Raw genomic sequence first — 1,153,433 nt, 5'->3', positions numbered from 1 at the left:
AACCTGGTTCTTTCACCCAAAAATTCTCCCACAACAGTGGTTCAACAGGTAGAGCAGGAAATAAATAAAATATAGAATAGAGAGTGAAAATAGACACTGGATACCTAATCATGCTATTCCTTTCACTTCCCTTTTCCTCAAGTTCTCAGAAAGTGAAAGGAAAAATCTGTGACATTTGAATACATTGAATAGTAAAATCTCTAAAAATCTAATCTACAGAGTGATAAAGGCACACCAATTTTGATGATGACTATTGTTGATTGTTGTAGGATTTTTAATAATCAAAAAGACAGGGGAAAGAAAAAAGGTCCTTTCAGTTGTTAAGATTAAAATTTAGAGAAACTGAGGCAGGTAGAAATTAGTTTCTCTCTGCAAGGAGTATGATATTTTTAGAGGTTTATTAAAGGTCAAGGGTTAAAGAAAATACAAGAAAGAGAAGCACATGCTAGGTGGTCCATGAGGCCCACCCAAATTTCACTTACATAATGAAATGTGTCTGTTTGCCAGTGGAGACAAGAAGAGAAGACCCTGCTGTGGGGGGAGATCCTTTAAATAATGATTTGCTCTCGGCCCAGGTGATAATTCAGTGAGATTACAGAGCATTTTGGGGAAGTGGAGCAAGGACTTCTGGGGATTGAAGTCCTGGATTCAAGTCCATTTTTATATACCCTCGTTTGATCGTTATTGGGGAAAGAAGTTTCCCCAAAAAGGATCATGAAAACATAATCAACTTAAACATTACAACAATTTGAGGATGAGAGAAAAAAAAAAGAACAAAACTAATAATTGCTGGAAGTATTAACAAAAAGCCAGTTAGGGGGAAGTCCCCTTTGGCATGAAAGTATACATAAAAATAAATATTCAATCAACCACACCCAAAGTTCATTCTTGTGCAGCTTGTGGTCTGGAGGCTTCTTCATGGTGTCTTCTCCAACAGTTCAGTTTCTGGATTCAGAGAGGTATCATCTTTCTTTACCTAAAATTCTTCTCAAAAGGAATTTAAACTTTGCAATTTAAATAATGCTATTTTTTATATTCCCCCGTTAAGAGGGTGATTGAAAAATACAGGATCACTTAGGGATGCATGGCTGAGGTATGAGGTATATTAATCAATTGGTAAGAGAAATTAAAAAGATATCAGAAAAATCCAAAGAAAAAAGAAAAAACCTCTGGATGAAAATATAGACTATCAAAGTCTTATGTGTAAAAATTCTAAGTAAAAAGAAAAATAAATCTATAACAGGTCCTTGAATCAGGGCCCAATCAAAATGATCTAAGCAATGATGCATTTACCCAGTCAGTAGCCAGGACTACCAAAAGTTACCACACTATGAAAGGCAGAAAAGGGGACCAGATTATAGGAGCCAAGGTTTGGGGATACTCGTCTGTGAGTATTTTCAGAGTGAGTGTGGACACAAGGAAAGCCTATGTCTAACAATGTTAAACACAGTAACCTCGAGTCTTCACACTAGGTTCAAAATCTTTGCATTGGCCTAGAAGTGCATTAATCCATCCTGGATCAGGTTTTCTTTAGCTCTGTGCAATGGCTCTTGTGTGTGTATCTTGTCCTGGGAATCAGACAAAATCATTAAGCAAAGTCCCATATTTTTTTTAAATAATTAGTGGCATCATTTTTATAGTCTCTAGCTTTTGGGGTATGCATTAGCAAATGTATTTTAAACTTATAGTACTGAAAAATCAAAAAGTTAAAGAAAATAGTAATGCTGGTGACATATGCTTCAAATATAAAAAGAGAGGGGAAAAAAACAAATAGTATATTGCACATGCAAGAAAATATAATAATAAAAGTCTTTAAAAATTCAAAAATATAGCTTATAATCATTGACACTCTGTGTCAGCTAAGAAAAAATAGAATGCAAGGCTTTCTCACCAAAAATGAGATCCATTTCCTCTTCATGTCTGGCCATGATCCACTGTATGAGCAAATGAATGTTACAAGGTTTTCTTTTCATTGTTAAAGAACAGTAGTACAAATATGTAGTTATCATTATCCCCAAAATTTTCAATAGCCCAATTAATTACAATAGTAAAAAACACACTTTCATATTTCACATAAGTTGCTATATGACATTTTTTTAAAACCTATGAATTGATAGATATTTGTCACAATTTTTACAAACATAGCAAATCTTTCAACCTTGGTGAATAAACATATTTTTAAACAAAGGAAAACTCATTTGGGGTTTAGAACATCATGAAGAAATATCATTTTGGTGGAAGTAAAGTAATGAGCTGAAGAGTATAAATGAGAGGTGCTCATTTTTGGAGGCTTTTTAGGGGTACAAATGCCCTGAGATTAACTGCCCCAACTTCCATTGACATATTTAGAAATGCGGGAAGGTTGGGGGTTATAATTGTATTTCACTTCAGCTATGGGTCTTACCTTGTGGTAGGGGCAGGCAAAAATGACCAGAGATTGTTAAAAAAATTCCAAAAATCATATTTAAAAAACCCTTAAAATCAGTTGGGATATTTAACACATTAAATTTTCCAAAGGTTGTTATAGCAATTATAACCAGTTCTGATGAAGTCCATCTATCCTCTATGTGACAATTTACAAAGTCAAAATAGAAAGGCTGTTTTTTTTTTTTTTCATATATGGGCTTAATTACAATGATCTCAATATGGTTATAGGGGAAAGCAACAAAATTTTAAAACTCAGTACATTAAATGAACAGTATAACAGAATAATATTGAATCCAGTAATATATGAATTTAAAATCACAAAGTTAAACCTTAAACAAAGCAAACAATAAAATGCAAAAGAATACAGAGATTTGTATAAACCATTGGAGGCTGAAATGCCTTAAAATTATAACCTCTAGTCTCTTTGAAGTTCCTTGGGGTTTTTATCCATTTAAATGTCTATTGTTGGAAGGCAGAAAATTGGTAAGGGCTAAGCAATGGGGGTTAAGGGATTCATCCAGGGCCCCACAGCTGGGAAGTATCTGAGGCCAGATTTTAACCCAGGACCACATGTCTTTAGGCCTGGTTCTCAGTTTGCTGAGCCACCCAGTTGCCCCTTCAAATTTAAAGTTGAATCTTTGAGCTGAATCTTTCTACTGTCACACAGATGAAATCAATGAAATTACCAGAACAGTCAAAAGGTATCCTTTTAAGTAGCCCATTGCTTTTAAGTTCCTGTTTGGAAAAGTCTGTTTCTTCTTTTCTCCCTTTTCTCTCTCCCCTCCTACCATCCGCCCAGGTGGTGGTCAATACCCCCGTTTGTTACCAGCTAGTAGAAATGAGTTCTGAGAGATCTGCTCCAAGGATCTGGGTTGAACAGGAACTAGGTGAGCTAGAGAGAGCACCGGGGTAAGCCAGGAATGACAGGAACGCAGGCAAGCAGGGCTGGGAGCCAGAGCGGGCAGCCAGGGTGGGCAGGTGAGCTGCAATCTTAAAACAGGTATGGAGCAGGGGCTGCAGACAAGGATGCATGCAGACAGGAAGAAGAGGATGTCCAAAGAGGATGGCGGTGGCAGGCAGGCAGGCAGGCAGGCAAGCAAGCAAGCAAGCAAGCAGGTAGGCAGGCAGGCAGGGCTGGGAGTGAGCTATCTAATGGCTGGAACAAGCAGCAACTTTGCAAGAATAAAAAAACCTCAACCAGAGAAATGTGCTTAAAAAAAATTCTAGGCAGTAGCTGTGAAAAGCTGAACTAAAGATCAGTAAAGAAAAGAATCAGAAGATTGAGAGTATTTCATTTTCCTGAAGTGATCTCCAAACTGTAAAGATTAAAATTAGGGGAAACTGAGGTAGGTAGAAATTAGTTTCTCTCTGCAAGGAGTATGATATTTTAAGAGGTTTATTAAAGGTCAACGGTTAAAGAAAATACAAGCAAGAGAAGCACATGCTAGGTGGCCCATGAGGCCCACCCAAATTTCACTTACATCATGAAATGCGTCTGTTTGCCAGTGGAGACAAGAAGAGAAGACCCTGCTGTGGGGGGAGATCCTTTAAATAGTGATTTGCTCTCGGCCCAGGTGATAATTCAGTGAGATTACAGAGCATTTTGGGGAAGTGGAGCAAGGACTTCAGGGGATTGAAGTCCTGGATTCAAGTCCATGTTTACACAATCAAGTGAGCATAACAAAGAGAGAGAGACACGTATAGCACTCACACCTATAGCACTTTACCAAAAGCACAAGCTCTGAAAAAAGAGCCCCACAGCTTGAGTCTCAGCCAAATTTATCTCCCAAGTATCCTTACAACGTAACTTAAAAGGATGTGGGGTATATAGCTCAGGTGTGGCAAATTTTCCACCTGCACATTTACCCTGTGATCCTTTGGGAGACTAGTCTCCCTAATAGATCATTTTAAACATAATTAGCTAAAGTATATACAATTTTACACAGGGAAAATACAACTTAGGGATAAGGAAACAAAAGAGAATCAAGAACAAAACCAATTAGGGGGCAGTCCCCTTTGGTACAACAAAGTACATATAAACAAATGTATTCAATCCCCCAAAGTTCAGTTCTGCACATTCAGTTTTGCTCAGAAACTCCTGGAGGGCTGGGTGGTCTTCACAGGCTTCTCCATGGCATCTTCCACAAGGAAATCAGCCTCTGAATTCTGGGAGTTAACAGATTTCTTATCCTTAAAATTTTTTTCCTCAAAAGGAATTTAAAACTTTTTATTACAAAATAAAAACACGTTCTTCCCTGAGAATGTGAAAAAGGGAATGGCCAAAAGCAAAGAAAATCTGAAATTTGAAGAAGATGCTTCAGGAGGGGCAAATGAAACATTCAGAGGACCTGTCGGGGATGGGAGAGTTCCAAGTTCAAAACAGTTGGAGCCAGAGAGAAATTTCTGTTCTTCTTTTCTAGGACTCTGAGGTAGCTGGATGGGAAAAATACTTATCTCAAAACCCTTTGCCTGAACTGAACTGAATGAAATTCTTCATACCCAACTGAAGACATCCTTTAGAATAGAGACTATATTTTTTTCCTTAGGAGAAAATTCAGCCATATTCCTTGGAGAGAGTTTTGGTCAAGTCCTCAAAAGTCGCCAAAAGAAAGAGATAGTAGGGACTTTCCTCTTTTTCTTCTGCCCTTTCCCTTCCTTTCAAAATAAATTAGATACTTTGAGTTATAACAAAATTGATTAAGAGTCTATGTAATAGGAGGGGAATTCCAATTCATCAATAGAAGAAAGCTGTGGGGAGTATAATTACCCTCTAGTCTGAACTGCTTGACTCCATTGATAGCAGCTTAACTCAGGAAGAAAGAGGAAGTGCCACACAGAACTCAGTCCCTGAACAGCTGCTCTCTGATTCCTTCTCCTTTTAAGTTCCCCTTGCTATTACAAGGAGGATATCAACACATTCTCCCACCCCCACCCCTGAGGAGGATAAAGGGATATACATAGGAATCACAGAGGGATATATAGTCAAGTCATAAGGCATATAAATCAATTATCAAAACATCAAAAATCCAAAGAAATTAAAAAATAACCTCTGAGTGAAATATAGAATATTAAAAACCTGCAAAATTATAGGAAGAAGGAAAAAAAATTCACAAATTACAACAGGTTCTTGTAGCAATCTATGTCCCATAAGCCTGAAATGACAATTATTCAATAACCCAATTTAGCAGTCTGGATTACAATAAGTTGTCAAATCATGAAAAAAAAATCTAGGTTTTGAAACAAATGGGAAATAGAAATCCCTGGTTTGACCATTTTTTTCTGCTTTCAAAGATAATGGAGCTGGAGCCAGAACAATCAATGCTATATACTTGATAAAGACTGTAGTACAAGGAAATCCTGCATTTAACACATGTTAAATAGCCGCAACCTCAAGTCTCACACATGATCAAGTCCTTGAGCTCTTTGCACAGAATGTCATCAATCTCCATAGGACTGGTTTGGTTTTTTACTTTTTGTGCTTCTGTGGCACTTTTCAGGTCAACTTCTATGCTCCTTAGTGTTCCATTTTTTTCCTATGTTGTCTTTTTTTTAAATTCTTTCTTTCCATCTTAGAATCAATACTGAGTATTAGTTCTAAGGCAGAAGAATGGTAAGGGCTAGATGATGGGGGTTACGTGACTTGCCCAGGGTCACACAGCTGAGAAGTGTCTGAGACCAGATTTGAACCCAGGACCTCCCGTCTCTGGTCCTGGTTCTCAATTCACTGAGCCACCTAGCTTCCCCCTATATTGTCTTAATATTAAGACATCCCCATTTGGTGCTAATGTGGGCACTTCCTTTAAGGGGAAAAGAGATTCATAGGAATCTGTCAGTGCTTGTGGGTTTCTAGATGTTGTCTGTGTGTATACTGAGGTAGTACAAGTAGGAACCTGTATGGCACAGGAATGAGAGTTTTTTGGGACTGGGATTGGTAGTGGAGTGGGAGAAGGGACAGGGCAGGAAGGGGCATCAGGAGAAGGAGCAAGAGAGGGAGTTTTAGCCAGGAATTGCTCAAAACCAGAGAGGATATTTTCCATCTGAGATATATAAGAAGAGTACATCTATTTTAGGAGAAATAGGATCCTCATTTTTTACTGAATCATGTGAAGAGTGTTTAAAATTTTCCAATTAAATTTCTTCTGCTTGTATTTTTGCTTGCAATTTCTAATTTTCAGCCTTTTGCATCTTATTAATAAGTAGGAAAAGAAGAATGCTTATCAGCATTAGGGAAAGGAGTCTTTTGGGAACGTTAATGGTTTCCAATTTGGCAAAACCCAAAAGGCTTTCTTGTAGAGAAGGGATCATGTTGTTCTATTTTATTCTCTACAATGCTATAGTGTGGCTGCATTGGATGTTTTGGGTTTTTTTTTAGTTGATATGTATATACATATACATATACATATATATATATATTTATATATATATATATATATTAATTGGTTCTGCCTTTATGGTGCAGGTCAGCAGAAAAGGGGGAAAAAACAAAACCAAACAAAAACATAGTGCTCAATATTAATGTCTAGTGGCAGGGGTGAGGAGGTTTAGATCAAGGATTATGGGCTAGTTTTAAGGGTGAGGACTCCTCTTACCTGGAGTGGGAAGAATTTTGTTTTTTTTTTTAAGAGGGAGTATAGGAAGCTGGGTGGGGTGTTTTTTGGAACAGGATTTAGTTAGGAGAGGTCTAGCATACTCTTGAAAAGGAAAAATGAATCTACCTCCACTGGACTGGGGTTTGAAGAGCAGGGAATTCAAAGCTTACCAGTATCAAGAGCAGCAAGGAGCAGTGACAGCAGAAGGAGTTAACAGGAACAGTGTCTGTGAGGGAGAGTCCCAGCTACCCAGCTCTCCTGGTGGACAGGTGTAGGTAATGAGCCTGGGAAGGCATTGAAGGGTTTTCAGGAAGGAGAAGAGAGAAAGAAAAGGGAAGAAGGGAGAGGGAAAACCACAGTAGAAGAAGAAATATAGTTCCTCTTGTTCTTAGTCCTTTTATGGTCAGCCAAAAATTTGTAGAATTTTTGATAATAATCAAAAAGAGAGGGGAATGAAAAAAATGTTCTTTAAGTCAAGTGAGCACAGCAAAGAGTCAGAGACTCACACCTGCAGCACTTTACTAAAAGCACAAGCTCCAAAAAAAGAGCCCGGCAGCTGGGTCTCAGCCAAATTTATCTCCCAAGTATCCCTACATAAAATGAGGATATAAATTAAAGGATGCTGGGAATGTAGCTCAGGTGTGGCAAATTTTCCACCTTCACACTGTACAACCTAAATCCCAGTCTAGGACTCCTGCTATCATATCCCGTTGTCTTATCCCTCAGGAAAGAATAATGCAGTGGGGGAATGTTTTCTAAAATGTTGTGTTTTTGTTAAAGGAAAAACCATTGAAGAAAATTCTTGGGTACATTTCACCACAAAATCAGTGATATCAAGACAAATGGCACAGTCCAGATCACAGTCATCTCTGTGCCCTCCTCCTCCTCCACTAAGAAATCTCAGTCATAGAATTTGAATGGAACTAGAGCCTATTAGAGCAATAATCATTATCATCAAAATAGTGTGCCATTATTATTCTAGAGACCCAGTTTCTAGATAGTTTGGCTTAGAATTGAACAGAGAAGATTTCTGAAGGTTTTAAAGCTTTTGCTTTTTTTCAGATTGAGAGGCAGCATTGTCAATCATTTCAAATGTCAGGCTTCGAGGTCAAAGAGGTGGGCAAGAGGGGAATGCAAATCTCTCTACCCTTCCCAGAAAGGTGGCCTTTTGCCAATTGGTGACATAAGTGAAAAACAACAAGCAATAAGATGAATAACAAACATTACAAATAACTTCCTATAAAAACATAACAAAGAGGATGAAAAGAGGCAAAGAAATTTATCCAAAGAAGCAAACTGATGCTTTTGTGATGTGTTTTCTGATGTTTTGTGATGATTTTGTCACCAGTATGAAAAAAAATCATAAAATAGGGAACATATCATAGGAAACAATTAGGTTCTTCTTAAAATTCTTTGGAATGAATATCCTGGTTTTTCATTTTCTATTTCTTTGTGAGGAGTTAGACTATAGAAGTTATGTCTATTCCACTGCTACCATGTTGGCTAAGTTGACTAATTCAACAAAATGTTTGATATGTCTGTGAGAAATAGACCTGCCCAGTTAGCCATGGGTGTGAAGGCTATTCTATTGCAGCAAATGAAGTGGAGAGTGGTCTGATTCCCTACGAATTACAAAACACTGTTGTGCAATGCTTTGGCTTGAATTATCCAGGTAATTGTGCAGTACTCCTTTCCATTTTGGCTATGTAAGCCAGACATTAGCTGGCTAATTAAATAAGGTCCCTGTAAGAGAGAAAGACAAGCAGAAACACTTTTCATTAGAATGCCCCAAAGGCAGAAAATAAAGAGGCCACCAATGAGTCTTTTAAGTCATTATCTCAGGACTCTGGAGCCAAAGCCTTCCTCCTGCAATTTATTTACTTCAGCAGAATGACTGGAGAGCTAATTAACTTACGTTTGTCAAGTACTTAGATCTTGGGATGACAATTATAATGTGAGAGCAAGGGATGGCTTCCATAGAAAGCACTGAAGATGGATGTGAGCAGAGGGCAATCAGTGTTGTCCAGTGATCTCTCAGAGAGGATTTTACTAGTTGGTCTGTGTATGTATTCTGATGACTGAATAAGAACTTCTCAGAACCAATTATCCATGACCAATGTGTGTCATTTGTGTGCTGTTTGATCTCTCCATCGGAACACCCTATCAAAGACATAGCAGACTATAAAGCAGAATAGGAGATAGACTGATGGATTAAGTCAGGAAGACATGGATTCAACTCTGATTTCTATTGGCCAAATAGACATGGACAAGTAATAATACCTGATTGTTCTTTAATGTGCAAATCTATAAAATGGGGTAAAGCTCTAGATTTGGAGTTACAAATGCTTTGGCTCAAATCCTGTCTGTCATTTAACAACTGGACCTCGGTTTCCTCAACTATAAAATGAGGAAGCTATTACAGATGATCTCTAAGATTTCATTGAGCTCTAATGATCCTATGAGCCTTGCATGAGAAATGTAATGTGCAGTACTGCTAGGAGGCTTAGATGAGGAAATATGTATAAGGGGATTTGCAAACTTTAAAGTACAACATAAATGTCAATGATTATTATGAACTCTGTCCTTTAGTGGAAAGTTGAAGGCTAGAGTACATCCCTGGAAGAGACTCAAGTCACTTATTTTGTCAGGGTATTACTGATTTACTGATGAAAGGTATCAAGTAGCTTTGTTATAAATACAGTAAACTGAAACTGACTAAGCATTCTTGAACATGGCAGGTATCAGAAGTCTTAAGTAGGCTGAGCTGTTTTCCCCATCCTACAATGCACCTGCTGCTAAATTAAAAAAGATACTATATAATATTGAACCTGACAGGACAGAGACACTGTTGTCCCAGAAGCTACTTAGAAGTGAAAGGAAGGTTTAACTCTGAACCCCAAGTTCAGACTGATGAGAATGGTATAGAGAAAACTTGCATCCTTAAAAGGAGGGAAGAAACAGTCAGAATTTCATCAACCAAGTATAAGATGAACTCAGAAAACTTATTAGATTGGCAATGACAGACTGTAGGATAAACTGCATGACAGGAAAAGCTCTTTGTTGAAAAAGGAGTCTGAACAACTTTAAATGCCCCACCAAGCTGACATGATAGCTACCTTCAAAATATTTGAAGGGCTGTCCTGTAGAAAGGGGAATCATCTTGTTCTACCCATAGGGCACAAATAGGATGAATGGGGGGGAGGGAAGTTGCAGTGAAGCAAATTTAGGCATGAGAAAGGGAAATTTTTCTAAAAATGACAGGCAGCAAGGACATAGTAGAAAGAGCAATGGATTTTAAGTCAGGGGACTTGCTCTCAAATCCCATCTCTGTCACTTAACTACCTGTGTGACCTTGGGCAAATCACTTAGATTCTCTAGATCCCAATTTCCATATGTGTAAAATGAGGGGGTGGATAAGATGGTTTCCAAGGTTCCTTCTGCCTTTAAATCTTAGATTTTAGAGTGATCTGAGGGGGTAATGATCACAGGATACTAAATTTAGTCAGAAGGGAAATCTAGTCCAACTCTCTTACTTTTCAGTTGAAACTGAGACCCAGAAATACTAAGTGACTCACTTAACCATACACAAGTAGGAAGTATCAGAGGTGTGATAGTGGTTTCCCCTTCACTTCAAGTCCTCACAAAAATGGATGGCAACTCCACTGGCATATGTAGAGGTAATTCTTGCTTACTCATACATTTGCTATTTGGGTTTGAGTAGGACTAGATGGGAAGATTGAGATTTCTTTTCACTGGTCTTGCAAGATTCTCTAACACCCTTTTCAATGAAGGGAGAACAAAAACAACAGAAGTAGTCAGAGCAGGCTAATTTCCAGCTTTGAGAATAAATCCTGATAGGAAAAAGGTGACTTAAATATAAACACTAGCCTCCAAACACGCTGCCTTTTAGCCAGCCCTCTCTCACCAAACACACTAGCACACTCAGCCACACCTTTCACCAAAGTCATTACCATCCCTGCTAGAAGCACTCTCTTAGCACATGTTCAATATTGGGACAAAATGTAGCACTCACAAGGATTGAACATTTAACACAAGAAAATTTGTTTTGTTCTAACAGAACAGGGACATGCAACAAATTCATGGTGTAACTTAGCTTTTCTGTATACAACTCCCCTCTGCCCATCATGGAAATGAATATAGTCAGCAGGTCAAGATGAGGTGACTCTTCTGGAGTTTCAGAATCCACCAAGTCTAAGGGCTCTGGGATTATGCCCTTTGATGACCAAGAAGTTGCCTCAGGGAAGTCTGAATCAATCAGGTCCCAAGGGTGACTTTGTCAAGTGGAGCAAGGAAAAGGAAGTTTATTAAGGAAAAGTGGGGCAAAGAACACAACCAATCAGTTCCCAGTCTCAGACTAGTCTTTTAGATTTAACAAGGATTACTATGGCCTCCAGTGTCTTTAAGGGCATATCTGGTATATTTCACTCCCTCACCCTAGGTTTGCCAGTAACTTTAAGGAAAGTGGAGTATCTCTCTCATCTCTGTTATTGACGCAAACTCCCACCAATTTTGTTCCCCAGTTTAAGAAGTCTGCTATATCCTAGTCCCATTTAGCTATCCTGTGGTTAGTAACAAGAATACAACCCTTCTCAATATCTATGGGAAGGGCTCAGTCACTCCTACATCCCCCACCCCCAGTATCTGGGGAGGATAATGAATTAGGTTCACAGCTTTCCTTAGTTCTTATATAGCATATTTCCATCAAATTCTAGATGCAAAATCCTTCCTAGCCTTGCATTCTGGCACCCTAGACTTTCAGGGTTTCCTTGATAGGTTGACAGCAATATCTAGTCTAGGATCTTTGCTCCAAGATCTCTATGGCTCAAAATCCCATAAGCCTTTGACAAGAACTGAAAAGCATGAATGAAACAAACAAAAACCTTTAGCTTGATTCTCAAGGCCTAAAAGGAGTGTAGACTTTCTTCAACACCAGCTTAGTACATGATGCCTATATTTTGAGTAAATCGACTTTTACCCCTAGATCAAGTGTCCCCAAACTTTTTATACAGGGGGCCAGTTCACTGTCCCTCAGACTGCTGGAGGGCTGGACTATAAAAAAACTATGAACAAATCCCTATGCACACTGCACATATCTTATTTTAAAGTAAAAAAAAAAAACAAAATGGGAACAAATACAATATTTAAAATAAAGAACAAGTAAATTTAAATCAACAAACTCACCAGTATTTCAATGGGAACTATGGGCCTGCTTTGGGCTAATGAAATGGTCAATGTTTGGTTCCATATTTGTCACTCACTGCTAGCTGTAACGAGAAAAGCAAGTGTGTATCAGTTAGTCTAGATCTGGTTGGAGATTTCAGATGTTTCATTCTGGAAAAAATCTGTTCACAGACATAAGTGCTGACAAAGATGGTTACCATTTTGAGTGCATGGTTCTTGAGATTAGGATATGTCTCAGAGAGGAGAGATTCAGAAAAACAAGACAAGCTGCTTGACTTGTATGTGTCTTTCAGAGTCACAATTCTATAGTTAGCCAGTTCCATTTGGTAAATTATATTCACATTTTCAATGCCAATAGAAAATAGGTTACGGAAAAGCTGTATGTCCTGTTCATGGAGATGAAGCTATTTAAATCTAAATTGGAACTCCTTTTGCAACTTTTCCAGTGAATCTACACATGTTTCTTTTGGGAATGCAATCAAGGGTTTTTCTGCTAACAGATTTTGAATTAAGGGGAGATGGCAGAAATTTTCCTCCTTCACTTCACTAATTTTACTTCAAATGCTTTCACATGCATATCACAGATAACCTTCCATTTTTCTTGAAGTTGCACATTGAAACTGTTGAGTAGCTTTGTTACATCTGTCAGAAAGGTGAGGTACCATTTCCATTCTGCATCATTGAGCTCTGGTACTTCTTTGTTTTTTGAAAGCATAAAAGCTATAATCTGTGGAAGTAAGTCATAAAAATGTCTCAAAACTCTCCCTCGACTCAGCCAATGGACTTCTATGTGGTACAGAACATCTTCATAGGCAACATTTAGCTCAGACAGAAATTCCTGAAATTGTCTGTGGTTTAGTGCATTAGCTCTAAGGAAGTTAACACAAGATACCACAATTTTCATGACCGAGTCTCACTTCAGTGATTTACTACATAGGAGCACATATTTACTACATAGGATGAGGCAGTGTATGGCTATTGGATGAGAATGGCTATGTTTGTCTATCTCTTGGTTATTGTGAGCAATTATTCCTTTCTTACACCCCATCATGCTAGGAACACTATCAGTTGTCACACTGGCTAGTTTAACCCAGTCCAGCTCCAAATCCTTCACAGTTTGGGAAACCTTTTCATATATATCCTCTCCTGTAGTTGTTCCTTTGATGCTTTGCAGTGCAGCAAGCTCTTCTGTGACTTAAAAATTATCATTTGTCCCACAAATAAAAATTAGAAGTTATGCAGAATCACGAACATCATTGCTCTCATCGAGTGACAAGGAAAAATAGAAAAGTTTTCTTGCAGAGTTTTGCAAATGCTGATGCAAATTGTCTCTCATTTCTTCAATCCTTCATGTAATTGTAGATCCTGAAAGACTAACTGTACTAAATAAATCTGCCTTTTCTGGACACATCTCTTTGGCAACAGAAAGAAGGCACTCTTTAACAAATTCTCCCTCCACAAATGGTCAGCCAGTGCATGCTATTAGCTTGACAACTTGAAATCTTTCTCACAGTGATGAAATATTTAGCTGCTTCTGCTTCACAAAAGTATTTTGCTGAATTGTCAATGTATTTTTCAGTTTTAATATTTTATCTTTTCTCACATCTCTGACCAAACAATCATATTTATCTTTATGTTGAGTTTGATAGTGTTGACAAAAATTGTATTCTTTGAACACAGACACTATATTATGGCATATCAAACACACAGCTATTTCCTTGTATTGCATGAAAAAGTAATCATAAGTCCACTGTTCTTTGAGTATCCTACACTCTGAGACATTTTTTCTCTTTCTTGATGTCATTGTTTCCTAGAGATTCTGTTGTTATTAGTAAAATACATACATACATATATATATATATATATATATATTTACAGCCCTACAAAAACAATATACCAACAATAATTTTGCCCATACAGAGGCATACAGACTACACTGCCCATCAATACAGTCTGATCTGTGTCCATTAATGCAACCTTCCCAGTCCACATCATTTCAGCCTCACCATTGGCCATATTGATAGAAATCCACTTTTACCTCAGGCTCACACTGATGTGGTACAGGAACCAGCACAATTACAGAGCCTGTTCCTCCACCACCTTCCAGTTCATACTCCCCTGTGAGAACCATACTGCAATCTGTGAACTCACACATGGGTAATACCCATGTGATCAGATTCCACAGCAGGACAAAAGAAGGCACAACACTAGTGTGCATCCTCTTGTGGTCCATATTTATGAATCTGTAATTATAGACCGTAATATGAAAAACACATGCCTCACTTCCCCACATAGTAAAATGGCAACCATATTCCCCCAGATGCACAACATAATGGCCCCCTATAACAGGCCAGATCAGCACTATCTGATGCCTGTATACAGTACTGGAAGCATTGCCAGGCCCATGACACTGTATACCACTGTCTGGGATAGTGGAGGCTACAGCACTGGTTGTAATGAGCCTGTCACACCTTGCACAGGCCCATCACTGCCACCACTATACCAGACAGCAGTATACACAGTGCAAAATCCCCTCCCCCAGATCGCCGCTCACCATGCTGACATCTTCCATTGTGCAGCCACATAATCCTTTGCATGGAGCCTCATTCTCATTCAGTTACTCTCAGAACAAAGCACCACGCAAAGGATTACATCACCAGAAGTAGTGTACATGAGCACCGCCATGCTTTGCAGTGCCGCCACATACAATTCTCCTCTCACTGACCACCAATGAAAGAGGTGCCCCTTCAGGAAGTGCAGTAGGGGTCAGATAAATGGCCTCAGGGGGCTGCATGTAGGCTGAGGGCCGTAGTTTAGGGCCTTACCCTAGATGATACTGAAAATAGAGGGAATAAGACTGCCCCCATCTGGTAGCTTTAAAGATGTATCCAGTTCTAGCTGCAAATCATAGGAAAGAGGTTGCTCCCTCTGCGTAGGAGAATACAAAATGTCTTATGCTAGAAGCAGAAACCAGCTGTCTTCAACATAGGTGCTCCTATCTTAGAAGATCTAAGCATGAACAGAACCCAATTACATAAATAAAGTCTCCTCAATTACAGGGCAGGGGGGAGAAGCTGCATCAGAGAAAAACTGGTCCCCCACTATTACAATTTTATTATTTATTTCTCCCTGATACTCACTTAACTTTTCCTTTAAGTATTTAAATGCTATGTCATTTGAGGTATATATGTGTCGTATTGATATTAATTCATTATCTCTGAAACCTTTCACCAAATATGATTTTCCTATTGCTCTTAATGGGGTCTTTTTTTTTTAACTGCTGTGGAGACATAATAGATTCTGTTCCATCCTCTTATTTTGACTGTGTGTATCTGATTCAAGTCTGTTTGTTGTATGCAAAATATTTTTGAATTCTGATCTCCAATCCACTCTCCTATCATCTATTTTTTAAATGAGTTCATCCCAATCATATTCAGAGTGATATTTACTAATTGGGTGTTTCTCTCTGGTCCAATCTTCTGTCCTTTTCCTTTTCATTGTTTACCTAAAATAGTAAGAAACCATTTTGCTTCTGAGTAACCTCTCCCTTCTTCTACTCTTCCTTCTATTCCTCCCCTTTTCTTTAATTAATTTTCTTCCTGTTTCCCTTTTCAGTGAAATATTTTGGAGTTTTTTTGGGGTGGGGGGAGGGTAGAAGAGGAGACTAATGGGAGGTTTTGTTTTTCTTGACTATACATGTTTGTGACAGGGATTTTGTTTTTCTTGCTTTCTCAATGTGAGGGAAGGAGGTAGAGGGACATAAGGATAGATTCAATAGCTGAAAATTTAAATAAAGTTCAATATTAAAAATTAGAAAAACTGAAGAAGGAGATGTAGAGGCAGAGTCAAGATGGCCACATAGAAGAAGCAGAAATTCAGACCTCTGAAAACCCTTCCTTACTGATCACAAACTGAATGCTCCTAGGGGACATATAATCAAACCCAACAACAAGACAGAGCCAAGGAACCCTCCTGCTGGACTCAATTCAAAAGGTACATTCCCCCCAAAAAAAAACTGGAATCCAGGACCCATTCCCCCCATCACTTAGAGCGCAGGGCCTCCAGCGGCAGCAGGAAACTCTGGGCAGGCAAAGGCAATGGTCTGGAGGGTGTATGTTGTGGGCAGGGCAGTGCCAAGCTCAGAGCATCGAACACAGATGGCGGGTAAGGAGCTGGAGAGGGAGCTGGCAGCCTGGTCAGAGCTGTGGAGATCTTCCATACTGCTCCAGTCTTCCAGGAGATTTTTGGTTTCAGAGCACACCTAACCCAACCCAGCTGAATGTAATCCCATCAAAAGTCTTCAGAACTCAGGGAAGCCTAGGCTACAACACTGATTGCTGCACTTTAATCCAATCAAAAGCCTTCAGAGTACAGGGAAGGGCAAACTCCAACACTCCTCTCAGAGAGACTGCACTGAGAGATGTGACAAAGCCCCAAGAGTGGCGAGTGACAGAAAGCCCCAAAACCAAAAAAGTGAGAGGAGCAAGAGCACAGACAAATAAGGGGAGCAAAAATGGGGTAAATATGAGCAAACAACAGAAAAAGAAGAAAGAAATAACAATTGACAGCTTCTGCACAGGCAGGAGACCAAGCTATCACCCTTTGCAGATGACATGATAGTCTATTTAAAGAATCCTAGAGAATCAACCAAAAAGCTTAAAGAAACAATCAACAAATTTAGCAAAGTTGCAGTATACAAAATAAACCCACATAAGTCATCAACATTTCTACATATCTCCAACACATATCAGCAGCAAGAATTAGAGTAATTCCATTTAAAATCACCCTAGACAATATAAAATACTTAGAAATCTATCTGTCAAGACAAACACAGGAACTATATGAACACAACTACAAAACACTCTCCACACAATTAAAACGAGATCTAAACAATTGGAAAAACATTGATTGCTCATGGGTAGGATGAGCTAACATAATGAAAATGAACATCCTGCCCAAATTAATTGACTTATTAGTGCCATACCCATTGAACTACAAAAAAACTTTTTAACTGAATTAGAAAAAAAACATAACAAAATTCATTTGGAAGAACAAAAGATCAAGGATATCAAGGGATATCATGAAAAAAAATGTGAAGGAAGGAGACCTTGTTGTCCCACATCTCAAACTATACTATGAAGCAGTGGTCATCAAAATAATTTGGTACTGGCTAAGAGACAGAAAATAGGATCAGTGGAATAGATTTGGGGTAAGTGACCTCACCAAAACAGTCTGTGATAAGCCCAAATATTCCAGCTTTTGGGACCAAAATCCACTATTTGATAAAAAACTGCTGGGAAAATTGGAAGAAAGTATGGGAGAGATTAGGTTTGGATTAACATCTTACATCCTACACCAAGATAAACTCAGAATGCGCGAATGACTTGAATATAAAGAAGGAAACTATAAGCAAATTAGGTGAACACCGAATAGTATACTTGTCAGATCTTTGGGAAAGGAAAGCCTTTAAAACTAAGCAAGAGCCAGAAAGAAATCACAAAATGTAAAATTAATAATTTTGATTACATCAAATTAAAAAGGTTTTGCACAAACAAAACCAATGCAACTAAAATTAGAAGTGAACCAAGAAATTGGAAAATAATATTCATAACAAAAACCTCTGACAAAGGCCTACTTCCTCAAATTTATAAAAGCTAAACCAATTATACACAAAATCAAACCATTCTCCAACTGAAAAATGGGCAAGGACATGAATAGGCAATTATCAGTTAAAGAAATCAATACTATTAATAAGCATATGAAAAAGTGTTCTAAATCTCTTATAATCAGAGAGATGCAAATCAAATCAACTCTGAGGTATCACCTCACACCTAGAAAATTGCCTAACATGACAGCAAAGGAAAGTAATGAATGCTGGAGGGGGATGTGGCAAAGTTAGGACATTAATGCATTACTGGTGGAGTTGTGAATTGATCCAACCATTTTGAAGGGCAATTTGGAACTATGGCCAAAGGGCACTAAAAAACTGTCTGCCCTTTGATCCAGCAATAGTACTGCTTGGTTTGTACCCCAAAGAGATAATAAGGAAAAAGACTTGTATAAGAATATTCATAGCTGCACTCTTTGTGGTGGCAAAAAAAAATTGGAAAATTAGGGGATGCCTTTCAATTGGGGAATGGTTGAACAAATTGTGGTATATGTTGGTGATGAAATACTATTGTGCTCAAAGGAATAATGAACTGGAGTATTCCATGTGTATTAGAAACAGATACTGGTGTGTCAATTGTAATAAATAGAAACTGAGGAGATATTCTAGTTGCAATAAATTAGATATTCTGATTTGAATAGAAAGATACTAGGGAAAACCTGAAGGCACCTAGTTATAATGGAGATAGAGATACTTCTGAGAGATAGAGAGATACTTCTAGAGGGGATACTCTGGGATTGCCTATTCATCACTACTGATGGCTAATAGATCAAATATTTCCTACCCTCCACTCTTCATCTCCCAGTTTTCCACCCACACCCTCCTGCCTCCCTTCCCCTCCCCCCTGTTAGTCAGCCACCCTTCTAAGTAGTTCAAAGGTGAAATGTGAGGTTTAGAAAAGAAAAACAGGTCAGAGATGGAAATTGAGGTGAAAGGGATGAGGTTTTCCCTCATCTATAATGAAGGTTATGTAAACCTCAAAATTTCTTAGACTTATAAATGTTGGAAATTTCACCATTGGGAAATTTCATACTTGAAAAATTTCCTATTGATAGTGGGTCTTGACTATTGGAATGTGAATCCCATTGGCATGGGAGGTTCCTTCTACTTCCCTTCTTAAGATTACTTTAGGACAGAAACCCTTTGCTGAACAATGGAAAGGACTTTGACCTATGCTTAAGCATAGAACAGGAATTTCTTTGAGTCATGATTGATTTTAGAATTGATACAATGGAGATACTTGGAATCAATCTCCACCCTATTCAGTCCTAACAGGATTGAGTAAGGGCTGCAGCCTAGATCAAAATTTAATTATTCCAATCTCTACCCTACTCAGGTTAACTGGATTTAGAAAGGGCTGTAGCAAAGGAGCAAAGATTTAATCATTTGAAAATATGACCTTCAACAGACATGTGCAAAGCCTCTGGGCGGTCCTGGGTTAAGCTAGAGCCTCCATTGGCACAGGGAAATTGATGGACAGTGATTGGTAGATGTGAGAACTGAGGGGAGGCAACTTGGATGGTTTCCTTAAAGATCAGGGGGGTCTGAAGACTAGGGGGTGGTTGAGGAGTTGGCCGGAGTGGTTGCAGTGTACTCTGAGAAGCTTGCTCTGAAGGAAGCTGAAGGTGGGGGCCTCTGAGACTGTTTCTCCATTTTGGTCACATGAGTAATAGGGACTGATCTCCTTTCTTTGCCCCAGCTATCTAAGGGCTTGGGCCTTTTGGCCCAGCCTAAACAGAAGGGGTATTTAAGCCCTATTCCTTTCTCTCCCTTTTTCTCTCTCTCTATCTCTAATTCCTTTCTTCCTCCTATTGTAATTAAACTCCATAAAAGATTGACTGCAAACTTGAGTTTTCATTTAGGAATTACATAACTGAATTCCTTGGCGACCTTAAATTAATATATATCAGTCTTTTAAAGTGATTTCCTTGTAACAGTTAGGAGGATTTAGGAAATGTCAGTCCTGCCACAGTTGTGACACAAGTCTGTCAAGGAGATGGGAGGATAATTGTTTAATCTAGGATGGATCTACAAGAAAAAACAGTATCCACATTCAGAGGAAAAACGGTAGGAGTAGAAACAAAGAAGAAAAACAACTGCTTGAATACATGGGTTGAGGGGATATGGCTGGGGATGTAGACTAAATGAACATACTAATGCAAATACCAACAACATGGAAATAGGTTCTAATCAAGGAGAAATGTAATACCCCAGTGAAATTGAGGGTAGGCTATGGGAAAGGTGGGGGGAGGGGAAAGAGGGAAATAATATGATTCTTGAAACCAAGGAATAATGTTCTAAATTGAGTAAATGAATTAACTTAAATTTTAAAAAATAGTTGGCTATGGAATAAAAAAAAATTATAGGAGTATGGACCACATTACTTGGATACCCCAATCCAACAATCATTTATTTTTTATAATTTATTTTTAGAATATTTTTCCATGGTTATATGATTCATGATTCCCCTGCACACACTCTTCCCTCTCCCCCACTGGAACTGAATAGCATACAGTGCACATGTGAAACAGATCTATCACTATGTATGTTTAGTAGGACTGTCAATACACAAATAAGACTTCTACTCATCATTGCATTCAACCTTTATTGAGTATTCAATAATGCAAACATAAAACTTCTTGGAATAAACCACTGGTTTGAGTTCCAAAAAGAAGAAGAAGAAGAAGAAGACAAAGCTTACTAGCTATGTGACACTGGCCAAATCATTTAACTTTGTTTGCCTTGGTTTCCTCATAGGTCAGATGAGCTAAAGAAGGAAATGGCAAACTACTCCAGTATCTTTGCCAAGAAAATCCCAAATGGGGTCTAGAAGAGTCAGACGCAACTGAAAATGACTGAACAACAAAAATGGCAGTAGATAAAGAAACAAGTAAAGTGAGAAATAAAAATAATCATGGGACAAAGAATTATATACATGAAATTTTCCATTAATATCTCCTATAAATATGACCTTGCTGTCCTTTATAGCTTTAGTAGAGATAGTAGAGAAGTAGGAAGGGCTTTTCTCCCAGGGGACTGGTATTTAAGGAACAGGACAGAGACATTACTACACCTTGACTCATAGTCCTGCAGTGGAAAGTGACCCTAATCCACCATCTCCAAGGTTTTGATATTGTGGCACCCAGCTCACCCAGGGCCCAATTTGTCTTCTTTTCCTCACTTTTCCCCCTATGTGGACTAGGTCGTCACCTGGCCCAACTACACATTCAGATACCGACTATCCTTTATGCTCTAGTCACTGTGTTATCCATTCCTTTAACTAATTTTTACCCCAGGTACAGTGACCACTAATAATAGTTCTGACACTGCTACCAAGTCACAGAACAGCTTAGTAAAAGGGACATTGTCTAATTAGATTCATTTGCAAAAGAATTAATATAACAGCAAATATCCTGTCAACAGGGTCCATTGGGAACAATTTCTAGCACAAAAAAGAAGGTAATTAGCTAAGATGCATATACTTATTAATTCATTATTTGGAAAGACATAAAAGTCAGTTTAGGACCTAAAGGAAGGTTTTTAGACCATCACTACTGTGAAAGATATGAAAAGTCAACCAATCTAGCCTTCACACTTTACAGGTAAGAAACCTAAGCCATGAGATGTTTGAATTGCTAAAGAAATCTTAGATTCGTAAACAGCAGAGCTATTGTTTGAAATTGTGTCTTTAGTTGCCAAGGCCAGAGTTCTTTCTGTACTATCACACTGACACCTTAGGGAAAGCAATGATAAACCAACAGTTCTGGATACAAGGGAAATTAAGAAACTCAGTTTCAGGCAAAATAATCCCAGTAGGTTCAGAGAAATAACTACCAAATTTCCAGAAGAATTTGAAAATAAGATTTGGGACAAACTTTAAGGAAACAATTTATTCAGTATTCCCTTTTTCCTTGCATCGTGGCACAATTTATCAACCAAAGTCATGAAGGAAAGGAAATTCTCTTAAGAGGAGATGAGCATTGCTGAGAATTTCCCCAATCTTGTTGGTATTCAGATATAAGAAAAGGCTACTCCAATCTCCTTATCCCATAAAAGACACACATGCATGTACACACTTACAGACACACATACATGCATAAATAGAATAAAGAGAAAAACAAGAGAAAAGCTAATTACTTTATATTGGACCTATACAAGGGCCTATTTTGAATTTTTCTTATGTTTTTGATTATTTTTCTCTTCTTTTGACAATTGACTCATACACCCCCATAACTCAACATTGCACTCTGAGTTGAACTGAATGTTTTTTAATACTTACTTCAGGGAGGATTATATTTTAATTTAAAATCTAAGAATTTTTGAATTTTGAATTTTTTGTTTGAGATTGTATTTTTATAAAAATCCAAGAATTTTTGATTTTTTGTTTAAGATTGTACTTTTATAAAAATTCAAGATTTTGATTTTGTTCGAGAAAAGATCTTCAAGAAAGAAACTTGAAACTTTTATATCCAGAGAATGAACTGTTGCAGAAAGATGCCGAAAACTTACACTTCATCAAGAAGATCAAGAATGAACTTTGTATATGATTGATTGAACTGAACTTTGATTGAACATTTATTGTAAATGTACACATTCATGCCAAAAGGGACTGCCCCTAATTTGGCTTTCTGTCAATGCGCCTAGCAAAACATTGGTTTGGCTTTCTTTTCTTTTCTTTTCTTTTCTTTTCTTTTCTTTTCTTTTCTTTTCTTTTCTTTTCTTTTCTTTTCTTTTCTTTTCTTTTCTTTTCTTTTCTTTTCTTTTCTTTTCTTTTCTTTTCTTTTCTTTTCTTTTCTTTTTTTTTTACTTTTCTTTTCTTTCCTTTTCTTTTCTTTTCTATTTCCTCTCTCACTATTCTAATTTCTCTTAGAAAATTGAATATCGTGTATATCTATAGTTAGAAGTGCATTTTGAATTACAAAATTGATTATGTTAATTGATCAATGGGGAGACTAGTCTCCCATGACCATCAGGGGGGATTATAAACCTCAAAATTTCTCAGACTTATGAATGTTAGGGGTTTCCCCCATTGGGGAATCTTCTACTTAAAAAATTCCCTAGCAGATAGTGAGAATTCTACTTGAATGTGAGGGCTCCTTGCCTTGGGAATATCCCTACTCCACCCTACTTAGGACTGCTTTAGGACAGAGAGCTCCTTGAGAACAATGAAAGTGCTTTGACCCATGCTTATGGAAAGGACAGGAAGTTCTTTGAGTCATGACTATTTTAGAATTGATACAATGGGATACTAAGTACCTATAAAGGTGGGGCAACTTGTAAACTACTTAAACCTAAAAGGGTGATAACTTATTCAGAGGTTTTTTCTTAACGAAATTTGTTGACACAGCAGCATTTTTTTCTGACTTACTAAAGAGATTAAAACTACTCAGCTGTGAATTCAAAATGGGTGGTCCTTTAGAAACATCTACAGTGATTGGTAGATGTAAGGACTTAGGGGAGGTGACAGAGGAGATTTTACCCTTAAGAATAAGAGCTCAGAGAAGAGCAAGGAAGGAGGATCTTGATTTCTGACTCTCATTCTGAAGGAGAGTTCCTTGAGGAGCTCCTCTGAGGGACTCTGTCCCTCTGGCATAGGAGCTCTGGAGGCTCTTGAGAGAGGCCCTTTGAAACAATCTCTGGCTGGAAGACTCTTTGAGGAAGGACTCTGGCCTGGTGTCACTAGTATCCTTGTTTAGTCAGACCTTGTGGTGAGTGTTAAAAAACTTACTGATTTCTCTTTTAAGAGTCAGGTCTAGACCATATTGGCTTGAGGCCCTTCATACTTATTCCTTTCTTACTCTCTCTCTCTTTCTTTGATTACTCATTGTATTGTTAATTAAAATCTCTATAACACCCAATTGACTTGGGTATTTGAATAATTGGGAATATTTCCCTGGCGACCACCTTATATTTGATTTTAAAACCCAAGACACTGTAGTGAAACATATTTCTGCAGTCAAATTTACTCACCCTCTCTTATATCTATCACAATTTATATCTTCCACTATTTTAATCACTACAGTTTAAGACCTCAACCATTTTAAATCTCACACAGGATAGCACAAGGTTTAGCAAATTCTATATTATAAGATCAGAGTATTCCAGATATCATATTCTGGAGGGCCAAGGAGCTAGAATTACTACCAAGAATCATCTACCCTTCAAAATTAAGTATGCTACTTTGCGGGGGGGGGGGGGGGGGCGGGGAATTGATAATTAATGAAATTGAGGAATTTCAACCATTCCTTATGAAAATCCTAGAGATTAATAGAAAGTTTGACTTTCAAATATGAGTCAAGAGAAGAATAAAAAAGTAAACAGGAAAGAAAGGAATTCAATAAGGTTAAACTGGTTACATTCCTACATGGTGAGATAATATATAAAACTTCTAAGCAATTTATCATTGACAAGGTAAATAGGAGTATACATAGACAAAGGAGATGGATGGGAGTTGACTATTGTGAAGATTAAATTGTAATGCCCTGTCTATTTTTAGATTTTAATCCCCAAAGTGTAAAATACAGTACTTAAAGTTGAGTATGGAGATCTACTCATTTTGGATTTTAACCACAAAAAGGTGTGAACACCCATTTCATTCATTGAGTGGGAAGTCTGTGACCCACATGTGGAAGAGTGGGCAGTCCTGGAGTGGAACATTGGTTGTGATTGGTAGAAGTAAAAATTTAGGGGAAGTGACACAAGAGAAAAGGGTATTTAAAAGTGGAGTCAGAGACACACACATAGGGACTTGGAGTGAAGGGTCACTATTCCCTTTCTGGAGGCATGAGCCTCTGGGAAAGGCCCATCCTCTTGAGACTCCTTTCCCCTGCCTGGGGCCTTAGAATTTCTACCTGGCTCAGAGGAAGCTTTAATGCCCTGTCTATTTTTAGATTTTAATCCCCAAAGTGTAAAATACAGTACTTAAAGTTGAGTATGGAGATCTACTCATTTTGGATTTTAACCACAAAAAGGTGTGAACACCCATTTCATTCATTGAGTGGGAAGTCTGTGACCCACATGTGGAAGAGTGGGCAGTCCTGGAGTGGAACATTGGTTGTGATTGGTAGAAGTAAAAATTTAGGGGAAGTGACACAAGAGAAAAGGGTATTTAAAAGTGGAGTCAGAGACACACACATAGGGACTTGGAGTGAAGGGTCACTATTCCCTTTCTGGAGGCATGAGCCTCTGGGAAAGGCCCATCCTCTTGAGACTCCTTTCCCCTGCCTGGGGCCTTAGAATTTCTACCTGGCTCAGAGGAAGCCGGAGCTTGCTCTCTCTCTCTCTCTCTCTGTCTCTCTCTCTCTCTCTCTCTCTCTCTCTCTCTGTCTCTCTCTCTCTCTCTCTCTCTCTCTCTCTCTCTCTCTTTCTTCCTCCCCTTTTCTTTCTTCCTTAATATCTTCCCACTATTGTAAAAATAAACTACCATAAATTCCATTTTACTTTAGTAAAACTAAAGAATTACTTTAGTAATTCATTTTGGGATTTAGAAATTAAATCACTGGTGACCAATTAAATATTCAGTCTAATCATAAATTTAACAATATGATGGCATGATAACCAAAAAAGAAAAAAAAATGAAGATGTGAAAAAGAGGGATGCACTGGGAGAAATGAGAATGGAGAGAGAACAGGCTAAATTATTTCATATAACATAGACATTAAAGAGCTTTTACAATGGAGGGAAAAATGGAGAAAGCAACATTTGAATTTTTCTTTCCTCAGAATTCGCTCAAAGAGAGAGTTATATATACACAGTCAGTTGGGTATAGAAATCTATTTTACTCTACAGGGAAGTGGGAGGGGAGGGAGGAAGAGAGAAAGTGAAGACAGACAAAAGATAAGTCAGATTGGGAGAAGTGGTGGTCAGAAGAAAAATGCTTATGAGGAAGTACAGGGTAAAAGAAGAGAGAGAAGGATAAATGAATGAGATGAAGGGAAATACACATTTAATAAACATAACTGTGAATGTGATTGCAATAAATATACCCATAAAACAGAAGAAGATAGCAGAATAGATTACATGATTTAGACATAAGGGGTGATACCATAAGTAAGTTAGGGGACCAAGGAATTGTTTACCTATCAGATTTATGAATAATGGAAGAATTTATGTTCAAACTAGAGATAGAGAACATGATAAGATATAAAATAAATAGTTTTATGGCATTAAATTTAAAGATTTTATACAAACACAAATAATAGAGCTAAGATTAGAAGGAAAGCAGAAAATTGGGAGTGGGATGGATTTTATATCAGGTTTCTCTGACAAAGGTATAATTTTTCAAATATATAGAGTATTGAGTCAAATTTATAAGAATATTAGTCATTCCCCAATTGATAAATTGTCAAAGGATGTAACAGCCAGTTTTTAGAAGAAAAAAATCAAATCTATTCATAGTCATATGAAAAATACTCTAGATTACTATTGATTAGAAAAATATGAATTAAAACATCTCTGAGGTATCACCTTACACCTATCAGATTAGCTAAAATGATAAAAAAAAAGATGACCAAAACAAGGGTGACAAATGGTGGAGGAATTATGGGAAAATTGGGACACTAATGCACTGTGAATGTCTTTGTGAACTGATCCAAACTACAGAATAATTTGGAAATGTGCCAAAATATTATAAAACTGTGCATAACCTTTCATTTGACCCAGTGATATCATTACTAGGTCTATATCCCAAAGACATTTTCTTAAAAGGGAAAAGGACCAATATATACACAAAAACATTTATGGCAACTCTTTTTGTGGCTGCAAAGAACAAGGAATTGAGGGGATGCTTATCAATTTGGCTGAACAAATTGTGATATATGATTGTGTGTTGTGCTATAAGAAATGACAAGCAGAAGGCTTTCAGAAAAACTTGGAAAGACTTACAGGAACTGACACAGTGACACTAGTAGAACCAGGAAAATATTGTACATAGTAACAGCAATATGGTATGGTGATCAACTTGAATGACAGCTATTCTCAGCAATATAATGGTCTAAGACAATTCCAAAGGACTCATGATGGAAAATGCTCTCCCCCTCCAGAGAGAGAATTAATGGGGTTTGAATGCAGACAAAGGAGTAATTTTTTGTTTTTCTTTTCTTTTCTTTTCTTTCACCTGTGTTTTCTTTCACAATAAGACTAATACAGAAATATGTTTTGCATAACTGCACATGTATAATCTATATCAAATTGCTTGCCTTCTCAAATAGGGATAAAGGAAAGAAATTGAGAGAATTTGAAATTCAAATTTTTAAAAAGCAAATATAAACATTGTTTTTACCTGGAATTAGAAAAAATAAAATATAAGAATGTAATTGGGAAATATTTAAGAAAATAAACAAAATATAACAAAGCATAGGTAAAAAAATAAGTAGCAAAAGTATTTTAGGAGAAAAGTCAGAAAAGGTTAAGTCACATACTATTCAAGGGGACAATTTCACAATGAACTGGGATTACAGAATTCTAGAGCTACACAGTACTTCAAAAATCACTTAATCTAATTCCCTCATTTTTATTTTTTATAGGTAAAGGTTAAGTGACTTGCCTAAGACCACAAGTGATAAAGTTATAGACCTTAGTATTTAAATGCATATATTTAAGTTCAAATTCCATCACTTTTCCACTATCCTATAGTACAATGATCTTTAGGTTCACTTCTAAATTGGATACTAAGAATATTCTCCTATTTATAGGAACAATTCAGTGACTTTCAATTTGATATGATGATGGGACATATGATATAATATGACATGGTGTGATATGATATGATACAATAAAACACAAAGCATTGATTAAGTGTCTACTATGTACCAGACAAAATATTAAGATCTGGACATAGTAAACATAAGTATCTGCATGTAATGAGCACTTAATACATTTGTATTATATTTAACTGAGTTAGACTGGATTAAGGATCCAGAATTATTATTTTAAGTGCTCAGATCTTCCAATAAACAGATACTATAGTACAAAAAAATATAATTCTTAGTGATGCATTTTCCTTTTGCTATTCCTTGGTATCTCTCCCCATTCAGCTCAGTCAGGTCTGTCCTCACATTTTATCTTCCTATGGTTTCCTAGCCCATTGTGTTACATAGAATACTCACTCTAAATTAACAAATTCCCTTTTATCCTATATGTCTTCTCCATATTTGCTTTTTATCTTCTTCAGGGAAATTTTGGCTCCCACTGGATGATACTACATCCTTGGCCATACTCTCTGAGAAGAGATATCACTTACTTATGAATCCTTATAACCTTGGACTATAAATGAGGCTCTCCTAGAACTTGAAATATATTGTGAAGTAACAATCATCAAAACTCTTTGGTAAGGGTTTAAAAAGTGGAAATGGAAAAAAATGAATCAACTGAAAGAACCAGAAACCTTCAAAATCATAAGTAGTGCTCAATAAATCTAAAAATGCAAAATACATAGGGCAAATTTTTCTTATTTGACAAAAACTTCTGGGAAAAATGAAAAGCAATTTTACAGAAATTAAAATCAGGATAATTTCTTATCCCATAATGAGCCCTAAATGTATATTTGATCCAAATATTAAAGTCCAACCAAATACTTAAAATACTCATACTAATCTGTTAGCATTAAAATTTTAAGGAGTCTTTCTTTCCAGAATAATCTGGAGGTCATATAAGATGCTTTGGCATTTCCTGAAGGCAATTCATCTGAATATAGCAATAATAGCTAATATTTTATAGTACTTTAAGGTACTTTACACATATGATCTTATTTGATCCTTCCAACAAATCTTTCAGATAGATACTATTTTATCCCCATTTTATAGATAGGAAAACTGATGCTAAGAAAGGTTATGTGACTTCTCTAACTAGTCAGTGTCAGAGAGAGGATTCAAACTCAGGTCTTACTAACTCCAAGTTCAACATTCTACCTACTGTCCCACCTTATTGAACTTTCCTCCTTTTCAGCTTTGGACCCAACTCATATTCAATTTGCATTCTCTATCCCAGGCATAAACACTAATGAACCCACTCTATAGTGATTATATTTTAACATATGTTTGTATATTTATATGCATATATTATTCATTTATTTTTAAGGACTATAGCTATCCTTTATGTAGAAGCAATATATTGCCACTGTTTGGCTTTCTTATTTTTAAAATGTGTCTTTTCATATGAAACTTGCTCAGTGAGACGTGTCTAGTTTTTATTTTATTCAGTCTTTCTGTTTTCACTTTCAGCTACAACTTATTAAAGCAATTTCATAAAAAGGTCAAAATTAAAAGCCAGTTGTAAAAAAGATTGTCCACTAAAGTCCTACATGACTGAAGTCTCAGAGTGGTCAGGAGCGGGCCTTGGAGTCTCCAAGACTATGCTATCCGAATATAGAAGCTAAATACAGTAGCTAAAAAGACTTCAAGATGGAAGTATCTGTGGGTAACAGGGGAAAAATAGAAAAGAATGACTAGAGCCACCCAACATAAGGAGGGCTAAGCTCAAAATATGATGAAGTTAAAGAAGGAAGTATAGTAATGGCCAAAGTGACTTTTTAAGAGGAAGCTCAAAGAAGAACCAGAGTGGATGGGATGAGGACAATGTAAAACTGAAGCTACAAATTAGGCTTGAAAAGAGAAGGAAAAGCTTCTTAACAATCATTATTTAGATAGCATGTAGGTTTAGTTATTAGTTGTGTTTGACACTTTATGACCTTATTTGGGGTTTTCTTGGTAAAGATACTGGCACAGTTTGCCATTTTCTTCTCCAGTTCATTTTACATATAAGAGAAGTAAGGCAAATTAGATTGTGACTTGACCAAAGTAACAAAAAATAAAAAAATGTTTGAGACCAGATTTGAACTTAGGAAGTATAACTAGTCCTGGGTCTGGGAATCAGGAAGAGGAGTCTTCTTCTTCTAGACTAGTTATACTAAACCATCCAGCTGTAGTTGGAGTAGCAGTAGCAGCAGCAGCAGTAGTAATAATAGTAGTGTCTTTTTTTAAAAGTATAGGGCCTTCCCTCATGACACATCTTCTTGCTAAGACTGGGTAGATTTTCAAAGGAATTTTTCAGCTCCCTTTTCCCTCATAACAATTTTCTTTAGCCTACTTTGCAGCACACTTTTCACATTTTCCCATTAGTTTTATGGCATTTTTTCCCCCACAAGGTTGCTTGACATCCATGACAGGGTTGGTGGATATTTCTCCCAGTTCTAATTTATTATTTTAGCCATCTCTCCACAGAAAAGGCTAGGATTCTCTCTTTTAATTTTTGGACAATACTCAGAATAGACTAAGAAAAAAAGCCAAAAGAAACTTCTTTGGGGACACCAAGTTCCTTGAACTTTTTTTTTCATTTTCCTTTAGATAATATATAGGTTTAGTCTCCAAGGTCCCTTCTAATGATGAGATTCTGTACTTCTGTGAAGTGTGTGCCTGAGATAGACTGTCTGCCTGTAGTCTGAAGGGCATCCTATATCACTGATCAACCACTTCTGATTTTTGCTTATGTAATCTAATCCACTGATCAATTTTTCTTAACCTCATCCAAATAATTTTGGGGATTACCAATCAATAAGCATTTATTAATCACTTACTATGTGCTAGCTACAATACTAGAGGCTGGTAACAAAATCATGAAGAAACATTTCCTAATCAAAAAGATCTTCTATTCTAATAAGATAAGGACATATATAAATATAAAGTGAATACATATATGTATATACAAAGTAGTTAAAAAGAAGAGTTTAAAATGGAGTACACTAGAATTTGGGATGGGAGGAGATAAAGAATCAGGAAAGATTTCATTCATAATATGGGGCTTAAAGGAAGTGAGGAACTCTGGGGCTGAGTTAAAGAGCAAGGACATTCCACATATGGAAGAGGGTCAGTTCAAGAGCATTGGGATGGAAGATGGAGTACTATATGTGAGGAACAGAATGAAGGCCAATTTGACTGAATTAAAGAGAATCAGAGTGGGAGTAATATCCAAGAAGGATGGAAAAATAGGCTTAAAAACTAAATAGAAAACTGTATATCTATTTCAGAGGCAATAGGAAACCATTGGAGCAGGTTGAATAGGAAAACCACATGGTCAGATCTGTTCTTGAGAAAAATACTTGGATCACCTTGTGTGGAATAGATTGCAGAAGTGAAAGACTTAAGGCAGGGAGACAAAATAGAAGTCTATTAAAAATTTCTGAACAAGAAATGATGACAGTCAGCATTAAGATGATGGCTGTATGAATAGAAAGAAGGCTTTAGATACAAAAAAGATACTACAGAGAAAGAAACAACAAAGTTTGGCAACTGTTTTTATATATGGGGTGAGGGAAGTAAAGAGTCATGGATAATAGTAATACCAAGAGTTTGAACATGTAAGAATAGAGAGACTGCCTTTGACAGAAATAGGAAAGTTTAGAAGAAGATATTAGTGATGAAAAAAATGAGTTCAAGTTGAGTTTATGATGTTTCCAGAATATCTATCTTGGTACTTCCATTGCCCAATGGAAAGAACACTGAAGCTATAGTTCAATTTTGGCCTTAGAAAGCTTACCTGCTGTGAAATCCTGGATAAGTCACTTCAATAACTTTTGTCTATATTTTCTAATCTGTAAAATGGGGATAATAATAACACCTATTTCAAAGATTTCTTATAAGTAAAAAATAATATTCATAAATATTTTCTAACTTGGAAGCACTATATCAATTTTGGATATAATTATCTAGTTTGAAGTGTCCTTTAGATCAGTGATGGGCAACCTTTTGAACTTGGTGTGTCAAAATTCACCAAAAAAACAAGCATAACTTGGGTGGTGTGTCTCTTTGAGAAAAAAAGTCCTTCTTGGAATGTGGCCCCATACTTCTCTGTATGTGGCTACATTGGCCACATGTCATCAAAAATGGCTATGTGTGTCAGTGCTGACATGTTTGTCACAGGTTCACCATCATGGCTTTAAATGTTTTGTGGTGAGTGACTGAATTTGAGAGGAGAAATCAGGACTTTATAATATAATTTGAGGTTTGAACTATCCTCCTCCTCTTCCTTGACTAACTAGAGGACAGAATTAGATAGATCAGACCCTGAATGACTATGGGAAATAAATAATTTTTCTTTTGGTGAACTTTCTCCATCATAGGTTGAAAAATGGAATGTCTCTGTTCATCTTGCTTTAACAGTATCCTATTATGTTACATTGTCTGCCCAAAACTGAATTTCCATGCCCCATTGGCTAAAATCTAAATTACCCTCATTTGCCTTTTTTGTTTTCCAAATTCTGGGTAAAAGACTAGAAGAGATCTACTTGTGAAGTGCTAGGAAAATAACTTCTCTACATCACAGAGACCCTGTTCTTGTGGATGTTTCTTTCCCAATTTGCCTGTAAGAAAATCAGACCTTAACTAAACCCAAATCCCTAAAGACTTAAATGTATTTCCTTCGGTCATTGTCAACCATTTAGTCAACAAGCATTTAAGGGTCAACTACGTACCACATACTATGCTACTCACAGAGTATGCAAAAAAAAAGGAGGGAAAAAACCATTAACTTCAAGGTGCGAAAAGGAATTTTTAACTTCCTTTGTTTATTTTAACTTAATCAAGAACTTGGAGTGACCCTCCTTTTGGTCGGACACTTGAAGATTGTTTTACTAGAAAAGGAAGTTCACACCCTCAAAGACCAGAAGTGGATCCCACAAGCACTGCCCCCTCCCAAGTGCTAGACAAATTAAAGAACTATGATTGGTTCCTAAGAGGTGATGTGGGAGAACTGTTGGGTGGAGAGAAGTGCTTATAAAGTGAGATTCTACAGGAAGTAAGGCATTCCCATTTTGGATTCCTATTTTGGATTCTCATTTCATATTTGGCTTCTTATTTCAGCTTTCTGATTTGGACTATGGATTCTGGTGGACATTTGGATTCAGATTCCTGTTTTGGTGACTCAGGGTGAAGAAGGATGCTTACACTCATGAGACTCTTGCGTCCTTGCCATTAGAGACGGACCTTTGCAAAGCAGCCTCTTTGGCATCAGTCTTTTGGTTGGTGAAATATTTGGCTAGAGGCACTCTTGTGGTCTGGTGAGATTCACGTTTGAATTCACACTCTTAGTCTGGAGGCACTTAGATCTGGACTTATGGTATTTAGCTAGGCAATATTTTCTACCTCCTTCCTCCATTGCCCCCTTTACTACCTATACTTTGCTGTAATAAAGTTACTGAAGCTACTAACAGCCTCGTGACTTGAGTTAATTTTTATAAACGGCAACCACAACAAGCTTTTTAACTCTTACAGTTTGGACAAACCCATTTTAATTCTTACAAAGGAATGTACATAGTAATGGAGAATATAACTTACAAACAATTAGGTGTGCACAAGGATATATACAAGATGAAATCTTCGCATAGATTTATACCACAGAGTGAATTCATAGCAACTGTGAACTTAAAAGTATAATTATAAGATAGCTTTGGTTAATGCCTCAAATTTGAGAGCAAAACTCTAAAATGGGTTATGAGTAGAACTTCCAGCCCTTTCATAGGGATAGACCATCCCTCTCTCCTATATGGCTCCCATTAGAAGGAAATAAGTATTTACTAAGTCCATATTATGTGCTAGGTAAGTGCTAAATGCTTCCATTGTACCCTCTAGTTACAAAAGGACACCCATCATTATAAAGGACAAGGTTGACCACAGATATTTATGAGAAATAATTTGTAAAATCCATCAAATATAATAGAGTTGGGAGTCAGATTTTGGCAGCAGTTAGGGTTCATCCCTTCTTGCTTATTTCTCTTCAGACTCCTTCTCTTGAGTAAGCTATAAAACTCAGAATCAAAATGAACCTCCTATCTCATCCATCCAGATGGAGGTCATTTCTCTTGGTCTTACAGAGAGAAACTATTGAAATGGTCAAACCAGGTGCTGTTCCTGCCTCTTGTCACTTGTTGTTCAGGGACAATAGCTGCCTCTTCTTACCTGCCAATTCTCCTTGAGAATCTCCCAAATTCCTGCCATTGCCACATGGGTGTGATAAAAATATTTCCATCACAACCCTATTTATCTGAGGACTGGTATTGCATTACTTTCTGCTCTTCCCAAAATGGGAAGAACTATAAATCTTGGGAAATTTTATGGTCACCCAGTCACTTCCCAGGATTATAACATACAGGGAAAGTGGAATGGAAGTTAATCTTAGAAGGGAAAGTATTAGTACCTAAGGAGTCAAAAAAGGCCTCCTATAGAAGGTGATCATTGAACTGCCTTGGAGGAATCCAGAGAAATCAAAAGGAAATGAAGGGAGAAGAGCATTACAATACCAGTTTGGTGGGAAATAGGTAGAAAGGCACGAATACAAGAATTGGAATTTCATCTTCAAGGAACTGGAATTAGGCTAGTAAAGTCAGATTCTAGAATACATGAGTTGGAGTAATGTATAATAAAGCTGGAAAGTTAGGAAATGAAGAATTCTAAATGTCAAGCAGAAGACTATATGTGGATATAATAGGAAAATAATACAATTTTATTCAGTGAAGGTAGGTGGGATTATGGTGGTGGAGAAGATTTGACATGGACAGATATATACTGTAGAAAAGTCTTCTTGATAGCTAAAAGAAAATGAATTAAAATAGGGAAGAACTTGAGACAGAGAAAAACCAAGTAGAAGGCTACTATAGTAGTCCATGTGAGAAGTGATGAAGGGACAAATGAGAGAAACTGAAGGACTGAAAAGAGTAGCCAAAATACAGGGTCTTCTAAAGAGAATCAGCTTGATTCAGCTGGAAGCTCCTGAAAAGAATATAAGGGAAAGAATTATAGAAGGGGATAAAGAGCATGCTAGGAGAGAACATTATGAAACAGGAGGCTATAGGAATTGAGGAGGATATAGCTGAGCTGAAAAATGACTATGTTCTCTTTGGACCCAGATGTCAGACTTAGAGCAATGGGTAGAATTTGAAGAGTGGTAGATTTCGGCTTCAGATAATGGAAAAAATCTCTTAAAGTCAAGAGATATCAAAAAGATAAATTAGTTGCATGAGTTGACAGTGAATTTAATGTGATTAGAAATCTTCAAGTATGGCTAATAACTTTTTTGGAATGCTGTAGAGTGGAAAAATTATTATTTACCTATGGGTTCAAGCAGATGATCTCCTAGGTCTTTTCTGAATCTGAGATTTTGTAATTCAGAAGGCAGTAAATTTCTGTCTCAATTTGAGGATAATCTCCCTGAAAATTAGTTTCCAAAAACTACAATAATTATCTCTGAAGATACTATATTCCTCATCTACAGATTTCACTTCTTTGAGACACTGTGGATGGAATTCCTTTTGAGGGAAAGATTAGACAAGATGATAGATCCTTCAGTTCTATGATTACATTTTTGTGCATGTGTGTATTTGTTGAGAGAGAGAGAGAGAGATAAATGCATAATATTTCTATTCATATCTCTGGGTTTTTAAATCACTTCCATTTTTTAAACCTTTACCTTCCATCTTAGGATCAATACTGTGCATTAGTTCCAAGGCAGAAGAGTGTTAAGGACTAGGCTATAGGGATCAAGTGACTCGTTCAGGATAACACAGATAGGGAGTGTAGGAGGTCAGATTTGAACCCAGTAATTCCTATATCTGGCTCTCAATTCACTGAGCCACCTAGCTGCCCCCAATCACTTTCATTTCTAACTGTTTCTATGCCTTTCCTACCCAGGAAGACATCTCTTTTAACAGTTAAGTAAAACCAAACCAACTGTTTGATTTTGCATGCACTATTACCCCTATAATCCTCTGCTCCTGCATAGAAGAGCGAAAAGATACATTAAAAAATTATTCCCTGGAATAAATCTTATTTATTATGATTTTGTACTTTTAATTAAATTTGGAATCTATACTTATGATATTCTAACATGGGTGAAGATAGATATTCAGGGAGTAATTTTCTTCATCTATCTTATGGTATGGCAAGAATCTTTTCTTATATCTAGGAGATCTCTTTCAAGGAGAGTCCAAATCTTTGACTCTCTTAATGCATTCTCACAACTTTGAAATTATTTCCTTTGTACCTTTGCTTCTTGGAATCTAGTCCCTCAAAGTGAGGTAAAGAAGTCTTCTGGGCAAAATGTGGCTGGATAGAATGAACTCCTTGAATCTTAGAAAAAGAATAATCAGAGCATTTATATTGTATTTTAAGGTTTGCAAATGGTTTTATAATAGCTTAAATCTGCCATAAGATTTTTGAGACACCCTGAATACATTTTCTTATTTCTTCTTTACATTAACCTAGTTGAGATTATTATCCTCATGTCGATGAGGAAAATGAGGTTGAAAGTAGTTAAATGGCCTGGTCAGGACCACACAACAAAAATGTCTGAGGGAAAAAAAGCACTATTGCTTCTTGATCCTTTCTTCTGTTTCCTTTCCAATGTCATTCATTGAGACTGAAAAAGTCTCCAGTAAGACACTAGGTCTTTTCTTTTGGTTTTGTGTATGCCAAGGATATCACCATAACCATGTGAGTATTCTAAAAATATAATTGGTGGATGCTGTAAAATTTTTCTTCCTTCAAAAATTGAGAGCCATAAAAATACCTCCTTCTAAAAAAAGTCAATCTGACCACAGGCTTTCTCTTGACTACCCTAAGGACCTCCAAATTTAGTGTCTCCATATTAGATATCTTGAGAAGATTAAGGCTACAGTGTAAAAGCATTTCTCTAAATGAAAGTTTTCTCGCTTATATTAGGTTGAGACAGATATGCTGAGAACAGTAGAGAAGAAATATATTTTCCTAGTGGTAATTTCAAGCATCACTTGACTAAGCATGTTCTCTTTCTGCAGCTATGGTCCACTAATGCCGACAGGCTTAGTATGCTCTTGCTGCCAGTCTCCTTTAGATCAATTGGTCCGTTTATGGTTTTTATTGTTTTCACTGCCCTTTAAATTCCCTATCAATGTTCTTTTGTAAGAGCATCTTTCTAAGCTTAGACAGGTAGGATACATCTAGGTCTAAGGAAAATAGCTGTTCTTCCTGGCTAAAGGCCAGACCACAGAAGGGAAGTGGTACAGGACAGGGGACTTCTCTCCTTCCTTGACAATGTCAGTAGTGGAAAGGAGGAGATCCTATCTTTTGTCTTCTTTTTGGCAGAAAATCTATTTCCCATCTCCCAGTTGTTAGTTTTAATAGGATGGCACTAAAAAAATATCATTTGCCAAGAGGATATTTCTTGACCCTCTCTTCCTTGTGCTTGCACATACAAAAAATTCCACAAAAAGATACTTTTTCCTCTACTGTCAGTCTTCAGAATTTAACTTGTTGGTGTTCTTCTGATGCCTAAATATTTCTATTTTCTTTTCAAAGCTTCCTAGATTTTAGGATAGTCTCTAACCAATGTGATACTCCAGTGAAGAGCCAGACTAAATTCCTGGGACCTTTAGATGTGGTCTCATGTGCTTGGGGGTACTAAAGCACAATGTCATTGCTTTGTCACTTTTGAGTTCTTTTAGCCATTTTGATCCAGTGATATAAGGGAGGTATTTTTCTAGAGAAGGATTTGCAGCCAGGACTCACAGGTATCATGTTGAGGGACCATGTGCTTTGCTTGGCTGCAGCAAAATTTTATTGATTCCTGACATGAAATGTTTTCTGTCAATAAGGGGGAGGGCTGATCCTGCTAAAGACTGACAACTGCAGGGATTACTATGCCTTTCTCTACTGAAATCAATTGATACTTATTTATTGGGAGCCTACTATGTGCCAGGCATCATGCTGGATATGGAATATGACCTCTTTCTTGTATCTTGGGGAGACAGACTTTGAACATAAAGTGGCTGGTTTTAGGCAAAAATATTAAAGAATCTGAGATCAGACAGTGTGTTGCTGTGATTCATATTCTGAAAGACTGTCCTTCTGCCCTGAAACAAACAAAATTGAGGGACCTCAACATAAAAGTATGCTACTTACAGTCTGTGAAATTCAAGTATATGCCATTATCTGACTATTCATAATGCATTCATGGGATTTTGGGAAGTTCATATCTCTCCAGCACCAAAGGACATTGTTCAAAAATTCAAATGTAAAAACATAAAAAAAACCCAAACACAAGTACTTTGCTTATATTGAGTTTTAGTTTATGAAATTTATGAAATCTTATCATAATTATTATTTTGCCTCATTACCTTCAAGTAAATGGGCTGAAAAGATGGCTCACGTAGAGATTGCTAAGGAGATGTTTAGAGGAGATAGCACAGCAAGAAATGCTGTTTTTTATATCTTTCAATAATAGGAGTCATTCCAGCTGAGTTGCTAATGGGGACATAGCTTAGAACTTGTTTTGACTTTCTATATCTGGATATAGTAAAGACTTAGAAGACAAACAAAAATATATGATAGGTGCTACTTTGTAATTACTTGTCGGGTTCTAGGTCCTTTGCATCTCACTGGAAATACCTTTGGAGATGGTATCAGATAATGAAGGAAACAGAAAAGGTACCTCCACAGAGACTCTGAGAATCCTGAATCAGTCCTGAATCCAGATCTATATATAGTCTCTATCTTCACCCCAGGGACGATTCCAGTTCTCCTGAGATAAATATTTATCAGACCAGATCCACCTCAAATGGCTACTTTCTACCACCCACCCAGATTCCCCAAAGCTGCACCTTCACCTGATCCTGCCTACTGGAAACTCAGCTTCCTTAGCCTCACATAACTGAACATCATCACATGCTACTAGGCTGGATCTCAAAGAGTACCTTGAACAATAAAATCATCTCTCTAGCAATTGTTACTTTGCCTAAACTACTCAATGGTTAGGAAACTCCCACTCTCTCATACTCTCTGGATCCCAATGATTCTGAACCTTACCCCACCTCCTGTCATTTTATAGACCTCATTTCTGATTCCAAAATATACAGTCCTTTACTCCCATCACCTGCAAACTTATACCCAATGTCCCAGTCTATATCTATCCTCCCTTTTCACTGTGCTCTCTTGAGTGTTTGTTCCATTTACATACTTGCTTTCATCTTAGACTTTTTATTTTTTCATTCTCTTCCTATGCTTGCAGTCACTGAGACTTAGATCTTTTCTGATAACACTGTATCTCTGGCTACCCATTCCAGTACTGGTTGCATTTTCACTTATACCCCCATCTCAGAGGTCATGATGGGAGTCAAAATATTCTTTAATCCCCAATACTACTTCCAGAATCTCCCTCTACCACCACTCAGTGACCATTTATCCTTTAAGGATGTAAAGTAAATAATTTTGATAACATTAAATTAAAAAGTTTTTGTATAAACAAAAGCAATGCAACCGAAATTAGAAGGGTAGCAACAAATTGGGAAAAAAATCTTCATAACAAAAACCTCTTACAAAGTTCAATTACTAAAATTTATAAAAAGCTAAATCAATTATACAAAAAAATCAAGCCATTGTCCAATTGATAAATAGGCAATTTTCAGATAAAGAAACCAAAACTATTAATAAGCACATGAAAAAGTGTTCTAAATCTCTTATAATCAGAGAGATGCAAATCAAAACAACTCTGAGGTATCACCTCTCACCTAGCAGATTGACTAACACGACAGCAAAGGGAAGTAATGAATGCTGGAAGGATATGGCAAAGTTGGAATATTAATACATTGCTGGTGGAGTTGTGAATTGATCCAACCATTCTGGAGGGCAATTTGGAACTATGCCCAAAGGGCACTAAAAGACTGCCTGTCCTTTGATGGAGCCATAGCACTGCTGGGTTTATACCCCAAAGAGATCAACTGTGAAAGACTCTCTATAATACAATGACCCAGGACAATTCTGAAGGACTCATGACAAAGAATACTATCCATCTCCAGAGAAAGAATTGTTGGAGTCATAATGCAAATCAAAGCATATTGTTTTTCACATTAGATTTTTTATGCTTTTATTTTGGGATTTTGTTTTTATATGCGTATTCTCTTGTAGCAATGACATATATATATATAAAAGTAAGATTTTCATGTATTACATGTATAACCCCCGCTTACCATCTCTGAGAGGGGGGAGAGAAGTAAGGGAGACAATGTGGAACATATAATTTCAGAAAAAGTGTTGAAAATTATTGTTACATTAATAGGGAAAATAATGTATCTTTGAATAAAAAAATTAGTTGAAGCCCTATCCTAGCACAATCCCTTAATTTACTGATTAACTAATGACTACACCCCCTACACACACACATATATATACATATACATGCATACATACATAATTCTGCATCACAAATCAATGTCTCTCTCATGAGTAGCACATTTCATCATCAGTCCTCTGACAAATCAATGGTCATTTTATCAACCATATTTCTTACATTTTTGAAAATTATCTGTTTTACAGTGTTATTTTTGTTATCCAAAACTTTCTCCTAATTTAGCTCATTTCATTCTTCAATGGTTTATAAAACTCCTCAAAATTGCTAATTTTATAATTTTTATCTTATAGTATAAATCCATTGCCTAGTTCTACTTACAATGGTACTCCATCACATTCATATAACATGTTTTATTTAGACATTTCTCAATTGTTGAACATTCTCTAAATTTCCAACTATTTTCCATCACAAAAAAGACCTTCTATAAATATTTTTGTACATGAAGAAGCTTTTCTTCTTTCTTTGATTTCTTTTGGATATAGTCCTAGAATGGGTAAAACCATTATACACAAAAAGTTACTAAATAGTGCATCCCCTTTGACAAAGTTTTGTTTATTCTGCATTCACAGCTCTCAAATCTTTCTCTCCCAAGAAGTCACAATCTTACTTTAAATCCTTATCACTTCTAGCCTTGACCTTTGTAATGCACTTTTTAAAAAATTATCTTCTTCTTCAATATAACTCCAAGAACAAATCTGGCCATGAAAGCAAACTCCTTTTTTTGGAATTCTTTCATTCATTATACTTGTATTGTTAGTGCCCATTTAACAAATACTTATTGGTTAATTGATTAGTATCATTCACATGCTGAGTAAGTTCCAGTAATTATATATTACCTAAAAATGTAAATAAAATTTCTATTTTGGCATTTAAAGAAAACTTTTTACAATGTGGCTTCAATTTATGTTTCCAATTATATCAGCTATTGTTCCCTTTCACCTAATCTCAGGATTAACCTAACTTGCCACTTTGCTTTTTGTCACATGTGACATTCTTCTGTCTTCATGCCTTTGCATAGGTTGTCCTACATACCTGAAATGAATTATTTCATCACTTTCATCTCACAATCTTTGGTGTCTTTAGAGAAATATTTTATTATATTGTTTGGAAAAAATGTATTAATATTATTTGAACCTAGCTTTAAAAGTGGCTAAAATTGTGTAACCCCCAAACTTTAGAAGTCAGACTGACCTCACAAATACTTCCATGGAAGCTGGATAGCTGCAGGGAATGCTGGGATCCTGGTCTTGGGTCCCCAGTGCTTATATTTTGGTTTGCCTTAATTTGAATGTTTATGCTTACTGATATAAATTTCAATGGACTTTGCTAGGACCTAGCCTCTCCACTAAATAGCTTATCTACTGTGACTCTTCTCTGAATTCATATATAATGTAAACCTGGTGGAGACTGATAAGGGAGTTTTCCTCTGCCAAAGCTTCACTGGGGTTTATGTAACATGAAGCATATATGAATTATTAAGGTTTGTATAATACACAGTGAGGAGTTAAATAAATGAATTAAAATGTTTGGTGGGAAGAAAATCTTTCATTTAAATGATTAATCATGGTTAGTTTCTATCACTGTCTTATAGTTATTTGTGTACAAGTCTTGAAGAGTGTAAGCCTCTTGAAGGTAAAGAGCTTTTTTTTTGTTCCAATGTCTCTTTTTATTTTTTAATAGAATTTTTCCCCAGATAGTTCTTCTCTTCTTTCTAATTCCCCACTCTACAAATGGCATCACCCAACAAAAAAAAGTATATCTAATTATGTTTTTCATATTTATATTTATCAATTCTTTTTCTGGAAGTGGACATTGACAAGTCATTCTTCAAATATTAATTCTGTAGCTGTACATATTGCTCTCTTGGTTGTACTTTTCATTATTTTGTGGTGAAATTTTATTAGTAGACACCAAAAAGTAAAACAAAGTCTCCAAGCCAAAAGGAAATAGGTTTATTGAGAGGGCCGGTCTCACAATAAAGCCGGACTCTGGTTGGCAACCGAAGACTCCGAGCCTTGTGAGTGGCTTCCTTATATACCCCCAAACTTATACTAAAGCTACTATAACTTTTATTAGAATATGATTACAGTTTCCCAAGGATGTGCTACAGAATTCCCCAAAGGGTCAGATATCTCTACTGCTTCTCAGGCATTAAGTGAAATCAGATGACATGGGTGTGCTTGAACCACAACTTTACAAAAAAGAGGCAAGAGAGAAGTGAAAGAAAAATCTATATCTGCTGTGCGATATTAGAAATAGATTCTTTCAGAACTATGCTTATGCAAAATGCTTACATGATTACAGATAGAATTATATCTTAATTATTTTTAGAAAAGTTTAAGATCTATGATCACAAAATAACTGAACTAGGAAAAACTGCTGATCTAATATAACAAAATAACTGAATTTTTGAAAACTTTTTGAAAATTTCTTCCAAAAACTATCTGCTCATATCTTTTGACTTTTGACTTCATCATTTGGGGTATAGCTCTAATTCTTATATGTTTGAAAAAGTTCCCTGTGTGAGACCTCTATACTGAGAAACTTTCTGTAATTTTCCCCCAATTTTCAATTTTCCTTCTAATCTTGGCTACAGTAGTTTTATTTGTACAGATAAATTCAATGTGATAAAAATTATCCATTTTACATCTCACAATGCTCTCTATCTCTTGTTTATTCATAAATTCTCCTATCCACAGATCTGATCAGTAATATGCTCCCTATTCTTTAAGTTTGCTTGATAGCTCCTTTTATGTCTACATCATGGATCCTTTTTCATCTTATCTTAGTGAATGGTGTATGATTTTGGCCAATATCTAGATTCTGCCAAAGTATTTCCCAATTGTCTTAGCAATAATTAGTGAGTCCTTATCCCCAAAACTTGGATCTATACTTTTCTCAATTACAAGATTACTATAATTCTTTACTACTGTTCCTTGTATATCTTTTCTGCTGCATTGATCTACCTTTCTATTTCTTAGCCAGTACTGGATGATTTTCATAATTACTGTTTTATAGTACAGTTTAAAATCCAGTACTGTTAGACCTCCCTCCTTGACATTATTTTTCATTAATTCATTTTATATTCTTGATCTTTTGATCTTCCAAATGAATTTTGTTATTATTTTTTCTGGCTCAACAAAATAACTTTTTAATCATGTATTTGGGGTGACATGGAATAAATAGATTGGGTATTATTGTCATTTTAATTATACTGACTCTTTCTACCCATGAACAATTAATATTTCTCTAATGATTTAATTTGAGCTTTTTTGGGTAAAACATTTTTCTAATTATGTTTGTGTAGTTCCTGATTTTGTTTTTGCAGCCATATTCCCAGATATGTCATCCTGTCTTTGATTATTTTAAATAGGGTATCTATCTCTTCTTGTGGGATTTTGTTAGTGACATAAAAATGCTGATGATTTATGTGGGTTTTATTTTATATCCTGCTGCTTTGTAATTATTGATAGTTTCAACTAACTTTTTAGTGGAATCTCTAGGATTTTCCACACATATCATCATTTCATCTACCCATTCTGATTCCTTCAACTTCTTTTTCTTCTCTTATTGCTATTGCTAGCATTTTTAATACCATATTAAAAATATTGGTGATAATGGACATATTTGTTTCACTTCTGATCTTATTGGAAAGACTTCAGACTTGATCATGGTTTTAGTTAGATGTTTGATATCATTATTTTAAAAATCCTTTTATACCTATGCTTTGAAGTGTTTTTAATAGGAATAAGTTTTGTATTTTATCAGACTTTTTCTGTATCTATTGATTTAAATGTAAGGTTTTTGTTCACTTGTTATTAATATAATTAATTATGTTGATAATTTTCCTCATATTAAACCATCCCTACATTCCTGCTATAAATCCTATTTTCTCATAATATATAATCTTTGTGATATAGTCTTCCAGCTAGTATTTTGTTTAGGATTTTTGTATCCATATTCATTAGTGAAATAGGTCTATAATTTCCTTCTCTGTTTTTACTCTACTTGGTTTAGGTATCAGAACCATATTTGTTTCACAAAAGGAGTTGGATAAGATTCCTTCTTTACCTATTATTTCAAATAATTTATCTAATATTGGAATTAGCTGAACTGGCAAGGGCTAATCTTTAATTTTTTGTGTCTCATCACCTAGTACACTCTTTTACCCCTAGTAAGTTTGTTGAATGAGTGAGATTGCAAGAACACTTAAACAAAGGAAGAGAGGAAGATTGCAGAGAATTGTGAGGAGAGGAAGGTTACTTAGCATAGCATCAGAAAATGTGTGGAGATGGAAAACTAGGAAAAGGCACAGTGAATGATGCCTGCTTAGTTTGCTACTTTGTGATAACTAAGTGCTTTGCACAGATTTAACTATCTTTTGCTTCTATCCTCTCGCTAATTGAGGTACTATCACAGCAGGTTCTCCTGCCCAGATGGAATCCTAGAAGCTCAGAATTTGGTAAGACTTCACAGGCCTTGTGTATGTGAACAATAATCCTTTCAGGAGCATTGAAGTAGCCATAGAGACTCTGTTCAAGGTTCGCCAATGAAACAGAAGGACCCTATCACCCATTAAAGCAGTCTATCTTACTCTGAAGCAGGTCTAATTATGAAAAGTTTTCCTTACACTAATTCTAACTTTGCCTCTTTGCAACTTTCAGCAGTTCTACCCTTTAAATACAAACAGAAAACCTTTCATTTCTTTTCTCTGTAACACTCTAACACTCAAAAATGTCTGTCATACCCCTCCAATTTTCTTTCTCTTCTTTGCCACATCTTCCCTTGACTACCTAACAACCCATCCCTCAATTCTCCCACAACCCCCTTCACTTTCCTCTTGTCTCCTCTTTATTTCTATTGCATCTTGTGGTGATAACTTCTGTAATAGTCTCTCTTCCCTGTCAAAAGATCAAATTCCTCCCCCCCCCCAATACAACTCCCTGACCTATCTAATAACATTACAACTTTTGCTGTGGAAAGTATCCAATTGGATCATAGCTTTACCTTCACCTTCAGAGACACTCCATCTTACTGGGAAGTCAGGGAAGAGAAGAAAAGGGAAAAATATTTATATAACGTCCCCAATATGCCAGGCAGTGTGCTGTGTTTTTACAAATATTACCTCATTTGATGGCCTCAACAACCTTGTGAGGTAGATGCTATTATTGCCTTCATTTTACAGTTGAGAAAAATGAAGCAAACAGCGGTAAGATGACAACCCAGGATCCTACACAAAGTATATGAGTCCATATTTGAATTTAGGTCTTCCTGACTCCAGGTCCACTGCCCCAGACTTTAGTCAGTGCTATTATAGCACAACTCACTCCAATAAATGTCACTGATAGCAAAAGATTAATTGAAATGTTGATTTGTTTTTATATAGCAAACATTTCCAGATAACTCCTTCTCTAAGAGCTCTCTTTTCACAAAGTAAAACAGTTAAGCAAAATTAAAAATACAATTAACTTATCATTTTTGTTCATTTTATTTATGTTTTCCTTCAATTTTTTCAATTCCTTCAATTCCTTCAATTCAAAAAGTCTATACCTAGTTTCGGCCAAACTGCTTTCCAGTTGTCTCAACAATTTTTTACCTAATAGTGTTTTAGGTGGTTTCTTCCTTGGGGCTTTTATGGTAATTGGAGGTACTGGGCAAACACACTGAGAAATAAGGTAATGGGAAAACACAATTCTTTCACTCCACCCCCCCCTCCAACTTCTGCTGTCTTTTTTAGTTGGACTCAAGCTGGGATTCAGAATGGTTAAGTTGACTAAAATTTTACCAGGTAATTCACTCTCTAAAATACTAGAAACAGGGATTTATTTTAAGGAAGGAGGGGTAAAAGGAATTTGGATAGGAGAGAGGGAGTTCAAGATTTCCCTAATCTATTATAAACTTTAAGATAAATAAGAAAAGTTGTATAGTCTTTAAGAGGGATATTATTAACAGCTTTCAAAGGTCTTCTGAGCCAAGCTCCAAGTCTATCAGAGAGAAACCAAATAACCAGTAAGGCAGAAAAAAATCTTCTTTAGCTCTTTCTCCTAAAGTCCCAGCAAAAAGAGTTAGTAAGAAGCAATTTGTGTCTCCTTGTTCAACTGTCTTCTCTAGGTCACATTCTTCTCTGGAATTTCCTTGATGGACAGGTCTTCAAGCTTCCATTCATTGCATCTGCTTTTCCAGGTTTTCTGTAGCATTAATCTCATACAAATCCCCCTTTTTGCTTTTTGCACAGAATGCACCCAGCATTCTGTATTTAACAGTACTTACCTCTTAAGTGTATCTTGAAGAATTCCTAACTGTCTAAGCTTTAACCCATACTATGTTAAACTATTCCACTATACCCCAAAATAAAAAATCCTACTCTGTTTTAAGTATGCTGACTAAATATTCCTATCCTAAGTTTGGGTGTAGGAAAGTGGTTTAGGTCATAGAGATTCAGTACATAAACATGGTTTTTGAACATAATAGCAAATAATGCAATAATTTAAAACCATTTTTGACAATGTAACAGTCTTTTATCCTAATGTCTATAATTTGTTTTAAGTAAAAGTTTCTATGAATAACAATTGTTACTAAGGTTATTATGTAAATTAACTTATATAAATAATGCTATACATCTGTCCCTATATCATCTAGGATTTTGAACAAATTTTCTAAGCTTTCCCTATTTTTGTTAGTAATTAGAATATTAATAAATTACCTTAATCTCATTAGTCTATTAGTCCATTAGTATTTACAAATATACATAGTTTTTATCTATACAGATTTTACATATGTACAGTTATAATACAATATTGTATGTAATTTCATGCAAAGTCATGCAGATAAGAAAATTCTCTTTGTCTGTTTGAATTTTCCACAGAAATTTATAAGTATATCAGTATGAATTTTGTATATGTGTAACTATGCAATGTGTTGTATACTTACCCAGTCCATGAGATTCTTTTCCATGTTGTGCTCATGTGTAATTGTATATGTGTGTATGTACCTATATGTGATGTTAACATGTATGTCACATTCTTATATGACCTCATAACCATAAGTTCAAAATTCCAAAGTCTTTCCGTGTCTTTGGTGTTGATTGTAGAAACATGTGTGTCTTGGGTTTTTCATCTGTGCTGTATACATGTGTTGTCTATCTTCTCACCTTGACTGAAGTCCTGTGCTCTTTAACATACAGGAACATACAGGAACATGCATGCATGTAACCTTTTCATATGTGTGTATGTGAAATTTATTTCTGTTTCCTTGTGTATGGAAGTAAGTTTGAGTTCATGCATGCTTGTCAGTGTTTTGAGTTAATTCTTCATGCAAGGAAGTATGCTTTTACATATGATAATCTTCATATGTGGGTGTATGTAATATGTTGTACTGTATAAAATTTTCAGGATGTATTTATGATTTTGAAATATATTATCTTATATCATTTGATGTTTGATTTCATAAGGGGGTTTCCCTTGTATAGATTGTTTCTCTAAGATGTTTATGTTAAGAGATTCTCTTGACTTTTGAAATTTTCTTGAAGATGGAATTTTGCTTTTAGCTTGTGGGTTTCTGTGTTCTTGTTAGTTTAGATAGAATGATACATGATATAGTGTATTTTATAGAGTTACGTCTTCTTAGTCAAGTGACTTTGTTTCATTTCCATTGTTGCAAGCAGAGATTATTTTTCACTGGAGCTATGTATGTCTGGAGTTATTTCATCTTTGCTTTTGCAGTGCTTGTTTCTGTTGTAACTTGTACTCTCGTTTGTTTCCTTTCTATTATTATATGCAATGCTTTCATGTGTGTTCTCTTTGTTTTCTCATTCATAGTTTTCCATGCATAGAGACTGTTGTTAAATATTGTTAGGGCCATTGTTGTAGATGTTATTTTATTCATCTTCATTGCTGGTAATGTTAAGGGTATAATGGAGTTTTACACGTGAAGCATGAAACCATGGTTCTTTGTCTTCAACCTTTACAGATGTAGGAGTTACCATGATGACAGTCAAAGGACCTATCCATCTTGGTTCTGTAGGAGATTCTCTATTAAAATTCTTGACATATACTTTGTCTCCTGGTTTTATCTTATTTAATGAAAAATCCAAAGGTATTCTATGTAATAGTAATCCTAACTTTCTTAATTTTTCCAGCCTGTTTTGTATTTCCCTTAAATATTCATGAAGTACACATTCCCCTTTTAACATGGACAAATATGGTGGTTTTGCTGTCCTACCATGCCAAAGTGGTTGACCATATAACATTTCAAATGGTGATACATGCTCTTGTTCTTATTTGAAACAAAGCAAAAGGCATAACATCTGTCCATTTCAAGTGTATTTCTGAACAGAGTTTTCCTATTTCTGTTTTTAATTCTTTGTTCATTCTTTCTACTTGGCCTGAACTTTGAGGTCTCTAAATATCGTGATTGCTGCATTTGATACCCAGGCTTTTGTATATTTCTTGCAGAATCTGGGAAGTGAAATGCGGCCCTCTATCCAAGTCTCTGGTAACAGGAATGTCATGCCTAGGGATAATTTCTTTCAGTGGAGATCTCACTACTGTGGCTGTATCATTTTTCTTGGATGGATATGCTTCAACCCATCTCGTCAGTGTATCCACAATAACCAACGCATACTTGTATCCATTGTCTTTGGGTATGTTAATATAGTCTATCTGAATACATTGGAAAGGCATATAGCTTAGAGGTCTGCCTCCTAATGCTATGTTCTTAAAATGTCCTTGATGTATTTTCTACATATTTCACATGCCTGACAAGTTCTAATAGCATTTGTTGTTATTCCAGGTGCCATCCAAAAATGCTTTACTGTATCCAAAATACCCTCCACCACATAATGTCCTTTTGCATGGATCACAGTGCATAGATGTTGACATAATTTTGTAGGGAGAATCAGTTTACCCCCTTGAGCAACCCAGACACCTTTGATTAATTTAGCACCAAGTTGCTCTTTCCATGACTGAACTTCAACTCCACAGTAAGCTTCAGTAAGATTATGCTTTTCCACCAGAGGGAAATTCAGCACATGGTAGGGACCAAATCTCACAATGTATTTTGCTTTAATGTCTGCTCTTTCATTCCCCAGGGATATTCTGTCTTTTCCATGAATATGTGCCTTGCATTGGATTATGGCCAAATCTTTTGGAAATTCTACAGCTTTTATAAGATGATCTATTAATTTGCCATATGCAATTGGTTTCCAGCTGATGTTCTGTACCCTCTGTTCTTCCAAATAACTCCAGATGAGTGAATAGTTGTAAAAAGATAAGAGGAATCTACATATATGTTCACTCTTTTGCCTTTTGACAACTCTAGGGCATTAAGCAGAGCTTTTAACTCAGCATCCTGGGCATTAACATAACTTGGTAATGATGCATGCCAAAGCATTTTATCATTGCTAACTATAGCAGCCCCTGTGACCCTATGTCTCCATGAATGTATGAGGAACCATCCATGTATAATTCCATATCTAGATCACTAAGAGGTGTGTCTTTAAGATCATTTTTAGGTTTATACATCATTTGATTTCTTATACCAAAAACCTCTATATATGTGTTTGTCAAATACAAATTTACTATAATCTTTTACTACTGTTTGTTGTATGTCTCTCCTTTCCCACCAATCTACCTTTCTATTTTACCTCAGACACACTTAAAGATGATCATATCCTTGATTTTGCCATCACTCGCAAATGGACCACCTCCACAAGAATTCTGAAACTCCTTTAACCAACTATAATCTATTAACTTCTTATTTTTCCCTTAGCCTTCTCATGCACTTCATCAACATAGTGATCTCAAATTCTTTAACCCCTTAATTCTCTCCCAGACCATCTGTCTTGTACTATTCATCTACTCTCTCCACTTTTCTTCACCTTGACTCCCTGGTGTCCATCCAACTCTATAATGTCCTTCTTTCTTGAATCCCGATCCCCCTTCTCATATTATTGATTATGCCCAGCCAGGGCATAATTTTTGGTCACTTTGAATCACTCCCATAATTTGTCATGTTCACTCCTACTCATGTACTGTTGAACAAAGGTGGAGAAAATCACTACAAATTTGTTATATAACGTCAACTAGACCCTCAGCGCAGGCAGGAACTCCTACTATACCTCCCTTACTAACCCACTATCCCACACTCACTAACCAAAACAGAACTCATTATTTTCCTCCCTAACCATACCCCCTCACCTCTGCTGTTTAATGTGAAGGGAAACACTATCCTCCCATTTCTCAGTCTCACAACCAAGGAGTCATCCTGGATTCCTCACTTTCCCTCATTTCCTATATGAAGGGCAGATGATTTTACCTTGGCAACATTTCTTGAATATTTCCCTTCTCTCCTCTGACATGGGCACCCTTCTAATGCAGACCTTCTATCACCTCAGGCCTAGAATATTTCAATAGACTTTTGGTGGTTCTGCCTTCCTCAGGTTTTGCCTTAATCTAAACTCTTCTCCATTCAGCCACCAAAGTGATTTTCCTAAAACATATAGGTCCAATTATGTCATCCTCCTACTCAAAAAATTCCAGGGGCTTCCTATTGCCTCCAGGAATTAATATGAAATATTCTGTTTGACATTCAACATACTTCATAGCTTACTTCCATCCAACCTCTCTGAGCTTCTTACACTTTATTCTGCAATCTGCATTCTTGACCTCTTTGCTGAACAAGATACTCCATCTCTCAGCTCCACTCATTCTCGCAGGCTGTTTCTGTGCCTGGAATTCTCTCTCTCCTCTGCTCCAACTATGGACTTCCCTGGCTTCCTTAAAGTCCCAACTAAAATCCCACCTTATACACAAAGCCTACTTCAGTCCCTCATTTATCCAATATGGAGTTCCTTTGCATATATTTGCATGTTTTCTCATGTTTTAGATAGCAAGCTTCTTGAGGGGAGGAATTGTCTTTTGCCTCTTTTTGTATCTTCAGTAGTTAGCACAGCACCTTGTACACAGTAGGCACTTATTAAATATTTTTTGATTGATAGCATTGAGTGAGTTGCTTTTTTCAATAAATCAGTGTCTTCTGTTCTTCTGATCTCTCAACCATGATTTGCCATGATGTTTTCTGCCACATGCTTTTACTGCTATTCTTAGCTGCCATCTGCTAATGTTCGTCTGTTATGCATCACCCTTCCCCTCTTTGCAGGAAAAGGGTTCAGATCTTTTAGTCATCAAATTTCTTTTAGGCTGTCAACCTAAGGCTAGCAGAAGTCCTGCGCCTTAGATTAAATATATTTATTTTGGCTCCTCTTTTGCCTGCTGCCTCTAAGAAACTCTGCTTAGAAACTTTTATCTTAATTAAAATGATATCAATTCTTTATCTTATTTCCATTCCCCAGTTACTAGCCTGGCTACTCTTAGTATTCCCCTAGTGATATAATAATAATAATAATAGCTATAAGAAAAACTGAGCACTACAGAATTGGTACTTTTGAATTATTAGAGTGTTGGAGAAGACTTTGAATGGCCAGAAGATCAAATCAACCAATACTTTAAAAAATAAATTCAGGCTTTTCTTTGGAAGGACAAATAGTGTCACTGAAGTTTAAATGCTTTGTCAATATAATGAGAAGACAAGATTAATTGAAAAGGACCCTGATATTGGGAAAGATTTGATTTTGGCAAAGGGAGAAGGGTACAATTGAGGATGAGATGGATAGAGTCATGGAAGCAATTAATATGATGTTGGACAGACTTTGGGAGATAGCAAAGAAAAGAAGGACCTAGAGTGCTATGGTCCATGAGATCACAAAGAAATGGACACAACTGAACAAATGAACAATGACAATTACTATGTGCCAGGAAAAAATGCACAAAAGCTATAGGGCTATAATGAGAGTATTCCTTCTAATCCAAATATGTTCAGTCTTGTCATACAAATCAACTTGAGAGCAAGTCTGAAGAAAGCCAGATGGTCTTGGTGGAATTAGGTATTTTCCAACAGCAACTAAAATCTCTATAATACTTATACTCTCCTTCAAATAAAGAATTTACAGTACAAGTAAATTACTCCTAGTGAAAAAGTAAAGTTCATAGATGTGTAATAAATAATCATTAATCAACATGTATTTCAAATGTAGACCCTCATCCTTTGGGATATATAGGATAGAAAATAAATGATTTCTTTTAAAAACAGACATAGGGGACTTCCGGTCAAGATGGTGGCTTAGAGAAAGCTAAAGTTCAGATCTCCGGAAACCCTTCCCTACCGAACTCAAACTATATGCTCCTAAGGCACTGAAATTCAAAACAAACAACAGCATAGACCCCGGGAATCCTCCTCCTGGACCTGGACCTGGATCAAAAGGTACGGCTCCCCCAAAAGCCAGAACCCGAGATCACTTGGACCTAAGGGGTAGGCAGAAGGAAGGTCTCAGGACCCATCCCCCCAACCCAGAGTGCTGAGTCCAAGGCAGCAGAGGGAACCTATGAGCCTCAGGGCTGGCTATCTTGAAGGCCTCTTCCTGAAAACAACCTGACCCAGTCGAGGGGGCACCCAGACAGCAGGGAAAAAGAGAGAGACAGGAGGAGCCTGTAACCCCCTGACCAGATCATTCAATCTGAGTCTCACTGAAGGTCCATGCCTCAGGGCATACTCAGTCCGAGGTTAATCCTATCAGGAGCCCTCAGTGCTCCAGGATGCCACCACCCCCCTCAGAGAGCAGGGTCCTCTGAAACAACAGAAAAAAATCAGGGCTGGCAAAAGGGCCTAGGGAGCTGGCTTTTCTGAAGGCCACATCCTGAAAACAACCTGACCCAGTCGCGAGGGCACCCAGAGAGCAGGGAAACAGAAAAAGACGGGGGGAGCCTGCAGCTCCCTGGCTGGATCCTTCCATCTGAGTCTCAAGGTCCCTGCCTCAAAGCATACTCAGTTCAACCCAGAGAAATTTAATCTTATCAGGAGCCCTCAGAGCTCCAGGAAGCCAAGGTCCCTCCCCCATCAGAGTGCTGGCTCTCCTGGCCAGCTAAGGCACAGAAACAAACACCCCATGGAAAGGGCCGAGCCAGGCTCAGAGCTTGGAAGTAAGGCAACAGAGAAGCATCGGGAGGGAACTGAGGAGGGCAGTAACACGGAAACACCAACAATTCCTGGCTTCCCCGGGAAGACAGAACAACAACTGCATAGAACGGACAATCTGCCTAGGGTAAAACCTCTGAACACCAGACAGAGATAAGAAAAGCTAGTCCTCCCCACTGAGATAGAGATGGCAAACTCCACAGAAGCACAAAAGCCCCAAAATTCCAAGAAAAACAAGAAGAAGGGGGCGACTTTGGACACATTCTATGGAGCAAAAATACAAAATACAGAGGAGATAAAAGAGGAAACACAAGCAAATGCTCCGAAACCTTCCAAAGGAAATGGAAACTCTCCACAAACCCATGAAGAATTTGAATAGGAAAAGATAAAAAAGATGGAAGCCTTCTGGGAGGAAAAGTGCAAAATAATGCAAAAGAAATTCACACATCTACAAAACCAGTTTGACCAAACTGAAATGGAAAACCAGGCTTTAAAGGTCAGAATTAGGCAACTTGAAGACAATGAGCAGGTAAAAGAGCAAGAATCAATAAAGCAAAGCCAAAAGATCAAGACATTAGAAGAGAACATAAAATATCTCACTTACAAGGTGACAGACTTGGAAAATAGAGGAAGAAGAGATAATTTGAGAATAATTGGACTTCCAGAAAAGCCAGAAATAAACAGCAAACTCGACATTGTAATACAAGATATAATCAAAGAAAATTGCCCAGAGATTCTAGAACAAGGGGGCAATAGAGCCACTGACAGAGCTCACAGAACACCCTCTACACTAAATCCCCAAAAGACAACTCCCAGGAATGTAATTGCCAAATTCCAAAGCTTTCAAACAAAAGAAAAAATCCTACAAGAAGCCAGAAAAAGACTATTTAGATATAAAGGAATGCCAATCAGGGTCACACAAGACCTTGCAAGTTCCACTCTGAATGATCGTAAGGCATGGAACATGATTTTCAGAAAGGCAAGAGAGCTGGGTCTTCAACCAAGAATCAGCTATCCAGCAAAACTGACTATATACTTCCAAGGGAAAGTATGGGCATTCAACAAAATAGAAGATTTCCAAGTTTTTGCAAAGAAAAGACCAGAGCTCTGTGGAAAGTTCAATATCAAAAAACAAAGAGCAAGGAGTACCTGAAAAGGTAAATATGAAGGAAAGTGAAAAGGAGAAAAATGTTATCTTTTTTTTTTCTTTTACCCAAACTCTCTTCTATAAGGACTACATTTATATCAATCTATGTATACTAACATGTGGGGAAAATGTAATGTGTAAATAGGGGGAAAAGAAAGAACAAATAGAATAATCTTTCTCACACAAAGATTCACATGGGAAGGGGAGGGGAAGAAAACTCCTATAAGAAGGAGAGGAAGAGAGTTTTCACTTAAACCTTACTCTCAGGGAAATCAACTCTGAGAGGTAAGAACATCCATATCCATTGGGATCGTGAATTCTATCTTACCAAACAAGGGAAGGGAGAAGGGAAAACCAAGTGGGGAGGGTGGAGGGAACACAAAAATGGGAGGGAAGAAGAGGGGGCAGGGGGAGGGAACAAAAAGGGAAGGTCTAGAAAGGGAAACATATCAAGGGAGTGGACAAGGGGGACTGAGTTAAAGTAAATCACTGGACTAAAAGGTAGAGCTGAAGAAGAAAGGTTAGAATTAGGGAAGGATATCAAAATGCCAGGGAGTCCACCAGTGATAGTTATAACTTTGAACGTGAATGGGATGAACTCACCCATAAAACGTAGACGAATAGCAGAATGGATTAGAATCCAAAACCCTACCATATGTTGTCTTCAAGAAACACACATGAGGCAGGTAGACACCCACAAGGTCAGAATTAAAGAATGGAGTAAGACCTTCTGGGCCTCAACTGACAGAAAGAAGGCAGGAGTTGCAATCATGATATCTGATAAAGCCAAAGCAAAAATAGACCTGATCAAAAGGGATAGGGAAGGTAATTATATTTTGTTAAAAGGGACTTTAGATAATGAGGAAATATCACTAATCAACTTGAAGGAAGAAATAGGCAGTAAAACCATATTAGTGGGAGACTTAAACCAACCATTATCAAATTTAGATAAATCAAATCAAAAAATAAATAAGAAAGAGGTAAAAGAAGTGAATGAAATCTTAGAAAAATTAGAATTAATAGACATATGGAGAAAAATAAATAGGATAAAAAGGAATGCACCTTCTTCTCAGCACCACATGGCACATTCACAAAGATTAACCATACATTAGGTCACAGAAACATGGCACACAAATGCAGAAAAGCAGAAAAAATAAATGCAGCCTTTTCAGATCACAAGGCAATAAAAATAATGATCAGTAATGGTACATGGAAAACCAAATCAAAAACTAATTGGAAATTAAACAATATGATACTCCAAAATCGTTTAGTTAGAGAAGAAATCCTAGCAACAATTAATAATTTCATTGAGGAAAATGACAATGGCGAGACATTCTTTCAAACCTTTTGGGATGCAGCAAAAGCTGTAATCAGAGGTCATATACCTGAGTACATATATTAACAAACTAGGGAGAGCAGAAATCAATCAATTGGAAATGCAAATAAAAAAACTCGAAAGTGATCAAATTAAAACCCCCCAGCAGAAAACCAAACTAGAAATCCTAAAAATTAAGGGAGAAATTAATAAAATAGAAAGTGATAGAACTATTGATTTAATAAATAAGACTAGAACTGGTACTTTGAAAAAACAAACAAAATAGACAAAGTACTGGTCAATCTAATTTAAAAAAGAAAAGAAGAAAAGCAAATTAACAACATCAAAGATGAAAAGGGGGACAATCACCTCCAATAAAGAGGAAATTAAGGCAATCATTAAAAATTACTTTGCTCAATTATATGGCAATAAATACACCAATTTAGGTGATATGGATGAATATCTACAAAAATACAAACTGCCTAGACTAACAGAAGAAGAAATAGAATTCTTAAATAATCCCATATCAGAAAATGAAATCCAACAAGCCATCAAAGAACTTCCTAAGAAAAAATCCCCAGGGCCTAATGGATTCACCAGTGAATTCTATCAAACATTCAAAGAAAAACTAACCCCAATACTATACAAACTATTTGACATAATAAGCAAAGAGGGAGTTCTAACAAACTCCTTTTATGACACAAACATGGTACTGATTCCAAAACCAGGCAGGTCAAAAAAAGAGAAAGAAAACTATAGACCAACCTCCCTAATGAATATAGATGCAAAAATCTTAAATAGGATACTAGCAAAAAGACTCCAGCAAGTGATCAGAAGGGTCATCCACCATGATCAAGTAGGATTTATACCAGGGATCCAGGGATGGTTCAATATTAGGAAAACCATTCACATAATTGACCACATCAACAAGCAAACCAACAAGAACCACATGATTATCTCAATAGACGCAGAAAAAGCCTTTGATAAAATACAATACCCATTCCTATTAAAAACACTAGAAAGCATAGGAATAGAAGGGACGATCCTAAAAAATAATAAACAGTATATATCTAAAACCATCAGCTAATAACATCTGCAATGGGGATAAACTAGATGCATTCCCAATAAGATCTGGAGTGAAACAAGGATGCCCATTATCACCTCTACTATTTGACATAGTACTAGAAACACTAACAGTAGCAATTAGAGAAGAAAAAGAAATTGAAGGCATCAAAATAGGCAAGGAGGAGGCCAAGTTATCACTCTTTGCAGATGACATGATGGTCTACTTAAAGAATCCTAGAGATTCAACCAAAAAGCTAATTGAAATAATCAACAACTTTTGCAAAGTTGCAGGATACAAAATAAACCCACATAAATCATCAGCTTTTCTATATATCTCCAACACAGCTCAGCAGCAAAAACTAGAATGAGCAATCCCATTCAAAATAACCTTAGACAAAATAAAATACCTAGGAATCTACCTCCTGAGACAAACACACTATATGAACACAACTACAAAACACTCTCCACACAACTAAAACTAGACTTGAACAATTGGAAAAACATTAACTACTCATGGATAGGACGAGCCAATATAATAAAAATGACCATCCTACCCAAACTTATTTATCTATTTAGTGCCATACTCATTGAACTCCCAAAATATTTCTTTACTGATTTAGAAAAAAACCATAACAAAGTTCATTTGGAATAACAAAAGATCAAGGATATCCAGGGAAATAATGAAAAAAAAAACACAAATGATGGGGGCCTTGCAGTCCCAGACCTTAAACTATATTACAAAGCAACAGTCATCAAAACAATTTGGTACTGGCTAAGAGACAGAAAGGAGGATCAGTGGAATAGACTGGGGGCAAGAGATATCAGCAAGACAGTATACGATAAACCCAAAGATCCCAGCTCTTGGGACAAAAATCCACTATTCATTAAAAACTGCTGGGAAAATTGGAAGACAGTGTGGGAGAGATTAGGAATTGATCAACACCTCACACCCTACACCAAGATAAATTCAAAATGGGTGAATGACTTAAATATAAAGAAGGAAACCATAAGTAAATTGGGTAAACACAGAATAGTATACATGTCAGACCTTTGGGAGGGGAAAGACTTTAAAACCAAGCAAGACATAGAAAGAGTCACAAAATGTAAAATAAATAATTTTGACTACATCAAATTAAAAAGCTTTTGTACAAACAAAACCAATGTAACTAAAATCAGAAGGGAAACAACAAATTGGGAAAAAATCTTCATAAAAACCTCTGACAAAGGTTTAATTACTCATATTTATAAAGAGCTAAATCTATTGTACAAAAATCCAAGCCATTCTCCAATTGATAAATGGGCAAGGGTCATGGATAGGCAGTTTTCAGATAAAGAAATCAAAACTATTAATAAGCACATGAAGAAGTGTTCTAAATCTCTTATAATCAGAGAGATGCAAATCAAAACAACTCTGAGGTATTACCTCACACCTAGCAGATTGGCTAACATTAGGAAAGTAATGAATGCTGGAGGGGATGTGGCAAAGTAGGGACATTAATTCATTGCTGGTGGAGTTGTGAACTGATCCAACCATTCTGGAGGGCAATTTGGAACTATGCCCAAAGGACAATAAAAGAATGTCTACCCTTTGATCCAGCCATAGCACTGCTGGGTTTGTACCCCAAAGAGATAAAAGACATGTACAAAAATATTCATAGCTGCACTCTTTGTGGTGGCCAAAAATTGGAAAACGAGGGGATGCCCATCAATTGGGGAATGGCTGAACAAATTGTGGTATATGTTGGGGATGGAATATTATTGTGCAAAAAGGAATAATAAATTGGAGGAATTCCATGGAGACTGGAACGACCTCCAGGAAGTGATGCAGAGCGAGAGGAGCAGAACCAGGAGAACATTGTACACAGAGACTAATACACTGTGGTATAATCGAACGTAATGGACTTCTCCATTAGTAGCGGTGTAAGGTCCCTGAACAATCTGCAGGGATCTATGAGAAAAAGCACTATTCATAAGCAGAGGACAAACTGTGGGAGTAGAAACACCACGGAAAAGCAACTGCCAGACTACAGTTGTTGAGGGGACATGACAGAGGAGAGACTCTAAAGAACACTCTAATGCAAATACTAACAACATGACAATGGGTTCAAATCAAGAACACATGTGATACCCAGTGGAATCACGCGTCAGCTATGGGGGTTAGGGGGGAGGAAAAGAAAATGATCTTTGTCTTTAATGAATAATGCTTAGAAATGATCAAATAAAATATTATTTTAAAAAACAGACATAGGGGTATAAGGAAATACAAAAGCAGAATACTTAGCACACATAGCAATGGGACATATATTTCACATTGTAGATAAAAAAAAGGGGGCGCATAGACCTTGTACTTAAAGTGACTGTGTTTCAGGCATAAATATCACAGAATTTACATAAAATATGATATACCACTTCTGAATTGCATATAGTATCCAAAAACAGAAGTCATAGGCAATGCATAATATGCAGCAGAATATATGAAAATAATGTAAGATTTCCTCTAAGAAATCATGTAGCCCTTTTATAATTCTCAGTAATGACCCTTAAGAAACTCTTGAATATAAATCATTTTTATAGAAAAACCCAGTTTCTTTCAGATGCGTACTCATAGACATGGCTGATCAATGACTGGGATTTCTTGGGCATTATGAGCAGGAGTCCTTGGATTTTGAAACTATGGACCCCTTAAAATATTTTCTGGTGAGACTCTTTAACATACAGTTGTACTACTGGAAGATCAACAGGAGATAAGAAATATATTTTCAAGCTAAGTTACATATGAACATCTCTACCTAACCAATTAAGCAAATCCTCATTGTCTCTAACTTAACTCTGTAGTTTCATTTCACACCATCTTCCCTCATATTATAATCTATAGTCCAACTATAGAGCCATTCATCCCATGCATCTTCATTTCTGTGCCTTGGATCACCTGTACCTTCTTCCTGGAATGGAATTTTTCCTTCTGCCCTTTCTCACTTTTTAAAATTTCTTTTGAAATTTCTCATTTCCCTCTGGGCCTTAATCAGCAGCCACCTTACCACATGAAGACTTCTTCAGTTTCCTTCCATCTCATTCCCCAAAAGAATGTGATTTCTTCCTCTTTTTTGTACTCACAGCTGCTTTGAGATATAGTTTCCTGGAATTGTTCTTTGCATTAAAAAGTACTATGTAGGTGGCAGCTAGGTGGCTCAGTGGGTCGAGAGCCATGCCTAGAGATAGGAGATCCTGTGCTCAAATGTGACCTGAAATACTCCCTACTACCTATCCCTTACTACTCTACTACTTTGGAACCAACACACAATATTTACTCTAAGATGGAAAGTAAGGGTTGGGGTTTTTTTGTTTTTTTTTTTTTAAAGACTCTCTAGTGGACAAGTCACTTAACTGCAATACCTTCATTTTCTGTCAACTTCTAACCCATCCTTGGCCTGTTTCAGAATCCATCCAGATCTTCTTGGTAGAAGTAAAACTAGAAACCACTGGTGGGTTCAAGACTTGAATGAGATGGGGATCATTCCATTCTTTCTGAGGAGATGGGGTTAGAGGGAAGGGAGGAAAACTCAAAACCTAACCATCTGCCTCACTCTCTAATGGCTTTCATTCCTTAGCACTGTCATTTGATCTTCATATGTAATCCAAGACCTTTGGACTTTGTTCTCTGCTCCTGACTCTCCAACTTCTTCTACCTTTAGACCAATAGTTTTACACCTTTAAGATGTCTCCACCCATATGGTCCCTTTTATGATTGATGAGTTCCTACTTCAGACCACTTTCAAGTAAAGAATTCCTTCATATCAAGTTGAGTCAAATAAACTAACATTTCTTAAGTAACTACTATATGTCAGACACTGTGTTAAATGCTAGGGGGTACAAAGAAAGGAATAAAAATGTTCCTGCTCACAAGGAACTCACAGTCTAACAGGAAAGAAAATGTACAGAAAATTATGTACAAATAAGATACAAGTACACATTCACATATCTGTGTGTGTGTGTGTGTGTGTGTGTGTGTGTGTGTGTGTGTGTGTATAATGGGAGGATAGACCCAGAGGAAAGGCACTAAGATTTAGGAGGACTAGAGAAAGCTTCTTATGCTACACTTGATTTTAACCAAAAGGCCAAGAACCATGTAGAGAAAGCTTCTTGAAGAAGGTAAGACTTCAGCTTAGACTTGAAGGAAGTCAGGAAAGCTAAGGGGAAGAGATAAGAAAGAGTTCCAGATATGGATGAAATATAACTAGAATCAGAACAGGGAGTATTATGTATGTATGTGAAGAATGCAAGAAGGTTGGTGTCAATTGATCACAAAGTGCATGGAGAGGAGTAAGGTATGATACTAGAAATGGTTGGAAAAGTCCAAGTTATGAAGGACTTTAAAATTAAAATGGAGAAGTTCATATTTGATACTGGAGATAATAAGGAACCACTGGAGTTTCCTGAACAGCAGTGTGACATGGTCAGACTTGCACTTAGGAAGATCAATTTAACAGGTAAGTGGAGGATGGATTAGACTGGAGTGGGAAGAGACTAAAGTCAAGGAAAACAATTAGCAATCTATCACAATAGTCCAGGACTAAAGTGATGAGGGCCTGTACCAGTGTGGTGGCAGTATCAGAAGAAGAAAAATATAAAGGTAGAAATGAGGCCTTGGCAATGTATTGAATTCTGGGAGTAAGCAAGTATGGGGACTTAATAAATTGAAGATGACCCCTGTTTTGCAAGCCTCTTTGATTGGGAGGATGATGTCACCCTGAACAGTAATGAGGAAGTTAGGAAGGAGGGAGGCCTTGGAAGTAAAGATAATGAGTTGACTTCTGAACATGTTAAGTTTAAGATTTCTGTGGGACATCCAGTCTTAAATGCCTAATGGATTACTGAAGATGTAAGACTGCAGTTCAGGAGCGCTTAGGGATGGACAAGTAGATCTGAAAGTCAATTGCAGAGAAGTCAAATAGGAAGGTGTTGAGAAAAGACAATTAGATTTGGTAATTAAGAGATCATCAATAATTTTGGAAAGAGTACTTTCAGTCGAATGTTGAAGTCAAGAAGCAAAACCAGGGAAAGTTAGGAAGAGAGTAAGAGGAAGTGGAGTTATCTGCCATAGACAATCTTCTCGAAGATTAGGAGGGAGGGAGGAGAGACATAGGCTGGTAATAGGCATCACTGGGTGAAATGAGAGTTTTTTGAGGTTGAAGAAGACATGTACACAGAAAATTTAAATATTTGTGAGAGAAAAGGCATTATAGAAGGGAAAATCTCTTGGAGAAGGTGAGATGGAATGGATTCACTTTTGCATGTAGAGGGATTTGTCGTGGCAAGGAGGATGACCACCTTTTTGTGTGAAATATGGGTGAAGAAAATAGAAGCAGATGGTATTGAAATAATGAGAGATGAGGCACAGGGGGAAAGAGAGAATGCTCTTCAAATATACTCAATTTTGTCAGTAACATATGAGGCAAGGTTCTTAGCTCTGAGGATGGGAGAAATGGGAGTTTTAAGGAGAGATGAAACAATTTTGAAATACTGCCAGAGTGAATGAGATAGAGAATTGACTTGGAGTGCGTAAAAGGATTGCTTTGCCAAAGTTAGGTCCCAATTCAGATTTGAAACTAATTTGTCGTCAGTAGAGTTTCATGGTTTTTCCTAGCTTCACTGAGTAGTGCCTGAACAGTAGAGAAGGTAGCACATGGTAGAAGCAATACATTGCTAAGGTTGTCATGGAAAGATCTTTTATGGGATAAATGTACAAGAGGCTCAAGAAAGAAAAAGATATTGTGGAGTAGAATCGGTTCACCAACAGGTCAAGGTAAGAAGGTGGGAAATATGTAGCTAGTGTAGGGATGATGAATTGAGAAAGTAAAGAGATTGAAAGTTGTGCTGAAAATGAACAAGGATTGGAATTGAAAGACAGAGAGGTGGATGACATTTTGATCAAAGAGAGAAATTTCAGAGACTATATAACATTGACATGGATTACTTGTGAGTGAGGGCAAAATTAAGGGTATCTATAAGGGCAAGAATTGGGGAGGGGGAAAAGACTGTGAAGTAGTAACCAAATTCCTTGAAGAAATGAGTGTTCTAGAAGTCAATGAACAGCTACTGAGGTGATAACTATAGATTGAATGAAGCTAGTTTGTTACCTATCTGGCAGGCAGATCTAAGAGCACAATAGAAGTGTTGGGTAGCTTTAGACTGGCAAGTTGAAGAGGAAGGATTTGTGCTGAAAGGAGTTAAAATAAGGGTATGGTCAATGAGAGAATGGGGGTTGAACAATGGCAACTTGGGGTTCAGAATCAATGAGATGAGGTGGATGTGATAGGGTGGAAACATTAATTATTGAGGAATGAGTTCAAAAGGTTGTCATTATCCACAAGACTTTTGCCTTTGGAGGAATTGGTCCAGGACCAGGAAGCTGAGACTGGCTATAAAGGGATTGGGGTTTGCATAGAAGGAGCTGGAAGTAAGCCTTGTGGAGCTCTAAGTAACTAGAGGAGGTTATGTGGACAAAAACAAAATAGTTTAATCAAGGCAAATCCTGAGGAACTATAAGTGAAAAGGGGGGGTACATAATAAATCTGGCACTGATATAAAGCATTGCATGAATTATGAACACCCAACTATCTCCTGTATGAAAAGTGTGCCTTGTCTTATCCTAGCCTCAAGACCACTCTGCCATCTTGACCTCCTTTCTCCCCCTCTAGGGAGTCATACAAATGCTGTGCTATTTTCCTTCTGTCTTTCACAGAAAGAGTTCAGTCAATTCTACTTCAGGCAGTCTCTCATCCATAAACACAGATCTTATTTAACCCAGTTCCTTTGTCTTCCATTTTCTCAACTTTTCCAGTCAGCTCAGACCATTCTTTTCCCTAGTTTTCTTTCCTCTAACCCATTTGAGTTTGAAATGCTTCTCTTCTACCCTCACTACCACTGTGACCCAATACTGACTGTGAATGAGAAATGCCAGGGGAACACCTTTTGTAGAACAGCCAAGGCTTCTGTTACAAATTGAATCAAAAGAATCCTGGTATATAATACAGTCCACTGAACCTGGAGTCACAGACCTCAGGTCAAACCTCAGTTCTGTCAGTTTCTACTTGTGTGACTTTTTTTTTTAAACCCTTACCTTCCGTCTTGGAGTCAATACTGTGTATTGGTTCCAAGGCAGACGAGTGGTAAGGGCTAGGCAATGGGGGTCAAGTGACTTGCCCAGGGTCACACAGCTGGGAAGTGTCTGAGGTCAGATTTGAGCCTAGGACCTCCCGTCTCTAGGCCTGGTTCTCAATCCACTGAGCTACCCAGCTGCCCCCTACTTGTGTGACTTTTAAGAAGTCACTGAACCCCTCTGTGTCTCAGTTACCCCATCTTTAAAATGAAGTGTTAGACTAGATGATCAATAAAATTCTCCCCAGCCCTGGATTTATAGCCTTTGGATTAAGATATAAGAATTAAGAACTGTCAGTCTCTAAAGACAAAAAATGCCTAGAAATTTCTTATGAGTCTTTGCCAATCATTATCTACCTCTTCCACATCAGCATTTAAAATAAAGAAAAACTGGTTTCTTTTTCATTTTTATTCTTTTTTGTCTATTTACTAGTCTAGAAATGGACTTTAGTGTAACTTTTCATCAAAAACTTCAACTACATTATGTTTTCCATAGAGTTTTGTGGATTGCTTTAAAAATCTGTCACAGTGTATCACCATGTTCTTCTGAAAAAATTCATTCCAAATGCTGAAGAATTGCCTTGCAAGTATTCTATGGAACACAATTCACTTGAAAATTGAGAACTACCAATATTATTAAGTGTTGGTGCAAAATGAAGCTGTATATCATTAAAATAAGATATTTATATAACATTTTCATGTTTGAATTTTCATATAGTGACACTAGAGCCATCCACTTTATCATTTTGTTTTTAAACAAATTGGCTTCATATCAAATCATTTTTAGAGTGAAATTTTGAACTTGGGTGATTTCTTTTAAAGAAAGATCTCTCTCTCTCTCTCTCCCTTTCTCTCTCTCTCTCTCTCTCTCTCTCTCTCTCTCTCTCTCTCTCTCTCTCTGACTTTGTCTGTCCTTCTGTCTCTGTCTGTCTGTCTTTCCATCTTTGCTGCAGTAGTTTAGTGTGTCTATGGTTGTACATCCTCAGAATCCTAGCATGGCTTCAAAATCAATGGAAGTGGGTAAATCTCTCTACAGAGGCAACAGCATTGGTTTACTATACCATAAATGCTTATCATTGCCACTAGAACATTTTATGTTCTCTTTGCATTCTGATAAGGTATAATTTTGCTTAACTACATCTATTGATTTTGGAATACCAGTCATAGCATTTTCGGATTAGAAAAGACTTTGATAAGTCATCAGTTCCACCCCCCTATCTTCAAGTGGGAACATGCTTTAACTCATGCTGGACAGCATTCATCAAGTTTATTTTTAAAGACTGCTCAAAAGATGGGCAATCCTATGACTTTTTAAGGAAAGATATTTCCTTTTTAAGCCACTCCTACTCTTAGAAATTCTTCCTTACATCTAATCTAAATTACCAAGGGTACATGGATTTAGAGCTTCAGTCCTAAGTAAGTAGTTTAAACTTCTTTCCTATTGAAAAAGATTTCCACATTGAATCTGAAAAAATGTGGTATGTATAAAGAGAAAATATCACCTCTCAGTTCTTGACTTAACGATTTTCCATCAATTATACCCAACTACCTAAGCTACATTTATTCTGCATCAAGCTTGAATATCTACATTAAAATCCTGAGTTTTAAAGACAATAGCAGAGAAGTAAAAACTTGAACCAATCTGCCCTATTGATGATACACTTGTACATTGGAGGGGATCATTGCTGAAGGTTTGATACAGTTGCCAATGCTTTAGGCTGATGAAACCAATCAATACAATAATTATATACATTAATTAAATATCTACTATATACTACTATACTCAGGAGATAGTGAAAAAGGGGGATATTCCTGCATTCAGAAGGCTTAGATTCTGTTGGAGGGAAGAGCCTAAATCAAAGAAAGATTGTGATCTACACTGGTGGCTACAATCATGGCAACATGGAGTAATTAATGGAAAGTATACTGTTGGTAGAGTTAGAGGACTTGGGTTTATATCTTCCCTCTGCTACTTTACTAAATTTGTGTATTTGATTTCTCTTGGCCTTGGTCTTTCCATCAATAGATTGAGCATTAAACAAAGATGGTATCTGACTTCATTACCCAATCTAAATCTATGATCCTATGAAATTTGAAATAAGATAAAATGATTGCCATTGACCAAATCTCTGCTTATTTTATTTCTCAATGAATAGCCTGAGATAGTATTAGTGTGAAGACTTAAATGGCAGAAAAATGGAACAAGAATTGAATATATCAGTGACTACTGTGGCCTCCAGTGGTTGAAGACTGACCAGGTATTTTATATTTCACTCCTCTTCCAGAGCTCACTAGTACCCTTACAGGGTTTTGGAGTATCTAGGCTTTGCCAATGGCTCTAGACCCCCCACTGATGGTGCTCTGCCAATGTAAGGGGAGGGGGATTCCATTTAGCGATTCCATTCAGCCACAAACAATCAATTTTTTAGGATGGACTATTTATTTCAAAATATTTATTTTGAAACCATAAAGGGCAAATACACACATTTAATCCCTCATCACATGTGACATAAGTTTCCAACCCCATACCACCTCAATCTCTGGAGAAAGGAAGGGTATAAGCTTCATAGCTTAGCTCAATTCCTAAATAACATAGTCCAAGTTGCAAGTCCAAAACTCATCTTGGGCTTGTGGATTTGTGTCATCCAAACATGAAGATATCCTCCCCAGAAACATAGTAATGATGTTTCTAGTAGTGTTATTCTAATAGAGATGACCCAGCTAAGATATTTGAGGGACTAATTTTTCCTTGCTTGCGCAGATTCCCCTGGTGCTAACTGATCTGGTGATTCAACCCTAGAGAACTAAGATTCCAGATTATGGACATCCAAGTATTTTTATTCATATAACAAGGGAGAGTATGCATGGAGATGACCTAGTTAATGAATATGTACAGAAAATAAAACAAAAGGAAATTTGGAGTTTTAGACAGTTTCTCTTCTTCATAACATCCTTTCGCTGATTTATTTTTTTTAAGTTCTAATAAGTAGCAAGTCTTATCATATTCCTAGGACCCACTTGAGTGACCTCTTCTGGTTAGTCTACTTTCCTGTTTAATAGGAGGATGACATTGTGTCTTTCTTGATTTTACTATCTCCACAAAAGAGCAGTTGAATAAATTTTCAGGTGGTGCAACCAGAAAAGAAAATGCAATTGAAAAAAAAAATGTGTGATGAGATTTCCTTTGGAATAAAAGGCTGGTTTTAGTCTTTCTGAAAAGAAAATAAATAAGTGCAATTGATTGTGTTGTTTTCTTATAAAACTTAAGTTGTTTAGATGAAATATGGTCCCTACTACAATGTTAGTTTAATATATAGCCTATATGTTAAAACATGAGCAACACAGTGGCAAACAATTCTAATTATGTAGTCTTACCAACAACACAAAACAGTCCATTTTGTTATACAGTAATTAGTTCATAAGCCCTGCACATTCATTTAAAATACCTTTTAAAAATTAAGCTTTAAAATATTAAGACAGAAGGTGAGGGAACTGCAAAGCTTAGGTCAATCATCTAACATCTGACTTTAGGGTGTCCATAGCAATTTGAGTTTGGAAACGTATGGACATACATCTTTATGTCTTTCCAGGAATTCATGCTCATTCTCTTACAGGATATGCTGAAATGAGATTTTAACCTACTACTTTACTTTCTCATTCTGAAGATTTTTGAAAGGAAAGCCATTGGGCATTTGTTTTGTACAAGGCCAGATTGTGCTTTTGAAAAGTCTGCTAGAAATTAGGAGATTTTCTGATAAAGTAAACTGGGAATGAATCTGGACATATTATTGAAATGATAAAATATAGCTGTAATATTGAACAGCTGGCATTCTAGTGGAAACATAAAATACAACATTTTCTTTTTTTTAATTCCTTTTATTTCATTAAATATTTTCAAATTATGTATAAAATGTTACAACAATTTTTTTTAATTTTGAGTTATAAACTCTTTCTTTCTCTCCTGCCTAACTCCTGTCCTTGAGAAAGCAAGCACTTTGATTTTACTATACATAAGAGGTCATGTCATATATATTTCTATATTAGCCATGTTGCAAAAGAAAATAAAAAGGAAATAAAAGGATAAAAATGAAGAAAAAATTTAAAAATGTAAGCTTCTATCTTCATTCAGAAGTTATCATTTTATTGGTTTTCTCTCTGGAGGAGCACTGCATTCTCTTGGATCATCTTGATGAGCAGCTAAGTCTTTCACAGTTGATCATCCTTCGGATATTTCTGTTACTGTGTTCCCAGTTTTCCAGGTTCTGCTCTCTTCACTTTGCATGAACTCATATAAGTCTTTCCAGGTTTTCTGAAGCCATCTGGATCATGATTTCTTATTGCATGATACTATTCCATCAAAATCATATTCTCTATATCTAATCATTTATCCATTTTGACCTTATCCCAGTATGCAATGTGAGATATTGATCTATTCCTAGTTATTCCCAAAATGGTTTCCAGCTTTCCCAGCAGTATTTGTCAAATATTGAGTTCTTACTCCCAGATCTTGGATCTTTGAGTTTATAAAACAATAGATTACTTTACTATTGTGTATTCTGTTTCTTTTCTATTGCACTTATCTGCCACTTTATTTCTTGGTCAGTACCAGATGGTTTGATTATTACTGCTTTGAACTATAATCTGAAATTTGGAACTGCAAATCTGCCTTCATTTACATTTTTTCCCATTGATCCATTTCATATTCTTGACCTTTTGTTCTTTCAGATGAATTTACTATTTTTTCTGGTTTTTGTAAAGGAATTACTTGTTAGTTTGTGTAGCAGTCCACCCCTAGCTATGGGCAAGGGGAACAGTTGGTATGAACAGATTGCCTTAGAAGAGAGCATGCTCAGTCTTGAGCATGCTCAGTATTACACGTGGCTGGGGAAGCCTCTGACCCTTGACCCCAGCTTCCCCCAAGTTAGGCGGGAACACAGGTTTCTTTGTGCTCACCTGGTTAAGAGAAACCATACCTATACCTTGTCATTAACCAATGAGAATCATCCCTATGTACTGTGTATATTTGCATATCAACGATTATATTTAGCCCAGCAAGCTCCACCTCTCTCTCTCTCTCTTTCAGGCTAGCTGATGGCTGTCCTGGCAGGAGCTTGGCCTCTGGCCAATCTCCATCTTTAAATCTTCTCTATCTCTCTTTCATCTCTCCGACCTGTGTGGTATTAAATGTGGATCTCTGGACTGGTAAAAGCCTTTGGAAGGGTCCTTTGATCAAAGCTTGGCTGTGGCTTATGGAAAATTAATAAAGACTCATTCCTGCCACCTCATATCTCTAATTTGACTCCATCATCCCCCTCGTGTTATCTAAAACTTCTATCCTGTCTCTATCTTCCTACCTTAAAGCTTCTCTCCCCTCTGAGGAAACTTTAGTTTGGATAGTATGGTACTGAATAACTTGGGTAGAATTGGAATTTTTATTCTATTCGCTTATTCTACCCATGAGCAATTAATATTACTCCAGTTGATTAGATTTGTCTTTATTTGTGTTATTGGGTTCATATAATCCCTTTATTTGTCTTGACTGGTAGACTCTCAAGTATTTTATGTTGTCTGCAATTATTACAAATGGAATTTCTTTTTCTACCTCTTTCTGCTGGGTGTTATTGGTAGTATATCAAAATACTAATGATTTGTATGCATATATTTTATATCCTGGAAATTTGCTAAAATTTTTCATTGTTTCAGCTACATTTTAATTGATTCTCTGAAGTCCTCTAAGTATACCATCATATCTTCTGCAAAGAGTGATAGTTTTGTTTCCTTGTCATCAATTTTTATTCTTTCAGTTTCTTTTTCTTTTCTTATTTCTATAGCTAACATTTCTGGTACAAGGTTGAATAAAATGATGATAATGGAAATTTTTGCTTCACTACTGATAATCATATTATTTTGTTGTTTTTATTGTTGATGTGGTTAATTATGCTGATGTCTTTCCTGACACTAAACCAGCTATGCATTCCTGGTATAAATTCCCCCTGGTTATAGTGTATGATATTTGTAATATAATGCTGTAATCACCTTGCTTGTATTTTAATTAATTTTTTTGCATCAATATGCATTAAGTTAGCCTATATTTCTTTCTCTAGATTTTCCTTCTTTAGGTATCAAAAATATATTTGTGTCATAAAAGAATTTGGTAGAATTCCTTCTTTACCAAGTTTTCACAAATAGAATATCCTATATTTCCTTTATCCCTTCCATTTCTATTTCCCTACTGTGCAGGATAGATTTCTGTTACCAAATATATATATATATATACATATGTGTGTGTGTGTGTGTGTGTGTGTGTGTGTATGCATTGTAATATAATGGGGAAAGGGGAGACTGGAAATGAACCCTCTTCCTTTTAAAGCAGGGACAGAGTGAGAGGAGGTGTTGTTTAGCCAGAAGAGAGAAAGAGGATGGATTTTGTCTTTTCCCCCTCAGCCCTCTCTGACTAGACCCCCTCACTATGGCTTTCTTCAATTCCTACTGGCAGGCTCTCTGGGATCTTTGTTGGAAGAGGCTTCAGGTGGTAAGCCTCTTTCTTCTGGGGAGAAAGGATCCCCTTCTCTCCCCCCCCCTCAATTCAGGCTGTTTTTTAATAAAGCTGGAGTCAGTTCTGGGTCCTAATGACTGAGTTTATTCAAGGGAAGTCAGAAAAGGACAGGGATGATGAATGGTAAGGATTGAGATTCAGGAGGGAAAGAGGGAGAGGGGGGTCCCTATCTAATTAACACCCTTCCCCCAAATGTTAGGAAGTTCAGGTCTGATAACTTGAACCCCTGAGGAGTTCAGAGTAGAGAAACCCTGGTTTCTTGGCTGGCATAGCATGTGTCCCCAAGTTCAAGGTTCAAAAGGAGTTGTAGAGATATTCTTTGTGGACTGCTTGTCTCTGGGGTTTGGGAAGATCTGGGATCAGAAATTCAGGGAAAGAAAGATCACTGATTTTGAGACGCAGTCAGAGTCCAAAAAAACTCCTCTGCCCAGGTACTCTCTGCCAGGAGTCCATTTCAACTGCCTGGATCAGCATTTTTTTCTCCCTCTAAGGATCCAAGTTCCTTTTTGCCCATCTCCCCTTCACTGATTGCAGGATTCTTGAAGCTCGTCCAGGCTTATTCCCAAAGTTTCCAGATTTCTCTCTCTTACAGTATGCATATTTACAAACAAAATACCCTTTCTTAACCAATTTAAATGTGAGGATTGTATTGACCCTCTATTTTCCCCACTATTATAATAGTTCTTCCTTGCATTCTTCTTTTGATATAATTTCTCCCATGTATCCTTTCCCTTCTCCCTTTTCCCAATACATTCCTCTTTCTCATCTATCCATCTTTTTTTCTCATCACAACATAATTAACTCACACACATTCCCTTTGTATAAGTGGAAACTTTCTAACTATCTTAATAATGATCATGTTCTTAGGAGTTACATGTATCATATTCCCATAAAGGAATGTTTAGAGTTTAATCTTGAGTCCTTTCTCACTTCTCTTTCATGTTTACCTTTTTATGCTTTTCTTGAGTCACATTTGAATTTCAAATTTTATATGCAGCTTTAGCATTTTCATAAGGAATGTCTAAAAATCCTCTATTTTATTAAATATCTATTTTTACCTTGAAGGATTATACTCAGTTTTGCTAGGTAGAATATTCTTGGTCGTAATCCCAGCTCTTTTGCCTTTTGGAATATCATATTCCAACCCCTCCATTCCTCTAATGTGGTAGTTAATAAATCTTGTGTTATCTTAAGTATGGCTCCACAGAACTTGAATGGTTTCTTTTGTACTATATGAAATATTTTCTCTTTGATATGGGAGCTCTGGAATTTGACTATAATATTTCTTGTAGTTTTCATTTTGGGGACTGTTTCAGATCATGATTGATGGATTCTTTTGACTTCTCTTTTTTCATTTGACAATATTTCAAAATACATCAAGGTTTTTTTCTTTGATCATGCCTTTCAGATAATTAATCTGTTTTACAGATCAGTTGTTTTTCCAATGAAATACTTCACATTTTCTTGTATATTTCTCACTTTTTTTGGACTTTAAAAATCATTTCTTGATGTCTAATGGATTCTTTAGTTTCCACTTGTTCAATTCTAATTTGAAGAAACTATTTTCTTCAGTGATCTTTTGTACTTCTTTTTCTACTTGGCTAGTTCTGCTTTTTATGGAATTATTTTAATCAGTGAATTTTGTACTTCTTTTTCCATTTCCCCATTTCTGTTTCAAAACATTATTTTCTCCAGGTTTTTCTGTGCCTCTTTTACCAAACTATTAATTGTCTTTTCATAATTGTCTACCTTTGATCTTATTCCTTTATCTACTCCTCCCACCCATATCACTTTTATTTTATTTTGAAAATAGTTGGGTTTTTTTTTTAACTCTTCCAGGAATTCTTGTTGGACTGGCATCCAATTTGTATTTTTCTTTGGGGCTTTCTTTTGTAACATTTTATAGGGGAAATGAGTGGATATGAAGAACAAGGGATACAGAAGGTTTGTAGCAGGGAATGGAGGAACTAAAGGGAGAGAGCGAATATGGCTGTTGGTGAGGCAAAAGGAGAGAAATGACCCCTGCTGAGAGGCTACTTTTGATCAAAATGGGGTGTCCAAGAAATGGGCCACTTATGATAGCCTGCAGGGAAATCTTCTCAATGGATTGATGCCGAAGATAACCCCAGAGCAGGTAAACATGGACCCTCCTGAGGGATAAGCATTTCCCCAGACTGTGGTCACCCAGCAGGGGTCCAATAAGGACCATTTGTAGTTGAATGACTGTCCTGAGGATCAGCTCCCTCTATTCTCCCTGAAAAGATAGACCTCTTATCTGACTGTGATATTCAAATAAGATAATTTTTAATAACCAGTTCAGATTGGAGAGGTATTAGGGAAGAGGGAAGAGGGATTTCTCTAGATTTGATTTTTGTTGGCTCTTCTACTCCAGAATATGATTTGAGGTGTGTTTTTAAAAATTTTGTTTATATTGGAATATTGGGAGAGCTCAGGTGAGTGCTTCTGTGTTCTGTCATCTTGCCTCTATCCCAGGAAGTCCAACGCATCATTTTTAAACAAGTTATTGAATTAACCATTTGCCTATGTACTAGTGGAGAATCCAGAACCAAAGCTTAAAAGATCTAAGAGAGAGGGGACAGATTTAAAAAAAAAACACTACTTCCTCTCTTGGGTAGAGTTACACAAGGGAAGGTGAGATTTGATAAAGGTCCAGACCTGAAAGATAAAGATGAAATCCCCTTCAGTCTCTGGTTTCTGTTTTCTTCCCTTGATAGATATTATCCTGATCCTCTTAGTACATTAGAAGAATAAGATGTTCAGTTTCTTCTGGATTAATAAGATCTATTTATTCTTTGGGGTATTTAGGAATGGTTGGTTAAGGGAAGAGGTAAAATTAGGAAATTCCTAATTTCTCTAACCTAAATTCCCCTCAGAAGTTGAGGGATCTGGTCTGGGGACTTGGGTCACTGAGGAGATTGTGGAGTCAGGCTGTTGTATTTTATTCATATAAAGAGATATATAGTTATTGAAGAGATCAAATGAAAAATCTTCTTGAGTGGATAGTCTCTTATCTTCCCCAAAGGGAAAAATTCTCTATCCACGACTGAGGAAGGATGACTAATATGATTTCTTCAGATAGATGAGAGATCACAAGAGGTTGAGCTCAGCAAGATGCTCCTCTCCCTTCAAGTTCAAAATAGAGAAGAACCCCCTCTCCAACTGTACATCTGCTTTTCTTGGCTAGAGGTTCTAGCCCCATACCCCATTGCCAGCAGAATTCCATTTTCATCCTGCATGAGGTTTTCCTTGCAAACCAAGTTCTTGCAATGCAGTCTGTAACTCTCTCATCCACAACTATTACTGTGGTGAAATTTGGAGAATTGATAATAGTCTGCCATAGAATCTCTCTAAAGTCACTGACTTTGCTTATAATATATTTTCATTAATCTTATTGGATTGGGAGTTAAGTGAGGCTAAAATACAGACAAGTCTTATTTTAAATCTTTCGGTTTCCCCAGTGACTAACACAGAGCTCTACAATCAATCCACATGCATTTATTTAGTGTTTACTATATATATTCTAGGCACTGCAGTGGGTACTAGAAATATAAAGACAATATTTAAATAATCCTTTCCTTCAAGAAGTTTATTTTCTCAAAGTGAATATGTGTGTGTAGGGGTATGTTCAAAATAATTACAAGAGCACTAGTAACTGAAAGGATAAAGAAAGACTTCTTTTATAAGGTGGTACTTGAGAGGAACTTTGAAGGAAACTGAGATGAGAATAAACACATTCCAAGCATACGGGGAAATCTGTGCAGATGCACGGAAATGGGGAATGTGATGCTCTTCATGATGAACAGCTTCTTTGGCTAAATTGCATCGTGTTTTGTGTAGATAGACATAAAAGAGCCAGAACAAAATGGGGTTTAAATGCCAAACAGAAGAGTATATGATAGTTCTTATAGGTATTAAAAACACAATGACATTTACTAATTAGGGAAGTGACATGATCAGACCTGTGCTTTATCAGTATTGATTTGGTGGCTCCATCAATGATGAATTGGAGAGAGAGGAAGCTTGGGGCAAGGAGAACACTGAAGATGCTGTTTCAATAGCCCAGATGAAGGACAATGAGGGAGATAAGATGGTGACCATATTAAAGCAGAAAGAAGGCTGATGTGAAGGATGATGCAGGTAGAACTGACAAGATGTAAGTATTGATTAGCTCTGCAGAATTAGGGAAAGTGAGGAGCTGAGGATGAGATTATAAACCTGGGTAAATACACATAATCAATATTCAATAAGGTAAATATTAACAAACATTTAACAATAGCAACTTTCTTGATATGAAGTAGCCTACTTTAAGAATCAAAGAATTGAACTTCCGGGTAAACATGGTTGCAATCTAGATGCGACTCACTTCCCCTCCCTGGCACCGAATGAAATAGACTACCTCAAAAGAGCATAAAAATCACCTTTGGAAGAATGGAGGGACTCTCCAGTACCCCACAGAAACAAAGGTACTTGGGGTTTGAACATTTCCACACTATCAGGAGGAGGAAAAGCTCGCACAAAAACATGAACTGAGCTGCCTCTCCCCCGCCCCCCCCCCCACCAAACCAGAGTAAGCTATCAGAGCACTCACTGGGACAGCAAGTGAGTGAGGAGCATCTCTGTCTGGGGTGGGCACACCAGGGTCCTTGGAATCTAAAGACTGCAAGGAAACAAACTCTCAGGGAGGCTTCATGGGAGAATCCTGCCCTGAGCACAGGGGGCTGCGGAACTGAACTCCAGGGAGGTTGTGCTGAGCATCTGGGTGGAGCTGAGCACCTGGGTGGGCTGGGCTGATCACCTGGGCTGGCTGCGCTGATCACCTGGGCGGTGGGGCTGAACACAAGGGCACACGCCCTAAGAAACCTCAGACGCTGGGAAGAACTAGTCTGAGGCAACCTAAATTCACAGAAAACTTGCCCATATCACCCAGACCCCAGCCCAAAAACTAAAGTGGAATAAAACCACCAAAGGGATGGCTCACATGTCCCAAAATCAAGCCTCCAAGAAAAAAGGGGGGGAGGAAAGTGACTATTGAGAACTTTTATGGAGGGAGTACCCAAGGAAAAGAAGAGAATGACGATGAAATCCAAACAAAATCAGAACATGCCTCCCAAAATGGAAACTATCCACAAGCTCTGGAAGATCTCAAACTGGAGTTTACCCAAAAGATGGAAACCTTTTGGGAAAAAAATGGGAGAAAGAGATCAGCAGTCTGATAGACAAGATTTCACAATTGGAGAAAGAGCTAGAAGCATCTAATAGAAGGGCAGACAAAGCTGAAAAGCAAAACCAGTCCCTAACGACCAGAATTAAGCAACTCGAAGAAAGTGAGATTATAAAACAGCAAGAATCAATAAAGCAAAGCCAAAAACTTAATGAATTAGAAGAAAGCATGAAATATCTCACTGAAAAGGTCACAGACGTAGAAAACAGAGGAAGAAGAGACAACCTCCAAATTATCGGTCTCCCCAAAAAAACAGAGATAAACAAAAACTTCGATGCTATTCTACAGGAGATTATAGAAGAAAATTGCCCACATGTTGTGGAGCAAGGGGGCAAAATAGAAATAGAAAGGGTTCATAGAACACCCTCTATACTAAATCCCCAAAAGACAACCCCCAGGAATGTAATCGCCAAATTCAAGAGCTTCCAAGAAAAGGAGAAAATCCTACAAGAAGCCAAGAAGAGGAGCTGTAGATATATGGGGCTCCCATAAGAATCACACAGGACTTAGTGGCTAACACACTAAGAGACCACAAAGCATGGAACACAATATTTAGAAAGGCAAGAGAGCTGGGTCTCCAACCAAGAATCAAATACCCAGCAAAACTGATTATATACTTCCAGGGAAAAGTATGGGCATTCAACAAAATAGAAGATTTCCAAGAATTTGCTAAGAAAACACCAGAACTTAGTGGAAAATTTGACATCCAATCACAGAAAACAAGAGAAACATGAAAAGGTAAATATGAAAGAAAGGGAAAAGGAGATAAAACTTATCTTTTTTTTTAAGTCAAACTCTCTTCTATAAGGACTACATTTATATCAAATTATATATATTAATATGTGTGGAAAATGTATTGTGTAACTCTCAAAAATTGTATGCATCATGAGAGTAGTTAGAAGAATTATGCATAGGGAAAGATTGGGGCATCAAGAAGATTTGGTGAAAGGGGGGGCAAAGAAAGAAAAAGGGAGGGAGGGAATCATCGATAATACTAACATTTACTTCAAGAAGTGGGGGGGGGGACTAAATAGAATAATCTTTCCCATACAAAGATACACATGGGAGGGGGAGGGGAAGAACTCTCATATGAGAAGGAGAGGAAGAGAGCGGGAAGTAGAATTACTTAAATCTTACTCTCAGTGAAATCAAATCTGAGAGGGAAGAACATCTAGATCCAGTGGGATCCTGAATTCTATCTTATCCAACAGGGTAAGAAAGAAAGGAAAATCAAGGAGGGGGAGGGGTGAGGGAGTACAAAAGGGAGGGAAGGAGAGGGGGGAGGGGAAGGGAGCATAAAAAGGGAGGGGATAGAAAGGGAAGCATCTCAAGGGAGGGGACTAGGGGGATGGACCTAAAGTAAATCACTGGTTCAAAAGGATATAGCTAAAGAAGAAAGGTCAGAACTAGGCGAAGATATCAAAATGCCAGGGAATCCACAAGTGACAATCATAACTTTGAACGTGAATGGGATGAACTCACCCATAAAACGTAGACAAATAGCAGATTGGATTAGAACCCAAAACCCTACCATTTGTTGTCTTCAAGAAACACATATGAGGTGGGTTGATACTCACAAGGTTAGAATAAAAGGATGGAGTAAGACCTTTTGGGCCTCAACTGATAGAAAGAAGGCAGGAGTTGCAATCATGATATCTGACAAAGACAAAGCAAAAATAGACCTGATCAAAAGGGATAGGGAAGGCAAATATATTCTGTTAAAAGGGAGTATAGACAATTAGGAAATATCACTAATCAACATGTATTCACCAAATGGTATAGCATCCAAATTTTTAATGAAGAAACTAGGAGAACTGAAGGAGGAAATAGACAGTAAAACCATATTAGTGGGAGACTTGAAGCAACCACTATCAAATTTAGATAAATCAAACCAAAAAATAAATAAGAAAGAGGTAAAAGAGGTGAATGAAATCTTAGAAAAATTAGAGTTAATAGATACATGGAGAAAAATAAATAGGGACAAAAAGAATACACCTTCTTCTCAGCACCACATGGCACATTCATAAAAATAGATCATACACTAGGTCACAGAAATATGGCACTCAAATGCAAAAAAGCAGAAATAATAAATGCAGCGTTTTCACATCATAAAGCAATAAAAATATTGATCAGAAAGGGTACATGGAGAGCCAAATCAAAAATTAATTGGAAATTAAATAATATAATACTCCAAAATCATTTAGTTAGAAAAGAAATCATAGAAACAATTAATAATTTCATTGAGGAAAATGACAACGGTGAAACATCCTTTCAAACCTTATGAGTTGCAGCCAAGGCAGTACTTAGAGGAAAACTCATATCTCTGACTGCACATATTAACAAATTAGGGAGGGAAGAGATCAATGAATTGGAAATGCAAATCAAAAAACTTGAAGACGAACAAATTAAAAAACCCCAGAAGAAAACCAAACTGGAGATCCTAAAAATTAAGGGAGAAATTAATAAAATCGAAAGTGATAGAACTATTGAGCTAATAAACAAGACTAGAAGCTGGTACTTTGAAAAAAACAGATAAAATAGACAAAGTACTGGTCAATCTAATTTTAAAAAGGAAAGAAGAAAGGCAAATTAACAGCATCAAGGATGAAAAGGGGGACCTCACCTCCAACGAAGAGGAAATTAAGGCAATCATTAAAAACTACTTTCCCCAACTATATGGCAATAAATATACCAACCTAGGTGATATGGATGAATATCTACAAAAATATAAATTGCCTAGACTAACAGAAGAAGAAATAGATTTCTTAAATAATCCCATATCAGAAACAGAAATCCAACAGGCCATCAAAGAACTTCCTAAGAAAAAATCCCCAGGGCCTGATGTATTCACCAGTGAATTCTATCAAACATTCAAAGAACAACTAACCCCAATACTATGTAAACTATTTGACATAATGAACAAAGAGGGAGTTCTACCGAATTTCTTTTATGACACAAACATGGTACTAATGCCAAAACCAGGCAGGACAAAAACAGAGAAAGAAAGAAAATTGTAGACCAAACTCCCTAATGAATATAGATGCAAAAATCTTAAATAGGATACTAGCAAAAAGACTCCAGCAAGTGATCAGAAGGGTCATTCACCATGATCAAGTAGGATTTATACCAGGGATGCAGGGCTGGTTCAATATTAGGAAAACCATTCACATAATTGACCACATCAACAAGCAAACCAACAAGAACCACATGATTATCTCAATAGATGCAGAAAAAGCCTTTGATAAAATACAACACCCATTCCTATTAAAAACACTAGAAAGCATAGGAATAGAAGGGTCATTCCTAAAAATAATAAACAGTATATATCTAAAACCATCAGCTAATAGCATCTGCAATGGGGATAAACTAGATGCATTCCCAATAAGATCAGGAGTGAAACAAGGATGCCCATTATCACCTCTACTATTTGACATAGTACTAGAAACACTAACAGTAGCAATTAGAGAAGATAAAGGAATTGAAGGCATCATAATAGGCAAGGAGGAGACCAAGTTATCACTCTTTGCGGATGACATGATGGTCTACTTAAAGAATCCTAGAGATTCAACCAAAAAGCTAATGGAAATAATCAACAACTTAGCAAAGTTGCAGGATACAAAATAAACCCACATAAATCATCAGCTTTTCTATATATCTCCAACACAGCTCAGCAGCAAGAACTAGAAAGAGAAATGCCATTCAAAATCACCTTAGACAAAATAAAATACCTAGGAATCTACCTCCCAAGACAAAAACAGGAACTATATGAACACAACACTCGCCACACAACTTTAACTAGACTTGAGCAAATGGAAAAACATTAACTGCTCATGGATAGGACGAGCCAATATAATAAAAATGACCATCCTACCCAAACTTATTTATCTATTTAGTGCCATACCCATTGAACTACCAAAATACTTCTCACTGATTTAGAAAAAACCATAACAAATTTCATTTGGAAGAACAAAAGATCAAGGATATCCAGGGAAATAATGAAAAAAAAAACCACATATGATGGGGGCCTTGCAGTCCCTGACCTTAAACTATATTACAAAGCAGCAGTCATCAAAACAATTTGGTACTGGCTAAGAAACAGAAAGGAAGATCAGTGGAATAGACTGGGGGAAAGTGACCTCAGCAAGACAGTATACGATAAACCCAAAGATCCCAGCTTTTGGGACAAAAATCCACTATTCGATAAAAACTGCTGGGAAAATTGGAAGACAGTGTGGGAGAGACTAGGAATAGATCAACACCTCACACCCTACACCAAGATAAATTCAAAATGGGTGAGTGACTTAAACATAAAGAAGGAAACCATAAGTAAATTGGGTAAACACAGAATAGTATACATGGCAGACCTTTGGGAGGGGAAAGGCTTTAAAACCAAGCAAGACATAGAGAGAATCACAAAATGTAAAATAAATAATTTTGACTACATCAAACTAAAAAGCTTTTGTACAAACAAAACCAATGTAACTAAAATCAGAAGGGAAACAACAAATTGGGAAAAAATCTTCATAGAAACCTCTGACAAAGGTTTAATTACTCATATTTATAAAGAGCTAAATCAATTGTACAAAAAATCAAGCCATTCTCCAATTGATAAATGGGCAAGGGACATGGATAGGCAGTTCTCAGATAAAGAAATCAAAACTATTAATAAGCACATGAAGAAGTGTTCTAAATCTCTTATAATCAGAGAGATGCAAATCAAAACAACTCTGAGGTATCACCTCACACCTAGCAGATTGGCTAACATAACAGCAAAGGAAAGTAATGAATGCTGGAGGGGATGTGGCAAAGTAGGGACATTAATTCATTGCTGGTGGAGTTGTGAACTGATCCAACCATTCTGGAGGACAATTTGGAACTATGCCCAAAGGGCGACAAAAGAATATCTACCCTTTAATCCAGCCATAGCACTGCTGGGTCTGTACCCCAAAGAGATAATGGACAAAAAGACTTGTACAAAAATATTCATAGCTGCTCTCTTTGTGGTGGCCAAAAACTGGAAAACGAGGGAATGCCCATCAATTGGGGAATGGCTGAGCAAATTGTGGTATATGTTGGTGATGGAATACTATTGTGCTAAAAGGAATAATAAAGTGGAGGAGTTCCATGGAGACTGGAACAACCTCCAGGAAGTGATGCAGAGCGAGAGGAGCAGAACCAGGAGAACATTGTACACAGAGACTAATACACTGTGGTATAATCGAACTTAATGGACGTCTCCATTAATGGTGGTGTAATGTCCCTGAACAATTTGCAGGGATCCAGGAGAAAAAAACACTATTCATAAGCAAAGGATAAACTATGGGAGTGGAAACACCAAGGAAAAGCAACTGCCTGAATACAGCGGTTGAGGGGACATGACAGAGGAGAGACTCTAAATGAACACTCTAATGCAAATATTATCAACAAAGCAATGGGTTCAAATCAAGAAAACATCTAATGCCCAGTGGATTTACGCGTCGGCTATGGGGGGTGGGGGGGAGGAAAAGAAAATGATCTATGTCTTTAACGAATAATGCTTGGAAATGATCAAATAAAATATATTAAAAAAATACAGCACCCATTCCTATTAAAAACACTAGAAAGCATAGGAATAGAAGGGTCGTTCCTAAAAATAATAAACAGTATATATCTAAAACCATCAACTAATATCATCTGCAATGATGATAAACTAGAGGCATTCCCATTAAGATCAGGAGTGAAACAAGGATGCCCATTATCACCTCTATTATTTGACATTGTACTAGAAACTCTAGCCGTAGCAATTAGAGAAGAAAAAGAAATTGAAGGCATTAAAATTGGCAATGAGGAGACCAAGTTATCACTCTTTGCGGATGACATGATGGTCTACTTAAAGAATCCTAGAGATTCAACCAAAAAGCTAATCGAAATAATCAACAACTTTAGCAAAGTTGCAGGATACAAAATAAACCCACATAAGTCATCAGCATTTCTATATAATTCCAACACAGCTCAGCAGCAAGAACTAGAAAGAGAAATTCCATTAAAAATTACCTTAGACAAAATAAAATACTTAGGAAACTATCTCCTGAGACAAACACAGGAACTTTATGAACACAACTACAAAATACTCTCCACACAACTAAAATTAGACTTGAACAATTGGAAGAACATTAACTGCTCATGGGTAGGATGAGCCAATATAATAAAAATGACCATCCTACCCAAACTCATCTATCTATTTAGTGCCATACCCATGGAACTTCCAAAAAAATTTTTTTACTGATCTAGAAAAAAACCATAACAAAATTCATATAGAAGAACAAAGGATCAAGGATATCCAGGGAAATAATGAAAAAAAAAATACAAAGGATGGGGGCCTTGCAGTCCCAGACCTTAAACTATATTACAAAGCAGCAGTCATCAAAATAATTTGGTACTGCATAAGAGACAGAAAGGAGGATTAGTGGAATAGATTCTGGGTAAGTGACCTCAGCAAGACAGTATATGACAAACCCAAAGATCTCAGCTTTTGGGACAAAAATCCATTATTTCATAAAAACTGCTGGGAAAATTGGAGCACAGTGTGGGAAAGATTAGGTTTAGATCAACACCTCACACCCTACACCAAGATAAATTCAAAATGTGTGAATGACTTGAACATAAAGAAGGAAACTATAAGAAAATTAGGCAAACACAGAATAGTATACATGTCAGACCTTTGGGAAGGGAGAGGTTGTAAAACCAAGCAAGACTTAGAAAGAGTCACAAAATGCAAAATAAATAATCTGGAATACATCAAATTAAAAAGTTTTCATACAAACAAAACCAATGTAACTAAAATCAGAAGGGAAGCAACAAATTGGGAAACAACCTTCATAAAAACCTCTGACAAAGGTTTAATTACTCAAATTTACAAAGAGCTACAACAATTGTACAAAAAATCAAGCCATTCTCCAATTGATAAATGGGCAAGGGACATGAACAGGCAGTTCTCAACCAAAGAAATCAAAACTATTAATAAGCACATGAAAAAGTGCTCTACATCTCTTATAATCAGAGAGATGCAAATCAAAACAACCCTGAGGTATCACCTCACACCTAGCAGATTGGCTAACATAACAGCAAAGGAAAGTAATGAATGCTGGAGGGGATGTGGCAAAGTTGGGACATTAATGCATTGCTGGTGGAGTTGTGAATTGATCCAACCATTCTGGAGGGCAATTTGAAACTATGCTCAAAGGGTGATAAAAGACTCTGCCCTTTGATCCAGCTATAGCACTGCTGGGTTTATACCCCAAAGAGACAATAAGTAAAAAGACTTGTACAAGAGTATTCATAGCTGTGCTCTTTGTGGTGGCCAAAAATTGGAAAACGAGGGGATGCCCTTCAATTGGGGAATGGCTGAACAAATTGTGGTATATGTTGGTGATGGAATACTATTGTGCTAAAAGGAATAACAAACTGGAGGAATTCCATGGAGACTGGAACAACCTCCAAGAAGTGATGCAGAGCGAAAGGAGCAGAACAAGGAAAACATTGTACACGGAAACTGATACACTGTGGTACAATCGAAGGTAATGGACTTCTCCATTAGTGTCAATGCAATGTCCCTGAACAATCTGCGGGGATCTAAAAAATACTATCCACAAGCAGAGGATAAACTGTGAGAGTAAAAGCACCGATGAAAAGCAACTGCTTGACTACAGGGTTGGAGGGGATATGACTGAGGAGAGACTCTAAATGAATACTCTAATGCAAATACCAAGAACATGGAAATGGGTTTGAACCAAGAACATATGTGATACCCAGTGGAATTATGCGTCGGCTATGGGAGAGGTGGTGGGAAGCGGGGGGGGGGGGGGGGGGGGGGGAGGGGAAGGAAAAGAAAATGATCTTTGTTTCCAATGAATAATGTTTGGAAATGGCCAAATAAAATAATGTTTAAAGTGAAAAAAAAAGAATCACAGAATCTCTGAGTTAGAAGAGTCCAAAAAATTATCTGAATGAATATGAAGCCTTTCTACATAAAGAGACATGATGTCTTGTATGAAAAACAACAACTGTGTGGCTGAATCACTTGTAGTGTTCCAGGAGAGTTTGTATAATCACCTTGGAAAGACAGGCTTCAGTCAAACTATAAAGGGCTTTAAATGCTCATCTAAGGAGTCTGAAGATTCTGGGAGTGGGGAGGTGAAATAATTAGATCTACACTTAAGGATTACTATTTTTTCTATCCCTTTCAGTGTCCTGCAATTATAATTCTTCAGATTGACTCAGATTTATGATCTACAGCTCCATGGCTTCATTTGGGGTGGATAGACTAGAGATGGGGAGGAATGTTAAGTGTATACAATGAGGCTGATGATTATTCACAAATTTTCAAATGAGAATTCTTTTTTTAACAGACCCCTCTCCAAAGCTAGAAATTATTCAAATTGTTGAAATCATATGCACTAAATAGAATACTATTAAGACAGAAAGAGGCATCTATGAGCGCTCTATGCAGGCTTTAAATCTAATTTTACCATTAATGTTTTGGTAAGAAAATAATTGGTCCACCTAGCAAATTTATTTGAGCACATCCATGAAGGCACTCAATCAATTTCAGTTTTAATCTCGGTTGTGACAAAAACTGGATAACAAAGCTTTGAAAATTGCATTGAGGCCTGTAAAAAAATACTATTTGACATGCAAAGTTTGCACTGGCCATTCACTCATGCATGTATCCTTGAACTTCATTCTGCTCTTTTCATCCAGATCTCTTTCCATCCTCCTCAGATCTCTAGCCTAAGAGAATATAATCATCTTCTTAGATGTTAAAAATCAAAATTTCTTTTTTTTTCTTTTTTTTTAAATATATTTTATTTGATCATTTCCAAGCATTATTCGTTAAAGACATAGATCATTTTCTTTTCCTCCCCCCCACCCCCCATAGCCGACGCGTAAGTCCACTGGGCATTAGATGTTTTCTTGATTTGAACCCATTGCTTTGTTGATAGTATTTGCATTAGAGTGTTCATTTAGAGTCTATCCTCTGTCATGTCCCCTCAACCTCTGTATTCAGGCAGTTGCTTTTTCTCGGTGTTTCCACTCCCATAGTTTATCCTTTGCTTATGAATGGTGTTTTTTTCTCCTGGATCCCTGCAAGTTGTTCAGGGACATTACACCGCCACTAATGGAGAAGTCCATTACGTTCGATTATACCACAGTGTATTAGTCTCTGTGTACAATGTTCTCCTGGTTCTGCTCCTCTCGCTCTGCATCACTTCCTGGAGGTTGTTCCAGTCTCCATGGAACTTCTCCACTTTATTATTCCTTTTAGCACAATAGTATTCCATCACCAACATATACCACAGTTTGTTCAGCCAGTCCTCAATTGATGGGCATCCCCTCGTTTTCCAATTTTTGGCCACCACAAAGAGCGCAGCTATGAATATTTTTGTACAAGTCTTTGTGTCCATTATCTCTTTGGGGTACAGACCCAGCAGTGCTATGGCTGGGTCAAAGAAAAATCAAAATTTCTTAGACTTTCATAAAAACAAAAAAATAATAAAAAGGAGAATCAGGGAATGTTGTGTTTCCTATTCACATTTCCCTTCTGCAATCTCATTGAAGTTAAGTTGATGTTTTGAAGGTGTTGATATGGTGAGTAGAGTCCTATATTTGGAGTTCAGAAAGATCATGTTTCAGATATTGCCCATAGCATTTACTAGCTATGTGATCATAGATAAGTCACAAGTTTTTAGTGCTTTAGGCATACTCTCTAGGATTTATATACTAAGTTTTAGTTGCTTTGCAGTCTTGAGTTTTGATATTCCTGATATAAGCCTAGAGTTGTTTTTCCAGGAAAAGAAATCTAGATAAAGGGACAAAGGTTAAGACTTGGAGTCCATAGAAACCCTATAAGGCCTATGTGTAGATTTCAGAAGAGTCCATGAGGATGAGAAAAAATTGATTTTGACTTTCACTAATATTTGTTGTCCTTTATGATCCTATTGGTTTTATTTTTTCTTTTAAAAATCATTATTCAAAGATAAGTCCCTTAAACTTCAGCAGATGGCCAAAGAGGTCCACCAAATACATACACAAAGGTTAAGAACCCTTGACCTTGATCCTTCATTTTCTTAGCTGGCAGAACAATCTTTTTCATTTAATCCCTTACCCCTCCCAACACAGACCTTCTGCTCTAATGCAAATCAGTGGGTAGTATCCTCATGTGGCAAAGCTTAGGCTTAGATTTGTGAATCCTGCATGAGGAACCAGAGACATATAGCGGTCCTTGCACAATTGTCATAATCTTGTGTGTTTTATTCTTGCTGTTCTGCCAAGTTTATGATTTGGAGTAAAAGAAAAATGTATAGACCTGCCCTTTATGGGGTCTGCACCATATATATGATATTTCTTTTTTTAAACTAAGCATCATTTTTCTTTATGACAAGTTTAGGGTGTTATAGAATTTATACACTAAAAAAACTAGTCTCCAATAATAGGAAACCCCTTTGTGCACATTTTTAGACAAATAAAATCTTTCCCAGACTCTGCCTATAGTAGGGCTTATGCATTAATGGAATCAAATAGAGTGAAGTAATGGACTTCCAAAGAGATTGATACACATAAAACAAAGTGATTCAGCTTTAGGAAGTCTGGGAAGGTCCTTCCCTGTCAAGATATTATTCTCCCCCAGAAGCCTGAAGGAAAGAGCTCAACCCAACACATATCAGCAAGAAATCCTTAAATAACCACCTACACTGCCTTGAAAATGAAGCACCTCGTTAGTGAAATTCTCCTAGCACCTTTATTTGAAATATCTCATTAAGCTTTTTTCAACTTCACCATTTTACTTCCTGTCAAGGCTTGGTGGATACAGTCTTTATTTTTAAAATAATAACATTTATGAAGGCATTTAAGGTTGTGACCCAGTAACTGTTGGACTAAAAGGAATTTTTTGCTTTTTTTCAGTAATTTTCAGTCTGACTAACTCTTCAGGATGCTTTTTGGGGTTTTCTTAGCAGAGGTACAGGAATGGTTTTTCACTTTCTTCTCCAGGTCATTTTATAGATGAGGAAACTGAGACAAACAGAGTTAAGTAATTGGTATAGGATTACACAGGCTATTAAATGTCTGCAGTCAGATCTGAACTCAGGAAGATGCCTTCCTGACTGCAGATCCAGTGCTCTACCCACTGAACTACCTTAGAGAACATCCAGTCCTTATATCATAAATAAGGAAAGTAGTAGTAGAGCTAGGATTCCAACTCAGGTCTGTTGCTTCCTGGTTCAGTGCTATTTTACCCTTACAAAGCACTTTCCTCCCCACAAACCAATCAGAAAGGATAAGGTCTTTGCTCATAGGCATGTGGGCACATAACTGGTAAGGATCCAAGAAGAATCTGAAAGATATTTTCCTGCCTCGTGGTCCATTTTTGGTGCTTCTTTGGTTCAGTCACTTGTTATATCTGATTCTTTGTGATTCCATTCACGGCTTTCTTGGCAAAGATACTGGAGTGATTTGTCCTTTCCTTCTCCAGCTCATTTTACAGAAGAGAAAACCGAGGCAAACAGGATTAAATAACTTGTCACATAGCTAGCTAGTGTCTAAGGCAATATTGTTGTTTTATGTTCAATAATGTGTTTCTCTTCTAAGTTTGTCAGTTTCTAATATTTATACTTTCTTTAATAAATGATCAATATATCTATTCTTGTAAATAATCTTTTGAATAAAGCTAATGTTTCTTGGTGAATATTGGCAAACTCCAATGGTCTTTTTTAAGGTTTCAGCTCAATCCATTTGAATCATTTGACATTGTTAATCACACTCTCCTACTGAATGCTCATTCCCTTTGGGATTCTCATGATATTGCCATCTATTGGTTCTCTTCCTACATACATAAGCACTCCTAAAGCTCCTTTGTTGGCTCACCCATTTCCTCTAATTGTGAGAATTCTCCAAAGTTCTGACCTGGCCTCTCTTCTCTGTGTTTTCTGTTCGCGTCTCTATGCAAAAGACTCACAGATTTATATACCCAGCTCTAGTCTCTAACCTCAGTTGCCTATTTGACAATTTGAACTAGATGTTCCAAAGACATATCAAATACAACACATATAAAATACATATAATTATATTTTGCCCAAAATCTATCTTTCTGCCAAATTTCACTGGTTCTATTGAAGGCACAATCATTTTTCCATTATCCCAGGTTGCATATGTTATCAGCATTATCCTTGACTCCTCATTCTCTCTCATTCTATATATCCAATTAGTTGCTAACTTTTGCTATTTCTACCTCTACAACATCTTTCTCATTCAACTCTTTCTAGTCACTTAACTGCTGTCTTCATTCAGGTTCTCATCACCTCTCACAAAAGTCTCCAGCTTCCAGTTTCATCCCACTCAAGTCTATCTCACACACAACTACCAAAGTATTTTTTTTCTCAAATAAATTTCTGACCATGCCGCTTTTCTACTTCATAAACTACAGGGGTTCTTCATTGTCTCTATGATAAAATATTAGCCATCATAACCTGGTATCCAACCTATATTTTCTACTTCCTAAACTCTGAAATCCAAATGTCTGTTTTACTTACATGACACACTGTCTGCTCTCTCTTTGCCTTTTTACTGGCCATTATCCATGCCTGGAATGTACATCCTCTACTAATAGAATCCTTCTCTTCCTTTGAGGTGCCACTTTTTACATGAAGGCTTTCCTGATCTCCCCTCCCCCCAGTGACTACTACCTTTTACCCAAAATTACCTCATATTTAACTACTTTTTATTTATTTGCAATTGTTCTCTTTATATTTATTCTGCATATGCTTATATCTGTACTTGTTGAATCCCTGGTTGGAATGTAGGCTACCTGAAAGGAGAGATTATTTAATGTATCCAATTTTAAGGACTTGCCTTAAATCAGTAAATCAAATAAAATAGAGGTAGTGTCTCTGTGGCCTCCAGAATCAAATACAAAATCCTCTGGTTGAGATTCAAAACCCTTTATAACTTAGCCCCATCCCACCTTTCTAGACTTCTTATGCCTTACTCCTCACCTCACATTCAGTGATCCCATAATTTTGACCACCTTGCTGTTTCATGAACAAGGCACTCAATCATTTGACTCTGGGAATTTTCTCTGGCTATTCCAAAAGTCTGGAATGCACTCCCTCCTCATTTCCATCTACTGATTTTCCTGGCTTCCTATTTTCTTCAGAAATCCTTTCCCAAACCCTCTTAATTCTAATATCTGCCTTCTAACTTATTTCCTATTTATCCTGTAAATAGTTTGTTTCTTTATATATGTTTTACTTTTATTATTTGTCCCCATTAAACTGTGAACCCCTTGAGGACAAGGACTATCTTTTGCTCGTGTTGTATTTCCAATACTTAGCATAGTGTAGCTGCCTAATAAATGTTTATTGATTAATTGAATGTTATTAAATCCCTATTCCTAAGTATCAATGTGCTGGCATAGAAAAAGGAATCACAGTATAGTAAAAGAACCTTGAACTTATAAGAATGGAAACTGCCATTCTTACAAACTTTAAGTAAAAAGATTATCACCTGTGAGGATGGAAATGACAGAGAGAGGCTGGGTTTGCAGAGGTTGATCTGGCCTCATGCTAGGAACCTGGTGACTGGAGATTGTAGAGTCCAGAGAGAGGATTTGAAGAGGCACAGACCAACTGAAGTGGCTTTGCTTCCTGGTTCTTGGAGCTGAGAGGAGAGGAGGTAGCCACGCTCTGCTGATCCTAGTGATATCAGATCTAGTAGTGAGGTTGAAGGGAATCCTTTGGACTTTCTGGGGAGTACCTTTCCTCACTAGAAGAGAGACACTGAAGAAGATATTTTATAATGTCAAACCTGATCTAATCAAGAGTCAGCCTGGCCCAGTTGGGTTGAACTCTGTCATCAAGAGTTCATTCCTTGGTCATCTTAAAGAACTATTACATCTTGTGAAACCAACAAGGAGGATCACCTAGAGTCAGCTAGAGACAGAGAGGGCTTGGGGAATTAGCCAGAGACAGGGAAGGGCGTAGGGAGTGGCAAGAAAAGCTAAGGCTTTCCCATGGGGGAAACAGAGGCAGAGAGAAGTGAGAATTCAAAGTGTTAGGGAAACCTTGTTCCTTAATCCTCCCTTCCTAATCCTTTCGTTTTATTATTAATAAATCTGTTACCTTTATACCAACACTGCTTGGAGGCCTGGTTGCACTCTGGTCCCAGTAGGTAAGGCCATTGGTTTTACTTCACTGAGGGACAGCGAGGGTTCCTGTCCACCTCAGTGAATCCTATTATTTCACACCAGAGACTATCACAGATGAAGACTTTTTATTTTTCAAATAAGTATACTGATTTCCCCAAGGCCAGTGTTGGTAGAGATTAATAGAACTAGGAAGGTCTTTTGACTCCAAATATGGAGCTCTCCCTACTATCCCGCGAGGACTCTGGGTTTAAGTCTAATTATTATTGGATGTGACCTTGAGCAAGTCACTTAACCTCAGTAGGCTTCTGTTTCCTTATCTGTATAATTCTAACAAAAATATTTGCTGAATATAAGCCCAGTCTCTTCATCATTTAAGAGCATCTAAATTCAGAAGGCACATCACTATAATATTGGCTACCATTATATACATTTTTTTCAGCCACAGGAATTCATGAAATACAGTAAATCTACTAAGGCATGGAGGAATTTTAACTTACAGCAGTAGAAGGTTGTTACCTAGGAAATCATAAATCATGGAAGGACCTTGTGCAATTTATCTCACAGGATTGTTGTAAGGGTTCATTAAGATGTATATGCAAGACTGCTTTGTAACCACTAAATTTTATGTGAGGTAACCTATTATGATTTGGTAGCATACAGAGTTAAATGGACAATCTTTGCTCTAAAAGAGCTTATCATTAAAGAGACAGCATCAACAAATATAAACATGTGGCCTAATAGTTGCAAACATTTGAATAGTGCTTTAAAGTTTGCAAACTACTTTGTACCTATGATCTTATTTGTATTATGTATGTATTATCATGTAATAATACTGATAATAAGGCAGGTTTTAAACCAATATCAAAGTAGAATGTAAAGCTTATATAAAACATAGTAGTAAGTTTATCTTATAGAAAGATAAGTGCATCAGTGATCATATAAAAAATGTTCTAAATCACTCTTGATTAGAGAAATGCAAATTAAAACAATACTAAGGTACCACCTCATATCTATCATATTGGTCACTACGGCAGTAAAGGAAAGTGGTAAATGTTGGAAGGGAAATGACAAAATTGAGACACTAATGCACTGTTGGTGGAGTTGTGAAACCCATCCAGCCATTCTTGGGGGCAATTTGGAACTATACCTAAAGGCCTATAAAACTATGCATGCCCTTTGATCTGGTAATACTGCTACTGGGTCTGTATCCCAAAGAGATAAAGAAAAGGGGAAAGGTCCTACCTGTACAAAAATATGTATAGCAGTTCTTTTTGTGGTGGCAAAGAACTGGAAATTGGGGGATATCCATCAATTGGGAAATGGTTGAACAAATTGTGGGACATGTTGGTGATGGAATACTATTGTGCTAAAAGAAATGATAAGCAAGATGATTTCTGAAAAAGCTGGAATGGTCTACAGGAACTGATGCAGAGAAAAATAAGCATAACTGGGAGAATATTGTATACATTAACAGCAATGCTGAACAATAATTATTTGTGAAAACTTGGCTGCTCTCAGCAATGCAATGAATGAATGCTGAAAGACTTGTGACTGGGAATGCTATCCACGTCCAGAGAAAGAACTATTGGAGTCATCTTTCACATCAGCGTAGTTATGGTTTTATTTTGGAGTTTTGGTTATGTATGACTGTCTTCTTACAACAATGACCAATATGGAAGTGTTTTATGTAATAACAAAAGTAATTTAAAAAAAAAAGACAAGAGGAGGAAGCCTAAGTTATGTGATTTGGGGCAAAGCATTTAAACTTTGTAAACTTCAATGTCCACATTTGTAAAACAGTAGAATCAAATTAAATTATCTAAGTTCACTTCAGGTTCAAAACCCCAAGAATGGGATTTCAAGTTATGGAAAATATATTTTTATTCAGCAAGGGTTGTTTTATTTTATGTTTTTCCAGATTATAGATCAACATAATTTTTAGTAATCACTTTCTGACATTTTGCAATCCATGTTCTCTCTCTCCTTCTCCTCCCTCTCTACTTCCCCAAGATGGCAGATAATATGATATAGGTTATACACGTGCTATCTTATATTACATAGTTCCATGTTCAACATCTTATGAAAGAAGATACATATTTCTTACATTCAAGAAAAAAAATTCATGCAGGATATAAAGTGAAGTGATAGCTTCAATCTGCATTCAGACTCCCTAAGTTCTTTCTTTGGAGATAGATAACCTATTTCCTCTTGAGTTCCTTGGAGTTGTCCTGGATCCTTGCATTACTGACAATAATTGTCATTCACAGTTGATCATTGTACTTTATTGCTGTTACTGTGTCTAACATTCTCCTGGTTCTGATTCTGCATACTTCATTTTGCATTACTCCATATGTCTTTCCATATGTGTGTGTATGTGTGTAATTATCTTCATCATCATTTCTTATGACATAATAATATTCCATTACAAGCATATATCATGACTTGTTCATCCTTTCCCTAACTGAGGTACTTTCAAGTTCTTTGCCTTCTATAGAGCTTCTATATAAAGACCTTCTATAATTTTTTACAAGCAGATCCTTTCCCCAGTCTCCATTTATACCATCCAGACCTAATAATGTATACCCTTTACTTTTGAGAACCAAACATTGGAGGAGATGTTCCCCTACCATTATTATCATTTGGTATTTCTGGGTCACAGTTTCATGGCCCTTTGGGAATGATTCCAAATAATTTTCCAGAATGATATTACTCCATTGATTCATCAATTGTATATTAGTACCCTTAGAGAGGGTTTGAGATGAATTTCCTTCACTTTTATTTATTAGTGAAAACTTCATAAAGAAAGACTTGAGGGGCTACTTTTTAATTAATCCATAATATCAGGTGGAGGGAAGGGAGGGAAAGAACATGAATCTTGTAACTATGAAAAAATATTCTAAATTAATTAATTAAATAAAATTTTCCAAATTAAAATAATCCAAAATTTTAAAAAATCCAAATTTTAAAAATCCAAAAATAATATCATCTTCCTTTCAAAAAATAAACTTTAAATTAGAGAAGACATGGATCTATGATCTCATCAATATGTACACTCCCTTCAATAATGCAGGTCAAAGCTCATACATGCCTCTCCTTCCTATGAAATTTTTGTCCATGACTTACCACAAGTTCACTGTAGGGAATTCAGTATGCTATAGTCCTTTCTTGTGTTCCCTTGACATTAGGCAGATATCAGTGAAACATATAAGCTGTCCTCTGGTTATTTCTCATTCTTGGCATGTGATAAGGACATCATTTTTTATTAACATATCATAATTACTTGTGTTTACAGCCTGTTCACCTCTACCATAGACCTTTCTGTTGCCCTTTGGTGGTACATTAGAGATGAATATTTAATGACTCATAGCTATTCAAAAAAAGTAGAATATTGGCATTTCAAAATGACTATTTTATAAAAAGAAATGTAGGAGTGATTGAAGGAATTCTGCAGTTTCTTGAAGGCAATCTAACCTGTGTCCTTCCTCCTGTCCTGTTTAATTATTAACCTGATTTATTCATTTTTATTCTTTTTATAAGATATGTATACATATACATATACATCAGTTTGTATTGATGGATGAGCTCTATAGGTTGTTTTACAGAATATAATCTTGGCAATAGTTATTCTATTTAACTTTCCTTTGGGAATGACAAATACGAATTCTTTTTATCTCTCTGAGGAAGTTTAGAAGAGTTCAAGGGCTTGAAGCAACCAGTATCTCTTTATTTGCAAACAGAACATCTAGGAGGTTTTGCCATATATAAGAAAGCCCTTCTCCACTAGATTCTGAATTGTATCCCTTCCATGACACTGACAAATATCTTTGTTGAGTATAAATCTCTGTTTTATGATATGCCTGTTATTAATCAGAGTTATAAAATAAGATTATCTCTGTTGTTATAACTTTCAAGGAATTTTAAATAATTTTTACAGATGAATGGAAGGCAGTTTATTAGAAGAGAACCATTAAATGGCAATATTCTAATCAATAAATAATTTCCATAATTATATACTATTTTGTACACATTTCTCATTCATGTAAGAGAAAAGATGTGATCTACTATGGAATATCATTTGTTAGACCTTGTTTATATCCTATTAAAATCACTTTTGAGGATGCTCAATGCAATTTTAGGTTTTTATCATAAAATTTTCTATAAATAGGAAGGTTGGCATATATTTCAGCAGTTGTTGAGGCCTCTAAGTTCATAGTTTCCTTGTGTGTTTTTTTTTAATATTAGAAAGATTAAAAAATTTTCAAGTCTTTAGTATCATTGCATCCTTCAAATTTCTGTGAACTGATCCCATAATGTTCTATCAATTGTGTCCCTCCCAAATTGGATCTCTTCTATGTATTCTTGATTTAATCCAGCTATTTTTTCATTTGTACTTTTTTTGTCTCCCTAATGCTATTTCTTCTATAAGAACAACTGGGAATGTAATAAAAGATAAGTGTGGTGACTTTACCATCCTTAGGATAAATAAGTTTATCATTAAACATCTCTACAAATCTTTTCTGCTTTTCTTTTTGTTCATTGGCCTTCCTTTTTTATCTCTAAATGACTTCAAAGGAGAATTCATCTGTAGGAACTCTTTGAAATTATTGTACTCTATGTCTTTCTTTCCATTACTCTAACCTTCCTTTCATATCTCCCTGATTACTCTCATCCCATCCCATTCCCATGTGGAAGGTGGATGAGAAGAACTGCCAGTAGTTTTTTTTTCCTGCCTTCCCTTTGCCTCTACCACACCTTCAACTTGGAACCTTCCAGATGTTTAAGGTAAGTCATGTTATAAGGTACAAATGGCTCTTTATTTCACTTAGATAATATGTCGAGAAACAAAACTATGAACTTTACAGTGAAATAGGCCACTTCACCTTGCCACTGTATCCTAATCTTCCAGGCTTTATCACCTTCTCTACCCTTGTTTCCTCTTGATCTTGGGCACAATTATCTGATGTGCTAATGTGTCTTAAGGATTCCAGTAGCTGTCTTTCCTGCTTCTGTTCCAGACCTTTCCATTTGTTCTATAACTGAACTGTTTATATATGTTGTGTTCCACAATTAGAGTGTGAGCTTCTTGACAGCAAGACTACACTATTTTTCTCTTTGAATACTGATTATTTAGAATAATGTTTGACACATACTAAGTGCTTAGTAATTTTTATTTATACATTCATTTATTTAATAACATGTAAATAGTTCAAAAAAGAGTTGATTAATTGCATGCCATATTTTTTCTCCTTTTTTTCCTTTTATCTTCATACCAATTTTGATCTTTGTTCCAACAAATTGGTGGTTTGACTCTACAAAGACAAATAATTCAGGAGCAAATCCCAATATCAACAAAAGTATATGGAAAGGAAAAAATCTTCCAGTGGTAGATGTAAAATAAGGGGAACCATTCAGGAATAATTATTATCTTTTGTAGTGGACTCTTTCTGCCATGAATACAGAGTATACAGAGTGTTCTTTTCTAGAGGAAAAGAAAAATTAAACAAAACACTTTCAAAAAATTGCTCCATGATCTCAACTACAAACTCAAATAGGGAAAAGAGAAAGATGATAGTGTTCAGATAAGTGAACTATATATTTTAAAAGTTTGTAAATATAATGCCAACAAATTACTATTTGTGTAACATTTTGAAGTTTGCAAAGTAAACAGAACTACAAAGGGGGTAATTATAGCTATAAAGTTCCCATTTTACAGATGAGAAAAGTAGAACTGAGGCTTAAAAATTTTTAAAGTCCAGGGATACTGAAGGAGCAAGCATCAGAGGTAAGAATTAAATCTATTCTATACTTTATTCTTTCTATGATACCAAAGATTAAAGCTACTCAACTTGGTATAGTAGAAAGAGCATTGGATTTGAAATCAGAAAACCTGAGTACAAATATTAGCTTTGTCCCTCACTATTTATGTAATATTGGTTAAGTCACTTCCCATCTCTCAGACTGAATTTCCACATCTATAAAATGAGAAGACTGGTCTAGATTATTTCTATGGTTCCCTCATGGGCAAAAAAATCTTAAATTTTACCCATAAAACAATAAGATACATCTTTAATTAGAACCATGAAATTAGCTCTAATTTGCATAAGGTACTTATATGCTTAAGAGAAATGTCATTGTCATCAGAAAAAAATATGATTAAATGATTAACTTGTTCACCTTCCAATGAACCCTAACAACTCACAGAAGATGCTATCTCAACCATTTAGTATATTATAGTTACACCATAAGCGTTCTCTTCTTCTTTCTCATTCTATATGTCCTGGTCTTGATACATTTTTTCAGGGTGTTTCCCATGCCTGGAATAATAATTATTTTCTTCTTTCTTACTCATCTTTACCTTTTGAAATCCTACATTTGCGTAAAAGCCCTATTCAGATATTTCCCCTTCCATATAGCATTTCTTGATTCTTCTGGGGAAGAGAGGCAGATGCATTTTCTCCCTTTTATATTTCTGAGAACATATCTGTACTTCTCCTTTGAATTTAGAATGTTATAATTTGATTTTTTGGTTGTTTGCATCCATATCTTATTCTCCACTATTAAGCTAACAAGTTTTTTGAGGGACAGAGCAGGATGCCCGTATCTTAAAGTTCATATTCTCCATTTTATTTTTTGGTCCAATCTAGTGATTTCATCAGTATAAGGAACTCCAAGGGAGGAAGTTCCCATTATTCATGCAGATTATAATCTCAGAATGTCTTTGCCCTGGATGTTGCCTATGCCTGGAATGAACTCATTCCTTTCTTTCGCTTATTGGAATCCTTAGCTTTCTTTAAAATTCAGTTCAAGCACCACTTTCTACATAAAGCCTGTCTTAATTCCCCCAATTGCCATTATCTCTTCTTGACATTCTTCATCCAAATTGCCTTGCATTAATCCTGTAAATATACATAGACATTCTTATTGTCTTTCCTGATGAAATCTTTGCTACTTAAAGGTAAATACGATTTTATTTTTGTCTCAGTGTCTCCAGTGCCTGGCACATAGCTGGTGCTGAGTAAGTGCAGATTGTTTGATGAGTTAATTGGGGCAGTGGTTAAGTAATTTATCCCAGGTCACATAGCCAACTATGTTTCAGAGATAGTACCCATATCTTTTTGACACCAAGACCAGTCCTCTATCCATTACCTCTCTCCATCTACACTCTATTTGATTTTAAGTCAGGGAACTCTCCCATCTGTTTAGACTTCTCTGTTATGGTTTCCTTCAACCATAATAATCTCTTTTACTGTGGGAATTGCTTTGAAAGTCACAGTACTTCTGTAATAATTCCATAACAGTTTCAATCTCTGTTTCCTTTTCTCCTCTGTCACTGCTTACTGAGCCATGCAAATTCCCATGTCATGACTTCAGTCACTCTTGTTCAGAGAGACACTCGATTTTCACCCTTGAAGCCTTAGGGTTTCCACTTCATGCTGTCTGAAGTGTGGAAGATTTTCCATCTCTTTAGCTGCGCTATAGAGCTTAGCATTATGAAGTTGTACTGATTTTTTTCAATCAACAATATTTAGCTGAGGAGCCAGGACTCTTTTTGACCTGGAGTGGAATTCACTTCCAATGAACGGCTACTTAATGTGCATCTACTACATACTAGGATGTATAAATAAAGTTCAGTAAGGGACACAAAAAGAGGGGTTTTTGCCCTTTTCCCAATTTTGTTATGAGGCAAAGTAAACTAAACACAAGGTATGATGGGGTAAGACTTGGAATGAGAGGTCTAAACAGCCGAAGAGGGCTGCCCAAAGGGTAGTGTGGACTAATGGAAAGAGTGTGAGAGTTGGAGTCAGGAGAGAACCAGAACTCTGACATTTTCATTTCTCTGTACCAGTTTCCTTACTCTCCAAAGGGCTGCTGTTCTTTGTAAAGTGATAATAGGTATGTGGGTTATCATTCAATGGAACAAGAGAAGGGAGAGATCACAGTGGGCCGGTGTGGTTAGGAACTACTTTTTTGAATAAAACGTTTATTTTTTTCTCCCTTGTTAGAGCCTCATCCTTTTACTTAAATGCCAATACTCCTGAATTTCTGTCTCCTGGACATAGCTTCAATATCCTGCCATCACCTACTATTCAACATATGCAAACTGAAACTCATAACCTTTTTTTCTTCTATCATCCTTCAATCCCTATCTCTCTTTTCCTTTCAACAGCATCACTATAGTCTTGGTTTTGTTGTTGTTATTGGGTCATTTTAGTTATGTCTGACTCTTTTAATTCTATTCCAGCTCATTTTACAGATGAGGCAAATGGGGTTTAAATTACTTACCCAGAGTCATACAATAAGCATCTTAGGCCAGATTTGAACTCAGGAAGATGAGTCTTCCTGACTACAGACCCAGCATTTTATCTACCACACCACTTACCCACTCCAAATTCCTGGTTACACTAGCTCAAAGAATGTTAGCAGTGAATAGGGGCATAAAAAGCTTACATTCTCTCCCAATTTATTTATAAGTGAGGAACCTGGGGCCCAAAATAAAAAGGTGATGATAAGATTACAAAATGACTGAGCTGGAAAGGGTCAGAGTTCAGCAAGCTCAACCAAGAATTGAATAAGAATGTCCTCTAAAGCAGCCCCAACAAAATGTAATTCAGCCTTTTCTCATAAGTATCCAGTCAGAAGAACTGAGAGAGAATTCACTACTTCCCTAGACATTCCTTCCCACTTCAGAACAGTTCTAATGGGTGGGAGTTTTGTTGTTTCTTTTTTGCTTAATCTAAGGAGTAAACCTGCTTCTCTGCAACTTGGGAATTTTTCTGGCATATTATAGATAAACACTCCAAGAAGACAATAAACTTCTCTCTTAGGGGGAAGCTGGGTGACTCGGTGTATTGAGAACTCAGCCTGCATGTGGGATGTCCTGGTTTCAAATGTGACCTCGGACACTTCCTAGCTGCATGACCCTGGGCAAGTCACTTAATCTCTATTGCATAGCCCTCACTGCTCTTCTGCCTTAGAACCAACACACAGTATTGGTTTTAAGACAGGAGGTAAGGGTTTAAAAAAAAAAGAGGTTTGAAAAACATTGCACCTTACTATTACTCTGCAGGGAGTCATGAGCAACTACTCATCTCTTCTTCATCTGACCATTATTGGATAATCTGTCACCTGACAGAATCTGCGGCTCCATAATTCCTTGGAGAAGCAGTAGTTATTTCTTCCTCAGAGAGTCAGCCTCCTTCCTCCTCAGAAAGAGCCTTTTTTTCTCTCACTTAGCCACAAGACTTCAGTGATCCATCTTCTTCCACCCTTCCTCCTTCTGACATGATCAGTATTCCCTTCTGCCTCTTCATATTCTTTCACATTGAAAACTTTCTTCCATTTTCCAAACTACAGTGTCCAAGTGTAGGATTGGGACTGATTTGCACAATGAGCAGATAAGTCCATTGACAATGAGGGAAATAAAACTACCATATGAAGGTGATTACAAAATTCAACCCCTCTCCAAACTTATAGGGAGTGAAATCTCCAGAAATGTGTCATTCTTGCTTGTAGCTAAAGTGGCAAATGTAGGTTTGGTGTAAGAAAAAAGCTAACAACTTGTCTGACCCCAAGTGGAATGCAAAGCTTTGGGAGGAAGTGAATTCCCCCTCAAAGGAAATCTTCAGATAAAAGCTGGATAATTACATGTTTAATATACTGTACAAAAATTCTTATTCAGGATCAAGTGGATTATATGGCTTCTGTGAACCTTTCAGACAGATAGTGAGATTATGTGATTGTGCGGATATGCCTTCTTAGATAGGTACCCAAGAATCTATGAATAAATTACACATCACTTCAGCAAACTTCAGTGACTATTTTAACACTAGGATCAAATACTTATTCCTTTGGTATTTAAAACTCTTCACAACCTGACCTCATCATAGAGAATGTAATGGCTGGTGCATATCATCTTCACTTCTGATCCTCCTCTGTTTCTTTGTACCAGACATTGCCGAGGAATATGGACCAGACAATGAAATGAGCAAATGTATTGAGAAAAAGAAGACTTACAACAACAGTAAAAAGGATTTGCTTAGTCACACAATGAATCAGATATAAAGATAGGATTCAAATCCATACCTTTTGACTCCAAAACCAGTTATCAAATTTGGGCATACTGGAACTTTGGTCTGTGCAAGGAGTAATCTTAGTCAATTCTGATTATTGATAGCATTGAAAAAAGTATTATAGATCAGGAGTTATAAGTCTGGATTTCATGAAGTTACTTAAAGCACCCCAGTTAACTCACTTGAATTGGAATGTGACTCATGATTGTTATTCTTCCAGCCTCAACAGGATTTCCTCTCCTCCACCAATCAAAATCTCATTCTTCAAGCTTTTGACAAGTATTGATCTAACTACAAAGTATTTTTAGCATGGCACAAAGTATAAGAAATGATCCTGCCCTTAAAAAACTTATAATTTAGTTGGGAAGACAAGACACCTGAAACACTACTGAGAATTCTCTGACAAGATATGTGTTAAATTGGGTAGTGTGGGTACTCTAAGCACTCTTCAAATTGAGAAATGACAAAAAAGCAAGAGAGGAAGGTGAAGTAAATAGTCCAAGGTAGGTGGTAAGAACAACACTGAAAGAGAGCTAGGGATGGATGTAGAAGAGCTCATCAAGTCTTTTGCTTTCATTTTCTCTGCCATCGACAATGATCTTTAAGCTGCAAAAGACTGAAAAAAAGATGGCTAATATGGAATTAATACACAAGATAAAAAGCAGAGCTGGAACTAATATGGGGCATTGGGTATTTTGCTCCAGGTACTGACAACCTCCCTGGAAGAATTCAGTCTATCCAATGCTTTTCCAAGAGAAACAAATTCCCACATCAGGTATGTTTAAAACTCTATGTCTCATTCTTTTTTTTCCTCCCTCTCATCCTTTCCTGTCCCCAAGAAGGCAACTAATATTATGTAGGTTGTATATATATATATATATATATATATATATATATATATATATATATATATATATATATTATATATGTATGTATGTATGTATATATATATTTATATTTTTATATTTATATATATAATCATATAAGCTCCCTGCACAAAGAAATTATTATGATAACTATTAAAAATCTTCTCTGGAAGTAAATAATCCCACTTGTCTCAAGGCAACCCACCTATTTTGGATAGTTCAAATGATTAAGCATTTATTCCTTACAACAAGCCTAAATTTTTTTTCTTTGTATCTTTCTTTCATTGCTCCCATTCTTTTCCTTTATGGTTAAGCTGAACAAGTCTCATCTTCCTCCTTATGGCAGCTTATCAAATATTCAAAGATAATGAGCATGTACCCACCTCCCACCACGGCTCCTTCTCCCCCCAACCCCCAACTTACTTTGACCAATAATCTTCATGTGACATAATGCCCTTGACTATTCTGGCTGTCCAACTCTGAACATTTTCCAGATTTTTGTTGCAATTCCTTAAATGTGTCATTCAGACTTGAATCCAAATACTATATATGTCTGATGTGGTGAAATAGGGAGAGTAACACTTCCTTAATGCCAGATACAATGTTTGTCTTAATGAAGTTTAAAAGATGCACTCATTTTCTGGAATACCATATCACATTGTATGTTCATATTGAGCTTGTATTTCACTGTAAACTCCAAATATTATCATATTAAACTGCTGTTCATCTATATGCTCTGTCTCCATCTTGTATTTTGAAGTTATTTTTTTGGAACTCAAACTTAAGTTTTTATATCTATCTCTTCTGGATTTATCATATTAGATTAAAACCAAAGTTCCAGTCTAACAAAATCTTTCTTGCTTCTGAATCCTTGATTCTGAATCAGTATCCCTCCCAGTTTTTTCCCCACTAGAAAATTGAATAAAAATACCATAAATGTCTTTATCTCAAATCCCCAATAAAAATATTAAATAGCATAAGATCAACCAGAGACCCCAGGTGTGCTCCATTAATACCTCTTGTCCAAGTTGGCATGCAATTATTAAAGAATATTCTTTGTTCAACAATTCAACTAATTCTAATCTCTAAGTGTATTATTGTCTAACCCATAGGTATCGATCTTTTCCATAATCATAGAACAGGGATTCCCTGTCATGTTATTTATTAACAATCTACATAAGTTTGATCTATAGTTTTCTATAAAGTACTAATCAAGAAACCATGTGAATAAAGGAAATAAGGTTGTTCTAGCATGATTATTTTTTCTTTATTATTTATTTACTTTTAATATTTTTAAATTTTAAGTTCTAAATTATCTACTTTCCCACCCATTGAGAAATCAAGCAACATATCAATTATACATGTGAAATCATGCAAAACATATTTCCATATTAACCATATTGCAAAAAGAAGGAGCAAGTATAGAAAGTTAAAAAAACTATGCTTCAATTTGTGGTCAAAGTTCTACAGTTTTACCTCTGGGGGTGGATAGCATTTTTCAATAAAATATTGGCCCTTTGTGATCATCACATCCTTCTAGAAGTGTTTAACATAAAATCTCTTTCATAATATATTCTAGAATTTTCTCAGGACTTAAAGGGAAATTTCCATGGCCTAGAATTTTCTTACTCTACTTTCTTGTTTTCGAAATTCAGGACAATGTCTGTCTTTTTCCAAACCTACATTTTGGAGCTTCTCCTACCCCAGGATCTTTCAAAGATTACTGGCAATAGAACAGTGATCATATCTGCCATGTCCTTCAGTATTATCAGTTGTAGTTTATCTGGTCCAAGTGACCTGAACTCATCAGACATCTAAGTTCTCTCCTACCATCTCTCTACTTACCTTGTGTGTTCAGATCCACTAACATTTTTTTGTCTTACACTTTCCTGGCACATACTCTGCTCCTTGGCAGTTCACACAAGCAAAATAGGAACAGAACAGTTCTTTTCTCTGTTATCTGTTACCATTGTCCTGTGCAACCTGAATAGGGCCCTATCTTTTCTTTGATTCTCCTCTTTTCTATAATATACTTGGATATACAAGATGCTGTAGACGAATACCTGATGGGTAGGTTGAAGTCTTGCAGAATTCCCCTTCCTCATTCTCTCAGGTAGCTTTACTCTCACCCAGCGACCCTAGAGCAAAGGTTTTAATTGACAAGTTAGTCTCACCCACTTTAAGGTGTTCTGTGGAGAGGAAGAAGAGCTGTCAAAAATCCTCTTTGGGCTACAGACAAGGCCTGGTGATTTTAATTTATTTTTTCTTAGACTTCAAGGAGGCAAATCCATGCCTTTGAGCCTGATGCCTTCTCTCCAGCCTCACACCCTACAACCATTAGAAAGCTTACATTGCTTTTTTAAAGTTTGTTTATCTTTCTGTGTTTAAATATCCCTGTAATTTCTCAAACTAGAATTCAGTATAAATGTTGTTGACTATTGGCATTGTTTATCTGAGGTAATTGGGAGAAAACTTCCAAGAAAAGGAGAAAGAGAAATTTAAAACTGATATTTTTGCCAAAACTTAATCTCTATCTTGGAACTCAGAGAGAATTTTGTGATTACATTTTGCAACTTCTTAAGATAGAAAGAATACTTATACTGGTCCCCCAGGCATAGAGTCAGCAGTAGTGGTATCGCCAAGTAGCTGGGTTGATGATACTGAGGTAGAGCCTCCACCATTTCTTTTCCCTTTCTTTCCTTAGTTTGAAAGGAGAAACACTCCTCCAAAGAGAAAGACTCTAAAGGAGTGACTGGAGGAAGTCATACCCAAGGGGAGGAGTAACTTAACCTACAAAAGTGTGACAACAAGTGAGGCATCCCTGATTTCTCCAATTTAGCAAAGCACCACAGAAGAGCTACTTGGTTTAAAATAAACAAACAAACAAACAAACAACCTCTTCTAATCTTATTCTCAGTTTTCCTCATCCTTAATTCTATCTTCTGTATACTTCTCTTTAAAATTCAAGTTGACTGATACATTGTGATGAATTTATCCCTTCCTTAGCAGTTGTATAGTATTTTATAGTGTTGTGTTATGCTTCCTTTTCCTGATAACCCCTTAAAATTGACCATTATTCATTTCAATAGGAGGGCCAAGAGATTCTCTATAGTTACCATTTTCATATTAACAAATAATATGTGCGTTCCTTTTTTTTTGGCAATGTCGGTCTATTCACTTACATCTTATTCTCTCTTTTCTTCTTTTCTTCTTAGCACTAAGAGATAAGGATAAAGAAATATATTCTACCATTCAGTAAATACGGACCATTCTGTTTCATATTATCACTTTAGCCTTCCAAGTGCAAGTCAAAGTTTCTCTTATTCCCATGAGCATGAAGACCGAGTCTCACATATAAAGAACTCATTAGTTTTATTTGCTACTAGTACACAGCAAGGAGCAGAGAACAGAAAAAAATAATAAAACTCTTACTTTCCTGTATCAACTCAGTTTGGACCGTACAAGTCTAAGAAAGAGCCAAAAAAGATGTAATTGAACTTAAGATTTCTGTGGTTCTAATTCTGGCTTTTGTCTACAATATTTTTAAACAAGTCACTTTAGCTCTCTTTCTCTACCACAAAAAAATGAGGGCAATGCCATACGTTTCCCAAGATTACCTGTGGAATATAAGTAATGTTGGTAAAGAATATGACGATAGAAAGTGCTAAGCACGAAGTGTTATTTTCAATGCTGCACCTCAGAGACCATCAATCAGCCGTTCCCTTGGCTGGATTTGGGATTTGGAAGCCCTGTGAAGGCCAACTATCACATTTAGTTTCTTCACAACTCATTGATCTAAGGAGCTTTTAGGCACCGCTTAGAAATATTCAATCTTCCTTCTTCTTGGACGGAGGCTCCAGTGCTTATAACAGACCACTCACCAGGGACAATTTGAAATTCTCCAAAGCAGCGTTAATAATAATTTGAAATAGGGATGTAGGGGATTCTGAGAAGTAAAAATCATAGTCCAGAAAAGCACTTCACCCCTTCCAATTTTTCTTTGCAGTAGGTTTTCTCTAAAAATATATTTTCAGAATTGCTGGTTTAAAAAAAAATCCAGTAGTAATTACAGTTGCCTGGAGCTATGGATATTCATCACTGCCTCTCAGTTTTACTCCAAGTATCCTGCAAAGCAGTGGGAGTGAGTGTTCTTAACACTGGAATATCTAGAACAAAAAATAACTGCCTGCATAATCACTGGATTTTTGGCAAGCATGAAACCCCTTGCTCCATAGATGAGGGCAATATCAGTTGTCCTAAAGCCTCAGAAGAAGGCTCTTCAAGTCTTTCTATAACATGGCAGAGGGGGAGCTTCCTCTTGGTCTCCCATGTTCAACACAAACTTCCTAGCAGCCCTCTCTACAAACGTTATCCCAGCATTGTGATTAGAGTAAGGAGAGTCCCTGATTCACATCCAGCCTCTCATTACTCTGTAACCATGCATAAGTCATCTAAATTGTTTGATCCTCCCAGAGGTCCTCACCTATAAAATGGGGACAACAGTACCTGAATCTGCCTCGTAAAGCCATAAAGCCATAAAAATGGGGCTCAAATGAGATAATTTAGGGAAAGAGATTTATGTTATTGAACTTTATTGTGCTGTATAAATTCAAGCAATTATTATCATTTCTTGGTGTTGCAAAGAAATATTCCAAAAGAAGGACCAAAGGACATTTTTTCATGGTTTTTTTTCTCTTACACCTCCCAATCCACCCCCAGGAACCACTGTAGAAACCTCAGAAAATGCTTTATGAAGTCATTTTTTTCACCTAAAATAGTCAAGGCTTCATGGGCATGGTGGGAGCTGACCAATTGTCTACTATCTAAGAGCTCATGTTTCTATAGGGTTATACAGTATACAAAGGACTTTCCTCATAACAGCCTTGTGAGGTAGGAAAGACAAATATTATTTTTCCCATTTTAAAAATGAGGAAACTGAGGCCCAGGTAAATCATATGACTTACTTGAGGTCATTTAGCTAGAAAGTAACAGAACTGAGACTTGAATCCAAGCCTTCCAAAATGTGAGGGTAGAGTTCTTTCCATTACATCTGCTGCTTTTAAAACTATATGGAAATTTATTATACCCTAAGTTTGAACAATAGGAGAACTTCAACAGTCTGCTCTCCTGGCAATTGGAACAAACATTAATAATAATAAACATTTATATAACATTCCCTGTGTGCCAGTTACTGTGCTCAGTGTCTTACAATTATTATATCATTTCACAACAACCCTGGGAGGTAGGTGCTGATGTTATCCCCATTTTATAGATGAAGAAACTGAGGCAAGCAGAGGTTAATTTGTCCAAGGTTATACAAGTAGTATCTGAGACTGGATTTGAATTCAGATATTCCTAACAGAAGGCCCAGCACTCTATCTACTGCAAGACAAAAATGTCTCTATTCTTGGGCATAAAGGTGAGAAACAAGGACAAAATTAGATGAATCCAAAGCCATAGAAGAAAAACATTCATTAAACGTATGCCAGGGCAAATACTTAGAGATATTATCTGAATGATGAATAAACAAATAAGTAAACAACTTTTTTCATTCTTTAATAGAACTTTTTGACTAAGAAAATTCTGCCCTGTGTTTCATGTCAGCTCTCTGCCACAGCAAAAGCAAGACTAACATATTTCTGACTGCAGCATCACAGGATGAAGAGAAGGGTTAGCCACTAAATATCTATAGCTTGCCTTTCTGCAACCTAAAAACAAAACAAAACAACACAAAAAAAAATGAGCCGATACTTACAGAGAGCCTTTAGGCTCACAAAAAGAATCTTGCCCACATTGATTCATTTAATCCTCAAAACAACCTGATGAAGTGGGGATGGTAGATGTTATCCTTATTTTACAGATGAGGAAATTGAGTCTAAGATAAACTAACAGTCTGGTCTATAGTCACACATTGGACTTTTAATTATTATTTATTTTCTAAGTTTTGAATTCCAAATTCTCGTTCTCTTTCCAGACCCTTCCCATCTACTGAGAAGACAAGCAATAGGATATCAGTTTTACGTGTGGAATTATGCAAAACATGTTTCCACATTTTCCATTTATGAAGAAAGAAATAAAAATAATAAAATCATACTTCAATTTGCACTCAGAGCTCATCAGTTCTTCCTCTCTGGAGGCAGAGAGTATTTTTTCATCACGAATCTTTCAGAATTGTCTTGAATCTATATGCTGATCAGAGAACCTAAGTCTTTCACAATTGGTAACAATTACAATATTGCTGTTATTATGTACAGTGATTTCCTGGTTCTCCTTATTTCACACTTCATAATTTCTTACAGGTCTTCCCAGATTTTTTCTGAAATCATTCCCTTTGTCACTTCTTATAGTACATTTCTTATACTAGACAAAATATTAACCATACATCATAACTTCTTTAGACATTGCCCAATTGATGGGCATCCCCTCACTTGCCAATATTTGTCCCGCTAAAAAGAGGTGCTATAAATATTTTTGTACAAATTGATCTTTTTTCATTTTCCTTCAATGTCTTTGAGATACAAAACTAGTTTTGGTATTGCCAAGTCAAAGGGTATGGACAATTTCATAGTCCTTTGGGCATTGATCCAAATTGTTCTCCAAAATGATTGGAGCAGTTCAGAACTCCACCAGTAACCCATCTGTCTTAAGTGTCAGAAATCTAATCAGAAATGACACGTGTAAAAATCCAATAGAATTGCATGTCAGCTACAGGAGGAGGGTAGGGAGGAAGGGAGGGAAAGAACATGAATCTTGTAACCATGGAAAAATATTCTAAATTATTTAATTAAATAAAATTTTCCAAAAATAAAAAAATAAGAATAAATCTGATCATAAATTAAGAATCTCTTTATCCCACGTCCACTGTTTTATCCATTATAAAACATTGGCCCACTAAGGAAAGTCATATTTCTACACAACCAAGGAAGGAAATTTTTTTTTGGCAATTCAGCATCTTACAAGTCTGTCTTCAGGCTTTTACATGAGAACTTAAAGTTTAAACATCTTTTTGTTTCCTTCTGCATATTTCTGGATTTACTTAGGAAGGATAACAAGTAGAAGATGGAGATTTAACAGGCCAAACTTACAAGGTAGATATTAAATTATTAATAAATCCCATAACATGTGAGCCACAAAACTATTCCAAAGTAAAACCAGCTTTATTCAATACCACCTAAATACTGAATTTTATTAACATGTGATTTCAATTTAATTTTACCTTAAAGCAGCTATTTGCTTATTTTCCAATCACAATGACTATCTCATGACTAAAGTTAATTTAATTTTCTAGTTTTTCCCATGTTTACATGATTCTTGTCTTCTTCTCCTCCCCCTCCCAGAGCTAACAAGCAATTCCTCTGTGTTATACATGTATTATCACTCAAAACCTATTTCCATATTATTCATTTTTGTAATAAAGTAATCTTTTAAAAACCAAAACCCCAAATCATGGGCCCATAAAACAATTGACAAATTCATATTTTTCTGGATTTCTACTTGCACAATTCTTTCTAATGATGTGGATAGCATTCTTTCTCATAAGTCTCTCAGAATAGTTTTGGATCATTGCATTGCTAATTGTAGCTAAGTCAGTTATCTTTGATTGTCCAACAATATTTCACTTACTGTACACAATGTTCTCCTGGTTCTGCTTCTTTCATTCTGCATCAGTTCATGGAGGTCTTTCCAGTTCTTATAGAAATCAATCTATTCCTCATTCTTTTCAACACAATAGTAGTCCATCACCATCATAGACCACAATTCTTCAGCTATTCTCCAATCGAGGGACACCCCTCCCATTTTCTAGATTTTTGCCATCTCAAAAAGCACTTTAGCTATATTTTTAATGATGAATTATATTTTTAAAAATCTTTGGAATGTCAGCTGTGGCACAGTGGAGAGATTGCTGTAGTTGGCATCAAAAAGACCTGAGTTCACAGCTTCAGATATTTTGTGACCAGGGTTAACCTCTCTCAGCATCAGTTTTCCCATCTGTAGAATGAGGATTATAATAATACCATCTACCTCACAATGTTATTATGAGGATCAAACAAAGATAATATATTGGAAGCACATCATAAACTTTAAAATGCTATAGAAATGTTAGCAATTGTTGCTTTATTAAAGTGTGCTCAAGTGCCTTAAGGAAACTGCAAACTTTTTTTTTAACAAGGAAACACTTTTAAAAAACCTTTACATTCCATTTCAGAATCAATACTGTGTATTTGTTCCAAGGCAGAAGAGAGGAAAGGGCTAGGCAATGGAGATTAAGTGATTTGCCCAGGGTCACACAGCTGGGAAGTTTCTGAGGCCAAATTTGAACCCAGTAATTCCCATCTCCAGGTCTGGCTCTCTATCAACTAAGCCACCCAGCTGCTCCCCTGTAAAGTACTTTTATTGGGCTCAGACTTCCCCTTGAAATAAAGGTCAATTACTTTAATACCATCATATAAGTCTGGGTATTTTGAATATATGATTAGTCTTGTATATTCATATATACATTGGGAGCTTATGGTGGCATGTGATCTAATAAACTGTTCCAATTCTAATTTCTGCCAATTTATTTTTCCCAAGTGTTCTTGTCAAATAAGAAATTATTCCCAAGTAGCTTAAACATTTAAGTTTATGAAATATTGGACTATTGAACCTAATTTTTATGATTCTTTCCTATTAAATTTGTTCCACTGATGACACTTTTTCATTTCTTTTTAAACTGTAACAGAGTTTGGAACATTAAAGCTTTATAATGTAGTTTCAATTCTGAGACTCCGTCACTTAGTTCATTGTACTAAGTGCTCATAAGAGAAGGGTTATCAATTGCCAGAGACTATGGCCAACAATGCAATCTTGGCCAAGGGGAGACAGATTTTTGTGAAGAAGATAGAAATAATATATGAGGAAAACATATATGATAAAAGGGTGTTTCTAAAGTTACAGTAGCCATTCTAGAAAGCACAAAGAATAGGAAACCATAGAAAGAGAGGAGGGTCTCTGGAGTTAATTGAGTAGGGAATGACAAAGTTAGATCCATGCTTTATTGGAATCACTTTTAAATCACTTTTAAAAAAAAAAAGAAATCATTTCTTTAGAAACAATCTTAGGAAGATTACTTTCTTAGATCAGTGGAAGGCAGGTTGGAGGGAAGATCAATCAGCAGCCTATTACAAGAATCTAGGAATGAGGCAATAAGGTCCTATAACAGGGAGGTGGGAGTGTGAGAGGAGAGAAAGCAGATAAAAGAAACATTACAAAGGTAAAAATCTGGCAGGCTTTGGCAATAAATTGAGTATGAGGATTGAGAGAAAGTGAAGAAGTTAGGAAGAAAGGAGGATTGGTGGATGGAGAAGAAGAATAAGTTCAATTCTGCATATGCTGAGTTTGATATAGAGTTCAAAATATCCAACAGGCAATTGGAAATTTGAGACTAGAGTTCAGCAGAAAAAAATCAGTGCTGGATGCATAGATCTGATAATCATCAACATAGAGATGATCACTGAATCCATAGGAACTATTGAGATCACCAAGTGAAACAGAATGGATGGAGGAAAGAAAGTGGCCAAGAACAGAGAGCCCTAACACAGATGGTTAACAACTATGACCTGGATACAGAAAAAGACTAAGAAGAAACAACAATCAGATAGAGAGGAAGAGAATCAGGAAAGAAGTGTCACAAAACCCTAGAGAGAAGAGCACCTCCAGGAGCAGAGGGTGGTCAACAGTGTCAAAGACACTGAGAGGTCATGAAAGATAAGAACTGAGAGAAGTCCATTAGATTTTCCAATAAGAAAAAAACATTAGTAATTTGGTAGAGAGTAGTTTTGTTTGGATTAAGATTATAGAGTTAAGAAGAGAGCAAGAAGAAAGGAAGTGGAGGCACTGATTGTGGTATAAATGTGCTGTATAAAAAATAAAAAATTTACTAAGTCACCTTCCAGCTCTAGAATTCTGTGATTCCCAGCTCACTGTGCAATTGTCCCCCAGAATAGTATAACTAAGCTTAAGGTTTTCTGACTTTTCTACAAATTTTTGCTATTAATCATCCTTCCTTGCTTCCAGTTTGAGTAGCACACGTGTTTGTATTTTAGTCACCTAAGCTTCCTTACTATCTTTCCTATGTATTGAGGGGGTGTTTTGGGGAGAAGGGGACAGTAAAGAAACTGGAGTAGCCTTTTCTTATACTTGGAATACTGCCATAGTTGAGAGACCTTGTAGCCATGCCCACCTCCCCATGAGAGGTCTTCCTTTCCTTCAGGGCTTTGGTTGGTATGTTGTGCCACAACACAGGGGGAAAAAAAGAAAACTAGATATGTTTTCTTGAAGTGTATTACTATACTTCTTTGATTCTTATATACCTCTGGAACCTTGGTAGTTATTTCCCTGAACCTAGTGGAATCCATCCGCTTGAAATTTGGATCCAGAACTGTTGGTTTGTCATTGTTTTTCCTAAGGTGGTCAGTGTGAGAGTCTCTACAGAGCCTCTGACCTTGGCAACTGAAGACCTGAATTTAAATTTCAGCTCTACATCTTATTTTTAGTCTATGGTTTCTTAAGTAAATCAAACATCTCAGACCTCAATTTTCTCATTCATTAGAAAAACAGACTAGATTGGTGGATTTTTAAGGTCCCGCCTAGTTGTGAATGTCATAAAAAATACTCTTTGGATTTTAAACTAACTCTTATTTCTTTTCAAATATTAAATTACTGGCTATTTTCCTTAGCTAATTACTTTCATTTTTAACTAGAAATTATTCCCAATAGACCCTGTTGACAGGACACTCACTGCTATAGTTTCTTGCAGATGCCTAAGAAGCTAATGTTCCTTTCACTGAGCTGATGGTTGACGTGGTAGCACTGGTAGAGCTATTACCAATGGTCACTGTGTCTGGAGCAAAAATCATTTAAAGGGATAGAGGGACATAGATTATGTTATAAAGGATAGTCTGACGCAGGATTCATTCATTCCAGGAGAGGATATGGCCCAACTGGGGGAAGAGAGGAAGAATAGAAGATTAAATGGGCCCTCAGAGAACTGGGTACCATAGCACCAAAACCTTGGAAATGGCATCTCAGGGTCAATTGTGTCACTTACCACTGTGGGACTGCAAAGCAAGGTACAGAGATGGCAATGTCATGCCCTGGACATCAGTACCCTGGAGAAAAACCCTAAATTTAAGGCCAGTTCCCCTATTCTTATGAGCACTGATTAGGTACACCCAAGAAGGCCATGTTTAAAGGTGTTACAACTGGAGAATTCCACTTGCTTAATTATGTCTTTCTTCTTTTTATCTTTGTTTCCTTCTCCATCTACTGCCATTAAATTTTACATATAGGAATTCCTTTAAACAGAAGATAAATGAACAGATTTGTCTTTTGAGGAAATTCTTCAAAGAAATCTAAGGAGAACAATTGATGGAGATACATGTTTTGAGAACTTAAAAGTTTTGGAGTGTTTATGGGATCTGTTTGGATCAAAGGAAAGAGAAATTAGTGTAAAGTAGATACTTCATTAGCAAGACTTTTGGATCTCAATAATCACCTAGGAGGATAGATTATTTTTAACTATAGTCTGAAAATGACATTTGCAGCTAGAAAAGTTCACTAGGTTCAACATCTGATCTACTTATTATTAGACATGCCCTTAGCTTCTCCTCTTTCTTCAGGTTTTGAGGGTATTTAGAGAGCTCATATTAGGGATTAGATTAAGAAATGGAAAGACGAGGAAATGGAAAGAAATCATTTGGTGATATTCTTACTTTTGTCAAGTGTTTTTGGAGCAAAGGGATTGGGATTGAACAAAAATGCCGATGAGGGAAAGAGACTATATAAGCAAGAATCATAAACAATTGACTGGAAGGGATACTCCTCAGACTACAGGCAGACAATTTATGTCAGGCCCGTACTTCACAGAAGCATAGAATCTCACCATTGGAAGGGACCTCAAAGGTTAACCCTAAATACCTTCTAAAGGAGAAATGAAAAAGAAGTTCAAGGATATCAGTTTCCCCAAAGAGGTTTCGTTTGGCTTTTTTCTGAGTCTATTCCAAATATTATACAAAAATCAAAAGGAGAATCCTGACCTTTCTTGTGGAGATGTCACCAAAAAAAGGAGGGGGAGGAGAGAAATGTCTAGTAACTGCTACAGATGACAAGCAGTCTTGTGAAAAGAAAGCCATAAAGCTGAAGGGCAAATATGAAAAGGAGATTGCCTGCCAGCAGTCTAAAATCTATGAAAAGGGAGTTGTCAGGGAGGAGAATTCCCTTCACGACCTACCCAACGGATCTTCAAATAGTCTTTGCATGAGGGCATGCCATGAAGGTGAGCTAAGTACCTTCCCAAGCAGCCTGTTTCATTTTGGAACAGCATTAATTGTTCAGAAGCTTTCTTTCTCATGTCCTAATGTTTCACTTTACAACTTTCAACTTTGCATTATTACCATTATCCTTGCCTTCCTGAACATCAGTTATTAATTTGATTCCTCTCCATAACTAATTGGGTCAGTGGATAAAGTACAGTGGCTCAAATCAGGAAGACTTGTATTCAAATCCAGCCCCAGACAGTCATTTGGTGGATGCCCTTGAGCAAATCACTTAATCTCTATTCACCTCAGTTTCCTCATCTATAAAATTGTTCACCTACCTCAGAGTTGTAGTGAAGATCAAATGAGAACATATTTTTAAATGCTTAGCATAGTACCTGGCATGTAGTAAGTGCCATATAAATATTAGTTATTATTATTTCTTCTCAGCATTTTTTGAGCTTACCATTCCTGACCACAAGAAGCCTCATCCACACTTTCCTGTTTTTTTTCTTTCTTAACTACACATACTTCCAACTGCAGAGACTTGAAATCTTTCCAGTTGACAGTCTGTACTCTGTTGATAGGTATATCCTTGGAGACTCCAAATGCTTGCTCCTGACTTCTGTGTGATGTCAAATAGTGTAGACATTAGTGAAGAAACTATTTCACCGCTACCATTTAATTCTGACCTTTGAGCAAAATTTCTTATTCAATTACAATTGAAAAACATAAACTTGGGAATACTGAATAAGTAAAAACTAGGCAAATCTCTTTGAACTTGTTTATTATGAAAGGACACTTTTAAAAAATAATACTATATAGAAAAGTAACCTAAATGTAGGTATACATACACATGTCGCCATATATACACATATATGCACATGTATATACATATAGATGTTTATTATTTTATAACTGGTTAGCAGCCATATGTGAATATATATACATAGGTGTGTTTGTAGGTATATTCACATGTAGTCACTGCCCATTTATAACATAATATATAAGTATTTGTATGTATGGCTATATGTGTGTGTATATATATATATATTCTTACTTCTTGGGCAAGTGTTTTTTGAGATGGGGGTTGAACAAAATAGTTGATGAGGAGAGCAGACTATATAAGGAAGAATGAGAAATATATACACATATATTACCACTGTCTGATTATAAAATTTTATATATAAAGGGCATGGTTATTCCTTAAAATTTATGAAGCATGTATATCTGTATGTTTGTGTAAGCTCTGGAATAAAAGATTTTTCTTAGTGTGAAACCTAGTATGGGGAAGAAATATTTTTAAAAGACTCTGAAATTTTTAAAGAAAAAAACAATTAGATTATTAATTTTATGGTCTAGATAATATAAGAGAGAATTGTGTTTTAACAAGATAAATCATCCCAATTAATTGTTGTGTTTATCATAGAACTATTGGAGCTAGACATATTTTAGCTTAACATTATTTTGTTTGCAGAAACACTCAGGATTAAAGTGTTGAAGCGATTTGCCCATACAAATTTGCCCATACAAAGCCAGTGGCAAAACTGGTATTAGAAGCTCATTCTCCCAATCCCCGTGTCAGCACTCTTCTTTTTCAATACCTAAATTTGTATTTAATTAAAAGCATTCCAATTGTCAACAGTAAAGCTACAGCATCTTAGAAGAGACAGGAGTAGTAATTTCAGATTGGTTTAAAAGGACAATAGTTATTTTGTATGCTTTATCAAACAACTGAAGGTAAAATGAACAACATGAATGAAGTCTTTATGAAGCATTTACTAGGTACAAAGCACAATACTAAGGACTGGGAATAAAAATAGAAAAGAAAAACAATCTGTTCTCAGGGAGCTGCTATTCTAATGAAGGAAACCATACATATGGAAGGCTTCAGATGGAATGAATCTATGGTCCTCATCACCCAAGCAAATAATTGCACCACATCTCTAATGTTATTTTCACTGATAAAATAGCAGTTTCTGATGGGAACCATTTGACTATGCGAAGGATCTTTCATATAAAAACAAATTGGTATCCAGAATGTTTGGAACAATTCACAGAAACACCAAAATATAATATTAATGCACATCTCTTCCATTGGCTCTCCAGCAGTGACAATTCCTGTTTTGGTCATCTTTTCAAAATATGAGCAAAAAGAGTTGTTTTTACTGACGTTTTTCCTCCACATTTTAATTTGGCCCATGTTTTAAAGAGGCTATTTGTAGTTTACAATTCTTCTTTTGAAAACTATTTGTTAATATGCTCTGACCATTCAACTATTAGGGAATGGCTCTACTACTATATCCATGTCAGTTACCTATAGATCTGGAATATCAGGTTTTATACATATTTGATAAAATATTTTCCTACTTAACAGAACCTCATCTTATTTTACTTTCATTAGTTTTACTTATGGAAAAGATTCATAATTTTAGATATTCAAAATTCCCTAACTTATTTTTATGATATTCCTTGTTTCATTCAAAATTATCTTCATTGGAATTATGCCCAAAGTGCTTTAAAAGAATTCATATCCTTTGATCCAGCAATATCACTACTAGGTTTGTATCCCAAAGAGAATTTTTAAAATGGGAAAGATTCTGTTTGTACAAAACTATTTATAACTGTGCTTTTTGTGTTGATAAAAATGGAAAATGAGGGGGTGTCCCTTAATTAGGGAATGACTGAACAAACTGTGGTATATGATGGTGATGGAATACTATTGTGCTGAAAGGAATGATGGATATATTGATTTCTATAAAAACTAGAAAGACTTCCATGAACTGAAGCAGTGTGAAATAAGTAGAACCAGGAGAACATTATACATAGTAACTGAAACATTGTGGGATGATCATGTGATTGACTTGCTACTAGTAGCAATGTAATGATCAAATGTACTTCATAATCTGAACTATAGACCTATTAAGTGGGTCCATTAGTATTAATACCTACAATAAACAAAGAAAATGGAATATGAGTTGGGTTCAGAGTTGAAATGAACAAAAAATATAGCTAGGGCTATGCTGTAGATGAAATATTGAAATTGGCATTAGAAAGACCCATGTTTCAATCCTGTCTCATATGTTTACTAGTTTTGTGACCTGGGCATATCATTTAACCACCATGACCTCCAGTTTTACTCCCTATGCAAGAAATTTGTTCAATTTGCAAAGCAAACAAACAAAAAACAATAAGTCAGAGATCCATGCCACAAACTCTTTATCAAAGGGACCTGGTCCCCTTTAAAGAATAGAACCTCAAGTCTTTGTCATGATCTGAGATCCCCCTGTTTCAAAGGCACAGGTTTTATATTGCTTTATACTTAGATGATACAGATGAGACAAAGTAAAACACAAGATCTCATTGGTTGGTAAACCTATACCCTGACCATCCAGAAGAGTCTACCAGAAAGGCTTAGAGTTGATGGCAACATGGGTAATCACAGGATGGGCAAGGAAAGGATCATCTCCACTGATAAAGTGGTCATAGGAAGGACAACAGGACAGAACAGTCACCTCCCCAAGTTGGGCACTGGAGGTAAATAACATAGGTACATAGGCACCTACAAATGAATCCTTTCTCACAACTCATCTGTGAAATGTAATAACAGAATCCATCTCCTAGGTTTGTTGTGAAGATCAAATTAAATATACTATGCACAGTACTTTGAAAATCTTATAGTGGTCCCCTGTTTCTTGCTAGCAGTCAGATAAAATAGATGCCATAAGTCATCTATATGCAAAATTAAAGGGCAATTAAGTGGTGCAGTGGATAGGGTGCCTAGCCTGGATTCAGGAAGACCCATCTTCCTTGAGTTCAAATCTGACTGCTGGTACTTAATAGCTCTCTGACCCTGGGCAAGTCACTTTGCGCTGTTTGCCTCAGTTTACTCATCTCTAAAATGAGCTGGAAAAGGAAATGCCAAACCCCTCCAGTATCTTTGTCAAGAAAACTCTTAACAGGGTCAAGGAGTCAGACATTACTAAAAACATCTCAACAACAAAGAGCAGCAATAAAAACAAAGCTCTTTGAAGTTTACCAAATACTGTCCATACAGTAAGCCTATGAGAGCATACCAGCATCATTATCCACATTGTAAAGACAGTGACCCTCAGGGAAGCTAAATAAATTGGCCATGGTCACCTAGCAAAAATAGCTGGTAGTGGAACTGAGCCTCAGTTCTTCTGATTACAAATCCAAAGCCCTTCTCACTTAATGGGATTGCCTCTCCTACAACTTATCCATTATTTAGGAGAATGGTCAAAATGTCTTCTCCTTTCCTATGGCTCATCTTTTCAGAATTGTTATTGTAGTCATATACTTTGCCTCAAGAGATCCTTCTCCATTTTTTTTTCCGGTTATAGTTGTGATTTTCTCTCACATACTTGGGATTTAGGGGATCTCATCTACTTGTTTACTTTCTTTAATACTTTTATTTTATTTTCATTCCAAAGACATAAAGAATGAAGGGAGTAGGTCTCTAATGGGACCTGCCAGTGAAATCAAGTTAAGTAAATAAAAGAGTAGAGGACAAAAACAAAGCAGAAGATTTTCATAATATTTTTATAGGAAAGAGAATACATCTCAGGATTTCAAATCCCAATGAAATATTGTGTTTTTTTTTTAAGCTGAAGCTACCCAGACAACAAATCATCATCGTCAAGGCTCCCAGATATTTGTAAAATGAGAAGGCTTTTAAGGAAGAAATGTGTTTTATTTGGACAAGCTTTGTCTTCTAAAAAGAATTCAGTTCTTTTCTAGATCTTTTGGGAGAAAATAATAAAACATCAACATGATTATTGTTTTCATTATTTGTTTTCCATAAGGGAGCTCCTAAAATTGTAAAATTCTATTCCCTTGTATTATCCTTATCATTATTATTAGCAGTAGTATAAAAATACTTAGCATTTATGTAGTACTTTAAGGTCTGCAAAGTACTTAAAATACATATTCTCACAAAATCCTGTTCATTTTGTACTATAATTATCTCCATTTTGCAGAGAGGGTGAACAAACGTTTGCTATGTAAACAAAGTCACATAGCTAGGAAGTGTCTGAAACAGGTTTCAAACTCAGTTCTTCTTGACACCCAGGTTCAACACTCTATCTGCTTTGCTATTTGATGGCCTATGTGTATGAGAAAATGTACGTCAAATATTTGCAAAGCTTAAAGTACTACATAAATTCTCTTCCCCTTTCACTAAAAATTAACAAATATGCATAGGTAAGCAAAATTAATTCCCATATTGGCCATGTCTGAAAACATGCTTTATTGTGCATATTTAATCTGACGAATAGTAGGTAATATTATTCATCCATGGTTATCTATAATCATATTTGATCACTGCACTGATCAGAGTTCTTAAGTCTTTCAAAATTGGATCAAGAAAGGCAAAAGTCAGAAGAAAAATAGACTTTTGAGGAAAGAGAGGATAAAAAAGAATGAAGGATAAATAGTAGAAAAAAGGATGGAGGGAAACACACAGTAATGATAACTATAAATGCTAATGGGATGAATTCATCCACAAAACAGGAGGATCTAGCAGAATAGGTTAGAAACTAGAATTCAACAATATGTTGTTTACAAGAAATGCACTTGAATCAGAAAGCAAAATCAATTATGTTTCAACTTAAGGAAAAAGGCAAGGTAGTAATCATAATTTCAGATAAAATAAAAATAAAATAGCCCCAAATATCAGAGATAATAAAATTTATATTTTGCTAAAAGATACCATAGACAATATGAGTAATATCAATATTAACCCTCTCTACACCAAATGGCAGAGCATTCATATTCTTAAATGGAAAGTTAAATGAGTTACAGGAGAAAATAGAAATAAAACTAAATTAATGGAGTACCTCAATTTTCACCTTTCAGAATTAGATAAATCTAACCATAAAATAAGAAAAGTTAAAAATAGTAAAAGAATACTGGACAATTTACAAGTAATAGGCCTGTGGAGAAAACTGAATGGGAAGGGAAAATAACATATTTTTCCTCAGGTTCTTGGTACCTACACACACACACACACACACACACACACACACACACACACACACACACACACAAAAGAAACAATAGAAAAAAGAACAAATTTAAATGCTCAATTAAATACCAAAATAGAAATCCTGAAAATCAAAGGAGAGATTAACACAATTTAAAGAAAAAATTTGAACTAAAAACAAATACAAGAGCTGGTATTTTGAAAAAAAATCAATAGAAAAAGCACTTACTAATTTAATTTTTTGTGAAATAAGAAAACCAAACTAGCAGCATCAAAAATAAAAAGGGTATAGGGCAGCTGAGTGGCTAAGTAGATTGGGAACCAGGCCTAGAGACAGGAGGTCCTAGGTTTAAATCTGGTCTCAGACCTTTCCCAGTTGTGTGACCCTGGGCAAGTTCACTTAACCCTCATTGCCTCCCCCTTACCACTCTTCTGTCTTAGAACCAATAGCAGTTTTGATTCTAAAACAGAAGGTAAGAGTTTTAAAAAAATAAAATAAAAAGGGTAAACAAATAGCCAATTAAGATTAAATTAAAGCTTTTGTTAAGTATTATTTTGCCCAATTATGTGCCTATAAAACACAATCTAAGTGACACTGATAAATATTTACAAAAATATCAATTATCCAGATTAATAGAAAAGGAAATAAAATACTTTAATAACTCAGTAAAAAGGAATTAAATAAGTCATAAATAACAATACTATGTAAACCCATTTGAAAAATATATAAATAAGAGTCTTATCTAGTTTCTTCTATGACACACATGTTGTTTTGACACCTAACATACTAGGTCAATGGTCAAAACAAAGAAAGAAAATTATAAGTCAATTTCCCTAATAAATATTGATATAAAATTTTTAAGTAAAATACTAGCAAGATGATTACAGCAATATATCACAAATATCATACACTATAACTAATTGGGATTTATGTCAGAAAAGCAGGTCTGCTACAATATCAATAAAACTATTACCATAATTGGCCATATCAATAATAAAAACAACAAAAATCACATAATTATATCACTACATAGAGAAAAACTTTTGACAAAAATAAAATACTTATTCCTATTGAAAAACAACAGAAAGCATAGGAATCAATTGAGCTTTGAAAAAAATTATTAGTGCTATATATCTAATGTGAAGAACAAGCATAACTTGTAATAGTGATAACTAAAAGCTGTCCAATAAGATCAAAGGTGAAACAAAGAGGTCCAATATTATTCAATAGCCAGAAATGCTAACTATAATGGTAAGGGAAAAAATTAAGGAACAAAAATAGGCAATGAGGAAGCAAAATCATTATTCTTTGCAGTGAGAACCCTAGAGTAGCAACTAAAAATTATTGAAAATTAACAATTTCAGCAAAGTTGTAGGATATAAAATAAACCCATGTAAATCATTAGCATTTCTATATACCATCAAAAATGCAGGAAGAGATTGAAAGAGAAATTCAATTTAAAATAACTTCAGATTTCATGAAAGATTTGTAAAATCTGTCTGTCTGTCAAGGCACTCCCAGGGACTGTATGAATATAATTATGAAATACTTCTCACACAAATAAAGGCATATCTAAGTAATTGGAGAAAATATCAAATGTGAACATAATAAAAATGACAATTCTACCTAAATCCATTTACTTATTCAGTGTCATGCTAATAAAACCATCAAATAATTATTTTTTAAAGTTAGAAAAAAGAATAACAAAATTCATCTGGAAGAACAAAAAGTAAATTATATCAATGGAATTAATGAAAAAAATAAAGAAAGGTAGGCTGGCAATATCAGATTTCAAACTATATTATGAAGTAGTAATCGAAAAAACAAAAGTAAATGATCATTGAAATCTAGTGATTGATAAACCCAAACATCTAAACCTTGGGGCAAGAATTCACTATTCATCAAAAACTTCTGGGAAACTGGGGAAAAAATCTGGTAGAAATTAGGCTTAGGGGGGTAGCTGGGTAACTCAGTGGATTGAGAGCCAGGCCTAGAGACAGGAGGTCCTAGGTTCAAATCTTGCCTCAGACACTTCCCAGCTGTGTGACCCTGGGCAAGTCACTTGACCCCCATTGCCTAGCCCTTACCACTATTCTGCCTTAGAGCGTAGTATTGACTTCAAGACAGAAGGTAAGGGTTTAAAAAAAAGGGTTAAAAAAAAAGAAATTAGGCTTAGACCAACATCTCACATTATATACCATGCTAAAGCAAATGATAGAGTGGGGAGTGGGGAGAAGAGGAAAAATTTGCCTGTCAAATCTATGGTTAAGGGAATAACTTGTAACCAAATGAGAAATAGGAAAAAGGATCCCAGGAGGTAAAATGGATAATTTTGATTACTTGAAATTTAAAAGTTTTAACACAAACAAAATCAATGAAGCCAAAATTAGAAGAAAAGCAAGATAAATGGGAAGTCCTAGGTTAAAATGTGGCCTGAAACACTCTCCACCTGTATGACCCTAGCCAAGTTACTTAATCACCACCACCTAGCCCTTGCCACTCTTTTGCCTAGGAAACAAAACACAATATTGATTTTAAGATGAAATGCAAGAATAAAAAAAAAATAAAAGAAGAAAAGCAGAAAATTGGAGGGAAAATTTTAAAGTAAGTTTCTCTGATATAGGCCTTATTTCTCAGATGTGTAGGGAACTGAAATAGATTTGTAATAATAAGGGTTATTTCTCAAATGATAAATGGTGTAATAGACACTCCCTTTAAGATATTTATGGTCGTAAAAATGAGTTGGAGCAATAGCACCAGAAAAAAAGATAGAGGAAAGGCCAGGATCTGCACTTCTTCCCTCCTACCTCACTTCCTGTTCCTCTCACAGTTGATCCTAACAGCTCTCCTCAGATGGTAAGTTATTATCAGTTTCAAAAGACTAATCTCACACTCTTTTCTGAAAAGGGGTTTATTCTTGAATAAGGTAAATTAGGGAGGTGGAAGAAGGAAAGCGGTAATATCAGGCCTTCCTAACCTCCTGTGACATTCAATACAGGGGAAATGAAATTCATTGTCTAAGAGGGTATATCATTGATGAACTGAAGAGGCTCTTCAGAGCTAAGCTGTTCTTCAGAGCTAAGCTCCACTCTTTTCAATATTGAGTCAATGAATAGTCAGGAATCCAGAGCAAGCCTGTCTATTAGCCTTCTTCCCCAATCTCCCAGGGCAGAAGTGATTTTCTTCAGCTGCTGTTTTTCCAACTGCCTTCTCCTCCTCAGATTGTTTTTGGAATTTTCCTTCTCTCTCGTTGATGACTGTTCATTCAATATTCCATTTCTTTGAATTTGTTTGCCAATCTCACTGGTGTTCTAATCTCTTCCTCACAATGGTCAAAGAATATAAACAGTTTTCAGAAGAAATAAAAGCTATCAATAATCATATGAAAATGCTCTAAATCATTACTGATTAGAAAAAAAATGAAAACAACTTCTGAGGTAACACCTTACACATATCAGTTTGATGAGCATGGTACAAAAGTAAAATGAAAAATTACCAGAAATATGGAGTAATAGGTACACTAACACCATGTTGGTGAAGTTATGAACTTTCCAACCATTATGAACAATTAAGAACTATATCCAAGGAGTTATAAAATTGTGCATACCCTTTAATCTAATAATACCACTACTATGTCTATGTCCTAAAGAGAATTTTTAAAAAGAAAAAGAACCTATATCTATAAAAATACTTAAAGCAGCTCTTTTTGTGGTGTCAAAGAATTGGAAATTGAGGAGATGCCTATTAATTGATGAATAGTTGATCAAGTTCTGGCATATGATTGTGATGGAATACTATTTTTCTCTAAGAAATAACAAGGGTGACAGTTTCAGAAAAACTTGGGAAGATTGACATGATGTGATACAAAGTAAAAAGAGCAGATTTAGGAGATCATTGTACACAGTATCAGCAATATTATAATGATGATCAACTGCAAAAGACTTAGTGGCTCTGATTAATAGATTTAGTGAAACAATGGACCATGGAAATCATCCTGTTTGACTTTCTCATTTATAAAATGAAGAAATTGAGGCTCAGAGAAATGAAATGCCTTGCACTTGAACTTGAACTGCAGATGGACAATGAGTTACAGACCCATAATTGAATAATAGGATAGTGGGCTGAATGACATTTGGAAAAGCATAGTATACTTTCAATGATCTCAGCTGATCCCTGGCATGAAAGCCCATCATTTTAAAGGTGAAACTTTCTTTAAAAATGCATGACGGAACATTAATAGGCAGTAACATATTTTCACACATGATCTATGAACTAGCTACCACTTAAAGAATATCATTCAAGAAATTTATGACATTAAAAGGGGTGTCTCATCATGTTGTAAGAGAGTTTGATAACAGCATCACCAGTTATCCTGACTTTTGCCATATCATTAGGCTTAGATGACTGGAAGATAGAGTAAGGTTGATGACGTGTACAAGTCCATCTCAAACTTAAATCTGATTCACATACAAACTAAGGCATAATCCTGTGGTGTCACTGATCCTACTCGATAAAGGAAGGACATACAACAACAACAACAACAATAGCATGAGTGCTACTTTAGTGGTCACAATATTTTAAAAGACCTAGATGAAGAACTACAACACCTTAGCAAGATTCTATGCTAAAGCTCTGTAGTAGACCATACAAAGTAGAACATCACTTATGGCCAGTAGAGATATAAACCTATAGAAGGAATCCCCATATCAATCACCACATCACAGATGTGATGAGATAATGAAGTATTATCCTGTTCCTGTTTAAAGGCAAAACTACTGTTACATTATGATTTCAGAGGACTCAAAATCATAAGTGATCCCAAAAGCAATGAAGAGAAGCATGGTACATGCAAGCAGACTGGAACTATTCCCAAGGATTAATGGCATTAAAGATAGCATTAAGTATAGAGGTAGAGAGAGAAATAGAGAGATAGATAGATACCTAGATAGATAGATAGATACATAGATAGATAGATACATACATACATACATACATACATACATAGAAAGATAGAAAGATGATAGATAAGAATAGCTATAGCTACATATATATGTATATATATATATATATATATACATATATATGTATTGCTGGTAAAAGACATGAGCCAGTAATGTAGTACGAATTAAGAAAAACATATGGAAAATATGAAATTCACATTTTTTGTGTTCCTGCTGTTATTATTTTGTCCATACCATTTATTTCATCAGTGTCGGAAATTCCCTAGACAGAAATTCTCTCTATGAAGCAGGCTGGCAACTTATCTATAATGTATGGTCTTGGAAAAGCAATGGTGTAGTGACTCATGTATGATTACCCAGCCAGTATGTGTCAGAGGCAGGGCTTGAACCATATGCTTGCCAACTTTGAAATTGACTCTCTCTCCACTACAACATATGGTGTGGCCTTATTACACTATTGTCCAGAGTTTATTAACAGACTTAAAAGAAGTCTTCAAGTATATTGTATAGATCTAATAGAACAAAATCAAAAGGCTAAAAAAAATAAGAAAATCTAACTTTAGCACTCTACCTATTTTCTGCTTCTCCAATTTTCCCCTTTGATATTCAGGGGGAAAAACTGTTTCTTTCCTTTTCATTCATTTTCCTTATTTTACAGATGAACTAAACACAATAAAATCCTCACCCTAAATGTGTTTGTGGCTGATCTATTTCAAAAAAAGGAAATAATGGAATTAAAAGTACAATTAAAAAACCCTTTTTTTAGCCCTTGAGGTTGCTTAGATGCTCTGGGTTACCTCCACCAATAGCATCGTTTAATATTTTTTAAACCTTCTCTAGTTAAACCTTCTTTTTTTAAGAACTCATTCAAAAAATTTTTAATTTCTGCAATGTTATTGTTTTTCAATATTGTTTAACTGCTAAAATCACAGGGTCGTGCAATGGAAAAGTATCTGAAAAGCTATCCAGTCCACTATATATCTGAATACTCCCTTATCTTAAAGCATTCCTAACAAATTGTCATAGTTCCATTTCTTGATTCTTTCCAATAAGATCGGAACCATTATTTCCTAAAGCCATTTTGGGTAACTCTAACCATAAGTAAGGAGCTGGGTTTTTTCCCTTTCCCTTGATTTGAAGTATCAAAATTTTGATTTTTTTTTCTATTCAGTTTCTACCTTCTACCCTTCGTTATGTATTTTGGGGTCAAACTAAACAAATCTAATGCCTTTTCTTTCTGACAACTCTTCACATACTTGAAGATAGTTATATCTTCCTCAAACTTTATTTTGTCCATTCTAAGCATTGAAAGTTCCTTTTATTTGTTTTCTGATATAGTCTCTTGCCATCTTGGTTTCTCCCTTGACACTTTTCAGTTTGCTAAAAATCCTTCCTAAGATGTAATTCAGATTCAATATTATTATTTTCTTCAATTTTGCTGCAAATATGAAGCATTTCTATTATTTTTAAGATAGCCATTATTAGATTGTGTTATGGCTATTCAAAACATCATTTCTTTGGGAAAATACAGTCTAAATTACAAATAGCTGATTTACAAATGGGTCTTTTGAGCACAAGCCAATCAAAAATAGGTTCTCTACATATTTTATTTTATTTTTATATTTATCTTTATTTTTATTTTAATAACAAATTTCCACAAAAGTTTTCCAAAGATATATGATTCATGCTGTCTCCCTCCTTTTTCCCTCCCCACTCCTAGAGTTGCCAAGCAATTCAATCTGGATTATACATATTTTCTACCTATTTTTAAATGAGACCTCTATTCAAGAAACTATGTATTAAAATTTTTTCCCAAATTATTGCTTTCCTTCTCATCTTGGCTACATGCATTTTATTTGTGCAGAAACTTTTTAATTTATTATATTCAGTTATCCATTTGTATTTCCCAATGCCTCTTTTTTTAATTCATAAAATCTCCTATCCATGAATGTGATAGGTAATATATTCCCAGTTCTTCTAATTTATTTATATTATCTCCCTTTAAATCTAGGTCATGTATACATTTTGATCTTATCTTGATAAATGGTGTTAAGATATTGGCCTATATGTAGTTTCCACCAAATTGCTTTCAAGTTTTCCCAACAATTTTTACTAAATGGTTGCACTTATATGCTTCCTATTTCATACATTTAGATATCTTATGTATTAGATATTCATACATTTAATTTACATTTTCATCTTTATTAACTCTGTGTAGTAGAAAGTGTTTCTCTGTGCGTAGTGGTCTCTCAACTTCATATTCATAATTTTAATAATATTCTTGTGTTCTCTCTGCTTTTAAAAATAATTCATTACCACACTTTAGCCCTTTCTTTTTTAAACAACTATTTAACTCATATTTAGAAAATGTGAATAGTGGGTTTTTGCTAGATAGTAGCCAAATGCTCCAATTGATTGGAGATCCAAACTTAAGAGTAAAAGAATCTCTTCTCTCAAGAACCTTACCATCTCTTGAGAGAGAAAAATATGTGTGTACACACACACACACACACACACACACACACACATAGACATATATATATACATATATATATATATATACCTATTTGGTATATATATGTGGGTGTGCACATGTATTATGTGTATACAAATTCATACATATAGGGATATGTAACCACTTACATTAGATGTACAGAATAATTAAGAAGTAGAACTAGAAACTGGAGGGCTTAGCACAGGCTTTATGTAGCACTTTAAAGAAAACTGGATTCTAAAAGGCAGAATTGAGAAGAGAGTGTAGCTTAGTCATGAAGAGTCCTCGTTCTGATGTTGTTATGCATTAAGGTAACAGTTTAAGAAGAGGGGGAAAAATGATTTACCAGTATACCCCTGCCTGCATCTTTTTAAAAGGCTATTCACAAATACTTCGAATCTATTCTATATGGAAGAGTGAGATTCATTTAATAGCAAATTTTAGTAAGTCCATCAGTCAGTACAGATGCAGTCTTTCTACTCAGAATATTTGTAAACATATGCTGGAACTGGTCCCAGAATTGAATAGACTACAGAGAGCAAATGAATTGCATTTAAGAAATTACTTGGTGCTATCTTTTTAATAGTAATATTCTGATTATGCTGTATGATTGCGACTCATGAAAACCAGTTTCTCAAAAATTAATGTTGAAGGTCACCCAAAGGGTGATGTGAGGCATATGGTGAGCTTAAGTAGGCTATCTCACATTACCAATGAATAATTCTAGAAAAGACCCTATATAAAGAATGCTCTAAGAGAATGGACAACCAAAGAAGATTTCATGTAGCACAAGGAAAGAATTACTAATTGATGGGCAATTGACAAACTTTGTAAATATCCACTCAATGCCAAAAGATCTGAAGAAAGACGCCTTCAAACTCTGGATGGATTATGTGAAGAATATGTAGTGGAGTGAGGATAATAGTTATTTAGAATGAGAATACAGGCAGCTCAAAATGTACATCAGTAGAGGAAATATGCATGTTTGTGAGATCATAGATCCACTGAAGTATGAATAAAAAAGCATTTATTCATGTAACAATATTCCATTTTTCAAATCTATTATTTATTTCCATTAAGCTACTTTTTATTCTAAATTAAAATTCTTCCTTTTTTCAGTAAGTACACATAGAGGACCATTGTGACATAGGTGAATAGCCCTAGAACTGGAAGGAATCTTAGAGGTTAATGAGTACAAATCTATCATTTTATAGATAAGGAAATTGAGACAGAGAGTTTGTGATTTTTTCCGAAGACCACACAACTAGTGTCTGAAGTAGAATTTAACCTAGATCTTCCAGATCTAGCACTCTACTTATTCTATCACAATGAATGCCTCTTGACATGGTACCTATCACTTAACCATCTAGAACTTCTTTCTCAACTACATTTAAGCATCTTTACATCCAAATCTAATGAGGAATTAGAGTTGTTGATGTCTTTATTCTTAGAAGTAGTAAACACTCTTGTGTTCTACTGAATTGCCACACTCTTTACTCTTCCTACCAACTTTACTGTCGTATACTTTTATTTTCTTGATTTTAAGGATCCATGATTTCATTCTTGTGAATAACCACTCCATTGATGCAAATAGTAACTGCTCTACACTTCAGGAGATGTTTTAATGGGTTGTTGTAGGGAAAAAAACTAAGAAGGTTATTACCTGGGATTAGACACCCCTCCAAATTCATCTAGACTAGCTTTCAGGTAACAGACATGGAAACCTTTTCAGATGGATAGGACCTGTCAGAGCTTGGGTTTTTCTGGTGCAACCTTCAAGACCCCAGGTCATTCTAGAAGAGAATACACTAGCAGTTGGGGGTCTTGGAACTACAGAGTACAGAAGGGAGTATTTGAGTTGGACCTTCAAGGGAAGTCAAGGATGCCAGTAGGTAAAAGTGAGAAGGAAGAACCTTGGAGCCATGGGATATACCAGCTGGTTTAAAGGCATGGAAATTATAGATGGAATGTCAGATGCTATAAATTGCAAATAGGCCACTTGTTAAGTCCTTGATTGAGGAATGAAGTATACAAAGACTATAAAAGGAGGAAGAAGCTAGGGTTAAAAGGTTTAAATTTTAAACAAATTAATTTATATTTGATTTTGGAAGTAATAAGGAGTCTCTGTTGGTCGCTGAACAGGAAAGGTACCTGATCTATGATATATAAAAATCACCTGGTAAACTAAGTGGAAGATGTATTGAAGTGGGAAGAGTAGGACTCTATTTGGAAGGAGGAAGTTAGGGAGAAGAATCATACATGCATGCAAAATGGATACAGGAATCATGAGGAAAAGACTCTAACTCAGTCAGCAGTTCAGTGGATAGAGCACTGGTCCTAGAATCAGGAAGCCCAGAGTTCAAATATGGCAACTATGAGAGAGAAAGAAAGAAAGGCTTTGCAAAACAGACTAAAGGCAAGAGTTTGCAAAGAGGGTCTTGCTGCATGCACAGAACTTTATAGTCTATTCTAGAGCCTGGGGAAGAGATAAAACTGGACACAGCGAGACCATTGGGGCTGTGGGTTCCTGTCCCTGAAGGATGGAGAGGTTACTTCCTATGGCTTGGTTTGTCTGAGCCTAGTGGCCTACCTGTTCCCTGGGGAACCGAAGGTGCCTGCTTTCCTGCTATCCTGAGATCCTAGTGAGAGATGCTGTCAATCCTGTCTCCACAATTTCACCTACCTTTGTTCCTGTGAGATCCTGTGTCCTGAGTGTTTCCTGACTGCTGAAAGAGAACTGCCAGTACTGTTATGGTGGGATTGTTAAGGGGAAATAGCAAAATGGAAAGCATCTAAATATTTTAAGTTTATTGATGGGAAGGTGGAGAGGAAGGAGGGTAAAAGGATAAGGGAAGGTTCTTGATCTTAACCCCAAAACTAATTCCCTTAAAACTATCTTAATGGCTAACTTATCTATGCTAAATAAATTAAGTTTCCCCCAACACAAGCTCACAAAATAGAGTCCAGTATATGAGCCAGGATCCCAGAAGAAATGTCCAAAGTAGGTCCAGCAGAGAAGTGATTCTTCTTTGGTCTTCTGTCTAGCTGCCAGCAGCCAGACCTAGCAGGTTTTTCTCCATTCAAGCTGGTACCTTCCAAAGGGCCAGAAACCTTGTAGGAAGATGGACAATCTCCACTCTCCTCCAAAAACTTCCTCCAGGAGACTTTTACACTTGGAACCTTAGAATCTTGACTCAGGCTCTCATGTGACCTTCCATCACATGTCCCTGTCAATCCAATGAAGTTCACATTGCAAAATCCTTTTGCAATCTTCCTTTGCTTATTACATTACTCAGTAAACCTGTCTGTGGGAAAGGCCTGGAGCCATCTTGGCTTAGGCCTAGGAGGGTGAACTCACCAAGAGTTCAGAGCTATCATATTTTGATGAACTACAAACTTGTTTACCATTAATATCTTGTTCCTCCCTTTCTCTTTTATGTGAATATTAATAAAACACAACTTTAACATTTTTAACCTGTTTGTCAACTAGTCTGATTGTGTTTTGGCCTACAAGCTGCCTCTTGGGCCTACCCTCTGAGTGGAGTACCCAAACTTGATACAGCACTTATATAAATATTACCATATATTTTACCCACCTATTTCACCTCAGATACTAGCTGGTCAAACTTGGGCAAAGTACTTAAACTCCTCTATCCAGCTCAGTTTCCCATCGGTAAAATGGGGATAAGAATAGTGCCTACCCCCTCACAGTTCTTGTGATGATCAAGTGAAATACCTGTAAAGTGTTTGGCACAGTATCTGGCACATAAAAGGTACAATATAAATGTTAGCTATTATTATAATTAGTCATTCAGTAAATATTTCTTAAATGCTTACTATTTGTCAATTGCTATGCTAAGGTGGGGGATACAAAGAAAAGCAAAACATATCTACCCTCAAATAGCTCACAATACAAATAAAAGGGAATTAAAGAGGTGATGATGGATGTAATTATTATTCTATTCAAAAGATGACTGCAGATATAGCTATAGACAAGGAAAATATGGGTCATCATTAAAAAGCAGTCCATTTCTTAGTTACCTCAAGTCACTTAACATTTTTGTTACAAAGAAACTTTTGCAATGTCAACTCTCTCCACATGAAAAATTTTGAGGAGAAATTAATTTTCCAAAATTACTAGAGACCCATGTTATCAATAATATATTTGCTTACTGCTGGTAACACATTTGATGTTCACTGTGTGGATAGCATGGAATTTACCTGCTCTGTAATTACAATAGAGATAGATTTATTCTATCACCTCATTGAGTAATCAGTCAGCTGTTGCCTTCTTGCATTTGAACAAATTTTATTGCTAGTAATGAAATCATGAAGCAGAAGATGAAGTCTGTAGAAGAGCTTGGCATGTGTTTCATCTGCAGCATTGTTGGGGAGGTGATGAAAGGGAAATTGTTTTCAGACTTTGCACTTTTTGAGGCAGGATTGCCTGTACACTAGACATAATTTGGATTAGTTTGGACTTAAAACTTAATAAAAATCTTTGCTTACTTGGAAATTTCAAGATCAATTATCTTGGAAAAGACAGTGTAAGAAAAGCAAATTTAAAAAATATTTACCTTTGCTTTATATAAGAGCTTCTAATTTCAGACAGATAATTGAAAGGGTCATAAATGTAAAGTTAAGGGTCATTTCCTTCAATTTTGATAAAAAAAGAAAACGATTTCCTAAGTCTCTCTGGTTCAAGTCTTTCCCCACTCCAGTACATCTTTCACTTAATTGCCCATGTGATTTTTCTAAATCAAAGGTCACCCTTCCTGTGTATTGATCTCCAGTGGCTCCCTATTACCTCTAAGATCAAATATAAACTTGCCTGGAATTTAAACTCCTTAACAACCTGATCCCTTCCTAGGTTTATAGTCTTTTTATACTTTATTCCCCATTCAAGCATTTAACAATCTAGCTATACTGGTCTACTTACAGTTAGTCACACATTATATTCCATCTCTCATTTCTCTGCCTTTGCACCAGCTGGTGTCCCCCTTTCCTGCAGTGTTCTTCTTTCTCACTCTCATCTACTGACATCCCTGACTTCCCTGAAGGCCCAATTCAAATACTCCCTTCTATATTATGTAATTCTCAGTCTCCACAACTACCAGTGTATTCCTCTCTAGAATGACCTCCCAAATATGCTGTATATATATATATATATATATATATTGTATTTACCTAATTGCTGTATATTATCTCATTATATAGTATATATATATATATATATATATATATCTTGAAGTTAGTTAGAGATCATTTTTTAATTTTCATTTTATCCCCACAGCTGCCTGGAACATTTTAAGTGACTCATAAAAAGCTTTTTGAGAAAAGACTCAAGATTATGGAATGAGGAAAGACAATATTCCTGCCTTCTCATAACTTTTCTAGCAAGGAAAAATCCTTGAGAGGCATAGGACTGAATAAATAATTAATAAATCCAAGGAAATTTTATTTTAAATGCATTTATTAGCCCATATCCACTAAAAAAAAGAGAGTGAGAGAAGCCAGAAACTTGCAGGAAATAGGTAGAATTCAAAACAAGCAGGGAAGTCAGGAGGGGTACAAGCTGAAATATTGGACTAGCTGCAGAAACCCAGCCAAATTCTCCTAGTATTACCCTCAAAAAAAAACTTAAAAATACCTCCTCTCTCTGGAGAAGCACAGCCAACAAAATATCAGAGTGAAACGTTTTTCCTGGCCAAGATACATTAGGAAGTTAGCAAGAGACATCTGTGACACTGGGATGAGAACACACAGTAGCAACAACTGTGGTGAGTATTGGAGGTGGCTGTGAAAGCAGCAGCAGCTTCTGGAATTCTTAGTTTAGAGATAGTACGGGGATTAGACATATCAACAAAAGAGGTTACAAAGTACCAAAAACTGACACTGGATACTGGACAAGATGTTGGTAACACCATTGACCTTGTATATTTCTGGGTCATAGTTCTAGGGCACAGAGGAGGGCTTGTGATCAGTCACTAGTCATAAGGTTTGAGTTCATCCTAGTTTGAGTTCAAGGGTAGATAGAAGTAATAATACTTGTGTCTACAGGGGAGCAAGGGCCCTTCATGGATAAAGACCAGGACACAGATCAGGAGAGCAGTGATCATATCTCTCCCAAGACAACACCACCTTGGAAGCACCAGAAACTTGCAGATTCCCAGAATTGGCTCTGAAATCAGTAGCACGAAAAAAACTAAAGCTTGAGACAATGGCTCCCCACTCTCAGGTAAGCAGAACCCAACTTTAATATAAAGTTCAAAGTCAAGAAATAGAGTGCAGGAGGGAGGAAAAGAAGCTTGTCATAAAAGCTTACTATGGAAACGCAAAACATGAACTCAGAAGAACACTTCAACCATGTGAAAACAGGTCCAAGTAAAGTTTAAAAGTTAAAAAGAAGAAGAAATGAAATATAATAATAATAATAATAAATAAAATATAATAAAAGGAAAAGAAAGGAAGAAAAAAGAAAAAGAAAGAAAGGAAGGAAGGAAGGAAGGAAGGAAGCAAGGAAGGAAGGAAGGAAGCAAGGAAGGAAGGAAGCAAGGAAGCAAGGAAGGAAGGAAGCAAGGAAGGAAGGAAGGAAGGAAGGAAGGAAGGAAGGAAGGAAGGAAGGAAGGAAAAAAATTGAAAAAAAATCTCTAACAAGAATTCCTAGAATAGTTAAAGAGATGAGAGGTAGAAAAAATTGAGAAGAGAAATGAGAATGATATAAGAAAATTTTGAAAAGAAAATTAGCATCATGGATAAAAGAGGCACAAAGAATGATAAATAAAATAATAGTTTTAAAAATTGAACTGACAAAATAATAAAAAAAAAATTTAAATCACTGAAGAAAAATAATTACTTAAAAAGAACTCCATGAGAGATCAAGAAACAATAAAATAAAGTGTTTTGAATGAAAAAAAGTGTAATGTGAAATAGCTCACATAAAAAACAATTGGCATAGAAATTGAAGGATAGAGAATTTTTTAATTATCAGACTACCAGAAAGTTGTGATTTTTTTTAAAAAAGGCTAAATGTCATATTACCAGAAATTACAGAGGAAAACTGCTAAGATATCTTAGAAACAGAGAACAAACAGAAATGGAAAAAATTCACCAATCATCTTACAAAAGAGATCTCAAAATGAATACTCTCAGGAACAGTATAGTCAAATCCTGAGCTGCCATATTGAGAAGAAAATATTGCAAGTGGCCAAAAAGAAACTATTTAAATATTGTGGAGTTAGGATCACATAAGATTTACTAGTTTTCATGTTACTATTTAGGAAGAACCACTAGGACACTAATGAGAAGTCCACATTTTCCACTCTTAAATTTCAAAAGGTTTTTTTTTTCCCTGTCAAAGGAAGTAGGGGAGTAGGCTAAAGCTCCTCTCCTAATCATCAAGTAATTCCTCTCAGGATCCTCACTGGAACTTATAACTCCTGGCTCACTAATGAATGTTCTGAGAGTGAACTACCTTGCTATTTTATCTAAAGCCTTTTAAATTGGAGTCTTTTCACCCAATCCCAATATATTTAATTTAATTTTATCCAATGGTTTGAAGTTCTTTAATTTTTCCCAACTTGATTAAGGAGGTTGCTCAAACTTAGGTTACCTCCTTTGATTGATAGACTGGTTGATTGCTTGGTTGATTGAAGTGAAAGGGGGGTCTTCACACCTTGTTCCCACCTCTAATTGTTTGAATCATCAAGAATTCTGAGTGTAATGCAATTATTGGATTAAGAGTATGTAGTTGTCTGCAGTATTCAACCTATGTAAACTGTTTCCTTTCAAAAACAACCACCATAGTAAAAACAATAGAGGAAAAATAACATAAGAATCATCAGACTACCTGAAATCCATGACCAAAAAAAAGACCTAGACATCATATTTCAAGAAATAAAAACTTCTCAGATCTCTTATAACCAGAGGTCAAGGTAAAAAAAGAAAAAATTCCACTTGTCACTTCTTAAAATGTCAAAATCCCTTAAACACTCAAGAAATCTTATAGGTCAAATGAAAAATTAGTGCAGAACAAGATATACAGTTGTTTTTATCATGTCTAACTCTTCTTGACCCCATCTAGGATTTTCTTGGCAACAATACTGGAGGGGTTTTCCATTTGCTTCTCTAGCTCATTTTACAGATTCAGAAACTAAAACTTATAGGACTAGGTGACGTGCCCAGGGTCACACATCAAGTAAGTGTTTGAGGCCAGATTTTAATTCAGGAAGATGAATTCCTGACTCCAGGCCTGGCACTCTATGTATTGTGCCACATAATTTTATACATAAAAAGTAAATGTATTTGTTTTGCATGACATGCTTATTTGTTATAAGGATTGTTTTGTTGTTACTATATTTAATTTGGGAAGAAAAGATCATTTCACTTTAATGTTGAAAAAAAGTAAAGATTATTGAAGCATTTTGTTGTTGTTATTCACTTCACTTAAGCGGAAACAAACTGAATTTATTTTTTTTTTACATTTTCTAATAAGTTCATTTTATCTTCTTTTATTTTCTTTATTTTGTGGTGACAAATTTACACAAGTTTTCCAAGATTACATGATTCATGTTGTCTCCCACCACTGTCGTATACATGTATTATCATTATTGAAGCATCTTTAAAAACACCCAAAAGAGAAAAGATGTTCAGCAGGAAACACTAACAAACAGGATATCATTGAAAGTGGCATGTTGAATTCTTACACATTTTATAACAAGCAAGTTGTATATAGTAGAGATTTAGAATTCCACAAATCCCCTTTTTCTATTTTGTTTTGTACATGAACATGTTCTTTTTCTGATGTTCATTAAATTCAGAAATTTAAAATGAAGTTTTAAAATATAAATGCATTTTGATTGATAAAATATGGTTTGGACTTTTTATTCCTTTTGTTTTAATAAAAAATTCATTCCCATAATGAATGCTAGAGGGGATGTGGCAAAGTAGGGACATTAATTCATTGCTGGTGGAGTTGTGAATTGATCCAACCATTCTGGAGGGCAATTTGGAACTATGGCCAAAGGGCACTAAAAAACTGTCTGCCCTTTGATCCAGCCATAGCACTGCTGGGTTTGTACCCCAAAGAGACAATAAGTAAAAAGACTTGTACAAGAATATTCATAGCTGCACTCTTTGTGGTGGCCAAAAATTGGAAAATGAGGGGATGCCCTTCAATTGGGGAACGGCTGAACAAATTGTGGTATATGTTGGTGATGGAATACTATTGTGCTCAAAGGAATAATAAACTGGAGGAATTCCATGTGAACTGGAACAACCTCCAGGAATTGATGCAGAGTGAGAGGAGCAGAACCAGGAGAATAATGTACACAGACACTGATACACTGTGGTACAATCGAATGTGATGGACTTCTCCATTAGGGGCAATGCAGTGATTCTGAACAACTGGGAAGGATCTATGAGAAAAAACACTATCCACATTCAGAGGAAACACTGTGGGAGTAGAAACAAAGAAGAAAAACAACTGCTTGAATACATGGTTGAGGGGATATGGTTGGGGATATAAACTCTAAATGAACATCCTAGTGCAAACAACAACATGGAAATAGGTTCTGATCAAGGACACATGTAATACCCAGTGAAATTGTGTGTGGGCTAGAGGAAGGGAGGGGTGAGGGGAGGGCTAGAATACAATTCTTGTAACTAAGGAATAATGTTCTAAATTGACTAAGTAAAATTTAAAAAATAAAATAAAATAAAATGAATGAACATGTAAAAACAATTCATTCCCTGAATGAAAGTTTCACAACCATTGAACTTTGCCAAAATAGAAAGTGACTTTCCAGATACATCAAACTGAAAGAAAAAAGGAAACCTGTTTAAAATGTACTTTAGAAAGCAGTATGATTTGTGACCGTGGTCAGTTTTATGATGTTCTAATCATCACACACCAAAACTTGGCAAGTGAGGAACAATAAAGAGTAAGATGAGGAGTGAGGGAAGATAGTGAGCAAATTCTTTATGTACTTTGAGCTGTGACCAGGACAGCAGCTTTACTCATCTTTGATGAGGTAAGTTGTTTCTGTCCATTTCTTCATATTTCTGATATTCATATTCACTGCTTATAAAACCCAAACCACTATTCTTACTATTGAGGAAGAAAGAAACTTCTATAAGTATATGCAATGTGTAGATCAGATTAAATTATAAATGCTGCTTTTTGAAATGTCTCATTAGATCTACACTGGCTTAGATCAACTGGATAACTTACTCAGATGCTTATATGGATTTGTCATCACATTTTTCTAGAACTCTCAGCCTGCATCATTTTTGTCCATACCTTTCCACAAGTTCTTCATATTCCCTTGAGGTTTATTCCCTGCTTTTATTTATATTTTTAGAATCAATATAATACCTGGGCTATTCATATTTTTCATTCTTGCTTCCTAAATGACCTTGCTTCTCTTCAAACCACACAAAGATTGAAAGTTTTGGTAGGATGAAGAGAATATGCTCAAACCCTTCATTATTAAGGAAATAAGGATAAGGAAATGTCGTTTCCCTCATGATACTCTAATTATGCATAAAGCAATGTTTATCATACAAACACCAATGTATTCTTCCTAACACTGTTATAATGGAAAAAGCTCAGAAGTCAAAGGAGCTGGGTTTGAATCCTAGATTTGATACTCAATCTGTCACCTTGGGCAAATCACTTAAACTCCCTGGACCTAAGTTTTCTCATCTGTCAAATGAAAGGGTTGAATAAGATGCCTTCTGAAGCTTCTTCCAGCTATCATTCCTATGATTCTGTGCCTTTTCCCTATGTCTAATTTCAGCATTTCCATTAAGTATACCACCATCCAACCAGTTACTCAGGTTCACAATCTTAGTCATTCTCCTCAATCCCTCCCTTCCCTTTTTCTCACATCCCACATCCAATCAGTCATTGGGCCTTAACCATTCTATACCCCATTCCCCAAACATCTATCCAATCTATCCTCTTTTCACCATTCACATCTGTGAATTAACTATCCTCTTTGCCTAGATTATTATGATATCCTCCATTTTGGTCTCCCTCCTCATATGTTTCCCCTTTAATTCATCCTATCAAAAATTATCTTCTTAAAGCAATTGTTTAACCACTTCACATTCCCTGCTCAAAAATCTTCAGTGACTTCTTGTTAGATTTAAAATGGTTGAACTTATTATCTCTCAGTTAAAATAAAGTTCTTTAACCTGGTATTTAAGGCTTTCCACATTCTGGTTCCCAACTTCCTTTCAATGATTATTTTTCATGGCTCTTTCCAGTGCAGCTGAAATGAAAACCATTCCTCAAACTTTAGATTCTTCCTTTACATACTTGCACAATGCTTTCCTCACATTTGTAATAAACTCTCTCATCAATATCACCATTCAGAAGTCTTGTCTTCCATCAAAGCCCATCTCAGATATCATCTTCTTCATGAAATTTTCCCAGATCTCTCCCTCTTCTTTCCCCAACCATTGTTGTTATTGCTCTTCTGCCTCCATTTTCCTGATATATATTTCTATAAGTTGGATCTCCTTGATAGAATATTGATTCCTTAAGGCAAGAACTTTTTTGTTTTGCCTTTACAGTGCCTTGCACATAATAGGTACTTAATAAATGTTTGTTCAAATTACACGGAATTTATTTGAATTCCATTGCCTTTTCTGTGGCTTTTCAGTTCTTCCAAGTTTGTGATAATTCCTGATTCCTAATATTCATTAGGAATATGTTTTAATATTTCCTTCTAAATTAATACAAATGTACAATCTCCCATTAATTTTTGGTTCCCCATCCCAGTTTATAAATGGGCCAGATAAATGCCTTTTAAATATAAACTTTTACTCACATAACTCAGTATCAAAGGTTAGTCTCATAGGTTTAGCCGAACATCACTGTTTCTGGCTATTCAATTTACTGAGATAGTAAAACAATAGAAAAAATATTTAAATATCTCATCAAGATATTAACTCTGAGAATATCATATCCAAATTCACTATTATCAAGTGTAGCACCTGACTTTTCTACAGATATTGGAAATATAATCTACCATTCAGATCTCTCAGGATGGCAGTCCCCTTCTCTCAGGAATTCTCTGCTGAATATCTTCTCCACAGCACACTTTTTCTATCAGATAAAATTTAAAATCAATTCTTTCAAAATGCCTCTTTATTCTCTCTCAAAGGTGAAAGATAACAGTTTACTCAGTCTCTCAGGAAAATTCTCTTAAACCTTTCTGTGCCTTACGTAGTCTTTCATTGCCATTGACAGTTGACTTGCTCCAAACAACAGTTAAATTATCTTTTCCCAAGATTGTATTCTTTCTTAAAAACATGGTAACAGACTCCATAGAGTGTGTTGGAGGGACTGTTGAAGCTGAGACTATATTTTATCTACCTATCATAAATGACTGAAATCTGGTTTTATTGCCATGCTGAGAAATCTAGTCTCAGAGTTAGGCAAATTTCTAAGATCCCTAGAAGAATGCTTTGCATATGCCAATTTTTTAACATATATTACTTGTCCTTCTCCCATTCTTTATTTTCTAGGTAGGGCACTCAGTGAACCTGAGGAAGAAGAAATCTAGGAGAAGCTTTCTGGATGAGAAAGAACTATAAGTAGAGAAAGTAAATCCTTAGTGGCTCATCATGAACCTAGACCTTTGTTTCTGCTAGTGCCTATTAGAACAAAAATGATTGCTCATAGAAGAAGAAAAAGGAAATTGATATTCTTTATCAGTTGATTTAAGCTAATGGTGCAAAGCAATCATTAATATGACTAATGGTAATGGCCCTTTTTGATTAATTATTTGGTGAAAGAATTCCAGATGCTTCTATTCTGCATAAGACTTAGCAGACATGTGAAAGGTATTTTTTTGAACACTTAAATTTCATCTTGAAAGCATCATAGAAAAATGAATTAATACTGTTCTAGCAATAACAATCATAAAACATAAATCATTCTAAAAGTTCTAGGCATTTTTGTTTTTCTATTTTAATAAGGAAAGAAAAAAGAAAAAATGCCTAAGAGAGTATCTCTCAATAAGATTACTGAGAAATACCATGAAGCAAGTCCCAGTTGTATTCTCTATTCCAATCTAGCAGGCAAGCCAGCCATTTGCTTTGGGTGCCAGAAACTGACTTCTTTTTTCACAGGGTTTTTTCCAAGCAGCTTATTCTGATCTGATTATAGCTTTTCAGTGGCAGAGTAATTAACTTCAAAGTGGAAAAAGCCAGTTAATCAACCAGTTGTTCTGCTTTCACAATGCCAGAGATCCAGTTTGGTTCATTTCTTCACTGAATTGTTGCTTAGGTGTTGACTGACTGCTAAGGCCCAACAACAGGTAGCATAAATTCAAACCCTTCATTGTATATATGATCCTCCCTTTAGCGTTGTCCTGCATTTCTAACAAAGGCAGGTAAAAGACATGACAGTAGACTTATTTTACTTAGGACATCCTATTATAGTAAGTAGAAAGTCCCTGCTTTGAAATGAGAACAAATGACAAGGTCCAGAGTAGTAATAATAGCTGACATTTTGCTATCTCTGGACAAATATAGAGGACAAGATAGAATGTATCTTTCTCTTTCTATCTCAATATTCTTGTAGAAAATCCTAGTTCACTTTCTAGCACAATTGAGATAATGCCTCTCTGAACTTGGATGTTTTCCAAAAACACTATAACTATTTTTTTAATTCACTGAAGAGTATGAAGAGAGAAGTTTTCTTTGTGTGATTGTCTTACTAAAAAGGAAATCAGCAACTCTACTGTGAACCTAAATGGAATTTTGGGCTTCCTTCCAAATACTGTATGTTCCATATTGTATAATATATATCACATATAGGGACATATAATACATATAAATATGTAAATCTCTGTTGTATGTGTAATAAAGGCTACCCTCCCCCATATGAGAACATGGGAGTATTTTGTTTGGCTTAAAGAAAAGTGGAATAGAAATTTCTAGACTCTTCTCCAACCCTTCTCCAAGGGTGACTTTAATTTATGCCAGGAGAGGAAGCACCCACTTTATCATTAAGCTCTCTTTATTTTTTTTTAAAACCCTTACCTTCCATCTTGGAGTCAATACTGTGTATTGGCTCCAAGGCAGAAGAGTGGTAAGGGCTAGGCAATGGGGGTCAAGTGACTTGCCCAGGGTCACACAGCTGGGAAGTGGCTGAGGCCAGATTTGAACCCAGGACCTCCTGTCTCTAGGCCTGGCTCTCAATCCACTGAGCTACCCAGCTGCCCCCGATTAAGCTCTCTTTAAAGAGAGGTGGTACTATGTTAGAATTATATCTATTTGCTGCCTTAAATATTGTTAGTCTAGGACAATGTTGGTGAACCTTTTAGAGATCTCATGCCCAAATTGCACTTTCAAGCTACCTGTGAGACCCCTGCATTACCCCAGACAGCAGAGGGATGAAGTACTTGCATTGGGCTGTTGCATGGAGGGTGGGGGCATGTGAAAATTGTCCTCAGGCACAGTGGAGACGGGGAATGGAGCAGTGTCCTCCAGCACACCAGGGCATGTGTGCCATGCCTTCACCAACACCAGTCTAGGAGATAGAACTTTCAGAAAAAGGAGTTCCCCGAGCTTTATATCCAAGGTTTGACTCCCTATGAGCTGCTGTTTCAACAATGAACACACATAGTAGGCAGCATAGAAACACATTTATCTTAGACAAATATCAAAAAATAGAAGTCAGAAAAAGTATAGCTATGTAAATATATACCAGACAATACAAAGTGAAGATGCTCTTCCATTGGAAGCAAAGTCAACTTTGCCAAGAGAGTCCTAGACCTTAACCAAGGTGAAGTTCCCCAAAGTGTCTACTGTAGTAAGTTGGTGATAGGAAAATAATGGAGACCACCAGCTCCTCTCATGTAAGCTTTACAGAGTCTTTTCATTCAGCAACCTGAAATGGAATTGACATCATGCATCCAGGAATCAGAAATAACCCATATTCAAAGAGACTTGAGATCTAAGGAGAATGAACAACTTTAAGAAAAATGAAACTCTACTTTCTTCCACTCTCACCAACTCTGCCCCACCCTTCATGCTAATGCAAAATGTTCTCTACCAATAAGTAGAGAATCCCATCGGCCCTAAAGACACATGTTTGTATATTTACATATACACGTATATATATAAACTATTCTAATGCTATATAAAACTGGCTATGTATGCCTATAGATAAATATACATGTATTTGTCTATATAAATAAATATATAGCTATATGAATATATCTTTGAATATATCTATATATCTTATATACTCATTTAAATTGAATTCCAAGAATTCAATAATAAAGCTCAAGGGTGTTATTTGAATTTGTAATATAACCAATGCCTTTCCTCAAAGTCAGAAAAGATATCAAGAGTCTACCAGATCGCTTCTTAATGTGCCTTCTAGTGGATAGCATTCACTTGGCAAAACAGAGAATAAGGCTATATAGTATACTTTACATAAGACACATGCAGAGAGAAGAATGTGCATTCATATCTATAGTGAAATAAAGGTAAAATTAGATTTAACAGGATCAGCATGACAGGAGATTACTGGTAGAGTATCTCCAAGATCCCAAGATATATCTTTAACAATTACTTGGATAAAGGCATAGCTGGCATGTTCATCAGTTTTTCTAATGACATAATTGGAGCAGAAGGGGGGTGAGAGATAGCTAATACACGGGTTGACACCATCATAATCCAAAAAGATCTTGACAAGCTTGAGCATAGGACTGAATCTAATAAGATGAGGTTCATTAGAGATATATGTAAAGTCTTACACTTAAGATGACACCAACTCTCTCAATACTTTGAATAAGATCTTGATGTGTATGAGAACTTCAGGCTCAATGTGAGTCAATAGCTTGATGTGGCAGCCAAAAAAACCTAATAATTGCTTGGGATACTTTAAAAGTCAAAACTTCATTATGCCCAAAGGGCTTTAAAAGAATGCCTATCCTTTGATCCAGTCATACCACTGCTAGGTTCATACCCCAAAGAGGTAATAGGGGAAAATATGTGTACAAAAGTATTTGTAGCTGCACTCTTTGTGGTGGCAAAAAAAAAAACTGGAAAATTAGGGGCGTCCATCAATTGGGGAATGGCTGAACAAATTGTGGTATCTGTCGGCGATGGAATACTATTGTGCTCAAAGGAATAATGAACTGGAACAAATCCATGTGAACTGGAATGACCTCCAGGAATTGATGCAGAGTGAAAGGAGCAGAACCAAGAGAATATTGTACACAGACACTGACACACTGTGGCATAATTGAACTTGGTAGGCTTCTATAATAGATAATATTGGAGGGGTATATTTGAGGGGTACTTGATAAGAAATCAGGTAGTTATCTTCTTTTGCCTGCCTTCCTCCCTCTATCCCTCCCTTCCTCCCTCTTCCAGATTTTTCTTCAGTCTCCCTCTTCGTTCTCTCCCCACTTCTTCAGCCTCCTTCTAAGTCACTCAGGGTGAGCTATGATGTTTTCAGAGGAAATACTCTTTTCTCTTTTTTATCTCAAGTAGGGGTTTAATGGGGAAAACAAGAAAATATGGAGGATGGAGATAAGAGGGTTGGAGGCTTCCCTATTATCTACAGTGAGCCTCAGTTTGGAGGATATTGAGAGAAATGGCAATTCAGTCACCACCAGGAAACAGAGCAAGTCAGAGAGAGAGATGTGGACTATTGTTCTTCTTCTTCTGTCTTCAAATCAGCCAGGCCACCTCCAGCTTGATTATCCCAAGTCTCAGAGATAAACCCAGATTCTTCCTTCAAAGTCACCAACATCAGCTAAAAAGCCCAGAAATCAGTCAACAGTTGGCTCTTGTCTTCAACTGTTTCCCAGTAATATTCCAAATGGAATCTTCCTTTGATTGACAGCTGATCAAACTCCAGCTTCTGTCCTTCTGCATGCCTTATAATTTCTCTCTTCCACAAATCCTACCTTTTCGTCTTAAAAATTGCAACCTGCATTTTTTAATGATCCTTACCTTTTGGATATATTTTGTTATATTTCTAACTATCTAATTCTTAACCCTGTACTATATTAAATATTCCTTTACCCTCCCAAAATAACAAATCCTAAACTTATCTTAGCTATTCTGTCTATCTAGTTCTATGCTAAGTTTGGGTATAGGAAAAATGGTTTAGGTAATAGGAATTTTGCATGAAATATGGTTTTGACGTATTAACTCATGTAACAATTTTTAAACAATTCCAACAATTTCAACAGAATTTTGAATATTTAACTGTCTTATCTCCTAATGTCTATAATTTACCTAAGTAAAATTTTCTATTACTAACAATTGCTAACCTGTAATTATAATGTAATCTAACTTCTATAATTAAGTAGTTTTTTGTCTGTCCCTACTTCCCTAAGACTTTGAACAAATTTTCTAAACTGTCCCTATTGTTTAGTGTATGATGTATGGGGTGTTCAGGGAGGGGTAAGTATCTCTGGTATGGAGGGCTTGTCGTGCCCTCCTAGGGCATCTCTCCAGCCTCTGACCCCCACCTGACACCCAGCTCTCACTTGTGGCTCCCAGTAGCTGCTAGCATGTGACAGCGGCCACACCCCAGGCAACGGCTTTGACAGGCCAGCTAAACCTTGTGAGGATAGCCATCGGGTCATTGACCCCTGGTGAACCAGGGCTTTGCTCACCCAGCATGTGAAGACTGCTTCAGCGGAACAGGTGGAAGAAACCAATAAGAAGGTTCAACGGCTGAGATGGCGATGCAGCAAGGCACTGTGGAGTGCTTAGGACGTGTTGGAGCACAAAAGACAACATGGCCATCCAATGCAGCGGAGGAAGTCTCCAGGTGTAAAGACTTTTCGTACCAATGGACTCAGGCTTCCAACGCCGAGAGAGTGGGACTGTCTCTGTGCATCGACTCTTCCACTTAAATCTCCTTCATGCACAAGTATCTTTGTGCACACTCATCTACATCACAGATGAAAGCGCACAAAGACAATCGTCATCCTCAGTTACCGAGAGACAACTACTACTATAGAACATTAATAAATTATTCTAATATAGTTAGTTTGTTAGTACATTAGTACTTACATGTGTACATAGGTTGTACCTATACAGATTTACATATGTATATCCATAATACATTGTTCTAGATTTATGTGCAAACTCATGCAGATAGGAAATATCTTTGTCTGAATTTTCCACAGAAATTTATATATCAGTGTGACTTTTGTGTTTTGCAACTATGCATATGTTGTATACTTACTCATTCCATGAGATATCTTCCTACATTATATTTTAGTGTAGCATGTGTATGCATATATGTGATGTTAACATGTATGTCACATTCTTACATAACCTCATGATTACAAGTCCAAACTTTCAAAGTCCTTCCATGTCCTTACATGTTGATGGTAGAAACTCTGTGAATCTTTTGTCATCTGATCAGCATGCCACTCTTGTCTGCTGTCACTCTTGATTGTAGTCCTGTGTTCTTCAATTCAGGAACAAACTGGAACAATCAGGAACATATTAGAACAATCAGGAACATGCATGCATGTAAGGTTTTTACATGTGTGTGTATGTAAGATTGAAATTTTCATTGCGCATGGAAGTAAGCTATGAGTTCTTCATGAATGCTTGTCAGAATTCATCAGTTATTCATCATGTGTGGAAGCAAGCATTACATGTGTTTGTCTTCATGAGTGGAAGTAAGCTTTATATATTTACATCTTCATGGGTAGGTGTAAGCAGTATATAGTGCATAAGTACTTAGAATTCTGTTAAGAATATGAATTTTTAAGTTCTCTTATCTTTTTGATGTTTGAATTTTTCACAAGGAGATTTATTGTATGTTGTCATTAGTTATGTCTTGGAGACAGAATTTGGATTTAATATCATTCATTTGGTTTGGAGTTATGTATACATTTGAAATAATCTTGTTACTTTCTTTGCTGCTACGATTGTAGGCAGAGAGTTTGTATAGAACATGTAGAGGCTTTTCTTTGGAGTTAAATTTAAATGCATATTTTCCTTTTGTCTGTGTAACTAGCTGTATTTATTTTCATAGTTTCTATTCATAGGCTATCATTTTAACATGTACAATGCTCTTTTGTATGTACTATCTGTTGATACATACTCTCATATGTGCTTTCCTTTGTTTTCCATAGGGACTGTTACTGATTTTTTTCTAGGGCTAGTCAACTTTATGGGTGACATGAAATTTTACATGTGAAGCATGGAACCATGGATCTCTTTGATCAACCTTTATAGATGTTGGAGTTGTCATTATGACCAATGATGGTCCAAGCCATCTTGGTTCTATAGAAGATTCTCTATTAAAGTTCTTGACATATACCTTATCTTCTGGTTTTATCTTATGCAATGAAAAATCTAGTGGTATTCTTTGCACAAGCAAGCCCAGTTTCCTTAGTTCATCTAGTTTACATTGTAACTGTTTTAAATATTCATGAAGTACACATTCCCCTTTTAACATGGACAAGTATGGTGGCTTTACCATACTTTTAGCATGGCTAAAGTGGCTGACCATATAGCATTTCAAATGGTGATATATGCAAGTCAGTCCTAGGTCTAATTCTTATGTTGAACAAAGCAAGAGACATAACATCTGTCCATTTTGAGTGTGCTTCTGAACAGAGTTTACCTATATGTATCTTCAATTCTATGTTCATATGCTTGACCTGACCGGAACTTTGGGGCCAATAAAATGAATGATAGTTGCATTTAATCCCCAAGTTCTTGTAGATTTCTTGTGGAATTTGGGAAGTGAAATGGGACCCCTTGTCCGAATCTATGGTATTGGGAATGCCATTTCTAGGTATTCTCTCTTTAAATATAAATCTCACTACTGTTGCTGTAACATTTTTCTTGGACATGCTTCAACCCATCTAGTCAATCTATCCACACTTCTCTACTAGCAGCAATGCAATGATCCAGGACAATTCTGAGGGACTTATGAGAAAGAACACTATTCACATCCAGAGAAAGAACTGTGGGAGTAAAAAAACAGAAGAAAAAACAACTGCTTGATCACATGGGTCGATGGGGATATGATTGGGGATGCTGATTTTAAATGATCACTCTATTGCAAATGTTAATAATATGGAAATAGGTTCTGAACAATAATACATGTAAAAACCAATAGAATTACTCATCAGTTCGGGGGGGGGGGAGGAAAAGAACATAAATCATGTAACCATAGGAAAATATTTTAATTAATTATTTATTTAGGTTTTTAAAATAAAATAAAATAATCTAAAAATTCAAAGGTTCTAGGAAAGAGGAAGTGATAATCCCCCTATACTAACCCTTTGTTTAAATATATCTGGAATAATTTATTCAATTCTGGATGTTATAGTTTGTGAAAGACATTGATACTTGCAAGAAAAAGATTAGAGAGGACTCTTTGGTGGTTCTGAACATAAAACCTAGTGCTATTTGGCAATTTCATTGCCTATACATAGTTCTGGGTCTCAGTTCCAAGGCAGAAAGGAGTACTTATGATTTATCACAAGGGAATAAGAGTCTTGAAAGCAGTTCCAGGGCATGAAGAAGCATTAGTGTTTGTAGCTGCATTGGAACAAGGTCCTGGTCACATTTCCAAGGCAGATAAGGAGTGCTAGCATTGGGACTGAAAGGAAGCAGAGACTCATCATGGGTAAAGACTAGATCATCAACAAAAAAATCAGTAACCATACCTCTCACAAAATCTAGATCACCCCAGAAGAAGCTCTGAAAATAACAACATTAAAAACCCTAAGCATAGGACAATGACTCCCCACTCCTACATTAGCAGAACCAAACTTTAATATGAAGTTAAAACAATGGAAAAGATTGGAAATAAGAAAAAAAGAACCCAAATACAAAGAGTTGCTACGGTGATGGGGAAGATCAAGACATAAGTTCAGTAGAAAGAGAAACTTCATTTAAAATCACTCTAGACAATATAAAATATTTAGGAATCTATCTTCCAAGACAAACACAAGAATTATATGAACACAACTACAAAACACTTTTCACACAATTAAAACTGAATCTAAATAATTGAAAAACATTAATTGTTCATGGATAGGATGAGCAAATATAATAAAAATGATAATCCTACCCAAATCAATCTATTTATTCAGTGCCATATCTATCAAACTACCAAAAATATTTTTCATAGAATTAGAAAAAATTGTAACAAAGTTCATCTGGAAGAACAAAAGATCAAGAATATCAAGGTAAATAATGAAAAAAATGTGAAGGAGATGGGCCTAGCAGTGCCAGATCTTAAATTGTACTATATAGTAGTGGTCATCAAAACATAAACTCAGAAAAAGATAACAGTGTCAAAATGGCTACATGCAAAGCCTCAAAGAAAAATCTAAAATGAAATGCAATACAAAAAAATCCCTGAGGAGTTCATAAAGGGTTTCTAAAATCAAATAAAAGAAATAGTAGAAAAACTGGGAAAAGAAATGAGAGTGATATAAAAGAATCAAGGAAAATGGGTCAACACTCAGTAAGTCCCCAAAAAGGAAAAAGGTGTACAAAGAAGAAAACAATTCCTTAAAAAATAGAATTGGACAAATGCAAAAGGAGACACAAAAATTCACTGAAGAAAGTAATTTTTTTAAAAAGTAAAATTTATCAAATGGAAAAGAAGGTATAAAAGATCAACCAAGAAAATAAATACTTAAAAATTAGAATTGGGCAAGTGGAAGCTAATGATTCTGTGAGACACTAAGAAATGAAATTAAATCAAAAGAACAGTGTCTCTCCTTCTCATATTCCAGATCTGTTAACAAATGCAGTGCAAACTGAAGAGAGGGGCTACATCTAATTGTGGGAGAACAGGGCAAGGAAAAGTCATAGACTTGATGTGTACTAAGCAAGAGCAAGAAGAGAAGTGAGCAGCCACTCTAAGAGTCTGATCCAAGAGTAGGGCCTCATATCCCCACCTTCTCAGCCCATTCATAAGACTGAAGAGGAATAACTGAGAGGAAGCCTATAATTCTATCAGTCTGAACTTATAGACCCATTCAGCTACCTGATGATTATCAAGACCAAAAATAATCGACTAGAGCTCCAGCAAAAGGAAAGTCCAGAGCCCAGACAAAAACCTGGGTCAGGAGCTTGCCAGATTAATACCAAGAATACTACAAATTGACTTTGCCCAGTTTAGGCCCACAGAAAGCTTTCTTTGAAAATTAAAATGGACAAAATAGAAATTATCTCATAGAACTCTGTGAGACAAGAAACAAAATTAAAAATAATCACAGGAATTAAAAATAGAATAAAACATAAGGCATCTCCCATTTATAAAAATTGCTCTTGAAAAACAAATTCAATAGAGTTAATCTAAAAATCATTAGGCTGTCTATAATCCATAACAACTGAAATAAAGAAGAAGCCAGACATCATATTTCAAGAAATCATTTTAGAAAATCACCCAGATCTCTTAGAACTAAAGGGAAAAGTGGAAACAGAAAGAATTCATTACTACCTCTAGAAATCCTGAAGTCAAAACTTGCTAAAACATCAAAGGCAAAATACAGAACTTCCCAGGAAAATAAAAGATGCTTCCAGCAATTAGAATTTTAAAATTTGAGTTTCAAATATTTGAATATTCAGGATCAAACAATATTTAGCAGATACCTCCAAAAAGAAGAAGAGAGCTTAGTGATATTGTAAAAGGCAAAATATATGTTTGCAATCAACATTAACTTACCCAGAAATTCAAAATAATAAAGGTTATAATAAAATATTATTATTATAAAAATAAAATAAAATAGAGGATTTCCAAGCATTCCTGGTGAAAATAGCAGTCTTGAGTAGAAACCTACAGTAGAAAATACAAATACAGAAGTTAAGATGGTTAAGATGATAAGTTAAATGGTTGATTTGAGTGAACAATAGGAATCAACTAAGCAAATATGAAATGTTTATATTTTAATAGAAGAAGATGATACAAGTGTCCTCTCAGGTCTTAATATCATCAAAGGTCATAGAAGGATTAAAAAAGACATGGACCTGCACATGGTTTAGTTATATTTTGATGATCTTCAAAGAATAAAGTGAGGAAAGAGAAAGAATACAGTAGAGAGTAAGGGAACCAAAAGAGGAAGGGCCATGGAAATTATATCACATAATTAACATGTATAAAAAGAAGACTATACAAACAAGGAAGAAGGGATGGGCGAAAGTACATGTGAAATTCATATGAAGTAATCAAAGGAGAGAAGAATATACACATGCATATATACATTGTTGGGTATATAAAGAAATACATTTCACTCAACAGGAAAACAGGAAGGAAAAAGGAGGAGAAAAAAAATAGTTTAGATGACAGACTTATTGAGGAATTACTATAAGGAAAATAAATTCTGACCATGGAGGACAGATTACAAAGAGGGATTAAAGAGGAAATAAAAGATAAGAACTTGCTATTGGGCTCTGCATGAAGGACAGAGAAAAGAGGTAGAGGAACAGAAGCAGATTGCATCAAACATAATCCACTTGTGCTAAACACAATTCTCAATAAACAAACTTTTGACACAATACAGTACCTAATTTCTTTTTTTTAAATATGAGTAAAAAAGAAATAATTCCTTACTATCTATCTAAAAACAAAATCCAATTTTATTTATTAAGAGAGATAAACTGGAGGCCTTTTCAGTAAGATGAAGGGTAAAGCAACAGTGTTTGTTATCACCACTACTATTCAGTATAGTGCTCTCACAACAAAACAAGACAATAAAACTGAGGGAATAAGCATAAACAAAGAGGAAATAAAATCCTTGCTTTTTGTAGATAAAATGAAAGTTTATTTAAAGAATTCTAGATGAACTAAAATTAATTGAAACCATTAATAATTGAAGCAAAACTTTAAGATACCAAATAGATCCATATAAGTCATCAGTGTTCTATATATTTCCAACAAAATAAAGCATTAAAAGATAGAAGGAAAATTCTTTTTAAACAACTACAAAGAGCATCTAAAACATATGGCAGATAGAAGGAAATGATGGAGTCTGAGTGCAGATCAAAGCGTACCATTTTCTATTTTATTTCCTTCATGAATTGTTCCTTGAAGGTACAATATGGACCTTCTTTCACAACAGGAGGAATATGGAAATATGTATTGCATCGTAGCACATGCATAGCATATCATATTACTTCTTGCTTCAGGGAGAGGGGAAAGGATGGAAGGAGAGTATTTGGATCACAAAATATCAGAAATTAAATGTAAAAAAAAACCTGCAGAAAACTGCAAGAAAAAAACATAAGGCAGAAGTCTAACTGCCAAAACACACATAGAAATGATATAAATATAACTACAAAACACTTTTGATATAATAAGGTCTGAATAATTGGAGAAATAGGAATTGTTTGAGTATTGATCCATAGAATGAAAATAACAATGCTACCTACATTTATTGACATTCATTTACATATAAAACTATCTACAGATTACTTTGTGGAGCTGTTGGAAAAAAATAATAATGAAATTCAATAAAAGGAACAAGAGTCAAGAATCTCAAGAAAAATAATGTAAAAATTTGAGGAGGGAAGGTGCCTAGAAATACCAGACCTCATAAATATAGTATAATATGTAGTAACAAAGGAATAATTATCAAAATAATTCAGTATTGGTTAAGAAAAAGCAAGGTCAATCTGTGGAATAGATTAGGTTCATAACATAAAGAAGAAATCAAACACAGTAACCTTCTGTTTGATAAACACAGCCCCAAATTACTACTCACTAATCAACATAAATCCAGGAAAACTAGAAAGTAGTCTAGCAGAACTTAAATTTAGGAAACAACAACAAATACTAAAATAATCTCCAAATGTTTGCATGACATAAAGGGTGACATAAACAAATTAGATGACCAAGTGAAAACTCCCTTTCAGATCTCTGGATGCAAGAAGAGTTCACTGCCAAACAATGGACAGAAATTATCATAGAAAATAAAATGGTTCATTTTGACTACATAAAATTAAAAAGGTTTTATATAAATAAAAACAATGCAGCAAAGAGAATGAAAACAGTTGAGGGAAAAAATAATCTTTGCAACAAATTTCTCTGATAAGAATATCATTTCCAAGATACATAAGTGACTGATGTACATTTTTAAGAATAAAATCCATTCCCTAATTGGTACACAAAGGATATGAACAGCTATTTTTCAAAGGAAGATTCAAACTAACAATAGATATATTAAAAACCCTCCTGATTAGTAATAGAGAAATGCAAATTAAAACAACTCTGAAGTTTCACTTCATACCCATCAAATTGACAAAAGTGACAAAAAAAGAAAATGAGAAATGTTGAAGAGATTATGGGAAAACAGGTATATTAATGTCCCCTTGATGGAGATATGAATTTGTCTGGCCATTCAAAAAAGTAATTTTAAACTATGCCCAAAACATTACTAAAATGTTTATAGTCCTTTATCTAGCAAAATCACTACTAAGTCTAAAACCCCTTAAAGATTAAAGAAAAGTATAAGTCTGAGAGGGGGCAGTACAGACAGAGAAGAGAATGTGGGTGACAAAATGTCAGAAAATGACTATTTAAATTGTATCCGCATATAATATGGAAAAAAATATAAATTTTTAAAAGATGAAAAAGGTGAAAAAGGACTTCTATGTAGAGAAATACTTATAGCAGGTGGTAACAAAAGCTAAAAAGTAAAGGAATGTCTATCAATTGGGGAATAATTGAACAAATTATGATATATGAGTAGAATGAAATGGTTTTTCACTTTACAAATGAAGAAAGGGGCAGTTTCAAGGAAAGATGAAAAGATTTGAATGAACTGATAGAAAAGGAAGTGAACAGAAGTAGGAAAACAATTCATAAAATAAAAAACAATATTGCAAAGACAAACAACTTTGTCAGTTAGAATTCTGATCGACTACAACCAGAATTCCAGGTCCCATGATGAAATGAACTACCCACCTCAAAAGAAAGGTGATAAGCCCAGGGTGCTTCAAGAAAGGCATGGATTTTTTGGATATGGCCGATGAAGGAATTAATTTTACTTGACTAATATTAATATTTGTTACAGAGTTTAGATTTTTTGTCCTTTTCTCTAATAAGAGGTGGGAGGAAGAAGGTGAAGAAAATATATTTTTGTTAATTGAAAAATACATTAAAATTAAAAATTAGAGCTTTATAAAAACTGTTGTGCACAGCCTTGAGAGCTCTTTAAGCAGAAGCTAGATGACAATTTGTCAGAGATATTATGGTATTCTTTTGAGTATGGGTTGGACTAAATGGCTGCTGAGAAGTGTTCAAACTCTGAAATTGTGATCTTTGACACTGGAAATGGATTATTTATCAAAAAGAATAGATGTCACTGAAACATATATTTCTTTCACTTCCCAAAGCATCAACAACATTGTAGCAGAGTCTACTGCCAAATTCCATACTTTATCTTCCCACGCAAGTTACTGTTGTTTGGATCATAGCAGAAAAGAGGGTGGAGAAAAGAGGGTGCAGGATTCAAAACATTTGTGCCTGAGGGCATGACAAGTGTAGATGACAAGAGAATCAGATGAGTGTTCAAAGCAAGGGAAGCTTTTATTTCTGGTACATCATACAGGTGACAGGTCCTTCCCCATCATCTTTATCCTGCTGTGACAATTGTCAAGTCCCATTTAATCAGCCTGGTTTCTCAGAACTGACCAGGGAATCATTTTTTTCCTACATGTCACACTACACTATCTCCAGAAAACAAGGATGCTAAAAAAGATGAAAACTTATGGGGGAAATTTGCTTTGAAATGTCAGAAGAGTTTGAGATGTCAGAAACACAAAAGTATATCTTAGCTTAGGTGAATCCTAGTGAAAAATATAGAAAGGTTTGTTTTTCACCTATTCTTTGCATAAAGTCTAAAAATGGCCTGAAATTCCTCAAAGAAGAAGCAAGGATATTTTTTCCTTTACAAATTCCTCCAGAACAAGGTTTGTTTCATTATTGTCTTTGTATCCCCAAAGCTAGACACTGAATAAGTAGTTTTTTAATTTGATTCCTTTTTAATCATCATATTAATTCACATACTCTCATTATTTTCACCTTTTATAAGACATGGAGAAAAGGGAAAAAATCTTCTGTCCAGCCATGCCATACATATCTTATATTTGTGCCATTCACTTCTTTAAACCCAAGTCCAAACTACATTTTTCTCTATTAAGTTTCATCTCATTTGATTTGGTGAAATGTTCTAGTCTGTCACAATCATTTCAGATATTGTAATCCAAGTTATTATATATCCTTCTCACTTTGTGTCATCAGCAATTTAAATAAGCATGCCATCTCTGCCCTGTCACTGATAAGAATGCTAAACATCCCAGGGCCAAGCACCTATTCCTGGGACATTCTTCTATTTCCACATTAGCATGGAATGCTTTTTAATTAGACCATATAAAGACAAAAACAAAACAGTTGTTTCCCTCAACAAGCTTGCATGTTACTGGGAAACATCTCATCCTGTTGCTTACCAGCTAGGTGACTTGTACAACTCACTTTACTTTTTCTGGGTCTCAGATTTCTCAAATGTATAAAGGGGTTGGATACAATGCCCTCTGGGGACTCTTCCACCTCAAATACTGTAATCCCTTATACTCAGAGAAGTTAATACAGCATATATACAAAGTAATTTTATACATATAGAGTGGTGTTGTCTACCAACAGGGATATCTAGCAAAGTGTCATGTTGAAATCTTCAACCCTTTGAACTTGACTTTAAAGAAGTCAACTGACTTCCCTATCTTCCTCCAAATCCCAAATAAAATCCCTTCTTTTTACAGGAAGCCTTTCCTAAACCCTCATAATTCCAATGCTTTCCCTCCGATAATTATTTTCTAGTTATCCTGTACATAGCTTGCTTTGTAAATATATATTCTTTAAAACTCTCTTCTGTTTTGGAATAGATACTAAATATTGTATCCAAAGCAGAAGGGTGGTAAAGGTTAAGCAACTGGGGTTAAATGACTTATTAAGGATCACAAACCTAAGAAATATCTGGGATCAAATTTGAACCCATGACTTCCTATCTCCAAACATGGCATTCTATCCACCGAGTCACCTAGCTGCCCCTATATTTGTTTATATGTGTTCTACCGCATTATGTCATAAATTTCTTAAGAACAGAGACTCTTACACAAACTTAGCATAGTATCCAGCCCATAGTAAGCACTTACCAAAAGTTTACTGATGATTGAAGATGGAGGTGAACAAGACGTGCATTTTAGATATTTAGAAGATTTCAGGCAAAGACATGGACATTAGAGATGGAATAACTTATATGGAGAATTTGGCAGGAAGTCTGAATGAAGGAGGGAGAGTAATGGGAAATCATTGGGCAGAAATAAACAGAAGTCAGATTATAAAGATGTTCTCTAGGTCCAACTTTACATTCTAGAGTGGAGTAGAGTAGTCTTGCTTGCAGAAGTCACTTTTCTGGAGTTATTTGATAACAAAATAGAAAAACATGTGTATGCAATGGTTTAGGTACTGATTCCTTATCTTATGAATGATTACCTAGACACCTGGATAGTCTTCCATTAAAAAAAAAATGTCTATGGTTCTCTCTCTGGCAAAATTATTGGTCTTGGTCTGACTGACTTAAAACATCACTTTTTTGATGTAATACAGATGAGACGAAGAGTTCCCTCTGCCCTCTCTCCATTTTATATGTATGAATTGGATTCTTCAGAACAGGTCAAACACATGTCCTTACAAGAGAAAAATCAGGATCCATATAATAGTGATTTCCATTTGATAAGCTCAATTTGACAGAACTACAGGTTTTTTTAAATATGCTTCTCACTAGCTTTTAAAAATAAAATTATAAAGTCTTAGTTTTGTTATGGTTTCCCTTCTTATTAAGGCAGGGTTATAAATGCCAAGGAATACCCTATTGTGCCTACTGGACATAGTATATTAGGTTTCAAAGTAGCTAATAACAGAGCCATGAGGGATGGAAAATATAACACATATATTGATTATTCTGACCTCATTTTAGCATAAGTGACTCTATTTCTTTATCTGTTTCAATATTCCCAGAGAAATATGTTTTTGATGCTTGTTCTAATTATCATTCCTCCAAAAATTTTTGAGTCAGCTCTGATAAGTTATTCCTAGAAACTTAAACATGAAATGAAATATGATTATAATAAACTTATAATTAATTCCCTAAAAACAATAAGCAAAAGTATAAAATGGAGAATTACCAAAAAATTAAAAATACAAAAGAAAGGGGAAAAGCTAAATAACATCCTTAGCATTTATCAAGAAATAATCAACTGAAGTAACAAGCAATGCAAAGAAAAATGCTGCCCCTTCAGGTCTGTCTAAAGTTTTGCTGTCTCTGACTTTGTTTCAGTCCTTTGCTTATCCATTTACCTGCTATGATTATAGATTAGAGATGAAAAAGACCATAGGAATAATTTCACCCTGTCAGAATCTCAGTTATTAAGAAAACCAAATTCTCACTAGCTTTTAAAAATAAAATTATAAAGATGAAAAGGGAGACCGCAGCTCTAATGAAGAGGAAACTAAGGCAATCATTAAAAACTATTTCTCCCAATTATATGGCAATCTAGGTGATATGGATTAATATTTACAAAAATATAAATTGCCTAGATTAACAGAAGAAGAAATAGATGACTTAAATAATCCCATATCAGAAAAAGAAATTGAACAAGCCCTCAAGTGGCAAAAAGTGGATTGAGATCCAGGCCTAGAGACAGAAGGTCCTAGGTTCAAATCTGGCCTCAGACACTTCCCAGCTGTGTGACCCTGGACAAGTCACTTGACCTCCATTGCCTAGACCTTACCACTCTTCTGCCTTGGAGCCAATACACAGTATTGACTCCAAGACAAAAGGTAAGGGTTTAAAAAAAATGAGCTGATCTACCCTCCCCCACCCCACCTAGGGAGCCACAGTTCAAGCCAGTGTGTGCTAGAATCAGTGAGTGAGCGAGGGGCACCTCTGGAGTGAGTGAAGGGCATCTTTGGGTCCTTGGCAGCTGACTGAGACCACCAAGGATCTACCTGCTGAGAGCATCTAGACCTGAGGCCCCAGCAGGCTGAGGAGCACAGACGATGGGCACCCATGTGGGGAGATAGCACAGAGAAGGACAGCAAACAGTGGAGCTTGCAGAGATTTGAGAGCTGGCCTCAACCAAAATCCTTGCTCTTTAGCTCCATGCACAGAGAGCCTGACCATCTCACTCAGATTTCTAATTGGAAAGAGAAGGAAAAACCACCACAGTAATGGCAAAAAGTGCCCAGGAACAACAACTTCCTAACACCAAAAAAAAAAAGAAGAAGAAGGGATTGACCCTGAATAATTTTTATGGAGGAAAAACCCAGGCTACAGAGGAAATAGAAGAGGAAATACAAATAAATGCACCAAATTTTCCCAAAAAATGGAAATTGCCCACAAGCTCTTGAAGAATTTAATTGGAGCTCATCAAAAAGATGGAAGTCTTCTGGCAAGAAAAGTGGGAAATAGTTCAAAAAGAAAATAAGTTTAAAGGACAAGAATTCCCAATTGGAGAAACAGCTGGAAGCCACAAAAAGCAGGATAAACCAAACCAAAAAGGAAAACCAGTCCTTAAAGACCAGAATTAGGCAATTGGAAGCCAATGATCTTATAAAACAGCAAGAATTAATAAAACAAAGTCAAAAGCCTGACAAAATAAAAGAAAACATAAAATATCTCACTGAAAAGATGATGGATAAGGAAAACAGGGAAAGTAAGAAGGGAAAATTAATGAGGGGTAGGGGACAGGGAGTACAAAAAGGGAGGGAATGAGAGAGGACCCTGAACAGACCCTGAAAAAATAAGAAGGGAACAAAAAGGGAGAGGGCAGAAAGGGAAGCATATTAAAGGCCGGGAATAGGGGGACTAATCAAAAGCAAACTACTGGTTTAAAAGGATATAGCAAAAGAAGAAAGGACAGAAATAGAAGAGGATATCAAAATGCTGGGGAATACACAAGTGGCAATCATAACTTTGAACATGAATGGTATGAATTCACCCATAAAACAAAAACAAATAGGAGAGTGGATTAGAAATCAAAATCCTACCATATGTTGTCTGCAAGATACACACTTGAGGCGGGTAGACACTCACAAGGTTAGAATTAAAGGTTGGAGTAAAACCTATTGGGCCTAAACTGATAGAAAAAAGGCAGGAGTTGCAATCATGATAACTGACAAAGTCAAAGTAAAAATAGATATGATTAAAATGGATAGGGAAGGTAACTACATCCTGATAAAAGGCAGTATAAACAATGAGGAAATATCAGTAATCAACATGTATGCACCAAATAGTAAAGCATCCAAATTTCTAAAGGAGAAACTAGTGGAGTTGAAGGAGGAAATAGATAGCAAAACTATACTAGTGGGAGACCTGAACTTGCCACTACCAAATTTAGAAAAATCAAATAAAAAAATAAGTAAGAAAGAGGTAAGAGATGTGAATGAAATCTTGGAAAAATTAGAGTTAATAGATATATGGAGAAAAATAAATAGGGACAAAAAGGAATATACCTTCTTTTCAGCAGCACATGGTACATTCAGAAAGATTGACCATACACTAGACCATAAAAACATCGCATACAAATGCAGAAAAGCAGAAATAATAAATGAAACCTTCTCAGATCATAATGCATTAAAATAATAATCAGTAAGGGTACGAGGAGAAGAAAATCAAAAATTAATTGGAAATTAAAAAATAGGATTCTCCAAAATTGGTTAGAGAACAAATCATAGAAACAATTAGTAATTTCATTGAAGAAAATGACAATGATGAGATGTCATTTCAAAATCTATGGAATGCAGCAAAAGCAGTCCTCAGGGAGAAATTTATATCCTTGAGTTCAAATACTAACAAATTAGGGAGGGCAGAGGTCAATGAATTGGACATGAAAAAGTCAAGTCAAAAAACTTGAAAGTGAACAAATCATAAATCCCCAGATGAAAACTTAGAGATCCTAAAAATTAAGGGAGAAATTAATAAAAATGAAAGTGAAAGAAATATTAAACTAATAAACAAGACTAGAAGCTGGTATTCTGAAAAAAACAAACAAAATAGACAAAGTACTGGTTAATCTAATAAAAAAATGAAAGAAGAAAACCAAATTAAAAGTATCATAGATGAAAAGGGAGACCTCACCTCCAATGAAGTGGAAATTAAGGCAATCATTAAAAACTATTTCTCCCAATTATATGGCAACAAATATGGCAATCTAGGTGATATAGATGAATATTTACAAAAATATAACTTGCCTAGATTAAAAAGAGAAGAAATAGAATTCTTAAATAATCCCATATCAGAAAAAGAAATTGAAAAAGCCCTCAAAGAACTCCCTAAGAAAAAATCACCAGGGCCTGATGGATTCACAAGTGAATTCTATCAAACATTCAAAGAACAGCTAACTCTAATACTATACAAACTATTTGACATAATAAGCAAAGAGGGATATCTACCAAATTCCTTTTATGACACAAATATGGTACTGATTCCAAAGCCAGGCAGGTCAAAAACAGAGAATGAAAACTATAGGCCAATCTCCTTAATGAACATAGATGCAAAAATCTTTAAAAAAATACTAGCAAAAAGACTCCAACAAGTCATCACAAGGGTTGTTCATTATGATCAGGTAGGATTTATACCAGGAATGCAAGGATGGTTCAATATTAGGAAAACCATTCACATAATTGACCATATCAACAAGCAAGCCAACAAAAATCACATGATTATCTCAATTGATGCAGAAAAAGCTTTTGATAAAATACAACACTCATTCCTATTGAAAGCATTAGAAAGTATAGAAATAGAAGGTCCTTTCCTAAAAATAATAAACAGCATATATCTAAAGCCATCAGCCAACATCATCTGCAATGGGAATAAACTAGATGCATTCCCAATAAGATCAGGAGTAAAACAAGGATGCCCATTATCGCCTCTATTATTTAACATTGTACTAGAAATGCTAGCAGTAGCAATTAGAGAAGAAAAAGAAATTGAAGGTATTAAAATTGGCAATGAGGAGACCAAGCTATCTCTCTTTGAAGATGATATGATGGTCTACTTAAAGAATCCTAGAGAATCAACTAAAAAGCTAGTGGAAATAATCAACAACTTTAGCAAAGTTGCAGGATACAAAATAAACCCACATAACTCATCAGCATTTCTATATATCTCCAACACATCTCAGCAGCAAGAATTAGAAAGAGAAATTCCATTTAAAATCACCCTAGACAATATAAAACACTTGGGAATCTATCTGCCGAGACAAACACAGGAACTATATGAACACAACTACAAAACACTTTCCACACAATTAAAACTAGATCTAAACAATTGGAAAAACATTAACTGCTCATGGGTAGGACAAGCTAACCTAATAAAAATGGCCATCCTACCCAAACTTATTTACTTATTTAGTGCCATACCCATTGAACTACCAAAAAACTTTTTTACTGAATTAGGAAAAAAAAACATAACAAAGTTCATTTGGAAGAACAAAAGATCAAGGATATCCAGGGAAATAATGAAGAAAAAAATGTAAAGGAAGGTGGCCTAGCAGTACCAGATCTTAAACTATACTATAAAGCAGTGGTGATCAAAACAATATGGTACTGGCTAAGAGACAGAAAGGAGGATCAGTGGAATAGACTGGGGGTAAATGACCTCAGCAAGTCAGTCTATGATGAGCCCAAAGATCCCAGCTTTTGGGACATAAATCCACTATTTGATAAAAACTTCTGGGAAAATTGGAACACAACATGGGAGAGATTAGGTTTGGATCAGCATCTCACACCCTACACCAAGATGAACTCAGAATGGATGAATGACTTGAATATAAAGAAGGAAACTATAAGCAAATTAGGTGAACACAGAATAGTATACATGTCAGATCTTTGGAAAAGGAAAGATTTTAAAACCAAGAGTTAGAAAAAAAAATCACAAAATGTAAAATCAATCATTTTGATTGTATCAAATTAAAAAGATTTTGTACAAACAAAACCAATGCAACCAAATTAGAAGAGAAATACCAAATTGGGAAACAATCTTCATAACAAAAACCTCTGACAAAGGTCTAATTACTCAAATTTATAAAGAGCTAAATCAATTGTACAAAAAAATCAAGCCATTCTCCAATTAAGGTACATGAATAGGCAATTTTCACTTAAAGAAATCAAAACTGTTAATAAGCACATGAAAAAGTGTTCTAAATCTCTTATAATCAGAGAGATGCAAATCAAAACAACTCTAAGGTACCACCTCACACCAAGCAGATTGGCTAATATGACAGCAAGGTAAAGTAATGAATGCTGGAGAGGATGTGGCAAAGTTGGGACATTAATGCATTGCTGTTGGAGTTGTGAATTGATCCAACCACTCTGGAAGGCAATTTGGAACTATACCCAAAGGGAACTAAAAGACTGTCTGCCCTTTGACCCAGGCATAGCACTGCTGGGTTTGTACCCCAAAGAGATAATGAGGAAAAATACATGAACAAGAATATTCATGACTGCACTCTTTGTGGTGGCAGAAAATTGGAAAACAAGGGGATGCCCTTCAATTGGGGAATGTCTGAACAAATTGTTGTATTTGTTGATGATGGAATACTATTGTGCACAAAGAAATAATAAACTGGAGTAATTCCATGTGAACTGGGATGACCTCCAGGAATTGATGCAGTGAAAGGAGCAGAACCAGGAGAACATTGTACACAGAGACTGATACACTGTGGTACAATCTAATGTAATGGACTTCTCCATTATTGGCAATGCAGTGATCCTGAACAACCTGGAAGAATCTACAAGAAAGAACTCTATCCACATTAAGAGGAAAAACCGTGGGAGTAGAAACATGAAAGGAAAACAACTGCTTGACTACGGGGATCGAGGGGGATATGATTGGGGATATAGACTCTAAATGAACATCCTAGTGCAAACATCAACAACATGGAAATAGGTTCTGACCAAGAACATACATGTAATACCCAGTGGAATTCCGCGTGGGCTACGGGAAGGGTGGGGATAGGGGAAGAAGTGATAGAATACGATTCTTGTAACCAAGGAATAATGTTCTAAATTGACTAAATAAATTTAAAAAAAAACCCTTACCTTCCATCTTGGAATCAATACTGTATATTGGCTCCAAGGCAGAAGAGTGGTAAGGGCTAGGCAATGGGGGTCAAGTGACTTGCCTGGGGTCACACAGCTGGGAAGTGTCTGAGGCCAGATTTGAACCCAGGACCTCCCGTCTCTAGGCATGACTCTCAATGCACTGAGCCACCCAGCTACCCCCCTAAGTAAAATTTTTTTAAAAAGACTCCAGCAAGTGATCATGAGGGTTATTCGTTATGATCAGATGGGATTTATACCAGGAATGCAAGGATGGTTCAATATTAGGAAAATCATCCACATAATTGATCATATTACCGACCAAATTAACAAAAATCATATGATTATCTCAAAAGATGCAGAAAAAGACTTTGACAAAATACAACACTCATACCTATTGATAACACTAGAAAGTATAGGAATAGAAGGGTCATTCCTAAAAATAATAAACAGTATATATCTAAAACCATCTGCAAACATCATCTGCAATGTGGACAAACTAGAAGCCTTTCCAATAAGATCAGGAGTGAAACAAGGATGCCCATTATCACAATTATTTAACCTTGTACTAGAAATACTAGCTGTAGCAGTTAGAGAAGAAAAAGAAAATGAAGGCATCAAAATAGGCAAGGAGGAGACCAAGCTATCACTCTTTGTAGATGATATGACTCTAAATGATAGGTCTTGATAAATGACACATTTTGTAAAACCCAGTGGAATTGTGTGTTAGCTATGGGAGGGGGTGGGAGGAGGGGAGGGAAAGAACAAATCATGTAACCATGGAAAAATTCTCTTAATCAATTAACTAAAATATTTTTAAAAAGAAAAAAAAGGAATCTCAGTCATTAGACTTGCAATCAAGTTCTCTTTTCTTTAAAGTTCTAACTGTGCTGCTGACTCTATTGTGTCCTTTCTAGTTCCACAGAAAAGAGGATGAATAATCCTTCCCCTCTTGTTCTGAGGTGAGTGACCTCAGAACAAAATATTTCATAACTTGACAGAAGAGGTTTATTTCATTGGCTGACTTCGCTTATATCTGTGCAAGGTTGGGGGGGGGGGCAAGGGAGGATTAAAATGGAGGGGGAAACATAGGTAAATAAGCCTACTATAAAAAGGCAAAAAATATTAACCTTAAAAAATTCTTTTAGGGGGCAGCTGGGTAGCTCAGTGAATTGAGAGCCATGCCTAGAGACAGGAGGTCCTAGGTTCAAATCTGGCCTCAGACACTTCCCAGCTATGTGACCCTGGGCAAGTCACTTGACCCCCATTGACTAGCCCTTACCACTCTTCTGCCTTGGAGCCAATACACAGTATTGACTCCAAGACGGAAGGTAAGGGTTTTTAAAAAAAAAAATTCTTTTTAAAAGGAAAACAAGAAAACATTAAGAGAGCTACATCAGTTCCCATCTCTAAAGGGAGAAAGTGGTGCCCCCCAAAAAACCTTGATTTGGAAGTAAGAAGATCTCGGTTCTAGTTCTGACTGGAATTTATTACACATTCTCTTATTCAATTTAACCCCTTTCAGACTCAGTTTCCTCATCTATAAAACTGAAATATTTTTACTGTATTACTTACCTCTTGGTATTGTTTTGAGGAAAGTGTTTGCTTTATAAACCTTAAAGACATAAAAGTGATTTATTATCTTTTATTATAGAAGTATCCACAATAGACTGTGATATATACAGAATATTGAAAGAATATCTTTTTCTTCTTAAAAGTTTATGCCTTATAAGCCTGAAGAGTCATTCCTAGGGCTAGTTACCAATTTTCAATGTGACATCCCAGAGGCACAATTGATTTGGATTGCAAAAGAAATGGCGTAAAGAGAAGTTTGTTTGGAAAATGATTGTCCCTTACTTGCTCTGAGTTTTTTCCCTCACAGGGTCACTCACTATTCAATTCATATTCCCACCAAAGTATAATTAAATTTTAAAACATAATTAAAATTTATAATAACAAGGATGAATGCTTCAGGTATGGAAATTGTGTCCTTGAGGGAGGAAAATCCACTAAAATAGTTTTGTTTATATTTAAAGGAAAACCATTTTAAAGGTATTCAAATGATACTACCCATAGGAACACTAACCCCATCGATATGTAGAATACTAATGAGAAAACCCAGATCTGGGTGCTTTTCAAATGGCTGCACTAAGGTACCCAACAAAATTACCCTCAACTCAAATAGAGCTCTAAAGTCAGTAAAAGTCCAACTGGATAACAGAGAATAGCTTCTGGACTACTGAGATGTTGTTGAAGTCTTTGTGGTCAAATCTGAGGAGCTGAATCACTTAGATCACTACCAGCAAGTGACCAAATACTTCAAATCACATGAATTCTATATTGATTAGGCTAAGGTACTTTCCTCCAGTCGGTTAGCTATGGTAAGTTTGGTCAGTGCAACAGGCTTCCCCAGATCTGGATTGATTCCTAAAGAAAATGGATCTGATGCAATCTGTGTTTGATATAGATATATTTGGGCATAGATGATTTGGATGATACCATCTTAGACAAGCTTTGCAAACATGTTACCTCTTTTAATCCCTAGACCTATCATCCACCAATAAAAATCTACCTTTCTTAATCTGAATGTCATCTCCATTAATCTCCATTTAAAAGCAATCAAATGAGATTATATATGTATATATAATCCTTTGCAAATTTTAAAGTGCAAAAGATACACTATCATCATCATCATCACCACCACCAGGGAGCCATATTTCCCTTTCTTTACACTTTTCTCTCCTCTCATGTCTTCTCCAGAAGCTCAGTCTTCTACTCAATGTCATTTTCTTATTTTTGAAGTAGCCAAAAGAGTGAATATATTGAAAGAAGACAGTTCTAACATGGAGAGCATAGCTCAAAAGAGAGGAAAGCCCATCCAATGGTGACTATATAGAATGAGTCCCGAAGCCTACATGAGTTTCCACCCTCCCAGTATATCCCTTCCATTTGCATGAGGCCCCCAAGTGTAAGCCAGATATCCACAGATCCTCTTTTCTTTCTGCCAAAGCCAAACTTCATGATCATCTTGCTGAGAATAGGGTGGCAGTAACTGCCAGGAAAGGAATGGGTAGATAAGAGAGTAAAGAAAAGAGTAAAGAAAGCAGAACAACAGTGAGAGGACAGAGTAAGAGGCTCTATGCAGGATATACCAAGATCTAGGGGAAAAAAAAATGAAGCTTTGAAAGGAAAGACAGAGTCCCTGAGCAAAGAGATACAGTGTTTGAAAGTCTTAATAGAAGAGATCTAGAAAGAAAAAGAAGAGTCTATAGAAAGTTATATAGTTAAATTAGATATGTGTGTGTTGTACTTTAAGCTATTCATTGACCAACAAATTATACTGTATATAAGAAGTAATGAAGGGACAGTGATGGGAGGTCCTGGGTTCAAATCTTACTTCTGATACTTCCTAACTATATGGCACAACCCCCATTGCCTAGCCCTTACTGCTCTTCTGCCTTGGAACCAACACACAGTATTGATTTCAAGATGGAACTTAAGGATTATTTTTTAAAAAACCCTTTTAAAAAGCAATGACTAGAAGAAGCCATTGTTGCCCTCTTTTCAGGCAGTGGTACAGGAATATGAATGGATCAACCAACAAGGACTTACTACAGTCCTACTATGTGTCAGACACTATAATATATATATATATATATATTATATGTTGGGACTGAAGAAACCTGTAATTTTTTTAAAAGTAGATGTTTGGTTAAATCCATTTTCTACTTAATACACTCCAGTGGATACCTATCGCCACTAGGACTGAATATGAAATCCTTTAGAGGGTGTTTTAAGACCTTCAGAATATAGATTCAGCCTATCTTTCTGATCTTTTTCTATACATTAGGCCCTTTCATTGATTCCACAAATCATTCTAATTGTCCTTTCCTCTGATCCTCACCCGTTGGTTTGCCAAATCCTATCTCTGTATCTTTGTATTGGTGATTCCCTGATTCTTAGAAAGTGTTCTCTCTTCACCTCTGTCTCTTAGAATCACTTGTTTCCTTGTGTTTTGGTAGAAATTAAGGTGTACTGAGAGACAAAGTTACAAGCATGATCTATTTATTAGAAAGGCTAGTAATGACAAATAAATGGGGTCAATGGCTTCTCTCAATGATCAAAGGTCTTGTGTGAAGGCTAACAATTGGAAAGATGATATAGCAAAATCTCCAATGATATGTGTATCTTCACATAGTCTGAATAGATATTACATCCTTCAGACATTTCCCCATTTAAAACCCCCTTAACCTTTGCCAAGACATGTGATTCAAGAAACAAGTCAAAAGTGCTCAGGCATGGGATTCTCTGCAGGCAAAAGGATTTGTCTGCAGGTGATAGCAATTGCAACAATAGTTTAAATTGATAAGAATTGACCTTTTAGGTGAATCAAGTTTCCTTGGAAAGTGAGTGATGGGGAGAGGGATTACAAAAATGGTGGTAATTACAAGACAAAGCTTGACCTGTAGGCATGTTTCTATGGGTTGTGAATGGTTGGTGAAGTTTGTGATGGAAAATAACTGGAAAAAGGAATACTATTTACCTTGAGTAAGTCTTGGTAAAATAGAATTAAAATCAATTTTCAATTTTATACTTCAGAATTCATCTCAGGCACCACCTTTAAATATAACCTGGTTATTTTAAATGCTCTCCCCAGCTCCTAGTTTCCTTCCCCCAAAACCTACCTTACAACCATTTGGGTCTATTTATATACTCACACACACATAGAGAGGTTCTAGTGTATAGTGGTAGTCTCTCGGTGACCGAGAATGACTATTGTCTTTGTGCATTATCATCTATTGATGTACCCTCATGTGGCTTTGGAGTCCAAAGGCTGAGGCGCACAGTCTGTGGCACACGGGGCATGGAACACCAGTTGTCACGGGAGGTGCGGCTGTGGCCTGGTGTCAGCATTCACGCGCAGCGGCAAGACGTCGACGTCGCTCATCCTCAAAGGTGGTGGCGGCATGGTTAATGTGGGTTCGCCAGCTGCTTCTGACAGAGGCAGCAAGTTCTAGTTGCTTTGGTGTCATGCCAGCCCACTTCAAGTTGGACTTTAGCTGATCCTTGAATCTTCTCTTTGGTCGGCCTTGTTTCCTGAGTCCAGCTGACAGTTCACCATAGAATACCTGTCTTGGGATTCGCTGTGGGTCCATGCGGATGACGTGTCCAGACCATCGTAGCTGGGTTTCGATGCTGGTGGAGTTGGCTCTGTCGAGGACTTCCTGGTTGGTGATTCGGTCCTGCCATCGGATCCTCATGATTGACCGGAGGGAGCGTTGGTGGAATTGCTCCAGCTGTTTCATGTGCTTCCGGTACAGTGTCCATGTCTCACAACCGTACAGGAGCGAGCTGAGGACCACTGTGTTGTACACTTTGAGCTTCATCGCAGTGCTTACACCACTGTGTTGGAGGACTTTGCAGCGCAGCCGCCCGAGTGCCTGGCTGGCCTTTTGGATCCTGGCATTAATCTCGTGGTCTAGAGACCCGTCGTTGGCGATGGTGCTGCCCAGGTACTTGAAAGTGTTGACATTAGAAAGCTGCGTGCTGTCTACTGTAATGCACGGCTGGTTCGTTGGCCTCCCTGTTGCAGGTTGGAACAGCACCTCTGTTTTGCTGAGGCTGATAGTCAGGCCAAACAGTTTTGTTGCGGTGGAGAACCTGTCCACAATGATTTGGAGATGATCTTCTTGGTGGGCCATGAGAGCACAGTCATCTATCTGCAAAGACAGCTTCCAGGATGAGTCTCTCTGTTGTCTTTGTTTTTGCAGTCAGGCGGCGAAGGTCGAATAGTGAGCCATCCAGTCGGTATTTGATGCAGACGCCCAGGTCTAGATCCATCACAGCATGTCGTAATACTTGGGTGAAGTATAGGTTGAATAGTACTGGAGCGAGGACACAGCCTTGTTTCACGCCATTGGAGATGTTGAAGCAATCGGAAGTCTCTCCACTAGATAGGACTTCCCCTGTCATGTCGACATGAAAGAGCTGGATCAGTTTGACGAATTTTGCTGGGCAACTGAGCTTGCTGAGGATCACCCACAATGCATCCCTGTTCACTGTGTCGAACGCCTTTGTCAGGTCTATGAAGACAATGTAGACACTCAGGTTCTGCTCAAGGCATTTTTCCTGTATTTGCCTCACCGTGAAGACCATGTCGATGGTGCTGCGATCTGGTCGGAAGCCACATTGTGATTCAGGCAGGTTCTGCTCTGAAACAGATGACAGGAGTCTGTTGAGTATAACACGGGCGAGGATCTTTCCAGCAGTGGAGAGTAGTGAGATGCCTCTGTAGTTGTCACAGGCTGCTCATGCATCTAGTGTATATATATATATATGTATGTATGTATGTATATACACATATATGTGTGTGTATTCTATCTTCCCTAATAAACTATGAGCTCTTTGATGGCAGACTTTCATTTTTGTCTTTGTATTCCCAGCCTCTAGCAAAATAGACATCAAATACACACACACACACACACACACACACACACACACACACACACACACACCTTAGAATGAGTTCACTCTATACCAAAGGCCAATTGGTACCCTTCCTTTGAAACTTTGAATATGGCAGAAAGGTCAGAAAAATGAACCACAATGACTTCCATGGAATGTGAGTGGTATTTTTCAGGTGTTGATATTTAAAGACCAGTTTACCTACATCGTTCTGTGTTGTCCAGGGAGCCCTAAGGCAAAAAAAAGAAGGGGAAATAGCCAAATTCTGAGGTAATATGGTCTCGTGTAGGACCACCCATACCCCAAAATTCTTGAGGCTGTGTGGGACACTGTGTGAGCGCACTGACTCAAAATGGAAAAAAAAAAAGACCTTGAGGTCACAAAGCAACAAGCCAATTTATTATTCTGACTGGAAGAGGGTATCTGCCACAGAGATGTAACTCTGTCAGGAGACATCTGCTGAGCTTAAGGCAGGTGTTTAAGTATAGTGGGGGGGGGGGGTCTTCCTGCACTGGAGGGACTCACAATCTAACAACCAATCAACCAATCCTCCTCCTCCTCCATGCTCATGATCACTTCCCTAAATCCAATCCTGACCCTCTTCCATACTCATGAACACCCCTCAAAATCCAATCAGCCTTACATACACCTCCAATCCCTTTGCAGGGTAGATCTGGCAAGGGGGGGGGGGGTTCATAGATTACCTGATATATACACAAAGAGTTTCCATAGGTCACATGATACATACACAATCAGGGGTTTATATGGGTTTCAAACACACACATGACCTAAAAGAAGAAAGGAGAGAATGAAGGGGGAGCATGGTTGGGGACTTTCTGCCTATTCTAGCTGGCAGACCCAGCATGAGTCCCCTTCAAGGCTAAACCTCAGAGCTATATTTGCCCCTAGTTCTGGATCTATCCAGCATGCTCCAGCTTCATGCTTTAGGAAACTCTACATCCTCCAGTAACTTTAGAGATCACAACTTGGCCCAGATGACTGGACGTGGCTCTCTTGATTAGTCTAATGTTTGATGGACATGCCCTTGCTGGAAGTCAATCATATATAGGGCCTGATACCAGCAGGTCCACACCGGAACTCACAAAACTATAATATCTGATAGTTCTCAGGAATTAGCAGTCTGACCTTGAATGCTCACTAAATCTGGAAATGAAAGCAGTATTCATTATGTTCCATTCATTATCTTTGGCTGTCATAGATTAACGTTGCTACCATGGCTAACATTGTGTGTGTATTGAGAGATGGTTGGAGGGAACCAGAGTAGAAAGTGGGTCTCTAGTTCGAGGCACAGCTTCCCTATATGTTTCCATAATGAGAAAGTTGGCAGGGCTAGTCCAGGCTCTTCTTGCCCTGTAGTAGTTCTGAACTATGCGTTTCATTATTCCTTGACACTGTTGCCTAACCAATACATTCCGTTAATAGGATCTCTGATTTCATTAGTGCGTGAGCTCTTTCCACCAATAGTGATCATAGCCCTCTCTCTTTCTCTCTTTCTCTCTCTCTCTCTCTCTCTCTCTCTCTCTCTCTCTCTCTCTGTCTCTGTCTCTGTCTCTCTGTCTCTGTCTCTGTCTCTGTCTCTGTCTCTGTCTCTCTCTCTCTCTCTCTCTCTGTCTCTGTCTGTCTGCCTGTCTCTCTCTCTCTCTCTCTCTCTCTCTCTCTCTCTCTCTCTGTCTCTCTGTCTCTCTGTCTCTCTGTCTCTTTCTCACTCTCTCTTTCTCTCTTTCTCTCCCCTATATATCTATATCTATCTATCTATATCTATACATGTGTGTATATATATATATATATATATATATATATATATATATATCTTTATCAGTTAATGTGACCAAACTTGTAAACATAAGGCTCTCAGTCACTATCTGGTATCTGGCCCATACTCAACCTTTACATTTTGGCCCAAGTTTTGTTCTTTGTCAGCAGAATTTGGACAAGCTAGGTTCACCTACATGCCAGGATGAAGCATCAGAACAATATTTTTGAGGAGGACAGGGGCTGATGTCCTCAAATATAAATCATTTTCTCCTCCATGTCAGACTTTGTACTTCTGCTAAAGTAGCTCGATTACTTCTGCAAAGAGTCCTTCAACAAAACAGACTTTCCTCCTAGCTCATATTAAACTAAAAGTTTATCTGGTATTTCTGAACCATTCTATTCATTGCACTTCAAATCAAAGGGTAATTGGCCTTTCAACCTCAATCCTACAGACTAATTGAGCATACCAATCACAGTCTAGAACAGTGCCTCCCCTAATTCATGTCATATCACCAGGATGACAGAATTGCACTACTCTTCACTATAAGATTTTTCTTTAAACCATGCATATCTTCACCAAGAACTCCTTCTTTATAAACTCTATATCCCATTTCCTCTCATCTAGAGCATGGTCCTAAATAATGATTATTTAAAATAGGGATCTGTGAAAATAATACACTGATGTATTTATCTCAATATAATTTGTTTCTGGGGTAGCTGGGTGGCTCAGTGGAGTGAGAACCAGGCCTAGAGACAGGAAGTCCTAGGTTCAAATCTGACCTCAGATACTTCCTAGCTATGAGACCCTGGGCAAGTCACTTGAACCCCATTGCCTAGCCCTTACCACTCTTCTTCTTTGGAACCAATACATAATATTGATTCCAAGATGGAAGGGAAGGGTTTAAAAAATTATATATGTGTATATATACATATATATAATTTGTTTCCTTTGTATTCTATGTATTTTGTTTTATGCATTTAAGAACACCATTCTGGGAAAGAATCTATTGGAGAATATTCTGAAAATAGGCTTCACTACCCTGCCAAAGGGATGAACAACACAAAGAAGTTAAGAAGATCTACTTTAGAGAAACAAGAGATCTTCTAGGCCAACTTGAAGATAACCTTCTATATTGCCAAGATGGATTATAAGCTGGCCTCTAACTGCTGTCAGACTCTTCAGGAACTCATTTTGCAGGAGGTGATCCAAATCTGGCTGTCTACCATGAACTCTGTCTCTGCCCAGCCCTCTGATAAATTAGCATACAAAATCACTATTTTTTTTTCAATTAAAAGAGTAATCAGTCCAGTCGTATTTTGAATTCAACTCTCCACTTCTAAAAATCAATCACATTTTCTTTTCTGTTGTCCTTTATTCACTATTAAATCAATCACATTTTCATCAATCAAAGGCAGGTTCCTAATTCAGTTCCTAATCACAAGTGCCTTGGGAAGGTGAACAAAAGTGCATGGCATGAGAATCAGGATTGCAGAGTAGCAGGAAGCAGTACAATGAGTTTTTCTCCCATCTCCACCAAAACTCCTCCAGATGGATCCAAAAAATGTACCAGATTGAAATCTGATGGAGAAATTCATTTTAAGAGAGTTTGAAAGTGAAACATTGTAGAACTATCCAATGTAATATACTTTACTACCAGAAGCAATACAAAAATCCAGGACATTCCTGAAGGACTTATGAGAAAGAATGCTATCCACACTGAGAGAAAGGACTGTGGGAGTAGAAACACAAAAGAAAGAGTTATGGCTTATAGCTTATCACTTGTTTATATGGATATATGATTTGGGGTTTGGGCTTTATAGTAAAAATGAATAATGTGGAAATAGTATTAAATGATAACATGTATACAACCCATTGGACTTGCTTGTCGGCTCTGGGAAGGGGGAGGGAAGGGGGAGGGAAAGAAAATGAATCATGTAAACATGGAAAAATATTTTTTAAATAAAATATTTTTTTAAAAAGGCAGTTTGTCATTTATCAAGCCCTGGTCAGCATCCAAAGACAGACAGAGGCATCTGTGGACACTGGGGTCAGAGTCTGGCTAGGAGTATACCACACAGGAAGCAAGAGATAGGCTTTGTACCAGTGCAGATGGAAAAGGTGGCTTCTGCCTAGAGGAAGGCATTCTTGAGGAGAGAAGCCCTGGGCAGTATACCAAGAAAGGAGCACATTCAGAAGCTCAAAACCTAGTAACAGAGAAGGATCCCAATTCCAGTATCTAGCCCAATCCAAAAGGTAGGATATGAATAACTAGGGCAGGAATCCTAGACCAGAAGGCTCCTATAATTCTGTCACTCTGAACCAGCAAAGCTTCCTAGATGGCTAATGAGGGCTATATTTAGCAATCTTCCACTGTTGCTCAGGCCTCTCCATTGAGGAACTTTCAGACCTTAGGTCAGGGGTTCAGCAAACAGGGCTTTGGACTGGATCAAAACACTTTGGGATCACTAAAACCTCACAGGTCCCCAGGCTGTCCCCAGGATACTGAAAAACAAATACTTAATGCCCCAAGAAAGCAACAACAGGACCAACCAAGACCTTCCCCAACCAAAAAAAAAAAAAGTGCAGTCCTAACTAGAAGGCCACAATCAGGAAGTAGGCTGGAAAAATGATTAAACCAACAAACAAAAAAGAACCCCACAATAAAGAGTTTTTATGGTGGCGATGATGCTCAAGGCACAAATGCAGAAGAAGAAAATGACTCCAATATATCAATAAGCAAAACTTTAGAGAAAAAATACAACTTGGGCACAGATTCAACTAGATTTCCCAGAAGAAATGAAGCAAGTGTTTAAAATGTTTCATTTTGTTTTGTTTTGTTCATAAAAGAAATGAAAGCACTTGAAGGAAAAATTGAAAAAGAAATGAGTGCTGTGGAAGAACAAAAGGAAAGGGGGACAAAATCTTGCCCAAACAATAAAAATGCATGACAAATGAAATTCTAGACTTCTACTGAAATGCCACTAATATCTAGTTGTTTGGAAAAGCTGTCCAAAAGTCAAGAAAGAGAACCTGGGAACTGGTTTACAATATTCATTATGCCAGCACTGGTGGTAAGGACTTGCTACCAATAGCAGATCCATAAGTTCTCAGACCTGTGGTCCAGGCAGGATATCTAGAAGCAAGGATAGTGTAGCATCTGCACAACAGCAAAAGTACTCCTGTACAAATGAAGGAAGAAAGGACCTGCCCATAAAAAATAAATGCATTTCCTACCCATTTCCTACCCAAAAGATCAAGACATCTGTCTCTGATGCTCCACTGAGACAATGGTCTGATCTTGCATTTGAAAATTCCTCTACCCATTCTCTATCTATTCCCTCTCTAGTAGCTCAGGCTTCCTGGTATCTAGAAGACCCAATAACCTCATTTCCTTTTCATTCATATTACGATATTTTATCCCAAGATCCATATCATTTATGAGTGTATGTAAAATTTATAGTAAATTTTAAAGTTCTACATAATGTCAGAAATTGAGAGGGATAGTGCCAAGATGGCAGCACAAAAATCAACATTTTTGCTGAACTCTCCTATCGTTTTCCTCTTTGTCAACAACAGTCAAATTGAATTCTGAATGGGAAAACCAACAAAAAATCACAACAAATCATTTTTCCAATTCAGGGAAACTTTGGATAGGAAAAAAAATAAAAAGGTCTGTGGGGCACTGATCTGGAGGCAAATAGAAATATGCTGTGACTTAATGAAAACCTTCCCCTTTGCTGACTGTGTGATGGAAGCAGGCAGAGCAGCCAAATGTCTGAAGACAGTAAGAAGACTGAATGCTTGGTCAACAAGAGAGCCCAAGTTCTGTATGAGCACTAGGTGCAAAGTTGGGTGCCATTTGGCAGCTTTCTCATCTGTTACCCAGTTACAAGACAGAAAGGACTAGTCACAGTGAGGAGGAATAGGAGCCCTATCTGTATAAGAGCCAGAGCACAAACCAGAGGGGCAGTGAGGAGACTTCTCCTCAGATCACACCACTTTGGAAGCATCGGAAATGTGCAACACCTTTTGCTCATCATTTTTCAGTCATATTCTACTCTTCATGACCCAATTTGGGTTTGTCTGGTTTTTCCATTGTTGTTTTTGCAAAGATACTAGAATCTCTTACCATTTCCTTTTCCAGCTCATTTTACAGATGAAGAAACTGTGACAAATGATTTTAAGTAGTAATGGGGACTATATTTAGTAACTTTTATCTGGTAAGTGTTTGAGGCCAGATTTGGCCTCAGGTCTTCTTGATTCCAGGGCCAGCACTCTAGCCTTCTTGAGCTGCCTTCACTACCATTGAGTAAAGGGATCTACTGAGCTACAAAAAACAGACATTCAGGCCAGACATCCCACCTCTTTTACCCCCAGAAGTAAGCAGAGACCACCAGCTCTAACATAATGTAGAAAATCATGACATTGGCTGGAAAAATGAGCAAATAACAAAAACAACAACAACAAAATAACCTGACCATAAAAAAAAAAAATCTACTATGGTGACAGGGAAGCCCAAGACAGAAACTCAGAAGGAAATAATTATTTGAAAACATCTACAAGTAAACAAAGAAAATATCAGATATTGTTGTTGTTATTGTTAAAATCCTTGCTTTCCAGGTCTCAAAATATTTTCAGCACTTTCCTAGATAACTCCCTAGAGAAGGACTTCTCCCAACATCTTTCTACAGAAAATCTTCTACTAGGATGCTATCTTGACTCTTCTCCATTCCAAAGATTTCTTCCACATCCACACAAATACACAAAAGCAACTTACTATCTGTTACTCTTTTGCTGCTTATGATCTCTACACCTACCCCCAAAGAGACTATAAGCTAATAAGGGAGCTAAAACAAGAATATAAATAACAATCTAAACATAATTAATTTTTAAAAGCATTTATTAAATGCTTAGTTTGAATTGGCACTGTTCTAATACAAAGGAACTCCTGATACAAATATAAAAGCAGGACAGTTCCTGACCACAGGGACTTTACATTTTAATAAGGGAAGACAGAACATATAATGGGTGTGTAGGCCTGAGAAGAGTGCCTTGTTTGATCATGTGAGTCACTGGGATAAGCAGAACCTTAGGGCAATTATCCTAGTGATGCCAGATAAGTACAGTGAATGGATTCCTAAACCTATGGTCAGAAAGAACTGGGTTTAAATTGTCTTACTGAAACATCTTTCATTTATACTTTACATTTTTATTCTGTCTTTTAGATTCTCAAAGCTCAAGGCAATTGTACTTGGGAGGAAGCAGCATGGAGAACGCTGATATTTAAAATATTTATATTTTTTTATTTACTAAATGGTGGGTTAACTTGATCTTCTGAGAACTGTCACAGGTTCCCTTACTTTTGCTGAGAGGCGTCAAGCCCAAAATTCGGCCAGTGTTTCCTGGACCTTTTTTATTATAGAAAAAATAAACCGTTAAAAAATTCAGAGGTGATAAATGAAAATCACATAAATTACTGTCATGTCCCTCACAATCTTTACATCCTTTTCTAAGCCATGCATCTATCCTTTGGTTTAGTTTCTCCATATTTCTGTTACTCCAAGGGCAGTGTAATCAAGAGGTGTCAACTGACATAAGATGTGTTATTATGAGCAATATATTCTGGAAAGGAAAAGGAATTGAATCTCTGTGCCTCAAAAACTGCAATAAACAGTAAGCTTTCTCAATTTAACAATTCTGAGGCCTCAGGTCTTTAATGTCACAGTAGTTAGGGAATATCTGTGTGGACTGCCTAGTTATATGATGAATGTCTTGTATCATTCAGGAAAATGTCCTGAATAAAGGACTCAAAAATACTCACTGAAGAGACACAATCCTAGAAATAAATTTATGTTGAATGTCTAATGCAAGGTATACCTCCAGGGATATTTGATGCAGAAGATTTATTTCAACTTCTGAAAGTCAGAATTGGGTATTTCTTTTTAAATACTGTTCCCATGGAAACTCCAACTTCAACTTCTACAATTAGTGTTTGTGCCCTGGGAGAGCATCATCCAGTATCCTCATGAAAACATCATTTGTGGACCCATCTTAATATGGTAGTGAAGAAAGAGCACGATAGCTGGAGATGAGAAGCCTTAACTGGGTTTAAGGTCCAGGTCACAGCCCTGTGACCATGAGCACATTACTTAATTACTAAGTAAGTTTTCTCAAAAAAAAGGAGCATTTTAAAATTTAAAGAATATATCTTTTATTAAGAGTCCTTATAACCCCCTTTTGGGGTTGTTCATGGCATATTATAGAGCTAAAAAAGCAGGGTCCAGGAGGAAGAATTTTTTTTGCCATTCTATATTTTAGGAAAAGAAGTATTCAACTGAAAGAAACTCTTCACAAAGCCCAAAGCTTGGAATTATCAAGGAAAGATGAATTTTTTATCTAAAAACCTTTTAGCAGATTGGCTAACATGACAGCAAAGGAAAGTAATGAATGCTGGAGGGGATGTGGCAAAGTTGGGACATTAATGCATTGCTGGTGGAGTTGTGAACTGATCCAGCCATTCTGGAGGGCAATTTGGAATATGCCCAAAGGGTGCTAAAAGACTGCCTGCCCTTCAATCCAGTCATAGCAATGCTGGGTTTGTATCCCAAAGAGATAATAAGGAAAAAGGCTTGTACAAGAATGTTCATGCGCTTTGTGGTGGCAAAAAAAATTAGAAAATGAGGGGATGCCCTTCAATTGGAGAAAGGCTTAACAAAATGTGGTATATGTTGGTGATGGAATACTATTGTGCTCAAAGGAATAATAAAGTGAAGGAATTCCATGGAGACTGGAACAACCTCCAGGAAGTGATGCAGAGCGAAAAGAGCAGAACCAGGAGAACATTGTACACAGAGACTGATACACTGTGGTACAATCGAACATAATGGACTTCTCCATTAGTGGCAATGCAGTGATCCTGAACAACCTGGAGGGATCGATGAGAAAGAAAACTATCCAAATCCAGAGGAAAAACTGTGGGAGTAGAAACACTGAAGAAAAACAACTGCTTGAATACATGGGTTGAGGGGATATGGCTGGGAATGTAGACCCTAAATGAACATCATAGTGCAAACACCAACAACATGGAAATAGGTTCTGAGCAAGGACACATGTAATACCCAATGGAATTGTGTGTCAGCTATGGGAAATGTAGGTGGAGGGGAGGGAGGGAAAGAATATGATTCTTGTAACCAAAGAATAATGTTCTAAATTGACTAAATAAATTAATTCAAATTTAAAAACAAATAAATAAATAAATATTTTTAAAAAATAAAAACCTTTTAGTTTTTATAAGTTTGATGAATTATTGAATGTTCTTTAGGATTGAGTACTCAAGATTGTTCATCTTTTAAAAAACATAAAATGGCTTGGATACTCAACTTTATACAATGTATTCTGCACACCTATGAGTATTATAGAGAAATGTGAGTTATTTTATGATCAGAGTGAATAAATGCATCATCTCTGTCAACATTAAAAAATAAATTCTATCTGCTTTATCAGAAAAAAGAGTTTCGGTTTGAATAATGGAATTTTTGTAAAATTTTTAAAAGTACTTAGATCCTTAACAGCTAGCAACAATCTTGGCACTTCAATCAATTGAAGGGAACTGACTTTGATATAGGATCTGCAGAGGCCTGCCTCAATCACCTCAAGACCCTCCTCACCACCATCACCTTTTCCCCATCTGCTGCAATCATGGAAAGGGTCAGCATTTTCTTTAATATTTGGGACCATAGCCTCTCCATCACTGAAATTCTCCCCATCCTATGGCTAGGAAATTTCTGTTACTCTGATCCTTATAACTATTATCTACCTAAGCAAAAATGGTTTCTTTCCTTCATCTCACTAATCTATCAATCAATCAAAAAGCATTTATTGAAAGTCTACTATATGCTATGCAAAGTCCCAGGGATACAAGTACAAAAAACAAAGCAATCTCTACTCACAAGGAGCTTGCATACTACTATCAGACACACCCCATGCCTCCCAGTGATCTCTTCCACACAAAAAAAAAAGAATAAAAAAGAAGAGAAGAGAAGAGAAGAGAAGAGAAGAGAAGAGAAGAGAAGAGAAGAGAAGAGAAGAGAAGAGAAGAGAAGAGAAGAGAAGAGAAGAGAAGAGAAGAGAAAAGAAAAGAAAAGAAAAGAAAAGAAAAGAAAAGAAAAGAAAAGAAAAGAAAAGAAAAGAAAAGAAAAGAAAAGAAAAGAAAAGAGTTCAGAAGCACTTAATTCAGATATAATTGTAGCATACTCACACTCGTAGCCAACTTGGTAGGCAAGCCAGAATCAGGAAGACCTAAATTCAAATCTGACCTCAGACACGTATTAGCTATATGATCTCAGGAATGAAAGCCAATGAGTTTATTGCACTCAATCTTGATAATAAGTCTGTGAAGTGTTGCAGGTATAATTAATCCTATTTGCCTCAGTTTTCTCATCTATAAAATAAGCTGGAGAAGGAAATAGCAAACCCCTCCAAGGTCTTTGCAACAAAACTCCAAATCGGTCATGAAGGGTCAGACACCATTGAAAAACAACTCAGCAACTCCCTCCCACCTTCCTTCCCTTTCTTTGAGGATAAAACTAGATGAAATTCCAGAGCTAAATGCCCTGGAGAAAAGGAGTGAAAAAGTGAGTATGCAAAGCCTAAGTGATGAGTTATGATGAGGGAAGACATTCTAAAGTGTAAAAGGAGTTTAGAGGATATTAGGACTCTGGGAAGAATGAGAGTTCAAAGTCAAGGAGAAATGAATGCCATTGAGTTATATACTCGATACTTATAACAATCCTGTGAGGTATTACAGGTATTATAACTAATCTTATTTTATTGATGAGTTAGGCAGCTAAGTCCACCATAAGGTGGATAGAGTGCAGAATTTGGAATCAGGAAGATATGAATTTAAATCCTGCTTCACATATTCCCATGTTGGATGACTCTGGCCAAGTTATTTAATCCCTGGGTCTCGATTTCTCAATCTATAAAGTCAGAGTTTTAGCACCTACTTCACTAAATTATGTAAGGATCAATTGAGGTAATAGTTGCAAAGTGATTTGAAAATCTTAAAGCTCTATATGTGTGTATATGTATATATTTTATATAAATATAAATATTTATATAAAATATATATACTTACTAGTTATTATGAGGAGGATGAAACCACTTCTGAAAGAGGTTAAATGGATGGTTTGAAATTACTTTTCAAAAAAAAAACTTCATGGTAGTGACTTAGTTGTTATTTTCTAGTTTGTCTTAATTTTATTAGGACCTAATTTTATTAAGATTGAACACAAATCATTGTCAAAATGCAGAGAGTTGATTTATTAAAGGAAAAGAATATTATGTGCTAATTACAGGCTTAAAGTTAAATTATGTCTTGTTTTTATGCAGCAGCAATGTAATCAGAAGATGATCACATGCCTACATTAAACATTTACATTAGAAGTACATAATTACATGAGGATTTGTTTCGGTAGCATTGGCAGATGTTCTAAAGAGCCCTGGAAAATGGCATTTGCTATTTCATAGGAGTCAGGGCAGATGAATATTATTAGTCTGTCATTAATTCAGGACAGATGTAGGTAGAGATAAGACAGGAGATTTATTTTGTATTTCATTGATTCTTCAATATAATTAATCATCTGTGCTTCTGGTCAGGACAGTACTTCCTGTCTTTCTCCCCATAATAGTTCAAGACAAATCCAGGAGATGATCTTCTCAGAATTACATGTTACAGAAACAGGGATTATTTAATTTGTAGTTTGGAGTGTCAGTGTTTAAAAAGAAGAGGAGAGTTCAAGATATTCCAGTTGAGAACTCATTTCCCAGGACCTTTTGCTCACCATGAAAAGCTATCAGATCAGACACTCTATAAGATCTTGTCCCTTTGCCCCCTTTATGCCCTGTAAAGTGATTATTAGCTAGTAGAGGTAGAGAGAACTGCACCCTGTCAATTATTTCCCCTCATTAAAAGGACTTTCCATTCTTCAAACAGATCTATGATCATAAGAATGTGGAAATTCCTTCCACTTATGTAAATTACAACCTATCTTGATTGTCCATTCTGTACAAATTTTATCCAAGTCCTCAGCAAATCTACCACAGGGGATCCACCAAAGCCTAAGGGTTTCCTTCATGTTCTCTTGACATTGTGTATTTAAAAGTGTAGTATATAGTTGGGGTATCTCTTGGTTATCCAGATTATCTATCAGTCATTTCATAACTGTAAAGGGAAGGAGAGAAGGGATTATATATATTTTATGACTTCACTTTTGCCATTTTTCTTATAGTCTTGTGTATAGTGTGTGGACACTTGTGGATATGTGTCATGATTTCTCCAATGCCTTAAATTAAGTGACTTACCCAGGGTCATAGAACTAGTAAGGGTCTGAAGCAAGATTTAAACTCAGGTCATCCTGACTCCAGCCCCAGACAATTGGATTTTTTCGCATACTTTTTTCCCCAACCAACCACTTTGTAAATTCAATGATTCTTTCCTTCCTTGTACTATTTTCACCATAACAGGGTAAACAATTATGGAAGTATTTGAGTCACAGTTTTTTTACCAGCTTTTTGGGATAACCATCATCAATCACTGAAGTGTTCACCCTAATTTTGTAGAAAACAGAAACTTAATATTATTGTGAGGAAACTCAGAAAATGTTCCTTTACTAATAACCTGGCCCAAAACTAAAAGGATATTTTGGACAGAAATCACCAAGGGACACGGGGAAAGCCATGTCTGTCAACAATCTAATGGAGCCATTTCATTAACCTTTAAAACTTAGTTTTACTTCCCAAGACAAATTTAGAGAAATCATGATCTGAAGAAGACAAAACTACTTTACCAGTGAGACTAGTGCTCCTTGGTGAGTCTGCTCTTTATAAAATTCCAGAAACCTAGAACTGAATGGGACCTGCTAGGAAGGATCTCTAGTCCATCCATACCTGAATAAAAGTCTGTCAACAATAAGGGGTCCTCTAGTCTTGGCCTAAGTGAGGAGCAACCAACTACCTCCCAAATATGTTCCTCTTTTGGATTTTTTTCAAGTTTTCAAGCTGAAACCTACCTTAGCAGGCTTAAAACTAAGTCAGATTGGGCAGCCAAGTAGCACAATGGATAGAGTGCCAGGCCTGGAGTTGAGAGTACCTGGCTTCAAATCTGACCTCAGATACCCCCAGCTGTGTGACCCTGGGCAAGTCACTTAACCCTAATTGCCTAGCCCTTGCCACTTTTTTGTCCTAGAATTAGTACTAAGATAGAAAGTAAGGGCTTAAAAAAAACAAAGTCTGACACTGTGCCATGCTGCCTTGAAAAATGCAAGCTTCATTGTTTGAGGGGGAAAAAAGGCTTGAATCAAGCTCTTTCCCCTATTGCTATTGTCTAGTTGTGTAACTCCATAGGACCCCATTTGGGGTTTTCTTGGCAAGGATACTAGAGTGGTTTGCTGAGAGTATCTAAGTCCATCACAGACCATCATTCCACAATATTGCAGTTATCATGTACAATGCTCTCCTGGTTCTGCTTATTTCACCCTGCATCAGTTCTCATAGGTCTTTCCAGTTCTCTCTGAAAGCATCCTATTCATCACTCCTTACCACACAATAGTATTCTATCACTCCAGGATCGTTGCCAACAAAACCCCAAATGGTGTCAAGAAGAGTGGGACAAGACTGAAACAACTAAACAACTTCTGACTCCAGTCCCAGAGCTCTCTATCTTGGCTGACAGTACATCTCACTCTTCTAGAAGCAATCCCAGCTACAGTCCTTGTCCTCAGCACAACTACACCACCTTACACCTGGCAAAAGAGCCTTCTAATTATGTTAGAGAAGGTGGCTGAGACTACAGAGAAGCCACACAATGTGTTTCAGTAGCGTGTAGAATGGTGGAAGGCCATAATTATGGGTACCTTTTACACAAGTCATTTATCTGGGCATAGATACCTCCTTTTCCTTAGGCATAAAATGAAATATATATATATATATATATATGTATATATATATATATATATACACAAGAGGGAAAGGAAGGGGTAAAGATGCTATTCCTTCACTATAAAATATCTCTACAATGGATAGGTTTTTTGTTTTCTGATATTTGGGGGAAACCAAAAAAATTTTTTTTGGAGGAGACATAACTAAAAGCCTCTTGGAACTAAAAAAAAGTGGGGAGCAACTAGCTGACTCAGTGGATAGAGAGCCAAACCTGTAGATGGGAGGTCCTGAGTTTAAAATTGGCCTCAGACACTCCCTAATGGGGTGACCCTGGGTATTCATTCTCAGATAAAAAGTAAGGGTTTTGTTTCTGTTTTTGTTTTTGTTTTTAAAAGCACCAACCATCGCTGAATAGCCATATGTATTTGTCTTTTCCACTATTGACTCCATCATCATTTTGACTCATGACTTTCCCATCTGGCCTGCCTGCCTTGAAAAAAAAAAAGTGTCTGATAAGGTTCTTTATTGTATGCCCTCCTTGAAATCCACCTGATCTTCATTCATCAAGTGCTTAAGTTGGATTTTTTAGGTTCCAGCCTAGGGACCACTAATGGAGGTTTTACCCAGCCTTTTATTCTAACAAATGAGTCTTATGTCCTACCCAAACCTCAAGCTTTAATTCTGAATATTCATTTGTAAAACTTGCTTGTCTGCTTCTCTCTAGTATTTAGAAAAGTATATCTTAGCCATTTCTTTTCTTTCTTTCTTTCTTTCTTTTTTTAAAATTTAATTTTAAGAAAAATTTTCCATGGTTACACGATTTATGTTCTTTCCCTCCCCTCTTCCAATCCCCCTCCCATAATCAATACACAATTTTACTGGGTTTTACATGTGTCACTGATCAAGACCTATTTCCATATTATTAATATTTGCATTACGGTGATAGCTTAGAGTCAACATCCCCAAACATATGCCTAATTGACCCATGTGATCAAGCAGTTATTTTTCTTCTGTGTTTCTGCTCCCACAGATTTTCCTCTAAATGTGGATGATATTCTTTCTCATAAGTCCCTCAGAATTGTCCTGGGTCATTGCATTGCTGCTAGTAGAGAAGTACATTCGATTGTACCACAGTATATCAGTCTCTGTGTACAGTGTTTTCCTGGTTCTGCTCCTTTCATTCTGCATCAATTCCTAGAGATCTTTCCAGTTCACATGGAATTCCTCCAGCTCATTATTCCTTTTAGCTCAATAGTATTCCATCACCAACATAAACCATAATTTGTTCAGCCATTCCCCAATTGAAGGTCATCCCCTCATCTTCCAATTTTTGCCACCACAAAGAGTACAGCTATAAATATTTTTGTACAGGTCTTTTTTTCTTATTATTTCTTTGGGGGACAAACCCAGTGGTGCTATGGCTAGATCAAAGGGCAGGCAGTCTTTTAGCGCCCTTTGGGCATAGTTCCAAATTGCCATCCAGAATGGTTGGACCAATTCACAACTCCAACAGCAATGCAATAATGTCCCTGTTTTGCCACATCCCCTCCAATATTTATTACTTTCCTTTGCTGTCATGTTAGCCAAACTGCTAGGAATGAGGTGGTACCTCATAGTTGTTTTGATTTGCATTTCTCCAATTATGAGAGATTTAGAGCACTTTTTCATGTGCTTATTAATAGTTTTGATTTCTTTATCTGAAAATTGCCTATTCATGTTCCTTGCCCATTTATCAATTGGGGAATGGCTTGATTTTTTTGTACAATTGATTTAGCTCCTTATGTATTTGAGTAATTAGACCTTTATCAGAGGTTTTTATTATAAATATTTTTCTCAATTTGTTGCTCCCCTTCAAATTTTGGTTGCATTGGTTTTGCTTGTACAAAACCTTTTTAATTTAATGTAATCAAAATTATTTATTTTACATTTTGTAATTTTTTCTAAATTGAAATCTTTCCTTTCCCAAAGATCTGACAGGTATACTATTCTGTGTTCATCTAATTTACTTATAATTTCCTTCTTTATATTCAAGTTATTCACCCATTCTAGGTTTATCTTGACTTTTTTTTTTTTTAATTAAAAAAACCTTTACTTTCCATCTTAGTATCAATATTAAGTAAGTATTGTTTCTAAACAGAAGAGCATTAAGGGCTAGGTAATGGAGGTTAAGTGACTTGCCCAGAGCCACACAAGTAGGAAGTTTCTGGGGCCAGATTTAAACCCAGAATCTCTCAATTCTAGGTCTGGCTCTCTTCTACAGAGCCGCCCAACTGCCCCTTAGCCCTTTCTCAGAACACGATTCTGAGCTAACTATGGTCAATGGTGGTACATCCTCTATACTGGTATATCCTGTAATTCTGGGATATAACTTTGTACTTTGATTTCTAATTAACCACCAGGAGGTTCTGCTACCTGGCTCCTCTCTGAGAAGGAGAGCATTCCAAAAGTAAGCCATCACCAGAGAAAATGTCCAGAGAAGAAGATATATTGATGAGAGATGGAGAGTCTTATCTAAAGAGCAGAAAAGATGGCAATGCCACTGGATCTAAAAGTAGATGGCAAGTAGTGATGGTAAAAAATAATAACAATAATGATGATGATGATGATAGCCAGCATTTATATATTCTTACTAGGTAGGTACCAGGCACTGTGCTAAAAACTTTAAAATTATTATCTCATTTGATTCTCACAATAACCCTGCACAGCAGGTGCTATTATCACTCCCATTTTACACATGAGGAAACTGAGGCAAGCAACGGTGAAGTGATTTGCTCAAGGTTACACAGGTAGCAAGTATCTGAGGCCAAGTTTAAACTCATTCCTTCCATATTCCAAGCCTGGGCTCGGGGATAAGCCTACTGGGAAGATATGAGAAGGGAATATTATGAAGGCTTTGAGAATCACACAGAAGTTTTGTATTTGATTCTGGGCTTGACAGGGAACCACTGGAGTTTATTGAATATGAGGGGTGACATGATCAGACCTATCTACAATTATAAATGAAATGCCTGTTGCTTATTATTCCCTGGCCCTACTAAGAGAGACTGGACCCTTTCCCAGGATGTAAATATCCCTGGATTAATCTTGGCTGCACGAGTCTGCCGAGGTGGTGCATAGACCAATTGGAGTATAGATTTCCTAATGCCTTACTTTTGCTTTGCTCCAGGAAAATCTTACCTATGGTGAAAACAAGATTTATCAGGAATTACCTAGAAAATTACCCTGTCAAGGGGTCAGTTTTCTCTTTATGAGAGATAGAGACAAAAAAAATTGGAAGAAAGGGGGAAAGCAGGCAGTTGTTCCTATTATTCCTACTATTCTTATACTTGCATCACCTTCATCAACAAGAAGCATTTATTAAGCTCCTGCTAAGTGTCAGGTACCATGCTAGGTGGTAAGGATTCAAAGAAAGGCAAAAACACCTTCTCGGTCCTCAAGGAGCTCCCATTCTAATGGAGAAGAAAACATGCAAACAGCCATATACTTAGTAGACATAGACAATGTGAATGAGGAAAGTCAATTCTTAGCATTCATCAGTAGATGTAGAGAGAACTACACCTTGTCAACCTCTTGCCCTCACCAAAGGAACTTTCCATTATTCCAATAAATCTATGATCTTGCAGATGGGAGGATTCTCTCCATTGATGTAATTATAGCCTCTTTTTGCCTCCCATGATTTTATTAGTAACCTCATTGAGTTAAAGTCATCAAACCCACAGACATGAGTTCTAGCCCTGCCTCTGCCACTAATCTTCAAGAACATCAGCTAGTTTCCACATGTTTTTTGCACCTAAGATGTCCTTCCCTTTTCCATTTGCTTTGGACCTAAATTTAACCTCCCCCCCCCCAAAGACACTAGGCAGCTCATTCCAGCTGAGCTTTCCAGTGGTCCTGGCTGGATCCACACCATTGCCCTGAGGAAAAGTTAGTTAATAATAATAGTTGGTGTTTATCTCACCCTTTAACATTTGCAGTAAATGACCCTAGGACTGACTGGGACCAGTTAGTCTATGGGGATGTGCATGGAATTGAGAAAATGTGCCTGTGCTCACTTAGATTAGTGTCCCCAAGGGGTTTTACCACAACTCTCCAACCCCTAGTCCTGAGGGTCAGTCTAACTTTGTTCACATCCCCCAAATCATTGCTTCCTTGATTGTTATGCTCTGGAAAAGTCTTTCCAGCCAGAACAGAAACTTTCCTCCCTTCCAGGATAAGGATATCAAGATCATAAATAATGTCTTCTTTAGTGTGGGGAGGGGAGGAAGGGAACAAATTACCTGGGAATTTTAATATAATAAATAAATTTCAAATAAAAAATAGATCATAGAAATATGGTCCTAGCACTGGAAATTACCTCAGAGACCACACTAATTCCTTTATTTTACAGATGAGAGGGGGCTCAAGAAGGTTAAGTGAGTTTCCCAGAGAAGACATAGTAGAGGCAGAATTTGTACCTATGTCCTCTGACTATGTAAAGTTAATGGGGTTTTTTCACTGTATCATATAGCTTTCTGTGTAAGATAATAAGGATAACTGACCTTTATATAAGTACCTTTTTTAAAGCCTTAATTTCTATTTTAGAATCAATGACCATGTTGCCTCTTATACTCAATAAACTCCAGTGGTTCCCTGTCAAGCCCAGGATCAAATACAAAATCCTCTGTGCTGGGTTCAAAATCTTCAGCACAAGGCTTGGAATCTTGGGATCAATTTAGAACTGTGTATTGATTCCAAGGGAGAAGAGCCATAAGGACTTGTCAGTGGAGGTTAAGTGACTTGCCCAGAGTCACATAGACTAGGAGGAAGTATCTGAAGCCAGATTTAAACCAGGATTTCCCATCTCTAGGCCTGGCTGTTTGAGTCTCACAACAATTCTCTTGAGGTAAGTAATACTTATTTGTATTCAGATTTCATAGATAGGAAAAGCAAGGCCAGTGAGGTTAAGTGGCTTGCCCAGCTAGTGTTGAGGAAGAATCAGAGCCCAGATCCAGCCTGATTTAAAAAAAAAAAAAAAAATATATATATATATATATATATATATATATATATATATATATATATATATATATATATATATATATATATATATATATATACTGTGCTGCTTCTGCGTTCAGACTTTGTCAAAGGAATTAGCTGCCGCGCACTCCTGCCTGGCTTGGTTCCCTGTATTCCTACAGCCATGCCAGCTTATTCTGGCCCCTGCTTTGGCCACTGCCCTTGGGTCTTCACTGGTAGTATTTATTCCTGGGTCTTATTTCAGCTATTTTGAAATGTTGAAACATGAGTGTTTCCCAAGGCTAGCTAGCTACCCTATTTCTGTTTCTCCAAATGAATTAAAGAATAAAAAAAAGAGGCATTTATCAAGAAACTATCCAATGCCAGACATTATGCTAGAAGCTTGGGAAACAAATACAAAAGAGAGACTTTATCCTCTTCTCTTTTGGGCTATAACCTGTGGCTTCTGGGAATTAGAGATGGACCTTGCCACTTCCCCTGACCCTTTCTCTTCCCAGAAACCTTCCATCCCCACAGAGTTCTCTAAACTTCTCTAAAACACTTATCCACCTGTTCTTGGCACACAGCTGCTGCCCAGTGGCAGTTTGTAGTATTACACCACCTGAATGGCAGCCTGGGTCTTTGTGTCCTGGAAACAGCTGAAGGGGTGGAGGGTAATATTCTCACTACAGAACTGGAGGCACTTTGGAACTTCAGGCCTGCTCACTGACAGTTATTTCAGTTCCCTGCCAGAGAGACTTGGCACAAGCCATCATACAGCACAGATGGGTTGTGGGAGAGAAACAGGGGGGAAAAGGTGGGAGGGACAGGGAAGGGTTAGGATTCCAACTCTGCCACTTAATAGACATAAAACAAATCAATTCCTGTTTCTGAGACTCGGTTTCTTCATCTGTCAAGTGAAGGAGTTGGAGAGGCTAATCTGTAGGGTCCTTTCCAGCTCAAAATTCCATGACCCTAAATGGATAGAGTCATTGAGAATTAACTCATTCCCCTGTCCCTTAATCCCAGTGAATGGCACCTAGCCAGATACTCCTCTAATTTGCCCTTTTGTCTACCCTGGCACAGACTGGCACTTTCTCTGGCACTTTCCACTGATTGATGTTCTTAAAGTCCCCAAGGAGTCGCCGCTGGCAACTCTGGTTGCTTTTTCAAAGCACACACACACAAAGAAGTGGGCAGAAGAGGGGTAGCAATTATGTGGGGATATTTTCCTTTATTTTCTTCTCTAAATAGGAGGAAAGAAATATGTGAGAGAACGGGAAGCAGCAATTGAATCAGTTTATATGGTTCTTAAGGAAGAATGCAATCCCTCCTTGCAGGCATTTGTGTTTTGTTAGCACTTCAAATAATAGAGCTGGGAGTCTGAGAAACAGGGACAGAACACTCTTCTTAGAGTCTCTTATCATGAGTCCTTGAGACAGTTTTCTAGAACTACTTCACTGAGTTCCCAGAATACTCTGTGTACTCTGAAAGTCTACACACTGAAGTGGACTCGAAAAGTGTACCTGAAAGTAAGCCTATAACACACAAGTTTACAAGGAAGGGGTTGGGGGGAGGCAAGAAGAAATGTGAAGTTTTGGTACCATCAATTCTAGTGTGGTAATTAGTATAAATAAAGGCTAAACAGGAGTGTTAAAGAATATAAGCTAGTTGGCACTAGACTGGACCTTAAAGATATATGATCCAACCCAATTAACAGATGAGGAAACTGTAGACTTGAGAAGTTCAGCAACTTAGCTAAGGTTGCACAGCTGGTTCAGTCTCAGATCCATTGGACTCAGGGCTTCTGATTATTAAATTCAGTGTTTTTCCGATTAAACTTCACTTTGAAACAATCATTATTACAATCTCAGAGGGCTCTGCTGAATCCCAGAGAAGTCATGACACACAAATGTGCACACACATTTTCACACATACACAAATACACATGTGAATACTTCTTTTCTTAAGTAGTTTCAGACCAGAGCAGATCTTGAAGACTTGTCTTGGTCCAGATTAGGGAGAAGACACCCACTCAGAGGGTGGGAAAGCCCTGGGTAATGTCCAAACAGCTTAGGTTAATTCTGGAACTTTGGGAGGAATTCTGGTTCTTTGGGAAATATATAAGAGAATCAATCCCTTGCTAGAACTAGAGATTCCTAGTACTATTTTATCTTTTCTTGGAAGTCAGTTTTCTGGGAAATTTTTTTAAATGTGGTGGTATATAAGGGTGACTACAACTTTTCCTTAAAGGTGTTTTATGCTTTAATACTTAAAACAATAAAAGGATGGTATTCTGAGTCTAACCAGAGAGTCAGGCATTCCCTGCAAATGTTCTGGGAAATAGCAGCAGGGACTTCTGGGAATCATAGTTCTGATGGGCAGTGTGAGTTCCCCCTAAATGGAAACTCACACAGTCTGTTGGAGCTATGATTCCCCATGGTCCAACTATGAGTAAGAAAAATCTGAATGTGGAGTTGCATAAGGAAAGTATTATTCTCCATTCCTTCTGATCAGCATTATGACTGCTTTGCCCATTTTCTCTTGTTGTTTCTTCCAGCCTCTTCCCTGTCTTTCTTCTCTCCTGTCCTCCTAACCAATTCCTCATGTGCCAGATTTTTTCTCAGGGAGCTAGGAAACGATTGATCCAAGTAGAAATGTGCTGATTAATGTTCAATAGCCACCTCTCTCTGGGGGAAAAAATGCACATTTAAGTTTATTCTACATTACTAGCATTTTCCCATAATTTTTAAGTCTAGAAATCAACAAAACAATAAAGTAAGCCCAATTTGGAGCACCAAGTAAATGTTCACAATGAAAATTTAACAATTGGCTTTCAGGAATTTGTTTTGACTAGTTCCACCATGTGCCTGGCTTCAAAGGTAAAAAAGAATCCAGAAAGAAATAGAGGTAGCTAGGTCTTCTACATGATAATCAACCGTGATGGTACAATTCAGAAGGAGATAATGACTAGCTCATAGTCTGTGACCACTGGTTTTCCATATTTTAGAGGCAACATAGTAAGCCTTTCTATGTAAGCTCCCTGCATAGAAAAGTAAAATTTAGAGAAGATAACTGTCCTCATGGAGTCTATATACTAATTCATTAAAAATTCACTGTCTAGTGTAAACCTTAAAATTTCCCAGACCCTACTTTATAAGATTGGATTAAGACCATTCCCCATTTGGGCAGTGAACTCTACTTAAAGCAGGAATGTGAGAATTCTACTTTACCTACTTGGGTCTGCCCTAGGGGAAAATAAAGTTGTAAACTCTTTTCTGAACAATGAAAAGTACTTAAACCCATACTTTTCTTAAGCTAAGTACCTATAAAGGTCAAGCAACTTGTGAATTTACAAGGAACAAAGAACTGGAAAACTTACTCAGAGCTTTCCTGGTGTGAATTACTCAAAAATCCACACCTTCTTAGGTGTGGACTAAGAATGGGCGGTCCTTTAGAAACATCTACAGTGATTGGTAGATGTAAGGACTTGGGGGGGGGGTGACAGAGGAAATTTTGCCCTTAAAAATAAGAGCTCAGAGAAGAGCAAAAGGATCTCGATTTCTGATTCTCATTCTGGAGGATCTCATTCTGAAGGAGAGCTCCTTGAGGAGCTCCTCTGAGGGGCTCTGTCCCTCTGGGGTAGGAGCTCTGGAGGCTTTTGAGAGAGGCCCTTTGAAACAATCTCTGGCTGGAAGACTCTTTGAGGAAGGAAGCTGGCCTGGTGTTACTAGAATCCTTGTTTAGTCAGACCTTGTGGTGAGTGTTAAAAAACTGACTGATTTCTCTCTTAAGACTCAAGTCTAGGCCATATTGGCTTGAGGCCCTTCATACTTATTCCTTTCTTACTCTCTCTCTCTCTCTTTCTTTGATTACTCATTGTATTGTTAATTAAAATCTCTATAAAACCCAATTGGCTTGGGTATTTGAATAATTGGGAATATTTCCCTGGCGACCACCTTATATTTGATTTTAAAACCCAAGACACTGTAGTGAAACATATTTCTGCAGTCAAATTTACTCACCCTCTCTTATATCTATCACAATTTATATCTTCCACTATTTTAATCACTACAGTTTAAGACCTCAACCATTTTAAATCTCACACTAGGCTAAATTCGAGTTTGATTACTTTAGAGTCCAGTGATAGTTAAAAATTCTTTGATTTTAGAAAACATGTAATGCCCAGTGGATTTACGCGTCAGCTATGGGGGGTGGGGGGGGGAGGAAAAGAAAATGATCTATGTCTTTAATGAATAATGCTTGGAAATGATCAAATAAAATATATTTTTAAAAATAAATTAAAAAAAAAGAACTCAGAAGAAAAAAAATTTAAAAAAATCAAATTCTTACTAAAAAAAAATTCTTTAATTTTTCAGCCCCTTATAACTACTGAAGCCCATTTGTTATTCAATAACATTTTCACTAGGCTGTTTGGTATCTCCTAAGTACTCTGTGAAGCAGTCCAACCCCATAGGATTTATATAGGGTTGTAATATTACAGATTTAGAGCTGGAAGAGAACTTTAAGCCCTTCCAGTTCAATTTCCCTTTTCTTACAGCTGAGGAAGTAAGAAACAAGCAGAACAAAGATTTGAACTTAAAATCTAGTAGAATTTCTGCTACTCTGAACTATATATTATTTTAAGGTTTTTAAAGGACTTTCTTCACACTAAATTCATGAGATGTGGAATGCAAACATTATTTTCCCCCACTTTAAAGATGAGTAAACTGAGGCATAATGAAATTAAAGTGACTTACTAAAGTAGTATTAAGAATTGAACCCAAGTCATTTGACTCCAAAGTCAGTTTTCTTTCACCCTCAGCAACAATACCAAAAATTCCTGCTAGATTTTAAAGTTGAATATGATTTCTCTGAAAAATGATGAAAGATAAATATGTGGCCTAGAAAAAACTGAGTCACTAAGTGAGTGACCTATCTATTGAAACATCTCATATCTGTGTCAAATTCAAAGAAAATACTCAGAATACACTAGTATATGATTCACATTTCACTAAATCCAAGAGCATTAAATGGAATTTTATTCCTTTTTAAATTTAATTTTAACATATTAGTAATTATGGTCAACAGGAATGCAAACAGTCTTGGAGAGAAATGACTCATTCCCTAACTCCTCTCTCCTAACTATCAAAAAAATACCACAAGAATTAATGTGTAAATCCAAGTAAAACCAAATTCAAAGGGAACTCTATAGCAGAAGATTATATTAGCATATCTGTACAATTTACATATTTTAAACAAATTGTAAACAATGTGGAATTGGTGGTTTTCACATTTTTTAATGCATTTGTTTAGTTAAATGTTTTTGGTGGTGGTGGTGGTTACTAAGTATATAATAAAAATTTAAATAAGAATTAGTGTGCAGACAGGAAAGATGTACATAAATGTTTTAAAATGGAAGATCCTTGTATAATAAAGTGATTATATTTCTGACCAACTAGTATATGGGAGCTATTACTAGAATTCAGCATCAAGGGAAAAGTACAGGGACAAGAAGAAAAGATGTTCCTCTCCCCTTCTTCAAAGACACAGGGTGAATTAGTGAGGAAATCACTTTGTAGCCAGAACTTCTGCTTCTCTCTTCTTATCATTAATGCCCCTAGATTCTAGTTCCAGAATGGTAATAAATACAGTCAGGTAAAGTAGTGGATAGACTGCTGAACCTAAAGTTGGAAAGTCCTGAATTTAATTTTGACCTTAGACACCAGCTCTGTGACTGTGGACAAGTCATTTATTATCTCTCTGCCTCTGTTTCCTCATCTGTAAAAGAGAGATGATAAAAATAGCATCTACTTCCCAGGGTTGTCATGAGGATAAAATGGAATAATACTTATGAAGAACTCTACAAACCTTCAAGTGCTATATAAAAATTTGTGGTTCTTCAGTCATGTCCTACTCTTTTTGATTCTGTGGGTCATAATGTCTATATGGTTTTCTTGGCAAAATTACTAGAGTGGTTTGCCATTTCCTTCTCTAGTGGATTGAGATAAACAGAGATTCAGTGACTTGCCCAGAGTCACACAGTTAGTTAGCATCTGAGCTCAGATCTGAACTCAGATTTCCTGACTCCAGACTCAGGGCTCTATCCACTGAGGTACCTAACCATTTTATATAAAGTCTAACTATTAGCTATTATCAAGGAATGATATACAGGATAACTTTTGTCAGTGCCATAGCTCCTTGGGCTCTAAAACCATTAAGTAATATGGTTTGGGGAGGAGGGGAAAGCATCTAAGCATCTACTATGTGCTAGGCATTTTGTTAAATGCTTTATAAATATTATCTCTCTTACTTTATGTTGTAAATTAGCCAGTTTATTTTAGCACTTAAACATAGTTACTTATGAAGACATCTTTTCTTCTACAATAAACTTAAAGGCTTTGCAAGAAAAGAATTCTGTCTCTCTTCTTTGTATTCTCCATCGCACCTTTTAGATGCTCAAGAGCTATTTCAACAGTGGATGAGAGGACAGATGGAGGAAGATGATAATTCATGAATTGCCTCAGTTAACAATGTGTCTGATTTACATGGAAGGTTTTCTCGTCCCCAGAGCACACCCTATCTGGGATTTTGACTAGAACAAATGCCTAAAAGATCAGGGCAATCATATATTCAGTATTCATTAAACACCTCATATGTGCATAGTACCTTGGAGAAATCAAATTTTAGAGAACATATCTGCCCTCATGGAGCTTATATTCTAAATAATTACAAATTTCCTGTCTAGGACACACTGAAATTGATTATTTGAGTCGACTGACAGTAAAAGCTTCTAGACCCCTTCAACTACTGCCGTCCAGTTGCTACTTGATAACTATTTTGCCTGTCATGCTAGATACTGAAAGTGATCCGTTAACAACATCCTATAATGGGATTTGGTATGATTCCAAGTGATACATATTAGATTACAGATAGTCTAGGAGTTTTACCTGTGTTTAAGATAAAACCAAAGCCCTCAGCAACCCTAAGAGGTTAAGGAAAGCTCCAGATCCTCCCTAACTTTCAAATTCATTTCTGGTAGCAGTAATTCCAGAACCAAAATGTACATGAAACCATGTTGAAAAGCTTAAAAGGCTTTATAAAGATATTATTAGTAATAGCATGATCCCAGCATTTCAGAGGTGGATGGTATCTCAGAAGTCCTCTGGTCTAAACCATACCTGAATAAGAACTCCCCTCTCTAAAACATCCTGACTCAGTGGTTGAAAACCTCCAGAGTTGCAGAAACTCACCAAAAGAACCTCACAACCTCTTGGGGTAGACCATTTTACTCATAGCTTGAATTATTTGGGAATTTCTCTTTAAATCAAAAAGTAATTATTGTTAGACTGACTCAGGGGGTCGACTACTTGAGGTCTGAGTGAGTAGTCTTAGGTAAGAGCTCTCTGAAGTCCCAGAAGGCAGCCTTAGAAAATTATGAGTAAACAACAATCGTGAGATTCCTATAACTTTGGAGGTGAGGGGCTGGGAAGGTGGAGTTGACTGAAGAAAAGATGGTACATTAGGATATTTCCTGGGACCTTTTCCCCAAGGGCAGAATATACAACAGAGCCCTTGACATCTCACAGAACATCTCTTACTACATTATCCTCATTCAGACTATTACCTCTACTCCCTCCCCATTGGAAAAAAAAAAATTAGACTCAGTCCCTGGAATCTCTTGGTTTTTAATAGACCAGTTGTAGCTGTGTTTTGTTGGCCAACACAGAATACTTCCCAGACATCTCCAGTTATTCCACTACAATGTGCCCTGTCTGAATCCCCTTTATGTGCTCTCTTCCTCAGTTAGATTGTAAGCTCATAGAAGGCAAGAACTGATAACATCCTGTTATTTGTATATGTGACATTCAACACCATACCTGCTACTTAGTGTGTACTAAGCTTTATTTCTCTATGTCGAGTGACCTGTGCTGATGCACCCTCTAGAGGTAACTTTTTTTTTTTAATCCTTACCTTCTGTCTTGGAACCAATAGTGGTTCTAAGGCAAAAGGGTGGTAAGGGCTAGGCAACAAGACTTCAGGGACTTTCCCATGCTCACATAGCTAGAAAGTGTCTGAGGCCATATTTGAACTCAGGCTCTCCAATCCCCAGGCAAGGTGCTCTATCCACTGAGTCACCTAGAGAAAAGTCACCTAGAGAAAGTCACCTCTAGAGGTAATTTTCAATAAGAAACTCCCCTTTTTTTCATTAGGGTCTCATGACCTAAGACCAAGAATAAGGACAGAAGTTACTGGCAAAGATGCACACTACTACTACTCTTACAACACAAAGTTTTCATTGTTTAGTCCCTGTTGCGATCAATGAACAAGATCTCAAGCAGGTTGTGGGACAAACCAATAGTTATATCAGGGACATATACAATATAGGAAAGAATAAGCTCAGATATATGGTGGGAAATGCCCAGGTAATCAGACTCCCAAGAATCACACTTCTCTACCACAAAGAGATCACTCCCACCTAGCAGTATGCTGGTAAATATTTAATAAAAAGATCTCCTGGAGAAAAAAAAAATGTATTTAGGACATATTTTAGGTTCAGTCTTCATTAATATTTTCTTCATCACTTTCTTAAGTCTGCACAATCAACAAAACAACAAAGCAAACCCTGAATTGTAGTTTAAATGCTCACCCTGAAACTTAATAATCAGCTTCCAAGACCTAGTTTAAGCTAGCTCCAGAGACTCCCCCTTCTGGCTTTCTTAATTTCTTTCCTAGCAACATATTCAAGTCCAAAGCCATTGGACCAGTGCCCACTTATGAAACAGCATCCCAGAGCTCTGGGCTATTTCTTCTTTCATAAACCAGCTACAGGTGGACTCAGAGCAGTCCAGAGGTTGCCTTATTCTGGCTAACAGATTGACAACAGTTGATGCCTTCCTGATCTTGTGACTCCACATAGATCCCTGATCTGTAATGACACTCTCTCCTTATTTTTACATGACTTTTTGCTCACTTCCATTTCCCTAGCTCTTTATTTGAAGTGTTGCTTTCCTTTTCAATCCTTTTTCCTTTTCAGTTTTGGTCCTTAGAAGTCTGACTTAGGAAAATGACTATCTTCTTTGTAGTTCAATTGTACCATGTCTGCCCTTTGAGAACTGGCAGTTTACTAAAAGCAGTTGTGCCCAGGGCATTGAAGTCCTCCACTTCTCCTAGCAGGCCAAGTGAATTAGTATCCCTTCTTTGATGAAGGAATAAAGGGGTCTTTCTTTACCTTCTGTTGATTAGACTCTTTCAGTGGTTACTTTCCAAAGCTGTTGTGTTGACCCTTATAATTCTCTGAACTGTAAAGCTGCTTATTACTCCCTCCTAGTGCCCCTGAATGACGATGCCAGATGAACTGAAGCAAGTTTTAATGGTTCTTGTGCATATTCAGCTTCTTTAATGTGTGAAATTTCTCCTTTTTAATCCTGCTAATGAAGGTAGCCCAAATTATTCAGAACTAGAAGATGTACAGCATAGCTGGGAGAGAAATTAAGGAACAGATTCACAATTACTACCCACAGGAGAAATGCATGACATCTATCCATCTGGTTTATATTGCTCAGACACTGAGGATGCTGGTGACAGTGAAAGGGAGCAGGAGCACCTACTGTATTTGGGATTGATGAGACCGGAAAGAAGTCTCAAAAGGATGTGTACATCCATAGTAGGTTATGAAATAACCACTACTGTTAAAAATCAAATTCATACGTTTCTCATTTAGACCATGCCACTAAAACATTACAGGATTTTTTTTTCTTTTTTAACCCTTACCTTTTGTCTTAAAATCAATACTATGTATGGAAGGCAGGATAATGGTAAGGGCTAGCCAATGGGCATTAAGTGACTTGCCCAGAATCACAGAGCCTAGGAAGTGTCTTATGTCAGATTGGAGCCCAGGACCTCCCTTCTCTAGACCTGGCTTTCTATCCACTGAACAACCTAGCTGGCCCCTACAGGATGAATTTTAAACTTTTGAGTAATACTTCTTGGGAAATGTCAGCGGTACCTGCAAAATCATTCCCATGGACCTCAACTAGGATCAATTCCAAAATAATATTCTTTTGATTTTCTATAAACTAATCAGGATCTATAAGCCACCATATTTGACAAGCTATTGAAGTCAAACTGCAACCCCTGGACCTATGACTAACTTGCATATTGATTTTCTAAAAGCATGTATATCTTTAATATATATACATATAAATAATATAATACATATGATTTGTTATAAATGTGTAATAAATTATAATATCCAAGAGAAACAAATTGTCACATTAGCTATATCCAAAAATCTATGTCTCATGCTTTTTTCCCCTCCTTATCCTTCTCCTTTCCCCAAGAAGGGCAAGTAATGTGATATAGGTTGTACCTATATGTCATTTAATAAATATTTCCATGTTCATCATATTATAAAACCAAATACATATAGCTTACACTAGAGAAAAATTCATGAATGAAATATAATGAAGAATGATATGTCTCAATCTGCATTTGGACTCTTGTCTCTTTCTTCTATGGCAATAGGTAGCCTTTTTTGTCATGAGTCCCTTAGAAGTGTCCTAGATCCTTGCCTTGTTGATAATAATTAGGTCATCCACAATTGATCATCATATTATTGTTGTTACTATGTACAATATTCCCCTGGTTCTGCTCACTTCATTTTGCAGCACTTCCTATAAGTCTTTTTAGAGTTGTGTTTTTTTTTCAATCACCTTTTTCATCATTTTTTCTGGCACAACAGTATTCCATTACAATCATGTACCACAATGTGTTCAACCATTCCCAAATTACTGGACATCCCTTCAGTTCTAGTTCTTTGCCACCACAAAAAAAAGAGTTGTTATATATAGTTTAACATATAATTTTTTTTCCTTTTCCCTTGATAACATTAAGAAATAAACATAGTAGTGGTATTATTGAGTCTAAAGGTATACACAGGTGTTTTTTTTTTTTTAACTCTTTGGGTATAATTCCACATTGCTCTACAAAACAGTTGGATCAATTCACAGTTCCACCAACATGAATTGGTGTCCCTATTTTACACATTCCCTCCCACAATCCAGAGGAACTTATGAGAAAGAACACTATCTACACCCAGAGAAAGAACTGTGGGAGTAGAACTGCAGAAAAAAAAACATATGATCAAGTAGTGCGATAGGGATGTGATTAGGGTTTTGATGTTAAAGGATCACTCTACTGCAAATATGAATAACATAGAAATATGTTTTGAACAATGACACATGTTGGCTTTGGGAAGAGGAAGGAGAGAGCAGGGCAGGGATCATGAATCATATAACCATGGAAAAATATCCCAAGAAAAAATTAAAATATATATTTGTATATACACATACACATACATATATAGGAAGGAACCTTGGAATTGGAATCAGTGGATCTAGGCTCAAATCCCAGCTCTGTCACGTAAAATCTATATGAATTTGAGCAAGTTTTTTTACTTCCTTGGGTCCTAATTTCCTCAATTGTAAAATAGTTTGGACTAGATGACCTTGAATGTCCCTTAGATATAAATCTAAGAGTTAATTTTATAAAAGTCAAATGGATATGAAAATTTTCAAAAATTTATTTTTGTGATACTGATTATTATCACCTAAGTGACACAGTGGATAGAATACCAGGCCTGGAGTCAGGAGGACCCAAGTTTACTCTGGCCTAAGACACTAGTTTTGTGACTGGGGTCAAGTCATTTAACTATGGTTACCTCAGTTTCCTCATCTGTAAAATGAGCTGGAGAAGGAAATGGCAAACCATGTGAGTATCTTTGCCAAGAAAACTCTAATTGGACTAACAAAGGAAGGATTGAACAATAACATACTGTATAAAACAAGTTTATGTAAAATATAAAACTTTTCTTTTTTTCCATAAGATATACCTATTTCTTAATTTCACCAACATGAATAAAACTGAGAAGACCTGTATGAATTAATGCAGAATGAAGTGAGTAGACACTGGAGAATAATTTGTAAAATAACATCATAAAGATGAGCAACTTTGAAAGACATAAGAACTCTGATCAATGCAAGGATCACTCCTGAATCCAAAGGTCTGAAAATGATGCATCTAACCAATCTCTTGACACAAATTTGATGATTTCAAGATGCAGGAGACATGCATTTGTGGACTGTGCCAAGGTGAGAATTGGTTTTGCTTGGCTATGCATATTTATTACAAAGATTGTTTTCCCCTTTTTTTGGTGGGAAAGGAGATGGTACTAAAGGCAGAGAAAATAAATGCTTGTTAATTGACAAAATATAATTAAAAAGAGAAAAAGACAATGTATTATTAAAGTTGTAAATTATTTTGTTTAAATTGTTGAACCAGAATAGCCTGGGGTTAATTTTTATGCTTCCATCTCTTTTTCTCTGTCATGTTTCACGACTGACCTCTACTGAGCATTAAGTAGATTGAAAACAAAAACACTTTTTAGTTCTTAAGTTAATTCTGTCTTTTGTACTAGCATTATGGCTTTTCAAATACATACATACTGATTAAAAGCTATTGTGAGTTAAAGGAACAAACCTTCATTATTAGACTGGATGACAGGCTGCCAAGAATGATTAGGAAGCCTGTGGTGTCAGGATAACCAAATTCTAAATTTAGGTCTTGTGTGATGCTTGCAAATGAGTAAATTATGTTAATATATGCAGAAGCCAGCCCATTTATCTAGATAGGGTCTGCTTAAGCTTCAGGGCTTAAAAAACAATTAAGTTTTATTTGTAAAAGCACATTGCATATTATTAAAAAACAGAGTTCTAAAGCAATTGAGTTAATAAAAGAGTCTCAAGTTAATAAAATACTCAAAACAAGTGTTTTTAATTTAACACCACTAGAAATACAAAATTTTTTAGTATTCATGAAAGTAATAGCAAAAATAAAAAACAACATGTTTTAATACTGAATCAAGCTTTGTATTTGACTAGGAGAGTTAAGTAATGTGCATATGAATGGACTTTTTTTTTTTCATTTAGATTGGCTTCTTTACACCAGCCTTCTTATACATAGTAGTTGTATAAATTTTATGGTGTATCAGGTTATCTCTTATATAAGGCATCCTAAAAATCCTAGTTCAATGTTAAGTTTTAATAACTCAAAGCTACACTGAGACTTTTGGAATGTCTCACATACACCCTCATATAGACATAGTAACAGAATCACTTCTAATTTTTGAAATCTGGATTGAAAGATAATTTTCCCAAAAACTGGCTAAGAGGTGTGACTTTTAAAAAGTGTTCTTTTTCCATAGATATGGCATTGAAATATTATATTTGTAAAGTATTGATCACAACACCTGGCACAAAGTAGTCATTTCATAAATGTTTATTCCCTTCTTCCTCTTCCCCTAGTCATCGTGACAATAGCAAGTCAGTTAGTCACACATGTAAATTTTGTTTCCTTGTTCCTTTCAAGGTCCCAGGAAATGAGGACCTGTGAAAATTCAGCACTTTATCAGAAAACCAAAGTTTTAGTTGCGTTCAATGAGAGCTTAAACTTGAATAGAAACAAATACATGGTTTGGCAAGAGGGAAAATTAACTTTGAATAGTTCTTCACTGGCATCTAGTCTCTTCAAGGGAACAGTAGCTTTCTGGGAGAATAATCTGATCTCTCTTTGAATTCCAGAAGAGGAAGAGAGGTGTAGAAAAAAAATGGCAAGCAAACAATGTCCTGGTTTCTGTTAGTTCCCAAGCCTCCTAGGGAGATAATGTGTCTTTAGTACTATAAGGTAATGTATACCTTAGTACTTATTTTCCCCACTACTAATATCCTAAAGGTAACCAGATGGCAAGTCACAACCCCATTTGCCTCAGTTTCTTTATCTGTAAAATGAGCTAGAGAAGAAAATGGCAAACTATTCCACGATCTTGGAAAAGAACCCCAAATGGGGTCACAGAGAGTCAGACACAACTGAGAAACTACTGAACAACAAAAACAACAATGTCCTGTATTCATATAGCCATTTGATCTTAATGACAATTCTATGACAGATACCATCAGTTTTATAGATGAAGACAATGAAGCTATAAGCAGAAAAGTCACAGCTGGTATTTAAGTCTTCTAACTCAGAGTCCAGTGATCCTTCCAGTGTACTTTGTTGCTTCTCTATCCTTCAGAATTTGTCCATGAGGAGGCAGCACCTTCCAGGCTATGGAGCAGAGGAAATTATTTCATGTACTCTCCTAAATGATGTGCTCTCCTACAGATAAGGATGATTTTCAACAAATGGATTGGATAAACATTCATTCTATTCTAAGAGTTCTATGGCTCTCGTTAAGTTCTACCACTAATTAGTTAGGTAATAGATAGATAGATAGATAGATAGATAGATAGATAGATAGATAGATAGATAGATAGATAGATAGATAGATAGACAGATGGAGACCGACAGATACATAGGCAGGCAGGCAGATAGATAGATAAAGAAAAGTGCCCATAAAAAACAAGATGCATTGTAAATATTTATCCTTCACAAGAACCTGCCAAGAAATAGAATGAAGTCAGCATTAAAAAAAAAAAAACTAGCAGAAACTTCAGGCTTATAAGTATGCTCATGAAACAGAAAGTTTCTGTGGTTGGCAGTTCTCCAGAAAGGTAATTAGGGTAGAAATTAAGGGTGTTGGGGCAGGGGTTCAGGTGTCTGGGAATAGGAGTTTGGGGTAGAGGTGGTAGCAGACATTGGGAATGAGAGGGGTTTATTGGGAAGCATGAGGGCATTGAAACTCACAGTTCGATATAATAGTATGAGGCTTGATTCTATTCTTATTCCCCTCTGTTACTTCCTCTGTCCTACAAGTTATAACCAGTCTAATTGCAATCTGACTAATGGTAAATTCAAAACCCTTACTTTTGTAGTAATGGAAAGAGGGATAAACTTTGGGAATCTGGATCCTAATTCAATTTCTGCCACTTACCACTTTTGGAACCTTGGGCAAGTCATTTAACCTCTGAACCTTAGTGTCCTTATCTTTAAAATTGGGGGGTTGAATTTAAGACCAAACAAGAGATAGAGCATATTACAAGATAGAAAATAAATAATTTTGATTATATTAAATTTAAAAGTTTGTATACAAATAAAATCAACGCAACCAAGATTAAAAGGGAAACAACAAACTGGGAGGAATTTTTTAATAACAAAATCCTCTTACAAAAGTCTAATTTCTCAAATATATAAAGAACTAAGTCAAATTTATAAGAAACCAAGTCATCCCCAATTGATAAATGGTCAAAGGATATGAATAGGCAGTTTTGAAGAAATCAAAACTATCAATAATCATATAAAATGTGCTAAATCTCTCTTGTTTAGAGAAATGCAAATTAAAACAACTCTGAGGTATCACCTTACACAGAGCAGATTGTCCAATATGACAGTAAAGGAAAATAATAAAGGTTGGAGAAGATGTGGCAAAATTGGGACACTAATGCATGGAGTTGTGAATTGATCCAACCATTCTGGAAGGCAATTCGGAATTATGCACAAAGAGCTTTAAAAGAATGTATACCTTTTGATCCAGCAATACCACTACTAAGTCTGTATCCCAAAAAGATTTTTTAAAATGGGAAAAACCTGTTTGTACAGAAATATTTATAGGTGAGCTTTTTGTGGTGGCAAAGAACTGGAAACCACAAATTATGGTATATGATGGTGTTGAAATATGATTGTGCTATAAGGAATGATAAATAGCATGATTTCAGAAAGAACCGGAAAGACCTACATGAAGTGGTGTAGAGTGAAATAAGTAGAACCAGGAGAACATTATACACGTAACTGAAATATCATGGGACGATCAGAAGTAATAAACTTTGCAACTAACAGCAATGCAATGATCTAGGACAATTCCGAGGGACTTATAAAAAAGAATGCTCTCTACTTCTAGAGAAGGAAGTGTTGGAATAGAAATGCAGATGAAAACATATGATTTATTACTTGTTTATTTGGGCGTATGATTTGGGGTTTTGATTTTATAAGATTATTCTCTTACAAAAATGAATAATACGGAAATATGTTCACTCAAAACATATTTCTATATTATTCACATAACCCAGTGGAATTGGTGTGAACTCCAGGAAGGGGGAGGGAAGAGAGGAGGGAGACAAAATGAATCATGTAACTTTGAGGAAAAAAATTAAATTACAAATAACAAAAATCCACTACTCACTATTTTAATTTTTATAAAATTAGGGAGTTGAACTAAAATGACCTCTAAAGTCCCATCTCAGACTAGAGCTAAAAGCCCATGACCCCCAAAAAAATGTGTAACCTGAGGGACTTTTATTATATTGGATGACAATAGGTAGGAATATGATTCATAAAAGAACTGGAATAGTCCTGAGCTATTATGCTTCCAAAAGTTTTCTGTCTTATAAAAGAACTCCCCTCTGAGGAGAGGCTACGTGGCAAATGCAGGTAAATGGAAAAAACATCAGGAAAAAGGGGGAAGCTGGGCAATGAAAAGCACAGTGAAGAAGGCAGCCAAACAGATGTCCAAAGGAGATCATCAAATGACATAAGTATCTCTATAGGGAAGGAGAAGTTAGCAACTTCAGAAGCAGAGAGCCATTCCATCTGGAATGAATTCTGGGAATATGAAATGTCCATGCTACTCATTTTACTTTCCCACCAAGGAAAGTACTATAAATTGCTATTTGTGTGATGGTGCTTTCCCCCCTTTTTATTTACCTAACTATTCTGTTTAAGAGTCTTTGATAGGAGCTAATCCAACCACTGGTCTGCTTTTATGAAAGGAAAACATGGGTGAGGTCTCCTAAGGTGTGCTTTAAATGTTTTTCATACTTTGTTTTCAAAAGGACTGATGACATCATGGGATGATATCTTTCCAGGTGCATGAATTGTATTTAAATGAGGACTGGATTAAAAATTTGAATTTCAGTGAGTGAACTAGAACTGCACAAAGTTGTCAGTCTCACTCTCTCTTCCACAATCATCAAAGACAAAAGTCAGGATCACTAGCAATGAATTTGTTCAGTATGAAATGGATGACTTTGGCATCTTTGATATTTGACCAATCTCTAAATGCTCCATAGAACCTGCCTCAGCCATCTGATGACCATATTGTTCTCATCTGCCCAATGCAAGGCACACTTAGAAACAAGATTATGTTTTCAAGGATCCACATTTGAGGAAGACCTAGGTTGCATGTGGCAGTTGAGTATTTTAAGCAAATGCAAAATATGTTCATATCTTCTAGTGCTCTCAAGAGTATACATATAAGTCAGTTGGGAACAGTGAGATAAGTAGCCACATGTAAAAAACTTCAGAGAAAAATGGGAATTGGTCTAAGGTGCTAGAAGAGCTCAAAAAGGAATTCAAAAATCAAATAAGAGATAGAGACTATTTTAAGATCTAAAATGAATAATTTAACTATATTAAATTTTAAAGTTTTTGTACAAACAAAATCAATGCCTCCATGATTAGAAGGGAAACAACAAACTGGGAGAGATTTTTTAATAACAAATTTTCTCTGATAAAGGTCTCATTTCTCAAATATATAAAGAACTAAGTCAAATTTATAAGACTACAAGCCACTCCCCAATTGACAAATAGTCAAAGGATATGAATAAGCAGTTTTCAGAGGAAGAAATCAAAGTTATCAATAATCATATGAAAAGAGTCTCTCTTGATTAGAAAAGTTCAAGAGATCTAAATCTCTCTTGATTAGAAAAGTTCAAATTAGATGTTACCACCTCACATTTATCAGATTGACCAATATGACAGTAAGTAATAAATGTTGAAGGGAATGTGACAAAATTGGGATGCTAATGCATTGCTGGTGGAGTTGTGAATTGATCAAACCATTCTGGAGGACAATCTGGAATTATGCTAAAAAAAAAATGAATACCCTTTGATCCGGTAACACCACTATTAGTCTATACCCCAAAGAGATTTTTTAAAATGTGGGGAAGGACCTCAGTGTACAAAAATATTTATAGCTGCTCTTTTTGTGGTAGCAAAGAACTGGAAATTGAGATATCCATTAACTGGGGAAAGGCTAAACAAATTGTAATATATGGTGTTGATGGAATGCTATGGTACCATAAGAAAAGATGAACAGGATGATTTCAGAAAGAACTGGAAAGACCTACATGAACTGATAGAGAGAGAAATTAGTAGAACCAGGGGAACATTTTACAAAGAAACAGCAATACTGTGAAATTATCAACTATGACAGACTCAATGATAACAATGATCCAGGACAACTCTGAGGGACTTATGACAAAGAATGCCCATCCCCCTCCAGAGAAAGAACTGTTGAAGTCAGAATGCATATGAAAGCATATGATTTTTCACTTGTTTATTTGGATATTTGTTTTGGAGTTTTGACTTTATATAATTGTTCAAAAAAATAAACAATATTGAAATATATTTTGCATGATAATATATGTATAACCCAGATGAAATTGTTTGCCAACTCCAGGCAGGGTAAAGGAATGGAGGGAGGGAGACAAGGTCGATTATATACCAGGAAACTCATGTGGAAATTTGTTAACACATGTAATTGGCAAAAGATTTTTTTTTCATTTAAAAACAGTATACATATGCTAAATATGTCCTTGTGGTAAAGATATTTTAAATACTGGAAATTAACTGGTGATTTATTAAAAATTCAATTAGCCCTGTGCAAAACTATCCTCAAAACAACCACAACAACAAAAAATCAGGGCATGTATACATAAAGCATGCTCACTATTTATAACAAATTTAAATTCTTAAACAGGCATAAAAGAAACCCCAAACTATCTAATATGCGGATGATATTAGAAATTGGGTCTTGTTATATTAGTTTAGAGATAAGAATTAAAGAAACTGGCTTGAGAAAGAATTGGAATTTGAAGTAGATCTAAGACAGTGTCAGTTTCAAATGTTGACAGTTTAATGGTTTTTCTGTGACAATTACACACTCTGGGTTTACTCTGTGGAGGCAAAGTTAAGAATTATAAGGATAACAGTGTTAGTTTGTTGTAAAATTGGGAAAAGTTGGGTTAGTCAGATTAGGAAGGATTTGTGCAGTCTATGAATACAGGAGAAGTGGTTCCTTGTGGAACCAGGGAGATTTATTTGGGTGGAGTTAGAATCTCTTAGAGTTAGAAATCCTTTTTTTATCTTCATATTTTCAAGAAGTAGTTTATTTTTTTATAACCAGAGTCTCTTTAACATCCTTGTGCCTGGCCCCAAAGAGAAGTTCATTTATGAGCTTCACTTCACTGATATAAACTGAAGATATTTTGTTAGCACAGAAAGCAGAGTATCAAAATCAGTTTATAATCAATAATCAAATCCATTGGCTATATCAGTTTTTGTAGACTCACCTTTCATTTTTACACTAATTAAGGAAGATAAGAAGAATGGTTTCAAGATAATTCAATATGTAGATTTTCAAAAATTCACTTTATGGCAATTAACCTATAACAAATCCACATGCCTAAGAATCTACATCTATTTTTAATTTTAACAAAGAATCAAAGAAATAAACCTATGATCTCATCAGGGTGAATATTCTCCTCACTGGTTTAGATAGTGGCCTATCTTGAGCAGTTTTTGTCTATGTTCTCCCATGAATTTATCCCATAAAAGGCATCTGTTTTAATTCCTTATCTAAAGTGAAAGCCCTATTCTAATGTCTCTGTATAATAGGGAGGTGATCCTGTGTCCTTGAAGATAATATCAGTGGAACAACAGTTATGGTAGATCCTAAAAAAATGCAAAGATTTTTACTATGAGGCCAGGAAAAGGCTATGTGTCTGTTGTGAATTTTAAAACTATTCCATCCTAATCAGACCACACTTTAGAAGATCTGATTTAGCTATTTCCTAATCAATAACAATAAAGATACTTGAACTAACAGAATCAGGTCTTGGGAACCCTGCATTTCTCCACCCTCCTTAGTTTAACAAGATTAGGAAGGTTTGCACAAAACTCAAGATTTAATTATCTGAGAGAATGGCCTTCAATAGACATGTGCAGAAAAAGTGGACAGACCCCTGGGCTATCCTAAGTCAAGCTAAGCTATCATTGGTACAGATAAGATGCAGGAAAGTGGAGTAAAACTGTCTATATAAGTAAGGCATGTCACTTCCTCTCTCTTCCTCTTTCCTTGGAGAGGCAACTCTGGCTGTCAGCATGCTAGGCATTCCAACAATCTTGGAGTGGTGGCAGTTATTTTGTCTGTTTTTTTCTGGTGAGTTTGCCCTGGAGCTGATTTCAGCTTCAGGCATTTTGGCTTAGCCCTTTCCTTTTTGGAGTTCAAGATGACCCCTTCCTCCTTCATACTCCAAAACCTTATCTCCTAATCTCCCTGCTCGATACTAGCCAGGCAGGGAGGAAAAAAAACCTACTCCTTTCCTTCTTCCTTCTGCTTAATCTCCTCCACTATCAATTAAATCACCATAAAATTTCCAGCTGACTTGGGTGTTTCATTAGGATTTTATAAGTAAAATCCTTGGAAACCAAAATAATTATTACATTCAGTCTCAACCATAATTTTAACCTTTACACTGTCAGCTAAAGATAAGCCCAGCTAAATCTGGAGAATCTCATCACTAAAAATATGACTACCAAGTGATGGTTTGAGGGAATGATTTCATCACTTCTAACCTCACCACCATGTTGTTTACTCATCTTGATTGATTTCACCTTCCTCAGTCTCCTTTTCTTTCTGTTTGGAAGACTGGAGGGCAGAAAATTGTCCCTCAAATCACTCCATTTTGTTTCTACTACCCCTCCTGGTTTCAGTTCTAAAGAACAAGAAGCCACTATGCTGAGTACTCCTTGATGTCCTGTTCCTCCCACCCCATTTCTTCCCTTTACTCCCTCTTTAGATTGTAATCTCATTGAGGACAAGAATTGTTTCTTATTTTTAATTGAATCCTTAGAATTTAGCTGCGTGCCTGACATATCATAGGCACAAGATAAAGGTTTTTTGGATTGGGTTGAGCTAAGGGATGCAGGACATCCATAGCAACCCATTAGTCTATCTATTGGGGCACAAAGGACTTGCAATCTGCATCTGCAGAGGGGATACTGACAGTGATAAATATCAAAATATTTTTAAGTATTGAAATATCTAAATGAAAATAAAATTGAAAAGAAACACACTATAGAAATATCGAATCTCAGATTTAAAAGGGAACTCAGAGATGAACTACAGCCCATATCTGAATATAAATCTTCCTATAGAATAGTCATCAAGTGGTATCCAACCTTTGCATGATAACTTTCAGAGAAGTAAATCTTGTCTTTTCCTGAAGCAATAAATTCTACTTTTGGATAGATCTAAAAATTGTTGTTATTTGATGTTGCTGTTCGTTCATATCCAACATTCTGTGACCCCATTTGGGGTTTTCTTGGCAAAGATACTGGAGTAGTTTGCCATTTCTTTCTCCAGGTCATTTTACAAATGAGGAAATCGAGGTAAACAGGGTTAAGCAACTTGCCCAGAGTCACCCAGCTAGGATGAGTCTGAGACTGGATTTGAATGCAGGTCTTTCTGACTCCAGGCCTGATATTCTTTATCCACTGCACTACCTAGCTTCCCAGATCTAAATATTGGCAAGCTTTTTTTTTTCCTTTTCTCAAGCCTAAATTTTCTTCTTTGAAATTTTCACACATTGTTCTTAGTTCTCCCCTTTGAGACCAAAAAGAACAAGGCTACCATGCCCCTCCTACATCTTCTCCAACATAAATAATTCCTTTCAATTAATCTTCTTGCCCTCCTCTGAATCTCCTCCAGTTTATCCTAATTCTGGCACCCAGAACTGAACATATCCAGCCTTCACTTGAAAAACTCAAGTGCAAGAGAAGCAACCACTGCCAGAGGCAACTCACTCAATTATTTTCAGGATGACACTGCCTTAGGATGAGAAGGGAATCACTGTAAGAAGCCTTGTTTACCTCCTTTTTCAACGCTCCTTTGGCTGGATGGCTATGTAAGAATCTCATAATCTTAATTCTATTAATGTTATAAATGGTCTCAGAAATTAAATGTTATGCAATGAAAAAAAGAATTTTGTCTTTTATGAACAATTTTATTCAATAAAAGCTAAAACTTAGATTTAGTAGCCACATAAAAATTTCGTCACGTAATTATACTGCCTCTTCTGCAACCACTTTCCCAATCTGGATTACACTTATAGATTAGGTCCCCAAAGAAGTAACTGTTACCTACAAAGCTCCAGATGTTACTCTAAGAAGCTCAGTTTCGAGTAGTTTCAATTACTAACCCTCACCTTTGCTCTTCCATTAACTATTAGCCATTAGAAAATTAGCTCTCAGCAAAGACATTTATCAAGGTAGTATAGTAAGAATAGTTAGTAAAAACATTTCTCCCCTTATCCCCCCCAAAAAAGTCTAGGAAATTCTCTAATACAAATACACACAGGTCAAGGGGAAGAATAGAGGCTCAAACTTAAGAGTATGATGGAAGTGAAATATACTGTAGAATACACCGGTGGCAAAGGAATAACTGTCTTTCCTGAAGTCCACAGCAGGCATTCTTTTTTTAGTATAAGAGGTAATGTCCTGTGTGTGACTGCATCTGCATCTATTTTTTTAAATGTGTTGTCTTCTACTGGCCCAGTCTTCTGATACCAGCGGGGTACATTGCCTCCTACTGTAATATTCTATACATGGCCAATTAACAGAAGGGAGAGAAAGGGAGTTCAGTTATCATAATCTTATCCAACTCTTTGTGATACTTTTTAGGGTTTTTTGGCAAAGATACTGTAGTGGTTTGCCATTTCTTCCTCTAACTAATTTTATAGATGAGATGAAGAAGACAAACAGGGTTAGGAGACTTGATCAGTGTCACATAGTTAGTAACTGTCTGAGGCCAGATTTGAACTTAGGAAGATGAGTCTTCTAGACTCTAGGGGTGGGCACTCTCTACACTGTGCCTCCTAGCTGCCCATGAAGACAAACTACTTAACCCTGTTTGACTCACTTTTCTCATATGTAAAAAAGTTAGAGGAGGAAATGACAAACCATTCCAGTAGCTTTGCCAAGAAAATCCTAAATGGGATCACAAAGAATGGGACACAACTGAAAACAACTGAACAACAAAAGAGAAAAGGAGTGACAGAGGAAAAGTGGGGGATGGAACAGAGAAAAATAAGTAGAAAGGGAGAGAAGAGAAAGAGAGAGAAAGAAGGGATGGGGAGGAACAAATAAAATCAGACTTGGAGACAGAAACAGACAGAGAAACAGACATAGATGAGGAGAGACAGAGAGAGAGAGAGAGAGAGAGAGAGAGAGAGAGAGAGAGAGAGAGAGGGACAGAGACAGAGAGAGAGAGACAGAGAGAGACAGAGAGAGAGAGAGACTCCTCTCTCCAAGAGTGATTCCCTCTCAGGCTTTTGCTGCAACTCTGTAACTAGAATTTCAACCAACTAAATTGGAAGTCATTCACACTTCACCCCTTGACAAGCTCAACAATAGACTGAGATTGTATCTGATTCTTCAAACAAATCACAAGATTGTTTTCCTGTATAGTGTCATCTTCCTTCATAATCCTGGCAAACTAGATAAGGCTTTGTTCACACATTTTGCCAGGGTTGATTGTAGAAAAAAAATTCTTACTACCTAGTTTACCCTGTTGATTTAAGTCTGGACCTTCTGTTACCACATTAATTGAAGTGTAAGTAAAGCCCTGCCTCCTACATAAAGACATTATGAGCTAAATAAGTTGCTTTTACTTTAGCAGTACTGCCTGAAGAAAAAAAACTAAAACTCACTATCTCAAATTTTTATCTGAATATAATGTGCCAAATATTGGCAGTATCTATTGATAAAATGAATATAAATTTAAATAAATGTAGGTAAGTCTCAATTTCTCCCATCATAGGTACATAAATAAACCCACTACCCTTTTGTCTGTCCAATACTCTAGTCTATGTGATGTGTAGGTACGTATCTTAGCTAAGGTAGAATAATTACTTCAGCTTTGCTTGGTTGTCTATTTTTCAGCCTGAGATGTGAGGCCAAATGGACTATATTCCTACAGAATTGTGGATCTAACAAGAGGAGTGGTCCTGGACAAGATAGAGAGAATGGTAAAGAAGAGTTAAATACTATTCATTTAGGACAGTTCTCTAATTTCCCTGAAACTAGGATTCTGATTTCCCTGGACCTATGCAGTGCTCTCTGGGTACATACATGTAAAGTATCACTCTGCTCTCTCCGATAGAACTTAGTTCATTCTCCAACTCATGTAAGACCTATTAAAATGGAAAACTGAGAAGGTAATGGAATAGGTGTTCATGCCCAGGCAGGTATGTTGCTGGTGCCTGCTGGGATATAAAGAAGAAGAAAAAAAAGGTGTGTGTGGGGGGGAAATCCTAGAGCACTAGCATCACCTTTAAGATTGCTATGTATTTATAACCTCTTAAAAAGCACAAGGAACCTGTCAAAAGAACTTTTTATCATAAACTTTCATTATTTTTGTAGTACATATTTCTTCTTAAAAGAAGAGAGGCAGCTTGCATGTTATTAAAGGAAAATTTATAATTTCCAAAGGAATATTTAAGTGAAAAATATTTATAACTGCAGGGTGAGAAAGACTTTTATGAAATATTTCTTCCCTAAAGAGCCATCTTCCAAAAGCACTAAAAATAAACCAAAAAAAAAATGCTATTATTCTCCCACATAAAGTTTTGGCCCCTCCTTCTTATTCTGTATTGTAAATGAATTTTTTTATGTTTCCTGATTTCAGTCTTATGATCTACTTCTCCTGTCCTTCAGGGAAGAAATGATCAAAGGAGAGCTCTTAGTAAAGTTTTGAATTTATTTTGATTCATTTTGTAATGAAAATTATCCTTGATTCTATTAATTAGTAATAATGAAGATGAGATGGCTGGGGCTGCAGTATAGATTGATAGCACTTGTTACATTTGGAATGAGTAAAAATGTGATGGTTTTGTAGATAAAAGGAGAACTGGGACTTCCAAAATATGGTGGCTAGGGCACACACATGTACATACATGTGCATATATACCTATACGTAAGCAGGCACATATACAGAGAAAAATTCACTGCCATTTACTCCTTACAAGAAATAAGGATTATCACTTAGAATCAGAAAGTATTTCATTTCAAAAGCTTTTTATACTTCACTAAATGGTTATTTCCAAGTAGAAGAAATCATGAAGCCGACCATCTGTTGGCAAAATGTATGAATTAGTAGAATGCAAATAAGTATCTTTCTAAGGAAACTGAAATGATTTATTTAAACTTAAATAAATCTTCATAATATGCCCTACTCCAAAAGCAAATGTGAGTGCAAATGAGAAGCATAACTTTTAGGAAAAAACCTCATTTCTTATTATAATGAATGCAAATTAATCTTACTCATCCCATGATTGTTCTTTATGCAAATTTTAAAGAAAACTTTACCCACAATTCTGTTAACAAACACAAAAATCTCCCCCCAAAATGAAAAAAGAAACTATTTGCTGATTTTCCTTGAGATAGAGGTTTCATCCAAAAGTCCACAAATTCACTATAATCTTATATTAGTGGGGAAAAAAGGAATCCCCAAATTCAGTCATATAATCATGGAGACCTGGAGGGGATCCTAATCTGTTACCTTGAATTCTGCAGAAGGCACAAAACATACAAGACTAAAGTGACTTTTAATGTTTGCCCTTTTGCTTTTAAAATTCACATAATTCACTCAATTTCTTTTTCTTGACTGATTCCTATATAATGAAACAAGAAATAGAGATCACAAGAGATAAAATAGACAATTTGATTATGTAAAATTAAAAAGTTACTGATAAAGGAATCTAATTAAGCTAAAATTAAAAGAAAAACAATTACTGGGAAAAATCTTTAGAGCAAGTGTATCTGATAAAGGTCTCATTTGCAAGATATATAAGTAACTAATTCAAATTTATAAGAAAAAGAGCCATTTCACAACTGATAAATGGTCTAAAGATATGTACAGTACTCAAGGGAAGAAATCTTACCCCACTATAAGAAAAAAAATGCTCTAAACCAGTCCTAATTAGAGATATAAAATTAAAGCAATTCAGAAATTCTATTTCATATCCTTTATAGTGGCAAAAAAACCCATCAACAACAAAAAAAGGGGGGGAAGGAAGAGGAAATGATAAATGTTAAAGGGGCTATGGGAAAATAGTCACATTGATATAATTTTAGAGGACCTGTACACAACCATTCTGGAAAGCAATTTGGAATTATACACAAAAAGTTACCAAAACATACACCTCTTTGACCCTACTCTGCCACTGCTAGACCTATACCCAAAAGAGATCAAAGAAAAAGGAAAAGATCCTTTATATATATATATATATATATATATATATATATATATATATATATATATCAGTTCTTCTTGGGATAGTGAAATTATTGGAAACTAAAGTAATACCCATCAATTCAGGAATGGCCAAATAAATTATGGTATATGGATTTGATGGAAAACTATTGGGTCAGGAGAAGTGAGGAAGCAGATGATTCCAAATTATATGAACTGAAGCGGAGCAAAGTAAGCAGAACAATTAATGCTACAACATCCAATATTGTGAAAATGACCAATTTTAAAATGATGGAAAACTAGGAGAAAACAATTTATAACACTACAAAAATCAACAACTTTGAAGGTTTTAAAAACTATGATCAATATAATGATCCTTCATAATTCCAGAGGACTGATGATGAAACTTACTATTACACAGAAGGGATGGACTTAGGGTGCAGAATAAGACATGTTTTTGTATATAGCCATTAAGGAATTTGTTCCCCTTAACTATGCATGTTTGTTACACTCAATTGACTTTTTCTTATCTCTTTTTTAAAACTGGGCTGGAGATGGAAGGGTGAAAAATAGATGATTACTGAGTCAGGCAGAGAGAAACAGAGAGGGGTGGAGTGCTACAATTGGGAAATGTTGGTTCATTTTCAGATGAGATCACTATTATTATTTTACTATGTTTTACTTTGTTATTAAAGACTTCACAAAATGAGAGGGATCTGTAAATTGCAAATATTTGTAATGTGAAAACAAAACACATGGATACATTTTTTTAAATCAATACAATTCTCTGCAACTGCCCAGTTGAGGTTAATCCTTTCAAAGCTATCAATCATCATTATACTTTGGATTACATATGGATCTAGAAAAAGATAACCTTTTGCATTACAGAATGTTCAATTTTTTACGTGTCTCATTAATTATATTTGTTTTTTACTTGTTCTATATGTACATCCCCCTTGCTAATAATACCTCTGGGTAACCTTAAAAAATGACCTTCTCGAAGATTGAGGACTTCCGGGTAAACATGGCTGCAATCTAGACGCAACACGCTTCCTCTCCCCAGCACCGAACGAAATAGACTACATCAAAGGAGCATAAAAATCACCTTTGGAGAAACAGAAGGACTCCCCAGTACCCCACAGAGGCGAAGGTACAGGGGGTTTGAACATTTCCACCCTATAATAAGAAGGAGGAAAATCTTGCACAGAAACGTGAACTGAGCCGCCCTTGTCCCTCCCACCTCCCCCACCAAACCAGAGTGAGCTACTGGAGAGCTCACTGGGACAGCGAGTGAGTGGGGAATGTCTCTGTCTGGGGGGGCACTCCAGGGTCCTTGGGATCTGGGGACTGCCAGGAAACAACATCTCAGGACGATTTCACGGGAGAACCCAGCTCTGAGCACAGGGGGCCAACGGAGCTGTACTCGGGGCTGTTGCGCAGAGCATCGGGTCAGTGCTAAACACCAGGGGCAGACCACACGCTGATTAATTGGGCAGAGCTGAACACTTGGGCAGTTTGGCTGTGATCAGGGGCCCCTCGCTCTAAGAAACCTCGGAGGCAGGGAAGAACTAGTCTGAGGTAACCTAAATTCACAGAAAACCCGCCCATATCACCCAGACACCAGACCAAAAAGGAAAGGGGAATAAAACCACCAAAGGGATGGCTCACATGGCCCAAAATCAAGCCTCCAGGAAGAAAGGGAAAAATGTGACTATTGAAAACTTTTATGGTGGGAGTACCCAAGGAAAAGAAGAGAATGAGGAGGAAATCCAAAAAAATCAGAACATGCCTCCCAAAATGGAAACTATCAACAAGCTCTGGAAGATCTCAAACTGGAGTTTACCCAAAAGATGGAAACCTTTTGGGGAAAAAATGGGAGAAAGAGATCAGCAGTCTGATAGATAAGACTGCACAATTGGAGAAAGAGCTGGAAGCACCCAATACAAGGGCAGACAAAACTGAAAAGCAAAACCAGTCCCTAACGACCAGAATTAAGCAACTCAAAGAAAGCTAGATCATAAAAGAGCAAGAATCAATAAAGCAAAGCCAAAAAATTAATGAATTAGAAGAAAACATGAAATAACTCACTGAAAAGGTCACAGACTTGGAAAACAGAGGAAGAAGAGACAACCTCCGAATTATCGGTCTCCCTGAAAAATCAGAGATAAACAATAACCTTCATGTTATTCTACAGAAGATTATAGAAGAAAATTGCCCACATGTTCTGGAGCAAGGGGACAAAATAGAAATAGAAAGGGTTCATAGAACACCCTCTATACTAAATCCCCAAAAGACAACCCCCAGGAATGTAATCGTCAAATTCAAGAGCTTCCAAGAAAAGGAGAAAATCCTACAAGAAGCCAAGAAGAGGAGCTTCAGACATACGGGGGCTCCCCTAAGGATCACACATGACTTAGCGGCTAACACACTAAGAGACCGCAAAGCATGGAACATGATATTTAGAAAGGCAAGAGAGCTGGGTCTCCAACCAAGAATCAACTACCCAGCAAAACTGACTATATACTTCCAGGGGAAAGTATGGGCATTCAACAAAATAGAAGATTTCCAAGCATTTGCTAAGAAAAGACCAGAATTTAGTGGAAATTTTGATATCCAAGCACAGAAAGCAAGAGAAACATGAAAAGGTAAATATGAAAGAAAGGGAAAAGGAGATAAATCTTATCTTTTTCTTTAAGTCAAACTCTCTTCTATAAGGACTACATTTATATCAAATTATATATATTAATATGTGGGGAAAATGTTTTGTGTAACTCTCAAAAATTGTATGCATCATAAGAGTAGTTAGAAGAAACATGCATAGGGAAAGATTGGGGCATTAAGAAGATTTGGGGAAAGTGGGGGCAAAGAAAGGGAAAGGGAGGGAGGGAACCATCGATAATACTAAGATTTACTTCAAGAAACAGGGTGGGGACTTAATAGAATAATCTTTCCCATATAAAGATACACATGGGAAGGGGAGGGGAAGAACTCTCATATGAGAAGGAGAGGAAGAGAGCGTGAAGTGGAATTACTTAAATCTTACTCTCAGTGAAATCAAATCTGAGAGGGAAGAACATCTAGATCCAGTGGGAACCTGAATTCTATCTTATCCAACAGGGCAAGAAAGAAAGGAAAATTAAGGAGGGGGAAGGGAGAGGGAGTATAAAAAGGGAGGGAAGGAGAGGGAGGAGGGGAAGGGAGCATAAAAAGGGAGGGGCTAGAAATGGAAGCATATCAAGGGAGGGGACTAGGGGGACTGACTTAAAGTAAATCACTGTTTCAAAAGGATATAGCTAAAGAAGAAAGGTCAGAACTAGGGGAAGATATCAAAATGCCAGGGAATCCACAAGGGACAATCATAACTTTGAACGTGAATGGGATGAACTCACCCATAAAACGTAGACAAATAGCAGATTGGATTAGAACCCAAAACCCTACCATTTGTTGTCTTCAAGAAACACATATGAGGTGGGTTGATACTCACAAGGTTAGAATTAAAGGTTGGAGTAAGACCTTTGGGCCTCAACTGATAGAAAGAAGGCAGGAGTTGCAATCATGATATCTGACAAAGACAAAGCAAAAATAGGACTGATCAAAAGGGATAGGGAAGGTAAATATATTCTGTTAAAAGGGAGTAGAGACAATGAGGAAATATCACTAATCAATATGTATTCACCAAATGGTATAGCATCCAAATTTTTAATGGAGAAACTAGGAGAATTGAAGGAAGAAATAGACAGTAAAATCATATTAGTGGGAGACTTGAATCAACCACTATCAAATTTAGATAAATCAAACCAAAAAATAAACAAGAAAGAGGTAAAAGAGGTGAATGAAATCTTAGAAAAATTAGAGTTAATAGACATATGGAGAAAAATAAATAGGAACAAAAAGGAATACACCTTCTTTTCAGCACCACATGGCACATTCACAAAAATAGATCATGCACTAGGTCACAGAAACATGGCACTCAAATGCAGAAAAGCAAAAATAATAAATGCAGCCTTTTCAGATCACAAGGCAATTAAAATATTGATCGGTAAGGGTACATGGAGAGTCAAATCAAAAATTAATTGGAAATTAAATAATATGATACTCCAAAATCAGTTAGTTAGAGAAGAAATCATAGAAACAATTAATAATTTTGTTGAGGAAAATGACAATGGTGAGACATCCTTTCAAACCTTATGGGATGCAGCCAAGGTAGTACCTAGAGGAAAATTCATATCCCTGAGTGCATATATTAACAAATTAGGGAGGACAGATATCAAGGAATTGGAAATGCAAATCAAAAAACTTGAAAATGAACAAATTAAAAACCCCCAGAAGAAAACCAAACTAGAGATCCTAAAAATTAAGGGAGAAATTAATAAAATCGAAAGTGATAGAAGTATTGAGCTAATAAACAAGACTAGAAGCTGGTACTTTGAAAAAACAGACAAAATACACAAAGTACTGGTCAATCTAATTAAAAAAAGAAAAGAAGAAAGGCAAATTAACAGCATCAAGGATGAAAAGCAGGATTTCACCTCCAAAGAAGAGGAAATTAAGGCAATCATTAAAAACTACTTTGCCCAACTTTATGACAATAAATATACCAACCTAGGTGATATGGATGAATATTTACAAAAATATAAATTGCCTAGACTAACAGAAGAAGAAATAGATTTCTTAATAATCCCATATCAGAAAAAGAAATCCAACAGGCCATCAAAGAACTTCCTAAGAAAAAATCCCCAGGGCCTGATGGATTCACCAGTGAATTCTATCAAACATTCAAAGAACAGCTAACTCTAATACTATACAAACTATTTGACATAATAAGCAAAGAGGGAGTTCTACCAAATTCCTTTTATTACACAAATATGGTACTAATTCCAAAGCCAGGCAGGCCAAAAACAGAGAAAGAAAATTATAGACCAATCTCCCTAATGAATATAGATGCAAAAATCTTAAATAGGATACTAGCAAAAAGACTCCAGGAAGTGATCAGAAGAATCATTCACCATGATCAAGTAGGATTCATACCAGGGATGCAGGGCTGGTTCAATATTAGGAAAACCATCCACATAATTGACCACATCAACAAGCAAACCAACAAAAATCACATGATTATTTCAATAGATGCAGAAAAAGCCTTTGATAAAATACAACACCCATTCCTATTAAAAACACTGGAAACCATAGGAATAGCAGGGTCATTCCTAAAAATAATAAACAGTATATATCTAAAACCATCAACTAATATCATCTGCAATGGGGATAAACTAGATCCATTCCCATTCAGATCAGGAGTGAAACAAGGATGCCCATTATCACCTCTATTATTTGACATTGTATTAGAAACACTAGCAGTAGCAATTAGAGAAGAAAAAGAAATTGAAGGCATTAAAACAGGCAAGGAGGAGACCAAATTATCGCACTTTGCAGATGACATGATGGTCTACTTAAAGAATCCTAGAGATTCAACCAAAAAGCTAATCGAAATAATCAACAACTTTAGCAAAGTTGCAGGATACAAAATAAACCCACATAAGTCATCAGCATTTCTATATAATTCCAACACAGTTCAGCAGCAAGAACTAGAACGAGAAATCCCATTCAAAATTACCTTAGACAAAATAAAATACTTAGGAATCTAGCTCCCAAGACAAACACAGGAACTATATGAACACAACTACAAAACACTCTCCACACAACTAAAACTAGACTTGGACAATTGGAAAAATATTAACTGCTCATAGGTAGGAAGAGCCAATATAATAAAAATTACCATCCTACCCAAACTCATCTATCTATTTAGTGCCATAACCATGGAACTTCCCAAAAAATTTTTTACTGATTTAGAAAAAAACATAAAGTTCATTTGGAAAAACAAAGGATCAAGGGTATCCAGGGAAATAGTGGGGGAAAAAAATACAAAGGAAGGGGGCCTTGCAGTCCCAGATCTCAGACTATATTATAAAGCAGCAGTCATGAAAACAATCTGGTACTGGCTAAGAGACAGAAAGGAGGATCAGTGGAATAGACTTGGGGTAAGTGACCTCAGCAAGACAGTATATGACAAACCCAAAGATCCTAGCTTTTGGGACAAAAATCCACTATTTCATAAAAACTGCTAGGAAAATTGGAGGACAGTGTAGGAAAGATTAGGTTTAGATCAACACCTCACACCCTACACCAAGATAAATTCAAAATGGGTGAGTGACTTGAACATAAAGAAGGAAACTATAAGAAAATTAGGCGAACACAGAATAGTATACATGTCAGACCTTTGGGAAGGGAAAGACTTTAAAACCAAGCAAGACTTAGAAAGAGTTACAAAATGCAAAATAAATAATCTGGAATACATCGAATTAAAAAGGTTTTGTACAAACAAAACCAATGTAACTAAAATCAGAAGGGAAGCAACAAATTGGGAAACAATCGTCATAAAAACCTCTGACAAAGGTTTAATTACTCAAATTTACAAAGAGCTAAATCAATTGTACAAAAAATCAAGCCATTCTCCAATTGACAAATGGGCAAGGGACATGAACAGGCAGTTCTCAGCCAAAGAAATCAAAACTATTAATAAGCACATGAAAAAGTGCTCTACATCTCTTATAATCAGAGAGATGCAAATCAAAACAACTCTGAGGTATCACCTCAAACCTAGCAGATTGGCTAACATGACAGCTATGGAAAGTAATGAATGCTGGAAGCGATGTGGCAAAGTGGGGACACTAATTCATTGCTGGTGGAGTTGTGAATTGATCCAACCATTCTGGAGGGCAATTTGGAACTATGCCCAAAGGGTGATAAAAGACTGTCTGCCCTTTGATCCAGCTATAGCACTGCTGGGTTTGTACCCCAAAGAGATAATAAGGAAAAAGACTTGTACAAGAATATTCATAGCTGCACTCTTTGTGGTGGCCAAAAATTGGAAAATGAGGGGATAACCATCAATTGGGGAATGGCTGAACAAATTGTGGTATATGTTGGTGATGGGATACTATTGTGCTAAAAGGAATAACAAAGTAGAGGAACTCCATGGAGACTGGAACAACCTCCAAGAAGTGATGCAGAGCCAAAGGAGCAGAACCAGGAAATCATTATACACAGAGACTGATACACTGTGGTACAATCGAAGGTAATGGACTTCTCCATTAGTGTCAATGCAATGTCCCTGAACAATCTGCAGGGATTTAAAAAATACTATCCACAAGCAGAGGATAAACTGAGGGAGTAAAAACAACGAGGAAAAGCAACTGCCTGACTACAGGGGTGGAGATGATAGGACTGAGGAGAGACTCTAAATGAACACTCTACTGCAAATACCAACAACATGGAAATGGGTTAGAAACAGGAACACATGTGATAACCAGTGGAATCGTGGGTCGGCTATGGGGAAGGAAAGGTGGTGGGGGGAGAGGGGGGAGGAGGAAAAGAAAATGATCTTTGTTTCCAGTGAATAATGTTTGGAAATGACCAAATAAAATAATGTTTTAAAAAATGACCTTCTCTTTAAAGAACCAGAAAAACCTGCCTCCTAACTGTATTAATCTGCAATCATAGAACAATTTGGAATCTCTACCCAATATTCAATCCAGAACAGTCTTTATTTAGCAAGCTCTTCTCTGATTGCAAACGCCTGAAGAGGTCTCTTGGGCTTATATTAATGGTCAGGGTAATTCTAAGCCTTTGGCATCAACAGATAAATTGAGTTTCAGAGTTGCAAATGTTCATTGCTCCCCTGCCTTTTCTCAGATCTCTGAAGTCAGATAGTACAATAATGTCATAAGAAATTCCTCGCTTCACCTTAATATTCAAGTTCTATTCAGAGAAAGAAATAGTCTCTTGAGTAGAGGACCCTAACCTACAAGACATTTGGTACAGAATGACCCATTTACAGGACAACCCAGTTTTCAAATGTTGCCATGTTGCATTTCTCAGGGGCTGATTTAATTGGGTTATCTTGTAGATTAAACTAGTCTCTTGAATTGCATCTGGAAACAAATGCAAGTAAAAGTCATTGAAGTGTCCTAAGCAAAAAATTCCATGTTTCTAGCAGTTTACTTTACATGAGACAGTCTTTCCTCCACCATGTGACCTTTGTACAGTTGCAGAAACTTTCAGGATTTTGATTTCATCAATTACAAAGTGAAAAAGTCAGACTAGTATAATCCTTTCTGGCCTCAACTTTCTTCCCTATCATTTTTCCTTGGGTAATCATTTATCTTTCTGAGGTTAAGTTTAACTGTAAATTGCAAAAAATAATGCTTTTACTACTTCACAGAATTTTTATAATTAAAGTATTTATAAAATGTAAAATACTCTATGGCTGGAGTAAATTATTGTTTTTATCATTACAATGTCTATTATAACACAGGTGTGTCATTGCATAAAATAGCTCCATTGGGAAAGTAAAATTGAGAAATTAAAGCCTAACCCATGTCATGTAGAAGAAAGCAGGTTTTTTTTTTAACTTAGATTAACTAAATAATCATCTTGAAGTTCTGCTTTGCCTTTTTTGGTCTCACTTTATTTTTCAAAAACAAAGAAACAAGCCTAATTAGAAAAAAAAGTATTTAGTTAGCTTTATTATATATTATAAATATCTTTAAAAGTTGTTTATTATTCAGTTGTTACTTTGCTATTATTATTCCAGTATTCACAGTTCCCAATAGCAATTATATTTAAGGTCACCTAGGAAAAAGAAACCTAATTAGACAATGTTTGAGTGCTTTCCAAATTGATCATATACTGTATGGTAAACGGCCCAATTTGAAAGCCTATTGCTACTCAGAGGGTTTCTTTAAATAGTTTACCATAACTTTTGAGATTCCTTTCAGGTCTAAAATGCTGTGCACTTTGGTTACAAAAGATTAGTAAAAAATCTTTCCCTTTCTACATCTATTTGAAGTGACACTTTCTTATGAATCATTCTACTTTGCAGAGCAAGAGAGAGACAGAGAGAGAGATGGAGAAGGAAAGAGAGAGAGTGAATAAGAGAAATAGTAAGATGGTGAGAAAAAAGACAGAGACATTCACATAAAGTACCAATCAGGGCTTAATCAAATGAAACATTACAAACAAGACTCATCCAATATCCAGAATTGTAGGATCATGGATTTAGATTTGAAAGAGACCATGGAACATGAAAATATGTATTATGTGATAATATATGTATAACCCATATAATATTGTTGAGAGGGAAATCCATGTCGAGAACATGGATTGTAAAATATTAGAAAATGAATATTAATCAATTATATTGACATGTAATCTGGAAAAAATAAAATGTATTTTTATTTGCTAATTGATTAAGGGTTGACTTATTTGTTCTCATTGTTGTCCAAGGGACTTTCAAAAGTTTTCTCCAGAACCAAAATTTGAAAGTGTTGATCCTGCCTTGCTGGACTTTCTTCAGTTCTTACAACTAGACATTGCTACTCGAAAAACCATAGCTTTGACCATATGGACAATTGTTGGCAAGATGAAATCTCTGCTTTTTTGGTATGCTATCCAGAACTGGAATAGATAGATGCCCTTAAAGGACATCAGATATTATCATCTTTTAAAAATGAATCTTATCTGGGCACCTAACTTTCTGAACAAAATGTTTCTATTTTCAGTTAACAGCTGCCAAAAATTTTTTGAATTTTTAAAATTTCTTTTAAAAAGTATCAGATTAGAGAAAAATGACATGTCATTCAGGAAGAGAAAATTTCTGATGAAACTAGGCCATACTAAAATGAAATGTTGAATAAATAGCAAAGTGCTAGAAGTAAATAACTTAGGAGGTAGTGTAAAAGCCAACTGCAAAGGGAAAAGGACCTGTTTGTACCAAAAAATATATATTTATAGTATGTCTTTTTGTGGTAGCAAAGAATTGGAAATTGAAAGGATATCCATCAATTCGGTAATGGCTGAATAAATTGTGGTATATCATTGTAATGGAATACTATTATGTTATAAGAAATAAGCAGGATGATTTCAGAAAAACCTGGAAAGAGTTACATGAATTGATACAAAGTAAACTGTTCAAATCCACTAGAATATCGTACATAGTTACAGCAATAATGTTTGAGGAACAAGTGTGAATGACCTAGATATTGTCAACTAAATAGTGATCCATGATAATCCCAAAAACTCATGATGAAAAATGCTATCTTCCTCCAGAGAAAGAACTAACAGAGCCTTAATTCAAACCAAAACATACTATATTTCATTTTCTTTCTTTATTTTTATTAATTTGAGATCTTTTCCACAAAATGACTAATAGAAAAAATGTTTACATGATGGCACTGTAAACTCCAATTGGATTGCTTGCCATCTAAGGGATGGGGAGGGAAGAGATGATGGGAGGAAAGGAGAAGATTTGGAACTCAAAATTATTTTTAAAGAATGTTAAAAATTGTTTTTACATGTAACTGAGGAAAAATATAAAACATGATTTTTTTTAAAAAGCAAACTACAGTTCAAGGCATATAAATCATGGATTTTAAAAAAGGCAGGCAGGCCTCTGAGACTTAGGAAACTGTGTTTTAGGATACTCTACCTGGATAACTACCAGGATACTCAGAAATCTTTCTCTGCAGTCTCCAGGGAGAGATGAAGACCCTTTCCTCTGTTTGGACAAGAATGAAATGCTTTTACTTGTACAAGAATATTCATAGCTGCACTCTTTGTGGTGGCAAAAAACTGGAAAATGAGGGGATGTCCTTCAATTGGAGAATGGCTGAACAAATTGTGGTATATGTTGGTGATGGAATACTATTGTGCTCAAAGGAATAATAAAGTGGAGGAATTCTATGGAGACTGGAACAACCTCCAGGAAGTGATGCAGAGCGAGAGGAGCAGAACCAGGAAAACATTGTACACAGAGACTGAAACACTGTGGTACAATCAAAAGTAATGGACTTCTCCATTAGTGTCAATGTAATGTCCCTGAACAACCTGCAGGGATCAAGGAGAAAAAAAAACACTACCCACAAGCAGAGGACAAATGGCGGGAGTAAAAATACGGAGGAAGGACAACAGCTTGACTACAGGGATGGAGGGGATATGATCTAGGAGAGACTCTGAATACCCTACTATGGAAACCAATAGTATGGAAATGGGCTCAGGTTGAGGACACATGTGATACCCAGAGGAATCAATCACGCTTCACCAATGGGAGGGGTGGGGGGAAAGGTGATCTTTGTTCCTAATGAATAACGTTTGAAAATGACCAAATAAAATAATGTTTTAAAAAAAAGAATGAAATGCTTTTTATGTTAATTTGACAATTTTACTTTTAAAATGGGGATTACAAAGTACTTTTCAACTCTTTTGCTCTTGCTACTTTCTGGATTCTAAAATTTTGGTTTTAAAATTGTGAGCTCCTACATTGGCTCCCTCATCTTCCATTCTCCCTTCCTTACAACCCATTTATGTACTAGGTGCTATGCTCATTACTGGAAGTGATGATAAGAAAGGGTCTTTGCCTTCATGGTGCTTACAAGTCTAATTGACATAATTATAATATACAATATTATATGACATACATATGACATATAATACAATATTATATGACAGGAACATCATGGAGGTAAAAAACAAAAAAACTATGTGATGTCCATAGGAAAAGTGCATCACTGACAAGGGAGTCAAGAAGGCTTCCTGAAAGAGGTGGCATCTGAATTAGGCTTTATAAAATTCACATGGAAAGTTGGATGAGGTAAACAAAAATATGAAGGACAATATGAACAAAAGCATGGAAGAGCATGGTGACATGGTGTGTCAAAGATAAAAGACCATTTGGCTGGAGCATAGGATGCCAAAAAGGGAGTAATATCAGGAAAAAATTGTGGGATCAGATAATAGATGGTTTCAAATATCAACCCAATCCAATCTAATCAGCATCTATTAAGGGTCTACTATGAGCTGGGTACTATGGTAAGCCCTGGGGATACAATTAATAAAAAGAAAGACACTAATTGCCCTCAAGGAGCTTGTAGTCTAAAGACAGGCAAGAAACTGAGATGGGGGAGGAAATGTGGAGGTAGAGGGAGAGAGAACAGTAGGGATAACAGGCACGGGGTTATCAGTTGACACAAAAAGTAGTGAGATGGGAGTCCAGTTCCCACCCTCTATAAAGAAAATCAATGTGAATCATCTGGTACTCTGCCCTCCGAATCTTAAATAAGTATTTAAATAACATGCTTTTTTAAGGACTCAATCAAAAGTGACTTGCAGAATAATACATGATTAACTTTATTAATTACTAATTGCCAGTTGACAAACCAGGGACCCTTGGGATCCAGTACAATTACAGATTTGTCTTCTTTTTCTGAATGGTCTACACAACTGGGGATGAGAGCTTTGAATAAGCATATGGTTTCAGAGATCATCTATAGCAACTCCTGGTCTTGAATAAGCTTTATAAGTAGAGTATGAAAAAATTCTATCATTTTGTAAAAATGGAGCCAATGCCTTTTTCCCTGAAGAAGGTCAGTTCAAGTAAAGTCAACAAAGCAAAAAGTAAACAAAAGAGTTTCAAACTAACACAGTTCTGAATCAAGTCAATAAGCATTGATTAAATACTTACTAAGTTCCAGGTATTGTCCTAAGAGTTGGGTTTACAAAGAAAGGCAAATATAGTCCTTGGCCTCAGGGAGCTCACAGTCTAAAGAAGAAAGCAAAAAGCAAATGGCTGCTTGCAATATAGAGAAGACACTGTAAAGGTTTTCTTTTTTTCAGAAGGTGGGACTACAGCTGAGATTTGAAGGAAGCCAGATGGAAAAGAGACTAGGAAGAGAATTCCACTCATAGGAGACTGCCAATGAAAATGCCCAGAGTATTCAGCAGATGGAACATTTTAAGTGAGGAAAAGCAAGAAGGCCAATCTCACTAGAATCTCAGAGTATGTAGAAAGGAACACCATGTCCTAGATGATTCAGCAGCAACAATTTCTGTGCATGTATGGTGGCATAATAAATCTATCAGGCAATTGACAGTTTACTTATCACTATCATGTACCATGCACTGTGCTAGGTACTGGGATACAAAAACAAAAGAAAGTCCTTGACCTCAAGAAAATTACATTCTATAAGCAGGACAATAGGTACATAACATTGTGAAGATTGGATTTGGCTTTCTCCTGGATGTAACAATGAAGGTACTTAGCTCTTCCTTGATAGTGAAGATAAAACTGTAATCCCCAGTCTATTTTTAGATTTTAATCCCCAAAGTGTTAACTCAGTATTTAAAATAGATCTACCCATTTTAACTACAAAAAGGTGTTAACTAACTACAAAAAGGTGTAGACTAACTACAAAAGGTGTGACACCCATTTCATACAGTGAGTGGGCAGTCCTGAAGAGGAGTGTCTGCTGTGATTGGTAGATGTAAAAATTTAGGGGAGGTGACACAAGAGAAAAAGGTCTTTAAATAGAGGAAACAGTGGCACACAGGGTCAATCAAGAATGAAGAGTCACTTGGAGGAGAGACTGGAAGACAGATACTTGAGGAGAGACTAGAATACAGACACTCAGACTTGGAGTGAAGACACTTGGCTGTGGAACTGGACCCCTGGAGGAGCTCGTGCAGGAGACCTCAGAACGCTTTCCTTTTAGAAGGTCACCATTGTGAGTGTAAAGGATGACTTAGTTTCCTTGCCCTTTCTGAAGGTTTGAACCTCCGAGAAAGGCCCATTGTCTTGAGACTCATTTTCCCTGGCTGGGGCTTAGAATTTCTACTTGGCTCAGAGGAAGCCAGAGCTCTGCCTCTCTCTCTCTCCCCTTTTCGCTCTTCCTTAATATCTTCCTTCTATTGTAAAAATAACCTACCATAAATTCCATTTTACTTTAGTAATTCATTGTGGGATTTAAAAATTAAATCCCTGTCAACCACAAATTAAATTATTAAGTCCAACCAGAAATAAATTTAACAATATAAATATGCCAAATTACATATTTGGCATATACATAAATATGCCAAAATATAAGGATAGAGATTAAACCTGTGATTTCACTGCTTTAGGGAACACCTATCATGCAGGCTTGCACTTTCTCTGCAATTTATAGCCTTAGAGTCAATAATCAGTATGTGTCAAAGGGACCTAAAATCAGATTTTCTTGGATCCAAGGCTGGCTCTCTATACACTCTGCCTCATATATCAAAATGTATATATAAATACAAAAAAAAAAGTGTGTCTGTGGATACATAGACTCTCCAGGTTTAGGTTTACTTAACTGTACAATGAATATAATAAAAAGTATAAATATAATAAAATAACATAATGTTATTTTATATTATGTAATAATAAAATAAAACTATAAAATGTTCCTTCCATCTATGAATAAATGTATCTTGAGTAGTTAATCTAGATGAAAGATTTTTATAAATTAAATTATTCTTATAATCCTATAATCTAAAAATCAAATTTTACTTTATATGAACCTATGATGATTTATTTGTACTGGTAGTCTGAAATACTTCAGGATTATTAGCTTAATATGGTCATTGCTTTATCCTTTACAAATTAAATATTTAGGGGACCCCGTCCCAACCCAATCCTGGAAAACTCACCTAATGGGGCATCACAAAGTCATGTGGCTTAATTTGCCAGTGTGGCAGCTAAGACTCCTTACTGGTGGTATTGAAGGGATGTGATTGTAGAGACTGAAGTAAAACTCAGGTAAATTAGAAAATCTCTTAGGGGAAGGGCTTAGATTGAGCTTAAAAAGCTAGCAGGTGAAGCTGACTTGCTATGTGCCATTTTTTGGCTTGTGAAGAAGCTCTTATGGTGATGAGTTGTCCCAGTGTTTATCTATGTAAGGAATCTTTAGGTAGCATAAGGCCAGTGGGGACCATGCTGGGCTGGGAATCTAGGAACTTAGGCTCTTTGTCTTCAATCCCTTCCTGAACTCAAGCCCACTCCTTAACGGGCCTTAATTAGTCTAGCCAGACCGTGTGGTTAGCTGTACCCAGTGCTGCCACTTGTGAAATGGGCCAGGCCCATTGGGAATCTAGAACCTAATGAAGCAGAAGTAACATTAGGGAGACTTTAGGTAGTTAAACTGATATTATTTTCTTTCCCTATTTTTCTCTTTACTAATAAATGCTTATAAATTTATTATAAAGTCTCCAAGATTAATTTTTACTTATTCTAACTCTTAGGAAAATATTAAGTAATAGAACAAGGAGTGCCCAATATTTTTATTATTTAGTATAATTGTTATGAATTTAGCATTTCTTAATAGGCAACTTTAATATGATATGTAAAAAGGAATTCTCTATTTCTTTTTAATTTAACAGAGACCTGGAAGTCTTCTTACCATAGATATGTGTAGGTATTAACCAGCCCACAGTGACAGGAAGTAGAAACCATAGAGACAGAAAGGAGAAACCATAGAGACAGGAAGTGAGGTAGGAAAAGGTGATAAAAGGGGTCAGTTGCTGACAATTGGTCTGTCAATTGCTGACAATTAGTCTGTCAGTTGCTGACAGTGTTGGCAGTTGCAAGAAAGTTGGTTTCTGGGTGTAATTTGGTCATTGGGGGTTGGTTGCTGGTGGTATGGGTTGATGATTAGTTGGTGGTTGATATATATATATATATATATATATATATATATATATATATATATATTCTGCCTGGTGAACTGAGCTGAAAGGTAATCTGGTAGTTATACGTAGACATGGGCAGTTTTAGGTAATAATTATAGGTAGTTATCGGTTAACTAGTATAGACATTAGGAAATTTTCTTTACCTTTTTCCTATATTTCTCTCCTTTACTATATTCATTTACTATATTCTCTTACTATCTATGTTTTAGTTAAACTAAATTATTAATTGGGTTTGTTTTTTTTTAACCCTTACCTTCTGTCTTGGAATCAATATTGTGTACTCTTTCCAAGGCAGAAGAGTGGTAAGGGCTAGGCAATGGGGGTTAAGTGACTTGCCTAGGGTCACACAGCTAGGAAGTGTCTGAGGCCAGATTAGAACAGAGGACCTCCCATCTCTGGGCCTCACTCTCAAACTACTGAGCTGCCCCCAAAAATGTTAATTGTTAAAATCTGCTAGAAGTTTTCTTTTCTCTGGCTTAAAGGGATAACAACTCTACTAAAACTTAAATTATTAAAAGCTACTCTCTTATTTTGTCAAAACTCCTAATTTAATCCTTACATTTAATTGGCCAGCCAGCTAGGAGGACTTGAACCCTCAATCTTCTCATCATTGTCCTTAATTTTTATTGAAACTATCCCCAAGTCAAGTTCCTAGCAGTTAATTCTGTTATAGCTGTTGATCCTTTTAAAATTTATTTATTTAATTAATTTAAGATATTTTTCCATGGTCATATGATTCATCTTCTTTCCTTTCCTTCCTCCTCCCCCATTCCCAGAGCTGATGAGAAATTCTACTGGGTTTTACATATATCATTGTATAACTAATCGTTTTATAGTGGATAAGTGACTTACCTAGGTTCACATAAATGTGTCTTGGCAGGATTTAGAGCAAGTCTTCCCATCTTAGAAGCCATCCAATACTCCAATACTGATTCTTAATGGCAGGTTATAGAAGATCAAGTCAAAAGAGTGACACAATCCTATAAGAACAGTTACAGAGACTCAGAATGAGTCTGGCTATCAATAAACAATAAGATAAATAAAAGTTGGTTTTTTTTTTTTCTAAGCTATGTTGTGGGTAAGAAAAGAATTAAAAACGGGTGGAACTACTATTTGAGGCAGACAGGCTAATGATGGTGAATGGATGATGATGAGATGACAGAGTAGTTCAAGATATCTCTGTTTCTGGTTTTGTGTTGAGGACAATGATCTTTAGTTTTAGATCTTTGTGAAGTCTACAAAAAAAAAAATTGAAGAGGTTGTAATTTTAGATTTACTCCAGCCTGCTTAGTCTTTACAATTTTAGCAACCAGGAATGTATACACTCCCCACTTAAAGATTAAGTGTAAGGGAGGAAGGTCTATGACCCGCATGTGCTAGCAAGTGACAAATCAGAAACAACTGGCTGACCCCCTGGGCTGTCCAAAGCCAAGTTTAAGCCACCATTGGTACATGTAAAACACAAGAAATGATGCAAAGAACTGCCTTTATATTTTGCATCTCTTCCTGTGAGAGGAACTGGATGGTGGAATTTGATTGTGGAGGAGCTTGAGTGTAAGACCTCAGATTGCTTCTCTTAGACAATCACGTGGTGAGTGATAAGGCTCTCCCCATTTCTTGGCTTTTCTGGAGCGTCTGGAAAGGCCCATCTCTTGGAACGCCCTTTCCTTGGCTTTTTCTGGAGGCAATAGCCTCTGGAAAGGCCCCTTGGCTGAGACCTCTGAACTCCTGCTAGGTTCAGACCAGGCCGGGGCAACTATCCTTCCCTTTTCCCCTCTCTCTCATTCTTAATTTCTTCCTTCTATTGTAAATAAACCACCATAAAATTCTATTCTGCCTTGAGTATTTCATACCAGAATAATGCAATTTAAAAATCTATTCAACTTATAATAATATTTAAGCAACTATCTTTAATTTAATTTCCAAACTCCATAGAAAGTACTATATGACCACTTATAAACATTCAAGAGAGCCAATTAAATGTTAAATATTTAAGCTTTCACATCAAAATCAAATAAATCACCACATCAGTCCTGTATTAGACTTTCCTGAGCAAATAAAGATTTTTGTATGTATCCTAGGTTTATTAAAACCTTGGTATTATTAAATACCTAAATATTATAAGGGAAATCACAAAAACTTCAATTCATTAATATATTTCTCCTCAACACATATTATAAGAAATACTTGTGTCTATCCAAATGTGTTGCGAGGCCTCCCTAATTTGATTGATGCTTCGCACCTAGTGAGTTGGCGTGTCCCTGAAGTGAATCAATGGTCCTCAGACCTATTGTCTTGCCTGATTATGAAGGGATCAAAACAACTTTTTTTTCCCTTTCTGAAGTGTAATAAAATCTGACACGGCATGCTCTAGTTAGCAAATTGGGAATTTTTACATCTTGTGTGAGGTCCAAGAACTTTCTTGTCTTTCTATGCCATCACCTGACCTTTTGTTCTTATAGTCACACCTCAATTTCAAAAACTACATTAACAAAGTATTTCTTCATTATCCAAGACCCATCAAGTAATAATGCCTAAATCCCCACCTGTGAAGCATTACTTAATGAATATTTGGTCTAGTCAGAACACTGTATTGGTGTAATAAAAGATGCGAGTGATATGGACACATGGTCTCTGACCTCAAAGAACTGGAAAGTGGACATGAGCACAATGAGGCTAACTAAACAGAGTACAGTTGCAGTAGGAATTGAAGGGACAGAAGGGATGATTCAACTACAGTTATTGCACCCATCTAGTTAGAGTACTAGTTTGTACAACACTATTCAAGGAGATAGGAAATGTGGCATATTTTCCTAGTTTGATGTTTAATTATTTCTACACTTTTTCCCAAATCACTGAACTCTGGAGTCTTAAGTTTTTATGTATTTCCTGAGAAATCTCTACTGCCTGGGGTTTTAAAAAAAAAAGAGGGGTAATATAAGACAAAGTTTCAGGTAGCTGCCACAATCAATTAATCAACATGTTTATTAGTGTATTCTTTATGCCTGACATCATGCTAGATTTTGGAGATACAAAACCCAGGCAGTTCCCCCTTTAAGATGCTTACATTTTATTGAGGAGACACCTCATGGGACCAGTCCTAGAGACTATGAACAATATTTGTCAGACCCTCCAGTCAGACAGGAGAAAGGAAATTTGTATCCAAAGTGATCACAGTATTTTTGCATCCAAGACTCAAACATATCTAGCGGTTGATAGGATAGAATATTGACTGGTATATAGGTAACACAGTAGATAGAGTATAGAGCCTAAAGTCAGGAAAATCAGCAATCAAATCTGGTCTCAGACATTTACTAGCTCTGTGACCCTGGGCAAGACATTGCTGTTTGCCTCAGTTTCTTTATCTGTAAAATGAGATAATAATAGTAACTACCTCCCAGGATTGTAGTGATAATCAAATGAGATAAAGAATGTAAAGAACTTAGCATGGTGCCTAGCACGTAGTTAGCATCATTTGTTAGCTAATATCATTATACTTATTATTGATGGGGTGTATGCGGTGCTCAGGGAGGGTATCACCTTGGTATGGAGGGCTTGTCGTGCCCTCCTAGGGCAGCTCTCCAGCCTCTGACCCCCACCTGACACCCAGCTCTCACTTGTGGCTCCCAGTAGCTGCTAGCATGTGACAGCGGCCACACCCCGGGCAACGGCTTCGACAGGCCGGCTAAACCTTGTGAGGGTAGCCATCGGGTTGTCTTCGACCCCTGGTGAACTAGGGCTTTGCTCACCCAGCATGTGAAGACTGCTTCGGCAGAACAGACGGAAGAAACCACTAAGAAGGTTCAACGCCTGAGAGGGCGACGCAGCAAAGCACTGTGGAGTGTTTAGGGTATGTTGGAGCACAAAGGACAACACAGCCATCCAATGCAGCTGAGGAAGTCTCCAGATGTAATGACTTTTCGTGCCACTGGACCCAGGCTTCCAAAGCCGAGAGAGTGGGACTGTCTCTGTGCACCTACTTTTCCACTTAAATCTCTTTCACGCACAAGTGTCTTTGTGCACACTCATCTACATTACAGATGAAAGCGCACAAAGACAATCGTCATCCTCGGTTACCGAGACTACTACTATTATTGATGCATCAATGATATAGATTAGGGGATCTCAGGAGGGTTTTATCATTATAGACTCATCTATATCAGAAAGCAACCATCTGTAAGGTAACAAAAACAACTCCAGGGCAAAAGATGCAAAAGGGAGAAAAATATAGATATTCCACAAAACTCCTTGGTTGTATTCCCAAGAGTTGGCATATTTGGAGAAATACACAAATAAAAACCCACATCAGAGAAATTTCCCAGGGATTTCAAACCATGTAATCATATACAACATGAACTTAAGAAGCTAGCCTATATCACAGTTTCTCCGGAAAACAATTCACAATACCCAACAATAAGCAAAAGAATAACAATAGTTATGGTGTTTCAAAGTTTGCAAAACATTTTACATAAAGTAACTGATTTTTTCCTCCCAACAACCCTGGAAGGTAGATACTATTTTTCTTCTTTCTTTACAGAGGAGGCAACTGATAAAAGTTAAGTGACTTTCCCAGAGTCACATTGCTAGTATATATCTTAAGATAGGATTTGAACTCAGGTTTTCCTATCTTCAAGGCCTGTGATCTATCCACAATGCCACCTAGTTTACCCTGAGGGAAACAGAGTGGCTGTCCTCCAAGAAGTACTGAAACAAGGGACATTTAAAAATCACCATCTAGAATAGTAAAATCCCATATTAACTCTGCTGAACAACTTCAAACTTCAAACTTCAAACTGCTGGGAGTTTGACCTTCTATCCACTTCTTAGATTCTCACATCAAAAAAAGATCTTATATGGGTTTAATCAGCTAAGCCAGAGAATATCAGCATTGAAGGAAATGCACAGCTGGTTTAAATGCCTATGTGGAGATCTGGAAAATGTTAGAGATATATAGAACATCTGGAATTCAACAAAAACATTTGAAAAATATTTTCATGCTATCCTTGGGGACAAGATAAAAGTGATTAGTTCAGTGCCTCCCAAATTTTGCAAGTATGAGAACCTCTTTTTTACATTTAAAAAATTCCACAGGCCACCCATCTTTCATGGCAGCAAATACAAACTTTGAGAAAATTGAGGAAAATACCTAATAGCAGAACATAGAAGAAAAGATTAAGAAAATACACAATAGCAAAACTAATTATGAATTGAGTAATATGTTTAAATGAATTTGCATTTTATTTATCAAATTGTGTGCAGTCATTTTAAAATGGTAATATATTTAAATGCAAGACATAATTCAGGTTAGAGAAGGTATATTTGCTTATTTAAAAAACTGTCACACTGAATAATTTGATGGATTAAAAAAACATTTTAATGACAATTCTTGGTCTATGTATAAATTCTTAGAACCCTTGCAATAATTCCGCTACCTCTCTACCTAACCATGCATCCCTGGCCACAGTCTGGGAAATTCTAGGATAGATGGCAGCACTATTCAGTGGATTTAGAACTGGCCAAAGCAAAAAATAATCTTTAATGAATTGATATCAGCTTTAAAGGAGGTCTGTAGTGGAATGCCCCAAGAATCGGTTCTGGGAGGCTGTGCTGTTTACTATTTTGATCAATAATCTGGATTAATGGCATGCCTATTAATTGACACAAATTTGCAAGGGATATATAATACACTGGACAACTGTTAAGTTAAAAAAAAAACTCTCAACAGGCTAAAACATGAAACTGAAACTAATCAGATTTTAAGTTCCAAATTAACTTCACGAGAAGCTATCTATGGCTAGGCAATAATTCATATTACAAAACCTGGGAGTTTTAATGAACTGAAAATTGGATCAATATCATAATGTTCCAGTCAAAAGAAGAAATACAATTTTAGGCTTAATTTAAAAAGTTATAGTTTCCAGAAAAAGAAAGGCAATTATCCATCTTCACTGTCTTCCAGTCAGACCACATATATACTCTTGTGTTAAATTTAAAGTATCATATTTTAGGAAAGATATTGAAAAGATGGAGCCCATTCAAAGGAGAGTGCCTAGGATGGTGAGGGAATTAGATATTATGTTATTCCAGGATCTTTTGAAAGAAGAAGGGATATTTAACCTGGAAAAGATCTCAAAGAGGACATGAAAACTGTCTTCAAGTATTTTAAGGGTTTTGTATAAATGGAATTAACTCCCATTGTTTATTTTAACTTAATCAATCAAGAACTTGGAGTGTCCTTACTTTCACAATTAGTTAACCTTTTGCTAGAAAAGGAAGTTCCCACCCTCAAAGACCAGAAGCGGATCTCACAAGCACTGCTCCCCCCTGGTCAGTGCCAGGAAAATTAAGAAACTATGATTGGTTCCTGAGATTTGAGAGACCAGCCCACAGTGAAAGGAATTAGAAACCAGAGAGACAGGAGGTGGTGTGGGAAAAGGATTATAAAAGGCAAGACCAGAGAGTGAGTAAGGTATTTCTGTGTTGGATTTCTTCTGTCTTCTGTATTGGAGGACTTCTTCATGCTACATATGTGTTTCTGTGTAGGATTTGTTCTGGGTTGGAGACTTCTGCATTGGAGAGTGTAAAAATTAAATTATATTTCTACTAATAAAATATCATATTTTTTAGGTTTATTAAGGACTATTAGAAATCAAGGAATAAAGAAAATACACAATAATAACCACGTGCCCATGGCTGATTAGCAAATTCAGAATCCTCATGCTTAGCTTACTTACTACATCATTGGAATGGAAGAGAGAAAGGGAGGCGTTACTGCCAGTTAAATATCAATTGTGATCTCACCCAGATGGAGACTCAGGTGAGATTATAGGGAATTCTGGGAAATATCAAGGACTTCTGGGGATTGAAGGCTAGGGTTCAAAATCTCCATTTTTACAAGGGATTCTTGTCAGTGACTTGCTTGGGTTGAAGAGCCTTTCACAGACTTCCACCTGGAGATTGGAACCTGGAGGCTGAGACTCCCGTTTTCCTGACCTGATTGGAACTTTGTCAGGGAGCAAGATACATTTCTTTTGATCAGCAATTATAGGGTATTAAGGTAGGGTTTTTAGGTAGGCAATATTTTCTACCTCCTTCCTACATTTCCCCCTTTAGTATCTCTACCTTGCTGTAATAAAGTTGCTAAAGCTACTAACAGACTCATGACTTAAGAGTTAATTTTTAGAAATGGCAACCACACCAGCTTCTTTTTAATTCTTATATTTGTCAAACCCATTTTAATTATTACAGTTTTTAATGTGGAAAATAAATGAGATATATTCTTATTGGCCTCAGAGGTCAGAAGTAAGAGAAATTGGTAGATTCTAAGGTGAGGTAGATTTAGTTTGGACAAAGAGGTCTAAAAGTAAAATAGACTCTGGGAAAAAGTAGTTTCCTCTTCAGGTAGCACCTAAATGATACAGATGGGATGCTAGGCCTGGAGTGAGGAAGACTTAGGTCCAAATTCAACATCAGACACTTACTGTGTGATCCTGGGCAAGCCATTTAACCCTATTTTCCTCGTTTTCCTCATATGTGCTATGATCAATAATGATCTTGATCTTGTTTGTCAGTTGCTTGTCAGTTGGTATTAATACTGCCTAAAGGTAACTTTTTCTTATAGATGATGGCTGATAGATTTTGCTGGAGACAGACTATAAAAAACTTGTTTATTTAACTCATTCAAGGAGCAGGGACAGGAAAAGGAAATGTAGTTCAGTAGAATTATACTTACCCTAAATCTAAGATAACCTGGATCCTCCTTTCCCACATGGGAAGTCTTCATGATCACCAAGGGTGATCCTCCTTAAAACTACTCTACAGCTATCTACCTAATCCAAATTTATCCATCTGTCTACCTTATCCTAATACATAAACTTCTTCAAACTGATTTCAAAATAAAACTAGTTTTTCTCCATAAACTGTTTCCTTCTCACATCAGGGGGTCCCCAGCTCTCAACAGAGTTCAGTGAAACTGAGGAATCCTCCTGGCTGAAGAACAAGCGCCCCCTGGTGGCCATTTCTCTCACTACCCAAGAAAAAGCTCTCCTAAACCAAAACTTTCTCCCTATCAAGATGTTAACTTCCAGGGTCAAGTCTATACTATACGTGAATACTTGGGAATTCTATGCTTCGGACCTACTCAAAATTCTACTCCCAAAGAGCTAGAGGATCCCCAGTAAGCTTTGGAACTCTATCTCTAAGCTGGAGACCTTCCTTTTAGAAATCTAGAATGACAAATTATTAGCTAATTAACTAATTAATCTTTGCATATGTAAAATGAGCTAGAGAAGTAAATGGCAATGCATTCTAGTACCTTTACCAAGAAAACCCAATGGGCTCATAAAGAATTGGACATTACTGTAACAATTAAACAGCAGAAGTTTCCTCTGCAACAGAAGTCTTAAAGTTGAAGCTGAAATCCACTTAAAGATATTATAGATATATTCCAGTTGAGATAAAGGTTGAACTTGGTAGTGGCCTTAAGTATCTCTAGATTCCCTAATTTAGTCATAGCCAAGAGCTTAATTCCATTTATTGCTGAACTTCATTCACTTCTTTAGGGATAGAGTGGGAAAATGAAGATGACAAAAGAGGATGAACATGGAAGCCTTGTAGGAAGAAGAGGGTCCACAGTGTGTCTACTTGATCAGTCCCATCTACTGATTCTCAATAACCTCCTTAGACTTGCCTGTTTGGTACTTATGTTGACCTGGTATCAGTTTCAGATACCTCTTATCATCTCCATACCTTCAGCCTCATGACTTTTCTTCCCAGTTCCCCATCTTGGCTTGTTACCATGATGATTCTTCTCCCTCCCCATCCAAAGACTATCTTTATTCTTCCTTCAAGGGCAGGATGTCAATCAGAACCATTTAACCTGCTCAGCTATTGTCCGCGTTGAGTCCTAACTCTAGCCTCACCAGTTCATAGAAGCCAAGTTTTAATACAACTGAGATTGTGCCAAGACTATGACTACCATAGTAGAAGGAAAATCCCGTAGTGATGGACATGTGCCAGAAATGTGCAGTTTTAATCAGCAATGATTAGTGGTAATAAACAGGGCCAAATTAAGAAGAAATAGATTAAAGGAGGAAAGGGTGTGATTAAAACTAAGATCCAAACAGGCTGGAGTATGCCAGTAAGTGCTTAAGAATTAGCTTCCTGGGAGAAAAAATATTCTCATGACACACTTTTAAGTGTAATTAGCATCATTAACAAGCTCTCTGTCACTTTATTAAGACTAAACAATCAATACAACAATAAAATAAGCCCTGCCTTGTAGTATTTGTTGATTTCTGGGGTATAAATGCTTATCCTAGAAATCTTACAATAAACTCTCAGAAGTCAGTGTGAGCTGGCCCCAGCATTCCTCTGAAGTCAGAATTCCCTAGTCAAACAGATAGAGGAAATTATTACACTGGATAATGAGTTGGGATCCCAAAGAGAGCTTGACAACTTTGAACATTGGGCAAACTATCTAATAAAATAGTTCTAATAACATAAAATTTAATGGAAATATATACATATATATAGTTTTGTATCAAAGTTAAAGAAATCATCTGCACAAATAGGAGATTAGAGGTATGGGTAAAGAGGAATTTCTATGAAAAAAATCTGGAGATTTCAACAATTTACAAGCATAGTATGGGATAGGAGTTCAACCTCAAAAACAAAACAAAACAAACTAATGCTGCTCAAGGCTTCATTAGGAGAACTAGAATTGCCAAGATCAGTAAGCCAAAAGTGCTTCTATACTCTGATCTATTCAGAGCCTACCTGTAGTATTGTGTTCACTTCTGGGTGTCACAATTAAGGGAAGATGTTGAAAAACTGGATTCGAAAGAGGCTGACTAGAATATTGAGGGGCCATAAGATCATGCCAAAGAAGGATCATTGAAGCAACTGGAGATGATTAGACTGGAGAAGTCTTAGGGTGACAAGTCTTCAAGTAACCAAAGTGCTGTCATATGGAGAAGATGTTAAAATATTTTAATCCTAAGGAACTGGTCAATCAAAGAACAAAACAGAGAAAGAAAACATAATTTCATTCAAAAAATAACAGTCACTAGACAACATGCTAAAATTTGTGGGATGCAGACAAAGAAGTCCTTAGGGGGAAATTTATCTCTTTCATCAGCAAGCAAGAGTAAGAATGAATCATGATGTGAATTGGGTATGTAACAAAAAACTATAAAACCAACAAATTAAAAAAAAAAAACAACACTAAAAGAGAAATTCTGAAAATCAAAGAAAAGACCAATACAATAGGAAACAATAACAATGAATAAATTCAATTAAAATTTTTTTAAATTAGGTAATTTGATCTTTTTCAAAGAGGAAAACAAAATCACCAGTATAAAAAATGAAAAAAGGAGCATTCAAAAAAAGTGAAGAAAAAAAAATAAAGGAATTTTTAGACATTATTTAGCACAACTAAATGTCAATAATGTCAACAACTTAAATGAAATGGATGAATATTTATAAAAACATAAAATGCCCAGACTAACAGAATAAGAAATAATCTAAAAAACCCGATCTCATGAGAAGAAATTGAACAAGCCATAAATGATTTTTTTTTAAATCATTGATCACCAACGCTTGAGCATCTACTATATACCAGACATTATGCTAAATGCTAGAGATAATAAAAGAAAAGCAAAAGCAATTTCCACTCTAAAGGGACTTAAACTCTAATGGGAAAGAAAAGTTCTATTTATTCCTATGTGTTGTAAAAAAAGGAATCAGATCCAATGGTGCAAGTAGCAGAGAGAGTGAGGGGGGAAGGTGCAAGAAGAGAAAAAACTCAAGATTCCAGTGAGAGAAGAGAAGCTGAGAGGAACTCCAACTACTACTTCACTTCTTCAGCGAGGAGCCTGAGAAGCATACCTCCTAAGCTGGGAGGAAGCTTGGATCTCTCTGGAGATCAACTGCTTCCCTTTGAACCCCTAAATATCTTTCACTCAGTTTAAGATATTGTGGACTGGAACTTTGAAGGAAGCAATCTACAGAGAAATCCTCTCTCCAAAGATTTATTCCCCTTCTCTCTCCCTAACGTGTCCTGGACTCTGTAATACAGGGGTTTTATGTGGGGAGAGAGGAGATGGAGAGAATGGAGTCTTCCCTACCTCAAAGTCAGAACCAAGGGAGGAGTTGATGGTGGTCTTGAACCAAGAGGTAGAAGGAGGGTTTGTCTCTCTCACAACTCCAATACTCAAGCTAGTTAGCTCAGGAGCAGGGACCAAACCAGCAACTGACCGGAAGAGGGGTCAAAGGTGAGAGCCTGAACCCCAAAAGTTTGGGGGGTCAGTCTATCAGTCAATAGGGCTTCCTGTTTACCCACTTTCCTCACCTGACACCCCTACCTCTCCCTTATCCTGTGTGAACCCAATTAAAGTGTCTATTACTTAGAATTTAGTCTGACTAGTTTCTGATACTAGGAAGAGGGGGTGTGAAGATTTGGGGAGAACCATACCTCTCCCCAAAGAGGAGGATTAGCTCAGGATCCTAGAGACCCAAACAACCAGATTCAAGGAGCAACCCTCTCTCCTAGGCTGAGAAGTAACCCCAGGTCTTGGTGGGGAAGTGGCAATTGGTGTACTTGAGGGACCCAGAGGCAGAAGAGTCCATCCTGCCTCTCAACAATAACTGGGACCAAAAGGGAAGGCAGTGTATCATCTTACCAAAGCCTGTCCCTCTAGTTCTTAATCTTCACCTCCCAGAACCATTCTCTGAGGAGACATACTCCATCCCTCAGGGAGACAAAACTGGGTTACTGTCCCCAAAGGGAAAAGAGGGGAAAATCAACCTCTTCCCCCTCTTCATGCTCTCAACTCTCTCTCTCTCTCTCTCTCTCTCTCTCTCTCTCTCTCTCTCTCTCTCTCTCTCTCTCTCTCTCTCTCTCTCTCCATTTCTTGTGTGTGTGTGTTCCCTTCCTGGCCGTACATTTCAGTGTTCTAGTATTTTCTTTTTAAAAAAATAAGTAGGTATTTTATTTTGTCAATAACATTTTTGCATCATGTTTAGTTAATCATGATTTCTGTAGTCATACAGCCCGGAGTCACACAGCTGGGAAGTGTCTGAGGCCATATTCGAACCTAGGACCTCCCCCTCTCTAGGCCTGACTCTCAATACACTGACCCACCCAACTGCCCCCTGCATTGATATTTATTGTTGATAATTAGAAGACAACTAGGTGGTACAGTAGAGTGTCAGGTCTAGAATCAGGAACATCTGAGTTCAAATCAAGCCACAGATAGCTTAATAGCTGTGAGACCCTAGGCAAGTTACTTACCTTCATCAATGGGGTTAATCTTAGCACCTACCTCCCATGATTGTGTGGATCAAATGAGATAATATTTACATTTAGCATAGGGCCTGGAACATAGTAAGTGCTTGCTAAATGTTAGTTGTTATCAGTAATGGTGATAATTAGTAATAGTAATAATAGTAGTAGTAGCACTAGCAATAAAAGCAGTAGTTGTCATAGTAGTAGTAGTAGTAGTTATTCCTTTGTGTTCTAGTATTTTCTTTTTTTAACATTAATAGTAGTAGTATTCTCAGTGGCAAAAAAAAAAACATTATAAATATATATAGATATAGATATCTTCTCCCTTTTAAAGTCAAGAATGGGTCCAATTGCCAATAAACTAATTGCTTCAGTGGGATCAATCAATAAGGAGACTACCCCAAGATGGGTCAATAAACCATCCTTTCTTTTTGGTTGGGAAAAGCAATGATGTAAGCTAAATAAGCTTTAGTACTTATTCAATGATTTGGTTCCTACCTTCAACCCATTCCGGAAAAAAGGCCTTAGACTTTGTTCTACCCTCTTTCCTAAAGGGAAAGTCTGATAAGGTTCTTAGGATACAGTAAATACAATTCCCTAGCATTTCTAGAAAAACTAAAAAGGGGTTTTAAAATATGCTTTCATAACCCTCAACACACTAAGCATAGCAGCCTGGAAGTCTTTAAACATGGGCTTAATAACTATTGCGTGGGGATGTTAAAGACATTCTTGTCCAGGTTTGCCTTAGACTAGATGACTTCTGAGGTCTCTTCCAGTTCTGGGGGCCTGTAATTCTGAAGTCAGGCCAGAGGCCCATATAAGTAACCAGTTCAAAGAGCTAGGCAAGAAATTGTTGTCTGGGTCTAGAGCAAAAGGGGAAAGCTGGGAGGGGAGGGAGCAAGAATGGTGCCATGGGGCAGGACAGGGCAGCTGCTTGAAGCAGAAGTCCTGAAAGCAAAAGTATGGTGCCTTACATAGCTCGTTCATTCTAGGAAAGGTCTGAGGCCGCTTGTTTGCTTTTGTGGTTGTGCAGCTGTAGACCCTGGCCTAAGCAGATGGAATGGTGCAAACTTTGGTCAGAGATAGCTCAGAACTCAGAAAGAAGAAAGGAAAGAGAAACCGGCTCCATCGCCCTATCCCAGCCTCCTCAATTCAAATAACCCAAATTCTAGATCCTCTCTGCTTCTTTCTGACCCTTGAATCAGATTGCCCACTAGAATTAAATTTTCGCTTCCATATTAATTGTTTTTTTTGTTTTGTTTTTTTTTTGTGGATTTGTCAACTTACCGCAATTTGCTTCCTCCAAAGACAGACCACAAAAGGACAGCACTCTGTACTTATCTAAAGCACTGAATTCTGACTTCCTCTTTTCAGGGGTTAAAATAAGTAAATTGTTTCTTTCCCCCTTCCTCCTTTCAGGTAATCTTCCTGCCCTTGAGATGCAGATGCTGGCTTCAAGTTTTGCAGGTCAAGGATTCATAGCTGCTGGCAGCAACTCACTCCCCACACAGCACCCTACTTTGTGACCATCTCCTCTCTCCTCTATCATTGGCAAGGAAAACCAAGGGTGACATAATCACAGAAGTTGTGGCACTTAATGTCAGCTGGGATAGTTGGGGGAGGGAGAGGTAAATTATTGAATTCCTAAGTGTGACATTTTAGGAATCCCATCAATAAACTAGAAAGTTGCTAGAGTTTTCAGAAAAGGGTGAAAGAATTACAGCTCACGTCTGTGGAAGGACTAGGGATGTTTGCCCTAGAGAAAAGAAGATTCAACGTGCAAGGACAGGAGGCTATCATAAGAAAAAGTTTTGTTATGCTTGACCTTAGAGCAAAGAGCTAAAAGAAATGGGTAGAAATTGAAGAGGAAAGTTTAGTTTTCATGAAAATTTAAATAAAAAAAATAGTTACTCAAAAGCAAAATGGACTGCCTCAGAAGGTACTATGACTTTTTATTCCCTAGAGATCTTCAAGTGAAGGCTAGAAGAGTAGTTGTGAGCATGTTTTGGAAAGGGTTCCTATTCAGACACAGATTGGACTAGAGAGGCCTTTCTCACTGTTGAGATCCTGTGATTTTAATTCAGTGTGTCCTTTGGAACTGGATTCCCATTTATCTCAAATGTGCCAATGTTGTGCTACAGTATGCAATAACAGAAGATATTTCTAGATTCCCTGCGCTGTATGAATTTACCCCATTCCCAACCTCCCTGCAGTACTTGGTCTTCAAAGGCAATTCCTATGCCAATAATTCTTCCCAATGTATTTATTTTAGGTAACACTGAAGATGTAGATAGTATATATTTCATGCATAAAAATCTTGCCAAATATTCTTTAATCGAAGGATAGCCTAATATAACAGCATAAGTAGATAGACTGCCCAAAGATAGCAAAGTGTCTAGGGCTCACTGTGATAATAACTGAGAACTGAGAATATTTTTAAGGAAGGAATGGAGGAGGTTTAACAGTAGGTGGTTGGTGTGGTTGGTTCAAGCATCACAAACAATGTGAGAGATGTCAAGTCAGGAGTGGGTGAGCACAAGAAGGAAAAAAAAAAGAAGAAAGCTGGCATGCTCTGAATGTTCAGTAAGAAGAGATTTTATTCATAATAGTACAACATTTACCCTGTTATGTAAAGGGCTTAAGAGAAGGCAGATAAAGGACCAGCACATCTTCATCATCACAGTCCTCTAATGCTACAAAATTATTTGGAGCCAATCTTGTCCCAAAAATCGCAATAGGGAGAGAATGTAGGCATGCCAAAGGAACAAGAATATCCTAGAACTTCTGAATTAAAAGGGATCTTGGTGGTCATATCCAACCTATACATAAGATGAATCTCCTTTCTAACATAAAGGACAAGAGGTCATCCAGCCCCTCTCAGGAATCTGAGCTACTCTTCTGACTCATCCCCAACTGAGAACATAGAAGAAACAGAAAAAGTCATGGCTGAGAGCACACTAAGATGCAAGCCCATGGGTGATGGACAGAAAGACAAGCCTGATGGTGGTCAAGAAGTTTTCAGCAGTAAAGTTTCAGGTTATGAGCAGCAAGAAGTACTTGAGGGTAGGGTAGGAGTACAGAATGGTTGATTTGGAGGTTTGATTCAAAAGATCTAGATTCACATGTTAAGCTCTGATAGGCATTGCCTGTATGATTTTGTTTAAGTCACTTAAACTACCTGGTCCTCAGCTTGCAACATGAAGGAGCTGGATTAGATGATTTCCAAGGTACCTTTTAGTTTTAAATATGATGATCTTTTTGAAGGCCCAGTTTTGTTAGTTAGTCATTTTCAGTCATGTCTTACTCTTTGTAATCCCATTTGGAGCTGTCTTAGCAAAAAAAATACCGAAAGAGTTTGTAATTTCTAGCTTCTCCATTTTACAAATGAGAAAACAGAGGCAAATAGGATTAAGTAATTTGCCCTGAGTCACACAGCTAGTAAGTGTCTGAGGCCAGATTTAAACTCAGAAGAGAAGTCTTTCTGACTCTAGGTCTGGCACTCTCTCCACTGTGTCACCTAGCTTTAAATCTGATGATTCTTTGAAGGCTCAGTTACTAGGTGTTAATATAGTTGGCAGTAGAGTGGGGCCACTGTCATGCTCAACACAGTAAGCATCCCAACATTCTTTTAAAGCTTATCATGTGATTTTAACCCTCTCTCTTTGTTTCTCTGAATGAGTCATGACTAGTGCTTACCATTCGAAGAACAGTTGTGTAGGAACATTTTGTTCCAAGGGGAAATTTCATGATTCAAGTGGCATCATTCAAGATATAGACAAGAATACTGAAAAGGCAACAACCACTAAAGTAGGACAAGCTCTGGAACTGGAGTCAAGGGACCTGGGTTTGAGTCCCTGCTCTGAAACTTATTACTTCTGTGACTTCTAGCAAATCATCCAATCTCTCTAGACCTCAATTTCCTCATTTGTGTAGACTGGGATCACAAAGAGTAGGACAATGACTAAAAATGACTAAGCAACAAAACTGAGCCTTCATAAAAGCAGCAGATAAATAATCAAACAAATAGATAGATAAATAAGTAAATTAATTAATTGATGAATAAACAAATAAATAAATAATAAATAAAAGCATTAGATTTCAATCTAAAGGTTACTTTAGAAATCATCTAGGAAAGATCTGGCATTGACAACTAAGCCCTCTGCCTGAGGATTCCATTGGTATCCTAGGGGACACAGGTTGCTAGGCTCAGCAAACAAGAGGTCACCTTGCTGAATCCACCATTTGCTCTGTTTCTGCCTCTGGGGCCTATTACAATGGGACTGAGTCCTAGGAAGACAGAAACCTTCCTCCCAGTTTTCCCAGGCTGTTCAGCATCACTTTAGACTGCTGTCTGTTCTTATTGCTTTTAGGTTTGATTCTGTGGAGTTGTTTTTGTTTGTTTGTGGAAGGTATAAAGAGGACAAAAAAGCTTCATGTCTTACTCTACCATCTTCCCAATGGTCTGTGTTTTCTTCTGTAATGTGGCTAATAGAGAAATATGCTTTGCATAGTTACAAGGTTAAAGCTATAGCTAATTAGTTGACTTCTCAGGGAAGAAAAAGGGAGAGAAAAATTCTAGAACTCAAATTTTTTTTAAATGAAAGTTAAAATTTTAAAGTTAAAAATTAAAAATAAAAAAGTTAAAAGTTGTTTTACATATAATTTGAAAAAATATAAAAATGCTTTTTTTTCATTCATTCCTTCAAGAATTTGGTAATAAGAAGAAAAAACCCTAGCCATATGTGTGTATCTCTCTCTCTCTCTCTCTCTCTCTCTCTCTCTCAATATATATACATATATATATATATATATATATATATATACACACACACACACAGAGTGATAAAATTAGAAGTATAGGTTCATAATGATAAAATAAAGGAATGTTAGAAATCAGATTTTATCCTTTTCTATGAACATAACATTTATGTTATTTTGTATTTTAACCTTAAGTTTGAAAAAAATTAAAGTGATTTTTAAAGTATATATAAAACTGAATTGTCCTTATTAAACTGTTTTTTCTGAACTAGTTATTTAATAATTTTATGTAATTTCTGCATTATTCTGTTTCATAAATAGCATCGTTGTGACTAGTAAGCAGCTGACACCTTTCTGCCATCTGGTATAGGAGGTCTCTTCTGGCATATAAACTTCAGATCTTTTTAGTATTTTGCTTTATTTCTCTGGAATGTTATTTTAGAGTTGAAATAGTAATTTTAAAGCAAAATAGAATATTTTTTTAGAAAAATGGTTTCTACCCTGCACAAAATACTTTTTTTGTAGTAAAAATCCATCAATCAATAGGCATTTTGTGTGCATGTAAGCTACAGGTATTGGGCACTAGGGATACAAATACAAAAGTGAAACAGAATTTGCCCTCAAAGGGCTTACATTCTGTAATGGGAGACAACATATACATACAAAATAGTGTGAATTTTAGATTTACTCCACCCTGCTTAGTCTTTAGAATTCTAGCAACCAGGAATGTATACACCCCCACTTAAGAATTCAATATAGGGGAGGATGGCCTATGACCAACATGTGCTAGGAAGTGACAAATCAAAAACAAGTGACTAAGTTACTGACCCCCTGGGCTGTCCTAAGCCAAGCTTAAGCTACCATTAGTACATGTAAGACAGAGGAAGTTATGTAAAGAACTGCCTATATAATTCGCATCACTTCCTATGAGCTCTGTCTCAGCGGCATTGGGAGCTCTTGGTGGCATTGGGATCTCTGGGCAGCATTTTGGTGTGCTTGTGGCATTTGGATCTGTAGCGTTGTTTAGGTGAGGCGTCTTCCCTGAGTGACCTTGGTGAGTGATAAGGCAGATTCCTCCTTTCCTTGACCTCCTGAAAAGCGCTATCCTCTCAGGAGGCCCCTCATCTTGGAGGAGGCCTCGTGGCTAGAAGCCAAGCTAGATTTAATCTTCTGGGAAGGCCCCTTGGCTGAGGCCTCTGAACTTCCCTTAGCTTAGGCTAGGTTGAAGAATCTTATACCCTTTCCTCTCTCTCTTCTTCTTAATTTCTTCCTACTATTGTAATTAACCACTATAAAAATCCCAAACTGACCTGAATATTTTATTGGGATTGATTTAAATCCCTAGTGACCACTAATATAATATATTCAGTCAAGAACCCTAATTTTACCCTTAACAATAGATGCAAACTGATTTTGATGAACATTCTAATGAGGGCGGTAGAAGATTGCAGAATTAGGAAAGGCTCATGGAGATGATGCTTGAGCTGATTCTTGATGGAAAAGTAAGCAGCTCAGGATAATGTAACTTTGCTCTCCAGTATAACACATATGCAATTGAATATTGTCTTCAACTAGAGTTGCCAAAAAAGAAGTTTTGTAAAAGGTCATATCATGACACATTGATCAGAACACTTCTAGCTTCTGTGATAAAATATTCCCAAGCTTGTTAATTATTGGCCACATGGCAGCTCTACCTCCATTCAGCAACCTAGACAGAATTTTTTGCTTTATTCATCTGCTTTTGGGTGTGATAAAATTTAAAGTTACAAAATCTAAGAGTTGAAAAGCACCTTAGAAATTATATTTCATTCAACTGATTCCTGAACAAGATCCTTCTCTACAGAAAATTGAGTGGACATGCAGCTTTTGGTTAAAGACTAGAATGAAACTTCTTATCTCCTGAGATATCCCATTCTATTTCTTATTTATTGTTTGTTCATTTCAGTTGCAATCTATTCTATGTGATCTCATTTGAGGTTTTCTTGGATATCTTTGTGTAATGGTTTGCCATTTCCTTCTCCAGCTCAGCTTACAGATGAGGAATTAAGGCAAACAGGGTTAAGTGACTTGCCTAGGGTTACCCAGTTATTATTAAATGTTTGAGGCCAGATTTGAACTCAGGAAGACATCTTCCTGAGTTCAAATCCATTGCTTTATCCACTGTGCCTTCTATTGCCCAGTCAACCTCCCTTTTGTGATTCTGGTAGTAAGATTTGTCCATTTGTTCTGAAATTATCCTTTTGTCCTTTTATTCAGCTCTACAGAATTTATTGGATTGATAACTGGACAAGTCACATGCATACAAAATGGAACTCATACTATCCCTAAGCAAGGGGACTGGGGAGTGGGAGTGGTAGGAGGCAATTATTGGCCTTTCAGGGAGATGAGGAGGTAAGGAAGTAATGAGCTTTGGCAACCTATGCCCCCCAGAGAAGGGCAAAGCCACAGTTAACCTAGAGACCTTGTCCTAGTTCTGGGCCTGAAACTCAAACAGAGCCCAGTGCTGGACAAAATGAGAGTTGAGGGAATTAGGGGGGCCCCAGGAGCCCAAGGGACCATTCTGTTCATCCCTTTCATGGTAGTCAGTCCAGCCCCAGTTTAGGTCTTTGTCCAGGGGGTATGCAAGCAATTCAGGAAAGAGGAGACAGATATCAACAGGGAGGGGTTGGGGTAGACAGCTCAGCCTCACTCCTCTCCATGGGGCTGTGAATTTCAAAACTATTCCATCCTAATCAGACCATTCTTTAGAAGTTCTGATTTAGCTATTCCCTGATCAATAACAATAGAGATACTTGGAATAACAGATTCAGGTCTTGGAAACTACATTTCTCCTCCCTTCTTAGTTTAACAAGATTATGAAGGTCTGCATTAAACTCAAGATTTAATTATCTGAGGAGATGGCCTTCAACAGACATGTGCAAAAAAAGGACAGACCTCTGGACGGTCCTAAGTCAAGCTTGAGCCACCATTGGCACATGTGACATGCAGGAAGTGAGGTATAGAACAGCCTCTGGAGTTCTCATGACTTCCTGTGGAGAGGGCTAGAGTCAGTTCAATCCTGGAGCTTGAACTTGGAGGAGCCCCACAGACAGTTTTCCTTTAGACTGGTCATGTGATAAGGACTGACCCCTTTCTTTGCCTTGGCTTTCCAAGGCCTTAACGCCCGCTTTGGCTCAGCCTGAGCCAGAGTGCTTCTGAGTTAAACTCCTTTCCTTCTTTCCTTCTTTCCTTCTCTCCTTCTTTCCTTCTCTCCCTCTCTCTCTCTCCCTCTAATATTTTTTTCCTCCTGTTGTAATTAAATCACCATAAAAATTTGGCAGCTAACTTGGGTATTTTATTATTTGGGATTTCCCTTGGTGACCATTTAAATTTAGATTTTTTTCAGTCTCAAACATAATATTCACCCTTTACAGGGCACCTATGTATGATTGAAAATCTGTTACCCTAAAAAAGAATTATACATCCCAAGAGCCCACTGACTTCCTGTCATTATGTACTTCCTGTAGATAGAGGATAAAGGGCGTGGGCTTTGGAGGCTCCCTCTTTGATGTAGAATCAGCATTGATGGTGGTGAGTGGGGTTGACTAAAAAATGACTAACCAGCCATGGGCATGTGGTCTTTACTTTGTATCTTCTTTATTCCTTGATTCCTAATGATCATTAATAAATCTCTTAAAATATAATATTATTATTGAGATTTAATTTTAACTTTCACACCCAGGTTGTTGAAGAGGGAGACCATGGCTGGGCAGCTAGCAGCAAGTTTCATAGATGAAAATGTGACCCATGTAGTGTTCCCATTTGATGACCTCATGGTCACTGTAGCTCATTTTGGGTTCAAATACCCTTGAGTATTGCACCTTCAAGCCAGAAGATGCAAAAAAAGTACCTCAAAATTCATGGAGATGGGAGACCAGGTTAATTTCTTCTTGTCGTCAGTCTGTAGCACCTTGATCTTGGCACTAATCTGCGATTCCTTCATTCCTATCATACTAAACAACAAAAAAGAGAATTCTGTTTCTGACAGTTCATGGAGCTCAAAAAAATATATTTCTATTAGTATCATCTCTGCTTTATGACTATTGAAAGTATTTTTCACTCTCACCATTGGTCATTGTTTAGAGTTTTATATTGAATAAATGGAAGAGACATTCTAGTAAGGAAATTGCTATCTATATCACAGAGTTGCATGTTAAACTGAAGCCAGGGCCACACAATTGGTTATACCTGGAACAATGCTGGTATTGATTAATTACATACAGCTACAACTTTGAGAGGACAGTGTCATAATACACCAGCTCAGCTCACCTACAAGAGAGACGGGGTTAAGGAAACATTGTACTACAAGGGAAAACCAGTAATGACTAAGTTCAGGTCACCATTGTTCACATTAAAGGCAAACAGATCAAAAGAAGTACTCAAAGGGACAAATAAAAATACAATTAGAGTGTACTGAAGCAGGGCACACTGGAGCAAACTTGGGATGAAAGAGAAAAAGCTTCGACTGGAAGCCTACGGGTACTGCAGCTACTGCCAATCTCCTGACCTGATGTAAGAGTGTCAGGACAGAGTCTTGTGACCATTACTGCTCCCATGACTTGGGAGAACAGCCTAGACTGATGATTGTAGGCCTAAGAGCTCGAGTTTAGTGCAATTAAGACAGAGACCTAATTTGTGAAGGAATAAGTGCATTCATTGTTTAGAGAATGCATCAGTAGTTCCATTAGGAAGATCAGACTTCAATATGAGAGTGATTTCAATGTTTATATGTGATCAACTAAGAAAATGAGTGGAAGAACCACAACTCTGTGATGAAACTTGATAAGGGAGAGGCAACATGAGGCGGAGAGTGGGGAGCTAATTTCTAGTCCTCTCTCCCCCCAGAGACAGCACAACTTTTACTGAGAAAACTGTGGGGGGGTGGGGGAGGGGAAGCTTGAAGATCAAATCCATTTCAGACAACATAATCCTAATTGTGGGTCCTGAGTTCATTCTGCTTCTATTTGGCGAAGAGACTGCCTGAAGTGTACAAGGTAAACCAAGGTCCGTGTAGATGTATATATAATGAGGCCCTCTCTACGGCAGAGGTAAGAAGATGCTTTTAGTATAGCATGGATTGCATCTGACTCAGACAATAATGGTCCAAAACAAGGTCCTATTAATTGAAACTAGACCACTACATATTATCCAAAATAATGAAGCATTTTTAATATAAATATTGTCCTTGAGAGCTTGGCAGAAGGCTCTTGTCAATGAGGTAGCCCTATGGAGAATGGAATCACTTTCAGATTCTATTACATACAGCTACGACTTTGAGAGGACAGTGTCATAATACACCAGTTCAGCTCACTTATAAGAGAGACTGGGTTAAGGAAACATTGAGGTATAAATCTTGCAAGGCAAGGGTTATTTTGCATGAGTATGTCATTCAAAATTCCTTAGTATGAATTCAAGGAATTTTCATAGCAATAACAGTAGAATGGAAAAGCACACTGGATTTAAAGCCAGAGGACCTGAGTTTTAATTGTAGCAGCAATGACTACTTATTACCAACTTGATCCTGGGCAAGAAAAATTTCCCTATGCCTAAATTTGTTCATTTGCAAAAAAGGAAAGTTTGAACAAATGATCTTCAAGGTTATTTTCAGTTCTGTATAATTGAATCTACATTCCATTCTTTATCTGGAATCAAGTGAGATTGATCATTCATTGAAAGTAAATACCAATTTTACTTACTAAGGCTATCATAAGGCTACTTCTCTACTAGCAGCAATGCAATGATCCAGGACAATTCTGAGGGACTTATGAAAAAGAAAACTATCCACATCCAGAGAAAGAACTGTGAGAGCAAAAATGCAGAAGAAAAACAACTGCTTGATCACATGGGTCAATAGGCATATGTTTGGGGATGTTGACTCTAAATTGATCACCCTAGTGCAATTATCAATAATATGGAAATAGGTCTTGATCAATGACACATGTAAAACCCAGTGGAATTGTGTGTCGGCTATGGGGAGAGGGGGAAGAAAGAACATGAATCATGTAACAATGGGAAAATATTCTAAATTTCTAAATTAAATAAAATTTTTCAATTAAAAAATAAAATTTTAAAATAAATAAATCAAAATAAAGTCCTAGGGCAGTATTAAGTTGTTAAAGCTTAAAACTGACTTTTGGGGACAGTCTGTACTATTGTATTGTTAATTGTTTCTAAGTGAGGTGGATGCTGAGTGTTGTGAGGATTTGTGTCTTGGCCAAGAAGTCAGGTCAGAATGGTGAGGAAGCACTGATAGAATGGATATCCATTGACCCCTTGTACTTTGAAAGTTAACATGGGTAAAAGCTAATTAAACATGGAAAGCAAATGATACATGGGTGGTTCTGCTCAAAGAAGAAAATTGGAAATCATCTGAATCTTCTATTACTTCTCTGAACAGTTGATTTTCTAAACCCATTGCACCTGCATGTGTTGATCTGCCCTTTAGTCTCAGGAGGGTCCTGACCCAGAGGCTTCCTGGGTTCTCAAGGATCAAATCATAATGGGTCCCATTGATGGAAGGCATAAACCAGTTCTGAGGTATCAAAGGTTTTAGTAGGTTTACAAATGTGTTTTAAAGCCTATATCTTTTATATTCTATAAAGTACATGCTGGGGCAGCTAGGAGGCAAAGTGCATAGAACAGTGATGGTGAACTTTTTGGAGACCACATTTCATGTCCCACCCATTCCCTAGACCTTGTGCCATGCTCTAACCCCCAAAACCCTGCCTTAACCCAGACAGGGGAGGAAGTGCTCCTGTTATGTTGCTGGGCAAAGGAATGGATGAAGTAAAAAAAATATCCTCAGTGTAGTGGAGAGGGAGAAGGGAGCAGCTCCCCCAGTCCCTCTGCCTCTCTAATAACAAACTCTGGCAGGCGACAGCTCACATGCCCACAGAGAGTGCCCTCTTTGGCACACGTGGCATAGGTTTGCCATCACAGACACTGAGTATGGGTTTTGAAGTCAAGAAGACTCATCTTTCTAATTTCAAATCTAACCTCATATACTTACTAGCTGTGGGATTCTTGGTAATTCACTTAATCTTGTTTGCCTCAGTCTCCTTCTCTGTAAAATGAACTGGAGAGGGAAATGGCAAGATCTTTGCCAAGAAAACTCCAAATAGATTCATGAAGAGTTAGGCACGATTAAAACGAGTAAACAATAGCAACGACATGGAGGCAGCTAAGGGACTCAGTAGTTAGAGGACTGGGCCTCAAATTAGGAAGAGCTGAGCTCAAATTTGGTCTCAGACACTTACTAGCTAAAAATAAAATTATATGCTATGACTTCTTGTTAGGAATTGATCATCTCTAAAATTAGGAATTCTATCTGTTATTTAGATTGGGAAGAGTAATAGAATGAAAAGATTAAGCTTAGGGTAAATCATTCACAATCTACAATAATTCCCAATGGAACACAATTCACATTTTCACTGAAGTAGGGAATTCTAATTAGGAGGTTATGGAGCTAAAGACTTAGACGATTAAGAAGGACCCTTCTAATTGCTGAAAATGGTGACTGGACTATATTAAATATTGCTACTTCACAGAGATAAATCACATTAGATCTCAGATGTGTCAGAGATTGTCCAATATTTTATAATGATCTCTGATCTACAATTATATGATCTCTTGCTCTTCTAGGTAGCTATTGATTCTGGGTACAATTGTGTGACAAAAGTATTATAGTTGACAGGTTCAACTTGCTTTAGAAGCAGAAAGTCCTGAGTTCAAATCCTGCCTCAGACACTTGCTATCTGTATGACTATATGGGAAAATCTCTTAATTTCTCTCAACCTCAGTTTTCTTCATTTGTAACATAGGAGTAGCAATTATACTTACCTCACAGAGTTTTTTGTAAGAATCAAATGAAAGGGCACAGGGAAAACAGTGCAAATCCTAAAGCATCAAATGAATGCCAACTACTACTCTATTAATTGCAGTAGCAGGAGTGATAGTAGTTTGCACTTATCCTTTATTGTCATTAGCAGCAGTAGCAGCAGAAGTAGTAGTGATAGTGGTGTTATGGTAATGGCATAGTTGTAGTAGTAGTAGTAGCAGCAGTAGTAGTAGTGGTGGTGATAGTAGTAGTAGTAGTAGTAGTAGTAGTAGTAGTAGTAGTAGAAGAAGCAATAGTGGAAGCAGTAGTAGAAGTAGTAGTAGTAGTAGTAGTAGTAGTAGTAGTAGTAGTAGAAGCAATAGTGGAAGCAGTAGTAGAAGTAGTAGTAGTAGTAATAGTAATAGTAGTAGTAGTAGTAGTGGAAGCAGTAGTAGAAGTAGTAGTAGTAGAAGCAATAGTGGAAGCAGTAGTAGTAGTAGTAGTAGTAGTAATAGTAGTAGTAGTAGTAGTAGTAGTAGTAATAGTAGTAGTAATAGTAGTAGTAGTAGTAGTAGTAGTAGTAGTAGTAGTAGTAGTAGTAGTAGAAGCAGTAGTAGAAGTAGTAGTAGTAGTAGTAGTAGTAGTAGTAGTAGTAGTAGTAGTAGTAGTAGTAGTAGTAGTAGTAGAAGCAATAGTGGAAGCAGTAGTAGAAGTAGTAGTAGTAGTAATAGTAGTAGTAGTAGTAGTAGTAGTAGTAGTAGTAGTGGAAGCAGTAGTAGAAGTAGTAGTAGTAGAAGCAATAGTGGAAGCAGTAGTAGTAGTAGTAGTAGTAGTAGTAGAAGCAATAGTGGAAGCAGTAGTAGAAGTAGTAGTAGTAGTAGTAGTAGTAGTAGTAGTAGTAGTAGTAGTAGTAGTAGTAGAAGCAATAGTGGAAGCAATAGTAGAAGTAGTAGTAGTAGTAATAGTAGTAGTAGTAGTAGTAGTAGTAGTAGTAGTAGTAATAGTAGTAGTAGTAGTAGTAGTAGTAGTAGTAGTAGTAGTAGTAGTAGTAGTAGTAGAAGCAATAGTGGAAGCAGTAGTAGAAGTAGTAGTAGTAGTAATAGTAGTAGTAGTAGTAGTAGTAGTAGTAATAGTAGTAGTAGTAGTAGTAGTAGTAGTAGCAGTAGTAGTAATAGTAGTAGTAGTAGTAGTAGTAGTAGTAGTAGTAGTAGTAGTAGTAGTAGTAGAAGCAGTAGTGGAAGCAGTAGTAGTAACAATAGCTTCTGTTACAAAGTGCTAGGCAAAATAGAATGCCAAAAGTAGTCTAGGTTCATCTTTGTTCTTATTGGAGATTAGAGATATTAGAGTGGGCAGGAAAGCTATAAAAGTGTGGGGAAGTGACATATATAAAGAATTTTCCTAATTAGAACTGTGACGAGGGAACAAGTGATTGACTTTCAGTTTACAAGCATCTTAGTTATTAAATAGTAGTTACTAAGTAGTATAAAGTTAGTAAGTAGGATATAGTTAATAAGTTCCTGGTATGTGCCAGAATCTGTGATAAACCCTATGTATACAAAGAAAGGCAAGATAAACCATGCTCTCAAGAAGCTCACAGTATAATGGAAGCTGCTATATAAGGAAGAACCAGAGCTATTACTGACTAAGAAAAGACTGGGTACAGGAGCACAGGAAAATAGTGAATCTCAAATGGTTTATGTAAAAAGTAACTAGAGATTGAATGATGTTTTGATAACTCACAAAGTTTTCAAGATTGCTCTAACTACATTGCATTGGTTCTCTAATGAATTTTAGATGATTGTGGACACTGATATTGAATCACATTCATAAAATCAATGGCCACGGGCTTCACAGTATTTGTAGCATTTCTGATGAATGGCTATCAGTGCAAGGTCCAAGTTGAAACCATCAATCACACTATATCAATACTTGGCAAAGATTCTTTTCCATAATATTTTTGGCCCTTTGTCAAAGTTCTTAAGGCCACTATGCAGTCTTCAAGATTATAGCAATTTTTTTAGATGAACATGCTGGCAGCTATGCTCTCTGTGTGCAGTAGGGTTTCTTGACAGAGGTTTCCTCTCATAACCACAAGGCACAAGTTGAAAGACTTCTTTAAAGGAACTAGTTCCCACAACTAGGAATCAGAAGTATGAAACAAGTGCAATGAATGGAAGTCATTATCTGATTCCCTAGATGGTTCTTCAAAAAACTGGAATATCATTGGATAATTCCACCTGGATCTAACTATTGCACTAATTATCTAATGTGAATCTTAAAACTGCTCAAACTGTACCTTATAAGATTTGGTTAAGCTATTCCCCATTTTCTACAATGGAGGTACTTGATCAGGAATGTATTGAGAACTTTAAAATTACTCCATCCTGCTCAGAAAGTGCCTTAGGGGAAGATAAAGTTGCAAATTCCTGATTGAACAATGAAAAGTCCCCAACTCATACTTATAGTGAAGCTAAAACCCTAAGCTAGATGGTCTGTTTTTAGATCTAATACAAAAGGGTGCTAAGTACCTATAAAGGTTAAATTAATCACTAAAAGGTCAAGCAACTTACAAAAGGCAAGCTTAACAAAAGAGGTGTGAAGTTTTTAGTCTACCCAGAGAAGGTGAGAACTAAAGATTGGTGAGAACTAAGAATAGGCAGTCCTGGGAAAAGGCGTCTACTGTGATTAGTAGATGTGAAAATTTAAGGGAGATGACATAAGAGAAAAATCTCTTTAAAAGGATGCGAAGGAACAAGTTCAGGGCAATTGAATTCAGTTACAATTTGAATTCAGTTTGGTAGCTAATTTCAGTTCGGAGTGAAAGAACTCAGCTTGAGGATGATCTTGTGGTGAGTGATCAAGACTGAATTGCTCACCCTTAAGGCTCAGACCTAGGCCATTTGGCCTAGGCTCTTTCTTCTATTTTTTCTTCTCTCTCTCTCTCTCTCTCTCTCCCCTTAATTCCTTCATTTGTATTCATTAAAATCTCTATAAAACCCAGTTGACTTGGGTATTTTCATATTTGGGAATTTTTCCCATGGCGACCACTTATTTTTTAATATAAATCAAGACACTAAAAATTATCTTTACAGTTTGGCCTAAACCTTTAGAGTTTTGGCAATTCACAGTCTTGGAAACCCACATTTTCAGTTGGAGAACTTTGGCATATACTAAACAAAATGTTTTCTAAACTATTTATATGTATGGAACATGTTTTTACCTAATGTGCTGAAACTGACTAATGCTGAGGTGAAATTTTCTGAAAACTGCAGGTGTACTTTGAACAAGTTATTTAAGCAATTCATTTAAGCATTCAGTATCCTGGGGATTTCTAGGGGAAAAAATGTATAGGACTTACTTAAACATATCAATAGCTCATCATCAGTGATGGTGGCATAAATATTCAAAGACTCATCATGAAGTGAGAATTATTTTGAGCAAACTACTTCATTGAGGAATTTATCTTGCTACAAGAACATTCTAATGCTTCAGAGAAACTATTGTAGGTGTGGTACCTAGAATTGTTGATATTCTGTTCTGGGCATTGAGTGCAATATTCAGGGAAAGACAACAAGAAATCTTTGATTTAATTTGAGAAATATTTATTATGCATCTGTGAATGAAAAATCCCCTACCCCCTTACATGAGGATTAGATTTTCATGTTAGCAGTAGTACTGAGTTAATCATAATTGTCATTTTAAGATAGTTAAATAATATTAGCATAAGTGATGATTTTGGTAATCCTTTTGGGATTATTTTAGAATAAGTATTAAGTATTAAGATTTTGAATTAAGAAAATAACTGCTTTAGCATAGTTAATAATTGTTAGCAAAGGCCTCGTTTTGGGGCCTTAGCCTTCAAAATTTCTATATCATGCACTCTTAGCAAACATGGTCTTGAAGTTGTGACTGGGTCTTCATTAGCATAGAGGCTTTTGTCTCTGTTACAAGCCTGGTGACACCCTTTCACCTTTGTATTCACCTCTTATACATCATCAGGCTTTTCCCCCACTTGGGGGCCTGGCACCTACTCCTTACCCTGGTCATCTCAGTATACATCATCCTTGACATCATCAAGTTTAGAAAGTAGGTTTCAAGCATCCCCATTCCCCCCTAGTCTATTAAGTGACTTCTACCAATGAGAAATATTTCCTCAGTACTTCAACCAATCCCTATCTCTATGTTTATCACTGTGTTGATTTATTTTTAACTTGGTACATAAATTGTGATATTCTTTGGGGTATATAGGAAGGTCTCTCACCATTCTCTGGGTCTTTTGGTCTTGACCGGAAGTCCGGCTTTATTGTTGAGACTGGCTCTCTTACAATAAACCTATTTCTTTATGGCTTGGAGACTTTGATTTATGTCCCTGTGGTTAGAAATCACACAGCACATCTACATGAGTAGGGTACTGCAGTAGACTCTGAAAATACAAAGGTGAAAAATAACAAATAAAAATAACAAAAATTTTGGTCTCAAGAAGCTTTCCATCAATATAACTATACAAACAAAAACATAAACCTGGGCTTTTGACACCCAAACTAGTATTGTTTCCACTATTCCATAATCCATTATGCATAATCTAGTGCCTCAGGAATGATTGCCTATTATATAAGAAAATTGTATTTGACATAGCTCTAGCATCATCTGTAAAAAAAATTACCAGCTTAGATATTAGGATTATTTCAGGCAAAACCAATTTTTTGGCCTTGGCTTCAATTCCATATATTGCAATCTAGTGTAATGCTTCTCTAGGTAGTTCAATTCTGTGATGTACATAGAGTTGGGTCCCTGTATCCCTTAGGGATATATTCCAAGCCCTACTGTGTATAACCAAAACCATAGATGTAAGTTAGCATCTGTTGTTAACCATGTCTAATTGAATCAATAGATTACCCAATTAGTATAGATGGCAAACAACTGCACTACTAGCACCATTATCCTTATGCTTTGGGACCATTATTATCATAAATAAACAAAGACATTGCAAAAACACGATAGTGAATGTGATCAAGAGAGCACTAGAGGTAAACTGGAGGAAAGTTTGGCCTTGAGAGCTTGGGTATGAGGACAAAGGGAGATGAGTCATATACTGGGCTGGCAGACTTCATCATGTTATGGCTGTACTCACTTGGCAGGTGATTTGAAACTTAGGAACCATTTTTTCTGGAATTTTCCAAAATTTCCAATGCTTTAATTTTTTTTCTCATGATTAATGCCCAGGTAACTCAATATGGCAGCGGATATGGCACACAATTGTAGCAATTTTCTCACTTGGTTATTTACTCGACTTATTCAGTATGAACCTCTGAACAGTGACCAATAATGAAAGTAAAAAGTACAATTTCAATAGTCACACAGGTTCATCAAATAGATTAGTTTTACCTGAAACAAGGGAAAAAAATTTGGCAGCCTTTTGAATCCTCAAATTGTCAGAAGCAGAATTCTCTTGTCTGTGGTTCAAGATAAGATGGCAGTCTTTCAACATAAGAATCACCAAACTGACCCCCTAATGATTAGATCTGCCTAGAAGTAGAATGTGTTAAGGTCCGGGATTTCACCCACCACCATGGAAGTCCATGAACAATGCAAACTGGCAGAGAGGAGCCATTTATTGAACTGATACGCGCATCAGTGGGAACCTCTATCCTCAGAGTTCCCAGTTGCTTCTGACAGGCTGGGCTTTTTATACTTTTCTGTAGGCACGGTTTTCTAGTCACCTTATCTATTATATACCATCCTTGGAATTTTGCCTGCATGTATGGCTCTTATCTGCTTCCTACTATTCTTGGAACTTTGACAATTCTATATTATTGGGGTCTTCCTGGCCTGTTGTTTGACATATTTATTGGGGTCCTCCTGGCCTTTATCTGGTACCTACTGCAGCTGGCGGTTTGGCATGGTTCTGACAAGTTTCTCAAGGCTGACCAGCTCATTAGGCCTCCCTGCTAGGATTTGGCATATTTACGGTTCTGACAGGTCAACTTGTTAGGCCTTCCTGTTTTCTCAAGATTGGCCATTTTCTGGCCTCCCTCAAATGCAATGCCTCACAATCTAAGAGATTCCTTGTCACTAGAAGTATTAAAGAAAAACCTGAATGGTTTGTAAAAGAGAATCTTGTTTAAAAATGGATTAGACTTGGTGATTCATAGATAGAGTGCCTAGACTAGAGTCAGGAAAATTCATTTTCATGAGTTCAGATTCAGTATCAGACTATTACTAGTAAGTCATTCAACCCTATTTACCTCAGTTCACTCATCTGTAAAATAAGCTGTAGAAAGAGATGGCAAACTACTCCAGTATCTTTGCCAAGAAAATCCCAAATGAGGTCATAAAGAGTAGTCTATGACAGAGAAACAATCAGACATGGCTAAACAACAACAACAAATGGTTTTTAAGTTGCCCTTCAGCTCTGAAATTCTTTGACCTCAAACTTTATTCTATTTTAAGCAGATATATAAATAAAAAATCTGGTTAGGTTGTAGAAAGAGAGGTTGAGCCCATATTTGACATATTTTCACGTTATTTTATCACAAAAGCTAGAAGCATTCTGATCAATGTGTCATGGTATGATTTTTTAATTGCTTTTTGATAATTCTAAATAAGATGGTGATTCTAAATTCTAAATATACTGGAGAGTTACAGAGTCCAAAGTTGCTCATCCTCAAATTTCTGTTTCTATCAAGACTCAACTCAAATGCAAACTAATCTTGTCACCATTGATAGCCTTCCCCATTAGAATCATCTTGTCTCTATTCTGTATATATGTGTTGTTTCCCCTTGGAGAATATAAGCTCCTTGAGGGCTTATATCCTTAGTTATTAGGAGGGTGTCTGGCATATTAATAAATTCTTTTAAAAAACGTTTTTAAAAGGTGATTTGTGCAAGGTACCTGCCAGCTTTCTGTGAAACTATTCTTTTTTGCTTTCACATTGCTCCTTTCTAACCAAATAGAAATAGGCACTAAAAATATATATATATATATATATTAATAGGAAATCAAAAGGTAAAAACAACTCAATCATTTTACCAGTTTCCCCAGTTACTCTTGAGAGAAATAAACATTCATAATTCCTTATTCTATAAAATAAGGGAGATAAGTTATAGATCAGCAAAACCTAGACTTTTCAAATATGAGGACCTTTTTTCAAGGAAAAACAAATTTTCATGGACTCCAACCATGATTTTTTTCCCCATCTCAACCTGTAGTTTTTATTATAGGAAATTGATGGAAACTTATTCCATCACCCTGATCAACAAATAATCAGCAATTGTAATCTAACAGTAGTTAGTAAGCTAGTAATAGCCTATTATTTTAAAAATTATTTGTATTATAGATGTTGAACTGGAAAAAACACAGAACTACTAAATAGTTAGAAAAACCACATCTTTAATTAAGAAGAGGGATTCAGTGCTTTCCTCAAGACATCCATGCAGAGTTACAAACCCACACAGAGCCTGGAAATTCTGGCTGCTCTGGCCACAGACCCCTGGGAATGCCAAACACACAAGATTGACAGTTCCAAAGAATAAAAGAAATTGCAGGAGTTGGGGGTGGGGGGTGGAAAATAAAGTTGATTGGCTTTTCAATGGCTAGAAGATGAGGAGTCCTAGAAAGGATTATCAGGGAGAGGCTGATGCTTTACAATGGACACAAAAGGGAAAGATCCAGCCAAGGGCTGGGCTAACTTAGTAAATGGGACTTTGACACAAAGGGAGAAACTACAGGGATAAAAAGGATACTTAACACCTAATTGAATTAGCTAGCTCCACCAAAACTACTTCAAAGTCTATGGTTAAACCAAAACTTGTGAAGTTGGCCTTTCCTTCAAGGAGAGACTCTCATGTGACAAGTTCAAGCCTGAGGTCTGAGACCACATGCTGATACAAACTTGGGGTTCTCAAGATCTCAAGATTGGGGTTTCTTGATTCCAAATTGACACAGATTATATTATTATATTGTTATCAAATGATGTTATTAAATCTTTTAATCTATTTATTATTGTTATAATTAAATTACTTTCCTTTGGTCAAATAGCTAGTATCAAGTCAGCCCTCAAACCTTGAACTTCTAGACTAAAAGAGAATTCTCTTTCAACTATACCACAGTATCTCCCTTCATACTATATAGTGACTATTAAGTTTATATATATATATATATATATATATATATACATATATATATATATGGCAAATAGCTACAAAGAATTCAGTAATCCTCTTACATGAAATTTCATTTTATTATTTACAATAGCATCCATATTTCCATTTTTCATATTTTGTTTCTTAAACATAACTATGCCTGGTTATTTACAAGGATTTTAGTACTCATTTTACTAACTTTGTAGTCCATCAGGTACTAGATCCAAAGGTTGGAAACCAGTGACCAGATGATATCTAAGATTTCTTCCAGGTCTAAGTACTGTGTATTTATAGCAAGCAAACTTTATATTTGTTTTGATATTTCTAATTATGATTTCAATGTCCATAAGTGCATATTTCTATATTCAGATGCTTTTAAATTTTATATAGCATGGTAAATTCAATTAATTCAGGGTAAGGGGAATTACAAATTTGAATTGCCAATTTATTATGGAAAAATGGAATTCAAGTTTGGAACAGAAAAATAATTTCTTAGCACAAAATCAATTTACTCTAATGGTTTTTAAAAAAATTATGTAGCCAGAATGTGAATTTTAAAAATATACTTTAATCATTTAAATGATTAATTTATTAAACATATGGCATTGTAGAGCATTTGAGGGGTGGAGTTAAAAAAGTCTGAGAGCTTCATCTGATAAATTGTTCTTTTTTTAATAGATGACTCATTATCTTTTCCATTCCCAAAACATCATTCTATTTTCAACTTTGGTTCTATAGTTCTAAATAAGTAATTTTTCTAATGTGAATACAGAAAGATCTGATCTACAAGGTTTTTTGTTTTTGTTTTTTGCTGTCAGATATACATAATAAAAACAAGACTGTGGTCTGGGAGGTTAGAGTAGAAGTGGAGACCTGTAGACTAGTTTTCTTTATTTACCTTTTATTTACTTTCCTCACTTCCTTCACATGCCCATCAAAAAGGGCTTTAGGAGCAAGACTCACCCTAGGGCTTCAATCTTCAAATTGTTCCTATTTCTATTAGGGGAGGAGAGTTCCCAGAAAAGGATTCTGGAAGCTTGAGCTCATGATCAGAGATGTAATGGAAATCATAAGGAATTTTCTAACATTAGAATCAGCATCAAATATAATTTTTAAAAAAGACAGTCTGAACCTGGTACATATTGAAGGCTTTTGTGCCCTCCCTAGCAAAGTATGAGCAACTTGGCTACCATGAGATCCAACAAGGCACCTAGCAGAGATGAAACAACAGAGAGTGACTATGATAAGCCCAGTAGAGATTGCAAAGAACAGATTGATATTACCAGCTCTGTAGCATTAAAAATTCACGTATGTTTGCTTGCATGTCCTTATATGTACACCCTCTACAATATGCCTTGAACATATGGTTTCTTGATTTATTTTTATATGTCTGGTTCACAGGTCCCTGACATGTGCCTGAACCACATGGGTTCTCCACAAGCATATAGGTCCTTTCTCCATTGGTGGTATGGTAACCCAAAAATGTAGAGATTGCACATTTATGTTTGAGGACTTATTTCTTAATCATTCTATTTGCCATGCTATTCAATTAAATATCTTATTTTGAATTGCTTTGTCCTCTATTTGACTGCCAAAACGTAAATGCATTAGTGGGAGCTTAGCTAAAGAAAGCCTTGAGAATGGTGTGGTTCTCATGTCCTACATTAACATCCTATTATTGGTAACCAGTACTATCACTGTACAGTTTAATGAGTCATCAGTTATATCTTATATCATCAGTATGCATACTCTTTCCATCAATAAAGGTTCACCTACCCATCTTATCCTGTGCAATTTTTGATCATAAACTAGTCCTCCATAGAGAATCTACCCAGGTCAGTTAGTCAATTAAAAATTTTTATTAAATGCTTACAATGTGCTTAAATACTAGGGATAAAAAAATAGACAAGGACTTTTCTCCAATTCTTCAAATATTGGATGAATACTACTAGTACAGTGCTCAAATTATCCATCTATTACCCCTCATTCTCACTTTATGATTTGATGTTGTTATTGTTCAGTCATTCCAGTTGTATCCGACTCTTTGTGACCCCATTTGGGGTTTTCTTGGCAAAGATACTTGATTGTTTTGACATTTTCTTCTTCAGCTCATTTTACAGATGAGGAAACTGAGGCAAACAGGGTTAAGTGACTTGCCCATGGTCACACAGTTAAACCGTGTCTGAGGTCAGATTTGAATTCAGGTCTTCCTGACTCTAGGTCCAGTGCTCTATTCACTAAACCACCTAGCTAGTCCACCTCATTTTTTGCATATATATATATATATGTTTCCATTTTTATATTTTAATTAAACTTGTTTTCAATCTGAAAAAAAAAATATGTTTACTCTCCCTTCCCTTCTCTCCATTAAGAATTCAAGAAAAGCAAAACCTCTGTTACAAAAATGTATAGTCAAGCAAAACAATTTCCACACTGGACAAGTCTAAAAGAAGAGAGTACAGGATAGAAAGCAGCTTCCCAGTTTTAGGGATGGAAGAGATAATGAAGAAATTGCACATAGGACCCGGCTTGTTTCATCAATCAGACTGGGGTTTTCAGTCAAAGTTGCTGTCCAAGACTATCTATTAAGTCCTCAAGATGTGATTGGACACCAATGAAATGTTATTTCCTTGAAGATAAAGCACTGAATTAATTGAAAAATTAGTGGAGTTCTAAGCCTAGGTTGGCTGTCCAGATAATAGCCCACCCTTCATCTGGCTTGAGATAATTAATGTATAGTAGGCATAAGTTATTTTCATGGAAGGAATTTTGGATTCAACATTTAATTACCTATTTTTTAAAAAAGAAAACATCAAATTTGGAGGCAAAAAAAAATAGAAAGAATATCAGAATATTTTTTTCAGTGTCCCAAAGTTTATCAGGAATAAAAACTATTTCATAATGAATGGAGTACAGACGTGATCTAGCAGTTGTTTTTTTTTTCAAATTATCTCTAGTTTCTTTCCTTTTTTTCATGTTATTCCCTCTCAGTTATCCTGTATTCCAACTTGCTGTTGTTTAAAACTAATCTATAATTTTTGACTTTAACCAATTGAAAAACTTAGCTGATTTAAATAATCAAGGAGAAAAAAAAACATTTACAAAAAGAAGTAGAAATCAAATGTTTGAATGGTAAGATGTAGTCCTCATCTCAAACACAAATCTCTCTCCCCTAAAGATATTACCATTAAAACTTGATGGGCCAAAAATGTCTTCTGCTGGGTAGATAGGCATTACCTGAAGGTCCCCAAGTTTTCCTAGTTGAAGGATTCCATGAAGAAGTGGCAACCAAGACGGGCTGATAGCACTAAGTTCAGAATGTTTTCTGGCACTCCATTCTGGATCACCTGAGCATGGAGCAGAGTAGAAAGATGGCCCTTGGCCATTGCAATGTTTACTGGATAGTAATGAGCAGAGAACAGTGGAATTGATCATATCAGGAGGGGAGGGAAAAAGTCCACCACATGCAAGGAAGAGCCAGATAAGCTAGGCCTAGTCAGAAGAATAGAAGGCAGATTAAGTTGAAGTCACTGGCAGTGTGTGCTACTTCCTATGTGCAGTTTTTTACTCTGTCCCTGGAATCCAGGAAGCTGCTTTCCACTACCTACCCATCTCCAACATCTTGTTTCCTCCCCTGATCCAGTGTGGGGGAAGATGGGGAAAGGGTTGGGATAAGCATTTGCCTCCCTGATTAATAGCAAAAACAGTCTTATGTTATTGAAGCTGTTATTTAAAACTACACAGTCATCTACCATGAGTATTGGGGGGGGGGGTCTCACAGGTCTCATCTTAATCAACACTTAAAAGACATTAAGAAAGATAATCATAGCTTTAAGACTGGAAAGGACCTTAGAAATCATCATTTTATAGAAAAGAAACTAAGTGACTTGCCTGAGGTCAAATAGTATGTGCAGATTCAAACCCAGAATCTAGGACCCCAAATGAATCATTCATTCAATAAACATCGTAAAGCATCTATTATACCAGTAACTGTGCAAACAAAATCAAAAGTACACAGCTCTTGCCCTCAAGGATGTCACATTCAAAAATTGGGGGTAGGGGGAGAGGCAAGCAGAACTATATACAAGAGACTATTGGGCAAGAAAGTTTTGGTCCAAAGGGTCAAAGGGATTGTAAATGGAGCCACAGGGCAATATATTATAATTCCCTTTCCAGTAGCAGAGGTAGTCTTGATTTTATTCTATTCCAAGGTCAAAAAGCAAGAGAAGGAAAGTAAGGGGAAAGGGTTGCCAGAGGTGCAGTGTTAGTGAAAAGTTCCCTTTGCAAGTTAGGGTCTGTTGTCCTGGTGAATAGCTGGATGGGATTTAAACCACAGCTTAGGGCCCTCTGGATAAAGAGGGTCAAGATGAGCTTTCACTCAGGTCAACCAAAGACAGAGTGAGTTATCTAGGGAATAGAATGTTTAAAGAATACATGATATTTTATCGGATCAGTGAGTATATATATACCATATGCAAAGTCACTCTTGGCTTGGCTGATCTGACTGGCATAGTTAATTAAATATTTTCCCTCATAAAATCAAAGGAAAAGTAAATTACTGTACAAAGTCCAGATTAAGGAGACAGGATATATTGATGGCAGGGGGTGGGGGGAGGCAGAGAAAAGGAAGGAAGGAAGGAAGGAAGGAAGGAAGGAAGGAAGGAAGGAAGGAAGGAAGGAAGGAAGGAAGGAAGGAAGGAAGGAAGGAAGGAAGGAAGGAAGGAAGGAAGGAAGGAAGGAAGGAAGGAAGGAAGGAAGGAAGGAAGGAAGGAAGGAAGGAAGGAAGGAAGGAAAGAAAAAAGGAAAAAAGGAAGGAAGGAAGGAAAAAAGGAAAAAAGGAAAAGAAGTTTTTAGATGGAGGTGTTGGGAGGATGGAGGTATAGGAGTAAAAATGAATAAATACTCCTAGTATTTAAAAATATATAGGATTTTAATAATAATCAAAGAGAGGGAAAAGGAAAAGGATTCTTTTAGTCAAGTGAGCAGAGCACAGAGAGTCAGAGACTCACACCTGCAACACTTTACCAAAAGCACAAGCTCCCCCAAAAAGAGCCACACAGTATGGTTCTCAGCCAAATTTATCTCCCAAGCCTCCTTATGTAAAATGAGGAGGCAACTTAAAAGGATGCTGGGAATATAGCTCAGGTATAGCAAATTTTCCACCTGCAAATTCCCCTCTGTAATCCTTTAGGAGAACAGTATCCCCAATGGATCATTTTAAACATAATTAACTAAGGTACATACAATTTTACACAGGGAAAATAAAACAACTTGGGGATAAGGAAACAAAAGGGAATTAAGAACAAAACTCATTGGGGCAGTCCCCTTTGGTACAACAAAGTACATATAAACAAATGTATTCAACCCCCCAAAGTTTAATTCCACACATTCAGCTTTGCTCAGGAACTCCTGGAACAGCACGCAGTCTCCATGGACATTTCCGTAGCATTTTCTGCAAGTTCAGTCTCTGAATTCTGGGAGGCAGAAAATTTCTTACCCTTAAATGTTTTTTTTTCCTCAAAAGTAACTTAAATCTTTTCATAACAAAATAAAAACATATTCCCCCCTGTGGAGGATATCATACAGAGATACACATAGGAATCACACAGGGATAAATGGTCAAGTCATAAGACATATGCATCAATTATCAAGAATAATAAAGAATCCAAAGAAATTAAAAAATAACCTATCAGTGAAATATAGAATATCAAAAATGTGAAAAATTATAGGAAAAAGAAAAAAAACTCACAAATCACAACAGGTTCTTGTAGCGATCCATGTCCCACAAGCCTGCAATGACAATAACTCATTAACTAAATTTAGCAGTCTAGATGATAATAAGTTGCCACATCATGACAGAAAATAGCAAAAAAAAAAACACAAAAACTAGGTCTCGAAACAAATGGGAAACAGCATTCCCTGATTTGACCCTTTTGTTCACTTTTAAGGATAATGGAACCAGAATAATCAATATTATTTATTTGTTAAAGAGTGTGGTACAAGGAAGTCCTGCATTTAATATGTGTTAAACAGCCGCAACCTCAAGTCTCACACATGATCAAGTTCTTGAGCACTTTGCACAAAATGTCATCAATCCCCGTAGGATTGGTTTGGTTTTTTACCTTTTGTGCTTGTGTGGCACTTTGTAGGTCAACTTCTGTGCCCCTTTGTGGTCCATTTTTCCTTGATTCAGACATATTCATTGAGCAAAAGTCTCATGATATAAGTCAGTGGCAGTATGCAATTGTCCAAAGTATTTTGGGTATATATCTACATGCTAGACAAATTAGCTTATTCTGTTGCAAAAAGTAAAACAGTTAAAAAAATCTTTTCAATATTGGTGACATGTGCTTTAAATATAAAAAATGAGAGAAAATACTCAAATACTGTATTGCACATGAAGGAAGAAAAAGAATAACAAAAAAATCATAATTGTATATATTTCACAATGACAGAGGTAAAATAAAGAGGCTACTTGCTGAAAAATAAGATTCATTTCCTCTTTAACTTGCCATGATCCACAGTGTGAGTACAAATGAGGTAGATAAAGAAATAGAGGTATAGCAACAATAACACATTCAAGAAAAAAAATTTTTTAAAGGCACATCAGGTCAATATAGGTCACTAATATAGTTGTGGTTGTTTGTTGTTATTTTTTTAGGTAATATATGTGTTTTCCTAAAAAGGCAATTTGTTCAAGTAGAAGGATCAAATACACTGCAACAAAATAATACAGTTACAATAATAGGGAAGTCTTACCACAATCAATAGTCAAATAAAATCAGTACAGGCAATTATTCATTATCAACAGAAAGTATAATCAGTCACATGAGTTGCTGTTTGACAAACACATACTACAAGTTCTTTTACATCTAGCAATTCTTCCAACCTTGGAAGAGATAAGTTTCAACAAATTCCCAAACAGAAAAACTTTGTACTCCTGATAAAAATACTATTTTGGGTCCAAAATGTCATCTAGAAGTCAATAGACTTCATGGGAAATTCTCCCTCTTGGAAGTCATCCAGGGGTACCGTGCCCCCTAGGAATACCTTTGTACCTCTACTGGTATGAGACCAGACACTCTATATGTCTCATCCATTACATTTCTACAATATTGCTCCAGCACTTTACTTCAGTTACCAAATAGACCTTTATATCTTATTACACGTAAATCAAAAGCAAGCAATCAGAGAGAATAGGGCCATGAAAACCCCTTAAAATCAATGTGACACATAGGATGGTACAAATAAAGATAGTAAGAGGGTAGATAGGCACTATATTCAAAACCCATTTCTTCTCTTTGGTACTATTTGAAGGGGAGACAAAACTGAAAAGGTTTAACATCAGCAAAAACAATAGAGTCTAAGGGGCACCACCTTCTACCCCACATGGAGGAGCAGTAGCACCCTGAGTATTTTGTGGATGAGCTCCACTTAGGAGATACTGTTGAGGGGTCATTTGGTTTGGGTTATCAATTATTTGATTTAAATTTCTAGAATTGTTATCAGTTCTAAAATTGTGATTTCTGAAATCATTTTTATAATTATTATATCTATAATTGTTTCTGTAATTATTCCATTGAATATTGTTTCTAATTGCTTGGAAGAAATTTCTATAGTTCATCATTATGTGGTCCTTCTGACATGAGATGCAGGTAAGGGATTGATAATTAGGTTCTTGGAGAGGGGTAAGTGCCATTGGTTGAGTATCATGCCCTTTTTCTTGTTTATCAATTCTTTCAGTTAAAGATTTTAATTCTTTCTGGATCTTTTCCAGTAGGTCATTAGTTTTTTTTAATTGTTTTTCTTTATGGCCTTTAAAGATATAAGCAGCAGTTTGCCTCAACTCATCAATATCATTTCAGGCCACTTTGAGCAATGTGTTTTAAAGTTATCCTGGACTACTCTGGAACAGTTGTTTACAAAATGTTGTTTTATATGTCTAATATCTCTTTCTATAGAAAGGTCAAGGTCTAGGTACCTACCTCCCAGTTTAATAAGCCTATCCATAAATTGGGAGAGTGTCTCATCATCGGATTGTTTAAGGCATTCGTAGGAATCGGTCAGTGGCTGTGGTTTTCTAAGAGGGGTCTGTGTGGATACTGAGGTAGTACAGGTAAGAACCTATATGGTAGGAGGATGAGGGTTTCTTGGGGCTGGAGTTGGTCATGGGGTGGGAGAAGGGACAGGGCAGGGAGGGGCATCCAGAGAAGGAGCAGGAGAAGGAGGTTTAGCCAGGAGTTGCTCAATACTAGAGCAACTCTCTAGGTTTTCTATCTGAGGGGTCTTCTGTGTCTATTTCAGTATCTATTTCTCTTGGTAGTTCAGGAATAGGATTACAAAAATCAGATATATTTTGGATGGGATCGTTTTCTGCTATTGGACCATTTAACGAGTACTTAAAATTGCCCAATTGAATTTGAATGTTGGACTGTATTTTAGCTTGCATTTTCTGCATAATAACCTTTTGTGCCTTAATTTTAAGAATTGATAAAGAAAATTTCCTAACAACATAAGGAGAAGGAGGCATTCTGAAAACTTAAAGGTTTCCAATGAAAAGAAAGACAAAAAGGTTTCTTGTAGAGTAGCATTCATTATTAGCAGTTCAACAAAAAGACAAAACTGAGTGTTCAATTCTAGCCTCTAGTGACAGGGGTAAGGAAGTTTAAGTCAAGGATTATGGGATGGTTTTAAGGTCGAGGACTCCTCTTAGCTGGAGTAGGAAAAGGGTTTTAGCTACGAGGGAGTATAAGAAGCTGGGTGGGGTGTTTTGGAAAAAGGACTTAGGAGAGAGGACCAGTACCCTCTGAAATGGGATCCCCCTCCACTGGGCTGGGGTTGGGGGCAGGGAGTTTAAAGCTTACCAATAGCAGCAACAGCAAGCATCAGTAAGAGCAGAAGGAGTTAGCAGGAACAGCCTCTGTGAGGGAGAGACCCAGCTACCCAGCTCTCCTGGTGGGCAGGTGTAGGCAATGAGCCTAAGAAAGCTTTGAAGGATTTTCCGGAGGGAGAAAGAAGAGGGGAGAGGGGAAAGGGAAAACCATGGCAGAAGAAATCTGGTTCCTCCAGTTCTGAAATTCCTTTGTGGTTGCCAAAAGTTGTAGGAGTAAAAATGAATAAATATTCCTACTTTTTAAAAATATATAGGATTTTAATAATAATCAAAAAGAGAGGGAAAAGAAAAAGGATTCTTTCAGTCAAGTGAGCAGAGCAAAGAGAGACATACTCACACCTGCAGCACTTTTTCAAAAAGCACAAGCTCCCAAAAAAGACCCAGGCAGCATGGGTCTCAGTCAAATTTATCTCCCAAGTCTCCTTATGTAAAATGAGGAGGCAACTTAAAAGGATGCAGGGAATGTAGCTCAGGTGTGGCAAATTTTCCACCTGCACAGAGGGGAGATAAACAAAAAAAATTTTCCCTAAAAAAATTTTTTTTGGTAACCCTGATGATGACATTTGAAGCAAAGAGACATTCCTGGGTTTCATTTTAAGGATATCAAATGGTCAGTATTGAATGACTATCTAGTGTGTACAGGTGACCATCTCAAAGTTTATTTATAACAAAGATTTTCTGTTCTAGTAGTTTAGATATTCAGACTACACAGTAAATATTAATTATCCTTCAACAAAGCTCTACTCTGATGTGTTATCATTGCACAACAGTGAGCCTGTTTTCTTAAGAACTATGTCAGTACAATATATTTTTTCTGAAAGATTCTAACAAACTAGAAATACATCAAATATGTATCCAGTGATAGACTGTTCCTTCTCAAATGCCCTTCCCCCACCAACTTCACCTTTTGTTGCCCTGACTGCCCTTCAAGCCCCATTTCAGGCTTGATCCCCAGGGCTAAAAGATGGTTTTCCCTTCTCTAGTTCCATAGTACATTATTTGGACCGATCTTATAGGATTTATTACATTTTTCATATTCAATATTTGTGTACATGTCTTAGCTTACCTATGTTAAATTTTTTTATGGTTTTGACCTGAATATATTAATTTATGGTCGCCAGGGATTTAATTCCTAAATCCCAAAATGAATTACTAAAGTAAAATGGAGTTTATGGTAGTTTATTTTTATAATAGTGGGAAGATATTAAGGAAGAGAGAAAAGGGGAGAGAGAGAGCTATGACTTCCTCAGAGCCAGGTAGAAATTCTAAGCCCTAGCCAGGGGAAAAGAGTCTAAGATGATGGGCCTTTCTCAGAGGTTCACACTTCCAGAAAAGGCAAGGAACTAAGTCAGTCTTTCATTCACCAAGGTGACTGTCTAAAAGGAAAGCAGTCTGAGGTCTCCTGCATGAGCTCCTCCAGGGGTCCAGTTCTACAGCCAAGTGTCTTCAATCCAAGTCTGAGTATCTGTCTTCCACTCTCTCCTCAAGTGTCTGTCTTCCAGTCAGACTCCATGCAACTGATTCTTCACTCAAAGCTAGAGAGACTGATCCTCCAGTCCAACTCCAAGTCAGAGTTCTTTTTATCTATCTATCTGGCATCTGTTTATTTAACAGAGGTCCTTTATTTAACAGGTCCTTTATTTAAAGATTTTTTTTCTCTTGTTTCACCTTCCCTAAAGTTTATGTCTACCAATCACAGCAGACACTCCTCTCCAGTACTGCCCACTCAATATATGAAATGGGTCTTCACACCTTTTTTGGTTAGATTATACCTTTTTTGGTTAGATCACACCATCTATAGTTAGTTCGCACTTTTAGTAGTTAGTTCCGCACCTTTAGTAGTTCGTTTGCACCTTTTTGTAGTTAAAATAATGCATAGATCTACTTTAAATACTGAGTTAAAATTGGGGGGGATTAAAATCTAAAAATAGAGTGGGGATTACAATTCAATCTTCCCAATAAAGGAAGAGCTAAGTATCTTCACTGTTACAACTAGGGGAGAGCTAAATCAATTCTTCCCACCTATGAGAATAAATTCCTAAAAGTCAGAGACTATATTCATCTTTTTAAACCTCATCATGCTTTGTTTATAGTAAGGGCTAAATAAACTTTTGAAAGAAGAAGAAATGAATGAATGAACAAGGAAATGAAAGAATGTTAATGCTGTTAACAAAGAGGGAAGCCAAGAGCAAAAGCTGATTTGGTGGGGGAAGGATACTAAGTCTGGTCTTACATGTGCTAAATTTGAGGTGATGGAAATAGCTAAGTAGAAATTGAAGGAAATAAATGCTGAGGAATAATTAAATTTAGCACTTTTGATGTCAAACTCTAGGACCTTTTAAGGATGGGACTAAGACATTTTCCTTTGGTTGGATTGCTTTATCTGTCATTGTTGGTGCCTTTCCTCTCCTTCTTTCTTGTTAAGCTAATGTAGAAAACAAATGGAAAATGGCCAGGATATGAATATAAAGATAGAAAGGGAGCTTATTAAACATATGTAGGAATGGTGCTTCAATTTTGATCCCTTGGTCATATGTCTTTTATTTCTTTAAACATGAACCAAGAGAGAGAACAAATGGGGAATGACACCCCACAAGAGAGGTGGCTAAATGTGGCACTAAAGATGATGCTGCCAAAATTAAAAATAAAAAAGTCACTTGATGTGAAATTAGAGCTCCTGTATGATTTCCCTCTTCCACCTGTCCCTGTTTTTTAGACTCATGAAAAAGATCTATGTATAAAATTTCCCCTATACCTTGGAACCATTTTTCAAATCAGCTTTTGATATTTCTGAGATTCTGTGAAGATGAAAATTTAATTAACAAAAAATTGGGAAAATACATATTACATATATAACAGTTCTACTAATAATCAAGATAATATGATTAATATATTTTAAAAAAGAATTATGAGGGGGAGCAGAGCCAAGATAGTGAAGAAGGCAGTCATCTGATTTCTACCAAATTAACCCTCCTAAAAAGTATGATTTTAAACCTTAAAATGTATTCTTGAGCAGCATAATTGACAAAAAGAAAAGGTGAAATAAATTTTTAGCCCAAAGCAATTTAGATGATCAGCATGAGAGACCTAGTGCACCTGGGCAGGTCCTACTGAGGGAATAGGACTTGGGGTCAGCTGAAGCAGCAGCAAAGGCTTCCAGAACTTTCAGCCACAGATGCTAATGTGGGTTGGACCATGACTCAGGTGGAGATTACAGTGGTCCCTTTGCTAACTCTGGGTGCAGAACTCTTGTTGCAATGTCCATATGCAGGGCACAGTCCTGGAGCACAGTTGCAGAGTGAGAAGGAGCATTAGCACTCCACAGAGGAGCAGGGATCCTGGTCACAGTTCCAAGGGGTAAAAGAGTGTTTGGGTTTACTCAGAGATCAGAGCACAGCACGGAGAGTATTACCCATCTCCTTAAGAGCTAAAAACAGATAGATCCCAATGCCAGCTCTCAAGGCAGTTGTACAAAGAACCCACAGTTACAGAGACCAACTTTAATGTTTTTTTTAAATTAAGGAAAAGAAGAAGGCAAGAAAATGAACAAACAACAACAACAGAAAAGAAATTCAACACAGAAAGTTATTTTAGTGATATAGTAGATTCAAACTCAGGGGAGATGACAAAGTCAATACTGCTATATCAAAAACCTCCAAGAAAAATATGAACTGGTCTCATGTCCAAAAAGAATTAATGGAGGATCTAAAAAAGGAATTTAAAAATAAAATAAGAGAGGCAGAAGAAAAATTGGGAAAAGAAATAAGAACAATTCAGGGAAATCATGGGAAAAAAAGAGTCAGCAGCTAGGTAAATGAGTCACAATAAAAACCTGAAGAAATTAATATTCTTAACAACAGAATGAGCCAATTGCCAAAAGAGGCACAAAAATCCAAAGAAAAGAACCTCTTAAAAGCAGAATTGTCCAAATGGAAAAAGATATACAAAAATGCACTGAAGAGAAAAACTTCTTGAAAGACAGAATTGGCCTTTTGGGGAAAGAAGTATAAAAATTCACTGAGGAAAAGAACTATTTATGAAGTAGAATTGATCAAATGGAAAAGGAGGTACAAAAGCTTACTCAAGAAAATCATACTTTTAAAATTAAAATTGGGCAAGTAGAACCTAATGACTCCATGAGACACCAAGGAACAATCAAACAAATTTTTAAAAAAATGAAAACATAGAAGAAAATGTGAAATATCAGTGTGAAATAAATTACTTCCATCCTGTAGCACCCCAGAGGTGAGTGTAACAGAGTAACGTCATATCTAATGGCCTAGTGTCCCCTGGTATCAGCATGTGTAAGCATGCAACATCACCTTGGTAAGAGGAGTTAGTGGGGTTTAAAACACAAGCATGGGAAGGAGAAGGGCTTTTTCACTTCTGCTCTTAAACAGAGTAACTTCTTGGGCTTACTGCTTGGCAATCAGGAGTCATCATGAAGTGGACCACACTGGGCTGAAACCTGGGACCAGATCTTATCTTAAAATAGTAAGACTGAAACTTATCTCTCTTTCTCTCTTATTTTATTAATAAATTCTTATAACTCTGGCCAGACCCCTTTTTATTTGTTACATATCTCATGGGAAAAAAAACTGACATGGGAAATAAGTCTAGGAGAGATAATTTAAGACTTATTGGATTACCTAAAAGTCATGATCAAAAAAAGAATTTAAACATCATCTTTTAAGAAATTATTGAGGAAAGTTGCTCTGATATTCTAGAACCAAAGAATGGAATAGAAATTTAAAGAATCCATCGATCACTTTCTAAAAGAGATCCCAGAAGGATAGCTCCCAGGAACATTATAGCCAAATTTCAAACCTCCCAGTTCAAGGAGAAAATATTTCAAGCAGTCAAAAAGAAATAATTCAAATATCTCAAATATTGTGCAACCACAGTCAGGTTAACACAAGACTTAGCTGCTTCTACCTTAAAGGATCAAAGGACCTGGAATATGATATTCCAGAGGTTAAAGGAGCAAGGACTTCAACCAGAAATCACTTACTCAGAAAAACTAAGCATAATCTTTCAGGACAAAAAAATGGGTATTCAACAAAGTAGAGGACTTTCAAACATGCTTCTTGAAAAGACCAGAGCTGAGTGGTAAATTTGATTCTCAAATACAAGACTCAAGAGAATCATAAAAAGGTAAACAGAAAAGAGAAATCAAAAGACATTCAATAAAGTTAAACTGTATGCTTTAACCCTACATAGTGAGGTGATTTTTGTAACACCAAAGAACTTTGTTATTATCAGGGCAATTAAGACTAAACATAGGCAGAGAGTGAGGGGATCAATTGAATATGAAGGGATGATATAAAAAAATAAGATAAAATTAAGGCATGAGAAAGAAGAATGTATTGTGAATAGGGAGAAGGGAAAAATAAAATGGGGTAAATTATTGCACATAAAAGAGGTATGAAAGAGCATTCATAATAGAGGGGAAGATGGGGGAGTTGGGGAAGAGTGCATGCAAACCTCACTCTCATCAGAATTTAATCAATTGGGTATAGAAAGCTATCTTACCCTACAGGAATATAGGAGGGGAAGAGGATAAGAGGAGGGTGTGGGGATGATACAAAAGAGGGCAAATTGGAGGAAGTAGAGATCAGAACTAAATAGGAATAAATAGGATGGAAAGTAATGCGCAATAATCATAATGGTGCACAAAAATTTTAAAGTCTCTAATAAAGGTCTCATTTCTCAAATACAAAGAGAAATGAGTTGAATACATAAGAATAAAAGTCATTCCACAATTGATAGTCAAAGGACATGAACAAGATGTTCTCAAAGTAATTAAAGCTCTCTATACTCATGCAAAAAATGTTCTAAATCAGTATTATTTAGAGAAATGTAAATTAAAACAACTCTACAGTACTACCCTACACCTACCAGATTGGTTATTATGGTTAAAACAGAAAATGACAGAACTTGGAGAGGATATAGCAAAGCTGGGACATGAATGCTTTGTTGGAAGAGTTGTGAACTGATTCAATCATTCAGAATAACAATTTGGATTTATGCCCCAAGGGCTATAAAACAGTATAGACCCTTTGATGCAGAAATACCATTACTAGGTTTGTATCCCAAAGGGATAAAAAAAAAGGGGCAGGGGGAGAAGGAACTATATATACAAAAACATTTAAAGCAGTTCTTTTTAGGGGGGTGTAATGATTTAGAAAGTGGAAGGATACCCATTAATTGGGGAATAGCTGAGTAAATTATAGTATATGATTGTAATAAAATACTATTGTGCTATAAAAATGACAAGCAGGAGGAGCTCAGAAAAACCTGGAAAAACTTATATGAACCAAAGCAGAGTAAAATAAGCAGAACCAGGAGAACATTGTACAGTTATGGGAATACTTTATATTGAACAACTGTTAATAATTTAGCTATTCTCAGCAATACAATGATCCAAAACTGTCACAAAGAACTCATGATAAAAAATGCGATCTATATTCAGAGGGGAAAAAAAGAACTGAGTCTGAATCCAGACCAACACAAACTTTTTTCATTTTCTTAATTTTTCTTTCTATGTAAGTTTCTAACCACAAAAGGATTAATATGGGAAATGTTTCATATGATTGCACATATAAAATCTAGCTGAGACTGTTTACCATTTCAAGGGTAATGAGGAGTTGGGGAGGTAGGGTGGAGAAGGGAAAGAATTCAAGACTCAATATTCTTTGAAAAATGTTAGAAATTCTTTTTACATGTGATTGGGGAAAAAATAAAACAAAAATCTAATACCAAAAAAAAAGGAAAAAGAATTATAGTTGTCCTTTCTTTTTTATTCTTTATTAGAAGGAATGACCCACTAGATATATACTTGGAAATGAAGAAGATCTAAAAACAAAAGAAATCCATTAAAAAACAACAACAATGCAATGATGGCAGACAATGTCAGGGAGCACAATTCCTAAGCACTAGAAGAGTCCAGTGTCACAAATTGCAACATTCAACCTTCAGAAACCATCATTTACTAGTGATGATAATATGCAGAATGTACACACCCTCCAACATGTCCCAGAGGTCTGAAGCAGTGTCTCAGATCACTTTCACTTTAATTGATATATAGCTTAGGTTAATTCTGAATTCCTGTATCATTACAGACTCATATTTCTGGTAAATTAGTCATCTGCTCTAGATATCAAACAAAGCCAGGATACATGTGATGCCTGTGATAACAAGGGAAAAATGGATGATTCAATTATTACTGGGACAACTGCTTTCCCAGAGTCAATCAGTCAATCAATAAACATTTATTAAGTGACTTCTCTGAGCCAGGCACTGTACTAAACATTGCAGAAACAAAGAAAGGCAAAAATTAGTTTACTTTCAGGGAGCTTCCAGGCTAATAAGAGAGACAACATACAAAGAACTGTGTACAAACAAGCTGTCTACAGGATAAAATGGGGATAATCAGCACCCCCTTAGAGTGCAAAGAATGTCTACATAAGAAAAGGCTCCCTAAATTTCCCACATAGCTGCAACCATATCTTTCCTGGATCCCCAGATCTTACACTGATCATTTCCTCTTTTCACAGTTTAACCAGTTTTGCCTAAAGACATGTAGGTTGCTGCCAGTCTTTAACTTGCCAGCAATACTAACTACTCTCCCTTCTCTGGGAATGCCCCAAGTATTAGAATAAAAGGTTACTTTCTCACAGCACACATCATTTACTCCCCTCCACTGGGTTTCATTGGATTCTCCTAATTGTCCTCTATTTTAAAATTTGGTATGAAAAATCTAAGGCTTCTTTTTTTTTCTCTCATGATCTTCAACATACTAAAAACAACGACTTATGAGACAATGCTTCATGACTTCAAGCACATGATTTCCTCATTTGTCTAGGGGAATAAAGGTGAGCTTGGAACCAAAAGCCTTTCTCGAGCCAGGCCTGGGGTGAGCAGGGACTGAAACCCTGAGAAGCTGTAGGTGAGCTTGGGGGAAAGTGATGCTCACAGAGTCCCTCAGCAGAGCTGGCAGCCCCCTACCTGTAGCTAGCACTAGGGAGCTAATCTGAGGCTAAGGACAAGGCTCTAGAATTTTAAGGGTAGATTAGTAAAATGTATTGGGGGGGGGGGCTGGGAGACAACAATGCAGGTTGCAACTTTTAGTTGATTTGCCATCCCTGGAATATTCCCCTCTCCTCACTCCCCCTCCCTTCCCCCCAGCCTTCAGGAGATGAGCCTCTCTCTAACCCTAGCAAGGCTGGTCCTGAAACAAATATACTGTCCATTATGGGCTCCCGACAAAAATAATTCATAGTAAACCCTGATTAAAAGAAACCTAAATAACTAAGTTCTTCAATCAACCAGGATTTTCTCTGCTTTGAAGCTTTATGAATAAGAAGCAAATAACATGCAAGCTGTTTAAGAACTAGGATTTATCTAAAAACAAAGTATGCTGGAGGCAGAACACATTTGGTCCATATAAAGCCTATCTTTCTGTCCAGTAAACATCTTTTTTAAAAGAGGCTCAATACCTTCAGTTTTCATCTGACCTTCAAATCTCAATTTATCCCTCCCCTACTAAGTGAGCAACTCCTTTGCAACAAAGATGTTTTCAAGAAGATAAAGACAGTCTGACAGTACAGGATTTGTCCCCTGGCCCTGCAAAGAAAGAGGAAAATACATTTTCTCATCTCTGCCCTGAGAACAAACATCATCATTATAATTACATATCTGCACAGACATCATTAGATTAGTGCAATCTTTGGTGGCATTCTTAATGAGGACCCCAAAAGTCTGTTAGTCAGTCAGCAAGCTTTTCATAAAGTTTCATATGTGTAAGTAAGCACAGTGAAAAGCACTGGGGATACAAAGGCTAAAAAAAAAACAATTCTTATTCTTAAAGAGCTCACCTTCTAATCGGGGAGATAATTTGTCATTATTACATACGTTAAAAAGATAGATACATCTGAAGGGGAAACACAAGAAGTTGAGACATCAAAAGGAAATTCACTTATGACCACTTCACTGAACTGTCTAAAAGAGAAAAGTGGCCTAATGCATCCTAAGAAACTCAGAGGCAAAAACAAAAAGGGATTTTCTAGTTAACACTCCAAAAAGATGCTTAATGAGAATGCACAATTTCCTTAGCATTCCAGTTAACCAACGTTATATTGGCCCTCAAAAATAAGGTTTGCTAATGAAGAACATTGCTCTTTCTGGCTACAAAATCATTTCTTAGCATATTAAAGCAATATCCTGAGCAACTGTACATATTATAGTGTGTTGGTTTAGATTAAATATTGCAAACAGTTGTTTAAATGAGTCACTCCCTTTCCTGTTCGTTTTAGATTGCAAGATAGCAATCATGCTTGACGGCCTAGGCTAATAAATATTTACTTTTTAGCCAAGTTCCTTATGTTAATTATTTTGACTTAAATAAACACCTTACCACTGATCTACTGCAAGGACTTCCTTCCCTCTCCAAGACTGGGAAAATTTTTGTGAAAACAGAAAAAAAAATCCCCAAACATTTATGAGCCACTCACAGGATTAGGTCCAGGAAAAAAGCCAAGGATAGAAGCAATTGCTAAAATACATGATGGATTAGGGCGTCAGCTGGACTGAGTGGAAAGAACACTGGCCTCGGAGACAGGAGACCTGAGATTCACTCATATCTCTGCCACTGACTACTTGTGTGAATGTGAGCAAGTTCTTTAACTCTCTGTATCAGTTTCCTCGAACGTAAAAATGAGGGGGTAGGACTCGATGGTCTCCTTGCAGATGGAACAATATATGAACAGAAGACAGAGGAAAACAACATTGCCATGTGAGCACATGACATTGCCATGAATTAAAAGAGGATAATTTAACACAGGAATGAAGTGTTTTTGCTTTTTTTTTTCTTTTGAGGCAGCTAGCTGTCTGCACCTAGGCAAATCACTTAAACTCTATCTGCCTCATTTTCCTTAACTACAAAATTGGAATAAAATAGTACCTACCTTCTAGGGTTCTTGTGAGGATCAAACAAGACTATTTCTAAAGCACACAACACAGCGTCTAGCACAGAGTAGGTACTTAATATATGTTGCTTTCCTTCTTTCCTTCCCTCCTTTCTTTTTTCATTCTTTCTTCCTTTTTCTTTTGTAACAAATTGTCAATCGAGGGTTCTAATTTGATGTAATTTTCTAGAAGTATGTTCGTAAGGGAGCATAGAATACCTGAAATACTTAGATTTTTTCCTTAAGTGGATTACAGTCAGGTTTATAGCTAGAAAATCTTGTTTTAACTAATTTAAAAGTTCAACTATTATTGGTATGGCATTAGTGACATAATAAAGTAAGTAACCGAACCATGAAAGAGTAGAGAATGCTTTTGCCTATATATCACAATTATTTACAAAGAAATGTTCAAGTTGCATCTCAACATCTCAACTAGTTGTTTCTATCCGGGAGCAAATGGAGAGATTAATTTAAGCTACCAAAAAAAAAAAGTGGACATATTCATGTGCTCAAACTAGTTGAATCAATGAGCAGTCAGTAGTCCAATTTCCTTGTCCTTTGAATGTCAACAGTACCATACAGAGCAGATGTTCAATAAACTTTTGATAAAACAACCAGTGAATGAATGCACACAGTCATTTAATTGCTTATATCCTTTTTGGCATTAACATCCAAGCATTCCTGACCAATCAGGCATTTCCAATTTTTGCCAACGAGGTCAGGAGCAGCGTATCCCATGGCCTGAATCTGCTATTGCTGCCCCTCCTTGCATATACATCAGCAGGTTTACAAAAGTAAATCAGTCAATAAAGATGAGATAAGCACTTGCATTGTTTCAAAAATAATTTTAAGGCAGGACCCAATGATCTTCTTTTGGAAAACCTTAAAAGGAAAACATTTTTGAGAGTTCAATTAAGAGCTCTTAAACAGAGAAATGCAATCCCTGAGGCAGCCAATGCAGATGTGGAAAATATTCTCAGGCTTTACTCTGTCGAAGCCAAATCAGCTTCATCTCCCCCTCCAGAGTAGGAAGTGTCTCTACAGTTACTGGTTCAAGTCTTCATTCTGGTGTGTTCCCCATTCCCACTCCGCTTAGTCACTGGCAACTGGTACACTTTTACAATGGAATATTTATTTCTTGGTGGGGTAGTAGATAGAGTGTTGAGCCTAGAGTCAGGAAGACCTGAGTTCAAATCTGGCCTCAGACATTTACTACCCGTGTGACCCTGGGCAAGTCACTTAACCCTCAGTTTTCTCATCTGTAAAATGAGCTGAAGAAGAGAATGGCAAACAACTCCAGAATCTTTGCCAAGAAAACTCCAAATGGGGTCACAAATAGTCCCAAATGACTAAAAGATTGAACAACAACAATATTTATTTTAAAGGTACAGTAAGAACAAGTACAAACATTCCCCAACACCTGGAGGTCATCCTTTATACCACCTTGCTCTCTGGAAAGAATGGGCTTCATGTTAAGTCAGTTTCTCCTAGCACTGGTTCCTCTAAGCTCATATTCAAATACCTCAATGATGCTAAATGAGTTCTTCTCTTAGTTGCTACTGGCCTGAGTGCTGAAGATTGCTCCTTGGTCCTTAGGGTCTTGAAACTAGACTGCAAGGCTGCAAAACACAGCACACACTCTAACCCTAGACCTTCTAGTGGCTTGCTTTCCTAATCTTTCAAAACTCACCAGGTTGTAGCTTCCAATGTCCTTCACCTAAAACAAAACAAAACAAAAAAAACAAACATCAACATTAAGAAGAAAGACCCATGTTCTTTTTTTTACCTTTATTGTATATTTCTTTTTATTATTTGGACATTGATAGCTCTGCAAAATATCTTTCTCCACCCCATTCCGTTCTACAATTCATCCATAAAGAAACAAAATATTTTGTATTCACTTAAATCTAATAAAAAACTTAAAATTCAAAGATGAAATTTTTTTCCAGAACACATTAGTTGTTTTAAACTGCAAAGCAACATATTTAATGGCATTTCTTTTAAAAATTATCTTAGACTCCATTTTATAAGAGGGGGAAATTAAATCAAGGTCTTAAAAAGGAAATTCCCTATTTTCATAAGGAAAGATAACCCTAAGTACCCTTTTGCTACGCAAGACTTTATGATTTTGATAATATAACCAGCATATAGACAACTTAGCTTTAAGCCCTGCTTAATTATTTTGAAGTTTAGCTGAAATGCTATATATTGGTTAAAAGAAAAAGGAATTCTTTCCAAAATATCAATAATATTAGGACCTGATGACCACAAAAGAAAAGTTTTTCTAGGCATTAGGGTACAAATAATGAAATTCCTCAAGGGATCTCTAGCATATCAGGTATGTTTGGCATGAAAGATATGAAAGTAAGTGATGGAAAATTTGAAATCAGCAATATTTCTTAATTATGGGTATGAATGAAAATTAAAAATATTACACACAGTATCAAAGTTATGTAAACTACTGATAGATCAAAAATAAAAATAACTACAAATGGAGATAAGTTTTCCAAAGTTCTTTTAGGGAACACATTGGAAAAGGTAAATTCTTTTGTGTGTGAAAGCCCCATATTCTTAAGCCACAAGTTAGCCTCAGATGGGAAGGGGCCAAAGGCTCTCTTCTTATAGCTTTGTCTCTTAAAGAGCTCAGGAAGAACTTTAATGGCCTTTTAAATGGACCCCAGGTCCAGCTATATAGCCAACTAACGAAGCTCTTATTCACTAACTGATTAGCAAACCAGTTTTCGAATATCCATTTTTATTCTAGGTGTTTCCAAAAGCCAGAATAATTCCTACAAAATGGATCCCCAGCCTCTTCCAAAAGGGAGACCCTATCACCTGAACACAGTGATGACTACTCATTCTCCTCTCATTAAATAAGGAATCTATATAAATCATCTGTGATTCTTATTCTGTCAGTGGAGCACCAGACAGGTAACAGGCATCAGAATAAGGTTGGAATAATTAATTGAATCCAAGCAACAAAGTTCTCCAGTCATCCTTAGCCCCATGGAATCCTACCTATTCTGTTCCACACTGGCACTCTCCAATTTGACCTTCTATCAACTCCAAATGATGACTTTTCTGAAACTGCCCTGTTTCTTGCCTCACATGGACCTCCTCCTTTATGAAAATTTGGTCATCTTCAAAGCCAAAACCACAGAATCTTGAGGGAGAAACTGAGTAGTCTGCCTGATTATGAACACTTATTTCCTATACCCTAAGTTTCCATGGCAACACCTGTTAGCATGGGAGAGACAGGCTACAGAAAAATAAAATTATCAAAAAGATTATTTGGTCAAATAGCACCGTTTTAAGCAGAGGTGGAAATCACAATGTTAAGATAATCTGTGATTAATTGACTTGGCTCTACATATGTACATGTGTATGTGTGTGTTTATGTCCCTGATAATTAGTTTAGTAGCATAGAGATGCAGATAGATAAGATGACTGATTTTTATATTTGAATAAAATAATAAAAACATAAAATAATCTTCTCTAGACCCACTTAAAGAATCCTTGATAAAGTTCCAGTAGCAGAAAAGATGATGAAGATGGTATGTTCCTCACCCTGTTTCCACATGATTTTAATTTCTTCTGCCAAGTCTCTATTTTGAAATCTTTTTTTTTCTGAGAAAAACTATTCAAGTCTCCCATTCCCACTTCTTTTTTAGCCCTCTGTGTGATATTATCCTGAATAATTTTCTAAAAGCAGCCAGGGCCAAAGCTGAATTTTTTTAAAAAGAAGTTTGGAAAGTCTAGTAAATTACTTTTAAGTTATACAAAGTAGGGCATATTCCTTATATTTTTAAAGTTGAATTTTTTCCCCCAGATTATCTGTTGGTATAATTTTTAATAATCATTTTATGATCTATATTCTCTCCCTCCCACCCCTTCCACAATTCCAGGACAACAGACAATATGATAGAAGTTTTACATTATTTATTATTCAATATAGATTTCTATATTCATCATGTTGTGAAAGAAGACATTGCTTACACTAGAGAAAAATTCATGGAGCAAAGAAAGTGAAGCATGCTTCAAATTGCATTCAGACTTTGTCAGTTCTTTATACAGCAGTAGATATTCCTTTTCATTTTAAGTCCCTTGTAGTTATTCTAGATGCAAGTCTATACTCCAACTTGTTCAGTCATTCACCAGATGATGGACATCCCTTCATTTTCCAGTTCTTTGCTACCACAAAAAGAGCTGCTACAAATATTTTGCACAAGTAATATTTCTTATATATTTTGAAGGTTTTAAATTTGATATGGTTGACACTTATTTAGAATGTTGTTCTTAAGGTTTGGTGGGCCACAGTACTTCAAGGTGAAGGTGACAGTTTTATTCATAACTTTAATTCCAGTAGAGTTTATTTATTTATTAAATACTTAGATATTTTTAAAAAACAGCTCAGAAATAAGCATTGGAAAAATACATTAATTAAACAAATTAACAAAAATTCTATTTCAGTTAACAAAAATGTATCAAATGATATCTATTAGAAAAAAAATTTTAAATGATATATTCATTAGGTTGGAGATGAGAAGAATGAAAAGAAAGAAGAAATCTCTTATATTTATATAGGGCTTTCAGATATATAAAGTACTTTGTACTTTCCTCTTTTCTGTTTTGGGGAACCCTCTAAGATCCACAGCAGTCTATTTCTGTTCTTGACCTGCCTAAAACCATAACTCTATTCTTTCTGGAAATTTTCATGTCTCAGTTGAAGCAACTGGGTTCTTGCCAGTCAAAACCTTGAATATCTGTGCCTGTGACATCAGAAATGGGGAACCAAGTACAAACAAACCTTGTCATATTGCACTTCATTTTGTTGAACTCAGATATTGTGCTTTTTACAAACTGAAGGTTTTTGACAACTCTACATTGAATAAGTCTTTTGGCCTAATTTTCCCAATAGCATGTGGTCATATTGTGTCTCTGTGTCACAATTTGGTAATTATTCTAAGATTTCAAACGTTTTCCTTATTATTATATCTGTGTGATCAGTGGTCTTTGGTATTCCTTTGGGGCTCCACCAGTCATGCCCATATAAGACAGTGAACTTAATTTATAAATGTTGTGTGTGCTCTGGCTGCATCCACTGGCTATCTCTGCCTTCCCCTTGGACTTCCCTATTCCATGAGGCACAACAATATTGAAATTGGGCCAATTAATAATCCTATAATGACCTCTAAGTGTTCAAGTAAAAGGAAGAGTTTCACATCTCTCAAAAGTTAGAAATGATTTAGCTTAGTGAAAAAGGTAACTTGGGTTAAAAGATAGGCATCAATGCAAGACCCTCTACCAGCAAAAAGATTAAGATTATGACTCACTAAAGGCTAGCATTTTTTTAGTAATAAATTATTTTTCATTAAGGTATGTACATTTTTTAGACAAAATAGTATTTCACACTAATGTGAAGATTGTATTTGGCTATCTCCTGATTATAACAATGAAGGTACTTAGCTCTTCCTTGGTAGTGAAGATAAAATTGTAATCCCCAGTCTATTTTTAGATTTTAATCGCCAAAGTGTTAACTCAGTATTTTAAGTAGATCTACCCATTTTAACTACAAAAAGGTGTTAACTAACTACAAAAGGTAAACTAACCAAAACAGGTGTTAACTGTGACAAGGAAATCACTTTAAAAGATTGATATATATTAATTTAAGGTCACCAAGGAATTTAGCTATGTAATTCCTTAATGAAAACTCAAGTCAGCAGTCAACCTTTTATGGAGTTTAATTACAAACAGGAGGAAGAAAAGTATTAGAGAGAGAGAGAGAGAAAGGGAGAGAAGGGAATAAGGCTTAAATACCCCCTCTGTTTAGGCTGGGCCAAAAGGCCCAGGCCCTTAGATAGCTGAGGCAAAGAAAAGAGATCAGTCCCTATCACTCACGTGACCAAAATGGAGAAACAGTCTCAGGGGCCTCCACCTCCAGCTTCCTTCAGAGCAAGCTTCTCAGAGCACAACCTCTCAGAGCAAAAACTCTCCAATCACCCCCAGTCCTCAGACCCTGCTATCTTTAAGGAAACCATCCAAGTTCACTCCCCTCAGTTCTCACATCTACCAATCACTGTCGATGTCTCCCCTGTGCCAATGGTGGCTCTAATTTAACCCAGGACCGCCCAGAGGTCTGTGGCTTTGCACATGTCTGTTGAAGGTCATATTCTCAAATAATTAAATCTTGATCCTTTACTACAGCCCTTCCTAAATCCTGTTACCCTGAGTAGGGTGGAGATTGGAATAATTAAATTTTGATCTATGCTGCAGCCCTTTCCATTGTTCAGCAAAAGGTTTCTGTCCTAAAGTAATCTTAAGAAGGGAGGAGGAACCTCCATTGCCAATGGGGTTCACATTCCAATAGAGTTCCCACTATCAGTATGAAATTCCCTACAAGCATGAAACCTTCCAATGGTGAAATTTCCAACATTCACAAGTCTAAGAAATTTTAAGGTTTACATAACTAACCACAAAAGGTATAACTAACTAAAAAATGTGTGAACACCCATTTCATACAGTGAGTAGGCAGTCTTGGAGAGGAGGGTCTGCTGTGATTGGTAGACGTAAAAATTTAGGGGAGGTGACACAAGAAAAAGGTCTTTAAATAGAGGAAACAGAGGATCAACCGGGAGATCAAGATTCAGTCACTTGGAGGAGAGACTGGAAGATTAGTCACTCAGAGTTGGACTGGAAGACAGATACTTGAGGATAGAGTGGAAGACAGACACTCAGACTTGGAGTGAAGACACTTGGTGGTGGAACTGGACCCCTGGAGGAGCTCATGCAGGAGACCTCAGATTGCTTTCCTTTTAGATGGTCACCATGATGAGTGAAAGGCTGACTTAGTTTCCTTTCCTTTCTGGAGGTGTGAACCTCTGAGAAAGGCCCATTGTCTTGAGACTCCTTTCCCCTGGCTGGTATCTGAGAATTTCTACCTGTCCCAAAGCTCTCTCTCTCTCTCTCTCTTTCTCTCTCTCTCTCTCTTTCTCTCTCTCTCTCTTTCTCTCTCTCTCTCTTTCTCTCTCTCTCTCACCTTTTATCTCTTCCTTAATATCTTCCCTCTATTGTAAATAAACTACCATAAATTCCGTTTACTTTAGTAATTCATTTTGGGATTTAGAAATTAAATCCCTGGTGACCACCAATTAAATATTCTGTCCAACCATAATAAATTTAACACTATAATATAGTGTAAACATGGCTTTTACATGTACTAGGAAACAAAACAATTTCTGTTATTCAATTTATTGCAATATTCATTTTATTGCAAAGATAGGCAACTGAACCTATCATATCTCTGAGGTATACCTGTAGATATATACCTGAGCAAGTACCTGGCCCCTTTCTAATAAATCCCTGTATGGTTTGAGTGGACGTGGTGTGATAGATATATCGAATAGGGTCATCTCAAATACTGAGTAGGCGAGAGTCCAAAAACTGGTGAACAATACATGTGCCAAGTCTGAGGGGATCCCCTCCAAAAGACCATCACTGACATCCACTCTGTCCATTTTTCTGCTAGTCTAGAATTCTTCACCTCCTCAGCAACTGAGATACCATTGCTATAGCTTTCTTCCTCTATACCCTCCAAGAGTCAGAAATTCTTCAGTTCTCCAATTGGAGGCTGAGACCTAGAAATATCTTTTGTTCTGTGTAACTTTTTCCTTACCCTTATTTTTCCATGACTCTACTGTGGGATGTATCATTTAAGTTTTTTTTTTTATTATAAAATATTTTGTTTTATCAATTATATCTAAGAACAAATCTTCCCATAAGTTTTCCAAAGTGGTATGATCCAAATTGTCTCCCTCTTTCCCTCCTCTTCTCTCCCCTCTCTCAGAGCTGTCAAGCAATTTGATCTGGTTTGTACATATATTATTATGCAAAACATATCTCTATATGGATCATTTTTGTAATAAAAATAATCATATTAAAACCAAAACCCAAAAACAAAAAGTAAAATAAACTAAAGTGAAAAATCACATGCTCAAGAAAAATAATTTTTATTTAATTTTTTTAAACCCTTACCTATAATTGGCTCCAAGGCAGAAGAGTGGTAAGGACTAAGCAATGGGGGACAAGTGACTTGCCCAGGGTCACACAGTTGGGAAGTGTTTGAGGCCAGATTTGAACCTAGGACCTCCTGTCTCTAGACCTAGCTCTCAATCCACTGAGCTACCCTGCTCCTATTTAATTTTTTTTAATGGCATGCTTTGATCTCCATTAAAACACTAGTGATTCTTTCTCTGGGGGTAAATAGCATTCTTTGTCATAAAGGCTCTTGAAATTTTTCTAGATCATTGTATTGCCAAAAGTAACTAAGTCTATCACAGTTGATCATTCCACATTATTGCTGTTATTGGGTACAGTGTTTGGTTCTGCTTATTTCACTTTGTATCAGTTAACATATGTTTTTCTAGCTCTTTCTAAAATTAGCCTGTTCATCATTTCTTACAGTACAATAGTATTCCATCATTACCATATACCACAATTTGTTCAGCTATTCCCCAATTGATGTTGGAATGTCTCACTTTAAACCTGGGGCCCATCCTTATACAAGTTAAAATGGATCATTATAAATACCTATTGTTTTACATGCAATAGACCTGCTTTTCTCTTTAGGGAAAATTTGCTTCAGATCTCTAAACTCCTCTAGTGAAATGGGACATAAATTATGTCATTTAAGTATTAATGAATTTACTACAATGTACTATTATTCCATTTTACAGAAGAAGAAATTTAGATCAAGAGAGATTAAGTGACAGATTCATTGTCACACAGTTATGAGAAGTTTTAAACTGGATCTTCCCGACTTCATTCAACAAGAGGATAATCAACAAGCATTTATTATTTACAATAATTAAAATAACTTACCTATTCATAGCAATAAAGTAAACCAAGACAATCCTCAAGACTCATGACAAAAAGTCCCATCCATCTCCAGAGAAAGAACTGATGTAGGATTCTGAATGAAGACCAAAACATATTATACTCAGCAACATAATCATAGAAAATTTAATATAAAACAGAGAAAGCAGATAGAGTAATTTCTAGTGGAAAGCCTTTGCAATTAAGTGGATCTGGACAGCCTTCCAGATGTATACTTATATATTACCTGAACTATGCTTAGAAGGAAGGAGATTCTAGGGAATGAAGATGAGGAGGGAGTATGTTCCTGGCGTGTAGTTATACAGCCTCTGTGAAGGCTAGAAATTGAAAGCTGAGTTACAGGTAACAAGAAGTTCCGGTTTGCCTGGAATATAGAGTGCCTGAAATAGACAAGGATGCAATAATATGAAGAGTTTTAAATGCTAAACAAGGATAAATAATTGCTACTTAACACATGAGCATGAGATTGTGTTCAGGCAAATGATTTGTGAAACTCAGTATATAATATAACTGTTCTATATCTCATAATTACTTTTCTGTGTACATGTTAAGAGGGTATCAGTAACACTCTAGCTATCTACCTACTTAGCATCCCTTGCCATATGACTATGAGTTTATTTCTTGATTATTTTTTTTAATTATCATACATTTCCTTGATGGCATCTCTGACTCCTATTCTTTAACAAAGTTTCTAATCAATGTGACGTTGTGCCTTGTTTACACCATGGGCCTTTCCACTACTCTCTTTGCGATGTTCAATTTTAAATCTTCACAGATTCTTATAATGTTTCAAAGACTGTTTGAATGGCTCTGGTGTAAAAGACCCAAAGAGTAGTGTTGTCCAGATAAAGGCTGAGAACTATTGAACACCAAATATGCCAATTCTCAGGGCAGCCTCCCCAAGGAGCCATCACTGACCCTCTCCTTCATCATCTTCTTGCCATAACCTAAAGACTCTCAGCTCTTCTCTGATCTCAGAGAGCTTGCATTGCATTAAAAGAAACAATAGATATGGCAGAAAAATAAACACAAATATTGAAAAGTTAGATACAAAGTAATTTCTAGTGAAGAACACTTAACAACAGAGGAGATCAGGATAAGCTCCTTGTAAGAGGTGAACTTGAGCTATGCTGATATACCTACACCGTGTACTTAAAACGAAGGAGATTCTATGAGGTAAAAGTGAAGAGGAAGAACATTCCAGAATCCACTGCATTTTCAGTGGCTATTCTTAAAATTCTCTCCCTCTTTTTCTCTACTTTGTGATTTCTCTGGCTTCCTTTGATTCTCAGCAATAATGTTTTTTTTTTTAATTTTGAATTATTTGTATTATAATATATTTTGATAGTCTTCACTGAATTCTTTTTTTTATTTTTTTTTCTCTCAGCAATAATGTTATATTCCACATGAAACCTTTCCAGGTCTCCTTAAGGCACTAGGGTCTTCCCTTTGAGTCTATATCCATTTTAACCTCGGTATATCCTGTTTGCATGCTGCCTTCTGCTATCCGATTATAAACTCCTTGAGAGAAGGGGCTGTCTTTTGACTCAATGACATACAGCAATACCAAGTGACATATGGCCCAAGCGAAGCAGGCATGAATGGATTGTTACCTGCATTGCAACTTTGATAAGAGCAGATATTCATCTGAGTACTTCAATATCTAGTGACTCAGCATGATGTGTTTTCTTTTGTGATTGCTTTGAATCTTGGTTTCATTAAGAACTCTCCCACAGCCATTGTTGTGGCAGAATCTTTCATTGATTATGGGTGCCTCATTTTCTTATTTCCAATCTACTGTTTTAGTGACAGTAAAAGAAGTGGACAGCTGGCCCAAAGATAGTGTTGTTTTATAAGTTCTGGGGAATGAAATCTGTGCATTTCTATGTTATATCAAAGCCTGAAGCTTCACCGATGCCACCAAAACTCAGTGAAGTTAAACTTGCCTACTTGAATTAAGGTTTTTAAGTTTGCCTTATTACCTATATACTACAAATTTGTTTTTCATTTGAGGTTCCTTGCTTTAGTCCTGACTTTGTTCTTAGATATTGCTTTCTTTAATTTCCTGACCCTTTCTACATCTCTTTTCTATATCATGCCTATTTTCCTCTGTGTTCTCAGTCTTTTTTTTTTATATTATAATATTTTATTTGATCATTTCCAAGCATTATTCATTAAAGACAAAGATAATTTTCTTTTCCTTCCCCCCCACCCCCATAGCCGACATGTGATTCCAATGGGTATCACATGTGTTCTTGATTTGAACCCATTATCATGTTGTTAGTATTTGCATTAGAGTGTTCGTTTAGAGTCTCTCCTCTGTCATGTCCCCTCAACCGCTATAGTCAGACAGTTGCTTTTCCTCAGTGTTTCTACTCCCACAGTTTGTCCTCTGCTTGTGGATAGTGTTTTTTCTGCTGGATCCCTGCAGATTGTTCAGGGACATTACACCTCCCCTAATGGAGAAGTCCATTATGTTCGATTATACCACAGTGTATTAGTCTCTGTGTACAGTGTTCTCCTGGTTCTGCTCCTCTCGCTCTGCATCACTTCCTGGAGGTCATTCCAGTCTCCATGGAATTCTTCCACTTTATTATTCCTTTTTGCACAATAGTATACCATCACCAACATATACCACAATTTTTTCAGCCATTCCCCAATTGATGGGCATCCCCTCTTTTTCCAATTTTTGGCCACCACAAAGAGCGCAGCTATGAATATTCTTGTACATGTCTTTTTCTCCATTATCTCTTTGAGGTACAGACCCAGCAGTGCTATGGCTGGATCAAAGGGTAGACATTCTTTTATTGCCCTTTGGACATAGTTCCAAATTGCCCTCCAGAATGGTTGGATCAGTTCACAACTCCACCAGCAATGAATTAATGTACCTACTTTGCCACATCCCCTCCAGCATTCATTACTTTCCTTTGCTATCATGTTAGCCAATCTGCTAGGTGTGAGGTGATACCTCAGAGTTGTTTTGATTTGCATCTCTCTGATTATAAGAGATTTAGAACACTTCTTCATGTGCTTATTAATAGTTTTGATTTCTTTATCTGAGAACTGCCTATCCATATCCCTTGCCCATTTATCAATTGGAGAATGGCTTGGATTTTTGTACAATTGATTTAGCTCTTTGTAAATTTGAGTAATTAAACCTTTGTCAGAGGTTTCTATGAAGATTTTTTCCCAATTTGTTGTTTCCCTTCTGATTTTAGTTACATTGGTTTTGTTTGTACAAAAGCTTTTTAATTTGATGTAGTCGAAATTATTTATTTTACATTTTGTGATTCTTTCTATGTCTTGCTTGGTTTTAAAGTCTTTCCCCTCCCAAAGGTCTGACATGTATACTATTCTGTGTTTACCTAATTTACTTATGGTTTCCTTCTTTATGTTTAAGTCGTTCACCCATTTTGAATTTATCTTGGTGTAGGGTGTGAGGTGTTGATCTATTCCTAATCTCTCCCACACTGTTTTCCAATTTTCCCAGCAGTTTTTATGAAATAGTGGATTTTTGCCCCAAAAGCTGGGATCTTTGGGTTTATCGTATACTGTCTTGCTGAGGTTGCTTGCCCCCAGTCTATTCCACTGGTCCTCCTTTCTGTCTCATAGCCAGTAACAAATTGTTTTGATGACTGCTGCTTTGTAATATAGTTTAAGGTCTGGGACTGCAAGGCCCCCATCATTTTTTTTTCATTATTTCCCTGGATATCCTTGATCTTTTGTTATTCCAAATGAACTTTGTTATGGTTTTTTCTAAATCAGTAAAGAAAATTTTTGGGAGTTCAATGGGTATGGCACTAAATAGATAGATGAGTTTGGGTAGAATGGTCATTTTTATTATATTGGCTCATCCTATCCATGAGTAGTTAATGTTTTTCCAATTGCTCAAGTCTAGTTTTAGTTGTGTGGAGAGTGTTTTGTAGTTGTGTTCATATAGTTCCTGTTTTTGTCTCGTGTAGCAGTCCACCCCTAGCTATGGGCAAGGGAAACAGTTGGTATGTACAGATTGCCTAAGAAGAGAGCATGCTCAGGCTTGAGCATGCTCAGTATTGCATGTGGCTGGGAAAGCCTCTGACCCTTGACCCCAGCTTCTCCCAGGTTAGGCTGGAACACAGGTTTCTTTGTGCTCACCTGGTTAAGAGAAACCACACCTATACCTTGTCATTAACCAATGATAGTCATCCCTATGTACTGTGTATATTTGCATATCAAAGAGATTCAATAAGGCCCAGTCAGCTCCGCCTCTCTCTCTTCTGCTCTTCCTCCCTTCCAGCTCGCACTGATGCCTGTCCTTGCTGGAGCCTGGCCTTTGGCCAGGCTCCATCTTTAATCTTTCTCTTTCATCTCTCCGACCTGTGTGGTATTGAATCTAGATCTCTGGACTGGTAAAAGCCTTCAGAAGGGTCCATTGATCAGAGCTTGGCTGTGGCTCATTGACATTTAATAAGACATGCATGTGTGACTCATTCCTGCCACCTCATATCTCTACTTCGACTCTGTCATCCCCCTTATGGTATCTAAAACTTTTATCCTTTCTCTATCTTCCTACCTTAAAGCTTCTCTCTCCCCTCTGAGGAAGCTTTATCTCAGGAGATAGATTCCTAGGTATTTTATTTTGTCTAAGGTGATTTTGAATGGGATTTTTCTTTCTAGTTTTTGCTGCTGAGCTCTGTTGGAGATATATAGAAATGCTGATGACTTATGTGGGTTTATTTTGTATCCTGCAACTTTGCTAAATTTGTTGATTATTTCAATTAGTTTTTGGTTGAATCTCTAGGATTCTTTAAGTAGACCATCATGTCATCTGCAAAGAGTGATAACTTGGTCTCCTCCTTGTCTATTTTGATGCCTTCAATTTCTTTTTCTTCTCTAATTGCTTCTGCTAGTGTTTCTAGTACAATGTCAAATAGTAGAGGTGATAATGGGCATCTTTGTTTCACTCCAGATCATATTCAGAATGCATCTAGTTTATCCCCATTGCAGATGATATTAGCTGATGGTTTTAGATATATAGTGTTTATTATTTTTAGGAATGACCCTTCTATTCCTATGCTTTCTAGTGTTTTTAATAGGAATGGGTGTTGTATTTTATCAAAGGCTTTTTCTGCGTCTATTGAGATAATCATGTGGTTCTTGTTGGTTTGTTTGTTGATGTGGTCAATTATGTGGATGGTTTTCCTAATATTGAGCCAGCCCTGCATCCCTGGTATAAATCTTACTTGATCATGTTTGGATGACCCTTCTGATCACTTGCTGGAGTCTCTTTGCTAGTATCCTATTTAAGATTTTTGCATCTATATTCATTAGGGAGATTGGTCTATAGTTTTCTTTCTCTGTTTTTGACCTGTGTGGCTTTGGAATTAGTACCATGTTAGTGTCATAAAAGGAATTTGGTAGAACTCCCTCTTTGCTTATTATGTCAAATAGTTTGTATAGTATTGGGATTAACTGTTCTCTGAATGTTTGATAGAATTCACTGGTGAATCCATCAGGCCCTGGGGATTTTTTCTTAGGAAGTTCTTTGATGGCTTGTTGGATTTCATTTTCTGATATGCGATTATTTAAGAATTCTATTTCTTCTTCTGTTAGTCTAGGCAGTTTGTATTTTTGTATATATTCATCCATATCACCTAAATTGGTGTATTTATTGCCATATAATTGGGCAAAGTAATTTTTAATGATTGCCTTAATTTCCTCTTCATTGGAGGTGATGTCCCTCTTTTATTCTTTGATGCTGTTAATTTGCTTTTCTTCTTTCCTTTTTTTAATTAGATTGACCATTACTTTGTCTATTTTGTTTGTTTTTTCAAAGTACCAGCTTCTTGTTTTATTTATGAAATCAATAGTTCTATCACTTTCGATTTTATTAATTTCTCCCTTAATTTTTAGGATTTCTAGTTTGGTTTTCTGCTGGGGGGGTTTACTTTGATCTCTTTAGAGTTTTTTATTTGCATTTCCAATTGATTGATCTCTGCTCTCCTTAGTTTGTTAATATATGCACTCAGGAATATGAATTTACCTCTGATTACTGCTTTGGCTGCATCCCAAAAGGTTTGAAAGGATGTGTCACCATTGTCATTTTCCTCGATGAAATTATTAATTGTTTCTATGATTTCCTCTCTAACTAAATGATTTTGGAGTATCATATTGTTTAATTTCTAATTAGTTTTTGATATGGTTTTCCATATACCATTACTGATCATTATTTTTATTGCCTTGTGATCTGAAAAGGCTGCATTTATTATTTTTGCTTTTCTGCATTTGTGTGCCATATTTCTGTGACCTAATGTATGGTCAATCTTTGTGAATGTGTCATGTGGTGCTGAGAAGAAGGTGTATTCCTTTGTATCCCTATTTATTTTTCTCCATATGTCTATTAGTTCTAATTTTTCTAAGATTTCATTCATTTCTTTTACCTCTTTCTTATTTATTTTTTGATTTGATTTATCTAAATTTGATAATGGTTGGTTTAAGTCTCCCACTAATACACTTTTACTGTCTATTTCTTCCTTCAATTCTCCTAGTTTCTCCATTAGAAATTTGGGTGCTATATTATTTGGTGCATACATGTTGATTAGTGATATTTCCTCATTATATAAAGTCCCTTTTAACAAAATATAATTACCTTCCCTATCCCTTTTGATCAGGTCTATTTTTGCTTTGGCTTTATCAGATATCATGATTACCACTCCTGCCTTCTTTCTGTCAGTTGAGGCCCAGAAGGTCTTACTCCATTCTTTAATTCTGACCTTGTGGGTGTCAACCCGCCTCATGTGTGTTTCTTGAAGACAACATATGGTAGGGTTTTGGATTCTAATCCATTCTGCTATTCGTCTATGTTTTATGGGTGAGTTCATCCCATTCATGTTCCAAGTTATGACTGTCACTTGTGGACTCCCTGGCATTTTGATATCTTTCCCTAATTCTAACCTTTCTTCTTCCGCTCTACCTTTTAGTACAGTGATTTACTTTAAATCAGTCCCCATTGTCCCCTCCCTTGATATGTTTCCCTTTCTAGTCCCTCCCTTTTTGTTTCCCCCCCTCTTCTTCCCTCCCTTTTTTGTGTTCCCTCCCCGCTACCCCCCTTGGTTTTCCCTTCTCCCTTCCCTTGTTGGGTAAGATAGAATTCAAGATCCCAATGGATCTGGATGTTCTTCCCTCTCAGAGTTGATTTCCCTGAGAGCCTGAGAGTAAGGTTTAAGTAAAAACTCTCTTCCTCTCCTTCTTATAGGAGTTTTCTTCCCCTCCCCTTCCCATGTGAATCTTTGTGTGAGAAAGATTATTCTATTTGGTCTTTCTTTCCCTCTTATTTACACATTACATTTTCCCCACATGTTAGTATACATAGATTGATATAAATGTAGTCCTTATAGAAGAGAATTTGAGTAAAAGAAAAAGATAACATTTTTCTCCTTTTCCCTTTCCTTCATATTTACCTTTTTCAGGTATTCCATGCTCTTTGTTTTTTGATATCGAACTTTCCACAGAGCTCTGGTCTTTTCTTTGCAAAAACTTGGAAATCTTCTATTTTGTTGAATGCCCATACTTTCCCTTGGAAGTATATAGTCAGTTTTGCTGGATAGCTGATTCTTGGTTGAAGACCCAACTCTCTTGCCTTTCTGAAAATCATGTTCCGTGCCTTACGGTCATTCAGAGTGGAACTTGCAAGGTCTTGTGTGACCATGATTGGCATTCCTTTATATCTAAATTGTCTTTTTCTGGCTTCTTGTAGGATTTTTTCTTTTGTTTGAAAGCTTTGGAATTTGGCAATTACATTCCTGGGAGTTGTCTTTTGGGGATTTAGTGTAGAGGGTGTTCTGTGAGCTCTGTCAGTGTCTGTATTGCCCCCTTGTTCTAGAATCTCTGGGCAATTTTCTTTGATTATATCTTGTATTGTGATGTCGAGTTTGCTGTTTATTTCTGGCTTTTCTGGAAGTCTAATTATTCTTAAATTATCTCTTCTTCCTCTATTTTCCAAGTCTGTCACCTTGTCAGTGAGATATTTTATGTTCTCTTCTAATTTCTTGGTCTTTTGGCTTTGCTTTATTAATTCTTGCTCATTGTCTTCAAGTTGCCTGATTCTGACTTTTAAAGCCTGGTTTTCCTTTTCACTTTGGTCAAACTGGTTTTGTAGATGCGTGAATTTCTTTTGCATTATTTCCCACCTTTCCTCCCAGAGGGCTTCCATCTTTTTGATCCTTTCCTATTCAAATTCTTCATGGGTTTGTGGAGAGTTTCCATTTCCTTTGGAAGGTTTCAAAGCATTTGCTTGTGTTTCCTCTTCTATCTCCTCTGTATTTTGTATTTTTGCTCCATAAAATGTGTCCAAAGTCGCCTCCTTCTTTTTGTTTTTCTTGGAATTTTGGGGCTTTTGTGCTTCTGTGGAGTTTGCCATCTCTATCTCAGTGGGGAGGACTAGCTTTTCTTATCTCTGTCTGGTGTTCAGAGGTTTTAGCCCTAGGCAGATTGTCCATTCTATGCAGTTGTTGTTCTGTCTTCCTGGAGAAGCCAGGATTGCTGGTGTTTCCGTGTTACTGCCCTCCTCAGTTCCCTCCCAATGCTTCTCCATTCCCTTACTTCCACGCTCTGAGCCTGGCTTTGCCCTTTCCACAGGGTGTTTGTTTCTGTGCCTTAGCTGGCCAGGAGAGCCAGCACTCTGAGGGGGGAGGGGCCACGGCTTCCTGGAGCTCTGAGGGCTCCTGATAAGATTAACTTTTCCTGGGTTGAACTGAGTATTCCTTGAGGCAGGGACTTTCTGTGAGACTCAGATGGAAGGCTCCAGCCAGGGGGCTGCAGGCTCCCTCCATCTCTCTCTGTTTCCCTGCTGTCTGGGTGCCCCCGCGACTGAGTCAGGTTGTTTTCAGGAAGTGGCCTTCAGAATAGCCAGCTCCCGAGGCCCTTTTGCCATCCCTGAGGGTTACTGTTGTTTCAGAGGACCCTGCTCTCTGAGGGGGAGGGGCTGTGGCTTCCAGGATCTCTGAGGGCTGGTGATAGGATTAACCTCAGACTGAGTATGCCCTGAGGCAGGGACCTTCGATGAGACTCAGATGGAAGGATCTGGTCAGGGGGCTACAGGCTCCTCCTGTCTCTCTCTGTTTCCCTGCTGTCTGGGTGCCCCCTCGACTGGGTCAGGTTGTTTTCAGGAAGGGGCCTTCAGGATAGCCGGCCCTGAGGCTCTGACGTTCCCTCTGCTGCCTCGGACTCAGCTCTCTGTGTTGGGGGGATGGGCCCTGGGACCTTCCTTCTGCCTACCCCTTAGGTCTGAGTGATCTCGGGTTCTGGCTTTTGGGGAAGGCAGTACCTTTTGATCCAGGTCCAGGTCCAGGAGGAGGATTCCCGGGGTCTATGCTGTTGTGTGTTTTGAATTTTGGTGCCTTAGTAGCATATAGTTTGAGTTCGGTAGGGAAGGGTTTCCGGAGATCTGAACTTTAGCTTTCTCTAAGCCGCCATCTTGACCAGAAGTCTGTGTTCTCAGTCTTGGCAGATAACAGCTAGTATTTTCCTTCCTCTCTCTCCAATTTTATTTGAAAGCTCTCCTAATCAGATTTTCACAACTCCATGCAAATATATTTTTACCAGCCTTTGTTATGCCCATTCCATCCCTGGCCAGGAGCCCATCATTCCTCCATATTAAACCTTAGCCGAGAAATCCAAATCCTATTCTGAGATACCATCTTCTTAACTAGCTAGTCACATCTTGCCCTTCTCTTCCAAAGCCCTTACCATCTGTTGGCATCTGTGAAGTAAACACCACCTGTACTCATAAGTTTTTAGTACTTTTTTTTTTTGCAGTTCTTCCTAATACTTAGCAGTGCTTCCATGATCCTTCTGAGTGTTTAATTTGTTCCCACATGAATCATGAGAATTCTGTATCACCTGTTGGCATTGACGTACCTTGGAAGGTTGATTATCACAGCCCAGAAACAAACCCTAGAAATACAGGAGGTCTTTCTAGTTTCCTATTTCAATCAGGTCAACAAGCAGCCATCTCTGCATCTCCTAACCAACTCACTATGTGCCTCTTCTGACCATTGCTGCTACCTCCTGAGACAGGAGACCCTCTATTTCTATTCTTTCTCTATAGAAACAATTTCATAAAAATCAAGTATTTAATTCTACTACACTAGGGTAGGAAACGCTAAACTTGAAGTTCATTGAAGTAAAGAGTTGGGATTCAGTCTTTGACAGTTATATATGGCCAGCTATTAAAGTATTATTATTTCCTTCATTCTTGGTATAATATTTTGCACACCCTACCCACATTCCCACCCCCATTGCCCAGCATCTGATACTGATTAGCAATTCCTTTTGCCTCTTCATATCCTTTTGTCTCCTTTGTTTCTACTCAGGTTTTTCCATGAACTTCATATAGTGTAGACTAGTCCTCACAGCTAGGTGAACTGATGATGACTGGGAGTGGAAACTGTTACAGTCTAAGGGAGAATATTTGTCCCATTTACCTAGGTCTTGGTTGAGTTGTTCATTATTTTCCAGATATGACCTATCCAAACAGGGAGAAAATTTCAAGGAATATGTACATATGAACTAAGATTTAATTTATTAAAAGTTAGTGACCAAGACGCTTGTAGCTAATATCAATTCAATGGCATTAATAATTAGTTTGGCAAGCTATTCAACAATAAATTTTAGTCATTAATAAATAAAATAGTTATTATGATATTGATATAAAAAACTAAGAATCATACAATTTAAAATATTGTGAGTTTTGAACCAAATGTCTCAACATTTTCTATTTGAAAATTATATTTTTTGTTCTCTTCCTCAAAAAATAAACAAAAAACTCCTGAGTTTCTCTGGGCATGGGCAGTTCCAATATACCATATTATAGAAAGAGCACCTGTATATAGTGGAAGGTACAGATTCTTACCATACTTGTAATGCTATAGTAAAACTAACTGATATTTAAGCACTGTTTTAAAGTAAACAAAGCATTTTACAAACATTATTTCATTTGAGCCTCATATTAGCCCTGTTAGGTAGGAACTGTGGGTATTTTTATTTTTGTTTTAAAGAAGAGGAGATTGAGGCTCAGTCACTTGTACAAGGTTACACAGCTAGTAAGTGTACGTCAGAATTTGAACCCAGGTCTGTCCTAACATCCTATTCAATTAACCAACATTGTAGCTTAAAGGGAAGGATCTATATTATTACTATAGAAACTGATTAGTCTTTTGCTTAAAAAAAATTTTACCACCACTGAAAAGTTTTAAAAGTTAGAATGATTTTCTCATTATTGAAATATATATACACACTACTCCCAAATTCTTAGTGCTTAAAACTGAATTGGAACTGCTGTAAGAACACTCTGATAGTGTGTGCATATATATGTATGTGTGTATAAATAAAACACACATACATAATATAATTTATAAATATGGATATGGATATATGTGTGTGTTGAAAGGAGTTTTGCATATATTTGGCCTAATGATGGCCTTCCTCTAAAGAAAAAATTACATCTAAGTAATATCTATAAATCTATTTTAACTGAAAAAACTAACTATGAAATGCTGTACCAAAAGATTAGAAAAACAGTGTGAATTTGCTATTTAGGTGGGACATTTTTACACATACAATCCCTCCCAAGTTTCTAAGGATAACATAAAATGTAAAAAAAACCCACATAAATGATCTGTCCAGTTCATATAACCCAAAATACCAGATTAGAATGCACAGGACTAAAATCTCTTTTGTCTTATCCTCAATGAAAACTATAAAATATCTGCTTTTCATTGGTTGTTCATTTAGCTCTACAAACATTTACTAAAAGCAATGTTGCAAATGCTAAACAGTCTTTGCCTCCAGGAGTGTACATTGAAGGGTGGGGTGGGGAGGCAGGGAAGTAACTTGTACCCAGACAAGTAAAAATACATTTTTTTTTTAACTGGACAACTGGAGGTGGGGAGGAGTTTGCTAAAAAACCAGGAAAATATTTTGAGATGGCATTTGACTTACACTTTGAAGGTAGGTTCAGTGATTACTCACAGGTCTGATTGTGATCCCATTTGGGGTTTTCTTGGCAGAGTTCCTAGAGTGGGTTGCCATTTCCTTCTCCAGCTCATTTTGTGGATGAGGTAACTGAGGCAAACAAGGTTAAGTGGCTTGCCCAGGGTCACATAATTAGTAAGTGTCTGAGGCTGGATTTGAACTCATTAAGATGAGTTTTTCTGACTTCACCCTGGTACTCTATCCATCTATCTAGATGTTGGCAGATAAGAGTTTTCAAAGGTGATATGGGAAAAAAGTCTTCCAACCTTTAGGGTTAGTTTGCTGGAATATTTTGTACAGACAGTAAATTCTAAGTAGGTCAGTTTGGCTTATAAAATAGAAGAGCTCATTCTAGTGAATAATGTGAAATCAGTCTTAAAAGATAGATTGGGGTTAGATTGTATAGGACTTTAAATGTCATAAGGGGAAATTTTATTTTATCTTAAGAGTAATAGAAAACCAATAAAACTTCTTGAACAGAGAAGTGACAGTGAAACCATGCTTTAGAAATATCAGCTTGATGCAGGGCTGGTTTAATATTAGGAAAACTATAGGCACAATTGACCATATCAATATCCAAACTAGCAGAAATAAAATAATTATCTTAATAGATGCAGAAAAAGCTTTCTACAAAATACAACACCCATTCCTATTAGAAACACTAGAAAGCATAGGAATAAATGGGTCCTTCCTTAACATGATAAGTAAAACCATCAGCAAGTATCATCTGAAATGGGAATAAGTTAAAGATCAGGAGTGAAGCAAGGATGGCCTTTATCACCACAATTATATAATATTGTATTAGAAATGCTAGATTTAGTAAGAAGGAAAGAAAAAGAAATTCAAGGAATTAAAGTAGGTAGTGAGGAAACTAAACTCTCAATCTTCATAAATTATACAAAGGTATTCTTAGAGAATCCTAGAGAATCAACTAAATAACTAGTTGAAATAATTAGTAATTTTAGTAAAACTGCAGGATTCAAAATTAAATCTACATCAATCATCAGCATATTTCTATATATACCCACAAATTTCAGTAGCAAAAGAGAGAAAGAGAAATTTCATTTTTAATAACCCTAGATAATATAAAATACATGGGAATCTATTTGTCAAGACAAATTCAGGAATTATATGAAGACAATTATAAAACACTTTTCACACAAATAAAGTCAGATCTAAACAATTAGAAAAATATTTATTGTTCATGGGTAGGTAGAGCTAATACAATAAAATGATAATTCTTCCGAAATTAATGTACTTATTCAGTGCCAAATCAATCAAACTACCAAATAATTCTTTTATAGCACTAGAAAAAAATAATAACAAAATTTATCTGGAAGCACAAAAAAATTTTAAAAATCAAGGAAACTAATGAAAAAAATTGCGAAGGATGGTGGCCTAGCAGTACTAGATTTCAAACTGTACTATAAAGCAGCAATCATCAAAACAGTCTGGTACTGGCTAAGGAATAGAATGGTGCATTAATGGAATAGATTAGATACAGAATATATAGGGGTAAATGACCTTAGGAACTTTGTATTTGACAAACCCAAAGACCCCAACTTTTTGATTAAGAGTTTGCTATTTAACAAAAAAACTGCTAAGAAAATTGGAAGAAAGTATGGCAAAAACTAGGTATAGATCAATATCTTATACCCTAACAAGACAAGATCAAAATGGACATATGATTTAGATATAAAGAGTGATACCATAACTAACTTAGGGGAACATAGAATAGTTTCCCTGGCAGATCTTTGCAGAAGGGAGGAATTTATGATCAAACAAGAGATAGGGAGATAAGATGTAAAATAAATAATTTTTATTATATTAAATTAAAAATTTCTTGTGCAAACCAAACTAACAAAACCAAGATTAGAAGGGAATCAACAAACTAGGGGAAAAATTTATAGCAAGTTTTTCTGATAAAGGCCTAATTTCTCAAATTTATAGCAAGTGAAATTTATAAGAATACAAGCTTATCCAGTTCACAAATGGTCAAAGGATATGAACAAGCAGTTTTTAGATAAAGAAATCAAAGCCATTAATAATCATAGGAAAAAATGTTCTAAATCACTCTTGGTTAGAAAAATGCATATTAAAACAACTCTGAGGTACCACCTGACATCTATTAGATTGGCCTATATGACAGAAAAGGAAAGAGATAAATGTTGGAGGGGATGTGGCAAAATTGGGACACTAATGCATTGTTTGTGCAGTTGTGAAACAATCTAATCATTCTGGATGGTAATTGAAACTATACCTAAAGGACTATTGAATTGTGCATATCCTTTTATTTTGTACTATCACTGCTGAGTTTGTATCCCAAAGAGATAATAAAAAAGGAGAAAGGATCTACTTGTATAAAAATATTTATAGCAGCTCTTTGTGTGGTGTCAAAGAATTGGAAGTTAAAGGGAGGTCCATTAATTGGGGAATGACTGAACAAATTGTGGTACATGTTGGTGATAGAATATTGTACTATATTGTACTATAGTACTAATATTGTACTATAAGGAATGATATGTAAGATGATTTAAGAAAAAGCTGGAAATATCTGCATGAAATGATGCTGAGCAAAATAAGCAGAACCTGGAGAACATTGTGCATATGAACATCAATATTGTACAATGATCAACTGAAAATTTGGCTACCTTTAGTAATACAATGATCTAGGACAGTGGTGGTGAACCTTTCAGAGACTGAAAGCCCAAACTGCAACCCTGACCCACAGGTGAGCCACCCCCCACCTTAACCTGGACAGGGGAGGGAACAAATGCTCCCATTGGGCTGTTGGGCAGAGGGGTTTGTTTTGTGAGAAATGTTCTCAGGCATGTGTGGAGAAGGGGAGGGGAACAGTCCCCTCTGGAAGGCTTGCCATAGATTTGCCAACATGGATCTTGGGCAATGAAAGACTTATGATGGGAAATGCTATCCACCCACAGAGAAAGAACTGTTGGAGTTGGGTGCGTGTAGATCAAAGCATACTCTCTTTTACATGAGTGTATTTACAGTTTTATTTTGGGGTTTTGTTTTTGTTTAAGTGTGCTCTTACAACATTGACCAATATGGAAGTGTGTTTTGCAAGATAATAAAAAAAAGAAATATTAGTTTGGCTGTTTATTGCACTTTAAGTTCTCCTGCCTATAATCTCCTTTCCCACCTAAAAAAATACTTTTAAATTTATTTTTCAGAACTTTATTTTATTTTTTATTTTTTTCCAATTTTCCTCCAATTATATGTAAAAGTTGTTTTTTTTTTACACATCCATATTACAATTTTATTCAAGACTACAGCAGGATTTTCCATAAGTTTTAGTGGTTTTTGACAGTGCTACTTTTGAACAGAGTAAAGGAACCCACAAAACCAGTAATATATTAAAATAAATGAACACAGGAAGAAATCAGGCATCCAGATGTGTGAGAATCATGCATACAAAAAAGTGGTCTGTGGTTGCTGGGACTGGGGCCTGCTTCAGATCATGTAGTTTTGTTTACCACCTAATACTCTAGAGGTCTTCTACTCATTCTTTCCCACATAATTCACACAAATGTGCAGAGTTTTAAACTTATTAAAATAATGACAATTTATCCTCTTTGAAGCCCACACCAAGAAAAAAATTAAAATTATTTTTTTATTTTATTTTTTAAAAAATATTAGTGAGCCTAAAGTAGGTCATCAACATTAAGTAATTCTCACTCATGGAAAACAGGCAATACCTGGAATCAATGCTGAAGGCAAGAGGTTGTTTCATTATTAAAAATACCAACATGAAATACCAAGTGAAGGAAGCAACAAGAGTATCAATCTTGAGGGCAGCTGAGTAGCTCAGTGGATTGAGAGTCAGGCTTAGAGATGGGAGGCCCTGGGTTCAAAACTGGCCTCAGACACTTCCCAGCTGTGTGACCCTGGGCAAGTCACTTAACCCCCATTGCCTAGCTCTTACCACTCTTCTGCCTTAGAACCAATACACAGTATTGATTCCAAGATGTAAGGTAAGTGTTTAAAAAAAAAAAAGAGTATCAATCTTAATATAAGACATTGATAGGAGATTAAGACAGGATACAATAACATGCTAAACACGCTATCAACATGACATTGACCCAGGAGTGGAAAGATGGGTTCTAGGCTCATGATTTCTAATCCCATAATGTTCAAATACTTTTAATAGGAAAAAAGGGAAAGTGTATTGAAAGACAGGAGTGTGAATGAATTGATGCATCTAATAATACAAAGCAAATTCTCAAATTTCAAATGGGAACAGAGTCAATACTAATAATGCTAAACTACATTGGCTTAGCCAGTGGACACCAATTAGGCAAAAACCAATTTAATTCCATCATAATCTTCAAGGATTTTCAACTGATGGTTAACCCAACCCCATGAATACTGACCTGATATAAAAGTCCCCTATCCATCATCATCATTCAAAGGATCAATCCCTGAAGTAATAATGGTCATAAAGGCAGAGGGAGAATCAAGTCTCCATAAAAGCTAATCAAGTCAAAAGAATTTTTCCAATATTAGGAGGCTACATTAGGTCAAGGGTCTGAAGCAGCATTGAATTAATAGATATAGGTTGGCAGGCAAGTTTTGAATCTGTAGTTTTTAAAAATTGGCAATTATTTGACATGATAAAATTGCTAGAAGAGGTAAAATGTTTATCAGTATGTGGAATGTTGACTGCTGGTTGCAAAGATTTGCAACCCAGATGAATGAATAACTGCATAGATGTCTTATCAATGAAATTCTTTAAAAAATTTACGAAAACCTAAAGTTTTCATTTAAAAATAACCACATTATGCCACAATGAAACATGGCAAAAAAGTAGTCAGAGTTGTATCCATGATTCTTCACAAAGCTAATGGATAAAGTGGTAGAAATCATTTTTTAAAAAGAAAAAAGAATTTTTAAATTGCACTTAAGCACTGACTTACATCTTAATTTAATAATTTAGAAAATCCGTGCAGTAAAATTAATAAGATTAAAATACAAAATTCTCATTTGTAAATATTCATTGGCCATTCTATAGAGTATTTCATGAAGGTGGAATGAAATAGACACTTTATACAGTATCTTTTTTTGCTGAGAGGAGGAACCTGACCAACATAGATCATAATTTCAGTTCACAGTAATTATATTTTTTAAAAAATCTAGCAAAGTCAGTGCAGCTTTTTTTCTTTCTGTGCAGTGGTCTGCTCTCCTCCACTTCCATTCTACAACTGAAGTAATACTCGTTTGGAGACCTAGCACAGGTTTGATCCTAAGTGTCGGATAAAGTCTGTAGGACTTCGGTAAAGGTATTTCCAAAAGGCATAGTAATGTACTACTGCTGCTGTGGCACAAAAAGGTGTCAAATGGCATGGGAGAATGGAATGATGCCATCACTTTTGAAGAACACAACACCTAAGCAATAAATTAAGCCTCCGAAGGCGATTGTAGCCCATCAGTGTTATTCATTGAGGTTACTACCAATGAAGGAGAAAATCCCATTGTTCGATAGAAAAATAGCTCGACCATTTTATACTTTTCATGGTAGAAAAATGCATAAATGGTTCCTCCAGCTGCCCTGAGCCAGTTAAACCAAAGCATATGAAATGCCAGGGGTCTAAGTTCACGGAGATTTAACTATGGCGCATAGGAGGCTGCAATGAAGAAATAGATCACCATTCTAGCGCACATATGAAAACAATGCTCTATTGTCCTTAGGTGACTCTTTTTCCATGAAACAATGTGAGAGAAAGAGATGGGGCCAGAGGGAGGGAGATGGGCCACTGCGGCTGGGGGAGCTGTAAAAGTTTTTAATATTGGTTTTTAAAACCTTGAATTCCAAATTCTTTCCTTCATCCCCACCCCTCACCTCATTGAGAAGGCAAGCAATTTGATGTGGGTTATACATGTGTAGTCATGCATCGCATATTTCCATATTGGTCATGTGAAAAAATGTAGACCAAAAAAAGCCCAAGAAAAATAAAGTATTTTAAAAATAATGCTTTGCTCTTTATTCCACAAATTCTTTCTCCAGAGGTGGATGGCACTTTCGATCATGAGTCCTTCAGAATTGCCTTAGATTGCTGTATTGTTGAAAATAATTAGGCCATTCACAGTTGATTTGGTTACAATATTGTTGTTATTATGTACAATGTTCTCCTGGTTCTGCTCATTTCATTTTGCATCAGATCATATGTCTTTTAGGATTTTTCTGGAAGCAGCCTCCTTGTCATTTCTTATAGCATATTAATATTTCATCGTGATCATATACTACTTTCAGGCATTACCCAATTGAAGGACATCTTCATTTCCAGTTTTGTTTTTTATCATAATTTTGTATAACTAAGTCCTTCCCCCGCTTTTTAAAACTTTTTTGGGATAAAGACCTAGTAGTTGTATTGCTGGATCAAAGAGTATGCACAGTTTTATAGTCTTTAAAGTATCATTCCAAATTGCTCTCCAGAATATTTGGATTGGTTTACAACTCCACCAACAGTGCATTAGTGTCCCAATTTCCCCACATCTCCTGCAACATTTGTCATTTCCTTTTCTGTCATATTAGCCAATCTGACAGGTGTGATATGGTACCTCAGAGTTGTTTAAATCAATAGTGATTTAGAGCAAGTTTTCATATGACTATTGATACCTTTAATGTCTTCCTCTGAAAAAGGCCTGTTCATATCCTTTGACTATTTATCAAAGGGGGAATGACTTATATTCATATAAATTCTTCTCAGTTCTTTATATATTTTTGAAATGAAGCCTTCATCAGAGAAACTTGCGGTAGGATGTTTCCCAGTTTTCTGTTTTCCTTCTCATCATGGCTACATTGGTTTTGTTTGTGCAAACCCTTTTTATTTTAATGTAATTGAAAGTATCCATTTTATATCTTGTAATACTCTTTATCTCTTGTTTGGAACTTTAATCATTTTAATTACACATTTCTGATCCTCTTCACTGACATGACCAGAAAAAGTTGCTACCTTTGCTCTCCTGTTCTGTGAAAATGTTAAATATGTCACCCCAAAGGCATAATCATTTATGCTTCTCTGCACCTTGGAATCTTACAGGAGACAGAAATCTAAGTATAGAGAATCTTTCTGCTGAGGTACAATCTTTCCACAGAGATTGCCAACACTGGGACAATTTCCAGTCAGTCCTGGGGCCAGCCTAGCCAAGACAGATTTGATGATGGATGTGACATGACACAGGTGTGGTATATGGAGCTTGAAGGAGAAAGCAGCAGAGACAAGGTAATAAGAACAAGAAGGAGTTCTAGTTAGGGAGATTTAGTCTTCTATATAATAAGACAGGCTTTGATAATTTATGTAGATATCTGGCTATGTGCTTTCCTGGGGCCAGACTTGACAGTGTCCTTTCTTTTAGTCTATGGCATGTAGGTGGTACAATGGTTGGAGCTCTGGGCATGAAGTCAGGAAGAACTGAGTTCAGATCTAGTTTCAGACATTTACTAGTTTCACGTCCTTCATTAAGTGATTTAACATATTTGTCTCAGTTTCCCCAACTATAAAATGGTGGAAATAATAGCATTTACCTCCCTGGGTTGTTGTGATGATCAAATGAGATAATATTTGGAGGTGCTTATCAGTGGGTCTGGCACATAATAAGTATATAAATGCTATTATTATTATTTTAAATTTCCCTCTCTGGAGAATGACTTCTCTCTGGGGTCACAGCAGCTGATTCCAGATCTTCTAGCATCAGTGTAAACAATAATGACCTCAACAGAGAACACTATCACCTTGCCTAGTACTTAATTCCCCTCCAACATGACTTTGATCACCCCATAAATGTTAGGTCATTCAGATTCAAAGGCTCATAGGAAGGCTACTGAGAAATGGAACAGTGAGTACAATTGTTCCTCTTGGACAGTAAAAAAGAGTGGGGCCACAGGTCAAAACAGCATCCCATACTGTTTTGTACTGAACTTGTACAGAGGAAAGCTTGGGTTCAAATTTCATCTTAAACCTGTGAAGATGGAATCAACTCTTCCCTGCTCATTTTTAGATTTAATCACCAAAAGTGTATATATTCCACTTATCCTTAAGTAAGGGAGGTCTGCGACCCACATGTGCTATATAGTGAGTGATGAATTAGAAACCCACTGACTGCCCCCTGGGCAGTCCTAAGCAAAACTATAGCTACAATTGGTCCATGTAAAGTGGAAGGAAGACATCACAGGAAGTGAATAAAGGAAGGGTCTTTAAAAGTGGCAAGAACTTCCTGTGAGCAGCTCTTTTGCCTTGGAACTTGACCTTGAAGGAACTCTGGCTTGGAACCTCAGACTGCTCTTCGATTTTCCCTTACCACATGGGTAAGTGAAAATAACTGACTCCCTTTCCTGGCTTTTCTGGAGGCATTAGCTTCCAGAGAGGCCCCTTGTCTTGGAGGAAGCCTAGTGGTTAAAACTGTTGTTTCATTTACCTATGGGCCCCCTTTGCTGGGGCCTCTGAAGTCCTGCCTGGTTCTGACTGGGCTGAAGTAAATATCTACTCTCTCTCATTTCCTTATTTTCACTTGTCAACATGGAATCTAGGAATCCCAAACTTGTTACCTAGTGAGATCTGATGAAATCCAATTTTCAGGACTAGCTTGTAGATTAGAGACCTCAAAGCTTGTACTTGTTCCCTGTTCCCATGGGAATCTACCCTGAAGAGAAATGACAATACTGGTTGGGTGAGATAAGCTTATGCTAAGGACCCTCTTTGTTTTAGGTAGCATCCCCTATTGTATTAGAACCTTTCTCAGGAAGATCCACACCTGGGCAGGAACCATCCTTTAGTATCCATTGTAAGCAGCCCCTTCTCTTGCACCCTAGCCTCTAGCTATGATTCTTTTCCCTAGCTTGATTGTATCTTGTCAGCATAGTTGGAACACTCCCATTTTCCTTGTAGCCATAGTAATGTCAATGATCTTTCCCTGCCCCCTGGATTTCCAAAAGGGTATATAGGCTCTCCAAGTTCTTTGCTCCCTGGAGTCCATCCTGAGTTGGTGGCACTCCCAGGGGCTAGTGACCAGGGCGGCTTGACTCTGTGCAGTCATGGGAAGCAGCTCTGTTGTCGTATTAGTAGCACTAACCCCTTTTCCCTTGATTAAAGAGTGATTTTGACTATTGAATAGTTCTATGTTTTTTCTAGTTGACACACTCTTTCCCTCTATTTTGTAAATAAATTGCTATAAAGTTATTCTGACTTGAGTAATACTTTCTGGTGACCCCACTCTCATAAATTTAGCGCAAACCTTAAATTTTAACCCTTTCAGACCTTATGAGTGTGACGATGAGCAAGTAAGTTAGTTTACTTCTCTAGATATGTTTCCAATTATAAAAAACATGAGCAATAACAAAGTGAGAGAGCCATTAGAGCTAACTAGGATAGAGTAACCAAGGTTTTGTACCAGGGTGAGTATTTTCTAGGGACAGAACAAGTAAAGGATCATTAACAGTATTATATTTTTCTAAAGAGGCAGTTTCCTTTGTGCTGACAGTGGTAAACCTTTAGGAATTGCCTTAGATTAGAACATGATTTGTTGCCCATGAGGGGTGGCGTAGCTATTGGACAGTTCAGGAAATTGTGTCAGAGGAGAGGAAGCTCAGCCCATGATCAGCCCATGATCAGTCCATGGTGGGGGTAGTGGTGGTGGTGGGACTGAAATTGTGCAAGGTGGGGGAAGAAAGATAATACTTCAGTCTATAATGGAAAGACGTGCTTTCTTAGATATGTTTCTGTCTCTCTGGTCCTAGATGTTTTCTTTCCCTGGAAGCCTTAACTTCCTCAGCTTTACAGACTTTCCTGGAGTTTATTTGTTTGGAGGAAGATTGATAATACTGAAAGTGTGGTAAACCGTTCTATGTGTTGAGAACAAGACACTTCAGGGCCCCTTGTCCTTTGGAGTCCTTTGGGGGGACTAAGGTTAGAGAGTAGGGAAATGCTTTCCTTGATCTAGGGCTCTCTGCTTGGAGATGCCTCTCAGAACAATGTATCTGGAAGAGGGAAAAGAGCAATATGCACGCTTCAGGTAGAATACGATAGGGGAGGGAGACAGCTTTTACTGGTAGGTCATGCCTTTCTGGAATTATGTCTGTCTCTCTTCTTTCTCTCTCTTTATATTTTTGGAAATTTTATTTATGTAGATTTTTGAGATTTTATTGCAGTGTAGAGCTCAGGACAAGGGGTGAACTTGAACTGTCTGCTTTCTCTCATATGAGACCAGGGGCCACTATTTTGGAAAGGCTCCTGCCTGGAAGATATGCCAAATTTCACTCCATAGCTGAAGTGATGAACTAGGAGTTAGGAATCTTGGGTTTTGGTACAACGTGGGTCTCTGTTCCCTTCTTTCTAAAATGAAATTAGATCAGGTATACTCTAAGATCCCTTCCAGCTCTGACAGTGGGTGTCTCTCAAATTTGGACTCTATCCTACTTCACTTCTGCTTGGCCTCTATTTCAATAATCATTCAATGAACATTCCTTTGTGACTAAGGATAAGTGATGGTTCACTGGGGCCTCAGTGTCCATCTTTGTTAAAATAAAGGATTTAATAAAAGTAGATGATACCCAAACTTCCTTCTGGCTCTAACATGATGCTTTGAGGGCTTTTTATATTTGTTTGGGGTTATTTTTTTTTTTTGAGGTGAGAATACTACATGGTTTCTTTAATGCCCCTATCCAAAAGCTTTCTGGGTAGAGGCAGGGCAGGGAATGGTCTCTCCATAAACCACCTTTTGGTGTTAAATGTTTTGGTATCTGTTTCTCCACAGGGGTCAGTGTCTACTACCCTTTCAATTGAGTATACTTTTTTTGTGCTATTTGCCCCAGGTATTGTTTGTAGGTGCCTGTCTTGGGTACAAAAAAGGTCTAGTTATTATATTTCCTGTAGTGCCCTTTGCATATGGTTGTTATGAAGCTCAAATGGGATATTGTATATAAAATATTTTGTCAACTTTAATGTACTATATAAATAATATGATAAATATAAGTTCTTATCATTGTTTTTTATTGCAGATTAGTATTATCAGAGTTTAGTTTGGAACATAGAACAGATGTGGACTGAGTGGATATGCATATGCTAGATGTCTTCAAAGGCTAGTGGAGACTTGGTTTTAGCATAAACTGATATTCATCTGACAAACATGCAGAAATGGGGATGGGAAAGGGAGCAACCCCAAACCATGAAAAGCCTAAGCCATGAGCCAACACTAATATTTCCTGGATTCTTTCCACCTGGACTCAGGGCATGATAAAGCAATGACCACAAGGGCTGAAAAGACAATGTCTTGCTATGTTAGATGGTATATCCCAAGTGCCATTTGTATTCCATTTATTTCATGAAAGTGCCTTTCAGGCATTGCTCTTTCATATGGAGCAGTTTGTTAATGAGCAATATTTGTACCTGTGCATCTAGACTATTTTGTGAGTCCTCTAATGTCATATGTATGGATGTACATTCCTAAATAGTTAGCCTTAGCCCCTTAACATCATTTGAATGATTTTAGTGCTGTGTTTATTACAGACTAGTACAATTAAAGTCTATAAAAACAAATAAGCTATGAAAAAAAGTTCAAAATCATTGATAATTAGAAAAATACAAATAAATGTGAGCTACTACATTATATCCATCAGATTTACTAAGTTGACAAAAAAGGAAAACAACAAATGTTTAGGGGCTCTGGGAAAACATGTGCTTTAATGATCTGCTGTTATTATTGTGAATTAGTCTAACCATTTTGTAAAGCAATTTGGAACTATGTCCAAAAAGCCATGCCCTTTGACCTAGCCATATCACTACTAGGTCAAAGAGATCTGGTTGACCACTATAACATCAAAGAAAGAGGAAAAGGCTGCATATCTTAAAAATATATATCAACTCATTTTGGGGGGGTATTGGTAAAGAATTGGAAATTGTGAGGATATTCAGCATTTGTGAAATGGCTAAACATTTTATGATACATGAATGCAATGGACTTATATTGTGCTTTAAGGAACTAGGAAGAGGATGGTGTCAGAAAAATCTGGGAAGGCTTGTATGAAGTGATTCAAAGTAAAGTGAGCAGAAGCAAAAATGCAATTTAAACAATTTTTACAATGTTGTAAAGATAATCAACTTACCACATTTAGATAGATAATAACTAACCACATTTCTAAAGGGCTCCCAAAGAAACATGATATTCACCTTCAGATATAGAACTGATGGTCTCAGAGGACAAATGGAAGCATATTTCTGTCTGTTTCTTTTTTTGGAGAGCGCTAATGTAGGAATCTATTTTGTACTATATGTATTTGTAATAGGTTTTGGGTTTTTTTGCCTTCTTAATTAGTAGAAGAGGGGGAAGAATGAGGGAAAGGATTTAGAACTGAAAATAAAATTGAACTTAAAAAATAAATGAGCCATTTTCATCAGGTTAAAATGTTTTATTTAGAATAAAAACAAATGGGATAGACCTGGCAAAGTTAATAAGATTATGAATTGACTCACATAGTAACTTTCCTTTTTGAAGTATTGTTATCTAAAATGAAGAAACTGGGAACAAATCCAGAATTTACTGCTACCTAAATTTTTATGTATGAAAAACATCAATAAAAATGCCAGTAAGATTTTATCATAATCATATAAAATAAAAAGTAAAAAAATCCCTAAAATGCAACAATGAAGAAGAATGACATAGTGAGAGAAATTTTGAGTGTTTAGAGAAATGAATTCTTTGTTGGTTTCTATTTGTGGGAGTTCAATCTTAATTTTCTGAATATTTCTTTAAATCTTATGTTTTTCATTTGTAGCAAACATGGAGCTGTGCCTGAGCAATTTAGTCAAACAATTGGTTGGACTTTTTTCCCCTTAATTGGGTAAGTGCTCAACCAAATTAAATATTAGAGGGTGGGGTCTTGAATAGAATAAGTAAGGGTCATTATGTAGGCATGTCCATATTTGGCAAACAGAAGTTAGGAGTGCTGGAATAGTGCTGATCCTAAGCAAAATTGTTAAGTAATGTTTGGCTTATGTGCCTCTAGGCTACATTTTCTAGCTAATTCTTTCTTTTAATAGTGTTCATTCCTTCTCTATTCAAAGACTCAGTGTTTTACCTCATCTCAAAACTCCTATAAAAGTAACTAATTTATTAACTTTAGGTGCAAATGTCTGATTAGATCTTAAAATGTTACCTTTTCTACAGGGATTTGTATTTTAACCAGACAAGAAGCAGACAGATTAAAGAGAATTCATATACTACTGAGGCATCTGAGACCTCACAGAGAAGATGGGAGGAATTATTTGGGGGTGGGACCCATCTTGTACCCCTTGATATCATATCACCATTCCTATCAGTTGAGGAAATTAATTAAAGAAGTCAGCATAAACAATTTCCTGTTTTTCCAAGCACAGGTTCTTCTCAACATAAACAGAAGTGAAGATAGGCTAGAATTATTGGGACATGGCAGTTAACTAATGCAATCAATGGAGTTAACTCTAGGCAACAGCCTGGGCAAATTGTCATACAGGCTTATTTATAACAATAAAGCAAAGAAGTCTCAGATTCTGAAGTATGGAAGAAAGTGCAAGTTTCTTGAATATTATAACCCTCATAAGGCACATGGAGAGAAAATGAGATGGAATAAAGGGAATATTAACGTTAAAAAAATGAAACAGAAAGAAGGATCCTTAGCATTTTAGTGAGGAGTTATTTTTCCTTTGTTCAAATTGAGATCACTTGAGACAGGATGAGAGAGAAAAGAGGGTGAAGCCAAAGGCTGCTGATAAGTTTGGAAGGTAGGGTATGTGAGGATAGACATAATAACAAACTGTAGTCATTGATGGGTTGATGTCATCTTGGAAATCCATCTCTACTGGAGCACCCCATTTATCTGCCCTGTTTTATTATACATTTTTAAGTTAATTTGGATGGAGGCTTAGGTGGCATGACTATCTGATTTGCAAATGATACAGAGCTGGAAGGGATTGCTAACCCAATAGATGACAGAAGCCAAAACCTTGAGAAGCTATAGTGATGACATTTAATAAGATGAAATTAAGTAGGAATAAACAGAGAGTTCTGTATTTGAGCTTTGTTATGCAATGGCTTGGATGGAAAAAAAATCTTTGGGATTTAGTGGCCTGCCAGTTTATAAGCCATCAGTCACCTCCATTGTTGCCATGTTAGTATTGTGACATATAATCCAGAAAAGTAAATATTGTGTTCAGTTCTTGATGCCACATTTTATGAAGGATATTGTTTTTTCTTTCTTTCTTAATTTTTAAAATTTTTATTGATTAATTTACAATATTTTCCCATGGTTACATGATTCATATCCTTTCCCTCCCCTCCTCTCTCCCACCTCCCGGTGCTGATGAACAATTCCACTGGGTTTTACATGTATCATTGATCAAAACCTATTTCCATATTATTAATATTTGCAATAGTGATCATTTAAAGTCAACATCCCCAATCATATACCCATTGAACCATGTGATCAATCATATGTTTTTCTTCTGCATTTCTACTCCCACAGTTCTTTCTCTGGATGTGGATAGCATTCTTTATGAAGGATACTGTTAAATTAGAGCATATCCAGACAGAAAAGGGCAATCAGGATAAAGAACCTGGATAGGATGCCATGACAAAACATTTCTTCTGGAAAAGAGACAATTTAGGGAGAATATGGTAACTGTTTTTAAGCATTTATTTGCATGAGGGATTAGATTGTTTCTTCTTGGCCTCAGCTGGTAGAATAAAGCATAAAAGGCAGAAACTAGAGAGGCAGATTTCAACTGAGAGAATTGAAGAGATTAGGAGAAAAAGTGGTCAAATGAGGCAACTGAGTGAGCATTGAAACCATCTTGTAATTCAGTTCTGGAGTTAACGCAGTTCCATTTCTATTCAATTAGGGGTCGGTCTACTCCAATTTCTGACTTTTGAGAAAACTATTTAATTGTGGGAATTAGGAGAAAACCATATTGAACTTAGCCCTCTGTGGTTGGGAACCTCAGCTACCTGAATCTGCTGCTTAGAAACTTTAATCAAAGATCTAGATTATTCTGACCAGAAATCCAGTTCTACACAAAGATTGTACAAGGAGTTTTTTCATAATTATATACCTCAAGTAACCTATATGTCTCACCTGAAAACTGGCCCTTTACTGATCAATCAGCTAATGTTTTCATGTTCTTTTGATTGAACAGGGATACTTGCAGGGATGGGAGGAAGGGTGGGAAAGACACCATTTTTTCTGACTTCAGTGAATTACAACTGTTCATTCTCTCCCAACTTGGAAAATCCCTAATCTTTCCTCAATTAGAAATTAGATTTCCTAATGTTGTATTATTTTCTTTTAATTACTTTACCTTATTTGATTAATTATTTTTAATGTATGAAAATCTGTCTCCCATTGTATTTAGGGTTCAGTGCTAGAGCTGAGGAAGGCTCCTGGTCCCAATTTGATGGGCAATTCACGGGTATGAAATGCTCAGGTCAAATCTTGTTTCCTCAGTCATTTTATCTTTCACCTGTCACACAACTAAAGGTAAGGAAAAACTTTGTAACATTAGAGTTGTCTAAAATATAACAGGCCTCTTCTTAAGAGGTCCTAGAGTTTTTCAGACAGACTTTAGAGTTGGATTATATAAAATAATGTAAGAATTGGATTAACCACAGAGTCCCAGTGTGATTAAAAGAAAATAAGGGTCTCTAAGCAGCAGGTAGAGGTGGATGTTTTTGCCTACCACACACTGTTGACACATGGTGGATTGTCAGTCCATTTAATCTCCCAGAACTTTTTAAAATTGTAGTCAAACTACCCCTTCACTAGTCTGTACTTGTGAAGTTGATTTTCTAAACCCAAGGGTAAAATTTCACATATATTGCTATTAGAGTTTGTCTTACTAAATTTAGCTCAATGCTATGACTTGTCAACATTTCTTTGTATTCTGATTCTATAAACAAGCATTCTAATGTTATAAAATTGATGAGAATGGCTTCTATTCCTTTACCTAAATAAATGATAAGACATTAAACAGTACAAGGGCATCTACATATCCTGGGGTAGTTGAGTGGTGCTACTACATTGTCATCTAACCATTACTGACTACACATAATTAAATCCAGCTATTCAATTAGTTTCCAATTCATCTATGTATTATTGACTAGTCTAATTCTTGTCATTGCGCTCCACAAGTTTAATTGATGAGTCTCTCCTATAGCTGACTAATTCATATTGGCTCTACTAAATTCAGTTTTCTCCCCAGCAATCTTCTCTCCAGTTGCTCTGACATACCAGATGTGTTTTCTTCCTCCTCTCCATCACTACTTTCTTATCTGGAATGCAATCAAATCAATATTGCCATTACTATTCAAAAGATTATGTCAATCAACTCCCTTATGGCTCCACTCAACATTCTTGTAACTTTCCAAATGAAATGTTAGCCATCACTATCTTAAATGTGTTGTTCCTTCCTGTAAAAAAATAAGTTCCTATGGCAGTGACTTTTCATTTTTCAATTTGTATTTCCAAAGTATAGTGATTAGCACACAATAAATACTTACTAAATATTTTTCCACATCTATTGTCCAAGAATTATACTTTGAAATATTTTATTACATGCTTTGCTAAAATTTAGGCACATTATATCTATGGTATTTCTATGATCCTTCAGTTTAGAAACATAGTAAAAAAAAGGGGGAAATTTAAGTTGGTTTATTATGATCTGTACTTGAAGTAATGTGGATTTTCTGTAATCACTATTTCCTTTCCTGAATAGATGTTAATCATCTGTTTAATAATGTCTTCGAGGATTTTCTCTAGTACACTGACCTAAGTTTGTAGACTGTTCATTTACTTTTTTTGAAAATTGAAATATTTGCTTTCCCTGCAGTAGTGTTACCTTTCCTGTTTTTCATGACTTGCATTCAGGTATCCCTGAATCCATTTTAACTCTTATGCTTCAAAACAACCTCCTTAAGGTATTTCAAAAGTTGCACACATCCATTATGTGTGCTGCATCTAAATTTAGGTTTACAAATAACTCACTATAACCCATTTTACCTTCTTTTTGCTAAGAGTGCTTATTTCTTGCCAGATTACTGTGCTATGGCGGCAGAGCCATAGGGATCACAGATTTCTAATAATCAGGATTTTTTTTGCTACATTTCTGACTTTTGCATATACCTTTTCATTATAATAAATGTGTGAAACAGTAAGCATGATATAAATACCCTCAAAGTGAAAAATAAAAACAGAATCCTGTGAAATTTTAATGCTGCAATACTTGGGAAAAATTCCTGCTTAGTTTTGTTAGATGAAAATCGTTCCTAGTGTTGGTAGGTTGAAGATTGCTGCAATGAATATCTAAATACAATCCATGGTGTATACCAATAACTGATTATAGCTCAGTATGATCTGCCAGCATATAAATAGGCTGATCTTTTGATGAAGTCAGCACTGCAGGCGGATCCAAGAAGAGTTGTAAAACACTTAGGACTGAACTGCAGAGATGACATCATATATGAATATATGATAGTTTATAGATATTGCCCCCAAATTTATCAAGAACTCTTGCAACAGATAGAATATTGAAAAACTTGCTATATCAAAGACATGATCAGCAACTGTTAGGTCTTAAACCAATAATATTTATTGTAATTATTACTGTCCTTGATTTCTTTGCCAGTAAGGTAGTTAGGAAAAACTATTGGGTTTTCTAAAGCTTGGTTTTACTAATCATATGCCTGCAGAATTTTATTTCAATAGGTTTAGGTAGAAATGATTACAGTATTAAATGGAAAAAAGTCATGGGCAGTGGGAAATGAGTCAAGTAGTATTCATCAACAATTAAGGATAATTAAAACTTTATAAATATTTCAGTGTTGTTAATTTGGTAATTTACCTAGCAGATTTTGGTGGGCAGTAATTCAATAGATTTTTGCATTGCTATACTAGGGAAATTTAGAATAGTCTAGAAACTAGCGTCAAGATACTTTTTTGATGTGTGGAAAAGGACTATGGTAATTGCTTCTACTAAAGATCTGGGAATAATTTTATTAGGGTACAATACACTGAGAGAGAGATTGATGGATTGCTAGACACAGAATTAGGAAGACCAGGCCACAAATCTTACCTCTGGAAGTAGTTATATGACCTGGGACAAGTACTTAACCTCTGTATATTTCATGCAATTCCCTAGGATTCATCTCCTAAATAAGTCATAGATAGTTGTGATCTAGAGATTTACTGTGTCTTTGAAAAATGCAGTATGATTGAAGTCTGTTTTTTCCATTGCCCAAATTAACCTGAAATCTCTCAATATTTTTACTCATTTCCTAATTACTTCTTTTTTAATTATATTGTTATTTAGGTTTAGTATAATTATTTTCACATTCGTTTTTGAATATTCCAACCAACATTTTCTCACTAAGGTAGTGGTAGTCTCTTGGTGACCGAGAATGACTATTATCTTTGTGCATTATCATCAATTGATGTACCCTCATGTGGCTTTGAAGTCCAAAGACTGAGGCGCAGAGTTTGTGGTACATGGGGCATGGGACACCAGTTGTTACGTGTAAATCTTGAAATTTCTCAGACTTGTGAATGTTAAAAATTTCCACATTGAGGAATCCTCCATTAGAACAAATTCCCTACTGAAAACATTGCCCATTTTGATGTGAGAACTCGCCAGGATCAGAAATGGGAGGACCTCTACTCCACCTGTACTTAAGACTGCTTTAGGGGAGAAAACTCCTTGCTAAACAATGAAAGTATTTGGACCCATGCTTATGATGAGGCAGGGAGTTCTTAGAGCCATGCCTGTTTTTAGAATTGATACAATGCGATGCTAGGTACCTAAAAGGGTCGGGCAGGTTTTCTCTTGATGGGATTAGTCGACACAGCAGTGTTTTCTCTGGTTCAGACTTACTGAGGGGATTAGTCGACTTAGCTGGAATTCAGAGGGCTGTCTTTTAGAAAACATCTATGGTGATTGGTAGATGGAAGAACTTAGGGGAGGTGACATAGGAAAAAACCTCCTATATAAGAAAAGGAATCTCTTGAGCAAGAGATCCTTGGATCCTTGGAGGTAGATCCTTGGAGATAGATCCTTTTGGAGGAGGCCCTTTGAAGATCTCTTGAGAAGTCCCTTGGGAGGCTGACTCTGGCTGGAACTCCCTCTGGGGAGACTCTGTTTCCCAGACACCCTTGCTTAAGAAAAATCTTGTGGTGAGTGATAAAAGACTGATTGATTCTCTCTCTCTTAAGATTCAGGTCTAGGCCATGATGCCTTAAGGCCCTTCATACTTATACTTTTCTCTCTCTCTCTCTCTCTCTCTCTCTCTTTCTTTGATTACTCATTGTATTATTAATTAAATTCTCTATAAAACCCAGTTGACTTGGGCATATTCATAATTTGGGAATATATTCCCTGGCGACCATCTTATATTTGATTTAAAAACCAAGACACTGTAGTGAAACATATTTCCTGCGGTCACAATTTACTCACCCTCTCTTATATCTATCACAATTTATATCTTCCACCATTTGAACTCACTACAGTTTACAACATCAACCACTTTAATTATTACAGTTTATGGCTTCAACTCTTTTAAATGCCACAGTTTATGGCAGACAACTATTTTAAATCTTACATATGGGAGGTGTGGTTGTGGCCTTCTGTCGGCGTTCACACGCAGCGGCAAGACGTCGACGTTGTTCATCTTCAAAGGTGGCGGCGGCATGGTTAATGTGGGTTCGCCAGCTGCTTCTGACAGAGGCAGCAAGTTCTAGTTGCTTTGCTGTAATGCCAGCCCACTTCAAGTTGGACTTTAGCTGATCCCTTGTTTCCTGAGTCCAGCTGACAGTTCACAATAGAATACCTGTCTTGGTATTCACTGTGAGTCCATGCGGATGACGTGTCCAGACCATTGTAGCTGGGACCATTACTTCGATGCTGGTGGAGTTGTCTCTGTCGAGGACTTCCTGATTGATGATTTGGTCCTGCCATCGGATCCTCATGATTGACAGGAGGGAGCTTTGGTGGAATTGCTCCAACTGTTTCATGTGCTTCTGGTACAGTGTCCATGTCTCACAACTGTACAGGAGCAAGCTGAGGACCACTGCGTTATATACTTTGAGCTTCATCGCAGTGCTTACACTGCTGTGTTGGAGGACTTTGCAGCGCAGCCGCCCGAGTGCCTGGCTGGCCTTTTGGATCCTGGCATTGATCTCATGGTCTAGGGACTCGTCGTTGGCGATGGTGCTGCCCAGGTACTTGAAAGTATTGACATTAGAAAGCTGCGTACCCTCGATTGTAATGCACGGCTGGTTAGTTGGCCTCCCTGGTGAGGGTTGGAACAGCACCTCTGTTTTGCTGAGGCTGATAGTCAGGTCAAACAGTTTTGTTGCGGTGGAGAACCTGTCCATAGTGGTTTGGAGATGATTTTCTTGGTGGGCCAGGAGAGCACAGTCATCTGCAAAGAGAGCTTCCAGGATGAGTCTCTCTGTTGTCTTTGTTTTTGCAGTCAGGCGGTGAAGGTTGAATAGTGAGCCATCTAGCCGATATTTGATGTAGGCGCCCAGGTCTAGATCCATCACAGCATGTCGTAATACTTAGGTGAAAAATAGGTTGAATAGTACCGGAGTGAGGATACAGCCTTGTTTCACGCCATTGGAGATGTTGAAGTGATCGGAAGTCTCTCCACCAGATAGGACTTCCCCTGTCATGTCGACATGAAAGAGCTGGATCAGTTTGACGAATTTTGCTGGGCAATCGAGCTTGCTGAGGATCACCCACAATGTGTCCCTGTTCACTGTGTCAAACGCCTTTGTCAGGTCTATGAATACAATGTAGAGACTCAGGTTCTGCTCAAGGCATTTTTCCTGCATTTGCCTCGCTGTGAAGACCATGTTAATGGTGCTGCAATCTGGTCAGAAGCCACATTGTGATTCAGGCAGGTTCTGCTCTGAAACAGATGACAGGAGTCTGTTGAATATAACATAGGCGAGGATCTTTCCAGCAGTGGAGAGTAGTGAGATGCCTCTATAGTTGTCACAGGCTGCTTGTGAGCCTTTGTTCTTATATAGGGCTACGATGGAGGCATCTCTGAGTTCTGGGGGCATGTCTTCCTCTTCCCATATGCTGGTCAGCACTATGTGGAATGCCTGGAGCGCCTTTCCATTTAAGGCCTTGTACACCTCGGTTGGGATCCCGTCTTTACCAGGTGCCTTGCCTGCATTCATTTGTTTAATGGCTTTTTGGACTTCCTCTATTGAAGGAGGGACGTCAAGTTGTTCAATGGTGTGGTTTTGGGGGATCTGGTCAAGGGAGCTTTGGTCGACTGAAGAGGGTCAGTTGAGAAGCTGACTGAAGTGTTCTTTCCACCTGTTGCTGATGCCTTTTTTATCTTTTATGAGAGTGTCACCATCAGAGGATAGCAAGGGAGTGGTGGTGGGTTTTAATGGCCCATAGACAATCTTGAGTGCACTGAAAAATTGTTTGTAGTTTTTTGTATCAGCAAAACTCTGGATTTCTTCTGCCTTTTTCCCCCACCATTGGTCTTGCATCTTCCTGATCTCATGCTGTGCCGTGGCTTGGAGAGACTTGAATCTGTCCTTTTTAGGAGCAGAGTTTGGGTTATTTTGCCACTCCATAAAGGCTTTGTTCTTTTTGCTCAATAGGTCTTTTTGTTGAACCAGTCCTGGTGGTTATGCTGTTTTGGGCCTAGGACTGCCTTTGATGTTTCCTTCACTGCGTCTCTGAACTGGTTCCATTTCTCAGTTGAGCTTCCAGTGAGTGGTTCCTTGGCAGACAGCTTGTTGTCCAGGCAGGACTGGAATGTTTGCAAATAAGATGGATCTCTAAGACGACTCACGTTGTAAAATGCGCGAACTGTCTGGGCACGTTTTGGATGGCGAGGTGCAATGCGCATTTGAAGAGTCGCTCTAACCAATCGATGGTCTGTCCAGCATTCAGCTCCTTCATGGCTCTGGTGATCTTTACATCCTGGATGTCTTACCGGCTTACAATGATGTAGTCAATGAGATGCCACTGTTTTGATCGTGGGTGCATCCACGTTGTTTTATATTTGTTCGCCATTCTGAACACAGTGTTTGTGATGGTGAGTTCAAACTCTGAACATTTGCTGAGTAGCAGTAGGCCATTGTTGTTCATTTTGCCCACGCCGTGTTTGCCGAGCACTCCTTTCCATCTTTCATGGTCCTGGCCAACACGGGCGTTGAAGTCTTCCAGTAGTATCAGCTTGTCATTGGTGGGCACTGAGTGCAGGACAGCACTCAGGTCAGAGTAGAACTGCTCGATGGTCTCCTCTGTGCTGGTCAGTGTTGGGGCATATGCGCTGATGATTGTGGCATACCGGTCTTTGCTGAGAGGTAAACGGATCTTCATGAGCCTCTCGCTGATGCCCACAGGCAAGTCTGGCAGCTGTTTGAGCAAACTGGTCTTGATAGCCAGGCCAACACCGTGGATTCTGTCTTTATTTGAGGCTCTACCTTTCCAGAAGAAGGTGTATCCAGTGGTGGGTTCGCTGAGTGATCCCTCTTCTGGTAAGTGTGTTTCGCTTAATGCTGTGATGTCGATGTTATATTGCGCCAGTTCTTTACCGATTAGAGCTGTTCTTCTCTCAGGTCTTGGGGTATTCTCTCTGTCAAATAATGTCCTGATGTTCCATGCTCCTAGTAGGAGTTTCTTTGTATTTTGTTTCTTTTGATTTTGACTGCTTAAAGGGATGACCCGCCAGCCGCGGTGTGCTGACCGGGTGTTTGTTGGGCAGGCAATGTTTGGGACACCTTTTCTCGTCCCCTCCCTTGATTAGGATGAGCAGTGCTGTCCTAGAGAGGGCTGCTCAGTCGCCCAGGATGCTGTCGAACGTCCCTGCTGCCCTACAGAGCCGATTGACCACTGGTCTGTGGGTCGCCTACGTGCAGGATCGTGACTACAACTGCCAGTGGTCACCTCCACCTGTTGCGTCGCCACTCCCCCATCGCCGCAGGTCTTGAAGAGGGTGGGCGGGGTCAGGATAGATGAGTGTGCACAAAGATACGTGTGCGTGAAGGAGATTTAAGTGGAAAAGTCGATGCACAGAGACAGTCCCACTCTCTCGGCGTTGGAAGCCTGGGTCCAGTGGCACGAAAAGTTGTTACACCTGGAGACGTCCTCAGCTGCATTGGATGGCCGTATTATCTTTTGTGCTCCAACATGCCCTAAGCACTCCACTGTGCCTTTCTGCGTCGCCATCTCAGCTGTTGAACCTTATTGTTGGTTTCTTCTGCCTGTTCAGCTGAAACAGTCTTCACATGCTGGGTGAGCAAAGCCCTAGTTCACCAGGGGTCGATGACCCGATGGCTACCCTCACAAGGTTTAGCTGGCCTGTCGCCTGGCGAAGTCGTTGCCCGAGGTGTGGCCGCTGCCACATGCCAGCAGCTACTGGGAGCCACAAGGGAGAGCTGGGTATCAGGTGAGGGTCAGAGGCTGGAGAGCTGCCCTAGGAGGGCACCACAAGCCCTCCATACCAGGGATACTATCCCTCCCTAAGCACCCCATACCCCCCTAAGGTATTTCTTAGTATTAGGTAGACTGTTAAAAGCCACTGTTCGTTATTTTAGTTCACATGGCTAGTGACTGGTAAAGTTCTCAGATTCAGATCTTCTTACTCAAGTCTACTTTCTTTCCTCTATATCAGTATTATTTGTGCTACCTACTTCATATGGTTATGGTGAATAAAACATTTTGAAATAGATACTTGTTATATATGCATATTACTTATCTAGAGGATTAAATGAACTGACATATACAAAACATTTTGTAAACCATAAAGCATTATATAATGTTAGCTTTTATATATATTTCAATATCCTTTATTTACCACAATTCTATAATTAGTAGGTAAAGAAAATGTTATTATGAAAATTATGCATTTGATTTTTCCTCTTGTATTAACCACTGGGAGAGGAAAAATTATAATTTTTCTCAGTCTATTCTCAGATAGTTTTTGTTAATCACATGAACATATTTCTAATTACAGTTTACTCTTATACTATATTTAAAGTTACTGTTCCTCAGCAGTGAAGTTTATTCTCACCTTAATGCCAGAATATAATTTAGTCTTTAAATTAAAAAAAATATAATACAAACCCCCAGACTATTTTAGTAAGAGTGACAGATCATTTGCTTTCTTTGCTATACTTTTTGGGGGTCCTACAGTTTTAATTAAAGGAGAAGGAGAGAGCAGGAGGGGAAAAAGAGAGAGAAGCTGAAGAGCTCTTATATTTAAATGTATAAAATTAGGGAATAGCTTGTTAGACGTAGGAGAAATCTGAGAGCTCATCTAGTTCAAAACTCACCTTTTATAGATCTGGTCCATTATCATAAAATCTATTGTATAATGGAACATGGAATTCTGGATGCAGCTATATTCCATCTTGTACCCACTCTACCACAATTTATCCATGATAAAAGGCTTACTATCTTTTAGTTTTAATGATAGAATTTCATATCATAATTAAATTTACCTTTTTACTATTTTTAAGGAAGATCAAGAGTACAAATGAAAGGTATAATTTTCTTTGGAAGTTAGAGCTCAAATAAAAATATTATCCTTATTTTTTAGTGTGGAAAAAAAGTATTAGAAACTATTTTGGAGGGAATTTGGGGGGCAAGAGGAAATTATTACTGTGACAAATTATGCCTAAGGTACCAAAAAGCACTCATTTGCAAATTTCAATGAAGTGTCAGAGATGAGTGGAAACATCTGAGTGGTACATTTGGCCTATTTAAAAAAAAGTCCAATTATCATGAGTATTATAATGATATGCTCCGGATACTACTTGTTTATATTTCTTTTCAGTAGTGCTTTACCTGTTGTTGAGCTCAAACTTACTCAGGTTTTCTGGTAAAAGAGACCATAGACATAGAAATACAATGGCTTCCTAGACAAATCTAAAGACTGGGAAATGTATCTTTCCCAATTCCCACCCATATCCCCCATGATGAAGTAAGATATGTATTTCACATAAACCAATTTTATATTTAATAGTCAATTATATTTTTTTCTACCTCAACACACCTTTCATATCATACTGAAATCTAATTATCTTAGTCACTGAGTCAAGCTACACTTTGGTCAAAAATCTCCAATGATTCCCTATTGCTTCTGATCTACAGTTCAAACTCCTTTGGAAGGCATTCAAGGCTTTACATTAACTTTTTAGCTTTAGTTTATATTGATATTCTTTATGCATTTTGTGCTATACTCAGACTAATATACTGTGTGTCCATTGAATAAACATTCCTCATATTTGTGTCTGCTTATGCGTATAGTCCAAAATCTGCACAGTAATGTCCTCTTTCCCCTTCTTTGCTTGATGAGTTCCTTTGTGGGTATTCAGTTGTTTTCTTTATGACTCCATTTGGGATTTTCTTGGCAAAGATATTGGAGTGGGTTGCCACTTCCTTCCCTAACTAATTTTACAGATGAGGAAACTGAGGCCAACAGATTTAAGTGACTTGCCCAGGATCTCACAGGTAGTAGGTGCCTGTGGTCAAATTTGAACTCAGGAAGATCAGTCTTTCTGACTCTAGGGTGGGTACTCCATCCATTTTGCCATTTAGCTTCCCCACCTGAATTCCTATTCATATTTTAAAATCCAACTCAAACACCACCAACTCCATGAAGTCTTCCATGGTCACCTGTCTATTTCTCTCACAAGATACTTCATTTTGCAAGTATCTGACTTAGCATGTATTGTGTTTTTATTATCTCTATGCCATGTCATAAAATACTACTAATGTTTTAATGTGGAATTGCCATTGGACCACAAGTTCTAATAGGTCTTAGTAAAAAAGATCAATTTGGAATACAGGTCTGCAGACGGTTGTATGGGTATTGTTCGAGTTCAGTGGACCTGTGTGGAGAGCTTAAGCACAGGGCTAATGGATTTTTCAAAGACCAAAAAGACACAGAGGCCCTGTGATATGCCTTTCCCCAGGAATACTGTTATACAAAATAATCTTTTTTTAAAACTGAATCTTTCCCCCAAAATCCAATCCTCTTTTGATCTCCCTATTTCTATCAATGACACTGTCATTCTTCTAGTCATTCAGGTTTTCAGTCTGAGTTACTTTCTATTAGTTCTGTTTTGGCTGTGTGTATAAGTATATATGTGTATGCTGTTGGCTCTGTCAGAATGTATGTTCCTTGGGGGTGGGGACTGGTTTTCAATTTTATATTTGTATTCTGAGTACCTCCCCAGGCACCTAGCACACAGTTAATAAATGCTTTTAGATGGACATTTAACTCCTTCCTCCATCACTCAGTGTATTAAATTCATTGCCAAACCCTGTCAATTCTACCTCTATAACATTTTTCATCTATTGCATATGGATTCTTCTCTCTACTTAAATCACAACTGTCTTAGTTCAGAACTTTATCTCCTCTCACCTGGACTATTCCAGGGCCTAAAAATAGGCTTTCCTGCCTCAAGTCTGTCCCCTTTCCAATCCATCCTTCACACAGTTGCCGAAGTGATATTCCCAAAGAAGGAATCTGACCATATCACTTTCTTGCTAAATTAACTTCAGTGACATCTGTTACCTCTAGGATCAAGTGCAAACTCTTTTGTTTAGCATTTAATGTGATTTACAATCTGGCTCTAACCTACCTTTCCAGGTTTATACATTAATCTTCTCCTTTTGCTCCCACCTTCCCCTATGTACTTTACAGTTTCAACCAAACTAGCCTTTATGCTGCTCCTCACAAAAGATATTTCAGCTTCATAGTACAGGTAGGGGTCATGTTTGAAATTTATTCACTTCTCACTTTTGCCTTTCACCACTTATTTTTTACCCAGCTCAACCCAAAAGCTATTTCCTTAAAAAGGTTCTCTCCAACCCCAGGGCCAGACTGCTATTGTCTCCCTCCAAAAATTGCCTTGAATTTATTTTGCACATTCTTGGAAATATGTATTCAGTATGTTGTTGCTCCCAATTGATTGCAAAGTTCCTTGAGTTTAGGGATGGTTCCATTTATATCTTTGTATTCCTATTACCTAAGGGCAGTCAGGTGGGGCATCAGATAGAGCATTGGGCCTGGAGTAAGGAAGACTGGAGTTCAAATTCAACCTCAGACACTAGCTGAGGCTAGTGACCCTGGGCTAGTCACTTAACCCTGTTTGCCTCATTCTCTTCATCTGTAAAATGAGCTGAAGAAGGAAATGGTGGACTACTCCAGCATCTTTTACCAAAAAAATCCCAAATAGGTTCACAAAGAGTTGGACTGATTGAAATGATTCAACAACAACCCTATTATCTAGTTCAGTTCCATTCATAGATAAAAAATTTATTAAGCATTTACTATATGCCAGGCATTATGCTAAATGTGGGGATATAATTACAAGTAAGGAATACAGTCCCTGAAGCCAAGGAGTTTACATGTTAATGGAGAAAGACAACCCCTCAATAGAAGTGGTGATATAGGCAGGAAATTCAGTTGAGCAGAGTAGAGATAGGAAGTGTGGTCCTAGTTCTACACAAGATAAGATAAAGGATCATCTATGGGGGAGGGGTAACCAAGAGAGGAGACCAAGATTAGGGGTTGGAGAGATGGTAACTAAAATATATAGTCACTCCCACTGAATTGTAAAAAGCTTCATGAGGATAAGGACTGCCATGAGGCTTTGGACACAGGTGGTGTTTGACAAACTATTGAATGGGTAATTTTGTTTCTGTAAAGGGAGCCATTCAAAACTGTGGTGTTTGGAATGAAAGTATCAAGGGTTGAACGCACATCAGCACCTAACTGTGGTTCTAATAAGAAAAGTAAATCTCAAAACCAGGAAGTGAGGGCAAAGTTTTCTGCAGTTATTTAGAAGTAGGAAAAGAATATTAGAATGTATTTGCATTTAAAAGCTGAGGCCATTTATTTTATTCTTATCGAGCAGGAAAGTTATACACCTAGGAAAGAAAGCTCTTTCGTTCGCTTTAGAAAATCTGGGTAACACAGAACAATTGCCGGCTTCCTTCAGTTCGAGATTCTTAAATTGAACTGATTCCCTCGGGGGGAAGTCACATAACTGGCTTATTTAAACAGTGCAAAGCAGCAGACTGCCTTCTCTCATTACAAATACGAAAGAAAAAAAAGCCAACAATACAGATTCGCCTCCTCCTCCGCCCCAGTACCCCATCATCTCTCCAACCATCCATTCATCCCCGCTGGCAAAAAGGGGAATTACACTTTAAAAAAAAAAATCATATTCTGGAAGAATTCTAAAATCGAGTATCTAGGACCAATTCCAGTTCGGAGCGGACTGAGGCGGCCCTAACAACACCTTTAAGCTGTCAGGCACGTGTCTCCTCCTCCTTCTCCCTCTTTCTTATTCCCTCTTCCAGCCCCAACTAAACGTCCCGCCTCTCCATGGATTTCAACAGACCGGCTCTCCAACGCTCGCGAGAGCCCCATTTGCCACGTTCCAAAGGGCTGGCGAAAAACAGGAGAACCGAACTCGCTCTCAGGCGGTTGCGTGGCAGCTGCACAGCTTGAAGCCGGGAGAGTTGGGGAAGAAAGTCTAAGCCCTTCATGCGAGAACTTCCCGTTTGATTGGTTGGAACGTGCCGTCATTCGCTCCTCCCCCCGTGGTGGGTGGACCTAGGGGCGGGCCCTGTTTGGGGGCGTGGCCTCTGGGTGTCTGCACGCTGCGGCGCGCGCACAGCTCTAGACTGGGCTCGAGTTTCTCCACGCGAGCGGGTGGGCGCGCGCGTATTCAGGACGTGGGGAGGGAAAGAAACCCTGTGGTCCCGGGTGGAGCCAGGTAGCCAAGTAGCAGCTGACGGCGCTATTGCAGCCCCTTCCCACCATTCACAACCTATCCCTTTCACTACCTGGCCCACGCCCGGCAACTCCTATAGCTCTTCTCCCTGCAGCCCCGTGCAGCGCGCGCCATGGCCCAGCGAAAGAACGCGAAGGGCGGTGGTGGCCACAGCAGCAGCAGCCCCGGCAGCAGCAGCAGCAGCGCGGGTGGTAGCAGCAGCAGCAGCAGCCCAGGGTCCCGCCGAGGTCAGTTTGTGCTTCTCCTGGGAGGGGGTGGGGAGAGCTGCGGGAGGTGGCCGGGATGTGGCTGGGATGTGGCTAGTCTCTGGTCCTCCCGGCCCCGCCCCTGTTGGTCCCTGCTGGAGAAGAGTAGAGGGAGGATGCAGCTCCCCCCCCCCCCAAGCCCCTAGATACTGCCTGCGGCCTCTGAAGGCCAAGGACGCCGGAGCACTTTGGTTTTCTCCTCTTCCTCTCGCTTACATCCCCTCCTCCCTGTGGCTACCCTCTCCCCACATTATTCCTGGGTTCTGCTGGGCAGTGAAATTATGGCAAGCGGGAGACCTAGCCCTGATGATTCTGTGAGCTGTGCCCTGGGTGGAGGATAGGGAGGGAAACCTTGAGGATGGAGGGCTACCTACGGGTCCCCCACCTGGGCCCCAAGAGTAGGTGCTGCAGGTATGATGCACTGTGTCCAGAGTTCTAGCTAGGGCTATTGGACTAGTTTGAACATAGTTGTTTGCATATTTTCTCTCCTTCGTCCCCCTCCATTAAATTGTGAGTTTCTTGAGGGCAGAGAGTCCCCCTACCCCCTTCCTTTGTATCCCTGGTGTTATAGTTGGAGTTTAATAAATGCTTGTTGACTGGACTTGGAACTAGAAGGCTTCATTGAGGCCATCTGAACTCCCTCATTTTTTAGATGAGGAACCTAGGTACGGGAGGGGTTGAGTTGCTAACCGACTTTCTGATCCCCAAACACAGGTTTATCCAAAATTGGGCAAAATTTGGGGAGCCAGTTCTCCCTTGCTTCTGGGACTTCCTTGCAGGTGAATGATTGTCCTTTCCCATTTCGCTTCATTTTCAGTAAGATGCTGGGAATTTATGATACATTGAGGAGTGGGGCCCGTGGTTATTGGTTGAATGATGAATTCTGAGCTTTTTTGCTTTTTTGTGTTGAAGGAAAGGTAATGAATTTATCTCTGGTATCACAGTTTTAGTGAATATTTGAAAATGAACTGAAAGCAGGGCAATTTAATACAATTCAATCCCAAGCACCAGTTTTTGACAAAAAGAAATTCTTAGGATAACACAAAAGAGCAACAAAGTTGCTGATGAGTTATACATTTTTACAAACAAAATGTCCTTACTTTAAGTTAGCTTTCCAAAGACGTGTTGTTTTTGTATTTTAAATATTGCTTAGATGTACTTGGCTTCTTTTGCTTGGGATTATGAAATGATCCACTTCTGCCCTCCTTCCTATTCTCTTGCTGGCTTCTTTTCTCTCCTCTCTCCCTGCTCCCCCAACCCCTCCCTTTTCCCACTCTTCCTAGACTCCTTAGTGGAAAGAACAGATGTTTTTAATCTGTTTCTTCTTCTATTTCAGTGGTTCCCAATTTTTTATGCTTCCCTTGAATCACAGGGAGAAAACTGAATGAAAGGAATGACTGAACCAGATGCCTATTGAATGTGTTCCAGAAAATTAAAGCAAATAGTTAACTTTTCTTGACTGATTTTTCTATTTGGTATTCATGGAGTGAAAATGGAACATTCGCTTTTATTGATAAATTTGAATAAATAGGATAAATATGGTGCAAATTAAATCCTTGTAGAATTTTTGAGACTAAGATTTCATATTTATCTTAGTAAATAGACAAGTATTCTTATTGGAATGATAGTTTTAAGTTTGCTATGGATAAAATTTTGGTCTTAAAGCTAGGATTACTTGATCCTGACATTAACTATTTGTGTAACAATGGGCAAGTAAGGCATCTTAATCTTTCCAATTCAGTTTCTTCATTTGTTAAATGTATCTAATATCTATAGTACCCAACAATATTAAGATTCAGATGACAGTTATGTGAAGTGCTTTGAAAACTATATAAATCTTGTCGTACTAGACAAAATATATTTTTTGCCCTTTAAAAGAAGGTCTAAATCATTATCCAGTTTAATTAAGTAACCTATCTTGGGAGATTGGAATCCATTGTTACATTAAACACATTAAACTTTACCTCCTATATCTAGCAACTGCTAGCATTGAACAATATGGATATCCAAGTTAGCAGGAAGCTTCAGTAGTGAAGAAACATTTTCATATGCACTGTTCAGTGTCTTTTGCAAGTATGATGAAGCTAATTTTAGTAGAGCCAACAGGATTTCAAGGGATATTAAAAGCCTTGAGTGTATTCTTTTAAATTTTTCTGATATTTTGGAATGAGTCACTTAGTCTATATTAATATTTGATTACATACATTATTGAAGGCTTTTTAGATACTGAGGAGAGAATTTCATTGTAACAGAACCAGAAACCATTTAGATCTAACTCACTTTACACAGGGTCTCTAACAAAGGTTCTTACATAGGTACTAAGTGTACACTGGGTATTGAGCATTCAACAGTGTTAATGAACTTCAGCACCCCCCACCCCCAAATGCACAGAAACTCATAAATAAAAACAACACATAAGAAAGGACCCATCTGGTCCCTTCAGATGGGAACTGAACTAGGGGCTGCTTTAAGGGCAACCTCATGTATTTCTGGTTAGTCTCTTTCCCACAAGTGTCCTCCTAGACAGTCTTCCCAAGTCTGTTAGTACCTAATGGTTTAGACTTCTAGAGGGTAGCATTATTTTGGTCATTATTGAGTGAACCAATCTTTTCTTATCCCAACTTCCTTGTCAAAATAACTTCAGTTTTTCCTCTGCAAGTAGAATGTTGTGCAGATTCTATAGATTTTATTTTCTCCAAGGTGAGCAATGTATTGTGAAATCCCCAGAAGAGTTAGGGTTAAATAACTTTGACCATGATCTACCTTTTCAGGCTTTGTGCAAGGATATATCTATTATTGACGTGTGTTTTGCTTTGCTTGCTAGAGCTAGCTATACTCCTTTAGGAGTTGCAAGGTGAAAGACAAAAGGGGGTAGTCCTAAGGAATGTGAGTGGAAAAAGCCTGAGCTGGATCTCACTGCATAGGTGGCTGTTTCTTAGCCAATCAGCAGGAAGCAGCCCTAAGCTCTGAAATCCTTTTGAGTGTGCATACTAATTTACCATAAGTGTATTCTCTTCACTTGCTTCTGGTTAAATGTTCTTGCCTAACGTCTTAGCAGTTTGATTGAAGGGACTTTTTTAAAATCCAATTTTATTTTATTTTCAGTCCCAAATTCCCTCCCTTATCCCTTCTTCACCTCCTGAGGCCAGAAAAACCAAGTTGATTACAAATTTGTATAGTCATGCAAAATAAATTTCATTGGGGAAACTTTTTAAAATAATTGGTAACTCCTTTGAGTATTCTTTTTATTTTAGAAGAGACTTGATGGTACATTTGACAATTGAAGATGAACTATGTATTTGATGAATACAAAAGAAACAATGTTATTATTTAAAGTTTTCAATAAACAAGTTTTATTTATTTGCATTTCATATTGATGTTTTCTTTTTTGTACAAAACTTTAATGTAATCAAAATTATTTTACATTTTGTAATTTTTTTCTAACTCTTGCTTGGTCTTGAAATCTTTCCTTTCCCAAAGATCTGACAGGTATACTATTCTGTGTTCACCTAATTTACTTATAATTTCCTTCTTTATATTAAAGTCATTCACCCTTTTTGAATTTGTCTTGGTATAGGTTGTGAGATATTGATCTAAACACTCCCAGCAATTTTTCTTATTTTTTAATCTGGATTGGGGATGATGAAGGGAGATATGCTGGTCTGAAGGTTTCCCACTATTCCTATGAAGTATACTGCAGTGTATCAGGTTGTAAGATGCCTGGTTAGGCTCTGCTTTTCCAGAGGACGGATGGATAGGATGTGAAGATCAAATGATTCAGACTCCTTTACAGTTTTGTGTACCTTATAAAATGTTATTTTCATTATCTGTAGTTTTTAGCTGACATTTGAAAAGTGATGATTGATGATAGATGGGTGTTGTTTAGGACCGTTAAATTTTAAGTTTTCCTGTGTATCATTAACATATGCATATATCTGTATAAATATATTTATGTATAGCATTTACTCAAAAAGTAAAGAAACCTAAACTACTTCCCCTTGTGTCCATGTGGGTCATATCAGTGTTTTTTAGAATTTAAGATAGAGGGGTAATGAATAGTGATTCGTCAAAATTAGGCATGCGATATAATTTCTAGAAAGTGGTTATTTTGAAGGCTAAACCAACAGGTAGTAGAGGCAGTATGGTAAAGTAGAAGCAGTCCTGGATTTCTTATTAGAACACTTGTGTTCAAGTACTAGTTATGTTGTTACCTTATCTTGGGCAAATTTCTTAACCATTTTACATCTCCATTTTGTCATCTGTAAAATGAGGAAATGGAACTTAAAAGTCTATAAAGCTATAAATCAATGATCTGTAATTTAATTAAACAAGAAATGCTATTCATATTGTCTCATCATAATTTCCCACCAGTTTTTTCACTTTAAAAGGCACTTCTCCTTAGGTCTGCCTTCATCTAATTTAACTTTATACTCTTTCTGACTAAGACCTTTTCAAAACTCTTATCTTCAAATGAATGAACAAAGGAACTAATAAATTTTATAGCTGTAAGGAATTGGACTGTCATGTTGCATTTAGCGTAGGAGTGTGAAATAATCTAATTCTAAATGCAAAAACAATAGGATTGCAGATTTAGAGCTGGATGAGAGTTAGAGGCTATTAGATCTTCTTATTTCACAGATGAGGAAACTGAAAGACAGGGATTGTCATTGCCCAGGATCAGCAACTAGCAAGTGTCTGCAGTAGGATTCAAACTCTCATCTTCCTGATGCCAAATCTGGGACTATATCCACTATACCATTGAGCTGCTTAATAGGTAGCAAATAGAGGTATTCTGATACTCATATTATATTTGGTTATATCTTGAAATGACTAAGCATCCTATGTTGGTATGGCGAGGACATATATAAGATCCTGTTCTCCCATCCTTTTTTGTGTAGTTTCAACTTCTTTCTGAAAGACCTGGTTATTAGAAAATAAATTTAATTTTCAAATAAATAATTTAGTTTCTTTTTAAAATTTAGTAACTTAGCAAAGTAATTAAGGTAGTGTAAAAGATGAACTAGCTTTTTTAAAAGTTAATATCAGAGGGTTAGTCTCAACTATTGGTTTTTATATCATAAATGTGTATTTTTATTCCAGTCAATCTAGTTTTATAGGCCTCAGCGTACAATGTTAACTATTGATTTGCACACTAGTTTCTCCGATTTTGGAATGTTTGGTAGTCTTTTGAACATTATATTGTTTTATAGCTGCATACCTTTTCATCTTTTTGGGCTTTTGCAGTATATAGGCTTGGGATGTAGAGGAAGGAGAGGTACCAATGAATGACTATCTGGAAATATACAACAGATAATAACATAATACTTAAATGTAGGCCTTTTTTTTTTTTTTGGAGGGAGTAAGAAAGTATAGAGATGGAATTGTTTAGATAAAAATAGTAAAACTTTAAGTTCCTTAGAGGACAGGGACCATTGTATATAGAAGAGCTATTCTGTATGAATCATCTGTATGAATATGAATCAATAAGGCAGGGCTGTGGAAACATGACCTGATTCCATTGTAATTTGGCTCTCATGGCTGAAGAAGTTTCACTGTTAACCCTGAGGTGAACTAGAGAACCTGAACTTTACTCTTCTACTATGGGTAAGTAGTTCTGAAAGACTTCTTAATAAAGGTCCCTGGATTACTGTGAAAATCCACTTAATGGCTGGAACTCCATGGACAAGGTGATAGGTATTGTAGTTTAAAAAAATTTATTAGATATTTTATTTTCCCAATTACATATTATAATCATTTTCAACATATATTTCTCAAAATTATAAAATCCAAACTGTTTCCTTCCCTTTCCCCTTTCAGAGATGGCAAGGAATTTAATCTGGGCCAAAACATACTTCCATATTGGTCATTGTTGTAAGAGCACACTCATACAAAACCCAAACCTCCAAATAAAACTGTAGACACTGATGTAAAAAGTAGAATGCTGTAGTTCTAATACAAGCATATAATCAAATCTTTGATACTTGTGGAAATGATGATGAAATACTTGAGTGATTTAGTGACTCCTTGAATGATTGGATCTAAATTCGGTTTGGTCTCAACTTGGAGAAAGAGCTCTAAAAGAGGGCCCCAGAAATCTGTACTTTGGCTTTTTGTTTAGCATTTTTATCAGTTGGATATAAATTTAGATTACATACTTTTAAAGTTTTGCAGATGATGCAAAAGTGGGAAACTATCAGCTTATTTTTTACTGTTTACAGCCAAAGTTTTTGGAAAAGTTATTGCCTCAACCACTTAAAAAAAAAAAACTTAAAAAACAAACAAACAAACCATATCTTCTGTCTGAGAATCCATACTAAATATTGAATACAAGTCAGAAGAGCAGTAATGGCTAGGCAATTTGGAATTAAGTAGTCTTGTCCAGGGTCATAAAGCTAGGAAATGTCTTAGGCCAGATTTGAACCTAGGATCTCCTGTTTCCAGGCCTGGCTCTCTATCCACTAAGCCATGTAGCTGCTCCTTCTCCTTTTTAACCCTTTGCATTTTGGTTTTTGACTTACTACCTAATTAAAACTATTCTACCCAAACTTAGGGCAGCTAGATGGTGCAATGGATAAGAGTATCAGGAGGATTTATCTTCCTGAGTTCAAATCTGGCCTTAGAAACCTAAGAGCTGTGTGACCTAGCAAATCTCTTAACCTTATTTGCCTCAGTTTCTTCAGCCATAAAATGAGCTGGAGAAGGAAATGATACCACTTCAGTGTCTGCCCAGAAAACACCAAATTAGGGGTTACATAGTTTTAAGATACAAAAAACCCCAATAACCCAATGCTAACAAATGCATTCTTTTTTTTTTTCAGTTGCTCTCATAATTGTCACATTCAATTCTCATTTTTTATTGACCTTTATCTGCATCATTTCGTTGGATACTGTTAACCATCCCTTCTTCCTGAGTTCTCTTTTGTCTGTCTGGATTCTTATGACACTCTCCTTTCCTGATTCTCTTCCTACCTGTCTGGCTACCCTTCCTTAGTATCCTTTGATAGAAATTCATCCATGTTCCACTCCCTTTTGTGTGCTGTGGCCTCCTCTACTCTCATTAGTTGTTATCCTCTCACTGCAAATGATTCTTAGGTTGATATATCTAGCATTAATCTTAATTTTGGGTTGCATTATGAGGATCATATCTTCAAGGAATAGGAAAGGGGGGATAATCTTATTGTAATCTGCTCTTGTCAGACTTCACCTAGAGGATTTTGTTCTATTCTGGGTAGCATAATTTAAGAACATGGAAAATATCCAGAAGAGGGAATCTAGTGTGATGAAGAGATTTGAATTACTGACATTTGAGAATAGGGTGAAGGAACTAGGTGTGTTTAGCCTGGAGAAAAGATAACTGGTACATGGGGAAGAGAAGTGGAGGTTTTGAAGGGCTGCCAAGTGAAAAGATTAGACTTGTTCTGTTTAGCACCAGAAACTGAAGCAGTAGGTTAGACATTCTAAGAGGCCAATTCGGGGTTGCTGTTAGGAAAAACTTCCCAACAGAGCTGTCCCGAAGTTTAATAAGCTGCCTTCAGAAGTGGTGGATTCCCCTTCCAAGGAAATCTTCAAGTAGAGGCTGTACAACCATGTCTTTCAGTTGTGGGTTGGACTAAATGACTATTAAAGTCTCTTCCCAACCCCAGTGTTCTATATTTCTGTGCCTAGATGAGCAATTTGCAGTTTGTGGGTTTCCCAGAGTTATTTCAAATAAATGTGTCTTTTGTATTTTGTGGTCAGAGACTAGTTAAGAGGGTCCTAAACAACTTTTTCCATCAGACACTATATGAATATAGTAAATACAATAAGTAAATATATATATGAAAGCATCCTGTACAAATTCTTATTGATAAGGATACACAATCCTAAAAGTCAAGATCATTGACCTCAAAGATAAAATCTAAACTTGATCTGGCATTAAAATCCTTTCAAATATACCTTTTCTGCCTTCTTTCACAAACCCTGTATTATGTAAAGTGAACCACTAACAATTCTCTGAAAATTGCTGGAACTTGTTCCTTCTGCATCTCCACATTTCACAATCCTTGTCTGAAGTTAAGGGTTGTCAATTTATTTGCCAGTGAAGCTTTCTCTGCTTCCTTCCTCAATTTTCTTTATATTTGGTACTTTTTATTTTTCCTTGTGAGGCACTGCTTTATTTGCTTCTCTGTATCTCATTGCCTAACACAATGCTTTTTACTTAATGGGCTTACAAAAATAGAGACAATATCAATTTGATTTTCTCTCAGCCCCAGGTTACCAGAGCACTGTGCTAAGGGCCTGAGGTGCTAAGATAACTTGTTTGAGGAACTGCAAGTAGACTAGTGTAGCTATATTATAGATTGGAAGGGAGTAGAGTGTAAGAAAACTGGCAAGTTTGGAAGGAATCATGTTATAAAGAGCTTCAAATGCCAAACAGAAGACTTTGCATTTGAAACTGGAGGTGCTAGGGAATCCATTGAACATGATCAGACTTGAGCTTTAGAAAAAACATCCTGGCATCTGTGTAGAGGATTATGGTGAAGAAAGAAATCCTAATAAGATCAGGAATGCACATTATCACCAGTACTATTACTGTTCAGGATTGTATTAAAAGTGCTAGCTATGGGATTATAAGAGAAGAAGAATTGAAGAAATTAAAATAAGAAATTAAGGACTAAAGGTATCATTCTTTGTAGATGATATGATGGACTTCCTAGGAAAACCTAGAGAATTAATCAAAAGACTAATTGAAACGATAAACAATTTTAGCAAAGTTGTAGAATATAAAATGATTTTGACTACATTAAAGTTAAAAGTTTATTCACAAACTCAACCAAGATTAAAAGAAACAAACTGGGGGAAAATCTTTATAGCAAGTCTGACAAAGATCTCATTTATCAAATACATTGAAAAAGGAATTAAATTTATAAGAATACAAAGCATTTCCCAATTGACAATGGTTAAAAGATATGAACAGGCAGTTCTCAGATTGAGAAATTAAAATTGTCTTTAGTCTTATGAAAGAATGCTTGAAATCACTATTGATTAGAGAAATGCCAATTAAAGCAACCCTGAGGCACCACTTTACATCTATCAGACTGGCTAATGAATCCAAAAAAGGAAAATGACAAATGTTGGAGGGTATGGGAAAAAATAAGGACACCAATACATTTCTGGTGGTACTCTGAACTGATACAACCATTCTGATGAGCAATCTCTCAAAGGGCCATCAAACTGCGCCTACCCTTTGACCCGTTAAACTAGGTCTATATCCCAAAGAGCGGAAAAGAACCAAACTGTACAAAAATATTGCAGTTGTTTTTGTGGTGGCAAAGAAGTGGGAAAGTGAAAGGATGTCCACCATTTGGGGAATGACTGAACGAGTTGTGGTATGTGATTTAAGAAATGATAACAAGATGATCACAAAAAATCCTGGAAAGACTTATTTGAAATGATATAAATTGAAATGAGCAGAAACACAACGGTACACAGTAACAACAATAATGTATGATGATCAACCATGAATGCCTTATTTATTATCAACAGGTTAAGGATCCAGGATAACTCCAAAAAATTCATGACAAAAGAAAGGATACCAGTGCCATAGAAGAAACAGATGGCGTCTGAATACAGATCAAAACATACCATTCTTTACTTTTTTTCTTCCATGAACTTTCCCTAGTATAAGCAGTATGTGTCTTGTTTCACAAAATGATGAACATGGAAATATGAATTATGTGATAATATATATGCAGTTTGACCTCTTGGAAAGAAGAGAGGGATGAAAGGGGGAGAGAGAGAGAGAACATGGATCACAAAATATCAAAATGAATGTTAAAAAATTGTATTGCCATGTAATCTGGAAAATAAAAATTATAATAAAAATCATAATAGGGAAATGGGGAAATTTTGGGGAGAAAGAGAATGAGTTCTGTTTTGTATACATAGATTTGGGAATCATGGGCATAGAGACTATAATAGAACCCACTGGAGCTGATAAGGTTTCCAAGTGAGAGACTGAAGAGTGACTAGAAAAGAAGGCCCAGAATAGAGCTTTGGGGGACATCTATAATTGGAGATAATGACAAAGAATCAGCATTGAGAGTGAGTAGTAGTCTTCACAGATGGTAGCAGAACTAGGAGAGAAATGTCATGAAAACCTAGAGATGATGCAGTATTTAGAAGGAGAAAATTATTGATGGTGTCAGATGCTGCCTAGGATCCAGAAGAAAAGGATTGAAAAAAGCCATATCATTGGTAATTTCGAAGAGAACAGTTTCAGTTGAATGATGTGGTTGGAAGCCAGTGAATGAGAGGAACAGAAGGGGAAGCATTGCTTGTAGGCAACTTTCTCCATGAGTTAGCCACGAAGAAGAGTGGAGTAGTATAAATATATAGGCTGGCAGGTTTTGGAGATGCCTGAATCAAAGAAATTTCTTTTTAAGACCAGGATGAGGAAACATGGGTGTGTTCATTGTGAGCAACACACAGGAAAGCAGCCAGTGATGGGGAGAGATTGAAGATTTAAAAAAAGTGGGGGACAATCATTAGTTCAAGGAAACAAATGGAAGAGTTTGCCATGGTAAGGAAAAAGAAATCCATTTGTCTGAGACCAGAATGTAGGAGAGAGTGGAAGAAGATGTCTGAAGAATAGAGGAAGAGGGGAACTCTCATAGAATATTCTTAATTTGTTCACTGAAGTATAATGTGAGACTCTTGCCTGAAAATGAAAGGAGGGGATTCTAAAAATATTGGAGGAAGTTTGAAACAGCTGCTGTGGAGAGTGGGATAGTGCATTAATTAAGAATAGTGGATTTGGGGGGCAGTTGGGTAGCTCAGTGGATTGAGAGCCAGGCCTAGAGATGGGAGGTCCTAGGTTCAAATTTGACCTCAGACATTTCCCAGCTGTGTGACCCTGGGCAAGTCACTTAATCCCTATTGCCTAGCCCTTACCACTCTTCTGCCTTGGAACCAATACACACTATGGATTCCAAGACAGAAGGTAAGAGTTAAAAAAAAAAGGATAGTGGATTTGCTTACCTGCATTGCGGGCCAATTTGAAATTATAATAAAAATAGAAATTTTTAGTGTCTCCTAGCATTGTTTCATTATATTTATTCAGTAGCATGTGAATAGGAGTTTGGGGCTTGACAAAGTATGATTAGGAATAGAGCAAGTAGTGAATGCTAGCATTCATAGAGATATTTTCAGTGTTTGGGAATTCCCTGTACTGTTGAACTCATAGGTCAGTCTACCCCTTTCTGTTCTTTTCATTCCAGTTATGGTTAGCTTAATTTAATCCATGGCCTGACCCTCTCACATACAGAATGTTGTAAACATTCTAATTGGTTTTTTATAAGCTTATGGTTCTCCCACTTCTAATATTTTCTATACCCTTCTGCTAGACTACTGTTCCAAAATTAGAAGTTTAAATTTTTTTTTTTTAGGATTAAAATCCTAAAGCTCAGAAATTTCCAGATTAATTTTGGCAGGAGTTAGCAGATTACAGTCTAAGAGCCAATCTCACTGCCTAGTTTTTTTTAAAGCCCTGGAAATAAGAATGGTTTTTACATTTTAAAATATGATAAAACTTTAAAAATATCAAAAGCATTCTTCCATGGGAGTGGGGAGGCAGAAGGGAAATTGTACAAAAGCTCTGGCAGGCTTGTCTGCTCAAATTAAAAAGTCACAGGCTCAAAACTTTATATATATATAGAGTCCCCTTTCATTTTACATATTGAAAATTTAGTCTCCTGACTCCTTCATATGAGCCTTTTACACCAATAAAATCAATTGTCTTAATGTTCACAAGAACATGAAACTCACTGCTTCTTATACTCTTTAGCATTTGACATAGTTGACTGCCTTTTGGATACTCTTGGCTTTTTGTGACACTCCTCTCTTTTCATTCTCTTCCTGTCTATTTCTTCTCAATCTCCTTTGTTGGACCATCATACATTTCCAATTCCTTAACTGTAGTCATACCCCAGGACACTCTCTTGGGCCCTTTTCATTCTATGAGGGAGCTCATTTGCTCCTATGAATTCAATTATCATTGCTCTGCAAATGACTTCAGGATCTTTATATCCAGGTTGAATTTCTCTCCTGAAAATTCCATACTAGTTGCCTCTTAGATATTTCAAACTGGTTATTCCATTAGAGTTTCAATCTTAACATATCCAAAAAACTCATTATCTTTATTCCCATGCCCTTTCCTCTTTCTGTTGAGTAGATATGAGATGATAGCTAGTAGGGATGATGATCAAATAAGGGTTTGTTTGTTTTTGGGGGGTTAAGGAAGACTTGGGCATGTTTATAGACAATAGCTAAATAACCAGTAAGCCAAGAGAGGCTAAAGATAAGCAGGAGAGTGGAAATGATAGAGGGTCAATCTGCTGATTAGTATGGGTTGGTATGGGATCACTTGAGGATGAGCAGATTTGCATTTTTGTGATTGAAGGAGAAACAGTGCCAGTGAATGGTTTTCTCCATGAAGGAATGGTTTCTTGGTTTACAGCAGAAGGCCATTGCAGAGATAAAAATGCTTGCAAGTAGCCTGAAAAAGTAGATCATGGACAGAATTCCTGATCTCAACTGCCAGTGATCTTGCAATCTTTTTATTTGGGCAGGTCAAAAAATCCTTGAGTTTTAACAGCTTTGGAATTTGCCTGGTGGATAATCTGACAATTCAGGAGCTCCTAACAGGGAAAGATTGAATGAGAAAGGGATGGAGGGAGAAAGAAATAAGAGGAAGAAAGAGCTGGAAAGGAAAATGAGAGAGAATGAGAATGATTTTTGAGAAAGAGGATCATCAGCATAGCTTTTGAGAAATTCCCTATTCAAAGAATTCCCGTTTTCATGGCCCTAGCACTGTTAAAAGTTCTTTAAGGAAGGGGAACTTCTCATCCCTAAAAGTAGGCGGCTCTGTTTAGAAAGCTCTATTAGGAAGTTTTTATGACATCAAACTTGAATTAGATTTTTGTGTGTGTATGTTAACTTCTGCCTATTGCTCCTAGTTCTGCCTTCTCTGGCTAAATAGAACAAGTCTAATTCCCTTTTCAAGTGGCAGCCCATCAAATCCTTTGAAAAGAGTGATCATGTCCTTTCCATTTCTCTTTCCCTCTTGAATCATTTTTCCTCCAAACACATTTAATTTCTTCACCTGAACTTCATATGCCATGAATTCAAGTATTTTCACTTTCTTAATTCCTTTCTTCTGGATGCTCTGGACTCTTGAGTGCTTCTGCTGCCTACAGCTGAACTTGCCACTCCAAGTAAGATCTGACAAAAGCTATTTACAAATAAGATTATTGCTAGCTGCTTAGGCTTTAGTTGCCACATCACACCACTGACTCATTGAACTTGAAATCCATTAAAATCCTCAGATCCTTTTCAGGTTTCATGTTTACCTTCACCTTATATTTGTGGAGCTGATTTTTTTTTTAATATCTAAGAACATTTATTCCAATTTAATTTCATTCCTCTATTAAATTCAGAACACTGTTTTAGTCTTTCAGGGTATTAATTGTCAAACACTGTTGGCCAACTATCCCAGCTTTGTATCATCAGCATATTTGATGAGCATTCCATCTTGCTTTTATGCAAGTTAGTAATTAACATGCCCCCACACCCAGAATCAAGTACAAATCCATGGAATATTCCCTTGGGGATCTGCCATTTTGACATAATACTTAACAACTACTTTTTTGCTATCCATTTATCTGTGAATCCTTATTGTCTAATGTATATCTCTATCTTTTCCATGAGAATAGAACAAAATGAAATGGAAAAAGAAATGGAGTAAAATTGAAATATTCTTCAAATGATATTTTATCAAGTGGTATAAGAATCCTTTTAGTTAGAGCAGTATGATTTAATGTTTCATTATTTTAAAAAATCTTAGTTTAACATTTGTCATAAGAATTTGAAGATCTAGTTCTGAGTTGAGGTTTAGTTTTTAATTGTTATCATCTCTGAAAAAATGATACATAAATCTGGATGGAAGAAATCTGTTATTTGCTGTACTTAAACTAAGTCATATAATAAGCTTCAGTCCTATTCACTAATTTTATAAAACTTTAATTGAAATTTGGCTTATAAATTTCTCCTCAATGTTAATTGTTTTTGAAAACTAATCAGAATGTGTAACTTTTTAATATTTTTAAAATTTGACTTAAACATCCACTTAAACTCTTCAAAAGATTTTTAGAAAAATCTTAGAAATATCTATTCCTAAACTTGAATGCAGAATTTGAGAGCTTATATAGATAACACAAATCATTGTTTTTAGCAAAAGACAAAGGAGAGAAGTTCCTTAGAGTAGATAGAGTGGTCAGCAGTGTCAGATATTGCAGGAGATCAAGAAGGAAAAGGATTGAAAAAAGGCCAAGGCATATTAAGAGTGTCCCAGGAAAGTATGAAAGCAGGATAATTGGTGGGAAATGAGACTATTAAGACCACTAAGTCCTCTCCTTAAATACAGACCTTGATGCCCAAGACCCTGCCTTCTAGTCATAAAGTCCAAAAAGAGGGGCAAAGGGTACTGATGAGATGTGAGTGCCAGGCAGATTAATATGTAAGTAAGTATGTAACCAGCATCTGGACAACAAACTTTCTTTCTTTCTCTCTTTTTTTTTTTCATTAAACCCTTACCTTCTGTCTTAGAATCAATACTGTGTAGGCAGAAGAGTGATAAGGGCTAGGCAATGGGGGTCAAGTGTCTTGCCCAGGGTCACACAGCTGGGAAGTGTCTGAGGCCAGGTTTGAACCTAGAACCTCCCATCTCTAGGTCTGGCTCTCAATCTACTGAGCCATCTGCCCAGAAGCCCTCTATTTCTGTGGCTGTCAGTATCATAACTCCCTTGAGAATTGTGTTCTTTAACCCCAAACCAAGCCATCAATTCAGCCTACTCACTTGCCCACTGGTTGAAATTCCTTTCCTCATAGAGCAAAGAAGATGCTGGGTATAGGACCTATACTAAGTGACAAGAGATACCAGAAATTTTACTTGGATTGTTTTTGAGCCCAGATTCTTTTGCTATGAAAAACAACTTCACTACTCCAGAGATGTGAAGTGATTCATTAATACATGCAAGATAAAATATTGAATGAAATTTATAATTTTTTAGAATTGAATATTTTAGATAATCCAGTTGGAAATGGTTTTCCCCCCAAACTGAAGAATTTATTGAGAGGATTTTACAAATACGAGGTAAAAAGTTCTTTTTAATGGAAATGCAGCAATCTCCAAAATTTCTGCCTTACTGCATATATTATGAAAACTTTTGAAGAAAAGTAAAGGGAGGCATTTGTTTAAGGCATATGTTTAAGAAATAAGATTCTGTATTAATCCTATTACTGGATTTAGCCATCATCTTCATGAATATGACAACATTTAACCAGAGAAATTAACAGTAAAGATGATGTTGCCATTGTAACTGGAAACACTATCTGTTGGTTGATACTACTGGCAGCTTAAAATGAAGAGGAAGAAAAATTTGGAAATGTGAAGTGGTCTTAGTTATACAGAATGGATGATGATACCTTCGATTAACATTAGACTTTTGATTACTATTTGTGAAAGGAAAAATACATTAATAATGTAAAGTGGTAAAGACAAGCAAGGAGCTTTTCAATTACCCATTGCTTCTGAGTTTGTCTCTTCAACTTGCTGAGTAACATTTGATGATGGACTTCTTAAATAGCACTAATTTTAAAAATACTATAAAAATGTTTTGTTGTAGAACAAGGTTTTTAGACTTGCAAAGAAAAATTCTTGCAATAACATATTTTTTATATTTGAAATTGGTTGCCAAAAGCTGGCATTTTTACCTTCATTCTAAATTATGCCTCTTTCTCTCCTCTGACATTGCCAACTTCCTGGTGAAGACTTTTATCTCCTCACACTCTCACTATTGCAATACTCTGCTCGTAGGTCAGCTTGCCAAAACTCCCTTCTCATCTCATTCCATCCTTCATTCATTCAAGTGCCAAAGTGATTTTACTAACGTAGATGTCTGAACTTGTAACCTCTCCTACTTAATAAACTCCATTGGTTCCCTGTCCTTTGATCAACTTTAAAATCCTTTGGCATTCAAAGCCTTTTCATAAACTTGAGCCATCCATCTTTTTTCTAGTCTTTTTACTCTTCCCCTTTCCCTCATGTACTCTTTAGTTCAGTGACACCAACATTCCTTGCTGTTCCACCAACAAGACACTCCATCTCTAGGCATTTTCACTGATCTGAAGTGATCTTCCTTCTCTCTTTCTCCTGGCTTCCATAGCTTCTTTCAGGTCTTTGCTAAAGTTGCATTTTCTATGAGAAATCTTTCTTGATCTCTAAATTCTAGTGCCTTCCCTCTCTTGATTATTTATGATTTATCCTATGTATGTGTGTGTATATATATATATATAGATATATAGATATATATATAGATAGATAGATAGATAGCTTATTGTACACAACTATTTGCATGCCATTCTACCCTCTCCCATTATAGAGCAAGGATTGTTTTAGAATAAATATATGCGCTCAGAAAATCACAATTAGAGAGTTCATCACTTAGAGGCATGCAAACTTCCAGCTTTCTAGTCTTATAGTCCCATAGCACACAATAGTGCTTCACTTATATAGTGGGTTAAGCACCTAGATCTAGAACCTAGTTCTCTGGGTTTCTGCCTCTGTATCTTAATTGTTGGGTAAATTACCAGGGACTGAATGGGAGAGACACTTTGGGGGCATTTAGCAGATGACACCTCTTATGGACAATAAGGGCCTTATAATTAAGAAAGCGTGCTAATGTTGCATGCGCTGGATTGATTAAATAAAGTTCGCAAAACTTAGAGCTTTTCATTCCTTGAGTAAATGAAGGTACCTAAATCCATATGGAGTGTGTATGAATTCTCTGGTTCACTGGTTAAACATGGAGTTTCTTCTGTCAGCTAGGGTATAACAATAGGCCAGTACCTATATTTCTAAAGAAAATTTTAATGGAAAAAAAAAGGCCATCATATCTGGCAGTTATAAGGTATCATTGATAAATTTTTAAGAGACTTATTTCAGTTGACTGAATAGTCAAGGATAATGAATAATTAGAGAACGTTAGATTTGAAAGATGGCTATGTCCGTAACAGAGATAAGAAAGTTAATGAGATGGATAGATTTGAAGGAAAGATAATGCAGTATGATTTGTGATTCAGATCATGAATTGCCCGTTCCTGCTTATCTTGATGTCATTCTTTCTTGCTGAAAAACAAGAAGGTTGGGGTAGGACTTTTATTCAGAGGCATCTTGAGAGCACAAAGCTGGTCTGTTGAGGGGTTCTATAATCATGAGATGTTTTTTTGGGGTGGGGTTCTATGGAATCCCACCGTCTGTGGAATTTTGCCCCTGCAAGTGTTATGGGTACAGTTGGGTAGTAGTTAGATTATTACATCCCCAAAGGACCAGTGCCAACCTCAGAAAGGGACACATAATTTATTTATTTTAGAAGGGGAAAGTTTAGAAGCTTGTATAGCAAGGAGAGAAAGGGGATTTTGGAATGGAGGAATATGAAGTGAAAGTGAATGAAAGAGATGTTGTTTTTAACTCATTTGTAACACTGTTGAGTGCTGCTTTGGAATGTCTAATTAGTTGGCAAGTATGTGGATCTTGGTGGATAGGGCAGAGTTGAATATTCTTTAATCCAGTCCTATCCATTCCTGGGGGGAATGGTTTGGTAAATGGCTCATAAACATTTTGGTCTCAGGATCTCTTTATATTTTAAAAAAGTTATTTAGCCCCCCCTCCCCCTTTTTGTTTCTATAGGTTTATATGTCCATAGTATTAGACATTTAAACACTGGTATTAATATGAAACAGTTTTGAGCATATGAATCCCCCAAGGCTCAGTATTTCTTAAGGGTCCCAGTATTATACTTTAAGAACCAGTTTCAGTTATGATCTTTTTTTCAACTATTATGGAGTGTTCAGGGAGGACTAGAACATGTGGTGTGAGGATTTACCAAGCCCTTTTCAGGACTTTTTATCTACATTTGGTGTCCCACCTTCACCCAGCTCTCACCTGTGACTCCAAGAAACTATAGTATGTGCATTGACCATACCCTAATTAACTGTCCTCGTAGGCAGGTTAAACTAGGCTGGGGGTAACTGACCGGCCTTACATCAGTCAGTGAGTTAGAGGACTGTCTTCTCCATGCATGTGAAGACTTCCTCTGGCAGAAGGAGCAGATGAGAAAATTTTTTTCTACTGGCAGGTGGAAGGAGGTGCTATGGAGTGTGTAGTTAGACCTCGAGGAAGCCAAGGTCATCTACTTCATTCTTAGCTATTAGGTTTTTGTCTTGACTTTTGTCTTGCACATTTGGGTGACCGGAATAAAGAATGAAACAGGATTTGTGCAACTCTGCCTCACTTAAATACAATTTATGCTGGAGGTAGAAGACATCCACCAGTAATGTAGTTTTAGTTCTCTTCAAACACAAAGGACAACCACCACCTTCTCTCTATTGTTCTTCTCTTTGCACATTTAATTAGTCAAACTCTGTTACAACAATTAGTTCACATTTTAGCTTCAGGTCAATATTATGACTTGTAGGTCTATGTGATCCTCTCTTTTGCATATAACAGTAGTGAAAATTAGAAGTAATCACAATAGTGCAGAGCCTCTAATATTTAGACTTTATTTCCAATTTAAATTTTATATTTATTTCTAGATAACTTCTAGTCTCTTTACTTTTTTTGGGGGGGGGGACAATGAGAATATAGGAACCCTTTAGATAAAAGAAGCAATTGCAGAATATATTGCAGCAGAATGTCTGCTACTTGGCAATTATAGAGAGGAAGGGGAAGAGCAAACCATTTTTTATTACTTCTTTCATGGCCCTTGAAGATTTGTGTATCTTTTGTTCTAAGATGAGTTTTCTCCTCTGAAATACCTGTGAAGGTTCCATGGTCCTCTGGTGATTTTTCTGCTGCAATTCAGCCTTCCTGGCCTGATTAGAGTCAATTATGAGGACAGACAAGGATTGGATTTCAGGGCTTCAGTTAAGGAAGGGGATTAATCTGTAGATGAGGGATCTGCCAGGATTTTTATTACCCAAAGAGATGAGTTTCACTCTGCACAAATTACATATATATATATATATTTCAATTAATTAATTAATTAATTAACTAATTTTTTTACTCTTGGGCCTTATCCTAATTCTTTTGTAAATAGTTGCCAAAGTTGTCTGGAAAGATTTAATGAGATCAACACACATCAAAATTCACTTAAGTTCAGGGGGCAGCTGGGTAGCTCAGTGGATTGAGAGCCAGGCCTAGAGACGGGAGGTCCTAGGTTCAAATCTGGCCTCAGACACTTCCCAGCTGTGTGACCCTGGGCAAGTCACTTGACACCCATTGCCTAGCCCTTACACTCTTCTGCCTTGGAGCCAATAAACAGTATTGACTCCAAGACAGAAGGTAAGGGTTTTATTTTTTTTTAATTCATTTAAGTAGAGCAAATATTTATTAATAGTCTATTGTGTGTTCATAGCATCTTGAATAGAAAGAAAAGTTACTTCCCAGAAAAAAAACAAAACAAAAAAACCTTTACTGCTTCTAGGTGTATTAGAATAACAACAATTCTATCTCACATTTTATTTGGAAAAATAATATAATTATGTCAATAATAATAACATAATAATTTAGAACAGTTAAATAAAGGTGTACTTTGCATTGTTGTGTTCCTGCAGCATTCTAGGTAAATACAATTTTGAGAAATTGAATTATTTTGACCTTTGTTTAAATTTTAATAACTGATTTATACAAGATCACGAGTAGTAAGAATTTGATTTGTACCTAACACCTCTGGGTCCAGAATCAAAATTCTTTTCACTGAACTATGCAACCTCCTACACATGTATTAAAAAAAATGAACTGCACAAGTACAGGATGGGGGAGGAGTGGTTAGATAATACTTGGGGTGAAAAAGACATGAAAGTTTTAGGAAACTGTAAACTTATTCTGAAGAACTTATATAACATGGCAGTTAAATCATTAACATAATCCCTTTTGGGTATGTTGTATTTGAGGTGCCTATAGTATTATTCTTTAGTTTTTCTGTAATGTCTGATGTTAGAGTGGTTGACCTTTTACTTCTCCAGCTCATTTTACAGATGAGGAACTGTGGCAAATAGCATTAAGTAAATTTGCCCAGGATTACATAGCTGATAAGTGTCTGAGACCAGATTTGAACTCAGGAAGATTGAGTCATCTGATTTCAGGCCAAATGCTCTATCTATTCAGTGACCTAGTTGCCTAGTAGGCAGTTGGTGATGTGGGACTTAGAACTCAGGACTGAGACTAGGACTGAATAAATAGATATAGGAATTTTTCTGTATAGAGATAATTGAACCAAAGGGAGCCAATGAGATTATCAAAGAAAAGAGTATATAGAGAGAAGAGAAGATTAGAGACTTGGGGTATATCCCCTCATTTGATAAGATCTAGCAAATGAGAGTGAGAAGTAGCAGTTAGGCTGGAGGAAGGACCAGACAGAAAGATTAGAGGAAAGCCAAAAGGGAGCAGTCATGAAAATCTGGGGAGGGGGGAATATGTCCAGGAAGGGAAGGAGTTCAACTATGTCATATACTGAAGAGAGGATTGAGAAAAGGTTACTTATTATTTGGCAAATAAGAGATCATTGGTAATTTTTGAGAGAGCATATTTAGTTTTGAGTGTTCTTCCAAAAGTGCGTATCTGACTGTATTGCTTCCTTTTTTAGTATGAGGCTCCCTTTTCCCTCTCAGGTAGAATATAAATCCTGTTTGGCTTAAAAAGTCCTTCATAACCTGTTCTTTTCATCGCTTTCCAGTCTTCTTACACATTCTCTCCATATAATATGTGACCTAGTGACTAGCCTCTTTTAGCTGTTCCTTGAACTAGACACTTTATTTCCTAGACCATGTATATATTTTTTGGCTGTTCACCATTTCTGGGAAGCTCTCCTTCCTTCTCTTCCTCTCAGTTTCAGTTAAAATCCAGCCTTTGCAGGTTCCTAATTCTCTTCGATGTTAAGTCTTCCCTCTTATCATCTTGTTTTTACATAGTTGTTTGTATGCTGTCTAGCTCATTAAATTGTAATCTCTTTGAGGGAATTGGGGTGCAGGAAAGATAAAGACTAAGTATGTAGATTTAGTAAATATTAGTATAAAGAACCTCTAGGACCTGGTGTAGTCAGCAAGAGCATTTATAAAGAAAGAAGTGTGCCATAAAGAGTTAAAACTTTGAAGACATCTGCATTTAGAGAGCAGGAGATGCATGATGATTCAGTGGAGGATACTGAGAAGAATGGTCAAGGCTGGAGAACTGGGAGAGGACATTGTCAAGAGACCTAAGGCAAATTCCAGAGGAGACACTTGTCATCATTGTTAAAAGCAGGAGGGATCAAGGATTGAGGACTGAGGAAAAAAACCCATTGAAGTTTGTAATGAACAAGAAATTGCTAATCTAGGAAATGTAATTTCAGTTAGAGTATTGGGAGGGGAAGCTAGATTGTAAAAAAAAAAAAACAACTGAGTGGGAGGTGAGAGGCAGTATGTATAGGAGTCAAGTAATGAGAGACTGAAAATAGGAAGAGCTTTATGGTGGAGGAAAATTTCCTTTTGACTGAGCATTTTTCTTTGGCTTTCCTCTCAGCCTGAAACTTTCCTCATCCCAACTCCTTAACTTCCTTGGAATCTTTTATGTTTCAGTATAACCAACCATCATCTCCAGTTAAGACCTATTTGGTGTGTCTGTAACTGGCTTGTGAGTAACTATTTGTTCCCCCCCCACCCTCCATTCCTTGACGACAGAGATTGCCTCTTGTCTGGAACATAGTAGGGACAAATATTGATGATCTAAAACTGGGAATGTGGTAGAATTAAGACTAATTTGACACATTTACTAAAATTTTTCTCAAATGTTTCTTTTGTTTTAATTTGAAAAGTATTGCTTTTTTTTTGTTGTGCAAAATCTTTTCATCATTGTATAATTGTACCTGTCAAATTTTTGTAGAATGATTTCTTTCATTTGTTTAATAAAACTGTTCCTTCTATCATTGTCAAAATTATTTATTCTTTCTTTGTTCCAAGCTTTTTTTTAATTTTTTTTTAATTTAATTTTTTTTTAAACCCTCACCTTCTGTCTTGGAGTCAATACTGTGTATTGGCTCCAAGGCAGAAGAGTGGTGAGGGCTAGGCAATGGGGGTCAAGTGACTTGCCCAGGGTCACACAGCTGGGAAGTGGCTGAGGTCAGATTTGAACCTAGGACTCACCATCTCTAGGCCTGGCTCTCAATCCACTGAGCCACCCAGCTGCCCCCTATTCCAGGCTTTTTTTTTAGGTGGAGATAATACTTATTTTGCAATTCATTTGTATATGGAGTGAGATGGATTCATATATACCATTTCCAAAGTATTTGAAATATGATAGCCTAAACATTTGAAGTTTTAAAAGATTAAAGTTTTAAATTTTGCTAATTCTCAAACCATACTTTAAGATCTTTCAGATTGCTTATCAACTCTGGGGGTGGGGGACTAGGGAAGAGGGGACGTAGACAACAAGGATCATGGGACAACAATGGGAAAAAAATTAAAAAAAATATTTTTCAGTACTTCTGAATCATAATGAACATCAATTCTATTTACTCTATCTTGTACAGGAGTGCTAGTCAAGAATTCTTACCAATACAAAAAGGATATAACAAAATATGCTCACTAAAACTGTATAATTTACACCCTTTTTTGAAGAAATGAACAAAATCAAATTGCTCATAAATATTTAAGTAATTTGCTGAAATACAATATTCATAAGACTCTATACTATTATCATTTAAAGAGGAAGCCAGATCACATTAAAAAGAAAAGAAAAAAAAGCAAATTTGTTTTGTAATCCCAACTACAACTTTATAGATAAGGTTCTTGTTACTTCCCTCTTCTCCCTCATTAAAAATTTGTTTTTCATTGTGGTCAATTATATTTTTATTTTCTTCTTTTAAAATGTATATAGGGAACATGATAGGTAATTGAAGAGTTATGTCATTGGCTTAATAATTTAAAAATAGAATTTAGATCAATCTTTTTCATATTTTAATTTATTTTTCCTTAAAGTGGTTTTCTGTAAACATTGTATAAACATTTAGAATGAAAAAATCCACTTTATCTTTATTGAATTTTTCTTTGTAGATAAATTATGCTGTGAAATTCTTACTCTACCTCAATGGTTACTTCATGATGAAGATCTCAAACTGGTACCTTGTGTGACATGAAAATTTGGTCTTTTGCATGTAGTTTGCTTATTGAATTGTTTTTTAATTGACCATCCTGAATAAAATGTTAGGATAACTACTGGAAGGTGAACTTACTTGAAATGATAGGCAGAACCTTGTTAAGTATCTCTTGATTGTCAACTCTTGATTATCTTTTTTAATGATAATGATATTACAGTAGATTATAAATACTCCCTAATGGTTTATATTTGACTTTGGAATGCATATTACATTCTTTAATTCTCATATAACACAAGTATCTATTAAATAAATATGATGGCCAATTATTGTGTTAGTTGCTGTGAGTATAGACATTCTTTAACCTGAATATTTCTAGTTGGAAATTAGTGGGACAAACCCAAATTATGAAGGCCTGACTCGGGAACATCTGGAAACGAGTTCAAATTCTCTATTTCATCCACTTGTTCCTTATTCCCAGGGTTGGTATCTCAGGGTTCATTTCATGAGAAGTATTCTGTTTTAGAGAGGGGTAAAATTAAATGAGAGAATTTAAAGAAAATTTTATATTTTGCATAATCATAACATCAAGGCCTTTAAAAACTAGGTTTATGATGGGATAATCAAGATTTGACTTGATAATCACATTAACCTTTACTAACACTCCTAGATGGATTTATGTTTTCTTTGGCATGAATATAACCTCTAGGTTTATACTGTAATCCTTCCATGGATTATTTTTATTTCTTGTTTACCTTTCCACAGATTTTCAACAATGACATTGGAAACCTGCCCTCTCATTTTTATAATGAGTTGAGTATATCAGCATTGCACTATTCTTGTCTTATTTCTTATTCTCAATTCTTTCTTTTGCTTATTTCCTTTTCCAATGTTCTGAGCATGAGTCAGTTTGGTAATGGTTAATTTGATGAATGGTTATGATTGTCTTTCAAATTCTTTTTGGGTTGCTGGTAATTTTTATTATAATCATCACTGACAAATACATAGATAATTACTTTGCTTGGATTTATTATGATTATGACTTGTAAACAGAAATAGGTTAATATTTTATCTAAATTTACTGATGTGACAGTTGGAAGGTGTAGTTAACAATTCTTGGGTGTGTTAAAATCAATAACTGTTACTTTTACATGTAGTGGTCTGATGTATAAATTTTTTTCCAACTATTGGAAACTTTTTGTTATCTTCATATATTATTTTAGACTCAGTTATAAAGTAAGCTACTTTTACTCTCAAGTAATATTTAACCTACTATATATGCCTGTTAAAGGATGCTGTAAACCTTAAAATTTCTTAGACTTATGAATGTTGGAAATTTCCCCATTGGGAAATTTCATGCTGGAAAAAATTTCCTACTGATAGTAAAAACTCTATTGAAATGTGAAACCCCTTGGCATGGGAGGATCCTTCTCCTCCCTACTTAAGACTACTTTAGGACAGAAACCTTTTGCTAAACAATGGAAAGGGTTTTGACCTATGCTTAAGCATAGAACAGGAAGTTCTTTGAGTCATGATTGATTTTAGAATTGATACAATAGAGATACTTGGAATGACAGAACCAGGTTTTGGAAAATACAGTCTCCACCCTACTTAGAGTAACAGGATTTAGGAAGGGCTGCAGCAAAGATCAAGATTTAATTATTTGAGAATATGACCTTCAACATACATGTGCAAAGCCACAGACCTCTGGGCGGTCCTGGGTTAAATTAGAGCCACCATTGGCACAGGGGAGACATCGACAGTGATTGGTAGATGTGAGAACTGAGAGAAGGGAACTTAGATGGTTTCCTTAAAGATAGCAGGGTCTGAGGAGAGAGGAAGGAGAGTTTTTTGGCTCTGAGAGGTTTTGCTCTGAGGAGGTTTTGCTCTGAGAGGTTTTGCTCTGAAGGAGTCTGGAGGTGGAGGCCCCTGAGACTGTTTCTCCATTTTGGTCATGTGAGTGATAGGGACTGATCTCTTTTCTTTTCCTCAGCTATCTAAGGGCTTGGGCCTTTGGCCCAGCCTAAGGAGAGGGGGTATTTAAGTCCTATTCCCTTCTCTCCCCCCCCCCCGCCTCTCTCTCTCTCTCTCTCTCTCTCTCTCTCTCTCTCTCTCTCTCTCTCTCTCTAATACCTTTCTTCCTCCTGTTTGTAATTAAAAACTCCAAAAGGTTGACTGCTGACTTGAGTTTTCATTTAGGAATTACATAGCTGAATTCCTTGGCGACCTTAAATTAATATATATCAGTCTTTTAAAGTGATTTCGATATCACAGTGCATAAAATAATTTTAAGTAGAATTTCCTTCATGAGATAATATAATCACTTTATCTTAACTATCCTCACAGGAAAAACCAAGTGAATGAAAGATGTCTATTATCTGCATTAGTGTGTAGTTTGATGGATAACCCAACCCATACAGTTTGTCTTTCAACATAAGTATATTGAACAGACAGTGCAAATATATAGCAAGTTGGACCTAGAATCAGAGGAAGTGGCCTAGGTTACCCTTGGAAAATTTCTTAATTCTTTCACGATCCCTAGTTTGTGCTAGAAACAGCTCATCTTTTTAATGCCAGTAATCTTCCAGTTATTGTATATGGCCAAGTCATCAGATACAACAGGATCAACCAAAGGGAAAAAGAGAGGTTCCTGGAGGACACAAGTAGGCTGCAACACATTATGATCTAAGAATTATTAGCTGTTATCTACCAACCTCCAGGACACTCTTATGCCTGTCTCATTTAGTTTAGAGCCTGGCTCTGTCTTCTCTCCATTTCCTGCCATCATATTAGAGAACTTAATTGTTAACAATAAAAAACACACTCACTTCCCAGTTCCTCAGTTGATTCATTCCTTATGACTTACCTTAACCTAGCCACAATCAGAAATGGTTATAACATTGATAGTTATCACCTATAATTGTTCCATTGTATCTCATGGATTCTTATCATTCTCCTGTTTGGTCTCAATCTTTTGTCATATCTTCTTAAATCCTTTGTCCTTATCAGGACCTCTAGTCCTTTTCCTATTTTCATTCCTTGTTGAGCCAGTTAAACCCTAATTTGTTTTCTTCTCAGAGTCCTTTTCTTTCTTAACTTATCAAAGTTCTTGCCTTGCCAAGCCTCATCCTTAGATTATTTCCCTCATTAACTACCTTCACACATATTCATAGGGTTCTAAAAGAAGCTGGAGAAATTCACAAAACCCCATTGATTTGGGCTACCACAAATTTTTATTACATAATCTAATCTGGATCGTCACTGTTGCAAGGCAATCCTTTATTATTCTTTAATTGCCTCACTATAGCACGTTTTCATCTCTCTTCAAATCTATCATTACTGCTCCCTGTCTGCACCCTCTCAGCTGAGAATTTAGCTTCATATTTTACTGAAAAAAGAGGCCATTTGCTAAGAACTCATTCTTTTCACTTTTTCTTATTTCATTCCATTCAGACTTCCACTCTCTCCTTGTCCTTGCCATGTTAAAATTCTGTACATATGCACAGTCCAGCAGATTACTTCTTTCAGCCCCATTCCTTCACTAATATTCATTCTTTCCCTGTCTTATCAGCTATTTGCAAATACACTCAAGTTTCTCTTCTCAGAAAATCCTCATATTCTTCATCCATCTGGACTATCAGTCATTTGTCTCTCCTTTTTTTGGCTGACCTCCTTGAAAAGAGTGTTTATAGTGAAAGGTGCCTCTCCTTTTTTTTTTCTCCCTAGTTAGATCGAATGCTCGATCTGGAGTTAGGAAATCTTTAATTCAAGTATGTCAAATAAATATAAAGACAAATAAGTCTTTAATTCAAATGTCATAGTGTGACTCAAGTCAGAGGCAAGTCACTTAGCGCTGCCTGCCTCAATTTCCTCATGTGTAAAATGAGGATAATAATTTTACCTGTCTCCTTTGGATGTCATGAGGAACAAGTGAGATCTTTGTAAAGCAGTTAACATGGTACCTGGAATATAGTAGGTACATAATAAATCCTTCCTTTTATCCTCCCCTTTTGTCATTCTATTTGAAGTTGGCCTTCCCAATTCATTATAGAACTGAAATTGCTTACTGCAAAGTTACCAGTGGTCTCTTAACTGCCAAATTTGATAGTCTTTTCTCAATTCTCATCCATTTTGATACCTCTGCAACCTCTGACACTATTAGTCACCCAACTTTTCCTTAATACCTTCTACTCTAGGATTTAAGATACTTTGCTTTTGATTCTCCTCCTACCTGTCACTTTTGCTGGATATTCATCCAGGTTTTGCCTGCTAACCAGAAATGTCCCCCAAGGCTCTCTATATACTTTCTTGGTAACTTTTATTAGCTCCAATAAGTGAGATTACCATATCTATATAGAAGATTCTCAGATCTGTTTGTCTAGCCATAACCTGTCTCCTTACCTTCATCTCCCTCCCTCCCTCCCTCCTTCCCCCCCCCCCCCCCCAATCTGCGTTTGGAACATTTTTTATATATGCCTATAGACCAAGGAGATAAAAAATTATTGCTAGTAGGGATGGTTGAAGAAAATAAGGATTTTTTGAGGATAGGAAAGACATAGGTGTGTATGTGTATATATATATATATATATATATATATATATATATATATATATATATATATGTGTGTGTGTATATATATGTATGTATGTATGTAGGTAGGTAGGTAGGTAGCAGGTAAATAGCCATTAGAAAGAGTGGGGGAGAGTGAATATTACTGAAGGAATTGGGGATGAAAGAAGAGGTCATCTGCTGGATTGTGCATGTATAGAATTTTAACAAGGCAAGGTCAAGGAGAGAGCTGAGAAAAATGTCTGAGTGGTGTGAAATGAGGAACAGGGAGAAGAATGAACTCTTAGTGAATGCCCTCTGACATTGCTGTCAGCCTAGTGCAGACCTTTATAATCTCATGCTTGGACTATTTATTGCTGTAGCTTTCAGCCTTAATAAAATTGTCCTTCACTTAGCTATCAGAGTATTCTTTTTAAAGCACAGGTCTGACCTCATCATCTTCTTATCAGTATACTTTAGTGGTGCCATATTATTCCCAGAATCAAATATAAGATCTTGTTGGCCTTTTAGAGCTTTTCAAAACTTGACCTACCACATGAGCATCTTAAACCTTACTTGCTTCCACATACTCTGCTTTCCAATAGCACTTGTCTACTTGCTGTTCCTTGTACAAGATACTTTGTTTCCTGACTCCATGTATTTTCACAGCCTGTCATCTGCATGCTTAGAATTCTATCCCTCCTTAACATCTACATCCTGCCTTTCCTGGCTTCCTTTAAGTCACAATTAAAATTTTACTCTCTGTAAGAAATCTCAAGGACTTCTTAATACTAGTGCCATCTCCTTAATTGTCCCAGTTTATGTTAACATAGTTTTTTTAGCATGTAGTCACTGCCATTGGATTGTGAACTTCTCCCAAACAGATGGCCTTTTTTTTTCTGCTTCCCCTCACCCCTAATGACCTACTTTAGCTATCACATTGTTGGTATGTATTAAATGCCTTTTCTTGATTGCAGGATTGGTTCAACATAAAGAAAACTATAATAGTTTCATAATAAAAAATATTAATAAAATAAATATTAAAATCACAGGAAAAGGCTTTTGACAAAATCTGACATCTTTATCTGTTAAGAAAGTACAATAGTTAAACCACACATGTTAATATATAGTTTTTTTAATATAGAGTAAGAAATTATATTTATATATCATTTCGAGATAAATTAGGTGCTATTATCCTCATTTTACTGAGGAACAAATTGAGATGGAGATAACTTAAGTGAATAGTAGTCATGGTCACCCAGCTAGTGCCTAAAGCAGGAGTCAAAATCAGGATTTCCTGATCCAAAATTTAACTCTATTTAGACCATCTAGCTATCTAAAACTTATTCATATAAAATCAAGAGCAAACATATATAATGAAGAAAAGGTAGCTGAATTTGCAATAAGAATAGGAATAAAACAGGGATGCTTGTTATTATTATTACTATTTACCCTAGTCATAGAAATCTTAGCTGTAGTAATAAGATAAGAAAGAAAAATTTAGGGACTAAATGCAGGCAAGGAGTCAACAAATGATATAATACAGATAGTATGATGATTTATTTAGAAAACCTCAAAAGAGTGAACCAGATATCAGTTGAAGAGATAAATAACTTTTGAGAAGTTGCAGGATATAACATCTAAATACACTTAATTCATAATTTTTATACATTACCAACAAAACCCAAGTGGGATAATTACTAAGAAATTTTATTCAAAATAAATAGAGAAGGTATAAAATATTTGAGAAGTGTACTTACCAAAATACAGAATTTTTATGATCTTACTATCAAACACTCAAGATAAAAACCTACCTTACTGATTGGAAAAGTATTAAATACTTATAGATAATTCAAGCCAATATAATAAGAATCTCAATAGTACTTAATTTACTTATTAAAGTACTTATTCAGTACAATACCAATTATCCCACCAAAGGATTATTTTGTAGTGCTGGAAAAAATGATGAAATTCATATGGAGGAACAAAAAGTTAAGAATCTTGAGTATAATAAGGAAGTACTAGTATTAATATTAGTAATATTATTTTAATACTAATATAATATTAGTAATAACTCTCAAACTGGAAAAAATTAAATACATAGCATTCCATAAATAAGCAAATGTGTGGTAAAGGGAATATGGTAAACTGAAAGAATCCAGTTCCAATGGCAAGGATTCAGTTGGACAAAAAGTGCTTGGAAAATTGTTAACCAGTTATGTAGAAATTGCATATAGAAAAATATTTTACAATGTATACTGAGGTAAACACCGAATGGATACAACAAATTGAAAAGTGACATAGAAAGATGAGAACAACAAGGAAGAAATTGCCTTTTAGATCTCTGGTTAAGGAGAGAGTACTTAACTAAACCAGAATCACAGAGATTAAAGTAAACAGTTTATATATAACAACAAAGTTTTTTACACAATCTAATGAAGTTAAAATGAGAAGGGATATAGATAGCTGAGAAATAATCTTTTCAATAAATTCCCCTGATAAAAGTACCATAAAATATGGGGAATTTATAAAGTATCATAAAAAAGATACATATGTCTTGTTTATTTCTGTTTGCCAATTTTCTCTTTAGAGGTAGATCTATATAATTCATTATTCAATATTGCTGTATATAATTTCTCCTTGTTCTGCTTGTTTTAGTCTTCATAATTTCTTATAGATGTTTATGCATGTTTTTTCATTTTTTTGGATTTTTAAAAATCTTTATTTTATTTTAACAAATTTACAGATAAGTTTTCCAAAGTTATATGATTCATGTTGTCTCCTTCCCTTCTTCCTTTCCCCCACCCAGAGAGGGGGTGGGAAGGGAAGTAAAATGAGAATAGGGATTAGGGGGACTCATTAAAAAGCAAACCACTAGTGTAGAAGGAAATAACAAGAAAAAGAAAGGGCAGGACTTGGGAGAGGAAATAAAAATGTTGGGGAATACACAGATGGTAATCATAATTCTGAATGTAAATGGGATGAACTCACCCATAAAACGAAAGCAAATAGAGTGGATTAGAAACCAAAATCCCCCCATATGTTGTATACAAGAAACACACATGAGTCAGGTAGACCCACACAGGGTAAAGGTAAAAGACTGGAGCAAAATCTATTGGACATCAACTGAGAAAAAGAAGGCAGGAGTCACAATCATGATATCTGACAAAGCCAAAGTAAAAATAGATCTGATTAAAAGAGATAGGGAAGGTAATTATATCCTTATAAAAGGCAGTATAGACAACGAGGAAATAGCACTTCTCAACATGTATGGACCAAATTGTATGGCATTCAAATTTTTAAAGGAGAAACTATTGGAGCTTAAGGAGGAAATAGTAAAACTATACTAGTGGGAGACCTGAACCTTCCTCTATCAGATCTAGATAAATCAAACCAAAAAATAAATAAGAAAGAGATGAGATATGAATGAACTCTTAAAAAAATTAGAATTAATAGATATGTGGAGAAAAATAAATAGGGACAAAAGGGAATACTCCTCTTTTTCAGCAGTACAAGGTACATTCCCAAAGATTGACTATGTACCAGGGCATAAAAACATGGCAAGCAAGTACAAAAGAACAGAAATAATAAATGCAATATTTTCAGATCATAATGCAATGAAAATAATAATTAGTAAGAGTACACAGAGAGACAAATCAAAAATTAATTGGAAATTAAATAATGATTCTCTAAAATCTGTTAAAGAACAAACCATAGAAACAATAATTTCATTGAAGAAAATGACAATGACGAGACATCCTATCAAAAATCTATGGGATGCAGCCAAAGCAGTACTCGGGGAAATTTATATCCTTGAGTGCATATATTAACAAATTAGAAAGGGCAGAGTCAATGAATTGGGTATGCAAATTAAAAAAAATTAGAAAGAGAACAAATTAAAAATCCCCAGATGAAAACTAAATTAGAAATCCTAAAAATTAAAGGAGAAATTAATACAATCAAAAGTGAAAAAACTGTTGAATTAATCCAATAAGACTATAAACTGGTACTTTGAAAAAACAAATAAAATAGACAAAGTACTGGTTAATCTAATAAAAAAAAAGGAAAGAAGAAAACCTTTCCCCACCCAGAGTTGACAAACTTCAATTGGGTTGTGCATGTATTATCACAGAAAACATTTCTATTTTATGCATTTTTACCACTGACTGATCTTACAAAACCCAAACCCCAACTCATATACCTAACTAAACAAGTGATAAATCATATATTTTCATCTGTACTTCTATTCCAATAGTTCTTTCTCTAGAGATGGATAGCATTTTTTCTCATAAGTCCCTCAGAATTATCCTGGATCATTGCATTGCTGTTAGTACCAAATACTATCACATGTCCCACAGTATTTCAGTAGCTGTGAATAATGTTTTGGTTCTGCTCATTTCACTCTGCATCAGTTCATGTAGATCTTTCTAGCTCTTTCTGAAATTATCCTGTTCGTCATTCATTATGGCACAGTAGTCTTCCATCACCATCTGATACCACATTTTTCAGCCATTTTTTGTTTGTTCAGCCATTCCCCAATTGAGAGAATCTATATTTTCCAAATCTTTGCCACCTTAAAAAGTGAAGCTATACATTTACATGTTTTTATAAAATGAATCTGCTCATTATTTCTTATGGTGCAATAGTATTTCATCACAAGACTAATTCTTAAATAGTCAAAGCATGTGAACAGGTAGTTTTCAAAGTCAGATATCTAATTTATGAAAAAAAAATCTAAACATATTAAGAAACTGTGCCAAATAACTGAATAGAGCAGTGCAAATTGAAACAACTGTGGTTATACTTCACACCCATTAGGTTGGAAGAGATGATAAAAAAAGAAAATGACAAATATGTTGCCTTTGGGAAAACAGGCCCACAGAGGCATTGTAGATAGATCTTTGAATTGGTGGTCCAGGCATTCTGGAAGACAATTTGAAATATGCCAATAAAATAAGGTGCACTTACCTTTTACCAAAGAGATAAAGAAAGAGGAAAAAGAACCTTTTTGTACAAAAATATTTATAGTCCTTTTCATAGTAGTTCCAAACCAGAAACAGGGGATTCTTACGTTTTGGGAAACAGTTGATTGCACTATGGTACAAGTGTGTAATGGGATATTACTGTGAAAGCACAATTTAGAGGAACTGAGGACCTCTATGTCATGTGGAATGAAATGAACAGAGTTAGAAAAGTTTACATAATGATGACATCATAGAGATGTAGCTTTAAGACTTTAGAATGCTGATTAATATAATTATATTAATATAATGTATTGTTATAATAACAACATTCATAATATAACATAATAATTGAGTTTAGAACACAGATGATGAATCATAACGTCCTTCTTACCAGAGAAGTGATGGCCTGAAAATCTAGAATGACATATTTTTGGCCATTGTGAGAGTTTTTTTTTTCTGGGCTGTTTTCTTTACTTAGAGTTTTTGTTTATTATTTTTATATTCCATCAGGGGATTGGAATAGTAGGAAGAAGTGATAATAAAATCTTTGTAAGACTAATAAATACTTAATAAGGAAAACACAAATTTGTTTGACATGACCTGTCTTTGATTCATGCTTGATGATGTCAGCTATTTTGATATATTCATAGTTTTTCTTAAATGGATGTTCATTAAGTATCTATTTAATATGTTATAAAATTTTTGCTAGATTTCAAAGTTACAGTCACAGGGTCAGACACCTATAGTTTGTAAACTTAATTTGATTCCCTGTTTTTGAAAATTGGGACAATATTTTTCTTTCTCTAATCCAATTTCTCTTTTATCACCATGCGATTTCAGAAATAAAACAGACCCATACCTCCTGCCAGTTCTTTTAAGTATGCTAAGATGCAGTTAATATAGACCAGGAAACTTCTTCAAGGACAGGTTACTATATATCTTATTTTGAGTATCAGAATCTAGTCTTATTAATATTAGCCATATTGTTTCTGTTCTCTCCAATCCAATAGTTGTTAATAGAGTAAAACATGGGAAATAAATTAATCATTTCTGCCTTCTCTGTTGTCAGTTCTCACATCTATACCCAAGTCCTAATCTGTTTGTTTTATGATGATTACATAGTATATTAAAAAAAAAAAGGAATGTATTTCTTAGATTTCCTGGCCAACCTCCCTTCATGTTGATTTGGCATTATTTTTGTAGAACTCACAGTCCCCATTATCCAATTACTATGTTATAGAGTACTTCATTCTTTTTCAAATAAATTTTTGTTAATAACTCAGAATTTCTCTTTTTTTCTTCTTCTATCTGCCTCCCAGAAAGTCGCCTGTATAGTAATATTCTTTTGAAGAAAAAAGAAAGAGGAACAAGATCTAAACTCCCACAATATAACTTGATCAGTATATTCAAAAAAATCTGAAAACAAAGGCACTGCTTCTTACCTGTATATTTACTACCTCTGTAAAGTAGTGTCCTCCCCACCCCAATAATCAAGCCTGTTTGTTTTTTGTTTTTTTTTCAGCCTATTAGAGTGGAACTCGCCAAGAAATTTCATTTTTTAAGCATTCTATCATAACTTAGACCTTGCAGCTCTGTTTTTGTTTAATTTATATTTCTTTTTGTCTACTCTATTTTGAGGATCCTGCCCAACTGTTTTTTTTTTCTTTTTAATGTTTAAGTTACAAATTTTGTGATGAACTAAATTTACAAATCTGTTTTCTCTGTCTATGGCATCAGGCCCAATTTTGCTAGATAAATTATTCTTCATTATAACCCATTTCCTTAGTGTTTCAGCGTGTCAGATTCCACTTTTTTCTTGTTTTCTCCCATAATATAATTTTCTTTTGTAATTTTGACTAGAGTTTCTTGGTGCATGATCTGTCTTTCCTGCCTGCTTGTCTCTTGTTGACTTCTTGTCTTCTTGTTTTTGTAAGCTTGGCAACCACATTTGTGTTCTCTCTGGTGGCTTTCTTTAGATTCTGTTGAGCTACATGTTATGCTTTCCTATTGGTATTTCCCAGCAAATTTCTTTTATGGTGTTCTAAAATATGTCTTAAGTGTTTTTTTTTTTTGCTTCATTGTGTTATTTTGGGAAGCACAGGACCCCTAGATTTACTCTGAGAGCCCTCTCCTGGTTAGTTATTTTTTTAAAAGACTTTGTCTTCCAATTTAGGTGCTCTTTGACTTTATTCTTTTTGTATCATTGAATTTCTAAATTGTCTACCATGCTATCTTTGAGGGTGTCTAGTACTTTTCTAAATGTTTTTCAGCTTTATTCTAAACTCTGTTCTATCAGATTTTTCATTTCATTCTAATTTCGTTTTTTTCTTTTAAATATTTTGTTAGGTCTTCTGTTTTGTGGCGATTCCATTCTCTTTGGAAGCATCATATAAGGAGTCCCCAAAATTTTAGTTCTTTTACTAAGACTTGAAGTGTGTGTGTGTGTGTGTGTGTGTGTGTGTGTGTGTGTGTGTGTGTGTATGTATGTAGTATATTTCCTATAAATAGAAGATATGTATTATGTGGAGATATAGGTGTGTATATATTTGTTAAACATGTGTTTTTTGAATCATTTCCTTCTTGAGATTTCTCCTGGCACTTTTAAAATTCATAATATTTTTTCATATTTTAAGTTTTCATTGTTCATTCTTGGCCTTTGTTTTAGGATGTTTGAATTAGGATGTTAGAATTGTTTAGGATGATTTCTTGTTGTTTTTCTTTAATTGTTGTTCTTTTACTTGGAATATTCTTCCTCTTTATTACTATGCACTTATGTCCATGTATTTCCAGAATTGTCATCTGTATGAAGATTTTAAATAAGGCTAATTAGAACTGATAGTAGTGTTTGGGGAAAAAAAAAGGTTGAGTCCAAAACTATCCACAAAATTGCCTACTACAATGCTGCTCTGATTAGATGATTTTTGGATAGTGTGCAATTCAGATTAGAAAAGTTTAACAGAGCAGTTAGTAGTTTTTTTAGAAAGTAATTAAATAAAAACAAAGAGTAGTTTCGTTAAAACTAGCATTGAGATGGCACTTTAAGATTTGAAAAATGCTTTACAAATATGTTGTTTGATCCTCACAGTAACCCTGAGGGTAAATGCTGTTATCTCTGTTTTACAAATGAATAAATTGAGGCTGACAGGTAAAGTGACTTGCCCAGGGTAAGTGTCTGAGGCCAGATTTGAATTGGAGTTTTCCTGATTCCAAGCCCAGTGCACTATCCTTTGTGACACCTCTGTGTCTTTAATAACAAATATGCTCTTATTTAATTTCTTAATGTTTTAATACATATTTCTAAGCTTCATAATTTTTTCTCTAACAAAAACTAAAAACTTAAAAAGAGGAAGAGAGAAGATCTGTTACTCATTTACCAGTTCTAGTGCCAACAGATAGAAGTTTAGTTCAGCAACTCTTTGAGTCACATTTAAAATAAATTTAAAACCACAGTAATCTTGCAAAGTCAGTTAATTCTAATTTTACTAAGTATACATCCCTGTAAAATAATTTGGTTCCTGACTCCCTAGCTTAGGCAGGGAAAAGGTCATTCTCTCAGAAACAATGGTAGTTAGATTTCTAGTTCATAAAAACTGATCCACCATTTCTAGGCAACATATTCAATTCTACATTTGTTAAATGCCTGATGTATGCAGATCACTGCACTAGATAAAATATTATAAGACTTAGTTCAGGATTACAAGATATATTTAATCTCTTATTGTCTAGCCTTTTGGTGATCATTCTTTTCTAACTCAGTTAAGATGGTCTTTGTATGTCCACCATATTTTTATTCACTTTGCCTGTATTTGATTCTTTCTTTTCCACTTTGGTAAGATCTTTGATTTTGTGCTCCTTTAGCAGAAAATTAGATCACTTGCTTGCCACAATAAGTTGTGAGATAGATCTTGAGTAGAAGACTACTTTTGAATAACTACTTTTGAATAATATTGAATTAAAAAGATAAATATTTAATCTTTATATTCATATGATTTGCAATCTTGGAGATACCTTTCCAGATTTACCTATCTCTCACATTATAGATTGCATGTCAGTACATTCTAATTGTCTATTCTATAAACATCTTAAACTCATTCTGTATGTATAATATAAATAAATATACATACATATTTGTATGTAATCCCCTTCATCCCTCTATTAAACCTCCTTATTTTTGTTGAAGGACTGCAATTCTTTCATGTCCCTAGGGTTTCATAACCTTGATGTTATCTTTGACTCTTCTCTTACTACCTACATCTAACTCATCAGAGCTTTCCTCACTCCACAGCATCGCTTGCCCACTTCTCATGAATTGAACAGCAACCATCTTAATTTGACTCTTGCCTATTCTTTTTCCTCCAGCCTCCTAATTAGTTTCTTTTGTAGTCCAGGCCTGACTTAGACTGGCCTGATACTTCAGTTCAAGATTAAAACAAAATGAAACTTATAGATGAAATAACACTAGAAAGAACTTTTTTACTGCATGTCCATGTAAAAAAACAATGAACAAAGATACAGCATTGACTTGGAAGTATAGTGACTTGCGTGTTAGTGAGACGTTAAATTTTAAATCTTCTGATTCCTTGTTGGTTTCTTTCATGCTCTTAGGTAACTGGAAACCATGTACCATCTGGAACCTTTACTTTGACCAGTTCAGGCTGAGGGGCAGCTTCTTTTCCTTTTAGATAAAAACAAAACAAAAAAAAAATAGCCTAGCCTATGTGGCAAGAACCCAGGTATATATTCTATATTCCCTCCATGAATTCCAAAGCTATTTCCTTAAGTGCAGCTCTGACCCTATTATTACCTGCTCAACAAATTCTAATGGCTCTTTATTTACTCTGGGGTAAATATGAATTCTTTTTGATTTTTTAAAGTGCTTCTCAGCCTTCCCCCAATTTGGCCTCACCCATAAGTTTGACTTGTGTAATGTTTAAGCAATCACTGTGCTAGTCCAAGGTATATCTTATATATCCTGCTTTCTTTTTCTATACTTAACACAGTATTATATTGTGTTAATCGATCCCAAATGTCATGAAATGAAAAACACTTATATTTTACTTGTTGATAATATAATAAATATAACAGATCTATAGATGCACCCATAACATTCCTCACTAGGAATTTCCCATTCTATGTTTATTTTAATAAACATTAAGCACTTAGGACTTGGAAAGTAATATGCACATATGGTGGCAAATGAGAGAGCTATAGTTTGCAGACTTTTCTTTTTTATGTCTTCAGATCTTCATTCTTAAAACTTTCTCATCCTTTTTCTTTTGTACAGTTTTAGTTCATAGGTCTTCCTAACTTTCCTCTGTCCCCTTTGAAATTTTTCCCCAAAAATATAGGGTATAAGTTGATGTGTGACTTCCTTCTGCTTCTAGCTAATTTCCTTTTATATATATATATATAACATTAGATCCAGAATAGCATTTACCCTTGTTGTTTACTTTGTCTTTTGATAGTTGAAATTATCCTGTATAGCTTCATCAAGAACCATTCACATCTATTGGCTTGACTAAAGTGCTGTTTTGTTTGCTGGAGTATAAATAATAGGAATTATTTGTACTAGAGCAGAGGAAAGCCATACTCCAACTTACACCTTAAAAAACAAACTATAGATACCCAGAGTTTACTGTGTTCTTTGCAAATTATTTTTGTCAATGATTAAGATCACAGCAAAATAAATGAGTGAAAAAGAATTGCTCATGCCAGGTTGATTTTAGTTCATTTTTTTTGATAGTGTTACCAAAATTTCTGGGGATAAATATAGTGCTATTTTTCTGTTTAAAAAATAAATGTCATAAGTGTATAATAGCCAAAATGTAAAAGTTTGAGATTATTGTTCTTGCAAGCTCAATGTGAATCTGTGGTGTGTAGTTGCAATCAGAAAAGCCAAAGCAGTAAAATTTGAATAGTGTTTAAATTAGAGATGTATAGGTTTCTCATATTGTTCTTTGATCAGATCAAAAGTATTGTCCTCAGTCCTGGGAACCAAATTTTAGAAAGGAGTTTGATAAATGAGAGTAAAGAGAAGGATGGCTATGAGTTTAAGACCTTAAGCTTAAGCTTTATGAAGATCAGGTGTGAAAACCAGGGCTGTTTAGCTTAAAGAAGATTAAATGGGTTATACATTAGCTTGCTTTTAAGTATTTCATCATATGGAAAGAATAGATTTGACACAATTTGCTTAGACCCAGAAGACAGAACTCAAAGCAATGTGTGAAAGTCCCAGAGTAAGATATGTGCTGAATTTAAGAAAAATTTCTGTAACAGAAAAATGGAGTAAACCGAGACAGTCTCTTTCATGGGAAGCCTTCAAACAAAGGTGGAAAAAATAGTATAGAGTGGATATTTGGTCATGTTTGAGTTTGAGTGGATGAGGAATTTGTTCTTATATAACTTTTACATTCTGTGAATTGCGAAGTAAGATGGTGGTAAAGAATTGGAAGGATTGAATATAACTGACACTTGCTTATCAATGAAATTGAGCAAAGATATTAGATGGTAGCTTGAAGTGTATGGGTATGTTTCTAGATGGTTGAGGAAGGAGCCAAGAATGGGAGAAAATGAAGATAAATCAGGGGCAATGGTCTGTGGGGCAGGTTTCTGGATGAGTTGGGAAATGTAGGGATCAAAGATATAGGCAGAAGCATTTGTCTTGTTAAGGACCACTTTTTATTTTTTTGGTCATATCTCTGAAGACCGGGGGGAAAAAGAAAAATTGGAGAATGACTTAGATTTTGAGTTATAAACAAAGTGAGATGGGGGAACTCAATTGATTTCCTAGATTTTCTCAGTAAGGTAGTAAAGTAGTCCTCTGTTGAGGATTTGGAGGATATTTGAGAAGAAAGTTGAAGATTTTTAACTGTTTTGGAGAATGTGAAAGAGGTACACATCAGGATTATAAATGTAATGGTCACCTAGTAGAAGAATTCCTATGTGTCAATAAAGGTCTAATTATACTATGAATTTGTAATTTGCCTTAAGGTCTGTTTTCTTTCTTGCTTCTATAGTACTCAGATAGGAGTGTAGAAGACAGATGGCATAAGTGACCCAGAGTTGAACAAACAAGGTGAAAGAAGACAGCATGTGGTTAACTAGTTATCTATAGACTCAAACCTTTGAGGAAATGAAAGTGATGCCATTTAGTTATGGGAAGAGAGGGATGAAGAAAAAATTGGTATAAGGGGATTGGAACAGAGTCAGAGATGGAAAGACAATCAGTAATGATCTAAAAGGGGGAAAGATCATGTTTTTTCCATAACCATATGGAGGATGGTAAGATCTAAGGTATGATATTTCCTATGCAGTTATTTGTATGCTGTCTTTTGAGTTCTTTAAAAGCAGGTTTTTTTTTTTTTGGTTTTTATTTATTTCACTAGAACTCAGTAGTATCCAGTACACATTAGGTGCTTAATATGTGCTTGTGGACTGACTGTGGTTAGGAGACAGCAGGATCATTGCTTTAGAACAGGAAGGGGCAGATACAGACCTTATGTTATTGATTAATTTTATTTATTATGAGGGAAGGCCTTTATTTGGTGGTAATAAAGGGGAGAGTTGGGGAAAAATTATTGGGTAGTGATGAAAAGGGTATTAGCAGAACTTTTAAAAATCCTTACAGCCGTCAGGATTCTACAGATCACTGTCATAGATACTGATCATGTTGGAAAAGAAATGAAGTGATACAAAGCAAAATAAAAAAATCAGGTGCCCAGGGATCAGGACTGTTCCCTGCTGCCTCTCACCTTTTACACTGTCAGTATATACTGAGACCCTCCAATTTAAAGAAACTAATAAATTCCACATTGGAGTGGCCCCTGGGTTAGAGCTGACTGGGATGAAGTAAGGGAGTACCTCAATTATGTCTCACCCCTATTTAGCCAATCAGATCCCAGGGTTCCACCGATACTTGTCTTGACTTTCAGGCATGACTATTGCCTAAAGCAAGACTTGTTACCTGAGGAGTATGTTAGCATGTATATTGAATTCCTAAAATTGGGAGGTTAGGACTTAAGAGTGGATAACAAGATTGTGCAAGTTATTGAACTCTTTGAGAAAGAAAATAGAGTGACTTGAAGACCTAAAGATCAGGGATCAGGATAATTGAAGTTTCAGTGATGATGACAGAGGGCAGGTCTTAGAAATGGTATTGAGAAACAAAGTAACCAGATTTCCTCTTCTCTGCTGTGACTTACAGATGGGTAATCAGCTTAATGACTTAGTGCATGAATACATATAGAATTGAATGGGAAAGTGGAACAGATTGCATTTGGGAGATCATATAGTACTTTTAATAATCTTTTGGCTTCCTTTTAAAACAAAAAAATCCTTTAAATTCATTTTTCCAATTACATGTAGAAATAATTTTTGACAATTGTTTTCTTATAATTCAGGCTCTCTACATGGTGTCCCCTTCCCCCCTTGATCCCCTGTCAGTAAATAGTCTGATATAGGTTATAATAGGGCTTTCATGCAGTATATATTTCCATATTCCCCATTCTATGATAGAAGACATATAACACATACAATAGAAAATTCACAGAGGAAATAAAATGAAAGATTGCATGCTTTAGTTTGCAGTCAGATCCAATTGTTCCTTATTTGGATAGCATTTTTTATCATAAGTCCCTTGGGGTTATCTTGGGGCCTTATTTTGCTGATAATATTTAGCCCTTCATAGTTGGTTATCATTTGATATTTCTGTTACCATTTATACTGCTCTCCTGGTTCTGCTCACTTCATTTTGCATCATTTTATATAAGTTCATCCTATTTATCCTTTCTCATGGCACAGTAGTATTCCATTATAACCATACACCACAGCTTGTTTAGTCATTTCCCAATTGATGGACAACCCCATAGTTTCCAATTCTTTGCCACTACCCAAAGAGCTGCTAAAATATTTTTGTACAAGTAAGTCTTTTCCCCCTAACTGTCTTTGGGCTAAAGACCAAGTAGTGTTATAAAACCATTCTTCTTAATACTAGTGACTTTCTGGTGATACAATATAACTGTGGATTTTGTACTATTATAGTTTTAGAGAATCAAGATTAAAGGTCATTTGAAGACCATTTAGGAGAAGCCTGCTAAGGCCTAAATAGACAGCCCCCCTCTTACCAGTAGCAATATGAAATACATTGAAAAAGGCATCATCATCACCATTATCCTTTGCACACATTCTAGAACCAAAATGACATAATGTTTGGGTAAAGCTACAGTGTGTTTCACTGTGGCCAATCAGACCAATATGAGCTGTGAAGGCTCTACTCATTGATTGGGCATAAATATTGTATTTGATCATTTGGGATGGAGATGCCATCATATTTCTTTTGTAACTGCAATTCTGCTTTGCTCATAAAACACTGCACCTTCTTTGATGTAAGCATGCCATGCTGGGTGGTCCTGTGTCAGTATCTCCCATGTCTCACAGTGTATACTGAAGTTCTTCAGAGAGTCCTTGAATTGCTTCTTCTGACCTCTCTGTGAATGCTTGCCCAGTGTGAGTTCTCTGTAAAAAGTAGTCCTTTAGGTGAACATGTTTTTCTCTTTAGGACAGTGTGACCAGCCCATCAGAATTGCCCTCTCAGCAGTAGAGTTTGAATGCCTAGTGATTCAACTGAAGGCCTCAGTGTCTTGTATCTCTTGCCAGATAAGCTTCAGAATCTTCCTATGACAATTCAAATGAAAGTGAATCAATTTTCTCCCTGGCACTGGTAGACTGTCAAGGTTTTATAGGCATACGCCAGTGAGGTCAGCACAATGGCTCTGTAGACCTTCAGTTTGGTAGATAGCCTAGTACCACTTCTCTTCCACACTTCCTTTTGCTGCCTCTCTCTGGCAATGCGTGCTCCAACCTCATCATCAGTGTGTATATCCCTGTAAAATATACCATACCAAGTTAATGAATATATCCATAGCATTCAGAGTTTCTCTATTTGCTGTCAATCAGGCCTGAAATAGGGTAGTGGGTTTGCAGATGAGAGAATAAGATAAATGTAAGAGATGTTGTGGGTGTAGAATTGGAAATACTTGACTACCAATTGAATACATTGGATGAGAATTAGGAGTCAAGGAATACATGAAGGTTTGAACATGGGTGACTGAAAGAAAGAAATAGGGTACTCCAGAAGTGCTTTCTTTTTTTTGGTAATGTGGTTTTGTTGTAAAAATATTTTGATATGCTTTCAGGGCATGCAATTTTAAATATCCTTTAGGAACACCCTAGAAACATCTCAAAATAAATTTCTGTCTTGCCTTCAAAATATTTTTCACATCTGACATCTTTCATTGGCTTCCTCATTGGTCTCCTTTTCCCAAGGCTCTCTCCATTCCAAAATGATTTTTCTTAATTGAAGATTTGACCATGCCACTGCCTTGTCCCCTTCCTCCCAGCCTTCTAAACCCCATTAAACGGCATATTATATCCCTTTTCTAGGACAAAATATATATTTTTTTCTGCTAAGCCTATAAAGAACTTCAGAACTTGCTCTGATATGTATTTCCAGCCTCATTATACTTTATTCCACACTTTGTGGTCCAGCCAAATTGGCTTTGTCTGTTCTTCACACATGGCAGTCTACCTCCCATATTCATGTTTTTGTACTGACTGTGTCCAATGCCTGCAATGCAGTATTTCTTTAGTTTTGTCTTACAGAATCCCTCCTTGAAGTCACAATTCAGCCACCATCTTTTACATGAAGATTTACTTTGATCCCCTAACTGCCCAAGTATCTTCTCAACTAATTGTATTTATTTTGTATTGATTCTCTATATTCTTAGTTTTGTACATTTTATTTTCTCTGATAGAATGTCAACTTCTAAAGAATAGAAATTGTTTCATATTTGTATCCATAGTACTCACCTATCTCTCTCTCTCTCTCTCTCTCTCTCTCTCCATATATATATATATATATATATATATATATATATATATATTTACTTTTTGGTCATATGATGCCTTTCTTTAATGAGAGGAGGGAAGGGATAGAGGGAATTAATTGGGTATTTAAGTGTAACAAACTAATTAAAAAACAAATGCTTGTTGATTAATTATATGGAATAGGTAAACAAATATTAGTTGAATAAAATTCATACCACAAGTGATTGTCAACACATACTTTTGTTATTAATTATCTTGGTTGAAATTTTCAGAATTAGGATACATTAGGAGGACAGATAAGGAAAAGTGGGAATTATCAAAGGACCTCTTCATTATTTTTGAGTTTGTATTTGACTTGCTTAACATACATTGCCTCCTGGTGACATTTCTAAAATCAAAGACTCTGTGACTAAAAAATCAATTCTAGCCTAAAAGAATTTATTGTACATTTATGAAACAATAAGTTTCTTTTGCTAAATGAAGAATTGACACACTACTTTAAATAGTTGGAACAAAGATTTGTGACTTCATTAGTCTAGATATTTCACAAATACAGATAGCTACTCCCCTCTTCTTTAATAAATGACTTCACAAGATGCTGTTACCAAAAATATTAATCGTTTGGTGGCCAACTTTTTGGTGATGTACCTATCTAAAATTAGGTTGGTACTCGTACAACAGTCTTTTGTCAGGCATCTACTGGATTATTAATTATATATACATATGTTTGGAGCAATAGGGTTTTATGGAAATCTCCCCCTTAACTTCCTGTGGATAATACATTCTAGAATAGTATTTAAGAACTCTTATTAATTCATTTCTCCCTACTGTTAGTACAACTGTAGCCAGCAGCAAGTCTATTAATGATCTTCTAAATTAGACACTGAAATAGTTTTTGGAGGACCAACCCTCAGAGTTTCGTGGCTAAGAGCCAAGTTTCACAGCAATACTTTGTCCTAGGCTGTGTTTAGTTAACAATGACTTAGTGTTTGAAATCAGGGCATTGAAGTATGTTTCTGAAAAAGAAATTGCAGGACAATTTGTTCTGTTTTATTTCTCTGGAATGTTTGATGCTTAGGGACTAAATTGGAAGAAAGGATCAACCAAGAAGGATATCCTATTAGTAGGAGGAGGGCTGTCTGATTGTTGGTACTGGATTTCAATGTGAGTGATTAGTTGCATTTGGCTTATGAAGAAGAGTGACTAAAAATAACTCATGAGGAGAGTTTGTAGTCAGGTCCAATTTCGGGTTCTAGCTGAGCTAGCTGTAAGTTTGGCTGCTCCTATAAAGCTGAAACAACTGAAAATATATGTTATATATTTTCTGAAGACACTAGCAACATGAATGAGGATAAAGGTATATAAATGGTATCTTATTAGAAAAGATGAAATTATCTGTTTTGTGTTTAGCTGATATGTTCGCTTTATTTTTTCAATTTTACTTTGTGAAAGCACATGGAAGAAGGGTGAGTGATCTGCATTTTCTGTTTTAAACATAGAGGTGTTAATTTCTGATAGCTGGAATAATGGAAAAGTATTTTTGTCTTGATTATATATTTATAGGGACATTTGGTTAGATTTTGATTGAATATATTGCCTCAGGCAGTTTTTTTGGGGGGGAGGAGAAGGATAGGGATAAAAATTAAGAAGTTGGAATTAACAAAAACAGCTTTTCTTGGTCAGATTCATACATTTAAAAAGATGATTTCTAAAATTCCAGCTGGGTGAGTGGTTCTGTATTTAAGTTGACCTACTTTTTAAGGCAGGCAATATGTGCAAAGAAGGGACTTGGATGATTTGATTTTAATTCAAGATTTAATACCTTCCATGATATGTTACTAATTTCCTCTCCTTTAGGTCTGAATTCTTTTGTTTATCTTCTTTTACAAATTAATTGTTGCTTATTAAGTGCCGTTTTTCAGTTGTTGAATAATTTTTATATGAATAGGGTAATTGTTGAATAGAGTAATAAGTTTTTCCATAATTTTCATATTCTTTCCTCATCTGACCTGAAAATCCCTTAATTTTTACCCCTTTGTATAGTTTTCAAACTTTTGAACCATGGGTTGTTTTTTTTTTTGAGGATTGAGCCCTATACTTTATTTTAACAGAGATTCTTATGATATATAAACTTAATTCCTTAAACCAATATTTTAATTCCTTTCAGAAATGGTGAAAAATATATTAAAATATAACAATTCCAGAGATGGGGTTTTTCAGCTTTTTTATGTTATGGATTCCTTTGGTAATATGGTAAAGCCTAAGGGTCCCTTCTCTAAATAATGTTTTTTAAAATTCATGAAATAAAGTACACAGGATTACAAAAGCAATCAATTCTATTTAAATATGGTTATAAAAATATAAAAAACTTAGTATTGTTATTAGATATGAAATATGTTCAAAGGGCAAGTTAAATTTTATTTTTAAAAGATGATGTATTATTGTGAAGACTTGTTACCTATGTTCATAATTGAAGAAAATATATCCATAGAATTATTATTTAAGTAAACTTTCTAGATAACAGAAGATTGCCATTTTAATAAATGTTTTTTACAGGGTTTTGAATAGAACTGTTTGTAAAGTGTATTTCATCTATCCCTTTTTTTTAAGTAGTATATATTGAAAATAATTTTTTTTCTTGATGACATCATTTGTGGGCTATTTCTTCCTATACAGTAAATGGTCTTGCTTTTATTTTTTAAGTTTGTCTACTTTTTATAGTTTATTTAAATGACCATTTTTTAATTCCTTTCCTCCCACTTCCAGCCTCTCACTTCCCAATTTACTTGTTATGATTCATTAAAATAAATCATAGTAAAAAAACTTTGGCAAGCTAGTTAACTTCTCTATCTCTCATCTGTAAAATGAAAGTTGGGCTACAAGAGGGTCTTTGAGGTCCCTTCTAGTTCTTAATTTATGATTCTATGAGTTCTAAGATTTCTTTGAAGTCTTACAATCCTATGAAATTTATAGTATAGGTCCTATATGCTAGGAAACTAGATAATGCAATTAGAAATGTGTCTAAAGAAAACAGTAGTTTTGAGTGATGGACTGCTCAAAAGAGGACACTTGGTTCATGATCTCTTAAATGTATAATTTAGCTCTGAAAAGATCTTTTTCTTCCTGGTGCTTAACCTATATTCTAGGTAGTTGAAGATGTCTGGCAAGTCACTGCAGTGTTCAGCATGAAGTTCAGAAGTATTACTTTGAATGAACATATTGCAATTTTTTTGAAGAGTTTAAGGGATCATATTTTATTTGGCTTTCCAAGAAGAAATTATAAAGATAAATAAAAATAAGCAAAATGACAATAAATTGATTATTCCATCATAAAAAAAGATTTATTGTAGGATTACTTTAAGCCTCAATTCTCTAAAAATACATTTTAGGTATAGATTTTTAGAAAATTGATTTTGGCATGAAATTGTTTGGTATTCTTATAGTTAAGGACAATTGAGAACAAAACTAAAGTTTTAAAGTTTTTACTATGACATCATGAGCAAATTTTAGTATTTCAGTCGGAGAGAAATGTATATTCTTGAATAACTTATACTTAAAATAGTTTAATTCAGAAAATCAATTTTGCTAATCAGTTTTATGAGATGGCAGAAAGCATATAAATAGATGTGAATTCATAGGGTAACAATATAAGAGTATTGAGATCTTTAAAAAAATCGTTGCCTTTAATCCTAGAAGGCTAATATATTAGCATCTTCCTCTTTTTTCTTAATGAAATTAAAATACTATTGTGAAGTGAAACTCCATCATTTTCTCCCTTTGTCTCTGTCTCTGTCTCTGCCTCTGCCTTTGTCTGTCTCTCTCTCTTTCACTTGTGAATTATGATAGTCTGTAACTAACTAAAGTGTCCTAATTTTTTTCCTAGATGAGCTATCACTAGGAAAAAAAATGAATGCCATATCTGGGCTAATAATAAAGCAACTATTTAGATTGGGGAGCTTTTAACAAATGTGAGAGAGTATTTCTTTTAGGACTTAGCTTTAAAAATGACTTTCAAAGATTCTACTCATATGAGAGGTGGAGTGGGTAAGAGCAAATCTTTAAAATCAGCTTTGTACTGCCTTCAGTAGTTATATTCTGATCAAACTTTCCTGATCCTTTCACAAATAACAGTGGATTATATGAGAGCATTTAAGACATAGCCTTACATCTTTGTAACTGATCATAGCAAAAATCATGTCTAATTAGGAGGCCAGGGAAAGTTAATAATCAACTTTTGTAGCAAATGAAAGGTTCCAAAAACTTGGATCAGCATAACTGTGGTCATTCAGTTTTCCTTTTCTGTTGTCCTTAAATATGACTGTGACCTGTTAGGAAAGTAACCAATCAGGAGCTCATATATTGTTTTTCTGGGAGTCTTAATGTGGTTTCATGGTCAGATCTTCTATCTCTCGTCTTATTACCATTATTTTTAGTATCTGTAAAAGTATTAAGCTTTTATTTCATACCTAGCATTATATTAAACATTGACTAAACATAGGCATTTTTCCATGGTAATGTACAATTTATGAAACCACAGGGACTTTCAGGTAGTGTAGTGACCTTACATTTTTCTCTCCTTGATCTGTTTTCCAGGTCAGATGTTTTTGTTCTCAGGTAACTGTTGAATTTTCTTCTTTTCCCCCACCTTTTGATTTTGTTTTGATATTTTTTCTTTTATTAAGTAACTAGCTTCCATTTGGTCCCATCTAATTTTCAAGGAATTTGTTACTTGTGTGAATTTTGAACTTACTGTACCACATTGTTTATACCCCACCCCCCCAGGGTACTCATTTCATTTACAAAAAAATATATTACAGTTTACAGGGGAAAAAAAAGCACAAAACAAACCAAACTCCTCATCACTTCCAGAAACCTTGTTGAATTTGTGCCTAAACTTTGTTTTTTCTTTGAGGTTTTGATTGATTTTGGAACCATTCTCTCCTGAGTTTGTGTCTTGAGCATCCTGGGCACTATAAGAGATGAAGGACACATTATGTAGAATGAGGCATGTAATTTTGGATATGACCAATTTTGTTTTACTTGACTATGCATTATTTGTTACAAAAGTGTTGTTTTCTATCTTTTTTTAATTAATGGGGGAAAGAAAAGTAGAAAGAAAAGCTTAATATATAGCTTTTATATAATATATAGCTTAATATATAGCTTAAATATAAATAATTTTTTCTTAATTGGTCCTCTAGAAACATGATTGGTCATTATGTTGATTAGTGTTCATACATACGAGTATATGCAAAATACATACAAAATAAATACAAGGTAGTATGAGTGAAATTTAACAAAAAGGCAAAAATTTTTCTGAGCAAGGTTATACTTTATCAAGGGTTGTAGGAACCAATAAAGTGATTTTCTTGACTGTCTCAAATAGTCAAAAGACCTAGAATTGAAGTTGCAACTCACTTCTATAAGCTCAGAACAAAGAACAATACAAAAATCCGAAAATTGGCTTGCATTCTGATGTTTAAGGCTCATAATTGCTTACATTAAGGAAAATGGGCATATACAGGTAGGATGATGATCCTCTCTGGCTTTATGGAATGCTTTGTGAATTTATGGGTCCAAGTTGCATCTGTAAGCCAATATAGTGAATTGGGAGTAGCGGACTCATAGATGCCTAGGGATAAGACAAGACCACATTTAATTGGCAAAGAAGAAGTTAAAAATAGGACGAGGTCAGTTATTTTTAAGGATAAAACACAAAATGCTATAAAATTTCTCAGAAACTGAAGTTATGCAGGAGAATAAAAGTCTTGACATCAGTGATTTGCAGGTGTTGCTGAAATAATGATTGTCATAGAATTAGAACATTCTATGAGAGAATTGTACTTCTTCTAAGCTCCAGCTCAGAGTTCCTCTTTAAATGGGATTGTGGGAAAACCTAAACTTTTGTTATCTAACTCTGAGAGAGAAAAATTGAACTTTTGAACTCATGAGCTTCTTTAGTTGGAATCAGAGAGAAACTTGGGTTTTTCTATAAAATATAAAATATAGTTACAGAATTGAATATGAAATACAAAAATTGCCATTTGTATTTCTTAGCAGTTTGGAGAGGAAATGGTACCTAGCAGCTGGGGGACCAGGAAAACCTTTATGTATAATGTACATTTGAACTTACTTTTGAAGGAAACCAGAGATTTAAAGAGGCAGTATTGAGAATGAACTACTCTACAGCAATGGGGGATAATCAGTACAAAAATTGCAAAGGGAGGTAGAGTAATGGGCATACAGTCAAGGGAGGGGGACCAATATGGCTAGGTTGTAGAATTCAAAGAGAGAAAGGACTGGAAGGATCAGAATGGTTAGGTTGTGAAGTGATTTATCAAATTTTGTTGTTTTTTTCACTCATTTTAGTCAGGTCTGACTCTTCATGACCCCATTAGACATTTTTCTTGGCAAAGGTACTGGAGTGGTTTGCCATTTCCTTCTCCATCTCCTTTTACAGATGGAGGAATGGAGGCAAATGGGTAGTGACTTGTACACAGTTACATAGATAGTGTCAGAGGTCAGATCTTAAATCATGGAGATGAATTTTCCTGATTTCAGACCCAGTGCTCTATCCACCGAGGCATCTATCTGTCCCAAATTTCAAATTGAGATGCTTACTTATATTTGATCCTTGGGGCACTAAGGAGCCAGTGGAATTTATTTGGGGGGATGTGGGACACCAGCTCTGCACTTTATGAAAATTATTTTGGTAGCTATGTGGAAGATGAATTTGAATGTGGAGAGACTTTAGGCAAGGAAATCAAATAAGAGGCTGTTGCAAAGATGCCAAAAAAGCTTTTGACAAAATAGAACCCCCATTCCCTTTAAAAACATTAAACATAATTAGAATGGAACATCCCTTACAATGATAAATAACATCTATCATCATTAAGTATTATCTGTAATGGGGATAAGCTAGAAGCTTCCCAGTAAGATCAGCAGTGAAGCAAGGATGCTTATCAAGCATCATTATCACTTCTATTCAATATTGTCCTAGAAATGTTAGCTAAAGCAATAGAAGAAGAAATTGAAGGAATTAGAATAGGCAATGAGGAAATAAAGCTGATATGAAGGTATAGAGAATCTTAGAGAAATATTAAGTTGTGGTGAAGAACTAGAAACTACAGGGAAGCCCATCAGTTGAGGAATGACTGAACAAGTTGTGGTATATAAATGTTACAGAGTACTTTTATGCTATAAGAAATGACTAACAGGATGATGATCACACACACAAAAAAAACTGTAAAGATTTATGTGAAATGATACAAAGTGAGCAGAACTAGGAGAATATTATACATAATAAGAACAATAATGTATGATGATCAGTTCCTCTCTAGTGGTAGATAGCCTTTTTCTTCATGAGATTATTGGAATTGTCTTGGATCTATTGGAATTGTCTTGGATCTGTCCTTGAAGGAAAAGGCCATCTACTGCTGCTGTAGAAGAAATCGATGGAGTCTGAATGCAGATTGAAGCACACCATTCTTCACTTTATTTGATGAATTTTTCTCTAGGATAAGCAATATGTCTTTTCTGTTCAAAACATGAGGATGGGAATATGTATTGCACAATAACACATGTACAACTTCTGTTATATTGCCTATTGTCGCAGAGGGGAGAGGTTTGTGGAGGGTGGGAGAGAACATGGATTGCAAAATGTCAGAAAACTGATTAAAATTATATCTACATGTAATCTGAAAAATTTTTAAAAAGATTTGTAGTAATTCAGGTGAAAGTTGATGAGGGCTTGTACTATGGGAGAAATGGTGAGATAGAAATGACAAGGTCTAACCACTAATTTGTTTTTAATTTATGAAAAAATATTAGTACTATACCTGTATACTTTTTTCTACCTTTTTGGGAAGAACCCAGGGATCTAAGCATTCTTTCCTTGGAGTTGATACAGTGAAAGAAATATATTTTCTTTTTTTTCCATTTGAATAAGTTTATTTAGTCAATTTAGAACATTATTCCTTCATTACAATAATCACATTATTTCCTTCCTTCCCCGCCACCCACTCTTCCCCCAGCCAACAAGCAATTTCATTGGGTATTACATGTGTCCTTGATCAGAACCCATTTCCATGTTGTTGTTTGCACTAGGATGTTAAGTTAGAGTTTACATCCCCAACCATATGCCTTTGACCCATGTATTCAAGCAGTTGTTTTTCTTTGGTGTTTTTACTCCCACAGTGTTTCCTCTGGATGTGGATAGTGGTTTTTCTCGTAGGTTCCTCCGAGTTGTTCAGGGTCATTGCACTGCACTAATGGAGAAGTCCATTACATTCGATTGTACCACAGTGTATCAGTCTCTGTGTACAATGTTTTCCTGGTTCTGCTCCTTTCGCTCTGCATCAATTCCTGGAGGTTGTTCCAGTCTCCATGGAATTCCTCCAGTGTATTATTCCTTTGAGCACAATAGTATTCTATCACCAACAGATACCACAATTTGTTCAGCCATTCCCCAATTGAAGGGCATCCCCTCATTTTCCAATTTTTTTTACCACCACAAAGAGCACAGCTATGAATATTCTTGTACATGTCTTTTTCCTTATTATCTCTTTGGGGGTACAAACCCTGTAGTGCTGTGGCTGGATCAAAGGGCAGACAGGTTTACTTTGTTTTTTTGAATAAATACAATTCTACATGAAACTGCACATATTTACTGATACTCCTTGCTTAAAAAAGTATTTAATAAAATCTACATGTTACTTTAAAAAACTGTCCTGCTTATTTGGTTTCTTCTGAATCTGTTCTCTTGTGCATTGCTTAAAAAAAATAATACAATTCTCCTCCCTTTTGGGCATCACTATAGCTATGGTTTCCTGATTTAAAAAAATGAGAGAAAGGGGGGAACAAATAACAAGTATGGAAAGTCAATGACAGTAAATCTACACCATTTCTAAAAATGTGCCTGTCTCTGTACCTGTCCACATTCATCACTGCTGTCAGGAGATGAGGTAACATTTATACATAGTTTTATAGTTTCTAAGCCATTTAGAGTTGTTTTTTTTACATTACTTTTATAAATTGTTTCACTAAATTTGCACTTTTCATTCAGTTCAGTTCATACTACATACAATTCTCTGAAATTCTGTCAATTGCTTATTGCACAATAATATTCTGTATATTAATTTACCACATAATTTGTTTAGCCTTTCTCCAGTTAGATCAGATATCTAAGGTACCACCTCTTAGATTCCAGAATTCCCTTCCCCCCAACCCCCTTTTATCTACTTTTCTCTCCTCTTTTTCAGGATCCAGAAGATTTTTACTTCAACTATTACCCCTTTTGTATTATTCTCTTTCTTTTACTTTGTCCCTCTTACTACCCCAGCTTAATTTCATGTTGAGTTCTATGTATTTTACTCTTTAAACTCTTCTTGGTCCATTTCACTTGAGTGCTAATTGCCCCCCCCCCCCCACTTTTGTATTTGTTTCCTCTTTTTTTTTAAAATTTAATTTTGTTGTTATGCAAAACCCACTTCTATAGTGGTCACTGTTGAAAGAGTACACTCATACATAACCAGATCCCAAAATAAAACCATAAATACACTGATGGTAAAAACAACTTTAACAGTTCTTCCCCTGGAAGTGGATAGCATTCCCTCTCATAAGTCTTTCAGAATTGTTCCATATTAGTCTATTGCTGAGAGTAGTCAAGTTTTCACAAATAATCATTGTCAAAAATTGCTTTTATTGTGTACAGTGTTCTTCCAGTTCTTTTTATTTTGCTCTGCATCAGTTCCTGCAGATCTTTCTAGCTTTTTCTGAAATTATTTTGCTTTTCATTTTTTATGGCACAATAATATCTCATCACCAACAAACCACATTTTGTTCAGCCATTTCCCAGTTGATGAACATCCCCCAGTTTCCAATTCTTTGTCACCACAAAAAGAGCTGCTATCAACATTTTTCTATAAGTAGGTCCTTTCTCCTTTTTTTTATTATTTCTTTGGGATACTGCCTTGGTAGTGACATTACCAGATCAAAGGGTGTATGCACAGTTTTATCCTTTTGGGCATAGTACCAAATTGACCCTTCAAACCCCCCCCCCCCAGAATGGTTAGATCAGTTCACTATTTGTAGACTCTTCTCACTCCATCCAAATATGTGGAACTGTAGCTATTTCCAGTTGCTCTAATACCTTTTTAGTTTTCTCTGGATTTTTGTGTTTGTAATTCAAAGCTCCTACTCAGTTTTTGTCTTTACGGTAAAAGATGTTTGAAAGTACTTTATCCTATTCTTCCCACTTGTCCCAATAAAAGGCTGCCCTCCAACTTTGCAGAAGTTACTCTTGATTGTAAACCTGGCTCTTTTGCCTTGATCTTCTGTTTTTTTATTTTTTATTTTTTTAGTATGCTCTTGACTGTGGTTCCTTGGTTCTTCAACTATTTATTTCTGGATGCTTACAGTATTTTTCTTTGATATAGAAACTCTGGATTTTGGCTATAACATTCCTAGGGCATTTCCTTTTGGGGTTTTGTTCAGGAAATGATCAGTAAATTCTTTCCTTGTTTACTTCGCTCTCTGGTCCTAATTGATCCTAACAGTTTTTATGTATGATTTCTTCATGTATTTCAGCAATTTTTACTAAATCATGTTTGTCCAAGTATTTAGTGACTTTTAAATTAATTCTTCCCTGAGCTGTTTTTCAGATCAATTTTTTAAAATATCAGATATGGTAAATTTATTAGTTTTTTCAAACTAATTATTTGGTTCTAATATTTCTTCTTAAAATTGCTTGTGTTCATAGAATGCTTCATGCCCATAGCTTATCTTCAAACAACTAGTTGCTAGGAAATATAGGACACCTCAGAAATTAAAAGTTATAGGAAAGGTATATTTTTTCATCCAATGATGGCATTTTAAACTTATTTATCTTTCAACAGAGGCAAAGCATGGAGGACATAAGAATGGAAAGAAAGAAGGACTCTCTGGAAGTTCATTTTTCACATGGTTTATGGTAATTGCATTGCTGGGCGTCTGGACTTCTGTAGCTGTTGTTTGGTTTGACCTTGTTGATTATGAGGAAGTTCTAGGTAAGGATTATATTATAGCTTTCCATAATTGAAGAAATTACAAATATGTAATGTATATTATTTCTGACAGGGAACTAAAAGGCTTAATGCTACTGCTTGGGGCAATGTAATTTTAATCAAAATTTGAGTCTTCTAATTTGTTGACAGGAAGTTTATTGAATAATAGTCCTACTTTTTAGAAAAGTAAATACCATTATAGCTTGCTTGCATATAACTTGACTAAAAAATTTTAATTTTAAAGAATTTTAGAATAACAATCCCCAAATAGACAAAGTTGACTTTTAAGTTGGAGAGAAATTAGTAGGGAAAAAAATAGTTCTTTTTATGGGTGCATAGTGAATTATTGAAAGGGAAAGCAATATTTAATCAAGTGATAAAGGAACATAAATAAAATAATGTGTGTTTTAATGCAAGTAACAGTTCTCATATTTTTATATGCATGCAGCCAAAGCAAAGGACTTCCGTTATAACTTGTCAGAGGTACTTCAAGGTAGGCTATTCAAGACATATTTTAAATAAGCTCATATTTTCTGTCTCTGGAATTTACTTTACCTTATTTTACTTTATTTGTTACTTGAGTATACTTAGCAATATATGAGGGGTATGGCCAGTTTCCCATAAGATCTAGTATTTTATTGTCAGCTTTTTTAAAGCTTTACTCATTATTAAATTTAACTCTAATTTTTCATTTTACATTTTGCCAAAGAAATAGGAGTTTTATAATTTCCTATTTTTCCCATTTCTTTGTGGAAATTTTCATTCAGAAAAATTGTATTCACTTAGAAAGCATGAGTGGTAAATTACATGTCATTTTCCTGAGTGGAAAACCCCTCTGTATAACCTTAATCTTTTAGAGAAAATTAAAGACCCATAATAGAAACAGTGAATCCTAGCAATACCATTCTCCAACTGTTCCCAGTTTCTCAAAAGCAGTAATATACTTTTTGAATGTTTTGGTAAATGACATATTAGACTTTAGGGTTATTTTCAGGAACCTGATGTTTCTAACTTTTGTTAAATGAATGAAAAATACAGGTCATCCTGTTGGAACCTTGAAGTATTTTTTACTAATTAGAGTTCCTTCTTTTCCTAAAAAGGAAAGATAAAGGGTATGGCTAAATGGCTCATTGGATAGAGAGCCAGGCCTGGAGACAGGTGGTCCTGGATTCAAATCAGATCTCAGAGACACTTCCTAACTGTGTGACCCTTGTCAAGTCACTTTACTCCAATTGCCTAGCCCTTACTGCTCTTCTGCTTTGGAATTGTTACTTAGTATTGATTCTAAGAGAGATGGTAAGACTTTTTTTTTTAAGGAAAGATAAAGACATCTTTCTTTGCTGAGTCCTAAATTTTATTTTATTTCATTTTTAAATATTAATTTATATTTCTAAATTAGATTTTTAAGTGGTATGGGTAATGTGGTTCATTCAAATATACTATATATGTATATTATATAGTATTAAGGCACCTTTAATTTAGATAATCTCATTTCTAGGTCTTGTTTAGTAAGAAAACTTTTGAGGCTTTTTGTGACATGTGATTGTGCTGTAAATGCTAGTTTTTAAATTGAAAAATAACTACTTCCTATTTTGTCAGGACTTGACATTTTACTTTTTGTTTGTTAAGATTTGATTCTCAAATTGAAGGTGGAAGAATTTTTAGATTTTAAAAACGTGAAGCTTTTCATGACTATTAACAAATCATTTTTAGTATTGTGTAGCTGGAAAAATTGTTTAACTTTTTTAGCATTGCTTCAAAAATATTTTCTTTCAGTTTAAACCATTTCTTTAATAATCTTAAACTTTAAAAGAAATTAGTATAGAATGAAATGAATTTGTTAAATAGTTGTGCTTTTCATTTTAAAAAATTAATTGGATAAATTAAAATTTCAAAGTGAATTCTATATGTTTTAGATGTTGGAGAAAAGTTAATTATGACTTTTCTTGCAAAGGCAAGGAAAGTTTCATATTTCAAGAATTTGAAGTATAGTGGATTTGCACCTAAATCTACTATGTAGAATTTCAGTAAATAGAAATATTGTCTAATTATCTGATTTCCTTTCATTCTCACCCTCTCACCCAGTTTTTCTTTTCTTTTTTTTTATTACAGGGAAGTTGGGAATCTATGATGCTGATGGTGATGGTGATTTTGATGTTGATGATGCCAAAGCTTTATTAGGCAAGTACACCTTAACTTTAGGATAATACTAGAATATACCAAAAATGATTTTATTTATAACTTGATGAATAAATAGCTTAGCCTATCTTTGTTTATGAGAATATTTCTTTTAGACTTTGTAACTTGTTAATACTTTAAATTTGTAGGTAGACAGATATTATGTAAGGTGTCCCTTATATGGAGACCTTGGTAAATCGGTAATAACTTTATATGTACTATCTCCATCTTGAAAATACTTTTTTGGGGGCATCTGGGTAGCTCAGTGGATTGAGAGCCAGGCCTAGGGATGGGAGATCCTAGGTTCAAATCTGGCCTCAGACACTTCCCAGCTATGTGATCCTGGGCAAGTCACTTGACCTATATTGCCTAGCCCATACCAATCTTCTGCATTGGGACCAATACACAGTGTTGATTCCAAGACAGAAGGTAAGGGTTTAAAAATAAAATACTTTTTATTCTGAACATTATTAAGCCTTGTATAAAAACTAGTACTTGGCTTTTGAATTAAATAATTTTTTTGTTTTGTTTTGTTTTTAAAATGTCTTCTATAAACTTATATTTTAAATTAAATTTCAGTGTCTTCTGTGTAAGTCTACCATGAAATTATATAGTAATTGTAAAAAGTTATAGTGTATAGTCTATTGCATATTTTGAAGGTAAACACTTTAAATAGATTATATTTGATCCCATTAAAAGCCCCAGACATCTAAATCTTTATGTTGTTATTCTCCCTCCCCTTTATTCTTGCTACATTGGTGGTACTTTTTTAGAGAGAGGGAAGAGACTGTTGATTATTATTGATTTCTAGAAAATAGTATTAATTTTTAAATACCTGAAAATCACATCAAATTTTATAATGTATTTTTTTGTCAGCTAAATATATTTCTGTTTGTGAAACTCACTCATATCCTTTAGTAACTTTTGTATGAAATAACTTATATCAGACTCTAATGCTTCATCATAGTATGAGATAACAATTGGTTCTTGAAACTTGTCCAGTTGGAGGATAAGCTCAGAAAAGTCTTATGAAGCAGAAAAGTCTGGAAAGCCGTAGCAATGGATTTGTGTATATTTGCCTGTGGCACCCCCCTCCCACCCCCAAAAGACTGGAGTGGTTTATCATTAGGCTGGCTGCCTGGGGATGAATTTTTTGAGAAAATTTATTAGACCACTGTTTTCTACTTATAAAATACCTTGAATACTACAATATAAAATATTTTTAGTTGTAACCAAAATGGTTATAAATTCTGTGAATGTTTTCTTATCCATATTTAGGAAGAATCTATCTGTGTGTGTGTGTGTGTGTGTGTGTGTGTTTTCTTTAATATTATAAACATTAAGCATATTTCCATTACTATATTAAAAGTGTATTTTATATTAACTTGTTTATAGATATTTGAATTAGCATTTTAAAAAGTTGAATACTTGTATCTGAAATATATGGATTAAGATATGCTCATATTGGTGGTTATCAAAAATATTTTATTATTCTCTAATTTAAAAATAATTTTAAATGCCCTAACTAAACACTAAATATCAGTTATAACAGTAACCATGTAAAATTTGTAACTGTAATATCTACTTAGTAATAAGAATATCTGTTTTAAAACAACCTTTTATTAACTTAAATATGTTGAAAAGATAGTTTACTGCTTAAAAAGTGTTACTTTTAATATATAAACTTATTTGTTAACTTTTGAAAGGAATATTATTTCTAATTCTAATTTTTTTCTAAATTCTAAAAAATTTCTAAATTCTAAATGTTTAAAAAAAATTTCTTTTTTGTTGACTGATGTTAAGAATTATCAAACAGCCATTAACAAGATGTCATTTCTGCTTTGTTCACATATGTAGTAGGATTTTGTTTGGATTTCTAGTATCATGTTTCAGATTTGGAAATTGATCATGCAGACTTTTAAATGAAGCATTAATAAGAAAACATTTGGCCTAGCTAGCAATCCCCATTTTGTTGACTTTTTAATTTATACATAGGCATATGTCTGTAAAGAACAAACTATAACTTGTATTTTATTTAAGAATTTTCATATTTAGAAATGTGGGGTGAGTAAACCCTTTCAAGTTTATTTGAAATCATGATTCAGTCACACTGCTCCACATGACTCCTAATCACACTGCTCAAGTCTATGATCTAGTAGTACCTTCAGGACTTCATACATTTGGTTTTGACCTGATTGATGTTGAAGAAACCAGAGATGAACCCCAGCTGCCAGATTCAACTTTACTTCTTCTTTTTCCTTTAATTTTTGATCTTCCAGTGTTTGAAAGTAGTGACAAGGTACAGTTTAGGTCTGGAAACAATAAAATTCTGTTTGCTCAGTTCTGACCTTATGTTATTTCAATAAGAGCATAATAAAAAGAGTGCTATTAGGCATATATTTATTGATACTCTTAATGAAGTTATGCCACAGAAAATTAAAAATGAGTGGGCCAGTTATCAGGTCAATTATAAAAGACAAAGACTGGTATTTCTATGCTGTAATTATTTTTATATTATTTATATTATTGTGATTACACATATTCAGTATATGTGTATATTTTTTCTAATTTAATAATTTTTAGGTTATATAAGGTGTGCATTTATTTCATAAAGCTTTTGGTAATGAGGTCTGAATTTAGTCTGCTTCAGCTTTATCAATTTTGTGTAAAAGAAATACATGCTAATTTTAACATTGCTTATGACTATTCAAAGAGCTAATGAGTCATAGAGATGGAATTAAGTAATTTATGTTAAATTCACAATTAACACACCAATCATGGAACTTATATGATACCTTTATGGTTAAAAAAATGTTTGCATACATTGTCCTTTGATCTCCACAACAACCCTGAGGGAGTACAGTGCAAGCATTACTTTTCCTCTGTTACAGATGAGAAAATTGAGTATTAGCAAAGTTAAATGATTTCTTCAATATCATACAGCTAAATTGGTGGTCTTAAGGGTAATGCTTTAGACTTCTAATTCCTTTGATCTTTTCAGTCTATTGTACTACCTTGCAAATCGTTTAAAATTTATAATTTAGCTGCCAAAAGAGCCTGCCTCATAATTACTTATTTAGAAAAGTTTACCTATCCTCAATGATGACTTGTTTTAAAATACTTTATTTCAGTTTCTTTTGTTGACAACTAAAATTGCTTGAAATGGAAAAAAAAACAAAACTTCCCAAATGGCAACATCTTCTTGAGTAATTTAATAGGTAGAGGATTTAACACAAGAAGAGAATACACATGATTGATAATAACAACCCTGTATCCTTGGGTTGAGCAACGTACTGACAGCAGTTTGGGCTAGCTGCTATATGGAATAAAGTATAAGAAAAGGAGATAAGCTAAGATGCATGGAATCATTTGTAAAGTTCTTCCTCATATTCTTGGCAGCTTTCTACTTGTTGGAAATGATATCATAAGCTCCCCCAAGGGGTAGCTACCAGGAGTGTGAGCAATGGGAGGAACTATTGAAGTTTGTACCATTCTGACAGCCCTTTTGCCCTATTCTTTTTTGCTATTTCTTTCATGGGTTGTTTCTTCCATATGTGGGTAGTAGAAAAGGAACTACTCAGTTTGAAGAAGGTTCCCTCTTTTACTTAAGCCACACTATTCTTAGGTCTTCAATGTAAAAGAATTACAAGGAAGCTGAGGTAATAAATAAGTAGATATAGGAAGGAACTCTTTGTAGCATTGTCTTGTGTAATAATAGTGTTCAACTGGCAGCTTTTGTTCATTAGTTGTATCTTTTCGTAGTGCAGTTCGTCATGTTAAAAAGTATTAAAACCAGGTCCCATTTTCAAGATTTTGTAAAGCCCTTGATTTTAATAGTTGAATTTTTTTCAAAATATTTGACAGGAAATAAAGAAACTTATTTTTTGGTGGTGGTCTTAGAAATGGGGTATTGTCTGTGATCTACTGAACTCTAGAAAAAGAGAACTTAAACATTTAAAACTCTTTATTGATTGGGGGGGCAGCTGGGAGGCTCAGTAGATTGAGAGCAGATCTAGAGATGGGAGGATCCTGGGGTCAAATCTGGCCTCAGACATTTCCTAGGTGTGTTGATTCTGGGCAAGTCACTTAACCCCAATTACCTAGTGCTCTTCTGCCTTGGAACCATTACACATTATTGATTCTAAGGTGGAAGGTAAGGATTTTTTTAAAAAGTCAATTATAGGATAAAAGATTTTTACTTGTAAGGCACGTCACTGGACATTGAATTACTTTACTTTTACTTTACTTTACAGAGAAGTAAATTGAGTTCCAGAAGGATATAATAATCTGCCTAAGGTTATGAAGGAAATATTTATTTAGTAATTACCTGGAAATATCTTAGAGTTTTTTTTTTCTCATCCATTCATACATGAGCATGAGTTAGAGAAATTTCTCTGTTTTCATTTTGTTTTTTTTTAGTCCATATTACTAATTTCCTCATAGGTAATTCCTGGTATGAAACTCTCCAATGGTGTAGATTAGCAGTTTGTCTTTAAGTTAGAACCTTTGCTGCCTAGGACACTGAGAGGCTAATTGACCTGCTCATGGTTACACAGCTAGTACATGTCATTGGCAAGGCTTAAACTCAGGGCTTCTTGATTCTAAGGCAGTCCTCCATCATCTATTTCATGTTGCCACCCCCGCGCCATATATATATATATATATATATATATATATATATATAATCTCCATACACACACAAACCTATTTTTGAATCTCTTTCCTTGCCAGAAGGTGGTTTAATGTTGAATGCTAACTTGTTGATTGCACATAGAGATTTAGTCCCTAGTGGGCAGAGCACTGCAGTATATGTTTATGGAGCTAAAAATGTAGCTAAAACACATACCCTAACCCTAAAGGAAATTATAATCTACTGACAAAGTTTCAGGTTCCACGAAGGATTTGGCTTTTTTTGGGAAGAGATAGAAGAATGCATTGAAGAAAGAAGGCACATCAGCTTAATAATGAGAAGAACATCAGGCCTGGGTATTTCCAGTTTGAAGAAAGAGAAAAAGTATCTTAGAAGAAATAGCATTTGGTTGTCTTTTGATAAGAAGGCTAACGATTGAGACTTGGTTGAGAGTTCAGGGAAAGTCATAGAGAATGATGTAATCTGAGAAATAGAGGTGACAATGCTGACTGTGTTTAGGGGATCCAGTTGAGCTGGATTAGGGCATAGAATATTTTAAAAGGGAATTGTGTGACTTATAGCTGTAGGATACTGTAGGATTATATTTTGACACATCTTAAATGGTAGTCCAAGAACTTTGCATTTGATTCAGTAGACAGCTAAGGAGCTATTAAAGGTTTTTAGGCCCCAGTGGCATGATCAAATCTGTATGTTAATTAGGAAGAACTTTACTGCTAACATTGAGAGAATGGAAAGATTGACCACTCAATCAAACCAGTTAAAAGTCAGTTATGAGTGTCCAGACCAAAAAAAAACAAAAAAACAGGGATCCACAGTAGGGAGGTGATATAGGAAATCACTTCTTCCACAGACAAAAGTGAAGTAAATTGTGGATTATCTTCATCATGTCATTTATAACTTGACCAACACTATACCCATTTTCTAATATTAATTTTAGATATTAATAATATGTGGAGAAATCAAGTGTAGTAAAGCCTGTAGTGCCTAGTTTGAGTTTGTGAGGTGAAAAATTCTGAGATTCAAGATTGCAATAACTTTTATATGTTAATGATCATTTTTTTGGTAGCACAACTCATTTCTTCAGACCTTGACTTAATTCTGTGTTTAGTAGTATGCTCTAATAATTGTTTGCTGGCTTCCCACCCTGTTTTAAACCCATACTGATTATATTCTCATCATTGAGACATGTTTTGTGGCCACCATTTAGAAGTTGCCAGAAATTTGCCTTGCATAAGATGCTGTCACGTGTAATAGTTAAAAGAGTTGGGTGTCATAAACTGTTATATTAAAATGGTTAAAATGGTTGAAGCTCATAAACTGTAGTGAGTTAAAATAGTGGAAGGTATAAATTGTGATAGATATAAGAGTGGGTGAGTAAATTGTGACCGCAGGAAATATGTTTCACTACAGTGTCTTTGAAAATCAAATATAAAAGGTGGTTGCCAGGGAAATATTCCCAATTATGAATATACCCAAGTCAACTGAGTTTTATAGAGAATTTAATTAATAATACAATGAGGAATTAAAGAAAGAGAGAAAGAGTAAGAAAGGAATAAGTATGAAGGGCCTTGAGCCAACATGGCCTAGACCTGAGTCTTTAGAGAGAGAGAGATCAGTCAGTCCTAATCACTCACCATAAGATCTGTTCAAGTGAGGATTCAGGGGGACAGAGTCTCCTCACAGGGAGTTCCAGCCAGATTCAGCCTCCCGTGAAAGACCTCCTTAGAGATTGTCTCTCAAGAGCCTGTATATCTCAAGAGATTTTTCAACAGTCTCTCCTTTTTCTTATATAGGGGGTTTTCTCCTATGTCACCTCCCCTAAGTTCTTCCATCTACCAATCACTGTATACGTTTTACAAAGGACAGCCCATTCTGAATTCACACCTGAGTCGATTAATCCTTTTAGTAATCCACACCTGAGTAGGTTAGAATCTCTTTGTAAGTTTTTTCCTCTTTGCTCCTTTTAAGTTCACAAGTTGCCTGACCTTTATAGGTACTTAGCACCCCTTTGTAATAATTCTAAAAATAGGCATGGCTTAAAGAACTTTTTGTCTCATTATAAGTATGGGTTTAAGTACTTTCATTGTTTCAGCAAGGAGTTTTTTCCTCTAAAGTTGCCTTAAGTACTGGTGGAGTAGAGGTCTTCCCATTTCTGATCTAAGTAGAGTTCTCACTTTCCAAATGGCGAATGTCCCAGTAGGGAATTGTTCCAATGGAGAATTCCCCAATGGGGAATTTTTTAACATTCACAAGTCTGAGAAATTTCAAGATTCACACATGACTTTATTTAGTAGAGCCTCTTTTAAAATGTAGAGTGGTCAGTCAAAGCCTGAAGTTATTTTCTTTTGGTCAGTTGAATGTAAATACTTATAAATAGTGTAAAGATTAATTTGTTGTCATTTAGCTTCATTTTGTGTTTTGTTTTTATTTTTTTAATTAGGTGGGAGTAATTGGTGGAAAATAAAGGAAAGAGGGTTAGAGAGCTAATTTATTTTAATTCCTTTTTTGCCTCTGATTCTGTAACTTTGCACTGTTTATTTTAGACTTTTTATTATTAATGATACTGATGATCATAATAGGAGGGTTAATTGTGGAGACTAGTTTAATAAAATTGCATTTATACTTGTTTTTAAACAAAAGTGAAAATAGACCTTTTTAACTAGGTGTAGTTTTAGATAGCCTAATTGGGGAAATTTTTGAAGAAATACATTTTATAGTTATCAGTGAATTCTTGTGAACAGACCTTAAAATATTTACACACCCACCTACTCTCTTGGTTATTTAACTGTAAGTGATGAACTTTGTGAATTATCTGTGACATAGTGTCATTTTTTTTGTTGACATTAGTTGAAGCAATATCATTAGAGAAGTTAGTTTCTTCTTCAAAAATAAGATTGAGGAAGTAAGTTAATGTATCCCAAAACTAGCAGGAATAATTTTTTAGTTATTTTCAGCTTTGTATTACCTGATCTTCTTTACTGCATGGAATTGAGAGTTAATTATATAGAGCCTTTTCTTTCTAAAATGTAGAGTTTGATCTGATACTTTCTGTTGCAGTCATTACTTTCCTTTCCTAAATAACTTTTCTGTAAACACCTATGACTATGTACAAGATTCCTTTCTTAAGTCACATTATCTCAATTTCTTTTTTTCCACCTAACTGCTCTCCTTTATTTTCTCTTTCTCTTTCTCTCTCTTCCTTTATTCTTGTGTAGGCCTGACCAAAGATGGCAGTAATGAAAATATTGATTCTCTTGAGGAAGTCCTTAATATTTTAGCAGAGGAAAGCTCTGATTGGTTTTATGGCTTCCTCTCCTTTCTCTATGATGTAATGACTCCTTTTGAAATACTAGAAGAAGAAGAGAGCGAAACCGCTGATGATGTTGATGGTACGTCACAGAATGAAGGGGTTCAGGGAAAAAAGACTTGTATTATTTTGGATTTACAGAACCAGTAACATTGATCAAAGTCATAAAATTATGGGCTTGTGCTAAACTTGAAGCAGCTCATTTCTTGCTCTATCAGGATTGAATTTCAGGGGGAACTTGGGCCTAATATTTGATTTTACTAAGAATAAAGTCAACCATGTGACCTTACTTCACTCGTTAATGGGTCTTTTATTAACTTTCTATTTTGTATTAGGAGAAGTAGCACTCCAGAGTTGTTTTAACAATCTACAAATAAATTTTTTAAAAAATCCTCAGTGGTATAGTTGGTTTCTGTATGATTCTGCTTTAGTTTGTGCATTCTCCAGACTAAACGTGAAACATTAACTGTAGTATTTTTTTTATTGTTAACACTTATTGCTTGTTTTTCTAACAATTTTGAGATGATGGTAATGGTCTTGATAAAATATTCTGGCATGATCTTTAACATATAAAAGACATGCTTCTTTCTAGACATTGATCTTTAATATAATTATGTATAAATTACAACAAAACAATTGATACAAATTTTAATTTATCAGAATTTACTTTAGATTAAGTAATTTCTACATTAGTTAACATCAATTTTAATTAAAAGCTCTGTATTGGTGCTTTTGAAGTACTTTTCAAAGGAAAAAAAACATATAATTTTGCCATAGGTTAGTTAAAGCAAATTGTTTTATGTTTTATGGCATGCCAGTATGTTTCTGTTTATGAAAGCAAACTTTCATTCTTACTTCAAAGTAGCAAGTTCACACTTATAATGTGTGGATATGATTTCCATTTTTTTCAAATTTTATGCAAGTTGGAAAATGTGAATTTGTATCTTATATAAATGTTGAAAATATTAAAATTATTCACTCACCCTAATATTCAATGTCTTTCTATTTCTTCCTGTATCTAATATTTATCTACAAATATTGGCATGTAAATTAAGGGCTTTTAAGATATTTTAAAATTAGTCTAAAATTTCTTAGGGATAATTAGAATTTATTGTAGTGATGTGTCTTTATGAAGGGAGACATTAAAAACAATTAGACTTTTCAGTAACTTTCTTGAAATCCTCCTTAATACATATTAATAATTATAATTTACTTTTTACATGACAGAAGTAATATAGTAAAAGCTATTACATTTGTTAATTTTAAGCCTTTAAGTAAGTGCCATACAAGTTTTATTTCATAGAGCTTTAAATAAAACTATTATAATTCGGGCATTTATTAGGGTAAACTTTCAAAGCTTATGAATTTTTAAATTTCAGAATAGTTCTCTTTAGACTTTTAAAGTATTAGTGTACATAATGAAATGGTTTGTGAATGAAATTGAAATTTTTATAGTTTTGAAATCTTGAAAATTTTAGTGTTTCAAGTAAAATAAAATTATACTTTTCAAATATTTTAATTTAGCCATATAGTCCATGACATGCCCATGTTATTCCAGACAGGATTCTTATACTAAATTCTGAAATTGTATTTATTGGTTCCTTTTGCCATTCTCAATGGAAAACATCTTAATTAGATTGCTAAATGGAATGGTCCATAATTTATGAAATAAAGTAGAAGTGAGAGGGCAATCTCAAATTATGCCTCATATATCAGATTTGCTTCCTACTTAACATTTCCATATTGTCTTGGTTTTTATTTGTGTGTGTATCATATTGATTATTATATTAAAATAATATTTTTCCTGGAGTTTTTTCTCACATAGTTTGTTAATTACTAGTTAATAAAGTGATGCTTAAAAATCCCTACCAAGAACCTAAACATGGTAATAGTTATAAAATGATTTAATAATTGAAGTATTTATTATCTTCCATTTTTGTTAGGTAATTAATGTTTAGCAATTTAAGGCTTGTGATTTTGAAGACTATATGAGGCTTATCAGAATTAAGGTTCCATCAGTACATATTATGATGTTCTGTCTCAAGTTTTGCAGTAATGCAGATATCTTCTTTTGTTTTTTGAGTTTTTAAAATTTCTTTTAAAGATTGCTTCAGGCTTTCTTCACCACTTATTGTGGCTTTAAAATTTTAATTATGTTAACATTTTAATAATCCTGAAATCTAACCCTTGATTTCAAACTAACATCTAATATTCACAAATTAATGTTTTCAATTTTTAACTTAATTTTAAATAATTCTATTAGACCTAGGATAAAACTTAATTTTTAAAATATATACTGCTTGATAAACTTATGAATGGCAAATCATTTAATTTGCGGAATGGTGAACTTACAAATGCCTTTTAGACATATTAATTTTTTATTAGTGTTTGCTTGCCTTGCATTTATGCTTGTATGTATTTCATATGCAGAAAATAATTATACCTCATTTCTCTCCATGAAAATATAATGGTGTAAATTATGTGAGAAGAAAAGGAATTTATCTGAACCCTGGATTTCTGTGACTTCCTTCAACAGTGGGCATATATAGTGTTTTTTTGAGGGGGTGGGTGGACATGGGATTGATCGGATAGGATGAGAAGGAAAGATTATTTAAAATTTAAAAGAGTTGATACTAAATATTTTGAAATTTGTCAAAATTTTGTGTTTTCACATCTTGTGATTTTATGTTTTCTTGAAATTCTTTAAATTATTTGAAAAGGTGCATTTTGAAATTGATTATCTTAGTTTAGTTTTATAACTTTGTATATGGGAATTGATAGAAATAAAGAATTTCAGACTTTGGGATTAATAAAATAATGATTCCATACATTATGTAAGAAATGGAGAATAGTCAGAATTTTGAACGTTGCTAAATTAATTCTCTGCCTTATTTTTGTTGACTAAAATTCTTTTTATACAGTTCCTTGTAAATCCAATATATAATACTGTAATTACCAAGCTAGCATCCTCTTTATGTACTTAATGCTGATTGCCTGGTGTCAATAATGATTGAACAGTGCTGGGTAGAGTTGCCACAGTGAGTGTATTGCTTTTATTCTCTGAATCCAGAATCTCTTCATCTGTGCTTCAGCCTCCAGTGCTATTAGCCCTGGTATATGCTATCTGTGGGTTTTGGAAAGAGTCTGTCTGGGGGAACAAATTCGTGCTACTAAATGTTAACTATTATTATTATTAATTATTAGTATGTCATGAAATTAGAAATATATGTAGGCAGAAATGCATCTGAACTATATAGCAAAGAATACTGTGTGGCGAAAACCTGTTAGGATGAAGTACAGGAGGATTGGAGAGGGTGTATTCCATCTGGGTTTATACCAACACAACTTCTTTTTAGCTATATTAAGAGGAAAAAAAGTAGACCAAAAAAGGCATAGATAGATGGTGACAGTGATACCTGACCACTGAGCAAAAAGGCAGAGATAGCTAATTCTTATTTTGTTTCTGTTTTCTCTGACAACAAGAATGAGTTTCGTTTTGGAAGTACCAGAACAAAAATGGCCAAGAGTAATTGATATCCAGAATAATTAAGGAGATTGTAAGAGGGTAACCATTTGCCCTTAATGAATCTCCAGCCCAAATTAACTATATTCTTAGATCCGGAAAGAATTGGAAGATGTGATGACTGAACTGCTGGTAGTGAAAGATATTTGAAAGATCATGGCCAATGAGAAATGTACCCCAGAATTGGAGGAGGGCAAATGCCTTGATTTTCAAAAGAGAGAAGAGGACAATCTGTTTACAATAGACAAGGGAGCTGAAAAATTCTAGAATGCATCCTTTTTCAAAAAGATGGTTGGTAAGCATCTAAAGTGATTACAAATAGCTGGGTTGGTGTCATCAAGAATAGGCCACTCCAAGCTAGTTTTACTACCTTTTTGAACAAGATTATCAAATTATTAGATGAAAAGGAATGCTTATATGTATATATAGTTTAACTAGATTTTAACCAAGTTTTAAATAAAATATCTCATATTTTTCTTGTGGAGAAAAAAAGGAGAGATTGCGATGAAAGTATAATAAAATCATGTGAATTCAAAACTGGCCAAATGGCTAGACTCAGAAGTGGGAGTTGTTCATAGTTCAATGCCAGCAAGAGAGATCTCTCCACCAGATTGTCCCAGGGATCTGTCCTTACTCTATGCTGGTTAATGTTTTTATCAGTGATTTGGATAGGGTGGGACATGGATAATGTGCTCATTAGTTAGTAGATGGATGACACAAACCTGGAAGGATTAGATGACATACTGAATGAAAAGTCAGAAGCCAAATAGAAGTTCACCAACTTCAGCATTGGACCAACTTTAATAAGATTAAATTAAAAGAATATAATTATATTTGGTACAGAAAACTAGCTTCACAGGCAGAAGGTAGATGAGACATGATGAGATAGCAGTTGTTCTGAGAAAGATTTTGGGGTTTTTGGGATCCACAAAATCAATATAATTCAGCATTCTAATTAGGAAGCCAAAGAAGCTATTATAATTGACTACAGATGGAAAAGGCTTCTATGAATAGAAAGATGATTATACCATGTACTATGCTTTTGTCAGACTTCATCTGGAGTTTCTTTCTGGGCACTTTGGCCTAAGAGGAGAAGAGTCTAGGTTTTGGGTTTAGCCAGGCATAAATGGTAATAGGATCCTAGAAAAGAGGGACAACAGGTTAGTAGCATTTAGAGGACAGTGTAATGTTGATGTCTTTAACTTTGAGGATAAGATTAGAGATGGAGGAAGTGAAGCCAGAGGATGAGAGAAGTGAGGGAGTCAAAGTCTTGGTGAAATAATGAGGATAAAATAAATTAAGGAAGAATGAGTGAGATTAGAGACAAAATGTAAAATGGAGTCATGATTAGATAATTATAGTTCAGAATTCTTGATCATGTAAATGTAATAATTTTGTGTGACTGAAATAAAAATATGACTGTGTGTATCTGTGAAGTATAGGAATTGAGGAGCTGGGGTAACTCAGGGGTTAATTTGTCAGAGGGAAGATTAACGTGTATGTTGAATTCCTCTAGTATAAGGGTGGCAAGGAAATCTGGTGAGATTTCCACTAGGATTAGTTGATATATTTAGGTAGGGGAATTCTCAAAGGAAAGTTTGTGAACTAATAGCATCAGAGGCAGAATCTGGGAATGCCAATGAGAAATGAATTGTTTCTAGATCTCCCATTTAGTTCACTGTTGAAAAGGTATGAGAGACTGGAAAAGGTTGTCTAGGAATTCTGTGTTGGGATTTAGCCACAGTGTTCTTTGGGTTTGGAGCTTTTCTGGCTAGATTGGGACTGCCAGAGTGTGTGCTTTGTCAGCATTGAAGTAGGATTTTAGAGAAGGTTTTATACTGTGTTTACTTAAGGACATTTGACTTGCTTTTGTAGGTAAAACAAAAACATAAGATATTTTAAATGTGCATCCTAGATTTTCCTAAATTTTGGGGCTCACTTTTATTGTTTTACTAGTGTTATTCAGGACAGATTGTATAAGTAACATGAAAATCACTAGGGCTAGGTATTACTTTAACTAGATTCTGATAATAATTTTCTTTATATTGAAATGTTAAGAACTTGTAATTTTTAAAAGTTTGAAGGCTCCTACCCATTTAGTTTGAAAAACCATTTAAAAATCAATCTTAGAAATCACATGAGCTACACAGAAATTAAATGACTTGCCCATAACTAATTGGTAGTTTTAGATACTAAACTTGATCCCAGGACTATCCTAAATATGAGACCAGCACACCATCATTTGGAGCTACCTCTCTATTATGTAAAGAGTGATTTTAATTTTATAGGTCATGGATTTTGAAGGCTAGGAAGGGAGCAATTATCTTGGAGCTTTAGATACTTTAAAAATGGTTTGCCACAACCGTTCTACAAGGGAGCTACTAGAAAGAAGTACAAAACTGAAGTTTTCACTTTTAGCAAGTATGGAGACCAGGAAGAATTTTGTAGTGACCTACATAGAATGTGCAGCATTTCTATTTTTGCCAAGGCCAAGTACCAATATCTATTCTTAAAGTGCAGCCAGATTTCCCCTCTGAGGAGAGTTAACAAAAGAGGTGAAGGTAAACTCTCCTTTCTATGTTATTGGGGACAATGAGATTCTCACTAAACAATTGAATAAGGCCTTAGATGTGAAAATAAAGAAGGAAAGAGTTCAGGAAGGAAAGATAGCCCTATTAGATATATGATTAAGAGATAGAAACAAACAATTTTCAGAAGAATAAATGCATATGATCATTGACCATATGAAGAAAAAATAATCTTAAATAACCAAAAGTAAAGTAAATAGAATCAAATTTAAGTTAAAACAACTTTGAGGTTTCATTTCATACATAGCCAAGTGCTTCACATAATAGAGGTTTAGAAATACTTGTTGATCTAATAAATTTGCAAGGATGATAAAAAATGCAAATAATTAAATGTTAGTCAATCCTTAGAAAGATAAGCATATTGTTATAATGGCAGTAAAATGGTCCACCTATTTTAGAAGATAGTTTAGAATTATGTTAGAAAGATAATTAAACTATTTATGCCCTTTGACCCTTCAATCTTATTATTGGACATATATCACAGGGGAAAGTCTCAGAAATATCAGATATTTTATAGCAGAAGATTTTGTAGGAACAAAACCAAACTAAACCAACATTTAAAAAGCAGGAAATAACGAGTGCTTTTCAATTGTCGATTGAAAGAACAAACTGTAATATTTAAATGTAATAGAATGTTGCTGTTCTGTAAGAAGCAATGAATCTGAATTCAAAGAAATTTGTGAAATCTTGTATTCACTTATATATGTACATGTGTATATATAATAGAGAGAATCAAGAAAGTAGCATACACAGTGACTATAGTAGTTTAAAGTTAAAATAGCACAAACAAATTAGAACTTAGATCACTGAAGTGACCAATTTTGACTTGAGAAGTATGATGGTTCAGAGGTGATAGATTTATAATTATACAATGAGCCCTAGAGTTTAAGTAATTTTTCAGTTGTGTCTGACTCTTTGTGACTCCATTTGGAGTTATTTTGGCAGAGCTAATGGAGTAGTTTTTCATTTTCTTCTCCAGCTCATTTTACAGATGAAGAAACGGAGGCAAATAAGGTTGAGTTACTTGTCCAGTCATACAGTAAGTGTCTGTCTGGATTTTCACTCATCTTCCATAGGACCTGAAGTTTTTATAATATGAGAGACTTTGAAATAATATTCTAAAGCACTTTGCAGACCTTAAAACAATGCATATGATGATGGTGGTGATAAAGGCTAGATAATAGTACCATTATGTGGATTTGAAACTAGGTGAATGACCAACACAAGGAATTTTAGTAAAGGCATAAGTATTAAAGCTTTGTTTTCAACTTAGAAGGGTAGTTCTAGTAGAGAATTCAAAGGGTCTTTACTAAAGTCCTGTGCTTTTAAACAGGTTTGACAGAGGCTTGAATAAAGGCATAAATCACTTATCAAATTTGTTCATTACCCAAACCTGGAGGAAGGATAGAATGACAGGATTCAGAAAAATCAATAGGCTAGAAAATTGGGCTAAATCTAATAATATGAAATTTATTAGGGCTAAATGTAAAGTATTACACTTAGGTTAAAAAATCAGCTTCACAAGTATTATAAGGTAGAGATTATTTAGTTAGATAGCAGATTGCCTGAAAAAGGGCTTTAGTAGACTGTAAGTTTTGCATGAGTTATCAGTGTGAAATTGTAGCCAAGAAAGTCAATTAAACAGTTTAAGCTATACTTGGAAAGGGATATTTTTTTCAGATCTGTCCTGATCTGAAAGTGTTTGGAGTTTTATGTTCAATTCTTATTGCTATAATTTGTCAAGGACTTTGATAAACTAGAAAGTGTCTTAAGGAGGATGATTTAAAGATGTTAAAGGGCCCCAATAAAATGTCCATAGTGGATAGGGATTAATTGAAATAATTAGAAATAGTTAGCAGTAGAGAAGAGAATTTTTGGAGGATAGGGGACCATTGAAGCTATCTTTTAAGTATTTGAAACATCCTACTTGGAAGAGGAATTAGACTTGTTCTGCTCATTTTTTGGGGGGGCAGAAACAGGGACACTGGACTTGATTTTTTTTTAATCTTTCCTTCATTCTGGTAGGCATATGAAGAACTGAATATTTGGAAGAAACCCCTATTATGTATCAATAAATAAAGGCTAGATTTTGAATCTTAATCCTGACTCTTAATTATTTTAATTGATCTTTAATGGAAAAACTTTGAGGTTGTTTTGTTTTTAGCCCCATGGAAGGTAATAAGAACTTGTACTATAATTTAATTAATATAAAACTTATAATTAAAATAACAAATTCAAACATTGGTTGCTCTCCTATTTTTATTTTTGCCACTTAACTTTGCTTGTCCATTTATTTCATTTAGACTTTTCAATGATGTAACCCTTCCGTTTATGTGCTTTTGAAAAGAGTTTATATTAGCATCATTTTTGTAATTTGTAAAAATGGGCAGTTTAGATTATTTGAAAGGTATTTTCCTGTCCTAAAATTCTATTATTACTGATAAAGTAACCTATGAGAAATGTGACTTAAAGTCTCCCTCTCTTGGCATAGAGTAGAATTACAAGTGTTCTTAGGTCTTTCCAATTCCATAACTAAATAGGGGAAAACAAGCTACTTTTTATCATTCTGTTTTTTAGCTTAGTTTTTAATGATGCATTTTGGTGAAAGAGAGAGGCTCTAAGGAATATATTTATAATCTTAGTTGAATGGAAAATTTTAGTTTAATGATTGTTAATGTCTTTATGTTTACATATTCAAGACTATTTTAAAGTGGATTTTTTTAGGGGAAAAAAAGTAACAACTTAATTTTTGTTCTGAAATGACATGTATGATATGAGAAGAGAGAAGATAAGAGATGCTGATATTGTCTACTGTTATGGCATCATCAGTGATTGAGAGAAAAAAATTTCTCACAACTCAAATTAATTTTTGTCTTGCACTAAAATTTAGTGAGAGCATTTTATATGCAGAGCATTATATTTGGGGCAGGGATGGTTTACAGAAGTAATGGAAGAACCTCAGAACAAAAAAATTGCCTCAGAACAAAAAAAATGTTTATAGTGATACAGAAGAAAGAAATACAGATAAACACAAGTGGCAAAAATATGTTAAACCTGGTTAAATTTTTTTTTTGAAAAATGGGAATAGTAAAATTTTAAATGAAGGCATTAAGAAGAGTGTTTTTTTTATTATAGATATGCCTAATAATTTAATATCAATTCAACATTTGTGATGTGTAATTTGTAGCTTGGAGAATAGAGATGGAAAAGTCTGTTGGGAGACTTCTTTATAAACTCTTGTTCAGGTTAGTTGAGAAGAGTGCCAGGAATATTGAAGGAAATGTTAGATACGATTGATAACTTTAAATTTAAGGAGTGAAAGAGACTATGATAAAAAACAAAAACAAAATCTGGAAATTATAATATCCTTAGTGATTTTTGAAAGAACAGTTTTAATAGAATATTAAAAGTGGAAGCCAGATTTCAAAGAGTTAAGGAGAGAGGGCGAGGAGAACAAATAGGCTGCCTTAATTGGGAGTTTGACTGTGAAGGTTTGTAGATAGGTGGAATTCAGTGATAGTTAGGTGAAGAAGAAGAGCCAAGGGAATGCATTTTAGCACTTGTTAAAGAGTTCAGGAGATTGTACTATGTATACAAGTGGGAAGGAGCCAATGATGGTTAGAAATAATTTAATGAAGATTTAAAAAGTAGAAGAGAATAGAAAGGACATGATTACTGTAGCAGGGAGTTGGATTAGAGGTACTGATAGAAGTTCCAGTTTTGGCAAGGAGTTAGAATAACATTTCTTCTAAGATTGACATAATGAGGAAGCAGACACTACTACCATATTTTGAAGAAAAGAAGAAGGAATTAACATTAACACTGCTAATTTGCTTTGTTGTCCCCCTTTTCCATTTTATGATATGAAAGTAAACCAGTCCCACCTTTTTATAAATATAAGTTCCTAATTAGTGAAGTATAAATCAGTGATTTCTTACTGTACAATAAAATGAAGATTGTTACTGGGACTTGCATTTAAGGTTACTGGCAGATTATGGCACTTATGAAGTAGATAGTGTATGGGAAAGTCACTGCTGATAAAAACATCCTTCTTCCTTCTTAAGGCCAGCAGTCTTGACCTTTTTCCTTTTTCAGAAGACTGCCAATGCAGTGTTTTCTAACTAGCTGGATTGTAGTTGGTCCAATCCTTTCCTTCAGTGCCCCAAAGAACACTGATTAGCAAGTAGGTACATCACTTTAGGTAATGTGGAATCTGTAGTGTAGTGCATTCATTGAATCTGCTTTAGAATTAGAAAGTAGGACGTGAAGTGATAGAGCAGAAACCAACATTGTAATCAAAGTATTGACCTTCACCTTTACTCCAGCCTCAGTTTCTTTTGTAAAGCCACAGATTTTTTGCTGGGAATTCTTGTAAGGATCAAATGAGATTATATAAAGCCATTTTGTAAACTATAAAACTCTATAACTTTGTATACTATTGTATTTTGGGTACGAAGTGAGAGAGATGGATCTGGTTAGAGTGGAGTGTCATGGAATCAGCATTTCACAGTTGAAAAGAATCTAAAGAGATCTATGTCAAATCCGAAGGAATATGTACATTGTATGAAGAGTTCTGAGAGGTGGAGGCATTTTTGGAATGGCAACTTAATGTCATGATAAGGATAGTTGTCAATGGGGAACTGCTCTGGTCCCAGGAAGGCCAAGTTTCCAGCTTCACCCCTAACACCTATGAGCTGAGTGATCTTTGACTAGTCACTCCTTGGTGCTCTAAGGAACTCTTGGTCTCCTTAAATTACAGAGAAGATACTGACCTGCATTGATGGAGAATGATTCTTTACCTGGAGGTTTCCTGTGTCAGTGAAATCATAGGCTCAGTCCCTATCTCCCTATCTTCACACATATGCCAATCTCAGGAGAAGAAATCTGGAGACCTCACACAATTTATTGGATAACAGCCAGAACAATATTTATCATTAATAGGAGAGTCTTATTAGGGAAGGAAATAAAATCATGGTATAGTTCTGTCTATATGGCTTCAGGCAAATTGCTTAAATCTTTCAGTTCTCTAGGCATCTTTTTTTTTTAAATTTATTTAGTCAATTTAGAACATTATTCCTTGTTTACAAGAATCATATTCTTTCCCTTCCTCCCCTTCCCCTTCCCATAGCCGACGTGCAATTACACTGGGTATAACATGTATCCTTGGTCAGAACCCATTTCCATGTTGGTGTTTGCACTAGGGTGATCATTTAGTCTACATCCCCAGCCATATACCCTCGAACCATGGGATCAGGCAGTTATTTTTCTTCTGTGTTTTTACTCCAACAGTTTTTCCTCTGAATGTGGGTAGTGCTTTTTCTTGTAGATCCCTCCAGGTTGTTCAGGATCACTGCATGGCCACTAATGGAGAAGTCCATTACATTCGATTGTACCAGTGTATCCGTCTCTGTGTACAATGTTCTCCTGGTTCTGCTCCTCTCACTCTGCATCACTTCCTGGAGGTTGTTCCAGTCCCCATGGAATTCCTCCACTTTATTATTTCTTTGAGCAAAATAGTATTCCATCACCAACAGATAACCACAATTTGTTCAGCCATTCCCCAATTGAAGGGCATCCCCTCGTTTTCCAGTTTTTTGTCTAGGTATCTTTCTTGACTCTAAAGACAGTTTACCAGTTGCAGCACTGAAGAGAGTTTCTATACCTGGAGGTTACTAACACAATGATATAGGACTGGTGATTTTTGTTGTCATAAGTGAAGCAATCACCCTTGAAATATTTTGTCATAGCATTTGCCCTATGTTTTCTAGAAATCAATCTGTGTGGCAAAGGGGGGAGCTGCTGTTCAACCATTTCCTTTTTATCCACCAAGACTTTTCTGTATAAAGGAGGTTAGACCCTCTTCTGGCATGCACACTGTCAAAATGGCTTAATCATAAAAAGTTGTTACTGTTGGTTCGCAGGGTAGTGGGTACTTGAAGGTCTTATTAGCAAAATAAGAGACTTTTCTCATTTTATAAGTAACACTATGGTCTTTTCCTACTAATAAATTAATAAATATTTCTTAAATATTTTAGACATGGTAAGTATGTATATAAAATTTTAAAATAAGAAACAAAAAGGTGAATTTTATATTAAGAGTGATTATAAGATTAATTGTTGCAACTTTGTAAGTTATTAGTGTTCATTACTTTCCATAAAAATGTATTCCTATAATCTCTCTTCATCTTGTGAATACCAACAGAGGAACCAGGTGGGGTAGCCAGGAGAAAAGCTAAGGCCAAAGGTATTTTCTGTTTTTTGATTTAGCTTTGTGCATATGATGATGAATTTTATGTTTTAAGTGCATGAGTTTTGCAAGGTGGATATTGTACATGCAGCTACTAATGTTAGGTGGCTTCAAAAATTGGTTTAAAAGGTTTGGGAAATACTTAAATTGTAATGAGTTTTCTTAGGACTTCAATAATTGGCTTAGTGACAGATTTATGAATTATCATTTTCAAGTTAAATTCCATATAGTCAAAGTTTTATAATGGGCATGTAACCATTAAAATGTTTATGTATTTCTGAATATTTTATTTAAATCTGTGTTGCACAGAAGACATTCTTTAGTGATTTGATTTTCTAAAAAAGTTCAATTATGCCTTTGTTCTTCCATTTTTTATTATAAGAACTGCTTTATTTGGATTTTGTTAGTCAAAAATGTCTTTGAAAAATGCATTATTTTTTTATAATCATAATTTGTAACATTGTAAGACCTTTAAGTGTCTTCTTAAATATGAATATTTAATAATTAGTTCATGATATACATGCTGAATCTTTTAAAATTAGCTTCCAAAATAGCCCAGTTTCCTGACTATAAGAGCAGCAGAATTTATTGTATTGAATAATAGTTTGCTTGTGGAATTTCTTACACATCTAAAACTTTGTAATCTTTTGTGTTTTCGCATGTGTTTTATATTATTACAGTCTGTCTTAATATTCTTAATGCAATACTTGTATTAATATAATACTTAAGTAATCTTAATATATTACTTGACATGGTTTGAAGAGCCTGGAAATTTTAAATATTTTGTGAATGTCATTGGTGATTTTGGAGAGGTGTTGATTATAAATTATGTGTATTCATTTAAAGAATGTTCAGATAGATTCACTTATTTATCTCAAAAGGAAAATTAGAAAAATACTCTATTTCTCACTGTCAAGTATAAAAAATAAGCAACATACTAAAACATTTTAAGTATTAAATTGACTAGAATTATTACTTTATTATCTTCTTTATCCAGGATATAATAGCATATGTGTTTGTGTATGTGTTTATACACATACACACACATTTTAAGTTTTGCAAAACCCTTTAAGTACATTTTCTTACTTAATATTCACAATAAACCTGTCTCATAAGTGCTATTATTATTCTCCTTGTTTTGTAGATGAAGAAACTGAAGCCAAAGCTTAGATGATTTAATTGACTTTTTCAGAGTCACAAAGTGGCTAGGTATCTGAGGCAAGAATAAGGCTCCCAGATTCTGCCTCCCATCACCCTATTCACTTTATAGTATGCCCTTATTGAGATACAAATGATTAAAAAAGAAAAAAAGAAAGCTGGTTTCAGGTTTAATTAAAAAAAACCCCAATATCTTCAGCATATCCTGAAAAAATTTTTCATATTTTGGGGGACTTAATTTTTCCGTTCACTTAACTGAAAGAATCAAAGTAAATAATTACATGCAGCTTCATTATTCAGTTCTTTTCACTGTTATGAAAAGATCATCTGTCAGTCTATAATATTTGACATTTTTGTACTGCTTTAGGGTAATATGAGTTATAGGATTCTACAGTATGTGACAAAATATTTTGGGGTCCTTTAGAAGAAGGAATCTATGAAATTAAAATAATTCAGTTCAGCTAACATTAAGCACTAAAACACTATTCTAAGTACAGGAGATACAAAATCAAATTAATAAAAGTGGGCATTTATATTGTAATTTTATGATTACAAAGTGCTTTACATACATTATCCCACTTAGGTCTCAGATTTACCTTGTGAGATATATAATGCAGATAGTATCTCTCTTTTATAATTGTGGATAGTGGTGAAATGACTTGCCTAATTTTACCCAGTTAGAAAGGGACAGAGCTAGATTTTTGGGCTGCAAATCTACCTTTTCCTACTATAGCAAAAAAAAAATTAATTATGAAAGAAGAGTAAATGTTAAAAAGCTATCCTTTGATATATAAAAATAGGTATTTTAACAAGAAAACAAAATTTATCTCATCGACAGTATTTCCTTAATTATTCCAGTACCTGGGGCAGTCAGGTAGCACAGGGCTTAAGGACAGGAATACTCATCTTCCTGAATTCAAATCTTACCTCAGACATTGACCCCTGTTTGTCTTAGTTTCCTTATCTGTAAAACGAACTGGAGAAGGAAATAGCAAACAACTCCCAATATCTTTTCCAAGGAAACTTCAAATGGCATCATGAAGAGTGAGACATGACTTAAATGACTAAATAACAACAAACTCTATCCAACCCCCAAATACCAGTACTTATGTGAAACTTCAGATGTTCATTAATATTAATTTCATTCAATGTGCATATGGATTGACTAATTTATTAATTTTGCATGCTGGTTGTTTTTAAAGCATATATTTATTTATCTCTGAAAATCATATTTTTTCCTTTGAATTAAAACAATTTAAAGAATTTGTTTTTTTAGAAACTAATCTGGATGCAACTAATTTTAGCTGTTTTAAAAGAGAAAAAGGAAGGATATTAACCTAGATAAGCAACTAAAAACAACTTTGTATTGGATGCTTCATGCAAGAAAAAAGGCAACTATGTTCAGTATGTCTGCAAATTAAATGATGCCATTAATTTTTTTCTTTTGATTGAAAAACCCTAAAAGTGAAAGAAGTAATTAAAGAAGATCTTAAGAAGGTGAAGGAGAAACCAGAGTCAAAGAAAGAAAATAAGAGTGAAGACAAAAAGAAAGGGAAGAAGGAAAAAGATGACCGGAAGGATAAGTTTGCTGCTGATTCAGATAAATCCAAAAAAGAATCTTCAAAGGGTAAAAAAAATAGGGAAAAAGAGAAAATATTACCAGAAAAAAGTACCAAAGACAAAGATATAAAAAAATCAGTAAGTGGAAAGGATACTTCTACTAAAATAACATCTAGACACAAGGAAGAAAAAAAAGTAGATAAAAATGCTCCTAAGCTTGGAAGCTTAGCAAAAGGCTATGAATCCAAAAAAAAGAACTAAGTCTTCATTACTTCCATCAACATGGAATGTTAAATGATGTGCCATTACTTATTAGTTGTTAAATTATTAAATGATACTGTTAATTTCAACTTCTGAAACTCACTTCCCTGATCCTAGTTTGTAATAGCTACTTAAAAACTTTCTGTATTTGCAAGTATGTGTGCTTGTAAAAAACCAAACTACTAATTCCATAATGAATTTATTTAAAAATTTGTTTGCAGTATTGAAAACTTGACTGATTTAATAATTTCTTTCATTAATTTAATTTGCTTTCTATGTATTGAAGTATTTTTTCAAGGTATGTTAAGAAGTATTATATTTAGACTGCTCAGAAATGGAAATGATTGTTATTTATGTAATATTCACATTTTTAAACACAAAATATTGTTTCTGTTCTGTACACAGAATGTCTATGACTCAATTATACTTAATATCTAGCATACTTACCACTTCGCTATAATACGCTCTAAGCTCCTTTGGGAGTCATTTGTCATCTTTGTATGTACAATGTCTAACTTGTAGAAGATGCTTAAATTGAATGGAACTAGAAGGTAAGTACATAGGTATCTATGTTAGGGTATGCATATGTGAATATATACCATTGTCTTATGGTATGAATTTCTTGCTACCAGTAGAATGGAAGCTCCATGAGGGCAGGGGCGCTTTTGTTTCTATCATTAGCACTTAATACAGTGTTGGGTATGTAGTAGATAAATAATAAAAGCCGATTGATTTTATTGAATTCCAAAGCAATTTAATCATTAAAGTAACAAATAGGTTGGGTTCTAAGGTATTTATATGGATTCGAGATGTCTATAGATGCTCTAATTATTTACACTCAAAAAGATAATTCTGTATGATTTTTCATCATTTGTATGGAATGGCATCAATTCTTTAAGATGTGTCATATCACATAATTGTTGAAATATTACATAATTGCATTTTAAACTATAGATGAGCCTTCTTCAGTTCAGCAAAAAACTTAGCTAAATATTTAAAAAATATGCTCCAAACAGGCATCAATTTCTTTTGTACATAGAACTTTAAGTTTCTAAGTATGACAAATATTTAAAGCATATCTTCTAATTTTATTTTAGCAGAGAATGTAGTGCTGCCACCTGGTGTTCAAGTTTTTTTGCAATGTAACTTATTTTGAAAAGCTTTATTATATGAAATTTTCACCATGCTTAGTTGATAATCACTAAACTCAGTATAATTTCTAGATCTGCATGTTTATGTCTGGTGTACATGTATATTTTACTGCTAAAACTCAAGCATCTAGAAATTTAGTTTATGCAAATTCTGTCTGATAAATCTAGAATAACAATATATAACTTCCATCAATTCCTAAGCAAAGTTCTTCTAAAATGGGTGCTTGATAACTAACTTATATATTAGTGGAATTTTTAAAGGATTTATTTATATTCTTATATCAGATGGTGACTTGTTTACTCTGTTGACAAAATATATAGACTAAAGGAAATTCTAAAGAGGGAGTGTATAAATGGTAATTTTTCTACCATATTGTAATTTTTAACCTATTGTTATCAGAAGTCAGGGAATTTTGTATTTCTACTGAATAGTGATATTGCAATAACTTTTAGGTATTTTTAGGTGATGGATTTAATATGGCATGATATGGAAAATTCTAAATAAATTAATTTTAAAAGGCAGTCTTTGCTTTATAACTCATGAACTCATGAATCAGAGAACTATATATTATTGACTTCATTTTTTTCAGTTTAATCATTGTTTTTCTCTCAAGTCTTAAAATGAGTTCTCATATATGTATATTAAAACAAATACAAATGCATTCTGAGACTGATTATGAAGTATGTGGCTTGATATTTTATTTCATTTGTTTTAATAAAATACAGATGGATTTTATCAAAAGGGGTAACATTTTTCATGTTACTGTATTTTAACGTTGTAACTCATTTGCTACCAACATATACCTAGTCAACTAAACATTTGTTTCCATTAATTTGATAAGGTTATATACTTGAGGTGTACTTTGAAATCTCTTTCCTCTTTTAAAATTATTTTTATTTGTGAATTTATTTCTGACTAAAATGTTTTTAGGTATAGTGAACTGAATGTAATTTAATTAAAAACTGGTTTGATTGCTTCAAGTTTTTCGTTAGAATTTTTTTGGGGGAGGAATTCTGTATTAGTGGAATTTCAAGATTCTTATGGACTACATTAATTGAGCAGTTTAAAAATCACATTAAATCTTATCATTTTCTGGTTCTGTTTCTCTATCCCTTATTCTTTCTTTATACATGATAATGTCTACTGTACTCTTCACTTCAACAATAAAGCTAAGTTATTAACCTTGATAAGCCATTTTTTGAGTTATGACAATTATTATAACTCTAAAAATAAAAATGTCAGTATTAAGGCAAACCTTAATCTATATGTAGAATTTGTCTTTTTTTTGAAACTTGAAATGTACTTAAAAAATAAAATTCTTATTTTTTCACTTATGTACATGACTGATATTAAAAAAAGGAAAAACCTGAGCTAGCATAAAATATGATGGGCAATTTTTTAAGGTTACAGACTTATGCTTTTATTTTTTCCCCAATATATTTTAAAAAGTATTTATAACATTTATTTAAAAATTTTCTGAGTTCCAGATTCACTTTCTTTCTCCTATCATGTGAGGGGGCAAACAATATAAATCAATTATAAATGAAGTCATGCAAACAATATTTCAATATTTGCTATGTTAAAAAGAAAAAGAAATTGAAAAATGCTTTAGTCTTTATGCAAAAGTTCCTCTATTCTTTCTAGTAGTGGATAGCATTTTTCCTCGTGTCCTTTGGAATTCTCTTAGATCGTTGTATTGATCAGAGTAACTAAGTCTTTCATGGTTGTTTGTTGTTACTGTATTACTGTATATAATGTCCTGATTTTAGTCACTTCATTTTACATCAGTTATTTTAAGTTTTCCCAGATTTTTCTGAAACCATCTTGCTCATCATTTCTTATAACATAGTAGTATTCTGTGATAGTCTATTCCCAGTTCAATTTTCTACCATCCCTACTTTTTCCTTTGGGATGCAGGGATTGTCATATTCAATTTCTTTGTAACTTACCATGATCTGTTACTTAGAATCAGGATTTCTCTACTTCACACATTCACTTTATACACATTATACCTTATACACAAAGCTGCTCTCTTGGCCTAGAATCATTTATATGCCACCTTTGAAGGCTTTTGGAGTGTTTATATATACAGTATTTTATCTGTTTCATGGGTTACTATGTCCAGAAAAATTCACCATTTTGTGGCCAATTTTCCAGCTGATCTTTGGATAGTAGAAACTTGGTCTTTCTAAGACTGTGTTTACTTGAACCCTTTCCAGCTTGATACAGTATATTAAAATTTGCACTTTGCTGTCGTGGCATTTAAGCATTTACGGTCACATATGTGATGATAAGTCTAGGTTATCTGGAAATTAGAGATCCATATGTAGTGAAGAAACAGACCTAGTTTGAAATAGTGCCCACTTTATATCCTCATGTTTTCCTTTTTTTTTTTTTAATTTAAGCTATACAGAGAAAGACAAATGTTGGGCAGGTGGTTGTTATTATGTAGGTATAAAGAATACTGAAGAAATTTTATTCAGTATTTCAGAGGTGAACTTTGGCACCCCAAGTCCTGGGACTTAGAGATGAGAAACAGGATTGGGTTAGGTGTGTGTGTGTGGTGATTGTGAGGGAATAAGTAGAAAAATAGAATAGTGTCAGGATAGGTTGACTAGTTCTGATGCTGGGGAAATGGCAGTGGTGGAGGAGAATTGTGAAAATAGGTACTTATTTTTCCTTTCGTCCCCTTATCAATTGATATTCTCAATCTTCTATTAGTGCTGGGGTAAGATGATAATCTGGGACTGAAGTTTGTTTTTAGGAATTATAAAAAGTAGCAACAATCAGAGCAGTTTAATAGAGATCTCTTTCAACTGACACCAATTTGAATATGACCCTCCAACCAATTCTGAATCTACCTCATTATACTATGTTAAAGTTTACAATTTGCATTAGACATTATTAAAAGAGTCTTGTGAATACCTTGATGAAATCCACATTTGTGTTATCCACAGCATTTACCAAATTAGTATCCCTGATTAGTTATAAAGGAATTGAAAATAAAAACAATAGAAATCAACCCAAATCATATCCATATATATATACATCTCCTTAGGCAAATGTGTTTTTATTTTGCATTTAAGCTCAGTAGTCTTTTCATAGTAGTCCTGACCTATTGTGGAGTAGAGATAACCCTGTGTTCTGAGAAGCTGTAAGAGGGCAGATTTCTAACAGACAGGAAAGTCTTCATATACAGACTTGGTGAATGGTTGTCTATATGCTGGCTAACTAATCTTAACTAAATTTAGAGAAACTTATCATTAGGCTGACTGCAGTGATAGATTTTTTAAGCCACAACTTTCAAAAAGCATTGATTAACTTTTAAAGAGCAAGAGCTTTTCATCTGGGAAAGTAGGGGTAGCCAAAAGTCACAAATTTTACAATTATTGGAATAAGCTCTCTTAAATATAATGAAACTCTACTCCTTTCTTCTTCTGTAGTTATATTTTAAAAGGTCTGTCTTTTCCGAGCCGGGAAAGTGGTTTATTATGCTGCTTACCAATCTAACTGAATAAATATTTATTAAGTGCCTACCATATGTCTGTGCCAGACACTGTACTAAGCTCTAGGGATATACATAACAAAAAGATAGGCCCTGCCCTCAAGGTGCTTAAAATATAAAGGGGCAGACAACACACAGAAGGCAAGAAAGATAGTAGGGAGGGATGCAGGGACATCTTGTCTGTGGGGTTGAAACCAAGCCGAGCAGAAGAGGCAAAGAGGAGTTAGTTCAGAGTTTACCCTCTGTCCTCTGTAAAGGAAGGCTTTGCGATGACTTTGGTACTTGATCCTCTAGTCCTCTAATTAGAGAGGCTTGACTTAGCAATATGGTGGTGAGCTGGGAGCTAGTTTATCCTGGGAGGGACATTTTTGTCCTTAAAGTTGAAACTAGGCAGAGCATCAGCATGAACCTGTTGAACTTGAAAGTTGCATGATTTAAAAAATCAGCTTTGTTTTATACTCTTAATGAGAATGGGAAGAATTTTAGGCACTTTGATGTTTTCTGGCCTTTCCAGGATCTATTATTCTCATAACTTTTAGGTACAGCCCTGAAATTCCTGGTTCTTTACTCCTTGATGCTAAAACAATATAATTTGCTATGTGATTTAGTTACTGTGAAATATGTAATTCTTGATTAAAGAAAAACACTAAAATATGCAGAAAGTGTTGGGTCAATAAAATCAGGTTCCATTAAATTTGAAATTATTAATTTATCATGTCTTACTAGTGTACTTTAACAATCTAACGTGTTAGCTCCTTCCACTTGTAATAAAAATGCAACAAAAATGCAAAGAATATGAGACTACTAAGGAAATAAAAAAACAAACAAAAAAAACTTATAAACCAAATACAAATAGATTATTCTATACCTGAAGAGACTTTAGTCCTGCCTTCTCATTTTACAGATGAGGAAGTTGAAATACCAGGGAACATAAATGACTTGCCCAGGGTCATACAATTATAAGTCTTTCTTTTAACCCATGTCCTCTTTTAGAGCCAAAAGACTTTCCATTACAACCATACTGCTTTCGCTGAAAATTGATCTGAAGGGCTAAAAATTTTAGCTGGTGAAATAAAGCATAAACATTATTTAATTTTTTTTAATCCTGAATTTACACATTAAAAAGAAAATCCTAAATAAACATTTCCATGTATACAACATGATACAAAAGAGTATTGTATATGAAATTGTGAAGCTCTGTTCATACTGCTTTTTAAAAAGTATATAATAAATTCATCATGTTACTTCAAAAACTGTCATGCTTGTTTGTGCCTCCTTCCTTCTGAATTTTCTTCTTTGTGTTTTTAAAAATATTTCAAAGGCTCTCATTTTCCTTCTTCCCTTCCCCCTTGATAACAATATTTCTCTATCCTGAAACACCCACCTTGCTCAATTCATACAGAAAATCCCTCATGTAACACGCCTAGTCACATCCATACAGTGGCCATATCCAAAAGTATATCCAAAAGTTTCTTTCCACATCTTTAGCCCTTTACTTCTCTTTTAGGACATGGGTGGCACTTCTATCATGGATTCTTGGGCACTGCAGCTGAGCATAGCTTTGATTAGGCTTAACTTTCAAAAGTTTTATTTTTCATATTGTCATTGTGCATATCATTCTTGTTATGCTTAATTCATTCTGCATCAGCTCCTATTTCTCAGTATTCTCCCAAATTGCATTGGTTCTTTTGGTCATTTCTTACAATATCATTTCATTACATTCACAATTGATATGAATCCTTTTAATTTACAGTACTTTCCTTTTCTTTTAATATCTGTTTCAGAATAAGGACGTTTGTCTTATTTGAGGTTATTCTTTCCCTGGTATCATTCTCCTTCTTAACAACTCTCTCTCCTTATAACCACCTATTACACCAAATTTTGTGTATATGGATGTGTATCCTCCACTGACTATCTTTTAACTATCTCAAATAAGAAGGAGGTTCATCTAATTCTCCTCCTCTCCTCCCATTCCTCCATGTTGTATGCCTTTCTCATATATCACAATTATCAAAAAATTTTATTTTTTAATATAAAAATTATAAAAAAAATATTAAAAATATTGTTACATTTCCAACTTTTTGCTTTCATTATTAGTATATTTTATTTACTATCCCTTTTCTTTCCCCCATTAAAACCCTCAAAAGCAAACCAAGATATATTTTCTGTTTTTTTTAAACTCAGTACTTTTTAAGACATTGCAGTTCTGAAGGGACATATTTCTTCTATTATAATGCTTAGAGTTCATCATTGTATAGTCCCTCCCCAAATAAATTTACTGTTCTAAGTTCCTCTTGATTTTTATAGTTAGGTTTTAGAAGTTCTTCAGTCTAGCCTTTTTTTTTTCCCTTAAACTGGGAATGCTTGAGTGTCCTGTATTATATTAAAAAGTTCATTTCTCCAACCTCATCCCTATCCTGGTAAGATCATACTTGGTTGTATATAGGAAATTATTCTTAGTTTGACTAGCTCATGTTTTCATGACACACCTGTGAATTTAATCTGAATTACTAACATTTTTTCCCATCACTCCCTTAAACCTTGATTAGGGGTTAGCAAACTATCTGCAAGAACTAAGAATGACTTTGACTTTAAAAAATAATTGAATTTTAAAAAGTAAAAGCCATTCTTAGCTCCCAGGCCTACCAAAAAGCAGACTGTGGGCAGAATTTGGCCTTTGGTTGTAATATCTTTGGTCTCTTCAATTGGCAAAACAATAAATGAAGCCCTGATTTGAAGTGTGATGGTTTTGAAGTTGTAAATTTTCACACTGAAAATTTAACAATTGCCATTTATTGACAGGGATAGTAGGCATGACTGGCTTCAGCCCAGCATTGCTTCCAATTGATGTAGAAACTGCTGGTTAAGAAACATCTAAGATGCCTTTAAACTCTCAAATATTTCTTTGTCCTGAAATTGCATAATAAAAGGGCTCGGGTAATACTTTCTCAGTATATGTTAAGATAGAAATCTGAAACTGTTATTGGGATGTTGTATACCCAAGCCTGCCTCCACCAGAGAGCTCTGAAAAAAAATCCTTTGTCCTATATAGCACCGTTTATATTGGCTTTCTCTGCTTGTAGCTTTTGGTAGAGTACTTTATTATACTCTTAAATGTTTGTCATTTGTATTCTCATAGAGGTTGGAGCATTGATTATTAAAAGAGGAAATGGGGTTGAGTCTGCTGTGGGACGTTCTATATCCTTACAGAAGGAATATGGGATTTGTTACCACTTGTACTATGGCCCTTTGGAATCTATTTGTTATTTTGAAAAATACTTAGATGGAGAAAAAGCCTCCATAAATAGAAAATGATAGTGATTAATTTTATTTAACATTATGTTTTGGTAAGGGGTAAAGTAGTTAAATTGAATTAGTAGGAATGAGAGAGCCCTTTCTGTTTTAACAGACTCTTCATAGTTTAAAAAACAAAACAAATCCTTACCTTCCATCTGAGAATTAATACTGTGTATTGGTTCCAAGGCATAAGAGTGGTAAAAGCTAGGCATTGGGGGTTAAGTTTCTTGCCCTGGGTTATATAGATAGGAGGTGTTGGGTCACATTTGAACCCAGGACTTCCTATCTCTGAGCCTGGCTTTCAATCCACTGAGCTACTAGCCACTCCCTTTTCCTAACTTTTTAATGTATGTGGTATGTTGAGGGAAGTATGAATATATATATTTGTATATATTTTTCTGTTAGGGCAGATTGTTAAGAAATGATGTACAGAGCAAGGAACAATGAAGAAAAAATTGAATGGAGTAAAATAGGATTTAAAAGAAACTGGAAATTAATATGAACCTTTTCTCTAAAATCTTTGTTTTAAATATGCTTATGAAGCTTTTATGAATCCCTTTTTCCAAAATGAGAAGGGCCTAGGAGTCCATGGGGAAACATTGTAATGAGCTAGAAATTGAATGGACCATTCTAACTAGGGAAACTAAGCTTTATGGTTCGAGGGTGCCTGAAGTTTTTGATAGCTTTCCACAACAACCATCAGACATTGGGCCATATGTAAATCTGATTTTCTTTTTTTCTTTCTTCACGTTAAAAATAAATTATGCACTAAAAGAACCCCAATACATTGAAATTTCCCATAAATCATAGAAGTGTAGAATTGCATTGTGAATTAGAAATATAGGACGTTTCCATATAATATAACATATAACACTCAAAATTGTACTACTTGTTTGTGATTCCTTTTGGCCTTCTTTCTCAGTTTTAGGGGATAAGTCTATCTCTTCCTGACTTTTTCCCCTAAAAAGAAAAACAAAGTCCTTGCATTAAATATGCAAAGTAAAATGAAGTCATGGTAGTGATACTTAGAAATGAATCTACCAGTGAAATTTTATTCCCTCATAAAAAACCTGAGGTGTCATTAAACATATTTTCTTTTTCAAATTGATGGTGATAATCTTGTTTACAGATATATGTCAGACTTAAAATTGGTGGTTTAACAGCAATAGTCTTCATGATATATATATATATTTTTTTTTTTAACATTTCTTTATTTTCTATGGCTTTCAGTTTTTCATTGGTATTTGAATTATTCTCTATGTTTATTATATCTGATATTTTTGTAATTGAAAAGGGGAGTTGGAAGTAAAATGGCTATTTTTTCAGTATTAGATATATAGTAGTTCTTTTTACTGTAGTGACACACTTTGTAGATACTTTAAAGAATAAAAGCATTATGATTTTATTTTATGTGTCAGTTTTCAGTATGACAATATAAACACCAAAATAAAATCACAAGATAATGTATAAAATTTGAACAACATGTAAATTAAATACATCTGATATCCTATATCCAAATTAAAGAGGACTTAGAAACTAACTAATTCTTTAAAATTTACTTATGGAGGAAATACTAGACAGTACTGATAATAGCTAGATAAAATTCTTATTTTAAATAGTATTTTTCTTCTGGCCAATTTAAATATAACTTTTAATTAGTGAAAAAGTGCACATATTAAGGATTGTTTTTGCTATTAGAATTTTTACTTGAAATTATACTTTTTCTAATTGGAGATATTAATTCCTAGAAACCTTTCTAGATAGTCTCTAAGCAAATATTTGAAATGTTAGTTAATGGGGTCTTTTTTCCTGGTATAATATATATTTGAGTAAAGTTTTCCATTTTTCACAAAAAGCCAAAGTTAACTTTATGAATGAAAAATGCAGGACTTAAGGAAAAATCTGCCACAGCAAAGTCAGTCTTTCCTGGACAACCAGAGGACCACATACAATCAGAAGATCACACTGCCAGAAAATCAGGTAAGATTGTCTTATCAATAATCCCTCATCCCCCTGGCTTTTACATTTTACAGTTAGCAAATTAAACCCCAGACATATGAAAACTGGTTCAGTGCCTCAGAGGTAGTAGTGGTCAAGCTGGGCCTAGAAGAATATCCTAACTCTGATTCTAATGTAGATTTTACTGGGGCACTCTTAAGTGCCTAAAATTCAAAATGACTTTTCTGTTTTAGTTTTACTACTAAAATTACTTTGAATATACGTAGAGAAGAAATTCTTTTTTTTTTTTGTTAAGGTTATGAGAAAGTAAAATGATAAAAGGATGGAGAGTTGGTCTTTGAGTGAGGAAGATTTAGGTTTCATTCCTACCTCTAACATATACCTGGTTATGTGACGTTGGACAAGTCTCTAAATCTTTAATATTTACCCCACACTATAAATTGGTTAACAAATGCTTATTTGCATTCATATAGATTAGGAGTTCATAGCTCAGGATCTCAGAACTTGTGTTAAAAAATTATTTTTGATAAAATTTTGAATATAATTTTTTTACCTTATAAACATATATATTTTATCTTGTGTCTAAAAACAAGCTTTCTGAGAAAAGATCTTCTGTAGGTTTTACTAGCTTGCCAAAGGGGTCTATGATACAATAATTAAAAGCCCCTGATATAGATGGAATTTGCCAATCGGGGCATTTATATGTTCTATCTTGTGCCTGTCTGTCATTTAGACTTAATATAATACTTCAAAGCTCTTCAAAGACAGGTATCGTCCATGAGGTTTTTCTGTTTCTTCCTCCCTGGCTCCAAAACCTCATTGGTTATCCCAACCATGCCTTATTCCTTCCTACCCACATTTAAAATTTGTATTCTTAGTCTTTTAGACATAGTAAGCACATATACATATTTTTGTTTTTTAAACTTAATGAGAGTTTTCCTACATGGGTGAAATCCCAGATCTGGATAAAAAGAAGAAAGTTACAATATTATATGTCTGTTGGTGTTCATTTTCTGTTGTGTCTTTCTCTTTGTGACTCCATTTGGGGTTTTATTGGCAAAGACATTGGAGTGGTTTGCCACTTCCTTCTCTAACTCCTTTCATAAATGAGGAAACAGAGGCAAAAAGAGTTAAGTTACTTGCGCAGGGTTACATAGCTAGTAAATGTCTGAGACCAAATTTAAATCCAGGAAGATGAGTCTTCCTGACTCCAGGGTTGGCACTCCATCCTCTGTATCACCAACCTGCCTCATGATAGGTATATAAACTGAAAAATGACTGATATGTTTATGAAGTGATTATTAAGAAATTTGATTTCAACTCTCTTCCTGGCAGTTTTAGGCATGACACACTATTTGCTGACAGATTAAGTTTGATGCCACCAAAAAAAAATCTTCCCAACATTTTGAGTTGTTTTAGTGGAATGGGCTGACTTAAGATGTAATAGTTTTCTTTTGATAGAACAGGTTGTAGAAGGAATTCTTGTTCATTTGATATTCTTTCCATCTCTGATATTTCTTGATCATGGTATTTGATAATTCAGAAATTAGAAAATCATTTCCAATTTGGAATTTGGATTTGAGAAGAAGGCATCAGTTGAACTGGGTATTGAAAGATGAGAATGATTTCCTTAGGTGGAGTTGTGGGGAAGGCTTTCTAGATAAAGATAACATGAACAAATACAAATGAACCTCATAATTCTGAGATTTTAGTGATAGAATCTGTTAAGGTGGCTTTTTCGCTTTTCAGTCAATCTAAATTTTTCCATGCTTGGAGTCTTATTCTATCCTTGAGTCAAGCAAATTTCATCTTTGAACTAAGCAAAACAATTCAAATTCACCAATATAGAATTTGAGTCTGGTTACTTTAAACTCATTGAAGCCAGCTAGCTAATCTCATTACGAAAGCAGATAAAAAAATGCCAGCTACTCCTTTATACAGTCCAATATCTTACTGAAGCCTATTGATTTTACCTTCGTTATTAATATCTCTTACGTATACTTTCTTCTCTGACATTGCTACCATCCTCCTACAAGCTCCCATTGCCTTACATCTGCACTATTGCAGTAGTCTGCTGTGATGTGTTCTGCATGCCACAAGTCTCTCCCCCATTAGTAATTTTCCAAAAGTACAGGTCTGACCATGTCAACATCTGCTGTGGTGTGTTCTGCATGCCACAAATCTTTCCCCTCTTAGCAATTTTCCAAAAGCACAGGTCTGACCATGTCACCATTCCACATTCTTTTTTCCCTTGCTCCCACTCATGAATTCCATTAGTTCCCTATTACCTCTGGGATCAAATATAAAATTTCTGGCATTGGAAACCCTTCTTAACCTTCTGTCCTTACCCCTCCATTTGCCTTCTAGTCTTCTTACATCTCCTCATATACTTTGCAATCTATTAATACCTTTTGGAAAATAAATGTCTCATTAAGACAGTTTGAGAATTTATTGATGACTTAGCATCTCAAAGACCAGAGCATAGATTACAACAACAATTATTATCATTATATTGGAAGTTCTATAGAGGCATGTGGCAAATCAAGGCTTAAAACTCAGGTCATTTGATGAATTATGGTAATTTTGGTAGAAATAAATGTGGATTTTGAGGTTTTTAACCCTAGACACATCTTAAATTGATAAACTTAATAGAAGGTTAGGCACCCCCCCCCTTTTTTGGCTTCTCATTGATCATTTATAGCTGTTCCACATAGTTCAGGAAGAAACATTGTAGATAGCTTCCCTTATGCTATGGGTCCCAAGTGGTGCTGGGGTTAGATAATGATTCTTTCTAAAACATGACTTTGTTTGCATACTATAGTTTGTATGTTATTACTTTCTTTTCATCTTTTTCCCCTCCTCAACCATTTATCCCAAATAGAATTTCCTTTTTATCTTTTTGCTGTACACTTATATATACAGTAAGGTAAATGTTCATATTATTTGTATTCTATTGGAAAGTATCTTGATTTTTTTTAAAAAGTAGGTTAATTTTATTTGGTGTTATATTTGAAGTCTAATTCAAACATGCTAATACAGAATCTGAGAATTAAGTAGTCATTGAAGAGAATTTGAAAATTACATTGTTTATACATTATGAATCTGTCCATATTCTTTATTATCTAATAAAATTAAAGAGTTGAATTTTAGGTAATAATTAAATATTGAATGTTTTTCATTGAGCAAGATGGTGCCCCCAAATTAAAAATTTGATAGGAGTAAAGGAAGCTTTAATTCATTTTCAGAAGTCATAAAGTAACATTAAAATTTTATTTTTGCTGATAATATTGTACCAGTTTTATCAAATTAGCAAATCTTAATTACTCTGAAAATCTATTTTCCTGTGCCTGTCTGTCTGTCTTTGTGTCTGTCTCTCCCTCTTCATTTCCCCCTCCCTTTCCCCCTCCTCCCCTCTTTCCTTTCCTCCCTCTGTGTCTGTCTGTCTGTCTGTCTGTCTGTCTGTCTCTTCCTTCCCTCCCCCATCCTTCATCCCCCATCAGTGCAGATACAGTTCTATAACCAGGACACCAAAGTTCAGGGAATGGCTCAATGACTTGTGATTTTTACAGACTCACATGTATCAGAGACCTGAACACCAATGACTTTTTGCCTGAGACTGGCTTTATCATCTGTCCCACACTGCCTCCCAGAGGAAAAATGCACATTAAGCTTATATGAACAAATTGATGTACTTTATTGATTGAAGATTTACATTTTAATTTATATAATTTGGTTTGATAATGAATGTTATACAATTTTGGAGATATTTTTATTGTTTTTTTTTTAAATGCTTTTAGAGCATCAGGATGCTGAAAATGAAGTGGAAGAGCATGTTCCGTTCACCCTTGAAGAAGCACTGCCAACCCAACATGGTATGAATTACAATGTGTCATTTTGTGACTATCATGTAATATATATCATCCTTATAAGGGAGAGAGGAAAAGAAAGATGACTGCTGTCCATGTAGGAGGAAATAAAGTAAGAATTGCTTTTATCATAAGGGACAAACAGCCCTATACCACTTAGGAGCTGTGGAGTGGTTGCTGCGCTGTAACAAAGGCATCCCATCTGTGCTTTGCCATTTTGGAGGGGGATCTTTCTCTGAAATGGCAAGTTACTTTACAAATTCCTTATTTCAGTAGTATTATAGTATGTCCACATAGCAATGTAATGTCACAATGAAAACAACAATTACAACAGTCTTTATGTAGGCTTTTAATATAAACATAATGACAATAGATAGAATGGTTCTTTTATCCTGGCTGTAGCAAGGATGCATGCAAATTGCAGGATAAAGTTCAGGCAGTAGGAAATAGTGGAAAGAGCCGTGGAGTTGCAGTCTGGAGAGACCTGGGTCAGAATACCACTTTTAGCATTTACTAGCTGTAAGACCATAGACAATCACTTAATATCCCTGAGCCTCAGTTTTACCAACTCAAAAATAGGGATGATTGTAGAATTTACTTCACATAATTGTTTGGTTTAAATTAATTAGTATGTATAAAGTGCTTTGCAAATTTTAATGGATTATATAAATATGTAAGTAAATATATACTATTTTTAGCATATTGGAGATACTCTATTCTGTTTTCCAGACTTTCTCTAGTGAAGGTTAAAGAGAAAATTAATGATAGTTGGCATTTACATAGGCCTGCGAAGAGCTTTATGTAGTCATCTTGTTTTAAACTTACAAGACCCCTATGAGTGAAATACTATCAATATTAGAGGATGAGGAGGGGTGAGACTGAGCAAGGTGATGTGTCTAGCACCTGATCCCAAGTCTGGGAAGGGTCACAGACAAATTTTGATCCCAGGTCTCTCTTGACTTTGTCAAGCATTTTTATTATTAACTCTATATGTGTTCTCAAGCATAGGAAAGTTAGGTTAAGCTTAAAACCAAAGAAAGAATTGCATATGACTGATTTAAGAAGGAAAAATAGGGGACACTTTTGATCTATCAGTACATTTACTTCTTGTACTTAATTATTCAAGTACTTGAGAATAATTTTTATATGTCATGTATTTTGACATCAGAAATCAGGCACATTCTTTGCAAATTCTTAAGGGGAACCAGTTTATCATGTATCTTGCTTAATTGTGGTGATATGACCATGTTCTCTGTGAGTGCTTTTCAGTGAAAAGTGTAAAGTGATTATTCCAGGAAGGAATTAATGATAACTGAAGGAGGGGGCAAAAGACTTTTATGAGGAAATTTAGAAGACTGAGCTCTAGCTTTTGGTTTTTGCTGGATGGCTTTGGTATTTCAAAGGTAGAAATGGCAAGAGAAGGCTCTCTGTCCCTCTCTGTGTGTCTCTATATGCACAATATGTGTATATATATATACATAAATTTATGCATTTATATGTAGCCATTGGAAAAAAACAAAATACAAAAGATTTTTCTCAGAGAACTTTCTGTACAGAATTTCTCTCCTGTCTTAGAAAATTAATTTCTGAACAGGTGTTGTAGACTGTTAAAATTAAGTCTATTTTGGTGATGCTTAACAAATTTTATGCTAGCAGATACTGGTGCCTTCTGGTTTTAAGCAGAGTAGAGACTAAATATATGCCATACAGGTGAAGATTACTACAAAATAAAACCTGTGGTATTTGGACAATTATACTTAGGTGGTATTCAAAAATGTCATATATTGACCAATCATATATTGAGTTGAGTTAGTGCATAGCTCAACTAAACATTTTTTGTTTCTCTGTCCTTTTTTTGCACCATAAGTGGAAGATACTTTTAGAACCATAGGCATATCTGAGATTAACACAACTTTTTTTTTTCTTGTTAGACACACCTGTAGAGTATCTTCTAAGGACCTAGAATTAGTATAAGAGACTGTTTTCATTGTTATTCAGCTCTTGTTACCTTTTCTGTAACAAAACCCATGTGGATCAGTGTTGTTTGAAATATGAAAAAAACAATCCAGAAGGACTTATGAGAAAAAACACTATCCACATCCAGAGAAAGAACTATGGGAACAGAAACACAGAACATATGATCGATTATGTAGTTAGATAGAGATACGATTAGGTTTTTGATGTTAAAGATCACTCTCCTGCAAATATGAATAACATGGAAATAGGTTTTGAACAATGATACATGTATAACTCAGTGGAATAGATAGTCAGTTCAGGGAAGGGGAAGGGAAGAGGGGTAGGAAAGAACATGAATCATGTAACCATGGAAAAATACTGTAAGTTAATTATTTATTTTAAAAAAATGAAAAAAGTTGATCCAGCATATAAGCACTCTATAGGATGATATGTCAAAGATTTTATTTTTGATGTCACTTGTGCCTAGTGTTCCTTTTAAGGAAGACATTTATAAATGATTTGGGGAGAAGAGGGGAGAAAATGTGGCCAGATGTTTTCAAAATTTTTCTTTTCGGAAGTGTTACCTTCTAATAAAGAATTTGTAGACTTGAGTAAACCTTTAAAAAACCTCTTAACAATTTCTTGACATACTCAGTAATTCTATTCCTTTTCTACTCCATCAGCAAATATAGAATGAATAAGGTAGGAAAAGATAGGCTTGAAAATGACAAAATAGAGTTTTATGTTAATATTATAAAAATGGATGGGGGTGGGCACAGCTAGGTGGCTATATTTCCTAGTTTTGTGACCTTGGACAACTCACTTAATCCCCATTGTCTAGCCCTTCCCACTCTTCTGCCTTAGAGTGAATACATAATATTGATTCTAAGATGGAAGGTAGGAATTAAAAGAAATTAAATGAATGATGATTTTTGAATGCTTATAATCAAGTCAGTGGACATGATTTTCTGGAGATTTCTTGTTCAAAGCTACTTTGTATTCTACTCAGTAATTAATTTTGCAATAAGATAGTCATAATGTTTATAGGTTCTGTAGGTAATGATAAAGAGGAACATGAGCTGGCTCCTGCACCCCTGCCCCCTGAAAAGGGAGAAAAAAAAAGCCTTGTCAATCCTTGCCAGTCTTTATTGGTAGAAGGAGGCTTCCTCGCTGGAGAGGTCCTTATACTGAAGCACATTATTGATACTATCAAACAATTTCTTTACACAATAATGTTTTTGTAGAGATATACGTTTAAAGTTTTAGATGGAGACATCAGATGCATCTCTTCCTCAGGCCTCAACTAGGCAACAAAATTGGAACCTATGGGTCCTTAGAATGATATTCCAGATGGAAGGAGGGTGTCACCTTCTAGTTCTGAGGAACATTGAAATTCCAAGAATGCAAGTAGCAGCAGGGAATTACAAAGCTGGAATATTGAGGGCATGGACCAGGACATTTATGATCTAGAAGGGATAGGTGGTGCTATGCTAATGAGAAGCCTTTAGGCTTCCCTATCCCATTTTCTTTTGTCCCTTCAGACAGATTGTTGCAAGAAAGATAGGGAGCATCCTTGGAGTTGGTGGTGATAGCTATTTTAAAGGATTTCATAACATTTAATTTGCAAAATCAATTTTAATTTTTCTTTCTCCTTAGTTCTTGCTCCTTTTGTGTGCCTCTCCTTTTCCTAACATAGCCTGTCATGCCTTTATTGGTACTGGAGTTATGAGAAAAGGAATGATTGGGGACAGCTGTTCCCAGATAGAAATAGACTCTGGAACATGGAGGATGGGAGTGAGGACAGAAGGGACGGGAAAATCCTAGCAGAGTGCGAACAGTAATTGAAGTGAAGTTCCTGTGGCTGACTATATAGTGATAGTGGTAGTCTCTCGGTGACCGAGAATGACTATTGTCTTTGTGCATTATCATCTATTGATGCACCCTCATGTGGCTTTGGAGTCCAAAGGCTGAGGCGCACAGTTTGTGGCACATGGGGCCTGGGACACCAGTTGTTACGGGAGGCGCGGTTGTGGCCTGGTGTCTGCATTCATGCGCAGCGGCAAGACGTCGACGTCGCTCATCCTCAAAGGTGGCAGCGGCATGGTTAATGTGGGTTCGCCAGCTGCTTCTCTCAGAGGCAGCGAGTTCTAGCTGCTTTGGTGTCATGCCAGCCCACTTCAAGTTGGACTTTAGCTGACTATATAATACAGGTTTATATGTAAAACATATTGATAAATAAGGGTGCCTTAAATAGTGACTGCCCATCAGTTAATCTGTTGATTATATTTAAAACAGAAAATGATAAGGAAGAAGAAGAGGTTGAAGCTGTAGGAGACCAGCAAGTAGAAGATGAAGATATTCCTATAAGAGATGAATTAATTGATAAACTCGAAGAACTGGAAACAGAAATACTTTATGAAGGTATAATAATATTTCTGGTACAGTTGCTCCAACACAGAAGACAGTTTTAAAATATGTTTGTATGATTTATTTTAAATCTAATTTGACATCAATTTTAACTTGAGAATGTCTACTTATGGCACATTTTTTGCAAGTTATACATTTTGCTTTGTGAAACTGAGATTTTCCTAATTTTGAGATTGTGCCCTAGTTTCTGAAAATACACCTTCCTCAATTATCTTTTCCCATATCCCTAGTTTAACCCTACCATTTTCTAATTCCCCTTGTTCTTTGTCTTTCCTTTCCATTATGATTTGTGGAACCTTCCTCTCTGCATAAAAGTTGTTTACGCAGGGTTCTTCAGGGTTATGGCATCTGGGTTTGGCCACTGACTTAAGCTTTAATCAAGTGCAAGGCACTGCCCTTATTTTCTCAAGAGGAGGGAGCTGGACTAGAGAAAAATGTCAGACTTCATCCAGTTAAAAAAATTCCATTACTTTTCTTTTTCTGAGGTTGTATTGACTCCTTTACTTAATAAGCCTAGTATTTAGAAGGGCAAGGCAGAACCAGCTCACTCATATTCATAATTAAACAGAATTATATAAGTGCCATAAGAATATAAGCTGAGTGCTAAGGTATTTCAGAAGAAGAAGACCATCCTTAACTTCTCCTCAGCTCCAGGCTCACCACTTTAGTGGCATACAGGGCATCTCCATTTGGATGTCTCACCGGTACCTCAAAGACATAATGTCCAAAATAAACATTTACCCCATAAATCTTATCTTCCTTCTGACATAATGATTTCTCTCAGCATTACTGTTCATCTTTCCTTGTCTTCACTTCCTATGTCTGAACAGTCAACAGCCAAGCAATGTTGATTCCATTTCTTTCATTCATCTGTTTCTCTTCTTTTCTTCCTGCCATTACTCCATTACAGAAAAACCTTCCTTACGTACCTTCCAGACTAGGGATTTGGAACCTGAAATCCATATGGATACATTTCAGTGAGGACTGTGAATTTGCCTGGAGGGAAAAAATTACATCTTAACAACTTTATTTTTACTTTATTTTTTCTTATAAAGATATGATTATTTTTTATTAATTACATGTTAACATTTTTATTTTCATTAACCTAGAACCAAGATTCAACATGTCCTTCAGTTCTGAATGTGGGCAGCAACTGCAGTCTTATTAAGCATTGACATACTGTCACAAGGGTCCATAACTCAATCTATTAAGGTCTTCAGATTTAGACTATTGTAGACTATTATTGTTTAGTAATTTCACTCATGTTTGCCTTTTCATAACCCCATTTTGGGTTTTCTTGGCAAATGTACCGTGAAGGGGTTTGCCATTTCTTCCTCCAGCTCATTTACAACAACACATATTCTTCTTTTAGAAGGAGAAATCACCTCTGCCTGGGAAACTCAGGAAAGGCATTATGAAGAAAGTCATGTTTAAGCTGAGACTTGATGGATTGGTAGGAACAAGTAGGAAACTATGAGGTTGGATAGAATAGGAGGAGCTAAGTTATATGACAGTATTTTAGCAATCCATAGTAGGAAATATATTAGTTATTTGTCTATTTTTAGTTGCAAATCATTTTTATTTCTCTTCTCAGCATGGAATATTTTTTAATCCTCAATGTGATATAAAGTGGATGGGGCACCAATCAGAGACAGTGTTAAGTGGTAGAAAGAGAAAACTGAAATATTTTCTAAGGAGACTTGTATTCTAATCTTGCTTGTGGTCTTAACCATCTAGTTGTCAATTATTTTTTCTCATCGCAAAAGGAAAGTAATTATCCCTTTTTTACCTAGGTCACAAGATTGTTCTGAGAATCAAATAAGAATATGTTTTCAAGTATGAAGCATAATAAAAATACAAAATTTCATCATTTACTTTATGTTAATGTTTAAATAAACCATAGGTATTGAATAATGAATCTATTTCTTTTTTTTTAGATTTAGGTTTAAATTTGCTTAGCAGTCAATAAAGTTGTTACAAACATTATCTTATTTTTCAGAAACTGAAGATAGATATCAGATAGAAGATCTTGAGTCAGGTGAGATTTTATGAATTTTTCTCCTAATTAGTGCTAAGAGGAAAATATTTTGATGTGAAAGTGTATCATGATTTAAGTAGAATCCATTCTTTCCATGGATTTTTTCCCTTCAAAATTCCTTTAAAATTGTTAGAATTAAGTTGCTGTTGAATGGTTTAGTGGATTGAAAACCAGGCTTGAGGTGGGAGGTTGTGGGTTCAAACGTGGCTTCAGATATTTTCTAGCTGTGACCCTGGGCAAATCACTTAATCCACCATTGTCTAGCCCTTACCATTCTTTTGCCTTGGAACCAATACACAGTATTGATTCTAAGACAGGAGATAAAGGTTTAAAAAATTTGTTAGAAATTACTTTGGCCTTAAGATAATTTACAAATTATGATTCATTTAAAATGTAATTTCTTAATTTTCAGATTCAAATGATTACAATAAGGATGTGGAAGAGATTGTATATGAACAGGAAAATCCAGGTTTGTGACAATCAGGTATAATAAACCATGAAAAAGAACTTCGAATATATACACACATTCAGTTTACATTTCATTCAGTTTTATTACTGAAAGATTAGAAGAGGACTCTTTCTTGGGAATATAGGGAAGAGAATTGGTGGTATCATGTTCAGCTCAGAGGAAATACTTTTTTCATTTGAAAATTTTATTGAGTTTTCTAGTGTAATGGAGACTTTCATAATTGTTAAGTATTTGGAAAAATTAAAAATATTTTAACTGTTTCTTTGGTTTACCCTAGAGCCTATGAAATGAAATATATATTGTCCACAGCGTGAGACTTAAGTTAATCTTTTAGTTTTATTTCATTGTTAAGACAACATGATCAGTTTGGCTTATCTTCATTATTTCTTGCTAAATAAAAACATTTATTTGATGCCTGTATGTTTTTGGTAGGTTATTTAAGACAATAGAATGCTGAGTATTAAATATAACTTCTCCCCCACTGTTATTAGATTCTTAGCTTGATTCTAAACATTTTAAATATAAAACTAAATAATGTATGCCATTTATCTTCACTTTTCATGATTTAAGAAAGATATACTTAATTTTCCTTTGTAGATTACCAAGAATCTGTAGTTGAAGATACAGCACTAGAGTATGATACAGGTATGATAAACTTCAGAATTTGTCTTGAAATTTTGGAAAGGAAGCAAATGTATAATTTTAAGTGATCATTTAGTGCTCTTAACTTTTCATGTTCAGCTTAAATACTTTTTTTCAAAGCTTTCCAGAGTCATTTTGGGGTACCAGAGCAGCTAGTTAGCAAGGTAGATAAAGAGGCTTAGTGTCGACAGGACCTAGGTTCAAATGTGGCTTTATTAGACAATTCCTAGGTATGTGACCTGGGCAAGTCACTTAACACCAATTGCTATAATTGATACTAAAACAGAAGGTAAGGTTTAAAAAAAAAAAGAAAGAGAGGGGCAGCTGGGTAGCTCAGTGGATTGAGAGCCAGCCCTAGAGACGGGAGGTCCTGGGTTCAAATCTGGCCTCAGACACTTCCCAGCTGTGTGACCCTGGGCAAGTCACTTGACCCCCATTGCCTAGCCCTTACCAGTCTTCTGCCTTGGAGCCAATACACAATAATGACTCCAAGACGGAAGGTAAGGGTTTTTATTAAAAAAAAAAAAAAAAGAAAGCTTAAAGCTTATTGAATAAAAAAGTTAATTATATCCCAGTGCTACTTTGTATCATGGACTTATTTGATTTCAGAGACCTTCATATCATCAAGTTTCATTAAAAACCCTTTAACACTGAACCACATCTTTTTATTTATTATAATGATTATATATTTTTAGAAATATGTTTATAAATTTATATCATAACTATTTTCTTTAAGTTATCTAATTTTCTAAATACTGATTTCTGGTTGAATTTTCTTTTTATAGAAGACACACCAAACCAAGACTATGATGAACAAGGTTTGAAAATACTCATTTGTAGCATATATAATATTTGGTTATAGATTGAGATTTTTAAACCATTATCAGAAGCTAGTGATGAAAAAAATGAATTTTTTTCTCTTAAAAGTTATGTTATTTTCAACTGGATTATGTCCAAATATTTATTTTGGAAATTTGGGGATTTTATTGGAGTAAGTTTGAGTCTTAAGAAAAATGATAGAAATTTAAAATTTGTAAGGAGGGACCTAAAAGATTACATAGTCCAACCACTTCAGATTCAATATCTTAAGTATTATTGATTACCAGCATTTAAAAAACCAGCTTTCCCATTCACCTTATTCACCAAACCTATACAAAACTTAAAACGTGAAAATACAGAAGAAGAGAAAAAAACAAATAGGGATTATACCTATAATAACGAAAATCCAAGTGAAGAAATTTCCCCATCAGTGCAAGTTGTGGCATTTAAAAGGAGTGGATGTCATAAACTGTGGCAGTTAAAAGAGTTAATGCCTTAAACTGTAAGAGTTAAAATGGTGGAAGATATAAATTGTAGTGATTATAAAAGTGGATGAGTAAATTGTGACCGCAGAAAATATGTTTTCACCACAGTGTCTTGTTTTAAATCAAATATTTAAGGTGGTCGCCAGGGAAATATTCCCAATTATGAATATACCCAAGTCAACTGGGTTTTATAGAGAATTTAATTAATAATACAATGAGGAATCAAAGAAAGAGAGAAAGAGAGAAAAAGGAAATAAATGAGAAAAGAATAGGCCGGCCCAGGCAGCCTTGGCCAACCCAGGCCTAAGCCCTAAAAGAAAAGATCAGTCAGTCAGTTATCACTCACCATAAGATCTGTTCAAGCGAGGATTCAGGGGGACAGAGTCTCCCCAGAGGGAATTCCAGCCAGAGTCAGCCTCCCTTGAGAGACCTCCTTAGAGATTGTCCTTCAAGAGATTCTTCTCAAGAGACCCTCCTTAGAGCCTGTCTCTCCAGAGAGATCCCTTCTTAAGAGATCCTTTTTCTTATATAGGGGGTTTTCTCCTCTGTCACCTCCCCTAAGTTCTTCCATCTACCAATCACAGTAGATGTTTTCCAAAGGACAGCCCATTCTGAATTCACAGCTGAGTCGACTAATCCCTTTAGTAAGTTTGAACCAGAAAAAACTTCTGAATAAATTTTCACCTTTTTGCTCCTTTTAAGTTCACAAGTTGCCTGACCTTTATAGGTACTTAGCACCCTATTGTATAAATTCTAAAAATAGGCATGGCTTAAAGAACTTTTTGCCTCATTATAAGTATGGGTTTAAGTACTTTCATTGTTTGGCAAGGAGTTTTCTCCCCTAAAGCAGTCCTAAGTACGGGTGGAGTAGAGGTCCTCCCATTTCTGATCCAAGTAGAGTTCTCACTGTCCAAATGGGGAATGTTCCCAGTAGGGAATTGTTAAAATGGAGAATTCCCCAATGGGGAAATTTTTAACATTCACAAGTCTGAGAAATTTTAAGATTCACAAAGTTAGTACCTTCTTTGCAGCTTAAAGTCACAGAGACGTGTTTATAGTAGAGAGGTGTCAAACATGCATCCCACAACACTCCTCAGGGTGGCTCAAACCAGATTAAAATGTAATTGGGAGATAGGAGAGGGTGCAGCTAGGTGAATCAGTGGATAGAGAGCCAGGCCTAGAGATGGGAAGTCCTGGTTCAAATCTAGCCTCAGACACTTCCTAGCTGTGTGATCTTGGGCAATCACTTAACCCTCATTGTCTAGTCCTCACTGCTCTTCTGCCTTGGAATCAATTCATAGCATTGATTCTAAGATGGAAGGTAAGGATTTTTTTTAATGTAATTGGGGAATATATAACAAAATAAAACATAGAAAATATTACATTTTGGGGCAGCTAAGTGGCTTAGTAGATAGGACATTCAGGAAAGCCAGAATTCAAATCTGGTCTCAAACATTAACTGTGTGACCCTGGAAAAGTCACTTACCCATGTTTGTCTCAGTTTCCTCATCTGTACAATAAGCTGGACAAAGAAATGGCAAATCAATTCAGTATCTTTGCCAAGGAAACTCCAAATAGGATAAAAAAGATTGAAATGATTATACAGAAATAACAACAAATGGTGAATTTTAAAACTAAATGAGATTTAGAGGCCCTTGTTTCTATTTAAAGTTCACCACAACTGATCAAGAGCACTTGGGGGTGGTTATATATCAGAAACAAATTTTGAACCCAGATCTTCCTGGCTCCTAGTTGTCCTTTTACAACACCCTGCATCTTGAGGTCTATTGCTATACTTCCAAAATGCTTGACACAAATCTTTTTGTTACTTCATTTTCAGGGACATAGATGGGAAACATTTCTATAACATCTTTGTATCCCTGCCAGCTATCACAATGCCTTGCCAAAGCAGTTACTTAATAAATGCTTGGTGAATGGAAATTGAATCAATTTTCCTTATGGTCTTATTCTTCAGAACATAATTTGGAAAACATTGATCTCTTTTGGGAATTAAATTTTGACTTAATCAAGTAAATAGAATTGGCTTACACAGAAAGTTTTATACAGTGTACATATATACATATAAACACATATAGTTTTATGTGTTGTAAGATAGAGAAATAATATGTGATTTAATTATTTATGAGTATATCCTTTTTATTCCAAAATTGGTTTTATAATTATATATAGTAATGCTTTTTTGAGGGTTAGAATTTTGGCAACTTCAACTATCTAGAATTGGGAAAAACCCAGGTGTATAAAAAGTGAAACTCTGAGTAATAACCCTTATCAAAAGAGCTAAAGATTTAGCTTGGTATAATGGGGAGAGCACATTTGGAGTCAAAATAGCTTTTAAATCCAGCCTTTGTTTCTACTTGTCTGACCATGAGTGTAATTAATTTTAGTTTAATAAGCCAGTTACTTAACCAGGGGCCTCAATTCTCTCATTAGTAAAATGAGGGATTTGGAAAAGATGATTTTAAAGGACTCCTAGCTCTTAAGTCTCTACTTCTAATTACTTTGCTATTTTCAAAAATCAAAGCCGCACTCAGAGGACAAAGACACAGCATCATTGAATATATTAAAAAGACTAGGACACAATTAATGGGAAAATTCTAAAATAAGAAGGGAAAATGTTTTACAGTAGATTTGGTAAAATATATTTTTAAGTTCAGTAATTTAGGACAATATAATGACTTACATAAATTCTGGTATAAAATTTTAAATAATTGGTCCTTTTACTTTATGACTTATTTATAAAATTAGATTTATTCATGCCCTATTTTAAGGCTTTATATTAGACTTATTCCTTGATAGTTTAGGAATTAGCTCTACTTCATGGCCTCTTTCTTGCTGAACCACGGTGGGGTGGAGGGGGTATCTAAAGTTGGTTAGAGATTTGTTGGAAATAATAAGAATTACTATCTTGAATTTCTTTTACTTTTCTGAAGTTCTTTTCTAATATAATTTCAACAAAGAAGACTGTTGAGAGATTGGTAATGGATAGATAGCTCTTCTCTCCATAAATAGTTATTTCATATTTTAAAGCTTTCTAGCATAGTTGTGTAGATCCAGAACATTTGGAACTAGAAGGGACCTGAGAGATCATCTAGTTCTAATTTTTAATCTTATAAATGAAGAGATTGCCTTAGAGATTTGAAGTGACTTGCCCAGGAGCAGAAAAAGTACTTTTGACATATTAATTTATTAGACATATTCTAGTTTGAAATAAATAAGCCTTTTTAAAAATACTTCTCAATTCATGAACTCAGTAATTTTATGCATTAACATGAAAAAGATCGGAAATCATTGATGTATTTCAGCTTCTCAATAAATATTATCCAAACAAAAAGGAAATCTCTCCATATAAAAGGACTACAAGAGAGGACCAAAAAAATTGATAACATATTGATTATATTTATATATCAATAAAGGATGCTGAGAAGAATAGTCACACAAGTAGAAAGAATGCCCTATTAAGAAAGCAAGGAAAGAAGAGACTATCTAGAAAGGAGGGTCAAAAATATCTAACCTTAAAGTGAAATCAAGAAGAATGAGGACTGAGAAAAGGCCATCACTTATGAAGTGCCAATATTATCATTAGTACCATGGAAGAAAAGAGTTTCAATGGATTTGATCATTTCAGAAAATTTAGATTCTAAGATTGCCAAGTTGATGGTAAGCCAGAGGCAATGATTATCAATGACTTTTTTCCCCTAGAGTTTTGTCTATGAAGGAGAAGACAGACAGAGGACCATAGATTGCAGGGTAAAATAAAAATCTTTTAAGAATTGGAGGGACTTGGATGTGGTTAGCTGTAGAAGAAAAAGGAAACTAGTGGAAAGGGAGAGATTAAAGATATAACATTGAAATGGCAATTAAGGGAAGATTACAGGGATTGAGATGTGAGGTGCAACAAAAGGTATTGGCCTCTTCCAGAAGTAGTCCTATTTCTTTGCCAGGAGATTAGAACATTAGTGGGACAAATAGGGGATAATATAGAGTGGCTTTGGAAGTGAAAAAAAGAAGAAAAAGAGGCAAATCCTCATAGAATGCTTATTAGAATAGTTGATTAGGAGGCAAGGTCTTCTGCTAAAAGGAGGTTGGAAAGTGATATTTAGAAGAAAACTTTGGTATAGCCACTACTTGAGAGTGGGATAGAAAATCTATCATCTAAGAAGGAAAACAAATTTGAAGATAGGCATTGCCTTTCTCCTGTAGTAACACATCCTTAGATATGGAGGCAGTAGATTATTGAGTCACTTAGCTTTGGTGTTTACAACTATCAATGATAGCAGGACAAAAGAGCAACTGATAGCAAAAGTAAAGGGTGGTATCATTCAACTACTTATTAGGGTAGATCTTAAAAAGGGGGGAATGCAGGACCAGAACAGGAGAAATGAACTGGGAAAGAAAGGAAGGATGAAATTCCTGGAAGTTACAGTGAGAATGATGCAACAAAGTGACTGAGGGGAAGAAAAAGATGTGATCCTGAAAAGAATTTCAGAGCTCTAGATCCTGGAAGCAAAAGAGTTATGGGTGAAGGTACGATCAGGGAAGGGTATTACCATTCTTATTGTAGGTGAGGAGCGCAGTGAAGATTATGGGAAGTGTATCACCTGGGAAGTCAGAGTGTTTGAGGATTCATCAGTGTGTACAGAGACATTTCCAAGTACAAGAACTGGAGCTGGGATAGAGAGGAATTCTGTAAATTAGGTATTAAACTTGATAAAAGATGCATAATGGCCTGGAGGTTAATAAAGATTGATAAAATATCAATTTTTTGATATTATCAAAATTTTTGATCAAAATATTATCAAAAATATAAAAAATTGATAAAATATTGATAAAATAAAACTGGTGACACAGATGGATTAAATGAATCTAAAAGGAGAAGAGTGATAGCAGCAAAGAGGTTTCCCAGAAATAACCACAAAGGGCATAACGTTTGCCTGCTTCCCTTCCTGGCGAACGAACACCCATGACTGATGAGGGTGACCAGGACTCCATTGCCCTCCCAGAGGACCCAAGAGATCTGTGGTAACAGAAATCACACCTTCTGAGAGATAAAGGAATCTAAGATGAGAGGACCTTGTCAGTCACAAAGTATAATTTCTAAATGTGAGAGTAATGGAGAATATGGTATTATGACAGAGCTGAGAAAGATAAAGGATGGAATTGCAAAAAGAATTAACAGGGAGAAAGAATTTTTGCTTCTGCAAATAGTAACTGACTCAGAGATAGAAAATAAGAGTTTGCCTGCCATAACATAAGGGAAGAACTAATTGATAGGAAACTCCCTATTCCTGGGTCCACTGATTAGTTAGCACAAAAACATTGCCAAGGTGGTGGCATCAACTTCTATAGCTTGTCACTCTACATACTAGGGAGTGAGGGTGGCAGAAGCTCTGTCCAGGCATTCAATTCATTAAATACTTGGTGTTGGGTCTCTTGGTTTGGCCTGAATTCATACTTGGTGCCAGCCCTTCTTCCTCTGTGGTAGGCTTGAGTTCCACAAGGCTCCTGGTAGTTTAGGTTTAATATTAAAATAAAATGAAGCACTTGTAGTTATACAGATGGAGATTTACATAGCCATTACAAGAGAAGAAAATACAGATCCCCAGAGATGTAGAAATGATATATATTTGAATGTAAAACCCTCCATTTGAATTGTTTTTAAAAATTTTATATATATATAAATATAGCACAGATAACAACCCACATCTCAAGTTATCTAATTCCTGTTCTCAGTGGTGAAGGTAATAAGATCTCACCATACTTGGAAATGATGCCATTTGACTTCTTTATCATCTATTCTTTAAGCTAAATATTCCTCATATCTTTAATCTTTCTTCTATTTGATTATTTTATCATTAAATCAAGGATATCTTTGGATTAAAATTAACAAAATAATAATATCATAGATTTAGAACTGAGAGGCTTATGAATTCAACAAGTCCAACTCTCTGGTTTTATAGATTAGGAAATAAGCTTTAAAAAAAGGTAAATGCCTTACCAAAGTCACATAGCTAAGTGTCAGAGACTGGATTTGAACCCTTGTGTTCCTGACTCTAAATCTATCAGCTTCTCTGATATACCATCCACTTGTTGACTGTATAATTCTCTAAGTAAGAATAATAGCTATACACAGTTGTTCATTAATCTGAAATATGTACTTAATAGAGGGCCATATTATATTTTTCAGTTTCACAATGAAAACTGTAGGGATGACATGCAATTTTTTTCTCCTTTTTTATAGTCTACGAACCTCCAGAAAATGAGAAAACAGAAGTTGCTTCAGGTAAATTCTTTTTATCAGTTAATGTAATATAGTAATTTAATAGTCCAGTTCAAGCTAATGAACATTTATTAAGTCCTGACTATGTGTCAGGCTCTGTGCTAATTGCTTAGACTTTAATTGGGAGAGAATGTATAAAAGGAGAAAGAAAAGTGATGGGTGGGCAATGATAGGGCATCACGGGGTAACTTGTATCATGGGGTTAAAACCAGTGAACTGAGAGAGTCCATGTTCTACCTTCTCTAAAGGAGTACTTTGGGAGAAACCCCCAAATCCAAGGGGAGAGGAGGCTGAGGGAGAGAATATCAACTAGGGCTTGAGTTTGTAACAGTGACAGTGAGTTTAAAAGTGATGAACTGATCCTGGTTGGGGAATCTTGAATGGAGGTAAAGACAGGTGGGACAACAGTGTATATTCTTAAAAATGACTTTAAATTCTAAGACCAGTTGGAGTAGGAAGTCAATTTTAAAGCCAGTAATTCTTGGACTATTATGAAAGTATGCCCATATTTCTTTATATCCATACTTAACATTATTTAAAAAAAATTCTATCATTTTAGGGATTTTGTCTTTTACAGTAAACTCAGACATTCCTTACTCTCTTATGTTCTTCCTCCACATCTTCATCTATTGAAAAACTTTTGGGGCAGCCAGATGGCTCAGTGGATAGAAACCAGCCCTGGAGATAGGAGGCCCTGGGTTCAAATGTGGCCATAGACACTTCCTAGTCATTTAATTCCAGTTCCCTAGCCCTTATTGCTTTTCTGCTTTGGAACCAATATTTAGTATGGATTCCAAAACAAAAGTTAAGTTAAAAAAAAACAACTTTGCCCTTTAAGGAATAGGTCTTGTGCTATTTTCTCACTTCATTTCAACTGAGTCAACATGTATTAAATTCTTGCTATTTTTACGACACTATCCTTATCACTGAAGGTGCAAACGAAATAGCTCCCTCTTTTAAGGAGCCTAAATTTTACTACATTGATATAAGAGGTACACAGATAAATATACAGGCTAATGGAGAAGGAGGCATACTACTCTAGGAATATTTGAAGAGTGAGAGGACATTAATAGCAACAGAAATTGGAGGTTTCAAATTGATGATACCAGAATTGAGTCTTGAAAGGTGAATGGAAAATGTAGAGAGAAATTGCGAACTTTCCCTTCCTCCTGTGACAAGGAAATCACTTTAAAAGACTGATATATATTAATTTAAGGTCGCCAAGGAATTCAGCTATGTAATTCCTAAATGAAAACTCAAGTCAGCAGTCAACCTTTTATAGAGTTTAATTACAAACAGGAGGAAGAAAGTTTTAGAGATAGAGAGAGAGAGAGGGAAAGAGAAAGGGGAGAGAAGGGAATAGGGCTTAAATACCCCTTCTGTTTAGGCTGGGCCAAAAGGCCCAAGCCCTTATATAGCTGAGGCAAAGAAAAGAGATCAGTCCCTATCACTCACATGACCAAAATGGAGAAACAGTCTCAGGGGCCTCCACCTCCAGCTTCCTTCAGAGCCAACCCTCAAAGCACCACCTCTCAGAGCAAAAACCTCTCCAACCAACCACCCCTCAGTCCTCAGACCCCTCTATCTTTAAGGAAACCATCCAAGTTCCCTCCCCTCAGTTCTCACATCTACCAATCACTGTCCATGTCTTCCCTGTGCCAATGGTGGCTCTAGCTTAACCCAGGACCGCCCAGAGGTCTGTGGCTTTGCACATGTCTGTTGAAGGTCATATTCTCAAATAATTAAATCTTGATCCTTTGCTGCAGCCCTTCCTAAATCCTGTTAGGACTGAGTGGGGTGGAAATTGTATTTTCCAAGACCTGGTTCTGTCATTCCAAGTATCTCTATTGTATCAATTCTAAAATCAATCATGACTCAAAGAACTTCCTGTTCTATGCTTAAGCATAGGTCAAAGCCCTTTCCATTGTTCAGCAAAAGGTTTCTGTCCTAAAGTAATCTTAAGAAGGGAGGAGGAGGAACCTCCCATGCCCATGGGGTTCACATTCCAATAGAGTTCCCACTATCAATAGGAAATTTTTCAAGTATGAAATTTCCCAATGGTGAAATTTCCAACATTTATAAGTCTAAGAAATTTTAAGGTTTACACTCCCAAGCCAAAAGTTTTTTTTTTTTTGTGCCGATGAAGAGCTGTATATGCCCTCTGTTTATTTAAGAGCTCTTTGAAAGACAAAGGCCATTTAAAAAGTTCACAGCAGTATTGACATAAATATATTTATAACAGCAGTTTTAGTGCATTGCAAGCTTAGTATGAATTAACAGTGGGATGCATCTGAGAATCCCTCTGTACTTTCCCCTTGTCAGACCTCATATGAAATACTGGGCACAGCTAGCGTCCCAAGGAGGACAGTAAGGATGGTGAAGGGCCTTGAGACCCTCTCTTGGGAACATTGGTTTAGGGATCTGGGGATGGTCTGGATATAATAGCTGTCTTCAGATATTTGAGAGCTTTTTTATATGGAGGAGGGATGAGGCTTGTTTTCTCTGGCTCCAGAGCACTAGGTAGACAAATTTAGGCTGGATGGATGTCAGAAAACTTAGAAATCTTTAGAGAAGTGTCCAAAAGTGAAGAAACTCACTTTAAAAGGTGGTGAGTTCCCTGTCAGTTAAGGTCTTCAAGCAGAGACGGCCATCCATTCGGTAAGTTATATAGTGAGTACTCTTTTCACTTCTGGATTGGACTAGACTATGATTCCTTCCACCTTTCAAATTCTGTGATTCTGTACTTGGTGTTTAATTTATAGTGTTCTTTCTTCACAATAGTCCTGCGAGAGAGGTATTATTGTTTCTGTTATTAATAGAGGTAAGAAATGGAGACTCAGAGCAGTCAGGGACTTAATCATATAGGTCTTTAGTGGCAGAGCCAGAATTCTAGTCCTGGTGTGATGTTGCTAAGCTCTTTGCACCGGACTGTGCAGCTTTACATCTAGAGAAGAGCAAAGAGATACAGGCACCTCAGAGGATTGATTTCTACTGTTGGGCACTAAATTTGGCACTGACTTTCATAATTTAAAACAAAGTGGGAAACACCTCCTAGCCATGCAGTGGAAATTACTTTCTCTTCTTCTTGGGCTATAATAGCTTAAGGAAAAAGTTTTTCCACTTCCTCTCCCTCCAAACAAATATTTATACATTTTTCTTCTATTTGGAAGGACAAATGAAAGATGAATGAAAACACTAAATAAGTTTGGGGTTGATAATACATTTTTTTAAAGGCAGTTTAGTAGAAGAATGTTTTTAGGAAGCTTCTCTAGATCTTCTAGAGTTCAATTGTTAAATATATATATTTTTTATTTTTAGACATTGCCATAGAAGAATTAAACATGGGCATAGAGGGTAAGTTAACATCTACAATTTTTTCTTTCTATAATGAAAGTTAATGATTTTATTTCTTAGTTTATGTGATTCAGTTCTTATTGTGTTGAAAATGGAGACATAATATTTAAAAAGTAAGTAAAAGTAAATGCTATTAAACTATTTTTTAAATTTTATTTTATTTATTTATTTGAAACCCTTACCTTCCATCTTGGAGTCAATACTATCTATTGGCTCCAAGGCAGAAGAGTGGTAAGGGCTAGGCAGTGGGGTTCAAGTGACTGACTTGCCCAGGGTCACACAGCTGGGAAGTGTCTGAGGCCAGATTTGAACCTAGGATCTCCCATCTTTACTCCTGGCTCTCAATCCACTGAGCTACCCAGCTGCCCCCTATTAAACTATTTTATAAAGGATATAACAGAATTTCATAGCATTTATATATTACAGCAATTTTATAAAGCATATAGAAGAAAAAATGCTTTTAAAGGGAAACAAAACTGTACATGGAGGGAAGAGAGATGGATAGAGTCAGAGTGGAAGAGTATATAGTAGGAGCTAACCAATTAGTAGAATACCAATTAATAATATTTAGGTGAGATATGATATATAAAGCTTTATCAATCTATAACTACAATATACATATGCACTTATAGGCTCTATACATGCACACATGCAGAGGCTATACAACTTATAGCCAGGGAACATTGTTAAAATAAACTTTCATTTTCATAGTAATTTGGAATTATTATTCAGTTTGACATTTTGATGAGCAATTTTATAAAGACTGTCAGATCCATATTAATTACCTGGTTGATTTGTCAGTATATCTTAAATAATTTCTGAATTTTGAAGCAACTACTATAAAAAGAGACTAAGTTATGGTCATATATATTATAGAAAATTTTTTTGAGTATCATTTTTCAAAAATAAAAATGTAAATTGTACATTTTTATTCTTTTTCAGAAATTGTATTTACAATTAATTTGGAAAGCTTTTTTAGTTATTGTCATTATTACTTTAAAATTAATTAATATTAATAGAGACTATAGAATGTCCTTGGCATCTTTTACTAATTCTAAATGTAATATTATAAGTTAAATATTCTCACATTACTAACAGGAAACAAGATGGTTAAAAAATAATTCATTGTCTTGTAAGTAGTGTGAGAAAGAATTTGGGTTAAATTGAAGGTTTTCTGACTGGTTTCCTATTGGTTTCTTCATTAGAAGATTGAGATTAGTGAAATAAAGATTTTATTGTTTTGTGCAGAGTATTGTAACAATGAGAAAGAAATTAATTCCAAATATTTTATCATCAGTAATTTATTTCCTTAAGGTTAGGGTATAATATTTTCTAAAAACTATGATTTAATTTTTGAAGTTACTTGTATATGTAATTTTTTAAACTATTAGTAGTAAGAGGCAAAACCATATATAAATTAAGCGTGTATAATTGATTTTTTTTTCTTTTTAGAAGGAACAATATCCCCCATAGAAGAACCGCATGAAATACCAACAGGTATGACAAATCATTACTATGTAGTTTATTTTCTTCCTGTTTTTAGTTTAAAATGTCTATTTGGAAATCTGAATAAGAGAAAGGAAGCTAAATTATCCTGCTAAAGTAAGTTTATGAATAATAGCAATTTTTATGATACTCTAGCTCAAAAAAAATGTGGCTTTTTTTTTGATCAGCTACATAGAAATAATGAAATCCTTTCTCTGTAATTTACTATTTTAGACTGTCTATTAGTTTGTTTAAATAGAGCCATAGTGTAGTGCTATTATATTCTAATCATCATAAGGTATTGGGATAGGACATTTATTCTTTGTCATCTTGCCAAATCACAAAATATTTGATATAAAATAATGTCAGAGCTGGTCTCATACAAAATTTATGAAGTGAAGTTTCTCTTAGACTTGTTGCTCTTTGGTTGTATGATTATTAAAATTTTTGTGGAAATCAATACCAAATTTTCTTCCTTTTTCTTTCATCTCATATTCAAACCATTATTTTATCTTTATTTCCTTGTTTTCATCCTTATTTTCTTGTAAAAAATCAGTGGGTATTGAAAAATGGCAATATTTCTGTTGCTTTATGAAGGCAAAAAAGAATCTTTTATATTCTCTTTTTTAAATATTCTGTTTATATGTGTATATGGTGCTGGCTTTGTATACAGGTGGCACTTAAATATTTGGATGGATAGAGTCAGTGCTTAAAGTAAATTTTTGTTTCCAAGTGCATTCTTTTATTTTTGAGATGCTTTTGACTACGCTTACAAGTTACATTGGGGTATGATGCTTTTTGTCCTTATCTAATATTAATCAAAAATATATTTTTAATTGTTTAAGAATTATTATAAGCAGCTTTTCTCTACATTCTATTTATTTTCTTTTATATAATATGTTTTGGTTTCCTTTCCTGTCTCACATATATGTCTTGTTCAATTTAATGTAATGTTCTTTTTAGATAAAATAATTATTGATTCATTGATTATTCTTTTATTGGCTCTGATTTCATATTTTCCTTTTGAATTAAAAAATCTGAATTTGTGATAGAATTTTTATTTAATTCAGTATAAAAGTCTTCAACCAAAAGTCATACTTTAAACATTCATTGGTAACTTTTGTTTTTATATCTCATTCATTTATGAATATACAACTTTAAATTTAAGAAGAAAAAGGATCTTTTTTCCTTTAGGAATCTTACTTCCACATAGTACAGGAACAATGTGTGTGTGTGTGTGTGTGTGTGTGTGTGTGTGTATTTATATACACCCATGCACATACATGTGCATGTGCATGGGTGTATATATATATACATTTTACTGTCGATATTTCTTTACTTGTCTATTGCTCTTTTCAGTAGGCAAGTGAAGAAACATCAACAGTAAAACAATTCATTTATTTAGTGAGTTTTTTGGTATAAGGGAATATATAGGCAATGTGAAAAAATAAAAATTATTGGTATTAAAAATGAAAAATAAACTTAAAAATCAACTATATCTAATGTTTGTTAACATTTAATATGAATTTTAGAGAAGTAGCATGTTTAGGCTTTGCTCATTCCTTTTTTTTTTGAAGTTTTCAAGAAATAAGATGTGCCTCTGCACTTCTGATGAATATGGATTAAAGAAAAAAGTAGATATATGACCTTTATTATTTATAAATCATAGAACATATACCATTTCTGAAACATCTTTACCAAAGGAAATTTTGCCATGGGAAGTAGTTGCTGGAGTCAACACAAAGTGTTTCATGTAGAAGATGATGCCTGAACTGGGCTTTTAAGGAAATTGGGGATTCCTAAAGATGGCGTTGAAGAGACCTTGAGTTAAGAGATGGAATGTTATGTGTGAGGTTGGTTTGGACCATAGAGTATTTGAAGAGGAGAAGTATGTAGGGCTAGAAAAGGTAGGTTGGAGCCAGGTTAGGAGGGCCAAAGGGAAGAGTTTATTTTATCCCAGAATCAATATGGAGCCACTCTTATCTTATTTTGCAGAAAAGTGAAGTGATCAGTTCTGAGTTTTAAAAGTATTACTTTGATATGCAAAACGATGGTTTGGGAAAGAGATATGAAAGAAGGAAATCAATGTGGAAGGCTATTTCAGTAGTCCAGGGGAGAGGAGCTGAGCTATAAGTTATGTGAGTGGTGAGAAGGGGACAGATATGTGAAACATGCTTCAGAGGGAGTGTTAAGTTTTATGCCTGGGCTGTCTCTCCTTCTCTGATATGGCTGCAAATTTACTCCAGAGTTCATTTAATGAGCATTTGCTGCTAAAAGGTAGAGGAAGATAGATAGGAGTCTCTTAATTTTATATTGTATATGATTCTATGATTTTCCTTTATGAGAAGGGATTATTACATTCTTTATATTTGTATCCCTAGTACCTAACTCAGTTTCTGGTACATAATAGGAACTTAATATATATTTATTGGTTTGAGTGATTAGTCAATTGATTTAAATTTGAAAAACAAATGCCCTCCTTTGTTATTTCAACCTCTGTCCACAACATAACTTTTTCTTTCTGACCTTAGTGCTGCTGTCATTATTCTGTGATTTATGCTTTCTATATTATCCATTGTCAAGTGAATTCTTTAAGGCAAAGCTATAGGGGCAGAACTTCTTAAGAAGTACTTAAAAACTTCAGTGCAAAAATGAGCATAGCTAATGATAATGAAAAATATGGTTCTAGAATTTAGGAGTGTAAGAATCCAAAGATTTTTTTTAGACTACACAGATGCCTTATGTGTGTATGAATATTATGAATATTTTCTTAAATAGTTGAATCTCAAATTCTAGGCATAACAAGTCCAGAATTACATCACAAAAGTGAAATTGATTATTTTGATGGGAAATTAATTGTTGATAATTGTAGACATTCTTGAATTGACTTCATAGTTAGGCTACTGATTTGTCAGGGAAAAGATTAACATGTGAAACTAGCAGAAAATTTAAAAATAGAGATATGATATGCATTAAAACATTGCTGTTCTGACCTCTTTAAACAAACCATTGACATTGGAAAAACAGGAAATGGATGGATAAAAAGACCAACAGGCACAAATTCTGGCAGTTTCACTTAGATATTTAACCAGTGCAAATCATTTGCCCTAATGAGACCAGAAGAGCTCCCAAAAGTTTTTAAATGCTTGATTTATTTGCCAAACTGAAAGATATAATTACGGTCAACAACTAGTTTAGACGAATGCAGATTGAAGCATGCCATTCTTCACTGTATTTCCTCTATGAATTTTTCTCTACTGTTGTATAATAACACATGTTCAACTAATATATTACCAGTGTCTTGGGCAATGGAGGGAGAGTTCATGGATTACAGAATCAGAAAATGATTATTGAAAATTGTCCTGATGTAATCTGGAATAAAAATCCTTAATTAAAAATAACATTTAGAAAAAATCTTATGAATTAAGGTGGTGAAAAATTGTGAGTAATATTACTTAAAAAGATAGCAAAAAATTTTGGAAGGGTAAAAGTAGTTCTTGCAAAAGATACAGCTAAGTAATGTCATTCCAAAAGCATTTAATTATCAAATTGAAAGGACAATAAACAAGTGAAAGATATATTTTTCAACTTTTTTTTGCCACCATCAAAGACAGAATCTACTACAAACCTAACTGTGCTCACAGAGGAGTAGAAATGGCACTAAAATGGACTTGGGAACTATATAAACTTAACAAGGAAAGCCACTGAAGTAGGCACAAATATTCCCAGAGAAGATCTCTGCTGGAATTGATCCAGATTTGGGGAAAATGAGATCAATTCAGAAAGGATCTAGAGGGGAAACTATAAAGAGGCATAGTTTAAAAAAAAAATATATATATATATAAAAATCTTACCATTATTCTAAGAGAGATATTTGAAAAAAACCTGGAAACTTCTTACCCATATACCTATCTTCCTAGCTACATATTTTTTTATGAAAATAATAAATATATAAAAGGGACTCATTGGTTTAACAATTAAAAGAGAGCAAGTGGGTTTTCATAAGCATTATTTTATAGAAGACTCCATTTTTACTATTGCATAATTGTTTGAAAAATGTAAAAAAAAAATCTGATGCCAATATATTTTCTTGGTTATTTAAAAACAGAAACAGAAATTTAATTTGGTCTCTGAAAGCTGTCATCCCAAAATGTCCCTTATGTATATGTCATCAAAGAATCAAAAGATTCCGTGAAATACATAATTTTAAAACTATAATCTCTCAGTAGGAAAACCCCATTCAGAGACACTTTAATTATTAATATCACGCGAGGCATAAAGTAGGAAGATTCATGCTCTCCAAAAATGTATGTTATTATTCATTGTGATGGTCTAACAAAGTCCAAGTTGAAGATAGCTACTGAGGTGGTTACAGTCCTGGTTCATGGGTGATATTCTGCTGGTAATGTCAATCCCAAGAACATTTCAAAATCTAGTGATATCCCAAAAGTACTGAAAAGTATCTTGCCATCAATCAGCATTAGAGAAACTCAAATGAATATTGTATATTTTTTTATATGAAATTGGATGGCTATCTTAGAGTTAATTTATACATGGACAGACAAGGCAGATTAATAATAAATTGGGCCCACCATTGAACCCAAGGTTGAAGAGAGTGCAAACTACATTATCTTTGGAAGTATATAAGCATGGCAAGGGGGATCTTGGGAGAACCTATGTTTTGACTGAAAAATATTTTAATGATTCCAAATATCTCAGGTTCATATTTTGAATATCAGAATTCTTCTGGTAATGATGGATGGCTGCAAATCATAGAATGTTACATTATCCATAGATTTCAAGTTGATCATCCAAAAGGTAAAAGCGACACATTGTGAATTTGAGTAAGCTCCATCCTCTTACTAACAAGGAATTAGGGCAATTTTAGATTTAGACATAAGGGTAACTAAATTAGTTTGGAAGAACAGAAGGTTTAACATCTCATGGGAAATATTGGGGAGAAGTATGAAATATTAATGTTATCAGGTCTCAAACTATATTATAAATAATAACCCTCACGGTTCTTTGATACGAGTTTTAAAAAAAAATTGTTCATCAGTGGAATACACTTGATTAGCAAGAAACCAAAGCTGTCAAAAACACTGGTTCTATGTTTGATAAACCCAAATACAGGCAATACTGGAGGAAAACTCCTATTTTAACTAGAACTGAGAAAAATGAAAAACAGTTTGGTGGAAATTAGACTTAGGCTTACTAACATCATCATATCTAATGCTCTGCCACTAAATTTGTCATAAATATGTGATCTGAAGATTAAAAAACATCATTAAAAGTTAGAAAAAAAATAAGATTCGATGCCTCTCACAACTGTGATAAGAGGAACTGTTCTTAACAAAGCATAGAGGATATCATAAAAGACAAAATAGACATAGACATTAGTCAGATAGATTTGTAATTTCATTAATTTGGTCAGTCATTCAGTTCTCAGCTACTCCATAGTCTTCCATGAATTCCTCAAAGGTGGCATATTCAGTGTGCTGGGAAGCTTTCCTTAACTGTACCCATATACTAATGAAGCTCTTTCACTGTTCTCCTGTTTTTGCTCTTTCTTTTATTTGCAACATAACTGGTGCATCCTCTCTTCCTATTGAATATTTTCCTGTTGATATCTTTTACTTGTTTTTCTTTGAAGAACATAGACTCTGTGTTGCATCCTGGTCACACTTGTGTGCCTCTAATTTGTCCTTTAATCTTTGCATAGGTAACAACAATAAAAATTGAATAAGATAAACATTTGGTTGGGAAAATTTATTGACTGATAAGACTGATATCCAAAATATATATGATATTTGCATAAGTTCTAACACTGAGTCATTCTTCTATAAGTAAGACAATAAAGGATATGGACAATTTCCAAAAGATGAAATTGCAGAGTATAAATAACCATTTGAAAATGTGTTCCAAATCATCAATAGTGAGATACAAATAACTTTAAAACAACTCTTAAAGTTCTAGATTATCTCATATAAATTGAAAAGTTGAAGGGCTATTAGAGAGGCTATTATGGCACATAGGCTCTTTAGTAAAGTTGTCTAATTGTTCTGTATTTCCAAATAAAGAGCTAGGAACAAAGTGGATTTCTATTGAAATTTTATGGCATATGATTGTAATAGATGGTTTCATTCAATAATAAAGGACAAAGTATTAAGAATTCAGAGAAATTGGAAATATTTTCATGGATTAATGCAGAACCTGTAGAATAGTATACATATTGTTTATAACTTTGTAAATTAAAATATCATTAAATCACACTGTACATTATTGTAAATCCAGGGATAGCTCCTGAAAATAGATAATGAAATGTACCTCCTTCCTTATGACTGAGAGATAGTGGAGGAAGAATATTGCTTATGTTATCAGATGCATGAATTCTGCTAACCTTATTCCATAAAATCCATTTGGGAACTGAGGAAAAGTCCCCATATAAGCAGACTTCACTTTTTTTTAATTTTAGTCAGAATCTTACCTTTTTTTTGAAGTTATGGTAATTGACCTTAGCTTTTATTTCACTAGTGAGACTAAAAAAAATTTTTTTTTAATGGTTGTTAGGGTAATAGAATCAGAATTAGAAGGAGATCTTCTAATACTAGTCCAACTTTTTCATTTTTGGGATTTGGAAACAGGCCTAGAGATGTTCAGTTATTTACTAATATTCTTACCCAGGCCCTACGAGTTTATGAATAATATTCTCTAATGTGTTTGCCTTTGGACTTTGTTATTCAAATGATTTTATGAACCTTTGGAATCATGGTACTGATTTAAGGGGAAAATCTATAGAAAGAGAAAGCATAAAAGAAAACTTTTAAATAAAAACTAGGTACTTAATATGGAACAGGAAATTCTTTTTTTAATTTCAGCACTCTGTTACCAGTTATTTGGTTTTCCAATAGTCATTTAAACAGAGATGATGCGATTTTAGTTAGGACATCTAAACTGTGGCTATTCTCTTTAAATACCCAGTTTAAAACTTATACAAGATACAATTTTGAGATATCATTCTAGATTTTTCCTTTATGAATCCTCTTACCCGTAATGGAAAACACTAAAGAGGGAAAGAATAAGTGAATTGAAGTACCAGCAATTGTGTTTCTTTGATCAATTTAAATTCTCTAATTTCAGTCTTCCTTGATTTTGGAGAGGTAGTATGGCATAGTCAATAGAAGTTTAGTCTTGGAATAAGAAAGATCTGGATTCAAGTGCCATTTCTGACTCTTACTAGTTTTTGATCAAAGACAAGTTGTTTGTCCTCTCAGCAGAGGAAATTTTGCAAAACTAATTTATAGTTCAATGTTTATTTGTACTCGTAGAAGGAACTTACATAACAATAGTTCCCTATACTGATGAGGCATGTCAGGACCAAAAACAAAAAAAAGGAAAGAATAAAGAAAAACAAAACTTTTGATTTTATTTGAAAATTAAGGAATTCAAAATTCATAGGCAATCGCCTGGTTAATATATAATCTCACATCCTATATACTCTTACTTAGTTTAGCTGATGCCATCTTAGAACATCTCATGACAGGTAGTTATTAGAAAGTAACTATTTTGTCACAAAGTTTTCCTCTGTATAAAGCATTTATAATTTGATTTATTTTTAGTGTTTTAAGTAAATATTTAAATTCAGTAATATTACATTTTGTGTCTGGTTGGTCCTTTAATTTAGATCTCCCCTTATTTTCACAGATACTTAAAGCTTCAAAAAGACTGTCCCTACTACAGGAGGACCAGCCATTACCACAAGGGAGAAACAGATGGTTATGATAGCTCTTGTGAAGTAATTGCTAAGGAGTTCAGTATCTTTGGGAAAGAACACTAAGATATCTTAAAGGAGTGATAGCCGACTGTCATATTAGGACACTTAAATAAAACACACATAGAAAAACATTTTAGAAGTACTTTATCTATATTCCTGTATATTTTTTTTGTGGGGCCAATGAAGGTCAAATTCAGTGCATTTATTAGTTTTATTTTGCCTCTTTTTTTTCCTTGTTTTAAGACTTATCTGCATTTATGTGTGATCTTCAAGTAATTCCTTGTATTCTATTAGTAATGTAGCATCAATAGACTTTTTTGAGAGTTTTAAAATGTATATTTTATTGTGGATACTTAACAGCAAAAATTGAGAATAATTTGGATGGACATAAGCATAGAATGCTTTTAAAATCATTTTATAACTGCTAAGGAGCTTTTGAGTCAGTACCTTTAATTAGTAACATTAATGAATATGTGAGCTGTGAAATTTTGAATTGCACTGATTATTTTATCAACATAAATTTCAAGCTTCCTAATAAAAGTGCAAAAATGAAGCTTTTATAAAGTACTGTTTGTTTAACTGGCTATTTAGAAAATGGTTTCAATATTAAATATTGAATTTCTTATACATAAGATAAATCATTTTCAGAATGATGGAGAAAATGACATTTTAAATATGTAGGCAAGATGTAAGCTAATTTATGAAACACATTTTGTCTCAGCAGAATGATAGGATCCTAGCTGTATTTTTAATCTACTATTGAAATTTTAGAAAATAAAGCATAGAAGTTGCTGGTGTATTATTTGAAAGCTTGTTCACCGGCAAGTTTGTTTAAGCTAATAAAAGCACTTGGCTGTTGCATATACAATGATATTAAGAATAAAATTCTTTCATAGTCAATTATATCTACCTACTTTGATTGATTAATATTTTTCAGAATGGATATGTAGTCTCTGTTGCATGTTACTATTTCACGCCATTTGAGATATTTTGTTTTTGTTTTTATTTTTTTACATTATTCTGTGTTTTGGATCAGAAAATGTTTTGGCTCTGAAATTATTGCTGTAAAAAAGTAATTGTTTCATCCATTAAAAAGAAGTGGAGAAAACTTCACTTTTAGAGAAGCATTTGTGAAATAAGCCATAAAATTTAGTTGCATTTTGATTGATAGGCATGTATTTTGAGTATGTTAAATACTGTCTCTTGAGAGGGACACCTTTATTTTCTGCTATAAAACCCTAAAATCTATATTGTGTTTTTATCACAGTGCTCAGAGTATTATTTTAATAAGTTCTGAATGCTAACTACATATGAAATATATTCCAAAATAATAAGCTATAAACTGGTAAGGGAACCAATAATCCTCTAAAGCTGTGACATGGGCGATACAGAACTAATGTGTAATTAAAAAAATTCTCAATTCATATTATGAATTGTAGAATATTTTTATAAAGCCATATTTTTTAAGGAAATTTGAGAGTAACATATGATTGATGAAAGGGAATAATAAATCTTACTGCATTTTTGTATTATGATAATCTATTTATAGAATACTGGAAATTGAGAATACCTTGTACTCTGGTCAGATTTTAATTCCTTTGTAACTCTAAATAACTGATTTTATGAACTTCATGTTTACAAATGTGTGCCAAGCGGGGAAGGATCAATGGATTAGAAAAATTTTTTAAAAAGATGTATATTTCTTCTGTTTAATGTCATTTGACTGCAATAAAACACAGAAGAATATTTTTGCCTTTGCATTGTCATTATTTAAAAATACTTTCAAGTGTCATTATTTATTGATATATATTTCTGCTTAATCTATAAAATATTATATTGGAGGACTAATATATTTGGTTCCTTGAAAGGCACCTACATTTTAGTAATTTTCAGACTTGCTATAAGCCTTCCTGATAGTCATTGTTTATATACTACACTTTTAATGATCTATAAAAAAAATTGGCTAAAAGTTTATGGAATTCCTTCCTTCATTATTTGAGGGGAATGGAGGTGCTATGGAAGGAACCATGTAGAATCCACAATGTACAATGGATTCCAAATATAGCATGTCTGTAATGTAGATCAATAATAGCAAACTCAAAAAGAAGCAAGAATCACCAAAATGGTAACATTTACAGCCTCTGACTTTGAACCACATACCAACATTATCTGTGTTTTGTTCTGTTTTTATTTTGTCAAAGATTTTCCAATTATACTTTAATTTAGTTCCTGAGGCATTGGGGAAAGTATGTTTATACTTCTGGTCTAAATGGCAGAAGCTTAGGGGAAAGTACCAAAAGGAAAAGAAAAACACAAACTTTTGGTAATGGTACACAATTTTATTTTCATGCCTTTCCTTAACATAGAGCAGATACTTAAAATAAAAGGATTTGTTTTAGAAAATAGAGGTACAAATCTCTAAAAGCAAAATCAGATTTTTTTGACTATAAGAAACTCCTTAAAGGAGGATATAAAATGTACAGATAAGTAAATACTGTATAGTAAGACTAAAGGTAAGTTGGAGCCATATTGTGAAGGGCTTTAAATGCCAAACAAGGGCATTTGTATTTGATCCTAGAAGCAGTAGGGGGTTACCAGAGTTTATTGAGTAGGGTGGAGATGTAGTCAGGCTTATGCTTTAGGAAAACCTCTTTGGTGACCTTGGGAAGGATGGATTGGAGAGAGCCAAGGAGACCAAGTTAGGAGGCTGTTGTGATAACTAGGCTATTGGCCATGGAATGGAGAAGAGAAATATCCTCCATGTGGAAGAATGAGTGAGCCTTGACAACTGTTTAGATCCATGGAGTGAAGGATGATAAAAGAGCCAGTGGTGACTATGTGTCTGGTGGTGCAATCACCAGAAGTGGTTTGGAAGAAAGGACAAATTCTGTTTGCACAGGTTGAGTTTGAGATGCCTGTAGTATACATTTTAAAATGTGAAAAACACTTTTCACTGGAACCATTTGTCTTAGAGTTTCTCAGCACCTAAATCCCATTAGTCTGACCTTTCTCCTGTCCTGATACAACTCTTATGACTCCCTATGTCCTTGTTCTTCCACCGTTCCAGAAGGCATATGTGTGAGCTTGTTGCCTTTTGTCTACTTCTGCTCTCTTCACCCAGCATTGATTATGTATCCTGTCATATCTTTTTGCCCTGCTTCTGTATTTAGCCTGTCATTTTTATTTTTATTTTAAAAAGATATGTGTTCCCCCAATATACTGATTTACTTTTTTGTCTTAACTGCCCTCTTGATAATTAATATTTCTCATGATATCTGTATTTGATATTTGATATTTTTCCATGATATTTCTATAGAGATTTTTTAAATCCATGAGTAAATGTCTCTCAGATTTGGGGTTTAATTTTTTAAGAAAATCAAACATAAATCTCAACCCACATTCATGTTTGTTTATTCCTAGCCAAATAAAAATAATTTTATTTTTAGTTTTTTTCATTGCTATATGAAAACATTTGATTTTCTGCTGTTTACTCATTTTCCATGCTTAGTATTTATTTATTTCTTAGTTCTTTTGAAGGTATGACTGAAATTCTTCACTTTTACTATATGCATAATGATTTTATTTGCTATTTAGGCTCAGATTTGCAGGATGTTATTTTTGGGTGCTGACCAATCTTTGCTTTCCCAAACATATTCCAGTTTTTCCTGGATTAATTGCAACTGTCGCATGATTCTTTGATTTTCTGATTCACTCACCTTTGAGTATTTTTCCTTGTTGCCTAAGTAAAAAACAAAAGATTATTGCTTTTTTTATTTGGATATGATGTTTCTTGGATATTTAAACTTTTATATTTTTGGTCTTCTTTGGATTCACATACTCTTTACCTTAGTGTCTACTCCCAATATTTCTGTGCAGTGTTTCTTCATGATTTCTCAGTCATGGTGTTCAATTTTATTTTCATGATTTATTTTTCTGGAAAATTTATAGTTTTTATATTATCTCTTTATCAGGTTCACTTTTCTTATTTTGCAGAGCTCTCCCATAGTTGTCTTTTGATTTTGTCCAATTACTTTATAACTTTTTTTTTTGTGATCCAATTCTGTGTGTTTTTAAAAGAATTTACCATTTTGGAGAGCAGTTCTTTTTTTGTGCACAACTATTTTAGTGTTATAACTTGTTAATTTTTTAAGGGTGTTAATTTCTAGTCTTAAAAAAGTGTTCTAACTTTCATTGTTCCCTTGAACTATTCTTGAGGTTATTGAAATTTTCTGTCATAATTCTGGAGACAGGCAAAATTTGTTGTCTTCCATTGTGATTCTAGTCTCAGTTCCACCTCTACTGGATTCCTTAGGCATCAGGATTCAGATAAACCATTCCTTTATTTTTTTAAGCCTCTAATGTCTGTCTCAGAATTAATACTGTGTAGTAATTACAAGGCAGAAGAATGGTAAGGGCCAGGCAAGGGGAATTAAGTGGCTTGACCAGGGTCACACAGCTAGGAAGTGTTTGAGGCCAAATTTAAACCTACGTCTGCCTGGCTGTCAATCCACTGAGCCACCTAAGCTTCCTCCCAACCATTCCTTTAATAACAAACATAACCAACAGCACCACTCTCCTAGGCAAAAGCAGAGTCCAAGATGCAAAAACATAGACCAGGAAGGTAAGTGTAGGCAAAAGTCAAATCTAAGGATATTAGAGTTAACAACAATCGACATTAATTGTAACAACATATCTTTATATTTATATTTGCAAAATGCTTCACAATTGTTAACTTTTTTCTTTTAGAACAACTCGATGAGATATTATCTCCATTTTACAGATAAGGAAACCACAGAAGATAGCTTAAAAAGTCAGCAAGGAAGTTCTTTGGGGTTTCAGGAACTCCTCATCAAAGTCCTAAAACTTTTGTGTCTTATTGCCTGAATGGTCTACAAGTGGGTCCCCACATCACTATCTGGAGACTGTAAGATTATTTTAGTGTTTTGACTTAAATCTAAATTATTGGTCACTAGAGAGAGACAGAGAGACAGAGATAGAGACAGAGACAGAGAGAAAGAGAGAGACAGAGACAGAGAGAGAGAGAGAAAGAGAGAAAGAGAGAGAGAATGAATTTAAAATGCTCTGGCTCAAGTTGAGCCAGGCCTTGGCCAAAGTGGCCTCCCTGAGCCTAAGGTTAAGGGAGTCAGTCTTATCACTCACCGCGAGGTTCCAGTCCTCCACTGAACTCAATCTTCTGAACTGAGTTCAGAATCTAATTCCACTCCAAAATCAATTGCCTGAACTGACTTTTTACCCCTCCTTTTAAAGAAAATTTTCTCTTGTCACCTCCCTTAAATTTTTACGTCTACCAATCACAGTAGATGCTTTTTTCCAGGGCTGCCCATTCTTAGTTTTCACCACTCTTTAGTTCACACCTTCTCTGGTTAGATTATATCTTCTGACTACTTCACACCTCTTTGTTAAGCTTGCCTTTTGTGAGTTACTTGACCTTTTTGTGATTAATTTAACCTTTACAGGTACTTAACACCTTTTTGTATTGGATCTAAAAATAGACCTAGCTTAAGGTTCTAGCTTTACTATAAGGTATGAGTTAAGTGCCTTCATTGTTCAATCAGGAGTTTACAACTTTTATCTTCCCCTAAAGTATGTCTGATTAGGGTGGAATAATTTTAAAAGTTCCCAATACATTCCTGATTCTTGTTAGACCAAGTATTTCCATTGTTACAATAAGGAAATAGCTAAATCAAATCTTTCTAAAGTACAGTCTGAGAAGTTTTTAAGATTCACAGGACAAAGTGTCCCAGGTCTATTACTTAAGAGCAAGTTTCAGAAAAGAGAAAGGGTATGTGTTCTTTTTACTCTGTCCCTTTAAGGGAGAAGACCACAGAATTTGCAGCGGTCACTTTAAAAGGCCCAAATAAAAGAGCGACAGTAGGGAGTTTCTAGGCCTGTCTCTTGAGCTTCTGGAGAGCAGGTGGCAGTATCTTTCCTCTGAGAAAAACATAAGATTTTAATTACTTCGATACTTTTTTATTTAAAAGTGAGATTCATACTAAACAGAGAAAAAGAGTTTACTAAGAGCTTTTACAAAACTCTCTGACACCATTGGGAGTGGAGCTGAGGCAAGAAGAAACTGTAAGAAGGCCTACTTCTTGGCCTGATTTCTGAAGAAAGAGAGAAACTGATTCAACTTCTCTCCCTCGAGATCTTACAATTACTTTAAGTTACTTTAGGTTTATATATTTAAAGTTTATCCATTTAGTGTAGCTTAATAACAGAGAAGTTAATATTATAGACACAAGTCTAGATGAGGGCAGGTTCGCCTCCGTGAAAATGAAGACACTCTGTGAGGAGAAGTTGTGGGGGTTGGTTTATTTAGAAATCCCAGTGTTAGGATTATATAAGAGATTTCCTGTCCCATTCCTAGCTCCTATCCTCATACTTCCTTTACTACCACTACTAAGAATAAAACTGGAATTGGATGAAACTGCTTCCTGAGCTCCATCAACCATCAGTAATTAGTTTAACAACTGACAGCTACAATGATTATAATAGCCTGGGCCATGCTAGATTTAGTTTACTTATTACGACTAATCAATAATAGTTTGATTATCAATATACACCAGCTACTATTGACCTATTACTAGATTCAATTTATATATTGCACTTAGCATTTTGACTCACTACATTGCAAATTGTGTAGATAAATATGTAGTAAGCAAGTTTCATATATATTGGGGCTCCCAGTCTTTTCTGTGATTTTGATTTCACTGAAATAAGACATCTTTATGGATGTGTTGCTTACTTTGATTCTTGTATCTCCAGAACAGTGCCTGACACATAATTGCTGCATGAGAAATGCGTATTGAATTGAATATGAAACTAGGCAAACATTAAAACTGATACTGTGTAGGGTAGGACCAAGCCTTTCCCTCCCCACTGCCCCAAAGACCTGACCATGGTCAACTTTGAAAATTAATCTGATTACACATATGCACATACATGCACAAATTGTATTATTCTGACATCCTTTATACAGAAATAATACTGGTGAGCAGTAGTCAAGAAAGGTAGTTTTTAGGAATGTTCTGGTATTAATTGATAAGATTTTCATGGACCCATTCTCAGACCCAGCTGAGATGCTTGGCTAAGGTGGTAGAGAGGAGGAGAGTTTTGAGAGTCTTATTTCCATGCATGAAATATGAGAGCCTAATATGTTGGATCTATGGCTTCGCCTTATTTAGCTCAATATTCCTACCTATTAAAAAAAAAAAAAACAGCTGAGAATGGTACAGGGATAGTTCCAGACATGGAGTCAGAAGATGAGTATCTCTGTCACCAGGTTTCTGCATAGTCTTTAAATTTCATTTTGCTTCTCTGAACTTTAGCATCCTTATATAAAAATGAGTGGATTAGAGCTGACTATTTCTCTGAGGTCCCTTCCAGATCTAACAATCTATGTTTCAGTGAAGTGGTTGCAAACACAGATTTACAGACACAGAACTCACAGAAAAATCTCTCTGTACATAGATTTAATAAACTTTAGGACTGTAGGGTGAAAGATTTAGTTAAAAAACTCTAGATGTGATGTGGTTTTAACTATAATTTTACAAATCAAGGAACTGAGGTCCTGAAAGGTTCTGTCATAGATAGATAGACACAGACAGACAGACGGATAGATTGATAGATAGTGATGGATAGTGTAAGGGGAAAAAGTGTTAATTATATAAAAAGGTTGGACTGGATTTTATTTAAAATAGGGTCAGGAATTTATATTAATTTTATTTTAAATTTAAATTAATTTTATTTAAAATAGGGTCAGGAATTTATATTAATTCCAAAGAGATTTATTTATAATTTATGCAAAATATAAAAAGAGTGAAGAAAATCGGAGAGAGGGTAGGGTAAAATTTCTAGCCTAAGCACTAAGTAATTTACTCCCAGCCCCTGGTTCAACCTGATCAAGGAGAGTTAGTCCTTGGGCCTCCACAAAGCCGAGGACCTAGGGAAGTCTCTCCTGAGACTAGCCTCTTCAGAAAATCCAATATGAAAGGAATCAGCCTTTTATTCACCATGTCTCAGGTCCAGTCAGCAGATTCTCCACCAGCCTCCACTCCAAAGAAAGAGAACTGCCAGTAGAACTGCAAGTAAAAACTCCAAGTAGGACCCACTCAGAAAGTTGTCACTCTCTTTTAAAGACACTTTGTTTTGCTTCACTTCTTGTGCCTTCCCCTAATTCTATGCCTACCAATCACAGTTGAAGTCCTGCTTTAGGATGGAAGTTAAAGGTTTTTTTTTTTTTTTAAAGAGTAATCAAGCTCTCTATGTTTGGAATTAAGTGTCTGAATTAAAGTGACTTCTATTTTTCCTTTAAAACTTTTATCAACTTAGTTTTGACTGAATTAAAATTCTTTTTTATTTTCTGTTTTCTGAATGATAATAGTAACAGTGGAGAAATGTCCTGGGGGAAAAGGCAACACTCAGAGCTGAGCACTTGACCAGCTTGGGTGTATGCCTGTGTTAGGCTGGGGAGAAAGAAGATTATTCTCTATGAGGCCTTTGATATTCAACAGTGTAATAATGTGTGCACATGAGAGTGGATAGCTTTAAACTCATAGGTTAGCAGAGGTAGAATTCAAATCTAGGCCCCTATCCGAAACCCTGTATTCCTACATTATTGCTCCTTGCTCTTCTGTAGACTATGACTATGAAATGATAGGGCTGACATTCATGTGTAAGATTTAAATTAATATCCAGTACTCCAAGTATTATATTTATTAACAGTCACTTGAAGTAGAAGGAATAAAAAGCAGATAGAAGTATAAAAACCTAATTATCTAACAAAAATAAGACCACATGAGTAAGTTCTCCTGCAAGAGACAGACAGAGAGAGAGAGAGAGAGAGAGAGAGAGAGAGAGAGAGAGAGAGAGAGAGAGACAGGGAGAGAGGGAGAGAGAGAAAAAGAGAGAGGGAGAGAGAGAGGGAGGAAGAGAGGGAGAGAGAAAAAGAGAGGGAGAGAGAGGAAGGGAGAGAGGGAGAGAGAGAGAGAGAGAGAGAGAGAGAGAGAGAGAGAGAGAGAGAGAGAGAGAGAGAGAGAGAGAGAGAGAGACACACGCAGGACTGCACAAAACTTAATATCCTCCCTATGTCAGTACGTAACGTGAAGAGGAAAGTTGGATGCTGGGAATTGGAGTTTCTGAGGAACAGATTCTATTTACACACATGTGTAGCTTAGACTTGCATAGCTCCATCAGATATAGTCACATAACACTAATATTTATTTATGAAAATGCTCTTATGACTGAAAATAAATGAAGCCTCAGTAGGATGTATTTTTTTGCTGTTTGTCTTTATGGCTTCAATCCAATTGTATTCCTATAGTAAGGGCTTACTATCATTCCACTAAAGTAAATTATATGCTTTAAAAGTTCAGTATTTAGAGAGACTTTTTATTTACTTAAAATTCATATTTCATCAAATGATTAAATGAATGAAATTCACTATTTTCAATGAAGCTTCTCCTATGTGTAAGGCATTTCAATAGGGGGTTCAAAGATGATGAATGAAGTCATCACTATTCATGAAGAGATTTAAAAACTTTTATACCTTGAGATGTTGAATGCTGCGTTTCATGTCTCTTTTTTTTTCTCTAATCTTTCAGAAGCAGCTATGAAAACAAATGATCCAGAACAAAAAGAAAAAGGTGAGATCATTTTGTTTATCTATTCAACTACAGTTTATATATAAATGTCTCTGTGTTGTTAATGAGGAATGTAACATTGTATTTTGTATTTCTAAAAGAAATTGTTTATTTTATATTTTCATTTTAGTTTTTTCTAATTAAGTAGGTTCTGCTATAGGATGACTGTTGTCTTATACTCTATGATGTGACAGTAATAGTCATTAATATTATATTACTATTTGTTAATATTATTAAGTATGATTGTTAAAAAATAATAACTGGACTCTAGGATGGGGGAAGGAAAGGGGGGAGAGAGACAACAAGAATCATGTAACCATGCAAAAAAATTAAAAAAATAAAAACTAAACCCCAAAAAAATCTGTCCCCCCAAATAATAACTAACATTTATATAGCACTATATGCCAAACACTTTAAAATTCTTATCTTCCTTTTGTTCCTTATAACAACCCTGGGAAGTAGGTGCTGTTATTGTTTTTATTTTGCACATGAAGAAACTGAAGCAAATTGAGGGTTAAGTGATTTTGCTCCAGGCATACAGCTAGCAAGTGTTTGAGTCTAGATTGCAACTTGGGTCTTCTTGACTCCAGGTTCTGTGCTCTACCTCCTTGACTAAATGCAAAGAATGTATTGTTGCCTCTGTTAAAGTATATATAAAGCAAAATCAGAAAAAAAATTATAAATTAGGTTTTCAATGTCATTACCATATACCATTGTTGGTATACAGTAGATGCTTAACATGTTCTTATTAGTTGATTATTGAATATTCAAGAAAAGACATGGTTTGATGGCAATGATGGTTTATTATTCTAGTATTCATCTGTGGCATTTTACTTCTGATTTGATTACTTCACTATTTTCCTGTTGACTCTATTGGACTTCCCAGTGAAAAGAATGTTGTAAAAGATTTCTTTCACCTGTTTATTAGAAAAATCCCTCTTTTTTTTTTGCAGTTATGTATTCTGTCATTGAAATCCTAAGAACAATTTGTCTGAATAAATTAATTCCTCTTTTCCTCTTCACAATGAAAGTTTAATTAAATCAGATGCAAATTGCCCTCAAGCAACTCTGTAACTTTGTACATCATTGTGGATGCGCAGCCACAGAAGTTCTGTTGTATTTGTCCTGGAAAATAGGGAAGTGTGTATTAGATCCCTCTCTGAGTTGCCATATTTGATAATTAGATAAAAGTGAATACTTTATGAATTGATCACAATTGAATTCTTTACTGGATTTGTTATATCATTGATGTAGGTATTCCCTTCCTGGTGCAGGTTTCAGCCCATCCATAATTTCTGATCCTGTGTAACTGCTGTCCATGCCACTCTCTAAATTCTTAACAGGACAGCTTCCACATATGGTGCATATCTTCCTGTTCATGAGTGCTACTTCCTAATGAAACCATCACCTCCTTTTCCAGACATCTTTGATATTTTTTCTAGCTTATACTTTGGTCATTAGTAATACATTCCAGTCTGTGTCCACTCTGTTTCTTCCTTTCCTTTTTGGGAAACCCACAATTTTGATTTTATTTTTTAGAGATTATAGCAATATATGATTAAATATATGATTAAAGCATCCCAGAAGGATATTAGTGTTTTTAAAAGATGGGCTTTTGCTTTAAAGAGTGACTTGGCGACATTGAAAATATGACATGATTTCCCAAGCTCATTCCATTTGTTCATTGAGCTGTTCCCAAAGTAATTCATGATTCTTTGGCAGATTCTCAGTAGTTTGGAACTCCAGTCTGATTTCTTAAGAGAATTGTACTAACTGAAAAGCATGCGTCAGCCTATTGGGGGCCAAATTTCTTTGCTGTAGAGAATGTGTCTTAGCTCCTGCTATCAAATTGTAGAGTTTAACCTGTAGAGCAGGGGCTTTTAATTTGGAATCCATGGCATCCCCCCTTATCCCTCAAGAGGTCCATAGATACATTTCATAGATAATCTGTAACATGGGTGGGGAAAACATTTATCTTTTTTTTACTAACTTTTAACTTGAGCATTTCCTTCAATTATGAATTTTTTAAAAATTATTTTGAGAAGGGATTTATAGGTTTCAACAAACTTCCAAAGTGGACAATCTCACACACACATACAGAATTAAAAAAAAAAAATCTCAGCCATACTGTGTGGAGAAAAGAAAGAAATTATAAATCTCAGTTTTACCTTCCACGCACTGTTCAGTCCTAAAGTCACTAGAAAATCCTGGTTATTTCCTTCCCTGAAGAACAGTTATAACTGCCATCTCAATATCCCCCAATTTAGTCTTCAGATAACACATTTGATGACAGTTAGGATCGAAAAAGTTCTCATTAAGCTACTTTGGCCAGATCTAATGACATGAAATTTGAAGTCTTATGTTTGGGTTAAAAGAAATAAACTTTGACAATATAAGACGGAAGAGATATGGCTGGTCACCATTGTGATGTGGTAGCCTCCGTAGCTAATGAGTTCCTTTTGGAAAAAGCTGACTTTAGGGGTTTCATTGATATTCTAAAACTATGCAGCTAAGAAACGTTGTCTCCCACCGCAGGTCAGCACTCATGTAGAGGCGCCTGGGGGACTAACAGTTCTTAAGCACAAGTCTTCCTGATTCAGGAACCGCTTCTATTTTCTATGATACCAGTCTCACTCTTAGACTGCATTAAGGGAATTATAATTTGCAGGACTAAGGAGATGTACTCTGAGTGCCACATTTTGGAAGGATGTGGGTAATCCAGAGAGTGCCTCGGAGTAAGACAGCCAGGATGGTGAAAGGCTTCAGAGTCACACCTCATTGAGAATCAGTTTGAGGAGTTGAGGGTTTTTAACCTGATTAAGAGCTTTAAGCACAATAGCTGTTATGAGGCAAATGAGACACTTAAGTGACTCCATGGATAGAATGCTTAACCTTGAGTTAGGAAGATGTGAGTTCAAATCTGCACTCAGATACTTACGAGCTGTTGACTCTGGGCAAGTCACTTAACATATTTGCCTTAATTGGAGGAGGAAATGGAAAATTACTCCAGTATCTTTGCCAAGAAAACCCTATGGATAGTATGGTTCAAGGGGATCATAAACCAACACAACAATGGCAGTTGCCTTCAACTATTTTGAAGGACTTTGAAACAGAGATTAGGTTTGGCAGAGCTAAAATAATCAGTGGAAATTGCACCCCAGGCAGATTTTGGTATAAATGTAAGGAAAACTTTCTAATTATTAGAGCTATCCAAAAATGGAATGAGAGCTACTAGGATAGAGAAAGGTCTGGCTTTGGAATCAGCAAATCTTGGGTTCAAAACTGTAGCTGTACTAGTATTTAAGAAATGTTTATTGATCATTGATTGTTTAATCTAGGTCTTTGGAGAGAAATTCCACACTGGGTATTCCCTATACTGTTTAAGTCACAGGGGCAAAATTGCCTTTGCCAATAGGGGAAGACAACACATAATAAAAGAGATCAAAAGAGTTAGGGTGGGGAGGCATCTTTTGCCACACTAGCTTTTCCCCTCAGAGAATGCTTTAAAGCAAAGGCTGAGTGACTGACTGCTTGTCAGATATATTGTAGTGAAAAATCGTGTTTAAGTGTGGCTATACTTTAGTCTCTGAGGTCTTGTCAAATCTTAAGATTCTGTGATTATTATTCAAAGGAGTATCTTGGATTCCTGTCCAATATTTAGGTATTTTTTGGTCCTATATAATATTTAATGCAGTATTTGCTAAAAAAACTCAGTTAGCCACTTTGGAATTGAAATATGCTGATGGAATTCTAGTATTCCCTAACTGAGCATACAGAGGGGTTTGTAAAACTTAGAATAAAGTAGATGAAATGGAATCTACTGTACTCTAAAAATTGCTGCATGTGAGTATTTGTGTAGCTTCTTGATTGTTTTCCAATGTAAGTTTCTCTGGCATACAGTTTTTTGTAGCATTTTATTTCACATTAGACAATGACTTAATGAAATTTTTAACTCTTAAATGTAGCTATCCAGGACATCTCTATGCGGTAATACAGAAAGTCAGCATGGTTTAGTTACTGAAGCATGGATATGGCTAGTTTTGATTGTAAACTTGATTTCTTGAATATGAGTAATGATAATTTGGAGGTTAGAGTTATCCTGTAACTTACATGTGCTTAACCAGAATGTAAAGTGCCATTTCTTTCACTTACTACCTGGGAGAATTTAGGCAACTCACTTTACCTCTTAGCTAATTAGTTTTCCCTTCATAAAGAAATTGGACTGGGTGATCACTAAGGTTTTTTCCATTTCAGTCCTATTTCTCGTTGACATCAATTCTCCATGATAATAGGGACTTCTTTCTAATAATAGTAGCATACATTTCTAGAAAGCTCTATGGTTTAGAACTATAAATGATTCTGTGACCTTGGTAGGGAAGGATTTATCATTACCATTTTTACAGATGAGCAAATTGAGACAAACTGAATTTTCCATAGTCAGAAGATAAGTCTTAGTAATGGAATTTTACCTTGATACTCTAATGCTTTCTCCACTATCACACTTAGTTAAAAAAAATCCCACATTTATTGAAGCAGCAAAAAAAAAAAGAAAAAAGAATGAGCTTGTGATAATTTTAACTGTAATTCTGTAAAGAAAGTACTATATAAAATACACAAAAACCTATCCAGTGAATCTTAGGCTTGCTAGTACAAGAATAGTGTGTGTATATCACTTGATCAATAAACTTTCTTAGTATTTGAAAGCCAAGACTTAGATTTACAAAATAGACACTTAAAAAAACTTGGCTGATGCTTCTTTGCCCAATTGGACATAGGAAAAACAGTAAATTTCAACTGGTGTCCAAATGAACACATGACCATTGTTTTGGCATCAACTGCAGGGGAAATTAGAATATAAAAATTGGTGTATCTTTCCTATTCTTTTGTCTCTCCTTATCTCTCCTTGTGTATTTTTCTCTCTTTTTCTCTCCTTCCCTTTGTTTTTCCTCTCCTCCTATTTCCACTATACCACAGCTTTAGAGAGAACCAAAGCACCCATTTCAGTGATTTGCTCTGTCACTATGGGATAGTTTTGCTACTTGCAAAATGGAAGTTTATTTTAGTATTAATTAGGTGTTTATGGTTTAAATTTTGGTAAAACATGAACTTTTAGCTTTACTTTTATACAGTACACAATGTATTAGTGTTAAGATACTAAAAAAAGAATTCCTACAAATGTAGCCTTAGATGCCTTTATTGAAAAATGTAACAATGCATGCAGGAATTTTTTTAATATTTATTTTTAATTTCAAACATTGTTCCTGGGTTACAAAAACCATTTTCTTTTCCTCCCTCCCCTTCCCCCACCCCTCCCATAGCCGACGCACAGTTTGACTGGATATTGCATGTGTTCTTGATCAGAACCTCTTTCCATGTGTGATTTTTAAATTTCCTCCATCTTGCTTGGTCTAGCACTCAAGAATGTGCACACCCACAATACATGGGCATGTACTAGCTAATGACAAATCAGAAACAACTAACTTCCCCCCTGGATTGTCCTAAGCAAAGCTTGAGCCACCATTGGCACATGTGAGACGCAGGAAGTAAGGTAGAGAACAGCCTCTGGAGTTCTGGTCACTTCCTGTGGGAGAGCCCTAGAGGCCCGTTCGATCTTGGAGGTCTGGCTGGGAGGAGCCCTATAGACAGCTTTCCTTCAGATCGGTCACGTGAGTGATAAGGACTGACTCACTTCTCTGCCTTGGCTCTCCAAAGCCTTAAACTCCCGCTTGGATCAGCCTGAGCCAGAAGGTTCAGTTAACCTCTTTCCTTCTCTCCCCCTCTCTCTCTCCCTCTAATAATTTCTTCCTCCTGTTGTAATTAAATTACCATAAAACTCCATTCTGACTTGAGTGTTTCATTTAGGATTTTTATAAGTGAAATTGGCGACCTATAATTAATATAATCAGTCTTTAACCCTAAATTTGAATCTAGCACATGTTGTTGGTATTTGCAATAGGATGTTCATTTGGATTCGTATCCCCTTCGTATCCCCTTCGATCCATGTCATTAAGCAGTTGTTTTTCTTCTGTGTTTATACTCCCACAGTTTTTCCTCTGGATGTCATAGTGTTTTTTCTCCTGTATCCCTCTGGGTTGTTCAGGATCACTGCATTATCTCCAATGGAGGAGTCCATTACATTCGATTGTACCACACTGTATCAGTCTCTGTGTATAATGTTCTCTTGGTTCTGATCCTCTCACTCTGCATTACTTCCTGGAGGTTGTTCCAGTCCCCATGGAATTTCTCCACTTTATTATTCCTTTGAGCACAATAGTATTCCATCACCAACATATACCTCAATTTGTTCAGCCATTCCCCAATTGTAGGGCATCCCCTCATTTTCCAATTTTTTACAACCACAAAGAGCACAGCTATGAATATTCTTGTACAAGTCCTTTTCCTTATTATCTCTTTGGGATACAGACCCAGCAATGCTATGGTTGGATCAAAGGGCAGACAGTCTTTTATCGCCCTTTGGGCATAGTTCATGCAGGAATTTTTTAAAGGAATCAACACTACTGCCATCAGTTCAGGAGAATATTTTAATTGATCCCACTGCATACTACTGTTTTTTATCATCAATTATTGCAAATGTTGCATAAAATTAATGCAAGCAATTTTGTCAATTGACTCCAAAGAAGGAAAACGATGCCTCTTTTTTTTTTAAACCCTTACCCTTTGTCTTAGAATCAATACTGTGTATCAGTTTCTAGGCAGAATAGTGGTAAGGGCTAGGCAATTGGGGTTAAGTGACTTGCCCAAGGTTACACAGATATGAAGCATATGAGGTCAGATTTGAATTTAGGACCTTCCAACTCTAGGTCTGGCTCTCAGTCCACTGAGCTACCCAGCTGCCCCCCCGAGGACATATCTTTTTGCTGTTTATGAGTTCCATTTAGGAGTTTTCATTTGAGGAAGTGCCCTTGCCAGCCAGACACACTACTAATCTGGCTCAGTTCCTGATTCACAGGACTATTTTTCCACCTTTTTCTTAGCATCTTAACTATTGCATACACCTCCACTCCTTTGGCCTCTTTCTCTCTCATTGTTGAGTTCCTCTTTCTGTTTCTCATTTGAGGAAATAACCACCCATGCTTAATTCTAACCCTTGTGAGTTGCCTTTCCTACCCACTCCTTTGCTTTCTTTTATGTTTTCTTTATCTCTTAGAATGTCAGTCTCTAGTGGGCAGAGACTGGCATTCTTTTTCATTGTGTTTCTATTCACAGTGTGTGACACATAGTGTTCAGTTAATAAATGCTTTATTTAATGCAATCCTCCTTTTAGAAAACATAGAATGCTAAAGATGGATGTAACTGTTGTGCTTGAATTTGACACAAAGGAAAAATGAGATTTGTAGATAAAACTTTCTTTAATTTGTTTAAAAATAATTTATTTTGGGGGCAGCTGGGTAGCTCAGTGGATTGAGAGCCAGCCCTAGAGACGAGAGGTCCTAGGTTCAAATCTGACCTCAGACATTTCCCAGCTGTGTGACCCTGGGCAAGTCACTTGACCCCCATTGCCTAGCCCTTACCACTCTTCTGCCTTGGAGCCAATACACAGTATTGACTCCAAGACGGAAGGTAAGGGTTTAAAAAAATAATTTAGAATATTTAGAATAGAAAATAAGAATCGTCTTAGAATAAAAACTTCATTTTTCATATCTCTGTCTTCGATATTATTTTATTATTTTATTTTTTCCCATGGTTACATGATTCATGTTCTCTCCCTCCCTTCTTTCTTCCCCCCTCCCAGAGCTGACAAGCAGTTCCACTGGGTTAAACATGTTTTATCACTCAAATCCTATTTCCATATTATTCATTTTTTTTAATAATCTTTTAAAACCAAAAGCCTGAATCATATATTAGTTATTATTTTAGTGTTTAATTGTGGTTGGATTAGAAGCCATATACCACCCTCCTTTTTGGGGAAAGTTTATACTCCAGGAACTGGTGATATATTGAAAGTAGATCATTCTTAGTGTTTGTGGTTTTAGAACACTCTAGTATCAAAGATTTAGAACTGGAAAAGACCTGATAATTTTCTAGTCCAAGTTCATCAGTTTACAGTTGATGAAACAGGCCTATTGAGGTTAAATCACTTGCCCAGGAGAATTAGAATTAATTTGACTTCAAAGTGGCACCAAATTCTAAATATATGGCCTTAGCTAATATTCCTCATTTCAGACTTGAGATATACTTATTTGTGAAGATGAAAGACATTCCATTCATTTTCATTATGCCAGTTCTCTACTGGTTGTCATATTTTTACACATAGTGGTCACTAGTTTTATTATACACAAAAGGGAAAATGGATATAGAATGCAAACAATATAATTGAATACTAAACTCTTAATATTTCTAGACACAAAAGTTATACTTTTAAAATGTGTTGAATACCAGTATGGTCATTTGGTTTGATATTATGTGTTATTGAAACTGAAGTAGAAAACTTAAATCCTGGGGGTTGTGGCAAAGAGTGACATTTGGAGTTTTACAAGTATGGTATTTTTTGATCAAGCATTATTATTATTTTATGTACTCTAACAAAGAAATTTCATATTTGAAGAAATCCTTTTAGGGAATCTTTCTTCAAGGCAGCTCAGTGTATAAATTTGCACGTTCCACATTCTGGTATCAGACTTAGATTAAATGAATTAATTACAGTGATAGCACTTTTTTGTTAAATTCTTCCTTTATTGTCTTTAATAACATGATGGGATATCAATGATATTCAAAAAAGAATTTTAAAAAATCCCACTTTCCATCAAATAATAAATCACATTTTTTGAGGAATCTATGCTCTAAATATGCAGCAGAGGGCACTAGGAAACAAGTCAGCTTTGATATTTGTATTAATAGACATGATACAGCAGAAGTTGAAACCAGCATATTTATTGGCTCAAATGAACAGTTTTCTATGTTAATTATATGTTATATATAATAATATGCAAATTATATGTTATAAAGGCAATTCTGTATTCTTTAACTTTTCTGTGAAACTTTTCCATGACTCTACAATTTTGATTTATAACACACCATCCTCTTAGCCTTAAAACATGAAACATCCTGGACTCTTTTTCCTTCCTTCCTTCCTTCCTTCCTTCCTTCCTTCCTTCCTTCCTTCCTTCCTTCCTTCCTTCCTTCCTTCCTTCCTTCCTTCCTTCCTTCCTTCCTTCCTTCCTTCCTTCCTTCCTTCCTTCCTTCCTTCCTTCCTTCCTTCCTTCCTTCCTTCCTTCCTTCCTTCCTTCCTTCCTTCCTTCCTTCCTTCCTTCCTTCCTTCCTTCCTTCCTTCCTTCCTTCCTCCCTCCCTCCCTCCCTCCCTCCCTCCCTCCCTCCCTCCCTCCCTCCCTTCCTCCCTCCCTCCCTTCCTCCCTCCCTCCCTTCCTCCCTCCCCCTTCCCCTCTCATCCCCTCCCCTCCCCTTCCTCCCTCCCTCCTTCAAGGGAAGTTATGGCAGTTCTAAGACCATAGTATCTCATATATCAGTCTCTTCTTTCTTGTTCCCCCTCCCACTAACTAATTCAGACTAGATTATCATAGGTGCCTGGTAAGCAGTCTTTTCTCTTGCTACTCTTTGCTGTCAAGGTTTAGTCCTAAGGCAGGGCTCTCATCAGTATGCATGCAAAAGATATTCTCTTTGAGTATAGAATGAAGTGCCAGCAGCAAAGCCTATCATCTGAGAAGCTTCATTTTCTGCCTCCAAACCTTCCTTTCTAGCCTTATTTCCTGTAGTTGTTCAGTCATTTTTAGTCATGTCTGACCTTTCATGCATATATTTGGGGTTTTCATGGTACAGATACTAGAGTCATTTGCTGTTTCCTTCCACAGGTCATTTTAGAGATGAAGAAACTTAGACAAACAGTATTAAGTGACATGTCCAGAGTTACACAATTAACAAGTGTCCAGAGACCTGATTTGAACTCATATCTTTGTGACTCTAGTTCTTGCGCTCTATCTACTGCACTATCTAGCTGCCCTTATTTCTTGTAAGCCTCCTTTATCTATCCAATGTACCAAAAAAAGTCACTTACTATAGGAGACTGTCTGTCTCCAAGTTACTGTCTGTCTGTCTGTCTGTCTGTCTCCCTCTCCTTCCCTCTTATAGATGTGTATGAGTGTGTGTGTGTATGTGCATGTGTATATGCATATATATATATATGAGCTCTCCTTGAGGACAGGAACTGGGTTTTCCTTATCTTTGTATGCCTACCACTTAACACAGTGCCTAGCACATGGTAATTACTTAATAAATGTTTGCTGACTGACTTGGAAACACAGAGAGAGAGAGAGAGAGAGAGAGAGAGAGAGAGAGAGAGAGAGAGAGAGAGAGAGAGAGAGAGAGAGAGAGAGAGAGACTATTATATGTAAAGAACAGAAAAAGAAGATTGTATAAAAAGCAATGACTATTAATGAAGAATTTGCTTTTATTTATTGATTGATTTTTAATTTATTTGAGTCAATTTAGAACAGTTTTTCTTGGTTACAAGAATCACATTATTTCCCTCCCTCCCCCCACCCTTCCCATAGCTGACAAGCAATTCCTCTGAGTATTACATGTGTCCTTGATCAGAATCCATTTCCATGTTGTTGGTGTTTGCACTAGGATGTTCTAAATCCCCAACCATATTCCCTCGACCCATGTATTCAAGCAGTTGTTTTTCTTTGGTGTTTTTACTCCCACAGTTTTTCCTCTGGATGTGGATAGTGTTCTTTCTCGTAGATCCCTCTGGGTTATTCAGGACCACTGCTTTGCCACTAATGGAGAAGTCCATTACGTTTGATTGTACCACAGTGTTTCAGTCTCTGTACAATGTTCTCCTGGTTCTGCTCCTCTCACTCTGCATCACTTCCATTTGTTTGTATAAAACCTTTTTAATTTGATGTAATCAAAATTATTGATTTTACATTTTCTGACTTTTTAGATATATACGGTTTATTATTTTTAGGAAAGGCCCTTCTATTCTTATAATTTCTAGTGTTTTCAGTAGGAATGGGTGTTGTATTTTGGCAAAGGCTTTTTCTGCATCTGTTAAGATAATCATGTGATTTTTGTCAGTTTGCTTGTTAATATGGTCAATTATGCAGATAGTTTTCATAATGTTGAACCAACCTTGCATTCCTGGTATTAATCCTACCTGGTCATAATAAACAACCCTCGTATTGAGTTGCTGGAGTCTTTTTGCTAGTATCCTATTTAAGATTTTTGCATCTATATTAATTAAAGAGATTGGTCTATAGTTTTCTTTCTCAGTTTTTGACCAGCTTGGCTTTGGGATCAGTTCCATATTTGGTTTGTAAAAGGAATTAGGTAGAACTCCTTCTTTGCTTATTCTGTCAAGTAGTTTGTATAATATTGGGATTAGTTGTTCTTTGAATGTTTGATAGAATTCATTTGTGAATCCATCTGGACCTGGGGATTTTTTTTTAGGGAGTTCTTTGATGGCTTGTTCAATTTCTTTTTCTGATATAGGGTTTTTAGGTAGTTTATTTCTTCCTCTGTTAGTCTAGGCCATTTATATTTTTGTAAATATTCATCCATATCACCTAGATTGCTATATTTATTGCCATATAATTGGGCATAATAGTTTTTAATGATTGCCTTAATTTCCTCTTCATTAGAGGTGAGGTCTCCTTTTTCATCTTGGATACTATCAATTTGGTTTTCTTCTTTCCTTTTTTAAATTAGATTGACCAGTACTTTGTCTATTTTATTTGTTTTTTTTCAAAGTGCCAGCTTCTAGTCTTATTTATTAAATCAATAGTTCTTTGACTTTCAATTTTATTAATTTCTCCTTTGATTTTTTGGATCTCTAATTTTGTCTTCATCTGAGGATTTTTAATTTGTTCACTTTCTAGTTTTTTAATTTGCATGCCCAATTCATTGACCTCTGCCCTCTCTAATTTGTTAATATATGAACTCAAGGATATAAATTTCCCCCTGAGTACTGCTTGGTCTGCATCCCATAGATTTTGAAAAGATGTCTTATCATTGTCATTTTCTTCAATGAAATTGTTAATTGTTTCTATGATTTGTTTTTTTAATTGATTCTGGAGAATTGTATTAATTTTCAACTAATTTTTGATTTGCCTCTCTATGTACCCTTACTAATTATTTTTTCATTGTATTGTGATCTCAGAAGGTTGCATTTATTATTCTGCTATTTTGCACTTGTTTGCAATGTTTTTGTGCCCTAGTACAGGGTCAATCTTTGTGAATGTACCATGTGCTGGTGAAAAGAAGGTGTATTCCTTTTTGTCCCTATTTATTTTTCTCCACATATATACTAACTATATTTTTTCTAAGAATTCATTCACTTCTCTTACCTCTTTCTTATTTATTTTTTGGTTTGATTTATCCAGTTCTGAGAGAGGAAGGTTCAGGTCTCCCACTAGTATTGTTTTTCTATCTATTTCATCCTTGAGCTCCACTATTTTCTCCTTTAGAAATTTGGATGCTGTGCTATTTGGTGCATACATGTTGAGTACAGATATTTCCTCTTTGTCTATACTGCCTTTTATCAGTATGTAATTACCTTCCCTATCTCTTTTAACTAGATTTGTTTTTACTTTGGTTTTGTCAGATATCATGATTGTTACTCCTGCCTTCTTTTTATCAGTTGATGCCCAATAGATTTGGCCCCATCCTCTTACTTTTACCCTATGCATGGTCTACCTTTCTCATGTGTATTTCTTGTAGACAGCATATGGTAGGGTTTTGATTTCTAATCCACTCTGCTACTCGCTTGCATTTTATGGGTGAGTTAATTCCATTCACATTCAGTTATGATTACCTGCTGTGGATTTCCCAGCATTTTGATTTCTACTCCTAGACCTGCCTTTTCTTCTTTCACTATTTCCTTCTACACTAATGTTTGTTTTTAATCAGTGCCCCTAATTCCCACCCTTATTTTACTTCCCTTTCTACCCCCCCTTCTTATGCCCCTCTTATTTTCTTTGCAGTGTTTTTAAACTACCCATCCACACTCTCCCTCCCTTGTACTGCTTCCCTGCCTACTAATCTGTTTGTTACCCTTCTAATTCCCTATAGGGCTCAAATAAATTTTCTGTCCCAATGTATTTAATTGTTCTTCCCTCTTTGAGTCAATTTCAATGCACGTAAGAGTTGAGGATTTTCTATTTCTAACCTCTTTACCCTTCTAGTGTTTTGATGTTCTCCCCCACTCCCGCCATTTGCTTCTTTGTGACATATAAATTTACCTCCTTTTGTTTCGTTTCCCATTTCTTTTAGTATTAACCTCTTTTTTATCTCTAGTTGTGTATATATATATGTGTTATTTATATATACACACATATATATGTATTTATGCATACATATATCTATATACATATTTTTGTCTTGGCATTTCATCCTTTACAATTTGTCACTGTTCACTCTAATTCTTCTAGCTACTGAGGTGATGATAGCAATTTTTAAGAAATACCAGTGACCTCTTTTCTTAAAGGGATACATCTTGTTTTAACTTATTGGGTCTCTTAAAAAAAGTTTTTATTTTTGGTTTTGTTTTTCTTTTTTCCACTCTTTCTTAATTACTTTTTGATGACTCTTTTGAATTCTATTCTTGGGCATCAAATTATCTGTTCAGGTCTGATCTTTTCTTTACAAATGCTTGAAATTCTTCTATTTTGTTAAATGATTATACTTTTCCCTGTAAGAATATATAGTCAGTTTTGCTGGGTAATTGATTCTTGGATATAGACCTAGTTCCCTTGCTTTCCAGAGTATCATATTCCATGCCTTTTGGTCCTTCAGTGTAGTTGCAGCTAGATCCTGTGTTATCCTCACTGTGGTTCCATGGTATCTGAATGATTTCTTCATGGCAGCTTGTAATATTTTTTCCTTGGTCTGATAGTTCTTGAGTTTGACTATAACAGTTCTGGGTCAGTTAGGGATTAAATACAGGAGGTTATCTCTGGATTCTTTTAATCTCCACTTTTCCCTCTTGTTCTAGAATATCAGGGCAGTTTTCTTGGATAATTTCCTGTAGTATTATGTCCAGGCTTTTTCTTTTGTCATGGTCTTCCGGTAGATCAATGATTCTTAGGTTGTCTCTTCTGGAATGATTTTCTAAATCTTCTGTTTTTTTTCATATTTTCCTCAATTTTTTCATTCTTTTGATTTTGTTTCATAGTGTACTGCTGCCTTGGGAAGTCACTTACTTCTAATTGTTGTTTTCTGGTTTTTAAAGACTGGGTTTTATTTCTAGCTTTTTGGTCATCTTCCTCTGGTCTGATCTTCTTTGGAGGTTATCTTTAATCTCCTTTGCCCCATTTTCAAGCTGATTAATTTTGACTTTCAAGACACTATTTTCTTGTTTTAGTTCAAGTGCCTCTGTTTCCAAATGACATATCTTGCTTTTTAAGTTCTTTTCCCAGTTGTCTTCAGTCTCTCTTAATTGTGTTTTGAATTGTATTTTGAGTTCTTCCAAAGCATGTATCCAATTTGCTGGGGTTTTTGATTTTTGCTTGGTGTTCCCTCATCCTTCTCTGTTCTGTTTTCTCTTTGTTCATTTCCGGGATAGAAGCTGTCGATTGTAATTTCTTTTTTCTTTTTCTGTTGTTTGCTCATGTTTACTTCTTCTTACTCTCTGTAGTTGCTTGAGCTCTTGCTTCTCTCATTTTTTTTTTGTTGGATCTGTGGGCTTTTCTGTCCGCCTTCACCATTGGAGCTTAGTCAGCAAATCTCTCAGCAGAGTCTGTGGGGGAGGGATGTTGGAGTTTGAGCTTCCCTGCCCTCTGAAGTCTTTGATGGGATTAAGTCCAGCTGGGTTGAGCTGGATGTGTCCCGAGTCCAAAACCTTGGGAAGGGGTGTGGTCAATAAGGAGTATCTCTGCTGCTGCAACTAGAATGCCTGCTCTGGGCCTCTGTGCTTCTTCTCCAACTGTTTCCTCACTGCCTGTGTTCGCTAGTCTGAGCCTGGCACAACTTTGCCTGCAAGGTACTCCCTTCAGACCAGCTCCCTTGCCTGCCCAGAGGTTCAGCTGCTGCTGGAGGCTTAGCGCTTTAGGTGCACGTGGGGCCTGGAACCTTACTTCTTCTTTCCGCTTAAACCCAAGTGTTCTCGGATTCAGGTTTTTGGCAGGCGTACCTTTGAAGTTGAGTCCGGAAGGAGGGTTCCTTGGCTCTGTCTTGTTGTTAAGTTTGAATTTCAGTCCCCTTGGAGCATTTAGTTTGTAATCATTAAGGAAGGGTTTTCAGAGGTCTGAACTTTCACTGCCTCTACTCTGCCATCTTGACTCCGCCTCCCCTTAAAAGGTTGTACAAAAAGCAATGACTGTTAATGATGAATTTGCTTTCAAAAAATATCATAAATTCAGCATGTTATCCCCTAATTTGTCTTTCTCATCTGCTTAGCAATGACCTTTGTTCTGTTCTCTTCTATATATTCCAAAAAAAAATACCTTAGTGACCACTTTTTTTATTTGTTTTTTCTTTCAGTAACTATATTGCTAGCTTCCCTCTCCTTCCCCAAATATTTTCCCCACCAAAAAAAAAAATAGAAAAAAATGGAAATAAAGCCATTATGTCATGTGAGTAGTCAAATCCCCAAATCGGCCATCTCTGAATGTTGTTTTCTGAGTTTTTGTTCATGTTATTCGGCACCAGTTCATACAAATCTTGCCAGGTCTGTCTGAATCTATCCTTAAAGATTTCTTACTCTGCTGTTATAATATTCCATTGCATCCACATGTCATAATTTTTCAGCTGTTCCCCAAGTGTTGGGAAGCCTCTTAAATTCCCATTCTTTATCATTGCAAAAAGAATGGCTGTAAATAATTATGCATCCAAAGATCTTTTTACTCTTCCTTTGATATTTTTTGGGTACACATCTAGTAAGGTTCTGTGGGTGAATACGAACTGGGTTTATTAAAATTTAGTGGGTTTTGTTTGTGAGTGTAGTTCCAGATTGCTTTCCAGAATGACTGAAACAATTCTTAACTTCCTGAACAGTATGTTAGTGTGTGCAGGCTTCAAAATTCACCCACAAAAATAAGTTGTATTTCTGAACAGTAAAAAAACAACAACCTATGAGGCAATTCTAGAAACAGAAATCTCATTCAAAACAACTACAAAAGTTATAAAATATCTCAGTTTTATTTCCAAAGTGTACTCAATACCTATATAGATATAATTATATAAAGATTTATTTAAATAACTAGAAGACTGCTCAGTGCTCATATGTGGGCCATATTGATATAATGTTAAAAATACTACCAAATTTATAGCAACAGTACCATCAGAGTTAATTTATAGATTTAATACTATATGAGTTGAACTATGAAATGGATGCTTTATAGAGCTAGATGAAATAATTAAATTCATATATAGGAACAAAATTTCTAAAATATTAAGAAAAATAATTCAAAAGGACAATAGCAAAAAGGAATTAACTCTTTTAGTCAGACTATTTTGTTATAAAGCTTGAGTCATCAAAAATATTTGGTGCTAGGAACAGCGAGGCGGCTTAGGGGATAGAGAGCCAGGCCTGGAGATGGGAGGTCTCAGGCACTTTGTAACTGTGTGACCCTGAGCAAGTCACTTAAAACTCATTGTCTATCCCTTACTGCTCTTCTGCCTTAGAACATAGTATTTATTCTACGATGGAAGGTAGGGTTTAAAAAAACCTATAACGATTTGGTGCTGTTTAAAACATGAAAAAGGTCAGTGTAGCAGCCAAGAAAATAATCAGAAATAACTGCATTCAATAACCCAGTGTTCAATAATCCTGAAAACATAAATCATTTAGAAAGGAATTCATTATTTGATAAGAACTGGGGAAAACTAGAAAGCTATCTGGCAGAAAATTAGTTTGGAACAGACATTTTATACCATATTTCACAATTCAAAATTGGTGTGACCTTTGAATATTGAAAATATAAGAAAATTAGAATAGAAGCAGACCATATACTTTTTTTTGCTCTGGATGGGGTGAATTCTTAATCAAAGCATTATATGAAATTGTAGAATGTAAAATAGATATTTTATAACATGAAATTGAAAAACTTTTTCATGAACAAAATTAATGGAACTGGGCAAAGAAGAGATGGAATTGACTGGGAGAAAAAGAGTCTTTTTTTGTTTTTATCAAATGTTTCTCATAAGGGTCTGATATCCAAAATGTATAGACACCTACCAGCAAACCGGCAAAAATGACAGACTCGGAGCCATTATAGTGTCCTTAAACATGTAATTGTCATCGTCCTTATAATAATAATAGCATTTATATAACTTGTTAACATTTGCCAAATGCTTTATAAATATTATCTCTTTTGATCCTTACAACAGCCCTGCAAGGGCTGTATTACTCCCATTATATGCAGTAGGGGCTATGTTATCCCCATTTTATAGTTTAGGAAACTGAGCTGAGCAAAGGTTGAATGACTTTCTTAGAATTATATAGCTAGTAAGGGTCTGGAGCTGAATATGAAGTCAGGTCTTCCTGATTTCCAAGTCTACTCCTCTTCCTCATTTCACTGCAGTGCCCCCCCACTTTCATAACAGAATCACACAACCTGAATTGGAAGGAAGCAACCTAAAACCCTACTTTGATAGATAATCCGTTCTACATTCTGCAAATGCATGATTATCCAAACCTTTACTTGAAGACTTCCAGGAAAGGGAAACCCACCACCTCCTGAAGCAAATAATGCAACTTTGGACTCTCTCTCTTTGTTAGGAAGGTTTTCATTCTATCAAGCCACACAAATTTTCTTCTTGGCAACTTCCACCCATTGATTTTAGTTCTGTCCTCTATCACACTCTCAAAAGTTAATTTTAAAAATTGGAGAAAGTATAATAATAATTGAAGAAATGATTTTAAAAGTCTAAAAGCAGAAGGAGTAACCAGAAAGAACTGTAGTCCATGAATAGTCAAGATTGGGCTCAGATGATCTTAACCTCTTAAGCATCAACTTAAGGTGGAACACCTGTAGGTAACACATCCAGAAACATTCTTTCTATTTGCCAACTCCCTGGGAATCCAGGTATGGAAGATGTGCTAAGGAGACTCTTCCAGATGTTTGTCACCTGGAATACAGGCAGCTCTAGCATCCCTTGGTAATGACAATAAACTATAATGCTGACACTTTTATTTTTCAGGTGTATTGAAGCATAGGAAAGTCTGCATTTCAACCTCTTTTAAGTAAAGGTCTCTGAAAACTTTATTGTCACGGGCCTCTCATTGCTGGTATTGTGTGTCATCACCAGAAGGTGATGCATAGAGTGAACAAGAAACAGTGCTGGGAGGGGAAGAAGGGGAATGTAATAAACATTGATATAACTCATACTCTGTCAGATACTGTGCTAAGTACTTTACAAATATCTCATTTGACCCTCAAAAAAATTCTGTAAGGGAGGTGCTGTTATCCTAATTTCTTGTTAAAACAAAAAAAAATTAAGAAAACGGAGGCAATCAATTTCAGTGACATTCCCAGGGTAACAGTTAATAAGTGTGTGAGACTGTATCTGAAATGAACTCCTCTTCTTTTTCTTTTTTCTTTTTTAAGTCCATACCTCCTATCTTAAAATCAATACTAAGTATTTGTTACAAAGCAGAAGAGTGGTAAAGGCTAGGCAGTGAAGGTTAAGTGATTTGTCCAGGATCACACAGCCTGGAAGTGTATGAAGCCAGATTTGAACCCAGCATCTTCCATCAATCCCCTGAGCCACCTAGCTGCCCCTTTGTGAAGTCTTCTTATTTCCAGGCCTATTGTATCATCAAATGATCAGTAAGTTTTCCTCATCATAGAGACCAATGCAAACTCATTTTAACCAACCTAGAAAAATGATATTGTGATAATTTCTTTAAAACAGATACTTTTTTTCTTTTGCAGCTATAAAAATAGATTCCAAGATAATTGCTGTTAAAGATTTATTATAGTCATTACATTCAACAGCTATTTTATTAATTCTTATAATGGCAGTTATTGTTCAGTTATTTCTGTAGATAAGTTAATTATTGGAAAATTTTTACTCTCCTAGAAATCTGATTTGGAAAGAGTTTTAATGAATTTAAATAAACTCACCATATTTTGTTTCAGAAAATAGATGTTCCTTTTACAAAATATACTTTTAACTTGGTTTTGCTTCTTGTTTGTCATGGTTATAGCTATGCTTTTGGAAAAGTAGGTTTTTTAGACCACCTTTTTCCATTGTAGCAAATCCCCAGTCAAAATTAGTTTAAGGGCAGTGAAATGGTACAATGGATAAAGTGCTAATCCTGGAATCAGGAAGACTCATCTTATCATTATAGCAAAACCACTCCAGTATCCAGGCCAAGAAAACCACTGGAAGGTCCAGTACTGAACTGAAGCTTCAATATTTTCAGCCACATAATGAGAAGTCAGGACTCATTGTAAAAGACTCTGGTGTTATGACAGATTGAATGCAAAATGAGAAGGGTATGGTAGAGGATGAGAGGGCTATACACTATCAATGGAACTAATGACATGAACTTGGACGGACTTTGAGAGACAGTGGAGGATATAAGAGTCATGGCCCCTGGAATCCCAAAGAGAATCACACAACCAAACTACAAGAACATAGTCAGACTTAACACAGCATACGAATAAAGAATTCTTCATTGTCATCAAATTCCCATTCTTGTGCTACCTATTGAGAACTAAACATTTTCCAATGGTAATTTGTGGTACAGCTATGCTATGCAAGCATGAAAAAAAAAAAAAACATCTCTTAATCATGTATCTAAAAGTTTTTGTTGTGAGGCATAGCAGAGCACTCATATGTTGCAAACTCTTCTTTTTCCCAAGCCTGACAATTTTATCAAACTCTCAGTCTGGCTGTCTTTGCAGATGGAACTTTTCCCTTAAAGTGCCATGCTTCCACTTTTTTTTTCTAATCTTGGAATAACTTCGAATTTGAATTCATTACAACATATTTTGAAGTTAAAATGTAATCTGCCCACAAACTTTTTTTTTTTAATGCTGGCTAATTAAGTGATGTTCTCAACATTTTACTATATTTGGAAATTTGAAAAATTAATGATTACAAATGGCAATGTCTGGTTTACTTGCTTTGATAGAGCATAATACTATTCATGTCAAAAATTTATACCAGTTATATAGCCTCCTTGAATCTCAGTTTCAAGGCACTGTGCCAGGTACTGAGGATACAAAAAAGTTCAAGAGGTAGGCCCCTCTCTCAAGGGGTTCCCAGGGAAATGATGGAGGCAACATATATACAACTGTGTACAAACAAGCTAAAGACATGACACATTGGAAATAATTAATAGAGGGAGGGCATAGAATTAACAAGGAATCAGGAAAGGCTTTCTGTAAAATATAAAATTTTAGTTGGGACTTAAAAGAAGCCAAGGAAACTGAGAGGGATAGCTGAGGAAGGGAGGGTATTTCAGGCATGAGGGATAGCCAGGGAAAATGGGAGGTGGAGTGTCTTAGATGAGAACAAGGAAGAAGGCCAGTGTCACTGGATTGCAGAGTGCATGGGGATGGGGAGGTTTAAGGTAGAAGACAGCTTATGAAAGGCTTTGGACACCAAAGGATTTTATATTTGATCCTGGAAATGACAGGGAGTCATTGGAGATATTAAGTGGGGAGGAGAGAGATGACCTATGCTTTAAAAGGGTCATTTTAGCAGTTGAGTGGAGGATAGATTGTAGAGCAGAGAGTCTTGTGTCAAGGATACCAAACAGCAAAATGTTGCAATAGTTTAGGTATGAGGTGATGAAGATCTGTAATAGGGTGGTAGCAATGTCAGAGGAGACAAAGGGGTATATTCAAGAGGTGCCAGAGAAGTTATAAATTGATAGACCTTGGAAACTAATTTGGCATGGAATATGAGAGTGAGGAGTTACAGAATTATTCCCATTCCTGTACTACCCATTGAGAACTAAATATTTTTCAAAGGTAATATGTGTTACAGTTAAGATAGCTCATCAGAACATCCATCTGGTCTTGGCAACCTTCCATTATTTTTCAAAAGATCTATTAGAAAGAATACAATGATTTGCCCTTATTTGTCATTGCTAATCATACCCACAAATTCCACCAGTGAGTCAATCTCTCGTTCTCTCCTCCCCTCTCTGTTTCTCTTGCCTCTATCTCTCTTTCTGTGTCTGTGACTCTGTTTCTCTCTCTTTCTCTCTGTCTCTCTGTGTCTCTCTTCCCCTCTCCCCTCCCGACTGTAAGAGGGAAAAAGAGGTTATTTTTAAGAGAGACTTGATTTATTAAGAGTTTGGTCACCAGGATTTAATTTATTCCAGGGAGATTTATTTACAAAATATAAAAGAGTGAAGTAAGAAAATCAGAGAGAGGATAAGGTAAGATATCTAGCCTAAGCACTAGGTAATTTATTCCCAGCCCCTGGCTTAACCTAGGCAGGGAGAGTTGGTCCTTAGCTGGCCTCGGTAAAACTGAGGACCTGGGGTGGTCTCTCCTGAGGCTAGTCTCTTCAGAAAATATCCAGGAAAGAGTCAGCTCTTTTCACTCACCTTGTGTCAGTAGAACAGCTTCACCAGGAACAGGGTCTCAAGTCCAGTCAGCACATTCTTCACCAACCTCCACTTTTTAAAATGAAGAACTGCAAGAATTCCACTCAGGAAGTTGTCACTCCCTTTAAAAGACACTTTCTCTTCTGTCACTTCCTGTGTCTTCCTCCACTTTTTACGTGGACAAATCATAGTCTAAAGCCTTGCTTAGGACTACCCTGGAGGCAGTCAGTCAATTCTGATTGGTCACCCACCACCGCACACGTGGGTCACAGATCTCCCACTCAATGATTACGTGGGATGTCTACACTCTTGGTGATTAGATTTAAAAATTGGCAGATCTTTCTACTCAACTTTTAAGTATGGTGTTTACACTTTTGGTGATTAAATCTAAAAATAGGCAGGGGTTACAATTTAATCTTCACAATCAGGGGAGAGTTAATTATTTTCATTTTCACAATCAGGGGAGAGTTAAATTTAATCTTCACATGACTGCCTTTCTCTTTATCTATTGGTTGTTAGGGTAACTGGGAGATTGGAAGTGACTTTTACAGTAATAGAAATGTAAGACTTTGGAAGGGGAGAAGTTTTGGATGAGAGAGAAAGAATTTCGTTTTAAACATGTTGAGTTTTAGATGTCTAGAGGACATGCAGTTTGCCATGGTTAATGGCATCAATAACTATTATAACTATTTCTAGGTACTGTGAGCCACATGCAATGTGAAATTATCTAAGTTGGCAATGATCTTCTAGTTAAAGAGGTAGTGTGGTACCGTGAAAAGGAATGATGGGGGGCAAATGGGGGGCTCAGTGGATTGAGAGCCAGTCCCAGAGATGGAAGGTCCTGTGTTCAAATCTGGCCTCAGATACTGTTTGATCCTGGACAAGTCATTTAATCCCCATTGCCTAGACCTTGCCACTCTTCTGACTTGAAATGGATAATTAATATCAATTCTAAGACAAAAAGTGAGTTTTTTTTTAAGAATATGAGGAGGAAAAAACCCAGAGGCATCTATTATAGGCATTCTCAAAGAATTTAGCAATTGAAAGTAGCAGAGATATGAAATGATAGTTAGAGATGAATGGCTCAAGTAAGTTCTTTGAGGCTGTTTTCAGGCAGTAGGTAAACAACCAGTAGACAGGGAGAGATTGAAGATAGGTGAGAGAGTGGAGATGAAAATGAGGATCATCTACTGGAGAAGATAGGATGGAATGGGATCCTTTGTATATTTAGGGGGAGTTGCCTTTGCAAGGAGACTGTCCCCTCTTCATGTGAGATAGTGGGTGAAAGAGGAGGGCTGGATGATGTGAAGGGAAGAAGAGAGAAGGAGGAGCAGCTCTCCATGAAAGTCCTTGATTATTTTTTCAGTAAAAAATGAGAGAAGGCTCAGAGCTGAGAGATGAAAAGCTTTTTGAAAAATATAAAGTAATACTTAAATTTAGGTGGAAGTTTCAAATGATTACATTAGAATATTTCTGAAGTACATTCTAGTTTTACTCCTACAATTTTTGAATTATATCGTTATCCCTAGATGGGACACTTTGTTTCTTCTGTTTTTTGGCTATTTACTTCATTTTTACTTCCAACCCATGGTTACAAAAGGGTTGGTTGTTAATTGCAAAGCAAAATGAGCAAAGGAATGTCAAAGAACGATTCTTGGTAGTGATTTAAAAGGGGTTTATTTCATGTGATTTCTTTCCGCTTAAATTATCTACTGCTTTTAACAGTAAATGCTTATTATTGAAGCAGAACATATAGCTATTCATGTTGTGAACTCTAAAGATCATTTTGACATTTACTTTAATATCAGGTATATTTTACTGAAACAACCACAGGAAAACATGTACAATGCAACCTTTTGCTAGAGATTTTCTTTTAAAAGGGGACATAATTCTCTTCTCTTCCAACACCTTTTAGTTGTTAAGTAGTCTCTTTTGGGGGGGGTAGGAAAAGGGGAAGAGATAGAGGTCTAGACCTTTTTGTAAGACCTCATGCTATGCCATTTACTTGTATACAAAGATCTTATTCCTGCATTAATTGGTTACAAAATTGTAATTCAAATGATTTCTTCTGTGCAGAACTTAACTGGACCCTTCTGAGACTGTAAGTTGGTCCCTGATGCAAAACAAAACTAAACAAAGCAGGATCCACATTCGTAAAGAGCTGTCTAATCCACTTTGGGAATTAGCCCAATCAATTAATTTTAATAGTGAGGATGTGTTGATGTGAGAAGTGTAACCACATGTTTCCCAGATATTTTTTAGAAGCATCTCAAAAAATTCTTTTAAAACTCTTAACCTTTTGTCTTAGAATCTATGCAAGGTATCAGTTCCAAGGCAGAAGAGAGCTGTAAGGCCTAGACAGTTGGGGTGATGTGACTTTCCCAGGATCACACAGCTAGGAAGTATCTAGAGACCAGATTTGAATCCAGGCTTTCCTATTAAATTGAATGGATAAGGACTCTGCCCAATGTGTGATTCTTCCAGTTATTACTATGGGAAAGTCGTCTTTTTATTTTTACTCAAATGAAAGGGTCATCACATGCTTTTTAAAAAATATTAAACTTTTCTCTTTGGTCCACAAAGCCAACTAATGGGACCTTTTACCCTTTGTTTCTTTTCTGTTCATTGTGATAAATGTCACTAGTGATTAGGTGTCATTTTTCTTAGTCTGCAGGTCTTTTTTGGGGGGGGGGGTGTGAGGATGGAGCATGATTTTGAGTGCCAGTTGCCTGCCATGGTTATGCTCCAGTCTTATGAAACGGACTTGAAACCCTTAAAATAAGGGCACACCATCTGTGCAGCACAGTACCTTTAATTGATATTCTTTGCATACAAGACAAAGTTGTGGTTTGATAGAGATATGTTTCAGGTAATAACCTTGATTTTCATGCTCCATTGAAACTTGGCTGCACTGCCCTGAAGGATCACTGACTTCTTTTTGAGTTCAAACCACAATATTAGTGATGTTATTACTAATGCCATTCAGCCAGTCATGGGTGGAAATGGCATTAATTGCAAATTATAGCTTCAGCAAAACCCCAGTGAACTTGGGGAAGCTTTTTTATGGCCGACCCTTGTCATTCTGATTCATGTGGCATCTTGCCTTGTTTTTTTATTTTATTTTTTACTATTGCCATGAACCCCATGTACATTGCACGATAGTCATTTTTTTTTAAACTTTCCTTTTACGTGGCACTTTCCAACAGCCACAGGAACTAAACAGCATCAGACACAGCAGGGTGGATGAGGTTGTGCCATTAATTGCATACCTCTAGTATGTTATGGGGAAGGGGCCAAAGCCAGATTGTCTTCTACCCCCTGAGAAGTATGATAATAGCTCAGCAGTGTACTTCCTGGAGCTTATTCCTATGATGTTGAACCAAAAGTGAAGTGAGGAGTTAGATAGGAGAGAAGAATGAGGACTATTTTAAATTGATTTTAAATTAAATTATATCACTCATCTTTAATATATCTATGCTACTGGTAACAGAAATATCCTTTCCTAGCTTGGGATCCAAGAGATCCAGGTTCCATGTCTGAAGTCCATCAAGCTCCTTAGATGTTGCTTTAATATAAAATGCCCATGAGAACCAGACATAGAGACAAGAAGTCCAGGGTTCAAATCTAACCTCAGATGCTTCCTAGCTGTGTGATTATGGGCAAGTCACTTGACCCCCATTGCCTAGTCTTTAGCACTCTTCTGCATTGGAACCAATACATAATATTGATTCTAAGATAAAAGATAAGGGTTCAGGAAAAAAAAGAATAAGTAAATAAATAAAATGCCCAGGATATAAAATTTTACTTTCAAGTTGATCCTCTAGTTTCTCACCACATGGACCATCAGGCAAACTATGTAAAGGATTAATGTCATCCATCTTTTCTATTCATTCTCTTTTTTTTTTTTTTTTTTTATTTTTTATTTGAAAATTTTTATTTAATTAATTTAGAATATTTTTCCATGGTTAAATGAATCATGTTCTTTCCCTTCCCTACTCGCACCCCCCTCCCATAGCCAACATGCAATTCCACTGGGTTTTACAAGTGTCATTGATCAAGACTTATTTCCATATTTCCATATTATTTTTTTTTTTTTTTAATTTTAATATTATTTTATTTGGTCGTTTTCATACATTATTCACTGGAAACAAAGATCGTTTCTTTTCCTCCCCTCCCCCCCCCCCCCCCCCCCCCCCCGCCTTTCCCTCTCCCATATCCGACGCATGATTCCACTGGTTATCACATGTGTTCTTGACTCGAACCCATTTCCCTGTTGTTGGAGTTTGCATTATAGTGTTCATTTAGAGTCTCTCCTCAGTCTTATCTCCTCCAACCCTGTGGTCAAGCAGTTGCTTTTCAGCGGTGTTTTTACTCCCACAGTTTATCCTCTGCTTGTGGGTAGTATTTTTTTTTAGATCCCTGCAGATTGTTCAGGGAAATTGCATTGATACTTATGGAGAAGTCCATCACCTTCGATTGTACCACAATGTATCAGTCTCTGTGTATAATGTTTTCCTGGTTCTGCTCCTTTCGCTCTGCATCACTTCCTGGAGGTTGTTCCAGTTCACATGGAATTCCTCCACTTTATTATTCCTTTTAGCACAATAGTATTCCATCACCAACATATACCACAATTTGTTCAGCCATTCCCCAATTGAAGGGCATCCCCTCATTTTCCAATTTTTGGCCACCACAAAGAGCGCAGCTATGAATATTTTTGTACAAGTCTTTTTGTCCATTATCTCTTTGGGGTACAAGCCCAGCAGTGCTATGGCTGGATCAAAGGGCAGACAGTCTTTTATCGCCCTTTGGGCATAGTTCCAAATTGCCCTCCAGAATGGTTGGATCAATTCACAACTCCACCAGCAATGAATTAATGTCCCCACTTTGCCACATCCCCTCCAGCATTCATTACTTTGCATAGCTGTCATGTTAGCCAATCTGCTAGGTGTGAGATGATACCTCAGAGTTGTTTTGATTTGCATCTCTCTGATTATAAGAGATGTAGAGCACTTTTTCATGTGCTTATTAATAGTTTTGATTTCTTTGGCTGAGAATTGCCTGTTCATGTCCCTTGCCCATTTGTCAATTGGAGAATGGCTTGATTTTTTGTACAATTGATTTAGTTCTTTATAAATTTTAGTAATTAAACCCTTGTCAGAGGTTTTTATGAAGATTGTTTCCCAATTTGTTGCTACCCTTCTGATTTTGGTTACATTGGTTTTGTTTGTACAAAAACTTTTTAATTTGATGTAATCCAGATTATTTATTTTGCATTTTGTAATTCTTTCTAATTCTTGCTTGGTTTTGAAGTATTTCCCTTCCCAAAGGTCTGACATGTATACTATTCTGTGTTCGCCTAATTTTCTTATAGTTTCCTTCTTTATGTTCAAGTCATTCATCCATTTTGAATTTATCTTGGTGTAGGGTGTGAGGTGTTGATCTAAGCCTAATCTTTCCCACACTGTCCTCCAATTTTCCCAACAATTTTTATGAAATAGTGGATTTTTGTCCCAAAAGCTGGGATCTTTGGGTTTGTCATATACTGTCTTGCTGAGGTTGCTTGCCCCCAGTCTATTCCACTGATCCTCCTTTCTGTCTCTTAGCCAGTACCAAATTGTTTTGATGACCGCTGCTTTATAATATAGTCTGAGATCTGGGACTGCAAGACCCCCTTCCTTTGTATTTTTTTTCATTAATTCCCTGGGTATCCTTGATCTTTTGTTCTTCCAAATGAACTTTGTTATGTTTTTTTCTAAATCAGTAAAAAAATTTTTTGGGAGTTCCATGGGTATGGCACTAAATAGATAGATGAGTTTGGGTAGGATGGTCATTTTTATTATATTGGCTCGTCCTACCCATGAGCAGTTAATGTTCTTCCAATTGTTCAAGTCTAGTTTTAGTTGTGTGGAAAGTGTTTTGTAGTTGTGTTCATATAGATCCTGTGTTTGTCTCGGGAGATAGATTCCTAAGTATTTTATTTTGTCTTGGGTAATTTTGAATGGGATTTCTCTTTCTAGTTCTTGCTGCTGAGCTGTGTTGGAATTATATAGAAATGCTGATGACTTATGTGGGTTTATTTTGTATCCTGCAACTTTGCTAAAGTTGTTGATTATTTCAATTAGCTTTTTGGTTGAATCTCTAGGATTCTTTAAGTAGACCATCATGTCATCTGCAAAGAGTGATAATTTGGTCTCCTCCTTGCCTATTTTGATGCCTTCAATTTCTTTTTCTTCTCTAATTGCTACTGCTAGTGTTTCTAATACAATGTCAAATAATAGAGGTGATAATGGGCATCCTTGTTTCACTCCTGATCTTAATGGGAATGGATTAAGTTTATCCCCATTGCAGATGATATTAGCTGATGGTTTTAGATATATACTGTTTATTATTTTTAGGAATGACCCTTCTATTCCTATGCTTTCTAGTGTTTTTAGTAGGAATGGGTGTTGTATTTTATCAAAGGCTTTTTCTGCATCTATTGAGATAATCATGTGATTCTTGTTGGTTTGCTTGTTGATGTGGTCAATTATGTGGATAGTTTTCCTAATGTTGAACCAGCCCTGCATCCCTGGTATGAATCCTACTTGATCATGGTGGATGACCCTTCTAATCACTTGCTGGAGTCTTTTTGCTAGTATCCTATTTAAGATTTTTGCATCTATATTCATTAGGGAGATTGGCCTATAGTTTTCTTTCTCTGTTTTTGGCCTGCCTGGCTTTGGAATTAGTACCATGCTTGTGTCATAAAAGGAGTTTGGTAGAACTCCCTCTTTGCTTATTATGTCGAATAGTTTGTATAATATTGGGGTTAACTGTTCTCTGAATGTTTGATAGAATTCACTGGTGAATCCATCAGGCCCTGGGGATTTTTTCTTAGGCAGTTCTTTGATGGCTTGATGGATTTCAATTTCTGATATGGGATTATTTAAGAAAACTATTTCTTCTTCTGTTAGTCTAGGCAATTTATATTTTTGTAAATATTCATCCATATCACCTAGATTGGTAAATTTATTGCCATATAGTTGGGCAAAGTAGTTTTTAATGATTGCCTTAATTTCCTCTTCATTTGAGGTGAGATCCCCCTTTTCATCCTTGATGCTATTAATTTGCCTTTCTTCTTTCCTTTTTTTAATTAAATTAACCAGTACTTTGTCTATTTTGTCTGTTTTTTCAAAGTACCAGCTTCTAGTCTTGTTTATTAGCTCAATAGTTCTGTCACTTTCTATTTTATTAATTTCTCCCTTAATTTTTAGGATCTCTAGTATGGTTTTCTTCTGGGGGTTTTTAATTTGTTCATTCTCAAGTTTTTTGATTTGCATTTCCAATTCCTTGGTCTCTGTCCTCCCTAATTTGTTAATATATGCACTCAGGGATATGAATTTTCCTCTAAGTACTGCCTTGGCTGCATCCCATAAGGTTTGAAAGGATGTTTCGCCGTTGTCATTTTCTTCAACGAAATTGTTAATTGTTTCTATGATTTCTTCTCTAACTATCCAATTTTGGAGTATCATGTTATTTAATTTCCAATTAATTTTTGATTTGGGTCTCCATGTACCCTTGCCGATCAATATTTTAATTGCCTTGTGATCTGAAAAGGCTGCAGTTAATATTTCTGCTTTTCTGCATTTAAGTGCCATGTTTCTATGACCTAGTGTATGATCTATTTTTGTGAATGTGCCATGTGGTGCTGAAAAGAAGGTGTATTCTTTTTTGTCCCTATTTATTTTTCTCCATATGTCTATTAATTCTAATTTTTCTAAGATTTCATTCACCTCTTTTACCTCTTTCTTATTTATTTTTTGATTTGATTTATCTAAATTTGATAGTGGTTGGTTCAAGTCTCCCACTAATATGGTTTTACTGTCTATTTCCTCCTTCAATTCTCCTAGTTTCTCTATTAAAAATTTGGATGCTATACCATTTGGTGCATACATGTTGATTAGTGATATTTCCTCATTGTCTATACTTCCTTTTAGCAGAATATATTTACCTTCCCTGTCCCTTTTGATCAGGTCTATTTGTACTTTGGCTTTGTCAGATATCATGATTGCAACTCCTGCCTTCTTTCTATCGGTTGAGGCCCAAAAGGTCTTACTCCAACCTTTAATTCTAACCTTGTGAGTGTCAACCCGTCTCATATGTGTTTCTTGAAGACAACATATGGTAGGGTTTTGTGTTCTAATCCAATCTGCTATTTGTCTGCGTTTTATGGGTGAGTTCATCCCATTCACGTTCAAAGTTATGATTGTTATTTGTGGATTCGCTGGCATTTTGATGTCTTCCCCTAGTTCTGACCTTTCTTCTTTAGCTTTCTCCTTTTGAACCAGTGATTTACTTTAGGTCAGTCCCCCTAGTCCCCTCCCTTGAGATGCTTCCCTTTCTAGCCCCTCCCTTTTTATGCTCCCTTCCCCTCCCCCCTCTCCTTCCCTCCCTTTTTGTACTCCCTCCCCCCTCCCCCTCCTTAATTTTCCTTTCTTTCTTGCCCTAATGGATAAGATAGAATTCAGGATCCCACTGGATCTAGATGTTCTTCCCTCTCAGATTTGATTTCACTGAGAGTAAGGTTTAAGTAATTCCACTTCACGCTCTCTTCCTCTCCTTCTCATATGAGAGTTCTTCCCCTCCCCTTCCCATGTGTATCTTTATATGGGAAAGTTTATTCTATTGATTCCCCCCCTATTTCTTGAAGTTAATCTTAGTATTATCACGGTTCCCCCCTCCCTTTTCCTTTTTTTGCCCCAACTTTCCCCAAATCTTGTTAATTCCCCAATCTTTCCCTATGCATGTTTCTTCTAACTACTCTTATGATGATACAATTTATGAGAGTTACACAAAACATTTTCCCCACATATTAATATATATAATTAGATGTAAATGTAGTCCTTATAGAAGAGAGTTTGACTTAAAGAGAAAGATAAGATTTATCTCCTTTTCCCTTTCTTTCATATTTACCTTTTCATGTTTCTCTTGCTTTCTGTGCTTGGATATCGAACTTTCCACAGAGCTCTGGTCTTTTCTTAGCAAATGCTTGGAAATCTTCTATTTTGTTGAATGCCCATACTTTCCCCTGGAAGTATATAGTCAGTTTTGCTGGGTAGTTGATTCTTGGTTGGAGACCCAGCTCTCTTGCCTTTCTAAATATCGTGTTCCATGCTTTGCGGTCTCTTAGTGTGTTAGCCGCTAAGTCATGTGTGATCCTTATGGGAGCCCCCTTATATCTGAAGCTCTTCTTCTTGGCTTCTTGTAGGATTTTCTCCTTTACTTGGAAGCTCTTGAATTTGGCAATTACATTCCTAGGCGTTGTCTTTTGGGGATTTAGTATAGAAGGTGTTCTATGAATCCTTTCTATTTCTATTTTGCCCCCTTGCTCCAGAACGTGGGGGCAATTTTCTTTTATAATCTCCTCTAGAATAAAATCCAATTTGTTGTTTACCTCTGGTTTTTCTGGGAGACCGATGATACGGAGATTTTCTCGTCTTCCTCTGTTCTCCAGGTCCGTGACCTTCTCAGTGAGATATTTTCTGTTTTCTTCCAATTCATTAATTATTTGGGTTTGCTTTATTGATTCTTGCTGTTTTATCATCTCACTTTCTTCGAGGTCCTTAATTCTGGTCATTAGGGACTGGATTTGCTTTTCAGCCTTGTCTGCCCTTGTATTGGATGCTTCGAGTTCTTTTTCCAATTGAGCAGTCTTATCTGTCAGACAGCTGATCTCTTTCTCCCATTTTTCTTTCCAGAAGGTTTCCATCTTTTGGATAAGTTCCAGTTTGAGATCTTCCAGAGCTTGTTGATAGTTTCCATTTTGGGAGGCGTGATCTGAATTTTTTTGGATTTCCTCCTCATTCTCTTTTCCTTGGGTACTTCCCCCATAAAAGTTTTCAATAGTCACTTTTTTCCCTTTCTTCCTGGAGGCTTGATTTTGGGCCATGTGAGCCATCCCTTTGGTGGTTTTATTTCCCTTTCCTTTTTGGTCTGGGGTCTGGGTTATAAGAGCGGTTTTTCTGTGAATTTAGGTTGCTTCAGACTAGTTCTTCCCAGCCTCCGAGCCCAGGTATTCAGCTCCGCCCAGATAATCAGCGCGCGTTGTTCAGCGCAGCCCGCACCGAGTCCAGGTCCCCTGGATTCTCCAGTAAAAGCGCCCTGAGACGTTTTTTTCCTGGCAGTCCCCAGATCCCAAGGACCCTGGAGTGCCCCCCCCAGACAGAGACGCTCCCCACTCACTCGCTGTCCCGGTGAGCGCTCAGGTAGCTCACTCTGGTTTAGTGGGGGAGGTGGGGTGGGGGAAGGGCGGCTCAGTTCACTTTTCTGTGCAAGTTTTTCCTTCTTATTTTAGTGTGGAAATGTTCAAGCCCCACGTACCTTTGCCTCTGTGGGGTACTGGGGAGTCCTTCTGTTCCTCCAAAGGTGATTTTATGCTCCTTTGATGTAGTCTATTTCGTTCGGTGCTGGGGAGAGAAAGCGTGCAGCTTCTAGATTGCAGCCATGATTACCCGGAAGTCTATTTCCATATTATTCTATTCATTCTCTTTTAAAGAAATGTTTTCGGGTCAAAAGATGCCATAGAAAAAGCACTGGACCCAGAGTCCAAAGATTTGTGTTCTAATCTTGATTTAGCACCTTATTTGTGCATTTATAAAAGTTTCTCCTGTAGTGGGAAAAAAGTAGTAGCCTCAAATCCAAGGATCTAACATTGAACCTTTGCTCTGCAGTGTGACCAGGGAGAAGCGCAGGTAGGTGGCACGGTAGACAGAGTACCAGGCCTGGAGTCAGGAATGCTCATCTTTGAGTTCAGATCTGGTCTCACATACTAGCTGTGGGACCATGAGTAAGTCACATAACCTTGTTCCCTCAGTTTCCTCATCTGTCAAATGAATTAGAGAAGGAAATAACAAGCAATTCCAGTATCTTTGCCAAGAAAACCCTAAATGTGCTCATAGAATGTCGGATGTGACTGGAAATGACTGAATAAATTTAGGTGGCCTCTACATCTCAGTTTTGTTGCCAGCAAAATGCAGTGGTTGGACACTGTAAAGATTAAAATTTAGGGGAGACGGGAGACTGAGGCAGGTAGAAATTTGTTTCTCTCTGCAAGGAGTATTATATTTTTTAGAGGTTTATTGAAGATTAAGGATTAAAGAAAATACAGGATAAGAGACACGTGTCCAGGCCATAGAGAGGCCTAGACACAACCTCACCTACATTATGAAAAAAAAACAGGCCTGCCCCAAAACGGAAGTCCAAGAGTGAGAGCCTCAAAAGCCTTTGAATCAGCTTAAATACCTTCTCAATCTCGGCCCAGGTGAGATTACAAGGCATTTTGGGGAAGTGGAGCAAAGGCTCATGGGGATTGTAGTCCTGTATTCGAGTCTATTTTTTACAATACCAAATTATCTCTTAGAGGGCTTCCCATTTAGTCTGTCAAGCTTTTATTAGGTGCTTATTTATTTATTTATTCATTCATTCATTCATTCATTCATTCATTCATTCATTTATTTATTTATTTATTCATTCATTTATTTATTTATTTTTTCATCCATCCATGTATTTATTTATTTACTTGCTTATTTATTTATTTATGTATATGTTTATTTATTTATTTATCCATTCATTCATTTTTTATTTGTTTCTTTAATTTCTGGGCCTGGCACTTGTGCTAGGTACTAGGGATACCAATTAAAAAAAAATAAAAGCAAGATGGTCCCTCCCCTCAGAGAAGCTACATTCTCATAATAAATCCAGTTACTTTGTCACTACAGTTAAAATATTGAATCCAAATCCACTTTCAGACATGGCCAATATATTGATTACTTTTGTTTGGCCTTACAGAATTGTTACAATAGTGGAAGGTTCTGTTGAGGATGGGGAGAGGTAGCAGTCATGGGAAAAGAAAAACAAAATAGAACAAAATGACATACTGTATATTTTATGTCCTAAAATTTTTACATTTCATTTGTTATCACAGATTTTAAATGCCCTCTTTAAGAGCACTCTCTCATTAATCCTCAAAGTTTCCCAGGGACCTAGACAGGGTCTCTGAGGATCAGAAGGCATTATTTTATTATTTTTTTAACACATTTATTTTCCTATGATAGGTTCCTAATGTAAAACAGAAAGTGAACATCCACAACCTACATAAGGTGTGATGGATCCTAGAGAACTCTTTAAGAAAAATTAGCAGGAGTGTTTCATTAAACAGCCAACTTTGGCATCCTTCCCTGCCTTGGGTGTTAAAGCTTTATTAACACTGAGTTTGAAAACAGCCAACAAGAAAGCCAAATGCTTATGGGATTTATCATAAAACTCTAAAGTCCCATTAATTTACATGTATGCCTTAAATTGCAGCAGCAGAATAATGTATTCAGTGAAGATGGAAGTTACTTCTTTCTCCCATGAGTCTGCTTTATTGTGATACTGGTATCTCATCCTTTAATTAAACTTGTCCAAAGATAAGATCAGCTAAAGTGTTTACTGTATAAATAATTCTCAATCCCACTGTGTAAATTTAAAACTCTGGTAAAAAGAATTTGCCATCTGTTAAGACCCAAAACATAAGGTGTATCTTTGCATAAAAATAAGTTGTACATTATGCATAAAAGTCACTGGAACAACATATATTATCTGTTTTGGAAGGATATTAATCAGGAATGTTTTTGAATGCTATCACTTTTCTCCAGGTGGTAGGCTGCTTACAGTAATGATCTAAGGTCAGTATTTTTTGAGAAAATGAAGGGGATGGGAAAAGAAGTGTATCCAGACCTACTGCTTCATTGGTATGGGGAGTTCCTAGTTCATAAACTCCCTCTACTAGTGCAGATCAGCAACTTAAAGAGTCTTAGAAAGTATTCTACAGTTCGAGAGTGTTGTGTGAGAATTGAGAATTTAAATGTTTTGCCAGTGGTCATACAGCTAGTATGTGTCAGAGACTAGACTTGAACTTTCTGGCTCCAAGGCAGTTTTTCTGTTTTTCCAAATTGTCTCTCTGTCAATGCCCTGTGTTTGAGAAAGTTAGTATTTCTTTATAAATTCATATTTTATATTAATTTTATATAATTATGTTATTTGTATTAATTTTCTATATTAATTTATAAAAGATTACATTTTGTAAAGGTGTGAAGTTAGATATTGTTATTAAAATAAAAATATACACATTAAAGTGTATATAAAGTTAATGAGTTATTTTCAGTTTACATTTTGTTTTTCATGGCAACTTTTTTAAATTTGGAAACTTTATTTAATTAATTAATTTAGAATTTTTTCCATGGTTATGTAAAATTTTAAATTAGCCATAATTGTAAAAATTAAAATTAATATTAAATAATTTCAAATATTATATTTTAAAAGATTTATTAATGATCATTAGAACTAAAGGAATAAAAAAGGTAAAGTAAAAACCACATGCCCATGGCTAATCTATCTGTTCAAAAAGCCTGCTTACCACCACAGTCACAACCCAGGAAACAAAAAGAGCAAGACCAGGGACCCCACCCAATATATCTCTAACTAAGTCACCACATAACAATAGGAAGTCAGTGGGCTCCTGGGAAATGCAGTTTTTAGGATAACAGATTCCCAATTACACAGTTACAAGATTCACGTTCTTTCCCTTCCCTCCTCTCACCCCCCTCCCATATCTGACACGCAATTCCACTAGATTTTACATGCATCATTGATCAATACCCATTTCCATGTTATTAATATTTGCATTAGGGTGATCCTTTAGAGTCTATATCCCCAGTCATTTCCCCATCTAACCATAGTGATCCAGCAGTTGTTTTTCTTCTGCATTTCTACTCCCACATTTCTTCCTCTGGATGTGGATAGTGTTCTTTCTCATAAGACCCTAAGAATTGTTCAGGATCACTGCATTGCCACTAATGGAGAAGTCCATTACATTCGATTGTACCACAGTGTATCAGTCTCTGTGTACAGTGTTCTCCTGGTTCTGCTCCGCTCACTCTGCATCACTTCCTGGAGGTCATTCCAGTCTCCATGGATTTCCTCCACTTTATTATTCCTTTGAGCACAATAGTATTCCATCACCAACATATACCACAATTTGTTCAGCCATTCCCCAATTGAAGAACACCCCTTCATTTTCCAATTTTTTGCCACCACAAAGAACGCAGCTATAAATATTTTTGTACGTCTTTTCCCTTATTTTCTCTTTGGGGTACAAACCCAGCAGTGCTATGGCTGGATCAAAGGACAGACAGTCTTTTAGCACCCTTTGGGCATAGTTCCAAATCATGGCAACTTTTTTTAAAAGCCATGTTATTCTCAAAAGGTCAGTGACTTGAACTCTTAAAGCAATTTTCAGCCATTAGACTGAAAAATTCAAAAACATTTTGTTTTAGTGTTTCCAGAATAGCCAGATATAATTCAATGAAGAGAAAAAGAATATAAGAATATCAAATTGAAACAGATTATCAGCTTATATGTATTTGTTCTAAAAAAGAATTATTGAACAGTGGCTATACATGTCCTGTATTTTTCTTTCCTTAAATTCATCCACTATTCTTAGATACTTCTTTAATCTATCCTTTTCAACCATTATGATCTTAAAATTTTTCCCATATCCAATTGTTATTTTTGTAACTTCTCTCTTGTTTCTTTCAATTTGTGATATTCGTTCTCATATTAGAGTACTCAGAAATATAGTCCATAGTCTGAGTATCACTTTTTGGATAGACTGGAACATCATGGTTCTGTTCTATTCTATCATTTTTGGTTTGGTGTAGCAAAGGAGGCAATGATTCTTTTCCTACCGCAATGAATTTGAGTTGATGCCTTATTTATTTATCTATTATCATACTTGGATCTATAATGGAATTACAACTTTAAAATTTTATTTTTTTCTATTTTTAAAATCCTGGGAATGGTTTATATGTCGTTTTGTCATTTCATCATTGCTTAAGGACATTTGCACACAATTTTATGTTCCAGGGAATCGAACATGTTGACTATTACCTTATTTAAAAAAAAAAACCCTTACCTTCCATCTTAGAATCAATACTGTGTATTGGTTCCAAGGCAGAAGAGTGGTAAGGGCTAGTCAATGGGGAGTAAGTGACTTGCCCAGGGTCACACAGCTAGGAAGTGTCTGAGGCCAGATTTGAACTTAGTACCTACCATCTCTAGTCCTGGCTCTCAATGTACTGAGCCACCCAGCTGCCCCTTGACTATTACCTTATTAACTATAAAAACAGGTTGGTCATTCTGTCATGTTTACCACCTCCCCTATAACCAATAACATTAATTTTGCCTCTTTATAGAGGGAGGTTTTTCAAAGATACCCTTAGAATTTTTCTCATCACTAAGCCTTCTCACTTTGGCTCAAGCTTAGATCTCCAGTTTTTTTTCTGCTACTTTGCTTCACATATTGACATTTCTGCCAATTCTTACTATTTGCTTTTCCTCAAATTTGCTAGCATCTTTGTGCAGGCCTTTATACCCCATACTTGGAAGGGATTCCCTTCTCATTTTTGTCTTTTCACCTCAATTTCTTTCATAGCACAAATCAAGTGCTTGTCTCATGGAAAAAGGCTTTCTTGAATCCCCCCTAGTTTAAGGTTCTTAACTTTTTTTTGTATCCTGGCCTGTTTTGGCTAATAAGTGAACCCTATGGACCTCTTCTCAGAAAAATGCTTTTTAACATCATAAAATAAAATGTATAGGATTATAAATGAAATTAATTATGTTGAAATACAGTTAACTAGTTATCTTTTAAAAGTTCATAAAATGTAAGTTAAGAGCTCCTATGAAGAAGTGTTAGTTCACTCCTTCAAATTCAGCAAGTATTTATCAAGCACCCACTATGTGTCAGGCACTTTGCTAGGTGCTGGAGAGAAAAACTAAAATAAATAATCTATTACCTCAAGGAATTTTAACTGTATAAACATTGTCTCTCTCCTCCTTCAGGTAAACTTCTTGAGATCAGCGATTATTTTTTCTTGTTTTAAGGGGTTTTATCTTTGTCTTACTCTCTCTAGTGCCTAGCACAGTATCTTGCCTGAGCTAGGTGTTTCATAAATGATTATTAAATTGAATTTAATTGAAGTGGACTAAGGGGAAAGAATGATCATTTCAGTTCTGGTGAGCCAGGGAAGGTTTCATTAGGAAAATGAGATTTTACAGTGCCCACTGAAAGACTGCAAGTCTTTGTATGAAATAGTATGTAGGAAGGGACAGTAGGACTATAGATCTCCTTGGACACATGTTGGCACGGAAGCAGTTTCTATTTTGTTCAGAAAGCAGATCACTTAGCTTCTCTGTAATTTCCAATTTAACATATGGGGTCACATCTGTTAAAGGATTATTATACTAGAAGGAAAGTGATGTATAATTTATTAAAATAATCCTATGGGGAGATAACTGACTACATTTAATAAACTAGAATACTTGCTGGATTCATTGAAAGCTCCCAGCTGAATCCCACATCATTTCAATAGAAGGGGCAGAGGAAAATAATTGCCCTTTATATAATGTTTACTGTTTTGTATTAGTGTCTCTCAGTTGAAAAATATTTATGTTAACTGTTCTGTTTAAGCTTTGACTATTGAACTCCTGCTGGTATGTAGTTGATATTTAATTCGGAGCAGAATAAAAGTCCATTATTTCCTAGCTATAGGGAGTTAAAGAAGGGTAGTCTGTCTTTTTTTTTTTTTAAGCTTACCAAACTCCCAGCTAAGAGATGTGCTCGAAGATAAGAACCTGTCTCTGGAGTTGACAATTGTCCAATTTTGCATTCTGCTCATCATTCTAGTTTCTGTGAAGAATATCACTGATGCTAATTTCTGAGGTTGGTTAAAAGTATTTTTAAAGTAATCTCAAAAAAGGTATATATATAAATTATCGTTTTTATTCCTCCCACCCCTGCCAAGTCCTGAAAAAACAAACAAGAAGTGTGTCTGAAAATTTAGGGATATCAATGGTATTTCTCAGGTGTAAATAGCATTTTATCTCTATTGATAGATTCATTTTATATCTCTGTGTGAAGACAAACAGTAGGGGAAATCTTGCACAACTCACATTTATAAATGAGGAAACAAAGAAGTGGAGAATCCCAGGAGTGTCCCATGCTGAAAAGATTTGCAGAAACACTTGTAGATAGAGGCTTCTTCTCTCTGTACTTTATAGGTGGGATTTTCTAATCATTCAGCATATCTGCTACTTTTCTTAAGGTGCTGGGCACTAGAATCCATTACCATTTTATATTTTATTTATTATTTTTTCTAAAATATAGCTTTGCCTTGCTATCTGACAAGTTTATAGTGTACCATTTGCCATTTTATTAGCACCTGGCTAATAAAAATAAAAAATGATAACATGTTAAGACTCAAATGAATGCAGCATTTCTAATTCTGATATGAGGTTTTTTTTTTTTAAAATGCCATGGTGGCTTTGTTGACAAGTATGACTGATAGAGTAATAAATTTGGTTTATGTATCTTTTAGATTTTCTAATTTTAAATATGACCCTTAAATTCAGGACATATTTTTCCTTTCCTTTTCTTTACTTTTGGGAAGAAATATAATGTAGTAGAATCTTGGATGTGGATTCAGGAAAACCTGGATTCAATTCCTGACTCTGATGCTTGTTAGCTATGTGATTATACACAAGACCGTACCTCAGTTTCCTCATCTGTGAAAAGAAGATAATAACACCTACCTATCTCTGATTCAAATGAAATAGTATATGTAAAGTATGGTGAAAACCCAATAGCACAGTTTTTTCTTTACCCCTTTATTTTCTTCACCTCTTTGTATCCTTTTAAATTCTTTTTATTGAAATCATCTCCAGTCTATTCCCAACATTTCTTTTTAGGTAAATTCAAGGATAAGGTGTAAGGGTGTGTCCAACACAATCCCACAAGCAAACTCCTTTCTACAAAGGGGACTAGAGCACTTGGTTTAATCATGCCTGAAGATACATTGTGAGGAAAAATAACTTTCATATGATACTTTGAAGATTACAAAGTACTTTTCTATGCAAATGATTGTCACATCAATATATCCAGACAATTTCTCCTCCAAGTTCCAGTTCTGCAAGCATTTGATGGACATTTCAAACTGCATAGGGTCTCTTAAACTCCATTTGTCCAAAACTGAATTACAGTAGGACCTTATTTTACATGATCAATATGTTACAAAACTCTTTGCTTAAGTTGGAAATCGTGCATAATAATGAGCCCCAGTATTTAATAAGTATTTCTCATACAAACGTACCCAGTCAGGCAGTTTATTTCTTTTTCTAGGATTATCAGAGCTACCAACATCACTGCTTTTATACTTAGGAGCCATTATTAACACTCATGGGAAGTGGGTAGTTTGAGGAACTGAGTGTTTAGGGTATTGGAGGGAGAATTAATGTGTATGTTGAAGTCCCCCAGTATTAGTGTAGGAGTTAGGAAAGAGAGAAAATTTGTGAGTCAGACCCTGAACTCTTTGAGGAAGAAAGGGCAGTCAGCTAGGGGTCTGTAGATAATAGCTACCAGGATTTTCTTTGTGAGGTGGATAGGAATAACATGAACCTCAAAGAAAATAATGGAGCTAAGGGGATGAATTGGAAGTGTCGCTGGGGAACAAGGGATATTCTGACTCCTCTGCCTTTCCTAATGAAGAGAAGAGAAATGAGTAAAGGTACATCCAGGAAGATTTTGTCGTCAATAGAAGCCAAGTTTCAGTAAGAGTTAGTAAATAGAAGGCATAGTAGAGGAAAAAAATTTAAATGGAGTGGAATGTGTTGCCTATGGAACAGACATTCCAGAGGGCACAGTGAAAGGACTGGATGGAGTTAGGCTGTAAGTTTGGAGGGGGGGGGGGGCGTTGAAGAGGATGAGAATTCAGACTTGGGTGGGGAATGGGACTCGGATGATGATTTACAGTTCAGAGTCACAGAGATGTGAAGAGTATGGCCAGATAGGAGAATGTTCATCATTTAGAGGAAGACATCACTCATCTACCCAACAGAGTTTAGAACCTGGGCTAGAGGCAACCCCATTTCATAACCATTTCACTCCTCCAGAGACTGGAGATTAGGTAGGAAAAAAGGTGAAGTCAAAGTTTCACACCACTAACTTTCTTCTTCCATTTCTCTCGAAGGATAGATACAGCAAGAGATTGCATGTCTGAAGTCCATCTTCTATTCAACCCCCAATGTGAATTTAAAAAAAAACCCTTACTTTCTTAGAACTGATGCTATCAATTCTAGGGCAGAAGAGTGGTAAGGGCTAGGCAACTGGGGTTAAGTGACTTGCCCACTGTTACACAGGTAGGAATTATCTGAAGGCAAATTTGAACCCAGAACCTCCTGTCTCTACCCCTGACTTTCTATCCACTGAGCCCCCTAACTGCTCAGACCAATATGATTTTTCAAAAAATCAGCTCTGACCATGTAACCCCTCCTAGCCTTAACTCAAAAAATCCCAGTGATTTTCTTTCTTTCAGCATCAAATGTAAAGTTATCTGTTTGGCATAAAAAGCATTTCACATTTAAGGTCAGTCCTGCCTTTCCAGACTGCTTATACCTTACTTTTTTTTTTAAATAATCTTCATTCCAGCCACAGAAGCCTATTTGGTATTCCCCACACCCCACAACTTTGTGTTTTCTCTCTGTACTTTTCACTTGTGTTCCTTGTGCCTAGAATCATCTCCCTTCTCACCTCCTCTTCTCAGAATCATTAGTTTTCTTCAGCATTCAGCTCCAACATTACCTTCTTCATGAAGCATTTCATGGCCCCTCCAGCATCCAGGACTTCTCCTTCCGAAACTAATTTGTATTCATTTTGTCTATATTACTTTCTTGCCCCTTTCTCATTAAAATGTAAGCTCCCTGAGGAAATTTCTGTTTTACCTTTGTTTCCCTAGCATTATTGCTTGGCATATCCTTTAATAAGTTCTCAATGTTTTTTTTTTTTAAACTCTCAACATACTTAATGGAGCTAATGTAAATATTGATCATCCCATTTCACAGATGAGAAATTTAAGGTTCAGAGAAGTTAACTAATTTACTATAGGTAACAGCCAGTAGGTGTTATCAGTCAAGTCTTCAGCTCATGTTTTCTTACTCTAAGACCATTTTGTTGGATCCTGAGCACATCACTTAACTTATCTGCCTCGGTTTCTTTATCTGTAAAAACAGGGTCAATAATAGCACCTTCCTCACACAATTGTTAGGCTCAAATAAGATAATATATGTAATGGATTTTGCAAACTTTATATATAGGGTTGGGTTGGGAATATTACTGAAAGGAAGGAATATTAATGATTATTCCAGCCCTTTTACTTTCTTATATGAGGAAAGCTCATACAAATGGTAAATAAGAGGAAATCTAGACCCAAATAGGAAAAATGGCTGAATGAGCTCATACAAGTGGTAAGTGACAGATGCATTCTGTCCAGTTCATTTTTCTTTACATTAATACTAAACTTCCCATACTTTAATTTCTTTCATTAATCTTGTATTCTCTCCAACTGTTAGCTTCCTATTTAAAAAAAAAAAAGGAAATTTAAAGCGCCGAATTCCATTTTATAGAGAAGAGTTGCCCAGAAGCCAATTCTGTCCCTTCTAAATTGTCCAGGGAACTATAGCAGTAGTTATTAGTTTCTAATGCTTAATGATACTATTTCTTTTTTTTTTAATGTTATTTCCTTGACTCTAGTCTCATTACTGTTGTCAGTGCCCTCATACAGTAGTAATGATTTCAGCCAATTCATGCCTTCTTGTCCTAATTCATATCACCTTCAGGATCTAGTGCCCTTCTTCCCCCCTTTACTTACACCTTTTTTGCTGTATGCTGAAATCCAGTGACAATGGTCTTCTTTCAGTTCCTCTAACAAGATACTTCTCCTCAGGACTCCACGCAGGCATTTCTCCTGGCTGTTCTCAATGTCTGGAACGCTTTCTGGTCTCATCTCTGCCTCCTGGCTTCCTTCAAGCCCAAGCCTAAAATACTGCTTTCTATAAGAAGCTTTTTCTAATGACTTTTAATTTTGGTACTTTCTTTATTTTATTATTTCTAATTTATCCTGACTATAACTTCTTTGTACATAGTTACTTGCATGTTGTCTCCCGCATTAGACTGTACTCCTTGAGAGCAGAGGCTGTCTTGCCTTTCTTTAAATCTCCAGCACTTAGCACAGTGTCTGGCATAAGTGCTTAAGGAATGCTTATTGAATATCTGATTGATTATCTTTGTCCTTCCATAAGTAGATTTGCCTAATGTGCTGAAATTCTTTCCCTAAATCTTTTTTTTTAATAGTGAGTAAACCCATTTATCTAAGCTAACTATCAGAGTGAACAAAAATTGGATAAGTTATAAGAAATAAAAATATATAGAAACCTCACAGAATAAAGATACTTTCCTACTCTGAAGTGCGATATCTTATCAACTAAGAGGGAAGCCCTGATCTCACCAAAGGGGAAATTCTCTAGAGCTTCTAGGAAGGCAAGCTGAAAATTTGGAATATGTTGAGGAACCAGCTCCTTTGTACATCAACTACTTCCCAAAGTCTGTTCTCTTCCTGTATGAAGTTGCACAGATCCTTCTCAGAAAAAGGAGTGATGAATGTCTTTAATCTAAAGCTCTTATTCACTCATAGTCTTTTAATGTAGCGGGATTTCTAATTCTGTATGTGAATTGTCCTTAGGCTTATTATCTCCTTTACTCTTTTTTAAAGTCCTTACCTTCTATCTTAGAATTAATATAGTGTATTGGTTCTAAGGTAGAAGAGCAGTCAAGTCAAGTGACTTGCCCAGCATCAGTCATCTAGGCCAGATTTGAACCTAGGACTTCCCATCTCTAAGTCTGACTCTCAATCCACTGAGCCTCCTCACTGCTGCCATTTCTTTCACGTTTCACACATTTACCTTCTTTTCCAGTCATGTATCCCATTTGACTCTTTTATGCCACTTGTTTTTATTAAACTCATCATTGGGAATAGCCTGTCATCTATTTACACATATATCTCACCATTGCATGTTGTCACACACAGTGTTGTTTTGGAGATGACAGTGTTTCATGATCATAGCATGGAGTATGACGAGAAGATTAATGTTGGAATTTTGTTTAGAATGTCAAAGGAACTAAAAAATGCTGCCCATTTTCCCCAAAAGAAATTCAACCTGTCTTTTCCTTCTTTTCAATTTTCAAGTTAGCTCAGTGATTCCTCTGAATATCATTGTCAGGATGATGTTATTTTTTATCCATTTTTTTTTTCAGTAAAGTGAATTATTATACAATGGAGGAGCTGGTAAGGGGAATGAGAGAAGTATACCATGTGTTGTCCTTGACTTCCAGATTTACCAACCACCTCAGTGTAAAGCCTCAGTGGTCCTACTCTAGTTATAGCTCTTAAATGTTGTTGGATTTTCATTTTAATCCTCAGTTGGGTTTTTTCAACACTCCATGTTAAGGGGAAGAGGCAAGTAACAGTAAAACACATGAATATTAAACTTTTTTAAAACTAAATAAAAGAACAAAAACACATACCTTCTGAGATATGTCCAAGGTCATCATATGCAGCCTATACTTTCCACACTCACACATTCAGGGCACTGTACAATTATAATCAGTGTTTAACATAATATCCCCAAAGTACTTCAGACCTTCAAGTCATTAAAGATTCAGTTATATTCATCCTATTATATTTATCATGGCATGAAAACAGGTGAATACATTATAGGAAGATTTTTAAAAAGAATTCAAGCAAGTATTCTTGTTATGTTTTTATATTTGTAATATAGATATTCTTGCTATGTTTTCCTGATTTAGTTATTTTGCTATTCTTTTAACATTTTCCCCAAAGTATACCAAAAATATAAAATAAAATTTGTTTGTTGCAAGCAGAGGCTCAGAATTATAAATCATAACTGTTCTCAACTGCTTCTTTGTTCTTTTATATGTTAGCACATATATTAAAGGTTTGGAGAATGAATTGACTTGACACTTCACTGAAATATACAGATTTGTAGTTGTGGGATTTAGTGTCTGTCATGTTAGCAATGAGTCGTGTCTCCCAATTTATCATTTTGCTTATGTTGAAGTGTCTGTCAGCATAAATGACAAGAAAACTAGAAGAAAAGCTTGGTGCTTATTTTAGTGAAAGCTTTTGGGTATGAGAGTTTCAATTTTTTTTCCCCTAAAAATGCTTCCATATTAAAAAGTTACAACTACTTTAGGTTTGTTAATAGAGAAAAAATCCTGTATTTTCCTCCCTTAGGGTCAGGCTTTACAAACACTTAATATCTCTATTAAAGAGACATCAGAGAGTTTTTGTGAGGAAAGCATTTTTAGACTCTGGTGTGCTATAAAAATGTATGGTCATCAAATTACCATAATAAGCTTCAGTATTTTGGGTATTAAGGAAAGTGTGCTGGTCAGAAGGTCTCATTTCGAATAATAGCTCTGACCCAAACTATCTCTATTACAGGCAGGCCATTGACTTTGATTGAGTCAGTCTCATTGAAATAGGAACATTTTTCCTTGTGGTTAGGTAGTTAGTAGGAGAACAAGGAAAGAATTTTATCCCCGAAACCTGGAGAGCAGAGAATATCAGGGAGGAGGATAATTGTGAAGATCATATGAGATATTAAATATAAAGCACTTTGCAAAACTTAGATTGCTGGGGCCAGCTGGGTGGCTCAGTGGATTGACAGCTAGGCTTAGAGACTGGAGGTCCTGGGTTCAGATTTGACCTCAGATACTTCCTAGCCATCTGCCTCTGGGCAAGTCACTTATCCCCCATTGCTTGGCTCTTACCACTCTTTGGCCTTCGAACCAATACACAGTATTGATTCTAAGATAGTAGGTTTAAGAAATCCCTCCAAAACTTAAAATGGTATAGAAATGTCAGTTATTATCATCTACAGAGATACTTGTTCTCTGGTTCTGTTCACTCTGAAATTGATAAACGGGATTTTGGTTGTTTAGTCATTTAGTCATGCCCAACTCTTTATGACTCCATGGACCATAACATGCCAGTTGCTTCTATCCTCCACAGTCTCAGTTGGTTCAAATTCATATTCGTTGGTTCCATGACACTCTCCATCCATCTCATCTTCCGCTGTCACCATCAGTCTTTCCTAGCATCCGTATCTTTTCAAGCTAGTTCTGGCTTCTTATTAAATGGCCAAAGTGTTTAAGCTTCAGCTCTAGTATTTGACCTTCCAGTAAATAATACCATTATGGGAAGAGGTAGGAAGGCATAATGGATTAAATATTGTACTTGGAGGCAGAAAAGTCTGTGTTGGATTCCCTCCTGGTCATTTCCTCGCTGTGCAACCTTGGACAAGCTCATCTCTCCTAGACTCAGTTTCCTTTATAAAATGAAGTTAATGAGCTTAGCTGAGATCATGTACTTCGCAAAGTGCTCTATCAGAGTCATTATCATTATACATGTCACCTTAGAGCTATTCTTCATTAGCAACATCCTTTTTCTCTGACAAATTAGGGAAGAAATCTTATTACTTTTCCTTTTAATGAAGCATGAATATGTGAGAGTATGGATTCCGTGTGTGTCATCTGTAAAATGAGGGAATTAGATTCAATAATCTCAAAGGATCTTTCTAGTGCTAAATTCTATAAAGTCAATAGCTATTTTGAGCAGCTTCATTTGCCTCATGGTGTCCTTTATGGAAGTAACTATCTTTTATCTGATGACCCTCAGGACCTAACCAAGAAAATCAGAGTATGAATTTAGAAATCTTACTTCTTACTTTTTATTTTTAAACCCTTACCTCTTAGTCTTAGAGTCTGTCTTAGAGTCAACACTGTGTATTGACTCCAAGGCAGAAGAGTGGTAAGGGCTAGACAATGGGGGTCAAGTGACTTGCCCAGGGTCACACAGCTGGGATGTGTCTGAGGCCAGATTTGAACTTAGGACCTCCCATCTCTAGGCCTGGCTCTCAATCCACTGAGCCACCCGGCTGCCCCCACTTCTTACTTTCTTAGTGCAAACTAAGGCTGTTAATAGTAAAACCCAACAATTTTGGCTATCTGAAAGTAGAATAGGCTACTGGAGGCAGCTGGATTCTCTGGAGTTCAGGTCCTCAGGCCAAGCCTTGCCAACCAATCTGTCTGCTGGAGATTGTAGGAGAGATTCTCATTCTGATGTTTATTGGACAAGAATTGGCTTCTGAGGCTCTTCTGAACTCTGAGATTATTTCATTGTGATTGCTAAATTACACTCAGAAAGAGCAACACCCTCTCTACAGAATTCTTCCCATTGCTAGGCTCTCCCAAGCTCCACTAGTGCTATTACTCCTAAAAGTTTCCCTATTTACTTCCACAATTCCTGTAGTCTATAGAAAACAACACTTTCCTTTGTTGACTGGTGAGGATATTTTGGGTGAACCAAGAATATACTTGCTCTTATAAAGTGCAGCTTTTAAGTGAGGGATTCTTAATATTTTGAGGGCTGGTGAAGCTTGTGGACTCCTTCAGAGGTTATTTTTAAATGGGTAAAATAAATGTATAAATTAAAACTAAGATTACAAAGGAAAACAATCCTATTGAAATACAGTGATTAAAATGTAAAACACAACCTACATATATGCACACAGGCACACATCTCTGATAAGCTCAGTTTCTTTTATAAAATGAAGTTAATGAGCTTAGCTTATTCATGGACCCTGGGTTGAAAACTGCTCTCCCAGGCCATTTCTTAAAAATTTTGTCTGTGACTTCTCTCCCCAACTAAATACCTTTCACTGGTAACTACTACTGGATTTTGAAATTAGAAATATGCTTTTTTTTCTTTTATGTCTTTTCAGCTAAGAAAAAGAAACCCAAACTTTTAAATAAGTTTGATAAGACTATTAAATCTGAACTTGATGCTGCAGAGAAACTACGCAAAAAGGTAGGTTTGCATTTTTGTTCAACTCAGAAATACGTTGTTGTTATATACAAGTTCCTGTGGTATAGTAGAAAGAACCTGGATTGTAGCCCCAACTTTCTTACCTGACGAACTCCAAGAGGCTGCATAACAGCCACATTTCCTTTTTAGGCATCAAATTGCTATGGGAAAATGTAACATACTGGGAAAAATTCTTGACTCAAAGTCAGGAGAAATGGGTCCAACTACTGCTTTTAACTGTTGTTAATTAGCTCCAATATTATGGGCCAGATTACTTTACCTCTGACTCTTTTTCATCTATACAATAAGGAATGAAGCATTTATGAAATGTTTATGATGTGTAAGGAACTGTGATAAGTACTTTACAAATATCTCATTTCAATGAGAAGGGAAGTAGGTGCTGTTGTTATTTGTATTTATGAATGTAGAGACTGACTTTTCCTGTTGGAAGAATTAGTACAGTTGTATAATTGTCTCAGAAACAATATTGATTTTAGATTGTTGACAGAATTATCAGTTTAATTAAATTTATTAGAGATGTTAATAAAAGTGGTATTTTCCATTCAGATAAACGCAATTTCAAACATAGTTACAAATTGGATTTATTCCCATAAGCTGTAGTTCATTATCAGTGAACTAAAGCTTATTTTCAATGAAGGCTGCAATAAAGTATTAGGAGAAAATAGGTTCCTGCTTGTTCCCAGGGTTCTCACGTAAGATTATATTTCTATGATTTGGGAATTTGGTTGTTCATTGATGGTGCATCAATCATGAAAGGCTATTTCAGTAGGGTGGCATCTTGGTTTAAAAAATAATATTCATTTGGCCACATTTATTGTGTGTGTATGATGTGAAACCTATGGTTTGGTTCTGGTCAGAGAAGACATAATTGAGTTTGTCATCAAAGTTAGATTTTTAAGAATAGGATTAAAAAACAGATACTTGTCATTACATGGAATGGATTCCCACACAATATCTTATGTAAGAAATGAAGTAGTGGTCAAGAAAAGGTGGTTTTGACAGAAGACATGGTTATTCAAATAACTATTTAATTAATTACTTGTGGGAATATGTAAAAATCTGGTTATTTAAATTGTTTAGCTTCTCCCAAAGGCCACCTTTTTATTCTCTACTTGCCCTAAACCTTGCAAAGGCAGGTAACTAGATTCTACTTGCTCTAAATTAATCCAGTATCACTGTTTAACCTTAAACTTGGGAGAATATGAAAGGGAAAAGAAAGAGGAGAGATTAATAGATACTTCAAATAATCTTAGAATTCAGAATTTTGTCTGACAATAATCTTTTTATTTTTATTTGGTAATGATTTTGATTTTTGTCGTTACTTTTACTAATACAAATGTGACTATAATTTGAATTTAATATAGGTAAAAAAAGTCCCAAGTTTAGATCTTGGATGAGTCCTCTTTGGGGGCAGATAGGTTGATCAGTGGATATAATGCTGAGCCTGGCATCAGCAAGACTTGAGTTCAAATCCAGGCTGATACACTATATGACTTTGAGCAAATCACTTCACCCTGTTTAACTCAGTTTCCTCATCTATAAAATGAGCTGGTGAAGGAAATGGTAAACTATTCCAGTATCTTTGCCAAGGAAACCCCAAATGGGGAGTCTGATATGATTAAAAATGACTTTAACAACAGCAAAGATAAATTATATGAATAATAAGAAAGGAAGGGGATAAGCATTTATCCAGGACTGAGTATATGCCAAGTACTATGCTAAGTACTTTACATATTCCTCATTTTAATCCTCACAATTAGCCTGTGAAGGAGGTGCTGTTATCATCCCCATTTTGCAGATGAGGAAACTGAGACTGATAATTTAAATGGCTTAGCCAGGGTCACACAGCTTATATGTGTCTGAGATAGATTTGAAGTCATGTCTTCCTGCCTCCAGGTCCAGTACTCTATCCATTGTGCCATCTAGCTAACGTGATTTTGAATGAATTAATGACATTAACTCCTAAAGTAAAAAGAAGAGCTTGGGTTTAGAAAATCTGTATTTATATCCAGTTAAGTCTTATCTGTAAGATGGCTTTTGGGGGCATGTCTTGTCTGTACGGTGGTTGAGCATGCTAGTGTTGTCCTCTGGTTGCTTTTCCATTCCTTTCTTTGGTAATGAGTTGGTTCTCCAGGCTTTTGAAAGGTGGTTCTATGACAATTCTTGTTACTTTTCAGAGATCTGAAATATTTTAACAACATACAAATATTTGGACTCTTGGAGCTCAAAACATTTTCCATAGGAAGGGGTTTGAAATATTAAATCACTGGGAGACTAGTTCACTAAAGGAAAAAGGCTGTTTTAAAGCAACTTTTTAGATAAATCTCCTTTTAAAAAATGATAATCTTGTCATTATTCCTGGCTTTATTTATATTAACATGACCAAGTTTAAGTTCTTAGATAAAATTATATTTAAACCTCATAAAGCAGAGACCATATTTTCAGCAGCCATGGAAAGAATTTTCTCACTTTCTGTTCAGCTAATAATTATAAAGTAGGATATAACTACTTTTTATCCAGAGACAGAGCTAGTCATGAATAGAAACTAGAAAGAAAGAAATTTTAAAAGAAAGCTTCCTAATAATTCTAGCTCTCCAAAACTAAAAATGGGCTGCTGTGGAGTAAGTAAGCAGCTGGCTATGAATTCCCCTGTTACTAGTGGGCTTTTAGTGCTGAGCAGGTGACTGCTGATTGGGGATACTGAAGAGAGAATTTCTGCTCTCTGACGGACTAGACAGCTTCAGGTCTCTTCCAAGGAAATGTGAATCTAAAGTACAGCTTATTTTATTATGTGTTTAATCCATTCGGTAAAATTCTTCAACACAAATGGGCAGCCCAGCTGCTGACGGAGAACAGAAGTAAAACTGATTAGTGATCATAAAACATCCACAGTTTAACATTTTGCCTTAGGTAGCTGGTACATACACTGCTGATTGGCAGTATTGAGTGTAGTTTCATTTTCAGTCAGCATTCTGACTGGTTGGGACACGATAAGAGGAATGATGTTGTTATGTAAGGAGAGGATGTAGGGGCACAAAGACAAGTGCTAAAAAAGCCAAAGAAAAGCCTAGCAGTGGTCCAGAAAGGAAACCAGGACATGCTCATGGCGTCACTTGGTTATGTGCCAAGGTCATACAGTAATATCAGTTCTTCATGGTTCCTTCTCCAGACTTGGTTCTCTGGTTTCCTATATATGGCCTCTGAGAAGCACATTAAATAACTATAAAATGTATATATTTTATTATAAGCTAATTCAATAACTGTTAAACAGTGTACAATATTTTGAAACAATATGAGCAGGTCTTGCCACAGAGTCATAAAGACCTGGATGTAAATTCTTCCTCTGACACATATTAGCTGTTTGAACACGAATGATTCAGTTAACCTCTGAGACATCTCTAATGAGTTGCAAGTGTGCGTCAGTGTTGATGAAATGAAAGTTTGCTACTTTGTTCCAAAAAAGATAAAATTGTATTGTATTATACACTAAACTTAAAATAAACTCCTCTTCCCCATCAGGGAAAAATTGAGGATGCTATGAATGCCTTTGAAGAACTGGTGCGCAAGTACCCACAGAGTCCACGAGCTCGATATGGGAAAGCTCAGGTAACAGTGGATTATTTTTTAGCCAGCTTCACTTTGATGATTTCCATACTTTTCATGTGTTCATATTCTTTAACTTCTCTTCTCTTCTTTATTCCCATTTCTTTAACTAGGTCATCTCTAATTTGTGTCTAGTATGTATAAACATAAATAGGAAATTCTAGTTTTGCATCTGTCTTGTTATTCTAACTGTGATGCATATTACTATATTTACTCACGTTTCCCTTCCTCACACATCTTTCCATAACCAAGAAAATTTTTTTCACAGATAATTTCCTACCACCTGCTTTGAATAAATAAGATAACTTTCTAGCAAAGAATTCATGGGGCTTTAAAATTAGCAGTCAGCTTTGTTATTTAGATCTGCTTTGCACGCTCTCTCTCTCTCTTTCTCTTTCTCTTTCTCTCTCTCCATATATATATATGTGTATGTGTGTATATATATATATATATATATATATATATATATATATATATATAAGTTTCACTCTCAAACACACACACAAACACACACCCCTCCCTTGTCTATTTGTCTTTATTATTCCTTGTTGAAATATGGGTTTCTGGGGAAGGGAGACATCTCTTTAATAATAAAAATGGTGTAAAAACCAAAGATGAAACATTTTTAAATATATCAGTTTTAAAAAATAATAATAAAAAAGAAAATCAGTCAGAAGCAGGAGAATATTTCCTTAGGAAATATTTCTTATATGAAGTCCAATATTTTCATCATCAGGGTAGGTGGTTCTCTACTCATTACTCAAATACATAGCCCAGGGATGTTTCTCTCTACTTCCTTTCTGCTTCTCTATCTTCTATCTCTTCTGGATTGTTGTACTAAGTTTATTTCTTGGTAAACTGCCTAACTGGGGTACTAACCATCTCCAAACTTTATGGGGAAGTATTAAAACAGTGAATTTGGCTATGCCAGCTGCACAGTCTTTGAAGAAGCCTGGCCTCAAATCTGAAACTTAAAAGTAAATGAAATCCCCCATAAATAACACTTTGCATTTTTTTTTTACTGATATTCTGGCTGGGGCATACCTAATAATACCTTACACATGGAACTTCCAAACTTATATGCTCTGAGATAACTTGGCAATGAGTTAGGACCTAGAGGTTCATATATTTTCATCCCATTCAGAAAGAAAAAATTTAGGGGAGAATTATGACTTCATTTGATGGTCAACCCTGATAGCCTGAGTTTAATTTGATTATATCCACATTGTTTCTGTGTAAGTGGGGAACAATTTTGAAATTATAACCTGCACATAATTTTCATAAATTATTCAATTGTGTTTATGAAGTGTGTTTGTGAGCAATGTGAACCATGGACAAGAGAAATGAATTATGTTGTCAGAGTCAATCCCTACTAAATCAGATTGAGTTTTTGTTGATGGTTATAGCCAATATGAAAACATGTTGGGAAATACACCTTTAATTATGGAAAAGATGATTTATAATCATTTAGGCATTAATAAAATCACTTCAGAGTATGTTATAATTTTGAATTTTTCTTCTAAAGTGACACAAACATTGGTGGGGTCCAAAAATCAACCTTTTCTGTTATAAAAGTCTAAGGTGCACATCCACATCTTTGGAGGAGAAAATTCAAAGGGATCTGAATCTGTGATATCATCAGCATAAGGAATTGCTGGTGTGGAATCTCCTTCCACTGACCTAGATGGGTGACTCATCTGTAATGTTTTGTGGAGGTGCTGAGCAGTTATATACTTTGTCCATAACCACATAGCCAGCTTTCTGAGACTAAACCTAGCTTTCTTTCAAGCATTACTCACTGTCTCTATGATGCAACAAAGAACATGACAAAAAATAGAAATGTTATATTGTGCAAAATTGAACTGTTAATAGTAGGAAATAGAAAAAAAAGACACTAAATGGTTGTTGTTCAGTTGCGTCTGACTGAAACCATTTGGGGTTTTCTTGACAAGGATATTGGAATGGTTTTGCCATTTTCTTCTCCAGCTCACTTTACAAATGAGGAAACTGAGGCAAACAGGCTTAAGTGACTTCCTCAGGGTCACACAGTGTATGAGGCTGGATTTGAACTCAGGAAGAAAAATCTTCCTGATTCCAGGTCTGGAACTTTTGAGAAGAGAGTCACATAGGGAAAAATTTATGTATTTTTCAGAAAAGAATGACATTAATATTTTGGACTCAATCAGGCTCTCCTGTAATTTTTGTGCTATTTCTCTGGTACAGAATTATTTCCTAATTATAATCCATTATATATTAGTAGACTACAATACATATTGGGATATTTTAGTAGATTTTTCTTTTATAATAATTGTATAAAGGCCTCAGAAAAAAAGACCTAACACAGGGCAATAGTGACCTTGAACAATAAGAAGATCTTTTTACTCTTGAGATGAGAATAAAAATTACCACAATGAAATCCTTTAAACCTTAGAATCACAAGTAAGAATTGTGAATTATATTCTTAACCCACTTTATGGTATAATAGAAATAATTTTTGAAGTAGATAATGATATATCACATAGGAAGTTTGGGTGGATGACCTAATTATGGACAATATCAGTTTTTGTGTAAATGCTTAATTTTGGATTATTACCTTTATTCTATTCAAATACTCTTATCAATAGGGCATATAGGCTGATAATATCAATCTGGCATTATTAAGCTTATTTTTCAAAGTGAATATCTTATCAGTTTCATGCAGTAGATTTTTAAGAATTAAGAACTATTCATAAAGCTGGGCTATTTTTCAAAGGTTTGAAATTATATGAACATTATACTTTGTCAAGAACTTAAAATAAATGGGTATAATTCAGATTTTAAGCATTTTATCATTTTTGCTATTCAGACTGTACTAATTAAATGATAACTTATCTCAAGAAAGGCTAGTTTCATTGCAGTTTTCTTTACATGAACATTGCTATAGATAAGATAACAGAATTTGGCAGGCCTTTTTCAGAATCAAGATTCCTGAGTATCTTTAACTTTGGGTAAGTCCTCCAGTGCCAGGGTTTTATCTTCACTTTGTAGGTGTAGAAACTTTATTTTGTTAGTTCTCCAAAGTTTTCATTGATCTCTTTTGAGTCTTCATTCTTCCTGACCTATCTGCAGCATTTGTTATTGTTAACTGTCTTCTCCTCTCTAAGATTTTTGTGACACTGATCCTTCTTGGTTCTCCATTTGAAAAATACTTACCACAGAGCCTGGCAAATAGAAGATAGTAAATAATTGCTTATTTTCTCTCCACTCCTTCCAGATCCAATCTTTCTCCTTCTATCTTCCTGATCTCCTCTCTCAGTCTCCTCTTTCGATATTCATCTGTGTCATATCTGCTGACCTCAGGGCTCAGTCCTGGGTCCTCTTATGGTTTTTCTAGGATACTATCTCCCTTTCCATTGCCAAATCTCCTTCTTCACAGCATTCTTTCTTGCACATCTACTCTCACACAATTGTCAACATCACCCATTGCAATAGTTCCATATTTGGTTTTCCTGCATCAAAATTTTCCCCATTATAATCCATTGCATACTTCTCTGCTAGAATTATTTCCCTATATCAGAGGTCTGACTATATCATCCTCTCCCAATAAATTCTGGTAGCTCCCTATTACTTCTAAGATTAAATATAATGGGGGTAGCTAGGTGGCTCAGTGGATTAAGAGCCAGGTGTAGAGATGGGAGGTTCTAGGTTCAAACCTCAGACATTAGCTGTGTGACCCCAGGAAAATCACTTTAACTCTCATTGCTTAACTTGTTGCTTTTCTGCTGTGGTTCCAATATACAGTATTGATTCTAAGATAGAAGATGAGGGTTTGTTTTTTAAAGAACAAATGTCTTCTATCTGTTATTTAGGGTAGTTACATGGTGCATTGAATAGAAACTTTCTTCTTTTGTATTTAAATTTTTTTTAACCCTTACCTCCCATCTTAGAATCAATACTATATATTGATTCCAAGGCAGAAGACCAGTAAGGGCTCGGCAATGGGGGTTAAATGACTTGCCCAGGGTCACACAGCTGGGAAGTGTCTGAGGCCAAATTTGAACCTAGGACCTCCCATTTATAGGTCTGGCTCTCAATCCACTGAGCTACCCAGCTGTCCCCTGGATAGAAACTTTCTAGGAAAGTTGCTAAACCTAATTTTCCTCAGTTTCTTTGTTGGTAAAATGAGCTAGAAAAGTAAATGGCAAAATATCTTTTCTGAGAAAACCACAAATGGGATCACAAAGAGTTGGACATGACTGAGAAATAATTGAACTGAATTTGTCATTTAAAGCTCTTCCTAAATATATTTTGAGTGATAATACATGTATAATCCAGTGGAATTGCTTGTCAACTCCAGGAGGTGGGGAGGAACAAAGGAGGGAGACCCAGTGAATCATATGATTTTAGAAAACTTATGTGGAGATTTGTTATCAGAATAAAATAGAGATAAAATAAAAAAAAAAAGCTCTTCCAAAGCTAAGTTCTTCCTAAATTGCCAGTCTTCTCCACATTGATCCAACTACACCAGCTTCCTCAGAGTAAGTCAAATATAGTCCTCCATTTCTGGCTCCATCTATGGAATGCTCCCCTTTCCATCTCTTAACCTGCCTGACTTCCTTCCAGACTCGGCACAAACATGGCCATCTGCTGGGTGCCTTTCTTGACCCTTCAGTTTCTAGAACATTTTTTTTAAAGATTGATTTCCATCTACCCTGTCTTTATCTTGTATGTGCCTATTGACTTACTTACTGCTTTGCCCATTAAAATGCAGGCTCCTTTGGGGAAGGGACTTATTTATTTTTTTGCCTTTCTTTGAGTCCCCACTGCTCAGCACAGTAACTGTCGCACAGTAGGTGCTTAATGAATGTTTGTTAACAGACTGATTAATAAGTTCACTCATAGCTTATCAGATCCTGGGAATTAATTAAAAATGAAGTGTCTAGATTAAAAAAAAGAAAAAGCTGCTTCCTAAACTATGTGCTAATTTGTGAATTAATAATGGGAGCTAGACTTGGAAGAATAACAAGTAGTGGTCATTTGGATATGCCATCACCTCCTCCTAGATTTAATTCTTGTTCTCCAAGGGAGTATATTCACTTTGGTGACCAAATTGCATACTAGACAGTTTGGTAGAATGGAATTAGAGCAAAGGGCTCAAATATTCTCAGAGTGATTTCTATTAAACCAGGAGATGATTTGTCCACACCTTTAGAAGATATTAAAAGATCAGAGTCTCTTCTCCTCTGGACTTTGCTCAACACCAACTTGCACATTTTTCCTATCAAACTTTCCATTGTTATATTCCTTATTAGCAAACCCAGACTTCTGTCATTCTAACACTTGTTTTCTGACTTTCGGTTTCTAAGATAAAAGCTTATTTTTACATTAGTCACCTTTCAGATGAATTTGTTCATCTCTACTGTTTTAGGAATGTCTCTAAAAATCTCTGCTGAGATTTAGGAAACACCTTTTGTTATCTTATCAGCAAGAAAGGGAAGGTGAAAGGGATAATCATTTATATTACACCTACTGTGTGCCAGATACTATGCTAAACACTTTACAAATATAATAACCCTGCGAAATAGGTGCTGCTGTTATTCCTGTTTTGTAGCTGAGGAAACTGAGGCAAAAAGTGACTGAGGAATCTGATGCCAGATTTGAGACTCATTGCATTATCTAACTGCCTCTGAGCAGGATAGTCAGCTTATCTCCTGGGGAAGATTTTTTCCTGAAAAGATATAGTTACACACATAACTGGTTGCATGAAAAACTTGATTTTGGTTAGTTTCTAGGTTTTCTGAACTTGATTTCAAATTCTGGGGTCATAACTGATGTGTTTACTGCATGCATAAATATTAGCAAATTAGCATAGAGGCAGTGTAATGGTCAGTTAGTTATTGTCCTTTGTAGGACCAAAATGGCCTCACTGGTGATATTTTTTTTACTGGCACATACATTGGATTTAAGTGAGGAAAAGTTGCACAAAGTTGTCCACCTTCTCCTCTCTTCCAGAATGATCACAGTCCCTAGGGCAGCTAGGTGGCTTAGTCCATAGAAAGCCACGTCTGGAGTTGAGAAGACTTGGCTTCAAATCTGACCATAGATACTTTCTAGCTGTGTGACCCTGGGCAAGTCACTTCACTGCCTAAGCCCTGCTGCTCTTCTGTCTTAGAACTGATACTAAGACAGAAGGTAAGGTTTAAAAAAAAATCATTGAAATCCATGGGCAAGACAAAAGTCAGGACAGCTGGTGATGGCCTGGGATGCGGTGCATGATGCTGCCTTCTTGGATGTGTCACCAAGCTCTAAGTGCTCCTTGGTGCCTGCTGCCTCCACCCTCATGTCCCTAGGAACAAATTGTTCTCATCCACAGGATGGAAAATTTCCGTGGGAGGAAATCTTCACACGCCTGGTGGCATGTAATAGTGCATAGATTCAGGCAGGTGTCATACTGGGTAAAAGTATTGTTCTTTGATCTGAGTTGAAATCTTACTTCAAATACTTATAACAGCTAACATTTATGTAATATTTATTATGTGTCAGGTACTGTGCTAAATGCCTTATAATCATTATCTCATTTGATCCTCACAATTTTATTCATTTTACAAGTGGCAAACTAAGGCTAACAAGTTAAATTACTTGTTTAGGGTCACACAGCTAATAAGGGTCTGAGGCTGGATTTGAATTCAGGTGCTTGTGGCTCAGTTACCCACCTGTTCCCTGGGTACATCAATTAACCTCTCCCAACCTCAGTTTCCTCATGTTTAAAATGAATGTAATAACGATACCTATTATATCAGTTGAGATAATGTGCAAAGTGCTTGGTATGATTTAAAATGCTATGGAAATTATGTTAACAAAATAATAATTTTTGTCCAGGCTTGGAATCAGGGAGATACTTCTGAAACATACTGTCTATGCAACTATGGGTAAATTAGTTGTCCTCTCTGTATGAGATACGTCTCTAAGATTTTAAGCTACATAGGAGTTTTTGTTCTGCATCAGCAAAGGATGATTTCACACCATCAAATTCTCTACCCCAATGAAATCATAAGAATAGACCAAATGGGGAAAAAAAAGTTTTTCTAAAAGTCAGCTTATCTCTTATGATATATCACTTTTTTAGCTTCTACTATATTTTTTCTTTAAAGAGATATCCTTATCCATATCCTTAAAATATAGTTTACTGGACCAATATAAAGTCAGTCTAAGAGATAAGATACAAATTGAAAATAAAAACAAACTAAAAATTGAATTCCTATCCACACATTACCTGTACAAAGCCCAACCCCATTACTCTAAATTCTAATATGAATTTTCCATGGTTTTATGAAGATTTCATTTCATTTGAAATCTCTTCATACTATGAAATACTAGATGCTTGTATTTGCATCTTTCTTTTTCTTTTTTCCCTTTTTTTCCTTGATAGGCTATAATCTGTAAAGCATGGCCCAAAGTTAATGAGAATGTACAATTATCTTTGTAATGGGGACTGTGATTATCTCAGAGCTGACCCTGCGATGCTAACATATTTTTGGGGTTTCATTTAGTGTGAAGATGATTTGGCTGAGAAGAGGAGGAGCAACGAAGTACTAAAGAGAGCCATCGAAACTTACCAGGAGGTAGCTGACCTGCCAAACGTCCCTGCTGACCTGGTAAAACTCAGCCTGAAGCGGCAATCAGAGAGGCAGCAATTTTTAGGTAACAGTAAATGAATTAAAAGATGGAAATCAGGTCAGCATGAAATGCCTGACTTTGGAAACAGCTGAAGGTCAAGTAGAGATGAAGTCAAGAAGCTTCAGCTCTAATACGGAGTCTGGGTAGATTATCTATCCAGTTTTATGAAGGTTCCCTACAAAACCGAAGTCTCAATCCTGACTTTTATAAGAAGGAGTAAAATAATAAGGGGAAAGAAGGTGATAAATAGGTTTAAAGAATCATAAAATTATTCACCTATACATTTTAGAAAGCTATATACTTTTAGCATTTTTACCCCCCAAAAAGGCAAAAGACCTACTGTAAAAAATAGTTTAAAAAATCATATCAATAATGTACCAGTCTCATACTCTGACAGTTGCAGGTAAGGGTAAGCAACAAGTATGTTGAAGCTTAATTTAAATTAAACCTTTGATGCTATTTTCTGTGATGCACTTATCAATAAGCTGGGAAAAGTAATTCTAAGCCAACAGTTATTGGTCAGGTGCCTTCTTGGTTGGTGTACCATTAAAAATTATGAGAACATTATTTATATAGTGTTTTAAGGCTTGTAAAATTGCTTTATTTACATTAACTTGTTGAACTTTTTAGCAACACCAGGAAGTAAATAATATGGATAGTTTTATCCTCATTTTACAAACGAGGAAGGCACTTAAAAGTTAAATAGCTTGCCTAGTGTTAATAATAATGATTGCAATAATAACTAGCATTTTTATAGTGCTTTAAAGTTTGCTAAGTGATTTGCAAATATCATTTCATTGGATACTCACAACAACTCCAGGAGGTAAGTGCTATTATCTTCATTTTATAGTTAAGGGAAACCGAGGCAAACAGCTGTTGAGTTATTTGACTAAAGGTAACACAGTAAATATCTGAGATTAGATTTGAACTCAGATCTTCCTGATTTCAGTTCCAGAATTCTAGCCATATGCCACCTACATAAAAAAAAAATGCCTCCAAAATAGGGAGAAAGTAAAGAATTCATTAGATACTTTTGTTGTTGTGTAAGTTCAGATGTTCCCCCAAGGTTTTGTCTTTAGCTGTCCTCTTGCACTTTTCTTCATTAATGTCTTCTCCTAGAGTCCCTCTCTGCAGATGATTTCTACATCTCTATAACCTGGTCCAGGATCTCCCTTAAGTTCCTTTTCCCTCATTTTTCATGCCCTTCTAGGCAATTCTACACAAACTTCATCATTCCCCTAAGATCTTGTGGCCACCTCAGCTTCCTCCTTTGTTGAATGGCTTCACCATCTTCTCAGACACCTGGGGCCAAATCCATAGTGCATAGCCAAAACCCAACCCCCATGACCAAAGACTTGTTAGGTCCCATCTGTGGTTTTTCTATCTCTAGTAGATAGGAGATCTTGTATCTCTCATAGTCATCTCTGCTACTTATCTCTCATAGCCAGATTAATCCTTCTCACCTAGACTATCCTATTACCCTCCTAATTGGTCTTCTTGTGATCAGCTTCCCTTTCCTGTTCAATTTAGCAGTTATTTAGATCCCTCTATTAGGCTTTGATATGAATGGGAAGGAGACACAAAGATAAATATGACACAAACCCTACTCACATGGAGTTCCTTGGTCCATTCTTCACTTAATTGTTAAATTATTTGTCCTAATAATAAATGTGTTCCTCTATCCACAGCACACTTTTTTATACTCCAGGATAAAGTACAAAAGGTTTCACTAGAATTCAAGAACCTTGTAACTCTGGATCAGCACTCCTTTTTGAACCTTATTTCTCTTTACCATCACACATTCTGTCTTCCATCCAGATTGGACAACTATCTGTTCTTCTACTTTATTCTGTATTTTTTTGCCTCAATGAATTCACACAGATTATATCCATTTCCTGGAAGACCTCCACCTACCCCCATTTCTGCCTTCTGAGATCATACACTTCTGCTAAAACCTAGACAAGATGTCATCTTCTCATAAAGTCTTCCCTTATGATTGGGGATGTAGACTCTAAACGATTACCTTAGTGCAATTATCAATAATAGAGAAATCGGTCTTGATCAATGATACATGTAAAACCCAGTGGAACTGCTTGTTGGCTATGGGAGGGGAGTGGGAGAAGGAGAGGGAAAGAACATGAATCATGTAACCATGGAAAAATATTCTAAATTAATTAATTAAATAATTTTTTTCAATGAAAAAGTCTTTCCTAATTATTGCATCTAATGGAAAAGAATTGATCTTTCCTTAGATATTTTCAAAGAACTTTTCTGCATCTTTCCTTTTTACTTCTCACTTTCTACCTTGAGTTGTACTTGTTGATGTATCGTACTTCCCTACCTTGCTTCCCTCCATCCAGTTAAACTGTGAAAGTTGCTTAAGGAGAGGAGTGGCTCATTTTGTGCCCATAGCACCTAGTGTAGTGCCCAACAGAGAGTAAGCAGCTATGGGTATGTTGAACTGAATTGTCTTAGAAAACATCCATTAGTATCTACAACATTTCTATTTGCCATACTTTATTTTTGAAATAAAAATCTAAAACTAAAAAAAAAAATCTAAAAAACCAAACTAACCCCTTGGGTCTGGCAGGTGTTTTTGCAATCCCCTCAGACAGGATGAACAAAATGTTGAGTATTGGTTTTGGGTATCTTCCCAGTAATATTTCTATTTTGAGAACAGTAAGAGATTTTAATATAAGAAGTTAAGCTCTAAAGTAGAATTCAACAGGTGTTCTAAAGGAGATATAGAAAGTTATTGCAGGAGGGTTGGGTGGAGGGAAGAAACTCTACAAATGGGAGGTCTAGGGAAATCATACCTATTATATATTTGTGTTGTGTGTGTGTGTGTGTGTGTGTGTGTGTGTGTGTATGTGTGTGTGTGTGTTTCTCCAGGTAGGATCACATTTAAGCAAACCAGAAGATTTTAAATTTGTCTTGTTTTTCATGACTGCCATTTGCTACCTAAATATGTCGGTATTTTAAAACTCTTACTTTCAAGAAAGACTGCTTCCTTGGTGCCAGGTTTTGTTCACTTGTAGTTCTTTCCTAAAATATCAAATCTTGCCCAAATCTTTCTTTAGGTATGGCCAATAATAGAGTTCCTAAATACTCTTTCCCCATTTCCATACATTAATGCTATGCTAGTCACAGCTACAAACTTCATTGTTAATTCTTGGCCAAATCATGAATTATTACTCCAAAGACTTTCTGTTCTGTATTTATCCAATATACAACTGGCTATTTCCCATTTTGCTTTTTTTCTTTTTGAAACCTTATCAGGATTTTTGACCTACATTCCCTTTTACTAAGATTCATTCTATTTATTTGTGACCATTTCTCCTATTTAGCAATATATCATATAGTAGAAAGAAGCTTTAGTGGATAGAAAGCCTGATTTGGAGTCAGTAACACCTAGGTTCAAGTCCTACTGTTTGACTCTGGGAAAGTCACTCAAACGTCATAGTAGAGAGTTTCCATAGATATATAAGCTGTAAAACATATTCAAATCTATGTTGGTAGAGTGAACCCTCATTGGGAATTCTCTATCATTATATAGGTATTTGAATATATATATTTATATATAGTTAATGAACATACATTTGATATTTTTTCTCATAGAACATGGTTTCAATTATAATAGAGTTATAGAATCCCAGGGTTGAACAAGACTTTAGAGGTCACTTTTAGACCTACCTTTCCCCTAAATTAGGTCTTTTCCAAAGCCTCTACTGTCATCGTCACTCTCCTAGGATTGTATTCTGGTTGATCGATTTCTCTCTTTAGAAGATACACAAAGCAAACTGTAATAGTTGTCCAGGTATGGTCTGACCAGAGCAGAGAACAATGGGATTCTTGCCTCCTTTGTTCTTGATTTTATATTTCTCTTCATATGGCTGAGAGCTGTGTGAGATGTTTTGGCAGCCACGTCTCCTTTTGGGCTCAGATGGAATCTGTAGTCTGTTTTACTCAGACCTTTTTACATGCCTATATTGTTTTTCTTCCTATAGAAACAGCATTGCTACATTTTCCTCTCGTTATTTATCTTCTTAAGTGTCGTGATAAATAATTGTGCTCAGAAATAGATTTCTTGTATCCTTGTCACTTAAAAAATCCATGAATGAATAATCTCAATCAACACCCCAAAACTCATTGAGAATAACTACTTTTGTTCTTAGTGAGTCAAAATTGAGTTGCCATTGATACTTTGTTCCAGTATGGTTTGACCTGGTTCTTGTAGTACATACTATTTCCCACCAGAGGGTGATATAATACTAGAAAATGTGGCATGCTTCCCAAGTCTATTTCTTACCATCATGAAACTGAGAACACACCTGAACTTTAAATTCAATGTAGACTTAAGAATAGGAATGCTTTCTTAGGTGCTCATGGAATAGATAGATTGGGCTTTTTCCCTCCAGGAATATCTATCAAAAGGGAAGATGTGCAGTAAAATTGTTGAGGTACCTTTTAGCAACTTAAAGGAAAGTAGCACAAAATAAAACCCTAAAATATAAATGTAGAAAAATATTGGAGAAGGGAACTTCCTAAGAATTCCTGTTTTTCCAATATCCCCAGGATAAGCATTGCCATTGAAAATACTGTCTTAACAATAAGGAATTCCCAAAATGGAGCCACACATTTTCCAGTGGTGGTAGGGATTGTGTTATTATCAACACACTATAGAATGTTGTAAGAAGGACAACCAGGATGCTGAAGGGTCTTCATTTCATGACTCATGAGGTAACTAGGTGGGAACAGTGTATAAAGTATTAGATCTGGAGTCAGGAAGACTTGAATTTAAATACATTTTCAGAAATTCCTTAAATATATGACCCTGGGCAAGTCACCTAACCTCTGACTGCCTCAGATTCCTTATCTGTAAAGTTGGAATAACACTTGTCTTCTAAAATTGTTATGAGGATAAAACAAGATGTAAAGTATTTTGCAAACTGTGAAGCAGTGTATAAATATTTAGCTGTTATTGTTATTATTATTAATTTAACATATGACATTAATTGAAGGAACTGGGCATATTTAGCCTGAAGAAAAGAAGACTCAGGGGCAACACTGACTGGTGGACTTGGCATCAGGAAACTTGAATTCAAATCTAATTGTGTGATCCTGAGTCACTCAATTTTTGTCTGCCTCATTTTCTTCTCTAAAATGGGGATCATAATAGTACTCATGTCCCTCAATAGTTAATATTTGTAAAATGCTTAAGACATCACCTAGTATATAATAGTTACTTAATAAATCCTTCTTTCCCTCTTTTTTCTCTACTTCTTTTTCTCCCTCCCTCCCTCCCTCCCTCCCTCCTTCCTTTCCTTCCTGCCTTCCTTCCTTCCTTCCTTCCTTCCTTCCTGCCTTCCTGCCTTCCTTCCTTCCTGCCTTCCTTCCTGCCTTCCTTCCTGCCTGCCTTCCTTCCTGCCTTCCTTCCTGCCTTCTTTTCTTCCTTTCTTCATTTCAGCAAGGCTAATTTAGCCTTGATCTTTTTTAGGTCTTTAAAGAGTAATTATTTGACCACTTTTTGCATGTCAGAGTAGGGATTTCTTCACAAATGAATTAGATTTGGTGTCCACTGAAATCTCTTATGGTTCTCCAGTTCTCTGATTCTGTGTTATTTAGTCAAACGTTTTATCTGCCTTCAGGTTTCATTGAGTGATCTCGCATGATTTATAAAAACTGAATATATTAAAACCTACTTTTCTTCTTTTGTTTTCAATCAAATCAGGTCACATGAGAGGCTCCCTGGTTACACTTCAAAAATTGGTTCATTTGTTTCCTAATGAAACTTCTTTCAAGAATGACCTTGGAGTAGGTTATCTCTTGATTGGTGACAATGACAATGCTAAGAAGGTTTATGAAGAGGTAAACAAACATTTTATACTTGTGGAAAATCAATATTGAATTGTGAAATTATTTTCCTTTTAGCCCCACCCCTTCCTCCAAGAATAGTCTGAGTCTAGGATCTGGATGAAAAAGTTTCTCCCCGAGGCTATGAAAAGTATAGGGACCTCCCTTCTTTGCTTAGGTCTTAAATGGAAAAAAGGATTAAGGGTAGAATGAACTCTGACCCAGGAGAGAGATTAAAGCAAGTCAGCAAGCCCTGCAGCCATGTTGGATTGACTCAGCCACCTTTGTGTTGGTGTCCTTTTTCTGTGGACAAACATATGCTTCTTACTGTGATGAATTAATGAAGGAGTTGAGATCTCCAAATCCACCTCCTCAGGGGCTATTTTCCAATCAGAGAAGTCCTGGGATATCCAGGGAAGAGACTGTGTGATGAGCTCAGGAGGAGTATGTGTAGAGCTGCATGAGAGAAGATTGCTCTCTTTGGGTTTTTCTTTGGATTGTTAAGGGAGTCAGCTGACCAGTTTAGGATCTCTTGAGTTAATCAGTTAATAAATGAATTTAAAATTATGAAATACTACCTTTTTGGAATTTCAAGTGTTACCTATCTCAACACCAACAAAAAAAATGACTTTATGTTACCATTAAGTCAGTTAGTTAGCAAGCAATGATTAAGTTCTAACTATGTACCAGGCATTGTGCTGAGTGCTGGGAATCCATATATAAGCAAAAAGAAAGATAAATTTTATCCCCTGGGAGCTTACAGATACAAAAGGAAGCTGAAAAAAATGGGGAGAAGGGTTGGAGAGAATAATAGATAATATTGGCCAGAGGATTCTCCCACCCCTTAAATGGAGATTCTGGGAAGATATCCAGTCAGAGGGAAAGACTGAAAGAACAGAGGGTATTTCTGAGATAGGAATTCCAGGGCTGGAGTGATCTTCCAAGGGAAAAAAAATTCTGAGTAAGGATAGTGGTAGAGAAGTTCACAATATAGATTTGGAAAAATGAAATTCTTAGATTAATTCTGGATTGTGTCATAATGTTTCTAATACTAAATATAAATAATATGTTCTATTCATATATTAAATTATGCTAATTTCTTATTTCCTCTCCTTTTCTTACTTTTTTTTCCCTTAAATTTTGCTTTCTTTCAACTTCCTGATTTTAGATTCAGATTCTCAATACCATTCAACATGTTATGTCACAATATTGACTTTGTGATGTTAAAATGTTAGGACATTAATTTCCTGTTGCATAAGATACACTTATTTTTAAAACCAAAAATGTAAACATCAAAGTTCCTGTGTCTTAGTTATAAAGATTCAATAGACTTTTAAGACACACCACAACAGATGGAAGGAAATATTGACACATGGTCTATACTCACTTCCATCTCATTAGTTGTGCCACTAGTCTATCACATAAGCCTAAAAGAACTATAATCTCTTCTTTTCCAAGAAAAAAAAGGGATTGCATTTAATGTTCTCTCAATAATAATAATATCAAGCATTTTTATGGCTTTTTAAAGTTTGCCTAGCACTTTATAAATGTTCTCTCTCTTCCTCAAAGTGACTAATATGGAAAAACATTTTAAATGATTGCATGTGTAAAATCCATATCAGATTGTTTATTGTCTCCAGGGGGGGAGAAGGAAAGAAGGGAGAGAATTTGGAATTCAAAATTTAAAAACAAACAAACAAAAATGTTATTTCATTTGATCTCCATAATGACCCTGAGAGGTAGCTATTATTATATCGATTTTATAGATGAGGAAACTGAATAGATTAAATGACTTGCCCAGCATATACAATGATGGTAGATTTGAACTCATATCTTCCTAACTGTAGGTTCAGTGCTTTATCCACTGAACCACCTAGCTTTGTCTTCAACTAATTCTCATTAGGATTATTGAAGTTAATTGTTAACATATTAATGATGCATTGACTGTTTATGGGAGAAATGTTGCAAAAGAAGAGTTTGTACATTGTATAAAAAGTTTGTGTAAATGATTTCTGTGATCCTTTCCAAACCTGCATCAATGATTTAATAATTCCTTCAGGCTATGAAGGCATAAAAGAAATAATATACTAAATAGGTTTTTGAAATTATTTGTTTGTTACAATTAAGTTTCCATCTAACTCCCTCCCACTCTTTCCCTCATTAGAGAAGGTATCATACAAAAAAAAAAAATAGATGTATATATTAAAGTATGTCTTACTTATTTCTATTTATCAATTCTTCTTCTGGAACTGGACATCCACATGTCATTCTTCAAATTTTATTCTTGTTGCTGTATATAATGTTGCTTGGTTCTTCTCATTTCACTATTGATAATTTCATGTAGGTCTTTGCATGTTTTTCCAAAATTAACCTGCTTATAGATTTTGAAGATCTGAAAAAAGTTAGTATCACTTAGCCATCATATACTAATCTTTCTGAGTCTCAGCGTCTTCATTTATAAAATGAGGAAGTCAGTCTAGATAGCATTGAAGATTCTCTTTTAATTCTATATATCCTTTTTACTTGTTAAAACATGTTAAAACTTGTTAAAGCATGGATCCTTTTTACTTGTTAAAACTGGGTATCACTTATTATTAGGTCTTTATCCCAAAGAGATTTTTTTTTAAAGGGAAAAGGATCAATTTGTACAAAAATATTTATCGCAGATCTTTTTGTGGAAGCAAAGAATTGTAAACTGAGGAGTTGTCCATCAATCGGGGAATAGCTAAACAAATTGTGGTATATGATTGTGATACAATACTATTGTGCTATAAGAAATAAAAAGTAGGATGAACTGATACAAAGTAAAGTGATCAGGACCAGAAGAAAACTTATAGAGTGATAGCAATGTATTTTGATGAACAACTGTAAATGAACTAGTTATGCTCAGTAATATAGAAACCTAAGAGAATCCAGAGGCTCATGATAAAAAATGCCATCTGCCCTCCATGAAAGAGCTGGAGTCTGAATGTATGCAGAAACTTACTCTATTTTCATTTCAACTTCTTTTTCTCCCCCCATTTGAGATCTCTTTCACTAAATAGCTTGTATGGAAAAATGATTACATATTTACATATCTTTATCTGATTGCTTACCATCTCAGTGAGGATGAAGGGTTAAGAGGGATGGCAGGATGGAGAGAGAGGAGAGAATTTGGAACTTAAAACTTAAAAATAAATGAATGTTAAAAATTGCTTATACATCTAATTAGGGAAAAATAAAAATAATATAAAAAATTGGGTATTGGTGATGTGTGGCATAGGGGACAAAGAGTTAGTCTTGGAATTGGAAAATTCTGACCTCTGAGAACATATTGTTTATGGGTCTGTGGGCAAAATTAAATGACATAATTGTAAAGTGTTTAGCAGAATGCCTGACCTATAGTAGGTAATGTTGATGATGATGATGATGATGCCACTTGACCTCAGTGAATGAGGAACTGTCTTAATTCTACAAATTGAAGAAAAGTTACTGTTCTAATGATAGTTCCATCTGCTTCACTTGGGTCCATTTTCATTACCTTTCATATTTTCTCTGGTTTTTGACCATTTCTCTTGACTACACTATTAAAACAATCTTCTCATTAAAAAATTTTTTTTGGATTGAATCACAGGAATTAAGAGGGAAACCCCCAATATTGCTGCACAATGAACTTAAAGCAAGATTTTGACTTTTAAATATCTACCAGTCATTTGGAATTTTGATTATATATGAAATAAAAAGTGTTGAAGCTAGTGTGTTTGTTATGAAATCTCTCATTTAAAATCTCATTTTGGCAACTCCAGTTGCTAATGCCCTTAACAAGATAGCCAATGTCATCTTTGCAAAAATTTGGGAATAGTGTTTTTTTGTTTGTTTGTTTGTTTCTAGGCCCACTCTGCCTTTAATGATGGCCAGGGCTCTGATAAAGACACCAAGGGAAGTGTTTGCAGAAGAGCCTGGTTTGTCCCTTTGATATTATTGTAAGGGATTAGGGAACCATCCCAAGCATCCTAGTTTCTCTTAATAGCTCGTAATGAATCTGTCATCCATCAATTTATTTAAATCTTTTTGGAATGTTTGTAGTTGGTCTCTATCACTAGAGTACTGAGTCTCAGAGACAGGAAGCCTTTTAGTTCATCTTAAGAATCATCTGTACAGAATTATATTTAATTATACTAAATACAGAAGTAATTATATGCATCATGGCCTAATTGTCTCTAGTGATAACTTCTGTGAAGCATGAGTAGGATGTGATGTTTTCTTATCACATCCCAGAGCTGTGGTTTCCTTTGGAGTTGTTATTCTTTCCTTTCCCACTTCCAAGCTGATGAGTCAAAACAGAGTTCTTTTCTTACCTAAAGCATATCCCGATGGGAAAAGGTGCTCTGTTTGTTAATAATAATAACAACAACAATTGACTTTGTGTAGTGCTTCAACGTTTGCAGAGCATTTTGTATAATATTACCTCCAAGAACTTTGCTTCAGATAATTAAAAAAAACTAGTATAATTTAATTTCTGTTATCCTGTATAAAAATAGTTACATCCCATTTCTTGTTCCATTGTGTAATTACTGCTGCTCTTGGATCTGGAGATGATGAGTTGGTGTTTCTAGAACTGTATAAAATATATATTAATTCTTGGTTCTCTGACTTTTAAGGCATGTATCTCTCTGCTGTATAGGCACAGAGGACATGGGTTAGTTTTTTAGGACTCATGTGCAAATTTCCTTTTGTTTTTTCCCTAAGTTATTTAGAACAGGGAAATAATTACAGGGTTATTTCCTGATTCCCCAGTAGTTTAATATTTCATTAGGAACTTTTGGAATAATTTATTTCTATACCTAATTAATATGATGTGTGATAATTCTTCCATGTATAATACTGCACACTACTTTGGATCACATATTTTATACCAAAGTTCCTCCACTAATTCATGAAAAAAAATTTTTTAAGTTTTCCTGTAAAATGATAGGGTGGGGGAGGTTGTAGCAAAGAGGAAATGGAAATAAAATGCCAACTCTTCATAATTGTTCTAGTGCTTCATTTATTCTGTTGAAAAATCTGAGTCATCTGTAACCATCATAAACTTAGTTGATTGTTCCTAATCACTAGAAACAAAATTAAAATCATATTTTTTCAAGCTACATAATACGGAAGGTGGAGCTTGCTAATTTCAATAATTGCCTATTCTTCCTGTAGGTAAAAAAATTATCCCTGTTAAAATTATTGCCCAGAAATATTAATATCCTATATGCTGCAATAAATGATTGAGCCAATGTTAATGAAGTTTTGGGGGACAGAATATTATTTTGTTTTTCCCCTTAAACTCTATTGTTCTAATATAATTGCCAACATGTCAAGGTCAACCTTTAAAATGTTTTGGAAGTCATTTCTAGAATTTGTATTTAACTACGATCCTCTATTTTGTTCTCATGGAAACAGGTTCTGAATGTGACTCCTAATGATGGCTTTGCCAAAGTGCATTATGGCTTTATCCTGAAAGCACAGAACAAGATTGCTGAGAGCATCCCTTATTTGAAGGTAACTGTCACTGCCCTTCTTTTTTTCATCTTGAAATTCCTTGGAGTCATTTGATGCCCTTGATTATGCATCATGAATTGATTGGCATGCACTCTTAATTGATTGACATTTGCTGCTGGGTCTTTTCATCAAGATACGTACCCTCTCCCTGTGACCATCAAATGCACTGTATGAATTTACCCTACAGTTGAAAGTGTTATGTACAAAAATGCTTACTGTAGACATCAAAGAGCATATGGGGAAAATATGTTAGGAGAAAGTTCTGAAAACAAATCAGTAGTGTCATTGTTTTCGGAAATGACAAAGGATAAAAAAAGGAAATGATTAGTTATCTTAATGCATTTTAAAAATTAGTTCAATACACACATTATTTTCCATAAGAAACACAACTATCACACACTTTACTGGCCATTGCCATGGGCTGGGAGGTGGTGCTATCTGCATATGTAAAATGAGACTGTCCAAATAAGACCTGAGAACCCAGAACATTCAAACTGTGTTAGCATTTGATGTGGCCAGAATTATATTGGTCTTAGTGGCATTGGTTAGCTGGTAAACTGCATAATGATACTTTGATTTGTCACACTTTTTTCAAAGATCTTAAAGATTTCACGTGTCATCTCGAACATGTAAGAAAGCATGAAAGCATCATGAGATACAGGACTCTGTCATGGGTTCCCTTTCCTTCTCTCTCTTGTACTACCCTACTTCTTATTACAAATGGCTACTGGAATTTTTAACCAGAGGTACAATACACAACTCAATCTATCCAGGATAGAACTTATTATTTTCCCCTCCAACCTCTCTTTTTCCAAACTCCTCCATTTCTGAAGGGTAACCTTTTCCACCTAGTCTTCCAGGTTAAAAATATTTGGTGTTTATCCTTGAGTTGTCATTCCCACTCTCCTAATATATCACTTCAGTGCCAAATCTTTGCCTCCAGCACTTCTATCTCTCCCCTTCTTTTCATTCATTACTCCCTCTTATTTTGAGCCTCATCATCTTTACTTAGTGCTTCCTCACTCTAGACCATGTACTCTATTGTGTTTTTCTTAAAATATAAATCTGAACTAGTCACTTTCCAACTGGATAAGCCCAAGTGGTTCTCTCTTTCCTCTCCAGTTAAATATAATCTCTCCTCTATGATGTTTAAAGCCCTTCAAAACCTGTCTCCAACTTACCTTTCTGGTTTTATTATGCATTATCCCTCTACTTTCTTTAATCTGGTAGAACACACTTCTTTCATCTGCTGGCTCTTGTGTTGACTTCCCCATCTGTCCATAAGTCCTTTCTCAACACTATCTCTTAGACTCTTTAGGCTTCCCCATTTATTAAATGAATGTAACACTCTTGCTACCATTGCAGTAGGAGTCCTACTTTGTAACACAAAGGGATAGGAATATGGACTAGACCTGGGATCTGCCAATTAAAGGAAATTCCTGAATAAAGAAACTTCCTTTACCATTGCAGATAGGTACTTGTTCAGCCACTTAGAACCTTTGAGAGTTACCTCAAGCATTAAGATGTTAAATATTAAGTGACTTGCCCAAGGTCATTTGGCTAGTAAATATCCAAAGGGGAACACAAAACCATGTTTTCCCCTCCCCAAAACCAGCTCTGTACTCCTTGGGGGCTGCCTTTCATTTTGTAAAACAAAATTCTATATATATATTTGTAAAACAAAAAAAATCTATATAGTTTTATTTACAACATCTTGTCAGAAATACAAGGGTAATTCTGAAAATAATAACAATAGGGATAGAGACTGGATCTGAGAGTTCACTGATGTAAGGAATTCTTGTATAAGAAAATTGTTGTTATTTAGTTTTTTAAGTAATATGTAACTCTTTTCCAAGAAAACCTGTTTGGGGTTTTCTTGGCAAATATCCTGATGTGGTTTGCTGTTTCCTTCTCTAGCTCATTTTGCAGATGAGAAAACTGAGGCAAACCAAGGATAAGCAACTTACTCGGGTTATAGAACTAGTAAGTGTGTAAGGCTGGATTTGAGTTGCCTTCCTAATTCCAGGCTTGGTCCTCTATCCACTGAGCCACCCACATGCCCCACATAAAGAAATGCCTTCTGCCAATGCAGGTTAACACTTTCCCTTCAAGTTATAGTCTTGAGAGTTACCTAGTTAAGAGACTTGCCCCAGGCAGTTTATGAAGAGATGGGACAGGAAGCCCAATCTTCCTGGCACCAACTATAAGAACCATGATTTTTATATATAAAATGCTCTGTTCCTAGGAAAGGGAAATAGAATTTTAAAAGAAGTCATCTCCTAAAATATGGAGAATTTAGGGTGCAGTTCCAGAAACTAATGTCCTTTTATTCTTTTCCACTTTTCAATTTCTCATCCTCCATTCTACTTGTTCCTCATTTTTAGCCAATAGAATATGGGGTCTTTGAAAGGAAGGGTTATGTCTTTTTTTTTTTTTGTCTAAGCTCTGCCTATAGGAGGAATTTAATCATTGATTGAATTGAATAATGGAAAATGGAGCAAAATCATGAGCTGGAAAGACCAGTAAATTTAAGAGTCAGAAAACCTGACTTTGAATATTGTCTCTACAACATAATATTGGTATGACCTTGGACAAATAAATTCACCTCTCTGGGTCTTAATTACTTTATCTGTAAAATGAGAGTGTCAGAGTAGGAGATCTCCAAAGACCCTTCTAGTTTTAAATCTCTTCTATTTTAAAATGGGAATTGGCTAGGGAGAAACCATCTTTTCTAAAATCCAAATTTACTTCCATTTTGTAGCATTTTTTTTCTAAGTGATTTTATCAAAAGCTCAGCCTGAATTTATTTCCAATGAAAAGGAATATATCTTTTGGTTGTCTCCATATCACTTCACACATTCTAAGGGTAATTAAGTATTTTGGTTCAAGTAGAATAGTTAAAGACTGGCTGATAGGGTAGAATTCAGGGGAAGAAAAAGGGATTTGGCAGAAATACGACCAGAGAGATCCTTTCCTACAGGGAAGAACCTTAAATCTCTCAGAAAAGACTACAGGCTTAACTACATAATCGCTCCCACAGAGAAGTATCTTCTTTATTTTATGACCAGTTCTAGCCCTTAATAGTGATTGCCTTATTGTTAAGATCTGGACTGTGATGTCTAGTTTGTCCGGAGTTGTAAATTTTGATTTGTAAGCTAACTGCAAAGTGGAAATGTTGCAATCTTTTTAAACTGCTCTTAACTGAGTGAGTGTAATTAGCTTTAGCTTTTTCTTTTCCTTGTTTGCTGTTGCTTTCTTGTATGTAGCTTAATGAATGTGGTAAATTTACATATTAAAATTTCTCTGTTTAATAAAACTAAGATTTTTTTCTTTTCACTTTTTTCCCCAGGAAGGACTGGAATCTGGTGACCCTGGCACTGATGATGGACGTTTTTATTTCCACTTGGGCGATGCTTTGCAGAGAGTTGGGAACAAAGAGGTAGTGATCTCAAAAATTCATTTTTTTCTTTTACAGATAAAGGGGTAGAAAAAAAAGATAGTCAGTTGTAGAAAGAGAAAAACAATATTACTTTAAAACTAAATGGTAAAGTGAATAAAGCTCTGGATCAGGAATCCATAAAACCTGAGTTCAAATTCAGCCTCAGACTCTTACTAGCTCTGGGACCCTAGGCAAATCACTTAATTTTTTCTCTTCCTCAGTTTCCTCATCTGAAAAAGTGGGGATAATAATAGCACCTACTTTCCAAACTGTCATATCAAGTGAGATGCTATTTTAAAACACTTTGCACTTATAGAAATGTGAAATTATCAAGTTTGTCAGGTATTTTATTAGATGTTTTGTAATAGATAATTTAAGCTAGGACTTCTTTTTAGTGTAACTCCTGTTCTAAATTGTGAGAGCCCAATTTTCCCTGAGAATTTATATTCTCACGTTTGACATCACATTGTGTTGCCAGGAAACTGGCTGAGTAATCTCAGTGTCTCTCTTAATGTTCCATGGGAAGGCAGATATGGGAAAGAAACATTGTTTTGAAGTGACAAGTGTGTGGCAATTAGTAAAGAGTCAAAGTAATATTGATAGGAGCTGACATTTATATTGCCCTTATGTATGACAAAGCACTTTATATACATTATCTCATGGAAAAAATAAAGGAATCTGACCATGAGAAAAGGAGACAAAGTAGATGAAACTTTAAAGAAAACATCCTAACAGGTTTCCTAGGTTTGTTTTGCAAATGTGCTATCCTAATTTTATTATGAAATTGAAAAGCCATAAGTGCATTTTCAGAAGGCTCTTTATTTTAAATAGTCAGTTTATGCATTCGCCATTACAATTAATTGCATAATTATGCTCTGAAGCTTCTTGGGATATAAATGTTAGATGAACACTCATAGCTATAATTTGTGACAGCTACTGACAAATATATAAAGAAAAAGTTGTTGAATGTTTTCTTTGTCTTGATTACTTTTTTCCGAGTATGATGTCAGTTTCTTTAATCATAAATCACTTTAATAATTGTGACAATACACTTTAAAAGCTTAGAAAATCAAAGAGGTATACTGGAGTTTGTAGTAGATTCAGGCAAAAAGACTGGGATTCAAATCCTGCATCAAACCCTTATGAGGTATGTGACCCTAGGCAAATAATATGTTTAAAAATGAAGTTTGGGGGCAGTTAGGCAACTAAGTGGATTGAGAGCCTGGCCTAGAGTTCAAATCTGACTTGATAATCCCTAGCTGGGTGACCCTGGGCAAGTCACTTAGCCCCCATTGCCTAACCCTTACCACTCTTCTATGTTAGAACTAATAGCTGCTATTGGTTCTAAGACAGAAGGTAAGGGTTAAAAAAAATTAAAAAAAAAAAGGAAATTTTACTCAATTTTACTTTAAGTTCCCATCTGGCTCTACTTTTATATTCTATGAAAAAAAAATAATTCATACTGATTTTTAAGACAAATGCACGGGGCTATAGATCCATCAGGCATGGATCACTCCTTGAAAGTCCAGGAATAAAAGCTCAAAGTAGGAAACTGAATTGTTGTTTATAATAATTAAATTATGTATCTCCAATGCATACATAGGTAAGTATAATATAGCTTTTATTTTCTTCAATTATTCAGAGGCATGAATCTAACTGTGGATTATTGTGGATTCAGAAAATCAAGAGGGTTTGTGACAGGGAATTTACTGGCAAAAAACATGAACCAATTTGGACTAATAGAGGTTTAGATAATTGACACTATTTTCTGTACGTGTTTCTATTTTTCCGTATCTGTTCCTACACAACTTGTCACTCTGACAGCTGAAATATTGTGTGGTATTAAGAGTGAATTGAAAGAAGGGAGCCAAAATTGCTGACTAATAAGTATTTTGGCTTCTTTACACCTTTTGTGATGGAAATGACCCTCAGTTCCTTTGAATGACAGACAGAGGCAAGATTTTGCTGACAGTATCTGTCCAACATTGAATAAATGTCTGTGCCTGATTGTTATAAATGCATTTGTCACACAAGACACATTGAATTTGTCTTTGAACATTATAGAAACCAGGGCCAATGACAGATACAGGAAATCCATGTTCTTTTTCACAGCTTGGTTGAAAAGAGACTTTTGTTGTCTCAGTCACAAAAAAAAACCAAAACCAAAAACAACAAAAAACCCAGTTCTTTCTCAAAGCATTTGTTTAGAATTTAGAATTTGAATCTTTAGGAGTGATCCACAAACTCACTTAGCATTAATGTGGAGAGTAGAGAGGTAAGCTGTTCTTTGCAAAGACATCACAGGGAAGCATACTGGTAACTTACTACTATAAAAACAAGCCCCTTTCATACATTTCTCTGAGAATCTCACTCCTTTAACTTCAGCTTTCTATAGATAACTTCCAATTTCACTCAAAAACATTTTTAAGCACTTCACTATGTGTAAGTTACTGTCCTTGGCAGTACATACATACAATACAAAGATGAAAAGTCAAGTCAGCAAGCATTTATCAAATGTTCACCGTGTGCTATAGGCACTGTGCAAACCTTTGAGGATAGAGACAAAGAAAAGTAAAAATATGGTCCCTGCCCTTAGGCAGCCCGTATTCACTGGGGGAAACAGCAGGCAAAGAACTCTGTATGTACAAGATAGAGTACCTTGGAGGTGATCTAAGAGGGAAGCCACAGTCATTGAGGGAGATTGCAAAAGACCTCTTGCAGAACATGGAGTTTTTTCTGAGACAGTCAAACCAAGAAGGAAAGATAAAGAAGGAGAACATTCTAGGCATTGGGGAGAGCCAGTGAAAAGGCATAGAGTAAGAGGATGGAGTGTCATGTTTAAGGAAAAGTGAGAAGACCAGGAGAATGATGGATGTCTGAGAAGAATGAAAAAGTAGGAAGGGGTCGAATTATGAAGGACCTTAAAAACTAAACAAGATTTTGTTTGATCCTGGAGGTCATAAGGACACAGGCCGTGAGCTTAAAGATTTTATGAGTCTTGAGATTTTCTCACCAGTTTGGACCTCAATTCTAAACTCAAGACTTCTGTTACCACTTTCTTATAACCGGACTGGGGTTAAAAGTCGACCTCTTCCTCTTACTATTTTTATGATCTTGGGAAAGTTATTAAACCCCTTGGCCAGAGTTTCCTCATCTTTCAAATGAAGGGACTGAGCTCAATGGTCTCAAAGTTTCCTTTCAGCACTAAATCTATGATCTTGTTATCTTTTCTTTGATGTCTGACAAGTACATCTAATTGCCTATTTAAAATTGGGCTTGTCTTTCTCTCAAATTCTCCTCCTTTTTTATGACTTCAGAATATTTGTCAGTGGTACCACCTTTCATTCATCATCCCCTCTTGATATTACCTAGAAATCTTTTTCCCTCCCCTTCTCTCCCACATAGCTGCCAACTCTTCAATGGTACTTCATATCTATGCAAATCTTCTGTGTGCCCAGAGCTGGAGGATATACAGAAGCTGAACAAGACCCGCACTCAGCTCTTATTGATGGGCTCCCAGTCCCAACATTGTAGTACAAGCCCTCATTCCTAGCTGATAGAACTATTGTAAAAGCCTTCCTCAGAGAGCCTTCTCATAGCCAATCTTTTCTTCTGATCTATTTTTCACACAACTACCAGGTTAATTTTTCTTATGCATTGATCTGCTCATGTCACTTCTCTATTCCAAACTCTGATGTGACTCCCTGTTACTTACCAACTAAAATGTAGATTCATTAGTTTGACACTCTAGGATTTTCACATTCTTGTAGTACATCATGCCTATAACCTTATCTCAAATTATTGCCCTCCATTCCAGTTAGACTAGACCACGAGTTCTTAAAATTTTATAACTATTTCAAAGTATTTGATTTCTCATAGGATAATATGTACTTTGTTTTGTGAATTTGGAGACATTATTTTGAGAAGGAAACCTAAAGCTGTACCAGACTGCCAAAGTGGATTAATCTCTTTTTCTTTCTCTGTTTCTGTTTCTATCTCTGTCTCTTTCTCTGTTTCTGTCTCTGTCTCTGTCTTTGTCTCTCTCTCACACACACAAACACATTTTTCCCCATTTTTGTATTTTCATGCAAACCACACTTCTATATTGGCCATTGTTGTAAGAGCAAAGTCATCCATAACCAAAACCTCAGGATAAAATCTAAAACACACTGATGTGAAAGAAGACCCTACAGTTTTTTTCCTCTGGAGATGGATAGTCCTAAGTCTTTTAGGATTGTCTCAGATCAGGGCATTGCTTAGAGTAACCAGGTTTTCACAGATAATCGTTGTCCAAAATTGCTTTTATTGAACAAATACGGTTTTATGAATAAAATTCCTCAATGTTGTCTATATTTTCCTGGTTTTTAACATATCAATTGAAAGCCAATTTTGATCACCTCCAAGACATCCTGGTTTCTTTCAGGGTATAAACTCTATCAGGTTCCTACCAAACTAGGAAGATGTTAAGACTGTCCAAAAACAGGCTATTTATCTCTCTTCTGTGGTCTAGCCTAGCTGAGCTTGGAAATTGGCCTCAGTCAGATAAAATTTGTAAGTATAACAGTTCTCTAAGATCATATATTAAGGTTTTTCATTCTTTATTATGGAGGGAGAATCCTCACCAATGAAATCACAATTAGAAATATGGAACTATTCTTCAAGTATCTTAGCTTATATTATTTCTAGAAGTGCCCTTCATTCCTCTCCTGATACTTACCTTTTATCTATTGAAATTCTTTTTCCTTCAAAACCCAATTCAAATAAAGCCTTTCTTGATCCTCTTAGTTAATAATGTTCTTTCCTACTCTTACTTCTTATAGCAATTTTGTGCCTCACTCATGTACTTAATGTGCATTTATTTTATATGCAACATGCTGTGCTTTATTTCACATCATCATTTTATTTATGTCTATTTTGCGCCTCCTTATTAGATTGTAAGCTCCATGAGGGCAGAGGGACTATGCATTATTTCATCATTTTATTCCCCAGACATATTGCTCTGCGTGTAGTGAGTGGGGAACACAATCTGTTACATAGAGTATTCCAAAAGCTATTAAAATTTTAAAATGCACAAAGATGTTAGGTCACCCTCTATTAAGATGAATGGAAAACACTTTGAAATGTACCATGAAATGTATTTTTACATATGCACTAATTCAGGAATGTGAAGTATCAATGAGCTGTTTTACTGAATTACCTTCATGTTATCTGTTATGTAGACCATATTTACTGAATACCATCTGAGTTGAATGTTTTTCTAGATAGTGAAGGGAATGAATTTAAAGAAAAGATATGGCGCTTACTTCCTGCAAGCTTACAATCAAACATCCAAGGAAGTAGGTCTAGCAAATTTGTAAGGGATAGAATAGAGGGAAAGAAAAAGAAGCAGAAAAACAAGCTTTGGGTCATTTCAGTATCCTAGAAGTTAAATACTAAAGACCTATCCTGGAATTTTAGCTCTAGAAGTAGAAAAGATTTGTCCAAATTTTTCATATTCAGCAAGACTTCATTTTATACTAGAGTAATTTTTGCATGCTCAGACTCATCAACTCCATTTTCTTTGATAGTCCAGTGTCTTTCATAGAAACAAAGGACATGTATATGTTTGTTTGTGTGTGTTTATAGCACTTTTTCTCTCACAGTTACTTCTTGGATGTATATTTTTTGAGAAGGATTGTGTCAGGGGTACCAAATAGAAAAAAAAGACAGTAATATAATTTATTATAGCACTTTAAGATTTAGAATTTATCTCCCTCATTATATCCTTACTACCATTTTGTGAGTCAGATGCTCTCATTATCCTCATTTTACAGATTTGTCAATGGAGACTGAGAGAGGTTAAATGACTTGCCCAGATTCACACAGTTACTAAGCATTTGAAACAAAATTTGAACCCAGGTCTTATTGATTCCAAGCTCAGCATTTTTAACTACTGTGCTACTTACTCACTCCAGGACTTAAAGGAATTAAAGGGAAAATGAAAATAGAGAAAATGAAAAGAAAAAAGCTCTAAATAAGAGTGTGAAAGGAAAATGGCTAGCAGTCATAGAGATACTAGAAATAGAGGAAGATGGAAAAACCCAGTGTAAAGAGAAGTAGAGGGAAGATGAAATGTAGAGACGCATTCTTTCCTGTCAGTTCATCTGGGCATGACATTCATGAAGAATGAACACTATTAAGAGTCCTAAAGAGTTGCTCTCTGATGAAGCCAGTCAAATCAAAGTAGACAGGAAAGAAAAAAAAAACATTCTCAATTTAAGATATTTTGTACTAGCTATTGACTACTGGGGAATAATAATGAAACAGCAGCATTTTCCTCTTAGAGTAGAATATGAACTAGCTATTGACTGGTAGGGAATAATAATGAAACCACAGCATTTTCCTCCTAGAGTAGAATTGGCATGTAGTTTCTAAGCTAGAGAGGCAGAACTAGGAATAGCAGTGGACCTTGTAAACAGCTGCTACCCAGAGCTCATCTGCCATTTATGTTCAGCATGCAAAGGATGGAGGTCCTAACATTCTTGTCAGCCACTTTCACAAAAATCCAGCAAAAAACCCCATCAACAACATTGCCTTCTAATAAAAAGGCAGTTATGAATAGATCAATTAACTACATCGAATATGGCACTGTGAACCAAACCTTTTTTCTTCCCTGGTAAACACACCTTTTGGAATGAATATGAGCCTGGATCCTGTAATACGATACTGGCACTGAGTGGCAAAGGCCATCCAGGAGTAAGATCGTGGCTTCTCCCTAATGTGACAGATCCTGCCCAGGGTCCATGGAAGCTTATGTAATTATCCATACTAGTGTCAAAGGGTTCATAAATGTTTCATGCAAAAAGGAGTTTGAATTAACGTGTAAAGATATCTTTAAAATAATTCAGCAAATATTTATTAATTCCTATTTGCAGTATACAGGTATTGCTTCCACATTGCTGATTTTCCCATTGTAGTTTTGATATATCATGGGCCAGCATAAGAAATTAAATGGGAATTCTGGGGAACTTTTTTTCTTTTTTTAAAACTTTATTAAAGAAAAAACAACTGGAGTTTCCCTCTGCCTGAAATTCACTAACTCTCTAAACTTTGAATCAAGTTCCATTCAAAGTTCTCTCCTAGGCACAGGATTGGTCCTTCTATAGATGAATCCTGTGCCCAGAAGTAGGGGGAATGACCCCTCCTTAGCATGGGATTGGTCGAATTCAAGACCAATCCCACCCTAGGAAATAGACCAATATTCTGAGAACTTTGAGGAATCTACAGATAACACAGAAAAATTTTAGAAACTTAGAATTGCATAAAATATGTGAATAGTTTTATATATAATATCAACATATTTTATTTTAATACCATAAATATACACAATTTCTTTTTTAAAATAAGTAAACAGTTAAAGTTTGAGAAAAGAATATGAAAGCCAGCAAATGACAGACACAGTCTAGAAATATAGAGATCTCTTAAAAAGTTTAGTAACTAATAAAGACATATAAGCTACTGTAAATATCCCATAAAAGAAAAGGAAAGAAATTCAAACTTCTTCTCTGGTATAAGGGGGGGAAAACATTTTAGGTGAATTTTCCAGATCATTGGGGTGCCTTGGCCTCCACCCCCATGGTATAGAAGGGCTACTTGTAATATCCGTTGTAATACTTGTAATATGAAAGAAGTTAGGAATATTGAAATGAAAATAAAATAATTCCTGCCTTTATGTATTGTCTAAAGAGGAGGGAAGAAAAGACTACAATAGTATACATGGGTAAAGAAATCCAAGGCCATTAAGGTAAAGGGAAGAACATTAAAAACTGTGAGCTCCAGAATGACTTTATAAAGAAGGTAGGGTTTGAGCTAAATTTTAAAAGGAATTGGGGATTCTAAGAAGGCAGAGACAAAGAGGGAATACATTTTAGACATGGCGACATCCATGGATGTCATATGGACATATGGAAATCAAAGAGACAATGTCAATTCCATAGACAGTTAATATTATAGTGGAGAGTATTCCAGAGGAGGAATCAGAAAGATGAGTATAAATCATAATTCAGATACTTCCTATATGTATGTTCCTGGGCAAATAAGGGAGGTCTCTTAGCTTCTTTCTATTTTCTCATTTTTAAAATGGGGATAATAATAGTACCTATTCAGGCTTATTATGAGGATCAAATGAGTTCGCTATATAAAACATTTTACAAATCTTCAAACATTCTCTATTAGCTATTAATGTTATTTTTATTGCTTTTATTATCATTATTGTTTTTGTTATCATTATTATTTCCAGTAAACCAGCTTAATTATAAGCTGAAGAAGAATCAGGCCAGAAAATTAGGATTGATTAAAATAAAAATAATAATATTTAACATTCTGTGAACAGCTACTGGTACAATTGCCAGACTTAGAGTCAGGAAGACTTCTCTTCTTGAGTTCAAATTGGGCCCTAGGCACTTACTAGCCATGGACCCTGGGCAAGTCACTTAACCCTGTTAACTTCAGCTTTCTCAACTCTAGAATGAAGTGGAGAAGGAAATGGAAAACCCAAAACCCCAAATGTGCCAGGCAGTATGCTAAGGCTTTCCAATTATTATCTCATTTTATCTTTACAACAACCCTGGAAAGTAGGTGCTATTATTATCTTTCTCTTACAAATGAGGAAACTGGGGCAAACTGAAGTCAAGTGTTGCCCAGGATCACAGAGCTACTAAATGTCTGAGATCAAACTTTTACTCCTGCCTTCTTGATTCCAGGCTCAGGGTTCTCTCCACTGGACTAGCTGTGAAGAGTTTTAAGTTCCAAACTGAGAAAGTTTGTACTTTATTCTAGAGATCCTACAAACACTCAAGATTATTATACAGAGAAATGCCACGGTCAGACTTTGTTTTAGGAATATTAATTTGGTAACTTTGTAGTTGATGGATGGGAGGGAGGATAAACTGAGATCGGGAAGAATAATTATGCTGCTTGAACTAAGAATAGACAGATTTGAAAGTTGATACAGAAATAAAAATTGATGACCAAGTGAAAAATGGAGTGAGTGTGGGTTAAGATGAGGAAGATATTAAGCTTTCAAATTTGGATGCTTGGAAAGATGGTGAAGGGCTTGGAAAAATTTGGAAAATTAGGAAGAGGATTTAATAGGAAACTGTTTTAGGCATACAGAATTTTAGAATTGGCAGTTGAGCATTTGGGACTGGATGTGAGGAGAGAGATTAGTGCTGGATATATACACCTAGGAGCCATCTACATAGAGATAATTGAAACCAAGGAAGAGTAGGTGTCTGTGTGTTAGACAGACAGACAGAGACAGACAGGCACCGAGAGAGACAGAGATGAAAAGGGAGGAAAAGGAGAAGTGAAATAAAAATAGAGACAGAAACAGTCACACACCAGGCTTCTTGAGAAGTGATTTTATAACATCTCTAATATAGTTTATTCTTATAGTTCTCTCCTAAAAGTCAAGTACAGTGAAAAAACAAAACAAAACAAAAAACAATAACTCATTTAGAGGTTCCAGTTAGATCCAGAGTTCCTGACTTAAAATCATGCTTCTCTACTTTTGGTTTTAAGACAGACTTCTCTCCTGCTTTTTTCTTGGTGAACATATATCTTTAAAAATAGATCCCTTGATGATTCAAAATTAATATGCCATCAGACTTTTAAAATGTCATTTTATTATTGTTATTTAGTTGTGTCTTATTATTCATTTTATTAACTGGAACACTAGACATAAGGAAAGCAAGTCTCAAATATTAGACAAATATAGTTAGAACAGCAAATACTTTTTAATTGTTTTTTAAAATTTCAAAGATGAAAGGCTGAAATAAATTCCTTTGTCAGATAAAGGCACTTTTAAGCTAAATATATGGACAAGGACAACATATAGGAGTGATTAAAAAGACTTTTCCTCATCTGAAATATTTTGTTATTTTATTTCCTAGCATGTATATGCATATGAATAAAAACATGATCTTCCCTTTGTGATAAAATCAGGATTATAAAAAATAAATAATAAACTGGCTAGCTTTTTTCCTAAAGAAGTACATTCTTTGTTTTTTTTTTTAGACTTCCCATTGCCTTTTATGGCAAACTAATTTATTTTAATAAAATATTTAAAATACTTCACACTCCCCAATCCCCATTTTGACATTTTAAACATATTAAATATCCATAACAATTAACTAGAACTTATGTCTTAGTATCCAAATTGATTAACTCCAGAATGAGTTAAGGAGATAGTGTTTTCTTTTTTAAAACTTAAATTTATTTATTTGTGTATTTTTCTGTTACATTAAAATATCCAGTTGATTACCTCCCTTTCCACCTTGCCCTAGAGAAGATATAATTTGACAAAATGATATATGCAAATATAAAACTATATCTTACTTATTCCCATTTATCAGTTCTTTCTCTGGTGGTGGACATACACCTCAGTCTCCAAACAGTATTTCTGTTGCTGTATATAATATTCTCTTGGTTTGACTTATTTCCCTTCTCCTAATTTCATATAGGTCTTTCCATATTTTTTCAAAGTTACCCTGTTCATCACTTCTTACTGTGTAGTAGATTTCCATCACCATCATATGTCACAAGCTATAGACATTCACCAAATGGTGGGCATCTCTTCAATTCCCAGTTCTTTGCTTCCAAAGACAGCTGCTATAAATATTTTAGAACATATCAATTCGTTTTCATTTTTCCTGATCACCTTCAGAAATAAACCTAATAGTGGTATTGCTGGGTCAAATGGTAGACACAGATTTGTAACTCTTTGAGCACAATTCCTGATCATTTTCCAAAATGGTTGGATCACAGTTCCACCAATAGTGTATTAATGTCCCAATTTTCCCACATCCTTTCCAACATTTGTTATTTTGTCATCAGCTTTTTCATCAGCTTTTCATAAGCTTAGCCAATGTGATAGGTGTGAGATGATATCTCACGGTTGCTTTGATTTGCATTTCCTTAATAATGGTTTAGAGCATTTCTTCATATAGTTGTATATAGCTTTGATGTCTTCATCCAAAAACTCTGTCATTTTTAACCATTTATCAATTGGCATTCCTATATATTTGACAAATTTCTCTACATATTTTAGATGAGACTTCTATTTGAGAAACTGCCTATAAAACTTTAGTTTTTCTAATTGATCCATCCTCTTAAACAAAGATGAGAATGTGATTTTAAAAGTGTCTGAACATGAAGGTCAATATATATATGATCATAATTCTGGTGAGGCAACCAATTTATTACAGATATTATGAGATTAATATAATTAGATGTTAATTTCCACTAACTGGAAGGATAAGGAATAAATGAATCAGTAGACATACTGTATGAAAGGGTATGGAAGGGGCACCATGTAAGAAACATGGAAAGGGCTTCTTTGATAGCATATGGGGCTTCCATTCAAAAAGGGACATATGGAGAAGCATACTTTCCAGACAGCTGTCTTTGAAAAGACTAGTTGTCCCAAAAACACACTACATCATGTAACAATTATCTTGAAGTCACAAAATGATTCCCCATATGCTGGAGGAAGAGGAAGGGTATAAGCATTTATAAAGTATCTCTAATTTACTAGGAGCTAGATTAAATGATTTTTACAGATATTATCACATTTGATCCTTACAACAAAACTAGGAGGTAGGTGCAATTATTATTTCTATTCTACAGTTGAAAAAGAAACTGTTAAAAACAAAAGTGTTTTTTAAAAGTCATGAATATTACCTTATATTTTGTCCACCATTAACAAAACTTTATATCTTTCAGGTTCTTTTTTTTTTTTTTTCTGGGAAATTCCACCTTGTTGTTTTGGTTTGCTCTGTGTTACAGAAAACATTTTTGATATTTGTAAACCTTCTTGCTTTTCAAATATCTTAATTCATATGACCCAGAGGCTTTGGATAAATTGTGAAAAACCCTTATATTACCTAAGTACCCTTGAAGGTGAGATTTAAGAAGTTCATTCTGGAAGCAGAAATTGAAATATTTTTCCATTGAGTACCTTTAGAAAAATCTATTATTACCTTTGTGACCTAAGGGGGTAAGTGACTTCACTTCTCACTGCCCCAGGCAACTCTCAAAGTCTTATATAAAAGGTAGGAATTCTCACCTTCATCAGTAAAAGAAGTTTCCTCATCTAGAAGTTGGCTCTGCCCAGTCCCCACTTCTACCCCAATTGGTGAAATCTTAGGTCCTAATCTCTCAAACACTTAATTTTTCCCTTTACTTTTTTTTTTTAATTAAAACCCTTACCTTCCATCTTGGAGTCAATACTTTGTATTGTGAATGATAAGGGCTAGGCAATGGGTGTTAAGTGACTTGCCCAGGGTCACACAACTGGGAAGTGTCTGAGGCCAGATTTGAACCTAGGACCTCCTGTCTCTAGGCCTGACTCTTAATCCACTGAGCTACCCAGCTGCCCCCATGCCCCTTTACTTTTTAAAATAAGTTTTTTACTAATGTTTTTTTCTTATATCACCAGTATCCCATGCATCCCTCTTCCTTCTCTCCCTGGAATTCATTCCATATGATAAATAATATTCTTTGGAAAGAGGGGGGGAAAAGAGTCAATACGAGTGACTGAGAAAATCCAAAAACATGCAAAGTGTTTCGACTCCTACCATTATGATGGAGTACATTGGGAATATCTTCTCATATTTTATTATTTGAATCCCACTTAGTCTTTATAATTTTGTTACATTTATTTTTGATGTTTTTTGGGGTATCATTCTTCTTTCTATTTACATTGTTTTAGTTATCATGCATATTTTTTCTTGACTGCTTACTTTACTCTGTATCAGTTCATATAGATCTTTCCATACTTCTGTGTATTCATCATACATTTTTTTAAATACAAAAAATTTTTCCCTCTTTCAATCACTTCCTTATACTGAATGCATAAATGTTTTCTGTACAGAAGTTTTCATTTACAAATTCTCTCTTCTGCTGTGGACACAGGATTATGTTCTTTCAGTTTCTTTATTTTCATCTTTTTAAAGACATGACCCTGTTCCCCTTGGCTTTCTTTCCTTCACCTTTGATCTCTTCTCTTTTGGTATTTTCCTTTCTTCTCCTCCCCTTCAGTCTTACTCTCTACTTTTAAAATTTTGTTTTTGAGTCCCTTTTCAAAAGGTATTTCACTCACTTTCTTCATTATTTAATTTCTATTTATTTTATCCACTTTCTGTTTACTTTAAACCCTTACTCTCAAGGTTCATGATCCCTATATAATTCCTTAGTCCTTCTCGTTTCTCTATATTCTTCACACAATCAAAGCTAACAAGGAATCCCTTTTAGGATAACTTGATCTTGATTTTGGGATTCTAGGTCTATCACCTAGGTACTTTCTGCCACTTCCTTTTAGGGCTTGCCCCATCTATTCCCCTTTTCATCGTGCCTCATTTCCAGAATAATGCCAATTATTGCAGGTGACTAAGGACGTTGCCCTGTGGTAGGGATATTATCCTTGATTAGGCAACCCACCACTGATCTATTCTCTTTTACGTTTACCATTCCACCTCTACATTTGCCTGGAAATTTCCTCTGTTTCCATGCTCTCTCCCATTCCTCCAACTTCCATTTGTCTCTAATGTAAAATAAATATAGTAAAGGAGGGAAATATTGAAAAGATGTAGAAAAAGAAATTTCCTAATGTCTATACTAGTTATCCTATAACTATCTATAACTGCCTATAATTACTATCTATAACTGCATATAACTACTGGTAATAACAACCACCCCACAAAGTTCCAACCCAATCCAGCCCAATCAAAACCAACCCAATCAGTGTTTAATCCAACTCCAATTAGGTCTGTCAATGAAGACCAGTCACCTTCCAACCCAAAAAAAGGTCAAGGAAGGGAATAAACCTAACAGCCCAAACCAAAAGGCCAAAAGCCCTGTAAAGGCTAAAGCCAAAAGCTCTCTCAGTAAGTTCAGGCCCACCTTTATATTACAGCAAATAAATGCCCCAAACCAACTAATCACCAACCCACACCACTAGCAACCAATCCCCGATGACCAACTCATGCCCAGCAGCCAACTTCCCACAACTGCCAGCCTTAACTGTCAGCGACCTACAGACCTAACTGTTGGCAGTTGAGCCCCCTAACTGTCAGCAACTGACACTGGCCCAGCAGGGGACTCCCAGTTCCTACTTCCTGTTACTGTGGGCTGGTTAATCCCTATACATCTCTATGGTAAGAGGACCTGCAGGTCCCCTTATTAAATTAAAAAAGGAATAAAGAATTCCTTTTTATAGGATGTTTGAGAAGCAAATACTTTCTTCAGCTCTGGTTTTCTTTCTAAAAATGTTTCAAACTCTTCTTTATTATTTAACATTTGCCTTTTGTCTTGTATGGTTAATGTCAGATTTGCATGATAGGTCACGCTAGGCTGCACACTGATTTCTATTACTCTTCAAAGAAGACATTATTCTATTCCCTCTTCTCTTTTTCTAGTGGGTAAGAAAAGCTTATATTATTAGAATATCCTTTTCTTTGTATTTGGAAATCTTTCTCCTAAAGATGTGCAAAACTAATTGTTTATGAATTGAACTATTAAATTTTACCAGTAGGTATCTCAGAATTTGCAATCTTGGGTATTTTTCAGGAGACAATCTTTGAATTTTTTTCAATTGCATTTTCATTTTCTATTCTTAGGAATGCTATACATTTCCCTATTATTATTCCCTCTATCTGATGTTAATGTTTTTTGACCTGTTATAGTCTTCTTGGAGACCAGTAATCTTTAGGATGTCTATGTGCATCCCATGTTTGACTTCAGAATGTTTTGCTTGCATAGCAGGTATATTTTCTTTTAACATTACTGTTTTTTACTTCTGTTCTTTTAGGTTGTCCTTTATTTCTATGTATCCATTTTCCTATTCTATTGTTAGCCCTTTTGTTTCTTTAGTGAGGGTTGCCATTAATGATTCGAGTTTTTCAATTCATTATTTTTGATGTGCAGGACATAAATTTTGGTCTCATTACCCATTTTTCTTTTAATTAACTACTCAGGAGCATATTGTGGTTCCAGGATCTCTTCTAATTCTTTAGGCTCCTCTGTCTTATCAAGCATTGGGTCATTTCCCTTCATTTTGAAGTGTTTATTCAGAGATGCCTGAATTAATTTATTAGATTTGGAGGCCATATTTCCTTCTGTTATTGTTTTTTCCTGCTGGTTTATTTATGTTAAAGTCTGAGTCTTTTTCCTTTCTGAAATCTTTGGGATTTTTAAGACTTTTTTTTTGCCATCCATTTTCCTTATTATTCACTTTTTTGACTCTATCCTTTCTTATTGTAGTTTTCTTGACAGCTTAAAATGTCTCAAGCTTCTCCCACATCGGACAATTCATGGTTGCCCAGCATAGGCCTATACTACAAATTACTTGAGGAGGTGGAACTAGACCCTGCTAGGTGCTGTGCTTTTCCTTCAGGCTTTGAGGAGTCCACACAGCTCCTTATATGCACAATGGATTGTCTTGCTGATCTGTCCCAGTCCCTCTCTTTCTCAATTCTCTGATCCGACACAGGTGGTTCAGAGCCTGTCCTCCCCCTGCACCCACAGCAGTTCAGAGCTTTACAGTCTTGGTGCTTCCAGGTTGCAGCCCCTAGAAGAATTTTGTGCTTGAAAGACTGTGGCCAAACTGGCTGACAAAGCCTGAGCAAAGTTCCATAGCCAGAAGCCAGGTGGACACAACACCAGAATTAAGAGAGGGGAACCAAGAAAGGGGTGGATTTTGATATAAAATTGTGTCTTATTATTGGGCCTGTTAGAATTATTTTGATACTGGTAGTGTGGGAGATGGGAGAAGGGAGGGCCAGTGAATGTCAGTTCTAAGATTTTTGCGTTGTGCTTGTTTTTAAATTTCTTTTGGATTTTTGGTGTCCCATGGAGACAATTGCATTTGCTTTATTTTTAGTGTATAGTTTCTGTTTTGGAGAAGTTTGAGAGGTTGTGGGAATCATAGAAATTATCTAGCCTGACATCTTATTGCTCAACTTATTTTTTAATAGCTTTTGATTAGATGTTTGAAAATACATCTTATTTTTTTATTTTTTCTGATTTTTCAGGCATACAAATGGTATGAACTTGGACATAAGAGAGGTCATTTTGCATCTGTTTGGCAGCGTTCACTTTACAATGTGAATGGGCTCAAAGCCCAGCCTTGGTGGACTGCAAAAGAAACTGGTTATACTGAGTTAGTGAAGGTGAGTACCAGTCTACACTTAACTTCTTATTGTCTTTGATCTCAAGCAAGGGATGTTACCAGCTATGTAACATGAAACTAGATAATAGGAATGACATACACCCTTGAAGACAGCATATTCAGTAATTTTTTTAACAGAACACAGAGCTAGGTAAACTGATGAGTTGTGGCAGTTCTTATGCTTTAATAATAAGCAAGGGTAGTTAGAGAAATAGCCAAAGTGATTTTTCATTCTTAACTAGAATCAATTCTGTTCCATTAAAACTCACTATTTAAGGGATTCTTCTATGAACAGTTTAAACTTTAAAAAATAGCAAATCACTAATGTTATTCACTTAAACATGACATTTTCCTTTAAGGTTACTTGATTATGGGAGCTTTAATGGTTAGGGCAAAGAAATCCTTCCTCTTAGCCTTGCCAGTCAAGTGTCCTTTTCTAAATCCTATCTTCCCATAGCATCTCAAAATGGTACTTAGACTCATCTTATGTGAGCCCTTCCTGTGTAGATCCTGTATTACAAAGGGGAAAAAAGGAAGGAATATAAATTAATGAGTGGCCTGACCAGCACTAAATTCCTGATCATTAAATTCTTTTTTGAAATTCAGTGCTGCATCATTTGCTAATCAGCTATATATGTGAAGGTGGTATTTTAAAAATTGACTTGTAACTTTTAAAGCTCTATAACATGATTATGAGCTACATAAGTATATATACACATATGAACTTTTTAAATTGACCACTAACCCACAACCACCACAACAGGAAACAGTTTGCTGTCATAAAAAGCCCTTCTGTTCATTAACCACTTATTTGACAATGTTGCATTAGGATTCCAGACTAAGGTGAGCTATTCATAACAATTATGTGGATGCTCGCCCTTGTATCTCAGAGATGTGTCTTCTGAGGACACAAAAAGAGAGCAATATTCTTTAGTGCATGGGAACAAGTTATGGTCCAGGACAAAGAACTTTGACTCTGGAGTCAGAAGACCTGAGTTCAAACCCTGTCTCTAATGCTTGATACCTGTGTGATATGGGACAAATCATTTAATCTCTTTGGATTTCCAGTTTCCTTATCTATTCAATAACACATTGAATTAGAGACCCCTGTAGGATCTCTTTAAGTTTTATATGCATGATCTTATGAACTAATTCTTTCTGTTGATTTTTTTTATTAAAGGTCATCATTTCTGTTCATTTGGTATAACTCTTTGCATTGGCTTCACCAGCAATGCAACTGGACACAATAATTTGGAGGAGAATTTCCCAAAGATTTTTCTCTCTTAGCTTCATTCTCATTAAAATTATACATGATGTATCAAAGCTCCAAGTGCCTTAGAGATATTTAGCAGAGAAATTGAAACTAAAATTATGATTAAGGTTTTTGCACTGAACGAATCTCTTCCAGCCAGAGAAAACCTCCCATAACCTAAGGGATCTGTTTTACCCTGTTTAAAAAGATTGCTCATTCATCCACACAGTGCTGCTACTAATTTTGATATAAAATGTACACTTCAGAAACCATTAGAGTAACACCAAAACCACTGCATTAGCCAGTATTTCTACAGAAAGCTAGCTAAAAATCCTTCTTTTGTATTTGCTTATCCTAACTTTTTGTAATCTTCATGTAAAAAATGATGGGGAGAAAAAAGTTCTTGAAGCTTTATTTGGATTTCTCAAGGCATGTGCTCTGATGCAAGCAAACAGCATCATGATAATTTTGTTCTTTTCTCATACTGAAGTTTTATTGCTTTTGGAATGGATCCCAGGATTACTTTGCCAACTGTTATATAGTGAGTAGAAATGATTGATTAAAATAGCTCTTGCACTATCATTTTTCTTCCAGATCATGGCTTTTATTAATTGAGAAATTAATTGCATATGAGTACTTTCACGTGGAAAAAAGAAGACATTGCTAACCCACCCCATTCAGTAGTGCATTGGTAGTTCTGAACTTAGTTACCAAGCAGCCAATTATCGGAGTGATGTTTTTTATTCTTAAAATAAAATGGATTACAAGAACAAAAAAGTCAGATTTTATGCTAGAATTTAATTATAATGTAAGATTAGCAGCTCAATGTAAAATAAATTCCCACAGAATCAAGAATAGACCAAGTACAGTTTCTTATGATTCGTATAATCTCTAAATCCAGCTTTACAGAGTCAAGTTTTAAACTCTAATACACTGGAGAAAGGATCCTTTATAAGGATGAAAGCAAAAGAATGCTTACCTAAAAAAATAAGTGAGTTAAGTCGTTAGGTAATATTGAGAGTAACTGGTTAATTGTTTGTGTTTTTCGTGTACATATAACAAGGATCTGTATTCTCTTATAAGAAAAAGATCAGTGAATACTTACCTGGAATCACAATGCTACCAGGAGTACAAGAAAATAATTTTCTGCATTTTTAAAAATATTTACAAAACACTTTAATACTTTCAATAGAAACAAATATATTTCTGTTTTAGAGGATTCTATAAATGTCCATTGGTAGCTCTGTTCTCAAGAATGATCTCTATAGTCCCTCTTCTTGTTCCTTCCATTGTACCCACTGAAATCCTTACCTATTTTCAGGAAGCTTCCTTTTATTTTATCTCTTTTCTTATTTTAACTTTAACTGAAATCTGACTTTTGCCTCGGATGTTCATATCACATCCTTTGCCACTGTCTACATTGCTAGTTATTCCCCAGATTATTGGGCCAGGAGGAGAAATTGGCACACTTCTTGTTTTCCACTGATACTCTCAAGACTTGTATTAATGTTATCAATAGTCTGTCATTTAAATTGTTTCAAAACTTTAAAGTCATTCTTGGCTCTTCCCTGTCCCGGAACAAATCCTCAGCAAAAGTAGTTTGCATTATTAAAGGAATGCTTTGTGAAAGGGATAGTTGTGATGAAAATGGGGCAGCATGGGAAGAACAGGTCATGCCCCAAATCCTCATTTCCTTTTTTTTTTTGGTCAGTTAGGTTTTAGCTGATAAGGGACATACCATAGGGATAGTATATGTGGATTTTAGCCAAAGTCTTGTCTGTCATCCTTATAGACAACATAGAGAGAGGTGATACAATTGTATACTTTCAAAATAGGTTGACCAACTGGATCCAATGAGTGTTAATTATTAGGTCACTATCAATGAAGATTCCTTCATTGGATTTGACCTTGGTTCTGTTACACTTCTTTATTTCAGTGACCTGAATGATGGCATAAGGGACATTCTTATCAAATTAATAGCCAAGGTCTGAGAAGATTTACAACAATAATAATAATAGTTTACAATTTTATACTGTCAAAGGTTTACACAGCCCTTCAACATATGGTATCTCATTTGATATTCACAACAACTCTGAAAAGCATGTACTATAATTATCTCTATTTTACTAATGAGGAAACCAAATTTGAGATGTGAGGTTCAATTTGAAGGCAAATTATTTGCCTGGGCTTACTGAGCTAGTAAGTACTGAAAAAGGTTTGGAACTCAGATCTTCCTGACTCCCAAGTCTAATAAGCAGGTTCCTAAAATATCTCAGCAGTTTATATAACAGTAGACCAAAAAAGTAAGGTGATTTACATACACATTTCAGTATGGATTCAGTTGAAGAAATAAGTTCCAGAGTTAAATCAATAATTTCCAAACTTTATTTGGCAATGCCTCTACCCCTTTACTTAAAATTGTCATCCTTTCCCATCTTTATCAAATAATTTATACAGAGAATTTTTTTAGCTCTTATTTTATTCACATAAACTTAAGATGTATCACAAATATATAATGGTGCATATATAAAACTTAAATGTTAGAAAATAATAGCATATACCAATATATATTGATAACCCTTTTATAATTTTCATATTCATAATTTACAAAATAACTTTCAGTATCACCAAAGGTGATGAGTAAATTGTTTTCTAGTGCTAAATTTCTCAGAATATAGTATCATTGATGATTTTGCTACATGTACATGTAATTCTTTCTCAAACATAAATCAAGATCAAAATTCTGTTTTGTTAATAGACACAGCAGAAAATCCTATTCACACAAATAAGATGTTATGGACAGTAGTATAACATATATCACTTTGATAATCCCAAGATCTCTTTATTTAATGATAGCCAAAGCATAAAAAGGCTTTCCAGGTTCAAATATGTATTTCAATATATTTGTAATAAGATGAGTTTATTAGATTGAGTAAGACCAAATGAATCATTTGTCTCTGGCAAATGGGTTCCTTATCCATTCCTATTTAGAAATTCTAGGTCTTTAAAACAAAATGTGAATTGCTTCAGTAGATTGGTAAAGGGATTAATAAACAGACATTTACTTTCTTTTATTCATGTGTAGGGCAGACATTTTTTAAAATCATGAAACATGTAAAAGTATTTTTTTAATTGGCTGCCCATGTCTGACTTATTCATAAATCTAGTCACTTTATCTTGTTGGATTAGAGTTTGAATTTGATGATCTTGCCTTGATATTTTTATTGAATTTAGCTTTTGCAAAATATCCATCAAATATGCAAGTCTCTGAAGTAATTTTTATTAAGTGAATTTGATTCACCTTTCATATTATAATTTAAATATTCGTTTTTCTATTACTCAGTCACCCTCCTAAATCCTTAAACACAAAAAGTCAACATGCTTCAAAACCATATAATATATTCGGGTCCCAAATATATTCTTCCTGGGAATCTCTCTTTTAATGGACTATGATACAATAAAGCTAGCTAACTGCTCTTGTCAGAACTTGAAAAACTATATATAACTCTTTAGTCGTATTTCTTGGTCAAGAGATTGTCTGTGAAGCATGCAATATGTCCAAATTACAAAAGGAATCATATTTTAAAATAGTATTTGTAGACCTATGTTTTCCAGAATAGTATTTTTATACCTGTGTTTTACAGAATGTTCTATTCATAGCCAAAAGTCCTATAACCTTTGTTGTTCAAGTGTGCATGAACCATGGTTTGGGGGAGAGGGGGGAAGAATGGAGAAGTCCTAAATAGAAGTGATGAGACCCACTAATTTCTCATAGTACAAGTCTTTGATGAAATGAATAGCAACTGAGTATGGAGATGAGACTAATTCCTCTTCTTTATAAAATACAATTAATCCATGGGGTTCACTTGCTAATTCTCAGAAGCAAACCACCTGGGACTAAATATTTCTACCTTTGAAAACATATCTCAAACTATGTTGGCCAGATTTTTAACATGCTTTCTAAAACATCTTTTGCCTCAAAAAACTTCTCATGTGCCCCTTGAATGATAAAACATGTATTGAGATCAATATATAACTGATTGGGAAGGTAAGCCACTAACTACCAGCAATTAATATGTTCAATATGAGTAAAGTCTTTACAAGTAGGAGTTGTTTCATTCTTTATATTTATATCTCCAATCCTTTAAATACTGCCTGACACATAGTAGGTGCTTAATAAAATTTTGTTTGATTGTTGAATTAACTAACAGGATTGGGAAAGGCTTCTCATGGAAGAGGACAAATGAGCTAAGTTTTGAAATAAGGTAGGGATTCCCAAGAAGCAGCAGGAAGAGACACTGAATTTCAGGCACTGGGAATAGTCTGTGAAGGTTTAGAGGCAGAAAATAAAGGACCAAGTTCAGAGACTAGCAACTTGGCAACTTTGAATGTAAAATGTGTAAAGTTAAGTCATGTTTAATAATCTGGAAAAAGTAAATTGGAGCCAGATTGTTAAGGCCTTTAAATATCAAGCAGGAGAGATATTATATTCTAAAGGTATTAAGGAGCCATTGATGTTTCTGCCTTTTTAAAGCTGTCCTCCCTTTCACAGCCACAAGTTAAAATAAGATGTGTGTTCTTGTTATCTCCACTTTCTCACCTCTTACTCACTTCTCAATCTTTTATTGTCAGGCTTCCAACTTCACTAAATTATTAAAGATCATATAGTATTGTCAAATTAGATGGCTTTACCTCAGTCCTTATTCTTCCCTACCTCACTGTAGCAGTTAATATTGTCAGCTACCACTGCTTCCTCAGCTTCTCTTCCATCCATCCGTGTTTTTCCTTTGACACAATTCTCTGTTCTTCTACCTTTGGCTTCTCCTTTTAAATCTCTTTTCCTGGATCATAACTCTTGTCCATTTTGGGATATAGATAGATAGATAGATAGATAGATAGATAGATAGATAGATAGATAGATAGATAGATAGAAAGATAGTATGTGTGTGTGTTTGGTTGTTGTTCGCTCATCTCAGTCATAGCTGACTCTGTGACCCCCATTTGGAGTTTTCTTGGCTAAGATATTGGAGTACATTGCTATTTCCTTCTCTAGCTCATTTTGCAGATGAGAAAACTGAGGCAAGCAGGGTTAAGTGAGTTGCCCAGGGTAAGAGGTAGTAAATGTCCAACACCAGATTTGAACTGAGATCTTCCTGTCTTCAGACCCAGAACTCTATCCACTGTGCCACCTAGCTGGCTATATGTGTGTACTTATATATATATATATATATATATATATATATATATATATATATATATATATATATATGTTTCTATATCAAGAAATTTTAAAGAGCAGCAACAAAACAGTTTTATTTGTGTTCCCTTATATTCTTTTTAATTTTCTATCCCTCCCATCCCACTAAAATCTCCCTTCCACCTCCCCAGAGTTTAAGTCTTACCTTATAACAAATAAGTCTAGTAGATCAAAACAAATGAAAACAATGGCATTCTCTAAGAATACATCCTCATTCATTATCTGGAGTCAGGTACCTCTTTGTCAGAAGGTGGGAGCTGTGATAAAGGATGAAAAGGTTTGCAATTTGCAAAACTGCAAAAACTGAAAAATGCAAACCTAGGTATGATTGACAGTGACGTATGACCAAGGGTCACATGGGAGCCTGAGCCTGTGGATCTGGGAAGATTCTATGGACCAACAGTTTGTCTTCTGAGGGTGTCTGCTCTCCTGGATTGATCAAGTCTACTCTCCTAAAGACCTTAAGAGAAGTTTGCCTGTGATCAAACTGTGGAAGGAGTTTTTCCCAGTAGCTAGCTGCTGTGGCAACATTAGTCTTACTTGGAAATCAGGACTTGCTTGGACATCTAACAAAGGATCCTGTCTCTATTTGATTTTGGACTCCTGCTGTGAGGATTGGGGTATTTGGTTAAGTTTTTAGTTAAGTAACATAGTTAATATAGTTTAGTTAGTTTATTTTTTTTATTTTTTAAACATTATTTTATTTGGTCATTTCCAATATTATTCATTGGAAACAATGATCATTATCTTTTCCTCCCCCCCCACCCCCCACCTCCCACCACCTCTCCCATAGCCGATGCATGATTCCACTGGGTATCACATGTGTTCTTGATTCGAACCCATTTCCCTGTTGTTGGTATTTATATTAGAGTGTTCATTTAGTGTCTCTCTTCATTCATATCCCCTCCACTCCTGTAGTCAAGCAGTTGCTTTTCATCAGTGTTTTTACTCCCACAGTTTTATCTTCTGCTTGTGGATAGTGTTTTTTAGATCCCTGCAGATTGTTCAGGGACATTGCATTGCCACTAATGGAGAAGTCCATCACCTTCGATTGTACCACAATGTATCAGTCTCTGTGTATAATGATTTCCTGGTTCTGCTCCTTTCGCTCTGCATCACTTCCTGGAGGTTGTTCCAGTCTCCATGGAATTCCTCCACTTTATTATTCCTTTAAGCACAATAGGATTCCATCACCAACATATACCACAATTTGTTCAGCCATTCCCCAACTGAAGGGCATCCCCTCGTTTTCCAGTTTTTGGCCACCACAAAGAGCGCAGCTATGAATATTCTTGTACAAGTATTTTTCTTTATTATCTCTTTGGGGTACAAACCCATCAGTGCTGTGGCTGGATCAAAGGGCAGACAGTCTTTTATCGCCCTTTGGGCATAGTTCCAAATTGCCCTCCAGAATGGCTGGATCAATTCGCAACTCCACCAGCAATGAATCAATGTCCCCACTTTGCCACATCCCCTCCAGCATTCATTACTTTCCTTTGCCTTCATGTTAGCCAATCTGCTAGGTGTGAGGTGATACCTCAGAGAGTTTTGATTTGCATCTCTCTGATTATAAGAGATGTAGAGCACTTTTTCATGTGCTTAATAATAGTTTTGATTTCTTTGGCTGAGAACTGCCTGTTCATGTCCTTTGCCCATTTATCAATTGGAGAGTGGCTTGATTTTTTTGTACAATTGATTTAGCTCTTTGTAAATTTGAGTAATTAAACCTTTGTCAGAGGTTTTTATGAAGATTGCTTCCCAATTTGTTGCTTTCCTTCTGATTTTAGTTACATTGGTTTTGTTTGTACAAAACCTTTTTAATTTGATGTATTCCAAATTATTTATTTTGCATTTTGTGACTCTTTCTAAGTCTTGCTTAGTTCTAAAATCTTTCCCTTCCCAAAGGTCTGACATGTATACTGTTCTGTGTTTGCCTAATTTTCTTATAGTTTCCTTCTTTATATTCAAGTCATTCACCCATTTTGAATATATCTTGGTGTAGGGTGTGAGGTGTTGATCTAAACCTAATCTTTCCCACACTGTCCTCCAATTTTCCTAGCAGTTTTTATGAAACAGTGGATTTTTGTCCCAAAAGCTGGGTTCTCTGCGTTTGTCGTATACTGTTCTGCTGAGGTCACTTACCCCGAGTCTATTCCACTGATCCTCCTTTCTGTCTCTTAGCCAGTACCAAATTGTTTTGATGACCGCTGCTTTATAATATAGTCTGAGATCTGGGACTGCAAGGCCCCCTTCCTTTGTATTTTTTTTTCATTATTGCCCTGGATATCCTTGATCTTTTGTTCTTCCAAATGAACTTTGTTATGGTTTTTTCTAAATCAGTAAAAAAATTTTTTTGGAAGTTCAATGGGTATGGCACTAAATAGATAGATGAATTTGGGTAGGATGGTCATTTTTATTATATTGGCTCGTCCTACCCATGAGCAGTTAATGTTTTTCCAATTGTTCAAGTCTAGTTTTAGTTGTGTTCATATAGTTTCTGTGTTTGTCTCGGGAGATAGATTCCTAGGTATTTTATTTTGTCAAAGGTGATTTTGAATGGGATTTCTCTTTCTAGTTCTTGCTGCTGAACTGTGTTGGAAATATATAGAAATGCTGATGACTTATGCGGGTTTATTTTGTATCCTGCAACTTTGCTAAAGTTGTTGATTATTTCGATTAGCTTTTTGGTTGAATCTCTAGGATTCTTTAAGTAGACCATCATGTCATCCTCAAAGAGTGATAACTTGGTCTCCTCCTTGCCTATTTTGATGCCTTCAATTTCTTTTTCTTCTCTAATTGCTACTGCTAGTGTTTCTAGTACAATGTCAAATAGAGAGGTGATAATGGGCATCCTTGTTTCACTGCTGATCTTATTGGGAATGCATCTAGTTTATCCCCATTGCAGATGATATTAGCTGATGGTTTTAGATATATACTGTTTATTATTTTTAGGAACGACCCTTCCATTCCTATGGTTTCTAGTGTTTTTAATAGGAATGGGTGTTGTATTTTATCAAAGGCTTTTTCTGTGTCTATTGAAATAATCATGTGATTTTTGTTGGTTTGCTTGTTGATGTGGTCAATTATGTGGATGGTTTTCCTAATATTGAACCAGCCCTGCATCCCTGGTATAAATCCTACTTGATCATGGTGGATGACCCTTCTGATCACTTGCTGGAGTCTTTTTGCTAGTATCCTATTTAAGATTTTTGCATCTATATTTATTAGGGAGATTGGTCTATAATTTTCTTTCTCTGTTTTTGGCCTGCCTGGCTTTGGAATCAGTACCATGTTTGTGTCATAGAAGGAATTTGGTAGGTCTCCCTCTTTGCTTATTATGTAAAATAATTTGTATAGTATTGGGGTTAGCTGTTCTTTGAATGTTTGATAGAATTCACTGGTGAATCCGTCAGGCCCTGGGGATTTTTTCTTAGGACGTTCTTTGATGGCCTGTTGTATTTCTTTTTCTGATATGGGATTATTTAAGAAATCTATTTCTTCTTCTGTTAGTCTAGGCAATTTATATTTTTGTAAATATTCATCCATATCACCTAGGTTGGTACATTTATTGCCATATAGTTGGGCAAAGTAGTTTTTAATGATTGCCTTAATTTCCTCTTCATTGGAGGTGAGGTCCCCGTTTTCATCCTTGATGCTGTTAATTTGCCTTCCTTCTTTCCTTTTTTTAATTAGATTGACCAGTACTTATTTATTAGTCTTATTTATTAGTGCAGTAGTTCTATCACTTTCGATTTTATTAATTTCTCCTTAATTTTTAGGATCTCTAGTTTGGTTTTCTTCTGGGGGTTTTTAATGTGTTCATTCTCAAGTTTTTTGATTTGCATTTCCAATTCATGTTTAGTTAGTTTTAAGAATAAGAACAGGTATATCCCTATGCCCTTCTTCCTTTCCCTTCCCAAATAATAAAGCAGATTTATTTATATGTTTCCCCATTGTGTTTCCCTTACCCAAATCCTATCCTAAAAGTGCCAAGTTTCATATTCAATCTATACTTTCTTTTGGGGAGCTCATCAGATCCTTTAGGTTAAAAGATTACTTCTATATCCCCGTGTCTACATATCCAGCCCCAGTTTCTCCTTAACTCTAGACCTTTTTCACCAATTATTTATTACATATCCAAAGAAGGGCACCTAGGACAGTGAAATGAGCATTGATTCAACAGTCAGAGGATGTGAATTCAAATCTCAATTTTGACTTTCCCTGCCTATGTGTCCTTAGGCAACTCATTTATTTCCCTAAACCTCATCTCTAAAATGAATAAATTGGGATTAGATAGACTCAGAATATCCTTCTAATTTGAATTCTATAAACCTGTGATGTTCAACTGGATTTTCTATAGGTAGCTTAAATTCAAAATGTAAAAAGTTAATCATTAGCATTGTCCCTAAATCTTTGCCCCTTTTATAACTTCTCTGTTTTCATTGATAACCTTATCCTTCAAGTCACATAGACTTAAACCTCAGAGTTAATCCTCGACTATTCCTGCAACCTTACCTTTTAAATCTCTCTCGACACAAAGTCTTGCACATTTTTTTGCCTTGTACAAAGTATCTTTTTTACATTTTTTTTCTTTGGAATCACTCCCATAGCTCCCACCCTGCTTCACAGCTTCATCTTCTTGTCTGAAATGTCTCCTTTACCACTCCGAATGACTTTTCTAATGAGTTGAAGCCATTATGATTCCCTCTCACCTCTAGAAGTTAACCAGTGTGTGTGTGTGTGTGTGTGTGTGTGTGTGTGTGTGTGTGTGTGTGTGTGTATACATATATGCTTGGTCCAGGGTCAAAAAATAACTTCATTTATTTCTTGTATTTTTATAAAATGGTATCAAAATCCATAGAAGAAACGTTGCATGTAATTTTTTAATTTTAATATTTACAGAAACTCTTTAGTACATATTCTAATGAATGATGAAATTATGAGCAATTCATATTCTGAGTTTTTAATGCCAAGATTGTTGACCTGAGCTTGCTACAAAGTATTAGTGTAAAAGGAAAGATAGTCAATTCTGTTAGCTTATAATATCCTTCGTTACCAATAATATTAATTACTTATAATATTTTTAAAGTACACTTTTAGCCTTCAAGAAAAATCAAAACAAATTCAAAGGATTGTCTTCTAAAATTATTAGAGATTACCAAAACTTTTAAGTAATTGATTATGGAAAATGATCCGACTTTTGTTTTTATGCCCATAATAATGAGTTATCAGGGGAAATTAAAATGAATAAAACCATATAACTGTAAATTTCATTCAATATTTCATTATTGTTATTTTTATGTTTAGTATTGTTATTAAGGTGCTCAGTTGGATGCATTTTTAGTAAAATAACTTTGGTTCTCTTTTCAGATCTTAGAAAAAAATTGGAAATTAATTCGTGATGAAGGCCTTGCTGTGCTAGATAAAACCCAAGGTCTCTTCCTTCCTGAAGATGAGAATCTGAGAGAAAAGGGTGATTGGAGCCAATTTACTCTATGGCAGCAAGGTAAGTACACTAATAATTTTTTTTTCCCCTACTTCCATCAGATAACATAAAATGATACAATACTCTAAATATTTTCTCAAGTTTGAATTCCTGGCAGTTAGAGGAATTGAGCAGTTTGAAAAAACCATAATTTCTAGAATCCCTTCATGATTATGTTTGCCTCTTTTTTGCATGTGTGCATATTATATGTATATGTATATGATATTTCATATTCTTATAATCACGAAATTCAAGTTGGAAGGGATCTCAAAGGCTACTTTAGACTTAAAGAACTTCTAAAGAAGATTAATCTACTCAGTTTCTCCTGAGGAAGGGTAATTATACTTTTAGATTTTAATACTAGACAGGAAGTTTTTGTTGTTGTTTATGTTAAAGCAAGGCACACATTTATCAACAGCAGTAGTAGCAGTAACAACAACAACTAGCATTTATTGTCATCCCTTGCTATATTGTGGTTCACTTTTCCTGGGTTTAAAAAAAATATAACTAATTTTATATCCTGGGATTTTGAGAATGAATACTGTACTGTACACAATGGAAATGCAGTATGCCATTACTGCTTACACAAGTTCAGCACACTGTTGGCTGAGGGAACAAAAGGCAACCAACCACAACGCTATGCTCTGTATCCTGGGCACTGATTGGCTTAGTGACTATAGCATCAGTTTGTTTGCTCTCCCACACTTTGCCCATAAATTCAGCATCTCTCCTTGTCCACTTCACATCAATGTCTGATTGCTGCATGCAGTGTTGTTTTGCAGTGTGTTTTTCTGAAGTTTTTGTAAAATGTTAAAATTACATAGGTTTAAGAGTGTAGAAAGTGTTTAAGAGCATATGAAGTATTTATAAGAGTGTGGGAAAGGTTAATAAGAGTGTGAAAAAGGTGTATAGGTGAATGGGAAGAGTTTTTAAAGCATATATATGTATATATGTAAATCATAAAATAAATATAATGCCGCAATTTCACAGATTTTCACCTCTCATGGAGGCCTCTGGAATGTAACTCTCACAATAGGTGAGGGATTACTGTATACAACAATTTAAAGTTTGAAAAGATTTTTATAAATATTATCTCATCTATCTTTATGACAACCTGGGAGGCAGGTATATTATAATCTTTATTTTATTGAACCAGATGGAGATTAAGTGACTTGTTCCCATATGCAGTATTCTGAAATAATTCACCCTCTTCTCTGTTCATCCAAAGTTTGAAATACGAATTATACCAAATACTGTGCTTGGTTATAAATACCACCGTTAGGGGTCCATTCCAAAAATGTACATACAGAATTTAAGAGACTATAATGTGACTTGTCCCTTACATCACTATTCTAGAATAATTGACCCTGTTCTCTAAAATAATTCACCCTAAAATATTCATTCTAAGTGAAGCTAATTCAAAGTTAGAGCTAAGAATTATATCAAATGCTGGTGAAAAGCAGCAGATTTGGTAATCTCCAGCATAGGATTTACAGGTTGATATGGACAAGGAGTTGAGAAAGCATGTAAGACTGTGCATTTGGTCAGTCACACAATAAGTAAATGTCTATGGTGAGATTTGAACTTGTCTTTCTGACTCTTGGTCTGGTTCTCTCTCTACTGTTCCCCCTTGCAGTAATTGTGTGCTGTATTTAAAATTCAAGTTCACTAGCTTTGAAATCTGCTGCAGTGAATGTCTGGTCTCCTGGAAAATGCCCTGAGACCTAGAAATAAGGATACCCAGGTAGATTCAGGATCTGTAACTAAAAGTGTGTCCTCAAGAATTTACTTAACCGCTAGGAGCCCACATTTCCCCATCTGCACAACGTAGATTAAAATGCATGCCTTGCTTTACCACAAAGTGATGATATGAACAAAAGTAGTGCTGACAGCTTAACAGACACTGCTGGGAAATGATTCAGTTTCTGTTCCCTCAAATGAAATGTTTGTAAAGGGCTTTGAAAACGTTAAAGCACTAAGTGTCAGTAATTATTGCTGTTGTTATTCACAACATAGAAACACCTTCCCCTGTATTTTACATGGGAATATAGAGTTCTGGTTGCTTTGACCCTGTTTCAGTTCATCCTGAAGTGCCCATGAGCTGTAGAAACACAATCTTTTAGAAATGAATTAGTAATAAAGGAATTTATTGAAATGTATGACTTATGTGATGGAGAAAATGCTAGATTTGGAATCAAAAGACCCAGGTTTGAAACTTGGCAATGCTTTGCTAATTGTGACCTTGGACAAGTCATTGTAACCAGTTAGATCTCAGTTTGCTCATTTGTAAAGTGAGATCATTTCTTGGTCATCTCTCAGTTTTTCTCTAGCTCTAAATCTATGATCATTTTTATCTTGAGGCACCATGGCAAGATCACCAGATTTGGACTAAATCATCTCTCAAAGGAAGATCACCTTTCTTGGAGGAGAGATGATTTGGAAGGGATTCTGAGATTTATTTTCAAAAACTAGTAACATGATGACGATAATAATAATTCACATTTATATGATAATGTAAGGTTGCAAAGAACTTTTCCTACATGATCTCATTTGGTCCTCAACATCTATGTGAGGTAGGTGCTATTAGTATAGTATACCTAGTTTTCAGATAAGTAAACTGAGTTTCAGAGAAGTGATGTGAATTTCTTCTCACTTTACTTTTCATCACTTCATGTGAGTATTTCCAGGTTTGCTTGTGACATCCTGTTTGTCATTTCCTTTGTTGCAATAGTATTCCATTATAATCAGGTACCACAGCTTATTTAGCTATTCTCCAATTGATGGACATCCCTTCAGTTTCTAATTCTTTGCCCCCAAAAAAGAGCTGTTATAAATATCGTATTTATATACTTTTACTTTGTAAATGTCTTCCTTATTTTTTTTTTGAGACTGAGTCCCTCTGTTGTGCCTAGGTTGGAAGTTCAGTGGCCATTCATCCCATGGCTGATTGTCAAAGAAAGGGTCACATAGCTAGCAAGTGCCTGAGGAAGGATTCAAACTCAGATTCCCTTACTGAGCTAGAGCTTTATCCTATATACATAGTATACCCTAATGCCTCTGAAGAATTGCCTTGTGGAATTTTTGTGAGAGAATTGTTTTACTTGGTCCTGTGGATCTAGACCTGTAAAAATGATTGGAGATTGCAGAGGAGCTGATTTTGGCTTAATATAGGAAAATATTCCTGTCTCTGAATGACGATGGAATGTTCTACCTTGGGAAGTTACAAGTTCCAATCCTGACTCTTCCAAAAGTAGCTGGATGTTATAACAGGTTCCTCTCAAGATTGAACTAAATGACTTCTGTGAGTTTCCCTTTGCATTCAGATTATGCTATTCTGAGTCACCCAAGTTATGAGACTAAGCTGTAAAAAGTAGCAAGATCCATAAAAATACACAGTAAACTTTACTGCTCTGGTTTTATCACCCTTTTACTCAGAATCCTTTAATGGCTTACAGTGGCTTAAGGAATAAAGTATAAAAAGGCATTTAGATCCCTCCACAATTTGTCTCCATTTCTAGTCTTATCCCCATATTACTTGTTTATGAAACATAAACCATTTTATTTTTCATCAAGGCAAGCAAACAGTACTTTTTGGGACACTTTGGTACATCTGTGATTTTTTTGATGTTGAAACTTCCTCCAGCAGAGCAAATTACAACCCTCCATGCCTTCTTAGCCTCTTTTCCATGTCAACCCATAAATCCTACCCCAGGGATCCACCAAACTTGCTGTTTTATTCCTTACTTGACATTTATAATCAGAACGTCACTGAACAACATTGTGTCTGTTGTTCTGTCTTTCAAGGCATCTTATCTTATGTTCTCTTAAGTTCTGAATATACATTGTTGGAATAGACCCTTGAAGGTGGAGTTTTATCATTATGCATTGTATTTTATATAATTCTTACCTCCAGTTTTGGATTAACAGAGAATAGGATGAATCATTTCAGAATCCTGAATGTAGAGATAAGCTGACCACTATAAAAGGAAGAAGAAAAACCTTTCTTAGGAACCCTGTGGAGGAAAAGGAGGAAAAGTTAAGAATGGAGATAGATGGACAAGTCATGAGCAAGACATTGGTTTATCTTTTGACCCCATTGACCAAAAATGGGTCTATTGGCAACCAGATTTGTTGATATTACTACTACGAATTCACATTTGCATAAGGATTTTAGATTTACAAAAACATTCCTCACAACATCCCTGTGAGGTAGGTAGTTCAGGTAGTAGTATTGAAATTTTTTATAGTTGGGGAAACTGAGAATGTAATAGCATTCTAAGGGTCACACAGCTAGCTATATATCAGAGCCAAGGTGTGAATCCAGGTATTCTGACTCCAGACCCAGAATTATTTTCGCTAGACCCACTGCCTTTCACAGTCCGTCCTTCCTTCCTTCCTTCCTTCCTTCCTTCCTTCCTTCCTTCCTTCCTTCCTTCCTTCCTTCCTTCCTTCCTTCCTTCCTTCCTTCCTTCCTTCCTTCCTTCCTTCCTTCCTTCCTTCCTTCCTTCCTTCCTTCCTTCCTTCCTTCCTTCCTTCCTTCCTTCCTTCCTTCCTTCCTTCCTTCCTTCCTTCCTTCCTCTAGATCTGGCTCTCAATCCACTGAGCTACCCAGCTGCCCCCTTTTCTTTCTTTTTTAAAAAATTATGTCTTTATTTTATTTTTATAACAAATTTCCATGTTTGCCAAAGTTATATGGTTCATGTTGTCTCGCTCCTTTTTTCCCTCCTCACTCCCAGAATTGACAAGCAGTTCAATATGGATTATACAAATATATTATTATACAAAACATATTTCCATATTACTCATTTTTGTAAGGGAATAATTTTGTAAAACCCAAACCCCAAATCATATACCCAAATAAACAAGTGATAAACCATGTTTTCATCTGGATTTATGTTCCAACAGTTCTTTTTCTAGAAGTAGATAACATTCTTTTTAATAGTCCCTCAGAGTCAGTTTCTTTTCATTAAATATCCTCCTCCCTTTCAGAATCTACTGGATCTTCCAGAAAAATTCATTAAAACCTCTGATACCTCTCAAATAATTTTTATTTTATTTTATTATTTTTTATTTTAAAAAAACTCTTACCTTCTATCTTGGAATCAATACTGTCAATTGGTTCCAAGGCAGAAGAGTGGTAAGGGCAATGGGGGTTAAGTGACTTGCCCAGAGTCACATAGCTGGGAAGTGTCTGAGGCCAGATTTGGACCTAGGCCTGGCTCTCAATCCACTGGACTACCCAGCTGCTCCCTCTCAAATAATTTTTAAACATGAAAGAAGGAAGGAAACAAGTATTTACTAATAACCTACTATGTGTCAGACATTCTGCTAATCTCTTTACAAATATCTCATTTGTCTCTAAGATATTATTATATTATTCCCATTTTACAGTTAAGAAAACTGAGGCTAACAGAGGTTAAGTAATTTGCCAGGGTCACATAGCTAGTTTCTTTAAGTGTCTAAGGCCGATTTTGAACTTAGGTCTTCCTGACTCCAGAGCTAATATTCTATCCATTGTGTTACCTTTAACCACTGCAGAATCTGCTATCAAATGTGCTTATAAGCAAGGCACAACATATATACAAGGTACATATATACGAAGTCACCAGTAGTTAAGGTAAGAAAAAGTATTTTGTAGTTAATAATTTGGCCATCAATTCATTGATACGTTGTCATTACACCTGACACATGGATTTCCCAATTGTTTTGTGTTATAAATTCACGTATCTGTGTAGAGTATATGTATCTAAAATGTAATAAAATCTCTTTTTATAGACCAAGTAATGTATCAATTTACTAATCTCTAATGGCCAGCTGATCCCAGAAATAGCTCTTTCGATATAGGAAGTATCCCATTTATCTTCGCAAAGGAGAGAGTTTAAAAGTAAATAAAATAGTCCTTACTCCCCTTTTAAAATTCTAGATGTTAGTCACAGGCATCAGAGAAACACAATACAGGCACTTGTAGTTTTGCTGCTACCTTGAGGGTGATCTTTAGAGGTCTGCTTGACTTGGGTGCTCATACCAGATAAGACCTGATTGAACCTGGCTACCTACATATAGCTCCCTGTTGCTAACTTACCTGTAGGCAATTGCTGGAGGGTCTGATGGTCTCAAGTTGGATGATTTCTACTCTATCTTTTGGACGATAGGAGAGAAGTATTAGGAGTACAAGACTGAACAACATGGCCCATACGGACATTAGTTAGTATATGACTTTCATCATTTCTAGGAGGCATCAGAGAATGTGGACCAAAGGAATGAGACAGCATCTTTTGACCCCTTAAAGAAAGGAGAGAAGGAATAAAGTACTTTCTTAGGAACTGAATTTTTTTCTTCTCTCTATCAAGTTCTCTGCAACCAACTACAGCCTCTCAAGTTGGATTTGATTTCATTCAAATACAGTGAATCATGCTCCAGGCAAATTGTACACTAGTAACGGAATGATGGCTGGGAGGAATGTGTGAAAGAAGTAGCCTCTGTGAGGTGAAACTCAAATTTTCAGAAAAGAGCTCATCTACATGAAATTTTTCTAAGCAGCCCCTTTGGCATGAATCCTCCTTGGCTTTAGCAAATTTTTCAGTGGTTAATGGAGCATAAAACATGACCTGAACAATAAAGTCATTTTGCACAAGGATTCCTGTATCAAACTAGCATGAACCTTCTTTCTTTAAGCATTAGCTTTCCATGTATTCCAAAGGCTGTCCATATGGTAGACCTTGAAGGTGATTTAGCAGAAGGCCATTTTTCAGAGTTGTGGCTCTATTCAGACAAGTGAAGCTTGGGTTCTGTGTTGAGCAGTCAGAGGTGGTTGGTTGTCACATATGTATATGTTATGTAGTAAGTCTTCAATCTTTTGTTTTTTAAAACAGGTAGAAACAGCCTTAAATGAGTATGCAAGTATTAACCATATAGATCTTATTTAAGCTGTCCATATCATTGGAATTTCCTTTCAGGGGAAAAAATTTAAGAGAAGCATCACTTCCAGAAAGAGTGAGATATCCAATTGAGGGTGATGAGGATGGTGAAGAGTTTCAAGTTCATGCCATATGAAGAGAATGATAAAAATCTGAAGAATTTTTAGCCAAGAAACTTGGGTTGGAGAGAGGAGGCTTAAAGTGTTTGAAGGAATGTTATATGAAAGACAGATGTACCTTGTACATAGTAAGCACTTAATAATTGCTTTTGGCTATTGGCTATTGGCTGATGATGGCTATTGGCTGACTGTTAGAGAGATTAGACTTGTTCTATTTAGTCCCAGAGGCCAGAACTATTTGAGCAATGGCTAGAAGTTGCAAAGAAACCAATTTAGACTGGATATCAGGAGAAATTTCCTGATAAGTTCCTTCCTGTCCCCACCCCTACTGGAAATTTTCAAGCAAAGCCCCCTTGAGTTAGATATGTGGTAGAGGTGGGAGAAGTATGTATTGGGCTAGGTGGCCCTTCCAACTCTGAAATTTTATAATTTGTAATTAAATTAAATTATAATTTGTAAATAAAAACTATTATTATTCCCTCTCCCAGAAAGTCACTATTGGATTGCTTGTATCATTTCTCTTTTGCACAAAACCAATTGTAGATGTAACATCTACAAAATTGGTTACTGAGTTACTTATCTATTTCATCACCTACTAAGCCAAAAATTATAACTTACTGCAACTAAGATCTTGATGCCATCATCCCATTTACAGGTTACTTCTTCCCATTTCTCATGTGTTAGATCCTTCTTCTCCATCATATTCTTGACTGAAATGAACTCATCCTTCCTCTTTGCCAAAATGTAGCACATTTACCTGCAAAACTCTTCTTAAAACTAAAACTAATTTTAGAGCTAAATTGTCCCAAATAGCAATCTCTTCAGCACTCTCTTATATATCCCTAGTGCTGATTCTATTTCCTTACACAACTGGAATTTAGTATATGTGCTTATCTGATTTGGTCCTTTCCAGTTCAGAGTAAGTAATTCTGTCTGTTATTCTTCTGTTGTTAGAAACATTTATTTATACTTTATGTATCTCTACTTGTATGTGTATTTATCTTGTACAATTCCCTACCCACTTGTGTGTTTGTAAATGCCTATCTCAATCTCTCTCATATTTCTAGAAGGAACATCATCCTTCTGGTCACCCAAGTTCATAACTTTGTAGTCTAGTCATCCTTGTTTCTTTATTCTTTCATTCTCTTTTACCCTTCACCCTTTGTGGCCAGTTATTTGCTAAATTTTTTCCATAGTTCCTTCCACAACATCTCTGATATCTACCCTCCTCTGTTCACATAACCACTACCATAGTTCAAGCCCTTAGCTGCTCTCTTCTATACTATTTCAATTATCTCATAATTGTGGCTCTCTTCCTCCTGTTTCCCTCCTCTCTAAGCCATACTTCTCTGTACTTCTGCTAAATTGATATTTCTAAAGCTTCTCTCTGATGTAATACCTCCCACTCCATATAACACTTGAAAAGCTTCAGTAGCATCTTAGTGCCTCTAGAACAGAAATTCTTAACCTTAGAACTCTGCCTGGCACACAATAAACAATTAATACCTGTTAACTTCCCTTTTTTTGTAACACAGACTGCTTTTAGTCTGGTGAAGCCTTTGGACTCCTCAGAATTATATTTTGATGCAAAAAATAAAGTATATTAGATTACAAAGAAAAACAATTATATTGAAATACAATTAGAAAAATACTTTTTTTAGATAAAATGCTTACAGATCCCATACGAGGAAACATTGCATCTCAGAGGGGGAAAAAAGGAGTTCTATGAATGGTATTTAAGGGACAACTAGGTTGTATAGGGTATAGAGTCCCAGACCTGGAGTCAGGAAGATGTTTTCCTGAATTCAGATCTGGCCTCAGAAACTTCTTAGCTGTGTGATTTGACTGGGAAAGTCACTTAACCTTCTTGCCTCAGTTTCCACATCTATAAAATGAGCTGAAGAAGGAAGTGGCAAACCATCTAGTATCGTTGCCAAGAAAACTCCAAATGAAGTCATAGTCAGGCACAGTTGAAACAACTGCACAACAACAATTGGTATTTAAAATCTTTCACAATCTGTCACCAACCTGTCTTTCAAGACTGATTCACATACTCTTCTCATGACTACATTCTAGTTGAACCAGCCTATTTGCTCTACCTCACACATGGTATTCTTTCTTCTACTTCAATGCCTTCACCTATTCCTGAAACACACTGTACTCAGTTTCCATAAAGGCTCAGCTCAAGTCCCACCACCTATGAGATATTCTTCCTAATTTCTCAGTAGGTAGTAGCCTCTCCCTACTGTTTACTTTGATATCAAAGGTTACTACCAATTTCCTAAAAAACTGGGAGCAATGATTATAAGAAGCCAAATGATTCTTCAAGGAAAAATGACAAGTTTCAAGCAAAGGAGAGGGATGCATGTGTTTTAGGTAAGGGAAGGTAATCATTAGGTAATTTAAGAAAATGGAAAGTGAATAAGACCCTTAAAATAGTGTTTCTGTGGCTAGCAATAGCCAAGATGTTCTCATAGATTCAATAGGATGAACTAGATGTCCTCCAAAGATACCTTCTAATTCTATTTTTATAATCTGTATGGAGCACCTGTATTTTCTAGGGATTAGTGGGGTTTGGAGTCTATTTGCAACAAACAATAGTAACCTATTAAGTGCTGGCACTCTTCTGGGTGCTTGGGACCCAAAGACAAAAATGAAACTATCACTGATCTTTGAAACTTAGGCTATATTTGTGGAATACGTGTTCATGTTTAAGGAACTACAAAGTGTTTATTACAGGTACTCAGTAATACTAAATAACTTCAAGAGGGAAAGCGTCATGCTAAATGAGGGGAGCAGGAAAGGATTTTAAAGGAGGTGAAATGAGCTATGCTTTGAAGGGAGCTACAGATATTGGGGAGGAAGTATATTCTGAGATAGCCTTTGGGCACTGGTGGGAGATGGAGTATCACTGATAGGTAACAGCTACTAGGTCTGTTTGAATGGTGGGAAGAAGAATAATATGCCAAATGTGTCCTCTTAGGATTTTTTTTTTCTCTCCCTCTCTGATCCCCTCCTGGAGTTCATTCATCATTAATATCCATGCAAAAACTTGGTGATTTGGCTTCCTCCTGGTCTCTATTCCCTGCTTTAGTTTTTTTTTTTTTAAGTGATACCTTCCTAATTATTTTACAGGGGTCCACAGTCTAGAAATATGGGCTGAGTTCTTCTGTAGGGATAAAATTTAGTGAAAACAATGATTTTTAAAAATCCCCACTTTCAGCTCTGTTTTCTTCCCCTCAAAAGACACACTGTCTCCAGTCTTTGGGCACTTCACTGGCCATCCTTCATGCCTGGAAAGCTTTCCTCCTCATCTCTTCTTTGACTTCCCTGCCTTCCTTCAAGTCCCAGCTAAAGTCCCACCTTCTTTAAGAGATGTTTCCCAATCTCCCTCAATGTTAGTGCTTTCCCTCTGAGTTAATCTTGAGTTTATTTTATATATTTATATGGTAGGACCTCATTTTACATGACCACTATGTTCTAAGAGTTTTCATATAATTTGAAAGTCAAACATTATAGTGAACTTTGTTGTTTAATAAATATTTCATATAAAGACATTCTTCTTCCAACCTTCCTTTAAACACCAGAATTTAATCTAGTCTCAGAAAGATATACTTTTAAGTTAGTCATGCAGCACAAGCTCTTTTTCTTTTTTAAAGCATTCATCACATACATCATCAGTAAAACACAATAGGGGTGTGTATATGCATATGTATATGTGTATATATATATATATATATATATATATATATATATATATATATATATATAGAGAGAGAGAGAGAGAGAGAGAGAGAGAGAGAGATGGACAGAGACAGGGGAAGAAAGAAAAAGAGAGTCTAGACACTGGAGACTTTATCCTAATACTCATTTTGTCTTACCTTCTTTTTGATAAGGATACTTTTTTTCCTTGGGCTTCAGGTTTCTCATTGATAATGCCAGTATGAAAATATATAGATCTATTAGTGACCTTCATTGCATGTATTAGAACTTTTTTTGGTAGTTTGTCCCTAACAATGCATTTATTATTTATCTATTTAGGAAGAAAAAATGAAAATTCTTGCAGAGGAGCTCCTAAAACCTGTGCTTTACTAGAAAAATTTCCAGAAACGACGGGGTGCAGAAGAGGACAGGTATTTCTGACTTTTCCACTATAGCTGTAGACTAGAGGAAACACATAAAATGATCTCTGATGTTTTCAAAGGAATGGTTGAATTTCTTTGTTTCATTAGGCTTTCTTTCATTCTAGTTTTAATGAGCCAGATTTCTACGTATTTGACCTAAAAAGATGAACCTGGAAAACATTGTATTAACTATATACCTTTTTAGAAAGTGTGAATTTTAATTGTGATTAGTTTTAAACACCTCAGAAATAAAGTACGAAACCAAAACTCAAGTCTTCCTAAATCTCTAATCCCAAATGACAAAAATATGTCTTTCACTTTAAACTGGCAATTCTTTAGGCACCTGTCAAAAGTGTTTGAAAGAAGGAACCTTGATTAAAGGAGCTCATCTTTTTTTTTTTTTCCTGCAGATCAAATATTCTGTCATGCACCCAGGCACACATGTTTGGCCTCATACAGGGCCTACTAACTGCAGGCTGAGGATGCATCTGGGCCTGGTGATACCAAAAGAAGGCTGCAAGATCCGTTGTGCCCAAGAGACTAAGTAAACTATATTCCTTTTACCTTCATTCTCTATTGGAGGAATCTTGGTTTTGTTGCAGGAATGCATTTTTATTTGATGATTGCATGGTTTAAAATAATAACTCAATTTATCACAGATTTAGAGTTGTAAGGAATCTTAAGTCACTGAGTCCAACCCTCTCATTTTACAGATGAGGAAACTGAGGCCTATAGAGATTAAATGACATGCCCAGGGTTACTCATATAAATGTCTGACATTTATATTACTACTTTAAATCTTCAAGGTGCCTTACACAGACTTTCATTTGTTCTTCCTAATTACCAGTGGGGTGTCCATACTTATTGGTATTCTCAATATTTTTTTAAATATGAAGACATTGAAGATGAGAGGAGTTAAGTAACTTCCCTTCAGTCACATGACTAAGTGTGTACCAGAGGCAAATTTTAACCCAAACCTTGTCCTGAATCCAACGTCAGAGCAGTCAGTATCTACTGTGTCCCACTACTTTATTTATCAACTAAGCCCATTGCATGAAACTAAGTTTAACATTTCTTAAACGATTTCCTTTGTGTTAAGCTTTCTGTAGTTTGGTACAAAGAATCCTGGGAGAATAACTAGTAGATCTGGGTTTTCCTGCCAGCTTTGCCAGCAGCTAACTTTGTGACCTGGGGCAAATCTTATCACCTCTTCTGGCCGATTCTTCCCTCTTCTGTAAAATTGCAATATGAGGGGGTTGATTTTTAAAATCTGAGATGGATGAACTTGTTTTTAAAAAAATACTTCAACAACCATGTAACAGAATAATTGGTTTCCTTTGTAATCTTATATTTATGCATTTAACATAATTCTGAGAAGGGCTACATAGCTTGACCACACTGCCCTAGGGATCTTCAACACCAAAAATGTTTATATATCTATATTTTGTATATATGTCTATATGTTATATATATAAATGAAATATGCATAATATGCCTATATATTATACAAGGGCATATTGATATCATTGATTATATGTATCAGGGCAATTCCATTTCTGTCTATAATTTCTAGTCTAAGAATAAAGAGACTTTTATAAATAATACAAAAATTCCTGCTTTTTTAAGCAAATGGAGATTGTGATTTTATATGCCACACTAGTCAGCATGGTTCCTCTTTACTCCAACAATCCCCCACATTCAAAACTATTTCTGTCTTCATTCAAACTGTCCACCTTTCCCGGAGTGACCTTCTCCTTTTATCCCAGGCAATATTCATCCCTGTCTGCTTGGCTGCAATCTACCCTACTCTGTGAAGCACATCTCTTTTGTGGAAAAAGCAAATTTTAAGTAGTCACTACAAACAAGGCATTGTGTTAGGTTCTAGAGATACAAAAGCAGAACTGTAAAACAGGCCTTGATTCCAAAGAGTTGACCTTCTACTAGGGGGCACAATATGTTCATAAACAAATAAATAATTTGATGAGAGGGAGAGAATATTAACATTCTGTCTCTTTCCACGGAAAGCCCTTCTGAGCTAAGCCTTCAAAGAAACTAGGAATTTAAATAGTGGAGAGGGAAAGGATGTATTTTCTTGACAGAGATAGCAAACAGAATGTCCTTTATGAGGAACAACTAGTAAACTAGTTTGAATAGAAGGTAAAGTATGGGAAATAGTGACGTGAAATCACTGAAGAAGCCAAGATCAGATGGGGAAGACTGTTAGCCAAGGGGTTAGCAAAGACAATAGGAAACTAATGAAGAAGATTCTAAAGTAAAAGAAGATAGCTAAACAACTAAAGTGAGTCTAGGCAAGAGGGTCTACACCAAGAGAGTAACTTTGTGAGGTGAGATGAGTTGAGGATTTTGTATAAATCCTAGAAGCAGTTGGGAATTACTGATGTTTGTTGAGTAGAAGAACAAATAGTCTTTTAGGAATCTCCATCCATTTGACAGTTATATGGAGGATGGATTGATAGGGAAGCAAGTAGAGTCAGGTATTCTAATTAGAAGGCTGTTACAATGTCACCCTCAACAGATATAGAAAATTATGGAAAATGAGCACATTTGAAGGAAAAAAATAATTAGTTTAATTTTGAATCCATTGAACTTGAGAGATATTTGAGACATTTCTCTGTTCATATTCAGTAAACATTTGGTGAAGAAGGGCTGGCACTCAAGAGAGAGATCAGGACTTGAACTGTGCTAAGACTTTTGGGATGAACTGTATAGATGTGGGAATTATCTGCTTAGTAATGATAGTTAAACGTATGGCAGCTGAGGAAACCACCAAGATAGAAAATATAGAGAGAGAAAAAAAGAGGAGCCAGAACAGATCTTTGTGGAACACTTGAGTGAATTTCTCTTTTTCTGAATTTCTACAATACTTATTCTGATCTATGACATAATGTCATATTTAATTACTACTAGCGGATATTATTTTCTTTTGATTCATGGATATTATCTTTCCCACTAGGTTATAAATCCCTCCTCTTCCTTTTCTGTCCCACTTATAGCACCAACCACATAGTGGGCAGTCAGTAAATATTCATTGATTATATGGCAAGTGGAAATCACTGCTGCCCCTAACATAGAATTTGAAAAATAATCAAATTGACTTTATATCCTTGCAAAAGATAAGGGTTGTAAATTCCAATCCTAACTCTGCCACTCCCACTGATAGTAACAATAAATAAGAGAATTACCCTCTTCATTACTCAGTTCCTCCTTTGTTAAAATATGAATGGCAGTGTACTTCTCTAGTGTATGCAGAGTTAATGCTAAAAAAATTGCAAAAAGTGTACTTTGAAAATGATTAGAAGGCATGTTCATGTTATGCTTGCTGTCCAACATATTATTGTGTCAGTAAAGTCTCTTATATGAAGACATACTAAAGCACCCCCTTTTTGGTAAGGCCAGTGATTCAATAGTGAGCATTATCTCCCCTCGTCATCGCTATCATCATTCATGTTGAAGTAGTGAACAGGGATTATGACCCTGTTTTAGCATTGCATTGTCTTAGGTTCTGCTTTTTATGAAGGATGATCTTCATAGTACTTTATGATGGGGAAAACAGGCTTATTTTGAGAGAAAATTGTCCAAAAAAGCAATCAGTTTTGGTGTAACGTTGACAGAAAGAAGTGCAAGCTATCAGAACAAGAGACCATATATCACAGGATGGTAGAGAATGGCTTGAAATCTGGAAATTTCTTGCTGTTTTTGTTGAAACAGGATTGGTGTCAAAACACACACACAAAGGAATCAGTCTTCCTTATTCTGGGTAATAGGAAGCAGTTTTTCAGAGCTCCTCAAAGGCCTGAACAGTAGGCAATTTGTAGCAATTTGTAGATTGAAGTTCTCAGGTAGTAATAATCTGATTGCTATTTCTTCAAAGGTGATAGGACTCCTGCAGACTTTGGCTCATTTCAATATTCCATCACAACAGATCACACTACTGCAGATGTTTAGGGCATAGCCTTTATTGGCTTATAAGTACATACGTTTCCCAGTATTTTCTATCCTTAAGTAAAGAAGTCTTTTTGAGTGTTTACCTATTGAATTTGGCAGCTGATTGGAAACAGCAGCTGAGAATTTTTTCTTCTTGGCTGGGGAGTTGTATTCAAGTTCACAGAATTGCCACCACCTGCTTGCTATATACTCTGATTCCTGTAAAGTAAGTTGGTGATCTCCAGTTTGAACCTAATGAAAGTGAGTCCCCAACATTCTTACACAGCTGGACTTCAATTGTCACCTGAAATGACTGTATAAGCTGTGAAAGTTAGTCTTGAATAATTACAGGAAGTAAATCATCATTCCATTCCTGTAAGAAGCTCCCTCCAGAATATGACTGAAACATGTTAACAGAATGAACTATGAGTTTACACCTTCCCTGATTAGCCAGTGTTTCTCCCTGCAGAAATGTCGTTCCAAAATGACAAACCAAAGTGATATCTGGTTGGGAAGCAAAGCACTGCCATTATGGTAGTGAGAAGGCTAGGGAAAATAAGGAAATAAAACTAATCTGTATCGAAATATTCATTTTGCTGATATGTTTTTGGCTTTATATCCTACAATGCCCTCTTACATACTTTTATACATATATACACATACTACTGAATGTTCCCACTATGTGACAAAGAAAAGCAATTAAGCAAAATTTTCCTATAGAGTCATTGTAGTTGTTGAAGTATGTGATGTTCTGTCCTGATGCTCCCCTCTCTCCTTCTTTACCATGAGGAAGAAGTATGTTTCATTTGATAATGAAACTGTTTCCTGTTGTTTTTCAGTTTGGAGTCTTTTTAATGTGATCTCTTGCATTTACATTGTTGTCATGTGTATTGTTTTCTTGGTTCTGATTGTTTCATTCTGTATCAATTCTTATAAATCTTACCATGTTTCTCTGGTTTCCTCAAATTAATCACTTCTTATTGTCTGATGCTCGGTTCATTCATATATCAGAGTTCTTTTTCAGCCTTTCCCCAAATGTGAAGTGTACTGTTCCGATTATGTTGATAGACGATTGACCTATTTCTGCCTTTCACTTTCTTGAATTATAAAGTCAGTAATGAAATTGCTGTGTCATTAGGTACAGACAATTTAATAACTTTTCTTAAATTATTCCAATCTCATAGCTAATGATATAATAATTGCAAAAATCTACCAACAGTGTATTTATATGCTTGTCCCCTGACAACCTTCCCAAACTATATTGTTCCCATCACCATATTTGCCAATTTGCACACTTTGAGATAAACCTAGAGAGTTGTTTTAATTTATATTTATTTATATTAGTGATTTGTAGCATATTTTGATGTAGTTATTTATATTTCAATTCCTCTTTTGAAAATTGCTTATATTCTTTGGGCCCCTATCTCTTGGTAAATGATTCTCAATCTTTGTGTCAATTCTCTCTATATATTTAAAATTGAACTTTTATGAGAGAGATGTTTATGCAAGTATTTTATAGTACATTGTTTCTAATTTCATCTTTTAATTTTAATGCAAATTTTTAAATTATGTAATAAAAATTGCATACCTCTGTTTTTAATCTCTTTTTAGCTCTTCTTTAGTTAAATATTCTCCCAATAATTACAGTTATGAAAGGTTCCTGATTTTGTTCTCTTTTAATTATTTTGCATAGTGTGCCCATTTATATTTAGGTTTTTAAAAAAAATTATTTTTGAGATTATGGTAGTTGATAAAGTGCCAGGCCTGAAATCAGGAAACAATGATTTCAAATCTAGTCATAGACACTAGCTTAGTGACCCTCAGCAAGCTATTTGAAGTCTGTTTGACTTGGTTCCATAATCTATAAAATGAGGACAATAATAGCTCCTACTTCTCAGGGATCAAATGAAATGATATTGGGAAAGCACTTAGGACAGTGCCTGGCAACAGGGTGTTATATAAATGTTAGCTATTATTATTGTTATTATCACTGTTATTATATGGTATAAGATGTTAGTTTAAACTTAATTTCTGTCAAAGTGTTTACTAGTGTTTTTAGAATTCCTTTCTGAAAGGGAAACCTTTTTCATTCTCAGATTCACCAAACTGTGCAGTGTTAGATGACTTTTGTTTCTAAATTACCTAATTTCTTCTACTCATCTGTTTTTTTTTAAAAATGAATATTAAGTCATTTTCATGACTATTGCTTAATTATGTAGTTTTATGAAGTATCTACTCAATAATTTGAATGGTATGACATTAAATTTGTAAATTAGGCAATTTATTTTTGTTATATTAGCATTATTATTTGTAGTGAATGTCACTCCAATTGTTTTAAGTATAGAATGTTTTGTAGTTACATTTATATAAATATGTATTTTGATGTATTAACTCCAAGATATTTTATATGTTTTGTTGATGTTTTAAATTTAGCTTCTCCTTTGGCTTATGTCAATACTGTATATAAATGCTATTGACTTTTGTAAATTTTGTAAATTTAAATTTATTTATACCTTGCTAAAACTATTAATCACACTAATTTCCATATCAGTATGTCATCTGAAGATAGTTGTAATTTTGTCCCCTTTTGAAAATTGTTATATCTTTAATTTTATTATCCTATTACTATAATTTGCATTCATAGAACTATTTCAGATAGATGAACAATCATTTTTGCTATATTCCTGCTAATTTATCTTTTTGTTGAATTTATCTAGTCCTGAGAAGGAATCATTAGAGTCATGCTATTATCATACTACTATGCATATATTTTTTGCATTTTCCCTAACTTTTAAGAACTTTGCTAAGAGGCCATTTGGTAATTATATAATGCTGTTATTATTTTCATTATCTATAAGACTTTAAACATAGTGTAGTTGTTTATATTTGCTTCTGTTGACATTTTACATCCTTTTATTTATCTCATCTGACATAATAGGTACTTCTGCATTTTGGGGCTCACCTAAAGCTTGATATGTTTTGTTCTTTGTTGTGATTTTCATTCTTTATGTTTTACATGTATTTTATATGCAGCAAATTTTGGGGTTTTGTTTCTTACCCATTTCCACATTCCTTTATTGGGGAATTTAATCCCCTTTCTATTTAGGGTATAAACACTAAGTTTGTTTTCTTACATTAAGAATATCTATATAGGGGGCAGCTGGGTAGCTCAGTGGATTGAGAGCCAGTCCTAGAGACGGGAGGTCCTAGGTTCAAATCTGGCTTGAGCCACTTCCCAGCTGTGTGACCCTGGGCAAGTCACTTGACCCGCCATTGCCTAGCCCTTACCACTCTTCTGCCTTGGAGCCAATACACAGTATTGACTCCAAGACGGAAGGTAAGGGTTTAAAAAAAAAAAAGGATATCTATATAGCTCCTTTCATGTAAGTACTTGTTTTGCTTACAAAAGTAGAATCCTGGTCCTTTTACCCTTATTCTGTCCAATCCCAAATTTAGGCCTCATTTGTTATGGGTTTTTTCCTTCTAAACTGAAATAAAAGTGAACTACTTCATCTTCCCTATTTTTTCCCTATCACATTTCTTTGAAATACGTTTTAATTTCTCTTTTTCATTCAAATTTTGTCTATTTTTATTGCCAATCCTTTTCCTTCTGATGGCTAAGCATTGTTGTGAACCCTCTCTAGCCTTACTGCCAAGTTATTTCAGATTCCCAGTTTTTGATGAATTTTGTTTTTCTCAGAAACCGAGAGTGATCTATTGGAATATTACTATAGGAAGACTCTGCTACTGTAGTCAACTTTATCTTTCACTTTTACCAACTACTCTTCCAGGCTTCAGAGTTTCTTCTATAATTTTTTTTTCAGTCTCTAGACTGATCTCTGGGATCTGGTTATATAGTGATTAGAGAAGAGTGTCCCAAGACACTATTGACTGTTATGAGAAGATTTTACACATACTCCTCTTTACCTTTATGGAATTTTAGTGAAAATAACTCTTATTTGTTCAATGACGATAGAATATTGCAGGCAATCATTTCTGTTGATTTTATATAAGAATCAAGAAGATAAGAATAAATCTTGTAATTTTAAATCTTTACTTTGCAGAATTTGTATGGGTGTATATTTGCTGATTAGTAACATTTTTCCTTTCTTTGTCATCCTATGAGTTTGATGAAATAGGAACAATGATAAAGTTTGTTATATTACATGCATATACAAGGAGAAAACCTCTTCTAAGAATGGATTGAATTGATATAACCTTTTTATCCTGAAACATTTAATATAGTATAGGGTGGCATAAAAGCTAAATACAATAGAACTGCTATTTATCATATGCAATCCACTATAATACCCAGCCTAAGCACTTTTTCTTTTACATGCCACATTGGACAGAATTTTGGCTGCCCTTTTTTTCTTCCCAATTCAGCTTTGTCTAAAACTTGGATGTAACCTCCAAATTTTCTTCTATATTTTGTGTACCCCTTCAAGCCTCTTGGGATGAATGGTCTGGGATCTAGTGTGGAATTTGTAGTCCTTTGTCACCAGCCTCTTTTGGGGAGGAGTACAGAGACGATTTCTCTTCCTTAATGCTGGTCTCTGCCTGTGTTAATGGTATCTGCTTTTCTACTGGGCAGCCAGAACAGTTCAGGAAATCAGTTACTACTTAATTGCACAGTCTTCTTTTCCTTTCTCCCATCCCGAGACATTTACAACTTTAGAAACAACTATGTTTGTAAAGCATGTTGTAAAGCTCTTTTTTCCCTAGAAAAATGAAACAACATATCAACCAACTCCAGTATTATATACAGCAGTTAACACTGACAGTCCAACATCTCTTCAAAAAAGGGGAAGAAACAACATTCTCATATCTTCTTTAGGAGACTAAACTTTTTATTACAATTTCTAGTAATTCAATTTTAATTTTGTGGTTGTCTTTTGTTACCTAACTTATAATAGTTAACTTATTATATATTATTTTTATAATTATAGTAAAACTTGCCTTCCTGATTCTACTAACTTTATTTTGCATCAGTTTATATAAATCTTCCTCTGTATCACTATTATTCACATTAATCCTTCTTTTATAACAAAGAAATACTTCATTGCTTTCATGTACAACAATTTGTTTATTTCCCAGTGAATAGGCATATTTTGTGTTTACAAGTTTTTGCTATTTTAAAAAGTAATAGCAGTTTTTGGGGGTGGTGGTATTTCTATAGATATTTTTGGTGTAAATACAACCTTTCATTTTTCCATAGTAAATATGCCTAGAATTGGGGTCTTCAGATCAAAGGATATATCCATTTTACTTGCTTTCTTAGAATATTTTCTAGTTACATTTCAGAATGGTTGGACTAATTACCAAATCTACTAACAATGTATTAGTGAGTCTGTCTGTATACAACCATTCTGTATTGGCCATTCCATTTTTTTCCTCATTTTTGCCAGTTTGCAGTGTGAGGTGGAACCTCAGAGTTATATCTCTTATATTGTTGAATATTTTGGAATATTTAAAAAACTTGATCTTTTGAATTTCTTCTTTTGAGAATTATTAATATATAACCTTTGTCCACATGCCACTGAAGAATAACTTGTAATCTTCTTTTATGTTAGTTTCTTCGTAGCCTGGAAATCAAATTCTTTATTCCTCTCACCCCCATTATTTCCTTTGAGAGTTTAGCCCTTTGGTTCCTCCCAGTGATCTGTTATTACTTTGTTTAGCTCTTTGAAGTTGTCTCTTGGTAGTTTAACTGGTATTCTCTAAATATTTAAATTAATGTAGTGACTATCATTTTTATTATAGGAGCATAATATAGCCATGATTCTTTGATTGTGCCTCCCTTATTTAGGACATTTTTCATTTTTTAGGAAACATTTTATAATTATCTTTATATACGTATTGAATGTGCTTTGATAGAGTGACTCCCATATATATACATATACATATATATTTTAAATTGGACTTCATATTTCTTTCTGCATTTTGTTATTAATTTCTAGAGATGTTGGGGATATTTGTGGTTTTGCTTTGATTTGCTATGAAAACTCAAGACCTTTATTCCCCTAATTCAATTAAACATTTTTTACATAGACACCATGAAACACACAAGGTAGCAAGAGTGATTTTAACATAGATAAGGTACAGATCTAGCTCCTCATTTATCTTATTATCCAATGGGGAGATAAGACATTAAAAAACACCACCACCACCACCACCACCACACAACTCCAGGTCAGGTGCTTAGATAGGTAGGGAGAGAACAATTGCACATAGCAAGATGGGAGAGAAAAGAGGGCAACTGGGTGGCTCTGTTGATTGTGAACCAGGCCCTGAGACAGGAGGTCTTGGGTTCAAATATGAAATCATGCCTAGCTGTGTGACCCTGGGCAAGTCACTTAACCCTCATTGCCTAGCCCTTACCTCTATTCTGCTTCAGAACCAATATCCAGTATTTATTCTAAGAAGGGGGGTAAAGGTTAAAAAAAAAAAGGAAAGGAAATGTGTGTATATAAAACTGTGTATTACTTATTCCCATTTATGTGTTCTTTCTTTGGAGTTGGACACACGGAAGTCATTCTTCAAAGAATATATCTGTTACTATAATGCAATATTCTCTTGCTTCTGCTCATTTCATTCATTATAATTTCATGTCAGTTTTTCCATGTTTTTTTCAAAATTAATCTGCTTGCCATTTCTTATGGCACAGTGATGTTCCATCATAATCATGTGCTAAAGTTCATTTAGCCATTCCCCAAATAATGGGCATCCCTTTAATTTCCAGTTCTTTGCCACCAGAAAGAGAGCTGCTGCTCTAAATATTTTAGAAAATAAAGGTTCCTTTCCTTTTGTCCTGATCAATTTAAGACATAAACCCAATAGTAGTATTGCTGGGTCAAAAGTTTTGCTAATTTCCTTAGAAGACAGGCTGTATAAGTGTCTAAAATATTATTCCTAGTATTATTAATATGGATGCTACTTACAGAACCGAATTTTTATTGTTAAATAGCACTAAAATTATCTGTGTTCATTATTATTACAATTTGCTAAACAGTAGGGTTTTTATAATGTTACTTTATTTTGGAATCAGATTTTCTGCTCTCATTTTACAAAGCTAAAGTAAATTTTTTTTTTCCCTTTAACACATAAAATTCAGAAATAAGTTTTGGAAAAGGTCAAGTCATGCCTGATGGGGTAAGAATTCTACTTGAGGCCTGTATGAACTTGCTTCTATGAAAACTGCTGGGAAAGGTTGCTAGGAAGACTCCTTTCCAATGTGTTTCATGGGCTCTTTTATTCAGAGAGGTCTTTCCATGTCATAATTTGAATGTTAACTTAATCATATCTGCGAAGCTTTTCTCACAAACTAAGTGGTCTGAAAAATATTTATTTGCATTTCAATGATGGCCTTTGTTTTTAGCCCAGAAGGGGTATAATAGACCTTTGACATCTTTATGATTCCTTTTGTTGTGTAAAGCCCTCTCACTTTCCCATGCTGGTGATAGATGGATCTCTGCTTTAACCTCTCCAGCCACTTCAGTCAGGCATTTAGATAAATTTTATTGTCCTGTGCTTTTATCTTTTAGTCTAATAAGTGCTGCACTTTGGGGTATTTGCAAATCTGGCTCCATCTGATAATTGATGAAGATTTGAGGGCTGTTTTTTTTTTTTCAATTTAAGCTTTTAAGAGGTATCCATGCCCAAAGCCAGGGAATTGAGTACATGAGGCAATGTGAGAAGTTTACAAAGGGCAGACATAAGTCAAATGGGACACATGGAGTGATGAAGTTATCATGACCTCAGAAAAATCAATGTCAACCCCAAAATCATGTTGAAGGTTTACTTTAGTTGTCTCACTTTCCCTGGGAATAGAACTCTGTGTTCAGTGGTATTGCCTACTCCATATTTATGTTCAGTTTTTAGTTCCTGTTTGTTTTAATCCCTTTCGACAGTCATAAAATATTAGAATCCCTGCAAAATGAATGAATGGATTTATAGTACATTTAATAAATTTTTCCACCAACTTGGCAAACCACCTTCTTGGGGTCATATTTGGTTCCCCTCCATATCTTCATAAACAGGGTCAGGTGTCAACATGTGGAGTAGCTGCTGTTGTTACCACTATTCTTCACCATACTTGTTTCCCTGTTTTATTTTTCCGCTTTTACCTTTCCCTCTCTTTTTCCCATTTTCTGTTTTGCAAATTGGATTTTAAAAATCAACTGTACAAGAAAATAGAGAGGGATTTAAAATGAGCATGCATTTTTAGACCTAATATTGTAGGCATTTGCTTTTCTTAATTCTGCATATTTGTCTTGAAAGGTTTTTTTAATTTTATTAATTGGGAGAAGTAAGAAGTAGGTAGAGAAATGCTTGTTAATGAAAAAATTTGATTTAATTTTTTTTAAATACAGGCTATGAGAAACAATCCGAGTGATCTAGTGAACCTCAAAAAATATTAAAGAACAGAATTGGAGCTTATAAAAAAGTAAATTTAGTCTAAAGTTAAGCTAAGGTAGGCATATTATCCAGTGACAAAGAGGTAATGTTCTCATTGTTTTCCTCATTACTCCAACCATATCTTGAGTGTTATGTTCAGTTTTGGATGCCATATTTTACAAAGGATATTGCTCATTTTAAGACCAGAAAATAATGCCCTGAAAAGTGAAAATCCTTGAGATGAAATCATGCAATAGGACATAGTGATATTAGCATAGAAAAGGGAAGATTCAAGAAGGGAAAAAGATAACTGTCTTTTAAGTATTTGAATGGCTGTGGAAGGATTAGACTTCATGTGATTGGTCCCATAGGTTATCATTATAAACAATGGATGGAAACTGCAGTGAGGCAGTGTAGATTTGATATCCTAAAAAATTGTCTAACAAAGCTATACAAAAGTTTACTGCATTATATGAGGAGATAATGAATTTTCTTTTAATTCAGTCCTTCAAGTGGAAGTTGAATGACTACTCTTTGAAGATCTTGTAGAAGGGATTCTGGTTCAGATGCTGGTTGGATCCCCCAAATCCTTCTAACTTATATTATAGGTTCTCTGCTCTGACATTCTGGGGCAAAGCACTATATTTTGTGCCTTTTGAGAGGGAGAGAAAGAGAGAGGCCCCATTAAAGAAGTAATTGTTAATACTAGAAAGGATAAAAGCCACTGTTTCTGTTTTGATTCTAGCCTTCTTTAACAGTTTCTTTTAAAGCAAACAAACAAACAAACAAACAAACAAAAACCCATTCCCACCCTGACCTTCCTCAGACTACTGGTAGACAATGAGTAGAATAATTCTTTATGGGCTCTCTGGTTTTGTTTTTTTTTTCCTTTTGGTGGGGAATCTGATATTGAACTAGGGGGCTGGATCAGAGTTTGTGGTCTAAATGTTCAGCAGGGTTGCTAGAAACATATAGCTAGCTAACTCTTTAGTGTCTATACAGCCTTGGTTTCTAAATGAAATTTGAAAACAAAAACAAGTTTATCCTTAACCAAATTAAGCGATATATATGTTGTGTGTGTTTTTGCACAAAACACATGATCTAAGCCAATCTAAAGAGTTGATCAACAAAAATGAGAGAAATTTCATTGTAATATTATGGAAAAAACATAGACTGAGAGAGATTTGGGATCTGGCATTTTCTTTGTCATTAATCATTATCACTGTCTACAATTTATTCAGTCGTGGACATGTAACTTACTATCATTGATCTCAGTAACTCATTTGGAAGAGAATTTTACTTTTCCAACTATACAACTACATAATCCAAATTCCTAGGATTGTCCTTTATCCCCACCTCTTCTTCCCCTTTTTCTTTTATAGCCATACCTTTATATATAAAGACCATGATTTGTTTAGTTGGTGGCAACTGGGTGACTCAGTGAATTGAGAGCCAGGCTTAGAGAGAGGTCTTGGGTTCAGATATGATCTCAGATACTGCCTAACTGTGTGACCCTGGGCAAGTCACTTAACCCCCATTGCCTGGCCCTTACCACTCTTTTGCCTTGGAGCCAATACACAATATTGATTCTAAGATGGAAGGTAAGAGTTTAAAAAGAATTGTTTAGTTCATCAGGCAATACTAAAATAAGGGGGGAAAAAGTTGCTTCTGGGCCATTTCAATAATTACAGATCCTTCAAAAAAAAAAAAGAATTACAGACCCTTTCTCTTCTCCCTGGATGGGCATCTCATCCTTTCTTCAGTGAGCATGGATGACATGCCAGCTATACATAAAACAGCAATGCTTAGCACAAAGAGGAAACTTGTCTCCATTCATCCCTGCCTTCAAGGTCACGTTCTTAATTCTGGCTTTGTTTTCAGATGATTTCCTCTGGATTTCATATGTGAAATTGGGTTTGATGGACTTGTGATAGCCATTTTTGTGCAAGTTAGCTTGCTACTCTGTGGCTTAGTCCTTTTATCAAAGACATAAATTTTATTCTCTTTGAAATTGAAATGGTAAACCAACATCTTATTTAAATCTTAGATGCACTGTCAGTCATAGATTGATTGAAATCTTATCAGTGCTAGGCATTATTAAATACTATAAGGCATACAGAAATAATCTCTGCCCTCAAGAAGTGTACAAGATTTTTAATTTATCAGTTACTTTGAAAAAATTATTTTGACATTTGTTAACTATGTCATCACACTTAATCTTAGTACTTTACTGTACATGTAAATGGTACAAGCCCTGTTCTTATTCTGATGTCTTAAAACACTGCTAATCTTGTGTTTGAATAACTTGAAACTCAGCTAGCATTTTCTAAACTATGATTTTCTTCACAGTATCTTGGATTTTTAACAATGGGTTTTTAATTGAGTACAACATGTATAGTGAAATTACTTCTATAATAAAATTTGGTTTTGCAAAATCAAAGCATTTAAAAAAATATGCAATTTAACTAACTGCCAACTTTGTATTTTAACTTTGCGAGCTTTACCACTAAGCACAGTGATTTCCACTTAGTAATCAATCAATAAATATGTATTGAATTCAATTTAATCTGTCACATAAAAAATTCAAAATTCTTTTCTGTTTGGGATTTGGATTATATGATACAATGATGAGGAAGTATGCTGTTGTGGGAAAAATGGAAAGAATGCTAGATGTGGAGTGATAGGATCCTAGTTAGAATCCTTGCTCTGCTATTTATTATCTATATGACCTTGGGCAAACCAATTCACCTATGTAGACCTGAGTTTCCTCGATTGTAAATAAAGGGATTGAAGTAAATGGTTTCTAGTCATCCTTTCACTTCACATTTTTAAGTGATTATTCTATCACAACCTGGAGAGGCAGGTAGTGTAAATAGTATCATTTGTATTTTATGGATGGGGAAACTGAGATTCAGGAGGGCAAACCCTTGCTTACACAGCTAGTAAGGATCAGAGCCAGAGTTCAATTCCAGATATCCTAACTCTAAATCTTATGCTCTTTTCCCATTTGTCAAGCTGGTTTTTCCTCTTCTCTCCACCTCTATTTACTTTTTGATTATATTTTAACATTAAATTTAACATTAAAATTAGTTGGTATTTCCTAAACATACTGATAGCTGTTGCTGATGGGGAGGCACCCCAATCATGAATGGCATAGATTTTTAAAATCTCGTTTGCGGATGATATTAACACAAAGAACAAGAATCTCTAAGTGTGCCTGTATTCTGAATACAGAACAATATCTGGGAAATACCTGGTCTTCCTGTTACTGTGTTTTGGTAAAGAATAATAATCCTTTTTGCGCCTGCTTTTTTGTACAGTGGTCCTGTCCCCAATGGAATAACATGATGTGGCTGTCCCTTGAAAAGGATAATCCTTTGCCTTTGAAAAGCCAGGAAGGATGCCAGAGAGCTTTCACAAAAGTCATGTGATTATTAACAGGAAGACTATGCACTTTAGGGAGGGCCAGTGGCCAGTTTTTAACCCTTTAGTGTCTAAGACTCTAATAGAAGAGATTTTGTCTTTAAATGTTTCCAAGATATATCATAGTTTCAGTTTACCTTTAGCTCCATCTCCTTTACTTTCTTCATCTATAATACTGAACAATAAGAATTCATGTTTGTAATGAAGAATCTTTGAGTCTGTACTACCTTTTGAATCATCAAAAATATTAAATTAGGCTTTTGATATCAAAATTTATTTTCACAAATATGTAAGAGTTCTTGCAAGAAGTGGCTCCTAACATTCATCCAGACACCTAAATTTTAGTAGATCATAATAGAAAAATGCCTTTTTTTTTCTTTTACAGGTTTTGGGAAGAAGGGAAAGTGCTCATTTTTGATGACTCCTTTGAACATGAAGTGTGGCAGGATGCATCTTCCCTGCGTCTGATCTTCATTGTGGATGTATGGCACCCAGAGCTGACCCCTCAGCAGAGGCGAAGTCTTCCTGCAATTTAGCACATATTCTAGTCTGGGAACACAGAGGAGGGAGGCTGTTAATGTCTATTTTATCTGCCTGATGTGTAGACGTAACCTTAAAACACTGAAGCTCCCGATGCTTCTGTGTGAGTTGCAGCCTGCAAAGTAACAGCCTGCTCAGGTTTAGAAGACACTGAAGGACTGGTTTGTCTACTCCAGTTCATTTAGAAATTGTCCTTCTCTGTTCCATGCTGCTCTGATGGTTACATTTAAAGTGAATACATGAGACCTTCTATCTTACCAGCCAAAGATTTTGCCCTTAGAATAGGTTTGTCAGTGTGCATTGATCAGAAATGTAGATAATGTGAATGGATGATTATCGTTTTGTAATTTTTAAATGTAATTGTATTTTTATATTAAGCTAGCCATAGAGCATTTATTTTTATGAACCACCACATGCTTTCCTTCCTTCCTTCCTTCCTTCCTTCCTTCCTTCCTTCCTTCCTTCCTTCCTTCCTTCCTTCCTTCCTTCCTTCCTTCCTTCCTTCCTTCCTTCCTTCCTTCCTTCCTTCCTTCCTTCCTTCCTTCCTTCCTTCCTTCCTTCCTTCTTTCTTTCTTTCTTTCTTTCTTTCTTTCTTTCTTTCTTTCTTTCTTTCTTTCTTTCTTTCTTTCTTTCTTGCTGTATAATGGCTTCACTTCTAGCTGTTTAGTATTGTTGTCTTTGGGTACTCTTTATCAAGATGAGCTTTCTCCTGGGTTTGTAATTCTTTTTAGTATAAAGCAACTGATATGAGAGAGAATATTGCTTTCCTACTGTGATAGAGAAGAAAAGATAGAAAGCAGGAGCTGTCTAAAAAAAAAACAAAACAAAAAATGAAAATAACCTCCCTTTTTATTTTTTTCTTTACCTGGAGGCCTGGTATTTGACTTGCACCCTTTTTGTTTTGATAGTAGAGACAAACTGAGCAGGTTGTCTTAAGAATAGTTTTGTTGTTGGAAAAGCATATGTAAATAAAACTCTCATATATGCCAAGGATTAGGTTTTTTATTTTTTTTTTAAGAAAAAAAATTTTTTCCAAAGTAAAATTTTCCATCTCCCAAGATTCAACAGATGGAGGCAATGGATCTAGGCCTTGTGGGTCTTGACAACTTTAGCAATCAGGGTCCAGGCCCTCCATTATCTTTATACAGTATTAATCCATGTGGAAGATGAGTGAATGCTCCTCTTGTACCTCAGAGGATCACTGCTATATTTTTCATGGATATATTTTTGGTAGTATTATTCAGTAAAACAGAATGGAAAGTGTAATTACTGTAAGTGGGAAAATGCTAAGATCTTTGTTGTATATTAGGGTATCATAAGAAACCCTTTCTTCTTTAAAACAGTTGGAAACACTCTTCTTAACTTCTTGCCTTAGAACAGAGTTGCTACAGAAAATGAAAAGGAATGCCTTAAAATAAGAATCAGGTTTGCATGGGAGAATTTTTAATAATGCACATTAAAAAGAAGTAAGTTAAAGAATGGTCTCCATAAATTATGAAATCACTAGATAAAAGTTTAATGAAATAAAATATTTTGACTTTTTTTCTAAAACCAAATAAAAATGAAATGCACCCTTTGAAAGGTGTGCAAAGTAATTTCTTTATTAAGAATGTGATGATAATCATGCACTGAATACCACTTCATGGGCCAAGATGAACAAAAATGCTTATTAAATGCCACATTAATGCCATATTTGGTTTCTTCTTTTTTTTTATGAACTTGAGTGCCTGGGGTCCTGGTGGAAAGTTAGTTAGCACATAGTCTTTTCCTTCCAAGAATAAACAAGGCAGCTTCTGGCTCCTTTAGCCATCTTCCAATATTAAGACTACTTGTATTTCTTTTATCTCAAGGACACAGATTCCACTGGAAGGGGATTGGGGAGTTTTTATTTCTTTTCCTTCGTAAAAAAGAGCCTCAACTAGAATGTACAGGTTGATGATACATAGGGGGACCTTACTTGGTGGTTCCTATGTAGTTGCTTACATTTTGAAACCAGGTGTTTTACTTGGGGGCTTTTTTGGTGTGGGGAAAGGGGCAGTTTAGGGGGTGGCCCATTAGGGTGTGGAATGGAGAATCAGGAGAAAAACCACCTTCAAAATAATGACCAAAATCAAGAAGAAAAAGCAGGAAGAAAAAAGTCATTTTTGTCCTTCAGTATTTATTTAAACAGAGGAAGTGACTGAACAGAGAAGGACGATACAATCCAATGTTCATGTAATAGTAACTAACATTCATGTCAATTCTTGTTGAATTTGGTTCCTGTTTGTAAATCTATTGCATACATGTACAGAAAATTCAAATGAGAAAATGCACATGGGAACGATCATCTTACATTCATGTCATGAGATTTGGAGAGAAACAGATTTACAAGCTAACTCATGTTAACTTAGGTCACCATGGTAGGTAGAGTGTTTTAAATCAGGTCACTAAATCAGGATGTCGAGACTACCCACTTAATAGGCAGATGTTTTTTCACTGTTTTAAAACATAGCACTAATTGGCTTCAATGACATTTTAAAAACTTGGATCCCACAATTGTCACATATATAAAACCAAGCAATTAAAATGGCTCCCTGATTTGCCTTAAGTTCTTCTTCACCTCTCTCTATAATTGTATAAAAACAGTCGTTGGGTCATAGTACAGATGAAGTTATTTCGGCATGTGATTGGGAGTGGTTGCCCCAAAGTAACTGGTTTTATTTACACTGTTCTGCATTTAGCAGAGTGGCTATATTTTAATTCCATTTTCTACTTCATCAATTTTTTTTTGCAAAAATAAAAATAGTAACCAACATTTATATGATGCTTTATAGTTTCCAAAGCGCCTGACATACATATTTCATTTGAGCTTCACAACAGCCACAGGTATTTCTAGCCCCATTTTACACATGAGAAAACTGAAGCTCAGAAAAATAAATTGAATTGCCCAAAGTCACACAGCTAGTACTGTCAGAGGTGGGATTGGAACCCCATTTTGGGGTTTCTGCAAGATTGGATCATAATGCATAAACAATATCCATTTCTGTTATTCTGTACCACTAGCAATGACTGGTATGCTAAAATGAATACTTTTGACTTCTTTTTAGTAAAGAAGTTGTTATAAACACAAATTCCATTTGGAAATGACCACGACCTATTGAATTATATCTTCCCTATGATTTGCTTAGCTTAAACTTTGGCCCTCCTAAATGTTTCCAATTAAAATTGCAACATACTACCCATCATTAATTGAAATACCTTCTCTTTGACACATGATGCCTAGTAATGGTACAAATAAATAGATGACTGTCTTTTTAGAGCAGGTGGCTGAAGAGAAAAAGATGCCTAAAATTGTAAACATTGATTTAGGGAAACACACTCATAGCACAAAATCATTTCTTACATATTTTCTTTTATTTCATCTCTATGTCCATTTCAGTGAGTGGGTAGGATTGATTTTTCAAAAAACAAATAAAGCAGTGAGCTGATCTTTGGCATTTCAGTCCTGCATTTCTGTTCTGCTCCTTTTGTTTAGAGTACATGCCATTTTGGTCATTCATTCATTCATTAGGGGAGGTATCCCTCCTCAATTGAATGTCTGCCTTCTCTAGCAACCACCAGAACCGCCCTCTGTCTACAATCTTTAACTGATGGCAGGAGGGAAGGGAGTTAAATGGTTCCATCGCATTTTCCTTAGCTGTCATGACCTAAATGAAACAATCTGAATAGTTCCATTAATCATTAAAAAAAAAAGTTTCCAATGAGATTCTCCTTTAAACAGTTGCAAACTGAGTGAATGGACTTTAGAATTGCCTATGGAAAATCACGTCATAAAAATGAAATAATTGTATTTCCGATTGTGTGTGTCTTGTGACTTGTGACTCAATATGGTTTTAGAGAGGATACAAAAATTAAGAAAAGTGTTAGCCAAGTATCAAAATAAATAAACTGTACCCAGCCAGAGTTGTGTGAACATGTTCTCAGGCTGAACAATTCAATGCTGGTGGTGAGGTTAAAGAAAAAAAAAATTAAATGAAAAATAAAATTATTGCAGATGCTGTTGTCTCATGGCTTCTCACTACACTGAACCTGAAAATTGTATCTGTGTGATTTAATTTGGACATATGTTGTTTGAAGAAGCGCTCGAGCTTTTTCCCAATATGATATGTGAGGAAAAACACGTCCACAATGTAGTTTGTATATGTGAGCAAGGAATTAAGTCCAACCCCTTTTGATCCTTTTAATATCATCAATGTAAAATAAAAATTGAAAAGAAAAATAATTCCTGGTTTAAATATATGTCTTGCTTCATCATTGTATCCTTCACTGAAAAAGAAATCCCTCCGGTCTTTGTTTAACTTTGGCTGCTCAGACAGATGGCTGGTGACGATCGTTATTGTCAACAGAAGTGGAGGACCTTTTGTCAAGCAAGATGTGTGCCTGTGGGGGTCAGTTAAGCATGTGCTTCATAGGTGACTGGTGACACTGAAGGCCGGTAAGATGGATTTTGGTGACTTGGAATTCAGTCCAGAGCCAGGAGTGGTTGGGTGTTCTCATTCTCTCCCTTTTCCTCATGTTTCAGTGTCCCAGCTTCCACAACAGACTGTGACCTGTAAAGGATGGTTAAAGGAAGGTTGGTGGAGAGGGAAACAAGAAACAACAAAATTGTTTACTAATAACTGACAAGAGAGAACAACTAGGCAACTTTTCTGGGCAATCTTGTTGTCTGTTATCTCATTCATTCTACATAATAGTCTTTTAGGGGCAGGTTTGGTCTAGACCCACAATTTCATCAGTCTGGGGTAGAAAATTGCCCTTGATCAGTAATTGTCTATAATTTAGAGTATCTGAGAATTCCCTGGAGCACCAGATGGGACTCACATACTCAGGGTTACACAGTCAGTAGCTGTCAGAGGCTGAACTTGAACCAGGGTTTTCCTGACCCCAGGACCATCCCTCTCTCTCTGAATTGAACTCAAGTCTTCCAGACTTTGCACCCAGCACTCTATCCTCTATTTCACACAGCTGACATCACCATAACTAGCATTTGTATTTATATTTATAGCACATATTTTCTGTCACTCACTATGCTAAGTGCTTTACAAAGATTAGCTCATTTAATCCTCATAATAACCCTTTGAGGTAAGTGTTGTTATTCCCATTTTATAGTTGAGAAAACTGATTAAAATAGAATTTAAGTGACTTACCAGGATCACAGAGCTAAAATGTGGCCAAGGCCCAATTTGAACAGAGATCTTCCTAACTCCAGACCCAGCACTCTATCCACTGCACCACTTAGTTCACTCTAAAATTCATTAACTCAGCAGTTTGCATTGCACAGATTTAAGCATTAAGATTTTTAAAAGTGTCTTCCAGAGCTAGGCAGACAATTTCATTCTCTAGATAATAGTTTGTAACTATTTAGCTTCTCTTTGAGTAATGCTCATTTCCTCCTCTGTGTTCATAATAAAGATTTGAATTGAAATGATTTTTCAGTTTTAAATGCTATGTGCCAAACCTCACCTACCTTAGGCACTGAATAAATGCTTACCGACTAAAAATAGTTTGCTCATGTCTTCAAGGAAATGGAAGCTTTGGAATGACTCAAGTGGGCAAAATTCACAGTTTAAAATTATGCATCTAAGTAGCCTTGGATTCCACTGAAATGATGGCATATCCTACCAATCCCAATCCATTTCAGGGTCTCTGTGGACTTTGCCTAAAGCTACATACCAGTGGAGATGAAGCCACGATAGGCTTTAAGAATAAAGTGGATTAATTAGTGGATATAATGATAGTAATAATAATCCATGTTTGTATAGCCCTTGGAAGTTTACAAAGTACTTGTAGCAAACTTCCCTCTCAATCTCCAATTATAGGTGGTACCAGTATTATTTCCCATCTTAAAGGTAAGGAAACGAAAAGCCGTGTCCATCTCTTTGGGAGCCATTTGGGGTTGTCTTAGCAAAGATACTGGAGTGGTTTGCCATTTCCTTCTCCTCATTTATATGTAGGGAAACCAAGGAAAATGGGACCAAGTAAATTGTCCAAGGTCACAACAACTAAGTGTTTGGGGCTGGATTTGAATTGAAACCTTCTTGATTCTAAGCCCAGTGCTCTACCCACTATACCACCTATTTGCCCCTAAGCTAAGCTGTCCCTAAAGAAAGGTTTACAAAGAGACAAAATGCCTTGCTCAAAGTGGTTCTTCTAGTAAACAGCTCAATTAGAACTCGAACACAAGACTTTTGACTTCCTAAGACCAATGTTCATTCAATTTTACCATCTTATCCACCAGAGGGCACCAGGTATTTTTTTTCTTGGTTGCCTATGAATTTAGGCTCATCAGATTTAGAAATGGAAGAGGCCATCCAATCCAAGCTCATTTTACAGATGAAGGGGGAAAATACTGTCCGGGGAGAACCTAGACTTATATGCAGTGTTTTCTACTTCTGATCAGTGAGACTGACCTCTGTTTCCTCATCTTTAAAACGAAAGTATGAAACTAGAAGACATCTAAGTATCTCTTTCAGTCCTACAGCTATTTTCCTCTGACCCTAAATAAGTTTCCCGGAGGCCATAGAGGTAAGGTAATAAATGACAGAATTAAGATTTGAACCCAGGTCCTCTGATTTTAAATAAAAGGTACTTCTGAGACTTCTACGCTATCATTTGTGTTTAACTTTTTGTTTGTTTGTTTCCCAGGGGCAGGAAGGAAGGAGGCCCAGAGTGAAATAGGTAAAGTAGAACAAAAAGAGTAAAAACTGGAAAGATTTCCAACAAATGACATTTGTTGACATTTAGGGTTAACCACTATCAAATGAAACAAAATTAATACTCTTTACCTCTGTTCCCTACCTTGTGTTTGTTGAACAACCTGATGAATTAGACTCTCGTCATCACCCTTTCAATTTTACAACATAAATAATTACAAAAATAGGATTCCACTACCCAATATTTCTAGAGAAATTAAAATGTACTTCCTCTATTTTCATGAAAAATTTGCATTTATTCGTGACATGGCAAATGATGGAACACTAAAGAGATGCTTACATTATTCCCCCAGCTTTCCCTACTCTTCATTTGGCAATCACTGCAGGAAATCTCTGAGCTCTCAGATGGTGCAAGTCCAAATAAAAACAGACTTACACCACAGGCAGGCCAAATTGATTTACAGTGGAAGATTCCAGAGCAATAACCTGAAACAACCCAGCATTATGTGCAAGTTATTATCCTAATGATAAATAGACAACATGTCTCTACTGTGGCCTTTATAAAAACCGCCCCGGGACAAAAACTAATCTTTATTAAGTGCCTACTATGTGCAGGGCACTTCCTAGCACTGAGGATATAAAAACAATAACAAAGAGAGTCCCATTTGCTATTTGAGAAAATTTGATAAGTACATTAGCATGGATTGCTTGACCAGTCACAGACAAGATGAGGAGGGTGGATTAGAATACCTCTAAGGTCCCTTCTAGTGCTAAATCTATAATCCTATGAACCTAGTTAACAAGATGAGTACATGCACCTCTCCAGGGTACAGCGTAAAAGGTCTGGATTAAAGGAGCTGGGGAGGAGGGAAATAAGTATAGCAGGCTAGGTGGTGCAATAGATAGAGCACAGGGCCTGGAGTTAGGGAGACTCATCCTCCTATGTTCAGATCTGGCCTCAGACACTTACTAACTGTAGCCTGAAGCAGGTTATTTAACCCTATTGGCCTTAGTTTCCTCATCTGTAAAATAAGTTGGAAAAGAAAATGGCAAATCACTCCAGTCTTTTTGCCAAGAAAATACCAAATGAGGTCATGAAGAGTCAGACATGACTGAAATAACTGAACAACAAGATGTGCCAGGCACTGTGCTAAGATATTTATAAACATTATTTCATTCAATCTTCAACGACCCTAGGAGGTAGGTGCTCTTATCCATATTTTACAGTTGTGGAAACTGAGGCAGATAGGATAAGAAACTTGCCTAAAGTTATACAACTAGAACATCTGAGGTAGTGTTTGAACTTAGTTTTTCCTGACTCAAGGCGCAGTGCTCTATGCATCGTGTTGGCATAGGACCCCAGCTTTCCTTGGGTACCCCAAACCCTAGAAGTTTTTCAGGTTAAACAGAAAACAAGAAATTCCTCTCCTTCCTTGAATTCTTCTTAATGCTTAAGAAGAAGTGACCCTGGACATCAAAGACTGATGATAAGGAAAGACACCTGAGAGAAATAGTCTCCTTGGTGTCTCCCCTAGATTCCAAGATGGACACTGATACCATAAGATTGTATCTAGGACATCCCCCACTCAGGCCCAACCTCACTCCAATCCCTCATTCCTGGTCACTGAGCCCCCTGTTTTTGGAAGGGTATAAAAGACCCAGAACATGTCCCTTTAGGAAGGCGGTATTCCATCTATGCTGTTCTCCCAGCCACTTGAACATAAATTCCAAATTAATAAATTTCTCTTTTTATTTCTAAACTAAGTTATAGAGTCTTGAATGCCCATCCTGACCCCCAGGTGTTCACCTCAAGCCCCCCACAATAGTGCTACTTAGGTTCTCTGGAGAACCTAAGAGAAAAGGGCAGGTAATCAGTAAAAGTAAAGGAAGGGAAGAATCTACACATTTTTCCTGGGCTCTACCTTTTTCAAACTGCCATTGTGGGCAATCTAGTTTCTCTTCCCCCATGCAATCATAGCACCCAAATCATAACATCCTGTGACAAAGGCTGGCACTCTTCTTATGTGCCAGCCTTTGTCACAATCCACAGAAAAAAAGAAATTGAAGCAAAGAGTAACCTGTAGAATCTGGCTATCTGGTGCTGCAGGATAGTCAGTGTAATGAAGGAAACCATTTCCTTCCATGGAGCAAAATAGAAATTCCGATATCCAAGGAAGGAGGCCAACGTGCTAAGCCATGACTACAGTTGAATCACTGGGGCTTTTCTGGCTAGCATCAACCTCCAGGGGACATAATTCCTCCCTACATCAGTCCAAAAACATCTTCCTCGTTTCTCAAGTAAAATGATGTTCCTGTGATTCACAGTCATTGCATCCTTGCTGTCTCTGCTCTGCCATCAACCCCAGGAACCTGTTACCGTAGCAAACATCTTCCAGAGCCCAAGAAAAGGAATTTTTCAGAGATGAACTGCCCCTTTCCCAGACAACTTCAGCCATGGCTGGACTATTTCTTGCACCACTACAATGACCCTCTTTCTTCTGTATCGCCTCTGTTAATTGTACTGCCCTGACACTGATGGCTGAGTAAATCCAGGGACCCCTGAAATAACGGCACCTTTAACTACTAATTCTGCTTCCAATCCAGCCCTGGCAGCCATCATCCTGGGAAGCAACTCTTATGAAGGTAAGACCTGAAAATAGCTTCCTTGGGTGCTGCGGACAGTGTCTTCTTTATAGCCCTAAGGACTAAAGACCCAGAGAAAAATGTTCTCACCAGCATAGTCCTTGACACTGTCATATGGTTCATCATCAAAAAGAGTTATGGATTTTTATCAATGGAGATAACCTCAAAAAGAGGAATCACTCTTTATTTTGCCAATGCACTCCAACGATCAAGAGTCGTTAATCAAGTGTCCATCAGACTTGTAGAGAGAACCTTCTATATGTGTTGTTTCCCTCATTGGAATGAGAGTTCCCTCAGAGCAAAGACTGCTTTGTTTTTCTTTTTGTGTTCCTGATTGTCAATTAGTCATGTCTGACTCTCCATGACTCCATTTGAGGTTTTCTGGCCAAAGATACTAGAGTCATTTGCCATTTTCTTCCTCAGTTTGTGTTCTTATTGCTTTGAGTATCATGTGTGTTTAATATATACTTTTTCATTTACTCCCACTCTCCCTCCATTCATTCATTCATCAAATAGTCCCGCTTCAGGTGAAAGTTTCTTATATTAGGAAATTGGTGGCAAAGTTGATATACTTTCTATGGGGACAGCCACACACTAAGAAACAGGATGTCAGAGTCCAGGCACAATAGCATATGTTGCAGAGATCACCTAGTCCAGAGGTCCTTAATCTTTTTGGTTTCTTAGACACCCCCTTTGAAAAGTCTGATAAAAGCTATGGATCCCTCTACAGAATTATATGTTTAAATGCCTAATATTGCAAAGGAAAATTTATGTTGAAATAGTTATCTATACATATATGAAATTTATATGTGAATAAATGTATACATATAAACTATATATATAAACTTTGTAATATATGCATATTTTAAAGTTTATGAACCATAATAAAGTCCAAACTTTTTATTTTATAGATGAAGAAACAGGAGGACAGTTGTATTTAGTTATTCCCCACAATTCTCATTAGGAACAGGGTCTAATACAATAATTCATGAGGGGGAATAAATGCTATGTTATCCCCATAAATTCTTTGGTTCATAATTGTGATTTCATTGGAACTTGGGAACTCTTGCCATAGATACTCCTTCCATTAACGCAAATTAGCATCTGCTCTAACATTTTTATACTTTTAAGGAATTCCCTGGGACACAGATTAAGAGATTTGTCCTTGGTCACATAGCTATTACTTGTCAGAAACAGGACTCAAACCCTTTGTAAAGTCAATCTGCTTTCCATTACACTTCAGCAAATTAGGATGTTGATGTGGAACCCCTCAACTAATGACATTCTTATAGTTCCATCTCTCCCTGTCCTTGGGTGAGCCTTGTTAACTCCCATAGTCTATCTTCTTTTAGGGATAAGAGACCAGAGTTCATCTTATGTGTTGGCAAGAACCTCTCTCTTTCTTTGCCAGTAGGAGCAAACAGAGGCATAATCAAGCCTTCTAAGATCTCAGCAGAATGTAATATATGGTATAATATATGTCCCTGCTCTTGGTGTGGCCATCTTCTCCCAGTGTGGCTTCTGCAGAAGAAATACTTTCAGTTCCATTTAATAACTTAGAAATAAATAGTTGGGATCATCCTTCTTTCCAGTAAGCAAAACATTATTGGTGCAGAAGAATGGGGACTTGAAGGAAAACCCAAAGAAGGGATAATATTAACCTGCCACTCTTCTCTTTAAACAATTAAGAAACAATTATTTGATGAAGTCTATAATTGTTTTATTCCTTTTTAACACCAGTTCTGAGCTTTAGTCTTAAAATGTATTCCTATAATGTGCTTTCCTCCCTCTTTGCCACCTCACTTCAAATTTAATAAAGTTGAATTTTTCATATTTTGAAATAAAAAAGTCTGTAACTGCCATACACTGCTGTAAACTTGTTAGAGAAAAAATAAAAAAAATAGGCATAGACTATGCTATCTAGTATGTCAGAGAGTCAAGCTGAGGCTTCTCCAGGCTTCACCTTACAGAGCAATTATTGAGCCAGGAAGTCAGTTTCGAATGTATTCTCTCCTCTTCACCTTAATCACTTTTTACAAAAAGCTCGATTCTGACACATTTTCTCTCTACCAAGAAACTTCATTTCAGATAAATGAAACACAATTCTAGGAGGATGGGGTGAGGAATGAGAGACAGAAATGGCAGATTTCCTTCTCTTCCCTTTTTTGAAAACCAGGACAACAGTGGAAATATTACTATGTGTAACCAGCGGCCATGGGCTAAAGCATCCAAACCACCTCCCATGTTTTCTGCCTATGGGACCTTGGGCAAGATGGTTGACTTTCCAGGCCTCCGATGACCTCGCCTATAAAATGAAGGAATTCCAGGTCCCTTTGAGTCCTAGCTCTATGATCCTAAGAATGAGACCTGAGTTATTGTGCATGAGGAACCAGAAATTAGTTCTCTTTTAATCATCTTCTTCATTTAGCCTTAGTACTTTCAGAATGACAGCTGTTCCATTCAATTGGCCTCTTAGCTGAATGTTTGATATAAATAATATGTGAATTTTTGAAGCATTTGATTGTCCTTGGAAAGGATAAGGAACCACAGTCAATATAGATAGCCCAAGATACCAGCATTCTGCCCCCCGAGCAGGTTCAAAATTCTATCTGAAGTAGAGGTATCGAATGTAGGGAACAGCACGTGCCCGTATAGCCAGAAGCAAATTAAAATGTAATTGAGCTATGTTAAGCAAAAAATAAAAATAGGATAGAATACATGTAATGTTAATGTGTGGTTTTCTAAGTCAGTTTTGTATAGTTTAGTGCCTTCTGTTTCTATTTTGAATTTGATACCACTGCTCTAGAAATACTGATCAATGGCTCAAATAGTAAAAATATCTTCCATTGCATCTGAGCCCCATGGTTGGGAGTTACATGGTCAATATAGCACAGAGAACATTTGAAGGAGTCAAAGAGACATTTGACTTGAAAGTTATCTGGACAGTATGAAAATAGCCCTATTGAGAGGGAATGGCTCAGTGGATCGAGTGAGTACTAGGTTTGGAGTAAAGAAGATCTGAGTTCAAATCCAGCCTTGGATACTTATTAGTTATGTGACCTAGGCAAGTTGTTTCACTGCTTTCTGCCTCAGTTTTTTCAACTGTAAACTGGATAATAATGACACCTACCTCACAGGGCTGTTGTGAGGCTCAAATGAGAAAATATTCATAAAGTACTTAGCACAGCGGCTGGCACTTAATAAACGCCTGTTCTCTTCCCCCTTTCCCATTCAATAGCTTTGCATTCTGAACCACTTAGCCACGTTATCAACAGGGAATTTCAGATTCTTTATTTGGTCTATCAATCCCTATTGAAATCTAGGGGAACACCAGGCGTCAGCTAGTGGAATGAGTTAGTGGAATGTTATTGCTCAGCCATTTTCAATCACGTTGAAATCATCACGAGCTTATTTGAGGTTTTCTTGGCAAAGATACTAAGCCAGTTTGCCATTCCTTCTCCAGCTTATTTTATAGATGAGGAAACTGAGGCCAACGAAGTATAGTGATTTGCTTAGAGGCACACAGCTAGTAAGAGTCCAAGTCCTGATTACAACTGAGGAAGATGAGTCGTTCTGACTCCAGACCCAGTGCTCTATCCACTGTGCTACCTTGCTGCCCCTACCCAAAAGCGAAGCTCACTCTAGCCTCAGAGATTTCATGTTTTGGGCTTTGTGATAAACTGTTTTGTAAAAAGACTTGTTGTTTAATTTTTCATCATCACAGCCATATAATGTACTTATGGCTTATTCTTATTTGGATTTTGATGAAGAATAAGATAAAACCTGAAGCACATAACATCTAAGGAGAATCTGGGTGGGGCTGTCTGCAATTAGATTGCAAGGATCCTGCCATCATCTTGACATAGTATTAAAGGGTTGATCCTAACTAAACCCTATCTTACTGACAAAAATTAAAATGTGGTGTGAGAAATAAAGAGCTGCCCTTTATTTCAGAAACTTCAGGAATCTGTACATGGACACCAGGACCTTACAAGCAATTGGGGAAGGTGTGTGTGTGTGTGTGTGTGTGTGTGTGTGTGTGTGTGTGTGTGTGTGTGTGTGTGTGTAAGGGGGTAGAGAAGGGAATGTTCATTCTTTATTTCAAGTTCAACAGTTATTTCACTTCTTGCCAACGTTTCTCCTTTCGTTACTATTAACCTGCCTCAGAAGAGTCATAGTATCATAGATTTAGTGTGAAATGGAACCTCAAGTGCATCCCCTTCATTTTAGAGGTGAGGAAACTGAGGTACAGAAAGAAGAAGTTCCTTGTACAGAATCCTCAGCTACTAAGTTTCTGAAGCAGGATTTGGACCCAGATCTTAAGGATGTAAAAAAAAAAAAAAGGATCAAAGAACTGCAAGGGAGTAAGAAAGAACAGGGCCCCGTTACCCAAGCCTCATTCAAATTATGAATCCCCCTTCTATAAAATATATAACAAGTGGTCATTCAGCCTCTGCTTAAAGACTCCTGGAGCGGAGAATTCACTATTGCCAGAAGTAACTCATTACATTTGGGGATAGCTCTAATTCTTTTGGAAATTTTTCATTATATCAAGGCCTATTCAACATCATCTCAGCATTCATTGCTGCTACAGTGCCCATTTTACACAACTGGGGACAATAATGGATAACTAAACCCATAGAAATGAATAATGAATGCATTTATCTCTTTTAATAAGCTAGCAAGGTTTTTCACATCAAAGTGAACAAATTAAAAACCATCTTTCTCTATGTTAATGAAAAAATTAGGCAACGACATTTTGAATAGAATATAGAAAGAAACCATTCCAGTGCTTCGGTATTGAGAAGGAAATAGTTTACCATTAAAAAAAAATGAACTTCTGAGAGAGAACCCATGTATTCAAATCAGTTTACCTCTTCTTCTGTAGCATTCTTCTAATTCATTCATTAATAGAAAGAATACTAATAGACTATGAGCTCCTTGAGAGCAGGGATTTTTTGCCTTTCTTTCTATCACTAGAACTTAGTGCTTGGCACACAGTGGGTGCTTAATAAATGTTTATTAACTGTTCAAAGTCATGTGGACATCTGGCTTTGACACTAGCTGGGCAAGTCACTTCACCTCTCTTATCTTTGTTTCCTTTGCTGCAAAATATTATCTACTGATAATATTTGTATTTCTAATCATGATAGAATGTAGCTTTTTGAAGACACTAATTATGGCATTTGTATCCCTAGCTCCGGTTTGATGAACCTATGACACACAAACCTGAACATGCTAGAGGAGGCTACTCAATTCCCTCTTTTCATGCACACCTGAGGACATTTTTCCCACCACTTGCCCCTCTGCCCAGCAGCCCAATGTGAGCACTTCCTCCCTCCCTGTCTGGGGTAAGGGTGGGGGGCTCACATGTGGCATGAAGATTGCAGTTTAGGTCTTTGGTCTCTAAAAGGTTCACCATCACTAACTTAGCACCTAGCAGAGTGCTTGGCATATGAATCAGGTGCTTAATAATTTCTTGTTGACTGATCCAAGGATAGTAGACTTTGAGGAAAGCAGAGTGAAAAAAATAATTAAGTACTATACTTTTGTTGTTTTCAGACATTCATTTATATCTGACTCTTCATGATCCCATGGACCATAACTATCCTTGACATTTTCATGGCAAGGATACTGAAATAGATTGCCATTTCCTTCTCCAGTGGAGCTTTTTATCATACAATCAAAGGTTAAGTGACTTGCCTAGGGTCAAACAACTAGGAGGTGTCCGAGGTTGGATTTGAACTCGGGTATTCCTGACTCTGAGCCCAGTGATTTTAATCACTGAGACACAGCTGCCTCCAAAGTACTATTTACATAGGAGATATTAAAAATCAGCAATCATTAAGTAAAGGCATACTTTACCTAAAGAACTGTGTGTACAGTAAGGGGTGTAGGAATGGAGGTTAAGGAAAGTGAAAAACAAAGTCTCTGTGCTTAAGGAGCTGACATTCTAGTACATTTAAGACTTTATGGAAGTTAACATTTAGAACTTTTATAATATCTTCAAGAGACAGTGTCATCCATTATATATATATATATATATATATATATATATATATATATATACACAGAATCACTTAAAACATCATCTTGGAACTAGGATAAAATACAAATTTATTATTCTGGTATTCCTTTTATGTCTTCTGTTTTCAACCAAATGGTCTACTATCCCTCTGCGACTCCTTGCTGCACTCTATTATTTTGGTGCATTTTGCTCTAATCCTCTATGTCTCTACTGGTACAACTGCTTCACTTTTTTAAGATCCATCTCAAATATTAGCTTGTCCATTAAGCCTCCTCTGTTCTATCCTTCAGGAAGCCACCTCTCAGTCCTCTAATCTTTCCCATCTCTCCTATACGTTTGTCAGTCTGACTTGTATTGAACACTTTGGGTGCATTTCATATCTCCCTGTTCTCTGAGGGGAGGATCTTAATTACTTTTTTCCCTTGTGCATTCTCAGTACCTTGCATAATTCCCTTCACATAGTAAGTGCTTAATAAATGTTTGTTGAATTAAATAAAAGGGAAATAGAATGAAAAGGAATTGATGAAAGGCAAACAGAGACTGTCCTTTCCTTTAGTGATGTGATTATATTACTACTTGTTCCATAGTCCTTATGATTACATGACCCTAGAGCCAGCCACATTTGTAATCTCCATTAACCCAAAGAGTCACATGATGACCATGTCCTATAGATTCCAGTATACTAGAATATTCAAATGAAGAAATGAGTGATCTTTAAGTAGAATGAATGGAAAAGACACTCGATTCCAGATTTGTGGTCTCCCACCATTTGGTCTAAGAAGTACAGAGAACTAGGGAAAAATCTCATTAATTTGGACTCCTCTAACTTAGTATTTGGAATTGTTCAGAGGGGGAATTTAATTCAAATATATTTATTTTTATATCCAGAGAAAAGAAGAAACATCATTTCACGATATATTTGGCCATTTTGTATTACAATGCTCGTTGATGAAGATTTATTTAAAAAAGCAACAAAATGAAAAGACCATTACAAATGATAATTATAGCTTGGGTAGAGGATGAGAGGATAGAGAAATTCTATGAAAAACTTGTTAAGATCCAATCAAATCAATGTATATATTGGTAACTGCTGACTGAAGTACAAAGATGAACATGGGAAAAGGAATGAAAATATATTAGAAAACATGGTTCAAGAGAAGTGAATAAGAGAGCTCAAAAGGCTTGTCAGTTACACAGAAGATTCACATCTCTAGATCATGAATAATCTCTTGAGAAAAGAGACATAAAGTACCACATATGACAAGTACCAAATAATACCTTTAAAATTAAATCAATTGCATTTTAACAGCTGGGAAACAATTTATTGACATGAGTAATTTCTGAATCAGTTTCCTGTGAATAGTAAGATCATTAACATATTAGAAAAAAGGTCAAATTTGACCTAAAACAGGAGAATAAAAATGAGAAGAAATGGTGTGTATTTGTAGCAAGTCCAACATGACCTGTTTAAACAAGCTATTGATAAAATAAAAGATGATGATACAGACTATTACTCTTTCCTAAGGATATTTACCAGATGCAAATGGAAAACTACAACAGGATAATAAAAGAGCCTTAATTCTGCCTCTGACAACAAGCATTTCTCTCATCTTATCATCAATTCATATTTTGCTTCTATCCTTTCAGCCAAGAAGAATGGTCTTTGAGCTGGAGAAAGTAAATTAATACATTTTTTAAAAGAAAAAAGCAAAAGAAAAAAAGGAGAAAAGACTGAGGAGAAATATAACAGCTGTTTTCAAATACTTGAAAGGATATCATGGGAAAAAGATTAGACATGTTCCACTTGGTCGGAGAGAGCAGAACAAGATGCAATAGGCTGAAATTACATGTAGGTAAGCTTAGTCTTGATGATAGGGAAAGTGTTCTAACTATTAAAGCTAGACAAAAATCGAATGGTCTCCCTGTAAGGTGATGAGACTTCCCAAATAATATCAAGGCAAAGATGGATGCCCACTGTCCTGGTATGATGAAATTAGAATCGTTTTCCCAATACAGGTTGGCCTAGATGGCCCCTGAAATCCCTTCTAACACTGAAATTCTGAGTTTATATAAGGAAAAAAGTGATTTTTTTTTTTTGCCAAACAAAAAGATATATCATTCAGGAATGATACTAGTTTGGAAGATAAACTAGTATGAAGAATATTATTCAGGGTGGCGAATTAGAAATTTAGTTGTATTATTCAATAAGAAGCAGAAAAAAGGAAACCAAGTTTAAAGCATGAAATATGGAAGAAAAAAGAGAAGTAATAACAAAAGATGCACAGATTTCTATCACAAAACATTTTTTCCATTAATTGTAGTAGAGCTACCACACTTGAACTCCAACATTACTATGCCAAGACATTTCATGAAGAAATGGGGGGGGGGAGGGGGGCAAAAGGGGGAAGCGAGAGAGAAGATGATCAGTTGACCTAGACCAAGAATACAAAAAAGTGGTTTATGCTAAAGACGACACAGTTTTGAAGAATTGAGGGTTCTACTATAAAGACATCAGAAAGAAAAAATAAACTAAATGTTTGTGAGAAAAAAGTTTACTTTATTGAAATCAAAAAAGGCATGTAAAATATCAATAACTACTGACTTATGTATCTGCTTTTCCATTTCTACAAATCTTTAGGAAAATGATCTACACAAGAATAAAGTTCTCATTCAATGAAGTTGGATTCAGAATAGGCAGATTTTTACAAACAATATTCATGAACAAGACCACATTTATGCAGTCACACGATTGAAAGGCCCAGAAAATAATAACATCTCAATGGATTTACCATTTCTTAACTATTAAAAAAATAGTATTTGATCTGATAAAGGCTTTCCTTCGACAGGGCAATGTCCTAGGCAATGTCAAGACAATCATGTTGTTTGGAAGATATAAAAAATAGGGATTACTTTCTTTGCTAATCCTCTAGCTATTGATATTAAGCAAGGCATAAACATGGTACTTGATTTGATATTTGCAGTTCACTGGCAAAAATTTTACCCATGGTTACATCTGTCATGGAATTTTATATGAACTTGATATATGAGTAAGAGACACCTTGGAGAAGAACCATTACAGCTTAAATTTGTCCTGTCAAATCAAAAGCTTATTCCTCTTCTGCTACTGTGATCCATTTTCAGCAAACTAAAGATAAATACAGTGAGATCTTCTTTTCTCTATATCTCTCCAACAATTTTGAAATCTTGAAGATGTGATCTTCCATGGGAAAAAATGATCTGTCATAGCATACCCTCTTGCCATTTTATATTTTCATCAATTATACTTTTTGTGTGTATGTGTATGTGCATGTGTATCTGCATATATATGTTATGTTTACATACATATATGTAAGACTTTGGAGATGAAATGAAAAAACATATATAAATATACTTAGCATGGTAACTAGCATATATATATACAGATATATATATATATATATAGCACTTAAATGTTTTCAAACAAAAAATTTACAAATAGCCCATTCTATTCATGCAACAGCTCTGGGGGGTAGGTGTTTTTATAATCCCTCTTTTATACATAAGGAAACTGAGGCAGGAAGAGGCTAAGTAACTTGCCTTGGGTCTATAGACACACAAATTATTATTTATTATTATTTATATTTCATTTGCAGAGTGCCTACAATCTTGGTTCAATTCAATTCAACAGCTCTCACAAGGAAATTATGAAGACATTATAGAAGAGTCTTTCATATGTATGCACTTTAAAATTGTTCTCCCTGATCTTTCTCTATATGACAATGAGCAGTCCTAGTTTTCTTCATTTTTCCTCATAGGCCTTATTCTCTAAGACTTGTTCAGTTATTTTGCTCTGTACTGCACATTTTCATTCTTTGCTTTACTTCTTATAATTATTGCCAATCCATTTTAAAAATTATCATTCTCGTATTAGTAATTCTTATTCTTTTGCTTCCACTGTGGGCAGTCTCATGGTCATCACTCCTCATGTCCCTATTGCTCTTGTTTCACAGATCACATAATAGGAGGAAAATGACCCTGAGGTTATTAAACCAGAAACAAGATATTTTTCAATACCCTCTTGGTAGCCAGATGGAAAGGAGGAAGAGAAAGACAGATAAACCACTCCCTTCTTCTCTCCCCATCCCCTTGATTGAGGAGCAGCAGGAAAGAACCAAGAAAAACTAAAAGCTATCCAGTCTCTTTCAGGGCTTCAACAAACACAATTATTTCCCCAGACTTGGTTTTGTTTGTTTTCTTCAGTAGAAAAAGGCATGCTAGAATTAGATAAATATGGAGTAAATTTAAAAACAACAACAAGATTTTCAAATACCTGACTATGGATGGAAGGAAAGAAAGATGTCATTTGTACCTAACAGAGTTTTCAAGGACTAAGTTCAATCTTGGAGTTTTCTCTTGAAAAATCATTGGCTTGTATTTCCAACCAGTGCTTCTTTTGGGAAACATCAAAATTTGGTTTATTTTGCCTTCACCCAGGAATCCCCATGGAACATAAGGACACACACACACACACACACACAGACACACACACACACACACAACATGTAGTTCCTCTACAAGCATTTAGGCTAACAAAGCATCAAATATAGTATGGGTTTTATGTTACTACATAGAAACAGAAGGGATTCATACCTAAGACCACAAATAGACTAGGCACCTCACTGTTCTGCTTTATAAGGCTGACATTTTTCCAGGGGCTGACACCGTCCTTTATATAGTGTCACTTTAGAACTGAGATCTTCTTTTGCAGTAAAGTTTATTTTCCCCTATGAAATATCCCAAGATCCCACCTTCCCTAGGAATCTACATGGTCCACAAGGCTTATATTACCAGGAAAAGGATAGGTTTCTCCTCCAAGCATAAGGTCCCTATGGGGTGCTATGAGACAGTTAGGTCTTACATGTGAAGGAGATTTACCGTTTCCCTGTCTGGGGATGTGCAGATAATGTCAACTCCTGTCGACTAACTCCTGTGAGCCTGAACTCTATTGTGTGAAGGAAATCGTTGGGTAAATTGAGTCATGAGGATAGAATAGCAGTGGGGAAAAGGCAGCAATGAAATCAAAAGGCCATGAGACAGGGGGCAAGGTGATATCCTCTACATTGCTTCTTGGACTGCCCCCCCTGGGTGACCCAGGCAAAATAGAAAGTTGGCTCCTGAGACTTGACATGGGTGAAGGAGTGGGCAGAGAAAGGATTGATACACTGAGGCAAGAGCGGATTTGGGGTGCTTCTCTTCCTTGTTTGTTGCTGAATGTACTTGCCTGTTTAGCGTGGCTAGGGGGCCTTAATAGCAGCCACAAGCTAAATGGAGCAATAAGGAAAGTACCTTTTATATGCTCTCTCTCCTATATTTCTTTTCTTCCCCTGCTTCTTTTGACTAATAAAATTATTAAATTATGGCCAGTCTCATAATTTTCACTCTTACAGTTGGGTCTGGAGTCAAGCATACTTGAGTTCAAATCCCGTCTTAAATAGCTACTAGATGTGTGATCCTGGGCAAATCACTTGATCTGTCTGCCTCAGTTTCTTTCATTGTAAAATGGAGATCAAAATAATTCCTTTTTCACAGGGTTGCTGTGAGGATCAAATGAGATACTATTTGCTAAAAAAAAAACAAAACAAAAAGAAGAAAGGAAGGTGTTTTACACCTTCACAGGTCACAGCATCTAGTAGGCATTAGATAAATGCTTATTCCCTTCTCCCTAAATCAGAATTACATAAATATGTACATATATTTGTTTCTCAAGGGGAAATATGCATATATATACATATATAAATATATGCATATACCCATATTTGTATATACATATGTATGCATGTACATACAGATGCACACAATACACTTATGTGTATGTATGTACATTTTGAGGCACCCAAAGCTTTACCTTTATCCTTTTAAAAGCAAGATGCTAAGGGTCAGGAGTTCTCTGTAAACTGATTCATGACCCTTTTCAGGATCTGTTTCTCAGGGTAATGTTTATTAAGTAGGTTGTTTGCAAGCCCCATAAATAGCCTCCATCACACAGCAGAGTATGAGTATGGGGCTCACTGTAGATATGTATATAGATAACTATATTTTTATTTATATGTAGGCTCTCTTGGGCATCAGAGCATGCTTAAAGGGCTCACAAACAATTCAAAATCAGGGTAAGTAGCTGAGAAACAGATACTCACTAGCTCCATGAATCAGTTTCCTGAAGACCATCAAAATCTCACCCTTGTAACCTTGTCCTTAAGAGTCTAAAGATAAAATTTGAGACAATTTGAAGCCAGAGGAATAACTGACTTTTCAGAGGGGAACCAAAGAAATCTAGAAAATTCTGAAAGCGGTCTCACTCACATGCCACTTTTTGTGAAGATGATGTTGAGTGGGCTTTGGCGTTATATATCCTCTTCAACATTTTTGTCCCTAGAACTTATTTCAGTGTAGTCCCCTTACATTTGATCAAATTAATCCTACAAGAGGCATTTGTTTCTTGCTAGATATCCCTGAGCAAGGCTCCTCATGAATGTATGATTCCTTCTTTCTATTCCTTGTGGTCTGTACCTGTGACTTTGTTAGGAAATGGAATCCTACGGTGAGAAAACTCTCTTTACCAAGCAGATCAATAATACCTCTTCAACTCAGAGTATTGGAGTTAGCTGCCTGCAGACCCTAAGTGACCTGTTTAGGATCACAATAAGCCAATTTGGGTCAAAGGTAGGATTCAAAGCAAGGTCTCCTTGCCTCCCCTCCAAGCCTGGCTTTTTATCCACTACACCACATTGCCTTTTAATGAGCAAAAGATCTGTTAATATCCAGCCACATGCTCACATGGAAGGAAGGTTCTCAGCAAGATCTCTCTTGTATGGGCTAAATCTCTTTCCATATTGTATAATTTCACGGGGATATGCTGGTACTCTAGAGCTCAGGTCAGCAAACAAAAGTCGAGATGGTCCTTCTTTCAGAAGAGAAAGGCATCAAGCTTTGCAGAAGAGTACAATGTGGCTAATCAATCCATTTGCTTGTGAAACTAGTCTCAGTTACAACCCACTCCCAAGCCCCCATCTGTTCTCTTTGGCCCCATTTTTCTAACAGCTCAAGGCTATTCATCTCCTAATTATTCATCCCCTTTATAGAAAAGTGAGGGAACCAGTCCTTCACCCCCACTCTTATTTTTAACTTGCCCTCATTCATTTTCTTATTGACAAAATGCACAGCGTAGATTTTCTTTCTCTCTGATGCTACGTAGCTCCTTAGACTATGTCTGGAAGAGGTTGGCCTCCTTACTCCTATCACAGAAAAGAAAGCTTACCAGAAGCAGGAAATAAATTCACATCTGACGCACAAATGATGATGAGGCCACACTAACCATCGTCCAGCCAGGTGTCTACCAATCATACTATTTTCCTCTGGTTTTCCACAACATGAGCAAGCTGTGGGTAGCAGCCACAAAAGACTTCAGCAGCTAATAATCAACATAAAATACTGCTCTGCATTTACAACCATTCCCAAGGGTCCTTGTTTTCAGGTATCATGAGTGAGGGTGACAGAGAAGCTGAGAGCTTTGACCCTATTTGAACTGGGAACCAGACACCAAAGAGCTTAGCATACAGTAAAGACTCAAGTTCTTTATGATGTGGGCCATTTATGAAGAGGGGCATTAAAAGACTTTTATTGAACTTAACATTTTAATAAGGAGCATCTGTTTCCCACTTGTTCAATAAAATGGACCACTCACTCAAGAGCTTGGGAGACAAGGTCTGCACTGTTTGTGGACTGCCACCATCTCCCACATTTTCATATGGATTTTATTTTATGAAGATGTATGACTTCTGCCGGAAATAAGTAGTTATCCCGAAATTACATAAAAAGCAGACTATAAAAAGAGAAAAACGTGCTGAAAGATGACTGAGGTCAGGGCCAAGCTTATTAGCAGATGGAAACTGTCAAATGACTGATATTTGCCACCCTAGCTGGGAAGGGGAAAAAAGGTAACTTGCTATTTCCTCCTGCTTTGACAGGGCAAGGAATTGCTTGCTCAGAAATCTGGCTATCTCCATGGGACAGAGATGGTGTGAGAAGTCATTTCCTGCATGCAGCTGCCTCACTTCTTCCACTTAGGATTTCAGAGTGAGGTGGGGAAAAGGGACACATATGAGTGGGAGAGACCTAGGTTGTGGTTTGATTATTCTTTAAAAAATAAAATATTGCATGGATCTTTTTTAGTTATATCTCTTAGTCTAACCAAACAGCCCTTGTCAAGTTATAACATGATATAGCTGGGAGTGACCCAGAAATGCTGGTCACCTCTAGGTAGAGGGATCACTCTGATTGATGTCGTTATCAGGGATGAGTCTCAGAACACTTCTGCCAAAAGGTTTTTTACCATCTGTCTTAGAATCAATACTCGCTATTGGTTCCAAGGCAGAAGAGTGGTAACGGCTAGGCAATGGGGGTTAAGTGACTTGTCTAGGAAATGTCTGAGGGTAGATTTGAAATGTTGGATCTCCTGCCTCCAGAATTGACCTATCCACTGAGCAACCTAGCTGTCCCTGCCATATAGTTTTATGCAATCAAGTGTGACAGAGCTGACCAAGTCATGAGGTTGTGGAGAATTGTGAAAACACAGAAGCAGCTGAAGCCCTCTCAGTGCCTGGATGCATACTAGGCACTTAATAAATGTCTATTGACTGACTCTGGAGCATATAATAGCACAATAATAAATCCTGAAATTTAAAACACTGGGGGAATGATTACTTATTGGATAAAAACTGTTGTGGAAACATGAATGTTTAGGTAAATTGGTTTTAAATCAATGTCTCACATCAAATACTACAACAATCAGCAAATGAAACATACAACCTAAAGAACAAGAAAAACCACAAAAGAGAGGTCTGAGCAAATGTTTCCAGGATTATAAAAGCTAACCTATGCTATAAAACCCAGAATTTTATGTTTGATGAAGCTGAGAAAAAAGAGAATTAGTCTTTATATTGTGCCTACTATGGGAATATTATTTCATTTGATGCTCACAACAGCTCTAGGAGGTTGTTGCTATTTGTGGTTGCTGAGTTGTTTCGGTCTCATCCATCCAGCTCTAGGTGACCCCATTTGAGGTTTTCTTGGCAGAGACACTAGAATGGTTTGCCATTTCCTTCTCCAGTACATTTTTACAAATGAGGAAATGGAATCAAACAGAGGTTAAGTGACATATCTAGGGTTATAGACCTGGTAAATGTCTGGGGTGGGATTTGAACTCTGGTCTTCTGTATTCTAGTTCCCATTTTGCCATCTTGCTTCTTTTTTGGTTGAAAGCTAGCAATTGGTTCCAGAAAGCTAATAAGATTCCCAACCTAGCTGAAAGTCAGAGCTGCTGGGATCTAGGAGGGGTTTCAAGGCTACGGAGAGTTTTCAAAAGCCAGATATTTTCCTTGAAGTCTCACCTTAAGTTCTACTTTCTACATGAAGCCTGATTCCCATAGTGCTTGCTCCCTTCTTATAGCCCCCAAATAACTTTGGATTTAATTTGTTTATATTTTATATTTACTTATTTATGTTCATGTTATTTTACCTTAATGAAATATAAGCTTCTTTAGAACATGGGCTGTTTTGTTTTTGTGTTTGTTTAGTGTCTACAGTCTCTGACACAGAAGAGGCACTTGATTATTACCACGTAAATTCATTATTTTTCCCCTAAAATTCCTCCTCACTTTTGAACTCCTCTCACTCTGGTAGAAGCACCACCACCTTCTACTTCTCTGATGATGTAACTATGGGGAAATTAATTAAATAAATAAATGTATTTTTTTTTTAAAGTAGTAAGTCTATTTGCCTCTTCCAGTTTAGGACATGCCAAGAGCCTGTGGATTGTTTTTTTTTTTTTTTATATCTACTAGGCACATAGCACACTGCATAATGCTGTGAGGATATAAAGACACTATCTACCCTTTAGGAGGTGACTGTCTTATTGAAGAAGTTAGATATGCTCACAGATAGTGGGTTTTAGAGATAGCCAAGTAAGGGAAGAAGGATGGGAAATGGCACTTACTATCAGTTCCTTCCTACATTCAGTAGAAGCCAAGTACCTTGGTGATGCCCACCCACCCCTAAATCCCCACCCAAAGGTGTCAAGGTCCATGATATTACATGAATACAGGCATACTCTAAATGCAAGGGTCTTCTTGGCAAGAAAGGGAAGTATTATCATAAATGGTCAAAGGAAGAGATGAATTGTTCTTTTTCTCTTACCTCTACTTTCATTGCATTGAAATTTAAGAGGTCAGAAAGGACTAGAGACTAAAGTAATCTTGCTTGAAATTTTCTGTACTATGGAGAAGATTGTAAGTTCAATTATGCTACTTATTCACACATACTGGAATATTCCAGATGTTGGGGTTGGGGGGGAACCATAGCCTGAGAGAGATAAGGTTTGCAGGCAACCCTGACAAAATAACGAGGATCAGGAAGGGTAATAAACATACAACTGGTCAAGCACAAAACAGTACACATGTGTATTTTTCATTCCAAGATCAGTGCCATCACAGTAGGATCAAGAAACTCAATTTACAGCTATCTTGACTGAAACTTTTCTTTGAGATGTCAGCTGTCTACCTCTAGAGTGATTATCTTTACAGGTCTATTCCAGGAAAAATAGAAAAAGACCTTCCGGGTAACTGAGCCAAACTATATCACTTCAGCTCTCACTAGTAAAACTCAAATCTCTGGTGAACAGCATTACAGCCAAAGAGAGGAAACTGCTTCCTGGTGGGTTGTTTTTCCATTCAGAATATCTCAGAGGCCTGACAAATTTCATCTTGTTTGTGCATTAAAGCACTCTCTAGTAATCAGGGAAGTAATTAAGCTGCTGCTGAGATCCTGCTCTTTGGCTGCTGTCATACAAAGGCAATAATCACACTTGTGAACAAAGGGCCCTTTGCTTTCCCCTCTAGCAAAATTATCTCTTATTATCCTTATATTTTTATTCCTGTCCTATCCCCTTCATGGTCATCAATGGCTTAACCCACAGTAGGACCTGTTCACAATACCCACTATCTAGAAAGCACCGATAAGCAATCCTCACCTTTTCATTGGCTTGGGTGAGCACTCTCTCTCTAGGTTGGAGGATGTATGTTTCACATGCATTGCATTATAGGAAGTGTGAGTATAATCATTTTCATCACTGTAGTCAGGTCCGAGTAATGTCCGAGCCCAAGTTCCCATGTCATAGGGAGGGAGGGTCCCTCCAAATTCAGAGGGCAGGAATTCAGGATGTATTAGTTGGTGAAGGCTGTTCAAATTGTTGCCATGGAGAAAGATCTAGAGGGAAGAACATAATAATAGAAAAATACCCTGAAACACATGACTGAAAAACAATCAACATGCATATATTTAGTCTATAATGGAGTTCAGAAATAAAATCCAGTTCCTTGAGGGAAAAAAAAATCTTGTTTAACAAAAGACAAAAAGGAAACCATCCTTCTCTCAGGGAGATTATATTTTAATAGGAACAATAACATGTTTGCATACATATATGTGTATATACAGAGACAGAGAGAGAGAGAGAGAGAGAGAGAGAGAGAGAGAGAGAGAGAGGAAAAGAGAGAGAGACAGAAGTGAGACAGATTGATAGCATGGGGGGGGACAGACAGACAGACAGACAGTGTTAGAAATATAAAGCAAAAACTAAGTCACCTTAGCAGGGAACTTTACAGCCTGAGATGAAGTGGAGTTGTGGGGAAAGGCTATCTAGAAAGGACCTCCTGCAAAAGGTGAAGAGTCATTGAGGAAACCACGAATTCCAAAAAGTAGGGACAAGAAAAGACAGCATTCCAAGAATAGGGGGCAGGTAATGGAATGATGTGATGAAGCAGAATGGAGCATCACATATATGTTGCATAAAACAACAGAATTTAAGTTTTAGAAAGGGTATTCAGAGACTGCCTAGTCTCTGAACAAGAATATTTCCTACAAAAAAAACCTGAAAAGTAATCATCCAGACTTTGCTTTGAAGACCTGTGAGGGAAAACTCTACTAGTTCCTATTCCACTATTCCCATTTTAATTAAAACTCCACTACTCCCATTTTAATTATAAGTAGCACTAAATATTAGGATGGTATCCACAAATTCCTTACACTAATGCCAAAATATGCTTTCCTTTTCAGTATTATCCAATGCATTCAGTTCTTCCTTATGAGAGGAAGAAAAGCAAGTATAATCCTCCATCCACATGATAGCCCTTCAGGTGCTTGAATATACCTCTCAGGTCTCTTGTGAGTATTCTCTTTTCCAGGCCAAACATTTCAAGTTCCTATAATCAATCATCATGAACAAGTCTCCTGTTTATTCCACTAACATGGCTGCCTTCCATATCACCACCTCCCCCCACTCCCCCTTTATCTCAGTTTGTAAAGTTCCCTGCTAAGGTGACTTCGTTTTTGCTTTTTATGTGCTATATCTTGTCTATGACTCTCTCTCTCTCTCTCTCTCTCTCTCTCTCTCTCTCTCTCTCTCTCTCTCTCTCTCTCTCTCTCTCTCTGTGTTTCTCTTTCCCCTCTTTCCCTTTTCTCTTCCCTTCCTTTTCTCATCCTCCTTTTTCTTCCTCCCTCTCTCTTTATTCTCCCCTCTCCCTCTTTATCTCTCCCTTTGTCCTTTCTCCAGTCCCCACTCCTCTTGCTCTTGCTCTCTTTTCCATAATTTGGGAATTATATTTAGATACATGGCTGCTATAAGTGAATTTGAAGAAGAAATGTTCTGATTTGTGTCAGAATAAAAAATGTATTTGTTGCTTAGGAAAGGGAACGGGACTATTAGTTCTTGCATAGCTCTTGGGATGATCAAATAAGACAATAATTTGATAATACTGTATTTAGCATGGTACCTGGCACACAATAAACCCTATTTAATGGTTAGTTATTATTTTCCCCCCTCTAAACTCACCCTTATTTCAAACTTCCTTATTACTATTGAGGACATCACCATGTTCCTAGTCAGCCGGGTTCACAATCTTACCATGGGCTTCAACTCCTCATTATTACCCAATTTCAGTGTCTATGACATTTCTCAACTATTTATCTGTCTCTCCACTAACAAAGTTATCTCCCTTCTTCAGTCTCTCATCACATTTTATCTGGACTATTGCAGTAGGCTTCTAATTGATCTCTTTACCTCATCTGTCCCAGTTCTAATCCACCCACTACATAATCCAACCTTTATATAACTATCAAAGTAATATTCCCAAAGCACAGGTCTTACTATATTATTCTATAAACCCCAATGGTTCCCAGTTACCTCAAAAATCAACTCTAAACACCTTTGGGATATAAAGCTTTTAAAAACTGATCCCTTGATACTCTCCCAGACTTCTTTGCCTCCTACATTCTTGCTCAGGATGCTCTCTCTCATCTTCATACCTTTGCTCTGAGCTAATTCCCATGTCGAGCTTGTTCACCTTCCTCACTTCTACTTTATAGAATCCCTTGCTTCCTTTAAGACTCCCCTCAAATACAACCTTTTGTAGAAAACCTTTCCTAGTCCCCCAGCTGTTGACACCTTCGTCCAATGTATATTCTCTCTACTCTGTATTGATACTGTATATGCCTATTTGGATACATGTCTTCCTTTTTAGAATGTAAGCTTATCGATGATGGGGACTGTTTCATTTTGTGTCTTGTACCTTAGGGCTTTACATGGTGTCTGACCCATAATAAGTTCTTAATTTATGCTTGCTGATTGCCAGAGGTCTGTCATTGGAGTCAAGAGGATCTGTATTCAAATTGTGTTTCTGATGAATAGTAATTTGTGGGTTGCTAGCAATTAATTTGACCCCCTTAAGGCCCCAACAACTTTCTAAAACTAGAAGTTACAGATGAAGTTGGTCCATTCACATCTGCATTCTCTGGAAGAAGTTTTCACATCAGAAGTTCCCTCCACCTTTGAAATCATAACTCCTACCAATTTTTTTCCCCATATATTTTGTGTGTAAATCAAATAGTGATAGACTTGAAAAGTCTACTAGGAGGAACTAGAAACTAAGAGCAAAGGAAGGAACCAACTTATAAACATACCTTGGGGTGCTAGTAAATTTAGAGGACAAAACTGGAGCTCTTAAAATATTTCAGGTTTAGGAAACTGTTTGACCTCATGGTTTTCTCTCAAAAGCCTTTATGTGAAAACAGGCATCTGCTCCTCAAAGACCATCAACATTTTCCCGGTTTGTGTCTGGGGCTCTGAAAACAACCCAATTCTGCTGAATTATTGATTAAATCCAGGCTATTTGCAAACTCCAGCTGAGGCTCTAACACTCAGTGGCTACACAAAAATACCCATCACACAGAGAAATAAAAAAAGAGGACTTGAGAGAGCCCAGCAAAGAAAAGACATGACAGAAATCCCGACAAATTTCTTGCTTTGTATATTTATAAATATAAATATATAAATAAAGACATGCACATTGAAATCTTTCTTTAATTACCCTTTTCCTTGTCTTGTCTTTGAGGAATGGTTTGATTAGTGTGTACAAGGCGTGAATGTACCAGGGTTGATTGACAAAATGGACTCCTCCAAAGCGAGCAGGAAAACTGTCCTGTAGTGAAGAAAGAAATGGAGACCAATTAACAAGCACACCAGGGTCGACAGGGAGCCAGCAGGACTATGGCCCAGAGAACAAGGCTGTTTCTTATCCATGACTAAGCCACTCGCTAATGAATGTGAGAGGAAGAAAACACACTTATTCCCTTGCTGTTAAGGTCTCCTGCCCACTTCCTCCCTCTTTCCCATCAACTCCAGCTCTTCTCATGTCTGCCTTTTGGTGCTGGGAGTTTTAAAAGGACAATCAATAGGTGGGTGGACAGCCTTTCCATGGGTGCCTCTTACTCTGCCCTGTGGAGTCTCTATTCAGTGAGAGGGGGTAGGTGGGATGGAGGCCTGTCTGTGGGGGGGAAGGGGGAGAACCTGAATTCTAATTCTTCTCTCTTTGTTGGGCAATCAGAGTTTTGGTTCCCACACACACTGGGCACATGATTCCTCTCTTCACCCTTTCCTCCATCTACACACAAACAGGCAGCTCACATTATCATAACAGTAGATGAACTTTCCAGGTCAATGAACTCAGGGTTAAGGAACCAGGAAAAGGGCTGAAAATGGTCATGGGCACCCAGAAAGAGGAGGGCACAAGGGGAATGACCAAATGGAGTGTCTGGTGGTAAATTTTTTTGTTTGTTTGTTTGAGGCACAGAAAAAAAGTTCATAAAGTTAGCTAAAAATCTGGCCCAGGCACACTACTCAAAGGGGGGAATTGACTGATACTGTAGATTCCAAAACTCGGTCTCCTACATAGACGGGGATGAGGAAGGGGTTTGTGCTTTTATTTGGTATAGAGAATTCCCAGGTGAGGAAACTGTCAATGCACATCCCATCCTCTCTACAATTGGGAAAGTCTCAAAGAGTTGCCTTGACTACTGAGAGTTAAGTGATTTGACCAAAGTCACAAGGCCGATATGTGCAAAAAGCTATTACTTTTCCTGATTCAGGGGTGGGGTGGGGGTGAGGGTGGGAGTAGGATGGTCACCTGTCCGCTATAAAAGGCAGTTGGGCAACACAGTGGAGAGAGAGCTGGATCTAGTCAGGAAGACTCATCTTTCTGAGTTTAAATCTTCCCTCAGATGTATAATGCTGGGCTAGTCACTTAACTTTGTTTGCCTCAGTCTCCTCATCGGTAAAATGAGTGGGAGAAGGAAATGGCAAACTACTCCAGTATCTTTGCCAAGAAAACCCATATGGGATCACGAAGAGTCAAACATAATTGTAAAGAATCAATCGCAGCACCAGCCCACTATATTATGCTTCCTTTACAACACAGAATGGCATACAGTAAATTAAGTGTTGAGAACATCATAAAAAGGGCATATGTTATTCGATTTTTTATCTATAGAATCATTCTAAAGAAAAGAGTATTATTGGCTCTTCTCTTTACTGATGAAACTCACAGAAGAGGGGAAGTGTCAAGGCCCAGACCAGAAACCCTCCAGAGAGCACTCATCCCCAGTACTAGGAAGGAGCTTTTTTCAACTCTGAAAGAAGAACTTGAGGATCCCTGGAGAGGTTTCTACTGAGTGTCAGGGGACTTGATTTCTCAAAGGGCAACATAAATTCAAAGCAAAGAATACTGTACTACCCACTAATCTCAACATACTGGAATTCTGGTTGGGGGAAGGATCCTCTGCTCTGAAGATCCTTCCCTTAAAACATTTCTGGAGGTCTCAACTTCCTGGAAATATGAGCCAAATGGGATAAACTATTCATGTTAAAGATATCCAGAACCTTTATCATTACCTGGAAAATGCAGCATGCCTGAACTCCTGACCAAAGGTTACTTAATGGGATCTATAAGATAAGCCTGGGTTAGATCTTGCTTCTAATATTCTGGAAAACCCTAGATTTTGCAGAAGCCTTAAACCAGTTGAGATGATGATGATGATAATAATAATAATAGCTAGCGGTTATATAATCTTAAGGGGTTTAAAGTATTTACAAATGCTATCTTTTATGACAGTTGAATAAATGTCCTGTTCATTGCCTTGACACCTGCACTGTTAATTTAATATCAAGGCTGTGCATTAGAGCCAGAGCCATCCTCCTCGTTCTACCACCAAGAGAACTGACAAAACCCAGTAAGTGCTCATCTGACTGTCCACTGCAATATGAAAAGCAACATTAGGTCTATGTTATATATAATTACCAGACACTGGATGAGATAGTCATCAATAATCATTGGACTTTGCTATTAATATTTCTGATCCAGTGAATTGAACCTCGGTAGTATAATATATAACCAGAAGGAGGTCACACACACACAAACATTTCCTCCTTTCTTCCCTTTGGGGAAGATAGCACAATTTGTCTTCCAGAGGGCCAGAATACGTCTCCTCAGAGATTGGGTTTGGGAGATAGAGGTTAAGGACTGCAGAAGGAAGTCTTAAAGAAATGACCCACTGCCTCCCTTCTTGATCTTAGATGTTGAGAGGCAGGTAAATTTCCTGACTCTGGATCTTCCCAATATCCCAACTGCCACCTTTCCCTTTGAGACTTAGTTCAATTCTCAGCCCTGGTATTGAACTAGTTCTCCCTTTTGGGGAATGGTATGATTCTCCCCAAATCTTCAGTCTCCTTCTTTGATATCAGCAAGCAGGAAGACTTGATCTAAATGGTAACACTTTATTCTTGAGAACACACAGGGCAGGGAGAGTGAGGGTATTGGGTGAGGAAAGTGGGAGATAGGAATCCCTAAATATTAGCAACTGACCTCCCCCCCAAATCCTGAGGGGTTCAGACTAGCTGCCTGAGCCTTCTTTTGGTCAGTTGTTGGGTTTGTTCTTCCTCCTAACTTAATCTGGCTATGAGTTGAGGTTCAGGACAATTAGGGGAAAGAGAGATCTTCTCATATTCTATAGTTGCAGTCTACTTTTGTCTTCAGTTTTAAAGAGAGATTTAGGGGTTCACTGAAAGGTAGTTAATGTCCAGAGGGATCCTCTACCTCAGAGGTCCTCCCCTCAGACCATCCATTCCAGCAGAGAGCTGATCAGAAGTAAGCTGGCAGTTTTGAATTCTCTCAGCTCTTCTATTCCTTCCTGGAATCTTGAGTCTTCCTTGCCTTTCCCTTGCTTGGGCTGTTCCTTTGCATTGCTGGATCTGATTTTTTCTCTCCTTTTGTAAAATTCTCTCTTACAGTAACCTTGATAGATATTAGACTGAATCTTTAAGGATCCATAACCTAGCATAGACATAGGATGGGAATTATTATCTGAGCTGGAGTCAGCCTTAGAGATATCCATAATGAGGGAAATGGTGAGTAAATAATTGCCTTATCACCAGAGGGAATCTATCTATCTATCTATCTATCTATCTATCTATCTATCTATCTATCTATCTATCTATCTATCTATCTATTGAGAGTATGTATGTATGTATGTATGTATATATATATGTATGTATGTATCTTCCAGGACTATATCTTGACCCTCCCTTCCTCGACACTTGATCTTTCAGACTGTCTCAGGACCAGAGATCACAATTTCTCTCCACTCCCACCCAGAAAGTGATTGATCTAGTCATAATCTAATCTAATCTGTCCTGAGACAAATTTATTCTGGCTGGTTAGAAAAAGTGAGTAAATCCAGTGTCCTATAACAAGTAGCCTTGGAATCCTCATTAACAGGTCTCCTAATAGGCTAGTCACTTTAGGCCCAGAATTTTTTAAATTCCTACCCTTTCCTCCAATGTAATCAAATCAACATTGCAATCTGGAACACAGCTTCCCAGGTTACTGAGAAAGAGGAAAGGGTAGTTCAAATCTGAACTTAGACCCTTACTAGCTGTGTGACCCTAGGCAAGTCACTTAACCCTATTTGCCTCAGTTCTCTCCTCTGTTAAATGAGTTGTAGAAGGAAATAGCAAATCACACCAGTATCTTTCACAAGAAAACCCTAAAAGGGATGGGATCAGGAAAAATTGGACAAAAATGAAAAATGACTTAACATTGTAACAATCACATACCACAATTTTTTTTTCAGTCATTCTCCTATTGAGGAATATCCCTCAGTTTCTTTTTGACCGGAAATATAGTTGCACCCTTGACAGACAGGGGAAAATTAGTCTCTGGATCATTCTGAACTCTCAAATTTTTCTCCCCTCCCCAGTATCCCATCAGTTGCTACATCCTATAGATACCTTCTTTGCCACATTTCTCCCATCCATCTCTCCATTCACATTACTACCACCTTTGTTTAGACCTTCAACACCTCTTTCTAGGCTATTGTAATCAGCTCCTGATTGATTCCTTGCCTTCATTCTCTCACCTCTAATCTGCACAGCTGCCTAATTAATATTTATAAAGTCCAAGTCTGATTACTTCATGCCCTAGCTCAAGAAGCTTCAGAGTCTTCCTCTCACTTCTTTTATTAAACACAAGCTCTTATGTTTGACATTTTGAGCCTCCACAATCTGAATCTAACCTGTCTTTCCAGACTTATTTCATGCCGTTTTCCCTCACAAACACATTCTACCCTCTGGTCAAATTGCCTCACCTTGCCTACCTAGTCTATCTCAAACCTGATATTCCAACTCCTGACTATATGCTTTTGTACAAACTCTCTAATTCTTAGAACGCTTTCCCTCTTCATCTCTATCTCTTAGAATCTCTATTTCTCTTTAAAGATGAGCCCCGGTTTCACCTTCAAAACAGTTAACTAGCTGTTAATGTTACCCCCATGGTTATTTCTTGGTTGTTTGAGTCATATCCAATTCTTTGTGACCCCATTTGGGGTTTTCTTGGGAAAGATACTCGAGTGGTTTGCCATTTCCTTCTCTGGCTCATTGTACAAATGAGGAAACTGAAGCAAACAGGGTCAAATGACTTGCCTAGGATCACACAACTACTAAGCATCTGAAATCAAATTAGAATTCTGGAAGATGAATGTTCCTAACTCCTGGTCTGGTACTCTATCCATTGCAACTCCCACGTGCCAGTGTTCTTGATATATCCCTGAAATAACTTTACTTATTCTTCATATAGTTTCTGTCTACTATTTCCTTCCAGTAAGATATCAGGATCTTGAAAGTAGAAGCTTTTTGTTTTTCTTGTTGTAACCCCAGTACCGAACACAGCTTGTTGAAATGAATTAAATTCCTTTGGGATAAAGTCCGCTTTTCATATGTTCAAATTTCCCTACCTGCTTATTCCATACCTTTAAGCTATTGGTTCCCAGGGCATTGCCTATACAGGGACCTGATTTGCTTGCTTCCTATCTCAAATCGCCTTGAGTGGCAACCTCAACCTAAACATCTTATATTCTGATCTGCCAACCTGCTAACTACTGACAGAATTAATCATGCCTCAGCAGGAGTCAGCACCTGATGGACCCCTTTGGTTAGATGCACTAATAGATCTCCCTTACCTCACACCTGCCCAGCCTGACTGCTTGGCCTGAGGGACACATTCAATTTACCAGCAAATACACCAGACACTTAGCCACAGGCTCCAAACACTGCCGAGGAAAAAACAACGAGCAGACTAATATTTACCAGATTGCATTCATTTTGGCTGGTCGAATTAGAAAATGAGGCATATCTTAATACTTTTGGGGTTGCTAGGCTTACTTTCAGTCAGCTCCATTACACTAAAGAACTCGCTAAACCATTAGCAAGACAATCTGAAAGCTCAAAAAACATTAGAATTGAAGCAAAAAGTGTGCTGTGAGCTGTCTCTTGCAGGTACATAGAATCGCATGGCTGGATCTCTTTTTGTATCAAGGAAAGGGGATTATTAACTTTTCTCCACCCAGAAGCCTTTGAACCTCTAAGATGCTCTGGCATCTTCTACACAGGGAACTGATTTTAAAGTGTACACACATTGAACGGTGCTCCAGTGCGTGTATGTGTGAACACACACATACAAATACTTTGGGGGATTCGCACGTCTATGTGTATATATCATGATCATATATAATGTCACATAAAAACTATAAGGACTTCCCATATATACACAGATGCACACAATATACATACATGTATACATGTATGTGTAAATGTGATGTAGATCAATTTTACTTCTATATTCATACTCTCATGCATATATTTATACATGCACATATACACACAAGTATATAAAAACCTAGGTATATACATTCACACACATTTGTACATGCCACATGCACATGTGTGGATGTATACTGCATATTTGTGTGTACATATTTCCATGTGGGTATGTACATGCATATATGTATGTATAGATTAACTACACACATATGTTATATGTGGTGTACCTATTATATATATACTATACATATGCATTGTAGAAATGTTAACTAGAAATATTTCCTATGACTCTGTTTAGGGCTTACATTAGAAAGAAAATAGAAAAATGTATTAAAGTATGAAGAAATCAGCTCCTGGAAAGACATTTGCCTTTTTGCTTTGCAGAGATCTTTTTTATTTGTCTTGGAAAGGCAGAAACATGTTAAGAGATGTGGACAGAACTATCCAGTGTGAGTATAGGGATGTGTGTGTGTGTGTGTGTGTGTGTGTTATCTTGCCTATATAGACTTTGAAAAGTTATATGAGTTATATTCTGTAGGTGTATGCCCATAAAAATATGAAAGCTTGATATAGTGGAGAGACAGCTTTGAAACCAGGAAGCCTTGGATTCAAGTCCTGTCTATCACAGAGACTGTCTGTGTGACTCTGTGCGATTTACTTTACCTCTCAGTATTGTAGGTTACTCTCTAATTCTCTAAGCTGCAAAGAATATGAATATATATGTATACATATACATATGTATATGCAAATATACATACACATATATGTACATAGGTGTATATCACATATATGTTTAGGTGCATATGCACAGCAGATGGGCCACTGAGCTGCCATATGCAGTAGTAGACCTTAAAAGGAATGTATCTCCATCTCCTGGCATGCTCTCTTTCTTCATCTCTGTGGAGTGGCCTCTTTCTTGTAAGATGGTCTCTCTGTGTCTTTCACTGTGTGTCTCTGTTTATCTGTCTTTGCATCTTTGTCTTGATGCTTTGCTGATCTCCCTACCTTTGAACAGAAATAGTAACCTCTGGCTCTGGTTCTTGTCCCTCTCAGCTTTGTTCTGATCCTAGTTTTGTCCCTGCCTCTGGTTGGTCCTCACCTAGTTATATACTCTAGAATCACAGAAAGCAATAGAATAGGAAGGGACCTTAGAAATCACCTAGTCATATCCTTACATTTTATAGATTAAAAACAAAACAAACAAACAAAAAAAAAACTAACACTGAGATGCAGAGAGAAAAAGAGTAGTAAATACAGAGCCTCAATATGAACCCAGGCTCTCAAATAATACAGGACTCTTTCCACTAGACTTTTGAGTGTGGAAATTTATATTGGAATAAAGTGGCAGAAATCAGGGAATTAGCCTAATAGTGGAAGTGTTATTAAGTTTGGAGATCTGGTGTTTCAAAAAGTCTTTTCCTTAAAAGGAATTGTTTATTGCTCAGTTATTTCAGTCATGTTCCCTCTTCATGACCCCATTTGAGGTTTTTCCAGCAGAAAAACTGAAATGGTTTGACATTTCCTTCTCCAGTTCATTTTACAGATGAGGAAATTGAGGCAATATGCATTCTGCCCAATAGGATGCTTGACAAATTGTCTTCTCTCCTAAAGATAATTTGGACTTATTTAATTATTTATTAGTTCATCTATTTATTTATTTGATTTATATTTATATGATTAATTATATGTATAACTAATTTATTTAATATTAATTTAACATTACATGATTCAGATGAGAGACAGCATGGTATAGTGGAAAGGGAGCAGGTCTCAGGATCAATAACACCTAGGTTCAAGTTCTACCTCAGTCACATATTTGCTGTGTGACTCTAGACAACTCATTTCACTTCTCCATTAAGTGTGCCTCTCTAGGTAAAACTCTAAGCAACTATCTAAGTTACAGAGTCAGGGCATATCTGCAATGGTGGAAGGAGTTTTCCCCATAGAACTTCCTATACCAATAAAGTTAAATCTGATCCAATGGTATTTAATATGCTATAGATAATAAGCCAATTCAAGAAACATAAAAAGAGAACCAACATTGGTGAGAAGTCCTATGGTTTGAGACTGTGATCTCTATAGAGACCTGTCCTGGGTTTCTGCCCTAGTAGAATTATGATCACTTTCATCGATATCCATCTATATGATTCAAAATGACGATTCTTTTGTCTAATGAAGTCAACATCCAGTTGTTTAATATAGCCCTGAGTGAACATGACAGCACAACCACCCTCATCAGTGATCTGTCTGAAGTGCTAAAGACAAAGCTAATTAATTACCAACCATTGCATTCTTACCAGATGCTCTTATTTTTGTTATATTGACTTTTTCTGGGAACTTGAGATAATAGGCAGACAAGGTGGAAGGTGAGCCATCAAATAATATGTCCCCACTTAGATCATAATATTTTCTCTGAGCACCTATGGGACTTAATTCTTGGGCACTATGGAACACTTAACAGATTTATTTCTAATAAAGTTTCATTTTTTTTCTAAATTTTAAATTGAGTCTCAGGTCTGTCTTTCAAACCTTTTCCTCATTTATTTGTTCCTAACAAAGACAAGGAATGCATTTCAAATTCTAAATCCCAGAGCATCTTCTAATTTGCAGTGACTGAAATTGAAGATGTGAGTTCAATCCTGCCCAATAAACAAATACTGGGATCTGCAGACAGGAGAACAGCATCCTTGGGTCCCTCATTGAAATGAGCTATGGACATAAAAACCTAACCAGACCCAACTCAATCTTCCCATCTAGATTACCAAGGACTATTAGAATTGCATGTCAACCTTCAGCACCATAAAGGAACTGGGGAGGGACAGTAAATAATTATTCCTCCTTCTCATTAGGTATTCACCAGTGAGGGATGTCTTGGAGAGGGCTGAATAAGGAGTTTCTAAAATTATATTTAATAGCTCAAGATAACTGAATGTCTTTGTATTTGATCACCAAGAGATATCACTGACCAACTAATTTGTTAGTTATTGCTAGCCTAATTAATAAATTGACTTTCTTACCTGGAAGGAGTCTCTCAGAATTTTTAATTGTCACAACACAGTATACATTTTGGTAAATATAAGGCACAAGTCTCCCCTCCTCCACTGTCTCCATATACATATAAACTACACCTACTGGTTGAGACCAAATAGTTGTCCTCACCTGATGGTCCATCTGGTTGATTCCACCAATTCTCCTACCCCACCAACAACCTACTCCTGCCTGAAATGACTTCACTGATTCTAACCGCCAATACAATCAAAGCCTCTAAATACGACTCAGGTGTGTGCATGAGTATGTCTAAGCATGGCTTATAAAATTCATCAGATTGTACTCATTTTAACTGCTATCATTAAAAAGGGAAACATCTTACTATTTTTAGGGATGTCCTACATGGATTGAAATCTCTACTGAAGTGGCAGCACATGAAAATAACCCATTCCCTGGAAGCACTATAATCTTTGTTTTATCATGAAAATAATTTCCAGATGTCTTGTTTTATAACCAGTGGATATCTAGCATACATTCACACAAAAAGAGAGAGAGAGAAAGAATAGAAAAGAAAGGACAGATTATATCTCGCCAGCATCTCTCTAAAATATTCCCTTATTCACCCAGGCAACATTTATCTTATTTCTAAGCCACAGAATTGCCTAGCAGTCTTGATTCTCTTTTACTTGTCTTTATTAGCTAATTTTCTGTGGTGTATTAAATGCTATTAAACTGTGATTTTACTGATATAGGGAACTTCATTGTAGGAAACTGCTACCACTACAGTCTCCACCTACTCTTCTTTTAATCAGCTCTATTATGTTAAAGATCTTGATAAAGCATAAGGTTTATCAAGCTCAAGGAATATTAAAATTGGAAAAGAGTTTGTACTATGAACTGATCCTTTGATATCACTTTCTCTCTAATAGACACACACACATGCACACAGACTGTGTGGCACTGGGCAAGTCACTTAACCCTGTTTGTCTCAGTTCCATCACTTACTTGCTCTATAACCTTGAACAAGTCCCTCAACATCTTTGAAATTCTTTTTTTTCCTGAGCTATAATATGCACTGAGTTTTGTAGTAGCCTCTCACCCAAATTTATAACACTTCAAAAGTTTTGATCCCAATATATTTAAAAGTAGAATTTCTTTTTCTTTTAGATCAGTAACAAACACAGCAATAAGAATTTATTACCTGTCTTTTGTGTCCAGACATTTTTATAGGCACTGAGAAAACAAAGACCAAACTGAAAAAATATTTACCCTAAAAAAGCTTATGTTCTGTTGGAAGAGTTAAACTCATTCCTATGTTACCAGTCACATCTGGCCCACTTTCTTGAAGTTTACTCTCAAGGGTGTGCTGGTAAATGTTTAACAACTTGCTGTCAAAACAATTAACAATAACAACAAACTTTGAAGTTCATTTGCATTATTAACTTTTCTCTTCACCACTTTCTTAATTTTGGACAATAAAAAAAAATAATAAATCAAGCCCTGATGTGTTGCATTTGCCAGTTGTAAATACTCCTGCTGAAAACTGAAAAATCAGTTCTTAGGTAGTTGGTTGGAGCTGGCCCCAAGATGCTCTTGTAATCATGTAAGCTTTTTTATTTTTATCACCTTTTAGATTTCATTTTGACTTCATTTTTTCTTCCTCTGTGCTGAAGGCAAGATTATATCTATATTTGGGGGTTCAAAAAGAAAAATTCTCATGCAGAGAGAAATTGATGACAGCAGAGCATTGAAGCCACTTAGTAACATAATAAAATATTGAGAGACCCCTGCTGGGACCTTGGTCCTTTGGTTTTATTTTTTAATGCCAGAGCAGTGCATTGTTGATACAGGCAAATCCAGCTTTTTGGATTGTATGTCTTTCAAATATGTTTTAAAACCATAGACTAAGATAAGAGTATTCATAAAAAGGTCAGGATGTCCCAACAAAGGGAAACACATCATATGGAAGAATTATTTTTTTGATGATGGACACGGTACGGTGTTCCACTGTAAGCTTTTAGAGCTGAAGCTGTTAGAGCTTACAATAAAACTAATACTTTTGGGACACCTTGCATTATTAGCATCTTTGAATTATTTCTCTGTTTTTTAAAAATTTAAATACATTCATAGATTTGCAATCTCATAGGTATAAGTACTTTTTTTCCCACCAAGATAATCTGAACTAACCCTGTGATTATTTATTCTATGTGATTCTTTTCCATGTATTTCTGTAAATCCTCCTACAGTAGCCACCCAAGGTGCCTGAGACCTTCCTCTGGTTTTTTAATTTTTCAGATGTATCAAAGCAGAATTTGTACTGTCCATTTGTCATCTCACATTCTTATTATATGTCTTATCTACCTTTTTGCTGGGCTCCCATGCCCCTGACTATGTGTTTTATATCAGTTCTTACAAATGAATTTATATAGCTAACATCTGGCAGCCCAATACTCATCATGTATATACCAATTGCCCTTTTGGTCACCTACTATGTTTATTCTCTGGAAATCTTTTATTTTTTTCATGATTCAAAGATGAATCACAGTACTGATAAACCCTGTTCACTCCATTCCATTCCTCAAAGCACTTTCTCCTTTCCAATCTGTACTCCTCCTCTGATTCTTTCCTTCCTACCTTCTTTCTTTCCTTTCTTTCCTCTCTTCTCTCTCTCAGCAATGAAAAAAGAAAAATCACCAAAACAGCCCCATAGAAACAATCTGTCTGATGAACAAGTATTATATTACAGAAACACTACTTGAATTCCTTTCTGGAGCCACAAGCAGGATATATGATTACACATATTAAACTCACACACACAAATACACATACATATGTATACGTATAATTTTCTCATTTTGAAATCGATTCAATGCCCCTATCTCCTTAATCAATTGCAAAACATGTTGCTAATTATCACTTGGTGATGAAATTCCTGATGAGGAGATTTTTGGAGCTTAGTTGGCTAAAGCCTGGCTACGTGATCTCTAGAGTCCCTTTCACTTCTGAAAATCCATGAGCCTTTGCACCTCTGATGCTGATCCATCACTAGACAAAGGTTTACAATAAATTTAAAAGATTATTGGGCTCCTACATCTCAGTGAGCTTGGAAAAGCTATTCAATCAACATTTCCACCTTTGCTACCCTTGATGTTCTTATTCACTTCTATTTCCTGGCTTTCATATTGCTAGAGGAAGAGGATACAAATGACTTCTGTTAGCAAAATATATTACTTCCCAATACAGAGAAATCAATTCGATTAATAAATATTTATCAAGTACCTACTCTCTGGCAGGCACAATGATAGGTTCTGGGGATACAAAGACAATAACAAAACAGTCCCAGCCACAAAGAAACATATTCTCTTGGAGATCTTCCCTTCCTGGCAAAAAGAAAAAACTAAAAAGTTAAAAAAAAAAACCAAACCTTAGAGCCTGCACTTATCAACTATATTTTAAGTTGCATGTCTTCTCTCCTTTAGCCCTGTTTGTATTTTTCTTAAGCCATGGAAGGTGGACGCATATCCATGCTATGACTGGTCGCATATTTCTGGGGCAGTATAAATGTGGACACAAATAAAATAAAATTCCACCACACAGGTTGTAGTGAAAATGCTTCATAAACTTTAGTGTTATGAAATGTGGGCTATCACTACCATTTGTTTGACTATTTTTGAGCTTTGTTTTGGACCTCTGATTGCATTGATGGATGAAATTTCTGGTAAGAAGATTGCTCAATTGGCATCACCAACTTTTCTGCAATTTACAGTGTTAAGAGAAGTTGCCAGAGGGTACTGAGAGATCAAGGAACTTGCCCAAGGTCACATAGCCAAAATGTATTAGAAGAACACTTTGATTGAGATCTGACTCACTTAATCCAGCCCTCAATCCATTTTGTTTTTCTGCTTCTGATTATGATCAGTTAGTTACTCAGCTAATAAAAATCATTTCCCTCATCAGGGAAGACAGAAGAAAAGATTTTCCAACTGCTGAAATGGGTATAATTGATTCAAAGGGAAGTCCTCATTTTAATCCCACATCTAATAGAGATGTCTGTATTTTGTAAGCCAAGTGATTATGATTACTCTGCTAGTCCCATTTCTGAGGGAGCTCTGTTGATAGAAGTCACAAACTAGTTCAAGGTTTTCCTTCATTATATTTCATTCTTTCAATACAAGATATAATTTAACTCTACTATATTATATTATGTTATATAATACCATATTGTATATTACATTGTATCATTATACTATATTATACTGTGTTATATTACTTCATATTCTACTGTATTGTTCTGTAATGTGTTGTGTCATGTTATGTTATTTGATGCATTTCATATTATATTATGTTGCTATATTACATTTTGTTGGTATATTTTGTTATATTACAAGCAACAGAGAGAGCATAAGACAGAGGAGTAAAGGGAAAGAGAGGAAGGAAGAGAAAGATAGAAAAAGACAGTGGAAAGGAGGATGAGCAGGAAGGGATTTTTGATAGTGTCTCCAAGAAAGTCCTTATTTAAATTAGATTAAATTGCTAAAATGATGGGTTGTTATTGATACCCAAATTCCTGAAAATTATAGTTGATTCTAAATGGCTATTGAGGATACAAATTAATCCTCTCTTTATAGAACCTGGGATTTTAAAAGATAATATAGACTAGGGAATGTAAGAGAATTAATGTTTGCTCCTCAGATTCACTGGGCCTTCTTGAAACTTCTAATCTTTAAATGATCTTCCTGAAGGAACTTTGAACCCTCAGATCCACTTCAGATAGGTGCCAGTCCACTGATAAAGATTTACCCCTGGGGGGTATCAATGTCCCCTTGCAATTTAAGCAAGATTTACATGACTGTTTGTTCTCTTGGATACCTGGCCAGTATCAGAGATTAATCTAGGTAATGAGGACTGTAATGGATTTATTGGAGTAGGGTTTATTCAAAAACTATTTATTAAGAGGTTACTTTGTTCAAGGCATTGTGCTAGGACTAGGTGTACAAAGCCAACAAAAAGGAAATGATCTATGCCCTCAAAGTTCTTATATTCTATATATATATAGTAGTCTCTTGGTGATCGAGAATGACTATTGTCTTTGTGCAGTTTCATCTACGGTGTACCCTCATGTGGCTTTGGAGTCCAAAGGCTGAGGTGCAGAGTTTGTGGCACATGGGCCATGGGACTCCAGTTGTTACGGGAGGTGTGGTTGTGGCCTGGTGTCGGCGTTCACGCGCAGCTGCAAGACGTCGACGTCGTTCATCTTCAAAGGTGGTGGCGGCATTGTGAATGTGGGTTCGCCAGCTGCTTCTGTCAGAGGCAGCGAGTTCTAGCTGCTTTGGTGTAATGCCAGCCCACTCCAAGTTGGACTTCAGCTGATCCTTGAATCTTTTCTTTGGTCAGCCTTGTTTCCTGAGTCCAGCTGACAGTTCACCGTAGAATACCTGTCTTGGTATTCGCTGTGGGTCCATGTGGATGGCATGTCCAGACCATCGTAGCTGGGAGGTCTTCAATAGCAGTGTTATTCTCGTCGAACCAGTCCTGGTGGTTGCGTTGTTTTGGGCCTAGGACTGCCTTTGATGTTTCCTTCACTGCGTCTCTGAACTGGTTCCATTTCTCGGTTGAGCTTCCAGTGAGTGGTCCCTTGGCAGACAGCTTGTTGTCCAGGCAGGACTGGAATGTTTGCAAATAAGATGGATCTCTAAGATGACTCACATTGTAAAATGTACGAACTGTCTGGGCGTGTTTTGGATGGCGAGGTGCAATGCGCATTTGAAGAGTCGCTCTAATCAATCGATGGTCTGTCCAGCATTCAGCTCCTCTCATGGCTCTGGTGATCTGTACATCCTGGATGTCTCACCGGCGTACAATAATGTAGTCAATGAGATGCCACTGTTTTGATCTTGGGTGCATCCACGTTGTTTTGTATTTGTTCGCCATTCTGAACACAGTGTTCGTGATGGTGAGTTCCAACTCTGAGCATTTGCTGAGCAGCAGTAGGCCGTTGCTGTTCATTTTGCCCACGCCGTGTTTGCCAAGCACTCCTTTCCATCTTTCATGGTCCTGGCCAATGCAGGCGTTGAAGTCTCCCAGTAGTATCAGCTTGTCATTTGTGGGCACTGAGTGCAGGAAGGCACTCAGGTCAGAGTAGAACTGCTCGATGGTCTCCTCTGTGCTGGTCAGTGTTGGGGCATATGCGCTGATGATTGTGGCATACCGGTCTTTGCTGAGAGGCAAACGGATCTTCATGAGCCTCTCACTGATGCCCACAGGCAAGTCTGGCAGCTGTTTGAGCAAACTGGTCTTGATAGCCAGGCCAACACCATGGATTCTGTCTTCATTTGAGGCTCTACCTTTCTAGAAGAAGGTGTATCCAGTGGTGGGTTCGCTGAGTGATCCCTCTTCTGGTAAGTGTGTTTTGCTTAATGCTGTGATGTCGATGTTATATCACGCCAGTTCTTTACTGATTAGAGCTGTTCTTCTCTCAGGTCTTGGGGTATTCTCTCTGTCAAGTAATGTCCTGATGTTCCATGCTCCTAGTAGGAGTTTCTTTGTATTTTTTCTTTTATTTCGACCACTTAAAGGGGATGACCCGCCAGCCTCGGTGTGCTGACCGGGTGTTTGTAGGGCAGGCAATGTTTGGGACACCTTTTCTAGTCCCCCCCCTTGATTAGGGTGAGCAGTGCTGTCCTAGAGAGGGCTGCTCAGTCGCCCAGGATGCTGCCGAATGTCCCTGCTGCCCTACAGAGCTGATTGACCACTGGTCTGTGGGCCACCTACGTGCAGGATCGTGACTACAACTGCCAGTGGTCACCTCCACCTGTTGCGTCACCACTCCCCCATTGCAGCAGGTCTTGAAGAGGGTGGGCGGGGTCAGGATAGATGAGTGTGCACAAAGATACGTGTGTGTGAAGGAGATTTAAGTGGAAAAGCCGATGCACAGAGACAGTCCCACTCTCTTGGCGTTGGAAGCCTGGGTCCAGTGGCACAAAAAAAAAATTGTTACGCCTGGAGACTTCCTCAGCTGCATTGGATGGCTGTGTTGTCCTTTGTGCTCCAACACGCCCTGAGCACTCCACAGTGCCTTGCTGCGTCGCCATCTCAGCTGTTGAACCTTCTTATTGGTTTCTTCCATCTGTTCAGCTGAAGCAGTCTTCACATGCTGGGTGAGCAAAGCCCTGGTTCACCAGGGGTTGACGACCCGATGGCTACCCTCACAAGGTTTAGCCGGCCTGTCAAAGCTGTTGCCCGGGGTGTGGCCACTGCCACATGCTAGCAGCTACTGGGAGCCACAAGTGAGAGCTGGGTGTCAGGTGGGGGTCAGAGGCTGGAGAGCTGCCCTAGGAGGGCACAACAGGCCCTCCATACCAGAGATACTACCCCTCCCTGAGCACCCCATGCACCCCTCTTATATTCTACCAAACTCAAAATACCCCATAGATTTACAAAATGAGCACTGGACTTTGGAGTTGGAAGACCTGGATTTGAATATTAACTTTGCCATTTACTGTCAGAGTGACCATGGACACTTAGTACTCCTGAGACATTGGAGAAAATCTCTTAAATTTACTGGGTGTCAGTTTCTCCATCTGAAATGAAGAGATTTGATTGGAGGGCCTTTAAGATTCCTTCTAATGCTATATTTCTGATTAAGAGGGAGGAGCTCTTTGTTTTCTGATGCCTGATAGAATACTGGATCTATCTAGTCAGAAGATCTGAATTCAAATCCATCCTCAAGTATTTAGTAACTGTATGGCCCTGAACTAGTCACTTGATTTCTGTTTGCTTCTGTTTCTCATTTGTAAAATTGCAGTATTAATAGCACTTAGTTTTTAGGGTTGTTGTGAGGTTAAATGAAATAGCATTTGTAAAGCACTTTTTAAACTTTAAAATACTATATAAATGTTAACTATTACTATTAAGAGCTTACTATATGCCAAGCTCTGTGCTAAGGGGTGAGAATATAAAGGAAGCATAATCCCTTCCTTTAAAGAGCTGACATTCTGATAGGGGAGACAACATAAAAATAATTAGATTTAAGCCAGATACAAAGTAAATGGAAAGTCATTTCAGAGGAGAGGCTAATTTAACATTAGAGAGTTTTCAAATGGCTTTTGGTGACAGAACATCTGATTGATAAGGCATCATTGTCTAGTGAAGGAGTTCTTAACCTGGGGTTTGTGAACTTAAAAATTTTTAATAAATATTTCAATAAAATTGTTTTTCTGTATAATCCTATGCATTTAACGCTATGTTTCTCAAATTCAGACAAGGGATTTATACCTGGCATCAGATTGCCAAAAGTTTTCATGATATAAAAGAAGTTAAGAACCCATAGTTTAGTAAATTGGACTCTGCCCTTGGAAACAGGAAGATGTGAGTTCAATTACCTTCTCAAATACTACCTATGCAACACTGTTTAAGTTACTTAAACTTTCTGTGACTTGGTTTTCTCAATTTTAAATGAGGAAATTGGACTCCATGGACATTAAAGTTTCCTTCCGTTCTAAATTTATGATTCTGTGATTTTGTTGGGGAGATTTAAAGTTAGCAAAATTAGCAAAATTTTCTTCCTCTGCCCTCACCTTTACCACAACAAGCAGTAGCCATGTTGATATTATTTTATGGGAAAACACTTAAAAATGGAAAATAATAGTTAAAAAAAACCTCTCCCCTGCTATAAGTCTGTAAGGCCTGTTCATACTGCAGAGGATAGGTCTTAAAATTCATGAGCTGCCTTGACTATAATGATATCTATCTATCTATCTATCTATCTATCTATCTATCTATCTATCTATCTATCTATCTATCTATCTATCTATCTTCTTTATGCCTAGCAGGGAAGTCTTTGATTCTGTGAAGATCAAAATAATCTCAATTGCTTTTCATTTTCCTATTTAAATAGAACATCCACCCATCCTTTGACTAGGACAACCCTCTGCTGAGCATTTAGATCCCGAGAATGAGAGGACTACTGAGAGGGCTGGGACAAAAGGTTTATAAAGAACATAAACCCACTGTACCTAGTCACTTCTGAGTCTGAAAAATGGAGCTCAAGGGATAGAAATTTAGTTTGGTGCTAAAAAGACAACCTGAGCCCTCCCAACCTCTCTAACTATAGCTATATTCTTAGAATATAACAATATATTCTTGGAATAAGGAGATTTCCACTGGGCAACATTAGGATTTTTAAATCTCTTACTGTCATTGAACAGTGAATCCTCCCCAGATTCCGGAGTATTAGGTATTGTATTAAAGACTGTATTAAAGCTAACTGCTGTATAGGATCCAGATAATTTATTACTTATATCAGCGATAATGCAAATCTCCTCTTAGAAATAATAAAATGCGTTGGGGACAGTCAGTTCTGCCCTTCTCTCTTCCATTTTTGGACTAGGCCTGGAGTTATTGGAATAATTCAACCCAGCTACCCAGGAAGAAGAGGAAAAATGACAGTGTGGAAAGAACTGGATTACTCTATGGACTTGAAGGTCTTAGTTGTAATCTATATGGAATGGATATTTTGATCAGTAGATGTCATTTAAGGGATTTAAGAGAAAGGGGAGCGAAATAATAATAATAATAGCTCATATTTATATGGTATTTTAAGGCTTGTAAAGCTCTTTGCATTGATACCTCATTTAATCCTTACAATTTGTGAAATATGATATTATCATACCCATTTTACAGAGAAGGAAACAGAGACTCATAGGGGACACAGGATTTACACAGGATCATATAGCTATAATGTGTCTGAATAAGAATCAAATGCAGGTTTTTCCTAGCTTCAAGTATAGGGCTATAGCTTTTTTGAATAGTGCCAAACAGCTTCTAATATTACCTCCACAAGGCTAGGGGGTAGGATGGGACACTGGAAGAGTATAAATGTGATTTTCTGGAGAACTGAAATTTTGGCAATGGTAAAGAAAATTAGAATGACATCAGGAGATCCTAAAAGGTCTACAAAGGGTAAAGAGTTAGCAGTATCTGCTAGAAATGGAGGAGAGCCAGAGTCAAGCGGTTGAAGGTAATAGGAATCTTTTCAGGGGAGTAGCAACTCAGAGAACAGCAGGAAATAATCAAGGAATAATGTAGATAGAGGAGCTAAGGATAGAAATTCTGGGGCAGAAAAGCTTCTCCTGATGAACCTAAATAAAGCTCCATCCAGGGCAATTCTGTAAGTCACAAAGATTCTAGAGTGCTCTTATAAGAAGACTGCTTACTGGGACTGGGGTTGGGGGAAAATATAATGACTTGCTCAAAGATGGGTTATTTATTTCCACTAACTCTTAAGTAACAATACTCATGATATGGATACTGTGAATCTTTGTGCTAGGCAGGAAAGCTTGCAACTACTCTAAAAGAATGCTAGAGACTGATTCTCTCAGATCACTGGTATAGGAACAGTGAGCCAGGGAAATGAGCATTTCCCCCAAAATGTACTGGACTCTTGCATCAAGAAGGCCTCTCTGACATAAGGGATATATTTTTCTGCTTATAAAGCCTCAGTGGCTCCTTGCTACCTCCTTTATGAGAGAATACAAACTTCTCACTTTTATTTAAACCTTTGGCTTTATTTCATGCTACTTATATTTACATTACCTCCCTATGTGTCATTGTTCCCAGGACTGAACATTCCATTTTCTGTCTCTGTTCCCAAGTGACTTCCTCCAACTCTTATCCTAAAGGAACAGAATCTTGGACTTTGGAGCCTCAGAAGTCATCTCTACCCCAAATCAGACCTGAATGGGAACTTCATCAAAAATAACCCCAACTCTAATTTCCACCTAAAGACCTTTCTTTTAGAGTAACCTACTACCTCATAAGATTACTTACTGCACTTTTGGAAAAATGTTGACTAGGCAGTTCTTCCTTACATCAAGGCAAAAATCTGCCCCCAAACATCTATGCATTGCTCCATTTTCCCCTCGAGGACCATGAAGAATAAATATTTTCCCTTTTCCACATGGCAGCCCTTTATTTTACCCCATATTTTAGTGAAAAAGATTAAGGCCATTCACTGAGAGCTCCATTTTCTCCTCTCCCAACCATTTCAAGTCACTCAGATGCTGTCTGCCACTATCTTCTCCTTCACCCCTGTGTCACAAAAATAGATGACTTTATGCTCTACCAGACCAACCCTTCTATCTAAACAAGGGAACCCAATCCTTTCCATCTCCTCCAACAGATTGGCCTCTCAGTCATATATACTCTCGCTTATCTTCAGGTTCTTCTGGTCTTCTAATTCCTTCCCTAGTGCTTACAGATATACTCATATCTGCCCTATCCTCAAAATACCTTCCCTTGAGTCTTTCATTCCAAATAGGTACCATCTCATATTTCCCTTCTGTCTTTTGTGCCTACACTCCTTGAAAAGGTTATGTGATCCATAGCCACGGATCCATGGGTGTCTCCTTTTCCAATTTAGAAGATTAAAATGGATCCTGTATCATGTTCTTATTGACCCTATTTACAAGTAATTAATTATGAGATGTGCTGCCTCCCTCCCCCCTCCAATAACTGCTTCAATTATGGCTCTTTGTCTCTGAATTTAGTTCAGAACTCAGCTGTCTGTAAGGAGATAAGTTTAGGAATCAAGCTTTCCTGCTAATCATTGATCTTTTTTGGCCTCAAGTAATTATAGCTGGCCTTGGAAATTGTATGAGAAAGAAAGGGAATTGGGCCTGAAATCTTTAGCTATAAAGCAAATCTTCAAGGATGTCTGGTTTGCTGTCCAAAAGTCTGGACTTCTATCTTGCACCTGGATGTCATTAATGAGCTCTTAGTTTCATGAGAAAAGACAGGGTGAGAGCATTGCTAACCCAATTATCAAACATCTGATTAGTCATGTTCTCTCTACCTCAGCTCTGTAACCAGTCATTTTGTACTCAGACCTAATGATGTATTCTATTCTGCTTTGTGCTTTGTTCAACTGCTTGGTGTTTTTAGCATGAGTGGAGGCAAGTCATTGATCCATTTATTGATGGATAGTGTCAACATGTAATCTAGGAACCCCAAAATTGTGGTCTAGTGGAATCTGGTGAACCCCAGCTTTTAAGACTAGTTTGTAGTTTGGAGACCCTCAGGCTTGAACTTGTTCCTGTGAGAATCCACCCCTAGGGGAATCTAAGATTTAACAATCCACTTCAGATGGGGACTAAGCTGAAGCAGAAGTGGAGTGACTCTTTGGCACAGTTGCAGCGCCACTCTTACAAGCTGAAGGCCCCAAGTTCAGTCCTCAGAAGGAGGGTGTGATATACTCGGAGAGGTTTCTGGAGACTAGAAGACTCACAACTTTGGTTTGGGCTTAGCCCCCATATGAAGTGGATTGTTAAATCTGAGATTCCCCTCCAGGTGGATTCTCACAGGAACAAGCTCAAGCCTGAGGTCTCCAAACTACAAACTAGTCCTGAAACCTGGGGTTCACCAAATCCCACTAGACCACAAGTTTGGGGTTCCTATATTCCATTTGTTGACACATATGTTTGGGGTTCCTATATTTCATGTTGACAGTAGCTTGCCCCTACTAATAAATGTTATTTTGCTCAGGTATCTGCCTCATTTTACTCTTGTTAAAATTCTACTGTAACACTTTCCTTCTACTCTCTTAACTCACCATAATCTGGTTCACAACCTTTTCATTCTGCTAAAAGTACTTTTTCCAAGGTTACAAGATGTTTTCTTAATTGCCAAATCCAATGACCTTTTCTTAATTCTCATTCTTCTTGATCTCTCTGCAGCTTTTGACATTGCCAATTGCCTTCCTATTCTAGATACTCAGTATTCTTTAAGTTTTGGGAACACTATTCTTTTTTGGTTTTCTTTCTACTTAGCTGATAGCTGTTCCTCTGATGTTTTCTTTTTAGATCTTCATCCTGATCACACCAACTGATGGCTGGAGTCCCATAGGTTTCTCTTCTGCCCTTTCTTGCCTTCTCCCTCTATACTACTTTACTTGGGAGTCTCCCCAGGTCCCCTGGATTTAATTAGCATCTCTACAGTAATGGTTCTCAAGGCTACTTATCTGCTTATCCACTCTTTACCTCTACTCTCAAATCTCCAATTGCCTATTAGATATTTAGAACTAGATGTTCTGTGGGCATCTCATACTCAACCTATCTGAAACCAAACTCACAATCTTTCCCCCAAAACACTTCCCCCTTCTAAATTTCCCCATTACTGTAGACAGGACTATCATCTTCCTTGTCCCCTAGGTTCACAACCTAGATGTCATCATCTTCAACTCCTCATTATCTTGTTTCCCATGTACAATCTATTGCCAAGACCTGTTGATTTCATCTTTGCAATATCAGATAGATGCCTTTCTTTCCTCTGATACTGCCACCACCCTGGTGCAGGCCATCATAACTTTGATCTTAGATTATTGCAACAGCCAGCTAGTTTATATGACTGTCACATTCTTTCACCTCTCTAAGCCATCTTCTATTCAGTTACCAAAGTAATTTTCCTAAAGCACAGGTCCAACCATGCCCTTCTCCTTATCTTCTCAATGAACTTCCATGGCTTCCTATCTCCTCCAAGATAAATATAAAACCTTCTGTTTGGTGTTCAAAATCCTTCAAAACCTAACTCCCTTCCTCCTGCACTCTTCATTCCAGTGACACTCAACTCTGCTTTTTCTTGAACAAGACACTCTTTATAACTCTTTTTAATAGTCTATCTCCTATGTTTGGAATGTTTTTGCTTTTCATCTCTGTCTTCTGGCATCCCTAACATCTTTCAAGTTCCAGGTAAAAACCCCATGTTCTATAGGAAGACTTTCTCATTCTTTTATTCTAGTGCTTTCATTCCCTCTATAACTTTTTTGAGCATATTGTATTCATGTTGTCTCCCCATTAGATTGTGAGCTTCTTGGGAGCAGAGGCTATTTTTTATGTTTCTTTGTATCCTCAGTGCTTAGTACAGTGTCTGGCACATTGTAGGGACTTAATGTTTACTGACCAACTGACTCAATTCCACACCTACCTGGTTGCCCCATCTCTTATTTCATTCCAGCAAACTTTATGGAACTCTCCTGTGCCCCAGAACTTTTTAAGCAGGATTTCTTTTACTCTTTATTCTTAACTGAGACCTCGGTTCTTTCCCAAGGATTCCAAATTCCTTTCTGCTTTATTCTAAGCTACTCATTCTACCAATTTCCCTTATTTTCAAAGGGCTAGCAGGATGAATATAAAATATATTCTATGTCTCCCACTATTGTTATCCCTTAATGACCTTTCTACTTTTGATGTCTTCTAATTCAACTTCATTAACTTTTGCCTTAGAGCTCTTCAGGTACCTACTAGCTGTATCTACCTTAGGCAAGTCATTTAATCTCTTTCAGATCCTGGTTTCTTCATTTGTAAAATCAGGTATGGGACTTAAAGATCTTTTCAGTCTTTTCCAGTTCTCAATCTTGACTCTATGATATTGATCTTCACAGTAACCCTTACAGATAGTTATTGCAGATATTTTTATCCCCATTTTGTTAAAATACTCTATATAACACATCATCTCAAATAAAAATTATATGTCTTTGTATCTACTCCCTACTAACCCCAGTACTTGCTTGGCACATAATGAGATATCCAGCAATCAGAAGAGCTGGGTTCAAATCTTAACTCCGATAACTTATCTGAGCGACCCCGGGGAAATTATTAAACTTTCTTGGCCTTGGTTTCTTCATCTATACAATGAGGCAATATGGATAATTTAACTGTTACCCTCTAGCTTTAAATATATGATCTTACACCCTTATAATTGGCTTTAATGTAATATTGTTTGAATCGACTATTAGATATTAGGTCACCTAGTCTTTTACCATCTATTAGCAGCAGCAGGGCTTTTTGAGGAGACTCAGAATAGTTGATTTTTGACAGCACACTATGTCACCACAAGAAAGCGACAGATTCTTTGAGGCTCAGTTTCTTCATCTGTAAAGTGTATGCTATATCTATATCTAATTTATGAACTATTTAGCCTACAGATTTGTTGTGAAAAAAAGAATTTTGTGAATCTTAAATGGACATCCAGTAGTGAATCAAGAGCTCATTCTTGGAGGTAAAAGCAGCTGTCTAGGGTCCTGCAGAAAAGGTTGGGTTTAGCACAAGAGCAATTAGAATAAATAAATAAATAAATAAATAAACAAACAAACAAATAAATAAATAAATAGGAAGACGAAGTTTTGTGGAGGAAGAGGAGAGCATGTGCTAATGATAAAGAATTAGCAATCAGCTAAGGTCTGGCTTATGTGCAGAGGATTAACACAAATTTAGGAGAGGGGTCTGGTGCCAAACGTGGATATAAGAGACCAGGAACCAGGTCAGAAAGCAATCTGGAGGAAGCATTTATGGCTTGACAGTTTTTGCTGCAGCATATGGCCTGACAGATGCTTCCTTTATGCCTTATTCTAGAGCACTGGCCACACACACTCCCATTAAAGAGGAGAGAATGTTAATTGGCAGGGTCCTAGTCAGAGTATTTGGAGAAGGAGAGAGGGTTTTCAGGGGATACAGTGGAGAAGGGCAAAGTTAGGAAGCATGGGGCATCTGGGGGGGGGGCTTTCCTTGGGCAAAGTTGGATTGGGGAGATGATTTAAAGATGAAAGAGGATTTTTAAATGAAAGAATAAGGCTTTAAAAGGACAGGTAGAAGGGTACTAGAAACAAAATGAGCTGTTTTCGAGATGAAAGGAAATGTTCCCTCAATCCCTTGTTGCTTGTAATCTCTCAGTAGAGCAGTAGAAAATGGAGCTGTTCTTTCCAGTGTCTCTGATGATCCTTCAACTGTTAGGTCACTTTTTCCTTTCTAATTTTTGATAACTTTTTTGACCATCCAAACCTCCTTGACATTTACCCCCACCTTGGTCAGCTAGAAAGACCTTCTTGCTCAGTTCTGAGCATGTCACTCCTCAATTCAAAAACCGTCAAAGGTTCCCTATAACAAAAAACAACTCATAATACACACGGTTTTTACTGTCTACAGAATGCTTTATCCCAACATCACTGCAAGGTAGGTGGCACATATATTACTTTTCTCTATTCTACAGATGACAACATTGAAACCCAAAAAGTTTAAATTACCTGGTCAGGGTCATAGATAACTCATTCTAAGATGACAAGTTACAAAGAAGAGGCTGATTTTCATTGGCAGAGGGAGTTTCCTCATCAGAATTTTCTTATACCAATGAATTCACTAACAACAACCAGAAGAAGGACAAACAATACTTTCCATTGAAAGAAGAAAATGATTTTAGCAAAATAATTTTAGCAGAGTACAAATCCCTTCATATATGTTATCTCATTTGATCTGTATTTTTATTTTCTCCATTTTACAGATGAGGAAACTGAGACAAAGTGGTTAATTAAGTTACCCAGGGTCACACAGTGTGGTAAGTATGAGACAGGAATAGAATCCAGGTCTTTCTGATTCCTTGTCTAGCATCATAAATAACTGTTAGATGGCTACAACAAGTAAGAAAAATGCTGGGGGGAAAGAGAGAGAGAAGTAAATATTGCTATAATATTTTTCATATTTCCTCATCTCAAAATAGGCATATTGGACTAGATGACCTTTAAATTCTCTATCTCTAGATCTATGAATTATAAAATATGAGATAGCAGCAAAATTTCTCATCTTTCTAGTCACTTTCTGTTAGGTACCTCCCCTAGCCAACCAAAATTTACAATGCTACTTCTAAAATGTGATAATCAATGAAGGGGCTGAAAGTAATGCCAATTCATAATGTCCCTTTTCAAGTTACAATCTTCTCTTCATTATTTCTAATGGTCACTGTGAGCCAGGCTTCATCCTGCCTGGTACAAAGCAGGCCCTTAATTACTGAGGACTGGCTTGGCTAAAGCTGAAGTAATGGAAGGTCTCACTGTTTTCTTGCCTGAACAGAGGAAAGAAACAAAGCTAGCAAGCCTTCCAGGGCACTTGCCTAGTTTTCCCTTCTGATTTTGGAGCCTGTGCTCTGGAGGAAGAATTGCAAAATAAAATAGAGTTGAAATGCTGCTGCTTCCATTTGGAGAAAAGGTAAGAGATGCAGTTGTGTCTTGTCTAAATGGAAATTACATTCAGTGATGATTTCCTGTCATCCTGAAAGACTGGCACTGACAGTGGAGAAGTCCACAAGATACAGCCGGCAGGTCATAGTGATCTCTGGCCACCAGGGAACAACCAGCACTTGATGAAAAAGGCATCAGACAAAGCTCACCATCACATCCAAGAGTCATTTGACAGTTCTAGAAAATGTCAGCTTCTTTCTCTTACATGTGAGACTTATGCTTTTTAGCGAGACTACCAAGAATTATACAATACTCAGTCTGCTTTGAGCAGTGAGTAAAACCAGTGCCTGAAACCCATTTTTTGGAATATTAAGGGGCTTACATTTAAACAGTGTAAGTTCTGTTGTACAGATGTAGAGCTCACATTTACATAGAATTATTATGTATACAGTAGGGAGTAGGCTATTTTTTTTCTGTCTTATAGATGAGTAACCTGAAGTCTCGAGAAATTACTGCTCAAGATTCTTCCAAGGTATCTGGAACAGTAAATCTTACAGAGCCTAAATTCCATGAGATTCAAATCCATTTATATTCTCATATTGTGATTTGATATGTTTTATATCGATGAGTTATTTCTGCCATCCTCCTTAGGTTGGGATATTAACTCCATTTTTACCACCTTAATTCATTTCAAATTTTATTTGGTTTCAAAGATCTGTTGTTTTTTTTAAGTCCTTCTCCATCTTTATCTGAACAACATATTTCAAAGTTGTTTGTTGCCTTCTTTGCTTAGGAAAAGCCAACTCTAGCTCTATAGTCCAGTAAACTTTTCCCCAAAGCTTTAATTGTAGGCTGAGTGGATTGTTATAAGCTTTCACTGACTAGAAGCCATTATGCAAGTACCTTTAGCCAAATTTTATAGGAAATGAAGTGACTTACCCAGGGTCACATGGCTCCAGAGTCTGGAAGGCAAAATTAAATTTTAGTCTCCTGATTTTAAGTTCATACCATATATTGAGAAGTTACATCTAAATTTGCCAAAGAGAATCTTACTTTTGTGTGACTTTTATTTTAAATAAATTGCTTTTATATACTACTCTCCAAATCCAAGTATTATTTTTTGTATTATATACATTTTTGCCTTCTTTATCCCACATTTTTACCCCCACTGTCCATAATATATTTTTTATTTTTAAAATCTTTTATTTTTTAAATGTTTATTTAATTGATTAATTTAGAACATTTTTCCAGCATTACAAAAATCATGTTCTTTCCTTGCCCTGTCCCCACCCCTCTCCCTTAGTCGATGCACAATTCCACTGGGTTTTACATGTGTCTTTGGTCAAGACCCATTTCCATATTATTGATATTTGTACTAAGGTGATCATTTAGAGTCTACATCCCTAATCATATCCCCACTGACTCATGTGATCAAGCAGTTGTTTTTCTTCTTCCTGTGACTTTTAAATGCTTGGACACTCTTCTAGTCAGTAAAAGCTTAGAACAACTCACAGAATGCAACCTGTGAGGAGTGATGGGAAGAGCCAAAGATCACCAAAAGAAAGAGCTATTTGTTGTTGATCAGAACATACTTTGAGGAGAAGAAATATAAAATGCTTTAACAAAGAAATGCTCAACTTTCAACTGATCATTCTATGATTCTATTGCTTAGCACTCCGTTTTCCAGTTGGAATAAATCTGATTATTCCCTATTTGATTCATATTTGTATTCTGTGTACTTTTTAATTCCCCCCTCCCCACCTCAAGGTCTTGTTAGAGAAGGCCCCTTAGGCTAGAATTCCAAATAAAACTCTGCCTTAGGATTCTGAGATAAGGGTGTAATTGGAGGACTGGGGAGCCTAGTTCCCCAATTGGGGAGACAGGCAGGCATAGGATAAACCCTGAAGGCAAATAAAGGACAAAAAGATTGGCAAAGACCACCAGCTCCAGTGGCCTTCGTCTATTGGTACCTGGCTAACCACTGTGCTAGATTAGCAAGGAAACTTCCCTCAACATCTGGAGATCATAAACTTATTTCCAACTTACAGTCTTTAAGGTTTGCCTTGGTTGGGGCAGTGAGGTGGCACAATGAATAGACTGCCAGGCCTGGAGTCTGGAGGACCTGGGTTCAAATATGTCCTCAGACACTTAGCTGTATTACCCTGAGCTAGTCACTTAACCTTGATTGCTTGGCCCTTTTCATTCTTCTATCTTATAATTGATACTAAGACAGAAGGTAAGGGTTAAAAAAAATAGTTGCCCGAGGCACAAAGAAGTTTAATAATTTGCCCATGGTCCTATAGCCAGTGTTTGTCTGAGGAAAGATTTGAACCCAGATCTGCCTGACTCTCTAAGCCTTCTATCCATTAAATTATTACTGTTTCCCAGATTATTATTTCAAAAGAGAAATCTCTCAATACCCCAGTAATATGCCTTGAAAAAAATTTGTTTCATGTCTCATTGAAAACAAAAATTCTCATACGTTCCATATGTTTGGAATAAGATAGGTTATTGATTTATTCTAAAACACATTGGATAAACCATTCTACTGTCTGAGGCCAGCTGGCCAACTAAGGAATTGAATTTCTTCAAGCAGCCACAGTTGGGTTTAATATTTCACTATGGATTTTCTCTGGAGGGTGATATGAGATTATTTCATGAACTTTCCTCCATCATCCACAAAGAAAGGACCTCCTGTGTGAGCAGAAATCCACAGCTGCTAACCCATCCTTATCTCCAACTCTTTCCCTCCATAAGCCCTTTCTCAGAGATGATGAAAAATCTAACCCTAGAAAGAAAAGAATCTATAAATAGGTCTGTAACATTTCAAGGAATTGTGTCTGCTGTCTGGGTTACAGTGTATTTATATATGATTTATTTCTTTATCATTTGTACATTTCATCAATTAGCTATAGTTTTATATCTGATGCTGAAAATAATCATGTGAATCCATAAGCACTGAACTAGATTAGGTGAATGCTCGATTAAGGGACAAACCCTAAAGTCCTCTAATTAAGCAGACCAATCCAGTGTAGAATTCCAAGGCTAGAGAGGCGATGATAAGGCAGGTTACTGAGTCTAAACATTCAGGCGGCATCATATAATGGAAGGGGCCTAGATTTGAAGTCAAGGGAACAGATTTCAAATCCTCTCACTGCCATTTACGACAAATGATCTAGGGGAAGTGATTTAACTTTTCTGGACCTCAGTTTCATCTTCTGAAAAATTAGTAGTTTGGACGAGATGAATAAGAAATAGCAAATATCTGAGCTTTCCCCCCAGGAAAAAAATCCAGTGAGCAAGGTAGCCTTTAACTAAGGGAAGAGAGAACAGAGAAACCATGGCTTCCTGATGCAAAGAAAACTTAGATTGGGGACAGAGAAGGGGATTTTAAGTCTGAGGATACAGGATGTAATCACAGCATATAGCATCAATAATATGTAGTATGATACTGAGCAAATTTCTTCATAGGCTTCAGTTTCCTCCTTTGTAAAATGAGAAGCTTGAATTGGTTAAAGTCTAAAGCCTCTATAATTCTCAGCTATAATTCTCTTTCCCTGACTCCTCAGCTAAACAGATTCTAGGCAATTTCCTACTGTTCTTCAACTATAAAGTGATAATAAGCATTATTCCTGTGGATCCATACATCTCAGCATGACTGGCCTTAGAGTTAGAAAACCCTGGCAGGGAGGAAAATCTCCTCTGAAAACTTCAGTTTAATATGATCTTTCCCTTGTCCTCTCATAATCATTCTTTTTATCACAAAAAGAGGAATGAGACTGAGAGGGAAGATTTAGCATTTATAAAATGCCTACTGTGTATCAAGCATTGTGATAAGTGCTTTTTACACATATTAACTTGTTGGATCCTCACAATAACTCTGCAAGGTAGGTACTGTTATTACCCTTATTTTACAGTTAAGGAAACTAAGGCAAAACACAAGTTGAGTGATTTGCCCAGAGTCACAAAGCTCTTAAGTGTCTCAGGCTATATTTGAACTCAGGACTGTGCCACCACCTGCCTCTACAACACCAGCTGCCTCCTCAATGAGAAGGGCAAAGAGTAGCTACATAGTATGGTAGATAGTTCCAGGCCTGGAATCAGAAGGATTTGAGTTTAAATCTGGCCTCTGACACTTCCTAGCTGTGCTACCTTAGACAAATCACTTGACCCCTATTGCCTATCTCTTGCCCTTCAGTCTTAGAGTTTATTATGACCAAGACAGAAAATAAAGACTTAAAAAATAAGAAGGGCAAAAGTTCATAGTGGAAATCAAACTGGATTTGGCATCAAAACACCTGGACTGGAGTTAAGTTCTAATACTTCACTTTGAGACTGTTTCCTCATCTGTAGAAGGGAGACAAATAATAGTTGCACTGAATCCCTAGAAAGATCATGGGGAAGCTCAAATAAAATGATGTGGGCAAAATGCTTTGAAGTCTGCAAAATGATAAGCAAAATTATGTGGTTTTTCTTTGTTTTGTAGAGAGTGGATCATAAGATCCAGGACTAGAAGGTCTGACTACATTATATTTGATGAAAATAAAACTCAGAGAGATAATATCATATAACTAAGGCTACACTGATAATAAATGGTAGACCCCTCAAATGGGATTTGAACCCAGATCCTCTAATTACAATTCCAAGAATTTTTCTGCTATACTATGATGTTTGCCAATATTGGATTCTCTTTTCCTGGAACTATCTGGCACAGAAAGAGTAAGACACATAATACATATTTAGCAAGAACTGAAGTGACTGCTGACACTGCCTAGAAGCAATAGTGATAGTGAGCAAGGACTGAATTTTCAAGGACTTTCATTTTTAAATGGAATGTAGTTTTTAGTCAATAGAATTCTGCTTTGTATACAAATTCAATCAATCAACAATTATTTATTGAGAACATCAGATATAATTTTGCTACATTTACTTATGAATTTTTGGTATGTGGATATTCTTGCCATTTATGTTGCTGTTACTGTGTATATTATTTTATTTTTGCTCTGCTTAATCAACTCTGTGTCATTTCTTAGAAATCTTCCCATGCTTCTCTGTATTCATTAAATATAGTATTTCTTATGCACAGTAATATTCCATTATATTAATGTGAAAAACAATTTTTAGCCATTCCTCATTTGATGAGCATCTAACTAGTTTCCAATTCTTAGCTTTCACAAAAAGTGCTGATATAAATATTTTGGAGCATATGGGAACTATTTTTTTCTCATTAATAGCTTCCTTGGGGTTTGAGCCTTATAAAGAAGCCTCTAGTTCAAAGGGTATTGACATTTTAGTCACTTTATTCCCAGAATACCAAATTATTTTTCCAAAATAACAGCACCATTTTCAAGGCCAATCAACAATGTATTGGTGTGTCTATCTTTCTATAACTTGTCCAACAATTATTGTGATTTTGGCAATTTGTAGGATGTGATTTGCTTTTTTCTTATTATTAATGATTTGGAGTATTTTTTCCATTATGAAATACTTTAGAAAGAAAAGACCAGTGTGTTTATTATGTGCTATAAATGTATGATACAGTCAGTGAACAAATTCAAATGCTAACTTAAGATCTAAGGAGTAAAAGTTCCCCAGAGGTCACTTGAAACACATTATTTACATTGACTGAAGATATCTGTTCATATGTCCTTAGATTATGGATTATGCAATATTTTGAAAGTAAATCCATCAGATCCACCAGATAATGGAATTCAAATTGACTACAAATTAACATTATTCTCAGTTGTTTTTTTTTTCTTTCAATGGTGGTAAAGGAATTGTGCAAATTATTCATATATTCATGCTAGCCTCTTTTGTAATCAAAATATACCTAAAAATGAGATGCACCATGTAACACATAATAGCCTAATTGGCTTTTAAAGATATAGAATCCAATATTTTAGGTAAACTAAAATTAGACTCTAACCATATGAACTAGTTAATGACTTAGAGACACAACTCTCTCAAAATATACTTTCATTCACAGATCTAAATATCAATGATTATCTTCAAATAATTTTTAAAAATTCCTTTCATGGGAAAAGAAAAATGATACATTTCCCTCTGTTGTATTAGCTAAAGGCAAACATATATTCATGTTTGAATCTTAGAATTGGAAAAGATTTCAGAATTCCTGTAGTCCAATCCATAACTGATCAAGAATCCCTTCTACATCATCCCCAACATTTGTCATTCAACCTTTGCTTGAAGACCTCTAGGAAAATCTAGAAGGGCTTGTCCCACTCCACCACACCCTCCTCTTTCATGCTTTTGAGTTTTGTCTCCCTCCAATAGATTGTAAGCTACTTGAGGGCAAAGATTATCTTTCTTTTAATAGTTTAAATGGCATCTATCTACTAGCAAAAGCAAGCATCATATTGAGTGGGAATCTTTCATTATCATATTCAACTGGAACCTTTTCTAATAAATAAAAGAGTGAAACAAGGATGCCCACTCATTATCCTCACTCTCATTTGATCTAAAAATACTAGCAAAAGCAGTAAGATAAGAGAAAGAATCTAAATGAGTAAATGCAGGTGAAAAGGAGATAAAACTACCTCTGTTTGGAAAATCCTAGGAAATCAGTAAAGGTAAAAATTAATACAAAATTTCCCCACCTAATGAAAAACCACTGGAGAACAATCTGGTAGAAACTGGGCTTAGGCCATTGCCTTACATTAGCCTCCATAATACATTCTAAAAGGGTACATGGCTTTAATATTAAAGAAAGGACTATTAAAAAACTGAAATAAAATCATATCATTTACCTCTCACAGCTTTGGGCTAAAGATCTATTCTTAAAGAAAATACAAAAGAAATTACAAAAAAAAATAGGCCTCAGTTTATTTTTCTTGAGCTAGTTTTTCTCTTCTAGTCCTCTTGGAATTTGAATGCTTAGACAAAGAATATATAGCTTAGAATAAAAGATGGAAAAATTCAAACAATAGATATTCTGAGAAAATAGAATGGATTAAACAGAACTTAATGCAATGATGTAAAAAATAAGCATTGGCATAAAATCAAAAGGCCGGAAAATTACAATATATGGGATTTGATATCAAAAATAGCTAAGTTAGCAGGTTGATTTAAAAATCATTGGTTATACTGAGAACCAGGGGAAAATTTGTATCATATTTTAAAAACTTATAAGAGAAAACTTCTAAAACAACTGGCAGCAAGGAACAAAGTAAACATAAGCAAATCCACAAGTAATCACCTGAAAGGATCCCTAAATCTATTAAATCCAGAGACACAATAGACAATGTTCAGAATTTTCAAGTTGAAGGAAAAATATTTTTAAAAATTAGGAAGAGATTAAGGATCAAAGAACCACAGTCAAAGTTACTCAAAATTATGTAATGAATGTTAGAAGGGAAAGTAAATCTTGGGACATAATACAACAAAAAATAAAATAGAGACTCATAGTCAAGAGTAATTTATCTGGCAAAATTAATAGAATCCTTTTAGGGTGAAAGGAATGACTTTCAAAGAATTCCTGTCGAAAAAAAGCAGAGCTCAATAGAATCTTTGAGACATATACATAGAAGAGAAACCTAGAAAAGAAAATAAATTTTATCAGTGTGAAATGTCTAAGTGATAACCAAATGTCCATAACAAGTTTCAAAGAAGGAACAGATAATTAAAAAGTTATTAATTACTCTTTGTTGGGCCAAGCCAATATAATTAAAATGATGCCAAGCCATGAAAAGAAAATGACAAACTTTATTTAGAGAAACAAAAATTTTAAGGGAAATGATGAAAAAATGTAAGACTGAAAGAGCATTATCAGATATTGAAAAGCATCAATCATAAAACTATTCATTATTAATTAAAACTATAGAAGAATCAGTGGAATAGAAAAAAACAAGCAAACTAGTCTATTGTTTAATAAATTCAAAGACATCAACTAATGAAAGGAGTACTCCCTTATTTGGGGAAAAAATCTACATGGAAAATAAAAAAAGTAAATTGGCAAAAATTAGTATTATATCAACTTCTTACATTATCTAACACAAAAATTCAAAACATATACATAACATAAATATAAAAGATTCATCATGAAAAATTAGATAATAGAAGAACAAACTTTACACAATACGATTTGAGGAACTAGGCTACTAGATTGTGCTGAGGACATTGCTATATCCACTGAGTGATCTGATACATAGACATAATGAGGTATTATAGCATGAGAACTATGAAAAGAACTGTACTATGGAAAGAACACTGATTTTGGAGACAGAAGACTTCGGTTTGAATCTTTCCTTTGCCATTTACTCTTTCTCTGACTTTGGACAAGTTACAACATGTATATCTTATGAGAGGTTGAAAGAGATGGCTTTTTAGATTTAAATGAATGATATTATGACACTATGAATGTCACACATTTAGAGAAACTTGGGAAACTTTGTATGAACAAAGAATAATGAAATGAGTAGAATCAGAACCAGATGTACCTTAACCACAATGAGGCAAAATGAAATGATACTAAAAGATTTCAAAATGGATCAATGCAGTTTTATCACTTCAAAAGACATGATAGAGAATTAGGCCTCCCATCCAGAGTAAAGAGGTGGTATACAATTGGTGTGGAATGAAGCCTATGTTTCAAACATGTCTGGTGTGTTGCTTTGTTTTGTTTGATTGTACTTATTACAATGGAGTATTCCTGATGGGATTGGGGTGAATTGAGAGTGGAATCATTGAGAAGTAAAAAAGATACTAAAAGATGAGGGGCAACAATACTTTTTTAAAAAATAAAAGAAGCTTAGTCTAAAATTCTAACACTTTTCATATTTAACTCCAACATCTTCAATTTAATAATACATAATAACACGGGGAAGAGGAAGAATTCTGTTTGGAAAATGAATCTCAGTCAGTCTCAGCCAGATTTTATTGAGTATGGGGGGGGGACTTGATTCTTATACTAGAAGACAATTACGTTAGTAATTGTAGGAGCTATTGTACTAACAGGAATAATCAGCTGCTCTGGAGGAGCTCTACCCACCTCTTATGTCAGGTTTAAAAAATGCCAGAACCCTGCTGGCTAAATATGAAAAAATAATTGTCACAGCTGTGTCCTTAAAAGGCATACGGATAAAGAATTTATGCAAGGGGAAAAGAGAGAATTATTTTTAAAATATGTGATATGTAGTCCCAAGGGAAACAAAGTGTCGTAGTGAATAGAGAGCCTTTCCTGGAGTACCCTAGGAAACTCTCTAAGATTGTTGAATTGCAGAGATAGATATTGACCAGTATCATTAAGGGTGCTTCCTCATATGGGAATTCAGTAGAATTATCCATGAAATCACAGAATCTATCCTGATTCTTTGTTCTAGGGATTCTTGTTTTATGGTTGCTAGGTAGATTTCAGGGGTTCATGAACTTGGATGGGAAAAATTAAATCTTTTGTTTCAATAAAATTGTTTTCCTTTGTAGTTCTACACATTTAATGCATTTAAAATATAATCCTGGGAAGGATTCTATAGGCATTGCCAGATTGAGAAAGGGGTCTATAACACAAAAGGGATGAAATGAACACTGTCTTAATAGTTTCATATTCTGCAGGACTCTAACAAGCAGCAACTGATGCTTAAATCTCTAATCCAATGGATAAACATTTATCAAGAACTCTGTGTATTATTGTAAGTGAAATAATATAGGTGCAGAGCTTTGCAAACTTAAAGCACTTTTAAGTACTAGTTGTTATTTATTATTTTATCTTATGTGATTATTGTATCGTGAACATTTTGAGATATTTTAAACAATGATGTATAATGATGATTTCATGTTTACTTAGTACTTTAAAATTTAAGAAGCACTCCCAGATTGTGGTCATAGTTCATTTAAATTAATCTGAGTAGCAGCATAAAGGTAAGACCTGGAAAGAGTGGCTATCACTTTATTTTAAAGTGGAAATAGAGGTATAAACATAAATACCTTAAATATTTAGAACAAAATATAGAATCATCGATATTGAAGGGGCCTTAGAGATTATTTGCTATAAGCTTTCTTATTTTTCAAATGAGGCATCCTTGGCTAGGACTTAAAGTTCCAAGGTCACAAAGCAAGCAAGTTGTAAATCCAGGACTTGAACTACTTTTGAGGAATACTATCTTTGTGGACAGCAGCTGTCCATGGTCCTAATTAATAAACTTGTTAATAACTCATCTTCATTTACATAAATTATTTTCCTATGGGATTGTACTCATTTTCTATGGGGCTGTACATTTGTTGTAAATATAGAAAGTTTAAAAAATCCAGAAAATGGGCCTTCAGTTATACTTCTCTTGCAAAGGACAGTCATTTTAAAAGTAAAATCTTTTGTCTCCAACACAGCTATTAGGATGTGAAAATATTGACTCTTGTCACTAATTGCAAGACTCTCTGAAATTCAAACAAGTCATTATTCAGTAGTAGATGGTAATGATTATAATAGGGGCATACCACTCCAATAAAACAGATAAATGTTTCTGGTTGCTGATAGAGATGAAAAATTGGATATTTATGAACTTACCAATTAGTTTTTTATGTTGTATATTCAACATAAATGTATGTACATACATGCTACAGCTTATAGCTAATATTAAATAAAAAGGCTAATGTATGGCACTGACTTTAAGAATGAAATTTCAAGAATTCATGTATGCAAACACACCCTAAAAACATTGAATACCTTTTAAATTAAATTATTCAGTGGCAAGAATGGTAATAAATACATAATGCCATATAATTCCAGTCCTTGGGTAATAGAGAGAAAAACTGAAGAAAAAGAGTGTGTTTTTGTTTCCATGTGCATGTGGTTCTTCATAACTGTACGGACTTTTGGCATCTGGAAACCTGAAGAATATTCTTGTAATATTTCCCTGTGTAGTCACAATTCTGTCACAGTTTGATAAGCACTCCATAGCCAGAACCAGAACTAGAGCAAGCTGACTGGGTCCTTGCCCCAGGGCCTCAAACTTAGAGGGCACTAAAAGTACTTGAAGTATTTCTACAATATAGAAATAAAAGAGCCTAACATTCAGCTGCCTTCTCCCAACATGTGGCCAGATTGTTGCTGAATTTTTCCCAAGCCCCCCAGGCTGTGTTCTCTATTCCATTGGGCCCTCACTTCCATTTTTCATAGAAGAGAGAGACAAGGGTCAAGGAAATGCCATATGTTTGTGCCGATGTCATTGACTTGATTCCATATTTGGCACAATGCTTCACTCAGTACCTGAAGGTTCAGATAAATAATTTCTTTAATAAAAATATATTTAGAAACTTGTAAGCAAAGGCAGCCTCTGAGGCAGTGAAAAACAGTTTACAGGAAAGCAAAAATAGCTAAAAGCTGATAAGCAGACTGCAAGGAAGCTAACTGAGCCTCAGGAGCTCCTTGAAAATTTTCTAAAATTGTTTTTATATTTCTCTTGCCCAAGGAGCTCACAGCTGGGGCCCAGATCCATCTTGCTAGGGGGCAAACTCGAGAACTGCTTAATTCTGCTCCACTGGTTCTTGACTCACAATAGTCCTATTCAATCATGCAAAGGTGGTATCTCTCTCTCTTTGTGCAGATGGTAGTTGAGGACCAACCCCAAGCAAAGGGTAACAAGAATAGAGGATCCTCTGAGGAAGCATGAAGGTGTCCAGATAAGCTACTGTCTCAAGGAGAAAATTCTTTGATTCCATATGTTCTAGGTCCCACTGTGTAATACAGAAGGGCATGGTGGAAAGGGATAGTAGCTTCTCTCTTGTGTTAGTAGTGCCACTTTCCCCCTTTAAAAAAAAAAAGGATTTTTGAGGGTTTACCTCATGATTTCTCCTGGTTTGTTTTTTGCTGCCTGAGATGCAAATATTGTTGATAGGGCTCTGCTATGAGGACCACAGGGAGTAATTCATTCATTTTATTGCAAAACTTTACTATAAAAAGCAAATCATTTCTAGGCAGTGTCTACCTTTCATCACTTGGCACTAACTACTGCCTTCATTCATTATTGTTTTTGTCTTTGTTTCCTCACTACCTAGTAGAGTGTGTGGCCCATACTAAACACTCAATAATGTTTACTGATTTTCTTTGAATTTAGACATTCATTTTAGTTTGTTCCCAACGTCACTCATTTAAGGATTTACCTTCAGCTTTAAGGCCACTAGAATGATTGCAAAATATGTGTAATAATAACAACTCACATTTATATGAGATTAGAATATTTACAGAGGTCTTTTCTCATGACTGTGAAAAAGGTAGTTCAAGTATAATTGGCAACTGGGGAATAGCTAAGGAATATTTCATTGTTTCTTCAGCATTACCGACCACTGTCTATTTCTAAAATGGACTACCAGTAATAGTAGCTCATACTGTGCTGATCATCTCCAATTTATCCTGTATATAGCTTGTATGTACACAGTTGTTTGCATGATGTCTCGGCTTTTAAACTGTGAGCTCTTCCTCAAGAGAAAGGGCTGTCTTTTCCCTTTTGTGATGCCTAAGTAATGTTTAATAAATGTTTATCTATTGATTTATTGCTTTTCTTCCAAGCAGGATAAAATGGATGAATAAGGATGAAAAGGTTTATAGTGAAATGTCCTTTCCCTGGAATTCTTCTAGATATTATATCTATCCTGTGATGGGCCTGCCTGCTATATTTCTAGAGACGATCAAGGCTCAGAAAGTACAGGCTTGAGACAGGACAAGATCCTCTGTTTAGAGAATAATTTAGTGGTAGGGCCATTTCTGTATTTGTGTGTGTGTGTGTGTGTGTGTGTGTGTGTGTGTGTGTGTGTGTGAGTGAACTGGACCCCTGAGTTCAATGATCTAGGAAATTCAATGTCATGAAACTCCTGCCAATGCAGATAGCACCTTCCTTGCACCTTATAATTTTAGAGTTTCCTATAGGACTAAAAGCTTAAGTGACTTGATGAGGAGATGCTGAATCAAGGTCTTCCCTGCTCTGAAGTCTGGTTCTCTATCCACCACCCCATTTCCATATTGTTTTCCATGTTATTATTTTTAATATTATTGGTAATAATAAAACAATGCTTGGCACATTGTTAGTATAAGAATACTTTTCATTCATTTAACAATAACAGCAGCTCATATTTATATATGACCTTAAAAACTATAAAGCATAGGCATTATTATCCCCATTTCACAGATGGGGAAACAGGGCATCAGATAAAATAAGCAACTTGTCTATCTATAGTCATACAGCTGGTAAGTACCAGGGCCAAGATTCAAAACTAAGCATTCTTTCTGAAGCCCACCATGCTATTGACTGCCTCACAGTTAATTGCCATCCTGCTTCTCATAGAGGGCTGTGAATGTAAAATCTCCTCCAGAAACCCAAAACTGGTCTCCTATTTATGAACCAGTCTCCACTGAAAAACTACAGCTATTCCTTTGCAAAGCTTCTCCTGAAGACATGGAAATATGCCTTAATAATAAGGATGGGCATTTATATAGATCTCAAAGACTGGGAAGCCTTTTTACATACATTATCTCCTTCGGTGTTTCCCACATTCCTGTAAGGTAAGTAGTATAAGTATTATCAACCTCATTTTACAGGTAAGGAAATTAAGAGTCCATAAAAGTATTGTGATTTCTCCAAGATCACAGAGTTATCAAGGGAGCAGAAATGGTACAGGAGCTCAGGTTCCGGGATGGCAAACACATTTTCTTCCACACCACTAGTCTGGCTGCCTGAAGAAAGACAACATTATCTCAGTGGCTAGGTGATGAGATGTATCGAGAGAGCTAGACTTGGTGTCAAGAAGACTTTGACTTGTAATCCTGCTTCAGACAATGACTAGCTGTATGAGTCACTTGACCTTTCTTATCCTTGGTTTCCTCATCTGTAAAATGGGGAAATAACAGCACTTACTTTCCAGGATTGTTGTGAGGATTAAAAGAGATAATGTGTAAGGAGCTAGATAAATGGCTACCTACCCTCAACTGATTTAAATCATGTTCCTCATAACTGTCACAAAGGAGAGGGTTGAACTACCAAATGCTAAGGGGAAAATTTCTCAAATTTACTCTGTAATTGCATGTAGGAACAGGAAGAGGAGGATTCTGAAAATCTTTTCTACTTATCATGGACACAGAGTCACTCGCATAATGTACACCTAAAGCCAAAGTTAAGGAAGAAAAAAGGAAAAATTTAGTTTATAATCTAGATAATGACAAATATCAGGAAGCCATTTTAGGGAAACAACCAGATAACTGGCTAGTTTCTTAAAAGGTTTCACATGGATATTTGTCCAAAGATGAACCTGCCCTGATTTCCTTGGGTCCCTCTCTATGAAGCCAGGTACTCATAATTAACATAAACATGTACAGAGAATCTAGGCTTTCCAAGCTAACTGGAAAAATCCCCATAATAGATGTTTCCCAGAATAGATGCTCCATTTACTATCTCTATATTTGCATAGGGAAAAAATGATATAGAGGATGGAGAGTAGTACCCAAATCAGAAAGACATGGGTTCAAGTTGTCTCAGACACAAATTAGTTGTATAGTCTTGGACAAGGCACTTTGATTCTCAGGGTCCCGGGCAGTATCCCCAAGCTATAAGTTGTAAAACAGTTGCTGAACCACACCAAAAAAGGGAGACCTTTATGATAATAAAATAGCAGGCAAAATATTTTTATAAGCTATCACTCATGTCTGGAATTTGCTCTTTCCTCATTATTGCATCTCAAAATCTTATCTTCCTTTATAGTTCAGAGGATTTCTTTAATTCAGAATGACATCACCTCTCACTTGAATTACTGCTATAGAATTCATTGATCTCCTTTGCCTAGTCCCTTCTCAATCCATCCTTTGCATAGCTGCCAAACTGATTTTCCTAAAGAGCAATATTAGTGGGTAGCTAGGTAGCATAGTAGATAGAGCACCAGGCCTGAAGATGAGAGATCCTGGATTCAAATTTGACCTCAGATATTTCCTAGATGTGTTACCCTGACCAAGTCACTTAACCCCAATTACTTAATTCTTACTACTCTTCTGCCTTAGAATAAATTCTTAGTATCAATTTTAATATAGAAGGTAAGGCTTAAACAAAAATGTTACCATATCCTTATTCAGTCCATAAAATCACTCCCTGTAATCTCCAGAAACAAATATAAGCTCTGTTTGCTCTTTAAAGCTTTTCCCAACCTAGTACCAGGTATAGTATGTCCTGCTTTCCATGAACATTGAGGTTCAGCCAAACTGGCCTTTTTGCTGTACTTCACACCTGAAGATCCATCTCCTACCTTTGAACTATTCGTCCTTACTTCCTTCTGTGAATTTCCTCCTTCCCTTTATCTTGGAGAATTCCTAATTTCCTTCAAGGATTAGGTCAAAGGCTACCTTATACCTGAGGCTTTTCTTTATGCTCCACCAGTAGCTGTTATTATTTAGTCATTCAATCCTGTCCATCTGTTTGTGACTCTATGGACCATATCAGACCAATACTGTCCATGGAGCTTTCTTGGCAAGATTATGAAGGTGGTTTGCCATTTCCTTCTTCAGTTAATTAAGGCAAATAGGAGGTTAAGTGACTTGCCCAGGGTTAGAGAATTTGTGAATATTCAGCTATCTGCTGGAAATACCTTCCCCCTAAGTCACTTTGTATCTACTTTGTATATTCCTACGTATGCACATAAAATCTTCCCTAGATAAAATATAAACTTATTGAGAGTAGAGACTATTTTTGCCTTTTTTCCCCTTTGCATCCTTAGCACATAATACAGTATGTGTATAATAAGTGATTATTGGTTGAGTCATTAATGCTTCCTTTCTAGTTTTCCTTGTCTTACACTTATTATGTATGTATTACATCCTAGAATCAAGAGCTTTTTACCTTTATTGTGGCATGGACCCCTTGGGCACTCTGATGGGGTTCATGGCCCCCTTCTCAGAATAATGTTTTTAAATTCATAAAATTAAAAAGGAAACCAATTATATTGAAATATAGCTATCAAAATATTTTTAAAAATTGTATTTATGATGTTGTTCATAGACCCCCTAATATCTTCAGATCTGTGGATCTTAGTTTAGAATTCTTTTTTTTTAAGTAGCATGCATATTCCTTGAAGACAAGAACTATTTCCTTTTAGTCTTCTTTTCATAGTAGTTTTTTTTTATTTTTAAAAATTTATTATTTTTTTCAGTTATATGTAGAAACAATTTTTCACAATTATTTTCTGACATTTTAAAAGACTTAGAATTTTTTCCTCCCTCCCTTTCCCATCTCCCCAAGGTGGTAAATGATCTGATCTGGTTATATTATTGCTTTCATGTAATACATATTCCCATATTGATTATGTCATGATAGAAGACACATATCACACACACCATAAAGAACCAATGAAGGAAATAAAGTAGGAGATGGCATACTTGGATCTGCAATCAGACCCCCTACAGCACCTTCTCTCATTGTGAATAATATTTTTCATCATAAATTTAAGATTTTTTTAGAACCTTTTCCTTCTGTCTTAGTATCAATTCTAAGACAAAAAAAAAGTAGCAAGGGCTAGGCAATCAGGGTGAAGTGACTTGCCCAGGGTCACAAAGCTAGAAAATGTCTGATGTCAGATTTGAACCTAGGTCCTCCTCCATCCAGGCATGGTGCTCTATCCACTATGCTACCTACTTGCCCCTAATTGCAGTTAATTTTTTTTTTAGATTCAACAGTACCATTCTATAAACCATGAAATTCCAGTATTAATATCTCCATTTTAAAAACAAATCTGAAGATCTATGGAAAGGAAAACTAAAGCAAGTTTTGGACTTTCTGCCACTCAAGTGAAACAAACAGCAGTTGGAATGTTAGAGAGAAGATATTGACAAGAAGGACAGTTGGTGGGGGGAGGGGAACTTGGAGTGACAGTTGATCTCTGGGCTCTCTTTTCTGGCCCTTGGACTGGAAGGATCCTCTCTCCCTGTCTCGGGATAGAAGTGCCTCTATTCCTGATTTTCCCAACTGTGTGCTCTACCTGGATTCCTGTGATCCTGTCATTTGAACAAAAGGATTGAAGGGGAGCAGTTTTAACAGTAAGGCCAGTCTTTAGGGGCATTAGCCTGAAGAGACAGGCCCAACCAGTTCTGAAGGTCAGAAACTTTTCTTCCTCTTGCTGTCTACTGTTAAAGAAGACTTTGAACTTAGGAAAGCTAGCATAGATATAGCATGGACAGGAATAAAAGAAATCTTCCACCAGCCTTTGAGACCTGGCCTCAGCTCAAAACCTGAGAGAGACTCAAACCCAATTAATGGAAATCCCGATTCCCTCTTCACTGATACCTCCCAATCCAAACTTGTTATTAAATTAATCTTTATTTAAATAACCCACAGTCAGATAAGAGGACTATCACTTCAGGGGACATAGAGGGAGCTGAACCTAAGGACAGCCATTCAACCATAGATGGTCCTCATTGGACCCCTGCTGGGTGACCTTGTTCTGGGGGAAGGCTTTTCCCTCAGAAGGGTCTGTGCTTACCTGCTCTGGGTATCTTCAACATCAATCCATAGAGAAGACATCCCCATAGGCTATCAAAAGTGGCCCATTTCTTGGTAACCCCAATTTTCAAAGATGCCTTTTGACAGGGGGCATCTCTCTCCTTGTACCTCACCAATAGCCATATTCCCTCTCTCCCTTCCATCCCTCCATTCCCTGTTACAAAACCTTCCATATTCTCTATACCTCTTCTACAATTCCCTTTAATTATTACAGTTTTGGCAGAGCCAACTAGGTTTTCTAGCCTATTTTGCCAAGAATTTGGGACAAAGAAGGCAGTTGGAGGTATCAGAGAAGTTTCAGAGAAATCGGGCCTACATACATTTCAAAAGCCTGTATGACTGTGGAAAGTAGCCATTTTGAGAGCAGTGTTGAGTGTGGCTAATCTGCCTAGCAACATCCCAGCCAAAAGAAACCACTCCTTCTGAAGGGAGGAAGCAACTCTTAAAGGGCCAGACTTAAAAAAAAACATTTCTTTTTCCTTTGCAAAAGGCTTTTCAAGCTACAAGATGGCAAAGAAACTGTTACTTGCCATGCATTACATAGCCTTGATTGGACATTTCTTTTATATGGTTTAAAACTTATTGTTTGTCAAGATTCCAGATTGTATCTATTTTCTGCTTAATTTCTATGAAAGTTTTCAGTGGCTAAAGATTAGTGTAGATTACTTGATTTCATTCATTCCCACATTTGCTGGAGCATTATTCTCCTTAATCCAATTATACTATGCACTGAAAAAAAGGTGTGCATCTAACTTATGGGAAAAAGCAAAAGACAATGAAATGGCAGTGATGATTATAGCCACGAGGGAGGAGATGACACAATTGAGGAGAAAGAAAGTTGCAAAGATATTAACTCACAACAAGAATAACAATATAACTGAGCAAGAAAAGACAGATGGGGCTGAAGGGGTTATACCAATATTGCCACTAAGAGATCAAACAAGCCTACAACCAGATAGCAGCATAATTCATATTAAAACACATAAGCCATTTACAGCAGCAGAACTTGAAAGTCTGAAAAAATGGATGCCTTCCTGGTTTTCAGAGCCTGTGTGATGTTTGAGAGAATTTAAAAGAGCAATTAGGCTTTATGATCCAGATTTATAGGACACTGAAATTCTTCTTTCAGAATTCTTTTCAAAAGTGGAAAAGCAACAATTTATTGATGAAACTAGAAACAATCTAAATTTAACATCATGGCCAGAGGAAGGAACAGACTTAGAATTATCTAATAATTCAAATCTGCATTATTTAAGAAAAGGCTAGAGAAGATCTATTAGAGGCAATGAAAAGTTTTCCAAAAAGACCAGATACTTGGGGACAATTTGAGAAATTGAGGCAGGAGTGTGGGGGACATCCATAAATGTTCCTTTATAGGGTGATTGAAGTAGCAGAGGATGTGCTTGGGTTTGAAAATTTAACTGAACAAAATCTCCAACACAAAAGGAGACAATTTGTGAAAGGCAGTAACACACCTATTAGATCATATTTTAAACTTCAGTGTCCAGACTGGGAAACACTAAGTCTGGAAGATTTAAGAAAAACTGCAATTTACATATTCACAGGTCATAAAGAAATTCTAGAGGAAAAGGATGAAATAATAAAAGAGCTTAAAACCAAGCTCAAGGAGGCAAATAGAACAATTAAACATAAAGAAATTAAAAATCTAGATACTCCGCAGTCATACAAACCTACAAGAAATTACACACAAACCAATCAAAGGAGAAATGTACCCAAATGTTTCCTATGTGAAAAATGGGTCACATGATTTGAGACTGCTATTTAAAGGGCACAATTAGTCCAAGCTAACAACAAAAAGAGGTCCTGGAAAAGCAACATAAAGTATAGCAACAATACACAAACAAATACAAAATGTCATTGTAATTGCAAGAATTCATTGCAAACACCAAATTTAGAAACCATGGAGAGATACATACAACAGGGAGCAAAGCCTCGTTATTCGCAAGTAGTCTCAGGAGCTGCCAAACAATGTCAATTATGAAGCCAGATGCATGGGATAACATCAAAAAGGAAAATTGGAAAGGAAATGGGGAAAATGAAAAGGAAGTAGACTGCATGTAAATAGAATTTAGGGATCCCAAAGCACAAAATAAAACTAAAGAGCAGATAGAAGAAGAACTCCAATTAGATAATGATGTAACAGAGATTAAAGAGAAAATTTTTGGAACAGTGGAACAAGATACAAAGAAAGGGGGAGGAACAAATCTGGCAACAGTCTGTAATACACAAACCTTAAACTTATTAGGACATTTTAACTTAAAAAGCAAAGAACAGGAAAGATTAGATCCAAGCAACAGTGAATTTCAACATTTCTCAGCACAAGACAAAAGTAACTTAGCTAAGGAACAAAACTGGGATATAATAGCAGATCCACAGGAAGGAACAAACAAACAAGAATCAAATTTATCAATACATAACACAGAGTTACAGCATAATACTAGGCAAGAGCTTGCAAAAGACTTGGGAAATATAGAAAACCAAACAAGAGTCAGTGCAAGACACGAATCACACAGAGCCACTTTACACAATTATATTTGACTAAGAAGGCGAGGAAGACCAAGGACCTTATGAATATATCAAACTTTACAATCAAGATCACAAAGCTTTACAAGAGTGGGAGACAGATGATTACATTAACAACTCAAATCAAGAACAAAAGATCCTGTCAGAAGAGTTAGTTCAGGACCTAGAATATACAAATTCATTAGAAGAAATGATGGTGGTATTGGGAATCCAGAATTATCAAGAACTTTATGAAAAGTTCGAGGTTGAGGAAGAAGACACTGAATTATAAGTAGAATAAAATTATGTACCTGATAGAAAACAAACAGAGGAAGAAGTGAATAACATAATGATCCTATCACATCTTCCTTTCTCTGACTTAGAACTTCTCATAAACCAGATTGCCAATTAACAAAATATATACAAGCTTCACAAACAAGAATAGCTGAGTTGCACAAAATGGACTTGATACAACAAACAGTTCTCCTGGATTATAATTTGCACAACATCAAACCAGGAGACTAAGTGTATTTAAAAAATTTCAATAGAAAATTGGTTCTAGACATAAAATGGACTGGACCACAGGAAGTATTGCTTACTACCGTGACAGCTATAAAAATTGTAGGGGAAGACTCATGGTTCCACTGTTCCCACATAAAACAAGAAAAATATGATACCACTGTAACAGGAATAGAAGAAGATAATTAGGTAGAAGATAGTGCTGTGACATGAAAACAAGAAATGAAAACAAAGACTTATTAACAAAAAATACACCATAAAGGAACAATAGTGACACATAATGTTCAAGACGAGTTCCCAGCAGTCAAGCATGCCACAGCAAGATGAAGACAACTTTCCAGCCCAGAGCAAAAGCATACCAGAAGAAAATATTTTAAAGCAGCTCAGAGAGGAAAAGATTTTAAAGCATTCCAGTATAAAAGCATCAAGGAAAGGTACTAGAGAGAAGAAACAAAGAGGAAAAGCTGAAATGGACAGCTAAGACTTTGAACTTTGTATATTTGTTTATATAAGAAGAGGACAGTTGGAAAACAGGATTTATATGTAAGACTGAGTGAGGCAAAATCATAAAACAAAATTAATTTCATATATTAGGGAAATAGCATGCAACACTACATAACTTGGAAGAAAGAAGAAATCCATCAGTCAAATGAGAAGTAGAAATCTGAAGAAACTTGATAAGTATTAATTCAACACAACACTATTAGTCACAAAACACAAAATCACAAACTGACATATGTTGGGAGATATTGTGTAAATAAATGAGTGTCTGAAATTATATTTATGCAAAATGTGAATATGTATATAGTTAGTTCCATAAGGTCTTAGGCAAATAGAAAGATCAATAGATATTTCTATTTGACTGACATCAGGATGTGGGAACAATGTATATTATTGTATTATATGTAAATAATCTCTATGAATAATATATACATATATACTATAATTAGGTTAGTAACAGAGTGATAGTCTGTAAATATTTAGCATAGCATGTATATATGTTGTACTAAGATTAAGTTGTAGATTAGACTAGGGAAGTAGAAAATAGTTATAATAAGTAGGGAATAGATTAGGAGTAAGTTAAGTTAAGCATAGCATAGACAATTATACTTAGGAATAGACTTAAACTGCATTTGCAGATAGTAAACTTTTAATTGTTTATTGTAAAGTTGATGCTGAAATTGTTTAATGGAAATATATATAGATAAAATATTTTGCAAATAATTATAGATAAATAAAATAGGGAAAAATGCATTAGTTTTATTTAGCAAGAGTAAGTAGTATTAGCACTAAGATTTAAATTTCTTTGTAATGGTTTTGTTTAAACATTTATTGTACTGAATTTATTGTAAAACCTTAAAACTACTCTTACCCAAACTTTCCTGCATTGAATTCCTTAGAGTAGATAATGTTAGCATAGAATAGTGATAGAGTAATTGAGGGAAGTTTATTATTTTGGGGGGAGTAGTTAGAAATTAGATTTAGTAGCTTGGTAAATATAATAAAAAATAAGTGATGTTGGGAAGGTCACAACAACAACAAAAAAGGGATGATTGTGGAAAGGAAAACTGAAGCAAGTTTTGGACTTCTTGCCACCGAAGCGGAACAAAAAACAGTTGGAATGTTAGAGAGAAGATTTTGACAAGAATGACAGTTGGTGGGGGGAGGGGACAGTTGGTCTTGAGGGACTCACTTTCCTGGCCCTTGGACTAGAAGGTGCCTCTATCCCTGTCTCAGGACAGAAGTGTCTCTATTCCTCAACTTTTCCCAACTGTGTGCTCTATCTGGATTCCTGTGATCATGTCATAGAATGAAAGGATTGAAGGGGAGCAGTTTGAACAGTAAGGCCAGTCTTTAAGGGCATCAGCCCAAAAAGACAGGCCCAATCAGTTCTGAAGGTCAGAATCTTTTCTTCCTCTTGCTGTCTACTGCTGTCTACTTTGAACTTAAGAAAACTAGCATAGCTTAGCATAGGCAGGAATAAAAGAAATCTTCCACCAGCCTTTGAGACCTGGCCTCAGCTCAAAACCTGAGAGAGACTCAAACCCAATTAATGGAAATCCCGATTCTCTCTTCACTGATACCTCCCAATCCAAACTTGTTATTAAATTCATCTTTATTTAAATAACTTGCACTCAGATAAGAGAACTATCATTTAAGGGGACAGAGAGGGAGCTGAACCTAAGGATAGCCATTCAACCGTAGAGGATCCTTATTGGATCCGTGCTGGGAAATCTTGTTCTGGGGGAATGCTTTTCCCTCAGGAGGGTCTGTGCTTACCTGCTCTGGGTATCTTCAACATCAATCCATAGAGAAGATATCTCTGCAGGCTATCATAAGTGGCCCAATTTCTTGGTAACCCCAATTTTCAAAGATAGCCTATCAACAGGGGTATCTTTCTCCTTGTTCCTCACCGGCAGCCATATTCCCTCTCTTCCTTCAATCCCTCTATTCCCTGTTACAAAACCTTCCTCATTCCCTGTCCCTCTTCAATCCTCAATAATCTCTTGAATATTGGAGATCCTAGATGTGAAGTCACTTTCCCCAGGTCACATAACTTATAAATGACAGAGCTAGAAGTCAGACTCAAATTATTGGGACTCTCTGCATGGCACCATACATTCTTTGTTTATTGGGGATCTGCAACAACTATTCTACTGAAAATTAAATAAGGGAATTTTGATCAGTGTAGCCAAAATACAACCAATTCTCCTCTCATTCTCTATAAGTCCTTGACATCATTTGAGCACCTCTTCCTTGTTTAACTTCCTACCTTGCTTTTCTTGCCATATGCTAGCTGTCCCCTAATTTTTGGATCACTCTTCTTTCTCCTTTGATAACTTTTATCTCCAATTCATATACTATTCCCCTCCACAATGGGAATCTCTAAAATCCCATGTTCTTTCTCCATGCCATCTCTGGTTCTGCTAGAGTCATTCTGATGCCAGCTGTGAAATCAATCAAAACTCCTAGCCCAATTTCTAGTCTCACAACTCCAACTGCCTAAAGAATACTTTGGCTTAAATGTTCTTTTGTCACTTTAAATGTGGCATGTCAGAAATGGAACTGTTCATTTCTATCAAACTAGATTCTCCTTTCCAACTTTCCTTTTTAAATCAGCTACTGCCATTCTTTCAGTAATTGGCTCTCAAAACCTCCACATCTTTCATTTCCTTTTTTTCTCATTTCCAGTCAGTCAAGGAATTCTGGTTGAATCTTCCTTCAAGAAGTCTGTTATGATCCCTTCCTTTCTAATCTCAAGACCACCATCCTACTTTAATCCTTCGTGACTGTCACAATGGAATTTCATGGTTTATATCTGACCTGGGCTAGTATAGTATAGTAATGTATGTAAAGTGCATTGTAAACCTCAAAATATAATACAAAATATTAGGTATAATTAAGAAATTAATTGAGGCCCAGAGAGGAGAAATAACTTCATCTGGGCAATTGTGCTGGTAAATGTCTAACAGCTAAATCCATCCCCTTCCCAAAGGTATGCACAACATAGTTTAAATTTATTCTCCACTATTAATGTTTTCTCTATTACTCTCAAGTCTAGACAATCAATAAAACAATCAATCAAAATCTAACATTGGCTAATTTGTTATAAAGGTTCACAATTAAAATTTAACCATTAGCTCTCCTGAGCTGGTACAGCTTCATCTTACAAACCAACAAGAAATATATCTTTCTAAAATACTTTCTTCATTATATTACCTCTTCTCATACGTTTCCAGTTTCTCTTTTGTCTTCACAATAATGGTGTTACTCCTGCTCACTCCCAAATCTGTTTTTCAATGCCCTTCATAGCACTTCACTAGGTCTACCTAGCAATTATATTCCTATGAAATGAGCCCTTCGTTGCAGTCAGACCTGTCTACTCGTTATGCCAAGAACAATTCACATTCATTCTTGTCTCCACAATTCTGTTTATGTTGTTTCTCCTGCCTGAAAGTTTTTTTTTTCACTTTTAACTACCCATCCAAATCTTGACCACCTTTCAGGATGCACTCAAGTTCCATGACCTCTGTGAGGCCTTTCTTAACCATTGGTGCCTGTGATCTTATCCATCTCTGAATCACTATAGCATTAAGGTCATATGGGTATGTTCCTGGAGGACTAGCACCTTTGATGTCAGGGCTTGCTGAACCAATCTCAGGGCTTCTCATTCAACTTTTGTGTCCCCATTTTACCCAACTCTCACCTGTGGCCCCAAGAAGTTGTGGCATGAGCAGTAGCCACATCTCAGTAAACCATCTCAGGAGATGGACTAAATCAAGTTGAGGTTAACTGAGAGGCCTCAAACCCTTCAATGATTTAGGAAGAATGTCTGCCTCAAGCCTATGAAGACTTTCTTCTGTGGAATGGGTGGATGAGAACAATTTGTTCCAATTGCCATGAAGCCAGATGAAGCAAGCACTGTGGAGTATTTAGAGCTTGGTTAGACATTGAGGATGCCACAATCATCTATGGTATCCTGGGCAACTTACAGTCATCCTGATTTTTGACTTGCCACTGAACTTTGATGACTGGAAGAGAAAGTGAAGTTGATGATTTTGAGTAATTCTGTTTTACTTAAATTCAATTTATATGCAAGTCAAGACATTACTCCATGATTTCATTGATCCTCCTTGAATGTTAAGAATGGGGGTAGAGGTAGTTTATTGGATAAAGAATCAGACCTAGAGATGGGAGATCCTGGATTCAAATTTGACCTCAGATATTTTCTAGCTGTTTGACCCTGGAAAAGTCATATAACCTCAATTGCCTAGCTTTATTGGTCTTCTGTTGCAGAATTGATAATATTGAATCTTGGAACTAATACTTAGTATAAATTATAAGACAGAAAGGTTTAAAAAATATAAAGTTAATAACAAACAACAATAGCTCTTGTCTGTAACACTTAGCCTTTGTCATAATCTAACATTGTGATATGGATTTGGAATCAGAAAACTTGAATTGAAATCATAACATTGTACTGTATGACTTGGCACAAACCTCTTGATCTGTCTGGGCCTTGTCCTTATCTATAAAATGAGGGGCTTGAACCAAAAGACCTCAAAGCTCTCTTACAGTTCCAAATCTAAGATTCTGTGATCCAAAAACCCTGTCTTTTACCTCTTTAGTATTCTGTGACATGTAGTATAATATTAGGCACATAACAGAGCCTCAATAATGAAGACTGGATCTAGGGAATAGCCCATCAGTAAGGAAGGTGACAGATAGTCATTAAAATATGTGAGATAGCATGTTTCCTTCAGTATTTAGCAAAGCTAATGATAGTGATACAAACTTCCACCTGCCACTCTATTTTTGCAGTTGGTTTTTCAATATTTTATTCACAGCTACAAAATGAATTTACATAACTTCAATGATCAAAGGGAAAAAAAACCCACACTGATGTTATAAAATGTCAGAATCTCTGAGTACTGCTCTAGGTAGCTGAAGAAAAACAATCAGATTAGGAGACAGACAGAGAGGGCAAAACTTCGAATGAGAGCAAACCACTTGTCTTTTGTGAGCTTAAGTTTCCTCATATAAAAAATAAGGGGGTTGGATCAGATCATTTTCAGCTCTTATTCTATCAGCTCTGTTCTCTTCTGTGAGTTTCCAGAAAGATAGGAGTTATTTTAACAGCAAAACTCTTGTGTTGCTGGCCAAGAAATTTCGGGCAGCTGGAGTCAAGAAAAAAGAGAGGATGTGAGATTGAAACTGGAGTTTCCATTGCAAATAGCCTCTTAGAGAAAAAATATCCTCACTTAATGATGCAACTATAGAATTGTTGGGTGGTTAGGTGGTACAGTGGCTAGAGGGCTGGGCCTGGACTCACCTTGTGAGCTTAAGTCTAGCGTCAGACATTTAAAATATGTGTGACCCTGGGCAAGTCACCTAACCCTGTTTACTCCAGTTTCCTCATCTGTAGAGTGAGTTGGAAAAGGAAATAGCAATCCACTCCAGTATCTTTGCCAAGAAAAACCCAAATAGGGTCAGAAAGAGTCTGAAATAACTGAATAACAACAACAATAGAAACACTCCCCTGCATAGTTACAGTAACTCAAAGGAACATACCGACACTAATCATCTGAATAATGAACCAAGGTAAGAATCATCAAATCATAGATTTCTGTCTGGCAAGGACACAAGAGGTCATAGAGCTGTAAAAGTAGGAAAGACAAAGGGGAGGGGCTTTAAAATGCTAGGACCAGGAAACCAGTTGCTATTGGGGACTGATTTTTAGTTAGAACCTTCCTTCTTCCTCTACTAGTCTAGACAACTTTAATGGATTCTTGACTTGACTAGAAGGTGAGTCAATCCCTCCCAACTTTCTTCTTTGATATTGAAATCCTCCCTCCTATTAAAAAACTTAGAGACAGTCTTCTATAAACTAAAATGGCTAATTTATTTTCTTGGAAAAGAAAGATAAGGAGAGATAGGGGTAGAGGGAAGAGATGGAAGGTTCCTAGGATCTTTTCCCTATCAACTGTTGAAGGCTTTGGTCACAAAGTCTCTTCAGAAAAATGGTTTGACTTTCCCCTAGTGAGTTTAAATCAGCAGGTGTATTCAATGGGCAAGAACTTCTTCAACTCAGCCAGGTAGAAGGGTTATTAGATGAGCAACTCTCCTCCCTAGCTCTTGTCAGAGTCTTTGGTAAGAGAGTGAATGACCGGACTCAGCTCTGGCCAACAGTTTCAGCTTTTTTAATCTTCAATGGAATTCTCAATTCTCCCTTCCCCCAACAGCTTCCTGAATGTTCCATCTGCCTCTCCTGGGTCCATCTTCTTTAAATCTCAGAGTTTCCTCTGCTATTGGCCATTTCTCTTGATTACAGAGTCCAACGATCTCATTTTTCAAATGAGGAAACTGAAGACCATAGAAGTTAAGTGATATGTCCAAGTCCTCAGGGAGAAGAAGAGCTGAAACACTAATTCAGTGCCTTTGATTAAATCCAGCATTAATGTCCAGGTGTCCTGATTTAAGTTTGTAAGCTTGATCAAGTTAGTTTTACATTTGTCAGATACTAAAAGTATCTGAGGCATTCTTTTCTCTTTTAAGTTAATTCCCCATATTGCTGTAGTCCTAGAAAAATTTTGCATAACTCTTTCCTTTAGCCAGAAAAGTTGTTTCATATTGCAATGCTGTGTTTGTGTGTGCCAATGTTGCAGAGTAGATTTTTATACACATGTAAACATACATATATATACTTGTGCACATGTACATGTGTACACATGTATATATTTGAGAAGAAGCATCACAGATGATAGAAGAATGACCTTGGAGGCAGGAGAAATTGAGTCCAAATGTCATCTCGAACACATTTGTGCTGTGTGACTCTGGGCAAGTTGTAGAATCATAACTGTGGAGCTGGCAAGAACTTTAGAAGTCAACTAGTCCAACTTCCTCCTTTTATAGCTAAGGGAACTCAGTCATTGGGGGGTTGCCATGACTAGAGTCATAAATTTACTAAATGGCAGAGGCAGGATTTGAACTCAGATCTTTAATACTCTAAACACAGAATGTTTTCCCACTATGTTCCAGTTAAATCTCTAAGACTACAAATTACAGAATGGTTACAGATTTATGTTCATAGGAATTTCATGAATTGTTTCTGTACCAGCAATCCAAAACACGCACACAGACACAATTTTATTGATGCCTTCTGTTTGGTATTTAAAGCCCTTCACAATATGTTTTAATTTTTCTTTCTAGGTATATTACATATAACTTTTCCTCACATCCTCTGAGCTCCAGCCGAGTAAGCCAAGTGGCTATTTCTTATACATGACATTCTATCTATTGTCTTCATTTCTTTGCAATGACTGGAATTTACTATGACTGGAATGCTTTCTAACCTTAGCCTCCTCAACAAGGTCCACATTGTAGAATGTCTAGGTGCCTTTGAAATTCATTCAGCTCAAATGTTAATTGCTTCAAGAAGTTTTTCCTGATTCCCTCAGGAATTAGTGCTCCCAATCAGTTTGTATTTTGTATCTGTGTAATGTGTTGTATTCTCCTTTCTAATCCACCTCATACTCTGTTTAATGAGAGATTGTCCTGATTTTATGTATATGTGGAACCTCCACCTGGTAAAAAATAAATGTTTAAAGGGTGCTTACTGATTTATCAATGCATTATAGCAAAGGTAGAGTTTTTGAACTATATGGATAGATTATTTGGACATAGAAAAGAGACAAAAAGCCAGGGATGTTTTCCCCATGTTGATGCTAGATTCCTTTTGTGTGTGTGTGTGTGTGTTCAATGAAGACATCATGATCTGGAAGGAACCCAAGAGGACCAGTTCAAAAAACACTGCCAAGATATTAAGGAACTAATGAAATCAGTTTAGAACTAGACAATGGTCACAGCTGCAAATAAATTTATGATCCTCAAATTTGGTATCCTGCTTTCAGAGACTGAGCATCAACTTTTAGTCTCAGTTGGTAGCCAAGGTAAATGGAGTGCAATTTCCTGGATTTTATGATCCAAGGAAGTACTCTTCTCTAGTGAGATTGCCTGACTCAAATATATGAACCAGAAAGATAGCATTAAGCTTTCAGCATTCATTACTACACTTTCTTCTTTCATCTCATATCACTATAATCTTTTTTCTTAAAATTCCTCCCAGCCCCCATTAATTACTCTAGTAACAAAATAGTAACTTTATAATAGTAATTCAGTCATACAAAGGCAAACTCAAAGCTCATTCCTTCTACAATTAACACATTTATTAAGAACCTACTAACTGCTAGGTGCTCTTCTAGGTGCTGGGGATACAAATACCAAAACAAAACAATCTACTTTCAAAGAGTGTATAGTTTCTAGAGGGATAGAAAGGGAGTGGGAATACTTGTACAAAGAGTAGCAAATAAAATGGAATTGGAGGAAGGGAAGAGTATTAACTACTGGTTGTTATCTAGGCTATATCCTCCTCTTTATTTTCTTCATGTCTCCCTTCTCATCACTGATAAAATTCATTTTTAGTTCAACTATTTTGTAAAAAAGAATTCCAAATTCTTAGTGTATAAATGGAGATTTTGAACCTTTGGACTTCATCCCCCAGAAGTCCCTTAGTATTTTCCAAAATTCCATTTTCCTGCATCCCTACATTTTGTGTGATTGTATTTAAGTGGTCGTAACTTCTCCCTTTTCCTCTCTTGGACCTGCGACCAAGCTGAAGTCAGGCAGTTCTTTTGTTGTAGTTATTAATAAAACTTTTAAAATATAATATTTAGTTATTGATTATTAACTTAAAAACCCACATTTTGGCTTACCATGAAGCAATTACGAATTCTCAAAAAAATTTTGAGCAAATAGCCTTATAGTAAAGATAGTAAGTTTGTCTGGTCACTGCCCACCACAAGTGTCTGGTGGTGGGGTGTGCCTGAGCTCCTGCCTTGCCCTGCTGCCTGCTGCTGCCTGCTGCTGCCTGCTGTTTCTCCTGTCCATCTGCTTAGCCAGCATTCCTTACTGCTCTCCACCCAGCTTGGAGCCTCCTTTTTGTGAATTTTAAAAACTGCTCAGACTGTACCTTAGAAGATTTGGTTAAGCTAGTCCCCATTTTTAACAATGGAGGTACTTGGTCAGGAATGTATTGAGAACTTTAAAATTACTCCACCATGCTCAGACAGTGCCTTAGGGGAAGATAAAGTTGAAAATTCCTGATTTGAACAATGAAAAATCTCTAACTCATACTTAGAGTGAAGCAAAAACCCTAAGCTAGGTGGTCTATTTTTAGATCTAATACAAAAGGGTAATAAGTACCTATACAGGTTAAATTAATCACTAAAAGGTCAAGCAACTTACAAAAAGCAAGCTTAACAAAAGAGGTGTGAAGTTTTAGTCTATCCAGAGAAGGTGAGAACTAAAAAATTGTGAGAACTAAGAATGGACAGTCCTGGGAAAAAGCATCTACTGTGATTGGTAGATGTGAAAATTTAGGGGAGGTGACACAAGAGAAAATTTCTTTAAAAGGAGAATTCAGTTCAGTTTGTTTTTTAGTTCAGTTTTGAAACTGAATTGGAGGAGGTCAGGAGTTCAGAGGAGGGTCTCTGAACTCAGTTCAGGAGTTGAGGATTTCAGTGAAGGACTAAAGCTTGCTTAGGACGATCTTGTGGTGAGTGATAAAGACTGACTTGCTCTCCCTTAAGGCTTATGCCTAGGCCATTAGGCCTAGGCCCTTTCTACTATTTTCTCTTTCTCTTTAGCTCTCTCCTTCCCTTAATTCCTTCATTTATATTAATTAAAGTCCCCATAAAACCCAGCTGACTTGGATATTTTCATATTTGGGAATTTTCCCATGGCGACCACTTATTTTTGATTTAAATCAAGACACTAAAAATTATCTTTACAGTTTGGCCAAAACCTTTACAGTTTTGGCAATTCACAGTCTTGGCAAACCATATTTTCATGGTTACATCTTGCCGAGATCAGACCCACCACAAGAACTTGCCAATCCCAGCCATTTTTTTCCACAGAGGGTGACATATAAAAACCTTTCCACTCCAATCCCTTTCCATACTCCACGTGTGTGTTTCTAACCTGCCATAGCCATTTTACAAAGTGGAAAAAGGAACCCCACACCTTCTAATTTTCAAGCATATTTTTTTTTAAAGCTGATTCTGGACTCCTAGTGTAGAAGGCTGTTACTAAAAGTTTTTCACAGGGTGGGGGCAGTTAGTTCCAAATCAGTAGATTTAAAGTCAGTTATGGGGAATAAGCCTGTTTTTTCCCTTCTTTCTCTTGACCCAAAACATCAAGGAGAAGCATTTTTTCTCTCATATGCAAATAAAGTATTGTTTTCCATCAGAAGTTTTGCTCCTTTCTGTTTACTCTTTACACAAACCCCATTCAGCAGCTTTCAGGAAAAATGCTATTGCAAAGCATGCTTGAAACTCTGAAACAACAGTTTGAGTTGGTAAAGCTAAAAAGTGCAGTTTGGATCTGCTTAATTCTTTTCCTGGGACTTTTTATTTTCATTGGAGATTTCCCACTTTATTTCCCTATCCTCAAAAATATGCCACAAGCTAGGCTACTTATGCTACAAACCAACCTAAAATATTTTGACAAAATTCTAAAAGTCTTAAATGCTCTCAATATGCAGAGAAGAGATTCTGCCCTGTGCTTCTATGAGGAAATTCAGAACTCCGACAAACAAAATCTAAGTGGATAATAAATAGTGGGGGGAGGAGAAGGAAACTTTAAAAGAGAACTGGAAGTTTCTTGCTAACTATTTTGAGTTTATGCTCTTCCTATAAGAGTGAACTTTGGGATGTGAATTGAACTATGGGGGGATGAAATGCTTTTGTTTTGAATGTATACTATTATGCCAAAGGGGACTTCCCCCAAATTGGCTTTTTGTCAACCTAGTAATCATTGGTTTTGTTCTCTTTTCCTTTTATCCACAAGTTATTACAATCTTTAAATTGATTATGTTTCCATGATCCTTTTGGGGAAACTGGTTTCCCAATAGGATCCGGAGGGGGGATATGTATAAATGGAGATTTTGAGCCTTTGGACTTCATCCCTCAGAGGTCCCTTAGTATTTCCCAAAATTTAATTTTCCTTTGTCCCCACATTTTGTGTGATTGTATTTAAGTGGTTGTAACTCCTCCCTCTTCTACTCTTGGACCTGCAACCAGGCTGAAGTCAGGCAGTTCTTTTGTTTTAGTTATTATTAATAAAACCTTTAAAATATAATATTTAGGTATTGATTACTAATTTTAAAACCCACATTTGCTTTTCATAATAACTCAAGATGTGTTGCAGAGGTGATATCTGTTTAATAAACATTTAGGAATGGACCATAATTTTGTATCCACTTGTGTGTGTGTGTGTGTGTGTGTGTATGTGTGTGTGTGTGTGTGTGTGTGTGTGTGTGTGTGTGTGTGTTCCTTCCTTTATAGAATTTGAACTTGAGAGAACTATTTGAGTTTTTTCTTTGGATCCCCAGTGATTAGTGCTGTTGTTGGTACATAGAAAGCACTAGATAAATACTTGTTGATTGACTAGAAGAGAGAAATGTACAATGGAAAGAACATTGGGGGGCAGCTAGTGGTCTATGGATATGATGTGGGCTAAAATGTTCCATAAACCCTGACAAGTAACTGTACATAATCAAAAGAACATAGAGGGGGCCAAGATATCAGAGTAGAACAGAGAAGCTCAAAGTCACCATGAGAATCCTCTCCAATCAATCCTAAAATAATGTCACGAAATGAATACAAGAGTAAAAGAACCAATGAGACAGAGTGAAACAACTTTCAAGAAGAGAAAAACCTAAAAGGGAGGCAGAGAACATCTGGGTCACTGGGATGAGAGGGGAGCAGAGACAGCAGAAGGCTATAGCAAGGAGTGAGGAGCAAGCCAAGAGAGACCCCTGCCTCCCCACATCTGCTGTGCCAGGTTTTGAACTGAGCCCAAGCCAACATCCAGACCCTGAGATCCTCTCTGGGCAAAAAGAGGTCCAACCAACCCATATCCCTTGAAATTCCAAACCTAGAGTGAAGTCCAGAATTCTAGTCCAGAAGCAGCCTGATTTGTGGGCCTAGACAATGCCAGGAGTGCCAGTCAGGACCTGTGTTGAGGACATAGATCCCAGTTTGGGATAGTTTGTAGATACAAAGGGAAGGGGCTCAAGGCTCAGCCCCAGGATAGGGCAATCTATCATGTGCAGGACAAAACAAAATCAAGCTCAGTGAGACCAAAAGCTTATACCTAAGTCTGAGGCTAGAATCTGAGTAGTCCCTGACCTGATCAAGCACAGAGTGAGACCAAAAGCTTAACCAACCCTGAAATTGCCTATGTTCTGTCCAAAATCTTTTCTCTGGGCTTCAGTTTCCTTACATGTAAAATGATGAGGTTGGACTAGATGACTTGTGGGGTCTTTAAACATCTAAATCTGTGATGGTTGAGAAAGTGTGGAAGGCACACCAATGAGTGCAATCTCTGTATCCTTGAGGCCTCAGAAAAGATTGTTTGGGGACTAGAGACTAGAAAATATTTAATCATTAGAAGAGAGTTTCAGGAGTCCAGAAACTCTGAGTTCAAATCTAGCCTCAGACATTTACTAGCTGTGTAACCCTGGGCAAGTCACTTAAATTCTGTTTCCTCAACTGTAAAATAAGAAAATAGTACTTACCACAGGGTTGTTGTGAGGTTCAAATGAGTTAATATCTATAAAGTGAATGGCACAGTGCCTGGCACATAGTAGATATTTAATAAATAATAAATGTATTATTGTTGTTATTTATTACTTGTCTATTTAGTATCATTTGTTAGTTATAATAAATCATTGATTGATGTTAAATTATAAAAAAAAAAAGAAGAGAGTTTCAGTTCCTTTATAAACAGATAAGGGAACTTCTCTGAAGCTATAAGAATACCTCTGTCAAGGAAAGTATGCCATATAATGATGCTAATAGGATCATAAATTTAGAACCCCAGAGACCTTAGAGGTTATTGGTTTCCACTCCCTTCCTCACTGCTTCCTAAGCATATAAGAATTCCATGACTGTATTAGCAATGGCCCAACTGTCTATAAACAAATAGGATGGGAAAATGGATTTAATAGACAATTATATTTATGAATTTAAACAAATTCCTTTTAGGCATTAGAAGAAAAACAGAACTTCATTTTCAGGACACTTGTGAGACTCTAGAGACTCTTGTAGAGGATAGATTTACAGCTAGAAGGGACCATAGAAATCATCTAATCCAACCTGTTCATCTGACAAATGGAGAAACTTGAATTTACAGAGCAAAAATGCCTGGTCCAAGGTAAAAAATAGTAGCAGAGTTAGGATTTGTACTTACATAATGGCAAACTAACTTAATTTCCCTTTTAGACAGGGTTATTGAACTTGTAGATAGGATTTTGTATATTCCTTCATATTACCCTTATACACCAAAAGGAGAAATATGGACTAGGTAACAGAAAGTATTGCCATCAGCAGGGATCCATTGAAGTCCAAAAGATGGTGGGAACTAGAGAAGAAGAAATCTAAAATGGAAGGATATTTGTCAGTTATAGATTAGAAATTCCAGCAGAAGAAGAAGACAGGTAGAGATGAGTTGATAACAATACAATGAGAAAATGGACAGAGGGGCCCAAAAAGGAGGATATTTTTACTGAAGTTGGGAATTCAGAATCCCTGGGATAGGAAGAAAAGGGTTTGGAAGTATGCCAGGTATTTTGGAATGAGTTCAGGGAAACTATCTATGGATGGAAGGTACTCTGCTAATGCCAGAAGATGAATAGAATGTTCAGTCTTCCTAAAAACCTAATCTTTAAGGTCCTTGAATATAATCCAAAGACCAGTGGCAAGAGCCATAATGATATTGGATCACAGGGAGGGTTGGAAGCCTGGCCTCCTAGCAGCAGCATTGCTATTCACATGGTTTCTTCAATATGCTAGATGACGAAATTAGCATCCTAAAAGATTTCAACAGGTTAAAATGTTGGGCCAAATTGAATAGGATTAGATTTAATGAGGACAAACATAAAGTCTTACCTTAAAAATCTAAAAAATCAACTTCACAAGTACAAGATGAAGAGGTATAGCTAGACAGTATTTTACCAATAAAAAGTCTTAATGGTTTTATCAAGCCACAAGCTCAGTCATGTGTTGTGGCTGCCAAAGAGATGGCTATGATTTTAGACTAATTTAGGGGAAGCATAGTGCCCAGAATGAGCGCAATGACATTCTATTGTATTCTGCCCTGATCAGACCACTTCCAGAATATTCTTTTCATATTTGGACAAAACATTTTAAGAACAGTGGTCTAAAGGAAGAGGACCAGCATGATCCTTCAAGATCATGCTATATAGGAACTGGTTGAAGGAATTGGAGATATTTAGTTTAGACAGACAACCTTCTGAGGTTAGACAAATGAGAACTGTGCTACTGGGCCCCAGAAAATAGAACTAAGAGTAATGAGTAGAAGTTTCAGAGATGTGGATTTAGATTCAATATGAAGCAAATCTTCCTAACAATTAGGGTTATCCACAAGAGGAGAGTGCTTTCTTGATTCCTATCTCTAGAGATCATTAAGCAAATACTGGTATAATTGGGTATAATGTAGATGGTACTTTTTTTTTTTTAATGACATCTTTCAACCTGAGATTTTGTGACTTGGATAGGATTCCTCCCAAACCAACGCCACTGGTTTTATTAGTACATTATGCTGGCTATCTAAAATCATGTTTTGTAATCTGCTGAGCTCAATACAAATTTATGTATATGTATAAATCTGTAGATATGTGTCTATATATGCAAATATGTATGTCTATATATCTACACATATGGATATACACACATATGTACCCTCCCCACTAACCAATATGATAGATTGTCAGCCTCTGAGTCAATAATAACTGGGTTCCAATTCCCTCTCTGGTTGTGACCTTAGTCATATCATTTATACTATTAGGTAACCCAAACAACTTTCTTATCAATCAAGTGATGCTATCAATCAACTGATATTTCTTGTGTCTATTCCATGCTAGGTGTTGTGCTTTGAAACTGTAAGCTGTTTTCTGAAAAATGCCTTTTTTTAATGCCCTGTTGTTCCTATGATGGTGAACCTATGGAATATGTGCCAGAGGGGCACTCAGAACCCTCTCTCTAGGCACATGCACCATTGCCCCAGCACAGAGTTCACCAAAGTTTGTTACTAGAAAGCCAGAAGGATGTGGGGCTGGGCTGCTCCCCTCCCCCTTGCCTGAGAACATTTCTTACAACACCCACCCCTCTAAAAGGTTCACCATCACTGCCCTTTGCCAACAATATATTGCCAAAGACATTATCAGTTTCTAGATAGATAGATAGAAAGAAATTATGAATAAAAATAATTTAACCTATCCCAAGCAATTGTCAAAGATTATAAATTTCAGAAATAACCTTGGTATGCATCGATAGAATAAATTCCTTACCATGAATTGGTTCCCTATGTTTATGAAATCACAGATCTGATTAAAACAACAATGACAAAATTATCTTTGATTATGCATGAATGTGTGTGTTTATAAAATGGACACATATATAGATATATGAAAATATATAAGCTTATCAACTTTGATTGTAAAATTGACTTTTAAGTTTACATATATACATATGCTTCTTCCTCTTCATTTTGATTTAAAATTCTGACACAAAGGATAGCATCATAAAGCAAAAGGTTATGGAAACTGGCACCAAGTGATGAAATGCTAGGAACTTCAAATGTTATAGCAATCTTGGGTATACCATATTGATTTCTGACTAGGAACCACATTTCATGATGTCAATAGGTTGCTGGTTTTTGGGGACAGTTTGCAGTAATAACCACTACTCATCAGCCTTCAGAACGTGATGCACAATAAAGTACACAGAGCAGAAAAAAAAAAGACTAATAACTTGTTGAGAGGGAGAAAGCCTGAGACTTAGGAGGGGAAAGAAAGGAACATAAGAGATGAGAAAAAAGGGAAGCAAGCCCAGAGAAAAGGTTAGAAGAATCAAAAGAAAAATAAATTGTGAGCTTTTTTAAGAAAAGATTTTTCAATTTTATTTTTCCAGTAATAAGAATTTTGATTATTCCCAATTTTTAATTTACAAAAGGCTCCTAAATACTTTTGAATATTTGCAATTTCTAACACACAAATGGTTCCTAACTACTCCAGCTTGGAGTTGGGAAAAAACAAGTACAATCTTACAAATCTATAAAATGTGTTAATATATTAATTATTATACAATCAATCTCTTTAAAGAAGGTGAGAAAGTGGGAATTATACTTAATCTATGTAAGTACTACATATAATTTGTTGCTTTTAGTATACATTAAATTTAACAAGGTACTAACAACATTGCCCTGCTTGATCATATTTCCCTTTGAACTATTCCCATCCCTGACCCTAGGTGTAAATAAGAAATTGGTAATAATAAAAATATGTATTTGCATGCACATACTCATGTTAAGAATCATCAAATAAAATGGACATTTCCATATATATAGTAGAACCCAAAAGAGAGGAATGTATGTGAACCTGCATCTCTATTATATACATATTAATTTAAAAAATATGTATATGTATATATATATATAATAAGTTCAACATGAACATTTCTGAACTACATAGATCTTGTGCAAGGATCCAAAAGCCTGAATATCTTTAGATATGGTTTCTACTTTTCCCAAGAAGTCTTGGGAGAAATGTTGCTTGAGGAATATACATAAATGATTTTTCTCTGAGTGCATAAAATTACTCATTTTAATTGTCAGTCCATTTGACTTCTTTGTCTCCCCTGTCTCCCTTTTTTACTACTTCCTACCACTCACTCCTGACCTTCCAATTCATTATAAAAAGGTGCTAATTAATTAATAAGCCAAGGTTGAAGAGTTTTGATTCTCAGGTGGGCCAATTAGTTTTACCTTGTTCCAACCACCAATTTAATCCTTAATTCTGATCAACTGTCTCACAGGCATGGCAATGAATTAAGGAAAAGAATACTTTTAGAACAGAGGTATCATATGTGTACATAAAACATAGCACTTTTAAATATATCATGGACTCATGACCAAATAGTTTACTCACAAGATACAATAAGCTCTACAAAGGGAAACACTGATGGATCTTTGGGGGGCAGTGATGATTGCAATGAACTGATCAGGTAGAATGAAGGGATGATGTGATTCAATTTTTTTTTTCCTGATGTTCACTTGGGGCTCTTTAACACTGATTCTAGAACTCAAACAGATCTTGAAACTTTAATGACAAAAACTTGGGCAATAGTTATTTTTCTTCTTTAACCAAATCCTGAGATTCTATCTACATACAATTATTTAGAAATTGGGAGTTGTTTCTAAGATAAAGTTGAGATTTTTAAAGTCCATTTGCAAAGAGATAAATACATTAAAGGTCTATAGAACAAATTAGATTGCATATTCTGCTTTTAGTCCAGATCAACACTTTCAGAACTAGCAGCTTTTTTTGTTTCATACTAGCCAAGTAGATTGCATCTGCTTCTAGTGGAAAGAAGGTGCTGGCGTAGGGAAGGATATCTTTTTGAAAATTTAAGCACTTTTAAACAAAGACAATTTCCCCACTAAGATGGACATTCCAGATGTGGGCTCTTATGTGGAATACTAAGGTATACATATTTGGACATTAATAACATGTGTTGTGGTCATACCATAGGATAATCATCTAGAACAACCTCTTCATTTTAGATATGAGGAAACTGAGGCTGGGGGAAAGTAAATATCATGTTCAAAATCACAAAGGCTACTGGAGCTTATACTTAAGTCAGATTTTCTGGGTAAGAAACTTCCCTTTTCAGGCTTTTGGTTTTCACATTTGTGCTCTACCTCTATTTGGGAAAACAAACAAACAAACAAACAAACAAACCATGATAAATTGGAGCGTAGGAAATAGAGCTTGAACTGTGATCCAGCAAAATCCCCTCTCCATAAACTCTACTACCACTGTGAGGAAATAGAAAATCCTCTATTAATCATTTAAATTTGTTTTAGAATCTGACTATATTTTAATTCTTTTAAATGTAACAACACATGCTTTAGGATATAGCTTCATTGATCTATTTGGTGTTTTACTTGCATATGATACAGTATTCCTGCTTCTACCTCCACACATACACACACACACACACATATGATATTCCATTTCCCATCTCTGTATCTTTGCACTGGCTGTTCTTTACACCTGAATACTCTCTTTTCACCTCCAGCTTTTAGCTCCCCAACTTCATTGAACACAGCTGAAATCCTTGGAAGAGGTATTTTCCTATTTTCTCACCTGCTTCTGCATTCCGCTTAAACTTACCTCACATTTACACTATACAAATATCATATTTACATGTTTTTCTCCACCATTTGAATGTAATCTCCTTGAAGAGAGGGGCTATTTTGCTTTTCTTTGTATCTAGAATGCCTAGTCCAGTGTACCAAATTTTTGGCACTTAATATTTCTTGATTGCCCAAGTATTTATTGGCCCAGTTGAGTTTCTTAATGAAGTTTATTAGATAAAGACAATGCAGATAAAAGATTTTCTTCAACAATATTAAACAGCTCTGAATTAAACCAACCAGAGAAATTGTATAGGAGGGTATTGTCAAGTCTGATGATTCACAGGTTGGGAATGGTGGAGAATTAGTGAGATAATTAATTCAATGAACCATTTTAATGGTTAAATATAGGCCTAAGGGCAGATATGGAGGCAAATGAAACCTCAGTGATGACAATGGACAGGGAAAATAGGGCTACAAAAAGGAAATAGAGTGTCATTTATGATAAACCTGTATGAGTAATAAGTGGAGTGCTAGACATTGTTGCCGAAGATTTCTAATTCCAAATCTTAAAGGTGGTAAAATGTTGAGAGATGGTGAGATCTACTATGCTAAACCAGGAAATGAAATCAAATTTACGCACTTATTAATTCACTGGAATTTTTAAGATTGGGGTCTAGGAAGAGAGGGAAGTGAGGAAAAAACTTTGCTTCAGTAAACCTGTAAAAATCACAAGGCCATTTTTAGTGCTCCCTATAGCTGTTTCTAATCATATTAGGTATATTTTAATGGTGAGTACTTTTAAAAAGGATATGAAAACCAACTGTAAATTCTTCGTGTTTATAGGCTATTGAAATGTATCTTCTTTGGAATGCCTGGATTCTAAGAATATCCCTTGAAATCCTCTTTTAAGAGAAACTACTTCTTGTAAATTGCCCTGCTTTCCCACCTTTAATCTTACTACTGTTTTTCATCCTTGCACATTTTTTTCCCTTGACTTAAGGGAAACAGGTGAATAATATTACTAATGAGTCACCTGAGGGTACCAGCAATGAGGACATTGTTCTCTTTCCAATAACATCCACTATCTGTCTTTCTGAAATGTCTGCCTTTCTTACTCTATTGAGTATCTCACTCCACAGATCATTGCTCTCAAAGTGCTAAAAAACACTCAAGGAGATCAACAGCTGTCATGTTTCATCCTAAGGGGTGACAGAAAGGAAAGGCAATTTGTGTCTGTGAGATGAATAATACTCAGGTTCCAGGAATGTTAAACCAGGCTTGGTCTTAAACTCAACATGAAAATTTTCTCTCTTGACATGTCCTGTTTTTTCATCTCTAAAACAGAACTAGAATATTCTTTGGCACCAAATTCCCTTCCACCCTTTCACCAGTTCATTTATAAATGCAGGAAGTATACATTACTTAAGAGATTTATATTGAAATGAGGAGCTTTAATTCTAATCACATGAGATGAAATGAAAGTGATGTGTGTATACCAGAATTGAATCTAATTCCAAGAATCAGGATTTGTGCATACAGAAATTTAGGTGGGGAGAACCCTAGGTTAATGGTGTCACAGAAACTGGGCAGTGTTCCTTTCTTTAAGTGATTCCACGTATTTTTTCTGCCACTGTCACTGTTTTTTTTTAATTGATATCCTAGGAAACCTATCCTTGTTGGGGAACCTTCTCCAAGTGTTTGCTTTGTGCAGTTGGTCAGAGGGGTAGGGTATGCAAAAAATGTCCTCAGGTGCTGGGGAGAGGGGAAATGGAGCAGCTCCCTGAGTGCTGACTCTACATGGGTGCCACATCTTTGTTAACATGGGGATAGGTCAAGAGTAAACCTTGGAGCCAGGGAGACCTATTTCTGATACATGCTATCCAACATGTACCTATATAACACACTCTACTTCTTACTAAAACTTTTATGTTTCAGAGAGGGTGTTAACTTAAATTTATAGAGAGAGTTATCTCATCTGAGAATACCTTGTAACAGTGATGGTGAACCTTTTAGAGACTGAGTATCCAAATTGCAACCCTCACACCATATGTAAGCTGCCCTTCTACCCTAGACTAGGGGTGAGGTGGGGGGAAGGAAGCTCTTCCACTGGGATGCTGGACAGAGGGATAGGTGATATGAAAAATGTCCTAAGATGTAGTAGAGAGAGGGGGAGAAAGCAGACCCCTAGCACAGGTGCCATAGGTTTGCCAACACAGCCCCATAACAATGAAATCATAGGTCTAATGCCCTATCCTGTAGGAGGAAAAAATAAATGACCAACATATCAGTGGTATCTGAATATCAGTTTATTTTTCTTACAGCCTCCCTATAAAGGCAAATGAAGACTGCCTAATGTATAAGGATCCTTTGGTATAATAAAGTAAGTTTTGTTCATTTGTGTGCCATTATAGAAAGGTGACTACTACATAACTATGTCTGTGTATTTTGGAGCACTCTAATCACAATTCTCCTTCTCTCTAAAGGGGAATGTCCTAAAGGATGATATTACAGTAGATAAGGCAGTAAGAAACTATGTTCCTCCTCTCCCCACCTGCAAAGGTGCTCTTTCTTGGGCAGTTTCTTCAAAATGGAAATAGTTTGAGATGCAACTGAGTGAACCAGGGGAATTCACTTGAAGTTGAGTACATACATGTGCTAGCTCAGCTTGGACTTTCCACGATAAACCTATTGCATAGAGGAGGCAATGTGTCTGGGAGATTAAATAGGAAACATACTGAATTTGGAGTTCCATTTCTAACTCCAGCACTTATCTGCTATTTTATGCAGTGTGCAGAATAAAGGATGTAGGTTTAAGAAAACCTGGATTCAAATCCTGCCTCTGATTCTTACCAATTATATGACTATGGAGGTCTTTGCTTTGGTTTCCTTGTCTATAGGGATAATAATGCTTATAGTACCTAACTCATAAGGCCAAAGAGACTCAAATGAGATACTCTATGTTGCTTTTGGCAATGGTTAAAATGCTATTTAAATTGAAGTTATTGTTATTTTTTGAGCCCTGGTTTCCTCATCTATAAAATGGCTATAACAAAACTTATACTACCTACCTCATTTGAGATATTATAAAGGAATCATGTTGTACTATATAAATATTATTCTTTCCCTGAAGAACCAATTCTTTCTTCCCATTGGAAAGACTGTCAAATAATCTTGACATTCTTCTATGGCCTAGCAGAAGGGGGAGGGATGGGTAACAATAAGTCTCTTTCCATTATTCAAACACTGAACCAGACCAGATCTTGGATTCTTAGTCAAGCACATGGCTTATGGACACAACACTAACCTATTCTCTTTACATTGGCTTTTCAGCCATGCACAATTAAGTAACCTCTTTGGCAGGCTAAAGTAATAACCCATCTCTTTTTAAAAGCTAATGGATCTGCTCTATTGAAACCCTTATACTGGCCCAGGAATTGTCCTTCAGGCTCATACTAAATAAGCTTCAATTTTGGGAGCAGGAGAAGAGTAGAGGGAGAGAGGAGCATATTTCATCTTTCATCTGAAGGTAGCCAGCTAATGGAACCACTTAGGTCTCTGAGCAAAGCTCCTGAATCATCTGGAAGCAGCTACTTTTCTCTACTAATCCTGACACAAGTTAAAAGGTATGAACTCAAAAGTCTATTTTATCCATCTAGCAAAGACTCATTTATTAGACAATTCCTTATTTGAAAAAAATAGAGCTTTTCTGAGGCCATTTCTTTTAGTAGTTATGACCAATTAAAAATCAATTTGATTAAATGATTTAAAGTTGAATAATTTAATCCTATTATTTTAGATATTAATTCTATTTGGTATTCATGCTGACTGAATGTTATTCTCTAGGTCTGCAATTAACAACTTGTAAAAATCTCTATATGGATTGGTATATTTCCATGGGCATACATTGAGAAAAGCATACAAAAAAATACTAATTTAATATTGTTGAATGGGGTCCAAAACATTATTGTAGACAGCACATTTCCTCTTAAACATATGCCCTTTTCTGACCTAATCTGAAGACACAGTATAGGGAATCTTCCATCAAGGGGCAACTAGCAGGTGGATGCTGGTAAATGTTTCACAGCTGGTTCTCTGAGGGAAAAAAGTACCTACCATGTTCATTTAAAAAAAATAACCCTTCCCTTCTGTCCTAGAATGGCTCTAAGGCTAGCACACAGTACCAATACTTCTGCAGTAAATAGGTTACTAAGTTATAAGTAAGGGCTAGGCTAGGAAGTGTCTGAGTCCATGTTTGAGCCCAAGATCTTCCAACTGCAGGTCTGGCTCTCTCTCTAGTGAGCCTCCTAGCTGCCCCTTACATTGTATTTTTAATCTGCATATTAGCATTTTTCCATCACTTTCTTCAGTCTTGAAATCAACAAAACAATGATCAACCCCCAAATGGCAGCTTTTTAAAGTTTCTGAGTTGCAAATACACTGAAAAGTTACCAAGTTGTTTGGTGATTATGGAATGCTCAAGCATTTCCTTGTAACTAAATTTTCTTTAGATAATATGCTTGCCATTTGCTGGAAGGCAGTGTTGAAGGTCTGAACCCTTTAGGAAGTGATTTCCTTGGATCAGGTCCAAGACAGACTTAATATTTACATTAGGTTCACTAGACTAGGTATATGAGTTTGGCTTCATAATAATAGTAGTGGAGTAAATTAAGCTTTATTTAATGTCTCTGATCCTGTTTCCTCCTCTATAAATGGATGATAATAATGTTCTACTGTCAACTACATGTGGTTATTTGCCTCTAAAACAACCACAGAGAAATGAAGGGATTTGAATGTAGTGGGGGAAAAGAAAGAGAAGTCACAAAAATGTCCTCAGCTTTGATTCTTCACCTTCTAAACTATTTGGGTTTTGCTTGCTCTAGTAGGCTCTAGCATATTACTCTAGTAGACTGTTTGGGATATTAGTTGATCCTATTTTGGCAGGCTAATATGTATATCAATTTAACATACCCCTAACATGTGACAACTTCTATGCAGATAAGAATATCTGAAGTAGGAAACTGGGAGAAACTTGGATAATTGAAATGATAGAATCATAGAATCTCAGAACTGGAAAGCATCCCAGAGGTTACCTGGTCCAACCTATACTTGAAGAAGAATCTCAATTACAACATCACCTGTATCTGATCATTCAGCCTCTAGAAGATGTCCAGTGACAAACAACTCACTCTTTCATCCTATTGCATTTGGGGGCAGCTAGATGGTTCAGTGGATAGAGCATAGTGTGTGTAGTCAGGAAGACCTTAGTTCAAATTTGGCTTCAGACACTTTCTATCTGTGTGACCTTGGTGATAACTTAACTTCTGTTTTTCTCAGTTTCTCATCTGGAAATGAGCTGGAGAAGGAAATGGCAAAGCACTCCAGTATCTTTGACATGAAAACTCCAAATGGAATTACAACGAATCAGACACTATTGAAAACAATTAAACTAGAACTACAAATTGCACTGTTGCATAGCTCCAGACATTCTGCAACTTCAACCTATTGCTACAAATTCTGCCCTCTGGGGCTAAACAAAACAAATCTAATCACTCTTCCATATGGCATCCCTTCAAATACTTGATAACCATGCTTTCTTTAAGCTTCTCTTCTCGAAGTTAAAATCCCCAGTTCCTCCAAATGATCAAAAGTATTGTGAAACTTATGTGCCATTTGGGTCCCAGTCCCTGACAAAATGAACTGAGTTCACTTCAGAGTCATCTCTTAGTAATAATCTTGCAAAATCATGTTGCTCCCAGTCAGTATTAGAGTGACATACACAACAGCAGATTCACTAGACCTGAGAACCAGTCTGTGCCACAACAGGCAGTAAGTAGTATTGTGAATGAGGGAGAGTCACTTGACCTCTCTGATTTCCATTTTTCTCATCTATAAAATAGGGATAACAGTACATCAGAATATTTCTTACTTTTGCTAAAGACAATTTGCTCTCCTGCAAGCATTAGGGCTAACAGGATATTAGACATAGAACAACTTTTAACAAAACTTTGGAATGGGTTTATATATGAGCTCTCCTAAAGTAAGGAAAATCCTTTCTGAAGAGCATCAAACAACACTTGTCTCTATTTTATACAATCTCCCTCTCTACTTATTTGGTCCATGTGACTGACTATACTAGCTAAGAGACAAGCCAGCCATATTCCCTGTTATATCTTTTTTCCCATTTCCAGCCATGTGGACAGTGCATTCTCCAAGCCTTTTCCTAAATCTGAATGTGGCTGTACTACTTTGCTTCTTTTCCAAGATTCTTTTAATGAGGGTTGAACCATGTTCTTCTTTTCTGCTTATCTCTCTTTCTCCTTTTGTATATGTTTGGAGAAATCCCTGACTTTCCCGAGGTTCACTATAAATTTTGCATAGATACATTGATCTCTCTCAGGATTTATGTAGCCTGGCTTCTGTATTTATATCTTTTGCTATATATGTCTATATACCTGCCTTCCTCTGTGTGTGTGTGTGTGTGTGTGTGTGTGTGTGTGTGTGTGTGTGTGTGTGTGTGTGTGATCTACTCAAAATACCCACTGATATTCTCCAAATGAACACCAAAGAGAATCTGTGCCTTGTTCAGGGAATTCATGCCTGAGCATGCCTAATTGTGTGGCATAATTTAGAGCTTCCTCAATATTCTGGTGGCCTTCCTTTGAACTCCTTTCAGTTTTTCCATGCCTTTCTCAAGATGCAGTACCCAAAGCTGAACATGGTACTCCAAATGTAGTCTCATAAGGACAGAGGACAACAAAAGTTTTGCTTCTTGTGTTCTAGAAACTTTTAATGGCTTTTATTAATGCAGCCCAAGTTCACATTTGCTTTTGAGTCAAAAATAAGATTGCAGTACATGAAAATTCACATCTCTTTGGAAATGAATCACCTCCTAGCCATACCTCCCTAGACTATTATTTGTGTTGGGTTTCTATCTTTCTTTCTTTTCTAATAAAAATGAAAGACTTTAGATTTATGTCTATTAAATTGCATATTTTTTCATTCAGCCCACCCATGATTTTATACCATTATTATCATTCAACTTTGTGTCATTTGTAAACTTGATAAGTTTAGTTGATAAACTTGGTAAGTAAAGATAAGTCATTGATGCCTTTTTTTCAAGTCACTCATTAAAATTACTTCTTAATGGCAGGGCCAAAAAGTACTCCATCCTTTCACTCACCTTTTGTCTCATGTATAGAGTATATAATTAGATATTTTCATTATAAAGGATAACTCTCAAAGGATAAGAACTAGAAAAGCATTCTGTATAACCTGATTTCTATTGTAGCCAGGTCAGAAAAGCACAGTTACTGTAAAACAGTTTCAGGATATAAAAATTTCATTGCAACAATATTTGTAGGATTATTATTTTGCATTTTTTATTTGATTAATGGAGTAGTATAATTTAGGATGTGAGTTTTCATGTTACTTTTGCCCCACTTTTCCCCCCAAGTCAAAATATGAGAGAGGCAGCACAGTAGGGTAGAGCGAGTTTTGGCTCCAGATGAAAAGAATCTGGGTATACCGAAATATTATCTTTGACATTTAGCCTCTGGGACCTGAACAAAAGATTTAATTTCATTGGACCTCAGTTTCCTTATCTGTATAACGAAGAGGCTGGGCTATATAGTCTTCTATTTCTAGGCCCATGATCCTATATCCCTAAGTGATACAGTGGGTAGATTGCTGGGCCTGAAGTCAGATAGACCTGAGTTTGAATACAATTTCTGACACTTACCAGCTCTGTAACCCAAAGCAAATCATTTAACCTCTGCATGCTTCCATTTTATCAACTATAAAGTGGGTATAATAGTAGCTCCTATCCTTGGGTTGTTGTGAGATTCAAATGAGATATTTGTAAAGCAATTAATCACAAAATTAGGCACTATGTGGATACTTCATAGACACAATAAATGCTTGTTTCCTACCTTCCTATCTTAAAATTACTCCCATTTTAAGAAGCCTCAATTGTTTTACTCATTATTTAAGGAAAGGGAAATTAGAAATGCAGTGATTATTTGATTGTAAAATGTAATGGATAGGGATAGCTGTAAGTTTCTACTTACTGTTTTGAAAGCAGTAATGAGAAGGTAAAGAAAGTTTAGTAAGACTCAGTACATGCAGGATCATAGAGATTTATACATAACCATCTACATACATCATCACAGACTCATTCCATTTGTCATGGGAGACAGGATTCTGTATTGAGTGTCGTACTAATCTTTGAAATTGATTTTGAAATCAAGGTGGGTATTCAGCTCATGAATTTTTTTCATCTTTTGTTAGTTTGCTCTATTGTGAACAAAAAATTTTTTGCTATGACTATTTTTAGTTGATTTAAAGTGGTGGCATATCTTATTACCCCCACTCTAATTGTCAGTAGATATTTTGACCATTTGCTTAAATGAGTTCAAGACTATCAAGGAATGAAGTAAGCTAGAATTGTCATCTTAATTTTGACAATGGCATACAGAAAGGACTTGGGGAATCATGCAGCTACATCTTGGTGTTAGGATAATAAGAGCAGAAGTGACTAATGAATCCACTGTACCATTCTTTCATCAATTCATCCTGTTTCTCCAAGGAGCAGAGACCAACCATTTAAGAAACCATATTAAAAATTAAAACTACCTTCTACCAGTGTTATGGCAAGACTGAAAAACACTGAACACAGAAGTCTGAAGAAATGAAAATGGGTATCACATGGAAGGCAATGAAAAAAAAGTAGGCTGAAACAAAGTCAAAGACAACATTCAAGGAAGAATGAGAATAAATGATGTAATCAAAGATTTGTACATGTAGTAAGGATGAATATCTATGAAAGTCTCTATGTAGTGGGTGAGTTAGTTTTTTATTCCTTTTTATCTTATATTTATTTTGTTTCTTTGTTACATTTGGAATTCCAAATTGTTTCCCTCCCTTCCAACCCTATATTAGATAAAGTCAACATATGATATAGATTTATATGTGGAACTATATATGTTTCCCTATAATAGTTCTTTCTCTGGAGATGGATCCTTCATAAGATTTGAATGTTTATGTTACTCAGAATAGCTTAGTTATTCACAGTTACTCTTCAACTAATATTGCTGTTACTATTGTTCTAGAAGGTCAGGAACCAATTTATAACTGTTTGAGTAAGAGAGGGGAAAGATAGAGGAAGGTACTATTTTCCTTCCCTCCCCCGGGGCAGAGCTACACAAGGGTAGAGAAGAGGTCTGACCAATGATCCAGAGCTGAGAGGTAAGAAGGAAAGTTCCCTTTCAGTCTCTGGTTTCTGGTTTCCTCTCCTAATAGATGATTGTCCTGATCTCCCCTAGAACATTAGATGGAAAGGAAGATGTTTCTTTCTCCCTCTTTGACTTTAACTGCAAATTGAGACTCAGTCTCTGCTAAGTAATAATAACTATTTATTCTTTAAAATATAAGGAAATTGGAGTATATGGGTAGAGGGAAAAATAGGAAATTCCTAACTACTATTTCATCCTAAATTCCCATTCAAGGGTTGATGGCTCAGGTCTGAGGACCTGAGTCCCTGAAGAGATATAGAGTCAGGCTGTTGGATTCCTGATCTAGAGTTATATACAGTTATAGAAGATGCCAGTTGAAGGTCTTCTTGAGTGAATAGTCTCTTCTGTTCCCCACAGGGAAAAAATCTCTATCCACTAAGGAAAAGATAATGGCTATGTTCTGATTCACATCAGATAACTGAAGGACCTTAACAGGTTGAGCTCAGAGTGATGCTCTTCTCTCCTCCTTATCAGAAGAAAAAGAACCAAGATTCAAACTGTCCAGCTGCTTTTCTCAGTTAGAGGTTCTAGCCCATCCCCCTCTGACAAGCAGCATTCCATCATCTTCCTTCATGGTGTTCTTGCAATCAAGTCTATGCAATGAAATCTGTAATCCTCTCTTTCACACTATATACAATGTTTCTATTGCTCTTTTAAAAAAATTCTTATCATCTTTTTTAGAATTGATACTAAGTATTAAGTTACTGATTCTAAGTATTAAGTTCTAAGGTAGAACAGCATAAGGGCTAGGCAATTGGAGTTAAGTGACTTGCCTAAGGTCACACAGGAAGTGACTAAGGCTAAATTTGAACCCAGTATCTCTCATCTTTATTCCTGGCTCTCTATCCACTGAGCCACTTGTATACAATGTTCTCTTTGTTCTGCTCATTTTACTCTGCATTATTTCTTGACCTCTACCCAAATTCCTCAGGAGACAAGATGATCTGACACTACCTTCTGTTTGAGGCCTTGCCATATTTTGTTGTGATTCACAGTCAAAGACTTTAGTGTAGTCAATTAAGCAAAAGTAAAAAAAAATTCTGGAACTCCCTTGCTTTCTTCATAACCCAGCAAACATTGGCAATTTGATCTCTAGTTCCTCAGTCTCTTCAAAAACTGACCTGCTCTTCTGAAAATTATTAGTTCATATGTTGCTGAAGTCTAGTTTAAGCATAATCTTGCTGGCATATGAAATCAGCACACTTGTTTGATAATTTGAATATTTTTTGGCATTGTTCTTCTTTAGGACTGGGATATAATCTGATGTGGTAACATTAGACCTTTCTTTACATTTTTCCAATCCAGTGGCCACTGTTGAGTTTTCAAAATTTGCTGGCATATTTAGTGCAATACTATAATAGCATCATATTTTAGGATTTTTAAAAGTTCAGTGGAATTCCATCATCACCTCTAGCCTTACTGATAGTAATGTTTGCCAAGGTTGACTTGACTTGATTCTCTAGAATATATGGCCATAAATCAGTAAACACATTATCATGGATATCAGTGATATTAAGATATTTCTTGTTTAGTTCTATATATTCTTGCCACATCTTCTTAATCTCTCTATCATTTTTGTCTTATTTCATGCCTATTTTTTATGAAACATTCCCTTGATATCTCTAATTTTCTTGAAGAGATCTCTTATCTTCCCCATTATGTTGCTTTCTTCTATTTCTTTGCATTGTTTATTTAAGAAAACCTTATTATCTCTTATGGGTCTTCTCTGGAATTCTTCATTCAGTTGGTTACTACTGTGTATTATATACCTACTCTTTTCCACTGATCCACTATTCTATTTCTTGGCCTATGCCAGATACTTTTGAGAATTACTATCATACAATTTAAGATATGGTACCATTAGACATCATTCCTTTAAATTTTTTTCATTAATTCCTTTGATAATCTTGATTTTTTCTTATTATTTTTTCTAGCTCAGTAAAATATTTTGATAATTTAATTGGGATGGCACTGAATAAGTAGACTAGGTAGAATTGTCATTTTTATTATATTGTCTCAGCTCACCCATAAACAATTATTTATATCTGACTGTATAAAAAGTAGTTTATAATTATGTTCATGTTGTTATTGGGTTTGTCTTGGTGGGCATACTCTCAGGTATTTTATGTTATCTATGGTTATTTTAGAGGAAATATTTTTACTCTCTCTTTTTGGAAGACAAATCCTAATGGCCTTAGTGGGTTGATTTTATATTTTACTACTTTGCTAAAATTATTATTTTTAAATTAATTTTTAGTTGAGTAGTATTTTCCAATTATACCATCAGATTGTCTACAAAAGAGATAATATTATTACCTCATTGTCCATTGTAATTCTTTCCATTTCTCTTTCTTCTCTTATTGTTATAGATATCAATTCTTGAACAATATTAAATACTAGTAGGAATAATAGACATCCTTGTTTCAGTATTGACTCTATTGGGAAGACTTCTAGCCATCAGATAATTACGAATAATGCTTATTGATACTTTTAGGCAGATGCTTCTTGTAATTTTGAGCAAAAATCTACTTTTTATCTATGCTTTCAAGTGTTTTTAATAGGAACGAATGTCACATTTTGCCAAAAGACTTTTCTACATCTACTGATGTATGATTTTTATTGATTTTGTTGACATAATCACTCATGTGAGTAGTTTTTCTTATATTGCTTCAGCCCTGAATTCCTCATATAAAACCCACTTAGTTATATCATAAAATATTTATGATATATTAATGTACTCTCTTAACTAGTTATTTAAGATTGTTAAAGGTTTAAATTATATAAGATTTTTACATAATATTCGTTAGTGAAATTTGCCAATGATTTTCTTTCTCTCCTTTGCTCTTTCTGGTTTAGGTATCCACACTATATTTGTTTCATTAAAAGAGTTTGGTAGGACTCCTCATTTACCTATTATTCCAAATAATTTATTTGATATTGGAAATAGTAAATCTTTAAATTTTTGTTAGAATTAATTTGTAAATCAGCTGATGCTTATTACTTAAGGATATCATTGATGTCCTATTCAATCTCTTTTTCAAAAACAAGTTTAATATTTTATTTCTTCTTTTAATCTAAGCAGTTTGCTTTTATAAGCATTCTTTCATTTTATTTAAATTATTAAATTTATTGGCATATAACTGCTTTAATTTCATCGTCATTAGTGGATATATTTATCCTTTTCATTTTTGACACTAGTAATTTGTTCTTATTCTCTATTTTTAAAAATTGTATTGATTATTGATCATCTATTTTTTCATAAAACCAATTACTAGTTTTATTGATCAATTCAAAGGTTTTATTACACTTAATTTAGTAATCTCATCTTTAATTTCCAAGATTTCAAATTTGGTATTTAAGTGGAGATTTTGAATTTATTTTTATAGTTTTAAAAATTGCATATCTTATTCATTGATCAACTCTCCCTATTTTATTGTTGTAAGTATTTAGAGATATAAATTTTCTTCTTCAGAATTTCAGTTCTGGCTAGCTTAAAAAAACCACCAACAACCCTTACCTTATGTCTTAGAATCAGTAGTAAGTATTTTTTCCAAGGCAGAAGAGTGGTAAAGTCTGGGCAATTGGAGTTAAGTGACTTGCCCAGGGTAACATAGCTAGGATGTGTCTGTGGCCAGATTTGATCCAGAACTTCCCTTCTGGTTATTTCTTAATTTAATTTTTCTCAGTTGTGTTTCCATAATGCTTTAAGAGTGATACCCTTAGGCAAAAGTTGAAACCACTTAGGTGACTTGTTTTGTTATTATATAAGCCCAAGAGACCAGAGGTTATTTAACTCAGTCTGTCAGCAGCAGTCCCAAGTTTTCATTATGGAAGAATGGCTCTTCATTTTAGTGGAAAGATTATAGTTGGTGATTCTCTGCTCATCCAAGTGGTATGAATACACCATATTTTCTTCACAGGGTAGGAGAGTTGGATCTAACATGGTTTCTTTCATCCATTGCCATTGAGAAGAGAGAAGATAAGTTGATTATACAAGTAGATTGGAAATCTTGGATTTCTAACACTAGGGTAAGGAGAGAAGGGCAATAAACATCCAGGAGAGGAGAAAGGAATAAGGAGATAAGGGTGGAGTCAAAGGGCCTCCTCCTAAAGCACTTGATTTTCCAGGGCCCCTTAAAATCTGGGTGTGTTGCAAATGACCTGGAGAAGGAAGGTATTCTCTTAAATAAGAGAACTGAGTCAAGCACAAGAATACAAGTCATTCCCCAATTAATAGTCAAAGGACATGAACAGGCAGCTCTCAGACAAAGAAATTAAAACTATCTTTGCACATATAAAATGCTCCCAACTCCCAATAACTATTAATTAAAGAAATGAAAAATAAAACAACTATAACACACCTCCCCAAGTCCATCAGACTAGTTAATACGACAAAAAAGGGAAATGATAAATGTTGGAGCTCTGAATTTATATAACCATTATGGAGAGCAATTAGGAACCATGGTCACAGGGCCATAAAACTGTAAAACTGTTGAGCCAGCAATACCATTACTAGATCTATATCTAAAGGCATAGAAGATAGGGCCAACGACCTACATATACAAAAATATTTATATCAGCTATTCTTGTTGTAGCAAAGAATTGGAAACATAAGAAATACCCTTCAATTGGGAATGATTAAACAATGGAATACTATTGTGCCATAAGAAATGACAGATTAGTCACCAAAAAACACTAGAAAGACATGAAGTGATGCAAAATTAAATGAGCAGAACCTGAAGAACATTGTACATAACATACAATCATCAACTATGAATAACTTTACTAGGGCAATACAAAGATCCAGGATAATTCCAAAGGACTCATGATAAAAAAGGTTTATTACCATAGAAGGAATAGATGGAGTCAGAAAGCAGATTGATTCCTATCTCTCTTCGCTTTATTTCTTTAATGATATTTTTATATGTGATGTGTCTTTTTCCACAACAGGACAAACATAGAAATATGTATTGAGTGATTGTACATGTACAACCTATATTATATTACCTGCCATCTTGGAGAAGGGAAAGGAAAAGAAGGCAGAGAACGTGGATTGCAAAATATAAAATGATTATTAAACTTTGTTTCTACATTTAATTGAGAAAATATAATTTTTTAAACCCTTACATTCCATCTTGGAGTCAATACTGTGTATTGGCTTTTGATTTGAACCTAGGACCTCCTGTCTCTAGGACTGGCTCTCAATCCACTGAGCTACCCAGATGCCCCCAGAGAAAATATAATTTTAAAAAAGAGAAGGAAGGAGTTCCCTTTTTGGGAGAATATTTTTGACAGCATCTGGATGGTCTCTATGCTCAGTTGAAATTCCATTTTATAAGCTGTCACAGGACAGAATTCATTTGCCCAAATATGTATTTTACATGTACAGAAACTCCACATATTTCATCAAAGGAATCTAACTTTGCCAACCAATGATAATGGGTTTTGCAATGAGAAAATATTTAAATAATCCTTTAGTTCAACTCTCACTTTTCAGGTACAGACATTCAATCCCAGAGAACTATAAAGACCACACAGGTGAAGAAAAAAACATGTGATTTGTTTACAAGACCTTGAACTTCAAATCCATCATCCTTTTTCTTTTTCTTTTTTAAAACCCTTACCTTCTGTCTTGGAGTCAAGACTGTGAATTGGCTCCAAGGCAGAAGAATGGTAAGGGCTGGGCAATGGGGGTTAAGTGACTTGCCCAGGGTCACACAGCTGGGAAGTGTCTGGGGCAAGATTTGAACCTAAGACCTTCCATCTCTAGGCCTGGTTCTCAATCCACTGAGCCACCCAGTTGCCCCCCCCCCATCAGTCTTTTTCATGGTACCACACTACCTCTTTAACTAGAAGACCTTTGCCAATTTAGATAATTTCACATTGCATGTGGTTCACAGTACCTAGAGATAGTTATTGATGGAATTCCTAGACTTGAAAGGATTCAAGGACAGAAAATCTCTTTAAAAAATTAAGCCTGTTTTCCATTGCCAAAGCACAACTTCACCCCCTTTTCTTCTCTAATGCCAGCCACCTATAAATAGAAAGGAAATTGACCCTCAAGCTTGGAAGCAAGCTTGACTTCTTCATCTAATTCTACAAAAGGCATGGTTTTCATGTTTACAGAGAGTGTGCTATTACCAGAGGGCTTGACTTCAAAGCACTCTGCCGACATGCATGGGGCTGACAGAGCCTGCTAAGTTCTAAGCCCCAAATGGCAAACACCTCTCTTTCCTATGGTGCTGTTAGTGCTCTCTCTATCTCTCTTTTATCTTCTAATCAGAACCCCCATTAGGCAATCAACTGATCTGGACCCTTCCTGGGAATGCAGGGTCCATTTATCTGTCTTTATTTAATTTATAACAAGCTGGTCTCTTATCTATCTTCAAAGTTTCAAAGCTTTCTTGAGTGACATCTGGGGATATCCTGTTCTCCATCACATCACAAGAGTTGTTTTTAAAACAGTGTGAACTTTCTTTAACGTCCCTTACTGATCCAATTCCCATTCTGGTCTAAATATTTTGAATTCAGGTGAATTAGGTTGAATTGACTTAGATATTTAGTTGTACAACTAAAATATACTACAAAGACACAATTTTAAATTTAACAAATTTAATAAAATTAAAATAATAAAATTAAAAATTAAATTAAAAATATTAAAGGGTTTTATGATCACAGAAGATAAATATATATATATATATATGTATATATATATATACATACATAAATTCCTAGGTAGGCATTGGGAATCCAAATATTGTAGGATTTTTTTTAATTTAGTATATAAAACAAAGGTGTTTTGCCTTAATAAACCAACCAGTAAAATCACAGAATGAATGTTTCAAATAGAAGAGCCTTTGCATCTAATATAGTTGCCTCATCTTACAGATGAGGAAAATGAGGTCCAATGAAGATAAGCCTCTCTTTGAAAGGCCCTATTTAACTCAGTAAACATTTTTGAGTGCTATCTTTGTGATTATAGACACTGAAAGGACAGAAAAGAATGAATTCTTACTGGCTTGATTTTTTCATCTGCTCAACAATTTGGAGAATGTAGCCTTAAATAACCTCTCAGTGTCACCAGTGGTGGTCAAAGAGGTATGGATGATGGTTATAGGAGGGATGTAGTGTGAAAATGAGTTTAATATGTGGCATCAATAGATATAATTTGATGGAGAACAGGTGTTCTGGGAAAGTGTCCCATTTTCACTTTCTCTTTTTTGTCAATGAACCACCATTGTTTCAATTAGATGAGCTTGAAATCAAATATGAACTAACATTAATTCTCTTTAAAAAGGGGCTATCTATCCAACCTTATCCCTCAACAACCTGTCACATGAACAAAGTTTCTGTCAGCAAAGTTAAAGGCCAGTGAGGTGAGCCTTATGATAAGTGTTGAAGAAAAAGGGTCTTTTTTGGCACAGTGGCAGGGAAATGAAGAAAACAGAAAAAACCCCCATCATTTGGTATGGATGAAAATGTGAAAACAGACAATGAAAAGAAGGACAGATTCTATTTCTGTTCACATCTGTTTTTTTTTTCTATCAAAGGACAATAATTTTTAAATTGGGTAGGAGAAAACAAAAGTGGTTAACAGGAATTTGAGGGAGCTAGGTGGCAATGATAGTTGGAGTTTGAGATTTGGAATCAACTATTAGGCTTGAGTCTGAATACTGCCTTAGGCACTTGCTACTTATATGACTGGGGAATTATTTTATTTATTCTGAGTCTCAGTTTTCTCATCTGTATACTAATGGGATTGGAATCAATGGTCTCTAAAGTCTCTGCCAGCTATGAGTCCATGATCCTGTGATTTATCAAATATTCATTTCATCACTTCATTATAATATTTCTTTAGGACAATATCTAGCTGTATTAAATAATTATGATATCAGATGATTATGCCCTGGGCAAATTTCAATTCATGATATTGAAAAAACTTAGAAATGTGAATTGTGAACAGTGGTTCAATTTGGGGCAGATATTTTAATTGGTTGGTATATAACATTACAGCTATGATCTCTGGGGAAATGTGTTGACTAGGAGAAATGCTGGGTCTGGGTCTGGATATGGCCAAATGTACAGATTTTCAAAAGGCAAAAGAAGTTTAAAACATTAGACTATATGGGTCAATGAATTTGTTCTCTATTTTTTGTAAAATTTTAGAGCATGTTATTAAAGGGTTATATGAGCACAGAAGAAAGAAGAGGTCACTAAACCAATATAGGTTAATTGAAAAAATATTTATCAGATTATCTTCATTTCCTTTTCTGACAAGGTTGCCAGATGTGTGGATCAGGAAAATGCCATAAAAAGTATATCTGGATTGTGTTTGGGAATTTCTTAGGCTATTCTTATGAACTCAATGGTTAGTTAGTATGGTTAGGATATTTGGATCTGCCTAAATGACTGGACCCAAATAGAATTCCTTAATAGACTGTCACTTGGAAGAAAGCCTCTATTAGAATGCTAAAGGCTTTCATCTAGTTCTGTGGAATAGTATTAAAAAATAATTGTATGAAGTCACAAAATTCCCCTTTTTGAGGAGAAAGGAAGGTAGGAGAGATCACAAATATACTGGATGATGGAATCAGTGATCAAAAACACTTTGAAAAGATGGAAAAGCAGGCTAAAATGGACAAAATAAAATTTAGGATAAATATAAGATCATATACTTGGGTTTAAAGAAATATTTTTTTTAAATTTTAAACATTATTTTATTTAGTCATTTCCAAACATTATTCACTGGAAATAAAGATCATTTTATTTTCCTCCGTGCCCCCCCCCTCCCACCACCTTTCCCTCTCCCATAGCCGACACACGATTCCACTGGTTATCACATGTGTTCTTGACTCGAACCCATTTCCCTGTTGTTGGTATTTGCATTAGAGTGTTCATTTAGAGTCTCTCCTCAGTCATATCCCCTCAATCCCTGTAGTCAAGCACTTGCTTTTTTTACTCCCACAGTTTATCCTCTGCTTGTGGATAGTATTTTTTTCGATCCCTGCAGATTGTTCAGGGACATTGCATTGCCACTAATGGAGAAGTCCATTACACACGATTGTACCACAGTGTTTCAGTCTCTGTGTATAATGTTTTCCTTGTTCTGCTCCTTTCGCTCTGCATCACTTCCTGGAGGTTGTTCCAGTCTCCATGGAATTCCTCCACTTTATTATTCCTTTTAGCACAATAGTATTCCATCACCAACATATACCACAATTTGTTCAGCCATTCCCCAATTGATGGGCATCCCCTCGTTTTCCAATTTTTGGCCACCACAAAGAGTGCAGCTATGAATATTCTTGTACAAGTCTTTTTCCTTATTATCTCTTTGGGATACAAACCCAGCAGTGCTGGATCAAAGGGCAGACAGTCTTTTATCACCCTTTGGGTATAGTTCCAAATTGCCCTCCAGAATGGCTGGCTCAATTCACAACTCCACCAGCAATGAATTAGTGTCCCCACTTTGCCACATCCCCTTCAGCATTCATTACTTTCCATAGCTGTCATGTTAGCCAATCTGCTAGGTGTGAGGTGATACCTCAGAGTTGTTTTGATTTGCATCTCTCTGATTATAAGAGATATAGAGCACTTTTTCATGTGCTTATTAATAGTTTTGATTTCTTTGGCTGAGAACTGCCTGTTCATGTCCCTTGCCCATTTATCAATTGGAGAAGGGCTTGATTTTTTGTACAATTGATTTAGTTCTTTGTAAATTAGAGTAATTAAACCTTTATCAGAGGTTTTTATGAAGATTGTTTCCCAATTTGTTGCTACCCTTCTGATTTTGGTTACATTGGTTTTGTTTGTACAAAATCTTTTTAATTTGATGTATTCCAGATTATTTATTTTGCATTTTGTAACTCTTTCTAAGTCTTGCTTGCTTTTGAAGTCTTTCCCTTCCCAAAGGTCTGACATGTATGCTATTCTGTGTTCGCCTAATTTTCTTATAGTTTCCTTCTTTATGTTCAAGTCATTCACCCATTTTGAATTTATCTTGGTGTAGGGTGTGAGGTTTTGATCTAAACCTAATCTTTCCCACACTGTCCTCCAATTTTCCCAGCAGTTTTTATGATATAGTGGATTTTTGTCCCAAAAGCTGGGATCTTTGGGTTTGTCATATACTGTCTTGCTAAGGACGCTTGCCCCCAGTGTATTCCACTGATCCTCCTTTCTGTCTCTTAGCCAGTACCAAATTGTTTTGATGATCGCTGCTTTATAATATAGTCTGAGATCTGGGACTGCAAGCCCCCCTTCCTTTGTATTTTTTTTTCATTATTTCCCTGGATATCCTTGATCTTTTGTTCTTCCAAATGAACTTTGTTATGGTTTTTTCTAAATCAGTAAAAAAATTTTTTGGAAGTTCCATGGGTATGGCACTAAATAGATAGATGAGTTTGGGTAGGATGGTCATTTTTATTATATTGGCTCATCCTACCCATGAGCAGTTAATGTTCTTCCAATTGTTCAAGTCTAGTTTTAGTTGTGTGGAAAGTGTTTTGTAGTTGTGTTCATATAGTTCCTGTGTTTGTCTTGGGATATAGATTCCTAAGTATTTTATTTTGTCTAAGGTAATTTTGAATGGGATTTCTCTTTCTAGTTCTTGCTGCTGAGCTGTGTTGGAATTATATAGAAATGCTGATGACTTATGTGGGTTTATTTTGTATCCTGCAACTTTGCTAAAGCTGTTGATTATTTCAATTAGCTTTTTGGTTGAATCTCTAGGATTCTTTAAGTAGACCATCATGCCATCTGCAAAGATTGATAATTTGGTCTCCTCCTTGCCTATTTTAATGCCTTCAATTTCTTTTTCTTCTCTAATTGCTACTGCTAGTGTTTCTAGTACAATGTCAAATAATAGAGGTGATAATGGGCATCCTTGTTTCACTCCTGATCTTAATGGGAATGGATTTAGTTTATCCCCATTGCAGATGATATTAGTTGATAGTTTTAGATATATACTGTTTATTATTTTTAGGAACTACCCTTCTATTCCTATGCTTTCTAGTGTTTTTAATAGGAATGGGTGTTGTATTTTATCAAAGGCTTTTTCTGCATTTATTGAGATAATCATGTGGTTCTTGTTGGGTTGCTTGTTGATGTGGTCAATTATGTGGATAGTTTTCCTAATATTGAACCAGCCCTGCATCCCTGGTATAAATCCTACTTGATCATGGTGGATGACCCTTCTGATCACTTGCTGGAGTCTTTTTGCTAGTATCCTATTTAAGATTTTTGCATCTACATTCATTAGGAAGATTGGTCTATAATTTTCTTTCTCTGTTTTTGTCCTGCCTGGCTTTGGAATTAGTACCATGTTTGTGTCATAAAAGGAGTTTGGTAGAACTCCCTCTTTGCTTATTATGTCAAATAGTTTGTATAGTATTGGAGTTAGCTGTTCTTTGAATGTTTGATAGAATTCACTGGTTAATCCATCAGGCCCTGGGGATTTTTTCTTAGGAAGTTCTTTGATGGCCTGTTGGATTTCTTTTTCTGATATGGGATTATTTAAGAAATCTATTTCTTCTTCTGTTAGTCTAGGCAATTTATATTTTTGTAAATATTCATCCATATCACCTAGGTTGATATATTTATTGCCATATAGTTGGGCAAAGTAGTTTTTAATGATTGCCTTAATTTCCTCTTCATTGGAGGTGAGGTCCCCCTTTTCATCCTTGATGCTGTTAATTTGCCTTTCTTCTTTCCTTTTTTTAATTATATTGACCAGTACTTTGTCTATTTTGTCTGTTTTTTCAAAGTACCAGCTTCTAGTCTTGTTTATTAGCTCAATACTTCTGTCACTTTTGATTTTATTAATTTCTCCCTTAATTTTTAGGATCTCTAGTTTGGTTTTCTTCTGGGGGGTTTTACTTTGTTTGTTCTCAAGTTTTTTGATTTGCATTTCCAATTCCTTTATCTCTGTCCTCCCTAATTTGTTAATATATGCACTCAAGGATATGAATTTTCCTCTTAGTACTGCCTTGGCTGCATCCCATAAGGTTTGAAAGGATGTCTCGCCGTTGTCATTTTCTTCAATGAAATTATTAATTGTTTCTATGATTTCTTCTCTAACTAACTGATTTTGGAGTATCATATTATTTAATTTCCAATTAATTTTTGATTTGGCTCTCCATGTACCCTTACCAATCAATATTTTTATTGCCTTGTGATCTGAAAAGGCTGCATTTATTATTTCTGCTTTTCTGCATTTGAGTGCCATGTTTCTGTGACCTAGTGTATGATCTATTTTTGTGAATGTGCCATGTGGTGTGGAAAAGAAGGTGTATTCTTTTTTGTCCCTATTTATTTTTCTCCATATGTCTATTAATTCTGATTTTTCTAAGATTTCATTCACCTCTTTTACCTCTTCCTCATTTATTTTTTGGTTTGATTTATCTAAATTTGATAGTGGTTGGTTCAAGTCTCCCATTAATACGGTTTTACTGTCTATTTCCTCCTTAAATTCCCCTAGTTTCTCTATTAAAAATTTGGATGCTATACCATTTGGTGCATACATGTTGATTAGTGATATTTCCTCATTGTCTATACTCCCTTTTAACAGAATATATTTACCTTCCCTATCCCTTTTGATCAGGTCTATTTTTGCTTTGGCTTTGTCAGATATCATGATTGCAACTCCTGCCTTTTTTCTATCAGCTGAGGCCCAAAAGGTCTTACTCCAACCTTTAATTCTAAACTTGTGAGTGTCAACCCGCCTCATATGTGTTTCTTGAAGACAACAAATGGTAGGGTTTTGGGTTCTAATCCAATCTGCTATTTGTCTACGTTTTATGGGTGAGTTCATCCCATTCACGTTCAAAGTTATGATTGTCATTTGTGGATTCGCTGGCATTTTGATATCCCCCTAGTTCTGACCTTTCTTCTTTAGCTATCTCCTTTTGAACCAGTGATTTACTTTAGGTCAGTTCCCCTAGTCCTCTCCCTTGAGATGCTTCGCTTTCTAGCCCCTCCATTTTTATGCTCCCTTCCCCTCCCCCCTCTCTTTCCCTCCCTTTTTATATTCCCTCCCCACCTCCTTAATTTTCCTTTCTTTCTTGCCCTAATGGATAAGATATAATTCAGGATCCCACTGGATCTAGATGTTCTTCCCTCTCAGATTTGATTTCACTGAGAGTAAGGTTTAAGTAATTCCACCTCATGCTCTCTTCCTCTCCTTCTCATATGAGAGTTCTTCCCCTCCCCTTCCCATGTGTATCTTTATATGGGAAAGATTATTCTATTAAGTCCCCCCCTTAGTGTTCTCGATGGTTCCCCCCTCCCTTTTCCTTTCTTTGCCCCCATTTTCCCCAAATCTTCTTAATGCCCCAATCTTTCCCTATGCATGTTTCTTCTAACTACTCTTATGATGCATACAATTTTTGAGAGTTACACATAACATTTTCCCCACATATTAATATATATGATTTGATGTAAATGTAGTCCTTATAGAAGAGAGTTTGACTTAAAGAAGAAGATAAGATTTATCTCCTTTTCCCTTTCTTTCATATTTACCTTTTCATGTTTCTCTTGCTTTCTGTGATTGGATATCAAATTTTCCACTAAGTTCTGGTCTTTTCGTAGCAAATGATTGGAAATCTTCTATTTTGTTGAATGCCCATACTTTCCTCTGGAAGTATATAGTCACTTTTGCTGGGTAGTTGATTCTTGGTTGGGGACCCAGCTCCCTTGCCTTTCTAAATATCGTGTTCCATGCTTTGCGGTCTCTTAGTGTGTCAGCTGCTAAGTCGTGTGTGATCCCTATGGGAACCCCCTTATATCTGAAGCTCCTCTTCTTGGCTTCTTGTAGGATTTTCTCCTTTTCTTGGATGCTCTTGAATTTGGCAATTACATTCCTAGGGGTTGTCTTTTGGGGATTTAGTATAGAGGGTGTTCTATGAACCCTTTCTATTTCTATTTTCCCCCCTTGCTCCAGAATGTGTGGGCAATTTTCTTTTATAATCTCCTGTAGAATAATATCGAGTTCATTGTTTATCTCTGGTTTTTCTGGGAGACCGATAATTTGGAGGTTGTCTCTTCTTCCCTCTGTTTTCCAAATCTGTGACCTTTTCAGTGAGATATTTTATGTTTTCTTCTAATTCATTAATTTTTTTGGCTTTGCTTTATTGATTCTTGCTGTTTTATGATCTCGCTTTCTTCGAGTTGCTTAATTCTGGTCATTAGGGACTGGTTTTACTTTTCAGCTTTGTTTGCCCTTCTATTGGATGCTTCGAGCTCTTTTTCCAATTGAGCAGTCTTATCTGTCAGACTACTGATCTCTTTCTCCCATTTTTCTTTCCAGGTTTCCATCTTTTGGATAAGTTCCAGTTTGAGATCTTCCAGAGCTTGTTGATAGTTTCCATTTTGGGAGGCATGTTATGATTTTTTTTTGGATTTCATACTCATTCTCTTCTTTTCCTTGGGTACTTCCACCATAAAAGTTTTCAATAGTCACCTTTTTCCCTTTCTTCCTGGAGGCTTGATTTTGGGCCATGTGAGCCATCCCTTTGGTGGTTTTATTCCCCTTTCCTTTTTGGTCTAGGGTCTGGGTGATATGGGTGGGTTTTCTCTGGATTTAGGTTGCCTCAGACTAGTTCTTCCCAGTCTCAGAGGTTTCTTAGAGAGCTGGGGCCCTGATCACAGCCAAACTGCCCAAGTGGTCAGCTTCGCCCAATTAATCAGCACGTGGTCGGCCCCTGGTGTTTAGCTCCGCCCAGATGCTCAGCACAGCTGGCCTGAGTACAGCTCCGTGGACCCCCTGTGATCAGCGTCGGGTTCTCCCGTGAAACCACCCTGAGACGTTTTTTCCTGGCAGTCCCCAGATCCCAAGGACCCTGGAGTGCCCCCCCCCCCCAGAGAGAGACGTTCCCCACTCACTCGCTGTCCCAGTGAGTGCTCTGGTAGCTCACTCTGGTTTGGTGGGGAAGGTGGGGGGGGGAAGGGCGGCTCAGTTCACGTTTTTGTGCAAGCTTTTCCTCCTTCTTATGATAGTGTGAAAATGTTCAAACTCCACGTACCTTCACCTCTGTGGGGTACTGGGGAGTACTGGGGAGTCCTTCTGTTCCTCCAAAGGTGATTTTTATGCTCCTTTGATGTAGTCTATTTCGTTTGGTGCCGGGGAGAGGAAGCGTGTGGCATCTAGATTGCAGCCATGATTACCCAGAAGTCGAGTAAAGAAATATTAATGACAAAGAATGAGAAGTTGAAGGGATATCCATCAATTGGAGAATGGCTGAATAAGTTATGGTAAATGATTGTAATGGAATATTATTGTTATAAAACATTGTAAACAGGACAATTTCAGAAAAACTTGGATAGACTTAATATAAACTGATTTAAAGTGAAAGTGAGCATAACCAGGAAAACATTGTATACAGTAACAGCAATATTGTAAAATGATCAACCATGAATAGCTTAGCTATTATCAACAATATAATGATACAAGACAACTCTAAAGGACTCATGATGAAACATGTTATATGTATTCTGTATCAGAAATTCTGGAGTCGGAATGCAAATCAAAGTACCATTTTCTACTTTATTTTCTTCATGAAATTTTTTAGCAAAATTATCTTTTACTATAAGATGAATTGGAAAATATGTATTGCATGATAGTACATGTATAAACTATATCAAATTACTGTGTTAGGTAAGGGGGAGAAGAGAAAAGGGAAAGAATTTGGAACTTAAAATGTAATAAAAGGGGTATTTAAAATTGCTTCTACATGTAACTGAGAAAAAGAAAACATTTCTTAAAAAAAGAAATATTAGATATTCACTCAACAACTATGTAAGGGTATACTCTGTGCCAATCTCTATGCAATGCACTGAATGAGGTTCAAACCTACTGAAAATACAGCCCCTATTATCAAGGTGTTTTAGGATCTAACAGGGAAAAATAGCACTCACTATCATTGAATCCTTTTGTTACAAGGTACTTCAGCTTTGTGTGGTTACTAGAGAAAGGAATTTAGCTTTCATCAGACTTTAATTCTATCAAAGATCCCCCAAAACTCTGAGAGTTGGTTCATTGATACCCAGGCATCATTTGAACTTCACTAGTGAAGGTGATACTACTATCATCCATTAGCTGCTATTCCACTTTGAGTCAGCTAATTGTTAGAAGACTTTTCAGTGATTCCAAATCTAAGTCCATTCATGCATTCTAGTTCTGTTCTCTAGGATCAAGCAAAACAAGTCTAGTCCTAATCCTTTGCCATTTGGTTTTGCATTTAAGTCACAGGAGGATAACTTTCATGTACCCTTTAAAAATTCTTTTTCCAACCTAAATTTCCAAAGTTCCTTTCACCAATATTCATATAGAATCACTATCAGGCTCCTCATTATCCTGGTTATCCTCTTCTTGACACACTTAAATTTGTAAATACACTTCCTCAAATATGGTGCTGTTGTTTGGTCAATTAGCCATGACTGACTCTTGTGACCCCATTTGGGGATTTCTTGACAAAGATACTAGAGTGCTTTGCTATTTCCTTCTCCAGATCATTTTACAATGAGGAAAGTGAGACAAGCAGAGTTAAGTGATTTGCCAATACAGCTAATAAGTCTAAGGTCAGAATTGAATTGAAGTCTTCCCAGCTCCAGGGTTGGCACTTCATATACTGTGTCTCCTAGCTGCCCTAAAATTTAATATCCAAAAGTTAACTCAACACTCAAATCTTAATACAATGCTTTAGTGGCAGACTGATTGGGGTAGAGTATAGTGGATTCTCTAATGTGGTCTAAAATTATTTGGCAGTCATGTCATACTGTATATATATAGTAGTCTCTCGGTGATTGAGAATGACTATTGTTTTTGTGCAGTTTCATCTACAGTGTACCCTCATGTGGCTTTGGAGTCCAAAGGCTGAGGCGCAGAGTTTGTGGCACATGGGACATGGGACACCAGTTGTTACGGGAGGTGCGGTTGTGGCCTGGTGTCGGCGTTCACGCGCAGAGGCAAGATGTCGACGTCGCTCATCTTCAAAGGTGGTGGCGACATGGTGAATGTGGGTTCGCCAGCTGCTTCTGTCAGAGGCAGCGAGTTCTAGTTGCTTTGGTGTAATGCCAGCCCACTGCAAGTTGGACTTTAGCTGATCCTTAAATCTCTTCTTTGGTCGGCCTTGTTTCCTGAGTCCAGCTGACAGTTCACCATAGAATACCTGCCTTGGTATTCGCTGTGGGTCCGTGCGGATGACGCGTCCAGACCATCGTAGCTGGGTTTTATAAACCTTAAAATTTCTTAGACTTATAAATGTTGGAAATTTCACCATTGGGAACTTTCATACTTGAAAAATTTCCTATTGATAGTGGGAACACCATTGGAATGTGAACCCCATTGGCAAGGGAGGTTCCTCCTCCTCCCTTCTTAAGATTACTTTAGGACAGAAACCTTTTGCTGAACAATGGAAAGGGCTTTGACCTATGCTTAAGCATAGAACAAGAATTTCTTTGAGTCATGATTGATTTTAGAATTGATACAATGGAGATACTTGGAATGACAGAACCAGGTCTTGGAAATTGCAATCTCCACCCTACTCAGTCCTAACAGGATTTAGGAAGGGCTGCAGCATAGATCAAAATTTAACTATTCCAATCTCTACCCTACTCAGGGTAACAGGATTTAGGAAGGGCTGTAGCAAAAGATCAAGATTTAATTATTTGAGAATATGACCTTCAACAGACATGTGCAAAGCCACAGACCTCTGGGCGGTCCTGGGTTAAGCTAGAGCCACCATTGGCACAGGGAAAATGATGGACAGTGATTGGTAGATGTGAGAACTGAGGGGAGGGAACTTGGATGGTTTCCTTAAAGATAGAGAGGTCTGAGGACTGGGGGGTGGTTGGAGAGTTTTGGCTCTGAGTGGTTGGAGAGGTGCTCTGAGAAGCTTGCTCTGAAGGAAGCTGGAGGTGGAGGCCCCTGAGACGGTTTCTCCATTTTGGTCACGTGAGTAATAGGGACTGATCTCCTTTCTTTGCCCCAGCTATCTAAGGGCTTGGGCCTTTTGGCCCAGCCTAAACAGAAGGGGTATTTAAGCCCTATTCCCTTCTCTCCCCTTTCTCTCTCTCTCTCTCTCTCTCTCTCTCTCTCTCTCTCTCTCTCTCTCTCTCTCTAATTCCTTTCTTCCTCCTGTTTGTAATTAAACTCCATAAAAGGTTGACTGCTGACTTGAGTTTTCATTAAGGAATTACATAGCTGAATTCCTTGGTGACCTTAAATTAATATATATCAGTCTTTTAAAGTGATTTCCTTGTCACAGTTTTGAGGACCATGACTTCGATGCTGGTGGAGTTGGCTCTGTCGAGGACTTCCCGGTTGGTGATTCGGTCCTGCCATTGGATCCTCATGATGGACCGGAGGGAGCATTGGTGGAATTGCTCTAGCTGCTTCATGTGCTTCCGGTACAGTGTCCATGTCTCACAACCGTACAGGAGCGAGTTGAGGACCACTGCCTTGTACACTTTGAGCTTCGTCGCAGTGCTTACACCTCTGTGTTGGAGGACTTTGAAGCGCAGTCGCCCGAGTGCCTGGCTGGCCTTTTGGATCCTGGCATTGATCTCATGGTCTAGGGACCCGTCGTTGGCAATGGTGCTGCCCAGGTACTTGAAAGTGTTGACGTTAGAAAGCTGTGTGCTGTCGATTGTAATGCACGGCTGGTTCGTTGGCCTCCCTGGTGCAGGTTGGAACAGCACCTCTGTTTTGCTGAGGCTGATAGTCAGGCCAAACAGTTTTGTTGCGGTGGACTCATTAAATACTAGGGACTCATTAAACTTGTAGTCTTCAAAAGCCCCTACATCATCTGTATTTTAAAATGTTGTCTATCTTTGCAATCCCTCTCTTACTTCTACACTTGGATTTTTTTGAACTCTTAATATGGGACTTTGTATTTATCCCTATTAAGTTTTATCTCATTATATTTGGTCCATCTTTTTAAAAATTCCAGTTCTGTTGGTCAACATTTGGGCTCTATTCCAAGCTTTGATTTATGGATAAACCAGGAAAGTAAGCTTTTTTCCAATTCATAGATCAAAACATTAAGCAGTACAGGGACAGATCCTTGAGAAACTCCACTAGATACTGACCTATGAGTTGACATTAATGATTACTTTTTCAGTCTTTTTCTCCTAGAGAACTAAACTTTTTCTCCAAGACTTAAAATTCACTTGAAAGCTTTGTTTCCTAGTCTTTTCCTCTTAAAAAAAATAATTAAAGCCAATTCAGTGAATGGAAAATACTTCTTATAATTTCTTCTAAATCCATAATGAGCCCAGGGATTATGATCTCTGGGATTTCACTACTTAACTAATATTTCAACATGATATCCAATGATATCCATGAACTGCATTTTTCCTTCCTCTCTGTTATTCTTGCCTCACAACCTCATTTTTCCTCCCTTTTCTCTAAATTTGACAAATCCCATTACTTCCAGACATAGTTATCTATGAGATATAGCTAAATGGCATGATAAGTAGAAGAGATTTAGGGAAGAGAAATTTGTATGCTATTTAATTGGATTATAATCAGAGGTGTGCTGGCAAATGTTTAACAATGGAGTCTGAAAAAATGTATGGATGACACACTTTTAAAGTTAATCTGCATTATAAATGTTTTCTCCATTAGTTTCTTCAATCTAGAAATCAACAAAACAAAAACTCAAGCCCTGATTTGCAGCAACTATTCATTTCCAAGGTGTAAATGTTCAAATTGAATACCTAACAATTGGCTTCTTTAAACAACAAGCTTTTTTTAGCTGGCTCCAGCAGTACCCTATAGTAGAAAAGCTGTAACCCTAGGTTACAAACTTAACTCTACCACTAACTAGTGATCTTGGGCAAGTCATCAGTTTCTTGGACCTTGGTTTCCTCTTCTGTTAAATGAGTGATCTCTGAAATCCCTTCCTCTCTTGATTTTCTTATTTTATGCAATGTTTACATATATCAGTTCTACAGGTTATTGGCAAAGAAAACTTTTTTCCTTCATAGATTTTCCCTTCTAAAAAAAAATCTTCCTTCAATGCACAAATTTTTTTAGGATCAATAAGAGCTACTGTGTTTTAATGTTGAAAATAATTCTTCATGAGCAAAGAAAAACAACGTTTGCCCCTATTAATCATAATTCTCTTCAGGCATAGGGAATAGACTTGTCTCTGTGCTATTGAGAGAGAAACATTTATTCTACCAAATAGTTAGAAAACATCAAAGTACTATTGACTGGGCTAGTGAAATGAAACCAATCTTAGATTATTAAATAAGATCAATGAGTTCTTATTTAATAATAGGGAGCTTTCCTGTTGAGTAATGGCTAGTGAACAAGCTAATGAGATCCTGTTTACAGGAGTCTAAACTTAGAAAACTGGGAATGCAACAAAAATACAATTCCATTAATATTAGCATTCTGGATAGAAGTGAATTCAGGAGGTAAAATAAGTTACTTCTAAAAAGTGTATTTACACTAGTTAAACAACCTATACACAATAGTTAACAGCCCTAGATTTTGTAGTGTACTATATGTATTTCTGACACTTGGTTTCACTACAATAGAATCATAACAGAAATGTTGGCAAATTCCCTAATTTTCTTCTCAAACTGGAAGGACAGAAACCAGAGAAAAGATTAACAAGATCTGCAAATAGTATTATAACAACATTTTGAATCATCAAGGATAGTGATATCATCACATTTAAAATTTATTATCATAGAAGTTGGTATACTTATAGAAGAAACAGAAATAATTTAAGAAAAGAAAAATTGTTGGACTAGATTTAGTATTTTAAAAGAAAGCTTATGTGAAAGGCAATACAATTATAAGGGCATTTGGGTCATTGATTCACCAAGTATAGGGAGGAGGATATGATACTGAAGAGGTGGAAAGAAATCTTTGATAATTTTATTTAAAAAAAAAGATCACCAAGAGAATATTATTGACTACCTGTATGTCTCCTATCCCATCCTTCATTCTTGGATTGGGCATCATTGAAGTGGATGTTAGAAGGGAATAGGCAAGCTTTCCTTAGAGATATTCCAATGTACACTATTTTTATGATCAAACAATTACTCAAGAATTTAAAATAACTATTTCCATAGGAAAAGTCAAGGGCATGAAAAATGCCTATTGTCCAGACACACAGTTGGATATAAAAGCTAAAAAAAAAATTGTCCATCCGCATGCATGTCATAGATACTTAAAATGTACAATAAGTTGGGCACAGAGTTGAACAAGAGGATGAGGAAAGTAAATTGAATTTCCTTTCAGAAATTAGGATATTCTAATGATCACAAATTTTTTCTCCTAAAGTGTTCTGCTCTAATAATTCTCCATATAGCTGCTGATTTTTTTTTCTGAATTGTAAAATCTGATCATGTAACTTCCTTATTCAACAAACTGCAATGATTCCCTATTAACTCTAGAATCAAATATTTTTTTCATCTTTTAAAATTTACTATTTTGTTTGTTTTATGATATGCACAAATATGAGTATATTATCACCATATATAATTTATAAATTAGTAACTACTTGCTTATTGGGAAGAGCTTAAAATTTGCTAATGGGGTACATACTCAAAAAGAAATTAGAAATCACTGTATGGGTAAGCAGAACAGAGGCATGAATTAAAAGTAAAGAAAAGCACCATCATGTCTATTAATAGGCATTTGATAAATGCCAACTCACATAAAAATCATGTTTTAAAAGGCCAATAGAACACTTAACAGTAGATTTTTGAAAGTAAATATGTAAGTATATTAAGACTATTTAAATATACTGGTTGGTTGAACACTGAGAGATGTTATATGTCAATAACAATGTTTAAGTTCTGATGATTTACTAGGAGTTAATTCTGCAAATCAATTTGGAGACATTATAGGCTGTAAGAGCTGGAATTCAGCCATTAGTTCATTTCACTAGAATTTCCCAATGGAACTGAGGATAGTGTAGTTCCTGTGTATAAAATATGGCATCAGTATTATTCTGTTTGATTATAGATCAATTAACTCAATATGTTCTTTTAGACAAAATTGAATATATTTAAAAGTGACCTCCAAGATTTAAATAAAATAGCTTTTAAGAATTTGCAAAATCTATATTTTAACAGATTCTTTGAATTGAAATTCCCAAAATATCTTTGCAATTGGGACAATTTAATAGACTAAAAAACTGAAATATTCCACAATGAACCTCACTAATAAGTTAAGACATATGGTTATGGTGGATGGAGAGAATATCACTTTGGCTATTACCACTGGATACTTCCTTAAAGAACAGTTATCTCTGTAATTATTGCTGCTACTTATTTTGTAAAGAGTAATGCACATACCATTTATTCTAGGACTATTAGCATTAACCTAATCATCATCTTTTAAAGGATGGAAACTAGGAGAACTAAATAAAAGTTTCTCTCTAAGGGTCATTAGCCCAGTTTCCATCCCCTGAACATTACTTGTTATCACCTTTGCTTTCAGGTTAATGGGACCTACATGTATACAAGAATAATCAGTTTTACAGAGGGAAGCTGAATGAGGAGGTGCATGATAATTATTTTCTCTTCTAGAGGCTTTGTGCCAAGGGGTTCAGAACACTTAGAAGATAGATTTCATTTATCCTCAGCGGCACCTCTGTGGGGAAAGCAGGTGGCAAACATAATCATTCATATGCTCCATTCTGGAATATTGAACCACAGGGAAGTTATTGGAGCTATCCAAGATCATACAGCAAGTAAAAAAATGAAGAGAACACTTGGAATTTCTGTTTCTGCATGAATTCTACATTTCTTATTTGTTGCACCATTCTGCTTTAGTGTGTATTGCTCTTGATGTCCACTCAGAGCTTCTACAACTACTAATAGATTTTGAAAAATAGATTATGGGTGGTAAATGGGCTTTAATTTTCCAAGAAGGGCACATGAATTTAACTTGTCTTTGTGTCAGTAAGAGATGTACCATTAAATCCCTGTATAAAAGCACTGCATAGTTAAGACACAGTATTTCTAAGGAATCTGTCCCTGATAACAAGAAAAAGGTTAATGACATTACAATTTCTTCAAAGATGGATATTATCACAAGGAAAAAAGTATGCTGCAGTCTTTCATGAACTAATTGTGAGTTAATCCAATTCTTTTCTGATGCATGTATCTTGGAACTCTAAGATCTAAAAATATTATGAGGTAAAGAAGTCTGTTTTTGTTAGTAACAAATATCAAAGAGGGATGGGAAACAAGGGCCTAAAATGAGAACTACAACATCTAAGGTTTGGTTAGCTAATCATAATAGTCAGCTCAGCCTGGATAACTGAAATTCATAGATGAACCAAACAAGTCATTTTAGCCTGTTTCAAGTCCTGGTTCTACTTACCATCCATGTGACCCAGGAGCAAGTCACTTAATATCTATGGGCCTCAGTTTCTTCATATGTAAAATATGAATAATGGATGGATGTAAATATGTTACATATTGATATCTATCAATAGCCTAAGTGACCACTTATGGTCTATTCTAGATGAAAATTTGTGTTCATCTAAACTATCATAATATAATAAAATTAAATGATTTAAGTTTCATGTCTTCTTATTTTTCCAGGCATCAATGATCACCATATTGCATTTATATTCTGCTTTATGGCTTTTAAAGTACTTCCACCTACAATGGACACAAGATTCACAGAATCCTAGAACCCATATAGGCCAACCTATATCTGAAGCAATCTCTTCTACACTGTACTTAATGAATATTCATTCAGACTCTTTAAGATCTCAGGAATTTGATACCAAAAAAGGTAATCCATTCAACTTTTGGACCATTCAACTTGGGAAGTTTTCCTTTCATGAAGAAGAAATTTACTTTTGCAACTCTCATCCCCTCACGTTCCCATCCACATTATTTCTAGACCAGTCTTCTGTGAGGAAGTAGATTGTCTAATTCCTTTTCTAGTGACAACCTTTCTGTTATTCTTTGATATCTATCATGTAAATCTTCCCTATTCTGACTACACTTACCAAGTTTTTCAACCAGTCCTTGTATGGAATGGTCTCATATGACGTTATGGCATTATCTTTTGCCATTCTCATGAGAAAACATCTATGTGATAAACCAGGTATTAGCTCCATTTTATTGAGGAGGAAACAGAGATGCAGAAAAGTTAAATGCTTTATACAATGTCAGACAACAAATAATTGACAGTGCCGGGAATAGAAACAAGATCTCAGGGTTCTATGTTACTTAGTAAAAATGAGAGAGAGGATGCAAAAGAAAATGCCATAAGGGTAACCAAATTGCAAAAGAGATAGAGGAATCATAAAGAGGATGTAACAGTCCCAGTTAGTCTTCATTTTTTGGCACTTGGACCTCTGGCAACCTCACTAGATGATCTAAAATCAGAAATTGTGCTCCTTGCAAAGGACTACCCATGGATATAATCTTTATTAGAATTTCATTGGTTCCTCAAAATTTATTTTGGGTAAACAGTACAAACTCTTCCTTCTTACTACCATCCTATAATCTTCAGAGCATCTGTTGATTCCTAATTTAAGGCCTTAGCTAATACAAAAATGATATGGCATTAATTTATGAAGGATTAAGGGCAGAGGTAAAACTACTAGGATTTAAAAGTCTGCTACCAGAGATGTCAAGTATTTCAAACAGGAAGGTCAGGCTACTAGGATAGTAATTCACCCCTCAGGCTTAATTTAAAACTCTCTTTTTCAGTTCAAAACTATAATGGAGGGAAGAGATTTGGGAGAATAAAAGATTTGAAACCAAGAGAAAAGGAATAAGAAAGGAACATTCCTTAATGTATATATAGTGGATTCTTTCCACTTCCTCCTTTCTTCCTTTTCCAGATGAGATTTTTAAAGATGAGGCCCAGCATAAACTTATTCTTTGGAAAAATAAATGTAATAATCATTTTTAAAAGGTCCCATTTGAGTGTTATTGACAATATCTCCAGTTTCCAACACTGAATTTTGAAAGTCAAGAAAAATTATGTAGAATAACTCTTAATTTTTATTCACTCTTCATTAAGTGCCTGGGTTATACAAAACATCCAGATTTCCTGGAATCCTTTAGGGGCTACTAAGTAACATAGGTTATTTTCTGTTTTAACACACACAGAGACACATATAAATACTTTAGAATCTTCTAGGATCTCTCTAGTTCCTCTCATATTCTTCTTCCAAATGAGGCCAATACCACACATAGCCTAAAATTGAAGAAGTAGTTACAAATAAGTGATGCACAAGCCCTGCATCCAGGATGCTATCTTAAGGAAGGAAAATAATAATAATAATAATAATAATAATAAATTGTAGTAGTAGTCTTAGCAGCTAGGATTTATATAGGATCTCCTATGTGCCAAGTACTGCACTAAGTGCTTTATGAATATTATTTCATCTGATATTCATTTCAACCATGGGAAGTAGATACTATCATCATCTCCATTTTTAGATGAGGAAACTGAGGCAAATAGAGATGAAGTGATTTGCCCAGGATCACAAAGCTTAGAGGACAACATAAACTTTGTATGTGTGAATTCAATGTTTTGCTGGCTCTGGTAGTAAGTGAAGAATCACTAGAAGAAACAACATTCATTCAATTTGACCATATTTGCTAAATAGACACAGATGCCATAAATAGAGTATACATAACCAAAGAAGTGGAGCTGGGGCTGGAGGATGCCACCTGTTGCACTTTAGACCACATCATTAAATCTCTCTGGACCTCAGATTTCTCCCCTACAAATTGGCTAGATGATATCTGAGGTGACTTCTGGCTCAACATCTGTCATTTTACCAATCAGGGGTGATTTAGCCCTTTAGGAAAACTGGGTTGCCGTGGAAGAAAAAGGTTTTAATTCTGAATAACTTAAAAAATCTAAAGCTTTATGAAAGCTTGCAATTATAAAAATGATATTTGCATATAGTGCTTTATTGTTTATAAAGGGTTTTTATTCTTTTCATTCTTGCAATAATCCTTTAAGGTAGTTGCTATTATTATCCCTATTTTACAAATGGGAAAATCAAGGCTAAGAAGGAGAGACTAAATGACTTTCTTTGCCCACTGGCACACAACTAGTTTGTGTCTGTCAGGTTTTTTAAACTCCAGACCCAAACTTCCCACCTAAGCTTTTGGATATAAATTGCTAGTCTTGACATGATGGCATTTGAAGAGACCTAAGAAAGGATCTGGTTTAACCATACTTCTCTCCCATTGTAGAAATTCTTTCTTTTGCGGTTAGATTTGCTTTATCCATTTCTTTTAAATATCAAAATACCTATCTCCTAAACAGTGAAACCATGAGTTTTAAATCACTTATCATCCAAAGTGCATGTTCCCCACCAGAAATCCAGGGAAGTTGAAGTCCAATGGGTTGGTGGTTCCCACAGAAAATCTTTCCAAGTATAGAATAAATAATCAAGCACTTTAAAACATAAAAATAACTCCTCCTTATATTTGTTGACCTAGACTCCTTCCTTTTGCCCTCATCTGAAGGACATTCTATACTCTCCTCCCCCTCCCCCTATACTTCATATTGTCAGACAAATATGCATGGCTTTAATTTTTATAAACCTAAATAGATGAAGTGCAAATTTCTGAGCATTATTGTAATTGCTTCAGCAACTAATATGTGACTGTGACAAGAACAAAATTTAAATTAAAAAAATACAAATATGTGAGGCTCAGGCTGTTTTGAAATTGGGGAGAATATCCAGTTGAACTTTACCCAATTTCCCTATCTTCTTGCTGAGATATATTACTCAGATTATGATAATCATGCCCTCACAATGAACATGTATATGTATGTTCAGATAGATCTACACAGACATACCTGTAACCCTTCGATGGCCAGTTTGAGGATTGAAGGTGTGAGCTTGGAGGCTTGTTTGAAGGAGAAATTGCTCCAGTCTATAATTAAAATGAAACCATTTATCTGAAGTTCTGGGTCCTCAATAAGAACTTCCAATGACAATAGAATAGCTCGCAGAATGTCTGTGAAGGAGTTCCTAAGGCCAGAACAGAAACAAAAGGTTATTTGTAATTATTTCCAGAAGAAAGCAAATTATGATATAATTTTGCTTCTCCCTTTCACAGAACCACTGACTTCAGAGTAGCTTTCTTGAAGGAATATCCTGAGGACAGATATGAAAATTTTTTTTTCATAAAGTGATAGATTTTTAAAACTTAAATGGACCATAGAAATCATTGAAGTACAACAACCTTAATTTGTAGATGGGAAACTGAGATTCAGAGGCGCTAAGCAATTTTTCCATTGGGATTACGAGAATTTGTTGCAGATCTGGGATCCCATGGCTCTCAATTTAGAGTGTTTTTGGCAAACCACAACACTACTTGGTTTCTAGCTATTCTGTGCCAATTATTTAAGAATTCACTGAATCAGGAGTCAAATCTCAACTCTAAGACATCTTTGGCAACTTGCATTCATGACTGGAGAACACAGAACAGCCACAATCCTTTGATTTTCACTGAAGTGGCACTGTGCAGCCTCAGGTAAGGAAACAACTTTGAATGAATCAGTAACCATGGCAACAAGCAAACCTGGATAAGTAACCAAATGTGGTTGAAATGCTGCACATCTTTCTAGATATCAAGTATCACCCCTCCTCCCCATTCACCAGGCTACCTCTATTTTAACTCATTTTCAAATATGAATAATAGAAAGCTTTACATCTCACAGTAAATATTATTCATACACAAATATGCCTCCAGTGCAAATCGAGGGGATTTTACAGAAACTTAAGTTCTATTTCCTTGTTTGGGGAGCTCAAAAATGTGCACATACAGCAGGGATATGAACAACTATTCCTACTTATTGGCATAGGAGTGACCAGAACCTGCATCTTCAAGAACTCTAATATTTCAGGAATCAGAATTCACAATCTTCTGAAGTGAAATAGCAAAAGATGCCAGATAACTAAAGGTTGTAAGTAAACTACTTTGGATGAAGGATCAGGAAATTTGTGATTGAACCAATCAACCAACAAGTATTAGAGCACCAATGTGCTCAACTGTACACTGTGGTCAGTATTCTGTACTATTTGCTATGAGAAGCACAAAGAAATATACTACCTGGAAATTTCTGTTGTAAAGGAGTTTTCAGACTGATTGGGAATAATAAGAGCAGGTTTACAAAGCACTTCAGACATATCACCTCATTTGATTCTTGAAGCAATCTTTTGAGGTAAGTGTTGTTATTATCCTGATTTTACAATTGGGAAAACTGAATCTGAGAGAGGTTAAGTGACTTACCCTAAGGCACATAGCTAATAAGGGTCTGATTCAAACTCAGGTCTTAACTCCAAGGCCAGCACTCGGTTCACTATAACCCTTCTTAACCTTGGAAGAATAGGTCTTGGTAACAAGCTTGAGGGGGAAGGGGATCATTACTCATGCCAGAGATTCCCCTTTGCTGTGATGCCTAGGTTATGTGAGGCTCTTTTCATCCCTAGTCATTTCACTGTGGGTCAACTTGCTTCCGATAAAGTATTTTATTAGAGATGCTAGGGTCTCACTCCCATTTATTCAATTGACTTGCCATCTCTGGCATAACAGGCAGGAAAGAACCAATTAATTTTGAAGCTGGAGATGTCTAATTTGGAAGGTTCCAGGCATGGGAAGGGAAGTCTATAAAAGAGGGGGGGGATGAAAGGGCACCAGTTGGGAGGGAGCAGTAGCTCTAAATCTGAGACAATGTGTTGCTAGAATTCTCAAGCATGGTCTCTCACAGGATTCAATTCAAAAAGCACCCACTATTTTCTGTGAATTGTGCAAGGTGATGTATAAAGAAAAAATGAGCAAGACTTTTTCTCTTCCTGCCAGGAATGTACAATCCAGTTGGGAAGAGAAGACCCCGACACAAAGAACTACAAGGCAGATCAGAATGTGGCCAATGTGGGAAGTAATTTGACCCCTGGGTTAGAGAGTAGGGAGTCTGGAAATTGAGGTGCTTTACTATCCCTCTTTGATTCCTTCCACTAATTTCATTTATGCCCTCAGGCCAACCTCCTATGAAAAACTAATCCTCAGTTAGTATGTAGGATGGTTGGAAGGAATTGCCTCTAAATTGAGAACAGAAGGTGTTGAAAATATAAGGTGTTCTCTGCCTGATAAACTAAAATGTCGGACTGGGTGATTTGGAATGTTCAGCAACAAATTCTGAATCTGCGACACCAAAGCCTTTGCTCAAAAGTAAAGTCTCAGAATCATTTGTTTTAGCAATGATTACCTATAGAATGGAGAACTAAGCTTAACCGTACTTCCCAGTAATTTCATTAGCTCCTTATTCTCATGACAACCAGGAATACAAGTACCTTTTACCCTTGAATTCAGGTAAATTAGACCAATGTTTATTTGTCCACAGCACTGTGCTAAGTACTAAGGAAGGTAAAAAAAATGTCTAGCTAAGACAGCATTCCTGTGTTCAGGGAACTTTTTGTCTGGTGGGTATTGGGGATGGATACAGTTACTTTGATAACTGCAGTACCAAACCGTATGTGCATAGTAAGTGTATAAGAGAGAGATTCCAAAATACTTGGTGAGGTATGACAGGAGAAGGTTCGTTAGAACTTGAAGGTGGGATGCTTCATGGAGGAGATGTTATTTGAGTTTCAAAGAGAGGACAGGAATTCAACAGGAGGGGATGACATATTAGATTTTAGGACAGTATAAGCAAGCATAGAGACATGTTAAAGAACAGGGAAGGCAGGGGAAAGGTCAACTATTACATATAGTATACTGGGTAATGCTTTAAGATTAAACATTATTTTTATTTCTTATAATGACAGAGTGACATAGGATAGAGGGTGAGATTGCCTTTGCACTTAACTCCAGCTTTCCAAGATGCCCATCTGAGGTTGGAAGAAAAGAAACTTTAAAAGGAGGAAGATTTCAGACCATAAACATCTCTGTTAGTGAGGTGATTGTTTCTCCCATTATGGCTGAAAAGTCAGAGTAAATTTGCATATAACTCCCCTTGAAAGCATAAGAGATGGCATTCATTTTGTGTTTGGGAACAGGAGATGTTTACTACCTGACTCTTTTTTGCTATCTATCTTCCTATCCTGCCTTAATTAAATGCCCTTTGTTTCAAGATATGTATGTCTTTAGTTTGGTCTGTCATAGAGATGCCTTAGTGTTTGGGGTTGTAGTTTTAAGTAGGTGATGCTACAAAATGACACACTGGACTGGAAAGTAGTGAAGGGTCCCACAAGTGTGGAGGATCTGTGGGTACTCAGTAATACTGAATCTTAGTTCTATCTCGGGTTTACAATAGTGTGAGATGATCTCACTTTTCAAAGCCTTGGTAGCAAACAAAATAACAAGAAATATGCTCAATATTAGCAATGCACCATACAAAGCAGAAATCACAGAATTTCATATTGTTCCCAATTCTGAAATTTCCCAGAGGCTAAAAGAAGGAAATGGATTTAGGAAATACAGGACAATTGAGTTTGGTGGCACATGCCTGGAATCCCAGCTTCTGGGAAGCCTAAGGCTAGTGGATCACTTTAGACCAGGAATTTTGAGCTAAAGTGGCCTAAAATGAGTGAACATCCTCATTAAATTTATCACCAGTATAAATTCCAGGATTAGAGTGGGGAAACAATCAGCTTGAGGAAGGCCAAATTGGCCCAGGTTGGAAATGGAGCAGGCCAAAGCTCCTGAGCAGATCAGTCATAGGATCGCTTCAACAAATGGCTGCTGCTATGCTTCTAGACTGGATGAAATAGAAAGTCTCAAAAAAATTAAATTAAAAAGTTTTAAAGAAAATGAAGATAATCATTCTCAGTTCTTATTCCACCTACTTTTTTGAAAGAAAAAAATACAAAATAATCAGCCTTTTAATATTTTTAACTCAAGAGAATTAACATGAAGAAAGTGGTGACAAATATGGAATCTAGATTGTTAAACAAATTTAGACATACAGATTAGCTGTTGTGCTTCTTCATAAGCATATGTTTGTTGATAAAGATAGAATACAAAGTATTTATGGATTTTGAAAACAACTCTTGGATATGAAACTCATAAATTCCCAAATTTGTGGAGCTTTTATACCATATTCCTTGGATCTTTGACTGTTGGGGCTCCAAATTCCTTTTCTTTAACCTAATGAACACTATGACTTTCCCTATTGTTTCCCCTCACATTTGTCATATTTTAAAGGAAATTATGTATTCTTCTTTTCAGTCCATCCTACACTCAACTTCTTTAGTGATTTTTGTAAAGATCAGGTCTAACTATGTCACTCTCCTACACAACACATTGGCTGAGCATTACTTTCATGGTCACATATAAAATCTTCTGCTTGGCATTTAAATTCTTCCCCAACCTGGACCTTTCCCACATTTTCAGTCTTAAGTTTTATTCCCTTCCATGAACTCATTAAATTTGTGCTTTTACTGTTCCTCAGAAAAACTATGCCACCTACTTTCTCCTGAGCTTTTGAATGGCTTCTCTTCATGTCCAGAATGCTTCTCTTCCATAATTCTATCTCCTGGTTTCTTCAGCTCTCTTCAGGACCCATCTTAAATCCCATTCAGCAGAAAGTCTTTCCTAATCCTTCCCCCACAACTCCTTCCTTCCTTTTGAGATTAATTCTCTTTTAGACTATATCTATGCCTACATCTATGTATCTATGTCTGAATCTATATCTATGTTTATATCTGTCTATGTCCATATATCTGTGTTTATGTCTACATCGATGTCTGTACTCTATATCTATGTTTACATCTAAATCTATATTTATGTCTATATCTGTATATCCTGTATGTAGTTAGTTTTACATGGTCTCCCTCATTAGAATGTGATCTCAACAATAGATCATGTTTCTAGTTTTCTTTACCTCCCCAGCACTAAGCGGAATGCTTGGCAGCTAGTTGGAAAGAGCACTGGACCTGGAGTCAGAAAGACCTGAGTTCAAATTTGACCTTAGACATTTCCTAACTATGCGACCCAAGGCAAGTCATTTAACCATTATTGCCTGACAAAAGGACCCATTGGAAGAAAGTGGAGACCCACTCTAATATTCTTGCCAAGAAAATCCCATGGATAGCTATGGCAAAGGGATGATAAGTCAGACAGAACTGAGAGTTAACAACTGGCACATATTAAGCACTTAATAATTGCTTAATTTCTGTCTGAGTGACTGACTATGTATTCACTTATTGCTAGTAAAAAGTGATTTCAGTTTTTGACTAAAACATGTCTTCTGTCTATCACACAAACACCTTTAAAATATGTAATGTCTAAAATGATCCTAAATGCCAGTAAAATACTTTGTGATCTTAAACAAGTCACTTTGTGGTTAGATTATGTAATCTTTAAGGTCCTTTTCAAAACTTTAAAGGTCCATGACACTCTAGCATCTTATAGGAGCAGCTAGGTGGCACAGTGGATAGAGTGATGGATTTGAAGTCAGGAAGACAACTTATTGAATTCAAATCTGTTTCAGATACTTACTAACTGGGTGATTCTGGGTAAGTCATTTGACCATGTTTGCCTTCGTTTGTTCATCTATAAAATGTGTTGGAGAAGAAATTGGCAAACCACTCTAGAATTTTTACTCCAAAAACCCCAAATAGAGTCACAAAGAATCCAACACGATTGAAAATGACTGACTGGAGGGTTGGACATGTCCCATATGGGACAGCTTTATGACCCTGCAAACCTAGAGGAGAAGGGAAGGGGTATTTATATAATACCTAATATGTGAAAGGAACTGAGATAAGTGCTTTACAAATATTACCTCATTTGATTCTCACAAGAACCCTATGTTATATGGGCTGTTATCCCCATTTTACAGTCAATAAAACTGAGGAAAACAAAGGTTGAACATCTTCCCCAGTCATACAATTACTAAATGTCTGCAACAAAAATCTGTACAGCTGCCCATGAGGACAAGTGATACTGTATATATTTTATTATGTTCTTTTCTAGTTCTCATTCTTGCTATGGATTGTGTCATATCATAGAAACAATAACAATAACAATAATAATGCTCATATTTGCAAAGGATTTTGTGCAGATTATCCTAGGAGAGCATCAGAACGACTCTTTGAGGTGCCTATAGCAAGGATTGTTATCTTCATTTTCATAGAAGAGAAAACTGAGCCTTAGAGAGGTGAATATATTGGCACTTTCTTATCACTCTATTGCAAATATGAATAACATGGAAATAGGTTTTGAACAATGATACATGTAAAATCAAGTGGAACTGCTTGTCGGCACTGGGATGGGGAATGGAAGGGGGGAGGGATTCATGAATCATGAAACCATGGAAAAATATTCTAAATAAATAAAAAATAAGATATTGTCACTTTCCCCTACAGCTAATAAGTTTAAGAGGAAGAATTTGACCTTCTACCCACCTCTAGAACTTAGTACACAATGCCTTACTGCCTGTACTACATATTAAAACTTCTTAAAGCAACATAATTTCCCCACCTCCTAATCTAGGTGAATTCAATCAGCTTTGGAGCAGAGCATGTCTGCATTTCAATCTGGTTAGAACAGAAGCAAAGGCAGACGATTAAGACAAGATCTGTAATGGATACTGAAAGGATATCTTGGGATGAATGAGTTCTATGTACCGTTTGGGCCTCTTACCCCACCAGAGAATTGGTCACAAGAGAGACATTCAAAATAGTTTGGAAGACACAGATAGAAAATTATTTTATTTAATTTGCCTTCAGGGTTGGGAATCAAGATAGCAAATTGGGGGAGTAAAAGAAAAGGAATATTAAAACTTCCCCAAAGAGAGTGGGCTGTGAGCTTTCCAGCTATTAAAGTACTATGGAAATTTCATTTCATGCTTGTCTACTTTGGTAAATCCCCTGACCAAGCAGTTATAGAAGGGGACAAACTGTAATGGAAAGAATGTTAATATGCATTGATACAGCTAAATAAGGATTCTTTCAGTCATTTCATCTATAATTTAGTTCATGCCTAAGCATCCAAAAATGAAAAAAAAGTGGCAGAGTATCCAAAAAACTTACCATATATGTATCAAACTTCTTGTCTAATGAAATACATTAGAATTAATTACATGAGAAAAAGCTTGGGGCTCAGGATTTGGTTTATTCCATAAGCCACGAAAGTAAAGAATGGACTTCAAAGAATAGACTGATTCCTAAATGACAACAATAACAACTAATAGAGAATTGAAATATTACATGAAAAAATCCATTGAATACTTTGGAAGTTAATAAGAATAATTTTTAATGTTCAGTTCTGTCCAACTCTTCATGTCCCTATTTGAGATTTTCTTGGCAAAGAAAGCAGAATGGTTTCCCATTTCCTTCTCCAGTTCATTTTATAGATGAGGAAAACAGGTTTAAGTGACTTGTTCAGGGTCACACAGCTAGTAAGTGTCTAATACCAGATATGAACTCAGGTCCTCCTGGCTCCAGGCCAAAACCTCTATCTACTGTGCCAACTACTTGACCAGAAGAAGAATTGGTACTACAATACCAATTGGAGCTCTCTCTAATTTGAAACATAGGCCAAGCAATACCTTATTTAGGATTTATTGAGTATCTTAATACTGCTCTCATTCTGATAAATTCGATTAATAGGTATTGTACAGAAATAGGATTTCTCATTGTAGTTTTGCAACTCCTGAAATAGTCTTCTGTTTCTTTTTCATCCTAAAATTGTTGAGGGAACTCAAAATAAAGTAAAATGGGGAGATGAATTAGAAAAGAGTCCCATGGCTTTCTATTGCTTTGAATGGTTGAGAACAGAGGCACTCAAATTTTTTAGCCTTTAATCTCTTAAACTTAAAAATTATTGAGGACCATCCCGAAAAACTTTCATTTATATCTATTACTATAAATATTCACCATATTAAAAATTAAAGCATATTAAAATTAGTTTTGATCTTTCAGGGCTCTTGAAAGGATCGTGGGGACTCCTACTCCTACTTGGACAATTGCTGGTGTAGATGAACCCTTTCCTTCTCCCAGGTTCCTTTTCCCTAGGTGATATGCTGTAATCACCATCCAATCAAAGGGCAACAATCTCAGAATTTCAGACTCCAGTGATAATTGTAAGCATGGTGCCTTAGACAATCAACTCCATAGTTTATACACCCATGTCTTCGGTTTGAAAATGAAAATCACATCATTATAATCAACTCAGAAAATTTGTTCATTCCTCCCCCACCTCCACTGTGGAACAGAAAAAAAAATCTCTTAAAAGGATATCCAACATATAGAAGGAACAGATGGAGTCCAAAAGCAGATTGAAAAGTAACATTCATCATTTTATTTCACTCCTTGAATTTTTCTCTCATGTAAGTAATAAGTCTTTTCTCATAATATGATGAAGAGGGAAATATGTATTCTATGATGATATATGTACAACCTATATCATATTACCTTAGTTCTTGAGGTAGGGGGCAAGGTGGGAAGGAGGGAAAAATGTGAAAAAATTTGAAATAAGATAATAAAAGATTTTTTTAAATGGCCCCTAGCAGGAACAAATATGATTGATGCTAAGGAAAGACTGGAGATTTTCTGCTTGTTTTCCTGTTGCTTCTTGGTAACTAGGTAACAGGCACCTGAAACTAGAAGAATGTAGGCAATTCATGGCAGAAGCTTGGCTGGAAGGTTTCTAGCCCTTCCTTAATAGACTGAAAGTTAATAGAGTCTTTCAGGTTGTATTTCTGTCTTTAACAAATTTGAATCCCTGTAATCATTGGGCATGAAAATGAAGCAGTCAGATCCATAGAGGTTTTGAGGGAAGGAGCCACCTGGAATCATTACATTTGGGAGAAAAAGTCACATTTAGCAAACTACATGCTTGGGCTAGCTTCATGCTTGAGCCAGCCCAGATATAACCAAGTGATCAGCCTTCTGGGAGGACTTAAAATCCCTCAGGCACCCAACAATATCTCCGAAAAGACAGTTCCCTGTCACCTGCATCCTTACTTATTCTGGTCATTTTCTTTGCTCTACCTCATTTGTATTCCTAAATGTTGATGCTTGTGGATGGGGGGGAGTTGTGGAGAATAAGATCCCATAAGCATATTCAGAAGTTTCTTTCTGGTTCTATTGCCCATGTGGGTGCTTTGGTACCTGCTGAGCATGTGGTAGCTCACTCTGGGTGCATTTGCAGGTTTGGTTTCCATAGGAGCAAGTTCTGACCTCATTGTCACTCCCTCATCTATGGGATGGCATGTACACTTAAGATAGGCATTGTGGACTCTTACTCTTGCTCAGTTCTGAGAATATCCCACATATTTCAACAAATAATTGGCTATGACAATCAGTTTGAGCTTCCTTTCAATTCTAAGGTACCACACGTTCCTGGGATATTCTTGAGAAAGGAGTCAAATTCAGAAACTTGCAAAATGTTCTCCCTAAACCAAGGGTTTTTAGTCTGAGATCCATGGACTATAGATTTCACAAGGTCCATGAACTTGCATGGGGAAGAAAATGACACTTTTATTTTCATAATCTTTGGTTTTCTATGTAATTGTGTGTATTTCATTTCATTCATTTAAAAACATTCTTTTGAGAATAGATCCCTAGCTTTCATTGAACTGCCAGAAAGGGCCATGACACAAGTGGAGGTTGAGAATCTCTGCTCCATATCGTATTTGGCTTGACTCCAGGGGTGCATTATCCTATTGTAGCCTTTAGAAGAATACTGGCACTTCCAGAAGGGCTTATTTCGTTTCTAAATCTACTTTAGTAGACAAGGCCTGTAAAGTGCTTGGGAGTTGAATATTGCAAATATTCCTTCCCTTCCCACCTCCCAATTCCTGTGCCATCTAAGATTCTAAAATGAGCCCAACTGACCCCTTTCCTTCTTTTGGATCTTAGCTTGCCACCACAAACACTAAATTTATTCATACCTTTGGCCTAGAATCCCACAGCTGTTTCAAGCTCAACATTTCCAAAGTGGAACTCATTATTTTTTCTTATTAATTCACCTGGGTTCCTAAGAGCACCACTAATATTGAAGTCATCCTGGTGTTTTCCACTTTTTCTCACCCTTATAACTGTCAACTCTTGTCATATCTATCTCTACAACATCTCTCTTCATCTAGCTCTCACATATGCCCCTTCTCTCTACTAGGGCATCTGTAATTTAGACGCTCATCATCTCACCTGGAATATTGCAATTGTTTAGTCTTCCAGTCTCTAATCTGTCCCTTTATTAATCCATCTTCCACGTAGCTGCCAAGCAAATATTCTTGGCCATGCCAATATCCTTGCTTAAGAAACACTAGCACTTCCCAGTTGCTTCTAGAATATAACACAAGCTCCTCTCTTTTGTATTTCATACCTTTTACAACTTGGTTTCAACCTATTTTTCCAGACAAATTTCTGTTACTCCCTTTCACTCATCCCATCCTCTTTCATGATCCTGCTGCACACCATTCAATCTCCTAACTTTGTGTCTTTTCACTTGAAATATTCTCCTCATATACCCCCACTTTTTGAAATTTCTGACTCCCTTCCAGGCTCATCTCAGATGTTTCCTTTTATTTCTTCCTGATCACATCAGTTATTAGTGATCTCCCACCAAACTATTTGCCTTGCTTATTTTTCATAATGATTCACCTGCATATATTGTTTTCCACAGAAAGAGGCAAAACTCCTTCTGAGTAGGAACTATTTTTCTTTGTCTTTGAAGAACCCAGCATGATGCCTCACACATGATAAGAACTTTAATGACTTATCTTGAATTTCTTTGAGTTGGCTTGAATTTATCTTGTGCAGATGATGAAGGCAATTCTTCCCACCCTTCCTTCACCTACCCCCCTGGATTTCTTTATGAATCGGCTTTCTAATCAACATGTTAGAGAAGTAACAGATCATTTTGGAACCTTCAGACTCTCTTGCAGAAATTAGAAGCAAAGGAAATGGCCATGGCCATTTAGCTGAGCATAATTTAATTCATAACAAGGAGGAAGTTGGTTATACAATTTTTAGTCAAGGTTCTCTGGATATTTCTAGATATAACTTTGTCCTGCAATGCAACTTTTTCCACAGGGATACTAATATCTCTCTGGAGGACTGTTTTATGGATGTACTTAGAGGCAACACTGATTTCCACTACTTAATTATATTACAGATTATCACTTGGTTATTCTCTGAGCAATAGTCAATGATTATTATTTATTGCTTCTACTTAACATACGGGGACTCCAAAAGTGTGGGAGATAATATTATATTGAAAAACCCCTAGACTCACTATGTGATTACAATGTGCCAGATGGAGTCCAACAAAATAGATCTCTCCCATAAAAGATTTCCTGTCAAGATTTCAACACTACATTGGCTCCTGGGTGATGAATCCATTTCAACTATTCCTTTAAAAACAAACAAACAAACAAACAAAAACCACTTACCTTCTGTCTTGGAACTGATACAGTTCCAAGGCAGAAGAGTGGTGATGGCTAGGCAATGAGAGTCAAGTGAATTGCCCAGGGTCAAACAACCAGGAAGTGTCTGGTTGAATATTTGAGCCTAAGACCTCCCATCTCCAGGTTATACATTCTATACACTGAAACTACCTACCTGTCCCCTGCCTCAACCCTTCTTAAAAATTATCTACTAGATTACAAAGTGGCTGTGATCAGCTGCTTTGCAGGGAGTAACTACTCCTATGAAATCATAGACCCTTACAGTATTAAAATGTCAAGAAAGAATTAATTTTATATGAGAGCAAGAAGGTTTGATACCAAATTCCCTTCTTCCTCCTCTTTTCCTGGGGTCATTCTTGGGACTTTAGGTTTGCAAAAGGTTAAATATTAGCCAGCATATCCACCAGTGCTCTAACTTCAAAGAGAAGTGAAGTTTTCTAAGATTAGGATAAAAAAATAATGGAAGGAGGTTTGCAAAGCGTATATTTGAGTGGAAAAGCAATAGTCTTCAAATTAGACAATTTTAGAACACTGCTAGAAAAAATGTAAAAGATAGAATTAGCTCCTAAAGTCATGAACCCTCATGCTACTTTTTTGAAAAGAACTAAAAAAAAGAGAAAGTTGAGGGAAAGGAATGGATATGCATTAAAAATAGCTTTTATAAAAGTATTCTACATCAGGAATACTACTGTGCCATAAGAAATGATGAGCAGGTTAATTAAAAAAACATGGAAAAAAAAGTTTTACTAGATTGTCAAAGGGGTCCATGGCAAAAAAAAAGTTAAGAAACCTGATTTAGATGTTGGTCTCAATATCTAATTAAAATAATTCCTTCAAAGGTGTGGAAAAAAAAAACATGGAAAGACCTACATGAAATTATGGAGAGTGAAATGAACAGAACCAAGAGAACCTTATAGACAGTAACAGAAATATTATTTGAAGAATAACTTGCATATGCCCATGTTCAGAGAAAGAACTGATAAATAAAAACAAGTAAGACATCATTTTATATATACAATTTTTTTTTGGTCAAATGATGTGCCATTTGGTATCTAATGTGTCAAAGAAATCCAGGAAGGGAGATACATGGGAACTTTGATATAAAAAACAATGAAATAAAGAAGCAAAATAATTGTTTAAGTTAGTAGAGTTCTCTTATTTCTAAAGGAGTTGTATATGCCTAAAATCTAGATATATCTGAGTCAGATTTGCCTTCCTTCTTTGGTACTTGTTCCCTTTGAATGCACAGGCATTTTTTTCTTGCCCAAACATATGAATTAATCAATATTCTAGGAGAATTTCCTCAGTTTTTGGCATGTACAAAGTAGGACTAATGTAGAATGATGAACATTTTATTCTTTTTTTTAACATGCAATGTTAGGATTTAGAGCTGCAACAGATCATAGAGTGATTGTTTCCTCCTGTTAATTGACTCGTATCAATTTTACTTCCCAACTTTACAATTGAGAAAAATGAGGCCTGGATGAACTGATTTACCCAAAGTCTTATGATCATTCTGTTGTAGAGTCTATAAGAAAATCTAGGTCTCCTAATTCCAACACTGATACTCATATTTCCCTCCTGCCACACACCAACTTTAGGAAGCAGGGAGGACCCCTCCCTAGTTCTCTCTATATCCTCAAGCAACATTTTATAAAATTAGGCATAATTGAGGGCAGCTGGGTGGTTCATTGGATAGATTGCCAGGTCCAAAGATGGTAGGTCCTGGATTCTATCTGGCTTTAGACACTTCCTAGCTCTATGACCTGGACAAGCCACTTAACCCCTATTGCCTAGTCCTTCTACCCTGGAGAACCAATATATAGTATTGATTCTAAGGAGTAAGTTAAGAGTTAAAAAAAATTTAAAGGTATGATTATGAAATAATGTCTTTAACAGATGATATAATGTCTCCCTAAAACTAACAACCATTGATGGGTTGGAGGCAGTTCAAATAAGCAATGGAAAGTGTGAAATTGTTCATTAATAGTTAAGTATTTTATTAATTAAAGAAAATTCTTAAATCTAGTGTTATTTTGTATAGGCAACCAAGTCACTTGAGGAAGATAAAGTAGGTGGATGAAGGATGATTCAACCTAGTCAGAAGATATTTTTCCTAGCACTGGATTCTGCTGCTACAGTAAATGGCGAGTTGGTGACTTTCCAAAGGTTTGTTCCAGAGGATGATGACTAATTCTAAGCCTCCTCTGATATCATGGATGCTGGAAGAGCCCTCCAATTCAAACTACATAATATAGACCAATCAAAGCCCTAGTTTAGTTTGCATCACTAGGCCAGTTTTGGTGCACTATATAACCTTTTACCTTTTCAAATGTATAAACAACTTCACTGACTGTCAGAGGTGTCTCTTGTCATTGAGGGACCATTGATCTCTGTTATTGGTAATAGTGAAGCTTGCCAATAAATAGATTGTTTTTTGACTTTTGTGCCTCAGTTTCTCTAATATAGATTTTTTGAGACAAAAAAAAAAACAAAAAACAGTTCACATTAACTCCAGAGATCTCATTGTTAAATTTCTAGTTTGAGCATTTATCCTTTGGGAATTGTCAAATATTACATAAATCAGGACTTCACTTACCCTTTTGTTGATTGTCTGGATTTGAGAAAATGATAGCAGAAATGATAATTATATTTGTGTTGCATACATTTTTTCACCTAGAAGAGCTGGTTGTTAAATCAGAACAATATTGTCCAAATAAACATATTGAAGGGGAGATTGAGTTCTTATTTTCTTCTTAGTACAAGTAGGAATCATATAGTTTTTAGGAGCAATCAAGAAAACCATTGACTATGATTTCCCACAGAAAGAAAATGATATCAAGAAGAAATACCACTTCAATGTAAAGTTATGATTTATGATTAAGTTAAAAAGTAAGAGAAAAATCTGTTTTTAGAGTCTGCATTATTCTCTCTGTGATTAGTTTGATGGACATATATACTAAGGCATCAGTCTTATACTCGTCAGTATTATTGATGACAGAATCAGTTGAAGGTTTAATAGTCAACCTTTGTGTCTGTCAACATTTCACTCTTCCCCCTCCCACTTCTAAGCAAACTGTGTTGGTTTGTGAGTGAGAGAGGCTATGCCAGTGGGAGGCTCAGGCCTTTATGAAGGATAGAGAAGATTCTCTAGAATATTTAATTTATACAGAAGGTAATTTTGTACTATGGGACTATTTGATGAAATTATGGGGTAGGATAATACCATGTTGAGTAGCACTTTTATTCCTCAGTTATTGTCTCACAGGAACATTGTACTGGGAAAAGAAAATGGGGATGGGTGCATTTATTCCTCCTGCATATTCCTATGACACATTTGTCATAATTGAAAGTTTGAAGAAATCTTTTTAAAGAAAATCATTTATAGCATTTGCTACTTGTTATTCAAGCCAGAAGTCATGAAATCTTCAATATTTAGCTGAAGGGTTAGCCTATAAATCCATGACAGAGAGATCAAGAATAAGTAACCCAGAGAATGACATTCTAGGTAGTCCCTGTCATAATATACCATAAGTTTTCCAGAATGAAAAATATTTATTCTTTTCTTTTTTTTGCCTTAAGATTAATTCTATTTTTAGTGTTTAGTCATTTTTCAATTATATCTGACTCCTAGTGTCCCCATTTGGGGTTTCCATGGCAAAGTTACTGGAGTGTTTTTTCTATTTTCTTCCCCAGTTCCTTTTACAGATGAGGAAACTGAGGCAAATAGGGTTAGCAACTTTCCCAGGGTCCCACAACTAGTAAATGTCTTGGGCTGGATTTGAACTCAGCTTTTCCTGACTCAAATCAGGGCCCATTACTCTATATACTGAGTCATCTAGTTTCCCTTCAGACTAATTCTGAAACTTAACAAAAGAATATCTACCCTTCCTTCTCCAAACTGCACAACTGACCCTGCCTGTTTATTTGCATTTGCTCAGTGTTAGTGTGTTGCAGTATAAAGGATGCTGGATTCAAATCTTTATTCTGCTACCAACTAACTTGTGTGACCTTTGGCAAGTCACCACTTTAGATTTCATTCCTTATTATTATTTCATATTTCCTTATTTGTAAAATGAAGAGGTTGAATTAGATGGCTTCTAAAGTTTTTTCCACCTCTCCATGGATGATTTTGTGATCAGAAGATAGGTGGGAACAAAGTTTGATACTCAGCAGAGATTCTTGGTTTCCATCATGTCAGGATTGGATTTGGATAGATTGTTGGCATTTATATATTTGATTAATTTAACCCAAAGATGGGATGTAGATGTGGTAACCTAAAGGTGAAATTAACCTATTTGCCTCAGTTTCCTCCTCCATAAAATGAGCCAGAGAAGAAAATGACAAACCACCCTAGTATCTTTGCTAAGAACACCTCAAATTTGAGACCTGGAGAGTTAGACATGACTGAAATGTCTGAACATCTGATAATGCAACCTAAAAACCACTTAGTTGTTTCTAGGTTTCATTTCACCACAAATTTTGCAGCCCACTAGAGCCTCCAAATCTTTTTCATATGAATGGCTCAGATATGTCTCTCTAATCTCATATTTGTGGAGAAGATTAAAAAACTTAGTTGATTTTTTATCTTCTTAGAGCTAGTCCATTATTCCATCTTATTAAGGTCTTTTTGGGTCCTACGTTTGTCACCTAACTTGTTAGCTAATCCAAAGATTTGATAAATATGCTATCCAGATATACCCTAATTCAAATGAATAATAATGGCAAATTAATAATAAAAGTTTGAACAGAACAAAGCCAGGGAGAAAATCTTACAATTGCACTATAGACATCTAGGTGGCATGTGGCTTAGTCAAGAAGATCTGAGTTCAATGCCCAAAGGGCAATAAAAGACTGTCTGCCCTTTGATCCAGCCATAGCACTGCTGGGTTTGTACCCCAAAGAGATAATAAGGAAAAAGATTTGTACAAAAATATTCATAGCTGCACTCTTTGTGGTGGCCAAAAATTGGAAAATGAGGGGATGCCCTTCAATTGGGGAATGACTGAACAAATTGTGGTATATGATGGTAATGGAATACTATGTGCTCAAGGGAATAATAAAGTGGAGGAATTCCATGGGAACTGGAACAACCTCCAGGAAGTGATGCCAAGTGAAAGGAGCAGAACCAGGAGAATATTGTACACAGAGACTGATACACTGGCACAATCGAATGTAATGGACTTTTCCATTAGTGGTAATGCATTGATCCTAAACAACCTGGAGAGATACAGGAGAAAAAACACTATCCACATTCAGAGGAAAAACTGTGGGAGTGAAAACACCAAAGAAAAACAACTGCTCAATGACATGGGTTGAAGGGGATATGCTTGGGTATATAGACTATAAATGAACATCCTAGTGCAAATACCAACAACATGGAAATGGGTTCTGATCAAGGACACATGTAATACCCAGTGGAATTGCATGTTGGCTATGGGAGGGGAGGAGGGAGGGGAGGGAGGAATAGAAAATAATTTTTGTAACCAAGGAATAATGTTTGAAATTGACCAAATTAAAAAAAAAGATCTGAATTCAAATTCAACCTCAAATACTTTATAAACTGTGTGATTATGGATGAATCACTTAATCTCTGTCTGCCTCAGCTTCTTCAATTGGAAATTGGGGATAATAATAGCACTTACTTTCCTGTGCTGTTGTGAGGAGCAAAAAGCACAGCACAATGAAAAGTAGCAAGTTGGTGCTTAATAAATACTTGTTCCCTCCCTTTCTTTGTTCCCTTCAAAATTATATTTCTCTATCAATTTTGAAGAACGTTTTTTAGATATTCAACTATATCTTGTCTCGCTAATTTATATCACCCAGATAATGACTTTCAATCTGGTCCACAAGACTATCTTATAAGACTTTCAACGTACTTTTCTGAAATTTATGTATACTATGCATCATGGCACTTGCCATAAATAACGCAATCCTATCAAAAAAGAAAACTGGTCTACTTTGACATAATTTGTTCTTTATGAATCTATGTAGTCAGATGGTGATTGTTTCTTGATTTCTTTTTCCATGTGGTTATAAAGAAAATTTTAATAGCTTCCTTATAAATTTACCTTTGTATTACTAGACCTTTGCATTTCTAGACCTTAACCTATATTATAAGGCAATAATCATCCAAACTAGTTTTTGCTAGTTGAAAAATAGAAAAGGATATCAGCAGAATATACTAGATAAATAAGAACAAAAGCAATAAATTATTATCAGAATAACTGAGGCAGAAAGTTATTATGATTTATGAACTCAGTTAAGGGGTGGGTAGGCATCAGGGGCATTTAAAAAAAGTCCAAAAGTATCAATTTTTTTCAAAAGAAAGGGAAGAAGATTAGGATCCTTATGGGTACTAATGAATGAGTACTATCATAAAACTAGCTGATTCTCATTGTCTTCAATGTCAGTCATAATCCCCCAAATCACGTGAATGAATGAAAGAATGACTTCACCAGGGCCCTAACCATAGTAGACTTTTAAAAGAAGATTATTCATCATCTAAATCCATATGCTTTTCTCAAATGGATAATGATCTATCAAAATTTGAAAATCATATTATGATTTTAAACTACACAGTCCTGGAATTCTTTCCTTATGCCCATGGTTAGGAAAGATGTTTTGAGAAAGTTTGAGTTTCTTGTTGAGATTTAACATTATTTATTTTTTAAATTTAAGCAAAGAATTGATTTTCTAAAAAACAGTAATAATTTATTTAATGAGTGGTTTTAGAAGGAATGTATTTTATAGGTTAGGTGTGTGCAGTTTTGGTTTGGAAAATATGGTTGCTAAAGACAGAAAGACAATAGATTTAGAGTGAGATGCATCCTCAGAAAGCAATTCATCCAACCTCCTCATTTTCAAGCTGAAAAAACGAAGGCTCAGGGAGGTTAAATAACTTGCCTAAGTCACATAAGTAAGAAACATAAGAAATAAAGTTTGAGCCCAGGTCTACTGACTCTAAAGCCCCTTTTACCATTGGATCACAATCAGTCAACAAGAATTTAAAAAATTTTTAATATGTGCTAGGCATGGTATTAAACTCTGCATGTGCAAAAAAAAAAAGTAAAAACGGTCCCTGCCTTCAAGAACCTCACATTTAAAGAAGGAGACAATATATAAACAATTATGTACAAATAAGATATCTGTTTATCTATCTACACATACAGGATAAATTTGAGGTAATCTCAGAGGAAAATTAAGTAGGACCAGGAAAGTCTTCTTGTGGAAAGTGGGATTTTAACTGAGAATTTAAGGAAGTCAGGAAAAGTCAGAAGGTGGAGAGATGGAAGGAGAACATTCTAGTAATGAAGGACAGAAAAAAAATTCCCTAAATTTGGGAGTAGTATCTTGTATGAAGAACAGCAAGGAAGCCAGTATAACTGGTTCTGAGTACATGAAGGGGAAACAAAATGTACAAAGACAATATAGTGAGAGGTTAGATGATGAAGGGCTTTAAAAAAAAACAAAGGATTTTATATTTGATTTTGCAAGTAATAGGGAGCCACTGGAGTTTAATAAGTTGAAAGGGTGGAGTGAAAACATGACCTGATCAGTGCATTTTGGAAACTGAGTAGAAGATGGACTATAGTGAGAAGAGACTTGAGACAAGGAGGCCAACAAGGAAGGCATTGTAACAGTTCAGGATAAGGTGATCAGGTTTTATTAAAAAGGTGATGGCCATCTCAGAAGAGAGAAGTGTATACATATGAGAAATATTTTGAGGGTAGCATTTATAGGATTTAGTAACATGAGTGGGGAGTAGGGAGTAAGGAGTCAAGAATCACAACTAGGTTATGAGCCTGGATGACTGGGAAGATGGTGGTACCTTCAACAGTGATAGGGAAATTAAGAAGAAGGAACAGTAGGAAAAAAAAAAAAGATTGAGTTCAGTTTTGGTCATGTTGACTTTAGGATATCTATAGTATATATAATTCTAGAATTCTGTTGGGCAGTTAAAGGTATCAATGAGGTCACTAAATAGGTTAGGGTAGCATAAATAGATTTGAAAATCAGAATCTATAATCCATGATTATATCACCAAGAAAAATAATACAGAAATTAAAAATAAGAGAGTCAAGACTGAGCCTTGAGGCACATCTAACATTAGCATCATGATAATCTTTTCCTTATTAAGTACCACCACCATCTTCCCAGCCATCCAGGCTCACAGCCAAGATATAATGCTTAACCTCTTTCTCTCACCACAACCCTACCCTATATCCAGTCTGTTAGTAGGTCCTTTACATTTTACTCTCAAAATATTTATCATATACACTCTTTTCTCCTCTGAGATGGTCATCACATCTTATCTGTAACACATCTGCTATAAAACCCAATCACTTCACTCTGAACTATATTAGGGTTAGGCAAACTATGGCCCAAGGACTAAACCTGACCTTCTGCCTTATGTCAAGCCCAAGAACCAATCATTTTTTTTACCTTCTTAAGTTTATTGAGCTTATATTATAAAATATTAAAAAAACATTCTTATCTCAGACCATGCAAAAATAAGTAGCAGGAATAATTTATCAACCTCTCACCTCGATGAGGATCCTGAAAAGGAGACTGAGAAAGAATGATCAGAAAGATAGGAGAACCAGGAGTGCTCTCTCCCTCTCTTTTTGTCTCTCTCTCTCTCTCTCTCTCTCTCTCTCTCTCTCTCTCTCTCTCTCTCTCTCTCTCTCTCTCTTTCTCACACACACACACACACACACACACACACACACATTCTAAAGAGGAATAAGCACTAAAGACAATGTTTGACTTTGTCAAGGCTGCACAGAAGTCAAGAAGGATGAGGACAAAGACCATTATAAAAGAGATCATTGGTAACTTTGGGGAGAGGGTTTTCATTTCAGGTATGAATTTACATTTTTTAAATAAGAAAAGGTGAGGCTTAAAAAGGTTATGTTCACCCATAGTCATGCAACAGGAAACCAGAGGGCAATCTTGTTCTTTCCTAAGTGCTGTAGACTACATTATCTATTCAACAATAATACTTATCAAAACCCTGCAAGGTAGGTAGTGTAAGTATTATCTTTTCACTTTGCACATAAGGAGCAATTACCTAGCAAGAAAGCCTCAAATCCAGATCTTTTTTTTAAGATTTTAAAATATTTTTTCCATGTTTCCATGATTTTGATTCATTTTCTTTCCCTCCCCACTCCCAGAGCTGACAAGCAATTCCATGGGGTCAAACTCAGGTTTTCTTACTCTAGTTTCATTCACAGTGCAACAAGTAGGCTATGACATTAGTGTCATTAGAAATAATAAGGGAAGAAAAACTCACTACACAAGTAATTATTGCCTGCAATGTACCAAAACACAATGCCTATATTTTGTATAGTTGGCACTGGGATAATAGTAGCATCTGATTAGAGTAGTATAGGCTAAAAGGGTAGACATTTTTCTGTTATAGTTAACAGAAATAGGAATATAATATCACATACTAATAATTTTCACCATAAAAAGTTATTCTTTTTTAAGAAAACAGATCATTTAAATGATTATTTTCTATTTCTTTTTAAAAGCAACATAATAGACCAATTAGAGAGCTAGAGCTAGAGTTAGAAGTATAAATCTAACCCAAATTAAAAATTGTTTTCATTAATTAACTGTTATAATCTCAGTATCTTTGTTGGCCTTTGTACCTTGAAGAAATAATAGTACTTTTCTTTCAACTACAGCCTATTTCAGGCCTTTTATTGATAGGAATAGGCCTGGTAAATCTCAAATAAGAATAAAAGACTCTTTTACCTAGTTGCATTTATTATATTTCATTGCCTTCAACTTACCAATTTGCTGGTACCTTTTTTTGTTTTTGGTAGGGAGATCCAGATCTGTGATTTCTAGGGTATAAGGAGCTATTAGCAAGGAAGACCTTTCTTTTTGCCAATTAGAGATAGTTCTATAATTTATAGTATTAGATCCTCATGATAGTCCTGAGAACTAGGTAGGGCAAGTATTATCATCCCCGTTTGTCAGAAGGGAAAAAAGATTTAAAGAAGTTAGGTGACTTGGCCAAAGTCACTCAGCTGGGACATGGGATAAAAGAATTATCTTAAAATAATGACTTTCTAAATAGATGTGGCTTCCCAAAGAATCTCAACTAAAACTCTGAGGATACCATTTGAAGAATGAGGGATCCAGTTCTAATGTGGGGCATCATTGTGCTGGTCCTGCTACCAATATGCTCTCTGGCTTAGGAGTTCGCTCAGCTGCTGAGACTATCTATCACTTTATGAATTCTAATCTGGACCAAATTAGTCCCTAGTCATGGAGTTGCCTAAGTGACTAGGTAAGTTCTGGTGGCACAGTGCCTGGCATATAGTTGTCACTTACTAAATGTTATTTTTGATTGGTTAGACTCTTGGTTTGAAATGAACTAGAGAGAGATGCCTTCTAGCCAGGGGCTACTTTTATTTGTACTCTGGGTTGTTCCTGGAGCTGACCAAATTCCTTGGGAGTTAGCCAGAGAGAACAGAGAGAACAATGGACCTATGATCCAAATAGCTTGTTTAAAGACCTCCTATTCTACTTGCTAGCAAGTGTGACTTTGGGGAAGACACTTAACCATCCTATAAAATGGGATCATCATACCCACCCCCTCGGATTGTTGTAAATATCACAAGAATCTCAAATGGCACAAAGTTCAACTTCTTTGTTTTCAAAGGAAAGTCTTTCTGAAAGACAGAGAGATTAAGTAACTTGCTTAAGGTCACAGATCCAAGATTTGAACCTCCTCAGACTCCAGACCCTAGACGTCTTCTACAATACCAGGCTGCTTCTTGAAAAAACCCACTTGGAGATGATGAGCAATGAACCCATGGCTTGCTTTGTGTAAGGCATATGTTTGGTCCCTAAGTTACATCTCTTGTCAAATGAAATAGTGATGCCAACTACTAGAGGAATGTGAACAACCACTATTGGAAGGGGCCACTGAGTACAGTGGTGGAAAGTTAATAATTGTTGTGTTTTGTTGTTCAATAGTTTCAGTTGTATCTGACTTTTTGTGACTCCATTTGGAATTTTCTTGGCCAACATGCTGTTTTCCTTCTTTTCCCTTTTCCATCTCCTTTTTTTTTCTTCTCCCTTTCCTTCTCCACTTCATTTGACAGATAAGGAAACTGAGGAAAATAGGGATGTAAGACTTGCCAAGGGTCACACACCAAGTAAGTGTCTGAGGCTGGAATTCAGGAAGATAAATCTTTCGGACTCAGGATCTAGCACTCTAGCCACGGCATCACCTAGCTGCCCCATGGGAAAAGGAAAAGGCAAAAAAAAAGCATCCCCTGAAAATGGCCCCCAAGGCAGTTGCAGTGGGAAGCAGTTGCCCTGTACCTATTTGAAGCCCTTCACAATCCTCCTGCCATAGTCCTACAGCCCTTTGGGGGTACGAGCCAGGAATCTCCAGCAACCTAGTTCTGACAACCAGGCACCCAGCCAAGCTAACCCTGGGGCTTCCTGTTTATCCAATTAGCTGTGTAGCAAGGGAGGGATCTGATACCCCAGGAGGTCTCTGTTATCTTCATTGTGCTGATGTCGATGGAAATCAGGTAATTGCCTGAAGGGAGCTCACGTTCTGCTTTATTTTCCCTGCTCTGTGTCTAGTTATTACTCTGGTTATTTTTGTTTCAGTATAACTGCATGTGAACAAACCATAACTGATGGGGAGTGGGGAGGGAAACCCAGAATAATATTCTTGTATTTTCTGAACTGATGCTGGTTTGGCAGAGTGTTTGAATGTGTAGGTCTTACAAACCACAACATTCTCTTATCTTTCCAATCATAAAACCTGCAATTTCAGGAGCCCAAAATCTCCTAATGGTTTCTTGAAATCGTTCCCTTTTGCAATTTAATATCATGGTACTTTAAAGTACTAGAGAATGCTTCCAAATACAATAACTGATAATAGCAATGATCTAGATGCTTAGCAGGGAAACAGCTTGCTTGGGAATCAGCAGGAAGATCAGTAAAAAGGAAAATATGTTCAATAGAAGTTCATATAGCTGCAGCTGGAAGGGACCCCTGAGACCCTCTAGTTTGACCCCCTTGTTTTATAGATAAGGAAATGAAATCCCAGGAATATATAGGCACATCAAATTTAGAGTTAGAAGGAACCTTAGAGGCCATAGAGTTTACCTCCCTCATTTTCCATATGAGGAAACTGAGACTGATAAAGAATTAACTGACTTGCCCAGGTCACACAGATAATAAATGTAAGATGTTGAATTTGAACCGAGGTCCTTTGACTATAGAGCCACTACTTTTTCCACTGCAAATTTGCAACCTTATTTGATCCAATCAAACAAGCATTTGTTAGGTGCTTACTGTGTGTGAGACACTGCGCCAGGTATTAGGAATTAAGGATAGACCCCAAAAGTCTCTCCTCTCAAAGATTTTACATTCTATTGAGGACACAAGTAAATAGGCACATGATTAACAGAGGGGGAAGAAGAGAACCTTGAAAATGAAAGCGATCAGAGAAGACTCCCTGGAGTGAGATAGCTCATGAGTTGAGTCTTGAAGGAAGACAAGGGTTCTAAAGTTACCCATCACTGTTGTCACTAGAAGAAAACATTATCTTCCATGCCAATGTTCCTCAACTTGGCATGTCCTAGACATCAGTCACAAACACCTCCTTGCACAGGCTGTCAAGAACAGAGAGGCAACTGGAAACAAGTCTTTCAGACTATACCTATACCCAGAGAAGCCCCACTTCAGCTCTATGGCAAAGGTGGCTCAATTCTAGATCTTTAAACATTCAAGTAAAAGTTTCAGGAAGCATCTCTTACTTTTCCTGAGTAGAAAGACAAAGATTTAACTCATTTGACTCCAGCTGAGGTGCCAGAAGAAGAAATGGCCTGCATGCGGCCCACAACATTCTCCAGAGCTGAAGAACCAGATTAAAAAATGTAATTGGGAAATATTTAACAAAGTAAATAAAAATACATTAAAATATATATTATATTAATAGGCGGAGTTCTTGGTCAATATGTGGCTACAGGTCTCTGTGTACAGTTTAGGGGCCCATTTCTATTGGGTCTTAAAAGCTAGATGACACAGGATAGAATTCAGGGCTTAGAATCAGGAATCTTCATGAATTCAAATCTAGCTTCAGATACTTACTAGTTGTGTGACCCTGGGCAAGTCACTTAATACTGTTTTAGTTTCTCCACCTAAAAATGAGCTTGATAAGGAAATGACAAACTTCTTCAGTATCCTTGCCAAGAAAACACAAATCAGGTCACAAAGAGTCAGACAGGACCAAAAAGATCGAACCATAACTTGTCCCAGGTCGAGGTAGTACTTGAACTCAGGTTTTCTTGTCTCCCTTTTGATATACTAATCCAAGTTGCCTCTCCAGTGCACAACACAATAGCATGGATAAAATTGCTCAGGCAGAGAACTCTATGAATGCTTGCTCTTTATGCTGATGAAGGAAAAAACTCATGCCAAGAAATCTCATGTTCTAGGTTTCTATTGTTCTATTATAAAAATAGAGACAACAAGAAAATAGTCCCTACCCTCAAGGAGATAACTTTGCATCAAAGAGAAAAATATGCAAACATATAAAGAAATTAATTACAAACACATTTATATACATAGTGTTAAGACATGCTATGTTTAAAGATGAGGAGCTATTAGTTATGGGGAGGTAAGATAGGGTTTGATAAAATAAATGGCACTTGGAGTGAACTTTGCTGGGAGCTAGAAACTCTAAGAACTGGAGATCAGAGGGACATTTAGGAATCACAGTGACAGTGCATCAGACCTGAAATCAGGAAGATGTGGTTTCAAATCTGGTCTCAGACTCTTCCTAATTGTGTGACCTTGGGCAAGTTACTTAACTCTGATTGCCTAACTCTTGTCACTTTTCTATCTTAAAATTGATACTAAAACAGCACATAAGGGTTAAAAAAAAGAAGTGGAAGTGAGGAATATATTTGAGGTTAGTCTGTGCACTAGCACAGAGACAGAATCTTATATATAGAGAATAGCAAGTTAAGCCAGTTAAATAGTAAGATGGGCCAAGTGGGAATCTAGTTGTAGAAAGCTTTGAATGCCAAACAGAGGAGTTTGTATTTGATCAAAGAGGGAACTTCCATAGTTTTATAAATGGGATCTGATCTGTGCTTTATGAAACATTTGTTTTGTTTTAAGAAACTTATTGTTTACTAAAATTAAATTTAATTGCTCTAGCACATCCAAAGTACAGCTAAGGCACTTTCTAAATCTTTGTTTGGGGAAGAATAAGGAGAATCCAGAATAAGGGTTTAGAGATGGGTCATTTAGAAAAAATACTTCTGTCTAAAAGAGTATTTTACAGAGAATTCACAAATGGTAAGTGCTCACACAGAGACCAGAAGAAGTAATAAAAGGACACTCTCAAGGTTTCTCTGAAGACCCTTGGTATTGATTGTGAGACAGACATGGAAAACATTGACTGTTGGGCTGGACAGGATTGCCCAGCATGATGTACCCACATAAAAGAAGGCATAGTGTTCCATGACCTTATAGAGTTTTAATAGCTCAAATGAAACACAAGATGTACAAATTTAGAAATTCTCCATCCCAAATAATCATATGAACTACTTGTGCTAACCTGTGGTAGAGCCTTCCAAAAGCACCCATTGATCTGATTAGTCACAGTCAGACACACTGTACATTGATCTCAGCATCCTGGTGTCATTTTGGTCCTCTTCGAGTATGAAGGACAATGACAAACATTTAGAAACTATCTACCCTTCCCCAACCCTATGTCCATCTCTTTAACTTAACATTTCTAGAAATTGTTTCCCTAGACCTTCTCTTTGCTCTGCCTCTTTCCATACCACTACAGCTTGCTTGAGAGGGGCTTAGAGCACCATTGAAGAGTGGCCAAAGACTTTTTGTTCTTCCCTGGTGAGTGACCAGTCCTTAAAAGAACTTGGAATTGCTGAAGAGGACATAAGAGGGATGCCCTCTGTCTTCCCTTAAAATAGCAACCAAGAAATCGACTTAAACATTAAAACTTGAAACATGATGGAAACTTTAAACACTGATAGTTTTTTTTTAACCTAATCTCTAATCCTATTTCTTCTCCTATTTCTCTAATTTCTATTTCTTCTCCTACTCTTTACTCTTCATTTACCTAGGATTTATTCTGATCACTTACATCTCATCCATACTTTCTACAGAAAACTTGTTGATTGGTAGAGGGAGATAGTAGGGAAGATACCCATTTTTGAAGTGCCCAAACAAGATGATCACAAAAAATCTGGAAAGATTTTTATGATGTGATAAAAAGTGAAATGAAAAGAACCAAGAGAATGTTGTACACAGTAACAATAATAATGTATGATAATCAACTGTGAATGAATTAACTGTTATCAACAAGGCAAGGTTCCAGGACCACTGCAAAGGATTCATGACAAAAATATCTACCACCATAGAAGGAACAGATGGAGTCTGAATGCAGATTGAAACATTATTCTTCACTTTATTTTCTACATGAATTTTTCTCTGGTGTAAGTTGTAGGTGTCTTGTTTTTTAGCATGATGAACAGGGAAACATGTATAACATGATAATATATATATATACAACCTCATATATATATATGTATATATATATATATATATATATATATATATATATATATATATATAAAACCTATATCATTTTACCTAACTTCTTGGAGAGGGAAAAGGGGTAGGAAGAAGAGAGGGAGAGAACCTGTAATCTGGGTAAAAATTTTTTTTGGTGATGAAAATGCTTTGTGATTATAAAATGTATTACAAATACAAACTATGATAATTAGGGCTCTCTACTAAATATCCTACTTTGAAGTTTCATCCTAGCCTGGAGGTGACACAGGATCCTTGAAGGCTATGCCAGTGGAATACTACTTCTAGCAGACCCTGGCATCCTCCTTATGAAACTTTAATTAAGGGCCTATGACTATTTGAAAACCAAAGTAAATAAGCTCATCATCGCCAAATAATCACTTTTTTTGTCTTAGTATTTAATAACGATTTGCTCCTAAGGTCTAGAGTGTCTGTGATCTATGGCATTGTCAGAGACAGTGTCCGCTTCAGAGATCTTTAAAGCAATGAAGCCACCATTATTAGAATGAAAAATAAGTATAGTGGATGAGTTAAAATTACTATTAAAATTAATTGAATAACTTTCTGAACCTGATGCTTTTTTAATAAAAAATCAAGTGCAAAAAGATCAAGGAAAAGAGTAAATTGAGGGAATTGTGGAAATTAAGTGAACCGTATTGACTTTATCTTGTGTCTCACTTCTGGATCTAACTCAGTTCCCTTTCTCTTCAATTATGGGTCTAGTCCAATTTCTATTTAATTATGGGAATTGTAAGAAACTGGGAAATTGCACTACCTCTACTCATAGTTTAGAAACCCTTTGCTAAGAAAATATGCTATACTGGTCAGAAATCCATTCAGATCTGAGGATTGATGCAAGTTTTCTCACAATTATATATCTCAAGTAACTTGTGTCTTATCTGAAAATTGACCCCATACTAGTCAATCAATTACTGTTTTCTAGTTCCTTTTGATTGAATTAAAATACTTGGGGAGAGGATGGGACATCTCTTTTTCTTATTTCAGGTAATTTTGCCTGTTTCCTCTCCTCCCTTACAACTTTGGAAAAACCCTTAATCTTTCCTCCAATTAAAAATCACATTACCTAATGTTGTATCCTAGCTTATATCCTGTTAATTTGTTTTCTTTCAATTCATAAAAATCTGCCTCTCCCTGTGTGAGGAGTCCAATGCCAGGCTGAAGAGGCTTGGTCTCAATTTGTTATACAATTGGCAAGCATTGTGTAATAAATCATATGCTTGGAAGGTTGGATCTTTGTTTCCTAAGTCATTTCAGATTTTACCTATCACAGAATTAAAGATCAATTTATAAGTGGCGAAGGACTTTTTACACCAGACCTTTGTATTAAAGGTATCTCAGAAAACTCTTAAAGGCAATCAGACACTGGGAGACATACCATCAATGGCAAATAATTAAATCATTATTTTTTTCATTCACCTTTAAAAAATCCATAATATTGCCAGAGTGTTTCTGGCTTGTATCTTGTTTGTATGTAACAGTAGTCTCAGCCCCAAGAACATTTATTTGATGAAAACCCAGTGGGGGAAAGATTTTTTCCCCTGGCCTTGTTCCAAAGAAACCAGCAGTGACTGGCATCCACAGTGCCCTGCTGTGTTTGTAAAGGACAGCCCAAAAGAATGACAATTACAGATGGTGAGTTGAGAATTTATTTGTGTTGCTTTCCATAAATGTTAGAAGGAGAGCATGAATGTAGATCCCTGTCTGCCCTGGGCCCATGTTTTTGTACACATTTTGGGCACATTCACAATAGCCCTAAAATGGGAATAGAGTTCTAGCTGTGAATATACCTGATGTAGGAAATATGCTATTGCCTCATAATATGAAGGTGTTGGAAAACCAAAGGAAGCCATTTACTTGTGGGTTTTTATTGGTTTCTCTAACCCTAACCCTGATGCAATTTTCAATCCCTCTTGCCTCTAATCAGACTAATCAACATGTGAAATTTAAAAGGCTGTGATGGATAGAAACGAAAAACATTAAAATGATAAAGAGGCCACAAAAATAGAGATGTTTTCCATTGTTTATCTCACAGATGTCATTTATTCCTTTTAATGCATTTGTTAAAAAGATATTTTAGGAAAACTATTAGAGAAGATATAAAAGGACTCTATTATGTGCATAAATATGAACTGAGTCTGATGCTTTGCAGGGAGGTAACAGAATGGATGTATTTTCCAGGAAATTGGTCTGTCTGGGGAAGAACTATTGTTTTTCTTTTTTTCCTATTAGAAATGTTATATTCTAAAATCATTTCAGGGCCATGGTTCAAAAATTCAAAATCTAGTTCCAGAAAAAGACTATGTTCATACAAAAACTAAACAAAAAAGCTAACAACTCAGCTAACCACAAAAAAAGAATACAAAACCCAACTAAACAAAAATCACCTCAAAATATACCCAAATATGTCAGACAATGAACTTGGGTAGGCATTTCTTTTATTCTCTTCACTATGTAATATGTTAATTTTTTATTTAAATCTTACTTTTCTCTCTCTGTGTGTGTCCTACTCCATAAGGATAAATCAGATAATCTGGATTCCATTTGGCTTTAAGAGTATCAATCATCTCTCAAGTCTCAGGTAAAGGACCACACAGAAACAACAGAAAATTGAAAGTTATGGTTAGCTCAGTTGATTCCTGGACTCTGCCTCCTCCCTACAAGAATAAATCCACCACTCTGAATTCATTCTGAATAAACTGAAAGAAAAGGACTTTAGTTCAGAATCAAAGCTAGGGGGAGGGAGCAGGGTGGAACTTAAATCTAGCCATATGATTTGAAAACTTTTCTCTTGAGATCTTCCTGTTTAAGGAAGGAAATTGGGCTTGATATAGAGGCCAGGGCACTTGGTCCACCGTTGGGCTGGCTGAATGTTACTTATTGCTCTGTGTTTTTGTTAGTCATTTAAATTCTAGGTCTCATTATCTCCATCTAGAAAATGAAACCAATAATACTTGCTTTACATATCCCACAGGCTTGTTGTGTATAGACAATTAGGATTATAGAATCTTGGATTTAGACTTGGACGAAACATCACATTAAAGGTTGCCCAGTCTAATCCTATCGTTTTTTCATGTGAGGAAACTGAGGCCGGATAGGTTAAGTGTACTAGCTATGTATAAGGTCACATTTCTAGTAAATGATAAAAGGAGAACTGAAGTCTAACTCCAGATTCAGTAACAGAGGGATTGGAACTGGACATGTGATTTCATGGCTCTATGGAACTTGCAGTGAGAAACTTCTCCATCAATGCAAATGAGTGCCTTCTCTGTAATTAATGGTTGTAGAAAGCTGCCTAGGTCACTGAGAAAGTTAGTGACTTGCTTAGACTCACGTAAACAGCACCTGCTGGTGGGGGGACTCAGCTCAAAAATTTCTGGTCAGCTTTCCCTCTACTATACCACCTTACCTCTCCTGTCAATGTTAACTATTCTTGTTAGGATAAGGTTATAAGCCAGGCTATATATTGTAAGACATTCCTAATTGATGGGTTGTTTTGTCCTTTCAGTTGTCTGACTTTTCAGGACCTTATTTCACATTGTCTTGGCAAGGATCCTGGAGTAGTTTAGTATTTCCTTCTCTAGTATATTTTATACATGAGGAAACTGAGCCAAATGAAGTTTAGTGACTTGCCCAGAGTCACACAGCTAGTAAGTGACTAAGAACAGATTTGAACTCCTAATTGGTTATGGAAGTTTAACCTCAACTGCTCAAATAGATGTTTAATCTATTTGATGTGAATATTCTTTTCAAAAATACAGAAAGCACCTACTCTCATTTGCGCATCATGTGCTACTCTTCTCCATGTTCTTCCATAAATTAACAGAGATTCACCCAATGTGCTAGGGCTCTTCCTTGGATTCTTTTGAGCTAACACTAATGGAATATGTAGGATCTCCATTGACTGTTCCTCTTTTTATCCACTTCTGATTACTTAATGATACCATCTCTTTTTTTGTTATACATTCATTTCTTCAATGGCATATCCCATGCTGATTTTACCATACAATGCCTTATTTGTAACTTTTTGGAACCAATCACGCCAATCATGCATCCTTCATTGCATGACAATAATTTTTGATGCTTTGGAGAGAATTATTTTCTTTTACTTGAAGCCATTAAAACAATAATGCCAGAAAAATTCAATTTTCCTTAAACTGTGTCTTTCCCCAAATTGCTCCCCATAGTGTATTAAACTGTGGGATTATATTCACTATACAACAAATTTATAGAATCTATCATAAATATTAGCACCCACGTTCTGTTAAATATCACACATGCACACACAAAATCTTTCCCTGAATTTTATAAGAATAAATATCTTTGCACTCTTGTTCTTGGGACTCATTTTGAAGTCAAACTCTAACCCCCAAGAAAATTAAGAGTTGCTAATATAGTATACCACTTTTGCATGGCTATTGCTTTCTGATCTGGAGACAATCTGGGATTTATTTTTTCCTCTTCTATTTGTATAATCTCAAGGAGATCTCCTATCTCTATTGGGACCCAACCTTCTCATCTTTGAAATGGGAAAACTGAACTGGATGACTTCTTCCTTCAATTTCTAACTGCTATGACTCTGCTAGTGCATCTATTTTAGATAAATACAGAGAAAATCAACTCTGGGCAACATAATCCCCTAGATAAGTAGGGGCAGTGAGGTAGCATAGTGTACGAAGTGCTGGACTTAGAATCAAGTCTGACCCAAGATAGCTACTAGCTGTGTGATCCTAGAGAAGTCATTTAACTCTGTTTGCCTCAGTTTTCTCATTTTCTACCTCTCACAGTGGTTGTAAATATCAAATGAGATAATATAAAACACTTAGGATAGTGCCTGGCATTTATTAAGTGGTATATACGTGTTAGCTATTATTATTAATATACAAATAAAAGGAATTATGGATAAACAAAGACATTTGAAAGGCAAAATAATGAGCAGTAAAATCAAGGGATCTAAGACAAAAGTAAAATAGACAAAAGGAAAATGACTCATACTTTCCAATCCAGTTGAGGGCAAATGGAAGGGGAATATTTACAGAAAGAAAAGGGAAGGAAGGGAAGGAGGAAAACAGGGATGAAGTTGAAGACAGAAAGAGAAAGAAGCTTGAGAAGCAAAAAGCGAGGAAATGGGAGGAAGTACAAGGGAATAAGATGGCTGAGACAGTGAGGTGTCATGGAGAGAGGTCTGGAGTATAAGGTCAGAGCTTCTGGGAGGTGTCCTAGCATAATTGAAGAGAGTGTCAGATGTTGTAAAATCTTGCCATTTTCAATGTTCTCCAAATTCAAGTCCATAAACATGGCCACTGATTTTCAAGAAATGTATTCTTCAGTTTAGATACTGTATGTCAAATATTTTATAAACTATGTGCCTACTGGTCTTTAAAACTGAACATATAAAATAGATTCCATTTTACCTTTTACTAACAATAATAGCATACAACTTCTAAAACAACTATGATAGGAAAAAAAACACTTTAAAAATTCTGACCTATTCCCAGTGATACCAAAGATTAGACTCAGCAGAAATAAAGTATAAATAAAAGGGACCCATAAGTGCAAAAATATTTGTAGTAGCACTTTTTTTCTTGCAGCAACTAAAAGGAAACCTTTGAAGAATATCTGAACAAATTATGGCAGATGAATGTGTTGGTATATTACTGTACTGTAAGAAATGGAGACAGAGATGGTTCACAGACACCTAGAAATACTTGTGTGAACTGATGAATTCTATTAACTTGCAGAGTCAAGTGAATAGGACTGGGAGAACAATTTATACAACTACAATGTTATAAAGAAAAACAACTGTTGAAGACCTAAGAACTATGATCAACACAAAAATCAGTTATTGCTTCCAAAGCCTGATAAATCAGGAGTCAATGAAACTACTGAATTGATCTAGGATTAATTAAACAGGAAATGAGGTCAGAAACTAGGAAAATCAGTCAGATTGCCATACCTGCTCTAGAAACATAGGTAGTTTTAAGCATAAGAAGTCAAGAATAAAGTGATCTGGTCAGCAAAAATAATGAAAAGAATGAGATGGGATAGGGGAGAAAATACAAATCTGGTTTCTGACTTCAAATAATAATTCTCTAATGAAACAGATTGCCAGTAAAAGTGTCTTAAATATATGGTTGCACCTGTTGTTAGCTCTTTTTCTAAGTGAACCTCACTGAAGAGATCTCTGTGTGCTCAACCCCCTTATTTCTTTGAAAGGTTCTTATCAAGATGGGCAAAAGTAAGAATTTCCAAAATGGCAAAAAAATACCAAAGCAGAACAATAGTCTGCTTTATGCAAGCATATGTAATGCATTTATCAATAAATATTTATTGGGTGCCTATTTATGTGTAAGGCATTAGGCTAAGTGTAATATTTCCAGTATGGGTTCTGGCATTTCCAGTATGGGGTTCCATTCATGAACTAGTAAATAGATGCATGTATGTACAAATTCATTTTGAGAAAAATTGGCAGAGGAATATCAAGAATATCACTTCAGGAGATAAGGGAAACTCTCAATATATAAAGGAGGAAGATCACTGAGTAGGTCAATCTATTACCTTACCCCAACAACTTTGGATATAATTGACCACAGAAAGAGCCTGTGAACTTTAGAGGACTAGAGGATTTGGACTTTTTCATCAGCATTCCATCAGTGTACTTTTGTCAATAAGGTCTTGATTAGGAGCCAAGAATAGGTAAACTAAAGGTTCTATAATAAGTCTAGAAAAAAAGCCACACTTACCTTAGGGCAGTGATGGTGAACCTTTTAGAGATAGAGTGCCAGGCCCTGCCCCCCAGTCCACCCACCAGACCCATGCTATGTCCCACCCCACCTCCATTATCCCACATAGGGAAGGGAGGAAGCACTCCTATTGGACTGCTGGGCAGAGGGGTGGGTCAAGTGAGGAATGTCCTCAGCAAGTGTAGAGAGGGGGAGGGGAGTGGCAAGTCATTCCAAGGTAGACAGGTTTCTGATTCAAAGCCAGTGATAGACTGTGTCTGTTATCTAAGGGCTAGTGTAATGTAATAAATAGAACACTGAACTTAGAAGTATAGAATCTGAATTCACATCTCACTTTGTGACAGACTGTCCGTATGTTTTCAAGCATGCCCTTTTATCTCCCTTTGTCTTATTTCCTTCAGGAAAAGTAGAAGGAGTACAGATCCTGGAATCATGAAGACCTGGGTTCAGCTTTGGCCTTTGGATACTTATTAGCTGTGTGACCCTGAGCAAGTCACTTAACCCTGTTTGCATCAGTTTCTTCATCTATAAAATGAGCTGGAGAAGGAAATAGCAAAACACTCCAATATTTTTGCCAAGAAAACCTCAAATGGGGTCAGGAATAGTCAGACATGACTCAGCAACAACAAACAACAACTTATTTTCTCATCTACAAAATGAGATGATTGATCTTGACAACCTTCATGGTCTCTCTAGATGGATGATCTTAGAATTGATAAGCTAAGGGAAAAGAGACCCATTAACAGAGGGTTGGCTATTAGATAATGCATTTTTTTGGCCACAGCAACTCATGAAAACCAAAGCATAGAGGAATTGTGAAATTGTAGGAATATATACATCAATGAAATCATGAATCCTTGAACTATCTATTTTACCAAACTCATCAATTTGCATTATTTTATGACCATTTTTGTTAGTTGCTTTAATCAATGAATTCTTAGACTTGCTCTCTATTATTATTTTCATTTACAGATAAGGGAATTGAGTACTGAAAGCTTCTGTGATTTGCTCAGGTTCAAATATTACATTGCTATGAGAAGTGGGAATTAAACTAGCGTTGGGTCCTCTTTTTCTGCTCTTTCTTAGGCCATTGTTCTTCTGTATTAAATGGTAAAGAAATTTTTATTACATCTAGGTCACCATTATTTTTAACCTTTAGGCTGACAATTGTTCTCAACAATTTCTGCTTTTGTCTAATTTTATGGATTTAGATTTTTGTAGCTTTTGATTCTCCTTCTGTGAGCCCTTCTACATTCCCCCTCACTTACAAATTGATTTCCACTGCTCTTCCTCCTCTTCCTTATTCTTTCTTCTCTTTGTGCATTGATTTTCATTCCTCTTCAATCACCCACCCTTTATGCTATACTTTATCTTTTTCCATTCTCCATTCTCTTCATTGTTCCCTTCCTTGCCTTTAATGTTGACTTCCCCACAGAGGACATACAAGTCTCCATAGCTGGAAGTTTATTCAGGACCCAGCAACTGTGAGAGAGCAATTCTCACTTTTCAGCAGTCATCCCAGGAAGCTGTGAGAAATGATTCTCTGCTGGTACAGGCACTACTAATCCAGGAAAGGGAATTTTGCCAAGTTAAGTAACTGAAATTCTGAGAGTTTGGCTCTAAATTTAGTATTTGCTACAACTTCTTATAATCAAAGTTGGTAAAAAAAAAGGTTGTTTTTCTTTGTTTACAAAGAAATTTGAGAAGTATCCATGGAATGATAAAATTTGCAATCTCTCTCTCCATGTATATGTATATATATATATATATATATATATACATACATATATATAAGATGTGGAAATATCTATGTCCCTATACATGTCTATCAATTGATCAATATATCTTTTGTGTTTCTATCACCTTCCATCCCATGAAATACTATAGTGCTTTGGGATAAAGGAGTTTGTGTCTCAGAATTTTTTTTTTTTAGAAAAGGAATGATAGATTTTTCACTATAACATTGGCTAACATTTGTGACTATAACCAGGGTTTCTAAGTCTTACATGCTTTGTATGCTATGTAAATGGAAGACTGACCCAGAATTGGTGGAGTTCTAGAATGCCAAGTGCCAGGTAATAGTGAGAACCTGTTTAAGGGGTGGAATTGGTACCAGAACTTCTTGGAGGATAGAGAGCTGTGGTTCTAGGCATTTCAAGAAAGATATAAAAATACTTTGGGAGCTTTAGACATAGAGGAAGCTAGATCCTTAATATGTCCCTGATTCTCAGCTTGCCAGCCTAGAAATTCAAATATCCCCCCCCTTTTTACCTTGGGGGAGGTGATGGGAGCTGATATCTTATTTTGCTCCCAGCTAAGACTAATTCACTTTTGTGCATTTTCTAGTACATTATAATTTGTAGAACCTTTCCAAATTCTCTTTGCTATTTTATGTAGATAAGTGGATTTCCTCACTGCCTGCTATTAGTAATGGTCTTTTGGATAACCAATATTTGGTAGGAACCAGATGAATTTAAATTACCCTCTTCTTCAAGAACTATGAGGGAAGTGTCTTTTATTTGGAACCTCTACAAGCTAATCTACTAAATCATCAATATTTAAAGGAGAAAGCAGATATAATCTAGACCAATACTCCTCTCAGATACAAAATTGCATCAGCTTAGGTATTCCTATCTCATGAGTGAAAAAGCACAACCAAATCATAATTCTTCTCTTACTTACCTTAAGGGAAAATTGAAGTCTCCCTTGCAGAGAGATAGCCCTGAGTCCAGGTTTTCCTGACACCAAGTTCAGCATTCTATTTATTACATAAATCTCTCAAAGATGCCAAAGCAGTGTGAGCCCTATATATAAGGACAGCCAATGAGAAATTTAGATTTTGACACATACAATAATCCCTTATCTAAAAGTTGACTAGGAAAGTATGACTCCAGATAAGAATCCAGCAATAAATAAGCTGAAGGAATTCTCCTGCAATTTTCCTCTAACATCTTTGGTTCCCTGAGTGGCCATCTTGTTCCATTAAACCAGTGAGTCTCAAACTTTTTGATCTCAAGACCCCTTTACACTCTTAAAAATTTATGGTAGAAAAAATTCTATCTCCCAAAGAATTTTTTTGTATGTGGGTTATATCTCTCAATATTTACTGTATTTGAAAATAAAATACATTATTTTGACCTCGCAGACCCTCTGAAAGGATCTCAAAAACCACCAGGGATAGCTATATCACACTTTGAGAACCATCGCTTTACACCAATGACTGCTTCATTTTCTGAAACTATTCTTATTCCTCAATCCAGTGACCCTTAAAGAGGTAGCAACTATTGACAAAAGTGGATAATATTATGCAACCCTAAATAGACCACATCCAGAGTTTTGTGTTTAGTTCTTGCAGCCTAAACCTATTTTAAAAGTAAAACCTATTTTTATTATTGACAAACTGGGAAATTTGTTCTCATGTTTATCAGGCATTTACTGTGTCCTTGAAGAGACGTCTCAGATCATCCTTGAATGTATAGAATTTACAACTTTATAAAAGAATCCTATACTACATGGAACGCTATTGGATTGAGATTCATTCAATTACCCACAAGGGTTTTTAGGAGCTTATTATATTTCAGGCACTGTGTTAAGTCTGAGGAATCCAAAGGGAAAAAAAAAAATCTTTGCCCTGAGAATCTTATGTTCTATTGGGGACAGAAAATCTTTATAAATCTGAATATGCAAGATATGGAAAAGATAAAAGGTAAATTTAGGGGGAAAGTCACTAGCAATGTGGAAGTGGGGCCTCCAGGCGGGGCATGGCTCTTGATATGAATCTTAGTATAAGGATTCTAAGAGTTGGATACTGAGAGAAGTAATGCTAGGCATGGGGGAAAAGCTAGTGGAAAGTCATAAAGGTGGAAGCTAAGTTCTGCCACTTTGTGGCTTTGGGCAAGTTACCTCCCCTTCATTTCTCATCTGATTACATTCCTGTAACATTTTCCATCATACACCTAGGAACTTCATTTGGCAAAATTGTATCACCCTTGGTACTCATTACTCCAATTACTCATTGGACCTTGGAGTGAGGAGATCCTTTCAACATCTATATTTAAAGAAAGTTTAAAAGCCAGCCATCTCTTCATTTCTTATCCAGCTGTAATTCTTTAGATTTTTCTATCATTCACCCACGTTGAGTAACTTTTCTCCTCCTCTGCTTTTTAGCTTCTGTTTTTATGTCATCTTCCCACATTAGAGTATAAACTTCTTCAGGTAACTTGGCAGAACTCCTAAGGGGCACTACACCTTCTGCCTTTGTGCCTTCCAATGATCTGTTTCTTTTTCTTATGTGTCTAGCTCTTATCATAGTGTCTGGCATGTAAAAGCCATTTAATATATGTATATTTACTGACTGAATTCATTTTTCTGGGCCTCAGTTTCTTTCCTGAAATGTAACATTAGGTTTTTGAATTTGATGATCTCTGGGTTATTTTTCAGATATAAAGCACAAGATAGTGTAAAATAAGCATATTAGAAAGCAGAAAAAAGATTTGTGGTAGAAAGTAATACATGGAAGGAATAAGGGACGACTTCTGGAGGAAATATAGTATTTGTGTTAGTCTTGAGAGGATGTGTGTACATTCAACAAAAATGAGGAGGAAGGAGGAAGGATAGTCCAAGTTAAAAGAACACCATAAGCAAAGGCAGAAAGATGAGATACTGCATGATATAGTTGAGGAGATGAAGAACAGACCAATCTGGCTAGAGTTTACAGTGTGGGGTTAGTCATAATATGAGAAAAATGCTCTAAAGAGAAGGTGGCATCAGAGTGAGGAGAGCTTTGAATACTACACATGGAAGACACTGATGGTTTCAGAGTAAAGGAGTATCCATGACTAGATCTTAAGACATAGTATATAGAATGTGGGGTATGCTAAGGGGTGCATAGTCTCGCTATACTATGTCTTTGTCAGCTACCATTTAAACTAAGTAAAACATTTTAGGAATGACATTATCAAACCTGATTTAATTTAGAGGTAACCAAAGTGGTAAGGAGATAATATACTGCAAGCAGATTGAATTTAGGCTAAACAAGAGAAGTCTAACTCTCATTAAAACACAACTTCCTGAAAAGTTGGGGCTGGTTCATTTCTTTCTTTTCTATTTTAAGTACTTAGTACAGTGCCTGGCATATAGAAAACTTGTTGATTGGTTTGTAGGGCAAACTACTACTAACCATAAGTTCTTCAGGCTAGGTCTCTCTCAGCTGGGTCTGACTTGCTTACACAATTCAATTGACTCCAGGAGGTTGAGATAGTGCCCCATAGAGATGTCATACAGTTACAACTCACTTGAAGGTTGTTCCTCTGAAACTATATGTCTATTAGTCACAGCTATGTCTACTGAGCCCCCATCAGTGTACTTCTTATTTAAACAGATTAGCTAAGACCAATAACGCTTAATTACAAAACATTTACAAACAGAAGGCAAAGCAGTAATGATCATGACATATCAGTGTAGTATATCATAACATAGTATGACAGCCTATTGATAAGTCTGAGTACATATTCTCCCACATTATCTGTGGGTTAAAGAAGAGAGGGTGGGTTCACCTATGTGCCCAGGGTAACTCTTACTCTGGATCTAGTACTGAGTGTCCTTGGTATCTTTAGAGAATAATGTGAAGCACATGACACCTAAAAAACAAAACTGCTATTCATCATCTCATTATGGACAAAGTAATTTTTCTGCTTCTTTTGAGTAGGTCTCTGTCTCTGTCTCTCTGTCTCTCTGTCTCTCTGTCTCTCTGTCTCTCTCTCTCTCTCTCTGTCTGTCTGTCTGTCTCAAAGGTCCTAGAGAGCAAAACATCCTTGTTTCAGCGAGTTCTTCAAATAAAGATAATTCTGATTTCTCTAATTATCAATTAGCATCAGATCTTTTTTTCCAATCAGAAAAGTTCCTAGGACAATTACAGAGCATATTCATGTTCAGCTGGTCTTTAACTAGGCTATGCTCCTGTCTGCTTCTCAGCTCTTTTGGCTTCTAATATTCGCTGACTTTGTATTTTTGTTTCTGACATGTCAGCTTCTCCATCTAGCTCTTTTGCCTTAAATCATGGCTACTTCTGTCTTATGATGAGGCCCCCAATCTGTATTTCGGCCAAGATATGATATAGTCCATATAAAATTGTCTCACAGCCTCCAAACAGTTCTTTGATTCAAGTTTCCCAGTTATAAAACTCAAAGTTAAAAAAAACCAGTCATATGTTGACTATCTTCTGGGAAACAATGAACTGAAGTCATCTTTCAGAATAAGGAAGTGTTTCTGCTCCTGAAAATTTATCTGCTTTCTCTCAGAAATTTCTTCCCCATTAAATTAGAAGCTACTCAATATCAGGGATGGTCTTTTGTCTTTCTTTGTGTCCCAAGTGCTTAGTCCAGTGCCTGGTACATAGTAAATGCTTAATAGATGCTATTTGATAGACTATTTCTTCTCAAGTCAACAAAACACAAATTTATTAAAGAAAAGAAATAAACACTAAGTAAAATACCCACTTTGTTTCTTTATTTTATGAGTTGTTTTTCTCTCAGAGTTTCTCAGAACTGTGAATTTCTCCCCAAGCTTCTTTTTCTCTGCATTTCTCAAACAAATATCCTTTTACTGATATTTCAGCTAAAGGTTACTTTAAGAGAGTATACCCTACAGATTTATTGAGGAAACATTAGAGTTTTCTTCAAGTAGAAGGGCTTTTAAGATAGGCAGATTTTGTCTTCACATAAGGAAAACTTTTCCAACAATTGGAGAACTGATAAGTGGAATGGACTACCTCAGAAGGTGATGGTCTTCCCAGATATGAACCATGAGTCACTTTTGAATAGAAGCTAGTTGAACATTTGCTAGGGATGATACAGAAGGACTAGATGAACACGTACATGTAACCAAGCTGCTTCAGGACCCCACCTGCTCCAGGCTTTTGAGTGAATACTAAACCTTATACTAGTTTCTCAAAAAGCTTTCTTATTGATCCATTATTTTTACTAAAGGAAAATTATTATGGGAATTTAAAATGTGAAAATTCCTGAATTATATGCTTGATATCCTGTTTTCTAAATTAAAAAAATAACTAGATTTTACAGAGCACAATTTGACAGGAGGAATAAAACCAAGTATCTTTTTAAAAAATGACATTGATGCTTGTGAACAACAAAAAGACTTAAAAGATGTGACAGTCTAAGACATATTGTTAAAACTACAGTCTTGATGGTAGAGAACATTTCATATTGAATACTAGTATTATATGTGATTACCCACAAAATCCAACCATAACAAAAGATGGAAGTAATCCCATTACTCCATCACATAGTATCATTTGGAAATGAAAAGCTCCAGAATTGAGTTTATACTCTGAGGTCATATTGTATCAAAGATGAAGGTACGGAAGTAAATATGGATAGATACAGAGTAATCACAAGATCATAAGAATATAGCCAGAAGAGACTTTTGTAGTTATATAATTAGACACAATCAATCTACTAATGAAGGACACGGTGAGACCCAAGGATAAGGGACTTAACCCAATCAACAAGTGACAAATTGGAAGCAAGATGTATAAGCTCCTCTGACTCCAGAACCAGGTTTTCCCATTGTACCTGGACTTCCTATCTCTCTCTCAATTATTTCTCAACTATTTTGCTCCAGACTCTGAGAGGTGGTCCTTTTCTCATTTTCAAAGCCAAGTCTCTGCCTATATCTTTGTTGCCATTCTTCTTGACATTTCCAGGATCTCCTCCCCCTAAATAATTCTCTCTGTCTCTGTCTCTGTCTCTCTCTCTGACATATATGTCAAGAATAAATAATAATATGATATATTATATATGTCTGTCTGTCTCTGTCTTTGTCTCTCTTCCTCCTTCCCTCCATCTATTTCCTTCAACAATTTCTCCTACAAATATGTCCAGGTTACCCCCATTATTAAGGAATTCTTTTTACAGGATATTTTGTTCTTCAGTGCACCCTTCCACCCACCCTTGATCTGCCCTTCTCAGGCTATTGTCCTATATATCTCTTTTAACTTTCAAAGCCAAACTCCTATAATTAGTAGTCTGTCCATTGTCTTCATTTGCTCATTTCTCAATTCCATGCAACTATCTTTTTCCTGTTCTTTCTGTTCATTGAAACTTTTCTCTTGAGTTTCCATAGATCTCAAATATTAATTTCAACATATTATATTTTATCTCTTTGAAACTTTTGGTATTGGCAACTATTCCTTCCCCCTAGACACTTCAACCTGCTTGAGTGTCTGATGCACTTTTCTTTCTTGATTTTTCATATTCACATACGTATATGATTTTTCCTTTTTTGTCTCCTTTGCTGCCTTCTTCTCTCATCTGCTAATTTTGTGTTTCTGCATGATATTGCCAAGGGTCCTCTTCCCTTTTTGCCAACATCTTCTTTTGAAAATCTCATTAGCTTCCAACTGGTTCAGTTATCATTTATATACAGCCAACTCCCAAATTCATATATCTAGCTCTTATATCTCTCTTAAGAAACAATTCTGCATCATCAGATTCCCATTTTCCAACTCGTCCCAGGTATCCTCCCTTCCCTTTCCTCTATACCTTCATCTTTCCTTCCTTCTCTCCTTCTTTCCTTCTCCTTCCTTTCTTCCCTCCTTTCCTCATTTTCCTCTTTTCTTGTCTCTCATATACATCTAAAATACTTGCTAAATACATTTAGAAATCAATTAAAGGACAGTATAGAAAGTTAAGCTTCTAGCATTCTACCTTATGGTTTCCATTTTTCCATCTTTGAAGATTCTGATTATTTTAAATTACTCCCAAGATAGTTTTCAATTGATTTTTTTCTCACATCAAGTTGTTATTCATGTACTGATCAGCATTCTTGATTTCGATTAACTTTGAGGAAAGCTGGCATATGTCAGTATTAGATGATTGGATTGAAATAAAGGGCCTTTCTGATTGTAATTGCTTGTTGCTAAAATGCTAAACCTTTTTTTCCACAGAATTTGTAGAGATCTTATTACACTTTCAAATTTTCACCTACATCTCAGATATGCATGATGTATATCTCCTAATACATTCTTTGGTGTTCTCTCACTCATACTTGAAATACTTAACAGAAATCACTTACTTGATGAATCCACACTATGAGAACAACTCCAATATAATTTTATAACAAAAAAGATTAATTTTGGTTATATATATGTGTATATATATATGTATATATATATATATATATATATATATATATTTAAACTCTTACCTTCCATCTTAGATTATTATGCATTGGTTCCAAGGCAGAATAGCAGTAAGGGCTAGGCAATGGAAGTTAAGTGACTTACCCAGGGTCACATAACTAGGAAGTGTTTGGGTCCAGATTTGAAACTAGGACTTCCTGTCTCTAGGCCTGGCTCTCAATCCACTAAGCCATCCAGCTGCCCCCTTATATTTTTAATATGGCAAAAAAACCCTAAGTTTTCTTTTTTATTCAGAAAAAATGACAAAGAAAATAAGAGCAACAGCTAAAGAATGCAGCGCCCCCCCCCCTAGATCTCAGAGACACAAAATATCATTATAATTATTGCTAATGGTAACATAATTCTGTCTCTGACATTGTACATCTTTGTGTAAAGAATGCCTTAATTTGGCATTTCATTACATTAATTATCCTCATCATATCTTTCTGAATTAGTCAATCAGACCATAACATTTGTCAAATGTCTCCTGTGAATAGAATACAGTTCTAGAAACTATGGGGGATTGATAAGGGACCGGAGGGAGGTACAGTCTACTATCAAGAAATTTACAACTTTCTGGGAAAAGAAAAATTAAAACATTTAACAAAAATAATTGAAGCACATTAACATACATAAACAGGGGCTATTGATCCCCTTAATTTCTCCCAATCAAAACCCAGTCTTCTCTTCTTCAGACTGGACAACCATAATAATAGGTTAAAAAAAAAACTGGGGTTGTTCAATATGTGTGTGTGTACTGAAGTATATGTATGTATTTATACATATATATATGTATGTATGTATGTAAGGGCCTCTGCTCATAACTTTACACATTTTTCCATTGTAGAAGGGATGGTTTTCAGAGGAAGCAGGGCTCAGGAGAGAGGCTTTATGGCAATGGAACTCCAGAGATGAGTATGTACTGTACATTACTAGAAGTCTCTGAAGTGTGATACAATGATTGTGGTCATGGCATGGAAGAAGCAGGCCTTCTAGATGTCATCACCTTGGGGAAAGCCCTATTGCTTCCAATCTAATTATGAAGCTGTAGTTTTATTGTTGCTGTTCTTTATTTCATATATGAAAATCTCATCTTCCTTGCTGAACTTCAAACTCATTGAGGCCAAGAATAGTGCTTTATCTTTCTTCTGTATCCCCATTAGTGCCTTGCACCATTTGGGACACATAGTAAGTGCTCACTAAAATATCTATTGATTTAATTCCTAAGTGAGATAAGCATGGTGGGTATTGAAAGAAGCACAATGGTCTCACATTGACAACAGTAGAGTTTGAGCCCTAATTCTAATTTTATTAGCTGTGTGATCTTAGGCAAGTCTCGTCAGCTTTGTGCTTGAATTTGTCATTTATAAAATTGAAATAATAATATTTGTACTACCACCTTACAGAATTGTGAGAAAATCTACTTTATAAAACTTAAAACCAAAAGTGTGCTAGTAAATGTTTAACAAGAGGCCCTCTCTCCCTCAAAAAAAGTATTCCTGGAATACTTTTACATTTAATCTGAATTATTCTGAATTTCCCCATTTTTTCTTCAGTTTTGAGAATCAGAAAAATAATAATATGAAATAATAACATGATCAATTTGTTGCCTTTGCCTATTTCTTTTGTGTCGATGCTCACACTGAAAATTTAACAATTACCTTGTAAGATTAGAGCTGGCTCTAGCACATTTCAGCTTAAAACTTTTTTAAATTATAAATTCTTATTTTTATTATAAGCAGTTGAAAGTAGGGGCAAGTCTTATTTTCTTAAGGAAAGTTGGATGATGTCTAGGGGCTAGAATTTGGAGAAAGTCTTGATGTAAGAACAAGACTCTCTAGGAATAGGTCTCAAAGGAAGAAACTATTCTATCTTAAATGCAGGTGGCAATATTAACAGGCACAATATTGCTCCCAATTGCTTAACATCTAGCATCACCAATAAAACTGGGAATAAAAACTGATTGTCTGGCTTTTTTAAAATGAATTATCCTGCTTGCTACTGACCTGCTTAGAGTTATAACTACTGAGCATGAGCTGAAACAATGCTACATTATGAGGTCACCTAGAAAATTGATTATGCCAAAAATCTACAATACACATACACATGCCCAACACAAGTAATATACTTATTTTGATCTTGAAATTTTAGCATTTCAGATCACTCTACTTATTCTGAGATTAAATGCTTTATAATAAATAGAAGCCTTTTTTTTTAATATGGCAGGGGGGAACCTTAGTACTTCTGTCGCATTATAAGCTGACTTCTATTTTTCCCTTTTTGTACATTTCACTAAAACTTTTTACACATACACATTTGTATATTCACAGAGAATCAGATTCCCTTGAGTTGGAAGAGAACTTGGTCACAGATATGGGTGTACAGGACTTCTCTGGGTACCCCAAGTCTCCAGAGGAATCTCAGGTCAAAAAGTACGTGAGGAGGGACTTCCGGTTAAGATGGCGGCTTAGAGAAAGCTGAAGTTCAAATCTCCGGAAAACCCTTCCCGACCGATCTCAAACTAGAAGCTCCTAAGGCGCCGAAATTCAAAACGATCAACAGCACAGACCCTGGGAACCCTCCTCCTGGACCTGGACCCGGTTCAAAAGGTACGGCTCCCCTTAAAAGCCAGAACCCGAGATCCCTCGGACCTCAGGGGTAGGAGCGCAGAGTCCAAGGCTCCCGGAAGCGGCAGCCGCGCCGGGCTCAGAGAGCAGGGTCTGAGGAACAACAACCCTCAGGGTCTTCTACCCAAGTCCCAGTCCGGGTGAAAGTTACTGCCTGGGGCCTCCGCTGCAAAGAGCCTGTGGTCCGGGTGAAAGTTACTGCCTGGGGCCTCCGCTGCAGAGAGCTGGTCAAAACAACAGCAACCCTCAGGGCGGGCAAGACAGCCTCACGGGCTGGATCCTGCTATCCAAGTCTCAGTGAAAGTCTGTGCTCTGGAGCTTGGGGAAGCGGCAGCCCATGCCCCCGCAGGCCGATGAAACAGCCTCACGGCCAGGGATTCTGAAGGCAACTTCCGGAAATCGAGCCAGAGGGAGAGTGTGGCCTCGTGGTCCGACCCTTCCATTCCAGTTCCAGTGAGGCATATTCAGTTTAACCCAGGGAACGCTCATAAAACCAACATCTGCCCAGGACTAAAGCCTCTGATCACCAGACAAAGACAAGAAAAGCCAATCCTCCACGTTCAGAGATGACAAATTCCACAGAAGCACAGAAGCCCCAAAATACCAAGAAAAATAAGAAGAAAGGGGTGACTCTGGACACATTCTATGGAGCCAAAATACAAAATACAGAGCAGATAGAAGAAGATATACAAGAAAATTCTCCAAAATCTTCCAAAGGAAATAGAAACTCTCCACAAACCCATGAAGAATTTGAATCAGAAAGGACCAAAAAGATGGAAGCCCTCTGGGAGGAAAAGTGGGAAATGATGCAAAAGAAATTCACGCATCTACAAAACCAGTTTGACCAAACTGTAAAAGAAAACCAGGCTTTAAAGCAAGAACTAATAAAGCAAAGCCAAAACACCAAGAAATTAGAAGAGAACATAAAATATCTCACCGACAAGGTGATAGATCTGGAAAACAGGGGGAGAAGAGAAAATTTAAGAATAATTGGACTCCCAGAAAAGCCAGAAATAAACACCAAACTGGACATGGTGATACAAGATATAATCAAAGAAAATTGCCCAGAGATTCTAGAACAAGGGGGCAATACAGCCACTGACAGAGCTCACAGAACACCTTCTACACTAAACCCCCAAAAGACAACTCCCAGGAATGTAATTGCCAAATTCCAAAGCTATCAAACAAAAGAAAAAATCCTACAGGAAGCCAGAAAAAGACAATTTAGATATAAAGGAATGCCAATCAGGGTCACACAAGACCTTGCAAGTTCTACGCTGAATGATCGTAAGGCATGGAACATGATCTTCAGAAAGGCAAGAGAGCTGGGTCTCCAACCAAGAATCAGCTACCCAGCAAAACTGACTATATACTTCCAAGGGAAAGTATGGGCATTCAACAAAATAGAAGACTTCCAACTTTTTGCAAAGAAAAGACCAGAGCTCTGTGGAAAGTTTGATACCGAAAATCAAAGAGCAAGGAATACCTGAAAAAGTAAATATTAAGGAAAGGGGAAAAATGTTATCTTCTTTTACTCAAACTCTCTTCTATAAGGACTACATTTATATCAACCTATGTATACTAATATGTGGGGAAAATGTAATGTATAAATAGGGGGTAAAGAAAGACCAAATAGAATAATGGTTCTCACACAAAGATTCACAGGGGAAGGGGAGGGGAAGAAAACTCCTATAAGAAGGAGAGGAAGAGAGGGGGGGGGGTTTACTTAAACCTCAATCTCAGGGAAATCAACTCTGAGAGGGAAAAACATCCAGATCCATTGGGATCTTGAATTCTATCTTACCCAACAAGGGTAAGGAGAAGGGAAAACCAAGGGGGGGAGGGGGAGAGGGAGAACAAAAAGGGAGGGAAAGAGAGGGGGGAGGGGGAGGGAACAAAAAGGGAGGGACTAAAAAGGGAAACATCAAGGGAGGGGACAAGGGGGACTGATTCAAAGTAAATCACTGGACTAAAAGGTAGAGCCGAAGAAGAAAAGGTTAGAATTAGGGAAGGCAATCAAAATGCCAGGGAGTCCACAAATGACAATCATAACTTTGAACGTGAATGGGATGAACTCACCCATAAAACGTAGACGAATAGCTGAATGGATTAGAATCCAAAACCCTACCATATGTTGTCTTCAAGAAACACACATGAGGCGGGTTGACACCCACAAGGTCAGAATTAAAGGATGGAGTAAGACCTTCTGGGCCTCAACTGATAGAAAGAAGGCAGGAGTGGTAATCATGATATCTGATAAAGCCAATGCAAAAATAGACCTGATCAAAAGGGATAGGGAAGGTAATTATATTTTGTTAAAAGGGACTCTAGACAATGAGGAAATATCATTAATCAACATGTATGCACCAAATAATATAGCACCCAAATTTCTAATGGAGAAACTAGGAGAATTGAAGGAAGAAATAGACAATAAAACCATACTAGTGGGAGACTTAAACCAACCATTATCAAATTTAGATAAATCAAATCAAAAAATAAATAAGAAAGAGGTAAAAGAAGTGAATGAAATCTTAGAAAAATTAGAATTAATAGACATATGGAGAAAAATAAATAGGGATAAAAAGGAATACACCTTCTTCTCAGCACCACATGGCACATTCACAAAAATTGACCATACATTAGGTCACAGAAACATAGCACACAAATGCAAAAAAGCAGAAATAATGAATGCAGCCTTCTCAGATCACAAGGCAATAAAAATAATGATTAGTAATGGTACATGGAAAACCAAATCTAAAACCAATTGGAAATTAAACAATATGATACTCCAAAACCGTTTAGCTAAAGAAGAAATCATAGAAACAATTAATAATTTCATCAAGGAAAATGACAATGGCGAAACATCCTTTCAAACCTTTTGGGATGCAGCCAAAGCGGTAATCAGAGGCAAATTCATATCCCTGAAAGCTCATATTAACAAACAAGGGAGAGCAGAGATCAATCAATTGGAAATGCAATTGAAAAAACTCGAAAGCGATCAAATTAAAAACCCCCAGCAGAAAACCAAATTAGAAATCCTAAAAATTAAGGGAGAAATTAATAAAATCGAAAGTGATAGAACTATTGATTTAATAAATAAGACAAGAAGCTGGTACTTTGAAAAAACAAACAAAATAGACAAAGTACTGGTCAATCTAATTAAAAAAAGGAAGGAAGAAAAGCAAATTCACAGCATTAAAGATGAAAAGGGGGACAGCACCTCCAATGAGGAGGAAATTAAGGCAATCATTAGAAATTACTTTGCCCAATTATATGGCAATAAATACACCAATTTAGGAGAAATGGATGAATATATACAAAAATACAAACTGCCTAGACTAACAGAAGAGGAAATAGAATTCTTAAATAATCCCATATCAGAAATTGAAATCCATCAAGCCATCAAAGAACTTCCTAAGAAAAAATCCCCAGGGCCTGATGGATTCACCTGTGAATTCTATCAAACATTCAGAGAACAATTAACCCCAATACTATACAAACTATTTGACATAATAAGCAAAGAGGGAGTTCTACCAAACTCCTTTTACGACACAAACATGGTACTGATTCCAAAACCAGGCAGGTCAAAAACAGAGAAAGAAAACTATAGACCAATCTCCCTAATGAATATGGATGCAAAAATTTTAAATAGGATACTAGCAAAAAGACTCCAGCAAGTGATCAGAAGGATCATTCACCATGATCAAGTAGGATTCATACCAGGGATGCAGGGCTGGTTCAACATTAGGAAAACCATCCACATAATTGACCACATCAACAAGCAAACTAGCAAGAACCACATGATTATCTCAATAGATGCAGAAAAAGCCTTTGATAAAATACAACACCCATTCCTATTAAAAACACTAGAAAGCATAGGAATAGAAGGGTCATTCCTAAAAATAATAAACAGTATATATCTAAAACCAACAGCTAATATCATCTGCAATGGGGATAAACTAGATGCATTCCCAATAAGATCAGGAGTGAAACAAGGATGCCCATTATCACCTCTACTATTTGACATTGTACTAGAAACACTAGCAGTAGCAATTAGAGAAGATAAAGAAATTGAAGGCATCAGAATAGGCAAGGAGGAGACCAAGTTATCACTCTTTGCGGATGACATGATGGTCTACTTAAAGAATCCTAGAGATTCAACCAAAAAGCTAATTGAAATAATCAACAACTTTAGCAAAGTTGCAGGATACAAAATAAACCCACATAAATCATCAGCTTTTCTATATATCTCCAACACAGCTCAGCAGCAAGAACTAGAAAGAGAAATCCCATTCAAAATCACCTTAGACAAAATAAAATACCTAGGAATCTATCTCCCAAGACAAACACAGGAACTATATGAACACAACTACAAAACACTCGCCACACAACTAAAACTAGACTTGAACAATTGGAAAAACATTAACTGCTCATGGATAGGACGAGCCAATATAATAAAAATGACCATCCTACCCAAACTTATTTATCTATTTAGTGCCATACCCATTGAACTACCAAAATACTTCTTCACTGATTTAGAAAAAACCATAACAAAGTTCATTTGGAAGAACAAAAGATCAAGGATATCCAGGGAAATAATGAAAAAAAACACATATGATGGGGGCCTTGCAGTCCCAGACCTCAAACTATATTACAAAGCAGCAGTCATCAAAACAATTTGGTACTGGCTAAGAAACAGAAAGGAAGATCAGTGGAATAGACTGGGGGAAAACGACCTCAGCAAGACAGTATACGATAAACCCAAAGATCCCAGCTTTTGGGACAAAAATCCACTATTCGATAAAAACTGCTGGGAAAATTGGAAGACAGTGTGGGAGAGACTAGGAATAGATCAACACCTCACACCCTACACCAAGATAAATTCAAAATGGGTGAGTGACTTAAACATAAAGAAGGAAACCATAAGTAAATTGGGTAAACACAGAATAGTATACATGTCAGACCTTTGGGAGGGGAAAGGCTTTAAAACCAAGCAAGATATAGAAAGAATCACAAAATGTAAAATAAATAATTTTGACTACATCAAACTAAAAAGCTTTTGTACAAACAAAACCAATATAACTAAAATCAGAAGGGAAACAACAAATTGGGAAAAAATCTTCATAGAAACCTCTGACAAAGGTTTAATTACTCATATTTATAATGAGCTAAATCAATTGTACAAAAAATCAAGCCATTCTCCAATTGATAAATGGGCAAGGGAAATGGATAGGCAGTTCTCAGATAAAGAAATCAAAACTATTAACAAGCACATGAAGAAGTGTTCTACATCTCTTATAATCAGAGAGATGCAAATCAAAACAACTCTGAGGTATCACCTCACACCTAGCAGATTGGCTAACATAACAGCAAAGGAAAGTAATGAATGCTGGAGGGGATGTGGCAAAGTAGGGACATTAATTCATTGCTGGTGGAGTTGTGAACTGATCCAACCATTCTGGAGGGCAATTTGGAACTATGCCCAAAGGGCGACAAAAGAATATCTACCCTTTGACCCAGCCATAGCACTGCTGGGTCTGTATCCCAAAGAGATAATGGACACAAAGACTTGTACAAAAATATTCATAGCTGCGCTCTTTGTGGTGGCCCAAAACTGGAAAACGAGGGGATGCCCATCAATTGGGGAATGGCTGAACAAACTGTGGTATATGTTGGTGATGGAATACTATTGTGCTCAAAGGAATAATAAAGTGGAGAAGTTCCATGGAGACTGGAACAACCTCCAGGAAGTGATGCAGAGCGAGAGGAGCAGAACCAGGAGAACATTGTACACAGAGACTAATACACTGTGGTATAATCGAACGTAATGGACTTCTCCATTAGGGGCAGTGTAATGTCCCTGAACAACTTTCAGGGATCCAGGAGAAAAAAAACACCATTCATAAGCAAAGGATAAACTATGGGAGTGGAAACACCGAGGAAAAGCAACTGCCTGAATACAGAGGTTGAGGGGACATGACAGAGGATAGACTCTAAATGAACACTCTAATGCAAATACTATCAACAAAGCAATGGGTTCAAATCAAGAAAACATCTAATGCCCAGTGGACTTACGCGTCGGCTATGGGGGGTGGGGGGGGGGGGAGGAAAAGAAAATGATCTATGTCTTTAACGAATAATGCTTGGAAATGATCAAATAAAATATATTTAAAAAAAAAAAAAAAGTACGTGAGGAATTTCCCTTTCTTACACCTCTGCAATGCTAGCTAAAGGAAGCCTTGAAAGTGACTAAAGGAATAAGAGCTGTATGATAAAAGGAGTCTCTGAGAGATACATTTCCTTTGCAGAACAGATATGGACCTTCTGTTTCCATCTCAGACATAAATTCATTTCCCGAGATATGCAATTCACCCTCCTTTGTGATCACAGACACCTGTATTTTTAACCTCACATCTGTGTATCACCCCACACCCCTACTTCTGTTTCTGGTCATTCAGTCCTTGTCACTATAAGATATAAACATCTTGGACCACTCCTCTTCTAAGAGGCAGGCTTTTACCTGTACTTACTTCCTAGGCATTCAACTTAATAAATTCAATTTTTAAAGATAATCATCAGAGCTTGTAAATTCATTGAGGGAGTATCCTTCTCGACCCAGGGTAATATCAAACTCTCCCACAACAATCACTATCTAGTTCAATTCATATATGACTAAAAATTCCTTTTTCAGCATACCCTACAAAAAGTGATTCAATTTTTGGGTGGTAACCTTGAGTAAATAGAAACCTCTGTCTTCTAAGACATTCCATTCTACTTTTGGACAGCTTTAATCACTAGATTGTTTTGCATATATAATCATGAATTACAAATTTAGAGCTGAAAGGGACCTTAGAGGTCATCTATTCCAAATCCTTCAGTTTTTAGATGAGGAAATAGGCCAAGAGAATTTAAGGGATTTGCTCAGGGTCATACAGAGAGTATACCGCAGAGGCTGGATTTGAACTCAAACCTTCTAATTCCAAATCCAGGGCTTTTCTTTCTGTATTAACCATTCAGTCATTTTCAGTCATATCTGACTCTTTGTGATCCCCTTTGGGATTTTCTTAGCAAAGATACTGGAGTGGTTTGTCATTTCCTTCTGCAGCTCATTTTACATATGAGGAACTAAGACAAACAGGGTTTGAGTTGCCCAGGGTGTCTGAGTTCAAATTTGAGCTCAAGAAGATGAGTTTTCCTGATTCCAAGTCCAGTGCTCTATCCACTGTACCATCTCGCTACCCCCTATAGTCTAGCTTCTTATTGAAGATTGAAATTTGTCCATCAATTTTTCACTGCCTAGTTTAGACTTTTAGAAAAAAATCTAATCTTTCCTTCATATGACACCATGAAAATCAAAAGCATAAACTATTGACCTCCTTACTTTTCCCCACTTTACTTACCTTCTCTTCTTCAGACTGGACACCTCCAGTTTCTTTTGCTATCATTGTGTGTATTCTTTCTGAGTCATCTATTTAACCTAGAGATCAGGCTAAATGCTATGTTTAAAAAATAAAATGGAAAGAAAGATTTTCAACTAAACTGAGACCTGATCATCATCTATAAAATAAAAAGGTTGGATTTGATGAATTCTTAGAAACTTCTCAGTCTTAAGACTTAAAAAAAATAAAACTAGTGTTCACTTTGCTTATGAAATACAAGGAAGACCAGTACTAATTTGGAATCCATGACCATTGTGTCTATAAAGAGTATGTTTAAACTAGATTATCCTATAAACCTGGGTACTGTGTCTTGTTTCTGCTACTCACTTCAATCTTGAAGAATTTGCTGCATTGGCTATAGACAAAAGGAAAGACTAGTTTGACAATGAAATCTACATTTTCAAATATGGTCAATAGGTTCATGTATTTTAAGTACCTTTATTTCTTACAAAGGAGGGCTTCTGGTTGTAGCCAAGATGGGGTGTATATGTGTATTCATGGAGGTAGGGGGAAGTCAAGGTAGAGAGAACTGATAAAGAGGAAGGATGGAAGGAAGGAAGGAATGAAGGAAGGAAGGAAGGATTGAAGGAAGGAAGGATGCAAGGAAGAAAGGAAGGATGGAAGGAAGGAAGGATGCAAGGAAGGAAAGATGGAAGTAAGGAAGGAAGGATTGAAGGAAGAAAGGAAGGAAGGAAGGATGGAAGGAAGGATGGAAGGATGGAAAGAAGGAAGGAAGGAAGAATGGAAGGAAGGAAGGAGGGAGGGAGGGATTGAAGGAAGGAAGGAAGAATGGAAGGAATGAATGAAGGAAGGAAGAATGGAAGGAAGGAAAGAAGGAAAGAAGGAAGGAAAGAAAGAAGGAAGGAAGGATGGATGGATGGAAGGAAGGAAGGAAGGAAAAGAGAAGGAAGGAAGGAAGGATTGAAGGAAGGAAGGAAGGATGGAAGGAAGGAAGGAAGGAAGGAAGAATGGAAGTAAGGAAGGAAAGAAGGAAAGAACAAGGAAAGAAAGAAGGAAGGAAGGAAGGAAGGAAGGAAGGAAGGAAGGAAGGAAGGAAAGAAGGAAGGAACAAAGGATGGAAGGAAGAATGGAAGGAAGGAAGGAAAGAAGGAAAGAAGGAAGGAAGGAAGGGAAGGAGGAAGAGAGGGAGGGAGGAAAGAATAGAAGGAGGGAGGAAGGAGGAGGAAAAAGAAAGAGAGAGGTAGTGGGAAGTTAGGAATGATTATAGAATCATTTTTGGTTCTTCTTTTCCAGATTGAATGCTTATGTTTGATTTCACAACAAAAAATTATAGAAATAAAAAAGAATGATTTTGTCATATCCTCAGACAACTTCCTCCTCTGCTTCCAAATAATCAAGGAATAAAAGAATGAATAGTTATTAAATGCCCATGTTCTAGTCAGGCATTACATTAGATTCTGAGGTTACAAAGTGCACTAGCAACTGTACATTATTGTTTCAACTCACCCTTCCTATCTCAGTGTGGCAAGCTAAGGCAAATACTCAAGCTGTTGGTATTTTGATAACTTAGAGGCATATGTAAGAATGGAATCCTCAGAAGTGGAAAGTAATTATTTCCTAACCACTGGGAAATTAAATCATAGAAGCATAGAATAGAAGGGATCATCTAATCAAACCTTTTCATGTTACAGAAGAAATGGAGACCTACTGAGGGGAAGTGACTTGCCCAGAGACACCCAGGAAATTTGAAGAGATAGAATAAAAACCTAATTATTATGAGTTTTACTACTTTTACAACTATATCAACATAATTCCTTAGACACCCTTGCTAAAAAGAGCATTGTACCAGAGTTTTGACTAGCAGTAGAAATTACAAAGGTCAGCTAGGTGGCAAAGTGGATAGAGTAATACGCCTGGAGTCATGAAGACCTGAGTTAAAATCCAGTTTGAGACACTTACTACTGAGTGACCTTGGGTGAGTCACTTAACCCTGTTTGCCTCAGTTTCCTCATTTGCAAAATGGGCTGGAGAAGGAAATGGCAAACCACTCTAGTAACTTTGCCATGAAAATTCCAGATAGGGTCATAAAGTCAAACATAAATAAAATGACTGAACAAAATGGATTACTAAAACTGTAACCAGGTAGAAAGAGCCCACAAGGAGCAAATTTATTTGGGAGATGTTATAAGGGATTTTAGCAGGAGCAAGCTGAAAGCAGGAGATCCTACAGGCCAACATTCCAGAACTCTCCGGAGCTGAGGAACTGATCACACAGACAGTTTCTGGGAGCAGTTGGTTTCTTCTCTGGAGGAGAGAGGGAGACTTGAAACTGCCAGGAGACTGGACCTTCCTTCAATCAAAATCAGCTTAAGGAAGTGGTAGAGATAGTGGATAACATTTTACCGGTGGATGGTGTATGTTTATCCATCACTCCCCTTCTGATCCTGATTCCTGCTGTGCTACTCTTTCTACTGGGACTTCTGCTAAACCCAAAGAGGACTCCTGTTTTTTGAGATTTACTTTGGCCCTTGTTCTTGCTCCTACCAACCCCTCCCATATCTTAAATAGTAATTAAGGAGTTAGTTTAGAAGTTATAGAAAGTTGTTAGGGTTTTAGTCTCTGATTTGGGTGTTAAATTAGATATTCCCTGATTCCCTTTCCCTTCTCCCTTTAGTTTAAATAAAACTGTTATTTTGATATATATATTTAGTTTTGACCCCTTATTCTACCCACCTATTTCAGAAGAGAGAGAAGTCTTGAAGGGAGGCATGACAGTACAGAGGACAGTGTGAGGGACTGGCACAAGACAATTCCATTGCTAGGATGAGGTGTGCTGCCCTCTCAGAAAAACCCATGAAGAGATATTTCCCAACACATCCAGAAGACTATGATGCAAGTTTATAGACTGTGGTCCCCTTTGGGGGAAAGCATAGAAGCTCATTCTCCTGGGCAAAACTTGTTCTCCTTTCCTCTTCTCCTAGCATGGCAGTTTCTGGAGCTAAGTCTCATTTGATGAGTGCTAGTTAAATTTCTATGGGTTTCCTAAAGAAACAGAGTAATATCTCATTTATCTGGCAATGTCAAGCATCCAGAAATAGGGTATTGTAAAGACAGAGAGAGAAAGAGAGAGAGAGAGAGAGAGAGAGAGAGAGAGAGAGGGATATCTAAAATAGGACAGAATCAAAAAGGATATCTAAGCAACATGCTCTCTGAAGTTTTTAAAAGTTGTGAGCAAACAAACACGTAGCATGAGCTGATGTTCATGAATCTTGAACAATAAACTATAAAGCCAAGGCATCTACATAGCTGTTGTAATCAAAATTCAAAAGGAAGTTAAGCTGACACCCAGCCAATGATAGAAATAATCATTACTGTGCCACATGGTAATCAGGCGTAAATAGTATGTGATTCACATAAATGACTGTACTGTAATTAGTAATACTTTTACACAGTCAAACCAAATTCTTAGTTTTCTCCTTTTACTTTTTAGTGCTTGAATATCTATAATCACTGTCAATGTGGACAAGGTTCCTTGATACCAAGTACACTTTAATCATCATCATTACTAAATATATGAACACACACTGACATTCACACATGTTTAGAGACAAAGGTCCTGGGTCTCAATCTTCAACATCTGGGGTTCCCTGGCCTCTGATCCACCCACACCCCTGTCACAGGGCTCAGGTTCCTGTGTTCTGTACACATACACCCATTCTGGCAGGCCTATCCTATGTCTTTCCCAGTTTCTTATCCTACTGTACTTAAAGGATCAATGATCAAGAACTCCTTGCTTATTACCCTTTGGTTCTTGGTCCTAGGAAGCTTAGAGAAGAACTTAAAGCAAGAGATACTCTGGATCATGAGATTCAGATGAGCCAAAATGCATGAAAAGAGTTTAAAAAAATTTAAAACACTATACAATGCCTTGTGATTGCCTAGGTGTGTGGAGGTAGGGGAAAAATCTGATTTATTATGCAATGAATGATAGAGGAGAACAAGACCCGGATGCTTTGACAAAGAGGCCTGAAGATCACACAGTAAGCCTGGCTTTGAATTTGGTGTTTCTGAAAATCTTGGGGAAGACAAATGAGGGGGAAAAGTTTAGGTTTATTTTAAAGGAGAGGAAAGGGAGCTCACCAAGGGAACTTTAAATAAAGTAGCACGTTTGCTTCTAAACCCAGTATTACTTTAATATGATTTTAAGAAGTCAGAAAAGACCCCTTCTTTCTAACCTCCATCCAAATTTTTCCATACATTACTATTGCTTTCAATTTAACAGGATCTAAGAAATAAAATATTTCAGACAACTACAAATGGCAAAATAAAAACCATATTTTAAAAGCAAATAACTGAAAAACTGGTACATCGGTGAGTCTGGGTCAAAAGCAAATACTTGATCCTTCACAATTTTGTGAAAAGAGGGTTAGAAAGCAAGCAATCAAGTCTTGGAAAATGAAGAGGGTAGAGATGCTGCCAGGGGAGACAGAACATGAAGGGAGGCTGGAAACACCAAAGTTAAACTTTAACACATTTATAATTTCACAATTGGTTGTACTACATCATCTCTGAGCACAATCTCAGTTCTGATCATTGAAGATTCTATCAATCGCAAAGCTGTCATATTTCCCTGTTTATTTATAAACACATGGAAAATTATAGATGATATGCAAAAGTTCTTCATGTTCTGAGTGATCTCTCTCACCTTAATAGGAGTTGTAGTTTTAAGCAGTCAGATTCATCAGAGACATTACAATGTCCAAAACCTAATATCTATTTGAAATAGTTATGGAAAGTAGAATTTACAGCATTTGATTCATATTTATTCTAATATTCAGGCACAATTCTAACAAACTCATGCAGACTGACAAAGACTGGCCCCTTCCAAATAGCAAGAAGTAGTAGCTTTATAGCTGGTAACTTCACTACATTGAACCCAAATACTTAGAAAAAGCAAAGTGGTTTGAGACCATTTAGGACAGAGACAGAGTGCTCACACACCTGATTCCCATTGATATTCATAATGGTGAATGTATCATCACAAAATGTTTATCCTTGAAGGATAGGATAGAGTTTGAAAAGGCAGAGAAGAAAGAAGAAGACATGCTAGGAGGCAGTATAGTGTTGTACAAACCACCTCAAGCCTGGGAGTAAAAAGAAGTCTGAAGTTTAGTCCTGGCTCTGCCACTTACTTTGCAAATTATGTAATATTCTGAGATTTAGTTTTCAAATCTGTAAATTAAGAGAAAGATTAAATAATCTTTAGGAGCTGTTGTAGCCTCATGGAGGAAATGAAATAACAAGATATGAAAAGGCTAAAGGAGAATAATGCATTTATGCAAACATTTATTAAGTACCTACTTTGGGCAGAAAATTATAGGAAAAAGTAGGTGAGTTATGTACAATTAAGACACAGGGCAAACTGAATGTTCTAGGTGGGTAAGTAGCATGAGATCAAATTATGGAGGTCTTCTAATGGTAAGATGATTAATTTGAATCTCACCCAAATAAATAAAGCCATTATAGGTTCCTGAGCAAGAACCCAAGCACCTCTGATATTAGGGCTTGCTGAGCCCTTTTCAAGGCTTCTCTTCTACCTTTGGTGTCAAGCTGGCACTCTTACTTGTAGTTCCAAGAAGCTATAGCAAGCACAGTAGCTACACCCTGGCAAACCAAATTAGTAGATGGATTAAACCAAGTTGAGGGCAACCAACAGGCTTCAAACTCCTGGCTGAGTTAGGAAGATGTCTACCCCAACATGTGAAGATTTTTCCTGGTGGAAGGGGTGGATGAGAACAATTTATTCTAATGGCCATGATCAGGCATGGAGGATGCATCGCCAGCCATCACCAGTCATTTTCACTTCCATCTTGCCATGGGACTTCAATGATTCTGCCTCCCTTAAATCTAATTCATGCACATTAGAATGATTGTAATGCCATTGGTCCTCTTCAAAATGAAGGACAAACAACAACAACATAGATCCACAGACTGTATATACCCTAACAAAATATTTGAACTACCCACCAGAGAAACTATATTGGATAGGAATCTAGGAGACTTGGGAGGTAGACATTGCAATTGAATTCAAGAAAAATACTGGGAGTTGGGGAGGAGAAGACAAATATGTGGCAATGAGAGGAGGAGCAATGTGAGAAGCTGACAGAGGAAGTATGGGAAAGAAACAACAGATCACTTTAAACCTTCACAACAGAATTTACTGACTTTTTATTTTCCTGTCTGCTGTTACTGTTGGTGGAATCATAGCAATAACTTCTGCTACTTTCGAGCATACTCAAATAAATGGTTTCTGAGCTTGATTTACAGCCTTAGCCAAGTGGTAGCATTTAATCACCCTCGGCAGCTGTTTAAAGTTCCATATATCATTGAACAAGAGAGATTATCTCCAAAACATATTTAAAGGCAAAGAGAGCTATTGAGTGGTTACAGAACAGAATGGCATGGGATTGGAGTTCAGGTTGGAATTGGGCCATTTGTTAGATGTGTGATTTGCTTCTTTAAGGTGACTGATCCTTGATTAAAATGAGTGAAATAAAAACCTTCCCCCCCTCCCCCACTGCTGACAGAAAGAATGACTATCCCAGAAGTGCTTTAAAATACTGACAATAAGAAGGCCTCCAGACATGCCATGTGTTCGTGAAGCTACACCCATTAGAGCCATAAGTTGAACATGACTTACACGCAACCGCATCATTAAGGACTGTTAAATTTGTACATGTTTTTTTATAGTCACTGACTTCCTAACTAGACACAAATCCTGTTCTTAGATTACAGCAGAACGCTGGCAAATTTAAAGCCAAGTAACTGAGAGATTTGCCTAAAAATATTTAGGACTCTTGGCCTGAGAGGATGTTATTGTTGATGCCATAACTGTTAATCAGGGAAGATGTTCTCATCTGTAAGGTAATGAGTGCTCTGTATTTAAATTTCTTGGGATAATAAGTATGCATTTATGAGTAGTAGTTGACATGAAAATTGTTGTGATCAACAAAAGCATGCCTTCTTCTCCTCTGATTTTTCCATGATGATGGTAGATATTTTATAACATCCAATTTCTTCCTAGGGTATATCCAACTAGATAGCAGTTAGTCAGGAATTCACTACTAACATCATTCAGAGCATCTCCCAAGTCAAGTAAGTCCTTTACACTTTTCTCTTACTATTTAAACTTAAGGGGAGCTGACTCGCAACAGGGATGCTTTTTAAGGATTTGAGATCAACTTGAAGAGCTTGTTGACAGTGAAGAGAGCACAGTGAAGGATTAAATGGAATCAGAGTATAAGTGGAAAAACGTTTCTGGCCAGGGATTTCCAAAAGACAGTTGGAGAATACATGCATTAAACTGTTGCATTGAGCCATGGGAAAAGTTTCACTTCCATTCAGTAAGTTGGAGACTCAGTGAAATGGGCATATTTAAAATCTTCTTAAATTGGTTCCCTTATTAATACATAATTACTTGATTTGAATAGCTATATTCTAGAAATTAAAGTTATTTAGAAAATTTTCCTAGTGCAGGGTTCTAGACCTAGATTTCATAAACTATTTTTAAAATATCTTGATAACTTTTTAATATAACTGTTTTGTCTGTAAGTTATTTCATGTGCTTAAAATTCTGGGAAGATGTTGATAGGAAAGAAATTATTTGTTTGGAATTTCAGACTAAAAAGAAGGTAAAGAATGACTTGCTGTTCATTTTATACAACATTTCACCTCCCATCTCTTTATCTTTGCCCAGGCTGTCCCCCATGTCTAGAATACCCTCTCTCCTCAATTTTACCTCTTAGAATCCCTAGCTTCCTTCAAAGGTCAGTCCAAATGTCATATGAGATCTTTTTTGATCCTTAGCTACGAAAGCCTTTCTCTGATGAAATGGCTTTGTATTTACTTTGAAAATATTTTATTATCTTCTCCCCAAATAAATATAAACTCTATGAGAGCTGTAGCATCCCAAGCATATTCACATCTATGAAATATAAATGACTGTATGGCTACTGTGTCTCCAAGCATAAGGTTATACCAATGAGGCTTGTGAATGTAACCTTGAACTGGCCATGTGGCCCTTGGCTAAGACAAACTCATTAACATGCTCGGACTCAATTCCCTGGGAAAGCGCGGTTTGCAATCTACACGCCCAAAGGTGTTCCCTCTACGTTGCCACCCAATCTTAATTGTCTATACTTTGTGATGTGGGTACTATGTCCTTGGGAGTACCGCCCAAGCAGGACAGGAATAAAATTCAGAGGCAATCCCATGAACTTCCTCTTGGCCATTCCCCCTTCCATGGAGCTCCACTGGGCTCCTCAATGACCGTCTCTCTCTCCTCTTGACCTTCTCCTTCCCGAGGCTGTAACCATCTCGGCCTGCATTTCCTACCTTAATCTCCTCCTCCACCTCGTGTTCCTTTGTACTCATTACTCTCCTATCAAAGGGAGTATCATAGGGTTTGCCTGCCCTATTCATCCACTGACTTGTCCGTGTCTTTCATTTCCACCCTGGTTCTCGGTTCCTACCTCTCCTCGAGTCCCATCACAAAGGTGAGCCCCTTCCCTTGTGGGACTCTGCTGGTCAGGGAAGTCCATTAAGGAAAACCCCACACTTGGCACCCCAGATGGGACGGATAGCCAAAGCCACACACACAGGCATATATTCCATAAGAGATGGATATACGTGGGCTGCTGAGGTTGGAGGTCCTGGGACACGGTGCTTGACACCCTCATTCACAGGTGGCTCGGGGACCAAGGTCCAACCATATTGCCATGTGGCAGGCATCTAGGTGGGTATATCCCTAAAATGCATAATCAGTACAAGGGAGAAAAAGGAAATTCCCCTTCATATCCAGATGCAGTCATCTTTTATCTTGCTACGAAAGCACTGGCAAGTTCTTGTAATCCTAACTGTGTGTGGGTGATAATCTAATGCACCTATCCTATGTTCTATGGGACTACTACCTCAATAATTCAGGACAATCAGAGTGAAAACTATTTTCTCATTACTTTTGTCATTATTTTTAATCGTTTATGAAAATTTTCATCCTTGATTTTTGATTGTTTAGTATTAAGAACACATTTTATCTTTGCAATAATCTTTATGAGCAAAGAGGAAGATTTATTATTATTGATAATCACAATTACTTTTTTCAGCAATATATGGTGAATATCTATTTTTAATCACTTGAAGCATCAATTGGTAATCCCATGAACTTCCCCTTGCCTCTTGGCCTTTCTCCCCTTCCATGGAGCTCCACTGGGCTCCTCAATGACTGTCTCTCTCTCCTCTTGACCTTCTCCTTCCCGAGGCTGTAACCATCTCGGCCTGCATTTCCTACCTTAATCTCCTCCTCCACCTCGTGTTCCTTTGTACTCATTACTCTCCTATCAAAGGGAGTATCATAGGGATTGCCTGCCCTATTCAAACACTGACTTGTCCCTGTCTTTCATTTCCACCGTGGTTCTCGGTTCCTACCTCTCCTCGGGTCCCATCACAAAGGTGAGCCCCTTCCCTTGTGGGACCCTGCTAGTTAGGAAGTCCATTAAGGAAAACCCCACAAGAGCAGAAACTATTTTGTTTTTGTCTTTGTAACCTGAAATCCTAGCATTGGGCTTGAACCATAACAGAAACTTACTAAGTGCTATTTGAATGAAAGGGTGAGAGCCTCAAAATGATGACATTGTATTTTAAAGGTTTTAAAGATGGCAAATATAACATTGGACTAGATAATCTTTGACATTCCTTTCAACTTTGGGATTCTATGACTCTATGTCCCATCAGGTTTTGTTCCTGAAATCTCTGTCAAATAAATGATTATACTCATTTAGTCAAATATTATTACAATAACAGTAATACAATAAGTGATGAAACAAATTCTTACTCTACCACAGAACTCTATTAATCAAATATTTCTAGAAATTATCAAGACTAAACTGCATGTGACAGCAATCTTTAGTTATAAATAGATTTTGTATATAGTAATATTTGAGGAAATGGGATTGAGCCTATGGATTCATATCATTTTCTGAGGTCACAGAATGGCCAACATAAGGCAGTCAACAATCATTTATTAAGCATTTACTTAGTATCAGATACTATACTAAGTTTTTGTTGTTTGATTGTGCTTGACTCTTCATAATCTCATTTAGGGTTTCCTTGGCAGTGGTACTGGAGTGGTTTGCTATTTCTTTCTTTACAGATGAGAAACTGAGGCAAACAGAATTAAGTAACTTGCCCAGGATCATTTAGAAGGAAGTGTCTGAAGTCAAATTTGAACTGAAATCTTTTTTCTTCCAGGCCCTGTGCTTTATCCACTGTACTACCTAGCTTCCTCACTGTACTAAATATTGGAAGTAAAAAGAGAAGCAAAAACAGTCCCTACCCTCATGGAACTTACATTCTATATAACATATCAACAAGTAGTTACAAATAAAGTAGGTGCATAATTGATGGGATGTAATCCCAGAGGGGAAGGTTCTAGAAGTATAGGAGACAAACACAGGATGGATTATTGATACCTATCTCAGAGTCCAATCCCTGCACACTTAATGTCCCAATGGAATAAAAAGCTACTTTCTGCTATACTTTATTTGTTTTGTTGTTATGTACTTCATGACAAACAAATTATAACAAGTAATACCTGATGACTCCTTGTAAGATACCAAATGTGTTTCTTTCTTTAGGGGAATAAAGATAAGTAGCAATTTTTTGGACTTCTCCCCAAAATTCTAATAAGAATAACCATTCTATTTTGGGGAGAGAGCTTCTCTGTCCCCAACCCTACTCTCTACCTGAACAAAGCCCACCAGCTTTCCTCTCCTACATTCTTGATTCATTAGAAATTTGTCCACTTCTATGTCATAGAGTCTTGATGTAAGTCTTTTAGAGATATAAATAATCTCTAAGTAATGCTTTGACTGCATCCCAAAATTTTGTTGTTTTGCTCTCCTTGTCATTTTCTTTAACAAAATAGTTCTTTGACCCTCTCATTCTTTTTAATCTTTTTTCTCTCCTTGTTCAATATATTTTTTATACATTACAGTCTGAAAAATGATAAATTTAATATTCCTACTTTTCTACATTTGGTTATGAGGGCTTTTATATCCTAATATAAGATCAATTTTTGTAAAGGTACCATGTATGGTTGAGAAAAAGGTATATTACTTTCTAATCCCATCTGGTTTTCTCTAAGAGGTCTATCAAGTCTAACTTTTCTAAGATTCTGTTCACCTCTTTAATTTCTTTCCTGTTTATTTTTGGTTTGATTTATCTAATTCTGAGAGAAAGTAATGTTCCCTACTAATATGAATTTATTGTCTATTTCCTCTTATAACTCAGAGTTTTTTCCTTTAGAAGTTTGGATACTATGCCATTTAGTGCATATGTATCATGGAGTCTTGTATGAAATGCAGAAAAATTTAAAATGAGACTCAGGTCCATTTGTGGTAAACAAAGCTTCTATCTGTGGCTTATAGTCTTCTAAAAACCAACAAAGTGAAACAAAAATAAATGGCTCTTCCTTAAGTCTTAGCAAAATGTTTGTTTCTAACATGAAAGTTATATGCTATTATATTGTTATATTGAGCTAGTTCTCCATTGTAAAGTTTTAACCAGAAGAAATCATCTGTTACTCTCATTTTCTATCACCAAATAATCTTTAAATATTATTAAGAACTGTTTTAATGGTATCTTTGTAAAGGAAATCACACAGCAGTAGCTGGGATAGGAATTTGAAAGCAAAGCTATCTCTAACCTATCAATCAATTACCATGTAACACAGAGTAACCTGAATCATCTGAAGGCTTCACAAGATGGATCAGTGGATAATTCACTTATTCCATAGGAGTAAAAATACCCATCTGACTTAAAGATGTTTTCTATTTAAAAATAATGTGATAATATTTATCATTATAGCAATAATCACAATGAAAATTATCATTTTCAGTTATATAGATCTATTACTACAAAGAACTTGGATCCCTTATTAAAATGCCCACCTCTTCATCCATTTTGAAGGCCACAGGGGAATAAGGTGAGAAGTAATTTCATATTTTCCCCCTGGGGGACACTGAAATGATCTCAACACATTTTAGCAGACTTTCCTGACAGGTCTCTGGCTATTGATGAAGCATCCTGCTTTTTTATTCCTCCCACTGAAATCATACTCTGAAACATCTTGCTTTTTTATTCCTCCCACTGAAATGATGTGACACTCTTTCTCCTTCTTTTTCCTCTCTCTTTTTCAGAAAGTCTGGATAAGCCCACAGATTTGACTGAACCATTCTCCAGGGAGCATCTTGCTTCCTGATGCTCTCTTTAGGGCAGTTTGAATCACGTTAAAAATGAAATGCAAAATTGATATATGCCTCACAATTATGTAACAACACAGAGTTTAGATACACAAATGCCACAGTGCTAGATCTTGGACAGGAGAACATTCTGAAATTTCCAAGGTCACTATAATGGTTTGGTTCAGGGCCATCACAAGTTTAGAAGTTCTTAGATAAACTTTTCTGTCACCAAAAATACCTCTGTTGTATAGAGAATATGTTAGAATAGTTCTTAGCCTAAAGTCTGAGAACATGTCTTCAAACATATTTCAATAACTATTTCAATATACAGGTATCCATTCTATACTGTGAATTTCTAGGTCAGAATAATAGATTATCTGGGAATTTTGAGGGAGTTTTATGAAAGTCATGACAACAGGTAAAGGCTAGAAGATGATACAGAAAAAGTTTAGAAACTTCGAAATGCATAAAATATATGCATGGTACTATATAATATAAACATATTTATCTTTAAATACCATAAATGTACATAATTTCTTTTTTAAGTTAAAATCATAAAAAAAGTTAAGATTTGTGTGTAGAAGATGAAAACCAAAACATTTTACACAGATTTTGCTAGTTTTAGGGGCTTCACACATCTAACCCACATGATGGAAGGGATTTGGTTTCCTTTGTAATCCTCTGTATTTTATTTCATTCATTTAAAAGCATTATTGTTAAAAGTCCATAGGCTTCATCAGACTTCCAAAGAGGTCCATGACACAAAAAGGTTAAGAACACCTTTTCTCGATAATCCTCAGAGGTTTGTAATGACTTCACTAGGGGTCCTAGGGTTACCAGTTCATGAGGACTGCCTAAAAGATCCTAAAAGAAATCATTTAGATGAATAAAATTGTCTCACTTCCTAAGGAACTCCACACCTTCAGGAGCAGACCAATCTCCCTAAAGACACCTTGAAGATTTGGATTCGAATGGACCTTAAACCATCACAGCTGGTGACCATTCTACTTCTGTAACTGTCTTTTTGATTATCACTAGATTTCAGAATTGGAAAAGTCTTCAGATTCCATTAAGTCCAGTCTTTGTGACCCCAAATCCCCTTCATCAATTAGCTAACAGGTGATCATCCAGACTTTACCTAAGACCTCCAGGGGAGAAAGAAATTCAATTCATTAACTCTTGAGGTAGCACACAAGTTGACTATTTTATTGTTGTAGTTAAACACTTGGATTGGATTGGAATGATAGCATTTAGAATGTAAAAAGCATAGAGAGCACCTGTATTTAAAGTGTGTAGCTTTTTCTTTTTTTCTGAAATTAAAAAAGATTATTGTTAAAACAATGTTAGCAAAAATCTGTCATATCGTACTATATCAGCATAGCTAATTTCCTATTAAAATGTTTTTGCTGTATTGCTACCCATTATTTTACTAAAGTAACATAATGGATAGAAGAGCACAAATGACATGAAGCAGTGATTAGGTAATTAAAATTGTTTTCACTGTTCTCCAAGTACTGAAAATTGACAGTTGATATTTATGTGTGCTTTTGATGCTACTAAATCATTGCTAGCTATATTGCTGTGCAAAATAAAATTGATACGGAATATTTTCATTGGCTACACAGAGGTAATTCCAAGGCAAGACTGTTTAAAATGCTAAATGAAAAACTATGATTTTGAATTATAAAACTATAGATATGGAATGTACCAGATCTTAACTTCCTTTCTGTTGAATTGACTGAATTTAGAGCTAGAAAGGTCCTCAGAGTTCATTAAATTCAGCCTCCTCATTTTATAAATGGAGCTGAGGCCCAGAAAGGTTAAGAGAATTACTTAAGATTTTCATAGCTGGTTTGTGGCAAAAACCCACCCAAGAACCTGAATTCAGTGCTTTTCCTGCTTCTATTTCCTTTCATGGTTCTAGTTCTTTTTGACCCCAGAAAGCAGAAGTTGGAGCCATTAATGAGGTAGAAGGTGCAATTTAAACTTCCTATTAGCAAACGCTTCCTAATAATTAGAGCTATTCATAAGTAGAATGATTTTCTTGGGAAGGTAATGGGCTTCCTTTCATGAGAGGTCTCTAAACAAAGGCTAGATGACCATCTCTCAGGCATATTTCAGTCAGGATTTGTTAAGGCAGAGGTTGGAGCATGGGGCCACTGACATCTCATACAACTCTAAAATTTTATGATTCTGATAACGGAATGGGCTACAATTTGTGGATGCTGGCACTTTAGCTCTTGATTGGCCGGTGGTCATTGCTCAGAAAATCATTCCAACTGAATTTGGGAATCAATTTAAAACTGTTTCTTCCAGTTTTATCTTCTTTGGAGATAGAGAGCACTGAATTGGTTCCCTTCTTATAATAACTCTTTACATACTTGAAGGTGGTAATTAAGTTGTTCCTTAGTCTTTTTTTCCATACTAAATTACCCCTACTTTCTTTTTCTTTCCTTTAAAGATTGTATTTTATTTAAAGATCTTATTTTCCAACTTGTTCATTTTTTCCACTGCTCTTCTCTGGTTCTCCTCCAATTCCTCTATGTCCTTTTCCAAATAGGAAGACAGAATTGTGCACAATACTGTCATTTTGGCCTGGCCACTGAGAAGTGGCAAGCTATATATTATGACTACAATTTTTCCAAGGATTTACTTCCACCACCAAGGGACACTAATATATTATGTGGCTATGAGACACACAGTACATGTTGATTCTTTATTTTCTACAGTTTCTTGTATCTGGATACCACAAAGAACTTCTTCAGTCACAATTATACTGTAGTTTATAAGTAAAACTAAGACTAATTTGATTTACCAATGTCTCCCAGTCATAGTCAGGCTAATCCAGAAATTAATTGCATATTTTCTAGGCCATCTATGGGATAGCCAGATATTTGTTCTATTTTTCTAGGTAATTTTGGGATATCAGCAAGAATCTTATGTCTCTAAAAACAACACACATGGATAATCATGAATGGAATCTTTCCAGGTTGATGTATATACTCTGATTCTGCCATGGTCAATCATGGACAATGCCAGACTTAATAGATCTATTACTGTTTACTTAATGTGCAGATTACCTACTTCAACCCAGATCTTGTGATCTGGGGATAAAGCAATAAAAGGCAATGCTTGAATGAGGCAAAACATAACCTGTAAAGAAGAGCTGTAACCAATGTGCTTATCATGGGCAAAGTGTTTTCTCACTTGTAGCTTCACCTGACCAGCATCAAAAGACTCACTAAGCATCCTTTTTGTCTTTACACACTAGAGCTAAGTGATGGAAAATCTAAACTCTCTGCCAGTTCTAAAACTGCCAATTTCATTTTGTGAGTGACCGTATAGATGCCATTAGCTAAACTGAAAGTATTTTGATGAAAGTGTAGTCTAGTTTTGTATTTCTAACATGGCCAGGGCAAAGAACAAGTAGATGGGATGATGTCAATTTTGTGGAGAAAAGTAGGTTCCTCTTCAGTCACAATGCAAAGACTGCTGCTAAGTTTATCCAACACCAAAATGATCACAATGTTCTCAAACCTGAGTCAAAGAGGTAGGGGACTCTCCCTGGAAGGCTAAGTGATCTCATCACTCATCTGCCTACACTTTCCCTTTGAGACATTTAGCTTTACATGAATAATATTTGCATACTTTAATATATATTAATAACAATTTAATACTCAATAAACCTTTCATATAAAACTGCCCCATCACTTCATAATCTTTAGCCCAATGAGAACAAAATGAGCTTATCATACTTTGAGGCCATTGGAATCCCACAGAGGCTTTGTCTTTTAGAAATAAACAAGAATTTTGACAGAGAACAAAAAGCTATAGGCTATTGGAAATTCTCTCTCTCTCTCCCTCCCCTTTCTTTCTCCCTCTGATAGAGATTGACTCTCTCTGTGATTGTATCTATCTCTCTTTTTCTCCCTGACTCATTCTTTGCCTCTGTCTCCATCTCTGCCTCTTCTTCTGTCTCTTTCTCTCCACGAAATGACCTCTGTATCTCATTTTCTTAGAGAAAGGAGAAAGAAGGAAGAGGTCAAAAGGCATATTTTAATTTATATATTTTTAGAATATTTCTCCATGATTCATGATACCCTCCTTTTATCCCCCCCCCCAAAGCTGACAAGCAGTTCCACTGGGTTATACATATATCATTGTTCAAAACCTATTTCCATACTATTCATATTTGCAGTAGAGTGATAATTTAGCATCAAAATCCCAATTATATCCTGCTTGAACCACATGATCAATCATATGTATCCCTGCTGTGCTTCTGTTCCTACAGTTATTGCTCTGGATGTGGATAGCATTCTTTCTCATAAGTTCCTCTGGATTGTCCTGGGTAAATGGTATATTTTCAATCTGGAAGTATTTTCCCTATATAGACAGACTCCTTATGTCTAAAAAACAGAAATTAAAAGTCTGGTGATCAAAGAATGAAAGAAACATTTCTTAGTTATGAATGTCAGATATTTATGACCATTTTTATTATTTCTCCTGCAAGCCATTCATTCTTATATCTGTCAATTGGTTTTTAATATATTTAACAAAATAATTAAACATAGAGCCTATCCTACATAGATATATTTTTACCCTCTGAATTTATTACAGGTAAATAATCCCTTAGTGGTATTAGACTCATAATCTGCCTCAGATGATGGAAATGTTGGGACACTTTTATAGAATAAAATTGAATGGAGCCAGAAAAATAAGACTTTTCACCATCCTTGTTTTTCATAATCCTGAATATGAAATTCCATACTCATGTCTTTCACAGCACAGAGAATGGCAAATTCTGACAATTCAACTTTAGTTTTCTTTGCTATAGGTCTATGTGATTTAAAAAGAACTAGAAATATTCTCAGGTACTGGAACATCAAAAATTCCTTAGCAGTGCCAGGATAATTTCCTTTTATTACTCATTTTTAGAATAGAAAAGGTGGGAAGAATAACATATACCCTATTCATACCTATATTCCTGTCAATCCTTAGAACAAATGAGGTTTTTTTCTTATCAGATGTTTTCTTAGGGTCAAATTGCACCTGAAGGCCAAGAATACATTTTCTCTTGTTTTCCAGGGTGGGTGGGAGTAAGTACCAATCATCGTCTGCTCTCAACACTGACTACTAGTTTGGTATTAAGAAAACTTGCCTGGCCTGTTTTGTTGTGTTTAAACCGGTCCTTTTAGAAGCCCAGTCTTATTTCCTAAGACAGTATTATATGAAAGGTAAAACCACAGGAAACAGCTCATAGATATTTGGAGATAGGACACTGAAATTATCAGTGAGAAAGAAAGGAATTGAGGACAGTTGTTTTGTTTGAAGAGAGTTAGTTTTCAGTGACCTACTGAGTGATCTTTTTTTTCACAGAAAAGAACCATTGTGTCTCTTCTAGGACAATCAACTTTTATTAAAATAAATAGCACAATAGATGGACACCCCCTCATTGTCCAATTTTTTGCCAACACAAAGAGTGTGGCTATAGTTTTGGACGAGTATTTTTCCTTATTCTCTGGGGTACAAACCTAGCAATGGTATGGCTGGATCAAGGGGCAGGCAATCTTTTAAAACCCTTTGGGCATAATTCCAAATTGCCCTCCAGAATGGTTGGATTAACTCACAACTCCAGCAGTGCATTAATATCCCAATTTTGTCACACCCCCTCCAACATTTATCACTTTCCTTTGCTGCATATTGACCAATCTTTTAGGGGTGAGGTGATACCTCAGAGTTGTTTTGATTTGCATCTCTTTGATTGGGGAATGGCTGAACAAATTGTGGTATCTGTTGGTGATGCAATACTATTGTGCTGAAAGGAATAATGAACTGGAGAAATTCCATGTGAACTAGAAAGACCTCCAGGAATTGATGCAGAGTGAAAGGAACAGAACCAGGAGAACATTGTACACAGAGATGGATACACTGTGGCACAATCAAATGTAGTGAACTTCTCTACTATATAATGCAATGCAATGCAATGCATTGATCCAGGATAATTCTGAGGAATTTAGGAGAAAGAATGCTATCCACACCCAGAGAAAGAACTGTGGGAGCAAAAAATGCAGAAGAAAAACATATGATTGATCACATGGTTCCATAGCTATATGATTGGGGTTTTGGCATTAAAAGATCACTCTATTGCAAATATGAATATATGTAAATAGGTTTTGAATAATGACACATGTATAACCCAGTAGAATTGCTTGTCATCTCTGGGAGTGGTAGAGGGAAGAGGGGAGAGAAAAATCATGAATCATGTAACCATGGAAAAATATTCTAAATAAATTTTAAAAATTTAAATGTCACACTTTGTTGAAAATGCTATAGTAAATTGGAGGAGATATATTAATGGCAATGAAGCCCTTTGGGAAATGAAGGATTGAATTTCAAAGCATGCTTTGGCTCCATATATGAATGTAGTTCATGGAATGTTCATTATTTGAGGGCAAAATATCTCAAGTGGGAATAACTGCATACATTAAAAAAATAAAAAATAAAGATACTATCTACATTTACCTACTCTGATCCCAATTGGCTGCAAAGAGCAAAAGGATCTTCCTGCCATAGTGATCTCTCTTTTCCAGTACCCCAGGGAATCCATCAATCAGAGCACGCTTGATCCCTGGGTCATCAGCCTTGAAGTTTTTGAACATGTCCAGGTTTAGCTGGCGGTACTGGAAGTACTGAGCCAGTAGTCTAAAGGCATCTGTTTGGTGAAACTTCCTAGCTCGAAGAAATCTCAGGATGAAGGCATCATCTGTACGTAAAAATCCAATGTCAGGTCTGGTGATGATCATGTCCCGGACTTGCTGAATATCCTGATGCAATATATCTGGATTTTCATTCAGTTCCAGACGAGCTTTCTCTATAGTCTCTGGACTGAGTCCAGCTTGTAAATGGGTCATCTTTGCCAAATTTCCTTTCCCAGTGCTCAATATCTGATATTTTAAAAAGAAAGAGACTGATCCCATTCAAATGATAGTTTTCAGGAACCTTGACCCATTCAAGAACAACTTCACTGCCAAGCTGCTGCAGAGAAAGTCTAGAGGGTCTTTTTCTTATCCTTGGAAAGCAGTAGGACATTCAAGCCATGTATGGTGGTCTCCATCCAAAAGGGAAGCAGAATTTATGCCATCTTTCTCTACAAAACAAATCCAGAAAAATATATGACAAATCACGCCACAGAGAAGATATACAAAGAAAGTCTATGAGTGATTGTTTTTAGTTCAGTTCTGAGAACTTACTCCATTATACTGTGCTGCTGACTAAATAGTCAAAGAATAAGTATTAAATTATTTTAAAATGAGAGTATTTAGCAAAATTCTATCATTGGCATCTTGAAGTTATAATATGCATATTTAAAATATATATTTGATGAATTCATAATTACAAGGGACAGGTAGCAATAGAAATATAAGATCAGATTAGTACTAGATTGTTCTTTTATTAATTGATTTAAGAAACAGTAAGAGAAAAGTAAAATTCATTCTCCCTATGTAGGACTCTTCTTAGTCCAAAAATATGGCAGGTATCTTATAATATTATTTCTTATTGGATTCCTTCGTACCAAACAAATAGCTGCCAGAACTATACTTTTAAAAAATAACAATAATGTAAATCTTTAAAATACTAAAAGAATTTGGTGCAACAAATATTTAATTTAGGTTGGAGGGCATCAGGTGAATCATTGCTCTATTATTTAGCATTTATTAAAGTCTTATGGGAGGGGGCTTGCCTCATTAATAGAATGAGTCTCTTTACAAACAACTCCAAGTTCACTATTTGAGTAGAATCCCTTCACCAGCAAGGGAGGATAATTGAACTGATTGTTTATGACCTATTGTGAGTCCTTTATGTATTTTCTACTTATTTTTTTAGGGAATTAAACAAATCCTATCTCAATCCCCTATGCGACTCATTCAAGTTCTTACATGAAAGCAACATGTTCTTTTACCCACATAGACATAAACTTATAGTATGAGATTTTTCAAAGGAAATTTTGGGTGGGGATGAATTAGATCAAAAGCATATGATTCTTTGATGGGGCTCCCATGATTAAATTTGCTCTATATAAGCCCAGAGCTTGAGGTACAAAGTCATGAGTTACATAAGGACAAACATTTATCCTCTCTGAGGCATGCATCCTGGAAGTGGTGAAGAGCAGAAGAAACATTCAGGATGAACAAACTAGGAACTGTAATTATGTTTCCTAATTACAGCTTTTCTGACTTCACAACATCTACAGCAAGAGGAAGAATTTCCATTCCCAGGCTATTTATGACTGGTATTTTCCAATCCCTCCAAAGCTACCTCCAGAGAGGAAATTCCTCCTCCTCAGCTTGGGGCCAACTATGATTTTTCTGAAGGCAGGATGTCCACTCTGCTATTCCATTCCCATGGTATTTTGTAGTTGGGCTGAGGGGAAACAGGGAAGAATGAAAGTAACTAATTTAGTTTTGCTTTTTTAGCTACAATAATGGAAATAACCATTGTTATTTAGACTTGACAATGAAGAAAATACATATGATGAAGCTGCACATCATATACAAACCAATCATTGAAGGCAGAATTGGGCCTCAAAATTTTTGAAAAATATAAATTCAGATACCTATAACAATGTAGTAGTAGAGCTACTATAAACTAGGATGTGGTGGCAATACGTGTGTGGACATTTCCCCACCCCATGGCATTCCACAATTATGAACTGATATGTCATTCATAGATAGAATAATTCAGATACATTGTTTTCTTATTCTATTTGATTTATTAAATGGCTTTTCTGGTAGTAGAATCTTTACCGTTCTGTCTCTGAAAAGCTAAAATATCTTTTTTAAGCCTTTATTATTCTCCTATATGATTCACTTTTATCTTTTCTCACTTAAATATGGTCAAATCACCATTAGTCTTCTTCTATTCATTTTAAAGCACCATTACATGCATTTTTATTTTATTTTAAGATTGGAGGGGTCAGCATCCAGAGAAGGGGGGAAAGGACCTTAAAATCTACCCTGATAACATGACCTCTGGATTTCTCAGGGATTGCTACTTTTCCTGTCAAGTGTCTTAACTAACAATCCTTATCATCTATGCTACAGCTGCACCCTTAGGCCACTGTATCTTTTGATACTGCCTTCATTTAAATCACCCTAAATGTATTATCTCACTCACTTAACATAAGAGTTCTTTAGAATCAGGGACTACCTTAATTTTCCATTTCTATTTTCATCACTTAGTAAAATCTTTGGGACACAGCAAATGTTGAATAAATGGTTCTTTGTTAATATAATTCATTCAATAGCATTTAGAGAATATCTGTTTTTTTCACTTGATAGTGAAATATATTCATTCAATAGTGTGTCTCATGAGTTTTACTCGTAGTCCTTAAAAACCTGTGAGAATAGAGTAGCATAGATAATGAAAGAAACATTTAGATAGGGAGTAAACAGATTCCTCACTACACTGTTAGAAAACATAAGATTTTAGAGGGACAGCTATGTGGTTCAGTAAATAGAAATCCAGGTCTACAGAAGGGAGGTTCTGGGATTAAATGTGACTTCAGACATTTCCTAGCTGTGCAACCCTGGGAAAGCCACTTTATCCCAATTGTCTAGCCCTTACCACTCTTCTGACATAGAACTGATAGTATTGATTCTAAGAAGATAAGGGTTTAAGACAAAATGAAAATATAAGATTTTTAAAGCTACAAGGCATTTTAGAGATATTCTCCTCCGGTCTTCTAATTTTACAAATCAGGAATTTAAGGACTAGAAAAGTTAAATAATTTGTCCAATGCTACACAAAAAGTTAAAAGCAAAGTTAAAAGTTGGACCCACATCTTCTGACCCCCCAAATTAGTTATTATTCTACTACCATAAATATTTACCATCTATGTGATATTGTACATGCAATTTAACCTTTCATTTCAGAGTGCCTCATCTTAAAAAATTAAATAAGAATACTTTATCTTTCTTAAGGCAAAGATTGGACCAGACAATCTCTTGAAGTTTCTTCTATCTTTAAGAATAGTATTTCTAATGGGGACACTCATACACTGTTGGTGGAGCTATGAACTGATCCAACCATTTTGGATAGCAATTTGGAATTATACCCAGAGAGTTATAAAACTATATATACCCTTAGACCCAGCAAAAACATCACTGGGTCTAGTTCAGGAAAAAAGTAAAAGAAAAGAACTCAAAAACTCCAAAATATTTATAGAGGCTCTCTTTGTGGTGGCAAATAAATTTTCATTGAAAGGATGTCCCTTAACTGGGGAATGACTAAACAAATTATGGTAGATGATTGTGACATAATATACATGATAATGAAAAGTGAAATGAGTGGAACAAAAAGAACATCATATACAGCTACAAAATTAATACAGGAAGAATAAATTGTGAATGTTGTCTCCAGAGACTGAACTGAAATGTGGAAATATGAAAGACTTAATTTGTATGAACATGTCTGTCTCCTGGATAATACTTTCTGTGATGCAGGGAGGATGGGGAGGGGCTGAGACACTTGTGGATAAATTCTATTAATGAGAAGGAAAGAATGGTATTGCTATTCTTTTGTTTCTCAAGGTAACCTGTTTCACTGTATCATTGCTCTTAAATTATATTTTAACCTGACTCTGGCTTTTCCTTTTATGGTTTTGAGTTTGTCTCAAGTTTGTCATCTTACATGTTCCACCACATCCAGCATAAAAATACTGCAGATATAGATTGATTTCTTCTTCTTTATTTAGGATTGAAAGGAGAAGAGAAAGCTAGATCTGTGGCCTGAAGTTGGAGAAAAGCCATAGATAAAAAGCCTAACTGTAACTAATATATGTGCCATTGCCAAATGGGCTATGCCTTAAGTAAAATAGCTTAAAATTCTATTCTTGGCTTAGAATAATGGGTGGAGATTGAAAATCCTATAGATTTAATGTACAGAAAGAATGCTTTATGCTTAGTGCTATTCAAGAGCAGATGAATTGGCTTGGATTGTCAGTTGCCTGTCTCACTAAAAATCTTGAAATAAAGGCTAAATGACCATTTTTTTTTGCATTATTGAGGAGATTCTTACTCAGGTACAAGCTGGACTTGATGGCCTCTGACATCCCATCCATCATTTAGATTCTTTGATACCAGAAAGAGTATTTGACTTGGAGTTTAAAAATTCTGCGGTTCACTTATAATCGATGTGGCCTTGATCAAGAAACTAATCTTTCTGAGCCTCATTTTTCTTATCTGCAAAAGGGGTTTAATAGGCCTTGTAGCAGATACTTGTGTGAGGAAAATAGGGTTCCAATGAGATAACAGCTGTAAAAGTTCTTTGTCACCATTTCATGCACCATATAAATGTGTTTCATTATTGCTATTTTGTCCCCTGACCTCTTGAGCTACTGGGATTTCAAGTTGATCCATGTTGCTATGGCAAGAGTAGAATATGGCCTTTGACGCTAAGATTAACAACAGATGCAGCAGTTCATGAGACTGTACAGATGCGAGAAATTGGAGTTATAGCTAGTGTAAAATCCCAATTTACTGAAAATCTAATTCCTAATTATTCTCCATTACTCACTGTGGGAATAATTGTGAGTCACTAATGTGTATTTTCTGCTTCGACTTTCCTGATCAGGCATGCAGAACTCTCTCACATAGGCAAGGTAAATTATTGTCAGTCCAGTTTGGCACAAGCTTCAGTGTAATACACCTGGCTCCTCACAGGATCCCAGCTTTTGAGAACTTTGGAACTAAGCCTAATTAACTCCCCATTCCTTATCTTATTTTGTTTATGAATGCCAATATCAACAACTCAATCATTAAACATTTATTAAGTACCCACTGTGTCCCAATCATATTGCTAGGTGCTAGAAACAAAGAGAAAAATTAAATAGTCCCTGACCTACAGGAATTGCATATTATTAAAGGAGGTAGCATATATATATATACATATATATAAATAAGTATATAATAGTAATAATAATAATAATAAAATTTATATAGTACTTTAATTTTTACAAAGGGTATTGCAAATATTATTTTATTCTCACAATAACCCTGGGAGGTTATTACTTTTATTATTATTATTATTATTACTCCTATTTTACAAATTAAATAATTGAGACAGTGGTCATGGGATTTGCCTAAGGTCACTTGACAATTAAATACCATTGGCTGAATTTGAACTTAGATCTTCTTGGTTTTAGATTCATAAATCTGTGCACCACCACATAAGCTAGCTTTCTTTAAACTACATGCAAAACAAGAACGAGGAAAATTATTGGATGGGAAGGCATGGGTCTCTAGAATATGAGAAAAAGTTCTATGCAAAAAATGTTCCTTAATCTGCATGTCAATGAAGATAAAGTGGGAATGCATTCCATTTATAGGGACAGTCAGGGAGAAAGGCAAAGATAGAATAACCTCATGTGAGGAACAATGGGAAGGCAAATTTGAATGGGAGACTATAGGAAAATAATTCAATTGATTTGACCTATTGGAAAGAAGATTAGACAGCACTGGATTTGCTTGGAATGGAATCTTAATTTTGCTGGGTTTGGAGTCAGGCAAACTAGGTTTGAGTCTTGATTCTACTACTGTCTGCTTACATAGACAAGAATTTGTAATCAGACTTTTAAGCCCTCTAACCAACCCTCAGTTTGCTCAACTGTGAAGTGAAGTGACTGTAAATCATCTCCAAATATCTCTTTGAGATCTCAATTCTATGTCCCTGTTGACTATGAATCTGAAAATCTGGGTTCCTGGATTGGAAGTTTGGAAGAGATGTTGGTGACCATCTGGTCAAACCTGTATCTGACAAGCAATTGTCACTACAACATTTGAAAGAAATAGTTGGGGGCAGCTAGGTGGCTCAGTGAATTGAGAGTAAGACCCATAAATGGGAGGTCCTGGGTTTAAATCTTGTCTTAGACACTTCCTAACTGTGTGACTGCCATATCATACTGCTATCTCATTGTAATCCACTAAAATTCTCATATCTTTGAAGACAATTTGCAGTCCATCCACACCTTCCCCAATGTGTACTTAATAAAGTTGATCTTAAAAATTCAAATATAAAATTTATATTTTTCTCTCTCTTAAATTTTATCTTTTTGTATTTGACCCCAATTTTTAGCCTATCTAGAACTTTATAGTTCCTGCCTCTGTCATCCAGTGTATGGCCAACACATCTAACTGTGCTATATGAAAATTTGGTATGCATGCCATTTATGACTTCATTCAATTTTTTTTATTAAAATATTACTAAATGCAGGGCAAAACATAGACCCCTGGCACCTCACAACTAATGCTGAATGACTGGAATATTATTTTGGTTCAGTCTTTCAATCATATAAATGTACAGTATTTTCAATCATATAAAAGTATACTATTTTCAAGTATTCACCTAAATACATAAGAATATCATGAAAGAAATTTGTTAGATGTTATGCTGAAATCTTAGACTATATCTGCCATTTTCTTTTACTTTATATAGCTAGTAACTGTCAAAAATGACAGTGTGATGATATTGATGAAGCTGTGCTTTCTCTTTGTCATCATAATTTCCTTTCCTATGTGTTCACTAGTGATTCCTTGACTAGGATGTTCTAAAATTTTGCCAGGAATTAAAGTGAAACTCATGACTTTTTAAAATAAAAGATTCTATCCTCTCTATTTTCTCTGATCTTCACAAACTTTCAAAGTCAGTGACAATGCTACTATTGTCTCATTTGTCAATCCTTCCAAGACAAGTTAAAATATTTTTACCAGCTTACTGTTCACAAGGCACTATGCTAAATAGTGGTAACATAAAAATGGTAAAAGATAGCCCTTACTCTCATGGATCTTACAAGTTAATGGCAGAGATAACTTGTAAATAACTATATACAAATAAGATATACACAGGATCAATGTTTGATGATCTCAGAGGGAAGTTATTAGCATTAAAGAAGAACGGGAAAAATTTGTTATAGAAGGTAATAATTTGACTGAGACAAAGAAAACCAGGGTATTCATGAGATAGATATGAAGGACATAATTCCAGGCATAGGAGACAGACAGTGAAAATACTCAAAATATGTAGGTAGAGTATTGTACAAAAGTAGGTAGGAAGAAAGAATGAAGGAGAAAGAATGGAGGAAAGGAGGGAAAGGAGAGAGAGAAAGATAGCAAACATTTATTGTCTACTTTGGCAGCTCTTATGCTAAGTACTTTATAAATATCTTATCTGATCTTCATAACAACCTTTGTGTTATATTATTCTCATTTTACAGTTAAGGAAACTGAGACAGGCAGAGTTAAGTGACTTTTCCAAGGTCATACAATTGGTAAATTTCTGAGACTGAATTAGAACTGAAGTATTTCAAACTCCAGATTCAATATTCCATCTATTGTACCATCTAGCTGCCTGTGGAACAGCAAGGAGACAAGTGTTATTTAATCTTAAAATATGTGAAGATATGTAAAGCATTAGAAAATTGGAAAGGTTGGAGAGAACAAGATTATTAAGCATTCTGAATAACAAATAAATGATTTTAGATTTGCCCTTGAAGGTGATAAGGAGTCAGTGGAATTTTCTGAACGGAGAGTATGTGACACAGTCAGACTATGCTTTAGGAAGATTAATTTGATGATTGAGTGGTAGACTGGAGAAGAAAGAAACTTGGGCATGTAGAAGGGTATTGCAATAATTTAGGCATAAGATAATAAAGGTTTGCTACCAGTGTGTTGAAGGAGAGACAGGGTATATAAAAGAGATAAATATTATAGAAGTTAGCAATAGATAAGATATGGAAGGGGTGAGATACAAAAAGGAATAAAGAATAACGCTTGAGCTTCAAGCCTAGATAGTTGTGCTCTCAAAAATAACAGAGAACTCCAGAGAAAGAACTGTTTGAGTCATACAGATGCAAATTGAAGCATGTTATGTTTAAATCAGGGTATTTATGGTTTTATTTTGAGATTTTGTTCTTATATGAGAGTGCTCTTACAACAATGACCTATATGGAAGTGTGTTTTGCATAATAACTAAAAAATTTTAAAGTAATAGAGAAGTTAGAAAAAGAGAAGGGTTTAGGAGCAAGGGATAAGGAGTTTAGTTTGGAATGTGTCAGGTTTGAAGTATCTGTAATATCTGGTTCAATAATACACAGAATAATATGTTCAATAATAAAAGCTAATACCAGAGAGGAAAAATAATAATAAAATAATAAATAATAAAAGCTAATAGCCAGAGAGGAGGAATTAGAGGTTAGGAGAGTTCAAGAGATAAGTAGAACTAAGAATTATTTACATGAAGACAATAATTGAATCCATGGAAATTGAGGAGTTCATCAATTGAAATAATATATATAGAGAAGATAAGAGCTCCCAGAATAGAACCCTGTGGAATACCCATAGTTAGTAGATGCAGCCTTGATCTAGTAAAGGAGCCTGTGAAGGAGTAACCAGTTAGGTGGGATTGGAAACAAGAAAAAAGTTCCACAAAAACTTGAGAGGAGAAAAAATCCAGGAGAAGAGGATAATTGTGTCAAAGACTTCAGAGAGATAAAGAGAGGTAGATTGAAAAAACATGATCAGATTTGGTGATTAACATGTCACTGGTAACTTTGGAGAGAGAAATTTCAGTTGAATGATAAGATCCAAATGAAGAATAGAAAAGAAAGAAAGCAAAGGCATTGATTATAGATGACTTTCTCAAGGAGTTTAGTCACAAAAAGGAGGAAAGTTTAAGGTCAAGAACTAACAGGGATGGATGAGATATCAAGTGAGATAGGTTTTTTTTTTTTTGAGGATAAGGGAGAAAGGGGGGGTTTCTATAGGTAGTTTAGAGGTAGCCAATAGACAGGGAAAGGTTTAAGAGTAGTGAATGACTAGGGATTATGAGAAGGGCAATCTACTAGAGAAGGCAAGAGGGAATGGTATGCCTTTAGTACACTGGGATATCATTTTTTCAGGCTTTGTGCCTTAATTATAGAAGAGACCATTCCAACTTGTCAAAAAACTAGTTATGTAATCTTTAAGAATTCAATGAATTGTGGGCAGCTGGGTAGCTCAGTGGATTGAGAGTCAGGCCCAGAGATGGGAGGTCCTAGGTCCAAATCTGGCCTCAGACACTTCCCAGCTGTGTGACTCTGGGCAAGTCACTTGACCCCCATTGCCTAGCCCTTACCACTCTTCTGCCTTGGAACCAATACGCAGTATAGACTCCAAGACGGAAGGTAAAGGTTAAAAAAAAAAAAAGAATTCAATGAATTTCCCTTGTCTCCAATGTCTTTTCTACATTTTAAGGAAAGATATATAGGGATAAGAATTCTACAGTGATTTCATTTGTAAAAAAAAAAAATCTCTTTAGAGGGAATTTCTTCTACCAGTTTGGCATCTTTATCAAAACTTAGAGAGTCACCCAGAACCCCATTTCATTATATGATTTGCCTTGAGTCACTTATTCCTTATGGATTAACAGAGGGAGTTGAATTCAAGTTTTCCTTACTTCAAGGTCAGTTTTCAAACCTCTAGACCACATTGTCTCTAATAAAATATTAGATGATAATAATAATATTTTATATTATGGGTGCAATGAAATGAGTTCAAGATTCAGAAGCAAAGGCTCAGATCATTGGCTCCTGCCTAAAACCATGTGACCACAGAGAAGTCACTTATTTTGTCTTTAATTGGATCATTTCTTCTTTAAAAAACTCTTCCCTTCCATCTTAGAATCAACACTAAATAGTTGCAAGGCAGTAATGTGGTAAGGGCTAGACAATGGGGCAATGGGGATTAAGTGACTTGCCCAGGGTAACACAGCTTGAAGAGTCTGAGGCCAAAAGTAAAACCCAGGATTTCCCATCTTTAGGCCCAATTCTCAGTCCACTAAGCCACCTAGCTGCCCTGATTGGGTCATTTCTAAAGTAGGGTTGAGGGAACAGGTAACTTAATGAGGTCCTAAGCAGCTTGAAATCTCTCAACTGAGATATAACAATTATACAGTGCCTTACAGTTTATAAGGTATTGGCAATAGGCTTTTCAGCTGAACAGAATTGGTTTAAATCCTCCTTTTTAAATATAGAGAACCCGAGATCAGAGAAATTAAGTGAATTACTCAAAGTCATACAATTAGTAAGGAGCAGCATCAGGACTTGGAATTAGGACAATGAGTGAAACTCCAGTGCTCCAATTCTTAGGCCAATGCTCTTTCTCCTAGGTGGAGCAGTAGATAGAATGCTGGCCCTGGAGTTAGTAAAACTCGAGTTCAAATTTGTCCTCAGATACTTACTAGTTATGTGACCCTGAGCAGGTCATTTCACCCTATTTGCCTCAGTTTTCTCAACTATAAAATGATCTGGAGAGGGAAATAGCAAATTACTCCAGTAACTTTGCCAAGAAAACCCCAAATTTGATTTTCCCCTATACCAAGATACCTCTCTCATTTGGGTTTCATAATAATCTTTTTTGGTAAGCAGAGGAAGTAGTGGCAGGGGGGATAATTTTTTTATGTCATTCTTCCATTACAATGCACTTTGTGTTGCCTCATTTGATCTTTGCAACAACTCTGCAAGGCAGGTATTGAAGGTGTTATTATCTCCATTTTAGAGATAAGGAAACTAAAGCACAGCTTATATTAGGTGATGTGCCCAGTATAACACAGATAAGATGGTTCTTAAGTCCTTTCCATTGCTAACATTCTTTCATCCTGTGACATTTCCACAATCCTATGACATTTCCAATAATTCTTTAACTTCCTACTGAAACTTCAGAGTTATGCTCATTTGTCCACTGTGGAAATTGAGTTTTCTCAGAGGAAGTTTCCTGCTGTATCAAACAGGTACACTGTTTCTACTTTCTTGATATCCTTATTTATGCAATAAAGAAAGTTACCACCTTCAAACTGGCTTCCTTATGCCTCAGCCATTTTTGACTATTTTTGCTCATCCCTGATGTGTTGATTTCTCAAGTAAAGCAGGAAATAAGAGCCCCTGACCTTCTTTTTCAAGGACTGTTGCTACTCTGCTCCATCTGGCATCAAATCAAGCACACAGCAGGTGCTTGAAATCTACTTGTGAACCTGATGAGATATTTTAGGCAGATTCCCATGATCCTCAAGATCTGGATTTTGTGCCATTGCCAAACAACACAATGACTAGTCACTGGGGTGGAGGGGATAAGGAGAAGAGAAGTAAAGATCATAGGATCAGAAACTTAGAACTAGAAAGGACCAGAGAGGTTATGTAGTCTCTTCTCATTATATAGATGTGACAACTGAAATCTAGAGACATAAGCCATGGCCAAGAAGCCAAGAAGTATCTAAGGCAAGCTTCCATCCCTGTCTCTAAACCTAACATTCTCTTCTCTTTACATCACTCTTTCATAGTAGTTATAGGATCCTATGATGAAATTACAAAATGGGAACAACATATAAGGGAAAGAGGAGGAAGGAATGAAGAGGGAGAGAGGAGAGAAAGAAGGTGAAAAAGAAGCAAGGAGGAACAGGTAATGAAGATGATGATGATTTGTTTTAAAACATGGCATTTAGAAGCTCCAAATTAGTCTTACATTCCAATGCCCATTTTTTCAAACAATCAAGTGATTTGATCCAAAAGAATCATTAGGTACCTATTATATATATATATATATATACATATATATATATAACACATACTTTGTGCAAAGTGCAGAAAAGACAGGGTCACTCCACTCATGGAACTTAGAAGAGAGCAAGAGTATATAACATAAAAATAGCAAGTGGCCATAGCTCAGAGTACCTAATAAATACCTAAAGGAGATACAAAGGTTATGTGAACTCCAAGGGGCTTAGTGAATAGTGATGGAAAGAATTAGGGAAGTCTTCATGGAAAAAGTGGAATTTGAGTAGAGCTTAAAAATATGGGCAAGAATTCAATAGGTGAAAGAATGAGAATTGAAATATTTCAGACATAAGAAACACCAAGGGAAGAAAAGCCATAAGGGTTGGGAAATCAGGGCACTAACAAATAAATACAGACACACAAGTAGTACTTAGATATAGATTGATATGAAGCTAGAAAAGTAAAGTATCAACTGATTTTTGGAGGCCCTCAAATGCCATGCTAAAGATTTTAACTTTAGATAAAAAGAGAACTATTATAGGGTATTGAAGAGAAATGACATGTCCAGATAAATGCATAAAAAAGCTGATGGCAGTGGTATGATATATTATTCAGAGGCAAGAGAGAATGGAGTTAAGATTTGTTAAGAGGCTACTATACCAGTTCAGATAATGAGATTCGATATTAGGTTGCTGGCAGTGAGAAATTAGATATGAATTAAATGAGACATAGAATTACACAATTTGAAAATCAGAGGTTATTTCAATCACCACCAGACCAACTTATAGCCCAAATCAATTCCCAATATAACTAACTATATTACAAATGATCATTCAGTCCCTGATTGAAGATCTCCAAGGAGAGGAAATCGGACACTTCTCAAGGTAGCCCATTTTCACTTTTAGACATCTCTGTTATTGAGAAGTCTTGCCTGATATCAAACCTAAATTTGCCTCTTTGCATCTTCCTTTCTGTTGTTCCTAATTCTGTCCCCTGGGAAAAAACAGAACAAGTCTAATCCTTCCTTCACCTGACCATACTTCAAATACTTGAATAGAGTTATTGCATTCTCCAAGAGTCATTTTTTTTCTTCAGGTAAAATAAAACCAGTTCATCAACTGGTACCCCTATGATATGTATTCCCTTATCATTCTGGTTGCTCTCTTCTCGACACTGTTCAAATTATTACTGTCCTTCTTAAGTTATGGTGCCCAGGAAGGAAGACAGTACTCCAGATAAATTCTGAAAACATCAAAGTAAAGGAGAACTAACTACTATATCCCAATTCCTGAAAGTTATGCTTCTCATTATATCATAATATTGTGTTGTTGCTTTTTTTTTTGATTGTCACATTACAATATTGGTTCATGTTGAACTTGCAATGCCCTAACACTACCAGATCTTTTTTAGAAAATTTCCATCTAGGAGATTCTTCACCCATCTTATACAGTAAAGTTGCTCAAACCAGTTGCTTCATTAAAAAAACAAAACCAAAAAGAAACCTAGGTAAACTGTTTATATAGGAATCTACAGTATTTATTACTTTAATAAATTGAACAAAAAAGAAACGTGGTTAGTCTAGCATTACCTATGACATAATGAAGTCATGTTTACACTTTTCATTCAGCATTTCCACTTCTAAATGTTTATCAATCATCTCTTTGGTGATCTTGAATTCCTCCAGGAATTTAAATCAAATTCATTTGCCTGTGATTTGAAGATTCTGTTTGCCCAAACCAGGGCAATATCTTTCTCTAACCCTGTAGCAACTTTCTCATTTTCCCATGATCTTTCAAATATCTCTTTCAGGGGCTCAGAACTATAAGTTCTTTCAGGTCCTAGGTTATAGTTTAATCTGGGCCAGGTAACTTGAATTCATCCTCTAATTGGCATCTATTTAGTGGTCTTTTTTCAGTCCTCATCCTTCTTGAGGTCTGTGCAGTCTTTGACTCTATCAATCATCATTTTACCCCCTAATACTTTCCTCTCTCCCTCAAGGAGAGAACAGCTCTCTCCTTGTTCTCCTCCTGCCTATTAGACTTCTCCTTCCCAATCTCCCTTTCTGGTTCTTCATTCAGGTCATACTCACTAGCTGTGGGTGTCCCACAAGGCTCTGTCCTGGGCCAACTTCTCTTCTCCTTCCATATTATTTCACTTGGTAATCTCATCAACTTCCATAGATCCAATGATCATCTCTATGTCGATGATTTTTGTATCTACTTATTTAGCTCTAACCTTTCTACCAACCTCAAGTCTTTCATCCCTTACTGAAAGTACTGTAGTTATTTAAAACTAATCATGATTGAAACAAAACTCATTTTCTCTCCTAAGCCTTCCCTTCTTCCAAACTTCCCTACTGCTATCAGTGAAGCCATCATTCTCCCATTCCAGCTCACAAACTAGGTATTATCCTCAATTCTATAATCTCCCTCATGTCTGTTGCCAACCCCTGTTGGTTTTGTGTAGTACCTCTCAAATATGGCCCCTTCTCTCTCTGACACTGCCACCACCCTAGTATAGGCTCCCCATGTGTTCCCACTCAACTAAATTTTCATGGCTTCCTATCAATTCCAGGACCAAATATAAAACTCTCTGTTGGCTTTCAAAGCCCTTCACAAATCTGCATTTTAATTGCCTATAACAATTACTAACTGTGCAAGTAACTTAATTTCTCTGGACTCAGTTTCCTTATCTGTGAAACTGATAATAATACTTGTGGAAATTATTCTTAAGAGTTTTTGCTGGGCATAAGAAAATTAATGTCCATAAAGTACTTTGAAAAATGTAAAGCAGCATATATAAGTGTTTATGTATAGAAATATATAGACACATATAAAACAAATATGTATACATATATGTGTTAGTTTTTATTTGTCAGTATTTTTACATTCACAGCTTTACTAATACCATTCCTTTTGACCAGAATACCATTTCCCCCCCATCTTAGCCTATTGAAGTTTTCCCTGTCTCTCCAAGCAAATCTAAAATGCCACCTCCGAGGTCCTCCAAGTCAGAAGTGATTTCTTTTTCTTGTTAACTCAGTTGATTAAAATCTTATTTTTGCTTCTCTCTTGTATGTTTCATAGGCTATTGTTATTATTTCTTTCTTTCATATCAACACTAATAGATGGCCTTATTCACCTTTGGATCTTGCCCGGTTCTCTGCATATATAGCATTATTTCTATAATAGGAAGTTAATAAATGTTTATGGAACAAATGAAAAAATAAATTGAAGAAGCAATCAGTATAGTGTTCTACTTGAATTCAGTAAACACTTATTAACTGTCTAGTTATCTGAAGAACTAAGTTAGGTACTGGAAATACAAAGATGAGAAATGAAATAGCCCATGCCTTGAAGATTATATTCTCTCATAACTGTGAGCTCTTGTATTTATATAGTAATTTCTATTTCCACATATATTCATATAAATAATCCTATTCTATCAATGCAATAACACTGACAGGTCATTTTCCAGCCCCATTTCCAAACCAACACACTGAACTGCCTGAATTCTGACTATTATATTGCCTATCCTCAGCTCTCTTCTCTTCTCTTCTCTTCCTATTTTATTTCATTCAGTGTTCTCATTCCCATGAATTCAACATCATCTTCATGCTGATGATTCTCAGATCAACTTTTGCAGTTCTAATCTCTTACCTAACCTCCAAACTTGCATCTCCAACTGTCGATTGGATTTCTGACATCTTACGCTCAATCTATCCCAAATTGCACCCATTTATTTCCCCTTCAAAACTCTCTCTGCCTTCAAAACTTCTCTGTTATTGTACAGGATACCACCGTCCTCACAGCTACCCAAGCTTGAAACTTGGGTGTCATGCTTGACTCCTTACTCTCTCTAACCTCCCATATCCAATCTGTTATCAAGACCTGTCAATTTTACTTTGTAATTTCCCTGGTAATGCCCTTCTCACCACTGTCATTGCCATCACCTAGCCAAGCACTCATTTCCTCAGACCTGAACTATTGCAATAACCTGATGCTTTGTCTACCTGTCTCAAGTCTCTCTTCACTTTAGCCCATCTTTCACTCAGCTGCTGTCAAAGTGATCTTCCTTAAGCATCAGTCTGACCATATCAACTACTCCAACCCCACTCAAAAACTCCAGTAACTCCCTATCATTTCAAGTACCACATATTAAATACTTTGGTATTCAAAGTTAATTACCTTTCCAGTACTCTCTGAACCAATGACTCTGGACTCCTTGCTTTTCTTCATCAAAACTCTTTATCTCTATACTCCAGAAATTTTCAATGGCTGTCCCCATTGTCTGGAATTCTCTTCCTTCTCTAATTCATTTTCTGGATTCCTTGGCTTCCTTTGAATTCTAGCTAAACTCTCACAAGAATCTTTTCATAATGCCTCTTAATTCTAGTGCTTTCCTTCTGCTGATTATTTCTAATTTATCCTCAATATGGTAGGTTTGCTTATAATTGTTTCTATGTTGTTTCTCCTCTAAGATTGTGAACTCTTCATGGGAAGGGACTGTCTTTTACCTTTCTTTGTATCACCACCTCTTAGGGCAATGCTTAGTACATAGTAGACTCTCAGCTAAATACTAAATACTTTATCTTTTCAGACCATATTCTACTATGCCATATCTATCTATCTATCTATCTATCTATCTATCTATCTATCTATCTATCTATCTATCTATCTGTCTGTCTGTCTATTTGTCTTCTATCTCTCAAAAGTTAATTCCTAAGATTAAGAGAACTAAAACTCTTGGTTAATAAATCATTATATATGAAAAAGGTGATTTTCATTTAGGTATTATCAATTATCATCATATTTTCCATAAATAAATGATAATTGATAGATGATTCACTCAATGCCACAAGGAAAATTAATGGTATAGCTGAAAAAAAGAAGCAAGGTGTAAAGTGGAAACACTGTACATGGAGTCTTGGCTACAATATTCATGAACTTTCACCACTAGACAATTTACAATTTCTCTCAATGAAGTAGTCTATATTTACACTCTCAGGGTTGTTGTGAGAAACGTGATTTGTATACTATAAAAGGTTATGTAAATATAAGCTCTAGACCCAATGTTCTTTGTAAGGTCTAATAAATATGTCTCCTTCCCATTCCCATACTCTCTCCATAAGAACCTCCTTCCCTTCAGAAAATATGAAAGGAAGGTTTCATGAAGCTCTAAATGTTTCCATAAGTGATAAAAATGCACACAGAAATAGGAAGGGGGAAACCATAAAAAAGTTATGAAATCTAAAACGTGTACCAGAAATATCAACAATAAAAACCTTGATAAATGATCCAAATACTGGCATTTTAGAGAGACAAACAATATTTGAAAACTCAGAAAAGGAAATGTACTTTGACCGTAAAATTCCACTGTTAGGACTATGCCCTGAGGATCTTATAAAAAATTAAGTGTTCATGGTTCACAAAGAGATATGTAGCACCCCTTTTATAATTAAAAAAGCAACATGTAAATAAAACTAAATATCCAACAATAGGAGAATAGTTAAATTGCAGGACATTCATTTATTAGGATATTGTAGTGCAACTATGATTGACAAGTATAAGGATAATTAAAGTACTATAGAATGACCTTTACGAAATGGGGAGGGGGGGTCACATGAGAGAACTCTGGTAATTTTGTTTAAGCCTAGCTTTACCTAAATTCCTATCTGAAGGACATTGGGTTCTCTCACTCTTCTTTGAGGATGGCTTATTCAGAGATGCTTTGGACCTAATCAGAAAAAAATTCATTTTCCTGATGAAGGTAATGTCATGTTTTCCATTAGTGTCAGTAATGGAAGTTCTCTTTGTCAGTCATGGAGTGGTTTCTGAATCCTAGATCACTCTCTTTATGATGGGGGAAAGAGTTAATGCTATCAAACTTGCAGATAAGCATTATCTCTACTTTGGTGAGGGTGCCTTCCATTAAAGCGGTCAGAATCCATTCCCTGGCTCACATCCATGCCACTGCCATTCTTATCACAGACCAGCTCACAGCTCATGCTTGCAGCATAAATATTCATGGATATAGGTTCCCTGCACATGATGGCCATGCTCAAATTTAGTAACCATGCACAGATTCATCTCCTTCTATTTGCTTTTGCATATGCTAAAAGGTAACTGTGAGGCAAAGTGAGTTCCAACACTGGTTGAAAGATAGAGATCTTTTATTTTTAAAAATGCTAAAGCTGAATGACATTAGCTAGGAAGATCTAATTAATGTGAGTGTGCCTAGGAGAAAAAGTGTCAGCACTGGTAAAACTGCGCCTAGAGCTTCCTACATGATGAATAGAGAAACCAAGCCTCAAAAATTCTTCTTACTTGGATGAAAAGATTAGACCGATTATGAATGTCCATTTCTAATGGTTTGGTTATGAGGGAGGACTATGATGAGTCAAAAACAATAGACTCTTGGTTATTAGCATGAGAATTTTCTGCTTCTCTAAAGTAGGCATTTACTATTTAGAGTTGAATTATCCGTACACATTACTGCATATGGAATTCAGTAGATTGCTTCAATTTAATGCAATAAACATTTTAAAGTTTACAATGTATTTTGTATCACTTCAGTTTCACAATTCTGAATGTCCATGAGATTGGCTAACTTAGTGGAAAATATAAAGATTAATAAGTAATCTGACATGGAGGCAGAAAGACCTGAGTTCAAGTTCTATTTCTGACACACGGTAGCTTGTTTGACCCCTTAGGCAGGTTACTTAATACTTTACCAAGCCCAGTGCCTAATAGAAAGTCTGCACTTAATAAAGGCATGTTGACTGAATGATCACTTCTCAGTGCCCCACCCTGGATAATTCTCTAATACACAATATAATTACATATTTGAATTGTTAGAAGAAGGCATCTCATTGGAAATTCTCGACACTGATTAAGTCAAACACCTAATCAAAAAGATTGGTAAAGATATTATCATGTCCCTGCATTCCTGGAGCTTAAAATTAGTAGGATGGGGGTAGCAAGGTGTTTGGGTTGGATAGAGAGCCAGGTTTGGAGATGGGAAGCCCTGAATTCAAATCTGACTTCAGATACTTTTTAGCTATATGATCCTGGGCAAATCACTTAAGCCCAATTGCCTAATTACTGATCTTCTGCCTTGGAGTCAATACTTAGTATCAATTCTAAGACAGAAGGTAAAGGTCTGAAATATATAATATTCTTCATATATTGCATATATTACCTATATATCATATTAATCCACAAATAATTATGCTATAAAATAGATCACAACAAGTAAAATAAACTAGGACTGCTGTAGTAAAGGTTGTAGAAAATAAACCAAAAACTTATTAAGTATCCCTAAACAAAAGCAAGGATGGACAATGAGCAACCAGTCCTTAAATACATCAGTTGTAATTCTCAGAGGTTCCAAACTTATCCTAGAAAAGTCATATTTTTCCTGTTACAGATAGTTAAACTGGTTTGTTCATCACTTGAGAAAAATGAATTTTTATTGGCCCCCTTGCCACACAGCATTATGATAGCTGACATTATCTTTGTACAACACAGACATACAGTCTACTAGGGAATATAGAATTATCCCTAAACACACACACACACACACACACACACAAACACACACACATGCACACACACACACACACACACAAACAGAGGGAGAGAGGGAGAGAGGGGGGTAGAGAGAGAGGGGGAGAGAGAGAGAGGGAGAGAGAGATGGGGGGGGGGAGAGGGAGAGAGAGAGGATGAATTATATATGAGCCACAGGGAATTGTAATGCTAAAACTTTTTCATTCCAAGACCCTGCTGAAGACTTACAGCCTCCTCCTTGTCCCTATATTACTCTGCCATAAGAAAGAAAAAACTATTTCCAATACAAAAGAAAGTCTAAGAAATGAAGGGATAGTCTATGGATATTGATTGAGAGTTGCATCATCTTATCCCCTCCCTTCCTAAAAATGAACAGGTTTTTTTAGAGCTGTGCTGCTCCAATATACAAATACCTCTCTACTTCCTCCATGATCTCAGTTAATGTGTACCAAGGACAGTGAATTCTTGTACATAGATAAGTGTGGATGAATGAATGCAGAGGTGCCAGAATGGAGCTGCTAAATCTTTAATATAAATTGTGTTTGAACAAAAAGGTCATGGGTTTGGTGCTTTTTTTTTTCCAGGATCCATCTAAAAAATAGAATTATCTATGATTCCTCCTTCTTCCCCACCCTATCCCACCAAAGTAATATGAAAGGGAAGATTTAGAGCCCACATAAAGGCAGAGAAACAAGGGAGCTCCAAGCAGTTTCTATTCCCCTCAAGAAAGAAGACAAGACTACAAGAAATTTCAGCTTTGATCACCCATTATGTCTAGTCTGACATACCTACCACCTATTCTCTCTATCCTGAGAGGAATGAATTAAATATCAAGTTTACTTGCTTATAGAAGTGTAAGGCATGACCTGATTACTGGTGAAGTCTTTGAAGGAAATTGCTGACCATCTATTCTCCATATTCAAGACAGATGAAATAAGACAATAGACTTCATCTAGGTACAATTTGGCTGGTAGAAGCATGATGATCTCAAGGAAAGGGAGACATGAAATTAACATCATCCTTGGGATGTTATAATGCATGTTCAACCCTTCCCTTGTTTTCTGTCTCCAGAATTTTAAAGTAGAATCAGGTTGAACGGAACATTGGTGATGGTATTCAAGGAGGAAGGAAGGTGCAAAAAAAGGTAGAAAAAAACAATTATTTGGGCAGTAACCTTGTGAAATGGGGAAAGACTTTGTCTCACTGAAGATGGAAATCTGATTGTATCTTGAAGAGTCACAGATCCTTTTTGGCTTGCTAGTTGAAACTACTCCTTTATTCAGCCCCAAGGCTGCCTTTGCTGATTACAAGCAGTATAGAACTCACAAAATATAAGGTCCAGGAAATCTACCTTGCTTTGACAAATCTTAGGAATGCCTATGCAGACAAGGGAAATTTTTTTTAATTCAAGATGATATAAAACTGGAAAGATTACTTGTTGAGGTCATAAAATAATTTCTATTGACATCTTTAAAAAGAGAATACACAATGTGGGGTAGATTATATATTCACTTTTCTTACAGGAGAAAGCTGGACTAAATCATCTTTCTAGGACTTTCTGGTTTTACAATTCTATAATAAAGGGTGTGTGTGTATGTGTGGGTGTGTGTGGTTGGGGAGAGAGAGAGAGAGAGAGAGAGAGAGAGAGAGAGAGAGAGAGAGAGAGAGAGAGAGAGAGAGAGAGAGAGATTGAGAGAGAGAAACATCTTATAGTTTCTATAGTGTTTTATTCCCAATCACCTTGTGAAGTAAAGTATTATGATCTTCTTTTGACAATAGAACAAACATTTATATAGTTCCTACTATGTGTCAGACACCTTGCCAAGTGATTTTACAAATATTATTTTATTCTCACAATAATCCTGAAATGTTGTTAATATTAGCCTCATTTTACAGTTGAGCATGTTGAAAAAACAGAATCTAAATGACTTGCCCAGAGTCACAGAAATAATATGTATCTGAATTCTGATTTGAACTCATCTTACTGACTCCAGGTCCACTGCTCTATCTTCTACTCCACTAGCTACCTCTCTAAAGTAATTGGAGGAAGAGAAATAATGTAACATAATCTCTACGAGATCCAGGATTTGAACCCAGATTACTTTTTTACTTTATGCCATACTTTTATTCAATGGTTTTTTAAAACAACTAAACTTTGGAATATTCTTTAAAAAGAAAAGGGGGACTATGGTGGTAATTTGCACACCATGTTCCTTTCTATTTCCAGAAAATGACATTTTCCATTTACTTTTTAAACTTTACTCAGATTATGATAAAGTTCCATTGTTGCAAATGTGGAAAATGGATCATTTCCAGGACAGTGAATGAAGAAGGTGGTGAGATACATTCCATAAAAATTAATAAGCTCAGAGCTTTTATTTCTAGCCAGGAGAAGAATTGCCTTCTAATATGTGACCCTGCAAATCACACTAAAGCAGTATTATTCTGAATTTCCTCAGTATCAGTAAATGTCATTAAATACCAAAAACAAGAGCACTTGAGGCATTGGTCTCCTTATTTGTGCATCTTCTTGGAGACAGATAGATGATGTTTTGTATGAGCTGGTTTAAAATATTGGCAGGGCTGAATTATCCTTTGAAAGCAGATAAATTGAGTCCTCTGCATTGTATTCCACAGGGGCTTTAAATATGGAGGTATTATCTGCTCTTCATAGACACTACAGATCCAAGGACACTTTTGGGAAGACCAAATGATTTCCCTCATGTCCTTTTCAGAAAATTTCTTTCTCCCACTGTCCCCAAATGACTAATGTGATGAAAACTATGCTTTGGTTCTCTTAGCTGTTTTTCTCCATCCCAGAAGTGACTGCAATTCAGGAGCCAATGAAACAATTCACATATGCATATAATTGGTAACATTAGATTTTAAAAGATGACTCTTTCAATATGATACTTTTATTCATCCCCAAAGTATTGGATGTCCGTAAAAGTCCTGTTTATTTGAGAATAATATATCTTTTTATCTCCTAAATATTTCTAGGAACATAGGGATTAGAACTAGAAGAGACCTTAGAGATTGTCTAATTCAATTTTTAATGCTGAAATAATGGTTTCATATTAAACTTGTTTTAGGAACAGACAAACAAATTATGCCATGATTTTAATTGACCTTTACTGTGCTTTGTTTTAAATCAAATAGTAATAGCCAAATGGTACCTGATGTTCATTTCTGAAAAAGCATCCGCAATTCTAATTTTTAAACAAAGTGTTATTTATATTGAAAACAAATGCATGTAATTGGCAAAGGAGGCCTCTGTATAAAAAGTGAAAATTTACAAAATGTAAAGTAGACCCCCCAAAGATGTTAAGGGTTCCAATATCTGTATTCATTTGTTCAATCCATTATGGCAATTTTACTAAAGATTTCTAGAACTGAAATGACCCAGTAGAATCCTTAAGTTAATGTTAGTTATTGCTCTTAAGAAAAATGACCCTGGCTAAAGTAAATGTGCCCTATGAACTTGTATTTGGACTCTAAACTGCACATCACTAAGAGACTTTTAAGATGATTTAACTTACTTTTAGGGAAGAAAAAAATGAAAACATAGTCTGACAGAATACAGTTACATAAAATGCCTTTTCCATGTTTGCAGTCTATTACCCTTCACTATTATAGGGGGAAAAATGGTGTTATTGGCTGATTCCTGAGAAAGCACACAGAGTCTTTACTCCCAATTCTGAGCCAGGCACTGACTAGTGGGGAACAAAGCCTGGCCATCTGCTCCTGAATATCATTACTACTTGGACTATTTGAGCAAATATTTAAGAATCTCTGATTCAAACAAAGGTTTAAAATTTCAATGACTGAAAAGAAGCTCGAGTAGCAATAAGGAAAGCTCTTAACACAGGCCACTTCCCAGGGAAAGGAGCCTTCATTTGACTATCATTATCACTATTATTTTTATTTGGGTTGGAGAGTAAGTATTTAATGTCTCCATCTTTTTAAAAAAATCAGCAAAACTTAATTCCTGAGTTTCTGCGGTAAATGCTCAGGAAGGAAAACAGGGGAGTGTGGGTGAAAATGACTCATCAGCCACCCCCACCCTCCTCCCTGATGAATCTTCTTTGGAAAACCAGAAACAGTAGAGCTTTGTGTGTGCCCTAACATACATACACACATACATACATACATACATATATAATCATAACACCACTATGCTCCAGGCCAGTGTTAATCCCCTGAACTAAACAGTTCATAATACGCTGAAAGGCAGCTGGCTAAACTGCTGGTCTTTGGCAAGTGCCCCATCTGTCTTTGCCTAGCTGGACGTCTTTCTCTCTTGCCTTCACTTTCCCCTTCTCCCAATCAGGCTTCTCTCTTTGTTTTAGGAGGAGTAATTCATCTGAACTTTCCTTCCATCCCTAAAAACTTGGGCTTCTTTTCCTCTGCAAGCCGTGATCCGGGGCTTTGTCTGAATGACATGACATAGTTGTGGTGACTGTTGTTTCGGGGATGATGATGGTGATGGTGATAGTGATGGTGATGGTGATGGTGATGGTGATGGTGATGATCCGTGGGAGCACAGGCTGAGCAAGTGCCAAGGGAAGATAGGTGAACAGCTGAGGCAGAGAAGAGACTGAAAGAATGAAGTGCAGAGGGATTGCAGATGAGAGCTGTCCACGAACAGAAGTGCTGAAACGCCGCAGCCATGGTTTTGCAACGGGGTGGAGGGAAAAGGACTGGGAGGCGCTGTGCAAATACAGAAAAGAAAATGAAATACCTTCACACGGCTGCACAACCTTGCTTTGGGGTATGTTTATCTGCAGGTGTCCGCGCTGTTGAGCTGGGTGGGTGAGATCCCCTTTGCTGGCAGGTTCAGGCTCAGATCTCTCTAGAAAGCTGTGAATGAAAGCCCCAGCTCCACGGGGCTGTGATTTTGGTAGGAGGCGTGTGCGCCCGAATCTCTGTCCTTCCACAGGAAAGCTTGCTTTCCCCTGGGTCCTAAAAACCTCCTAACCATTTTTTTCAGTACGTCCTGTTAGTAAAATAACTGTGATGTCTGGGACAGAGAGCTCCTGGACTTCTCCTTCACCCTTTTGAGCCTTTTAAAAATGTTCTGCAATGCTCACCATTGAGGTCCTTTAAGAATCCAAGCTTCTGCCAGCATATAATCAAAGTAAGCAATAACTAGGAGTTAGCTTGAATATCCTGGAGCAGACAGAGAGTTCTGTCATCCCTAATAATTAGGAACACATGCTCTAGTCTAAATCTTGATTTAGTTAGTTGTATAGAGCAAGGCGGAAAGACAAAGTGTGGATACATGTAGAAATTTCTAGGGAAGTATAGGGAAAGCACATGGATTTTAAGCATACAAAGAAGTAAGTAGTATTTTATAAACATTTTACTGAAACATGGTTCTTAAGTGTCATTACATATTGCATTAAAATAATTTTAATGTCAGTCAGCTCAACTATTTTTTCTACTCTTTTGGATTCTTACTCCTTTTTCTTTCATTCATCCACCCAACAAACATTTGCCAGGTGCTTTTATGTGGAAAGAGCTTGTGCCAAGAGAAAGAAGCAGCAAGATAAAGAAGATATAGTCCTTGACCTCAGAGAGCTTCCAATCATGAAGCTTATTTATCTTTCATTGCTAAGTCTTTGAGATACCTTTTCTAAGTCTTTGATATTACATTTGTCACTAATGTCAGAGATATCAAGAAAAAACTTTAAAAAAGGAAATCCAGTATTGTGAAAATTTTCACTTGGAGTTTAAAGTGAAATTTAATATCTTTAGTTGGCAGGTATTATTTTCAGTTATTTTTCACTGTCAGTAATGTCTAAATGGTATTTGTAATAGCCCAGTTTGGCCACATCCATATACATATTTTGTGTGTGGCAGTGTATCCAAGCTGAGAGGTAGAGAAACAGAGAGCCAAAGAAGAGGCAGGGAGGGCAGAGAGGTATATTACAGGGTCTTTCAATTAGCAATCTCAAATCACTTTACCAAATACTCTCATTATGGACACACTTAATAATAAAAACAGTTAACAGTTTCCTGACATGAAATCTAGTTAAAAATTGAATGTGCTTTATGTCATGCAAACAAATTCATAAATTTGAATAATAAAACCAATATAACCACATTCTAGTCCCCATTGGTTTGTCTGAAATGTCCACCTTAATCAATCCTTTGAGTTTTTGCTATAGTCATCAGTTTCATAATACTACTATGTGAAGCCTTCAAAGCATTACAGGATTTAAAAAATTTGATTAATAAAATGACATTTTTATTTACATGCAAATCATTTATTAAACTACCATTTAACTCATTTGTTTAATGTATCAAAAACATTATTTTGTGGCAAGTAAAATGATATTCATAATTAATATGATATGACTGTAGTGCTACTATGGGTATGATTGAAAGGTTTATTTAAGACAACAGTGCTTTGAACAGAATCATCTCTCAATAAATATGTGTAAAATTAAATTCAACAGTTTTTTCTTCTTATAGGATCTTTTTACAGGTTTGTCTTCCAGGCTTAAAGGAGTGTACAATGTTTTTATTTGCATGCAAATGAATCACTTTAACATTGCATTTTAGATCAATCTCTCTGGTACTTACTAATTATGTCACCCTATATGAATTAGTGCTTTCCCTCATTTCCATTCTTATTCTAAACTTCAGCTTGTCAGAGAGCATTTAGGTACCCCAGAGCCACTACAAGAATCTATGTCAACTGCACTGGCTTGCCATCTTCATCATTCTTTTTTGTGTATTTAAAGTTTCCTGAGAAATGTAATACATTAAGCTATTAATGTCCATTAACACCTAGAAAGGATAGCAGAGTAGATGTAAGACATATACCAGCACCTCTACCACCCTCACCACTCATCTCCTCCTCCCACATACATATACTTTTAAACAGATCTAGAAAATGCACCAGACTGCATACTGATGGGGAAATTAATTAATTCATTCATTAAAAATTAATTAGATATCTACTCTGTGCCAGGCACTGTTCTAAATACCCAGGGTGCTATAAGAGGCAAAAAACGAAAAGCAAAAAAAAAAAAAAACCAACCAATCCCTGCCCTCAGGGATCTTACAATCCAATGGGAAAGACAACATACAAACAAGTAAATACAAAACAAATTATATATAAGAAAGAAAGGAAATAATTAAAAGAGGGAAAGGACTAGAAATAAAAGGAGTTTGGGAAATCTTCCTGTAGGAAGTAGGATTTTAATGGGAACTTAAAGGAAATCAGTAAGATTGGTACTTGGAGCAGAGGGAATTCATTTCAGAAATAGGGACAGTCAGAAAAATATGCTTGGAGATGAGAAATAGTGTCTTGTTTGTGGGATAGCCAGGAGACCAATGTCACTGGATGGAAGAGTGTAAGTTAGCAAGTAAGGTGTAAAAACACTGAGAATGTAGAAGGTTAGGTTATGAAGAGCTTTGAATAAATAAAGAATTTTGTATTTGCTCCTGGAGGCAATAGGAAGTCTATGGAGTTTATCTAGTAGTGGAGTGATATGATCCAAACTGCTTTTAAAGAAAATTACTTGAGTGGCTGAATGGAGAACAGATTAGAGTGAGGAGAGAAACCTAGCAAGCTATTGCAATAATCAAGACATGAGGTAATGAAGGCCTGCATTAGAGTGGTGGTAGTGCTAGGGCAAAGAAGAGGGCATATTCGAGAGATATTACAAAGATGAATTCAATAGGCCTTGAAATATTTTGGATATGGGGAATAAGAGATAGTGAAGAATCAAGGATGACAAGTAGGTTGAGAGTCTGGGGGATTGGGAGGATTATGTTGCTCTATGAGTAATAAAGAAGGTAGGAAAGGGGCAGGGTTTAGGTGGAAAGATAATGAGGTTTTTTTTTTGACAAATTGTGTTTAATATGTTTATTGGATATCCAATTTGAGATGTCTCAAAGGCATTTGGAGGTTTGAGTCAGGAGAGAGATAGGTGGGAAAAGTAGATTTGACAGTCATTTGCATAGAGAGGGTAATTAAACTCATGGTAACTGATGGATTACCAAGCGAAGTAATAGAGAGAGAAGAAATGAGGGTCCAGGATGGAAACCTGAGGAACATTTATGGTTAGAGGGCATGATTTGGAAGAAGATCCAGCAAAAGAGACACAAAAATGTCAAACATGTAGGAGGAAAATGAATTGTGAATGGTGTTCCAAAAACCTAGAAAGAAGAGAATATCAAGGAGGAGAGAGCGTAATAATATCAAAGACTGAAGATGTCAAGAAGGATGGGAACAGAGAAAGGGCCATTTGATTTTGGCAACTAGGAAATCATTAGTAACTTTGGAGAAATCATTTTGTTGAAATGATAAGGCTGAAATCCAGATTGTAAAGCATTAAAAAGAAAGTGAACAGAGAGAAAATGGAGGCACCTATTATGGTGGCCTTTTTGAGCTGTCTAGCTACAAAAGGCAGAAGAAAAAATAGAATAATAGCAGGGATAAAAGTACTGAAAGGGTCAGGTGAGGATTGTTTTCAGGATGGGGAAAACTTAGTACACTATGTTGTTTATCCTCTGTTTTTGAAGAGGACTAGTGAATACCATGGGGTTCTGTCTTGACTTGCCTGTGAATTGGATTTAAGTGAGGCTGATTTGCACAAAGACATAAGTCTCACTCTCTCTGCCAGAGACATTAAAGCCCAATGGTAAGACAAATGGTATAGATGGTATAGAATGCAGTGGATGGCTCTGGCATTTTTGATGTCTGACCAAGTTCTAGGCGCTTTGCTGTGCCTTCTTCAGCCACCTTTATAGTTGTTAGAATAAATTGTTCTCATCTGTCCATTCCACCAGGAGAAGTCTTCATGTGCTTGTAGTAGACATAACCATAATCACTGATGGGTTTGGAGCTTGTCAGGTGTCCTCAGCTTAGTTTAGCCCACCTACAAAACAGTTTTACCAGGGCTTGCCTACTGTGCATGCTAGATTTTGAAGACTGTCTGAAGCAATCATGGAAAGGTATAATGTAGGGGACCTTGAATATCAAGAAGTTAATATTTTATCCTATTAAAAATGAAGCATCTTTGAAAGATTTGAGGTAGAGAGGTTATATAGTCTTAGAATAGCTTACTTGGATGATTAATTCTTTAAATATTTTGAAGGATGGATTGGTGCAGAGACAAATGGAAGTAGAGAGACGATTTAGTGGCTATTAGAATAATCCAAACTGCAAGGTTAATGAGGAGCTGAATTAGTGTAGTTGCAGTAGAAGTTCAAAAGAATGGATGGTTGCAAAAAAAATATGTAGAAATTTAATACCATGTGGCAAGAGATCTCATGTGATCAAAGATATTGAAAAGAGAAGTAGTTTTTCAAAAGATTTAAGCCCAGGTGATTAGAAGGATGGTTATGACATCAATATGAATAGAGACATTAGAGAAAGGACCCAATGTAATGGAATGTGGTACAATAAGATAATAACCTTGGAGTCAAGGAAACACAAGTCCAGATCATGCTTCTAAAACTTACTAGTTTTATAATCCTGATTAGATACTTAACTTTTCTCAGCCTCAGTTTCCATATTTTTAAAATATGAATAATTTTACAGGATTGTTGCAAGGGCAAAATGACATCATAAATGTAAAATACTTTGCAAACTTAAATTAGCTATATGTAAATATTAGCTATTATTTTGATTGGAGTAAAGCTCAGAAATTATTTCAAGGCAGGATAATAATAATAATAATAATAATAATAATAATAGTTGACATTTAAATAGTGTCCTCTGTATGCTGGTGCTTTACACATATTACTTCTTTTAATATTCACAGTAATACTGTGAGGTAAATGCTATTATTATCTACATTTTATAGCAGAGGAAAGTTATAAAAACAGAAGAAATTACTTGTTCAAGATCATCCAGCTAAATATTTGAGACTAGATTTAAACTCAGATCTTCACAACTGGAAGCCTAGCATTTTATCTACTGTGCCACCTAAAGACTGCTATAGAATGCTATAGAGGAAAGCACTAAGAAGCTAAGAGACAACTTGGATACCATGAGCACCCAGAAAATGAATAGAATTCATATATAATGGGCATAGGTAATGGGTGAGTGGTAACAAAAAACAAAGAACATTAATATCTAATGGTTAAGGGAAAGTTAATAAAAGTCAACAGTTCACAATCAGTCCTGGTGCTGCCATAAATTTCCTTTGTATATCCCTGTAGCAAAGTTTCAGCAAAAGTTCCTTTAGTCCTAGAGAAGAAGGACTCTGATTCTCTATTGATTATTTGAAATAGCTCAGAAGTGACATGATTTACAGTTACAGAACCTTGGTTTGAATTCCTGTTCCACTCCATGCTCACTGACTTAGATCACTTGGCCAAACATTGCTGGTCTTCAATATCCTTATCTGTAAAATGATGGTATTGAATCAAATGATTTCTAAGTTTCCTTATAGCTTTAAATCCCAATAAAACTACATTCCTGGCAACACTTGTGTAAAACATCTATGAAACTGTATGAGATGGGTTTTTATGTCTCTCTCCTCCTCTGGAAATGGATTATTACATGTGAAAATTATAGTCATTTTCTAAGTGAATTTCACTGCAATTTGATGAATGTGTCCATGTGCATGTGCACTATGAGAAATTAATAACAGCATACAAGAAATAAAATGTTCATATGTACTTGGTCTGGGACTGTCCAAAGATACATGGAGAAGTTTTTTTTTTCACAAATGCATTTTTGTCTATGATACAGACAAATACCTGTGGAGAATTCAAAACTACTTTCTACAAAATACTTCTAGGAAAAGTGTTCACATACTCATGGCCTTTTTTGTAAATTAGCTATTTTTGTTGGTTTTTATCCTCTGCTCTGAAATAAAATCTTATTTCAATATGAAACCAATGTGATAATAATCCTCCCTCTCTTAATTTTTATAGTAAGCTAATAAATTAGTTCAATAGAAGTTGTAAACCATTTTTAGTGAAGAAAAGAAATTTCTCTTTTGACATCATAGATAAGCTCCTGAAAATGTGTTTTTAATTATCATTCAGACTCTAAGAAGCATGTAGAACATTGCAGCAGAAGGCTCAGGCCTTCATATTATTTTTATTTAATAAAACTATCCATATAATTTAAAAATTAATCCTATTTCCCTTCCACATTCAATGGCTTGATTAATATGTGTATAGAAGATTTTTGTATAATTTAAAATTATATCTAAAATTCACCCTTGTCTTTTTCTGCAACAATTTAGGACATAAATGAAAAATAATACTGCACTAGAAGAAGACTCATTTCTTTTTATGCAAATCAATAAGCCTTACTATTACAAGGAATACACTGAAATTTAACATAATGCTTTTGAAATTACTGAATTACCCAAAATGTTAAAATTACCTAAAAAGTTTAAAAATAAAAGAACTTCTAAATTAAGGAAAATATCCATTCGAGAACCCATTTCAGCAAGCAGGCATTTGATGTACCTTCTAAGTAAAGTCATAATATTTGTAGAACATTATTGAGGAGGATTGTGATGACAGAAATAAGTCTGTTCAATGACCCTCTGATGAAAAACATCAGAAGAGTAATAATATAGGAAAATGTGTGCTCACAGAAATTATATGCCATTCTAATTGAACTCCATAATAATTCCAGATTAAAGATGAATCTCTGTGCATGATGAAATTCTCCAATATTGTGCTAATTGTATCAAGCTCCAGAATATTCCAGAGCCTCATGGAAGAGATTATAATCACACAAAGGAGTTTGACTAGTCTATTTATATAGGTAAGATCAAGTGAGTGAATGTCTATTGGACAGATTTTATCTTGCATTTGGATGGAATTTCTATAGGATCTGTAATGATCTTGGCCTATAGTGCAACTAGAGTAAGGGGAAAGGGAAAGAGGGGAGATAACAAACATTTAATAAGTACCTACTATGTACCAAGCACTGTTGGGTGCTTTACAAATATCTTATTTTATCCTAACAACCCTACAAGAGAGAAGCTATTATCACTCTCACTTTACAATTGAGAAAACTGAATCAGACAGCAGTTAAATGACTTGCCCACACACAGCAAGTAAATGTTGGAGGCCAGGTTTGAAAAATTCATCCTGATTCCAGGTCCAATGATAAATCCCCTGAACCACCTAGTTGTTTTCTTTTAGCAGAAGGAAAGGAAACTTGATTACCTTCTGGAAATACCAGAACAATTAGACTGACCTCTAAGCCCCTAATGAAAGTAAAAGTCCCTCTTTTCAATTTTAATAGTTAAAGTGTTAACATATGACAGACAAATGAAGCACAACTCTTCACACAAACAATTAAAGGTGAGTATTTCATAAGAAAAAATAGACCATGTTGAAGAGCAATTTGGAATTATTCCCCAAAGTATTAAATATGTATACCCTTTGACCCAGCATTATTACTATTAGGTTTATTTCCTAGTTGACTAAAAAATATAAAAAGAAACTATATGTTCTAAAATATTTATAGCAATTCTTTTTTTTTTTTTGGTGGCAAAGAATTAGAAATTGAAGGTATACACATCAATTGCAGAATGGCTGTACAAATTGTGGTATGTGATTGTTATGAAAGACTATTGTGCTATATGAAAGGAAAAACAAAATAATCCCCCCAGAGACTTAAATGAAATGGTACAAAGTGAAGTGAGCAGAACCAGGAGAACATTGTACACAGTAACAACGATAGTGTACAATGATCAACTTTGAATTACTTGTTATCAACAAGACAAGGATCCAGTACAACTCCAAGGGACTCATGATGAAAAATGAAATCCACCAAAAAAATGAGCAGAAGGAGTCTGAATTCTTTAAAGCATACCATTCCTCATTGTATTTCCTCCATTAATTATTGCCTAGTATAATCAATATTTGTCTTGTTTCATAATATGACAAACAGGGAAGTGTGTATTATATCATAATGCATGTACAACATATATAATATTACCTATTTTCTTGGGAAGGAAAAAAGGGTGGGAATGGGGAGGAAGGAATGAGAGATTTTTTCTGGATATGGCTAATATGAAAATTTGTTTCTCTTGAATAAGCACATTTATTATAATTTATTAATATTTACAATAAATTAAAAAGTGTTCAAGTTAAAAAAAAACAAAAAATAGAAAAGTGTGTGAAAGCTGTGAGTAGGCTACAATATATTATCATTGAAGAACTCTGAAGAACTAGAAAAAAGGGTATAATCAAAGAATTCCACAATAGGAAGAAAAGTTAGGATGGTTACATAAAAGAGCAATCAGTAACAGGGGGATTACCAAAGTACTTTACTTGAACATTTGTAATAGTAAGAGAAAACAAGTGAATAAGATCTCTGTCACATCAGGTGGACCCCTCCTGGTAAACTTTGGGTAGAACATTAAAATTTCAAGTCTTAAAAGTTGTGTATGCTTTGATTTTTTATTTATCTGCATTTTAAAAGAGAACTCTTGGTGTAATAACAATTAATAATTTGTCCCTACCTGAAAAGTGATTTAGAAGGCATAATCACCAGCTACCATAAATATACTTATTTTTCATTTCTATGAAATTTTCATGATGAGGTTTTAAACACATGGAAAGAATCCATAAATTCAAAAAGTATAACAAGGAAATAGGTAGATGTTTGCTGATAACTTTCCGTAGCAGACCATATCTTTATATCCCCACAGCTTAGAGAATATAAGATCCTACAGTGACTATTGCTTATTGATATTGGGGAATACATATTTCCTTAATACTATACAATTCATTTAAGTTTCTATAACAGATGTGAATAAAAAGATAATAAGTTCAATGATCTTCTGAATATCAAAATTAAGCAAGCTATAAAATAGGAAAACATATACTCATTTAAAGTGTTTGCCTATATCCTGAAAAAGTTTGAAACCTACCAAGTTCAAAGGGAGGGATTCCTTATAAGTTATGAGGATTTCTAAATTCTTACATTCAAGAATTAATTTGTACTCACTATATAAACCCTGGACCAATGCAAAATTTCCTCAAAGAAATTCACTGACATTTGAAGGAAACCTGCTTAATCCTAATCACGGTTTCTGGCTCCAGGGCCAGAGGACATATGTTCAAATACTTTGACCTTAAGACAAGTTATTAACTTCCTTGACCTGCAGTTTCATTTGTAATAATTATGATGAGGAGGATGACTAATATTTATATAGTGCTTTAGATTTTGCAAAACATTATATATATATATATACAAATGTGTATATATATATATAATGTTATTTAATCTTCACAAGTCAATGAGGTAGGTGTCATTATGGTCCCTATTTTACAGTTAAGAAGATTAAATCTGAGAGAGGATGGCTTTTCCAAGGTCATAGAGTTAGTAAGTATCTGATGCAGGGTTCAAACTCAGATCATTCTGACTCCTAGCCCAGTGTTATATCTACTATATAATTCTGTTTCTCTGTAAAATTAGGGGGTTGACATAGCAAGTCTTTGAGGATCCTTCTAGCTCTAAATCTATGATCCCCTAGAAAAATAAAGTGAATGATAAACACATATTGCCTATGCTATAAAATGAAATTATATACCCAGCTGACTGAATTAGTTATCAATATGTGTGAATATGTAACAATATGTATGACATGTATATGGTGGTTTCTTAAAATGGGCATTTCCCTAATTTCAAAGGTAATTTACAACATGTAGAGAGAAACATTTATTTATGTTTAGGTATATAATAAATCTAATACAGACAGTGCAGCTAGCCAATGGGCTGGTCTCAGAAATGAAAGAAATTAGACTGAGATGCATTTTAGATATTTTAGGGTATTTCTAGTCTGCTCTCTGATACTAAAGTTCAGTTTTTAATAATAATATTCTCTCTGTGGTGTTACATAACTGTGAATCCTGTGGTGACACAGGATCTCTGATTTGAAAAGGGCCCCAGAGGCCATCTAGTTCAATCCAAACCTGAACAAAAATACCCTCTACATGACATACATGGCAAAAATCATTCAGTCTTTCCCTGAAGACTTCCAATATGGGTAAAACCTACTGCCGTGTGAACCAGCCCATTCCCACTTGGAGATCCCACTAATTTTTGTTGATATCGCCAAGAGAAATAGAAATATTATAGAGGTTATATTGGAGGCAGTATGTTACCAGTGGTGACTTGCTAGCGAGAAGTGGTAGAAAAAGGTGGTAGAAAAAGACAACACAAAAGGTATATATATATATATACATGCCCAAAGAAAGAGGTGAGTCTCATATAAGACTGAGAGATGATAAATTAATGGTGTGAGTTCTGTACTAGTATGCCTGAATTGTGACTGAAAGAACTGGTGGAAGGCCACTGGCACACTGAGGGGCTCCTCTAGACAGGATTTTTAGATACCAATCATATAAAATGAAAAGGTTCAGTGGGACTGAGATATGCATTAATAGAGAGAATAAAAGCATCAACCAGATCTTGGTTTCATGGATTTATCAAAGTATTTTGTAACAAGAGGATATATCAGTAGATGTTCTTAGTATTCTGTTTAATATAGTTTTTCTTATTTCTGGCTTAAAGTGCTTTCAATTTATTCATAAGCAATTTCAGTCCATATCTTAATAGCAAACAATGAAGTTATAAAAATCTATAAACATCAACTTTTTGTGCTCTATGTGATTCTTGTCCAGTGACCAATGGGATGACATAATATTGTAGAACATGAGTGATAGTAACTCTGACATTCTCACTATAAGTGAGGCAAAAAAAAAAAGAAGTTGGAATTAAATGGAAGGATGGCTCATAGATTCTCCTTGGAGAGGAAAATAGAGTTGGCAGAGTTGGTTTTATTATGCACTTAAAGACAGCAAAAAAACATCATTTCATGGAATATTTGATCATCTCATATTGCTGTATTTGTGATAATATTTGCAATGAACAACCACGAAGATAAGATTGCAGCTTATTTTCCAATATTTGTTTTAGAGAATGAAAAGGAAGAGAAATTTAAGGAAAAGCTTGAGAACTCCTAAAAAATTAGATCAATGAATACTTTAGAATTTAATGATTGAAATGCATAAGTTGTGCTTAGGGAAAGGTGTATGTTGGAAATATATTCAAGAATAAGTGAGAAAGGCTAAAGGGTTATACATTATAAAAGTCTTCATATCTATATATCATGAATATTTTACTCAAAATAAGAAAGTTAGGAAGTGCTGGATGAAGTGAGAGCCAAATTATATTATAAATAATGAAATTGATTGTGTTTTAATGCACAGAAAAAGACTCATACTAACATGGAAGTAATTTCAGAATTGGTGATCCATGTACAGACTATCAACTTCCTGAAGCAAAAATTAAAATCAATATCAAATTAGAAGAAGAATAAAAAAGCAAAGATATGACACTCAATTAAGGGAACTTCAAACTCACCTATTTAAACAGTTTGTTAATATCTCCCAATGGAAAATGAATAAATGGATATAAAAATTATTGTCACTTTCTCATTAAGGTTAACCCATATAAAACAATCACTGCAATGAAGAAACCAGCAGAGCTTAGGAGCAACCCTAGCCAGCAAATGTTTGATTTCCTTGTTAGAAAGTCATTTCCAGCAAGGATAATATGTGTTTAGAATAAGAATTCATTAAATCTTATGGAAAATAATGTTGGATGATTGGGGGGCAATATTGCCTCATTAAATAGCACAAAAAAGCAAAGAAAAGAAGTCATTTTCATTAAGCTTAGTGAGGTTCCAAACCAAATCAGATCATCCCAAAAATATTTATAGATGAAACTGGAAGAATATTAAGTAGGTGAAATATGGGAAAGATCTGCAATGATTTTCAACAAAATGTTGTCTAAATTGATTAAAGTTGAACCAGTGTATTTGGACTCTTAATGTAATGCATCAGGAAATAGTAATGGCACTAAAGAAAACAAAAATAAGAAATGCAGTTGGACCAGACAATTATATATGGAAGAAGTTCATGACAGGATTGACACAAGAACATTGAGGGAACTATTGCCAAGATATCTGAAAGAGAGGAGTAAACCACATGCTTATTGTACCCCAAAGAGATCATAAGGAAAAGGACTTGTACAAAAATATTTATAGCTATGCTTTTTGTGGAGGCAAAAAAAAAAGGGGGAAAATGAGGAGATGTCTATCGATTGGGGAATGGCTGAATAAATTATGGTCTATGATGGTGATGGAATACTATTTTGCTCAAAGGAATAATGAACTGGAGGAATTCCATGTGAACTAGAAAGACCTCTAGAAATTGATGCAGAGCAAAAGGAGCAGAACCAGGAGAACATTGTACACAGGGCTTATACATTATGGCACAATCAAATGTATTGGACTTTTCTACTATCAGCAATGAGATGATCCAGAACAATTCTGAGGGACTTATGAGAAAGAACGCTATCCACATCCAGAGAAAGAACTGTAGAAACAGAAATACAGAAAGAAAACACATCACCAATCATGTAGTTCTATATGAATATGATTAGGGTTTTGATGTTAAAAGATCACTCTACTATAAATACAAATAACATTCAAATAGGTTTTGAACAATGAAACATGTATAACCCAGTAGAACTGCTTGTCAGCTTTGGGAGAGGGGAGAAAAGGGTGGGAAATAATAAATCATGTAACCATGGAAAAAAATTTCTAAATAAAAAAGGGAAAAATAGATGTTAAAGAAAAATCCATAAAAATATCAATAACTATTGACCTATATTTCTGCTTATCCATTTCTACAAAATCTTTTTTTGAAAATAATCTACATATTCATCAGGGCATCCTTGATGAAAGCTTGAGAAGGGTAGAATTTCACAAATGATATTCCACCACAGACTACATCATTAAATCACGCATCTGTACAGAGAATACAAGCTCTTGATGTGCTTGCTGTTTGTTGATTACAAAAGAAAAAAATGCTACAGACCAAACTCCACTTTAAAATAATTTCCTCTAAGGAATCTATGTCTCAAAGCATATAAAGATCATATGGGATACTTTTAGAAATGCAACCACAGGATTAACTCCTCATCAGTCTTTTGATTATTAACATCAAACAAGAAAAGGATTAGTAGATTCTCCAAGAGTGTTTTGGAGGGTTTCTAGCACAAGGGCCAAATGAAAGAAGAATTACCCTGTGATGAGGTCCTTTAACTGCTCCTTTCCCCTCCCAAACAATAGTGTGTTGACTGCATCAATGTAATCAGATAGATAGTGTAGCATAATGGATATGCTGAATAAAATGGATTCAGTGAGGAAAAACCAGATTTAAATCATTATTTACTAGCTCTGTAACCCTAGGTAAGTCATTTAATTTCTCCCTGATATAGTTTCTACATCCATAAAATGAAAATAATATTTGTACCCTTTACATCTTTGACTTGTAGAAGAACAAATGAGAATCTGTGTAAAGCACTTTGCAAACCTTGAAGTACTATACAAATTGGTTGTTATTATTATTGCTATTATTATGCTTCACAAATTTATAAACTGTCTTCTGAGTCTACCTTCTTATGAGGCAGCTAAGGGCTCAATGGATAGGGTACTGGACTTGGAGTCAGGAAGATCTGGATTCAAGTCTGACCTCAAATAATATATGTGTGTGACAACAGCTGTATGATCCTGGGCAAGTCACTTTACTATTGTTTGCCTCCTTTTTCCTAAATACTTTCTTCAAATGGTGATAACAATAGCATCTACATTGTAGGGTTGTGGAGAAGATCAAATGAGATAATATTTTTTAAAGCACTTAGCACAGTGTCTGACATACATACATATTATTAAATACTTATTGCCTTTTCTTCCCTTGCTCAATAAGATTTGTAAATTATTTTAAAAGGATCAGTTTAATAATGAATACAGGAAAAATTAAATTGATGACCAAGGTCTATTACCCAGCATATAATATATTGGATGATGAGTATATTTTAAATGAGTATATTAGTACATGACTAGAGTACAAAATTTCAAATATACAATAAAATGAGTCCAAACCTGAATAAGAAGCGAGCAAGCTGTGTTATATCCAAGAAGTTACAGTGTTGTTGTTGTTTTAACAATTTCCAGATGCTCTTCCATGCAAAGATGTAACTTTTCATCACCATCATTCTCCCTCTCTGATGTCATATGGTTGTAAAGCTGGAAAAAAAAATCCAGTCTCTAAGGAATCTAACTTGTAGGTGATTTTTTTATGGGTGGTAGGTACAAGTTAGTTTTAATATATGCCCAATGATGACCTGGGTTGAAGTAGTGGCATAAACAACACTTTTGAGGAAATATAGGTTAGAAAAAGTGGAAGGAGGATCATGTGGCCAGAATAAAATATTGCAAATGGACAGCCTGAGTGCCACATTTCTGCTGAACATGTAATTTAAAAAGACGTACATGGAGTCCCATAGGGAGGAAGAGACTCTCTGTGAGGGATCTCTAAGAAAACACAGATGAGCATCAGAGGATAAAAAGGCATGGATGAGTTATGACCCCCACTGATGAAGGTAATCCTTACTTTGATGAGATCATAGACCCACTAGATTCTGAAGCAGGAAATGTTGCCTAGATGATGGCATGCAATATGCCCTGAAAATCTGTTCAATTAGTTATTCCATGGGAGATCCAAGTGCTTCTCTGGTGCCTGTGCACAGAGTGGAGATGACCTTGGATTCTCTAAGGTAGATCCAAGAGTTCAAGCAGGTTATACCATGTGTGTATGTCTGAGCATACATGCTTACATGCATGCACCTGTGTAACTGGGAGGGCAGTTGCAGACACACACACATAAATCTTGGATATATGCTGTAGATGGATACTAAACTGGGCCTACATTTGAATAATAAGAGTTTGACCTGAATCAAACTTGGGAAATTGTAGTGCTTTTGAATTCTAAATAGTTCATTGCCACAAAATCCCATCTCTTTAACACCAAGCATCCCCCAGTTGTGATATGTGGCCATGAATTATGGATCGCATTAATCTCAGAAGAACAAAAATTATAAGTAACCCAAAGGACAATGGAAAGATAAACAGCTGACAAAAGTAGGTTACTGCAGCAGGTTACCAATCACCTCATACATAATTAAGGAGGTAATGTGGTATGTTGGAAAGGACACTAACAGAGAACCTGGATACAAATCATTTAGTGCCTGCCTGATTTTCAGCAAGTTATTTAATGTCCTGATGCCTCAGTTTCCTCATTTTAAAAAATGAGACAAATGGACTAGAAGGTCTTCTAGCTCTAAGTCTATTATCTAATAAATAGTGAAAAAACTTTGCTGCTGGTGTGGAAAGGAAACTAGAAATAAGTTCTTAACTTTCTGCCATTGTGTTGGAACAAGCAACAGTGGGAATATCAAGAGAGAAGAAATTGTCAAGATTGACAGTTGGTGGGGGAAGGAGCAACTGGGAGTGGCAGTTGGGTCTTGTGACTAGCACTTCCTTCCTGCTGGTTTTACTTCCTTCCTGGTGTTGGAGGAGGGAGGAGCTTGTTCAGCCCAGTCTGGAGTGGAGTGCCTCTACTTGGTTCAGCCTGAAGATTCAGGCCCAACCAGCTCTGAAAGTTAGAACTTTCCTTGGTTGCTTGCTGTCTATTGCTAAGATTCTGAATTTGACAAAGCTAGGATAGATATAGGCAGGATTGGGAGAAACCTTCAACCAGCCTGTGAGGCCTGGCCTCAGCTCTGAAGCTGAGAAAAAACTACAACCTTATTTAGGGACATCCATCACCCCTCTTTCCTGATACCTCTCCAATCCCAACTGGTTATTAAACTTCATCTTATTTGAATTCGCAGTCAGACGAGTGGACTATCTTTTCTGGGTCATAGAGGGAGCTGAACATCAGTTCAGTCATTCAATGACAAACAGTCCTTATTGGACCCCTGTTGCTTCCTCTCAGCAGGGGGTATCTCTCTCCTTTACATCATCAAGCAATATTCCCTCTCTCCCCTCAGCTCCTCCATACCCTCCTACAAACCTTCCTTATTCCTTGTTTCCCCCCCCCCCATCTTTCCTAATAAATATTACACTGGGAAAAAGTGTGATCAAAGAAGGAAGTAGGACAGGCAGGTAGAAAGACATAGAGATTGCTGATGGACAGCTTCAGAAGTTTAATTGTATCCTCACAATATTAAAACACCAAGAAGACATCTAGTATGTTGGATGCTCCTTGATGGTACATTTATGAAAACACGTGGACAAAATTCACATTCTATGAGAAGGCATGGAGAAGCTGCTCTCCATGCCAGTTGAGAAAATGAGCATAGCAATGAAATCATGGATCCATCAAAGTACTAAAGTCAGTGTATGTTACATATGTGAATGCTGGGAATAGTCTAGAAGTTCAATCCATTTGATATTCTAGCATGGTGCTTCTAGACCCACTCCCTTCCAAATTTAATACCATAATTTAAGCCAGTGCCACTTAGTGTTGATATCTTACTTATGAGAGAAGGGATATTTGATGATAGTTTCTGTCTATGTTCCGTCTCAGGGATTAAGATAGCTTTGGGAGTCTTGGAAGGTTGTACATAATCCATCAGGGTACTTTGCCTACAATAATTGAAATTCTTACTTTCTATGTACAGAGATAATCACTACTTTTTAAATAAACAACTGAGTCTGATGCTCCCCAAACAGTCATGATTTATGAAACATTGATCATGAAAAGATTTCACATAAACAGCCCAGGCAACAACAACAAAAGATTGGTGGTCCTATGATTACTTTAGATAGTTTCTAGTTTAGCAGTTACTATATGACCCCCACATTTATTTTTATCACTTCACATTAGATTTTCTTTCAAAAGGTTTGTAAAATATTATAGAAATGTAAATTATCATTGCAATCATTATTATTATTATCTGCTGTGTTTTCCTGACAATTCTCTATTAAAATATGAAAATGATATTTTTATGAAGACCTCTTGACTCCAAAATTAACTTCTTATTCTGGTTTAACAGCCTCAGTACTTCAAAAAATTCATGTATTTGTTATGCTGGACATCCTTTAGTAGATGAGCTGCAAGAGTTTATATGGCAAAAAAAAAATCACATCATGACCAATCTTATGATGATGAGCCATTCTACATTTAGTTAAGGCACATAGTCTCAGACTTGTAGCACTTGCAGAGCTTTCACTCTGTGGGAATAGCCTTTGAAAAAGCAGGGAGGCACCAAAGGAGGAATTTAGTTATGCTCCAGGAATGTCTTAAGTATTTACTGAGGAAGATAGAAAATGGGCAAAAGTTAGAATCCTTAGTCTCGAGTAGTTTATTCTCTTTCTGCCAAGAGAAGATGTTCACATAAGAAATCTCTGGAGAAAATATGTCATAGCATAATCAAGTTTTAGATTGTGTCTATATGTTAAATTGTGGAATTCAGAAAAGGATAAGATCATAAACCTATGGCTGAAAAAGGAAAGATTTCTTAGAAATCTGACATAAAACTGTTGGAAAACAAGAGAAGAAAATTACATGAGAAATCCTCCTCCAAACTGGGATAACTACTCTATTTTAACTTGCTTATGAAAAATGTAGTTTTATTTCATTTTATATAGATTCGGGGGCTAGGTATATTAATGGTTCAACTTCCTGACCCTCCAGTTGGCAATAAAAAATGAGGCCAGTGCACATAAAAAGTCAGGGCACATCTACTTTAAGTCAGGCAGCTGTACCAAAAAACACAATCTTTCCATTTTCCTCTGTGTCATTCTGCTTGGTTTACATGTAAGATTGGTTTTTTATTGTCTGAGGATGGCTTATCATTTACTAGTGGTGTCTACCTCAAATAGAATCAGGGGCCCATTAATCCATATATAAGGATCCCTGTAGTGGCATATTGACTTGGTTTTAAAATGTGGTGTTAACCTATATTTTATTACATTCTATTTTATTAAATATTTTCTAATTATATTTTAATCTAGTTCAGGTTCCACACCTATCAGTGGATCAAATATTTGATACTTCTAGTATAGGTCCTTGCCCTTCAAAACACATTTGGAACATTACAGCTAAACTCAATTTTCTATCCCTTTCCCCTTATCCACTGATGATTTAAAAATTTTTTCCCACCATCTTTTCTTGAAGCATTCAATTATTGCATAAGTAGGCCTTGTCTAATGGTTCCTGTTTCCTTGTAGTGCTTTTATAGCTGTAATTTTAAAACCAAATATCGGGGTGTGGGGATAAAGAGACAGACAATGAGGGAGAGACAGACAGACAGACAGACAGATTAACGATGATGTTTTCCATTGTTTGGAGTTTGAAAAGCCTCTTTCCAGTTAAATAAACCAACCAAAACAAATCACAGAAATTTCCAGAAACACAACTTTTTGGTTCCTGAGTTCATGTAAGGCTACCGTGAACAAGATACAAACTATGTAGATTTCCTGCAGTGTAGTTTGGTATGATGATTTGGAAAGGGAAAAGGGAATAAACAAAAGGAAGGGAAAGGCATTTAAAATCTTTCTTTCTCACAGTTGCTAAAGCAAAGTGGAAATAAATATGAATGCATTGCACCACAGCTCATTTGGTCTGGGGGATTCCAAAGTATTTCCCCCCTCAGATTTGGCTCCAGCTTTGTCACTCATTCTCCTGTCCTACAGATGCTGACAGCATCCCTACTGTTTGTTAATGACTTATGCCAGGTGTCTTGGAAAACAACCCTAAGTGTTGCTCTCCTGATGGATGTTTTGCTCAGAGGCAGAAAGGGTGTAGAACCTAGAATTTCTATATAGGGATATGCTGTGGCTAACGAATGACCAATTAAGTGCCATGTCCAATTAAAAAATACCAGATGCCTTTTATGTCTTATCAAACAAGTCAGGAAAAAATAATGAAACTGCCTTGGATGAAGAAAATATCACATAAATGTCACCGTGGTTAACGAGATTATATCTTTATTTCCACAGATTGGGTAGTGGAGAGTGGGTAGTTTGCATGTCCTAAAACATGTCAGGGACACCACCTTCTACTTAATTCTAAATAATGTGCTACTTACAAGGTAAAAATGGGATCTATCTCATAGCTTTATTTTCAGAAAAGAAATAAATCAATTGGGTTTGGAGTCAACCATCATCAATGGAAATTTCTACCCAGCTGCTAATGCATTCTCCAAAACCTTGTATTCATTTCATAGGCATTTTCTGTATGACAGAGGTGGCAGAGAATAGTGGATAGAGAGCAACCTTTGGGAGACTGGGTTTAAATCTGACCCCTACTGACTATGTAGCACTGGCAAAGTCATTTTATTCCCCATCCCAGGCCACACAAATACCTATCTATATATGTAGGGGACAAAACTATCATCCCCATCTCCCAGGCTTATGACCATCCACCATTCTTCACTATCACCTCCTTTTCCAAAATGTTGCCAAGACCTGTCAATTTCATATTTTCAACATCTTTTGGATATGTCCTCTTCTCTCCTCTGAGACTGTCACTTCTCTGTTACAGGACCTCATTACTTTATGGCTTGAATATTTTAATGGCCCAATAATGGTTCTCCCTGCTTCAAAACACCCTCCATTTAGCCACCAATTTAATTTCCCTAAAAAGAAGGTCCAACTAAATTACCCCATTGTACAATAAACTCCAGTGGCTTCCTATTGCCTCTAGGATTAATGGTAAACTACTCTATTTGGCATTCAAATTCCTTCTTAATCTAACACCTTTCTACTTCTCCAATCTTCTAATATATAATTCCCCACTAGATATTCTTTGATACAGTCTTGCTGGCTTTCTGGCTGTTCCAGGAAAAGAGACTTCATCTCTTGTCTCCAGTCAATTTTTCTAGCTGTCCCTATGTCTGGAATTCTATTCCTCCTCATCTCCGCTTATTGACTTCCCTTGTTTCTTTCAAATCCCACCTAAAATCTTATCTTCTAAAGGAAGACTTTCCCAATCTCTGTTAATTCTAGTGCTTTCCCTCTCAGTGATTTCCTATTTATTCTATATGTAGTTTATGTGTCCATGTTTGCTTACTGTATCCCACATTAGATTGTAAGCTCCTTGAGGACAGGGATTGTCTTTTGCTTCTTTTTATTTCTCCATCACTTTGCACAGTACATGACACATAGGAGACACTTAATGAATGTTTGTTGACTGACTGAATTCTGAATGTCCTGAAATAATTCTTTAAGATGGAGATGATAAATTTGAGAATAGTTGCCTTATGATCTTACCTTTTTTTATCTGATGAGATTGACTTATTGCCTTTTCTTTCATGTATTCTCCATTAGTAGAATGAATCTACTGTGTATTTATATGTGTTCAGCATGTCTCCCCTAATACACACTTAAGATTCTTGAGAGAAGGGGATTTGTCTTTGATTCCCAAGAGCCTGGAGCAGTGTAGGCACTTAAAATGCTTGTTGATTGATTGGTTCTCTTCCTTAATGGTTCACTTAGGAATTCAAAAGGGAGAAATGCAGTGAGTGTTCAGTAAACTTATCTAACTATGATTTATTTATATCAGCACAAGTACTACAGCATATATATATACATATATACTTATATATGTATATACACATATTCTTCAGCTATCTATATAGCCACCCTCTGGCCCCATCTTTTGTCCTGAAACTGTAATGTGGCCCAGCACATATGGAATTTAACTCAGCACTTACCAGGGCTGATCTGGGCATTAGGTTGGGTACAATTTGACTGATTCTCCCTAGGGGCACATGCTTTTATTTATTTTCTGAAGTAAACAAGCTACTCAAGAGTGCTTTACAAATAACTCTATCCTGAGTAAGACATGCTCAAATTGTTACAATTTCTATAGTGGTTATACCTTATGGATTAAATAGCCTATATCAGTCTATTTTTTATATAAATGGGAGTTTTATGTAAATGTGAGGTGTTTGTTTCTATTGGAGGTAGACAATAAGATTTTTATAGAATCATAGAATTTCAGAATTGGAAGGAAACTCAGTGACCATCTAGTCCAATGCTTACCCACCAAGAATCTTACTTCATTAATTAGGGTGATAATAATAAGAGTTGGCATTTATGTAACACATTAAGTTTTGTAAATGGTTTTACAAATTTTATCTCATTTTATGGTCACACAATAATCCTAGGAGATAGGTGTTATTATCACATTTTACAGGTGAAGAAATTAAGGCAGACAGATTAAATGATTTACCCTGGGTTTGAACTCTAGATTCCTAATTCCAGGTCTACCACTCTATCCATCATGCTCTGGAATCAGTCAACCATTTCTTGAAGCTCTCTAAAAGGAATTATTACTTTCAGAAGTAATCCATTCTACTTTTTGAAAGATGTAATTGTCATGAATCAATCAATCAATATTTATTAAGCAATTACTATTTGCGAAGCTTTGTCCTGAGTGCTAGGGATACAAAAAAAAATAGAAAAGACAAAAGACAATCCCCATCTTCAAGGAGTTCACAATCTAATGGAAGAGGCAGTAAAGGATGCTTTTTTCTAATATCTACTCCAAATGTGCTTCTTTAATTTTTACTCCTAATTCTGTCCCTTTAGACAGGATAGAATAAATTTAATCTCATTTACAAGTACTTACAGGCATTCCAAGTTCTTCAAGACAGATAAAATGTCTCCCTTGGGCCTTCTCTAGGCCTAACACTCCCACTTCATTCAACCAAGATTCTTTATCATTTTGATTCTTGTTGTCTGTATGGTGTTCAGCTTATCAATGTCCTTCCTAAAATTAGACACCCAGAGTTGAACACAGTACTGTAGATATGGTCTAACCAGAGCAGAAAGCAGTAGGAATATGTACCTATGGATGCTATTTCTCTTTTCATGGAGTCTAAGGTCAGCTCAGGTTTTTGGATGACACATAACATTCCTGAATTGACAGTGCAGTTCACCAAAATTCTCAGGTCACTTTCTACTTGCTCTCTAACCATGCCTCTGCCATCTTGACCTTCTGAAGTCAATTTCTTATACCAAAATATAAGCTCAACTTTATCTCAACTAAATTTCATCTTTTCAGATGGATCATATGGAAAGCACTTTTTTTTTGTATCCTGACCTTCCTATCCAGTGTCCTAACTATCCCTATTGGCCTTATATCATTTACAATTTGATAAGGATGCTACTTGTGCCTTTATTCAAGTCACTGATAAAATTGTGAAAGCAAACAAGGTAATGCAGAGATTCTTGGATCACACCACTGGATATCTATTGCCACTTTGACATGGAATGACTAAAATCTACTCTCTGTATCTAATCATCCAAATTATTGGGTCCATTACTATCTCTTTACTTATCTTTGATTCAAACTCCCCATTAGATATTTTTTGCTTTGTACTTTCTAGGTCAAAGACCCTGACAATCTCCTTGGCAAAAATAATATTCCCTTTGTCTATTTATTCTTGGCTTTGCTCCTTCACTGATGGTATCTGAAGAGATTTTATGTCTTCACCCTACTACAGCTGACATGTGGCCCCATGAAAATAGGCCTTTAGTTTTGTCTTTGATTCATTTGCATTTTAGGTAAAGGAAATTAATCTAGAGAGTTTCAGTCTGTGAATTTCAAAAGTTCAGAAGAGAAAGGCTTCAAGACTGAAAGTACAAGCCTGTTCTGAGATTTTCCCTCTAGGTATTCTGGATTCCTGGCCAAATCAGAACTCATGATCCAAGGAGTGACCTTGGAAAGTGACCTAAAGGTCCTGGCCCAGGAGTAGCTGAGACAAGCATTTGTCTGGAAACTGTTGTTGTTTGTTCTTTGTACTGGAAGATCGATGATGTCACACTGTTGGAGTTAGGGCACAGTGTGCTGTGGCTGATGAGTCCAATCAGGCCAGGCACAAATAGTTCTTTAGAACATTTGGCATGGAGATGTCTCTAGGTTTGCCTATCTCAAGTTTCCTTTGTGCTATTTCAATTCTGCCTTGCTCATGGAACTCTGATGTAATGCACGCCATGTTGGATGGCCCTATGCCAGCGACTCCCATGTCTTATAATCAATACTTTGCTTCTTCAGAGACCTTGAGAGTGTGCTTGTCTGGCAACTATACAACATTTGGACATGAACTTGGTGGAACTCTGCAACTGCTACTCTGCTAGGTTTTGATTCCACAAACAGGATGCCCTCCCAGGTTAAATTCATCACCTCTAATCTCATCACAATGTCTTGACTGACATCATATTCCTCAGCTTCCTCTCTCTTCTGCCTGGAGGACTGGAAGGTGGAGTACTAAACTCCCCTTAATGCCTCCCTTTAATATAGGGCTCATTCTACTCTGTATCTGCTGTTTTATCTAGCTTCAACCCCAAGGAACAAGATGCCTCTATGATGAAAAGCACCTGATCTTTCCTTCCCTCCCTGCTCCCCATACTTTCTGCCTTCTTTTGTGTGTTCTTTTCCACCCATTAGATTTTGAGCTCCTTGAGGGTGGGATTTATTTCATTTCCTTTTTTCTTCTTCTTCTTCTTCTTCTTCTTCTTCTTTTTTGGTATGTTTTGATTTTTTTATTTTATTTATTTATTTAGATAGATAGATATTACCAATTACATGTAATAATAAATTTCCACACAAGTTTTCTTAAGTTATATGATTGAACTTATCTCTCTTCCTCCTACCCCTTCCCTCTCCCATGTTAAATTTATTTGATGTTGGACTGAAATATTAAAATTGGTGGTTGCCAGGGATTTAATTTCTAAAATCTCAAAATGAATTACTAAAATAGAATGGAATTTATAATAGTTTATTTGCAATAGAAAGGAAGAGATTAAGGAAGAGATTAAAAAGGGAGAGAGTGCTCTGGCTTCCTCAGAGCCAGGTAGAAATTCTAAGCCCCAGCCAAGGGAAAGGAGTCTCAAGACTATGGGCTTTTTTTGGAGCTTCCCACCTCCAGAAACCAAGGATACTAAGTCAGCCTTTCACTGCCTTTCACCAAGGTGACCTTCTAAAAGGAAAGCAGTCTGAGGTCTCCTGCACCAGCTCCTCCAGTGGTCCAGTTCCATGGCCAAGCATCTTCACTCCAAGTCTGAGTGTCTGTCTTCCAGTTTCTCAGCAAGTGTCTGTCTTCCAGTCCAACTCTGAGTGCCTGAAGATTTCTCAATTCATTCATCCTTGTGTACCTCTGTTTCCTCTATTTAAAGACCTTTTTCTCTTGTGTCACCTCCCCTAAATTTTTATGTTTAACAATCACAGCAGATGCTCCTCTCCAGGACTGCTCACTCTTTCATACATGGGTCACAGACCTCCCACTCAATGCATGAAATGGGTGTACACCTTTTTGTGGTTAGTTGGCACCTTTTTTGTAGTTAGTTCACATCTTCTTGTGGTTAAAATGGGTAGATCCACTTTAAATACTGCATTAACACTTTGGGAGATTAAAATCTAAAAGTAGACCCGGGATTACAATTTTTATCTTCACTATCAAGGAAGAGATAAGTACCTTCATTGTTACAATCAGGAGATAGCCAAATCCAATCTTGACACCCAGTATTGGCAGGTAAATCAATCTGGGTTATATATATATATTTTTTTTCATGAAAAACATTTTTCCATATTGTTCATTTTTGTGATCAATCTTATAAAACAAAAAATCTGACTGTCTTTCTTTTAACGAATTATATCCCCAGGACTTAGTGCATGCACTTAGTGTAGCATGTACTAGGAACTTAATAAATGATTATTGGGTTAGATTATTGGTTGTAGGAACTGATCTAAATTTGAACCCACTCTCCTCAGACACTAAGTTAAAATAAAAGAGAGTGTGCCCCTAAGGTGTTGGGAGAAAATGTTTGCATTCTTATTGTCAGTAGCTTTAAAATAAATATTCCTTTGTAAAAACTAACTGATGCTAAAAAAAAAACTAACTGATGCTAAATGGACCTTAGGTGCTAGTTGCTGGAATCTAACAGTGAGGAGAACAGTGGGGGAAACCCATAGCCTGGGCTTAACCTCAGGAGGTTCCAGGCATTTTTGCTAAACTATGAGTTTCACTTTGCTTCCTTGCATTAGGATCTCTAATCCATCATGCTTATTGCCCAAACTTTATGCACTTGAACGTCAACATTTGAGGCCAAAGAAATTACTACAGGCTCCCTGTTCTTCTATGAAATTCTGAGTATGTCACAATTATGCTTATTCCTACATTGCAACTTCTCCCTATAATATCTAGTTTCATAGACACATATGCTAAGCTTTTCCCTCTCCATCTTCATTGTTTTTAATTTAAAACTCTTCTAAATGGATTTGAAAAATATTGGGCATATATTCTTACCAGCCTTTCCTAGGTGTTCTCCACCACTGGCTAGATTCTGCTACTCCTATGGTTTAAACTCCTGGTTAGAAGGAGTTAAAAGGAGTCCAATCTCCTTTTCTGGCAACATCTTTTTAATCAGTCACTCACCTGCCAAATCATTTGTTCTCTTCTGAAGCCCTTGTTTTCAGTGCCCTGTAGTGAAGAAAACACCACCTATGCCTCTATAGTCAGTCTCTTTCCCATAACAATTAATGCTTACTAAGGTGGTGGTGGTTGTTTTTTTTTCCTTTTCTTTTAAAAGTATCATTTGTGCCTATGTAAATCATTAGAAGTGCCTAATGGTTATCCGTTTCAGCAAATCTCAAGAAGATCTCTGTTATGTCTTGGACATAAAAGACAATTGAGAGCTCTATTTTTGATATATCTTCTGAACAAAGAATTGCTTCAGTTCCCCTACCCTGGATGTTACCAAAAACCAGTTCTCTTCTGTTCTTCCACTAATCCCTACCTATTGATCTAAAATATAATATATATATAGTTATATATATATAATATATAATTTCCAGGATAACAAGGATCTGATTTCTCAGAGCTTTCAGCTCTCCCCTTTTCAGAATGATTTTCTTTTCCAGGGCTAAAAATAGATTCCTGGCAATTCACACAGTACCTGGCACACAGTTAAGGTCTGATGAATGCTTGTGTACTGTTGACTAATTGATACAGCCAGTAAGTAACAGAAGCATATTTTGAATCCTGATCCTCTGAATTCTCACCTAGTGTACTAGAGCACTTCACTGATGAGAAGTACTGAGGCAAGAGAAACCTACTCTCCAAACTGCTATAAAATATAAGAAATTAGTCAAATATAGGGAATGGTAGGGAATTCAACATCTTGTCTTAGATTCAATGAACTTGAGGCAAATCTCTCTTGACCTCTTGGAATCTTTTTCCTCTTTGTTAATATAAATTCATGTCCCACCACACAATACTTTTGTGGCTTCATGAAAATAGAAAATGTTATGTGAATTATCTAGAAACAGAAAATGAATATTGCCAACCAGTTCTAAATTAACTTTGGAAGTGTTCATAAAGGAATACAGAATCCAAGTCTTCCAGAGGCAATATGGTACAGTAGGAAACAGGAAATTTGACATTGAAAACCTGGGTTTGAATTCCAACTCTTTGATTTATTAGACGTATGACCTTTGCTTTCTTGAGGTTTCATGGTCTTCAAGTATAAGGCCAAAGGATGGACTGTAATGGGCCTCCAAAATATATTCTTGATGTAAAATTTCATGATTTTGATAATCTACCTATCCCCTGGTTTTAAACTCAGCAACTTTCAAAAATACATTACCCTTTTGGGGATTATTAAGGAACTATTTAGTAAATTGTCTACTTAGTAGCAATATGAAGAAATTTTGTATGTAAAAGATGCTATAATAATAATAATAATAGTAATAATAATTCAACTTATTTAGATGAGACTTTCACCCCAAGGAGAAAGTGAGACATGCAGAATGAAATGGCAAGTGTGAGCAATAGGTCAATTGCTAATTGCAAAAGGATTTTTACCACTTCTGCAATTACTCATATTGGGATTCTTTAAGATTAGGGATTTTTAAGAAGCTATGTATCACTTCATTATCAAACTATGAATTCTCAGGAATTTGCAGGCCATTCTTTGATTGAGCTATGTGTAGATTGATTTCTTCGGATCCCTTTTGGGTGCAGCCATATTTCCCTAAACCAAACAAGAGTAGTAACCCATTGAGTAGCAATAAAATGAAAGTTCCATGCTTTTTTGCACTCTCCTTAACTGAGTATGTCCATGTAATTTTTACATTATTCAACAAATCCTGTAGCATAGTGTGGTGAAAAAAGTATTAGATTTGGAATCAGACAATTTTGGGTTCATGATCTAGGTTTCAAATTTCTATAAACCTAAGAATATCATTACCTTCTCTGGGCCTCAGTTTTTCTGTCTTTTAAATTTGGAAGTAAACCTAGTTGACTTACTTCTAAGTTCCCTTCCAATTCTAAAACTATAATGTAGTTGAATGTTAGCTTTCTTGAGGGTAAAGAATGTTCTTAATTTTGTTTCTATATTCTCAATACCTAGCCCAGTGCTTGGCACATAGTTGGTGTCTAAAATATTTACTGAATATAATTAAATTGAATTCCATGGTCCTATAATTCTATAACCCTAAACTTTGACTTTGTTTCTTAAAGCCTTGAGCCTTATTAGCACAAGAATAGCAGAGAGTAGTTTTAGGGAGGAACTGAATGTAAATCAATATTAATTATAAAAACTTAGGAGAATAACACTTTTCAACCTGGGAAATAGAACTAAATTTCAGGCAAGATCTTTTGGATAAAGAGGACCTATGAAGGTCAAATTGGCAAAAATTTCAAAATTTTTATTAAGTAGCTAGTAAATGCAACATGATTTGTCAGTAAAATGACATTCATTGTCATATATTGTACAAAAATATGTACCCTTTTGGAACAAACAAGCAGCAATCTCCATGCTTTGATGAAAACATTTTAAATGACATTCACTAAAAGATATCTTGGCACTAGCTGATGAGAATCTAATGAATAAGAATTTCATGAGGATAGAACATTTTAAAAGTTATTAATGTAGTGACATGAGAAAGGTATAAAGGAATTAAATGTCTACCTGAGAAAAGTGATAGAAAAGGAAGGAGAAATAGCATTATTATTGTCAAGGAAATTTAAACTCAAGGAGAGAGGGCTAATTTAAACTGGTACAAATAGTTATATTAAGAAATAATGGTGAAAATGAAGGATGATAGCATTTATTCCAAACATAAGGCTGAAGTTTCCTCAAATCTAACACAGGTTTTTTGAGACAAGCATATCTAAATACACAAATTAACCTAATTTTCTTAAATTTGGGAGTTCCAGACAATGATTCAGATTATAACCCATCCATATCTGCCATCCTTTGCAATACTTAGCTATGTGCTTCTATTAATTTGGTCCACAGTGTCCACTCAACAAGACAACAATTTCTTCTAACATGTTGAGGATGCTAATAGAGCACTCAGCCTGTCTTATTATCATATGTCATTTCTGCAACATGGCAAATCGATCTTCTTGTCACAATAAAATTCTAAGATAAAGAGAATTTGAGGCACGTAGTTCTGAGCACGATCAATTCATTAGCAAGGCTAGCACTTGCCAATAAAATGAGATCCCAAGTTCCTCAGTGATTCTCAGTAGCCAGGGATATCTTTGACAACTAAAGGAGTATTTCTCATATGGTTAAAAAGACATCATAAGGGACTCATGATGAAAATGATTATACATAGCCAAAGGAATTATTAGAGTCTGAGCAGATCAAAGCATGCCAATTTCCATTTTATTTCCTCCATTTTTATATGTATTATATGTACCTTCTGTCATAGCATGAGTAATATGGAAATACGTATTTCATAAAAGCACTGGTATAGTCTATATCAGACTATTTCCTGCCTTGGAGAGTGGGGGATGGGGAGGGAAACAAGGGAGATAAACTAAATCAATTGTAGGAAAAACAATAAAAAGGTAGAAAAACAGAAAAGATATGAGGTGCTAAAAATAGTTTTGAGATGAAAATTAAACTAAAACAATAGTTGACCTATATCAGAGATAAAGATGGGCTTAAATTTGGTCTGACTCACATGAGATTATCTCCAAAACCCATGGCAAGGGGGAAAGTTCACACTCTAAAATCAGACTAATTCATAAATATTGATTCCAGTGATTAAATACAACCCTCAATCCAAACAATAACTAATATGGAACAAAGTAGGGTATTGGTTTTCAATTTTGTATCCTCTTCCTATCATACAATTCCCTGATGACATCATTATTTCTGCTTTTCAGAGTTCCTTACTGGCTTCTTGTTACAGTTACTCACATACATCATTCACCTCTCCATTACCCTCCATATGACACTCAAGGTAAATGTTAGAATTGAAAAGATAGGTTTTTGTTTTCATGGGAAACTTGGAGTTGTTAAAGGGACTTTGTAATTTCCAGAAGACAATTCACCCCAGTCTCCTTATTCTGTTCAACTTTGGCCCAACTCATTGTCCAAGTCTACTGTCTGTCCCCAATATACCTACTGATAGACAAGCATTTATGGACATACATCCAAATACATGTCAAAATCCATAAATAGGTACTTTTCATATATTTGTTTTTTCTTTTAAGGATGGATAGAACAAACTCCTTTGAGTGATTATAGATTATATATTATAGACCTCTTGTTGAAGGTTCTACAATACTTTGGTATTTGATGAAATCATCATAATGTCATCTGTACACAGGAATATCTGAAAGACCTCATTATCCACAAAGATTTCCACTTCAACTTGGATTCTGAGGGCTCTCCTCTCTCACAGTGGTGAATCACTTCCATGAGCATACAACTCCCTGGTTTAAGCCAGACATGTTTACTACCAGAGAGTAATTATTGTTTAAGTTCTTTCTCATCAAATTCTGTGTAGAATTTTCCTACCACTTTTTCCTCATCAACTAATGCTGAAGAATAAGTTGCAATTATTTTTATGTTTGTCTTTTTGAAAAATATAGTTCTCAGTACTACTACAAATAAAATGAACAAATAGTCTGTTAAATAGTGTTTCATGAACCAACCATTATCAAAGTTAGATAAATCAAATCAAAAAATAAATAAGAAAGAGGTAAAAGAAGTGAATGAAATCTTAGAAAAATTAGAGTTAATAGACATATGGAGAAAAATAAATAGGGATAAAAAGGAATACACCTTCTTCTCAGCACCACATGGCACATTCACAAAGATTGACCATACACTAGGTCACAGAAACATGGCATACAAATGCAGAAAAGCAGAAATAATAAATGCAGACTTTTCAGATCTAAAGGAAATAAAAATAATGATCAGTAATGGTATGTGGAAAACCAAATCAAAAATTAATTGGAAATTAAACAATATGATACTCCAAAATCGTTTAGTTAGAGAAAAAAATCAGAGAAACAATTAATAATTTCATCAAGGAAAATGACAACGGTGAGACATCCTTTCAAACCTTTTGGGATGCAGCCAAAGCAGTAATCAGAGGTAAATTCATATCCCTGAGTGCATATATTAACAAACTAGGGGGAGCAGAAATCAATCAATTGGAAATGCAAATAAAAAAACTCGAAAGAGATCAAATTAACCCCCCCCAGCAGAAAACCAAACTAGAAATCCTAAAAAATTAAGGGAGAAATTAATAAAATAGAAAGTGATAGAACTATTGATTTAATAAATAAGACTAGAAGCTGGTACTTTGAAAAAACAAACAAAATACATAAAGTACTGGTCAATCTAATTAAAAAAAAGGAAAGAAGAAAAGCAAATTAACAGTATCAAAGATGAAAAGGGGGACATCACCTCCGATGAAGAGGAAATCAAGGCAATCATTAAAAATTACTTTGCCCAATTATATGGCAAGAAATACAGCAATCTAGGCGATATGGATGAATATATACAAAAATATAAACTGCCTAGACTAATAGAAGAAATAGAATTCTTAAATAATCCCATATCAGAAAATGAAATCCAACATGCCATCAAAGAACTCCCTAAGAAAAAAACCCCAGGGCCCGACAGATTCACAAGTGAATTCTATCAAACATTCAGAGAAAGTTAATCCCAATACTATACAAACTATTTGACATAATAAGCAAAGAGGTAATTCTACCAAACTCCCTTTATGACACAAACATGGTACTGACTCCAAAACCAGGCAGATCAAAAATGGAGAAAGAAAATTATAGACCAATCTCCCTAATGAATATAGATGCAAAAATCTTAAATAGAATACTAGCAAAAAGACTCTAGCAAGTGATCAGAAGGGTCATCCACCATGATCAAGTAGGATTTATACCAGGGATACAGGGCTGGTTCAATATTAGGAAAACCATCCACATAATCGACCATATCAACAAGTAAACCAACAAAAATCACATGATTATTTCAATAGACACAGAAAAAGCCTTTGATAAAATACAACATCCATTCCTATTGAAAACAATAGAAAGCATAGGAATAGGAGGGTCATTCCTAAAAATAATAAACAGTATATATCTAAAACCATCAGCCAATATCATCTGCAATGGGGATAAACTAAATGCATTCCCAGTGAGATCAGGAGTGAAATAAGGATGCCCCTTATCACCTCTACTATTTAACATTGTACTAGAAACACTAGCAGTAGCAATTAGAGAAGAAAAAGAAATTGAAGGAATCAAAATAGGCAAGGAGGAGACTAAGCTATAGCTCTTTGCAGATGACATGATGGTCTACTTAAAGAATCCTAGAGATTCAACCAAAAAGCTAATAGAAATAATCAACAGCTTTAGCAAAGTTGCAGGATTCCAAATAAACCCACATAAGTCATCAGCATTTCTGTACATCTCCAACATAGTTCAGCAGCAAAAACTAAAAAGAGAAATCCCATTCAAAATCACCTTAGACAAAATAAAATACCTAGGAATCTATCTCCCGAGACAAACACAGGAACCATATGAACACAACTACAAAACACTCTCCACACAACTAAAACTAGACTTGAGCAATTGGAAAAACATTAACTGCTCATGGGTAGGACGAGCCAATATAGTAAAAATGACCATCCTACCCAAAATTGTCTATCTATTTAGTGCCATATCCATAGAATTTTCAAAAAATTTCTTTACTGATTTAGAAAAAACCATAACAAAATTCATTTGCAATAACAAAGGATCAAGGATATCCAGGGAAATAATGAAAAAAAAAATAAAAAGGAAGGGGGCCTTGCAGTCCCAGATCTCAAACTATATTACAAAGTAGCAGTCATCAAAACAATTTGGTACTGGCTAAGAGACAGAAAGGAGGATCAGTGGAATCGACTTGGGGCAAGTGACCTCAGCAAGACAATATAAAAATCCACTATTCGATAAAAACTGCTGGGAAAACTGGAAGACAGTGTGGGAGAGATTAGGATTAGATCAACACCTCACACCCTACACCAAGATAAATTCAAAATGGGTGACTGACATGAACATAAAGAAGGAAACTATAAGTAAATTAGGTAAACACAGAATAGTATACATGCCAGACCTTTGGGAAGGGAAAGACTTTAAAACCAAGCAAGACATAGAAAGAGTCACAAAATGGAAAATAAATAATTTCGACTACATTAAATTAAAAAGCTTTTGTACAGACAAAACCAATGTAACTAAAATCAGAAGGAAAGCAACAAATTGGGAAGCAATCTCTGACAAAGGTTTAATTACTCAAATTTACAAAGAACTAAATCAATTGTACAAAAATCCAAGCCATTCTCCAATTGATAAATGGGCAAGGGACATGAACAGGCAGTTCTCAGCCAAAGAAATCAAAACTATTAATAAGCACATGAAAAAATGCTCTACATCTCTTATAATCAGAGAGATGCAAATAAAAACAACTCTGAGGTATCACCTCACACCTAGTAGATTGGCTAACATGACAGCTATGGAAAGTAATGAATGCTGGAGGGAATGCGGCAAAGTAGGGATATTAATGCATTGCTGGTGGAGTTGTGAACTGATCCAACCATTCTGGAGGGCAATTTGGAACTATACCCAAAGGATAATAAAAGACTGTCTGCCCTTTGATCCAGCCATAGCACCACTGGGCTTGTACCCCAAAGAGATAATAAGGAAAAAGACTTGTACAAGAATATTCATAGCTGCACTCTTTGTGGTGGCCAAAAATTGGAAAATGAGGGGATGTCCTTCAATTGGGGAATGGCTGAACAAATTGTGGTATGTTTTGGTGATGGAATACTATTGTGCTAAAAGGAATAATAAAGTGGAGGAATTCCACGGAGACTGGAACAACCTCCAGGAAGTGATGCAGAGCGAAAGGAGCAGAACCAGGAAAACATTGTACACAGAGACTGATACATTGTGGTACAATCGAAGGTAATGGACTCCTCCACTAGGGACAATGCAATGTCTCTGAACAATCTGCAGGGATCTAAAAAACACTATCCACAAGCAGAGGATAAACTGTGGGAGTAAAAATACCGATGAAAAGCAACTGCTTGACTACAGGGGCTGATAGGAAATGACTGAGGAGAGACTCTAAATGAACACTCTAGTGCAAATACCAACAATGTGGAAATGGGTTCGAACCAAGAACACATGTGAAACCCAGTGGAATTGTGAGCCGGCTATGAGAGAAGTGTGGGAGGGGGTGGGGGGAGGAAAAGATAATGATCATTGTTTCCAATGAATAATGTTTGTAAATAACCAAATAAAATAATGTTTAAAAAGTAAAATAAATAAATAAATAAATAGATAGATAGATAAATAAATAAATAGATAAATAAATAAATAAACAAATAGTGTTTCATATAGCCTTTGGGAATACAATAAAACTTATTCTGCTATCTCCTTTCTTTGCTCCTCCAAGGATCATTTCTAAGCTATCCTTCTATTTAGTGACAAATGCCTTCTTTCCTCAGATTTCATTTATAGAAAGAACACCAGGATTAATATGATTTAGTTCCTTCAACAATATCTAATGCTTCAGAATTTGATGACAATCCCATGCTTTCATTATCTAAAATGGGTGTGACTCAGTGCCCTCTGCCCCCTTTCCCACCTCTCTGCCATTCTTGCTGTAGAAATGGAAAGGGCTTCACATGACTGGGAAGTGGGCAATATTGGATTTTTCTCTTGTTAAAAAAAAAAAAAATATATATATATATATATGTGTGTGTGTGTGTGTGTGTGTGTGTGTGTATGTAAGTTATCTAAATATAAAGGAGACCTAACATATGAATTTCATAGTTATATATTATTTGAAAACTGGACCATCTTTACAGGGAGTAGGACAGTCATGTTGAAATAGTCTGTGGTCTAGCTGGGCAGTCTCTCCTCTAGGCTCCAGGATATCAGACTAGACTTACGTCTATCTGATACAGTTCAAATATCTCTAGGCTAGGTTTATGGATCTGACTTCCAAAAGAAAGCTGCTTTCCTCATTATTTTTAAGGGGAATAATAACCTTTGGTTTATATCAATTTATCATTTTACCACTAAACTCTGGTTATATAAAATCATTTTTTTATTAAATGAGGAAACAAAGAAAAAGTATGTAGACTAGAATATGCCAAATAATACGCAATAGTAAGAGAGATCTTCATTTGGGAGTGAAATAAAATTTCAGTTCACCCAAGAGCAAATGATCTCTAGGACTGAAGAAATTGGAAGTCAAAGGACAAGATGGTGAGAGAGCTTTATATGTCCTTTATATGTCTGTGGCACCAAAATTCTACTTGGTCATTAAAACATCTCTCTGCCTCAGTTCTCTCTTGAATTGTCTCTTTCCAAGTCCTCTCTAGAAGAATACTCTAATCAAATGAAGTAATCCTTTCTTCCTATGAAAATGCAAATCAACATTATCTCAGGCAAATAGAAATCATGTTCCAATGTACATAGTACATGTCACAGGACTGTCCCTTAGGAAAACCATCTGCAGGCTTGGGCAGAACCAGAGATACATTGCTTCATGGGCTGCCATGTCCCTTTCCCTCCACAAAAAATATTAATTACCAGAAGGCAAACTTATTGGTGATGTACTTCTCTGTAGTTAACTAGGTTAGTACTCAGAAAATATGCTTTGCCTATTTCTGGACCATATCCAAAGTCTTTCCAGCATGGTTGAACCTGTCTAAGCTTATAGTCTTCTTTCCGGAATCCTGGATAACCACCTTACCACAATGAGACTTTGGAGAAGTACTTTATGGAGGAAGATGAGTAAAAGACCAGTTATTATATTTTTCTATCAACTCAGTGCCTAACACAATTGTGAGCACTCAGTAGATACTTAATGAATACTTATTTTATTGATTGCCAATATTTAGAACATTTAAATGATCCTAGATTTTAAAAACATTGCCATATTAATCATGTTGTAAAAATAGATAAAAAGACAAAGATAAAGTGAAAATAATATCTTTTCATCTGCACTCAGATTCTTTAAGTTCTTTCTCTAGAGATGGACAGCCTTTTTCATTATGAGTCCTTTGGAATTTTCTTGAATCATTATATTGCTAAAAATAACTGTCATACACAGTTGATCATCATAAATTATTGCTGTTTCTGTGATTAGTATTCTCCTGCTTATGTACACTTTACTTTGAAACAGTTCATTTAAGTCTTTCTAGGTTTTTCTGAAATCGTCTTGCTCATTATTTTTCATGACACAATAGTATTCCATTACAATCATACATCATGACTTGTTCAGCCTTTATCCCAGCTGATGCATCCTCTAAATATCCATTTATTTGCCACCACAAAAAGTTGCTATAATTTTTTTGTACAAATAGATCCTTTCTCTCTATATTCGAGGGGGGTGTTAAGTCTTTAAATATTGAGAGAGAGGGAAAGAGAGGAGAACCTCCCCTTTCAAAGCAGGGTTCAGGGGAGACAGCTGATGTTTAGGGTTGGCTCAGAGAGAGGAGAGGGGGTTTGAAGATTTTCCCCCTTCTGCCTTCCCTCCTTAGCTAAGGCTGCTCTCCCAGATTCTTCTGTCCCTCTTGTCCCCCCTCCACTACTCAAGACCAAAGGGTCTCCCCTTGATCTGTTCACTCACATTTGATTCACAGCTTGGGGAAAAGATAACTATTTTAATGTCAACACAATCATGGAAATACAAAGGAATAACTAGCAGAGAAAGAATGGGAAAGGAAGGTGGGAAAAGGGGGTACCAGTCTCTTTCTAAAACCCTTTTCCTTCCCTCCTTGAATGTGGGGGGAACTTGGGCCTTGGCAGCCTGAGCCTCCTGAGAGAGAATCAGGTTGACTCACCCTGGGTTTGGCCCCTTGACCACAGTTCAGACTCAGGGCAACAGGAGCTGAAGTAAAGTCAGGCAGAGATTTAAAATGTCTTTCTTAGGTTTCCTCTCCAATAGTCTTTTCAATTGGGAAGTACTGGGGAGGGGGGGAAGGGGGAAGATTTCCAATCAGACAGGAAAAAGTGAGTAACCCTCAGGAGAAAGTCTTTTTCCACATTCTCTCTTTGGCTTCTCCTGACTGAGAGACCAACTCCTCTCTCAGCCACAGTCTTCTCCTCCTCCAGATTCCAAACCCCTGGGGCCCTCCCCCATTGAGGTGATCAGATCCACACACTCTACCATCTGGCACTTTTCCTTTAGTGCCAGGCTCTGTCACAAATCCTCCATTTTCTGTTGTTTGCATGGTGCCACTCTGGCTCACAGCAGTTACTTACCTTCTATGTCTATTCTAATCTATCTATGTTACTTATTGTTCCCATCTAACTTTCCCCCTCCCAAAATAATAAATCTTATCCTAATCTGTCTATTCATTAATCTAAATTCCTATTTTATGCTAAAACTGAGTTGTGGGAAGAGGGTTAGGATTATATGCCAAACAAAGTTTTTTTTTTTTTTACAATATAACAATTTCTTAATACAAAGGTCATTACTATTGCAATCAATATAAAATGTAATTCTTAAGTAAAATTGAAGTATCTTATGCCTTACATAATGCTAACTTCAATGTAACAATTCATAACAATTAGATATATGTATATATTGTGATATTGAAATCACTTTAAAAGACTGGTATTTATTAATTTAAGGTTGCCAAGGAATTCACTTATGTAATTCCTAAATGAAACACTCAAGTCAGCTGCCAAATTTTATAGTGTTTTAATTACAACAGGAGGAAGAAAGTATGAGAGAGAGAGAGAGAGAGAGAGAGAGAGAGAGAGAGAGAGAGAGAGAGAGAGAGAGAGAGAGAGAGAGAGAGAGAGAGAGAGAGAGAGAGAGAGAGAGAGAGAGAGAGAGAGAGAGAGAGAGAGAGAGAGAGAGAAGGAAAAAGGGAGAGAAGGAAAGAAGTTTAACTCAGAACCACTCTGGCTCAGGCTGAGCCAAAGTGGGCATTAAGGCCTTGGATAGCCAAGGCAGGGAAAGGGATCAGTCCTTATCACTCACGTGACCAATCTGAAGGAAAGCAGTCTGCGGGGCTCCTCCAACCTCAAGCACCAGCCTCTAACTGAACTCTAGCCCTCCTCCCAGGAAGTCCTGAGAACTCCAGAGGCTGTTCTCTACCTCACTTCCTACATCTCACATGTGCCAATGGTGGCTCAAGCTTGACCTAGGACCACCCAGAGGTCTGTCCTTTTTTTGCACATGTCTGTTGAAGGCCATATTCTCAAATAATTAAATCTCGAGTTTGCTGCAGCCCTTCCTAATCTTGTTACACTGAGTAGGGTGGAGAATGTAATTTCCAAGACCTGTTTCTGTTATTTCAAGCATCTCTATTGTTACTAATCAGGAAATAGCTAAATTCAATCTTCTAAAGAATGGTTTGAATAGAGTGGAGTAATTTTGAAATTCACAATATATTAACTTGTATCTAATAAAATCTGGTTTATTCTGTCCCAATGTTACCTCTCTAGTTACAACATTCCCTTTTCCACCCTAAACTCCTCTGTCCCTGTCTGTTAATGGTTAGTATGCTAACTCTTTCCTTTCTATCTATATTAGTGGATTAGCTCATTAATATGTTAAATATGTACATATCTTTTATTTGTACACATTTACATGTTACATGTTTTATATATATATATATGTATACATATATACATTCTCTGGTACTAAAGATCTATTTACAGATATGTAATTTATGGGCTGTCCTTATTTATAGCATAGTCCCTAATGTCAGTGTGAAATTTGTTCCTATTCTAGATATGTTGTGGTGATGTATACTTATTCCTCTTCAGGAAAGCCTCTTCTCATATTGCCTGAAGATTTATCCTTCATTCTTCCTGTGTTGATTCCAATGTTAATGTGAATGTAATTCCCTATATGTGAAGTTAATGTGATCAGCGATTAATCTTATGTGACCCATTTTCCTGAAGTTCATTCCCCATAATGTCTTTGATTCAAAGTTCTTTCTAGTTGTCAATGTGTCTTCCATCTTTTGGGCTGCTTGAAGTAGTCACTGGTTTGAATATTTTTATCTTTACAGGATACATACTTGTTGGTCATCTCAGCTTGAAAGATGATCTCAGGTATCCAGAACTACAGGATGATGTGTGTATGTAAGATTAATATGTGCGTGCATGTAGGAGTGAATATGTTGATGCATGTGAGTGAAACTTTATATAGGATGTTTGTGCCATCTTCATGTGTGCAAATAAGATATTTTTTATGTAATGAATGTAGTTATCTTTATTAATGTGTGATTGTAAGGCAATTATTATATTCCTTTGTGGTTGATATTAGAGGTTAATGATATTTTAGTCTAGCCTTGAGATGGAGAATATGTTTACTAATTCTAAGGGATTCTAAATCCACCCAAATAAACTTCCAGGTTCCATAAGGAACTGCTTTTCCTGTGTTTCACAGACTACACTAATCCTCCCTGATCTAACTAACCAAAATTTATGCTATCTGTATTGGGCATTATTCTATTTCGTTTTCACTGTCTTTGTTTAGTATCTCTATTTCTTCTTCTGCAATTTTGTTGGATTCATGGGCTCTATTCTTATTTATCAAGGGTTGTTCTTGGGGTGTCTGTGTTTGAATGGATTCTTGGGCTTCCATTAAGTTGTCTTTTGGCATCAATATCTCCATGGGATGCCCTCCTTCTCTTCCTCCCCATGGATAGATTTTTTTAGGTGGAGGATGAGGGATATGGGTACCCTGTTTCAGTTCTCTTCTGTAATCTGTTTTGGTGCTTTTGGTTTCAGATTCTTGGTTTCATGCAATAATTTTTGTTTGAGTAAGATGCTCCAATAGCATCTTGGATGTTTCTTATCTACATTTACTGGGATTCGTGGACTTGTCTCAGTTTTTTTTTTTCAGCCAGGCATTGTCATTATGAGCTTAGGGGTTTTCCTGATTTGATTAAGGTTTTTTCATGGATCATGTGTCATATCCTATGCCTAGTACCAGTCTAGGTTCTTATAAGGTTTCATGTTGTTTGCTACCCTATGGAACTCAAAGCAGTCCTGATACCAAGTATTCTAAATAGATGGTATCAGTTGTGTTATGGGATGTTCAAGGTTGGAGAAAGCAGATGTATTAATAGCATTTCATTGTCTCTCTCTTCTTCAGTTTATTCTCTATCATATTACTCCCAATTCAGTGTCACTGTCCTCTAAGTCATATTTCTTATAAATTCTTCATAACTACTGACTCCTGTAATATACAGTATTTCCTCTACTGATAAAGGGTTTCCTATGTTTTCAAATGCTTCATCAGAATCAGATTCAGAAAAGATTGTTCTGAATTCAGGTCTTCACCATGACAATTTGTGTCCCATTCATCTAAGCTTTGGGAACTTTATCATAGAGCATGATGTACTCATAGGGTTCTTGTTCTTCATCACTGTTTTGGTCAACTATTATTGTACCATTTGGTATTGAAGAGGAAACCTGAGAAAGACATTTTAAATCTCTGACTTTACTTCAGCTCCTGTTGCCCTGAATCTGAACTGTGGCCAAGGGGTCAAACCCAGGGTGAGTCAACCTGACTTTCTCTCAGGGGGCTCAGGCTACAAAGGCCTGAGTTCCCCCCAAACTCAAGGAGGAAGGGGAAAGAGTTTAGATAGAGACAGGGACCCCCTTTCCCTCCACTTTCCTCTTCAATAGTCTTTTCAATTGGGAAGTGTTGGGGGGAAAGATTTCCAGTCACAGACAGGAAAAAATGAGTAACCCTTAAGAGAAAGTCTTTTTCAACCTTCTCTCTTTGGATTCTCCCGACTGAGAGACCAACTCCTCTCCCAGCCAGAGTCTTCTCCTCTTCCAGATTCCAAATTCCTGGGGCCCCTCCCCCATCATGGTGATCAGATCCACACACTCTTCAGTCTGGCACTTTTCCTTTAGTGCCAGCCTCTGTCACACCTTTTAAAAAAGTCTCTTTTGGGTACACATCTCGTGGTGGTGTTGCTGGATTAAAGAGCACAAACTGATTTATAGGCCTTTAGGATAATTCCAAATTGCTCTTCAGAATGGTTGGATGAATTCACAATGTCACTAACATAGTGTGTTAGTGCTAGATATATTTTGAACTTGGACAGAAAAAAAAAGCTGACACCTTCTTTATCCAGTTTTTAAAAAATTCCAATCCTACATGGAAGACAGCTGGTTGCCTGGCAGGTCCTGTGATAAGATGCTTCACTATTTCCAGAATCTGGACATTCATGAATGTAGGTACTTCTTCCACAATCCAGTTTATTACCCCCTTTTAAGTGAGTAGTTGATCTATAAAAGTTGCCAAAAATGTAATCAACTTTCAACTGTTAAAGAGCCTCTCCTAACTTAATGAGGCTGGTCCTTCAGTGATAGACAAAATTTGTTGCTAGACTTGTACTTGACTCCCTTCATGTCCACCAATATTTTCAAGCTTGTATCCTATTGGTGGTTTTTTTAAGGACTCAGAATTGCCTTCATACCACAATGAAGCATAAGAGGACTTTTATAAATAACAGCTAGTAGGGAACATTTATATCTTACCTTAGTTGATTAATCAGGGTGACCCATGGTCCAGAAAGGAAGGTTCATGGTTCAGTCCTAGGGACTTCTCATAAATCACTTTCTTTGCCTTGTGCTCATATAGAGGATTTCCTGTTGGGATATATGAAATTGGCTAAAGCCTAGTCAGAGATGCTACAATCAAATGAGATAATAGATATAAAGCACTTTGCAAATTGTAATGCTATAAATGCAAAATATTATTATTACTAATATTATCAATATTGCTATTAGTCTATACTCACAAGGCCTTCAGTTCGATGATAGTCTAATTCCCGTAGCCTTTTACTGTACTGTGGTTGAGCACCAGAAAAATTTTTTGGTTTGTTTTACACCATAACTTTCTGTGTTAGAATCAATACTAAGTATCAGTTCCAAGACAAAGGGATGTAAGGGTTAGGCAACTGGGGGTAAGTGACATGTCCAAGGTCACCCAACTAGGAAATGTTTGATACCAGAATTTTTTGTGGACCAATATAAGGATATGCTGGCAAATGTTTAACAACCAACTTGAGGTCAGGGGGGCAAGGAAATGTATATGCACATTTCTAAATTTAATCTGCATTATTAAATTGTTGAGCCTAGACAACTAACAAAACAACAAACTGAATCTTGAGTTGTAGGGAAATAGGGAATTGCCAATTTCTGGAGTGTAGCCAATTTCTGAAATAATATGGAAATATTATGGAAATAAGTAAATGCTTACGCTGAAATTTTTAACAAAATTGACTCTACAACTGTCTGTCTAGGTCACTAAAAAAGTAAAGAATTTTAGGTCCCCAATCAGTCTAAAAATTCATCAAATACAAGCCAATTTTTATTTCATCTGACAGAATATATGAAGCAAAGAGGACCTGTGTTAGAGTCCATAAGCAAGTAAGACAACTGCCCTTTTCTCTCCAGTTTTTCCCTTTCTCTATCCAAAACCATAGCGCTGCCTAAGCTTGAGGCTCCACTTCACAGGAAAACATTTGAGATTACAAGAAAGTAGATTGCTTTCCTTCTTGTGAATGAAAATGTTTTTGTCCTGGCTTGGTAGAAATTGGATTCTATAAGGAGTTGACTCTTCTTTAATCCAAGCCCATGCCATTCACATGGCTGATGAAAGACAAGATCCTGGTTTTCTCCTTCATACTATACTTCTGTTCCTCAGCTTCATCTTCTACTTAGAGAACTCAATCATCTGATATTTCCTCCCCAGGGCATTCGGTTTAGGAGTTCAATGTTGTTCAAATACTACTCTAGCACTCCACAGCTAATGCTGCTAGTCTAGATTCCTTTAGCTTCTGGCTTGGTCCAAGACCTGCCATTGTATCCAGCGATCTCTGTACCATCTGACTGATTTTCTCCTCTCTGGGAGCCCTATGATTCCCAGCAGAAATCTTATATGTAAGTTACTTCAGGAACCAAAGTCTGTCTTTATAAATCATCTCTCCCAAAGTATTTCTTAGCTCATTCTTTACTTTTCTTCCTCTCTCTCTCTCTCTCTCTCTCTCTCTCTCTCTCTCTCTCTCTCTCTCTCTCTCTCTCTCTCTCTCTCTCTCTCTCTCTCTCTCTCCAGTAATTGTTAAAGACCAAGTCTGTGGAATATCCCTGCTGGATAACTAACCATGGTTAGGTTAGTCATTCTCAAAACAGATATTTATACAGTATTTGTGTAAACATTTTTAGAACCAGACAAAAGTCTCATTAATGGATCTTGTAATATTTATTGGGAAAGGAAATGGAGGATTGGAAAAATGGGGGATAATGTGAGGTTTGTAGCAGGGTATAAAAGAGTTGAGGGGAGAGAGGGAATATTGCTTGGTGAGGCAAGGGAGGGAGATGCCCCCTGCTGAGAGGAAGCAGCAGGGGTCCGATAAGGACTGTTTGTCCTGGAATGACTGAACTGAAGTTCAGCTCCCTCTGTGACCAGAAAAGATAGTTCACTTATCTGACTGCAAATTCAAATAATATAAAGTTTAATAACCAGTTTGGATTGGAATTTTTTCCTCAGCTTCAGAGTTGAGGCCAGGCCCCGAGGCTGGCTGAGGGTTCTCCCACTCCCATCAACTCTATATCAGTACTCGCTTTGTCTAATTCAGAATCTTAGCAGTACACAGAAAGCAACAAGGTCTGACCTTCAAAGATGAATGGGCCTGTATCTTTGGGCTGAACCAAGAAGAGGTACATCACACCAGATTGGGCTGAACAAGCTCCTCTCTCCTCCAACACCAGGAAGCAAGTCCCACCCCACAGGAAGGAGGTGCAAGTCACAAAACCCAACTGCCACTCTTGGCAAGAAGGAAGTGCTAGTCACAAGACCCAACTGCCACTCCCAGTTGCCCCTTCCCCCACCAACTGTTAGTCTAGTTTCCTTTCCACAATCTTCATCATTAACAATGAGAAACTAGGATGATGTCTCTGTTAATACACACAACAACACCAGTCAACATTTATTGGGTGCCTACCACATTCATATCATATTTCACAAAAATGATCCAAATCTTGAATAAATGATCTCAAAATGACAATAGATTTAAATGAAGATGAACCATTTTGTAGAACTTTAAATGATTATTATCCTTACTTAAAAAGGAAGTTTCTTATTTTGTTATACATGCAAAGAGGAGATAAGCACAGACCAGCTAACTACTTCAGCTATGAATGTCATGTCGTATTTTTACAGTCTGTGGGTTAGTCATAGGAAGAGGAAATGTTGAATGATATGGAAATTCTGTGTTTTTAAAACTTCCAAGCAATTTTAGAAATAACTGTAGAACATGAAACAATGGCTATATTTTTCATTCTTTAATGGTTAAAAAAAGATTTTAGTATAAAACTATGGTCAACTAATATTCCAGAAAGAGTTCATATGTATGGTAAATTCAAAACAATAGGTTGAACAAATATGTAATTTCTTACTTTGTAATCCAACATTCATTTTGGGATAGGAGTTACCTGATGCAAAACATCTGAATGCAAATTAAAAAATTCAATTGCCTAAATGTCCATGTGGATGAAAGTCATTAGGATCTTTAGTATTGTGTAGACAAATATTCCCCTTCCCTCTCTCTCTCTCACCATCCCCCAACCTCCAACTTCTCTCTCCCTTTCCCTCTCCCTTTCTCTCTGGGGTTCTTTGTCTCTGTCTCTGTCTCTATCTCTCCTTACACACACACACACACACACACACACACATACACACACATCACGTGTGTCCAAAGTCCTGTTGCCAAAGCAGGAATCAGTTGCCATGGTCAGTCAGGTGACTATCCCCAAGTGTATAATTGACTGACAGAGAACTGAGGGCAGAATACAATCTTTGTGCATGCCAATGAGACTGAAGATACCTGCTCTGGCTCATCCTATAATTTATCCTTGTCACCTGGAAGGTCTGCACTCTAACAGCTACAGCTGCTGCCTCCATGACCCATCCTTGCTAGTGACCATATGGTCAGCACTATGTGGACCATCTCTGATTATTTCACATGGGCACAATCATGCTGCTGCTGCTGCTGCGGCCAGTGTTTCTCAGCAACCAGCATCAGCATCACTTTGCTGCCAATTAGTGCTTCAGAGTTGTTGGATTGTTAAGTAGCCTCTCTACAGATAACACTATTTGTATCTTTCAACTGATAATGCTGCCATAGCTTTTACCTCCTGGAAGACTAAACTATGAATCAGTGGACCTCAGGCCTATTTTGACCTTGCTGATGACTTTGGTGGCCTTCTCCTACATTTGTTTTATAAGATCCTGCACCTTGTGATGATAGCCTACTGCTTGGTCTCTCTCGCTCTAATATCTCTTCTACTCAGCTATCAAATTGATCTTCCCAAAAGACAGACCAACCATTTCTCTCTCTCTCTCTCTCTCTCTCTCTCTCTCTCTCTCTCTCTCTCTCTCTCTCTCTCTCTCTCTCTCTCTCTCTCACACACACACACACACACACACACACACACACACACACCAATACCGCCACCATCACCACCACCACCTTATTCTAAATTCAAAGCAGCTCCCTATTACAAATATAAAATCCTCCGTGGCTCTCAAAGTCCTTTATTACCTGGCTTCTTCCCATTTTTCTAGTCTTCTTATACCTTGGTATACTCTGCTTTCCAATGGCTGTCCTTGCTACTCTTCAAATGATACACTGTCTCTCAACTCCATTGCTTTTATCCCTATGTCTGAAATTCTTTCCTTCTTCCCTTCTTCCTAGCTTCCCTTGCTTCCTTCAGATCCTACCTTCTACAAAAAACCTTTACTAAGCCTCCTTAAAGCTAATGATTTTCTTCTATTGGTTATCCCCAATTTATCATGAATAGAATTTTTTGTTTGCACATACTGTTCTGTACTAGACTGTGATCAGGGACTTCTTTTTGTATACTCCCAGTACTTCTCACCATGCCTGGAACATAGCAGGTGTTTAATAAATGCTAGTTGACTGATTGTATGACTTTTACTAAGTCACTAAAACTTTCTGATTCTCATTTTCTTCAAGATATGATAGGCAAGGTTGTTGTTAGGACCAAAGGAGAACATGCGAAGAACCCTCTTTATGCTAAAGCCCTCTTAAAATCTAAGTTATTCTTTTTGTTAATTTAGGTTTCCTCTACAGGAAAAAGAAGGGCCCAAATACACCAGTCAGTCACTCCCTTATCTCATAGTAAAAACTGGAAGAGATACTTGAATTGGCAAGGAAACATAGTTCACTCTCAATTGTCTGCAGCTGTATCCCTGGCATCTCTTACTTTTAAGCACACTGACAGTCACCACCTCCTCTTCTTAAATATTTGCTTTGTTGATATCTGGAATACTCACTATTCATAGCTCCAAAACAGCTTAATTATAGCTCTCCAGCAACTCTTATTTGCTTTGCATGAGAAACCATTTGAAATGCAAATTTTTAACCACCTTCCCAGCTTTAGGGCCAATAAGAGAAGACAAATTTCATCTAAGAAATGATAGCTAAAACATAGCCTAGAGTAGGATATAACTCTCCACTGTAAATGCAAACCCTTCTATGACCTGTACTTTGCTCTTCAATTTAAAAGACTGGACTACTTTTCCTCCCCCAAAGTACAATTTACCTTTGTTGCAGATCTTTGACCTAGTCCACCCTAAACTGGCCTACCTGAGTGATAAATTTTGGCTTCCCTATCAGGTTATTTCTGAACTATAACCCTTGAAGTGTATTTGCTTATCTGGTTTCATAACTGTAACCTGTGACCCAGAATTGACGACTTTGACTTTACACAGATCTGGTTTTCTCTTCAGAGAATATCTTTTAAAATCTCTCTTTACCTTAAATCCCAGGCTTCCCCTGAGAACCGGAGATTGTGCTCATGTCTTAGTCTCTACAAAAGGTTACTTCTGTGATGGAATAAATACTTCCTTTCTGAATTCATGTGGTAGGAAACTATTGCCAAAATATATTTACCACAATGCAGAAATTATAGAGATAGAATTTAGGCTTTATTATTATGTCCAAGCACAGGTCGTGGCTTCAAAGAAAATCTGAACCCATATTACAGTGAGGGTGAACCTTTCAGAGACCATGTGCCCAAACTGCAACCCTCACGAGGCATGTTAGTCTTTTCCTTACCCCAGAGAGGGGAGGGAAGAAGTACTCCCATTAGACTGATGAGCAGAGGGGCTCATGAAGTGAAAAAATGTCCCCAGACACAGTGGAGAGAAAGAAGGGAGCAGCCCCTTCTGACATGTGTGCCATATGTTCAACAGCACAGCCCTATTAGGATTGTCAAAAGTCTTCTTATAGGCAAAATTATACCATTGTGTTAGTAGTAATTCTTTTACACAATGAAATCTTGTATATTCCTATTGGATCATAAATTTTTTTAAAATACAGGCACATAATCCAATGCTTTCTTTAATGTCTTAAAAGTTGGACAAAATTAGTCAAACAGCATTGTAATTTCATACATCCCCATAGGAAACAAGATTGTCAAACAACCTCTGATAAATAAACTAAACCAGGTTTCAGAGTAAACTACATTTAGAGTGTTCAGAAATAGGCTGAGGAGGAAGCTTTACATATGGCTAAGGAGTTAGGGACAGTTTAATTTCTTCCTCCAGTTTCCTATCTACTGAATGTTTAAGGTTTTAAGTAAATGTTCATATCTAAAGGAATAGATTTTGCCCAACTCAACAATCTCTCAACTAAGAAAAGTCTTGATTTTTCCTCAACATGAGTCCATGTTAAGTTCCATGAAACAGATTTTGGTGAGGTGAAGTTAGTAAGTCAAAAATAAAAAATTCTCATAACCTCAAAATTTCCCATGCTAATGTTTAGACAAAGAAGTAAAAAGGGTTTATTTTAACTGCCAAAGATTACATAAACAATAAAACCATTCTCCTGTCCTCTCTGGTTGATCTCCACCTACTTATTAAATTATTCCTTAGGTTTCAAGTTCTCCCCACAATGGGAAAGCAGTTGGAGTTTTAAGAGTGTCAGACAATCCATCTTTCCACTGAGCCTCACTTTCCTAGAGTTTTATACAGTTTTGCAGACTTATAATATCTTCTTAGGACCTCTTTAAAAATGGAAAGTTCTCAGGATTTGTAGAGAGTAAATCTACCTCCTCCAGGCATGAACTACCCATTTAACTCACAAACACATTGAAGAGTGAAATCATAATTGATTCTTCCATATCATAGTTCTATCCTTTTCCCTTGCCATTATTATGATTGCCTCAGAACTTGTATTGTTCAATAATTCCTTCTCTGCATCTGGGATGATTGTTCTTAGGATTCTTCTCCCTATTTAGGCATTTCTTTGACACTGACTTCCACCATATTTGTCAGAATCCAGTTTGGTGTACAATCTGCTCTACTGCTGCCAATTCTGGGACCATGATTCATCCTCTATTGGGGCCATGTAACCACATGTCAGATGCTCAGGCTTTATTCTAGTAACCTTATTTTGGTCTTCCAATGTAGAGCCTCTCCTTTCTCTGTCTCTAAGCTCTTGTTATTTTCATTTTCTGCTATCTGTCTCTTCTGTCCACTTTAAAAAGCCAACTTAAAAGGTATACTCCTGTTACAAGTCTAGCTATGATTCAATAATCCTCAAATATTGTATTAGTAACTATTTTATTGTAAAGAATATATTCTTAATATCAGAACAAAATCCTCATCAGTAGGTATTAATTTAATGAGTTTAATGCCTGGGATTGTACTTCCTACAAAATTCTCTTTTCATACTGAAACAATGTTAGTCATGCCCTTGGATCAAGTGAATATTTGAAAATGTTATCTGATTTTGCATATACTCACAACCTTAACTGAAGTCTCATTTATGTCATCTTTCACCTGTCAAACATATCATATCTACCATGGAGCCTCTCACAGATGTCCCCCCATTTAAACACAACCTGACTTATTCACTAAGATATATTTTATTTTATTTTTTCCTTCTTAAGACAATACTGGGTAGAAAGTTTAACTAAATTGCCAATAAAATCATTTTGGATTACTGGAAAACCCATTGTTTCCAGCCCATTCTCAGATTACATCAGGATCAAGAATATGAGATATCACAGAGCAATAAATTCTTTGTCTCTGGAAGTTTGAGATCTTGCTAGAGACTTTGCTTTCAGAAAAAGACAATTAAATACTAAAAAGAGAGAGAGAGAGACAGACAAAAGTACCTCAATTCCATTTTCATTGTTTTTCATTTAATTCAAGAAATATTATTGTTACTATTGTGTAGTAGGTTGTATGGTAGGTACAAAGTAGTCAAAAGCAGAAATGAAACAGTATCTGCCCTCAAGGAACATATATATAATTAAGAAATTGATATGTATATACCAGGGGAAACAAAATGCTCAGAGTACATGCAAACAAAGTGCTCAGAGTACATGCAACATGGATAGATTATAAATAAAACATGGTTTATGGGGAAGGAGCATTAGTGACTTAGGAAACTCAATACTTCTGTCAGTTGGACACTTCAGGCTTTTTTTTCCACTCTGTCTTTGGCATATGAAGTTGTATATTCAAGAAGATGTTTACCCTAAGCCAACATGGGTTCTAGGCTCTAAAGAGACTCAGGATCTAAAGTTGAAGCCAAGTTTTATTGACTCTTTTTCACTGAATTACAACTACTCAATTATCTTTAGATAACTGAACAGAGCCTTTTCAAATTCAAATGAATCTATATCAACAAGATATAAAAGTAAAACTATACTTAGGGATGTTCTGGAGTCAGGTTAAACTGACGTGTAAGAGGCTATTGTTAAACTTTCAGTGTTAGAATTTTCACCTTAGAAATTGACTATTTCTACAAATCAAGGCTTGCTTTGTTGGTTTTTTGACTTTCTAGACTTAAGAAAGTGATAGAGTAAATATTAATGATGTAAATCAAATTTTTAAATGTGTCCTGCATACATTTTTTAAAGGAAAGCTAAATTAAACATTGACCAGCACAACTCTGACAATAACCATAGACCAATATTCATTTTCTTTGATAAAGAGGGGAGGTGGATATCCTCTACTGAAGTCCTCCTCCAAAGTCTCATTGTATCATTGGAGGTGACCCTGGATTCTTGAAGGCTATGCTAATGGATTAAATGCAATAGCAGCCTCCCTTTCTCCAACTCTTTCTAACAAATTCATTCTCAATCTTGTAACAAACTTTTTTATTCAGAGTTCAATGAGACTATTTGTTCATTCATAGCAATGATCCTCACATCCTGAGATTTTGAGTCATATATGACTATTTTGAGAGTCCCTTGGACCAATAATCATTTCTTCAAGGAAAGATTAGACATATTTTGCTTGGTCTCAGGAGGCAGAACTACTTACCATAGGAGAAAAGATTTAATTTCAAAGGTGCTGTTTCCTAACCAAAAAGTGTCCAAAAATGGCATGAGCTTCTTCATTGAATAAATAAGTTTCTCTTCATTGGTATTCTTCAGGAGGAAGCCACCTGACCACTGGTGGGAGATGTTTGTAGATGGACTTCAAATATTGGATAGAAGTTGGCTTAAGTGACAAGTGGGTCTATGATTTCAGGGCATTTCCCTTTAGTATCCCTGGTTTCCTTCAAAGCTCATTTCAAGGATTACTTCTTATGGGAAGTGTTTCTTGATCCAGTCCCCCCAAACTCTATTGCCTCCTCTTCCAGTTCTTTTGCACCTGTTTTGTTTATACTTTAATGTGTAGATATTATTTCCATCAATAGAATGTAAGCTTCATTGGGGGAGGGACTATTTCATTTAGTCTTTTTATCCTCAAAACCAAGCCCAATGCCTGACACAGAAGAGACTTAATAAATGCTTATGGATTTTTGGTTGTTGTTTGTAGGGAGATATGTAATTGACTGTTGCAATATATCTTTTTTAATTGATGAGGATAATAAGCAGGGTTCCAGAGTCCATTGGTGCCATCTAGAACTTTAGATACTCTACTACATTCTCCCTTTTGCTCTCAGTTGGACAAATTTCACAATTCACTGACACAACTGTTGGAGGATGATCAAGGAAGAGGAAACTCAGATCAGTTGTTCTCATTATTAGCAACATATGTAAGGGTATATTAGAAAAAAACACAAATAATGGGTAACATGAGGTTTAGGAATTCTCTATGGATTTTGATTACCTAAACTCAATTCTCTCCCTCTAAAATTGCACCCAAAGGATTGGGGCATCAGATCTTATGTACATGAGATATGCTTTTGACAGTGTTTCTTTTAATGAGCAGCTAGAGGGACACTTGATGACCCACAATGTCTCTTCTACCTTTAAATATATGCTCTTAAATGGAATGTATGAGTAGGTGAAAAGAGAAAAAAGTCCAGTGTCACCAGGAGAATTGGGAAACTCAGCAGAAATCCTAAGCCTGAATATGTAATTAATTTGATGGTTTTGATAATGGCATGCCATAAATTTATAAAGTGTAGGAAAGATCTTAAGGTCCCTCTAGTGCAATAGTTCCCAACACTTTTTGTTTGATAAAAACCTTTCAACAATAATACATGTGTTGCAAACCCCTGAACTCATATCATTATTTAAATTTATTTATTAATTGCATACAATAATATAAAAAATCATTTTGACCTCCAAAAGATCCAAATCAAAATCTGTTACACAATCATTATTATGAACTGTAAAATTTTATCCTACCTATGATTATAAAAACTCTAAATATCAAATTGCAAATGTGATTACAAACTGATTATGAGTATTTTAAGAGAATATTCTGTATGAATTCAAAGAACAAGTCTATAATACTTCAAACATGCACATCCTTGTCACAGAGAAATATTTTAATATAATTGAGCAAATATTTCCTGCCTTAGGCTCCACTGAAAATTTTTTAGTATGAATCCTTTGGACCATTGCTATGAACACAAAGCACTAAATGGGAGCCACCTATCTAGTCCAATCCCTTCATCATACTAACAAAGGAACTAACAGGTAAAGTGATTTGCTCAGTCACATAGCTACTTAGTTCTTAGAACCTGAACTCAAGTTTCACAAACTGAGTCTTCTTTCCACTATACTATATTTTCTCTTCATGGGGCCTATACAATAGTTGTTCTCTCCCAACCCTTCTTTCTAGAAGCATTGAAACACTCATCTTACTTGACTGAAGATGGAGATAAGATGAAACAATACTTACTAAAGCTCTTTCCCAGAATTTAGGTCCCTTTGCGATGATGGAACTCATATTGTTTCTCATCAAATGTCCATCTTTCAATGTCTATTCATTCCCAAAGTTTGAAGTAATGAGGGAACTGAAGAATCAAAGTATCTCTGGTTTTCAAGGGACCTTAGAAATCATCTAATACAATCAGTATCTAGACAGAGATTCCTTCAACAATATCCTTGATAAGTGCCACTGAACTGGTCTTTCCCCATGCCTGAAATGTTCTCCCTCTCTTCTTCCACCTCTTAGAATCCTCACTTTTATGAAGTTATTCTAAAGGTCCATAGACTAAGATCTTTTTAAAGCAATTTTAGGGGAAGATATCTCCAATAACCTGAACCAGGGGAGCAGATCTCCTGGAGAAGATGTTATAAGGACCATCATGATTCTAGACAAACTGAAAAGATGACAATAGAGGATGTCCTCAGAGATCAAATACTATATCATGAGACTGTGTGCCTTTGGATATAGTGAACTGAACTGTGTGGGGTTGGGCCCTCCATTCACTTCTGTCCTTCCCATGTGTCCTTATTTTATCTTGATTGTAAAATCCTTGTACCAAAAAAGGGAAATGCTCCAACTCCTTGTCTATGTGTCTATCAGTCATTTTTAATATGTTAAGAAACACTCAAATTTGGTTAGACCCTCCATGAAATTTGGCCTATCTTTGGGCTCTTACATACCCTGATAAGGCAATCTTGAAATGTATAGAGCATATATATGGAATGATTTATTAAGTAGACTAAATGTTTGTCTACCAAAGAATCAGAGGTGGTGTGTATGTGTGCATTTAATACAATTTTGCACCTCTCTTTCCTTTAAAAAAGGAAAGTTTTGAAAGTCCATTTCAGTCTCATCCTTACCCTTTGATTGGGCGTGTATGCATGCATACATGCATAGTATGGGAGGATCCCAGAGGTCTCATGACTCCCTGACAGTCTAGACGATGCTTGTCTGTTGTTTCATGTGACTCCTAGTATCTGGAAGACTAGCCTCTAACAGAGACTGAGCTCAAGTCTGTCCAACCAGGGACACCCAGAAGGAGTGACTTCACTGGATTTATAAGTTAGAGATGGAGAAAGCAGCAAGGTCTCTTTGCTAGAGAAAAGAACTCAGATAAGCTAAATAACATCTTATTATTAGCAATCTGATTAAATGCCTTTTGTCTCCCAACCTGTTTTCATTATCTAATAAATAATTATAAATGAATTTACATGTAAATAATTAAAATATAAATAATTTAACTACCTAATAAATAATTATAAATCAATATAAGTAATTATAATAAAATTAATAACTATGACACAGTAATAAATAATTCTAAATTAATATAATAAAAATTCCAGAGAATTATGCACCTTCTTTCATGACTCCAATTAAGTGCCACATTTGGTATGAGGCTTTTTCTGCTAGTACCTCCCACTAGTCCCAAGAGCACCTTCTATATATTTTGATATGTGAATGTTATTTCCTCCTTAGAGTATAATTTTCCTGAGGGCCGATACTACTTCTCTTCAGATGTTTTATCCCCAGCACCTACCACAGTGCCTGGCACACTTAACATTTGATGATTGCTTGGCTGGACATGCAAATCCAGCTTGAAAAACTGCATTGAGGAACAACTCACTATTACCTGCGGTAGCGCACTTCCTTTTTTGCATAATTTTAATCAGTAGCTACTGATATTGAGCCAAATCTGATAGGATTTCTGATGCAGTAGGAGAAAGGAGGTATGATCTGAGAAAACAGCCTTGCTTTGGGTGCAGAAATATCAATTTCATCCTTTCTTCTAGCATATTAACATGTAAGAATCAAATGCTGACTGTGTGTGAATGGAAGAAGAGTTTCAGGAGCATCATTACTCAGCAGTTATATTGTACATACTTGTTGTTATCCCAAGCTATTGTTGTTGTTATTGTTGATCCATCATTCTTGAAGAGGACCAGTGGCATCACTGGATGATATCTTGGTTTATACCTGCTTTGGACTTAAATGAAGCAGATTTGCATAAAGTCATCAGCCTCACTCTCTTTTCAAGTCATTGAAGTCCAATAGCAAGACAAAAGTCAGGACAACTGGCAATGGCCCAAGATATAGTAGATGACCTCGGTGCCTTTAATATCTGACCAGGATCTTGAGATTCCACATCATCTGCTTCAGCTACCTTCATGGTCTTTGGAACAAATTGTTTTCACATACACCCCCTCCCCCCGCCCATTCCACCAGCTCACTGACATATTTGACATTTTTGAGACCAAATCCACAATCTGATTTAGTATGTGGTGTCCTGAAAAGACTAGCACCTCTGGTGTCAGGGCTTGCTGAGCACTTTTCTGGGCTGATTATCCACCTTTGGTGTCCATCTGTCACCCAACTCATGGCTCCAAGAAACTGTAGTATGCACAGCAGGTATATTCTTGTTTCGCTATCTCAGCAGGACTAAAACTAGGTTGAAGGTAACTGACTGAAAGATCCCCGATCCTATGCTGTAGATAAACTTTAGAAGGAGATCATCTCATGTATCCAAGATCATCCTGAATGTTCAAAGTTATCACACTGAAAAGTTTATTTCTACTCCTTTATTTTGGTTCTTCACCCTATATTGGCTTAAGCTATTCAATCATCTTAATTTTTCACTTTATTGTTCTTTTAGTCATTGTGTTGGGGGTATTGGAATGGGGAAGGAGTTGAGCTAAGATGTGAGCAGCATATCTGGGGTTGAGATCTTTTCTGGACCTAGTAACTATTGCAGCCTATTTCCTCTCATGCGGTCTTTAATAGCTATATTCAAACACCATTGCAAAAGATATTGTTTTGATTATTTGATATGGTGATATACAGCAATAGTGCTGAATTTTACCTTCAGATCCTTTCTGATATTCCTGATATTATATAGAAAATATCACTCAATGGCATAAATGACCAGCCTGTCTAGTAAATATGTATCTTACTATAGGAAGTAATTTGAGGAATCACTAGACACTATCACTAGGTCTCTCTATCCCTAAACATAATTTTTGTCACTTTAAAACAATTTTCCCTTGGGTCTTTCAGGCTTTTAAGTCTTCAGAATTCCTTATTGATTTGAAAAATAGAGATGATGATATTTGTTCTCCCTATCTCACAAGGTACTTTAGATGAAAGCATAGAGTACTATAAACACCATGAAACTATCAATTCTTGTTATTATTATTAATGTTAATAATATCTAAACCCTATTGGTAAGGGATATCTTGGGATATCAGCAGTTAATAGCAGATAAGATTTGAATAGAAATTTGTTGATAGTCTCCTGAGATAAAATTTATATGCAAATAAGTGTGATGCAAATTAGAATATGAGAAATGCTTTAAAAAGATACTGACTTAATGCTCACAGTGCTCTGGTGCCTCTAGGACAGTGATGGCAAACCTTTTAGAGATGGAGTGCTGGACCTACCCCCACTTCACCCCCAGTGTATTTGAGGGCTTGTTTAGTTGTAACTGAGGGGTTCAGTCTTTCAGAATAGAGAGAGAAGAGAAGAGTGGAGACACCCCCCTTCTCAAAGCAGGGTTCAGTGGAGACAGCTGATGTGTTTAAGGTTGGCTCAGAGAGAGGAGAGGGGGTTTGAAGATTTTCCCACTTTTTCCTTCCCTCCTCAGCTAAGGCTGCTCTCCCAGATTCTTCTGTCCCTCTTGTCCCCCCTCCACTACTCAAGACCAAAGGGTCTCCCCTTGATCTGTTCACTCACATTTGATTCACAGCTTGGGGAAAAGATAACTATTTAAATGTCAACTCAATAGGGGTAATACAAAGGAATAACTAGTAGAGAAAGAATGGGAAAGGAAGGTGGGAAAAGGGGGTACCAGTCTCTTTCTAAAACCCTTTTCCTTCCCTCCTTGAATTTGGGGGGAACTCAGGCCCTGGCAGCCTGAGTCTCCTGAGAGAAAGTCAGGTTGACTCAACCTGGGTTTGGCCCCTTGGCCACAGTTCAGACTCAGGGCAACAGGAGCTGAGGTGAAGTTGGACAGAGATTTAAAATGTCTTTCTCAGGTTTCCTCTTCAATAGTCTTTTCAATTGGGAAATGTTGGAGGGAAAGATTTCCAGTCAACAGCAGGAAAGGTGAGTAACCCTTAGGAGAAAGTCTTTTTCCACATTCTCTCTTTGGCTTCTCAAGACTGAGAGACCAACTCCTCTACCAGCCAGAGTCTTCCCCTCCTCAAGATTGCAATCCCTTGGGGCCCCTCCCCCATCAATCAGTTTTACTCTTCAGCCTGGCACTTTTTCTTTAGTGCCAGCCTCTATCATTGGGCTGCTGGGTAGAGAAGCAGTTAATGAGAGATGCATGTAAAGAGGGGAAGGAGAGTGGCCTCAGTGCTCTGCTCCTCTCTAGCTATGTGCCATACTGTGAGTTATGCTGCCCTCATACCTAGCTCCTCTCCAACTCCACCACAGGAATCACCTTCATCACAGACTCATCAGGCTGCCATCTGTGCCACACCCTCATGCATCATGTGAACTACCCCCACCCCCAGTACCTTACCCCATGCATGGGAGGGAGGAAGCACCCCCATTGGGTTGCTGGGCAGAGGGGTGGGGGAAGTGAGAAATGTCCTCAGGTGCATGGAGGGGGGGGGAGGAGAACAGCTTCACCCCCAGTCCCTCTGGCTTTATAGTAACAACTCTGGAAGACAACTGCAGGTGTGCTCACAGAGAGGGCTTTGCATGCCCTTCTTGACAAGTGTGCCATAGGTTTGCCATCACGGCTCTAGGTTTACATGTGGGGGTAGCGAGATAGAGGCAAAGTAAAAAGAGTATTAGCTTTGGTGTCAAAAGACCCAGGCTTTATTTCTCATCATATTATATTATGTGTTATTTGGGGAAAATCACTTGTCCTTCTTGTGCCTTTTTCCTTATCTGTAAAAATGAGAAGGTTGAACTTGATTTCTTAAGCCTCTTCTAGCTCTACAATTCTGTAATTCTCTCTCCTTGTTGCTCCATGGTTTTCTTGTTTGACAAATGTCAGCTTTTTTGTCAATAGATATTTAGTTATCTGTATAGGGAAAATGACTAGACCTTCAGGATACAAAGTGGTATACGTATACATAAAACAAATAACAGTACATGGAAGTAAATTTATGTTAAGTGGAGAGTGAATTATATTCATGTAACACTATATTTACTGATGAAGTCTATAGTCTTTACATTTTCCCTCCCACTTGTGAGAGAAATGCTAATTTGAAGATCTTTAACTTATCCAAACTTATCTTTTTTCTTTCCCATCTTGCATTGCTACCTACTTAAATTAATCTAGACTCTAGCCCTCTTTCATCTCCTAAGCTTACAGGTATATATGAAGGAATATACACTGGCTCGGGATGCAAAATTCATTAGATTTTTTACTTTTGCACCATACTCTTATAGATAAAACCTAGCTTCCATAACTTTGTGGGAAAATAGAAGAAATTCTAAACTCATTTAATCAGTATAGAGAACTGAAATTATCTGAAAGCAACTGCTCAGTCTCCTACAAGTAGAATCTAGACAAGTATATTTCAAATTGTGTTTCTGACTTGGGCAGACAACATAATCTCATTTCCAAAAACTCTAAAATTTAGGATTTTAAATATGTAGTTTCATTGAATATAGAACAAATAAATTAGCTAGGCAGTTTTCTGGTCCTAAATTTATAAGTGATAAAGCAGTTAAAGATGTTTTATTAATTTCTATTTGCTAAAAAGTAAAAATCAGTCAATTCAGCTAACCAGGAGATAAGAAATAAATGATGCTAATAATGCATTTATTGGAATGATGCTACAATCAGGTTTTGGTTCAAATCTAATGTTGCAGTTGGAATTGATTTTATTCCATTTTACATTTAATGTGAATAGACTAATAAAGCCCATTTTTCTGTGAATAAAGGAATAAAATGCTTTTGAAAATCAATGTTATTTTTATTTTATTTCAAATACAAGAAAATCATGAAACATTAAATCCCTGAACTCATAAATTTAAATTTTCAATTTCCAAATAAATAGCAATAATATTTAGTCATAAGTAACTGATGTTAGCCCTGAAACAGTTGATATGCTCCTATGAGAGAGAAGACTTACAATAGTTTTGACTTGAAGATTTCTAACATCATATTACCAGTCAATAAAGAAAAAAATAGAAGTTTTGGAACAAATTGAAAAAGTTAGTAAGCAGTTATAATCATAACTTTTTTTGTGCTATTAGCTAGCATTTGCTCTCATTTAAAGGTAGATCAATTTCAAAGATAATGCTATGCCTACTTTGACTCAGTCTTATAACTTTCATTTACAGAAATGGGAATATAAGCTAATTTTCTTAAGTTTATAAAATTGCTTCATGGTTAAACTAGAGATGAGATATGTAAATTACATCTATCCAACAAATGATGTTGCTTTCCACAGTAGGTCAGCATTCAATTAACATCTAAATCTCATCAGGTATCTCATTGGCATAGAGAACTTTCACAACTGAGAACTAGCATTTAATTCATCTATGCAGTTGACATCTCTGCAAATGTGTTTATTTGCTTTGTATTCTAAGGGAGGAAGGGGTTATTTTTAGAGGGTTGGACTTGAATATTTAAGAGTGGTTGCCAGGAATTTGATTAACTCCAAAGAGATTTATTTACAAAAAATAGAAAGAATGAAGAAGAAAATTCAGAGAGAGGATAGGGTAAGATATCTAGCTTAGGCAGTAAGTAATTTACTGCTGACCCTTCCAAGCAGGGAGAATTAGTTTCAGCCAGCCTCGGCAAAGCTGAGGACCTAGGAAGTGTCTCTCAAGAGGATAGGTCTTTCCTGAAGTCAGTCTCTTCAGAGAAAATCCAGTAGTTAAGAGTCAGCTTTTTCACTCACCATGTGTCAGTCCAGTCAGCAGATCCGTCTGCCCCTCTTCACCAGCCGCAACTTGAAAGCAAGAAGAATTGAATTCTCACAGGAAGTAACAGCTCCTTTTAAAGACATTTTCTCTTGCCTCACTTCCTGTGCCTTCCCCTAATTCTATATGTACCAATCACAGTTGACAGTCTGCTCTAAGACTGCCCAGAAGGCAGTCAGTCAATTCTGATTCATCACTCATTATCGCACACATGAGTCAAAGACCTCCCACTTCATGATTAAGTGGGATATTTACACTTTTGGTGATTAGATCTAAATGGGCAGATCTTCATACTTAATTTTTAAGTACAGTGTTTGCACTTTTTGTGATTGAATCTAAAAATAGGCAGGTCTCCATACTTAACTTTTAAGTAGGGTGTTTACACTTATGGGAATTAAATCTAAAAATATACAAGGGTTACAATTTAATCTTCACAATCAAGGGAGACTTAAGTATTTTCATTGTTATAATCAGGAGAGAGTTAAATTTAGTCTTCACAGCATGCTGGGAAAAAGTTATATTTATTATACTTAGCCACCTTCAAGATAGAGTTAAAAAGAAGATAACAATAAATGTTCAAGGGAAATAGCCTGTACTGATGATACAGAATTGGAAAGGACAAATAATATTAGCTAACTAATTCGGAATTAAAAAAAAAAAGACAGATTAGGTAATTGATATAAATCCCACAATATTTTACTTTTAGGAATAGAAGTAAAGACAAGAGTTTTTAAAACTCAACAGCAGCTAGATAGCAACATGGATAAGGTATTAAACCTAGAGTTGGGAGGAGATGGGTTCAAATCTGCCCTCAGGCACTTCCTAGCTGTGTTACCCTGACTAAATTACTTAATCCCAACTGCCTAACCCTTGACACTCTTCTGCTTTGGAAAGGATACTTAATATTGAAAATAAAAGATAAAGGAGTTTTTAAAAATCAACTTCACAAGTACAGAAAGGAGGAACATAGGAAGGAGCTTATCTAAAAAAGATTTGGGGCTCTTTGAGAACGTCAATTTCTATATGTGTTACACTAGTGATATGTCAACAAAAAAGGGAATACAACCTCTAGCTGTATTAAGAGGTTATTGTCCAAGACTAGGGAGATGAATGTCCTCTATATTATATATTATCCTCTAATAAGAATGTCCTTTAATAATATTCTCTCTCATTATTAACCAAATCTGAAGTTTTGTGTGTAATTCAGTCCTAGACACTACATATTAGGAAGAAAGTTATAGATAAGCTGGAGAATATCCATAGTAAAGTAAATAGGATGGTGGAAGGTCCTAAGTTCATGCCATATAAGGGTAATTTTTTGGGAACTGGACATATTTACCTGGAAAAGGGAAGGCTTAGGAGAGATATAGCAACTATTTTCAAAAGGGTGAAATATTGTCAGGTGGAAAAGAAACCAGAATTATTCTGATTGGCTCCAGAAGACAGAATTCAGAGCAAGGGATGAAAGCTATAAAATGGCATAACTAGGTTTGAAACTAGGAAATAACTTTTTAACAATTAGAGTCATCTGGGACTTTCTATTAATCTAACAATGTGAAAGGTCATTAAGCAGCCAAACATTCTCAATGAACACTTCTGCAAATATATTAAGGGGCAACTGATGAAGTAATTATAAAGAAGACTAAAGAAAAAGACCATTAAGCTCCTCCTTCCAGTTCAGGAGTTCACAAAAAAGACAACTATGAGCCTAAGGGGAGGGTCAGCTAGGTAGTGCAGTGGATAAAGTGCCAGACCTCGATTTGGGAGTTTCTAGGTTCAAATCTGACATCAGACATTTCCTAGCTATGTGAACCCAGATAAGTCACTTAACCCTAATTAACTATCCCTTTGCACTCTTCTATCTTTGAATTTATACCAAGACAGAAAGTAAAGGTTTAATTTAGAAAAAAAAGCCATGGGAGCTCAAAGCATGAATGCATAAAGTGGGGTGAGAGAAGTGGTTCTGAGTTCTGATAAATAGGGTCTGAAGTCAGTGGGATCTTGACTCTGGTCTATCAGAGCTGAAGCCAGGAAAGGAGCTAGCCCATGGTGAATCATTGTATAGAAAGAGTAGGATAGGCAGAAATATGAGCCTAAGGCCTCTCCAAGAAGCTTATAACCAACATTCCTTTCAGAGTGATGAGAAGACAAAGTGTGCAGAAGACTGAAGACAGCAGGGTCTCTGATATCTAATCAGATGATTTCAGAGGAGCATGGGGGAAGGAGGTACTCCCATTCAGGAAAAAAAATGTAAAGAAGAGGCAGTAGGAGCATGTTAGAAATGGAAATGAAAGCCAGGGATTATGTCAGAGGATGGGACCTGGCCCAATCAACTCATTCCAGACTTCACTGGCAATTGTTAAAAGATTGTTTTGGACAGTAACAGATAGTCTATGAAAAGGTGAGTAATCTAGTCCTGATATAATCTAGAAATTGAAATTCGAGATATGAGGGGAAATCTATGAAGAGAATGGAGAAGTATAAAAGAGAACTCGTATGTTAAGTACAAGTAAAGCTCCAGAGAAAAAAAGAGCTTGGTTATAAGGACTCTAAAGATTATCTGGAAGAAAGAATATAAAATTAGAAGAATTAGGTTACTATAAAAGCAATTGACCTGGAAAACAGATTGTGGGAGAGATAGTTGAATAATCAACGAACTCTCTGAATACTAAGAACTAATAAAAAAACTAGACATGGTAATTAAGAAATCATATAAACAGAAAAAGAAGGGAGATCTTTGATAGTAAATATGATGAAACGAGTAGGAAAGAACTTAGTATTTCTTATAATTGTGGTATAACAGAAGACATAGAATAGAGTAGGAGGAGGGGGGTGTCTAATAATTCTGATTGTTATATGAATCATATAAAAGAGGATTAAAAAAGACATTTGTATGGAAATAAATTCAATAGAATAACTAAGAGGAACAGGAAAAAGGAGGAGAATGTGATTTAACAAGAAGGTCAGAATTAGGTGGGGAATAGTAATAATCAAAGCAAATTTTAATTACAGAATCATAAAGGAGGTATCAAAAGTAGAGAAAGTACAACAACCAGTGAATACACCTGTACTGGATTAAGAGAGAAAGATCTGAGCAGACAGATCCAACCACTTTAATTATAGATTACTAGTGATGATCATATTCCTTTTTTTTTCCTTTTGTCTTCTTTGATCAGAGAAGGAAAAAGAAAAATTAGAATATATTGTAGATGAAAAAGCATAATTATAATCATAATGATAAATATTAAAGAAATGTGTTTTCAATCATAACAAACTCTTCATGAACCCATTTGGGATTTTCTTGGCAAAGATACTGGAACAGTTTTCCATTTCCTTCTTCAACTCATTTTACAGATGAGGAAACTGAGACAAACAAGGATAGGTGACTTATCTAGGGTCACACAACTAGTAAATGTCAGAAGTCAGATTTGAATTTAGGAAGATGGGTCTTCCAGACTCCAAGCCCAGCACTCTGACTCAATGTACCAGTATTCTCACCCATGAAACAGAGTTAAGATAGAAGAATGGATTGAAAAGTAAAAATATAGCAATATATTGTTCACCAGCAAAATCACATGAAACAAAAAGATTCATAGAGAGTTAAAATGATGGGTGAATTAATAAAGTAGAAATGGTGATCAAGATCTCAGTCATAGCAACAATAAAAATAATCATCATTTAAAGAAATAAGCAGACAAACTACATTATTCTTAAAGGCACCATAAGTAACAAATATATATCAATCCTCAATATTTTTGCACTAAATGGCATAATATCTAAGGTTTTAATGGAAAAAATAGACAGCAAAATTATAATAAGAATTTTGTCCCTTAGACCCAGACAAATAAAAAGGTAAAAAAGCCATAGACATGAAAAGAATTTTAGAAAAATCATACATCATAGATCTTTTGGAATTACTAAATAGAAATCTAAGAGAGCATACATATTTCTAGCTCTACATTGCACCTTTATAAATATTGGCCATATACTAAGGTATTAAAATCTCATAAAGAAATGAATAAAAATGTAAAGAGTAAACACACACTCTATATTTATCACAATGTCATAAAAATATAATTAATTAAAAGTATTTGAACAAAATTTAATGTAAATTTTAATTTTAAATTAATTTTAAAATTAAATTAAAGTGGAGACAAAATAATAAAACCTAATGAATATGTGAGTCAAGGAACTAGTTATAGAAAGAGTTAGATAATTTTATCCAGAAAATGACAGCAATAAAACATAAAAATATATTTTGACTAAGCCATCTGAATTACCAAAAGAAAAAAATGCATGCAACAGCAACAACAAAGACTTTGATAAGCAACAAAGGAAAAAAACCCTAAAAACAGTCATTCTGAAAATCAATATGAGTATTCCCTTGACTATCTCACTTATTTTTTAAACTTCACTTTCTCTTTTTCCTGTTCCTGATTTTTCCCCTACTGAATTCAATATATTTTCACACCAAATTGCCACACCAAAACATGTGAATGTGTGATCCACTTTCAGATAACAATCAGAATCATGAAATATCCTTTTTCTCACTCTATCCTACATGTTTAGATATTCTTCTGATGTACCCATTTTATAAGAAATACTATTTAAGTTCCTTCCTACTCCTTGTTCCCCATCTGTACTTTAATTATTCCCCTCCTTTTTTTATCATTATATTTTTCTTTGTCTTCTATAATCATACATGACTTTCAGCAATAACATTAGTTAGACCTGTACCCCAAAGAGATCAACCAAAACAAAAAAAGGAAAAAGACCTATTTGTACAAAAGTATTAATAGCACCTCTTTTTGTGATGATAAACAGAAATTAAGGGGATGCTTATCAAGTGGAGAATCTCTGAACAAATTATGATATATGACAGTAATCAAATACTATTATACTATAAGAAATAATGAGTAAGATGCTTTCAGAAAAACTTAGAAAGACAGATGAACTTATGTAAAGTAGCGTAACTAAGAACTAGGCAGCGGAAAAACACTGTACATATTAATAGCAATATTGTTGGACGATCATCTGTGAATGATAGCTATTCTGAGCAATACAATGATCTAAGACAATTCCAAACAACTCATGATGAAAAATGTCATCCATCTCCAGAATCTGAAAGCAGATTAAAAAATACTATTCTCACTTAATTTCCTATGTGTTTTTATGTTTTTCTTCTACATCATGACTATTATGGAAATATGTTTTGCATGTAAGTTTGCTTAATATCTCAGGGTGAGAGGAGGAAAGAGAAAGAAAATTCTCCTTCAAAATGAACATTAATTAATGGGGCAGCTGGGTGGTTCAGTGGATAGAGAACCATGGGAAGTCGTAGGATCAAATGTCAGACCCTTCTTGCCTGTGTGACCCTGGGCAAGTCACTTAACCCCCATTGTCTAGCCCTTGCCATTCTTCTGCCTTAGAACCAATACACAGTATTGACTCTAGGATGTAAGGTAAGGATTTTTTAAATGAATGTTTAAAAATATTTTATGTATAATTTGGAAAAGTAAAATGTTATTAGTAAATGAGTAAAATAGTCATATGTGATCATTTCTGTGGTGTCTTGAAACTTGAATTCTTTCTTTCTGGATGCTTGACAGCTCTGAAACTGAGAAGTTAAAACTGAAGGTTTATATGGAGGTAACTAATTGGTGGATCAATCCTTTCAGTTTCAACTTTTTCTTTTGGTCCTAACAGATTTGGGAAGTTTTTGTTTGTATGATTTCTTAAAAAAAAAAAGTCATTACATTGTCTTAAAATTGTTACTAAGTATTTGTTCCAATGTAGAACAGTAATAAGGGCTAGGCAATTGGGGTTAAGTGACTCACCCAGGATCACACAACTAGAAACTGTCTGAGACCAGATTTGATTTATGATTTCTTAAATACAGTATCCAGCTTTAATCTTTTTTAATACTATGCAAGACATTCATTGATTATTCAATTATCTCTCCTCAACTTGTTTACCAGGTGAGTTGCTTTTATTATAACATAGGCTTCTGATTTTATATTCTTTCTTCCAGGAAATCTTAGAATCCTTGTATACGAGCTTCCCCCCCCCCCTCTGAATCTCTACTTGTGCTTGATATAGAAATACTTTATTCTTTATTTATCATTAGGACTTTATTTTACCTTTAATAATTATTCATTCTTTTCAGAGGTATTTTTTATTTCCATTTTTATATTGTCTGCTGTGACAGGAGCAATGGACATTTACTAAAGAAAGAGTGTTGGAAAAAGAGGCAGAGATAATCAAATAATTCAATTACTACACCATTGGCCTCTTGTCTAATCAATGCGACTATTCTCCAATGTAAAATGAAATCATTCTCTCTAAAAGACCAGCCCCCAAACTTCACCTACTTGAGTTAACAAAATATACTGGCAAGATTACCAGTTAGGTAATCAAACTGGCCCAAGAATGTCCTGCCACCAATCAGCATTTGATTCTAGATAAGTTATTTTTTTCTCTGAGGCTCAGTTTCCTCATATTTAAAATGAGAGTATTGGATTAGATGACATGGAGATGAACAATATACATTATCACTATTTCTATCTTTGGTAGTTTCTCTAAGATTGGTCCAATTTCCCCCACCCCCTGCACAACACCCCCATGTTATAATCCCTCTTTCTTTTTCTGCCACGGGAAGAATTAGATGTTGTCCATTCTATTCCAGGGTTTCTGTTCTTTCTGGAAATAGGAGAGATGCAATTTCCCAAGGAGCAGGGCTTCCAACAAGATTCAGGGGCAGCAACACAATTAAGTGGTGGAGATAGTCTTAGCAATGCCAAAACTTTGTTCTGGATCAGAAGTTTGTGTCGCAAAGGCAACTGTTTTAGTGTTCCTTCATTGTCTCTAAGAATTCAGCTGTACCTGGATGGCCTTCCATAAGCATGATAGCACACTGTACCCCATATATACATGGTCTTTCTGGGGTTCCTCTCCTTGTTCTTTTGCTACTGGATACACAGACTTCCTACCTTTCTCTGGGAAGTTCACATTCGGGCAAACTGAGAGAATCTGCCCTTAATTGCCTCCCATCACTAGATCTGTTATTTCCATCTACTGTGGAAACAACAGTCTTCCACACTTCCTGGCCTTAATTTATTCTTCTCTGACTCTTGGAAGCACTATTGGCCTCCCATACCATTGGACTGCATATGTTTCCCCTCCTAGCAATGAATTTAGCAGCCCGGTGACCCCCCATTTTCAGTCCAGCCAAAAGCAAACCAAGCGAGCACAGCTCAGATGTCTACTGAGCCATAGTACATCCAACTCATTAGTGAGAGACTTTGCCCTGCCACTAGATAGAGAACACAAGCCAGGAATGTCACTGAGAAACATGACATTGAAAGCAAGTCTCAACAGATTGGACCATAGCTTCAGACTTAATTGTTCTGAAACTTGATTCCACCACAGAGCCAGACCCTGCCTGACCATCTGCCAAATAACACATTGCTTTGTTGACTGGGCTTCTGACTTCGAGCTGCTGCCTATTAATGAGGGAGCACAATCTCCAAAGGTCTCCGCACCACTGTTCTCCTTTCTCTGCTCCCCACACAATGGCACCTTCTTTCCATTTTAATTGCAGAGCACTGGAAGTGGCAGGGGAACAAAACATTCCCATATTAGTGTTCAGTTCAGAGCACCTAATACATGCAAATGCTTTGGGCATTTTTAAAGGATAGTTTACCTTCTTGGCACATCTGGTCAATATTATCTCAGGGAAAAAAGGCAGCTTAGAATCTAGTGCTGTCTCCTTCCTCCCCGCCCTCCCTATTTTCAGAAACATCATCCTTTGAATCTATTAGTGTGTTTTTTTTTAAAACCAGTGAGCTGAAAGGAACAACGTTCTAACGCTGGAATGTAATGAGAGAGGTTAATGTGCAGAATTTGACTCCAAAGAAAAGATTTCCCTCCTCGGATAAATTTATCTTTCATTTTGAGTGAACTTTTGTGAAAGTAGCAAATATGGTGCAGGTGCATTAACGACATCTCTGATTTGTACCAGCTGCCCCTCACACCATGCAAGACTGAATTGAAAGGCTGTCAAGATGATCTCTGATAGAATTTCTTTCTCATTTTTCCCAATCTAAAAATACCACATTGATTCTGACCCCTTTTCTGGTGACATCTAAACCTCAGTCATTTAATGTGTGAGGTATCTTCTTTTGTATTTAGAGTCTGATCTTTGAAGACAATATTCCATGGCCAGATCACAGATAATCAGAATAACAAAGTGGTAAGAGACCTCAGTGGTCCTTCAGTTGCACCTATATGCAAAATTCTCCACTATATCCCACCATACATGTGGATGCCTATTCTATGTGTAAAGACCAGCAAGGATGGGGAATACATCCTTTCTCTAGAAAGAAAGCTCATTCCATTTTGGGAAAACTATAATTGTTAGGAAGTTTTTTTAGAGGGCAAACCTAAATTGATCTCTTTATAACTTCTACAGTTACATTTCTTCTGGCTCTACCTTCTGAGTCATACAGAACAAATCTAACCTCCATCTGCATTATAACCCTTAAATATTTTAACATATCTATTGGGTTCCTACTGAGTTCTTATCCAGGGTAATCATGCCCAGTTCCTCAGCTGATACTCATATGGTAGAAAGTCAAGACCATCATCCTGGTTGCCTTCCTCTGAACACTCTCCACCTTTGAATGTCCTACTTAATCTTTAGTGTCCAGATTGAACAAAATCCTCTAGATAGCATCTGCCTGATACTATCACCTATTCTTGAAAGCTATTTCTCTACTAAAACAGTCCATTAGTTTTTTTAGCTGCTCACCTCTCAATGCTTACTCATACTGTGCTTCCAGTCCTTGAAAAACCAGTTGTTTTTCAGAACTACTGTCTGGTTGTGATTCTTCTATTTTATACTTGTGAAATTGATTTTTATGCCCAATCTAAGACTTTACCTTAATCCCTACTGAATTTTACCTTTTCAGGTTCATCCCAGTACTCTAGCTGGTCTTTTTAGATCCTGCCTTTATCAAATATTCCTCCCAGATTTATTTTGTTTACAAATTGATGCACATACTAACTATGCTTTAACCAAGTCATTCATAACGATGCTACATAACACAGAGGCAAGCAGAGATCCCTTGGGCACTCCCCTGGAGACCTCTTTCTTATTGGTATAGAAATATTAACAACTACTATTTGAGACTGGTCATTCAATCAGTTCTGAATCCATCTGATTGCATTATTTTGTGATATTTCTTTATCTCCACAAGAATTACACAAGATGCCTTACCAAACATTTGGCTAAATTCAAGGAAAGCAATATCCACAGCATTCTCCTCATTTATTAGCTTAGTAATTCTGTCAAAAATGGAAGTGAGGTTAATCTCGATTAACCTGTCCATGTTGAAGATTGTTCTTTGTAAATCATCTTTTTATTTTCTGAGCTACTTGCTGACCAAACCTGTTTACCAATCATCTTAATGATCCAGTGTAGAATTTTCCCAAGAATTGAAGGCAAACTCAATGGTTAATGGTATTCACACTCTGTTTTCTTTTCCCTCTCTCTTTAAAAATATTGTGATATTTCATATTCTCCAGTGTGAAGATTAAATTAAATCACTCCCCTGATTATGAAAATAAAATTAGCTCCCCTGCCTGATTTTAGATTTAATCAAAAAAAGTATAAACACCATACTTACAGTTGAGTGGGGAGATCTGCATTTTTTAGATTTAATCATCAAAACTATAAACACCCCATTAACACTTGAGTAGGGGAGGATGAATCAGAATCAAAATGACTGCCCCCTGAGCAGTCCTAAGCAAAACTTCAACTATAATTGGTAGATATGAAAGTGGAGGAAAGCACAGGAAGTGACACAAAAGAAAGTGTCTTTAAAAGGGAATTACAACTTCCTGTGGAGGGAGCTTCTGGGAGTTCTTGAGATCTTTGTGCTTGGAACTTTGACTTATTCTGTAGTTCTGAGTTTGAGTTTGAGTTTGAGGTTGGTGAAGAATCTGTTGACTGGTCCTTTCCTGGTGAGACTGTCCTTGAATCTCTCCCTTTGTACTGACATGTGGTAAATGAAAAGAGCTTACTCCTTTCCTGGATTTCTGAAGAGACTAGCCTCAGGAGAGACCTATCTTCTTGAGAAAGACTCCCTGCATCCCCAGGTCCTCATCTTAAAGATAAGGATTCTCTAGCTAAGGACCAAACTCCCCTACCTGGGTTGAGCCAGGGGTTGGAGCAAAATACTTAGATCTTAGGCTAGATAGCTTGCCCTATCCTCTCTCTGATTTCCTACTTTACTCTTTCTATATTTTGTAAATAAATTGTAAATAAAGTCTCTTTGGAATTTCATAAAATTCCTGGTGACCCTATTCTTGAATAATCTAGTCCAACCTTTTTATAAAAACCCCTTTTCTCTCCCTTACACAAGTTTTGTAGCATCTTTCCCCCTAAATATTCCTGATAGTTGTATATCCCCTATTTTATTTCTCCTTTCTTTCCAGGTGGTCTACTCCAGTGACAAAAGCTTTTTTTCCCCCCTGCCACCTTTGAAGTTTATCCAAATACTCTCCATCATAATTCTTCTTTCTGGTTCCTAGAATTCCTTATAAAGATATATTTTCTTAACATGCAATGATATCACAGTCCACCCCATTCCTTTACCTATCCTATTTCTTTTGAATAACGTATACCTAAGCATCTGGGTTTCATCTTGCCAAGTCTTGGTAATAACTATGAGGTCTAATTTGCTACCTTGTGTTAGGTCCTCTAGGTCCTCTGGGTTATTGTCTAAACTTTGGGCATGTATTTATCTATATTTGAAGCCATGGTTTTACTACTGGCTCTTTTCTTGTATTTCATCTCCTATGGATTTCTGGGTGTCTCATCCTGCTATTGTTTTTTCTTCTTTGTGACTATTCACTGAGAATCAAATTTGGAAAATATCCACAGGCAAACTTCTCCCTTCTCCACATTTATAGTCCTTTGGATTTCATTGGCATGATATCTTTCAAATATATTCTTTCCAACCTTTATTAGGTGTACTCAGTCGTTAGCAAGGAATCTGCCAACCCTATAATATGATCTGAAAATCAAAAATTCCATTCTCAGACACTACCTTCTTGTTTAGCTGTTCATTTATCAAATTGATTTTTTTCTTTTAAATCTTTTTTCCTAAATGGGCAATTAGGGAGAAAGCAGCCTGTACCACTATGGTCTTCAGTTTTTGCTCAAGATTTTATAATTATTGGTAATGTTTTTAGATTCCTTCTAGAAATATCATTTGTGTACTTAAGAATCACCAGAGTAGGTCATTGTCATTTGTTTTGGTAAATCTTGGAAACTTCTCTGTTAAATACTGGATACATGAACCAGGAAGAGATCAAACCTCTCTATTATTGTTAACAATTAAATACATAACTGCCTCAATACTAAAGAATTCAAGGAATACTTATACTCTGTTCTCACCCTGACTAGAAGACCTTTCTATGGCTATATTATGTTATTCTTTGGAGAAAAAAACAGCTTCTTATTTCTCAGAGCAACTAGTTCTTTCTTCAGGAACAAACTTAAATCTTCTTCTTAAGCTCTAAATGTACAAATGCTATTTCTCTTCCTCCCTCCAACCCCCTGCCCACATCTATTCTCTATTATGGTCTTATGAGAAGGGGAGGATCTTCTTGGCCTAGCTGCTATCTTTCAGGGATAGAGAAAATTCTATTCCATCAAGTCTCCTTATTGGACTCCTCCACCTGAGCTGCCTAACATACACAAGAATACTACCTCTAGACCAAATTCCTATAGATGTTTTTAAAAAACCCTGAACTCGTTTGGCAATAATTAATAAACTCCCATAAGGTCATTCTTTCCCTACCCCAGTGATTCTGAAATACTAGCTGTCTTTATACAAATCTTGTTCTACAATCTGCACTGCCCACTTCCTTAGTCCTATTTTCCTAACCCCAACATCCCCCAATATTATACTCTAAAACTGCCTACCCCTTCCACTGTACTCTGAAATATGTGCTAGCATCAATATAAACATAATAAACTTAGTTTCATGTTAAATCTTGTTCCCTCAGTCTTTCTTCTTCTGGTTGTCACTGAGATCTTTCTCCTCCCTGATGGGACAGCCTCTCTAGTCCCTCTTTCTAGCACCCATTGTACTTCCACTCATATGCTCCATCCATTGAGATGTTGGAGAAGTTAGAATATTCTTTGCTCTCCATTGCTATTTCCAGGTTTTCTTCTTTTGAGGCTCAGTTAATCTATATCCACCACCCAATCAACATTCTAGCAAAGTTATTGTCTCAACTTCCAAGACAAACTCCTTTTTTCCTTGGCGAATTTAATACTTGGCTCAGTTTTTCTCCCCTCCTTAACTACTGCTCTCATACTAGGGAACTTTGATAAACACTTCTTTTCACTCTCCTTTTACCTTCTCCCAAAGGGAGATCAACTTGTAATTTGAGCACAGGTAATAGTCATTTGGCTGAGGACCAGATACAAACACCTCACATTTGTTGCAAGTTATTACAACAATTTCCCATACTCTCCATAATGGTTGAGATTTTAAAGCCTTGTTTCTTCAAATGCTTCTAAGGAGCTATTAATTAACCCTAATTGCTTGATTAAAATTTTTATCACCTCTTAATAATTTGACAGTCCAACCCAGATTCCTTTTCTTAATCTCAACAACATTATAGCCACAATCACTGCCACTTCCCCTTCTTTTTATACTAGTTTCATATTTTCCCAATTTACCCACACACACAAAATTACTCTCTTACTTTGCTTAACCATAATTGTTCACTTACTTTTTCTTACTTTGTCAATTATATTTTGCTTATCCTGCTTGAGTCTACCTCTTTAAATTCATCTTCCTAATCCTCTACTTGATCCTCTTTAATCCTTCTTAATCATTTTATATCCTTGATCCTGCTCAAGGAGTAGAATCTGGATTAGTATCTAAGCTTGGATATTATTCTCCTTCCTATTTTCCTCAATTTCTCCAAAAATATACCAAATTCTTCCTAGGCAAATTCAACCTCTGACCTACTTAATTAGTCCAAACACTTCTCAATCATGATTTTCTTTCTTTTATTTGGATACTGTAGGTAATACTACCTTGGGAAATAAAACTAGTTTCTCCTTAGCCTGAAAAAAAGAGTTTTTGCTCATTTTTTTGAAACTATGTATATCTTGTATTGGATCCCTAAAGTCCAACTTGAAGTGGGCTGGCATTATACCAAAGCAACTAGAACTCGCTGCCTCTGACAGAAGCAGCTGGCGAACCCACATTAACTGTGCCGCCACCACCTTTGAAGATGAGCGACGTCGACATCTTGCCGCTGCGCGTGAATGCCGACACCAGGCCACAACCGCACCTCCCGTAACAACTGGCGTCCCATGTCCCATGTGCCACAGACTGTGCGCCTCAGCCTTTGCACTCCAAAGCCACATGAGGGTACATCAATAGATGAAAACGCACAAAGACAATAGTCATTCTCGGTCACCGAGAGACTACCACTGAGTCCTTATTAGGCACTTATTATGCATTAGGCATTAGGGTAGGCCTTGGAGATCTTTGAATATCATTTGTTTTAACGTTCTGAAATTCAGTTGTTTTCTGCTGTGTCCGACTATGTCTCTGTTAAGGGTTTTCTTAGCAAATATACTAGAGTGATTTGCCATTTCCTTCTCCACTTTCTTTTACATGAAGAAACTGAGACAAACAGGGTTAAGTGACTTGCCCATCATCACACATAGCAAGTGTCTGAGGCCAAATTTGAACTCAGATATATTCGTCTTTCTAACTCCAGGCATGGCACTCTAACTAGTCCACAATTATATTGGTTCAAATGTAAAAGATTTCTAATTGATCTTTCCCCAAGATGGTGCTGAAACATAAGAAGGAAGCATTTGCCCTCCCAAGACAGAATTCAAAACCAAAACCTTGATGGTCAAGAAGGCTATGTTGAAGGGTATCCATAGCCACAAAAAGAAGGAGATCCAAATGTTCCCTACCTTCCAGAGATTCAAGACACTAAGACTTCAAAGGCAGCCCAAACACCTTCAGAAAAGTGTCCCTTAGAGAAATAAACTTGATCATTATGCCATCCTTAAGTTTCTGTTATGAAAAAGATTGAGAATAACAACAAAATGCAGTCAGTTATGATGTTCTATCTGAGAATTTTCTAGTGAAATATTCCTAGTTCCATCAATAAAACCTGAAAAGGACTCACATGGAAATAAAGTTGATAAATGGAAACTAAAAGTGATTAAGGAAATACCAGTCTTTAAACTGACATTTCAGAGTTCAAGAGATAATTCTTTTTGTGTTCCTTCTAGCAGAATCCTTTATGCATATTTATATGCATATTATATTTATAATATGCACATGCATATTATGAATCAGCAAAAGTAGATAATAGTATTAGTTTGAGCAAGTCTTGGGAAGTTCTTTGTTATATCTTGGGTACATGTCCCCCCAAAATATACTTCTCCATAAAGAGTAAATCAATAAATACAACCAGGGATGTGCTGGTAAATGTTTAACAACCAGACTTCTGGGGAAAAAATATATGCACCATGCACTTTTAAGTTTAATCTGCCTTATTAACACTTTCCTCATCATTTTCCTTAGTCTAAACAATGAACAAAACATCATATCAAGCCCTTACTTGTAGAATTTGCATTTTTCTGATTTGCACTAAAAATATAAAAATTGGCTTTTAATGAGAGGTTCAAGATAGCTCTAGCACACTTTTGGTTGAAATGATGTCCCTCCTCCAGAGGAGTTTGACAACCATCCTTTTCCTCTTGGATGATATTTTACTTTACATTTCCTTCATATCCATACCATCACTCCTTGGAAGACAAGTAGCTGCTTCCTTCTTATAGAATTCAATTTGTTCTTTTAACCAAGAACCTCCAATTTGCTTCTTAGCTCCAAGTGTTTAGCACCCTTCCTTCTTATTCTGTTCTTCCTTTCATCTCTGACTTAACTGCCACAGGTCCTTTATCTTCTCCCTTACTTTTTCTCTTAAAGATTTGCAGTTTTTGAAGGAACACTTCCTTGTCCCTGAAAAGTTGGAGTGTAGAGAGCTGCTCCGTGAATCCATTCATTTTTTATTTAAGAGGCAGACCAGGGTACAAACTGTGCACTAGTAACAGGCTCTTTGCAATGACAGAAATACAATCATGCATCTGAGTTACTGAAAAATTCTCATTCTTTCCATTCCTCCAAGTGGTTCACATACTCTTTTGTCACCTGACTCTTGTTGATGAACTCTCTTTTAATTCCCTGGTGTTTAGTGCCTGGCACATAGCAAGTGACTTACATATTCTTAATGACTGACTGTCTCCCAGTCCCTTAATCTGCATGACTTAGAGGAAGTCACTGCAGCAATCCAGGTATTATTTTCTTCATCTGCAAAATAGAAGTATCTGCTCCTCTGCCTAAGTTCAATTCTGCTTGCTAACTTCAAGCTTTGACTGACACTGCCTCCCTTGTCTTCCTCTTTCCTCCGATTGGAGGACTGAAGGATAGAGCACCAAATTCCTCCTAATGACTTTCTTTATTAAGGGCAGAAACTGGATTTTTCTCACTCTGCTCTATATCTGCTGCCCTATCTGGTTTCAACTTCATCAAACAAGATTCCCCTCTATCCACCTTTAAAGGTTGCCCCCTGGTCTCTACTACCTCCTGCTTTCCTGCCTCCTTTTGTTTTTCCTCCTTAATTAGATTGTGAGTTCCTTAAGAGTAGGTATTGTCTTTCTTTTTATTAATCATATCCCTAGGACTTAGCACAGCGCCCAACACATGCTACTTCTTAATAAATATTTATTGGATTATGTTGGATTGGACTAATCATTATCAAAGGTCTCTTCCCTATGATTTTAATAATCAATAACTTGAGTGTGAGAAGAAAAAGTAATTTGTTTTATACAAAAAACAAATGATTTCTTTCTCAGAAACCAACTCCAACATGAGAATGGAGAATGATAAATGGCATATGCAGCTTTCTCAGACAATGAGGTTTTGTTTGTTTGGTTTTTATGCAAGAGTTTTTAAACCAAATAGGAAGACTGACAGAAAATGCTTCTAATTAAATAAACAGTAAAAGATCTTTAAATAAAATGTGATCTCAACTCAGTGACTGAAAATATATTTCCTACAGCATGTTTAAACATCTCCCCAGCACTAGATTTCACTTTGGCAGAGCTATCAGAAAGAACTGTAAATCAAAAGTTCTGTTCATTGCTTGTCATTCAGAGTTGCTTCCTGCTGTCACCAAAAGCTACCTTTATGCTGAGGTGGATAATAATGCTATCTGAATCAGATACTCTGAACTGGAAAAATATTTTGGTGGTGAGGGAACTGAATGGCTCAATGGATAGAGCACAGGACCTGAAGTCAGGAAGACCTGAGTTCAAATCTAGCCTCAGAGGTTTACTTGCCATGTGACCCTGAACAAGTCAGTTGACATCTTTTTGCTTCAGTCTCTTCCTCTGTAAAATGAGATAATAACAGCACCTGCCTCCTAGGTTTGTGAGAAACAAAGGAGATAATAATTGCCTAGGCACATGATGAGCAACATATAAGAATTTGCTATTATCATTGTCATCATTATTTTTTTCTGCTTATATTTATTATAGGACACACCTCCTTTTTAGTTCTGCAAGTACAAGCTTCCATCTATCCGATTCACTCACTAGAAGAAGAGAAAATGAAAGCTGGTGGCCAGCCTTACTGATGGTTTTTAGCTGCTGGGGACTTTTCCCCCCATCAGCTTGTCCAAATCCAATTATCTGTGAGAACCAATCACTGGGCAATACAGAACGGCTTCTGACAAGATGAAATTAACACCAACGTTGTAAAAGAAAGACAATTTCTCAGTAGCCAAACATATGGTCTGTAATGTAGCAGGTGTTGATATAATCCAGAAAAACTCACTCATCAGAGGGAGGTTTTAATTCATTATGGTCACTTTATAAATCAAAGCTGTCACTACCTCAGCTGTATCATCTTCAAAATTTCATTGACATCAGATATGCTTTCTGTGACCTGAATCACAAATTGTTGATTATCTGAGGAAGGTTTACTGATAATCCATCCCTCTCCCCGAGTCCTGTTCACATCTCCATATAAATTCCCTCCCATCCTTTTGTTAAAATGAGCTGATGCCTGGATGGGCTGGTGTCAATGCAGCAGGTATGAAGTTTGCTAATGATAGATGTGATTACACATCATGCCTTGTGGTTTTCAGAGTTCATCTCCACTTTGTTAATATATATATATAGAGAGAGACTTTTTTTGAGGAAAGGGTAGCCCATCCCTATAGAATCTCCTGTTATAGATAACTTCTCCATTAAGGTACATGGACAACTTATCTGTAAATTCTAGCCTTCAAGAGTAGGGTCAGAAAATTTAAATGATTTGCTCAAGGTTGCACCACCAATTCTCTGGATATGCTCTTATCACCATTTTAGATAGGAAACTGAAAGTCGGAGAAAGGACTTACCCAAAGTCATACAAAAGTAAGTGACTGAGTTGGGGAGTCAAATTTAGATCTTCTGGCCCTGAGTTGCCATGGTAAACCTAGCTTGTTATTCTAAATTTTCACATATTGTTTTGCTACTTTACTTGCTAGTCATTTGAAGTGAGTTCATTAAAAAAAAATTTGTTCTTTTTGCATTTGAGTTCCAAACTGTTTCTCTCTCTCCTTCCTGGCTCCTCACTAAAGCCCAACATTTGACAACTCTCTCTCTCTATGCATGTAAATGCATACACACATGCATGCACACATACACAGATATACATAATACATAAATACATAACACACATATGTGAACCTATACAAAGCATAGTTCTATATTTCAGTTCTTTCTCTGGAAGTAGATAATAACTTTTTTCATTGATCCCTTGAAGTTGTTTTAAATACTCATCTAATTCAGAGCAGTTTAGACATTTATAATATTGCTATTACTGTCTATAATGTCTTCTTGGTTTTGCTCATTTCGCTCTTTATTATTTCATGCAAATCTTTCCAAGGTTTTCTAAAATGAACCTGCTCATTATTTCTTACAGCCTTGTACCACTCCATCATAATCATATACCTCAACTTATTTCGACATTCCCCAATTGACAGATATCCCCTCAGTTTCCAGTCTTTTGCCACCACAAAGAGAGCTGCTATGAATCTTTTAGAATATATAGGCTCTTTTCCCTTTTCCCTGATCACCTTGGAAAACAAATCTCAAAGCAATATTGTTGGATCAAATGGTATATACAGGTTTAGAACTTTTTAGGTGTAATTCCAGATTGCTCTTCAAAATAGTTGGATCAGGATTAGATCACAGTTCTACCCACAATGTATTAGTGTCCTAATTTTTCCACCTCCCTTCCCACATTTGCCATTTTCTTCAATGATCATTTTAGCCAATCTAGTAAGTGGGGGAGGGTAGCTTGAGGTTGTTCTGATTTGCATTTCTGTACTACTTTCATTTTTAAATTATTATTTTGTTTATGTTGTTTTAATAATTATTTATGTTAACAATCTATGGAATATACTACACTGAGAAAGATTTTTAATACATTATTCTCATGTGATTCACAAAACAATTCTACGAAGTAGACAATGCAAACATTCTTGGATAGGCAGCAAGAAATCCTGGAGAGACTTTTGGAGTCAGCTAAGACTTAAATATGAATCCCATCTTTGGCATTTACTCTCTGGGTAACCTGTCAAATTACCTAACCTCTCTGAATCTCAGTTTCTTCTTCTGTAAAACTGGGATAAAAAGAGCAGCAGGACCTGTTGATATGCACAGGAATAATGTGAGACTCAAATGATAAGATGTTTATAGAGTAGTCTGTAGACCCTAAAGGCATATGTAAATAAATATGCATTATTATAATTCTCATTTTGCAGATGAGCTACCTGTGGCCATGTGCTTCATAAATATTATTCTATCTAATCTGCATAACTATCCTGGGGGTGAGTACAATTATTATCCCCATTTTACCGTTGAGGAAGCTTAGACAGACGTAGAGGCTAGATTTGAAGTCAAGTCTTCCTGACTCCAGTCCTGGTGCTCTTTCTACTCTCATTGAGCTGTCTCTAAACCTAGATGTTTAGTTTAAGCATCCAGCACTCTCTGAGAGGCAGCATGGTTGTCATTTCACCTGCATTGTTTCCTATGCTGTATACATTTCTAATAGATGTTTGAATCTATGGGTTTTATTGTAGACTCCTTTCTTGGATGTGGTTGTCTGTTTATTTCTGGGATTCTTCTGCATGGTATCAGATGTCTTTGTAGTTATACATAGATGCATACATACATACATAGGCAATTTCCTCTATCCATTCTCTCCCCCCTTCCATTATAGCCTAAATCTCTATATTCTATAAAGATTTACAGGTTACCAGGCAAATTTGCTTTGAGCATCCCTTGTTAGGTGTATTACAACCTTGGCCAAGAGCCCAGCAACTTCGCATGTTGAGCTGCGGTCCGGAGATCCAAATCCTGTTTTCAGGTCCCATCTTCTTAACCAGCTGTTCACTTTCCGTATCTGCTGGCCTCTTCTGAAAGCCTGGCCTTTATCTGACTACAGTGATGGCCAGGGCTCTCAACAAACTGGGCTGGACCTAGAACACTTACTTCTTCATTGCAACTCTCATCCTTACACATGTTGGCTATTGGAATTCTTGTTTTCTTTTTGGAGTCTCTCTGCATGGAGGAAAATATGCATTGTGTTTCTGGCCTGAATATCAGTGATATCCTGTTTGTATAACTGGTATAGAGCAGTCTAATCTGAAAGCAATAAAATCTCTTGCCAGTTAAAGTGCCTAATCTGGATTTCAGAATCCACTCTCAACCTCCCTACCCTTCACCCTCCACCAGCCAGATCCCAGCAGGACCATAGCACAGAAGGTAAGGGTGAAATATTGCACCAAACAATGGAGGCACAGGAATTTTTCTATGAGCTAGTTTCCTTATTCAGACTAACATTTGAATGGTGGCTGACCACAGTTAATAGCCAGCATACACTTGGGACAAAAAGGCTTTTATTACTCACATTTTTCATTTCTGGTTTCAACACTGAATTTGCTGGAGTGAAACGTTAATACTACCAACATGTCCACAGAGGGAAAAGATGCATGGTGAATTTTTAGAAAGGTTAAAAGGAAAATGACACTGAGTGCAAAAGGAAACCTGTGAGATTCAAAATATACACATATCCATATGCATATATGTATACACAAATACACATACATGCACATATACTTAAGGAACTTAAGGAAATGCATAAACATATACAAATACATACATGCACATATACATATATGTATGCATGTATACAGTTGGTCATTGTCCTTCACACTCAAAGAGGACCAAAATAATATCATTGGTGATATCTTGACTTGAACATAAATTGGTGAGTGAAATAGAGATGCACAAAGTCTTCAGTCTCACTCTCTTCCAAAGCCATTGAAGTCCAGTGGCAAGACAAAAGTCAAGATGAGTGACAATGGCCCCAGGATGCAGTGGAAGACCTTGGCTTCTTCCATATCTCATCAACCTCTAAGTACTCCGCAGCACCTGCTTTAATCACTTTTGTGGCTGCTGGAATAAATTTTTCTCATCTGTCTATTTCACAGGCAGATGTCTTCATGTGCCTCGGAGAGGACCCCTGCCCCCATTCACTAATAGTTTGAGGACTGTTGGTTACCCTCAACCTGGTTTATACAGCCTACCAAGACAGTTTAACAGAGTGTGGCCATTGTGCATGCTACAGCTTCCTGGAGCCACATGTGAGAGCTGGGTAAAAAGTGGAACCAAAAGAGGATGAGCAGCCCTGAAAAGGTACTAGTGTCCCCTGTGCTCCCACATTCAGGTACATGTACTTTTATGTGTACACATACACAACAGCTAGATAGGGCAATGAATTGAGTGCCAAGGCTAGAGACAGAAAGACCTGACTTCAAATGTGGCCTCAGACACTTATCAGCTATGTAACAAGACCCTTAACCCCTGTTTGCCTCAGTTTCCTCAACTATAAAATGGGGATAATGATAGCTCTCTCCCAGGGATGTGAGGATTAAATGAGATGGCAGTTATAAAGCACTTAGCTGAGTAACTAATACATAAGTGCTCCAAAAATCGTTATTTTTTTATCATTATACTTGTATATAATTAGCTGATATGCTAAAAGGGAAAGGAAATAATGAAATAATACAATCTGAAAGTGTGTTCTTAACCTCCCACGACAGTATAGAAGGCTGTGAAACAATTTTATAGCTTTTCCAGAAAAAGCATTTCTTCAAATAATCCCTGAAGACAGAGGCAATTTGCTTTAGACCAGTAGTTTACAGGGCTGTCCTAGAGCATGTGTGGGGCAGTGGATAAAATGCTGGACTTGGAGTCAAGAAGATATGCTTTCAAATCCTATCTAACATACTTATTAGCTGTGTGCCACTGAGCCTGTTTATATCTCTCTAGGCTTTAGTTTCCTTATCGTGAAAGCAAGAGTGTTGGATTTGATGAAGAGATCCCTTGCAGCTCTAAATCTATAATCTTATAATTTATTTATGACCCAAGAAAAGATGCCACCTCAAAAGAGAGCATTAACTATGCCTCCTCACTCCTTATTAGAGCAGAGAGCTAGAGCTGGAAGGGACCTCAGGGACCATCAGGTCCATTCTCTTCACTTAATTGATAGCAAGGTCTAGGAGAGATAAATGACTTCTACAACATCAAACAGGAAGAAATGTCAAATTTCAAACCATGCCCTTTGACTCTAGAGCCAGCATCTTTTCACTATAAAGGGTTAATAAATGTTTATTGAATGATTGATTGGTTTGCTCTACTACCCTGCCATCTTCTTCATTCAGTTGCCAGTTCTCTTTGGCATAGCCTCTTCATTCCCACCATAAGAACTCTAGGACCTCCCAGGTGACTGTTCATTTTAGGAAGAAGATAGAACATATGTGTCTCTCCCATGAAGCCAAAACGAGCACACCCAGTTCCATGGGAATTATTCTAATCCAACCCCAACTATGAAATAATATCAACTCTTAATAGCTCTGCTCTTACTGTGTAAGTTTGTAAATTATTTGTTTATGCTGAAGGAAATGCTTGGTGGCTCTTGTTTATAATCCTGTGAACATACCTATGCTGTTAGATTAAAAAATGACCAGCATTGAAGTTCAAGGCTAAAATGAATAATATAACTAATTATATAACTAATAAAAATATAATACAATATATAACTAATGTAAACAGTAACTGGAACTTTGACACAGGTAACTGACAGTACTTGTACCTCAACAACATAAAAACAATTGACCTTAGCATCTACTTAGCAAGAATAATTAACTCTGAGAGGATGGTGGACCTAGGTGACCTCTTCTCATACCTAATGTTATTTTTCCCTCCCATCAGTTGAGGACATACATCACACCATTTCCTGGGTTAAATTTATAATACTTGCTCTGGGCACGATAATAGCTACCAAGGTTATAAAAATAAATAATAATAATAATAGTTGATATTTAAATAATGCTTTAAGGCTTACAAAGCACTTTCTCCATGAAAACATGATCAGGTATGGTCAAAGTATGATATCCCTCGTTTTGCTGATGAGGAAACTGAGGCTAAGACAAATTAAATAATTTGTTCATTGGCAAACAGGTAGAAAGAGTTAGAATTCTAAACTAGGTCTTTAAACTCTAGCTCTAGAACTCTTTCTTATACCTTACATGGCCTCTCTAAAAAATAATGGAATCCTAATGCCTTCTCTTTTCATATTTAAGGTACATTGTTCTAATGGTACCTTAAATAAAGAAATCTTAAGAATTTATACTGGATTATTCTGTAGCCAAGGCTTTTTGTATTTCTCATAGAATGCCAATCTTATTTTGTCAATAACAGGAAGCAGTTGTAGCTGATTTGAAGAATCTCCTCCATTCTAGTCCCCAGGAAGGCCCAAGGAGGCTTGAAAGAAAACTGGGGGGAATTAGGAAATTTTTTTTCAAGCTTTTAGATCGCTAGAGAGTACTTATTCAGAGGAAAAGCTATAACTAGGATAAGGTAGCTGGGTCGTTGCCTCAGGTACTAATACCCAGAGGAATGATTACTTTTTTTCAGAATGAGTACATCTTCTCACTAGGGTAGTCAGTGACCACTGAGCCTGTGCTTCAGCACTTTCAATCTCTGCCAGTCTTTCTTTATTCAGATATGGGAGGAAAGGCAGGTTCCAGGATAGATGTAGGACATGAGGTAGAAAAGTGAGGTCAGGGGAGGGGATTTGCTAACTCTTCTAATTATGGTTAGATTCTCCTTTGTACCAGTCTATCCTCTGGGTACAACTTCTACTCCCTTCTTAGTTGTTATTGTTCTAAGTAAAAAAAAAAATCTGTGTAAGGTAGATATTATTATCCCCATTTTATAGATGAGGAAACAAAGGCACAGAGATATTAATGATTGATATTCCTTTAGATATTAAACTTTGGAGACACCTTATCTCATACCAGTCTGGATGATTGAAACCTACTTGGACCTGAGAAGAGTGATGTGTTCTTCATCCCCAAGCTAAGTTCTATAAGGCCAGGTTTCAGTATGATTCATAATTTGAGGGAAATACGTCAGGCCAGATGCCCCATATCCAACACTGTGTTAGAGTTTTAATGCAAGGAGAAATATGCCTCTTGCAATAAGAAAATCCTGGAGTACTCTCCTCTATATTGCATGGACAGGAACAAAATAAAAAGTTATCCTCTTCAGGTAAGAACTAGCAAATCATGAGGAACAATACTATGTAGAGTGGTTAGAAGAACACTAATGAGTAGCATCACCTCTTGGGGTGTCTGAAATAATGCCTGTAGAGTCCTACTATAAGTGAATAAAATTTAGATTGATGTCTAGGGGAAGGTTGTTCATTGGCTGATATAATTTTTCCCCATTATTTCATTGTATACCCTCCAATTTGTTTTATTTTTTAATCCAGGCTCCATCATTTTCATCTTGAGGCCCCATTTTCTATTCAGCCAGAGGATAAAATATAAATAATTGGCCTTTACCCCACCTTACTTTTTCAATGGGCTCTGAACTTTTCTGAAAAAAAATCTTGGTGAGAAAGAGAAGTTGGTGCTGGGAGTCACAAATATTTGAAATCCAACAAAAAGCTTCACCTTGAGTTCTGTGGTAATATTCTCTCTACACATTGTTGTCTAGTCTTATTTTTAAGACTTCTCATTAGGAAGAATCCTTATTAACTCTCCAGTTAGTATTTTATCAACTAATAAGATGCTCTTTTAAAAGCACTCTATTTTAAATTCAATAGGTGATGTGATAAGAGTGGATTTGGAGACAGGAAGAAATCGAGTTCAAGTCTGGCATCAGATACATCCTATGTGAATCAGTCATTGACCTCTCTGTGCTTTTATTTCCTCATCTGTAAAATGTAAAATACCTAACTTCCACAATTGTTGTGAGGATCAAATAAGTTAACATGTAAAGTACTTTGTAAACTTTAAAGTATTATATAAATTCCATTTATTATTTCAGATAGTTCTAATTGAATAATACCTCTTCCCCAACAAACTTTTTTTCTATACCACTTTCTGCTCATTGCATTTTTGTCTACTTTCTTACCTTCTTACCATTTTACAACCTTTCAACTACTTAAAAATAGCTGGATTTTGTATCTGGTGCTGGGGTAATGATAACCTGATTAACAACAATAATTAAATTAGAAAGAATAGGATTTGGAGAAAATGTAATTTCAGCCATATTCTTGTCCATTCTGTCTAAGAAGAGGGTTACTGAGTCCACGACTTCTGGAATATTGCCATCTAGCCAGAAAAGGAATATTTCTTGAAAAGTATCTCCTTTGGGAATTACCTTGAGAGCAAGTGTAAGGTTAAAGATTCAGTGCCTGAGGGAGAAAAAAATGTCCTTTTTATGTTTCAAAGAAAGGAGACGTTCACCCTTATTTCCCTACATCCAGAGTAGCACTAAGGATTAAAGCAATGCCAACAAATGATGAAAGGACCTAGCCTCTGTTACCCCATGTTTACTATAATAATTTTTATCAAAGTTTGTAAGAAAAAGGTTAGCTGTTCAGCCAGGTCTCAAGTAGGTTTGCTTTCTTGAGTGCCTCCAAACCACAGGGAACACTCTAGTAGAGACTATGTAGGATCCTGGCAGAGAGGCAGAAATTTATAGGACTCTAAGATTGTTTCTCTACCAGAAAACCCAAGTTCAATTCCTGATATGAGAAACTTCTTTGTTTGCTTTATATGCTTTGAGTGGCTGCTTATGAACTCCTGTAAGTCCCTTAAATTTTTTTGAATTTTTTAAGCAGTGAAATAAGGGCTTCCCGATACCCAATATTTGCTTGTTACCTTGGGTGTTTATGTGAAAGCTGAATACTTTTAATCATATCTGTAGAACATTAAACATGAAGAATAGTTGAATATTTCCTAGAATGAATTCTGGGTAGAAACAGAGAGCAAAAGCAAATATGACTTTTAAGAGTAAGCCTTCAAAATCAGAGCATCATGATATCTGAATCCATTCTCAGGAGAGTTTGGGATCATAGCTTAATTATGAATTGGGAGAGAAAAGATTGAGAGCCTCTAGTATGAATATAAGAAGTACAACATATAATTTGATATAATTGTAAGAAAAAAACCATATTTAAAACTTTCTCATGTAGCCAGAAAATACTATTAAAGTCTTTATTTTTATATACAAGTGTAACCCTAAGATAATTAGTTAGGGCTTCAAATTCTACTAATGAATTTAGATACCTTTGTAATTTGGGGAAACTTCTTAGATGGTGAAATGAGGGTTGAAAGCAATGAGGAAAATGTTGGCTTCCCTCACTACACCCTCCTGGAGACCCTGATTACTTGAGAGAGAAACAGTGATCTCCCCTTGGTGAAGGATTGCCCCTTGATGTTCTTGCCAGCCTTCAAAGGCAGAGAGGAAGTCTTCTCCACAAGAAGAGGTATGTGAGACTATGAACTACTTTGGAGCACTCACAAACCTCCCCCTCATGTCTTATCGAAAGCTGGCAGCAAGATGGAGTCTGCCAATGAGCTTATTCCCTTGATGCAAATAAATAAGTTTGAAGTTACTATCTGACTGCTTGGTGTGATTTAATTGTGATTGGGGTAAAGAAAGAAGTAGGTAGAGGTTGGGGGGTTGTAGGTCACCCTAATTCCAGAATCTCTATTTCAAAGGTATATCCTCTAAGTAGGTGGAATTTGCCATGTCTCAAAGTTCACCTTTCCTTCCCAAATCTATCCTAAACTATATTTTAAAAAATAATCTAATTATGGAAGTAAAAGGCATTTCTCTTAAGGCAGGGGAGAGGTAAAAAAGGGGGAGAGAGCACTGCTCAACGAATTGAGTCCAGTATCTTAATAGTTCATGGAATGAAAGTCTTCCAAGTAACTAGGTTAGCAGGAACCAGAAATGTTAGGATTTCTGTCAGTGACAGAAATCTTCAAGAATGTCTTGAAATGGCACAAACAGCTCCTTTCACTCCCTTCTGTGTCTCTGCACTCAAGAACCCTTCCTCAGGAGAATTTCCCAGAAGTCCTTGTCCAGTATCCAACTGTCGTCCCTGCCTCATGTATCTGTAGAGCTCTCAACATTCCAATCCTCACAACTCTTCTCTTCCTTATTCCCATCATTACACCTTAAAGAATATGTAAGCAAACTTCCCCTCCATCCCTTTGGATCTGGAAGCAATAACTCCTAAAGATTACAGGGGTCAACATCAATTCTTTTTCAGCTTCTCTTTTATTTTTTTTCTGAGAAAGCTAACCTTTTCCACAAATAACCTGCAGAGGCTCATTCCTTTTTCAGAGCTAAGCTCAAATCTAATGTCCTATATGGATTCTTGCTAGTTTATACATCTTTGGTTTATACCTTTTTTGATATAAATGTGTAAATAGGATAATCTTTGTAAATCTCTTAACATAGTACCTGGCATATAGTAGGCACTTAATAAATGCTTGTTCTCTCCTCCTTTCTCCCAATATCTGTTATTCTTCTGAACTACTCATTCTGCAATTAGTAATATACCACCCTGTACTGTCATATAAATAATTCGTCTTCAGCTGGGTTACCTCCTCCAAGAGATTAGTCGTCTATATCTGTGCTTCTCAAATCATGCCCCATAGGATATGTCTACAGCATGACAGTTTTGTTCTTTTCAAAGACATGGCTGCCTAGAGGCCCACTTGTTCTACCCAAAGACTTAGGAAAAACCAAGAATGGCGGAATAAGAAAGGAGCATCAGCGGTGCAAAAGGGAGCATATCCTTGTGTACGTGAGCATACTTATCTCAAAGCCTCAGCAATATTAGAATAATTTACCTTATGGGAAATACCATAGTATTCTCAGTACTCAAAGACATAATCCATGGCATTTGAATAATTAGGCTCTATTCCTGGCCAATTGACACTGCTGATCTACAAAGCTCCCCTTTTGCTTAACAGATGCAATACAGTTGCTTGAAATGCCATATAAAACACAAGAGAACTCTGACAGCCCTCCACTCTTCTCCATCTGCCAGTACAAGTTCCACCTCATTTAGTATCTTTTCTCAAATGCCAAGAGTTTAAAGGGAAGTGGACATGAAGCAAAAGCACACATTTTCCAATTATAATCTTGTATTTTTTTAGTTAAATAACAATGAGCCCAATGGAGACCAAGAATATGACTTCAAGTGTATCATTTCATGGAGCAATCTATTATATATAACTTAAATACCAAGTGGAGATGTTATTGATTTTCCATTGTAATCAAGGTTGTAGACATTGACTAAAGTTTATCATGAAACTATTAATAAATGTTAGCTGCTCTTGTTAGACCTATAAAAAAACAGACTGCTTCCAGAACCAAACCCAGTTGCTCAATCTGACTTCTAAACATGGTGAGCAAGATCCAGCTCACTCAGGTCCTGAAAACAGATTATCAAATTTTCACTGTGAACATTTACACAAAAAACAAACAAACAAACAGAAAAGGCGACAAATGAGGCTTGATCTATTGTTTTATTGGTTATCTATAATCAATAAGTTGATGGAGAAATGGTAATAATGAAGATAAAACTTAAAAGGGAGCAGTGAATAATTTTTTTCAGTCAGCTGTCAAATATTTGGCAGACTTCCTGCTTTGAATGAATAAAGGTACTTTTGTTCATTTATTCAGTTGACTTTACACAATTGTTAATTTTTGATGGTTTAATCTTGTGATTTAATCTATGTAGTGAACTTCCTTTACTAATATGGTCTGCATTAGTAAATTGTGCAATTTTTTCTTTTAATCTGTGTTTTAATCAGAATGTAGGACTCCTAGAGATTGAACATTTTCTACCCATAAAGAATTGGTTCCCATGTTTGAGGTTGACCCATACTTAAATGTACATTAAGTTATCATAACTGAACAAGATAGAGGGCTGCTAGGTTAGGAAAACAAGCAGGCATTATGAATTCTCTGTTTAGAATTTATGATTCTTGTTCTCTACAAAAACAACTAGTTTACATGGAAAAGCAACATAATTTGATTTGTTTCAAAACTGATTAGTTTGGAAAAGATCTGGTGGTTAATCTGAAATCTGGTTGGATCCGCTCATTATACAAAATGGAGAAATGAAGTGCAGAAAGGGAAAATTACTTGCCTAAAGTTACTTGTCTGTAGTAGATAGAAGAGACCTCAGAGGTCATTTAGTCCATCTTCTTCAGTTCAATTATAAAGAAATTAACAAGCTTAAAGGTCCCAACACTAAACTAAAAATGGTCATTGGGGTAAATATAGAAACTGTAATTGTTGTTCTGCTGTTGTCAGCATTAGCTTTGTGAAAGTTAGGCAATAATTATTAAAAGTGTAAAGGGCCCTCAAATGAAAACAGTTGAGACCTAAAACTTCTCTTGAGTTAACTAATTGTAATGTGGAAAATTGTGAATTAGTTTGTCTCACATTTTTACTTTCTTAGGAGACAGGACTTCTATGATGGGCCATTGAACTTCCTTTGTTGGCTGTCTCTTGCTGTTGTACTGTGACAGAGACCAAAGGGAGAACTAGGCTTCAATTGGAATAAGATTTTGTTTTATTGATGTTTTTACTGCGTTGGTGAGTAAGAACCTGGAATTGAATGTAATGTTGTACTCCATTGCATCTATGTAATTTGCCTTTAAATATTATTATGCTTGAACTATGCTGCATTAACTATTGAGGTTAAATAACCCCCTGGGGTCCCAGAAGTAGCAAGTCAAAGAGCTGGAATTTTAAAACTAGAATTTTTAGAGAATGTTTTTGGATATGAGAAAAGATTTTTAAACCTCACATTCTTTCAGGAGATGTTTGCTTCAAAAATAAGTCTGCAGATATATCTAGCACTCAGGGGAAATTAAATTAGAATTATGATCAAACATTACTGGATTTGGGTAACAAAGCAATATTTCCACTCTCCTTGGACAAGTAGGTGTTTTGGTGGAAAGAAAGATTCTATTTAGATAGTATAGTATATATTCTCAACACAGAGATTCCCTATCTGGAAATAATCTTTCTGTTCTCTCTTTTAAAAGAAAGATGAAGGAACTCAGAGAGCTGATAGGAACATTGGAAAGACATTCTTGGTGTTAGCAAATAGATCTCATTCAAGAGACCATAGTCAGTATCTATGTAGGAAGTGATCGGATAGAGACTTAAATTCCAAAAGAAACTACAACTTAATGTTAGACAAACCTAGGAGTTTCAGTACTCAAACTAAATAACTTGGAAAAGATAAGCCAGTTAGAATAGCAAGTCCAATTAATTCATTACTGGTAGAGTTCTGATTTGATCCAATCATTCTAGAAGGCAATTTGGAACTATGCCCAGAGGGCTTGCTTTAAAAGACTGTCTACCCTTTGATCCAGCCATACCACTGCTGGGTTTGTATCCCAAAGAAATAATAAGGAAAAAGACTTGTACAAAAATATTCATAGCTGTGCTCTATGTGGTGGCAAAAAAGTTAGAAAATAAAGGGATGCCCTTCGATTGGGGAATGACAACAGAATACTATTGTGCTTAAAGGAAATAATGAACTGGAAGAATTCCATGTGAACTGGAACAACCTCCAGGAACTGATGCAGAGTGAAAGGAGCAGAACCAGGAGAACAATGTTAAATAATAGAGGTGATAATGGGCATCCTTGTTTGACTTCTGATCCTATTGTGAAGGCTTTTAGTTTATCACCATTGCAGATGATGTTTGCTGATGGTTTTAGATAAAGACTGTTTATTATTTTTAGGAAAGGACCTTCTATTCCTTTACTTACTAGCATTTTCAATAGGAATGAATATATTTTGTCAAAGACTTTTTCTGCATCTATTGTATTTACATGTATTGTAAATCATGTAATTTTTGTTGGTTTGCTTGTTGATATGGTCAATTATGTGGATGGTTTTCCCAATATTGAACCATCCTTTCATTCCTGGTATAAATCCCATTTGATCATTGTAAAAATGAAGATTTGAACCCCAGACTTCAATCCCCAGAAGTCCTTGCTACTTCCCAGAATTCCCTATAATCTCACCTGAGTCCTCACCTGAGTGCGAGAACACAATTTAGTATTTAAAGGGCTCTCTGCCTCCCGAGAAGTCTCTTCTTCCACTTCTAAGCACAGGCATCTCTCTACCTGGCATTCAAGATGTAAGTGGCTGTGAATGGGTTATTCAGCCCTAGGCACATACTTTTCTTATTTTGTATTTCTTTATCCTTGATTTCTAATAATCTTTAATAAATCTCATAAAATATAATACTTTTAGTAGAGAAACTAATTTAATCTTTACATCATAATGAATAACCCTTGTGATGACTTGCTGGAGTCTTTTTGCTAGTATTCTATTTAAGATTTTTGCATCTATGTTCATTAAGGAAATTGGTCTATAGTTTTCTTTTTCTGTTTTTGACCTGCCTGGCTTTGGAATCAGTACCATATTTCTATCATAAAAGGAATTTTGCAGAACTCCTTCTTTGCTTATTATGTCAAATAGTTTGTATAGTATGGGATTAGTTGTTCTTTGAATGAAAAAGCCTACTGGGACTTCAGGTCTAGCTGCTCTCAGGGGTAGGTCCTCAGTGGTCTCAGTCAGCTGCCAAGGACCCAGAGGTGCCCCTCACTTGCTCCAGAGGTGCCTCTCACTAAACTCACTGGTTCTAGTGAGTGCTGGCTCTGACTCTGGCTATGTAGGTGGGGTGGGGGAGGATGGATCAGCTTGCTTTATGGTGGAAGCTTTTTCACCCCCTTATGATTTGGAAATGCCCAAATCCCACTTACCTTCAATGCTGGGCCCTTATGTAGAGTCCTTTCGTTCGTATAAATTTAGGGTTTTTTTGCCTTTTTAAGGTAGTCTGTATTGGTAGGTGGTGAGGAGAGGAAGAGTCCTGCTTCTAGACTGCCACCATGTTTACCCAGAAGTCCCCTTCTTTAGTATTTTTAAAGAACACATAGTCTTTTGAACTATTTGTGTTTTTATGCTTATGTTTATCTTATTCTTTTGAGTTCTATTTTGACAAAAAAATGATAAGTGGGTAGGAAAGTCTGCTAATCTCTCCTTCAATTAACTATGTATGTGGGAAATCTATCTGTTTGGATTAGGAGGACATTACCAAGGCACCAATTGATGAGAGTAAATTTTCATTGCAGACAATATATTCAGGAAGAAATAGCATTTGAATTAATGAAATTTAACACTATACCATATAGTCATCTAATTCTTTATTTGTAATATTTACCTTGAGTATAATAATCATTTGTTTAAAAGCTACAAGTGAAGCATAGCTGCAAGGTGTAAACCTTAAAATTTCTTAGAGTTATGAATGTTGGAAATTTCCCCATTGGGAAATTTCATACTTGAAAAAATTTCCTACTGATAGTAAGAACTCTATTGGAATGTGAAACTCCTTGGCATGGGAGGATCCTTCTCCTCCCTACTTAAGACTACTTTAGGACAGAAACCTTTTGCTAAACAATGGAAAGGGCTTTGACCTATGCCTAAGCATAGAACAGGAAGTTCTTTGAGTCATGATTGATTTTAGAATTGATACAATAGAGATACTTGGAATGACAGAACCAGGTCTTACAATATCCACCCTACTCAGAGTAACAGGATTTAGGAAGGGCTGCAGCAAAGATCAAGATTTAATTATTTGAGAATATGACCTTCAACAGACATGTGCAAAGGGGGCAGACCTCTGGGCAGTCCTGGGTTAATCTAGAGCCACCATTGGTACAGGGGAGACATCGACAGTGATTGGTAGATGTGAGAACTGAGGGGAGGGAACTTGGATGGTTCCTGGGAAAAAAGATCAAGGAGAAATTATATAAGAAGAGTTGGACTCCCAGAAATTTACAATCAAAAATAGAATTTAGACACTATGCTCCAAGAAATCATTAAGCAAAACTGCCCAAACATTCTAGTATCAGAGGATAAAATAGAAATCAAATGAATCCACCATAACCTTCTCAAAGGGATGCAAAAATGAAAATGTATAGGAAAATCATTGCTATGTTCTATAGTTCCCAGGTTAAGAAGAAAATATTATAAGCAGCAAGAAAAAAATAAACAATTTAAATACTGTGGGGCTACTACTAGAATAACACAAGTCACAACTTTTGCAGTCACAACATTAAAAGTATGCATGGAACACAATATTTTATAGAGCAAAAGACCTGGGCTTACAATGAAGAATAACATCCAGCAAATATGGACATAATTATAAAAAATAAAAATGGATATTTAATGAACTAAAGAATTTTCTACTATTCCTGCAAAAAAAAAAACAGAAACCAATAGAACATTTGATCTATAAGAAACATAAAAAGGTAATGTTTAAAGACTAATTATAAGCATCCCAAAAAAATGAAATTCTTTGATGACTGAATAGGAAAATATCATCTATGGTCCCTGTGAATGAAATCATTGCCTGAGTATATTGAAGGGCATCTTAGATGGAAAACTCAAGGTCAAATGATGTAATCAAATAAGTCAAAATGGTAGTGGAGTAGAATAGGATGGGGTAGAATAGAATGGCTGATGTGGAGGAGGAATGAGTGGAGGAGCTGCCATGGAGAAAGAGAGGAGAGGTAGAGGTCTAGTAATATTAAAACCCTACTCTCATAAGTCCTGGGATAAAGTGAGAATGACATACATAATTAGAAATGTGAAAAACTTCTTACTATTATGAAGATGGGATTAACTCTCCCCTGCCCACTTTTAGATTTGATCACCAAAATCATATACACCCCACTTATCCTTAAGAGGGGGAGGTCTGTGACCCATGTGCATGAAAGTGGGTGACAAATCAGAACCCTCTGACTGCACCCTTGGCAGTCTTAAGCAAAACTATAGCTATAATTGGTCTGCATAAAAGTAGAAGGAAGGCACAGGAAGTGACAAAAGGAATGATCTTTAAAAAGGCCAAGAATTGCCTATGAGAAGGTCTTTCACCTTCAAGTTGACCCTGGAGGAGCTCTGGCTGAGGACCTTGGACTGCTTGTGTTTTCCCTTAGAACTACCTTGGGTGAGTGAAAAAAGACTGACTCCTTTCCCTGGCTTGTTCTGGAGGAGCCTCTGAAGGGGATCCTCATCTTGGCTGGGGCCTCTTAAGCCCTCTTAAGCTCTGGTTTGGACCAGGGCAGAGTAAATTTCTACTCTCTCTGATTTTCTTACTTTCATTCTTTCTCCTTTTGTAAATAAATTACCATTAAAAATCATTTGGAATTGAGTAATCATTTCCGGTGACCACATTCTGAAATATCTTATCCAAACCTTTAATTTTAACCATTTACATCCTGGCCCTTACACTATAGAGAGAAATAGGGGGGAATGGAGAGGGGATAAAGGAGGTATTGACTGTCCCCTTGGAGACTAAGGGAATAAAAGAAGAAAGGGTTGGTTATGAAAAAGGAGGGCAAGGGGATGAGAAAAGGGAAGGATACCTGGAGGGGAGTACATATCAAGAGGTAAGGTAGGGGGTTAAGAGAGGAACTCAGTACAAGATAGGGAGAGATTTTTAGAATTGAATGCATATAAAAAGATACAAGGGCATAGTTGAGGGGAAAAGGCAGAGATTTTTGAAAAGGTAGTTAGAATAAGAATTAAAAGGTAAGAGGGAAGGGACAAGGAAGGAACCTTTGGAAAGGCGGGCCAATTTGGAACTAGGAGGGAAAAGAAAGAGTACAAGGTAAGATTTGGAGGAAGGGGTGTGAATTGGAGATGTACCGGTCAAAGGAAATTGGACATCTGAGGAGGAAAATAGTAGAAAGGAAAGGGGAGCTGAACAGTGAGAAGGAACACAGTAGAAAGAAATGCACAGCTAGTAATTATGACATTATTGAACTTCCTCTCTGATTCTAGACTGTGGCCCACCTTGGCTGGGAGATCAAGGGCAGAACTGGACTTTTGGACTCTGACTTGAACAAGATTTTTCTGCCTCAGTATATGGAAACTTGGAACTGAATGTAATGTTGTGGTCTGTGTCTATTGCATTTGAATTTGACTTTGCTTTTATTGAATCTAATTAAAGTTATCAATCATGACAATTGGCGTGTAAATGACTGAACACTATTTTATCTAGAAAAGATGGGAGAGGCTGGTAGACGGGGGGTGGAGCCATGAATAATAAGTTACAACTGACATTTTCCTAGACAGTTAGCTCTTATATATAATAGCAAATGGTAGAGTGTTAGACTATTGACAGTCACCAGTCCCAAGGTCGTGACCACTAACAGGCCCAAATTGTTACATATATAGCAACTTTCTTCCAAGGAGTTCAAAGTACCTTTATATACATTGTTTCATTTAGCCAATCTTAATACATTTTTCTATTATCCCCAATAAGAAAGAAAAGATTCTAAAAATTATCCATAGCTGTAGATTTTCCTAAAGTCCATCAGTGATAGAGCCTGCACCAGGAGCAAAATCATTCATACCAGCTTTAACCCCTGAATAAGCTACTCTAATTTAAAAAGTTTTGCTAGATCAGGGATTGTTTTCAAGGTTATAATCTCAAAAAACATTGCATAGTTACTGTAGTAACAAAATACTTGTTTTCCAGTTGAAACAACAGATGAAGAAATTTCGGAACTTGCAAAAGTGTCTTAGAGGTAATCCATTCAAAATCCTTCATTTTAAGGCAAGGAAACGAAGGCCTAGAAATATTAAACTACTCTCCTAAGGTCACAAAACTAATTCATGTCAGAGCCATGGTAACTTACATCACACTCTGATGCCTCAGGGCCACTTACAGGATAAGACTAGGAAGTGAAAAGGAGCCAACTACCCCCAAGCAAATATAGAGCTCTTGGCTCCAGGCAGCAGAATTCAGTGTTTTAAGGTCAGCTGCCCAGAGAGGAATTATGTGCACTTAGCAAATTGTGCCAGGTTTATATCATTGATCCTCCTAAGTCATCCTGCTCAGTTGTGTATCTCCCATGGATTTATGGAGGCCGAAAATAAGACCCAAATTATTATAGTGCTAAGATTGTTTTAGGAAATAAGTGCTCAGCAGTTGATTATAAATAACTCTGGACCCAGGAGATCTATCTGGTGAAAGTTCTTACTTTGCTGTCATTTTGCTCTTTCTCTTTTTTGGCTCAGTCTTCTGTAGGATAACGGTAACAATACCTATCACTACTTGTCTGGCAAAGTATCTGGATGGAAATAAGAGAAACTTCTATGAACCATTTGGAAGAAAGACACTATAGTAATTTGTGCAGGCATGTTGTGTCCAGAAAGGATAGAAGTGGGTGGCAAATGAAGACAGAGTCATGAATGGCATGTTATGCTGGAAATTCTTTCCTAGATACCTAGCTTATGGATGTAAATAACATTAAAAGGTAGAGTACTGAACTATTTTTTAGACCCTTACCTTATGTCTTAGAGTCAATACTATGTATTGGCTCCAAGGCAGAAGAGTGGTAAGGGCTAGGCAGTGGGGGTCAAGTGACTTGCCCAGGGTCCCACAGCTGGGAAGTGTCTGAGGCCAGATTTGAACCTAGGACCTCCTGTCTCTAGGCCTGACTCTCAATCCACTGAGCTACCCAGCTGCCTCCAAGAGTACTAAACTATAGACAGTCACCAGCCCCAAAGTCCTGACTAACTGGTAGGACCAACTTATTAAATATACAATATAGTAACTTTCCTTCAAAGAATTCAAAGTACTTTTATATGTATTGTTTCATTTAGCCAAGATTAATGAATTTTCAATTATTCCCAAGAAGGAAGTAAAGATATTTTAATTATTCCCTGTTATAGACTTTCCTAAGGCAGGGCAGGGCAGGGCAGGGCAGGGCAGGGCAGGGCAGGGCAGGGCAGGGCAGGGCAGGGAAGGGAAGGGAAGGGAAGGGAAGGGAAGGGAAGGGAAGGGAAGGGAAGGGAAGGGAAGGGAAGGGAAGGGAAGGGAAGGGAAGGGAAGGGAAGGGAAGGAAAGGGAAGGGAAGGGAAGGGAACGGAAAAATGTGGTGGTGCAGTGGAACTCTAAACCTTTAATCCTTGAATCTGTCATTCCTGTCCTCCTGAGAGCTGGATAGGAAGTTAGGGGACCCAGGTTCAAGCCTAGTTTTTCAATGTCCCACCTTTGTGACTTTGTAAAAGTCATTTTACACGTCTGAATCTCAGGTTCTTTATCTGTGAAATTAGGAAGTTGGAGTAGATAGCTTTTCAAGTTCCTTCTACTTCTAAATCTAAGATGCTACTCAGGTCATTTTTTAGTTTATTATTGACATTAATGGATACAATCTGCAGATATATTTAGTATCAAAAACAAAAAAAAAACTGAGTTTGATTTTGCCATTTTCTGAGAAAGCTTATTAACTATTATAACTATCCTTCCAAGAAATGGGTTGGGGTAAGAGGTGGGGGATTGGAAAGAGAATCATTCTGATTGATCTCACAATTTCTCAGAACTCTTTTTTTTTTTTTTCAAAATTAATGATGGAGAATATTCTGCTCCAGAGAATAGGGAGGATGAAGTCCTCAGAAACTCTGCAGCACGGCTGATATTATTAAATCAGCATGCAAGCCTGAGAAATATATCACTTTATGAAACCAATAAATATCCAGGTTTAGCAAATGTACTGGTGATGGAATGCAGATTAAAATTACTCCCCCTCCTGTCCCCATGCAGTGAAATATTTGGGGAGATTTTTATTTTGCTGACTTTTTAATTTTCCTTTGAAAGGGCCCCAGGAGGAGGGAAGGAGGAATGATGGGGTGATGGATTTAAATTTTTTTAAGAAGCTAAGAGGTATGGGGAGCCAAAGCCTTAACCTTATCTTCTCTCTTATTTCACCAGGCTGTCAAACTATGAGGACTATGCATTTGCTGGACAGCTCCATTGAGAAAGGCAAGTGTGACATCCTCCTAAGGACCTCCTGTGGCGAAATGAAGGAACTTCAGGGTATTTGTGGGAAGGAGCTGTTGGAGGAGTCATTCAGATCAGAGGAAGTAACAACCTGCTCCACTGTCTACTTTACTGTAACCTTTCTGAAGATAAGCTCAGTTTACATTGAAAAGGCAGGACGATAAAAGACGGTCTGCCCTTTGATCCAGCCATAGCACTACTGAGCTTGTACCCCAAAGAGATAATAAGGAAAAAGACTTGTACAAGAATATTCATAGCTGCACTCTTTGTGGTGGCCAAAAATTGGAAAACGAGTGGATGCCCTTCAATTGGGGAATGGCTGAACAAATTGTAGTATATGTTGGTGATGGAATACTATTGTGCTAAAAGGAATAATAAAGTAGAGGAATTCCATGGAGACTGGAACAACCTCCAGGAAGTGATGCAGAGGGAAAGGAACAGAACCAGGAAAACACTGTACACAGAGACTGATACATTGTGGTACAATGGAAGGTGATGGACTTCTCCATTAGTGGCATTGCAATGTCCCTGAACAATCTGCAGGGATCTAAAAAACACTATCCACAAGCAGAAGATAACTGTGGGAGTAAAAATACCATTGAAAAGCAACTGCTTGACTACAGGGGTTGAGGGGATATGACTGAGGAGAGACTCTAAATGAACACTCTAATGCAAATACCAACAACATGGAAATGGGTTTGAATCAAGAACACATGTGATACCCAGTGGAATTTCGCGTGGGCTATGGGAGAGGTGTTGGGAGGGAGGGGAGGAAGAAAAGAAAATGATCTTTGTTTCCAATGAATAATGTTTGGAAATGACCAAATAAAAAATTTAAAAATAAAATAAAATAAAATAAAAATAAATTGAAAAGGCATAAGTAAGGGTCATGTTCCCTATAGGTTTTTTAAAAAAATGTTTTCCTAGTGATATGAACTCCCCAAAGGCCAGGAAGGAACCTCTTTGAAAGTCCTTGGTTGCCCTAAGTCTAAGGAATTGACTTGGGTGGAGAGAGAGTCTTCACCATAGCTTCTGATTAGAGCTCTAATACTGATCATCTGCCTCCTCAGGTATCACTAGTGGCCAGATCAAAGCATTTGCATGTGGTTTCTGGGCAAATACATTTTATAAGGCAGACCACAGGATTTTTCTTCCAGAAATATAGAGAGACTAGAACTCCTAGGGACAACCAGTAATAACCAGAAGAGATCCAAAGAACTTAGAACCAAAAGGGGCTAGGAGTAGCTAGGTGGCTCAGTGGATGAGAGCCAAGCCTAGAGACAGAAGATCCTGTCCTCAGATACTTTCTGGCTGTGTGACCCTGGACAAGTCACTTAATCCCAGCTGCCTGGCCTTTACTGCTCTTTTGCCTCACAGTCAATACTTAGTATTGATTCTAAAACAGAAGATAAGGGTTTAAAAATTGAAAAGGAACTTGGAGATTATAAGATCACACATTTAAAGCTAGAAGGGACCTCAGAGGTCATATAATCTCATTCCCTCATTTGATGGGAAAAGAAACTGAGTGACTTGACCAAGGCCCCACAGAAAATAAATAGCAAAGCCCAAAACTGAACTAAGGTTCTCTCATTCTAGAGACAGCATTGATTCCTGTATACTATACTAAATGAATGAATGAATTTTAAAATAAAAATATGTATCTATTATTATGTGCTAAGAGCTAGGGTTATTAATACAAAAGCAGATAGACTTTTTCCTCAAGGGGCTTACCTGAGGCAGAAAGGCAGAATAGTGGATTTGGGGCTAGATGGAGAATCAGGAAAGCCTGAGTTCAAATTCTCTTTCAGATCATTCCTACCTGTGTGACCCCAGGCAAGTTACCAAATCTCTCTTAGCCTCTGTTTCCTCATGTATAAAATAGAGATTATAAAAAATTTACCTCCCCAGATTTTTGTTAGGATAAAAATGAGATAATATATACAAAGAACTTTCTAAATCTCAAAATAATACATAAATTCTAACTATAATGATGATTATATTTTGATTGGAGGAAATTATTTGGGTTGGATAGTTGTGGTTAGGAATGGGCATTTAGTTCAGGAAGTTACAAAGATGGTAAATGGATTTTGCCTTCTCAGAAGAGAAAATGGAGATCCAAAGTGGTGATTCTAATGATTTACCCAAAGTCACTTGGGTAATAGAAGTAATTCAAGTCATGTTTTCTGGTACTGAGGCCAATGCTTTTGCCATCACATTACTTTTATATGCTTGTAGTTTCTCTCATTTAGCTTCTTAGACCTAGGCAGGTCTCAGGCAAGAGATTTGGTTCTGAGTCCCTACCTCACCCCAGAATATGCATTAATTTCAACAGAAATCCTATACTAGCTCCAAGGATATGAATCAGAAATACTGAGAGAAGGCCAGGAAATGGGATTCTTCATATTTTTTTAGTCCAAATTTGGATTCATAAGGTAGTTGCAATCTGTACTAGGCCACATATTTTTGTTTTCCTTCATTTGAACACCTAAAAAGACCTGAGGGGCCCCTGAAGTTGCCTCTGTCTCTCTACTTTTTACATGCTAAGATTTCCAAATAACCTAGTATCCTAAGTAAGAGGTGATGGGATAAGAAAGTCCTTATGAAAGCAGTGGTAAGAATGAATGAATGAATGGCTCACTGGATTTAGAGCCAGGTCTAGAGATGGGAGATTCTGGGTGCAAATTTGACCTCAGACACTTCCCAGCTGTGTGACCCTGGGCAAGTCACTTAACCCCCATTACCTAGCCCTTACCACTCTTCTATCTTGAAACCAATACACAGTACTTAATTCTAAGATGGAAATTAAGGATTTAAAAAAATAATGAATATAAAAGTATTTTGTTTAGTTCTTATTCCATGCCAGGCATTGTTCTACAAGTGAGTATGAAGAACTTTGCAAACATTACCTAAAATAGAATTACTAATATAGAGGTAGCATGGTACACGGCACAAGATACTAGACTTCACTGGGCTTAAATAATGTCTCAGGTACTTCTGGACTATATGACCCTAGACCTTATCAGAACATCCTAATCCAGAAGACACAGAGTTGCCTTTGGAAAGAGGCACCAATGAGATGTATCTTTTTTTTCATCTATGTGGCCTGAGAGAGGAGCTCCTAGAGAGATAATGGTGTGATAAAAGAGTCCCAGTCTTAGAGAGACAGGGGTGTAACCTCTTAGCCTGAGAGATGGCAGGAGAGGGCAATCACTTGATCAAGAGTGGGAGTTTGGGAATTCTAGTATTTTGAATAAAAAAGAGGAGTTTTCTGAGCAGGCAGCAACAGTCTCAGGGTTAGCAACCTCCAGTTACAGAATTCAGGAATCCAGATTTCTAGAGAGAAAAGGCACCACCACCCTCTTAGAGAAGAGAGAATAATTCCTTGGTACCCAGCCTTCTGGTGAAAAATGGGGAGTTCCTGGGTAGCACAAGTCTTTAGGGGAGGATAAAATCATTCATGTGGCCCCCACAGCTAGAAGAACCACAAGGCACTAAGACCATCACATAAAGATACAAAGCACATAGACCCGGCCCTCCAAAATTCCCATGAGTTATTGCAAGGTGAATGTTCATTGTGAAGTGGATTATCTCTTTAGCAAAGCCAACTGTGTTTCCCTTCTGGGGAAGACAGAGAAAACTGATAGTTGGAGTACTTGACCTTATAAAAGCTTAATGAAACACAATGAATGCCCATAGAAGAAGTTACTTTAATGGAAAAGTAGTTGTAGAAGCAATATATAGTACTTCACATTTATTTTGCTATGTACAATTGATTATTCACTTTCTTAATAAAGTAATAATGTACTTAATGTTATCTCCTGAACCTATAGTGAATCCTCATTATTTTGCTACTACATTTAACATCTTCTCTTTCAGTTCTGAAGTCATGCGGAAAAGCCATAGGTGCATTAGAAGACTATCTAGCTATACATATGTATGTGTATCATACTCATACACATATATACAGATTCAGATATCGTGTATATATATGAATGTATTTGTATAGAGAGCATATATGAATATTTATTTTATTTATATATTTCTTTATATATTGATATAATATATGAATATATTTATATGATATTTATTCATATATTTATATTTATAAATATTTTATTATATAGAAATAAATATATTTATATAAAATGTTATAAATAAAAGAATATGTATATTCTTCATTTTAACCATTTTCATCCTTTATATTAGGACTTTCCTCTGTTCTGTCATGATGGAAAACCATAAGCCTGGTAGTTTCTCCCCTTGAAACCAATCGATTCTAATACCAAGAAATTAGAAAACTGCTTACATTTATTAGATTCACTTTCCATAAAGGTACCATTTAAAGTCTACAATTACCATAGTGTCAAATGGAAAAAAACAAAGAACCACTTATATGATAAGGAGTCCTTCTTTACTAGCTGTTCTTATAAGCATGGTTGATCAGTTACTTATGTTTCTCACTGTGGATAATCACTGCCATGAGCATCATATTACATTATAGCAAGTCCTGAAAGTATTTCTTACTACCTAGTTCTATAATGTAGTGTAAAGAATCCTAGATTTGGTATTGAGATCTGAATTCAAATCCCACCACTACTATTTATTAGGTGACCTTAGGCATCTTTCTTAAATCTGTGAAATAAAAGTATTAGGTTAGATGAGGTTTTTTTGCTATTTATTTTTCTCAGTTACATATAAAAACAATTTTTTTAAAACTAAAAAAAAAATGAGGTCCAAATTATCCCTTCCCTATTTCCTCCTTCTTCCTTAAGAAGATAAGGTATTTGATATAAATTATACACGTGGTCATGCAAGTCATATTTCCATATTAGATGTTACAAAAGAAAACACATAAAAATGAGAAAAATAAATAAAAAATTTAAAGAATGCTTCAGTCTGCATGCAGACCCCATCAGTCCTTTCTCTTGAGGTGGATAGCATTTTCCATCAACAAGCTTTCAGAACTGTCTTGAATTATTGTATTGCTGAGTATAGCTAAGTCATTCACATTTGGTCATCATTAAATATTGGTTTTACTGTATACAATGATATCCTGACTCTGCTCACTTCACTTTGAAATGGTTCATATGTTTTCCCAGGTTTTTCTGAAAATATCCTGCCCATCATTTCCAAGAGCACAATAGTATTCCATCACAATCATAGACCACAAATTGTTCAGTCATTCCTCCAATGGATGGGTATTCCTTCAATTTCCAATTCTTTGCCACCACAAAAAAAAGTTGCTATAAATGTTATTGTGCAAAAAGGCCTCTTTCCTTCTTTAAAATCTCTTTTGGGATACAAACACAGTAATAGTTTTTCTGGGTCAAATGATAGCCCAGATTTCATAGTCCTTTGGGACATAGTTCCAAATTGCTCTCTAGAATGATTAGATCAATTCACAACTCTACTAACTACATTAATGTCTCAATTTTTCTACATTCCTTCTACTATTTGTTATTTTCATTTTCCGTCATATTAGCCAGTACTAGATGATTTCTAAGGCCTTCTTTCATCTTCAAATCTAAGACTGCAATAGATGCAGTTAATTGATCAGTCAGTATATTCATAGCACCCCCTTAGTGCCTACTTCTGTGCTAGGGTTTGGGAAGATACAAAGATGAACAAAAAATGAGCCTTGATCTCCAGAAGTTCACAATGTAGTTAGAGGAGAAAGCATAACACACATGAGACTCCAAAGAACAGTAGAAGGCAATATAGAGGACTAGTGCTAAACTGTGAGACCAATAATAAATGTTATGTAAACTCAGATTGAAGCACAGTCAATATGGTCTTTGGAAAGCAGGAAAGACTTCATGGATAAGGTGAGACCTGAGCTGGCCTTGAAGGATGATCACACATTGAGTTGACAGAGAAGAGAGGGAAAGGCATTGGAAGTGGAAGTGTGAGTCATGGTTCCCTTTAGATCTCTGAAAAGCAAGACTACAATCACCCTGGGGCAATAGAGGTTATTGCTCCATTGAGGAATACCAGGGTCTAAGCCCTAAATCTCCTACTCTCAGTTTTTGGATTCATTCTATGCCATAATTATTTCTGGTGGCCCACTGTACAAAAATCCTGCCTACCAGCCTTTGTCCTTTCTTATATAGACAAATCTCCACCGATGTCCAACTCTGAATCTCTATCATGGCATGCAAAGAATTCTTGATTCTCAAAGGTTTCTTTCAGAAGAACACAAGGAGAAGGAGAAGGAGGAGGAAGAGGGGGGGAAGAAGAAGAAGAAGAAGAAGAAGAAGAAGAAGAAGAAGAAGAAGAAGAAGAAGAAGAAGAAGAAGAAGAAGAAGAAGAAGAAGAAGAAGAAGAAGAAGAAGAAGAAGAAGAAGAAGAAGAAGAAGAAGAAGAAGAAGAAGAAGAAGAAGAAGAAGAAGAAGAAGAAGAAGAAGAAGAAGAAGAAGAAGAAGAAGAAGAGGGAGGAGGAGGAGGAGGAGGAGGAGGAGGAAGAGGAGCCCCCCCCCACTCCTTTTGGGCTCTCCTTGAGATACAGAACTAGTAGTGGTATTGCTGGATCAAAGAGCATGCAGAGTTTTAGAGCTCTTTGTACATAGTTCCAAATTGCTCTCCAGAATGGCTAGACCAGATACTAATTCCAGAAACAGTGCATTATTGTTCCAATTTTCCCACATCTGCTCCAATATTCATCATTTTCCTTTTATGTCTTATTGGATTATCCATTAGATGTGATGTGGTACTTCAAAGTTGTTTAATTTGCATTTCTTTAAATCAAGAGTGATTTAGAGCACTTTTATATGACTATAGATAGCTTTGATTTCTTTGCCCCAAAATTGACTGTTCATATCATTTGGTCATTTCTCAATTGAGAAAACATATATTTTTATAAATGTCACTCAGTTCTCTATGAATTTGAGAAACATGACTTTTATCAGAGATATTTGCTGTAAAACATTTTTCCAAGTTTGTTGTTTTCCATCTAATCTTATTTGCATTTTGTTTGTACCAAAACTTTTAAATTTAACATCCTCAAAATTATCTATTTTATTATCTATAATGTTCTTTAACTCTTATTTGTTCATAAATCATTCCCTTATATATAGATCTGATTAATAGTTCTTTTTAAAGTTTTTTTTTGTCTAAGCATCCCTTTTGAGTAGTGATTTTTAACATATCAATACCATCTGGAACTGTGGGTACCAAATAATCTCATCACACAAGGAAACTTTCTCTTCTGTGTAGCTGGTATGATTTCACCACTTCCTTAATCCATTTGCAGAAATCTCTGGAAACCAGAGGAATAGCCAAGCTGCTAACATGCCTTCTGGCTTTTAAAATAAAATTAAATAGAAATTTAAGAAACAAAACAAAACCCCCAAATGGAAACAAAATAAGTATCTGATCATTCAAGAATGACTCAACAATTTGTGTTTTATTAATGTAGTGTATTTTGTTATTTTTAAATTTTCATTTTCAGTGCTTCATCAGGTTCCCAACTTCCATTTGAAGAAAATAGAAAGGAGGGAGGAGAGAAGTTTGGGATATATTATAAGGATATGATCCGGTCAACTAATATAAGCAGTAAAATCAAGCTAGTTCTTCAGGTTTTGGACATATCCAATGAACAGAGAAGAATCCAGCTCTTTACTAAAAATAAAAATTTTAAACTAGGTCCTACTAATTTCAAAGAAAGAATCCTCATGTATTTCTTTACTGTTGGGTGACAATTGGTGTCAGATCTCCAGATGGCTTGAGCAATATGATCTCCATCTGGCCTGTAAGGGAGAAGATTCAATTTCTGAAAAAAAAAAAACATATGGATTCATTCCTCTCCAAGCCTTTCTTTTTGGGGGGGGGAGGGAGGAAGTGGGGAGTAAAGAATAGGAGGGGAGAGAAGGAAGGATAAAGAGAACAAATGAGAGGGGAAGTCACTTATGGAGTCTCACAACAACTGGTGATGACAAGTGTGTTCAATACCTATCATGCTGTATGTATTTACCAAAAGTTAAATTGCAATTCTGGCAGAACTTTTCCTGATCCCCCCCCCCCAGTTGTAAGTTTGTCCTCTACCACCTATTTCTTTGTATGCCATTATTATATATGATTTTTCTCCCTGGGGTAGAATATACACTCTTTCTTAAGTTCAGAGACTAATTTCACTTATGTCTTTGTATCCTAAGCACCTAACACAATGCTGGCCATAGCAGGAACTTTATAAAGTCTATAAATTGTATTAAATTGAAACTTGGGCACAATCTCGGATTAAATAAAATAAAAATCTTCCTTCCCTCTTTGCCCCAACTCATCTATTGACGTATATACCTATTTCTAGACATTTTAGTTGTACAGGCCTAAGACACTCCTCAGAAACTAAAACAAAGGCACTAACATCCTAACAGGCACCCCGCCTCCTTCGAGAAAAACTGAGAACTGGTCTTAGTCACAGGTTACCCTGGATAGCAGGCTCTGTGAGCTACCAAAGTGAATCACCCAAGGGAAAACAGAAGTTTGAACATGAGGTAAATGAAGTGGAAAGAGAAAACCACTGAACCAAACATGTTATTCACCACTAGAAGGGCCATTAAAGAAACAAAAGTAGTTTTCAGCCGTGTTGTCAGGGAGGGGAGGAGGAAAATTTAATACTTTGATTGGAAAAATGCCTTCAGCTTCTTTAAGTCAGCATAAATGAAAAGAAGAGAGAAAAAAAATATTTTTTGCATCTGTACCTCTAAATTTATATATGAGTGCACCTATATATTTACATGGTGGTTTTTTTTTTTTTGTACTTTAGACTAAGACAAACATAAAATGAGAACCATCTAAGTTACCGTAAGTTCAACTAGAAGAAAGTTCACACTGTCAAGGCATAGGTTTAAAGGAAGAGTTCTTTATACTTCATTATAGCAATTCTATATTCTCAAGAGGAAAAGGGCATTTTAACCTCCTTTGTTTCCTCCTACCATCTAAAAGGATGTGGGACAATGGTCATTGCCACCCTAGGAATCTTATGGTCTATAAAGCTTTCTTCTAGTTCCTGCCCTCAAGTTTGAAAGGTGAATCTCAATTGTTTTTCTTACAATGTGATTTTTTTTCCTTTGATTACTTCAATTCTCCCTCAAAAGAAAATGTCTTCTTCATATCTATAATTATAAGTATGTGTATATTTATGTACATATGTAATCAGAAGCAAAATCATGAAAAGAGAGAGGCAGAAGAGAAACAGAGAGGAAAGGGAGACAGAAAGGAGAGACAAAAAGAAAGAAAAAGTAGAAATCTGCAGGCTAAGAAGGGCCTGTAGAGATGATCTTATCCAACCTCCTTGTTATAAAGGTAAGGAGATAAATCTAAACAAATACACTACACTGCCTCACCCAGTCATACAAAGTTAGTGGCTCAAGAGCATAGATTAGACTTTTTGGTTCCTATATTCCACTTCCTCCTTATTTTTCATTTGAGGAAATTGAGCTGCAGAGGAGTTATTTACTGGAGATCATTCCGCTATCGTTTTAATTTAATAATTAATGATTTAATAAAGGAAAATCACATTTAAAACAGTTCCCATCCACCTCATCCCCAAGAAGAAATTTAAAAAGGGTTGCTTTTTAACTGCATAATATAATCAGTAAACAATAAAATTTTAGAGTTTTCCATCTTCTTTATCCTGGTTAATGTTTTCTCTTTTATGTTTTACTGTTCCCTTCTAACCCATTCTCCACCACCCTTAATCATCGCTGTCAGTCTCATCACCTTCAGCTTCTACTTCAGTTTTCCTGTTTTCACTCTTCTTAGTTTCTTGGAATAAATCAATTGTGTTCAGTTCTTCCCACCAACTTTGACATACATTTTTTCTTTTAGTATTCTTTAACAGTTAGTGAGCCCCTGTTGCTGTCCAAGCGATAACACTCAGTTACCTGATTTCACCACTAGATGGTGCACATGTGTGACTTTCAGGCAACCTTATCTTAAAAGTCAAATTATTTTGAAAGAAAACCCTCCTAATACTGCACATACTCTTGGACCCAGCAATTCCACTACTAGGTCTGTATCCCAAAAAGATTAAAGAGAAGGGAAAAGGGCCTATATGTACAAAGATATTTATCACAGCTCTTTTTTTTGTGGTGGCAAAGAATTGGAAACTGAAGGGATGCCCATCAATTGAGGAATGGCTGAACAAACTGTGGTAGATAATTGTAATGAAATATTATTAGGCCATAAGAAATGCCAAACAGGACAATCGTTTAAAATAAACCCTGCAAAGACTTATGGGAAGTGACAAAAAATGAAGTGGGCAGAACCAGAGAATACTGTACACTGTAACAGCAATAAAGTACAATAATCAACTGTGAATGACAGCTAGTATCAGCAAGGCAAAGACCCAAGACAAATCCAAGAGACTTGTGATGGAAAAAAGCTACCCACCACCACGGAAGTGTGGAAAGGAAACTAGAACAAGTTCTGGAATTTCTGCCACTGTGTTGGAACATATTCCCTCTCACCCTTCAACTCCTCCATTCCCTGCTACAAAACTTCCATATCCCCTGTTTTTTCAATTCCCCCCATCTTTCCGCTATAAATATTATAGAAGAAACTGATGGAGTCTCAATGCAGATTGAAACATACCACTTTTCATTTTTATTCCCTTCATGAGTTTTTTTCTTGGATAAGCAACATGTGTCTTCCTTCACATTATGATGAAATGGAAATTATGTATTGCATGAGGGCATGATAATAACCTATATTAGATTATGCCATCTTGGGAGGAGAAGAGGGAGGGAGAGAACATGGATTGAAAAATGTTAGAAAATAATTATTTAAAAATGTATCTACAAGTAATCTGGAAAAGAACAAATACAAGAAAAAGGAAGGAAGGAAGGAAGGAAGGAAGGAAGGAAGGAAGGAAGAAAGAAAGAAAGAAAGAAAGAAAGAAAGAAAGAAAGAAAGAAAGAAAGAAAGAAAGAAAGAAAGAAAGAAAGAAAGAAAGAAAGAAAGAAAGAAAGAAAGAAAGAAAGAAAGAAAGAAAGAAAGAAAGAAAGAAAGAGAGAGAAAGAGAGAAAGAGAGAAAGAAGGAAAGAAATCTTCCTTAGGTAGTTAGTGTAGGGAACACTCTGCAACAGTGTAGCAGTGTAGTTGGAGACATACTCTGCAGTTTGTAATTTACTTTTTTAACTGCCTGGGGCTACTAAGAGTTTAAGTGACACAGAGTGACTTATTGCTAGTAGAGGTCAGAAACATTTAAACTCTTCAACAACAGGTCTTCCTGCTCTTCATCCACTACACTATTCTGACAATTGCAAGTATCTTTATCAAGATAATTTTCAAATGAGGAAACTGAGGCTCAGAGAGATAAAGTAATCTGCCCAGAGTCACTCAAGCAATGAATCAGAGCCAAAACTTGAATTCAGGTCTTCTGACTCCAAGAAAAGATCCTTACATACTATCTCAGTATTATGACTCCATTTTAACTGAGTTACTACTTCTTCCCTTCATTATAAAAACCCTTGGCACATAACATTGTAAAGCTAACTCATTATTTGGATTTTGAATTTTTCATGCTGGACAATCAGAAGATACTAAGGATAACATGCAGAAAAGGCCTAAGAGGGAAGAAAGACTGAACAGCTAATTGTTAACAGGTACAATAGAAGGGCTAGGTCACTAGATGGGAAGACAAAAAGGTGAGTTGGAGGGCATATAATAAGTCAGCACAGAGCAACATATGGAGTAGGACTTCTGAGGTGGAAGCAAATATTGCTCCTACACTGGGAGCAAAGATGTTACCAGATTACCTATATGAGTGAATCTTATTGTTATTGTTGCCATTTCAGTCATATCTAACTCTACCTGACCCCAGTTTGGGTTTTCCTGGCAAAGATACTGGAGTGGTTTGTCATTTCCTTCTCCCACTCATTTTATAGAGGAGGAAACTGAGTTAAACAGGGTTATGTGACTTATCCAGAGTCACCCAGCTAGTAAGTTTCTGAGGCCAGATTTGAACTCACGAAGATGAGTCTTCCTGATTCCAAGGCCAGCACTCTCTCGGCTGTGCCAACTCTCATCAAAGGGATTCACTTTGGTGATAAAACAAATAATTAATTTGCCTTTTTCTCAGTTTGCTATATGCATAACCTACAATACAGCCTTTTCATTGCTCCTTCTCTGAGGTGTGATTGGAGAAACAGATCTCCCCTGAAGGGAGCCTTCATGTGAGGCACTAAGGCCTGGGAATAAATGAGCTAACTTTAGTTTGATTTGTCTTATTATGCTGAAAAAATAAAGTTGAGCCATAGATAAGGAAACTATATCCCAGAAAAGATTGGTGATTTGCTATAGTCACTGAGAGAGTTAAAGGCAGGAAACATGGCAGGAGAAGAAACATATGAAGAAATCAGGGGCCATAGGAAGCTAAGTGACTTGTCTAATGTCAAACAGGTAGAAAGTGGTGGAGGCAAGATTTAAATGAAGGGTTTTTTTTTTCCATTCCAGAGACAGTGTTCTTTTTACTTTCTCCCTAAGAACTTTGATTCCTAATCCAATGGACTTTCCACTATAGCAAAAGTTTAGATGTAGTAAAAATCTATTACCTAACTAGACTTTAAGCCTTCATTCTGCCTCAGACACCTTCTACCTGTTGTGACCCTGGGCAAATCACTTAACCCTATTGGGACTAGTCCTGGCCCTTCTGTCTTAGAGCTGTTCCTGAGGCAGAATGTAAGGGTTTTTTTTTTTTTAAGCCACTATTCTGCCCTTAAACTTCACAATATTTAAAGCATCCTGGAATGATAAAAATCTCCAAAAAGATTCTACAAAACCAGTATGTTTGTCCACTATCTAGAATTCTTTCTCATATGTAATTCAATGATTCATATCACAGGACTAGATGAAGCCCAAGTCCAGTGATCTTTTAAAAAATTCATCTTCACCCCCTTTTTGGTCCTGGAGAGCCAGTCCTCCTTGATAGCCTTTCCTTCTCTGAGATGCTGAAGTACATGGTTTTCCTTTTACTGCTTTGACCCTTTTTTACCCTCTGTGACCTTGGCTAACTGCTCATCCACCTTCTGCACTTTAAATGTGCATGTCCTCCAAACCTACAAATGTGTTTATATGCTGGGTTCTCTATTATCTCCCCTTTACCATCTAGCTTGGAGATCTTACCAATTCCTATTGTTTAAATGATCACCTCTAAATGAATGACTCACAAAATGCATATCCCTACCTCTAATTCCTTCCCATGACTCCCATTCTGTATATATTCCTCCCTGTAGAGTCATGCATCTGGGTGCCCTCCCAGCGACAAGCTCAAACTAAAGTTGTTGTCATCTCCATCCTCCTCAGCCCGGCCACTTTTCTGTTTCTGCTTATGGCTTCACCATTCTCACAGTCCCAAAGACTCAAGACTCCAAAGCCATCTTTGATTCTCTTCTTTCCTTCATCTTAAATATCCAATTCACCTCTTGTCGATTTTAGCACCAGTGTCCTTTGCATCCATCTCCTCCTCTTTGCTCACACTAACTACCTCACTCTAGTTCAGGCCTTCCTCTTTTGATGTTTAATCTATTGTAATGGCTTCCTAAGTAGTCTTCCCTCCAATAAATCCCACTTCTAATCTTTTCCTGTGGGTATCAGTTGGTAATGTTCTGCCTTTCAAAGTGCTTTTTGCCTGACTTTTTCTCTTCCCTTCCAGGCTTTCAATTTGTAGTCGTTTGATAATATCATTGATTATATCTATTCTGATTATAAAATTCTTCTACTCAAAAAACTTCACTGGTCAGCCATTAAATGAAGTATTAACTCCTAGACCTAGAATTCAAGGTGCTCCACGGTCTACCTTTTCTGGCTTTGTTCATGCCACTTACCTTTCCGTAGGCAGTGTTTCAGTCAAACTTGACTGATCTTCATCCCCATTCTCATCCTCTCCTCCCCTGACTATTGCTTGTGCTCACACTAGCCCCATGCCCAGAATGAAGCATCTTTCAAGGCCCAGCTCAGTTCCTACACTTCCACAAAATCTCCCTTGACCTCACCTCACCGGTGGAAGTAATCTTTTCCTTAAATTTCTCACTGCACGATGCCTGACCCTTTCCTGGGCATGTATCACACATGCACACACCTTCTCTGGAATCAAGATTATTTGTGTTTACATCTTTGCTCCGACTCCCACTGGACTGCAGGTTCCTTGGGACCAAGACCAGGCTTTGTGCCTCCAGGGTCTCATATACAATAAACGAGGAACATTTATTGAAGTGAGTTCCATTTTCTTAAAATCAATGACGGCTATCTCAAGACCTCAGGGAGAAAAAAATGGCAGTTCCAAGCAAGTGCAACTAGAGTATTGTTTTTCTTTCCCTAAAATAGTTTCTTAACTCCTTTGTTCTTGCTCAGGACAGTGACTAACCGCCCCACGGCGAAGCTACTTTAAAGCCTGTGGGAATCAGTTGGTAATGTTCTTTCTGCCTTTCAATGTACTAGTTGCCGGACTTTTTCTCTTCCCTCCCAGGCTTTCAACTTCACCCATCCCTACACATCCTCAGGCTCTTTTGCTCTTCCTTGTCTTCCCACATTGCTGTATATGCCCCTGCCGGTGCGGTGTGTGGAGGAGCCAAGGAAATTGTCCTCTTCTCCAGAAAGGAGTTAGCATTTGCATTATATTTTCATTTCCTTACGGATCCACACAGAGATGTGGACGTAAATCAATTCATTCAGGGCTCACCAGAGCCCGAGGTTTGCTGTACATTTTAATCTTGCAGAAGGCAAATGCCAGCTGCAGAAAGTGCATTTATCCTATTTGTCCTGATTTGATTCCCTGTTTCCATTCCAGTCACACTTATGATAATGAACTAGCCTAGCAGTGCTCTTCACTGTGAGCCTGTCTGAGAACAGGCTATTCTGCTGGTGTGAGATGTCAGAACTCCAGCTATACATGCCCTTTGCTGCTGGCATTCCGAGTGGGAAGAAATACCAGAAGCTCCTCTCCTTAGCTTTTGTATTCCTCGGGAGCTATCACGTTTATGCTATCCTTATTTACATGCCATTGCACATAAGAATTCCTCCTGGCATGGTGTTTCCAATGGAAAGTGGAGAGAGGGAATATTGGTTCTCTTCAAAATATTTCCTTCAGGAAGTCTTTCCTAATTAATCTCCCTCCTCTGTGATCACGCCTCTACTCCTCTCAGGACTAATGAGAGGTGTGCTGGTAAAGGTTTAACAACAAGCTTTCTGAGAATTCAAGATGCCCTTTTATTTTATTTTATTTTTTTAAACCCTTACCTTCCGCTTGGAATCAATGCCGTGTATTGGTTCCGAGGTAGAAGAGTGGTAAGGGGGTCAAGTGACTTGCCCACGGTCACACAGCTGGGAAGTGTCTGAGGTCAGATTTGAACCCAGGATACCTCATCTCTGGGCCTGACTCAGTCCATTGAACACCTAGCTGCCCCCTCAAGATGCACTTTTAAATTTAGTCTGCAATAACATTTTCTATATTGTTTTCTTAAGACTAGAAATGAACAAAATGATAAATCAGTTTCTAATCAGCATTTGCTGATTTCCAAGGTGCAAATGCTCACACTAATAATGAAATAATTATCTCTTATAAGTAAGCTGGTCCTCTCTCTGGATTTGGTGACTATATTTTCAGGTACATTTGTTGACACTTTGTTTTATATTTAAGAAAAGAGGAAATGATCAGTTTATGAGTCAGTGTGGATTCCTGATGAACCAATTATGCCCAAGTAACTTAATTTCTTTTTTTCCTTATTTATTTGTTTCATTAAAATACTTAGTTAACTTCTTCTCTCCTCTCCCCCTATTAGAGACAACATTATTTGACAACAAGATACATGCATATATAAAACTATGCCTTACTTATTTCTATTTATCAATTATTCCTCTGGAGGTAGACATACACATGTTATCCTTCAAACAATATGTCTCTTGCTTTATATAATGATCTGCCGATTCTGCTCATTTCACTCTTCAAAGTTTTATGTAGGTCTTTCCATGTTTTCCCAACAACCTGTTCATCATTCAGATGGAATAATAGAACAATTGATGAGCAGTTGAAATTAAGTTACGGTGCTATAAGAAATGATGACCAAGAAACTTAATTTCAAGTGCTCATCAATTGTTCTATAATTCCAAATGACTTCCCTGTCCAACATACTCTTCTCTTCCCACTACTTCCTTTAATGTGTTGTCTCCTTCTGTAAGAATGTAAGTTCCATACCCAAAGAGTTATAGAACTGTGCAAATCCTTTGATCTAATAATACCAGAACTAGGTCTGTATACCAAAGAAATCAAAAAAGGGAGGATGAAGAAATGCCTATTTATACAAAAATATTCATAGCAGCTCTTTTTATGGTGGCAAAAAAAAATGGAAATTAAGGGAATGACCATCAATTGGGCAATGTCTACATAAGTTGGTTTATATGTAACAGAATACTGTTGTGCTATAAGCAATGATGAGCAGAATGATTTCCAAAAAAATTCTAGAAAGACTTAGATGAACTGATGTAAAGTGAAAGGAGAAGAACCACGAGAACATTGTATACAATAACAGAAATATTGTCTGAAGATCAGCTGTGAAGAACTAAATAAACTATTATCAGCAATACAATCATCCAAGACAATTCTGAAGGATTTAGGATGAAAAATGCTCTCCACTTATAGAGAAAGAACAGAAGGATAAAGTTTATTTTACATATTTTCTTTATGGGTTGTCTTTTGTTCTGTTTTTGATATGTGTCTTCTTCCACAATAAAACCAATATGAAAATATGTTTTTGCATTATATCACATAGATAACCTATATCAAATTGCTTACCATCTCAGGAAGTAGGGAGGGGGAGGGAAGAAGAGAATTTGGAAGTCAAATTTTCATAAAAACTATATTAAAATTATTTTAACACATATTTGGAAAAATAAAATATAAAAGTTTTAAAAGAATGTAATTTCCTTGAGGTCAAAAACTGCCTTGCTTATAGTACTTCTATCCTTGGTGCTTGGCATAATGCTTCATACATAATGCCTGATAGTGCAAGCATTTAATAAATGGTTTTTCATTCACCTATTTAATATTAAATAAGAGATTTAGATGGCTAAGGGGGGGTGGAGCAGTGCCATAGGTGTAGTATATTTGAATTTCAGCAAGGATTCGTCAAAAGTTCTCATGGTGTGTCCTTATAAACAAGATGAAGACATCTTGAAGCCTCTCCTATCATCCACAAAGCCTGGCAAAATCACAAAAGGGCCCCACATGGCAACAGCAGTTTTAGAATTTGGTTGACCCTGGCCCAGGTATAAATCACATCTTATACTCTATGCATTGCAAGGTGGCCAAATAAGACCCAACATGAAAAACATTTTTGTATTCCTTGGAGGGTGATTTTGTGGCTACTTTCACTGGAAGGATATTTGTAAAATAATCTCTCAGAAAGGAAAAGTATTAATAGTTTTAATTTTAGATTTGTTGTGGAAACTGCTCTCCTCACATTAGCTTGCACACACACACACACACACACACACACACACACACACACACACTCCTCCTACACTGAGACTAGTAAGGAGGTTTCTCATTTTCTTTTGCATGCATCTGTTTTTCCTTCTGAAATAGTATCCTGGCCAATAACCCAGGGGAAATGCATTTGTCTTTTGTCTCTCCAGGAGAGACAAAACTATACCTTTACCAAACTATATATATATATATATATATATATATGTTGATTATATCTGTGTTTACCTGTGAAAGAGAGATTCTGTGAAACTCAAGATACGAGGATTTTGGTTCCTATGATGAAATGACCCTCAAACTAGGTCACAGATTGGTGCCCGAGGTTTTAAGATTATAAAAATATGCCTTGTGTGATCAAATGAGGCCACTACCTGGGTGTAGGCAGAGAAGAATTAACCAAGAAAGATATCGGTCCTTTACAAAATGTAGATTAAATAATAGTATGCTGAGGATCATTCATAATTGTCAAGCACTGATACCAAAGAATGGGAATAATAGATCAATGTTATCCATGGGGAGATAGTATGTGTGGTGTAATATACTTCAAAGGGTTAAAAAAAAAAGCTCCAAGCAAGTCAATAGATAAGGCAATTACATCAATGACACCAAGTAGATTTTTAAGAATAGGAGAGTTACTGCAATATTAGAAGAGAAGAATGCCTCAAATTAAAAAAAAAAGGAAAATGAAAAGAAAAGTAGCTTGATTTTGATTCCTGAGAACATTCTGAATGAGACATTCCAATGGCCTTCCTTCATATCTATAGTGTCTTTTCCATTCTTGACCTTTCTTGACAATTCTTCCTGCCTTGTTTCTAATTCAGTGGGGCTATTCCAGTTCTCACCCTGCTTAATAGAACTGTCTTGGCAACATGAACCAAGTTGATCCTTGTATGGAGTTCATTGATGTCCACACTTTGCTTAGGAAATTGACTACCATACTCAGAAGGGTCTCAGTTATAGTTTCTGCGACCTTTTTTCTGGCCAAGAAGAGCTGGCACCTTCGTGGCTTCCACAATGTATTTGTAGATAATAATCAGGGTTGTTTTCTCAGCATTTAAGCTGTCCTCAATCTGAAAGACTACAACTGAGAAATTTAATAATTCTTGAATTTGATAAGTAAAAAATTACAGAAATCAATCAATAAACATTCATTAAAAATAGAGTCAAAAAAGGTCTAGATTTTTTTCCTTATTTTTTTTTTTGTGGGGCAGCTAGGTGGCTCAATGGATAGAGTTCATGCCTAGAGATGAAACTTCCTGGTAACAAATCTAGGTTCAGACACTTCCTAGTTGTTTTACCCGCATTTGCCTAGCCCTTACTGCTCTTCAGCCTTGGAACCGATCTGTAAAATGATTCTAAGACAGAAGGTAAGGGTTTTAATTTAAATTTTTTTCAATTAACAAACATTTATTTTCTCTCCTCATCTTTCCTGTGGGGGAGGAAATTCACAACCTTTGTAGGAAACAGGCAGAGTTAAGCAAAACACATTCTTACATTTTCCATATCCAAAAATGTGTCTCATCTTGCACTCTGAATCCATTACTATTCTGCCAGAAAGTTAGTAACATTTTTTATCATCAGCCCTTTGGATTCATGGTTGGTCATTTCATTGATAAGACTTTTTAAGACTTTCAAAACTATTAATATTCACAATGTTGCTATTATAGTATATAATGTTCTAGTTCTGCTCAGCTCCTCAAGTCATTCAAATACTCCCAGGCTTTTCTGAAACAAAATTAGGGGCTTCTGTAGATGTTATATATAGTAAAATGGAAGCTCATTAAGGGCTGATGCTAAATCTTTTTTTTTTGTCTTTGATTCCCCAATATCTACCAGAATCCCTGTTATACAGCAAGTGTTTAATAAAAGTTTGTCAAGTTGGACTAAATGCAAACAATACGAGTCAACAATGTGACATAGCTGTGCCCCCCCCCCCAAAAAAAACTATGTGATCTTGGATTTTATCAATATAAATGGAGTTTCTGAAGTAAACTAGGGAAGAAGCAAAGATGAGGATTTTTCAGTTGCAGGAAGGGTCATACAATAATTGTGCCCTGGTCAGAAAGCATTCAGTTCTTGGCTCTACATTTTAACATGGAGAATTACAAAATGGAGCAAATCCAGAGGAGTACAGGAGAAGAAAAGCGGAAAGTTCTTACATAGGCTTTGGAACTGAAGCTGAATTTTGTATGAAATTAGAGAAGAAGCAAAGAGGCAGGAGTGGATTCTGGGAATAAGGCAGAACCTTTGCAAATGCTGTGTTTGTGGAACAGGGAGAAGGCCAGTTGGCTGGACCATCAGGTGTATGAAGGGGATAAGACTAAACAGGTAAATGAAAGCCCATTTATGAAGGATTTCTAAATGCCCAAGGAAGAGTTTGTATTTGAACTAGTGATAGTAGGAAGTCACTAGAGTTAATTGATCGGAGGAGTGATATGGTCAGACCTATCTATGCTTTAGGAAAATCACTTTAGCAGTGGAATGGAGGATAAGCTGGAAAGAGGAGAAATTCAAGGCAGGGACACACCAATTAAGAGACTGTACAGTACCATACTCCAGAGAAGAGATGATGAGAGCCTAACTAAAATGATGGCTCTGTGATTAGAGTTGAGAGATGAGGGATATTGTGGCGGTAACTTTCTAAATATGCAAATAAAGGAATCCTTACAAGTTCACTAAATATGTTTCAGTTTCTTAGAAGAGGATTTCAAACATTCTCATCCAAAATAAGAGAGAACATGGCATAGTAGATAGAACAGTAAACTCAGCTCCTGAAGACCAGTGTCTCTCTGATGTTGTTTATGAACAAATCACTTAGCCTCTGTGTACCTCTGTTTCATTATGTTTAAAATTTTACTTGTACTTCTTATTTTGCAAGGTTGCTATAAAAAGTACTTCTCAAAGTTTAGTGTTCTATGGAAATACAAATTTACTGTCAAGGCAGGACCATTGATAGGGAATGACATGTATAGCTGGATAGAGTATTTACTTATCCAACATCTATTTCTTCATTCTAACATTTTATTGGGTACAATTTATCTTTTCCCACTTCTGCATCATTGTTGACAATGTTATTGGAAGGAAGGAAGAAAGGAGGGAGGGAGGGAAGGAAGGAAGGAAGGAAGGAAGGAAGGAAGGAAGGAAGGAAGGAAGGAAGGAAGGAAGGAAGGGAGAGAGAGAGGGACGGAGGGATGGAGAGATGGAGAGAAGAAGGAAGGAAATGCACTAAGTATTTACAAATATCATATTATTTGTCTAAAATGCCCTCCACTACCCCAAATCTCTGCCTATTGAAATCCTACTTATGCTTCAGGACCAAGCCTCAAATTTTATCTCTTTTAGTGAGCTTCCCCTGAAGATTCCAGGCAAAAAGAACTTTCATATCTTCTGAATTCTAATGGTCTAACCCTCTCATTTGGTACTTAGAGAAGGAGCACAGAATAATAGAAAAAAACCACAGCCTTCAAGTTAGGACATGTAGGTTCAAAGCTTGGCTATGACAGTAATTTGAGATAAATTTAAAAGTCAATATAACCATCATGTCACCATGCATGACTCCTCTGTTCAATGGGTTTAATAATATTAGCACTGGTCACTGCCCAAGGTTGTCTTTGTTGTTATTTTGTCATGTCCAACTCTATGAAAATGCACAAAATTTTGACCATGGGTTTTTCTCGCAAAGATACTGGAGTGGTTTGCCATTTCCTTCTCCTATGGATCTCCATTTTATAGATGAGGAAATGAGACAAATAGTAATTAAGTGATTTTCCCAGGGTTACACACAGCTAGTAAGTGTCTCAGAAGATACTTGGACTTAGATCTTCCTAATTCCAGATCAGGTGCTTTATCCACTGTACCATCCAGCTTCCGCTAAAATTGTCTTACCTCTACACAAATGTAAGTGATTATTGTGTATCATTTACTACATCATACCTTTATTCTTTCATAGGATAATAGATTCATAGGAAGTTTATCTAGTCCCATCCCCTCATTTTGTAGGTGAGGAAATTGAGGGCCAGAAAAATTACATTATTTGCCTAAGGTCACACTGGTAGCATGAAACAAACCCAGGATCCAATTCAAGCCTTCTGAGTTCAAGTTCAGTGCCATTCCTGCTGTATTAAGCTGCTTCTCTATTAGAAACTTTTAACATGTCTCTCTTTTCTTGAACTAGATTGTAGAGGCTTTGAAAGCAGAGGCTGAGCTTTTTAATATTTTTAAATTGTGTTTATTTTGTGAGACTGGGTTTCCCTATCTTGCCTGGGTGATAAATACAGTTGCCACTCAGTGAGCCTAATCCAAATATTTAGCAACAAAGGAACTCTAACCCACTCTGTTTTTCCAATCTGAGCCAACTCATCCCTTCTTAAGCATCCTGATGGCTCTCCAATACCAAAGTCTTACCATAATGATATCAGACTTAGCTTTAGTCCTATTCAGCCCAGAACTCCTCAACTCAAATGAATTATGGTGCTAGTCTCAGTTATGGTGAGAGCCTCAGTCTCCCTAGGGTCAGGGCTGTGTCCCCAAGACCAGCAGGACTACATTTTAAACAGCACCCGGTTAGTGTTTTGCACAAAAAAGATACTCAATTCACCTTAATTTCAGGCAGTCCTATATCATCAGAACAGCAAAGGCTGCTTTGGGTCAGCAGGTGTGGTGGTGGTGGACAGAGATGTTCTTTGGGATATATATGCTCCCACCTCTCAATTTAACAGAATACAAATGGTTTCATTGACTTTCGCAAGTAGGTCATTTACATTCTCGCCACTGCCTGTAAGTATCTGTAGGACCTGGACTTGCAAGATGAGATTTCAGTTACATTAAAAAGAGATGAATAACCCTGACTGTGATTATTTTTCCTTTGGTAAAAAAAATCCATTTAAACTGGCTGTACTCCAGCGCACTTTTTACACTGATTAATTTCTCTCCAGACTTGACCCACTAGTCTCTTCACCATTCACATTCACTATTTATTCCAATAATAATTCATTAACTTGATTTCATTATTGACCACAAGACCTGGCAAAATGTTTTTCAAATTTCTTGCTGATCTGCTCAGTGATGATTGCACTATTAGGCTGGAAGATAGCCATGATATTTAAAGCTAATGAAAGTGGAGCTTATATGAGACTGTGAAATTCACCCTTGGTTGACTTCTACTGATATGGGCAGGCTTTCTTTCCCCCATCACCAAAGATTGAACAAAATGTGTCCCATTTAGGTTGTTTTTAACTGAAAAGAACCACCCAAAGTGGGGAATAAAACAATGTTGGAATCTATTATGGGACCAATTTCAAAAGTGCAGTTGAAACACTAGTTTGTCAGTCTTTCTTCCCCCAAAGATCCATAGTTGGAGATGACATACACGGGATCAAGGATATGTAGGGGGAGCAGTTTGCTAGGATGTGGCATGAAGGGGGATGTGAAGAGAAACTCTTTAATAGCATTTTTTTTGCACATGCAAATATTTTATTGCGGGAAAATTTCATTGGAAACATATATCTTTGGGGGCAGCTAGGTGGCTCAGTGGATTGAGAATTAAGCCTAAAGACAGGAGGTCCTTGGTTCAACTGGCCTCAGATTTTTTTTTAGGTCTGTGACCCTGGGAAAGTCACATAACCCCCATTGCCTAGCCCTTACGGCTCTTCTGCTTTAGAACCACAGTATTGGTTCTAAGATAGAAGGTAATGATTTTAAACAAACAAACAAAAAAAGAAATGTACTTTTGTTGTTTTTTATGATGCCATTAAAAATACAATGAAATGCTTTGAAATCTGTCACATAGCACATTAGGTCCCACTCACTCTGGACTATACAGGCCTTTTTTATGATCATTCTTCTTTCTGTGATCACTTGTCCTTACCCAGTATAAAAAATGAACTTCTGAAACAAATTAAACATTAAGCACTCAGTTGTTCTCTATATTAATAGGTCCGAGTAAGGTATATTATAGTAATTGTAAAACATATAATTGAGAAAGATATAAATGGTAAAGCAATGGAAAAAATTGCATGAGTTCCATTTTTAAAGGAAAAGTATACCAATAGATTTAATAACACATTGCTTTGTTCACACAAATCCCTAAAGTGACTTCAACAAAGCGTCTAGGGGTTCAACAAGACTGAAGGTTGTAAGTGTCAGAAACATCAGAATGCAAAGGGGAACCCTTTTTATATATAAAACTTGGATAGTTCAAATCTACACAAAAATATCCTTACTCAAGATAAAATAGTTAGCATTTATATAATCCATTAAAGTTTATAAATTGTTATTTGACCCTCATCACAACTCAGAGAGGTAAGTGCTACTATTATCCCCATTGTACAGATAAAGAAACTGAGGCTGATAGAGGCTGGGACATGCCCAGAGTCTCAGAGGGAGTAGGTGTGTGAGGCAGTATTTGAATCCAAGTCTTTTTTGATTCCATGACCATCATTCTTTCCATTGTCACCAAGGACAATGAGTTTGCCCAAGAACATAGAATGCCTCCATACCTTTATCTTCAACTACTTCTGTTCATTAGACTTCAATATGAATATGTGTTAACAATTACTATAATTAAAGGTACAGTTCATCATTGGAGTAACTCTCTGAACCAGAAAAAAAATATTGAACAGGGAAGCTAGACATCTACTTTCTGCCTCAAGGTGACAACACCCAGAGACAAGATCCTGGGATGGTCTACAAGGAGAGACTTCTGCCAATCTTTGGCTGATTTTTTGTGCTTTGCTGAAAAAACAGAATAGACTTCCAGCTGAAGAGAATTCACTATCACCCAGCCCAACCAAGGTTCAAGGTGGTGGTGCTTTCCATTAAAGAGCTAGCTGAGAGAGTACTGAGGACTGACCCATCCTGCAAAGTTATTGTGCCCTGTGAAGATTCTGGAACCAGCCTGTTCTCACTCATGAAGTAGCCAAGACTGGTGAGAAGAAGTTGACTCTGTAGACAACTGACCTACTTGATTCAGCCTAGCAAAGGACCGACCTGAGATGTCCTGCCCTGCAAGAACCAGCCCAGCTGAACTGTACAGTGATTTGTCCATCACCAATGTTATGTTGTGTCAAAAACTTGATGAGGAATTTTCTCCTTAGAGAGAACACTAGGGCTCTACTATTTCAGAGTTGTGAATCAGGGCCATGGGTCTTCCTTACACTTAACCTTATTTGCCTCAGTTTCCTCATCTGTAAAATGAACTGGAGAAGGAAATGGCAAATCATTCCAGTGTCTCCACCAAGAAAACCCCAAATGGGGTCATGAAGGGTCAGCCACAACTGAACATTTGTTGATTGCCTGGTCTCTTCTGTGGTTTGTCTCAGGTAACATTCTATGTTGCTGGGACCTATTTGTCTCTTCCCAATGAATGTCTAGGCAAAAACCCAGTAGAGAGCTCAATTTTGCTGACAGATATGCGTTGGCCATTTTACTAAGAGGAAGATGGAAGCATTATTATCTGAATGATTACTGTTCTGAACCCTCTCAGCTATTTGTGCCCTTCCTTTCAAATGATCTTATATTAAACCTATATATATATATATATATATATATGTAAATATATATATATAAACTCTTATTTATACCACATTGATGTTTTAAACATACTCATTGTCTTCCCTATTGTGAATAAGATTTGTTTGATACCCTGTTCTTGTATCCCCAGTGCCTAGGACATCGAAGGAGCCTAATAAATACTTTCTGATAGAGGAAAGAGCCTTGGCCAGAGTCAAGAAACCTAGGTTATAGTATAGACTCTGTCACCTATTTACCTGTATGTCCTTGGAGAAGTCCTTTAACTTCTTTGGACCTCAATTTTCTCTTCTGCAAAATAAGGAAGGTCAGATTAGATAAATTCCAAATTTCTTTCAAGTTCTTAATGTCTCTCATTTCATGTTAGGTCAGGAATTAGCAACATTTTGGAAAAGAATCTAAAAATTCCATCCCTTATTCTCCTAGGGCAGCACTGGTGAACCTTTTTCAAGTTTGGGTGTCCAGAGGGCCAATTCAAGCTGTCTGTGAGTTCCCCATTACAGGAGAGAACTGAGGGAGGAAGTGCTTCCTTTGGGTGACTGGACAGAGGAGTGGGGCAAGCAAAAAATGTTCTTAAGCTCTGGGAAGAGGGGGAATGGAGCAGCACCCCCAAGTATTGGCTCTGTACACTTACTCTGTACACTGAACAGGAAAGAGGTAGAGTGACCAAAATCCAAACTAATAAAAAAGCAACCATGACAGGACTCATCAGAAATAAAAACCAAATTCTAGGATCACTCCTAGAACACAGAACTACTTAAATCAGATTTACTTCTATTCAGACGGCAGAGAAAGAAAGAGACACTGAAACGGAAAGTAAGTGTGGTTGATAAAGATGAACTTGATAAGAGTCTCTGTACTTTAATGGGTCCCCATGAGTCCAGAGCCTGATGTCATAGAAACCTCACTGGTCTTGAAGAAAAGCAGATATCTGATCTAGGTTTTAATCTCATCTGATTGTACACTCTACTAGTTATGATAACCTTGAGCAAATCTTTAAGATTCACTTCCTCATCAATAAAATGGGGATATTAATATCTACCTCACAAGTTTATTGCAGGGACCAAATGAAATGGTGAATATGAAAGCCCGTAAATTTGTTATGATTATCACTTCACCCCAGTATGATCAGAATTAGGATTATAGAATTCCAGAAAATCAGAGTTGGAAAGAACTCCAGTGGACATCTAGTTGAACTCATACCAGAAATTGAATTCTCACTATATGCATTTGATAAGTAACCCTCCATGCTTTGCTCCATCTCAGGCTCAGCAAGGGTGGATGAGGGTGAACCCACTACCTCCTGAGGCACACTATTCTATCAGGCTCTGGAAGACTGACTCCCAATAACCAAGTCCACAAGAGGCTGATTTATCAACCAGAATGCTAATTGAATAATGCATACTGAGGGCTATAAATAATTGCTTTCCACTTTGCTGAACTCTGGCAATGAGGGGATGAGACATAGTACAATTCTACACAAAGTACATGGGCCCAGGAGGTATATTGTAGTCTTAACTCTGAATGTGCAATCATAAGCAAGTAAATTCATTTTTCTGTGCCTCAATTCTATCATCTATAAAGAGTTATAATAAATGCTAAAAAGCCTTCTGCCTCTAACATCCTATGGTATGAGAGTTTTTCACTGATCTAGAAAAAGAAAGAGGTCATTTGAAGCATAAGGGCACTTGTTTCAAGTGGGTGGGCTGAAAGGGTCACTGGTGGAGAAAAAGAGGGGCCAAGGAGTATTCAGATAATTTTTCTATTTTGCCTTAAGGTTTCTTGCCATGTTTCGCCTACCCCACACCAGGTTGTCTGGATTTGCTTTTGGTGTTTTCCACTGGCTAATTTTCCATTCCTTTTTTAATTGATGCATTGAGAAAAGCCAAAAGCCCTTCTAATACAAGGGGAAAAAAGAAAAGTGTCATTTCTTTCCAATAGACCCTCAGGTTGGACATCTGTGACCTATCTTTCCAAGGTAAGGACATTGATTAGAACAATAGTTTGGGGGTTATCACTTTGCCAAAGAACTTCTTAACACAATGTTCATCTATATTTTGGACATTCTGCCAGTTGCTTAATATAATCAGTGAGCTCTTCAATCCCCCTTCTTCCCCCCCCCCACTCTCACTTCCACCAGTTCAGTGCAAGATGTCATTAGAAAAGTGCCCTTTTGGGCTTCATCTGAAAGAGCAAGGAGCCCTCTGCCCCTGCCCTTACCAGATCTTCTTTATTCCTTTACTCAAAAGAATAGTTTTAGCAGGTGAATAAATTAAGAGGGGAAATCCTTCAACCTGTTTCTTGGGCCTCTAAGTAGTTGTAAGCAGCTCAAGTCATCCCTGAAAAAAGATACTGGCCCTCTAGGAAGGCTTAGTCACTTAAAATATCAGTCAGAGAGGTCTAGGTAGAGAGAGTATTATAAATGACTCCAAAGGCCCCCCACAAATTACCAGTGAATGCCCAGGAAAATCAAGTGAATTCTTACCACTCTGAATTTATGGCAGGAGACTAGACAATAGTTTGATGTCCCCCTGCTCCTTTGCCCTCCAGGCCTTTGTTAAGGAAACAGCTCACTTTTCTTTCTGTTGTGCCCTTGACAAAGGCCCAGGAGGGGTGTCGTGGCAGCCATTCTCTCTTCTCCCTACAATAAATTAAAAGCATGAAAGTTTGACTTTCTTTAATTGATTTAGGTCTCTGCCTTGACTTATGGCATTTGGTATGCCCAGAGAGGTACTTAATTTGTGATGAATGGTTCTGGCATATAGAAAGAAGTCCCTGTTGGGAGGACTAGATAGCTCAGGAGCCTGATGAAATAAAAAAGTCTTTCACTCCAGTTTAAATTTAATTTGGTTAACTAAAGGCTACTGCCATTGGAATGCTTCTCAATGACCCAGAGAAAGCAAAGATTGTACATCTCCTTTAGTAGGTACATCAACTGATCTCTGCTCTCCACTTATAGACAATCCAAGTCCTTATAGCTCAGTGCATTTTAGAGTTTGGGGTTTAGAAATGGAAGAAATTGTGGAAGGCAGCCAATCCCATCTCCCCATTTGATAGATGAGGAAAATGAGGACAAGAGCAGTTAAGTAACTTAAAGGCCACATAAGTAGGGGGCAGCTAAGGTAGCCCAGTGGATTGACAGCCAGGACTAGAGATGAATGTTCTTGGATGTTAAGAATGATATCCAGGGGTCAGCTAGGTGGATCAGTGGAAAGGGAGCCAGATCTGAAGACCAAAGGTCCTAGATTCTCTTCCTAGCTTTGTGATCTTGGGCAAGTCCCTTAACCCCCATTGCCTAGCCTTTACTACTCTTCTGTCTTAGAATTAATACACAGTGTTGGTTGTAAGACAGAAGGTAAGGATCTTTAAAAAAATAAAAATGCAATTAAAAGATCAGACAGGTAATAAGTATTGGAGGCAAGTCATCTGGCTCCAATTCCAATACTTTTTTTTTTCCACATTGTATCAGGCCACCTCTCCACCACACCTAGCTGGAGTTTCAAGGTACAGATATTCAGACTAAGAAGAGCTCCTCTCAAGGAAGATTCATTCATACAATGTATACAGACTGCCTACTATGTGCAAAACATTGTATTAGACATTTTGGAGAGTGTAGAAATATATGAGGCACTGTCCTTGACCTTAAGAAATACCACTATAGATCTATCAAGAGTGACTAATCATGGGAAACTCTAGTCTTCCAGTTCACTAAAGGATCTACGATTTCATTACAGTGGGCTTTCCCACAAATAATTAAGAGTCAAGAATTCCTGTCTTCCTATCCCATGTAAATTTTGTGTATGTCCTCACCATGGTAAGTTGGTGGGGTGGGGGTTCTAATGTGCCTACTGTTTTCCTCAAATTCTCTTAGCATATCAATGGCAAAAGATTGCCAGTCAAGATTGTGTCATCGTATATTTCAAGTATTTTTGTATAATTTCAGCATTAGAAATAACTGGCATAAATTAAGGACATACTCACACACCAGAGTTTTCAAGCCTTCAGGCTATCAGAGACACAAAAAAAGCCAGATGAAAGTCAAAGTAAATAGAATTATTGGCTTTTAAGAATAGAATCCTGGTCTCTAGCTTCTTGTGTAGAAGAATCATATGGAAAAATCTGCCAAATATCTCACAGAACTCTGTAGTATTCCAGCCTCCCCATGATGGGATAGTTTAAAACATATGTTAGCAGCTGCTTACTCCCATTTCTGGTGCACTGTCTTGGAACTCCATCAGTGTTAGCGCAATGACCCAGTCTAGGCAGAGCAAACTGCTGCCCTAAATCAGCACTGAGGAATGAGTAGCATGACCAGCATGTACTTCTCATTTCCCTTCATGAATTCTAAAGGGATCTTATCATGGGTCAGCTAACATTTTTAGCTACAAAATAATAAAGTACAGAATAATAAAGCAATGATAGTAAATGTGTCGCTTTGAATTTGTCAGAAATGCTTTTATACCAGCAATTGTTATTAATAAAATCACCAAGTGACTTGATTTAATAGGAAGAATACTACCATTCACCAAGTGAGTGGCCTATTGTTAGTCACCTCTCCTTTTTTGGCCTCAGTTTCCTCATCTGTAAAATAAGTGGGAGAGAAGGCTGGAACCAATATGATCCCTAAGGTTTTATCTAGTCCAAAAACTTTATGACAATAATGAGATCACATCATTCTAAATGCATTTTTATACAATTCAGTGCTGAATAAGGCATCTTGCACAGAGTAGAAAGTCAATAAATGTTTGTTGATTGCTTAACTTTACTGAAAGAAAGCAATCAAGGTTTGTTCACAAAACACAGTTGAAAGACTCTTTTAACTGAATCTGAACTTTTTATAAGCCTCATTCCAGGATTTTCTGGTGTTCTGGAAAGCCAAAAATTGGGCACATTTATGTCCAGGGAAAGCTATGAAAACCACACCTTAGGCAAGTGGACAGAAATGAACCCTCTTGTTCCAAATGGGAAAGAAAAGGGGTGATCTAGGACACTGCCCCATAGCAGGAGGGGAGACAGAGAACTTGAAACACTTTGGAGAGGTTGTCTAAAGGGCAAGGACTTCAACCCAACCCTCCCTTATGATAACTTACTATTTGACCAAATAGTAACCTACTATTTATTAAGTGTTAAATTCTGTTGTTTCTCCACTACTAAAGGACTACAATACCCTCAGGGACCTCTAAATTCCAGATCCTAGGACCTAACTAAATGCTAAAGTGGATCAAGTGTTAAGATTGGGAGTCAGGAAGACCTGACCTCAATCCTTCCTCAAGCACTTACTAGCTGTGTCACTCATGCACTCAGCCTTTGTTTCTCATCTATAAGATGGAAGTAATAATAGCACCTAGCACACAATATTTTGGTCACAAATAAGATAACATGTAAACCACTTTGCAAATCTTCAAGTCCTATATAAATGCTAGCTATTATTAAAGCCCCAGTTGCTTTCATCCAAGTTACCCCAGTCATAATTCCTGTTCCTAGTAGACTTAAGTAAATTAGTGTTGAATATTATTTGTTGGAAGGCACAATTGCAGCTGAACTCTCTTAAAGCTATTGCTTCCTCTTTTGGGGGTGCTAGTTCTCTGACCACAGGAACTGTCTTAACTTTTATATTTGTATTCCCAATGCTTGCATATAATAAATGTTTAACGAATGTCTTTTTCATCCACTCATTCATTGAGCTCATTGTCATGAGCAAGAACTTTTCAGTGAGAACAAACTGAGTTTTAAGTCTTGATTCTAATAACCAGGTATCTACAATTACAAAATCCCCAAACACTCTTTATTGGCAGATATAGTAAGGAAATCAATTGCTCTGCAGATAAATAGTACTATTGTATTCTCCCACCATAGATAATGTTCTGGAGCTTAGCCTAACAAGTTGAGCTGAGAGACTGATTTTGCTAAATTAGACCACCTGTGTCCCCCTGGAAATCTTGATCAAGTATAATTCTGCCATTTGGGATTCTCATCCTTGGCACGTGATTTGGAGAGGAAGCCCCTGTAAGGAGCGAAAGTAGTACCTAAAGTTCTGCCTTCCTAATGAACTTGCTTAGCTCAGGGAGAGAGGTAAATTCCATTCCTCCAGCCTCACATGATGTGAATGTACAATATCAAGATACTCTCATAGGTACTGCCCACTCTTTGCCCACACACATAATGCTCTGCTGCTCATGTTAATATGCATTTTGTTCATTGAAATCATGCATTTATTCAGTTAGTGGTTTGTGTTCCCTTAAATTCCCAAAGGCAGGGATCATTTCTTTTCATAAAGGTTGTAAATCTAATGCCAGAAGGAACTTTAGAAGTCCATCTAAAAGTACTACTATTACTATTACAACAAATTTACTGAGTGCTTTAAGATTTGTGAAATACATATATTATCTCATTTGACTTGCAACAGTCCTCTGAGGTAGGCACTATTATTATCATCAATGTACAGAGGAGAAAACTAAGTCTGAGATAGATCATGGTATGCATACAGACTACATTTTTTAAAGTACCTTCTGAGGCAAGATTTGAACTCAGTTTCAAGTCCAACACTCAATCCATGGTGATCTCATCCAGTCTTTTTATTTTACACGTAAGGAAATAGTGATTATGGATGTTGAAGGAAATACAATTTCTATTTAAATACATCATAGAAACTAGAAGTTGAAAGAGTTCAAGACCATCTATGCTTGACTAAGAAACCATTCTTCAACAATTCTACTGAGTGGTCAGAGAGGTAAGGAGGAATTCAAGACTTCCCAATGTTGCCATTTTCCAGTTTTTAAAAATACTAATGGTTGCACAGAGTTTATTTTTTAGTGGTTGGACAAGGATTTTATCTTAATGTGGTTTCTAAATCTGTTCTATACTTTCCTCTAGAGATAAGCAAGAGAAGTCTAATTTCTCTTCCATGTCAAATCCTTCAAATATTTTAAGACTCTCAAGTCTCATCTGTTTTCTTTTCTTGAAGCTAAACATTCATTCCCAATTCCTTCATCTAATTATTTTATGACATGGTCCTTTTGTTATTGGTGTTGCTGTTCAGTTATGTCCAACTATTTGTGACCAAATTTGAGATTTTCTTGTCAAAGATACTAGAGTCATTTTCCATTTCTTTCTCCAGCTAATTTTACATATGAAGAAACTGAGGCAAACAAGTTTAAGTGACTTGTCCAGAGTCATCTCACTAGTATATATCTGAGGCTGCATTTGAACTCAGGTCCACCTGACTCCAAGCCCACCCTTCTATCACTGCATTACCTACTTGTCCCTTTATCTTTGTCCCTTTGTCCCTTTATGGATCTTTATCCTCTATTTCACCTATTTTAGATAGCTCTCCTATAATAACTGAAGTTGAAGGCCATTCAAAGAAGTATTTCAGGTGGTGGGTGTAAAGAATCTATACCAACTTACAAAGAGGGAATCATAAAGGAGAGATGGGGTAAAAAATGTCATAAAAATGTTTGATTGAAAAAAGACCAGTTGATCAATTGGTGACAGGGAGTGATGACTAATCAACAGCCTATATGCTCCATTGGTATCTTAATGATGTCAACTGAATTCTAGGAGAGCTGCTAGTGCATTGAGTGAGCCCCCTATTGTGAATTTCTAGGGGAATTGCACAGGATGGATGAGCAGGCATAGATAAGATGTTCTTTTCCTTATTGGAGGGACTCTCCCCAGGTGCATGAGATCATAGATTCCACAGAATCTTTTGGTACTAAATTGCAAAATATCCTAATCTACCTGAACATAGACAGGACCACAGAACAGTAAAACTACCAGTTTCTCTATTCTAGATATTGTGTCTCTCTTAATGAAGTTTAAGAAGTTGCTTTTTTTGTTTAGTTGTTTTGGGGAGAAGTCAAGGGTTTGTATTATTTTCAACTAATTAAAACTGTCAATTATTTGGAGGTCTCATAACAAAAGCAGTGCAATATTCCCTCAGGTGCCCAAGGGTTGTTTAGATGTATCAAACAAACTACCTCTCTTTAGGCAATGTGGGTAAAATCACAGAAAATCTTGACAGCAGCAACTCTGGAGCTAATATGACAACATCAACCGACAAATAAAATATCAACTTCAAATACAATATTTGTCATGTGTTTAATGGTGAGCTTCATTATTATAAGCTTCATTATTTCTCATTATAATCATTGTGATCTCATATAATTTTTCATTAAAATAAAAACTTATATATATATATATATATATATATAAGTTCATCTGTTGTGATTATCCCCAAATAAGGCTACCCTGAAGTTCTCTGACATTCATTTAACTTAATATGTAGAACCTGTGAAGCAAAGAAGTCGGTGTAACACTTTGGGGAAAGTTCTAGCTTTGGTGTCAGAAGACCCCGGCTTCAAAATCTGGCCCAGCCACTTACTCCCCGATGACCTATAGCAAATCACTTAAAGTCTATGATTCTGTGTTTGTATCTGAATATCGGGCTCCTTTCTTCATCAGTAGTAAATTTAGAAAGGAAGCAGCTCACAAAAACGATTATGACCTAAATGCCCTCTAGTGGTAGTTGGGGTTACTGCATATCCTTTTGGAATAAAGCTTCTGAAACTGCTCCCTCAAAGATCACCAATGACCTGCAAAACTGCAAATCAAACAGATGACACTAGCCGCCACCGCCCTTCTTCTGGTAACTGTCCCCTACCTTGGTATCGGTAATAACCCACTTCTCCTGGTTCACCATCATCACGGAGCAGATGGCAAAAGTTGGCAGAATGATTGGATCAGATACTTTGGTCTGAAAAGGTAACTTTAGAGATCATCTAATCCAATTCTTCCATTTTACAGATGAGGAAACTGAAGAGTATGGAGATTAAATGGCTTGTCCAAGGTTCTCCTCCTTCATGACAACTACAAAGAAGACTTTACCACTTTCATTAGCCCCATGGTTTGGATTGCACCTAAGATGTCCTCCAGACAATCATGACACCATTCCTGTTGCCTCAAATCTCCCCCCAGGCTCTACTTTTGCCTCGTTGGTGTACTTAGTGGTTATTATTTTGGATTATTGCAATTGATGTATGTGTCTAATTGACCACCAAACTGTAACCCCTATAAGGGCAGAAATCATGCTTTACTAAAATGTGTATCTTCCCCCTCCGTCTTGTTCCATTCTCTGTACACAGTTGTTGTATATTAAGTGTGGAGTGAATGGCATGGAACCACATTAATCAATCAGTTAATAATCATTTGTTTTAGCAACACTATCTTCCAGGCACTGAATTAGTTTACTATGGGGTGACAAAGACGAAAAATGGAATAGTCCTTATTTTTAAGGAACAGACATTCCATTGGGGGAAAACAAATGATTAGAGATATCTTCATGAATTTTTCTTTAATGTAAGCAATTATGATGTTTCACAACATAACAGACAGGGAAATCTGTCTTACATGATAATATATGTGTAACTTTTATCATATTGCTTGTCTTTTTAGAGAAGGAGGAGGGATGAGAAAAAAAGAGTGAGAGATTTTTCAACATAGCTAATGTGAGAATTTGTTTCTCTTGTGTTATTACATATTTATGACAAATCATGTATTACATTGTTATTGTTTCATATTATATTATATATCAAAACTTAAAATAAATGGTAACTAAGAAAATAATAATAATATTCATTCATTTTACCAGCCTTTATTAAGTGTTTAGTATATGCCAAGAACTATGCAAGATATTGGAGATACGAAGACAAAAAATATAAAGTTCCCCGTCCTTAAGGAATTTACATTCTATTAGAGGGAAACAACAGGGACACAGAAAATACAAGAAATGTGGGACAAGTAGACATAAAGGAATTTCCCAAATGGATAACATATGAACAGATGGGAAGATTAGTCTAAGTTTGCTACAGAAGGAAGGACTTGAACTGATCTTTTAAGGAAGTTAGAAATTCTGAGGGTGAGTGAGAAGTGTGTGTGTTCAGGCACAGGGGAACAATTTGTACAAAAACTCAGAGATGGGAAATGGACTAAGTCTGTGAAGTAGAGTAAAATATTGGGCAGTGAGGTGGTTCAGAGGATAGAGAGTCAGTCCTGAAGATGGGAGGTCCTTAGGTTCAAATTTGACCCTAGACACTAACTGTGTAACTGGGCAAGTCACTTAATCCCAATTGCCTAGCTCTTACCACTCTACTGCTGTGGCACTGATACTTAGTATTGATTCTAAAATGGAAGGTCTAAGGGCTTGAGGAAAAGGGGGAGGGGAGGGAGGAGAGAGAGAGAGAGAGAGAGAGAGAGAGAGAGAGAGAGAGAGAGAGAGAGAGAGAGAGAGAGAGAGAGAGAGAGAGAGAGAGAGAGAAATATGTGCTAACCTTGGAAAGGTAAGCCGGAGCCAGATTGCAAAGATCTATCAATTACCTTTTATCCTACAGGCGATTTAAAGCCAATTTTGGGGAGTTAGATGGTTAGATCTTTATTTTAGGGCTGTCATTTTAGCAGTTGTTTAGGGAATGGTTTGGAGAGGAAACAAGATTAAGCACTGACATTATGCAGAGCACTGAATGAGGTACTATTAGAAGGCACAAAGTTTTGATAAGAAAAAATCCCTAACCCTGTCCATATAAAACTTAAAGTCTTGTATTAAAAAAGGAAAAGGGCCGTTATGTGACACAGTGGATAGGGTGCTGGGCTTGGAGCCAGGAAGACCTGAGTTCAAATTTGGCCTCAGATAAATACTAGTTGTGTGACCTTGGGCAAGTTATTTCACCTTGTTTACCTCAGTTTCCTCATCTGTAAAAAAGGGTGGAAAATGAAATGGCATACCACTCTAATAGCTTTGCCAAGAAAGCCCCAAAATGGAGTCACAAAGAATCAAACATGACTGAAAAGACTGAACAATGAAGGGGAGAAATGTTTTCCTCTGTCACATATAACCATGTTTGGGATGAAGATTAATCCCACTTAAAAAGACATTCATTTTGCTTATTTCATTTGAGTTTGACCTAGTACTTTACAAAAAAAAATTTTTAAACCTTAAAAGATGCCTTAATATATTGAATAGTTTTCTAAAGACTACAGTAGTTGCTATTTTCAGGACAAGTATGGAGCATTATATGCTGCTGACTACCAAATGTGGATTTCTATAGGGAAACAGCATGACATACCAGGGAGCTGATTTTGCTATCTGTATAGTGCCCTGTTTATTTAAGCTTGATTCAACTCAGGCAAAAAAAAAAAGAATTTCTGCTAAGCTAGACAAAAAATCCACTGATATTATCAGAAAAATATCAATTTTCATATTACAACATTTCCAAATCTAAATATATATATATATATATATATATTAAATGGGAGAGAGAAAAAATTAGAAAATTAAAGGAATAATAAAAGCCTGGAACTTAGTAGTATCTTCTTAAAATTCCTTCTTGGGGTTCCTGCCTTGCTTTCTTCACTTAGGTTTTTGAGGAAAAGAAAGTCATACTTGATAGAATTTTTGGTGTTTTCTAGCCACTTCTGCTTAGGAAACTACCTAACTAATTGTGTCTGGGAACCTACTGAGGATATCATTTTTTTAAACCTTACCTTCCATCTTAGAATCAATATTGATTCTAAGGCAGAAGAGCTGTAAGGGCTAGACAATGGGGGTTAAGTGACTTGCCCAGAGCCACACAGCTAATAAGTATCTGAGGACAGCTTTGAATCTATGGCCTTTAGTCTTCAGGTCTGGCTCTCTATCCACTGAGCCACCCAGTTGTCCCTGGATATCATTCTTAACATCCAGGAATGTATATCTAAATTTTCTTTCTTTACTTTGAAAAAATCTTCCTGTGTCAACATTCACCATGAGCTTCTTGATTTTTTTTCTCAAGAAGAGAAACTGAAGTAGATTCTTAAGGAATTCTCACCTTTCTTTCTAATTCTGGATCTCAGATGTGATGGGAAATTGTCTCCAATTTATCCTGAATATATTTTATTTGTATATAGTTTGCATATTATCCTCCTCCACTGGACTGTAAATTGCTGGAGATCAGGGATCAGACTTTCTTTTGTTTTTAATAGTATTTTCAAAGCTCAGCATAGTACTTAGTATGTATTGAGCACTTAATAAATGCCAGCTGAGGGGGAGCTAGGTAGCTAATAGATAGAGCACCAAACCTGGAGTCAGGAAGACCTGTGTTCAAATCTGGTCACAGATACTTCCTACCTGTCTAACCCATGGACAAGTCATTTAACCCTGTTTGTCTAATCTTTGCCACTATTCTGTCTTAGAATTTATACTGAAGGTAAAAGTTTAATAAAATAAATAAATAAATGCTAGTTGACAGATGAGGTGTAATTCAACACACATAGACACCAGATTCTCAAATTCTTCTGCAGCTTCCAAATTACTTTTTGGCACATCCCAGTTACTTATCTTTCTCTCTGATTATTTCCCACAGCTTTGTTTGAAAGGAGAAAGAATAGAACTGGGAGACACTAGTCTTTGTTATGGAGTAGGTACATGGTTTAGTGGATAGAGTACCAGATCTAGAGTCAAGAAGATTCATTTTCCCTGAGTTCAAATCTGATTTCAGTCATTAACTAACTATGTGACCCTGGGCAAATCACTTCAACTTATTTGTCTCAATTTCCTCCTCTGTAAAATGAGTTGGAGAAGAAAATGGCAAACCACTTTATTATCTCTGCCAAGAAAACTCCCAAATAAACAAATAAATAAAAGAACCTGTGCATACCCTTTGATCCTGTAATACCACCTTTGGGTCTATATAGAAAAGACATCATAAAAAAGGGGAAAGGATCTACTTGTACAAAAATATTTATAGCAGTTTTTTTTTTGTAGAGGCAAAGAATTGGAAATTGAAGGATATCCATCAATTGGGGAATAGATAAGCAAATTGTGATACATGTTGGTGATAGAATACTATTGTGCTGTAAGAAATGATAAGGGTAAGGTGGAGTTATGGGTAAGGAACATGGGACTCATTTCATATGACTTTACAGATTAGGGTGTTTGTATACATCCACTTTTTGGGGGGGATTCATCAGAGCCATAAGAACATTATGAATGAAAATGACCAAAATATGTAAGATGGTGGAGTTATAAATGGCAAGAAGTAAACCCATTCCTACTCAGTCCTTCATCACACAGTGGCCCAGGAAAGGATTTTCATTTTCAATTAGCTACAATTTCAGTTGTCTATAATAGGCCTAAAAGATACAGACCTACAAAATAACTACCTACCTCTATCCTTGCCCCCTAGCTCTCTTCTTTTATTGTTTAAGGCTGAATCATCTATCTCTGCTTTACAAAAGGAAAAGGAGGAACAAGGGAAGGTATATTTCTGAAAATGCAACCATCAAGTAGAAGATGATGATCATAACGCTTGTAGTTCAAGTGTACTTCTGTATTTGTGGACCATGCACTCAGACGTGTCAATTAAACCAAACTGGGAAACAGAGGTGGGACAAGGACTTGTCAGAATTTTTCTTTGGAAAAAAAATTAAAAGTTGTTTTTTCTTTTCTTTAAATTTTTTAGGAAGTTAATTTAATGTTTGTTTTCCTTTTCTGGTTTTAGATCACTTAAATATTAGACCACCTGAACAAAAGAAAAACTCTAGGTAAGCTTTGTCTTCTTTAAATCATAAGGAAGAAAAAAGATATCTTGAAAAGACATTAACTTTCAGGGCATGAGGTCAGGTTGATTCAGATCATATGTCATACCAAGTCTTTTCAGAAGAGGTTCAAACCGTCTCACTTCCTTTATATCTCAACCTTAACATTGCATGAAGGATCTGGGGAATAATGGATAGGGAATTAGCCTTAGATGCAGAAAGACCCAGTTCAGGTCTCACCTCTGACATCTATTAGACCAATGACCCTGGGTGTTCCAGGCTAAGACTATAAAGTTTCAAAAAAGGTGCCAACCTGCACTGGCAAACTGAGTTTCCTTACATGGGATTTCCATAAACCAATGAAATAACAAATCTATTCCCTATACCTACTTTCTAGGTCATCATTTTGACTCTAAGCAGGCTACCTGTAATTTATGCCAAACAGAAATCTTGTTTTAATAGTCTGGGTTTTTTTTTTAATGCAATGGCTTCATTGAAGTCAGAAAGACTTTGGGTTCAATTCCTGCCTCTGACCAAGACTAGGGGAGGTCACTAAAATTCTATAATCTTGAGGACAAGAACTGTTTTTATAATTTGTAATCCCCCAGACCCAGCACATAGTAGGTAATTAATAAATGTTTATTGAAAAAATGAATGAGTTAAAAATATATCAATCCATACCAGTAGAGGACATTTCTAGAAAGAAAGACTGATGGAATAACAGGAGTTATTACTAGGGCAGAAAAGAAGGAAGAATGAAGGAAAGGGAGAGACAGACAGACAGACAGACAGAGAGAGAGAAAGAAAGAAAGAAAGAAAGAAAGAAAGAAAGAAAGAAAGAAAGAGAAAGAGAGAGAGAGAAAGAGAGAGAGAGAGAAAGAAAGAGAAAAAAGAGATAGAGAAAGAGAGAGGAAGGAAGGAAGGAAGGAAGGAAGGAAGGAAGGAAGGAAGGAAGGAAGGAAGGAAGGAAGGAAGGAAGGAAGGAAGGAAGGAAGGAAGGAAGGAAGGAAGGAAGGAAGGAATCACAAGAAAACAAGCCTGTACCAAAATCTATAAGCCCTGTGGAGAGTCGTATCCAAAGATTTAGTAATATTTATTATAATGTCTTTCCTTGTATTTAATCTAAGGTATAGTATATGTAAGATGTAGTATATAGAATATGTAATATATAGTATATTTAATATAGAATATGATAAATAACATTTATAATATAGAATATATAGTATATGTAAAATAGAATGTATATGTTGTATGTGATATATAGTATATGTAATATTCAGTGTATAGACTATACAATATATAAAATATATGGTATGTTATATATAGTATATGATACATGTGGTATATATAGTATAATAATATACAGAATATGTAATATGTGATGCATATAGTATATATATATATATAACAGTATATTTTGTGTAATATATAGTATATATAATAGTGTCTATTATATAGAATATGTAATATTGTCTCTATAACATAGCATATGTAATATATAGCATAAATAATATAATAAATGTAGTATAAACACATGCCCTCTTATCTTCTACATATGATGGAGAAAACCTGGCAAATATCTGGTGTATGGTTAACATCCTTACTTCTAAAGACTTTTTGGCTTCAACTGCTCTACTTCATCTTCTGTAGATGAATCCAAGTTCCTTTAAATTGTTCTCACAGGTTCTGGTTCCTTTCATTGTTTCCTTTGACTTTGAGAACTTGAGTTAAGTTGTATAACCTCTGATCCTCAGTTTTTCATCAGTTAAATAGATTATAATAATTACAGGACCTCCCTGACTAGGTTGTGAACAAAGCATTTTGCACACATGAAAGCTCAATAATAAAAAGGAATGAGATCTGTTACCAGTTATTATTATTGACCTCCCCTAAACACTCTGTTCTTCACCTCTCTCTGAAATAGCCAAGCCCCCAAATACATGGGGTATAATGAACAGAACGAGGTCTCCATAGATTTGTATAGTAAAGAAAAATAGTCTTTAGCACCCAAAATTTCCTCATCTTACTTTTCCCACTTTAGTACCATTGTTGACAGGTCTACTAGACTCCCACAGAGCTGTTCAGGTCCTTACCAGCCTCATATCCCAGCCCTTTCATCCTACACCAAATCCTGTTCACAGGAGAGAATTCATTTTTCATTCAAGATGTATTATTTATTTATTTAGGTTGAATTGTCATCTTTCTTATATTGATCTGGACCAGCCATAAGCAATTAATGCTTTTCCGATGGTCTAAATTGGACTTTATTTGTTGGGAAAGTGTTTTGTAATTGTATTTATGTAGTTCCTGTGTTTGTCTTGGCATGTAGACCCTAAAGATGTGTTTATTAAGTATCTAGTATGTTCAAAGCACTGTGCTAACCCCTGGGACTACAAAGACAAAAATTAAACAGCCCTGGCCTTAAAGAGTGGTCCATTTAATAGAGGGAGGAATCTGATAAACTCATCCATATTGTATAATGCTTTGCCCTGCATACAGTAGGTACTTTATAAGTGCTCGTGCAAGGAATGAATAAGTGAATAATGCATAATTCTCAGGCTTCATAGATGCAGGAAAAGATACCTACTGGTGGCACTGCAGACCTTAGCATCAGGAGGGAGCAGGACCATATTGCTACCAGCTTGGACTGGATCCCCAAAGCCAAATTTTAATTTTTTTTAATCTTAGGGCTTTTTATTCCAAAATTTATAAAACCATATAAAACAAGCATTTCCATATACAAAGAAAGATTATATTTAATGTAATAAATTATCTTATATATTATGTTACATCTTATATTAAATACTTAAATGAAATAAATCTTATATATATTTTACTTGATTGTCTTCATAACTACATATAAATCCCACAGAAAACTTTCAAAACTTTCCTGTTTGTCAATGTTTCCTTTTGGATATGCCATTCTCTTCTTTAAAAAAATTAATAGAATTTATCCACAAATGTCCCAACTTTTTCCCACAATCCCCACATTACAAAAGGTATTATCTGAGAAACAGACATGTTCATACAGATTAAGTCTTTCATGTTTCCACTTTTCAATTCAGTCTCCGGAGGTAACACTTAAAATTTATTCTTGCAGTATTAATTCTGTAACTATGTATGATGTTCTCTTGGTTCTACTCATTTCACTATTCATTATCCCCTGTAGTTCTTTCCAAGTTTTTTTTTTTTTAAATTAGCCTGTTCATCATTTCTTATGGTGCAATGTTATTCCATCAAATTCATGTGCCACAACTTGTTCAGCCATTCCCCAATTGATGGGCATCCCCTTTGCCACCAAAAAGAGAACTGCTACAAATATTCTGGAGCAGATAGGTTCTTTTCTTCTTTCCCTGCTTTTTTTGGGAAACAGATCCAGCAATGGAATTTCTGAGCTTAAGGGTATACATAGTTTTAAAACTCTCTTGATATAATTCCATATTGCTCTCCAAAATGAGTAGGTCAGCTCACAGCTCCACCAATAGTGTATAAATGTCCCCATTTTTCCACCTTCTCTCCAACATTTGTCATTTTGCCCTTTTGTTGTTTTAGCCAATCTGAGGGTTGTCAGAGATATCTCAGAATTTCTTTGACTTGCATTTCTCTTATCAGGAGTAATTTTGAGTATTTTTTCATATGCCTATATATGACTTTGATATCTTCTTCTAAAATTTGTCTGTCATCTCTTTTGCCCATTTATCAATTGGGGGAATGACTCACTCTTATAAATGTGACAAAGTTCTCCATATATATTTAGGTATGAGACCTCTATCTGAAAGACTATAAAATTTTTCTTCCCAATTTTCTGCTTTCCTTCTAATTTTGGTAACTTTTGTTTTATTTGTTCCAAAACCTTTTAAATTTAAAGTATCCAAAAATTATCCATTTTATGTTTCACAATGCTCTCCATCTCTTGTTGACATTCCTCTCCTCTCTATTTACCTGATAGGTAATATGTTTCCTATTTTCCTAATTTACTTATGATCATATCTCCTTCTATGTCTAGATCATGTATCCATTTTGATCTTATCTTAAAGAATAGTATAAATTACTGGTCTATACCTCATTTTTACCAAACTACTTCCCAGTAAATGTTACATTTTTACTATTTAGGATTTATATGCCCCTGAAATCAGCAAATGCTACAAATCAGAGTTTGATTTTGTTGAGTGTCCACACTTAAAGTAATACAGAAAATGTTAATAATGTGGAGTAAACCTAAAAATATGAAGTGTACTTTTCTCCTCAAGGGGTTGGCTGTTCAATATTTACCAGCACACTCCTGAGAAAGCCAATCTTTGCCTGAGGAAAACACCTTAGAATTAAAATATTCCTGGAGAAAGGAAATGGACTAAGAATCCAAATACAAGTCCTGATCCTGAAACCTATTAGCTAAGAGATCAAGAACAAGCTATTCACCTTCTCTAATTATCAGCTTCCTCATCTGTAAAATGGGCAGAATCCTTGCTCTTCATATCTGGCATATTGATTATTGTGAGGAAAGCATTCTGTAAATCATAAAATACCATATAAATGTGAGTTATTGTTGTTAGAATTATATAAAGGTGAGTTATTATAGGTTATATTTTTATGTATCCTAGTTTGGGGCTTTGCTTTATTGTCGTTGAGGGATGTTGTCTTCTTTTTCCTCATGTCTACCTTGCCAGCTGCAGAAGGCAAAAGAAAGCAGTCGTTCAGATTCTCTTCACACCCCTCTGACCCTGGAGAAATCTCTCCTACGCAGCCACCATCTGTGTGAGCCGCATCTTTCATCTAACTTCATAAACAAAAAAATGAGCATCGGAAGACAGCCATTTGGCACAGCTCTCTGGCTGCTGCTCTTACAAACATTGAGATTGCAAATTTTAAAAACAGTCTCTTGATTTTCTATCGAAAGCCCAGACTTGGGCACTTGAACCATCATATCTTAAAAAAAAGGAAAAAGAAAAAGAAAGAAAAAACTTAATACCCATCCTGACCCTACCAATAAATAGAATGCTGAACTCTTTGAGCCTCTTACTTTAAAAATTCAGCATGCCCTATAACAAGGGCGCACACTTAAGAAGATGATGGAATCTTAACCAAACACAAACCATCCCATTCCCAGTCCAAAATGACCTTTCATAGCCACCATTTACCTATATGGGTAGTCTCTCCTTCTTAGAAGGTAATCCCCTCAAGTTCAGGGACTGTCTCTCTTTTGTACTGGTATCCTAAATCCTCAATTTAGTGCCTCTCACCTAGAAATTAGCTTAAGAAATGCTTTATCATTCATCCATTCCTTCATCCCCTCATTCATTCACAACTAGTTGAGGAAGGAGGAAAGGCAAATATTATGAAGCCCAGTTTACAAACAAGGGAAGTAAGGCTTTGGGGGATTTGCTTATCATTCCACAGCTACCTAAGTAGCAAGGTCTACATTTCCAACCCGGGTCTCTCCTGTCTTCAGTGCCAGTGTTTTTACCTCCCAGCGTATTGGCAGGTCTCTTTATAATAGACTTAGAAACTTGGACAGATTTTCACTACTTCCTTTCAGTAGATAAGAATATTATTCTTACTGATCTGAGAGATCTAAAGACAACCTAAAGCCCATAGCTACCATCTGGGGAAGATGTAACCAGGAAGGATAGATGATGAAGTAATCGCAGAGGGATTTAATATTGTTCTGGGTCCTAACCCATGATTCATATGGCAATAGTGGAGAAGATAAGTATTTGAAAATGCCATTCTATTCTTTTTTTAATACTTTCCTTTCCCCTTAGAATCAATACCATATTGGTTCTAAGACAGAAGAGCCTTAAGGGCTAGGCAATAGAGGTTAAGTGATTTGTCCAGATTCACATAGCTAGGAAGTATCTAAGGCAAGATTTGAATCCAGGACCTCTCATCTCCAGGCCTGACTTCCAGTCCACTGAGCCACCTAGATGGCCTTGATGCCATATTCTATTGTTAAAGCTTCTTCATTGATTAGTGGAGGGTATTAAGTTCATCCTTCCTACTCAGTTGCTTCAGTCACTCCAGATTTACATGAATTAATTCCGGGTTTTCTTGGCAGAAATAGTGGAGCGGTCTGCCATTTCCTTCTCCTAATCATTTTACAGATGAGGAAACTGAGGTAAACAAAGCCACGTGACTTGCTCAGAGTTACATAGCCGGTAAGTGCCAACTGAAAACAGCTCTGTTAGAGGCAGGGGTGGTGTAGAGGTAGGGGTATGAGATTTTGGATCAAGGGCCTGCGAATCTAGGTTCATATCTAGATTCTGCTGAATGCTTATACAGCTCTGTGATCTTGAGTAAGTCGCTTGATCTCTCCAATCCTTGGCTTCTTCATCTGTGAAATGGACAACAGATTTCTAAAATCCTTTTTTTTTGTCTCTTGTAAAGATAAGATCTTAGGTGATCTCAGAGATGATAGCTGCACAAATGTCCCATTGCTCATTGATGTCAATGCTTTTCTTGTTGAACTGAGGTACTACAGTTTGGAAGACAAAAACTGGGGTGTAATCTCTTTTTGGGAATACAGGACTCAAAGCATATTTCCTATATTTCCCCTAGGATTCATTCCATCCCAGTAGGCTAGGTGGCATAGTAATGAAACAAATGATTGGGCCACTAATGACCAAGTCGATAAAATTCACATTGGACCCAATCAGAGGACCCCAATTCAAGTCCCATTTGTTTCACATACTACCTGTGTGACTATGGATAAGTTATATCCAACCTAGGTTTTATTTTTCCATTAACAAAACAAAACAAAACAAAACTTGATTGCCCCTTAGTCCCCTTCTAAATTAATGTTCCTATCATGCTAAGAATGTTCTAGTCAATAAACATTTAGTAAACTTGGGGCAACTAAGAAGCTCAATGGATAGTTTCAAGTCTGGAGTAGGAAGGACCTGGGTTCAAATTTGACCTCAAACATTTACTGATTGTGTGACCCATAGCAAGTCATTTAACCCATTTGCCTAGCCCTTGCCCTTGCATCTTAGAGTTGCTATTAAGAGAGAAAATAAGGGTTTTAAAAAACCAACAATTTATAGTAAGTTCCTACAATGTAGGGATGGGGGTGAAAGGAAGGAGCAAGGAAAACACAAGGAAGAGAGAGAAAAAGGAATCTCTTTCAAGGTTTGCAGTGTTTTCAATAGAAGCCTTCTTGGTGTTCTCCCACAAAGACAGGCTTAACTTAAGTCATTTTAGTTTATCTATCACTGTCCACACACAGGCCCACCACATTCCAGCCCATTCTGTGGTCACCTGCTTTTACAAAAGAAGTGCCTTTTGAATGACTAAGAGCTACCTCTTACCTTTCAAGTGGCACCTTTAATCTCTGGATCACAGGAGCCCTTTCAAAATGCTTAATTAGGCCTCCCAACACATCTGAGCAGGAGGTGTTATTATCCTTCTTGTATAGATGAGGAAACTGAAATACAACCTCAGTTTCCTCCCCTGTAAAATGAGGGGGTTGACCAGAGATGAAACTACTTCCCCCCCCCACGCCCCCTCCCGCCCACACAGAGAGCCCATTTCTTCCAGGAGATCAGTCTTGGGTCTCTGATAAGGGTGGCCCCTTCTCTTCCTCCACCGACCAGCAGGCTGTGCTGCTTCCTTAACTGCCAGAGGGAGAGATCACCTGGATTGGGTTGGTTTTCTGTGGCAGAGGGGGACAGGGATGCCCTTTGGGGAAATTTCAAATGTTATTTCAGGACCTAAAATGTGCCGGCCCCCTTTAAAGGAAAACCAGTTTTTCACCCTTGATTCTTAAATCTTGGGAAACATAAAGGGTCTTGGGCATTATTTTTTCATCTTAGTTAAAGTAGCCTAAAGAAAGACAATCTTCAAGGATTGATGCAGGTGATGAGAGTGATTATTATAGAAAGTGAAGAGATGCTTGAGCCTCTGGGGGATGTTCTCTCAGCTGATGTTTTGGGTATAGTTTTGGTGACAGCAGGGCTCAGACTGGTTGGCTTAGTGGGAACTGATTGGAGCAAAGACATATATATGCCTGTGTCCCTAAGGTGAAATTTGGGGTCCCAAAAAGAAGTCATAGGGAGTTAAAGATTTGGAAGATGCTTGGTGGCTTTGCTTCTTCAGATTTCAGCTTGCAAAGAGCATTGGCCCTATATCCATCAGTGCCCTTCTACATGGCAGATAGAGATGGATCCCTGGGGGGGGGGGGGTCACATGGTGACTTAGAAAACCACAAAATACCATTATCTATGTTGTATTGTATTTTTTGTTAAACATTTCCCAATTCCATTTTACTTTGGTTCCTGCCCTTCGTCCTCGATGCTATCACTGCTTTCATCTATATTTACCCCTTCTTGCTGGTAGGCAACAAAAGGCTTGAAAAATGTATCCCTCTAACACTCATTGAGGCACACAAACACACAATAAGGTTTTTAATAATTAATACTAATAAAAAATATGTTTTCCCAACTAATTGTGTAACCTCAAGCAAGTAATGTACCTTTCTAGGTCTCAATATTCTTGTCTCTAAAATGAGAAAGTGAGCCAAGATGAATCAATCAATCAATAAAACTTACTAAGCACCTACTATGTGCCAGGCACTGTTATTCCTACCCTCAAGGCGCTTATATTTTTCATTAGGTGAAAGCAACACATACAAAGAAATGTTGGCTAGGGAAGGAAGCTTTGATCCAGGCAGTCATTAGGACTATAAGGAGAATCAAAGGGTAATACATTGTCATGCTATATCTAGTAGCAATGCTAGTATGGATTTGATTATTCTTAGAGCAAGAGGCAAAAATCAAAGAAGAGAGAAGGGAGGAAGGACACAAGTACATCTTATGAATCTGGCTCAATACTACTTCCTTACACTTCAGTTTCCCTCTTCTTCTAAAAGATGAGAGCTAAAAGATAACTAGATTATCTTTAAGGTTGCACATTCTAAGATTTTGAATCTGCTAACCCAAATTTGTTTTAAATAATAATACACCTTTCCAAAAGACATGGCCTCATCTTGTTAGGAAACTAGACAACATTTGGCCAGAATGGACCTAGACAAGATTGTTTTTCCCCACTACCATTGATGATATAACTGTTGAAAAAGACTGATCTGAAATGGAAGGTTCTGAGGAATTCTGCCCAAACATGCCTAAACTCATTTGACTTTTAAATAGTACAATGCACCTTTGTATCTACCTGATTCCAACCATTTTCCCTTATTATTTTAGAATATATACATGTAATTGCTCAGTAATTTATGCTCTAAAGAAGATGACATGTTGGAGTAGGAGGGGGAGATAGAAAATGAGTTGAAGAATTTGATCCCCCATTTCTTTTTCCCTGATCAAACCCAAAGAAGTTGGCTTCCAATATACACAATAAGTAGTTCACCAAGATTCTACCTAGTACCCAGTTAATTAATGTACCAGCAGGCTCTGCCAGGGGGACACACAATGAAGTGAAGAATTTGGACAATTACCTAAAGAATTCAGATGGAAATAAATTTTCACCTGAAATAAAGATGATGGGGCTATTCATTAAGTTCCCTTCCAGCTACATACATCTATAATTCCTTCTGAATAATTAAGGTGAAAGAATGTTGTTTCATTTTTAACTTGGTTTATCAAGACCATAGTCTCACTTCACCTCTTCAGTTTGCATGTATAGACAGCCTAATAGAAACACTTGAGTATTTCCTTCAAATGAACTAAGAACCTGGTAATATGATTTCCCTTCTCTACCTTCCCAGGAAATGATCTTTGAGAGAGAAACAATACCTGGGAGCCTTAATGGTAGGTTAACACCCTTATTATAACTGATAATATTACACTCCAAAATCAAAGCTAATATAGCAGAAGCATCGGTGTGGAAGGCAGGGATTTAGGAATAAGGCTCAGAAAAGAAGGACAGATTAGAAAAGGAAATGGTGGATCTGCTGCTCCTGCCTCCTGCCTGAGTGCACAGATTCCCTGGGACATGGGCATAGCAATAGAACTTGCCATGAAGTGGACCTTGAAGAATGATGTTAAATCTTCTAATAGCCTGCTTTCTTAGCATAATTCTCTCCATCCATTGATTCTCTGGTTTCATTCTTCAATGACTAGTATGCTCTATCCTTTTCTTACGTTCCCCATCTCAGTGATAATGAATTCTTGGCTCACTACAGAACACCAACTCACAACCCCAGCTTCCAATTGCCTTATTCCCATTGACCTCAATCCTACCTGTCCTGCCCCACCATCATCCACTACAGATTTGCCTACCTCTTCTTCTATTGCACCCATCTTATTCCATAATTAACAAACTTCCTCTCATTTTAAATCTTTCCTCTGTTCCTTCCATCTTCCAAGCACTCACTGAAACTTGATTTCCTTTAAATCACACTTTCCCTTGCTTTCTTTTCCAATATTAGTCACACCTTCTCTCACACCTCTAGTCTTACAGATTGTGGTAATAGAGTCAGAAATTCTTTGCTTTCTGTTGCCATTTTCATACTCTCCCTCTATTGCTATCACCCAGAAAATCCATCCCTCAAAGGTCCATTCTATCCAATTTTGTCATCCAAACCAGATCCTGGTGATCATTTCCCCCCAAACCCCAAAACTTTCTTCCTTTTTCCTCAAAGAATTTGGTACACGATTTACTGAATTACTCTTTCCATTCCCAACTGCTTCCCTCAGACATGGATATTTCAACATATATATATATATATACATATATATATATATACACACACACATATATATGCTAACTTTTCGGTTCCTCATTCTATTAAACTCCCTTGAATAGTTATTCTTCCATTTTTCTCCAGTTACAAACAGGGACTGTCATAATCTTTATCTTAGCATCATCTACAAATGTTACACTACCAGTTCAAGGATGTCAAAATCCTTTTGTCCAATTATATAATCCCTTATCTTCTAATCTGTCCTTAAATTTTATGAGCCCTAATCCTATTCATTATGTTATCACTATGAAGTTCAGTCTCTTCATTCCTTAGTTTTTTTCTCAGGTCATAATCTCGGCAATGGCTGGACTTTCCTCCCTTCTTGGTGAACCAGCTTAACTCTATTATATCTTCTACTCTCAAATCTTTTGCTCTTTGGTCTTACTGTTGATCTTGCTTTGTCATAACTCAACCCTGGATTACTCCCTCAATCTGGCTTTCTCATTTTTACTCATATGATACTATAGAAAATCAAGAGATCCAGTACTTCTTGTGTCTTTTATAAATTTATGCTATCTAATCTAGGCCCTCACTGTATGTAGTAAGGTATATTTTTTTACCCCTTAAAAATTCTCTATCCCACTTACCACATGAGCTCTTCCAAATTTCTTTTTCCTCTATCTCTATCATGATTTTGTATAACTCCTTCCTTATTTTCTCCATAGAGGAACTCATTTCATACTTCACTTAAAAATCCCAATAAATCATGCTGATAAACATGCCTATGTCTCCATATCCTTTAAAAAACCTTTACTACATCATATTATTTCCTCTAACAACCATCTTATATCTCTCCTCCCCTTCTTAGCTAAACATCTTTTAAAGTTCTTACATTTCCTCCCCTCTTCATCTTAGAAATCTAGGTTCTAATCTTATCTTCCAACTGAAATTATTTTCTCCAAAGTTAATAATGATCTCTCAATAGTAAAATCTTATGGCTCTAGGATTTAAATTAATGTCCAATACTTCAAATATTATTTTTGTAGAGTTTATTATCTGACAAAATGTAACTATGTCATGAAGTTTTCTACCTGCTCAAAAATCCCTGTTCTACCAAAGCCACGATAGGAAGGAAAGAGGGAGAGATGGACCTCCATCCAATTTATATCCTATCTACATCAGCATGTAATGACAGAAAGTGAGTGGGGTTCTGGGAATTCTAGTTTTGCTGGGGATCATAGTTTTTAGGGTAACAGATTCTAATTACACATAGTTCTTTCTCAGCATTACTCTTTCTTGACCTTTAGGCAGCAGTGGTTGAACACCTCCTCCTGAATCTTCTCATCTCATTCTCTCTTTGTTCTCTCTTGATTCTCCTAATAACTACCTGAATAATCTTTCTCAATTTCTTTTCCCCAATGTTATCCATGGTCTGTCCACTAACTGTGGGTGTCTCCTAAGCTCTGTCCTAGACTCTCATCTTTTTTCTCTCTGCAAATCTCATCCGATGATCTCATAGGCTCACATGGGTCCAATTATCTTTATGTCTATGAGATATACTCCAAGGATACACCCCTGGATTCTCAACCTTGATGTCATCCCACTCGATCTTGATCATTCCACATATCTAATTAAATGCCAGATCTTGTCATTTCTAACTTCACATCATCTTTTTTTCATTTTATTCAAATAGCTGGCTACTCATTACTTCTCACCTTAATAATTATAATAGCTTCCTAATGGGTTTCCCCATGTTAAGTCTTTCTCTACTCCAACTGTTTCTTAGCATAGCTATAGCAAAGATATTTGCTTAAAGCACAGGTATTCTGACCACATCATTCTTCTACTCAATAGTCTTCAGTGGCTCTCTACTATCTCTAGAACCACATACTAATTCCTCTGCTCAGTATTTGAAGCTTTTTACAACTTGGCTCCAACCTACTTTTATAGTCACATATCATCACACAGTATTTCTCTTTATAAATTTTAGGGTCCTCCACCAACCTGACCTTCTTATTATTCCTCAAACATGACATTCACCTTGGACTGCCATGCCATTTTCCTATCTTTCCTACATGCCTAGAATGTACTTTCTGCTCACCTCCATCTTTTATAATCCCTAGTTTCCTTCAGGGCAGCTAAATGATACAATGGATAGAGTACAGATCCTGGAGTGAAGAAGACTCATTTTCCTGAGTTCAAATCTGGTCTCAAACACTTACTAGCTCTTCATAAATCACTTAACCCCAATTTCCTAGCAGTTAATGCTATTCTGCTTTGCTACCAATACTCAGTATCAATTCCAAGACAGAAGAGATTTTTGGTTTTTTTAGTTAATTTTTTTTAATTAAAATAAGAAGTGAGGGGAAAGTTCATAAAAACCTGACAATATATTCAAAATTGATCCATTTTTATTGTTATATTGAGAAATTCTTTTCTTCACTTGAGATGATTGTTAATCAGGCATTCATTCAATCATTTGGTTAAAATACTGAAATTCTACTGTGCTAAGGTCTCCTCAACTAAATACTAAGTGGGCCTCAAAGAACTATAAGTTATGATCCTTGCCCTCATGAAAATTATAATTGTAGCTGGGAGAGAAAAAGTACATGAAAGGATTTCTCTAAAGGAAATAGAAATTTAAAGAGAAGCAGCTGTGATAGTATATGGAGAGCAGGCCTATTCCTGCTTCTAACTCATACTGGCTGTGTGACCCTGGGCAAATCATTTAACCATTCAGCACCCCAGGAAAGTCTCTGAGACCATAAATTACAAAGAAGATTCTCTTCTGCAATGATAGACATTTCCTCATCAGAAGTTTAGTTCCCTATATCAATGAAATCGCTGGTGTTGTCCAAAATAAAAATAAAGTAACATTCCATGGGACTGGGTTTAGATATTCAGTAATATCAGAGAATAATTCTTTTAAAACATAAATTGTGCTTCTTGAGATAATTTTTATTTCATGGCATTTCTATATGACTAGAGAAAGGAGAATCCTAAGTTTTCCTGAGCTCCTTTAATGCTCCTTTTAATAACAGCTGACATAATATATATGTATATATATTATGATTTATAAAGTAATTGACAACCATTCTCTCATTTGTTTCTCACAATAGTTCTGGGGAGGTAAATATTTCAGTTATCCTTGTCTGCAGAGGAAGAAAATGAGGCTAAAAGAGGTTCAGTTGAAAATCACACAGCCAGAAAGGCCAAGAGACAGATTTCAAATCCAGATCCCAGAAGACATAGCAGCTAGGTAGTTCAGTGGATAGAGAGCCAGGTATGGAGAGTTGGCCTCCGGTATTTCCTAACTGCATGACTCTGGGCAGATCACTTAACTCTTATTGCCTAGCCCTTATATGACACCATTTTAGGTTTTCTTGGCAAAGATACTCAACTGGTTTGCCATTTCCTCCTCCAGCTCATTTTACAGATTAGGAAATTGAGGCAAGCAGGGTGAAGTGATTCCTCAAGAGTCACACAGATCATAAAGTGTCTGAGGCCATATTTGAACTTTTCCTGAGTTTTCCTGACTTCAGGCTGGGTACTCTATCCACTGCACCATCCAGCTGTTCAATAAGTAGTAATAGCAGTAAGAAAAAAGTTGCTGAGGAGACATGAGTAATGACCTTTACTTGCATAGACCCATAGTATTATTGGACTAATTTGGCCCTTCCATTTTTTTTTCTAGCTAAGGGCAATCTTTGAAGATGCTTTCATTCGAAGGGGAAATTTTTAAAAGTAGATTCCTCAGGTGGATTCTCGGTCAAATATAAACATTCACTTTACCTATGGATTTGACAGAACCAGTGGTAGAAAACCAGCTTAACCAACCACATTCAGTGCTCTAAATTAGACAGAAGAAATATTCTGTTCCAAACCAAAATAATGCCTTAAGCTGTTACTGTTTTATGTTTTTTCATGATTATCAAACAACAGGGATTTCATTTGCTCCAAACCAATGAATGTGGGTAGAATCGAGGGACTGAAATTAATCATCCTGAGGAGAGAATCAATACTATCTGTAAAGAAGCAAGATACACCCGGGAACAACAAGGATTCAATTTTGGTAGCAGCAGGGAACCTTTGCCCACGTATATAATTATTATTTAATCAGGTTGGAAGAGAAAGACCTCAAAGTGTCAGCAATACTTTTTAGTCACTGCCAGTTCCTCCCCCTGCTTGGTTTCTTGGACATTTGTTCCCAGAGTCTCTTGAGTATGTTTTTTGTTACAGTTCCCAAATTCTGGTGTGAAGTCTTACCCCCCTGCCCCCCTCTCCCCCACCCCGCAGTCTTCTCTGTAAAAAGCGTGACTCGTAGATCCTTTGGCTAGTTTGGAGCGTTCACTGAGGCACTGAACAGAGACAAAAAGACAATTTCCTTTCCCTTCGGACATTAAAGGATATGACTTTCTTTCAATGTCATTGGTGCATCATTGGTACCTACTAAAATAAAGCTCACACAATCCTGTCAAAAGGCTGAAAACAAATAACATTACTTCCTCAAGCCACTTCTAACAAGAACTGTAGAGACAATAATGATGATTGGCAAGATGTGTGAGTTTTCGTTGTTTTTAACATCGTCAGTGTTGACTGTAATGCTTTTATTTTCTGTTTATGTCTCTTTCATCCTCTGATATCTTCTTTTTAACCATAACCTTCCTCTCAAAGATCTCAAATCATTAGGGGCTTTATTCCACATATCCACAATTTCTCCTTTAAGTCTGCCTATCCTTCTTGTGCTGCCATCTTCCTGGGAATATAGCTCTGCCAACATCTGGAAGGTCCTTCCCTCCCAGCCCCCCACATCGCATCCTCCTTCCTCGCAGGTCTGATCGCTTAAGCTTCCCCTTCCCACCAGTGCCTCCCTTCCCGCATATGGTTCTCACTAAGTGCGGTGGCAGAAGAGTTAACTCAGTTCCTGTGCTTAAGTAAAACCATCTTGAAGCTCAAGGAGGCTGTCAGCTGCTGATAAAATGCTAAATGACAACTCATTTTCATTCAGTGGGAAAGTATCATTTAATATTTCATTCCTATCATCTGCTCATTTTCTGTGGCCCACACATGGCATCAAGGCCGCCCCTGGGGATTGCATAAAGGGTTGTGACCTCTAACAAGATGCTGTCTCCGTGCTGCACTCCATCTACCTGGAAGGCAGAAGGAGAGTCCATTCCCTTATTTGCTAATGTCTCAATGCTGCTCTCTGCTGGATCAAGAGAGCCACTGGTAAATATGGCCGAGGAAAGAGCTTGACCTAATACCATTATTGTTGGTATTTTTTAAAATCGGGAATAAATAAGAAATCTTTGAGAAAGGAGAATGAAAAACAAAGGAGAACCTTCTGAGAAGAAGCGGGGTTGAAGAGGGATGAGACACACCATAGCAACTACAAGGCTAGCTTGACATCATCTGGATGGTGATCAGGTATTCTCTAATTGGCTGGCTCTGCTTTTCCGCATGGTTAAAATATTCCTCAGAAACAGAGAGGTATTACTAACAAAACTTTATCTCCTTGGAAAGGTCTTATGATGGCATCTCTTCCAACCAATTTGTACCAAGAAGAGGGCAAGTTTCCAAATGAGACAGTGTAGAATAAGTTTTAAAGTCATCTGAAAAACAAAATGGAAACCATAAAAACAGTGTAGATGTACAACTTCAGAGTTCCACAGTTTCTATCAGTTCCTGATGTTTTGTGCCAACATAGCCTCTCTCCATTAGTAATGACTCTTTTTCTTGAGTCCAGTGGAGAGTAGAGCTGCTCTCGGGGGTGAAATGGAGAAGGAGAAGCATATAAAGGTCATTGGTCATGGAAAAGACCTAGATTTGGCTTCAGAGGACTTGGCCTTGAACCCCTGTTATGCTCACTATCTACTTAGTCATAGACTTCTCTTTGGGCTTTAGCTTCCTCATCTGAAAAATGGCTAGACTGAGGTCCTCTCCAGATCTAAAATCCCATGATTACTATATGTAGTTCAAAAAACTCAGGAAATGAAGCACTGATGCCCAGATTGAAGAGGAAGCACATCCCTTGATCTTAAAGTTTCTGCCCTAAATTTTCTAGGAAATGGAGACTGGGTTAACAAACTATTCTTTTAGAACTCAAATATATAATACCTTCCCATAACTTAGATTCTCTCGACTTCAGTCTTCATCTGTAAAAATGAAGATAACATCTGTTTTCTCTACCTCACAGAGTCTTTGTAAGAACCAAATAAAGTAGTTTCCACACCTTAAAGTCATATAGACAAGGAGTCCCAAAAGTCTATGTGCATTATTTATTAAAGGTTTAAACTGGGGGGCAGTTGGATTGAGAGCCAGACCTAGAGGTCCTAGGTTCAAATCTGGCCTCAGAGACCCTGGTCAAGTCACTTAATCCCCATATCCCAGCCCTTACCGCTCTTCTGCCTTGGAACCAATACATAGTATTGATTCTAAGATGGAAGGACAGGGTTTTAAAAAAAGCTTTAAATTGCACTGAGGCTTTTGGATATGCTAGGTCAGACATTAGTTGCAGCAAAATTGTTCTTACCCATAGATAGTCTCCCAAAGGACATCTAGAATCTATCTCCCATGAATACTGGGGGCTTCCTGTAATACATGACCATAGACTTTCTCATCAGAGCACATCCGGCCTAGTAATGCCTTCACTCAATGAAACGAATAAGGATCAATAATTTAAGCGCTTCATTTCCCTCCTTATATAGTAGGCATTCAACTCCATGCATCACATTCTACCTGGAAAAGGAAAATGCCGTATCATCTATCACTTTCCTTCACACAACTTCATATCTATCATTAGGCGACAGTGGAACTCGGCTATGTGAATTATTTTAACACTAATGTAGAAATAGCCACAGATGTGATTGGGGTTCCTCGGTTTCCATAGAGATATCTGGGACTAAACACTGCTTTTTTTTCTGGTCCTCATAGAAAATTCAGCTCCATGACTCAATTGATTAATTCAACATCAATATACCTATGGAAGGACTAGATATCAGAGCCATCGAGTTAGATGTATCACTTTCAAAGAAGAATCAGATCTCAAAAATCTCTTGGCATTACATTCTGGAAAATGGCACTGCCTTTGTTGGTGGGACACTTCTACTTTGCTTGATGTTGACCAAAAAAACAAGGCTCAATACAGCAGAAGCCCACTTCTGGCTCTTACTGCCTACATGACCCTTTGGGAAAGTCTCTTCCTTTGATTTCTTTCTGCGTAAAATGATGGAGAGAGACTCTAATGTCCCTTTCAGCTCCAAATTTCTGAGCATGTGAACCTATGGGTATAAAACTCAAAGACAGCCAGATTGCAAAATGGCCAGGACAGCAGGAAGGGTCTGGTCTGGGTTTGGGTTCAGAAAGATCTATCCAGTCCTTAGAATCATGGGATCTAGTCGTTGGAAGGAATCTCAGAAGTTACCTATTCCAATTCCTGCTCAAAATAGAAAACTCCTCTAAGCCATCTTCCAAATAAATAGTCATTCAGTCTTTCACCTACATCTAGCACAGGTGACAGTCTTCAACAAATATCCTGCTCTAGGAGGACTTTTTTTCAATAATGTGAATCAGTTTCTGAATTTATATTTTGTTTATTCCTACATACACACACATGTATATATGCTGTATGCATATACATGTTATGCATACAATGTGTGCTATCTTCTCTGGCTAGACTGAAAGCTACTTGAGGAGTGACACTGTTTTTTGTTTTATTCTTGTATTTTCCTGGTGGCATAGTGGATAAAGCACAGGGTCTAGACTTGGAAAGACCTGACTTGAAATCCTGCCTCAGATACTTACAAGGTGTGTGACCCTGGACAAATCACTTAACCAAATTTGCCTCAGTTTCCTTTGCTGTAAAATTATCTGGAGAAGGAAATGACAAACTGCCAGTATCTTTGCCAAGAAAACCCCAAAGGAAGCCATGAAGCATTAGATGTGACTGAAAACAGCTAAACAACAACAAGTACAATGTCTGAACATAGTAGGTAATTAATAATTGTTTGCAGATGCTGATTGATTTAAGACCCAGGATCACAGAGTTTCAAAGAAAATAATATTTTGTTGAACAACAGATGAACTTCAAGTCAATGTTCCAACTCATTTCCACTATAAAACAAAACAAAACACAACAACAAAAAATAGATTGGTGTGAGGTTGTCCCTGTGTCAAGGAAAGCCAGCCATGTGCATGACCTTGCCACCTGCATGACTAACTAGCAGCCGGATTGTGGATTGCTTCTCTCTGGTGAAACCAAATGCTTCAATTCACTTTTTATGGAAGAAATGAAACCTGCAACCCTGAGTCAGCTTCTTGCATATCATTTTACTCTGGGAATCAGGCATTGCGTTCCAAGAAGAATACCTGACCATCACCATCACTCAGCAGGGTAACATAGCCTCATACCTCTCTGGGGGTCCAGGAGTCTTGTGCTTCAAGTTGTTTGAGCAAAACTCTAGCCCACAGACTCGCATCAGAAATGCAAGACCTGATCATGAGAGTTCTCATTACTAAATGATCCAAGAAGACAGGTTGTTTTCCTAATGAAAACTGTCAGCTGAGCCTCGGCTCTTTAACTCTAGAATGAAGGGCTCTAGGAGGCAGAGTTTCTATAACCAGTGGTAGCCAGAGCATGGCTTCTGCCTTGCAGCCTAATGAACTTGTATCAACTGGGATAACACTGGACCCCACTGACTAAAAGCCAAGTTAGTTACATTTTGCCCCTTCCATAGGATTCTCTTTTACCCTTAAGGAGAATGGGAGGTGCCTCAACTCTGCTTGCCTCTTCACTACTCAAGCTCCCACTGATTCTGTTCCCTCAATTTCCTTAGCAAAATTCATTTAAGAAATAAATTAATTAAATTTACATTTTAATAATGTAAAGGTATAATAAGAACAAATGTATAAACATCCTTCCTAACACATGAAGGCATAATCCCTCGTCCTTACACAGGCTCAGTCTCTAAAGTGGAGAGAAGAATTAGTTTTAGGACTTAATTCAGTTTCTTTATAGCAGTAATTCTACCAAGTTCCAAGTCCAAAGTCTTCCTAGTCTCAGCTCCTAGCACCCTGGCTTCTCAGAACCTCTCCGCTGAGTTGGCAACAGCATTTGGCCTGGAATTCTGCCTCCCAGATCACCATGGCTGGACTCCCAGGGCCAGGGACTCAAACTAAAAGTGACAAAAGAACTAGACAAAACCCCAAACTGAATCCTCAGGGGCGCGTTTCCTAAAAGAGAAAGAGGAAAAAAGAGGACAGTAACCCTTCCTTCCACCCAACTTAGTTCAGAGTACCTATGCTGTGGGTAACAAGACCTTTAGTCCTCTGGATGCTATGAGACAGAGAGAGACAGACAGACAGACAGACAGAGGCAGAGACAGAGAGAGAGAGACAGAGACAGATAGAGAGAAAGAGAGACAGAGTCAGAAAGAGAGACAGAGAGAGAGACAGAGTGATAGAGGCAGAGCAACAGAGACAGAGACAGAGAAAGACAGAAAGAGACAGAGGCAGAGACAGAGAGAGAGAGAAAGACAGAAACAGAGAGAGAAAGAGAGACAGAGACAGATAGAGAGAGAGACAGAGTCAGAAAGAGAGACAGAGAGAGAGACAGAGTGATAGAGGCAGAGCAACAGAGACAGAGACAGAGAAAGACAGAAAGAGACAGACAGAGGCAGAGACAGAGATTTATTAGGTGAAATTTGAAAGTCAATGACATTAGTTTGGAAAGATCTCCTGTAGTGAGATTTTGTTTGATACACTGGATATATAAAGGAGAGTTACAGGAAATAAGGGCAGCTAGATGGTGCAATGGATAGAGCTCAAGAGCTAGAGTCAGGAAGATATGAGTTCAAATCTGACTTCTGGACACTTGTTAACTGTGTGACTCTGGACATGTATGATCAGATCATCAAAGATAGAGGCATCCATGTGGGAGACAGCAGGATCCTATTTCTGAGACAAGTCATCCTGCACTGACCTACCATGTAGTCCCTAGGTAGGGTCAGATCCTTTCCCACTGACCAGAATGTTAAAACTGATGGGAAACACATGAAATCACTTTCTATGAGATAAAATTCCAAGAGTCACAGGGTCAGAAGGTCTCATTTATACCAGTCAAGTTCATCCCTGTCATGCTCTGGCTCTTCCTGGCTATATGAACTGGGATAGCCAGTCACATCATTTTTATGAGCTCATTTCCTCATCTGCAAAATAGGGCTAATAGCACCCATATTGCCCATTAGCACAGAGATGTTGTAAGAAAAAAAATTGTATGAACCTTAAAGTACTTCATAAATGTGAACTGTTATTATGACTACCCAAGTTATCCGAGGTCATTTGTTTAATGACATCCTGGTGATTATATTAACAGGTGAGAAAATAAAAGCATAAGCTATACAACTTGCTAAAATTTCCATTAGTCAAGGATTTTAATCTCAAAATAAACCTCAAGAGCCAGGAGCCCAGGTATTTCACCATATCCTCCCTTTGTTAGGAACATTTGAAAAGAAATTCTTTTTTGTGTTGGTTAAGATGTCTGAATATGGGGCTTAATTTAAAATGGTGCCCAAGGCTAAGTAAGCCTAGATCACTGTGAAGTATCACTGGAAACCTCCTTCCAAAATGGCATTATACAATTAGCAACCTTCTTATGATTCAGTCATTCATTCACTTATGGGCTAACCCTCTCACATTAATGGATTATTGTTCCATGTTCTCTTGCAGTCTTCTCACCCTGAAATATTCCTCTGTCATTCTGACTCCCTCTTCCTTTTGATAAGTTCCTCCTAGAGCTTACATTTGGAGAAAGGGCCAACCTTCATTCCCTCCTTGCTTTATTAGGACACTATGCACTCTGGATGGGTTCCCCCTTTCTTCACATTTTTCAATTCTCTTGTGTATTGTTATCTTCTCTCATTAGACTATAAACTTCAGGAAGGCAAGGAATTGTCTTTTGCTTCTATTGGTAGCCACAGTGGTTGGTAGATAGTAAAGATAATACAAGCTTGTTGTTTGACTACTAATAAAACTACATATCTTTATCTTTTCCATAACAACATCGTGAGAGACTTCATTGCATCTTTTGCTTAAATCCAGATAAACTAAATTTTCAGCATCCCTCTGCTCTACCAGCTTTAGTATTCAACTCTCAGATAGACATATGACTTCATAGAAGGCCCCTCCAACCAAGCAAATCTCTCTCTCTCTCTCTCTCTCTCTCTCTCTCTCTCTCTCTCTCTCTCTCTCTCTCTCTCTCTCTCTCTCTCTCTCACACACACACACACACACACACACACACACACACACACACACAACTATACCTGCCTGCCCATCCCTTGCAAGTTTTGACCATGTACTCCAAAAAGTTTGCCACAGGACATTAATCCAATGTGCTAGAGGTCTTTCTTAACATCTGTCTTTAATTGATCTTATAATGTGACCAGTTATTTCTGTAATTCAATGCACCTAGGACATTCTTTATTTCTGTTCTTCAGTGTTCTTCATTGGTTATTTGTTGTAGCATGGTCATTCCCATCATTTGGAGTCAACAGTGTTCTAGGTCTTACTGCAACACATTGATACCAACATTTGTTTATATCATAAAGACATGACTTTATTTTTATGGGAAATAAAAGTGCTTTGCAATTTCTGAAGGCAATCCACCCAACACTTCTCTTCCTTATAGACTCTGGCCCTAGCTTATTACATGTTTGCATTATCTATCTCAGATATATACATTTATATATTTATGTGTGTATACATATATACACACTATTGGGCAAACTATTTGATATGCATTCAGATATATGTTGAAATCTAGACAATAAACATTTTTCATCCATTTGGTCTTTCATGTATAAATTAGTAGGCTAAATCTAGTCTTAATTCTTTGAATTATCCTTCAGTATGCCCTCAAATGCCTTGAATCCTATAGCAATTAACACAACATTGTCCACAAAAAGAAGAGATGTATCCAAAAGGCTTCACTATCCATAGAGAATCCCTCCTTATCAGGATGAGAGGACCTAGGTACAAATCTAGCCTGAGACACTTCTTACCTATGTGACCCTGGACAAGACATTTAACCCCCTTTGCTAGACCTTACCACTCCCCAAGGTCTAGGACAGAATCTTGGGGAACAGCCACAGGAAAAGAGTATTATCTGGAAGATGAATCAGCAAAAGAGATTGATAAATTATTAGAAGTAAAAGGAGAACCAAGGAAAAGTAGTGTAATGAAAACACAGAGAGAAAATAATATCCTGGAGGAAAATGTGGTCAATGGGATCAAATGCAGATTCATTGTTGAATATCAGTTGTGAAAGCCTGCTTGTTTCCTACTAATAAAAACCCTAATTGAGGATTCCCTCATTTCATGTATAGATGACCCCCAGAAAAATTTTGTGCAGATTGTAGAGTAGTCAAATAAATCAGTAGATACTTATGTTCTCTCAGTTACCTTCTCCTCCTCCTCCTCCTCCTCCTCCTCCTCCTCCTCCTCCTCCTCCTCCTCCTCCTCCTCCTCCTCCTCCTCCTCCTCCTCCTCCTCCTCCTCCTTCTTCTTCTTCTTCTTCTTCTTCTTCTTCTTCTTCTTCTTCTTCTTCTTCTTCTTCTTCTTCTTCTTCTTCTTCTTCTTCTTCTTCTTCTTCTTCTTCTTCTTCTTCTTCTTCTTCTTCTTCTTCTTCTTCTTCTTCTTCTTCTTCGCCTTGAGAAGGTTTGGGTTTTCCCCATGCATTTGGTATCTTCTACTTCTTTAGATATCTTATATAGTGACTCCTCTATAAATATTTGATTTAATCTAGCATTAAAATATAATTTTAATCCCTCTCTGTTCTCAGTGTCATTTCTGGCTCCTCTATAAACATGTCAGAGAGTATAATGGTAGGATCCAGGTGTGGTAGTTCCACTATCTTTGATGGAGAGACAATATGTTAAAATGTTTTTGCAAGCCCTTTCCTTTCATCTTCTGCTTGCTGAGGTTAAATGACTTGTCCAAAATCTCATAACCACAAGACAAGTGATGAACTCAAGTCTTTCTGATTTCAAGGCCTTGATCCATTCCAAATGATTCTTCTCTATCCTCATATGAATGCATAATTAACTTCTACTACAATCATACATTAACATCTTATCATAGGCTAGAGTTAACCCTGGGTTCTCAAAGCCTATGCCAACCTCGACAAATCCTACTGAAGGAGAAAAGTGTCAGGTATGGAACTAGCAATGGATTATATGCCTTTCATCAAGGACCTGCTTAGCTAAGCTTAGAGAGGTTAATTATCAAAATATTAGCCACCAGGAGAGACAGACAGACAGAAGGATAGATACAGAGACAGATGGATAGGCAGATAGGCATATAGACTGACAGAATGATAGATAGATAGATAGATAGATAGATAGATAGATAGATAGATAGATAGATAGATACAGATAGATACAGAAAGATAGATGGTTAGACAGACAGGAAGATAGAGAGTGCAGTAGATATATAGATAGATAGACAGATAGATAGATGACAGGCAGAAAGATAGAGAAATAGAGTAGAAGATAGATAGAGACAGAGACAGACAGACAGATGGATAGATACAGAGACACAGATGGATAGACAGACAGAGTGATAGATGAGAGATAGACCGAGAGATAAATAGAGCAGTTGACAAATAGATAGATGAGAGAGAGAGAGAGAGAGAGACAGACAGACAGACAGAGAGAGACAGAGAGAGACAGAGAGAGAGAGAGAGAGATAACAGAGAGATTTTTAAAGGAAATTCACTAAGGCATCAGAAAAGACCCTGACCTGGATTGGTAGAAAAATCATTCATACCAATGTGATGGCATACTTTAAGGGGCAGAAGTAACAATTAACATATTTGAAAATATAAAACCTATTACTCTACCAATTACATTCATCAAATATATTCCTACCAGATGCCAAGTTACGGTACATCTTTAAAAATGTTGCACTCTATGACTCAAGACATCTTAGTAGTTCCCAGATTTGTGAATGAATATGATGCAATCCCATACTATACACCTGTTCATTTAATTTGTAATGATTGAATGCCTATTGATTGCCTGTCATCATTTCAGGTGAATTTTATATACACAAGGCCATAAATTGTTCATATTATTTCACTGAATAGAGTGACCTCTGTTGCATCATGATAATGATAGAGCATAAGACCTTATTAAGTCTTCAAATCAATTAATTAATTGATCAATCAATATCCTCAAGTGTGGAGCTTATGAGCTTCTTTTGTAGTTTTTTGGTTTTTTTTTTTAAATCCTTGCCTTCCATTTTAGTCTCAATGCTATATATTGGTTCCAGGACAGAAGAGTGGTAAGGGCTAGGCAATAGGGATCAAGTGACTTGCCCAGGGTCACATAGATAGGAAGTATCTGAGGCCATATTTGAACCCAAAACTTCTCAAATTCTGTTATGAAATGGATCATGTAAATTTTAGATACTCCACCCTGCTTAGTCTAGCAATCAGGAATGTATACACCCCTACTTAAGAATTAAATGTTGGGAAGGATGGCCTATGACAGACATGTGCTAGCAAGTGACAAATAAGAAACAAATGACAGACCCCCTGGGCTGTCCTAAGTCAAGCTTAAGCTACCATTGGTACATGTGAGATGCAGGAAGTGATGTAAAAAAAGTCTATGTATTTGCGTCACTTCCTCTTGCCACTTGCTCTTTGGTGGTGGAGGAATTGAGCTCAGGGTCTCTCTCTCAAAGATGTTGGGTTTGCCTAGTGGTGTGGCTTGTCGCAGCATTTTGGCATCTTGGCCTCTTGGCATAGGTCAGGTAAGGCGTCTTTCCCTGAACTCTCTCAGAGTTTAGGCTGATTCTTTTTTTTTTCCTTTATCTTTCCTAAAATGCTATCCTCCTAGGAGGCCCCTCATCTCAGAGGAGGCCTCATGTCTGGAAGTTGAGCTAGATTAAATCTCGGAGGAGACCTTGTGGCTGAGGTTCTCTGAACTCCCCATTTCTCAGGCTAGGCCAGAAAAATCTTAGACCCTTTTCCCTCTCTCTTCTTCTTAATTCCTTCCCTCTACATTAATTAGACCACCATAAAATTCCCAAACTGACTTTAGTATTTTTATTTGGATTTGAATTAATCCCTGGTGACCACTAGTATAATATATTAGTCAAAAAAAACCTAAATTTACCCCTTACAATCAGAGGCATTGAGCACATAGGTCACATAAGGTCCACAACACTCCTGAGTGTTACTAGAACCAGATTAAAATGCAATTCCTATATGATTTTGATATATTGATTTATTAATAAAATAAAAGTTGTAAAACAAGTATGGTTTTCTAAGTCTATATGTAGTGCATGGGGATTCTTATATATGATTTAGTGGTCCCCGTTTCTAGTTGAATTTGATACTGTTGATGTATGTAAGTAGCATAAGGGCTATTGAGAGATGATCCCAGTCATGTATTTCTCCAGTGATCTCTCCTCTACTTCTCCTGTGTGAATTCTTTATTTGTAGTATGTTTCAGAGTGCTCATAACCACCATGTACCTCTCCATTGTCTTAGGGAGAGCCTTCAATGCCAGTTCTTCAGAGATGGTAGTATTTCATGACTATATAGTAGAATGTAAGCTTCATGAGGATGACACTGTATTTCAGAAGCTCATCACAGTGTCTTGCACAAAGTAGGCATATAATAACTTTGTTAAATTGAAATAAACTGAATACAGCATCATTTGAGAAGCCCTCACATTATTTTTAAAAATGACATTTTGCATCAAGGAGATGCTTGGTGACATTTAGAGAACTGGGTAGATTTGCAAAATCAGTCCTTTCAATTGTTCAAGAATGTTAGTGATTATTTGGAGGGGTAGAGTGTAAAGGGAGAATTTTTTCCTCCAGTTTGAATCTTCCCCCTGCATATCAGGTCTTTTTGAATGGTTGTTCTGTACCTGCCATGTAAAAAATACCTAATTTCTATTAAAAATGGACTCCAACAGTTAAATGAGACTTCTAAACAGTTTTCTGTCTAGATAAATAATATTTTGTTATTGAATCAGGGATACATTTTAAAAAGAAATGATAGGTATCATGCCAGGACAGCTTTAAAGTCCATAATTCCTCTAGAATAAAAAGGAAAGCTCAAAATTAATATTGCTATTTGTGCCACTATAAGTAACTGGGCATGGACCCAAATTGGTGCTCCTCAATCTCTTCACAATCTAAAAGGCAGAACTTCATTAATCCTCAGGAAAGCTTCTACTGTCTCTCTTCTCTTCTAAGATGAATGATGTGATAAATCCCTGTTAAATTACCTAGTGAGCAGGAACAAAGAGGGACTATTTATGTAGTTCTATTTAGCTACAAGAATTCCATGCCTCTCTCAATGACAGCCCTATGACATACCATTCAGTCTATGAATGTGTCATCTAGGAGGGTCTACATCATTGTGGTTTCTAGTGATAGCAATGCATATCCCCACTTAACAATCCTTTCAGCTGGGCCCAAGCCTGTCATGAAAGTTCTCTTCAATTGGACAAAGATTTATTAGGTGAGATACCTCCTATGGGTGAGCCACTGTGATAGACTTGAGGAATACAAAGATAAATACAACACAGGCACTACTCTCAATGATCTTATTATTTGGCACTGAAAGCAATAACACCTATAATGTAGTGGAAGAATCAAAGAACGAAGGAGAATGAATTGAAGAACTGTTGAGGCCTCAAAAAAAGGTCATATTTTTTGGAAGTATACCATTCTGCACTTTATTTCCTCCAAGAATTTTTTTCTAGTATGACCAATATATGTCTTCTTTCACAATATGATGAGCATGGAAATATGTGTTATGTGATAACACATATTAAACCTATATCATATTAACAGCTTTAAAAAAGAGCCATATTAAAAGATCTTGAGGGCAACTGAGAATGTCAGCTCAGAGGATCATATATTTAGAGGCAGAAGGGACCAATTCTTTCATTATACAGATGAGAAAACTAAGTCCCAGAGAATCTAAATGAGTTATTGTTTAGACATGTCCAATTCTTCATGACACCATCTGAGGTTTGCTTAGCAAAGATATTGGAGGATTTGCCATATCCTCTGCTTTATAAATGAGGAAGCTGAGGCAAACAGGGTTAAGAGACTTGTCTAGAGTCTCACTTAGCTAGTAAGTGTCTGAGGCCAGACTTGAACTTAAGAAGATGAGTCTTCAGGTTCTAGGTCCAATACTCTATCTGCTATGTTACCTAGCTTTCCCTTAAATGATTTTTCCAGAATAATATACTATTAGGTGCCTAGGATAATATTTGAAACTAAGTTTTCCTGATTCTAAGCCTAGTTCTCTATCAACTACATCAGTCTGCCTTTGGTAATTAAGTGAGACACTCAAAATGGGCACCTGACAGCCTGCAAATCATTATTGATCTGAGATCAAAAGTATGTGTCCCCAGCAGATAAAACATTACCCCAGAAAACATCCATATATATTTTGCATTTCTTGTTCTGTAAATTTTCTTGAGTATCTGGTCATTTGTATCTTTCTATGTTTGGAGATGCAAGGAAGACAATGGGCAAGAAGCTTAGACAAGAAGCAACTCGAGAGCCAGGGAAGATGAAATATAAGCATTGGAATCTAAACTGCTCAGATAACAGTTTCTTCCAAACATGTGGGCTAATTCTTTTGTTGTTGTAATCATTCAATTGTGCCTGACTTTTCTGGACCCCATTTTGGATTTTCTCGGCAAAGATACTGGAGTGACTTGACATTTCCTTCTCTAGCTCATTTTACAGATGAGGAAACTGAGGCAAACAGGATTAAGTGACTTGTTCAGGGTCACACCGCTAGTAAGTGTATAAGGCCAGATTTAAACTCAGGAAGAAGAGTCATCTTGACTCTTGGCTGGGCACTCTATCCACTGTACCACTTAATTGCCTTGGGCAGATGCAGGTAGTAATAATTAATGATCATGTAAACTTCAAACTGGAAAGATAGCAATACTTGTTTATGATAGGTATTATTGCAAGTGTCTGAGGCCAGATTTGAACTCAGGAAGACAAGTCTTCCTAATTCCAGACCTGGAACTCTATCCTCTGTGTCATCTAGCTTCCCCAATCAAATTAAGGTTGATTCTGTCTCATCATTATCTCTTCCATCTTTCCTATCCTATTGACTCACACCATAATGTCCTAGTTCTGATCCTTGCCACTTCTTACCTAGGCAATTGCAGTAGCCTTCCAAATCTTCCTGCACCCTTATCTCTTCTTTCTCCAATTTAGTTTTCAGAGCTGCCAAATCAGTACAAGAGTGACGATATTCTTTCCCAAAACAGAAAGCTTCAGTAGTTCTCTATTGCTTCTAGGGTAAAATGCAAAACTCCCCCATTTGGCATTTAAACTTGTCATAACATTACCTACCCCCAAGTTTCCACACAGGCTATTTCCCATGCTTGGAATTCTTCTCTTCTTCTTCTCAGCACCTTAGAACCACTAGATCCCTTTAAAGTCCAATTCAAATACTGCCATTTTCAAGAAGTCTTTCTGAGTTACCCCAATTGTTAGTAACTTTTTAAAATTACATTGTTTTTAAGATCATAGGATCAAGCAAAGGACCTTAAAGGCCACCTAGTCCAATATCTATTTTATAGATTAGGAAACTGAGGCTCAAAAGGAAAATAACTTGATCAGTCAAAAAAGTAGGAAGTAGTAGACCTAAGGTTTTAACCCATGTCCTTTAATTCTAAATTAAATTTAAATTAAATTAAATAAAAATTAAAACTATTGCCTTTTTTGGTATAGTTTATATTTCCTTATATATGAGCATATTTGATCCCCAGAGTTGAATATAATCTCATTTAGGGCAAATTCAATATCACTTTTGTATTTCTGTCAGTACTATCTAGCATTGTGCCTGGCACATGATTGGCAGTTAATTAATACTTGTTATTGTAGTTATTATCCCTAGATATCTTTAGAGAGAAGCATACTAGTGAAGGGAGACTAGAACTAAATATAATATCTATAACAGGACAGTTATGAGGAAAAGTCACAGCAAGAACTGAAGACAATCTTGATCAACTATGCAGGTTGCAATGGTTCATCTTAATTTAAACATCTCCAAAATTAATTATAGTGATGGTGTAATGAGTAAAAATCTCCTTTTACATAGTGACTTAGAATCCTATGATTTAAGCCTGGAAGGATCTTTATAGATTATTCATTCCTGATACCCCATTTTCCTGATGAAGAAACTGAGCCTATTATAGCATGAGAATGTCAGGCATTTAAGGAGTTCAAATAATGTTTTGGACCACTAATGTACCATCTTATACATAAACTTTTTTCTCAACTGTCCAACTAGTGCATAGGGCATTTGACTACTAAAAAGTGGTTGAAGAGATAAATTGGTATTCTAATACTCTAATGAGTCATTAATCTCATCAATGTGGATATTCTCTCCAAAGATAGAGATCATAACTCATCTATACCTACCTGCACTACTCCCACCACATTCTCCCAGAAGTTGTTACTTTGCAACTCCCACAGTGCCTACAATGCCTAGTATAAAGGTCATTAATAAATTGCATGTTGAATTAAATCCAAATGGTCACTTGTTACTAAATCGTATCCTAATAAATAAGTACAAAATATCATCAGTTTATTTTCCCCACACCAAAAAAAAAAATATCCAACAAAACAGAATTAGCATGCTTTGTTATTTGTTATAACAATTAGAAGAGGAATGGTCCCAACCTAGGGGTGCAGAGATGGCAGAAGGTGAAAGAGGAGAGCTTTGTGATCTATGGGAAATTGCTAACAAAGGAAAAGTGGCACAGTGTCTACACTATATAAGAACCATCTTGGGGAAATGGGATAGATTAAAATCAGTTAACAATCAGATATTACTTGATTAACTAGCTAGGTGAGTCAATGGATAGAGTGCCAGGCCTGGAGGCAGGAAGACTCATTTTCCTGAGTTCAAATCTGGCTTCAGACACATACTAGTTGTGTTATCCTGTTGTAAGTCACTTAACCTTATTTGCCTCAGTTTCCTCATCTATAACATGAGCTGTAAAATGGCAAATCATTCTAGTATTTTTACAAAGAAAACAATATATGGAGGCATGAAGAGTCAGACATGACTTAAAAATAACTTACTTGATTATTTGACTAGTATCATTCCCTTTCCCTTCGTTCCAAGCAAGTTTGGGCATCCATTTACCCAGTTCTCGACATTTCAAGTTTCCAGTGGAATGCCCATCAGTTATCCTTCACTCTCAACATGTGGAAAGATGAGCAGCTCATTTTTATTTGTAATTATGCATTCCCTTGATGATATTCTTTACTCTGATCTTTTATAATTTCTCTTGTGCATTTGTGTGTATAATATGATATGTGAGTAATGACTATTTTCATTGCCATTTAGCTACTCTTAAATCTAAATGTAAAGTTTTACATCTTCATAAATGGTTGTGTTCCATGTTTTGAAGCTACACATCATCAATGAAAGAATATTGGTTTTGAAGAGTTGGGCCATGGGGACATTAATATACCATTGATGGAACTTTGTTCAAATTGATTAAACATTTTGGAGAGCAATCTGGAATTATTCCCAAAGAGTCATAAAACTTTGTATATGCTTTGGCTCAGCAGTACCAGTAGTAGGTCTGTTCTCCAAAGTGATTAGGGAAAAAGGAAAAAAAAAACCCTATATGTCTAAAATACTTATAGCAGTTCCCTTTGTAATTGCAACTGTGAAGATTGTGTTTAGCTCTCCCCTGATTGTAATAATGAAGGTACTTAGCTCTTCCTTTATTGTGAAGATTAAATTGTAATCCCCTGTCTATTTTTGGATTTTAATCCCCAAAGTGTAAACCCAGTATTTTAAGTAGATCTTCCCATTTTAACCACAAAAAGGTGTGAACTAACCACAAAGGTATGAACACCCATTTCATACATTGAGTAGGAGGTCTGAAAGAGTGGGCAGTCCTGGAGAGGAGTGTCTGCTGTGATTGGTAGACATAAAATTTAGGGGAGGTGATACAAGAGAAAAAAGGTCTTTAAATAGTGGAAACAGAGAGACACAGAGATCATCATCAGTCACTCGGACTTGGACTGGAATCAATCAGTCACTCAGAGTTGGACTGGAAGACAGTCACTCAAAGCTGGAGGGAAGACACTTGGTTGTGGAACTGGACCCCTGGAGGAGCTTGTGCAGGATACCTCAGACTGCTTTCTTTTACATGGTCACCATGGTGAGTATAAAGGCTGAATTCCTTCCTTGCCATTTCTGGAGGTGTGAACCTTCTGAGAAAGGCCCATCAACTTGAGACTCCTTTCCTCTGACTGGTGCCTTAGAATTTCTAACTGGTTCAGAGGAAGCTGGAGCTTGCTCGCTCTCTCGCTCTCTCTCTCTCTCTCTCTCTCTCTCTCTCTCTCTCTCTCTCTCACTCTCTCACTCTCTCTCTCTCCTTTTCTTTCTTCCTTAATATCTTCCCTCTATTGTAGAATAAACTACCTTACATTCCATTTACTTTAGTAATTCATTTTGGGATTTAGAAATTAAATCCCTGGCAACCACCAATTTAATACTCAGTCCAACCATAAAACTAACACAACAAACTGGAAACTGAGAGGCTACCCATAGGTTAGGAAATGACTAAACAAATTGTGGCATATGATTGTGATGGAATGCTACTCTGAGTTAAGAAATGATAAATAGGTTAATTTTTTAAAAAACATGAAAAGATTCACATGAAATGATAAAGAACCAAATGAGAAGAACCAAAATATTATATACAGCGATGGAAATACTATTTGAAGAACAACTGCGAATGTCTACCTCTAGAGAAAGAACTGATTAATAGAAACATGTATGGCATGGTGTGATATATACATATATTGTCAAATGATGCCTTCTTTAGTGTGGTGTAGGGAGGGAGGGAGATATCTGGGAATCAATGTAACAAACAAAGAAAAAAGAAAAGAAAAATGGATCTTTGTTTTAAAGTGAAGTTGGAAATGAGGAAAGTTGATGTTGGACTGCATTATTTATTATTAATATTTCTATATGAATCCATTCATTTTCTTAAATTCTGGCCTCTGATAGCTCCTCAATGATGTAACTGTAAGGCAATTATTCCTAGGCCTCCAAGGCATTTACCTAGGAGGGACTCCCCATTTCTTAAGTGCCAGAGAGGGGTAGGTCATACTAGCTTTGCTATAGTGAAGCTGTAGTTTAAGTAATGGGGGAGGAGTTGAGATCTCTAAGTTCAGCTTCTCATTAAAATATTCACCAATGGGGCAGTTAAGTGGCTCAGTGGATTGAGAGTCAACCCTACAGACAGGGTTGAACCCAGGAGGTCTTGGGTTCAAATTTGACCTCAAATACTTCTCAGCTATGTGACTCTGGGCAATTCACTTAACCCCTACTGACTAGTCCTTACCTCTTTTCCAGTGAACAGTGTTGGTTCTAAGACAGAAGTGAATGGTTAAAAATATATATACACCAAGCAGGAATGTCCATGGAGGTCCAAATGATGTATAGTCAGGCCAATACTAAGATATACCTCAGGATAAAATACTTTATTGACTTTCTGTTTGAGGTCTTTCTGTACAGTGGCAAATAATTGACCTTTGCTTTATTAATAGACTTGCATGCCCCAATTAATAAGTGATATTATAATTGGAGCAATGGCCTCATTTTACTTCTTGGTTAAAATTCCAGGGGCTGTAAAACCATTAGAAAATGCAAATGTACGATAATAAGGTACTCACCCAATGAGAGAATGCTAATGATCTATATATACAAACTTATGGAGAGGGTTGACTAGATTTGGTTTTGTTGAATAATCAGATAATATTTGGTTGCTAACTAATTGATTTTTAAAATAATCAATTATTTGAATTTAACTAATAATTTTCTTAAATCACACCTATTAGCAGATCTGGTTCCCAGAAGTAGCTAAATCTCCTCTTCATAGTTTCAGGGCTCCCTGGAAATATTAAATGTATCTTTCTCTAATGTTATTGGCTAATGGGTTCCTCTGAATGTTATCCTAATAGGATTCTTTTTATTTAACCAATGCTTTTAGCCTGATGATTGGTGTACCTGGCTCAAGTCTCTTTCCTTCTATTCTATCCTCCACTCATATAAAATTGATCTTTCTGAAGTGCAGAACTCACTATATCACACTGAACTTCACTCCCCTCCTCTTATTCAATCAACTCCAGTGGCTGGAGTTTCATCAAAGATCAAATATATCATCCTCTGTTTTTCTATTAAAGCCATTCATAATCTGCCCCTTCTCCTTTCCAGGGCTCTTATATACTCTCCTCACCTTCCATGTACCTTGTGTGCTCAGCAATCCAGTGACACTTGCCATTCTTTTCACAGGAGAGTCCTGGCATTTTCACTAGCTGTCCCTCATGTCTGGAACTCTCTCCCTCCTCATCTCTACCTCCGAACTTCCCTGATTCCATTCAAATATCAGCCAAAGTTCCATCTTCTGCAAGACACCTTTCCCAATCTCTCTTAATGCCAGTGTCTTCCCTCTCTTGATTTTCTCCCATTTATTCTGTATATATCTTGTCTGCACAGGAGTTGTCTGCATGGTGTCTCCTTGATTAAACTATAAACTCTAGGAAAGCATGGACTGTCTTTGGACTTTCTTTCACTTCTCAACAATCATGTCTGGCACGTAGTAGGAACTTGATAAATGTTTATTGACTGACAAAATGATACTGCCTCTAATGACATAACAAAACCAGAAATATAAACATTTCCTCTCTCCATTTGGGAGCACATTCTCCTCTACATCACTTCCTTCCCTGGGGAGAATGGCTTCATGCCTAATATGGTTTCTTCATGGCATTCACCCCACCAAGTTCACTTCCAAATTTGGCATGACCAATGGATGGATGAATCTGCCTCTCTAATTCTCCTACCAGGTCATTCTTGCTAGGGATTTGCTGCTAAACCTAGTGTTGAAGGGTGTTCCTCAGTCCTTCATGCTTCATTTTCTGGGTTAGGGCAAATTAATTGTGTGCCAGCTCTTAGACACTTCCAATATCTTACACTCCTCACATTTCAAAGCTCACAAGATCCTGGCTATTTCTAATACTCCTTCCCCTAAAAGTAGGAAAGAATGGTCATAACAGAAATAACAGCAGAGCTGAATACCCTCAGTGTACCCCTCTTCAACCTGGGAGTCTACCACAGCTTGTCTTCATTGCTCAAATGCCAGTGAGACCCCAAACAGCCCAAATTAGGGAAAAGCTTGGATTGGTTGGTGTCTTTTGAATGTACCCTACTTCTGCTTCCAAATCTAGTCAAAGAGGCCAGGACATATATAGTTGATGAACTGGAACAATTACAGTTGTCTCAGCATGCTCCAAAGACCATTTAGGGATTTTTATCAGCTGAGCATTCTGTTCCTGCTCATCAGCTCTATGATCCCTACCCCAAACACACATATATACCCATTACAGGTGCAAAAATAGGTCATTTGCCTGAAGAAAATATTAACTGAATTCTTTTTCTGAAATTCAATAAGAATTCATTCATAAGAACGACAAGGAGCATTTGGAAATTTAGTAGCAAATGACCATCTAATACATAGGATTCAATTCAAGAAGCATTTATTAGGTATCTCCTCTATGTAGAACATTGTGTTGGGCCCTGTTAGACTTATAAAACCTAGATAAGACACCATCAGTGTCTTAGTGGTGTTTACAGGCTGTCAGAGGAATACAGCATTCATTAAAAAAAAAGACAAAAGGACACATTTATGTTGTGGTTCTGTGGAAAAGCTAGGTGGTACACTAGATTGAGTCAGGGCCTGGAGTAAGGAAGACACCAATGGGATGGCATAGTCAGATGCTGCAGAAATGATTGAACAACACTGTGGAGAAGATCCTCGACTAGGATTCAAAAAACCTGTGTTCTAGTTTCATCTCTACTTCTTCCTTGCTGTTTCACCTTTAATTAAATCATTAAATTTCTCTGGGCTGTTAGTTTCATGATGAGAACCTAAAGGAGTCAGCTCTGAGGTTCTATAATTATAAAAATTAAACTTCCTCAACTAGCAAGTTTCAAAACATTTGGTATGCCTTGAAATATATGTAAAATAAATACTATTCTATAAAAGGATTCTAGACCCCACTATTCTAATAAAAAACAACAACAATTAAACAAATGATCAGAGAAATGATCAAAAAAAATCATGGGTTTTACTCTCTCAAACCTGGATTTAAACAAAACACCTAATTCATATGCTAATATCACATTAGTCAATGTGACAAGTGATGGGATTATTCTCCTTAAAAATGATCTCTTCCACTTATTCTGATCAAAAAGACTACTACTCACTAACAATTGTCCCTATAGTAATTGAAAGCATTTATATAATTTTCCTGTGAAGTTAAACTCATGTTTCACATATATAATAATGCCTTATTTTGAGTGTCTTATCTCAGTGTTCTCACACTATTATAATGAGTACATTAATATAATTAGTATGTTTATATATGTATATATATGTGTGTGTGTGTGTGTGTGTGTGTGTGTGTGTGTGTGTGTGTGTGTCTTCCATAGTCTTCTTGTGGCAATTCTTCATTTTTATAAGCAGAAAAGGTAGTTTCAACAATGAAAAAAGCAAAAGATTCCTCTGGTTTATTCCCAAACTTCTGAACAAATGGGGCTGAATTTAAACTGGACAGAAAGAAGTTTCTCCCCAAATCCTTCCATCACATGATCCATTGTTCTTTTAATTGTGTGCTTTAAAAGGACATCAAAACCAAAAGACAAAGGATTGGGTTTTTTTTTTTTCTGGGAAAGGAGTTTTTTTTTTTCCTGCTTAATTGAGGAAAGGAATTTGGTTTAGGGGAAGCAGCAATCTCAGAGAAGAGGAGAGATCTAAGGAAAATTGGGAGCCGTTTTTGGTTTGAAGCTTTGGTTTTAAGCAAACTCTTATAAGTAACATACTTGAAACTTGTATGTAATAACAAACAAGCTTGAACATACTCTTTTTGTCTAAACCCTAGCTGCATTAAGACATTTCCTTTTTCCTGGGGAGGGCACCCACACCCTGTTTATAGGCAGAGTTACAGCTCTCCTTATTTGCCATAGAAGAGACTTTAGGAGAAAGAAGGCTGCTGACCCAAGGGCCCTAGGGATTTAGCTCTATCAGCCATGTGGAGCAGTGGAATAGGCAGGGAAAAAAAAGATTTCAGGCTTCAGTGGGAAGAAAATTGACTAAAGAGGTCAAATCCCAATTAAGCATAATGACAAGTACATGATCCATTTAGAATAAATAGATCATTTTTACGCTTGTACAAACCAGGTGTTTTAATTTTTTTTTTAATCAGTGCCCTGCAAAGAAGGGATTACTTGTAACGTTTCCTGATGCTTCTGGACACAATTAATATCCAATAATTCCATATGAAGTACTTTGCATATGTTTTTTAGTATCTCGAATGGGGTGACCTCTTGTTATGACAGTGAATTTAATTGGTTGTTTTCAAGACTTCCAATTCTATTGCATCCTTTACAGCAATCTGAAAGTGCAGATCTAGCCATGTCTTAATGCTGGGAATTGTGGGCCCATTCATTTCTATGTTCACTAAAAATTATAATTGTTTTATTAAGGGCTGTAGTTATTTTAGAAGATTGATTATAATAAAGTAAAGAAAAGGGGTGGGCATGGGGGAGGAATAAAAACTTCAAGCTTTGGAATTCAGGGTCTCTTTCCTTCTGTGCCTTTGATGTGTAAGAACAAAACATTTTAAAACCCTCTTTAAGAGTCAAGTAGGAATCCATTCCTTTCTTCTTTTTATGTGTTTGGTGCTAAAGAAGGAAAAGCATTCCTTTTTTCCACCACACTATTCTTCCCCTTTCCTTCCTGATCTTTTTTGCCCTTCCTATCTGATTCTTACACCCCTCTACAACAAGCATCGCCAGTGCTGCCGTACAGGAATGTCGATACCCCAAAAGAAGATCCAGTCTTCTTGACTGCTCTGCAAGTACTGCTGCAATGTCCACTGCCCTTAAGGCATGTTCTCTGGAAGTTTGAGGGACTCTGGTATGACCCAGGATGTAGCTAAGTTTGTGTAATAATAACAGAATTATACTGTGTAACTATTTCAGAAAGATTTCCCATGTCACTTTTATAGCCATAAAATCATCTCATTTGGCTGTGGAGAGAAGTAAGATTTCTTATATATATATATATATATATATATATATATATATATATATATATATATATATATATATATATATATATATATGTGTGTGTGTGTGTGCATATATATTATATATGATAGGGGACAACCACATATCTTTTAAAATTTTTATTTTTCTCAGAAAAAAAGAATAACATTAGAGATGTACAATATTTATTTTTGTGCTCTCTTCAAAGCTAAAATCACTTTCTTAGTTTAGTAACAGAAAAAAAATTAATTTGGATGCAATCTGTTTTATTATACAAAGATAATAATTATGGATTTATATATGTACTTTTAAACTTTCAAAATATTGTTTCTACCACTTTGTGAGAGGAAAGAAAAACCAGAGAAAAGCAGAAATCATCAGTATGAAAACAAAGCCAAGAAAATGTTTCCTGGAGTTGGTATTCACTGTAATGTTAAGAAAATGCAAAAGCTAGGCATTGAGGAGAAGAGATAGGAAAAAATGATGTCACTGCATGTGACTTTGGTCACATGGAACTATTGATTCACTAGTCTCCTTTCTGATAAACTTATCAACTTTTTTTCATTTTTATCATCTTCAGAAACTTTTGAAAATTGAAGTTTTTCTCATACTGAAATAAGTTTCTTTCTACCCCACACCATCTCCACAACTTAATGCATTTCTTGAAAAGGTGTGTACATCTCTATATGTAAATAAATGGTTTTTTTATAGCTATGCTTTAGATTTTCTAAATAGTAAAGATGACAAAAAAGGAGAACTTGAAATATTAGCATATACCAGATACTTAAGAAATGTTTATTGCCTGATTGGCAAGGTTATAGAAAAACTAGGCACATTAATGCATTGTGAGTGGACCCATGAATTGGTACAACCATTTTGGAAAGCAATTTGGATTGTACACAAAAAGTTGCGCCTATACCAAAAAGATATCAAAAAAATAGGGAAAGGTCCTAGATGTACAAAACATATGTATAGCAGCTCTTTTTGTAGTGGCAAGAAACTAGAAATTATCAGGAGTTTCATTTATTAAAAAATGACTGTGTGCTTTGGGGCATATGAGTAAAATGGTATATTGTTGTGTACATCAAGAGATGCTTTCAAAGAATCATGAGAAGACATATTAATTGATGTTGAGCAGTGTGAGCAGATTCAGAAGTATAATTTTGCTATAACATCAGTTTTCTAAATGAACCATTTTAGCAACACTTTAGCAACCATTTTAGGTATAGACTGTTAAAGAATTAAATGAGGAAAAGCTGGAGAACAATTAATAGAATAACAACACTATAAAGTCAAACAATTTTGAAAGCTGAAAGAATTATCAATACAATGACCATTCATTATTCCAGAGATCCAATGATAAAATGGGCTATCACCTGTGTACTATATATATGTACATAATATATGTGGATATACACACATGTGTACATATACACACATAAATGTCAAAGCAGTTTCTCTAAAATGCCTGTCTTTGGTCAATTTGGTAGGAGTGGCACATAAAAGTATATGTGGGCGATCTGATGTCACCACAGAGATTGCTGAAGAAATTGTTTTTTGGAATGTCCCAGGAGTTTGCTATTGAATCCAGAAAACTTCCTCATCCAATACTATGGTTTTTACACTTCTGGAAACCTTAAAATCCTAAATGATTGTTTTGAGATTTGGTTTGGTTTTTTCATAAAGAACTTCTTTGTCTTTGCCCAACTCTGAAAGGACCCTGTCCTTCCAGCCCATTGGGTTTTACTGGAGGGTTTCGCTGTATCTCTGTGATTCTTTGCTTTCCTTTCTTCTTGCTTCTTCATAGAGACAGTGTCCATCACAGGGCAACTTTTAAACAGTTAAGAACTTCTTTTGTTCCTCTAGAACAGGGTTTTCCAACCTCAAGGCTATGGATGCTATGGGACCAGAAAGTGATTGCAAAGAGTCCTTGCATCCAGATGTGCTCCTTACATTGTCGGTCTGATTTGTATATTTGCTAGTCCCAACAACTTCAATCAAGATCTATTCACATAAATATGCAGTATGACTTAGATAATACTTCTTAGAAGCTGAATGAATAATATCTTTTACTTACATGCATTACTATTTTTCAAATGTATGCATAGATGTTTTGCTAAAAATAAACTATATAAATTCACTTAAAAACATTACTAAACTAATTGTTGTTTTGTTTCTTTCTTTCTTTTTTTGGTCAAGCAACAGACATCCTTACTACAAACACTATCACAGGGATCTAGTAAATATTATTTTTAATCTTTAAATGGTCTTCTCCTGCTCAAAAAATCTAGAGAGGGGGAAGCTAGGTGGCTCTGTGGATTAAGAACCAGGCCTAGAGACGAGAGGTCCTGGGTTCAAATTGGACCTCAGATACTTCTCAGCTGTGTGACTCTGGGCAAGTCACTTAACGCCCATTGCCTAGCCCTTACCACTCTTCTGCCTTAGAGCCAATACGCAGTATTGATTCTAATACGGAAGGTAAGGGTTTTTAAATAAAAAGTCTAGAGAGTTCTTGAGAATTTTTATATGGTGTCCAACACTATGACATCCTAAAAGAATAAACTCTAGAGTACTGTCCCATGGTTATTTTGGGAGTTCCACCTTTCTACCTTCACCTCCAATTTTGAACTCCAATGCTGTTTTCCTATGATTTTCACTTTTGACCAAATAAGCACACACCATTATCTGGAGGCCTTGGTAATGTCTACATTTCTCCAGGGTCTGTCATCTCTTCTTTTTCTTTTTACATGCATGCATACATACATACATGCCTATGAATGTATGTATATAAAAGTTGAGGTGTCTGCTTCACAAAGTAAATGAGTCCTCCTTGAACACTTTTCTTTCCATCTGTATGAGCTACCAAGAAACAATGCCTCACTGTGTCACGGATTCTATAACTTGTTTGTACCCCCAATGGAATAGAGACTCACTCAGAGTATCTATTTGGCAAATGGGAAGATGGTCTTAGAAAACAGGCAACAAATATGTTTTTAAACACCTTCTGTGGGCCAGGCACTATGCCAAATGTCAGGAGATACAAATAAAAGTAGAAAAAGAAAGACAGTCCTTGCCCACCAGGAGCTCACATCCTAATGGGAGAAGTGTGATAGAGACATGAGAGAGAGGTTTTGCAGGACTTGTGGACCAAGATGCAAGGCTGAAGACCCAGGTGTCAATCAAGAGAAGATTCCAATGGAATGTTCCCAGGTGGCAGTTGGGGGCTTTTGCTGGCTACACTGAGAAGAGAGACTTGGCTTTTGGACTTGGTCTCTGACTGGAAGTCACACTTTTTTCCTCTGGAGGTTTGAAGCTGGCTGAAAGACCTTTTGTGAGGCTGACTTGGTTTTTTTGGGTTTCCCTGGTTCTGAGCAATTGAAGTTGACACTGAAGAAGAGATTTTTTTGGTGAAGAAGAAAGAAGATTCAAACAGTTGTCCTCCATCTCCCTAACTGTCTTAGAGTTACAGCTTGTGACTGGAATACTTCCTCAAACCTTTCTAAAATTATCCCTGTAGTCTAGGGAAATCCTCATCCCTCTTACCTCAGTTTCCCATCCTGTTATCCCAATAAACCCCTGACTGAGAAAGAAATTGGAGTATCTTTATAGTTCACTCAGGAGGGAGGGAAGAAGCAAAGGCTTCAAGAAGATTTGGGAGGTGAGGAAGGCAAAAGGGAGAGGTTGGTTAAGGGAGGGAGTGAGGGAGGAAGGGGGTTAGGAAATAGATTGATCCATCAGCAATCAGTAGGAATCAATAGGCAAACCCCAGAGTAAACCTTGGGGCATTCCTTTATAAGTAGTTCCCCTGTGTACCAGTATCCCCATGTGGTGGCATCCCTCAGCATTTCTCTGTTCTACCTCCATTAACAATAAGCAAGTTCAAGTCCCTGTAGCAGCCCTCTCAAGTCACAGCCAGCCAGAGAACAACAGTCATTGAAGAAGAAACAGTTTTTCCCCTCAGTTTACCATTCTCTATTTCAACAAGTAATAGTTTCCCCATAGTTTACCTCTTCTATTTCAATCAGTAATACTTTCCAGTCAGTTACATCTTTTATTTCAGAGGACAACACATTTATCAACAATAAAAGGGAAATGAAAAAGGGGGAAGACAGTCTTGTGTAAGAGATGAGTGGTGAGATTTGGAGAATCAGAAATAACGAGAGCAAGAAAGATGAAAGCAAAGTGATACATGACCAGCCTGGGCTTGTCCAGAAAGGGACCAGCAAGGTAAAGGGATATAGGTAAAGGCTCAGAGAAGTTACATGATTCACTTATGATTTCACAACTATTAAGAGTCAGAGTTCCTGGGAGTAGCTGGGTAGCTCAGTGGATTGAGAGCCAGTCCTAGAGATGGGAGATCCTAGGTTCAAATCTGGCCTCAGACACTTCCCAGCTGTGTGACCCTGGGCAAGTCACTTGACCCCCATTGCCTAGCCCTTACCACTCTTCTGCCTTGGAGCCAAAAAACAGTATTGACTCCAAGATGGAAGGTAAGGGTTTAAAAAAAAAAGAGTCAGAGTTCAGATTCAAACTTGGAAATGCTCTTTCCCTATACCTATATGAATACAAAGACATTTTGACGTAAGTTTTTGGTGTTGTGCTGATTTTTAAACCCTTACCTTCTGTTTTAGAATCAATACTGTGTATTGGTTCTGAGGCAGAAAAGCGGTAAGGGCTAGGCAGTGGGGTTAGGTGACTTGCCAGGGTCAAGATGGAAGTTTCTGAGGTCAGATTTGAACCTGAGAACTCCCATCTCTAGAGTTGCTTCTCAATCCACTGAGCCACCTAGCTGCCTGCAGTATTATGCTGATGTTGTAGAAACAGCAGGAGGAGGGCTTGGGATGGGAAAGACTAGGAAGAATTATTTGCCTATTCTTCAGCATAGTCTTCATTGCAGTCCTCCTCATTTGTACTCACAAAGGATTTCTTAATTATCTCCAGGACACTTCCTACATTCAAGGATGAGTTGAGCCATCCTAAAAGCATTCAGAAATGTATATCTAATTTGACAGTATTTACTCCCCCAGACTCCAGAGTTCTATCCTCTTCATTCATCACTGACTTTCTTCCATGCCATCAGAATGTTTGATGCTCACTCCTCCTCCTGTGTTACTCTTTGTATCAGCACTTCTGATATGGCTGACACACCTACACATTTAGATAGCTCTCTTTCCTTTTTTTCCTTCTTTCTTTCTCTCTCCTGGCTCCTCTCACTTCTCCCACACTTAGCTTTTCCTGCAAAATAACTAGTCTTTAATAGGGAGTTCCAGTCAATCAGTGCTCTTTTGCATCCATGTGTGAACCTGTCAATTATGGCATATCATGTGTAACCTATGAGAATACTGTTGCCCTCAATTGTGTTTAATGCTGGATATTCAGGGACTTCTAATTTGTTAAGAAAAGTATATACAGGCAGCCAGACAGATGAGAGATGAAAATTAGAGTTGGATAGATATGTTTCCAAGTACATATGATTAGATATTTGCATACATGCAGAGATATGGATGTACAAACATTCCAAAAATTAGACTCCTAATGAACCATTTTAATATACAAACTCTTCTCACTTCACTACTGAGATTGGGAAGGATTTTTGCTGCCAAATACTGGATTTGTAGAAGTTTAGCTATAATTATTATAGATTAAGAAAATATAAAATTGTATTGACATATAATCTGGGGGAAAAAAAAGAAGATGCCACAGTATATTCCAGTAGATAAAGAACTAGTGTTGGAGTGATTACAAGTTCCCCTTCTGATACATACTGGCTTCAGATTATGTCACCCTCCATAAGTCATTTAGCTGCTTTGTGCCCCGAACAACCTCTAAATGTTATAAATTGTAGAATAGTTGCTGATGTAAGTTAGTAAGATTATACATCTGAAAGCTGGTAAGGGGAATTTCCTCATTGGGGTATTAGTACTCCAATGAAATTATTGGTCCAGATACACACACACACATATATGCATATATATATATATTTATATATGTACACATATATCTATATAGATGGACATATAAGTACATTTATGTGTATTTATGCCTATTTATCAACACAATTTATATACATATTTTAATATTCTAAATTTGGAAAAGTATCCATGCTTACTTTTAAATAACATAAGATTTAAGTAATTGATAAAAATTATTCATTTTAATAATTACCTTAATAAATCAATACCTTTAAATAAATGTTTTATTTCATTTACTTCATTAACCTCAAGATGAATGAATAAGATGTATAATATTACAACTTCTTTCCAATTTACAAACTTTCAGACTTGTTTTGAGATTCTTGAACAAGGAGGGAAACATTCTGTCTATTTCATGACTTTGTAAAACAAACAAAAAAACCTTCTTTCAATGAGATCTAGCCAAGAAGTCTAAAACACAATCACCAACCTCCAAAACAAAAGTAAAGAAAAGAAGAATCACAAGTAAAGGAAATACTGAATCCTTTTTTATATATCAAAATAGTAGCTACCACCAGAGGCAAAATACTAGCATGTTTTTGATATTTATATGGCACTATAGGATCATCGTCTAGGAGTTATAATGATCTATTATTGTAGACAATTTATCTATCTATCTATATCTATATATATCAGCTTTGCACTAAGTAAAGATTTAGGAATACAAAAAACGAGTTTACATTCTAAGGGGGAAGACAAGAGATAGATAGATAGATAGATAGATAGATAGATAGATAGATAGATAGATAGATAGATAGATGGATGGATGATATACAGACAGACAGGATACACACAGAATAAGTGGAAACCAATCTTAGAGGGGGAGAAAAGAGAGATTCTAATTGTTTCTAAGAGCTTCAGGTATCCCTGATTATCCAAAAAGCAAAAAGACCAGAGGCTAAACACTTCAGGCCAAGGAAATTGTTTTGTAGTTCTGGGGGGTAAAGAGAAATTTGGCAAACATCTAGAAAGGGTAGACATCATACAGGCCTAAATGGATTAATCAAAACCAGACTATGCCACACTAAGCTCATTTCCTTTTTTTGAGAGCATTATGAAACTAGAAGAGTGTTTGTTTAGATTTTAAAAAAAGTTTTGATATTATATTATACCAGTCTGATGGAGAAAGTGAAGTGGAATAGATGATAACACAGTCAGATGAATTCAGAACAGGTTGTATGCCAGCACTCAGAGTAGTTGTTAATGAGTTGATGTCAGTATGGAAAAATATCTATAGGAGATTACCCCTAGGGATCTGTACTTAGTTTTGTTTAACATTTTTTTATCAATCATTTGAATAAATCTATAAATATTCTACTGATCTAATTTGCAGATGACAAAAAACTGGGAGGGATAGACTAACACTGTGGATGACAATCAGTATCCAAAAAGATCTATGGATTTGGAAGGCTGAATCTCAAAAGATAAAATTCAATAAGGATAAATATTGCACCTGCGTACTCAAAAATCAACCTCACACTATAAAATGAGGAAGTATGGATATAAAATGGTTATTCTCAAAAATATCTGGGGGTTTTAGTGAACCCCAAGTTCAATGTAAGCATTTTAATGTGGAAGTCAAAAAGCAAATATGAGCAGAAATAAGAAGGTGATCATTTCACTATATACTGCCTTTGTCAGACCTCATCTAGAACAATGTGTTCAGTTCTGAGTACCACAGTTTAACAATTCTAACAAACTAGAGATTATTCAGAGGACAGCCACAAGGATGAGAAAGGCACATAAGCCCATGATATATAAGTATTTATTGAAGGGAATGGGCAGATTTAGCTGTTCTGTTTGGTTTTTACTTTACTATCATCATCATCATCATCACCATCATTCCCCTTTGCCCCAGGATACACTCCTTACCAGGAAACTCATCATAGAGATTGTTTCAGCTTTGATATAAACATCTCATGAGGATCTTTATGACTGGACAGTTGGAATAGAGAGCAAAAATATTTCTTCCTTTATAGAGGGCTGAAAATCCCAGTCATCTCTTCTTTTGCCACCAGCTGTTCTGCTTGCTACCATCATCATCGCCATACCTAAGCTGGACACCTCCTGGCAGGTGAAGCCCCTATACACACACACACACACACACACACACACACACACACACACACACACACACACACACACACACACTCCAATTTCCAATTTCTTTTTGTATATTGTCTTGACCCATTATATTGTGTGCTTCCTTACATGGTGCTTGACATATAGTAGGCACTTAAGAAATGATGAAGAGATATAATGTGTAAAAAGAATTAGACTTATTCTGTGTTGTCTTGGAGAGAAGAACTAAGAGCAATGTATATAAGTTACAAAGAGATCATTTTTGGCTAAATTTCAAGAGAAAAAACCCCACAACTTCCTAACCATTCAATCTGGCTGAAAATGGATAGGCTGTAAATCTAGCTTTGGAAATGTCCTAGCTGTGTGACCTGAGCAAAGCTCTTGATCCCCATTACCTACCCCCTATCACTCTTCTGTCTTGGAACCAATACACAATATTGATTCTAAGATGGAAAGAAAGGGTTCCAAAAAAAGGTCAATGGACTGCCTTGAGAGGTGATGGATTCCAGCTCCATGGATGTCTTCTAGCAAAAACTAGATGATCACATATCAATTAAGTTATAGTAAGGATTCATTTTGTGAATGGGTGAGACCAGACTCATGCCCCATCCAACTCTTAAATTGTGTCATTCAACATTGCCAATTTGCAGATTTGGGCAAGGGGGCAGCTTAATAATCTACTAATACTTTCCATACATGACTCAATTGTGAGAGTTTTGCAATTTGAAATAATATTTTATCTTCATGCTAAGAAAATTTCATGAGGCTCATCTCCTTCTTTCCATTAGCCATGGTGAATGGGAGCTACCAAACCTTTCAGCCCATCCAGTTCTGTCACAATCCTGCCAACTGCAATGGTTTCTCAGCATTATCAAGGTTTTCTTTGTAATTAGAGACCTTTTGTTGTCTTGACTCCAATGACTCAAGAACTCTAACAAGCTATCTTTCTGAGGAGACAGTTTTAAAGAAAGACACTACTAAATTTTTACACTATGAACTAAAGAGAGATTAGCAAACTTGAATGATTAAAGCAGAACTAGAAAAACATTTAGGGCCCAGTGATTCAGTAGGGGCCAGTCAAATCAACTAGAAATAGAAGTGTACTTACTAACATTGTAAGCCTTTGAGACTCATAACTAAGCTTTCCAGTGTCAAATACATATGAACAGATCTTAACCAAAAGTCCATTAGTAAGACATAATGAATTCATGAGGAAAACAATAATAATAGTCTAGGCTTATTCACCACTTTATAAATATTCTCACTTTATTCTCACAAGAACCCTAAGTAGAGAATTACATTAACCACATTTTATAGAAACCTGAGGACACTGAATCAAATAGAGTTTAATTGACTTATCTAAAATTGCACAGCTAAATAAATGTCTGAGGCTGGATTTGACCTGAGGTCTGATTCCAGGAAGAATGTTCTATGTACTCTAATGCTCTCTCCATTGTACCACCTTCCTGCCCAGAAAATGGAACAATAACAATTAACATTTATATAGCACTTAGTATAGTGTATATAAAAGTGCTAAGCACTTTATAATTATTATTTCATTTGATCCTCACAACAACCCTAGGAAATACATGCTATTATTTCCGCCATTTTACAGAGGAGAAAATTGAGGCAAATTGAAGCTAAGAGATTTGTCCAGGATCACACAACTAGTAAATATTAAACTCAGGTCTTCCTGATTCCAGGTCTGTTTTTTTTAATCCAATGGGTCACTTTGCCATCCTTAAAATTTAAGTCCCAGAGATGATTTTGTATTATGTCTATGCAAGTCTTAAAAAACTTTTTGGAAACATCAATAATCTTACTCTCAGATTGTATTTATAGTATAATAACAAATATTTCCCTCTTTTTTTCTCATTTCCCATAAAGTTAGGAAAGCAAAATTGTCTGAACAAATTTAAAAGAAAATAGAAATGTATGGTTTCCAATGGCAGAATTATAAATCTCAACCAGTCAATGACAACGAATCTACTGTTTATGAAAATCTGTTTTTGTAACTAGGCTGTTATTCCTGACATAAGAGAGAGATCCCTGTTCAACAGTCCATTCTAAAGGTCTAGTTCTACTACTTTGTATTTAAAACCTAACCTTTCAGAGTGTGGGAGCTTTATTTTTTCTTTCTTTCATTTGATTTCCATTAGGAATTATCAGAAGAAATGATGCTTTGGTTTGAAATTTCACAAAATCCAAATAAAAATGCAACAATTTCCAACTTGGGAATTGGAGAGAGTTATGAAAACACCATTTACTCAACTGACTCTATTGCCTAAGACTCTTGGCTTCTTGAAGGCCTCTTTGTTGTTCAATAGTGTAAGATTTTTCATGACCCCATCCATGGACCTTACTGCTGATGAGGTTTTTTTGTCAAAGATTATGGAGGGGTTTGCCATTTCCTTCTCCAGTGGATTAAAGCAAACTGATGTTAAGTGATTCATTCAAGGTCATACAAATAGTGTCTGAGGCCAGATTTGAAATCAGATCTTCCTGACTCCAGTCTCAGTGCTCTATCCACCGAACCACTTGGCTGCCCTGTGAAGAATCCATGCAGTAGTATAAAGGAGCTTATTGTAAATAAGGAGTTAGAGTACCTAGGTCTGAATTCAGTTCTGATGCTAGTCATTTTTTTGACCTTACACTCTGAACCTCATCTGTAAATTAATTAGATGATTTCTATTTCCCTTCCAACTCTACATTTATGATTCCATTGTGTCTGAGAGCATGCTTTAACACACAGGGTAGGTGCCTCAGAGAAAGACTAAGTTCAAGTTGTTTGTGAGTCCTCTTCTTCCACTAAAGCCAAAGCTCATGAGCCCTCTCCAATGTGTTTACCCAACTAGTTCAGATCAGACATTAAGTAAAAATGTCATGAATAAGAAAAGATACCCTGACACATGCACATACAAAATAAAACCCCTGGCAATGCCTAACACTATTCTACTGGCTACATGCTAGACGATGACCCACTAGATTTATAGCCTCTAGCAGATACAGTTTCATTAAAAAGTGTTTTGCTGGTTTAACTCTGTTGAACCCTTATCATGTAGTCTTTGCCAGACAAACTCCACAAAATATATGACTATAGAGTTTATCTACTTCTCAATCAACTGAAATCATTGGCTGCCTCTTAATAAGAAGAGGGAATTCTGTCCCACTCTTTCCATTGTTTCCATTTCTTACAATTCTTTTAGGAAAAAAAAAAAACAACCTCTTGATTTGGACCTATCAAGTCTTTCAGGGGTGGGGGTTGTGTAATTAATTTCTGTACCCTAAAAACTATAATTCCCAGCACCTCACTTTCCTTCTCACATTATGTGCTGATGTAGGCAGGATATAAGTTTTGTGATGCTCCGCCTCTCTCACTCTCTCTTCCTGTAATTGGAGCAGCTTCCAGTAGGTTTGTTTGTTTTTAACAGGCAGGAGAATTTAGTCACATGGTCTTTTTTTAGATAATTACCTTTTTATTCCTTTACTTCTAGTGATTATTAATGAACTTTATAAAATATAATACTTGGAGTATTGGACATTAATTTAAATCCTACAGGATGGGGATGGAATTCTAATCTGCTTTTTGGTTTTCTCTCAGGAAGTGACCAATTTGACTCTTTTCTTGAGTTTTGGTAGACCTTTCAAAAGTCTTTGATAGGAATGTATAACTGAAAATCTGTTACCCTAAAAAAAGAACTACATTTCCTGGGAGCCCACTGACTTCCTGTCCTTATGTACTTCCTGTAGACAGGGGATATTAGGCAGAGCTGTGGAGGTTCCCGCCTCTTTACTTCCTATCCTGAGCTTGGTGGAGTAAGGTGGGCGTTTGAACTGGCTGATCAGCCATGGGCACATAGTCTTTATTTTCTATCCTCTTCATTCCTTGATTTCTAATGATCGTCAATAAACCTCCTAAAATATTATATTTTATATTTTAAGATTAATTTTAATTTTAATTTTTACAGGATGGACAGCCATGGCTTCAGGTACATGTATTAGGTTCTTTAAAATAACTAGCTAATAGTCTGCCCTCAGGCTTATTCTTTCCTTTGGACAATACTTGCTCCAAGGGCTTGTGTCTTTTTGGTTAAGGATCTCAGCTGAATGTGATGAGCATCTCCTATACCTTCTCATTTTAATCTCTGAAGACAAACCTATGAGCCATGAAGACCTATTTACTCAATGACTATGAAACAGTTGTGGGACTCAAGATTCCTCAGTTTTGCCATTCAAAACCCGTTCCATTTTCTCATATATAGAAATAGAGGACAAAGGTGGGGAAAGCACAGAAACAGTCTAATCCCAGGGAACAAAATCATTGTCTCCTCTACTATACCAGCCTCCTTCTTGCCCTTTCATATGCTGCAATGACCAACAAAAGACTAAAGGGAATTTGGCCCTACTCGGACTAAAAGCATAACTGAATGAACAATTTAGGGGGTGTTAATTTTGCCCCCAAAATGATTTCTGACTTAATTTTTGGCTTGTCTTAGGGATTGATGACTCCTTTTCACTGAACTTACTTGAAAGTTTGCAAAGTGCTTTACAAAGATAATTTCATTTTATTTTCACAACAGTTTTAGGAGATAGATGAAATTTTTATCTCAATTTTACAGATGAGGAACTGGGGCAAAAGAATAATCATACATTAACATAATTAACATAATCAATTAATCATACATTAACATAATTAACATAATCAATTGATTAGTTCATTATGAACTTAGTAAATGTCTGGCAGCAGATTTGAATTCAGGTCTTTCTGATCCCCAGATCCAATGCTCTCTCCACTGTACCACTTGGTTGTCATTGTGTCTGACTCTTCCTGACACCATTTGGAATTTTCTTGCAAAGATAATAAAAGAGTTTGCCATTTCATTCTCTAGATAATTTTATAGATGAGGAAGCTGAAGCAGACAGGGTTAAGTGATTTGCCCAGGACCACACAGGTCGCAAGTGTCTGTGGCCACATTTGAACTCACGTCCTTCTGAATCTAGAGTTAGTGCTCTATCTGCCCCCTGTATCACCTCACAGCTTCCCAAGATGAGAATAGACCTCTACAATTATAAAAGTAACAGGATCATGAGCCTTGCAATTGCTACAGAGTAGCTGGCAGGAATTGCCAATTTGTCCCTTTCCAGTCTAGAGTTTCTTCAGTTCTTTACATGACCTGGCTTTGGGGAGAAGGAGGAAGGGCACACAGGGATGGTGCATTAAGGGAAGATTAGTGGGAAAGGATGCTAGTATTTTCCATCCACTGATGAAAACTCATCATGAAGTGTTGACAGAACTGGTAGAGGGAAGCCAAGATCTAGGAAGGGGAGAATTGAAATGAATTGAATTTCCTTACCGGTACTAAAAGTGATGACTGAGACTGGTGAGTAAAAGAGGTCTATGAATTAATTGAAGGAAGCTTTTGATGGTGGGAAGGAATTATATTAGTTAAAGAGCTGCCACACAGAATTGTGAGGATAAAATGAGACAATTTATATAAAAATGTTCTGTAAACCTTAAAGTATTAAACAAATATTACGTTGTTGAATACCAATAGAACAAAGCAATGTGACACAGGAGATGAAAAGACAGCCTTAAAGTCAGCAAAACCTGAATTCGAGTTCTGCCCTTTCTGCATCCTAGGTATGTTAAGTGGGCTGACTCAATGTTCCACTCCCCGAACACCTCCCACCTGGACCAATACCTTACACACCAGTCCTGAGAGCTGGACCTCCATACTCTGGTCTTCCAGAATCCAGGTCCAGGTCCCTGGGGAAATACATTAATACTTATCTTATCTTGGGGCCCAAAACAGTTTATTGGGGGAACAAGCATGTACAAACTAGTCCATCACAGGGAATGCTGGACCTAGGCAGTAGATTATGCTCAGCTCATATCACAAATAGCCAGCCATTGAGGCTATCTCTCTATATGCCTGCCATGACCCCAACTAGCCCAGAACCAGTACCTCCCCAGCGTAAAGCTACTTGTCCTGGTCCCACTTCTCCTATATGCACTATCTTCCCCCTGTTAGAATATGTATTATCTACCTATGCACACACACACACACACACACACACATTATACACACAAATTGTATATATTGTAAACCTAATAAGACAGTACTTCACATGAAAAATCCACTGTTTATTTTAACTATATTGTACTCTGAACTAAAGGCCACTATGGCTGGATTTGAGTCAGGGCCCAAGAAGAGACATAGTACTTAAACTGAAGCTATTATGTTTATATATAAATATATACATATATATGCTGAAAGAGAAAGAGAGAGAGAGAGAGAGAGAGAGAGAGAGAGAGAGAGAGAGAGAGAGAGAGAGAGAGAGAGAGAGAGAGTGAGTGGGAGAAAGAGAGAGAAAGAGAGAGAGAAAGGGAGGAAGAGAGATGGGAGAGAGAGAGAAAGTGAGGAAGGGAGGGAGAGAGAGAGCGGGAGGAAGAAGGGGAGAGATTGTGTGTGTGGGAGGGAGAGAGATGGTGAGAGAGACAGACACAGAGATAGACAGAGTGAGTGAGGGGGAGAGAGAAAGAGAGAGAGAGAGGGAGAGAGAGAGTGGGGGGGAGAGAGATGAGGAGAGAGGGACAGAGACAGACAGACAGAGAGACAGAGACAGATAAAGTGAGTGAGGGGGAGAGGGAGAGAGACAGAGACAGAGACAGAGACAGAGACAGAGAGAGATAAGTATGTGCATCTGTATATCTGCACATCACCAGCATTTGTCAGTGTTTCACATAGAGTAAGTACATAGAAAATGCCTTTTAATGTATTCAATCACACATATATATATAGAGAGAGAGAGACAATAAATATATAGACACGTGACTGATCTGCTCTGATAATGGAAACTTCCACACCATCATTCCTTACACTGATGAAATCACACATCTGGACCTTAACAACAACATCAGATTGATTTCTTGATGACCCCACAAAAGGGTTCCTGTAAGTAGTTCTTTTGTTTTTCAGAATTACTATTTGGAAGTATCACTTGGGTCTGGTCTATTGACCTCCTGTAGTACGAAGGGACAAATAATATATTAACCGCAACGAAATACTTTGTGACATTTACTGATTGTGTTAGTGCTTAGACACACCATAATATTCTAAACTAAGAGTTATGTAATAGGAAAGACTGTTTTTGGTTTTTTTTGTTTGTTTGTTTTGTTTTTAAGGATGGGGGAGAAGAGCATGGGATGGTTTCCCATCGTTTCTGATTACTGCAGTAAAAACACATATTCCATCAGATCCATCCATCTGTCTTTAAGGTCTATCATTTCCAATTTGCTCAAACAACTTTTTAACCCCTATTTTCAGTTGAAGAGCCTTGAAGTAGCTCAAACTATAAATCCAGGCAGGCCCATTGTTCCTCTGGAGCAGGTTTTTTTCTCCCATCCCATCTGGGTCGATCAGGTTTTCATTATCAAGATAAAGAGGAGACATTTTAGGGAAAGGAGAAGTTAGGCTAAAGGATGTGTTGGCTCTTCAAACATAAACAACAGAATAACTCAGACTGACCTCCCAGGCCTGCTCAAATCCAGGTGTCAGGTAGATTGATCATCATTTTTTGAACAAACTAAACATGCAAAGAGAATGGCAGATAAAAAAGTACCCAATTTTATGATGTATGTTGGTTATTTATCGCATTGTGACCCCGAATACCAAGAAGCCAAAAGACCCTGTAGTTTCTTTTTGTCCAGCTTTTGGAGGGGAGTGCAGAGGAGAGAGCCATATAATGGGATCTATTCTCCTCTCATAAATCCCCACCCATCCAGGCGAGAACAGACCCCTAATGTTTGCATTCTTTTAAGCCAGCCCTTGCCTAAAGTTCACCCCTTCCTGAAATCCTGCTCGACTGTTCAGCACATGTCTCCCCTGAAGTAATGAATTGGCACAAGCCTAATTCTTATGATGATTAATGGTGCTTTTCAGATGCAGCCCATTATTTGATCCAAAGTTAAAACAGTGATTCATCATTAATCACTATAAGAAATGGGCTCACTGATTCATAATTCTCGGCCAGCCCATTTCCTTAAGGGTCCCAGTTTTTCTTTTGTTATTCCAGAAGCTTCACACAGTTCACAGCCCTCTGCTGATTGCCTTCCTCACATGCATGTTTTCAGATTCATTTTCTTTTAAAAGCCACATGCCCCAGGGATATTTATTTGTGCCACTAAAGGACTCAACAACTTCTTTTGGAGAGAAACATTTCCTACAGCCTTAATAGAAAGCCTCAGTTTATCAAATCTGAACCAACATTGGCCCCCAGTGGCTGAAGAGATTAATCACAGATCAATGATCCTAATGACTACCTTTGTTACTCTGGAAATACTCGTTTTTATAAGAGAATACTTAATATAAATTTACCAGATTTAGTATCTTTTCCATACACTATGCCCACTTGTCCATATATATTCGCATTGATGGCCATGGAAAGGTAGAAAGACAATTCAACAAGAATATATGATGCACATACTTTGTGCAAGATGTTATGTCAGCTTCTAGACTTTAAATACTTTGCTTCTTCTTGAGCCCTGGCTCAAATCCAGTTTGGGGCTACAGTGACCTTAAGTCATCTGTTTCAGCCTACAGTATGCATGTGAGAAAATACAAATATTTTTCACATGAAATACTGTCTTACTGGACTTGTGATCTCTGAATGATCTTCAACTGTTTGCCCTCCTTTACTCTTCCATATCCTGTTACCAACTCTTATCAATTCTACTTCCCAAATATATTTCCTATCCATTCCTTTTTCTTAATTCACTTAGCTGCCACTATAGTTCAAGTTTCCATTTTCCCTTGCCTAGGTTATTGTAAAGCCTCCCATTCAAAAAACCTGTATCAAGCACCTACTATGTGCCAGACATTGTACTAAGCATTGGGGATACAAAGACAAAAACATGCCAGTTCCTTCCTTGGGGATCTTACATTTTTTTAAGAAGTGGGGGTGAAAGAACAACATGTGAAAATTAAATACAAAGTACAAAATGAATTTGAATTGCAAGAAAGGGCACTGGTAACTGGGGATACCACAATGAGCTTCCCGTGGGAAGTGATAATTAAGATGAGCTTTGAAGGAAGCTGGGAATTCTATGAGGCAGAAAAGAAAAGGCATTCCAGGCATTGGAAAACAAGTTGTATCAAAGCATGGGGTAGGAGATAAATAGAGGGTTGTTGATGAGCAAGAATAAGTAGACCACTTTCTCCCTAATCCAATCCATCCTCTACAAAACTACCCAAAATTCCTCAATTGCGGGACTTCTTCTTCTTCTTCATCATCATCATCATCATTATCATCATTCTTCATCACAGGATCATATTACTTCCCCACTCAAATAACTCCAAGGACTCTATTGTCTCTGGGTTAAAACACAAGTTTTTCTCTTTGGCTATCAAAGCCCTTCAAAACTTGGCTCCTCGGTCCTCCTAGACCTACTATACATCCCCTTTTTCTAGGTTCCATTCAAAATTACCTACTTATCATTTTTGTCCATCTTCCTCCTCCATGTGTTTAAACTAGTTGTCCCTTATGCCTGAAATGCACCCATTCTTTATCCACATTTCTTTGAATCCCTAGCTTTCTTCACGACTTAGCTATGTACCACTTTTTCCAAGAAATATTTCCTGTCTTGTCAGTTGTTGAGGGCTCCCTTTTCCCTCAAACTACTGTCTCTAGACTTTAATGTTTACAAGCTATAACCTCCTAACATAATAGAAACTTTTTGAAGGCAGACACTATTTATTTGTTTTTCTATTTTGTCTGCACAGTGTCTTCTTCAATCATGTCTTGAGTTGTTTGCCATTTCCGTCTCCAGCTCGTTTTACAAATGCAGAAACTGGGGCAAATAGAGTTAAATTATTTGCCCAGTGTCACATATCTAAGGAAATGTCTGAGGCTATATTTGAACTCAGGAGAAAGGAGAAAGTGACTTGCCCAAGGTCATAATGATAAAAATCAAGGTTCAAACCAAGTACTCTAACTCCAAGTGCATTCAAAGCAGAGCCCTTTCAGTAACTAAGGACTTATTTGCTTAGTATTAGTCTACTAAGTAATATTTCAAGCATGCTTTTCTCCTGTCAGCAACTTTCAATGGCTCATGAAAAATTAAAAAAAAATTTTAGATCCACATTCTAAAACCTTCACCCAGTAATATCCATGTTATGCTCCTTTTATATGGTACCTTTTCACAAGACAACCTTACCTCTTCACTGTCAACTCAACAAACAGTTTCAACAAACATTATCTAAACATCTAATATGTGTTAGCTGCTATACCAGGAACAAGTGGATGCTATTGTTCAGTCATTTTTTGAGTTTTGCCTGATTCTTTATGACCCCCCATTAGAGTTTTCTTGCCAAAGGACCTAGAGTGGTTGATCATTTCCTTCTCCAGCTCATTTTACAGATGAGTAGATGAGGCAAACAGGAACGTGACTTGCTCAGAGTCCTGCAGCTAATTAATGTCTGAGGAGAATTGAATTTATGAACATGAGTCTTCCTAATTCCAAGCTCAGTTCTCTATCCACTACCTCACCCAATAACAACTGGTCTGTCTATACTTTTATACATTTTGAATCTCCCCGGGAAGAATGTTCATTCCTTGAGGACAGGAATTGTTTTGTTTTATTATTTTTGTACTTTTTGTTTTTGTATTGTGTAAGGAGATAAAAAACCAAAATAATCCCTGTCCTCAAGGAATGTACATTCTCCTGAGGACATACTAAATGCATGTAAGTATACTTGTTGTTCATCTTTCATTTCAAAGTGAACCAATGGCATCATTGGGTGATGCCTTTAGTCAAGAGTGAATTGGATTTAAGTGAGTCAGAGTCACACATAGCCTTCAACCTCATTCTCTCTTCCAGTTGTCAACCTCATTCTCTCTTCCAGAGCCATCCAAGACCAATATAAGACAAAAGTCAGGATAACTGGTCATGGTCCAGGATGCAGTGGTTGATATTGGCATCTTCGATGTCTGATCAGGCTCTAAGTGCTTCACAGCACCTGCTTCAACTACCCACATAGCCATTGGAACAAATTTTTTTTCTCTGTCCATTCTGCCAGGGAAGTTTTCATATGCCTGCTGTAAACATCCCCTAATTCACTGAAAGGGGTTAGGCCTATTGACTTCTCTCAACCTAGTTTAGCCCTTCTGTTGAGATGGTTTATGGGCTTGTAGCTGCCATGGCTATTATAACTTCTTGCAATCACAGGAGAGAGCTGGATGAAAGACGAATACCAAAGAAGGAATGTAGTGCTGAAAAGGGCTCAGCAAATCCTCACAACAGAGGTACTAGTCTTCCCTGAACATCCTTTTAGTCTTCTCCAGCTCCAGGAGGGAGTACATTCCAAATAAAGGAGAATGCTTGCACGAACTCATTGAGGTAAGAGTTGGAATGTATGTAAAGGATCAACTAGCTAGCATACCAGTTTGCCTGAAATGGAAAGTACAGGAAGGAAAATTATATGAAAGGAGATTGGGATTAGGAAGGAAGGAAGGAAGGAAGGAAGGAAGGAAGGAAGGAAGGAAGGAAGGAAGGAAATATGGACAGATTTTAGAGGGATTTAAATGCCAGGCTGAGACTGTATTTTATTCTAGAGGTAACTGGGAGCCATTGAGGTTTTTTGAGTGAGGACAATGGGGCAAGGAGAGGGAGGCTTATGCATATTCATGCCTCAGCACTTTTGGTCAGACTAAACCTCCTACATTAAAATGAAATATCTCTCCTTCCTATGGAAGTCCTACCCATAAAGCCTGGCTTATTTCCCAACTTCTCTATTAAGTTTTCATGATCGTACAAGCCAATAATAATCTTTTCTCTCACAGGATCATAGGAGGCAAAGCGGAAAAAAAAAAACCTCATCTAATCCAACCTTTTGATTTTCATAGTTGAGGACATAGAGACTGAGAGATATGATGTGGCCTGACCTAGATCACACAGGTAGTGAGCAGCAGAACTGGAATTCACATTTCCCAAATCCGATTCTTTTCCCTCTCTGGACATCTATAGCACTTGTCATTTAGCACTAATTATATGCTGCTCTGTTATTATTTATCTTTTTATATCTATATTCTGTCTCCTCAACTAATTTGTAAATTTGTGGAAAGGGACAGGGCCTACTTCTTTTTTATCCCTAGTGACTAGGATAATGATTTACTTATATTTGAATTCAGTGAAGAAAGAGAAGGAGAAACAGGAGGAGAAAAGAAGGAAAGGGGGGGAGAGAAGAAAGAAAAAAAGGAAAAGAGGAAGAGGAAGAAGAAAGGGAGGAAAAAAGGAGGAGAAGAGAAAAAAGGGGAGAAAGAAGAAAAGTATGATAATAATGAATTTAATTAAGAAGAGGTTGATAAACAACTTAAGTAATAAATTCAACAAAACGGTAACTGCTACAAGGCACTGAAGTTAGGTTGTGGATGAAATTCACTTTTTGCTAAATGAGCGAGCCAGTCACAATGGGAAGGACTAGCTCAGGGCCTTTCTGTCAAGGTCCCATATTGAACACTGAAAGGCATTGAAACTCAGGGAAAATGAAAGGTTTCATGATGTTAGTCTCCCATCAAAGTTAAAAGATCTCCTTTCTATTAGCAATCAAATGACCAAAAAGTATCAAGCAGAAATTATAACAGCTTATCAAGTGGTTTTGCACATTTTCACCAACTGTCCCTCCTGGAGGACTTTGTTTCGGTTCTTAATAAACTGTAGCAATCAAGGTTTATATATTATATATGTGACATATGTAATATGTAATATATACTAGATAGTAATACATATACATAATGTATATAACAATAATATTATTTGTGTACAATATACACATGTATCTGTGCACATAGACACATATATATTAGTCTAAAGAATGCAGCAATCAAATTTATGTAGCAAAGCAGCAATCAAATCTTCTATATATACATATATATGTACCAGGTGTCTATAACTCGATGTACATTTTGTAAAACACATATTTATGTGTACACATACAACTTGATTGCTACATTGATATAATTATGTATACTTACATGATATGATTGCCACATTGATAATCTGTAAAACCTGCCTGCTACATTCTTTTAGAATAATGCATATATGTGTACGCATGCATTTACATGATGTATTGTATATACACCCACACAAACACATACATTTATAACCCCCTGGCTATCTATAGTGATTGGCTTTTGGCACTAATTCTATGCTGTCTTTTATATGTATATCATGTCCTTTCAACTGAACACATATACATGTATATATGCAGACATATGTATATATTTCTCTTCTTGATTTAGTAGGAGAAATTCTGGATAGTCCTAGACAGTCTCTTGGGAGCTTTTCCACTTTGGGGCACTGGCTTTGCAGTAAGACCTGAACCTAAATTACAGCTCTGCTCCATACTAGCTATGAAACTTTGAGCAAGTCATTTATCCTTTCTGAGATTCTATTTTTTCATCTGTAAAATGGGGGTTTTGGACTAGGTAGCCTTTAAAATCCTTTTACTCTCAATCCTATGACTCTCTGACCTTTCAGGCGCCTCATGGTAGTAGCAACAGCCTCTAAAGATCATTTAATTATACTGAAGTATCTCCCACTCTAGCAAAACTCAATCACAATGAGAGAGAGAGAGAGAGGCAAAACCAACCAATTCATGTGAGACTGGGGAAAAGATTGTGTATCAAGTTTAAAAGTAAAAAGTCAGGATTGCTAACTTTCAAATTTGTGATACTTAACACAGATTTGTGCTTGGCCAAATGTTATTAATTCCAAGACAGAAAATCCTATGAATTTATAAGGCTACTACTACTTGTGAGGATTTTTAGATGAGGACAAAAAAATTATGACTAATATTTAGATTCAATTTCCTTTAAAATGCATGTAAGGAAGTAAAGGGACTTGAGAAAGGATAAGCTGAAGGATTTAAGGCTATTTAGCCTAGAAACAAGAACATGGAGGGGGGGGGGAGTAGGATAACAACTGTCAAATATTGGAAGGATTGTCATGTGGAGGAAGGATTAGACTTGTTAAGCTTGGCTCCAAGGAGTGAAGGAGAAGTAAAAGTTAGCATTGATGAAGCAAATTTAAATTCACTCTAAAGGGGATAAGTTCCTTCCAATTAGAACTATCCCAAAGTGGAATGAATAGCCTCAGGAAGAGCTTCATTCCACCTCACTCTAGGTCTCTAGTATATGCTGGATGGCCACTTGTCAGAGATACTGGAAAAGAATTCCAATAGGGGTCAGACTAGGAAATAACAACTCTGGTTATATATCGTTTTCATATAGGAGTTTTTTTTTTTCCTATGCAAAAATTTTCTTTATTTTAAAACATTTTTTTATTTCTTTGTTACATTTAAAAACCCAGTTAATTCCCTTCCTCCTTCTCCTTCTTCATTAGAGAAGGTATCATTCAACAAAAAGATAGAGAGACAAAGATATACATAAATCTATGTCTTCTTACTTATTTCTATTTGTCAGTTCTTTCTCTGGAGATGGATATACACGTCATTCTTCAAACAATATCTCTGCGGTTCTATATAATGTTCTCTTGGTTCTGCTCGTTTCACTCTTCATAATTTTGCATCTTTTTTTAAGTTAAATTCTAGTGCCTTCCCTCTATTGATTTTCTCCACTTTGTCCTCTCTATATCTTGTTTGTTCATTGTTGTTTGCATGTTGTTTCCCCCACTGGACTGTAGGGTAAGAGAAGGGACTACCCTTTGACTTTTTTTGATATGCCCAGCATTTTTATATGGGCATGCTTGATAAAGATTAATTGACTGATCAACTAAAGTTTGTGAAGCACTTTCCTTATATTATCTCAAGTGAGATCACAATGACCATGAGAGGTAAGGCTATTATCAGATGACCAGTGAGGTCCCTACCACTTCTCAGATTCCAGAGAAAAATTCATGAAAATATTTCTGGAAGGATATACTTGGCATGTTGCTCTGTCCCTAATAATTTTGGCATTTGCCAAACCCCAGACACCACAATATTCCGAACACATGAGATAGACATATTATTTGTTGTCTAAAATTGAAGACTTGTTATGTATGCTGGGGGGGTGGCAAAGGGGTAGAGTTATTTCTCCACTCAGACTCTGACTCATACCCCCTTGGACAAGGCGGCTGAAATTCCTTGTGCCTCTATTTCCCTGTCTGGAAAACAGAGATAATAATATGTGCCTCCTCCTTACCTCACAGGAGTGTTGCAAGGATTAATGAGTTAATAATGCTTGAAAAGTACTTTGAGCTTTTGGATGAAAGTGTTCTATAAGTACAAAGCTATTATGCCTAATTAAAATCTCTGGTGAGAAGAGAGATGGTCAGAGTTGACCTCTGTCTCTACAGCTGGAACTGAAATGGGTATGGAGCCAATGATGGAATATCTTTCTTTTCTCTCCAAAGAAAGTATAGCCAAATGCTCCACCACACTTGACTAGTTAGCTTCATAGATAGACAAAAATAATCAGCACTAAAAATGGTTTTAAGAGAAAAGGACCTAATTACAGGAAAATTGAAATATCATCACTCAAAGCCTTATGAAGGACTGCTAGCATTTATGCTAATTTTAAGGTTTTAATGTTCTCAAAGTGCTTTACAAATATTTCACTTGATCATTGTGTGTGACAATTTTAGAGATAGGATATGCCATTACTTCCATTTTCTTTTGAGAAAACAGAGACAGACAGGTTAAATTAATTACCCAGGGTCATACAAAGAATAGGTGTCTAAGGCTAGATTTGAACTCAGGTCTTCTTGATTTCAGGTCCAGAACTCTATCCACCATATTTCTTGCTTCCTAATTTGAAGTATGGATAAAATTGTTTAATGTTTACATGCCTGTGATCTCAGAACTAAAACAAGCTCTTATCTAACATACTTCTTTTTCCTGTTCCAGGGTGTCTGAAAGTTCTTTAACAAAGATGAAACCTTTCATAATTATAAAAAGGCCTTAAAATGCATACCCTTTAGAAGAGGTAGGATACAAATGGATTCAAATTCATACTAATGTGTTAATGATTAATCTTTTCAGAGACTTGGCTTAGTTGACAGAGAGGAGAGAGAACAGGAAAACACTGGAGGCAGGAAGGTAATAATAAAGGGTAGGGAGGAAAGGGAAGGAATCCCAAAGCTAAAATTCTAGTCCTGACTCTGCCACATACTACTTTCATGACTTTGGACAAGTCTTTTATCTTCTCTGGTCTCAGTCTACTCATCTGTAAAATGGTGGGAGAAAAGGATTTAAGACTAGATGCCCTCATGTTCCTTTCCAGCTCTAAATCTATAATTCTATGGTCCTGCTACTTCACAGTTTTGCCTAGGGCTTTTACCTTTAAACTGGGAACAGTCTTCTCCCATAATATGACCTGATTAGCCTTAGAGAATGCACAGTAAGCATTTCCATGAAGCCTCTCAGTGGTCCAACAGCTTCCTTTTCTGTCTTTTTCTGACACCATCCTAAACAAGAAATAGAGACTTTGAAAGCTCATTGTGACTATACAGTCAGAGTTTATTCCCAAGAGCCTGTAATTAAGAGCAACCACTCTTCTCCGCTTGATTTGATATCCCACAGTTGTTTAATAAAAATTTTTAAAAAGTCCGTTTCAGCCTGCCTAATCAAAAATGTTTTTGTTTCTTTAGGTCAAATAAATATGTGACTCATAAAACCCTAAAATTGAGAGAGATTTTATTTTACCCAAAACATCAATCAACTATACCTCATCTTTGACAAGTCATCTTCCAGTCTCTGCTTAAATATTCACAATGATAGAGAGCTCACCAGCTTCCAAGGCAGCCAACTCCATTATTGGAAAGGTTTAATTTTTAGAAAAGTATTATTTATTTTGAATGGAAATCTCCAAATTCTGCTCTCTGAAGTTATATAGGGGACATGGTAGATAGAGCGCCAGGCATGAGGTCAGAAAGATTCATCTTCCTGAGTTGAAATCTGACTTCAGACACACACTAGCTATGCGACCCTGGGTGAGTCACTTAACTCTATTTCCCTCAGTTTCCTTATCTGTAAAATGAACTGGTAAAGGAAATGGCAAACCACCTCAGTGCTTTACCAAGAAAACTCCAAATGGGGTCATAAAGAGTTTGACAATACTAAAAAATGACTAAACAACAACATCTATTATGTAATGCATTGGAGAAAATGTAGTTTATATAAAACATGATCTCTATCTTTAATTAGTCTATTGGAGGATAAGAAACAAATAAATCACTTAAATATACTGTATTACCTGACAACTGCTCTAGAAAGGTGTTTTTGTTGTGTTTTTTTTAAATGCTATACGCAGTCCAAGGGGGAAGTTGTCTCTGAACAGGGAAGCCTAGAAGACTTCTTGAAGGAGGGAGAGATGAGGCTGCCAGATAGGAATACAGAAGAAGGTAAAGATTTTGAGAAAAGGTATTCCATATGTAGGTATAATCATGGAGCCCTTTGATACCTCTCCTGTGACTGACAGCCTTAATTCAATCTTGGGGTCTTCTCTCTAATTATAACCTTTACACCTCACTGCCCTCACTCAGGATGCTATACTGGAAACAATCAAATCAAAAGTCAACATGCAGGGCACTGTGCTAAGCACTGGGAATGCCCAAAAAGTAGGAAGAAAGAATCCCTGACTTCAAGGAACTTACGTCTTTTAAAAGAAAGATAACATATAAATGAGAACTGAATGGAATTGAGAGGGAGAGGTTGTGTGCAGTAGAGAAAGTGCTATAAATTTGGGGATGGGGAGGGCAAAAACTAGGCAGCTTAGTAGGACAGGGAGCCAGACTTAGAGATGGAGGATCCTAGGTTCAAATTTAGCCTTAGACACTTCCTAGTTGTGGGACCCTGGGAAAGTCTCTTTTAACCCCAATTACCTAGTCCTTAAGGTTCTTCTGCCTTGCAACTGATATTTATATCAATTCAAAGACAAAAAAGTAAGGGTTAGGTTTTTTTTGTTGGTTTTTGTTTTTGTTTTAAGTTCTAAAAGTCAGGAGTACAGCCTGGAAAGTAATAAAGACATGGCTGGCCTGGGTTTCCTCCTTAAAATGGAGAAACCAACCAATCAAGCAAGAGGCCACAAGGGTGGAAAACACTTCCAATATGAGAAGTTTCAGGGTGAAAAGAATTTTCGGAGTGAAAAATTTCTTGTGGCATGATAGAAGAAATCCAGGAGAGTCATGAGTGCTGGCCAGAGAGGAATCCATCCCTGGCTTCTGTTCTCGTGGCCCACCACACCTAGGCCTTGGAGCATCAGACTTCCAAAGCATTAACATAGAACAGCTTTATTAAAAGCATGTAAGAACAAGACCCAGGGCTCATATCCAATTCCCTTTAGCAAAGCACTAGTTATGGCTGTCCATTCAATAAGCTTAGTTTCCCTGTTCGCCAGAGGTTCAGTCACAGTCCTTGCAAACTCAATGTGCCACATTTTGAATGGCCCCTAGCCATGGGAGTAAAATCCCAGGGCACAGGGAAGAACCAGAGTCTCTGCCTTCCTTTGGACTCTTTTTTTAGCTTCTTATGAATCTGTGTTTGTGCACATCCCTCTGTCTTCCAGTGTCTTCATCTGTCAATACAGTCCTGGCAGGCTGGGTGGCCCCTGCTCCAGTTTACTCCCAGTTTCCCCTTTTGGCCTGGATCTGGTTCCAGATTCCAGGTTCTTTTCTCTCAGCTAGATGGTCTTCCTCCTTCGAAGCCCTTCTCTCTTCCTCATGACTGCTCTTCCCCTAGCAACCCCTGTTTGAGCATTCATTGTCTTCCTATGCTCTCTGGGGAAGGGGAGGGGAATAAAGATGGCATAGCTTGACTCCTCTTGGCCCAGTTCCTTTTCATCTGAATCTTCTGGAGCCTGCCCACTATAGGGGGAACACCCCAAGCAAAAGCTCAGAGACTATGTAGGCAGCGTTTGGGAGGCAAATGATTTCCAAATTTGCCAGAACTGAAAAGGCATGTGAGAAATAAGGCCAGATAAGTCTAGAAAGAAATACTATAAGAGAAAGTTTAGAAATGATACAAGATATCTAGAAATGCAAGATAGAGTCTAGAAATAATACAAGAGAAGACTAGAAAGAAATAATACAAGATAAAGTCTAGAAATCATAAAAGATAATTCTAGAAAGGCAAGATGAAATCTGGAAATAATACAAGACTAAAAAGAAATAATAAGATAAGTCTAGAAAGAGTAGAAGAAAAGTCCATACCAAAACATGGGTGGTGTCAGGTTTTAGCAGGCTTTGACTATCAGACAAAGAATTCTGAATTGTATTCAATAAACAGCAATAATAATCAATGACATGCTGTAAGGTGTACCAACATTTCATTATCTCAATCAGTCCTTAAAGGAATCTTATGAAGCAGGTATTACAGGCATTTGGTACAGGGATTTATTTGTATTCTCATTTTCAAGATCCCCAAATTGAGGCTAAGTGATTTGCCCATAGTCACCCAGTTGGTAATATCAGAGATGGGTTTAGGAATTCAAGTCTCATTATTCAAATTCCAGTCCTTCTCCCACTACATCAAGACTTAAAAGAAGGATATAATCAGATAGAGAAGTTTGCATATAAGAAATATTATTCTTGAGGTAATATGAAAGACATATTGGAGAAGAGGAATGAGCCAAAGTAGTGCAACCCCTTTTTTCTGAATGAAACCCCTCAAATATTTGAGGACAATTGTCACTTTCTCCTCTACCACTGCTCCTCATACCAAATATTTTCTTCTCTAGGTTTGATGGAGGGAAGAGAATGCTGGACTTCAGGTCAAGTGGACATCAGCTTGAATCTTACATCAGAAGCTATGTCTGATCCAGGTCAAGCCACTTAACCTATTTCCTCAAGTGAAAAATAGGGATAATAACAGCACCTAAGTCACAGAAGAGTTGTGAGAATCAAAGACAATAGATATGTATATACACATACATGAATAGAGAGAGAAACATTTTTTCAAAAGGAAATGGAATTTTATATTATTTTAAGAACAAAGATTGTGGATTTTACAAGTTCTATGCAGTATACATATAATATGTTACAGAAATTTGAGAATACAGTATTAGTGGCAAACAATTCCTTGAACTGGAATGATGGGATATATATATAACAAATCCTTTTTCCTATGGTTAAGTAGCAACAAAACAAAACAAAACCATTTTGTCCCTAAAATATCTCCAAAATGAGTCCTTAACCTTGTTTGTGTCATGGACCCCTGGCAATTTGGTTAAATGGATAGCGCTCTACTTAGAATAATGATTTTAAATGGATGCAATGCATAGAATTACCAAGGAAACCAATTATTCTGAAATAGTTATTGAAGTAGTAAATACACATCAAGTTCACAGACTCCTGGTTAAGAATTTCTGCCAAAAGATATTTAATTTAATTTAAATATTGCATTCCTAAGCCACCTGTTTTAGTATGGGATTCATGATTATTATAAATAACCTTGAGTGTAATCATGTCTCAACAGATGCTAAATAACAATGTTTTCGCACAGATTTTGTAGTGTTTCTGAGGCACAGTCTTCTATTTCTGTTCTGACAAAGAAAGCAAAATATTCTGAATCTTTTTTTTTTCTCATTCTGAAAAGGAAAAGAACTAAATGGATACCGATCCGACTTGGGTCTCGCGGGAATATTTGCCCTTTGGAGAGTGAAAGGCAGATGTCAACAGAAAGCAATAGGGTAGACAGAAGAGAGGGGGCTGAACTCTGAACCAAAGAGCAGGAAGTCCAATTCACAGAGGGGTCAAGAGCCCCTCTTGGGCTGCTCTGCTGCGACAATTCCCTTCGACCCCTGTAGGTGGCAGCATATGTTTATAGCTGCAGCGAGCCCCGGGCGAAAGGCTTTTAGATCCGTCAGGCTGAGCATATTCAAGTTGGGCCGTTTTAATTTTCAGGACAATCCAGCATAATCAATTAAAATTTTAATATTGTTAGGTAAATGCCTTTGCTGGAATGAACTCATTTGAAAGTCGGCTCTGCCTGATGAAAGGGGAAGCGGTTTATTGATTATGAACAAGGTCATATCTCATCAGACTTGCCGCCAGGATTACGTTTGTTTACCTTGATCTGAAATTGAGCCCTTTATTTCCCGAGCAGTTCAGATCCTACAGAGGGGAGCCAGGCTATGCTTCCCCCGCCGACCTTATTTCATTTCAGAAGACTAGTTTCTCTTCCCCCTTGAATCGAAGGCAACCTAGGGAAATGATTGTCAGGATGTGTCCTCTTGGAAGGGGCAAGGAAGGAAAATTCCCAGGGGCTCTCTGAAATCTGCCTAACAGATAAAAACATCTCCTTTTCTAAAGAAGAAAGCTCACCAAGCAAAGGGATGGATTTTTTTCAATTTCATTAAAACCCAGGAACTCAATGAAATCATGAAATTTCAATTATCTAGGGGTTGATTCATTTGCCGGGTGGTTTAACTTTGTTTTTATATCTCCACAACCCCAGCACATAGTAGGTGTTTGATAAATCTGCTTGATGGGGAGAAATCAAAGTAATAAGCATTTATATGTAGTTTATATATAAATTTTAATAATAGCATATATAATTTACATTTATATATTTGTATCTATTTTATACACATGAATATGCATATATGTGCTTACTAATCAAGCACCTACTATGTGCCAGGCACCATACCAAGCACTTTTTACAAATATTACCTCATTTGATTGTGAGCAACAACCCTTTGAGTTAGGTGCTATTATTATCCCTATTTTATAAGTGAGGAAACAGATTTTAAGTGATTTGTCCGGGATCACAAAATTAGTAAGTACCTGAAGCCAAACTTGAACTCAAGCCTTCCTGATACCAGTCTCAGCACTCTTCATCCACTAAGCCACTAGTTTCCTAGGATGGCAAGATAAATCAATCCATGAATGAATTTGTATACATTTTTGTAGGCTTAGAGCAGAGATTTTTAAATGTATGTTATGGTCCCCTTTAGCAATCTGGTAGAACCTATGAATGCCTTGTCAGAATGTTTTTAAATATATAAAATAAAATACATAGATTATAAAGTAAGTCAATTATATTGAAGTAGTTGTCAAAATATAGAAGAAAAAAGAACTAGCTGACAGTTCCCAGGTTCAGAATTTCTCTCTTAATATACCTTTTAGAGAGTAGAAAAATATATTTAATTCTTTAAATTGATATAATGCTCTTCTTTTGGAAAACTCCAAGTAGAAATCCAAGTGAGAACTTCTCAAGAGAAGAAGTCCCTACTCTGTGAATGTGATTTGTAAATATATCTGAAAGAGTAGATTGATAGATTCCCAAGTGAGGTTGCTACCACACATATCTAATACTTCTATATGTTGTTGCTGTTGTTCAGTTGTTTCAGTTTTGTCTCTGTGACTCCATTTGTGCTTTTCTTGGCAAAAATACTAGAGTGACTTGCCATTTCCTCCTCTGGCTCATTTTACAGGTGAAGAAACTGAGGTAAACAGGGATAAGTGAGTGATTTGTCCAGGATCACACAGCTAATAAGTGTCTAAGGCCAAATTTGAACTCATGAAGAGAAATCTTCCTGTCCTCAGGCCCAGCTCTCTTTCCACTGCACTGCCTACCTCCTCTTAAAGTGTCTTGCCCTGCCCCTAGGGTAGGGAAGGGAGTGAAGTGTGGTCTACTTCCCCTTGCTACTCAAGACCTTCACAGTCTTCACCAATAACCTCAAGCAAAATTTCAGTAAATAAAATGTAGCTCTTCTTCATCAAAAAGATTGGGGAGCCCTGCCTAGTGTCAAGAAGTCCCAACCTTTTGGGGTATTTTCTAACCTCAGTGTTTGTTTAACTGTCTAACACTCATCCTCCTTCCCATCTTAAATCAAATTATATTCTGGGTGACCAATGGTTGTTTTAATTATAAAGTAAACCGACATGATTTTGTCTTGAGAATTTCACCAGTCTTTGAGGGAAAGGGGCTGGATCTGGAGCCAGAGAACCTGTACTGAAATCTCAGCCCTTCTCCCTTCTACCTGTATAAATTTGGGCAAATCAGTTGACCTATGAGAGGGTCTCAGTCTCCTCTTCTGCAAAAGGAAGAAGAGAGAGTTCAAACAAATGATCTCCAAGGTATCTTGCTGCTAGGCTGCTCTAAATTCTATGAGCCTATTGTCTGGCAGCTCAAAGCCTGGGAGGTTTGTTGCCAACCACACTTTCACATGAAAAGCAGGAATGTAGAACAAAGGAATTTAGGTGCTGGGTGATAGCCTCCTCCAGGCCTACCCAGACCATTGTTCTTGCCTTCTCCTCCCACTGATTTGCAGGGCAAGACTCAAAGGATTTTTGGAGGGCTGAGTGAAGAAGCTACAGATCCTCAGAACAACATTTTGTTGAAAGGAAGCTCCCAAAATTTGGGGAGATGCTGCAAGTTGGCAATCAGGAAGTATCAGAAAAGGGACTTACTAACCCTAAATCAAATAGAAGCTTAGGACAAGAATCTAGCTCCTCTTAGTAGGGAGAAGTAGGTTTAAAAAGATACCAATGCCTATATGACTTAATTACTCAAGTTCCTCTGTGACCTAAAAGAGGTTGGTCCTGGGAAATTAATAGACCTCCCAGCTTTTGGGAAAAGTAAATTGCTTTTCCTAAGGAGTATGTGAAAGCTCTGACTTTCTAAAAGAGGTGAGGCTTAGCTTCTGAAATCTAAACTAGAAGACTCAATTCTTCTCTTATGGGGAAAAAGTTAGCACCTCTCTCTACTGAGGACTTCCCTTCAAGGGGAGCAGCAGAGCCACAATGTAACATCCAGAGGGATGTGGAGATGCCAGACCCAGAGGGGAATAACAAGGATACAGTGTCCAAAAGGGAGCAGCTCAAAGAGGAGCCAGATATCAAAGATTTAGAACTGGAAGGGATTTTAGAAATCGTCTAATCTAATTTCATTTCACAGATGAGGAAATGAAGAAACTGAGGTGCCAGGAATATTAGACTACCTAAAGTCACAATGCTAGAAAGTGGTGAAGCTCAAGTCTTCCTGCTCAAAATCTAACAGTCAGTTCCACTGAACAGAGTATAATACCTCAAGGGGAGCAAGACTAGCAGAGTGATGTCACTAAATCACTAAAAGATATCTGCTATCCTACAACATGGGAAACATGAGTTTCTCCTCTAAAGATGCTACCTAGGCATCTTCATTGTTCCTACTGATGGCACATATACTTGTGGGAAAGTATTCCCCAAGTTTAGGGGGAGAGATTTAGCATTACTTTTCTTTATATGCTATTTTATTAAATATCTTTGCTTCGAACTGTGTCATATGGTAACTACTAAAAGTAGTTTTTTACTACAAGTAAAAACAGGGCTGCTAGGTAGCTCAGTGGATTAAGCATTAGACCTAGAAATAGGAGGTCCTGGGTTCAAATTTGACCTCAGCTACTTCCTAGCTGTGTGACCCTGAACATGTCACTTAACCCCCATTGCCTAGCCCTTAGCACTCTTGTTTTGGAACCAATACACAGTATTGATTCTAAGATGGAAGGTGAAGATTAAAAAAAAATAAAATAAAATTTTCAGTCAGGGCTCATGAGCCATGGTTTTGAGTGGTTCATGAACCATAGAATACCTTGAACCTGGGGTAAATTTTTCTGTGGGACTCATGTAGGTGGGGTTATGTGTGGGGTGGGAGGAGAACTGGAAATACTTAACTGAAGACACAAAACTAGGGTTGGTCTGCTCAGTTTGTAGGGAAAACTCAATTATACACACATGCACATATACACAAATGTACACTTAAACTCTTTGGACCTTCATCTATAAAAGGAAAAGGTTAAACTAGATGCCTTCAAGGTCCCTTCTAGAGCTAAATCTATAATGATCCCCCATGAAGAAACATTATGAGATATCTGGGTAGGATCCTAGTGTTTAATTATATTATTAAAATAATATTTATATAATATTGAGGAGATTGATTTGGTCATTTACACTATGAAGAAAAATTGATAGGAAATAAGGAAAGTCCTTTGCTCCTTTCTGTCACTGAGAATTGCCTATTATCTTGGTAACCTACATTGATTAGGATTAGCAACTGGATTGCATTCAGGAGGACATACTGGCATTCAGCAAATGTGCACAACAAAGCCATCATGGTCCCATGCTTCACTGCATTGTGAATGGCTAGAGAGTGAGAGATATATGGGAGCTGAACGGAGAAGCAGTCTCCATCCCACAGTGAGAGTTTATTTCAAGGGTTTCTCGACTCCGGAATTCATTCCTCCTTTCTTCTCTCTTCTCAAAAGAAAAAAAATCAAGCAAAGACCTTCCTCGGAGCCAAGACCTGGGTTCTAGTTTTTGTTCTGCCATGTGATTTCAGACAAATTAGTTCACTCTCTTGATTGATTTCCTCATCTGTAAGATGAATGGACTGAACAAAATTATTTTTAAGGTCCCTCTTAGCTCTCACAGCCTATGACCTTTGGATATGAAAAATCGGCTTCCTATTCTTAAATTGAATTCAACAAAGATTCAGGACTGATAAAGAAGGTATCTTCTCCATGGGAAATAATCCCTTGTGGAATTTAGACTAAAGATGACAGGCTCAAAGATGAGGATAAACAGAATTAGCTTTTTTTTTTTTTTAATGCTTCTTGGATTTGGAGTCAAGAGAGCTGGATTCAAAATACAGTTCACCCCTTACTAACTTATGTAGCACCTCAGTTTCCTTACATGTAAAATAGGAATCATATTTGTCTACCTCGTTGTGAATGTCAAATGAGATAAACCAGGTAAAGCAATTTGTTAGCTATAAAATTAAATCTAAATGTTAGTTATTCCTTTGTATTGGACCAAAAGGGACCTTTCTGTTCCAAAGCATCTATATGTTTATAGACACACTCACACACACATACACACATGATTTCAGTCTAGAGATGGCTTTGAGACCATCTACTGCAACCCTCTTTGTTACCATCGTTTAGTTGTTTCGGTCATGTCTGACTCTTTGTGGCCCTATTTGGGGTTTTCTTGGCAAAGATACTGGAGTGGCTTGCCATTTCCTTTCTCTGGATCATTTTACAGATGAGCAAACTGAGTCAAACAGAGTTAAATGACTTGCCCAGAATCAACCAGGTAGTAAATCCCTGAGGCTGGATTTGACCTTGAGTCTTCCTGATTCCAGACCTGGCACTCTATCCACTGAGTCACCTAACTGCCTTCCCTTATTTTACAGATGAGGAAATATTGGCCCATGGATATTATTTGACTGAACCAAGGTTATACAGATAATAATACTCAGAAGTAGAATGTGAACCTTGGTTCTCTTGACTCCAAAGTCAATATCATTCTGGTTTTGATAAATCTCTTTAATACATATATATTTATATTATATGTAATATTATAGATGTGAAATTGTATATATATGGGTATGTATTATGAAATGAGGTATTTGTAAAACATTGGCCTTAGTACCTGGTGTGTGGTAGGTGCTTAATAAATGCTTATTCCCTCCTCCCTGTATGAATATATATGAGCATATGGATATATATAGAAGTGTTTATATTTGTATAAGTTATTATTTTTATATGTGTTATATATTTATTAATATATAAATGTATTAAAGTATATATTTATACATGATATATTTATACTTATAATTTATTTATAGAAATAGAAAAAGAGAGAAATAGATATTTATATAAAGATGGAATAGATAGACAGACAGACAAATAGACAAACCTTGGAACCAAGGATCTCTAGTTTCAGGTTCTTCCTCTGTCATATACCAATTACCTCTACAACCAGAAGCAAGTCAACATCTCTTGGTGCCCTTAACCAATTCCCAGAGACTACACGTTACTGATGAGTTGCCACACTGGATGAATGGAGGGGGAACACACTAGGGAGTTCTCTACATTGATCAGTTGTACTTTCCTTAAGAATATCCCAGTGGAGAGTCTGAACTTTGTCTTCACCAGGGCATGACAGAATTTAAAATGGAGGCTGGAACACACTCATTCTACCTCTCATCTCTTTGCGTCACTCTATGTGCATGTGCCTATGGCCGGCACCGAAATGATTCGATTGAGCTAAAGATGAACAGATGAAGCAAGGGCTACCACTTCCTAAGCCAAGTATTTTGGTTTCAGTTTTAAATTCAGACTTGCCCTAGTAAGAACAAAGCAGAGACTGTCTATTATTTTTCCTCCAGGGAAAGCACAGCTGCCATGAGCTTCACAGGCTGCACCGCTGGCACACCTGATGCTGGCTTGGTCCCTCTCACCCAGGGCTGCTGAAACAGCCCTGCCGTGGCAGTGTCAGGAACCACCAATAGAAGCGTTTCTCTCACTTCTTCCAAAAAGATTCAGCAAGCCCTGGGGAAGTGGCCAAAAACCAAAACCAAAAGAGAAAACCCTTGGAATGGAAGGTAAACTGAAGACTGGCTTTGGACTTCATTATTTTCACTTTCACCAAGGCTCCTCACTCTCAATGGCTTTTAATTTATGATGGGCAATACTAAAGGGATGGCCTATGGATTTAACACAGGCACTTCCTTCCCACATTAATCCTAGGAATCTCATTTTCTGTACATTTCGACTGAATGACAGAAAAATGATGATTTTTTTATTAGTGATCAGATTATAATGAGCTCAGTTTTTCTCCTCTACTCATCATGACAGACCTGAATCCCTCTCATTTAAACGTCAGGGCTTTTGCCTTTTTTTTCCATCCCCAGAAGCTAGCAGCATCCTTCATAATGTAAATAGAGCAATAAATGCTTGTTGACTGACTGGCAAAGTGTCTTACCTATATGTCTCTGTCAGCCCTCTCAACAACCCTATAAGGTATAATCTCCATTTGACAGATGAGTAAACTGGAACTCAGAGAGGTAATGACTTGTCCACAGCAATTATAAGTTGTTTTGTTTGTTTGTTTTGATCATTTTAAGGCATAATAATATCCAATCCTTCCTGACTCCAAGTATAGCACTCTCTCCAATAAAGAGATTTAGGGCTTCTTGAACACTAAGTAAACTTCAGTCACCCCCAAGCTGTGTAATAAAAGCTAATTCCAGAATCCTAAATGGCAAATCTGCTCTTTTTAGTCAAAAGTATTTCAGGTCAAGAGGTAGGGGAATAGATGATGATCAAGAACTCTAATTGCTCTACTTTAATCTCTGAGACAAATAATGGGAGTGAAATATTCCATACTCCATTGAAATCCCATTCTGTTGCCTCATCTTGACCTGAAGTGACCATAGCCTATGAAGAGCTAGGCTAGCAGAGGCCAAGGTCTGTCAGGTTCCATTCAGAAGAATGGCTACAAGTCTGATCTCTGTGACACATTTCAATTTTTCTTATTTTTATACCCTTACCTTCTCTCTCAGAATCAATACTAAGTATTGGTTCCAAGGCAGAAAAGTGGTAAAGGCCAGGCAATAGGGGTTAAGTGACTTGCCCAGGATCACACAGCTGGGAAGTGTCTTAAGCCACATTTGAATCCAGGACCTCCCATCTCTGGGCCTGACTCTCAATCCACTGAACCACCAGCTGCCCCCCCATATGTTTGTTTTTAAAAAGAACAAACCTAGCTAAATTCAGAGAGACCATAAGATAATAGGATTTATCTTTTCTTTTCTTTTCTTTTCTTTTTTTGAGGTGGGGATTCACAGTAGCTCATTAAATAATGATGACCGCTGAGGTTCCTCTCAGTTCTAACATCAATGATATTTTTGGCATATTAAGATATAGAGGGATTTCTGGTTGAGCATACATAGGAAGAGTGAGCCTGGACCAATGAAATGACATTTATAAATTTTGATCTTTGAAAGTGGCATCTTAGCATCATCAATTTAGAGATAAAGGAGACCTTAGAAGTCATCTACTGCAATTAATTCTCTTGCTCTACAGATGAAGAAACTGAGAACCAGAATGACTTGTCCAAGGCCACACAGGACAAAATCATCAGTGTCAGGTGATCACTCTATCCTCTAGTCCTGTATTCTCTGACTCCAAACTCAGTGTTATTTCTGTTAGTCTATGCTGCAGGAAAGGTCTTAGTCCACTTTCAAGAGTATGAGTATTTCTTCTTCCCAGACTGACTTCCTAATGCAATGCAAGTCATAATAAATGATTATTATGTTTAAGGCCCTATGTTAGGCATTGCAGGTCCTACAGAGACTGCTTTCAAGTTTACTGTTATATACACTTCAGGGGGCAACTAGGGGGCTCAGTGGATGGAGAGCCAGGCTTGGAGTCAGGAGGTCCTGTAATCTGGTCTCAGACACTTTCTAGATGTGTGACCCTACACAAGTCACTCTACCTCCACTGCCTAGCCTTTATTGCTCTTCTGCCTTGGAATAGATTCCAAGATGGAAGAAAAGAGTTTTAAAAAAGAAGTACAGGAGTGCCCAAGTTGGGCTTCAGATATACTGAAATTGAGATGACCATTGTTCAGTCTTTAGGGGAGATGGCACCTAAAGAATTAGTACCACTGGGCTCTGCTAAGCTTAGAGACCCTTGTAAGGTCAGAATGATGTCCTTAAGATTACCAATGGAGAAGAGGATGGCAAATTGTTAGAATTAGAGGGAACTTCAGAGGTTATATCATCCAGCTCCTTTCATTTCACAAACAAGGAAACTCAGGTCCAGAGAAGTGATACAATTTGCCTAGTGCCAGTCAGGTGGCTGGCTAGTGGCTGAACCAAATCTCGAGGCCAGTTTTCTGAACTCCCTATTAGACACTTCCAAACAGAGTGGTATGGTAATATCAAGCAACAACTGCTTTGTATCATGCAGCAATGGAAGCCTACATCATATGCATCCTAGGTACCACATACCCATTGCAGGAATGGATCATCACTTTTCTCTTCCTTGCCTTCATTTCCTATCTCTAAAATGAGAATGACTATAGGCAGTTATCTTCATCCCCAAGAAATGATTTTTTTTTACATTCAGAAATACTCTGTATCCTTGATGCTTAATAAATATTCAACAAGAATGGCTTTTTGGTTTTGGTAATGTGGAATAGGGGGCAGGCTAGTATTTAATTGAGAAGCTTTTGTCCTTATGGAAACATTTTCAGCCTCGCTTCCCTTTGCAACTGAGTGTGCGGCATCCAGCAGTCAATGGTGTCTGAGTTCAATTCCACACGCCAGGGGCTTCTTCTGATCAATCAGAGCTGGGAATTAATCCCTAGAATAGGGATGACAGCCTAAAGAATCTCTGAACTCCCCCCAAATCTATAGGTCATCCATTCTATCTCAATGACATGCCAGGTCTTTCCAAATGCTTCATTAATAACCAGGGGACCACGACAACAAACCTTTCATTTTCTGACGATGGCACTTTTTCCCCCTTCCAGCCAGAGTTTGACACAAATGTTAATGAATTAATCTTCCTGCCATTTTGGTGAAAGTGGTGTCATGCAGCCATCACAAGTTCCTCTCTTCGAGGAGGTCTCAAATTAAGAAAGAAATTTTTTTCTATTTCAAATTTAACTCCCCCCATCTGATAGAGCCCTTTTAGACATTCCCTATTAACATGAGTGGCATGCCTCAGATGAAATTGGTTAAAATATGAAACATTCATTTTGGAAAGGGTAGTTGAATAAGCTAATGACTTCTTTAGAGTTTCATTCAGAATACATGTTATTGTTGTTTTTCTTCCTCCAGAAAAATAAATTAAGATCTACCAATCATAATGAAATGCTCTACTTGGAGAAATCTTTCCCCCATCTATGTTTGTGTAATGGCTAAATCTTATGCTTTTGAAAATACAAGTGTATTTGTGCCTTGCTCTATAGGTAGTATAGACAAGATAATTAATAAGGGAAAATAAATGTTACTTCTGGAGGACAGACTAGCTACCCACATTATAAAGTGCTGTGTATACAGAATGTAATCTTTCAAAGCCCTTAAATATATGTTTAAAGCCATTCATTTCTTCAAACCTCAAGTAATACACTAAAGCTTGACATTATCTGAAAGGCTTTTCAACTGTAATATGTCCTCTTGAAGAGTCTGAATGAGAATAAAAAAGGAGAGAACTCTCTTACACAGAAGATAGCTATCACTGCCAATAGAGAACAGAAAAAAAAAACAGCTTCAGTTAGAGCAGGAGATGCTTGTTGAATATGAGGGAGAACTTCCCAAGAATGTTTTAATTGCTAAGATGATGGCAAAGGAAACTCTGGATCTTCTCTAGTGATAGTTGAGTCAAGAATAAATGTATTTCCAGGCAAACTGACTTAGACACAAAGTTGGATCTTATTGTGATGGAGCAGACATTCCTAAAATAGCCAACTATCTTGAGGGGGTCATTCTGACCTTACAGTGGGATATACTGAAAAAAGAGTGAAGATGTCCAGAAATTGTTTGACCACTAGAAATCATGCTGAGACTTCTTCCTTGATACAAGGGAGAAGTGATTTTTTAAAATGGGGGAGAGGTAGTATAGTAGAAAGAGCACAGGGTTTGGAATAAGAGAACCTCAGTTCAAATCCCCAGTGATAGGTTATCTATATAACCTTAGGCAAACAACTTACTCTACTATAAAGTAAGAATGAGATAGGACCAGGGTATCCCTGTTCTTCAGCAACAGAGATTAGTTTTCCCTAAAAATTATCAAAACTCTCCTTGGGATTAATTGGCCCTATCTCTCTTCTTGAAAGTTGTTGGTTCTTTCACTCCTGTATTCGTTTTGTGGCATTATTTTAAGATTGGCTGGAGAGGATTCTCATGATGGCTTCCAACTGCCCAGCTTCTACTTCAACATCTTGGCTCCAGAACTCGGGGGAAAAAAACCACCCCTGTCTTTCTTGACAAAGCTTCCTGTTCACCCCAAAACATAAAATGATTTTCTTACATCGTGGTCTGGGCCCCTCCAACATGGTGGAGATCTGTAGATTCCATGATTGACCATACCTTGCCTTGCTGACCTGACTGCCTCTAACATTGGATGTCGGAATAGATGACCTTTGCAGTCTCTTCCAGTGCTAAATCTATAAATCCTATAATCTAAATTCAAATCCCTGATCTCATTACTATCTGCTTAACTTTGTTGTCATCTAATGCCCAATACCAATACCCAGTTATGATGAAATGAGACATTTGCAAATCATTGCCTCTATACACAATATATCCTTTATGAATGGTGTTCCCCTATTCGTTTATAAGCTCCTTGAAGGCAGGGACTGTCTTTCTTTTCCTTGTTAGTGTCCCCAGCACCTAGCATAGTGCCTGGTATAGAATAGGCAATTAATAAATATTTATTAACTACTGACTATTGATTCCCTTGTAAAATGTAGATAAGATTTGAAATACTTAACTCACAAGGCCAGAGTGGTTTGGTGACTTCACATTTTTGAATTATACATGAGCTATTAACATGTCTTCTAATCCATCCCTTCCCCTTCATTCCCCCAGTTGGCACTGCCATTCGGACCCTCCCCAGCTCCCAGGTACACTATTATAATATCTCCTGCCTGGTTTTCCTAGCTCAGATCTCTCCCAGCTCCAATTCTTCATTCACAGCCACTCAAGCTACCTTCCTGATGTCCCATTCTGCTGCACTCCCCTCTTGTAAAGCTTCTTTCTCCCCTTGTTGGACTCCTCTTGTTGGGTTCCCCTTATTGGCAAATGAACACTCAATTACCACTTTTTTCCTAGTTCAGAAAACAGGCTAAGATGGAAAAAGCCCCAAAGTTCTCCATTTCCCTTTGTCTTCAGTGATGTCAACTTCCTCTCAGGACACAGGCAGCTGGTGAATCAGTTCCTAGTTTGTCTTCATCCTCTAACTTCTGCCTACACTGAGAACTTCTTCCTCATTTCTGTCCCCTTTCTTTCCAATGAATGTGTACTGATTTGCAATTTCAAACTTCTCTCGGCAACAGCTTCTGCATCCTTCAACATTTTATCATCTGCTCCTGCCCTCTGCCAAAAGGGCTATTTTTCTTATTTTCCCTCTGAGCCTTTTTAATACAGACTGTGGACATTCAGAAGAATTTCTAAATAGTAGTGAACAATAGTTTCTTCACAGCTGGCCCTCAGTCTAAGCATTACTGACTTTTTCAAAAGCAATGTCACTAATTCAATGATCCAAGACAATTCCGAAGGACTTATGATGAAAAATGCTATCCACCTCCAGAGAAAGAACTGATGGACTCTGAATGCAGATCAAAGCATACTTTTAAAATTCTTTATTTTTCTTGGAGGTGGGGGGAGTTGTCTGTTTTCTTTTGCAACATGGCTAATATGTGAATATGTTTTACATGATTGCACATGTATAATCTAGCAAATTGCTGGACTTCTCAAGGAGAGAAAAAGGGAGGAAAGGAGGTAGAGAATATGGAACTCAAAATTTTAAAAAGTTAATCTCAAAAATCATTTTTATATGTAATTGAGGGAAAAAAGAAAAATGCAATGTCACCATGAAAAGGAATTTTTATTCCCTTTGTCTATTTTGAGTTAATCAATGAAGAACTTAAAGTACCCCTACTTAATACTTAGTAAGTCACTAAGAACGGAAGTTCATGCCTTAAAAGGCCACAAGCACTGCCCCCTACACCTCCCAGCAGTGCCAGGCAAATTGAAAGGCTGTGATGGTTTCCTGAGATGCAATGGACCAGCCCACAATGAAAGGAAAGGGAAGCCAGAGAGACAGGAAGAGATGTGGAGAAAATTGCTTATAAAAAAAAGCCAGTCAAGGGCATTCTGATTCATTCTGCTGCCTTGGTGGCTCTTGCTCAGGGAGGACTTCTGAGTTGGTGTCTCTGTGTTGGAGGGTCTCTTCTTCCTGGACTTCTGTGTCAGAGATTGATTCTGAGCTGCTAAGCCTCTTGCTGAAGAGACTACCATGACTCCTGGTTGGAGATCAGGACCTGAGGGAGCCTTTGTTGGAGTTGTGCTGGATTTCTTTGGATCAGCAATTATAGGGTATTTAGCTAGGCAATATTTTCTACCTCCTTCCTACATATAAAGCTATTGATATAGTTTAATTTTTTTAAACCCTTACCTTCTGTCTTAGAATCAATATTGTGTATTGGCTCCAAGGCAGAAGAGTGGTAAGGGCTAGGCAATGGGGGTTAAGTGACTTGCCCAGGGTCACACAGCTAGGAAGTATCTGAGGCCAGATTTGAACCTAGGACCTCCCATCTCTGGTACTGGCTCTCAATCCACTGAGCCACCCAGCTGCCCTCCCATAGTTTAATTTTTATAAACAGCAACCCCAACAATTTTTTTAACTCATAAATTTAGTCAAATCATTTTTAACTCTTACATCACTGAGACTTTCAGAGTTGGACATGACCTCAAAATGCATCTATCTAGTCCAACTCATACTCAGAAAAGGAATCCTGTCTACAACATAACCAAGAAGTATGTTTAACCACTGGGTTGAGTATGCCTTGTGTGAAGATTAAATTTAACTCTCCCCTGAATATAACAATGAAAATACTTAACTCTCCCCTGACTGTGTAGATTTAAATTGTAATCCCTGCCTATTTTTATAACAACCTACTCCAAACTGAATATGAAGATCTGCCCATTTTAGATTTAATCACCAAAGGTGCAAACACCCCAATTCACACTTGAGTGGGGGAGGTCTGTTATCCACCCGCAATAGTGGGTGACAAATCAGAATCGACTGCCTCTTGGGCAGTCCTAAAACAAAGCATTAACTGTGATTGATAGATGTAAAATTAGTGGAAGACACAGGAAGTGATGCAAAAGAAGTGTCTTTAAAAGGAGCTGTTACTTCCTGTGAGAGGAAAAAAAAATTCTTCATTCTTTGATCTGCTCACTGGACCTGAGACCCTGTTCCTGACTGGATTGACATGTGGTGAGTGAAAAGCTGACTCTTAACTGCTGGTTTTTCTCTGAAAAGACCAGCCTCAGGAAAGATTTATCCTCTTTAGAGAAGCTTCCTGTATCCCCAGGGCCTGGGCTACAAAGGCTGAGAACTGGCTAAGAACTAACTCTCCCTGCCCAGAGGCTGGGAGCTTAGGCTAGATATCTTACCTTATCCTCTCTGATTTCTTGCTTCACTCTTTCTACATTTTAAAAATAAATTGTAAATCAAATCTCTTTGGAATTAATTAAATTCCTGGTGACCACACTCATAAATTATATAAGTCCACTCTTTTAAAAATAAACCCCTTTTAACCCTTACTCTTGCCATTGTAGGAAAAACCCCAGTGAGAGGGAACATACTATAATTATCATCATAATAAGTAACATTTACATAGCACTTTAAGGTTTGAAAAACACTTTATATATTTTATCCCATTTCATCCTCACAATAGCCCTGCTTAAGTAAGTGCTATTGTTATGTCCATTTTACAGATGAGAAAACTGTAGCAAAAAGAGGTTAAGTGACTTGTCCATTGTCACACAACTACTCAGAGTTTGAAATAGGATTGAAACCCCTGACTTGATGTTTCCAAGTCTAACTCTATATCTACTTCACCATCTAACACTACCTTCTGAAGCAATCCATTCCACTTTTGGATAGTTTTAATTGTTCAAATGTCTGCTCTGGGAATATTTTTTCCCCTTCCATCAAGCCTAAATTCTTTTGTCGTTTAGTTATTTACAGTCATGTCTAACACATGGTGACCTCTTCTTGGCAAAGATACTAGAATGGTTTGCCATTTACTTTTCCAGCCCATTTTAAAGGTGAGGAAACTGAAGCAAACAGGGTTAAGTGACTTTTCCAGGATCACATAGCTAGTAAATATCTGAAGTCACATTTGAACTCAGGAAGATGAGTCTTCCTGACCCCAGGCCCACTATACCATCCAGTTACCCTTAGCTTAAATGTATCCCTAGTCAAATGTCACCTTTTGGTACTGATTCTACCCTTTCTGGCCAAACTAAAAAAGTCTAATCTCTCTTCCACATAAGAGTTCTTCAGTATTTGAAGCTATCTGTCAAATATCCTCCCTCTCTTTGCCCCAGTTTAGTGAAAAGTTGCCACTGATTTTTCTAAATTATGTTTGATAGGTGTCAAATTACAGAGACACAATGTAATCCAATATAAGACTATTCTTCTTTTCCTTCTGCATTCCATGATTTATTAATCTGATTAAAGCTTAAACAACCATACTAACAAAAAAAAATACATTTCTATAGTACTTTAAGGTTTGCAAAGTGATTATAGAGGTCTCCTTTTATCTTCACAACAACTCTGTGAGGTAGGTGCTATTATCATCCCCATTTTAAAGAGGAGTAACTGAGGCTGACAGGGGTTAAAGTGACCTGCCTAGGATCACATAGTAGTAAGTGAATGAAACCATACTGGAATTCAGGTTTTCCTGACTCCGTATTTATCTCTTTATCCATTGTGCACCTAAACATACAAATTGATGTATGTATCACAATGAAAAACAATGACATCGCAGGGAACTCTGGGCTGGAGCTATTGGCTTTCACTATCTTCTAGATCTTCTCCTAGGCACAGTGGATAGAGTGCCAGAGCCAGAGCCAAGAAGACTCATCTTCCTGAGTTCAGATCTGATCTCAGATATTTGCAAGCTAAGACTCCGGAAAATGCCACTTAACTCTGTTTGCCTCAGTTTTCTCATCTGTAAAATGAGCTGTGGAGAAGGAAATGGAAAACCACTCTAATATCCTTGCCTAGAAAACCCTAAAATAGGCTCATGAAAGGTCAGACATGGCTGAATAACACCAACTGCTCCTCTCCCACTAATCCTACCACAGCAGCCCCTCAGGTACTTGGAGCCTAATTCTCAGAAGTTGCCAGCTTGCATGCCTATAGGTCTGCCCCCTTCAACTCTTTTACCTGTGTCCCAGCTGGCTGGCAATCCCTAAACATTCTCCAAATAGTTGTTCCCCTCCAGAGCTGATGAATAATTAGGGCACAAAGGCCACAGAGATACATGACTACAGATAGTGTTGATGTACTCTACTGTTACAGAGGCAGTTAGGTGGCTCAGTAGCTAAAGCCCTGGGTCTGAAGTCAGGATCATTAAGATTCATTAAATAAAATGAGATAGTGTGAATTTATTCCCCTCTGTGTTACACTCCTAACTCTTCTGAACTTTCTCTATGATGCCCCAGAAATCTTTTTATCCTGGAACCTCACATCATTCCTGGACTTAGCACATTGGAATTGCCTCCTGGTCTCTCTGTTTTCTCTTTCAGATTGGCTGATTCCTCCCAGAACCTCCATTTTAAGCAGGAGGACCAGGCAAGGTGTGTCTTCATTCCTTCCCAGGCTGTACTCTTGACTCTCTGGATTTTCTCTATAATTCCTCTATACAGGATATCATCATTTCTTCCCCTTCTCTCCTCCTTTTCAGCCTTCTTTCATGTATTATCTTCTCCTGTTAGAATGTATGCTTCTTGAGAGCAGAAGCTATTTTTATTTCCTCTTATATTTATGTTGCTGGGACTTAGCACTAAGTCTAGGTCCCACTAAGCACTTAACAGATGATGAATTACTTTATTAAAAAGCTTTGTCAACCATAAAGTGCTATAATAAATGCCAGCTATTATTATTTTCTAGAGTCTGGCTGCTACACAAGCTATAGCTTCTTGGAGCCACAGGTGAGAGTTGGGTGAAAAGTAGATATTAAAGGTAGATGATTAGCCCTGAAAAGGGCTTAACAAGCCCTCTCACCAGAGGTGCTAGTTCTCCCTGAACACTCCATTCATCCTAAGGTCATCTGCTGTATGCTGAGCCATCACTATTCATCTTGATTTTTGTCTCGCCACTGAACTTTGATGACTCTGGAAGAGAAAGAGAGGCAATAATTTGTGCATTTCTGCCTCACTTAAATCCAATTCATGCACAAGTCAAGATATCATCTCTCAATGTCACTGGTCTTCTTCAAAATGAAGGAAGATGTAATTTTTTTTTTATTAAAACCTTTACCTTCTGTCTTAGAATCAATATTGTATATTGGTTCCAAGGCAGAAGAGCAGTAAGGGCAAGGCAATGGGGGTTAAGTGACTTGCCCAGGGTCACACAGCTGGCTAGTGTCTGAGGCCAGATTTGAACCTAGGACCTCCCGTCTCTAGGCCGGGCTCTCAATCCACTGAGCTACCCAGCTGCCCCCAGGAAGATGTAATTATTATTATTCAGTCTAGCTATGTCATTTTAGGGGTTCTGTCCAATCCCCCTGTTCAATTCATTCTTGATCTAGATCCTTCTCTCCCTTTCTGAGGTGTTCATCTTCTCCTCTTGGTTCTGTTTCATTTGCTGAGTCCAAACTAGATTCCTCTTAGACTTGGATCCCTCTTCACTGAAGGATCTGCCTTCAGGAATAGACTTAATGAGGACCCTTAAAGAATACTGGATGTAGTGGAAATTCCCTTTTTTAGGTACCTGTTGGGCTAGATGAGCTTTGATTTCTCCACTATGACTCTGTGGGTTTTATTGAAACAGGTTCCTTCTTTCTGGTTTTCTAACCCTATTTCCTGCCAAATGGATAACTTTTCTCATCTTCTCTCTTCCTTCAGCAGTCTTTCTGCAACCGCTATCTTAACACTTGCCCTCAGCAGTTAGCTATGATTCTTTCAAAGTGGAACATTTCCTAGGGCACCTATCAAAGCACCAAAGGCATTTGAAAGGTGAAAAATTGTGCCATCAAACATGGGATATAGAAATGCTATCTTTTTATAGTATTTTATACCCTTCAAAGTTTGCCCACTTTTGATCCCTTTAATCCTAGAAATCTAGAATGTGAGTTAGAAGCAAGAGTAGCTTGTGCTTGCTCTTACCAGTTTGAGGGCTTATTGTTAAATTCTCAGTGTGATAATTTATTCCTTGGAAATCGCCAAATTCTGAAAATCAGGGCTTGATGTGTTGTTTTGTTGGCTGTCCAGATTTAAGGAAAATATGGAGAAAGTTTTAATAATTCAGATTAAACTTAAACATGTTATATATCCATTTCTCTATCCCCCCCCTTCTAAGAAGTGAACATGTACTAACACAAGACATTTTGGAAGATACCTTGCAAGAGCTATCTAGCTAGTTCAACCAACATCTGAAGCATGCATCTTCTCTCCAATATCCCTAACAAGTAGCTAGCACTTCTCTAGTAACTTCTCTATCTCATGAATTGGAACACTCCATTGTCACAGTTACTAATATTGAATTCAAATCTTCCAACTTATCGTTTCCAATCACTGGTATTAGTTTTTTTCTTTGGTGTCACAGAGAATACTTTAGCCTTCTTCTATATGACAGTCCTTCAAATATTTTAAAATAAGTATCAGATTTCCCTAAGTCTTAGTAATATATTTTGATTTTTTTCAACTAATCTTCATATAACATGGAATCAAGTGCCCTCACTTTTCTCAACAATTTTCTTTGGACAAATTACCACTTGTCAACATATCTCTTAGCATGTGATGTCCAAAATTGAACTCAATATTCCAGACATATGTTCTTACCAAAGTCATCTCAGTCATGTCCCATTCTTGGTTACCCCATTTGGGGTTTTCTTGGCAGAAATAATAGAAGGTTGTACCATTTCCTTCTCCAACTCCTTTTACAGATGAGGAAACTGAAGCAAATAGGGCTAAGTGAATTACCCAGGGTCACACAGCTAGTAAGTATCTGGGGCTGGATTTGAACTCAAGAAGATGATTCTTCCTGACTTTAGGCCTGGTGCTTTATTCATTGCATCACCAGCTACCCAGATACAAGATACGGTCACTTTCCTCAAGGAGATTACATCTTAATAAAGGAGGCAACATGTACGTATATGTATAAAATATATATGAAGTAGATGAAAGTAACCTGAAATGGAAAAGTGCTATCAGAAAAGTGAACTCAGAAAGATTTCTTGCAGAAGACAGGATGGGAGAAGAGTCTTGAAGAGTAAAAGAGATAGAGGGGAAGAAGCAGAACATATCAGGTACAAAGGACAGTCAGTAGAAAGTCACTGAGGTGGGAAATGGAATGTCGTGTTGGACAAAATACAAGGAAGCCAGTGTAGCTAGATTGCAGAGCCTGCAGAGAGAAGGAATATGCAAGCAGACTGGAAATGGAAAGGGGCCAGGATATGAAAAGCTGTAAACGTCAAACAGAAGAATTTATCTTTGATAATAGAGGTAATAGGGAGCCTCGGGAGCTCATTAAGTGGGGGTGGGGTCGGGGATGAAATGGTCAGATCTATGGTTTAGAAAGATCACCTTGGAAGCAGAATGGAGGATGGACTGGAGTGGGGAGAAATGAGGTAGGAGAATGGTTAGTATGAATGCAATAGCACAGGACAGAAGTGTATAAGGACCTGTACTCAGGTGGTAGTTGTCTGAGTAGATAGAAGGAGATATATACCAGAAACTTAGCCTAAGACACAATTTTCTTTCTTTTTCTTATATTTACACAGTAGTATTATGTTATACTATTGATATATAGTTAGCCTATCGTCTACTAATACCCTCAGATCTTTTTCATAGAAACTTTTATGCATATCACTTCTATCTAATATTGGTACAGTTGGTGTTTTAAAGTAAGTGCTGAATTTTGCATTCATCCCCATAATATTACATCCCTTTCCATTTAGCCAGCTCATCTGATCTATAGAGATCTCTAGATCCTGATTTGCTTATCCAATACATTAACTTTCTGTTTCAGATTTGTGTCGGCTGAAAATCTGAGTTGTTTATATGTTCAGTCAAATCAAAGTGATGAACAAGGCAGATTCAAGCTTTGTGGCACTCCACTAGAGACTTCCTTGAAATTTTCTGTTTATCCATCAACTAACACTCTGTGTCTAATTGTTCCATCAGTTTCAAATTCTTTTAACTGTACTCTCAACAAATCCACATTTTCCCATATTATCCACCCCAAAAAATTATGAGTCCACAGTAGTTCCATTATTTTCTCGGGTTAGCAACCTGCCACAAAATGAATTGTAGCTCCATGTTTATTTTGTTTTGGAGTGTCCACAGTCCATCTGCTTAGTAATCCATTTTAGAATTGTGCTAGAGAGAGAAATTAACCTAATTATCTCTCATTAGCAGAACCTAAGTTCTTCCCTTCTGAAAAATCAGGACAACATTGGTCCACCAAAAGACCAAGGATGGAAGATTACTATGCTGTGAGAAATGACAAGCAGGTTCATTTTAGAAAGACAGGGAAAGACTTGCATGAAATAATTAAGAGTGAAATGAATAGAACCAAGGTGAAATTATATATATAGTATATGAAAATATATGTATATATGTATAAGAATGTTCAAATCAGCTACAAATGACTTATGAAGGAAGATGCTATTTACTTCCATAGAACTAAGAAATAGAAGTATAGATTGTATGGTTGTGTGTTTGTGTGTGTGTGTGTGTGTGTGTGTGTGTGTGTGTGTGTGTGTGTGCCTTTTATAGTGTGGGATGAGGAAGAATGGAGACAGTTCCCTTAAAATGTAAGAAACTTAAAACATAACAAAAATAAATTCATTAATTTTTTGTAAAGCCCAGGACATCTCTTCTACTCTCCATAACTTCTCCAAAGTCACCAAAAGCAGTTCACCTGTTGTATTGGTAATCTGAGATCCAAGCAATATAACTTGAATTTTGTTGTTGTTTTTATTTTAAAAAGCAGCTTAGTTCTCTTTTACTCTTTCTTCATTTATGGTGGTCTTCAACACCCTATTAACTATCTATGTTTTACCGTTTTTTAATCCCTAAATTGTTCTCCTTGATAGAGAAAATGAAGGCAAAATAAATGTTAAATATTTATTCTTCTGTCAGTTCATCACTCCAATTGTGTGCCTGACCTACACAGAGTAATTGCTTAGGAAATGCTTGTTGAATAATTAATTGTTGTTGTTCAGCCATTTCCATCGTGTCCAACTGTTTGTGACCACATTTGGGATTTTCTTGGCAAAGATACTGGAATAATTTTCATTTCTTTCTCTGGATCATTTTTTTACAAAAGAGAAAACTGAGGCTTACAGGGTTAAGTGACTTGCTCAGTGTCACACAGCTAATAAGTATCTGTGACTAGATTTGGCCTCAAGTTAGGAAGACCTAAGTTCAAAACCAGCCTCAGACTCTTACTAGCTGTGTGACCCTCAGCAAGTCACTTAATCCTGTTTGCCTCAGTTTCTTCATCTGTAAAAAATGAGTTAGAGAAGGAAATGAAAAAGTCATTTCAATATCTTTGCCAAGAAAAATACAAATAGGGTCAGAAAGAGTTGGACATGACAGAAAATGACTGCACAACAACAGTGCTTCCTTAATTGCTTCCTCGACTTTCTAAAAATTAGAATTGTCAGCAATAATCTATCATGGGCACACCTGCTGATTGGCCTTGTCAGATCTACATATGGCCACATCTGTACCCTCTCACAAACCTCTATAACATGTCTCCTCTTCCGGAGTCCATTAATAAGATATCATGTATTTGCTGATGTCATTGAATTCCCCTTATTATTTTTCTTTTTTTAAAAAAACCTTTACCTTATATTTAATACTATATGTCAATTCCAAGGCAGAAGATTGGTAAGGACTAAGCAATGAGGCTAAGTGATTTGCTAGGTGTCACACAGGTAGGAAGTGTCTGAGGCCAGATTTGAACCCAGGACCTCTTGTCTCCTATCTCTCAATCCACTGAGCCACCCAGCTGCCCCACTCTCAAATTCCCACTTTATCATTTTCTGAAACAAAGAAAGTTACTTTTCCTTCAAAAGAACTATATGGGAAAAAATTCATACTTTATTCACATCTATTATATAGTTCTAGCAGTTCAGTTAGTTAATCAGACAGCAAATATTTATTAGGTGCTTACTGTGTGCCAGGCACTCTGCTCAGACACTGAGGAGAAAAAGAAAAGCAAAAATATGGACCTTGGCTTCAAAGAACCCTAACGTTGTACATTCGAGATAAATGCAGCATAAATAAAAGGTAACTTCACAGAGAAGCCACTGGGGAAGGGAGAGAGAGGATATAGGGGAGGATTAGAGAAATCCAGGAAAGGCCCCCAATTGAAGGTAGGATTGGCCTCAAATACTTCCTAACCGTGTGGCCCTGGGCAAGTCACTTTATCCCCCCTGCCTAGCCCTTACCACTCCTCTGCCTTGGAAATGATCCTTAGTAGCAATGCTAAAACAGAAGGGAAGCATTTTTAAAAATTAAAATGAAAAAATTGTGGCATCTGAGCTGAGCATCTTGAAGGAAGAGGGAAAGGGGGAAGGAAACAAGCATTTATTCATTTCCTGCTATATGCTATGCACTGTAGCAAATGTTTTACAAATATTATCTCATCTGATCCTCACAACAACCCTGTAAGGAAGATACTGTTTTGATCTTCATTTTACAGTTGAGGAAACAGAGACATATAGAGATTAAATGACTTTCCTAGGATTACATAGCTAGGGTTAAGCTTAGGACAGTAGCACCAAAGATGAATAGATCGACATTCTGGGGGTCCGGGGTTCAAAGATCCAGGTCTTCTTTGGAGGGGGCTTATTCACATAGGAAGAAGCCAAGCAATAGAGGTGGACAGATGGGAATGGCCTAGGGAGATGGCTGGATGGTGGGATGTGAAGATAAAGCATGAGGAATCCTTCTGATAGTCATGCACTCTGATCCAGAAAATATTTGTGGTGAGTCTAGGATGTACAAGGTACTTTGTTTAACATCCTTTAATGCATCAAAAAGTCTGATTTCCTCAACTTGTGCACTTATTCCATGGATACTGATTATAAGCCCTTCATTCCTTTTTAAGGCAGTTTAATGAAGTTGACCACCTATTTATGAGCCTCTCCAGACATAGTCTGAATATAAATAAGCAAATCTCAGTTTTTTTTTTTAGAAAGGCTTCTCATTTTAATAATTTATTATTTTCCAGGCACTGATATACATGATTGAGACATAAACATAAAAGGTATAACATCTCTGGCCCCAAGGAGCTTACATTCTCATTGAAGATAACACCTATAAAATCCTAGTGGTTAGAACAACTAGGTAGCTCAGTAGACCAAGAGCTAGGCTTCAAAAGGGGAAGTCATTCATTCAAATCTGGCCTCAGACACTTTCTAGTTGCATGATCCTGGGCAAGTCACTTAAATACTATCACCTAACCCTTACTACTCTTCTGTCTGGGAAACAATACACACTATTGATTTTTAGATAGAAAGTAAAGTTAAAAAGGAAAAAAAAAGAGTAGCAGCCAAGGGGAGAGAAATAGAAGTCTCTTCTGGCATAATTTGTAGTAACTGACAGGGCAATATAAGAATTTATTGCATTTTATTTTATTTGTTATGTAAGATTTTAGGGGAAGTTTGTTTTTTTTTCCCACCTAGGCCTAGGATTTTCATCAGAATAATCAATCAATAAACATTATTAAGCACTGAATACTTGCCAGACCTGTGTTAAACTTAGGGAATTCTTGGTGAGGGTCCCTCTATCAACATTGATAGACAACTAATCTATAGCCTAGGTCAGTGATGGTGAACCTTTTAAAGGGTCTGGTGATGTCCTCAGATGTGTGTGGAGATGAGGCTAGAGGAGCAGCCTGCCCCATGACCCTCCAGCTTTCTAGTAACAAATTTTGGAGAACTGTGTTCAGGAGGAACAGTGGGCATGCCCACAGAGAGGGCTTGGAGTTTCCCCCTATGGCACATATGCCATAGGCTTGCCACCACAGACCTAGAGTCTTACAGAATTGGCTAGATATACCAAGCAATTAAGAAACTTGCCCAGGACTACACAACCATTATACATTAGAGGTGGGCCTATAGCACAGGTTTTACTGATTCCAAGACTGATCCTCTAATGATTGAACCATTCTACCTCTCAGTCAATCATGCTTTTAAGCAGTGTCTACTGCCTGCAATCCCAGGAACTCAACTGAATAACTAAGGTCCTGAAATGTGAAAATTCAACAGGAAAATTGCATTCATCTACTTACTTTCTGTTACTATTATAAATCCTAATAATTCATACTTTTCCTCTGAAATAATAATTTGAACTCCATGATAAATTACAAACATAGTACAGATATGTAGTCAAAGAAAAGTGAAGCAAGGGTAATAAAATGATGTCTCAAAGTTTTATTTCCATACTTGCATCTTAGTAATCTAAGCCAGATGTTGCATTTTTAAGAGGAAAAAAAATTACTTCAGCACTTATCTGTGGTCTTTTGAATGTCTTAATATAAGGTAACTTATTTCTGCATAGTTTCCTAAAATATCACAGATGTGATTTTCATTCAAATCTCTTTGAAATTAAATCTCTCACTAAACTGTGCTAATTTGAATTTCAGCTATAATCTTTAAGCCAAATCTCAAATTTGATGGCATGAGACTTCTCGACAGTAAAAATAGTAAAAAAAAAAGGGGGGGATATCATTTTAAAATGTTTGAATGTTACTACAATATCTTTGTTTTTCCAATTTCTCCAAAATGTTACTTGAAGGATAATTATCATATAAGTCCAAGAATTTTGAGAAAGATGCTGAATTATACAAAAGAAGTTTTCTTCTAGTGTCCATGAAATAGTAATAGGCCTTAGTTGTTCTTTTAATTCTAAACAAATGAGGATGAAGAATGGAAGTAAGGAAGGAAGGAAGGAAAGAAGGAAGGAAGGAAGGAAGGAAGGAAGGAAGGAAGGAAGGAAGGAAGGAAGGAAGGAAGGAAGGAAGGAAGGAAGGAAGGAAGGAAGGAAGGAAGGAAGGAAGGAAGGAAGGAAGGAAGGAAGAAGGAAGGAAAGAAAGAAAGAAAGAAAGAAAGAAAGAAAGAAAGAAAGAAAGAAAGAAAGAAAGAAAGAAAGAAAGAAAGAAAGAAAGAAAGAAAGAAAGAAAGAAAGAAAGAAAGAAAGAAAGAAAGAAAGAAAGAAAGAAAGAAAGAAAGAAAGAAAGAAAGAAAGAAAGAAAGAAAGAAAGTTCAGTGAAAGTGTCATCCAAATTGTCAAGATTAATGGCTAGAGTTTAGAGTTCAGTTTCAGGATGAGTTGGAATAAACCTAGTCAAGTTTCACTTTGAGTTTTTGGGTGTACCCCAATTTCAGACTCGAAGCAAAACCCACTGATCATGCAAATGCAGATGGGCAAACAGCTTCATGAAAATCCATGTGAACGGAAACTAGCAGATTTCACACTGCCCTAGACATCTTCCTTCTGACTCTGCAATTAGCTTTGGCCAATGGCTGAAATCTGCAGATGAAAAGAAGCCTAAGGCCCAGGTGGCCCATTTAAACCAGGCCCTATTTACTGCAACTTTACTAGCTTTAAGTGGAGCTTATTTAAAGTGAACTGTTCTGCCCTTCCCAGTTCTGCAGAAATGGTCAGTGAAGCGTGGGGAAATCAAGTTTCCTCATCCAGTCTTGTTTGTACCTCGCTGTTTGTTGAGTGTGGATTAAATAAATTCTCTTGCTTCTCACAGCTCTGGATCATGTTAAGTCTATGACTATCTCCCTACACTTTAAGGAAAACTGAATTTGAGGGGATCCAGCCCCAAAGAGCATCACTAAGCCAGCCCGCCACTGGTCTTGCCTCTAGGTCTAGGAAACAGCTAGTTAACATTTAGCTCCCTCGCTCCTCCCTGCTTCCTCCTACCCACAGTACCATGGGCTAAGACAATAGGCCAGCAGGGGAGGTCTGCTCCCAAGTCCTGCCAGCACAATCTATTTAAGGAATACAAAAGTTACCCAAGGAGATCTCTCCTTACTCAGGCAGCACTGCGTAGCAACACACCAGCTCCCACACAATGAGGGCCTTGGAGGCTTAAAGCCCCTGGTGAAAACCTTGTCATATGGCACCCGCATCTTCTCAGCCCACTCACTCCAGCCCTGGTCTTTAGCTGAGGAAACACAGCTGCCGCCTTGAGGGATAGACTGGAGGAGAGGCATTTGCTAATAAGAGCAGAAGGAGACTATTCTCACCCATGTCCCATCCCCTCCCCCAGTACCCTTCCCTGACCTTGTGGCAGAGACATTCCACGTCAGGATCCTTTGATTTAAACACACACACACACACACACACACACACACACACACACACACACACACACACACACAGAGCACAGCACAGGGATAGGTGAATGATATCAATTTCATAAAACGGGATTATGTCATTTTTAGAGCATACGGAGAATGGCCCCAGCCACTGAGCCTCAACAAAAACTCTTTGTTTCAACATCAAGTTCCAAAGACAAACTCTAAACTGAGGGGTCCCCAACCTGGGAACATCCCTTGTCCCTGGGACAGTAAACTGTTGGGTGATTCAATTCGGTCCAGTCACTAACAGCCTTACCCAGGAGGCTTCAAAAGGCAAAGGAGGGTAATTCAGGAAATAGATTATTGCCAAAAGATGAAAAATGGGTCTACAGTCCTGTGCAGGGTCTCTGGCCTTCTTCCAGTGAAAGATATTAGAAACCAGTATCAGGGATGGAACAGCAGTAGCTGCTTCAGTGTGACTCATTCCCCGAAAAAGTAGCCACCCAAACCGTTGGCAAACTGCCCTCCTCCACACCATCTCGGTGATCTCACCACAACATGTCAGCAGCTGGCACATTTATCATCTTCTCTGGGGCATGAGTGAGTACTTAGGATGTAGATAATTTAACATGAATATATATGTGCATTATCATGTAGATAAGACAATTATTTCATAATAGAAATGGAACTTAAATCATCCCCACCTGACTTTTGATCCTGCCAGCTCTGCAGAGGAGCACTAGCTGATATGTTAGATAGCCAGGAAATAGAAGCAGGGAAGGAAAAGGAGATTACAGGCTGCTCTTACATTTGCTAAAACACATTGTGATCTTAGTCTTTTCTTGTGGCTATCTGATTTCCCAGGAAAAAAATGGAAAGGAGACAAAGAAGGATCCCCATCCAGCATGCATGCATTTTTTTTTCCACACTGGCATGTAACCAAATACTATGGAATGATCACATAAACAGAAAAGTGGACTTAGTAGACCTGAAGCTAGGAACTAACTGGTAAGGGGGAGGGGGAATACAAAAAAGGATAAGGAAAATCAAAGCAAAAAAGGAAAAAGGGTGAAGAGTTTTCTATTTATATTTTAAATATGCATTTGTTTTCTGAGTTTGACTAAACCCCCCCTCCAAAAAACCCCCACTCATTTTATGTTTAGTCTAGGTCTATTTTTAAGACTATAAGATTCATGAAGACAGGAGCCAAGCTTCCATTCAGTTGACTAGATAACCTCATTTTATGATAACTTTTGGTATGTTTTAAAGTATAAACTCAAGGGAAACAAGGCACCATGGCTCATTCCCTGCTTGATCCTCATAGCATCTGCTACCTGGCAAGGATTCAGGAATCATTTTTACTTAAAAGCAGGAGATATAAGAGGGAAAGAAAGGTAGAAGGTTTGTATCTATCTGCGAGAAAGAACTCGTTCAAGGTAGAATTAACTGAGTTGTGAACAGCAGAGGAAATGGGTGTGATGGTGATACATGTACCATTCCACTCTCCCCCCCCAAAAAAAAAACAAAACAAAACCCATGTTCACAGAAGCTCCCTGAACTGGTCACCAAGTATCAATATTGGTCCAAGATAGTGTGGTAAACATAGAAGAGAAATAATATCATCTCTGAATGTCTGTCTATTATCTATCAATCTATCTTCATCATCTATCAACCTGCTATCTACCTATTACCTATCATCTCTTTATCCTTCTATCTCTCTTTTTATTCTGTCTCTGTCTCTCTCTGTCTCTGTCTCTGTCTCTCTGTCTCTCTCTCTCTCTCTCTCTCTCTCTCTGTCTCTCTCTCTCTCTCTCTCTTACACATACATATTTAAGTATCTGTGAGTGAGTGCAGGAAAAATCAGTACAGGGTCAAATTCAGAGCTATAAGGAGCTGGATTCAGGTCCTCCTCTGACTTAAACTTGGGGTATAAATCTGAACAAATCACAATCTGTCAGCACCTCAGGCAAATCTCTAAGATTTTAAATAGCAAAAGAGTTGCTACTAGGAATTAGTAGAGGGAGTCTTACTGGAAGCTACCTTTATCCATGCAAGCACAGATCCAAACACATAAAAAATGGATGTACACATGTGCAAATACACATACACATACATATCTAGGTATGTATATGAAGTGATAAGAAGTCTGGCATTCATAGCTCAAGGAATTCCTTCCCTTTACCTGGGAATACCTCTAGCTTTACTTCAGAACATTATTACTTTGAGTAACCAAGCTTGTCTCTTTTTCTGCCCTTAATTATCCCCATCTCTAATCCATCCTTCTCTGTTATTGTTTAGCTGTTTTCAGTCATGTCCAATTCTTCCTGACCCAACTTGTGATTTTCTTGTCAAAGATACTGGAATGGTTTGCCATATCCTTCTCCAGCTCATTTTATAGATGTGGAAACTAAGATGAACAGTGTTAAGCTACTTGTTCAGGGTCATACAACTAGAAAGTGCCTGAAACCAAATTTGAACTCAAAAAGATGAGTCTTCCTAACTCCAAGTCTGGCACTCTTACCACTGAGCCATGTAACCATTCTAATTCATCCTTCACACAATATTAATGTAATCTTCATAAATCATATTGTTCTTTGCTCAAAAACTTCAATGGTTCACTACCCACTCAATAGAATACAAATACTGGCATTCAAGGCCTTCTACAATCTGCTTTTAACCAATCTTCAGTCTGCATAATACTCTTCTTCATACTTTCCATACTTGTACCAATTCTAAACTACTCATCATTCATTCCCTAATTTTATTTTACCATCCCCACTTTGGTGGCTTTCCTCATACTTTGAACTGGTTACTAACCCCTGCTCAATCAACCCTCCCACCCATCTCTACTTCCTACATTTTTTTCCTTTTATAAGTCCCATGTCAAGGATCATCTCATCCATTTTCTACATTTAAAAATGAAGTTTCTATCTTTGACCAGTTCTATGCATTTCATCATCTCATTTGGATTATGGTAATTTTTATATGAGATCAGGAACTGGCCTTAAAGCTAAGAAAACTTCTGACACTGTGTGACCCTAGGCAAGTAATTTTACCTCTAAGGTCTCTAGGTAAGAGGATACTGACATACACTGATAAAGGGAACTTCTTCATTTAGGAGTTCCCAATGTCAATGAAATCACAAGTCCAGTCTCTATCTCCTCTTCACCTTTACACACACACACACACACACACACACACACACACACACACACAATTATAAACTCCTTGAGAGCAATGGCTAGGTCATTATTCATCCTTGTATTCCTAGTATCTGGCCTAGCATCTTAACATGTAGTAGCTATAAACACTAGTTTATTGAATGGGATCAATTATATATAAATGAGAATGAGTCATTTTAGTCTAAGATTAATTTGAAACCCTTGTGGGGTTTTTTATCTGTATGATTATGGCCATATTAACATTTTCACTCAAACTTCATTAGCTTCAAAGAATGCGAATAGAAGGAATTTTTAAAAGATCCTTTTACCATTTTAGCACCAATGTAGATATTTAAGAAATCCATGACCAGAAGCTTGCTTCTGCCCCATCTCTTTCCTCCATTTTCTAGTCAAATCAGTAGCCTGCTTTAGGGCTTGTCTCCAGCTACCTTTCCATCTAGTTCATTGATCTTTTCCCATCCTTACAGTACTTTTGGTGTTTTGCTGGTCCAAGAAATAATGGAAATTATTTCTTGAAAGAAAGTTCTTCCCTCTCCACAACACTTTCATTTACAATTGACTGCTAAGTGACAATAGCCCCCTGCCACCACATAGCATTAATCCATACTGGTCCTCTGGAGTAGATAATTGCATTCTCTGCCCCCCACTCCCTCAACCCCTTTCTAGTATTACTATCCAAACCCTTTCCCATGGTTTGTACCATTCATTATTGGCCACATTCTAAAAAAGACCTGTTTTATATGTTTGTTATTTCCTTCAAGAAGTCATCTATTTATACTGAACATGTGTGGCTCTGACAGAAAGATAAGAAAATATATCTTTCTCCATCCAATCATGACATGGAAAATGAAGAGTGTAGAGCATATGCTGTCAGACTTAGTGGATATATTGATTAGTTTTGGGGAGCTGCTCCTCCCCCACTTATCTATTTCATTTTTATTCTTTGTTACAAGGGATGGATCTTGGTGTAGAAGAGAGATAGTGAAGATTTTATTAAAAAAAAAAGTTATCAGTAGCATTTTTTTAAAAAAAGTTCTTTTATGACCCATGAATTAGAATTGTATTCTTTATATAAGCCCACGATTCAGCCTGGCAATTTTTCTGTAATTTAGAGAATTGTTTGTAACCCTAAAAATTTAAGAGATGGGTCCATGATCATACAAACAAAACTCAAATTCAGGTTTGAGTCCAAACCAATGTCTCCAATAATAATAGCCATTTTTTAAGTCACGGTTTTAAGTCAAGGTTTGCCTTAAAGTACTTTGTAAATATTATCTCATTTGATCACAACAACAAAACCAGGAAATAGGTGCTAGTATTATATCAATTATATAAATGATAAAAAGGAGGTAGACAGGCATTAAGTAACATGCCTAAGTTCACATGACCACAAAGGGTCAAAATCTGGATTCGAACTCAGGTCTTTCTGATTCCAGTGCTCTTACCACCTGAACCAGAAAGCTATCTCCAGATCTACCAGTTATGTAGTGCTAACTCTACAACATCTCATGGAGCTTCCATACACTAATGAAATCCAATTCTAGAATCTCACCATTCCCTCCTCTTCCCCCCCCCCCAAAAAAACAACAACAACTTTCCCTCAGGCAAATTAATGAAGGAAGAAGAGAAACATTAATTTGAGGTTTGGCTATGCTAAAATAATTGACTACTAATAATCCAGAAGAGGGTAATCACCATAGAAACAGAATTAGATAGAAAGCAAGGAGACCATAGAATCTTTTTCTACCTGTACATTGGACATATATGTATGTACATATGTAGCTACCATCTTAATTGAAATCAGGGAGAAAAAGAGACAGCATGACCTCTCAAAGGACCTGGTTTCAAATTCTAGCTCTATTAATTACTGCTTGTGTCATATTCCCAAATCATTTCCCTTCTGTGGGCCCTGTCTTTTTGTGGAGTTTCCATGGCTGGAGATTTTTAAAGAATAAAGTATGTCTTGCTAAAAATAAGCAAATAAAAAGGAAGGAATAAAAAGAAAAGAAGGAAGAGAAAAGAAAGAAGGAAGGAAAGAAGGAAGGAAGGAAGGAAGGAAGGAAGGAAGGAAGGAAGGAAGGAAGGAAGGAAGGAAGGAAGGAAGGGAGGGAGGGAGGGAGGGAGGGAGGGAGGGAGGAAGGAAGGAAGGAAGGAAGGAAGGAAGGAAGGAAGGGAGGGAGGGAGGGAGGGAGGGAGGGAGGAAGGAAGGAAGGAAAGAAGGAAGGAAGGAAGGAAGGAAGGAAGGAAGGGAGGGAGGGAGGGAGGGAGGAAGGGAGGAAGGAAGGAAGGAAGGAAGGAAGGAAGGAAGGAAGGAAGGAAGGAAGGAAGGAAGGAAGGAAGGAAGGAAGGAAGGAAGGAAGGAAGGAAGGAAGGAAGGAAGGAAGGAAGAAAGAAAGAAAGAAAGAAAGAAAGAAAGAAAGAAAGAAAGAAAGAAAGAAAGAAAGAAAGAAAGAAAGAAAGAAAGAAAGAAAGAAAGAAAGAAAGAAAGAAAGAAAGAAAGAAAGAAAGAAAGAAAGAAAGAAAGAAAGAAAGAAAGAAAGAAAGAAAGAAAGAAAGAGAAAAGAGAGAAAGAAAGAGCAAGAACACAAGGAAGAGAGGGAAGAAGGAAAGAAGGAAGGAAAAAACAAAGAAAATTTAGCTTTTGTCTACACATTCAATGTGCACCATTGAAAACACCAAGGATGTTGGACTGCTTGTACAGTATCTAATTCTGGGACAGATTCTGAAGTTTTAATTTGGATGCTTAGAAGTTTAAGGGAAAACTTTATTTGTTAATACCTTAGGACCATGTGTATGGGGATGGGGATAGTTGAAGGAAATGAAGAAGGAATTGCCTAGATGAGAGAAAAATAAATGAGAAGTGAAAGTCAATACTGAGGTTCTAGCAATCACTTCAGAAGAAATTTTGCCTTCTGGAGAGATGAGTTGTTGGGTTTTTTTTTTTCCTTTGGGTACATCCCCTGTGTGAATGGACTATTTCATATTCCCTTCCCTCTGGGCATCCATTTCATGACAAATATGCAAATATCAGGTCCTCTTGAGAACATATGAATTCTTTGGCAAACATTATATCTGCTATAAAGATAAAAGCTCACTACACTGAGGCCTTGTTCCAAACATTGGAAAATACCCTAGAACAGTAAATCCAAAAATTGAAGAAGACTAAGTTGTACTATTCCCCTGAAATGTCAAAGTTCATAAAAAGAGTCTGTTTAAAGAAAGATAAGATAGTCTACAAAAACAAAAAATCCACAAAACATGAATCATCATTGTGACATTTTCAGGCATCTCCAACCCTTACTCATAGCACTTAGAAACACGCAGGGGTCATTCCACCTAAATAGTGAGGCAAGAAGGAACAACACATTCACCTCAATCCCATTTGTCCTTAGGAAAGGACCTCAAATTAGACATTTATATTTTTATGTGAATATAAGTAGAGGTTTTGCCTCTCCCAGGGGCATTTGTATTTTAAGTCTTCCCTCCAATTGTTCATTCAGTTCTTCACTAAACCATTTAAATGGCCTGTAATAGGTCCTATAGACAGTAAAAAAGTATAGTTTCCTACAACAAAAATCTTCAAATATAAGACATTGGCACAAATTACTACAATACAAGGAAATCTGTACCTAAAGAGAGCGGCAAACAAATTACTGTTGCAGGGATCTCAAAAGGAGACATCCTTGTCAAGAGAATCATTGTCAGGGGAAGGCTTCCTGGAAGAGGTTACATTTGAGTTTGGAATTCAAGTTTTCCCATGATCCAGCCTTATTTCCCACCACTAGCCTTCTCTCATTCTATACTTCAATCAAACTGGCCTCAACATGCCATATGTTTTACTGATTCTGTACCTTGGTCCCTGCCATTTCCTCTGCCTGGAACTCTTTTGTGTGCCTAGGGTTAGTATAAAGGGGACAGATGTCAAAGCCATGATATAGAAACAGTCTAGAACCCTTGATGGCTTTGATGTCAGAGAAAAGGATGCCACTGGGAAACCCAGCTGAGCACAGCCACATAGATGAGACACACCCTAGTACATCATTCAGAAATACACGGATCACTTGTTTCTGCCCCTTCCCCACCCTCCATCCCCCACAGCCTGATAGAGGAAATAATCTTGGCCTGATGTTTTCCTCTGAAGTTAAACACATCCACCACCTTATCTCCTTTTACCATCCCAGAGTCTCTTTCCTGTATGTGTATATGTGTGTGTTAATGTTGACATTGCAGAAAATCTCCTCTCTAAACTGATTTTCTGTTCTATTGTTCTATTTTGGTCTGCATTTCTTGGGAGTTCATTTTAAGGAATATAAATTAACTTACTAGAAGGAAGATCTTGGGCCAATAGAGGTCTCAATTTCCTCATCTATAAAATGGGGAAAATAAAAACACTCACTTTATGGAGTTGTGACAATCAGATGAGACAATATATGTAAAGAATTTTATAAAACTTAAAAGTACTACATAAATGCTAACTATTATTTAATATCAGTATTAGCATCTATTTCAGAGTCTCTTTTTTAATTTAATTTTTATTGTCATGCAAAACACACTTCCACCTTGGTCACCATTATAAGAGAACACTCATACATAACCCCTCCCCCCCAAAAAACAAAAATACACTGATGTGAAAGACGACTCCAACAGCTCTTTCTCTGGAGTTGGAGAGTGTTCCCTGACATAAGGCTTTCAGGATCATCTAAGACCATTGCATTGCTGAGAGAAGCCATGTTTTTACAGATAATCATCATCCAGTATTGTTATTCTTGTGTACAATGTGCTCCCAGTTCTGTTTATTTCACTCAGAGTCTCTTTCTTATGTATATATGTTGATATTGATAGCACACACACACAAAAAAAAAAATCCCTGCTCTCGTCTGATTTTCTATCATAAACAATCCTACTTTGGCATATAAAACTTTGAAATGTATTTAAATTTATAAATTAGCTTTGTGACCCTGGGCAAGTCACTTAACTTCCTCAAGGTCAGTTTCCCAAGGAACAAATAATCATAGCTGTACTTCTGGCTTATTTTGAAGGTCAAATGTATTTACATACGCAAAGCATTAGCTATTATGACTGTGATTGACAAGACAGAAAGTCACCTTTGCTTATGCAGATGAAAGAAAATATAGGAGAGCTTTGCAAAAGTTAGCAGTAGCCAGGCTTGGTGGTTCATCCCTGTAACCCTCTTGGCCTAAGAATGGAAGGTGATTGATCTCTTAAATGAGAGTTCTGAGCTGCAGCGGTCTATGCCTATCAATCAAATGGCTATACGTTTTTCATATGGTGAGTCCCTGAGTGGCGGTGGGGAGGTAGGAAGAGGAACCATCAAGTTGCCTAAGTAGGTTACAAACTGGCAATAGAGCAGGTGGAAGCCCTCATGCCCTAAAACAGAGGGATCAAGGCCAGGAGTAGCCTTTGTACTTCCACTCAGGACAAAATGAGGAGATCCAGTCTTCTCCATTTTATTTTTATTTTTCTAAACCCTTACATTCTATCTTAGTATCAGTTCTAAGACAGAAGAGAGGCAAAGACTAGGCAATCAGAGTAAAGTGACTTGCCCAGGGTCACACAGCTTCCTCCTGGTCAGCGGCTATGGCAGCTCTGAGACCCAAGACAGCAAAAGGTAACAATGATTCATTTGAGAGTATCCGGCTTCCTATCTTTGCTCCTTAGTTGCAAAAGAACTTGCCAGTTCAGCCTTCTTCAACAACAATGAATCCTCCTTCAGAATATTTGTCATCAAAGAATTACAGTGTATCAAACAAGATTTATTATTATACAAATCACAGGTAATTTTCCAGAACCATTGCTTTCCAGGTAGTTCTACCTAATCCAAATGCAGCCCTTCCTCCAAAGAAAATTCCCAGGGTTCCATTAGGAAGTAGAAACATGGAGAGAGAAATCCAGTGTCAGCCCTCCATCAGTTTGCACAAATACATGTGCAACTTGACCTCAAAGAAACTGTAGCAACAGGAAATGCTACAGCTCCTTCTTTTGCTTTTTGTACTGTGGTAGATGGGATTCGATGTAAAATTGGATTGGGGCAAAACAAAAAAAGAGTCTAGATACACCGAGGCCAAACTAGCCCTTGGTGAGCTTCTGATGACCAGTTGGATAACCCCAAATCTAGAAACATGGAAACCTCAGCTCTCTAGTCTTGACCATTTCCTCCTAGACAGAACTCACAATGTTTTCTCTTTCCTAAATGATTCATTATGATGGCCCCTATTGGTCTGATTCTCCAAAATGGGGACATCAGGAACTCTGAAAAACAACTCCAGAGAACTAAAAATTGTAAAGAAGTCACCAGAATGCATTGGTTGTAAGATGCATTCTAAACTGTGTGAAAATAGTTTCAGCTTATGATTTTGTTCAAACACTGTTTTTCTTCTAAAAGAAAAATTATCTTTAAAAAGACACTTCCTAAAGTGTTTGAGGCCAAATTTGAATCCAGGCCTAATGCTCTATCTACTATGCTTCTTGGCTGCCCTAAGACAGTCATTTTTAGATAATTCTTTTCTTAAGCTTGAAAGTAGGTGGAAAAATGGTAAGTCAGGCTCACTGTGGACAAATACAAGGTGATCATGTACTTAGGGGGAAATTACCCAATCATTTTCCCACCAAAGGCCTTCTCTGATGCCTCATTTTGGCGTGGAAGTATCCCCAGGTTCTTGAAGGCTGTACCAGTAAAGTACAAGTTGTGGGAGGTTCTAGTCATCTGATAAGTCCTATTGTTCTGAAAAGGCTTTAGTGGAACCTTAAGAGACACACCTCTCTGCTGAGTGAGAACTTATTAATTGTGCAGAGGTTCTTCAGCAGAATGTTAGCTATCAGGTGATGAATTGATTTTTTTAAAACAGGAAAAAATATATAAAATTACCCTCAATCCTGTACAGCCCTCCTCCTCTTCCAGAGAGTCAGCAGTAGAATGACCATAAAGGAAATAAAAGGTGTGGAGACTCATTCATTGCTTCCATAGTCCATGAATGTTAATTTAACAATTAATTATTGATTAATTAATACTTAATTTTAGTTGTTTGTGAGATTAAGATTTTACAGTAGAAAAGTCATTAGCTCTGGAGTAAGATGACCTAGTTTCAAATTCTGATTCAGATGCTTATTATGAGATCTTAGGTAAGCCACCTAACCTCTCATCTGTAAAATGACAGAGCTGACCTCCCTTCCAGGTCTAGATCTAGGAATCTATGATCTTTAATAATCAACAAGTTTTTATTAATAAAGGTGTCCTGCATGAAAGGCACTGTGCTAAGCAATGGAGTTTCAAAAAACAAGGGGAACAGTCCCTGACTTCAAGGAACTTACATTCTAATGAGAAAGCTAATCTATACAGAAAGAGGTACATACTGGATATTTTAAAAGCAGGTGGAAGTAACCTTAGAGAGTAAGGCACCAAGAGCTAAGGAGAAAGGTCTTCAGAATAAGCTGGCATTTGAGCTGAACTGGAAGGAAGTCAGGGATTCACAAAGGTTCAGGGTGTACTTGAAAATTTACAAACTACAATCATGCGGTTACAACTGCATATATCCCAATGGCATCAAACTCAAATATAAAAGGGGGGACATTAAATCATAAATAAGAAACTTTGTGAGCTACATATGGGATTAGAAAACCACATATTTACATTTCATTAATACATCAATATATTAAAATTAAAATCAGATAGTAACTACATTTTAATCTGGTGGCTCTGACTATGGGCTAGGTGTTTAACACCACTGATATAGCAAACTATCTAAATAAGATGTTGATTCTGGAAATTGGAAATGAATAAAAGGAAAGATATAAACTCTAATCATAATTTCTTTTTTTAAAACCTTACCTTTTGTCTTAGAATCATCTGTCTCTGAATTGATACAGTGTTTTGATTCCAAGAAAGAAGAGTAGTAAGGGTTAAGCAATGGGGGTTGAGTGACTTACTCAGGATCACATAGGTAGGAAGTGTCTCAAGTCTGATTTGAACCCATGAGTTCCCGTCTCTAGGCCTAGCTTTCAGTCCACTGAGCCACCTTTGTGGTGGCAAAACATTGGAAAATGAGAGGGTGTCTCTGGATTGGGGAATGGCTGAACAAATTGTGATATATGATGGTGATGGAATGCTATTGTGCTGTAAGGAGTGATGGACTGGAGGATTTCTATATGAACTTGAAGAACCTCCAGGATCTGATGCAGAGTGAAATGAATAGAACTGAGAGAATATTGTACACTGAAAGTGAAACATTGAGGAACAATTCAATGTAATGGACTTTGCAGCTACACGACAATCCCAGGGGACTTATGAGAAAGAACACTATCCACATCCAGAGAAAGAACTGTGGGAGTAGAAACTCAGAAGAAAAGCAAATGACTTGTCATTGCTTATATGGATATATGGTTAGGGATTTGGGTTTTAAAAGATTGCTCTGTTGAAAAATGAATAATATGGAAATAGGTATAAGTGATAACATTTGTATAACCCAGTGGAAATGCTTATTGGATCTGGGAGAGGGGAGGGAAAGAAATTAGATTATGTAAACATGGAAAAATATTTTTTTAAAAAAAGATACACAAGTTCAACTTGTAAAAAATATTTTTAATTAAAAAAAAGAATCATCTATCTTTGAATCAATACATTGTGTTTGTTCCAAGAAAGAAGAGCAGTAAGGATTAGGCAACAGGGATTAAGTGACTTGCTCAGGGTCACATAGGTAGGAAATATCTGAGGTCAGATTTGAACCCAGGAGCTCTCATCTCTAGGCCTGGCTCTCAGTCCACTGAGCTACCCCTGGTTGTCCCTCATAATTTCTTAAAGTAGTTTAACCAATATAAAAGTCACCAAAATAAGGATGCCACAAGAACTCAGAAAATGGTACCAGTGCACAATTATTTTATTTTCTTGCCAAGCAGAGAAACGACAGGGAGGAAAAACCAAGACTTTCTTAGAATACAAGCTGATTAACAAAACATTACATGGGATGGTGACAGAATGCTTCTAGAAGCATTGCTTAACAAAATAATGAAGGACACTGGAGTGGGAAATGACCTATGGAAATACTGAGATGAGATCAACTAAGCCAGATTATCCCAAGAGCATTTATAGATGAACTTGGAAGGAAATAATAAATAGACACAAACCTGAACAGATCTGTAAACATTTCTCTGGTATCTAATTTTATTATCTAAACTAGAGGTACTACCACAAATGGACTCCACCATATCCCATGTCGCTAGACAGGGATAGGGAGTTCACCTATGATTTCAGTGAAAGGTATACCTTGGAAAGTAAAAAGTAATCTTAGAGAAAATCTCCTCTACCAATGATGGCTGACACTTTCTATGAAACTGAAAGCCTTAAAGAGTTGGCCAGGACACTGGGAGACCTCGTGTGTTTCAGAAGAAGGAGTTGAACTCCAGGCTTCATTGATTCTAGGTCAGATTTCTAATCACTGCTAGGCATCCCGCTGCCTCTCATTATGTACTTTGCTGTATCTGAGGAAGTGAAAAGGGGACTTGGGATGAAGTTGGGAAGAACAGCTGAACTCAATTAATTACAAATACAGAAGAAATCCATGCAGAAGATGGCACTGCTTTAAAGATCCTTAGGAATGAATTTCCAAGTTATGTCAAATAAATGTTTATTGAACTGAATTGAATGAGATTACAAAAAAATGGAAAATCACCTATATTCTTAGCAAAAAAAAATGACAGAAGAAATGATGATGGTGGTGGTGGTGGTGGTAGTGATAAACATTTACATGAAGATTTACACATGCTACCTAATTTGATCTTTCTAACAACTGTGCGCAGAAGCAAGTGCTCTTATTACTCCCATTTTACAGAAAAGAAAAAACTATGACAGACAAGATGTTAAACAATTTGTCCAGAGGTACATAGCTAGGAAATGTAAACTCAAGTCTTCCTAGCTTCAGCTCCAGCTCTCAACTCGCTGTGTCACTTAACTACATTATGTTGAATTTCTCATATCTATAAAATATGAGAATATATTAATCCATACATCGAGAGTATCCTTATGAAAGCATGTTAAAGGATAGGTAGACTTTCACAAGCAACTTTTCAAAGTCAATCATATCTTTACTATGACAGTTGACTTGAAAACTGTAGAGAATATAAGATCCCAATATGTCTGTTTTTTATTATTATAAATTTTTTTATTTGATAGATGTGATAAAGACATGAAGAGAGAGGTTTTGCAGGACTTGTGGACCAAGATGCAAGAACCAGGGTTCCAATGGAATGTCCCCAGTTGGGGGCAGTTTGAGCTGACTGGGGGGAGGTGACTTTGTCTCTGACTGGAAGTCACTTTTTTTTTCCCTGGAGGTTTGAAGCTGGCTGAAAGGACTGGGGGTGGGGGAGACTTGGTTTTTGGACTTTGTCTCTGGTTCTGAGCAGTTGAAGTTGATACTGAGAAGAGAAACTTGGCTTTTGGGACTTAGTCTTTGTCTCTCTGGCTCTGAGCAGTAGAAGCTGACCAGGGAAGAAGAAAAGGCTTCAAGAAGATTTGGGAGGTGAGGGAGGCAAAAGGAAGAGGTAAGAAAATGGGAGGGAGTGAGGGAGGAAGGAGGTTAAGAAATAGATTGATCCATCAGCAATCAGTAGGGATCAATAGGCAAACCCCAGAGTAAACCCCAGAGCAGTATCCCCTGTGTACCAGTATCCCTGTGTGGTAGCATCCCTCAGCATTTCTCTGTTCTACCTCCATTACAAATAAGCAGCATCAGCTCTCTCTCTAGTCACAGCCAGAGAACAGCAGTCATTGCTGAAGAAGTAGCTTCTCCTCAGTTTACCTTCACTATTTCAAGAAGTAAAAGTTCTCATCAGTTTACTCTTTTATTTCATAGAGCAAAGCCTATCATTGGTGGATTTTCTCAGGCAAACTATATCCCATGAATATATTAAAATGACAATCTTTCATGATAGATGCAACCATAAAGAAACTGTCCAATAATCCTATGGCTATCAACATTGTATAAGGCATACATCAGGAAGAGATGTATTTTCCAGAGATATTATCCAACTTTGTAAAGGATATGTTGCCTGAAAGTTCCAAGTAAGAAATAAGATGATCTGGGTGCTAATCCTGACCCTTCTACTTACTACTCATGAGGTTTTAAGCAAAGTAACCTCTTTGAAATTCATTTTCCTCCACCTTAAAATAATGAGGTTGGACTTGATCCAGGTTGGCAAAGACATGGCATGTGTGCCTTGGCTTCCCAGAGGGGGCTGCTCAGTTCCTCCTCTCCACAGCACCATTTTTTGCATGTCCCACCCCTCCATTCAGCTGCCCAATGCAAGCACTTCCTCCCTCTGCTATCTGGGGTAATGTGGGGTGCTCACAGGTGGCTTAAAGGTGATATTTTGGCATGTAATGTCTAAAAGATTCTCCACTGCTGGACTAGATTCTTGGGCAGTTAGGTGGCTCAGTGGATAGAGTATTGGGCCTAGAGATGGGAAGAATTGAGTTCAAATCTGGACTCTGACACTAGTTATATGAGCCTGGGGTAGTTATTTAACCATATTTCTTAGTTTTCTCATCTATAAAATGATCTGGAGAAGGAAATGGCAAACCAAAATATCTTTCTCAAGAAAACCTCAAATGGGGTCACAAGAATTTGAACTTAGCTGAAATGACCAAACCACAGCAATAAAATTCAAAAATTCCCTTCCTAATCCCTTACTGTAAGAATGTATGTCCTAGACAATATATATATATATATATATATATATATATATATATATTACAATAAAATCTAGATTGAGCAGTAATTCCCTAAAGATGAGAAGGTTCACCAGATGCTTGTTTTGGAAGACAACACTGTGTCTAGAGCTTCATGGCCTAGAATACTACCAGAGTTTCTCAATCAAATGCACTATCACTCAAAAGATATAGGACTTATAATCCACACCAAAAAAAGAAAAGAAAAAAATTATGTGTACATTGTCCATATTGGGATATACAACTAGATGAATAGCGCTTAAAATCAGAACATTAAGGCCTATTTTCTAGCTAGGAACTAAAGGAGCTATGGATACTAAATGACATAGTGCTTGACTAACTAATCTCCACTGAGAAAGTAGATATTTTCCTTAATGAGAATTCTCAAGTCCCTTAACTTATAGAGAAATTTCTGGCTCAAGCCCCTCAAAAATAGCTTCTATAATTTGAGATTATTATTCTTCAGAGTGATCCCAAATGCACAAAAATACAGTATTCCTATAAAAAAGATGCAGTGAAATCATGAATGTCTCAAGCCCAGCCAGATTTCCTATGCAACTGAGGAGAGAGAAAGCAAAAATGCTATCTATAACTCTAGTCTATAGGAATACAGCCAGATGTAAGTGAAGAGAATAGTTTCCTGATACTGGGCTCAACAGGAAGGAAGTGAAGATAGAGGGAATAAAAGATTTAAACACTCTGGCATACTACTCCCAGTCCAGCTGGGACATATATTAGTGTCTTCTTTCTTGTAAGAATATAATCTGCTCTTCTGCATCTCTAGAGATCAGTCCCTGAGGTTTGAAACAACATCCTATCTAATGCACTCCAAGCTTTAAAATAAATTAAAAAACCATGATAGGTTCCCCACTCCACTGCCTCCTTGAAAAAGACAAGTCAATTATTTAAAAAATATATATTTTTAAGCTAATTTTGGATCAGAAAGGACCATCTTTTGTAAGAACTGAAAGCAATCTCCTAGTCCAGTCCCATAACTTGTAATTTCCCACTGCCCAGACACATTGCTCTGGATGGACCTAGAGCAGGGATGGCGAACCTTTTAGAGATTGAGTGCCTAAACTGCAACCCTAACATCACATATGAACCCCCATTCCCTGCCTTACCTCCAGCAGGGGAGGGAGAAGGTGCTCCCATTGGGCTGCTGGGCAGAGGGGAGGGTGACATAAGAAATGTCCTCAGACATGAATGGAGAGGGGTAAGGTAGCAGCCTTCTCCAGGACACATGCCATAGGTTTGCCAACATAGACCTAGAGGAAGAGTTCATAACCTGGAACAATCTGTGGATAGATTTCAAGGGATCTGTGGACTTAGATTGAAAAAAAATTACATCTTCATTTTTAGTAATCTCTAAATGAAATTTAGCATTTTCTTCAATTATAAATGTAGTCAACAAATATTATTCTGAGAAGAGAGTTATAGACTTCGTCAGACTGCCAAAGGTGGCTATGGCATAAAAAGACAGTTAAGAACCCTTGAACTAGGAGGAGAAGGATTAAATTTTTATTTACTATCACACCCATTCCAAGTAGCTAAAAGATAATTTTGTTTCAGTTGCTAATCATGTTTCTAAGGATAGCTAAGCAGGCTGGCTTTAAACACGATTGGTACATACATACTCAGACAGAAACAGCAGATGGACAATAAACTGTAACCAAAGTGGATTAGGAGAAGGATGGACGGTTTACATTTGGGAAACTGTGAAGAGCTTCCAGTAATCCTAAAATGTTCCTGCTGCACATGCCCATCTTTCTAATACAAATATTATCTTGGCTATAGGTTATGGCAGAAATCCTGGAAGAAAATGACCTCAGACAAATAAAAATTGCAGGTAAACCTATAGGCGTTAGAAAGTCAAATGATGGGGAAAAGTTGCTCCAGCAAAATGACAGCTGTGGTTCAAATATGACAAAACATTATATGGAACAAGTATAATTGAAAATAGAGATAGAGGAGGCATAATGTAAGTGAGGCCAGAGAGATAGACAACTAATTGTTGTGTGGAGTACATGTATAATGGTATCCATGAAATATTAAAAAATTCTAGAAGAAAACTTTGGGTCCTCTAGAAAATTTATAGGAAGATGTGGATATGAATCATATAGGACAGGAAAGTATAGGAAGCTCTGGCACCACACAAACACACAGTCCTTAGTACTTTGTTGATAGACAACTCTCCCAATCATTTGGGATAATACAGCTAGACAATCATAAAGTAACAGGAATTATAGGAAATTTCCTAGACCAAAATTAGTTGAGGCTTGGAAAAACATATGAAACCTGCTGGCAGGAAGACATTTGATCAAGTGATAGTCTAAATTTCTGCATATCCCAATTATCAAATTGGCTATAATTGCAGTAGTAGTGGTTATGGAAATGTTTATAGTAGTAATATTTATATTTTCTATTTGTTTCTAGTTTTTATGAATTAAATGTGGATTAAAGGTTTCTCAATATACTAAATTATAAGATATTGAAAAAATAAAGTAGAAGGAGGAGAAGGGAAAAGTAAGAGGAAAAGAAGGAAAAAGAGGAAGAAAAGGAAGAGGGAAGGAAAAAGGAAGAGTTAAAAAGAGAAAAAAGAAAATGAGGAGGAAGGAAGGAAAGAAGGAAGAAGAAGAAGACCTTTAAATCCATAGTTTCATATGTATAGCCACTTTTTTCTAATGTATATTTTAATCCCTCCATGCCTTCACACCCTGTGATTCCTATTTGTGTCTTTTTTGTACTTCATAGAGGCAGAGCCACCTGACACCCAGCTTTCACTTGTGGCTCCTAGTAGCTGCTAGCATGTGGCAGGGGCCACACCCCAGGCAACGGCTTCAACAGGCCGGCTAAACTTTGTGAGGGTAGCCATCAGGTCGTAGACCCCTGCTGAACTAAGGCTTTGCTCACCCAGCACGTGAAGACTGCTTTGGCTGAACACAGACGGAAGAAACCAATAAGAAGGTTCAACGGCTGAGAGGGCTACGCAGCAAAGCACTATGGAGTGTTTAGGGCGTGTTGGAGCACAAAAGACAACATGGCCATCCAATGCAGCTGAGGAAGTCTCCAGGTGTAAGGACTTTTCGTGCCACTGGACCCAGGCTTCCAACGCCGAGAGAGTGGGACTGTCTCTATGCATTGACTTTTCCACTTAAATCTCCTTCACGCACAAGTGTCTTTGTGCACACTCATCTATCATAGATGAAAATGCACAAAGACAATCGTTATCCTCGGTTACCAAGAGACTACTACTAGAGACAGCTAGATGATAGTGAATAGAGACTTAAGCCTGGAATCAGAAAAACCTGAGGCCAACTCTAGCCTCAGACTCTTCCTAATTAGATGACCCTGGGCAAGTCACTTAAACACTATCTCAATCTATTCAACTGTAAAATGAGGATTATAATAGAATCTACTTTCCACTCAGCATTTACTAAGTTGAATTTATTGTCTTCTCCTTTTTAATCTTTTTCCTCCTCTCAATTTTCATATTTCAGCTCATGGCACCATTATCATCTGAGTCTTCATCCTGGGTTCAAGTCTGAGATATATCTTTGAACCCTCCCCTCTCTCTCATTCTTTCTATCCACAGAGTTACCAAATTCTGATGATTATTCCTTGATATAAATCTTTCGTATCCTCCTCTTTGCCCATAATGTCACTATCCTGTTTTAGACTCTCATTGCTTCAATCCTGGTCTCTCTACATCCTTTTTCTTTCAGTTGAGTCCTTCACAAATTGCCCAAATAATTTTCTTCATAAAAAATCTGACTATATCACTCTCCTGATGAAAAATCTGTATTTTCCCAATATCCATAGGAAAAAGTCAAGGCAAAAAAAAATGCAACCTCTAAATCTGGTTTTTAAGATGCTTGATTGATTCCAACCCACCCTTTCAGTCTTTATTTACTCTTTTACTTCACATATCCTAGATGGTAGCCAAAGTGAATTACTCCAGGTTTCCCAATTCCAACCTTTCCTGCTTTCATACCATACAGCATAGATCCTCCCTCATTCCTGAAACAAATTTCCTACAAATCTATTGATACTTTAAAAACAAAACAAACCCCTTACCTTCTCTTAGAAGTGATACTAAGTATAAATTCCAAAGCAGAAAAGTGGTAAGGGCTAGACAATTGAGGTTAAGTGAATTAACTAGAATCACACAGCTAGGAAGCGTTTGAGGCTAGATTCGAACCTAAACCTTCCAAACTCCAGGGCTGGCCCTCTTCCTCTGTGCCACTTAGCTATCTCCTTAGTATCAATTCTAAGATAGAAGGTAAAGGTTTTTTTTAAGAGTTAATTCAATTGTCACCTCTTCTAGGAAGGTTTTCTTGAACCTTTCCACCAGTATTCAATTTAAAAGTGATCCAGTTAAAAATGATCTTTCCTTTCTAAAATTTCTTATAGCTTTTTGTCAGAACATCTTTGCCCTCATTATGCTTCCCTTGTGATATAAAGATTTGTGTACATGGCTCATTCAGTACTATAGTTGCATTGAGGGCAAAGACTGTGTTGCTTTTCATCTTTATATATTCTGAGTACTGAACACAATGTATTTTACAAAATGTTTAAATTTATTGAAATAAAGTTTACAATTGGACAAGACCATGCTTTGCTCACATTTATTATATTATGTCTAGATTTAATGACCAAATCTTAAGAATGAAGGAAATGTTATTAAGATGGAAATTAGGGGTTTAAAAGAGGGGGAGAAGGGAGCTAAGTGGCACAATGGACAGAGCACAAGAATTGGATCTGAGAAAGCCTGAGTTCCAATCTGACCTGATATACTTCCTACTTTGTGACCCTGGGCAAGTCACTTAACTCCATTTGCCAAGCCCTAGCTCTTCTGTCTTAGAATTGTTACAGGATATAAGAATTAAAGAACAAAGGAGCTAAAAATGTTTAGAAAATAGCAACTAAAGTTACCAAAGGAATGGAGTGACTACTTATATAATGTCTCATGCCTAAAAAAGTCTCCCCTCTCCACTCCACATATTCAAATTATACCCATTGTTAAGGTCCCTGTTAATTTCCATCAGGTGTAGTTATTCTAACTAATATCAATCTCCATTTCTGAATATCTATAGTACTAAAGTCTGTACTCTATAATTTAACATTTAATTACATGCTGTTTTAGAGGATTTTATTTACCCCAAACTGAAAGAAAGCCTAGAAACAAGTGGCCCAATCTCTTCATTCCACATCTACATAGAAGGAATCTAGCCTACTCAAAATCACATAGCTATAGAAGGCATAGTTAGGATTTTAGCACATGCCTTCTTGGTCTGAGTCCATTACCCTTTACCCCACACTGTAGAGTTTTCTGATCACTTCAACAAGTCAAGACCACAAGGTTTTATTACGTATTTACTATGTGCCACACACTGTAAGAGGCAAAAATGAAAGAGATTGCATTCCAATGCAGGAAGATAATGCAAAAAAAAAGGAGCTAGAAAGAAGGAAAAAGGATGATTCCTATAATAGGAAGTAATGGTAAAGTTTAGAGAATCAGAAGCTTCATACATATACTTTTTCATTACAAATTCTTTGAGGGGGAGAACCATGATTAATATTTCCTTTATGACTCTAAAGCACAGAACCCAATTCCAATTAAAGAGTAAACACTCAATAAAAAACACGTAGGGAATTAGTTGGATGGCTGATTGAAAATAGTAGGACTAAGTGGCACGGTGGATAGAACACTGTGCCTCGATAGTCTATTCGGGGTGACACCATCACCTTCATCTAGAAGATACTCAAGTTCACAACCTCACTACGTACTACTTCTAACTCCTCTCTCTCACTTGCCCCACATATCTAATCGATAAATCTTACGATTTCAACTTCCAATTGTATCTCTTCTATCTTATTTATCTATCGATTGATTGGTCAATTGATTAACTTGTCCGTCTTTCTGTCTGTCTCTGTTTTTCTATCTATCTGTGTCTGTCTGCTGTCTATATTCTATCTATCCTTCTATCCATCCATCTATCTATCCATCTGTCTATCTGTCTATCTCTCTCTCTATCTATCTATCTATCTACCTATCTATCTATCTTTCTATCCATCCATCCATCTATCTATCTATCCATCTATCTGTCTATCTATCTGTCTATCTATCTATCTATCTATCTATCTATCTATCTATCTATCTATCTCTCTATCTATCTTTCTATCCATCTATCTATCTATCTATCTATCTATCTATCTATCCTTATTTCTATCTATCTATGTATCTGTGTATCTATCTATCTAAATGAAAGGTTTAGAAAGAACACACAAATGTTCATTTGTCATATATTGGAATTAAGATTACCCAGAAGCTTAGAGGAGATGAGCTTAGACAAATATAAGAAAATGTTTGCGTAGTGGGTGTATACTAGTCATGAGAGGTTAGTATATAAAAACCTGCCATTTTATTATATAAAACCTACCATTAGAAAATCAGTATGTACAACTTAGAACATTCCACTTGCATGTAGAATCAATCTACAAAAAGCTAACTCAAGATTAAAGTGCTCCAGGGGGCACCTGGGTGACTCAGTAGATTGAGAGCCAGGCCCAGAGATGGAAGGTCCTGGGTTCAAATCTAGCCACAGACATTTCCTAACTGTATGACCCTGATCAAATCACTTAACCTCTATTGCCTAGCCCTTACCACTTTTCTGCCTCAGAACCAATATACAATATTAATTCTAAGACAGAAGGTAAAGGTTTAAAAAAAAATTGAAGCAATCTGTGAGTTAGCATTCACTCAAAACCCCCAAACAGTGTGTGTGTGTGTTTTAAATATTACTCTTGCAAAAGCCCCCAGCAATGTTCTTACCATTCAAAACAAAGGACATTTATTCCAAAGTACAACAATAAAGTGATAGCTTATAAATTCCATTAATACATCCACATAGTACACTATTCTGTGAACATACCACAAATATGGTAAGGCATCCATTCAGAAAAATAAAATCCCTTAATTCATAGCTGAGACTATGTGAAATATCACTACAAACTAAAGACAGGTGACAAAATGCAGGCACAATGCCCCAAAGAGTCAGTCTAATCTTTTTACTGCTGCATCTGCTCCCAGTCTGAATTCTGTAGTCAAAGATAGCTATTTGATATAAGATTAGAAATTCCAATATAACTATGTTTAAACTCTTTCTAGGCTTTCTTTCCCCTCACCATTGAGGAGTGATTTTTTAAAAAGCTTTAAAAACCTTATATGGAAGTTAAGCTTAGAAGCCCACTTAATAAAAGCAGTGGCCTAGCTAATTAGTTTTTAATTTATTATTTATTTTTTAGCATTTTTTAACCCTTAGCTTCTGAAGTCTACGAGCTGATACTAAGTATTAGTTCCAAAGAAGAGTGGCAAGGAATACACAACTGTGGTGAAGTGGCTTGCCCAGTCACACAGCTAGAATGTGTCTGAGGCCACTTTTGAACCCACGACCACCAACTATTCTTTAGACCTGACTTTTTATCCACTGAGCCACCAACCTGCCCCTTTTAGCATTCATTTTTTTTAAATTTGAGTTCCTAATTCCCTCCCCCCAGACCTTACTCTATCCATTGAGAGGGCAAACAATATATCAATTATATATTAATTCATTCACAACATTTTATATTAACTATATTACAAGAGAAAAAATAAGGAAATGAAAAAAGTATGTCTAAATCTGTAATCAGAGTTCATCAGTTTTCTCTTTGGAGGGGATAGTATTTTTCATTATAAGTACTTTTGAACTGTCTCGTTCCTTTCTATTGATTAGACTAGCTAATTCTTTTACTATTGATCATCATTACCATATTGCTGTTACTATATGTAATGTTCTTGTTCTGCTCACTTCATTTTACATCAGTTCATACAAGTCTTTCCAGGTTTTCTGAAATCATCCCCTTCATCATTTCTTATAGCACAATAATATTCCATCATGATCATTTATCATAAGTTGTTCAAGCTAGATAATGAGTGATGAATTCCTTGACAATAGCAACTCATGAAACAAAGAAAAATATAAAATGTCCCACAGTCCTATGTGGCCCCTTTCTGTTTCACAAATAATGGTATGTATATAATATTCTTACATTTTTGTAAGGTGAATTTGAATTAATATCTTTAGGTTCTTATTTCTGTGGAGTATAGTCAGAATTGTGTTATTCTGTAACTATAAATATTTATAATTGTATATAAGTTGAGACTACATGTTGCAAGATTTGTTTTGCTTTCTTTTTCTTCTCTCTTTACTTCTCCCTGTTTCTAATATAGAGTTTAGGATAGTTTTTGTTTATAAGATCCATTGGGGAGACTGGTCTCCCAACTGATCTCAGGGGAGGATATTTTTAAAAGAGTTTTTCTTAATTTATCCCTCTGTCTCTTTAAGAGGCAAGGGAGAAGAAAAATTTCTCAGTAAGAGCCTTTGGGGGGGGGGGTAGCTGGGTATCTCAGTGGATTGAGAACCAGGCCTAGAGATGGGAGGTCCTAGGTTTGAATCTGACCTCAGACACTTCCCAGCTGTGTGACCCTGGGCAAGTCACTTGACCCCCATTGCCTACGAGGCAGAAGAGTGCTAAGGGCTAGGCAGAAGAGTGCTAAGGGCTAGGCAATGGGGGTCAAGTGACTTGCCCAGGGTCACACAGCTAGGAAGTGTCTGAGGTCAGATTCGAACCTAGGACCTCCTGGCTCTCAATCCACTGAGCTACCCAGCTGCCCCCTCAGTAAGAGCCTTTTATCTGACAGTTGTCTGTGTAAGAACTCTGAAGATTATGTTAACTGGGAGACAAAGTAGATATATAAGAGAAAGAGTATTTTAAAGTGGGCTTTTGCTGCTGGGATTTCCTAGAGTACAGGAACTCCATTTGTCTTGGTCTCAGTCAAACTGGCTAATTGGAATAACTGACAATTGAGGTAAAGAAAATGGATTTAAGGAGATTGGAGTTTGATTAATGCTTATTGACTAGCTTAGATAGGTAGATAGATGGCAACTAAAATCTTAGGTAGACAGTGTAGTTAAGATAGGCCAGGCCTGGCCCAGGCAAAAGCACCTACCCTGCCTTGAAGGCAGTTAGATTAGGGTTTTCTTAGAAATTTTAATTAGGTTTGGGATTTTAGGCCTAGTGATAAGATATTAGAGTAATAATCTCATTTTCCTCCTTCCTATTTCCTATCCAAATGCCTCCTCAAAATAAACTGTTTTGTTTTTTACCAAACTGCTCTCCTAAATTTTGTCAAATTCCTTCCCCAAAAATTTAACTCTTCACAAGTGCACCATTATGAAGAGGCCAAAATCTCTCTGAGTTCTCCCAAGTCTAAATTTCTTTCTGGAACCTCTCTGCCCCTCCACTTCCAGAACCAGCTTAACCTTACTTCAGACCTGGCTAAAAATATCCACTTTCTTGAGACACTCATTTAAACCAACATGAAAGAGAAAAATGGGAAATCCATACAAAGCCAGTGCAAGATCAGCTTCTCTAAAGCTGTACCTTAAAAATCATAATTCATATAATAATAATAATAATAATAAAGCACCCACCCATTTACTTAGAGCTCTAAGTTTAATGAAGTTATTAATTATTATTATTATTGTTATCATCATGCTGTTGGTTACCATCATTATTCAAGTTGATCTAAAAATATTAGTGTTTTAAGTTTTCAATAACATAAAACTGCATTAAAATTTTGGGGACACTATATATGCATATATACACATAAATTATATATATATGTGTGTGTGTATACATCTATGTACATGTGTGTGCATGAGTTTATATTTTGTATACCTATAGATACATACAGATGTATAGTGTAGACATTAAAGATGTGTGTGTGTATTTAAAACTATCAGATTGGAACAGTCTCTCTTTAATGGGTTAATGTGACTTTGGACTATAAGATTTCAGACTGAATGTTGTAACCAGTCCAACAGGGAAGATCAGAGAAGCTAGAGTCCCAGGATATAGGCTCAGGAGGCACTTTGGACTTGAAACTTAGTGGAACTATGCCGTAAAAGGACTAAGCTAAACTATGAACCCAATCGCTCTCCCCTCTCTAAAATCTAAAGTAGCATAGGAAGAATTTATGACCCTATGTGTTGGGGAAAATGTTTGTATTTGTTCTTGCTGAGCCTTTGAAGCCAAAATACTTTTGCAAAAGCTAATCTGACTGTTAAGTGGTTAAAGAGAACTGAGGTGCAAGGAAACCCTAAAACTGAGGGAAAACAACCAGTGGGGGCTGAAGCCAATGGCATTGAGATTGTACACTCCCTAAATTCACTTAAGGGTTTTCAGAGAACCTTGGGTGAGTGGAGAATGATATGTAAAATACATGACCTTCAAATAAGGTAGGCTAGAGTAATCACTGTCATATGTACAAATATGTTCATATATATGCTGTGTATGTGTTTTATGCATATATGTACATATATACTGCATATATATACATGGTTATCTGTATATACACATATGTACACATATATGTGGTTATACTATTATTTAATCTCCATAACAATCCATTTTATAGATGAAGAAACTGAGGCTCAGAGAGGTTCAATGATTTGTCCGATGTCACAGAGCTAATAAGTATTTGAAGCAAGATTCCAATTCATCTCTTCTTGATTAAAAGTCCAGTTCTACCCTTTATGCCAGCAAGTTTCTTCACACAGATCAAAGACATCTCTACAAATAAGTTCATCAATCTGAGGGTTCACATCAAGATTTTAATAGTGTCCATGTCTTGTGGAGGTCACCCTAACAGTAAAACACATTCAATCAGTAATCCTTTTTATCTAGCTTAGCATACTTTGTGATTTGTCTGGGGTGACTAGGCAATGCCTATTTATTTGCAAGGAGAATATAGGGATTGTGAAGGATAGAGGAAATATTTTATGGCAAACACAAATTGCTTTCCCTTCAGATAAAATTTCCTCTCTCTCAACACTTCTTGAATGAGGGCCACCCAATCTGACCCTCCAGAAAAGATACCTGGGTTCCCCTCAGTGAGTACCACACTACGACGGCAATAAATTAGAGTGTGCTTAAGAGGAGGAAGTATTTAGATCAGGAAATTTCTCCTCTGGGGATGATTGTGGTTCATATTTCTAGCTGAGCCAGGAACTTCCTATAAATTTCACCTGTTGACACATTTTCATGAGTATTTGTGCCACCTCCAAGGGGGCCGGAAGCAGAGGTGGGGAAGGAAAGGGTTGAGGCAAAATGTGAATGAGTCTGCAGGAAGCAATTAAGCTTATGGAGCTTTGTAAAAGAACTGGCATGTGGGTACATGCGGTATGAAGTCTTGGTTAGGGAACCGATCTGGCAACATTATCTGATCTGGAATGAGAGAGAGAAGAGAGGCAGATAGAGACAAAGAGACGGATAGTGATAATGGAAGAGATACAGTGACAGACACAGACAGAAAGACAGAGAGATAGAGAGAAACAGAAAGAGATACAAAGACAAACAGATAGAAAAGCAGAGAAACAGAGACACAGCCAGTGAGATAGAAAAGACAGACAAAAAGAAAACAGTCATGCAGAAAGTGCAAAAGGCAGAGAAATAGGAAGAAAAGAAGGAAGGAAGGGAGGAACGAAGGAATGAAGGAATGAAGAAATGAAGGCTTGTGGTTTTTTCTGCCTTGGAAAGGTCTACTTTCATGTTGGTACATATCCCTCATTGATTTGCTGCTGATGGGGTTTTCCCAGTTGCTTTCCAACAACTTAAGCCTATATTTTGTTGTTTTGTTTCTAGGACGGAATTGGGATTTCATTATGCAATTTGGTGCAGGCATCAGTTTGAAATGAAAAGTCAAAACATGCTGATTCCTTGACTACAAACTATCCTGGAGTTTTGCAAGTTGGACTGAGTAATACAGGAATGTCATCAGGATGGGCTGGGGAGACATGATCCTGCAGTGTGGGAACCCAACCTCAGCCCTGGAGGTTGTGTCTGCACATGTAAAGCGGAACTTGAGGCAATGCTTTGGATAATTCCCACCCCAAATCCCTGACTCATCTAGCATATCTAAAGAGGGATTGAGTAAGAGAAGGGATGAGACTAGCAGAATTCCCTTTGAGCTTTGAAAGTCCTATGCAGCCTAGCCTCCACCTACCTTTCCATTCTCCTTGGACAATGTTCCACTTCCAATACTCTAAGATAGTTGAACTGACCTCTCTAGTCTATATTCATGGCACTCCATCTCGTGCCTACGTGCCTTTATTTTTTCTATATCCCATACCTAGACTGGACTCTCTCATACCAGGGTCAGCTGGTGGTGTGGTGGATGGAGTACTGAGCCTAGAGTCAGGAGGCCCTGAGCTCAAATTCACCTCAGAGGCTTATTAGTTGTATGATCCTGGGCAAGTCACATATCCTGTTTGTCTCAGTTTTCTTTACTGTAAAGTGAGGAGAATAATAGTACCTGTCTCCCAGAGTTGTTGTCAGGATCAAATGAGATCATCTGTATTTGGAAAAAGCACATGGCACCATTCCTGCCACATAGAAGGTGCTATTTAAATGTCTTTTCTTTCTTATCTCCACTTCATAGACTCATTCTTCTTTAAGACACAGTCCAAGCACTATTTTCTACAGGAAGCCTTTCCTGATCCCCCAAACTTCTTTTTTAAAAAAACCCTCATCTTCCATCCTAGAATCAATACTGCATATTGGTCTCAAGGCAGAAGAAAGGTAAGGGCTAGCCAATGGAGATTAAGGGACTTGCCAAAGGTCACACAAAAAGAAGTGTCTGAGGCCAGATTTGAACCCAAGATCTCCCAGCTCCAGTCCTTGATCTCAAATGATCCCCAAAACTTCTAATGGGCTCACCCTCCCAAACTATCTTGAATTTACTCTCTATTTTTATTTATTCACTTCATATTTTTTATTTTTTTTAATTTTCTTATTAACTTGTCTTACAAGTAGGGATGCATCATTCTTTGGACTTGTATCCCTAACACCTAAAATTGTGTCTGGAATATATAGTAAATGCTTAATAACTATTTGTTGATTGATTGATTTCCTTGATCAACCCAGATTTCATTTAAGGAGGACTGAGGCATTGAACGCTCATTCTTAGCTTTTGAGGAAGGATCAGAAGATTGAGATTGGTTTCATTGTGTTATGATTTCCTGTAATCTTCTCAGAAAAGCCTCCATCAGAAATTTAATGTTTGACTCCTAGGGTAGGCAGAACCTTAGATCAAACTGTATAGGAAAAGAGAAATAAGAAAGCAAGTGTAAAATAGCTACAGGTTGCAAAGTAGGTAACTCAAGGATGGGACTCAAAAATATTGCTGGGTTTAGGACATTGCACCATTTCAAAGTGATGTTATTGCTTAGGAGAACTATCTCATATTGAGACAGTCTCTGTTGTGCACATGCTTGTGTATGACATTTACAAAACAACTGAAATGATATTTCTCCTATACTACTAGGTCAGAAAGAACATCAATACAGTTGAATTAAATTCAATAAACTTTTATGAAAAATATATTCTCAGCAAGGTACTGGATTTAAGCTGGGAATACAAAACCAAAAAAAAGTAGTCCCTGACCTCGAGGAGCCTACCATCCATCTGTGTAAGGAATATGAGATTCCCACAGAAAAAATAAATAGGAACTAAAGTGAGGTGAAAGAGAGCACGAACAACTCTGGACATCCAGAAGGGCCTCTTGTAATAGGTGGAACATGAGTTAAGCTTTGAAGGAAGCTAGGGATTCTAAGAGGCCAATATGAGGATAGAGGGCATTGTAGGCAAGGGAGACAGTGGGTACAAAAGTGCTGAGATAGTAGACAGAATACCAAGATCAGGTAACAGTCAATAGACCAATTTGGCTGAAATGTAGTGTGTGAAGGGGAGTGAACCATGACTCAGAACTTGATGCTTTAGGTTTACACAGATTGGATTCAGTCCTGAGGGCTTCCCACAAATCACTCTTTGGCTCATGGCCAACCTAGATTTCCCCCTGAGAACAGCAAGATTTGGCTTCTTTCATCCCCACCTAGAGTATCCTCAGGGAGCAACAGATTGCATAGCTAATGCTTAGGTCTCTGTGGATGTGGGTGAAAAGGTCCCTTGGCCTCTAAACAAGCACTCCCAATAATTATGTTTGAAGCGGCCTTTATTTCATCCAAAGATGTCTATCCATTAATCAATTTTACCCTTTGAGGGCAAGATGGAAAAGAAGATGGAACAAAGAGAGAGGAAAGGAGATTAAAATAATTGCTTGAGCTTCTCCTTGTCTCTAGCTTCATACATTCCATGATTAGAAATAATAATAAAGGACATTTGTAGGGTTTGTTTTTTTAAATTTTGTCAGTGGATTTAATTTTTTAATTTTTTATTGTCATGCAAAATACACTTCCATACTGGTCATTGTTGTAAGAGCACTCATACAAAACCTAAACCCCCAAATAAAATCAAAGATATACTGATATGAAAAATGACTCCAACAGTTCTTTCTCTGGAGGTGTATAGCATTCCCCACCATCTTTCAGGATTGTCCCAGTTCATTTCATTACTGGGAGTAGCCATGTTTTCACAGATAATCATCATCCAGTATTGTTGTTATTGTGTATGATTTTCTGACATTGATAGTTTACAAAGTGCTTTATACCTATTATTTGATATTAATTTGATATTTGATATTAAAATAACTATTTGAGACAGGGAGTATGCATATTATAATCCCCATTTTACAGATAGGAAAAATAGAAGCACAGATTTGTGGCTAGTAAACACCAGAGCCAACTTGACTGGATTTTGTCTGCCAGAATGTGGAACTCTCCACTTGGTTACAGCTGTTGCCCAAAGAATCAGTGACATCATGTCTCAATTTCAACTTGTTTCAGTCTTTCTCCTAGAACCTTAATTAGCATGCAATAGGTGATTTTCCTTGAGCATTTCTTCAAAATTTATCTTTCAGGGTTATCTGTCACTTGCAACTTATATATTTCTCCTCAACGGTGTCTGTATCTTCACCTAGACAGCACTTTGGGATTTTGCTGGGTGAAAGACAATGTTATAGAAGTATACAAAGGCATCAAGGGAAAATTCTAAGGGGCTTGGGCAGGCTTATTCTAGGAATTTCATCCATCCACTCCAAGCAATTTCTTCTGTTGATCTTTAGGATTACCATAGAAACAGCCAAGGCTTCGCCTGCTCTACCCTAGAATATCATCCCCTCTTGGTGCTTGGCTATATGGTATCTGAAGTGCAAAGGTTTTTCTCTGGCTGGCTTAAAATGGAATACCAGAACTAAGTATGAAATAAGCCGATATAAGAATGAGAAGATTTAAGGATTAGAATCGATTCTCATATACTCAGAGCAAGAGATCCTGAAACACATTTTCTGACTTCCTCTACTATGTTCTCAGACAGGAGTTATACTGTGCATCCCTCATTAAGAGATAGGTGTCTTGTTTGTGCTTGTTTTTGTTGTGTTTTTTTTTCAAATAATAAGTGGACTTTAGAATATTTATGCTTGATCACTGAAAATTGCTCTGATGTGAGCCAGTGAGAAAAATGCAGAAAGATAACCAACTGGAATCTGTTAGTTCTTTCCCCCCTCCTCAAAAAATAGCAACATAGACTTACCCAGGGTCACATATCTGGTAAACGTCTCTGATGCAACATGATTTGAACCTGTCTCTTCGATTTTTTAATAAAATATTTATTGGTTTGTTACATTAAAATCTCCACAAATCTTCCTCCCTGACTCTCCTCCTTACACTAGAGAAAGAAGGCATCATTTGGCAAAAAAAAAAAAGATGCAAGTATATAATAAAATTATGCCGTGTTTCTTTCTATTTATCAGTTCTTTCTCTGGAGGCGAACATACTCAGACCTCATCCATTATTATATACTACTTCTGAATTCTTTTATTGCAGTTTTACATTGTACAATACAAGGGCATGTTGGAGCCAGCTTGAACCAGCTCCTTTATTACAAATCAGTGCTTTATGGAACAACTATGTGACTCAGTGGATAGAAAGTCAGGCCTGGAGATGGGAGGACCTGGGTTTCAAATCTGATCTCAGATACTTTGTAGTTGTGTGACCCTGGGCAAGTCACTTAACCCTAATTACTTAGCTCTTTTTGCTCTGCTGCCTTGGATCCAATACTTAGTATAGATTTTTAGGACAAAAGGCAAGGATTTTTTAAATTGGTGCTTTATTTATTATTTTGTTGATATATAGACAAGAATATGATGGAGAAAATGTTAGTAAGAGGCATACCTGGGAGATATTATAGGTTCAGTTCCAGACCAATGCAATAAAGCAAATATCACACAAAAAAAGCAAGTCACAGGGAGAAAACATAACAGAGTATCTTTTCTTTATTTTGTGTATGTAATAAGGAGGCTGGCCAGTCAGAGCCCCATCTTTGGACTGTGGACAATGTTCTCTGCCTCCTGCTTGTTTGTATGGAGATTTCTGAGCCTGATACTGGAAATGTAATGAGGGACCTTACCCCTGATTCAGTTCATATTCAGTTATTCTGTGACTATTTCTTTTTTGACTTAATGTCTCTGTCTGTCTGTCTCCCTCTTTTCCCCAACTCCAGAGGTTTTTGAGTGAAAAGAAAAAAAAATGCTGCAAGTCTCTGGGTGATGGGTCCTCTCCCCATTCTGGTCACCATAGGGCCTCCAGCACTCAAACCCATGGTTCTATTATTTCTTCTGTGTCATTTGGGTTTATTCTTCCCTGATCCCAGGGAAATGAACATTGGGGACAGAAAGATCCCTTAAACTTCAGAAGGTTCCGTGATGGAAGTCCAGCAGAATTTTCCATAACCACAACCCTGAGCCATGTGAGCCAATACAGCTCTGAAATACTCTCGTCCACCCAGACCAACAGTGAATTATCCCAGCGGCCAAGACACTATGTTCTCCAAGCAAGGGAGAGACCAGCTCATCAGCTATCCCACACCAAGAAGTCAAGAAAAAATAATGATAGATAGCACATTAAGGTTTGCAAAGTGCTTTACAAATATTATCTCATTTTTATCTTCTTGTTAGTCCTGGAGGTAAGAGGTATTATCATCCCCATGTTACAGATGAGGAAAACTGAGGCAAAACACAGTTCAAGAGACATATCTATGATCACACAACCAGTAAGAATTTTAGTTCAAATTTGAACTCGGGTCTTCTTGACTCCAATATAATACTTCATCCACTATAACATGTAGTTTCTACTAAGTCAAGTTGGTATGAGGAATGCTTTGTAAATGCCACTTTATATTTGAACCCACTCTCCCCATAGACTAGAGTAAAGAGGAACGAATGTATGGTTCCGTTCAGGGAGGTATTTTGCATGCTAGTGCTTATATTTATACCTTTTCAGTAAAAGCTAAATGATATTAACTACTTATCAGTGCTATTGAGGAGATATCAATGAATTAGCCGATGTTGGAGATGTAATCACACATTAACTGATTTGGAGGAGAAATCAGCTGTCAACTGCTATCAGAGGAGATGTAAGCTGGTCAAACTGATATCGTAGAAATATTGAGTATCAGCGATATTAGGGAGAAACATACTAGCTTGGGAAACAAGAATAAGATTAGGGGGAAAATATGCCCCAGCCCTTCGGGGACCCCTGGAAATTTATGAGGTTCAAGAGTTTTGCTTTGGGCACCTGGTCTGCCAATAAGGGGCAGGTTAGTAAAGTAGCTTTAGATCTCCATGTGCTCCTTATATGTTTCATATATACATAATATATATATATATACATATACATATATATATATATGATCTCTCCCCCAAAAGAATGTAAGATTGGCAATAGCAAGCACTGTTTCATTCATATCTTTCTACTTCTAGGTTATCTTTCTATCCTTCTCTATACCAGGCCTATCACTATTCCTAGCATACCGTAGTAAGTATTAATAAATAAAGTATTAAATTAATTAACAGAATACTTTAAATAGATTAATAAATTAATAGATGAATAGATGATGTTATACATATATTACAAATATACAAAAATATGTTAAAATATATTAATAAATACATGTTGAATGTGTGACTGATCGCTTCTTTGGATTTGGACCCCAGGGTCTGGGTTTGAATTTTGGCTTTGTTCCATACCAGCTCTGAGACTTTGAGCAAGTTATTTAACATCTCAGCTGGCTGAGATAACCTCTGTCTCCTTCTAGATAAATCTTCTGATCCCTAAAAGCACTTTCCTGACAACAAGTCGTGAAGTAGATGTTACAAGTTTTATTGAGCCTTTTTCCCAAAAGAAGAAAAGAGGCACCAGGAGATGAGTGCCATTGGCCCAAGGTCACCAAGCTGGTAGGTACAAACCCAGGTCTTCTGGCTTCAAGCCCAGCATTACCCCACTCTGTCTCTTGCTGCAACTGATGGAGCAGGGAAATTCTAAAAGAAAGAGGTAGAATGAACCCATTGCCCAAAGGTTAGCCAAGTCAAATCACATTTGAATAACATGACCATGACCTTGTAGCTGATGAAAGCCCTTGCTTCTCAATTTCCTGGAGCAAAAACTGCATAACAAAACTGCAGAAACATGACTCACCAATCCATCTCCTTAGAAGCCAGTCACACGAATGTAATCATGGCTTTGTCTAGCATCAGCTCTCCCCTCACCCTCCTCATCTGCCCTGAATAGAAGACGCTGATGCTTCTTCCTTAGGTACACAGGGTGTAGGGGGAGGGGTGGCAGAAGGGTCATGTCATTACCAGCGGCAATGGGAATCAGACAAAGGGAATGGGAGCAAGCAGCTTTGGAGAGGCTGAGAAGGGTGGGAGCTGGGCCTCACATCCAGGGGGCATCAGGGAGTGGGATTCCAGGTCCAGTGAGTTCTGCATTGCCGTTTGGTCCTGAGAGTTAACATTCAGGATAGGAAATAATAGTGGATCTCACAATAGAGCTCCTAAAGGTTTACAAATCACTTTCCTCCCCACAATTCTGTAAGGTAGATAGTTCTAAGTCTTATACCTCCTTCCTCCTTTTAAACATAGAAACCGAGGAGAACAGAAGTGGCTTGTCTTAGGTCGGAGAGCTAATAAATAGCAAAACCAGGATTCCGGCTCAGGCCTCCTGACTCCGAGCCCAGGGCTCGTTCCACTATGCCACAAATTAGCTCAGCTTGCCTTTGTTGCTTCTAACCACAGAAGAAACTTTAGGGTGTAGCAAGTAATCCTCAACTGTGTTTATAGGATTAAAATGGATTCAAGTCTAATTATTTTAGGTTATTAGGCATTTCTTTTCTTTTAGACATTTCTCTGTCTTTAGATTTACTGTGTTTTCACAGAAACCTGTCATTTTCTAAAGTGTTTAAGTGCAGATTTTTAGTGGAATTATGACCTAACCCAGGGGGAGAGAGAATAGGGAGTCCCCCAAATGAAAGCAGGGAGATGGAAGCAATTAAATAATGCCACTGGCAGGATTTATTTTTTCTCTGGGTGCTTGCCCCAGAATAAGGCTTCTCATGCCCTAAAAGGCAATAGGTAGAAGATGCTATGAGGCAGATTTAAGCTTGATGTGAAGAGAAAAGCTCCTAACAAATAAAGTTATCCCAAAGTAAAATGGGCAAGCTGAGGAGGTAGTAGGCTATCCTTCAAAAACTAGGTCTTCAGGCCACAAGTCGATGACTGTTTGTTGAGGATGTTAGCAAGGCAATTCTTGGAGACTAGAGGACCTCTGAGGTCTCTTCTCACTTGAAGGCTCTATGATTCTATTGAGGACTTGCAGCAGCAACCCAAATGGGTTAGAATGAACATTCCTATCTCATCCTGTAGAAAACTACTTTATTACTTATAGCAGTGCCTTTTGGACTTTCACACTCTCCCTCTTATATAAAGGAAAGTCCCCAGCATTTTACACAGTATATATGGAGGTATTAAAAATGTTTATTGATTGATCAACCTACCAGGTTTCACTTTTCTCTCTTATAAAATGATGTTGTTCATCCTTTGTTTTTGAAGAGATCCAGTGACATAACAGGGTAACATCTTGACTTGCATGTGAATCATATTTAAGTGAGGCAGAGTTGCACAAAGTGGTCAGTCTCATCTCTCTTCCAGAGTCATTAAAGTCCATGGCAAGGCACAAGTCCGGATGACTGATGATGGCCCAGGATGCATTGGGTAATCTTAGCACCTTTGATGTCTGACCACAGCACCAACTTCAGTCGCCTTCATGGTCACTGGAACAAATTATTCTCATCCCCCCATTCTGCCAGGAGAAGTCTTCATGGGTTTGGGGTAGACATGCCCCTAACTCACCAACAGATTAGAGGTCTGATTTAGACCCTCAATCTGATTTAGATAGTCTGCTGCTGAACATGCTACAGATTCTTAGAGTTACAGGGTTGTCCTATATAATCCTTAGGGTCAATTCCAGCTGTTATATATTATAAACTAATGAAAAGCCTGAATTACTTATTTTAATGTAAATTTTGCTTCAATAACTAACAATAGGCTGGTGAAGTATCACTTAGTAGAAATCTGTTTTGTGAATAGATTAAAATTGTCTGTAAACAATATATCAATTATTGATATTTAATGAATTATTATATAAGAATAGAATCTGGACCATAGTTTCATTTTAGTGAACAAATAGATAAGGAAACTTCCTTAAATGATGCAGATTGGTGTCTTTTCCTTTACTTACAGTCTTAAGAGAGTTGTGTAGAGTACTAAGAAGTGAAGGGACTAGCCCAGGATCAATCAACCATTATGTGCTAGAGGCAGGATGCAAATCTAAGTCTTTTTGTCTGATTCTCTATACACTACTCCAGCTAGGAGGAACAGTGGATAGAGTGCTGGGCCTGCCATCATGAGTGTTCATCTTCCTAAGTTCAAATCTGGTTTCTGACTCTTCATAACCACTAGGCGACCTCAGGCAAGCCACTTAACTCTGCTACAGTTTCCCCATCTGTAAAATGAACTAGAGAAGGAAGTGACAAAGCACTCCAGTATTTCTGCCAAGAGAAAAGAAAAATGGCTAAAATAGCTGAATAAAGCTCCAGATATCCTCTTTTAAAAATTACAAATTTTAGTGTAATATGGTGTTAGGTTGTCTAGAAGAGATGCTTTTTGGAATACAATTTTTATACTCTTACTTTCTGTCTTAGTAACAACTGTAAGACACAAGAGCTGGGCAAAGAGGGTTAAATGACTTGCCAAGGGTCACACAGCTAGGAAGTATTTGAGATCAAATTTGAACCCAGGTTCTCCCAACTCCAGGTCTGGGACCCTATCTTCTTTGCCACCTAACTATCCCAGAATACAACATTTTCTACAGAGATGTATTATACTCAGACATATCTTGGTTCACTACCATGCCAACATGGCTATTACTTAACTGACTTGTGTATGTGACGCAAGACTGGATGTTTAGAGGTTAAAAGAGAGAGAGAGAAAGAGAATTAAGAGGGACTATTGAGTGCTGTGATACATCCATACTTGCCCCAATAATATTAGTGTTTGATTTTTTTTTTTTTGCATTCAAGAAGCACTGGGTAGATTTAGCTTTTGGGGCACTTGAGCAGAATTTTCAAGGTTGAAATTGAGGAACAGACAAATGTATATGTCAACTGACACAAGTTTCTAGTACCCGTGAACCAGAGGGCCACATAAACAAGGACCCTACTATTCATTTCCCCCCATGCCACTTTGGCCCAGAGAATCACCAGAAGCTTCTCTGGTACTCTCTGGCTGAAATGTGAACAACCTGTTGTGAGTTAACTGCTCCCTAGTTCTTGGGATAGGGGAGGTTTATTTTAAGACACTGAACTTGCAGACTGTCTTTCTTTCACAGTTAAGAAGTCTGAAAAGACTGAAAAATGGACTCCATAATAAGAGGGGACTTTGAACTGGGGAGCAAACTGGATTCTGAATCTTATGATTTTATCATAGTTTTTTAATAACGAATCTAATTAAATTGCCTATTAACTTGTACCTGACGTGATTTGTGAATAACATGCAAGCAATATGAGGTCATACTAACCAAAAAAAGTAGAGCCTTAGAATAATGGGTCTGGGGGCAAATAGGTGGCATAGTGTAGAGAGCACCAGTCCTGGAGCCAGGAGGATGTGAATTCAAATTTGACCTGAGATACTTCCAAGTTGTGTGACCATGAGCAAGTAATTTAACCCCATCTGCCTAGCCCTTACCCTTTCTGTCTTAAAGTTGTTACTGGGAAAGAAAGTAAAGATAAAAAAAAAGAATAATAAGTCTAGGCCTGCACCTCATCTTGCATGTGCTGGAGACAGCTGATTACAAATAGATAGAATGTAGAGTTGATCACTCAACAGGAATTTATTAAGCGGTTATCATGTGTCAGGCATTATACTCAACTCTCAGAATATAAACAAACAGAAAGATAGTCTGTGCTCTAAAAGAATTTACTTTTTTTAATGGGAGAAGATAAGATATAAAAAAGAAGCTGACAAGCAATGAGAGTATCCAACACAGGCACAAAGTCTAGAATTCGGCCTTGAAGGAATAAAAACGTGGCTGGCTTGGGATTCTGGGAAGGATGATAGAGATGGGAAGATACTTCCAGAGTTATAGGGATCTTCCACAATGAAGAGGATTCTGGGACCTTTCAGAACCATCAAAGTGCAGACTGCAGAAGAAAGAAGACATTCCCAGGACTAGGGAAAACATACTCCCAATTTTATTCTGCCCTGATCTGATTACATTTGTAGCACCGTATTCCACTGGATACAAAATTTTAGGATGGACTTTGAAGAGTTGGAGAACATTCAGAGGAGATCAACCAAAATGGTGAAAGTCCTTCAGTCCATGCCAGATAAGTATTGGTTGAAGGGACTAGAGGCATCCTACCTAGAAGACAGAAGACTTAGTGGGGAAACATGATAGCTGCTTTCAAATTTTGAAGGGCTGTCACATAGAAGAAACACAATTATTCCCCTTGGCCCCCAAGGGAAGAATTAAAAGTAATGGGTAGAAGCTGCAGGGGCAAATTGAGGGAAAGCTTCCTAACAGCTAAAGCTTTCCCATAGTGCAATGAACCAGCTGCCCTTTTCCCCATGTGTTGTAGATGAGATTTTGGTTCAGGCATAGAGAGATGAGACACTTTCTGAAACCCTTCCATCTCTGAGATCTTCTGACTCTCAGATTTAGTCTCTATGGGGTACAGATTCTTCTTCTGTAAATGAGAGTGATAATAGCACCTACCTCTCAGGACTGTTGTGAGGGTTAAATGTGATAATATTTGTAAAGCACTTTGAAGAGTGCTATATAAATGCTAGTCATTATGGTCTATCTTGTTGAGAAGGACCTAGAGACCTCCATCTGTCATAAGTAAACCTGCTTTTGTGATCATTTTTTAACCACAGACCATACACACAGAGTCAGGCAACTTCATGAAAATGTCAAGTCTGATGCATTTCCTCAGAATGAGCATTGTCCGGGATGTAGTTGTGAGAAGTCTCAGGAGTCCCCCTGCTACCTCTCTTCTCCTGGAAATGTGAATTCCCTAGACTGGGTATAAATTCCCCTCGCTCCATTGTTCTGACACTGTGTCAAGATCATGGGCACATTATATAGCTGAACCATAGCTTTGGAATTTATCCTTGGAAAGAGTGGTTAAAAGGGAAGATGGAAGTGAGGAGGGTTACACAGAGACAAATTCACTTCACTAAAGGAATCACTTGGCAGCATTTCAAAATGTGAATTCCAGGATTGGATTGAGCTTCTAAGATTACAAAGTATCTGCAGCATGATAGAAAAGGTCCAATATGCAACCTGGAGATGAATGTGAGACATGAAGAAAATATGCCTCATTGAAACATCCAAGCAGAAGGGCAGCTAGGTGGCTCAATGGATAGAGAGCCAGGACTAGAAACAGGACATTCTGGGTTCAAATCTGCCCTCAGATATTTCTAAACTGTGTGACCCTGGGCAAGTCACTTAATCCCAATTGCATAGCCCTCATTGCTCTTCTGCCTTAGAATCAATACTTAGTATTGGTAAGGGTTTGAGGGCTGGAAAGGAACAATAGCAACTGGTGGAAGAGTTGCTACTGCAGCAGCAATTAGAGCAGCTGATGGGAGAAAATAAGTTGCCATCATGAGGTCCCTAGAAATATCTTGCTTGGTATTTGGACTATATTCAGGGAAGATAAATATAAAACGACTTATTAACAGCCTTGCAAAGAGAGGGAATACCAATGATCTTGTGTTATACTAGTGGTGATAAATGAGTATATTCTAATTATGTTATGATTCTTTATTTTTAAGCATTCCTTTTTCTGTGTGGGAACAAACTATCTGTTCCATACCTGAAAAAAAGTGTGTCTCTAACAATCTGGAAATGTGTTGCTAGGGCCAAATACATGGATTTCATCTTTGTCATCACATCATATGGCATTCTTTTCTGTCCTCCAATCCTATTGATACTAGTGAGGTCTCCCTAGATTTCTCAGCTCACAGAAGGGTTCTGCTGACTTTCTGAGAACATTCTTCCCCTCCAGGAATATGGAAACTGCATAAGATCAGAGTTTAGCTAATGCCTCTTTCATATTACTGGACCTTACCAACTCTTAGGAGTGTGGTATTCCCTTCAAAGGCTCTGGCATGACCTTGGGAAATTCTGTGTGTCTTTGATTCACCTCAGCAGCCACAGCCACCAACCCATCTAAGATGAGACTAGAATTTCCCTCAAAACCTTCTATGCCCAAGCTAGGTTTGTTAACAGAAGTTTTGCTCCCTGAAGTTGCTTCCCCATGTGACACTGGGCATCACTTCATTTCTCTGTGTGCCTCAGTGTCCTAATCTTCAACTAGGTGACTGATACAAAGGTTTGTTTTTTTTTGTTTTTTTAATAAACCCTTACCTTCTGTCTTGGAGTCAATACTGTGTATTGGCTCCAAGACAGAAGAGTGGTAAGGGCTAGGTAATGGGGGTCAAGTGACTTGCCCAGGGTCACACAGCTGGTAAGTATCTGAGGCCAGATTTGAACCTAGAACCTCCCATCTCTAGGCCTGGCTCTCAATCCACTGAGCTACCCAGCTGCACCCCCCCCCCCCATACAAAGGTTTTTAGCTCTAACGATGTGAAGGATCTCTAAGATCACCTAATTCAAACATCTCATTTAATAGATGAGGAAACTGGGACCTGGAGATTTGAAGCGACTTGCCTTAGGTAATATGGGGAATAAGTGGCAGAATGGGATTTGATCTTAGGTCTTGAGATCTAAGTACTCTTCCTACAGAATTCTGACTATGATTTGTTCATTGAAGTACCACTGTATTTGAAAGTACATCTAACTTTTAGAGGGGGTCTAATGTCTGGAAATTTACAACACTACAAACAAAATAGTGAAGGAGACCTGAAAAGAAGAACTCCATTGCTGAGGGGGTTCCCTTTGCTATGCCCTTGTCCCTCTTTGTTCCCTATTTCTAGACAGTAATGAATGACATCCCTCAGCCTAATGAAAATCGGTGACCTGAGGAGAGCTCCTTTCTCTCTCTAAGCTCATTACCTGACCAACTCATACCTTCCTTGGATACACATGGGGAGGAGAGAAAGTAATTAAGTGCTTTGCTTAAATGGCTTTTTTTTTTTTGGTCCAGGGATATTGTGACCTTCCTTGACTCCCTTCCAGAAACTGCCACTCTGCAGGCCACATGTATGTGTCGATGAATGTGGGAAGAAAACCAATAACAAAGCAAGCAAGTCAATAGGGGTATGCTGCCCCCACCAGAAGATAATCTCTAAAGTGGATAATCTACTGGCATATAATGGAGAGCTATTAAAGTGTTCTGAGAACCAATGCTGGAGTCTGTGTTAACCATGTTACCACTGTGGGTAATGCAGATCGGACATGTATGCTCCATGTGTGCCCCATATTCTAACAAAGTGAGTTCAGACATTTGGATTAGAAATGGCCCTTGCAATGATTACTAGCCTTGTTGCTTTTTTTTTTTTTGTTCTGCTACCCTGCTGTTAGATTGACTGATTCTGTCCACCTCCAATCACTGGTGATTTTGAGTGTCCTTCTGAAGCTTAGAACAATTACTTCTCCTTCTAGCATTCATTATGTGTGAGGGAGCTGACATCACCACAGACAGCCCCTGTCAGCTTGGGGGGAAATACGCAGATGGAGCATCTCTCTTGGATGCCACCAACACAGAGTTGATAAATCAATAGAAACCTCATGCAAACAGTCAAAATGTACATTCCCAAAGAAATCAGGACCTTGGGCCAAAACGGTGGCAATAAAAGTGAAAACTGGAAACTGTCAAGAGCAGAATCAATGCTTTTAAAATCTGAAACTAGTTCAGCTCATAAAGAATAAAGTCCAGCATGCTTGAACAAGATACACCTACTGATAGATCTAAGGCACATTAAGCATTATTGTGTTAAGAGAATAGCACCCTTCCTGCAACTGAGAGCTCCTTGCACATTAGTGCCCATAGATTATTTTATTATTTTTGGCAGGATCTGGATCTGTGAATTTTATTAGTGTAAGGACCTTCTAATGTTGACTACCACCCTTGATGCAGATGGGCAGCTGGTCCATAAGGGATGATCTCAGAGCACTGCCTGAGTCACTTAAAGGTTACATGATTTGCCCAACGTCATGCAGTCAGAGTATGTCTGAAGCAAAACTTGAATCTATTTCTTCTTGACTCCAAGGCTGGCTCTCTATTCATTTTACTACACTGTCTTTCATGCTCACGCAATGTTACCTGAAATGAATTTGTTAAAGTTTTTCTCAAAAAATAGCACAGAATTACTGACATTAAAATATATAACACTACATTACCAATGAGTAGAATCACATGGTGAGAGCAATTTTATTCAGTTCCCTCTACAGGGATCATGTTTTCCAAATCAAAAGTTGTGACACATGATGTGACAAAAAAATACTCCTTTTGCAAAGCTTCATTACAAATATACTCCATTTCTTGAAATAAAGGTTATCCCAGAAAGTCAAGAATATATAGTTGCCATAAGTGTGGCACTGAAAAAGAGATTATGGCATTTAGTCTCAAACATAGAAACATCCAAACCTCATTGAGGAAATATTTATTCAATAGAAAAATATCTTCAATTATTTTTAAGTTGTCCCTATTATTATGAGTAGTCATGTTAGCTAAAGAATTCATTCGAATCATATATCTTTCTCATCTCCAACCATATGCAATATTTCATGGAAGTATTTTTTAATCAAGAAGTTAGGCCCATTAAAAAACCTATTGGCAACCATTTTGCATCAAGATGGTGGGATAAAACTTAAAAGTCAATCTTGGTGACAAATTAATACCCTTTAGCCATGTGTCAAATTTGGTCAAAATTAGTGAATGCCTTTTAATGTTATCATAAAATAAGTGAACAGATAAAACTTTGCTGGGAATGAGTCACTAAAAAATAGTAAAAGAAGCTAGCTTGAAGACTGTGTCTGGAAGAATAGAAGATGGATGTTGGCCTGGTCTAGAACCCTGATGGAAGCAGTTCAATTAGCTTCTCTTTGTGGATTTATCCCTCTATGTGAATGGGATTTGAGACCAGAATTGGTGTTCATAAGGATACACAGAGATGGAGAAAGGAAGAAAGGAAGAAAGGAAGAAAGGAAGAAAGGAAGAAAGGAAGAAAGGAAGAAAGGAAGAAAGAAAGAAAGAAAGAAAGAAAGAAAGAAAGAAAGAAAGAAAGAAAGAAAGAAAGAAAGAAAGAAAGAAAGAAAGAAAGAAAGAAAGAAAGAAAGAAAGAAAGAAAGAAAGAAAGAAAGAAAGAAAGAAAGAAAGAAAGAAAGAAAGGAAGGAAGGAAGAAAGGAAGAAAGGAAGAAAGGAAGGAAGGAAGGAAGGAAGGAAGGAAGGAAGGAAGGAAGGAAGGAAGGAAGGAAGGAAGGAAGGAAGGAAGGAAGGAAGAAAGAGAGAGAGAGAGAGAGAAAGAGAGAATGAGAGAGAGAGAGAAAGAAAGAAAGAAAGAAAGAGAGAGAGAAAGAAAGAGAGAAAGAGAGAGAGAAAGAAAGAAAGAAAGAAGAGAGAGAAAGAAAAAAGGGAAATAGAGAGAAAGAAAGAGAGAAAGAAGGAAATAGAAAAGGAAAGAGAGAGAGAGAGAGAGAAGAAAGAGGAGGAAGAGTAACAATAGCATTTATATAGTACTTTAAGGTTTGCAAAGCACTTTGAGTTTATTATCTCACTTATCTTTAAAATTCTATGAAATGAAGGTAAGAAGAAGTATTTTCCAGGTTTGGGGGACAGACATACAAAGGTATGGAGTTAGGATATGGAATGTGAAATATGAGGAAGACAGAGGTGACCAATCTGACTGGATTATAGGGTGTAGGAAAGAAAATAATGTATAATGGGGTTGGGACAGGTTTTAAAGGTCACTAAAAGCTATACAGAGAAGTTTATATTTTATCATAGAAGAGATAGGGGAATAGGATGTGCCACTGGAGTGTATTAAGTCAGGAAGTGATGTGATCAGATCTTCACTAAAAGAAAATCACTTTGGTAGCTAAATTAACATGGACTTGAGAGGGAAGAGTCAAGGCACAGAAACCATTTAGGAGAACATTATATAATAGCCTATGTGAGAAGTGATGATCATCCAAACTAAGGTAATGATTTTGTTAATAGTAAGAACAGAATTGGCTTGTACCTCTTGTCCAAGGCTCAGTGAAACTAGGATCAGAAAATCTCACCACTCATGATGGCCACCAGATGATATTTTTTAACCTTTTCATCACAGAAATTAAGCTATCTACAAAAATATATAGGCATTTGTAGTTCACACTAGTAGAAAGAGAAGCTAAGATTGTTTGTTTTTAAGATCCCAAAATAAAATCATCCACAATACAAACTTGTCTCAGAAATCTTTGACCACTTCAATTATAACTTCAAAAGTCTCATGTTATTCTTGATCACCAAAGTCACTTTTAGCTCTAAAAAGTCTTTGATTTGGCCTTTTGTTTCCCTGATACACTTATTATATACTTATTTCTTGTCACAAGATGTTACAAACTAGTCTAGCTCTTGATTGCATTTCAGCAAATATCCACAAGCCTTACCTACTGGGAACTGATAAAGAGAGTAAATGATTCTAAATTTCAGGCAGTGGGTATGGCATCACCCAAGTGACTTAAAGTTGACATTTTTCTTGAAACATGTCCTGAGGGAGTCTGGCTACAAAAGATGAGGAGAAAGATATCTCCTGGGTAAGGAGGGGTCCAAACATCAAGAGATAAAATCCTTAATAAATGGCAGTGGGATATTCTGGCTTAAGTCCTGCAACTGGATTAAGGAGCCCAGAACCTATTACCTTTCCTGGTTCTGAGATTCAAATTCTTTTCTACAAAATGACAAGATGATCTCTGAAATTTGTTTCAACTCTAATAGTTATGAGTGGCTGCATCAGAGTTTGATGAGTGAGAATAGGATGAGAAAATCAATCTCTTCCCTACTAAAAGCAGTGAACATCAATGTTGGTTAGAATCATACAGGGGAGTTAATGTAATACTTCCTGTCTTCTCTTGACCTCCTTTCATCATTATATGCTACAAAGTCAGAGGCTGAGGAGGGAAGTTTCAGGAATTCTTCTTGCCCTTGGACTGATAATAATCAGGTTGAGGAGAGGGAGAGATTTAAGAATGGGAGGACTAAGTGAAGTGCACAGAACCAGGAGAACATTGTACACAGTAACAACAATAATGTGTGATGATCAATTGTGAATGACAACTATTATCAGCAAGGCAAGGACCCGGAACATGTCCAAGGGAGTCATGACAAGAAAGGATATCCAGGGCCATAGAAGGAATAGGTAGAGTCTGAATGCAGATTGAAACATACCATTCTTCACTTAATTTCGCCCATGATTTTTTTCTCTAACATAAGCAATATGTGTCTTATTTCACAAAATGATGAACAGGAAATTATGTATTGTATGATAATGTATGTACAACCTATATCATATTACCTGCTTTCTTGGGGAGAGGGAAAGGATGGGGGAAAAGGAAGAAAAAAAGAATGAGATGTAGATTTGGGGGCATAGCCAATATGAGAATTTGTTTCTCTTAGATAAGCATTTTATTAAAATATTCATAATAAGTTATATGTTTTATAATGTTATATTCTATTATGTTACATATAAAAATATGAAATAATTGGTAATATAAAAAAACTTTTTAAAGGATAAGACTAAAACCTTGGTCACCCAACAGAGTTAACCTAGTCCTATAGAGAATATGAGTACTGTTCTCTAGATCATGAATTCTTGACCTTTTTTGTTTTTGTTTTTCATGGACCCCTTTGTTAGTTTGGTAAAAAACTTTATACTCTTCAGAATAATACCTTAAAATGCATAAATAAAATACATAGGATTACCAAAGAAACCAATTTTGCTGAAATACAGTTTCCAAAAGTTAGTTTAAGAAACAAGTTCTTAAAAACCTCTACTGTAGAAAGAATGCTAAGATTCCACAAATCTACCACCTCCAATACCAATTATATACTACTTTAAAGTTTGTAAAATATTTTACATACATTATCTTCTTTGAATCTTATAATAATCCCATGGTGGAGACACTTATCAGGAGCAGGATATGAACCCAGATTTTCTTACTTCCCAGGCTAGCACCCTAAATACTGTACAAGGCTCCCTCAAGGAAGGCCCACCAAATAAAGTTTCTTTTTTATCAAAAACCCAGACAGTTTTAAGAATGCCAAGATGTCAGAATCTGCAGATGGATGTAGAAGTCAAGAATTCTTAACTAGGGGGGCAGCTGAGTGGCTCAGTGAATTGAGAATCAGGCCCAGAGACAGGTAGTCCTGGGTTCAAATTTGACCTCAGAGACTTTCTAGCTGTGTGACCCTGGGCAAGTCACTTAACCCCCATTGCCTAGCCCTTACCACTCTTTTGCCTTAGAACCAATGCCCAGTATTGATTCTAAATTGGAAGGTAAGGGTTTTTAAAAAAATAATAATTTTTAACTAGTTCTGTTTTATGGACCCAAGGGTGTGCTAAGGCCAGGTCTATTGGCCTATTGCCAACTCATTGTTAAATTTTCATTGTGAACATTAAAACATCTGACATCAACAAATGCTACAAATCAGGGTGTGAGTTTTTGTTTTGTTGATTTTCTAAACTTAAGAATGTGATGGAAAAAATGCTTAAAATGATTAATCAATTGACCAATCAATCAATAAACATTTATTAAGCTCCTGCTAAATGCCAGGTACTGTGCTATGTTCTGGAGATATGAAAAGAGGCAAAAGCTAGGCTCTGCCCTCGAGTAACTTACAATGTAATGTGGGAGACAACATACAAATAAGTATATACAAAGTAAGGATCAGGATTAAATGGAACATAATTAACACAGCTAATTAAAAGAGGTTGAAATCTTGCAATAAAAGAAGAGATTTTAGTTGGGACTTAAAAGAAGCTAGAGAAGAGGGAGCATTCCAGGCATGAGAGACCTCCAGAAAAAAATGCCTGGAGTTGACCAACGGAGTTTGGTAAAAAGGCAGGAGTCACCAGATTGAAGTGTATATGTCAAGGAGTAAGGTCCAAGAAGACTGGAAAGGTAGGAGAGGGCTAGACTATAAGGATTTTGAATGCCAAATAGAGTATTTTGTGATTCATTTTGGAGGCAAAAGGGAGTTCACCTAGTAGAGTGGTGACATCATTAGATCTGTACTTTAGGAAATCATGTTAATGCCTAAATGGAGAATGGATTTTAGTGGGGAAAGACTTGAGTCCAGCAACCCCACCAGCCAGCTGTTGCAACAGTCCACATGGTAACGTCTGCACTAGAGTGGTAGCAGTTTCAGAGGACTTGAGAGAAGTTGCAAAAGTGAGACTGATAGGCCACCAAAACGGATTGAATATGTGGGGTGAGAGGTAGCAAGGACTTGAGGATGGCACCTAGGTTACAAGCCTGAAGGTATAGGAGGATGCTGTTGCCCTTTACCGTAATAGGGAAGGTAGGAAGAGAGAAGGTTTCCATGGAAAAACAGTAAATGCAATTTTGGAAATGTTGAATTCAAAATATTTGCTGGGCATTTGGTTCAAGATGTCTAAAAGGCAGTTAGAGATGCAAGATTAGAGGGCAGCAGAGTTTCAAGCAGAATAGTTAGATTTGAGAATCATTAGCATAGAGACCATAATTAAATCCATGAAACATGATGAGCTCACCAAATGATGTAGAATAGAGGGAGATGAAAATAGGTCCTCAGTCAGAATCCTGAAGGACACCCATGGTTAGAGGGCATGGTCTGGAGGAGGTTTCAGGAAAGGAGACAGAGATGAAGCAATTGGATTAAATTCAAAAGTATGTCATGCCTTTTTCAGAGAGTCACCTGTTAAACATTTACCAGCACATCCCTACATGGGCTTCTTTTACTTGGTAAAATCTATGGACCCCTTCCCAGAATAATAATTTCAAATGCATACAATAAAATACAGGATTACAAAAAAAAAAAAAAACCTAATTAATGCTGAAATAAAGGGGTAATCCCCACCCCACCCCATCCAAGTTCAAGGACTCCCTGAAATCTGTACATGGACCCAAGGTTATGAATCCCTGACCTGGTAAGTCACTTATACTTTTCAAAGAATTGAGGAGACAGATGGGGCATTTAAAATTGTCCCTGCCCTCAGATAACTATCTATCTAGTTGAACAGCCATGATTTATGCACAAAAAAAATTTTGAGAGTAATCCAAGACAGAGTGTATACTAGAATTATGTGTCCAAATCTCTGGGGAAAGGTCCAAAAAAAAAAGTTAAAAGTACAGAACTGGCATTATTGTAACAAAAAATAGACTCACTAAAAATAGAAATCCCTACCCAGGTTTTTATCCTTTGGTCAGTGCAACCTAGAATAATTAGATAATCTTCTTTATCCTAAGAGATACAGTTGGAGATATGGTCAAGAAAGAAGGTGGGATATAATGTGGATAACAAAAAAAAATCCTAAAACTCTCAGATTTCCCAAGCCTCACTGCCTGGAGACAAGAAACAGAGATTTTGTGAGTTCTAAAATATTTTAGATCATGAAAGGATTTCCTTGAACCTTTAGTTGCATCATTGATGGCTCTTTCCTCTGTAAAATGGGTCTGAGATAATGACTTTGAGGTGTATGATTTAGCAAAGACTTATACTTTGAAAGGGATAATATGGGAAGTTAATAAGCAACTAAAAACGCTTGATACTATCTCTCAAAGCAGGAGTTCCCAACCTTTACTGGCTCATGGACTCCTTTAGCAGTCTAGTGAAATATATGAATCATCCCTCCTCAGAATAATGTTTTTAAATGAATACAATAAATGCGTAGTATTGCAAAGGAAACCAAAGGTTAATGGAAATAAAGATGCAATTTTTTTTCCTATCTAAGTTCACAGACTATCTAACCACAGACCCCTTGACCTGTCAAAGTATTTTTTTTCCTTTCCCACCATTCATTCATGGTGGATTTTTATGTTGAAAATCTAGAAACTCAGGACCTTTTATTCCCTAGCTATCACCAATTCCATCACCATCTACCACCCACTACCCACCACCACTAGCTTCAAGTTTCTTAAAATCAGATTTATTTTCCTATGAAAAAAATACTAAAATGAAATTAGAAAAATAGCTATAAATGGTAATGAAGTGTTCTACATACACAAAATGTCATATAATAGTAATTTCCTTGTATTTAGAGAAGAGCTTTTTTTTTAAAATTAATTTGTAGGCCATTACTACTTTGTGTTTTTTGAACATAAGCTGTGATGAAAATTGCATGCAAAATAGAGAAGTGATGTTCCTCCTACACATTACATTTGTAAAATATGCATATAATAAGTATTAGGATACCCATTTTGCAAATGAAAAAAATTGAGAAGAAATCTTACATACATTAATCTGAAGCTGTCATAAATTAAATATAAAAGGGTCCAAAACAGCAAAAAGAACTATTAAAAGTCTTTCCTTAGTAATTAAGAAATAAATAATTCTGTTATCCATCCACTGATCTGTAGGATTTTGCATGATATTAGGAATAGGAACTACACCTGTGATTTCTTTGGTAGAGGGAATTCCCAAGAGAAGACACTCACTACCCATTTGGGTTGGCACCTTTTTTTACAATATTTTATAATCTTAGAAAGCTTACAACTTTTTTTATAATCTTAGAAAGCTGCCTAAAATCATTTAGAGGATAAGTGATTTGTTCAGTGTCAGACAATCAGGATATGTCAGAAGTGAGACCTAAATCATGCTAACAAATTGGGACCACTTCAGAAAAAAAAAAATCTGACCAATTTTTTTTTTTCCTCAAGCCTCTAGGTTAGTGATGGTGAACCTTTTAGAGATGGAGTGCCAGGCCCCACTCCCACCCCAACATCCAGACCAAGTGTCCTGTCAGGCACACCTCCCTCCCCCCCACCCCCCAGACCATGTGCTGTGCCCCACACAGGGAAGGGAGGAAGTTCACTTCTGAATGTGGCATAACCAGTGGATAAGCCACTGACAGCCCCTCTTGGCTTCCTTCAATACCTTCAATACCTTCAAATCCTTCAATACCACCACCTTGCTATGGTGGGTCAAGCAGCTTACCTGGAATGTTTATTATTCATTAAGTTCATCTGCTTCCAAAATCTGGCATGGACCCCAGCTTCTGGATGTGTAACTTACTTTCTCAAACTTACAGACCTAGCAAGGTCCAATATTCCACCAAAGAGCAGAAAAGATCAGTCACAAAGAATCAAAGAACAGAGGCTTGTTATCAAGTTTTTTGTTTTTTTTTTTCACAAACCAAAAAATTTCTCAAGGTCAGGAAACTGAGAGTTCTAGATCAACAACCAATCAAAGGGCAATACTTCATCATGCAGTTAGCAATCCAGAAAGAGTAGAAGCTACTCAAGCTCAAAAGTCCATATTGTAATTGTCTCATTACATGAGCACACTGTGCAGCCTCTTGTAAGTTGGACTTGGTCATTATCCCTATTTTACTATCTATTTATTAAGCACTTGATATGAATGAAGTCCTTTAGGAAACACATCAACAGCAAGGTCCATTCCCTTTTGGAGGAACCAAAGTGTATCAGAATTTAGGAGGGCCCTTATACACTAATCTATTCATAGGATTACAGATTTAGTGCTAGAAAAGATCTTTAAGGCCAGTCCAACTCTCTTAATTAACTAAAAGAAAAAACTGAAGCTCATAAAAGTAAAAATGATTCATCCTGGATCACACAGATAGTAAGTTGCAGAACTAGTATTCAAATTCAAACCCTTTGACTCTAAAGCCAGGCTTATGGAATTGCTGGGGGGGGGGGGGAGGGGGGAATTCACTAGATTTGGAATCAGAAAATGAGTTCAAATCCCATTTCTGTCATTTAGTAGATGAGTTAATTCCAGATTTTTTTACCTATGGCAAGACCAGAACTTGTGAGTTGATCATGCTGCTAAACAAAGAATGAGTTTCTTGCTGATGAGTATGATGAATAATAGAGGAAAGAATAGTGAACAAAGATGAAGCCTAAATCTGCCTTTTACTTCATCCTTTGATTATGCCTCAAGGTTTATCTGAATGCCTATCAGGAACTCTTAGGGAAACTGTGGAGAGCTTCCTTGCCCCAGGCCCCAAATAGCTTCCCCCAGAGTTTTATTGAAGAGAATACTTGGAATAAGTTTAGGGTATATAGAATGACAATCAGGGCTTTAATAGAAGTTAAAATGAATTTTTTTTAACTCAAAGTTAATAATTGACTTGAGCCAGGGACCTAGAGTCCACACCAGAAGAAAAGCAATCAAAATAATAGCATTAATCTTAGCCTGGAGGCTTCTTCTGGCTTTTGCTTGTTGTCTGGTTGGATATAGTGGCTCATTCTAATCAACTATGCACTAAAAGAGCTTTAGGCCTCCCTTCCCAGAGAGGGGCTTTCTAGCTTCTATGCCCTAGCAGATGGCAACTGAGAACAGCTCAATGACTTCAAGATAAGTGAAGGCAACCAACAGAGAGAAGTATGATAACATCACCAGAACATAACTGTTTGGTAGTATTAGAGGTGTAAGTTTCTCTAACCAAACATTTCTTCTAGCTACATGTAGGTACACCATTTATGGACTGTTGCTGTACACCTTCCTGGCAAGTGTGCCCATTCAAACAGGTTCCTTGGTCACATATTCTCCTTGTGTGTATGATATGAGTTCCTATATCATACCTGTTCTTTCTATATGTGTCTGTCCGCGCCAGTATTATGGCAATCTAGAGAAGTGTGTGCATAAGAGATTATTCCTCATCATTTCCATTTTTATACTGTTTAAATCAATGTCTTTTGCTCTGAAATCATATGTTGTCTGATTGGCTGATAAAATTCAACACATCAGTGGGGGTCTGTGAGCTATAGTGTGGAGGGTATGCTAACCCATTTATTTTAGATCAACCTGCACAGAATGCCTAGGGGGGAAATCAGTTGGCTAGATACGATTTTAAGGAAATCCAGAGTCCATATTTCAACTACTCATAAATTGGTTCAATGGAATATTGCTGGAAAATAGGATTTGAGTTCTGAATGAGAAGAAAAACTTAAGAAGAATTTCAGTTTTGTGTATGAGAAAGAAGTATTTTATTCCTGAGAATCTCTAGATTAACTCCTTAAAATTCTAAAGTCTAGTAGTGCCCAATTCCTGGGTAACCCCACAAAGGGAGAAAGAATGGGTCTTCTATATCTTCTGTAAATACAACTCTCAGGTTTATCTAATAATGTCATCTTGTATTTCCCAGGCTGTGGCTCTCACTGCTACTTCTGTACTGTCACCAATACTACCCAATTCACACTGGCAAGCTTGCTCTTCCTGTAATTTCCAGACTCCTGCATTGTTCCTAGATACTCATCTTGGATTTTCTGAAGACCTTATTTCCTCAGGCTGTTCCTTCTCCTCCTCTGCTGATTCATAAGTATTAACTGCTTCATTTAGGTTACCTCTATAATACGGATGATATTTTAAGATCTTATATATTATTCACAGCAATGTTATTACTAAGGGACATAAGAATACAGGGTTGGGGTGTTTTGAGTCCAACAATAATAATAATAATTCCCAGTCACTTAATACTTTGGAGTTTACAAAAAGATTTCCTCAAAACAATGCCAATAAGGAGGTAGCATATGTTCTCATTAGCCTCATTTTACAGAATAGAATATCATGATTTAAATTATAGCAAATAGGGATTCAGAACTTAAAACTCATCTTCTGATTCTAATACAAGTGCCCTTTTGCCAAGGTAGGGGTCATAGATTTAGAATCTATTTAGAATTCAGAATTAGAGAAATTCAGAATCACAGATTTAGAACTGGAAGGGAACTTAAAAATCATCTGGTTCATTCCCTTCATTTTAAGATTTCACAACAAAACAAAACAAAAAAGAAGCAGAAACCCAGGGAAGCTAAGTAATTTGCTCAAGGTCACACAGATATTAAATATCCTACTTTAGATTCAAATGCAGGTCTTCTGACCTCAGAGCCAGAGTTCATTCCAATAGTTCATAAGACCAGAAGAAATATTAGAGGGGGGAAATGCTGTAGGAAAGAAAAATAGCATTTAGGCTGTGTTTAAAGAATATCAAAGAAGGATGGGGCAGGAGGAGGGGGACAGGGAAATCAACCAGTTAAAACCTGTTGTTGGCATCAAAAACAAAACTAACGTTTGTTTGTTTTTTTCTGCTTGAATTCAACTTCTCACTTTCACTCATTTCAATCAAACCAGCTTTGATAACTCGGCCTAAATAGAGATACTGTTGAGAAACATTCTTTTTTTTTTTTTTAAATTGGGGTTCCTGGTTAGCAGCTCTCTGCTATCTTTGAAGAGTAATTTGTCATCATAGCTGGGGTGTCAGTCTATTCTTTATTCTTGAAATAAATCTGAGGAAGGCTTCCTGTGCCTGAGAGAAATGGTGTTTGTGTTCCACTGGGCAGACACCTGCACATTTGGGCTGGTGTTTAGATTACACAGCACAAACCTCCCTTTTTCCCTCTCTGAATTCTAGCCATTTTTTGACAATGCCGATGGCAGATCAGTAATCGTTAGACAGGTTAGCCCAAGATCAGGGAGCAGAGCTCCACAATAGCTCCATGCCCCTAACACGCCTATTCTTCGGGATCATTTTCAAAGTGTTGGCAGTCTTTATTCCAGCCTCTTCCAGAGCTGAGAAGCCTTCTAAAAATTCCTCTTTGGAGTCCTGCCCTTATTTTTATCAGTCCTTTTATGTCGAAATAGAACAAAAACACAGAACTTCTGACTGGAAAAGACTAACAATAGAAGGAAATGATGGAGACAATATGATTTCTGAATTGTCAGGAGTGGTGTAAACTTCAGTTTTGGTTAGTAAGTGATTTTAGGCCTTATTTCCTACTAGTTTCACCTCAGATAATTGTAACTGAATGTAACTTGTCTTCAAAAAACATTAACAAATTACTGAAAAGTATTTCTTTTTACCTAATGAAGTGTACATCTCAATTTTCAGTCTTTCCAGAAAACACTTTTCTTTTCTCCTTTCTTTTGTCACTACCTCTCTTTTATTTCTGTTGATTCATTGAGGTAGTTAACACAAAGAAACATTTGTGTAAATATGTTTTCTATAGTCATTCAGGTGAAACAAAGATGCACTGGTAGTTTTAACTGAAGCTTATGCAATTTTAAAGTGAGTATAGTACTAGTATAGTGCAGCTACGTGGAGTCAGGAAAACATGAGTTCAAATCTGACCTCACAAACTTAGTAGGTATGTAACCCTGGGCAAGTCACTTAACTGCATTTGCCTCCATTTTCTCATCTGTAAAATGAGTTAGAAAAGGAAATGGTAAATTATCCCAGTCCCTCTGCCAAGAAAATCCCAAATGGGATCACAAAGAGTCAGTCGTGGCTAAAAAGAACTGAGCAACAAAAATAGCATAATAGGGAAAATACATTCAACTATAAAAATAGAAATGGAATAGCCAGGGAATATTCATAATCTACCAGCTCTTTAATTGGTTAGTTGGTTCATTCCTAGGGTAACTGTGGAACATTTCTTTCTAGTTTTTCAGCTTCTGAAAAAGGAGGAAGAGTTTTGTATGAGGAGAAAAACTGGACCTGGGGTTAAATATTGATATGATCCCCAAACCTTGAATAAATGAAATAAATTAACAAAAGCATTTATTGACTTCTGGGTCACATGAACAACAAGATGTAGGACTAGACATTTTGTCTGATCCCAAGGACCTCTCGAAGTTCTACAAAACAGAAATCATACACCAAATATAAAGCAACTTCAGCTGTATCCATGGTCTAGGACACAAAGAATCCAAAAGGTTAAAAAACAAAATGAACTGACACTTCCTGACCCTGTGCTCATTCAGCACTCCTCCTCCACCTCCCATGCTATCAGACCCCAAAGGTTTGTGGCATAATCTAATACCACATTCCTGAGCTGCCCCCTTTCCTCTTGCCAGTGCTATAGAGGCCCTATGCCAAGCTGTGAAAGTTTTCTCTACAACTGCCAGTCACAGGAGTAAAAGTATGCTGGCACTCTGCAGTGGACAGTCAAATAGCAGCAGATACAAAATCTTGAACTGTCTGTACTACTATGAACTCATAGCACCATCATGGCAGCTCTCTCTGAACCACTAGTCCTGGGCCAGAGAACTGAGGAAAAGAGGGAATAGGGCAAGACATCATGTGTGGGCAGGGGTAGGGGCATCAGGAAACTATGTGGCACTTTATTAAGTCTGAGGGAAAGAGCTTAACACCTAGCTGGGGCCAGTTCTGTCCTTCCAAAAGTCACTTGTGGCAAAGACATAAACTGATGTACTGTGAATTGTTCAATGTGGGAGGAGGTTGTGACACTTTGAAACCATGCCCCAGGGAAACCGATATCAGAAGGAACAGACTCAGAAAGTGGGCAGTAAGGGAAAATTGGGAAAGGGGAGAGAGTGAAATTACCAAAGATACCAGGAAGAATAAATTTCAAAGAACATGAACATAAACAGATAAGCCAATAGGAAAATATTGACAATATGTTTATAATTAAAATTCTCTTGTGGCCATCTTAATTTTACTATTATTGCTTATTAAATAAAAAAAAATCAGACTAGAGAAAGAAAGAGAAAAGCACAAGCCATGTGTGGCCAGCTAGCTCTTTCAGCCAGGTTCCCCCATGAGTAGGCTGAGCTAGCCCAGAACTAGACCCCAAGCCTCCTAAATTTGTGGTTTCAGGAAAAAGAGCACAACTTCCTGTCCCCTCTATCGATTTCTGCTCTTTTTGATGTCCCTTTCACAAGCCTTTCTGACTGGAGGATTCAGACCTCAATCATAATAGGGGGGAGCCTTTAGAATGGTCCTGCAATACTTGGAGTGTTTCTCCACATGACTCTGCCTAGCTCATTTAATTATTTCACCACCCTAGAGACTTGTTTACAGATAAACAAACAATTGTCCCTACCCTGCCTAAGCAGGAGAGGAGGGGAGAAGTTAGTTCATAGGTTCAGTCTAAGATCAAATTTTTTTTTGCTTTAAAATCAAAAGGTGTTTGGGGAGCCAAAAAGGGGTATAGATTAATATTATGCTTCCACAAACAGAAGGATACATGGTCTCCAAGTCTAGTAAACTAGTTCACTGATTTATGAATAAATACTGCAAGAAAAATAAAAATGTTCCAACAGTTTATGGGACAGAGGGCTTGATGGAAATGTGAGAACAGAACGACAAAATACTGTTCTTGAGTAGTTCAGAAGAGAGATAAGAATTATGGGAGCAGAATTTATAGTCTGTACAGCAAAAATGACAAGTAGAATAGAAAAGCTGTAATCTGCAATGACAAATCTCACCAAAAGATTAAAAGAGAAGACAATAGATTGGCAATGCAATATTCAGGTATGATGGACAATCTAGAAGAGGAGAAGCAAAATAATAAAAATAATAACATTAAAAACAGTAATGATACTATGCAGGCAAAGTATATTGATCTCAAAGACAGGATACATAAAGACAACTTAAAGATCATATGTCTCCCCAAAGAATACAACAAAGCAAAAAACCCTTAACACCGCAAGGCAGTAAATAATAGAGCTGCCTAGAACTTCTGAACATAGAAAATAAAGGACTAATTGAAAGAATTCATAAATCACCACCAGCAGGAAAAAAATAGCCAAAGCTGCAAATTCCAAGACACATGGAAGTTAAAGTTAACTATTCACATCGGAAAGAACAATTTCTAGAAGCTACTTTATTTATTTTTTTAAAACCCTTACCTTCCATCTTAGAATCAATACTGTGTATTGGCTCCAAGGCAGAAGAGTGGTAAGGGCTAGGCAATGGGGGTCAAGTGACTTGCCCAGGGTCACACAGCTAAGAAGTGTCTGAGGCCAGATTTGAACCTAGGACCTCCTGTCTCTAGGCCTGGCTCTCAATCCACTGAGCTACCCAGCTGCACCTAGAAGCTACTTTTTAAAAAAAGACCTTCAAAGACTAAAGAAGGGAAATTTGAATAGTGCAAGACTGTTCTGCACCAACTCATCAAAAAACTTAGGAAAGAGTGGAATAATGTGTTTTGAAGAGCAATGGAGATCAGGATGAGCCTAGAGTGACCTACCCTGCAAATCTGAGCTTAATTATAAAAAGATGTTTAATAATAAAACTAGAGAGATTTTTTTTCTCAAGCACACAAAATAAGAGATAGATCAATTGCAAAGATAAAGTAGATGATTTTGATTATATGAAAGTAAAAACTTCTACACAGACAATATTAATTCAGATTAAGAAGGAAAGTGGTCAAATAAGGGGAAACTCTGACACATTTCTCTGATAAAGATTTTTTTATACCAGATATTTTAAAATTATATATGGCATAGCTATTCAACAGTTAAGTAGTCAAAAGATAAATAAACAGTTTTTAAATAATTGCAAAATATTCACAAAATACAAACAAATGCTTGAAATCAATAGGACCAATAAGAATCAAAATAATCATAAAGTTTTACCTCAAACCCCGTAAATTGGTAAAAATGACAATAGTTAATGCTGAAAGAGTAAAAGAAGGATAAGCACATTAATATATTGTTGATAGAATTGTGAAATCATTTTGAAAAGCAAGTTGGAATTATACAAATCAAGTAAAAAATGTCTATACTCTTTGAACCAAAGAATTTACTGATATTATACCCTAAGTAAGTCATAGAGAAGAAAAAAGGCCCCTATGCCCCAGAATATTTGTAGCAGTATTTTTTGTGATAGCAAAGAATTGGACACAAAGTAGATATCCATCAACTGGAAATGGCTAAATCATACGTTATTTGAATGTGATTGAATATTACTATGCTGTAAAAAAATTAAGTATGTGTTGAATACAGAGAAGCATGGAAAAGATCACTATTAAGCGATGCAGAATGGTATGAGCAGAGACAAGAAAACAGTATACAGAGTAACTATAACAGCATAACTGAAAAGAATAGCTACAAAACAACAAAAAAAGTAAATGTAACAAAATAATAAAGATCAAGTAGGATTTGCATAAAGAAATATAAGAGCACACCTGAGGTCTACCCCTTCTTGGAAGTGGTGGGTCCATGTGTTACATGTTGCACATGTTTTCATACTTTTTCAATGTATCAATCAATTGTGCTGATTTTTTTCTATCTATCTATCTATCTATCTATCTATCTATCTATCTATCTATCTATCTATCTACATAAATACTATGTGTTATATGGAACCTATTTTAGGCTCTCTGGGAAGGGTTTAGGAAGGACACATTGGATACTATGAAGATACAAAAAATAGAAAATATCAATTAAAAACTTATAAATACATTTGTTATCAAAAGTACTAACACTGAAAATTCAGTGTATAACTTTTGTATCTCCAAAAGAGAGGCAATTCATTAACTTGGCAAAATATTCCTAAATATTTAGTAGAAAGAGCACTAGTTCTAAAGTCTGAAGACATAGTTCCAATCCTATTACTTACTTATATGATCTTGGTCAACTCATGGCCTTTGGCACCTCTGAATCTATAATCCAATAATGTAATATACACTACAAATTATTTTGACTATTGCCATAAATATTGTCAGTCTTGAGAATTTTTAAGAAAAAAATTAAGAAAAAAAATTAGGGAAATGTCATTTCCTGCTGCACCTGAGGACTTATATCTTTCTAAACTTCCAGATTTCTTAGAATAACTAAACCTTAGCTAATCTTTCTTCTCTGTGGTCTCTGATAGTCCTTCAGTCTTAGTATCTGGTTTTGGAATATGAAAAAGCTAACCTCAAATCCTCCCTCAAGAACTGATTAGCTAGGTTACTCTTAGCAAGTCACTCAATCTAGTTCCCTCATCTGTCTGATGGGGATGATAATAGAAGGGTTATTTTGAAGATAAAATGAAACGACATGCAAAAATGCTTCGCAAATCGCAAAGCATTATAAAAATCCTAGCAATTAGTATTATCAAGTCCTATAGGTCCTAATAACAACATCTTTCCCGTCTTTTTTCTCTGCTTCATTACATTTATCACTACTCTAATAGAGGTCCTGGTTAACAAATACTTATATTTTTACAATAATGTTGTAACAGGTCTTCCAATCACCATTCTCTCCTCTTTCTCATATGTCCTTCATTCTACTGTCCCAAAAATCATTGTTATTCAAAAATCTGATCATGCCATTCCTTTGCTCAAGATTCTTTAGTGGCTTCTCATTGCCTATACCAGGTACATGATCCTTTGCCTAAAATACAAAGTCCTATTTCACCTGATATCACCTTGCCTTTCTATTCTTTTCTGACCTAACTCATGTTCTATATACTTCATGTTTTAGTCAAATTGTGTTATTCTCTATTGCTCAAAATTGTACTGTGCTTTGGTATCACCATGTCTTTTCCCCGTCCCAGGCTGGTCACAGTGCCTAAAATGTCCCCTCTCCCCTTCTTTAACTAGTCCAGCCTGGCCTTTTAATCCCAAATTAAATGTGACCTCCTCCCTGAAATCCTACCTGATTCCCCTTATATCTTACAATATCTCTGTTTTATAATTCTAAGGCAAGAATAATGTAATAGCATGTATTTCAACTATCTATGTATGTAATTTATCCATATATATATATATATCCTTCCATATATATCTCTATTCTATATATATCCTTCTATATGTCAGAGGACAATAAGTCTTATAAGGGCAAGGACCTTGTCCCATCTAAGTTTCGTATCTCTCCTATCACTTAGCATAAAGCTCTCTCTACATTCGTTCCTTAATGCTTGTTAAATGAATGAAATATTTTCAATGTTCCCCTGAAGTTAGGAGATTCTTTACTCCATGTTCACTCTTGCAATAAACCCCTGCCTCTGAAGCAGGAAATGGTCACCCCCCAACCCCAAAGATGTGATCAGAAATGGCCTGTGCATTAAGAAGAGCACCCAGGCTTTGAGGAGGAGCAGCTTCACCTGTTGGGGAAGCACCATTAGGGCTTAAAAGTAGAAGAAAACTCCAAGTGTCACAGGAAAAAGGTACAAATAGCCAATATGTCAGTTACCTTCCTCTTCTCCAAAGGTTTCTTATCTAGGAGAGGAATACTAAGTGCTAAGAAAGGCAACTGAATTCTAGTTCTTCCTCTGCACATCCCACTTCATGCTAATTTATGTTCCTCTTTTATTGTAGGGGGCCTAATGACACATTTTTTAATCACCTAACGTATGCCTTGTAATACACTTCCACTGTTTATTATACAACCACAATCATTGTACCATTCTACTCTCAGGCTGAATTGTAGCTCCTATGAACACTGATCAAGAAGAAGTTCTAAGTTCAATTCAAAGAGAATCCAATACCTAGATGTTAAATAGTGGTCATGAACAAGCTAAAGGGGAGAAGGAATACCATTCAGTACTTATACCTTTCCATTAATTCATTTTTCCTCTGAGAAACCAATTAGTTAAATATGTACATGAAAAAGACCTCAGAGACCAGGAAGTTGTAACATGCTGATTTTGCTCCCTTCTTGTCCTCCTCTCATCTTCATTACGCTAGGTATCCTTTTGGTTCTGAAAGTGATAGCTCTTCCTCTCTCTGTTAAAGCCCTCAGCTTTATATGGGGCCATATTAGTTTTCTCATCTCCAAAGTATTCATTGGTCATCCTTAAACAACTAATTCTAGGTTCTCTTGCGATAACCTGTTTCTCACTTCCCTTCTGCTCACACTGTTCTTCTTCAAGTAACAGGAATTTTGAATCTGTATAAGATTAGCTTCCTCATAATATGAAGAAAATAAAGAACTATTGGCATTTCTATGAAATAATGCAAAGCAAGGAAAGTAAAATGAAAACTGTACCTACAATGACAATGAGCAAAAGCAACAGGACCTTAAAATCCAGTCAATCATAAAGCCAACAAGAGTAGATTAAGCACTTGCTAGGTGCCAGGCACTGGTGAGGTGCTAGGGTTATAAAAACAGTCAAATACCCATTGCCTTCAAGAAGCTTACATTGTAGCAGAGTAGACAAATGTATACACTTATATAGATGCAAAAATGTGAGGTCATTTGGAAAGAGGAGGAATGAACAGTTTTAGAGATCAAGAAAGTCCTCATGTAGAGAAGACCATCTCAGCTGAATTTTAAAGGAATCTAAAGATTTTAAGATGTAGAGATGAAAAGAGAGTACTTTCCAGACAGAAGAGAACCTGCACAAAGTCACAGAGACAGTAAAAGAAATGTGTAGAAAGAATAGGAATTAGACCATTTTGGCTGGTGTATGACAAGAAATCATATATTCAAAGTGGAAACTAAGCAAATTATTATTATTAATAATGTTATATGAATTTTGTTTTCAGTTAGTATTGTGCTGATTGCATCAAGTTCATGTTATGAATTTCCTATATAAGATACACAGTTACTCAGAAGAGCTCATCCTAACTATCCACCCTAAAAAAAAACTAAGTGGATAGAAAATGACTGTTCAGAGGTTTATCCATTAACATATGTATTTTGAATAAGTACATGGCTAATGAGCTGGACCTAGAATTGAAAAAAAAAAAAGAGAGAAAAGTGGGTTGGATTACTTTTGGGGATTTTTGTAGGATAGTGGTAGTCTCAGTGTTTCCTTCACTGCGACTCTGAACTGGTTCCATTTCTCAGTTGATCTTCCAGTGAGTGGTCCCTTGGCAGACAGCTTTTCATCCAGGCAGGACTGGAATGTTTGCAAATAAGATGGATCTCTAAGATGACTCATGTTGTTAAATGCCCGAACTGTCTGGGCGCATTTTGGATGGCGAGGCGCAATGTGCATTTGAAGAGTCGCTCTAACCAATCGGTGGTCTGTCCAGCATTCAGCTCCTCTCATGGCTCTGGTGATCTGTACATCCTGGATGTCTCGCGGGAGTACAATGTAGTCAATGAGATGCCACTGTTTTGATCGTGGGTGCATCCACGTTGTTTTATATTTGTTCGCCATTCTGAACACAGTGTTTGTGATGGTGAGTTCGAACTCTGAGCATTTGCTGAGTAGCAGTAGGCCGTTGTTGTTCATTTTGCCCACGCCGTGTTTGCCGAGCACTCCTTTCCATCTTTCATGGTTCTGGCCAACGTGGGCGTTGAAGTCTCCCAGTAGTATCAGCTTGTCATTTGTGGGCACTGAGTGCAGGACGGCACTCAGGTCAGAGTAGAACTGCTGGATGGTCTCCTCTGTGCTGGTCAGTGTTGGGGCATATGCACTGATTATTGTGACATACTGGTCTTTGCTGAGAGGCAAACAGATCTTCATGAGCCTTTTACTGATGCCCACAGGCAAGTCTGGCAGCTGTTTGAGCAAACTGGTCTTGATAGCCAGATCAACACCATGAATTCTGTCTTCATTTGAGGCTCTACCTTTCCAGAAGAAGGTGTATCCAGTGGTGGGTTCGCTGAGTGATCCCCCTTCTGGTAAGCATGTTTCACTTAATGCTGCAATGTCGATGTTATATCGTGCCAGTTCTTTACCGATTAGAGCTGTTCTTCTCTCAGGTCTTGGGGTATTCTCTCTATCAAGTAATGTTCTGATTTTCTTTGGTATTTCTTTGTATTTTGTTTCTTTTGATTTCAATCGCTTAAAGGGATGACCCGCCAGCTGCGGTGTGCTGACTGGGTGTTTGTAGGGCAGGCAATTTTTGGGACACTTTTTCTAGTCCCCTCCCTTGATTAGGGTGAGCAGTGCTGTCCTAGAGAGGACTGCTCAGTTGCCCAGGATGCTGCCGAAAGTCCCTGCTGCCCTACAGGGCGGATCGACCACTGGTCCGTGGCCTGCCTACGTGCAGGATCGTGACTACAACTGCCAGTGGTCACCTCCACCTGTTGCGTGGCCACTCCCCCATCACCGCAGGTCTTGAAGAGGGTGGGCGGGGTCAGGATAGATGAGTGTGCATAAAGATACTTGTGCGTGAAAGAGATTTAAGTGGAAAAGCCGATGCACAGAGACAGTCCCACTCTCTCGGCGTTGGAAGCCTGGGTCCAGTGGCACGAAAAATTGTTATATCTGGAGACTTCCTCAGCTGCATTGGATGGCCGTGTTGTCTTTTGTGCTCCAACATGCCCTAAGCACTCCTCAGTGCTTTGCTGCATCACCCTCTCAGCCATTGAACCTGCTTGTTGGTTTCTTCCGCCTGTTCTGCCAAAGCAGTCTTCACATGCTGGGTGAGCAAAGCCCTGGTTCACCAGGAGTCGATGACCCGATGGCTACCCTCACAAGGTTTAGCTGGCCTGTCGAAGCCGTTGCCCAGGGTGTGGCTGCTGCCACATTCTAGCAGCTACTGGGAGCCACAAGTGAGAGCTGGGTGTCAGGTGGGGGTCAGAGGCTGGAGAGCTGCCCTAGGAGGGGCACGACAAGCCCTCCATACCAGAGATACTACCCCTCCCTGAGCACCCCATATACCCTTATTGTAGGATAAAGATGACCATAAAGTATCAAATAAAGAAGTTCAATTGTGTAACTTTTAAGTTTGTATGTGAACAAAATCTATAAAACTAAAATAAGAAAAACTAAATTTGGAATAAAACATCCACCTCAAACATCTCTGATACTATTATCTGAACATATATAACAAATATGTGATAAGAACTGTTTACTAAGTGATAAGTAGTCATTTCCTCCCACCTACAAATTATCAATAATTAAATAACCAAAGGAAACTAGTTGAGAGAGGAAAAGTTGGGGAGAAGCATAGATCTGGGATTTCCAGAAGAAGAGAGATTCAAATAGTTTTCTAGGTGAAATAAGATAAATCAATGAACAAATGTAAAGAAAAGGGGGGTCACAAGAGTTGTAGAAAGCCATGAAAAATGTAAAATTCTTAACTTAGTAATAATCTCCTCAGTACCAATGAACAAAAGGAAAATAGAAATGATATTCCAAATAAAAGCATAAAATCACACATCAGTGTTTTCTCCCTTTGCCCCTCTCATCTATAACATATACTTTTTGCTTTGTTCTAATGCACTTTCAAACTCTTGAAAACTCATTTCTTTCCCCAAGGGTTTCACTGGCAATAACCACTAACAGTTTTGCCCCATTCAGGGCAACATTATTTATGCAGCTCATCCTGTTAAGTTTCAGTTCCTCAATGGCTAGTGACTTCAAAATGGGCTTGGCTTCTTTCCTCCACTGTGCAATTCTGTGTCATTCACAGCTTGACACAAAGAATAATGAATGAATAACAATGTGAAACCCAAAGGAAATGAAACAATGATTTTCCTAAAAGGCACAGAGAAAATCAGAACACTGGGAACTATTGTGCAGATCTTACTGCTCCTGAACAGCTCTACCTAAACTTTTACCTAAGGTAGCCCCTAATCCTGGATGTCAGCATTACTGATGTCATCAGAGCAGAAAGGCAGACATCAATAAGACAGGCATGTCATTTTACCAACAGCTTTCGAACTATACTGTGCTCATTTACATTCAGCATTATGGCCAAGCAAACATTCCTGAACCCAAAGTTGGCCTCGGGGTTGTCTGATTAATTCATCCAGTCCTTAAGAAAATATCATATTCTTTCTTTCTCTGCTCCATGTCTATTAAGACTAGAAATAGATACTAAGCCAAGGCCATGATAGAGCTAAAGTGATTTCTGGAGACATTTCTAAGCTCATAAAACCATGAATTTCATGTTGGACAGGACATTTGAGGTCACCTGGTTGAATTGCCTCACTTTGAGGCAGTGAGACGGTATAGTAGATTGAGAACTCGACTTGGAGTCAGGAAGACCTTGAGTCCAAATCCTACCACACTCAATTACTAGCTATGTGACTCTGGGCAAGTCATGTAACCTCTACCTACTTTAGTTACTTAAACTCTAAAATGAGGATAATAATGACACGTACCTATTGCAGTTGAAATGAGGATTAAATAAGATTTTATATATGAGTATCCATGTATGTATATGTAGTATGTATATATATATATATATAAATATATATATAGGTCTGTGTGTGTACTTATATAAAGTCCCTTGCAAACCTTAATATGTTATATAAATGCTACCTATTTATTGTTCTTGTGATTATTATTTATAGATAAGAAAATGGAAACCCAGACAGTTTAAGTAATTCATTCCTCATTGCAGAAGAAACCAGTGACATAGACAGGATTACAATGTCAATTCAATTAAAAAATTCTTTAACAACCAACTGCTAAGTGTAAGACAGCTCTCTGAGTTGATTTGGCATAGGTATTGGTTGAGTTTCCTCTTTAATGGAATTATGGACTTCAAGTTAAAAATTATAAGCATACATATATATGCACATATATATGGTACTATGCTAGGGAATTGATATTCAAAAAGAGATACAACAGATATCCTGTACTCACGAAGCCTACAGATCACTGAAAGGCAAAAATATATACAAATAATTCAGATACAAGGAAGAATGTGAGAAGTACATAAAAAAGTCCAAGGAAGAAAGTTCAATGAGAAATTTGAGGAAGAAGCACACATTTTATAGGGGAAAGAGATGGTACAAATGGAGGCCAGATATCGATTTTTCCTAGTTATACTCTCAGCAAATGCCTTCCCTATGGGATTACTTCCTATTTACACTACATATATCTTATGTTACATCTTTTTTTTTAAAGCCTTCATCTTTTGTCTTAGTATCATTTTATTTCTTTTTTCATTTTTTATTGTCATGCAAACACAGTTCCATATTGGTCATTGTTGTAAGAGCAAACTTAGTATCAATCCTAAGACTGAAGAGCAAGGACTAGGCATTTGAGACCAAATGACTTGCCTAGGGTCACATAGCTATGAAGTGTCTAAAAAGGTGAGATTTGAACTCAGGTCCTCCCAACATCAGGCCTGGCTTTTTACCTACTGTGTTCCTTAGCTGCCCCTATTACATTATATCTCACAAAAGGGTCAACTGGAGAAGGAAACATGATACCACTCCAGCATCCTTTCCAAGAAAACCATAGATAGTTATGGTCCATGAGATCACAAAGAATTGGACACAACTGAACAATGGCACAGCTTATATTCATATTGCTGTCTGTATATATATATATATATGTTGTTTCTCACATTAGAATGTGAGTTTCTCAAAAGCACAAGCCTCCTTTTGCCTTTCTTTGTATACCTAGTGCTTATTACAATTCCTGGCACATAACAAGTAATAAATACTTGTTGAGTGACTGATTGCCTGATTGACTGAAAGAAGAGGGCATTTTTGTACTTCTTAGTGTATCATCTTAACCTTAGTCAACTCTTCTTCCTAAAGATAGATGCTTCTGAGGTTAAAACTTAGATAAACTTGATGCATATGCATGCCACCAAGAAGAAAAGGAAGGACCTCTCTCTGCTATCATAAACTATTTGCCTTCTACAGCTAACTCTTACAAAAAGAAACGTGAAAAGGAACTAAGAATCATGACTTTAGGTACCTGTTGACACCACTCAAAGCTACATTTAACTATATGAAAAAATGCAGTAAATCATTACTGATTGGAGAAATGCACGTGGAAACAACTCTGAGATACTGTCTCATTCCTGAAATGATAAAAGGGCAAAATAACAAATGCTGGAGGGGATATGGGAAAAAATGGAGACATTAATATACTATTGATGGAACTGTGAACTGATCCAATCATTTTGGAGAACAATCTGAATTTATGCCCAAATAGTTATAAAATTATGCATACTTTTTGACACAGAAATATCACTACTAGGTTTACTTCTTAATATGATTAGAAAAAAAGGAAAAGAACCAATATACTCTAAAATATTTTTAGTTGCTCTTTTTGTGGTGGCAAAGAACAAGAAATCGAAAGGATACCCATCAATTGGAGAATGACCAAACAAGTTGTACCATATAATTGTGATGAAATACTACTGTGCCATGAGAAATAATAAACAGATTATTTTTTTAAATATGGAAAGATCTACATGAAGTCATGAAGAGTGAAACAAGTAGAACCAAGAGAATATTATATGCAATAACAGAAATATTGTTTGAAGGACTTGTGTGGCCACCTCCAAAGAAAGAAGTGATAAATAGAAATAAAGCAAGGCCTAGTTTTATCAAGATTTCCTATCCTTAAAAAGGGGCCATATTTTGTCCTGTAAGAGACTTTTATCCTTTTACTAATATGCATAGGGCATAACTGCTCAGGGCCAAGAAGACATTTCATGAGATAGAGATGGCAAATAGTCACTGTTGATGCTTAGACTACATGCAGAGGAGTTGAGGAGGCCACAGAGTGGAAGGAGTATCAATAATCCTATTGAGGGACTGATAATCTCTTCCCCCAATGACTTGAGATTGTCCTTTAAGGTGTCTGTGATGCCTTATTAGCAAAACACTCCAGGCTAGTTCCCATTAAAAAAAAAAAACAAAACTTCATCTATTGGTACTATGGGTGACTGTTTAAGGTAAGAAATGTAGGACTATAAATTAGAGATAAGACTGGTTTTCTAGGGTGTGATATAAGCCAGTAAGGGAGGTTACAACCCTTACACTGGTGAATAGGGGAGAGGGAGAGAAGGGGTTAAGAGAATGAGAGGGGAGAAGAGGTTGATCTTCCCCTTCATTCCCCTTGGTGAAGACAACCTGAGTTTGTTTCCCTGAGGAACAGAGTATATCTCCTCAGAGCTTTGGTTTGGGAGGTAGAGGTTAAGGATTGGAGGAGAGGGCTTTGGGGAAATGACCCACTGCCTCCCTTATTGATCTCAGCTGTTGTTGAGAGGCAGCATATATTTTCCTGCCTCAGGATCCTCCCAATACCCCAACTACCACTTTCTTTTTGAGATCTGGGTTCACTCCCCAACCCTAGTCTTGAGCTAATCCTCCTCCTTGGGAAGAAGTGTGATTCTCCCCAAATCTTCAATACCCTTCTTTGGTGTCAGAAAGCAGGCAGACCTGGTCTATATAATAACACTTTAATAGAAAATCACCCAGGGAGGGGAAATAAGAGGGTTGAGTAAGGAAAGTGGGTAGCATGAATCCCTAAAGACTAACAGGCTGACCCAAAAAAATTTCTGGGGGTCCAGGCTCTAAGCCTTGACCCCTCTTCTGGTCAGCTGCTAGTTGTCTCTATTCCTGAGGTAATTTGGTTATTGATGGAGTTCAGGACAGATGGGGGGGGGGGTGGATAGAGAGATGGAGAAAATCATTGGAGTGGATTTCTTAAGTAGATGGTTTCTTCTAAAGTCCAATCTAATGTGTAGAAGTGAGCAAAAGATTTCCAGGGATCGCTAGGAAGCCCTTGGTGTCCAAAGAGAAACCTCCAGCCTTTGAAATCCTCTTGTCAGTCTCTCAGCTGAAGGAATCTGAGTTGAAGTGGCAGTTTCTCAGTTCTCTCAGCTCTTGTTCCCCTTGGAATTCTGGGTCCCTTCCTTTCTGCCCTTCCCCCATTTGAACTGCTTGTTACTTTACTTGGATCAGATTTCCTTCCTTTGCATCTTCCTCTCTTTTGCAAATTTTCTCTTACAAGGGTTAGTGGAAAGAAGGGAATTTTGAGATAAGTCCTGGGAAAAGATTCTGGGTAGGAAGGAATTGTAGGAGTCTAAAATTGAAAATAACTGAACTTCACTTCCTTTTTGGATTTCATCTGAGCTGGGAGTGGGTTCTGTTTCTGCCTACAATTTTAAGCTCAAAAAGGAGTTTTGCTCTAAGTAATTCTCCCTGGAAAGTCAGTATCTTCATGGAGAAAATCTTTGGCATCCAGGTAGAGTGTTCACTTGGAGGAAACTAATTTTCCCGAATCCAGTCTTCATCTACAGATTTATCATATGCTCAGAAATGTCCAGTTATGTCCAGGGTGTAGTTAGCATCAGTGGACAAAGAACCCCAAGTTCTTTGGGGGTTCTTTCATACAGAAGAGTATGGGTATAGCTGAAACCAATGGTTGTTTCCCATCAACCTTGAACTGATTTTGCACCATCCCAGTCATAAATAACATTATATTCATGGTAATCATTTGTTGTCACTTGCCTAAAATGGTTATCTGTTCTATTAATTCCAAATTCACAAGGCACTGAATGAAAGCTTAGTACAGTTAATCAATCAGCTAACATTTATTAAGCACCTACTATGTTCCAGGCACTGTGCTAAAAAAAAGGCAAAAACTAGTCCTCTCTCAAAGAATTCACAATCTACTGGGAGAGGCAACACAAAAACAATAAGGAACAAAGAAAATGTATCCAAGATAAACTGGGGGTAGTCATAGAGGGAAAGGGCTAAGATTAAAGAGAATTGAGAAGAGTTTCTTGTAGAAGGTGGGACTCAAACTGGGTATCAAAGGAAGTCAGGGAATCTAGGAGGCAGAAATGAAGATGGGGGAGAATTCCAGTCATGAAGGACCACCAGTGAAAATTTCAGGAGTTGAGAGATGGAGTATTCTTTGTTTCAGAATAGAAAAGAGATGAGTGCCACTGAATCATGAACTACTTGCTGAGGAATAGGGTGAAAGACAAAGAGAACTAGGGAAGGGTACATTTTGAAGGACTTCACACCAAAGAGAAGATTTTATATTTGAATCCTGGAAATGATCAGGAGACACTCAAGTTGTTGGAATATGAGGGGATGTGATCAGACCTGTACTTCATGAAGATCATTTTAACTGTTGAGTGGAAGTGATTTTCCTGATCCCCTGCTGAAAATTCCTATCTTCTCCATTAGAATCTTAATGACGTCTGGTGCAGCAGAGGTAATGTTGAATATAAAAGCCAGAGCACCTGAGTTGAAAGTCTAGCTTTTCCATGTGCTTCACATAGGACTGTAAATAAGTCTCAGGTTATCAGCTGTCTTGTTTTTAAAATGAAAACACCAGAGTAAATGTATTTGGGGTGTTTCCAGCTTGAACTCTCTAATGCTAATACTTTTTGAAGGAGGTAATAATTAAGATTCCAGTAGAAATCATTTAAAAAAATATAGCAAAGGTGGATACTATGTGCAAGGTACTATGTTGAGTGTTGAGAATAGAAGGCCAAAAACTGGGGGGGGGGGGCAATCAGATTGGGAAGCACAATTAATAGCTGCGTTTTAGTGATAACCTCATAAGAAGTTAGGAGTAGGATATCTGCTTGAACAGAAGACCCCAGCAAGGCAACAGGAAAGGGGAAAAATAGACCAAGACACCAGTCATTTCACAACATTTTTAGGATAATTTAAAGCTAAAAAGGGCTGGAATGTGAAGTAGACCAAACCCTTCCTTTTATAGATGAAGAAACTTCAAGAATAAATAATTTATCTGGCCACATAAGTTTGTTGGTCAGTCATTTTTCAGTCATGTCCAACTCTTTGTGACCCCATTTGGGATTTTCTTGGTAAAGATACTAGAGTTGTTTGCCATTTCTTTCTCCAGATCATTTTACAAATGAGAAAACTGAGGCAAACAGGGGTAACTTGCCTCAGAGTTCAACAAGTAAGTGCCTGAGGCCAGATATTATCTCAGAAAGACAACTCTTCCTAACTCCAGATCTAACACTCTACTCCCTATGCCACCTTGCTGTCCAATCACTTATATAGTTTATAGTAAAGTCAGTTTTAGACTTAAGTCTTCTAACTAAAAATCTAGGGCTCTTTCTATTATATTGCTTTGCTTAATGTATTAAATTACATTATATTGTTCAAAATATTTCTTTTTGAGGGTTGAATCAGAGAAGTAGATGCCTCCCCATAATTTTCTGGAAGAACCTTCAAAAGTGGGACTAATATGTCACATTAAGCCTTGCTGTGAGTCCAGATTAAAGGAGATGACAATTCCACAGTACTTCACCCTGATCAGACTGCATCTTAAGCATTCTATTTAATTTTTGATGCCATCTATTGCAAGTTACATGGTAGACTAGAGATTATCCATATGATGACAACTAGGTTGATGAAGGGTCTTAAGACCATGCCATATGAGAATCAGTTAAATGTGTCGGGATTGATCACCCTGAAAAATAAAAGAATAGCAGATGGAGGGGGACAGCATTTCTGTCTTCAAGTTTTTGGAGAACTGTCATGTGGATTAGAGATTAGATTTATTCTGCTTGGCTGCAGAGAGAAACACTAAAAGTAGTAGAGGAAAGTTGTGGAAAGACTAAGCCCTGTTCAAAACTGGAATATACCCCCTTGGGAGGCAGTAAGTCCCACTCCTCTCATTCCCTTGCTGAAGTCATGATTTATAGGGCTTACAGAACCAGAGAATCTCAGAGCTGGAAGGGACCTCTTGAGTCAAGTAGTCTAGGTGGTTGATGATTGAAAATCCCCTTTAAACATCCTCCAAAAGTGTTAAGGTAGCCTCTGCTTAAAGATGTGTGTGGCCTTGGACAAATCAATGAACCCTTCTGGATTTCCATTTGTTTATACATACAATGAGGAGTTGGACTAAACAACCTCTAAAGCACTTTCCAAAGCTGAGAGGCTGTGATCTTGTAAAGGTAACATGGACAAAGAAGGCTTTAAATGGGGGTATTTACATCTGACATGCCTTGAAGGAAGATACAGACATCAGCTGGCAGAGACTGGCAGAGCAAGGAGGGGCTTAGATGATCGCATAAGCAAAGGCTTTAAAAAAAGTAGAAGAAAGCAGTACAACAAAAGAAGAATGAAACTAGACCACTCTAGTCAGAACAACAACAACAACAACAAAAAACCATGAAAAATAGTAGAGTGAAATAAGACTTAGTGGACAAAATGGAGTCAATTTATGACTGACAGGATAAGGAGTTTATCATTTACTTAATAGCAATTGGAAGCCTCTGTGGTTGTTAAATAGGAGAAATATAATCAAAATTATTTTAGAAGGTAATCATGGAAAGGACAGATTGGAGAAGGAAAGCAATAAAATTATTTTATTAAACCACTTGAGATATGATGAGGACCTAAACAAGGGTTGTCATAAGAAATGGAGAAGGGGAAGGACACAAGAGATATGAGGAGGATGGATTTATAGGATCTGGTAACTGACTGGATGTAAGAAGGAGAGAGGGAAAAGTCATAAATGACTGATGCTTCAGATCTCAGTTATTGGAAGGTTATTAATCTCCTCAACAAAATAGATAAATTAAAGGCAGGGGAAAGTTTCTGGGAACATGTTGAGTTTAAGATTCCAGTAAGCTATCCAAGTAAAGATTCAGTCTGTTGGAAATCAGAAAGTGAAGCTTAAGCAAGAGGTTGGGACTGATGATTTAGATTTTGTCCTTCAATCTTTGTTCCTTCTGAGTATAACTGTATGCCTGTTATAAGAGTCACTTACATAGAGATATGGGATAGGGACTGATTGATTATTTCATTAGTTATAGGGAACTGCAAAATGAGGAAACTCCCTCTGCTAATAAAGGTTGGCACCACCTCTGTAACTTATAGTCTTAGCAAGTTGCCTAGATCAGAAGTATCAAACACATGACCTTGTGGCTACATTGCAGCCCCATTGCATTCAAGATGGCTGAATCAGATTGAAATGAATCTGGGAAATTTGTAATAATTAAAAAAAAATAGATAATAGAAATAGATAATGTTAATATGTGGTTTTCTAAGTCAACATATGAAGCCTTATGTACTATTTAGTGGCACTCATTTCTATTTAAGTTTGATAACACTGGGCTCAGAGCACTTAGAACTTAAGTGAATTGCCCAGAGTTGCACAACTAAAATGTGTCAAAGGCAGGATTTATGACTTCTTTGCCCTGAAGCTAGTTTTCTATCTATCATGCTGCATAGTCTCTCTAGTCATTTGCATAGAAGTGAAATGGGAATGAATGACCAAGAACAAGAGAATAATGACCAAGTATAATGTCTAAGAATAAGAAAACCTGGAAAGGGAAGATTTTTAAAAAAAGGCTTTGTAAGGTGTTGGCAAGAAAGAACAGCAAAATATTGTCTCTATCGGTACCTCCTGTAGAGGAAGAGAAGGGAAGGGGATAAACATTTGATTAAGCACCTACTATGCCAGGTACTTTACAAATATATCTGCATCTTCATAATAACTCTGAAGGTAAGTATTATTATTCCCATTGTACAGTTGAGAAAGCTGAGGCAGACAGAATTTAAGTGACTTATGCTGGGTCACATAGCTGATATGTATCTGAGGCCACATTTGAACTATGGTCTTCCTGATTGCAGACATAGCACTCTATCCACTGTACCACCTACCTGCCTAGCCATGGGGGAGTGGGGTTTGAGGGAACAAAAGGAAAGGTCAGATGGGAAGGAAAAGGCAGAAGGCTGGACGCTAGTGGTAGTAATGGTCAGAGGCAAGTAGAGACAGGAGGAATGAGTGCAGGAAAGGCATTTCTGGCATGCCCCAAGGCAATTGTGTTTTGTACCAAGATCTCATGCTTCTACATGTAAATGAACGTACGTGTGTGTGTGTGTGTGTGTGTGTGTGTGTGTGTGTGTGTGCAAGTAGAAATCATACTTCTCTAACTTAGGTCTTGTAGTAGCTTGCTCATCCGAGTGCTTATATAAGAATATAATTACCACTAAAATTGAGGTCATTGTTGCTGCCTAGGACCCTGGCCCATGAGTGGAAGAACAAGAAAGCCAGTGAATAATGTGGTCAGTAATATTAAACAAGCCCTACTGAAAACAACAACAGCAAAGCAGCCTGGATAACAGCCAGACTACAGTGACCTTCCCTTGCTGCTCTTTGCCACAGGCAAGAAATGTCTGGATTACCCCCAGAAAGAAAGAATTCTTTAGGAACTGGCTAAGTATAAAGTCCATTTAAATGGAATCCAGTGCTGCTTAATCCAGACACACTGTGCCACTGTCCTAAGGAAAGACCCTTTGTTACTTCCTCCCCAGAAACAACCTCGTTTGTTCAAAAGTTTCTCACACCAAATGACCCCAGGAGGTCCCAGCAAATAGCAAAACATAAAAAGAGAAGTTTTCCTTTCTGCTTCTGCTGCTTATCACTATCTGGAGTTGTTGTTCCTGGTACAGTAGGAACATGAGAGTGGGATTCAAGAAATCCAGGTGCCAGACCCAACTTTATCACTAGGTCTACATTGGGAGTGTGATTTATCTTTCTCAGCCTCAGTTTCCTCATCTATAACATGAAGGGGGTTGACATATAATATGTAAGGTTCCTTTTAGGACCTTGCCTCATCAGTCATTCCTTCTTTCTCTTTTACTTTCAAACACTTTCCCCTATTGATTACAAATATACTCTGGTCAAACCCAACCTAAAAATGTCTGTCTTCACACTGCTTTCTCCCTCAAGCAAGTAACTTACTGCCAAACTTCTAGAAAGAATAATTCAGCACTTTGTGCCTCTATTTCCTCATCATCCATATATCCTTTATTAGCCCATTCCCTGGCATGGGTGTGGGTACGGATGGGGAAAGGGAACTCAGGAAGACCTGAGTTCCAATCCAACCTCAGATTCTTAATAGCTGTGAGGCCTTGGGCAAGTCCACTAATCTCCTGTTTGTCTCAGTTTCCTCATCTATAAAATGAACTGACTGGAAAATGTTTGCCAAGAACACTCCAAATGGGGTTACTAAGAGTCAGACACAACTGAAAAAATGACTGAACATCCCACCCACCCCCACTTATCCAGTCTGGCTTTCAATTCTCCCTCCTCAAGGGAAATTGTTCTCTCTGAAGTTACCAGTGAATTTTTTTGGACCAAATCCAGCATTCAGCCTTTCCTCAGCCTTTATCTTCTTTCCTGAAGCATTGGCACTGCTTCCTAACCTTTCCTCAATACTCTTTTTGTCCATGGCTCCCATGAAACTCACTCTCCATTCCTATTTCTTTTCTCTACCTATGTGACCACCCCTCAGTTTTATTCAGTGATTCATCTTCCTCACGCTGATCCCATTGTTAGCATCTGCTAAGATTATGTATTCTGCCTTCTTTCCATTCTCTAATGTTTCACTGGTAACCTTATCTGGGGAGCGGGAGAGTGGAGAAGAGAGGGTTCATCCATGTTGGAACTCTCAGAGAGGAAACACCCTTGACCAATGTAGTTCCGTGAGTGATCAGAAATATACAATCTCAGAGGATTGCCTGGTACACTGAAAGTCAAAAAACCTCCTGATATGTCAGAGGGAGAACTGGAAGTAATATTTTCCTGACTCTGAGGCTGACCTCTATCCACCACACTACCCTGCTTTCTCCTAGATTCAATTATCATATCTGTACAGATGAGTCCCAAATTTCAATTTGTCCTCTGAACTCCAAGTTCCCCAATTTTGTTGGAATTTTTAACTGAAAAAGAACTGCCAGCACCTCAAAGTCAATACACCCAAAACTAAGCTCCTTCTCCTTCGCTTCAAACTTGCGTCCTAGCCCCAGTCCCGAATGATGGCACCCTTATCTTCCGAGTCACCTAAATGGACATCTTAAGGTGACCTTTGACTCCTTCCTCTCCATCAACCCCATTAGACAATAGGTTGCCAGTTCCTATTTATTTTCCCTCCATGAGATTTCTTGAATTCAGCCTCTCATCTTTGCATGTACTGCAACCATCCTAATTCAAGCCTACAGAATAAAGAAAGCAAAAGGACCATCAATCTAGAGCTGTAAAAGACCTTCGAATCCATCGAGTCTACTCTCCTTATTTTACAGATGAAGAAAATAATGAACAGTGGAAAAAACAGAGGAAAAGAGGTAAGCGACTTGCTAGTAGGGGACTGAGGTTCAGGGGTCCACTGTCTTGGACTATAATAATAGCTTTCTTTTGTTTTTGTTTTGTTTTTAATCCCTTGCCTTCTGTCTTGGAATCAATACTAAGTATTGGTTGTGAGGCAGAAGAGTGGTAAGGGCTAGGCAACAGTGGTTAAGTGACTTGCCCAGGGTCATCCAGCTAGGAAGTGCCTGGGATCAGATTTGAACCCAGGACCTCCTTTCTCTAGGCCTGATTCTCCATCCACTGAGTCATCCAGCTGCCCCCTAATAATAGCTTTCTAACTGTTCTTCCTGCCTCAGTCATCTTTCCACTACAATCAGTCTCCCCAAAGTTGTCACAGTGATTCTTCTAAAGCAGAGATGGTGAACCTTTTAAATATTGTATGCCATGCCCCCCTACCCACCACAGAGACCAAGTGCCATGCCCCTCTATACCATCCCCTTGACCCAGTAAGAGGAGGGAGAAAAGGAGGGGAGTGGCCAAAGTGCTCCACTCTGGGGAGGGAGTAAGCACTTCCATTGGGCTGCTGGGCAGAGGGAAGGGGAGGTACAGTGGAGATGGGGGAAGGGAGCAGTTCTACCCAAGTCTCTTTGTCTTTCTAGTAACTAACTCTGGTAGGCAATGACCTGCATGCCTACAGAGAGGACCATCTTTGGCACCTGTGCCATAGGTCCACCATCACTGTTCTAAAGAATTGATTCAACCATGTAGTCCCCCCTGACTCCTACTTAACAAACTCCAGTTGATCCCCATTACCTCTAGGACCAAATATGAAGTGCTATGTTGGGAATTTAAAGCTCTTCACAATGTGGCCCTTTTCTAATTTAAAAAAAAATTTAATTTAATTAATTAAATTTAAATTTAAATTTTTTTTCTAATTTTCTAATCTTCTTATATTCTATTTATATTCTCTGATATAGTCATACTAACTAACCTAATGTTCCTTTCATATGACCTTTCATTTTCTATCTCCTTAGCTTTGCACTGGCTATTCTTCCTCCCAACTTCTTATTCTTAGACTCCTTGGCTTCCTTTAAGAACTCATTTCAAACACCACCCCTCCACCCCATTGTTGTTTAGTCATTTCAGTCAAGTCTGACTTTTCATAACCTCATATGGGGTTTTCTTAGCAAAGATACTGAAGTGGTTTACCGTTTCCTTATCTAGCTCATTTTACAAATGAGAAAAGTGAGGCAAACAGGGTTAAAGTGACTCGCTGAAGGTCACACAACTAGTAAATATCTAAGGCTTTGAGGGCAGGAATCTTTCTGACTCCTGGCCAGGCACTCTATCCACTGTGCCACCTAGCTGCTCCTCAAGAGGTCATCATTAGTTCCCTCAGCTACTAGTGCTATCCCCTCTAAGATTATCTTCCCATTATCCTACATTTATTGTAGATGTCTCCCTTAAAAGACTACAGCCTCTTGAAGGCAGAAACTGTTATTTTGTTTTTATTTTCTACAATCTGTCTCCAACTGATCTTTCTGCTTTATTTCACCCTTTTCCTACAGGCATCAGCAACAAGCTAGGCGGGGAAGTGGATAGAGTGCCTGGCAAAGAGTCAGGAAGGCTCATTTTCCTGAGCTTAGTTCCAGCCTCAGACACTTGCTAGCTGAGTGATCCTGGGCAACTTTAATCTATTTGCCTTAGTTTCAAGACATTGTTTCTTTTGTAATGATCTTGTTTTGTATGATATAAAATACTGAGAACATTGCTTATACCGTTATATCATATACTGCTATTATCCTTGTTTTAAACATTTGGAAACTGAGGCAGAAATTATTTTATAACAATCCAGGGTCACACAACTATTAAGTGGCTGGAGCTGGATTTGAACTTGAGTCTTCTTGAGTCCATGCCCAGAACTCTATTCACCGTGTCACCTAGCTGCCTAGAGCTCATCTTACGGTTCTAGTTCCAATGTGTTTATACCACACCATAAAGCAACTAACAAAGTGTCTTGCTAATCCCTAAACTCAGAGCGTGTCTGGTTCATCTAACCTGAATGTCAAAGAGCATGGCAACCTGGGGTCCTCCACTTGAGCTTTAACTTTAAGTGAACCTATAGAATTGTACTCAATACAACCTGACACTTTGGTGAGTGGCCAGGGATTTTGTTATTCATGATACTTATATGTCTAGAATTCTAAATGTCCTGTCATTATTAATTCATTGGGTATTCATTGTAATTATCCTACTTGTAATGAATTCATTTGGTATTAATTTGGATGTCATATGTACAGTACTTCCATAAGAATTACCGTATGATTCAGCATTAATTAATCTATCTTTAAAGTGAAATGTTAACAATCAATTCATATTACTTGGATCCTTAAACTGCTGGCAGAGCTTTTATTATAATTATTATTATTTATGAACTATAGAGAGTATATGATGATATTTGCACTCGGTTTTCTCCCACCAGCTCCTTCTTTTAATCTATATATCACCACAGTCTTGCCAAATAGATTTGTCCAATCAATATAGTAGTGTCCTTATCTCTCAAGATGTCACCTTGTATTTGAAGTTGTTAGCCCATCATTATACATAAAGATTTCTGAGCTGCTTCTAAAACAGTGAAGCATCATAGTTTTACATATTTTCATCTTATAGACCCTCCAAGTAGAAGAAAGAACAAGCAAAATTCAGTTCTGGGCAAAATTAGCAACTGAGATAGATCCAAAAGGAGATGACCGATATTTTGTGGGGACCAGAAGTTATATCATACAAGAATTGGTTGAAGGAATTAAGGATGGTGTTTAGCTTAGAAATAAAAAGACTTAAAGGGTGATTTAATAGCTGTCTTGAAGTATTTGAGAGTTTGTCATTTATAGGAATGACCCAAAGAGTAATGGAAAGATGTATAATAAATCATGCTATTTAGGCCAAGAAAATAGAATCAGAAGCAATGGGTAGATGTTGCAATCCCTTCCACTGAATGATTAGTAAGAAGTTCCATTTTAAGGAAAACGTCCAGGTGGGCCATGTTTCCTTCCTCTCTGGGCTCCATATTTGACTGTCCAGACTTTGTCCACAATGCTCCAATGCAGGTATCTCTGTTCCCTCTGTTTTTTTTTTAAACTTTTACCTTTCATCTTAGAAGTCATACAAGAGGCGGCAGCTGGGTGCCTCCGTGGATTGATTCCAAGACAGAAGTTAAGAGTTAAAAAAAATAAATATGTGTGTACCTCTGTGGCTCAGTGCATAGAGAGTCAGGCATGGAGACAGGAGGTCCTGGGTTCAAATGTGGTCTTGGATACATCCTAGCTGTGTGATCCTGAGCAAGTCACTTAACCCCCATTGCCTAGCCCTTACTACTCTTCTGCCTTAGAATCAATACACAGTATCAATTCTAAGACGAGAGGTAAGGGTTAAAAAAAAAAGTCATATAAGGATCAGTTCCAAGGCAGAAGAACAGTAAGGTATAGGTAACTAGGGTTAAGTAATTTGCCCAGGGTCACATAGTGATACAGCTAGGAAATGTCTGAAGCCAGATTGCAACTCAGATCCTCCCAACTCCAGGACTGGTACTCAATCCACTGAACAACCTAGCTGTCTCCTTCCTTCTACTTTTAAAGTTTTCTTTTATAAAGTCTTCTCCCATTAGAACATTAAGTTGCATGAGAACAAGGACTGTCTTTCTTTCTGCTTGCATTTTTGTACCTAGACTTTAGAACAGTGTCTGGCACATAGTAGCAACTTAACATAGGCTTATTGACTTGATGTGACATGACTTGCAAAGAGAAAGATTCAAGCTTGATAAAAGGAAAAAGTTCATAATCATTGGACCTATTCAGAGATGGACTGAAGGGTTTTGAGAGGGTAGTGGGTTTCTTGTCCAACTCTGAGTCTATGCTTCCTGCTGCAGAAGGGAAAGGTTTTCTGGATCACCAAACAAACCTTCAAGTATATTCAATTCACACATGTTGCACAGATATTAAAACCCACTGACATTAAAGTAAGATTGATTTGGAGAAGAAGAAAAGAATCTAAACTTTGAGCTATTTTAACTCCCCATTGTTTATACCTACAAATTTTCAAAGATCTAAATGAAAACTGAAAAAAGCAATCTAGCATTCAGATTTCTTTTTCACATTTCATTCAAATGTTTAGTATCACATAGACATAGCCTATACATTTTCTCTGGACTCAGCAATGGCTTGGAATAACAAAAAACAGTTATCTGAAAAGCAAATACAAAATGGGACATCTACTACCAATCTGATACACCTTAAAGAGCTTGACTTTTAGAAAGCATTGGAACTCAAAAGGATTCTTTGGTCACCAAGAGAGTCATATTCTTCATGGAATTCTCCATACCCTGAAATCAAGGTAGTATGCATAATTCTTTATTGTGAGCCAGAAAATTTCTTTATAACACAGACCTATTCTTGCCCCAATTTTGGAGATGTAACCATATGAATGGGATTATAAACCCTAACCGATCACCCCAGTGCAAATATCAATAATATGGAACTAGGTCTTGACCAAAGACACATTTAAAACCCAGTGGAATTGTGCCACATTCCTTTTAATTCCTGATCCTCCAATCTGAGAGTAGGCATCGCATGCCTACTGACACCCTTTTAATCCAAGATTAGAAGAGTGGGAAGATGAACTATGTCCCCCCTCCCATATAACCTAAAATCTTATACTGGGACACTGAATAGCATATTGTAAAATGCAGAATTAATATTAATGTACATTCCTAGTGGCTTTTATCAAGAGCACTGTGCAAGGCTCCTTGAAAGATTTTTTTTGTCCCCTTCTTGGGGTATGACAGTATGATGTATATGATCTATCATGCTCATTTCCTTCATGCATTCTTTGTCCTATTGGAGCAGCCTGAAAATGATGGTAATCTTATGAAAACTCCACATGATTTGTTTATTACCAAAGGTTTATTTAAGACTGTCATCATGACCTATATCCATTAGTAACCTCACAGATTCTTAAAGGAACATCAGTCCTATTACCTATTCATTTCAGTTCTGCTGTTTTAGCAAAAGGTGTTAACTAAAGTGCCTTTTGTAGATGTTTATTTTTTATCCTTTGTTTAGTAGTTTTGGTCGTGTCTGACTCTTTGTGACCTCATTCAGGGTTTTCAGGGTTTTCTTTGTAGAGATAATGGAGTGATTTGTAACTTACTTTTCCGTATCATTTTACAGATTAAGAAATTGAGGTAAAAAGGACTGCAACTTGCCCAAAGACGTGTCTGAAATCAGATTTGAACTCAGGAAGATGAGTATTCCTGACTTCAGGCCTGGAACTCTAACCACTGCACCAGCTCACTTATTTTTACTCATTTCTAAACTATCCACAAACCAGACCTATTCTACCACCTGAGTCTATCATGATCTCTTGACCCTTTCTTCTCCATGCTCTCAAAAGGCACTTACCCTGACTGCACATCAAGATACATGGGAAAAAGTCAAATGAGAAAGATCACCATAGTTCTTTCTTGTGGGGATTCAGGAGTCTAGCTGGATCAGGCTTCTGAAAGTTGATTATTAAATTCTCAATGTCAGCATTGACATCTTAGAAATACTTATTTATCATATTGTTTACTATCTGAACTTAAGAAAATGATGGAGAAAATTTTAACAATCAGAATAAACTTAAAAGTGTGCTGGGTAAACATTTCCCCCTTGCCCAGAGAGCTGGTTGTTAAATATTTACCAACATACCCTTGGATTTGATCCTCATGAGATCAGATAACTTAGACCTGTGAGACTCTAATGGTCATCTCATCTGATCCCTTCATTCAGTTTTAGAAAATGAGGCACAGAGAAACTAAGCCATCTTCTCTATATGCTCCCACAGAAAATTTAAAAAGGGTAGTTGTAAGATTCAAACCCAAGTCTGCTGACTCCAAATCCAATGTCTTTTCTACTTTACCACTCTGTTTCCCATGGACTGTTCTTGCAGAGAAATGTTTATTTTCTAACATTGAATGAAAAAACAAATCCAGTACAAAATCATAGTTGATAGCTCTTATCTGCTGAACCAACATAAAACACACGATAGATTAGCTGCTGTGTTTATTGTGCTTTGCAGATATCAAAGGAGGGTAACTTCCAGGAGGTTACTGAGAATGCCCCCTGGGAGGGACTGGGCTCCCACATGCCCATGTTTTTAAGTGTGGAATCTAAACATTTGACCCAGGACCCTCCGGGGGGGAAATTCTGCATTTAACAAAAAAGGAATCATGAGTTCTTAAAACATATCTATAAGGAAAGACTCCCTTTTAAAGAATATATCCACGTAACTCAAGTATTACAGCTTCTGTTTTGGTGGATAAATACAGGTGAGTTCAATCCATCCTGCTCTGCCAGGGTGCCAGCTCCACAAAGCCTCACTCATTAACAGCCAAAGGTGCTGCTACGGCCTCTGAGAGGAAAACTTTTTTTTTTTTTAAAGAAATGGTACAAACTCCAGGGAATGGCTATTTACTGTTTTTCTATGGCTCTGGTTCTATATGAGGCCAAGCTCAAGAGAGACAATGATCACTGAATCAAAGTGATTAGAAATAACAGCTAATATTTGTCTGGAGTTTTAAGGTTTGTAAAATGCTCTACATATAATATTCTGTTTAATCCACACAACAACTCCATGAAGCAGGTGTCATTATTGTCCTCATTTTGTTGTTGTTCAGTCAGTTTTCAGGTATATCTAGGTCTTCATGACCCTTTTGGGGGTTTTCTTGGTCAAGATACTGTAGTGGTTTGCCATTTCCTTCTCCAGCTCATTTTATAGATGATGAAACTGAGGCAAATATGGTTAAGTGACTTGCCTGAGGTCACACAGTTAGTACATGTCTGAGGCAAGACTTGAACTCAGGAAGATAGGTCGTCCAGACTCCAGATCTAGCACTCTAGCCCACTAGCTGCCTCATTGTCATTTTATAGAAGTAGAAACTGAAGCTCAGTGAGTTTAATAATCATGGCTCTTCCCTTTAGAACCCATAGAAGATCTTCAATCATATCAGCCACCTATGGTAATGTATTCTTATGTGTGTGTGTGTGGGGGGGGGGGGGGGTAATCTGAGATTTTGATATCCCTGACCTGTGAAGGGCAGTACAAGAGATCTCCCAGAGCAGTGGGTCTGTCCCTACCGAGGTCTCTTCTACTTTCATTTTTACTTTTTTTCACTTTCACTTTTACTTTTTGTGGGGGAAGGTTGGAGGGGGGTGGGGCACCACAGAGAGCCTAGCTGAGGGGCAGGGGTGGAGAGAGCATGTGTATATGGGGTCAGCAAATTTTCACCTATATCCTTGGTTTTAAGACTCCTGACTAGGTCTTACAATGTATCTCCCATAGCATAGATATGAGGACCCTCCTGTCATCTTAATTTCTAATGATCTGAATAGAAAAGTATGTTATACCTAATCAGGTATTCCTGATACTCTCCTCGGGCTTCTTTCAGGAAACTTTTACAATCCAAAATATTTGACAGGATCATTGATTTAGAGCTTGGAAGGAACAGTAGAAGACCATCAAGTTGAACCCCTTTATTTTACATATGAGGTACCTGAAGCTGAGAGAGGAGAAAAGACTTGCCCAGAATCACAGAGCAAAGAAGTATCTGAAACAGGATTTGAACTAAGAAGTTTCTGGCTCCAATTCTCGTATATTTTTCATATAACTATGAATATTTTCTCAGTGTTTTCATCTGGATTTTTCTAATTAGCTATGGTATCAGTTTTCTTTAACTTTTTTCAAGGCCCTTCTCCATTTTATCTTACTGTTTTTATTCTCACACTAGAGACATCTATGCCCCTTCCTGCCAGAGATTCACTTTCTGCCAGAATTTACCCTGGGATGATGGAAATGGATGATGAATCTTTTTCTACTTCTACTCATATATCATGAAAGCCACATAGTAATAGAATATCATGCTTATGAGAGTTTGAGCCTATCCGAAGGAAAAGGTCTTGCATATATTATTTAATTCAACAAACATACTGAGGACCTACTATGTACAGACTACATTTTCAGAAGAATCAAAACTGCAACTAATCCAAAGGACATTTTGCATGTCCACAGGAAGGATCCAAGGTAAGCATAAGTAGACTAAAACATTACCAAAAATGACTTGCTTTTGAGAAGTGGTACAAAAGATATTATTGAAATCACATGTAACCAGAAAGAGAGATCTTTTGGATGCAAGTTGCAGGTTCCCAGTTCTGTATACTGGCTCACTGCCTTTCCTGGCTTCATAAAGATGAGCCTCAAGATCCTTAGAACTATAGCATTCTTTTCAGGAAATACAAGACATGAAAGCACCTAGATGACAGGCTGAATTATTCATTCTTGTCCTACTGACTGATATCACTTCCCTCACCCTCCTTTACCCTCTTATAGAAGGGCTAGAAGATGAAATACCAAACTCTTCCCAATGCCTTCCTTTAAAGAGGACAGAACATGGATTGTTAGGGCTCACTCCAGTCTATATTGACTGATTTGCCTGGTTTCAGGGTCACAAAACAAGATGCAAATAACCCCTTATCTCCCCCTCTCCAACCTCCTGTCATCCTTTTTGTGCATTGTATCTTCTCTCCATTAGAGTATAAGCTCCAAGAGGACAGAGGCTGTCTTTCTCTTTCTCTGTTGGATTCCCAGCACTTGGAACAGCACCTTGCACATAAAAATGTTTCTTGATTTGGATCATAACCTTCTAGATATTTTGTTTCCCACTCTTCTCAATGGGAAATGACATACAGGTTAAATCTAATTTCAACAAAGTTTTGAGCCTTTGTTTCTTATCAACTGATAGCTTACATTTCTACAATATTTGAAGGTTTTCAAAGCACTTTACATAACTGACTGATTTGATACTCAAAACAATCTTTTAAAGTAGGTATGTTTATTAACAACCATTTTACAGATAAGGAAACTAAGGTTCAGAGTCACTCAGTCAACAAGAATTTATTAAGCACCTACTAGGTATCAGGCATTGTGCCGTAAGGATAGAAAGAAAGGCAAGGGAACAGCTAGGTAGTCCAGTAGATAGCAAGTTAGGCCTGGATACTGGTGGTTCTGGGTTTATATCTGGCCTCAGACACTTCATAGCTATATTAACCTGGGAAAGTCCCTTAACCCCAGTTGCCTAGTCCTAACTGCTCTTCTGCCTTGGAATAAATACATAGTATTGATTCTAAGATATAAAGTAAGGGCTTTTAAAAGAAAAAGAAAATCTATTGCATGGAAAAATAATAAGACTTGCTCTCCTTGAAAGAAAGAATGAAGAGCAAAAGACAGCCTCCGTTTCAAAGGAGATCATAATCTAATGACAACATGAAAACAATTATATACAAACAAAAAATATATAGTATGACTTAGGAGGTAGTCTCAGAGGGAAGGCATTGGCATTAAGGAGGTATTGGGAAAGGCTTCTTGTGAAGGGTAGATTTTAGTTGAGACTTATAGAAAAAAATGAGAAGTAGAGATGAGAAAGGAGAAAATTCTGACATGTAGGACAGCCAGTGGGGATGTCCAGAGTCAGGAGATGGAATATCTTGTGCAAAGAACAGCAAGAAGCTAATGTCACCAGATCACAGAGCATGGGGGCAGTGGAGGTAGAGGGAGTGAGGAGTAAGGAAATGTAGGAAAAGGCTAGGTTATGAAGGGCTTTAAAAGCCAAACAGAGGATATTATATTTGATCCTGGTTACTAAAGGGAGCTGCTGGAGTTGATTAAATAGGGGAATGACAAAGTGAAGCCTGAACTTTAGGAAGATCAATTTGACAGCTAAGTGGAGGAGGAACTGAAATGAGGAGGGACTTGTGGTAGAGAAATCAACAGGGAGATTATAACAATAATACAGAAGTGAGGTGATGAAGGCTTGAACCAGAGGTAGGTGAGAGATAAGGGGATGGAGGTGTCAGAGGAGAGAGGACAAGGGCGCATATACAGAAAAAATGAGAGATGTTACAAAGGTAAAATTGACAGGACTTAGCAACAAATTGGCTATGGTCAGGGGCTGGGGGGCAATGAGGTGAAAGGGCAATGTGAGAGTAAAGAGTTTAGGATAAAGTCTAGATTGAGGACCTGGGTGAAAAGGAGGAGGATGGTACTTTCAATAGTAAGAGGGAAGTTTGAAAGAGGAGAGGGTTTGAGGGGAAAGGTTTAATATTGGACATGATGAGTTTAAGATGACTATGGGACATGTAGTTTGAAATACCCAATAAGCACTGGAGATGTGAGGTTAAAGGTCAGAGGGAATGTTTAGTTTTAGATCTCAATCTTTATCCTCCTTAACCTCTCTGCAGCCTTTGACACTATCTGCCAATCACCCTCTTTTCCTTGATACTCTTTTCTAAGTTTTCCTGACACTTCTTTCTCCTGATCTCCTCCTACCTGTCTGTCTACTTGTTCTCTGTCTCTTTTATTGGATCTTCATCCATATTGTGCTTGCTATATGGCAGTTCCCCAAGAATTTCTCCTTGACCCCATTCTCTTTTTCCCTTTATACTAATTCACTAGGTGATCTCATCAGCTCCTGTGGATTCAATTAGCATCTCTATGCAGTGATTTTTAGATTTATTTAGCCAGTCCTAATCTCTCTCCTGACCTGCTCTTCATCTTCACCTGCCTACTAAACATATCAAATTGAACATGTCCAAAATTACCTTTCCCTCAAACCCTCTCTCTTCTAAACTTTCCTATTACTGTCAAGGGTACCTAGACTCAAATTAAGTGTTATCCTTACCCCCTCACTCTCTTAACCCCCATATCCAATCAATTCTGAAGTCATTTTTACCTTTGAAAAATTTTTTATATATGATCATTTCTGTCCACTGATATTTGCCCCATCACATGTAAGAAAAGTAATGCAAAAGTGTCAGCAAGCCAAATATTTACTGAGCCTAAAGAAGTAAGTTACTGAATTGTGCTCCCTTGACTTAGAGGGACAAAGTGCTCATATAAAGCTGCAAAGTGCTGTAACCTTCCATGAGCCAAAGCTCTATGATTTATGCTCTTTTACACTGAGCACTCTCAGTGCTGACAGCTTTCTCTTATAGAGAGGACTTTTCCTTCATTGACAAGATGGTGTAAAGAGAAGAGGATCTAGTAAAGACAAAGATGGGAGAGGATGGTTGGAAAGGAGAATTCAGTTCTCTTAGAGAAAAGTCCAGGGATGAGATCTGGGTTTCTGAGATCCATTTCTTTTCGTTTTTAAAAGCTAGTTATAACATCAATCTGAACATCTTAGTTATGGAGGGGGATTTATAGTCACAGCCTTCCTAGTAAAGAAACATAAAATAGCCCTTTTCTATGGCAAAACAATCCCAAACACACCAAAGAGTCTGAAACACCATCTGTTGCTATGTTGAAATGTTTGAATAAGAGGGTGAAAGAGGAGAAGATGGCTGATAAATCGAGGGAGCTCTTATATACATAAATATCCAATCTGAGCTGTCTGCTTGAGAGCTGGGAGGTGAAAAAGAGCTTTATGTCCTTATTGGGAAGTTTAAATTCATTTGAAGGCATCTAAGCTTTAAAATGAAGCCGGGAGAAAAAAGTTGTATAAGTCAGGCATGTATTTCACTTTGCTAAGATAAGATAGATGAAACGGGATGCCAGAAAACTATGAAATAATGCATATTTTAACAGTGCTTTGGGGCCTTTTTTTTCCATTCCTCAAACACATAAACACTGCTTGGAGGGTTGTTTATTTGTTAAACCATAATTAAATTGGCTGTAAATTTAAACCAGTTTCTACAGCAATCTCTGGCTCGAAATCCCTCCCTGCTGCAACAGAATGCTTCAGTCTTCAGAAAGGAAATATTAATAATAATAAACAAAGGTGAGCTGGTAGACCAACACTTCTATTCAATTGCAAAAATCAATTATTCTTAGCCCCCTCTGCAATCTTTTCCTAAACCTAGAAAATAAAAGAACAATAACATAACAATGATTAGCAACTTGTCCAAGACCCTCTTCTATGTGCACTTCTTCAAATACTAGCGATGAGAACAAGAAAATAGTAAGACAAGACTAACAATACTACGAAAAAGAAGGAAATTCAGAAATATTCAAATTCTCCCTTGTCCTGTTCTCAGGGACGTTCCGGAGCCTGTATCTCCTCACAAGGTCTGGTCTATTCGAGCAGTAGGAATGCACCAGAGAGGGGAAGGGCACTTGGTAATGAAAGTGTTGCTTCCCGGCTTCTGAAGGCCAAACAACAGTTTGATTAAATCATGCGGGTTTTAATAAAGAAGAATAGGGGCCAAGGAAAACCAACGCAGGGGCCATGCGGTTTTTGCACCAGAAGGTAACGGATGTGCCTTCAGCCTCAAACGGAAATTTTTCCATGTCGTCTCTGCTTTTAAGCCACCCAACAATGCAAAGCCCAAGGGACCATTTTGGACCCTTGCTAAGACAACTGTCCTTTTCCGTCAATTTTAAAGCGTCAGATAATGAGTGTTCAATAGCAATAGAGAGGCTTTTGGGGTGGGGAGAGAGGCTATCGACGCCTCAGATGGTGGCTGCCCCCGATCCCTACAGCCCAGGGCAACCAGCTCCAGTCGAACCGTTTCGCGGGTTGGGCTTCGAGATGGGAAATATCTCCATTAGCCAGTAGGTGGAGCACAAAGCTCCCGGCTCTTCTGGGAGAGCTGGGCTCATTGGCCCGTGTGATTGCTGAGTATTTTGATTCATAAAAAACATAAATTCTAGTAGATGAATAATAACAGTAAAGGGAGATGACTACAGTGCACCATAGACATAAATTTTTAAAACCCAGAAATCCAGATATTTGAGATTATTTAATTTGATTTACTGAATTTGAATAACGGGGTTATGTAATGGTCCATGGCAGGGATATTTAGCTTTTATAGCTTCTAAATGCTTCTCTTTAGGGTGATTGCACTCAGTTGCACGGTCACTAGAGAACTCTGTCCCCATCTCCAAGCTGTGTAAACAAATTGAGGAGAGAATAATTACACATTGTTAGAAAGGCAATAAGAAGGTATTGAATACGGGGGAATCGCCTATAGCAGATAGAAGGATAAAACCCAGTAAAGTTTGTTTTTTCTTTTTCTTTTTTTTCCTGGTAATAAAGTTAACTTGAAAATGCCTAGAGAACAGTTTTAAGGATTTAGTTTAAATGACGGATCAGAAATCCCATTGTTTCTGAAGTTGGGGCTCTCATCTGTTTTATTTGTAACTCTCCACAATTATATAATATTTCTACTGACAGGAAAGTGAAAATGAAAGATTGAATTGGTAGCTTCTTATTTCCAATGGCTTCTGTACTGCTCTGGCAGGGCTTTGTGTGAGGGAGAAATTCAAGCCATCCTTTAGTGAAAGAAAATTTATCATGGTTCCTGAAGGGAGAAGGGGAAGATGCCACCTCAGGAAACAGTAGCCTGTTCAGATAAATGCACCCAGGCAAGCACAGGGACGTGCACCTAAGTATGTATGTCTACTCTCTGCATATGTATACACATACATATAACATACACACACACACACACACAATGCTGTCTGTGCACCATTCATTCCCCTATTGTTTTCAGTGAGACTGATTTTGGCACCAGTTCCTTAGCACTTTGGAAGGGCCTTCATTAGCACTGGGAGAGTGTCCAAAAAGATCCAGAAAAATCAACACATGGCTGCTCTTGTTCTCACGATAAATGACAGCTTTGGTGGAAAAACAACAACAGTAAAGAAGCAAAACAAAAACCAAAAAGCAACAAGAGTAGCAATAATGTGAATAGAGGAAGTCAGACATCACTAACTCCGACTGGATTTTTTTCTAATCAAATTTAATTTATTTATTTATTCCATTTTTTTAACAACCATATCCCTTTGCCACCAGGCCTCAGGGCACTTTCACACAATTAAAAATATAAATAACGAAAATATTTTAAGAATATTCCGAAAAGAACAGCAGTCACCTAGATATATTTACTTACACACAGACCTAATACAAACATACACACATAGTCCTCATATATACTTCTATATAGTATATATGTATGAATGGGTATATAATATATATGTATATGTGTGTGTATATCTATTTCTTGGCCATTAGACCATTCTATACACCTAAATATGTGTCACAAAACAAAACAAGAAGTATCCAGTCACCTGAAGTGGCTTATGTTCTCCTTATTTTTAAATGAAACATTTCATTTAAACACACATGCACACACCTCATCTATATTTCTAAATAGTATATTACATAATGTATATATACATTTCTCAGCTGCTATGTTCTTTAGACCTAAATATATGCCAGAAATATAGCCCTTAATAGCACTAACCCAGAGCTCCTACACAATCATAGGTAAAGAGGGAATCCCTCCTCAAACGTTCCTTAGAAAACAGGCTACTTTCAATTACCTGAAGTGGCTTGTTTTTTCCTATTTATTTATTAATTGAAGCATTTCATTTAAACACCCATTCACACACTTGATGTATATTTCTATGTAATGTATTACATATATTTATTTATGTACGTATTTCTTGGCCATTAGGCCATTCTTTATACCTAAATATATGTCATGAACATAGCCTCAACATCAGTGACCTCAATATCAGTATGGAACCAGAGGCAAGTAGGAAGTCTCTCCTAGAATTTCCCTTGGAAAATATGTTACTTCCAATTCTCTGAGGTGTTTCTTTTCTTTTTCTTTTTTAATGGATATATTTTATTTTTGCCCTTGAAAGAACAAATGAGAGTATTCCCAAAAGTAAACTTTTGTGATTCACCATTTGCTAAAAGAAAAGAAAGTTTTCACTTTACTAAGTTACCTGACATACCCATCTTGAAACCATTAGTAGGGATTCACTTGCACTTCCCAGATGCCATAATCACGCATGTGGAGAGAGGTGAGCAAAGAGTTAGAGAATGCTAGAGCTGGAAGGAACTTAGAGATGACTTAGCTCAACCCTCTTGCTTTACAGATGAGGAAACTGAGACAGATTAAAAAATGAGAAATTCTGAAATTATTTTGCTTAAAGTCATACAATTCAATTCAACAAAAATTTATTAAATGCCTAATATATACAAGGTACTTTGCTAGATGCTAAGAACAGAGGTAAAAAGCAAAACAGACTTTGCCATCAAGGAGCTTCATTCTTTTGGGAGAGAAGGAAAATACAACATGCATATAAGTAAGTAAATACAAAGTATAAAGGATTATAAACTAATTTTAAGAAGAAAAGGGCACAAAGGGGAGAGGTGGCAAATCAGAAAAGGTCTTCTGAGATGTCCTCTGAAGAAAGAAAGAAAGTTAGGGATTCCATGAGGCAGAAGTGAGGAAGAAATGCATTCCAGATGCAAAGAACAGGACAGAGGTGATAGAAGAATTGTGGTGCACAGGGACCAGCTAGCAATCTAGTTTGACTAGAATTGAGGGTATCTAAAGGGAAATAATATGAAGTAGCACTGAAAAGGTAGGTGGAAAGAGATTATAGAGTATTTAAAGGCCAAACAAAGAAATTTGGCTTTTATCTTACAGGGAGACACTGAAGATTTTTGAGTAAGGTCAGATCTATATTTTAGGAATGTCAGTTTGACAGCTGTGTGGGCAATGATTTGGAGAGGGAAGAGAGGAGGTGGAGGGAGAATGATGAGAAGGTGCAATATTCAATTGAGAGATGATGAGGGCTTGACCTAGAAGAGAGGATGTATGGGTGAAAAGAAAGGAATGAATGGGAAAAAATGTTATGGGAGAGCAGGTAAAATGGGCTAAAACCAATAACTAATTGGATATGAGAATAAGGGAAAGGGAAGAGTCAAGAATGCTTCCAAGGCAGCAAACCTGGATAGTGAGAAGGATAATGATGTTATATACAGATAGACAAGATTGGGGAAAATAGAATGAATCCCATTTTGAACATGTTGAGTCTGCAGTGCTATGGGAAAGGAACAGGGATACTGATAGCTCAGTGGATAGATTCCTGGGTCTGGAGACTGGAGGTACTGGGTTCAGTACTTCTTAGACAATTCCTAGCTGTGTGACCCTGGGCAAGTCACTTAACCCCCATTGCCTAGGCTTCACTGCTCTTCTGCCTTGGAACTGATACTTAGTATTGATCCTAAAGAATAAAGAAATGCCAAGGGGAAAATAGGTATTGATGTCCTGCAGGAAATTACCAATCAAACCTAAAGTTAAGTGTGATATTGCAGCTATAGTCATATAGATATATTTGCATGTCATCTGTGTAGGAATGACAATTAAGCCTGTGAAAACTAATGTCACCACCAAGAGAGAAAATACAGAGATAGAACCAGAACAGAGACAGAGAGAATGCCTACATTTGGCACAAAATGGCAGATGAAGGAGAAAAGGTGGTGAAGAAGGCAGAGTCAGACAAGGAGGAGGAGAAAGTAGCAGCCAGGAAAAGAGGGGAGAGTGGCGAATAATGTAGAAAGCTGCCTGAGAGGTTAAGAGAGTTAAGTCTGAGAAAAGGCCATTGATTTATCAATTAAACTTAGAAAGAGCAGTTCTAGACAAGTTGTGGTGAGGAAACCCAGTTACAAGGGACTAAGAAAGAAGTGAAAGTAAGAAAAAAAGAGGTGATAAGTATGGTCTGAGTTCTCTAAGAGTTTGCCACAGAAAGTTAAGTGACTAAAAAAAGGAAGAGTAGAAAAAGGACTGTTCTTGGAACAGAAGAACCTGAATTCTAATACTGATCATTTACTTTGTCCCCAAAAAGAGTTTTTAAACACCTACCACATGTCATGAAGAGGCAGCTTGCTGTAATGAATAGAGAGCCAGCTTCAGAATCAGGGAGACCCATCTATGACTCATACTGCTTACGTGACCCAGGGCAAGTCACTTAATCATTCAAAGTCCCACACAATTATTTTTTGAGGAGGAAAGATTATATATTTTTTTAAGTACTATTCTGCCCTCACAGAAGTTCTTCACTGGACATTAACTCTATCAATGAAATCTCAGTTTCAGTTCCAACTCCATTCTATATATCTAGTAAAGTTTGAGTTGAATAAATGGAAAGACAGATAGACAGATAAACATTTACCATGTACGAGGCACCATACAAAACCCTGGGGATACAAATAAAAGCAAGAAAGACAATCTGGACCTTCACTATATAAAGATAAGTGATGGGGTTAAATAGCTGGAAATATCTAGGACATGCTATGGAACCTGAAAAGAGTAAAATAAGATGACAGCTGCTTATCAAAGACCAGGATGGTTCCACTCACAGGCAGCAATACTTTCTTTTTCCAGTTCAGATGCCCAGCTCAACTCCAGCGTTTAAAGCAAAAGCCCTACCACCCTAAGTGAGTCACTGAGTTATCTCCCCTCCCTTGGCTTGTGTTGGGGGAACAGTAGGGTTTATTTGAGTAAGTATAAGATAGTCTATAAACTGTCTGGGGTCCTTCCCCCTGTAGGAAGAGGCAAGAGGAGTGTAGAGAGTCTAGACTCACAACCTATAAGTTGAAAGAAGGCTGTCTGGGATTATGTGAGAAAGTTTGCTGTTTAGTGTATTTCCTACCATTGACTCTTCATTTGTATTAAGTGAATTGCCCTTTTTCACTAATATGATGTTTATCATAAAATAAAGATATTATCTGATCAAGGGAAAGAGATCAGGAATGGGAAAAATGGGCACTCGGGTCAGGAAAATGAATTGAGAGTGAAGTTAAGCAACTTCTAAAAACCTGGAAATAACTTAAGAAAACCATATTACTTGTGTGATCTTGAGCAAGTCATCTTTACCTCAGTTTCCACATCTCTGAAATGAAGAAGTTGAATTCAATCAATTGTCTTCAAAGAGGGGACCTTGGTCTGACTCCAATGGCTATATGCTCAATCAATCAAAGGGAGAAGGTATACCACATCTCACCTTCTATATTATAGTCAATGGCAGACTTGCCTACAATACAACCACACCATCCCCTTTACCCATTATAGCTTAACACTACCCCAGTTAGTGTCCAACGTCTGGGATCAGAAATTATAACTCAGGAGTAGCTGGGTGGCTTGATGGATTGAGAGCCAGTCCTATAGATGGGAGATCCTGGGTTTAAAACCTGATCTCAGACACTTTTTAGCCATGTGACCCTGGACAAATCACATAACCACCATTGCCTAGCCCTTACTGCTCTTCTGTTTTGGAACCAATACATAATATTAATTCTCAAATGGAAAGTAAGAGTTACTAAAAAACAAACAAACAAAAGAAGTTGTAACTCACCTCACCCCAGCATCCCTAGAACCTATTTCCCAAATCATATAGTATTTCCATAGACTCCTCTCAAGCAAGTTGAGTTCTATACCCTGATAGTAGCCAAAGATCAAGATCTACACATAAACTTCTTCTTCTTTTTTTTTTGTGGGAAAGAGTGACTAGCAGAAGATAATTGGATAGATGGGGGTAGATTGCAGTGTACCTTGATATACAGAACAGGTACAAAAATTTTTGTCCAGTACCTCTCTTCTGAACTTTCTTGTTTCCATTCAGAGAGATCTCTTCCATTCTATCAGGTTGTAAGCCTTGTTCTTTACCCTTCATTCCCCATTCAGTGAAAACTGCTCATCCCAAAATTTCCAATGATATCTTTTACTTATTTATTTATAACCCTTATCTTTTATCTTAGACTTAATACTGTGTTTTAGTTCTAAAGCAGAAAAACAGTAAGGATCAGGCAATGGGGATTAAGTGACTTGCCCAGGGTCACACAGCTAATCAATCCAAACCTAATGAACTCTTCTCAATTCTCATCCTTCTTCACATCTCTACAGTTTTTTAACACTGTTGACCATCTCCTTTAGTATACTTGTTATATTATTAAATTGTAAGTTCCTTGGGGACAGAGACTACCTTTTTTTATATTTGCATGCTCAATAGTAAGAATGTAGTAAATACTTAATACTTATTTTCTACTGATAATACACAGTCTTCCGTTTCCGAGTTGCTGAAAACCATGTTAACCTTTTTAAAATTCTTGCATCTACATATTTTAGAAGCTTAAAGACAGAATTAGCTGGCATTTTAAAATCTCCCAAATAAAAGGTTGGGATGGGTTTTGAACCCATTTTGTACTAAAAATGTGATAGGCTTCTGCCTATAAGTGGGGCATCTCTGGAGATTTTCAGCTATCATACCTATCAAAGAGGTTCTTATCTCAATAGTTTATCTATAAGACTGCCCTGACTCCATATAGTCTTCAAACCAATGACACTGATGTTCCTCATATGTGATACTATATCTCTTGGCCCTGGAAATTTTCACTAGCGTTCGTAGTTGATATTCTCTCTTGTTTCCATCTTTTAACATCCTTCAAGGTTCAGCTCAAATCCCACTTTCTACATGAAGCTTTACCCAATCCCCCTTAATACTAGTGCCTTCCCTCTGAGGTTACGTCTAATTTATCCTGTCTGTATCTTGTTTATACAGAGATATTTACATGTTGCTGCCTCCATTAGAATGTGAGCTCTTAGAAAAGATATCTCAGATAGAAGTCCTGGGTGAAAGGAGAGTAGCTTAAGTAAAAGTCTCGTAAGATGGTGGCTTGGTCTTAGAAGAGATAACATTTCACTCAGGATCTCTATCTGAGATAGTAAATGGCAATATTGTAAAATAAAAAAAAAAAACCACAATCGGTGATTGCTGAAAATGACCAACCTGTCTAGGTATCACTGATGTGCTATTGGAATTGGTTACAAGCTTACCACCATCTCTGTAGGTATGAAGCCCCATAGGAAGAGAAAATAAAGTCCAAAGGTGTGCAAAAGCAATATCTCATAAGGGTGAATTGATGATCCAAAAACTTAAATGACTACTTATAAAGACAATTTCTTTGTAATGGTCTAATTTCATTTTACTTTGTCCAGTATCGGGAACAAGTTAACACAATGTCATATTCAATAGAGTTCTTAGGTCATCACCAATAGTCAAAAAGTACTTTTCTCTCTCAAAACATACTAAAACCAAAGTTAGACATCTAACCATTTTTTTTTTGCTCTTGGATTCCTTGCTCTTTTGTCTTATGACCACTCACTTCTTTCCAAACTTCAGCCCCAGATTGTTCCCACTATTTACCTCCTCAATCCCTATTCATGAGCCATTCAACAAAACTGGAAAAAGTCTTACAAGTGCTGACTGGAGTATATTATGAATTCATACTAGTCAACATGAGTCCTCACTTCGACAAGGCAATGCATTTCTTCATTTCTAATTGACTTCCTATCTACCTTCCTACAGAGACTATTTCAATCCTTTTTTTTTTCTCTTCACTCTTCAAATCTCCTGCACCTTAGCCTCCATCCACCTTTCTCAGTAGAGCACTTTGAATCTTATTTTATGGAGAAAATTGAGACACTGTGAAGTGAGATCCTTCTTTTCCTATTTCCTTCACATCAAAATCTTTGAATAGCATCTTCTATTCTTTCCTCCACTATTTAAATGTAAGTTGGCTATTCTTAAAAATGCCAAAATATCTATGCATGCACTTGATCCCATTCCTTCTGGCTTTCTCCAATATACTGTATCTCTAGTCACCATCTCATTTTCTTTAAAAAAATTTTTTTTAACCCTTACATACTGTCTTAGCATCAATTCCTAGACAGAAGAGAGAAAAGGACTTGGTAATCAGGATTAAGTGACTTGTCTAAGATCATGCAGCTAGAAACTATCTAAGGTCAAATTTGAACTCAGGGCCTGCTCTATCCACCTTTTCCTAGCAATTGATCCTTTTTTTAATTACCTTCAAACATACTCAAGTCTCTCTCATCATTAAAAATTCTTCAGTAAATCTTCCCATTCCTTTAAGGTGCCCATATCTCTCCTTTTCTCAGATAAACTCCTTGAAAGACTTGCGATTTGCTCCCTCTACTTCCTCACCTCCCACTTTTACCACAACTCCAATCTCATCCTTCAATTGAAACTACTTTATCCAAAGTGACTAATAATATCTCCATTGCCAAATCTAAAGGGTTTTTTTCTCCAAGCCCTTGTCCTTCTTAACCTCTCTCTTGTATTCAACACTATTGATTAGCTCCCTTCTCTGAAATACTCTCTCTTTTCTGGGTTTTCCTGATACTCCTCTCCCCTAGGTCTCCTCTCATCTGAGCTTTCTCAGTCTTCATTGCTGCCTCATCATTCATATTATGGCCTCTAAGTGTGGATGTTCCCCAAGGTTCTCTCCTATTCTTACTTCTCTAAACTCTCTCTTGGGACCTTATCAGCTTCCATGGGTTTAACTATCATCTCTGTGCAGAAAACTCATGGATCTATTGATCATTTCCACACATACATACATATGGACATGGTACTTTCTCCTTAGATCTCACTTTTCCTTTAATGTGCATTTCAAATATCATCTTCTGCATGAAGCTTTTCTTTATCCTTGCAACTAACTACATGTTCAATCTCTGCCAAACTCCCTCATATTTAATTCCTTTGTATATATATTTTATGTATTCCTTGTATAATTATAAAGAGGGAGAGAGGTCAGTTGAGTGAATCAATCATATTACCTCATACCACCAAAAGCAAATTAAATGCCACACCCCAGTGGGAACAAGTCTTGATTGAATCAAATTGATCCCAGGCATTCCAACTAAGTGTGAAAAGACCTTGATCAATTTATATATCTTTGATGAGCCATTAGGTGAACTAGAAGTGATGCACTGAGGCAATAGTCTCTCTCTATGAGTTGTATTTAAAATATCAAGCTAATTCAGTCTGGGAGAGATTCAGATTCCAAGAAACATTAAAAGAGAAGAAAGTATTTCACCTAAGTCCCCTGAAAAGTTGCTTGGGGAATTGTGGGGGAAATAGCAGTTCAGTTTTTCAGTTTCAGCCTTGGTCTCCCTGACCCTATGACCAAAGGAGACTCTTGGGAACTTTGAAGGATTTGGAGGATTTTGGATTTCTCATCTTCCCATAAATATCCCAGAATTATGTCCCTGGGACAATAGCAGCTGGCTGTAGTAACTGTATTGGGAACCAAGGATAGAATGGATACAGAGCCACAGATCTACAAAGAGTCCAGTAAAGAAGCTATGCTATCATCAAATATGAACTTACCAGTAAGAACCATATGAAGGTAAGAAAGAGATTTCCAGCAACCTGGAACTATGAATTCTCCTTTTGCTACATGTGCTCTCTAAGTTTGAGCCCACTTCCTCTGGATTCTAAAAATATTTGTGAGAGAATGTCAGATTTTGGGGGTGATGTTTTATATCAACTGTACCACTTTACCAACTACCCTTTGCTATAGGATAAGAAAGTCAACCCATAATCATGGCAGAAAGCATAGCAATGGGGAGCTTGCAAATTATATAGCATTAGATAGACAACCTCCTTAGAACCCTGAGGAAACAGCAGCCATACTCTGGAGATCTGACTCATCAGTGAAAGTGAGAGATTGGATAACCAACTCAAAGGATATGGTATACATTTATGATGGACATGTTTATAATGTGTACTTATTGTCTCAACTTCTGTTTAATCTCCCCGCGTGTAGATATTGCTTCATTCTTTCTATGTGAATTTCAGGACCTGCTTAATAAATACTTGTTGATTGAGCTCCCAATTATACTCTTTTGAACTTTTCCATTATACCCCAGAATCTGTATTATCTTGCAAGATTTCTTCAATCTGAGAACCCACAGCTCATCAGTACTCTTTATCTGCTGGGGCCCTTATCTCCCTTCCATAGGTGATGGTAAAGTTCTCCTCCAAGAATCTCCATTTAAGGAGGGAAACTAGGTCACTAATCTCTTCATTTCCCACCCAATCCTTTGGATTTCTCCATAATGCTCCCATGCCATGTACATCCTCCCCTACATTTTCTGTTTTCTTCTACATTTTGTCTTTGTCCATTAAATTGCAAGCCTTTTCAGGTTGGAGATTTTCTTTTTACTTTTTTTTTGTCCACAGAGTTTAGCACAATTCATGGAATTATAGGTGCATAATAAAGTTATTCTATGACTGACTGGTGATAAAGTAAGAACTGGAAATGAAATTTGAAGGGGTAAATAAAAAGATGAAGAATTCTAAATTACATGGAGCTAAGATTACTTCTCAATAATCTCTTCAATACCTTTTTTTTCCTAAAAAGGGAAAGACAGAGATTATAGGGTAATTAGCAAGAATGGCACTATCAACTATTTATTAGTCATTGGAATGAAGCCACCATGCATCGAATATGGATTAGTGCCATTCTCTTCCAAATAGTAGTAACAATTTCCTCTGCCAAAAAATGAATCCAGACCACCTGACTAGCCTCCTATATAAGCCAAGAAGAGAATGGGTCCAGGACATTAGTACTGTGTATCCAATACCTCTAACATTGTCTAGAGTGTAAGAGGCTGGAACTCAACTGAAGAAAATGGTGAGTGAAAAGATTTCTGACATTGTTCACCTATCACAGAAGCAAAGTTTTTGGAAAGTTGATCATAAAGGAGAAAATGGACACACACACACAACACATATGCTTTTGTTAGACACCATGTTTCATTTGCAAGTCACAAATAAAATAAGTTAATACAATATGAAGACCTTGGAGAAGATCCCAAGGAGTCTCATTTCAACAGATGATTAAAAATTGAGAAACAATCTTGGATTATATGATAGAATAGCATATGAATGAGGGTAAGCAGCTGTTTTCTGTTCCTAAGAAGGACAAGATAAGTGAATAATGGAATTTTAAAGCTGGGAATAAGAATCTTTAAACTATCCAGCCCAGAGATGGGGAACCTTTTTTTCCATTACACAGTCAAGAGTTTCTCCAATAAATGTGCATTATATTAAAATGATATTTCATTTTGCTTTGTCTAAAGAAGTGTTTAAAAGGGAGGGAAAGTGCATTGAGAGTCCCAAAGGTGATCTCAAAGTTTCCAAGCTATAGGCTGTCTATCCCTGCTCGTGTTTGACTTCAGCATTTCACAGATAAAGCATCTAAGGCTCAAGAAAATTAAATGACTCGTCCTTCGTCAATTAGTTAATGGTAGCATTAGAGCTAGTACATGAGTCTTTTAATTCCTAATCCAGTATTCTCTCCACTGCACCACAACATTAGGGCCCTAGGTAAGAAACTGGACAGATCTCCCTGGCATTAAGCAGAAGGATGGGGGAAGGACATTAAATCCTGATAGGTGCTAGCAAAGGAGCTTGTAAAGCTGATTCCTCTGGAGTGGAGATATTTTAGGAAAAGGTCAACCACTAAGAGAAGCTTTTGTTTTTCTTGGAGTGGACAGAATACCACTCTCACTGGAGGTAGAAAAACTTCCTGAGATCATTATGATTCAATATGTAGTTCATCTTGGGGTGTTTATCCCTTTAGAAATCAAAATCTTTGCAGGAGACTGGGGGACAGAGAATAGTTTGCAAACAAACTAGTCAAGGAGGAGTAATCAAGATACTAATAAAAGAAAAATAGTTTTAAAGTGATCCAATGATAATAATATCACTTTGTTTTTAGGATCTTAAGGCTTGCTGGGTACTTTTTTTTTTTAAACTTTTACCTTCCATCTAAGAATCAATACGTGTATTTGTTCTAAGGCAGAAGAGCAGTAAGAACTAGGGGGTTAAGTGACTTACCCAGGATCACATAACCAGGAAATGTCTGAGCCTAGATTTGAACCCAGTACCTCCCATCTCTAGACCTGCCTTTGAATCCACTGAACCACTTCCCATCTCCTGGGCACTTTTCACATGTGATGGGACCAATATCTACCAGGGTTCCTCCTCCTACCTCCCTATGTGATTTGGACTAGAATTTCCTTAAACATTAACAAAATCAGGTCTTGATTGATCTGAAGACTAGGCAAGGTCTAAGTTGTGCCTCCCTTGACTCAGGTCCCTGGTAGCCTCTGATTGTGTTGATGCATAGTCTTTGTCATCTTTGGGCATAAAATGCCTACACATGTGGAGTCAGGTCCCTCCATACTCTAGATTTGGGGTCCTTTAGAGTTTGTTGATGTCTGAAAGTCATACTAGTTGCCATACCATGACTGCTGAATAGATAGAAAATAAGTGGGACTTGAAAGACAGAAACAAAGTTCTACAGAATCCTTGCTATGTTGGGGCTAAGTAAACCTCCTTTTGTTAATTCTTCAATGGCTGTAAGTGACTGATTTCATCTCAACATCTAACCTAGGTTACTAACAAGTTACCAGTCTAGGCAATTCAGATCACCATGCAACAACCCTGTGAATTATATAATCAAAAGTATTGGTACCCTCATTTTACAAAGGAGGAAACTAAAATTTAGTAGCTTGCCTTTACCTCAAACATAGTATGAGTAGTGCTAGTATTTGTACCCAAGTCTCCTAACTCCAATCCAATGCTTTTTCAATTTTCCCCATACTGTGATGGAAGAAGCATAATTAGAAAATGAAGGGAAGCCTCTAGAGAAGTGCCTCAGCTGTTGCTTTACCAGATTGTCCGCAATTCGAAACAATTTCATGGGATGTGAGTTTGTGGACCCATCATGTGAGTAATTAAAACTCTGTTGGCCTTCACTGCAGCAGCATGAAATTCCCGGTTTGCTCCAGAACTCCCATATTCAAACAAAATTGTCACCAGCTGTGCTTGCAACCAACTGTCTTCCTCTGTGGAAAGTCAATCACAGAGTAGCTTCAATGAAATGTTGATCAAAAAGAATTTGGGGACACCATTCATTTCAGGGAGAAAAGGGCAATTTTACAAAAAACACTGATTTCTTAAGAGTGCTATGCTAGTTTTTTTTTTCTTGATGTTTTGAGGTCATGTTTGACTATTCATGACACCATGGAGGGTGTCATGATGAAACAAGCAAACAAGGTTAAGTGAGTTGCCCAGGGTCACACAACTAGTAAGAGTTTAGGCCAGATTTGAACTCAGGAGTCTTTCTGATTCCAGGCTCCATGCTCTACCTACTTCAGTCATTAGCTGCTTATGCTGGGTGCTAGTATACCTACACAATTTAAATAAGAAGCATTTTCTTTCCTTATGGAATTTACAATCTATTAGGGTGGGGGAACAGGTATGCTTGTAAATTCATTCTCCTTTCATTAAGGAATCCCATGACCATCTGGCCAAGCTCCTTTAAGGCAGCTACTTCTTGATGCACTTGGCATCAAAGCTTTTTGGCTGTGGGTACACAAAAAGGGGCAAAGATAATTCCTGCCCTCAGGAAGCTTACAAAAATGGGAGACAGCCAGTGAAAATGCCTGGAATCTGAAACAGTTTCATTCAAGGAACAGCAAGTAGGTGCCAGAGGTCATCCTTATTAACCAGGAGTTTGAGCCATAGCAACCTAGGAGCCAGAACTGAAGGCAGAAAGATGGAACTAGTCAGCCCTGCCATCGATGCCATAAGAAGCCAGGGTGGCTAGAACTTGATTCTGAGCGGAATTTTGATACTGCTCAATGAGAATGAGCTAAATTATTAATCAACTTCCCTTTTCCTCTTCAGACAAATGCAAAGTAGAATTTAGTGTAAGGTCTTCCAAGAGCGTTTTATAATCACTGACTCAGTTTAAAAATTGCTCTCAACTAGGAAGATCTGGCAAGTTGTCTAGAAGAGGTAGCATTTCATTTGGTCTTTAAGATATAGACAGGTGAAAGATATTCCAAGAACAGGGAACTATACTCAGGATACCACCTGAGCAAAGGCATGAAGGCTGGCAAGCACAAAGTGTCTTCAGAGGACAATCGGTAGTTCAGTTTAACTGAAGTATAGAGCCAAAGCTGTGAGTTATAGGACATAAGACTGGAAAGGTAGAGTAGAACCAAATTGTAGAGTCTTAGACATGTAAAATAAATAGAACTTTCCTTAGTACATGAGATTTTTGAGTGTAGAAAGAAGGCAAGTCATGGACGGTTTGGAGGAAGGAGGACTTGGAAATCAGCTCTTACAACAATCTAGGTGTGAGATCCTCAGGGATAGCAATAGTGATGGAAATAGAGAAGGGGAAGGGATGTAAGAGAGAAGTAGTAGTAGTAGTGGTAGTCTCTCGGATCAAATCTACAAGCCTTAGAAATCAATCAGATATGAGAAATGAAGGAAAGAAAAGTCAGATAATATGTTTCAGAAAGGGGAAAGAATGCCAGTAACAGAAACATGAAGTCAGAAGTGGATTGATGGGGAGGAAATTATGACTATGCCTGTCAAAGAAAATTCAATCTACTGCCTTCTACCCTAAGAAAATATCTTGCTTAGCCTGTAAGTAAGTAAAAAAAAAAAAATCCTATGTCAATGGGATTATAGGTCACAAAAGTTGTAAAAAAAAAAAATCCTATGTCAATGGGATTATAGGTCACAAAAGTTGTGATACTAAGACAAAAGTTTGTCCCTAAAACAAATGTGACCAAAAGAAAATTAGCGCCCATCTCGTATTCGTGACAGGCTGATAAGGGATATCACTATTAGTGATGGTATTAGGCATTAGAAATCCAAGGGAAAACATCACAAGTCAAATGATTACTTTTCATTTGTAGAATGTTACAGCTGAGCAGTGCTTTAGAAAGCATCTATTCTGAGCTCTTCATTTTCCAAATGAAGAGACTGAGGCCCAGAGATGTTGTGACTTGACCACTACCCAACTAATTGTTAGTCTGGCTGAATGAAGACCAGACCCCAGCTCTCCTGCCTGGTATCTGTCATTAGTTTTCTGTTGAGGCACTCAGACAATAATGTTTACCTCAAGATATTTTTCTCTAGGGGCAGTTGTGAATTGAGAGCCAGGTCCAGAGAAGGGGGGTCCTGGGTCCAAATCTATCCTCAGATACTTCATAGCTGTGTGACCCTGGGCAACTCACTTAACCCCCATTGCCTAGTCCTTACCACTCTTCTGCCTCAGAACCAATATACTATATTGAATTTTAGATAGAAGTTAAAGGTTGTTTTTTTTTTCTCTTTCTCAGAACTCTGTCTAGTGCCATAAATGACTGGGGAAAGGGCATCATGGACCTGTTTTTTGATAATGCATTTAAGATCATAGAGTTAATGCCAGAAGATACTTTAGAGACCATCTATTCTGCCCCCCCCCCCTTATTTATTTTAGAGATAAAGAAAGGGAGTAGCAGATTAAGCAACTGGTTCAAAGCTAGTTAAGTGTCAGAATCTCCATTCAAATCCAAGTCTTTGGAATCCAAATCCAGTGTGCATTCCCACTACTCTTAAAAATGTATATCTGACTTCTTTTCCCCAACTCCATGAGCCCACGGGCCAGTGTTCATTAGTGGGGCTCTTTTAGCAAGAGTCACATGTGGCCCTTATTGGTCAAGAGCAACATCTTTTCAATGTCCACGCTTAGCCAGCTTTCTCTCATCTGGGGAGTGATAGATGAGAAACAGGGACAGGAGAACTTGCAGAAGGAATCCAAATGACAAAACCATGCTACCTTCTGGATGGGAGGAGAAATGACTTCACAAAAAGTCCCAAGGCTCCTTGCACCTCTGTGTCTGGCTAGACACTTTTATAACACTTAGCACTCCCATGTGAAGGCACCCATGGCATGCCATAACTCTCACAAAACACCGTTTTCATGTGCTAATGGCAACTGAATCAGAAACACATGGACCTAATTTCCCTCTAAATACCCCTGGGTATAAAAATCAATGAGAGAAAACCATTTGGCTCACCACATTTGGGACTTCTCAGAGCCCAAACATTGTGAGTAGTTGCTGAACCCCCAGACTCCCCAGGCTCGGTGCTCCCAGAGCCCAATTCTGGACTAATGTGCTAGGAACCTCCGGCTGTCGATTTGGAGAGAGGCAGGTGCTTGTTGGCCAGTACCCACGTGGCTGCCTGCCTCTCTGCCGAGTTCCTGCTTTCTGCTATTAGTTCCTGTGCTTGCCCTCTCCCCACCACGCAGCCATCAGGGAGATCTCATTTTGGCAACAGATTGGGATCCCTGCCTGTAAGTTGATAGAGGTTGAGCTATTTGCAGAAATAATGCTTTCCAGACGTACTAAACAGCGCTCCTCTTTCCAGATGGAGTGGCATTAGACTTGCTTCCAGCCATTTCTTCACCTTCTGGTATACTTGTCAATCCTCCCATATGCACCATGAGTCTTCCGTTTTGGAGTCTGTCAGTGTATTTGGAGGGAATCTCTCAAAACTGCTCTGTCTTTCCTCTTCTCTCACACCGCTACACACACATATACCTACTAATTTAGGCACTTTCCCTCTCCTGTAGGAATATACAATTTTTTTTATTTTATAAAATTCAGCATTTAGAATTCATTGAATTTTGCAAATTTAACCAACTTATTAAAAAAAAAAAACAACCACTTCTGTCTTAGTATCAATTCTAATGCAGAAGAGCAACAAGGGCTAGGTAATCAGGGTAAAGTGATTGCCCAGGGTCACACAGCTAGGAGATGTCTGAGATCAGATTTGAATCCAGGTCCTCCTGACTCCAGGGATGACATTCTGTCCTCTGTACTACCTAATTCAACCAACATTTGTGGGGACCCTTTATGTGGTAGCTAGGTGACTTAGTTTATAGAGAGCTAAACCTGGAGACCAGAGATCCTGGGTTCAAATCTGGTCTCTGACAATTCCTAGCTGTGTGAATTTGGATAAATCACTTAAGCCCCACTGCCTAGCCCTTATTGCTCTTCTGTCTTGAAACCTATACTTGGTATCAATTCTAAGGCAGGAGGTAAGGGTTTAAAAAAAAAAAGGCTATGTGCAAGGAAACCATGGAACAGTGGATAGATAGCTGGCCTCAAATCCAAAAAGACTGTAGTTCAAGTCCTATTTCTGACACATGCTGATGATGTGACCTTGGGCAAATCACTTATCTTTTCAGTCTTCTAGGCAACTTTCTAAGACTGTAGGTGGAAGGGAGGGTACTAACTTGTATTTGTAGGGGTAGTTCCCTCAACTGGGAGTTCTCGATATCATCAAACTCACAGGTTCAGCCACCAATCTCTATCCTTTTAAAAAAGACACTGGAGGTCTAATGAGAAAAAAAATGTTAATAATCCCTGCCCTCAAGAAGCTTAAACTATACTTAGATCCATAACATTTATGCAAGCACAGTTCAAGGATACAGAGGGAGGAAAGAACACTAAGAGGGAATTAGGGTTTTGCAGAAAATGTAACATGGAAGTTGAGCCTTGAAAGCTCATCACGATTCTGAGAGGTAGGGAGAAGGAAGGAGTATATTTCAGCCAAGAGAGGGTGTCTTATCCAAAGGCAGAGACAGAGGATGGGGTGTTGAATTTCAGAAATAGCAAGATATATGGTGACTTGGCATGCCTATTGAATTTATGAAAGAAAATTATAAGAAATAAAGCTAAAAAGGGAGGTAGAGAGAAATTCAAACGTGAGTCTGAGGAGCCACTTGAGGGCTGTAAGCAGAAAAGACCTAACTAAACATCCTTTCTGATTTCTATAAATCTTGCCTATTCTTTTATGTCCACAGCCTTGGGCTCCAGGAACTGTACTACTACTGCAGGTCTGATGGGGAAAAGTGGGGAAGGCTACATGTAGACCTTTTTTTTTCAGTTGCACAGGGACCAAATAAAGAAATGTGTTGCTTGAACAAGACACTGGCAATCTAATGAGAAAAAAAAATTTTTTAATAGTCTCTGCCCTCAAGAAAATTAGATTGTACTAAGAGTCATAACATTTATGCAAATAAGTACAATTCCAGGAGACAGAGGGAGGAAAGAGCACTGAGAGGGGGTTAGGGTTTTACAGAAAAGGTGATCTGGGACCTGAACTCAATAGATGCTTTTTTCCAATTTAGTATGTAATACTTTTTCTGCCTTTTTCTTCTCCCATTTTTTTGCTATGAACTACTCAGTCTATTCATGGTCTATCTTCATATACAGCACATTTCTTTCTGTTTACTTCTTCCCTACTGTGGTAACACCCTTCCTTCCCATTTAATTTGGTTGATGGATTAGTTGGCTAGTTTTTGCATGAACCCAAGTAGGTTTGGTTCCCCTAAAACAAAATAAGAAAAAAAATGTTCACACAAAAGAACGACCAATATGTCCTAGAGGGAGCTAAATGTGATGCTAATTACTGAGTTGACTTCTGAAAACTTTCATGGACTTGTCTACTTCATTTCTTTCTCTATCTTCCCCATTTATGAAATGAGGATATTGAAAAAGACAAACTCTTCTTGTTCTAAATCCTGTGTCTATATTGTCCTGCAGATCTGAATTTTAGACCTGTAAGGATGATATTAGGAAATAAGTATTGTTTTAATAGTTTAGGGATAAGAAGTAGAGTGGCTGGCTTGAGAAAGAACAGGAGTTTAAAGCAGAGCTGAGAGAGCATGTTGATTTCAGATGTTGACAGTTATAACCATTTTTCTGTGTCAATTACTCTCTATGGCAGTTGGGAGTTGGTCTTTGGCAGTTGGCATAAACACACACTCAGAGACCCTCTCTCAGGGCTGGAGGAAGTAATATCTTTGCCTCTCTCTCTGTCTGAGGGAAAGACCTGAAGGAGCTCAGTGTTTTCCTTTCCCAACTTGGGAAACACTATTGAATATCTATTGTGGTTTTTATAGATTGTTTAACTCTGAGAAGACCAAAGGAAAACCTGGTCTTTGGTTTGGACTCTGAGTCTATTGAGTCTCAGAGTCCTAAATTGATTCTTGTTGAGACTCGACCAGCTAGCCTTTGCTATTTTATAATTTGAAGGCAAAGTTAAGATTTATAAGGATAATAGTGGTAGTTTTTATTTATATAGTATAAATTTGGGTTAGTCAGATCAAGGAGGATTAGTGTAGTCTGTGAAACACAGAAGAAGTGATTCCTTGGGGAACCAGGGAGTTTATTTGGGTGGATTTAGAATCCCTTAGAATTAGAAATCCTGTATTTATCCTTATATATTTCAATAAACATTTCATTTATATATATAAAGAATCTCTTTAGTGTCCTTGCACCTGGCCCTGAAGGGAAGTTCACATTTGAGGTTCACTTCATTACTGAGGATACTTTTGATTACTTCTATCAAAAGTATCCAAACAGTTTTGAACCTATATTGAACAGTTTTTCCATCTAAATATTTTATTTTTACAACTCGCCAATTTATTTTTATAGACCTAGAAAATCTGAAATAAAGGGGCTGGAATGTAACCATTTTTAGAGTCATTAAAACAACTAAACAACTTTTTGGCCCATCTTGCCTGACCACCTTGTAGCTTCAAAATGTTGTTCTTATCTTTTTTTTTCATTACAAAACTGGCAACATTTATGTTTATATTTATAAAGGAAAATTATTTGAAGATGAATGCATAAGGCATTTGATGAGTGTTTGCTTCATTAGTAAGTGTTGAATGAATTAGATTAAATTAACTTTTTGACTTCCCTTTATATAAGGTATCCTTAAAAAGCTATCAGAACCATAGGAACATGCAGTATAATGCTTAGATGATTTCTACAAACAATAAAAACTGTTTTTAAATGTTCATAAGAAGAGAGATCTTATTTCCTCATTGACACTTATGTTATGTCCATAAAGTATTTAAAATAAATAACATTTTTATAAAAGAGGAGGGAAAAGTTCATTGAATGACTAGGTAGCTTGATTGCTAAGATAACTTTTTTTTTATTGGAGGAAAATCATTGCAACTTTAGATATAGTCAATGCAGACTGAATAAGCATGGTTCTTATTCTTTTTTTAACCTTTTCTTTTTTTTCCTGG

The 1,153,433-nt window shown here is 36.5% G+C and overlaps 2 protein-coding genes and 1 pseudogene across 15 annotated transcripts; 1 reads left to right on the top strand and 2 right to left on the bottom strand.

Annotated features, from left to right (window-relative positions):
• Positions 1–305,094: 305,094 nt before the first annotated feature.
• LOC100616672 (monocyte to macrophage differentiation factor-like) lies at positions 305,095–324,840 on the bottom strand (annotated as a pseudogene).
• Positions 324,841–330,060: 5,220 nt separating this feature from the next.
• ASPH (aspartate beta-hydroxylase) lies at positions 330,061–591,934 on the top strand. Of its 14 annotated transcripts, XM_056823964.1 has the most exons (27): positions 330,076–330,229; positions 330,342–330,474; positions 385,009–385,158; positions 385,604–385,648; positions 387,268–387,336; positions 420,470–420,562; positions 424,339–424,413; positions 428,659–428,784; positions 430,790–430,828; positions 431,241–431,297; positions 431,895–431,942; positions 432,725–432,757; positions 439,503–439,544; positions 442,860–442,895; positions 444,348–444,392; positions 461,778–461,819; positions 509,077–509,162; positions 512,700–512,786; positions 520,313–520,463; positions 526,171–526,307; positions 531,717–531,815; positions 535,165–535,254; positions 551,325–551,462; positions 563,341–563,476; positions 574,533–574,624; positions 575,026–575,159; positions 590,766–591,934. In XM_056823964.1, the coding sequence occupies exons 2-27, from the start codon at positions 330,360–330,362 to the stop codon at positions 590,914–590,916; spliced, it is 2,316 nt and encodes a 771-aa protein (XP_056679942.1). In that variant the 5' UTR covers positions 330,076–330,229; positions 330,342–330,359; the 3' UTR covers positions 590,917–591,934. The 14 variants fall into 14 exon arrangements, with proteins under 14 accessions (XP_056679941.1, XP_056679944.1, XP_056679953.1 ...); XM_056823963.1 differs by having other exon boundaries at positions 330,061–330,474; XM_056823968.1 differs by lacking the exon at positions 385,604–385,648.
• A 1,127-nt stretch (positions 591,935–593,061) lies between these two features.
• On the bottom strand, positions 593,062–819,768 carry CLVS1 (clavesin 1). The gene is made up of 6 exons (XM_001379352.4): positions 818,602–819,768; positions 794,235–794,859; positions 722,250–722,424; positions 620,737–620,847; positions 617,346–617,581; positions 593,062–595,509 (listed from the first exon to the last, which is right to left on the bottom strand). Exons 2-6 carry the CDS (start codon positions 794,687–794,689, stop codon positions 595,422–595,424), a joined length of 1,065 nt encoding a protein of 354 aa, XP_001379389.1. The 5' UTR covers positions 794,690–794,859; positions 818,602–819,768; the 3' UTR covers positions 593,062–595,421.
• Positions 819,769–1,153,433: the final 333,665 nt, after the last annotated feature.

This window comes from Monodelphis domestica, chromosome 3 (genome assembly GCF_027887165.1).
Source record: "Monodelphis domestica isolate mMonDom1 chromosome 3, mMonDom1.pri, whole genome shotgun sequence".
NCBI lineage: Eukaryota > Metazoa > Chordata > Mammalia > Didelphimorphia > Didelphidae > Monodelphis > Monodelphis domestica.
Note: the sequence above shows the minus strand (reverse complement) of the source record. Positions and strands in the feature narration are given on the sequence as shown.

What these genes read in the sequence shown, in the direction of transcription:
- ASPH (XM_056823963.1), top strand. Translation starts at nt 330,360, where the DNA reads ATGGCCCAGCGAAAGAACGCGAAGGGCGGTGGTGGCCACAGCAGCAGC. An exon ending in TCACACTGCCAGAAAATCAG is followed by an intron (nt 420,563 to 424,338) that starts GTAAGATTGTCT and finishes AAATGCTTTTAG; the next exon opens with AGCATCAGGATGCTGAAAAT. An exon ending in GAAAACAGAAGTTGCTTCAG is followed by an intron (nt 439,545 to 442,859) that starts GTAAATTCTTTT and finishes TTTTATTTTTAG; the next exon opens with ACATTGCCATAGAAGAATTA.
- CLVS1 (XM_001379352.4), bottom strand. Translation starts at nt 794,689, where the DNA reads ATGGGATCAGTCTCTTTCTTTTTAAAATATCAGATATTGAGCACTGGG. An exon ending in GCCAATTGGGATCAGAGTAG is followed by an intron (nt 722,425 to 794,234) that starts GTAAATGTAGAT and finishes TTCTGGCCTTAG; the next exon opens with GAACTCCTTCACAGACATTC. An exon ending in TCACCCAAGCCAATGAAAAG is followed by an intron (nt 595,510 to 617,345) that starts GTGAGGATTGCT and finishes CATCCTTTACAG; the next exon opens with GTCACAGTCTGTTGTGGAAG.